This window comes from Leptopilina boulardi, unplaced genomic scaffold (assembly GCF_019393585.1).
Source record: "Leptopilina boulardi isolate dan_hultmark-lab unplaced genomic scaffold, ZJU_Lbou_2.1 LbouV2_327, whole genome shotgun sequence".
NCBI lineage: Eukaryota > Metazoa > Arthropoda > Insecta > Hymenoptera > Figitidae > Leptopilina > Leptopilina boulardi.
Genome location: NW_026137893.1, coordinates 3,080,430 through 4,057,379, shown reverse-complemented (window position 1 = coordinate 4,057,379; position 976,950 = coordinate 3,080,430). Strand labels below are relative to the sequence as shown.

General features: G+C 28.5%; 31 protein-coding genes and 2 long non-coding RNA genes across 56 annotated transcripts; 15 read left to right on the top strand and 18 right to left on the bottom strand.

Annotated features, from left to right (window-relative positions):
- Positions 1-2,695: 2,695 nt before the first annotated feature.
- Positions 2,696-24,485, top strand: LOC127284860 (protein sprouty). The gene is made up of 3 exons (XM_051310557.1): positions 2,696-2,806; positions 4,376-4,583; positions 21,153-24,485. The coding sequence occupies exons 1-3, from the start codon at positions 2,696-2,698 to the stop codon at positions 22,748-22,750; spliced, it is 1,917 nt and encodes a 638-aa protein (XP_051166514.1). The 3' UTR covers positions 22,751-24,485.
- Positions 24,486-27,504: 3,019 nt separating this feature from the next.
- On the top strand, positions 27,505-45,663 carry LOC127284925 (60S ribosomal protein L27a). Of its 2 annotated transcripts, none has more exons than XM_051310647.1 (7): positions 27,505-27,509; positions 43,643-43,706; positions 43,885-43,982; positions 44,282-44,434; positions 44,535-44,671; positions 45,306-45,332; positions 45,581-45,663. In XM_051310647.1, exons 1-5 carry the CDS (start codon positions 27,507-27,509, stop codon positions 44,661-44,663), a joined length of 447 nt encoding a protein of 148 aa, XP_051166604.1. In that variant the 5' UTR covers positions 27,505-27,506; the 3' UTR covers positions 44,664-44,671; positions 45,306-45,332; positions 45,581-45,663. The 2 variants fall into 2 exon arrangements, with proteins under 2 accessions (XP_051166604.1, XP_051166603.1); XM_051310646.1 differs by lacking the exon at positions 27,505-27,509 and adding an exon at positions 43,254-43,350.
- Positions 45,664-48,774: 3,111 nt separating this feature from the next.
- Positions 48,775-50,300, bottom strand: LOC127284908 (splicing factor 3A subunit 2). The gene is made up of 3 exons (XM_051310627.1): positions 50,133-50,300; positions 49,269-49,836; positions 48,775-49,199 (listed from the first exon to the last, which is right to left on the bottom strand). Exons 2-3 carry the CDS (start codon positions 49,812-49,814, stop codon positions 48,921-48,923), a joined length of 825 nt encoding a protein of 274 aa, XP_051166584.1. The 5' UTR covers positions 49,815-49,836; positions 50,133-50,300; the 3' UTR covers positions 48,775-48,920.
- A 1,138-nt stretch (positions 50,301-51,438) lies between these two features.
- LOC127284903 (protein MAK16 homolog A) lies at positions 51,439-54,414 on the bottom strand. The gene is made up of 7 exons (XM_051310621.1): positions 54,098-54,414; positions 53,977-54,023; positions 53,750-53,893; positions 52,196-52,508; positions 52,016-52,111; positions 51,736-51,942; positions 51,439-51,641 (listed from the first exon to the last, which is right to left on the bottom strand). The coding sequence occupies exons 1-7, from the start codon at positions 54,110-54,112 to the stop codon at positions 51,504-51,506; spliced, it is 960 nt and encodes a 319-aa protein (XP_051166578.1). The 5' UTR covers positions 54,113-54,414; the 3' UTR covers positions 51,439-51,503.
- A 2,903-nt stretch (positions 54,415-57,317) lies between these two features.
- LOC127284859 (uncharacterized) lies at positions 57,318-62,579 on the bottom strand. The gene has a single exon (XM_051310556.1). It carries the CDS (start codon positions 62,577-62,579, stop codon positions 57,318-57,320), a length of 5,262 nt encoding a protein of 1,753 aa, XP_051166513.1.
- A 46,317-nt stretch (positions 62,580-108,896) lies between these two features.
- On the top strand, positions 108,897-114,196 carry LOC127284900 (proton-coupled amino acid transporter-like protein CG1139). The gene is made up of 7 exons (XM_051310617.1): positions 108,897-109,035; positions 109,166-109,261; positions 110,709-110,981; positions 111,222-111,576; positions 112,004-112,182; positions 112,816-113,003; positions 113,843-114,196. Coding segments are annotated over exons 1-7 (1,338 nt in total). The 5' UTR covers positions 108,897-109,033; the 3' UTR covers positions 114,088-114,196.
- A 23,645-nt stretch (positions 114,197-137,841) lies between these two features.
- LOC127284897 (paired box protein Pax-6-like) lies at positions 137,842-248,538 on the top strand. Of its 3 annotated transcripts, none has more exons than XM_051310612.1 (10): positions 137,842-138,727; positions 151,281-151,404; positions 175,930-176,095; positions 180,057-180,237; positions 201,161-201,351; positions 201,705-201,814; positions 243,190-243,449; positions 243,572-243,792; positions 245,074-245,381; positions 247,485-248,538. In XM_051310612.1, exons 2-10 carry the CDS (start codon positions 151,392-151,394, stop codon positions 247,577-247,579), a joined length of 1,545 nt encoding a protein of 514 aa, XP_051166569.1. In that variant the 5' UTR covers positions 137,842-138,727; positions 151,281-151,391; the 3' UTR covers positions 247,580-248,538. The 3 variants fall into 3 exon arrangements, 2 of the variants coding, with proteins under 2 accessions (XP_051166569.1, XP_051166568.1); XM_051310611.1 differs by having other exon boundaries at positions 137,847-138,727; positions 243,545-243,792; XR_007843541.1 differs by having other exon boundaries at positions 137,849-138,727; positions 243,545-243,792; positions 245,074-245,496.
- LOC127284901 (swi5-dependent recombination DNA repair protein 1 homolog) lies at positions 223,131-226,630 on the bottom strand. Its single transcript, XM_051310618.1, has 3 exons — positions 226,507-226,630; positions 225,536-226,327; positions 223,131-223,723 (listed from the first exon to the last, which is right to left on the bottom strand). Exons 1-3 carry the CDS (start codon positions 226,510-226,512, stop codon positions 223,256-223,258), a joined length of 1,266 nt encoding a protein of 421 aa, XP_051166575.1. The 5' UTR covers positions 226,513-226,630; the 3' UTR covers positions 223,131-223,255.
- Positions 248,539-250,285: 1,747 nt separating the features above from the next.
- On the bottom strand, positions 250,286-257,693 carry LOC127284892 (zinc finger CCCH domain-containing protein 11A-like). 2 transcript variants are annotated; one of them, XM_051310604.1, is made up of 6 exons: positions 257,541-257,693; positions 257,282-257,381; positions 256,675-256,794; positions 256,382-256,559; positions 255,815-255,931; positions 250,286-251,130 (listed from the first exon to the last, which is right to left on the bottom strand). In XM_051310604.1, the coding sequence occupies exons 1-6, from the start codon at positions 257,555-257,557 to the stop codon at positions 250,301-250,303; spliced, it is 1,362 nt and encodes a 453-aa protein (XP_051166561.1). In that variant the 5' UTR covers positions 257,558-257,693; the 3' UTR covers positions 250,286-250,300. The 2 variants fall into 2 exon arrangements, with proteins under 2 accessions (XP_051166561.1, XP_051166562.1); XM_051310605.1 differs by having other exon boundaries at positions 255,815-255,928.
- Positions 257,694-259,119: 1,426 nt separating this feature from the next.
- LOC127284890 (UHRF1-binding protein 1) lies at positions 259,120-268,976 on the bottom strand. 3 transcript variants are annotated; one of them, XM_051310599.1, is made up of 19 exons: positions 268,860-268,976; positions 268,132-268,333; positions 267,860-268,051; positions 267,110-267,335; positions 266,860-267,026; positions 266,630-266,789; positions 266,292-266,549; positions 265,723-265,953; positions 265,580-265,606; positions 265,237-265,329; positions 264,973-265,160; positions 264,639-264,876; positions 263,935-264,422; positions 263,066-263,767; positions 262,841-262,975; positions 262,314-262,325; positions 261,193-261,555; positions 260,879-261,026; positions 259,120-260,204 (listed from the first exon to the last, which is right to left on the bottom strand). In XM_051310599.1, the coding sequence occupies exons 1-19, from the start codon at positions 268,901-268,903 to the stop codon at positions 259,846-259,848; spliced, it is 4,233 nt and encodes a 1,410-aa protein (XP_051166556.1). In that variant the 5' UTR covers positions 268,904-268,976; the 3' UTR covers positions 259,120-259,845. The 3 variants fall into 3 exon arrangements, with proteins under 3 accessions (XP_051166556.1, XP_051166557.1, XP_051166558.1); XM_051310600.1 differs by lacking the exon at positions 262,314-262,325; XM_051310601.1 differs by lacking the exon at positions 265,580-265,606.
- Positions 268,977-269,285: 309 nt separating this feature from the next.
- LOC127284891 (UDP-galactose translocator) lies at positions 269,286-274,066 on the top strand. The gene is made up of 5 exons (XM_051310603.1): positions 269,286-269,723; positions 270,118-270,205; positions 270,397-270,516; positions 272,928-273,142; positions 273,215-274,066. Exons 2-5 carry the CDS (start codon positions 270,187-270,189, stop codon positions 273,860-273,862), a joined length of 1,002 nt encoding a protein of 333 aa, XP_051166560.1. The 5' UTR covers positions 269,286-269,723; positions 270,118-270,186; the 3' UTR covers positions 273,863-274,066.
- A 285-nt stretch (positions 274,067-274,351) lies between these two features.
- LOC127284882 (general transcriptional corepressor trfA-like) lies at positions 274,352-307,750 on the bottom strand. Of its 3 annotated transcripts, none has more exons than XM_051310587.1 (10): positions 307,438-307,750; positions 285,464-285,751; positions 278,761-279,116; positions 278,145-278,538; positions 277,542-277,781; positions 276,780-277,231; positions 276,425-276,628; positions 276,084-276,186; positions 275,928-275,994; positions 274,352-275,855 (listed from the first exon to the last, which is right to left on the bottom strand). In XM_051310587.1, exons 3-10 carry the CDS (start codon positions 279,090-279,092, stop codon positions 275,776-275,778), a joined length of 1,872 nt encoding a protein of 623 aa, XP_051166544.1. In that variant the 5' UTR covers positions 279,093-279,116; positions 285,464-285,751; positions 307,438-307,750; the 3' UTR covers positions 274,352-275,775. The 3 variants fall into 3 exon arrangements, with proteins under 3 accessions (XP_051166544.1, XP_051166545.1, XP_051166548.1); XM_051310588.1 differs by having other exon boundaries at positions 285,646-285,751; XM_051310591.1 differs by lacking the exon at positions 285,464-285,751.
- Positions 301,259-305,234, top strand: LOC127284889 (uncharacterized). The gene is made up of 3 exons (XR_007843540.1): positions 301,259-301,662; positions 304,164-304,327; positions 304,635-305,234. It is a non-coding gene; the product is annotated as an uncharacterized LOC127284889 (long non-coding RNA).
- An 878-nt stretch (positions 307,751-308,628) lies between the features above and the next one.
- On the bottom strand, positions 308,629-313,006 carry LOC127284883 (lipase 3-like). Of its 3 annotated transcripts, none has more exons than XM_051310593.1 (8): positions 312,948-313,006; positions 312,164-312,279; positions 311,874-312,054; positions 311,655-311,769; positions 311,202-311,442; positions 309,362-309,520; positions 309,039-309,263; positions 308,629-308,961 (listed from the first exon to the last, which is right to left on the bottom strand). In XM_051310593.1, the coding sequence occupies exons 2-8, from the start codon at positions 312,275-312,277 to the stop codon at positions 308,752-308,754; spliced, it is 1,245 nt and encodes a 414-aa protein (XP_051166550.1). In that variant the 5' UTR covers positions 312,278-312,279; positions 312,948-313,006; the 3' UTR covers positions 308,629-308,751. The 3 variants fall into 3 exon arrangements, with proteins under 3 accessions (XP_051166550.1, XP_051166551.1, XP_051166549.1); XM_051310594.1 differs by lacking the exon at positions 312,948-313,006 and adding an exon at positions 312,785-312,923; XM_051310592.1 differs by lacking the exon at positions 312,948-313,006 and adding an exon at positions 312,434-312,531.
- LOC127284881 (gem-associated protein 5) lies at positions 313,003-323,816 on the top strand. Its single transcript, XM_051310586.1, has 13 exons — positions 313,003-313,136; positions 313,698-314,013; positions 316,521-316,882; positions 316,995-317,324; positions 317,424-317,679; positions 319,646-319,874; positions 319,955-320,406; positions 320,485-321,181; positions 321,437-321,584; positions 321,740-321,997; positions 322,143-322,560; positions 322,658-323,093; positions 323,216-323,816. Exons 2-13 carry the CDS (start codon positions 313,702-313,704, stop codon positions 323,443-323,445), a joined length of 4,128 nt encoding a protein of 1,375 aa, XP_051166543.1. The 5' UTR covers positions 313,003-313,136; positions 313,698-313,701; the 3' UTR covers positions 323,446-323,816.
- LOC127284887 (60S ribosomal protein L14) lies at positions 323,668-324,990 on the bottom strand. The gene is made up of 4 exons (XM_051310598.1): positions 324,836-324,990; positions 324,240-324,344; positions 323,958-324,152; positions 323,668-323,841 (listed from the first exon to the last, which is right to left on the bottom strand). The coding sequence occupies exons 1-4, from the start codon at positions 324,836-324,838 to the stop codon at positions 323,713-323,715; spliced, it is 432 nt and encodes a 143-aa protein (XP_051166555.1). The 5' UTR covers positions 324,839-324,990; the 3' UTR covers positions 323,668-323,712.
- Positions 324,991-325,366: 376 nt separating this feature from the next.
- LOC127284884 (GATA zinc finger domain-containing protein 24-like) lies at positions 325,367-327,708 on the top strand. The gene is made up of 3 exons (XM_051310595.1): positions 325,367-325,515; positions 325,996-326,124; positions 326,350-327,708. The coding sequence occupies exons 2-3, from the start codon at positions 326,058-326,060 to the stop codon at positions 327,177-327,179; spliced, it is 897 nt and encodes a 298-aa protein (XP_051166552.1). The 5' UTR covers positions 325,367-325,515; positions 325,996-326,057; the 3' UTR covers positions 327,180-327,708.
- LOC127284886 (zinc finger matrin-type protein 2) lies at positions 327,687-330,512 on the bottom strand. Its single transcript, XM_051310597.1, has 4 exons — positions 330,365-330,512; positions 329,660-329,957; positions 329,286-329,431; positions 327,687-327,855 (listed from the first exon to the last, which is right to left on the bottom strand). Exons 1-4 carry the CDS (start codon positions 330,368-330,370, stop codon positions 327,709-327,711), a joined length of 597 nt encoding a protein of 198 aa, XP_051166554.1. The 5' UTR covers positions 330,371-330,512; the 3' UTR covers positions 327,687-327,708.
- A 33-nt stretch (positions 330,513-330,545) lies between these two features.
- On the top strand, positions 330,546-334,542 carry LOC127284885 (uncharacterized). The gene is made up of 2 exons (XM_051310596.1): positions 330,546-330,833; positions 333,605-334,542. The coding sequence occupies exon 2, from the start codon at positions 333,619-333,621 to the stop codon at positions 334,507-334,509; it is 891 nt and encodes a 296-aa protein (XP_051166553.1). The 5' UTR covers positions 330,546-330,833; positions 333,605-333,618; the 3' UTR covers positions 334,510-334,542.
- Positions 334,543-335,064: 522 nt separating this feature from the next.
- LOC127284878 (atlastin) lies at positions 335,065-347,847 on the bottom strand. 3 transcript variants are annotated; one of them, XR_007843538.1, is made up of 9 exons: positions 341,767-342,017; positions 340,852-341,111; positions 340,197-340,749; positions 339,831-340,060; positions 339,398-339,619; positions 339,059-339,273; positions 338,670-338,736; positions 337,729-338,107; positions 335,065-337,169 (listed from the first exon to the last, which is right to left on the bottom strand). XR_007843538.1 is itself a non-coding variant. In XM_051310585.1 (8 exons), the coding sequence occupies exons 1-8, from the start codon at positions 347,767-347,769 to the stop codon at positions 337,038-337,040; spliced, it is 1,734 nt and encodes a 577-aa protein (XP_051166542.1). In that variant the 5' UTR covers positions 347,770-347,847; the 3' UTR covers positions 335,065-337,037. The 3 variants fall into 3 exon arrangements, 2 of the variants coding, with proteins under 2 accessions (XP_051166542.1, XP_051166541.1); XM_051310585.1 differs by lacking the exons at positions 337,729-338,107; positions 341,767-342,017 and adding an exon at positions 347,715-347,847; XM_051310584.1 differs by lacking the exon at positions 337,729-338,107 and having other exon boundaries at positions 341,767-342,011.
- LOC127284880 (uncharacterized) lies at positions 346,819-348,858 on the top strand. The gene is made up of 3 exons (XR_007843539.1): positions 346,819-347,600; positions 347,681-348,177; positions 348,581-348,858. It is a non-coding gene; the product is annotated as an uncharacterized LOC127284880 (long non-coding RNA).
- Positions 348,859-349,843: 985 nt separating this feature from the next.
- On the top strand, positions 349,844-392,958 carry LOC127284873 (cuticle collagen 40-like). 6 transcript variants are annotated; one of them, XM_051310574.1, is made up of 4 exons: positions 349,844-351,428; positions 354,439-354,479; positions 356,828-356,876; positions 392,645-392,958. In XM_051310574.1, the coding sequence occupies exons 1-4, from the start codon at positions 351,333-351,335 to the stop codon at positions 392,936-392,938; spliced, it is 480 nt and encodes a 159-aa protein (XP_051166531.1). In that variant the 5' UTR covers positions 349,844-351,332; the 3' UTR covers positions 392,939-392,958. The 6 variants fall into 6 exon arrangements, with proteins under 6 accessions (XP_051166531.1, XP_051166534.1, XP_051166530.1 ...); XM_051310577.1 differs by lacking the exons at positions 354,439-354,479; positions 356,828-356,876 and adding an exon at positions 390,373-390,413 and having other exon boundaries at positions 349,847-351,428; positions 392,611-392,958; XM_051310573.1 differs by lacking the exons at positions 354,439-354,479; positions 356,828-356,876; positions 392,645-392,958 and adding exons at positions 375,395-375,435; positions 376,038-377,677 and having other exon boundaries at positions 349,879-351,428.
- On the bottom strand, positions 367,733-370,253 carry LOC127284875 (uncharacterized histidine-rich protein DDB_G0274557-like). Its single transcript, XM_051310579.1, has 4 exons — positions 370,103-370,253; positions 369,936-369,987; positions 368,232-368,313; positions 367,733-368,091 (listed from the first exon to the last, which is right to left on the bottom strand). Exons 1-4 carry the CDS (start codon positions 370,208-370,210, stop codon positions 367,740-367,742), a joined length of 594 nt encoding a protein of 197 aa, XP_051166536.1. The 5' UTR covers positions 370,211-370,253; the 3' UTR covers positions 367,733-367,739.
- A 6,582-nt stretch (positions 392,959-399,540) lies between the features above and the next one.
- On the top strand, positions 399,541-831,079 carry LOC127284870 (uncharacterized). 3 transcript variants are annotated; one of them, XM_051310567.1, is made up of 21 exons: positions 399,541-399,668; positions 404,992-405,181; positions 504,775-504,825; positions 535,688-535,794; positions 633,045-633,107; positions 694,709-694,967; positions 720,045-720,182; positions 744,465-744,574; positions 754,160-754,278; positions 757,910-758,213; positions 774,589-774,849; positions 812,103-812,345; positions 814,587-814,701; positions 816,595-816,860; positions 816,921-817,196; positions 817,900-819,349; positions 819,434-819,537; positions 820,443-820,829; positions 820,902-820,985; positions 821,349-821,518; positions 823,628-831,079. In XM_051310567.1, exons 4-21 carry the CDS (start codon positions 535,783-535,785, stop codon positions 823,905-823,907), a joined length of 4,641 nt encoding a protein of 1,546 aa, XP_051166524.1. In that variant the 5' UTR covers positions 399,541-399,668; positions 404,992-405,181; positions 504,775-504,825; positions 535,688-535,782; the 3' UTR covers positions 823,908-831,079. The 3 variants fall into 3 exon arrangements, with proteins under 3 accessions (XP_051166524.1, XP_051166526.1, XP_051166525.1); XM_051310569.1 differs by lacking the exons at positions 399,541-399,668; positions 404,992-405,181; positions 504,775-504,825; positions 535,688-535,794 and adding exons at positions 577,944-579,331; positions 660,321-660,369; XM_051310568.1 differs by lacking the exons at positions 399,541-399,668; positions 404,992-405,181; positions 504,775-504,825; positions 535,688-535,794 and adding an exon at positions 577,944-579,331.
- Positions 433,498-443,823, bottom strand: LOC127284871 (putative serine protease K12H4.7). The gene is made up of 10 exons (XM_051310570.1): positions 443,510-443,823; positions 439,768-439,949; positions 439,416-439,599; positions 439,208-439,256; positions 438,930-439,065; positions 438,231-438,297; positions 437,585-437,798; positions 437,219-437,351; positions 436,771-436,940; positions 433,498-433,708 (listed from the first exon to the last, which is right to left on the bottom strand). The coding sequence occupies exons 1-10, from the start codon at positions 443,705-443,707 to the stop codon at positions 433,566-433,568; spliced, it is 1,476 nt and encodes a 491-aa protein (XP_051166527.1). The 5' UTR covers positions 443,708-443,823; the 3' UTR covers positions 433,498-433,565.
- On the bottom strand, positions 476,398-479,111 carry LOC127284877 (uncharacterized). 3 transcript variants are annotated; one of them, XM_051310582.1, is made up of 7 exons: positions 479,031-479,111; positions 478,791-478,955; positions 478,635-478,703; positions 478,295-478,560; positions 478,070-478,201; positions 477,884-477,964; positions 476,398-477,789 (listed from the first exon to the last, which is right to left on the bottom strand). In XM_051310582.1, exons 4-7 carry the CDS (start codon positions 478,422-478,424, stop codon positions 477,593-477,595), a joined length of 540 nt encoding a protein of 179 aa, XP_051166539.1. In that variant the 5' UTR covers positions 478,425-478,560; positions 478,635-478,703; positions 478,791-478,955; positions 479,031-479,111; the 3' UTR covers positions 476,398-477,592. The 3 variants fall into 3 exon arrangements, with proteins under 3 accessions (XP_051166539.1, XP_051166538.1, XP_051166540.1); XM_051310581.1 differs by having other exon boundaries at positions 478,635-479,111; XM_051310583.1 differs by lacking the exons at positions 477,884-477,964; positions 478,070-478,201; positions 478,295-478,560; ... (1 more) ...; positions 478,791-478,955; positions 479,031-479,111 and having other exon boundaries at positions 476,398-477,183; positions 477,277-477,435; positions 477,534-477,714.
- On the bottom strand, positions 495,472-496,745 carry LOC127284876 (high affinity copper uptake protein 1-like). The gene is made up of 4 exons (XM_051310580.1): positions 496,659-496,745; positions 496,317-496,433; positions 495,787-496,013; positions 495,472-495,676 (listed from the first exon to the last, which is right to left on the bottom strand). The coding sequence occupies exons 2-4, from the start codon at positions 496,431-496,433 to the stop codon at positions 495,475-495,477; spliced, it is 546 nt and encodes a 181-aa protein (XP_051166537.1). The 5' UTR covers positions 496,659-496,745; the 3' UTR covers positions 495,472-495,474.
- LOC127284872 (uncharacterized) lies at positions 591,459-597,923 on the bottom strand. The gene is made up of 4 exons (XM_051310571.1): positions 597,644-597,923; positions 595,228-595,411; positions 594,529-594,822; positions 591,459-593,402 (listed from the first exon to the last, which is right to left on the bottom strand). The coding sequence occupies exons 1-4, from the start codon at positions 597,780-597,782 to the stop codon at positions 593,093-593,095; spliced, it is 927 nt and encodes a 308-aa protein (XP_051166528.1). The 5' UTR covers positions 597,783-597,923; the 3' UTR covers positions 591,459-593,092.
- Positions 831,080-856,087: 25,008 nt separating the features above from the next.
- LOC127284834 (ras-related protein RabX-like) lies at positions 856,088-861,752 on the top strand. Its single transcript, XM_051310525.1, has 3 exons — positions 856,088-856,244; positions 859,552-860,118; positions 860,855-861,752. The coding sequence occupies exons 1-3, from the start codon at positions 856,227-856,229 to the stop codon at positions 861,233-861,235; spliced, it is 966 nt and encodes a 321-aa protein (XP_051166482.1). The 5' UTR covers positions 856,088-856,226; the 3' UTR covers positions 861,236-861,752.
- A 1,958-nt stretch (positions 861,753-863,710) lies between these two features.
- LOC127284835 (uncharacterized) lies at positions 863,711-897,204 on the top strand. Its single transcript, XM_051310526.1, has 9 exons — positions 863,711-863,969; positions 864,761-864,968; positions 866,744-867,044; positions 869,305-869,399; positions 883,361-883,467; positions 883,718-883,995; positions 887,379-887,556; positions 890,372-890,541; positions 891,596-897,204. Exons 2-9 carry the CDS (start codon positions 864,922-864,924, stop codon positions 896,279-896,281), a joined length of 5,862 nt encoding a protein of 1,953 aa, XP_051166483.1. The 5' UTR covers positions 863,711-863,969; positions 864,761-864,921; the 3' UTR covers positions 896,282-897,204.
- Positions 897,205-898,657: 1,453 nt separating this feature from the next.
- Positions 898,658-902,132, top strand: LOC127284837 (L-threonine ammonia-lyase). Of its 3 annotated transcripts, none has more exons than XM_051310531.1 (6): positions 898,658-898,822; positions 899,326-899,426; positions 900,399-900,757; positions 900,844-901,006; positions 901,110-901,402; positions 901,468-902,132. In XM_051310531.1, the coding sequence occupies exons 2-6, from the start codon at positions 899,337-899,339 to the stop codon at positions 901,820-901,822; spliced, it is 1,260 nt and encodes a 419-aa protein (XP_051166488.1). In that variant the 5' UTR covers positions 898,658-898,822; positions 899,326-899,336; the 3' UTR covers positions 901,823-902,132. The 3 variants fall into 3 exon arrangements, with proteins under 3 accessions (XP_051166488.1, XP_051166487.1, XP_051166486.1); XM_051310530.1 differs by having other exon boundaries at positions 898,658-898,909; XM_051310529.1 differs by having other exon boundaries at positions 898,659-898,909; positions 899,304-899,426.
- LOC127284840 (speckle-type POZ protein B-like) lies at positions 902,038-903,518 on the bottom strand. Its single transcript, XM_051310533.1, has 2 exons — positions 903,227-903,518; positions 902,038-902,986 (listed from the first exon to the last, which is right to left on the bottom strand). The coding sequence occupies exon 2, from the start codon at positions 902,959-902,961 to the stop codon at positions 902,038-902,040; it is 924 nt and encodes a 307-aa protein (XP_051166490.1). The 5' UTR covers positions 902,962-902,986; positions 903,227-903,518.
- Positions 903,519-943,885: 40,367 nt separating this feature from the next.
- Positions 943,886-947,243, bottom strand: LOC127284836 (uncharacterized). Its single transcript, XM_051310527.1, has 2 exons — positions 947,135-947,243; positions 943,886-945,875 (listed from the first exon to the last, which is right to left on the bottom strand). Exon 2 carries the CDS (start codon positions 945,862-945,864, stop codon positions 944,038-944,040), a length of 1,827 nt encoding a protein of 608 aa, XP_051166484.1. The 5' UTR covers positions 945,865-945,875; positions 947,135-947,243; the 3' UTR covers positions 943,886-944,037.
- Positions 947,244-976,950: the final 29,707 nt, after the last annotated feature.

Sequence of the window (976,950 nt, the reverse complement as noted above, 5' to 3'; positions counted from 1 at the left end):
AATTGCTGGTATGCAGGAATTAGTGCGTGCAAGCAGAACCAGAACTTCTTGTGAAAAGTTGGAGTGCATATTCCATTCCATCGAGACTTAACTTTAGATTTTAGATTTACAGAGAAGATCCATTTCACTCGTCTAGATTTAACGGAGTTTCAGGTCTGTATTTTTAACGTTCTTATAAGCTAAACAAATCAATTTATTAAAAATTTAAAACATTCAAATTCTACATGTTATTTACAACAATAAATTATTGTCAATAGTCATTAAAACTGTTTGCTTTAAATATATTTTGTTTTCAATTTTAAAATAAATTTATACTAAATATTAAAATTCATATTTAAAAGTAGCAAAATTTTTATATTCACATGTAAGAAAATATGGTAGAAATTGATTAGTAATTGAATTAGTTATCACATACAAAAAAAGCATTTGATTTAAACAAATCAATTTCTTTGACAAAATTTTTGTTTGATTCAAAGAAACTTTATTTCAGGCAAATTATCTTTGATTAAAAAAAAATATTTTTTTTTTTTAAAAGAAATTTTTTATTTAATTCAAATAAATATTTCTTTCACCCTATATATCAATGTTAGAATTTCTTTGATGTAATGCACAAATTTCTTTTATTCAAAGAAAATTTCTTTGACGCAAAAAAATTTTCTTTGAAAATTTTCATTTTGAATGAAAGAAAACAAATTAAAGAAATTTGCTTCTTTAAAAAAGTTTTTTAGTTTCGAAGAAAATTTTTTTGATTCAGTTTTCTTTGAATGAAAGAAATTTATGCATTGAATTAAAGAAATTCTCACATTGATTTATATATATATATATATATATATATATATATATATATATATATATATATATGTATATATATAGGGTCAAAGAAACATTTATTTAAATTAAATAAAAAAATTTCTTTAAAACGAAGATATAAGTTTTTTTTAATCAAAGATAATTTGTTTGAAGCAAATAAATCTTTGTATACACGGAGAAGAATGAAAAAACGATTAAAGTAATTTTTACTATATACTTTAAAAGTAAAACCGGAATTGTCCGCAGTTTCTGGGCATTTCTGGAAATTTTTACTCCAGAAATAGTAAAATTTACAATTTCCGAAATAATTTTTACTATTTTAGGAGTAAATTTTATTATTTCTGGAGTAAAAATTGACAGAAATGCGCAGAATCTGCGGACAGTTCAGGTTTTACTTAGTAAAAGTTCCATTATTCGTTTTTCCATTTTTCTCCGTGTATCTTTGATCTTTATTCCATTCACATTCCATTGGAATATTCTATCCATATTCCAGGAATATTAAAATATCTGACCTTTGGAATATTCTACTCGAATATTGAGGGAAAATTTCATCAGAATATTGATGGAATGTTCCATTGGAATATTTGGAGAATATTCCGTTGGAATGTTGGAATAATAATAATAATAATAATAATAATGGAATATTCCTTCAACATTCCAACGGAATATTCTCCAAATATTCCAATGGAACATTCCATCAATATTCCGATGGAATATTCCCTCAATATTCGAGTGAAATATTCCAAAGGTCGGACATTTTAATATTCCTGGAATATGGATGAAATATTCCTGAAATGTTGGAGGAATATTCCATCAGAATAGTGAAGGAATATTTAATGAAAACATTGTACTAATATTTTTTAATAATAAAAAATCAAACAATTATTACTGATTTTATAATGTTTCAATTAAATATTCTTTCAATATTCTGATGGAATATTCCTTCAACATTCCAACCGAGTATTCTCCAAATATTCCCATGGAACATTCCATCAATATTCCGATGGAATAACCCCCTTAATATTCGAGTGGAATATTCCGAAAGTCGGACATTTTAATATTCCTGGAATATGAATGGAATATTCCTGGAATGTTGGAGGAATATTCCATCAGAATATTGATGGAATATTTAATGGAAACATTGTACTAATATTTTTTAATAATAAAAAATCAAACAATTATTACTGATTTTATAATGTTTCAATTAAATATTCTTTCAATATTCTGATGGAATATTCCTTCAACATTCCAACCGAGTATTCTCCAAATATTCCCATGGAACATTCCATCAATATTCCGATGGAATAACCCCCTTAATATTCGAGTGGAATATTCCGAAAGTCGGACATTTTAATATTCCTGGAATATGAATGGAATATTCCTGGAATGTTGGAGGAATATTCCATCAGAATATTGATGGAATATTTAATGGAAACATTGTACTAATATTTTTTAATAATAAAAAATCAAACAATTATTACTGATTTTATAATGTTTCAATTAAATATTCCTTCAATATTCTGATGGAATATTCCTTCAACATTCCAACCAAAAATTCTCCAAATATTCCAATGGAACATTCCCTCAATATTCGAGTGGAATATTCCGAAGGTCGGACATTTTAATATTCCTGGAATATGAATGAAATATTCCAAATGAATATTCTGAATATTCTTGGAATGTGAATGGAATATTCCGTGTGTTATTGAGTTTCTTTTTTTTTATTTTTGATTGTACACGGAACTCGATATAAAAAAAAAAAATGAGTAGAAAATTTACATCCGTTTTTGGCCGAACGGAAGTAGAGAGAGAGAGAGAGAGAGAGAGGAGGGGGGGCCCGCGAATTAAGAGGTTTCGGCCCTGATCGCGCACAATACGAGCATGAATGAAGTATCACGTCTGGCCTGAGGGAATGGCGTCCAAGTGTGGGTGGAGTGGGGATTTGGTCGTGCCGTCGTCTAACCTAGGTGCTGAAGTATCGCGGGGCAAGGGAATGGTAAACATCGGACGAGAAATGCGCATGCGCGATGTACCCCACCCACAGAAACCCACGAACTAACAGCGACGAGTTGAGTTGAGCGTAGCCGGCGGTCGAACGCTCAGAAACGTAGAGGGCAGGTCGCGGGTTGGAACTATATTGACTCTCGTCAAAAAAAAAAAAAAAAAATTCGTTTTTCTTACCATTTTTTTTAAAGAAAAAAAAAAAAAGAAAAAACACCCAACGCCTATGTTTAACAGTTCTTAAAAAAGGAATTTACAATTTTTGTGATTAATTTACAATATTTGTGTTTGTGAGAAAAAGGATAATTCAAGTGAAAGGAAGTTATAAGTGATATATATGAGGGAGATTGAAAATGAATAGTGAATTAGTGTGATGATTTGGAGATAGGGATTGTTTTTTTTGGATATAAATTGTAGAAAGGAATTGTGAGTGAGAGAGAGAGAGAAAGAAAGAAGTGGGCCGCAATTGGAAATACGGCCCTGGATGAAGCACAGCGACATGGCCGCCGAGTCCAGCTGAACTTGTCTCGAGGTCTTACCTCTCTTTTTTTTTTTTTCAATTGAAATTTTCAAAAAGGAGGGAATAAAATTTATTGCTGCAAAAAAAAAAGGATTGTTTACACCTAATTTATTTAGTATATTAGTTATCTATTTTGTGTATGAAGTCATGATGGATCATAATAATGATAAAAAATATGGTGACAGTAATGCTCCTGAAGGAATTGAATTAAGTAAAGAAAATGATGAATTTAGGGAAAGAATTAAAGGTGAAAAAAGAAGGCAAATTAGTTAAGGAGACGCCATAAAGATTCTTTTGAAGAATTTCATTTTTGTATCGAATATAAAGAAGCGCGTGGATTTTGGAAAGAGAAAAAAAATTTTTTTTTTCCCCCATTGGCGTAGAATAGTGAAACGTGGAGGAAATATTTTGGATGAAAATCGTGGCTTCGGAAGAATTAGAGGGGGCGACTGAGAAGCGAGTTACGCACCTGTTGGTGGGGTGCCGCTCGCCAAGAGGGAGAAGAAGGAAGCAAGGTGGGGAGCAGAAGATTTTACTTCACAAAACCGAAGAGAAGAGAGTGTTGAACGAAGAGGGAAGGGAGGGTTAACTCTGTGAGTTTTTGGCGTGCGTGCCTGCGTGCAAGCGCGAGCCTCGTCGAGAGGCGATGCTCGACGAGGACCAGATCGGAGCCCTCTAGTCTTCTTTTCTTCTTGTTCTGCGACGTCGTGTCTTCTTCTTCTTCTTCTTCTTGTTGGTGCAGTGAGTCGTCGACGCCGCGTGACACGAATGCGGGAGTGCAAGAGAGAGGGAGCCAACCAGGCTTGGCAGTACACTCGAAAAGAAGATCGAGCGAGCAGGCTATTTCTGCCACACGTATAAAATAAGCAGTGAATGAAGGAGGCTGTTTACTGCCAACTCTTTCAAAAAAAAAGGAATATCTTAAAAATTTGTGCGTTCTGTGGTTTTTTTTTTTTTAATACATTGAAAAAGGTGCATCGAAATTAACGCGGGTGTTGGAGTAGTGTGAAGGACGTTTCTTCAGTGTAGTAGGTGCATTAAAAGTGTGGAAGTGTGGATACCTTGGACTGTTCCCCGCCCCCGGCGCTGCCTCCGCGGCGCCCACCTTGGCCCCCCAACAATCTGAGTCCCTCAACGCTGAGGATCCTCGGATCTTCAACGTCTTCGTCGCAGCAGGTGCCGCCCCCACCTCCACCGCCGCCGCTGACACCGCCCAACTATCCTGCGCCCCCACGGCCTCCAAGTCGTAACGGTAAGTTTTCAAAAAAATCATTTCCCCAAATTTAGTTTTCAAAAAAAACAAATCAAATCGTAATCACACAATCAGAATAACTTATCAATACTCATTGGAAATATATACTTATCATAAAAACGCATCAAAAATTCTTAACACGACTGACTGAGAAACATATAAAAGTATGGGTTTGAAGATATTACTAATTGCAAGCACGCGCAGGCACTTTGAGAATCACAATTATCTTGATATCATATATATGCAGCAAACATGAACTTGAAAGGAATGTAAGATGGCATCATTTACTTTGTCTATATATGGTTATAGAGGACTAAAATCTTTACAATCTAATAATGTGAAAAACCAATTTTTCTTATACATGGAAAAAAAGAAAAAGTAATTTTTACTACTTTCATAGTAAAATTGGACCTGTCCGAAGTTTCTGCGCATCTCTGGCAACTTTTACTCAAAAAATAGTAAAATTTACTATTTTTGTAATAATTTTTATTATTTCTGGAGTAAATTTTACTATTTCTGGAGCAAATTTGTACTATTTTTGGAGTAAAAGTTGCCATAGATGCGCAGAAACTTCGGACAGATTCCATTTTACTATGAAAGTAGTAAAAATTACTTTTTCTTTTTTTCCGTGTACTTTTTAGATACACAGAAAATTAAAAGGCATTAAAATAAGCTGCAACGCTTCTTATTTTAATCCAATTTTGCTTATTTTAATACCAAAATGGATTAAAATAAGAAAAATTGGATTAAAATAAGAAGCGTTGCAGCTTATTTTAATGCCTTTTAATTTTCTGTGTACTTATCACTCTAAATCTGAATTTCACTGACTTCAAATCGGTGGTTCAATTTTTTTTAATTCAAACAGTGGAATTAAAGAAAACTGAGCCATTGATTTGAATTTTCACTGATTCAGATTTAGAGTGTAAATTTTTAATAATACTTTCTTAATTTGAATCAACTGCCAATATAAGTATCAGTGAAATTTTCACTGATTTGGTATACTTATATTAGCAGTTGATTCAAATTAATTTTAACAATTCTGAATGTATCTTATTAGAACCGATTTCAACATTAAGAGTTGATTAAATTTTTAAACCGACCAATGAGCGAGTAGTTAAATTTGCTTTAATTACTATTAATTCATACGAGTTGGTGAAACTAAATATTGTATTTTGGATGTAGAAAATTTCATCACAGAAAAATAATATGAATGAAACAATCGTATTTTAGATGTGCGATGAATGTGGGAGGACTATTTTGTACTACTTTTCATTTATTTTATTGGCTGACACAGTTATTTTGTTAGTTATATTGCCAAAAGATATGAAATAATTGACTTTTATATTTAGAAAATATAGTTTTAGTTTTTCTGTTCCAATATTGCCATTCTATTGATGATAGAGACGCTAAAGAATGTTAGCTGAATGAATAAAATAAAATCGAGAATTAAGTAAATTTATCCCTGATATTAATGAGTAAAGCAGCAAAACATTCGCAAACTTCTATAGTATCCAAATAGTTCTCTCGTATTTTTCGGCTTTAATTCTCTTGTTTCAATGATTTTTTTCATTTTTTGAAGGCATTTCTTAAATTTCTCATTGAATAATCTTTTTTTATTTGTTAATATTATTTTTGAAAATGATCTGTTTCTCAGAAATAGAAACACTTAAATACACAATATTTAATTATACGATTAGTTAGATAACCACTAACTGATAAATCAAAATTACATAGAACTTATACACACTAAAAAATAATACTTACTTAATAGTTCACTTTTGACTAAAACCGTTAACATTAGAACCATTTTTACTGAATTTCAAATTTGAGTGTATGATTTTAAATCATAAAATTGACTTAATCCAGTTTTAAGATTAAAATTACGCTAGTTTTCAGGCATTTTTATTTTAAGATGTTAACGGTTTCAGCACAGAAAATTAAAAGGCATTAAAATAAGCTGCAACGCTTATTATTTTAATCCAATTTTGCTTATTTTAATACCAAAATGGATTAAAATAAGCAAAATTGGATTAAAATAATAAGCGTTGCAGCTTATGTTAATGCCTTTTAATTTTCTGTGAGTATTTGTTTTTTGTGTGTAAATTACTACTAATTTTTTACCCAAAAATATGGCATATAACAAGGTTAGACATTTTTTTTTCAAGTTTCATGAATACACGGAGAAAAATGGAAAAACGAATAAAGTAACTTTTACTTGTAAAACCTGAACTTTCCGCATTTCTGTGTCAATTTTCACTCCAGAAATAGTAGAATTTACTTCTGAAATAGTAAAATTTTTTTTTGAAATAGTAAATTTTACTATATTTCTGGAGTATAAAAATTGATCCGCGCCAAAACTGCGGATACTTCCAGTTTTACTTTTTTTAGAATAGTAAAAGTAACTTTATTCGTTTTTCCATTTTTCTCCGTGTATATAAAGCTCTGAAATAGAAAGAAATAGGTTTCCGTTATTTAAATATAGAAGACTAAATTCTTGTTGATTTTGAAACAAAATAAGAAACATTGTTACAATTCGTACACTGCAAAAAGAAGTATCTTATTTAAAGATGTTTTGGTAACGTTTTTAAGATATCAAGACATTTTAAATATCTTAATGTCTTAAAAACGCTACCAAAACATCATAAAATAAGATACTTCTTTTTGCAGTGTAAATTCTGTTTCACTATCGTATCGGATAAATGTAACTATAATAACATTGTTGCCTCTTCAATAGAATAGAATTAATTGATAAATTAATAAAGTAACAACATCTCTTGAGTGTAATTGATGTAAGACCAGTAGGTTCAGTTCATATACCTCTAAACTAGAAAGTATAGAGTCTGCGGCTGTTACTTATCACCTCAGATTTACAATCGGTTTACAACAGAGTATCATAATCGACCTTTCACGCCAACTGCAGTGTATCTAAAATATTTACAAATCAAGTGTAGAAATACTCATTATTGAGAAAGCGAATTAAAATATCGATAATAAACTCTTTCAATAAATATATATACCTAATGAAAAATTAGCATTCAAATTTTCATTTAAATATATAGCAATCATTAATAAAAATAAAATTAGGTGCGATTTCATCTAAACCTTGAAAATTTCTTTCTGACAATATACTCCATTATAAACCCACATCAAGGGTGTTATATTTTAGAATCGAATTTTCATTTCTAGACAGATTTGACATTGTCAAAGTGTTTATATATATATAGTGAATGAAACGTCAAGAGATATAGAAAGTTGCGAGAAAGTTTCCACTCGTTTCGGTTTGTAACTCTAATAAGTATATATGGGTGTCTGACAAGTCTTTCTCTCTCTCTCTCTCTTTCTATAAGTGTATAAATTGTGTTTGATGGTGTGGAATTACGTGCACGAGTAGGTGTATGCGTGTGGGGGCACACACAACTCACTGATTCTTTCTTGAGAAATTCAAACGTGCCACGCATCGACCTACACACACACACACACATATATATATATATATACTCTCTTCGAAGGCAGTCGCATGAATGAAACCACGATTTCCACGCTGCCCATATAGGTATGCACGCGCTTCTATGGACCGCTCCTTGGTCGCGAAAGAAATCTTGGGGCCGGTTTACGAGACGCAAAAGTGCACACGCGGGACACAGGGCCGAAGCATTTCTATACGCAGGTGGAAGGAATCGCTTTGGCATTCGTAGTTTGTGTATATGTGTGTGTAACGTCTTTTGCGTGGGCGAGAATCGAGGTTTCTTTTAGCCCCAAGCATCTCTTCTTCTTAAATCGTCTCTTAAAACTTTGCAAATTGTCTATAAACCCAAAGGGAATTTTTTGTATTTGAAAAATTTGTGATTTTTGTTTTATGCATCAGAATTTTTAATTTGAAACTCTCGGTTAAAAAAACGTCATATACTAAATTTAAGAATATCTTTTTGGTATTTGAGAATTCAATCCATTTTATTCTTATGGAGAAATGTGGAAAAATGAATAAAGTAACTTTTACTATACTTGGAAAGTAAAATCTATGTACGCAGTTTCTGAGCATTTCTGGCAATTTTGACTCCGGAAATAGTAAAATTTACTGTGAAAATAGTAAAATACTTCTGAAATAGTAGAAATTTACTCCGTAAATATATAGTAAATTTATATTTCTGGAGTAAAAATTGCCAAAAATGCGCAGAAACTGCGGACATAGATTTTACTTTCCAAGTATAGTAAAAGTTACTTTATTCCTTTTTTCTCCCTGTAGAGTTCGAATTACTCTTAAAATAAGAAAAGATTCTTAGACTGTTTTTTAAATTAAAAAATTCGGTATTTAATATTCTACCTCTATAAGAATAAAATACATGGGAAATATTCTTAAATACTAAAAAGGTATATTTTATTCACTCTCTAAATCTGAATTAGTAAAAATGTTTATTAATTTGAATTAGTGACTCACTTTTTGCTTCTCAATTAGTAAAATTGTACTAATCATTAGTAACTTTTACTAACAATTAGTAAAATTTTACTAATTCAGAAGCAAAAAGTGAGTCACTAATTCAAATTAGTAAACATTTTTACTAATTCAGATTTAGAGAGCAGAATAACATTTTTTCGGTATTGTAATAAAGTAACTTTTACTATACTTGGAAAATAAAATTTAAACTGTCCGCAGTTTCTGCGCATTTTTGGCAATTTTTACTCGAGAAATATAAATTTAATATTTACGGAGTAAATTTCTACTATTTCAGAAGTATTTTACTAGTATATTAAATTGAATTGTACTTAAAATTGTATCAACATAAGTTAAATACAAAAAATTTATCTCCTTTATCGTTATAACAGTAAATTTTAAGATATAAGAATCGCTAATGCAATGTAAATTCATCAAAATAAAAAAACATTACGCCTCTTAAATTAAGATTCCCTAATGCCTTAGAATATAACATTCCTCTATTTGAACTCTATATGTATATGATTATTTAATTCGAAAATTGAATAATTTAAATGAAAAGTTGAATGCAAAAAAAACAAGATGTTTACAATATCATTTAGCCTCGAACGAGGAAATTGTTTATTTATATGACTACGGGTCGGTCGATCCACCTCACGATTAATTTATCTTCAGGAGTAAATTGCAACGCCCTTTTATCATTATTTATATTAGGTTTACAATTTCTGACCAATTCGCAAATATATCTACTTTTATTTTTATGATTTTCTAAACATTTTTCGCAATATGTCAATTATGTTAAAAAGTTAGAAGTATGTTTTAATATTTGATTTCTTGAAAATTTTGATTTCGTCTTTTTGTAAATCGTTGATATTGCTATAGGAAAAATTTACTTATTTGTGTAATCTCTAGGTCGTGTTAATTAACCAATGATGATGATTTTATAAAGCAAGAAGTAATTCAAGACCGAAGTTATAGCGACACTGTGGAGCATGCGCCACGGTATCAATGTTTGCCAACCCCGTTATCTATATCCCCCTTCGTCTTTGCTTTCTCTCTCTCTCTTTTTTTTCTAAATCTTCAATATTTTTTATTTACTTTTTTCTCCTTTTGGCTATTTTCTATAATTTTCTACAAACTTGGTAAAAATTGACTTTACTACTAGTGCGGCAGCAGTATATTGCGCCAATACTGGCAGTACTGCAGTCAATTTTTGATAGAGATACTGTTTGACAAAAAATTAAATCTGCATAGATTCCCAATGGGAAATTGCCAATAGTAATCATTGGACTATTATAGGACCAATGATGGTACAATATTGAGCCACTTTTTTCACAGAAAATTAAAAGGCAATAAGCTACAACGCTTATTATTTTAATCCAATTTTGCTTATTTTAATACCAAAATTTATTAAAATATATGCAAAATTGGATTAAAATAATAAGCGTTGCAGCTTATTGCCTTTTAATTTTCTATGTTGCCAATGGTAAATTTCCCACTGGTTTATCGGCTGTATGATTTTTCTTTCACCTTATTTTGTAAATTTAAAAATTTTCTTAGCTCCAAAAAAAAAAAATTTTTACCGCTATTTATCTGTTCCCTCTTTTTTTTTTATTTGTTATTTGTATTTCATTCTCAAAACAGATATGCGTTAAGGTTTCTCAACTTATCTCTCAATGATAATACCAAACTCTATGAGTGGAAATTGTCCGGAAGACTATCTGTCTCGTAACGTAATTTAACAATTTCCTGTATATATATATTTATTATTATTTCTCTTTAAAATGTAAAAAAAAAAAATTTTTTTGAAAATATTTATTACTATATAATATAATTAAAAAAAAGATATTTTATTGAGAAATATTTCACGTTTTTAAAAAGCACGCGCTTTTTCTTTTTTTATCATGCTGGTCACCATATTTGCAAATGAGCGTAACAATATTGTACATTATGTAAAGTTCAAGACGGACGAGTGACGCTGACCTATAAATCATTTTAATTGTACGGGAATTTTTCAACAAAATTTTATCTTTATTTACTGTTTATTCGACTATCGAGAGTAGACGCGAACATACGATAACCGGAAAAGTAGTATAATTAAGTGATTACAGAGTAAATATTGTTGTTAATGACGAGAGAAAAAAAAAATTGAAGATTAGCTCTTCATCAATGAGCGAACTAGTTTTTTTTTTCAAAGAAGTATTTTTAATATTATATATATATATTATTGAGTTGAAATATTCTAATGAGTTGAGACACTAAGTGATGTGTGTGTATGAGTGCCGCTACTGCACAACGCGATTTTAAAACTTCTTCCTCCCGCACACATGTATTTATACACAGAGGAGCCAAAAATAGTTTTTTTGACGTGTTTGTTCGTTCAGTGGTGCCAACCGCTGTATACACGCAGTGGGTGTAGGGTATCATACGCGTGCACGAGGTATGTATGTACGAGTGGGTGGTTTGTTGGTCCGTTTGGGTGGGTGGAGGCCCCAGCCATATGGCGTCCACATTCCATTTCGAGTGAGTTGGCGCGGCCATAAGGCGACAGAGCGAGATGGAAAGTACTCCAAGAGAAGCAGAAATACATATATATATATTGAAATGAGAAAACCAGACACAGACAGATGGAGGGCAAGGGACGTGCAAGGACCCAAAGGAGTCTGTTACCTGCGACCGCCAACAACGACCTTTCCACCAACCTCAAATTACCTTCGAGCTCTTTAAAAATTCTTTTTTTTCCCCCTTCGACTTTTTTATTTGTTTCTTTTATCGCAATGCTTGAAAATTTAGATTAAGCTTTAAAAAATGAAAAAAAAAAAATAGAATAATAACGACATCAAATTCTTTTTTTTCGATCAAGCAAGTTTTTTGGCTCCGAAGGTTGAATTAAAATTATGAATTGAGGAAGTGGAATAGATTCGTGACTGGTAATGCAAACAACTATTTAGTAGTTAGAAAGAAGGATAGTTCGTAAACACGTCATGTCGTAGGCACATACATATAAATACACACATACAGACAAGTACACAAATATAAGTTCATTGATAAAACTCGTCGAGGAATAAAAAAAAAAATGAACGGTTATTTGCTTTGTTTCCTAGAATTTATAAAAAGAATAAGTCACAACACCTGTATAAATTTTCATAAGTTTTGCTGCGTAGTTTATTTTCAATTACAATTATGCGTGTATAGGAGAAATATATTTGTATTTGTCAATATAAGACACTTTGCAATCTCGTAATCGTCATCGCACTCAATGACAACTGACGCAGTCGCATTAGAGAAAGAGAGAGAGAGAGAGATTCACAATTCCCTTCTTCGCGGATCAAGCACGTATATTTCATTCATCCATTCATTTCTGCGCTACTAAAATCATCATCCGATTACAAAACTCTGATTGAAATTCATTGCACGATCCCTTACTTGGCGAAAAGAAAGGCCTTTTAAATGAAAAAAAAAAAAAAATTAATGTCTCAATTGCATATTTTTTTGCAACAAATTTTTTTTCGGTTTTGAAAATTAAAATATATTGGTTCTTTTTTTTCTACATTCACTCGGATATCTTTTTCGAAGATTCGATATTGAGAGGGTAGAGAGAGAGAAAGAGAGAAAACGACATAGCAAGCACGCACGCATACCGCATTGGCAACGTCTGGAGGATATCCGGTGTTGCGTGTCCCTTTAGTGGTATACCCTTTACATTCAAAAAATTTCTTGTTGCTCGTATGAGTACTCCCTTTTTTGGAAGATGATGGGAATTCTAGAATGCTTAATGTAAATAATAAAATTGTTTAGAAAGAATTCATCTTCAAGTTTATTTTGAGAACAAGGCCATAAAGCGCAAAGATTAGCAAAAAAAAAATTGTAGAGGCACGTATAATTTACGTCAACTGTGTGTGATTCTGGTTTACTGGAATATGCATTCCTTTCTTGAAATAAGGTATTTTTGTGGTATCAAACAGATATACGATTTGTTATAGTATCCTATAAAAAATTGCCGAAATTCAGTACTGGTGATGTAAAAAGTAGTCATCTGTTGTACAAAGTAAAAACCTAGTAAGTTGCTTTTCGATACACTGTAAAAAGAAAGTACTAAAATAGTACCGATTTTAGGTATCAAAATAGAACCAAATGACAATTTAGTACCTAAAGTCGGTATTAAATTAATACCTTTCGTTTTACAGTGTAAGTTTGAAAGTCGAAAGATCTGACCAAACGATTTTCAAACCTTACGGAAAAGCGACTTACTTTTTACTTTGGACTTACTACGTTTTATGGTATGTAGTCATTTGATGAGACTAAAAAAGATGTTTCTAAAAATTTATCAAAAGTATCTTAATTAGGTTTATAAGGCACAAAAGATGCTACGCAGAAGGTGTACAATCCACTGCAAAAAGAAGTATTAAGATGTTTTGGTAGCGTTTTTAAGACATATCTTAATGTCTTAAAAACGCTACCAAAACATCTTAATACTTCTTTTTGCAGTATATTTTACAGTCTAAATCTGAATCGATGAAAATTTCACTGACTTCAAATCAGTGGCTCAGTTTTCTTTTAATTCCACTGTTGAATTAAAGAAAATTAAATCACCGATTTGAATAAGTCAGTGAAATTTTCACTGATTCAGAATTAGAGTGTAAGATACTTTTCTTGCATCGCCAGTACGGATACCCTACATAGGTGATTTTGATTAAATGGTTATTTAAAATCAGATAAAAATTGGAAGTAAATAGGCATTAAATAATATTTCATCAACTACCGTTGACTGCATAACTTTTTAACGAGTAGTATATAAGTGAATTCAGCAGCCGAGCAAAAGAGAGAGAGAGGGAGAGAGAGAGAGAGAGAGAGAGAGAGAGAGAGAGAGAGAGAGAGAGAGAGAGAGAGAGAGAGAGAGAGAGAATGACGATTTATATAGTTGGCGTTCCTTTTATCTTTCGACACCGCGTATATAGTGCGTGTTTTTTTTCTCGCGTGCGTAACGGGCGATGCCTTGAATGATGATCATGTACCAAAAGTACGACGACCGACTTGAAAAAATATTTTCTTTTATTACCTTAAATCAATTCCGTACTCTCTTTTGAATTATAGAAGAAAAAAAATTCGTTTGTTTTGAAGGTCTAATGATTCGGCAATATGAGAATGTGGTTTTATATTTGTGTCTCCCGTCTCACAGCCTCCCTGCCCCCTCTTTTACCAACCGGGGTACATAACCGCTCATACGGGCTCTTGGGTAGCGGGTAACTGAGCTTCGCCCATACCTCTCTTTCTCTCTGTGGCCTCTACAAGTCGCTGTTAAACTGGCAACAGTGTTGGTGAATGTACATGAGATCGACTGGTGTGTGTGTGTGAAACGCGTAACCGCGGGAGCCAACAACACATTCAAGTACTATATGCAACAACACCAACAGGTCGCCACTGACTGGAATCACACTGTCACACTGCGTACAAGAAGCTTCTACTTCTCTGTCTCTGTTTCTCTGGCCACTTTGATATTTCTCTCTTTTCCTCCTCCTGCCGTCAGTCCCTCCTCATCTCTCCTTCGTCAGGGTCCGAACCCCTTGCCTCCTCTATCCGGTCACGCTCAGTCCCATAAAACCCCTCGTTCGTTCCACTCTCTTCGGATCTTTTCTCTCTCTCTCTCTCGAGTGTATTTTGATAAATTCCATTTACCAATTAAATAATTTCTACTCTTTAAAAGAAAATTGTCGTAAAAATAATTATAAGAGAGGCCCACGCAAAGAAGGAAAAGAGAAAGGGGGGTGACGAGAGATCGAAAAGAAGATAGGGGGCAAGTAAAGACAAGAAAGAGAGAGAAGTGTGCGAGAAGGAGAGGTCGCGCGTTATTTTAGAGGTTGCTTGTGAACGTGAGGCGCGAGGAGTCGCCAAGTTTTTGCGTGATTCTTGTTCGAGAGGAAGAGAGTCCAACCCCACGCGGCGATTCACGTACCAGATGTTCCTCTGTATATGTCTCATCGAGAGAATCTCTTGGAGTTGTAGAATATAGAAAATACAGAAGCGTCACAACGTCGGCCTCTCTTTGATCCAAAGTTGTTATTGCCCAACAATTATTTGCTTTGTGTGTGCATTTAAGTATATGAAAATGCAAAGAATTTTTCACTCATTAATACCTATTTTTTTACAATTAAAGTGGAAATAATAAATTTGATGCGACCAGAAAGAGAGACTGTTTACATACTTGAGATTCGAGACGGAGTCAACGTTTTTGAAATGGATTGTAAACGCTTCTTGTTTCTTGGCACAGCTTCTTCGCAAACTCCTACTATCCGGCAAACTTGGCCAAGAGATCTCGTTTGGGTTCTGAGGAAGCAGTTTGATGTTTCGACTTTGTATTAGACAGAATTCTGGGATTAACTAATCTCGGCCTTCTCTGTCTTGCTATTTGGAGACCAGGTGAAGGACCTTAAGAAACGCTTTCCGTCATGTTTATCACAAGTTTCAAAAAAAAACCTATCTTTGGAATTTAATTTTGTATATCTATCTTAAAGGTTTCTAATTTAGTGTATCATTGATTACGAAGAAGTAACTAATTATATTTTAGGTAGTTTAGAAACGGCACCATGTTATCGAATTTCTAGCTACAGATATATTACGAATTTTGCCAGAAAGTGCGAACCAGTACCAGTACATCTGGGCATATTTATCAAAATAGAAATTCAAAATTCCGATTTTGATATGTTATTCACAAAGTGAGATGAATGAAGACAAGTTTCTTGTTAAGTTGTCAACTTGATAATCAATCCATCATGTTCTTAATGTACCAATAAGGAAATCCAACAACCCTGCGAGAAAAGCTAAATATGGCGAACAAGCTTTTGTAAAAAAGAGAAAGACAGAGAGAAAGTTTGAATGAAGACAGAGCATGTGCGGAAAAAGATGGGAATTACAACAGAGTGCGTGACAAAGACAGATGTAGTCATGAATGAACGTTGCACGACGAAGATAGAATTAACGAGTAGGATAAATATAGAACATTCGTATAGCATGCCAGAAGAAGATATCCTATAGGGAAAAATTCTAAAGAAACTATAACACCATATAGCGATTCTAAAATCATTTCAAATGAATCGATTCTGCGCGCGCGAGTCAATTTCGAGTATAAGGAACTATATCAGGGTCGAAGGTCATATACTTAAACAGCTACTGGATATACGCAAGAGTACTGTTACAATGAGCCGCGAGCAATACTTGTGAATGAATTGATGTGTTATTTTAAACTTATATTCGCCACTTGTTATTTTACATCAACTTTGACTTTGGTTTGATTACTCGCTATTATATACAATATATCCTCTTCGGCATAAAGAAAACATAAATATTGAACCCAATTGCCAATGGGTCAACAACCGATGATACTGGAAAAATGTCAATCTTGATAATATTTTTGAGTGAATATTGAGGAAGGAAGATGAAATCTTGACGTATGCAAAAAAGTGCAAACAATAAGAATTCTATTTTTAAATGATCTTTTACATTTATGAGATGAGTCACAGACACACACAGTAGAAAGTAGTCCCACTGGATATTTTTTTAGATTAGATACAGTTAATTCATGCTATATAGTTACGGGAACTATCACGTCATGTCGATACCAACACCGTCATCATGTCTTCTATACGTTTCACGTAAGGATTGAACCTTGCGCATGCGCCGATTGCGGCAGTCGACCTTCCTGTGGGCCTTGCTACACAATACAAACCTGAAAACATTGACTTCTTTTCCATTTCTTCTTTGGGTTTCATTTTTTTGTTATTTCTGACTGAATTCTGATTCCAGAATACCATTTGTTCGAATGTAGCGAGGTGTAGAAACTTCTCTCGTGACTTTAAATATGCAATCTAACTTTCTCGATACAAAATAGTTGAGAGAGAGAGAGAGAGAGAGAGAGAGACTATAAGTTTCAATTCTACTTGCGGAGTAAAATGAGTTTTCGTAATGTAGGTCGGTAACGGTTGTAACAGTAGCAGTTGTATGTAGCTGCGATTCAATAATCATATACGCTCTCGGTTTCAACACCCTTTTTTTAGTTTCAATATGGAATTTGTCAACTGTATTTTCCAAAGCGAATTTGATCTTTATATTCTCTTAATTTGTATACTGAAGATAATTGCAAAATTTCTTTCAGTAAACAATCCTAGAATCATTGTTCGTTACGAAATCATCACTCTAAATCTGAATCAGTGGCTCAGTTTTCAATTCACCAATGGAATTTCACCTGGGAATCAGTAAAAAAAAACCACAGCAATTCCATTGGTGAATTAAAGAAAACTGAGCCACTGATGAAATTTTCACTAATTCAGATTTAGAGTGCTTTATTTTATCGACAATTTTCATTATTTGCATTAAGAATCAGCATTTTGTATATCAATACAAATGTAAAAATAACAGTGTCATGCATCACTGCGTTAAGAGCTCTATTAGTTTAAAAAAAAAAAAACAGAAGTGAACAAGATTTCTCGCGGCTATGTAACATTATCTATCCACAGTGTCGATACTATATAGGCAGTGGGGTATGAAATATCTCGCTTAAAGATAGTTTATAATGAAGTTGTTTCGAATCTGCCGCCGAAAAATAATGGTCGTTAAAAAGTCGTCATCGTCATTCTATACAATATTAAAAGGTGGGGGGGGGGGAGGAACGACGACGACGGTACACGCAGTGGTAATGCTTTCATTCAACTCGAAACTTGAATGATAGCTTCCATCCATTCATAAAAAGCTCAAGGCGCACACGAGTGTTTGCTTGGAGAACTCGGCAGATGGCGCCACGTTCCTGCCTCTCCGTAGCTTGATACCTCTTTCCCCCCACTCTTCATTTGCGAATCTCATCACATCCTCCACCCATTCGCCCTTCTCTCTCTCTCTCTTTCTCTCTCTCTCATGTACTACTCAACAAACTCACCAAGTCAGTCGCCTGTCGGCTGTTGGTGTGCGTGTTAATTTTTCAAATTCTTTGCCAATTTTTCTTCATTTTTCATAAAATATTTTTTGTTTTTCATTTAGATGAAAAAATATTTTACTAAAGTTGTTTTTTTCGATTTAATTAGAAATATAACAGTTTTTTTTTTGCAAAAAAGGTGTGTCCTGTGTATGTGTGATTTGAAAATCGTTTCCTAACTGTTCTAGTGTATTTTTCTAAAAAAAACCTCTCTAGTCATAATTTTTAGAAAACATTGTATTTTTGCTTTACAAGTTTTAAAATATGAATATGTGTTTATTGAATTGGATATAACGAACTGGATTAATGATTAGCCCATGAATTTCTCGTAAGTAGTTAGAAAAAAAACCCTATTTTTGGATTAATTTATTATTTTCAGAATTTTTCGAATTAGAAGAATTTAGAATTTATTTCCGTTTAGAAACAAAATTTTTTGAATTGATCTTCTCTAACTAGATTCTCTCTGTTCTGAGAATTTAAAGACTATCTTGCGGCTCGTTAAAAACAAAAACGATAAGCATTAAAATGCTTCAGGAAAAAAAAATTGCCAGAGAGAGAGAGAGAGACACAGAAACAATTCCCACATTATATTATCGCTTACAAAATTTCGCGTCTATCTGTCTGTATAGTGACTAAAAGCTTTGACCTATGGCAATCGACAGCCGATAGTTATACATTCCTTTTTCAGAGCTACTTGAATGGCTTGCTTGTTTCTCTATATAGCCTTATGTCACGCGGATATATATGCAATGTGAACACACAATAAGAAAAACTATTCGTTGTTTTAAAGATGAATTTTTAAAAATTATACAATAATTTTAATGAGTTTAGTATGAATTTTGAAAAAAAAATATATATAAATGTTCATTGATCAACCTTCATTAAAGAAGAGAATCATTGATACTGTTCCAGAAATTTAGGTCATTTTTAAATCCTACACACAATCTGTTTTATGTGTGGAATTGAATACACTTCAATTGACAAATATAGACTTCAAGGACAACTGCTGACAGTCAATAGATAGACGACAGCTGATTCATTCGTGCATACTCGTAGCGTGCACCATTTGAGAAAAAAAAAAATTTATTTATGAACGACTTCATTCTTTTAAATCAAAAGCAGTATATGAAGTATGATAACCATTATATCAACGTGGGTTGACGTAATTAAATCCAGAGAGAGATCAATGCATTACGTAAAATGATGGCGAGATTTGGGTGTGCATGATATACTATTTTCAGAATTGAGTGGGAGGTTTTGTCGGTGTTCGTCACTGGTAAACCGTCTCCCTCGTCGTCTTCAACGACTACGATCACGATGCCGTCTCGATCGTGAGAGATTCAAGCAATGTTTTAACCGTTGATTTTCATCAGGAGAAAAGAGAGTAGGCGCCCAGGAGTCCGATGAGCGCCCACGCGTAGACGCCAGAGTCTAGTTTAATCGTGATTCTCTTCGTTTAACATTAGGAATTTTGCATTCTAATTCATGTCAGATTTTTTTTATTTTATCATCTTGAGAGTCAACAAAAACATTTCCTTGTTAAAAAATCAGAATATTTTTTTCATTTATATTGAGATAGAGTATGTCTTTAAAAGACAATGACTCAGTGTTATTGGATGACAACAGCACGTGCAGATACAAGAAACAAAAGGCTCATGTTGTGACTAACAAAACTTTGCTTTACACCTTGCGAAATATGAGAGTCAGGAATGTTTTAATATATTTACAAGTATGATTGTTTTTTTTCCCCCCCTATATATTTCAGATAATCTAAATCAAAATTCATGGTTTTGATTTTCAACATGTGGGGTCTGATTTACTATTTTCGTCCATCATAACAAGCTTTCTGATTTAATTTCTCTGTGAATTCATATTAATATTCTCCAATTGAAAGTGCAGTAAATTTTTGTAAAAGTATTGGGAGGAAAGGCAAAGAGAGAGAGAGAGAGAGAGAGAAAAAAAAACCTGATGTGGCTTCTTGGGAAGTTTAGAGGGTATACCTGTTGTGTCGGGATGCCTGACAATGAAACGAGATCAAACGAACCTCTTCTGAAGCAGCAGTAACCATCTGTCCATATAGTCGGCTTGCGTGTGCATCTGCTTCAATTCTCGAAAAGTCTCATTCAGGTCTCGGGAGAGACTGACTTTACCTGAACCTGAGGTATCTCGCCTCGTATATACCTTTCCAACATTCTTTTGTCGAATATTATCCGCTCTCGCCCCTTCCTATCTTCACAAGTACAATCGCATAAGATTCTTTCGACGAGATATATACGTGCAGGCATCTTACACACAAAAGAAAAGAACCGAAGAGCCGGTCATCTCTGTCGCGCGATCACTCTTGGAATCCATTTGTATAATGTTGAACGCCGGATGTATTTTTTTTTTTCTTTCCAGGGGGGAAAAACAGCGATAAATACTGATTTAATGATTTCCTTTTTTTTTTGAGTTTGGAGTTGATTGATATTTCAAAATCGAAATGATGGAAAAAGTTGGAGAGTTCAGTGAAGTGGTAGAATGGTTGATACAAATTACGAGAAAAGCGTTTATTTTGAGTCTAAATCTGTAATATGTTTTAAGTATAGATTACACTGTAAAACGAAAGGTATTCATTTAATACCTACTTTAGGTACTTAATTGTCATTTAGTTCTATTTTGATACCTAAAATCGGTACTATTTTAGTACCTTCTATTTACAGTGTAGAAACTTTGGGAAATTAGTACCTAAGTACTGTACAAAATCTGCATAGTTCCGTTGGTTCTATAAATTTCTCAATGATACAGAGTTTCCTTAAGTTAAGTTACTGTACTTCAAAAGTAGGTTTTTTCCAAACTGGCAGAAACAGATACTCGACTTACGATTTTACTTCCACAGAAGAATTCACTTACAAACTAATAACGAAATCCAAAAGAATTGCTAGAATATGATACTGATCAATCCACTTTAAAATTGGCTTGCTATAAGCAGATTCCACTGTACCATTACCACTTAGGCCGCTTCCAGAATGGAGACGCAAATGCAGACAATTAGCATTGGGATGCGTTTGCGTCTACGTTTGCGTCTCCATTCTGAAAGTGGTCTTACAAAAACCTAAAGCGTTTTTTGATGTGTAATAACAAAAGTCCAATTGTTAGGCAATATTTTTTTCTAAAAGAATTTCTGTTTTGTTTGTTACAGGTGGGGATGAAGCGCGCGTCGCGAGGGCGGGAGGAAGCGGTCGCGGAGCACACTGCTGTACCCTCGCTAATGGAACGACGTCGCCAAGAACGTTACCTCCTCGCGCGGGCTGGGCAGTGCGTACGACAAATACAACCCACTCATCGCCATTTCAGCCAGCGACATCACCGACATCAGCAGCAGCAACAGAGGCTGCAACACAATGGGGTAGCGAACGAGCACTTTGTTCGTCGCTTTCATCAAAGAGATTACCAATTCCGAGTCCAACGACAACAAGGTCAGACACATCCACCACGGACGCGCTCGTCAATGCGAACGTTAGACAACAACAGCAGCAGCAGCACGATAATCACTTCCATCATCATCAAAACAGTCTCCTTACGAACCGTACCTTAGCTCTTGGTACAAGGAGCTACCGTACCGATTGCTCGCTCCCCATGTCGCGGAATGCAGTATCGCCGCCATCGCGGCCGCCCTCATCCGCATCATCAATTTCAACCACTTCAAATAATTTGGCCCGCGTACACGGCCACGATCACACACGACCCCTACCACCGCCAAGATTGCCCGACACAACTGGATTGCCAAATTTTACACCATTAACAATACCCCTTGCACCACTATCTTCATCAAATAGTTTCCGAACAAATTCCCGAAGAATTCAAAATGCAGACACAATTATCAGTAGTTTACCCAATTCAACAGAATTGGGTACAACAACAATTGCCACCGCAAGAAATCGTTCCACGAACGAGTCATCCAGGAGTCCGATGGGCGAAGTCACACTCACAGTGCCAAGGCCCGATGGCGATAGAATAGCCAATGAATATGTTGAAACACCATTTAGACCAATTCTCCTGCAAAATAATCAAGGTAGAACATTATCAGCCGCCGATACTCCAAAATGTCCAAAAACCGAAAGGAGACTACAACAACAACAACAAAAGGCTGCACACTATCACAATAGTCATCATCGTCATCAGTTACGTAGGCAAAATCATTTATTACAATCGGCAGCGCCCGTTGGCAATAATACAATAACAAAACAACCAGTTTCATTCACTAAAGAACCATCAAATGCAACATCACCAAATTCAAGGGGCACCGATTCAACTGGACTATCAATAATGTGCGATTTTTGTGGTCGTTGTCGTTGTGAATCGTGTAGGGAACCACCACCATTACCCAGCCGTTGGCTTTGTGACAATTCGTGTTTTTGTTCAGCCGAAACTGTTTTAGATTATGCATCATGTTTGTGCTGTGTTAAGGGTTTATTTTATCATTGTGCCGACAGTGGGAGTGGCGTTGAATCAGAGAATGGAAATTGTGCCGATGAACCATGTTCGTGTACTGGTTCAAGAAAAACGGCAAGATGGGCATGCCTTGGAGCATTAACTCTAGTTCTACCTTGTTTGCTATGTTATTGGCCATTCAAGGGTTGCGTTGCAGTTTGTGAGGCATGTTACGCGAGGCACAAGGCTCAAGGTTGTAGATGTGAACCAACAACATTGGGAAGGCATCATCCTGGTGTTGGTGTATTGAGAGACTCAAGGGATCCAGAGAAACGACTTCTTGATCCTGTAACGCCCGAGCTGTGAAATGGTGAGAAAAAAATAGATCAAGTGATGTGATTCGAGTGATCGCGAGTGACCAAATATATCGCGAGTGGAAAAAACAAAAACAAAATAAAACTAAAGTTGCTGCATTTAACAATTAAAAAAAAATGACTTGATGTTTTTGAATGTATGTTGAATTTATTTATTATTCAGCACGCGTAAAAATACAGGGAGAAATAGCGCGATGTGCTGCCCTCGTATATATATATATATACTCCTCTCGAACGACAAAAACGTTTACGCATAGATAGTCTATATTTTATAAATATATAAATATTATATATGAAAGAAAAAGCAGAACTAAAATATATATTGTATATTACATTTGTATAAAGAACAAAACTTTTCTACAGTTAATTTATTCGAGTGCGTATCGCGAGTATAATCACACAGGCAATGGAAAAGGAGAGAGAGAGAGAGTGAGAGAGAGAAAAAAGTGGGTGAGATGACGGTTAACAAAATTTTAAGATATTTTTTTTCTGTTACCCCACTCTACTCTAGAAGGGCAAAGTGTAATGGTACTATGGAAAAAGTTAAACTAAATTAAAGAAAAAAATTTGCAATTTCTTTTGTCATCTCATTCACTTGGGAATGTGTGGAGGGTAAATGTAAAAGATGAGTGAAAGAATTAAAAGAGGATCTGAGGGAAGGAAATGACGGTCGTGTTGACTCTATTAATTTTTTTCCAGTATTATCTAGTCTTGCGAACGTTTTGTCAACGTGAAACTGAATAGGCTTCTATCGACCAAACGCGAGTGCAGAAAGGACGAAAAAAAAACAAAAAGATTCGTCGTCGAGCCTTTCTCGCAAGTTGGGGTCAAATATTATGTATTGCGCGAAGCTGTGAATGTTGTGTGCGCAAAATAGGGACTTCTGACTTGTAAAATGCCTCGGCTATATATATATACTTTTATATAGATGTCGAGCATATTTTTTCTTTAAATTAATGTATTTAAAACAAAAATGTAATTCTAATTTAATAAATTATTCTCCGTAGGTCTCTCACATGCTTTGGACTAAAAAAAAAATCGGACTGAAGGGATTCAAGCTTTAGAGAGAGAGAATGTGTGTGTGTGAGTGAATGCGATCGTTGCGCCACCCCGTTGCGAGAAAAGCCCCACCTGAGCAATAAAAAAAACTTATTTCGAAATTATCCTATTATCATATAAAAAAAAAAATTTCTTCTCTAACAATAGTCAAGCGTCAAGCTTGAAAATTAGGTGGAGCAGCGCGTATAACAACAAAACACAAAAAAAAAAAAAAAAAAAAACTACTATACTCTGTATGCGGACATGTTGATGTATAAAATAAAACTAGTTAGGTAGAGTCCAATCCATTAATGGCGAGAGATTCAAAACACAAAAGTTGTTTGCCTCTATACAAATGTCCTTTTTTTTCTATTGAAAAAAATAGAGATCCTTCTTGCTCAATAAGTTATGAATTAAATGAAAAAAAAAAAAAAAAATGAAACAAAAGTGACAGAACTAATTTTTTAAAACTTGGACTGAATTTGTAGAAAAATGGACATTAGTTGAGACATGCGACTTTTGTGAAAAAAAAAAAAAAAAATAAGCGAATCACATATATGACAGGCCACGAGATTTCTGTTAACAGAGAAAAAGAGGCTCGCCGAATGAAATAAACCTTCTATTAGCTTTTAAGTCCTACACGCTCTGTATATGTCTTGTAAATATATACTTGAAAAAAGTCGACTAAATTGTAATTGTCATTCACACATACCAATTTCTTTAGTGTTAAGATTTAAAAAAAAAAAAAAATTCACAAGTTTTTGAGGGAGATTTTAAAACAGTATTTTGTAATAAAACAATTTACTATTTATGATAATTTTGTTTTTTTTTAATTTAACATTTTTTTTTTCAGTTTATTATTCTCCTTTTGTTTTGGGTGATTAAAATTGAGTGTTAAATGAAAAATAATAATATTTTTGACAAAAATAAAAAATTCAATTTAAAAATAAAGTAGAAAATATGTAGAGAAATAGAAAAAAAATGGTTGAAATAATGCAATGAATGTAAAAAAAATTTAAATAAATTATTCTCACAATTTTTATGAAAATAATTAATATTAAAAAAAATAGTATTGAGGCAGAAAATGAAAAATTTCTAATCACTTTAAATAATAATAATAATAAATAAATAAATAACTTTTTTAAGAATAATAATGTAATAGCTTTTTTTTATAAAAATAATGCAGGAAAAAAAATATTTACCTGAATTAGTAAAAGTAACTAGAATAGCGAAAGATTTAACTGAAACAAGTAAAATTTTTGCTACTATAGTGAAAAGTTTCGCTGTTTTAGGTAAATATTTTTTTTTCCGTGTGGTACTATGGAAAATAAGCAAAATTTAAAGTAATAAATTAATTTTTATTATCTATTGTTACTATTTAGTTAGTTACTCTAGCCATTTGGTAATGTAACTAATTTAATAGTTATACCAATAAACAAAATAGTTAAATTAACTAATAAAAATAGTTGAATTAATTAAAATAAATTAAAATTAATAAAAAAAAAAAAAAAATGGTAAACTAATAAATTTGCAGTATATTTTTTTAATAGTCATTTTATTATTAATAACTAATCATTTTACTTCCACTGAAAAAAAGAAAAATTTATTTGATTCCAATAATCATTTACTTGACTATTATCAATTAAATATTCATTTCTTATTGAATAATAATTATTCTTCGAATCAGTTAAAAATGATATTTATTTCAAATACAGAAATTATTGCTTCAAATATAATATTTATTTTTTAATTATTTAATTCAAATAAAAATTATTTAGTTCAAATAAATATTTATTTGGTTCAAATAAATATTTATTTGGTTTAAATAAATTTTTATTTGGTTCAAATAAATTTTTATTTGGTTCAAATAAATTTTTATATGATTATTTAAAACAAATAATTTTTTATCCAGTGTAAATAATTTTTTATTTTTGTCAAAAATTTCTATTTTTGTTATTTTTTTTCTGTACAGTTTTTTTTTGGCAATTATTGTTAATATTTATTATTATTCTTGATAATTTTTCGTCGTTTTATTAATGATAATTCTTTTATAATTTTGTTTTTTATTATTTTTTATATTGTTAGACATTCTGAAGTGGAAATTATTTTGATTTCGAAACGTTGGAGAAAATTTATTTATCCGATGAATACCTTCTTTTTCATTAATAAACTATTTATTATTATTATTATTATTTTAATTTTAATTTTTATTATTATTATTATTATTATTATTATTTTAATTATTATTATTATTATTATTATTATTATTATTATTATTTTAATTTTTATTATTATTATTATTATTATTATTATTCGTTCTAATTATTATTTTGCTATTAATTTTGTTTGGAAATAATTTTTTTTTGGTAATAATTTTTTTTTTGTTTAACTAAATTTTGTATATATATTTGTTAATTAAAAAAAAGGATTTAATTTTCGTTTCAAGTTGCTTTGCCTTGAGTCATTGAGAATTGATGAAGGCAGTGAATGGAGCTGGTTAGTTTTCGGCGAGAAATAATCTTCATTGAAATCTAGGAATCCAACCATGCTGGCTTTTGAGCTTGTCTTGAATCCCGTAGAACGAGCATGAGAGCGGACGTGACGTGGCTCCTCACAATATATATATATATCGTGGCTGGTTCCTTTATATACTGATTCTTATACTATATACATATATTTATATATGTATGTGTGTGTGTGTATCTCTGCCTCTTCTTGCAGAAAGGTTGAGGAGTAAGAAAGAACGAGATAATCGAACGCAGAGAGGAAAAAAGAAATCTTTAGGAATTGAATACCAAGAAACGTATTTATATATATATTCCTTGGGTGTCAATTATTTTAGAATTTTTAAATATCACATATATTTTTTTTTTAATATAATATCCACAGTAATGTGTTAAATTATTTTATTTAATAACTTTTTAATTTTATTAATTTAATTTTATACACTCAGAAAAAAATTCGTTTGAAGCAACCAAATTTTGGTTAAATCAACGAAATAAATGCATTGATATACAGTTAACCAAACATTTGGTTAACGTTTATTTAGCTCAATCAAATTTTTTCTTTGTTCAAAAAGTTTATTAAAATAAACCAAACAGTTATTTAGATCAAATAAATGTTTATTTGAATTAAACAAAAATTTTGTTTGAACTAACCAAAAAATTGGGTAAATATTAAAAAAAATGGTACATTTGGTTCAAACATATCTTTTTTCTGTGAGTGTACAGTGAAAAAAATATTTATTTGATTATCCGAACCCGGTTCTGTCTGGGTTAGTTCGGATAATCGAGGTCCCACTGTACTCGATTACTTTACTATTATCAAATAAATATTTATTAGTATCAAATAAATTTTTTTTTTCAGTGTAATATAATTTTAAATAATTTTTTTACTAATTTTCAAAAAAGAGTAAATTTCAATAATTTAACTAGATAATTTAAAACATTGTTTATTATTTTAAAAAAATTATTTATTATTGTATTATGATTATTTATTTACCGCACGAAAAATATTGGAGAAAAAGTTATTTTCAAATAAATTTTTTTTTATAATAATGCTAAATAATTGCGCTCGTTGAATTGTATATAGTGGATTTGTGGGGAGAGTATATATATATATATATAGTCGAGTGATGGTGGAACCACCGGAAATGCCAGTTAGGCGAGCGGACTGCATCCGCTACTCGAGTCTCGGGGAAAGGATCTATAATGGTGGATAGTTGCAGCCTCCCTTTTATAGAACTGCACCGCGTGTTTCATGTATATAAAACAAGGTCTGATCACGAAGGCCCTCGAACTAAATCGGACTTGTCCGAAGAAAATCGCAAACATTACGATATCGTTTCGCGGAAATGAAAAACCGGTTGCCTATATAAATTTTTTCCATCTTTTCAACATTTATTTATTTTCAATGAATTATTTTTTTTTACAAACGAAAATTCTATATAATATAAAGAAAGTTGAAATAAAAATATTTTTGATAATTCTGTTTTATATAAAGAGAGAGATATGCCAGGAAAAGAAAAATAAAGGGCGTTTAAAAAGGTGACGAGAGGTAGAGGTTGATCAGAGAAAGAGATCCCTTCGAGGAAGTTTGGTTTCTTCGAAGAAGTTGAAGAAGAAGAAGAAGAAGAAGACGAAAGGGACCGGCAGCTTGTTCCGAAGATACGAGAGTGGTGACAATGCGCGCACCAATGCGATGGACAATTCAAGAAACGAACGTTGCGGTTAAAAAGAGAGACAGGTTCGCATGAAATCGCGCAAGCAATTTCAAATTCTTTCACGGCGTCGCGTTTAACACTGACTCACTGTGGCCGCCTCATTTTTTTGCCATCAACCTGTGACGATCATTAAAATCGCGATAAATTTCTGTCCCAAAGTCAATTAAAACCGCAGGCAAACATTATTATTATTATTGTCTTTCAAAAATCGATACGACTATTAAAAAAAAAAAAAAAAAAAAAAAAGTTAATTTCACTTATTAACCAAACAGTTTAATTAATCTATTTTGACACAATTTGCAAAATTTTTAATTAATTCAAATAAAAATTTCTCTCGAATTCAAATAAATTCATTTAATTATAAGAGAAAGAAAATTTTGATTTATTGTTCCATTTAACCAAATATTTATTCATTTATTTATTATATAAATTATTAAATTAATTTCAAAAAAATAAGTATAAAATATTGCATTAAGACATTCAAACAAAATAAATAACCGAAAAAATTTATTTAAATTAACCAAATACGATTGATAAAATGTGACGCTCCACGAGAAAAGGGACCTAACGTGCTTTTGACTTAAGGTTCATTCACTGTGTCATTGCACGGTAAAAGCGAACCTTAAGTCAAAAGCACGTTAGGTCCCTTTTCTCGTGGAGCGTCACAAATAATCAAACATATTTTTTTACAAAGGAACAAAATTTTTGTTTCAATTACGATTAAAATTTAGTCAAATGCAGTTCATTGAAATAAAATTTTTTTAATCGTATAATTTAGTTGAATCAACTAAAAGTTTGTTTAACTGTATAGCAATAAGCATGTATTTGGTTGTTAAAAAAAAATTTTATTTTTTAAAAAATAAAATTTAATTGTTTCAAACAAATTATTCTCTGAATATGATTGAATAGAAAAAATCTTTTATTATAAACTCACAATAAATTTTTAATTAATTTCAATTGCGTAGATTTATTATTATACACAAAAAAATTTATTTGATTCAAATAATTGGTTATTTGACTATATTATAAAATATCTATTTACTTGAACTAAATAATTTTTATTTGAATAAAATAAACTTTATATGAACTAATAATTTCTCTATTTGAAACAAATAAAATTTGGCTTAAATTACAAATTATTTGGTTTAAGGAAATATTTATTTGATTCAAGGAAATATTTATTTGACTCAAATAAATACTTGATTATTATTAAATAAATATTTATTTTTGCCAAATAATTTTTATTTCAATCAAATAAATTCTATTTGAATAACTAATAATTTCTGTATTTGAAACAAGTAAAATTTGATATCAATAAAAATTATTTAGTACTAAGATAAAATGTATTTGATACAGATAATCGATTTATATCGTTTATTACACCCAGAGAAATTATTTATTCAAACCAAATATAATATATTTGAATTAATTAAATGTATATATTTGTTTCAGAGCCAACTAATCTATTTATTTGACGTAAATAAAAATTTTATTTGTCATAAATAAAATTTTTATTTAAATCAAATAAAATTTATTTGCAACAAATAAATAATTATTTACAACAAATAAATATTTATTTGCCTATGAGACAAATATATATTTTTTCTCCGGGTATCATCAAAGGAATATTTATTTCGGAAAAACAATTTTTATTTTGATCAAATAATTATTATTTCAATCAAGTAAACTATATTTAAACTAATAATTTTTGTATAATTAAAACAAATAAAATTTGTCTCAAATGAAAATTATTTAATATAAATAACTATTTTATTGATAGAAATAAATATTTCTTTGATATAAATAAATATTTCTTTCATATAAATAAATATTTATTTCTGTCAAATAATTTTTATTTCAATCAAATAAATTAAAACCAATAATTTTTACATTTCAAACAAATAAAATTGGATTACAATAAAAATTATTTAATTCTAAGAAAAAATATTATTTGATTTCAATAATCGTTTAATTTATTATTATAATCAAATAAATATTTATTTTAATTAAATAATTTTTATTTTGATCAAATAATTGTCATTTCAAACAAAATAACTGTATTTGAACCAATAATTTCTGTATTTAAAATAAATAAAATTTGACTCAAATGTAAATTATTTGATACAAATAAGTATTTTCTTTGATATAAATAAATATTTCTTTGATTAAAATAAATATTTTTTTGAAATAAATAAATATTTCTTTGAAATAAATAAATATTTCTTTGAAATAAATAATCGAAATAAATAAATATTTATTTGATTTAAATAATCGGTTACTTGATTATTAACAAATAAAATATTTATTTCAATCAAATAATTTTGATTTGAATCAAATAAACTGTATGTTTAAATCAATAATTTTCGTATTTAAAATAAATAAAACGTAATTGACTAAAAAAAATAATTGGAACAAGGAAATATTTATTTGAAATAGTTAAGTAACCGCATTTATTTAAATCAAATAAATTTTTTTTTTTTTTTTGGAAATTTTTTATTTGCAAATTATTAAAATAATTTTCCTCTAGTGAATATTATTTCAATTGATTGTATATAAAAGTGAGAAAATTCTCTCGGAAATAAATATATTATCTAATTAAAAATGCGACTCATTTTAAATATCGATAAAAGAAAAATGTTTCAATGAAATGTTTCGGGTATACGACGAGAATTTAGCTTGTACTACCACTTGGATAGAATTTTTATTAATGAAAATTGGGCCAAGTGCCAACTGATCACAGACAACGTCCATCAAATGACAGCTCAACTTGCGATTATTTATAATGACATAAGAATACATATATATATATATATATATTATATATGATCCAGAATACAGGATGTAGACTCTGCCGGAAATAAAATAGAATAGATAAGCCACCAAGAGGAGGAATTAGGTTCCCACCGCATCTCTCTCTCTCTCTCTCTCTCGCTCTTTTATAACTATACATAAGTATCTCTTCCCCTTTTCCAAGATCCATATCAATATATCACATTTTTATTTCATCACCGCAATTTTCCAAAAAAAAAAAAAATTCAATTTCTATTTTTATACCTAATAAAAAATTGTTATTAAATATAAATAAAAATGGAAAATTTTCTTCTGTAAAATAATAATTTTTTTTTTCTAAATGTTTGAATAATAATAATAATATTGGATGGAAAAAAATAAATCTCTTGTAATAATGATATATTATATTAAAATGAATTTCGCGAGAAAAGTCTGCGCGCAAGGAAATAAGAGTCTGTTATATGTTTGAATTCGTTCATGGCAACCGTGTGGCTCGTGGAACAGAGGAGTTATTAAGTAGCGGATGCGACGGGCTAAGAATAAGAAGAAAGAAAAATAACCGCTTACCCGCTTGGTGTCACGTGACCGGAAGTAGTCCCCACTCTCATTTTAGCCGCGCGGTACTCCCTTCTCTATAATACTCAAAGAACGATGAAGATGACCTTGCCTCACCCTCTATCAAGTCAAAGAGAGATGATTTTTTTTTTTTTTTTTTTTTTTTTCAACACACACATATCTTTAACCAACAAAATATAAACATATCAATTTTTTCTTTTCTAACAATTAATTTGCTAATTTTTTGCAAATAAAAATAATTTTTTTTTTTTTCACTTATTGGTGAATTAATATTAAGCAATAATTGTAAGAATAACTTTCATATATGTGTATTGAAAATTTAGATTTTTATAAAAATTGTAAAAAAAAAAGGAATCATGTGAAGAAATTTTATATATAATAATATATACAGAAAAATATGTAGAAAGCTAGTAATATCTATATATCTCTCTTTATCTTGCGCGGATGTGTCTCAGTCGTTCTCTCTTTGCAGCTTATATACAGCACCCGATGTTTTCGCGTCGAGGCATGCGCCAAGATCTATATTAAACTCAGCAAAGAAGCAAACAGTCGCTCGATTGCGAAACGACTCTTGATATTTTCGTGGCGGCAACAAGTAACTGCTTCCGGTCCAAACTTCCCCCAACATTCACCCCGCGTATATACACACACACACAGTCAGAAAACTAATCCCCCTGCTAGCCACCCACGCATTCGTCAGGCGTTAGCTTACAAGTTATACCGACACAAATATATATTACACATTATTAAAATAAAAAAAAAAAAATTATTCTCAAATTAAGAATATAATTATGGGCAATTTAATATTTTTAATTATTATTTTTTTAAATTTTAATTAAAAATGAAAAAAATTATTGAATGGAATTTATTCTTAAATTTAGTATATTATATATAGGTAAAGTGAAAAATAAATTTTATTTGATTCAAGTAATCGAATACTTGACCATTATCAAATAAATATTTACTTGAACCAAATATACTCTCTAAATCTGAATTAGTATAGTTTTCTACCGAGGGTGAATTTACTCTGGTAGTCAAGTGTACACTTGCCTGGTAATACTTGGTAATACCTGTAATATCTGTAATATTTTTGTAATGTCTTGTAATAATAAGTATTATTGTGTAATATCATGTAATACTTGTAATATATTGTGGTTTTATGGTGTAATACCTTAAAAAATTTAAAGGAAATCAAACCAAAAAATGTTAATATAAATAAAGATTTTAAACATACCCAACCAAAAATTTCAGTATTATAACAAAGTTCACTATTGGCGCAGTACTGGTTCAGTATTGGCTGCCGAGACTGGGCAGTCTGTACTAAACCAGTACTGGTATTTTCATTGTATCAGTACTGTTGCAGTACCACCCTCCCAGTACTGAGCCAGTACTGGCTCAAATAGATTTTCTTTTTCATTTAATACTAGTTTACAAAAAGTTCTAGAGTGAATCTGATAAATCATTTTGTTTAAATATTTTGTTTATAAAAATTTTTTCACCTTGATTTTATTTTTCAAAATTAAAATATATTTATTATTTTGCTTTTCTGTGGGTTAAAATTATTTAAACAAAAAGTTTCCTGAGACCAAGCCTAAAACATTTTGCAAGATTTTCTTAGGGGCCATTCATTAATTACGTAAGGGTCCTTAAGGGGAGGGGATGTTTATAAAATCTCTACATGGTCTTACGTCGGGGGGAGGTGGGGGGGGGGGGTAGAAGCTAATCTTACGTAAGATTTTGCCAAGTATTTTCCATTTGTATTGTTGTTATTAATTTTACAATTACATTAATATTGTTAAAAACTTACATAAGAAGGGGGAGGGGGGGGGGTCCGAAAAATCTTATGTATTCTTACATGGGGGTAAGGGGGTCAAAATTAGCCAAAATCGTCCTTACGTAATTAATGAATGGCCCCTTATTGTTTTCAGATATGCATAATAAACCAAAAAAAAAAAAATTTTTAAACGTTCAAACTAAAAATAAATAAATTTGTTTGTAAAAAATTTATATTTTTTTAAATAAAAATTTAAAAAAAAATTTCTTGACAACACTTGTTAAAAATCAAAAAACAACTTTTATTTTCTTAAAGTTTTTCAAAAATTTCTTTTGATGCAAATATATAAATGTGATTAAAAATAGATATTATATACTTTTGAAAAAAAACTTAAATTTAAAAATTTTTACCCGAAAATTTATAAACCTACAAAAAATTACGTATACTTTTTTTTCTCAGAACATTGGTTTTATATAATAAACATATTTTTATATTTATTTTTTGATTTTTTAAAATAATAATTTGCAATATATATTGGGTCATTCCATTTTATTTCACCTATAGTGGTTGCAGCCTATTTTTAGAAAAAATTTGATATTTCGTATTAATGACTTTGAATATCCGTACAATTCATTTTTGACAATTATTTTATGAAATTTTTTTTTATTTACGTTGAAATTTAGTTTTTAAGTTGAGTTGCACGGAAAATAGGTTAGTTTGACAGATTTGGAAATTGTATAAAAAAGAACAGAAATAATTCAGTTAGTAAATTTTTTTTCATTAATATTTGTTTAAAATAGTCTAAATTACCAATGTTAATTGATAATTGTGTAAAAAAAGCCAAAATACTATGTGAAAATTAATATTCAAACTTACCTATGTAAAATGTCAAAATTTGTCACATTTTATTTATATTTTCCAAAAAAGTTTATAAATATTATAAAATTCATTACTACTTAAGGAGGTTCCATCCCTTCACTGAACTAGTCAAAGCAATGCATTTTTGTCTGATTTGACTTGCTCGGTATTTTGAAACGTCTGGCAACACTGCAACTCACGTTATGTACGTTGTCAACAACTGTTGTTTTGTATTGTCGCGCATAACCTCAAAACTTTGACAAGCGCACGCGCACGGTGGAAACCGTGAAGACGCGAAATGCCGTGTTGCCAGATGTTTCAAGTTAACTTTTCTGTATCACAAAAAGTGGAAAAAAAATTTATAAATGAACTATTTTGAACTCTCACAGGAACCTATTGTCCTTTTTTAAATACAATACCGGTTCATTGCATATCTGTCTTTAACTATACAAACATTGATCAACATCTGTTTGTTTAATATTTCATAGTATGAAAATATATGTGACAAAGTAATGAATTCCCATAAGAATCAATGTTAAACAGTGAAAAAATAAATCGATCAGAACTTTTTTCTCCGGAACCTACAGGTCTCAAAAATTTAACTACAGAATTTTAGAAGCTTTATTTAGTAGTGTATCAAGTTTTACCAAAAACTGCTTGTTATTTATTCGATAATAGGTGGTACCTCCTTAACAATAAGTACTTTCCAAGTACTCTCACATGATATGTTGGCTTTTTATTTTTATAATATAGAAATATGTGAAATTTTACCTTGAATATTGAACTTTTTCAGGATTTTATCAGATTTTAAACACTTATATCTTCGCAGGCGATTAATGAAAAAATCCCATTTTGGTATTAAAATTTAAGTTAAGTTTTCTTTATTCATCTTATCAAAATTTGGTAATTGAGAACGAGCTACTTTTTATTTTTATTCACTTTAAAAAATTCATCGTAAAATACGAATTTGAAGGTTAAAAAACAAGTATTTTTATAAATAAAATTCATACAAATAAATCTATATTGAGAAAACCAACTTCAGTTTTATAAAATTATTTGTTTTTTAACCTTTAAATTCGTATTTTAAGGTGGATTTTTTAAAGTGAATAAAAATAAAAAGTAGCTCGTTCTCCATCATCACCAAATTTTGATAAGATGAATAAAGAAGATTTAACTTAAATTTTAAAACCAAAATGGGATTTTTTCATTAATCGCCTGCGAAGATATAAGTGTTTAAAATCTGATAAAATCCTGAAAAGTTCAATATTCAAGGTAAAATTTCACATATTTCTATATTATAAAAATAAAAAGCCAACATATCATGTGAAAGTACATGGAAAGTACTTATTGTTAGGTAGTAATAAATTTTATAATATTTATAAACTTTCTTGGAAAATATAAATAAAATGTGACAAATTTTGACATTTTACATAGGTAAGTTTGAATATTAATTTTCACATAGTATTTTGGCTTTTTTTTTTACACAATTATCAATTAACATTGGTAAATTAGACTATTTTAAACAAATATTAATGAAAAAAAATTTACTAACTGAATTATTTCTGTTCTATTTTATAAAATTTCCAAAGCTGTCAAACTAACCTATTTTCCGTTCAACTCAACTTAAAAATTAAATTTCTTTGAATCTAAGAAATTTTTGTTGAAACTAACAAATTTTCTTTGAAAATTAAGAAACTTTTTTTGTTTCGAAGAAAATTTTATTTCTAATTGAAAGAAAACAAGTTAAAGAATTTGGTATATATCAAAGAAATCTTTTCTCTGGGGCTGTAAATATTTATTTGATAATAGTCATAAGGAACCGATATTATATTTAAATGAAATAAATTTTTTTTAGTGTAAATATCTATATTCTAAATCGTCTTGAAAAATAAAGAGAAATACTCTCAATATTAAAATAAAAGATAAAAATGTAACATAGACGCAAAAAAATCTCTACTTAGATCAGCGATATATACGTTTCAATAAAACAGCGAAAGTTTTCATTATTCTAAAGAAATATATCGCTATTCCAGAGAAATTTATTGCTGTTCCAGAGGCGAAGATTTTTTTGCGTGTATATAAAAATAAATAATAAATATATAATATAAAAAAAATAATAAAAATAAAATATAGCCTATAAATAATTTGTTAAAAAGAAATTCCTCTCAAACGAAGAATATCTTTTTTAAAACAACAACAAAAAATATTATCCTCAATCTGAGGGGAAAGTATAAGAGACGTTCCATATATAATTTCTATATATTCTTTCTAAAAAAAAATAAATATAAAAATACTTGAAACGAAAAATCGTTTCATTGAGGATTTCCGAAAAAGAAAAATCCTCTCAAACAAAGATAAAATTTTTGTTTTCTATTTATTAATATCGTGAATGTGTGGCCATAATTTCTATATATAAAAGAATTTGTTTAATCATCAATTTAACTATACAAGCTTATAAGAATTGAATTGCATTACAATATATCGCTGCAATTTCATAAGAAATCGATCGGTGTAGAAATGAGAGACTTTTTAAATTTATATACATATATATATATCGAATGTATTGCAGAGAGAGAAAGAGAGAGACAATTTCATTGAAGACATTTCGCGGAATTCAAGAGAAGCAACTTCGAGTTGCCGCGCTTCTTTAATAACTCACACGGTGAATGAAGTGAATATATATCTTGCACGTCACGTTTCTTGTCTGTAAATGAAAATAACGAGCATTCGTTGCTAAAAAAAAAAAAAAAAAAAAAAAAAAAAATTGCTTGAGTAATTTTTTCCTCGAATTATGCCAATTGGATAAATAAAGAAGCTCACGCGAATGTAATTTCATTACCTACATATATATATATATATATAAAATACATAGTTTATTATTATTGATTTTTTTAAATACCAATTTATATATATATATTTACTTATTTTTGGCGCATATCTGCACTACTTTTATCTCTCTTAAAATTTTCATTTGGAATTAAATTAAAAATACTCAATATTTAGAAATAACAGTAAAAAACGAGGCTCATGTAAAAATTCCCTATAGGAGAACAGGAAAGAAAATCAATACTGTCTCAAATTTTTTTTTTTTTTTTTGAAAAGTATATAGAAATATTCTCAATATGAGAGGAGTTTTTTTTAATAGAATTTTTAGCTAAAAAAAATTGTATCACCTGGAACAGCGATAAGTTTCACTAGAACAGCGATAATGTTTCACTAAAACAGAAAAAGTTTTCGCTATTCTAGAGAAACGTACTCTCTAAATCTGAATAAGTGAAATTTCACTTAAAATGTGTCAAAAGTCTACCACGTAGAAAAATAAGTGAATATGCACTTAAAAATAAGTGAAATTTCACTTATTTTTGAGTGAAAACCACTTATTTAAAAGTGCATATACACTTATTTTTCTACATGAAAGACTTTTGACACATTTTAAGTGAAATTTCACTTATTCAGATTTAGAGAGTATATCGCTGTTTCATAGATAAATTTTGTTTTTCCCTGATAAAAAAATTTTCGAAAAAAAAAACCAGAAAATTTCCTCTCAAACAAAGAATATTTATTTTGCAGTGCATTTATTATCAACTTAAAAAATTATTTTATACATTAATTTATAATCACTATGAAATTATTTCATTTTGTTTTTATTATTTTTTTTTTGCTTTTTTAATTTTTTTTTTTTTTTTTTTTTTTAATAAAATGAGCCTTCGTAAAAGGGGTTATAGGAATGGGTGGGGGAGGGGGCCAACTGACCAGGTGTGCACGTGGGGAGACCCGCTTTGCGCCCACGCTTCTTCGCTTCGAGAGGCTTTACGAGTTCTGTGAACCCCCTTTCCCCCCTCACGTCTCAGGCCCATATCAGTCCCCTGCGCGACCAGGTCCACTTCTTCCTTACTCATTTTGCATTTGCCCATGTACCAACCATCGTGCTTTTTTGGTCCTTTCTTTCTTTCTCTCTATTTCTTTTTATATATATATATATATATCCGCAAAAAAACCATCCAATGGTCAAGAACATGCATGCAAAATATATAAAAATTTTTTTTAATTTAGAATGGGCGGATGTAAATTTCCAATGGAATTCCAGTAGAACGTCCGAAATGTGACATAGGTTTTTGGTTTTGAAACCTGCCTCGCCCTGCTTTTTTCTTTATTCTATCCCCGCTCTGTATCGAAAAAAAGCTATCATACCCTGCATAGTGTCACAATTCGAATGTTCCACTGATTATTTTATATTTAGGGTACGTCCACACTTCAGTTATGTACCTAAGTAGGGTCGTCATGGTAACGTATAGGAGTGAGAGAAATAAAGAATATTCCTATTTCTCTCACTCATACGTTACCATGACGACCCTACTTATAGATATCTGATCCGTGACCGTAACCTAAATGTAAAATAATCAGTGGAACATCCGAATTGTGACACTTTACAGGGAATATGATAACTTTTTTCGATACAATTAATTATAAAAACTTTTTATCAAAATAAAACTATCACACTAAACATAACCTAAAACTTATTTTACCATATAAGGACCCTATTCTCGTATTTTTGTTTTAATACATACACATAAAATTAAAAGGCATTAAAATAAGCTGCAACGCTTATTATTTTTATCCAATTTTTCCTTATTTTAATACCAAAATGGATTAAAATAAGCAAAATTGGATTAAAATAATAAGCGTTGCAGCTTATTTTAATGCCTTTTAATTTTCTGTATATCTAGTGTGTAAAATGAAATTTAAATTAAGTTTTATGCAATAATGGAAATCAGAAGGCGGATAAAAAACAATTTTCATATAAATATATGTTCTGGGAAAAAAAAGTACCGCTAGGCCGATAGAAAGAATGTGCCCCCTGTGCAATTTAATTATGAATGTGTAGGCGTAAGGGAACTGATTGAAATAATAAAAAAAAAAATTTATATATTGTATACAGACATAATTGAAATTTCCTTATATTACAAAAATCTCAATTTCTCATTAAGAAAAAATTTAGAAAACATTAAATAAAATTTTAGAAAAGTTTAAAGAATTTCGTTTTGTATATATATATATATATATATATAAATAAAGGAGAAGTATCAAATGCATATATACGCGCAGCGCACAAGTTGCGATTCCGGTCCCACGATGCGAAAAAACAAGAAGCAAAGAAGAGAGACGAGGATGGTTGATCCTTGTTGTGTGACGACGATGACGATGACGACGAGGAGTAGGAGAAGAAGAGAGGAGAGCTTCGTGCCGCCTCTTCCTTCTCTTTCTCTTTTTTACCCCTTTCATTTCCTCATCATTTCAGGGCCGTCACACAAATATTTTTCACCCTTTTTTTTCTATTTTTTTTTCTCCTTCTTTGCTTTTTGTATACAAAGTCGATTTTAATAATAATTTTTTCAATTATTAAAAATAAATTCATTTTGCAAATTCAGGGAAAAAAAAATCAAAATTTAAACCAATTGAAACAAAAAAATCAAATTTCGCCTCCAGGATTCGAACGCACGACTTAAAAATCTTAACATAAATGCCTTAATGCGCGCGGCTAACGCAAACTTCAAAATTTCCAACTTTGCGTTAAAATAATTTAATTTTCAGAAATAATAATAATAACTAAAATATAAATTATATTCCCTGAAAATTTGAAAAACAATATCAATGAATTAAATAATTTAATAATTGATTTTAAATTAAGTTTTGTCAAGCTAGTTACAAAAGTCTTTCGAACGGGTTAAATAGAATGGTAAACTTCTTTTACCTTGTGAGCAAATAAAATTAAATGAGAAATATGAAACGAAACTATATATATATATATATATATATATATATATATATATATATGGCATTGCAAAAATGCTGGCACATATATTTAACGAATTGAAAAGAAAAGGGAGTCGCAGGACACGATGGTTGAGTGAAGGGTATATACCGGAGGCTGTGGAGGAAAAGACTAGCGCGTGTAACGCGTGACCTTGTCAAGGTCACGCAGCTTGAAGAACAATGCCCAGGTGCAACAAACTTGGTTCTTATTTTGACCCTCCATTCTGGACCTGTTCCAAATCTTGTAACCAAAAAAAGAAAAAAAAACAACAACTCTTCAATATTGTTCCCAAAGAGCAAACTTCATAATGGCAGAGAAAATAATTTTTTTGATAAAAAAAAAAAAAAATTCATTACCGATCGAGTCAAATCTATTATTACCTACACCGTGAAAAAAGATTTCTTTACAAATTTTTCTTTGATTCAAAGAAAATTTATTTGTTTCAAACAAATTATCTTTGATTCAAAAAAAAAAAGTTATCTTCGTTTTAAAGAAATTTGTTATTTAATTCAAATAAATATATTTCTTTCACTCTATATCAATAATGTTAGAATTTCTTTGATTTAATGCACAAATTTCTTTCATTCAAAGAAAATTTTATTTTTAATCAAAGAAAACAAGTCAAAGAAATCTTTTCTCTGCGTGTACAGATCGAATGTATATTACATTTTTTTTGAGGTTAGGTTTCATCGATTTTTATCGATCGTAAAATTTACTTGGTCGATAATGTCAATTTCTTTCTATTTTGTAGTCAAATTGAAAAGAAAATAGATAAAAATTTTGAAAATAGAATTTATTAATTTCAAATATACGTTTTAAGAAATTAAATAATTAATAAAAAAAGCTTTATATTTTAAAAAGTATGTCAACATTATATATATGAGAAAAAAAATAATAGAGAAACAAAATTTTGAAGTCTTGTAACACTAAAAAACATACACCCTTTATGTTTTGAACTCCTTTATATAATTATTACTCATTTCTACTCGACTGCGGGATTAATTGTGTCGGCTTTCATTACGTGCGTAACGAACTTAGTTTGTATAATACAGCAACTCCAATTGTTTCGTGCTAAAAAAAGCTTCAGTAAACAAGTCGAAGAGAAATAATTTTTTTTTTTTTTTTTTTTTTTTTTTTTTTTTTTTTTTGCAGGAAACTGGTCATTAACCCATTTAGAAGAAAGGGAAGATGAAAAATGTCACATATGTTACAAAATATATAAAATTCAATTCTTTGCATACTGATGAAAAAAAAAAATTATAATTTTACTATTTTCAAAAAATAAAAAATATATTTATAATTTAAACCATATAATTTTTATTCGAACTGAATCTATTTGTTTCAAATATTTATTTCAATATTTATATTAATATTTATGTTAATATTCATTTTAATATTTATTTTTAAATTAATTTTAATATTTATTTTCAAATTAATTTTAATATATATTTTTTAATTAATTTTAACATTTACTTTTTAAATTAATTTTAATATTTGTTTTAATATATGACGCGCTCTGAAGGAAGGGACCTTAGAAGCAAAAAAAAATATAGGTTATGTTTTGGAATTTTAAATTGAAAATACACAAAGAGAATTAACTTTCAATATAGAAATAATTTATAATAAATCATTATTAAATCGAAAATATTTAATAAAAAATTATTTTAATTTTATAAAAGTAAAAATAAACTTTTAATCAAGGTATAATTACCGTAAACATAACCTATAATTCGTTTGCTTCTAAGGTTCCTTTCCTCAGAGCGTGTAACATATTTATTTTTAAATTAATTTTAATATTTATTTTAATATTTAATTTAATATTTATTTTAATATTTATTTTAAAATTTATTTTAATATTTAATTTAATATTTAATTTAATATTTAATTTAATATTTATTTAAAAATTTATTTTAATATTTAATTTAAAATTTATTTTAACATTTATTTTAATATTTATTTTTTACAAAATTATAATTGTACCAATAAAATTTATTGATTCAAATAAAAATTATTTCTATTCAGTAATTTTTTCTTTTTTCATATAACAATAAAATAATTATTTGAATCAAATATGCAATTATTTGTACTTTCTATTTTCACCTTTTTTGTAATCAATTAAATCCACTTTAATTTAATCCAATTTATATATTTTATATTGAAAATATTTTTACTCCTAATACCAATAATAGTTCTTTATTTTTGTTGGGTCAAAAAAAAAAAAGGAAAAAAAAATGAGGTAAATTTATTGCTCTTGGTCAATTATCGCTAACCTCTGTCTCTTTCTCTCTCTCTTTTTCTCATTTTGTAGAGATCTACTTTAGAAGTTCTATTTGTTCATGTTCATTCTTCTTGTTCCCGCAATGTTATTTTTATTATTATTATTTTTTTTTTTTATTATTATCTCGAACCCTATTCGTGTCTTTATATCGCATGGCATCTTCCACAGACTTTCTGTCGGCTATTTAAGAGTCGTAAAACTGAGTTGGTCACTTGTTAACCCATTTTGAACCCTGAAGAACGTATATAAGATATATCATCTCTACAACGGCACGAGCAATTTATATTGCAAATCCGAGAAAAATCATTTCTGTCAGAAATGATGAAATTAAAAAAAATAGGTTAAACATTTTTTTTTTTTTAATGGAATGAGAAGCAATAAAAGTGGATTTTTAAATAAAATATTAAAACAAAAAAATTAATTTTTCATTCAATTAATATAAATTAAAGAAATAATTTTAGTAATATAGAATTGTGTACCAAGTACAGAAAAGAGGATTTTTTCCAATTTGAAACTGCGCAAGCGAATATTAATTAAAATATCTTGAAATTTTTTTTTTTGCACAACATATACACGTTTTTTTAAAATTTATTTCGAAAATGATTATTTTAATCCTATTCTAAAAATGTTAATATAAATTACAAAAGGGTATAAATTATTACATACCTTTGTTGTTGTCGTTGCAATATGCAAATATTTTAGGGTTAGGTTGTCCGTTTGTAAATCAATTACGTTTAAACGAACGTTTAAATAACTGTCACTCATTAAGTATCACTTACTCAATATTCACATCATTAATCCTGATCAATAATTTCCCATGATTAGAAATTATTATATTAAATTGAAAATAATATTAAAATACTCATACGAAAATCCGAACGGTGCTATGTCAACCGCCAATTAAAGCCATAAAACATGCGCAATAGACTATTAACTTTATTATTATAATTTTTTTCAACAATTTGCACTTTACAGTGGTTAATTAACCACTTTATGGTTAATTTATTATTCTTTAATTTAATTCCATTGTAGTTTAATTCTTTGTTTTAAAATTAAATTCTTTTTATAATTTTAATTTTTATTTTAAATATTATTTTAAAAATAAAAAGAATAAATTCAAAAATAGTGAAATTCAAATATAGTTGACATTTCTCTCACTAGAGTTCTTTCGATCGCGTAACTTCTTTTCATTATTGCGCATTCCCATCTCTTTTCGTTTCTTCACGCGACAGCACATAATGGTGAGTAAATTGTATGTTGAATGTTTCTTTAAATAATCCAATAAAATCCAATCAATCTACAATTTTTTCTCAATAAAAATAAATTTAATGTAATTTATAATATTTTCTCTATTAATTTCTCAAATAGTTTTTTTCATATTTTTTGAAATATAAATAACTTTGACGCTTATCATAATCATATTGTCACGCTCCGTATTCTGTATTTTAAAGGAAAAAAAAAACATAATTATTTATAAAAATTGCTAGTTATTGCATAGTATTTATATATATTTCTTTTTTTTTTTTTTTACAGTCGACACACAAGAAAAAGACCAGGAAGCTTCGAGGACATGTCAGTCATGGACATGGTCGTATTGGTAAGTAACCTCAAAAAATTGTCATCTATTATTACGGAGTTTGAATATTTTTTGTAGTTTATTAAAAATTTGGTGGTTTTCTTTAAAAGTAACGTAAAGAGAAGGAAATATATGGAAAATTGTTTTTCTAATATAAAACAATCATTCGATTTGATGTCAACATAACCTTAAATTTCAGGAAAGCACAGGAAGCATCCTGGTGGTCGCGGTAATGCCGGAGGTATGCACCACCACAGAATTAATTTCGATAAATACCATCCTGGATATTTTGGAAAGGTGAGTACTTTTTTTCATATAAATAAAACCATAAATATTTTAAAATTTCCTTCAATTTTTAAAGTGGAAAATTACTTTTTAAAAATGAAAATTTATTAAACATCTTCTTAAGTTACTTAAGTAATTTAATTGAAAAAAGCTACAATGATGATTATATTTTGCTTTCACCGGCGAAATGATTTCTATGATATCAAATAAAAATGTTATTATCTGATTTATAATTTTGTTAATTTTTTAAAATGAAATGTTTAAATTTATAAAATAATTCATGCATTCTGTGTTTTTTTTTTTTTTTTTAGCTTGGTATGAGGAATTACCATTTGCGAAGAAATTCCAAATGGTGTCCAGCTATGAATTTGGATAAGCTATGGACCCTTGTTTCTGAACAAACCAGGCTTAAATATAAAGACAATAAAGATGGAAAAGCTCCCGTAATTGATCTCGTCAAAGCGGTTTGTAGATTTTTATTTTGTATATGTTTATTTTACTAAATTATATTTAATTTCTTATTGTATTTAATTTGTAATAATTTATATGTAATTTCTTCTTTAGGGATACTACAAACTCTTGGGTAAAGGTAGATTACCCAAACAACCTGTTATCGTTAAGGCTAAATTCTTCAGTAAATCAGCGGAAGACAAGATCAGAGCTGTCGGTGGTGCCTGTGTTCTTTGTGCTTGAGGAATCAGGTAAATATTTTCGTGAAGCTTTTCTTTTATTGAACTAAAAAAAAAATGTTTTCAACATGAAAAAGAGACAATTACGAAATTACAACAATTTCATATATTACAAATGAGACATAATAATTCTAAAAAGAATAATTACAATCAAAATTATTTTTGTAATAATTTCAAGTAATTAATAAAAATTATTAATTTAGTTACTGAAAGATTTAAAATAATTTTTTTCATTTTTAAAAATTATTATGTGATAATTATATTTAATAATAAGGAAAATAATTATTTTTCAAAAATTTTTGATTGATGGCTCTTACAAATATATTAAAATTCAAATTATTTTCTAATGTATATATATATATATATATTCTAAAGTAAAAAAGAAGTTTAAGTTTATATTTTGGTATTAAATCTTCTTTACTATTTAGTAATTTATTAAATTGTGTGTAATTGAGAATTTCTTTCTATGATGATCTTGAACGGGCGGACTGAAAAGTGCGTACAACACTTTAAACCCTGTTGAACGTTCTTCTCTGATTGTAACTTATTTATATTAAATTCAAAAATAAGTTACAACAATTTAATGCACTCTTGTTTTGTTTATAAATAAAAAATTTTAATTTCTTTTCCTTTCCGTTTGTTTCAGAAAACTTTTTCTACTTTAACACGAAAGGTAAATATTTTAGTAAATTAAGAAAATAATAAAAATAGATAAAATAGGGAAAAAAAAATAATAATTTCTTAATGATGATATTGAACGGGCGGACTGAAAAGTGCGTACAACACTTTAAACCCTGTTGAGTGTTCTTTTCTGAATTATAATCTATCTTTTCATTGATATAAGATAGTTAATTTTTTTTTTTTGCATTAACTTAATTTTTTTAAAATCGAAATTTTAAGTTTCATTTTTATTTGTTGCAGAAAATTGGATCACTTTGGTGTTTCAAGATGTACGCTTTTCATCTGTGTACTAAGTTTAATAAAAGAAAAGGAAGAAAATCTAATCCAAGTGTAATTAATGATATTCCTTCTTGCCTTTAATATTATTTTTGTACTGATATTTGGATTCATTGAATTTTTTTAAGCGTTATTATTAATTTTTTTAAATTTTATTTTTAAGTTCAATAATCATAATTGTTTAGGGTTTAAATTTTCTTTGTGGTTAAAACAGGCCTCGGATTATATGACTATTTCCGACTTTTTTCGACTTATTTTAATAAAATGCGACTTTTTCAACTTTTTTTTACATTTAAGGCCATCCGGGAAAAATCCCTAACCTAAAAGTGTTTTCCCGCGCGAGATATTACTCGTAAATAACTTGAAATATCTTGTTCGGATTTGTCGGATTAATTAGATGAGGGCGAGCTGATTAAGAATCATCTCCATTTTTACAAGTAATTTTGTTGAAAAGTATTGAAAATCGTGATTATAAAAGTTGGATTTTTGACAGAAGTGGGAACAGTAGGGGAGGCGAGCACACAGACATTGAATCTATGTGTCAGTGGCCCAGAAGGTGGCGCCAATTTTAGCTAGTGGCCGCTGCTGAACTAACTTACCCCAAATTACTCCACTTTAAATCTTTAATAAAATAATTTCCTCACAATATTATTGCAAAAATGGAGAAGAGCCCCACTCAGTGACCCTTCCTCTATTATTCCTCCAAATGCCAACTCGAAATACTTTATCCTTTAAAGATGAGAAGTAATTTACGAAACCCCTTTTTGCCAATGTTTAAACATTTTTTTCAATAATTATTTATCAAGATTTTGCAAAATTCCGAGAAGAGCCCCTGGCAGGGTACCTTCCTCTATTATTTCCAAAAAATTACAACCTAAAATATTCAATTTTTTTCAAATGAGAAGAAATCTACAAAACCATTATTTTCTCCCGGATGGCCTTAAAAAAAAAAATTTTTTAAATAAAATACGTTTTTTTAGTATAAAATGCAGATCTTCAGATCTTCTTTATTTCAATTATTTAGCAAATTTTTAATTAAAACTCTTTACTAAATTAATTATTTTTAATAATTTTAATGAAATTCATCACAAATTCAATAATTTCAAATAAAATTACCACCAATTTTTCATTCAAAATCAAATAAAATTCAATTATTTAAAAAAAAATTCAATTCAAAATCAACAAAAATTCAATTATTTTAAAAATTTTCAATTCAAAATCAAATAAAATTCAATTATTTTAAAAATTTTCAATTCAAATTCTATTAAAATTTAATTATTTTCCAAATTTTTAAATCAAAATCAACAAAAATTCAATTATTTTAAAAATTTTTAATTCAAAATTAATTATCAAAATTTCCAATCAAAAATCAACTAAAATTAAATTATTATCCAAAATTTCAATCGAAATTCAATTATTTTGCAAAATTTCAATTCAAAATCAAATGAAATTCAATTATTTTAAAAATTTTCAATTCAAAATCAAATAAAATTCAATTATTTTAAAAATTTTCAATTCAGATTCTATTAAAATTTAATTATTTTCCAAATTTTTAAATCAAAATCAACTAAAATTCAATTATTCTTAAAAATTTCAATTCAAAATTAATTATTATGACAATTTTGAATCAAAAATCAACTAAAATTGAATTATTGTCTAAAATTTCAATTGAAATTCAATTATTTTCAAAAATTTGAATTTAAAAGCTTCTAAAATTTTTGAAATTTAATAATTTCAATTTTATAACTCTCCGGAAATTCAATTATTTTTAACTATTTTTATAATATTCTTGAAAAATTCAACTTTCTGAAACCAGTTTGCAATTAAAAATGGTTCTCAAATTGTTGTATTTTTGTCCGAAATTTCTAATAAATATTTTAATGAAATCATCAAAAAAAGTTTTAATTAAAAATCACTTGAAGTTCAATTAATTTAAAAAATCTCAATTTTAAATCTTTGAAAATTCAATTACATTTAAAAAATGTTATCTAAAATTGTTTGATAAATTATTTTTAGTTCTGTAAAATTTTAATTATTGTCTGAAAATTAACAAAATCTTTTGAAATTCAATTATTTTTAAAAATTTTAACTTTAAACCTTCCAAAATTATTGTTATTTAAAAAATAATTTTTTTAAAAAATCTGTAAAATATTTTTGTTAAAATAAAAAAAAAAATCGACTTTTTCGACATTTTTTGAAATATAAATCGACTAAAACCACTTTTTTTGTGCCTTTAAGTCGATCCGAGGCCTGTTAAAAAATAAAGGTCCAGAATGTTTTAGAATCTCGCTTTGTACTTTCTAAACCAAATTAAAATCTATATTTTATATGAATAATATAAATTTTGCATCTAAAAATAAAAAATATTAAGAATATCATCTACAGGCCTCGGATTATTCGACTTTTTATAAAAATGAAACTTTAAGAATGTTTTTATAGAAATTTGTCCCACTTAAAATAAATTTTGAAAATTTGACTTACAATTAGTTCGATTCTAAAATATTGGAAAACAATTTTCTTGATATTTTTATAGAATTATTCTCATTACAGAATTGATAAAATGAATTTAATATCTAATAACATTAGTTATTTAAAAACAAATATTCATTAACCATAATTAAATTTTGTTAAAATAAAAAAATTGACTTTTTTTGTGCCTTAAAGTCTATTCGAGGCCTGCGTCTAAAATAATTTTGCTTTTTGTCAAAATTTATATTCTTTCGAAGTTAAAAATTGTAAATTTTGCAACTTTTAAAGTTGTTATTTTATTTGACAGGGTGGCCGCAAGTCAGGGAAAAACTGGAAATCAGGGAATTTTGATGAAAAGAAACCACAAATTAAAAAACTTTGATACATAAATGTCGATTCAGTTTTTTTTTATTTAGACGTTTTTATAATTATAAAAATTATAAACCATTATAATGGTGCCGTCAGATTTATTATTTTTCAAAGTATTTACTTTTTTTTATAATAAAATTTTGTTATTAAACAATTTTTAATTAACTTATCTTTTCCTTTATGAATAAAATTGTTACTTTAAAAGCATTATAAAAATTTCAATCAGCAATGCAGATTATTAAATAATTCAAAAGTTTTTTAGTCAGGGAATTTTGAAAATAAAATTTTGCGGCCACCCTGATTTGAAAATATCAAGTTAATTCAATTTTTGTTTCGATTCTTTATTAAAATGTAAGGAAAACAGTCAATTGACAATATTTTTTAAGTCACATTTAGTTTTATACAATTCATTGCCATTGTTATTGCAAACAATTGAATAAAACAAACAAAAAAAAAAGAAAGAGATTTAAACTAAATGAGGTGGTGGTGGTGGAATCGCCATTCCTCCAGCTAAAACTGAAGGAGGTGGAGGTACAGGATTAAACATTGGCGGTCTCGGAGGTGGTGGAACAGGCATCATTTGTGGTCCCAATCCTGGTCGAATTAAAGGAACCGGCGGCGGTGGTACTTTTCCAACTTGTGGCTTTTCATTTTTAAAGGCAAACTGTAGGAAAAATTGTTTCGTATCTTTATTCCAATGTGTCCAAAATTTGCCCTCTGCTTTTTCAACTTCTCTACTTGGTACCTAAAACAATAATTAAAAAAATAAGTTTTGAAAAATAATTCAATTGAATAATAATTTACAGAAATATACCTTGAAAGCAATTGTCTCATAAGGTTCGGCAGCGAATAATAAATATTGCCATTTACGATCAGGTGGCTCTACTCTTTGTTCGTAGGCCGACATAAAACGATGTCGAGGACAAATATTGTCGGCAACTTCGGGATAATCAACTTGAAATAAAAGACTTTGTTGTCCAGATTCGGGATCACGTTGTTTAGTTACACGATAACCGGGTCTTCCAATTTTGACAAATTTTTTTGGCTCCACACGAGGTTTCTCCGGCGCTAATGTTTGTGGTGCTTCTTTGGCTTCTTTTGCAGCACGTCTTGCTAAATTGGCTTGATGCTTTTTACCCTGAGTGTGAGCAAGATAACTGCCTTCATTATTGTGTAAAGTGAGACACAATTTACATTCATAGGAGCCAAGATGATTTTTCATAAAATAGGGATCTTTATTGAGATCAATTGTTTCGAGGGCAAGTTGCCGGAGTCGTTCTCTTCGATCGCGATTACTTTCCGACCATGAGGCAACGCCGCCTCCTCCGGTTTTTCCACCGGGTCGATTTTGAAAATCCATGACTTCTTGATGATAATTACAGCTGGATAAAGTAAAATAGAGAATTTAAAAAAATAAAATTGTATAATTGGAAATCAATTTTTATGAATGTTTGAAAAACAAGATGTTTCTAACCTCAAAAATTGTATACTGACCGATAAGTATTATTTAGTTTTTTATTTATATATTGACATTGTGATAGGAAATAAAAACAATTATTTTGCTTTAGAATATTCGGTAAAATAATTAAAAATGATTTTTTTTCTTTTTTTTAAACTTTTGTATTTGATTAAATTGAATTGTTTTGAATATTCGTGTAATATGAAAAATTTACTTTACCTGCTTCATAAATATTATTTTATCGTTAACTTAAAAACACAGTGAGAAAGAGTTTTATTGAAATATTTTGTAAAAATTATTTACAAACTTTGAAAAATTGTTAATAAACTATACAGAACTGTAAACGAAAGTCGAAACTTCTGAGATTTGACAGATCAGCATTGGGTAGTCAATTTCAAGTTTGTAAATCATATTACGTAACTTTACGTTACTTCCGTTAATATTTAAATTTCGAGTTTTTCATTAGTTTATCAATTATTATTTTTATTTATTAAACTATAGCAATATTAAACGCGCGCCAAATTGAGTATTTAATTGTTTGTTATAAAGAAATTAAAGATTAATATTATCAATAATAATTTAAATTTATTAGAATATTATTTCATGTTAAATGATAATAATGAAAATCATTATTATATGTTATTAAATTATATATAAAATTGAATTATTTTCCAAATTTTCAATTTAAAATAAAATAAAATAAAATTCAATTATTTTTTAAAATTTCTATTCAAAATTAATTATCGAAATTTTCAATTAAAAGTGAACTTAAATTAAATTAAAATCCAAAATTTCAATTAAAATTCAGTTCTTTTCCAAAATTTCGAGTCAAAATTAATTATTATCAAAATTTTCAATCAACAATCAACTAAACTTAATTATTATCAAAATTTTCAATCAACTAAGATTAAATTATTTTCAAAATTTTCAATGTAAAATTCAATTATTTTCCAAGTTTTCAATTTAAAATGAAATAAAATTCAATTATTTTTTAAAATTTTTATTCAAAATTAATTATCGAAATTTTCAATTAAAAATGAACTTAAATTAAATTATTATCGAAAATTTCAATTCAAATTTAATTATTTTCCAAAATTTCGAGTCAAAATTAATTATTATCAAAATTTTCAATCAGCAATCAACTAAAATTAATTATTTTCAAATTTTCAATCAACAATCAACTAAAATTAAATTATTTTCAAATTTTCAATTTAAAATTCAATTATTTACCAAGTTTTCAATTTAAAATAAAATAAAATTCAATTATTTTTTAAAATTTCTATTCAAAATTAATTATCGAAACAATGCCAAAAAAAACATTGAAAAATTTTAACCAACACAAAATAATGTCAAACAATACATTTAAAAAAAACAAAAGACCTATAACAAATACTAACTTCAGGTGTGGACAGAATGAACGAAAGATATTCACGATTATTATATGTAATATAGTTTTGTTAAGAAAAAATTGAAACTATATTAAACTTAAAATAAATGTTTGAAAGAAACAAATTGCAAAAAAAAATGTTTCTTAATAATACGAAATTTATTTTCTTTATACAAAGACAAGACATATAACAAATTAATAATTTAGGATCGCACTCTTTCTCTTCCTTCATTTTCAATTTCATATTCAATTTCGACTTTTGGACGTGATTTTTTGTCTAATTTATTTTTCCTTATGAATCTAGGGTTCCTGACTTTTCTACTAGTCGACGGCGCTATATCCTGTTAAAAAAAAAAATATAAATTATTAATCTCGATTAGTTAAGAATAAAATATATTTTTAGGATTAAAAATGTATTAATATTAGAATGTGAACCTCGATATCGCTCGTTTCGGATTCAAAGTCACTGGACACTTCGACATCTTCTTTTAATCCAGAATCACTTTCTTGATCATCATCAGATTCATATTGATACTCGTCATCGTCATCATTATCATCACTTTCATCCTCAACATAAAGTTCAGTTTCACGTTCATCAGCTTCCAATTCCATTTCCACTTCTCTTTCGATTTCCTTCTCTTCCTGAATTATTAAATTTAATTATTGTACAATTTATTGTACATTTATTTATTTAAAAAAAAATCAAGTCACAAACCTCTTCTTCACTTTCGGCTTCGCTTTCACCTTCAACTTCCACGGCTTCGACTGCTTTTTCAAAAGCTTTTTGAGAGAAATTGTAAATATCCTTGTACTGAAAATCAATATAATTTTAATTAAATATATCAATTATTTAAATAGATGATGGTAAATAAAAAAAAATAAATTAAAAGCCTACCACTCCCTTCTTGAGTCTTTCCATCAATTCTTTCTCAATTGCAGTGTCTAATTTAGCGGCAACAAGTGCTTTTTCTTCTCGTCTTGTTTCGCGTCTTTCAATTTTCCTTTGAAGTGGCACTATTTTCTTTTGACGTCTTAATCGTAATTTTCTCATTCGTATCAAATATTGTGTTATTTTCACAAATCTTTGTTTACATTTTGATTTAATAAATCCAGGCCAATAGAGGAGATTTTCATTTATTTGATGAATTGCTTTTTCGAAATTTCGTGAAAGTTTCACTTTTTCCCACATTTCTTTTGGAAAATGAACTCTGAAAAATTGAAAATTAATTTTCGCTGTGTCTATTTAGCCCGCTAACGGGATGAATAGTGGAGATAGATTATTTAGCCCGCTAGCGGGAGAAATCCAAGATTTTGGCTATTTAGCCCGCTTATTTTACAAAAATCACCAAAATGAGAACTATTTATTTTGCAATAAGTATATTTAAAATATTTTTTATTTTTCTTATTTATTTATTCAAGAATAATAAAATATATTTTATTATATAAAATGTATATTAAGTGCAATTAAAAATAAGGCAATCGTTTATTTAAATATATTAATGTGATTTAATACAAAGTATATTTGCTCCAAAATGAATTGTTTAAATATATTTAATTTAATTAATTATTTAATTAAAGTTGTGGTAAGTAAACAAATTCTTTGTTTAAACCAAATTTATTGTAAGAAAACTTGTTTAACTACAGGTATATGGAATTGTTTTCTATTGAAACTTTAAATTTCCAAATAAAAATTAATTTTTGAAATACAATTAAAATTCTTGTATTTTATAAATACGTATTTCCACGGGAAATTATCATTCAAAATTTTTTTTTTTCGAAATTTATATGAAAAATAAGAAATTACGTATGTTTTTAATTTGATGAAAATGAAGGAAGTTATGATTTTTTGAAATTTAACGTCAACAAAAGAAGTGTGTTTTTGGAACATTTTTATAAAACTGAAATTACCAACGTTGATTCAACGAAAAAAAAATAAAAGTTAAGGATTCTAATTCCCATCAAAGAAATTTATTTATTTTCAACCTTCCATAAACTATTTTCTAATAATTTATTGGAAAATAAATATACCTGTTGTTAAACAGTTTTCTTACAATAAATTTGGTTTAAACAAAAAATTTGTTTTTTTACCACAACATTAATTAAATAATTAATTAAATTAAATTTATAAACAATTCATTTTGAAGCAAATAAACTTTGTATTAAATCACATTAATATATTTAAATAAACGATTGCCTTATTTTTAATTGCACTTAATATACATTTAATAGAATATATATATTTTATTATTCTAGAATAAATAAATAAGAAAAATAAAAAATATTTTAAATATACTTATTGCAAACTAAATAGTTCTCATTTTGGTGATTTTTTTAAAATAAGCGGGCTAAATAGCCAAAATCCTCCCGTTAGCGGGCTAAATAGACACAGCGATTAATTTTTTCTAATACGTTTAATTTTGATTTTAATAATTGAATTATTTATATTTACCTTTCGGCAGTTCTCATATATAGAAAAATAATTCCATTTTCTTCTCTTACTGTGGCATATTGACTATTAGCCAAAGGACAAGAGGAACGACTACACAAACCTGTGAGGTTATATTCATTGCGGCAAAATCTCTGTGATTTTGTACTGAAAAATAATTTTTTTCCTTAACTTTTTAAATCGGAAGAATTATTATTTGAAAATATAAGAATTTTTTTTGTTGTACTTACTTTACTTTAAATGAACAAAATGATTTGTTGATAATACTCCAAACAACCTGAAAAAAAATTAATTCGATATAATTTTTCTATTAAATACCTAGAAAAAAAAAAAAAAATGTTATAAACTTACATCGTCGTGCTGCATTTTAATTCAAAATAATATTCCTTGTTAGAAAGTAATTCTTTTATAAATAGTTTATTAAAAAACTAAAACCTGTCACTAATTCACTAAACACGTGCGCGATGATTTCAGGTTGAGGTTAGGTTACATACAATTTGCTTTTCTCCCATTGGTTAATGTAATTTTTCCGCTTTATTTAAATAAAAGATTTATTGTCTATTTCAATTAAAAGTATAAAAAAGTGTTTGTTTTGTATTTTTACTGTAAAAAAATAAGAAATATAAAATGATTTATCGAAATATTTAAAAATGTTATCATCTTGTATTTTTAGAAGCTGTTTTCAATTCCAGGTACAAGATGTCGCCACCAATACGTTTGAACATTTTCTTTAGTTGTAGTTTACTTTCGAAAGATGGCTGTTCATGTTCTAGAATCGACGCCATTATAAGTTGATTGTTACCTAAATTTGAAACCTTTCCATGTGCTGAGCGTTATACTATTTGTTTCTAATTTTTGTCAAGTAATTTACAAACGAATTAATTAAACTGATTAAATGAACAGTGTGAACAATTTTTGTGACAAAACTGCCGCCAAGTGATGGGAAATAACGCAATTAACATCGGTAAGTGTTATTTTGAAACAATAAAAAAAAGATGAAAGAAATTTTTTGCATGATTTTGATTTTTAAATTCTCTACAAGTAGAAGTTATTTAATTATAATTTTTGACAACATGTGCTTCCAGTCTCATAAATGTATTTTATATTCCTAATTTTTGTTTGACATTTTAATGTTGAATAGTATATTAGTTATTTTTGAAAAATGTAATGAACATAAATAATTAAGGTTATGATGTCAAATTTTTTCGGTTACTAAAAAATTAAAAACGAAAATAGAATAAAATTTCGATTGTTTTTAGTTTATTAAACAAAGTGAACTGGTAAATTTGCCAATAAATGTTTCTTTACATTTTTGATATTTTCCATTAAAATAATTTAAAGCTATTAAAAACTTTTTTATATACTTTTTATTTGTGATGCAAAAATCCTATAATTTTCGGAATACATACTTTTTTTTCTTTCTTTGTAAAATAATTATTTATTCAATAATAATGTCCGTTTTTTTTTTTAACGGAAGGAAACCAGTATTTAAACTCGTATATTTTTCTAACAGAGTAAAAAATTATATGTTTTGTAAAATAATTTGATTTTTTGTAATTAAATTGCGATTTAGAAAAAAATGTTTTTAAATTTCTTGTTGAATTTCGTTTGACAAAAAAAATTTTTTTTTAACTAAAATAGTGATGAAAATTTAGTACAATGTTTAAAAATACATGTTACATTTATATCTTGATTATATAGAAACTATATGTTTTATCTTTTATTTGGAAAAAAAATTTTTATTTTACAATTTATTAACAATAATTATTGTTAAAAAATTGTAAAATAGAATTTTATTTGTTTTAATTTTTACTGAAATACTAAATTTGTAAAAAAAATAACAAAAAAGAAATACAAAATTTTTTGTATAATTATATAGCTTAATTTTTTTTTAAACCGCGGAGATTATAAACTAGTATTCACTAATTTTAAGCAAGGTAAATTTTGATATTGATTAATTTTACTGGTCCCTTAGGAGAATTTCTTCTATATATATATATATATATATACAAAGGAGTAGTTTATATTTAGCAAAAAGTTAGTTCATGCGTATATTTATCAATTTTTCAATATTACATAAAACAAATTTTTGAAGTTAAATATATATTTTATTTATTATCCAAATTTTTGTTTTATATTCGGAAGTATTTTACTTAAAATATTAATTATTAATATTAGTAAATAATAGCAAATATTAGTAAATAATAGCAAATATTAGTAAATAATAGCAAATATTAGTTAATATTAGTAAATGAAATAAATATTTATTAAATAAATTCAAATTTAAAAAAAAAATCCAGATTTTTAAAAATTAAACCTTACGATTAATATATTTTCTTTTATCAGGAGGCAAAAAAAGTGCAGTGATTTTCTGGAAACGAAGAAAAAAAAAAGCGAAGATGGAAATATATAATTATGCAGCAAGTCGCGATTGAATATTGAAATGGAGGCGCACAACAAAAACCTGAGTGATGTAATTGACTGATGCTGAAAAAAAAAAAATGCTTCTACCGGAATTCGTATTGTGAGTAAATTTTCTTTTGTAATTTTAAAAAATTATTTTCAAAAGCAGAAAATTAATATAATCTTTTTGCTAAATTTTATTTTTTCCTAATAGAATATTGAAAGCGAAAAAATATACAGAATCCTTGAATTCTAATGGGGGTGTTTTACAGGGAAATAAACACTCATTTAATGCGCAATAACAAAGTTAACAAACTCTTTGTGACTATATATGTATATATATATATACGCTATTTCGTTAAAGGGTTGAAAGATCTTAGCAAAACGAAATCAGTGTACTGAGAATAACCATCGCTCTCCTAAGCCTTCCCCCTTGTGACGCACTAATCACTGGATAATGGGCGAATTTATATTCGTACATAGTATCAAGGCGAGAACCCTCTAAAGGGTGCGGTGGACGAACGTCATCCTTTCACATTTACCAATCTTGACTATAGTTGTGGTGGCCAAGTCAACTTTCTTAATTAAGAGAGAGAGTCGTTCCCTTCACATCAGCTCAACATCTTATTCCACCCCGTGTCTTTCACGACAGCGTCACACAAAACCCCTTAACTCTCCCACTTGCGAATAAAGAAAATTTTAACACGTGCCGTCAATAAAAATCAAAATAATTCAGAAAATTACAAGGTGTCTAACGGTCAGGGAAAGTCAGGGAATTTAAATTGTTTATATTTGTGGAAAGAAGAAGGAGATGGATTTTTTCTTATTTTTCTTGTAGCACAAAAACTAAATTTATTTTACAAAATAAAATAGCGGATTTACAAAAAAAGAGATGCGTACACTGCAAAGATTGATTTAATATTGATTTTATGGCGTCATGGTGTCGCTCACCACACACATCACACATGCAAGTCACATTCTGCACACCAGACGGCGCTTCGGCAACGGCGCCAAAGTTTGGATAAAAATAAAAAACAGAAAAACTCAACTATGAATAATAATCATTCCAAACATACCGGCCACCTTGCGAGATTGTTTTAAAGATCGCAATAATAATTTTTAATTTTACAAAGATTCTTGAATTTACTAAAAAACGCAGAGAACAATTTTACAATATCTTATCATCAATCGAAGTAGGTAACAGAACAATTTTTGAAATCGGACGAACAAACTCGGAGTTAGCCGTTTTTAAATGCACAACTCTTACCACCCCATCTCGTCCCGATATGCATTTGATAATTCGTGCTAAATCCCATTTAGATGGCGGAGAATCTTCATTTTTAATCAAGACAATATCACCAACTTTAATGTTAGGTCGGGCTGAAAACCATTTGGTTCGTTGCTGCAAAGTTTGTAAATATACTCGAGACCAAGATCTCCAAAAATGCTCTAGAATGCGTTGGTAAAATTGCCAACGAGTCAGACGGTTTTCAGGTACATCAAGATAGGAAGGTGTAGGTACTATTTTCAGAGCGGAACCCACTAAAAAATGTCCCGGTGTGAGCACGTCGCAGCTCTCCGGATCCTCGTTGATCGGAACGAGGGGACGCGAATTTAAACAACTTTCAATTTGGCACAAAAGAGTGGTGAGTTCTTCCGCGGTCGGTGTCGAATTAGATAACAATTTACGTAAATGCCCTTTTACACTTTTAACACCCGCCTCCCATAATCCGCCGAAGTTGGGAGCGTACGGTGGCATAAAGTGCCATGTAGTACCATCAGAAGCGAGTTGAGCTGCAAGAATAGGATCTTTTAGGAGAGTCCGGAAAGTCTGCGAAAGCTCGCGATCAGCGCCGCGAAAATTCGTACCATTATCGCTATACAGGTCAGACGGAATTCCACGGCGTGAAGTGAAGCGCCTAAAGGCCGCAATAAAAGTTGCTGTCGATAAATCATGAACCAGTTCCAAATGGATTGCTTTTACTGCAAGGCATATAAAGACTGCAATCCAGGCCTTGTGTGACTTAGAACCACGACCTGAGGACGATCGAACCAAAAATGGTCCCGCGTAGTCAAGACCGGTGTGGGAAAACGGACGGGAAGGAGATATTCTGGCAGTTGGAAGGTCACCCATTATTTGGGTTTCAGTTCGAGCCTTGTGTCGGACGCAAGTAACGCAACGGTTGACAACTGCATTGGTTTGACTTCGACCGTTGATTATCCAATATTGGGTACGCGACATGTACAAGGTTAATTGTATTCCGGAATGTAACAAGTTTTTATGAAACTGTTCTAAGATCATTCGAGACAAAACATGTTTAGGTAGAATAGCAGGAGGCTGCTGATAAATTGACAAATTAGATTGGAGCAACCGGCCACCAAGACGCACAATTCCATTATCATCAATAAACGGGTTAAGTCGTTTAAGCGGAGAGTCTCTTGGTAGTAGATTGTTAGATTTAATTGCGTCGGTCTCTCTAGAAAAAGCAGTGGCTTGAACGTAACGAACCCAAAAAATAGAAGCCTCTCGAATTTCGATTGCTGTCATAGGAACTTTAGGTTTAACCTTAGTTTTGAATACATTAATCGCTCGCAGAACATAGGCAGTGACTCGTAACAACCGAGCCCAAGAAGACATTTTTTTTATCAATTTTAAATGCCAGTCTTCTTTGTCTTGAGTAACATTGTGCGAGGTCATCCGTTTTTCTTGTTCGGTGTTGAGAATATTCGAATCACGTTGTGGCCAATTACCTGACGAGTTAGATAACCATGGAGGGCCTCGCCACCATAAGGTAAACGAAGGTAAATTTTCAGCAGATAAGCCACGGGATGCGCAATCAGCCGGGTTTTCTTTTGATGGAACGTGATTCCAAAGAGCAGAAGGTAAACTTGTTTGAATTGCGGAGACGCGATTTGCAACAAACACTGTCCACGTGACAGGTGGCTTTTGTAGCCAACTCAAAACCACAGACGAATCTGTCCAACAATAAATTGGAACATCAACCAGATTTAGCGACCTTATAACAAAAGAAAGTAGAGTTGTTAGTAGGCTTGCCGCGCACAACTCCAATCTAGGTATGCTTATTGTTTTTAACGGAGCAACTTTAGTTTTTGCGGTAAGGAGACTTACTAAAATTGTTCCCGACGCAGTTACAACTCGACTATATACGACAGCAGCATAGGCAACACTCGATGCGTCAGAAAAACCATGTATCTGCAAGTTGGAAGAATTATTGTCCAGAGCGATATACCGAGGGACAGAAACTTGTGATAACTTAGAGAGTTTTATACGAAAGTCATCCCATTCGTGAGCAAGATCGGAAGGGAGTAAATCATCCCAATCAAGTTTTCGAAGCCAGAGCTTTTGAAGTAGGATTTTTGCAGAGATAGTCACTGGCGATATCCATCCCAGTGGGTCAAAAAGTTTTGAAGCAGCCGAGAGTAACGAGCGCTTAGTAGGATTATCTGAAGGAAGTGCAGAGAACCGGTAGATAAAGGCATCAGCCGCAGGATCCCAAAAGATGCCTAGAACTTTAAAACCAGAGGAATCACCGAGAGGCATTTCCATTGCAAGGCCATGCTCCACGTCAGGCAATCCCTCAAGCAACTCCGGTTCATTGCTAAACCACTTGCGCAATGGAAATCCACCTGAAGAAGTTAAAGCAATCAACTGATCTCGGGCTGTTAAGGCGGACACTTTATCTTTTCCTCCAAGAAATGTATCGTCAACGTAGGTGTCATTCAATAAAATCGGAGCTGCGATGGGGAAATTCGCTTCTTCATCCTTCGCCAATTGACGTAACACTCTGATTGCTAAGTATGGTGAACTAGCCATACCGTACGTAACTGTATTTAACTCATACACTTGAAGAGAGTCAGCAGGTGAATCACGCCAAATAATACACTGATATTTGCGATCATCCGGGGATATTAAAATCTGACGAAACATGTTAGCGATATCAGCACATAAAACGTATTTATGCTGACGCCAATTCAAGATTATTGTCGAAATCTCGTTCTGTAGTTTAGGACCCACGTGTAAACAATCGTTCAGGGAAATCTTGGTTGAGGTAGGACTTGAAGCGTTGAAGACTACTCTCAGCTTCATTGTTTGACTGCAATCTCGTAACACTGGATGGTGAGGAATGAATACGTTTCGCGGATCACATTCATCCAATGTGCCTAGCAGAGACATATGACCCATTGCTTTATAATTAGTTATAAACTCTTGATAATTTAAAGCGAGTAGTGGATTACGCGAAAATCTTTTTTCTAATCTGTCAAACGAATTAAGAGCAGTAGATAGCGAATCTCCGAGAATATTGGGATCTTGATCGAAGGGAAGCTTAACCGTGTATTTACCAGACAAATCCCTTGAATGAGTCTCAGCAAAATGATTTTCACAATCAATTTCTTTTTTTGTAAGAGGAATACTGTGAGGAACTTCTTCCAATTCCCAGAATCGAGCAATTGATTGATCAACAGAGGCATTTAGTGCATGATGGACATTAATGTGGAGTACGTGAGAAGATAAATTTGGAAGAGGTCCAGAAAGAATCCATCCGAAGATGGTTGATTGGGCAATGAGGCTACCAGAGGTACCAGGACAAACTCCCTGTTTCAAGGTTTGACTGTATAAATCGGCACCAATCAATAAATCAATGGCGTCACTTGAGCAAGGACAAGGATCAGCGAGCTCTAAGTTTTGTAAATTTGAAGGTATTTTGGATAACGCGAATTCTGTAGGGACGTAGGATGTGATCTTTGGAAGGATGAATGCTTGAGTCGTGAGAAAATCAGTACCAGGTTTGACGGGCTTTACTAAAATTTGCGCGGAATGAATGACTTTATTTGACGAGTTTCCTCCTAATCCAGATACCATAACATTAACATTTTTGCGAGAGAGATGTAATAGTTGCACGACCGATTCTGAAATAAAAGTGGCTTCGGAGCCTTGATCAAGTAAAGCTCGAATTTGTACTCGACGACCGTTAGGCGCTTCTACTATCACACGAGCCGTTGCTAATAAGACAGCTCGCCGACTTTCAGTCTCATGCAAATGAGACGATACAAGTTTTTCAATTTTTGATTGATTTTGTGAGCTTGAAACATCCGAACTACAGTCATTATCATTTGATTTTGAAGTAGTATTGTTAGAATTATAATTGCCTTGCTCGCGATGCAAGAGAGAGTGATGCGGTTTACCACACTTTGAACAAACATTTTTGCTTACACACGCATTACGATAATGTTTACCCAAACAGTTAGTACATCGATTATTTTCACGAACGCAGTCATACCTCTCATTCGCGGATTTTGCTTTAAATTGCGGACAGGAATACAAATTATGTTCTCCCTTGCACAGGCAGCAAGACAATTTGGACGAGCTTTGATGAGAAAAAACTTTAGGCCGAGAATTATTATGGGGATGCGATGAGTTAGTCGCACTTTTGTTGTCAAAACGTTTCTTAACAGTTACAGATGCCTCAAGCGCACGAATACGCATGTCCAAAAATTTAGTAAACTCATTTAGAGAGGGAGGATCCGTCGAATCACTTACTACTAATTCCCATTGATCTCGCGAACATTTGTCAAGTTTATTAATAAGAATATAAACAAAGAGATCATTCTTCTCATCGATTGGGCGATTTAAATTTGTCAAAGCAGTACTCACAGTAATAATAACATTACGCATGTGTTTCAAATTAGCAAGAAAATCTGAGGTAATATCTGGAAGTTCTACAATCTTTTTTAAATAGTCAAACACCAAAGCTTTACAATTATCGTAACGAGATTCTAAATTTTTCCAGATAATTTGAAAATTATTAGCTGTTCCGGGTTGATTTTGCGCGATTATTAAAGCCTCGTCGGCAAGACTAACTTTTAAATAATGTAAACGTTCAGCATCCGAAAGAGATTCATTTTTAATTACCAAAGATGTAAATAAATCGCGAAAAGCAAGCCACTCACTGTACTCACCCGAGAATTTCGGAATTGTGATACGCGGTAAATGAACTGATGGCGCTGTTGGACGGTGATGACTGTCTGGTCTGGATTGTCCGGGAACTTCTTGGTGCGGAGCAGCTTGGATGACTGGCGGTTCTGGGAGTTGAGACAAAATTAAATCTATCGCATCCTCATAGATTTCCTCTGTTTCGTTGAATTTAGCAGGATCATAAATTTGTAGATCACTAGCGTCTTCATAATCGCTCTCGTGAACGGAATTTCCAGGAGCGACAGGCGGATTTGCTATTAACAGCACATGATTTTTTCTGCACCTTTCCCAAAATTCTTGCAGATTTGATAGACGTCCAACCAAAAATTGACGAGATGGATTTTCCTGGTTCCTCACTCGTCTAGTAATCTTGATAATAGATTCGAATAAAACCTCTTGATCTTTCAGAGTCAATACGTAAGAGTCACTCGCCATTTTTATGAGCACTCGGTGATATCTATTTACAATGGCTTAGCACACATTGAACAAATAGATATTTTCCACAATGTGACCAAAAGCAATACTTTGGCTGTATTGAAAAAGCAAGTTTGCGAATAAAGTGAATTAAATACACTTTAGAAAATACACTGGTAGTAAAAGTCACGTTTTGATAATGGCGTTGCTATGAGACACTAAGCGACGCGCAATTTCGTACAACAAAAATCACTTTTTTCCTCTCCTCTTCGAATCCAAGCTCGAAGGACCATGTTTATATTTGTGGAAAGAAGAAGGAGATGGATTTTTTCTTATTTTTCTTGTAGCACAAAAACTAAATTTATTTTACAAAATAAAATAGCGGATTTACAAAAAAAGAGATGCGTACACTGCAAAGATTGATTTAATATTGATTTTATGGCGTCATGGTGTCGCTCACCACACACATCACACATGCAAGTCACATTCTGCACACCAGACGGCGCTTCGGCAACGGCGCCAAAGTTTGGATAAAAATAAAAAACAGAAAAACTCAACTATGAATAATAATCATTCCAAACATAAATGGTCAGGGAAAAATTAGGGAATTTCTTTAATTTTCTGAAATTTTTTATAAATAATCTAAAAAATAACTATTAGTTTCAAAATTTTTTTTTTACTTTTTTCCCCAAAGCAAATGAAAATTAAAAAGTTGGCCTTCACACTCAATTATTATGTGATATATCTTATATTTATTAAGTAAATAATTATTTACTACTATTTATTGAATTTAATAAATGATTTTTTAAATTTGGATAACAATTATTTAATTTTTTTTCAGTGAAATATTTGGTTTTTTAATATAAATAAAAAAATAATAAAATTAAATTAATATTTTAATATAATTAGGTAATATAATTAAAATGTATTTTATTTTGCTTTTCTGTGGGTAAAATTATTTAAACAAAAAGTTTCCTGAGACTAATTCCAAAACATTTTGCAAGATTTTCTTATTGTTTTCAGATATGCAATAAACCAAAAAAAAATTTTAAACGATCAAAGTAAAAATAAATAAATTTGTTTATAAAAAATTTATATTTTTTTAAATAAAAATTTTAAAAAAATTTTCTTGACAACACTTGTTAAAAATCAAAAAACAACTTTTATTTTCTTAAAAAAGTTTTTCAATAATTTCTTTTGATGCAAATATATATGTGATTAAAAATAGATATTATACTTTTGAAAAAAACTTAAATTTAAGAATTTTTACCCGAAAATTTTTAAACCTACAAAAAATTACGTATACTTTTTTTTCTCAGAACTTTGGTTTTATAATAAACATATTTTTATATTTATTTTTTGATTTTTTAAAATAATAATTTGCAATATATATTATAATAAAGAATAAAAATTCTTGGTGTTTTCGATTTTATATAATAAAATATTAATTACAGGCCTCGGATCGACTTAAAGGCACAAAAAAAGTCGTTTTAGTCGATTTATATTCCAAAAAAAGTCGATTTTTTTATTTTAACAAAAAAATTTTAGATTTTTAAATAATAATAATTTTGAAAAGGGTTAAAGTTGAAATTTTAACAAATAACTGAATTTCAAAAGTTAATTTTCAGACAATAAATAAATTTTACAGAAGTAAAAATAATTAATCAAATAATTTTAGATAACATTTTTTAAAAGTAACTGAATTTTCAAAGATGATTAATTTTGAATTTGAAATTTTTGAAAATAATTGAATTTTAGTTGATTTTTAATTGAAAATTTTAATAATAATTAATTTTAAATTGAAATTTTTGAAAATAATTGAATTTTAGTTGATTTTAAATTGAAAATTTGGAAAATAATTGAATTTTAAAAGATTTTAAATTGAAAATTTTGAAAATAACTGAATTTTAAAAGATTTTGAATTGAAATTTTGGAAAATAATTAAAGAATTTATCAGTAATTACAAAAATTGAACTTAAAAATCTTTTTAATTGCAAAATGATTTTAGATAATTGAATTTTCAAAGAATATTATAAAAATAGTTAAAAATAACTGAATTTCAGGAGGATTTTAGAAATAATTAAATTTTAGAATATTTTAAATTCAAATTTTTGAATATAATTAAATTTCAATTGAAATTTTGGATAATAATTGAATTTTAGTTGATTTTTGATTGAAAATTTTAATAATAATTAATTTGGAAATGAAATTTTTGAGAATAATTGAATTTTAGTTGATTTTAAATTGAAAATTTGGAAAATAATTGAATTTTGAAAGATTTTGAATTGAAAATTTTGAAAATAACTGAAATTTCTTTGATTTTGAGTTGTAAATTTTGAAAGTAATTAAATTTTAGTTGATTTTAAATTGAAATTTTTGAAAATTAATGAATTTTAAAAGATTTTGAATTGATTTGTGATTTTGAATTAAAAATTTTTGTTAATTTTATTTGATTTTTTAAAAATTTTAAACAATTGTTAAATTTCATAAAAAATTTTAATTGAAAAATAATTTGAAATAATTGAATTTGTGATGAATATCATTAAAATTATTAAAAATAATTAATGCATTTTATACTAAAAAAAACGTATTTTATTTAAAAATTTTTTTTAAAAATGTAAAAAAGTCGAAAAAGTCGCATTTTATTAAAATAAGTCAAAAAAAGTCGTATTTTTGAAAAAAAGGCGGAAATAGTCGAAAAAGTCGTATAATCCGAGGCCTGTAATTAGTTAGTTGACTAATTTAATTAATATTTAATTTGTGTTGGGTTTCTAAAAATTTAAGACACTTTTTCCTAAGTATATGCCAAAAAAGTATTACCTGGAGTGAAACTTATCTCTGTTACAGTTAAAGTTTTCTTTTCGTATACAATAAATTACAAAACTGCCAGTACTCGGCCAGTACTGAACCAGCAGTGGTTACAAGTACTGGTGTCAATTCTGGTAGCCAATACTGGTAAAATGTTATCATCCCAAAGTTACGCCAACTCTGGCGTCAATACAGGGTGCCAGTACTGCGCCAGTACTGCGCCAGTACTGCGCCAGCAGTAAATTTTTGATTGGGTAATTTCTTTAATAAAAACTTTGTTAATTAAGAATTTTGTTAAATAGAAATTCTGTTAATTGTGAATTTATTCAATGAAAATTCTGTTAAATAAATATTTTGATAAATCGAAATTTACAAAACATTATTAATTTGGTTCAAATTTTCAAATACATATGAAATTAGTGGATAATAGACAGGTAAATGATTTAATTGTATAAAAAAAAAATTTTATTTAATAAAAATAAAAATTTTTTAGTGTAATTTAGGTCAGGGAAAAGTCAGGGAATTTTTTTTCTTAGCAGTTGTTAGACACCTTGAATTTTCAAAATTAAAATTTTTAGACATGTATGTTTTATTTGATCTTTTGAGTATATGAGAATAAAGAGTAAAAAGGGTTGTGAAAATAAGTTTTGTATGAATATGTGTGTTTTACAAACTAAAATCCCAGCTTTACGTTCGAACGAACTTTCGTCTGATCACCCATACACATTTCGTTAAAACGCGCGTTCTATTCGTTTCATTAATTTTAATGCTCGTTGCTCGGGCTTCTGTTCATTTCTGCTCAACATATAAATATATATATATATATATATTTTTTTTTTGAATAGGCTTGAATTTTCCTGTCTCTTTCTATCTCTCTTTCTCTCTTGTTTTAACAATCTTTTTCTAAATCCACTATATACCCAGTTGTCTACACGTCATTTTAATTTTTATTTACTCGAATAAATAAATTTGCAATATCAAAATAAAATTTGTACAATGGTAAATATCAATATTTTATAATTGATTGAAAAAAACTTTTTTTCTTAAAAAAAAAAAAAATTATTCTCTAAATCTGAGTTACAGGGAAAGAATATATAAATATCAAATTTTATAAAAGCATTTTCAAATTTTGTAAAAGTATATTCAAGTCGTGGAAAATATTGTACAAAAAGCGAAATTTCCATATAAGAAATAGTTATCTTTAATAAACTTTTATGAAATTTACTAATAGTTATAATAAATTTTAGTATCATTTAATAATGAATTAAATACGTTCTATCAAATTTTATTATAACTATATATATACAGTAAATTTCATAAAAGTTTATTAAAGATTACTATTTCTTATATATGGAAAATTCGTTTTTTATAATATTTTCCACGACTTGAAAATACTTTTACAAAATTTGAAAATGCTTTTATAAAATTTGATATTTATATATTCTTTACGTAAAAATTTTAATTATTTTCTAAAAGTGAGTCACCAAATTAAAAGATTAATTAATTGAAAGATAATTCACGATAAGAAATTTTTATTTTTGTACATTTTTATATTGAAAAAAGTTTTTATAAAAATAATTTTTATTTGTTTATATACGTTTATAGGGAAAATATTCAAATCAATATTGAATTGAGTTAAGAATTAGTTGAATTACAATAAAAATTAAAAATTTTTAATTTTAATATTAAAATTCAATAGAATTAAATAAGTAAAATTAAATAATTATTTAATTTGAATTTTATTATTAAAATATAAACAAATCGCCCGTCAATTTAATGAATTATTAAATATAATTAGGTTAAGTATAAGTCGTAACAAAGTAAATTTACCCGAAGGTGTATTTAGATTAAATAGTAAATTAATAAAAGTTAATATTTGTTTTAATAATTTTATTATAATTAAAATAATTTTAAATAATTTTTTTTAGTACAGTAAAAAAAAGATTTATAAATATAATTATTTTTAAAAAAATATAAAAATTATTAAAAATATTATTTACTCTCTAAACCTGAATTAGTAAAAATGTTTACTAATTTAAATTAGTGACTCACTTTTTGCTTTAGAATTAGTTAAATTTTACTAATTTTTAGTAAAAGTTACTAATAATTAGTAAAATTTTACTAATTGAAAAGCAAAAAGTCAGTCACTAATAAGTCAAATTAGTAAACTTTTTTACTAATTCAGATTTTGAGAGTAATTTATTTTACTTTTTGTATTATAGAGTTAGTCAAAAATTTTTGTTTAAATTAAATTTTTCGAAATTAATAGGGATAAAATTTTATAAAGTTAAAGTAATAAATTTATTTAAAATAAAATTTTTGAAATTAAATGTTTTAATTCATTTTATATTTACTAATTCAAAAGCAGAGTGAGTCACTAATTTAAATTATTATAGTTAAAATATTTACTAATTCACTCTTTTAAATTAGTATGAGAATTCGTTCAATAATTCAAATTAGTAAAAAAATTTTCCTTCATTTTTAGTAAAATATTACTATTTGATATATTTTGATTTAGTAATATTTTTCTTTTACTAAAATTTTAATTAAAAATAACTAAAAATTAGCAGAAATTTTTACTAATTTAAATTATAGTGTATACAAATTTTATCTAATTTCAATTTATAGAGCATAATTTTAATTTATAAATGTTACATAAAAATTGTTTTAAGGCCATGTGAGAAAAGTATACATTTTTTTGGAAATTCCATATAATTATTCTCGTAAATGAAAAGAAATTTTTTTACATTACTTTGAATTTCATCATCACCTTTTTTGGATGATATAGTGATGGGTTCAAGTAACGACGCTGTACCACTCATTTACTACAATTTTATGAAAAAAAAAAAATAATAAAAATAAATCCTTAAATATAAATTCTATTAAATTATAATTTTTCAAATTCTGTTAAATAATAAAAAATTCGGTTATAAAAAAATTAAACCTTTTGAATTTCGAAACAATTTATACTAATGAAAGAGTGCGCGTATTCGTTTACCAATTGAATTAGTGACAGTTTTGACTAATTTTTAGTAAAAAAAACCTACTAATTGCTAGTAGAAAACTACTAATTCATTGAGTAAATCGTATTTTTTACTATTTCAAATTAGTAAGCCGCTTTACTCCATGAATTAGTAGTTTTCTACTAGAATTTAGTAGTTTTTTACTAAAAATTATTCAAAACTGTTACTAATTCAATTGGTAAACGAATACGCACTCTTTCATTAGTAGAAAACTACTAATTCAGATTTAGAAAGTAACAATGAAAAAATTATTTCATTTGTGTAATGTGTTCCAGAATAAACGATATAGTGATTTGTCGAAGAAAACATATAAATTATCTAATTAAAAACAATATATACAAAAAATATTTTTAAAAAATGAATCCGTGATTAGATTGGCTTGCGCGCCCAATGAACGGTTGTAGAGAAGTATATGGCTGGGGGGCGTTCATGCAAGCTTGACTTCGGGTTGGTTGATATTAATTAATAATCAGAAACAGATGCGGCTCCCACCGGCTTCGAAACGATAATTATTTAAGTCCCTCCGCTCTCACACTTTTCTCCCCCACCATAACTTCCTTTGTAATGTTTGACGTCACACGTACAAATTCAGAGATGCACACACATACAAATTTATATAATATATATATACCAGAGCAGAAATTTAACAGTATATATATATATATATATATATGTATACTGAAAGCCGCGTGCTAATTAAAGAGCATTCGCTGCGAATTTTCCGCGGCTCTCGGTACGTTATACATGGACGGTTAGGCACACGGTACGTATACCCTTTTCGCAAAATCCTAAGGAATACCCCTGAGATGGCTTCTCTTTCTACACATTTTCATACCCAACGAGCAATTTTTATTACTGCGTCAATCTGCTAAAACTGTTTTTTCTATGTCAATAATCAACAAATTTTTACTTGCATTTCTGGTTTTCATTTGGGAATTGTGTATTTTTTTTAAATTTTGATTTTTTAAAATATTTATAAATCAGGGAATTTTTTTACCCTAGATTGAAAAATTTTCTTGATGGTATATTTAATTTTTGGTATATCGAAGAGATTTTTGAAAAAAGTGTTTGCAGATTTTGACTCATGTTCAAGTGAATGTGGTGAATTTGGAGTTAGATCTTATTTTCCGATAAACACATTAGGTTTCGCGCGCTCTTTTCAAAAAGTATATATATAGAGAGTTTGAAAACACACACACCTTAAGATGGTTATATGAGTTATATGAGGAAAGCGCCAAGAAGGGTAAAAGCGGAACAAGAGAATCCGGATGGCGCTTAGCCAGCAGCACCGCTTTTCCCAGCAGTGTCTGCCTTAATATCCGCCATACTAACATTATTTCATAAAAGTATTACTATAAATCCAAACTCACGTTATTTAAGCCCAGTGCTCGTGGCGCACCGCCGTTCCTTTCCTTCGTCGTATATGTATATATACTATATATATCTATATATAATAGGAGCCCGAAAGCGGGGCGAGAAAGTAACTTTTGCCACCCTTCGACTTCCACCCACTGCCTCCTTTCCCGGTCACATTATAGATATATTATGCAGATAGTCCAAGAATGGGACGGCTGCGCACCGTCGCTACTACGGAAATTTAAAACTTTATTTACCCCTACGTCTAAAGATGTGCCTTTTTCTCTCTCTCTCTCTTCCATTTTTACTTCCCTCTTTTCTGATATATGTATATAGCGCACAGGCATACATTATGTTTTCTCCACACACTGATTATTGAAATTGAATTTTCCTTTCACACACACACTTATTTACTGTTTTGAGTATGAAAAAATTTTATTTTCATTTCTAAGAAATTTTTCTTTTCTTTTTTTTTTATTTCTGATATATATGTGTCATAACCAATATATATCGTCGACTTTGACCTCTTTGATTTGGCTGAAATTTTTTTTACCATTTTGTACCCTCCAAAATAGAGGTTCATGATTTTTTTCAAATTTTTTCATCAAGCCGCTTACGAGATATCACAGAAAAAACCTAGTCTCATTTTTGTTGCAAACTCAAAATGAGTCAATGCTAAACGGCATAGACAGTGGCGCCACCAACCTGGCTCATTTTTGGTCCACTATAGGTCTAAAGAGTATAGCGTACGCTACTCATTTTGAGACCATCTTTTTTCTGTATATGAATTTTGAAAAATTGGAGAATTTTAATCATTTTTTATTTTTGAATGCTCACCCGAGGCGAAATTTGAATCCTCTTTAGCTTCCCTTAGAACCTAAATAGGCCCTCTTTACGATCTTGTAGACTCCCGTAGGCCCTCCTTTGAATCCAAACGTGGAAGAAAGGTAAATTTGCGACTAGTTGAGGAAGCTAAAGAGGGTCTGTTTAACTCTACTTTACTCCTTGTAAATTAGGGCTTAAATTTCGCCTCGGGCATAACTATAAAATGCATCAATTTTAAAAGTTTTTTTTTTATTCAAAATGTGTTTTCAACTCAACTTTTCAAAAGTTTCATACAAAAAATTATAAAATTAAAATTTACTTTGTTTGCAATTTATGGGTTAAAATCTTGTTTTTAAAACTGTTTGTATCCTTCGATTTTTTTAAAAAAATTTTGAAAAAACTACTTCCTTCTACAAAAATTTTAAGCCTAGTATGATCGAGAGGAAAGAATTTTTTCAATATTTTCAAAAAATTTTTTTTAAATTTTGGAAATTTTGAATTTTTTAAAAATATTTTCGGTTTTGTATTATAGTACGTACTTTTATGTTTATTTTGATGCGCTGATTACGAAAATCATGGTGACAATACCTAAAAATTTGTTTTTTAAGGTAAAAACCATAAAAAGTCTTAAAATTTATGGTTTTTTTTGGTTTTACCATAGAAACTAAATTTTTGGGTATTGGTTACTATGATTTTCGTAATTAGCCGCATCATAATACATTTTTTATGAATCATGCTTTTTTTTGATTATTCATATTTTACCCGAAAATTTAATTTTTATGATGAAAACCATAAAAAAGTTCTAAAATTTATGGTTTTACCATAGAAACTAAATTTTTGGGTATTGTCACTATGATTTTCGTAATCATCGCATTAAAATACATTTTTTATGTCTTATGCTTTTTTTAATTTTTCGTATTTTACCAAAAAAACGAAAAAAAACCATAAATTTTATAACTTTTTTATGGTTTTCATCATAAAAATTAAATTTTCGGTTAAAATGTGAAAAATGAAAAAAAAACAGAAGATACAAAAAATGTATTTTAATGAGATGATTACAAAAATCATAGTGACAATACCCAAAAATTTATTTTCTGTGGTAAAACCAAAAAAAACCATAAATTTTAGGACTTTTTATGGTTTTTACCATAAAAATCAAATTTTTGGGTATTGTCACCATAATATTTTAAAATATTCAAAATTTCCAAAATTTAAAAAAAAATTTTGAAAATATTGAAAAAATTCTTTCCTCTCGATCATACTAGGCTTAAAATTTTTGTAAAAGGAATTAGTTTTTTGAAAATCTTATAAAAAAAATCCAATAAGGTTACAAACAGTTTTAAAAACAAAATTTAAGCCTTTAAATTACAAACAATATAGGGGAGATGTATGCAGGTTGAGACATGTATGCAGGTTGAGACAGTTGATATTTTATTAAATTTTGTATTATTAAAAATAATTACTATTTTCTTGGGCAATGTTGATGCTCTGACCAATACTTTTTGAACGACAAATAAAATTTTTTGTTAAATTTTTATAGTTTAAAAATTTTCCCAAAAAAAAAACCCCCCGTCTCAACCTGCATACATCTCCGCTAGTAAATTTTAATTTTATAATTTTTTGCCTGAAATTTTAAAAAAGTTGAGTTAAAAACACACATTTTGAAAAAAATCTTTTAAAATTATTGCAATATTTAAGGAAGTTATATAAGTACATTCAAAAATAAAAAAAAAATGATTAAAATTCTCTAATTTTGAAAAATTCATATCTTGTAAGCGGCTTGATGAAAAAATTTGAAAAAAATTATGAACCTCTTTTCTGAAATGTAGAAAATGGTAAAAAAATTTTGAGCCAAATCGAAGAGGTCAAAGTTGACGATATACGTATATTGGTTTGTCACGGACAGTCCCGCATATATATTTCTTGAAAATTCTTCTCAATGATTTTTTTAAAAATTTTTATTATATTATTTCAATGCAAATTATTATTAGTAGAAATGAGTTTTATTTTTTCTTCTCTCTGAAAAATCAATAGTCAAATCAGTCGGTTTAAAAAAGAAATTTTTGTTAAACTATCGTAAACATAACCTATATAATCTGTTTGCTTCTAAGATCCCTTTCCTTCAGAGAGGGTCACATATATATTAGTTATTGGAACTTAGAAAAATATTATTTTGACATCAGTAATTTTTCAACTGCTTTAAAAGAGAGTTAAATATTTTCCCTCCCAAAATTGAATTTATAAAATAAGAGAAAAAAGAATCATAAAGAGAGAGAAAAAAAATCCCCCACTCCCCCTGTCTTTTGAATGATTTTTTATCTTGTTCCTTTCTTTAGCCGATTTACACTTATTTCAACGTGCGAGCTCGTTAAGCATCGAAGCGTTCATTGAAGCGAGTTCGGTTAAGCTAAAATTGCTCGCTCGTGCAAGCAACCCCGTAAATATTGCAATGACGACCTGCAGGGGGTTCCCCGACTAGTTGGCACAGTGTTGAAATAACGTCGCAGTTAGCGAGCCAAATTTTGTTCACTGAATTTCATTTATTATTATTAATTTAAGGGCATATATACCTTTTGAGACTAAAAATATAATTTTACAAATAATTTTTAAAAGTTTTTTCTGCAATTTTGAAATTAATTTATACCAATTATTTATAAGAACATTAAACATCTTAAAGGATTCCTTCTTCGGACCCTTTATATATATATATACATATAGTCCTGCGTCCGAAGTGGATCGCGCGATATGGCGGAAGAATTGATTGCACCCAAAGAGGAAACTCAAAACGTTTCATTGCCTCCGCTTCTAGGATCACGACCAAGGAATTCTTCAAATTATTCACCCATAACTTCCGCATTTTATTCGATCAAAGAGCTAATTTATTAAGGGTTAAAAGGGGGTTCGGGGGGGCACGAGCCACACATATATAAATAGAATCATTAGCCTAATTCAATTTTAACCCCATGTTTGATAACATGTAAATTTTAGTATTTTTTTTTTCTTTATTCAACCGAACTAAATTTTCAAATTCTCTCTATAGAGATGAGGTGTGAAACGTCTTCACTTTCCGCTTTTATATTCTTTTATATAATCCGAACGAGAAGAGGAGATTTTATTTACTCGAAATTTTGAAAAGGGTCCGTGGCTTTTTGGAGTCACTCGAAGGTGGATTTATACCTATCCATCCGGGATTTATAAAGACCACGCCTCGTCCTGAAATTATTCGATTCACTGATCTTTGTACGTCCTTCAGAACTCGCCAACAACGAGTGTATATAGTAGTCTTTCGAAAAGAAGAAATAAATACGCGACGACACACTCTTCTTTTATACGTAATAAGTGAGAGTAGTGAGTGAATATGTATGTGTGTGTGTATGGTGCGGTTGAGTCCGTAGAGATGGTCCAGACTTTCCGGCGTGAAATTTCAAAGAATGGACGCTAGAGGAACTGAGAATGCGGGGATACGATTTTAATGTCACGCGAAGTGCTTTTTCCCGTACTTTACGCCTCCCCTTTTTATCTTCTTCTTCTTCTTCTTTTTTCTTCTTTTTCTCGCATCACTTCATATATACCTTTCACTATGGGAAATAAATCAGTTTTCAATATATAATATTTAGCGATATTATTATTTTTCATTGTTAAATTTGATTTTCAAATATGTAACGTTTTGATTCTATATGGTTAAAAATTGATTCAAATAGTGGGATCATTTTTTAGAAATTATCCGGAAATCTTAAAATAAGATACTTCTTTTTGCAGTAAATTAAATTTATTATGAACTAGCGATGTATTCCTCGCTCGTTCGGTTACAGTTGTACTTATTGTTGTTTACTTATTGTAGTTTATGTATATTATATACATATATAATTTATGTTTTAATTTATTATAATTATAACAACAATATTAATTATATTATATTATAATATATTTTTTTTATCTTATATTATATTATATTGCTGTAAATTACCCCACAAACAAATTAAGATTTTGCAAATTTTTGAGAAAAATGTTCATAATAAATGAAAAACCTTTTAAAATATCGGTTTTTATTTTTATTATCCAGAGAAAACCTTTATAAAGAGATTTTAAAGGCATATATCCAAAAATTCGTAAAAATTGCATAAAATTGCAAAATAACCCTTTTTTGGGATGAAAATGCAAAATAACCCTTTTCGGATTAAAAAATTGAAAAAAATTGTTTATAAGTAACTTTTTAAAAATAGAGTAATTTTAAAGGTATATATCCAAAAATTCGTAAAAAATTGCATAAAATTGCAAAATAACCCTTTTTTTGGGATGAAAATGCAAAATAATTAAAATTGAAAAAACGCTTTTGGAAATTTGTTAACTTAATATTAAATTTATTATGAATTTTTTAAGAGAGAAGCAGTAGAATAAGAAAAAATTTGTTTGGGAGATAAATAGAGCAGATTTATGTTCGTCACAGCAGATTTAGGGTCAGTTGATATAATCATAATGCTTGAAAATTTTTAATTATTTTTCTGGTTCAAATGATTAAATAATTAAAATTGAAAAAACATGTTACAAAAAAGAAGTATGTAAGATTTTCTAAAAGCATATGGCAAAGTATTTTGATTTATTTGAAAATAAGTGAAAATAGATTTTCCAAGGACAGTGTCGAGGTCATGGTGTCGGTGTCGTTTTTCGAAATTTGTTAACTTAATATAATAGAAGATGTTTCGTTTTAAATTAAGAAATGTTAAAATTATTAAGTAAAAAACATTTGATTTTAATGACACTTAAAATTAGACACAATATTATAGGTTACTAACTAAAAATTGAAAAAACAACAATAAATAATAAAAAATAATAATAAAAAATTGAAAAAATCAAAAAATTCTTAAAAAATTGCAAAAAAACCCTTTTTCGGGTTAAAATTGAAAAGTAACCCTTTTTCGGGTTAAAATTGAAAAATAACCCTTTTTCAGGGTTAAAATTTAAAAAAGATGTTACATAAAAATAGTTTGTAAGATTTTCTAAAAGCATATATGCAAAGTATTTTGATTTATTTGAAAATAATTGAAAATAGATTTTTCAAGGACGGTGTCGAGGTCACGGGGTCGGTGTCGTTTTTCGAAATTTGTTAACTTAATATAATAGAAGATGTTTCGTTTTAAATTAAGAAATGTTAAAATTATTAAGTAAAAAACATTTGATTTTAATGACACTTAAAATTAGACACAATATTATAGGTTACTAACTAAAAATTGAAAAAACAACAATAAATAATAAAAAATAATAATAAAAAATTGGAAAAATCAAAAAATTCTTAAAAAATTGCAAAATAATCCTTTTTTGAGATGAAAATGCAAAATAACCCTTTTTCGGATTAAAAAATTGAAAAAAATTTTTTATAAGTAATAATAATTATCCTTTTTTGAGATGAAAATGCAAAATAACCCTTTTTCGGATTAAAAAATTTAAAAAAATTGTTTATAAGTAACTTTTTAAAAATAGAGTAATTTTAAAGGTATATATCAAAAAATTCGTAAAAAATTGCATAAAATTGCAAAATAACCCTTTTTTTGAGATGAAAATGCAAAATAACCCTTTTTCGGGTTAAAATTAAAAATACATGCTACAAAAAAAAGTATGTAAGATTTTCTAAAAGCATATGGCAAAGTATTTTGATTCTTTTGAAAATAAGTGAAAATAGATTTTCCAAGGACGGTGTCGACGTCACGGTGTCGGTGTCGCTTTTGGAAATTTGTTAACTTAATATTAAATTTATTATGAATTTTTTAAGAGAGAAGCAGTGGAATAAGAAAAAATTTGTTTGGGAGATAAATAGAGCAGATTTATGTTCGTCACAGCAGATTTAGGGTCAGTTGATATAATCATAATGCTTGAAAATTTTTAATTATTTTCTGGTTCAAATGATTATCAACAATTTGTAATTAATAATTTTTTGTCACACAATATATCTTAATTGCCAGATGAGATTTGTAAGCAAACAGGGTTTGGAAGCAAAAAGAGCCAAAAATATATGTTCGTCCAAAGCAAAGTTGGGTATGGGATTGAAATTTTGTTCAAAAATAATTTTCGAAAAATTTACTGATATTTAACTGTTTAGGCTAAATTTACAATACAGTTAAATACAACACTTTCCAAAAATTATTGTTGAACAAAATTTCAAACCTACCCGCAAACTTATTTGCTTTGGACGAACATATTTTTGCTTTCCAATCTTGTTGGTTTAAAAATGTCATTTGGCAATTAAGATATTGTGTGACAGAAAAATTATTAATTGCAAAATTGTTGATAATCATTTGAACTAGAAAAATAATTAAAAATTTTCAACTGTTGTGATTATCAACTGACCCTAAATCTGCTGTGACGAACATAAATCTGCGCTTCTATTTATCTCGAAACAAATTTTTTCTTATTCCACTGCTTCTATCTTCAAAATTCATAATAAATTTAATTTTATTAAAAATTCAGCGCACTGTAGAAATATATACATACCTATTCAAGATAACTGTATTTGCAAAATAGAAATGAACATTTAAAGCGTTAAGAATATATTTAATATGATTGATGAGCTTATATGAGCCTTCTTTTCAGTATAAGGGGTTGTAAAAGGGATGAATTTTTAAGTTTCTCCAAACATCATCATATATATTTCTTTTTCTTTTGGCGAACCGTTATACGGGAGAATGGGACAACTTATCCCCGTTTTAAAGCCATTATGTCAAATTAGTATTGTGATTGTGTAACCGATGTGATGCGCCATATTCCATTACGATATATATATATACCCGTGCCGCACACTTGATTCAATTATGCGCGATCGTTCAGTTGACCAAAGCATATACATCAACAACAAAATGAAAAATTACACTTTATAAAAAAAAGGGTGTTACACTATATACCTAGAGAAACTGTCCTTAAGTTTTTTTTTTTTTTTTTTTAATACATTCAAAACTTTTTTTAAAATATTTTCTTTTTCATCTTTTTTAATTGTGCATCGGGTATAAAAAATAATTGCAAAAACTTTGTAAAAACGTTGTAAATCTCATTAGATACGGTTGAATTGTTGTTTACACACCTCTATTACAATTGATCATATAGGTCAGTTGTAATTTACACACTTCTATACGCCCTAAGAATAATCGTAAAACGTAAACGTATATAAAAAAACGAAGGAAATAATAAAAAAAAGTGCGCTTTTGTAACATGTACCCTTTTTTTGTTTTCATATAAATTTTTTTTTTTTTTTTTTTAGTAAAACTTAGAAAAAAGTTTTCTTTACGGATTATTTCTTGTATAATTTTACATGCGCGTTTATACTGTAAAAAAATATGTTCATTTTAAATCAAGTTTGTATTTTTCAAACATAGCATTACACGAGTGGTTGAAATCTCAAAAGATTTAAAATCTTTCTCTTTTATCTTATTATATTAAAGGAGGGGGGTGGGGGGTAAAAAAAAATGAGAAGAATAAAGAATCCTCTGAGGATGAGAGAATTCGGTGGCACACGATATTCCGGTGGCTTCTTCTTCTTCTTCTTCTTCCATCGCCGACGTTTGCCGTCATACAATTTATTGGTAAACTTTGCTAGCTTGTTAGAGGGTTACGTGCACAGGGATAAGAAATATCTAGCAAGAGGGATGAGAAGAAAGAGAGAGAAAGAGAGTGAGTCTCGTCTCATACCTCGCGCGTGTGATGCCACCCTCTCTCGTCATTCTTTGCCAGAGACCTTCTTCTTTCATCTCACTCTTTTTCTCTTCTCTACTATTACCTTCGTTCCTCTTCATCCTGTGCAACCAGAGGCCTCCCCCTCTCTCTCTCTCTCTCTCTCTCTCTCTCTCTCTCTCTCTCTCTCTCTCTCTCTCTCTCTCTCTCTCTCTCTCGGTGTATGTACTATATAGGGTTAGAATACCACGTTTGCCTCCATCGGGCCACTGGTCTGCACCAGTGCCCCAACACTCCTGCCAACCCTCTTTTCCTCCCATCCGTCGTCCAACCTACTCCTCCAGGCAGCCTCTGCCAAGAATATGAATATCATACATTGCCACCCTTCAACCCTTTCTACTCTCTCTCTTTCTCTCTCTTTTCAATTCTTCAGCATATCCTCCCCATAACAATCCTTTTTTTCCAACTTTTTCTCTAAATAACAAGGGTTTATAAACTCCTTTGTTCCTGTTGCCTGAATAATGATTTTATGTGTATATATATATATGTGTGTGTAATCATGGAAAAAAAGTTTACCTAGAATAGCGAAAGATTTCACTAGAATATGTGAAATTCGAAATGCTGGGACAGATTACTCTGGACCAATTTTTTGACAGTATTTGCGGCTAAAATTGGTCCAGTAATGTCTATCAAAATAGGAATAAAGGGATGCATGAATATTCCCCACAATATGAATTTGATGGAATTTCTACTGTGTCGAAATTAATAACTTCAAATTTCTATCTTACACTGAAAAAAAATTCTAGTTAGAATAACCAGAATTCTAGTTAGAATAACCAGAATTCTGGTTAGGGTATATTTAACATTTTGATTCTGGTTAGGTTAACCAGAATTCTGGTTATTTTAACGAGAATTCTAGTTAATTCAACTAGAATTCTGGTTAACATAACTAGATAGTAATGTTAAATATAGCCTAACCAGAATTTTTTTTTCAGTGTACCGAATTTTATAAAGTTTAGAATTTATATTGAATTGAATTTTATTTACTGCGAGAAACATGGAAAAATGAATAAAGTAACTTTTACTTTATAGGTACTTTAAAAGTAAAACCGGAACTGTCCGCAGTTTCTGCGGATTTTTAGCAATTTTTACTCCAGAAATAGTAAAATTTTTCTACTGAAATAGAAAAAATTATTCCGGAAATTTGTAAATTTTACTATTTCTGGAGTAAAAATTGACAAAAAGTTCGCAGAAACTGCGGACAGTTCTGGTTTTACTTTTTTAAAGTATATAGTAAAAGTTACTTTATTCGTTTTTCTATTTTTCTCTGTGGAAGCAGAATTTTTATTTAACCGAATTCATAAAGGAATTTTGATTAAGGAGATTCTATCGCTTGACTGAAGTAGCCAAAACAGAAATCATTATTACTTTGTAATTTGACATACTGTTATGAAAATGGTAAAATTTTTTAAAAAAGTGAGGTTATGTGGAGCATTTAATAGAAATTTAAGAAAAGTATTCTCATGTAGCCGTGCCAGATATTTTGTATCATAAAAATTTTGGTCAATTTCTTAATGTAAGTATCGCAAGTATCTATAGGTCTCAAAAGTTTAACTGCATATAAGCTTTAATTTTACACTAAATTTTATTAAAATCTTAACTCTCTAAATCTGAATTAGTATAGTTTTCTACTAATGAAGCAGGAGTGCATATTCGTTTACCAATTGAATTAGTAACAGTTTTGACTAATTTTTAATGAAAAAATCTACTAATTGCTAGTAGGAAACTACTAATTTTTGTAGTAAAACTACTAGTTTTCTACTAGCAATTAGTAGTTTTTTTTTACTAAAAATTACACGGAGAGAAATAGATGGTAAGAAATTATGATCTTAAGATGGTAAAAAGTAGATGGTATCCGGTACAATCTATATGCTACTCGGTACCATCTAGATGTTAAAAAAGTGAGGTTATGTTACCCACTTTACAATCAAGATGGTACTCCGTACAATATGTATAGTATCCCGTACAATCTAGATTCCTGTCCGTATATGTAAGATCAAATATGATACCTGATACTATCTAGATAGTACCCCGTACCATCTATTTCTCTCCGTGTAGTCAAAACTGTTACTAATTCAATTGGTAAACGAATACGCACTCCTGCTTCATTAGTAGAAAACTATACTAATTCAAATTTAAAGAGAATGTTAATTTTTTTACGATACAGAACCTCCTTAAGTCGAACTTTTATGAAACAGATTTTTTAAATTAACCGAATTTTCATATATATAATCTGCTATTTAATAGAACTTTTTTTCTACAAAATTTCCATAATACAGGAATTTTGACTGAGATCGAATTTTTAAATACCAAAATTCTTATTTCATCGAAACTTTATTTGCCAGAATTCTTATTTATACGAATTGTCATTTGATAGAATAAATTTTAAAACGCCGAATTTTTATTTGACCGTAATTGAAGATGAACGAACAAATAGCCGACAGAAAAGTTTAGGCGCGAACATAACTTTTCTGTCGGATTATTTAGGGTCTCAAAATTATATTATATATATTATTAAAAAGAATAAAATTAGTCAAAACTGTTATACTAATTAAAAAGAAATTATTCGAGTGAAATCTTTCGCTGTTCCAGATAAAGTTTCTTTGATCGATATTATAGTTTATTTTATTTTGATTCGAATTCTTAATTTCGAAATACGCAAATCAGAAATGACAAATATTTACAACTGATGTTATATTGCTGCAATGCGGCACACTATATCTAATATAGTGAAACTAAACTTGAGATGTATACGTGTATTTACCAACTGTTTTCTGCAATAACATATATATAGATATATATATGAATACACGGAGAGAGTAAGAGAGATACGCCAAGGAAAGGGAAAGAGAGTCAGACAACAATCATAACAATCTAGTTAAACGTTATAAGGATATCTCGCGCTAATAAGAGGCGTGCCAAGCGTTGCATAAAATTAAATTGTACGCCGAGCCGAGAAGTTATTGTCGATTCTCACCCTCCTAAAGTTCCATTGCCGGCTTCATGTATATATAGTCACCCCCGAATTTCACTAGAAGATACAGACTTTCCTAAGGTTTGTCATAACTGCTATATATATAGTCAGAAAGTGAAACAAACTTTGATATATTCATTAAGGAGGAGAGAGAGAGAGAGCTTGTTGCCCTAAATTTTTCTTTATAAATTTTTGTTTTATAAAAAGAAAATGTTAAAGAACTAATTTTAGGTATCAAAATACGTAAATTAAATTATGATTTAGTACCTACACTGTAAAAAGAAGGTACTAAAATAATACCAATTTTAGGTATTAAAATAGAACCAAAAGGCAATTTAGTATACCTAAAGTTGGTATTAAATTAATACCTCTCGTTTTACAGTGTATAAATACATATATATTATAAATAAATAATATACCTATAAATTGGTTCAAAATAATATTTTTACAATATGTGACGCTACACGATGTTAGGGACTTTAGCTGCAAATAAATTTTAGGTTATGTTTGCATTTTTTAAACTAAAGTGATACTACAAAATTTGTAATACAAATTACTGATATTAAAGTTTTCATTTGATTCAAAATATTCAATAAACCTGATTTTGATTTTACATAATTAATAATAAATTTTTAATCCAGGTAAAATTATCACTAAACATAACCTAAAATTTGTTTGCGCAGCTATAAGGTCCCTTTTAACATGGAGTGACAAATATTAAGAAAAGTAAGAAAGAAAGAAAAGAAAAAATAAAAGTAGCACTAAACACAAAGCTAAATAAGTTAAATTATCCTCCATTACGTTAGGATTTTTTTCTAACCTCAAAAAACTTTACAGATTTTATTAGACACCTGACAATTTTTTTTTAAAGATTTATGAATTTACATGAAACTTTGTACCTAGTTGTTTTTGAAGTTACTGAACACATATCTCCAATTATATTTGTTTTATAACGTCAGGTCAGGATTTGTTTCTAACCTCAAAAAACATGGCCGTTTTTAAGAGACTCGTTTGATTTTTAAAAATTAATAAACTAACATTTATAAAGAAGGCGCGATTCATAAAAAATATTCAAAAAAAAGTAAAATTCCTAATTTTTTTCTTTTTTATTAAATTACATCAAGATTTTAATGTTGACAAGTTGAGAATGTCTTCGTTAGAAGCATTTTGTCCGCGCGGGGCAGAGTTAAACGACATAAAATGTGAAAAATCGATCTGGCATTAAATCGCGCCGCGGGATTCTTGCAATCTGGGGGAAGCCTGCACTGCTCTTTCACTTCGTCGACGAGAAAAAGGAGAAGAAAAAAAAATAAAAAAAAAAAAAATGAGAAAAAAAAAGAAAAGAAGGGTGATGTTGGATAAAATTGTAGAAAGGGGAGGAGGATTAGCAGAAAAGGAAGAAAAACGTAAAATGAGTCTCTTTCTCTTTGTTATAGCCAAGCGCGCCTCGACTTCAAGGGACACACAGTACCGAGGGTCCACCAATTTCTTCTTTTCACTTGCCCACTTATCTCACTTTCTGATTTTCTCTCTCTCCTTGTCCCCCCCCCTCCCCCCTCCTACCTTCTTCTGTCATTTCTCTATTTGTATAGAGAATTTCTATTTTATATATTAGAAATTCAATATTTTGACGATTGAAAAAATTTCCCCTGCTCTATTTTGACTTTTCTTAAGTGGTTTCATATCACCTGGGGAGTGATTTTTTTATTTGTGGTGATTATCGTTATAAACCCCTTAAAGAATAGTATTTAATACCAAAGAAAAAAATTTTTTAAACCTATTATTTAAATTACACTACAAAAAGAAGTATCTTATTTTAAGATGTTTTGGTAGCATTTAGATGTTTAAAATGTCTTAATGTCTTAAAAACGCTACCAAAACATCTTAAAATATAAGATACTTCTTTTTGTAGTGTAGTTAATAAATAATTTTGATAAACGATAAAAAATTTGATAAATATCACTTTAGAGAAAAATTTGTTTGAATCAACCAAATTTTGGTTAAATCAACCAAAGTATTAACATTTGCTATACAGTAAAACACTAGTTGATTCAACTAAATTATTCAAAACGAACAAAAATTGTGTTAATTACAAATGAAAAATTTATTTGATAAAAATAAATTGTGACGCGCTTTGAAGAAAGAGACCTTAGAAGCAAATGAATTCTATAGATTATGTTTACGATAGTTTTACCTTTAAAAGTTTCTTTTTATTTATGTAAACTTAAAATCAGTTTTTACTGAATATTTTGAATGTATATAATGAAGACTCAATAAGTTATATTGAGAGTTAATCTTCTTTGTGTATTTTCAAAACATAACCTAAAATTTTTTGATTCTAAGGTCCCATTCTTCAGAGGGCGTCAAAATTATTTTATCAAGCATCTTTGGTTCATTTAAATAAATTTTTTGCTTAAGTTAATTATTTATTTTATATTTTATTTACAATGATTTGGTTAAATGGAACAAACTCCTTTATTTGAATTAACTAAAAAAATTTTAAATTGTGACAAAATAGGTTAATTAAACTGTTTGGTTATGTAAAAATTAACTTTTTTTCCAAGTGATAGTTTCTCACGGATAAGATATAGAAATGAATCAATAAAACCGAATCTTATGAGAGAGAAAGAGGGTTAAAGGAGGGGTTGAGAGCAATGAACATTTATATATATATAAGATAAAGTCGAAAAAAAAATATATATATAAGGGCACAAATCCTGATCTGTAGATCTAGATTGACTGTATGGTTAATAAGAATTTTGGTCCCACGACGACTTGCAAACATGAAGAAAAGAATACCCGCGGCGCCAAACACTAACAGGGGCGTTGCGGGAAAACATGCGGACACAATGTTGGTCCAACTACACGACAATTATTATTCATAAGCTTTATAATTAAGGCTTACCCCCTTGAGCGTATCTCGCATCTTTAGATTCCCTGCGGAGAATATATATATATATATGAACCGGTCGCGCGCGTTTCTTTACGTTTCTTCAAGTTGCGTTTATATACGATTTTGATGAGGTGAAAATATATGGTAACTTTGGAAATTTTTTCCTTTTAATAAACAATTTTTATATTTCGATTCTTTAAAAATTTTTATATTTACTCTCTAATTTTGAATTAGTAAATTTTTTAATAATTTTAATTATATAAGGACTCATGTGACGTCTTATTCTGAGGTCTAGCTGAAAAAATTGGTGTTCATATCGATTTCTCGAAAAGTATAAATTCATATTTTCAAGATTTTTGTGTTATTTGGTTACTTTAGATTTAGTCTCGATGCCACTGTTATTTTTGTCAAATTTGGAAATGAAATTTTTTACAGTTTTCTATATTACCGACCGGTTAAATAACTACATGTTAGTATAGCGCTGAATTTAATTTTTCTTTTTGCAGATTCTATCATCGATGGCTTACTTCAAAGAAAAGGACACCAAATTCTTCATATTCAGACTTCTTAGAACTCGGTCTATTTTTACGGTTATTTTTCACATTTTCTGAATGGAAATTTAACTTGAAAGTAGGGATCTCTGAGGGCTATTTAGTTTGAAAGAATATCTCCTTAAAGCTGAAAATTCGTCATTAAGGTAAATATTTTAATTTATTGGAAAAATTTTATTACAAAAAATTTAGTTGTATTTTTTGACGTGAGAATGTCTTACTCCGAGGTATGGGGAGTCAGTCAGAAAAATTAGCGTTCATATCGATGGCCAAAACTAAAAAACTATTAGTCATATTATCTAGATTTTAATTTCATTTTTTAATTTCATTTTAACTTTTTAATTTCTTGTTTCTAAATTAGTGGAATTTAAACTATAATTAATAGTAAAAACAAAATTTTTTTACTATCGAATTAGTAAAATTTTAACTAATTAAAAGAGTGAGTCACTAATTCAAATTAGTTAAAATTTTTCCTAATTCAGAGAGTATATTTCAATTAATTATCCTGTATAAATATTCTGATAACATTATTTAAAAATAATTGTTGAAAAATTCAGTTATATAATATATCGACTATAAATGTCATCATCTTCATGATTTGAACCAAAGTTAATATTCTTGAATACATATAGCAATCTACAAGTGTTCGATGACAACACAAGTAACAAGCTTGGTTCCCTTCTTCGGACCTGACAACTCATTCAAAAAAATAGACCTCGTGCTGCGATATTGTCGGCACTTTACCTTTTGTCAAAATTGTCGTCTCTTCAACAACAATGCATTTCACCAATATATATATATATATATATATATATATTCTCTCTTGGTATATATGGGAATCTATGCGTAGTTATTTCTTAATCACAGAAATTCAATTCAATTCACTTTGGCTTCTTTTTTTATAAACCGTAAAAAAACCATTTTTTTTTATTAAAATATTCCTACAACACTTCAAAATTTTTTTTTTTTTTATCATTCTTCTTATTGAGTGCAAGTTTATTGAAGCAGGAAATTGCGTTATAATGAAGATACACCCCGTGAAGAAGGTTTTTTTTTATTTGAAAATTATTGACCTAACTCGGAAAAAAAAAAATTGAGGGTCACTTTGACCACTTATATATAATGCACGAACTAATGCTCCCTTAACGAATCCGCTTAATCCAATCCTGGGGAAATCAAGAAACTAACCGGAAATGCTCTTCTTGTTCAAATATAGTGCGAGAGGGATCTATTCAGTACTATGAATGATTCTTTTATTTCTTATATATATATATATATAGGGAAAAGATTTTTTTTTTATATAAATCTACCTGAAACTGGTTCACGTAACATTGGTCAAGTCATAATATTGTGTTAAATTTTTTATCGACAATTATATGAACGGAAAGTCTAAGTTTTAAAATTAATTTTTTTTAGAATTTTTATTTGCATAGAATTTCATTAATTTATTTTTAATCAAATTTTTATTTATCATCTTATAAATTTCCTAAATCCAAAAGACGGTACGAATCCATAGAAAAACATGGTTGCAAAACAAAAAGTAGAAAAGTAATCTAATAACAGCTGCGACTTTGTGCGCCCTGCATGCTGCTGCCATCTGACGGCCGCAGGAGGTAATGAACCTGTCATTATATTACTTTTCGTTTTGCAATCGTGTTTTTGTATGGATTCGCATAATCTTTCGGATTTAGGAAAGAACCCACCACAAAATGTACAGAAAATGGATCCCTGTCGATTTTGATTAAACTTTGGGAAATTGTTGCTTTTGTAGTACCAAAGAAAAAAGTCTTATGATAAAATCCAAAAAAATGGACAGATTTTTTGTTAATTAATGTTTAAGTTGACAATTCACAGTGTAAAAGTCGGTGATGCTTACAAGAGAACAAAACGAAAATAATTAAATTAAAATGCTTGATACTTGTTGCACGGGAGTTTTCGGAGTCGCTGATAACAAATGTACAGTCAGATTTCAAAAATTCAAAATGGCAGTATCAAGCATTTTAATTTAATTATTTTCGTTTTGTTCACTTGTAAGCATCACCGACTTTTAAACTGTGAATTGTCAACTTAAACATTAATTAACAAAAAATCTGTCAATTTTTTTGGATTTTATCATAAGACTTTTTTCTTTGGTACTACAAAAGCAACAATTTCCCAAAGTTTAATCAAAATCGACAGGGATCCATTTTCTGTACATTTTGTGCGGGGTTCTTTATAAACAAAAAACTAATAATAAAGAACAATAAATATAGTAATGAATAAAGAAAAAAATAAATTAATAAAAAAAACGTACTTATATACTCAAACATTGTTTTTACAATGTTCATCTGATCCTGGTTTTTTGTGATTTTCACCTTGTAAAAAAAAGGTCGTCTCCTTTTTACTAATTAAATTTCAAACTTACAACTTTTGCAAAACCAAATATAAGGTCTAAGTGTAACTTTTTTTGAACACTTATGCTCAACTGTAGTTTAAAAACCATCTTTTTTTGTTAATAAATTAATTTCCTTCATTTTCATTTCAAATTGTAAGCCATGTTCACTTGTTTCGCAATCATTTGTTTTAAAATTTTGCCAAATAAAAATATGAATCATTTCATGTATCAATGTTGCTTTAAGTTGTATAATATCAATTTCATTGTTACTTTTTAAATGAAGAGAAGGTGATATTTTTACAATTTTGTTTGTAAAATCAGTTAACGCTGCGTTAACTTTCAGTTTATTTTCATAAACAAAAATAAACTCACTCCTTAATTCATTATTGAAATATAAATTATTGAAATTTTTAAAAAGTTCAAAAATCTCTGGAAATGAATTCTTTGAAGCAAAAGACTTACTTCTTGCAGTATACGGCAAAGGCGAAACAATATGAGATAATCCTTTACTCCTTGTCCCATAAACATGACAATTAGAATTCTGAAAAAAAAAATTAATAAATAATAGTATATTGTGCAACAAAAAGAGAATAAGGGCGATTTCTCGCGAGCTCGAAGTTTGCTGCGTAAGCAAAACGCGCACAGCAATCGAGCATGCGAGAATCGCTGTTCTCCACGAATAACACATGAGACTTTGTCCAACAATTAGAAATTATAAATTACAGTTGACAGCTGTCAAATAAACTGTCAAGTTTGCTGAAAAGATATCTTTTCGTTCTAAAATGAAAGTAAAAACATTTTCAGAACCGCTGGTATAGAATTTAAATTAAAATTGATAATTTTTTTAATTCAGATTATAATTTGACAGCTGTCAAATCAAGTATCAAATTTTATAAAAAGTTATTTGTTTTAAAAAAAATTTCAATAAAAGAGTTTTCGGTGTTATTGGTGACAAATTTGATGTTAAGTTATCAATAAGTTAACAGTTAATATGACAGCTGTCAAACTGTTAATTTGTCATCAAATATGTGATTAGCGATCATTAAAAGTTTTAATAAGTTACTTAATATCTATTATTAGTTTTGCAATTCTTATTACGCCTTTTACCCACTTAAAAAGATTCCTCGGAAAGTACCCCCTGGATATTCCATGAGAATTTCGTCGGAAATTCCAACGCAATTCCGTGGGAATTTCAACGGAGTTCCAAAGAATTTCCGACGGGATTCCTTCGGAATTTCGATTATATTCTAATATAATTCTATTTTATATATTAATAATTTTCTTAACGTAGAACTCTAAAAATTAAAAAAGAATTAACATAATTAAAAAATATCAACATAAACGAAAATTATAAAAATTTTTCAAAAAATAAAAAAAAACACCTAATATAATTCCAAAATAATATGTTTAAATTTATATAAGATAAGAATCTCTAGCTGCTTTTGTAAAAAAGTGTCCGTCTTTCAAGAAGAAAGTATTTTAAAATTAATGTTTATTATTTTCACGTTTAGTGCCGTTTTTATAGGGCGATAATTAAAGGTCTCTTCTTTTCAAAAAATTTCAGAGACCATTCGACTCTCTTAAATAAATTTTGTCCCTCTTAAAATAGTTTTTTTAACATTATAATTTAATTTTTTAAAATCGGATACAAACATTACAGCAATATAATTATTTATATGTAAAATTGAAAATAAGTTATTATTTTATCATTTATTACAGTATTTATTAGATTAAATAAATTCTGATTCCCCAATAAAATTACTGTTTTTTATATAAAAACTAATTTTTTTTTTAAATCGGGCACGTAAACTGATTTTAAAAACTATTGAGAAATATTTTTTATTCATCTAAGAATCATAATTAAAAAGAATTTTTAAGTGCCAATTCATTTTTATTTAAATCATACCTTCTGGCGCACCGTGATACACGTTTAAGTACATTTTAGCACTACAAATTAATATGCGTGATTCATTTTTAGCTCACGCCGCACAGTGGGAAAAAAATGACCCTCTGTGGACAAAAATCTACCGACAACACAAATCTTAACCGATTTTAATATTTTTTTTTTTTTAAATACTCGGAGAGGTTCTTCCTGTAACGCACAACTGCGATAAATTTGATTTATTTCAAACTAACCTTAAAAATGATACCTATATATGAAATTACGTTATTAGGATGGTTTAAAAAATGAAAAAATGATTAATTTTGATATAGCAGAGAGTATTGTGAACCCTTTTTGATCGCTGAGTGCGAATTTGACATTAAAATTGCAAAATTTTAAAATTCAAAATGGCGGATGCAATATGGCAGGCAATGTTTTATAAAAGTCACCAAATTCACTCGAAAGTTGTTATTCAGGGGTTTTTAAGGTCGCTGGTTACGAATCTGAAGTCTGATTTCAAAAATTCAAAATGGCGGATCCAATATGTCGGATTAAAAAATTAAAAACTCATTGAATTTGCATGAAAGTTGTTACTTGAAGGTTTTTGGGGTCGCTGATTACGAATCTGAAGTCAAATTTCAAAAATTCAAATACTGCACGTAAATGTTCCATTGTATATAATTTAGCAAAAAAAAAAAATATACCCAAAGTTTTAATTAAAAATAATTCAGATTTTTAAGTCTTCAATTCGAGAATCATGAAAGTTAAAAGTTTCGTACCTTTCGTTTTACAGTGAAGCAGTGAAATGTTTAGAATTGTTTGTTTTTAGAATTAAAATGTTTTACAATGATATATTGTGAATGAAAGAACCTAAAATGACGAGGAAATAAAATACAAGAGTATATATAAAGAGTTTTTAAATAATTTTGATATATCTGATGTAAAGATCGGTATTTAACAGTCATGGGGGTTGCCCGCGCCATATGTATACCCGGAGATGATGGCACCAAAAGGGGATTATAAACGAGAGAGATCTGTTATCTTGGCGTGGCACGCGTTCATATGTGGCGACTTCTCTATTTCTCTCGATGCGTCCTTTATGGTACGTGTGTGATAATAGAGATGTCATCCTGTCGCCACTTTGACAACCCCATATATAGCTTTCGTTCTACATCCTCTCTCTATATATACACTGTTTGTCCGCGTATATAAATTCCCCAGAGATCATTGGAAATTTCGTGTTCTATCGAATACAACCAACTTCTCATTACATCGTATATCTTTTTTTTTTTATTTTCAAAACGTGAAAAAAAAATTTTTCTTGGTCAATTATTTAAATAAAAGTATTCAATTATTGAATAATTTAGTTGCGAATGAACTAAAGGTTTGTTTTACTTTATAGCAATGAATTATTTTGGTTGATTCAGCCAAAATTTGGTTGTTTCAAACAAATTTTTCTCTGATTGTAGGAATTAGTGTGTCAATTTTTATAAAAGTTTATAATGATCTTAAATTAATATCATTTTTTTCTATCAGGTGGAAATTTTTGGCTATATATATTTAGTCTTGAATTTAGGAGCGTTAGTAATTTTTTTCGGAGAGGTCACTTGGATGTCGATGTAAAGTATAGAATATGACACGCGTTGCAAAGTATTTAAGATTGTGAGATAAGCAAGAAAAAAGAGAGAGAGAAAAAAAGTCACGTGCTGCTGAGATTCACATGAACACACCCTATGTAATATTGCTTTTTAAAGTAGTTCAAAATCTCCGTGATGCATATCTGAGTACCAACATATTGTATATTGCTGAAGCAACACAAAAAAAAGTTGCTTTTAGAAACACAGAAACGTAAAATAGTCGCTTATTTATTAATATAAAAATATTTACTATCGAATTAGTAAACATTAACTAATTTAAAAGAAAAAAGTGAGTCAGTAATGATTATATAATGATAGTATGATAATATAATCAGTAATGATTATTTCAGTTATAGTTAAAATTTTTACAACCCAAAAAAAGAGTAGTGAAATTTTTCCTATTTCAAACAGTAAATAAATTTTTCATCAGAATGTATCAAATTTTCAATTCCTTAAAAAGTAATATATATTCAGTGATAAATGTTGATATATTTATAGCGAAAGACAATTAACAAATGTATTACAAAATTATCGCTCTTTATGTCAATGTTATCGAACTTGCAGAAGGCGCAAAGATACATAAAAGCGATTATGCCTATACTATAATAGATGGCTGGATATGAAACACAACTTCCCTATACATATATACAACATTTTGCCCCATTATATGAATCTTCATCATGTCCAAATAGCGATAATGCGATAAGAATAATCTTCCTATCATTTTTACTATTAATATAGTAATAGTAAAAATTACTATACTAATAATAAAAATAGTAATAATTACTATAGTAATAGTAAAAATAGTAAAAACTACGGTAGTAAAAGTAAAAAAAATAGTAAAAATTACTATACTAAAAGTAAATAACACTATAATAATATTAAAAATTACTATAGTAAAAGTAAAAAAATAGTAAAAATTACTATAGTAATAGTAAAAATATTATAATAATAGTAAAAATAGTAAAAACTACTATAGTAAAAGTAAAAAGTAGTAAAAATTACTATACAAATACATAAAATTACTATAGTAATAGTAAAAAATAGTAAAAACAATAGTAATAGTAAAAATAGTAAACATTACTGTACTAATAGTAAAAATTACTATAGTAATAGTAAAAATATTAAAAACAATAGTAATATTAAAAATAGTAAACATTTCTATACTAATAGTAAAAATTACTATAGTAATAGTAAATAGTAAAAAATACTATAGTAAAAGTAAAATGTAGTAAAAATTACTATACAAATACGTAAAATTATTATAGTCATAGTAAAAATAATATGGTAATAGTAAAAATACTATAGTAATAGTAAAAATAGTAAAAATTATTATAGTAAAAGTAAAAAATAGTAAAAATTACTATACAAATACATAAAATTACTATAGTAATAGTAAAAATAGTAAAAACTACTATAGTAAAAGTAAAAAGTTGTAAAAATTACTATACAAATACATAAAATTACTATAGTAAAAGAAAAAAATAGTAAAAAATACTATAGTAATAGTAAAAATAGTAAAAATACAATAGTATAGTAAAAATAGTAAACATTACTGTACTAATAGTAAAAATTACTATAGTAATAGTAAAAAATGGAAAAAACTACTATAGTAAAAGTAAAAAGTTGTAAAAATTATTATACAAATACATAAAATTACTATAGTAAAAGAAAAAAATAGTAAAAATTAATATAGTAATAGTAAAAACTACTATAGTAAAAGTAAAAATTAGTAAAAATTAATATAGTAATATTAAAAATAGTAAAAACTACTATAGTAAAAGTAAAAATTAGTAAAAATTACAATACAAATACATAAAATTACTATAGTAATAGTAAAAATAGTAAAAATTACTATAGTAATAGTAAAAAAAGTAAAAATACTATAGTAATAATAAAAATAGTAATAATAATAAAAACTACTATAGTGAAAGTAAAAAATAGTAAAAATTAATATAGTAATAGTAAAAATAGTAAAAACTACTATAGTAAAAGTAAAAAAAATAGTAAAAATTACTATACTAATACATAAAATTACTATAGTAATACTAAAAAATTCTATACTAATAGTAAAAATTACTATAGTAATAATAAAAATAATAAAAATACTATAGTAATATGTCAAAGTAGTAAAAACTACTATAGTAATAGTAAAAAATACTATAATAATAGTAAAAATTACTATACTAATACTAAAAATTACTATAGTAATAGAAAAAAAATACTATGGTAATACTCAAAATTTACAAAAAAGTATTAAAAATTTCATCGCATTAAATAATAAATTAACGGTTGAATAAATTACTATAGCCTCAATTTGAAAGAAAACAAAAACCGCTTATAAAGTCAGAGTTTTAGAACAAGTCATACCCAAACATTTGTACCCATGATTGGGTGGTCTTGTCGATAAGATCTTGAAATGAAGTGGAACGCATCCTATCGAGATCGCGAAGAGAAGGTGAAAAATATATAGAGGAGAGGGAATAAGATTTTAAATGTAGAGTATATATATATATATATATATATATATATATATATATATGCAATATAAAATGCGGAAGGAGGCGAATATTGTTCTTACAAAAACGAATCGTCGTAGCAGGGTGTCTTATATGGTAAAAATTTCATGAGACCCCCTCCAGGGGTGCCCAATGGGGGCACACGTTCCTCGTCTCTGTAATTTGAAATCTTCTCATGATGAGAGAGAGAGAGAATTCAAGGTGCATATATACATGTAGGAAAAACCCCCGTGGCCGCAGTAACTCCCTTCTTCATTCTAGCGCAACAATGCTGCAAACTCTGAAGAAATTCACCCTGCAATCAGTGACGTAAAGTCAAAAAAAAAAAATCGTTCTCAGGAACATTGACAAAATATAAAAAGAAAGGCGTTACCGTCTCATTCTCAAATAACAATGACGTTATTATAACAAGAGATGACTTTCGTCTATATAAGTGCGCCACGGTGTTGCATCTTCATTTATACATATATATTTATTTTTTACGTGTTTTAATTATTTACATTCAGAATTTTTTTAAATTTTAGCTACTTTTTATTATTATTTTTTCTAGTTCCAGTAGGTTTCGTTAACAAACTGTATTTAGTATAAAAAAACTGTTTTTAGAAGCATTTAGATTATAATTTACCTGGAAAAGCGATAAGTTTCACTGGATCAGCGATGTATTTCACTAAAACAGCGAAAGTTTTCGTTATTCTAGAGAAACATATCGCTGTTCCAGATAAAGATTTTTTTCCATGTAACTGTGTATAAATTTAGTAAATAATCATTCTGAATATGGGCCATTCTACGTGGGGTTTTCGTTCAAACCTTCTTTTTTAATTGGAACATTTTTTTTTCAAAATCTTTATGAAAAATAAAAAAAGATGTATTTTTTTATTTCTTTTTTAAATAAAAATTATGGAAGTTATGATTTTTTTTAAACTTAACGTGCGTCGTTAGAAGCCGAATATTTTTGAAATGTTTTTTTTTCGACTTCTGACGACGTTGAATTTAAAAAAATTATATTTTCCCTAATTTTTATTAAATAAAAAAATAAAAAAATACATCTTTTCTTATTTTTCATATAAAAATTTTAAACAAAAATGTTCAAAAAATTATATTTTTGAAAAGTACATCATGTCATAACGTTATTATTCATAAAAAGCAAATTTTTATTATTTACATCATGTAAAGATAACGTAAATATGGTAAAGTTTGTTAAAAAAGATTTTGATATAATTTTTCTTTTTATGAATTTTTTAACAATATGCGAACTTTATATATACCTATATATATATAGTTGCGTTTGCGAAAAAACAAGAAAAGATACATTTTTTTTCTCTCTCTAAGCGCGCACCGGTGACGACTCCTATGCTCTTTTGATTTCCGCAAAACATTATTTCCAGGGATTTTCCCAATGCGTATAAAGAGAAATGTGAACGTGTGTTTTACCTCTTTTTTTCCACTTTTGTCTCTGTCAGTCTCTCTTTCACTTCTCTCTCTCTCTCTTTTTTTTTTATTTATTTTTTTTTTTTACTTTATTTTATATGATATGTCCCACACACCGCATACAATCCGCTTTTGCGGCTACACGCCACAGTCCGCGCGCGGTACAGTAGCGGTTTCCGGTAACGCGCTTTATACGCGGTGGGCACGCTTGATTTCGAAATTGCAAAACATTTTCACACTCTTGTGATTCCGGTAACTCGCTTTGGAATCCCTTGCTCTCTCTCTCTCTCTCTCTCTCTTTCACTTTCTGTCCCTCTCTCGCACTAATTCATGTATGTGTGCGTGCACTCTCCCTATTTCTCTCTGTAATCATCGCGGTTTACTTATACAATTAGTAACCACAAAAAAATATTATAATACAATAAAAAAAAATATGTATGGGTGATTCTTTGTGTAGCGAAGAATTTAGTTATTGCTATTATTAAAATTTTTGTTTTCAATTTAACAAAAAAAATTAAATAAATTTACTCCCACTGAATAACATGCGTTTTAAATAAAAAAAAGGCTTCACCATAACGCTGAGGCTTCATCATGACTTACAACTAATACTGATTTTTTAAACAACACATCACAGAAAAAAAAATTTCTTTAATTTAAAGAAATCACTCTCTAAATCTGAATTAGTAAAAAAGTTTACTAATTTGAATTAGTGACTCAATTTTTGCCTCTGAATTAGTAAAATTTTACTAATTATTAGTAACTTATACTAACAATTAGTAAAATTTTACTAATTCAGAAGCAAAAAGTGAGTCACTAATTCAAATTAGTAAACATTTTTACTAATTCAGATTTAGAGAGCAATTTCTTTGATACTACTCTCTCTAAAGCTGAATTAGTAAAAATGTTTACTAATTTAAATTAGTGACTCACTTTTAGCTTTAGAATTAGTCAAATTTTACTAATTTTTAGTAAAAGTTACAAATATTAATTGGTAAAATTTTACTAATTGAGAAGCAAAAGTGAGTCACTAATTCAAATTAGTAAACTTTTTTTACTAATTCAGATTTAGAGATTAAGAAAGAAATTTTCTTTGATACTAAGAAGGTTTTTTTTTGATACTAAAAAGCTTTTTTTTGTTTCAGGGAAAATTTTATTTTGAATAAAAGAAATTGGTTTCTTTAAATCAAAGAAATCTTTTCTCTGGGGTATATATCGACAATTTTCAATCTGTTTTGTATTCACGGTATTTAAATACTTGCTAAATTAATAAAACTACACTTTATTTAACAGAAAATATTAATAATTATTGAATTTATTATAAAATATGTGAAGGCTTTTCACCATGACGATTCTGTGATTTCCCTATGTAAAATTTGTTCTCTAAGGAGGTTCAACCCATTAACATAACCTCAAACTAAAATGTACTTTTTAACAGAACTAAAAATGTCTTTAAAATTGATTTCACTCAAATTCGAAAAATCCAGTTGTACAATTTTCAAGAAAAAAAAAATATTTGAAGTTAAAATTTGTTGTTAAATAATAATTAATAAACAGTTTGTGTTTTTTCTTAAAAATATGTAAACAATTATAATTTTTATCCAATTTTTATAACAGTTTATTAACCAAATTAAACCAACAGAATTTGTAGATAATAATCTTTCAGAGATTAAAATAAGTCATTTTTTAAAATAAAAATTGGAATTGTTCAATAACTTTTAAGAAAAAATGCAAAATGTTTATTAATTATTATTTAACAACAAATTTTAACACAAAATAATTTTTTTTTTTTGAAAATTGTATACAACTATAGATCTTTCGAATTTGGGTGAAGTCAATTTCAAATATATTTTTATAATGAGGCTGTATCCACAATAAGAATTTTCAACGTTGTTCGCGAAAGGTATACACGTAAGTTACGCGAATGTTTTGCGGAATTGCCAACTACTGGAAAAAAAATTTCGCTTTGTTTTGAACGTGGATACATAACCTTCAAATTAATTTCGGTAACGACACCTGATTGAAAGAATGTCATTAATTTGTCATACCTTTAAAACTTTTAATTAATATAAATATGTAACAATTATAGAATTTTTAAAAAATCGAATTCTAAAAAATATTTTCTTGAAATTTGTAATGAATAAATTTTACGGTGAATCAAAAATATGTATGCGTAAACATTGAACAATAAAAGTCAACTTTCAGGTAATGATAATATAATAATAATAATAATCTTCCTATATTACAAAAAGATATCGCCGCCGCCTCCGCCGCCGCTGTTTCAAGAATTCTTGACCAAGAAGGGGGGAGTCCCCCCTCCTAAATTTTGAGGTTATGTTCGTTTCAGGCTCTGAATATAGCCGCAAGTCCCCTCCCCTCCCCCGCCAGAAATGACCTAAATTTTGAGGTTATGTTCGTTTCAAGGCTCTGAATATAGCCGCAAGTCCCCCCTTCCTCTCATTTCCCCTCCTCGGTCAAAAATGACCTAAATTTTGAGGTTATGTTTGTTTTAAGACTCTAAATAAAGCAGTAAGTCCTTCCCCCTTCCCTCATCTCTCTCTGTACTTCCCGCCAAAAATGCCATAAATTTTAAGGTTATGTAAATTTCAAGACTTTCAATATAGCCGCAAGTGAAGGTGGAGTTTCCGCCAAAAATGACTTGAATTTAAAGGTTATGTTCGTTTCAAGACTTTTTAATAATTTATTGGTTTTTAGGCAATATCATTGAAATTATTTTTAAAAATAATTTCTTAATGTCGCGATTTTAATTTATTTAATTATTTATTTATTATTAATTTAATTAATTTATTAATTAAAATTTAATAATTTTAATAATATTTATTCAGATTTCAATGAATTTGTAATAGTAATGTTTTGAAATAGGTGGTTCATTTGGAAAAATAAGATCAATGGAAAATTTAAAAAAATTATTAAAATAGGGGGGTTGGCGCGCGAAGCGCGCAGGGGGGCGTAGCCCCTCTAGTAATAATAATAAATTAATAATTAATAATATTAATATTTTTTATTATTATTATTATTAATATTTTTTTATAATAATAATTAATTAATAATTAGTAATTAAAATAATAATAATAATCGATAATATAATATTATAAAGTTGTGTTTGTTATATTCGATGCCTTTACCGAAATTAATTTGGAGGTTATGTATCCACGTTCAAAACAAAGCGAAATTTTTTTTCCAGTAGTTGGCAATTCCGCAAAACATTGAACAATGCTGAAAATTCTTATTGTGGATACAGCCTTAAAAACTACTTTTTAGTTTGAGGATATGTTAATGGTTGAACCTCCTTAAAGGTGTAGAAAAAAAAATCAATTATGAAACATTAGTTTCTGCCGTAATGAATCTACTTCGGGGAAGTTAATTATAATGCTTCTGCTAAATAACTAAGTTTTCTTTTGATTTTTATGAAATTCAGTTTTATTAAAAGGCTTCACTACAAAACTGGGGACAATAATTAACATCGAAAAAAAGATAAAATAATAAATTTTTTTAACAACCAATTTTTTTTCTGAATTCTACAAACTTATGGACAAAAGAAAAATGTTAGCAATAATTATTTTTATTATTGTATATCGCTAAAAATAATATTTATTTTTCAATGACAAGCTTCTCCATGACGATTTGTGTCTCTTTAATTTGCATTTAAAATTATTTAATTATTTCCAAATGGTCTTTTTTTTTGAAAAAATTCTAGAAAACAATTAATTATCATATATAAGTGTTAATATTATTTTTTAGACGCTTTTGCATTTTTTTTTTGTGCTTCTACATGAATTATTATGTATATAAAATAATTTGTTAAAAAATAGAGCGTAAAGTTGACTATGACACTGTGACACTTCTTCCTTCTTATAATCTCAAAGGCTTTGCCGTCAAACGCATCTACGCCGAGACGCACAATATGTAACAAGTAACATTAAACGCACCGACGCAGTTTACGCTGCTTATATAATATATAGGAGAAAAAAAAAGAAGAAAATTGAAGGGAAAATCATTTTTTCTTTACACTCGCATATTCCGCGCACATAATCTCTCAATTTATAAAAAAAAATAACATATATTTGAATAATGATTAAATGGAAAAAAAGAGAAAAAAAAATTAATTTCTCTCTCTCTCTCTCTATATCTGATCGTGTTTAATTGTGAGAAGTATTTAGCAAGAACAAACAAAACACCTTTCTCGCAGACGCGGACAAGAGTGACGACGAAAGAGAATAAGGGTGATGGTGGTATCATTAAATTATTCCAGAGCGTGATTCTTGAAACATTGCATCGCCCAGCAGTACACACAATTTTCTTACTTATATAAATATATAAAGAGTCGAAAATTTTTTTAATCCTCAAAATTTCAAGCATATACATTTTTTCTTGAGATTAAAAATATACTTTTAGAATTTACTTGAATGACCTGTAAAATGCCAGGACTGTCAATACAATTGAAAATTAGTTACTGTCGAAATAGGGCAAATTTTATTGTGCCAATAGTGGCGTTTAAATTGCCCCTTTATTGTGCCAATATTTGCAGGAAATTTCGGATATAAATTAATTTGTCAAAGTTGGCAATCGTTTCAATAATATTCCAATATTGGCACTCGACTCTCAGTTATTTTTATTTGCAAAAATTAAGCCGAATCTTGGCTCAATACTGGGCCAATATTGGCACTGATTTTCAGTTATTTTAATTTTTTGAAATTGGACCGAATCTTGTATCAATACTAGATGCGAATATTGGCTTCGGTTTTCAATAATTATAATTGGCTAAAATTTTGATCGAATCTCGGCTCAATACTGGGCCAATATTGGCACCAAATCTCACTTATTCTAATCTGCCGCAACCGAACCGAATATTTTTATCAATATTCAGCCAATATTGGCACCGATTCTCGCAGTAATTCTATTTTGCTGAAATTAGGCTGAATCTCGGCTCAATATTGGCACCAACTCTCATTTGTTCTAATATAATTAAATTGGACCAAATCTCGTAACAGTAGGTACTATAGGCCAATATTGGTTTCGGTTTTCAATAATTGTAATTTTGCGAAAATTGGCTCATATCTCGGCTCAATACTGGGTCAATATTGGCACCAACTCCCACTTATTCTAATTTGATGTGATTGGACTGAATCTCGTATCAGTACTAGGCCAATATTGGCTTCGGTTTGGTAACAAATATAATTTGCTTAAATGTAACCGAATCTCGGCTCAATATTGGGTAAATATTAGCATCAACTCTCACTTATTTCAATTTGATAAAATTGGCTTGAATATTTTCTAAATTCTGGTCCAATATTAACATCAACTCTCGCAGTAATTCTAATTTGCTGAAACTAAAAAGAATCTTGGCTCAATACTGGGTTAATATTGGCACCAACCCTTATTCGAATTTGGACCGAATCTCGTATCAGTATAATAGGTCAATGTTGACTTCAGTTATTAATAATTATAATTTGCTAAAATTTAACCGAATCTCGGCTCAATACTGGGGCAATATTGGCACCACCTCTCACTTATTCTAATCTGCTTAAATTGGACTGAATATTTTCTCGATACTGAGCCAATATTAACACCAATTCTTGCAGTAATTTTAATTTTCTGAAATTTGACTGAATCTCGGCTCAATATTGGCACCAACTCTCACTTATTCTAATCTGCTTAAATTGGACCGAATCTCGAATCAGTACTAGGCATACAATAACTTCGGTTTTCAATAATTATAATTGACCAAAATTGCAACGAATCTTGGCTCAACACTGGGCCAATATTGGTAGTCACTTATTCTAATATGCAAAAATTTGACCAAATATTGTCTTAATGCTGGAAAATATTTCTAATTTGCTAAAATAAGACCGAATCTCGGCTCAATACTGGGCCAATATTGGCGTTTAATTTCCAACTAGTTTCAGTATAGTTTAACTATACAGTGACTACATAGAAAATAATATAATTGTACTGTAAATGAATAAAAACTAGATAGTTTTCACATAGTTTAAGTATCAATTCATTGGTTGTAGCGTTACATTTCTAGCTAGTTTCTGCATAGTTCGACTATACAGTGGCTATATGGAAAATAGTATATATATATATATTCTTTTCTTAACATTAAAAAAGGAAGGTTCTATCATTTTTAGCATGTATTTAAAGAATATATATATTATTAAAATTTTTTATAAAAGAGAGAGTGAGAGAGAAAGAGAAAGAGAGAGAGAAAAGTGAAATAGATGCTTTAGGATTGAAAAACATCTGCTAAAACGAGAAAGGATGTCGCGATTCAGTGACTTCAAAACGATCCTTGAAAATGCAACGAATGCGACCGTGTCGGTAAACAGAATCGGTCGGTGGAACGAAGGCCCATGTATGTATATAGACATATATACATATACGGATCTCGCGCCGCTCGTGCTTTACGGATATACCATCGACCCTGCCCCCAGGCTTTCGATTCGTTCGATTTGAAAAAGAATGTCGGTAACAGAAGTGGCGATGACTTTTATAAAAAAAAAAAAAATGCACACAAATCCCCTGCGGTGCTAATTTTTTTTTTTTTCATATTTATTTTTCACCTATTTTCAATCTGTTGCCTTTGTTTTTATATATATATATATTATTTAAAACAGTAGAAAAATTTAACTTCAAAGGATATCAAATTTTAATAGAAAAAAGAAACAGAAAAAAAAGAACAGTAACCGTCTAATTAATTCTATATGTTCAGAATAATTGAAATTGCCTGATGGGGTACTGAACAAATTTTCCTATTTTGTAGTGCGATAGGGCCTTCCTTTAAATTGCCCTATTTACTTTGGTCAAACCTCTGTAATGTAAAATCCAACTTCTATAATGTAAAATATTATTAAAATACACTTGTATTCCCTTTTAATTGTCAATTTTTTGGAGAAAAGTAATTTTAAAAACTGTTTTACATTTTTTTCAAACTAGGAAAACTGATGTGTCCCTAACTAGCGCCCTCTTTGGAATCTCTATAATAGAAAATATTATAAAAATATTATTCCTCTTTAATTGTTAATAATTTTTTTTACAAAATATAATTTTTAGAACTTTGTTTACATTTTTTCAAACTAGGAGAACTGGTGAGATACTAACTAGTGCCCTCTTTTACATATTTATAGAAAATATTATTAAAACACGTATTCTCATTAAGTTGTTAATAACCTGTTTTAGTATTTTACAAAAAGTAATTTTAATAGTAGTTTGTAGACATTTTTGCAAACTAGGAAAACTGGTGTGGCCCTAAATAGCATCCTCTTTTGAATCTCTATAATGGAAAATATTGAAACACTTGTATTTCTCTTTAATTGTTAATAAATTTTTATTTTACAAAAAGTAATTTTAAAAACAGTTTGTTTACATTTTTTGTCTAACTAGGAAAACTTATTTTGCCCTAACCAGCGCCCTGTTTTGAATATAGTAAACATTTTATTTTTGGTTTCGTCTAAAATAAATAATTAAAACACTAGTACAAAGACTTCTTTTAATTTTTAATAACTTTTTTTTAGAAAACTAATCACACGAAAAAAAAGTAGAATTTTTACCCCAAAATCGGGTATAAAAATTACCTGCAACAAATTTTATCCTAGTTGATAGCACCACCGTCTATGTGAATTAGCATTGGTGAAAGTTACCCGCAACAAAATTTACCCAGCGTTTTTTCTTTGATTTTGTGAAACTGATTTAGTTTACCAGGTAGAAAAATTAACATTACTAACGTTACTAATGTTACTAACGTTAGTACCTATAGAAAATTAAGAAAATATTTCTTAATTGTATTTTTGCAGAAACTTGTCGAAAATCGACCACCAGGAAGTATTTAATGTTTCTTACCCGCACTTTTTATAATTTTCATTTCTATTATCACTTCCACTTTTTTTATTTTCATTACCGTTTCCACTTTCACTTTTTCTAATTCTCATTCGCACTTCCATTTCCACTTCCACTCTTTCTAATTCTCATTTCCATTTTCACTTCCACTTTCACTTTTTTATTTTCATTACCACTTCCACTTTTTCTAATTTTTATTCCCACTTCTCTTTTTCTAATTTTCATTCCCACTTCTACTCCCATTTTTTCCACTTCTAATTTTCATTAGCTGTTGTCATTTCGACTAAAACTCTTTCTAATTTCCATTTACACAACCATTTCCACTTTTTTTAATTACCATGGATGGAAATTAGAAAAAGTGAAAGTGATAATGAAAATTTAAAAAATTAGGAATGGAAGTGGAAGTGAAAATATAAAAAAGTTGTGTGATGAAAATAAAAAAGTGGAAGATGAAATGGGAATGAAAATTGGAACAAGTGGAAGTGAAAGTGTAAATGAGAATTAGAAAAAGTGGTAGTGGCAATGAATATAAAAAACTGGAAGTGGAAATAGGAATGGGAATGAAAATTATAAAAAGTGGAAGTGAAGTGGGAATGAGAATTAGAAAGAGTAGAAGTGAGAATGGAAGTGCGAATGAAAATTAGAAAAATTATATATAAGTGGAAATGGGAATGAAAATTATAAAAATTTTAAGTGGAAGTGAAAGTTGTAATGGGAAAGTAGTGGCAAAGTTTCTGTGAAAATTTATTTTAGAAACTGTTAATTTTTTTATAGGTACTAACTTTAGTAACATTAGTAACGTTAGTAACGTTAATTTTTTCACCTGGGTTATTAAAGTGTTTTTTTTTTTTTTTTAAATTAGTATTAGGCCTAGACCAGAGTCCTATATTTTCAATAATATATAGAAAGTGTGGATTGCAATTTTTAATATATAGAAAATAAAAACCTGATATATACAGAGGAAAATTATGAAATAAATTTGATTTGATGAAAAAATTGGAAACAAGAGAGGCAGTTAAAGAGGGAGGGGGGTGGGGTGGGGGGGGCTAACATTTGGTACGTTTGACGACGCGGCGGTTACCACAGCGGGGTTACCACGGACGCATCGACGGACACATTGATGGCGCCCGTTCGACTTGATAATCGCATGCCATTCATACACTTTTCATTGGATTGCGATTGAGCATTAAGAAACCAGAATCAGGGGCATTAGTGCACTATACGTATTAGCATTAGGAGGCATCTCATCTCAAGTGTAAACACTGCATGGGCACCATGAATTTTAGTCACAGTCTCGCGCCACAGGGTTTCCGCAATGGTGCACCCCCCCCCTCTTCCCTTTTTTTTTCCTCTTCTTGTCATGTGGTACCTGCGCTCCCCCCTCCAATCTCAATCCTGCTCGATTAATCAGACTCGAATTGCTACCAAAAAATTGTCCAGATGTCTTCCGAGATCAAAAACGAGTCAATCTGGATGTCTAAATAGAACTGCGATTCATTTGCATATATAATATATATATTTATGGGCGCGGTAATTTTTTTTTTTGGTGAATTAAGATTGATTTTCCAGTGAGTTTTTTTTTATTTTTAATTAGTTTTTTATTTAATTAGGATGGATTTTCATTTGAAGGAATTTTATTACTCTCTCTCTAAATCTGAATTAGTAAAAAAAGTTAATTTGAATTAGTGACTGACTTTTTGCTTCTCAATTAGTAAAATTTTACTAATTATTATAGTAACTTTTACTAACAATTAGTAAAATTTAAACTAATTCTAAAGCAAATAGTGAGTCACTAATTTAAATTAGTCAACATTTTTACTAATTCAGATTTAGAGCGCTCTTTTGAATTAGTTAAAAGATAATAGTTTTGTTGTATAAAGACTAACTAATTCAGTTAGTAATGTTTTTAGTTTTTACCATACTTATTTAGTTAAAAATAGCAAATTATTAGACTAATTCATTTTTAGGTTATGACAAAATAACTAAAATTTTGGGAGAAAATTTTACTATTTCTATTAGTAAAAATTTACTATTTTTTAAGTTATTTTTTTAACTGATAATTAGTTGTTGTTTTTTTATGCAACAAAAAGTGAGTCTCGATTTTACTAATTTATTGCTATAGATTTACAAATAATTACTAAATTTTTAGTAGAAATTCTATATTAATTCAATTTGTAAAAATTGACTTTATTTTTCAAATTATTTTTTAACTAATTATTAGTTTTTTTTTTTTTTTACTAATTTTGTTATTTTTTACTTTTTGATGAAACAAAAAGTGAGGCGCAATTTTTACTAATAATTAGTAACTTTTAATTAATTCAAGTTTAGAGAGTATAATATGAAAGTTTAAATGAACGAAATCGTTTTTTGGGTCAATATACATTTTTTAAAAATTACTCCTATAATAAAAAATAAACAAATTAAAACAGAATTTTTTAATTTAGCAGAATTCTCATTTTTTAATTTTTAAATGAGAAAATTTTTTAATTCATCGATTTGTGCTTCTTTTTTTGTCCCAATTTTTTTTTTTTGTTTCAGCAAATTTTATTATTGATTAAATTATTAAAACGCTGAGAATTTTCGATTTGGACAAAATTGCAAATGACCAAACCAAACATAACCTACAAAAATGAAAATTTTGAACAATTTTTAATTCGTTTGTTTCCGCAAATTTTATTCTTGATAGAATTATTAAAACGCTTCTAATTTTCGATTCGGACAAAAATTGCAAATGACCAAACCAAACATAACCTACAAAAAACATTTTTTAGTTAAAAATTTGGCGCGAATTTTAATAGATTAATTTAATGTGACGTTATCGTGCCTACCAGGTGGTAATTTTGCGCAGATGTATTTATTTTACCGACGTATATATAATAATAATAATAATAACAACACTGATTTTCATACATATATAGATGTCGGTAAAAAAAATATCTGCGCAAAATTACTATCTGGCAGGCAGAATAACGTCATATTAAAATAATCTATTAAAATTCCCGCCAAAATCTTTTTAACTAAATTTGTTTTAGGTTATGTTTGTTTCTGGCATTTTCAATTTTTATCCAAATCGAAAATTCGAAACATTTTTTAATAATTCTATCAACAATAAAATTTGCTGAAGTAAAGAAAAATTAAAAATCCATTTTTATAGGTTATATTTTGTTTTTGTCCATAATTTCGGTCAAATGAAAATATGAACTGTTTTAAAAAAAAAAAAAAATTCAATTACACAAAATGAAAATACCATGTTGTGACATTTTGGAGTCCTGATGCGATGAATTTCAAAAGAAATACGGTTACAAATTTAGAGTGAAAGAAAAAGAGAGAAAGAGAGAAAGAATAAATATGTTACGATCTACGAGGCGTTAAATCTCCTCATGGGAATCCTGTGGTGCGTTTGTACTAAGTCGGTCAACTTCACGTATATATGTGTGTGAGTGTGTGTGTATGTTTTCGGTGGACCAACCGAGCGAGAAGATCTCACTATACAATATACCATTAGGATCGATGTAAATGGATCCGCAGAAATTAACCGCCCTCTATATATGCTAATAATGGTTAATCGACCATAATTCAACACAATTCGAACAACATTTTTAAGAATGAGCGCGATGTCTCGTAACAAAATCTCCTGCACATGACAATATAGTTTTAGCCTCTTTTCGTCGCTTCGTTTCACTCTTTTCGGATATTTTTTTTTCTCTCTCTCTCTCTCTCTTTAACAGGCTTGTACAATTCCATTACGGATTACAATATATAATCCTCAAAATGACACAATTTTTTTTTTACAATACAGAATCTATAAAACAACCCAATCAAAAATTTACTACTGGCGCAGTACTGGCGCAGTACTGGCACCCAGTATTGGCGCCAGAGTTGGCGTAACTTTGGGATGATAACATTTTACCAGTATTGGCTACCAGTGTTGGCACCAGTACTGGTAACCACTGCTGGTTCAGTACTGGCCGAGTACTGGCAGTTTTGTAATTTATTGTATACGAAAAGAAAGCTTTAACTGTAACAGAGATAAGTTTCACTCCAGGTAATACTTTTTTGGTATACTTAGGAAAAAGTGTCTTAAATTTTTAGTAATCCAACACAAATTAAATTATATAATAATAAAATGCTTGGTCTGTCCTTCTGTCTTAACTTGAAGTTGGCCTTTCACAGAAAATTAAAAGGCATTAAAATAATAAGCGTTGCAGCTTATTTTAATGACTTTTAATTTTCTGTGTTTCTGATTTCACGTGTTTCTTTGAATAGTAATCTTATGACGTTTCAAATTTTGACAATTCTTTTTCTCAATTTTGCCAAAGTTGTATAATTATGTTTCCAAATTTCGGAATAAGTTTCTTTAAAATTCCAAATTCGAAAATTCAATTCACGAAGCTGAAGTACACAACGTTTATCAACGAAATTTTTTTTAAACTTGTATATTGATTCAAAAATTGTTTACAAATACAAAAAATTTATGATGAGAAAAAAGATGCGCCAGGAAATTTCGTACAAGATAGTAATTTGAAAAAAATTAATTTTTAAAAATTAATTTTTAAGGTACCAGGGGCCAACGAATACCTATTAAATATTAATTATAAAAACACAGGCCTCGAATCAACTTAAAGACACAAAAAAAGTCGTTTTAGTCGATTTATATTCCAAAAAATAAAAAAAGTGGATTTCTTTTTTATTTTAACAAAACTATTTGAAAGATTTTTAAATAAAATTTTTTTTTTAATAATAATCCTTTTCGAAGGGTTAAAGAGTTGAAATTTTTAGAAATAATTAAATTTCAAAAGATATTGTTAATTTTCAAACAATTATTAAATTTTACAGAACTAAAAATAATTTATCAAACAATTTTTGGAAAATATTTTTTAAATGTAATTGAATTTTCAAAGATTTAAAATTGAGATTTTTGAAATTAATTGAAACTTTAAGTGATTTTTAATTAAAATTTTAGATGATTTCACTAAAAATTTATTAGAAAATGCGGACAAAATACAATAATTTGAAAACCATTTTTAATTGAAAAATGGTTTCAGATAGTTGAATTTTTAAAGAATATTATTAAAATAGTTAAAAATAATTGAATTTCCTTAGAGTTATAATTGAAATTATTAAATTTCAAAAAAAAAAAATTTTCGATAGAAAATTTTAGAAATAATTAAATTTAAGATGCTTTTAAATTCAAATTATTGAAAGTTCAATTAATTTTGAATTCAAATTTTTGAGAATAATAAAATTTTATTTGATTTTAAATTGAAAACTTGGTAAATAATTAAAAAAAAAAAAAAAAAAATTAAAATTTTTTATTTAAATCAAATAAAATTTTTTTTAAATCAAATAAATATTTATTTAAATCAAATAAATATTTATTAGACTCTGAGACAAATATATATTATAATTTCTCTGGGTGTATAACATTTTTTTTTATTGTTTATATTAATTTATATTTTTTTATTGTTTACATTAGTTTATTTTTTTTTATTATTTATATTAGATTATAATATGCCAATATTCCATATAATACAAGAAGAAAACTTAGAATTATTATTAATAAAATTGGAACAGCACACATGTCAATTCAATATAATTTGGTGTTTCTTTAGTGGTTAATTGTTTTGAGGAATTCAAATAACTTGATTGAAAAATTTATTTTTCATTGGCTGATTTTTTTCTCTCTAGAAAAAATATAGAAAATAATTAATAAATAAATAAATGAATAATAATAATAATAATGATACAATATATCTAATAATAATAATTATAATAATAAAATAATAATAATAATAATTAATAAATTAAGATATTAATTTTATCATGAAAAAAAATTTATTTGATTCTAATAATCGGTTACTTGATTATTATTATCAAATAAATATTTACTTAAACCAAATAATTTTAATTTTTGAGTTAATTAAATGGCATTTGTTTTTAAATATAAAAATTATTGATTAAAATACAGTTTATTTAAGTCAAATAATAATTATTTAGTTCGAGTAAATATTTATTTAATAATAATCAAGTAGAACCGATTTATTTGAATTAAATAAATTTTTTTAGTTTATCAAATAATTTATCGGGAATTAAATATGTTCTATCTGAAAATTCTACGAAAAAAAGTACAGAAATATTTACCATTGATAGCAAATTGTATAGCGATAAATAATAATTAAAAAAAAAAAAGCAAATTTTAATATTTACAAAATTATTTTTGACATATAGATTTTTGAAAAAGAAAAAAGGTTTTCATATAAATAAGAGCATTAAAATTTACAAAATTATATGCTTTTAGAAATATTACCTATTAAGTTGTTTGTTTATAATTTATAAATTTTCTTTTTGTCAAAGTCTCTAAATTTCTTTTCTGAAAAGTTTAACCAAACTTCAAATATACGTAACCTATGAAAATTCGAACAAAAAAAAAAAACGAATGTCAAAAAAAGAAACGTCATTTTTTTTGGTTATTTAATTTTCTCAAATCGGAACAATTTTCTCCATTTTGTTTATTATTTTCAAGAATAATAAAAAAAAATAAAAAAAAATAAATAAATAATAAATAAATAATAAATAAATAATAAAGAACAAAAATAATAAAGAAATAAAACAGAAATCGAAAAAAAATATTAAAAATGTAAGTAAAAAATGGAAAAAAGTTATTAAATATAAAGAAAATACTAATATGATTATTTAGCCTCGAGTAATTTTTAATTATTTTTTTTATCTTTTGCTAAAAGTAAAATTTATTAATTATCAAATATCAGGACAGAAACACCGGCAGTTGTCAAAACTAATCAATCCGATGAAAATGATGAATACAATCCTTATGATCATCGAGAGGAAACGAATAAACGTGTCTCGTATATTTATATTTAAAATTTGAAAAATTATTTATTAATTTTTAATCTCAATTTTTTTTTTAATGATTACAGGCCTCGGATTATACGACTTTTTCGACTATTTCCGACTTTTTTTCAAAAATACGACTTTTTTCGACTTATTTTAATAAAATGCGACAATTTCGACTTTTTTTACATTAAAAAAAAAAATTTTAAATAAAACATATTTTTTTTAGTATATAATGCTGATCTTCTTCAGATCTTCTTTATTTCAATTGTTTAACAAATTTTTAACTAAAATTCTTCACTAAATTAATTATATTTAATAATTTTAATGAAATTCATTACAAATTCAATTATCTGAAACCATTTTTCAATTAAAATTTTTATAAAATTAAACAATTGTTTATAATTTTAAAAAAATATAAAATAAAATTACCAAAAATTTTTAATTCAAAATCATAAATCAATTCAAAATCAAATAAAATTCAATTATTTTCAAAAATTTCAATTCAAAATCAACTAAAATTCAATTATTACTCAAAATTTTAATTCAAAATCAAATAAAATTCAAATATTATCCAAAAATTTCAATTTAAAATTAATTATTATCAAAATTTTCTATCAAAAATCAATTAAAATTAAATTATTATCCACAATTTCAATTAAAATTAAATTATTTTCCAAAATTTTAAATTCAAAATCAACTAATATTCAATTATTTTTCAAATTTTCCATTTAAAATCAAATAAAATTCAATTATTTTTCAAAATTTCAATTTAAAATTAATTATTATCAAAATTTTCAATCAAAAATCAACTAAAATTGAATTAATATCCAAAATTTCAATTATTTTCAAAAATTTGAATTTGAAAGCTAAAATTTAATTTTTTTTAAATTTTTTGAAATTTAATAATTTCAATTATAACTCTGAAATTCAATTATTTTTAACTATTTTTATAATATTCTTTGAAAATTCAATTATCTGAAATCATTTTTCAATTAAAAATGGTTTTTAAATTATTGTATTTTTGTCCGCAATTTCTAATAAATTTTTTAGTAAAATCATCAAAAATTTTTAATTAAAAATCACTTCAAGTTCAATTAATTACAAAAATCTAAATTGTAAATCTTTGAAAATTCAATGACTTTTAAAAAATGTTATCTAAACTTATTTGTTAAATTATTTTTAGTTCTGTAAAATTTAATTTTATTGTTTGAAAATTAACAGAATCTTTTGAAATTCAATTATATCTAAAAATTTTAACTTTAACTCTTCCAAAATTATTATTAAAAAAAAAAAAATTTTTATTTAAAAATCTATAAAATATTTTTGTTAAAATAAAAAAAAATCGACTTTTTCGACTTTTTTTGGAATATAAATCGACTAAAACGACTTTTTTTGTGCCTTTAAGTCGATCCGAGGCCTGTGATTATGATAAATTAAATTGCCATAAATATTTTCTAGAGATTTTGGCTCATTGGCGAATATGGTGAAAAGTGCAATAGGTACTGGTATTTTTACATTACCCAATGCATTTGTTGCTGTTGGAATGTATCCTGGAATAGTTGGTATATTTATTCTTGGAATTTGTCTCACCATAACACTTCACATGTTAGTTAAGACTCATTATAAAATGTGTACTATTGAAAAAAAATCATTCTTGACATATGAACAACTCTGTGAAAGTGTTCTTGCGACTGGTGCATTGAAGGATACAAAAATCGCTAGGTTTTTGGTGTAAGTCATTCTTTTTTTTTTTTTACTTTTGGTATTTTGAAAAAGGGGCATTTTTAAAATTTTAAAATTCATTTTTGAATTTCGTATAAAAATCAGAATAATTATTTTTTAGAATTATCGTTTTTCGAATTAACATTTGAAAGAATTTTTTTTTATGCAATTTTTACTTAACATTTTTTTTTTGGGTAATTTTTATTTTGTTTTTATTTTTAATTTTTTAATTTTTCTCGTGCAATTTAGACTCTTGGTGAACATAACTCTATTTGCTTCGTACATTGGAATTTCCTCAGTTTATGTGGTTTTTATTTCTGGAATTATTCAAGAAATAATTGATCCTGAAAAACATATTGGTCAGGGAACTTATGCATTGATGTTGTTTCCATTTTTGTTTATTGTTAATTTAATGAGAAATTTGAATGACATAACGCCATTGTCAATAATGGGCAATTTATTTGTTATAATTTCATGTGGAATTGGTTTTATTTACGCTGTAAAAGATGGTTTTGGCAATACCTGGCTGTCAATTCAACCTGATTTAAAAGTTTATCCAAGATTCATTGGAGCAATATTTTTTAGTCTCTGCTCACCGGGATTGGTAACATATATTTTTTTTTTTTTTCATTAATTTCGGCAATTTCGGATTTTTATAATTTTCGACAATTTTTTTTTATATTGTAATACTTAGTTCAAGATATAACAAATTCTAAATTAGAATCATTATTGTTTCCCTATTAGAGGAAAATATATCAGTTATTATATTTTAATTAATTATTTATATAATAATAATTTAACTATATAATTAATTTTCTGTGATTATATAATTATTTATTAATTTATTTTATTATTATTTATTTATTATTTATTATTATTATTTATTTATTATTATTACAGTATACTATTAAAAATTGGGTCACAACAACTTCCTTTAATTATTATTATTATTATTATTAATATAAAAAATTATTTAGTTTTATCAATTTTTTGTTTTTTAATTATATATATATATATATACATATTCGCAGATATTGGAAATTGAAAGAAACATGAAAAAACCTTGGAATTATGAAAAGCCATGTGGTGTTCTTGATTTGGGAATGATTTTTGTAATGATTTTTTACTCTATCATTAGTGGTGCCGTTTATGCCAAATGGGGTCAAGATGCAAATGCAAATTTTATTCGAAATCATCCAGAACTTGACGCGTAAGAATTTATATGCTTTTTTTTTTTTTTTTTTTTTGTTTTTTTTTTTGTTTTGATTAACCATAATTCTAGTTTTATTTCTGCAAAATTAATCATTTTTATATATAATAGAAGAAAGTTAGTTTCTAAACGAATTTCCTAATTTTTTTAATTCCTAATTACATACCTATTCCTAAAAACAATTTTTTCTAATAATAATTTTTCCCTATAAACATTTTCCTAATAATAATTTTTTCCTAAAAACATTTTCCTAATTTATTTTTCCTAACTCAATTTTTCTCATTTTTTTTTCCTGCAGTTTTTTTTCATATAGTTCTGAAATATCTTGAAAATTTGACCCTCATAATTATGTTTTAGTAACAAAATTTTAGTAACAAAAAAAAAAAATATATTAAAATTCAATATTTTTGAATTATTTGAATTATTAATGAATTAGTTTTGAATTAAAATTTTTAATTCAAATTATTAAGAAATTAGAAAAATTTATTAACTTTAGGAATTTTCAGTTAGGAAATTTTTTTAAAGAAATTTGCATTTTTTGGAAAATTTTTTTTTTAGGAATTTCTAAAATTAGGAATCTAAAATTTAAAAAATCTGAAAAAAATTATATTATTATTAATTTTTATTTTTTAGAGCAACATTAGCAGCTCTTATTATGCAAGTGTTATCAATATATTTCACCTATGGACTTATGTGTTATTTACCAGTTTTAATAATACATGAAAAATATGTTATTGATTCTATTGAACGTTCCACTTCGAAAAAAAGAACAGAATTCCTTTGGTTTTTTTTCCTTCGTTTTGGCGTGACAGTAGTTACATGTAATATATATGAATTTTTTATTATTATTATTTACATTCGAAATTCTTTTAGTTTATTAACAAAAACTCTTGAAATAATATACCACTAATTTAAATATTATATTATACTTTCTAAATTTGAATTAGTAAGAATTCGATCACTAATTAATAATTCGAAATTTCTACTAATTTTTAGTCAAATATTACTGTATTTAATTTAGTAATATATTTTTTACTTAAGTTTTAGTAATCGCAAATTGACTAAAAATTAGTAGAAATTTTTACTAATTTTTAATAAAATATTACTATTTGATTTAGTAATATTTGTTTAACTACTGCAGTTTTAGTTTTTACTATAAATTTTTACTAATTTTAGTTAAATATTCCTATTTTATTTTGCTAAAGTTTTAGTGAAAAAACGACTAAAAATTAGTAATTCAGATTTTGAGAGAATAAAATAATAATTTTCGAGAAAAAAACTTTCTTATAAACGGAAAAAAAGAAAAAGTAATTTTTACTATACTTTCATAGTAAAATGGGAACTGTCCGAAGTTTCTGCGCATCTCTGGCAACTTTTACTCAAAAAATAGTAAAATTTACTATTTTTGTAATAATTTTTACTATTTCTGGAGTAAATTTTACTATTTCTGTAGTAAATTTTACTATTTCTGGAGTAAATTTTACTATTTCTGTAGTAAATTTTACTATTTCTGGAGTAAATTTTACTATTTTTGGAGTAAAAGTTGCCAGAGATGCGCAGAAACTTCGGACAGTTCCCATTTTACTATGAAAGTAGTAAAAATTCTTTTTTCTTTTTTTCCGTGTAATTATATGCGTATAATAAATATATATATATATAGGTGGATTAGGTGCTGCTGTGCCAAGACTTGAAATTTTTACCGGATTAGTTGGAGCAATTTGTTTGGGTGTTTTAGGTGCTGTTATACCAGTTATTCTTTATATTGTTGTTAATATTGATGAATATGGACGTTATAAGTGGAAATTGTATGCATCAAGTTTTTTGCTGTTTATCGGTATTTTTTGTACTCTATGCGCCACTGTAGTGTATTCCATTGATCTTATTAATTTTCTCGTTTACGGGTAGGTTATTTTGTCATTTTATCTATATACACAGCATCCACAGAGAAAAAAACGTTTGTTCAGTTTTTATCATTATATATACATATATAGAGAGAGAAAAATTAAATATTTTCTTCAAACTAATCCCTGGTTGTATATTTTTTAAATATATACACGCAAGTAAATGTAAATATCATTAATTTTATTTAAAAAAAAAATAGTTGTTTACACTACCCAGAAAAATATTTTATTTTACTAAATAAAATTTTTATTTAAACTAAATAAATATTTTTATTTAAACTAAATAAATATTTTTTTAAACTAAATAAATATTTATTTTGAGCCCTGAAAAAAGGGTTAATTGCGATTTTGACAACACAAAAAATGTTCGGTTGGTATTTAAGCAACCAAACAGTTTTTTGTTGCCTTAACAAATAAATGGTAATTTAATCAAACGTTAGTTAACGCAACCAAAATTAGAAATAAGGATTTTTGTTGTCTTAATACTAAAATTTACTTTGGAATAAACAAAATTTTGTAATGAGTCAAAATATATTATTTTTCTATACGTCGAATTGAAAAATCATAAAATACATGTAAAAATTTTGCCAGGGCCCAGATCGGGGCCGAATTAGGCTTCCCTATTAGGGAATGAAACGCTGCGTCTAATGTGGCTCTGATTAGGAAATCCACATTTTCCGGTCGCCCTAATTTGGCCCTGATCAGCTGTAGAGTTTCATTCCCTATTAGGGCCCTGGTAGGGCAATTTCCACACGGGCCGTGCAGAAATTCGCCAACCTGGTCCTGACATGGCTGAAACAGGGAACTCGACCGGGGCCAAACCAGGTGCTCGTCGGATTAAATCAATTTTAACCCTTTGAAGCATACATTTTTCTTTAACAGGAATTTATCTTTGAAGTGCATTATAGGGGCTTTTAAGGGTCGCTGATTACGAATCCGAAGCCAGATTTAAAAAATTTTCAAAATTCAAAATGGCGGATCCAATATGGCGGACAATTTTTTTTAAATTGATCATATCCGCTCGAAACTGGTTACTCAGGGGTTTTCGGGGTCGCTGATTACGAATCCGATGTCAGTTTTTCAAAATTCAAAATGGCGGATCCAATATAGCTGACAATTTTGTTAAAATTGATAAAATTGATCACAGACACACACACAAAAGCGCCATTTTGAATTATAAAAATCCAAAGTCATATTCATAAACAGCGACATCAAAAACACCGTAGTAACAAGTTTCAAGCAAATCCGATCAATTTTTCATTTTGTCATCCGCCATTTTTAATTTTGAAAATCTAACGTCATATTCGTAATCAGCGCCCCCAAAAACCCACGAGTTACAAGTTTCAAGGAAATCCGATCAATTTTTCATTTTGTCATCCGCCATATTGGATACGCCATTTTGAATTTTGAAAATCTGATGCCAGATTCGTAATCAGCGACCTTGAAAACTTTATAGACATTATTGTTAGGTTATTTCCTATTGTTGTTTAGTCACAATTACATTTATTGTAAAAAAAACGCTATTTTTAAACTTAATTTGTTTATAACATTTATTTTATTTATAAAAAACACTTTTTTAATGTAGTTATATATTGTAATAGATATTCTAAAATACATTTTAAATACATTTTGTTACTGAAATATGTAAAATAGTGGCTGAAGTATTCAAAAAAGTGCAAGAAAAAAGGTGACACTCAGGAGTGTCACTATGCCGCAAAGGGTTAATCAGGCTGAAATAGGGCCCCGATCGGGTTCTCTGTTACATGCGAATTTGGAGCTTCCCGACGTGGGCCCTGCCAGGGCTCTTTTAAAATTTCTGCACGGGATGATTTCGCAAAAAAATATTAAAAAGTAAAAAGAAAATTTTTTAAATGAAATACTCAAATGGAACACACCCCATATATATATTTTGTAAATCAATAAGTTGTGTATAAATCTGCCTTTTTTCAAAGCGGATTATTATTATTATTATTATTATTATTATTATTATCGTGAATTAAAAACTATAGTTATAAAATAATAAATATTTTTTGCACTACATTTTAATTTATTTATTTTTAATATATATATATCTATACATGAGAATATAGTTAAGTATATATATACACACCCACACATGTATATAGAGACAGCCGCATCAGTAGCGCATCTTCTTTTCTCTCGTTTTAGTTTTGTTGGCATATAGGATACTTAGCCGTCGTATACAAAAAACCGCGAAAAAAGGTATATGAAATAAACGTGCAAAGAGATGAGAGTATATATACATATAAAGTGTATATATATATATATATATATATAGGTATATATAATCGCGTCAGATCAGCGAGGCGTCAATAGCTGCAAGCTTATCACGCACACAGAGAGAGAGAGAGAGAGAGAGAGAGAGAGAGAGAGAGAGAGAGAGAGAGAGAGAGACAGAGAGGCCCTTTAGAGAGTGGTGCGGTGGCGAGTGGAAAAGGAACCAAAGCAGACGCCGACGATAAGGGGGTGGGGGTGTCGGGGACACGGAGGGTGCTTTCACAGAGAGAAAGAGAGAGAGAGAGAGGACACCCCCTTTTAGTGGCTACTGCTCTTCTTCTTGCCCCTCGTGTCTACTGCTGCTTTCCTGCCTATTGCCTGCCCGCCCGCTCGTTCATCCGTTTTGCCAGTTCAAGGTGGTTGCGTTCATTAACGGGGTTCGAGGATACCGAGACACACGGCTCATTTTTTTTTTTTCCTCTTTTTTTTTTTATTAAATATTTTCAATATATATATGTGTTTTTTGTGATAATTTTTTTTTTTTATAGAATTGCGACGAGACGCTTTTTCTATTAATAACAAATGTAGAAAATTTAATTTTCACCTATGGGAGTTTAAAAAAAAGAAAAAGAGAGAGAGAGAGAGAGAGAGAGAGAGAGAGAGAGAGGATGTAATTTGAACACGTGTGCGTTCCTTTTTGCGAAATTTCAAAAGGGGCAACAAGTAACAAGTCTGGGGTTTCCTTTTCCTAATTGGAAGAAGTGCGCATCACCCCACTTTGTAGGGATTAGCTTCTAGTTGGTGACACGTGCTCTACTGTTAAATTGCCACTAATTACACTTAAAATTTGTTTTTTCTGATAAAAAAAAAAAAAAATTTTCAAATTGTGTCTAAAAAGCTAATTTTAACTATAACAAACCGCGTGTGGAAATTTTCATATTTGTCTCGAAAAATGTCTTTTGAAACGCCTGATCGGCCAAATTTATACACGCCAGTTTTGGCCCTGGTTTAGGCAAAATTTCTATACACGAGAATATAATTATCGAATAAATATCGATTAAAAGAGGGATTTATGAAATAAGATGATGATTTTTTAACTTTTTGATCGAAGGGTTTTGTTGAGAAAGAGGGGGTTGGGAATATATAGTATATATATATATAGGGATAAGGATGCGAAATCCGGATAAGCAGATATTAACTGAGTTCATGGCGACGACAGGTGCTGTATGGCGGATGCCTGCTCGCGGCTTTCTCAAAATCAGAACGAAGAAGAGAGAGAGAGAGAGAGAGAGAGAGAGAGAGAGAGCTCCTTTAGCCTTCCGTTCACAACTCCTCCGAGAGGCAAGCAGCTTCTCTTATCTCCACTCTGCAAGACTGCCTTCGGTAATACTGCGACGTGGAACCTCTTACGAGGGAACCCCGTGAAATATCGTTAAACGGCTTCCTTCACTATATATATATATATACACACTTTTTACTCCTATATTATATGCGATTGGATCAACTTTCTTTTTCCTATTCAGAGGAAAATAATCTTCTAAATATATTTTGTGAAATAGAGAATATTGTAAGAAAATCACTTTTTTCTATATAGAAAAAAATTTTGTTTTCAATTTAAAAATCGGTGTTTGAAATTTTGAAATGCGGGCCAAGACAGGGCCCAGTTAGAAAAACTGCGAAATCTGCTTGAAACAGTAAAAAAAAAACCCGTAGGCACGAGAGGAGTCCTATTTCGATTAAAACCGGTGCCTAATCAGAGCCCGGTTTCGCCCTAGTTGAGTTTTTTTTGCCTAGCCCGACTGGGGCCACACTAGGTGCTGGTCCGTTGCCGTTTTTAATCAAAGTAGGATTCCTTCTGTGGCTCCCTCAACAGGATTGAGTGATTTGGGACCTCCCTACCAGAGCCCTGCTAGAGCCCGTTTACAATTTCTATGCGGAAATGTTGCAAAGTTTATTATTTGCAAATATAATTTTTTTTGCTAGGTAAAACTGGTTTAAAAGAATATAGAAATATTCATTTCCTATGCAGAAATTCTGAACGGGCGCTGGTAGGGCCCAGGTTGGGAAGCCCTAAATTTGCATGGAACACTAAATCCGCTGGTACTGTTGAAAAAGTCCCATTTCGATTAAAATCTAGGCACGACCACAGAAGAAACTATTTACTTGTGCATAAATTCGCTAACCTGGTCCTGACCTGGACGAAACGAGGAAACCAACCGGGGCCACACTAGGCATTGCTTGGGCCCCGGTTGTAGTCTATTTTCATAAAAATAGAGTTTCTCTTGTAGTCCCTTACTCATTTCAGTGTTTTATACGAATTCGAAGCTTCCCCACGTGGGCCCTGTCAGGGCCAGTTTAAAATTTCTGTACGCGAAAGTTTGCAATTTCTATTATTGCAAATATATTCTATTTATTAGGAATAACTAATTTAAAAGAATCAAAATCAAATCTGTCCCTAATCTGGATGAATCAGGGAACCTGTCCTGGGCCACGCCAGGCCCTGCTTGAGCGCCAGTTTTAATCGATAGGTCTTCTGTATCCCTCACCGGTTTTTAGTATGTATTTAGCGGATATGATCTCTCTAATCTAGGCCCTGTCAGGGCCAGTTTAAAATTTCTGCACCCTGCGTAAAAATCTTGTCATGGCCCAAATCGGGCGTCCATAAAATGAAGTGAAACTAATGAAAGTTTCCATGAAACTAATTTTAAAAAAATGTAAATACGTATATATAAATATCTATATTTATATTATATATATATATATATAAATAAATATCTATTTATATTTTATATACAAAAATAAATATATTTATTTTTATAATTTTTCATTGTCAAAAATATAATTCGATATGAATTTTGAAATAGAAATATTTAGTTTGTCGGAAGCAGTGTGAGAGAGTTAGGGAATATATAATTTGGATGGTAAACGAAAAGCTATATATATATGGCTGTGTTGGTGCGGTGGTTATTATCGTAGGCCTTCTCTGGATTTCTGGCTCGCGAATGGTGATTGTATTAATTCAAGTCATCCTCTCTCTCTCACTCTCTCTTTCATGGCTCCTTCTCACCCTCCATAAGTCCAGCCCTCTATATATCCTGGCTCAGAGCACGAGCCCCTAAAGGACGACTTCCGGAGACAAACGAAGCGTGCAAGCGTCGTGTATAATGAACCAAACCCCGTTCGTTTCGTTATGCCTCGCGCGTTATCATTGTCGTCACTGACTCCTGCCAAGATTTCACTAAATTTAGATATTCACTATATATATACAATAATTTTAAGCAAACGCCCTCTTCCAAATTTTCTCATGTTTTGCATCTCATTGCAAATGATAAAGTACGGAAATATTTTTTTAAAACTTTTTTCAAAATTTATTCGTTTCAAAATTACTAAAACACTCAATTCGATTGGGGTAATAGAAAAAATTATATTTTGATTGGAATCGATTAAAACGGGGTTCTGGGCAGGGCCTGGTTTGACCCTAGTTGGGCGAGATCAAGGAAATTGACAGGGGCCAAACCGGGCCCTGTTAAGGTCACGTGGTTTTAATCAGGACTTCTTCTATGAGCCGACTGGATCCCGTGAGGTAATTTTGCCAGGGCCCAAATCGGTGTCGAATCAGGCTGCCCTATTAGGAAATGAAACGCCGCGTGCCTAATGTGGCCCTGATTAGGAAATTACACTTTCTGGTCGCCCTGATTAGGTGAGGCGTTTCATTCCCTACTAGGGCCATTGTAGGGCAAATTCTACACAGGATTTAGTATTTCATGGAGAATTAGGGCTTCCCGACTTGAGCCCTGCCAGGGACAGTTTTTTTTTCTTCACGGAAATAAAAAATATTTTTACTGTTTTAAACTAGTTTTTCCAAATAAATGGAATATATTTGCAATAGTAGAATTTGCGTCATTCCCGTACAGAAATTTTGAACTGGCTCTGTCAGGGCCCAAGTCGGGAAGCCCTAAATCAGCATAAAACACTAAATATGATTCGAGAGGCTACAGAAGATATACCCTATTTCGTTTAAAAGCGGAGACGGACCAGCGCCTGTTGTGGCCCCAGTCGGGATAGATAAGGGAACTCGCTAGGGCCAAACCGGGCTCTGGTTAGGCACCGGTGTTAATCGAAATAGAGCTTCTTTCGTGCCTCCGGCGGGTTTTTTTTAGTGTTTCAAGCAGATTTTGCGGCTTTTATAAGTGGGCCAACCCTATTTGGGCCACACCAAGGAAGCCCTGGTTGAGCCCGGTTTTAATCATCTATAACAAAAATAGTTTCTTTTATTGCCCCGATCGATTTTAGTGTTTTATTTTGATTTTCGACTTCCCGACTTATGCCCTGTCAGGGACCATTCATTTCTGCTCAAGTCGGTTTAAAAATATTATTGCTTTCATTGGAATTATACTTTTTACACTATTTGCACTCTATGACCCAAATATTAAAGTCAAGAAAAGTGTAAGTAATATAAGTGTATATATATATATATATAGGAAGTAGCTAAATTGTTTTAATGTCAGAAATAAGAGGGGTAGAGGTGAGAAAGTATGCGGCAGAGTCGATAAAAGTGACAAACGCGAGAAACGTTCGACAACCTATTGAAAGCGCGCGTCTCTCGGCAAGTTCCCGAATAACACTTATGGTATGCCATTTATTTTATAGGGCTTCTTATCGGCATGCTGCCGGCTCATAAACACAACACCCCATGAACGTATACGAGATCGGATACTTTACTTTGCCATTGCGTCACGTGTACACATTTTATCGAGGCTCTTGCAGGTGTTAGGGTTGTAGGGCAGAGGTTGATTTAAAAAAGAAGGAAAAAAAAAATATATATATATATATAAGAGAAAAGGTGTGTCACGGCCTTTTATTTATCACACATTGGTTTTTTTTAATATACTTCAATATTAATTAATTACTTAATAAACTTTTGATTGAAATAATATATAGTTCGCAAATAGAAAAATTTCCGAAGGGAATATGTTTTAATTTGTGTTTTGCTAAAACGGTGACAAAATCGGTAATGAAATTAATATTAATTTACAAATTTTCTAAAAGTAAATTAATATAATTAAAAAAATATCTTTATACTCTGAATTTGGTTTCAAATTCCTATTTAAGAGAAGAACTTCGGCGAACTGTTCCAAATTTTGTTTAACTTATATCTCTATATACTCATATACAACTGCCACTACACAAAGGACATAAAAAATCGGTTCAACTTCAGATGTTGTAAAGAATATATATATATATATATATAGTCTACTCTTCAAATTTTATATCATTTAACAGTCTTTTTACACTGAAAAAAAATTCCTAACCCCCGTATACCAGGAATTGACTATAATTTGCCTATGGTTAGGAGAGGAACCCACTAGACAAACATATACATTTTATATGTTATTTTATTCCTTCCAAGGATCGAATTTTTCTCAACTTTTTATTAATCTTGGTCAAAGTTGATTTCGACAATTAGTCGGAATGACTAGGGAAGCTTATCAGAATAACCAGGTATCTTAGTTACATTGGCTAGAATCACTTTGACTAATTAAACTTTAGCAAAATTGACTATAGATATACATGCGATATTAACCAAACACCTTAGTTAATATAACTATAGGAAACAAGGGGTCAATTCTACTAAATCGACTTTGACAATATTAACCAAGCTACCCCTAATAACACAAGATATCTTGGGATATATTGATAATATCCCGCAGATATTCTAGGGATGTCCTATGGATATCAAAAGGATCTCTTAAGGATATCCAAAAAATCGTCGGTTTGGATATCCTTTGGATATTCCATGGATATCTAAGGATATCCACAGGATATCTTGTGGATATCTCTATAGACTTTCATAAATGTCCTCCAGATATCCCATAGATATCGTCATGAGATCCCACAGATATCATCAGGATATCCCATAGATATCGTCAGGATATCCCACAGATATTTTCAGGATATTCTCAGTATATCTTCTGGATGTCAAGAAGATATTCTCAGGATACTGTTTTTAAAGTCATTATGAGACTATACGAGTGAGAATATTCTGTGAATTAAATTTTATATAAATAAAATAAAATGCAACTTGTTTTTCGAGAAAGTTGTTTAATTTGAAAAATTATTAACTAATTTTTTTCTCATTCGTGATTCATTCCTTTATTCATATGCTTAATATTGTCAGAAAATAAATTGGCTTTAAACAATATAAATTCTTCCCCGCAAATAACGAATAACTATTAATATTAATTATACATTAAGTGCATGAGTTTATTTAAAAACTTTGAAAAATGCGTTTCAAATCTTCATTTAAAATAAATTAGAAGCTCATAAGATTTTTGTTTTTATTATATTATTATTATTCATTATATTAGCTTAACAATTTTAACCTTTAAAAATATATGTTGAGATATTAAATATCCCGTGAATATCCTAAGAATATCCCATGGATATCCTGAGGATTGATATCCTGCGATATAATATCCAATAGATATTTTGTGGATGTCTCAGGGATATCCTGTGGATATCCTATGGATGTCCTGTTGATGTCACACAGACCGGTGGTTTGGATATCCTATGGATATCCCAAGATATCCTGGGGACCATTCTAGGATAGTATTTTATAGTATTCTGTAGGGTTTTATAGTATTCTATATGGTTCTATAGTATTCTATAACATTCTATATAGTATTTTATAGTATTTTATAGGGTTCTATAGTATTCTATAACCTTCTATAATATTCTATATAGTATTTTATAGTATTCTGTAGGGTTTTATAGTATTCTATAGAGTTCTATATAGTATTTTATAGTATTTTATAGGGTTCTATAGTATTTTATAGCCTTCTATAACATTCTATATAGTATTTTATAATATTCTGTAGGGTTTTATAGTATTCTATAGGGTTTTATAGTATTCTATAACCTTCTATAACATTCTATATAGTATTTTATAGTATTTTATATAGTATTCTGTAGGGTTTTATAGTATTCTATAGGGTTCTCTAGTATTCTATAACCTTCTATAACATTCTATATAGTATTTTATAGTATTGTGTAGGGTTTTATAGTATTTTATAGACTTCTATAGTATTCTATAGGGTTCTATAACATATTCTATATCGCATTTTATAGTATTTTATAGTATTTTTACATTTTATATAACATTCTGTAATGTTTTCAATAGTATCCGTGAATATCCTAAGAATATCCCACGGACATCCTGAGGATATCCCATGGATATCCTGCGATATAATATTCAATAGATATTTTGTGGATGTCTTAGGGATATCCTGTGGATATCCTATGGATGTCCTGTTGATGTCCCACAGACCGGCGGTTTGGATATCCCAAGATATCCTGGGGACCATTCTAGGATATCGACCATTGATATGGATATCCTAGGGATATCCTTTTGTTATGAGGGACATAACTGAATTGACTATAGGATGCTTGGTTACGCTGACTAGATTTAAAGTTGCTATATATGGTTAATAGTCATTAATGCGAAGCAAATTTTTTTCAGTGTAATAAGACGTATTTTATTCATTTATATTTCACTTTTTGTTCATCATAGTAAATAAAATAATTTTTCCAACAATTAAAATTAATGGAAAGGTACTAAAACATTAATACAAATTAAACACACCCAAGTTGGGTTTTCATAAAGGATTTTTTGACTTAATAAAAAAAAAATTTTTTTCTTAGCTTTGATTTCTAACATAAAAAACAAAAGCAATGCGCACCATCAGTAACATATTTGTCAAATATATAGTTGCAATGTTATGACTTTGTACAAAGGAGATAAATAAATTAAAATTTTCACACTGTTAATTTATTCCAATTCTAATAGAATAATTTATTTTCTACTATTTTAACCGAAAATAATTATTATATAAATTTCTATACGAGGACTTTTAAAAACTCAACAAAATGTTGTACAAGAGAAATATTATATATATATTTTTTATGTTAAAATGATTGAAATAATTTGAAATACAAAGTATATATAGGAAAACTGTATTTGTTTGAAAGAGAATAAATCCTATTTAAAGCATAACATCATACATATATCGCTAGCAGGTAAACTTGCGTCTCTCATATATATATATATATATATATATATATATATATATATATATATATATATACAATCATAAATGATATATAGTATATATATATATGTATATGTATATCGCATTCGAGAACACACACTTTTGGCATGTGTGTTATCAGGATACGCAGGCAAAGCCATATACTATATATATATATACAAGAGCGCGGGAAAAGGGGGATGGTCGAACGTACCCCCGCATATACGTGGGTGGTGATGGTGAGGTAGTCATGACGACCGCAGCGACCAATCATCCGGAAGTAACGCAGCGCGAGATAACTCTGCATCCAATCAGGTTTAAAGGGGCTAGGGGGGGGCAAAGGGGATTTGAGGGTTGGGTGACCATGCCATGCACCCTATAGCGGCGCCCCCGCTCGCGATATTCAACCCCCCTTGCACACACAGCGAGTGAAATTTCTCTCTGAACGAGGGGTAGATACAAGACGACATAAGGTACGTTTCTTAATATCTTTGCAAAGATAGAGGAGAGAGAGAGAGGGAGAGCAGAGCGTTTCCCCCATTTTCTGATGATATTCCCTTTTTTTTCTCTTCATAGTTATTTTTTCTCTTTTTTTTTTTCTTTCTTTTCAAGAAATTTATAACTCTGATGATATATTTTATGACTAAACGCTCCGCGAAAGAGAGTTTCATATATATTTTTTTTTTTTGGATTATTTAATATATATTTATTGAAATAATAAGAGAGGGTAGATTCAATTTTATACACTGAAAAAAAAGTTTGGTATTGACAACCAAACGTTTGGTTGGTATTTAAGCAACAAAATCTTTTTTTTTGAATCAACAAAATTTTGGTTGTCCCAATTAAACTTTAGTTAGGACAACAAAAATCGTTTTTTTTCTAATTTTGGTTGTGTTGATTCACCAAAAAAAATTTGGTTGCTTAAATACCAACCAAATGTTTGGTTGTCAATACTAAACCATTTTTCCAGTGTAATATGTATATAATATCCTATATGGTATATACTGTAATATTTTACAATATTTTATAATTTATAGTATTCCATAATATTCTATAGAATTTTATAGTACTTTGTAGTACTCTGTAGTTTTCTGTAGTATTCTATAAGCTTCTATAACATCCTATATATTATTTTACAGGGTTGCATAGTATACTATAGGATTCCATAGTATTCTATATGATTCTATAATATTCTATAACATTCTATATAGTATTTTATAGTATTCTGTAGGGTTTTATAGTAATCTATAGGGTTCTATATTATTCTATAACATTCGATAACATTCTATATAGTATTTTATAGTATTTTATAGTATTTTATAGTATTCTGTAGGGTTTTATAGTAATCTATAGGGTTCTATAGTATTCTATAACATTCTATATAGTATTTTATAGTATTCTATAGGTTCTATAGTATTCTATAACCTTCTATAACATTCTTATATAGTATTTTATAGGGTTCTGTAGTATTCTATAACCTTCAATAACATTCTATATATTTTATAGTATTCTGTAGGGTTTTATAGTAATCTATAGGGTTCTATAGTATTCTATAACATTCTATATAGTATTTTATAGTATTCTATAGGTTCTATAGTATTCTATAACCTTCTATAACATTCTTATATAGTATTTTATAGGGTTCTGTAGTAGTCTATAACCTTCTATAACATTCTATATATTTTATAGTATTCTGTAGGGTTTTATAGTAATCTATAGGGTTCTATAGTATTCTATAACATTCTATATAGTATTTTATAGTATTCTGTAGGGTTTTATAGTATTCTATAGGGTTCTATAGTATTCTATAGGGTTCTATAGTATTCTATAACCTTCTATAACATTCTTATATAGTATTTTATAGGGTTCTGTAGTATTCTATAACCTTCTATAACATTCTATATATTTTATAGTATTCTGTAGGGTTTTATAGTATTCTATAGGGTTCTATAGTATTCTATAACATTCGATAACATTCTATATAGTATTTTATAGTATTCTGTAGGGTTTTATAGTAATCTATAGGGTTCTATAGTATTCTATAACATTCTATATAGTATTTTATAGTATTCTGTAGGGTTTTATAGTATTCTATAGGGTTCTATAGTATTCTATAACCTTCTATAACATTATATACAGTATTTTATAGTATTTTATAGTATTTTATAGTATTTTATAGTATTCTGTAGGGTTTTATAGTAATCTATAGGGTTCTATAGTATTCTATAACATTCTATATAGTATTTTATAGTATTCTGTAGGGTTTTATAGTATTCTATAGGTTCTATAGTATTCTATAACCTTCTATAACATTCTTATATAGTATTTTATAGGGTTCTGTAGTATTCTATAACCTTCTATAACATTCTATATATTTTATAGTATTCTGTAGGGTTTTATAGTAATCTATAGGGTTCTATAGTATTCTATAACATTCTATATAGTATTTTATAGTATTCTGTAGGGTTCTATAGTATTCTATAACCTTCTATAACATTCTTATATAGTATTTTATAGGGTTCTGTAGTATTCTATAACCTTCTATAACATTCTATATATTTTATAGTATTCTGTAGGGTTTTATAGTATTCTATAGGGTTCTATAGTATTCTATAACATTCGATAACATTCTATATAGTATTTTATAGTATTCTGTAGGATTTTATAGTAAGCTATAGGGTTCTATAGTATTCTATAACATTCTATATAGTATTTTATAGTATTCTGTAGGGTTTTATAGTATTCTATAGGGTTCTATAGTATTCTATAACCTTCTATAACATTATATACAGTATTTTATAGTATTTTATAGTATTTTATAGTATTTTATAGTATTTTATAGTATTCTGTAGGGTTTTATAGTAATCTATAGGGTTCTATAATATTCTATAACCTTCTATAACATTCTATATAGTATTTTATAGTATTTTTACATTTTATATAACATTCTATAATGTTTTCAATAGTATCCTCTAATTTACTATAAAATTTTATAATATTCTATAATATTCTATGATATTTTACGGTGTAACAGAAGAAATTTTGAAGTATTATGATATATAGGTGTCATTGTCATATATATTGAATGTTTCACGGTGGTCCATTTCCCAGCGGCTGTCATCTGGCACAAAAGAAGATGGCGTCTTTTTAAGGTATAAATATATATTATATATGCCCTGACCTTTCTTCGAGACATTCTATACTGTCGATGAGTTAATTTTTTTTAGTTTGGACATGAGATGTCCAATGACCATATATAGGAGTCAATGCCAGGAGAAGAGTTTTTTTAAAAAATTTTATGAGGCCTCAAGGGATACAGGGGTCTAGTATTACCATCTCTTGGGTGGTTTATCGTGTTAGTAGGTGAAGATTCTTCTTTCGGCATTTTGGTGCAACCCATCTGATCTCTGATTACTGTTTTAGAAACAAGATAACGGGAAAGATTGATTACCCGATCGTATTCTCTATTTCTCTACTTCTCTCTCATTATATATATATCTATATATATATATATATCTAGTTGATGAGACTATTTAGTAAAGGACTTATCTAGAATTTATCTTCACAAAGGATCATCATCGTTACGTATAATATATTTAAAAATTCAATATTTTTCTATATGTGCGTCGCTCTACGAGAAAAGGGACCTTAATGGTAAGAAAAAAAATTAGGTTATGTTTATTGTGATTGCCTACTAGGGCCCTGGTAGGCGAAATTTCTACACGGGAAAAACTATTTTTGATTTTATCTAATTAATTAGTTAATTGGAAACTATCACTGAACATAACCTAAAATTTATTTACCATAAGCCCTCTTTTCTTATGGAGTATCACATATTGTACTGTATAATTTCTAATTTATAAAATTGGGGAAAAAACAAAAATTCGTCTCTATACATAATACATAAAAACAAAAATATACTTCACGCACAAAAAAAATACTTTTCTTTCTGTATATGGCTCTAAATAATATGGGATATTTTTTCTTTCGGAAAGAAAAATTGATGCTATCAATCATAACCCTGATTTTACGAGCGCACAATTTTCAATATCAAGTATAATCGTCATCTAAAAAATTATATACCTTCTTGTTGACACGTAGTAACAGTTAATTTGTAAGAAAAAGATTTATTTTATTTGATTATTTAGACGAGTGTTATAAGAAATGGATCATTTTTGTTTTTTGGAAAGTGATTTTAAAAAATTTGTATTCCAAACTTTAAATATAAATAAAGTTTATGTTATGTCTCCATCAGAGAGGCAAATAAATTTTTATTTGTTTCAAATAAATTTTATTTGGTTCAAATAAATTTCATTTGGTTCAAATAAATTTCATTTGGTTTAAATACATTTTATTTGATTTAAACAAAAATTTTATTTATGTTAAGTAAAATTTTAATTGTGCTAAATAAATTTTTTTTTAAACACATATAATTTAGATTTTGAGACAAATTTATTTTTCTTTTATGTACACTGGAAAAAATGTTTGAGTACAACCAAACTTTAGTTGTGCCAACCAAATTATTTTTGGTTATAGCCTAAGCGAAGTTTAGTTGTATACTGCGACCATATAAACATACAGAAAATTATAAGGTATTAAAATAAGCTCCAACGCTTATTATTTTAATCCAATTTTGCTTATTTTAATACCAAAATGGATTAAAATATGCAAAATTGGATTAAAATAATAAGCGTTGCAGCTTATTTTAATGCCTTTTAATTTTCTGTGCGCATTTAATTACTCGGACCACACAATTTTTTCAGTGTATATGAAATTTTCCTTATCAGCGAAATTAAAACGTTATTGTTATAATAATTGAAAATTTGTATTTTCTTTTTAATAATATAAATGCAAGGTAAATTAACTGAATTAATTGTTACATATTTATAATTGTTTGTATAGAATTTTCCCCATTGTTATTACAATTTATCCATACAGAAGTATAAATAATAAAACTGAATTGCATTATTACACACAATATATATGTTTCTGGATTTTAACAAATAGTATTTTTCAAGAAAAATTGATCATGACGAATAATAAAAGTCATCAATCAGATGATGATATATCAATTTTAGTAGAGCGTGTATCAGGCAGAACTATTCAAAATGTCACAGGGGGGATAATGAAGTGTCATTTCTATGCGGTTCACGCTTTAGCAAAAATTTCACACTAATTCTTCTCAATAACACACACACATATATATATGTACAGTTATTGACAGTAGTAGTAGTTGGAAACATAATTTTTGAAAATAAGAATTTCTCTTATAAGCTCATACACCCAGAGAAATGTTTTATTTGAACCAAATATAATATATTTGAGTTAAATATATATTTGTCTCACAGCCTACTAGCCTATTTATTTGGCGTAAATAAAATTTTTTATTTAAATTAAATAAAAATTTATATGAATCAAATAAATATTTATTAGACTTTGAGTCAAATATATGTTTATTTAACTCAAATATATATATTATATTTGGTTAAAACAAAACATTTCTCTGGAACTTTAGTTTATAGTCATTAAAAACATTAATACATCTAACTGTACTGGAGCATTATACTTGAAATGAAAATCAGTAACGGTCCCGCAACGAATGCTGGACAAAAGTTGACTTCTCTATCTCGCGAACCGGAATCAACGCAATGGAAAGAGAGTATAGTGGAGACAAGAATATATAGTGAAAGGGAGTTGAGAAAAATAAAAGGTTGACAGTCACGCCCACTGGGGCCTTTATAGTGTATATATATATGTATATATAGACACAAACTCTCATGAGCATGAGATTTATAGTCCGGATAACTCGTACCGTCATTTTTGCACGCTCAATTCGTGGCATTTACGAATATAAGGCGCCTAATGCGAACAGTTGTCCGACAGAAATAGCGATAATAGTATAGTGTCCTTATAATACACGCATTATCATTCAGTATATATATATATTATTAGCATAAAAACAACAGTAGTCGCGAGGCGTTACTCTATCGCTCAAAATTTATGCATCATTAATTGGACAAAATCTACAAAGGGCGCCGAAAAATGGAGAACAATATTAATAAAACCAACAAAAAATTTGTATTATTATTATCACTTTTTGCTTTGGAATAAGTTAAATTTTACTAATTCAAAAGTAAAAATTAAGTTAGTAATTCAAATTAGTTAAAATTTTCACTAATTCAGATTTAGGGAGTATTAAAAATTTGTATTTATTTACATATATCTATCGATTTAGTCAGAAAGTAAAGACACACTATACGTCATTATTAGTAGTTGAGCCAAGAAGTACGTCTGACACTAAAGAGTTTCATCTACTAATACTACTTTCTCAACTGTGCCGCAGAGAGGATTCTATTCCGTGTTGAGGACTTAACGACAATGGGAAAAAAAAGGGTCCAACAAAAGCGCGTTATATAAGAGACGACAGACACACAAATCTGAAGTAGAAGTAGAAGCAAGAGAGACAGGTATAGGGGCGAGAAAAACATCGGGTCGTCGCGTGGGATTGTGGGGGATTATATAGTATCGAGTATATATATATATATGTGTATACTAAAACGAAGGGTAAAATCCTCTCTTATTAAGGACCACGTTTGACCGACTCGCGCGTTATTCTCTCTTTGAACAACCCTTATGGGCTTAAAACCACCTAATAATAAACATATATCCCTTTTGCCACAAAGCAAAGTGTACCACACTCACATGTACACAATCTTTTACACCTCGCATTCAGAAGCAATGTTAAAGTAAAGATGCGTCGAGTGGAAGCATTTTTTTTTATGAATGTGTTTCATTGAATTCAATATCTATATATGAAACGGATAAAATCAAGTTACGAATCCGGTGTATGTGAAAGGATTATGTCCCCTGTGATGGGTAAATGTAAATACTACAGATGCATATAAGTACTTGAAGTTTTCAAGTATTGTACTATGAAAATTGTGGAATATTTAAGGTCATGTTGTTGTAATTTCACGTGATATAAATATATTCTCTGTAGGTTTTCTTCGATATTACTTGATTAAGCTAACATTTTAGGGAATTCAAAAATAGTATACAGAATTTATGTTAGTATCGAATTTTTATTTAACAGAATTTTGCATTTGATTTATATTATTTTATTTATACTTTGTAATAAAAATTATTCACAGGTAAAGAAAACAAAGTTTCTGGAATCGGTTTCGGACTTATGAAACTTCTACATACCCATATTTTGATTCCATGGTAGGAATTGAATAATATATTTCATGTAAAACATTATTGATTCTATAAAGAGAGAGAGAGAGAAAGCTAGAGTGACAATAAGAAAAGTTAAAATGAATTGGATCTTGTAGAGAGAATGGAGAAAAGTCAGTTGGATCTCTCTCTCTCTCTCTTAGTTTGAGAGAACCCCCCCAAAAAGACCTTTTGATCCTGTCCATTAGAAGCTAAGGGTCCATAACCCATGGCATCTGGTTTGGCGCGCGAGGAGTAGATGTATATATATATTGTAAGTACGACATAGTTCGCATTTTGTCCCAACATGATTAGTGTGAACACACTTGACCTATTCTGACCCATGTTTCACGGAAACACCATTATATCGATACTGGTGGAACATGACGACGGACGCTTTCAAGAAATATCCTATTGTTCGCATACATACTATTATAGTCATCAGGGTGCACCAAAAATTTCCCCGCATACATTTATATATATTAACAACTGAGATCTTTTTTTTTTCTTTTTTTTGAAGTCAATATGCAAAATACTAATAAGAGTTGCTTATGATTTATAAACGAATTGTTAGAAAATTTTGATTTTACCCAACTTTAGACTGAAAACCGTTTGCTGCATCGAATAAATAATATTTTAGTTTTCATGATTTTAAGCCTAAAAATTATTAAATTAATCCCATACACAAGAAAATCAGAGACCATCACAAAATGAATATAAAATTAAAAAGAAGAAACCTTAAAAGCAAAAACATTATATAGGTTATGTTTTTCACCTCCATTAAAATGGCTTCATTTTTATTTATAAAATCAAAATTAGTTTTGGATATTTCGAATGTAAAGACGTTTTGATTTCTAATTTTCACTTCAAAAATTGTAAAACATACCCTATAATTTTTTTTGCTTTCCTTCCCCCTACTGTAAAAATTTTCTGAAATCGATTTCGGACTTATAAAACTTATAATAATTTCATTATTTTCCATTCGTGTGTATTTTAAATATGAAATTTCGCAATTTTCGGTTAAAAATTCCCTCTCCCTCTCTCTACTTAAGCAGCTACTCGCATCTTTAGGCAATAATTTATTATTATGTCTATCTCAAAATAGCGTCAGCATTTTAGGTATATATATGCCAAACGAGCACTATATATTAGGCGCGAAATACAGTGTATATATCCTCTCTCACAGGCCATTACTGTTACCTTTGACCACTGCATGACCATAGTGAGTGGTTAACGCTGCGTCATCAGAGCATGAATTTCTCTCTATCTATACTATATATGGTATAATTTACAATGCAACCCCTTCCTCCTCATTTCTCTCTTTAGTATAAGATAAATGCCTCTACAGCATATCATCACCAATGCTGAGCCTCTCTTTTTTTCTGCATCATTTACATTTTTTTCCTCGTTTCTGAAAATTATGTGTAGAAATTAAAATAGAAATTAGGAATTTAAAAAAAAAAAAAAATTATAAAAAATATAATTTCGGTGTGAATAGATGAATGATGTACAGGGCAGCCTGTTGCATACTGGTTGCGGTGCGTGATGTCATTCGCTATCACCGCCTGCTTCTCCGCGTGGCATGAGGTGTCAGGGGGTGGTTTATACGTTGTGGGGATAGAAAGGACATCCCATTGGAGGGCGTGCTTCATAAAGGCGTGGTTTCCCCTATCCCCACCCAATAATAAACAAGCCTGTGAGGTTAATTTGTTTGCTTTTCCCTCCTTCTCATCATCTCTCTCTCTCTCCCTCCTTTTCTTTGTTGTTTATTTCTCTCTCACATTTCTCTATGTCCTATATATCATTTTCCTCGTCTCTTCTTCACTCACCTGGTTTTCATCTCTCTCCATCTCTCTCTCACCTGCTACAGTTACACGCCACCAATTGAAATCACCACGATATGTGAAAAAATAACACACTGATTTAATTTGAATTTATTTTTTTTATGGAAATAAGAAATTTGATTCCTTAACTTTATATGATTTTAAGATATAAGTCAAACTTTGTTTTTTTATAAAAGGCCTTGTGTTTTGTATTTTCTGTAACCTAACGAGGTATATATATATATAGTAAACGTATATATGTTATATTATGATAGCAGATATTACAATACAGTATGGTAAAGTTCGTCAGAATGGTCAGTAAATTACCTTTAAACTTTTATACAGATCTTACAGACCGCAAATATATTAACATTTATAAAAATTTTCTTTTTTAACTTTTTTTTAAATATACAGTACACGGAGAAAAATAGAAAACAAAAATAAAGTAACTTTTCCATTTTTCTCTGCGCATATTAATTTTTGGTATTATTTGGGTAGAAGCTACGTTTCATATATATATACGACTAAATAGTACAAAAACAGTTTTTTTTATTTTGAAAGAAATTATATTAATTTTTATAACAAAAAGTCTTTCAGTCTCTGTTACGAAATATTTGTGTATACGAAAAACATTATTAAAAATAATATATACGACTCTAAATTGCACACTAATAAAAATTATTCACAGGTGAAGAAAACAAAGTTTCTGGAATCGGTTTCGGACTTATGAAACTTCTATATTATATATATATCCATATATTTTGGAAAAAAAGCTGTAATCTTTACACTATACTTAGTGCGCTAAAAAATACCCTTAGTGCTTTTCCCGGTCTGTCAGACTATTTATTCCTTTTTATGTTTCTCTAGTGATTTTAAATTTTAATAAAAAATATCATATTTTTTACTATACATAGAAAAAATGCAAATAATAAATATTGTTAAAAAGAATAGAATTAAAAATAAAAAATTTAATTGGTAAAATTTCATATTAGAATGAAAAGTAAATGTATTTTTGAAATTTGATGTATTTGTACATATTATGTATTTTTTTATCTGTTGCGTAATATAGCTAAGATATTACACCTAATACGATAAGATATGTAGATTTCCAAGTGGCAAGAGATGCTTTGGTACGGGGAGCGACTTGACCTTGGCTGGATTCACGCGTAGCTGGGCTAACGCAAAATCGAAACGCGTTACTTCCACGGTGTGATTCCCCTAAAGCCAGCTTCACATTGTGACCTCCCGCTTGCCTTCATCTCATACACACAAAATTATATATATATATATATATATATATATATAACATGTATATTTCAAAAATATTACACAGGATCTTATTTCACACTAAATAATACGCAAAACTAAAATACCGTAACTTGTTTTTTTTTACTTATAGGTTATGTTATCCATTGTTTCTTCTTTTAAAAAAATATAGATATTAAAATTATGGAAAATTTGATTTAAATTTGATAGAAATAATATACGAAAAAAGTAGAATTTTTACGCCAAATTTGGTATAAAAATTAATTGCAATTAATTTTATCCTAGTTGAGGGAGCCACCGTTTATGTGAATTAGCATTGGTTAAAATTATACGCACAACAAAATTTATTCAGCGTTTTTTCTGTGAATTATTTCTACCTTTTAATATCACATGAAAGAAATGTTACTATTTAAAGTATCAAAATAGAGCCAAATATGACATTTTAGTATATATCTAAAATCAGTATTAAATTAATATATTTTGTTTTACAGTATGTAAGCTACATAACCTAGAAATAAAATAAGAAGTTACGGTATTTTATTTTTGCACAGCAGAATAGGATTTGAGGATAGATTTGCATATAAATTTGTGTAAAAATCAGCAATAGGATATTTTAGATTTTATTAAAAGATTTTTCAATGATAAATCAAAAATTGTTTAAATTTAGTTTATCAATCACGTTTTTAGAAATAAATTCGCATAAATTTGACTTTTGCAATATAATTAATATATATGCTGATTTGTATATGAATATATATAATAAATGTATTTACTCAGATATCTTCCTTATACATTTATAACATATGTGGAGGAAAAAAAATGATTTTTTTTTTGACTTTATAGAAAGATTTCATATATATTTTCTTGCGCACATGTATATATATATATATATATTTATATGTAGATCGTTCGCCCTCAACGGTAACTGGGACAGAATAATTTTCGCGCGTCATTGTAAGCGCGCGGGCGTTTTGTGTGAAAAGCTTTTTTCATTAGCAGATGAGAGTGAGTGAGAGAGAGAGAGAGAAAGAGAGAGAAACTGATAAGCGAAAAAAAAGAGAAAAGTGTCATAAAAGCGAGAGCGTAGAACGCACGTATATATACGCATAAGTGGCAGAGGGGTTGTTGGGTGCAACTACCCCTGGCGATATAGCGCTGAGCACAAGAAGAGAGCAAGAGGATGAGTCACCCGTGGCGCACTCTGGCGTATATAACACCCATAACCGACCCACGCGTGACTAGATACCGTTTTGCACAAAGGGGACAAACGCCAATTATATTTTAATATCCTCGAAGGCGACGTTCGCGCGCGTACCCGCTCAAAACTTTTTTTTGTCCCCCCACCCCCCCTTCTCTCTCTCTCTCTTTCTCTCTTTGAAATGTGTGCACTTTACACATTTACAGAAAAATACAGAAAAAATATTTCTTTGATTTAAAGAAATCAATTTCTTTGACAATAATAGTTTTTCTTTGGTAGAAAGAAAATTTATTTTTTCCAAACAAATTATATATATAAAAAAAAATTATCTTTGTTTCAAATAAATTTTTTATTTAATTCAAATAAATGTTTCTTTGACCCTAATATATCTTTGATTGAATGCACAAATTTCTTTGAATCAAAGAAATTTTTTTTTGAAACGAAGAAACATTTTTTGTTTGTAAGAAATAATTTTGTTTTGAATGAAGGAAAACAATTGTTATATAGAAATAGGTTTCTTTAAATTAAAGAAATAATCTTTCTCTCTGGGTGCACTGTAATAATATTTTTTTCCGGTAATTTTGTCAAATTGAATTTTTGAATATTTTCAATTTTTTAATATTTATTTGAAATTTCTGCCAATGTAACATGTTTTTTTTCTAATAGGTTATGTTATATGTTTCTTCTTTAAAAAAAATATTGAGATTAAAATTATAAAGAGAAAAATTGGTCCATGGAACTAGAAATAATTCCATTGTAGAAATAATTATTTTCTATCAAATTTCCAATAATTTTAATTTCTATATTTTTTAAAGAATAATAGGCTCAACATAACTTTAAATAAAAAAAAAAAAGTTACGGTAATTTCTGAATTTTTAAATATAACACTGCGTTAGTAAATTTTTAATATATTATTTTACGAATTAGTAAAAAAATAATTATATGCAATTTCTCCAACACAAAAAGAATATTAATTAAATAACTAAAAACAGTTTAATTCTCGCGAACATATATATAATATGCTTTCCTAATTTTCTTATTTTTAGTGATTTTTTTATTATACAGAGCAGAAAGCTCATGGACCCGCGCACCTGTGCCAATGACTGAAAACATTTGTACAAATAGAATTAAAAAAAAAAGCGCATCAATTATTATATACCAATATATGATATATATGCTCAAGTTTTACGACATCCAAAAAAAAATGTGTGTATGAGTGTGCCTTATGAATTTTTTGTTAATATTACATCAGATTTAAATACCGCTAATACAAACTTCATTTTTTGATTCTTTTTTCTAAAAAAAAAAATATATGATGCAATAACACATATTTATTACATTTTTTTTTTACCTTAAAAAGATAATAATAACAATTATTTGTTTAATAGTATACCAATTCTTAAGTATAATATCTATATTTTCTAATTTTCAAAAATACATTCTTAAAAATCCTATTTTTGAAAAACAATATAACAATTAAAAAATCAAAAAAATAATAATTTTTTAAAAATTGCTTTAGTATTATCAAAATTAAGCGCCAATAATCCTAACCTCATCGGACTGAAAAGCAAAACTTATATATATATCTATTCTCCTATATGCTGATAATCAGACGGAGAAGTGTGATCTAAATTTTCATATTGGAGGTATGCGCACAAGGGCAAAACCACCCCTACAGCGCAATGGGCATGCGCATTATAAATATTGGTTAGAGTAAAGGAAGGCAGCGCCCTCCAATGTACATTCTGCACTGTTGAGCATTTTCATCCATTCAGAATCGATGATGTCAGAGCGCGAAAGCAAATCCCCCACCACATTTTCCCCCCTTATAATTTTTGGAGGGTAGGAGGGTAGAGCACCGCCCTTTCTATTGGCCGCACGGAAACCGGAACCCCACACACTAGAACCTACAGAACACGGGTCGTGAGCACAACCCAACACTCAGAAACGTGGATTGCGACCTCTGCGCGACTTCTCCGAAGGGAGGTTCTTCTCTCTCTCTCTCTCTCTCTCTTACTCGCTCTTTCTTCACTGGTGACTCGTTCCCTCCCCACCACTTATTTCACTATCCATCTTTCTTCAGTGTACAAAATTCTATCTCTCTCTCTCTCGTTTTCCAAACTTCCCCCGCCACCTATTTTACTAGCAACAAAAACCCCTCTTTGCCCCCCCCCACCCCTTCCTCCCTCCGTTTAAACTAAACGAGAAATCTACCACAGAACTGAGATTCACAGCAGCTGAAAGCATCAGCAGAACGACAAGTAGCGCGCTGTCGGTCAATTCTATATATGCGGAGTAAACGCGAAACAAATCGCCACGCGTTTCTTCACTCACCGCTGGGACAGTATATAAATAAATTTTTTTTTTCCTTTAATTCAGTGATTCAATTTTTATTATTATCTATAAAAAGGGTTTAATTTTTCTCTCTAGATTTTTTGTGGTTTTTTTCTTTCTTTTTAATTTCAGAAAAAAGTGACGAGAAAATTGTGCAATATATATATATATATTTTTTTTTAATGTAAATTCTGTGTTTAGTGATCAAAAGTTGTTTTGTTTAAGAAAACTTTTTTGAGGGTTGTTTTTTTTTGTTATAAATAAGGAAACGCGACAGTGAGGTTAAAATTTTTTTTGATTTGCCGGGTGTATTTGAGTGTTTTATTTGGACATATATATATATAGAGAGAGAGAAAACAATTTTTTTGGGGTCACAGTGATAGTAATAAATTTGTTGATAAATAATAAGTGAAGAAGAACTTTGGATTCAGTGGTTTCAAGACCGCGAGGTGGGACTTAAGCGTCGGCCGTCGGCTACTCTTGGTAAGTCACGTGGTCACTGTGATGGTGTTATTTAATAAACAGTTCGATAATAGTTACCATATATATATATACTTTTGGCACTAAATTTAAAGAGAAATTCGTTTATTTAAATTAATGGAAATTTCGAATAATTTTTATTTATTTTTTTCTTAAAATTTTAGTATGAAGAAAAATTAAATTTTATTAGTATATTTAATTATACTAAAGTATAATATTTTACTAAAAATTAATGATTTCGACTAATTTTTAGTCATTTTAGTAAAGAAAAATATTACTAAATGAAAATGTAATATTTTATTAAAAATTAGTGTTAATTTATACTAATTTTTTATACTTAATACTTAATACTTAATACTTTATACTTAATTTTAGTAAACATAATATTACTAAATGAAATAGTAATATTTTATCAGAAAGTTAAGGGAAATTTATACTACAATTTTTTACACTGAATAAAAATTTATTTGAATTAAATAAATTGTATTTAAACTGATAATTTCTTTATTTGAAACAAATTATAATTATTTTGATATAGAAATAAATATTTATTTGATAATAATCAAGTAATATTTAACTAAAAATTATTAAAAATTTTAAGATATTTGTTTATGTAGTCATTTATATATATATTATCAGTTCATTATTTATTTATAATAATCATATAATAATAAGGCTTTTAAAAATTTTTGATATAGAAATTACAAATTAAATTAATTTTATAATAATTAAATTATTATTATTATTAATTAATATATATGTATAAATACATATAATTTATAATTTATTTTATATATTAAAATTTTATTTTTATTTTAAGAAAGTTTACTGATTAAAAATTAATTAAATAAATTACTATAAAAAATTAACTAGGCACTGTTAAAAATTTTTTTTCGAAATTTTAAACAAAAGTGTTTCCTTTTCAAAAAATTATAAAACAAAATTTATATATTATAATTTTTTTATTTTATTATTATTATTTATTATTATTATTATTATTATTTTTTTTTTTTTATTATAAAATTAAAATCATAAAAATATTTCAGAAAGCGGATTTGAATCTTTTGTTTATTTAAAAATTTAAAAAAAAAAAATGTTGGAATAAAATATGTCGTTGACTTGTTAAGGTTATGTTCAAGTTTAAATTATTAATATTTAATCAAAAAATATATTATATTATATAATATATATGGTATTAAAAAAAAAAATATTTATATTTTGACTATTTTTGACTTTTTGTTATCTTAAATTTAATCGCATATTGTACAACCACAATATGTATTATTATTATCGCGTTTACCTTTTTAAATAAATAAATAAATAAAAATCATTCATTTTTTTTATAATTATCTTTTTCACTTATTTTGCATACATATTTTTATTATTTAATCTGAATTAGTAAATACAATTATAATAAATATTGATAATAATATATATAATAATATATAATAATATATAATAATAATTATAATAATAATAATAACAATAATAATAATAGTAATAATAATAATAACAATAATAATAATAATAATAATAATAATAATAATAATAATAATAATATTCAATAAATATTACACTAAAAAAAAAATTTATTTGATTCAACTAAACGGTTACTTGAGTATTATAAAATAAATATTTACTTGAACCAAATATAGTTTTTATTTGAATTAAATAAATTGAATTTAAACTAATAATTTTCTGTATATTTGAAACAAATACTAATTTAATTTAATCAAATAATAATTATTTGCTTCAAGTAAGTATTTATTTGATAATAGTCAATTAACCGATTGTTTGAAACAAATATATTTTTTTCAGTGTAATAATAATATATATAATAAAGTGAAGAACGAAAATAATAAAAAGTATAATGAAAAATAAAACCAAAAAAAAAGGAACAGTAATATTATATGAATAAAATTTATTTTTTAATATTGTTATAAATAAAATAAAATATAAAAATTATTATAAATATTATTATGTATTTTTAATATAATTATTAATTTATTATTACAATTTTTCGAGTATAATTTTCTTTTAATAATTATTCTATTTTATTTATTTATTTAAAAATAAAAGGCTACAAAGAGAAAGAACATAGAGAATAGTTTTATTAAATTTTTGTTTCTATAATTAAATTTGAAAAATGAAGTTTTTTTTGTCATTAACACTGAATAAATGTTAAATTTTAGACGCATATTTGACGAAATTTTTTATATGAAAAAAGAATATATTTACAGTATAAATAAATAATATTTAGTAATAAATTTTTTTACAAAATATTCTAAAAAATACCCTTAAAAGAAAAAAGTACATTTTTTCGAAATAATTAATTTTTACATATATTTTGCAAATTAATATATAATTAATATTACAATTACTTTTGATTATTAATAAATTATTTATTAAATTATATTCATTTATTATTTTTTTTGCCAGTGTATATATACGATATAGGAACATTTTTATTTATACCATTTTTTTATATTACAATAATTTGATATAAATATAAAACACTCTTTTCAATTTTTTTCTATATACCAAAAATTACAAAAAAAAAAATTTCTTTGGATATATTTACAATGCAAGAGCGTTTTTTAAAAAAATACATATATATGTATTTATCACAGATCACTTGAATTTTTATGCCGCACATTTGGCGTAATGTCAATACACCGACAACATGTCATCATAAATATATTATATAGCTGCGCTATTCTCTTTTCCTCTGATGATACACATATATAATATGTGTCATTATATATATATATGAAAGCCAGCAGACAATCTTAGAAATACGTTTTTTTTTTCAATCCGACTAAATATTGATACAAGCTGATTAATATACCGAAAAAATTTATTTTTTTTTTTATCAATTTTGATTTCCTCTCGCGCATAATATATATAAAATATGCAAGGTAATTAAAATTAGGATATACTTTTTTCTATTTTTTAATATGTATAATTATTTTTTATACCCGAAGAGAGAGAGAGAGAGAGAGAGAAAAAAAAAGAAGAGGTGTGTGTAATGGTGTTTTGATGTAATGATGGCTTGGTAAATTAACCGAGGATATTGACGCCTTCCGACGCTTAAAGGGAGAAATTGTCGACAAACAAGCTCTCCGCGCGAGCTATATACACATTGTTATATACACACTGGGAATACTATACGCTACTTGGTCGGATGTGCAATTTTCCTCTATATACACGTATATATATATATTATATAACGTATATAATGCACTTTAATACATACAATATGTACTTCCATTCGGGAATATATGCCTCAATGCAATTGAACATCTCTTTCTCTCTATTTGTGCAAAAAAAAAAAAAAAATTTCTCTCTCACACCTCTTGACGGTATTATTGCCTTAATTAGGCGCAATAGTCTCTTTTTCTCTCTCTCTCTATGATTCGACGTGCAAAATCCGTCAAATTGAATAAAGCAAACGACTTTTATTCAATGCAAAAAGAACTGCGCGAATTAACAAATGCAAATGAAAAAAAAAAACTGAACTGAAAATGAGAAAAAAAAATTTATTTGATTTAAATAAACGTTTACTTATTATTAAATAAATATTTATTTGTATCAAATAATTGTACTATTTGAATCAAATAATTATTGTTTTGTATCAAATAATTATTATTTTGTATCAAATAATTATTATTTTGTATCAAATAATATATTATTTGAAATGATATTTGTTTCAAATATAGAAATTATTGGTTCAAATATACATAGTTTATTTAATTCAAATAAAAATTCTTTGGTTCAAGTAAATATTTATTTGTCACAGAAAAAACGTAATCTCAAATTAAGTACGAAATTCATACTCAATTTTTATAGAAATTAAAAATGAAACTATGGTTGCGTCTCATAGTGCTAAAAAAAGTATCGATATGAGACAGGACAGTTTCATTTCGAGTAAAAGATAAATGTTTAAAAATATTATCAAATAACAAGTAATTAAATAAATACCCCCAAAAAATATAATAGATGTCTAATAAAAATTACAAACTAAACTTATATTGTTTACACAGAAAATTAAAAGGTATTAAAATAACCTGCAACGCTTCTTATTTTAATCCAATTTTGCTTATTTTAATACCAAAATGGATTAAAATAAGCAAAATTTGATTAAAATAAGAAGCGTTGCAGCTTATTTTAATGCCTTTTAATTTTCTGTGTAATTTAAAATGTATAGCTTGTAATCGTCGCTGAAAAAATTTTGGTACAGAAGCTGCCTTAACGAAAAATCACAGAAAATTAAAAGATATTAAAAAAAAGCTGCAACGCTTATTATTTTAATCCAATTTTGCTTATTTTAATACCAAAATAGATTAAAATAAGCAAAATTGGATTAAAATAATAAGCGTTGCAGCTTATTTTAATACCTTTTAATTTTTTGTGTATTTTAGTAACAACAAAAAAATAAATTAAAATTCAATATTTTTTTTTAATTATTTGAATTATTTTTGAATTTCAATTTTTAATTCAAATTATTAAGAAATTAGGGAAATTTAATAACTTTAGGAATTTGTACATAGGAAATTTTTTTAAAGGAATATTTCTATATTCAATTAACTTCATGCTTAATATTTGCCATGAATTTTTATATGAATGAAGTTAATTGAATGTAGAGCAATTTTTTCATTGCAGCACCAAAATTTTAAGTAAGAGAAACATATTTTTAGGTTAGGAACGCGAAAATATGTGTTTTTGTCAACAAAAACGGTACTGCCAATCTATAAATAATGGCGCGAAATTTAAAAACTAAAAATTATTATTTAAATGAATAATTATTATAATTTTTTACTTGAAAAAATATTAAATTATTCGCACTGACGTTAAGAATCCTATTTAAAATATTATTCAAATATTAGAAAAAGTTATTTAAATTGTAAATCAGTTTAATAATGACACGCTCTCAAATTGAGTAACATGAAGTTTGTAATTTACTAATCTCAAAATGAGTTGCAACAAAAATGAACCCCATTTTATTTCTCTGATGTTATATTTTTAAAAAAAGATAAGAGAATTTTTACAATATAGATATATCGAAAAATTACCATAAAAGTAAAAAATAACTAAAAGGCAATAATAATAATTTAATATATAATAAAATATGTTAAAAGTATTCCACGAAATTTTATTGACAAAGCTGTGATTTTATTTCTATTACAATATATTATAATACATTATATATTATAATATCTAAAAAAGCCAAATTAATATGTAAAACTTGATTTATTATAGATGGTATTTAATTATTAATGAAGCTGCGATAACACTTTTTTTTTTTTTTTTTGTTTGCCTCATATTATATATTTACTATTTTGTATTATATATATATGTAATAATTGTTTCCATGATTATAAGCAATTCTTCAATGCTCCGCGGAACATAAACCCTTTACTTGATTCTTATCCGGAAACTCTCCTAATCGCGCTTGAATGCCTCGGAAGCTTTTGAAGTCGAAAGTCAAACGACCCTGTCGATTTCCATAATTTCCACTCGACGCTGACGTGACGCTGCGAATTCACTTAAACGCGCGCGCAAAGAAGTTATGTACACCCGACGAACGCGCTCTTGTTGACAATCCGTTTCTTTTTCAAAGCTCTTTTTTTTGTGTTAAACACCCTTTTTTTCTTGAAAATGATAAAAAAAATATTTGAAAATTTCTGTTTATGACGCGCTTTACACTCAGAGAAATTGATATATTTAGGGCCTAATAAATATTTATTTGATTCAAATAAATGTTTATTTGATTTTAATAAAAAATTTTATTTACGCCAAATAAATAGACTCGTAGGCTAGTGGATTATCCCATAAAAATTATTAATTAAAATTTTTATTTTAAAGAACCGTAAAATGGGGTAAAGTCGGCGATTTTTTTAAGTTTTTCTTAAAAAACTATGAGAAAAACATAAAATACAACTTTAATACTTTTAATATATAAAGTTTCACTCCTCTTCTTTAATATTATTACATAAAAAAATTTATTTATTTTTCAGAAAAATTTTTATACGCCCTTTTGTTATCGCCGACTTTTCTCTGAAATGCGGGGTAAAGTCGGCGATCAATTAAAAAATAGTCATTGACAAACCAAGAATGTTAGTTTAATTAAGTAAAGTCTATTTTTGGAAGTAGTCAATGTAAAAAAGTCAAAATGAACATCTAATAACGATTAAATAAATATTTAATAGCATTTTGCATTATATGAATGTCTATAACCTCTAGAACATTGAGGTTAAAATTGATTTATGAAATTTTTTGGTAAAATTATACAAATAATACTTCTTTCTGCTTTTTTCGTTCTAATTTGAAAGGAACATTTCTTTTTTCACATTTTGTAGATTAGAAACAAGTAGAAAAGAAAAGTAATGTAATTTTGTTTATTTTTTTACTGTGGCCGACTTTTCCCCCGAATTCAATAATATTTGTAAATTAATGTTTTTTAAAATTCTTGTTTATTTTATGACAATTTATTTTTTTGGTAAATCATTCCAGGGATGTTTGAAATACGTTGTTCAATCGGATTTGTCATAAAAAAATTTTAAAAGAGCTCTAGAATCATGTTTTCAAAACTATTTAGTGAAAATGTAAAATGAACATTTGTATAAAAACACGTATTTCACTAAAATTATCCACTGTATATGAATAAAACAAATGTCAAAGTAATCTTGGACGTCCATATATACCAAAATAATCATAATTGAAGGATTTTTTTTCTTAGAAAAGATAAAAAGAAATTTTTAAAATTAATTTGTAACAATCGCCGACTTTTACCTTAACGCCGACTTCACAGAAAATTAAAAGGCATTAAAATAAGCTGCAACGCTTCTTATTTTTATCCAATTTTGCTTATTTTAATCCATTTTGGTATTAAAATAAGCCAAATTGGATTAAAATAAGAAGCGCTGCAGCTTATTTTAATGCCTTTTAATTTTCTGTGTTTACCCCATTTTACGGAATTTAATTGGAAATAATTAATTTTTAAATGAATTTTCATTTTTCGAATTAGCAATTCGCACAGAATTTTTTTTTTTATACAAAATTTTACTTAAAATTTTTAGCTACCGAATTTTTGTTTGGCAAAATTTTTATTTTACAATCATATACGTTATCTTTACTTAATTTTATTTAAAAGAATTTTAATTTAAACGAATTTTAATTGAACAAAATTCTCATTTAATCGAATATTTTATCTGATTCGAATTTTTAAATAACAGAAATTTCAATTCACCGAATTTCAAATTTTTCCGAATTTTTATTTGTACGAATTTTCAATTGATAGAATTTTCAAGACAACGAAATTTTATTTGTCCGAAATTACAAATGTTCAAACAAACAAATGGACAAAAAGATTTCGGTGCAATTTTTAAAATTGACCAATTAGAAATTATCAAGAGAATTGTGATTGGTTAATTTTCAAAAATTGTGCCAAAAAATCTTTTTGTCGATTGTTTGTTTGCCCATATTTGTAATTTCGGAGAAATGAAAATTCAATAAAAACTGATTTTAATCTTATGTATATAGTTAAAAATAAACTATCAAACTAAAAACTATCATAAACATAACCTAACAATTTTTTTGTTTTCGTAACGTTATTCGTTTGTTTAGAGTTCGTCACGCATATTTATAACATTTTTTACAATTCTCAATAATAAAATTGCCCGTAATGTATATAAATACTTTTTTTTAATTTTTAATACAATTTTAAAAATATTTTATACAGTTTGTAAATTTAAATTAGTAAAAATTTTAACTAATTTGAATTAGTAGCTCACTTTTCGCGCATTTGAAATATAAATTTTATTTTTTTTTTTTTACTATTTTTAATAATAAAAAAAAATTACTATCTCACGGAAAAAAATTTTCACCTGGAACAGCGATAAGTTTCACTAAAACAACGAATGTTTTCGCTATTATAGTGAAACATATAGCTGTTCCAGATAAAGATATTTTTACGTGCTCTCTAAATCTGAATTAGATAAAAAAGGTTTACTAATTTGAATTAGTGACTCACTTTTTGCTTCTCAATTAGTAAAATTTTACTAATTATTAGTAACTTTTAGTAACAATTAGTTAAATTTTAACTAATTCTAAAGCAAAAAAAGTGTGTCACTACACGGAAAGAAATTTTCTGTAGAATTTACAGAAACTCCTGCGCCATCTACTGATGTTTCTCCAAATAGAGAAATTTGTAGAATCATTGGCATTAAAATCTGTTAATTCTACAAGTTTGAGCTACAGTTCTTAAAAACTGTTGAGTGACCAAATTATGTATACTATATGGGGATAATATATATTTGGTAGAGTATTTCTTATAGGTTATATTCTCCTCCGAATACATTAAATTCGCGGAACATTATTGTATAAATTAGTATAACTTCTATGTAAATAAATTCATCCTTCAATAATTTTCTAACAAAAAAAATGAGGAGCAAGTTTTCAAAACTTATGATAAATCCACTTTTTCTTATGTCGAGAAATTGAAACAAACGACTTTTCTCACTTAATCACTAGAGTTAATTTTAAAATAAAAAATTTCTAATAATTTATTTCTATAATAATGTTTATATACTTAAGACGTTTTCTTTTTAATTAAACTTTCTTGCCGACACTATGATAATAATAAAAACACTAAATTCGCCTTAACCTCTCGCACTCAATCGTACTCAGCCTTAGTCGAATCACTGCATTGTTTTCGCGCATGCGTTAAGTCCTTACAGAAAATATCTGTAGAATTAACAGATTTAGGAACATGTAAAATCTTCTAATCGATGTTAAAGAATTACCAGAAAATTTTTTTCCGTGTATAATTTAAATTAGTAAACATTTTTACTAATTCAGACTTAGAGAGTACTTAGTAAAATTTAAGTATTTCAAAAGCAAGAGTAATTCTCTAATTCAAATTAGTTAAAATTTTTACAAATTCAGAAATTCAGATTCTTTAGAGATAATAATCGTCGAATGTCAGTGAAATACAATTTTATCAGTCCGCGTGGGAGTATATATTATTGTATATTGTTGATTAGTTATATGTAAGATATGTATATATTAAAGTAATTTACAATATATCGGTCGAGTTAATCGAACCGCGATTCGATTTGATTCGACTGGAGAATGAGAGTTTGCGCGCGCGTTAAATCGACAGCTTGGCATCTTGTAAACACAAGCCGGTGAGATCCTGTTTGCGCTCAGTCGGGCATAATCCGAGGTAATCCTCTTGCACAATATGCGAATGCGATGTACTCTCCCTATATACTTCCCAACAACTTTCCATCTTTCTCTCTGTCTCTCTCTCTCTATCTCTCTTTCTCTTTCTCTCTACTTCTGTTTTCTACAATTTCTCCCTTATAAATCTTATTTGAAAGCTCATAGACTTGAAGAAAATACAAACTACACTCGTAATCCGAAAAAAAAAGTTTGCTATTATTAGATTTATATGCATATATATAATATATATATATATCGTTCCCACAATTTGTGTATATAAATAACATTAAATCCTGTTTTTTTTCTTTTTGTTACACAGTATTGCAATAGATCCAATATTGTAAATTCAGATTTACAAATTTCTTTTCAATATAACATAATATATGTGACGCTCGACAAGGGACCTTACGAAAAAAAAATTTTTAGGTTATGTTTGTGATTTTTAAAGCGAAAATACTGCAAGACATTTAGGTTTAAGTGTTTTAATAAACTAATTTTGATTTTACCTAATTAAAAAGAAACTTTTTATCAAGGTAAAACTATCACTATAAACATAACCTAACATTTTTTTTAACGTATGGTTCCTCCTCTCGTAGAACGGAAAATATATAAAAAAATAAGCGCATTGTCGATTTTTGGTGAAACTTACAACAATTAAAGAAATTTTCTTTAAATAAAAGAAATTTGTGCATTGTTATATAGGGTCAAAGAAAAATTTCTTTGATTTAAAGAAATTATTTTTTGGCTTCTTTCTTATTGTGGACGCAAAGAAATATTTCTTTGATTTTACGAAATTTTTATTTGAATCACTCGCACTGTAAGAACCCAGATAGCACGGAAACTTGCAGCAAGCTTGCGGCAAGCTTGTCTGAGCTAGCGAAATGTCCCACCCAGGGCAAGCTTGCCGTGAAAGCTTGCTGTAAGCTTTCCAAGAAAGGTTGCTGCAATCTTGACATGAAAGATTGCTACAAGATTGCTGCAAGCATATTAAGAATAATTGCGGCAAGCTTGCCGTGAAAGATTGCTGTAAGCTTGCTACGTAATTATTATAAACAGGACATAATTAATAATAATAAACGTCACAAGGATTTTCAAATTTAAAAAACAAATAAATTTTTTTTTAATTTAAAATGTATTTTTTAAAAATTGCAGCAACCTTTCCAGAAGCTTGTTGAAATTCTCCTGCAACCTTACGTAGCAAGCTTACAGCAATCTTTCACGGCAAGCTTGCCGCAATCATTCTTAGTATGCTTGCAGCAATCTTGTAGCAATCTTTCATGGCAAGATTGAAGCAACCTTTCCTGGAAAGCTTAAGGCAAGCTTGCCCTGGGTGGGACATTTCGCTAGCTCAGACAAGCTTGCGGCAAACTTGACAAGCTTGCACGGTAAGCTTGCCGCAAGTTTCCGTGCTATGTGGGGAAATATATAAAACGCAGTCGTGGTTAACTCAGCATATACTTAAGTTCGGAAGAAGTATATTTCTTTTATTCAAAGAAATTTTTCTTTATATTAAAAATATATCAGTCAAAGAAAAGGTTTCTTTAATTCAAAACTTTTTTTTCGTAAAAGCAATAAAGAAAACTTTTTTTAATTGTGACGCGATCTGAAGAAAGGAATCTTAGAAGCAAATGAATTATTGATTATGTTTACGACACTTTTACTTGAACTAAAAGTTTATTTTTGTTTTTCTAAAACTGAAATCAGTTTTTATTGAATATTTTGGATGTAAGGAAGACATAAATATCATTAGGTATATATAGTTTCCATTACGAGTTGAACGTCTTTGTGTATTTTCACTTTAAAATTTCAAAACGTAACCTCTAATTTTTTGCTTCTAAGGTCCCTTTCTTCAGATTGCGTCAGAATTCAAAATAAATTTCATCTTTTATTCGAAAAGTGATTTTGAAAAAAACGATTTCTTTATCTCAAAGAAATATTTTTGTATATAAATGAAAATAAAACTAAATATTATTTATAAATCTTCTTATGTAGAAAGAAAATTTTTTTGTATTTCGAAACATATTTTAAGAAATAATTTATTCTCGAAAAAGTTGATTTTCTCTTTAGTTGCGGTATATATATATATAATATAAACGCGCATATATATACAACTTTATTTAAGTCCTCTCTTGCAAGGCACTAATTATCGCACTTAGTTTTGCTTCCATTCCTGTCCCGAGTTGTGAATGTATATATACACCCTCTTCCCCTTCTCCTCCTGTTCCAACCTTTTCCGCCTCTGAAGGATTTGAAGGGTGTTACATTTGCGCGAGTAGTTTACATCTTCACCCAAGAGCAAAGTCGGGTAATTGCGACACTTAACAAATCTTCAATGTCGCACTGCAACCGACGACCTGACCCAACCTCTGCTATTTTTCTCTCTCACTCACTCTGATGTTGTGAAAACAGGGGTTGAGAATGTTTTCAAGTCATTCGTTTTGAAATGCCATACCCAAACTCTCTCTATAATATAACTTTGTTGTCGTGTACCACGCGGGCCGCGACTAGAAGCTTAATTACCTGAAATTAGGGGAGAGAAAACATTCCAATTCTCGTTGATTTTTTTTTCTTTTTTTTTGGCATAAGCGCGTGAACGGCAATTGTTTTGAGGAAACAAAAAATATGAAACAACTTTCACTTTCGATTTTGAGGCTAGACATCTTGAAAATTATTTTACAATGTTTTTTTTTCACGATTGAGAATAATTTAATATGGTTTTTGTTGTGCGGATTATATAATTGTATATTTTAATACTTTAAATTAAATGTAATTTGCAAATACATGGAAAAAAATTTATTGTAGTAACCAGTAAAAATCAAATTATAAAAGACAAATTGTAAAAATTCTGCTGTAAATAAAGTAAATAATATTTTTAACAGGCAGATTTGGACAAATTACAAAACAATTTGTTTTTTCATAAAAAATTTTTGCATGCAACAAAAAATTTTATTTTCTTCACAAGTTTCTCTCTAAATCTAAATTAGTAAAAATGTTTACTAATTTGAATTAGTGACTCACTTTTTGCTTCTCAATTAGTAAAATTCTACTAATTATTAGTAACTTTTACTAACAATTAGTAAAATTTTACTAATTCAGAAGCAAAAAGTGAGTCACTAATTCAAATTAGTAAATATTTTTACTAATTCAGATTTAGAGAGTTGATTTGTGTATTTTTCTATTTTTCAAAATCAGCTGTTTTGTGGAGACTATATACAACTGTAGTTTTTAGATAACACAAGAAATTTTTTTCGAATAATATAAAAAAAAAATTGATTTCTATGAAAAAAGAAATTTTAATCGACTTTTCTAAAAAAAAAATTTTTAATTTCAGAGACCAAAAGTGTGGAAAGGCCCGAAGATTCTGCCGTCGCAGCAATTGGGCGCTGCGGTCGCTCCATGGCCGGGCGCCACCGGCCTTTTAGCCTCCGTCACCGCTGACGATATGGCACATAAAGGTGAGTTTCATTACAATTATTAAAAATTTATCTAAATATTCGTTTCTTGATTAAGAGTATTTAAGGTTATGTTTGTCGGACACAGTTTTTAATCCAACTATCCCTTGAGCTCTGTTCTTGAATTTTGAGGTTATGTATGAACTAAGGCCTTGAATCTTGGAGATTTATACCCTCTTGAATTTTGAGGTTATGTTTGATCTATGACTTTGAAGTCTGTTGACCTAGGATTTTGAATTTTGATGTTATGTTCGTTTTAATACTAATGTAGGTAGATATATTGGTCATTCCACATCAATTAGAATTTCCGATGGAATTTCGACGGAATTAGGACTCTAAAAATTTTGAAAAAAATTAATCGGAATTCCGTCGGAAGTCCGTCAAAATTCCGTTGGAACTTCCGACGTAATTCCGTCGGAATTCTATCGGAGTTCCAACGGAATTTTGACGGACTTCCGACGGAATTCCGATTAATTTTTTTCAAAATTTTTAGAGTCCTAATTTCGTCGGAATTCCGTCGTAACTCCGTCGGAATCCCATCGGAAATTCTTTGGAACTCCAATATAATTCCGATGGAAGTTCCGGCGGAATTCTGATAGAACCTCCATGGGGCACTTTCCAAGTAAGTAATTAATTAAAATTACTACATAGTAAGTACAATATATAGGCCTTAGGTTGGTTACACTTGACGTGGAATAACCCATATGGATCTAAAATCCAATTTTTTGTTATATATTTAAGATTGTAAAATTACGAAAGGTTATATATGTATCGTAAATATACTAAAATCAATTTTAAATATAAGTATAATTACGGATTAGAGAGTATGGTATTTTAAGAGTCGGTGTCAATTTTACCAATGCTGGGCCAGTTTTGGATCGAATTTCGCGCATTTGGGAACTAAAAATCATTTATAGAAAACAAAATAATTTTATAGTTTATATATATATTTATTTGTCATTCGTTTTTGCGATCTTTATTTTTATATATCTTAAAAAGAATCATTGGCAAAAGAGAGGTGTGCAAAGAAAGGGCGAATCTTGAAATATACGTAAGAGAATGGAAATCAATACGTGAAGTGAGCAGCACAGCTAGTTTCAGAAAAGCCTCTGGACGGTCCCCGGTTTTAGAAAGCCCTGAGACGACGATGTCGACTATTCACCCTCTCTTTGGATCTTGGGTATATATATGTATATATACCATATAAGAGAGAAGAGAGAGAGAGAGAGAGAGAGAAAGAGAAGAGGATAGTTTGATAGAGAGGGTGAGAAAAGAAGGGAGGAGTTCCATTCAAGGACTAATGGGGTTAAACGCCTTAGCCATAGTACCTCTCTCTCTCTCTCTCTCTCTCTCTCTCTCTCTTCTCTGATCTTCCTTCCTTCCACTCTCATCGGACATTTTCGTCAGAATTCAGTTTCTATATAACTCCCCCCCCCCTGTAAGGATAATCCATATTCGTTGATAATGTCAGGCTTTTATTGTCATCAGTTAAATGTTAAAACGTGGATAAAAATTTGAGAGAGAGAAATTATTTTTCACATTGCGACAAGTATAGGGGAGCTATATAGGGGTTGGTTGTAATTTTTCTGTTCTAATTTCTAAAATTTTAATGTCTGTTTGAATATTTAAAAAAAGGTTATACTTTCGCATACACAAACATAAATCTAAATTTAATTATATCTCCTTGGCGCCTATTTAAGGATATTTTTTTATGCTTAAATTAAGTATATACTATTCTTTAAAATAAGAATATATCTTAATATTAGAAATATATTTTAAGAATATATACTAATAATATATATTTCTAATATCAAGAGTATATTCTTATTTTACACACTAAAAAATAATACTTACTTTCAGTTCACTTTTGACTAAAACCGTTAACATTAGAACCATTTTTACTGAATTTCAGCCTTGAGTGTATGATTTTAAGTCCTAAAATTGACTTAATCTAGTTTTAAGATTAAAATTACACTAGTTTTAAGGCATTTTGATTTTAAGATGTTAACGGTTTCAGTATTTGTTTTTTGTGTGTAAGAATAGATGCTGAATTTAAGTATAAAGTATTCTTATAAATAGGCGCCAAGAAGATATACTTTTTAGAGTTACGCTTTTTTAGTGTACAAAAACTGGACCGTCTTAAAAGTGCAAAAAACTTCTTGTTTTAAAGACACATTTGATATATCGTAGACGCAAATAAGCCGTTTTTTTTTTTGCACTTTTAAGACGGAAAATTTTTGCATTGTAATCAAAACAAATTTTTTTTTGGTGTCTTTTCACAAAATTCTGATCTGATAGACAATTTTGGAATCAATATTGTCAAGTACTGGTTCAGTAATGTTTACCAGTTTTCAGTATTTCAACAAACAAATTTTAAAAAAATTCATTTTCCGAAGATATCAAGTATATTTATACGTTCTGGTTATAATTTAGCCCACTTTAGCCTTAAATATAGACCGGCTTCAGTATTTACAGAAACTGCGCTCGAGGCAGAATGAGTATAATCTCCAAAGTTCATTGAATCTGTATATATATATATATATATATTGAGAGAGAGGGAAAGGAAAGGCGCTGGACCAAAGAAGTAGGTAACTGAAGAATCCACAAGTGAGTAAACATTCGCGAGATGAACGAGAGTTGGAGAGTAAAAGAGAGAGAGAGGGAGTGAAAAGGATCGAAAAGAGCGCGAAGATATTCGATGGATATCGTCGTCGTAGTCGTTGCACGAGAGAAGCTGGGCGCGCTTGAAAATCCAAGAGTTATCTGACCGAGTGCAGCCCAGTGGGGTGTGTAGCGTTAAGTTAGCGTTAGCTCATCGAATCGCCTCGATGGAGCGACAGACGCCCTTACCCCAGAATTCAAAGAGTTTGATCGATCGCACGTATAAATTACGTTTCCGACGTTTTCTTCACCATTTCACTAGTGCTAAACTTTTCACCAATTTCTGAATAAGAGAGAAAGAGAGAGAGAGAGAGAGATTCACTGTTATAGAGATTTTTTTTTTCCCGAGGTCACTGTCAAATATATTAAATCAGCTGCGCCAACAATTTTTTCAATGAAGAAAAATAATATTCTTAAATTTAGAAAATATACTATACCTATTTTAGAATATTTTATATACTTAAATTCAGATATGTAATATTCTTAAAATTAGAATATATTCTTAACGCTTAGATTTTAATACACCAAAAATATATTCTAATTTTAAAAATATTACCCTACTGAATTTAAGTAAAAAATATTCTAAAATAGCTAGTATAGAAATTGTCCTATCAGGGCCCTAGTAGGGAATGAAACGCCACATCTGATCAGGAGCAAATCAGAGCGACTAGAAAATGTGGATTTACTAATTGCGGGGCCACATTAGGTGCAGCGTTTCATTTCCTAATAGGGCAGCCTAGTCCAGCCCCGATTTGGGCCTTGGCAAAATTTCTGCACCGGATATTCTAAATTTCAGAATGTTTTTTTTAATGCATAAAGTATTTTTGAAAAAATCTTAGGTCAATGAAAATTTCTTAGAAATATTTGCACTTTTATTGGGAAAATAATCCTTTTACCCTCTTTCAAAAAAAAATCTCATATTAATAAAAAAAAAACAGCGTTATTCCATTTTCAAATGCGCGAATAATCCGTTCGTCGAAGCAACTTATAAAAAAAAAAAAAATGAGAGACACACCCTCGCCCGCAAACAGTCAACTGTCATCGGTTCGTGTCAACCCCAACTTTTGACACCCCCTTTTTTCCGCGTCTTCTTCACTCGAAGGATCTCTGGAAGAGAGTCAAAATATATAACGGAATAAAAGGCAATCGTTATATATATATATATATATATATATATGTATATATATGTATATATATATATATATATATATATATATATATATATATATATATATACGATATAATGTGAAAATGTGCGCACATCAGGACAAACGACGTGCAATATAAAAAAAAAGTCGAGCAGTCTGAGACTAATACTTGGATATACTATATATATATTTTTTTTACATATACAACTTGTAACATTTGAATTTGATGAATTTTTTTTCTTTCGCCAAGGGTAAAACAAATTGGATAGATATATATATACATTAGACGAACTCTCTCTTTCTCTCTCTGTCTTGTGCACTGAGAAGATTAAAGTTGAAAGTTGTTCAAAGTGAAAGAGTTTAAGATATATAGGAAGGGGGTGGGGGTGGGGGTGATGAAAAAAGCGAAAAAGAAAGAAAGAAAGTGCGCGCTCGCTGGGTTAAAGAAGCGGGTGTGCGATGAGACGACACCCTCGAAAAGCTCTCGCAAAACAGGCAACTTCTTCCTTTGATCTGATGTCTGCCATCATAGCCACCTTTTCTGCCACTTTGGTATATATATACATATATTTATTCTCGTCCCCTCATCACTTATAAATATACATATATATATATATACCAAGATGTCTCCACCCTTTTTTATTCAATTAAATCATAAAATACCGCCACTTTCTCATCATATATATATATGTATATATGAAATACAAACTAAAAGAAGTTTAAAAACAACTTAACCTTAAAAGAGTTTAAGGTTAAGAAATCGCAGGTATATGATTAATATTATCTCATATCCCTATCAAAAATCAGGGGATTTTTTATTTTGTTATGTCACACTTACACTAATAAATATATAGAAAAGTGCATATGAGTTTAAAAAAATATAATTTACAAAAAATTACAAAATGGTTTAAAAATCAGTTCTACTAGTAATACCTACTAGTCCCTATTAGTACCCTACTATTCCCTACTAATACCTATTTCTATTAGGATACTAGTAAAGACCAGTAGGATACTAGTAGGTAACTATTAGGGACTGGTAGAGCATTATTAGAAACTAGTAGGGACTAGTAGAGTACTTGGTGGGTACTATTATCTCTATGATTATTATTATTATTATTATTATTATTATTATTATTATTATTATCTATTATTATTATCTCTACTATTATCTCTATCTATTATCCTATAGGTAATTAGTAGTTCTTAGTAGGTACTACTTGTTTCTATTAATACCCTACTAATTACTACTACTTCCCTACTAATCCCTAGTAATATCCTACTAATACCCACTAATCCCTAATATTTACCTACTAGTACCTATTAATAACTACTAATTACCTACTAGTACCTATTAATAACTACTGGTGACTATTGGTACCCTACTAGACCCCTACTAGACTCTACTAGTTTCTACTAATACCCTACTAGTTACCTATTAATAGTCTACTTGTCCCTAATAGGTACCAACTAGTACCTAATAGTTTTCTACTCGTACCCTATACTGTTTCCTACTTGTTCCTACTAATTACTACTACTTCCCTACTAATACTCTACTAATCCCTAATATTTACCTACTAGTACCTACTAATAACTACTAATTACCTACTAGTACCCACCAAATACTCTAGTAGTCCCTACTAGTTTCTACTAATACCCTAATAATGTCCTACTAGTCCCTATTAGTTACTTACTAGTCTTTACTAGTCACTTACTTGTATCCCAATAGGAATACGTACTAGTAAGGAATAGTAGGGTACTATTAGGGACTAGTAGGACATTATTAGGGTATTAGTAGAAACTAGTAGGGACTACTAGAGTATTTGGTGGGTACTAGTAGGTAATTAGTAGTTATTAGTAGGTACTAGTAGGTAAATATTAGGGATTAGTAGAGTATTAGTAGGGAAGTAGTAGTAATTAGTAGAAACAAGTAGGAAACAGTATAGGGTACGAGTAGAAAACTATTAGGTACTACTTGGTACCTATTAGGGACAAGTAGACTATTAATAGGTAACTAGTAGGGTATTAGTAGAAACTAGTAGAGTCTAGTAGGGGTCTAGTAGGGTAACAATATAGTCACCAGTAGGGTACTATTAAAATACTAATGGGTACAAGTAGGTAGTTCTATAGTTACTAGTAGGGGGTTAGAGGTCAAAAATATACTAAAAACTTGTGACGTAATTTTGTAGATGAACCCTTATATATATATATCTAATAAAATTCTTGTAAATAAAAATTCTAACTAGTAATTTTTATATGGAATAATCATGCGTTCCATATATATTTATAAGCAAAAACATAACCACACGTTCGTTATTAATAATATTATGATACTATACTAAATTTTGATAGCACAATGTTTTTGAGATATTATGTCAAAAGTCCTTTTCTGGTCAAGTAGTCATAATGCGTCTCCGCGCGACTCCTTGGGACTATACACAAAATATACGCGCCCCTACAGTATATAGCAATGGTGGTGGTAGTAGTAGTAGTAGTAGGGATCTTAGAAAAGACCGACAGAGCGACTGTATACATCTTGCATCAAGTGTATTCGACTGTGAAATTTCCTCTTCAAACAGAGACGGAGCTGGCACATTTCTGTGGGTGGTAAAAAAGGGGCTATTGGGGGGTTGTGTTTGGAAAGAAGGTTGTGTGCCCCCTTCTCCTTAAAGAAAGTGAGGTACGAATTCAGCAAAAGCGGATATATACCGTCGAAAGAATCCCCCTGTAACCAGTACACGTACAAAATGGCTCGATAGAAAGAAAGTAGTAAAAAAAAAAAAAATACCCCCGCGCACCGTGTATATATATCCGGTACGCCCGCGGTGTATATATATATGTATATATATGTATATACAACGAGAAAAGACATATACGAAAATAAACGTGTATACACGGCGAATTTTTATCCCTTGCGCGCATTTCACTGCGACGGAATTCACGAGTAGCTCCCTTCGTTTCGCAAAATGCAATAGTAGAGGCGACCGTTTGAATTTCAAAGAGAGAAGATATATATATATATAGGAGACATTTGAATATCGCCGCTTTTAGAGCTTGTTAAAAAATGTTAGGGTTTTTGGTTTTCTGATCTCTCTTATAGTTTTTTTTTCCTTTTTTAAATGCGTGTCATGCGGTAATATAATTTTATATGTATTTATTTGAGAAACCACTGTCATTTTTGTTTTCTTTCTTTTTAGAAACGAATTTTATTTTGTTTGCGAGATGATTTCTTTTTCAATAATATTTTTAAATCGTTTTACTATGATTGATTCTGCACCTGACCTTTATATTTTGGAGTCTGTCCGTCCCGTCCGTCTTACACGAATTTTTATTACAAATTTTTAGTAATTTTTCACTAAAACTTAAGTAAAAAAAAAAGAAGGAAAATATTACTAAATCAAATAGTAATATTTATAGTAAATATTAACAAAAATATCTACTAATTTAAATTAGTAAACGAATTTTCACTATAATTCAAATTTAGAGAGTAATGTAGGTTAAAAGTATGTCTAATATATATAGGTCAAAATACTCTAAATGTAGGCCCAATGATAAGTTCATAATATTTTTAATGTAGGTTTAAGTAGGTACAAGGTAGGTCTAATATATATGTGACAGTCCCCGAGAGAAGGGACCTTAGCTCACCAAAACGAATTTCACAGGGCAAGCGTTTGAAGAAGAAGCAGAAACGCGGAACTCGAAGAGTGGGGCGGAACTTCTGAAAAGTTCCCCCACCACACTAACACAACGTTGTGTTTCTGTATACGTGAGCTTCGTCTACTTCGTGTATCTTCGGGTCTCAGTCAGCACGAACCGAGCGAAGCTCACGTACGCGAGAGTATAGTTGTGTAAGTAAAGTAGTGGGGCTGATTTCTTGAGTGCCACAATCCGCCTCGAAATGTGCTTGACATACCCATCTTCAAAATGTTATTGTGTCAAAAGCAATTATCCTAATCAGTTTTTGACTTTTGCATGTGAAAAAGCAATTCAAAATCTATCATTTACCATATAAAACTCAATATTGACCTCTGGTGAGCTAAGGTCCCTTCTCTCGGGGACTGTCACATATATAGGTTTAATTAAGATTCTAGATAGATTCAATTTAGGTTTAAAATTGGTCCATATAATTTAGGTTTAAAATAGGTCCAATTTTGGATTAAAATAGGTTCTATTAAGGTTCAAAATGAAACTTAGTTTTATATAGTAGATCCAAGGTAGGTTCTAAATAGGCCCAATTTAGGTTTAAAATAGGTTTTACACAGGAAAAAATAAGTTTTGTTTCAAACCCGAAAAGAAGCTAGTTTCAATATGCGACTCAAACTAGACTGATATAGTTTCTAACTCGCTCATAGAATAAGTCTTACTTTAAGCCTACTGTAGGGGCTAACAATAAGCTGCCTTTCGAAATAGAAAGCCCGAACCTGAGCTTAAATCAAGCCACTGCGCGGTATAAAAATTAGCTAACATAACCTAAACTTTTACAAAACCTGTTAACACCGCTTATTATTGAAATTTTACACAAGTTTTGAAACATCAAACAACATTTTATTGATATAAATCATACTTTATATATATATATATATAAAATAAAGAGACCAATTGATTCACAGAAAATTATATAAGGTATTAAAATAAGCTGCAACGCTTATTATTTTAATCCAATTTTGCTTATTTTAATCCATTTTGATATTAAAATAAGCAAAATTGGATTAAAATAATAAGCGTTGCAGCTTATTTTAATACCTTATATAATTTTCTGTGTTCTTGTATATAATTTATATATTTTTATATTTGTGAGAAAATTGTTGTATATAGGTATAACATTATTTTCACTCTCATCACAATTAAAGCTGAATTTATAGGACACAAACAATTCATGATATGAAAATGTTTTACAAACATAGTTTTTAAATTTTTTATATTAATATCATATTAATATCTTGTTTTTCATTGAGAGCTCAACGGCTTATTTTTAGACCATTATTTGTGATTAATATTAGTTATCAGCTACTTTCTAATCAAAATAAAAAGTTAGACTATGTTAGTATAGTAAGACTTTTTTTCCTGTGTATTTAGGTTTAAAGTAGGTTCTATTTAGGTTCAAAATAGATTCTATTTAGGTTCAAAATAGGTCCAACTTAGGTTTAAAGTAGGTTCTATTTAGGTTCAAAATAGGTTCAAAATAGGTTCTATTTAGGTTCAAAATAGGTCCAACTTAGGTTTAAAGTAGGTTCTATTTAGGTTCAAAATAGGTCCAACTTAGGTTTAAAGTAGGTTCTATTTAGGTTCAAAATAGGTCCAACTTAGGTTTAAAGTAGGTTCTATTTAGGTTCAAAATAGGTTCTATTTAGGTTCAAAATAGGTCCAATTTAGGTTTAAAGTAGGTTCTATTTAGGTTTAAAATAGGTTCTATTTAGGTTCAAAATAGGTCCAACTTAGGTTTAAAGTAGGTTCTATTTAGGTTCAAAATTGGTCCAACTTAGGTTTAAAGTAGGTTCTATTTAGGTTCAAAATAGGTTCTATTTAGGTTCAAAATAGGTCCAATTTAGGTTTAAAGTAGGTTCTATTTAGGTTTAAAATAGGTTCTATTTAGGTTCAAAATAGGTCCAACTTAGGTTTAAAGTAGGTTCTATTTAGGTTCAAAATTGGTCCAACTTAGGTTTAAAGTAGGTTCTATTTAGGTTCAAAATTGGTCCAACTTAGGTTTATAGCAGAGGTTTAAGGTAAATGTAATATATATCACTCAGAAAAAAATTCGTTTGAAGCAACCAAATTTTGGTTAAATCAACAAAATAAATGCATTGATATACCAGTTAACCAAACATTTGGTTGCATAAACCAAACGTTTATTTAGCTCAATCAAATTTTTTCTTTTTTCAAAAAATTTATTAAAATAAACCAAACAGTTATTTAGATCAAATAAATATTTATTTGAATTAAACAAAAATTTTGTTTGAACTAACCATAAAATTGGGTAAATATAAAAAAAAATGGTACATTTGGTTCAAACATATCTTTTTTCTGAGTGTATACGTTTAATTTCGGTTCTAAATTGGTTCAATTTAGGTTTAAAATCCCAATTAGGTTCATAGAAGCTTCAGTGTAGGTCAAATTTAGGTTTACTTTAGGTTCTAATTAGGCGCAATTTAGGTAAAAAAAAAATGTAAATTTATTTATTGCATAAATGAAAAATAAGATTATAAGGTTTTAAAATTATAAAACCTTGAAGAGAGGAAATTGGTGCGAATGTGCGTCACACTCGTTGGATGAAATGTAATGTATATATATATATATATATATATATATATATATAAACTCATCCCTTGAAGATGGCATTGCTCTAAGCGGTTTGACGGCCTAGGGGCTGCTTTTTAGCTACCCTCACTGAGTCAGTTTAGAGGGTTTGACGAGAAGAAGAAGAAAGACGAAGAAGGTGGAGGAATAAGGGTATAAAATGCGGCTGATTCTTCGAAGGGGTTGCACGTCGACGCACAGGGCGTTAGTAAACAGTCATTTTCTTGATACGTTAGCGTCTCTGCCTCCATTTTCTTCAAAGAGAGGGAATATATAGAGAGAAAAGCAAGGTTTGGAGAAGGAGGAGGAGGAGGGTGGAAAATGTCGCGTTGTAAACCGCGTCACGAGACTTCGAATCTCTATTCAAGCGTTTGTGAGGGAAAAAAAAGCAAAAGCGACGACGCGTCACTTTTTTTTATATATATTCCATTCGCATAAATCAATGATTTTATTTTATTGTTGCGGTCAAAACCCTTTTTTTCGCTTATTTGAACTCTTTTAACATAAATGAAAAATAAACAAAAAATTCTGAATTAAATTTATTTTATTTTATATATATATGTATACCTATAGGAGCAACAGGGTATACATATATGTTAGCGATATAAAGAAAATAATGTCATCGGCTACTAAACTAATATTTTGACAATTCATGGTGAGTGGGGCTGTATAAGGATACAGTTTCCGTGGGTACTAGAGCAACTGTCAACCTAATTTCTCCCTAAACGTTTTTGAAGATTACATCGGTTGTGCGCTCATTGTATATATATATATATATATACCCCGCGTAGTAACTGGCACACTCGTCTTTTATATAAAAAGCTCCCTTTTTGGTTTTTGATGCAAATGGATACACGTCAAAAATAGAGTCAAATTGTATTATAATGAGAATTAGCGTATATATGAGAGAAATATCATTTTTAAATCCAAAAGTACTTTAGGGGCAAAAAATTTTAGGTTATATTTAGCTAAAGTTTTAGCTTAATTAGAAGTACAATTTGAATTATATGCGTATGATCACAAACATATATATAACCTAAAATTTTTCTCCTCTAAGGTAACTTTTCTCCTGACGCGTCATAAATTTGTTTAAAACTTATTTTTATTTTTTATACAAAATGTAGGCGATAATTACAAATTCCATTTTAGCTTATTTTATAAAAACTTTTTTGCGAAACCAATTCCATCCCTTGTTTTGTAACCCCTTTATTCCTCAACTCTCGATCACAGTCGTTTGTTCCTTCCCTGTGGTGTTCTGCGCCTTTTTTCCAGTTGTTTTTCGCTTCTTCTTTTTTTTGCGCAGTTTTTTCCATTTCAAACCTATATATACCTATATATATATATATATATATATATATATATATATATATATATATATATATATATATATATATATATATATATATATATATATATATTCTCAAACATTGCTCTCCCGGGGTGAAAATCTTTTGAAATGGGCCTCTTGAGAGGTCCTTCTGTATATACACTTGAAAAACCGTCCTTTTGCTCTAGAGGAATATAATAACAATTCCACCCGCACACCTGCTAAAAAGATTTCATTCAAAATAAATCCACATAATTGACCCACATTAACAAGGTCAACAAATTCAGAAATTAATATAAAATATATTTACAAAATTATTAGCAAGAAAAAAATTACAATTTTGGAAATAATTTTTCGTATGTTTTTTTTCTTTTTTTAAATAACCGGAGGAATTATTAAAAGCCGTTGCCGTGAGATTGGATATAACAATAAAATCGACATGTGTTCCATTGGGTAATCCACGCGTGGAGGGGAAAACTAATCATATGAACATAGAGAGAAGGGAAGTACAAATATATATATATATGGAAAAATTTAAGGGATACGAAAATTCGTTTGGCGAAGATTTTGGAATTTTTGTGACGACTGTATTGGTCCCCTTTATACATATATATTTAGTTTTTTTGATTATTAGAGAAAAATGCGAGAAAAGGAGCCTTGTAAAATATAAGAGAGAAAGAGAGAAGCAAATTCACGGTGGGGAACAATAACAAGAAGGACGATGGAGGGTTTAATAGACGTACAATCGGCAACGATCACAAGGTGCGTACACCACAATGACATCGACATGGCATTATGGTCTCTCGCCCTGGTACTGTTCCCGTGGGACGATATATAGGGGTTTTTGACATAATTAGGCTTCGTATCGGAATGATCAGCCTGGGAATTTGAGCTTGCGACCTTTTTCATTAAAAAAAATAGTTTTGCCACTGAATTGTTATGCTTTTATTATGAAGACGTGTTCATTAGAATCAAAAATAATTTTTAAATTTGATTTTCTTATTTTAGGATTGTACATACTGAAAAAAATGGTGCGAGTACAACCACAAACTTTGGTTGTGCCCAACCGAATTAATTATTTGGCTATATATAACCGGAGTTTGGTGTTTCTATGACAACGAAAATAGGAAATAAAAATGTATTTGTTAATGCAGAATTAGGGTTGTTGTACCCATCCGTTGTATTTAGATTTTTTAACTATAGTTAGAAAAAATTATAGTTAAAAAATCTAAACACAACGGATGGGTACAACAACCCTAATTCTACATTAACAAATAAATTTTGATTTCCTATTTTCGTTGTCAGATAGAAACACAATCCGTTGTGTTTAGATTTTTTAACTATACACCAGAAAAAACTATAGTTAATAAAATCTAAACACATCGGGAGAAAAATATATACAGCATTTCTGCCAAAGGCATAAAAATTTTTGGTTCAAAACCAAAATGCTATAGAATCTAAATAATATTTTATAAATTCCATAGCATATGCTCTAGAATCAATATAATTTTTATGCTTTTAGCGCAGATTATTAGCATATTATTCTCAGTGTATAATAGAAAGTTTATAAAACAAAGTTTCTTATAGGTAATCCTAAGGTTAAAAAAGCTGTATCTCATTTTAACTCAGAATTTGGTTTTAAAATAACCAGCAAAAAATACTATCCTAGTTGAGAATTAAGGGTTTTAGAATTGGACAAAATTACCCGCACAACAAAAATTATACACTGAGAAAAATATGCTATTGAATCAACAGCGCATTTCTGCCAAAGGTATAAAAATTATTGATTCAAAAGCATATGCTATTAAATTTGTAAAATATTTTATAGATTCTATAGCATATGCTTTTGAATTAATAATTTTTATACCTTTGGCAGAAATGCTATTGATTCAATAGCATAATTTTCTCAGTGTACGCAACTTTTTTCTGTGCAGCACCTTAGTTAATTTTAACGCTGCTTATAACAGATATACATTCCTTATGTTTTAAAATCTCTGTAACAGAATTTTAAAAAAAAATTAGGTGGTAGAGGTAATTTTACTCTTAATGTTTAAAATTGTATTAAAAACTGCGTTAAAATTAATTGGGTAATATTCCTAGTTTTCAGCATCATTCTACTTATATCCGTAGATTCTCTATATTTTCTTGCTCCAAAGAATTTTACCGCAATCTTAAGAAAATTAGTAACTTTCTTGAATTGATATTTTTCTTCATTAAATATAATTGTTTACACATAAATATTGTAACGACCATGTAATTTCATTGCATACCATATATATAACTGATGTGAAACTATTGACAAACGTTATTGGGATGCCAGTTGGGATTAATTGATATATGAGATTGCTTTTGAAGCACGCGCGTATATGCGCTCTTAGGGCGCTGTGGCAATGTTCTAAAGAAAAGGCTTCAACCACAGCCTTATACATACCTGCACGAGAGTCGCGTCGCCCACTTAATAATATATATCCATCTATCGTATTCATCCACGCGTACAGTGTGGGTCGTTGTCGTCATCCTCGTACATGTCGATGTCGATGCGGATATATAGAGAGAACTGTGGACGGGCCTTTTCCACATAGTGCACCCAGAGAAGCGGCTCTGACAGATCCGTTGGCGCGGAATAACGCGTTTACGAGGCTCTTTGTCCGATCCGGCTTTGGAGCTCGACCGCCTCGTGCTGCTGCTGCTGTTGCTGCTGCCTTTGCCAGCTTATATATACCAATCTCGCTGCTATGGGCTCTATTTCCGACTTTGCCGATGTTCCTGATGCTACTAGTATCGCCCCCCTGAGGCGCACAGGTCACCTTTTACCAAAACTAATTGGCTAATGCGACTTCTAAACACACATTATTTTCACTACCGGATTTTGGTTCACAAAGGAATTCTAAATGGAGATATATATAAATTTAGCTCTCTGTGTGTCACAAGTATTAGCCTAGAAAATCCTTGAGGTTATTAAAGTCTGTAACTCTGTACTAATCATCTACGAATCATTTTTGAATTGGGGAAATTTTTAGCATTGGTATCAGTAAAATCTACAGGATTTGTAGATTCTACTCTACATTTGTGCCTTTTTAAAGCGGATGACGTCTTTACAGAAAATTAAGAGGCATTTAAATAAGCTGCAAAAATTGGATTAAAATAATAAGCGTTGCAGCTTATTCTAATGCCTTTTAATTTTCTGTGTTTTAATGTAACTGATATATGCAGAAATATAAATGATTTTTAATCTGCTGTTACAATCGGATTGTTTTAACCATACGGATATTTTGGTATTAGGCTAACATAACCCTAATTTAGCAACAACTCAAACAATAAATTTACAATTCAAATTGCTTTCACTCTATAATTACATAAATCATATATACGTTGACTCAAAATAGGAATTGAAGATTCTAAACTGAGACATCTGTCTCTCATTCATCTGCGCAAATGAAAAAAAAAAAAAAAAAGTGTACAGCTTCTGAAAACGATTGTTGAAAAACGGTTCGAGTCATCAATGGATCTCTGCCATTAATAATGCTAATAACTGTCGGTTGTCGAGAGATTTTTTTTTTTTTTTGGAGAAGAGAGAAAAAAGCAAACGAGGGTCTCTTGGGGTTGGGAAAAAAAAATGGGCGAGGCGCGGTCAAAGCCACGCGGCATATTGGCTACAAACAGCAACAAATACTCAAGCTCATTGTCGACAGTCAAACGTCGTCGGGATTTTAGAGAGAGAGAGAGATCCTCATTTTGAAAACATGTCCGCAACAATAAGGCCTATTATAATGATTGTTGGTCCATGTCCTCACAAGAGTTTTCTTTCCCTTTTTTTCTTTAATGTGTTCTCTTTTTCTATCTCCCTCTTGAACTTTTACCTGGTGGTCATTCCAGTAACAACACTTACTGACCCTCGTCATGTCATCCACAGTATCTCAATAACCTTTAAAAAATACGATAATAGATGACGAGATATATGTGAAGTGTTCTATACAATGATGCACAATAATAAATATTTATATACATATTTATAAATATATCTTATTGCTAATTTAGAATTTAAAATTTTAAGTAATCGGAACCTAATTGAAAAATTTGCTTAACCAAATTTTTATTTTAATCCAATAAGTTAAATCAAAACTTTCGTTGAATTAATATTTATATGGTTCAAACAAAACTTTGATATTATTAAATAGTAGTTTCATTTGTTATAACAATAATTGCTAATTTTTTTTTCTCCTTTCATATATTTAGCAAACTGTTATATTTATACATAGAGGTGTCTGGAAGGGATTTTTTTTCTTCTTTTGCATGGGACAAATTTCGCCGACAAAATATATAAATAATATATAGGCAGTAGCGCATTTGAAAGGTGAATGATTTTACAAGAAACTACCCTTCAGCTTAACAACAACTTGTCACCAAGACTGCATCTGGACAGTCTCATAAATTACAACTGGATAGACACGACAGCTAAATATCTATACTCTATACAAAGAAAAGAAAAAAGAAGTTCATTCGATGAATTATATATATATATACCGCTCGATAGATATACAAAGAGAGGGGAAGCGATTTTCAATTCTTCAATTCGACCCGGTTTTCATTTTTTTGTTATATTTCAGGTATAGCTGTTTATCTTTTGACATATGTTATAGTGTGCTCATATATACTTGACATTGTCAATGAATGTTTCTCAATTTTTTCTTCTCTCCCTTTTTTTCATTCTCATTTCTCATCATTTTTTTTTATAAATGCTCATTTGGAAATATTGAAACTAAATATTTAAGGACTTTTCTTGAAAAATATCAAATTGATACAAATTTTTATATCAATTTGTTACTTTTCAATTAGTTGAATAGAATTGAGATGTAGAATCTTAAACAATCAAAGTTAATCGAAAATTTGATCAAGGGATAATTTTTTTGGGATTTTTCGGTATATAGAGAGGATAAAGGTGAACTTTAATGAATACTCGTACTTCCTTGTTGGATATTGAGACACCTTGTTCACTCGTCCGAAACATTTACTTGGAAGGCACTTGAGGCAAGTGGGCATCTTTGAATCGGTCGTTTCCCTTGTTCGGTAGTTTCTCTCTCTCTCTCTCTCTCTCTCTCTCTCTCTCTGCAGAATAGCTCTCTCCGATGAGGGTTTCATTCGTTTCGCCGGAAGCACTTCTGAAGGGACGATTGAGACGCCAACTTTGAGATTTGCTCTGAATACGGTCAACTGTTACATCTTATTCTCTCTATCGACAAAAGCTGCGAATGTCTGTTTATTGGTTATATCGCCTCAATATATTCTAGTACAGTACCCCAAATGATTTTTCAAAAAGAATCTAAAGTAATTTCGTAATTTTGAAACTTTTTTTGCGATTCAATAATATATATTTAATTTTGCTATTTTTGAATCATGTTCAGATTTTATGTGACGATAAATGTGATATGATGATCGCGACTTGACATGTGTCTTTATCGATTATCGCAAACACCAACCCCTTTGCGCATATCGTTATTGAGAAAAAGAAGAATAAGAAAATATAGGAAAGGAGTAAAAAATTTAGGGGGGGATGATGATAAATGTGTTGGCTCAGCTATCGCGTCAGCGAGGCTCTGTCGCTCGTTTGTAAACCTTTCTTCTGATGTTATAAAAGCAACTTTGAATTTTTTTTTTTTTTTTTTTTTGCAATTCTTTAGAATATAGCTGATTGAATGCATTTTTATAATGTATTTTAATGTTATAAACTATTTTTCAGATGAAATAATATACTATAGTATGAACCATATTTTTGTATTATTTATTGGTAAGAAAGTGCAGAGGGTGTCAATTTCACTTTTTCTCATTAAACTATATGACATTTTCTACTCTGCAAAATATAATTCTACATTATTTTTACTTACTTATGAAACAATTCTAGAAAATAATATTCTGCAATAAAATTCTTAAATGATCATACAGAGACTGACACTCTACAAAAATTAAACTTCATTTCAAAAATCTACGAATTCTCATAAACCGACTCTATACATATCGCATATATAATTTTCAAATTTCCACAGAATGACTCAACAAAGGACCGGCTCTACATTGCAAATAATTTGCAAAGTTCCACAAACTAACTCTACAAAGGACCAAATTAACATTGCGGATAATTTTTAAATTTGCGATTAATTTTCCTATGTTTCAAATACTGACTCTATACATTGTAATTTATTTAAAAAATTTTAAATTCTCTTAGCCCGGATATATAATGACAGACTCTACATCGCAGAAAGCGATCTCTACGTCAAATTTTCAAATTCTAAATTTTCAAATCCACTAAATTGACCGCGACTCTACATCGAAAGTAATTTTCAAATATTGTAATTCACATAGACTTACTCTACATGTATACCGATTCTACATCGCAGATAATTTTCCAATAAACCGACACTATACCTGAACCGACCATACATCGAAAGTAATTAAAAAAAAATTGCTTGACCGACCCTACATGAAACGACTCTACATTGCAAATAATTTTAAAATTTCCACAGACTGACTCTACATCGAAATTGATTTTCAAAAGTTTCAAATTTTCACAAACCAATAACTTTATACGGACACCGACTCTACATCAGAATTACTTTTTAAAGATTTCAAATTTTTTAATAACTACTCTACACTCGCATCGTCTATACAAGGACCGACTCTACATCGCAGTAATTCATAAAGACCGACCGTACATGGACTGACTCTACATCGCAGATAATTTTTTAATTTTCAACAGGACTTATACATCTGAACTGACTCTACATCGAAAGTAATTTACAAATTTTTTAATTGACAAAGACCGACCCTACATGGAACGACTCTACATCGCAGATTATTTTGAAGTTTCCACAGACTAACTCTACATCGAAATTGATTTCCAAAGGTTTCAAATTTTCACAAACCAACTTTATACGGACACCGACTCTACATTGGAATTACTTTTTAAAGATTTCAAATTTTTAAATAACTACTCTACACTCAGTGTCTATACAAAAACCGACTCTACATCACAGAAAGCGAACGTACTCTACATCGTATTTTCAAATTTCTAATAGACGGACACTAAATGCACCGACTCTACATTAAAATTAATTCTAAAAAGTTGTAATTCATAAAGACCGACCGTACATGGACTGACTCTACATCGCAGATAATTTTTTAATTTTCAACAGGACTTACACTATTTGAACTGACTCTACATCGAAAGTAATTTAAAAAAATGTTCTATTGACAAAGACCGACCCTACATGAAACGACTCTACATCGTAGATAATTTTGAAGTTTCCACAGACTAACTCTACATCGAAGTTGATTTTCAAAAGTTTCAAATTTTCACAAACCAATAACTTTACACGGACACCAACTCTACATCGGAATTACTTTTCATAGATTTCAAATTTTTAAATAACTACTCTACGCACTTATCAGCTCTATAAGGACCGACTCTAAATGGCAGATAATTTTAAAATTTACAATAGACCAACACCAAATGCATCGACTCTACATCAAAAGTAATTTTAAAAAAGTTTTAATTCACAAAAATCGACTCTACAAGGACCATCTCTACATAATTCGCAAATTTCCACTGACTGACTCTACATCGAAGTTAATTTAAATAAAGTTTAAATGTTCAGAAACCGACTCTATACAGAGTGACTCTACATCAATGTAATTTCTCAAAATGTCGTATCTTTGTGGATCAACTCTACAAGGTCGTTCCATGTAGAGTTAATCTATAAAACAACGACAATTTGAGTTACGTTGATATAGAGTCAATTTTAGAAAATTAAATTTTTTTTGTAACTTAATTTCGATGTAGATAAATGGTCATTGTAGAGTATTTCTGTAAAAAATTAAAAAAATTTTGAAAATTAATTTCGATATTATTCGCTAAGTGTAGTCATTCGTTAAAAATTTGAAATTAAAAAAATTTTTAAAATCAATAGTCTATATAATTTTAAGCAGTTTTTTCTATAATATTTTGAAAAACTTATTTTGATGACAGAGTAGAAGTAAAAAAATTATTTTCCAATAAAAAATTTTTGTTAATTTTAAATGATATTTAAAAAAAATTCTGAATATATATTTAGTGAGAAACTAATTAACTTACTTTAAATTGTAAACCCCTTTTTTGTGTTAATATCATATTGCTCTCTTCTATTGTGAATGGAGAAAATAAGAAACACAAACGCATCAGTCAAAAGGCGCGCGCGTGGTGAAAGGAGAGAGAGAGAGAGAGAGAGAGAATTGTCAATTGAATGCGACAGCTAAATAGTAATAATAACCTGTACAAATAACAATACTGGGTGCTCATATGCCATATATAGTATTGTTGCGAAAATGCGGATCATAAATATGTTGTAAGGGAATACACACGTGGGGTGGAAGGAACTTAAGGCCTTGTACAAACGTGCTCCATAGGCTCGTTTATGTATTTAATATATAGCTATATAGTATATATATATATATGAATTGCTGCGGTACCGAGGGGTGCGTTCAAGTGGGCATTCTGTACGATTCGTGTTTTGATATTGTAACGCTTCTATTTAATATCAGTCAACATACACACACCCTGGATCTCTCGTTTTTCATATATGACTTCATTAGCTATTATCAATTCTTCATTGAGGGCTCTTTAATACAAAGTAACGTCTGATAAACAAAGTCCAATATAAAAGGCAAGGAAATGTTTTTATCGACATTTATTTTTAGGTTTCAAATTTTTACAGACCGACTCTACATCGGAATTGGTTTTCAAAAATTTCAAATTGTTAAAAAAGACTCTACATTGCCTGACTCTACATTGAAATTAATTTTGAAAATTATGAATACCCTAAGACGGACCTAACAAGGTCCAACTCTACATCGCAGTTAATTTACATATTTGCATAGACCGACTCTACATCAGTATCAGTTTTTAAAAAATTTTAATTGTCGCATAAGACTCTACATAAAAATTAATTTTGAAAATTATGAATAGTCAAAGACGGACCTAACAAGGTCCAACTCTACATCGCAGTTAATTTACATATTTGCATAGACCGACTCTACATCAGTATCAGTTTTTAAAAAATTTTAATTGTCGCATAAGACTCTACATAAAAATTAATTTTGAAAATTATGAATAGTCAAAGACGGACCTAACAAGGTCCAACTCTACATCGCAGTTAATTTACATATATTTTCATAGATCGACTCTACATCTGTATCAAGTTTCAAAAATTTTTAATTGTCGTATAATACTCTACATCAAAATTAATTTTGAAAATTATGAATATACCCAAAGACGGATCTAACAAGGTCCAATTCTACATCGCAGTTAATTTACATATTTTCATAGACCGACTCTACATCTGTATCAGTTTTCAAAAATTTTTAATTGTCGCATAATACTCTACATCAAAATTAATTTTGAAAATTATGAATACCCAAAGACGGATCTAACAAGGTCCAACTCTACATCTCAGTTAATTTAAAAAAATTTTTATAGCGACCGACTCTACATCGGAATCAGTTCTCAGAAATTTTTAATTGTTGAATAAGACTCAACATCAAAATTAATTTTGAAAGACCGACTCAAGAAGGTCCAACTCTAGATCGCGCAGTTAATTTTCACCGACCGACTCTACATTGAAATTAATTTTTATAAATTCTAAATATTCGCGGACCGACTCTACATCGAAACTAGTTTTAAAACAATCGAATTTTCACAGACCGACTGAAATTAATTTTTAAAAAATTTTGAATTCCTAATTATCGACCCTTCTATAGGCCCAACTCTACATCGCTGATAATTTTTCATAGACCGACTCTACATTGAAAATAATTTTAAAAAAATTCTAAACGTTATTACAGACCGTCTCTATATACATTGAAAGTAGTTTAAAAAATTTGAATTTTTACAGACCGACTCTACATTGTAATTAATTTTCATAAATTTTAAAATACCCACAGACTACGTTTTTTAAATGATAGAAAAATTTTATATTTTAAAAAAAATTAATTTTTAATTGTCTATAGTATTTAAATCCCAGAAAAGAAATATTAATTTATTAATAGAAAACATTCGAGTCTGTTTTTATTGTCCGCTATTTGTATAACGTTTTAATTTTACTGAATGAATCCAATAAATTTTTTACACGCGTTCGCCCTTTGTATGTATATATATATAACATGCCACTACCACTTGGTCTATTAGTAAGATATTGTCGTTTTTCGGTATTACTCTGTTACAAGTCAAAAAAAATGTTACAGATTCTAGCTTCTTCATTTCATTCATTCATTTTTTTTTTTCAGAAAAGTCAATCGAGCGTGAGTCTTTTGTCGATATTCCGTATACATACACATATATAGATATATATATGTATATATATAGTTGAGGTGATAAATTTTCACCAAAAGCGAATTCCCTCCCTCTTTCACTGACACATGAACCTATGCATCACGTACTTCGCACCCTTTGAAAAATACTGATGGGATTTTTCATTTAATTTAACGAATAATTGTTTTTAAAATAAAAAAATGTTTCTTTATTCAAAATACAATATAAAGTTTTCAAATAATCTTTTAAGAATTAATTTTTCTGAGCGTATTTTTGAACCAACATATAGTTATATAATTTAAAAGTATCAAAATGATATAAAATTTTTGACTAATTTGATACTTGCGGTTTTATCTAAATTTTGAGGTTATGTCCGTTTGTCTGTTAAGGGAATTTAAGGTTACATTTGTTGGACTTGCGGCTATATTCATAGTCAAAATTCACATAAATTTTGAGGTTATATTTGTTTCTTTGTTAAGGGAGGGGAATTTCCCGACAAAAATTTGAATAAAATTTGAGGTTATTTCTGCGGGACATATAGCCGCACGAACCCAGCGGCAACATGGAGACTTGCGGCTATATTCATACTCAAAATTCACATCAATTTTAAGGTTATGTTCGTTTTTTGGTTAGTGTCGAGGGTGGGAGGTGGTATTTTCCGCCAAAATTTAAGCTAAATTTTGAGGTTATGTTCGTTTGTAGGTTAAGGGAATTTAAGGTTACATTTGTTGGACATGTAGTCTTAAACCTTGAGGCAATTCTGGCCACTTGCGGCTATATTCATATGTTAAAATTCACATAAATTTTGAGGTTATATTTGTTTCTTTGTTAGGGGAGGGGAATTTCCCGCTAAAAATTTGAATAAAATTTGAGGTTTTTTCTGCCGGACATATAGCCGAACGAACCCAGCGGCAACATGGAGACTTGCGGCTATATTCATACTCAAAATTCACATCAATTTTAAGGTTATGTTCGTTTTTTTTGTTAGTGTCGAGGGTGGGGAGGTATTTTTCGCCAAAATTTGAGCTAAATTTTAAGGTTATGTTTGTTTCCTGGTTAGGGGAGGGATTTCTCGTCAAAATTTAACCTAAATTTGAGGTTATGTTTGTCGAATATAGCCAGCTGCCATTTTAGGGATTTGCGGCTATATTCACAGTAAAAATTCACATAAATTTTGAGGTTATGTTCGCTTATTGCTTCTAAGGGAAAAAATTATTTAACTCAAATAATTGGTTACTTGACTATTATCAAATAAATATTTACTTGAATCAAATAATTTTTATTTCAAACAAATACCATTTAATTGACTCAAATGAATTTTTTTTTCAGTATATAGGTATATAAATAAATAAAATAAACATATTTATTTATTTATTATTAATATATGTACATATTTCATCTTGTATATTATAAATGCTATGGAAAATTTAAAAAAGAGTCAAAGAATATATATAAATGGAATAAAAAAAAGTGCCAAGAGCGGGCGTGGCAGGTTCTCGAGGAGACATATATACAAGAGATCGAATAATAAAGGTCTCCTGTGAGGAAAATATAATAATATGTGTGAGAGGACACTTATAGTTAAGAACTGTTCCTTTCTATAATATATTTATTATAATCGATATTGTTATATTTACGACGAATTCGCCAACCCCTGAAATTAATCTTCCACAAAAAAAAATTTTTTTTTTTTTACTATTCTGATATAAAAATACAATAATATATTTTTTTTTTCAAAATAGGATGGGAATCTTATTTTCATTTTTATACGGATAATAGTTTGCGTATGATTTACTGACTTTGAAATGTTTTTCAAAAATCAATTTTTTCCAATCGCACATCAGAATTTTATAATATAAATTTTCTATATGGTATTACTTTACAAAATTTTTCTAAAGGATAATTTTATTTATATAAATTTTATTATATATAACTATATTACCGCATTTATATTCTATATACTGGTAGAAAGAAATTTATTTGAGGCAACGAAATTTTGGTTGAATTAAATAATTGTATTGGCAAACTTATAACTTATAAACTTATATAACCAAACTTCTGGTTATATAATCCAAAAGTTTATTTGGCTCAAATTCTTTCTTCGTTGGAAAAATTTATTAAAATAATAACCATTTATATTTAGATCAAATAAATATTTATTTGAAATTTTGAATCAAACAAATTTTGTTTGAATTTACTAAAAAAAAAAATTAATAAAATTTAATTTAAATTACAATTTAAATTAAAATAATAAACATTTATAAATAAGAAATTAATCTTATATAAAAAATTTTATTCACAGAAAATTAAAAGGTATTAAAATAAGCTGCAACGCTTCTTATTTTAATCCAATTTTGCTTATTTTAATACCGAAATGGATTAAAATAAGGAAAATTGGATTAAAATAAGAAGCGTTGCAGCTTATTTTAATGCCTTTTAATTTTCTGTGTTCACGCCACGCACAGAAAAAAGTTTACTGTGTCAGCGAAATATTTTGCTGTCACATCAAATTACGTTAGCTAATATAAGGACAGCGAACAAATTTTGCTGTGGGGTCATAAAAGTTTGCTGTGACAGTAAATTTTTAAAAATTAAATATTGTTTATCATAGCAAACTTTTTTGTTGTTATAGCAATAAATTTAGCTGTGAATTTTTTTTTTATAAATAACTTTATTATTATTATTATTATATTTTTATAAATGTAAACATATTAATTAGTAAAATTGAATTGATATGTAAAAAAAATTTGTGTATCTTGTTTCAGGTCACAGCGGGGTTAACCAGCTGGGTGGTGTTTTTGTTGGCGGTAGACCATTGCCTGATTCAACAAGGCAAAAGATTGTTGAATTGGCTCATTCAGGAGCGAGGCCTTGTGACATTTCAAGAATCCTGCAGGTCAGCAATGGATGTGTCTCGAAAATTCTTGGCAGGTTGGTTGCAATACTGCATACGTATTTTTTTTCCCGCCCTTATAATTAAATTTCTTTTCATACAAAAATTTTATGTTCCACCTATTTTTTTGGATTATTATTATATATACCCTCTTTCCAAAATAGTTTTCTCACGATGCTGATATACTTTTTTCTTAAAAGCTTTATTTCGTTTCTCAGAAATGTTCTTTCAACACATTTATATAAGTATTAAGTTGACCCTATTCTTGACTCTGGAGATTAGAAATTTTTTTTTTTTTTTTTGACTCGGACCGCTACCAAATTTTGTATATATATAATAAACCGTTATATGTATCGACTTAAAAATATTGGAAATATTAATGGATTATTAATATATAAATATTTTTAAACGAAAACGAAATTATAAAATATTTTTCTTTTGGTGACAAATATTTAAAAATGTCTTGTTTTTATAGGCTATTTTTTAGGTTATGTGTGTGTTTTCTAAATTTGAATAAGTGAAAATAATTGAATAAGTGAAGTTTATACTAATTTTTAGTAATTTTTCACTAAATCTTTAGTTACAAAACATTTACTAAATGAAATAATATTTTTTACTAAAAGTTAGTAAAAATTTCTACTAATTTGATTTGCTCTCTAAATCTGAATTAGTAAAAAAGTTTATTAATTTGAATTAGTAACTAAATTTTTGCTTCTGAATTAGTAAATTTTTACTAATTATTAGTAACTTATATTAACAATTAGTAAAATTTAACTAATTCTAAAGCAAAAAAGAGAATTTTATTATGATATAATATTCATTATTAATTACATAATTTCTTATTATGTTTTAACCTCTCTAAATTTATATTAGTGAAAAATGAGCTACTAATTCAAATTAGTAAGAATTTTTGTTATGTTTTAGTAAAAAATTACTCGATTTATTAGTTAAAATTTTTTTTTTTACTTAAGTTTTAGTAAAAAGTCAATGAAAATTAGTGAAAATTTTTGCTAATTTAAATTAGTTGCTTAATTTTCAGTAAAGTAAAAGTGAGCTACTAATTTAAATTAGTAAGAATTTTCACTAATTTTTAGTTACTTTTACTAAAACTTTAGTAAAAATTTGTAAACTACTAAATCAAATTACTAAAAATTACTAAAAATTTTTTAAGCTAAATATAAAATAATCAAAAATTAGCTTCTAGATATAGGGGAATATATAAAATCGTTACAATTCTTTTAGGAAATTATGTCTTATGCACTTTAGAAAGCTTCCCTCTCGGGATTTTTAACATATTTCCTAATACATCATTCTTTTGAGAGTCTTAACACACGCAAATTAGTTTCTCGTGAGTGGTGCGAGCCTTGAGAGTATGTATAGTTGTTAGTTGCATATGCATTTTGCAGAGAGGGAGAGCAAGAGGGAAAGAGTAAAAACCGCAGAGACACATATATGTATATAAAAAAAAAAAGTGTAAAAAAAAATAGGTGGGGTGCAAGAAGGATAGAGTGAAAAACGAAGGAAAAGAAAAAGACACGAGGGACATAGCCACAAGAATGCGAACCATGCGACACGATCACTCTCCTCCTACACACATTCCTTTACTATATACATTATAATACGCGCTTGCGTAATAAAATGCACTTAATCTCAACGAATTAAGCGAACTGGACCGCGCGCCATTGTGTAAAATATATAACCCTCCATATTGCCATTAGTATAGTGACTCTGCGCGTGCATAAAATATATAATTTAAGAAATTAACCAAAATTTATTACAATATATATATATATATATATATATATATACAAATTTACCCTTTTTTTAAGAATTATTAAATTACAAATTAAATATATACTATTTTCACTGAAAGAAATATTTTGTTTTTGCAAACAAAATCCTTTGATTTAGGCAATAATTTTGGTTGTCGTAACCAAATTTCGATTGTCGTAACCAACTTTTGGTTATCGTAACGATATTTTGGTTGTTGTAACCAATTTTTGGTTGTCGTAACCAAATTTTGATTGTTGTTACCAAGTTTTGGTTGTCGTAACGATATTTTGGTTGTTGTAACCAAATTTCGATTGTCGTAACCAACTTTTGGTTGTAGTAACCAAGTTTCGGTTGTTGTAACCAAGTTTTGGTTGTTGTAACGAACTTTTGGTTGTAGTAACCAAGTTTCGGTTGTTGTAACCAATTTTTGATTGTCGTAACAATATTTTGGTTGTTGTAACCAATTTTTGGTTGTCGTGACGATATTTTGGTTGTTGTAACCAATTTTTGGTTGTCGTGACGATATTTTGGTTGTTTTAACCAAGTTTTGGTTGTCGTAACGATATTTTGGTTGTTGTAACGAACTTTTGGTTGTTGTAACCAAATTTCGATTGTCGTAACCAACTTTTGGTTGTAGTAACCAAGTTTCGGTTGTTGTAACCAATTTTTGATTGTCGTAACGATATTTTAGTAGTTGTAACCAACTTTTGGTTGTCGTAACCAAATTTCGGTTGTTGTAACCAATTTTTGATTGTCGTAACAATATTTTGGTTGTTGTAACCAATTTTTGGTTGTCGTGACGATATTTTGGTTGTTTTAACCAAGTTTTGGTTGTCGTAACGATATTTTGGTTGTTGTAACCAAGTTTTGGTTGTTGTAACGAACTTTTGGTTGTAGTAACCAAGTTTCGGTTGTTGTAACCAATTTTTGATTGTCGTAACGATATTTTAGTAGTTGTAACCAACTTTTGGTTGTCGTAACCAAATTTCGGTTGTTGTAGCCAAGTTTTGGTTGTCGTAACGATATTTTGGGTGTTTTAACCAACTTTTGGTTGTCGTAACCAAATTTCGATTGTCGTAACCAACTTTTGGTTGTAGTAACCAAGATTCGGTTGTTGTAACCAAGTTTTGGTTGTTGTAACCAAGTTTTGGTTGTTGTAACGAACTTTTGGTTGTTGTAACCAAGTTTCGGTTGTTGTAACCAATTTTTGATTGTCGTAACAATATTTTGGTTGTTGTAACCAATTTTTGGTTGTCGTGACGATATTTTGGTTGTTTTAACCAAGTTTTGGTTGTCGTAACGATATTTTGGTTGTTGTAACCAAGTTTTGGTTGTTGTAACGAACTTTTGGTTGTAGTAACCAAGTTTCGGTTGTTGTAACCAATTTTTGATTGTCGTAACGATATTTTAGTAGTTGTAACCAACTTTTGGTTGTCGTAACCAAATTTCGGTTGTTGTAGCCAAGTTTTGGTTGTCGTAACGATATTTTGGGTGTTTTAACCAACTTTTGGTTGTCGTAACCAAATTTCGATTGTCGTAACCAACTTTTGGTTGTAGTAACCAAGATTCGGTTGTTGTAACCAAGTTTTGGTTGTTGTAACCAAGTTTTGGTTGTTGTAACGAACTTTTGGTTGTAGTAACCAAGTTTCGGTTGTTGTAACCAATTTTTGGTTGTCGTAACAATATTTTGGTTGTTGTAACCAATTTTTGGTTGTCGTGACGATATTTTGGTTGTTGTAACCAAGTTTTGGTTGTCGTAACGATATTTTGGTTGTTGTAACCAACTTTTGGTTGTCGTAACCAAATTTCGATTGTCGTAACCAAATTTTGGTTGTAGTAACCAAGTTTCGGTTGTTGTAACCAATTTTTGATTGTCGTAACGATATTTTAGTTGTTGTAACCAACTTTTGGTTGTCGTAACCAAATTTTAGTTGGTCTAAAAAACCAAATAAACATTTGTTGTCATAACCGAAATTTGGTTATACAACAACCAAAAGTTGGTTACGACAACCGAAATTTGGTTACAAAAACCAAAAATTTTTTTGGTTAACTCAAAAAAATAGTTTGTTTACCTTAAATACCAACAAAATTATGTTTCGCTGCACCAACTAAATTTTTTTTTTTTTTTTTTTTATTGAAATTACATTTTACACAAACTCTATTATAGTTTTATTCTTTTTTTTTATTACATTTATTGTATTGTATCGCAAATTATTATTGTTCTAGGTACTATGAAACGGGTTCAATTAGACCGAGAGCCATTGGAGGTAGTAAACCACGAGTTGCAACTGCAGAGGTCGTCAGTAAAATTTCTCTCTATAAGAGCGAATGCCCTTCAATTTTTGCCTGGGAGATTCGTGATCGTTTACTTCAAGAGGGAGTTTGTACCAATGATAACATTCCAAGTGTGAGTACCAATTATTTTTTTTTTTTTTTACATAGAACATTTCTATTTTGGTATTTTTATTTTACCAACATTATCATATAATTCAAAAATTCGCGCCAAAAATTATTATCAATTTATTAAAAATGTAAATCATAAAATTCTGTAAAAAAAAATTTAGAAATTTTATATTTTGCATCCCAACAGTTATACAAATAGAAAAACAATTGATTTTTAAAAAGAAAAATCAAATAAGTAAACTGAGAAGGGAAAATTTAAAATAGAATTAAAAATGAATTTATATATAATTTGTTAACGATCGAGTATTATTTGTATTTCCTGGAGAGAGTGTAATAAATTTCCAGTTACATGTATATATATATAGGGTTAGACATGATAGCTGGGCGTGTAAATACACGTATAATAATCATGGGAAGTACACCGCAAAACACGCGTAATGGACCCTAGTTGGGAGTGAGAAAGAGAGAGAGAGAGAACGGAAGCGCAGGCGTATTGTCACCAAAGCTTTGTCTACTCACACAAAACATTTCAGTATTTGTATTGTACATACATATAGCACGGTTATTTCGCGAATGAAAATCACTTTTTAATTTTCTTTCCCTAAGAAGCTTTTGACAAAATTATTTTTCTTATTATTTTCTAATTTTACCAGAAAATTATTCCAATTATTAATTTCATTTTAAAATCCATTTTCCATTTTTAAAAAAATTGCGCCAATAAATCAACAAATTAAAAATTTTACCAAAAAAAATCTAATTTCCAATTAAAAAGAAAGTATACAAAAATCGATTTTATCCAAATAGAACCAAACCTAAAGTAGGTATTAAATTAATATATTTCGTTTTACAGTGACTATTATAATTAAAAATATTATTATATTAGAAAAATAAGTAATAAAAATTTTCTTTTTAATACAAATTGAAAAAGGTCAATCGTTCGAGTAATTAAAGACGCACAGTACGTTTGATATATATATATATATATATATCCCTTTTTTTCTTGATGTTTGCTGGGAATTCGCTCTTTCTCTTTCTCATTCTCTCACGCAGGGAAAAAACTTTTCAAAGGATGAGCCATGCGAACGGTTGCCATGGATATTTGCATGCGTCCAATAAACGGTGGCTAAGGGGCTCGCGACTTGCTTAGGGTAAAAAGTGAAAGAGGGTCGCCAAACTCTTTTTCTCCTTTCTTGCCTTATTCGATCTTTCTTCTTTGCTCGCACGCTCTTTGCCGATGAATTTCTCTCCCTCTCTCTCTCTCTCTCTCTATACATATATATATTTTTTTCTCCCTCTTGTGCTTTTTTCTTTCTCTCCTTTGATTCCCCACTCCTCTGGCACCTTCGTAATGGCTTCGCACTGTAGAAACGTCTCTCCACCCTCGAGAAAGATTCGTAAAATGAAAAAAGGAGAAAGAGAGAAATAGAGAGAGAGAGAGAAGGTTTCCGACTTGAACGTTCTTGGCGGAAGTGAAAAAGAAAGTCCTTGAGATTCGCCGCTTGCGAGTACAAATTTTTTTTTTTTTTTTTTTTTTTTGCCCACTATATACTTCGCAAGCCCGCGCTTCAAAAGTCTTGAAACGTTCTTCTCTTGAAAACGAGCAAAGTTCCGAGAGAAGTAAGCTCTGATTTTAATCAGTGTCAGCCTTTTTTATATCCTCCGGTGGCGCCATTGTCGACTTATATTTAGTCAACTAAATTAACCAAGAAAAACTTTCAAAATTGCAATTCACAGGTAATTAAAATTTGCAAGGAGGATCTTTTTTTTTTAATATACGAAATATATATATATGTGACGCTCTACGCGAAAATGGACCTTAAGAGGCAAAAAAAAAATTCAGGTTATGTTTGTGTTTTTTCAATTGGAGGGACTTTAAAGAAAAAAAAATTTTAGGTTATGTTTATAGTTTCAGTTTTTGCTTGATTAAACTTAATTATTAATTAGTAAAATCAATTTTTATTGTTGAATATATGATATGTGACGCGTTCTAAACAAAGGGACCTTAGAAGCAAATCAGTTTGAGGTTATGTTTATATTAGTTTTTTCTTAATTGAAAATTTCTTTTTAATTATTGCAAATCAAAATAAATGTTTATGAAATATTTTAGTTTTAGCCTTTCGTATAATACCTTACATTTCCAATTTGAAAATCACGAACATAACCTAAAATTGTTTACCTGTAAGGTCCCATTTCCCGTAGAGCGTCATATATATATATAAAAATAGAATAATATATATAATATATTATATATAGAAAATGGAAGCTTTCATTTGAAAATCGAAACGGTATACACCCTCCGGTTGCTATATATATGAAGGGATTGGCGGAGAATTTCGCGTTTTAACAAATTACCAAAAGCCCCCCGGCGGTGGCTGCCCTCCTGGATGAAGGATCAAAGCTCCACCGTGTAATCGTGCAACGTTTGCGAGTAACCCGCGTGTGCGCCTTTCTCGAGCTCTCTCCTGAACTTGTTGTGGGTAAGATTAACGTTTCTTTAATGGTCCGTGTAATATTCCATTACCCTTAGTCCACCGAAGATCGTTTCACGCTTTTCTCCTTTATATATCTATATATATACAAAAGTCAACAAACTGGTTTTCAAAAGATAGGATATATTATAAACTCGCAAGGTTTCACTATGTGCGACAATTATTTTTTTTTTGCAAATTTATTTTGCGATTTGAACACATTTTTGATGTTGTACTAATTTGTTTATTCATTTCGATTGTGTAAATAAAAAAAATCTTTTTAAAACTAATTTAAAAGTATCAAATTGATGTTGTACTAATTTGTTTATTCATTTCGATTGTGTAAATAAAAAAAACCTTTTTAAAACTAATTTAAAAGTATCAAAATTGATACCAATTTTCTATATCAATTTGATAGGTTTTCAATTTGATACTTTTAAATTAGTGTATATATAAACTAAGTATATCAAGTACTAAAATCAAGATCCAAAGTATCCCTAATAAAAAATTAATGACCCAATTTCTGGTTGGAATGATATCATTGACATCAATTTGATATAGACTAAATAATAATATAATCGTTAGGAACAAAAATGATAAATTGTGACATAATTTCATGGGAAAATTTATATATATATATATGCGAGTGGTACGGAAAAGGGAAATGAGTATATATACGAAAAAATTGAGGAGAAAGAAGAGTAGAGTATAGACAAGAACGAAAGAACGTATTCCAGAAGAGTCGTTGGTGATTGGGGGAAATTTCATTATTCTCAGACATTACCTCCGTTATTGTAATGCCATCAAATTGGATACGCTTCGTACCACACCAGGGAATCGAATCTTCTTGAATATTCTGACAGACCTCTCCTCTCTTTTATCTGACTATATATATATAGAGGTGAAGCTGTTTGATTTTCGCTTATTCTTTCTCTTTTCTCTCTGTCCATGTCGCGCGTCATTACATATTTGCTAATCCGACAAAATGTTTTATAGCGCCAATAATAATTGAATTTTTATATTTATAGAATTTATTTCAGGATTGTCACTTATTTTATAAATTTTATCGAAATCGGACACTACACGTTTTTAAAGTAGAATTCAAATTGTAGTTTTAATGTTAAAAAATGTGATTATGATCCGTTTCAGAAATTCTGAACTCAAAATCAAACTCAATTTGAAGTGCAACAAAAATGAACCAATTTTAGCCATTGGTTCAGACTAAAAATGGCTAATTTTTGATGCACTTCAAATTGAGTCTGATTTTGAGTTCCGATTTTTTCTATGACAATTTTATCCAATGATTTGAAAATCATTGTACGGAAAATATAATGAATTGTATTGGGACTATAAATATTTTTCGTTATCCAATATACACAATTAGAGACAATGAGGCATCAGTCAATCGCGTCGCGCACAATGTGGCGATTTGTGAGTTAAGTACAGCACGTACTATACTTATTGATGGAGTCGATCTAATGGCCTGTCAAATCCGAAAGCCAGACAGAACGCGGATAGGTTCGAAATGTCCTGCAGAGTTTTGCTTCTCTCTCTCTCACTCACTCTCTGTCGAAATGTTTTGGACCCTACTACCGGATTTGAATCTGGCACCCGGCGTGGCGGACGCGTTATTGGTTTACTCGCACCACTGATTTCGGCATACCGCCAGAGGTTCTCCCTCAATTTTCTCAAGTTTTCATCATTTCCTACAAACTTGACCGAGATGACGACAAATTCATATATACTATCGAAAATTAACAACTTTAAATCTTTTGAATTTACCTCCACTTTTCGATAGGCACAAAGTTGGAAAACATAACTTTTTTCCTAAACTCTGCGCTTACCAAAAAGTTTATATTTAAAAAATAATTTTCGCAAACTTTGTGCTTTCTTTATCTAAAAGTGAAGAAAAACTTAAGTTACTTGTAGGGAAAAATAGAAAAAATTAAATTTTGTTGACTGATGACTAATTTGATAAAAACCGGAAAAGGACATGTTTCCTTGATAACAAAGGTCACGGGGGAGCGCCCCTGTCCGGCGAGATTACATTTGTCGAGCTGCCCAGTTCAACCAGAACTCTCTCTCTCTCTCTCGTTTACGGGGGTTTGATGCCATTGCTCCACACCCCCTTCATGTCTACAGAATGTGGGATGGCCAGAGATGTCCATTCCCGTTGGGCGGTCTCTCTCTCTCTCTCTGTAATTAATAGTCACCAAAACGGATGAACGAACCGCGTCACCATCATCCACAAAAATATAGAAATATATATACTTTTCAAATTAGAATAAATTGTATAATAAAAATATTTTCTATTTCAGATATTTTGTTTTATGAATAATTTTAATAATAAGGTTTGTTTTATATTAATGATGAATAATTTTGATAAAAAGGTTTGTTTTATATCAATGATGAATAATTTTGATAAAAAGGTTTGTTTTATATCAATGATGAATAATTTTGATAAAACAAGATGCAATTGAAAGTTTGTATTATATTTGTCAAAATGGGAATTGACTCCGTGTGACAGGAGAACTAGATGAAGAGCGGTGTAAGTAACCGCAACAATGCTGGGTCTGTAATGGATGGCCTTAGGAACCCAAGGCGAGTGAATTGTTGGCCCCACGTCCGCCGTAGTAGAAACGGAGGCACCCTCGACCGTGGCGTAAATCAATGCACCCCCTTGGCCGGGCCCTCGCGCAGCTCATCGTTGTCGCGATCCCGACTTTCTCTCTCCACTATGTGTATATATATATATATATGGGGTTGAGTTAGGGGGTGTCGGAGACGTCCGGCTACTGCATTATGTATTTCTCGCCGACCCACTGCTAACTTCAATTCTGTCTCCGCTCCACACTCCTTATACCATTGCTTTGCTCTAGCACCCACAAACTGCCCTCTTATACTTCGTCTTCCATTCGTTTTTTCTCTTTTTCTTCCTTTTCTCTTCGCACCTCCTTTTTTCCCTCTGACTATGTTTATACTGATTTTCTATTTCTACTTCTTAACATTTTTCGGTATACTTTTAATCACAAATTGTTTCTTGTTATATATATTTCCCGTGCAAAATTTTTGCCAAGGCCCAGAGATCGGGGCCGAATCAGGATGCCCTATTAGGAAATAAAATGCCGCGTCTGATTAAGAAATTCACATTTTCTGATCGCCCTGCGATTCTTAAAAATTATACCAACGTTTATTCTAAATACGATTGGAATTTGACTTTTAAAATAGTAGGGTAAGATGGCGGATTATATTTTAATACTATACGAAAAGTTGCACACGGGAGAAATAACACTGTCGAAGCGGTTAACGTCACTTTAACCGCCGCCTGGCTTTAGCAACCCTACACCGTTCGTCAGAATGCGCCATTCTGTCCCAAGTTTAACCACCGTGTCGGCTGTCTCACCCAATAAGGTGGAACACATATATACACACAGCCTGCTTGCCCAAGTTTTACTCACTGGCGCTTTCCAAGGAGAGAGCGAGAGAGAGAGAGCCATATCAGTTTACACCGCCATTGTTCTCCACGCGAGGTCCAGAAATTTTATATAGAAATACCTTTTTTTTCGTCGACAACACATTATATATATATATCTTATCTCCCAACAATCTCCATACTCAGGTCATTTTTTCCTTCTATTTCTTTTTAAAGGCCTAAGATCTCTTATCTACTATATAGCCAAACTCTTTCTTATTTTTCGTATTTAGAATTTTAAGAATTTTTTTTTCACATTTAGATCTAGTAAATATTTTCCTATTTTGCTGTTGAAAGTAATAATCAAAGAAAAAAAAACAACTAGTAAGTCGCTTTTCTATAAGTTTGAAAGTCGATATATTTGAGCAAACGACTTTCAAATTTATTGAAATTACTAGGTTTTTAGTTTGGACAGAAGTATTATATTCTATTGCGTCCTACAACGGAAAAACATTTACGTATGTTTTTCCCTTGTAGGACAGTAGAATATAATACTGCTGTTAGTAAAAACCTAGTAAGTTATTAATAATAATAATAATAATAATAATAATAGTAATAATAATAATAATAATAATAATAATAATAGTAATAGTAATAATAATAATAATAATAATAATATTAATAAAGTTTTAAAAAAATAATAATTAGAAAGCGAAACGTGTGGATGGATAATGTCTCATACTCGCGCGCTTAAATTCTCCTCGGTGTCGAGGAGCAAAGAGGGTTATTGGGCAGAATGTATAATTACTCGACGGGGTGCCAGATAGTCGAGGAGAGCACCCTTGATTCGGAAACTATCATCCATTGGGTAGTATCCAAGGATTGCTGGTAGGAAAATTTTCTCTCTCTTTCCATCTCGAATACTATTTTCTGTATGTATGTGTGTGTGTAAGAGGCAATAAAGCCTGACGCGTGGCGCTCTCGTCGCCTCCGCGTATTTTCAAGAGGAACCCCCCGCTGAACAGCTAAATACCGCACACACCCCCTACCAACCTCGAAAACTACACCCTCGGTCCTAAGCTTCAGTTTAAAAGCTATGATTAAACATCGCATCTATATACTTCCAACAGTGTTCTATCAACTCTTTTCAAAAAAAAAAGATTATTCAAGCATTCTTCAATTTTCTTGTATTTATAACGCGTACAAAGGGATTTATGAACATTTTTTTTTTTAGAAAACGAAAATTAAATCCCGTACAGAAACTAAGGATACTGGTCAGATTTTTCTTTTTTTGATTGGGTCCTTCCTAGAGAAACTATGACTATAGTTCCCTACAGGGTTTTTACACTGTTTCCGGCAACTACCTATACCCTACTTAGGGTAGAAGTGACCAGGGCCTTGTTACTTTTTCTTGTAATTGCCCTAACTGGGAACCGCTCTGGTTTTAATCGAAATTCTTCTTCCGTGGCTCCGACTGGATTTAATCCCGTGCAGAAATTTTACCAGGGTCTAGTGCGGGGCCGGATCAGGCTGTCCTATCAGAGAATTCGCCTGATATTAGGAAATTTACATTTTCTGCCCGCCCTGATTTGGCCCTGATCAGGTGTGGCGTTCAATTGCCTACTAGGGCCCTAATAGGGCAATTTCTAAACGGGAAATAATGTAAGATCTCATATATAACATATATAATTGTGTGGTATTCGAAAATTTTTATATAATTATTTAAAATAAATATTTCTGCAAAACCAGTACAAAAAAACACTTTCTTCTCTGTTCCATTTCATTCCTTCTTTCTTTTTTTTTTTAGCTTTGTATTCTGACATGAGTATCCATCTCTGGGTTTAAATTACGAATACCAAGCGTTCCACAAGTTCTATTTAAATGTAATTTGTATCTGACGGCATCTCTTTCGTGTGTGCTTCTCTGCATGACCACCTTGGTCTGTCAGCTGGTGGTTACTGATATTTTACTAATGTTTCCTTTTTTCTCTTCTCTTAACTCACGTATCGTATTATATATTTACTTTTCGAGTGCGCGCAATTAGTTCGCACTTATCTAATTAACTTGTTAAGTTAATTTTCTTCTCTGTTGTTATATATTATATATATATACATATAACAAGTTGTTTTATTCTTCATAATATCACGAACAATAAATTAAAAGACAGAAACAATAACTCGTGAATTAAATGGCACAAGAGATAATGCTATTAAATTTCAATTTAATTGGAAAGAAAAATCTGATGAATTTCATGAGATTAATTTATCTTTGATAAAGTTATTATTTATAAATTCGTGTGGAAATTTTAAATGAGCGATCGCAGGGCCAACGTTAGGAAGCCCTAATAACCCGATTAGGACCGCAGAAGAAAGTTCTATTTTGATTAATATCGATTAGAAGCGGGCCCCTACCAGGGCCTGGTTTGGCCCCAGTTAGATTCCCTGTTTCAACCAGCTCAGTGCCAGGTTGGCTAATTTCTCCACAAGAATATTCCTCTTTTGCAGGAATTTGCCAATTTGGCCCTGATCTGGATGAAACAAGGAACTAGCCAGAGCCACATTAAGCCCTGGTCGGGCCTCAGTTCTAATCGATTTAAATCGAAAAAGGACTTCTTCTGTATTTCCTCAACTGGATTTAGTGTTTTATTCGAGTTTGGAGCTTCCCGACGTGAGCCCTGTCAGAGGGCCCGTTCAATTTTTTACAACCCGTGCAGAAATTTTGCCAGGGCCCAGATCGGGGCCGGATTAGGCTACCCTATTAGGGAATGAAACGCCGCGCCTGATGTGACCCAGATTAGGAAATCTACATTTTTCCAGTCGTCCTGATTTAGCCCTGATCAGGTGTGGCATTTCATTCCCTACTAGGGCCCTGATAGGGCAATTTTTACATAATTTTAAACGAGCTCAAGGAGAGAAGCTCCAAATTTTCAAAAAACAGTAGTAAATTTTATCAGGACTACAGAAGAAAGCCTTATTTCAGCCCCATTAAAACCGGCGCCTAATCTGACTCTGGCTAGTTCTCTGTTTCGTGGACAAATTGGCGAATTTTTTTTATGAATTATAACTGTATTAAAAAATACTGTTATGATAATTTACTCGTCTATATATATATATATATATATATATATATTGAAATCAGATAAGTTGCGCATTAATTTAGAAAAAGGGTGCGACGATGACAATTGTTAAATGTATAAACTGCAAAGATATCAGATGAAGTTGTATATAAGCGCAATAGTCCCAGGGATGTACTTAGCATAATGGAGCTGTCAGACGTGGCACGCGAGCTGCCAGATTTTTTTAGGCTGGACCAACTCGTATTTCCCACGACATAGGGTGAGATTCTTTATGTTGCGTGCACATTCATATATATATATATATATATATAGGGTGCAATTTTGAAGGGTGGTGTTTCTCGTGCACCACAAGAATCGCCACACCAAAAAACGCGCGCGTGTCACTTTGCGCAGTTTGTTCGAATTCGTTACGATTGTAATTGCAAGTGATTGCCGAGAAATTGAGAGCTTTTTATATATATTTATATTCCCCAAGTATAGCCTAATTTTATATGCCCTATATGTATATAACAATATAAATACGGTCTTGACCAATTTCACATTTTACCATTTCGAATATGATAAATAACCGAAAAATATTTTTTATTTTCCCCACAAGTTTTTAAATGTTAATATATATTTATAGTGCAGAAATTTTGAAAGGGCTCTGGCAGGGCTTAGGTTAGGAAGCTCCAAAATCGCATGAAAATTCCAATCGGGACCACAGAAAAAGTTTTATTTCAGCTCGATTAAAATCGATGAGTACCGGGACCCAACTAGGACCTGGATTGGCACTGGCCCTGTTTCAACCAGGTCAGGGCCAGGTTGGCGAATTTCTGCAAGGGTATTAGAAACTGGTTGTTGAAAATAGGAATATGGTATAATTTTTGTGGCGCTATGCCACGATTTCTAATAGATAAGTTTATTAACTAGTGGGAAATTGCCAATGGTAACCATAGGGCCATTATAGGACCAATATTGGACCAATTTTGCCAATATTGGGTCTCTCTTTTGCCGTTGGTATAGTTCCGACGTTACTGTTACTACTTCCTTGTTGAAAATTGACTACTGGCGCAGTACTGGCACAGTACTGGCACAGTACTGGCTAGTCAATAACACCAAAAAGTGTCTTAAAAATTAAATAAAAAGTGTCTTAAACTAAAACAGCCGTTTTTGTATTGATACTTCAATTTTATACATTTATATTCAAAACCAACTGTACAAATATCTTAGAATTGCCCTGATTTGTGAAAATTCGACATTTGTGTGATTTCATAGAAAGATCAAAGGTTTCCCCCCCTGCCCCCTCCCCCAAAAAAAAGAGGGTGTGTAGATCTACTTAAAAGAGAATTTGCCACATTTATATATATATAGAAGTGCGGGAGCCGCAAATTACGGGTTTTTTCGCCCCACTGGTATATGGTCACAAGGAGAATTATTATATTTGGCAATATATAACAATCCAAAAGAATCATTGCAACCTGTGATTTGGTTGCTCGTGCCAACGAGCGTATCTTTTTTCTCTTTCACATACACTTAATTTAATTTTCTCCTTCCTTCTCTCTCTCTTTCAGTATTTCAACAGCAGGGGTGAGTTAATGACAGGTTATGAAATTTCGTTCACGCACGATACTTCCATATATATATATAGAGACGGGTGCATGCTAAATGTCCCAGCACGTGCCTCTCAGTTTCGCATACGCCAAAAACGATAAAAAATGAAATCTCAATACTGGAATTATGTATTTTTACTTTTGTTCAAAAAAAAATAATAGCGTGGATAAAAATCTTTGTCTCTGGAATAGCGATATGTTTCTTTAAAATATAGGGAAAACTTTCGCTGTTTTAGTGAAACTAAATCGTTGTTCCAGGTAAAGATTTTTTTCGATCGAACACTGTAAAAACTGTCCGTCTTTCTTTTTTTGCCATTTTACTAATATGCAAAAGAAAACTATCCCCGTGCGGAAATTTTGAAAGGGCCCTGGCAGGGCCCACGTCGGGAAGCTCCAAATTCGCATAAAACAGAAAACTCGATCGGGGCCACAGAAAAAACCCTATCTATGCGCAGAAATTTATCAAACTAGCCCTAACCTGATTGAAACAGGGCACTCGACCGGGGCCAAACTAGGCCCTGGTCCGGCCCCGATTTTAATCGTGCCTTTTCCGTGTCCCCCGATCGGAAAGTGTCAATTTCTGCACGGACGATTAAAATCGATTAAAACCGGGGCCTGGTTTGTCCCCGGTTGGGTGCCCTGTTTCAACCAGGTTAGGGCCAGGTTGGCAAATTTCTGCATGGGTCAACTATAAAACAAAACATTTTACTACTGGCGCTGTACTGGCGTGATACTAGTACCAGTATCGCGCCAGTACTGCGCCAGTAGTAAATTTTTGATAGTAATAGTTTTTTTTTGCATATTAGTAAAATGGCAAAAAAATCTGATTAAATAACATGAGTTTGTGGTATGACAAAAGTGTATGTATATATATTATAACAAAACACTCGCGAGGAAATCTTGTAAAAGGGCGAGATATATATCGTCTAGATATGGCGTTGCCATGACACTTGAGGATATTTTCGTAATAATAAAGCCTCATCTCTCCCTCCCCTAGTAGAAATTTGTCGTGGATGCACTAGATTGACTCAAGTTACTTGACAGTTTTTCTCGCGGACGCTGATTCTAGCTGAACTGATAAATAACTGTGAAGTTACTGATCAGTGCTTTTTGAAAGAAATTCAAGTTGAACTTGATAATTCCACGACTCAAAGCTATCCAGTTTTTTTAATGGCACTGTCCAGTGCTGCTCGAAATTAAATTCATATCCTTGTCATGGCGGTGGCGCTTCAATAAGTCTAGTAACTGGACAGCTATGCTAGGATTTTGTGTATTGACATTTCGCTTGCTTGATTTAAAAAAATTACAACTTGTTTATAAAAATTAATAATAATAATATTAATATTCCTTTCTCAAAAAAAGACAGTGCATACAAAACACATGAAAATGTATCGAAATATCTCGGTGGTCGAAAAAATTGAATTTAAGAAAAAATGAACTTTGCTTTCCAGAGCATCTAAATCAATATTCATTTTATGAAAATCACTGTAAATTATTGTTCCACATATATATTTTTTGCATAACTTATCTTATTGCAATAAATATACACTTGCAAAATATTATTTGTTGTAAATGTTTGCCAGCTGTCATGAATCAGAAACGAACATAACCTATATTTAGTTGAAATCACTTGATTGGCCCAAGACAAAATAGCGCGCGCTTTTTTAAAATAATAAAATTTATTAAATTATAATAAAATAATTGCAATAAATTAAATTATTATGAAAATAATATTACCTTGAATAAAAAGTGTTTTTAGTTTTTAAAAAAAAATGATTAAACAATTATTATTATTTTCAGACAAATTTTACAAATATAGTAGAATATTATTTTTCTGTTTGAGTATATTATAATAATATAATAATAATAATAATAATAATAATAATAATAATAATAATATTATATTATATCAATAATTATTAATTTATTAAAATAATTTTATTTATAAAATTTTACATATAATTTTTGAGGATAATAAATAAAAAAAATTAGTAATTAGTTTTTTATAATTGTCTAATGTTTAAATTAAATTATAAGTAAATCATTTAAAATCAAATAAACATCTAAAATGTTTATTTGCCTAGAAAATAATAAAAATAATATGCACAAATTCATAATATTATTAGGTACAGTGAAATACGTCAAGCATTTATTCTAATATCACTGATCAGAACGGCCGAGTTGCGTAAAGCGTGCGTTTCTTTCGTTCCCGCCCAGCGGACCCGTGTTCGCTCCCCGGTAGCCCCAAGATTTTTTCGTTGAAACTGCGAGAAGTGTTTTAAGGTTTATGTTATGACATTCATATTAATATAAAAATTATAATTGTTTCAGTGTTGTTAACAGTTCAGGTCAAGATGTTGCTTCAATCGTTTTACTTATGTAAATTTTTTTTTTAAATCCAGTTTAATTGTGAATGAAAAATTACATTTTTATAACGAATTACTATATTTAGTGCAATATATTTTCTTATAATAATTTTTGTTGATAATTGGAATATTTTTTTTAATTACATAAAATAAACGTGTTTACTACATTAAATCTTATTATTAAATGAATTTCGAAATATTTAAAAGAATTAATTTGACTAGTTTTTCAAAAGTCCTATTGATAAATAATTATCAAGTTGGGCTGGATAATAACTTGATGAAAAAAGCGTGACATGACATTCGAGTTTTTAGCTAGCTGGTCAGTCAAGTAACTAGACAGACTCCAGCGCGACTAGGCAGTTCCTTTAAAATAGCTAGGACAAATTTCTACTAGGGTCTAGCTTATACGCGGTGCTTATCCGGAGCCCGCACATAACGGAAGTGGGTTGAATGGAGAGTTACACCCTCGTGTTCTTCCGCTTCACTCTCAAAAAGCTCGTCTTGTCTCGCGCGCCAGTCACACATATATATATATATATATATATATATATATGGAAACAAGGGGGACATGTACTATTATGCCGAGGCGTCACGGGGAGACAATATTATGACGTCTCTATTCCGCCAACTTCGCCCACCCTTTCAACTATACATATATATATATATATAAGCATCTCTATATCTGATTCTCTTCTGTCCATCATTCATCTCTTTTTAGCACTTGACGCTTTCCTGCTAATTTCATCGATCCGAGGCTTTCTCGTGTTTTAAGCCCTGCCGCGTGCCGTTCTTTTATACTCGACGATAAAAGGATGATGCCTTGCTCGCACTCTCTTTCGTCAGTTCACTTTATCCATAACTAATCGCACACTATCGTTCATCGACCGATATGCTATATAAGCGTCTTGTTCCCATGGCGTAATCCTCTTTTAGCTGTCAAAAAACTTGTCTATATATACAGTCTCCTGTGTTATATCATAATATAATTCGGAACTGAAAAGATCATATTCGATCTTATATACTATATATATATATATATATATAAGCTAAGGGGTTTCCAACCCCTTAAATGTTGAATTTTTTGAGGTTATGTTTGTATTTTAGCTCTGACTTTTGACATGATTTTAATGTTATGTTTACTGATTTTAATGTGTTGATTTATAAGAATTTAAAATCTTACTTTGAATTTTGATGTTAAATTAGTAGCTCACTTTTCACTAATTCAAAAATATTACATACAGAATTTAAGTATACAATATTCTAAAATATGTCCCAAGTGTATATATAAACTAGGGGGGCTGCGCACCCCTGCGCGCTTTGCGCGCCAACCCCCTATTTTTTATTGGTTTTGTAGATGTTTGAGTTAATGTTTAGACAATTTCTGGAATTTAAAACTCTTATTAATATTTTATTATTTATTTCTTTTTAATGTCATTTACAATTTTTATTAACAATAATTTTTATTATTTTCAATTTTTTAAACAAAATTTATCTAATTTTTTAAATTTTCCAGCTAAAATTTGACCTACATTTAAGGTTATGTTCGTTTTTTGGTCATTTTCCTTCAAAGTTTGACCTAAATTTTGAGGTTATGTTGGTTCCTTTATCTTTTTGCGCCAAATTTTGGCCTTAATTTTGAGGTTATGTTCGTTTCCCGACAAAATAACTTAACCTTAAAATTTAGTTCAATTTCGGCGGAAAATCCACCTCTCCTTCAACGTAAATAAGGAGGATGGGCTTTTGCGACTATATTCACAGTCTTGAAACAAACATAACCTTTAAATTCAGGTCATTTTTGGCAGGAAATCTACCTCCACTTGCGGCTATATTGAAAGTTTTGAAATGAACATAACCTCATAATTTATGTCATTTTTGGTGGGAAATACGGAGAGAGATGAGGAAAGGGAGAACGACTTGCTGCTCTATTCAGAGTCTTGAAACAAACATAACCTCAGAATTTAGGTCACTTTTGGCGGGAAATACGGAGAGAGAGAGGAGGGGGGAGGACTTTCGACCGTATTCAGTTTTGAAACGATCATAACCTCAAAATTTATGTCAATTTTGACGGGAGACGGGGGGGACTTGCGGCTATATTGAAAGTCTTGAAATGAACATAACCGTAAAATTTATGTCATTTTTGGTGGGAAATACGGAGAGATGGTAAGGGAGGGGGGAGGACTTGCAGCTCTATTCAGAGTCTTGAAACGAATATAACCTTAAAATTTAGGTCATTTTTTGCGAGGGAGGGGGAGAAGGGGGGACTTGCAGCTATATTCATATGGGTCATTCCATATCAAGTGTATAACCAACTATTGTACTATCCATGTCAATTTTTGTCTCAAAATAAGTTATAGTTTATTTTTGTGCTTAAAAACATGTTATGAAGGCTAAATTAATTTAAAATTCAGTTTTATATAAACGGTTTCAGTCCAAATTGGATATTTTTAATCAAGATTTATTTCTTACAGCGTACGTTCGCTGTGTTAAACCATAAATGCAATCGAATTTTGAGGTTACGTTTGTCGATTTTTACCATAATACCCCAGTGTTCTCTTAAATAGTTATAGTATTTTAAGGTTATGTTTAAACGTCAAACTTAGAGGTCGCTTGACTATTATATAACTTGTCAATGTTCAGGGCCAAAATACTAACAAATTTGAGAACATAACCTCAAAATTAAATGATAAGTAAGGGTTAAAAGGCAAACATAACCTAAAAATTAGGTGATAAGTAGTGATTAAAAGGTAAACATAACCTCAAAATTAGATAACAAGTAGGGGGTCAAGAGGCAACATAACCTCATATTTCAAAGTCAAATATGTTAAGGACGTAGTTTTTTTTTTAAATTTAGAATGAGTCAGAAAATAATAGAAAAAAATGTCTATTTTTCCCGTTCTAAATTTGTATTTGAAAATAAAGTTTAACCTAAAAGTATACGCAAAGGAATAGATGTAAGTACATATACTAAGGTAACGATGAGAAAAAGCAGGACGACCGACGAGCATAAATTACTGGACTATCGGGAGCAGAAGAACGTCGCTTTAGTTACGCGGGAACTCTTTTACGGCTTCGCCGGGATTTATACGAGCTGTAAGTGACAGTAGCACCGAATGCTTTGCTATATATATATATATATATATATGTGTGTGTGCAAGAGGAAAAGAGTGAGAAGGAAACGAATGAGACACTATATACCAAGAGAGAGATAGTGGGCCACTCTCTCCCGAAAGACCCTCACTGAGGGAAGATAAATAAAAGATTCGAAAATAAGGAGAAAGAAAAAGAGAGAGAGAAAGAGAGTTAAAGATAAAGTAAGAAAGAAAGAGTCAGAGAGAGAGAGAGTAGAGAGAAGAAGCTAAGGGAAGAAAAGACGAACACAGGATAAGAAACTCCTTCTGCAATACCAGATCAGACTTTTGCAACCATCAGAAATTCTATTATCCTCTTAAGTTTTAAATATATACAGCTGCTGAGAGAACCGTATCTACAAAATACTCGCTCAAGAGATATATTTCTTTTTCTCCTATTCTTTAATTCCAATGTTTTTTTTTTTTTTTTTTTTCTATAAAAATGAAACTTTTGACAACAAAATGAAATATCAAATTTTAAAGCAAATGGATTTTGAGAAATGACATTTTCACCTGCTGTAAGACGTGTGCGTCCTATATATCTATATATATATATATAAGTGAGGAGAAAATTATATGGTTTGTGGGATTGGCCATGGGATATCTTGTTCCCTGGGGTTTTGTGAGACCCCGTTCTGAACGTCAAGGGTTCACGGCGTTGAAACGGGCTGACACATCTCGGACCCCCTCCCCACCCCCTAGAGTGTCATATCCCTCTCGCTTGAATCATCGCACACACCCGCGCCCAACCCCTCATCATCCAAGAAAACCACACACTACAACTCTCTGGTGATTTCGACACAAGTTACTTACATATATATATACACAATATGTTCCGTTTTTCATTTAGATAACGTTTTGTTGTCCGTTTTTTAAAATTTTTTTCTTCATAATATAAGAGAAAATGTCACATTAACCTTCCAATGGGTCATTTGGACCTTCTGAAACGAAAACGCCCTCTTTTTTTTGAGTGTATTTAAAAAAAACTCTTAAAACTCTCAGTGACAGTTTCTCTATCAGAAATTCACTATCGGCACAGTACTGGCGCCAGTAGTGAATTCTACCAATTTCTGGTAGAGATATTGTAACTGAGATCTTAGAAACAAAATTTTACAATTATGTGACGCTTCACGAGAATATAGACCGTATATGGTAAAAAAATTTTAGGTTATGTTAAGAATAGTTTGACCATAAAAAGGTTTCTACACGGAAACACTTTGTGCAAGAATCATTCCTAAATTTGTTCAGGAACTGAGAATATGAGAATAATTTAAAAAATCTTATTTATATTTTCTTTGAAAAATTTTATGCAGTATTTCTATATAAGAATTGTAGAGAAATTCAAGATAACTTCCTAAACTCACTACAGAAAGTTTTGAATTTGTTTTAGAATAAATTTTTACGTTTGCGAGAAAAAAATTTACTCTGGGAGGACTCGATCCCGCACGTCCTCGAGAGTCCAAAAACTCTGCTTTACATCTCTCAGCTACCTTAGCAGCTTATGCATTGGAAACATATTTGACGCTTTCTGTAAATTTTGCAGAATTTTCTCGCGTCCTCAGTTCCTGAACAAATTCAGGAATGATTCTTGAACAAAGTTTTTCCGTGTAATTACTCACTTTTTGCTTCTGCATAAGTAAAATTTTACTAATTCTTAGTAACTTTTACTAACAATTAGTAAAACTTTACTAATAATAACTTTACTAAAAATAAATAAATAAATAAATTTAGAAGCAAAAAGTGAGTCACTAATTCAAATTAGTAAATAGTTTTACTAATTCAGATTTAGAGAGTAAATCTGAATTAGTAAAAATTTAACTAATTCTACAGCAAAAAGTAAGTCACTAATTTAAATTAGTAAACATTTTTACTAATTTAAATTTAAAAAGTAATTAGTACAAAAAAAATAGTTTCCATTAAATTTTTCGAAAGCAATAAAAACTTAAAAATAAATAAATAATATAACTAAACATAATAACCTAAAATTCTTTTACCGCATAAAATCCTTTTTCTCGTATGAAACGTTATAGCAAAATAATTCCGGAAATTGGCCCTCAGGTGTCCGAAACAAATTCGAAAAGCCGCCTCTTGTGGTGGCTTATATATATATATAAAATAATAATAATAATAATAATAATAGTAAAGTGAACGAAATCTTGAGTGGGATGCAGCTTGCTTTTAAAAAAAGAAAAAAAAATCATATTTGTGGCTTTTGTGGCTTGACATTTGTCATAGAATATATATATATATACGACAAAACAGACGGACACTTGACGTCAAGTAAAGAGAGCAAATGTCATTTAACTGTCGACGCACAAAAATCTTTATTGTCGTTTGTCCTTTTTCATCAAAAACGTGACTATATGGTCCCTCTTCATTGTGAATGTAGGATTTGTCACGGAGGTCGAGCGCGCCAATACGTACTTGACGACGACGACGACATCTCAATTTCCTTATAGGGGTACTTCTACCGTAAAAATTTCAGCTCTATATATATATGACTTACCGCTTCCGGTTCATGGGATCTATTATATATTCTCTCGAGATGAAATTACTTATTATTTAGTAATGCTTCATTTCACAAATGCGTCTAATTATTTAAATTCCTATATATATATCTGCCTGTCAATCAAAAAATAATTTATTTTTTCCTCTCTATAAATGATTCTGTTGCAAAAATTTGAATTTTTATAAGTTTATTTGATTTTTTTTTTAATTTTGAAAATCCCCTACGTGCGGTGTTTTACATCTAATCTTGAAATTTTGAGGTTATGTTCGTTTTTTATATAGCTGAAAAGAAAAGTAGCAATTTTGGGTACCTAAAATCAGTTATAATTTAGCACTTTCTTTTTGCAGTGTCAGTTTTGACCTAATTTTGAGGTTATGTTTACTGATTTTAAACTCAAAACACAGCTGCCTCTTAATCTGATAACTAATTTTTCCTTTGAATTTTGACGTTATGTTCGTCCTCTTGATCTAGAAATTTATGTAATTTTAAGGTTATGTTTGTTATTTCATACCCAACATTCTCTTATGGTTTTGTTAGTAGGGAGCGTTCACAAATTACGTAACGTTTTTTTTTTAATTTTGACCCTCCCCCTCCCCATGTAACACGCTATTGCATACATTAGCGCCATTTTTTCTGCTGTCTGTAACAAAGTGCTTGACCCCTTCCCCCCTCCCCCAAAAAATGTTACGTAATTTTTGAACGCTCCCGTATTTTGACCCTAAACTTTGACTAAATTTTAAGGTTAAGTTTTAACCTTTAACCTAAAGGTCGCTTTACTTATGACTTGTCGATATTCATCAGGGGCCAAAATACTAACAACCTTCAAAACATAACCTCAAAATTTAATGATATGTAAGAGGCAAACATAACCTCAAAATTATAAGTGATAAGTAAGGATCAAGAGGCAAACATAACCTCAAAATTATGAGATAAGTAAAGGTCAATAGGCAAACATAACCTCAAAATTAGGTGATAAGTAAGGATCAAGAGGCAAACATAACCTTAAAATTAGGTCAATTTCTAGGTCAAGAGGCCGTTTGGTTTGAAGTTAAAACATAGCCAAAATACTAACAAATGTAAAAACAAATTTTTAAAACAGTGGGGGTGGCGGAAAAATCTTTTTTGTAATATATAAATATATACGGGAACACGTGTTATACACATACACTTGATTGGATTACATATATATAGTCCCCTTGGAGTGGCGCGAGATGGATATAATTGAAGGCAGAGGTAATTAACTCCCCTGTGGAAATGGGACCTCGCATCGTTTTAATTACCGTTCTCGTCGCATTTCATCGGGCAAATATTCGCTCCTCTCTGTCTCCTTCCATATATATACCTTTAAACTTTATACACAACTCATCATTATGTATATTTATTATAAATCTGATATAGAAATTTCTTATCAAGACTGCGCACTCTAAATATAGATGCCATATATATACCCATCGTTGTGACATTATTATTTTTTCCCCTGATACACCTGGTTATTTAGTTTTCCATTATATATACATATATATATATATTTATCGTATTTTTTTATCAATTTCCACATGGTAAGAAAAATCAGCAAACTGATTCGTTTCTATATGATTTTTTGAATTGGAAACAATATATGTGACGCTCCAAGAGAAAAGGGATCTTAGAGGGAAAAATTTTTAGGTTATGTTTAGTTTTATTTTTATACATTGATTAAACGTTTATTTTTAATTATTTAAAATGAAAATCAATTTTTTATTGAATATTTTGGATGTATAATGAAGTTTTAAACATCAGTTGTTTGTACACGGAAAAAAAAATCTTTATCTGGAACAGCGATAAGTTTTATTGGAACAGCAAAATGTATCACTAAAACAGCGAAAATTTTTGCTATTCTAGAGAAACATATCGCTATTGCAGATGAAGATTTTCTTCCGCGTATATTTAAAGTTGATCCTCGTTGTACATTTTCCATTCGAAAATTACAAACATAACCTAAAAATTTTTTTGCCTCTAAAGTCCTTTTTCTCGTGGAGTGCCATACATATATGTTAATCAGGCATCGTTTGGTGCAAAGTCCATTTAGATTTTTTCTGTGCTGTTTCGATAAGCAATCCCCTGAAAAACTAGTCAGGGCCTTGTTTAGTTCTTCTATATAAATTCTATAAATTATCCTAAAAATGAATAAAAACACTATAGTAATAATGAAATATACTTTACTCATGAAATACCTTTTTTTTTTTTACTAAAAACGTAATTTTAAGAACTTAGTGTTATTTATACATTTTTTCAAAATAGGAAAACTAGACGGAAATTCTATTTCAAATATATAGGATAAATTAAGATAAATTTCTGTATTTGTTATACATGAATATCTGATTTATTTGTTTTCAGGTATCTTCGATAAACAGGGTGTTGAGAAATTTAGCCGCTCAAAAAGAACAGAGGCAACAACATCAACAACAACAACAAGGTGTAGGAGGCGTAGGTGTTGGTGTAGGTGCCGGAAGTCCAGCTGAAAGTGTTTACGATAAATTAAGGCTGCTTAACGGTCAATCCACCGGCTGGCCGAGACCTAATCCATGGTTAGAATCAAATCAATTTCTTATATATATATATATACATTTTTAATTCGGATAGAAACTAATAGAATTGATTCGTATATATAGAAACTATAGGCTAGTAAATTATATTTTCTTATAACAAAAAAACAAGATAGTTGGTCTTTTCACTTGATAATTTATACTTAACTGATATCACAAAATCTATCACTGTTGTAAGTTTCATAAAAATTGATAAGGTCAAGTTGATGCGCTCTGATATGCATATAGTTTTCTGAGGCTTTCAAATTGTGAGCCTAAATAGCATCAAAACTTTGATTATATACTTATAAATATTCTACTATTAAACCACAATTTTCGAATTTGTTATCCTTTAGGTATCCGTCCGGAGCAGGGAGTCCATTTCCAACGCTGCAACCAAGTCTAAGTCCGAGCCATTGTACTGCATTGCCTCCAGATACAGCAGATATTCTCCATGCGAAGAAAGGTAAGTGCCATTTTTTTTTCTAATACAAACAAACTAAAAAAAAAAATTTATAAAATACCACCATTTTGAGATATTATTCTATTCTCTCATGTATTTTCCCCAATTATTCATTATATCTAGTATGAAAAACTTGCTTTCAGCCACTAAATCCAATATACGACACTAATATCACTCATTGAATTTTTTCTTTTTAATTTAATTTTTTAGTCAATTTTCAAAATTACCGATGTAAAGAAAGTATTGTAAATCAGCCTTAAAGTTTATAGTAGGGCTATTTGAAAGGTAGCCATTGTACCCACTCTCCAAATTTCCTAGACGCACAGAAAAAACTTGGACTCATTTTTGTTGCAACTCATTTTCTTTTGGGTATCGAAATGAGTATGGGACAAACTTCATGTTATTCAAAATGATATTGGCTGGAATTTCAGATTTCTAAGTTGGCATCATAAGCAGAGTAATTTTGTATTTCAATTATTGTTTCTAATATTTCAACAACACCAGAAAGATTATTTTGACCAGTACGAATATTTAGAAGTTTTTAAATAAAAATTATTTATTATTATTTACGTAGATAATAATTAATTTCATAAGTTTTTAAATTTACCGCTATTATTTAAGTTGGCAGTACCGTTCCTGTTGTCAAAACACATGTTTTCATTTTTCTAACCTAAAAACATATTTCCTTTATTATTTTATTACGCGATTACAAGCAATTTTTAATCAAATATATTAAGTCTAGCGTGTTATTTACTTCTTTGTAATTATTATATTTCATGTTTTTGTGCAAAATTATTCGTTATTTCACAATATTTTTCCATTTTTCTTTTTCTCAAAATGAAACTTGCCTGTTTCATTTTGATACTTTTACCTTAGAACTCGAAATGAGACAACCAGTTTCATTTTTGTTGCGAATCAAATTGAGTATAGAATCTATACTCAATTTGAATTCAGGTTTTTTCTGTGCGCCATTTTTTTAAATTCTCGTCAACTATCGCACTCTGCTCTAGTGAAAATTTAATAACTTTTACTTTTAACAATAAAAGTCACTACATTTTCACTATAGAGCAGGGGGCGGTAGTTGAAGAGAGTTAAAAGTTACTAAATTTTCACTAGAGCAGGGTGAGGAGAATTAAAAATTACTATAAAGTTACTAAATGTTTACTATCGAGCAGGGTGCGGTAGTTGACGATGAGAATTATGAGAAAATGGCGAGTGAGGACAATGAAAACGAACCGTTTAGTCACATAAAAACCGACAGAAAAGAAACGGGCAAATTGTAAACAACCAATCAGATTTGTCCATTTCGTTTCTGTTGTTACTTTTTAAGATTTCTTGGCCCAGGGCCGAAAGCCTTATGTAGTTTCGCTTTAGCGTCCATCCGTCCGTCCATCGTATATGGTAACCGTTTCCATGGTATGGTTACTATGGCAACAGTTACTATGGCAATAGTTACTATGGCAATAGTTACTTACTATGGCAAAAGTTACTATGGCAACAGTTACTTACTTTGGCAAAAGTTACTATGGCAAAAGTTACCATGACAAAAGTTAGTTACTAGGGCAAAAGTTACTAGCGCAAAAGGTAGTTACTAGGGCAACAGTTACTATGGTAAAAGCTACTTAATATGGCAACAGTTACTTACTATGGCAAAAGTTAGTATGGCAACAGTTACTTATTATGGCAAAAGTTACTATGGCAACAGTTACTTACTATGTCAATTGTTACTATGGCAAAAGTTACTTACTATGGCAACAGTTACCATGGCAAAAGTTACTATGGCAATAGTTACTTACTATGGCAAAAGTTACTATGGCAACAGTTACTTACTTTGGCAAAAGTTACTATAGCAACAGTTACCATGACAAAAGTTAGTTACTAGGGCGAAAGTTACTTTGGCAAAAGTTACTAGCGCAAAAGGTAGTTACTAGGGCAATAGTTACTATGGCAAAAGTTACTTACTATGGCAACAGTTACCATGGCAAAACTTACTATGGCAATAGTTACTATGGCAATAGTTACTTACTATGGCAATAGTTAATATGGCAATAGTTACTATGGCAACAGTTGATTTCCGTATCAACTGTTTCCATAGCAACCATAGCAATTCACAAATAATATAATTATAAATTATTTATTATATTCAAATAACTTTTGATCTGAATTTAAAAAGCCACGAAACCCAATAGATGTAGGCGCTTTGCGCCTGCTTTTTCCTGATTTTTTTTTTCTTCCGACAATCAACCATTTTACTAAACAAAATAGTCGAATTTAATCGACAGTTTAGTCCAGTACAAAATGGACAATTCTGTTCAGGTTTTGTTTTTAATAAAAAAATTCATAAAGTGTGTCATTTATTTTACAAGAGCCGCAGTACAATGTTTCCGTGCGTTCAAATGGCGGAACTTGTAAAACCACAAGTTTAACCTTGTGGGCACATAAGCCGATCTCTCTCTCTCTTGGATATAATATATATATAGGTTTGCATATGTGGTGGCGCTTGATGGACGAACAGAGAGAGAGAGAGAGGAGCGTTTTAATTAATTAATCCGCGTGGGCGAAACGATACTAATATCAATGTAATTCCGCGCGCGGTTGGCCACACGCGTGTACATAATATATATATATATATATAGATGCACACACGAGTCCAACGCTTTTCGAATAATAATCGTAACGGGAAACGGGCCACCACGTTATACGAGATTACCGCCCCGAAAACCACCAAACCGAATACGAAACATCCCCCTTCTCCCATATATATATATATATTTCCTCTTTCTACAGTTGCTTTTTCCTCGCATGTTTAATACATATAGAAATTTTCTACACACACATAATCTCAGTTCTCTTTGGCGGCACATCAAACGCAAATCTCTTTGCTCCACGCCTTTTTCCCGCCGGGATGTGTCACGAACAGTTACCCTCGGGTAACTTTAACATATAACGAAAGGAACGCATGTCTCGCCTATATGTACAATATACGAAAAATCGGAATTTTTTTTTTTCAACCAAATGCTTATTTTTTTATTTTCAAACTCTTTTTTGATTATCTTCTACATCGGTGACTAAAGCACACTAGTTTTCATTTAATGAGAAATATTATAAGAATGCCGAATTATATATTAGGCCTATTACTGAAAATAGAGCGCCAGTAGTCAATAATATATATATATATGAAAGAATTAATTCTCTGCTCTTGAGGATAATCTGATTCGTAGCCTGGGGAAATATTCGTATTTCGAAGAGAGTTATATATAGAGGGGTGGGGGGAGAGGGCAGCACAATCAAATATGGTAACTGTTGCGACCGCTCAACCGCATGCGGGCCCCGGGGTCTAGATTATCCGCGCACGCGGGGGTGGTGCTTATATATATATAGGATATACGTTTGGAGCTTCGTAAGTTTCCTCCCTTGTACCACTCCATGTTTCACCCTCTTCTCTATCTTTGTCTCTCTCTCTCTCTCACACACACATCTTCTCGACTCGCACATGGAACGTTTGAAGGGAGACCAAAATGTGCCCGGGGCCACCGCTCCTGAACACCCCAAAGCAAAGCAAAAGCAGATTACGCCGCAATCATCGCGCGACTCGAGATTCTCGACTCAACCCCAGCATCTCTTCTTCATTCTCTCCCGCGTTCAAACTCTACTCTGACTCCGATAGGTTTTCCTCTTTGCACGCATATATATATATAGGTATTCCGCTCGTTTCTCAGGCATCATGGATATCTCAGAAGGAGGGTTGCGCAAATTTTCGCATTTGGTGGAGAGAGCGAAATTCCGACCTTTTTCAGAGTTTGTTAAAGGATTTTGAAAATCCTTTATGTGTTTTCCTAAGTACATATATATATTTGTCATCAAGTGTATTTGATTGGACTTACTTTTGTTATAGTTCAAAATGAGCCAAAACGACATTGGCGCATGATGAGTGCGAATTGGTAGTAAACAAAATCGAGTCAATCATATACGCATATAACTGATTAGAAATATAATTATAGTGCGAATATAATTTTGTCACACTGAAAGAAGTATTTTGGTTAATTCAATCATACCCAGGAAAAAATAATTCTTGTTTAGCAACACGTTTCATGTTTGCGTCAAAATAACGTGTTAACGATCTGTATGTTCTAAAAACGTTCCTAAAACATTTTAGAACGTTTTAAGTTATCTGTGAGAAATTGCCTATCGTAACCATTGGGCCATTATGTAGGACCAATGATGCCACTTTTTTCCCAATGGTAAATTTCCCATTTTTTTTTGTTACAGCCATAATGCTGTTGGATTTTTTAAACCATACGGATGTTAACTTTACGGATGTACCAAAACAGAATAAGGCACATAACCCTTAATTGACAGTATAGTTCAAACATAATTTGCTACTGTCAGTTATAAGGTTATATATATGTATTAACCTTCTGTTTATAGGTATATCCGCAAATTAACATCCTTATGGTTTAAACAACCCAACAGAATTATGGATGTAACAAAAAGCCGTAATATCCGCTATAGGCAAAAAAACATCCTTATTCTAGAAATGTTCCTAAAACATTTTAGAACGTTTCATGTCTACCTAAATAGTATTAAGAACGTTCCATATATGTTCCAAAAACTTTTTTAGATATATACTAAACTAAACTAAACTAAACTAAACCAATAATTGGCGCTACTTTATTAATAGAATTAATTACACAGCCCCACAAAAAAAAAAAGTGTCATGTACTTTTGACCGGAATACCCTAACCCTATGTATTTTGACGCGCTGAACACGAATCCGAAGTCCGTTTTGCTCCATCACGTCAGGATTTTTTTCTAACCTCAAAAAACATGTCGGATTTTGAGAAGTAGGCGATTTTTTTAAAAATTGCTGTATTAACTTCAAACTTGGTATCTGGGGGTTTTTTGTGTCGCTGATTACGAATCTGAAGTTAGATTTTCAAAATCCAAAATGGCGGATCCAATATGGCGGACGAATTTTGAAAAAATTTTAAGATTTACTTCAAACTTGGTATCTGGGGGTTTTTTGGGTCGCTGATTACGAATATGATGTCAGATTTGAAAAATTCAAAATGGCATATCCAACATGGACTTCTATCGGACATATTAGATACGCCATTATCTGTATCTGGGGGTTTTTTGGGTCGCTGATTACGAATATGATGTCAGTTTTCAAAAATTCAAAATGGCATATCCAGCATGGACTTCTATCGGCCATACTAGATACGCCATTATCAATTTTTGAAAACTGACATCAGATTCGTAATCAGCGACTCAAAAAACCCCCAGATACACTATTGCACATTAATTTTTAAAAAATTTCGTAAAATAATGTCCCCCTACCAAAAAAAAATTCAAGGGGTAGTTCCCCCCATAAATCAGCTTTTGGGGAAAAACAAAACATACGTGTCAAATTGTTTTTAAAAAACTACAAAACTGCCAAGTTTCAGAAAAATCGTCGTATGGCACTTCCCTAGTGTTACTTGTCAGCAACTTAGAAAACCTGTAGATACCAAATTTCATAATAATCTGACAATTTTTTAAAAATAATTCCTTAATATTGAATCAGACATGTCGAATTTCGGAAATCTGACATCAGATTCGTAATCAGCGACACAAAAAACCCCTAGATACCAAGTTTGAAGTAAATCTTAAAATTTTTTCAAAATTCGTCCGCCATATTGGATCCGCCATTTTGGATTTTGAAAATCTAACTTCAGATTCGTAATCAGCGACACAAAAAAACCCCAGATACCAAGTTCGAAGTTAATACACCAATTTTTAAAAAAATCGCCTACTTCACAAAATCCGACATGTTTTTTGAGGTTAGAAAAAAATCCTGACGTGATGGAGCAAAACGGATTTCGGATTCGTGTTCAGCGTGTCAAAATACATAGGGTTAGGGTATTCCGGTCAAAAGTACATGACACTTTTTTTTTTTTGTGGGGCTGTGTTATTAATTAAGTGTTAAGTGGCGTACTAAACACCTGTTGTCGGATTCACTACAACCTCTTTTTGTTATTCACAGCTGCTACTGCAAGCTTACAGCGATTAATTGGGTATACTGTACTTTATGATTCTACGTAAAGAATATTTACGAAACAGCAAAAGAATGCACTAGAATAGCAAAAGTGTTTATCGCTGCAATTAAATCTTTTCATTATTTTTAGTAAAACCTTACACTGCTCTAGATGAAACTATTTTTCCAGACAAATTTCTTCTAAAGCGACAGTAAGAAGAAAAGTAGCCCGATTTTAGGTACTAAAATCGTCTTTTAGCCCTATTTTAACACCTAAAATCATCTTTAATTTTTCTTTTAACTCTCTTAACAGTTGAATAGTGTTTTGTTCTTCAATTTTTGAAACAGAACTGTTGCAAATAGCAGAGTAAATCTACTTTACTACTACAGGTATACCAATCCCCAAAAATATTTTCCCCTGCAGTATGCCTATAATTCTAAAGAATTCCCTTAGAATTGCAAAACAGCAAATACTTTCCCCAACGTTCAAAAAATTAATGAATAAAAGGTATATACTCTTTGACAAATAAAATCAGTAGCTGATATTGTATGCATTAAATAAATTCAACTTTTTGTAGATTGTAAATTTTGAGGATTATTATTATAATATAGAATGGAGTACATACTCAGACTGTAAATATTTCGCATATATAAAAAAGTAAACCAAAAAAGAAGAGTTAGAGAGGCAAAAAAAGAGAAACGAGACGTTTTTGATCGGAACGAAGTATACATATAGAGGCCTGTGTCCCATTGTTTTTTTTTTTACCTCCCGAGACTCGGCATGACGCTACACGTATACGTGTAATACAAAAAAAGAATTCTGAATGCTGAATGAATATTATATATATTCACGTTTCTACGATTTCAATAATGCACTGAGGAGGTTCCACCTTCTGGACTTCTAAACAAATAAGATGAAAAGGTTGGATTTTTAAACTTATACTACTACCACGCTACTAGTACTACTACTACTACTACTACTACTACTACTATTACTACTACTATTACTACTACCATTACTACTACTAATTAATTAATTGTACTATACTTCTTTCCAAAGTAAAAACCTAATAAATCATCGCTTTTCCATAAGTTTAAAAGTTTATGATCCTGCCAAACGATTTTCATCCCTACGGATTAACGACTTACTAGGTTTTTACTTGGGACAGCAGTATTTAATTAATTAGTAGTAGTAATAGTAATAGTAGTATCAGCACTAGTGGTAGTATTAGTACTAATATTAGTACTAGTAGTGGTAACATTAATAGTAGTAGTATTCAATATTCATTTATTTCCATAAAGAGAAACTAAAGAGAAAAATTCTAATCTTTTTGGTTTTCTTTTTTCTCACAACTCTGCGGCAAAATACTTGCTGATCTTCAGCTCAGATATTGAGATAAAACAATATAATGGCCGCCTGCTGGTGCATTTGTTGCTCTGGGACAGAAAGAGAGAGACAGACCATTATTGTCGATCTCTTTATCTTGTACACAAAATCTCTTCTTCTTCTTTTTTATTCTCTCTCTCTCTCTCTCTCTCTCTCTCTCTCTCTCTCTCTCTCTCTCTCTGTTTCCTTCTCTCTATCTCTTGTCATATATATATACGCACCCCGCGCCACTATTCTGGCATATGAATCCTTTTATCGTGAACCGAGACAATGCCTGCGACTATCCGCTTGTCTTGTCGTTTCTTGCATGAGACTTTGTCATGGAAAAAAAAAAGAAGAGATATTCTCTTGTGAAAAACCCTGTATAAACCCTGAAGATGCGCTTCAATAGGTCGTCGATATTTTTTATATATGCGTCTTTTCGGCCTTTGCTCCTTTTTCCTCTCTCTCTCTCTCTCTCTCTCTCTCTTTTCCTCTTTTTCTCTCTCTTCAGATGAAAAGAAAAGACTTTTTAACTGTATGTGGCAGCCCATCACGACTTTTGCAACCCTTCTATAGAGTTGTCAATAAAACAACGTATACATCACGGATGATGTTCAATCCAGAAGATTTCCCGACGGCACAAGATTTTCTCATATTATTATTATTATTATTATTATTATGAAATAAAATTCTTTTGGACAATGTGTAATAATTTTTCCAAAAATTTGTTTTAATTCTTTAATATATAGAAATCTAAATTTGTCAGTTGTTTAACAGTTTCCACTTTGTTTGCGGAAGAAAATAAATTATAGAAGATAAAATTATAATCAGATTGTGGACAACCAATAAGATTTGTCCATTTCTTTTCTGTTGGTATAAATTTTTGTGACAGAACTATATATAGTATTTCTTCTCACTACGGTGTTTAGTAACTTTTACTATATACTTTAAAAGTAAAATCTGAACTGTCCGCAGTTTCTGCGCATTTCTGTCAATTTTTACTTTAGAAATATAGTTAAAATTTACTTTGAATATAGTAAAATTTACTTCTGAAATAGTAAAAATAATTCCGGAAATAGTAAATTTTACTATATTTCTGTAGTAAAAATTTGGGGACGCATGAATATGTTTTATCAGTTAGAATTTTCATTTTATGAAATTTCATTTGTCATAATTATTTTTGTGCCGAATTTTTTATTTGTTCGAATCGTTTCATTATTTTCATGAAAATTCTGTAAAATATTAATTCGAACAAAAAAAAAATTCGGTTAAAAAATAATTATGACAAATGAAATTCCATAAAATGAAAATTCTAACTAAATGATAAAACATATATTCATGCGTCCCCAAATTTTGACTACAGAAATATAGTAAAATTTACTATTTCCGGAATAATTTTTACTATTTTAGAAGTAAATTTTATTATTTTTAAAGTAAATTTTAACTATATTTCTAAAGTAAAAATTGCTAGAAATGCGCAGAAACTGCGGACAGTTCAGATTTTACTTTTAAAGTATAGTAAAAGTTACTTTATTCGTATTTCCATTTTTCTCGCGTGTATACTAAACGTGTTCAGTAGAATATATTGAAACTCGCTCCTCTTCTTGTAGTAACAAAACTACATATACTTTAGGTGTTTGCTGTGACAACAAACTCAAGTGTTGAGATAACAAAACAATTTTGATACATCAAACAATCGGATTTGTTAGTTCTATATTAACAATCCAATTGTAAATATAATCCGCTTTCTCTCCATTAAATAGCAGATTATTTTATGTTTCTACTTATACTTTAATTTTATTTATCATCACATATATATTTAAAATTTATTTTTGTAACATTATACGAACCATCATAAATAATCCCAGAATATAAACCGTATATATAATTTTTCATAATATATATCCCAATCGAAAAATCCATTTTTCTCATAAAAAATTCAAATCGAATAAAAATCGTGCTATGAAATAATAATTATTATCATCTTTAAAAAAAAGGATGATCTCATTTGTGTCAGGTAATTTTGCGTTTAGGTAATCCGTCGTCCTTCTGTAAACAGATTATTTACGGGAGAAAGACCCTGAGATTCTGTTTCCCGTCTTGTTCTTGTCTCTTACTCTCTCTCTCTATCTCTCTTTATCTCTCTCACTCTCTTCTATATATATATATATATAGACTCTTGCTTTGGTTCTCTTCAGCGCATAGAAACTATATGCATTGGATTCGCAGGTCAGTGGGTTGTCGCATCGCATCAGTTACTTTCTGTCATCAGGTTCGATTTATCTCGTTCGTCAATCTTTTCGCTGACCTCCCGCCAAGTATCGGATTACCACCATCGTTTCTGACATCGTCATAGTATCCAACTTCATTCCATCCATATATTTCAACATTCATTTCTCAATTGTCTTGCGATCTTCCACTTTTGATTAGTGTCGCTCCACCCTCCATTTTTTTTCCCTCCAATCATATGTTCATATATATATATACAGATAAAATCGCATTATTATTATGCCTCAATATGTGCAAACCGCAAAACATTTCTCTCGGAGATTATCAAAATTTATGTACATATATTTGTGTAGTATTTTCTTTATTTTAAACATTTTTTTTTCTTTTACTAATTTGGGATGTTTACAGAAAATTATAAGATATTAAAATAAGCTGCAATGCTTATTATTTTAATTCAATTTTGCTTATTTTAATACCAAAATGGATTAAAATAAGCAAAATTGTATATTAAAATAATAAGCGTTGCAGCTTATTTGCCTTTTAATTTTCTGTGTTAAAATGTTTACTATGCGTATATGTTAAATTCTAAGTTTTGTGCGCATGCGTTGAATTTGCGTGTGTCAAATCAAAACTGCGCATGCTTCACTCTAAATGGCACAGATTGACATAATGACTGTATCTAAAATGCAACTGCGCTTGCGCCATCATAATTCTCTCATTGGCAAGAAAAAGCGATCTTAAATATGAAATGTTGTTATTATAAGAAAATTGTTAAGAAAACAATGTAAAAGAAGTTTCACTATATATATATAAATGAAAAATATAATCTAAAAATTATGGGAGCTTAGATACCTTTTGTCACGGAGCGTCACATACGTGACGCGCCCTGAAGAAAGGGATCTTCGAAGCAAACGAATTATAGGTTATGTTTACGATAGTTTTACCTTGATTAAAAGTTTCTTTTTGATTTATCTAAATTTAAAATCAGTTTTTATTGTATATTTTGAATGTAATGAAAACTTAAAATATCAATAATTTGTGTATTTTAAGTTTTAAAATTTTGAAACATAACCTATGATTTTTTGCTTTTAAGGTCCCTTTCTACAGAGCGCGTCTTATATACCCAATCAAAAATTTACTACTGGCGCAGTACTGGCGCAGTACTGACAAATACTGGCGCAGTACTGGCACCCAGTATTGGCTCAATATCGGCCCAGTTGTGGTTTGCCAGTACTGGGAGGGCGGTACTGCAACAGTACTGATACAATAAAAATACCAGTACTGGTTCAGTACAGACTGCCCAGTCTCGGCAGCCAATATTAAACCAGTACTGCGCCAATAGTGAACTCTGCACTGAGAAAAATAATAATGTAATGGTAATAAAATAATTTGGTAGAGCACTTTTAGTTAAGATTACAAAAATTTAGTTGACATAACAGTAACGAAAGAAGCAATCAATCGAGAAATTTAGTTGGCTGTACCAAAAATTTCGTTCAAGCTTTTGCGTCTGATAACTGAATAATTTGGTTCTCCAAACCAAACCGTCTGAATGCTCACACAGTAAAAACAAAGTCTTAAACCGTTTACACCTTAAATTCAGCCTCAAAAATAGGCTGAAATCAAGATTTCTTTTTTAGTGTGCAATTGCGCATGCGCTGTTCTCGTAAATATGGCTTATTTCTGTGTTTACGGATGTCACACGTTAACCAGGCTTCGCTCTTCGTGTCGTCCAGTTTTATTCAAGTGTTTTCGGGATATTTATGTGTTTCAGAAATTCGGTAAAAAAGTGCGTGTGTAGTGATGCATATCGAACAATATGATCAAGAAATGGATAAATGTGGGAAATATGTTCGTTCTTCATGTGAAAATCGGACCATCTCATTAGAAAATATTTCAAAATATTAATTTTCTTGATTGAAGTGATAGTTCTATCATTTAATTTACTGAGTGAAAAAATTTTATATAGGAAAATGGTCGGTATTAATTACAAAAACCGTAAGAACTCTTGATCTCTAATGTTTTCAACTGTCAAATGTCACTGTGTTTTGGTGAAAAGAAAATATGCAAATAAAATCTCGAGCACGTCAATTATGATCACGAGAATTATAACAAAAAATTCTTTATTCTCATATTTTATAACATGGCTGTCGAGAGAATAAAGCTTGTTAAAAGAACGGAAGTTTTTCTCCAGCCTGTATACTTTATGAAAATAATTTACACTCACATTGTCACTAGGATTCTTAATGTAGTGGTCAGCGTTCTTGATTTGCGTTGCGTAGTCTGAGGGTTCGATCCCCAGCAGTGTTAGGTTTTTCCGCAATAGAAATTAATTTAAATAGACATAGGGTGGTAGGTAATATAAAGCGAAAAGAATAAAAGAGGATAACAAAAGTGATAAAATTAAGTGAAAAATAAAAAATATAAGTGTGAGCCAAAAAATAATTTGGTTGAGAAAAGAAAAAAATTTTTTTCATTTAACTAAATTTTTTGTTTGCTTAAAAACAATAAGTTAGTTGTGCAAAACAAAAAATTTGGTAGACCGAACAAAATGATTCAACGAAAAAATTTAGTAGCCCGAACCAAACGGATTAGTTGCACATATATCAAATAAAAAATTTGGTTTGGAGAACCAAACTTCAGTAGATGATACCAAACAGTTTTCTCAGTGTGGTATAATACTGAAATTTTTGGTTGGGTATATATATATTTAATAATTTAAAAGAAAATTTTACTATACTTAGATTAGCTAAATGATCTAATATCCTTTATTTAGACAAACATGTAATATAAAATTGAATGAAGCCAGACCGTAATCGTTTTGTTTGGTATATATATAGTAGGGCGACGGGTATTTAAAGCCAGCAATTGCAAAAGCGACACAATGCCTCCTCTTTTAGCTATATATATATGTGTATATATATACGTATACACGTGTGCTCACTCAATGCAAATGGATATAGGCATTTATCGGCAATCCGTTGGCTGGTGCAATCCTCATAATCCGCTTTGCACGCGATATTTCCCATGACGCGAAATCGCCAAAACGAAATCGCGAGGTAACATGCGAACGATACTCTCCCCCTCTCCCTCTCTATTGCCAATGCGTAAAGCCGTACGTGTGCTAAACTGCTCGGAACCGATACGAAACAGATATTTCCATGTTCGTTTTTACAAATTCAGAACGAAGTAAATGGGAAAATAACACTTTTTTTTCTCTCATTTTTTTTTTCGGTAAATATTTCCCAAGGTCGTTTACACATCTTTTTTGTATGTGGCAAAAACATACGAATTATATATAGCGATCTCAGACACAATTCTTATGTTTATTTTTTTATATTATGTTTTTTTTTTTTTAGAAAACTTTACCAAATGTTTGTGTATTCTCTTTCTATTTCTCTAAATCTATATTGGTAAAAATTTTAACTAAATTATAGTGACTTAATTTTTTCTTTGGATTTTAGTAAAATTTAACTATATTTAATAGTGAAACAATTTTTTTAAAACTATTTTTAGTAAATTTTAACTAATTAAAAATTTTTTACTGTGGAATTAGTAAAATTTAACTAATTAAAAAGCAAAAAGTGAATGATTAATTCGCTCTCTAAATCTGAATTAGTAAAAATGTTTACTAATTTAAATTAGTGACTCACTTTTTGCTTTAGAATTAGTTAAATTTTACTAATTGTTAGTAAAAGTTACTAATAATTAGTAAAATTTTACTAATTGAGAAGCAAAAAGTGAGTTACTAATTCAAATTAGTAAACTTTTTTGCTAATTCAGATTTAGAGAGCGAATTAGTTAAAATTTTTACTAATTTAGATTTAGAGAGTTCTTAAAGAAGAATTGGGCGAAGAATCGGAATAAAATTAGTTCAACTGTGCGTACTTTATAAATCTGAATTAGAAGTTTTCTACTAATGAAAAAGTGCGTATTCGTTTACCAATTGAATTAGTAACAGTTTTGACTCATTTTTAGTAAAAAAAAAACTACTAATTTCTAGTAGAAAACTACTAATTCATTAGTAAGTCGTATTTTTTACTATTTCAAATTAGTAAGCCGATTTACTCCATGAATTAGTAGTTTTCTACTAGAATTTAGTAGTTTTTTTAACTAAAAATGAGTCAAAACTGTTACTAATTCAATTGGTAAACGAATACGCACTCTTTCATTAGTAGAAAACTACTAATTCAGATTTAGAAAGTATTTTTGAAAGAAAAAGATTATTTAAATTTTAAAAAAGCTTCGATGAAATTTTAAATAATTTAATTAAAAAATTTTTAAACAATTACAAATTGCATTTAAATGAAAATTAAATAATTTTATGAATAGGAAACGATTTAGGTTACATAACCTAAAAATAATGTTTTTAGGTTATGTTACCTAAGTCAAAAGCGCCTAGTTGACAGTAGGAAGCTACTAATTTATTTTTTAAAGTTTACTAATTGTAATAGTAGTTACTAAATGAATTAGTAGTTTTCTGCTAACAATTAGTCATTTTCTATATTTGCAATAATTTATTTTTTACTAAAAAAATTTGTCATTTTTTACTCAAAATTAGTCATTTTTGACTGAGAATTAGTTAAAACGGTTACTAATTCCTTTAATGAATGAATCGGCACAATTGATTTAAGTGATTAATTCAGATTTTGAAAGTAGAAATTTTCACTATAATTTTTAGTAAAATATTACTATTTGATTTAGTAATATTTTTTCTCTAAAGTTTTAGTAGAAAATGGCTAAAAATTACTAAAAATTACTAAAAATTTTTACTACTTAATGTTAAAATAAAATGTTACTATTTGATTTAGTAATATCTTTTTACTTAAATTTTAGTAGAAAATCGCTAAAAAATTAGTAGAAATTTCCACTATAATTTTTAGTAAAATATTATACTATTTGATTCAGTAATATTTTTATTGTCATAATTTTAGTAATAGTTTTATTACTATAATTTTAGTGGAAAATGACTAAAAAATTACATGGAAAAAACGAAACTAAATTTAAAAATAATATTCTTGACGTCTATTTAAAAATATTTCACATACATTTTATTCTTGAAGTTAGAATATAATATTCTTAAAATAAAAACAAATTCTTAAATTAAGAACAATTTTTTAATTTAACTTCTTTCTTTTTTTTTAGAGTATTTTATTTGATAACTTTTAAAATATAAAATGTATGGGAAATATTCTTAAATAGGCGCCAAGAATATTATTCTTAAATTTAAAATTATGTTTCCTTATGGGATAGTAGATTTTTAGTATAGGTTATAGTAATATTTTTTAAGGTAGCAGTATTTTTCACTACACACGGAAAAAAATTTTCTGTAGAATTTACAGAAACTCCTGCGCCATCTACTGATGTTTCTCCAAATAGAGAAATTTGTAGAATCATTGGCATTAAAATCTGTTAATTCTACAAGTTTGAGCTACAGTTCTTAAAACCTGTTGAGTGACCAAATTATGTATATACTATATGGGGATAATATATATTTGGTAGAGTATTTCTTATAGGTTATATTCTCCTCCGAATACATTAAATTCGCGGAACATTATTGTATAAATTAGTATAACTTCTATGTAAATAAATTCATCCTTCAATAATTTTCTAACAAAAAAAATGAGGAGCAAGTTTTCAAAACTTATGATAAATCCACTTTTTCTTATGTCGAGAAATTGAAACAAACGACTTTTCTCACTTAATCACTACAGTTAATTTTAAAATAAAAAATTTCTAATAATTTATTTCTATAATAATGTTTATATACTTAAGACGTTTCCTTTTTAATTAAACTTTCTTGCCGACACTATGATAATAATAAAAACACTAAATTCGCCTTAACCTCTCGCACTCAATCGTACTCAGCCTTAGTCGAATCACTGCATTGTTTTCGCGCATGCGTTAAATCCTTACAGAAAATATCTGTAGAATTAACAGATTTAGGAACATGTAAAACCTTCAAATCGATGTTAAAGAATTACCAGAAAATTTTTTTCCGTGCAGTTTTAGTAAAAAAAATAACTAAAAATTAGTATAGAAATTTTCACTAATTTAAATTAGTGCGAACGAATTACATTGAAAATATTTAGAGAGACAAATCTAGAACTTAACGAATCAGTGAAGTTTTAACAGATTTTAGAGAGTAAATGATAGTGAATCTAATGATGATAATAATCCAAAAAAAAAAAAAAAAATCCCTTTTATATAAAGCGTGCGACGTGAAGGAATTTCTGTTCCCGCGGGAAACGGACGGTAAATAATAATCGCCCCCACGTGGAGCGACAGAGTTGGTGGTCTTTAATATATATAGTCGTCGGGGCAAATCTCGATGGAAAACAAAGAGGACTATATGTTGGGGAGGAAAAATAAGAGGACGATCCTTAAGTATATATATATATATATATATATATATATATGCGAGGTAAGAAAAGACGCCTTTTTTTGGAGGTGGGGTTAGAGGATTTTGACATCTGGTAAGAGAGCCTCGTTTGCACTCAATTCTACCTTATAGTCATCAGCGGGAGCAAACGTTTCTAGGGGTCGATTCTAACACACACACACACACATTTTTACACTCAAAAATTGCATATATATCTTCTGTTGTTGTTTTTTTTTCCCTCGTTTATTTCATCTTCAAAGTCGAGATTGAGGAAATAACTATAAGCGGCAAAGCTCCCGTTGTGCGCCTGTGGGAACATAGCCAAAATCTCTTTTTGACTTGATTGTCAGCCCTTTTTTTCTGTTCGCGTTTCCAACGCACTTTCTAAAAAAAAAGAAGCCTCGAAAATCTCTTCCGTCGATTGTCTGTAAAAAATTCTTGAAATTTTTTTATTTTCTAAATCTGAATTAGTTATTGGACTATTTCAACTGCGCCGATTGGTTTTATTAAATAAATTATAGTAATCGAAAAATTTCAATGAAAATTTTTCTTTTCTGTTCGAGACTTCGTTTTTTAGTTAGCGATACTAGCGCTCTTGCGGAGAAATTGTTGCAACTCAGGTGAGAGATGAATGGCGGATCACGTTTTGTATGTTTATCAAACGAAAAAGCTGAAATTTCTTCTTCTTTCGTTAGAGATATACTCGAAAATCAGAAACACTTTTTACTCATTAAAATAAAAAACTTTAAATTAACAATCGTTTATACCGAAAACTAATCAACTTTTTTCTAATTTCACTTCAAATTTTCGTTCTGTAATATGATGCCAAGGTTTCTCTTTCACCGTGTATAGTAAAAAAAAAATGAAAGAAAAAGAAAATTAAAACTCCCAACTGCGCTAAGTCGCGTCTATAGACTCGAGAACGAATTGATATATACAATACCAGGATGTGGATATATCGTTCGACGTATTCTGTCGAGGATGATTGAAGACCTCCCGCGGTGTGTATAGAGCACATCGAACTCTTTGAACCCCCTGTAGGCGAGCGGCACCTGCTTAACAGAAAGACTCTTTTGTAGTGTGTTGTATAGTATTCTCCTCATTTTTTTTTTTTTCACTGATATATTTCGACTCTTCTTGAGTTTGATTTTTTGTCAAACCAGAGTCAAATGCAATGCATTGCGTCACTAGACATGTCGATATTATATCCAAAACTATACGCATAAAGAGGGTTCCGTAAACAATAAGCCAGGAACCCTATTTTTGTGAGAATAAGTCATATTGCTTAATTAATATATATATATATATATATATATTACAAAAAGATATCGCTGCCGCAATGCCGCCGCCGCTGTTTCAAGACTCTGAATATAGCTGCAAGTGCCCCCTTTCCCTCACGCCTCTCCTCGCCAAAAATGACCTAAATTTTGAGGTTATGTTCGTTTCAAGACTCTGAATATAGTCGCAATTCCTCCCCCCCCCTCTTTCTCCGAATTTCTCGCCAAAAATGACCTAAATTTTGAGGTTATGTTTGTTTCAAGCCTCTGAATATAGCTGCAAGGGGAGGTGGATTTCCCGCCAAAAATGAGCTGAATTTAGAGGTTATGTTCGTTTCAAGACTCTGAATATAGTCGCCAGTCCTCCCCCCCCCCTCTTTCTCCGAATTTCCCGCCAAAAATGACCTAAATTTTGAGGTTATGTTCGTTTCAAGACTCTGAATATAGTCACAAGTCCTCCCCCCTTCTTTCTCCGAATGTCCTGCCAAAAATGACCTAAATTTTGAGGTTATATTTGATTCAAGCCTCTGAATATAGCTGCAAGGGGAAGTGGATTTCCCGCCAAAAATGACCTAAATTTAGAGGTTATGTTCGTTTCAAGACTCTGAATATAGTCGTAAGTCCTCCTAGTCGTAAGTTCTCCCCTCCTCTTTCTCCGAATTTCCCGCCAAAAATAACTTAAATTTTAAGGTTATGTTTGTTTCAAGCCTTTGAATATAGCCGCAAGTGGAGGTAGATTTCCCGCCAAAAATGATCTGAATTTATAGGTTATGTTCGTTTCAAGACTCTCGTTTCAGGCCCCTCTCCCTTACGTTGAGGGGAGGTGTAGTTTCCGCACAAAATTGACCTAAATTTTAAGGTTATCTTATTTTCGCGGAAAAACAAACATAACCTTAAAATTTAGACCAAAATTTGGCGGAAAACGACCAAAAAAAGAAAAAATCTCAAAATTTAGGTTAAACTTTGAAGGGAAATGCAACCAAAAAACAAACATAACCTTAAATGTATAAATCAAATTTTGTCAAGAAAAGTTAAAAAATTAGATAAATTTTCTTTTAAAAATTAAAAATAATAAAAATTATTATTATAATAAATAATAAATAAAGTATAAAATATTAATAATAGTTTTAAATTCCAGAAATTGGCAAAACATAAACTCAAAATAGGTCATAAGGCCATTTACAAAAACAATAAAAAAAACAGGGGGTTGGCGCGCGTATATTATATTATCTCTGGAAACTTTTGCTATAGTATTTTTTAATATTTCCAAAACAAAATTTGCCAGAAGTAAATTCTGTTGCCGCTAATAGTAAAATTTACTGTAACTCTTGTTAAAATTCTCTAATTTTTTTTTTTTAATAGTTATCAGTGGGACAGATATATAAATTACTACGCCTTATAGGAATTTTAAAGTTTCTCAGTGCAATTAATTATTTAATATTAAAATCTAATTCCCCCTTTTAAAAATATCACATTACAAATATGTTAAAATTAATTTTCTTCTCAAGAATTAATTCATTCGCATTAAACTTATTCCATATATATATCCCTCTGTACAGTAGGCTCGCGCGCACTCAGATTCACTGAAAAGGAATACCGCTTCCTTCTAATAAGTACCCGAGCGTAACTCAATTTCGTCGTTTACAGTCGCCGCAATATGCACTTTATAATACAGAATTTTACCTGAAAATCATATGCAAGATGCGAAATGCAAAATTACATATATATCTATATTTACTTGTTTATACGATAAGAATCGTGTCTTCCTAATCATAATATTAAAGTTTTTTTTTTTTAAATTTCTATTGTTAGAATTAAACGAGCCTTTTTAATGATCGCACCCCATAATTGTATAATGAATCCTTTAGGAAGTTGAATTCATCAGGTAGAAATAATTCGTCATCGTTTCGCGTAGCTTTGTGTAAATTTAATTTTTTTAAGCCGATAATATCCGCGCAAATTTTTTTCTATTATATAGGAGTCTTTTTTTTTCCTTATCTTATATAAGAAAATAAAACTAACAAAATGGGATTATGAGAGAAAAAAATTAATTGCTCGCGAAAAAATTATACGTTATTGAAAAAGTAATAATTCACACTAATTTAAAAGTATCAAATTGATATATACCAAAAATATCAAATTATGATATTTTTGGTATCAATTTGATTTTTTTAAATTAGTGTGTTTTTTTTATTTTTATTTTATTTAAAGGTACACGGAGAAAAAATGGAAAAACGAGTAGAGTAACTTTTACTATAATTATAAAAAGTAAAACCGGAACTGTCCGCAGTTTCTGCGCATAGTTCTATAGTAAGTTTTACTCCAAAAATAGTTAAATTTACTATAATCCGGAACAATTTTTACTATATTTGAGCAGTAAATTTTACTATTTCTGGAGTAAAAATTGCCAGAAATGCGCACCCACTTGAAAAGATTCCCCGGAAAGTGCCCCCTGGAGGTTCTATCAGAATTCCGTCGGAATTCCATCGGAGTTCCAAAAAATTTCCCATGGGATTCCGACGGAATTAGGACTCTAAAAATTTTGAAAAAAAAATTAATCGGAATTCCGTCGGAATCCGATCGGAATCCCATCGAAAATTCTTTGGAACTCCGGTGGAATTCCGACGGAATTACGTTGGAACTTCCAACGGAATTCTGATAGAACCTTCAGGGGGCACTTTCGGGGGAATCTTTCCAAGTGGGCAGAAACAACGGACAGTTCCAGTTTAACTTTTAAAATATATATATATATAGTAAAAGTTACTTTATTCGTTTTTCCATTTTTCTCCGTGTATTTATTTTTTATAAAAGTAAAATTAAAAGTTCAAGTGAAATGGAAATACACATAATCGACCCCCTAGTTGTCTAAAGGATTTAGATTCATGAAACTCGTAGAAACTTTGTTTACAATAAAGGAAGAAGCTTCTGAAGATGGAAACTAATAGAAGACCTTACAAGTTTTGGTTGTTAGTCAAATACTATCTCAAATAACTATATATATATATATATAGATGCGCACTCCGAGAAGTATAAAGGAGGAACGAGGAGAGAATTTGGAAACTGATCATAGTGTCGATTTAATTGATTTGCCAGCACGTTTTCCACCGCTTGACCAGATTTAATTACATCGGTTGATTGACATCAAACTATATACAAATTTTAATTTGATATATAGAAATGAAAGAAATTTTTTTTTAATTTAAATTGTTTAGCCTGTTATTTTGTGCTCACAGCAGGCGACGCTTATATCTATATATAATTTGGGCTTTACCTCTAAAGGTTTTGGGGAACTTAGGGGAATATACATATATATATATATACGTATGTATATGTACAGAGGAACTTATGAAACAGCCTTCCCTATGCTCCTATATACTGTGTGCGGCGGGGGTGAACTCGATATTAAATTTCTGGAATTTTGCGGTGAGCGCGCGTCTATACTATCACACATACTTGTATATAAAGTGTCTATATATATATGTTACCGTTCATATTTCTAGCCAATATCCTATTTGGCAATAAGCTTCAAATATTTAATCTCTATTTAATATATTTATATCAAAGATTTATGTTATTTTAAATTAGGAATTCAATTTCCGATTGAGTTTACAGATATAGCTATATATATATTTTAACAATCAGATATATAAAATTATTAACGAAAATTTTTTAATTTATTATTTTTATAGTGTACTTTAGGGTAATTAAGTGCTCAAATAAAATAATGGAAAAAAAATTATAAAAAGACATATACATTTTTTGACCCTTAATCTGCAACGCTTTTTAAGACATACATATGTAAGTTTTAGATAGTTAGAATTTTCATTTGACAAAATTTTATTACTTAGAATTTATTTTTAGGACAAATTTTCCTTTGTTCGAATAAATATTTGGCAAAAAAAATTTGGGGATAAATTTTAAAACCGATCAATCATAATTTTATATCATTATCTGCGATTAGTCAATTTTAATATTTGCGCACAAATTTTTCTGCCAAATAAAATTAGTTTTGAAATTATTTAGCAGAACATAAAAAAACAAAATGTAAATCCGATTAAAATCAATTTTATTAGCACTATAAATTAGTTTTTACAACATGTACAATAAATAGATTCCTCTATTTTTTAGTCATCGCACTTAAAAAAAGAATTACACTTTTTTTCAAAGCGATTTTTTATACAGAAATAATGAATTTTTGCTCAGAAGGAGCTGGCACTTGATAATTTGCCGTATATGTACTGAATGAAGAACTAAGAGGAATCACATTTCCAGGACTATCCAATTGATATTGAACTTGTGCGAGTGGTTGAATATCAACTTTTGGAGCTAATAATCTTTCAGGTCTTGACACTTCAACTGGAACGGGTGCCGACACTGATACACCAAGTTGTGATGATCCCGGTGTGATTTGTAATTTTTGTAATGGTGCATATGAATAAATTGGTCCACGTAATGGTTCAACATTATCGGCACGAATTTTTGCAAAGTACTTCATTGCTTCAACGTCCTCACGACTTACATAACGAACGCGCTGAAGTCGTCCATCAGGAAGGGCCACAAAGTACTGTCCGGATTTTTTTTGTTGCTCATCAATTTCACCTGTTTCCTCGCCCAATTCATTCACTGAATTCACTGGCTCTGACTGTGTGAAAATATTTGTTTTTTTTTTTTTTTAAATGGAACCAACATATAATTTTTGGAACATAAAAATCATGCATGCGTTGAAAAGAAAAGAAATAATTAATTGACAAAAGAGTGTGTTAATTTCTCAAGAGACGCATATAAACACTGTGTGTCAGGGACTTGAAAAAAAAAATTTGGTACATGACACGCGCTCAAGTGGCAATCGAAAGTTAAGCAACACACGTTCTGAATATTAAAATTGTGTGAGAAGATGAGCGACTAAACGTTACGCAAATAAAGCCAAAAAAAAAGAAAGAAGCATTTGGATTTTAAATTCTCAGAAAACGTTTATAAGTGCGCGGCATAAATTGAGTAAATCCGAAACAAAAGAATTTAACTGTTTTTGGATATAGTTCTAATTTCTGAATGAAGAAAGAAACGTCCTTGCGTGAACGATAATACTGAGTAAAAATAATCCAATGTTGACTCTTACGTAATTTCTCCTCGCAAGGAATACTAATTGCTTATTTTTCTCTGGTATTTATATCAAAATAGAGTCAATGTACTTTAACATTAGAAATAGATTTCTTTTGCAAAAATTAGAATGGTAAATTTTCTTTTTCACTGATTTTAGAATAATTTGCAATATGTTAATTTTTCAAACTTTTAATAGTCACGGAAAGAAGAGTTTGGCTTCGATAACAAAATATTTGGTATTTAAGAAAGTTTTTTGTTGCCTCAAAAATCGGTTGTGACAATCTTTGGTTAACAATTAATATTAGAAAGAAAATGGTTGAGATAACCAAAATTTTGGTTGCTTAACTATACCAACCAAACGTTTTGTTGTCAAAACAAAACCCTATTTTTAGTGTTGTTCAAAATTGTGTCTGATTTTAAAGTTGTGCTTCAGAATTTTGTTTGCTTTTAAGTTGTGCTTCAAAATTGTGTCTGATTTTAAAGTTGTGCTTCAGAATTTTGTTTGCTTTTAAGTTGTGCTTCAAAATTGGGTCTGATTTTAAAGTTGTGCTTCAAAATTTCGTTTGCTTTTAAAGTTGTGCTTCAAAATTGTGTCTGATTTTAAAGTTGTGCTTCAGAATTTTGTTTGCTTTTAAGTTGTGCTTCAAAATTGGGTCTGATTTTAAAGTTGTGCTTCAAAATTTTGTTTCCTTTTAAGTTATGCTTCAAATTTTTGTTTCCTTTTAAGTTGTGCTTCAAAATTGTATCTGATTTTAAAGTTGTGCTTCAAAATTGTGTTCGATTTTAAAGTTGTGCTTCAAAATTGAATCTGATTTTAAAGTTGTGCTTCAAAATTTTGTTTGCTTTTAAGTTGTGCTTCAAAATTGTATCTGATTTTAAACACTGTAAAACGAGAGGTATTAATTTAATACCAACTTTAGGTACTAAATTGGCTTTTGGTTCTATTTTAATACCTAAAATCGGTACTATTTTAGTACCTTCTTTTTACAGTGAAGTTGTGCTTCAAAATTGTGTTCGATTTTAAAGTTGTGCTTCAAAATTGTATCTGATTTTAATGTTGTGCTTCAAAATTTTATTTGCTTGTAAGTTATGCTTGAAAATTGTAACTGATTTTAAAGTTGTGCTTCAAAATTGTATCTGATTTTAAAGTTGTGCTTCAAAATTGTGTCTGATTTTAAAGTTGTGCTTCAAAATTTTGTTTGCTTTTAAGTTGTGCTTCAAAATTGTATCTGATTTTAAAGTTGTGCTTCAAAATTGTGTTTCCTTTTAAGTTGTGCTTCAAAATTGTATTTGATTTTAAAGTTGTGCTTCAAAATTGTGTCAGATTTTAAACTAAAGTAAATAAGAAACTCACCTCCGATTCAGTGAGACCTTTCACAGTAGTTGGTTCATCAAATTCGGTGGTATTTGGATATTCAGTGGTAGTGTATTCGGGAGGACCGTATTTACTTTGAGGAACATTGGTTTGTTTTTGTGCAGCTCTGAATTTTTGCGATGCTTCGAATTGTTGCGATGTATAGGGATTTAGTGGAACCACTGGTGATCCATATTGTTGCTGTGGAGCTGCTGCTGCTGGTCCATATTGAGTTTGAGGTGCCGCCGGATATCTATACTGTTTCTGAGGTGCCGCTGGTGATCCGTACTGATTTTGAGAAACTGAAGGTGGTCCATACTGATTCTGAGAAGGTGCTGCTGAAGGTCCATATTGATTTTCAGGAGCAGAAGGTGGTCCATACTGATTTGAAGGAGCAGCTGAAGGTCCGTACTGATTTTGAGGAGCAGAAGGTGGTCCATACTGATTTGAAGGAGCAGCTGAAGGTCCGTACTGATTTTGAGGAGCAGAAGGTGGTCCATATTGATTTGGAGGAGCCGCTGCTGCAGGTCCGTATTGATTTTGAGGAGCAGAAGGTGGTCCGTACTGATTTTGAGGAGCCGAAGGTGATCCATATTCATTCAGTGATGGTTGAACTTGTCTCTGAGGCAAATTAAAGGCAGGTCCATTAGGTTTCCATCCTGAGGGAGCGTACGGAGCTAATGATGGATCCTGTGTGACTTCTTCTCTCTGTTGTGCAACATAGTATCTTTGCCTGTAGGCCGGTGGCTCAGCGGCGACCAGAACTACCAAAATACTTGAAATCAGGAACGTCTATATTAATGCAGAAATAGAAAAAAAGAATTAATTAGTAAATAACAAAATTCTCAAGTGTAGGATATAAATAAATAAAGGGATTAAAAAATCAGAGGATTAATTAATTGATAGGAGAAAAAAAATTGAGATCAATATAGGAAAGATTTTTTAAAAAAAGAGGAAGAATTTTTGATTACCCTCATATTGTTTAGTTGGTTGTCCTGAAGATACTGATATTTGGGGACCAGTCACGGCTTTTATACACCTCGAATGGAGCGCGCTTTGCATGTTTAAACACCCCGCAACCAACCTGATGCTTCACACGGATGACATTGGCCTCTTAAAAGCAATGAATCCTCTTTGGCAGGCTATTTGCTCATCGTCCGGTCTCTTTACATTCGCTTTTGGCGTTGATTTGACCTTCTGAAAAACCGCATGAAAATTGCCGCAAAGAATATGCTTCCCGGAATATACTTTTTTTCATATAATTCTTTTTCTAACGGTGTCTAATTTTTTTAAAATTGATATTACATAGAACTATATATATATATATATATAAAGGCGAGAGGATAATTTTTATCGATATATAAGTATTTAATCCTTTTTCTATTATAAAAAGCATATTTCCCAACGTAAGTCCATAATCAAGTACTGTTCATTGAATTCAAAATCGATTTTTCCATAAAGAAAGTTTGTCTTCCTCTTGAATGATCAGTCTGATTTTCTTCGCACAAATGAGGATAAATTCTTTTTCCAATAATGGATATATAGTAGGAAGTGCGCAAAAAAAAAAAAAATTAAAGTAAGAGTACAAATATTATAATTTTTTATACAACTTCCTGAAATTGTATTGTCTTGTGCTTATTTCGAAATAAAATTTTTATTCAACATTTTATTTCTTATAATAATTATTTTTTATTTTCTATGAATATATTTACCTAAATTAGAAAATTATGAATATTTATTTCAAAATTTATATATTTATATATATATATATATAGGTATTTATTAAGAATGGATAGATTTTATTAGTATTCTCAAAGAGAAAGTGAATTGTGCAGTCGATTACGTTATTTTAATTTTAGAATCCCCGAGTCATAAATGAGAATGCATTCATACAAATACACACGTTTGAGTACCTCCGAACTCGATTTATATATACTCAATTTACGATTCTCAACGCGTGTCATTGTTCTTGCGACGTAAACGATTCACGTTTAATAAATTCACTTGCTCCCAATCTGACCAGCATCCGAACAACAGAATGTCTATATTTTTTATAAATATATATATATATATAGTTATTTTGTGTCAAGACCAATGAATTTTGAGGTTATGTTTGTCGAACATAGTCTCGAATTCAACGGTCTCCTGACGTATAACCTTCAATTTTGAGATTATGTTTGATCTATGACCTTGAATTTTGAAATTAGGTTTGACCTTTAACATTGAATTTTGAAGTTATGTTTGACCTGGAACCTTGAATTTTGAGGTTATGTTTGACCTATGACCTTGGATTTTTAGGTTATGTTTGACCTGTGATCTTCAATTTAGCGGTTATGTTCGACCAATGACCTTGAATTTTGAAGTTAAGTTTGAATTTTGCGGTTATGCTTGACCTGTGGCTCTGGATTTTGAGGTTATGTTTGTCAAACATAGCCTCGAACCCAGCGGCAATATATACATTTGTTTTTATAAATAGAATTCTGCCGTACAAAACTGAAACAGATAGTTTTTTTTACTTATAGGTTATGTTATTCACTATGTTTCTTTAAAAAAATATACAAAATTATGGAAAATTTGATCCATAGAAGATAGAAATAATTATTTCTATCAAATTGAATTCAAATTTTCCATAATTTTAATCTCTATATTTTTTTTCAGAAGAAAAAACATAGTTGGCAACATAACCTAAATAAAAAAATTACGGTATTTCAGTTTTGCACTACAGAATTTTATTGTTCAACAATATTTTTTTCAGTATTCCAAGAAATAAATTTTGCATTTAATATTCCTATGGGTTTTAACAAAAAAAAAATTTAAATTAATATTACAAAAATATTTTTTTATCTTTAGGCATTTGACATATATATATATATATAACAATTTCGATATCGGGAGAATCGCCCCAAATGTTTGGTGTGCTCGACGAATCCTAAAATGATCGGATAGGAGAAAAGCGATAGGTATATAGTATAGAGAGAGATATATATAGGGAGAGAGAGAGAGGGAGGAGAGAGTGAGTGAGTGAGAAGGGGAATAGTGGGGAAGGAGAGAAGGCTTCGCCAAAGCAAATTATTCACACTCAAATGACTCCATTTCAATATCGGGCAGAGACCGGGGACAAAAGAAGGGTGAGATGTCTGTCTCCCTTCTGGGCTTGCATTTGCCATGTTGGCAGTAGTGCCCATAGCATTGCCACTGTCTGCAGCCTGCAGGCTTAACTCTCTCCTTCTCTCTCTCTCTCCTCTTTTTTTCTCTCTCCCTCTCCTTTTGATTGCTTTATATTTTTTTTTCTTACTCCGATGCCCCATAGTACATATACATATACATTCACATTTTCTTTTTTAGTGATAGAAGTCTGTTTAAGAGTCACTAGCGTGATTGTCAAAGTCATATATATGTGTATGTATACCGTTTTAAGGTTTAAGTACTTTTGATTTCAAAAGTTAATTAAAGCACAGAAGATAAGATTTTGATCTGGAATTAGTATTTACAGATTTACAAACTTTTTTTTACATACAATATTGTGCACTGAAGAAAGGGGTAGCAAGAAGGTTATGTTTAGGTTATGTTTATAGAAGTTAGGAATGTAAATGGAACAGGATTTTAACAATTAAAAATCATTGGTGTTTAGGTATGTACTGTTTTGGAACATTCGCAAATTAACAGTAATGGTTTAAACAACCCAACAGCATTATGGATTTTCTAGAAAAGTTCCTAAAACATTTTAGAACGTTTCATATACATCTGCCAAAATAACGTATACGTATTAAGAAATGCTCTACATTCTAAAAACGTTTTTAGAACATAAAACATTCTTAAATGTTTTAGAGGAACGTTTTTAGAACATAAAACATTCTTAAATATTTTAGGAACGTTTTTAGAACATAAAACATTCTTAAATGTTTTAGGAACGTTTTTAGAACATAAAACGTTGTAAAATCCTAGTATGGGATATTGACAATGGTATAACCATTGAGCCATTATAGGACCAATGATGGTTCAATATTAGGCCAATGCTGACAATGGTGTAAATTTCCCATTGGGATGTTTTTAGGAACATTTTTAAAAGTTCTTAACGTACGTTATTTTGACGGACATATGAAACATTCTAAAACGTTTTAGATGTTTTATTTACTATTTTGGGACTTGTGAGTGTACTTTGTTATAAGGTTGAATATACCTGTGCATGGTAGTTCGAAGACTCGGTAATTGAATATATTTAAGCGCGGGGGTCGGTTGTGCGGATTCACGACTTACGAAGAGAACCCCCTGCAGGGTGGCGTCTGCGAGTAAACTGGATTAATCGTCTATGAAGGGAGGATATGCTAACCCTACACTGAATTTACTTTTACAATCATTCCTTTGGGAATTCATAGTTTAAAAACGCAGTAGTAGATATGTACAAGATTTTACCAAACAAAATTTTTGTTATCTATTTTAAATTCATAAAAATTTATATTAACTATGGGCGAGTATAATTAGATGTTTCCTATGATAAATAATTCAATATCTTAATGTATTAAAAATGAAGTTTGTAAAATCTGTTAATTTCGTGGTTTTACGCAAAGAGAGAAAGAGAAATAAAAGTATATAAAAATAAAAGCAAACACACGGTTCAAAACCTATTCATTAAGTATATCTTAATTGAATTTGATTAAATCAATTTAAAATGGTTTCTGGAGTATAGAGACGAGTATTAGACCCCTGGGAGTCCGAAACCGAGCCAAAACTGTTTGGCAACCAGTTGAATGTACCTACTCCCAAAAGACTCGTTTTGTAAGCCATAAACGAATTAGGGAATTTGTGTTGAGTTTCCAAATCACCCTTTGACTTACACACCACATTCATTTGGCAAACGTGTATAGTTTAATAGTAATAACAGTATATAGATAAATTCGATTATAATAAAGATGATACTACCAAAATAATTTGTCGTAAAATACCGTTTAGACCCACTTGGAAAGATTCCCCGGAAAGTGCCACCCGGGAGGTTCTATCAGAATTCCACCGGAACTTCCAACGTAATTCCGTCGGAATTCCATCGGAGTTCCAAAGAATTTCCAATAGGATTCCGACGGAATTCCGATTAATTTTTTTTTTCAACATTTTTAGAGTCCTAATTCCGTCGGAATCCCATCGGAAATTCTTTGGAATTCCGACGGAATTACGTTGGAAGTTCCGGCGGAATTCTGATAGAACCTCGAGGGGGCACTTTCCGGGAAATCTTTCCAAGTGGGGAAGAAATAAATAATAAATTCCTGCTGTGGAAGTACACTATGTGATACTTATATCTTCTATTATATTAAGTTAACAAATTTCGAAAAACGACACCGACTCCGTGACCTCGACACCGTCCTTGAAAAATCTATTTTCAATTATTTTCAAATAAAACAAAATACTTTGCATATATGCTTTTAGAAAATCTTACAAACTATTTTTATGTAACATCTTTTTTCAATTTTAACCCGAAAAAGGGTTATTTTTCAATTTTAACCCGAAAAAGGGTTATTTTGCAATTTTATCCCAAAAAAGGGTTATTTTGCAATTTTTTAAGAATTTTTTGATTTTTTCAATTTTTTATTATTATTTTTTATTATTTATTGTTGTTTTTTCAATTTTTAGTTAGTAACCTATAATATTGTGTCTAATTTTAAGTGTCATTAAAATCAAATGTTTTTAACTTAATAATTTTAACATTTCTTAATTTAAAACGAAACATCTTCTATTATATTAAGTTAACAAATTTCGAAAAACGACACCGACCCCGTGACCTCGACACCCTCCTTGAAAAATCTATTTTCTATTATTTTCAAATAAATCAAAATACTTTGCATATATGCTTTTAGAAAATCTTACAAACTATTTTTATGTAACATCTTTTTCCAATTTTAAGATAAATTTTATACAATATTAATAAGATATTAATTTAAAACATAAATTATATGTATAATATACATAAACTACAATAAGTAAACAACAATAAGTACAATTTTAACCGAGCGAGGAATACATCACTAGTTTAATATATAAAAATGAAAAACGAAAAAATTTACAAAAGGTTTTGATGTGGGATTGAGGAGAAATTGTATATATGTATCTACTTTGTGAGTGGTGCCGTAGGGATACCCAAAACTGACAGTAGGTGTAGATGGGTACCGTCAGTCAATGTTTGCACGTTTAACCAACCATGTAAAGGCACAAAGTTTGCTCGAGATATTAGCGCACGTCGAAGTTCGACCCTATCCACCACTCGTTTAATCACTTTCCACCGCTTTGCTGCTTCGCCCTATCATCCAAACTCGTATATATATATATATATATATATAAAGTCGCGAATGCTATAGGTAAATCCTTATTCATGTTATAGTCCTTTCTCAATATTCTCGCAAAATTTTTAATTTCAGTTGTTTTGTAGAAATTTTTAACTGTATTTTGTTTATCACACTCTCTAAATCTGAATTAGTATAGTTTTCTACTAATAAAATAGTGCGTATTCGTTTACCAATTGAATTAGTAACAGTTTTGACTAATTTCACAGGCACACAAAAAATAAAAAGCTGTTTGGCCGAGACACTACACTATAGTCTATTTTCCATGTATTTTTTCACGCTGCATCCGAATCCGAACTCAGAATTATCAGATTGGCTTTTATTTTTGAGATAAACTCAAAAAACTGCTCAGAAAGAAAAATAAAAACAAAAAGTTAAAAAATTTTTGAATGTCACTGCGATAGTGTAATTCCATGTATATTTTTTGTTGCTGAATCCGAATCCAAAGTCAGAATTGTTAGATTCGCTCAAATTTTGAAGATAATTCCAAAAAACTGATTTTGAGTATTTTGAAATTTTTGTTACTTGTGTTTTTTTGCAATTATCTCAAAAATTTCAGCGGATCTAACAATTCTGACTTTGGATTCGGATTCAGCGACAAAAAATATACATGGAATTACACTATCGCAGTGACATTTAAAAATTTTTTAACTTTTTGTTTTTATTTTTCTTTCTGAGCAGTTTTTTGAGTTTATATATCTCAAAAATAAAAGCCAATCTGATAATTCTGACTTCAGATTCGAATTTAGCGTGGAAAAATACATGAAAATAGACTAGAGTAGTGTCTCGGCCAAACCACATTTTACTTTTTGTGTGCCTGTGTTTTTAGTAAAAAAAAAAATACTAATTGCTAGTAGGAAACTACTAATTCATTAGTAAGTCGAATTTTTTACTATTTCAAAATAAGTAAGCCATGAATTAATAGTTTTCTACTAGCAATTAGTAGGTTTTTTTTTACTAAAAATTAGTCAAAACTGTTACTAATTCAATTGATAAACGTGAACGCACTATTTCATTAGTAGAAAACTATATATACTAATTCAGATTTAGAGAGCAATTGTACACAGTTACTCACTTTTGGAGTTGATTTTTAACTCCAAAAATTTTACTTCCATAACTTTCGGTTGCCATTAACTCTCGAAATTTTTTACAGTGCAACTGAAGTTGGGAATAAAATTTTTGAAGTTAAAAATCAACTCCAAAAGTGATTTATATTATTAGATATATGTATTAACTCCCTACTCTCTAAATCTGAATTAGTATAGTTTTCTACTAATGAAAGAGTGCGAATTCGTTTACCAATTGAATTAGTAATAATTCTGACACTTTTTTAGTAGAAAACTACTAATTCATGGGGTAAATCGGCTTACTAATTTGAAATAGTAAAAAATACGACTTACTAAATGAATTAGTAGTTTTCTACTAGCAATTAGTATATAGTTTTCTACTAAAAAAGAGTCAAAACTGTTACTAATTCAATTGGTTACCGAATCTGCACTATTTCATTAGTAGAAAACTACTAATTCAGTTTTAGAGAGTAATCATTAACTTTGTAGGAATAAAATTATTTTTTATCATCAACTTCCTTTTCTTCAACTCCAAAAGAGTGCGCGTCTTTTATTATATATAGAATACCGTTATCTAAAACTTTTTTACTTACACAGATTTTTGAATTTAAAATCGCAATTTTCTCGAAAATGTTTTCCTCCATTTTTTTTTCCAGTTAAGAAATTACAGTGCGTGAATACATACATTACGCACTTGTTTTTGACGTTTGTGTCGAGGGCGAAATCAAAAAGGAAACTTTGAAACATAAACGGAGCTTATATATATATATATATATATATATATACTATTGCGCTTCAGGACGTCGACGACGACGACGACGAAGGCAGAAAGGGGTTTTGGGGTCGAGGAGAAGGTGGAAGTCTCAGTGAAACTTGCAAAAGTACATCGCAGCTCAAGAGGCCGGAAGTAATCGCGCGAGCTCCACACCGTGTTGCGGGTCCGCCCGCCCGTATCGCGATCGTCGTTATTTAGTGAGTGGCAGTATAGCAAAACTTGTACGCGCTTCTCCCACTTTGAAAATTTCTCATATATATGTATATATATATAAGCAAAATCAAAACTTGATCATTTAATTGGTCCCATATCACGATGATGAATATGTATAGTTCTCATATATTCTTAAAATAGAATATTTGTATTGCGCTAATTGCAATAAGTCAGAATACGTCAATATCTCTTTCGTAAGAGAAATTATAATCTCAATTGAATCGATTTCACTGAAGAAATAAGAGGCATTGAATCAACATTTTTCATATTGAAATTCAGGCGTATACTTTACTGAAAATTAGTGAAATTATTACTAATTTACGTCAAATCTACATTATCATTAGTCGCTAAAGCAGATTTAACTGTTTCGATCGGTAAAGAATTCCACTAATTTTCAGTTTGGAATACGACTGCAATATCATTTGTCGGTAAAGCAGATTTAACTGTTTCAATCGGTAAAGAATTCTATTAATTTTCCACCGAAAAAAAGGAATTCTAAAATTTAGTGTATATGTATATACTTGGCACCTATTTTAGAATATTTTATACTTAATTTCAGTATGTAATATTCTTAAAATTAGAATATATTCTTAGTCTTCAGTATATATTCTTAACATTTAGAATATATATATATACTAAGTACGAAGAATATATTCTAATTTAAAGAGTATTACAAACTGAATTTAAGTATAAAGTATTCTAAAATAGATGTCAAGCATATATTCTAAATTTCAGAATATTTTTTTTCGGTGTCAGTATGAAATATCGTTAGTCGGTAAAACAGATTTGACAGCTTTAATCGGTAAAGAATTCGACTAATTTTCAATATGGAATTCGACTGAAATATCATTAGTCGGTAAAACAGATTAAACTGTTTTGATCGGTAAAGAATTGTACTAATTTTCAGTATGAATATGCGACTGAAATAACATTAGTCGATAAAACAAATTTGAATATTTTAATCGAATAAAGAATTCTATTTATTTTCAGTATAAAATATCATTAGTCGGTAAAACAGATTTGACTGTTTCAATCAATAAAGAATTCCACTAATTCACAGAAAATTAAAAGGCATTAAAATAAGCTGCAACGCTTATTATTTTAATCCAATTTTGCTTATTTTAATCCATTTTGGTATTAAAATAAGCAAAATTGGATTAAAATAAGAAGCGTTGCAGCTTATTTTAATGCCTTTTAATTTTCTGTGAATTAGTGGAATTCTTTATTGATTGAAACAGTCAAATCTGTTTTACCGACTAATGATATTTTATACTGAAAATAAATAGAATTCTTTATTCGATTAAAATATTCAAATTTGTATAAGTATAAGTAAGTATAAGTATAAGTAATGGTAATTAACCAATTACCAACGGAGTAATTATACCTTTATAGGTGTGTAATTTAAAACAATTTTAAGGTTAGGTTTAACAATATATCTGTGATCGTCAATGAAAAACGTGATCGTACTTGAAGAAATTTTTGTATGTATATATAAAAGTAAAATGAATCAGAAATTGTGACGGGCAAACGGTAGCGGCGGCGGCGGTTCAATTTGATTGAGTCGTGCATAAGGAGATTTACTGTAGGAGCTCGTTGGAGCGTTTGTTGGCAAAGAGGATTGGGGGTGAGTTAAATTTGCGGAATGGGCACGCGGGACGAACGGTGGAAAATGACGAGATGAAGTGATGACAGAGGTAGAAAAGAGAGAAAGACAAGGAATGTTTACTGTAGGGCCTTGTCAAATATGCAATAAGAGAGAAAGAGAAAAAGAGAGAGTTACAAATGAATCGCATAATATTACCTCTATAGCGTGAGCTGCTTATGTACCCGTACGGCTCGTTGCTTTCTTGCTATAATGGAATTGCCAACATTTCCTCCTTCGCACTTTACCCATCATCCATTTCTCTCTAATTCTTAAGTGTGAAAAGCTTCTTATTTTCGTTGTTTATCCTTTTAATATATAATTAGTTTAATATATAATTAGAATTTTAAATAATTCAACATAACCTATAAAAATGTTAATAGATTATAGTTTATACTATTTTTTTACAGGTTATGTATCTAATACATATAACCTTATTGACATTTTGTATTTGTGTTAAAATTTGTAAAATTACTATATTCAATAAGGTTATGTTACTACATTAAAAACAGTATTTTTACCATTTTCTGTAAATTTACTATACTTTCAAAGTGGGTAATAGGTGAAACATATTATTAGTTGTTGCATCCGTCACCTATTACTCACTTTGAAAGTAGTAAATTTACAGAAAATGGTAAAAGTGCTTTTTTTAATGTAGTAACATAACCTTATTGAATACAGTAATTTTACAAATTTTAACACAAATACAAATTGTGAATGTACAATCTCCAAAAAGATTTTTTACAGTGTACCTTTAGATAGACATAACCTGTAAAAAATAGTATAAATAGGCCTAAGCAGAATGAAATCTCTAATTGTAAATCTTAAACTTTTACATGAGAGAGAAAAGGACAAAAGATATTTCTATCCTTTTCTCTTTCATGTAAAAGTTAAAAATTTACGATTAAAGATTTTATTCTATACTTATAGGCCTATTTATAATCTATAAACATTTTTATACGTTATGTTGAACTATTTAAAATGATTATAGATAATTTTGTTAATACAAAGCAAAAAAAATTATAGGTTATGTTTATAATAGTTTTACCATAGTTAAAAGCATGCACTCTGAAGAAAGGGACCTAAAAAGAAGAACCTAATTTTGCTTTTACATAATAGCAACTTGTTTTAATTATAAGTTAAAACTATCATAAACATAACCTACAATTTTTCTGTTTCTTAAATCCCGTCAAATAAAATTTTGACACACCTATATATATATTTAGTACAAATTTTCTGATTCTCGGTTTTTCTCTCCATTCAAGTAATAAATGAATGGCCGTTACTAACGCATCATGGCCGCTCATTGTCGACTCCTGGCTTTCTAGTCGAGTTAAAAATGATAATCGTGAGGGGTGCGAGGTGTCACGGTGGAACAGCCCTATAATGCAACACACGATCCACCTATGGTGTTGCCTCGATAGCTTCACTATATATATATATATATATATATATATATATATATATATATATATATATATATGTATAGCATATGAGTCCTCATATGCTTAAGGGGAAGATGCGTTGACAGTAGGGACAGCCCCCCTCTCTCCCCTTTTTCGTTTAAACACATTGCCATTATTATTGTTTGACATTAGCAACCCTAATAATGGCGGAACATTTTGTATCAGCGGTCTACTGAGAGTTTTCACGTTTCACATATATATTATATTATATATATATGGACTGGTGTGTGGGATATGCACCAACCTGAGCTAGCTCCTCATTTCGTAACATCTGTATCATCATTTGATTCGACATAAGTACGCATCTGGCACGGGAACATATTACATGCCCTTTCGTTCTGCCTCTTAACTTTAAAAGTGACTAAATATATAATATAATACTAGGCATAGTGTATATATATGTGAAGAAAGGGACCCTAGAAGGAAAAAAAATTATAGGTTATATATTTTGAAATTTCTAAGTGAAAATATAGTTTAATTCTTAATGTTTAAGTCTTCCATATAATAAAAACTGATTTTTATGTTATACAAAAACGAAAAGAATCTTTGAATCAAGGTGTAAAATTGTCATAAACATAACCTATAATTCTTTTGCTTCTAAGGTCCCTTTCTTCGCGACGGGTCATATATATTTATTCTATATACGCACTGCAAAAAGAAGTATATCTTATTTTAAGATGTTTTGGTAGCCTCTCCAAAATGTTTTTTACAACTTGCTTCTAAGATTTCAAAAACATCTTAAAATGCATTATAGTTTCTTAAGATGTAAGATGGATAGGAATTATGCTTTTGATAATTGGCTTCCGATGTGTCTTATAATAGTAAAATTTACTCCTGAAATAGTAAAATTTACTCCTGAAATAGTAAAATTTACTTCTGAAATAGTAAAAATTATTCCGAAAATAGTAAATTTTACTATATATATTTCTAAAGTAAAAATTGTCAGAAATACGCAGAAACTGCGGTCAGTTCAGAGGTTTTACTTTTAAAGTATAGTAAAAGTTACTTTATTCGTTTTTCCATTTTTCTCCGCGTGTACTAAAAACTATGTATAGAAACCCAAGCAGCACGGTATATCCCCTGAATATCCCTTGAATACCGCACCGTGGAATATTCCCATGATCTTCCAAGAAAATCAAAATGTCCGCATCATGGGAATATTCCACAGTGACATTCAGGGTATATTCCAGTGACATTGAGGGAATATTCCTCGGTAACATTAATGGAATATTCCAGTGACATTAAGGGGATATTCAGGTGATATTGAGGGAATATTCCAGTGATATTAAGAGAATATTCCACGGTTATATTGAATTTTTCTTTTAAACGTGTTTTTAATCTTCCTGCTTATTCAAATAACATAATTTATAATACATTTCTATTATTTCAAAAAAAAAAAATTCAATATAACCGTGGAATATTCCCTCAATATCACTGGAATATTCCTTTAATATTATACCCTCAATATCACTGGAATATACCCTGAATGTCACTGTGGAATATTCCCATGATGCGGACATTTTGATTTTCCTAGAAGATCATAAGAATATTCCACTGGGATATTCAGGGAATTTACCGTGCTGCTTGGGAATTTATACTAATTTGAATTAGTACAATTTTGACACTAATTCAAATTTAGAGAGAGTTTACAAAAATAAATTCATCAATTATTTAATTTTTTTTTCTTAATTCCCAATAGTGGGATATAAAATTTAAATACCCTATAACCTCTCTTTCTCCTCTTTCTGCTCTCTTTATAATCTTGAAATATGCAAATAATAAGACTGATTCTTGAGTGTAAATGCTCGTTTAAGAAAATAATATATGCACTTAAAACAATAATCCTATATATCCTTAATCGGTGTGTGCCACTTTTAAGTGTACATATAATCGAGAACCGCAGCTCACTTCCGTTATAGCACAGCTTTTTAATACAATAGTATAGGAACAGCAGTTGTTCCCTTCGACTTTAAGCACGTCATTTAAGGTATACTGTATTTTTTTGTTGCACCATTCGTTAAGAATTGAAGCATTGTTTTCATTTCAATACTTGAGATTATATAATAAAACGGCAGTTGACGAAATTTTGATATATATTGAAGCCACGCGAATTTTCAAAGGGTTACATGTTTCATTAACTCTATTTTCTCTATTAAGGTATTTATTTCAAAATATAATAAGATAAGTTTACTTATTAACACATTAGAGTTAAATAAATGAATGGCACATACGAGTATATATATATATATAGTATATACCTAACACTTGAATGATATTGTGAGTGTAAAATTTAAAGAAACCTTTTTTCTCCATATTGCAGTCAAGGAGTAGAGGAAATAAAGTTTGATAGCGGCAGCGGTTCGTTACCACAATGCGCAATCAACTGCTATTGTTATATACACTGGCATTGCCAACAATGTTGGTTCGGGAATATATATATATATATATGAAGCAACGTTTAGCCAAGTACACGAACAGTATTATCGAAATTAATAAAGCTTTCAAGGGCTCGTGGCACCGCTTGTGCTGTTCATTACACGCTTCAGAAACTTTTCTATTTTTCTCTTCTCTTGTTTTTAGGTCGACAATTGACTTTTCGCATTACTAATTCCTTTATATATATATAATTGTATATACCGTTTATTCTATTTGCAACAAATTCTTGAACTTAAATACCTTCCTACTTCTAAAAATTTAAATTCCTAAAAATAAACTTCTGTTGTCGAAATGTTTTATAACAAAAAAAAAAAAATTTTAATTCTTTGTATTGCAAGAGCAATAATAATGGTGGAATGATTCTTAGGTTTGAAATTATTGAGAAGAGAAACATGGAGTTCCGCGCCATCACGGTCGAACGAGCGCGCATCGCGGTTGGTGGATATAATATGCTGGACCGGGAGAAGATGCGAGACGAGATTTTTAGGACAAGGGATGCGCGACGAGGTGATGGGTATAGAGAGTATAGTGTTGAGAGAATGGGAGGATGGAACGATTCCCCTCCAAAATATTATTGAGGGGGGAGAAGAGAAGATCTCACTCGCCGTACAGCTGGCACTGCCTTTCTGACATTAGAGACCGACCTGACATATCGAATCTCGTTCAAATGGCGACGTAACTTAAAAAAAAAATGAAAAACGATTTCTTTATAATATAACAGTTATTGCTTTAATAAATAAAAGTGGACTCAAACTTTTATTTGAGGTTAACTTTACAATACACAAAATCACGACCAAATAGTAGCACCGAATCTGTAAAAATGAAAATATTAAAATAAATTATAATAAAGCAGGAAGCAATTTTTTATAATATTCATTCGACTTACTGGGTTTCTAGAAGTTTTCATATATTTTAATTTCTGAAATATATATGCTTCCGGTGGTAAACGGTTACGCAATTTTACGCCATAAACTAAAAATTGTTATAGAAGTGCCACTTTTCCAAATTTTACACAGCATTTACGCAATTGATTCAAATTTTTTAAAAACTGAAATTTTAGTGACAATCATCAGCAACGAAGCAAGCTTTCCTCTCCCTTTCTCTTTCTAAATAAAAGTGCAACTGTAAGCAAATTTGTACCCACTAGCGAGCAGTGTTGCGTATGACACATACACATATAAGGGGTTGCGGAAGATGTAGACATTTTCGACTGGAAGAGCGAGCGACTCATCCCAAGAATATATATATATATATTCGCGAAGTAGAGAGGCAGAACTTGCTTCTCAAGTTGTCGGGGATGCGATGGTTTTAATTGCTGCTTAAGACACCCTCGTCGCGTTAACCTCATCCGCGATCCTTGTGGGTATGTATTTCGTGTCGCGTTCTATATATATATATATATAAAGGCAAGATTATACGCTCACGAGGAAAGGAGTGAAGCGACTTTACTCTTGCAGTATATAACATAACCTAACCTTAGCCCTCGTATCCTTAACCGCACTCAAACCCTTCCCCATATACGACTGCTTCTTCTTGTTCTTCTTCTTCTTCCTCCTTCTCCTTTCCCAAGACTCTCTCTTTATCCACCGTTTAACGACGAGAAGCTCCTACTGCGTTTGCGGAAGAGGGAACTTCCCTAAGGATGTACGTGCATGCTACACAAGACGTTAAGCGCGCAAGTTTGGTACAACCAAAACCTCATATAATCCGCGAGAAGTTTACTCTGTCGCGAATTTCAAAGTCTTATCTTCACTATAATTATAAATATTTTTATTTAATATTATATTTAAAAGTTAATCAGCGATTAAATCCCTAAGACCAACGAATCATAAGCGGTTAAATTGACTTTATTAAACTACCATACCCTGCTCATAGTGAAAATTTAGTAACTGGTAATTTTAACTAAATTTTCACTAGAGCAGAGTGCGGTTATGAATACCACCATATATGTTTCCCTATTTCCTCATGTATTTATCCCAATTATTCATTATCTAGTATGAAACACTTGCTTTCAGCCACTGAATCCAAAATGACACTGAATCACACTCAACGAATTTCTTCTTTATGTATTTTCCCAAATTATTCATTATCTAGTATGAAACACTTGCTTTCAGCCACTGAATCCAAAACGACACTATAATCACATTTAACGAATTTCTTCTTTATTTTCCCAAATTATTCATTATCTAGTATGAAACACTTGCTTTCAGCCACTGAATCCAATACGACACCTAATATCACTCACTGAATTTCTTCCTCGTAATTTTATTTTCTGGACAATTTTCAAAATTATCGATGTAAAGAAAGTATTGTAAAACAGCCCTTAACAAACTTTAGTAGAATATTTGGAAGGTAGCCATTGTACCCGCACTCTCCAAATTCCCTACTCGCCATTTCTTAAAATTCTCATCAGCTATCGCACCCTGCTCTAGTGAGAATTTAGTAACTTTTACTTTTAACAATAGTCACTAAATTTTCACTAGAGCATATAATTCTTGTCAACTACCACACCCTGCTCTATATAGTTAAAATTCAGTAACTTTTACTTTTAACAATAAAGTCGTAAAATTTTTACTAGAGCAGGGTACGGTAGTTGACGAGAATTATATATATAACAAATGGCGAGTGGGGACAATGGAAACCAACCATGGCACGACTTTTAAAAATGTCATTAAACCGGAAGAACGTAAAAACCAAAGAAAACTAAGAACTCTGTTGCTTGGAGCGGATTAGATTTTAAATCAAAATGGAGCAAGTAAGAGACTAAATTTGCTCCATGTGACAGAACCCTAAGTGGAAGAATGAGTTAGAAAAGAACAAAGATATATGCTATATCCTTTTCTAACTCATTCTTACGATTGTGTCTAAAGAATCTATTCTTGCTTTGCGGAAAAAAAATGAAGGAGAACAGAAAGTAGAATTTTGAGGAAAATGTACACAATCTTCCATATATATTATTATTATTATAAATATAAGAAACTGATTTTTGATTCAGAGTTGCAGTTATATGTGTGTGTGTGAGAGAGAGAGAGAAAGAAGAGACTCTGAAACTTCTTGGGGCTTCTATAAATACTCGTACACTGGGATGGTTCCGGAGATTCGAGCGTTCGACGCGACGGGGCTTGGCGTGTACATATCGGGTCGCCATGCCAGGCCCGATAGAAACCCTGGGGGGGTTGTTATCAGGTTTCCATTAGCACACAGTGTGGGATAGGGTAAGAGAGAGAGAGGAAGGATGAGGAGGAGGAGAGAGAGAGAGAGAAATTCACGTTGGGTGACAGAAGCGTACATTGCCATCGTAGGGAGGATAGAAGCGGCGTCGGGACGCCTGGCGTCTTATCGCACTACCCCTCTCTCTTTCTCTCTCCTTCCGTCGGTTCCTCACCCTTCCTCTTGCTTTCGTCATCCATCCCTTTCTCTCTCACTCTCGTCCTCTTACACCTTCGTCCTTGTCGTTGAGTCAAAACCCACTGACGCTTCGAAGCGCTCACCCAGAAACCGACGATAAGGTTTGCCGGGCGATGCCTGCAGCCTCCTGCCTGTTTCCTGCTTGCCTTCCTCCTCTATATATATATCTCCAACACACAATCGCAAGTACACGCACATATCTCACTTGTTAACTTATTTCTACTGATTATTTTCACCGAATTCTCATTTAATGCCACAGATTACTTGTATTTTATATTTCATATATTTTAATTTTCCTATTTTTTTTTTTTGTTTCAGTTGCTGATCTCGAGGGTGGAACACATTCAGACGAAACAAATAGCGGCGGTGACAATAGCAATGCTGGAAGCATATCCGGTGGTACTGACGATGACCAAGCACGTTTGCGCCTTAAAAGAAAACTCCAAAGGAATCGCACAAGTTTCAGCAATGAGCAAATTGACGCTCTTGAAAAAGAATTTGAGAGAACACACTATCCAGATGTTTTTGCAAGGGAAAGACTTGCTGGCAAAATCGGTCTACCGGAAGCACGAATACAGGTGAATACTTGTAAAATTGTATATTCTTATAAGGATCTTATATTAATGTATATAGATTATATATAGATTGATAAATATCTCATCCACTAACTCAGGTCTGGTTTTCAAATCGTCGTGCAAAGTGGAGGCGCGAGGAAAAATTAAGAACACAACGGAGGGATAATCCACAGCAGCAACAACATTCTGGAAGTGTTGGTTTAGTAGGAGGACATCCAACACCACCGCCATCGAGTATTATTAGTGGACAACCACCACCACAGGCGCCACCATCACCACCAAGAATACATCATGGTTTTGCACCTTCCGTCTATCCGGGAATTCCCAGTATGCCCGATTCATACAGGTGAGAAGACTTTTTTTTGCTTAATTTTTTAATATAAAGATAGCAGGCCTAAGCAGAATGAAACCTCTAATCGTAAATCTTTTACATGAGAGAGAAAAGGATAGAAATAGCTTTTGTCCTTTTCTCTCTCATGTAAAAGCTTAAGATTTATGATTAAAATTTTCATTCTTTGGCCCTATATGATTGGATGGTTTCCATTGTCTCTACTCGTCAAAATCCCCACTGGACATTTGTCATAATTCTCGTCAACTACCGCACCCTGTTCTTAGTAAATATTTAGTAACTTTTAATTTTAACAATAAAGTCACTAAATTTTTACTAGAGCAAGGTGCGGTAGTTGATGAGAATTATTGGCGAATGGAAACCAACCAATTCTGTATAGTGCATGTACGAAAATGGACAATTTTTTTCGGAAGCTGTTAGTTCCTAAACTTCTCGCTCGTTACGTTACAATCGCATAGATAGCAGACTGAAACGAACATGTGCTCTTCTTGGTTAACAACATTCGTGGTGAATTCCAACAGAATCACTTGTGATTCAAAAAAAAGTGTAACACCTAAAAAGCACGTAAAGTGTGGAAAATTCTTAGACTTTTTTGAGATTTTTGAAAAAAGTGAAATAATTTTAAATGAAATGTAATTGAAATTGCAATAATTATAACCAATGAGAGAGCCGCCATTTCGTGGCAGGAAATTTATTATTTTAACAATTAACAAGACAACTTCGCATTAGAAATGCAACAGGTTTCAAAACATTCAAGTACAGAATAATTAAAAAATTTTTAAATATTGAGAAAATTATCAACATTAATAAATCGAAAAGAAAAAAGTACGATAATTTTAAACTATAATCAGTATATATTGTTGTCTATTTGGATGCTTAGAAATGAAAACAATGAACGTTATAGAATTTTGCAGACCATTAACATATAATCTAAAAGCACAACATTTGTATTTGAATTTCTTATTTATTAGTTTCAATTTCATTTTTTTGTCAATATTTTTTTTTTACAAATAAATGGCGTCTTTGAATTTTGATATAACCTTAAAATTTTCTCACTAAATCTATCTAAATAATTGAAATTAATTTTCAATAATGATTTCTCAAGGGGTACATCTGTTCGTTGCGTTTGATATAATAATAAAATACCAACAAATAAATAAAATTAACTTATTTGCAAAAAAAAATTTGCCTTTACTTACTACTATTGGTCTACTTTTTAAATTGTCTTCTATTTCTATATACTAAACAAAAAAAAATTTCTTTTTGTATTCAATTCAGTCCAATGAGTTCGATGCCAAGTTTCACGATGTCAGGCGCAAGTCAACAAAATCAACACACAACCAGTATGTCATCATTATCGTCAGGCGGTGGAATGGGCCCAATGGGAATGACAGTTGGAATGACAGTGGGTCCAAGTCCTGGTGCATGTCTTCAACAGCGTGACAATGGCTATTCGTGTGGTGTTGCACGACCATCGAGCTATGAACCACTTCATTTGGGTTATGGTGCAAGGCCCACTTGCAGTCCAACACAACCTTATCACACAGCGGGCCTTAATCAGTACAACCAGAACGCCACCTCGACCGGTGAGTGTCTACCGCACTCACTGCACTCGCTGCTTGCCCTTTAGCCGATGGATTATGGCTACCACGGATACCGCTATTGAACCTCAGACAGACCGCACTCTCTAATCATATTCCGGTAATGAAAACTGATTTTTGCACGCTTAGATTTTTTTCACAAAAAAAAAGCGTGCCCCTCAATAAGAAAAAAAAGAAAATCGGATTTCTTTCAATATTACGAATTTCGAGATAAGAAAAAAAAGAGAATATTTAATTGGTTAAAGAAAGAAAACGCAAATTTTGATTTTTTTTCTTTCACCTCAGACAAAAGTTTCCAATTTTTGTATAACAGGAGTGCAACACCGGAAAATTTAAGATAATTGCTTTATTTATCGACTATCATATTGAATAAGCGAAAAATTTTGACTATATATTTATTATTAATAAAACAATATTTATTAGATTTTTTTCAAATTGAAAAAATTCATATAGATTTCGAAAAAAATGTTTCGGACAAAAAAAAATGTTCAATGAAAATTTCCCATAGAATGCCTCAATTATAATTATTTTTGAAATTCGCGCCGAAATTTTGCGCTTACGTCGGATGTTTCTCTTTCGGACAAATTAACGTTTTGTCCAGAATAAGAATTCGATAATTCAAATTTCAAATTAAAATTCGATTTAAAAAAAAAATTAAAAAAATAAAAAATAAATATAAAAATACTTGACTTTTGAGCAGGAAAAATTTCTGGAATATAATTATGGAAATAAATCCCATTTTTTTATATGGGGCATTCTATGGGAAATTTTCATTGAAAATTTTTTTTTGTCCGAAATATTTTTTTTTATAAATCTTTATGAAAAATAAGGAAATACGTCCTATATTTTTATTTCTTAAATTGATGAAAATGAAGGAAATTATGATTTTTTGAAATTTAACGTTAACGAATAATCTATTGTACTAAGAAATTAAAAATTATGCTATATATGAAATTTGTTCAATTTTTCTCAAATTTTTCAAATATGTGCTCAAAAATAATGTACTTATAACAGAAGCAACAAAAAAGTTGAAATTAAACTTATAAAGTGAGTTTTCTCAAAAGAAATATACTTTCGATTTTTAATTTTTTTTTTTTTGCATTACAATCTCTGATGATTGAAGAATTTTTTCCCCTATCTGCGAAAGTGGTATTTTTAGTTTTTAAATTACTATTTATAATTTTTTTTAGTACGACTCACAGAATTTAAGCATTTTTTCTACAAATATAACCTTTTTCCATTAACATTCATTTGTTTTTTTTTAATTTTCATAAAAACATACTAAAAATCGTTGCGTCAAGCTTAAAAATTGTAAATAGTAATTTAAAAACTAAAAGTACCACTTTCGCAGATAGGGGAAAAAATTCTTCAGTCATCAGAGATTGTAATGCAAAAAAAAAAATTAAAAATCCAAAGTGTCTCTTTTGAGAAAACTCACTTTATAAGTTTAATTTCAACTTTTTTGTTGTTTCTGTTATAGGTACGTTATTTTTGAGCACATATTTGAAAAATTTGAGAAAAAATGAACAAATTTCATATATAGCATAATTTTTAATTTCTTAATACAATAGATTAAAAAATGTTCCAAAAACACACTTTCTTCGTTGACGTTAAATTTCAAAAAATCATAACTTCCTTCATTTTCATCAAATAAAAAAATTAAAAAATACCTATTTCCTTATTTTTCATATAGATTTCGAAAAACAATGTTTCTGACAAAAAAAAATTTTCAATGAAAATTTCCCATAGAATGCCCCAATTATAATTATTTTTGAAATTCGCGCCGAAATTTTGCGCTTACGTCGGATGTTTCTCTTTCGGACAAATTAACATTTTGTCCAGAATAAGAATTCGATAATTCAAATTTCAAATTAAAATTCGATTTTAAAAAAATAATTAAAATTATAAAAATAAATATAAAAATACTCGACTTTTGAGCAGGAAAAATTTCTGGAATATAATTATGGAAATAAATCCCATTTTTTTTTTAAATAGTATTAGAATTTCCGCTACTTAAATTAGAATTCTTAGCAAAAAAAAAAAAAAAAAGACAAAAAAAATAATAAAAAATTAATTTCTAAATTTCAGGTTTAATATCACCCGGTGTGAGTGTGCCAATCGCAGTGCCAGGGCAACCGGCACCAGATTTGGCTGCACAATATTGGTCTCCAAGGTTACAGTGACCGTGGTGGTCATCAACATCGACTTCCACCTCGTAGAACCTTTTTTTTTTTTTTTTATCTTCTCAACGAGATTTTCACACATCAAATTCGAAAAAAAATCGTTGTTTCGCTGATAAAAAAAAGAAATTCTTTTCTTCAAAGTGCGAAAGTCGTTTTAATTATAAAATAATCGATTGGGTCGCGTCTCTTCAAAAAAAAAAAAAAAACCAATTCTTAAATTATGAAGAAAAATAAAAAATGTAGCAAAATTGAAAAGGAATTTTTTCACACATATTAGGAACAAATTGTACGCAACTATATAGTTATATTGAAAGTAACATTTAAAAAAAAATTAACTCATCGATAATTTTTTCGTTATTGTTCTTTAAAAGAACACCATACATTTTTGTGATTTTTTTTTTTAATAAACTTCTTTTTGGAAGTTTCAAAATGTATTATAATAATCAGACTTTTTTTTAATATATGATAAATAAATCACCGTTAAGTCGGCCAATAAGTACGTACACAATTTTTTAGTTAGGCGCAATCATATTTTTTCGGCCCCAGCGGCACATTAAATTGGTACAAAAATCTTAATGATGATGATGATGATGATAATACCGATGACATTAATGCCGATAAATTATTAGCTCGATCGATAATAATTATTAACTTTCTTTAAAGAAAGTAATTTTAACTGAGCTTATAAAAAAAAGAAAATGTTATGCGATCTGTTATTTTGTTATTGCATTATTACTATTATTATTATTATCATTGTAACGACTGCAATTGTGTCAAATACGCACCCCAGTAATTTATAGCACACAATAACTTATCCTTTTTTCCCCCGCGTAATTTCATTACACAACATTAAAAAAAGTAAATCAATGTTATTTACTCACCTCTCGTGACAAGCCTCGAAATAATCATTTAAAAAAAGCATCAAATGCTATTTTTCTCTGTATTTGTTTTTCGATTTTTTTAAAAAAGCGAGAAACTTCAAAAGTTACTTGTATATTTAAAAATAGAAAATGATTCATAATTTTTTTTTTCAAAAGGAAAATATTTTTGTAAATAACTCCAATAGAAAAAAAAACCTTGTAATTAAAATTTCGAAGTGTATTTATTTGGAAAAAACTTTTTTTTAAAGTACGAATCATTTTCTATTATAGTAATAAAAAAAAAAGAGTCTTGACGCGAAGCTGATTCCTTTTCACACGTAATCGATTTCCCACGATCTAGAAAAATAATTCACCCCTCCTCTTTGATAAAAATGATTATTATACAGTTAAAAAAATGATGATAATTAATTCTAAGTCGATATTATTTATATTCATGTAATGAATGGAGCCGACAAAAAAAAATCGTTTTTGTGTGAAACCGGAATATATCGGCAGTCATTTTGTATGTATAGTAAATTCGTAAATAAACAAATATAAATATATAAATAAATAAAAAAAAAAATATATATATATATATATATAAATGAATATAGTTGAAAATAATTTTAAGTACTCATTGTAAGTTGACCGGTGCAAGTTTTATGAATCGAAAGAAAATAAAGAAGGAATAAAAATAATAAATGGAATTATAATTTTTTCCTTTCATTTAGAAATATATTTTTTTTTGTATTTTAATAATATTAATAATAAAAATTATTTAATCAAAATTGGAAATCTTTTTGGGGCTGAGATAAAACATAAATTATTAAACCTTATATCATTTCAAAATTAATATAATTTTGCATATTTTATTATATTACAATATATTTCTATAATTTACAAAAAAAAAATGTAATGCAGTGATTGCATTTTTTTTCACATTGCCATATATAAAGGATACAAATTTAGTTAGTGAATTTTTTACTTTTAATTTCATATATTCGTTTTATTTTTGTATTTAAAAAAATATCTTTTTTTTTTCTTACCCAAATAGAATTTCAATTCTATAAAAATTTTTCTTACATTAAACTTACTTTAGTCTAAAAAAAATACTGCAAAAGAAAATATAATTTTTCCTCCTGAATATAACTATATTTACAGTTAAACTATTTTTTTTTTTTTTTTTTTTTGCAAAATCTTATTTTAAAATACTTGAAAATAATATTATTATCCACATTTTTTTTTGTAAGACGCATGAATAAGCTTTAAAATTAATTTGTTAAGAATTTTCATTTTAACAGAATTTGGAATTAACTTTCAGTCGAATTTTCTTTATTACAGAATTGTTATTCAAGCAAATTTCCATTTTACTCGAAATTTTATTATAGAAAATAGTCGAATTAAAAAGAATTATATGAAAAATAATAATTGAAAAAAAAAATGAAAATTCGACTAACAATAAATTCTAAATAATAAAATTCTGTCAAATTTTAATAAATTAATTTTAAAGTATTGCATCTCTTTTTGGTGTTTATATATATATATATATATATATATATATATATATATATATATATATATATATATATAATATTTACATGAATATCGACTATTTAATTTTTCTTAAAACTCTCTTTTTAAGAAAACTTATATCCAAAAATCTTTTTTTTTCTATATCACTTTTTGATAAAGGACAAATTTAAGATTTTGATTTAAAAATATTTTAATAAAAATTATAAAAATATTTTCAATTTCATTATATAATTTAAACTCAATAAATTGTATTAAAAAAAAAAAAAAATATTTACCCACTTGAGGTAAAAAGAAAGAATCTGGAATTTACTTCCAGTGATTTTTGTTCTTATAATAAGGCCTCAATATCTTTTAAAATATCCTCCTCCTCCTCCTCCTCTTCTTCAGCAATGACAAGTGAATTATTGCAAATTATTTTTGAATTATCACAGTCAATTGTCTCAGTCGATACTGAAATTTTTTCAACAACATCATCTGTTGTACTACTATCACAAACTCTAACTTCAACTTTTGAGAATGAATCATTTTGATTTTCATTCTTTTTTTCAATTTTCATATTATCATTATCATCTGATAAATTTTTACTTGTAAATTGAGAAAATTTCAATGATCTTCTTAATCTAACAGGTGGTACTTTATTATCCAAAATTTTTGATATTTTATTTCGTGAAATTTCATCGAAATTTTCATCCAATTCAGAATGCTTTCTTTTATTTATCTCTCGCCTTTCATTGTTGATTGCTTTTAATTTTTCTAAAGTTTTCATTGCATCTTTTAAAAATTCCTCAGTTGATTGATCATCACTTTGTATTGTTGTTGTTGTTGTTGTTGTTGTTTGATCGGAAGAAGATGAATTGGCTTCAATTTTCCTTCGACGAATTTCTTCGAGTGTTAAAATTTTGAAATTTAAATTAACTGAATCTGATGATGATGATAATGATGAATTGTAAAGAGGTGAATCCCTTTGTGTACGAATTGTTGTTATTTTTTTAAATTTCCCACCACCACTTGAACACAAATAATCGTCCGGTTGATAGGAATAAAAAGCTGCACTCTCTGCTTGAATTTCCTCGAGACGAATTTCCTCATATGTTTTGCAATACGCCACTCTGGATTTCCGTTTTTTTACTGGTGAACAACCTCCTTCGCTATCGGATTCTGTAAACAAGGCGTATTGATTCAGATATTAAATCATTTCAGTGATTTCTCTTTTTTTTTTGTTTTTTTTTTTATTTTTTTTTTTTTTTGTTTCTCTTGTCTTTCTCCATGTGCTTACTACCTCACGTCTTGGGAAAAAAAAGGTTCTTTCTGTGATTTCAAATTATACAAGGATTTACAATTTTTAAATTTTTTCAAATATTATTAATTATTTATTAATTACTTACTTCTAGTTCAGCTAAATCGCATTCGAACGTTGTTTCTTTTTTGAGAATCCAAAAAAAAAAAAAATTGCATTTATTTAAAAAAATTCCTTTTTGCAAAAAAAAAAAAATTCAATTCAATTTTTTTAAAGAAAAAATCGATTAAAAGTTTTAGTTCATCTTCATATTTTCGTTTATATTTTAATTAAAAGTTGCATTTACATTCGAATTTGAAATTCAAATACAATTTAATTAAAAATACATTTTTTTTCAAAATATGAAATAAAACTTAAAAAAAAAATGTTATTATTTTTTCTACTTAAAAAATCCGAAAATATGAAATTAAACTAACTTGTAATTTATCTGTTGAAATTTTCACTTTGAAAAATAATGGATGAGGAGAGAAAAATTATCAATTAAATATAAACAAGTGGCCCTAGTATCGTGAAAGTTCCAATTTTTTTTTTTTAATTTTCTCAATAAATTTTTCTCTTAACAAAACTCGATTAATTGGAATAATTTGACGCTACTCTGGCCAATTTTTGTAATAATAACAATAATCGTGTTTGTTTCGAGTTATCAAGTTTATTGAAATCCAAATATCGCATCAATGAAAATTATTAATTTCCATTCGCTTACATCGATCAATATAAATAATGCGCATTAGCTTATTAAATTCATTTTTTTTCCACTCTTACAATTTACAATGGATCTTTCGGCAAGTTAAACTATTCAATGGTATTTGTAATAATTGTATAAAAAATTTTTTAATTTCTAAATATTATTAAATATTTAAGTATAATATTAGTTTTTCAAATTTTTTTTTTGAAATTACTATAAATTATTACAATTGCCACTGTATAATTGTACAGAACCATATTATTATTATTATATTTTTTTCCTTTTTTGTTACATAATCTTTGAAATTACACCAGAGAAAAACACATTATATGCGTATTATAATTACAAAGGTGTTTAACATCGATTATTATTGGAGATATACAAAGAATCATTTACGATCCAAAAAATGCGCATTGGTATTTTTTTTTTTTTTTTTTTTTTCATATACGAATGGAAAAGGGGAATGGTAAAAACTTTTATGTATAGAAAAACCACGAACACAATAGTTTTAAAAAAAAGAAAGAAAAAATTATTTTAAATAATTTTTCATGAAACGCTAACGCGATTACATTGCATTAATTTTTTTTTTTTTTTTCACATATATATATTATTATTATACATACATGTATATTTAAATATACATATATGAAAATAAGCTTTTTTTTTCTATCGCCAAAATTTGGCAAAAATTTTTAGACAGGAAGGAAACATTTTTTTGTTCCTTTTTTTTCAATAATAATAATTAATAATAATAATATGCAATTAGAGAGAAGTTTGAAAGTCCAGTTTCTCTTCTCTACTTATCGCTCAATTATAATTATAATCAATTTAACGAACATTGATTATACAAAGATTATCAATGGCATTGTTATTAACGGTACGAGAGATCAAAAAAAAAAAATTTTTTTTTTCCTTCTGTAAATTTTTCATTTTTGAAATTTAATGTTTCATTCTTTTTTTTTTTTAAATTTGTATAATATCGATAGTCTCGTAACGCTAATAATAAAGTTACCTTAATTATATCAATTATTCCCAATGTGGAACAATATAATAAAAATGGTTACTTCACACTCTACCTCTCGCTCTCAAACACTCACTCACGTGAGACAAAAAAGCTTAAGAAAAAATTCGTGCTATTTTTAATTAATTCACAAATTTTTGTTGAAAAAAAAAAATTTTTTTCTTAACAACGAAAAAATAATTAAAAAAAAAAAAAAATATAAAAAAAAACGAAATAAAATATGAAAGAAAAGGTCTCACAACGCCACCACAATGTTTATATGAATACAACAATTATAAATAACTAATTTACTTTCATTAAAAATTAAATTTGTATGTGTAGAAATTAATTTGCTTTTTTTTTCAAAAAAATTCACTGGAAAAAAAATTTAATTTTTTTGAAAGTAAAACTCAATAAAAAGAAAAAGTGGTGCTTTAAGCGTTTGAGGTCGTCCGCTTCGCAACGAGGATAATTACTAATATATTTTAGTACTTAACCATAGAATATATATATATAATATATCATTATGCCGTACGCCTCATTTTTTTTTTTTTTTTATATAAAGATTGCTAATTTTCTATATTATGCGTGAAATTGTCTCTCTCTCTCTCTCTCTCTCTCTCTCTCTCTCTCTCTCTTTCTCTCTTTCCCTGTTTAATTTACACATATATAGATATAAATAAATAATTATAAATAATTATTTATTTATATTTATCAATAATATAATTAAATTACTTTTTTCCTTGATTCTCTTTTCTCTTTAATCGAGCTTTATTTAAATTTTCTTTTTTACCCTCATCCCGAAAAAGAAAAAAAATAGTTTTACTAGAATAAATGAATTTCCTTTTTTTTTCTTCTTTAATTGATTTGAGAATTTTCTCTATTAATTTCATATTTTTTGGGCTTTAATTTTTTTTTGAAAAAATAAATTCGGGATAAGGGGCAAAAACCATGGGCGTAAGAATAAATGGATAGAGCTCTCTAAATATATATATATATATATTTTTTTTTTTTGTAGGTCCCATGTTTTAGCAGTTAAATAATAGAGAAAAAAAAAAAAAATCACTCGGAGCTAAAGAAAAAAAAAAAAAATTTTTTTTTTTCTGCTTCGGCCGTACAAGTTTTCTCCTTCCAATCACTAAGTCTGTCTCCCCAAGTTGATACTTTTATCTCCATCCATATGCTCCTACGTCTATGATAAAACAACAGGAAGAAAAAATACTACATAACAAAAAAAAAAAAACAACTCACTCACTCTGGCACTCATTTTTTTTTTATATATATATATATATATAATTTTTAAAGACATTTTTCGCTTTAGATTTAAAAAAAAAAATTATTTAAATGCAATTAGTGATTTGTGTATTTTTTTTTTTCAAGAGAATTATTATATTATACTCTTTGTGTATACACAGTTTTTTTTTTTTTTAGTCGAGTGCAATAATGATCATGTAAAGAGAGAATGAAATGATTTTCGGGTGCGAAATTTTTTTTTTGTAATCTACTCGTTGATTACAAAAGTGCAAGAGAAAAACAAATTTGAAAACCCGAGTTACATTCTACATTGTTAATAATAAAAATCCTTTTTTGTCTAGATTATTACTAAGTTCTTTTTTTTAAATCGATTATTTATTTTTATTTTTCCAAGTGCTCATTACAAAAATTTCGTTAATTTTTTTTTTTTTTTTTTTTTTTTTTCATTGATTAACGCGCGATATCCCAGGCCGTTGTAAAAGTTCGCGTGAGAAGCCAAAACATATGAAGGCATTATTTATATATTATTATTATTATTATTATTATTATTATTATTATTATATATAGGTACGTGTAAATATGGCTTGGGACATTGAGCACTTTTCTAATTTTTTTTTTTTTTTTTTTTTTTATTTTTTTTCTTCTCTTTCCGAATGAATATGAAAATGAAGCTTGTTTTTGAATTTAAATAGAAAAATTTAGCAAAGAAAAAAAATTGATTTAAAACAAGCTTATTTCAATTTCAAACTGAAAAAACTTATTTTATTTAACGAACAAGGAATAAAGAAACAAATTGGCACCGGGCCAACAAAAAAAAAAAACAAATATCCTAGAAAAATATATAATAAATAATATAATTAATAATATGTAGTAGAATCTTTAAAGAAAATATTTTTCAAAATTTAGTATTCAGTCTCTGAAAATAAGAAAAACGTGAAGCAAAAAGAAAAAAAGAAAAAGAAAAAAAAATAGAAACGGAAAATTTCAACTATCTAATTTTGTGTTTTTTTTTTAGTCTAGCCGGAAAAATATACAAATTTGGCAGGCCTTTATGGGTATTTTCCACTTTTTTTTCAAAATCGACGATAGGATGCAAAACCGAGAAACGGAAACGGAAATCTCGAGGCCTGTTGTGATGTTTGTTGCGAATGATTGGGTGAGGTTGATGGCGGTCGTTGAAGGAGCGGAGAACTCGGCCGTTGAAGGAGTGGAGAACTCGGTCGTTGAAGGAATGGAGAATTCTGTTGTTGTTGATTTTGCAACGATGATAAAGGACCGTGCGAATGATGATGATGATGATGGTGATGATGATGGTGTAAATTAGGTAATGGTGGTCGATGATGATGATGATGATGATGATGTGGAAACGAAAGAGCATGATGACAAGGCGAGGAGGATTGCAAATTCTGTACATTGGTTACTGCGCTCAAATTTGTGGTGGCGGAAATATTGAGACTGTTTTGTTGTTGTTGTTGTTGTGGTGTTGGTACACCGGGAATTGTGATATTGCCTGGGATTCGTAATGTGCTAGACGGAAGGGAAAGAGTGCCTGGCGTGAGGTAGTGTAGGTTGAAAGACGGGCGGGGGGGCTAGTAAAGCCTCATACCTTCTTCAAAGTTGACAATCAGAGGATCCACAGCTGGACTTCCAATGAAACTGCCCGCTTCACTGCTACCACGTCCTTGATCAGATTCAGTGCTACTAGCATCGAATTTTGAGTCTTCTAAACCAATGGGTATTGCATTAATTATATTCCTTTTTTTTTTCCAAAAGAAAAAATTAAATAAACAATAATTTAGAGAAAAAAAAAAAAAAAAAAAACTCTTTCCTCCAAAATTATGGCACGGAAAAAAATTTTGGGAATAAAAAAATAAATAAATAACCACAATATCTAATCTCATGGGGATTTAAATTTAAAATAATATTTATATAATATTAATAATTTACTTTCTTGATTATTATTACAATTTTAATGATACAATTAAAATTCATTTGAAGCACTTATAATATATAATACTCTATATATATATATATAAATAGTTTTTAGTCACTTTTGAGGTTATGTTGATTTTCAATTAAAAAAAAACAAACAAACTCTTCACTGTGTTTTAAACCAGATTTTTTTTCCGTGTGTGTGTGTGTGTTTAATGATATTTACTAGACGAGGATTTACCTTGACGAGTTGACCATTCTTGATTAACTGGCTTCGTTGAAATTGTTTCTGATACCTTCACCTGATTAACAGAAGCATTTTGTGTTGGTTTTGGATTTCTATGAAGAAATGGGCAATATGGTTTCATACAACCACTTGGTTGTCCTTCCCAATAACAAGGAATTGACTTGCGATTTTTCTGTAAATTAAAATAAAATTTATAATTCCTATCAAAATTATTGTTAGGTGAAAAAAAAAAAAAATTCCAACTGAAAATTAAATGTAAAATAATAATGAAAAATTTTAAATTATACCTTTAATTCCATATGCCGAAAATTGCAATGCTCATTGAGGCAGCTTCCTTGCTGCCAATAAGAACAAACAGTCTCGCAACCCAATGCTGATGGTTCATGCCTGAACGCACAGTTATCGCCCTGTAATATTTCATTCAAATTAATTTTCCCACAAACAAAAATAAAATTTGCAAAATTCCACTCTTATAAAATCACAATGCGTAAACAATATTTTTACTGCGATTTCATTTTATGGACAATAATTTTTTTTTAATATTTATAGCACACATATATATATATATATAAATGCACAGAAAACATGGCAGAGATCACATGGCATTTTTTTAATATAAAGTATACGAAAAATTTATCGAATTTAAAAAAAAATTATTATTCCTTATTTTTAATTCCAAAGTAATTTTTTTCCCCCAAAAATTAAGAATTTTAAAAAAAAAATTATCGTATACACAAACCAGCTTCAACATGGCCGACATAACCTCAAATTTTTCAACGATTACTCACGCAACACATGGTAGAAGAAAATTTCAATTATTTGATTAAATATATAAAATAAATTCAAATTTTCAAATGTTTTTTAAGAAATGAGCACTATTTTTTTTTTTCTTACCTTAGAGCATTTGGAATAATAATAAAAATAGCAGTCCGTGTTCTTTTGGTTTTGCTCCATTTGTAAAAACCTATAAAACGACGAGTGATCGTGTTCCTTACTGTAAAGGAAAAGAGAAAAAAAAAAAAAAAAAAACAAAGATAGTACAATTTAGAATATATCAAAATTATTATTATAATAATATTAATTTATGAAAGGACAAAATAGTTTCATGAAAATAGGGGGAAAAAAAAAACAAAATTCACGAGAAATGTTATACCATTTCGTACGAAACATGATGTCGAAATTATAGTTTGGGAGTTAAGAGACTTTCTTTGACAGCAATCGAAATATTACTGATGAAAATTGTGGGTTTTCAGTTTTGTTTTGATTTGCAAGGTCATTTTTTTTCTTATTATTAGGAAATTGTCAAAGTATACTTACACTTTCGAGCACTTTTTTTTTTTCTTAGTATATAACTTGGATATTACACTCACGACACTCAATACGACGACGTGCGACGACGCGAACGCAAAGAAGGAAGAAGGAAGAGGAACGACCAACCATAGGAAAGGAGGGGAGAGGAGAGATTATATATATATATATATATGTATATATACATGTATCACCAAACTAAAGTTTGTGCATTTTTTTTTTTTTTTTTTACTTTCGTATTATGCACCAATTTTTTTTTTTTTAATTTTTAGCTAAAAATTTTAATGGAAATTATTTTAAATTTAAATAAAAAGACATATTTTTATGAATAAAATAATTTCTTTAATTGAAGAAAATTTTTTTTCTATATAAAAACGTAATCGATAGTAAAATAGTAATTTATTATTACAACACACAAATATATAATATATACATATCATTGAAAATAAAACTATATATATAATAATAACTGAAAAATTAGTTAATATTGTAATATAAATAATTTTCTTAAAAATAAAATTTGTATATTAATATATTCGTTTTATTAAAAATTATAATAATTATTATGTCAATTCGTTTTTTTTTTTTAATATGCGTGTAATTAATCGAACTTATATATTTCTCAGGCACTTAAATCGAATAAAAAAAAAGGGAAATTAATTAATATTATGCTTGACAATATACAATTCGCAAATTATGGCTGAGTTCCTTAATCAAAGGAAATTTAATTCACAAATTGTATTTTAATTATATACTTATATTTAGAAAAAAAAAGAAATTTCTATATGTGCATTTTTTTTTAAATGTTTCTATTTTATAATTCTTTTAATATCTTTAATTCCTAATAATTTATATAAAAATGTATATTTCATTTAACATTCAATTTAATGTTATTAAAATTTAAATTATTGATTATATTTACAAAAAGAAGTTTTTTTTTTCTATTATAGAGAAATAATTCAATCATTCGATTAAAATGATTGAGAAGACTTTAATAAAATTACAAATATATAAACAACAAAGTGAAAAGTTTTTTTTTATTGTTATTTATTCTTTCAAATGAAAGAAGAACTTTTCACTAATATGGAATTTTTTTTTTTTTTTTGATTTTCAATTTGATACAATTCCATTTTCAATTTTTAAACAACTATCTAAGATTTCAATTTGTTATATATATATTTTTTTTCATATGATTAATACTATGATATGCGCGAAAATGTATAGAAAATTTTTTTAATTTATAAATGAAGAGTCTAATCAGGAATTTTCCTTGAGAACACAAATATAGTAAAAAAAAAAATTCTATTGTATAAGCTAGCAGACCTTAAATATACAATATTTCAGGAGAATTATTTTATCACAAAATAGAATAATATATATCACGTAACGAAACATCGAAAGCACATATGTGAGCAAAAATATAATTATAAAAAGAAAAACTTAATGGTTTATTAAAATAAAAATATTTTAACAACTTTCAAAGCAGTTTAAAAAAAAAAAATACCCGAAAACAAATATTTAGTCTGTCGTTGCATTTAAGAAAAAAAATCGGATGGACAGTCAAATAAAAAGTTAGTATGTTTTTTTAAATAAAAACAAAATTTTTACTAACTTTTGTTCCGATTTTTTTTTTGTAAATAAAATATAACAAAATATTTAATTTCCATCACCGGCTCAAGATATAAAATGAACATTGTTCTATTTTTTTTTTCTTAAAGAACATTTTAGATTAAAAATAATAATTCCATCTAGAGATTTCGATATACAATAAATATACATATTATGTACAATATTTGAAACATCCTCTAATAAATATATATAAACTAATACGAATTTTTTCTAAAATTGTAACATTCACTTTGATAAAGGAGAAAATTTAATTAGTATTTTTTTTTTTCATTCATTCTCTGAATCTAAAATATGTCAGTCGAATTTTTCTCTGGAATAGAATAATAGAATTTTTTTGTTTTCTTTTTTTTTTTTTGAACTGGGTGGCAGTTACACTAGCTAAATTTTCATATTGGAAAACACAAAAATGTAAAATCGATATCAAAGAAATTTCGGAAAGACTATAATAATAATTATTAAAAAAAAAGGACCTAGGATTTATTGGCGCTGCAACATTTGGAGCAATCAAAGCAACTAGTGTGCTATCTTTTCATCGACCATGAAGTTCGATTACTATTACTAGGTCCAGCTCCAGCAAGTTGACCCTGAAGATTCGTTACAGTTTCTTGAAGTGATTTTTTTTCTTTCATAAGAATTGAAATATTTTCCTGCGATATTTCTAAACACGATCTTAACATATCGGATTCTTCTTTAACAAATCGTAATCGTGAATTTTCATCAGCAAAACGTTCTAATGCCGCAAGACGTCGTTTTAATTCTTCATTATCAGATTTAAATTGCTTACAAGATTGTCGTAAATTATTTAATTCAGCATCGTTTCTATTTTGTATGGTACCATTTGATAATATTGGATTTGAATGACTTTCCAAAAGAGTGTTTACTGGAAAAAAAAAAGAAATTTTTTTTTTTTTTCAGAGCAAAAAAAGAAAATTATTTATCATATCATGCAAATACATTTCACGTGCGCATCTAAAGGTATTTTATATGATTTAAAGGAAATATGTAAAGGGAGAAAAATTAATTTTGTTTTTTTTTTATGTAATTGAAAAAAATAATCTATATCTACTTGTGTTGAACTAATGCTCACATTCGAAGATAACCCTTCTGAGTGCACAGAACAATATTATTATAGAAAAATTAAAAAACGATAATTTCTTAATACAAGACAATAATATATTATTAACAAAGGCCTATAGAGCATTTTAAATCAATAAAAATTTTACTTTAACAACACTTTTCAAAATTCAATCAAAAAGAAAAAAAAAACTCATAGGCATCTAATTTTGCAATTTACTATATTAAATACTTTAAGTTGAACAAACTTGAAAATAAAAATACATCAGGTCTCGGAGGGACGAATAAAAAAAATCTCATTAAGATATTTACAAAACGAAACTCAAAAAATTGATTTTATTTAAAATAGACCTCGAATCGACTTTAAGGCACAAAAAATTTTCCCATTAAATTTTATTTAATTCCTACCTCTCTCAAAAAAAAAAAAATTTACTCCGAGCCCTGCAAATTAAAATTAAATTCTAAAAAACAAATTCTTACCAACTGGTTCAATGTGAAAAACCCCATCAATTCCTCGTAATATCCTTAGTCGTGAAATAACTAAATCAATTGGTATTGGCCCAGGAGATGTTATATTATTTGGAGGACGATCTTCGTTTAATGTTAATCCAATGTTTTCCAATAAGATCTAAAAATTGATAAATATAAATTTAAAATTTTTCTTATAGAAAATTAAATATCTATTTAAAATTTCTCATATTTAATTATTAATTTATTTTGTATTTTATTTTTAAATTAATTTCAATATTTCTCTTTGATTGTAAAAATTAATTAATTAATTATCATAAACAAACCTCAACTGGAATTGGTTTGGGAATAATTTCATCCTCAACTAAATCGGTAAGGCCAGTAACTGAACTCATACACAATGTTAAATTAACATTTGAAACTTTGACATTTACATGATCTTTAAATAAAGCCATGACACTTTGCTTATCACAAATGTTAAATCCAGAAATTTCCGATTCAATATCATTAAATCGTCCTCGATCCTGAGAATTTCGACTACTACCATAAGTACTTTGACTTGCTTGAGATAATCTTCTTGAATCTTCTTTATCCTTGAGACAATGATCTAATCTCAATTTAATTTTTGCTCTACACTCTGAATCAGATGGCAATTCAATCCAACCACGGGTTCTCGAACTGAATTTTGTCTAGAAAAATTGAATTGCAATTTCAATTCTTTGTATGAATTGTAAAATTTTTTTTTTTAAAGCAGAACTAAATTTTTTAAATTGTTCTAATTCTAATTACATTTTGCATTTTTCCTTTTATTATTTATAATTCACTAACATATAATTATGTACATGTATAAATAGTTTAATATACCTGTTCAATTTTATTTTATAATAATTCTTTTCTCGATTTGTTTTTTTTTTAACTATTGATTAAACAATATCAAAACACAGAAAGCATTGAGGTATGCAAAGCTGCAATATTCGTCCAAGGAATATCACATTTTATATACATATTAATTAATTAAGGCATGCGCGTTTTTTTTCTGAATTATCAAGCCCAAGCAACAATTTACAAGCCGATTTTTTTTTATTTATTTCACTTTTTTTTTTTTTACTATTCCTATACTAAATTCAAAGTCTTGGAAAATACAACAATAATTTCGACTCGGACTTTTTTGTTTTCAATAAAAAAAAAAAAAATGAATTCTAAATTTCTTTCTTTTATCTATATAAATGTTTCAAAAAAAAATATCCTAAAACTAAAAATCTTGTTTCAAAAGAAATGAATGAACAGAGAATTTAAAAAAAGAAATTTTCTTTTAGCCTGACTATATCGAAACACAATTTTTTTATATTATATTCTAATAAACTGAATTCATTTTTTTAGTCTCACATGCATCGTCATTGGGTCTAATTAAATTAATTATTATTATTATAAATATTTTTGCCAATACCTTTCCCTTGGCCTGCCACAAGTGCCACATAAAAACATTCACAAGAGAAGGAGAGACGCGGGAGAAGGCATGCAAAAAAATTTTAAAGACAAAAATTGTATAAATATGTAATTAAAAATGTTTATATTAATATAAATATGAATATTGTTTGTATATAATAATAATAATAATAATAATAATAAACATTGATAAAAGTTTATTTAAAAAAACAATTTATAAATAATTTTTAGAAAAAAATTTTTATAACGTGAGAAAAATTTGTTAAAAAGCGAAATGTGATTTTACTTTATCTAATTATAAATATACTAAAAAGTACAGTATTATTAATTAAAAAATAAAAAAAGAAAAATAGATTAAAAAATTCTAAAATGTATTACATGTGTAATATAATAATAATAATAATAATAATAATAAAGTACTGCGATATGTGTCATCAATATACGGAAATATTAATTTGTCTCGCAATTAAAGGATAATTAGTTAAAAATTGAGAAAAAAAAAAAAAAAATGTTGAACAATAATCTTACCTGAAATTCATCCCAAGGTATTGAGGAACACTCGTCACTGGCAATATTTGAGACTTGAACTTTTATAGATGATGAAAATCCATTTGATTGTTGAATAACTTCAACTTTTGATAATTTGAATGTCACCATTGAAACCTAGATTTAATTAATTAACGATTAAAATTCAAAAAAAAGGGGGACAAATTGAAATCTAAAGAATTAAATTGTAATGTAAAATCAACTCACTAAATCTTTTCTCTTACAAACGCTGTCTAATGATTTTTCACTTTGTGTATCGGGCGTTTCTTCAATAACTTCACTAGCCTCTTCAACAGCAGCAACTCTTATTGAATTATCCAATGCAAATGTTGCATCCATTTTCTCTTGATCCTCCAATGAAACAACAACATAATTTTCACTATCAGAACTTGCATCACTTCTCATTGAAACAGTATCACTACATCCATCCTCAGGCGATGGTTTCAATGCCGAATCCAATGATGTCATTAAATTACTAAATCCCTTTTTCATTGATGATAAACTTAAATTATTTGAAATAAATGGTGAATTTGTTGTACTTTCTAATTTTACAATATTCTCAGGTCTTGTTCTCATTGTTTTTTTCTCAATTTGTTCTGAATATTTATTATTTGTTCCATTTTGTTGTTGAAATGTAACAACTGGCTGCGATTGCATATTCATATGTGAAAAATCCATTGAAAGCATTGATGAAACTTCACTTTGTGGTGTTTCAACATCATTACTTGTATTCATTCGTTTTGTACTATAATCAACGCGTGCCGCTGTTGCATTTGTTTGCCATAATGATGATGAACCACCAAATTCAATATCGGCAATACTTGAAGAATCGGGAACAACTGATTCTAAATCACCACCTGAATTTTCCTTTCCTGGCGTTTGTGATGGCATAATAAATGTCACTTCAATCTACAAAATTAGGGGGAAAAAAAATTAATGAAATAGAAAAACAAATTATTATTTTCTAATTTAATTTTTCTAATTCAATTATTTTCATATAAAAATTATATAAATTTTTTTTTCGTCTGTTATGAATCGTAATTTTCAATTTATAAATATTAATATTAATTCCATACCTGTGGAATTAGCGCTCCAATGACTATTGAACTTCCTCTTTCGACTTTGAGAATTTTATTTGAATCAACATTCAAATAAGTAGCCATTTCAGTTACAGCTTCTGAGAGTCTCAAGAGAAAAAGAAATTGATAGTGATTTATTTGTACACTAATTAGATTACTAATATAAGCAAGGCCATGTATATCGGCTGATGGAATTTTAGAAGAAGATGATGATGATGATGATGATGAAGAAGTTGTATTTTCACTAGTTGTATCCTCTGTTTTCATATGAATCCAAAGTGTTAATGGAAAAGCATCTAAAAATGGAACTGGACGATTTTGACCCACGGCTCTTGCACCAAAAAAATCACCCCAAACTGGCTCGAAATTACAGCACCAAACATCTTTTGCCTCCATCCAAAGAAGTTCACGTTTCAATTGACGTACCATTTCATTCACTGAATTACTGCTAAAATTATCGGGAACTGATCTAATTCTGTCTGTGCCTAAAAATTTATATAATCAACAAATTTATCTTCTATATAAAATTATAAAAGTATAAAAAAACAAATATAATACAGAATTGCCACAAAATTACTGAAATTAAATTTTAGTATTAATATAATTTGATCTTCAAAAATTCAATTATTTAGCTACTCTGAATATAAAAAAAAAATGTATGAAAAATATAAACAAAAAAAAAAAAGAATATTTTTCATTACCTGCGCAATGTTGTAAAAATTTCTCCGTCACAACATGAAAATCCTCTGGATTATTAGGAAATTCAGTACCAAAAAACATTTGTCCCATTTGAAATGCATTGAGACATTGTGCTAAATCGGCTCTCGATGATCTTTCCGTTGATCTCACATTTGTTATAGTTGCTCTCGATGTTTGTATATGAAGTGATTTTGGCCTGTCTTTTTGATTTGGATAATCCTGTTGATTTTCAAAAACCACCTGAAAATTAAATTTATAAAAAAAAAATGTTGTATTTTAAATTAAAAGTCTAGTATTTTTTTTTTTTTTTAAGTTTCAAAAACCAAATTTTCTTACTCTTGGTAATATTGATTCAATTTTAACATCAAAATACATGAGATTTGCTGTGTTTGTCGCTGTTTTCTTATCGTCACCCAATAATGAATAATAAAGATTCAAGAGAAATGAATTAAACCAAAGACAAGAACAAATGTCAAAATTTATTTGTATTGGATTTAGTTGTACATAAAATTTTGGCAATGGTACTGGAATAAAAGAAAGGAAAAAATTAGATAATTTTACTGAGAAAGAAAAATTACTTCAAAGATAAAAATAACTTACGTGGAAATGTAATGTCACCAGGATAATAATAGTAAGTAAATTCAGCATGAAGAATATTAACATCTTCGGGAAGACAAAATCTGTCTTTATCACCTAGAAAAAAAAAGAAGAAATATTCATTTGAAATTTACAAATTCGAGAAACCAAAAAAAAAAACAAAAACATGCTCAATTTTCGCGTAATTAAAAATATGAAAATAAAATTTCTATATTTATATTATATAGAAATTTAAAATTAAAAAGAAAAATTAAATTTGCTATTTTGTATCTAAATTTTTAGTTTAAAAACAAAACAAAATTTTAAATACATCAAAATTTTATGTGACAAATCTAGTCTTTTATACCTGGTGAATGCTTCTTCCTCGATTGAGCTGTGCAATATAGTTATAAGAAAAAAAATATTATTGACAAATCATAAATTTTAAATAATCGTTAAATTTCATTTTACTTTTTTTTTTTAAAAAAAAAAAGGAAATAATTATAATACCTAAAACAAATTCTTTTGGTATTGGCTTTCGAGTTGCAGTTGTAACTTTATAGAGAGTGAAGTCATCAACTCGAATTACAATACATGTCGTCATTAATTTTGCCAATTGTTCAAGTACATGATTTTTCACAGGATTTCCACTTGGTTGTGAAGATGGTTTTTTCTCTTGCGATCCGCTACTTTGAAGTGAAGGCTTATCAGATTCATCACCGCTTGATTTCATACTATTACCTATAATTAATGATAAGAAGAAAAAATTTTTGTAATTATCACCAAAATAAAGATTCAGATAATTGAATTTTCGAAAAATATTTTAAAAATTATTAAAAATAATTGAATTTCAAGTATTTTTTTTTAAATTTCAAACAATAATTAAATTTTACAGAATTGAAAATAATTTATCAAGTTATTTATTAATATTAATTAATGTTTATCAAAATATTTTCTTTTATGTTAATAAATAAAATTTAAGAAATTGAATAATTTTATGCTTTTCAACAAAAGGGGAATTTAAATTTGCGCAATGTTTTGTTATTTTTTTATTTTTTTTTTAAATTAAAATAACTCACCACTTGCATTCGCTTGTGTGCGAGTTAAAGGTGAATGTTGAGTTCTACCCGAATCAATAAGATCCATAAATTGCCCTCTAAAAGCATTTAAAGATTGTTGTAACCATTGACTATGAGGAACAGCACTTTCTTTATAAAGAGCCCAATGTTTTCTGTCAGCAATTGCCAAATGATATGGATAATAATCAACTTGAAATTTAACCAATGAAATTTGTAGAGCGCCACCATCTTGTAAATCAGGATGAAGAGATCTACCAACTGTAAAAAGAAATTATTTTTTTTTTTTCCAAATTAATAAATAAAATTTTAATTTATTTTTATAGAATAAAATTTTTCACCTCCAGGATCATCGCACAAATGTAAATCAATTCTTTGCGATAGAAAATGATAGGATGTTTCAAAAACATCGTATCTTGAAAATATTTTCGATATTGGTGTATGACTGGCGCTTTTTGATCTTGTTTGCTGTGAAACTTGTGCCTGATATTCTGGCAAACACTAAAAAAAAAAGTTCAAAAAAAATAAAATTTTATATATAAATTTGAATTTAAAAAAAAAAATCAATTACCTCCAGCTTACGAGCAGCTTTTGTTTTTCTTTCAAGAATCGTTGCTTTTTCAATTAAACCACCCAATGAATCGATAAAATGAAGAGCAGCCTTTAATTGAGAATCAGTCAATACCCAAAGAAGATCATCTAAAATTATCACTAATCTCGATCCTATTACAAAACAATCTGTAAAAAAAAAAATCAAATAAAATTATTATTTCTTTCAAAAATCAAATTCATTTTTCAATAGATATTTTCTCTTTTCTAACCAGAAAGTCTTTTTTTAATTGTTATTCTACATCGTGCTTGATTGGTTAATAAACGAAGTGGCGTAAGATCTTTGTCTTTTGTACTCCAAGCTTCAATTCTCACTGTTTGCCATTCGAGTTCCTTGAAAATTAACAATTGTCCCCGATCAGGATCTTTAACTCTTGTCATTCTTAAATCACTACGCTGCCAAGCTGGTGATTTTGATTCCACCATTATACGTGACATCTACAAAAAAAAATTATATTTTTATATATATATCAAAAATTAACCAAAATTTTATTTCAAAAATTCCCTCACTTTTCCCTAACTAAAAAAAACTTTTGAATTATTTAATATTCTGCATTGTTAATTGAAATTTTTTTAATGCTTTTTAAGTAACAATTTCAGTCACAAAGAAAAAGATAAGATAATTCAAAAATTGTTTAATAAGAAAATTTTATTATATTCAAAACTTTTATTATAAAAAAAAGTAAATACTTTGAAAAATGAACGGCAATAATGATATTACAAAAACGTTTAATTAAAAAAAAAAACTGAATTAACATTTATGTATCAGTTTTTTAATTTGTGGTTTCTTTTAATCAAAATTCCCTGACTTTTTCCTGACTTGCGGCCACCTTGTAATTAAAACATTAATTTTTATTTACGATAAACAAAATTAAATAAAATAATTGATTGTAATAAAAAAAAAACATTTTAATATTCTTATCTTTTGTGAATTATATTAATTATATTCGCTTTTTATTCACCTGAACTTTAGCAATAAATGCTGGACTTTTAAATTTCACAGAAACAGTATTAACAGCAACTGTTATTCCATCGATTACTTTGTGAATAAAAGAATATTTTGCCGGTCCACCATAAGAGGATAATCCTTGTGGAGTTGACATACTTCTTAAATCTTCGACAGTTTCAACTTCAATATGAACTTCATCTAAACTCTAAAAAAAAAGAAAATGTTTACAAAAATTTTACTAATTTAAAAAAAAAAATTTTTTTTTGTTTTTTTTCAAAATATTACCAGAAAAATAGGAACACTTTTTAATTTTGTCCATTGTATTCGAAATGTCACTTTATTACACCAGGATCTAGTTAATCGTAACCATGACGGTAATTCTAATAAATCTGTTAAAACTATTTCATCCAATTCTAAATTAGAGAGTTCACCTTCTCCTTTAAATGTACTTAAATTAATTTTATCCGCTGATAAATTTTTTGTAAATCTAAAACATAAAATATATATTTCATTTTTTTCACCCCTATCAATTATTATTATTATTATAAACAATTTAAAAAGACATTTTTTAAATCAAATATTATTTAACTAAAAGAGAATTTCTAAAATATTCTACAGTTGAACAAAGAATAGTAATTTTTAAATTATTGAAAAGTCTGCAACTTTCACGTTAAGTGCTTCATAAAGAAAGTATGTTTAATATTCTTTTTTTGAATAATAAAAAAAAAAAACGCCAGATATGTTATGACAGAGAGTAGAAGAGACCAGCTGATATTGTCAAAAAAAAAGGATAAAAAATAGAATTGTATTAAATTTTTTTTTTTTTTAGAAAAAAAATAAAAAGCTTATAGAAAGTTATTAAAAATAAAATACGTAGTTATTGATAAAAGGATAAAAATCTCTCTCATTTATATTACGAGCTAGATGTCAAGGGCGGTGCAATTTACCTGTCTATTAAAAAAATATTAACAAAAAATACAAATTTTTAAAACAAATGAAAAACAGAAACATACCTCGAAAGATGTTTTAACAACTGATTTTTTATTATTGACACCATTTTAATGATTATTAATTACTTTTTTATAATGACATGATTATTCCTCTTTTCTCGTCTTCTGTGTATACTACACTATCACTACCAACGTGAGAACAAAAAAAAAAAAGTGTTTTTCACGTATGCCAACATAATAAAGGAAACCGGTGCATTATTTATTCATAATAATATAAATATTCAATTTTTAAAATCAGAGTTTAAAATTCAATGTTAATATAATAATTAAATTTTAAATACATATTCATTAATTACTTATTAGATTTAAAAATATTATTATTAATTTTTAATTTACGCGCTAAACACGGAGCGACATCTCTTGCATTAACATTGAATTAAATAAAATTCGATTTCTCAAATCTGTCAAAAAGAAAAACCCCCCTTTTAAACTTTAACCTCTAAAAAAAATTGTTTATTTACTTCTTCCATGCGTCTGTATTTACTTTGATAAAAAAAAATATTAAATATTATTGATAATAAAAATTCATAAATAAAAACATTTATTTAGAATTGTAAATATTGAAAAGAAATTTCTTTCGCAAAAAAAAGTGCAAATATAACTACTATAGTTCCTTGACCTATTATCTATATTTTTTTATTTTATAAAAAAAATTAAATATTGTATTCTAAATTTTTTTTTTGTAAACGTATACACGTTTATAATGATAGGAATGTGTGGGAAAGGGAAAGGAAAACATTCACGCGTGTACAAGTGTCAAATGATGAGTTTGTGAATCAACACACCAGGTTTGGCTTCATTATAGGCCGCCACACATATAATTTTTTTAACCCAAAAATAAAAACGTGCTTGGAATTATTCATAAAAGTATGTACTATTTTTTTAAGTTTATAATTAGTATTCAGATCATCTTTTTCTGTTATTTTGTAAAGAAATGAAAAAAAAAAATAAACCGATTGGAAAGTCTAAAAATTTAACATCCTAAATTTAGTAACGTGGCAGATTTTAAAGCAGAAAGTTTCATATTTGTGTGATTATTATTATATCTAATTTTTTTTTTTTTTTATAAAGATTTCTTAAATTTAAAAATTTATTTTTAAAAAGAGTAGAAGTTTTAAAACTTTTTTTTTTTTTTTTTGTTAAAAAAAAGTAAATAATGAAATGAAAATGAAGAGACGAAAGGTAAATTTTAACAATAATTGTAAATTTTTCAGTAAATTTCTAGTTTAGAAAAAAAAATTTACCGCTTTTTTTTTAATAGAAAACATGGTCTCCAGTGGCGCATGTTAATCATCAATTTCAAGACAATAATTCTCAAAATTTATTTACTATGTCAAAACATCATCAACGTAAGTTAAAATTTTGTAATTTTCTTTAATTAATTAATTTTGTTTTTTTTTTTTTTTTTTTTTAGTTATATCGAGAAAAATTTAGTTGTAAGATAATTGTAAAATAAGATTTCTGTAAAAAGACAAAAAAAAAAAAAAGAATTGTTAGGTATTTTGCAAAATTCAAACTAAAATAAAATTTTTCATTTCAGAAAATAGTCAATATCTCAAGTACATGAGCCTTGTTACTCTTTCAGTTCAAAATGCTCTTGTTAGTCTCAGTATGCGATATTCTCTCATTAGGCCTGGGGAGAGATTTTTATCATCCACTGGTTTGTATAAAAAATTATTCATTCGAATGATACTAAAATAATAATAATAATAATACTTTCAGGCCTCGAATCGACTTTAAGGAATAAAAAAAGTAGTTTTTGTCGATTTATATTCCAAAAAAAAAGTCGATTTTTTTATTTTAATAAAATTTAATTGATTAATAAATATTTTACTTTAAATAAATAATATTATTAGTTATTAAATTTATTTTATTAATTCTGTAATAAGAATAATTCTATAATGAATATTATCAAGAAAATTTATTTCAAATATTTCAAAATCAAACTAATTGTAAGACAAATTTTACAAAATTTTTATTTAAGGGGAGTCACAACTTTTATTTTGACCCACTTAAATTTAAATTATTAAACGAGGTTATATTTTTTTTTGCATCATTTGGGTCCTAAAAACATATAAGGTAGTCAGAAAAAGAAAATTTTATTTTTTGACCATTTTAGAATTTTTATTTTTTAAAAAAAATAATATTTTTGAAAATCCATGCGAGAGATTCTAAAGAATTATTAAAAAAGTGTGGAAAAAATTTGGCGATAAAAAATACTTAAAATTGTAATAGAAGATACATTTTAATAGAATAGTGCAATGATGTTTTAACCTATATTTTTCTCTCTTTTTTTTAAAAAATTCAAATTTTTGAAAATCCATGCGAGAAATTCTTAAGAATCATTAAAAAAGCGTGGAAAAAAATTGGCGATGAAAAATAGTCAAATTTGAGAAAGAAGATAGATATTTAAAATATTAATTTTTTTTAAGAAATTAATTTCTAAAATGGTCAAAAATTTTATTTTTTTGACCATCATGTATGTTTTTAGGACCCAAATGATGCAAGAAAAAAAAATATCTTTCTACGATCATGAAAATGTAAAGGATTCAAAATGAAGGTTGTGACTCCCCTTAAGTCGGACAAATTTCTAAAAAAAATTCTTAAAATTACATTTTTATAATTTTTTTAAAGCCTGATTTAAGCAATGTTTTCGAATTAAAAATTTTATCATAGTTTTTATGGTCAAAAAATGATTTCAGGCAATACTTAAACAAGTTTTACAGATTTTTAAATAATAATTTTGAAAGAGTTAAAAGTTGAAATTTTGAGAAATAATTGAATTTTTAAAAGATTTTGTTAATTTTCAAGACAATAATTAAATTTTACAGAACTAAAAATAATTTATCAAATAATTTTAGTTAGACATTTTTTTAAAAATGTAATTGAATTTTCAAAGATTTACAAAATTTAGATTTTTTGAAATTAATTGAACTTCAAGTGATTTTTAATTAAAAATTTTTGATTATTTCACTAAAAAATTTATTAAAAATTGCAGACAAAAATACAATAATTCGAAATTTTTTTTTTAAGTGAAAAATTGTTTCAGATAGTTGAATTTTCGAAAAATATTATGAAAATCATTAAAAATAATTGAATTTCAGTAGAGTTTTAATTGAAATTATTAAATTTCAATACAAATTTTAGCTGGGAAATTTTAGAAGCCTTTGAATTGAAATTTTTTGAATATAATTGAATTTCAAAAGGTTGTGTTAAATTTCAGTAAATAATTAAATAATAAGAGAAATTTTTAATGATTTCTGTTGATGAAGAATTTATTAGAAATCACATAAAAAAAATTGAATACCAAAAGTTTTTAATTGAAAAATGCTTTTAGATAAAATTAAATTTTCTAAAAATATTTAAAAAATCATTAAAAGTAATTGAAATTTTTGAAAATAATTCAATTTTAAGTGATTTTGAATTAAAAATTTTTGGTAATTTTATTTGCTAATTTTTTAAAAATTATAAACAATTATATTAAATTTCATAAAAATTTTAATTAAAAAAGTAGTTTAAGATAATAAAATTTGTGAAGAATTTTCATTAAAAATTATTAAAAATAATTAATTTAGTGAAGAATTTTAGTTAAAAATTTGTTAAATAATTGAAATAAAAAAGATCTAAAGAAGATCTGCATTCTATACTTAAAAAACGTATTTTGTTAAAAATTTTTTTTTTAAATGTGAAAAAAAAATTTAAAAAAAGTCGCATTTTATTAAATAAGTCTAAAAAAAAGTCATATCATAATCCGAGGCCTGTATTTTTCTAGCAATAAAAATTTTATTTTAATTTTTATTATTATTTTTGATTTTGATTTTAAGTTTTTATTATAAATTATTATTGGATTTAATTAGTATTTTTATTATATTACTTATTAAATTCAATTAAAAATTTAATTACAATTATCAAAATTTTAATGAAATAAAAAATTATAAAATAAACAAAAAAGAACTCAAATATTCTCAATAAGGATAATGAAATTTTTTCAAAATATGATTTTTCTAAATTAAAAATCAATGGTTTTTTTTTTTGACTAATTTATTCACAGGGAAAAAAATTTATTTTCAGCGGTAGTAATGTCCGAAGTAGTAAAACTTATCACTTGTTTAAGTCTTGTTTTCATTGAGGAAGGAAATTTTTCAAAATTCTTTAATTCTCTTAATACAACAATTATTAAACAACCAATGGATACATTGAAAGTTTGCGTGCCATCATTAATTTATATTATACAAAATAATCTTTTATACGTATCAGCGTCAAATTTAGATGCAGCAACTTATCAGGTATTTTTGTTTTTTTTGTTTTAATAGAATAAAATTTCAATTATTCTAAAATAATAAGTATTCTAATTACAGGTTACTTATCAATTGAAAATTTTAACAACTGCCTTCTTTGCTGTTGTTATTTTAAGAAAATCACTTCATCGATTACAATGGTTGGCATTATTTTTTCTTCTCCTTGGCGTTATTCTTGTTCAATTAGCTGAGAATGGCCCACAAAAAGTGCCATCGGGAATTGAACAAAATCGTCTTCTTGGATTTGGTGCGGCATTAACCGCATGTTTTCTCTCAGGATTTGCGGGTATTTATTTTGAAAAAATTCTCAAAGGTTCGGATATTTCTGTTTGGATGAGAAATGTACAATTAAGTCTTCTCTCATTGCCATTTGGTTTATTTACATGTTTAATGAACGATGGCAATGTTATATTAGAAAAAGGATTTTTCATTGGTTACGATTGGTTCATTAATTATTTAGTATTATTACAAGCGTGCGGTGGTTTAATTGTTGCATTAGTTGTCAAACATGCTGATAATATTTTAAAAGGATTTGCAACATCATTGGCAATTATTATTTCATGCGTTGCGTCAATTTATTTATTTAATTTTCAACTTTCTTATCAATTTACGTCCGGTGCTTTTCTTGTGATGTGTTCGATTTTCATGTATGGACATCAACCAAAAAGTTTGGCGAACAATAAACACTCGCTTCTAGAAAAAATATGATGAGATTTGTAAAGAAAAAAAAAAGAAAAATTAAGAGAATTTATTTATATTGTAAAAAAAATGTTTATATTAATTGAGTATTAAAAAAAAATTTTACACACAAAATAAGACATGTAATGGCTAAAATTGAATGTCGCCTATTGTTGAAAGTATTATAAACTTTAAACAAAAATTAAGTTAGATTTTATGTCAAAAGAAGAGAGAGAGAGAAAAAAATATATATATATATATATATAAATATTTTTCTACATAGTTTATAACGAATACGATTTTTGTATTCTTCTTGTACTTAAAAAAACAAATTATATATGTAAATTATTCAAATAAATGCAGTTTTAATTTAAAATGCAGACACTTATTAATAATGTAACTAACTATTCTAGAAATTATTTTCCAATTCAATTTTGTTTTTAAATTTAATTTACAAATTTTTGTCGATACTTAAAATAAAGTTAATTTTAATTCTATAGTTTCAAATAACTAGATAAATATCTTCAATAATCTTTATTAATTTATAAATACAACAGAATTGATTTTTTTTACATGCACACTATATTTACATTTGATATATAACATTACTTTTTTTTTTTTTTTTATCACTGAGACTCAGATCTTTGCTAAATTAGAATTTAAATAAATATGGACAAAAATATAATTAAAAAAAGAAAAATATATAAATAATGCGGTCAATATAATTTGACTTTCATCTATAGAATTATAATGTTCATAGCAGTTTGTAGATTGCAGAATTCGTTGGAAGACAATCGAACTATTATAAAGTGTAGAAATCTTTTTTTTTTTTTTTTTTTTTTAAACTTCGACACGCATTCACACTTAACAAATTACAAATTTACTATACAGTTACATATACGCTTCGATGTGTGATTTTTCTATCATTATTATAAAAAAGCAGTTGGCAGACATTTAGTAAAAAGACATTTTATAGTCTAGAGTATGTTTCAATTTTAATTAACTATTTTTTTTTTTCTTGTAAAACATTCTTTTTAAATGAAATATTTCTGTCCTTTCTGTAATTTTCTATTCTATTTTCTATTAAATCAAGATTTCTTCATTTCATGAGAATTTTCTATTTTATTTCATTTTATAATTTTCTATTTTTTTTCTTTGCATATATATATAGTTTTATATTAAATAATTTAATTTTTTGTCATTCATTGTTTTATTTTAAAAAATTTTCACTCTTTCATTAGGAATTTAAACCATTTTTCGTGGTCCACTTTTTCCCGTATAATAAATAATCTCTAATTAATTAACAACAATAGATACAAACTCTTATTTACAAAATTTACGTTCGATACAAATTGAATTTTGAAATTTTTTTTTTGATTATTTTTGATTTATAAAAAAGATACTTTTTTTCTTTCGTATTTTAATTTAAATTTGAAAGCGCAGAAAAAGTTGAAAAGTTAAAAAGTGTTCAAAGGCTTTTTTTTCCATTAGACATAATATTTTATGTTCGTAATGTTTTGTTTTTCTAAATTGTATTTTTAAAATTACGTTTATATTTTGCAAAATCGTAATCACCTTTCGAAATATATATTTAAAAATGTGATTTTACTTTCATTTTTAAAAGTTTTTAAAGAAATACACATTCTTGTACTGATTGTATGTGTTTTCTTTTTATCTACATTTTTTTGTTCTTTTTTGGAAAGATAATCACTAATAATTATCACTATAAAACAAATGCGCAAATATTTTCATATATACAAAATACGCATTATTCAACAATAACTTTATGAATCGAGATTCGACTCTTGATTCGAGATCACAGCCTCGCAATAATAATAATAATAAACATAAAAATAAAAACCTTTTTTCAGTCCTCAGATTGAGATAAAAGCCAATGAGATTCAAAAATTGCACGAAAATTCGAGGACTAGATTTTTCATGATTTAGGATGTAAGAGCCAAACCTAATCTTGCGAAAACCATTTCCTTCCTTAGGCGATTGATTTCCCAGTAAATATCATGAACTGCAAAAGAAAATTTTTTAATTTTTATTCTGTTTATTTATTTAAAAAAAAAGAAATTAAAAAGAAATTTACCTGAACTTTTGACAAGACCACGTTCAATATAACGTAGATAATTAAGAAAATCACAAACCGCTATAATCTAAAAAATTCACAGTAAATTGCATTAATTTTGCTTCTTTAAAATAATTAGAAAAAATTAAATTTAAATGTCAAAATTCAAGTACTAACTCTATTACGGCAAATTTGTGAAATACAGTACGATTGATTTTCCTGATCTCCTAATCGCATTCGATAATGACATTGTCTTGCCGCTTCAAGTAAAGCACATTTTCTAGAAGGAAGAAATATAATAAATTTTATTTTAATTTCAAGCTTATAAATAATTTTAATTTAAATAAAAAATAATTTTAATTTAAATGAAAATTTGACTTAAAATTAGATAAAAAAGAATAAATTAAAATTAAGTAAAAAATTAAAATTAAATAACAATTAACTTAGAAAAACATTTTTAAATTAAGCAAATATTGACTTAAAACTAAATAAAAATATTTTAATTAAAAAACACTCACTTTGGAAAGGCAAGTTTTGTTTTATCGCTAACAGCTTCAATGAAAATAATTCCATCTAAAACAGCTTGTCGAACTTTCGCTCCCAAATCCAAGTTTGGAAAATCCAAACAAAGATCAATGTCCTCTCGGAAAATTCTCTCAATAAAAGGATCGCTTTTATCAACAGAGGGATTTATTTTCCATTGAAGAAATTCCGAATGGACTCTAAAAATTTCAGTTCAATTAATCATTTTTATAACTAACAAATAATAATAATAATAAATAGCAAATCTATGTTAACAGTTTTTTTTTCTTCAAAATTCCTTGAAATTTTTCTAACTTGTGACAATATTGTTTAATTGAAAAATTTCCAAACCTAGGATCGACTTCTAATCCAGAATCCTTGCATTCTTTGTCACGTAATTTTTCCCTTTCTCTCTCCCTCTCAATATCTTTTTCCTTCTCTCTCTCCCAATGATTATCAAAACCATTTCTCTCGCAAGGCAATGAGGTTCTTTGTTCTTTTTGTGGTGAATCGGGAGGTGAATTTTCCCTACCATATTTCAAATTAAAATGCGATGGTGATCTTCGATGTTTCTTGGTAAAAAGACTTGCTTGACAATCATCGCCATTTGATGAATTACGTACCCTCGTATCAATTTGTGGATGTAAATGTGGATTAGGACGCGCTGGCGTTGATGTTAATACTAATGTTTTTAAAGCCGCAACTTCAGCTGCCAAAACTTCAGCTTTCATTCTACTTTCCTCTAAAAGACGTTCAGCAGTCGCTTGACGTATATTTGCTTCTCTCACCATATTATGTGCTTCCTAAAAAAAAAATAGGAAAAAAAAAGTATTTAATTCAATTTTTCGTTTTAAAAATAAAAGAAAAATAAATAGTTTTTTGTTTTTAATTAAATTTATTTTCACATTAAAATTTAATTCAACTTTGTTAGCATTCAAATTGAACTTGTTTAAAAATTTCTCACAAAACTTGAATTGGTAAAATTTAATTAGAATTCGATAAAATTTAATTAAAAAAAAAAAAAAATGTTTTTTTTGTTTCCCTTGGGCGGATGGATGAAAAAGAGAAAGAAAATAATTTGCAGAGAAATAGAAAGAAAAAAAGAAAACCCACTTGAAAGAGACTGGCAGTGAGTTCCTCGAGTTCAGCCTCGACGTCTTGTCGAATTCTCGAAAGTCGAGAAACCTCCTCATCTTTCAACTTTAATTCCTCGTGAGCCCTTTTTAATTCTTCCTGCAGCTTAGCGACTGCTTGTTCTTTCACCTCAGCAACTGCTCGTCCCCATTGTAATGCCGATGGCGAAGGTGGAGTTCCACTTCGAATTCTAGTTGAAGTGCAATCTTCTCTTTCCATCTGAAATCGAGACGAATAAAACATGAATTTTCAACAAGATTTTCATTATCTCTCTCTCTCTATCTTTCTTTCTTTCTCTCACTCTCATTACCAAAGGTTTCTAAAATTCAATTTTAACTTTCAAATACATTTTTTTTCGCAAATCTTTTTATTTTAAATATTTTTCTAAAAATAAACAAATTTTCAGTTTTTTAAACTAAACAATAAAATAAATATGGAAAAAAATTATTTAAAATAAAAAAAAAAAATGGTAATTAAAAATTCTTTGTAATTTTCAAAAAACAAATTGTTTTTTTTTCGAAATTCAAAATGAAAGCCTGAGGGAATAATTGAAAAAAAAAAAAAACTTGACTAATTTCAAACCTGAGATTTGATGAATTGCTCATCATCATCATCATCATTATCAGCGGGGAACTTTCTCGGACTTAATTCGTGATTTTCTCCCGGCCTTAGGTCGGACGATGAACCTGCAACAGCCTCGGGAATACTTGTGTTTGTTGCATCCACGCTCAATCTCCTATCCAATGGCCTTGTATTCTTTTCATTTTCAAACTCTAGCATCTCTTCTTCTTCTTCTTCTTTTATTTTACCGCTTTTCGATTCAATTTCATTTTCAATTTGACTCATCGATGAATCGAACTTTGGTGATTTATCCTTTGTCAAAATTGTCGTTTCTTTGGAAGAACATCGTCGTACACCACGATGAGAAATATTTTTCTCATTGTAGGTGAAGAGCGATATCGTTGTTTTAATGGAGCTGAAAATATATTGAAAATATATTTTTATATCCAGCAAATTTTTGAAAAAAAAAAAAAAAAAATACAAGATCCAAAATAATTCGATTTTTGACGTAGAAACTATTTTTTAATTTATTAATAAAGTAAATTTTTTGTTTCTAAATTATTTTCAATTTAAGATAAATAAGTAAAAAATAAATATATATATATATTTTTTTTCAATTTCTTTTTTCTCTATATACCTTTCAGCGGGAAATTTTTCATCTTCATCAAAGAGACTCGTGGGCTCGACATTTTCATCGCTGTGCTTCTCAACATATCCAAAAAGATCGGTGGCTGCACGCGCAAGATCTGATTTTAATATTGGATGAGGATGCATTGATGTACCCGAACAATCGGCCTCATCGCCATAAAATTCATCTTCATCTGTCGTATATTCCTCATCACCTGTGGTACCCGTACTTCCGGCTCTTCTATGTTTCGTTGTTAATGGACGATAGGCATATTCACTTCCTCCATTTACAGAATCACTTGAATCCATAGAATTTGGCTGTTGCTGCTCCACAGCTTTCATCGCGTTTTTCCAACCCCCAGGATTCTGTAACAAATAAACAAAAAAATCATTAAAAATTTAATTATTGATAAATTTTTATTTTTAAATTAAATTTCCACTTAATACAAAAATTAAATTTTCATTATTAAAAGTAAAATTTAATTTTCCAAAAATTTAAAATTAAAATCTCTATTTAAACTTTAAAAAAATAAAATCGCATTAAGTGCGTGAAAATCTATTCTATAATGCAATGAAAAAAAGAAAAAAAAAAAAAAAAAGGTTCGTGAAATTGGCAAATTTGATACAATATGCAAGATGAATAAAAGAGCAGCCTTCAAGACAATTTCGCAATACTTTCTTCTCCTTTCTCTTTAGAATTAAGTTAATCAAATCAGTTACAGTCATCCTTTGTCATGCAATCTCATTTTTTTTACGTCTCTTTATCAGTCTAGTCAACTTCCTTTTTCGCGAATGATAAAAAAACAAAAAAAAAAGCAATTAAAAATTAATTTCTAACAAAAATAATTTTTCTACACTATTATTGTATCTTAACAGAGTTTTTTTTCAATAATAAAATTGAGAAAATTTTTTAATTTCGAGAAAAACAATTTTAAAAAAAATTTCATAATAAAAAGAGGTGATTGTTCTCTAAAATGAAAAAAAACAAGAATGCAAAAAAAAAAAATTTTTTCTTTAACAAAGATTCTGTTCTTATTTCTATGAAGAGAGATTCCTTTGTAAAAACACTTGTCGCATTCGTAATACATTCCATTAATAAATAGCATTACGGAACCCCGCCTACACACACACACATATATATTAGCAGTAAATGTCTGCAGTTATTCTCTCTTCTTTATTGCAAGGAAACGTGAGAGAATAATTTCCAACTTCTTTAAAGTGGTATATACATAATACAATAACAATAATCGAAACCGCTATTTTTATAAAAAAAAAAACTTAAAAAAAACAATCATATAAAAACAATTCGCATATTAAATCAATCTTTTGTTTTTACAAGGGTAAAAAAATATATATTTTTCAATTGTTATTAAAACATAATTTAAAATAATAAAAAAAAATTATTATCTTTTCAAAAATAAATTTTAAATATTTTAGAATTTACGAAAAAAATTTATTATTATTATTATTTATTCAGGCCTCGGATCGACATAAAGGGACAAAAAAAAGTCGTTTTAGTCGATTTACATTCCAAAAAAAGGCGAAAAAAGTCGATTTTTTTTATTTTAACAAAAATATTTTGCAGATTTTTAAATAAAATTTTTTTTTTTAAATAATAATACTTTTGGAAGGGTTAAAATTGAAATTTTTAGAAATAATTGAATTTCAAAAGATTTTGTTAATTTTCAGACAATAATTAAATTTTACAGAACTAAAAATAATTTATCAAATAATTTTTGGATAACATTTTTTTAAAAGTAATTGAATTTTCAAAGATTTACAATTGAGATTTTTTGAAATTAATTGAACTTCAAGTGATTTTTAATTAAAATTTTTTGATGACTTCACTAAAAAATTTATTAGAAATTGCTGACAAAAATACAACAATTTCAAAACCATTTTTAATTGAAAAATGGTTTTAGATATGTTAAATTTTCAAAGAATATTATAAAAATAGTTAAAAATAATTGAATTTCCTTCTAGTTATAATTGAAATTATTAAATTTTAAAAAAATTTTCCATGGAAATTTTAGAAATAATTAAATTTTAGAAGCTTTTAAATTCAAATTTTGGATAATAATTAAATTTTAGTTGATTTCTGATTGAAAATTTTGATAATAAATGAATTTTAGTTGATTTTAAATTGAAAATTTGGAAATAATTAAATTTCCTTTGATTTTGAATTTAAATTTTGTGAAATAATTTAATTTTAATTGAAATTTTGGATAATAATTGAATTTTAGTTGATTTCTGATTAAAAATTTTGATAATAATTAATTTTGAATTGAAATTTTGGATAATTGTCGAATTTTAATTGATTTTGAATTGAAATTTTGGGTAATAATTAAATTTTATTTGATTTTAAATTTAAAATTTGAAAAATAATTGAATTTTAAAAGATTTTGAATTGAAAATAATTAAATTTTCTTTGATTTTGAATTGAAATTTTGTGAAATAATTGAATTTTAATTGAAGTTTTGGATAATTATTTAATTTTAGTTGATTTTTGATTGAAAATTTTCATAATAATTAATTTTGAATTGAAAATTTTGGATAATAATTAAATTTTAGTTGATTTTGAATTGAAATTTTGGGAAATTCCTAATTGAAATTTTAGTTGATTTTGAATTGAAATTTTTGTAAAATAATTGAATTTTATTTGATTTTAAATTGATTTATGGTTTTTGAATTAAAAATTTTTTGTAATTTTATTTTATATTTTTTTAAAATTATAAATAGGTAATTATTAAATTTCATAAAAGTTTTAGTTGAAAAATATTTTAAGGTAATTGAATTTTGTGAAGAATTTTATTAAAATTATTAAAAATAATTAATTTAGTGAAGAATTTTCATTTCAATAATGAATAATAATTTATTAAAAATTTGTTAAATAATTGAAATAAAGAAGATCTAAAGATGATCTGCATTTTATACTAAAAAAAATATATTTTATTTAAAATTTTTTTTAAAAAATGTAAAAAAAGTCGAAATAGTCGCATTTTATTAAAATAAGTCAAAAAAAAGTTGTATTTTTGAAAAAAAAAAGTCGGAAATAGTCGAAAAAGTCGTATAACGAGGCCTGTTTATTTATTTATTTATTTTAAACATAAACGGATTTAAAATAAATAATTTTTTTAATAAAATTAATTAATTAAAAATAATATTAATAAAAATATTGACTTCTTTAAATTTAAACAATTTAGTATTTTTAAAGAATAAAATTTCTTAATTATGAAAATTTTTAAAGAATTTTTATTTTTAAATATTAAATTTTTTTTTTTTGATTTTTAAAAGTATTTTAAAATTTTTTTCCACTATAATGAATAACGATTCGAAATGATGATGAATTAAGGCCGATATAAGAGTGCAATCAAGGGTGAGTGTAAATGAATCTCTATATAGAAGGAATGAATAACGAAGCCTACGCACTCTCTGGATAACAAGTTAAAAGCTGCTATTTTCATCTACTTATCTCTGTCTGGACCCGAGTCAATTGATTAATTTCAATTCGTAAACTATTCCCACGTGCCATTATTTTTATTTCGTTAAAACTATTTTTATCACCGCCTTTATATTTTTATACTACAATTTTCTCAAGGGTCCATTATAATCCAGTGCGGACGTATAGTATAATGGACCATTTTTGTTACAAATCACAAATTGAAAAATTTCTAGGTTATAAAATTATTTAAATTACTATATTATTTTCTATTACAAATTATATTAAATTGATAAAATAAAAACAGAATACACTTATTTTTATTTCTAACCCTATATACATAGGAAACGTCAATGTCAAAAAAATAATTTTCAAATTTCGTACAGAGACATCTGGAGGAAATTATTTTTTTCCGCGCGAAATTCAAAAACGCAAATACAAAGAATTTCTTCCATTTCGAATTATATTAATTCCAATCATTTATAAATGAATATTAAATGAGTTTTATATGTGCTTTTTTCCCACGATTCATGGCAAGGGCGCGGAGAACAATTGTGTATAATACTTTTTTCTACACGATTTGAAATTTTATGCGTTTCGGTTCGCAACGCACGTTCAACGTTAGGTGCATAAAACTTGCGTCACTGTACGACGGGATTACATAAAACAGGCGCGGGAATAGATGATTGTCATTTTTTTTTTACTGATTCCAGTAATTATAAAAAAGGGTTTAATTTTTTAATCCATACATATTATAAACGTAGAAAAATAATTACTTCATTAATATGTGAATGTACTTATAATTATTATAAATACTATATAATTATAGAGAAATAAAATTGAATTTTTTGTTAATGAATAATAATAATAAAAAAAAAAAATAAATTAGTGAATTGAATTGGGGGAGGACGAGGCAGGAATTGCGTCACAATTTAAATGGCCATCTCGCGAATGGTACGGACAGATACGTTCCATCCTGCTACTTTCCTACATGTGTGTGTTTAGGTTTCCCGCTCTCTCACTCGCAGGGACGTAAAAACATTAAGGGGCAATATTTATTAAGTTATTAAAAAAGTGATCGAAAATATATATTGAAACAATAATCAAATATATCTTCAATATAAGTATAATTATTGATTTTTATATTTTTCAAAAAACTTCTTTTATTAAAGTAAAGAAATTTATAATGTAAATTTCATTTTTAATTTTTATTTTTTAATTTTCATAATTAATAAAATAATAATTAAATTATAGTAAATTTATAATTATTTTTAGAGTAAACTTAAATAATTATTTTTCTAAATTATAATTAATTTATTCAATTAGTAGAAAGATTACAAAAATCTTTTTTAAATTCCTCGAATTCCTCACATAGGTAGGGGAAGCCCAAAACCGATTAACATAACCTCAAATTTAAAAAAAAAAATAAAAATGGTAGAAAAATTATCATTTCCAATTAATTTTCAAGTATTATACAAGAATAAATTATATAATTTGTTTACAAAAATTTAAATCTAACAAATTTAATTAAGGATAAAAATATTTTTCAATATTTATAAGCACCACGGTAGTTTTTACGCGCGAAATTTAAAAGTGACATTTCCAATTTTTTTAATTTAATGTAAAATGTTTATAAATTTAAATGTAAATAATAATAATAATAATAATAATAATAATAATAATAATAATAATAATAATACCTAATATTAAATAATTAAAAAATACAGTAAATAAAAAAATATTTTTAAACTTATAATTGTTTAATTAAAAAATAAATAGTTAAAAAAAATTTTTTCAACGTAAGTCATGAATGTAAACATTTTACTAAGGCTAGAAAAATTTTTTTTCTTTAAAGGAAATTTTCGCTAACAATATACATATATAGAATTATATCATTGGATAAAGAAGTTGTAGGGGGGGGGGTATGAACAAAAAAAAAAACTAAGGTTTTTTAAAAGCGATTGAACAACATATATACGAGTGTTACAATCGAGTGAATTCTTTTGCCCTAACGTATCCAATTTTCCACGCTTTTGAATGCAACAAACTGTTCCGTATTCAATATTCGAAACGAAATTTAAATTTCCGATGAAAGTTCAAACAAAGTATTTATTTTATATATATATTTTTTTTTCTTTTTTCTCACAATGTCACGTTTTGTTTCACTGTTTTGTAATATAATAAATATTCCTTATATTTCAAATTTGTTTTAATTTTGTTTATTTAAAAAAAAAAAAAATTCACAAATAGAAATAAATTAATTCAAATAAAAAAAATATGTTGAAAAAATTTAACTAATTGAAATAATTTGATTGCAAAAAGATTTCTATAATTTTTTTTTTGTTTATTTTTTATTGCAATTATTACTATTATTATTATTTTTATTAATTATGTTTTATATTATAATAATTATTTATTATTATTATTGTTATTATTATTATTATTGTTATAATGTGTAATTATTGAAATCAGTAATTAGCCAAACATGTGAAAAAAAAAAAAAATAATTTGCCAGCTACAAGAAAAATTGAATTTTCCAAAGAAAGAATCCTGAAGAAACATTTATCTAATCGTCATTGAGATAAAATGTGTGTTTCAGAGAAATATCTAGTTTCTTTTTTTTCAAAAAAAAGAGAAAAATATTAAATAAATTTATTTTATGCCTCGTTTTATACTCAAATATCCTATATCTTTGAAATATGAAATAAAAATTTTTTATTTTAATATTCCGAACTCGAATCTCAAGGTCCATACAAGTGAATGACATGTTGATACTATCGAAAATCATTTTTATGAAGGCTTTCAAATCCCAGTATTTTCAAGTTTAAATAATTTATTTTCAATGCCTTTTTAAAATTATCATTCTCAAAAAAAAAAAATAATAATAATAATAATACAGAAAAAAAATGAAGCAGAAAATAAATATTTGTTAGATAATTTTGTCAAATTACAAATTATAATTATTTTTTCAATATTTAATAATTATTATTGTTGTAAATATAAAAAGAATTATTATTTGAATAGAAAAAATTTTGTTTGAAAATAATAATTTTTCGATTTTTTTTTTGTATATAAAAAAAAAGACTAAGTGCTTTTTTATTAGCGAAACAATGAAAAGCAATTAACAACTTTTCTGTAAAACTATCTATATCTATAATGTATATTTGCATTTCGTTTGAACTTTTTTCGATGAGCTCATCGTTGTCACGGTTTCTCAAACTCAGCGCAAACAAGAGAATAATATAGCAGTGAAAAGAAATCAATTATATTGTACCTGGTCAGAGAAAGAAATTTAGATAATTCCATAAACTATTGTTTGCACTTTCATTTTTAAAATTCAGTCTTGCAATTTAAATTTCATTGTTTTTCACAGCACTTTTTTTCTCGTGTCGCGATTTTTTTTTTTAAATTTGACAGAATGAAAAAAAAAAAATTGCAATAAAAAGTGAGACGCACACTTCCCTCGTTGAAGGCTTGGCGCGCACTAACTGTTTTGGAGCCAAGGCAGCTGTGATCCCTTTCTGATCTCTCTTTCAGATTTCACAGTCATGTCTTAGAGGCACTACAATAAAAAAAAATTTATTAATCAAAAAACATTTAATTATTATAAATATTAATAATTTTATTTTAAATTTTGGAAATTAAACAAAAAATTGGAATTATTGTTTTCATGCGAAAAAAAAAAAATCATTTTCAGTGAATCGATTATTTTTCATCGATAATAACGATTCGAATAAAAATATTCATATACATATGGAAAACACACTTGATTAAATATTACGATCTATACAAAAAAAAAAAAAAAAAACTTTGAGGTTTCAAAAATACTAAATTGGTGAAAAATTTAATGATATTAAAATAATAAAAAAATTTTATTTGCTTTTTTTAAATTTATTAAACTGTAATTTACCAATATTTGATTAATTAAAGTTAAAATATAATTAATTCATAAAATTTATTATTAATAAAAAAAAGTGTTATTTTTGTTTGTAGTTTTTTTTTTTGTTTTTATTTTAATAAATTAATTTTAAAATAATAATTTAAAAACTATAAGCCAATACTGAATAAAATATCGATTTTTAAATTCATAAAAAATATATATACAATGAAAGAAAATTCTGTGACGTTTTGCGTCAATCGAAATTAAATTGACTTATAAACGTCAATTGAGGATTGATAACGTTTAATATTTTATTATCAAACAGAAAAAATATTGGATATAATATATTAATTATTGAATTTTGTATAAACAAAATGGAAAATTAATTACATATTCATTAAATTAAAAAAAAAATTCCAGTAAAAAATAATTTTTTTTTAAATTTTTTAATTAATATGAGTATTTTACAAGAGCCTCGCACTCGATTCTTATATATGAATATTTCAAATTGCACTATACACGTACGAGATGACTTGGTCTATTGGATAATTCGTGAGCTTTTCTCCAATAATTGGCACTCGTCAAATTGTAACATGAATTTGCTCTCTCTTTCTCTCTCTCTCTCTCTCTCTCTTGAATCAGATATACACTCGAAACTCGATATAGAATCATTGGCTCTCCAAGTTGCATCGAGAGAGATTCAATATAGTTGCAGGAAATAAAAAAAGAGGTAAAAAAAAACAAAGTAAATCCCTTTTCCGATACATTTCAAAAGAGAGAAATTTTTAGTTTTTTTTTTTTTTTTTTTTTTTTATAGAAAGCTGTTTTTAATTATAGAAATTTGAATAAAAATTTAAACTCCTCAAAATTTGGAAAAATGAAAGTATCATTTTTTAAAGTACATTTTTCTCATCGAAAAAAGATTATTCTAATTTTAAGAATATATAATATTATTTAAAAATTTTATTGAAACAATTATGTCTTTTAGTGAAAACTTTCTTATTTTCTGTTAACTCTTTCGCAATTTTCGAAATGAATTTTCATTTTATAAATTTTTATTTCATTGAATTTGAATTTATTTTTTTTTTTTTTTGGAAAAAAATGACTATTTTGTCTAAACAAAAATTCGAAAAAATAATAAATTCAAAGCCGATAAAAAAGTATGATGAAAATTCAGCTAAATAAATTTTAGATAATAAAATTCTGTCCAAATCATTAGAAAAAAAAATTAAAGTTCTGTAAAATAAAAATTCGACGTTTTTAATAATTCTGTCAAAATGTAAATTCGAAATTTTTTTTCCCTGTGTAGAAAAAGCTTCTAATTTCAATTTATTTATTTTTTTTTTTTAAGAAATGAATTTTTTTTTCAATAATCAAAAAATGTCTTTAGTGTGTATATAAAAAAAAAAAAAAAAAAAAAAAATGAGCACATTCCGTTCCACTCTATCGAATAGGAGACCCAGTTTGTAATCTACTTTATACCCTTTACTTGAAGGAAAATAGATTTTTACGAGGTCTGAAGCTCGCAGAATGTTCTTGCAACGGCTGCCAAGCTACTGTGTGCACACTTGCAAAAGCTATTAGCAATTTTGTATTGTGCGCGCCAGAAGCAGACATTTGTGATAAACTAAATAGGATTTTTCCTCTAAAAAAAACCTCGAGCCTTTTTTCCCAATGGGGCGGAAAGAAAAAGAGAAACATCTCTCCATAAATTCAACAATTACTCTGATTCACCATTAAAGGCCTTGGATCTACTGTAATAAAAAAAAGTCATTTTTAAAGATTTATATTCCAAAAAAAAAGTCGATTTTTTTTTAAACAAAATTTAATTAATAAATATTTTACTTTAAATAACTAATGTTATTAAATATTAAATTCATTTTATTAATTCTGTAATGAGAATAATTCTATATAATGAATATTATATCAAGAAAATTTATTTCCAATATTTCAAAATCGAACTAATTGTAAAACAAATTTTCAAAATTTTATTTAAGTACGACAAATTTCTTAAAAAAAAATTCTTGAAGTTCCAATTTTTTTTAATTTATTCAAGTCTGATTTAAGCAAATTTATTCGAATTAAAAATTTTGTCATACTTTTTAATTTTAATGGTCAAAAAAAATTTCAGACAATACTTAACCAAGTTTTACAGATTTTTGTAAAAAAAAAATTTTTTAAATAATAATTTGGAAAAAGTTAAAGTTGAAATTTTTAAAAATAATTGAATTTCAAAAGATTTTGTTAATTTTCAGACAATAATTAAATTTTACAGAAGTAAAAATAATTTATTAAATTATTTTAGAGATAATATTTTTTAAAAGTAATTGAATATTCAAAGATTTACAAAATTTAGATCTTTTTGAAATTAATTGAACTTCAAGTGATTTTTAATTTTAAATTTTTGATGATTTGACTAAAAAGTTTATTAGAAATTGTAGACAAAGATAGAATAATTTAAAAACATTTTAAGTGAAAAATGGTTTCAGATAGTTGAATTTTCGAAGAATATTATAAAAATCATTGAAAATAATTAAATTTCAAAAAATTTTAGATGAAAATTTTTAGAAATTAATTAAATTTTCGAAGCTTTTAAATTGAAATTTTTGAAAATAATTGAATTTCAAAAGATTTTGTTAAATTTCAAACAATAATTATAATAAAAGAAATTTTTATTAATTTCTGTTGACAAAGAATTAATTAGAAATCACATACAAAAATTGAACTCTCTCTAGTAGTTTACTTTTTAATAAGTTATTTTTTACTGTACTGTTGAAAAAAATACAGCCATGATTTTACTAAAAGTTTTTTTTTTTAATTTCAAATCTAATTCTTTTTATTAATTCTGTAATGATAATAATTCTATAATGAATATTATCAAGAAAATTTATTTCGAATATTTCAGAATCAAACTAATTGTAAGACAAATTTTCAAAATTTTTATTTTTTAAAAAAAATTTTTAAATTTCCATTTTTATAATTGTTTTATATCTGATTTTAACAAATTTATTCGAATTAAAAATTTTGTCATAGTTTTTAGTTTTGATGGTAAAAAAAAAAATTTCAGACAATACTTAATCAAGTTTTATAGAGTTTTTAAAAAAAAATTTTTTTTAATAATAATTTTGAAAGAGTTAAAGTTGAAATTTTGAGAAATAATTTTGAATTTCAAAAGATTTTGTTAATTTTTAGACAATAATTAAATTTTACAGAACTAAATAAATTTTATTAAATAATTTTAGAGATAACATTTTTTAAAAGTAATTGAATATTCAAAGATTTTTTAAATTAATTGAACTTCAAGTGATTTTTAATTAAATTTTTTTGATATGATTTCACTAAAAAATTTATTAGAAATTGCAGACAAAGATAGAATAATTTGAAAACATTTTAAGTGAAAAATGGTTTTAGATAGTTGAATTTTCGAAGAATATTATAAAAATAATTAAATTTCAGTTGAAATTATTAAATTTCAAATAATTTTAGATGAAAATTTTTAGAAATTAATTAAATTTTCGAAGCTTTTAAATTAAAATTTTTGAAAATAATTGATTTTCAAAAGATTGTTTTAAATTCCAGACAATAATTATAATAAAAGAAATTTTTTAGTAATTTCTTTTGATAAAGAATTAATTAGAAATCATATACAAAAATTGAATTCAAAAAGTTTTGAATTGAAAAATGCTTTCAGATAATTGAATTTTCGAAGAATATTATAAAAATCATTAAAAATAATTGAAATTTTTGCAAGTAATAAAATTTCAAGTAATTTTGAATTAAAAATTTTTGGTAATTTTATTTGCTAATATTTTTTTAAAATTATAAACAATTATTAAATTTTATAAAAATATTATAAAAATCAATTAAAAAGTTGAATTTAAAAAGTTTTTAATTGAAAAATGCTTTCAGATAATTGAATTTTCGAAGAATGTTATAAAAATCATTTAAAAATAATTAAAGTTTTTGCCAAATAATTTATTTTTATAAGTGATTTTGAATTAAACATTTTTGGTAATTTTATTTGCTGATTTTTTTTTTTAAATTATAAACAATTATTAAATTTTTATAAAAATTTGAATTGAAAAATAGTTTAAGATAATTGAATTTTTGAAGAATTTAATTAAAATTATATTAAAAATAATTAATTTAGTGAAGAATTTTTAGTTAAAAATTTGTTAAATAATTGAAATAAAGAAGATCTCCATTGTATACTAAAAAAAAAAACATATTTTGTTACATTTTTTTTAAGTGTAAAAAAAAGTTGCATTTTATTAAAATAAGTCGAGAAAAAAGTCGTATTTTTGAAAAAAAAAGTCGAAAAAAGTCGTATAATCCGAGGGCTGTATAATGAAAGTTTTAATTTAAAAAATTTTTGTAAAATATTTCAGCAATAAAACGATTAAAGGACAATACGTTAATGAAAATAGAAAAACGAGAGAAAATTGCAAGAAATGAAAGTGAAAATAATTGAAATTTATTTATTGTGAGTAAATTGAAAAGAATTTCATTATATATTATGCGAAAAATCCTTAAGTTTCATTTAAAATGAATTGCATAATTGTTATAAGAATGTTGGTAACTGCTGGTATACAAAGAAAAAAATAGGAGTAGCATTGAGAATAGAGCAATACAAATAAATATATGATAAGGGTGATTATATTAAGAGAATGTGTACGTGTATAAGGACCTGGATGATAAAACATGAATGCTTTCACGTCCCTCTCGAGACGATCCGTGACCTGACTATATGTTATACATCACTATATATATATATATATATATATATATATATATATAAATTCCATCTTGAATAATTTCAACCACTTCATATTCAATTCTTATATATATATACAATTTCAAAACATCTCTCAAACACAAAAGGTGACAAAAACCATCAAATTGATTTTTAAATGCATGTTTTCATCTTTGCTTTGGATCATATATATTTTATTTATTTCAAAGAGAAGATAAAGTACCAACATACACGACTTTATTATAATTTTTTGAATTTCCTTGTGACATATGAATAAGCTCAAAAATTAATTTTATTAGAATTTTCATTTAATTAAATTTAAAATTTATTTTTAGTCAAATTTTTATTTTATTTTTTTTCAAAATTATTATGTTACGGAAATTTTATATAGAATTTCACATTTTCAGAAAAAAAAAAAAAACTCTCGTTGAATATTTAAATTTGTTTTTATTAAATAACTGTTTTTTTTTTATATTGGAGTCAGATTTAATTTGTTAAATAAATAAATAAAAATTGGGGGAAAAAAATAATAAAATTTTGTGAAAAGAAAAATAAACAGCCCGTTAAGACGCGCATGCATTTCGCGTAATTTACAACACGCTCTATAAATTTTAAAGTTGGTTACTTAAAAAAAAAAATAATAATAATAATAAATAGACAACGGTAACTTGTTCTTTTTTTTCCTGGTGTAAAATAATACGAAAGACTAATTAAATTTCATCAATTACGTCCTTTTGCGCGATTAATTAAGCAGGTCGCGGATGATGACCCGCGCGTACAGCATAATTACAGGGTCGCGAGCTTTTTTTTTTTTAATCTAATTTTCACTTGAACAAAGATAATTAATGTTTTTCGAAAAAAATCTACAAAAAAAAAATCTTTATGATAGCTTAAAAAAATTCTTTGAAATAAATTTTAAAAATATTTAATAAAAAATTGTTTTTTAATTTTTCAAAGACCTAAAACATTTTTTTGAAGAAACTTTATTTTTTTTTTATCTTCGAAAATTTGATAAAAATGGATTTTTTTTGTAGATAATTTGAAATTTTTTTACGAAAACAGAAAAAAAATGCATATATGCAAAGGAGATTTGTATTTTGCATTTTGTGAAGAAAAAACAAAAAAAAAAACATTCGTGTGAGTTAACCACAAACGCACAATAATGCTTGATTCTGGGAGTAAACTGGTATCGCGTGTCTCACGCACAATATTATTCCGGAACGATAGTTATCACAGAGTTCAACTCTTATTTTTTTTTTTTTTTTTTTTTTTTCTGTCTGAAATAAACAAAACCATATAGCTAGATATACATGTATATTTGAGAGACAAGTCAGGAATTGGCAGAGGATGTGAAAAGATTCTCGAAATTTCTCAATCTGATGAGAGTCATCATATATGTATTTTTAGGCTGATATTATGAAAGTCGTTTCATTTTCTATATACGATATATTCTTTTTCGTCAATTTTCATTTTAAAAGATTTTAACATCAACTGAAAATTTAATGATTTTTAAATTTAGAAATTTATTTTTTTTTAATTATTAAATTTTATTTTTTTAATCTTATTTTAAAAAAAACTTTTGTATTTTATAATATAAATTTACGATAATATATATATTTATAATTTTAATATAATCTCTATAATAATAATATTATTATTATTATTATTATTAATAATAATATTTATTTTATAATTTTATTAATAATTTTATTATTTTTTAATCCTCTCAATTAATTTAGTAAACAATTAACAAACATTCATTCTGAAACAATGAAGCGATTAATATTGTTGAAAGAAAATTTATCTCAAACATTCGGAATGTACCTACTATCAGATTAAAAAAGAATATAATTAAAGACAATTAAAATTTTGTTGCAATCAAGTAAAATTACATTTAACTGAAATTTATATTCGATAGTGTATGTACCCAGAAATTTAATTCTTATAAAATTATTAAAAATAATACGTAATTATAAAACAATAATTAATAATTATAAAGTAATAATTAAAATTGTTGTAATAATTTTTTTTATAAAAGAAGAATTCAAATTATTGCAATAATTTTTTTTCAGAAAATAATATTAACATTTTTTTTTTTTTTAAAAAGAAAAATTTGTTTTGTAAATTATTTGCAAAAATTGAAAGAAAGTAGTATTTTTCAAATAAATTCAATTTAATTTTTTTTTTTTTTTCATTGAACTGTAAAAGAAATATTTTTTACAGTTGAAACTGAAAACACATTGTAAATCACATATTTTATGAAGTGAACTTTTCAGAGGGAGGATCGAATGAAATACATCACGCGATTGGTACACCCTGGTACTTTTTCACTGATAATAAGTAATCTTGCACTACCTTTCTATATATATTATTTTTCATTACAAAATAAATGTATATAAAAATAGTTGAAACATGTTATATATATATATATATATTATTAATAATCATTTCATAAATATTCAAGAGAAAACGTGTAATTTTTTTCTTATTCAACTTTCACCTCACGTGACTCATTATTTTTTTGAATAGTGAAGTTGAAAAAAAAATCAATTTATAAATTTATTTGAAATATAAAAAAAATAAATTCATTTAAAAATAATTTAATAAGGATGTACTTCCAAATAATAATAATAATAATAATAATAATAATAATAATAATAGAAAAAGAATTAATGAAATAAAAAATCAGATATTAATTCAAAAATAATTCAATTCCTTTCGAAATTTTTAGGTTTTTAATTTTTTAAATTAAATTAGAGTAAATTTTAAGATAGTTTTGGATTTATCATATATCGGGTAAGCCTTGAAATTACACACGGGTTAAAAAATGATTATTGGTCAAAATTATGTAACTTTTTATGAGTTGAGATTTATGATTTCACTTTCCGTTTCCGTTGTTACAAAATGTGAAAAATATCACTTTTGAAATTTTTTATAGATTTTACCGCGATAACTTTTTTCAATTATAATTAATTAACATATACTGAAAATTTATTGCTTCATTATTCAATTCAAAGACAAAAATTCTAAAATATAATTAATTTATAAATAAAAATAAATAAATTTAAAAAAATTTCAATTTCAACAATTAAATAAGAATTAAAAATCATTTACAATAATTAAAATATTAAATATTATTGCAGTTTAAAAATTAAAATAATTAAATTAAAATTTTTCTTTCGTTTTTTTTGTAAAAAAAATTTTTAATCTTCTTTTTTTAACAAAATTTAAAAATTAGTAAAAAAAAAAAACTGATTTCCACGGAGTCGAAAAAAAAAATTTCGTTTATTTTTACTTGTATAACGAATTTGGGTGAAGAAAAGGGTGCGGAGAATTCTAATTATCAAAATTGTCACTAAAATTATCCATCGTTCTATCTCGACTAAATTAATTTCTTGTAAAATATTATATTTATATATATGAAAAAAAATATAGATAAAAATTTAACGAAAAATACAAAATATACAAGAAATAACAAAATAAAATAAAAAAAAATGTAATAATTACAAATACCTATTTTCAAAATCAATATTTTTTGAAAAATATCAATTAAAATTTAATTAATTACTAAACAATTATTAATTACTTATTATTGCTATTAAATTATTAATAATTTCTTAATTTTAATATAATAATAATAATAATAATAAATTAATAATTAATCGCAATAAATTAGTTAATTTATTAATATTATTAAATATTTAAGTCACATAAATAAATATTTTTGCAATTTCATATTATATGTTAAATAATTAGCCGTGTCTGGTAATAAAATACAAAAATTATAAATAATATATGAAATATATTACTTTCAAATGAAACAAATCTTTGAGAGATGATATTCATCGATAAGAGAGGAGTCTCAGCATCGGTATTCTCGAAACAATAATCCCGTAATGCAACAATTCCTCTCTAAATGTCAATCTTTTCTATATGGCCTTTAACAAAGAGCCCCCTTTCGATTACACGAATCACTCGCTCTTATACTTATAGAATGTAATAAAAGCCTCGAGACAATGATTAAAGACTTTCAAAAAAAAAAGAGAGAGAGAGAAACAAGTTAAGATCATAAAAAGAAAACAGAAAGAAAATTGATTGATTGAAAAAGAAAAATTGATTTTATCGCCAAAAAAAAAAAATAATAATTTAATTTTAAATTTTCAAAAATCCATTTGTATAATAAAAAAAAATTATTACGACCCAAAATTTGTTAAATAATAAAATTATTTAACTTAGTTTTTTTTAAAAAATTAATTTGTTATTTTTATAATTTTTATCTAAAATTTTTACAAACAATAAATTTATTTTGTTCTTTGAATGATTCTTTACAATTCTGATAAATGTTAAAAAATATTTTCTTTGTTATTTAAATGCATATAATGTAAAATTTGTATTTATTCTTATTTTATTATTTAAACCAAACATTTATTTAACAAAATAAACAAAATTTTAGAAAATCAATTTAAATAACAAAATTTGAGATATTTATAAAAATTAAATAAAAATTATAATTGTTTATTTAAAGACAAAAATAATATAATTTTTTTTTCTGTATTTGTTGGTCAATGAAATGAAGAACAAAGAAAAAAAAATTGTTATTATATTAAGGGCCAAAAAAAAATTATGATAGTAATAAATAATTATTATTAATTGCTAAATAATTATTAATTGATTAATAATTATTAAATAAAAATTCTTATTAATTGCTAAATAATTATTATTTAACAAAAAAATTTTGGCTCGAAATAATTTTTTTCAAAATTGTACCAAATTTTAATAATTATTTTTATATATTTAATAATTATTTTTGAACCTCCTTATAAAACCGGATTTTTAAGAAAATTTACTTTTGATCGAATTTCCATTTAGCACAAATAGATTTTCTAACTTCGATAAAGTTTTCACTCTCTTTTTTTTTTTTTTTTATTTGAAACCATGAATATTGTAAAAGCAAAAAAAGATAAGAGAGGAAGCTGTGGGTAAATATAAGACGATCGACAAAGGAAAAAAAAAAAGAAAACAAAGAAACTCTCTCTCAATTTGAGGAGTGTAACGACAACAACAACAACAACAACAACAGAGAGAAAGAGCAGTGAAGATGCGGACAGGAAAGAAGAGGTTACATACAAAAGGTGTAAAAAGAGACTTTGGCACGATTGCGTATATAGAGTTTACGAGCGTTTGTACACTTTTCAAGTGTAGTGAACCTAGGGAATGGTATACACCAGGTACGGGAAGTCCCACGAGAAAAGGCATTCTGGTATCTGGTCACCGAAGAACTCGTCCTACCGGTTTTCAGAATGAATTCCGCACACACTAAACTCTTACGAGAGTTTACGATATATGAACGCAAGTTGAAAAAAAAAAAAAAAGAAACCCCCTCCTTTTCTCCTCACTTTTAATAATCAACCAAAGGATCTTTATAATTTCTGGTTTTGAATAAAAGCCAATCGTTACCCTGACTTTCATGATGATTCGCATAATACACGTGTTCTGTAAAAAAGAAAAATACGTATTTTTTTTTTTAGAAAAACATTTCATATAAAATCTTCATTTTTTCTATTTGTCAATTTAAAAAAAAATTTTCACTCTCTAAGGAATTACATAGTAAAAATATTTAATTTAACAGCAAAAATTCAATCACTGATTCAAATTGTTTGTAATTTATATTAACAATTTAGTTAAAAATTACTAATTATAATTATATTCATTTTTAAGCTATATGTTAATTAAAAAAAAATTTCTGCTAACTAATTTAGTAAATTAGTGAGAAATTTCTACTAATTTTTATAATTCAAATTAGTATAAATTTTTACTAATTTTTAATAAAATATTAGTAATATTTTTTTTTTTTACTAAAGTTTTAGTCGCAAATATAATTTTTTTTTCAACCAAAAATTACTGTAAATTTGTATTAGTGAGAATTTTCACTAACTTTTATTGAAGTATTAATATATGATTTAGTTTTTTTTTTTACTAAAGTTTTAGTGAAAAATGACTCTAAATTAGTAAAAATTTCTCACTAAATTAAATTAGAAAATGAATTCTCTAGTAGTTTACTTTTTAATAAGTTATTTTTTACTGTACTGTTGAGAAAAAATACAGCCAAGATTTTACTAAAAGTTTTTTTTTCTTATTTCAGATCTAATTCTTTTTATTAATTCTGTAATGAGAATAATTCTATAATGAATATTATCAAGAAAATTTATTTCGAATATTTCAGAATCAAAATAATTGTAAGACAAATTTTCAAAATTTTTATTTAAGTAGGACAAATTTTTTAAAAAATTCTTAAATTTACATTTTTATAATTTTTTTAAATCTGATTTAAGAAGTTTATTCGAATTAAAAATTTTGTCATAGTTTTTACTTTTTAGTTTTGATGGTCAACAAAAATTCAGGCAATACTTAATCAAGTTTTACGCAGATTTTTAAATAAAAATTGAATTTTTAAAGATTTACAATTTAGATTTTTGAAATTAATTCAACTTCAAGTGATTTTTAATTTTAAATTTTTGATGATTTCACTAAAAAATTTATTAGAAATTGCAGACAAATATAAAATAATTTGAAAACCATATTTTTAATTGAAAAATAGTTTCAGATAGTTAAATTTTCAAAGAATATTACAAAAATAGTTAAAAATAATTGTATTTCCTTAGAGTTATAATTGAAATTATTAAATTCCAAAAAATTTCCCATGGAAAATTTTAGAAATAATTAAATTTTTGAAGCTTTTAAATTGAAATTTTTAAAAATAATTGAATTTCAAAAGATTTTGTTAAATTTCAGATAATAATTATAATAAGAGAAATTTTTAACGATTTCTGTTAATAAAGAATTAATTAGAAATCACATACAAAAAATTGAATTCCAAAAGTTTTTTAAATAAAAATTTTTTTTAAATAATAATAATTTAAAAAAAGTTAAAGTTGAAATTTTTAAAAATAATTCAATTTCAAAAGATTTTGTTAATTTTCAGACAATAATTAAATTTTACAGAACTAAAAAAATTTTATTAAATAATTTTAGAGATAACATTTTTTAAAAGTAATTGAATTTTCAAAGATTTACAATTGAAATTTTTGAAATTAATTGAACTTTAAGTGATTTTTAATTAAATTTTTTTGATGATTTCATTAAAAAATTTATTAGAAATTGCTGACAAAGATAGAATAATTTGAAAACATTTTAAGTGAAAAATGGTTTTAGATAGTTGAATTTTCGAAGAATATTATAAAAATCATTGAAAATAATTAAATTTCAAAAAATTTTAGATGAAAATTTTTAGAAATTATTTAAATTTTCGAAGCTTTTAAATTGAAATTTTTGAAAATAATTGAATTTCAAAAGATTTTGTTAAATTTCAAACAATAATTATAATAAAAGAAATTTTTATTAATTTCTTTTGATAAAAGAATTAATTAAACATCACATACAAAAATTGAATTCCAAAAGTTTTTAATTGAAAAATGCTTTCAGATAATTGAATTTTCGAAGAATATTATAAAAATCATGAAAAATAATTGAAATTTTTGCAAATAATAAAATTTCAAGTAATTTTGAATTAAAATTTTTTGGTAATTTTATTTGCTAATAGGGTAAATGCACCAGTGGTGGATCAGGCACCAATGGTGGATCAACAGCGTTAAAATGGTTAAAATAAGCTATTTCTAATTGAACTAAATGTTTCAATCGTTTAGGGGAGGTGTATAGATAAGTTTTATGAAATAAAATCATTTGAAAATATTTAGGAAAACAAAGCAATACAACAATTGTTGATTTTATGCTTTTTCACATGAAATCTTAAAAAATAATTGTTTTGTCTAAATTTTTTTAATTTTTAGAGTAGAAAGTAATCAATTCTTTCCATATAGAATACTTTTGGAAAAAAATTTACATCATTAAGTTATTTTTGTGTAGTGTAAAGGGGTAAATGATCCACGACTGGAGCAATGTCATTTTATTGTTGAATGAGGGTGTGAGGGGGTGTAAACGTTACAAGCAGGTCGAAAACTACACGATAGTGTCCTTGAAGACTTGTTAATTCATACTATTGTAAAGATTACCCTATATTTTTCATCTGAAAAAATCTGTACACCTTTAAAGTCAAAATAATAAATTTAGTAGGCTTAATTGATCCACCACTGGTGCAGTTACCCTAATTTTTAAAAAATTATAAACAATTATTAAATTTTTATAAAAATTTGAATTGAAAAATAGTTTAAGATAATTGAATTTTTGAAGAATTTAATTAAAATTATTAAAAATAATTAATTTAGTGAAGAATTTTTAGTTAAAAATTTGTTAAATAATTGAAATAAAAAATATCTGAAGATCTGCATTATATACTAAAAAAACGTATTTTGTTTAAATTATTTTTTTTTTAAATATAAAAAAAAGTCGTATTTTATTAAAATAAGTCGAAAAAAAAGTCGTATTTTTGAAGAAAAAGTCGTATAATCCGAGGCTTGTTATTGTAGAAGCAACGTCATCTCTTGTAAAATAATCAAAAACTTTTTAATTTCACATTTTTTTTAAAAAAAAAGTCATCTAATTTTGATTTTTTTCTTTTTTGCAACAAAGTTGTTATGCATCTAAAAAGCAATTAAACTTTCTTATTATATCTTCATATAACTCCAATGTGACCTAGAAAAAAAAAATACATTTCGAGAGCAACGAGTTATAATGAAGTTAATTAATTAAAAAACTTTTCTCAACAATATTATATATAAACTCATCTAATAACAAGGTTACTGCAACAAACGCACGAGTCTTATCTTTTATCATCAGTTACTTTCAAATATAATAGTAAAAGAAAAAATCCCCAGTACTTTCACCTCTAATTTCTCACACCTAATCTCATAATTTCCTCGTTTCCTTTTTTCTTTGATTTTTTTTCTCATATTTTTTTTCCCCCTCTTTAAAGATAATACTTTTTTTTTAAGAGAGATAATGCTAATTAAAATTCCCCTGTGGGTCAATTTCTCGAAGATGACTAATTATTTCGGTAAATTCGTGTAAAAACCCAAACAAAACAAGATTTTATTACAACCGAGTGTAAATAAGTATAGTTATTATATAACATAATGTAAAAGCAGATTCAACTATTTCAAATATCTTACAATTATTCTGATACTTTAGAAAGGCTATATATATATAAGAAAAGATATATACGCTGTTCATATTCGATTTAGGCGCAAATAAGTGGAACAATTCAAGAGTAACGGTATCGGCTTCTCATCAGGGACGTACAGCTATTTTTTTCCAAAAAAAAAAAAAAAAAAATATATAAAAATTTCACATTTTTTTCCTCATTGAATTTTAACACAAATTTTGATTCTATTTATTTATTATTAATTTACTATCAATATTTAATTATATTTGCAAATATTTTCAATGAAAAAAGCTCCGACTCTCTTTCAGCGCAAAAATAAATTTTTTCTCATAAGAATTTTACAACAAATAAAGTTTTACAATTTCTTTTTTTATATCATTGTAAGTTAATTGAATTTCATAATGTTATTTTAATAATAATCTGTCACTTTAATTTATTTTTTTCCTTTTTTTCGCAGCTCTTAATTAGGTTAGATAAAAAAAAAAAAAAGAAGTTTCCGTCCAATTTTTCGAGGTGTCGACTTTCACCTCAATTATAGTGTCACCGTCTCTCTGTTTCTCTATTCAAAAAAAAAAAAAAAAAAAAAAAAACGTCAGCATTGAGTTGCAATTTTTGTTGATGATTTGACATTTTACGACTCTGCATTCTCACTAATGCGATTCATCAAACGTTGTTTTTTTTTCAAACTTAGCAAAAATAAAATATTTGATACTATATTTTTTTTAAATAATAAAAAAAATTAAATGACAATATACAGTTTCAGATAACAAAAATATTTTTTTTACATCATTTGATGATAATAATAATAATAATAATAATAATAAAATAACTTACAAAATCATGTCTGGTTCACTTCAATATTCATTTTTTTTCTATTTGTGAATTCAAATTTTCTCTTATATCAAAACATTTCCAAAATTTTTCTCCTGAATAATTTTTTCCTTCTTCAATTTTCAATTATTCTTCATCGATATTATTATTAGAAAAGTTTTTAAAATCATTTGCGGATATTTATAATAAATATAAATAGGAAAATTTTAGGTTATGAAACTAAAACCAAGAATTCGTCTGATAGTTGAATTTTAAGTTTTAAATAATTTATTAACTATTTAAAATAAATTATTAAATAATTAATTAATTATTTAAAATAAATTTTAATACTTTAAATGTAGATTTTGGTTTTTAATTAATCCTCATTTTTAACTCTTCAGTTATTTAACATTTAACAATGAAAACAAATGAATTTCTCGAAAAATATCGAATATCGATATATTGACACCAAAGTAACTAAATTCACTTGATCACGTGACTATTTTGAAATCTACTGCATTTAAGGTTAGATTTTCTGTCAGTGTTTCACATAAATATTAACTTTTAATTATATTTTTTTTTATATAAATTGAAATTGTATATTAGGAACGAAAAAAGTAAATTGTTTAAAATTGAAAATGAAACATGAACACAATTGCTCGCAATGTTTTGGTTTCTATAAAAGTAAATCTAATTCTACAATATTGGTCGAATTGGTTTCACAATGTTTGTATAAACATATAGTAAAACGTGTTTGGTGAAAGTAACCTGCAAAATTTACTATATATATATACACACAAAATCCAGAAAGGAATTCAAGCACAACTAGTGCGGTGAAGCCGCAGTCCTGCTGCTGTGGATTTGCGGACGCAGGATGTACGCTTTATAGCCGCAAGGCCACATTCTGAACTGGTAACCGTATAATTTATCATAGGAATACGAAGAAAATTTACCTCTTTACCCTCTATAAAAATAAATAATAAAAAACGCCCTCTTTCTTTCGACTTTTTTTTCTCCATAAAGAAAGAAAAAAAAATTGACCCGACGAGCAAAAAAAAAAAAAAAAACAAAAATTTAACTATAAAATGAAAAAAATACAAATTAATAATATATAAATATTACTTGAAATCGTATTATTTACTTCGGGACATTCACCTTGTCACCGTAGCAGAAAACTAAATAAAAATAAATAAGTATCAATATCCATGTAAATTTCAAGGTAAATGATTGAATAATATTTATCAAATTTATTTCCGTGAAAACAGTGTTTTATAATTTTTTGCAAATGAAAGAATATTATAATATTTTGTTATATCTAATTTATATAATTAAAAAAATAACAATTATAGTTAATTATGTTAAATTTTTGTTAAATTTAAAAATTACTAATTTAGTCATAATTTCGTAGAAATAGAAAATTTTCGTTAATCATAAAAAAAAACTGCGGTAAAATGTGTCTCAAAATATTTTACAAAAAAAAAAATTTATTGAAATATTTCCCTAACTTGTCGAATTTAATATATATTTATCAAATTCTCAACGATCAATCAAGATATTTTTTTTATCCCATTTATCCTTCAATATTTTATTTTTCTCGACTTTGCAATATTGTATAATTACTATATATTGAATTCGAAGAATACTCCTTCTCGTATTCTCGCCTCTTCTTTTTTAATTCTCAAACTTATATAACAGAAATATAAATTTCAAGCCTCGGATCGACATAAAGGCACAAAAAAAGTCATTTTAGTCGATTTACATTAAAAAAAAAAAGTCGAAAAAGTAGATTTTTTTTATTTTAACAATAATATTTTACAGATTTTTAAATAAAATTTTTTTTTTAATAAAAATACTTTTGGAAGCGTTAAAGTTGAAATTTTTAGAAATAATTGAATTTCAAAAGATTTTGTTAATTTTCAGACAATAATTAAATTTTACAGAACTAAAAATAATTTATCAAATAATTTTTGGATAACATTTTTTAAAAGTAATTGAATTTTCAAAGATTTACAAGTGAGATTTTTGAAATTACTTGAACTTCAAGTGATTTTTAATTTATAATTTTTTATGATTTCACTAAAAAATTTATTAGAAATTGCAGACAAAAATAAAATAATTTGAAAACCATATTTTTAATTGAAAAATAGTTTCAGATAGTTGAATTTTCAAAGAATATTATAAAAATAGTTAAAACTAATTGAATTTCCTTAGAGTTATAATTGAAATTATTAAATTACAAAAAATTTTCCATGTCAAATTTTAGAAATAATTCAATTTTTAGAAGCTTTTAAATTCAAATTTTTGAAAATAATTTAATTTTAATTGAAATTTTGGATAATAATTCAATTTTAGTTGATTTCTGATTGAAAATTTTGATAATAATGAATTTGGAATTAAAATTTTTGAGAATAATTGAATTTTAAAAGATTTTAAATTGAAAAATTTGAAAATAATTAAATTTTAGAAGCTTTTAAATTCAAACTTTTGAAAATAATTGAATTTCAATTGAAATTTTGGATAATTATTCAATTTTAGTTGATTTTTAATTGAAAATTTTGATAATAATTAATTTTGAATTGAAATTTTGGATAATAATTGAATTTTAGTTGATTTTGAATTGAAATTTTTGTAAAATAATTGAATTTTATTTGATTTTGAATTGAATTATGATTTTGAATTAAAAATTTTTGGTATGTAATTTTATTTGATATTTTTTTAAAATTATAAACAATTGTTAAATTTTTATAAAAATTTCAATTGAAAAATAGTTTAAGATAATTGAATTTGTGAAGAATTTCATTAAAATGATTAAAAATAATTAATTTAGTGAAGAATTTTTATTAAAAATTTGTTAAATAATTCAAATAAAGAAGATCTGAAGATGATCTGCATTTTATACTAAAAAAAAAATATATTTTATTTAAAATTTTTTTTAAAAAATATAAAAAAAGTCGAAAAAGTCGCATTTTATTAAAATAAGTCGAAAAAAGTCGTATTTTTGAAATAAAAAGTCGGAAATAGTCGAAAAAGTCGTATAATCCGAGGCCTGAAACTTTTCTGATTTTTCTTAATTCATTCTTTGCCTGTACCAATATTTTTGTTTTTTTTTTTTTCCAAAAGCAGGACAATAGAAAAATTTTATTTTCAAAACATTAAAAAACTTTTTTTAAATATGATTTTTCTTAAATCAATTTCTTGAAAATATAAAAAACTTGACAAGTTTTTTATTCAAATAAAACTTTTACAAAAATAAATTTCTATTAAAACAACAATATTATACTTTAAAATAATGTTTTTTAAAGCTGAGATATTTTTACAATGTATTTTTTTCTAATTTGTTTTTTTTTTTAGATACACAATTTTTTATCAACAGTTTCTCAATATATTAAAATAAGAATCGTTTTCCTTTCCAGGTCACTGAATGTTGAGGAAAACATCAAATTTGGCAATCCATTGATTATTATTCTTTCTCATGTGATAATACATATATGGTTTAAGTTTCGAAACTTTTAATTGAGACCTTCGAACTTGCACATATATATCGTCAATTAAATATTGATTCTCGGAGAAAAAAATAGTACGTATATAAACGGTTTTAATTAAAGAAATTTAACTGTTATTTTTCATTTATTTTAAACTATATTTAGTTTGGGACTCATTAAAAAAAAAAATTTCGTTTATTAAACAAAAAATAATAAACATTTTTTTTGGCGGATCCGAAACTAAATTATCATAAACAAAGAATATTTTAATAAAATTGGATAATTATAAGAATTTTACAAGTTAACAATGATATAATTATATAAAATTTAAATATAATATAATAATAATTATATATTTAATTATATAAAATTTAATTTTCTTTTTTTTTAAATTTTGATAAGCGATCACCGCGGTTATTCAACTTACATTTACTTGCAAGGAATTTTATATCGGTAAAAAGACCTGTACTAAACGGTATATCTATATATTGTATTGTAATTTAAATGCCACGAAGATATTGTTTTCCATTTTAAGGCCTCATTGCTTAAACTAAGTGCAACAACAAGAAATTTCACGTGTAGCGAATTCCTTACATCAAAACAAAGCCTGCTTTCCTTACATTTATTTGGCACTCAAAAACAATATATTTTCTCCAAAACAATTGAATTAAATTTTCGTAATATATATAATTTATTTTCTCTATATTCAATTTTAAATTGAATATCAGGCCTCGGATCGACTTTAAGACACAAGAAAAGTCGTTTTAGTCGATTTATATTCAAAAAAAAGTTGAAAAAGTTGATTTTTTCAATTTTAACAAAATTTAATTGGTTAATGAATATTTTCCTTTAAATAACTAATGTTATTAGATATTAAATTAATTTTATTAATTTTGTAATGAGAATAATTCTATATAAGAATAATTATCAAGAATAATTTTAGAAATATTTGAATTTCAAAAGATTTTGTTAATTTTCAGAGAATAATATTTAAATTTTTACAGAAATGAAAATAATTTATGTTTTGGAAGAAAAAGAAGAATGATTACACATAGTTAAATTTTCAAAAAATTGAATTTCAATTTTAATTTATTATCATTGAAAAATTGGAAAATAATTTAATTTTTAGAATTTCTTTTGAAAATTTGGAAAATAATTGAATTTTAGTTAATTTTATAATAGAAAATTTTTAAATTAATTGAATTTTAATTGATTTTGATTTGAAATTTTAAGAAATAATTTCTAGTGATTTCTATATTGATGAAGAATTTATTAAAAAATCACATAAAAAAATTGAATTCCAAAAGTTTTTAATTGAATAATTGCTTTCAGATAAATTAATTTTTGAATAATTAAATTTCAAGTGATTTTGAATTAAAATTTATTGCTAATTTTTTTTTGTTTTTTTTTTTGAAATTATAAACAATTATGAAATTTCATAAAAATTTGAATTGAAAAATAGATTAAGATAATTGAATTTGTGAAGAATTTCATGAAAATTATTAAAAATAATTAAGTTAATGAAAAATTTTAATTAAAAATGTGTTAAATAATTAAAATAGAGAAGATCTGAAGAATTTCTGCATTGTATACTAAAAAAAAAACGTATTTTATTTAAATTTTTTTTTTTAAATATAAAAAAAAGTCGAAATAGTCGCTTTTTATTAAAATAAGTCGAAAAAAGTTGAAAAAAGTCGAGAAAGTCATATAATCCGAGGTCTGAATTTATATTAAATAAATAAATATAAAAATACACATGATAATAGAAAAATACAAAATAATAAAATTAATAATTATAATAAATAAAAATTAAGGTAACAAACTATCAAAATTAATAATAAATAATTAAAATAAAATAAATTTTTAAACAATTTTTGAAATAATAAATAAGAATTCGGCAAAATATTTTTTTTTTAATCTTAATACATGAAAATTCATCACTTCATAGATATATATTATTATAAATTTCACTTTTTAAATAACTAATAGCTATATAAAGTATATTAATTGCGTATAATTTAAATTAATTACTCTTTATGAGCAATTGTAGATAATAGAATTGAAAATAATTTCCGCCCCTCGATTGACTTTCACCGCATGCTATACATATTTTTGTATATAAATGTATGTGTAATGTAAGTGCGTAATCTAAATAGTATATACCTTTCAACGATTAATATATTGTTGACTGAAAATATATAATTTTATCAACATTTACTGGCTAACTGTAAAATGATAATATTGTCAATTGTATCGTACTAATAAAAAAATGCAGATTGCAAAAAAGATTAAATGTTTATGTCAATAGATATATATATATATATTTGAGATCAAAAATAATAGTGTACAATTAACTGGACTTTGCAAGGAAAACTTTATATAGAAAGCTATTGAGACTTTTAATTTCATTCTATTTATATGGACTTTCTACTTTTAGATTTATTTTATTCATTAAATTTTCATATTTTTATTTCAATATTTATGTTTTATTGATAAAAATTGTCAGTTTTCAAAATTTTTTATTATTATTTTATAATAAAAATTTTTAAACTATAATTTAATTTAGAAAATATTATTATTTAAAATAATTTTTGTTTTATAAAATCAATTTAATTATTTAAAAAAAAAAAATTGAAATAGTCAAATAACAATATAATAAATTGTTTACCTATCGTTTATCATGGCTTGTTTTCTTATTAAATTTAAGTAAATCAATTTTCTGAAGCCATATATATTTCAAATATTAGTTTAAAACTTTAATCCCATATTATACAAAATTTACTAAAACTTTAAAAAATATTTACCTACAGTAAACTTAATTAAAAATTAATAATAAAAAAAAACAGCATACTAAAATATAAATCAAAAACAAATAATTTAGAAATTAAAGATTTATCAATTTTTTAAAAAAAAGTTCAGATTTACAAAATAATCTTTGTAAATATATTCTGTGATAAAGATGTATCAAAAATTTATGTCAAGGTAGAAATTGAGAAATAAAAAAAAAAAAAACATAATTATTGATTTATATAAAGAGAAGAAAATCTTCCAGCATCCAATTCTTGTAACAATTTTTATAACGCTTATTCACACTTACATAGGGATGCTGCGGAGGGTTTTTATCGTTGCTATATTGATCGAAGTTTATATGGACCAATTATAATAAAAAAAAGGGGGGGGGGGCAAAATATTGAGATAATCTTACCTTAGAAAAATTGACAGCTCCTAAGTTGACATTCCATTCACAATTGTATTGTTTTTGATGAATTAAACACGCACTTCTCGATCTTTCTTGCGAATCAAAACAATAACATTGATATGTATATATTTACACTTTGTTCTGGATTTACAATTTGTACACAAGAACAATTCACGCCGGAGATTCAATTCAAAAGTTTATAAGAAGCCATTCACGACCAACCGTGTCAGTGTCGTGTCGATGAAAGTATGGGATGAAAAACACTACACAACTATAGCGAGAGCAAAATATAATGATGTGTGTAACAATGTGTACATCACATTTTACCGTAATTGTGTGTGTGAAACTGTCTATTTCACAATTATCCCGCAAACAGCGCCACAAGTGATATTTTTTCAAAGCTCGCGTCGGTAAGGAAGAAATTAAAATTTTAACCAAATAATGAAAGTGGTTATAATCCGTGCTAATTCATTTTTAATTAATTAATAATAATGAAATTAAAGTTAATAATTTAAAAAATGTTAAAACTGATTTAAAAACACTTTTTCTATTATTATATTCAAATTGTATATTCTTTAGGCCTTTTATTATGAATTTAATTAATTAATTATTTATTTTTAAATAAAGTATAGTTCGTTATAAGAAAAGAAATTTTATTAAATAATAATTTATTATCTTATAATTACATGTTGAATATTTTTATTTTACAATAAATTATTTTTTAAAAAAAAAGTAAAGAATTTTTTTTAAATATTTAAAATAAATAAAATACTTATATTCTAAAATTATTAATAAAAAATTTTTTTTTTAATTAAAAACTGATTTTACAATTTTTTACCGACAATTATATTAGTGTCTAAATTTCTCAAAATTATATTTCTAAATGAAATTATTATATTTGTATAAAATATCAGTTGTGCCCTTAAGGGTTATTTTTTTTTTTTATTATTACCAAAAATACAAAATTAAAAAAAATTTCGTTTCTTTATAGTACATTTTCTCATTATCTCTATTCAAAGATCAATTCACACGATAGAGAGCTTCTACGGAGGTAGTTAACAATTTAATGAGTTTAAGTTTGACCTTCGTATTGATTTATGCGAAAAGAGATTACAGTTAGAAATTAGAACTAGGTCAGTGATATTGACTTGATCGATTATGTACTTTATAGATATCTTTTGCATCTTTTTTGAAAAAAAAAAAAAAGAAATTCAAAACCACAGAATAGTTTTTGGCATTTTACTCTTATTTTATGATTCATGAGAATCTTATTTATTTTTATTTTTTCATTTAATTTATTTGGCAGAATTGAATTTTGGCTTAATCGAAATATTGCGATATCAAATTTACCTGATTATATTTTCTATTCTTTCGGAAATTTTTGTATTTATCCATAATACTCTTCAATTTGTCGTAAACAAGTTTTGGAGCATCAATTGCCCAGAGAAAATCTAAATGATTGAATTTTGGATAATTTATTTCAAATTTTCCCAATACCTTTGGCAATTGTTGATTCAGTCTTTGTACATCCTAAAAAAAAAAATATTTATTTATTTATTCTAAGTAAATAATAAATTTTTTAATTTTTTTAGAAAGTTATTTATTACCGTTTTACTCGCAAGCCAATCATTATCAGCGTAGAAAATAACTACAGGAATTTGAATTTTTGATAAATCATATTCCGGAGGTTTGGTATTATTATAAATTTCCCTATTTCTCGATTCGTAATCATATTGTTGAAATTTGCCGGAATTTATTTCTTGAGCGTAATGAATTAATGTTTTCGTTGATGTTCCCGCTGGAGTGTGACCCAAAATTACTGGTAGTAGAGTCTGAGAAAAAAAATTAATTTTCTTTTTTTAATTTAAATCATCATTGATAAAATAATTTTTTTTTTTTTTCAAACCCAATTATTATAGAAGAAACTTACAATATTAAATTGACTTTCATCAAAGCCAGAGAATGCAAATAAAGAATTTGTACAAATTTTCTCTTCCAGTGTGTCAATTTCGCAGCCAAATTTAGCGAGAAATTTCAAAATTCCATTTTGTGGAAGAAATTCGTCGGCACCAAAAAAGTGAGCTATCAACTGCAAATTTAATTTTAAAAAAAATTAATTTATTTTAATTTACAAAAAATTTAAAAACATTTTTTTAAATACGTATAAAATTCATTTTTAATAAATACTCTTTTTTAAAAGTATTACAGGCCTCGGATTATGTAACTTTTTCGACTATTTACAAAAATTTCAATTCAAAATCAAGTAAAATTCAATTATTACCCAAAAATTTCAATTCAAAATCAATTAAAATTCAATTATTTTCAAATTTTCAATTTAAAATCAAATAAAATTTAATTATTATCAAATATTTCAATCCAAAATCAATTAAAATTTAATTATTATCCAAAACTTCAATTTAAAATTAATTCTTATCAAAAAATTTTCAATCAAAAATCATCTAAAATTTAATAATTATCTAAAATTTCAATTGAAATTCAATTATTTTCCAAAATTTCAATTCAAAATCAAAGAAAATTTGATTATATTCAAAATTTTTAATTCAAAATCTTTTAAAATTCAATTTTTTTTTCAAATTTTCAATTTAAAAACAAATAAAATTCAATTATTATCCAAAAGTTTAAGTCAAAATATTCAATCAAAAATCAACTAAAATTAAATAATTATTCAAAATCAAAGAATTTTTAATTATTTTCAAAATTTTTAATTCAAAATCTTTTAAAATTCAATTTTTTTTCAAATTTTCAATTTAAAATCTAATAAAATTCAATTATTACAAAAAATTTCAATCCAAAATCAATTAAAATTTAATTATTATCAAAAATTTCAATTTAAAATTAATTCTTATAAAAAAATTTTCAATCAAAAATCAATTAAAATTAAATAATTATCTAAAATTTTAATTGAAATTCAATTATTTTCCAAAATTTCAATTCAAAATCAAGTAAAATTCAATTATTACCCAAAAATTTCAATTCAAAATCAATTAAAATTCAATTTTTTTTTTCAAATTTTCAAATTAAAATCAAATAAAATTCAATTATTACCCAAAATTTTAATTCAAATTTTTCAATCAGAAATCAACTAAAATTGAATTATTATCCAAAATTTCAATTAAAATTAAATTATTTTCAAAATTTTGAATTTAAAAGCTTCCAAAAATTTAATTATTTCCAAAATTTTCCATGGAAAATTTTTTGTAATTTAATAATTTCAATTATAACTCTAAGGAAATTCAATTAGTTTTAACTATTTTTATAATATTCTTTGAAAATTCAACTATCTGAAACCATTTTGCACTTAAAAATGGTTTTCAAATTATTTTATTTTTGTCTGCAATTTCTAATAAATTTTTTAGTTAAATCATCAAAAAAATTTAATTAAAAATCACTTATAGTTCAATTAATTTCAAAAATTTCAATTGTAAATCTTTGAAAATTCAATTACATTTAAAAAATATTATTTAAAATTATTTAATAAATTATTTTTAGTTCTGTAAAATTTAATTATTGTCTGAAAATTAACAAAATCTTTTGAAATTCAATTATTTCTAAAAATTTCAACTTTAACGCTTCCAAAAGTATTATTATTTTTAAAAAAATTTATTTAAAAATCTATAAAATATTTTTGTTAAAATAAAAAAAATCTACTTTTTCGACTTTTTTTTTTAATGTAAATCGACTAAAATGACTTTTTTTTGTGCCTTTAAGCCGATCCAAGGCCTGGTATTATTATTATTATAAAAAAATACCTTAATATTATTGGCAAATGGTGCGAAAATTCTAATTGGACTTTTTAAATGATTCATAAAAGCGACTGGAGCGAGGCTAAACATAATACGAATTTTTGAAGCCATTTCAGGTTTTTCACTTGACATCACGTAAAATGTAGTGGTACCCATCGAATGACCAATGTAAATTAAACTATCTTTTTTATAATCCGTTACATAATTAATCATTGCTGGCAAATCTCTCATTCCCATTTCGTGAAAACTGAAATTTCAGTGAAAAAAAAAAAAATTAATTAATAATTCAATAATATTGAAAAGTTGACTTTTTTTTCTACTTACAATAATTAAATTAAATTCTATCTCAAATTTTTGTATTCTATCTAATTGAAATTATTTTTTTATATTATTTTGTAAGTTTTTAAAAAAAATGTTGATTGTTTATAAGTGAAAAAAAAAGAAATTTTTTTTTATCACCTGAAATTCCAAAATCTTGAATCTGATGTTGGAATTGAAGTATGCGATCTAGAATAAGTGTTTCCACGAAAATTTCCCAACCAAATATCATATCCTAGATCAGCGAGAATAAATGCTAGAAAACAATTTTTTTTTTAATATAAATATAAAAAAAGTAAAATATAAAAAAATAAAAATTAAAGAAAATTATTTTTAAAAAAAATATTTGCATCATTTTACCCAAAGATTTGCCTTTTCCAGTGACAACCCAATCAGCGGAACTTCCAAGAAGTCCATGCTGAAGAAATACAGGAGTTGAACCCACAGGAGCTGGAATTCTGTGAATTGTTAATAAATATCCATCTTCTGTAATAACAACATGTGCCTCAGCTGGATATCCTGCTTTTTTTATTAATTCAGCCTTAAAATGAAAAAAAAATAATTATTACATTTAAAATTGTTAACAAAAAAAATTTTATTTAATATTTATAATTATAAGAAAATTAAAAAAAAATTCCAAAAAAACTTACTGTATTTAAATCGGCGTCATTATTGTCACTTTTAAGGAAAAAATCCAAGGATCCTTCACAGTAATCGCCAATTAAGAATAAAATAAATACAGTGACATATTTTATTTGTTTCATTTCTAAAAAGGAAGAAAGATAAATTTTAATTTTTTTCAACTCTATTAATAAAAAAAAGTAGATTAAATTAATTATTAATTAAATAATTCTAATATTAGAGAAATAATAAAAAAAAAAAAAGAACAATGAAAGTCACAAATAATATAATTTAATTACTATTTCAAATTATTAATGTCTATAATATCCAAACGAGTAAAATGTAGTAAATGAAAATATTGCGAATAACTGAGAATTATGATTCATTACTTATATTTTTATCTTTTGGTGCAGTTTTAAAATAAAAAGACGTTGTTTTTAGACCTTTGGCATCTGACGAATCATTTCTTATTCAAATATATTTATAAATAAAAAAAAAAAAAATGGAAAGAAATTTATAATAACTATTATCAATATTAATGTATTATTCTGATTTTTAGTAAATAAAAAATTAATACATCAAATATAAAATATTTGTCACAAATAAATAAATAATATGATTCCCGAGGGCAATTTTATAAAATTTATAACCTATTAATTATGGAACAACAATGGCATGTCACTTATGTTTCTAAATTATTTTTTCTAACCACCACAATTACGAATTCAAATTAATTATTAATATTCAATAGAATTAAATCAATAATTATTAATTAAGGTTTATTAAAAATTTATCATAATACTGCATATTTACCGAGAAACAATTGAAAATGTCAAGAAACCGGAATCAGCTGTTACACATGCGCTTTATATATTCACACCAGTGCGCATGAGCGCGTCTTATGTTTATGGCATTTTCCAAACGTTTAAAAAAAAAATAAAAAAAGAAAATACTGTGATTAAAACGTGAATTTTGTATTTTTCACAAGTTCCATTAATCAATGTAAGTAAATAAATTCTTATCTTAAATAATGCCATTAATTTTTCAAATGGATATTAATTAAATAAAGTATTTGAAAAAATTTTTCCTAACCTCAAATTGGCATGCCGGGTTCATAAAATTTTAATTAATTATATTTTATTAAAAAAACAAAAAAAAAACTAATTTGTAATACAATTTTTATTCACTTTAGAAAATAATTAATTAACTTTCCTTTAAGTTATAAAAATATATAGTAGATTTTGTGCTCTAATTAAAAATGTTTAAAAATTGCATACGTTTGAAAAAAAAGTTATATATATATGTATATATTAATTTCACAACTATTTTAAAACGCTAGCAATTTTAAAATTATTTCGAATTTTATTGTAATAAAATTTTAATATACTGTATGTCTCTCAGTAATGTGAGGAAAAAATTTAAAAATTTTTTAATTCGTTTGATTTAACTCCAATATTATTTTGATATTTTTAAATTAAGAAATTTGGGATTATTTTATTAGTATAGGAAAAATTGTACAAGAAAATTAAAAAAAAAAAAATAATAATATGAAATTGATTTTAGAAAAATGAATGAAGTAACACTACCTCCTTCGCCAAATTGGTACCTGAATAATGTAATGTCTTGCTCAAAAAATGGAACAATTGCTTGGGGTTCCAGACATACAATTGTCATTGGTCATCAAAAAGAGAATAGTAAAATACTCGAATATTCAATTATTTTAAATGCTCATTCAGAGCGTGTGACTTCATTATGTTTATCACCTGAATTCGAAGAAAATGCTGAGAAACGTCTTTTAGTTTCGGCAGGAGATGATCATATCGTTAAAATTTGGAAAGTTGACAATCTCACATCAACTTTGACAAATTCTATTTTAGACGTAAGTTTAATTATTTATTTTTTTTTTTTTTAAATAAAATAAGAATTTTTTTTTTTATCGGGACGCATGAATAAGATCTAAAACAAATTTGTTAGAAGTTATATTTCATAGAATTTTTATTAAGCAGAATATTAATTTGCCAGAAAGTCAATTTAATTGAATTTTAATTTGTCAGAAAATCAATTTGATCGAATTTTAATTTGACATAAATTCAATTTGATCGAATTTTAATTTGTCAGAAATTAAATTTCACCAAATTTAAATTTTCACGAAATGTTGTTTTATAGAATATTAATAGGGCAGAAAAATAATTTGATAAATATCTATTTTAACAAAATGTATATTTGTTCGAATTATAATTTCCCAGAAAGTTAATTTGATCGAAAATTAATTTGTCAGAATTCCAATTTGATCGAATTTTAATTTGTCAGAAAGTCAATTTCATTGAATTTTAATTTGGCAGAAAAATAATTTGATCGAAATTTAATTTGTGCGAATAAACGTTTTTTCATAGAATTTTAATTTAGCAGAAAGATAATTTAATAGAATTCGAATATAGCAGAATTAAAATTTGACAGAAATTTACCTTACCAGAAAGTATATTTGTTCGAACATTAATTTGCCAGAAATTCAATTTCACCGAAAATCAATTTGACCGAAATATTTCATCGCGAATTTTAAAATTAACCAATAGGAAATTATGAAGAAAATTGTGATTGGTTAATTTTAAAATTCGCGCCGAAATATTTCGGTCAAATTTATTTTCGGTGAAATTGAGTTTCTGGCAAATTAATGTTCGAACAAATATACTTTCTGGTAAGGTAAATTTCCGTCAAATTTTAATTCTGCTATATTCGAATTCTATTAAATTACCTTTCTGCTAAATTAAAATTCTATGAAAAAACGTTTATTCGCACAAATTAAATTTCGATCAAATTGTTTTTCTACCAAATTAAAATTCGATCAAATTGGAATTCTAACAAATTAATTTTCGGTCAAATTAACTTTCTGGGAAATTATAATTCGAACAAATATACATTCTTGTAAAGTAGATTACTGACAAATTGTTTTTCTGCACTATTAATATTCTATAAAACAACGTTTCGTGAAAATTTAAATTCGGTCAAATTTAATTTCTGGCATGAAGCTGAAACTGGCATCTAGTTATTAGCATCCATTTAATTATTGAAATTTTCAAGTTGATATTGAAACAAAAGAATACAATTTGTCAAAAATCTCAAATATCAAAAGAAAAGTATATAATTCAATGGTTATTCATTAGAAAACAAATGAATACGACGAAAAAATATCAAAAATAAATTTAAACATTTTTTAAAAATAAATAATGAAAATAATAACGACAACATTAAAATTTACAATTACAAATGATTCTATTATTATTTATTAATGAATGCATTTAAAAAGGGGGAGAATATTATTATTTTTTTTTAAAGCAAGTAGAAGTTAAAGAAAATTAATTTAATTTTAAAAAGATTTTCCATTCAAATTCTACGAAAAATTATTAATTACAAATATTTTTCGTTGAAGATTCGGAAAAAAAAAATTTCAATTTCTCCCTTAAATAAAATTTAACATTTGTAATATTTTTTTCAACTTCTTTGGGTCTCAAAAAGACTGAAAAAATTATTGCAAGTGTTAAATTTTATTCAAAGGAGAAAGTGGAATTTTTTTTCCGAATTATGGAAGAAAAATCTCTGTAATTTCGTCCAGAGTTCGAGTCCCGCAGTCGCAATTTTTTTTTAGCTTCCTTTGGTCTCCAATAGACTAAAAAAATATTGGAAATCGTTAAATTTTATTCAAGGGAGAAATTGAAATTTTTTTTTCCGAATTATTAAAGAAAAATCTTTGTTACTTCGTTTGGAATCTAAGTCTTGCGGTCGCAAGTTTTTTTTAACTTCCTTTAGTTCCCATAAGACTGAAAAAAAATTGGAAACTGTTAAATTTTATTTTGGAGAAATTAATTTTCTTTAACTTCTACTTGCTTTAAAAAAAAATAATAATATTCTCCCCCTTTTTAAATGCATTCATTAATAAATAATAATAGAATCATTTGTAATTGTAAATTTTAATGTTGTCGTTATTATTTTCATTATTTATTTTAAAAAATATTTAAATTTATTTTTGATATTTTTTCGTCGTATTCATTTGTTTTCTAACGAATAACCTTTGAATTATATACTTTTCTTTTGATGTTTGAGATTTTTAACAAATGGTATTCTTTTATTTCAATACCAACTTGAAAATTTTAATAATTAAATGGATGCTAATAACTAGGTGCCAGCTTCATATTTCTGGCAAATTAAAATTCGATCAAATTGATTCTCTGACAAATTAAAATTCAATTAAATTGACTTTCTTCTGGCAAATTAATATTCTGCTTAATAAAAATTCTATGAAATATAACTTCTAACAAATTTGTTTTAGAGCTTATTCATGCGTTTCATTTTTTGTCGAACAAAAATAAATATTGTCATTTTATTTAAAAGGCGAAACAAAAAGTAATTGGCGTTGATTGGTCGAAGAATGATCCAAATTTAATTTGTTACGTGAGTTCGGAAGGTTTTCTTGTTAATTGGAATATTGCCTTTGATACAAATCAAATAATACCAATGGGAAAATTAACACCAACTTGTATAGCATGTTGTCCTCATGATCAAAATCTCGTGGCTTTAGGCTCAAAAAAAGGAACAGTTTTAATAGTTAATATTCAAGGATCAGGATCTATAATTTATAATTTAAGAGGTCATGATGTTGAAGTTGTGAGTTTATCCTGGTGTCCTGTTAGTTCCAATGTTTTCATTGAAAATGGAGCAAGAGATTTGCTTCTTGCTTCCGGTGGAAAAGACAGGTTTTTACAAAAATAATTTAATTAATTAATTAAAAAAAAATGTAAAATTACTTTTTTTTTGCACAAAATTTAATGAAAATAAAAGAAATTGTTTTTTTTTTTTTTTTTAAAGATCCATATTTTTTTGGCGTGCTGGAGGTGATGGAAGATATCAATGTCAAATAATGCTACCACCAAATCCAATGGATTCACAAAAACATCGTTCAAAACTTGGCGCTGGTTCATTTAATTGGACTGCACTTTGTTGGGTGGAAGCAAAATTAATTTTAATAAGTTCTGCATTTGGTGAATTAATATCTTGGGATTTGACAAAATTAAGTGGCAAAAATAAACCCATTTATCAATCAATTCATTCGTGTCATAATCGTGGATTATTTTGTATCGCGACACACATTCAAATTGAGGATAAAGATTGTCAACAAAATTGGAGGGAAAAAAACTCGTTAGTATTGTTATTTTTTTTTTCTTTTCTTTTCTTAAATTTAGATTATATAAATAGTTTTTTTTTTAATTTTTTAAATGTAAAACAAAAAATTTACAGAAGGAGAATATGGACATTGGGCCAAGATCGTCAGGTGATTTGTTGTGATTTATTAGAAGACAAATCGACAATTGAATATCGAATTCCCACACAGGGAGGATATGTTTATTGTCTTGCTGCTTGTCCTCTTGATACAACACAAATTGCATTTGGCTCTGGTGATGCAATGTTGCGAATTTGGAATTTATCCGAACCACATGAGTCTTATTTTGAAATTTCAACACTTTGGCAGAAAATAATGGGAAAAGTCAGAGCCGTAAGTTAATGAATTTCATATTTTTCTTTTTTTTTTTTAAGTTCCATTTTTGAAATTTTAGCACAGTTTTAATTATATAATAATAAAATGCTTGGTCTGTCCTTCTGTTCTAACTTGAAGTTGGCCTTTTCTGATTTCACGTGTTTTTTTGAATAGTAATCTTATGACATGTCAAATTTTGACAATTCTTTTTCTCATTTTTCCCAAAATTGTATAATTGTGTTTCCAAATTTCGCAATAAATTTCTTTAAATTTCCAAATTCGAAAATTCAATTCACGAAGCTGAAGTACACAACGTTTACCAACGAAATTTTTTTTAAACTTGTATATTGATTCAAAAATTGTATACAAATACAAAAAATTTATGATGAGAAAAAAGATGCGCCAGGAAATTTCGTACAAGATAGTAATTTGAAAAAAATTTATTTTTAAAAATTAATTTTTAAGGTACCAGGGGCCAACGAATACCTATTAAATATTAATTATAAAAACACAGACCTCGAATCAACTTAAAGACACAAAAAAAAGTCGTTTTAGTCGATTTATATTCAAAAAAAAAGTGGATTTGTTTTTTATTTTAACAAAAATATTTTACAGATTTTTAAATAAAATTTTTTTTTTTAATAATAATCCTTTTCGAAGGGTTAAAGATGAAATTTTTAGAAATAATTAAATTTCAAAAGATATTGTTAATTTTCAATTATTAAATTTTACAGAACTAAAAATAATTTATCAAACAATTTTTGGAAAACATTTTTTTAATTTAATTGAATTTTCAAAGATTTAAAATTGAGATTTTTGAAATTAATTGAAACTTTAAGTGTTTTGTAATTAAAATTTTAGATGATTTCACTAAAAATTTATTAGAAAATGCGGACAAAATACAATAATTTGAAAATCATTTTTAATTGAAAAATGGTTTCAGATAGTTTGAAATTTCAAAGAATATTATTAAAATAGTTAAAAATAATTGAATTTCCTTAGAGTTATAATTGAAATTATTAAATTTCAAAAAAAAATTTTTCGATGGAAAATTTTAGAAATAATTAAATTTTAGATGCTTTTAAATTCAAATTATTGAAAATTCAATTAATTTTGAATTCAAATTTTTGAGAATAATGAAATTTTATTTGATTTTAAATTTAGAAAATAATTGAATTTCAGTTCATTTTGAATTGAAAATTTTGGGAAATAATTAAATTTTAATTGAAATTTTGGATAATAATTTAATTTAAGTTCATTTTTAATTTAAAATTTAAATAATTAATTTTGAATAGAAATTTTAGAAAATAATTGAATTTTTTTTAATTTTAAATTGAAAACTTGGTAAATAAATAAATTTTAAATTGAAAATTTTTGATAATTATTGGATTTTTAATTGACTTTGAATTAAAATTTCGGATAATAATTGAATTTTAGTTTATTTTGAATTGAAATTTAAAAAAAAATAATTCAATTTTATTGTGATATTTTTTTTTAAATTATAAACAATTGTTAAATTTCATAAAAATTTTAATTGAAAAATAATTTTGATATATAATTGAATTTGTGATGTATTTCATTAAAATTATTAAAAATAATTAATTTAGTGAAGAATCATTTTAGTTCAAAATTTGTTAAATAATTGAATTGAAGAAGATCTGAAGAAGATCTACATTTTATACTAAAAAAAAAATGTATTTTATTTACATTTTTTTTCAAATGTAAAAAAAAAATGTCGCATTTTATTAAAAGAAGTCGATAAAAGTCGTATTTTTGAAAAAAGTCGGAAAAAGTCGTATAATCCGAGGCCTGTAAACATATAATTTTCATTATTTTCATTTAATATGTAATAATATTCTAATAAATTAAATTATTATTGATAATATTAATCTTTAATTTCTTTATAACAAACAATCAAATACTCAATTTGGCGCGCGTTTAATTTTGCTAGTAGTTTATAATTTCTTTTTATTTAATATTTCAGCTATCATGGCATCCGGAGAAGGAAAATCTTCTTGCTTTTGGAACTGGAGAAGGACGCATTGGAATTTACGACACAAATGCAACAAAACCACCTCTTTTATATAGACAATATCATAGAAATTGTATTTATTCCCTTCATTGGGGACCAGCTCCAGATGTTCAATTATATGCATTATATTCATGCGGTGATGGCGAATTAGTTTTTTATAATCCTGAAAATCCAGATAAGGGTAATTTTTATGATATTTTTATTATAAATAGTATTTTAATTGTGATTTGTTGATAAATAATATATATATATTTTTTTTAGATCCAAAATCGGTGATAAAAAAAGATTGCACTGAATTCGCATGGAAACCAAATTATTCATGTATGGCTGTTGGTTTTGAGCATGGAAAAATTTCCTTCTTTGATCGAAATTTAAAAGAATTGGATAATTGTATTTATAATCCTTTAAGAACAGCTGTTCATTGTTTAGTTTGGCATCCAGAAAGTACAGAAACCGATTTATTAATGTCACCATTACAAAATTATTTAGCTGTTGCTTTTAATAGTTCAGTGATAACTATTTTTGATATTTGCGATTTGAATGTAAATACAGAGGAAAAGGAAAATAAAGAAGAGGCAACGACGACGGAATCGACAGCTTTTTATAAAACAGTCGCTACTTTATCGGGACATACGGAAAAAGTTGTTTCTCTCGTTTGGAGTCCACATCAAAGTGGATTTTTAGCTTCTGGAAGTTATGATAATACAGTTCAGGTATTTTTTTTTTTTACATTAAAAAAAAGGACAGCTTTGCCTGTTTTTTTTTTTAATTTGTTATATTTAATATTCTAGATTTGGAAAGTGGAGACACAAGAAATAATTGGTACATTCACAGGACATTTGGGTCCAGTTTTCTCATGTATGTGGAGTCCACTTGATCCAGATTATTTAATATCAGGTTCAGCTGATTTTACTGTACAAATATGGAAAATTTCCGAACAAGAAGCAATTATGCCCACGGAAAAGCCAACATCAAGAAAAATAAAAACAAAAAAGAAGAAAAATCATATTGACAAATCATCTTCAATTGTAAAGAATAATGAAAATGAAGATGAAATTTCAAAAATGAAATCAAGTGAATCACAAAATTCAATAAATGCTGAGAAGAAGAATAATAATTCAAAGAAAGATTCCAAAAAACGAGCATATTTTCCAATTTATAGTAAACGTTTAAATAGTAAAACAGCTATTTTAGCTTCAATAAGAACACTTTTAAAAAGTATTAAAGGAGAAAATGAATCGGAAGATGAGTGTAAAAAACAAGAAGCTGATGATAATAAAAATGGTGAAAATAGTGAAGATGTTGGAGATGGTAAAAATGAAGAAAATAAGGAGAGAAAGGAAAAAGTAGAAGAAAAATTAGAGACAAATGAAAATAACGATACGATGGAATCTAATGAAAATGATAAAACATTAGAAACAAATGAGACAAATGTCCCTTCTATTTTTGCTGGAAAGGAACAAATTTTAGATATTATCAAAGAAGAAAGTAAGATAATTGTTTTATTCTTTTCAATGAAATGTTTAATTTAAAAAAATTTTCGTCTGTATTAATTTAAATAATTTTAAATTAAATTTTTTTTCTCTTAATTTTGATCATTTTATTAATTTTTTTTTTTTTTTTTTTTTTTTATTTGTAAAATCAATATTTTTTTGTTTATATGCAATTTTTCTATCTAGAATATTAAATAAGATTAAATTTTAAAAAAAGTTGTTAATAAATAAAATTAATTTCTTTTTACAGAACCATATTTGAATTCTCGTGGTCAATATAATGCAGTATTAGAATTGGACGTTTGGTGTAATAAATTGATGGAAACTTTGAAAGATGCTGTTAAAGAAAAAAGATTAACCGATTATCTTGTCTCGCTTGCTCCATCGTTGTCAATGAAGTAAGTTTTGAATTTTCAAAATTTTAATATCACAAAAAATAAGAAAATATAGTTAATTTTTTTTCAACAACTTATTAATTCAATATAAAATTAATTAGAAATTTAATTAGGATTTAGTGAATAATTAATTTAAATTTATTTTTTTTTTTTTTGAGAACTTGGCAGGAAATGTGCGAAGCTTACGCAATGCAATTGATAACCGATGGTCATATTAATAAAGCCGTTTGTTATTTATTGAAAATACATCGAATTCATCAGGCGGTTGGAGCATTTTTTAATGCGAAAATGTATAAAGAAGCTTATGCACTTGCCACATTGAAATTAGATCCTCAAGATCCGCTGGTTGAGAATATTTTACGAGATTGGGCCATAACCGCTACAAGAGAGGGAGGTTTCGAAGACGCTGTTCAATGGTAATTTCAAAAAGAAATTTCTAAATATTATTTAAATAAAAACAAATTTAAATTTTTATTATTTTTATAAAATATTTATTTATTGTCAATAATAAAAATTATTGAAATGGGTAAATTAATTTTTTTTAATTTTTCTTTGTTTCAGTTACGTGAAGTTAAAAGATTTCAAAAAAGCCGCACAATTATTGTCGCGACGTAAAGAAATTCCTTTTTTGAATTTAGCCGCCGAATTGGCTGAAATGGGCAATGATTTTCAATTAAGTGATTCACTTGCAGAACAAGCGGTGAATGAATCTCTTTTAATTGCCGATTTTGAAACAGCAAATGCAATAACGAAAAAATATTCACGAATTTATCATCGTCAAATTCATGTGAATACACTTAAAGTTATAAAAATAGCTCTTGAAAATACAAGTTCAAAAACAATTTGCGATTGGATTGAAGGAAAATCGAAAATTTGTGGAATATTGGAAAATTTAAATAAAAATTTCTCTAAAAATACAGAATTATATATTGAACTTGGAAAATCAATTTTTAATGCACCTCCAAAATGTGAGGCCGAGGTATTTATAATTCCTTTTTTTTTGTACGACTAAACAAAATATTTTTATTTTAAATTATAATAATAGTTTCAATATATTTATTAATTTCTAATTTTAGTTGTGGATAAATGTCAGTCATCAAATATCATTGGCAATTGTTGGAGAAAATGAAAATCAACTTTTAAAACATATTTTAATTGCTCTGCAAATGATTTGTTCTTATGAAAAAACACAATATCATCGTGATGAAACCACAGAGAGTTTATTATTGAAATTCTTGTCAATTTTAGAATGTAAAGATCCATCAAATGAAAATAGTTTATTTTCAAAAAAAACTGAAAGAACGAAAGCTCTACGTGCTTATTTATGTTATGGTTTTTTAAATTGGTTTACGGAAGAAAATTTAAGAAAAGAAGATTCAGAAAAAAATTATGAAATTATAATCAATACAATTGAAAAATATATTAAGGACGTTTTAGATAAAGAAGCTGTTAAACATTGGACGGAAGTTAATGAAATTGTTAAACTCGAGGCTTCACTTGCTCTCAATATAGGTAATTATCTTTTTTTTTTTTAAATTAAAAAAACAAATTTCATTTAACTTTGATTTCTAAATAAATAAAATTTAGAAAAGTGATAGTCAATAACGGAAAAAAATAAATGTTTTTCTGTTTAGGAAAAACTCAAACTCCAGAGGACGAAAAATTGGAACCTGCATTGAGTGTTGAACGATTGGATCGTTTAAGATTTGAGGGTAAACAATTTTTAGAAAATCGAGTTTCAACTCCAAATCCAATGGACGCCTATGTAGCATCATTTGATTTTATTAATCAAATTTCAAATGAAAATGTGAAAATTGCCATTAAAAAATTAATAGACAATGCTTGGCAAGAGGCTGCCGTTTAATTTATGTTTTTTTTCTTCTTCTTTTTTTTGTAAATACGTTTAATAATGAATTTTAAAATCATCATTTCTTTTTACAACTTTAAATGATTAAAAAAAAAAAAATATTGGCATGAAAAACGTAAATATCAAATAAATTGTTTTTTTTTTTAAATTTAAAAGACAAAATTGATTTTTATTTTTAATATAAAAAAATAATTATTGTGGAAATTAATAATACACAAATTTATTTAGCAATATTTTATTTTACCTTAAAAATAAATCAAGCATTTATTTTTTCTGTTCTTTGCTTGGTTTCGCTTGACGCTTTAACCTGAAGAATGCGGATGTTCTTAATTTGTTGCGAATTTGTTTTGCCTTTCGCAATTTGAAACGATCAAAATCGCTCAATGCGGCTCTCTATAAAAAAAAAGAAAGAAAGAAAGGAAGAACATTAATTTTAAAAACGTAAATTAAAAAAAAAAAATTTTCAATATTTTAAAATCTTATAATTGGAAGATTGATAAAAGAAATACCTTTTTCTTTGCCTCGACTTTTTTAGCCCACATTGTAGCAGCCCATTTTTCACCGACTTTAGCATCGGTCCATGCTTTTCTTACAACTCGTGTGCTACCTGTACGAGGCATTTTTAATTTCAATTTAGTCAAATGAAGGTCCGAAAGTCTCATTTGAGTTCTTCCTATTTTGTACATTGGTCCATCGATTAAAACCTAAATTTCAAATAAAAATTGTCAATAATTTTCTAATAATTAGTGATTAAATTAAAAAGAAAAAAATATAATAATAATAATAGTTACTCTGTTTTGATCGATGACATCGACAATAGCAACCAATTTTCCTTTCTCAGGTCCATTGTTGACATAGGCAATTCTGCCTGTTTCCACAAATCTTTGAAATCCCTTCTACAAAAACAAGAAATTAAATTTTTCACTATTTTTTTTTATTTCCTATTAACTGGCCGTCTTTATTATTCCTTCATTTTCCAAATTGAAAATAAATTTACTAACATAAAACAATTTCAAAATTTCCATTTAAAATTAAGAAAAAGTCATTATTTAATAAATTCAACTTTTGACGCTTGCAAAAAAAAAAAAACTAACCTCAAAATATATAAACATTATATACATATCGCCTAAATCACATATTTACTTAAGACATGTTAAAAATATTTTTAAAAAAAATTTCTAACTTTTATAAATATATTTTTATTTATAAAATCATTTATTTTCAAATACAAAACTATAATTATTTTTCTAATTTAATAACCACATGGCATTCCAATGTGCATTGGTACAATATTGTTTTTCAATGAAATGTAAAAAAAATTTACTCATAAAATGTTTATTATAAAATATAATAATCGAAAAGAATTAGTAAAATTTAATTAACTTACCATTTTGTTGAAAAAACTGGATAAAATATCCAAATTTTAATAAAAAATAACACTCCTTTTTGGAGGACAATACGAAAAGAGAACGCAAGAGCAGGAAAAGGAAGTTACAATATTTGAACACCAGGCGGCATTATTGTTACATTATTGAATACCGCTAAAATTTAAATTGTTTACACAATTTTGATATAATAATAAATATCGATAAATAAAATTTGATAATACCTTAATATAATAATAAAAATAATTGTATATAAATATTCATAATCATTTTGCATAATTATTTTTTTGCTAAATAAAACAACATTTAGGCTCTATTCACATTGTATGTAGATGGCGCACACATGCAAATTCCGTTTTATCCTCAGTTGGTAAACCTGAATTTTTGAATTTCAGATAAATTTTTCTTATTTAATAAATTAATTATTAAAAATTTGATAAATTTTTCTAAAATAATTTTATTACCATTTGATAATACTATTACTGTTTCACTTATTATAAATTATCAAGTAACAAAAGTGAAGTTAGCTATTGAATAAACGATTAACTGTCAATTTTCATTCATTTCCGTTTCCGGCTTCAAATGTGATACAGACTTTGCTTATTTCTTCATTTCAAATTTATTTTGATTTCATTCAATTATTGTTTAATTAAAAACGTGAATAATACACGTTAATCAATAGGTAAGTTAAATAATTTTTTTTTTTATAAAAAATAATTAGTTTTAATTTAAAAATTGATAAAAACAATTGCAATTAGTATACATAACCTTAAAATTTTGAAAAATATTTCAAAACTTATTAATTATTTTTGCAAAAGAAACATTATACATTTAAGTATTTTTATTACTTTATGTAATATTATTATTATTTTGATAATACTTAATAACTTTTTTTTTTTATAATTTTCCGATAAATTCCTATATTTATTTGGTTCGACCCAAAAGATTTACCTATTTATTAAATGAAAATAAACGTTTTTGTTCATATTATTATTATTTTATTGTTTAATAATAAAAAAAAAATGTTAATTTAAAAATTATTTTATACATAGTATAAATTTAAAAAATGTTATTTTCTTTTAGAAAATTAAAAAGAAAATTAATTACAAGAATTAGTTAATTAAATTGATATATTTTAATTTTATTAATTAATTTGTTTTAGGTTTTTTTAAACTTAAAATATTAGAAAATTGAAGTTTAAAATTTCCATTAAAAACAATAACAATGTCACTAAACGATGACTATCAATTGTCACCTATATTATTTGAGAACAACAATAATATACAATCAGGTATTTAAATTTTTAATTTGATAATTTAAGGAAAATTTTTAACACTCTAATTTTGAATTAAATGACATTTTAAAATAGAAATTAAAATAATTACTAATTTTATTCTATTAAAAATAAATTTTAAATATTTTTACAAAATAGAAATTGAATTAAAAATTATTTTTTAAAAATTTGTAACAAAATAATTAATTAACAAAAAAATTGAATTCTTTTTTTTTCGAATAGATAAAGAATTGTCCTTTCCAAGTTCATCAATTTCGTCAGTTGGCGTTTTATCGAAAACAACAACGATTGATAGTTGTTCACTCAGTATATCGTCAAATAATCGAAAATACGCTGGAGCAACACCAAAAAAATTCATGACAAAAAATAGTTTAGAAATTTTACGTATTAAATCGAATAATAATGTTGTCTCACAAATTAATGAACATGACAATAATTCAATTGTCTCATCATTTAATGATCAAAGATTCGCTGGAATAACACCAAAAAAATTTGAAGCACAAAATAGTCTAGAATATTTAAGCAATAAATCCATTAACGATGAATCACAAATTAATGAAAATGAATCAAATGATGCAATAAATGTTTTAAAGAGTTTAATTGATGAGAATATTATTTCATTGCAAAAAGAACGTGTAAATAATGATAGTCAAGAGACAATTTTTTTTCAAGAAAACAACAACAACAAGAATACTAACGACGTTGAAAATAAAATTTGTGACGACAATATAAAAGAGAATAGTTGCAAAACAATTGATTCCTATCATCATGATTCGGATATTGATATGTTTGAAGATTTTAATTCACCTGAAATTAATTATACAATAACACATGAATCTAACAATGGAATAATACCATTAAATTTATCACGTCCATTATATTTAGCTAATTATTCCAATGAATTTGTTGAGGATAAATCTTGCTTTGCTCCAAAAGAAAATTTTATTGAAAATACAAATACTTTGAAAATGGAACTTTACGATGCTTCAATTGATGAAATTCTTTATGCAGTGGAAGAAGTTATTGAATTTTTAGAAATGTCCGATGAATAATTATTTAAATTATAATATTTGATTTCAGTTTTTTTTTTTCTATTTTATTATATTTAAGTCACGAGATTTTCCATATTAAAAAAAAAAGAAAGTGGAAATCAACGTTTTATGTAATTGAAGGAAATATTTATTTTTAAAGAAAAAAAAAAATTACTCTTATTTCTATTTGTTTTTTCCAAAAAATACTTTTGCAAATGGAAATCTCGTTTGAAAGACTGAAAATTTTTTTTTGTTTGTGCTCAAGAAAAAAAAAAAGAGAAAACATTGTGATATCTAGCTTAGAATTCTAGATATATTTGTAGAAATATACGATAATTTATATTTTTTTTTATTATTTGTTTCTATTATTTTTCTCTTGTATATCATCTCTTTATTCGTTTATATATATATATATATAAATTTTTTTTTTCGCAGTTCATTATTCAAAACTTTGTAAATTATTTTGTTTTGAAAGTTGTTATTTGAATTGTATAATTCGAAAAAAAGAATTAATAACTAAATTAAAAATAAATGCATTTATATTACTTTATCATCGTTTTTTCTTTGATCCAAAACCACTGAATCCCATAATTGCGGCCATTTCATCGGATGGTCCAGCGTCTTCATCATCGTCTTCTTCCATTCTTCGCTTTTTATCTTTCCTCTTTTCCTTTCTGTATTCCTTTACTTTCTCCTCCTTTAAAACAAATTTTTGTTTTTCTTTCGTTTAAAAATTATAATTGTTGGAAAAAAAATAATTTTTTTTTTTTAATTCTAATTTAAAAGTAAAAATTATTAATTTTCAGAATTCCAAGTAGATTATCTAATTTAAAAAAAAAAAATTTCATAAAACTATGCAGCTGAAACTGGCACCCAGTGATTAGCATCCATTTAATTATTGAAATTTTCAAGTTGGTATTGAAACAAAAGAATACCATTTGTCAAAAATCTCAAACATCAAAAGAAAAGTATATAATTCAAAGGTTATTCATTAGAAAACAAATGAATACGACGAAAAAATATCAAAAATAAATTTAAATTTAAAATAAATAATGAAAATAATAACGACAACATTAAAATTTACAATTACAAATGATTCTATTATTATTTATTAATGAATGCATTTAAAAAGGGGGAGAATATTATTTTTTTTATTATTTTTTTTTATTTTTTTTTTTTATTATTTTTTTTTTGAAGCAAATAGAAGTTAATGAAAATTAATTTAATTTTAAAAAGATTTTCCATTTAAATTCTACGAAAAATTATTAATTACAAATATTTTTCGTTGAAGATTCGGAAAAAAAATTCCAATTTCTCTCTTAAATATAATTTAACATTTGCAATATTTTTTTCAACTTCTTTGGGTCTCAAAAAGACTGAAAAAAATTATTGCAAGTGTTAAATTTTATTCAATGGAGAAATTGGAATTTTTTTTTCCGAATTATGGAAGAAAAATCTCTGTAATTTCGTCCAGAGTTCCGAGTCCCGCGGTCGCAATTTTTTTTTAGCTTCCTTGGGTCTCCAATAGACTAAAAAAAATATTGGAAATCGTTAAATTTTATTCCAGGGAGAAATTGAAATTTTTTTTCCGAATTATTAAAGAAAAATCTTTGTTATTTCGTTTGTAATCCAAGTCTTGCGGTCGCAAGTTTTTTTTAACTTCCTTTAGTCCTCAAAAGACTGAAAAAAAATTTGGGAACTGTTAAATTTTATTGTGGAGAAAAATTAAAAAATTTTCGTAGAATTTGAATGTAAATTTTTTTCAAAATTAAATTAATTTTCTTTAACTTCTATTTGCTTCAAAAAAAAAAAAAATAAATAAATAATAATATTCTCCCCCTTTTTAAATGCATTCATTAATAAATAATAATAGAATCATTTGTAATTGTAAATTTTAATGTTGTCGTTATTATTTTCATTATTTATTTTAAATTTAAATTTATTTTTGATATTTTTTCGTCGTATTCATTTGTTTTCTAATGAATAACCTTTGAATTATATACTTTTCTTTTGATGTTTGAGATTTTTGACAAATGGTATTCTTTTGTTTCAATACCAACTTGAAAATTTCAAAAATTAAATGGGTGCTAATAACAAAAGTCCAGCTTCAGCTTCATTAAAATTTACCTCTTCTTTTAGTTCTTTCACTCTTTGCTCAAGGTCATAATCTTTTTTTTTCTCCTCGAGTTTTTTTTTATTTACAGCAAACCTTGCTTTAACTTGTTCGAGTGTTGATCTCTCTATTTTCATTGACATTCCCAAATTTCTTTGATCTGAAAAGAAAATTTGCAAAAAAAAAAAAAAAAAAAAAAAACACCAACAATGTAATATTTTTTCAAAATAATTTTGCATGTAACTAAAATGTATATCTTCTAAAATAAAAATAATCCACAAATTTAATATAAGAAAAAAAAGTAAAAAAAAAAATTGAAATTCTTTGAAAAGGAATTAAAAATTTGTTTTAATACAATAAAAGAAAAAAAAAATTTTTTCAAACTCACGTTTTGTCCCATTGATGTGATCCAAAAAATTAATTGAATCTTTGACGACACAATCGCAAACATTACAATAATAACCGCCAGTTTGTGACGATGGTGTCGATTTATTGATAACGACACTTTTACCTAATTTCGATTCGAGATCAACTTTATAGTCACGTTGTTTTAATAGTTCACGTTTAACTGCCGGTTGTTTTGGAATTCCAAGATCGTCTTCCGCAATTTCCTCTTGTAAACGTTGTAATGCCATTCGTTCGTAATCCTCTCGATTCCATTTTCGACGATGATCATCGGGACGTTGCTGATAAAATACGCAAAAAAAAAAAAATAAATAAAAAAAAGAAATTTTAATTTAATACCATTTTTATTTTACAGAAATTTTATTTTTTAAGAATTCTTTTTTAATTGATATTTTAAGAGAATTTTTTTTTTTTTTTTTTTTTTTAATCAAAATTGTAAATATTATTTATATTTAACTCTTTTTAATTAAACTCAGCGTAATAATTATTCAATTGTATTATTATTTATTTAATTAATAAATTTAATTTAATTTCTCATATCATTAAACAATAAATTTATAAAAAAAAATTCCAAAAGTTGTAATACTTTTTGAGGTTAGGATTATTTAGATATTTATTTTCTTTCATTTAAAATTAACTTTAAATTTTACAATAAATAATTGTATTTTATTATTTTTAGTATACTTACCGACATTTTTGATGTTTTTTTTTTTTATTTTCAAATTATATTGATATTTTTAATAATCGTAAATAAACAAAACGTCCAACAAATGTCAAAAAAAAAACACTCACACTGAGACATACGTCACACACACACACACACACACATGATTCGCCACCTAGCAGCCATTTAAAAAAGCTTTGGATTGTTTACGAAGTATTGTTTATTTACCAATAAATATTAATTAAAAAAAGTGTCAACTATAATACTTAGTAAATATATCTAATTAATTCAAAAATAATAATTTGACATTAGTATATAATTTTCAATAGTTTAATAATATTGAATGAAATATCACGTGATTTTGTTGGCGTAAATGTTGCGTCTATAGTATATTTATTTCACTCTATGGGGATATATGTCATTTGCAATAAATTTTATCTTAAACGTGAACAAATTTAATTTTATACCCCTATTATTTCGACAAAAATTAAATGTAAGTAAATTATTGATTAATTTTTATTTCTAAATCTTTCATTCGCCTATTTTACATATTGCTTTTTAAGGTTATGTTTTTTATATCCGCGGCAATAGAGTAATAATTAATTTGATTTTACACAAACTTTGATAAATTCGGTAAATCTAAACAATCTCTAATAGGTATTATTTTTTTAAAAAAATAGTGTAATGTATTATTTTTTTTGTATCATATATAATCGAAATTTTATTATTTTTCTCTACAATGAATTTTATTTTCGTTAATTGTTTATAAATAATTAATACTCATTATATTATTTTATTATTCTACCTTTTTTAATCATTTCACTAGCAATAATAAACGCGCGCAAGCGCGCCAAATTGAGTATTTAATTGTTTGTTATAAAGAAATTAAAGATTAATATTATCAATAATAATTTAAATTTATTAGAATATTATTTCATATTAAATGATAATAATGAAAATTATTATTATATGTTATTAAATTATATATAAAATTGAATTATTTTCCAAATTTTCAATTTAAAATTCAATTATTTACCAAGTTTTCAATTTAAAATTAAATAAAATTCAAATATTACCCGAAATTTTAATTCAACATCAACATAAATTAAATTATTATTCAAAATTTCAATTAAAATTCAATTATTTCCCAAAATTTCAATTCAAAATTAATTATTATCAAAATTTTCAATCAGCAATCAAATAAAATTAATTATTTTCAAATTTTCAATCAACAATCAACTTAAATTAAATTATTATCGAAAATTTCAATTAAAATTCAATTATTACCCGAAATTTTAATCCAAAATCAACTTAAATTAAATTATTATTCAAAATTTCAATTAAAATTCAATTATTTCCCAAAATTTCAATTCAAAATTAATTATTATCAAAATTTTCAATTAGCAATCAACTAAAATTAATTATTTTCAAATTTTAAATCAACAATCAACTAAAATTAAATTATTTTCAAATTTTCAATTTAAAATTCAATTATTTACCAAGTTTTCAATTTAAAATAAAATAAAATTCAATTATTTTTTAAAATTTCGATTCAAAATTAATTATCGAAACAATGCCAAAAAAACATTGAAAAATTTTAACCAACACAAAATAATGTCAAACAATACATTTAAAAAAAACAAAAGACCTATAACAAATACTAACTTCAAGTGTGGACAGAATGAACGAAAGATATTCACGATTATAATATGTAACTAGCAAAATTACACGCGCGCAAGCGCGCGTCCAACTTTAATTGCAATGGTTATTTTAAAATAATAATAATAATAATAATAATAATAATAATAATAATAATAATAATTCTGCATCAGTGGAGTATTAAATTAATAATAGGTATATTTCTAATTTTCACGTTATCATTTATTTATACACAGAAAAAAATGAGTTTGATGTTATATAAATAAATAAATTTAAGTAAAAATTTTAAAATATAAATATTAAAATTTTAGAAATAAATATTTTTGATAAAGTCAATGTTCGATGAATTTTTTATAATCTTTCAAATTACAAAAAATTAGTTATGCTAAATATTTTTTTGTATTTTCTATAAATATTTCGTTGCAAATGAAAATTTTAAATTTATGTTTTTTTTTCAAAAAATTTAATTAACTGATAATTAATAAATATTGAAAAATTATGTAATCAATAAGAAATTTAAATTAACTGAAAATTATTAATTATATTTTAAAAAGTATTAAGCAATTAAAAAATATTTAAAAATTTTGAAAAAATAAAACCTAAAAAAAATTTGTAATGTTTTAAACTTTAAACTTAAATTAAAAATTAAAATCAAATTGAAAATTTTTTAAAAAAGCAAACTAATTTTTATATTGTTTATAGATAAAAAAATATAACAATTTAATAATTAATAATAATAAATTTATGAATAATAATATATAATAAATAATAATGAATAATGAAAAAATAATGAAAGATAAATAATAATTATAAGTTAAAATGTTCTATTTATCTGTAATAATCATTATATTTAAAAAAATGTATAAGTATATAATATAATAAATTTATAAATAATAATAAAAATTATATTATAATTGAAACTTTTTTTTCTATAAATACCAAGTAGGAAATATACTGGTGCAGCACACAATGAACAGTATTTTTTTTTACTTTAAACTGATACTTAGCATATGACTTAATTAATGACGATGAATAAAAATATCCGTCCCGTTAACCATAAAATATTACGAAATCAAGAATTGTCAAAATTTTAGAAAAACAAAAGGAACAAAATACGACTAACTTCAAGTGTAGACAGACGGAATGAATGAATGAATACGGAAATTATTATAGTTAATAATTATCGATAGTATAAAAAAAAACCACATTTACATAAATTTTTAGAAAATTTTGTTATTCCAATTTTTTAATTAGTAAAATAAGGTTTAATATAAATTTTTAATTCACATTTAATTCAAGCAAGAAGAATATTTTTTTAATTAACTCATTTATAATTTTCTTGATTTTTAAAACTGAATATTAAAACAATGTTTTTCATTTAATAAATTTCTTATTTCAATTTGGTTTTCGATTAAGAAACTTTTATTAGATTCCCAAAAAAACTAGTTTAATAATATAACTAAATTTTTTCAAAAAAAAATTTTGTCTTCAAAGAATTAAGGCAATTTAATATCATATAATAAAAACGGCAAACAAATGTAAAAAAAAATATTATCATTACTTTATTTATTGTATTACCTAAATTTTTTTATTTTTTATTTACAGTACTATATTTTGTAATGGATAAATGGCAATCAGAGGATAAAATTGTAACGAAAGAAATTTTAAAGAAAAATAATTTCACTGATAAACCAACAGAACGAGCAGTATGTCAATTAAAAATTGGCAAAATTGACGAAATTCAATTTACAATTGATAAATTAATGAGTAAATTTCCCAGTGATATTATTTATGAATCGAATGAAAAAACATGGATTCTCGGCGATGGTTGTACGGAACTTGATCGACAAATTGAACGAGCAATTCCAACAATGTTCATTGATGAGACAAGTCTAATTACAGTGAAAATTGTCTCAAATAATAAAAATGATAAGACTGAAAATGAAAATATCGTTAAATTTGAATTGACACTCGTCAATTTTCAATCATTTAAACCAATTTGGCAATGGACACCTGAGGAAAAATATGAAATTGCCCTAAATTATAAAGAATCGGGTGTAAAACTTTTTAAATTAACACGTTATATTGATGCATTTTATAAATTTAGTAAAGCTTGTAAAATTCTAATAACACTCGAACCAATAAATGATTTAAATATAGTTGATGATAATAAGAATTTATTAAAAAATATTCATAATTTACGAATACATCTTTATAATAATATTGCTGAATGTCATATGCATCGTGAAAATTATGATTATGTTATTATACTTTGTAATAAAGTTCTCAATTGTGATGTGAATAATGTAAAAGCACTTTATCGTCGTGGCGTTGCTTATGGTAATCTTCAAAATTTTGACAATGCTGTTGAGGACTTAAAAAAAGTCTTACAACTTGAACCAAATAATTTTCTTGTTAAGGCGAAATTTCATTTTTATAAACAACAATCACAAATTGAAAATAAAAAATACGAAGAAATGGTAAAACGAATGTTTGTTTATGAAAAATAAGTGTTTAAAAAAATTGACTTTTTATATTTTCTATTTGTTTCAATTTTTTTTTTCTTTAAGGTATTTAGATTTAATTTTTATATAAATAATATAAAATGTAAATATTACAGTAATAAAAAATATTTTTCCAATATTTTTTTTTTAATTTAATATTTGTATAAGATTTATCAAAATTATCCTTCATTTTTTGAAAAAAGAATATTAATGCAAATTATCGTTTATCTTTAAAATTATTACAATTAAAATTACACGAAAAGAAAATAAAATAAGTTTATAATTTATTATATGAAAATATGGTTTTTTTCATGACTTGAAAATATTTTTATAAAATTTTGACACTAACGAAAGTAAAATAACTTTTAAAAAAAATTCAAAAATCTTTTTCAAATAGAATCTAGTTGAAATATAATAATTTTCCTATTTTAAATAAATTGTTTACAATTTTTGAAACGTTAAAAAAAATAAATTCAATTTTTTAAATTTGTGTAAAATTAATTGAATCTAAACAGTAAGTATCTATATAAGGAAAAGAAGAATAAAAATACATTTAATTCATTAATTATAAAAATACACATTTATTTCCACCCATGATCACTTACACCACAATATCAACACATCGAGTTTCTCAAATTTAGAGAGCGTTACATTCATTCCAACTTAAAAAGAACAATAACAGAATTTTAACAAAAAAAAAAAAATTATAATTTTCACTTTTTTTTTTTTGGACGTATATATATATTTTTTTTTGAAAATACACAATCGTGACCAGAGTTTCCATAAATTGAATTTTTTTTCGCCTTATTTTCGAAATGATTGTTAAACATTTTTTATATATTATTTTTAAAAAGTCGCAAAAACACAACTACCTTTATTCTATTTATATCTTAAAAACACAGTGAGAAAAAATCAAAATGCATTTAAAATGATAAGTGATTTACTCGTTATTTATTATTTTTTTTATTTAACAATATGTATTTTTATATTATAAAAATTCTGTGATAATTTAAGAAATAAAATCCTAGTTTCATGGCACTCTTTCTTTTTTTTTTAATAGTGCTTTTAATAATAAAGTTTTGAGAGAAAAAACAAATTATAACTTGGAAAAAAATCACACAATTAGTACAAGTTAAAAAAAAAAACCTTCACCCCACTTTCATCGTTATAGTTAATAATAATTTTTTCCTTTTTTTCTTGCTTTTCATGATTATTGTAATCTATATTTTTACATTTATAATAATAATATATGCCACCGGAGTATCTTAATATTCTAGAAAAAAAAAAAAAAAAAAAAAATTGTTTCATCTACCCTCTTGAAAATTTGTCTTTTATATTTTTATTTCAATTTTCGCAAAAATACAGGAAAATTTAATTAAATTTCTGTCTTCAAAAAAATGTTTATTGTCGAAATATTGAAAATTACTAATAAACAAATTTTTCTTCTCTTTTCTCAAGAGTGTAGACCAAAAACAATAATAGTTAAATTTTTTTTATTTATTTACATATAGTCGTTAATTATTATTTTTTCCTTTTATTTGTTGTCTTGGCAAGAATTAAATTCTAAAAAAAATTGTTATTTCCATTTTTTTTTTTTTTTTTTGGGTCTTTGGTTGCAAAGACAAAATTTATCTTTGCAATGTCACTTACGAATTCAGAGTTTGTGTTACTATTATTATGTATTATTATTATTATTATTATTATTATTATATTCGACTAAATAAATAAGAAACTCTGTTTTCGAGAGTGAGACAATTTTATGAAATTAAACAAAAGTTAATAAAAAAAAAAAAGAAAAAAAAAACTTAAAAATAAAAAAGGGACTTGGTCCATTCATTGCAAAAATTGTTTTCTATATAGTAAAATGTTTCTGGCACACAAAGATGATATTTTTCTTATGTATAAACTTATAATGAAAAATTCTCTTGAAAATAGATGAACATATAATATATAAAATACGTAACAAAATACGATAATAGTGGCTTATCGAAATTTTTAATTTGAGCAAAAGACAAAAAATAAGTTTTTTTTTTTTTATATTTAATAATATGTAAATTTTTTTTCGATTTAAAATTTTGATGTTACGTAAAAATTTAAAAATTAGTTATACACTAATAAATATATATATATATACGAAGGATTCATACTTTTTCTTTTCTATAACAGGACAATATATATAAAATTATTAGTGACATATATATATATATATAATAGAAATATCCCGCGATTTTTCAACAATCTAACACTGATTTACAACCAGACTTTTTAATGTACACTACACATTGACTTTTACAAAAGATAACTTTTTTCTTTTTTTTTTTTAAATAGTTATAAGAATTTTTTTTCTGCTCTTCTTTTCGAATTTTTCATTTCCAAGTTTAAGAAATAATTTGCTAATTAAATGTTTCAATTAAAACGTGTATGTGTGTGTGTGTGCGTGAGAGAATTTGTTTGCATTTATAATATAAGAAACTTGGAATTAATCTACATATATATATATTAAAAAAAAAAAAAATCACGGTCACGATCGATCGTTAAGTTAATTTCATTTTACCATTCGATGCGATCGTTGCATTAATCGTCGAATTTGTCGCCATTTCCGCACCACGTGCAACTGCTACACTAACAGATTTTTCCATGAATTGCTGATAAAGTGGTTTCATGAGCTGGAAAATTATAAAAATTTTATTAAAATAAAAACTTTATTATCCTTTTATTTATTTCAAAAATAAATATAAATAATTAATTAAATAAAATATAAAAATAATATTTTTTTTTCAAATAAATTATAATTTTTTAAAATCAATTTATTAAACGCACATTTTTAGATAATGAAAATAAAACAAAAAATTTCTGACATATAGAAACGATATGAATAACATAATTTAGTTATAATTAAAAAAAAAAAACAAATTATTATTTTGTACGCGATATATGGAGAATCATGTGAAATAGATTTTTTATATTTTTACTTTCTCTCAATTATTCAGAATTTATTAACAATTGATTTTTTTTTTTAAATAAAATATTTTCTTTAATTTTGTTTTAATTATTTAATTATTATTGGTAAAAATGTTTTATCATTAAATATCAATTTTGATGGCGTCATGATTATAATACATGACCTTAAGAGGAAATAATTTCATTTTATAAAACTTTTTTTTTCAAAAAAGAAATTAAAAAAAAAAAAACAAACAAAAACACTGACAGAGGAATGTTTCATACCTTTTTTTAAGCGACAATAATTCCTCTAGCACTCAATATCGTTCATTAAGGATTGCGGGGGAGGGAGAAATGAAAGAAAAAAATAAAATCAGCCAAATATGAAAATTAAGAAAAAAATTGAAGTGAAAAAAAAAAAAAATGTATATCAATATTACAATATTAGTTGAACGAAAAGTGCGATTTTTTCTTAATATTGATTTTAATGTGAATATAAAACAAAGTCAGTGTAAGTAAAATGTAAAACAAGTGGAGATCAGATGAGACGATGTTTACGAAGTTGTGAATAAGCGAAAGTATAAGCGGGCATTAAAAAAATGGACAAAAAAATACAAAGAATTAGATATCTCATTTTGTGAACGAGATGAGCGCATTGCCAGGCCTGTTGGAATAAAAAAAAAAAATAACAACAACAACAATAATAATAAATTCCAGTTAATTTCAACAAACCCAATGAATAACTAAAATGAATAAATTTAATTAAATGAAAATTATGTTAAACATTTGAATTTAAATTTTAACCAATGAATCTAAAAAGAAAAAATTTACAAAAAATTATCGAATAAATAATTATTATTATCGTTCCTATAAAAAATAAAATTCACGTAATTCGAAATATTTTGTCCTTTTTTCAAAAGACATATTTCGACTTCAAAAAAAAAAAAAAATTTTCTTATAAATTTTAAGATAATTAATAATTTAATGTTTAATATATTTTAATGTTTCTTGAAAGATTTCTTTTTTCATTTTCCATAAAGTTTTTTTTATGAAATATGACAAACTTTTTGTTTATATTTTTTTATTTCTTTTATTTGTAGAAAAGAAACGTTTTCTGCCTTTGTTTTTTCATGAAAAAATATATATATATATATAATAAAATGGTAAATAAGAGAAAGTACCTTTTTTTACAATGAAATTTTGAATATAAAAATAAAATTACTCACATTTTCCCAAAGAGCACTGGCCAGTTCGTCTATTTTAGTTCCGACTTCTCTCAATTCACCGCTATATCTATTTTTCGCCAATAAATTGAAAATTATTAGTAAAAACAAAAGTGAAAACAATGTATTTACAAATAATTTTTTTTTAAAAATACCTTATAAAACAATAAAAAATTACTCAAAAACATTAATTTTCACTCTTAATTACAAAATTTGTACTTAGAAACGAAATTTATTTAAATTAATTTCAAAAACAAATCTTCCATTTTAATCAAAAATTAAAAATAAATAAAATAAAAATAAATTAAAGAAAATTTATATAATTTTAAAAATGAAATAAAAATAATAAAATTTTTAATTGAAAATGGTAAAAAAAAAAAAATTGGACAAACCTGATGTATGCCCATAATGCTAAAGTTAGTAAACCAACGCCCATAGTGACGTTGCACGCATAAGAAAGTGTATTGAGACCAACTAGTCCGAAAATACCAGAAAAAATGTACATTGTAATTGCAATAGCAAAAAACACTGCTGGAGTTCTTGCTGCTTTAAATATATTTTTACTCTCATTATGCGCTTTAAATTGAAGGAAAGCATCGTCCATGTCCTGCAAAAAAAAAAATTAAAATTTGTACATCAAATTTAATTGATTTTTACTGATTCGATAAAAATAAAAATTTTGTTCTTTTTTATATTAAATAAACTGTTGAGAGTAAAATTTTAATATCTACCTTTATCAATTTTTCCATATACATTTGACTAAATTCTTCGCCGCCCATTTTACGTTTATTTTGAAATTGATGTAAAGCTTTATCCACACATCGTTGATGTTCCGATTCAATGTGAGCGGTTGCCAAAAATGGTTTTGTACCACCGCAAACGCAATCCATCATTTGCATATACAATTCCTTTGCGTCGGCCACTGCTGACAAATTATTTGCCTCGGCAGTTGCCTGGGAAAAATGATTATTATTAAAATCACACGAAAAAAAAAAAAAAAAATATAATAAAGAAAAATAAATTTTGCAATTTTAAAAAGAATTTTAGAAAATTTTCATTCAATTTAAAAAAAAAAAATTAATGTAACAACTTTATATTTTTAATACAAAAAGGATTGATCCTAAAAAAAAGAAATTATAAATATTAAATAAATTAATAACTTACAACAAGCATGCTTTTTGGTTCGGGTAATTCGTCTCCTTTGTAAATTTTAATATAACTTTTGAAATATTCCACTAATTCTCTTGCCTTTACAACTTGACCGTTAATTTTTTTTGTTATTAAATTTTCCGGTGCAAGAAGCATTGGTACAAGGACTCGTAATTGATTTTTAAATTCTGATTCAATATCGGACAATCTGCCGTCAAATTTTGGATTTGTTGCAATACTGAGACCTGAACAAAATTTTATATGAAAATTATTGCTTAATTTTACAATATAAATTTTTAATATTAATGCAAATGTGAAAAAAGAACATTATAATTTTATTTGACACGAATTGTGAAAAAAAAAATATATATATATACACACCAGGATGTGGCATAAGAAAACAGGAAATATCCGAGAAGCACGATGTGATATGTTTCCTTAAACTTTGTAATTCAGGATGTTGTTTATCAGAGATTTGTAATCGCCTTTCCAATATTTTATGTCCCCCATCAGAACCATAATCTGCCTCATAAGGATAACTCCAATCGCGAACAAGAAATTGTAACCTTTGAAATGGTGTACTACCAGATGATTCCAATGCTAATCGTCCATATTCAGTGAATAATTGCAAATGTTGAAGATCATCCTCTTGTATATTTTGTGAGAGATTATAAATTTGTACCGATGATACCATTGTACTTAATGCAAATACAGTTGCACAATCTCTGACAGTTGATTGACTATCAAATGTGCCTTGTGTGTCCATTAAAAGTATCGCAACTTTTTCACCATTTTGCAATGTACTGAGAAATACCTTTGACCACATTAAAATTCCCGTTGTATCGCGTTCAGAGCCACCGCGCCACGAAAATCCACTCAATGGAGCATTCTCATCACCCAGCCAAGCATCGTTTTTTATCTCAAATTCCTTATACTGTGAAAAAACATCGAAATATTTAATTCAAGATGAACTAAAAAGTCCATTATTTCTATTTAAAAAAAAAAAAAAAAAAAAAAAAAAAAAGAAAATTCATACCTTGCTGTTCATGTAACGAAGAAAGAAGTCGAGGAGAAAACTCTTTCCTTTTCTAAAAGCACCGGCGACTGAAACAACGACAACACTTCGATCTTTGATTTCATCTTGAAGGAGAATTTTAGCAAGCGCATCTTCGTCAAGTTCAAAAGTATGATCCGGATGTGCCAATATTATTTGTATCGGTCGACCTGTTTCTTCGATCTCATCATTTTTTTCATTTATATGAACATTTTCAATTCTCTCTCGTTTTCCAAGTGGATCTGAAAAATAATTCTCCACTTATATACAATTACATTTTTTAATTATATTAATATTTATTTTTTTCAATACAAAAAAATATACATATTTTTTTAATCGTAATAATTTTAAATATAAATTTGAAGCACTCGAAATTAAGTAATTGCTGATTTGTTAAAAAAAAAAAAAAAAAAAAAAGAAATTTGTCAACTAAACACTTTTAAATTGTCGCTTATAAACGGAAAAAAAGAACATTATTAAAAAAAAATGTAATATATTCTTTTTAATTTTTAAAACAATTTTAAAGTAAAATAGTAACATTTTCTAATCAAGTTTATCATTTATGATAATATTCATTTAAATGATAATTTCATTCAAATTGAAAATAGAATACAATCATTTAGCATTTGTTTCGTGACTTTGCCACAAGAATTTAATTAATTAATTAAATCACCGAAAACTTTGATGATTTTTTTTCTTTTTAATAATAATGTTTGACGTTTTTTTTTTTTTTTTTTTTTTGCAGGGAAATTTTATAAAATTTTTTTTCTTATCTAAATGTTATTATAATTATTTTACGTCGAGCGTTAATTTTTAAGTCGATTTCTATTATCTTTACTAAAGAAAAAAAAGTAAAGGTTAATATTATTCATGAAATTTAATAAATTTGAACTATACATTTTTCAATGCCTCTCGGCATTTTATCATCATTGATGCCATATTCCCTCGGGAGGGTATTACTTGATATGACGTCATCGTTTGCCCTTGACCTCGACCTGTTTCTCAATTCTTCCGATGTCGTTCTAATCCTTCGCATCTCCTCAAAACGTTTCCGATTGGTCATTCTTTTTTTTTCGCTCATTATATTTAATTTAATTTATTCACATTTACATGATTCTATAAACTTTTCACTAACTTCTTTTTTTTCAACTCACACGCAAAGAAGACAAACAAATTTCTTTTCAAAAAATTTCATTTCTTAACGTAAACAATATAATTTATATTGTTATATTATATTATATTATTATATAATAATAATATTATTAATTATTTAAAAATTTGGTTCTACTTTCCTCAGTGAGGAACATTCGAAATTTAGAGACACTTTTCAATAAAGAGGCGATTCAACTAAGTCGTGAAGATATCTAGAAATAACTTTTAGTTTACTGTTTTGGCAACATTCCACAAACGGTGAAAAATATTTGTTCGGGGTTGATCCTAAACTAGAAATCATCACATTGCCAAAAAGCTAAAAATTCCCTGATTTTTTTTAATTAAGAAAAAATTAAAAATTTTCTAAATTTTAATTTTATCTAAAATTTTTTATTTACAATTTTCTGAAATTTAATAATTTCAATTAATATAAATATTTAGAAATTCAATTACTTTAATGATTTTTATAATATTCTTCGAAAATTCAATTATATCTAAATAAAATTTTCAATTATCGAAAATTTCAATCAAAAAATCACTTGAAGCTCAATTATTTTCAAATATTTGAATAGTAAATATTCGAAAATTCAATTATTTTTAAAAATTTCAAATGTTACTCTTCCAAAATTTAATTATTTAGAAAATTGCAATTAAAAACTCCAAAATTGAGTTGTCAGAAATATATTAAAAAAAAAAAAACTACAGCAGTTTAAATTTGCCAAAAATTTGTTTTAAATTAAATTTTTTCAAAAATCTTCTGCAATTCAATTATTGAAAAAAATAAATTAATATTAATATCTGTAAAAATAAATTACCTATTTAAATTAGATTTGAAAAAATTTAAAAAATGGAACTTTACAAATTTTTTTTTTAGAAAATTTTCCAACTTAATTAAAATTTTTATTTTTTTTGATTCGATACTGAAATATTTTGAAATAAATTTTATTGATAGTATATTTTTATAGAATTATTCTTATTAAGGAATTTATAAAATTTATAAAATTTAAAGTTATTTAAAATATTTTTTAACTAATTAAATTTAGTTAATATAAAAAAAATCGACTTTTTTGGGCGCCTTAAAGTCAAGGCCTGAATGATATTAAAAAAATTTACTTCTTCAAAAATTGAAAAAGAAAAAAATTCAAACAAAAACGTTTACACGATAATTTTAAACGCATCGCGAGAAATTCTTGGGCTCATTCGCGATAATAAACATCATTATGTCATAAAACGTGCGCTCAAAAAAAAAAAAAAAAAAAAATTTGAAGAGAGGAGAAAAAAAAGGTTATTAGGGATTGATGGTTTCTTAAATAAATATCTCTTTCGTATATAGACGAGAAAGTACGTCATAAATTCACATATAGTTTGCACCTCCATATAATAGGACCCGCCCGCCCGCGTGGTAGCAAAAGCGATCGTTATTGCACTTTTAGAATCTGCTCGTATGTTATGCAGTTAATCCACTCGCAACTCGTGAAAATAAATTGTAGAATCAAGAACACTATGTGTTTTTATCGCTTTAAGGCGATAAAGAAAAATATTCCCAGTTTATCCCAGAAACGATAAATAAGCATATCCAAATATATACCTATATTTTACCTACATCTTTTGCAAGCGCTGAAAAGCGCTAATTATACTTAGACTAAATTGTGTTTGTTTAAATTAATTTTTTCAATTTACATTTTTTCCAACTATGACTACTTTAATTATTAACTATTTTTTTTTATTTATTATCGTAAATTATGTATTTTAATTCATCTTATTAGTTATCGCATTCTTTTTTTTTTTTTTTTTTAATTAAAAAAATTATTTTTATACAATTCAAAATTTAGTACAAAAATACAGGCCTCGGATCGACTTTAAGGCACAAAAAAAGTCGAAAAAGTCCATTTTTTTTTTTATTTTAATAAAATTTAATTGGTTAATAAATATTTTCCTTTAAATAACTAATGTTATTAGATATTAAATTAATTTTGTTGGTAATTGAATTTTTAAATTTAAAATTTATTTATTTAAATTTAAATTAAATAATTAAATTAATTTTATTAATTCTGTAATGAGAATAATTGTATAAGAATATTATCAAGAAAATTTATTTCGAATATTTCAAAATCAAACTAATTATAAGACAATTTTTCAAAAATTTTTTTTTTAAGGACAAATTTAAAAAAAAAAAATAATTCTTAGTTCCATTTTTATAATTTTTTAAAGTTCAATTAAAATAATTTATTTGAATTAAAAATTTTGTCATAGTTTTTAGTTTTGATGGTCAAAAAAATTTCAGGCAATATTTAATCAAGTTTTACAGATTTTTAAATAAATTTTTTTTTTTAAATAATAATTTTGAAAGAATTAAAGTCGAAATTTTTAGAAATAATTGAATTTCAAAAGATTTTGTTAATTTTCAAAACAATATAGGATTAAATTTTACAGAATTAAAAATATAATTTATCAAATAATTTTAGATAACATTTCTTTAAAGTAATTAAATATTCAAAGATTTATAATTTAGATATTTGAAATTAATTAAATTTCAAGTGATCTTTATTTTAAAATTTTTGATTTATTTAATTTATTTATTTTCACTGAAAAATTTATTAGAAATTGCATAAAAAAAATACAATAATTTGAAACCTATTTTTTAATTAAAAATTTGTTTTAGATATTTGAATTTTTGGAAAAATATTATAAAAAAACAATAAAAATAATTGAATTTCAAAAGATTGTGTTAAATTTCAGACAATTAATTGTAATAAAAGAAATATTTAGTGATTTCTGTTGATGAAGAATTTATTAGAAATTGCATAAAAAAATTTTAATTCCAAAAGTTTTTAATTGAAAAATACTTTCAGATAATTGAATTGTCGAAGATTATAAAAATCATTAAAAATAATAATTAAAATTTTTGCAAATAATTAAATTTCAAGTGATTTTAAATAAAAAATTTTTGATAATTTTATTTGCTAATTTTTTTTTTAAATTAGGTAAACAATTATTAAATTTCATAAAAGTTTTAATTGAAAAATAGTTTAAAATAATTGAATTTGTGAAGAATTTTATTGAAATTATTAAATATAATTAATTTTTTGAAGAAGTTTAGTTAAAAATTTATTAAATCATTGAAATAAAGAAGATTTGAATAAGATCTGCATTGCATAATTAAAAAAACGTGTTGTGTGTAAATTTTTTTTTTTTTTTAAATGTAAAAAAAAGTCGAAAAAGTCGCATTTTATTAAAATAAGTCGAAAAAAGTCGTATAATCCGAGGTCTGAGATAATTAATAAAAGTTAATAAAAAATGAAATATTTTATAAACAAAGTTAGTGTAACTTTGTAAATTAATATTTTTTTTTATTAACTTTTATTAATTAATTATTTAAAAAAAAAATGATATTAAATTTTTTTTTTATTCATTCTCGTCGAACACTATTGTTCGAATTTCATTTAGGCTTTGGATAATTTTGCAAATTTACTCGTGCAACGTTTATCGTTTTCCCTTGTGCATACACACAAACATATTTAAAGGGAAATTCTATTTGATTTACTGAAATGCTCTGAATTTAATGCTATAAAATGAAGAGAAATCGGTGGTCCTTTAAAATTTAATCTCATATTTTACGAACCACATTTCATAATTCAAAAAATTAACTATGATCAATTTTACAAAAGGCATTTTCCAATTCATAAGTATAAAGTCTCCCCTTCATTAAATATTCATTTAAAAAATAAAATCATTCTAATATATTATATTATGATAAAATATTAATTTTTAGATAAATTTCAATAATTTCATTTGAAAAATATTTTATGTACTTTTTTTTATATAAATTATAAACATAATTTATTGAATAATAATAATTATTATTATTATTATTTAAATAAGTTTAAATATATATTTTATTTGTTATATTTTATTTATAGCATAAATTAATAATTCTTTATTCAATTTTTAATTGTTTTTTTTATTTTTTTTAATGAAGAAATAAAACTTTTATTTAAATTATAATTAATCAACATACACTTAAACAATATTTAGTAATTTTTAAATTATGCCCTTGATTTATTTTTATGTCCATGACGAATCTCAATAATAATTGATGACATCAGCTTTTTTATTTTCTTTCTTTAACTTAATCTCTTTAAATCAGTGAAAATAAATGTAAATTCATTTTTTTTCAATAATATTTTTAAAAATTGCTTAGCTATATATTTATTTTTGTGAATTTTGTATTATTTAGATAAAAAGATAATTACTATTTCATTATAAATTATAATAAAATAATACTAATAATAATTATTAATTTTCTTAATTTAAAAATATGTTAAAAATTAAAAATTCATTATTCATAATCAATTAACATTTATAAGATTAATTAATTTATGATTTAATTTTATAAATTTAAAACTAATAATATATTCATCAAATATTTTAAAAATAAACATTTCAAAAAATATTGATCATGAATTTTAAAATATTTTATAATATTTAAAAGGAAAAAATAAAAAAACAAATTTTAATTGAAAATTTGAATAATTGTTAGAATTATTAAATTATAAATTTATAACTGGAAATAATAGAAAAAACTAGAAAAAAAATGTTTCATTTGAAATACGCATTCTAATATTATTCTAAAATTTTAAAGAACGAATTAAAAAATTATTAAAGTTGAAAATTTGAAAAAAAAATTAAATTTAAATGTATGAAATTCAAAAGAATCATTTTGTTCAATACATTTTATTGTGATAATTTTCAATTTCTTTTACCATTTGCTTTTATTCAATAAAAAAAAAAAAAAAAAGAAAGAAAAATCTCTGAAAGAAGGAAAAATAATTAAATTTAGGAATTTAATCTTGTGTGCCTTTTAAAATTTAAATCCACACTGAAATAGTTGACAATATTTGTCACTAGACGGCGATACGTTCGCACCATGCTTTCTGCCTTGAAAGCAGTAGCAGCAATCAGCTGCTTTTTCTCTAATTAAATAAAAAATCAATTTTACACATCTACTTCACGACATATTTCGCAAGTCATTTATTTATTTTTCTTTTTTTTTTATTGAGACACACATTAAATATATTTTTATCTTTTTTTTTTTAATAAATTATTTATTATTGTAAATTTAAGACCGTTTTGACAAAAAAGAAAAAAAATACATCACCATTTACATCTTTAACACATTTTTTTACGGATGATGTATGGTAAACAATTTAATTTTTCTGAGTTTGATGTATCACATGATAATGTTTTAACACACGAGAATCAATTAATAACACTAAATAAAGAGACACAAAGCTTGAATTAAGAGGGGGAAAATAACTGTCAAACTTAATTTCACGATTTTTCTATGGAAAAAATGACAAATCTTCGATATTTCTCAATATTGAATATAATTGAGAATAGAATTTTTAATAAGTCAAATGACAATTTAGGTACGAAAAAATTGATTCCAGAATTGTGAATGTGTATATGTATGTATGTTTGTGAAACATCGAAAGAAGGCAATAACAGAAAATTATATATATCAAAAAACGCATATAGTTAAAACACATACGACACGACGGAAAGAGATGATTCTTTTTGTAGGTTAAGTATATAAACGAACACTAAAATTAAATTTGTGAAAATTGTAAATATTTTTTTTAATTATGCTTATTAATAGAAATTAGAATGGAATATCTTATTAAAAGACTTACCAACATACGAGGTATCGCAGTCGCCACTCTGTTTACGTTCCTTAGTATCCGCCATATTGAGTTACGAATCAACATACAACTTCCGGAGATGCGCGAGTGTCAAACGTGTCACAAACCACTTTGCGTTTACTACGTAAACGTATACATATATGTGTAACGTCATTAAAGTTCAAATCGAGGTTAAAGAAAAGAAAAAAAAAATTAATTTTTTCACGTTGCATGCTACGTTTTGCATGCATGTATAATTGCAGTAAAAAAAAACAACAATAAATTCATGTCATTTTTATTGCTCGTCATTGTCTGAATTTAATTATTTTGTACAATGTTAAGGTTATGTTTGCGCGCTTTTTAAATATATAAATTATTAATATAAATAAAACAATGTATAAATATATTTGAAAATCAAAAATATTTTTGAATTATTCTTAAGAAAGAACCTTATTTGTTTTCAAACTTTCAATTGGTAAGTTTAGAATTACACTAACGCTTGATTTGTTTGTAAAATATTTCATTTTTTATTAATATTAATTAATTAATTAATGTTTTGAAAACAAAAAAAAACAACATTTTCTTTACTAGAAGTAAACATTTTAAGCTTTATTTTAAGGGGTAAAAAAAGAAATAAAAAGTGGTATATATCCTTAAACTAAATGAAACAAGGAGGGGATCCTTTATGTTTATTTCATAAACATTTTGCTTCCTCATTGTGTGAAGTAAAAAAATTTGCTTCCTCGTGGAGGAAGCTATGAATTTCTCTAATTCATTAATTTATTTAAAACATTTCAAGTTAAAATCTGATTTAAATTAATTAAATTTTTTGAAAAATTAAGAAAATTTTAATTCGTTTTGGGTGTGACATATTACAGGGTGTCTAACGGTCAGGGAAACGTCTATAAAAGCAGCCCCAAAAAAGAAATGGTTGGCTGCACAGACAAGACTGAGAGGAATCGTACTGCAGTATAATGAACACCGGAAAAATAATCGAGAACTCGATTATTTAAAAAAACTGTCTTTCTACATTGCCTTTTAAATTTTTTATAAATTAATTATTTTGAATACTTATATTTTTGGACAATTTGATATATCATATTATGTGACTATAATATTATGCAACTAATAATAAATGAACTATAATGATAAATTACATGCTACAAATAATATTTTTAATAAAAAAAAAAAAAATTTCGGGTTTTTAGACCTTTGGGAAAAAGGTTTTCGGAAAATTTTACATTCAGGAATTTGGACTTTCGGGAAATTCGATTCGAGAATATGTCCGGATACCGTATATTCTTGAACATTGCTAAAAATTTTTTAATACTTTCAAAATAACATTATTATTAAATTATTGTCGTTAATTAACTTTATTGTCAAATTTTTAATTATAATTAATTATATTTATTATAAAAATTTTAAATCTTTATTAAATTACTATTTTTGTATTTATTCTTTTTATTTAGTTTAAAGCATGTACTTCAAATTATTTTATTATTTGTGTTTATTTATTAATATAAATACGTAACAGTGACGTGAGTAATATGAATTATTTTATATGATTATTATAATTAATATTGACATGAAATTCTCAAATACAAATTCATGGAAATTAGAAGTCAAATGTATATTGATGTTATTTTATCAAATTTATTTTCCGTTTGAAGAGTAATCCATGGAAAATCTAAAAAATTAAATACACCCAAAAAAAAGTAATCTTAAATTTAGAGGAAAATACCATTTTTTATTATTATTGTAATTAAATCTAATATATTAATGCTCAGAAAAAAGCAAGAAATTTTTTTCAGAAATGTTTAATTAAAAACCAATATTTCATTCTTTATTCCAGGAATCTATTATAATTTACCTTTTTTGAATGTAAATAATTAAATCTTATTAAATATTTATTATATTATTCAAATTTAAAAAAATTATTGGTTCTCTTGACATTAATAACACTAGGAATTTTTTTTGTTGAGGTTTTGATATCAACATTTAATTTAGTGTGTCAAAACTGTACTTTATTATCAATATACATATAACCATTATTGTAGTAAGTAATTATTAATACATGTTTATCATTATATAAATGAAAATTGAAATGTCAAAATTTTCTGAATTTGGAATAAATTTTTGATATTTTCAATATTGCTTAGCTTTCTGTTTATTATTTTTATATCTTCTACACGGAAAGAAAATAAATATGAAATTTTATAAAAACATTTTCAAATTTAGTAAAAAAAGCTAGTATTTGATTCACTAATTTTCATTTACTTCAAACTAGTAAAATATTCTTCGATCAAGAAAATGATGAATCAAATACAGATAAGTAAATGGGTTTTCTTGATACAATACAATTTTCCTCCAGTGTTGCATTTTCATCAATAAACTATTTCTAATGTTCATAATCAATTAACTATAGTTATAGAGTCTGCTATAGAATATTCGTCAATTTTCTATTTGCCGAAGACTCTTCAGGCAATTAGCTTAATAACTAGGCAATTAAATAAATTACTGATTGAATTTGGGCCAAAGTTGCCTACTTACTACTTTTATCTTATGAAAATTACTACATATCAATGAGAATAATAATTTTTATTTTTCCATCTATTGAATACTTAAAAATATTTTTTAAAGATATTTTTTAATTAAATTTTATGCATGAAAATTTTTCTTTTCGGTAATATAAATCACACTTGTTGATGATAATATTAATCAATGTTTTCATTATACGAAATTTTTAAACACATTGGCATTCGTCGTGAGTGATTCTTTTTTGTTTAGTTTACTTTATTTAAAAAATGTGTTATCGAACATTCCAATAATGTAGGTCATTCTTGATATTATAACAAAGAGAACAATGAAAAAGGTATTCGCTAATTGCTGATGCCTATGGAATAATAGTCTGTCCCAATCGAGAAAATTTCGTTAATTTCAAAGTAAAATGCTTGTCCAGTTTCTTTTCTTAGGATTTTAACATACCTAACTACTAAACTCAATTGATTCTAATGATATAAGATGATATCGATCATTCCGAGTAAAGGATTAAATAAAACACTATTCTTTACGTTTCAATGGCACAGCCATCCTCTTCAGAAACTTAAAAAGAATGAAACATTATTTATAAAAAGAATTTTTCGTTAGAATAAATAAAATTTAGAAGTGATTAACCGTCTCAATAGACACGATTGCTATAAATTGATTCTATTTTCTTAATATTTTGAGTTGTATCAAATATGCAAGAAAAAAAGAGCTTGCCTTAATTTTATGAATTAACATTTGATTGTCTAAACAATCTATCATTTCATTTTGAATCGTCAATTTGTATATTGACGTTATTTAATCAAGATTACTTTCTCTATACTGGTTAACGAATTAAAAATGTACAAAATTAAAATGTAATTATATTCGTGTACATGCTTATCATATAAATTCATAATCATAATTGAAATAATGTGTGCCTAATCAATTTTTTTAATGTGACGATGTTTTGAAATTGGAGAATAAAATAAATTATTTAAAAAGTTATTATCAAATTTTTGAAAAACAAAGAAGGATTTTCGTATATAAACCGAAAGCAAACACGACAAATATCATCTTAGTACAAGACATTGTATAACAAACAAAATGAACAATTTTCAAATATTTTCCATTTTGTTTGGCATTCTGCTCATTACTTTGATATCTTCTGATGCAGGGACCATTAAATCTTTATTGAAAAATGTAAGTTTTTTATTAATTTCCATTTCATTTTCGAATAAACTTTTTATAGTAGTATAAATATATTCTAGTATGGTCTAAAATGTATTCCTTTGATTTCTCCAAAGTTATCCCAAAGTGAAAAAATATACCTGTATATGATTTTTTTTTTAAATTGGAAAATATTTAAAAGTTGCTTAAAAACCCACGAAACTAACAGTAAAAACTCCATAAAGCACCAATAATAATTTTCTTATAAAATTGTCAAAAATCAATCAAATCATTTCTGCTTTGAACTAGTTCTTGAAGAGGGATTAAAAAATGATAATCAATAGTTTATTTAATAATTTGTTAATATAAACTATTTTTTATGGTGGTTTTTCAAAAATTTCATAAAGTTTTTGATAGTTATTATAATTTGAGTGGTCTTTGACGATTGTATTTTTAATGTAGGTAAATGTATGCTATCTGATATATTTTTATATTTTGAAATTATAAATTAATTAAATTTGCACGAATAAAATAAATGTTCGCAGATTAAATACTTTTGTATATTTTTATACGATATTTTTTAAACAAATATATTATACATATATAATTCAACCTTATTTTAGTATTGATATAAAGTTGAAAATATTTAAATTTGTTTAAAACATATTTTCTAGTTGATTTAATGTAAATAATATATTTAATGTAAAAATATATATATTATTTGGTAGATTTTAAACTATATTTACATAATTATGTTTTTAATTAAAATCAAATATAAATTATTATTGAACACAATAATATTGCACAGCTGCACGGAGAAAAAGGAATAGTTAGCCTAACTGAATATCTAGTTAGACTTACTATTCGGCGTAGTGAAATATGGGCGCACTAAGCAGCGTAGTTACACTTACTAAACGCTCTAGTCATAGTGGTGTAGTCAGACGCACTAATCTATTTAGTTAGTTTTACTAAGTGGCGTAGTAAAACCTACTACGCTCTTTAGTTAGTTTAACTAATTAGCGTATTAAAACATACTATACTCTTTAGTTAGTTTAACTAATTAGTGTAGTCAAACGCACTAATCTCATTAGTTAGGCTAACTCATTTAATAAGTAATACATACTATGATCTTTAGTTAGTTTAACTAATTGGCTTAGTAAAACACAGTAATTCCAATAGTCAGGTTTACTAATTTTCTTAGTAAAATACACTACGTTATTTAGTTAGTTTAACTAATTGTTTGAGTGAAACACACTACTCTGTTTAATCATACTAAATATGTAGTTTTATGGTATTAAAAAAAGAAGTTAATTATAATTATATAATTTATTGTATCCAATGTTAACATTTTTGCAATTGAATCACTTAACAAATTTTTCCTTACATATTTTTATTTACATTTATAATATAGTTTTACTACATAAAACAAATCAAAATATTTCAAATAGTTTTAACTATAATAGTACACTTTATTAATTCAATTAATAACGGACACAAAATGTTTCACTATATATTGAAAATTAACACAGTTTAATAAAAATGATCACTATATGTCTTATAAATTATTAGTTTTAAAATTATTTAAACACACATTTCACAATTTCGACGCTTTGCGTACGTAGAACAAATTTTAGCATGTTATTAGACAAATACAACAATTAAAGATGTTATTCATAATAAAATAAATTTCGAAATTGATAAATTTTGATAGTTTCACTTTTAAAAATAAAAAAAATCACGAACGGTTTTAACTCGAACCAGGCAAATGCTCGAGAGCAACTGACGCTTGAGAGGACTTTTCTATGGGAATTCTTTTGACAATATTGAAAACGTTGGAATATTTGCTATACTTATTTTCATCCGAATAGTTTCTCAAATTTTTTGCCATCATAAATCGTTTAGAAAAAAGTGGGAAAGGAAAAACTCATAAAATTGTCCCTTTTGTAACTAAAAACCTTTATAACTGGCCACGGCCAGCCTAAGACAAACCAGATGTTCTATCGTGGAACAGAGTATATACTTATATACTATATATATATTATATACCATATATATACTGTAGTGTTTAAGGTATAGTGTGTTATAAACAAAATAAATATTATATATTTAATATATATTCCATAACTATATTAAAATAAGGTATTTCTTATAATAAATAATAAATTATATCAATTCACGTATTATATTACAATAATAATTTTATTAATAATTATTTTTAGATTTATTTTATTTAAGAGAATTTAAATGAATTTAAAAAACAATTAAATATTTAGCTTCTTTAAATAAAATAATTTTATAAATAAACATTAATTTTATTTTATCAGTGTAGAATAATACTAAAATTTAATTAATTCATTATTTATTATATATATTTATCTATTATAAATAAATAATAAGTAAAAAATAAAATGGGTTCGTATTGTCTTATTATTTAATTAACTTAATAATTAGTCATTATGTAACCTTTTTAACATGTTTTTGTGATAAAAAATTGATGATAATGTCATTGACTACTAGGGCATAGTTATTATATCTTAATAATTAGTAACACCTACTAAACGAAATAGTTGGAAATACTATGATCGCATTGTACTATGCAGTCTAGTACGTCGAACTGGATGCCTAGTAAGAGAAACTATTTTGACGTCAACTAAACACCATAGTTTTTTTAACTAGTTGGCATAGTAATTCTAACTATTCGTTTAGTTACGGGAACTAGTTAATCAGTTAGCCCTATTATTCGGCTTTGACTATTTCTGTCTAGTAAGTCTCACTACTCCTTTTCTCTCCGTGTGCAATATAAAGTTAGTTTGTATAAGATTTGTTGAATTGCAGTAAACCAACGCTAAAAATTGTCTGAATTTGTCAATTTTCTTTGGTATTTCGTTTACACTTTTAATATTTTAAGTATTATTTTGCAACGTTTTAAATCAGATAATGTTGTATCGTATATTTAAAATTCAAAATTTTAATTATCATTAATTCATTCAAAAAAATTAATCTTCAATCTTAATATTAATTGTACATTGTTTTTTATTTTCAGGATCTATATTCAAAATTGTTAGTCAAACGCTCACCAGATTGGTAATTAAACTTTTTAATTTAAATAATTTTTTTTTTTTGTGAAAATTATAAGGCAAAGTTTTTTTTTTTAGTTAGAACTAAAAAAAAATAATCTAAATTTTATAGGATTGCTTTCATTTTTATATATTTTTATTTATTTTTTTTAATACATTCCTGAAAATATATTGAGATTTTGTAAAATGTTTCAGAGTGTGCCTGATAAAACTTTTTGTTGAAAAAATTAAAAAAAAAAAATTTTTTTCAGTTTTTAAATTAAAATGTTTGCTTTTTATAAGTAAAGCGAATTATATTAACAAATAAAAAATGTGTTGTTTTGAAAAATAAAAAAAAGATTAAAAAATAGTTGTGTTTAACATATTACATATTTTCTTTAGGTCTGTTCTAAAACTTTTTTGCTTTAGTTTAGATAAAGAAATTTTATTTTTTCAAAATAAAAATTGAGAAAAATTTTATTTACCATTATGTATTTGTTCATAAAGAAATCTGATAAGTACTTGAGAAAATTGAAATATTCAATTTTATTTTAATATCATCTTTTATAAATCGTTTTTAAGGGGTTAGTCGCAGTTATAATTTTAAAAACTCTTCTAGAAAAAGTCAATTGAACATGATTCAGAACGATTGAGTATAAAAATTTCTTAATGGTAATATTATCGGTTAATATTACTATAATATTACGTGCTACTTTGGTAATCTTTGAAACAATGATATTTTTCTAGACTGTTTAATTAGTTACCATTCTTAAAATTTTCAAAAACTTCCGCCAAATAATAGTGCATTCAGTACATTTTTGTCGAGCTGCGCAATGATCATTTACATTAAAGTTAAAACTTTAAACGCGTTTTTCTCGGAATTATGTTTTAGAAAGCAGTGACCACGATTTGTCGAGAACCGCTTAGCTTGACCGAATTATTTTATATTGTGCAGGCTTCTTTAATATATCAAAACTCGCTGCTTGATCATAGATATTTTATTAAAAATAAATATTTTTTAAAAAAGCTACAATCAAATAGCGTAGGAACTAGTAAACTAAAAATATGAGAAATGGTTGTGGTCACCCCAAAAACCTTTCCAAAGATCATCTTCCAGCGAAATAGCTGTGTTTCTTTTAATTATTTATATTCTGTAATAAAATAGTAATAAAAGTGTGAACTTTGTAGTGGACAAATTTTTAGAGAAAAATCGCCAAAAACATGCATTTTTCGATCATCTGACTGCGACTAACCCATTAAAGCATCCCTATAGTAGAAATTTGTCCTAGCTATAATAAAAGAACTGGCCTGTCGTGCTTGAATTTGTCTAGTTACTTTACTAGTCAGCTCGTTAAAATCTCGAATGTCATGTCACAATTTTTTCATCAAGTTATTATCCAGCACAACTTGATAATTATATTTGTCAATATGACTTTTAAAAAACTAATTAAATTAATACATTCGTCTCTGATTCATGACAGCTGCAAACATTTACAACAAATAATGCTTTGCAAGTGTATATTTATTGCAATTAAGTAAGTTATGTAAAAAATATATATGTGGAACAATAATTTACGGTGATTTTCATAAAATGAATATTGATTTATATGCTCTTGAAAGCAAAGTTCATTTTTTCTTACATTTAATTTTTTCGACCACCGAGGTATTACGATACATTTTCATGTGTTTTGTATGCACTGTCTTTTTTAAGAAAGGAATATTAATATTATTAATTTATTAAATAATTAATTTTTATAAACAAGTTGTAATTTTTTTACACCAAGCAAGCAAGCGAAATGTCAATACACAAAATCCTAGCACAACTGTCCAGTTACTAGACTTCACAGAAAATTAAAAGGCATTAAAATAAGCTGCAACGCTTCTTATTTTAATCCAATTTTGCTTATTTTAATCCATTTTGGTATTAAAATAAGCAAAATTGGATTAAAATAAGAAGCGTTGCAGCTTATTTTAATGCCTTTTAATTTTCTGTGTTATTGTAGCGCCACCGCCATAACAATGATATAAGAATATAATTTCGAGCAGCACTGGACAGTGCCATTAAAAAAACTGGATAGCTTTGAGTCGTGGAAATATCAAGTTTAACTTGAATTAATTTAAAGACTGTTGGCCAGTCACCCTACAGTAATTTGCAATTTTAGTTAGAATCATCCGGCACAAGAAAAACTCCCCAGTAACTTGACGAATTCTAATAGTGCTATGACAAATTTCTATTAGGGATTGCGTTAGTAGTCGTTGATTCAAATGATAACCTAAATGGTTGTTGTTTTGAATAATTATGTGGGGAGGGCTTTTCCTAAAAAATTTGCAATCTTTTTTATTGAATAATGTCTTATTATAAACATGTAATTCTAGTGAGAGTAGCAGCTCTGACAGTTCTTCGATGGACAGTTCTTCGATGGACTGTTCTGACGCTAGTTGGTATTGTTGTTCGGAACAATCGACTGTTAAACCAGCAGGAGTACCACCAGGACCTGCTGGAGCAGCAGGAAATGATGGTCAAGCAAGAGTTAATGGTAAAGCAAGACCTTCTGAACCAGTGGGAGCTGGTGAAACAGGATCTACTGGAGAGAAAGGAGATCCTGGAGTGCCAGGACCTCCTGGACCTCCTGGACCTGTTGGACCTCCTGGACCTGTTGGACAGAATGTTCCACAGGTTTATGAAAATGGGGATAATGAATAAACATATATTATGAGATAAAATGTCACAAATATGTCTTTAATTTTATTTTCTCATGTTTTGCGTTTAGAAACGAATGTCAATCATTTCATGTCAATTATTCTGTAGTTTATGCCTGAAAAGATATTGTTCAAGTGTCGTTTAAAGCAAAGAAGAATTAGTTTGCAGGAAGGTTAGCACAAATGACGCCTAGGTAAAATAAAAATTTAACATAAATTAGATTGAGAAGGAATTTACTCATTTGCTATGAAGTTACATGTTGATGCAAATGCAGAATGCAAAACCTAAAATAATGAGAGTGAAAGAAACAGGGATATATCACTATCCCTTTCACTCTCATTATTTTCAGTTTTTCTTTTTGCATTTACATCAACATGTAACTTCACGCTTATTCAAGTGCGTACACTCTTCTTGTAATAATCGACTAATAATGTGTTATTACGTTAGTTAATATAATGATAATAATATTTTGCTATAAGTAACCCTGTTGAAAATTCCTATGTGAGAACACATATGGGATCCCATCCAGAATCTCTTGTGAGTTCTTATGTGGGTTCCCATACAGGTTCACACATAAGATCCTGTATGGGAACCCACATAAGAACTTACAAGAGATTCTGGATGGGATCCCATATGTGTTCTCACATAGGAATTTTCAACAGGGAAAACACGTGTAATATTATAGTCTAATAAGTGATCAAGTGTACACTTCTTTAACCAGTAAATCCCTTCTCGAATTAGATTAGATAGAGATATGGCCATATTCTATGTAATCTGATTTTACTAATTATTTTATCACATTATTATATGTTTTATTGATCTTTATTAATATATTATTACTTTTGTATAGGTTATGAGTATTTTAAATATTTTTATATTTCTCTCTTGTTTTTAGGATTTATAGTTTTTTGGTTTATTTTATTTTTAATTGTTCTTAAGCTTTTCTTGTAATATAATAAATAAATTTTTTAATTGACTACAGCACACTCGCAAATCAATCTAGTCCAATAAATTCCTTATATTCACGATTCTGATGTAGTTACACAATTAATACCTAAATATATACTTTTATACTATTATTTATTTTATATAGACATTTTATACATAGAAAAATTTTTTTCTGCAATCTTTAATTAGAATTATTTTCAAGTTTCCAATCTATGTTCTGTCGGTAAAGTAGAAACGGGTGCGAAATTTGAAATGAAATTTTTATTACTAGGGAAAATTCGAAATAACTGAGGAAATAATAAAAATTGTTGATTTATAATTTTTCCTAGTAGTAAAAATTCTATTTCAAATTTCGAGCTACCTACTTTATCGACAGAACATAGAATGGAAACTCGAAAATAGTTCTACTATACATAATGTTAATCAATTAAAAAAATGGAAAAAAAAATTTCCTGGCTATAAAATGTCTGAAATAACAATTGTATCAAATTTCTACTAACCGCAAATTTTATAACTGAAAAACAATTGCAAAATGAAAACTTCATGTCCGGAAATTCGATATTTGTCAAATTGAAAAAAATATACTCACAGAGAGAAAAGTTGAATATGTATGTGAGAATTTCATGTCAATAATAATTATAATAATCATATATAATAATTCATATTACTCACGTCATCGTTACGTAATTATAAATAAATAAACACAAATAATAAAATAATATGAATTACATGCTTTAAACTAAATAAAAAGAATAAATACAAAAATAGTAACTTAATCAAGATTTAAAATTTTTATAATTAATATAATTAATTATAATTAAAAATTTGACGATAAAATTGGTGAAGACAGTCATGTTGTTTTAAAACGAAAAAATGCCATTGACGATTTTTGCAAGAAATAACAAAATTTATTGTTATAATTTTCTAAAAGTTTTCAATATTTGACTTGACTTACATACATTTTCATTTCTAGAAAAAAAAATATATTATTATATAATGAAGTTTTGAGTAAATGTCCAGATGTGTGTATGTGTGTGTGTGTGTGTGTGACTATGTTACAAAATATTGTGTTCAAATATCTCAGAAACGTTTTGACTGTTTGTCCTGAAATTTTGTATGTTTATTGCAGTCGTTAATACCTAAATTCTGACACATGGATTTCCGAATATATCCACAAGATTTCATTTACAATTGTTAAAATTTTGAAAAATGTATTTTTTGACAAAAAATTTTTTTTAATGTAAATTTTATTTTGTTTGGTAAAAATACTTATTTCTCGCATTTAAATTAATTGATTAACCTAAATAAAGTTCTTATTTTACTGAAATCTATATAGATTAAATCTATAGCGAATAAATTCAAAAAAAAGTAACTTAATCAACATTAAAAATTTTTGTAATTATAATTAAAAATTTGACAATAAAGTTAATTAACGACAATAATTTAATAATAATGTTGTTTCGAAAGTGTTAAAATTTTTTTTACCAATGTTCAAAAATACACAGAATAATATTTTATAGTTTTGTATAATTAAATTCTAAACCAAATGCATAATTACTAATTATTAAAATTTAATATTTTTGATTGACCTTCACCTATATACTCAAAATATTTATAATATCGTTAAATCATGCAATTAATTTTTAAAGAGTGGAACAGGTGCAATGAGGTAAGAAAATCTTGTGAAATAAAATAAACGCAAATATAAATCATTTCGCTACGTTATACAGAACATATATATTTTGTAATCGTCTTTTGTAACAAAGTTATTATTAATGCAACATAAGCATTTGTTCATCTTATTAATAAATGTTATTGCACAAAATTTTAATTCCGATATTTATGCGCGCTTCGTTTGTCTCTCACGTTCAAAAAACGTAGAAGCGTTAATTAGATTGTACAGGTCTTTGTAATTAACAAAAATCAACCAACCAACTTTTTTTTTAATATGTTATTCCGCTTCGAATTAATATCGCTTGAGTAAACGAAAAAATTAATCGAAAATTTTAATACATTAAAAAAAAAAAATTTATAGTAAATGAATTTTCAAAGCAACAAAAAAATTAAATTTTATATGAGGATCGATTCGCCCTCATGTTTTTACTCCTAAGATTTTTTGTACAATTGATATAAGTGAAATTTTTGGTTTTGCAAAATTAATTTTCATTTTCTTAAAGTACTTCAACTTTACTCTCTAAATCTGAATTAGTAAAAAAGTTTACTAATTTGAATTAGTGACTCACTTTTTGCTTCTCAATTAGTAAAATTTTACTAATTATTAGTAACTTTTACTAACAATTAGTAAAATTTTACTAATTGAGAAGCAAAAAGTGAGTTACTAATTCAAATTAGTAAACTTTTTTACTAATTCAGATTTAGAGAATAAGGATAACATTCTCATCATGCCACTCGCGTTTCACGCTCGAAAATTAGAAAAATGCAATAGCAAAAGAAAAGGGTTCATTAAAAAATTTTAAATGTTGATTACTTTAGAGTGAAAGAGTGTACAATTTTAAGAGACTAAAATGGAGAATGTAAACAAGTTAATTTTCAACTTTTAATTTTTTCACTTTTCAACGGTTTTGATTATTATTATAGAACTACCGTCTGAGGGTTGGTTTAGTAATTTAATGTAGACCATCAATTGATTAATGTAAATAAAAAAAATATTTAACAAATAAATAAAGTTATCCCAAGTCGGTAGATACTAATCGAAAACTTATGTAATTCTGATACAACAAGCAAAATATGAACTATTTTAGATTAAGGGATTTTTCGAAAACAATTGCAATGTTAGAAATGGAAAATAATGGTTGGACTTAAAAAAAAAAAATTCGTAAATTTATTAGTAAGTTAATGTTATTTGTGTTAATTTAAGGTGGTTTAAACACAAATAATACATATAGTTGCACACGTTTTTTCAAAATAAAGTAATTTTGCCCTGCATTTTACCCATTTTTCATCCGTTTTTGTCTTTTTATTAAAAAAAGAGGTATAACTTTTTTGATTTAATCGCTATTAAAAATTGTCAAAGGAAAAAAGTGTTTATTTTTACTCTTTTTTATCGAAAAAAAATTGAAAAAATTTGTTTTTTAAAAAATTATTATTTGTATTTTTAAAAATCCTCTCGTCATTTTTGAGAGATTAATGTGATAAATAAGCATACCAAATTTTATCCAAATCCATTAAAACCTGTTAAAGATATCGTGTTCACAAAAACGATACACACACACACATCCGGACAATTAATCAGGATCTCATATAACATGTTTCTAAATAGAAAGAAATCTGTTTTCACTATGTTTAAAAATTTTATAAACGAAAGGACTTACAAAGCTTCCTCCACGAGAAAGCAAAAAATGTTTAATTGTTCCTTTTAGGTTTGTATACATAATGGTACGTAATTATATACGGAAAACGAAGCTTATTGACCAAGAAATTGGTGATCATCTGAAGAAAATTGGTTAAACCTCAGATTTTAGTTCAGACGAATTTTAATGCAATATGTAATTGATATTCAGAAAATGTTCAAAACATTTTCTATGACAATTTTAGCATTCGGATTCTTTTAACTATCCTTGCCCCGGTACTAGTGCAAGGATAGTTAAATTTTTTTTTTACTTTTTCATACGTATCTCGTATAGGGATTGCACTCTACAGCAGAATAATGTGTTTTGTGTAAAAAGGTTTTTGTCGATACCACAGATTATACTGTATATTCTTGAACATTGCAAAAATTTTTTTAATACTTTCAAAATAACATTATTATTAAATTATTGACGTTAATTAACTTTATTGTTAAATTTTTAATTATAATTAATTATATTAATTATAAAAATTTTAAATCTTGATTAACTTACTATTTTTGTATTTATTGCTTCCTCATGGAGGAAGTATTGTTTTCGCGAAATTTTTCGAACTCATTTTTTTGACATATCTTTATGTTTTTTGACCTCAGGAATCCAAAAATGACATTTTTAGAAAATGTCATTCCGTATGTGTGTGTGTGTGTATATACATTACATTTTCATAAATATCTCAAATTCTATAAAAGCTTTAGGGCTGAATTTTTTTTTAAATTGTAGATCTCACTTGGGGACATAAAATGAGAAAACTTTGGGACAAATTAATACATATTAACTATATTTTTTTTGACTTTTAAAAGTTTTGAAAAATCGTTTTTTGCCCATAACTTAAAACACATGTTTTGAAAGTTGGGATGTTTTTACTTAATTTTGTAGAGTTTTTTAAGACGCATTTTTTGAGCTATTGACGAACAATCTGCTATCATTTTATCCAAAGTTATTTACATTTTAAAAATCATAAAAAATCGTTTTTTGCTTATAACTTTAAAAAAATGTTATGACACCTACAGTTTTCTTAGTCTCATTTTGTAGAGATTTTCAAGACGCATCTTTTGACCTATTAACGAACAGTTTACGATTACTTTATCCAAAGTTATTGACATTTTAAAAATAAATAATATTGATAAAAACCTGTTTGCATGAAATTGGCTAAATACCAATCATTTTTAAATATAAAGTTATACACACATTATTTTATTTTAATTTTTAGTTTAATTTTTTACTTATTATTATATAAATAAATATAAATAAAAAATCGTAAACTGATCGCAAAATATCTCCATGAGGAAGCAAAGTGTTCATGGAATGAACACAAAAATACATACTTCAACTTGGCAGCGGTTTTCTTTTTATTTAATTTAAAGCATGTAATTCAAATTATTTTATTATTATTTATTTATTTAAAACGTTGCAAAATAATATTTAAAATATTAAAAGTGTAAACGAAATACCAAAGAAAATTGACAAATTCAGACAATTTTTAGCGTTGGTTATGTAAATTATGTAAATATAGTTTAAAATCTACCAAATAATATATATTTTTCCATTAAATATATTATTTACATTAAATCAACTAGAAAATATGTTTTAAACAAATTTAAATATTTTCAACTTTATATCAATACTAAAATAAGGTTGAATTATATATGTATAATATATTTGTTTAAAAAATATCGTATAAAAATATACAAAAGTGTTTAATCTGCGAACATTTATTTTATTCGTGCAAATTTAATTAATTTATAATTTCAAAATATAAAAATATATCAGATAGCATACATTTACCTACATTAAAAATACAATCGTCAAAGACCACTCAAATTATAATAACTATCAAAAACTTTATGAAATTTTTAAAAAACCACCATAAAAAATAGTTTATATTAACAAATAATTAAATAAATTATTGATTATCATTTTTTAATCCCTCTTCAAGAACTAGTTCAAAGCAGAAATGATTTGATTGATTTTTGACAATTTTATAAGAAAATTATTATTGGTGCTTTGTGGTGTTTTTACTGTTAGTTTCGTGGGTTTTTAAGCAACTTTTAAATATTTTCCAATTTAAAAAAAAAATCATATACAGGTATATTTTTTCACTTTGGGATAACTTTGGAGAAATCAAAGGAATACATTTTAGACCATACTAGAATATATTTATACTACTATAAAAAGTTTATTCGAAAATGAAATGGAAATTAATAAAAAACTTACATTTTTCAATAAAGATTTAATGGTCCCTGCATCAGAAGATATCAAAGTAATGAGCAGAATGCCAAACAAAATGGAAAATATTTGAAAATTGTTCATTTTGTTTGTTATACAATGTCTTGTACTAAGATGATATTTGTCTTTGTTTGCTTTCGGTTTATATACGAAAATCCTTCTTTGTTCTTCAAAAATTTGATAATAACTTTTTAAATAATTTATTTTATTCTCCAAATTCGAAACATCGTGACATTAAAAAAATTGATTAGGCACACATTATTTCAATTATGCGATTATGAATTTATATGATAAGCATGTACACGAATATAATTACTTTTTAATTTTGTACATTTTTATATACAAATTGACTCATAATTTCCATGAATATGTGAATGAAGAATTTCTTATCAATATATATTACAAAAGGGCCAATAAAATATTAGAGCCCAACGATTCAAAATGAAATGATAGATTGTTTAGACAACCAAATGTTAATTCATAAAAATAAGGCAAGCTCTTTTTTTCTTGCATATTTGATACAACTCAAAATATTAAGAAAATAGAATCAATTGAATTTAGTACTTAGGTACTGTAAAATCCTGTGAAAAGAAACTGGACAAGCATTTTACTTTGAAATTAACGAAATTTTCTCGATTGGGACAGACTATTATTCCATAGGCATCAGCAATTAGCGAATATCTTTTTCATTGTTCTCTTTGTTATAATATCAAGAATGACCTACATTATTGGAATGTTCGATAACACATTTTTTAAATAAAGTAAACTAAAGAAAAAAGAATCACTCACGACGAATGCCAATGTGTTTAAAAATTTCGTATAATGAACACATTGATTAATATTATCATCATCAATAAGTGTGATTTATATTACCGAAAAGAAAAATTTTCATTTATAAAATTTAATTAAAAAATGCCTTTGAAAAATATTTTTAAGTATTCAATAGATGGAAAAATAAAAATCATTATTCTCATTGATATGTAGTAATTTTCATAAGATAAAAGTAGTAAGTAGGCAACATTGGCCCAAATTCAATCAGTAATTTATTTAATTGCCTAGTTATTAAGCTAATTGCCTGAAGAGTCTTCGGCAAATAGAAAATTTATAAATACGTAACGGTGACGTGAGTAATATGAATTATTTTATATGATTATTATAATTAATATTAACATGAAATTCTCACATACATATTCATGGAAATTAGAAGTCAAATGTATATAGATGTTATTTTATCAAATTTCTTTTCCGTTTGAAGAGTAATCCATGGAAAATGTAAAAAATTAAATAGTCAGTAATTATTTATACATGTTTATCATTATATAAATAAAAATTGAAATGTCACAATTTTCTGAATTTGGAATAAGTTTTAGATATTTTCAATATTGCTTAGCTTTATGTTTATTATTTTTATATCTTCTACACGGAAAGAAAATAAATATGAAATTTTATAAAAACATTTTCAAATTTTGTAAAAAGAGCTAGTATTTGATTCACTAATTTTCATTTACTTCAAACTAGTAAAATATTCTTCGATCAAGAAAATGATGAATCAAATACAGATAAGTAAATGGGTTTTCTTGATACAATACAATTTTCCTCCAGTGTTGCATTTTCATCAATAAACTATTTCTAATGTTCATAATCAATTAACTATAGTTATAGAATCTGCTATAGAATATTCGTCAATTTTCTATTTGCCGAAGACTCTTCAGGCAATTAGCTTAATAACTAGGCAATTAAATAAATTACTGATTGAATTTGGGCCAAAGTTGCCTACTTACTACTTTTATCTTATGAAAATTACTACATATCAATGAGAATAATAATTTTTATTTTTCCATCTATTGAATACTTAAAAATATTTTTTAAAGACATTTTTTAATTAAATTTTATGCATGAAAATTTTTCTTTTCGATAATATAAATCACACTTGTTGATGATAATATTAATCAATGTTTTCATTATACGAAATTTTTGAACACATTGTCATTCGTCGTGCGTGATTCTTTTTTGTTTGGTTTACTTTATTTAAAAAATGTGTTATCAAACATTCCAATAATGTAGGTCATTCTTGATATTATAACAAAGAGAACAATGAAAAAGGTATTCGCTAATTGCTGATGCCTATGGAATAATAGTCTGTCCCAATCGAGAAAATTTCGTTAATTTTAAAATCAAATGCTTCTCCATCAGTTTCTTTTCTTAGGATTTTAACATACCTAAGTACTAAACTCAACTGATCCTTTTCCTTAATATCTTGAGTTGTACCTATCAAACATGCAAGATACAAGAGCTTGCCTTAATTTCATGAATTAACATTTGATACAACTTGCCTATGTCCAAACAATGATCATTTCATTTTAAATCGTTGGATTTAAATATTAAATTGACCCTTTTGTAATTGTATAAAAATTTCAAAAAAATAAATTTTTCAAATATTGAAAAAATTGTAAAAAAAATCTTGTGGACATATTCGGAAATCCTTGTTGCAGATTTTAGATATTAACGACTACAATAAACCTACGAAATTTCTGTACAATCCGTCACAACGTTTCTGAGATTATTTGTACATAATAATTTGTGACATACACACACATCTAGACATTTATTAACACATTCAACATTTATTAAGGAAAAAAAAATATTTTTCAGTTTTTAAATTAATTAATTTATATTTTTAATAATTATTTAAGACAAAATTTTAAATTAACCAAAGTATTTTCATTTATATAAACAATTTTAGTGCATCAATTCAATTAAAAATTTTTTAAATGTTATTTTATATTTAATTTATAAAAATAAATTTTAGTTTCTATTTTTAATTCAATTTGACTACATTGAATTTGATTTTAAAATACTTTGAATTTAATTTTATTTAGAAATATTACAAATTTTTTAATGATTAAAGAATTTAACAATAATTTAATTGACAAAAATAATTTTGTAATATAAATATAATTAAATTAATATTTAATTAATTTTATATTTTTCATTTTAATCAATTTTATAATAAATTTAATCAAAAATCTTTCCCGTTTAGTAGATAACATATTTAAAATTTGAAAAATTTATTTATTTTTACTTTAAAATTTCTAAAATTAAATAATTAGACACAAATTAATTGATTTATAATAAAAATGATATATAATTTGTATTAAAAAATAATGTTTCCTCTATATAAGAGGAAGAAAAAATATTCAGAATGTCAACATAATCACTTAACACTAGTCTTATGAAATTTGAAATTGTGGAAAAATAAAAATTTGATTAATACAGAATGAGAGGTAAAGTAGTTTATTTTTTTTTACTCTACATAATTATTACGCTCACTACGAAATAAAATTATATATGTACCTATTACAATATTTTGCACATTCTTTGTACAAAGTTAGAATATAATAAATTTATTCCTACATTTAAGTTGAGTATATAAATAATAAATATAATATAAATAAAATAAACAAATAAAATGATATCTATATCTATATATATCTACCTATATTACAAAAAGATATCGCCGCCAACGCCGCCGCTGTTCCAAGACTCTGAATATAACCGCAAGTCAAGAGAAGGGGGGGAGAAGAGAAGGGAGAGGGGGGGGGACTTTCGGCTATATTCAGAGTCTTGAAACGATCTTAACCATTAAATTTAGGGTGGGGGGAGGGGAAAAGGAGGGGAAGAGAGGAGGGGGGATGGGGGTTGGCGCGCGAAGCCGCTGTTCCAAGACTCTGAATATAGCCGCAAGTCAAGAGAAGGGGGGGTAGAAGAGAAGGGAGAGGGGGGACTTGCGGCTATATTCAGAGTCTTGAAACGAACATAACCTTTAAATTTAGGGTGGTGGTGGGGAAAAGGAGGGGAAGAGAGGAGGGGGGATGGGGGTTGGCGCGCGAAGCGCGCAGGGGGCATAGCCCCCTAGTATATATATATACCTATATTACAAAAAGATATCGCCAACGCCGCCGCCGCTGTTCCAAGACTCTGAATATAGCCGCAAGTCAAGAGAAGGGGGGGGGGTGGAAGAAAAGGGAGGGGGGACTTGAGGCTATATTCAGAGTCTTGAAACGATCTTAACCTTAACCTTACAGTTTTCTGAAGAATTTTGACATTTTTTACTATTTTCGTCGTCACATTTACAATTCTTATTATCATGACAATAACTTTTATTACAATGATTGTTACAATGATGATGATGATGATGATGATGATGATGATGATGATGATGATGATGATGCTCTGGAGAAGAATCGCTAGATGAGTCACAATTAGGATCAGATTCTAAACTAGGATCAGATTCTGAACTAGAATCACACTCTGAACTAGGGCCAGAAATATGTTCAGAACTAAAGTCAGAACTAGTTAAAGATCCACTACAGTCATTGCTTTTTTCTTCGGAACTATGGCTATAATTGTGTAGAAGAAGAAAAAATAGTTAAAAATAGTTAGATTGTTTAAACAATATTTATTTAATTGTTATACATACTATTGTTTTGGAAATCTATCTAACATTTAATTATATTTAAATTACGATATTTTTATTTACCAACAGTGTCGATGATGATGATGATTATTATTATTATTATCTAATTTACAATTTATTAAGCAACATGTCTCATTTGTATTATCTGGAAAATAAAATTTAAAGCAAAATTAATAATCAATATACATTATAATTTTTTTAATAATACATTTTTAAAAATATTTATAAAATATTTTTAAATCCGTTAACTTTTTTATTATTTATTTTTTTACTAGCAAACTATACGTGCGCAAAGGCATTGTTAATTTATTTAAATTGTTAAGTAAATAAAATAATCATAAAATTGTTATTTATATATTTTAAATAGATAATATCTAAAATTTAATTAAAATTATTATTTTTCAATTAATTGAAATTGGAATATTTTCACAATTATATTTTAAACATAATTAATAAAAAATTAATTATATATGAAACATATTTTAATTGTTCTTTAAAATTAAAAACATAAATATTTTTAATTATAGGTATGCAGAAATAATTTCACAAAATTGTTGTTCACATTTTTTCAATTTTATTTTTATTTATTTGTGAATTTGTTTAAAAATTTAATTAATTTGTTTATTTTAAACAAATAATTAAGAAAAGTTTTATTTCGAAAATAAACTATAAAGAATTATCAACTAAATACAAAATTTTAAATATTTATATATCTATTATTTTTTCTTTCAATTAAAAAAAAAGCAATCTTAAAAAATTTTTCACTTTTTTTTATTTTTAACAAATATTTAAAAATCATTTCTAAATTAATTTACAATATTAATTTACATATTCACAATACAAATCAATTGTCTAAAATGTAAATTTATTAAAAATATTTTGGTATGTAATAAAAATTTTTTTTAATTGAATTTTTTTTTATTTTAAAAATTCAATTGTATAAAAATATTCATTGTTTGAAGAAGTTCAATTCTTTTATAATTAATTATCTATTGTACAATTTATTTACTTTAGGTACAAGTTAATTTTTGTTGTAAAACTTTTTTTAAAATTATTTATTTTCATATTCAATTATATTGGTTCAGTTAGAGATTTTTCGTCTGTTATATGGATCGTATTTTTCGATTTAGTTATAATTCTGTTATTTATATTGAAAATGAAATTAGAAAACTTTAAAAAAATTGCTAATATATTTTTGTTTTTGAATAAAAAAATGAATTAATAAATCTTCTAAAATTCAAATAACAGCAACTAATTTATTAATGGAAGTTAGTATTAATAAATTAGTTGTAATTAATTTAATTTTAAAAAACAACAAATCATTTATTTTAAAAAATAAATATATATAAAATGTACCGACCTATTTTTTGTAATTATTTTTAATGTATAAAAATATAAAATTATATGTATATAAAATAATTTTTTTTTAATTTGTCAGACAATAATTTATAAAAAATTATAAAGAAAAAATGAATTGTTATGAAGCCTTGGGAAATAAGAATAATAAATAAACAAGTTTGTTGATTCATTGTATTTTGTAATATGATGTGAAATATAACACGTTGAAAGTTGCAAATGACAAGTGCAACATAAGCATTTACTAGTTATTTCATACGTTTTCTTATTTAACAAAATTTTAATTCAATATTTTTATTATATATATTTTTGTCGACTCATTATATTGCATATTTTTTTGTTTTGTATTTCAAAATTTACTGAATGAAAAAGAAATTGTTAATATTAAGTAATTAAATATGCGAAATATACCATTTGTATTTGTAATTATTTGCCGTTTGACTATTAATTTTGAATGTTGCCTCTAAAAATAAAGAAAAAAGTACAATTAATATTAAATGAATATTAAAAATAATTTATTTTCTATAAATTAAAATGACAATAAATTAATTCAAAAAAATTAAATAAATAAAACGTACGTGTAACATTTTTTGATTTAAAACGTTGCAATATATATTTGAACATATTGAAAGTGTAATAAAAATACCAATGAGAAATGACAAATTTAGACAATAATTGTTAGCCATAATTTATTAGAATTAAAATCTTGCACAAATTATAATTGCTTGTTGAAATTGTACTCATTATATATATATATATATGTTAATGTTATCATTGATTTTAATAATTTAACTCGAAAATTGAATCTGATTTTTAAAAAAACTTAAATTTTATCTTAATCTTATATTCAATATATAAACTATTATATCAATTTGAGTGAAATAAATTATTTTAAAAACATCTTTTTTAAGATAATGATATTTTAAAACTTATTAATCTAATCAAATGACAAGAGATACATGATTTTTAAATATTTCCTTATATATTTATCATTTTTAAATGTTGTTAAAAACAAAAATATCGCACACAAATTGTTAAACTATTATTTGTCTAAAAATTAAAAAATCTATAAATAATTTTAATAATTTACATATATATAATATATGTAAAATATTAGCAAACTCTAAATATTTTCCAATTAAAAACAATACAGGTATTTTTTTCACCTTTGAACAACTTTACGGGGTCAGAATAAAATATTTTTGACTTTCGATATTTTTTTTAGACCACTCTGTATAAGACAAAGTGATTATTCGAAAAGAAACTGTAGGAAATAATAAAAACTTACATTTTTTAATAAATATTTTTTTTGGGCTGTGGATAAAAAGATATGAAAGTAATTATAAAAATTCTAAACAATATAGAAAAAAATTGAAAATTATTCATTTTGTTTGCACGTCTCGTATTTTGACGGCATTTTGTGGTGTTTGCTCTCGGTTTATAAACGAAAATTCTTCTTTTTTCAAAAATTTGTTAATAACTTTCAAAACATTTTGTTTTTATTCTCAAAATTAAAAGAATAAAATTAATATATAATTAATATATATACATATATGAATACAATTACTCTTTAATTTTATAAATGTTTAAATTCACAACACAACAAATGGAATAAAATTTTGATAATAATTATTATCAATATGTACAATTGACTCATAACATCCATGAATATGTATATATGAAGAATTTCTTATTAATTGTTAAATTTTTTTAGCATTTATTTATTGAAGTTAAATTTCTACTTTTTATTTCATGATTTGAAAAAAAAATTTCTATAAATTTTTGAAAAATTTAACTATTTTCTCACATTTTGCGTTATACATACAAAATGTAAACCCCAGGTAAAATTTTCGAATGAAAATGAATGAACAGATGGTCAATTTTAAATTAGAGATAGATTTAGATAATAAATCGAAATTTAAATAATAAAATTTCAAAGTAAAATATGAAAATTAAAATCAGGTTCATGATTTGCAATTATTTTTGTCAATTAAATTATTGTTAAATTCTTTAGGTAATCATTAAAAAATTTGTAATATTTCTAAATAAAATTAAATTCAAAGTATTTTAAATTCAAATTCAATGTAGTCAAATTGAATTAAAAATAGAAACTAAAATTTATTTTTATAAATTAAATATAAAATAACATTTAAAAATTTTTAAATTGAATTGATCCACTAAAATTGTTTATATAAATGAAAATACTTTGGTTAATTTAAAATTTTGTCTTAAATAATTATTAAAAATATAAATTAATTAATTTAAAAAATGAAAAATATTTTTTTTTCCTTAATAAATGTTGAATGTGTTAATAAATGTCTAGATGTGTGTGTATGTCACAAATTATTATGTACAAATAATCTCAGAAACGTTGTGATGGATTGTACAGAAATTTCGTAGGTTTATTGTAGTCGTTAATATCTAAAATCTGCAACAAGGATTTCCGAACATGTCCACAAGATTTTTTTTACAATTTTTTCAATATTTGAAAAATTTATTTTTTTGAAATTTTTATACAATTACAAAAGGGTCAATTTAATATTTAAATCCAACGATTTAAAATGAAATGATCATTGTTTGGACATAGGCAAGTTGTATCAAATGTTAATTCATGAAATTAAGGCAAGCTCTTGTATCTTGCATGTTTGATAGGTACAACTCAAGATATTAAGGAAAAGGATCAGTTGAGTTTAGTACTTAGGTATGTTAAAATCCTAAGAAAAGAAACTGATGGAGAAGCATTTGATTTTAAAATTAACGAAATTTTCTCGATTGGGACAGACTATTATTCCATAGGCATCAGCAATTAGCGAATACCTTTTTCATTGTTCTCTTTGTTATAATATCAAGAATGACCTACATTATTGGAATGTTTGATAACACATTTTTTAAATAAAGTAAACCAAACAAAAAAGAATCACGCACGACGAATGACAATGTGTTCAAAAATTTCGTATAATGAAAACATTGATTAATATTATCATCAACAAGTGTGATTTATATTATCGAAAAGAAAAATTTTCATGCATAAAATTTAATTAAAAAATGTCTTTAAAAAATATTTTTAAGTATTCAATAGATGGAAAAATAAAAATTATTATTCTCATTGATATGTAGTAATTTTCATAAGATAAAAGTAGTAAGTAGGCAACTTTGGCCCAAATTCAATCAGTAATTTATTTAATTGCCTAGTTATTAAGCTAATTGCCTGAAGAGTCTTCGGCAAATAGAAAATTGACGAATATTCTATAGCAGATTCTATAACTATAGTTAATTGATTATGAACATTAGAAATAGTTTATTGATGAAAATGCAACACTGGAGGAAAATTGTATTGTATCAAGAAAACCCATTTACTTATCTGTATTTGATTCATCATTTTCTTGATCGAAGAATATTTTACTAGTTTGAAGTAAATGAAAATTAGTGAATCAAATACTAGCTCTTTTTACAAAATTTGAAAATGTTTTTATAAAATTTCATATTTATTTTCTTTCCGTGTAGAAGATATAAAAATAATAAACATAAAGCTAAGCAATATTGAAAATATCTAAAACTTATTCCAAATTCAGAAAATTGTGACATTTCAATTTTTATTTATATAATGATAAACATGTATAAATAATTACTGACTATTTAATTTTTTACATTTTCCATGGATTACTCTTCAAACGGAAAAGAAATTTGATAAAATAACATCTATATACATTTGACTTCTAATTTCCATGAATATGTATGTGAGAATTTCATGTTAATATTAATTATAATAATCATATAAAATAATTCATATTACTCACGTCACCGTTACGTATTTATAAATTTTCTATTTGCCGAAGACTCTTCAGGCAATTAGCTTAATAACTAGGCAATTAAATAAATTACTGATTGAATTTGGGCCAATGTTGCCTACTTACTACTTTTATCTTATGAAAATTACTACATATCAATGAGAATAATGATTTTTATTTTTCCATCTATTGAATACTTAAAAATATTTTTCAAAGGCATTTTTTAATTAAATTTTATAAATGAAAATTTTTCTTTTCGGTAATATAAATCACACTTATTGATGATGATAATATTAATCAATGTGTTCATTATACGAAATTTTTAAACACATTGGCATTCGTCGTGAGTGATTCTTTTTTCTTTAGTTTACTTTATTTAAAAAATGTGTTATCGAACATTCCAATAATGTAGGTCATTCTTGATATTATAACAAAGAGAACAATGAAAAAGATATTCGCTAATTGCTGATGCCTATGGAATAATAGTCTGTCCCAATCGAGAAAATTTCGTTAATTTCAAAGTAAAATGCTTGTCCAGTTTCTTTTCACAGGATTTTACAGTACCTAAGTACTAAATTCAATTGATTCTATTTTCTTAATATTTTGAGTTGTATCAAATATGCAAGAAAAAAAGAGCTTGCCTTATTTTTATGAATTAACATTTGGTTGTCTAAACAATCTATCATTTCATTTTGAATCGTTGGGCTCTAATATTTTATTGGCCCTTTTGTAATATATATTGATAAGAAATTCTTCATTCACATATTCATGGAAATTATGAGTCAATTTGTATATAAAAATGTACAAAATTAAAAAGTAATTATATTCGTGTACATGCTTATCATATAAATTCATAATCGCATAATTGAAATAATGTGTGCCTAATCAATTTTTTTAATGTCACGATGTTTCGAATTTGGAGAATAAAATAAATTATTTAAAAAGTTATTATCAAATTTTTGAAGAACAAAGAAGGATTTTCGTATATAAACCGAAAGCAAACAAAGACAAATATCATCTTAGTACAAGACATTGTATAACAAACAAAATGAACAATTTTCAAATATTTTCCATTTTGTTTGGCATTCTGCTCATTACTTTGATATCTTCTGATGCAGGGACCATTAAATCTTTATTGAAAAATGTAAGTTTTTTATTAATTTCCATTTCATTTTCGAATAAACTTTTTATAGTAGTATAAATATATTCTAGTATGGTCTAAAATGTATTCCTTTGATTTCTCCAAAGTTATCCCAAAGTGAAAAAATATACCTGTATATGATTTTTTTTTTAAATTGGAAAATATTTAAAAGTTGCTTAAAAACCCACGAAACTAACAGTAAAAACACCACAAAGCACCAATAATAATTTTCTTATAAAATTGTCAAAAATCAATCAAATCATTTCTGCTTTGAACTAGTTCTTGAAGAGGGATTAAAAAATGATAATCAATAATTTATTTAATTATTTGTTAATATAAACTATTTTTTATGGTGGTTTTTTAAAAATTTCATAAAGTTTTTGATAGTTATTATAATTTGAGTGGTCTTTGACGATTGTATTTTTAATGTAGGTAAATGTATGCTATCTGATATATTTTTATATTTTGAAATTATAAATTAATTAAATTTGCACGAATAAAATAAATGTTCGCAGATTAAACACTTTTGTATATTTTTATACGATATTTTTTAAACAAATATATTATACATATATAATTCAACCTTATTTTAGTATTGATATAAAGTTGAAAATATTTAAATTTGTTTAAAACATATTTTCTAGTTGATTTAATGTAAATAATATATTTAATGGAAAAATATATATTATTTGGTAGATTTTAAACTATATTTACATAATTTACATAACCAACGCTAAAAATTGTCTGAATTTGTCAATTTTCTTTGGTATTTCGTTTACACTTTTAATATTTTAAATATTATTTTGCAACGTTTTAAATCAGATAATGTTGTATCGTATATTTAAAATTCAAATTTTTAATTAATTTACTTTATCATTAATTCATACAAAAAAATTAATTTTCAATCTTAATATTAATTGTACATTGTTTTTTATTTTCAGGATCTATATTCAAAATTGTTAGTCAAACGCTCACCAGATAGGTAATTAAACTTTTTAATTTAAATAATTTTTTTTTTGTGAAAATTATAAGGCAAAGTTTTTTTTTAGTAAGAACTAAAAAAGAATAATCTATATTTTATATAATTGCTTTTATTTTTATATATTTCTATTTATTTTTTGAAATACAACAAATTTGTTAAAAACATTTTTTTTGTTTTTAAATGAAAATGATTGCTTTTTATAAGTAAAGTGAATGATCTTAACATACACAAAATGTCTTGTTTTGAAAAATAAAAAAACGAATATAAAATTTTTGTATAAATTATTTTCTTTAGGTTTTCAAAGATCACCTTACTACAAAATCGCTGTTTCTTTTAATAATTGATATATTACTTTAAATTAAATTTTAATAAAAGTGTAGAATTTTTAATGGACAAATGTTTAGAGAAAAATTACCAAAAAAAAGCGTTTTTCGATTATCTGACTGCGACTAATCCCTTAAAGCGTTCCGTTAGTACTCGTTAATTCAAATGATAACATAAATGGTTGTTGTTTTGAATAATTATGCGGGGAGGACTCTGCCTAAAAAATTTGGAACATTTTTTATTTAATATAATGTCTCATTATAAATATGTAATTCTAGTGACAGTAGCAGTTCTGACAGTAGCAGTTCTGACAGTAGCAGTTCTGACAGTTGTGAGGATAGTTCTCAATATTCTGTAGAACTTTGCTGTGATAAGGAAGAAACGACTTTAGCACCAGGACCAGCAAAAGAGAGTGTAGAAAGCATAAAAAAAGAGTTAAAAGAAAAACAAGACGAATTAGTTGTCAATAAGAAAATAGAACTGGATGCGCAAAATGTTGTAAATAATGACGCAAGAAAATTAGACGAGGTATTAATTCAAGTACATGCACTACGTCCACCAAACGCAAATCTGGATGATAGTGTGACCGTGCATGGTTATTACGTTAATGAATTGATTACTATACTGGAAAATAACAAGAAAAATGTAGAAAAGTTAGATAATGCAAAAAAAGACGTAAAAACATTAGAAAATGAAATATCAGATATAATTAAAAAATTATCTGCATCACAAGCAATTTAGTTTACAGAAAGATTAGCCCAAATGACGATTAGGTTAAAAAAAAAATAAAGTTTAATATAAATTAAAATTAGATTGAGGGGAAATTTACTTATATCGATGTAATAATCATTAATATTTTGTAGTAAGTGTATAATAATATTGATAATAGGTGTAACATTATAGCCTAATGAGTGGTCAAGTGTACACTTCTTTAACAAGTAAATTCCCCCTCGAATTAGATTAGATACAGATAAGGCCATATTCTATATGTATTATGATTTTACTAATTATTATATGTTTTATATTCTTTATTATTATTAGTTTTGGATAGGTTATAAGTATTTTAAATATTTTTATATTTCTCTCTTGTTTATAGGATTTATAGTTTTTTCGTTTATTCTATTTTTAATTGCTGTTCTTATGGTTTTCTTGTGACATAATAAATAAATTATAATTAAAATAACTGTGTATTCTATGAAAAAAAATATTAAATTTTTGGAAAATCAATCTACAGCACGAAATTTTTTTTTGTTAAAGTAGTATAGTAAATGTGCAATATTATTAAATTAAGAAATTCAATTAGTATTTACTTAGTATTTTATTACGTTATTGCTTAGTTCTCATTGAAACCTAATTTTACTAAATTAAATTTTTGTACTTAATTTATATATATATATATATGTTACGGGCAATGTGCGGGAGGCGGGCAATGTCCGAGAATGCCCGGGCACTGTCGACAATGCCCAAAATCAGTGGGCATTGTCGACATTGCCCTGGTTTTTTCGGTCAATGTCGAAAATTATTTATAAAATTCTGTTTTCTGGGCAATGTCGACATTGCCCAGTCCATTTTGGGCAATGTTGAAATGCATAAAATTTTTTAATAAAAAATAATTTGTAATATAAGTAAATATTTCATCACTTGTTAAAACTGAATAATTGAATAATATAATCAATTTAACGCTGTTTACTAAATTCTGAAGAATTTTTATTTGTGCAGTCAATTCAATGGATTTATTTGCAATCATTTTGTGTGCCCCAAAAGGAGGACTTTTCGTCATTTTACGATATCAAACATAAGTATAGACTTCATTGTGATACTCGGCTGTAATTCTTAATTTTTAATATTTAATGTACTAAAATAATGTTTTATAATTGTAAAGAAAAAAGTTTTAATAAATTTTGTACTTAATTATCAATTAATTTTATTATTTCTACAAAAATATTAATTAAGGTGAGAAAAATTTATTTGATCAACGCTTTGTTAGTACAACAAATTATTTTGCTGTCAAAAAAACGGACAGACAATTGTGCTTACATGTCTTGTGAGGAATATGAAAGTTACATTAAAAAAGTGGACCAATTAAAGTTATGCGAAAAAAAGGATTCGAGGAGTTACAGATTTTTAAAAAAATACGACACAATTTCCGTGAACGGAAACAAGAAATTAATTAGACCTATTAACAGTGACAGTGAAAATAAATATTTCGGGCATTATTTTCTAATAACATGTTACTTATTTATAATAAACAACATTGCCCAAAAATTAGTGGGCAATGTCGAAAATGCCCGGGCATTGTCAACAATGACCGGGCATTGTCAACCTTTTGTAAACGTTTTTAAAAATAAGTGGGCAATGTCGACAATGCCCACTGATTTTGGGCATTGTCGACAATGCCCGGGCATTCTCGGACATTGCCCGCCTCCCGCACATTGCCCGTAACATATATATATATATATATACCTATATTACAAAAAGATATCGCCGCCGCATTAGCCGAAAGTTTTGAACGTTCATATGAACGAAATATTTTTTCCCATCTATAAATTATTAAAAATTATGATGACTATGTAAAATAAAACAGTAACTAAAACAATAATTAAATTAATAACTTCTTTTTAGATATTTTGAACAATATTTTGTAATAAAATTCGTACTTAAAGAAATTGCAAAAAAAATTTCATTCATATGAACGTTCAAAATTTTTGACTCATGCTGCCGCCGCTGTTTCAAGACTCTGAATATAGCCGCAAGTCCCCCCTCCACTCCCTACTCTTCTACCCCCCTCTTGCATTGTGATATCTTTAAATTTTTCGACTTCAGGAATCCAAAAATTCGCGAATATCCTAATGTTACTTTATTCAGAGTTATTAACATTTTGAAATTGAGAAATTTTGAAAAATATGCCGTTTTTGCATTAATTATTAAATAATCTTTATTTAACTTTAAAATTGAGCGTGCCAATGGAATAATCAGACGAGCGCTCGGATGCATGCACGCTCTGATTATTGCATTGTCACACTCAATTATTATGAACAAGTTGAAGAATATTTAAAAACGATTCAATTGATTGACCTCCCTTTTTGATTTGATTTTTAACATTATAATAAATAGAAAATATCTTCTATACATTAGTTTAAAAATATGATATTTTTGTTTGAATAATATATATATATATATATATATAATTACATAATTCACAAATATATTTTATTTCACTTAAGCAAAAAAAATGTTTAAAAATTTTATGTTTGATTTAAACTTAAAAATTAAAATCAATAAAGATATAGATGCAATCCTATATATCGCAATAAAAAAGAGAGTTTTTAATTTTTATTTGAGTCATCAAAAATATATAAAATGATAAAAAGTATTGATATTATAATTTAGTGAAATAACATAAAGACGTAATACATATGTAAATGCTTATGTTGCACTTGTCATTTACAACATTCATCTTATTATATTTCAATATTTCACATCAATTAAAAAATGGAATAATGCAAAAATTGTTTATATTATTTTTATTTTACAAACATTACATTTTTTTGCAACAGATCTATCAAAATTAGTAACCACAGCTAATTTTTTTGCTATATTACAACGAAAAAGTTTGCTGTGATAATCAATACCAGTCTTAATTTTTAAAAATTTACTGTTACAGCAAACTTTTTTGACCACACAGCAAATTTGTTCGCTGTTCCTATATTAGCTAACGTAATTTGCTGTGACAGCAAATAGTTCGCTGTTACAGCAAACTTTTTCTATCCGTGCAGCTTCTAGGTGGGGCCTAGCAGGGTTAGCCCAGGTGGAAAATTCTTGGGTTTTGAAACGGTCAAACAAGGCATAGCCCAAGGAATTTATACTGTGTTACTACTATTATTTTGTTTAAAAGTGTCAATACTGCATGTTTTTTGATTCAAATAAATATTTATTTGCATTAATAAAATATTTTTCTTGAAACAACTAAAAATTTTCTTGAATCAAATATTCGATTATTTGTCATAAGTAATTCTTTGAATTGAAACTAAAACCTCTTTAATTGCGGTAATTATTATTTTATTTGATCTAAATACATTATTTATTTGCATAAAATGTAAGAATTTTTTGATTCAAATAAATCAAAATTTGAATTGAATAAATAACTTATTTATTTACTAATTCTTCCATTTCTAAATTAAAATCTTACTCAAATAAATAAATTAAAAAATATGTAATTTCTGCATACTATGATCGCATATTTTCATTTTTCAACTAATTCATACATAGAATTAATGATTAAACGCAAACCTGAGAAACAAATAAATCTAACGCATGGGGGGAATCGAACCTATGACCTACGGATTATGAGTCTAACGCTTTACCAACTATGCTACGCACGCTACGTGAAAGCAAATGTTAACTTCTTGAAGTCATTTAAACTTGCAAAAGACCTAACTCAGAAAAGTGCTTAACATTATTTAATTAAAATTAAGATATTAAATTATATTTTCCAATTAAATGCAATTAATAAAATATAATTAATTATATATATGTTTATTTGAATCAATTACATAAATTTATTGTGTCAAATACTTTTTATTTGTATCAAATAAACGAAATATTTGAGTGAAATAAATGAATGAATAGTTTCAAGTAACTCATTATTTGTATTAAATAAATTCATTTATTCAATTCAATTAATTATTTAATTGAACCAAATACGATTTATTTGGTTCAAATAAATGCGATTCAATAATAATTCAAGTTATTTGAATCAAATACATATTTTTTGATCCAAATAAAAAGTATTTGAACCAATTAAATATTTTTCAAATAATTTGAAGTATTTGAATCAAATAAATTTTTTTTTTTCAGTGTAGGCAAGTTGTATCAAATGTTAAATCATGAAATTAAGGCAAGCTCTTTTTTTCTTGCATATTCACCCAGAGAAATGATTTATTTGAATCAAATGAAATATATTTGAGTGAATTAAACGTATATTTGTCTCGGAGCCTACTAACTTATTTATTTGGCGTAAATAAAAATTTTATTTGTAAGAAATAAATTTTTCTTTGGCTCAAATAAATTTTTTATTTCAATGAAATAAAATATATTTGCAACAAATAAATGAGTTAGTAGGCTTGGAGACAAATATATCATTTCTCTGAGTGTTTGATACAACTCAAAATATTAAGAAAATAGAATTAATTGAGTTTAGTACTTAGGTACTGTAAAATCCTGTGAAAAGAAACTGGACAAGCATTTTACTTTGAAATTAACGAAATTTTCTCGATTGGGACAGACTATTATTCCATAGGCATCATCAATTAGCGAATACCTTTTTCATTGTTCTCTTTGTTATAATATCAAGAATTACCTACATTATTGGAATGTTCCCGTGTGGAAAAATGTTGGGGAACTGACAGGGTCCTTGCTAGACCGTCTGCTGTCTATCTAGGTACTGAATAGACCGTCTCATCATGGCGCTACTCAGAATGGTGACGATTCATCCATGACATGGTCTGATCAGACGGGCTATTCATGGTCTAAGCAGCAGCGCTAGTAAAATCTAAATTAGCTTAATTAAAAATAAATAAAAATTATTATATAAAAAATACGAAACCTTTATATTTTGTTTTAATATAATGTAAACAATGCGGAGTAAATAAAAAAAAAGTATTTTCCACATATTTACGGAATTATCTTGTAAGTCGACCACCGAGATTTGAACCCATGACCATATTGTTTTTTCACCAATTGCGCCTGCTACCGTATGGGAGCTGCGCCTAGGCGCGCTCGACCAAGGGAGGCTATGAAAATTTGTTACAAAGTGTCAGTCATAAGGAACAACATCAAATAAATATTTTTTGAACCAAGTAAACTGTAATTGAATCAATAATTTTGGAATTTAAACAAAGATAATTTATAATTAACTCAAGTAATATTTATTTACTGCAAATAAATATTTATTTTATCATATTGTCAATTATAACCTATTATTTGAATATTAAAAAAAATTTCAAAAAAAGTTTCTGAAATTATAAAAACAAGAAATTTTTTTTATTAAAGTTAAAAAGAATAAAAGTTTTTAACAGATTCAAATAAAACCTTTCTTTCTCGAGTTGCAGTTGACTAATATTTAAAGAAAAGGATTTTTCTTTTCTAATTGTTTTGTTACAATTTTGTTGATTGTAAATAAGAGTAAATTTACTTGAGAGTAAATTTCTGGGATAATATTAATAAAATTAAAAACTTAAAGAATATAATAAAATTATATCTCTTTTATAAAATACTTCATACCATGGATTGTTTTTATAAGCACTATAATAAATGTCATAAGTTGTCACTGCAGTTTTTTTAACATAACCAACAAATCTTAGCAGTCTAGACAAAGTATAGACGGTCTTGGCAGTAACTTACAAGACGGATAGGCGTTGCAACCAGAGTTGCCAATGGCTACTTAAATGCAACTGCGCTTGCGCTACGACAACTCTCTTATAGGTCGAAAAAAGCGCGCTTATATATAAAATACTTAATATAATAAGAAAATGTTAAGAAAGCAATAAAAAAACATTTTCTCTATTGAATTTAATGTTTTTCTTGTTAATTATATTATTTTCTTTTACAAAATATTAATTTCCTTAATGTACTTAAGTATATAAAAATAATAATAATATTAATAATTTTATTATATTTATATCATTATTATTGTTATTATTTTTTTTTATAAAATATATAATTTATTTTTATTATTATTTTCATTAAATTTTTATTAATTGATTATCTCTGATTATATTACATCTATATATATATACAATATATACTTCAAAAAAATTTCACTGCATTTTTTTAAAAATATATATATATATATATATTTCATAGATAATTAATAAATAATAATTTAATGATAATATAATGATAACAAAAAATAATATAATATAAATAATTATTATATTGATGATAAAAAATAATGACATAAATGATATAAATATAATAAAATTATTAATATTATTATTTTTATATACTTAAATATGTTAAGGAAATTATTATTTTTCATTAGAAAGCAATACAATTAGTAAAAAAATAAATAAAGTAGCGTTTAGGTACGGTCATTGGCAAATCAGGACGGTCTACGCAGCGACTTACAAGACGGACATATTTGACTTGAAACATTTTCAAATAAGACCGTCTGATTAGTCCATGGTGAGGCCCCAATCAGACCGTCTACACTAGACGGTCTTGTTTATTGCTGATCGGGAAATCATTGGACTCTAGACTTCCCCAACATTTTTCCACACGGGTTCGATAACACATTTTTTAAATAAAGTAAACTAAAGAAAAAAGAATCACGCACGACGAATGCCAATGTGTTTAAAAATTTCGTATATAATGAAAACATTGATTAATATTATCATCAACAAGTGTGATTTATATTACCGAAAAGAAAAATTTTCATGCATAAAATTTAATTAAAAAATGTCTTTAAAAAATATTTTTAAGTATTCAATAGATGGAAAAATAAAAATTATTATTCTCATTGATATGTAGTAATTTTCATAAGATAAAAGTAGTAAGTAGGCAACTTTGGCCCAAATTCAATCAGTAATTTATTTAATTGCCTAGTTATTAAGCTAATTGCCTGAAGAGTCTTCGGCAAATAGAAAATTGACGAATATTCTATAGCAGATTCTATAACTATAGTTAATTGATTATGAACATTAGAAATAGTTTATTGATGAAAATGCAACACTGGAGGAAAATTGTATTGTATCAAGAAAACCCATTTACTTATCTGTATTTGATTCATCATTTTCTTGATCGAAGAATATTTTACTAGTTTGAAGTAAATGAAAATTAGTGAATCAAATACTAGCTCTTTTTACAAAATTTGAAAATGTTTTTATAAAATTTCATATTTATTTTCTTTCCGTGTAGAAGATATAAAAATAATAAACATAAAGCTAAGCAATATTGAAAATATCTAAAACTTATTCCAAATTCAGAAAATTGTGACATTTCAATTTTTATTTATATAATGATAAACATGTATAAATAATTACTGACTATTTAATTTTTTACATTTTCCATGGATTACTCTTCAAACGGAAAAGAAATTTGATAAAATAACATCTATATACATTTGACTTCTAATTTCCATGAATATGTATGTGAGAATTTCATGTTAATATTAATTATAATAATCATATAAAATAATTCATATTACTCACGTCACCGTTACGTATTTATAAATAAATAAACACAAATAATAAAATAATTTGAATTACAATATGGGCAAATCCACGAAACTTTTAACTTTCAAGAAAAAAAAATTTCTTTTTTTAATTTGCAGGTACATTGATGTCACTTTGTATACATGTTTAAGTACATTTTAGCACTACAAATTTTTATGCGCGATTCATTTTTAGCTCACGCCGTCAATGTTTAACTCTTTAAACTCTTTAATGTTAATAAATTACATATAAAATTGAAAAATTCAACTTTTTTTATTTTTGATATCGGAGTGGTTTCCAAAGTATTTTCGTCCTCTGAACACGATTCTGGCACCCAAATTTGCTTAGCACGTCAGGATTTTGAGAAAAGAGGTGGTAAAGACTCCAAAAAAGTGTTTTCAGCATATTCTTAACTTAATAAAATTTATTTCACTCAAAATCATTAAGCGGCGTTTTTGTGTTCAATTATATGTATGAAAATGTTTCGATCATACCATAGATTGATCTGTTTAAAGCAAAAATGCAGTTGTGCCTTTCAAAAATGTATAAATTTAAATTAAATCTCGATTTTTATTATCATCTTTAAATTGTTGCCACAGGAATACAATTAGAGGCACATCATTGGAAAAGGTCTTAAGATTGTTGTTTTTTCATCACCTTTTAAGAAATGCATTGAACTTTTATTTTTATCCAACGCCGTAATAGATATTTTCATAAGAAGACTTTCAATTGAATTTTTTTAAAAAGTTCTATCACTCAATCAAACCTTCGTAGTTTTAGTTTTAGTGGAGGCACACTAATGGGATAGTGAAAATTTGTTGACAAAATATGTCTGTTAGATATTTCCATAGTAGCTGAAGTGATATTTTACACGCCGCAAAAATAAAAACGTTAAGAATATAAACTTTTTCAAGAAATTCAAATGAAATTTAAGCATTTTTTCACTTTTTAACTTAAAAGTTTACTAATTTGAATTAGTGACTCACTTTTTGCTTCTCAATTAGTAAAATTTTACTAATTATTAGTAACTTTTACTAACAATTAGTAAAATTTTACTAATTGAGAAGCAAAAAGTGAGTTACTAATTCAAATTAGTAAACTTTTTTACTAATTCAGATTTAGAGAATAAGGATAACATTCTCATCATGCCACTCGCGTTTCACGCTCGAAAATTAGAAAAATGCAATAGCAAAAGAAAAGGGTTCATTAAAAAATTTTAAATGTTGATTACTTTAGAGTGGAAGAGTGTACAATTTTAAGAGACTAAAATGGAGAATGTAAACAAGTTAATTTTCAACTTTTAATTTTTTCACTTTTCAACGGTTTTGATTATTATTATAGAACTACCGTCTGAGGGTTGGTTTAGTAATTTAATGTAGACCATCAATTGATTAATGTAAATAAAAAAAATATTTAACAAATAAATAAAGTTATCCCAAGTCGGTAGATACTAATCGAAAACTTATGTAATTCTGATACAACAAGCAAAATATGAACTATTTTAGATTAAGGGATTTTTCGAAAACAATTGCAATGTTAGAAATGGAAAATAATGGTTGGACTTAAAAAAAAAAAATTCGTAAATTTATTAGTAAGTTAATGTTATTTGTGTTAATTTAAGGTGGTTTAAACACAAATAATACATATAGTTGCACACGTTTTTTCAAAATAAAGTAATTTTGCCCTGCATTTTACCCATTTTTCATCCGTTTTTGTCTTTTTATTAAAAAAAGAGGTATAACTTTTTTGATTTAATCGCTATTAAAAATTGTCAAAGGAAAAAAGTGTTTATTTTTACTCTTTTTTATCGAAAAAAAATTGAAAAAATTTGTTTTTTAAAAAATTATTATTTGTATTTTTAAAAATCCTCTCGTCATTTTTGAGAGATTAATGTGATAAATAAGCATACCAAATTTTATCCAAATCCATTAAAACCTGTTAAAGATATCGTGTTCACAAAAACGATACACACACACACATCCGGACAATTAATCAGGATCTCATATAACATGTTTCTAAATAGAAAGAAATCTGTTTTCACTATGTTTAAAAATTTTATAAACGAAAGGACTTACAAAGCTTCCTCCACGAGAAAGCAAAAAATGTTTAATTGTTCCTTTTAGGTTTGTATACATAATGGTACGTAATTATATACGGAAAACGAAGCTTATTGACCAAGAATGTGGTGATCATCTGAAGAAAATTGGTTAAACCTCAGATTTTAGTTCAGACGAATTTTAATGCAATATGTAATTGATATTCAGAAAATGTTCAAAACATTTTCTATGACAATTTTAGCATTCGGATTCTTTTAACTATCCTTGCCCCGGTACTAGTGCAAGGATAGTTAAATTTTTTTTTTACTTTTTCATACGTATCTCGTATAGGGATTGCACTCTACAGCAGAATAATGTGTTTTGTGTAAAAAGGTTTTTGTCGATACCACAGATTATACTGTATATTCTTGAACATTGCAAAAATTTTTTTAATACTTTCAAAATAACATTATTATTAAATTATTGACGTTAATTAACTTTATTGTTAAATTTTTAATTATAATTAATTATATTAATTATAAAAATTTTAAATCTTGATTAACTTACTATTTTTGTATTTATTGCTTCCTCATGGAGGAAGTATTGTTTTCGCGAAATTTTTCGAACTCATTTTTTTGACATATCTTTATGTTTTTTGACCTCAGGAATCCAAAAATGACATTTTTAGAAAATGTCATTCCGTATGTGTGTGTGTGTGTGTGTATATACATTACATTTTCATAAATATCTCAAATTCTATAAAAGCTTTAGGGCTGAATTTTTTTTTAAATTGTAGATCTCACTTGGGGACATAAAATGAGAAAACTTTGGGACAAATTAATACATATTAACTATATTTTTTTTGACTTTTAAAAGTTTTGAAAAATCGTTTTTTGCCCATAACTTAAAACACATGTTTTGAAAGTTGGGATGTTTTTACTTAATTTTGTAGAGTTTTTTAAGACGCATTTTTTGAGCTATTGACGAACAATCTGCTATCATTTTATCCAAAGTTATTTACATTTTAAAAATCATAAAAAATCGTTTTTTGCTTATAACTTTAAAAAAATGTTATGACACCTACAGTTTTCTTAGTCTCATTTTGTAGAGATTTTCAAGACGCATCTTTTGACCTATTAACGAACAGTTTACGATTACTTTATCCAAAGTTATTGACATTTTAAAAATAAATAATATTGATAAAAACCTGTTTGCATGAAATTGGCTAAATACCAATCATTTTTAAATATAAAGTTATACACACATTATTTTATTTTAATTTTTAGTTTAATTTTTTACTTATTATTATATAAATAAATATAAATAAAAAATCGTAAACTGATCGCAAAATATCTCCATGAGGAAGCAAAGTGTTCATGGAATGAACACAAAAATACATACTTCAACTTGGCAGCGGTTTTCTTTTTATTTAATTTAAAGCATGTAATTCAAATTATTTTATTATTTCTGTTTATTTATTTATAAATACGTAACGGTGACGTGAGTAATATGAATTATTTTATATGATTATTATAATTAATATTAACATGAAATTCTCACATACATATTCATGGAAATTAGAAGTCAAATGTATATTGATGTTATTTTATCAAATTTCTTTTCCGTTTGAAGAGTAATCCATGGAAAATGTAAAAAATTAAATAGTCAGTAATTATTTATACATGTTTATCATTATATAAATGAAAATTGAAATGTCACAATTTTCTGAATTTGGAATAAGTTTTAGATATTTTCAATATTGCTTAGCTTTATGTTTATTATTTTTATATCTTCGGCACGGAAAGAAAATAAATATGAAATTTTATAAAAACATTTTCAAATTTTGTAAAAAGAGCTAGTATTTGATTCACTAATTTTCATTTACTTCAAACTAGTAAAATATTCTTCGATCAAGAAAATGATGAATCAAATACAGATAAGTAAATGGGTTTTCTTGATACAATACAATTTTCCTCCAGTGTTGCATTTTCATCAATAAACTATTTCTAATGTTCATAATCAATTAACTATAGTTATAGAGTCTGCTATAGAATATTCGTCAATTTTCTATTTGCCGAAGACTCTTCAGGCAATTAGCTTAATAACTAGGCAATTAAATAAATTACTGATTGAATTTGGGCCAAAGTTGCCTACTTACTACTTTTATCTTATGAAAATTACTACATATCAATGAGAATAATAATTTTTATTTTTCCATCTATTGAATACTTAAAAATATTTTTTAAAGACATTTTTTAATTAAATTTTATGCATGAAAATTTTTCTTTTCGGTAATATAAATCACACTTGTTGATGATAATATTAATCAATGTTTTCATTATATACGAAATTTTTAAACACATTGGCATTCGTCGTGCGTGATTCTTTTTTCTTTAGTTTACTTTATTTAAAAAATGTGTTATCGAACATTCCAATAATGTAGGTCATTCTTGATATTATAACAAAGAGAACAATGAAAAAGGTATTCGCTAATTGCTGATGCCTATGGAATAATAGTCTGTCCCAATCGAGAAAATTTCGTTAATTTCAAAGTAAAATGCTTGTCCAGTTTCTTTTCTTAGGATTTTAACATACCTAAGTACTAAACTCAATTGATTCTAATAATATAAGAAGATGATGTCGATCATTCCGAGTAAAGGATTAAATAAAACACTATTCTTTACGTTTCAATGGCAGAGCCATCCTCTTCAGAAACTTAAAAAGAATGAAACATTATTTATAAAAAGAATTTTTCGTTAGAATAAATAAAATTTAGAAGTGATTAACCGTCTCAATAGACACGATTGCTATAAATTGATTCTATTTTCTTAATATTTTGAGTTGTATCAAATATGCAAGAAAAAAAGAGCTTGCCTTAATTTTATGAATTAACATTTGATTGTCTAAACAATCTATCATTTCATTTTGAATCGTCAATTTGTATATTGACGTTATTTAATCAAGATTACTTTCTCTATACTGGTTAACGAATTAAAAATGTACAAAATTAAAATGTAATTATATTCGTGTACATGCTTATCATATAAATTCATAATCATAATTGAAATAATGTGTGCTAATCAATTTTTTTAATGTGACGATGTTTTGAAATTGGAGAATAAAATAAATTATTTAAAAAGTTATTATCAAATTTTTGAAAAACAAAGAAGGATTTTCGTATATAAACCGAAAGCAAACACGACAAATATCATCTTAGTACAAGACATTGTATAACAAACAAAATGAACAATTTTCAAATATTTTCCATTTTGTTTGGCATTCTGCTCATTACTTTGATATCTTCTGATGCAGGGACCATTAAATCTTTATTGAAAAATGTAAGTTTTTTATTAATTTCCATTTCATTTTCGAATAAACTTTTTATAGTAGTATAAATATATTCTAGTATGGTCTAAAATGTATTCCTTTGATTTCTCCAAAGTTATCCCAAAGTGAAAAAATATACCTGTATATGATTTTTTTTTTAAATTGGAAAATATTTAAAAGTTGCTTAAAAACCCACGAAACTAACAGTAAAAACTCCATAAAGCACCAATAATAATTTTCTTATAAAATTGTCAAAAATCAATCAAATCATTTCTGCTTTGAACTAGTTCTTGAAGAGGGATTAAAAAATGATAATCAATAGTTTATTTAATAATTTGTTAATATAAACTATTTTTTATGGTGGTTTTTCAAAAATTTCATAAAGTTTTTGATAGTTATTATAATTTGAGTGGTCTTTGACGATTGTATTTTTAATGTAGGTAAATGTATGCTATCTGATATATTTTTATATTTTGAAATTATAAATTAATTAAATTTGCACGAATAAAATAAATGTTCGCAGATTAAATACTTTTGTATATTTTTATACGATATTTTTTAAACAAATATATTATACATATATAATTCAACCTTATTTTAGTATTGATATAAAGTTGAAAATATTTAAATTTGTTTAAAACATATTTTCTAGTTGATTTAATGTAAATAATATATTTAATGTAAAAATATATATATTATTTGGTAGATTTTAAACTATATTTACATAATTATGTTTTTAATTAAAATCAAATATAAATTATTATTGAACACAATAATATTGCACAGCTGCAATATAAAGTTAGTTTGTATAAGATTTGTTGAATTGCAGTAAACCAACGCTAAAAATTGTCTGAATTTGTCAATTTTCTTTGGTATTTCGTTTACACTTTTAATATTTTAAATATTATTTTGCAACGTTTTAAATCAGATAATGTTGTATCGTATATTTAAAATTCAAAATTTTAATTATCATTAATTCATTCAAAAAAATTAATCTTCAATCTTAATATTAATTGTACATTGTTTTTTATTTTCAGGATCTATATTCAAAATTGTTAGTCAAACGCTCACCAGATTGGTAATTAAACTTTTTAATTTAAATAATTTTTTTTTTTTGTGAAAATTATAAGGCAAAGTTTTTTTTTTTAGTTAGAACTAAAAAAAAATAATCTAAATTTTATAGGATTGCTTTCATTTTTATATATTTTTATTTATTTTTTTTAATACATTCCTGAAAATATATTGAGATTTTGTAAAATGTTTCAGAGTGTGCCTGATAAAACTTTTTGTTGAAAAAATTTTAAAAAAAAATTTTTTTTCAGTTTTTAAATTAAAATGTTTGCTTTTTATAAGTAAAGCGAATTATATTAACAAATAAAAAATGTGTTGTTTTGAAAAATAAAAAAAAGATTAAAAAATAGTTGTGTTTAACATATTACATATTTTCTTTAGGTCTGTTCTAAAACTTTTTTGCTTTAGTTTAGATAAAGAAATTTTATTTTTTCAAAATAAAAATTGAGAAAAATTTTATTTACCATTATGTATTTGTTCATAAAGAAATCTGATAAGTACTTGAGAAAATTGAAATATTCAATTTTATTTTAATATCATCTTTTATAAATCGTTTTTAAGGTGTTAGTCGCAGTTATAATTTTAAAAACTCTTCTAGAAAAAGTCAATTGAACATGATTCAGAACGATTGAGTATAAAAATTTCTTAATGGTAATATTATCGGTTAATATTACTATAATATTACGTGCTACTTTGGTAATCTTTGAAACAATGATATTTTTCTAGACTGTTTAATTAGTTACCATTCTTAAAATTTTCAAAAACTTCCGCCAAATAATAGTGCATTCAGTATAAATTTTTGTCGAGCTGCGCAATGATCATTTACATTAAAGTTAAAACTTTAAACGCGTTTTTCTCGGAATTATGTTTTAGAAAGCAGTGACCACGATTTGTCGAGAACCGCTTAGCTTGACCGAATTATTTTATATTGTGCAGGCTTCTTTAATATATCAAAACTCGCTGCTTGATCATAGATATTTTATTAAAAATAAATATTTTTTAAAAAAGCTACAATCAAATAGCGTAGGAACTAGTAAACTAAAAATATGAGAAATGGTTGTGATCACCCCAAAAACCTTTCCAAAGATCATCTTCCAGCGAAATAGCTGTGTTTCTTTTAATTATTTATATTCTGTAATAAAATAGTAATAAAAGTGTGAACTTTGTAGTGGACAAATTTTTAGAGAAAAATCGCCAAAAAACATGCATTTTTCGATCATCTGACTGCGACTAACCCATTAAAGCATCCCTATAGTAGAAATTTGTCCTAGCTATAATAAAAGAACTGGCCTGTCGTGCTTGAATTTGTCTAGTTACTTTACTAGTCAGCTCGTTAAAATCTCGAATGTCATGTCACAATTTTGTCATCAAGTTATTATCCAGCACAACTTGATAATTATATTTGTCAATATGACTTTTAAAAAACTAATTAAATTAATACGTTCGTCTCTGATTCATGACAGCTGCAAACATTTACAACAAATAATGCTTTGCAAGTGTATATTTATTGCAATTAAGTAAGTTATGTAAAAAATATATATGTGGAACAATAATTTACGGTGATTTTCATAAAATGAATATTGATTTATATGCTCTTGAAAGCAAAGTTCATTTTTTCTTACATTTAATTTTTTCGACCACCGAGGTATTACGATACATTTTCATGTGTTTTGTATGCACTGTCTTTTTTAAGAAAGGAATATTAATATTATTAATTTATTAAATAATTAATTTTTATAAACAAGTTGTAATTTTTTTACACCAAGCAAGCAAGCGAAATGTCAATACACAAAATCCTAGCACAACTGTCCAGTTACTAGACTTATTGTAGCGCCACCGCCATAACAATGATATAAGAATATAATTTCGAGCAGCACTGGACAGTGCCATTAAAAAAACTGGATAGCTTTGAGTCGTGGAAATATCAAGTTTAACTTGAATTAATTTCAAGACTGTTGGTCAGTCACCATACAGTAATTTGCAATTTTAGTTAGAATCATCCGGCACAAGAAAAACTCCCCAGTAACTTGACGAATTCTAATAGTGCTATGACAAATTTCTATTAGGGATTGCGTTAGTAGTCGTTGATTCAAATGATAACCTAAATGGTTGTTGTTTTGAATAATTATGTGGGGAGGGCTTTTCCTAAAAAATTTGCAATCTTTTTTATTGAATAATGTCTTATTATAAACATGTAATTCTAGTGAGAGTAGCAGCTCTGACAGTTCTTCGATGGACAGTTCTTCGATGGACTGTTCTGACGCTAGTTGGTATTGTTGTTCGGAACAATCGACTGTTAAACCAGCAGGAGTACCACCAGGACCTGCTGGAGCAGCAGGAAATGATGGTCAAGCAAGAGTTGATGGTAAAGCAGGACCTTCTGAACCAGTGGGAGCTGGTGAAACAGGATCTACTGGAGAGAAAGGAGATCCTGGAGTGCCAGGACCTCCTGGACCTCCTGGACCTGTTGGACCTCCTGGACCTGTTGGACAGAATGTTCCACAGGTTTATGAAAATAGGGATAATGAATAAACATATATTATGAGATAAAATGTCACAAATATGTCTTTAATTTTATTTTCTCATGTTTTGCGTTTAGAAACGAATGTCAATCATTTCATGTCAATTATTCTGTAGTGTATGCCTGAAAAGATATTGTTCAAGTGTCGTTTAAAGCAAAGAAGAATTAGTTTGCAGGAAGGTTAGCACAAATGACGCCTAGGTAAAATAAAAATTTAACATAAATTAGATTGAGAAGGAATTTACTCATTTGCTATGAAGTTACATGTTGATGCAAATGCAGAATGCAAAACCTAAAATAATGAGAGTGAAAGAAACAGGGATATATCACTATCCCTTTCACTCTCATTATTTTCAGTTTTTCTTTTTGCATTTACATCAACATGTAACTTCACGCTTATTCAAGTGCGTACACTCTTCTTGTAATAATCGACTAATAATGTGTTATTACGTTAGTTAATATAATGATAATAATATTTTGCTATAAGTAACCCTGTTGAAAATTCCTATGTGAGAACACATATGGGATCCCATCCAGAATCTCTTGTGAGTTCTTATGTGGGTTCCCATACAGGTTCACACATAAGATCCTGTATGGGAACCCACATAAGAACTTACAAGAGATTCTGGATGGGATCCCATATGTGTTCTCACATAGGAATTTTCAACAGGGAAAACACGTGTAATATTATAGTCTAATAAGTGATCAAGTGTACACTTCTTTAACCAGTAAATCCCTTCTCGAATTAGATTAGATAGAGATATGGCCATATTCTATGTAATCTGATTTTACTAATTATTTTATCACATTATTATATGTTTTATTGATCTTTATTAATATATTATTACTTTTGTATAGGTTATGAGTATTTTAAATATTTTTATATTTCTCTCTTGTTTTTAGGATTTATAGTTTTTTGGTTTATTTTATTTTTAATTGTTCTTAAGCTTTTCTTGTAATATAATAAATAAATTTTTTAATTGACTACAGCACGCTCGCAAATCAATCTAGTCAAATAAATTCCTTATATTCACGATTCTGATGTAGTTACACAATTAATACCTAAATAAATATACTTTTATACTATTATTTATTTTATATAGACATATGACATATTATACATAGAAAAATTTTTTTTTCTGCAATCTTTAATTAGAATTATTTTCGAGTTTCCAATCTATGTTCTGTCGGTAAAGTAGAAACGGGCGCGAAATTTGAAATAAAATTTTTATTACTAGGGAAAATTCGAAATAACTGAGGAAATAATAAAAATTGTTGATTTATAATTTGTCCTAGTAGTAAAAAATTCTATTTCAAATTTCGAGCTACCTACTTTATCGACAGAACATAGAATGGAAACTCGAAAATAGTTCTACTATACATAATGTTAATCAATTAAAAAAATGGAAAAAAAAATTTCCTGGCTATAAAATGTCTGAAATAACAATTGTATGATAACTGAAAAACAATTGAAAAATGAAAACTTCATATCTGGAAATTCGATATTTGTCAAATTGAAAAAATATACTCACAGAGAGAAAAGTTGAATATGTATGTGAGAATTTCATGTCAATAATAATTATAATAATCATATATAATAATTCATATTACTCACGTCATCGTTACGTAATTATAAATAAATAAACACAAATAATAAAATAATTTGAATTACATGCTTTAAACTAAATAAAAAGAATAAATACAAAAATAGTAATTTAATCAAGATTTAAAATTTTTATAATTAAAATAATTAATTATAATTAAAAATTTGACGATAAAATTGGTGAAGACAGTCATGTTGTTTTAAAACGAAAAAATGCCATTGACGATTTTTGGTATGTATGTTATAGCTGCAAGGCAGTTTCTATAACCATTGTCAAAATAATCGTTGTTCCTGTTAAGTTTAAAATTAAAATTAAAATTAAAATGCAATTCTAGATTCCATTAGTATACACCTTATTGCAAGAAATAATAGAATTTATTGTTATAAATTTCTAAAAGTTTTCAATATTTAACTTGACTTAAATACATTTTCATTTCTAGAATAAAATATATATGAAGTTTTGAGTAAATGTCCAGATGTGTGTATGTGTATGTGTATGTGTGACTATGTCACAAAAAATTGTGTTCAAATATCTCAGAAACGTTTTGACTGTTTGCCCTGAAATTTTGTATGTTTATTGTAGTCGTTAATACCTAAATTCTGACACATGGATTTTCGAATATATCCACAAGATTTTTTTTTACAATTAGTTAAAATTTTGAAAAATGTATTTTTTTGACAAAAAATTTTTTTTAATGTAAATTTTATTTTGTTTGGTAAAAATACTTATTTCTCGCATTTAAATTAATAGATTAACCTATATGAAGTTCTTAATTTACTGAAATCTATACATTAAATCTATAGAATAAATTAAAAAAAAAAAAAAAAAAAAAAGTAGTAACTTAATCAACATTAAAAATTTTTTGTAATTATAATTAAAAATTTGACAATAAAGTTAATTAACGACAATAATTTAATAATAATGTTGTTTCGAAAGTGTTAAAATTTTTTTTACCACTGTTCAAAAATACACAGAATAATATTTTATAGTTTTGTATAATTAAATTCTAAACCAAATGCATAATTACTAATTATTAAAATTTAATAAATTTAATATTTTTGATTGACCTTCACCTATATACTCAAAATATTTAAAATATCGTTAAATTATGCAATTAATTTTTAAAGAGTGGAACAGGTGCAATGAGGTAAGAAAAACTTGTGAAATAAAATAAACGCAAATATAAATCATTTCGATACGTTATACAGAACATATATATTTTGTAATCGTCTTTTGTAACAAAGTTATGCAACATAAGCATTTGTTCCTCTTATTAATAAATGTTATTGCACAAAATTTTAATTCCGATATTGATTCGCGCTTCGTTTGTCTCTCACGTTCAAAAAACGTAGAAGCATTAATTAGATTGTACAGGTCTTTGTAATTAACAAAAATCAACCAACCAACTTTTTTTTTTAATAAGTTTTTCCGCTTCGAATTAATATCGCTCGAAAATTAGAATAATGCAATAGCAAAAGAAAAGGGTTCATTAAAAAATTTTAAATGTTGATTACTTTAAAGTGGAAGAGTGTACAATTTTAAGAGACTAAAATATGGAGAATGTAAACAAGTTAATTTTCAACTTTTAATTTTTTCACTTTTCAACGGTTTTGATTATTATTATAGAACTACCGTCTGAGGGTTGGTTTAGTAATTTGATGTAGACCATCAATTGATTAATGTAAATAAAAAAAATATTTAACAAATAAATAAAGTTATCCCAAGTCGGTAGATACTAATCGAAAACTTATGCAATTCTGATACAACAAGCAAAATATGAACTATTTTAGATTAAGGGATTTTTCGAAAACAATTGCAATGTTAGAAATGGAAAATAATGGTTGGACTTAAAAAAAAAAATTCGTAAATTTATTAATAAGTTAATGTTATTTGTGTTAATTTAAGGTGGTTTAAACACAAATAATACATGTTTTTTCAAAATAAAGTAATTTTGCCCTGCATTTTACCCATTTTTCATCCGTTTTTGTCTTTTTATTAAAAAAAGAGGTATAACTTTTTTGATTTAATCGCTATTAAAAATTGTCAAAGAAAAAAAGTGTTTATTTTTACTCTTTTTTTTCGAAAAAAAATTGAAAAAATTTGTTTTTTAAAAAATGCGAATTTTTGAAATTTTTAAAAACTCAAAATTTGAATAGTTTTGTTGTTTTTAACGAACTTAGGCGAAATTTCGGTATACTTAAAATGTACACCAAATTTGAAGTCGATTTATTAAAATTTGTTCGAGTTATCGTCGGACAAAATTTGTCTACAGACATACATACAGACAAACATTTTCGTGAAACCTATTTTTTGGCTTCAGAAAGTTTCAAAACGTGGAGATTTACTGGAATTGAAGAAGGCTCAAAATCGCCCAAATGTAATACCTTCTCATTATGATGAGAAAGTAAAAAGTACGCATTTTTGGCTTAGAAAATATTTGATTTAATATTGACAAAAGCTGATATTTTTTATTGACAAATTGTATGCACGAGGGCAATCCACGAGTGCCCCTCACGGGGCCATTGCCAATTTTCCACACGGGTTATAAAAATTTTAAATCTTGATTAAATTACTATTTTTGTATTTATTCTTTTTATTTGGTTTAAAGCATGTAATTCAAATTATTTTATTATTTGTGTTTATTTATTTATAAATACGTAACGCTGACGTGAGTAATATGAATTATTATAATATTATTATAATTATTATTGACATGAAATTCTCACAAATTCATGGAAATTAGAAGTCAAATGTATATTGATGTTATTTTATCAAATTTCTTTTCCGTTTGAAGAGTAATCCATGGAAAATGTAAAAAATTAAATAGTCAGTAATTATTTATACATGTTTATCATTATATAAATGAAAATTGAAATGTCACAATTTTCTGAATTTGGAATAAGTTTTAGATATTTTCAATATTGCTTAGCTTTCTGTTTATTATTTTTATATCTTCGGCACGGAAAGAAAATAAATATGAAATTTTATAAAAACATTTTCAAATTTTGTAAAAAGAGCTAGTATTTGATTCACTAATTTTCATTTACTTCAAACTAGTAAAATATTCTTCGATCAAGAAAATGATGAATCAAATACAGATAAGTAAATGGGTTTTCTTGATACAATACAATTTTCCTCCAGTGTTGCATTTTCATCAATAAACTATTTCTAATGTTCATAATCAATTAACTATAGTTATAGAGTCTGCTATAGAATATTCGTCAATTTTCTATTTGCCGAAGACTCTTCAGGCAATTAGCTTAATAACTAGGCAATTAAATAAATTACTGATTGAATTTGGGCCAAAGTTGCCTACTTACTACTTTTATCTTATGAAAATTACTACATATCAATGAGAATAATAATTTTTATTTTTCCATCTATTGAATACTTAAAAATATTTTTTAAAGACATTTTTTAATTAAATTTTATGCATGAAAATTTTTCTTTTCGGTAATATAATTCCAATAATGTAGGTCATTCTTGATATTATAAAAAAGAGAACAATGAAAAAGATATTCGCTAATTGCTGATGCCTATGGAATAATAGTCTGTCCCAATCGAGAAAATTTCGTAAATTTCAAAGTAAAATGCTTGTCCAGTTTCTTTTCTTAGGATTTTAACATACCTAAGTACTAAACTCAATTGATTCTAATAATATAAGAAGATGATGTCGATCATTCCGAGTCAAGGATTAAATAAAACACTATTCTTTACGTTTCAATGGCACAGCCATCCTCTTCAGAAACTTAAAAAGAATGAAACATTATTTATAAAAAGAATTTTTCGTTAGAATAAATAAAATTTAGAAGTGATTAACCGTCTCAATAGACACGATTGCTATAAATTGATTCTATTTTCTTAATATTTTGAGTTGTATCAAATATGCAAGAAAAAAAGAGCTTGCCTTAATTTTATGAATTAACATTTGATTGTCTAAACAATCTATCATTTCATTTTGAATAATGTGTGCCCAATCAATTTTTTTAATGTCACGATATTTCGAATTTGGAGAATAAAATAAATTACACGGAGAAAAAAGATATTGTTGCGATAACAATTTTTGGATTGTTGTTGACAGATTTGTTGTTGCTAGAATTCGGAATGTTGAAATGACAATTCGGATTGTTGTCAATACAAATGTGTCTTGTTTTAACGATTATACGAATTTGCTACGTTTAACTTGTTCAGTCTGCAAATCCGTACTGTTATAGTAACAAACTTCTGGTAGCGCATCATGCGATTGCTGATGGAACAATTCGGATTTGTTGAGCTGACAGGTTTACTGCTCAATGTCACGTGTTCATCTTTACTTGCGCGTCGGTCTCGCGATTAGGGCACTTGTGCCTCTCTATTTATTTATTTTAACTTAAGTTTTTATTATATAGTGAAGTGAAAATGCTCCCAGGAGAGGAGGCAAAAGTGCGGGAATTGTTGTTAAAATGGGGACTTGATGAGTAGACTGTGTCTGATTATATTGGTACGTGTTTAAATAGTGTTAAACATAACCAAGTATAGACTTCATTGTGATACTCGGCCGAGTACTCGGCTGTAATTCTTAATTTTTGTTATTTAATGTACTAAAATAATGTTTTATAATTGTAAAGAAAAAAGTTTTAATAAATTTTGTACTTAATTATCAATTAATTTTATTATTTCTAAAAAAATATTAATTAAGGTGAGAAAAATTTATTTGATCAACGCTTCGTTAGTACAACAAATTATTTTGTCAAACTAACAATCCAGGTATATTGCTGAAAACAATTCTGCTTGTTCACCGAACAAATCGGAATAGTTTTTATAACAATCTCGCTTTAACAAATTTTTTTTGTCTCCACAACAAATAGATTTGCTAGTTCTATATTAGCAAACTGGAATTTTTGTGCGGACTTAATTTTTAGTTGTCACAACAATCCTTTTTTCTCCGTGTATTTAAAAAGTTATATCAAATTTTTGAAGAACAAAGCAGGATTTTCGTATATAAACCAAAAGCAAACACGACAAATATCATCTTAGTACAAGACATTGTATAACAAACAAAATGAACAATTTTCAAATATTTTCCATTTTGTTTGGCATTCTGCTCATTACTTTGATATCTTCTGATGCAGGGACCATTAAATCTTTATTGAAAAATGTAAGTTTTTTATTAATTTCCATTTCATTTTCGAATAAACTTTTTATAGTAGTATAAATATATTCTAATAGTATGGTAAAAAATGATACTAATCAAAAATGTATTCCTTTGATTTCTCCAAAAATAAGCACCAGTAATTTTGTTCTAAAATTGTCAAAAATCAATCAAATCATTTCTGCTTTGAACTAGTTCTTGAAGAGGGATTAACAAGTTGTAAATTTGGATGTTCATTACATGAACATTTTGCTTCCTCTTTACGATCAGCAAAAAAATTTCCTTCCTTGTGGAGAAAGCATTAACATTGAAATAAACATACAAAAATAATATAATAATATAAACATTAGAGTACCTATACATTTGAGTTAAATTTAAAGAATTAATGGAAGTTAAAAAATCAAAAATTCATATTTTATCCGAAATTTCTAAATATTAATGAAAAATAATATATAATTTATAATTATTTACAATTATATCGATTCGTTTTAATACAAGGAACACAATTATTTTATATTTAAACTTGAATTTAAATAAATATCAAATTTTTCAGCTAAAATGTGTATTTTCTATTTTTTACCTTTTATTAATTTATAAAATTTACCTCAAATGTAAATTTTATATACCTATACCAATCGATTCATTTTCATGTAAGGAATACAATTATTTCATCTATAAACTTAAATTTAAATAATCACAAAATTTTATAGCCAAAGTGTGAATTTTTGATTTTTTAACTATTATTAATTCTTTAAATTTAAATTAAAACTATACTTTATATATACTGATCGATTTGTCTTGACGTAAGGAATACGATTTTATTATATATATCATTTTAAATTTTTCTATTTAAAAATTTTTTCGGTTAAAAAAAAAATTTAGGAAAAAAGACGATAAAATTTTTTTTTTGGGTATTTTTTAACATTCTTTGGTCAGATTTGAGATATTAATATGATAAATGCGCCTACCAAATTTTATCTAAATCCATTAAGATTAAGTTATCTTCTAAACAAAAAAGGGATCCACACACACACATCCGGACAATTGATCAGGATCTCATATAACATGTTTCTATATAAAGAAAAATTTGTTTCCGACACTTTGAAAATTTTTACAAACGAAAGGACTACAAAGCTTCCTCCACGAGGAAGCAAAAAATGGTAATCAATAGTTTATTTAATAATTTGTTAATATTAACTATTCCCGTGTGGAAAACGCCCCGTTCGTCCCATGCGTGATAGGTGCCCCCGGCAGGGTCCCAAGTGGAAAATCCATGCGGGCACCAGCAGGGCCCCCGCTATTTGCCCTCACGGTGCCCTGCTCAAAAATTTGTCTAAGTCCAAAAACAAAAATTTTTTTTTACCAAAAAATGTTTAGTTCAGAATGCATTAAATAACATTTTAAAGCAGTTGAAATAAACATTAGGTGACATTTAAAAAAAATCTAAGTACCAAGTTTTGGAAAACCACAAGGGCACCAGCAGGGTGCCTGGTCTTTACCCTCACGGTGCCCTGCTCAAAAATTTGTCTAAGTTAAAAAAAAAATTTTTTTTTGTATAATAAATGTTTACTTCAGAATGCATTAAATAACATTTTAAAGCACTTGAAATAAACATTGGGTGACATTTTTTAAAAATCTATGTACAAAGTTATGGAAATACACCAAGGCTCCAGCAGGGCCCTTGCTATTTGCCCTCACGGTGCCCTGCTCAAAAATTTTTCTAAGTTCAAAATTCAAATATTTTTTCATCAACACAAAATGAATGTTTCCAATGATTCAGAACAACGAAAAACGCGTTTTTAATAAAAATATATTTACACTTTTTTGAAAATAACACTCACACTTATGGCAAAATAGATGAGGGCCACCGTAGGGGCCCGCATGGATCGCCCTCATGATCGATTAGCAAAATTTTCTAAGTCCAAAAATCAAATATTTTTTTATCAACAAGAAATGAATGTTTCCAATGATTCAAAACAACGAAAAACGCGTTTTTAATAAAAATATATTTACACTTTTTTTGAAAATTCACCTGAGATGATTCATGATAATAATCATAAAGCATATAATTAATTATATTTTATAAATTGCATTTGATTGGAAAATATAATTTAATATCTTAAATTTAACTAAATGATGTTAAGCACTTTTCTTTGTTAGGTATTTTTGAAGTTTAAATAGCATCAAGAAGTTAGCATTCGTTTTGAAGTAGCGTGCGTAGCGTAGTTGGTAAAGCGTTAGACTCATAGTCCGTAGGTCGTAGGTTCGATTCCCCCCATGCGTTAGATTTATTTATTTCTCAGGTTTGCGTTTAATCATTAATTCTATGTATGAATTAGTTGAAAAATGAAAATATCCGTTAATAGTATGCATAAATTACATATTTTTTAATTTTTTAATTAATATTAATTTATTATTACTTTTAATTATATCCGACAGTTAATTAATTAGAACGTTAATTAATAAATTCAATTTGAGTAAGAATTTAATTAAAAATTGAATAATTATTAAATAAATATGTTATTTATTCATAACTTAAGCTTATTTATTATTAATTAACTTTTATAATATAAATTTATAAAATTTATAAATAAAATATAATAAATTTTCCATGAGGGTATCCATGAGGGAAAGCATGTCACGCCTTTGAGGGCTCCACGTGGATTGCCCCTATGGTTTCCATGCGGCACGAGGGCAATCCACGAGTGCCCCTCACGGGGCCATTGACAATTTTCCACACGGGTTTTTTATGGTGGTTTTTCAAAAATTTCATAAAGTTTTTGATAGTTATTATAATTTGAGTTTTTTTTGACGATTGTATTTTTAATGTAGGTAAAAGTATGGTATATGATATATTTTTTATATTTTGAAATTATAAATTAATTAAATTTGCACCAATAAAATAATTTTTCAGATTAAATACTTTTGTATATTTTTATACGATATTTTTTAAACAAATGTATTATACGCATATAATTCAACCTTATTTTAGTATTGCTATACAGTTGAAAATATTTAAATTTGTTTAAATCATACTTTCTAGTTGATTTAATGTATATAATATATTTAATGTAAAAATATATGACTCATTTCATTTAAATTGTCATATTCGTTTCCCTTGCCAAAAAAAATTATTTGATATAACCTTACTTGAAATTAATTTGTTTATATAGTAAAAAGCAATAATTTTCAATAATTTTTCCACTTACAAGGACATAAAAGTGATTTTCATAATATTGGCAGAACAAAAAGCAGGCAAAATGTCATAAGTGTAATGCGTCCCCGGAGACATTTTCAATGTTCAAATGAATGAAATGTTGAAAATATAGTGTTTAAACCAGATTAAAAATATGTTTCTTGAAGTATTAGTTCTATATTTAAGGAAAATCAAGTGTTGGTAATTAAACTTTATTTTATACAATTTCCAGAAAATGAAAATGACGTGTCCCTCACTTTTGTATTTTTACGTTTTGCCGGCAGAATTTCCTACTTTTACCTGCTATTTAAATTACCTTATGAGCAAAAAAATTTCTTTACCATCGCATAAGCAGCAGAACACAATAACGAAGTGTGTGAAAAAACGAAAACGATATAAGTATAAATTTGCTCGTTTGTCATGGAGGCAGATAAAGCCGAAACACTTTCGTAATTGAATTTCTGTCAACAGTGTAACGCCTTGAAAATGGTTAGAAAATATTTTGAATTTTATATCGGTATGGAATTTAATGTATTTTTGGATTCTCTTTCGAATGAGACCAATCCCGTCGATATAAGTATAACCGTTTTCATTTTATAAGCGAAAAACAAGCAAAATGTCTACAGTGTAATGGTCATAAGTGTAATTCAAATTTGTATATATGGCTTCAGTAAACGTAATAAATTACAGAGGCCTACAAAATAAAACTTTTTTCTTTTATCTTGATATCAGAATGGTTTCTAATGTATTTTTGGGCGCTGAACACGATCACGGATCTTAAAATTGCCTAGCATGTCAGGATTTTGAAAAAAGTGGGGGTAAAAACCCCCAAGAAACATGTTTTTATGGGTGTTTAATATGATTTTTCTCTTTAACCTGACGTGGTAAAAACTTCAAAAAAGTTTTATATTATAGCATAAATCGTGTACTACATGACCCGTACACGCAACCCTCCCCCCTAATTTTTTCCATAAAATGGAGTTATAACCCACCCCAAAAAATTTTTATTTTAATTCTTTCGGCAAAATGAATAGATGTTTATTCGTTTTATGTTCATAATGTTTAAGGACATAAATTTTGCATTTTGCCTATATAATTTTTAACCCCTTCGCAGTCCAGTTAAAAATCACTTATAGGCCTAATAAGGTTCCAAACAGAGCTTTCAAAAAAATTTGATTTCATCGTATTTAAGATTTTTGGGTTCATCTGTCATCAAATTCGAATTCAGCGACCCTGAAAACCCCCGAGAAACAAATTTCGACCGAATCGCATCAGTCTTGAAATTATCCGCCATATTGGGTCGCCATTTTGGATCCACCATTTTAAATTTTGAAAATCTGACGTGATATTTGTAATTAGCAACCTAAAAAACCCCTAAGTAACGAGTTTCAAGCGAATCGAATCAACTTCTAAATTTTCATGGTCGCTATTTTGGTTCGGCCATTTTGAATATTTTAAATCTGACTTCAATTTCGGATTCAGCGACCCCAAAAACTTCAGTATATTTATCACCAGTCAAATCAAATTATGTTTAGTATTATTTTATCAAAAATTGACAGAAAAAATTTTTTATAAGATATGACGATTTCTGCCAAAAAAAAAACCGTCTGCCATAAGAAATATATGACTTTAATTTTGTGACCACTATTTATTTTGTTAATTTAACATGTTAAACTGTATAAAAAAATTAGTTTCAACCTTAAAATCAAAATTTTCCAACTCAACTTTTCTGGAAGCTGAATATGACAATTTAAATGAAATGAGCCATATATATTATTTGGTAGATTTTAAACTATATTTACATAATTATGTTTTTAATTAAAATCAAATATAAATTATTATTGAACACAATAATATTGCACAGCTGCAATATAAAGTTAGTTTGTATAAGATTTGTTGAATTGCAGTAGGTAAACCAACGCTAAAAATTGTCTGAATTTGTCAATTTTCTTTGGTATTTCGTTTACACTTTTAATATTTTAAATATTATTTTGCAACGTTTTAAATATCGCAATAGTTTGTATATTAAAGATAATCATCTTTTTTTTTAGTAGTTATTACTCTAAAATTTAATTAAAGAACTATAAATATTATAAGATAACATAATTTAAAATCATATTGTTTATTATAAAGTTGTGTCAGGGGTGAACTATTTTGTAACGCGGATGTGAATTCGTACCGCGTGTGCGGCGCGGTCGCAGATTCTCTATGGTGGAATGTGGATGCTGTGTGCGGTTGTGTTTCGTGCGCGATTTTCAATTATCATCCAGTGCATATACTACGAGTGGAAATAAATTGATCCTATCTTGAAGACTCTTACTCGGTAAGTTGTTGCCATTCTTTTTTTTGCTTCATGTTAAAATTTCCTCATGACCGGTTAAATGTCTCGCGTGGCATCAACAGTGTTGCACGCGAAAGTGTGAGAAATGGCGAGCACATATATATATATACATACATATACATATAGTAAACAAATGCCAGAAAGGGAATGCGATGCGCACTCTCCGCACTTCATTGGAGAGAGTGAAAGAAGCAGAGAATGAAAGAGAAAGAAAAGCTTCTGTGCTTTTTTTTTATCAGCGATGATATGCGATGAAAGATCGAATATAGAAAAATTATTTGTAAATTTTATTTTCTCCTTTTCCTTAATTAGCCTACTAGTTAATATGTTTCCTTATAAAAATTTTTAATAGAAAATTCTTAACAATATATACGCATATATATTTCAATCGGAATGTAATATTTTGAATAGGAATTCGTTTTAATGAGTAATTTCCTATTAATGAAAAATTTAATATATAACTGTTTAGACAATTTTAAATTGGATTGAAAGTTTTTAGGTTATGTTGTCATATTTCGCATAAAATTTAATAATTTTTAATAAAATAGCTTTGTAAATGCCACATTTCTATCGACATAAAATTTTAAATTCATTTTTAATTATTTACAACACTTTTTAAATCATTAAATAAAATACTATTACATAGAATTAAAGCAAACGAATGAAAAAAAATATTTGACACCAAGAAGAATGAGAAAACAAGAGACGATATGAAGTATGAAGTAGGTCAGTTGACATAGTTGGGTAGTTAAGATTATCTTAAGGGAACCCTTAAACAAAGTAAAGGTACAGCCACAGTTCAACTTTCAAAGTAGAGGGTCGCAATAGTAACGTACAAGAGTGAAAGAAATAAGAACATTCTTTATTTCTCTCACTCTTAAACGTTACCATGACGATCCTACTTAGATAGTTAAACTGTGTATTGTATTGTTTTTAATAGATTTAAAAATTTATATATAATAAAGAAATGTTTTTTTTTCAAATTTTAAATGAAATGTATTAATTTTATATTTCAACAAATAATTTACGTTGGATATAATATTATTGCAATGTTGACAAATGAAGTAATATGTATAAAATATGAATGTGCAATTTTTCTGAATTGCTTTTATGCTACGTCAAACAAAATTATTTTATTACATAACATTCATAACATACTTTTATATATGTAGGGGAATGTAGTCATGAGTGGACCAGTTTCTGATTTTTTTTTATGTAAAATAAGTCTGTGCATAAAAATGTTTATTTCAATAGGTACGCATTATCTCAAAACTATTTTTAGTGAAAATCCGAAGTTTTTTAAAAACGCGTTTTAGAGTAATTATGTGTTTAGTGGAAAATAAAAAAAAATAATTTTTAATTAATTTAGTAGTTAATTATTAGTTAATAGTTAATAGTTAATATTAGTTAATAGTAGTTAATTTGATAATTTAATAACTCTTATTATTTCAATAGTTAAATTTCAACAAAAACTTAGTAAGGTTGGTAATCCTGGAAGTATGACTTTCACAAAAAAAGTTTTTATATATGCCAACATTTAGGGCTCAATCAGGGCTAATTTAGTACCACATGCAAAAATTTAGGGCCCTTTACCTATTTAAAATAACCCTTGGTACTGCTAGCTTGACGTCAAGCTGGAAGTACCACACTATATAGAACCTAAATATTTTTCAAAATTTCTTCCATAGGAATTTAGGGCTTATTTAGGGCTCTCAACTGGGACTATTAAAAATTTTTAAAAACCACCCCTTAATACAAAAAAACATCCCCAATTATTTAAACTCGATTTAATCAAACAATAATCATATAGGAATTAAAAGCTAAATTAGGGTTCTTCAATAGCACTAAATTCACTTTTTAAAAGTGCACCCCAACCACCCCAGCCAAGTAACTGATAGATAGTCAACCACAAAAACTACCATCAACTAGTTAAAACTCAATATTTTCAAAAACAAACACATACGCATTTAAGGCTAATTTAGGGCTCTTGAATGGAACTACATTGGGTGTTCAAAAATGATGCAACAACTTTAAAAACTACCCCAGAGTAGTTCAAACTTAATTTTTTAAAGAAACAAGTATTTAGAAATTTAGGGCCAATTTAGGGCTCTTAAATAGCTCTGAATTAGATATTCAAAAATGATCCAAAAACTATCCCTGAGTAGTTTAAACTTAATTTTTTCAAAAAACAATTATATATGAGTTTAAGGCTATTTTAGAACTTCCAAGTAGCTTTAAATTTAATATTTAAAAATGCCTTTCCAACTCGAAAAACTTCAAGTAAATTATTTTAACTTAATATTACTTATTTTAATTCTTTGAAAATTAATAAATTAGTTTTTCGATTTTTTGAAAGATGTAAGGTAAAAGAAAAAACAATCTTTCACTTTTTAAAAATTTTAAGACAACGTTTCGGTGGTCTAGTTCGCCACCATCATCAGGTCACTAATTAAAACCAATAAATAAACATCACATCAATAAATAAAATTAATGTGAAATAAATTTGATAAATAAAATCAAATTTTATTTATCAAATTTTATTTATTGATGTGATGTTTATTTATTGATTTTAATTAGTGACCTGATGATGGTGGCGAACTAGGTCCACGAAATTTTAAAACGGTTTCCGAGTCCTTATGAAATTCCCTTTCCAATAAACTTTTTGGATCAACTTTCTACGACTACGAGAACATGGTTTATTTTTTGAACAAACAATTAATTTTGCAATAACAATTATTAAAAATCGAAAATTTTCAAATTTTCAACTAAAACTCTATCATTTTCTGTATAAGTATAACAATTTTTATAAAGATCCGTTCACTTAGTTCTAAGATATTTATTTTTTAATTTAAGACTACAAAAAACTTCAATTGTTTATAACTTTAAGAAATTTAATTTTTTTTGTAAAAATCCTTTGAGGCAGTTTTTCAACTCATAATAATGTTTTGATTTTCTATATGTCTAAGCAAATACAGTACATCTTTAATACGGGTGATCCATTTCAGGAATTTTAACTCATATATAAAAACTTTTTTTCGTGGAAGTGGTACTTCCAGGATTACCGACCAAGCTTAGTTAATATTTCTGGATTTGAAAAATCAATAATATTGAAAACGAAATGTATTCGGCAAGAATTTGAAATTTCTCTCATGCCTTTCGTCGGTCAAACAGTATACAACTGATAAGTGTATATCGTCTTTAAAAGAGGTCGCCACGCTGTCTAGAAATTTGTACATGGCAATTAATAAATGTTTTTCGAAAACTATCTTTATATTATTAATAATAGTGAATTAATAATATTGTATGATGGAATATTATCAAAGTTTAAAATACGAAATTTTATTTATTTTCGTGTCAATAGAAAAAAAATATTTTTTTTTTTTGTAAAACACACGTTACTCCGATTCGCTTTTCAAGCAGTGTTCGCAAGGCCGCATTGAAAATGTGGGTCACGAATGTATTTCGTTCATTCGAGATTATAGAAAGAAAAATGAAATCACGAAAAAAGGAGACTTGTAGATTAAAGGGTTAACGTCACATGGAAAATGGAGCTTAGGGCCAATTCACAGAAAAAAAGGTGGGTAACAAGTTGTAAAGATAGAGGACAAAAGTCGTTAGGATACAGGGTAAAGGATAAATTTGTGATGGATAAAAATGTTACTAAAATATTACTAGAAAAATGGATGTCATATTTGAGTAAACTGTCTAATTTTAATAAAAATATTAGTAATTTTACACTTAACTTATTAAATCCACAAATTTTATATAAATAACTAATTGCACGTGGAAATATTTTGCCTATAATTATTGTCTATTAATAAAAATATCTTTGACTAATACAACTGACAGCTGACGACAGTGCGTAAATAATCAGAACTGGGAAATTACAACTCAACGTCTGTATTGTTACACGAAAGCAGAGTTGGGTAGTGACTGAATTTTTTGTGCATATTAGGCTGTGTCAGTCCATCGAGATATTTCGAGTTCAAGATATGACGTCAAAGGTCTGGAGGGACAACAAACAGACGACACTATGTTATTCTTACGGGGAAGAAAATTTGTTTCCACTTTCATCAATTTTATTCATACCTTAAAAACGGAAAACGCTTGTTGACATCTAATAAAATTAAAATGTGCGTTAATAATTAATTTTGTTATATATTTGATTCAATTGCATTGATAGATTCTCTGAATTCGTGATAAAATATAAATATTGAGGTTAGAAAAGTTTGTTTACTAATCACATTTTACAATTTAACATTATTAAACAATTTTAGAAATATAAATTTCTTTTTAAGCCAAGATTTAATTAATCGAGTGGTGTTTTTTAATTTTTGGCCTATTACCGCAGCAGTAACAGATTTCAAGTTAGTAAACAAACACCCCTAACCTCAATATTTATATTTTATCACGAATTCAGAGAATCTATCAATGCAATTGAATCAAATATATAACAAAATTAATTATTAACGCACATTTTAATTTTATTAGATGTCAACAAGCGTTTTCCGTTTTTAAGGTATGAATAAAATTGATGAAAGTGGAAACAAATTTTCTTCCCCGTAAGAATAACATTGTGTCGTCTGTTTGTTGTCTCTCCAGGCCTCTGACGTCATACCTTGAACTCGAAATATCTCGATGAACTGACACAGCCTAATATGCACAAAAAATTCAGTTACTACCCAACTCTGCTTTCGTGCAACAATACAGACGTTGAGTTGTAATTTCCCAGTTCTGATTATTTACGCACTGTCGTCAGCTGTCAGTTGTATTAGTCAAAGATATTTTTATTAATAGACAATAATTATAGGCAAAATATTTCCACGTGCAATTAGTTATTTATATAAAATTTGTGGATTTAATAAGTTAAGTGTAAAATTACTAATATTTTTATTAAAATTAGACACTTTACTCAAATATGACATCCATTTTTCTAGTAATATTTTAGTAACATTTTTATCCATCACAAATTTATCCTTTACCCTGTATCCTAACGACTTTTGTCCTCTATCTTTACAACTTGTTACCCACCTTTTTTTCTGTGTTTCACCATTTCTGATTAAGAGTTTAGGCGGTGGTTTTGGAGTTTTTTTTTGAGTTTATTCAGAACCAAAAAGAGATTCCACTTATATTTTCACTACGGCTTTTCTCGAGAATTTTAAAAACTTTCAATCAATACAAAAATGCGATTGCAAAACGAAAAGCCGAAAAGTAATATAATAACAGGTTCATTACGTCATACCGCCGTCAGATGGCAGAAGCGTCCAGGAAGCGTCCCTCAATTCTTGGAAGGGAATGGATAGTCGAATAGAGTTAGGGTTGAGTGGTGGGGGGAGGTGAGGGTGTTTAACGATGGTAGGAAAAAAATGAGCAAGCAGTTGCAAGGACCAGGGGTTAAGATTGCACCGTAAAAGTTTTACGAGTCGCGGAGGTACTGCCTCCTTGCATCTGTTCGCTAGCTTTATTTCGCCCTTAGACCGCTTTTCCCTTTATTCTACACGCGTGCGTCTCTCTAGCTTCCAGCGTAAATTACATCGTCAGCCGTAAACACAACCGTGCATCGTTCTGTCTTCGCTAAAGCATTTTCTAAAGAGCTCAACACAAAAAGTGCGGCTTCTCTCTTTCTCTCTCTCTCTCTCTCTCTCTCTCTCTCTCTCTCTCTCTCTCTCATTTAAAAAAAAATAAAAACAATAATTTAAGTTTAATATTCTACAATTTAAATTAAAAATTATGCAATTTTACTTTTTGATTTTATTAGAAAATATTTACTATAAAAAAAAAATATAATTCTTTTTCTACAAAAATAAAATTGATAAAGTCTACCAAAAAAAAGAAATATTTTTTTTTCTCGGTGCGAAGTGACAAACGATGTAAAAGGGATTCGTATATCCCCGTGGACGCTAGGTAGAATCGATATTGAGTTATTTACTCGAGTCGCAATGTACGTTTTTCCTGTTAAAAAAAACATCAAAACGAGTCCAAACCTCGCGATGGTGGTTCCACCCTATACATATACGTCCCTAAGCAACACATGAGGGGCAAATGAATATTAGTGGTACCCTTGAGACCAAATTAATAATGTTTCGCCCCCCCCCCGCTCTCTCTCTCTCTCTCTCTCTCAGGCTCCAATACCTTAAATCTCAAATTTGCTGTGTATAAACATATATGGTATAATACCATCAAATGTTTAATATATGTGTATGTATAATCTCGTATATATATATAGGGGAGAGTGACAAACAGTGGGACACTTTTTTTTCAAAGACATATTTATGAGTCAATTTTATATATTTTTGAACACTTTTTTGTATTAACATAAAGTTTGAACTCTTTTCTACACAATGCACATATTATATTAAGATTATATTGTGATGAAATAAAAAAATTTGAAGTTTTTGAAACTTGATACATTTTTCTTGTTTTGAAGGTTTGTGTTTAACAGTGGGACACCTATTATTAAGAACCGAATAATTATTTCAATAATAATATTTTGCTTCATACTTTGTAAATATATATTTTTTGCGTTAAATAACGTTTACAAATGTTGCAAAAGACTCATAATTTAATAATATTTTACATTTTTATAATACGATGTCAAATTTCATATAAAAAAATTGCTATTATTTTTTTTTCACGTTTACAGTACTGCTGAACTTGGTCATAACCTAAAAACAATTTGGCGCGAAATTTGAATAGTCGTTCTCTTATCAAGTGTTACTTTTTAAATGTTGTCAAACAATAATTGTAATAATTATTAATTATAAATTTTGTATTTTTTATTGTTTTTTAGCATAAAAAAATCACATTTTTAGTCGCTGTGTAAGTATAAAAGCGCATGCGTATATATACGGTTTTTTTATTGGCTCCCATCATTGGGCCAATTAATACGCCAATGGTTACTCGTGGCAGTTTCCCATTGGGATATGTTGAACAAAATTTCGTTTACAAAGATAGTAACTCATATGCTAATTTGCGAAATAAAAATTCGTCTAAAAAGAAAATTTCGTCAAATGAAATTCATATAAATGAAATTTCTAGCTAATGATTTTTATGGGAGATTCATGCATCTAAAAATTTTGAATTCTAAAATCTTCATGTCTCTTGATATGTTGAGGAAATTCACTATTTAAATCCTCACTAAATCGTACATTCCCTATTAAGTTTTCGAATAGCTCCTCTGCCTTAAGAGCAAGGGATAGCTCGTATCTTTCGTGAGCGGAAAATTCGTAGCATGCTTCTGAGGATCTACATGTACTATATGGGAAATAAGTCTCTTTTTCTCTTGTATATATATATATGAACCTTGAGAAATTAATCCCTAAGGATAGAACCGTATGATTAGGTAGGTCAGAGGGGTAAGATGAAGGATTCTTTTTATATCCGCGAAACGCCCTGATGCCTCGTTTTTCTAACGGACAACGATTAACTTAAAAATTATGGGTTCTGCTTCGTCTCACGTTATCTCTTTTCTACCGTAAGAATGATTTCAAACTGATCATAGGTAAGCGTGAGTGCGAGAGAGACGCACATGGAACTGCGCATAAGAGTGTCTCCGTCGCACTTGTGAGCTGGTTTATAGTCAATCATTCTTACTGTATGTATGTATACACCTCTCTTCCATCGTTCTTCTTCCACTATAGTTGTGGATAAAGTTGTTACGTTAAACGTTAAATGCTTAAAATCCTTAAAGTCCCCTGGGCTTTCTGTTTTCTTGATATAAGAATTCATGTGACTTCAAGAGGTCAAAATTGTTATAAATAAAAATTTTCCAGAAAATTTTAATATCCTCATATTACATTGAAATCCATATTGGAATTCAAGGGACCGAAAAAATCCGATTTAAGCGCGAATCCGAATTATGCGGATCCGATATGGGTTTCATACTGAGATTGGTCATTTTCAGATAAATTTTATATAAATATACACGGAGAAAAATGGGATTGTTGTGCAAACAATTTTTGGATTGTTGTCAGTGAATTTGTTGATATTACAATCACTGTAAACTTGATGGTATCATTTTGGAATGCAACGTTTTGATTCGATATAAGGTATCAAATTGATCTAAATATTTGGATCATTTTCAACACCGAAAAAACGATATTCTAATTTTAAGAATTTTCAACTTATTTTAAGAATATGCGAGACTTAAATAGGCGCCACGAATATATTCTTAAATTAAGAATAGAATCTTATTATATTAAGAATATTTTCTTAGAATAACTTTTTTAGAATATAATCTTAAAATAAGTATATTTTCTTCTTATATCAAGAAATATACTTTTAGCAGTTTTAAGAATACTATAAACTTAATTTAAGAATAGTAAATACTTAATTTTAAACCATAATATACATAATTTCAAATAAAGAAAAAGTACAGCATTTTTATTTTAAAAATATTACTCTTATTAAAGTTTTCAAAAAAGAACACAATTTTAATACTTAAAGACAATGTTAACCAATTGTCGAACATTTTTTTCAATTTGGGATCACAAAAACTTAAATTACGTAGATACGATTAAGAAACGCAATAATATTTTTTTTATAAATTTTTAAACGTGAAAAATTAAAACTAAACAACAATTATTACAATTGTAGAGAACAATACATTTAAAGTTTACAGTAATTTCAGTCTTTATGCGCAGATAATTTTCTTATAAGTACAAATACTAATAAAGGTACTCTTTGGTAAAAAATTCGATAAAATTATTACGCTAAAATTATACAAACTTAAACGGTAACTTCTTCCATTTTCCACTATGATTGTCAAAAAAAAAAAAAAACACTCCGACGCGCACGACGACTCGTTAGTCAATGGCGACGCGAACAAGCTAGCAGCACGTCAATTCTAGCACATATTCTTGTTTTAAGACGAAGAAGATTTAGTACATAGAAAATATTCTTAAAGTTAGAATCTGCTTAAGAATATTTATGTAAGAATATAACATTCTTAAAACTAGAATATTTTAAGAATATTTTTAAGAATATTTTTTTAAGAAAATAATAAATCTTAAAACTAGAATACCGTTTTTTCGGTGAAGAAATGATCCAGAATATGGGATCATTTTTTGATACCTGAATTGGTATCAAAATATAACTGTCATGGCTGGCATGCTCTTATTGACAAATTTATTAATTAATTTATTCACTGCACTAAATATTAAGATATTAAAAATACTTTTATTATGAATTTTGAAGAAAGAGAGAAGCGAAAACTTATAAATTGCGAGCAATTAAATAAGAAAAAATTTATTTCGAAATAAAATGAAATACACTAACCTTTATTTATATTTATCACATAAGATTTAAGTTAAGTTCACAATCACAACACTTGAAAATTTTTAATTATTTATATGGTTTAAATAATTATCAATAATTTATATATTATAAATGAACAAAATTTAAGCAATGCACGCTTGATAAATATTTCTAATACGTTGTCAATTAATGCAATTAATAATTTCCTATTACACAATATCATAATCGACATATATGACATTTGTAAACAAACAGGGTTGGGAAACAAGAGCCCAAAATATTTTCGTCCAAAGCAGAGTTGGGTAGGATTGAAATTATGTCCAACAATAATTTTCAGAAAGTGTATGCATTTTCCAAATTCTCGCTATGAGCGCTCAGTTATCACGAAAAGGTTCTCAACCTCTTTATAAAAGTATATTTTAGTTTCATTGATTGAAACATTAAATTTAAATTAACATTAAACATTTAATTTTAACATTAAACATTAAATTTCATTAGTTAAAACATTGCAATTAAGAGGTGAACGTGAAACAGACTATAGTTTTTCATGTTTTTGATCAAGACACCGTTCGACACTCTTATCAGAATTTCTAATTAATAGAATTTTCATTTGTCTGAAAAAAGATCTCAACATTTGAATTTTTTTCATTATTTTTACAGTTTAAATTATTTTTAACAAAACTATTAAAAAATAATTATTCAGTTTTTCCCTATTTCAAAATTACATGTGCGTTAACCTTAATCGTGAAACAGAATCCTACCCAACTCTGCTTTGGACGAACATATTTTGGGCTCTTGTTTCCCAAGCCTGTTTGTTTACAAATGTCATATATATGTCGATTATGATATTGTGTAATAGGAAATTATTAATTGCATTAATTGACAACGCATTAGAAATATTTATCAAGCGTGCATTGCTTAAATTTTGTTCATTTATAACATATAAATTATTGATAATTATTTGAACCATATAAATAATTAAAAATTTTCAAGTGTTGTGATTGTGAACTTAACTTAAATCTTATGTGATAAATATAAATAAAGGTTAGTGTATTTCATTTTATTTCGAAATAAATTTTTTTCTTATTTAATTGCTCGCAATTTATAAGTTTTCGCTTCTCTCTTTCTTAAAATTCATAATAAAAGTATTTTTAATATCTTAATATTCAGTGCAGTGAATAAATTAATTAATGAAGTTGTCAATAAGATCATGCCAGGCATGACAGTTATACTTTGATACCAATTCAGGTATCAAAAAATGATCCCATATTCTGGATCATTTCTTGAAAATGATCTAAATATTTAGATCAATTTGATACCTTATATTAATTCAAAACGTTGCATGAGTTGATCTTAATTCTTGTATCAATTTGATACACACAAGAAAACTGTGATTCGAATTGATGAAGAGATAATTTCATCGTTTATCGGTAAGTTATATTCGGTTAATATTGAACATAACCTCACTTTAAAAAATACAAAATGTATATTAAATATTATTTAACAACAAATTTTAACTCAAAATAATTTTTTGGTTTTAGGTCAAAGAATTTGATTCAGAAGCTAAATGTTCCATAGATTTTAATGTAAATGAAACTAGTGATATGACACCATGGAAATCTGCTATTATTTTAAAAGGCGAAAAAACTAAACAAATTGTATTAGACGGATAAAAGCTTTAATACAACAAATTGTATTGACGATTTAATAATTTAGTTTTATTATTTCAACTGTTCCATAATAATTTTCTTTGTTCATCAAACAATTCCGTTTGTTCACCGAACAATCCGAATAGTTTTAATAACAATTTTATTTGTCCCAAAAACAAATAGAACCTATATTGACAATCCGGAATTGTTGTGTGGACTTAATTTTTAGTAACCACAACAATTATTTTTTCTCCGTGTAATATATATATATATATATATGAGAGATTCTTTTTCAATCGCCCCAGCCCAAAAAGTCAATGTTCTGGGATTGGCTTCATACTTTGGTAAATTGTTGTCCTATATGATAGTAATAAATCCCTAAAATATAAACTCATTAAAAAAATATTTGTAGAAAGTAGAGGGGGTTGAAGTTTTGACGTTAAGGGTAACATTGTCATTTTCAAACCCGTTTAACTATGACAAAAGTTAATGGATTTTAATTTATCTATAATGAATTTTATTGCATTTTTCACGTACTTTTCAAAAATGTATACAAAATTTAAAAAAAAAATTTTTTGACCCCTTTTTTTTCAAAATCAACCCTTATTTTTCGATTTTCACCCCTTCGGGAATTTTTTTTTGTTTTTTTTTTATTTTCATTAGAAAGCTGAGGTTTTTTCCCATGAGCTATGTAAATATGAAAATGGGACAACAATAATTTTGTGAGAAACATAATATTAAATTAGGCGGTGCCTATCTAAATCCTCAAAGATGATCTCCAGGTACACCCCTTATCGGCACCGCCTACTTTAATATTCTGTTACTCACAAAATTATTGTTGTCCCATTTTCATATTTACATAGCTCATCGGAAAAAACCTCAGCTTTCCAATGAAAATAAAAAAAAAAAAAAAAAAAATACCCGAAGGGGTGAAAATCGAAAAATAAGGGTTGATTTTGAAAAAAAAGGGGTTAAAAATTTTTTTTTTAAATTTCGTATACATTTTTGAAAAGTACGTGAAAAATGCAATAAAATTCATTATAGATAAATTAAAATACATTAACTTTTGTCATAGTTATACGGATTTGAAAATGACAATGTTACCCTTAACGTCAAAACTTCAACCCCCTCTACTTTCTACAAATATTTTTTTAATGAGTTTATATTTTAGGGATTTATTACTATCATATAGGACAACAATTTACCAAAGTCTGAAGCCAATCCCAGAACATTGACTTTTTGGGCTGGGGCGATTGAAAAAGAATCTCTCATATATCATTTGTTACATATGGGGAAATGAAAACATGACAGTTTCTGCTTTACATTTTCACGTGAATGATAAATCAAAAATGTATTGATCCTCCTTTATATATATATATATGGTACACGCGTGGGGGTATATGTATATGTTACTTACTTTAGCTCAAGAGCATATCCCGAATCGTAACAGCGTATACTCAGTAAACACGAATTGGTATAGGGCTCCATAAAGCGACGTATGTTTAGGTGAAGGTAGTAATCGAAGAACCTGTTTGCTTAATAATCTTACTAGTCAGTGTGATTCAATCTGAAATCAATAACATCATTTCCTCTAGCTTTCCATTATTAAACATTTGCTTTTCATTATATTGTCATTATATATTTACAAAATTTCCCATAATTATAAAGAAATATTTTCAATTATGATCTTATCATTTTGAAATAATTATTAATATTACACTGAAAAAAAAAATTTATTTAGATCAAATAAAAAGTATTTGATCCAAATACATCATTTACTTGTCAATTATCCAATAATTATGTATTTGAATCAAATACACATTTACTAAACCTAAGTATTTTATATTATTGTATCAAATAAATAGTTATTTGAATCAAATACAAAATATTCAAATCAAATAAATGGAATATTCAAAGCTAATAAATAATTATTTGAATCAATTATGAAAATTATTTCATTCAATACTGCATGTTTTTTGATTCAAATAAATATTTATTTGCATTAATAAAATATTTTTCTTGAAACAACTAAAAATTTTCTTGAATCAAATATTCGATTATTTGTCATAAGTAATGTGTTGGAGCCATATTAAAATATTGCCAATTATTTTAATTTTGACAACTGCAAGTGAAACTTCCGAAATTTGAAATCAATGAAATATGTATATATTATGTTTTAATAAAAATATATTTACACTTTTTTTGAAAATTCATCTGGGATGATTCATGATAATAATTATGAAGCATATGTGCGATTCCAGGTGAGATTTTGACTTTTTCGGAGTAGGTTAACCAATTGCAATGAAACTTTGGAATTTTGTTATATATAGTAAGACTAATATTTAACGTAAATTTCAGCTTAAAATATTTGTTAGTTTACGAGATTTGCAATAATAACAAAAAATTTTAAACTGCTATATCTTCCGTTCTAATAATCGGATTGAGGTCTACTTTTTTTTTAAATGTCAAGGAAAATGAGAGGAATATATCTCTTTCAGAACAATTTTTTATAATTTTACAACTAAAAAAATTATTAAATAATAATTGAATAAATTTCACGCGACAATCTAAAATTCAATCACTTAAACGCTAAAATGATCTTAACTGTGTTTTCTTTAATGTTCCAAAGGAATCCAATTGTAAATGCAAGTTTAACTTATTTTATTTTAATAATTTACGAGTATAAACAATTGCGATTTCTGCTAGTTGACGTGCAGACGACATTGCGCACGCAGCATTCTCACGTAGCCAACTAACGTGATTCGTGGACTAAATTGGCTACGTGAGAATGCTGCGTGCGCAATGTCGTCTGCACGTCAACTAGCAGAAATCGCAATTGTTTATACTCGTAAATTATTAAAATAAAATAAGTTAAACTTGCATTTACAATTGGATTCCTTTGGAACATTAAAGAAAACACAGTTAAGATCATTTTAGCGTTTAAGTGATTGAATTTTAGATTGTCGCGTGAAATTTATTCAATTATTATTTAATAATTTTTTTAGTTGTAAAATTATAAAAAATTGTTCTGAAAGAGATATATTCCTCTCATTTTCCTTGACATTTAAAAAAAAAGTAGACCTCAATCCGATTATTAGAACGGAAGATATAGCAGTTTAAAATTTTTTGTTATTATTGCAAATCTCGTAAACTAACAAATATTTTAAGCTGAAATTTACGTTAAAGATTAGTCTTACTATATATAACAAAATTCCAAAGTTTCATTGCAATCGGTTAACCTACTCCGAAAAAGTCAAAATCTTACCTGGAATCGCACATATAATTAATTATATTTTATTAATTGCATTTAATTGGAAAATATAATTTAATATCTTAATTTTAACTAAATAATGTTAAGCACTTTTCTGAGTTAGGTCTTTTGCAAGTTTAAATGACATCAAGAAGTTAACATTTGTTTTCACCCGCGTGAAAAACGAACTATGGGAAAAAGCTATCAAAAGCTGGCAAAAGATGGGAGAAGATTTTCGCCATTGTTTTTAAGTTTTATCCCATACTTTAAAGAATTGCAAAAAACTCACAAACCATTGCTTATGAGCCTTTCCCATACTTTTTTTTAATATCATATAACATTGCTAAAATCTTGCCAAAGTATTGCAAAAATATGGGGATAAAATAAAGTCAATTTTTTCTAACTTACTTCTTATTTTTCTCATTTTTTTCTGAAAATCATTGCAAAACAATGGGAAAAAGATTAAGAAAGCAAAAATTTATTTTTATCATTTTTTCATCTTTAAAAATCAGATTTTTAAAGTATTGCTAAAACCTGGCAAAAATATACGAACAAAATTAATCAATTTTTCTCGTTATTTTAGCTTTAAAAATCTGATTTTTTAAGTATTGCAAAAATATGGGAATAAGATTTTAAAAGAAATAATCAATTTTCCTCTATTTTTCAACTTTAAAAATTGGATTTTTAAACTATTGCAAAAATATGGGAAAAAGATTGGAAAGAAAAAACCAATTTTCCTCTATTTTTCAACTTTAAAAATTTAATTTTTAAAGTATTGCAAAAATATGGGAAAAAGATTTTGAAAGGAAAAATCACTTTTCCATCAATTTTCAATTTTAAAAATTTGATTTTTAAAGTATTGCAAAAATATGGGAAAAAGATTTTGAAAGGAAAAATCAATTTTCCTCTAATTTTCAATTTTAAAAATTTGATTTTTAAAGTATTTTCCTCTATTTTTCAATTTTAAAAATTTGAGTTTTAAAGTATTGCAAAAATATGGGAAAAAGATTTTGAAAGAAAAAATCAATTTTCCTCTATTTTTCAACTTTAAAACTCCAATTTTTAAAGTTGAAAAATAGAGGAAAATTGACTTTTTCTTTCAAAATCTTTTTCCCATATTTTTGCAATACTTTAGAAATCAAAATTTTAAAATTGAAAATTAGAGGAAAATTGATTTTTCCTTTCAAAATCTTTTTCCCATATTTTTGCAATACTTTAAAACTCAAATTTTTAAAATTGAAATATAGAGGAAAAAACTTTAAAAATCAAATTTTTAAAGTTGAAAATTAGAGGAAAAATTATTTTTTCTTTCAAAATCTTTTTCCCATATTTTTGCAATACTTTAAAAATCAAATTTTTAAAGTTGAAAAATAGAGGAAAATTGATTTTTTCTTTCCAATCTTTTTCCCATATTTTTGCAATACTTTAAAAATCAAATTTTTAAAGTTAAAAAATACAGGAAAATTGATTTTTCCTTTCAAAATCTTTTTCCCATATTTTTGCAATACTTTAAAGATCAAATTTTTAAAGTTGAAAAATAGACGAAAATTGGTTTTTTCTTTCCAATCTTTTTCCCATATTTTTGCAATAAGTTAAAAATCCAATTTTTAAAGTTGAAAAATAGAGGAAAATTGATTTTTCCTTTCAAAATCTTTTTCCTATATTTTTGCAATACTTTAAAAATCCAATTTTTAAAGTTAAAAAATAGAGGAAAATTGATTTTTCCTTTCAAAATCTTTTTCCCATATTTTTGCAATACTTTAAAAATCCAATTTTTAAAGTTGAAAAATAGAGGAAAATTGATTTTTCCTTTCAAAATCTTTTTCCCATATTTTTGCAATACTTTAAAAATCAGATTTTTAAAGCTAAAATAACGAGAAAAATTGACTTTATTTTATCCCCATATTTTTGCAATACTTTGGCAAGATTTTAGCAATATTATATGATATTAAAAAAAAGTATGGGAAAGGCTCATAAGCAATGGTTTGTGAGCTTTTTGCAATTCTTTAAAGTATGGGATAAAACTTAAAAACAATGGCGAAAATCTTCTCCCATCTTTTGCCAGCTTTTGATAGCTTTTTCCCATAGTTCGTTTTTCACGCGGGCACGTAGCGTGCGTAGCGTAGTTGGTAAAGTGTTAGACTCATAATCCGTAGGCCGTAGGTTCCATTCCGCCCATGCGTTAGATTTACTTATTTCTCAGGTTTGCGTTTAATCATTAATTAAAAAAATATTGACATATTTTTTAATTTATTTATTTGAGTAAGAATTTTATTTAGAAATGGAAGAATTAGTAAATAAATATGTTATTTATTCAATTTAAATTTTGATTTATTTGAATCAAAAAAATCTTACATTTTATGCAAATAAATTGTGTATTTGGATCAAATAAAATAAAAATTTATTTGCATAAAATGTAAGATTTGTATGATTCAAATAAAACAAAATTTGAAATGAATAAATAACATATTTATTTACTAATTCTTCCATTTCTAAATTAAATTCTTACTCAAATAAATAAATTAAAATCACTCGCAGCTATCAAAATTAAAATAATTGGCAATATTTTAATATAGCTCCAACACATTACTTATGACAAATAATAGAATATTTGATTCAAGAAAATTTTTAGTTGTTTCAAGAAAAATATTTTATTAATGCAAACAAATATTTATTTCAATCAAAAAACATGCAGTATTGAATAAAATAATTTTCATAATTGATTCAAATAATTATTTATTAGCTTTAAATATTCCATTTATTTGATTTGAATATTTTGTATTTGATTCAAATAACTATTTATTTGATACGATAAAATAAAATACTTATGTCTAGTAAATATTTATTTGAATGGAATAATTTTCATAATTGATTTAAATAATTATTTATTAACTTTGAATATTCCATTTATTTGATTTGAATCAGTTAAATAAAGTTATTGTATTGAATTGATTGAAATATTTTTTTATTTGTCTTGATAAAATAGTGTATTAGTATTAAATAACGAATTATTTGTATTAAATAATTGAGTTTATTTGAATCAATTACATAAATTTATTGTGTCAAATATTTTTTATTTGTATCAAATAAACAAAATATTTGAGTGAAATAAATGAATGAATAGTTTCAAGTAACTTATTATTTGTATTAAATAAATTCATTTATTTAATTCAATTAATTATTTAATTGAACCAAATACGATTTATTTGATTCAAATAAATGCGATTCAAATAATTCAAGTTATTTGAATCAAATACATGTTTTTTTGATCCAAATAAAAAGTATTTGAACCAATTAAATATTTTTCAAATAATTTGAAGTATTTCAAACAAATAAATTTTTTTTTCATTTTAATCAAATTGTGATAATAAAAACAATATTTATTATATCGATAATGTGTTTTATTTATTGTCATCAATTTATAGCATCTAGAATAATGATCAAAATATTGGCTTTATAGAATCGTTAGGATAACAAATGGAATGGTAATAATCATCAATGTCATCAGTTGTATTTCTGATATTCGGCAATGATCTATAAAAACATTTTTGTTTCTAATCCACCTAATAATAATTATAAAAATGACAATCTCACATGTATTTTCTTCGTCACTTTTATTCTGAAATAAAAAGTTTTCTCCTCAAACCTATCTGTCAGCATACTAGGTCCTTGGTCCTCATCCCGTTCTTTATTTTTTTTACTTTCTTTTTTTTATACCGCTTCTTCCAAAGCTGCTTCCAGTCGATATATCCGATACGAAATTCTTCTTCTGACTTCCATTGGTTGCCCTCTAAAAAAAAAAACCCCCCCTTTCCACTGTAGACTCAAAAGCAGACATTGGATTGCAGGATTCATCGTAATCCGCACACGTCCAGACCTCGTAAGCGTCCCAAGAAGCCGTCCAATTTTTAGATTCGTCCAAGTTTCTTTTGGAACTGCGAATCCTATTGCCTTCTTCTTTTTTATTCTCCTTCTCAAGCAAAAAGAAAAAAAAAAGAAAAATTATACGGGACATGCTTTTTTTAAGTAAAATAAAGATTTCCGTGCAGAAATTGACCCATTTCTGAAATATTTAGAAGATCTAATCATATATTTTATGATTTTTTTTTTTTTTAAATAAATTATATTAAAAGGATTATAAAGTATATTATTAGATTAAATTAAAACTAATTAATAGTTATTATACTATCATCAACAGAAGGTAGTAAAATATTAATATTCTAGAATCAGTATATTAGGTAAAATATCTTTAATTCAATGTAGCTGTGTGGTCAGAGTACATGGCTCGCGCAACAAGGGATCTGGGTTCGGTCCTCCATGGGTTGTAAGATTTTTCATTTCTTGGTAGATGTTAATTTTCCTTTAAAATTTGACCTACATGTGAGGTTATGTTATGGGCTATATTAAGAGTATTTCTGTCAAAAATTTTAAACCTAAAATTTGAAGTTATGTTTGTTACTTGGTTAAGGGAGATTTCCTGACAAAATTTGATTTACATTCGAGGTTATGTTCGTTTTTTTTTGTCACTTCCCGCCAAAATTTTAACTAAATTTTAAGGTTATGTTTGTTTCTTGGTCGTTTCCCGCCAAAATAATATAACATCTAAATTTATGTCACTTTTGGCGGGCAATCCACCTCCTTCCTTCCTCAACGAAGGGGTATGAGGTTGAGAAATTGCGGCTATATTCAGAGTCTTGAAACAGCAGCGACAGCGATATCATTTTGTAATATAGGTAAATAAATATATCATTACTATATTATAAAAAGATAACGCCGCCGCTGTTGCTGATTCAAGAATGAACTCTAGGCGAGAACTTCGACGCTACGCGGAAGCTCACAGTACTCGCCTACAGTTCAACTTGCGAAGCATTAAAACTCGCGTACCGTTCAGAATTTGTCTCGAAAATTTCAGATATTGTACTGTATATATATATCAAAAACATAAGTTAAAAATTAACATAACATCAATACTCAAGGTCAAACGACAGAATCATAGATTAAAACGAACATAACTTCAAAAATCAAGGACATATGTCAAAAAACAAAGTTTTCGATGGAGTAGAGACGGACATAACCTCAAAATTATTATCAGTGGTCAAGATATGACCCTCTCTTTAAAAATTTAAAGGTCATAGGTCAAAAGAGAACATAATTTTAAATTTACGTTGAAGGTCATAGGTGTGTAGGCTAACATAACCTCAATATTTGGTCAAAGTTATAGAAAAAAATCTGACATTACCCAAAAATTAGGGTCATAGGTTAGAAGGACGTCATCCGTGGTGCATCTTAGAAACAAATTCTTTAAAATGAAATAATAAATTTTATTTAAAGAAATTGGGTAAATTAATTTTTAAAAACATATAAAAACTTATTCGGTCCATAATTAATTTTTCAATTGCAGAATAGATGAAAATTTAGTTAACGGATGCAACCCTCATAACAAAAGGATATCCCTAGGATATATCCATAGGATATCCATATCAATGGTCGATATCCTAGAATGGTACCCAGGATATCTTGGTCTGTTGGACATCAACAGTACATCCATAGGATATACACAGGATATCCCTAAGACATTCACAAAATATCTATTGGATATTATATCGCAGGATATCCATGGAATATCCTCAGGATGTCCGTGGGATATTCTTAGGATATTCACAGGATATTTAATATCTCAACATATATTTTTAAAGGTTAAAATTGTTAAGCTAATATAATGAATAATAATATAATAAAAAGAAAAATCTTATGAGCTTCTAATTTATTTTAAATGAAGATTTAAAACGCATTTTTCAAAGTTTTTAAAAAAAACTCATGCACTTAATGAATAATTAATATTAATAGTTAGTCGTTATTTGCGGGGAAGAATTTATATTGTTTAAAGCCAATTTATTTTCTGACAATATTATTAAGCATATGAATAAAGGAATGAATCACGAATGAGAAAAAAATTAGTTAATAATTTTTCAAATTAAACAACTTTCTCGAAAAACAAGTTGCATTTTATTTTATTTATATAAAATTTAATTCACAGAATATTCTCACTTGTAGTCTCATAATGACTTTAAAAACAGTATCCTGAGAATATCTTCTTGACATCCAGAAGATATACTGAGAATATCCTGAAAATATCTATGGGATATGCTGAAGATATCTATGGGATATCCTGATGATATCTGTGGGATATCCTGACAATATCTATGGGATATCTGGAGGACATTTATGAAAGTCTATAGAGATATCCAGAAGACATCCTCAGATATCCATGGGAGATCCAAAGGATATCCAAACCGCCGATTTTTTGGATATCCTTAAGAGATCCTTTTGATATCCATAGGACATCCCTAGAATATCTGCGGGATATTATCAATATATCCAAAGATATCTTGTGTTATTAGGGAAGTTAAAATATCCCTCACAGCATCGGATATTTAAGGATATCCCTAAGACATCCTGGGGATATCCATTGCCTTGCGGCGGTTTGGATATCCCTGGGATATCCCAGGGATGTCCCAGGATATCCGAGGGATGTCCGAGGGATATCCAAACCGCCACAAGCAAATGGATATCCCCAGGATGTCCCAGGGATATCCTTAAATATCCGGTGCTGTGGGGGTAGTTTATGTTCATATTAAAATATAAATAAATTTCTGTTGTTCAAATTTAAAAACTTTTTATTAAATATAAATTTAATCAAAATAATATTTAATGTTTTTAGTAAATTTAAATAGGGGGTTAAGCCCCCTAGTATATATATATATATATATATTACTGTGTAATGATAATGGTTTCGTGATCGTAATATCTCGACATATGGTTATAATTAAACATCAAATTGACACTAGAAATTAGCATCAATAACAATCAATCAATATCATCATTTTGCTCTATATAGTTGATACTTGTCTCTCAAATAATTAGTGTCATTAGGATCATTTTAAAATTTACTCAACAATATTAATTCAGTTCGATTATTACACAGAAAAAACTTGGATTCATTTTTGTTGCAACTCATTTTCTTTTGGGTATCGAAATGAGTATGGGACAAACTTCATGTTATTCAAAATGATATTGGCTGGAATTTCAGATTTCTAAGTTGGCATCATAAGCAGAGTAATTTTGTATTTCAATTATTGTTTCTAATATTTCAACAACACCAGAAAGATTATTTTGACCAGTACGAATATTTAGAAGTTTTTAAATAAAAATTATTTATTATTATTTACGTAGATAATAATTAATTTCATAAGTTTTTAAATTTACCGCTATTATTTAAGTTGGCAGTACCGTTCCTGTTGTCAAAACACATGTTTTCATTTTTCTAACCTAAAAACATATTTCCTTTATTATTTTATTACGCGATTACAAGCAATTTTTAATCAAATATATTAAGTCTAGCGTGTTATTTACTTCTTTGTAATTATTATATTTCATGTTTTTGTGCAAAATTATTCGTTATTTCACAATATTTTTCCATTTTTCTTTTTCTCAAAATGAAACTTGCCTGTTTCATTTTGATACTTTTACCTTAGAACTCGAAATGAAACAACCAGTTTCATTTTTGTTGCGAATCAAATTGAGTATAGAATCTATACTCAATTTGAATTCAGGTTTTTTCTGTGTATTGAAGGATTAGAATTAAATATTTTTAGCATTATTAATTTTGGCTTTAGAATATTTGTAAGTCACAATTTTTGTTTTTAATTTAATTTTCGAATTTAATAAAGCTTTTGAACATTGAATTATAAAATCACGCTAGCACAGAAATTTAAAGGCATTAAAATAAGCTGCAACGCTTCTTATTTTAATCCAATTTTGCTTATTTTGTAATCCATTTTGGTATTAAAATAAGAAAAATTGGATTAAAATAATAAGCGTTGCAGCTTATTTTAATGCCTTTTAATTTTCTGTGATATGATATATGACCTTGAATTTTTAGGTTATGTTTGATCTATGACCTTGAATCTTTTAGACCTTTTTAGTTCAAATTTTTGCGGGAAATTCTATCTATAACCAAGAAACGAACATAACCTCAAACTTAACTTAAATTTTTTCGGGAAATACCTCCCATCTACAAACAAACGAACATAACCTTAAAATTTATATGAATTTTGACAGAGAATATAGCCGCAAGTTCCCAGAAAAGTAACCCAAACTAACCTTAACTTTGTAAAAAACGTATGTTGGATACATTTGCCATGCAATGACTCATACTTGAGACAGCGGCGAAATCTTTTTATAATAATTATAGAGAGACATTTTTTAAAATATTAGATTTGACTTTTATTTTAGGAAATGAGTATTTTACTTTTCTACCTTAATGTAAAGTGAATTTTTTTTTTTTTTTTTTTTCATTCCTTCTGTCATCTAAAATATCTGTACAAAAGAAATATTCAAAATCATGCTGGAATGTATATATAGAAGAGAACGAATTTTGTTTTAAATTTATATAGGAAAATTTACGGGCACACCTTAAATTTAAGGTTGAAAATAGGTTGGGAAAATTCTTCTCTTTAGGTGAGATTTACGCCAAGGAAGCGACTTCGACATTAGATACAGCTGCTTCCTGGTAAAGCCAGTCATGAGCCTGTCTAGCCTCTAGCTCATAGTTTATGCTTCTACATTAACATAGAATTCTCTCTCTCTCTCTCTCTCTCTCTCTCTCTCTCTCTCTCTTGCTTCAAACCAATGGAATATATGAATCGGCGGCCGAACCTTTTCTTCCTTATACTTCAGCAAATATTACGGAGACATTTTTCGAGTACGAATAACGGCAACATTTTCACTTGCGCGCACACGAGAAAAGGGGATTCACATTTAAGATTTCGCCCTTCTCCACATCGTTGAAATTTAAGAGAAGCATTTGTAGAAAAAGAACTTGAGTCTCTGTATAATAAAAATTGAAAATGACATATATATTATATTCAAAATTATACTTTTGTCATATATATATATATAGAATAAAATTTCATTATTTAAATGAAAATTGAAAATAAAAATTGTTTACATTCTTTGTGTATACCTACATTTTTCTTTAAAAACAAAACTATACGAAGACAAGAGAAAGGAAAATGACTTCAGTATAGCTTCGATAAAAAAAAATTACAAGTTCGAACTTGCTTACCGACAAAAAAAAAAGAAAATTAGAAAAGAAGTTGAAACTTCCCTGATTCAGAATAAAAGAACGACCAACTCTCTCTCTCTCTCTCTCTCTCTCTCTCTCTCTCTCTCTCTCTCTCTCTCTCTCTCTCCTTCTCTCGCCGTGGAAAGAACGGTAAGAAAAGACAGTGAAAGAAAGCAGAAAGGATAGTGGAAAAGGAAAACTTATCTCCGCCTCAGGATCGATCTCTGTTAAAACTTTCTGGCTTGGTAACGATATCCTTACCTAGATATATATGTATATTATACAGTAGTCAATGAATTCTCTCCCTCCTCAAAAAATCATTATCAAAAATTTCAAATCAATATCAAATTTCTATCATCATGACAATCATCCATATATCTTATATCCGGAACATAAATTTCATCTAAATATATACCTACGTCTATATGCTAAGGACTAGTTTATAATTAAGGACGAGCCATATATCCTTCAATAACATTGTTGCATCCGGAATTGAATCTGAAACACAGGATATATATATATATATATATATACACTAGGGGGGCTTCGCGCGCCAATCCCCTGTTTAAATTTACTAAAAACATTAAATATTATTTTGATTAAATTTATATTTAATAAAAACATTTTAAATTTGAACAACAGAAATTTATTTATATATTTTAATATGAACATAAACTATATTTTAATTTGCATCCCTAAACTAAATTTTCATCTATTCTGCAATTGAAAAAATTAATTAGGGACCGAATAAGTTTTTATATATGTTTTTAAAGATTAATTTTACCCAATTTCTTTAAATAAAATTTATTATTTCATTTTAAAGAATTTGTTTCTAAGATGCACCGCGGATAACGTCCTTCAGACCTGTGACCCTATAATTTTGGGGTAATGTTAGATTTTTTCTATAACTTTGACCAAATATTGAGGTTATGTTAGCCTACACACCTATGACCTTCAACGTAAATTTAAGATTATGTTCTCCGTTGACCTATGACCTTTAAAATTTTAAAGAAAGGGTCATATCTTGACCTCTGATAATAATTTTGAGGTTATGTCCGTCTCTACTCCATCGAAAACTTTGTTTTTTGACATATGTCCTTGATTTTTGAAATTATGTTCGTTTTAATCTATGATTCTGTCATTTTACCTTGAGTATTGATGTTATGTTAATTTTTAACTTATGTTTTTGATATATATATATATACAGTACAATATCTGAAATTTTCGAGACAAATTCTGAACGGTACGCGAGTTTTAATGCTTCGCGAGTTGAACTGTAGGCGAGTACTGTGAGCTCCCGCGTAGCGTCGAAGTTCTCGCCTAGCGTTCATACTTGAATCAGCGGCGGCAACGGCGATATCTTTTTATAATATAGTAATGATAATTCAAAATATTGGAATCGCGTAATTCATAATGACATATTTCTATATTAAAAGAAAACAATTTTTAAATCCCTCACACACACACTGAAAAAAAACTAGTAGGTTTTACTACTTTTTAACTACTCTGCGTAGTGCAATAGGTCCTCAATTGAATTTAAACGGTTCTATTAACTATATAAAAATAGTTAAACCAATTAAGATTGTAATTGGTAGAATGACATTTTGTGATTGTATTAACTCAATTCAAAAATTTTAAAACAACTCAAGATGTAAGTAGTAGATTTTACTACTTAAAGTGGTACAATAGGCTTAAGAACATTTTTTTTGGTACATTTAATAAATATTTTTCAATTGAAACTACTACTTTAAGTAGTAAATTTTACTACTGAAAGTGGTTCAATAGGCTTTAAGAACATTTTTTTGTAGAATTAATAAATCTTTTGCAATTAAAACTACTACTTTAAGTAGTAGATTTTACTATTTAAAATAGGAAAATAAAATTATTTTTTATTTATAATTGTTTATTATTAGTAGAATTGACTTTTTCATCCTCTCTCCTATACTGACGCTTATTTTATGCCCTAACGATTATGTACCTAACAGAGAAAATTTCCAACCGACGGAAATTGAACCCTCGACCCTAACGCTCGCTATCCGATACCTTAACCGACTAACCACGCACGCTCGCTACGACAGTCTGCAAACTACTTGAAGACTGCTTTCTGCTTGTCCAATTGGTAATTTAACTATTTAAAGTAGTCATTTTTACTACTTTTATTAGTTGCTATAACTATCCTTTTTTGAGTTTTGACTTGTAAATTTTTCATCTTTTAATTATATTATAAGTTGTTTATAATTGCATAGTGCAGTAAAATCTACTACTTAAAGTGATAGTTTTAATTGCAAAGGATTTTTTAATTCTACGACATAAATGTTCTTAAAGCCTATTGAACCACTTTAAGTAGTAAAAGCCACTACTGAAAGTAGTAGTTTTAATTGGAAACGATTTGTAAATTTTACATCAAAAACGTTTTTCAAGCTTATTGAATTAATTAAAATAGTAAAAAATTACTACTTAAAGTAGTAGTTTTAATCACAAAGGATTTGTTAATTCTACAACAAAAATGTTCTTAAAGCCTATTGTACCACTTTAAGTAGTAAAATCTACTACTGAAAATAGTAATTTTAACTGGAAACGATTTGTAAATTCTATATCAAAAATCTTCTTTAAGTTTATCGAATTAATTAAAATAGTAAAAATCTACTACTTAAAGTAGTATTTTTAATTACAGACGACTTGTTAATTCTACAACAAGAATTTTATTGAAGCCTATAAAATCATAGAAATTAAAAAAAAAATTTACTACGCAAAAAGCAGTTATGAAAAAACCTAGTCTCATTTTTGTTGCATCTCAAATTGAGCCAATGTTAAACGACATAGACAGTGGCGCCACCAACCTGGCTCATTTATGTTGCACTTCAAATTGAGTAGCGTACGCTACTCATTTTGAGACCAGGTTTTTTCTGTGATATTAATTAAAGAAAATAATTCCTTTTCATATAACTGCGGTGAATGGTAGTTGGATTTACTACTCTTCAAATTTTGAGTTGACTACAATTTCATTTGTTTTTACTATCTTAAGAAAGTTAATTTTACTACCGACCTGTAGTTGTACTTTAACTACATATATTTACGTAAAACCAACTATTACTTATTAACTTCTTAAAAATAGTTACATTAACATGATTAGATTAACTAAAAAAGTAGTTATTTTAACTACTTTTTAGAGTCAACTACTCAATGTTAGTTGAATTTCGCGGCAACATTTTTTTCAGTGCAAAAAATGACAGTGTAAAATTACTACGTCCGACGTTGGACGCAGTAATTTTACACTTTTGTCGAAAACGCTTTGGTATATTACAATGTCGCACGTGTAGAATTACATTCAGGTTGCAAGCACAAACTCTCTGAGATTATAAATTTACACTGAAAAAAATTTATCCGAAATCTTCAACTACCTTTTGGTAGTTGAGTGAAAAGAAGTTAAAACAATTACTTTCTTAGTTAGTTTAACAATGTTTGTGTAGTTAATTTCATTATTTCTTAAGAAGTTAAAAATTAGTAGTACAATTAACTTAAAAATATAGTTAGAATTTAAAACTAACTACAAAATCTTATTATATCAACTACATTCTTAGTTATTTTAACTACTTTTTAGTAGTTAATACAACTTTTAAAATTGAGTTGAGGACCTATTGTACTATACAGGGTAGTTAAAAAGTAGTCAAATCTACTACTTATTTTTTTGAGTGTACAAATTGCGACCTTGTAATCCAAAGAGTAAAATTCATCGACAAAGTGTAATTCTAATCTGGTATTTTTTTTTGTATGTATATATTGGTGGTTAAAATTCATATAAATTTTAAGGTTATGTTCGTTTGTTTATGGGTGAGAGGTATTTCCTGAAAAAATTTAAGTTAAGTTTGAGGTTATGTTCGTTTCTTGGTTAGGGGGATTTCCCACCAAAATTTGACTTAAAAATATTTAAAAGATTCAAGGTCATAGATGATGCATAACCTCAAAATTCAAAGGCATAAGTAACATATCCTTAGGGATATATTTTTCTAATTCATTTTAGAAGCTATATTTGCCTGAACTAAGTGTCACGTATCTATGTATATATGAGGGAATATGGTTGGACGATGATTATGAGCCAAAGTACGTTTGAGAAGCCCGCGGGGCCAAAGTTGAATCCCATAACTGTGTAAAAAGTTTCATCATGATATTATACGTGGTCTGATAAAAAAAGTTGCAGCAACGGAATTTTTCTGCTTCCTCTTTTTTTTTCTTTCTTTTTGCAAGATTGTGTTCATTGCAAAATTTTTTATACCAACACTCGTAATCCTTTACAAGTGGTAAATATAGTTTTCTTTTTTTTTTAAAGAATTTCAAGATATCCCACTTTTCGAATCATACAAAATAAAATGATAATTTTATAACTAAATTATGACTTTTAATTAAGAGTGATTATACTGATTTTTTTTTAAAAAATAATTTACTATTTAATGTGCCGCATGAAAGTGATGAAGTGAAAAAGAAACGAATTTACAAAATAGAGTACTCAAGATTGTCTTTTTTTTAAAAAAATAATAAAAATTTGCAAAATTTTGTAAATGTATTTTTCCCTAAGGGCAAAAGAAAAAAATAACTTAAATAATATCATATATAGACGTTCATGATTAAAGTTGAATGCCTCTCTATAAAGCGTGCGGCACATAAACGAGAGGACAAAACAGCAGCGAGTGCATTTAATTTGCTTAACGACTACAGTCTCTCACTTTACTCTTATCACGCGCGAGTAACGATTTTAAAACGTTTTCGTTCCCTGCAATTTATTTAGGAAACTTGACTCACTCTCTCTCTCTCTCTCTCTCTCTCTCTCTCTCGCTTGGAATTGCGAAAAAGGTATTTTCAACTGTTTCCTCGACTATTTTTAGAACGGTAGGTGAAAAGAAAATAGCAAAATTCAAGTCGATTAAAACTAAAAAAATATATATTTAGTGATTTACATTTAAATTGATGTAAATATATGTCTATATTATAATGAGGGTAAAGTAAAATGATATTTTAGTAATTTTAATGTATTAAAAATGATTTTTTATTTAAATTATCCTTACATACATATATATAACACATCTTACTCTAATGATCAATAATGGATGGAACTTTTTTCTTCCATGTCTTAATCCATTTAACAATTATTTCACGTTCACGTTTTCGTGCTTTTTTCAAATCTTCATTGTCCGTCAAACGATCAACCTGAAGATCCATACAATGAGATGATCCTAGAAATTAACAAATATATATATATATATATACAGGGTGTTCCAAAAGTATGGAAACTTGCAAATATCTCGAAAAGTACGAATTTTCGTAAAAAATGTTCAATACAAAAGTTGTTCCAAACAAAAAGATCTACATTGTTGAAACCAAAAATTGGGCTCCGGGCCCAATGTTGGGCCCTACAATGAAAAAAGTAGTTTTCTTAAATGAGACCACTAATTTTGAATATCAAATTCGTAATCCCCATGAAATTCTGCGTTCAGACATGTGGTATAAGTGCCCAAAATATTGGGCCCAATCCAAGATATCGGGCCCAACATTTTTCGACAAAGAAATACATTTAAAAAATCGTATCTTTGGGGGTTTTTGGGGTCACAGGATTACAAAATTCAAAGCTACTTTTCAAATTGGGCACAGAGCCCAATCTAGGATTCCGCGGCCCAATGTAAGGCCCACAGTAAAAAAATGAGTCTAAATGCCAAAAATATTGGGCTCAATATTTTTGGCATTTGTACTACAAAACTAAATCCAAAATTTCATGACGATATTACGAAATGGATACTAAAAATTAGTGGGTTTTATTTTAGACAACTAATTTTTTTACTGTGGACCTTACATTGGGCCGCGGAATCCTACATTGGGCTCTGTGCCCAATTTGAAAAGTAGCTTTGAATTTTGTAATCTTGTGAACCCAAAAACCCCCAAAGATACAATTTTTTTAATTTATTTCTTTGTCAACAAATTTTGGGCCCAATCCTAAACATTGGGCCCAATATTTTTGGCATTTGTACTACAAAACTAAATCCAAAATTTCATGACGATATTACGAAATGGATACTAAAAATTAGTGGGTTTTATTTTAGACAACTAATTTTTTTTGCTGTGGGCCTTACATTGGGCCGCGGAATCCTACATTGGGCTCTGTGCCCAATTTGAAAAGTAGCTTTGAATTTTGTAATCCTGTGTCCCCAAAAACCCCCAAAGATATGATTTTTTAAATTTATTCCTTTGTCGAAAAATGTTGGGCCCGATATCTTGGATTGGGCCCAATATTTTTGGCACTTATACCACATGTCTGAACGCAGAATTTCATGGGGATTACGAATTTGATATTCCAAATTAGTGGTCTCATTTAAGAAAACTACTTTTTTCATTGTAGGGCCCAACATTGGGCCCGGGGCCCAATTTTTTGGTTTCAACAATGTAGATCTTTTTGTTTGGAACAACTTTTGTATTGAACATTTTTTATGAAAATTCGTACTTTTCGAGATATTTGCAAGTTTCCATACTTTTGGAACACCCTGTATATATATATATTATGAGGCAAAATTCCTGAAATGTCTGAACAAAAAATTAAAAGTTCTCAAATTTAATCCATACTTTTCTAAAATGTTGTCATTGTTGATGAAAGTCTAAAAATCAATTATTATTGAATTATTGATAAAATAGTTTTTGAATTACAACGTTTTTAATTTTTGACTTTTGAAAAAAATAAAGAGAGAAGCGAAAACTTATAAATTGCGAGCAATTAAATAAGAAAAAAATTATTTCGAAATAAAATGAAATACACTAATCTTTATTTATGTTTATCACATAAGATTTAAGTTAAGTTCACAATCACAACACTTGAAAATTTTTAATTATTTTTATGGTTTAAATAATTATCAATAATTTATATATTATAAATGAACAAAATTTAAGCAATGCACGCTTGATAAATATTTCTAATGCGTTGTCAATTAATGCAATTAATAATTTCCTATTACACAATATCATAATCGACATATATGACATTTGTAAACAAACAGGGTTGGGAAACAAGAGCCCAAAATATTTTCGTCCAAAGCAGAGTTGGGTAGGATTCTGTTTCACGTTTAAGATTAACGCACATGTAATTTTGAAATAGGGAAAAACTAAATAATTATTTTTTAATAGTTTTGTTAAAAATAATTTGAACTGTAAATATAATGAAAAAAATTCAAATGTTGAGATCTTTTTTCAGACAAATGAAAATTCTATTAATTAGAAATTCTGATAAGAGTGTCGAACGTTGTCTTGATCAAAAACATGAAAAACTATAGTCTGTTTCACGTTCACCTCTTAATTGCAATGTTTTAACTAATGAAATTTAATGTTTAATGTTAAAATTAAATGTTTAATGTTATTTTAAATTTAATGTTTCAATCAATGAAACTAAACTATACTTTTATAAACATGTTGAGAACCTTTTCGTGATAACTGAGCACTCATAGCGAGAATTTGGAAAATGCATACACTTTCTGAAAATTATTGTTGGACATAATTTCAATCCTACTCAACTCTGCTTTGGAGGAAAATATTTTGGGCTCTTCTTTCCCAACCCTGTTTGTTTACAAATGTCATATACATATATGTCGATTATGATATTGTGTAATAGGAAATTATTAATTGCATTAATTGACAACGCATTAGAAATATTTATCAAGCGTGCATTGCTTAAATTTTGTTCATTTATAATATATAAATTATTGATAATTATTTAAACCATAAAAATAATTAAAAATTTTCAAGTGTTGTGATTGTGAACTTAACTTAAATCTTATGTAATAAACATAAATAAAAGTTAGTGTATTTTATTTTACTTCGAAATAAATTTTTTTCTTATTTAATTGCTCGCAATTTATAAGTTTTCGCTTCTCTCTTTCTTAAAATTCATAATAAAAGTATTTTTAATATCTTAATATTCATTGCAGTTAATAAATTAATTAATAAATTTGTCAATAAGAGCATGCCAGCCATGACAGTTATATTTTGATACCAATTCAGGTATCAAAAAATGATCCCATATTCTGGATCATTTCTTGAAAATGATCCAAATATTTAGATCAATTTGATACCTTATATCGAATCAAAACGTTGCATTCAAAAATGATACCATCAAGTTTACAGTGGCTATAACATGGTGAGCTTGAATCACCATTTAAATGAAAAGTTTAGTAACTGTAAATATTTTTGCGGATTTTAAATCTACATGTTTTTAAATTAAATTAGAATAATCAAAAAATTAATTTATAAATTTTTTTACCATTTATAAAAATTGATGGTGACGCTTCATTAAGATTGTCTAAAATTGAGAGAGCATGCCAGGGATCAATATTTCCATTGACAAAAAGAACATTTTGTACATCCGGTATTCTTCCACCATACATGACATTTGTTCGTTTTATTCCTTCGCTAAGCAAAATTTTTGTATATCTAAAATATTATTGTAATTGTAAAAATTAATAATAATAATAAAAAATTGCAATTAACGTAAAAGTTTGTATCAAATAAGATGTATAGATTTTTTCTTATATTTCATACTGGCTTAATAATAATTATTTTGTTCTTATAATATATGTATATTAAATACAAATTAGGATAAATAAGAATTGGTTTAATTTATTAGTAAATTTAAATTAAAATCTCTGAAATTTGAAAAAAAAATTATACACCTTCTTTTGATCAATATAGAAAAAGTAAAATTTACATACTCATCGCCATAAATATCTTTGCAGAGTTTTGTAAAATATTCATAACTTAAATGAGGGCCAAAAATGGATTTTTTCGAATCAGTTGTTTGAAAGTAACCATATTCAGTGCAAGTTTGAAAGATCCATTGTCTCACTAATAATTTTTTTTTTTAGATTCATTATATATGTAATGTTTAATTAAATATTGAAGTGAAATATGATTTTAAAAATTTTAATTTAAAATTTAGTTATGATAAAAAAAATTTAATTAAAAGTGCAAATATACTAAGTGGTTTTTATTTTGAGATTAATGTATATAATTAATTATTAATAACTATTGTAGTTAATTTTATTTTGTTTTTAAAACAATTATTTAAATAAACTTACTAATTCCAGTATTAGAATCCCAAGATTCGTTTCTTAGTCTTTTAATTAATGAATTATAGTCAATATCAGTGCAAGCCATTCCATTATTGACAATTTTTCCCAATCGTTGAAATGGTGTTCCTAATGTGATATTTGTCATTTTGTCACATGCAATTGATATTGCAGTTTTACCATTATTATTTATTGCATTATATTGAACAATATTTGAAAATGTCTAAGAAATCAAAATATATTAATATTAATTAGTATTATTCTGAATATTTAGAATTAATTAAGAATTAGAATATTAATTTTGAATAATATATTATAATACTATTATAATTAATATTTTATATACAATATAGAATTAATTATCCGTGTGCAATAACAATAATTTTTAAATTTAAACTTGTGACTTCGCCTATGAAAGAGCCCCCTCTCCTCTCACTCGTCATTGGCTACTATTTAAGATCATAAGATGATAATTGGTTGCTGTCTTATGACCTTGAAAACTAGCCAATAAAAAGAGAGAAAGACACTTGTGGGCGTGTTATTGTTATAATTAGAGACTACGAATTTTTAGCGTAAAATCAGTTATTTCATCAAATTATTGTATTTTTTTATTATAATTATAATGAAAAAATTGAAAGAAAATATGATTGTTCACCTCTGTAAGAAATTCGAAAAATATTCCATTACCACTGAGACTTGACGTATCGGGAACACTGCAAAGACTGAAATTGCAATAAAAAAAAAACAATTATTAATTAATTATAATTATTATTATTATAATTATTATCTCTCTATATTATAAAAAGATTTTGCCGCTGCCTCCAGAATGGGTCATTCCATGTCAAGTGTACTCAACCCATGTTTTTGCCAAAGGTTAGGTTAGTTACTCTTGACATGGAATGACCCATATATATACCTATATTAGTATTTTAGTTCTGATTTTAACCTCAAATGAACATAACCTCAAAATTTAAGGTCCTGGGTCTACAGGATTCAGGGTCATGCATGACCTTTAATTTTAAGGTTATGTTGGATCCATGGATCGAACATAACCTTAAAATTAAAGGGCATAGGTTTCCAGGATTCAAGGTCAGAAATCAAACATAACCTCAAAATTCAAGGGCACAGATATTGGGTTTGAGGCTATGTCCGACAAACATAACTTTAAATTCCCCTAATCAAGAAACGAACATAAACTCAAATTTTTAATAAAATTTTAATAATTTTAATAATTTTAAGCCATTAAAAAATTAATCATTAAAGTGGAAAATAATGGGGGTTGGCGCACTAAGCGCGCAGGGTGCTTAACTTTAAGAAATTAAAAAATATAATAAACTTTATAAACTCAACTTACTTAAATTCTTCTTTTATCAATTCTTTTCCAATTTTAGAACGGATATTTTTTTCAATTATTTGAATGGCATTTTTAATTTCAACAACACATTGTTTATTATATTTACTTAAAGATGCTGTTACTACATCCAAATATTCTGAAATTTAATTCAAAAAAATAATATTTATATTTTGTTTTTTTCAATTGTGAAAAATTTTTTAAAAGTTATTTCAAAAATTAATTTTATTCATACACAAAAATAATAATTAATTTTAAAAAAAAAAAATATATATATATACCGTAAAAGTTTGCCTTTGCATATACTGGAGCACTGCTGGCTAAAGCACCCTGTAAAATATATTTAAATTATCAAAAAAAAAAAAAAATTTAATTTCTCTAGCATGTATATTTTTAAATAAAACTGCATTTTAATAATATAATATATAAAGAATAAAAATTATAATTATATATAATAATAAAAAAAGAATGATTATTTTTATAAAATACTTGAACTAAATGTGGATATTTTTGTCTCATCCACACAGCCATATTTCCAGCATATGATCCACCAAAAACAATGACCATTGTATTATTGAGCTTTCTTTCTCGTTTGACGGTTTCTATAAAATATGCCACATCCGCTAATGCCTGGTCTACGTTTAAATATTTTAAATTTTTTGTACTGACGTTTCTGCAATGTGTATTAAAAAAAAAAAAAAAAAATGCTTTTCATTATTCACTTTGTATTTTGTATAGTTTTTTTTTTTTTTTTTTTTTTTATTATATTTTCAGTAACAAAAAACTTTTTATAAAAAATGAAAAAAAAAACAATACATTTATACATATATAGTCGACATACTCGAAGGGTCTACTTTTGCCATAAAATCGATGTTCCGTGTAGTACATCAACGCTCCATGTTGAGCGCCTATTCCATGCATTAATCCTGCATTCAAAAATCCCGGATTAATACTCCACTCGCCACCCAACATTATCAAAATTGGACCAGTGCCGTTAAAATATCCATCATTCTCGAGGTAACGCTATAAATAATAATAATAATAATAAAAAAAAAAAAAATACATTTTTATAACGTTAAAAATTTAACTGAAAAAAAATATAAATTTGTGGTCTTGTTAAAATAAAAAAAAAAATCGGACTGAAATCGAGGGTTCCGTACTCGAAGCGAACTTATTTGATATAAAAACAAATGTTTAAAAAATATGTGTTGTCTGACAAATAATATAAGTGATACGAAGAGGAACAATTTTCTTGAATTTTACAAAATTGTTCCTTTTCCCTAATAACACAAGATATCTTGGGATATATTGATAATATCCCGCAGATATCCTAGGGATGTCCTATAGATATCAAAAGGATCTCTTAAGGATATCCAAAAAATCGTCGGTTTGGATATCGTTTGGATATCCCATGAATATCTGAGGATATCCACAGGATATCTTCTGGATATCTCTACCCTCACAACACCGGATATTTAAGGATATCCTTAGGACATCCTGGGGATATCCATTGCCTTGCGACGGTTTGGATATCCCTGAGATATCCCAGGGATGTCCCAGGATATCCTCAGGATGTCCGAGGGATATCCAAACCGCCACAAGCAAATGGATATCCCCAGGATGTCCCAGGGATATCCTTAAATATCCGTTGCTGTGGGGGTATAGACTTTCATAAATGTCCTCCAAATATCCCATAGATATCGTCAGGATATCCCACAGATATCATCAGGATATCCCATAGATATCATCAGGATATCCCACAGATATTTTCAGGATATTCTCAGTATATCTTCTGGATGTCAAGAAGATATTCTCAGGATATCCCAAGATATCCTGGGGACCATTCTAGGATATCGACCATTGATATGGATATCCTAGGGATATCCTTTTGTTATGAGGGAGAAGACCGAATGACCATGTTAAATCTGCGTTAAAAGTGGACCAAATTTTGGTAACCGCTTAGTGTCATGAAAATACTTAATGAAACACTAGCGCCACTGATTGTGTTAAACTCAGCTGGACAGTCGCAGCCATTGTAAAAGTTTTAAAAAGAAGAAGCAACCCTCACAACAAAAGGATATTCAGGATATCCTTGGGACGTCCTGGGGATATCGATTTGTTTTCGGCGGTTTGGATATCCCTGGGATATCTTAGAGATGTCCATGGATATCCAGAGGATATCGTAGGGATATCCGAATCGCCAAAAGCAAATGGATATCCCCAGGACGTCCCAGGGATATCCTGAATATCCTTGTGTTGTGAGGGAATGTATTTTTGGGTTATGTTCAACGTACTTCTAATTTTTCTCACTGTTTACATACTTTCTACGAGAGCGCTTGTGCTCCATTACGTATTTTCATGACACTAACCGGTCACCAAAATTTGGTCCACTTTCAATGTACGTCGTTCGGTCTCCTTATACTACTCCATGATCACAACCAAAGGAGTAAACATAACCATAAAATTAGGTCTAAGTTATGAGACGAACATATAAGGAAGTTCAACTCATTAACATAACCTCAAACTAAAAAGTAATTTATAACAGAATTAAAAATACATATACAGTGCGGTCTCGTAACTGCAACATTCTCTGAAATTTCCCACTCTTTCGGACTTGATACTGCAACATATCCCACTACCTACCATTTCAGGGACGTACATACCTACTATACGCGAGAAAATTTAAGACCCCTGAAAAACGGACTACTTTCATACTTTCACTTTGAATTTCTCTTTAAAAAAATTTTTGGGAAAAAATGACAAAAATCCTTTAAAAAATTTAATTTTGTTAATAAAATTTGCTTATATCAAAATTTTGTTTATCTTATCAGATAAATTAAATAAATATTAAAAATAATTGTTATACATTCTATAATATACATTTAAATTTAATTTAAATATTCTTTATGTTTAATTTAATTAGTATATTAAAAAGTACATTATTTTATTTGTTTTAAATATATTTTATTGTTTCTATTATACCATATTCAAACAATAATTTTTAAACATATTTTTTGTTTCAATGAACAATTTTCATTTAAAACATCAACCTCGAGAAACACTAAACTTTTTTTTGTGTGTTAAGAAGGTGTTTATATTTTCAAATATATGTATTATTATTATTTATTAATTACTACGCAGAAGATGAATATCAAATCCAATTTGCATATTATATATCACTAATATTTTAAAAATGACACCAAACTTTTATATTTATATGAAACATTTAATAATTACATAATTAAATTTTAATTATATTTTTATAATTATTTATATATTTATTTACTTTATATATTTTATAATTTATTTTATTTATCAATTTTATTTTAAATTTTAATTATAAAACAATTTTAGAGTTTTTTTTCATTTTTATTTATGAATACTTGATATTCATTTTCCGCTGTAGATACGGCACTGAAAGCTGCCGACGTCACGTTTCAGTTTCAAGTCCGGTGGTCGAGGTGGGGTGTTGCAGTAACGAAACTGTTGCAGTTTCAAATGTTGCAGTTACGAGACCGCACTGTATATTTCAATTTAATTTCATCAAAATTCAAAAGATCCATTTGTAAAATTTTCAAAAAAATTATTTTGTATTAAAATTTATTCTTAAATTATAATTAATAAATATATGTTATGTTTTTTTTTTTTAAAGTAGTGAATAATAATTCTACTTTTTATTTAATTTTTATAAACAATGGCTCATTTTTCTCCTGAAAACGATTATTTACAATTCTGTGTGTTTGAGTTTTAATTAATTTGTTAAAAAAATATAAAAAATAAAAATTTTATTTTTTTTATTAACTTTTAAACAATATGTATTTTTAATAAAATATATTCAATGAATAGAATTGTAAAAAATCTTTTAAAAAGAAAAATGAGTTATTGTTTGTAAGAATTGGATAAAAATTACCAATATTGTTTACCATAATTTTATATAAAAAATATAGTATTTCAAGTTTATTAAAAAATTAGGTATTTTAATTTTTTTAAAAAAATATTTTTGAAAATTATTTTTATAAAACTGTTATATTACATATATAAATTTTTTAATTAAAAGAAAATCTCATAATTTTAAATGTATAAAAATAATTGTGATTTCGTATATAATTATCTGTATATATTTGTTCCGAACGATTTGTTTACATTTAGATGCAAATAAAATGTGGTCACGCTTTTAAACCTCAAATGCGAACATAAAATTAAATTGAAAATTCAGAGGTTTATTCTAAACTCATCGTCAGTTATAATTTGAAATTCAATTTGTTTAAAAGTTTTTAAATACAGTCTATTGAAAGTGAATTTTTCTATTAGAAATAATACAAAAGTTTTATTAGAATTTTGTTCAACCAATCAGAATATTTTGTTGTTTAGTGACGCCATTGACAGATGGCGCACGAATTGTTCACTTCAATTTGAACAAAAAAAAAAAAAAAAAAATGTTTATATCCAATTTTTCAATATCATTGATATGTTGGAAAAAAGTAGAAATAATAATTTTCGTATATTAAAATTTATTTTAAAAATTAAAAAACAATATGGGTATAATATTATATATTAAAAAGAAAATAATTTGAAGCAAATACCATTTTCCAGGTTCGTGAGTCTTGAATATGAAAATGATCCACCAATTGTGTTATCCATTTTTCATTAGTCAATGTTGTATTTCTCCAAAGAGAGGATTCTGGTTCTTTTAATCCCTCATAAAATAATCCTCGAAATCCAAAAGTTTCTGCATTGTAAATGAATATACATAGAATTGAAATTAAATGCAGTAAAATCATATTTTTTTCTTACGATAAAAAATAATATTGTTTTTTTTTTTTTTTTTTTTTTTTTTTTAATTAAATAATAAAAAATAAACAAAATTTTTTATAAAAAATAATCCGTTCAGCTAGACAATTTTGTTATTTATGATGATATGACAAATAATTTTAATTGAGTCTTGATATATTATAAATTTTAGATTAGATTAGATTAGATTTATTGAAATTTACATTGTCCGTATATTATATTGACAAAATGAGGAATCGATAATATTTATTGATTTGATAAATTGAAATTAATTACCATCTTGAGGACTTTGGATTAGTTATTAAGATAAAGAGAATAAAGAAAAAAAAAGAAGGAAATCACATATATAACGTTTAAAAATATTCAGATTAATTTTTATAAAAATAGAAAAATATTTTTTTCACAATCTTATAAAATTTTTATTATTTCATTTATTTATATTTATTTATTTATTTACTAAAGAATTTTTATTTGAATATTTTAAATGGAATTAGAATTAGAAGTTTGTATTGATTGGAAAAAAAAAATTCTGGAATTTGTTTTCATCATTTGGAATTTCAAAATGTATATACTATATCTATAAGAAATAATAACAAAAAAAAAAAAAAAATAAATGTCTTTGAATTTAAAATACAAGTGTACGCATTTTAGAATGAACTTGAGCGTCCAAGGGAATTTTTTTTTTCTTTTAAAATAAATTTCAAAAATAAATTTTTCATTACTTAACTTTTTTTCGAATAATTTTATAATTCGGTCAATTTTTTTTACAATTTTACCAACTGATGGTAAAACATTAATATGAAAATACAAAAAATTACCGACACAGAAATCTACATTACCAATTGATGGTAAAACAAATTTAAAAAAAAATTCTCCCTGTTTATCATCAGTTGGTAATGTAGATTTCTATGACGGTAATTTTTTTATATTTTTATTTTACTATTTTACCATCAATTGGTAATGTAAATTTCTATGTCGGCATCAAAAAATAGACAAACTTTGATGTAATTTAAGCCCATATAGAGTTTTTTTTAAATTAAATCTATTCTGGGCAGTGGGGGTGACTTTTTGACAAAGAATGCCTCATATTTTTTTTATTTATTTAATTAAAAAAAACAAAATAGAACTCACATAAATTTTCAATTAAATATTCGCATTTGGTTTATGATTGGCATTTGTAATTATTTTTATGAAAGTACATTTAATATTTATATATATATATATTTTTTTTTTCCATACCTGAAACAATTTACAATCAGGATTTTACTAAAGAACGGGATGTCGTAATAAAGTTGACAATCTTGCCCCCATTTTCCTATTTATCTCAGAATATAAGAGACGCCGTATAATACATATCTTGTTCAAGCTTATCTTCTTTTCTATTTCGAATAAAGCTATACGACCGATGAACAATATAGTTATACATGTCAAATTGAAAATTTTATAATTTTAATTTTCCAATATTACATGAAAAAAAAAATTTTTTTTCTTTAAATATTAATTTACTAATATTTTATATTAAAATCAATAAAGAAAAAAAAATCATAAATTTAAAAATAAATAAATTATATAGAAACGAAAAAATACAAATTATAAATCAAGAATGAACATTTTATTAAAAATTGTTATCTATTGGATTTTAAAATATTAAAATTGTTACAAGCTTTTTTTTGTAAATTTCAAATTCTTTCTTTAAAAACTAACTTCATTGTTACTGCTATGGAGAAAAGGAGGAACTTATTAGAAAAAAAAAAAAAAAAAGAATCACCTGTGGGTGAAATAAATAAGAAGAGAGTCAATAGAAAAATACAAAATGTTAGTGCAATAGGAAAAGAAAAAATAAAAAAAAAAAAAAAAATTGGTGGGGGGAGGCTGGGGGCTTTTTTGTAAGCTAAGGTAAGCTTCAGTTGAAGAGTTGACATTAATTGGACCGTCTTGACAACTTTTCATTCATCCCCTAACAAGCTACATCCGTCTTTATCCGCATTATCCGAACGTCCTATTCCATCCTCTCTTCCATCACCGCACGGCACTCTGCGTGCTGACTTTTCCGCCTCGTATTTCTTGAATGGAAGTGCACGAAAGATTTCTAAAAAAAAAGAAATATATATATATATATATATATATATATTCTAACGCCTCCAAGAAGACGAAGTAGAAATCCTAAGCTAGGGAGAAAAAATATTATCTTTTTCCAAATGATGAGAGTTAGTTTCGCAAATCGAAGAAAAAAAACATACTCTATTTTTGTATATACATATACAGAAAATCATTTTTAAAAATACGGATTTTTAATTTAAAAAAAAGAAATAAAGTTATTTACAAGCTTAAAATACTAGTCATACGCATCTTCAATAACAAAAGAGAATAATTTTTTTCTAAAAAACTATTTTTTGTAGTATAACCATATCTATTTTTTCTCAAATTGCTATACATATATATATATATATAAAAATACCGGATCCCACTTGTATAACAGATTCCGGATTCCATTTTCAACATTCCTACTCGGGATTCCACATTCCGTAATCCACTTTTCACATTTTCCATTCCACATTCCGTATTCCGGATTCTACATTCCGTATTTTGAATTCAACATTCCGTAATCCAATTTTCACATTTTGGATTCCACATTCCGTATTCCGGAATCTACATTTCGTATTTTGAATTCCACATTCCGTAATCTAATTTTCACATTTTGGATTCCACATTCCGTATTCCGGATTCTCCATTTCGTATTTTGAATTCCACATTCCGTAATCCAATTTTCACATTTTGGATTCCACATTCCGTATTTTGAATTCCACATTCCGTAATCCAATTTTCACATTTTGGATTCCACATTCCGTATTCCGGATTCTACATTTCGTATTTTGAATTCCACATTCCGTAATCCAATTTTCACATTTTGGATTCCACATTCCGTATTCCGGAATCTACATTTCGTATTTTGAATTCCACATTCCGTAATCTAATTTTCACATTTTGGATTCCACATTCCGTATTCCGGATTCTCCATTTCGTATTTTGAATTCCACATTCCGTAATCCAATTTTCACATTTTGGATTCCACATTCCGTATTTTGAATTCCACATTCCGTAATCCAATTTTCACATTTTGGATTCCACATTCCGTATTCCGGATTCTACATTTCGTATTTTGAATTCCACATTCCGTAATCCAATTTTCACATTTTGGATTCCACATTCCGTAATCCAATTTTCACATTTTGGATTCCACATTCCGTATTCTACATTTCGTATTTTGAATTCCACATTCTGTAATCCAATTTTCACATTTTGGATTCCACATTCCGTATTCCGGAATCTACATTTCGTATTTTGAATTCCACATTCCGTAATCCAATTTTCACATTTTGGATTCCACATTCCGTATTCCGGATTCTACATTTCGTATTTTGAATTCCACATTCCGTAATCCAATTTTCACATTTTGGATTCCACATTCCGTAATCCAATTTTCACATTTTGGATTCCACATTCCGTATTCTACATTTCGTATTTTGAATTCCACATTCTGTAATCCAATTTTCACATTTTGGATTCCACATTCCGTATTCCGGAATCTACATTTCGTATTTTGAATTCCACATTCCGTAATCCAATTTTCACATTTTGGATTCCACATTCCGTATTCCGGATTCTACATTTCGTATTTTGAATTCCACATTCCGTAATCCAATTTTCACATTTTGGATTCCACATTCCGTATTCCGGATTCTACATTTCGTATTTTGAATTCCAAATTCCGTAATCCAATTTTCACATTTTGGATTCCACATTCCGTAATCCAATTTTCACATTTTGGATTCCACATTCCGTATTCTACATTTCGTATTTTGAATTCCACATTCTGTAATCCAATTTTCACATTTTGGATTCCACATTCCGTATTCCGGAATCTACATTTCGTATTTTGAATTCCACATTCCGTAATCTAATTTTCACATTTTGGATTCCACATTCCGTATTCCGGATTCTCCATTTCGTATTTTGAATTCCACATTCCGTAATCCAATTTTCACATTTTGGATTCCACATTCCGTATTCCGGAATCTACATTTCGTATTTTGAATTCCACATTCCGTAATCCAATTTTCACATTTTGGATTCCACATTCCGTATTCCGGATTCTACATTTCGTATTTTGAATTCCACATTCCGTATTTTGAATTCCACATTCCGTAATCCAATTTTCACATTTTGGATTCCACATTCCGTAATCCAATTTTCACATTTTGGATTCCACATTCCGTATTCTACATTTCGTATTTTGAATTCCACATTCCGTAATCCAATTTTCACATTTTGGATTCCACATTCCGTAATCCAATTTTCACATTTTGGATTCCACATTCCGGATTCTATATTTCGTATTTTGTATTCCACATTCCGTAATCCAATTTTCACATTTTGGATTCCACATTCCGTATTCCGGATTCTACATTTCGTATTTTGAATTCCACATTCCGTATTTTGAATTCCACATTCCGTAATCCAATTTTCACATTTTGGATTCCACATTCCGTATTCCGGATTCTACATTTCGTATTTTGAATTCCACATTCCGTAATCCAATTTTCACATTTTGGATTCCACATTCCGTATTTTGAATTCCACATTCCGTAATCCAATTTTCACATTTTGGATTCCACATTCCGGATTCTATATTTCGTATTTTGTATTCCACATTCCGTAATCCAATTTTCACATTTTGGATTCCACATTCCGTATTCCGGATTCTTCATTTCGTATTTTGAATTCCACATTTCGTATTCAATACACCGGCTTCCACTTTCAAAATTCCGTATTCCGGGTTTTAGAATTCACATTCCATATTCCATAGCCTACATTCTTGAATCCACTTTTCATATTACGGATTCCACATTGTGAATCCCACATTCCGGATTAAGCTTTCCACATTCCGGATTCTACTTTTTACTTTCCGTATTCCGAATTTAACATTTCGGATTCCATTTTCAAAATTCCGGATTCCACATCCCACATTTCGAAAGTGGAATCCGGAATGTGGAATACAGAATGTAGAGTATAATTTTCAGAATATGAAATATTTAATGTGGAATCCGGAATGTGAAAATTAAGATAGGGGATTTGGAATCTGGAACATGAAAATTTTGATCCGGTATGTGAAAATTGGAATATGGAATCTGAAATATGGAATCCGGAATACGGAATATGAAAAGTAGGATCCGGAAATTGGAAAACGGAATGTGAAAAGTGGAATTCGGAATGTGGGATCCAGAATACAGAGTTTTGAAAGTGGAATCCGGAATCGGAAATGTGAAATCCGGGATGTGAAAAGTGGAATGTGGGATTCGAAAAAAGTTACGTAATTGATCCCCAGAATACAAAATGTGAAAAGTGGGATCCGGAATGTGAAATGTGGAATCCGGAATACGGAATGTGAAAAGTAGGATCCGGAATTTGGAAAACGGAATGTGAAAAGTGGAATTCGGAATGTGGGATCCAGAATACAGAGTTTTGAAAGTGGAATCCGGAATATGGAATCGGAAATGTGGAATCCGGGATGTGAAAAGTGGAATGTGGGATTCGAAAAAAGTTACGTAATTGATCCCCAGAATACAAAGTGTGAAAAGTGGAATCCGGAATGTGAAATGTGGAAACCGAAATATAGAATCCGGAATACGAAATGTGAATAGTGGAATACGGAAAGTGGAATCCAGAATGTGAAAAATGGGATCCAGAAAAAGTTACGTAATTTAATCCCCTGATGATGTCGGCGAGTTACTATTAAAATGTTTAAAAATAGTACTTCACCTTACTTTAGCAGTTTTGTATGGCTTTTAAAAAATAAAATAAATTTACAGAGCATTGTTAACTCAATTAAAAGGTGATATTAATTTATTTATTGACTTACGGCATAAATTTGAAGTTCACTATATATATAGTCATTAGGAATTTTTTAAAAGGATATGATTCAAGAAATTTCCAATGAAAATATTCTTTTCGACGCCGCACTAATTCCTTTGTACTAGCTTTGTTAGGTATTATATTTCCGTTTATCCTTTGATATGACAGTACCTTTATTAACCTTTGACACTTTTCGTTGGGGATCCCTTTAAATTTGTTATCTTGACATTCTCTTTACGTCTTATTCTGCTTTCTTGATAATCTGAACCTACTTGTATGTCTGCTTCTCCTTTTAGATACTCTATATCTCTTCTTCTATTACCTTTTTTCCTCTTTCCGTCTATTATTATTATTTCCCCTTCTTCTTGTTTACTAAACACATCTTTTTTTCTCCATTTTCTTCAATAAACCATTTTATCTTTTTTTTTCTCCTCTATTCTCACTTCTATTCTCACTTCTTTTCTATATTTTTTTTTTTTGTTTTAAAGAAAATATTTTTCTCATTTTACATTTGCATCTTATGTAATTCTCTCTTTTCTACCTATTTCTTTTTGTTTTGAAATCTATAATCAAATCTTCATCTCGTAAACTTTTGTAATAAAATAAGTTTTAGAAATCTTCTTTTTTTTTCCAAAAAAAATAGTCATTTTTCTTTTATACATTTTTTTTTTTTTTTTTATAAAACCCAACTTTTCTTTTGCTTTTCTTCTCATGAAAGTTTCATCACTGGAGTTACATCCCGATCCATTTACATTAAAAGTACCGACGGTCCTTCATTCTATCTCTTATTCACTCTTCCTGGTGTGCTGTAAAAATGAGATAATAACGACGACTTTATCGACATCGCCAAGAAAGTAACACCGTAACACGATGCGACTGGAATAATCGAAGACATTAGAATCAGATGCTGCTGGTAATTCCCCCGAGGAGATCGCAGTGGAAGGGATTTGAAAGAGAATTAAATTTCTATTTTTTGCAAATAAGATTTAAGGGGGAAAAAAAAAGTGCAACATTGAGCCCGCAAACCTGGTTGAGGATGAGACACCTTACTAGTGACGACCAGACAAAGGTTTGAAGAGAGAGAGGATTCTTGGTGAGAGAGAGAGAGAGAGAGTGAGAGAGAGGGATGAGGATTAGATTGACGTGAAAATAGAGAAGAAGCAGAGGAAAATAACAAAAAAAAAAGAAGGAAGCGCGAAAGAGGAAGCAAAAAAGACGCTACATAAGAAAAATGTGCCGCGCGAACTCGACAGTGTTTTTTTTTTCTCTTTTACCCCACCTTTCAGAACAACGCAATTCCAAGTTGTCTGTCGCCTCGATATAAGTTACATTCTCTTATGACATTGCACATTGAGTCACGCTTGAATTTCTTTTGTCTTCCTTTAATTTAAAATGCACAAAATAATGTTTTTCTTGAACCGAAAAAAAATTAAATTAATCATTAATAAAAAAAATTATTTATGACGGTTAAATTTTTCGAAAATTAAGCCGTTGAATTCATATGACGACGTCATGAAAAAAGTGTCCTGTAGTACGTGGTATTCAATATATTTTATAGAATGTCGTCCGCCATATTGAATTTTAAAAAACTAACATTGGATTCGTAATCAGCGACCCCAAAAACCCCCGAGCAACGTTTTTTAGACGAATCCAAGGAGTTTTTCAAAAAATTGTCCGCCATATTGGATCCGCCATTTTGAATTTTTAAAAACTAACACCAAATTCATAATCACCGATCCCAAAAACCTCCTTAGTACTAAGTGTCATAATTTATTCATCGGAAGGTCTTACACACTTTAGGAACATTTTGTTATATTTTAGCTCTACACACCGAAGCAGATTAATTTTAAAACTAGTACTGCGACAAAAGTTTTAAAAAAAAATCCCCTACATCTTGTCTGCTTTGTTCTTTCGTATATTATCTAAAAGTACGCATTTTTATTTCGATTGATTATACGAGAAGTGATAAAAGTACAAAAAGCTTGCATAAAAAAAAAATGTTCCACTATCTCTCGTATTACTTTTTTTTTTTTGTTCTCTACACTAAAAGGGGCACGCAATCTACGAGAAATGTGTATAGGGATCGGAAAATCTAGAGAATCAACGAGAAGGGAAAATAAGCGAAAGAGCATCAGCCTTTTTAGTACTTTCTTACACCGGGACTTTTTTTTTTTTACTTTTCCCCGGTTCCTTGTGCCGGATGTTGTCTTTTGAAAATCTACTGCGTCTCCTTTGCCTTGGGCTTCTCTATTTCGCGTCTCACTTGTCAAACACCCCTCCCCCCTACCCCGATTCACCTCCATTTCTCGACAGGCTTTTTACCGTTTTGGGAGTGGAGTAGGAGGGTGAGGGGGGGGGAGAAATTCGCAAGTACTTTTTGTACGCCGAGCCAATCCCGTGGCCTTATTTTCCTTGCTCACGAAGAAAGTATAACGTAACTTGCGTAAAGATTCCTGAAAAAGTTTTCGAAGAAGAACGTGCTTCAAAAAGAAGGGCTTGGAGAAGGAAACTTGAGAGCTCACCGGAAGTTGCAAGTATAGAGAGAGCCAAGTCGAGTTCTTGGAATGTTTTGTACACTAGACGAGTCGTCGTCATCGTCGTCGTCGTACTTCGTAAAGGAAACGATTTTTAGGAATGGGGAAATATTTTTCTAGAAAAAAAAGAGGGAGAGAGAGAGAAAATAAATAAAAATAAATATTTTGATTTTTGAATTCATTGTATTAACTAAACGTTTAGATGTTTGAAGAAATTGGTAAAACAAAAAAAAAACTGACGAGAAACAAATAAACTAAAACTAACGTTATATACCTTGTAACGTTGAATTTAATTTTCTATTGATTTTTATTTTAAATTTAAATTATTTATTATATTTTCAAGACAATCAACGTTATCTAGACTTTTTTAATTATTAATTTTGCCAAGACGACAAGTTATTTAATGGAAAATAATTAAACCTAAAAAAATAGTTAAAAAATCCGACAAGTAAATTTTATAATTTATAATTAGAAAAAACTAAAACCAATTCAGGAATTCCATTGTTACTTTACAGTTACAGACCGCGAAGAGGGGGGGATAAGGATAAACACCATTTATTAGACAAAATTTATAACAAAACACTATATTTATTAATATTCACTTCAAATTTTAGAAAAAGTTAAATAATGGCAGCAGGTCGAAAGACAAGATTTATATTTTATTTATTCAATTATAATTTAATAATAATAAGATCGATTCTGAAGGAAACGACTTCTAATTAATTTATTAGGAGTCACTGTCCATTTGAGGACAACGATGACGACTCGTCTCCTTTTTATAATTTTAAATTTTAATTATTTTACACAAAAAATAATAGAACACAACTTGACTCTACAAACATTAGGATAAGAATGAGAGTAAAATGGCTGACGAGTCAGACTCGAAAGCGTTGCTAAACAGCGGCCTCTCTTCTCGGTGTCATTGAGATCAATCAATATTCAATAATATAATACCCGCGACCGATAATCGTCGTCGGTAAAGCAGATCCCTTTACTATCTGATGGTAAATTAATTAATGCGAGAAGTCCATAGGAAATTGACTACCAGTATTGACTTGACAAATCGTTAACAAAACAGCAATTTCATCTTCGGTGGTGTTCTTGAATATTCGAGACTCTCATACAAATATATACACCAGAAAGCTTTTCCCTTGATGACTTCTAATTTCAATGATAGATAGTGATGTCCTCAACGCCTATTTGTGAACCAGCAAGAATCCTCAATGTCTCGCGAGAGTTTTCATAATAAAACGAAAGGACAAATTAGGATCGAATTTATTTATTACAAGTTGACTATTAATTTGACGACTTTGGCATTCGTGTCGACACGAAATATACCGAACGTACATACTACTGAAGTCAGCGAGTTACTATTAAAATGTTTAAATACTACTTCACTTGATTTCAGCAGTTTTTCATGACTGTGACGTCACACGAAATGCTCCCCTTCCTATATTTTTTGTAGAAAAAATATCAAATTAAAATATTATTGGTAAATTGAAATAATTTTCTTTTCTCGTTTATTTGGTTTTCTGGTAAGAAATCAATATTTTATTAATCAAGCATTGCTTTATATATATATAGTCACAATCAGCCCTCGGAAAATACTGTTGGGCAAAAAAAAAAACAGTACTCGTTAAAGAGACCTGCTATGGTGTTGGCGTTTTATTATGCTGAACGTTGATTTAGGGTTCACAGTGGGGATGCAAGCCCCTTTATTGTCTCGACGCTCACCTCACGCTGGCCATTGTTAGTCCTTCTATTGTCTATATACGCTTTCGCCCCTTCACCTCGTCCACCCTTCTGTATGACCACCTTCATACATTCTCCCATATACTCCAAATGCCTACGCATGTACACCTTTGGAGAGGATTGCTAATGTGCGCAATCAGTATACTGATATATATATATATATATAGATACTGTGGTGCAATTTTCTTTGCGAAAAATGAATTTAGCATTAATTTTTGCAGATAATAATACCAAATATGTTAAATTTTGTTTTTTTAGGCCTAATCCGGCCCGAATCTGGGCCCTGGTAAAATTTCTACTATTATTTACTGTTTTTTCTATTCGAGAATAGAATCCGCACCATTTGAATATATTAAAAAATCAAAACATTATATAAAAATAAGTTTAAAAATATTTTTCTTTATTCTTCAATCATACAAGTAAAATTCAACTAAAAATATTATTATTTTAATGTCGTGAGAGAATAACGATTAAAAAAAAAATGGTTGATTTAGTTAACAAAATATAGTGGGTTGATGGTAATCGGTGCATTTGGCAGAACTGAATGCAATTGCTCCCATGGACCAGTTTACGTTGCCTCTAGCAGACACGCTAAATGCGTTTGGTTTACGCGTCCGGTAAATGCATAACATTGGCCGAAACGTAGTGCCGCTAGTTAACCCCCTCCCTTCCTTTCCACCTTTCACCCTCTGATCCCTTCATCCACCCCCCACCCCTGAAACCGTCTCTTCAGATTGTAAATAGCGTGACAGTGGCTCTCCATATGAATGCGTGGTTATCGGGCGTGAACCGTGACAGTACAACGGACTATGGACAATGTTTCCAATGGGCGCACCTGCGGCTCGCTTGTAATCTGCAAGTTGAATCCGGGTTAAATGCCACTTTTATTAATTGATCTATGACCAAAATGGGGGATGGGTTGTGCAGATTTTAGTAAAGTTTTTTTTTTTATAAAAGTATGAATTCTTTTTTTTTTTTTTTTTAAATCGATAATCGTATAATAAATTGATGTTAGTACTGTAATAACAACTTAATGCGATTGAATAAATTTTTTTTTAATAAAGAAAAAAAGGTTTAAAAAAAAAATTAACAGCAAGAAAGTATGGATAATTTTTTTTTCCAAAATGTTCACTAAAAGGTGAAATTGAATGTTTTTAAAAGTAATAAAATTATCTCCTCTTATTTTTCAAAGTCATTTTCTTTAAAACTTTATTGAAAATAAGAATATTTAAATATGTTTTCTTTCTATTTCACATCTTGTTGGTTTGATTATTGTGTGTAGTTTAAAAAGGAAGAAATGAACTGACAACGAAAATCAATCGCAACTGGCAACGTGTTATTAAGCGATTGTGCCAATATGTGTTTGCAGCAGCCACGTTTCCCTTCGCAACTTTCCACTTCTCTCATTCCATTTTCTCTGCTTGTGTATTTTCATTTTATATATGTTATGAGATTTATCCCCCCGTCCTCTATTTTCTCTCCGCGAAGCCTTTTCAATTCTCACTTGAAAAGTCACATCGTCACTTTAAACAAATTACTACCGTTACATTCTTGTTTTCTAATCGATTTAATGTTCCCTTATACAAAAAGCCTCACAATTAATTAGATGAGTAAGGTATAACTATATATATATATATACTTTTCAATTGATTTGAATGTAGCATCAATTCAAAGTTGAAAAGTGAAATAATAATGTAAGTAGGACAGAAAGTTACTTTGAATGAAGATTGAAAGAAACTTTACTGGAAATTAATTGCTTTTTCATTTGAAATAACACAAATTTAAATGAAAAGCTATGAATTGTAATTATTGTTTTGTTTTAAGAGATTTGATTTTTATTTTTCTACCTAAAGCAGTTTTAATATGTCCCAAAGAACAATCCAGTAGTGTCTGTCCCTGCCCACATTGCCAACAATATGATTTCCAAACAATTGTTCTGCCCACAATATTTTTTTTGTGTTCTATTAACAATTTTCCTCACCTACAACATTGCTACTACGTTTTTTTAACACAATTACACCGCCTACTTCTTCCTGGCTACGCCTACTGATAAATAATTCCGCCCATAACTGACTGTCTCCGCCTACTACTTCTAAACTCCACCCATTGCATCCCCACTATGTTTCGTTAATCAATTACTCCTTCCACTAATTTATGACTCCACCTACAAAATTGGCGCGACTATTTGCTCCGCCTACTAATTTTTGACTCCGCCTTCAACTCGACTAATATTTTATCACGCCCAAATCATTTTAACTGTTTCTCTAAAGAATTACTCCACCTATTTCTACCTGGCTCCGCCCATTAATTCCAAACTCCACCTATAGCACCCCCCACTCTATTTCGTTAATCAATTACTCCTTCTACTAATTTATGACTCCGCCTACAAAATTGGCGCGACTAATTACTCCGCCCACTTATTCTTGGCTCCGCCTACAACTGACTGGCTCCGCTCACTATGTTTTTTAAATTAATTGCACCGCCCATGATTTTCTTTTACTCCACCTACAGAATTTTTACTATATTTTTTCTTAACCATTAGATATTTTTCTGTCATATTCGCCATTGAGGGTAGATTTTCCGTTTTACCTTTTTGCTACCAAAAACATATGTGACTCTAACGGACACTGTTATTCAGCTCACGTAGAAAACGTGTACTTAACTATCCATTAAATGCGAGCAAGCGACCGACATCCGGTGTATCCAGAGAAATGTTGCTCCCTCCCCCTTCATGTCTTACAAGCCGCGAAAACGATTTAGTTGAAAAGTTGTTTAAACGAGGATCGTTATAGCAGCTGCTTGCACAATTCTCAAGGAGAAGAGAAGCGAACTAGAGAGAACTCTCACGAGATAAAGTTTGTTATAGACGTTTATCTTCCTCGAATCAGAATCTCTCTTGAGTTTAGGTGAGCAGACGCTCGAGTTTTAGGGGTAAAGGTGGGTTCACAAAAAAAAAAAATTACGATCTCTATTTTTGTTCTTTCACTACTTACTGCGTGCTTTTTGTTTTTTTAACCTTAGCGTTATTATTTCCATTGCTTTTTTAACAATTTAATTTTTTTTCATGAGTTGGTCTTTTTTTTATTAAATTGTCCAGGATTTTTATTTATGTTCCCACCCACTATTTATTTGATCCCGCCCAATTTTCAGTCAATTTAGAATTAATAAAATTTTTTTCTTCTGTCTTATTATCATTAATTTAAATTTTAAATTTATTCCTCGGAAATTATACATATATGTATAAAATTTCCACATTATGTGACAGTTATATATATAATATAATTATGAAAAATTACAGAAAACACATTTAGTGCATTGTTGGGAGTGTATTGGTTTCAAGTTTGTGACGTACTATTTCGCAAATTCAAGACCCTTGATGAAATTCGTTGTCGCGTCAGTAATTAGACGTTTTGCGCGAGAGTTGGTGGTACATTTAGAAATTAATGTGACGGGTGTTGCTGATGGAAAGGGGAACAGCCATGGAATGGAGAGGATTTCACACATCGACGATGTCTTGGAATATATGTACTTGGAAATTCTACAACCTCGGATTATATTCTCCCTCTCTCTTTCTATATCTTTCTCTCTATCTTTCTCTCTTGTAAATTTACAATGTACATATTACTACCAACCGCAACTTTCTAGTTACGCACAGTAATGTTGGAAAACTTTCCAGAGGACGTGAGCCGAAACAATTTTACGAGAAATGTAATACTTTGAGTTTAGTTTACGCGCTTTCAAAACTCCACTATTTTATTCATTATTATCGTTGCTTCGTCCCATTTCTAAATTATAATATTCTCTAGAGGAAAACTGAGAGCGTTTAATGATGTTTATTTTAGTGGAATATACATTTCTATTAAAAATTTTTCTATTTTTTTGGTCCACTAGTCCCTAACTCCGCCTACAGCAATTTTTAATATATATTTCCCTGTCTCTGCCCATAATTTTCTTTCTATGTCTAAATTACAATTACTCCGCCCACCATTAACTGAATCCGCCAACAATGTTTCATTGATCAGTTAATACGCCTACTAATTTCTGACTCCGCCCATAATTACTACTATGTTCTTTCGTTTAATTTCTTTGAATACACCTGCTATTTCTCCGCCCCTTCGTTTCTGACTCCACCTACTTTCTCCGGCCACCTGATGCGTGATTCGCACTCCTATTATATTTTCACTTTTACTCCGCCCACTAATTTTGGACTCCGCCCACAAGATCATTTCTCTGTTTTATATGTCAGCACTGACTCCGCCTACTAATTCTTGACTCCGCCTACAAAACGCCTACTAATTCTTGACTCCGCCTACAATACGCCTACTAATTCTTTACTCCGCATACAATTCGCCTACTAATTCTTAACTCCGCCTACAAAACGCCTACTAATTCTTGACTCCGCCTATAATACGCCTACTAATTCTTTACTCCGCCTACAAAACGCCTACTAATTCTTTACTCCGCCTACAAAACGCCTACTTATTCTTGACTCCGCCTACAATTCGCCTACTAATTCTTAACTCCGCTTACAAAACGCCTACTAATTCTTGACTCCGCCTACAATACGCCTACTAATTCTTTACTCCGCCTACAATTCGCCTACTAATTCTTAACTCCGACTACAAAACGCCTACTAATTCTTGACTCCGCCTACAATACGCCTACTAATTCTTTACTCCGCCTACAAAACGCCTACTAATTCTTGACTCCGCCTACAATACCCCTACTATTATCTTTTGTTTTATTTCTCCGCCTACTAATTCTTGACTTTGCATACTTTATCTTTAGACTACTTTCTCCGCCCACAGATTCGTGATTTCACCTACAGTACCCCTATTATATTTCTTTCTTTTACTACGCCCACTAATTTCGGACTCCGCCCACAAGATCATTTCTGATTTATACGTCAATACTGACTCCGCCTTGTAATTGTTGACTCCGCCTACAACACCCCTACTATTATCTTTCGTTTTATTTCTCCGCCTACTAATTCTTGACTCCGTCTACTAATCCATGACTCCGCCTACAAAATATCGACTATGCTCCACCTACGACATAAAAACTATTTTTTCATAGGAAACTCTACTGTTTTACACAGAATTTCTAGGTTTTAGTGTATAAAAACTATATATTAATTTGGAACTAATTTTAAAGTTATTGTGTTACTTTTTAGAAATTTTTAAATATAAAAAAAGACCCAAATAAGACACTTTCTAATGTTTTCGTTCCCTTTTTTTTCTTCTTTTTTTTTGACAGCGTAGACGATCTATAAGGTTGTAAAATCTTTCTTCCTCCTCTTTTACTATCGTCCCAAAGAATGATATATATATGGTTTCTGTGAGGGTGCAAAACTCAAGATCGAACAGACTACCCGCACGGAACGGCGCTCATAAAAACGTTGATCCTTTTATCGCTGAGGTCCTTATACTCTCGCGTGTGGATTACTGGCAATGCGAAATACTGCCTGATATCAATAACGGTCTGTACAATGTCACACACTATACGCGAGGTCTTATTCTAACCTTTAGAGAGTAAGGGAGTTGGATTAACTAACTAATTTATTGTCGCTTACAAATTTCTTTCACTAGCCATCATTTTATATGATTAATGCAGTAAATTCTCAAGTTATTTGAGAGTATTTTCCCTAAAATTATCATTTTAAGTTATAATAAATAGCTTTTTCATATTAATGAAACTAATATGAATATAGTTAACTTTTTACTTTATATTATAAAATTAATAAAATGGATATTAAAAAAGAATTTTTCGATTGTAAATCACAAAATTTTTTTATTATATTTAAAAAGTATTTTATCATTGTCTGATGTCAATGTCGCGAATTTTATGTTCACTTTTTTTTAAATTTGATATTTACAAAATACGAGCATTACTCTTAAATGTGCTAAATATATTAATTCTGTTATTTTTTTAAATTTATTTTCTAACAAATATTCTCAAGTGAATTGAAAAGTACAATTTTGTAGATATTTTTTTGACATATATATATATATACGTTTTTCTCGAATTTGCCGTCTGTATTTCATTGCTTGGCAAACTGAAAGTAGAGTTTTCTTACAAAAGAGTAAATATTATCCTCAGGAGTAATTTTATATCTAGAGCTTTCGCGTTAAATATCATTTATTTTTAAATGGTGAAAAAAAAGTTATGACAACAATTAAGTATCCAGTATATGTAAAGGTTTTGCGGTGTGAGACAAAAAGTATATTTGGAAAATAGTAAAAAAAAATAAAATAGTTATAAAATAATGAAGAAATTAATTTTTTTTTACTTCGCTTTTAAAATCTAAACTACGTTTTTAAAACCAATTGCTCCGCCCACTAATTCCTGACTCCGCCTACATGATCCCTGTTACGAACTATCGTAACGAAATTATAAATTAAAGATAAATAAAATGATAATAAATAATTTTCAAGAATAATTGAAAATCATTTAAGAAAAATCTCCAAGTAAATGCCACAATGTATATAGGCATGTAATTTGAATCCCCGATAATCGCGCGCGTTGAGTGATACTCCACACATACAGACTTATATTCTCGTTGCTTCTAAAAATGTATCTATGAGTATGATATTATAATATAACTTTGTTAAACAGTTATATTATAATATATTATTTTATTCTATCTTATGTTATATTTTTCTATATTATTATTTATACTATATTATATTATGCCATATTATAAATTATATTAATTATCTAATACCAATATTCAAGCTTGAATATTATAAATATATGCATGAAAAATATAATATAGTGTACTTACCTTATATAAAGATACTAAAATATTAATTATTATAAATAAAACAATTATACTTTACTCATTTTTTTTTATAATTTGCAGTAATTAATTAATTAATAGTATGCAAATTATTGTTAATTCATTAATTTTTTTTTACTATTATAATAATGATAAATCGTATTATTATCATTGTTATTAACATTTACTAAAATTAATATTAATAATTAATCATAATTATTATTATAAACAATTGGATATATTACCAATACTATTTTTCTACTTATTAGAATCATCATTATCAAATATTATTTCAAAGAATATGCATTGTATATGCACGTATGCGTGTGCATTATTTTTATCGTGTGTACGTGAGTGCATAGTATGCCGAGGTGACACAGATAGACATGTGTATGTATTGTGTGGTAATTTTACGCATATAATAATAAATAATAATAATATGGTTATTATATTGCAATTATTATATTTAAGAAGAATGTATTATTTTAAGAAGGGAGAAGAATCGCATACGTCAATTCTATCTATCTTTCTCTCTCTTACGCGTGCAGGTGCAAAGAGTCTCGCAGCGTGGATGCGGTACACACAGACACGGACTCCCCATAGCCTTCGTAACGCATATGTGTGAGGCGCTCGAGGAGTATCGCGCGATGCATACACTGCTTTCCTTCCCTTATTCTTTTCCTTATAATACCTTCAAACTCAAAAAAAAAAAGGAAATAAAAATACAATAATTGTTGATAGCTTAAATTGGAACATGCCACATTTTCCAAGCACATATAAACTCGCAACAATTAAGATTTTATTTTAAGAGGGTCAATTTTGTAAAAGAACAAAATGCAAATAAAAAAAAAAAAAAAAGAGGGGGAAGAAAATTTTTGAGACATGTATGTCGTGCATATATGCATGTATATTAAGGTAAACGTACGTATGTATATGTAAAATGTATATATATATATATAAAAAGGAAAATAGTTTCATTTTTAATATGAAAACGATAATCTGTGCAGAACTATGACCGCTCTGGAATTCAACAAAGGTTGCGAGTTATACTTTATTAAAAACACACATATACACTTACACATATGGAGATGTGCAGTTCCAATAGTGTCAACAAAGAAAAGAATAACAAGAATCATGGGTTCTGAGAATATCGATGGACGATGATCTAAGTTTTCTTATCGATACCCCTGAAACCCCCAGAATCCTTCTACCCCTGATTCACTAATCCCACTAAGTGCATCTCGCGATGCTCTTTATAAGCAGAAGCTCATAGGGCCTCATTGCCTATTCGTCTTCAGTCAATCACTTAGTACGTGTTACTGATTTTTGCATTATTTCTTTAAAAAGTGAACTTAGAGTTTAAACTGTGGAGAAAGCTCAATAATATACCTGCTGAATCACGATAGATTTTCGTTGAGCCAGGTAAATTAACAGCAGTGCTTAAATTTCTAAAATTAAAATTGCTGAATCACGATAGATTTTCGTTGAGCCAATTTTTAATTTTAAGAATAAGGCCCGTCTGCGAGCTGGCTCCAATTTAAATTCTATTTTCTTTGGGCGGACGTAAAATTAAATCGAACCTTGAACCGGCTGAGTCCCAATCGGTTGATCAGTACAGTGAGAAATTATTTAATAAATTATTTATAATTTATTAAATAATTTTTTGTTCTTAAAACCGGCCAGTCCGTACGGATTGTACCTGCGCCGCTTGTGTCTGATAGGGTACCGGTACCGCGTTTCGAGACGCGGAAATACGCATAACACCTTTCTTTCGTTTTGCCCGTTGATTGTGCGACGAGATCGCGAGAATTCTCCCTTCTCAACAAGCTCTCTCGACGGTAGTGTGTAAGAGAAATCTAGCCGTAAGTAATAAAAAAAACTGTATCGTTCCAAAAACATTATTCTTTACAAAAGAAAGCATATAATGTGTAATTTTTGCAATTTTTACTTTGATTTTTAATAAATTTTTGTAAACTAAAATTCCAATTGTTCTATTCAATCAAATAGACCTTTTTATTTGTGCTGTCAAAAATAGTGTGGATTTTCATCTCAAAGCTAAGAAACATTATTTACGATCTAAAGATTAAATTGGCAGTTTCGTCTTCTATCGGCGATATAATTAATCGAACCCACATTAAAAATAAACATTATTAAGTTGAATGTTCATTTTGACTTTTTAATGGCAACTTGGTTCCTCCGGCGAATAGAAAATTTTAAATAATTGTTCAAAATTATAAAAATTAATAAATTAATTTTCTCGTTCGTAACAAGTTGATGGTGGCAGCGGTGGGATTCAATTAAAAATAAAATCAGTGGAATTTTTATTTTCAATAATTTGGATTAAATTAAAAAAAAAAAAAAAAAAAAAAAAATTTTTTTTTATTTTTTTTAAAAATTTTTAATTAAAGATAAATGCTTTCTCTTTAAAAACTCTGCCTACTCTTTCTACCTTATTTAAACTATTTTCAAGGCAGTGCTTATTGTTTGCACGCCTGACCTCTTTACTATTTTAGAAACTAGCAGTGCTTATTGTTTGCACGCTTGTTTCAACTATTTCTACTCTAATATTTCAGGGCAGTGCTTATTGTTTGCACGCCTGACCTCTTTACTATTTTAGAAACTAGCAGTGCTTATTGTTTGCACGCTTGTTTCAACTATCTCTACTCTAATATTTCAGGGCAGTGCTTATTGTTTGCACGCCTGACTTCTTTACTATTTTAGAAACTAGCAGTGCTTATTGTTTGCACGCTTGTTTCAACTATTTCTACTCTAATATTTCAGGGCAGTGCTTATTGTTTGCACGCCTGACCTCTTTACTATTTTAGAAACTAGCAGTGCTTATTGTTTGCACGCTTGTTTCAACTATCTCTACTCTAATATTTCAGGGCAGTGCTTATTGTTTGCACGCCTGACTTCTTTACTATTTTAGAAACTAGCAGTGCTTATTGTTTGCACGCTTGTTTCAACTATTTCTATTCTACTATTTTTTAAAAATGAACTTTGATAAAAATAAATAAATCTTTATGATAGAAGAATGGTCAAATCTAACTTTTAGTCATCTAAACCATACGACCATAGTAACAATAAATTCAGATTGTTTAAGGGAAAATTCTGGAGATTTTATTTACGATCCTACTGTTAATTTCAATTTAATAGAAAGGAAAAATTTAGCATCATTCGTTCAGATTAATTATACAAATTCTACGGAAAATGAAATATTAAGTATATTAGGATCGGTAAAAATTCCAATACTATGGAAAGAAATTAAATTCTGTATTATTGACACAGGACTAAATTCAAAAGCTATCGGTATTGTAGGCAAATCGTTTATGAGTGAACTTAGTTTACCTATTCCGGAAAATCAGTAGCTTTCAAAAAAAAAAAAATGTATTAAAATGAATTCTTCAAAAGGTAGACGTGGTGGTAAAAAACAAAAAAATTTTCGCGACGAGAAAACTCTCTCAGAAGAATTCGGTATAACAAAAATTGAACGCGATGACCTTCAAATTTGTGAAATAAAAAGTTTTGAAGAATTTTCGAAATTATTTGATTTTGTTCTTGAAAAAGCTGAGCAGATTATAAATAAGAAAATTTGTTGAATTTCTTCTCTTTCCAAATCCTATAAAGAAGTCACAGAATCTTAATTGATTTTTACCTGTAATCTTGCCGCTCGAGGTTTATTCCTTTGAGAGCTTGATTGTGTACTTCTTTCCTGAAATTTTTAAAGTTGTCAAAAGTGTCAAATTATATTAGAGCAATATAATTGCTCTAAAATAATCATCGTTCATAAGCGCAAAAATATTTACTTTGATGCTTTAGCTCGAGTAAGTATTCTGCAGCATTGAATATTTTGACGTTTAAAAATAAAAACCACATATTAGAAAGAAAACAAACATTTCTGTAAAATTGGTTCTTTATTTAAAATTTCTGCAAAAAGTAGATATTAAAGATGGAGTCTTAATTTTCAAGAATTAGTTTTCTTTCTCCAATATTCCAAATCCAAAAAAAAAAACCTCAAAAAGAAGACGCGGAAATCTTAGTTGATTTACCTGCGACCTTGCCGCTCGAGGTTTATACCTTTGAGAGATTGGTTTTGTTCTTCTTTCCTGGTGCCCTTTTAATGTGCAAGAGTGCTAAAATTATATTAAAATAATGTAAATTGTTTTAAAATAATTATCGCTTAAACGCGCAAAAATAATTACTTTGCTGCTTAAAGCGCAAGTGATTATGCTGCAGCTTTAAGCATCTTGCTATGTTAAAAGAAATAAAAACAAAATAAATTTCTTAAAGTAAGATATTACTTATTTTAGAATTTATTTTGTAAAACTTTAATTGTATAAAGTTTTCCACTTTTCCTCAATGCCGAAAAACGGTAAAAATCAACAACCATCCTCTTCAAGGAATTCGAAAAGAGGTAAACGCGGATCGAGAAAACTAAAGCTCGTTACAAAACCATCTCTTTACCAAAATTTAGTAAACTCACAAATTGTAAATAGACCAGTAGCAAAAGTTAAACCAACTGTTAGAAATATACTAGAGCCGGTACTTGTTAATAACAACAATGAAAACATCGACATTTCGATTATAGATCTAACAATTGAAGAAGCTATAGAACAAAGAATTTTATCTCAGCAAGAGGAAATCAGACAAATTGAATTTGAAAATAATGATATCGATATAATAAATTAATGAATTCTTAATGGCGCCTTTACTTGATGATATACGTGTTTTATTTGGTCGTCCTACCGGAATTATATTTCAATCGCCACATTTAACCGGAAATAGAGTTAGATTATCGATTTTTCCAGGAACACCGTACAATTATATTTCGGAAGAAGATTTGCAAGTAGAATTTCTTCATTTTACACAACCAGAAGATCACATAGTTAATAATACTCACTATAGAATAATCGGTCAAATGAATGTAGTTGCTTTCGGAACAACTGTGACTTTTCTGGTAATATCAAAAGATACACCCTTCAACCATCCTATAGTTACCGGTGTTATAGGAAATATAACAGGTCAAGTTTTAGGATTATTGCCCTAAAAATAATATACAAAAAGGGCAAATGTTTCCTAGACTAACTAGGGTAGCTTCCGGACTATCTAGCGATCAATGGTCAGAAATAAACGAGCGATTAGAGAACTTAGAACATCACAATCAACAGTTAGCTATTTATTGCAAATCCGTCTATTGTCATTTAGAAAAAATTGAAAGACGAATTAAATTTTTATCTTCATGGTTACATGCTCTTAGTGATTCGAACACAGCATTGGTAGATTCGGCTATTGAAATAAGAGAAAATTTAACAGAACAAGAGAATGTGATAAGAGATCTAATTGACGAATTTAAATCTCTAAGTATTAAAAAGGGCATTTAAATAATAGAATGAATCCTTTCTGGAAAAATTTAACATTCAATAATTCTGAAGAACAATTGACAATAATAGACAATAGGATTCAATCTTTTCTTGACGATTACCTTAGGATAGCACAGTATGCGTTCTACTTAAGAACTCAGTTGGAAATAGCCTATGAGATAGTAGATAACCTTACTGACAGAATTCGTGATGAAACTGATAGAGACATGCGTTTGAAGGATAATATAAAAGAAATAGAGCAATTATTATCGGATCTTAAATTGTAACAAAAGATAACAATAAAAGCGAAACAAAAATTATCCGCGGTGGCGAAATACAGACGATACTGCCAATTTTTTTTTGCATATGATAATAATTTACGAATAAAAAAAAAAAATAATAATAAGCACATTACATGTTTAAATAATGAATGCGTGATGGCTGAAGCCATTTCTTTAGTACCACCCGAAGAAGTACTAATTTTGTCTTCCGGTTTAAGATCAGGAAATGTTAAATTAAAAATCTCATCCGACATATATTACAATTTTATTTCAGAAGATGCCTTAATCGGTTATCAAAGAAGGTTTCCCCCATACTATTATCCGATTGGTAACGCTTATCATCTTATTTTAGGCGAAGTAAACTTGTTCTTTTCGAATGTGGCTCTGACATTTTACGTAGTATCATCTCAAAGTCCTTTACAAGGACCTTATGAGAACGGAATTTTAGGGTCATCAGGATTTAGTGCATTGAGACCTAATTAATTTTTGCGACAACCTGGCGAATCAATTAAGAAAATCTTTATACCATAAAATAATATTTAATAGAGACAATACCATAATCAAAATGGCTGACGAAGACCCTCCTGCCCATCATAGCGGTACGACTATTACCGCGAATATTACAGCTCCCACTATTAACCCTAATACTAGTGCAGCTATGGCGTCCGTTTTAGAGTGTATGACATTACAACAAAGCACTTATCATATTCCACATTTTGACGGTAAAAATCCCTCGTTAAATGAATTTTTACAAGATGTGCTAAACGGTGCTGTATTCATAAGCGAAAACAGTGAATCGGCTTTTATAAAAGCAGTTCTTGGTAAATTAAAAGGACCTGCTCGAGAAAGTGTTAGAGATAAAACCTTTGATAGACTCGACGACCTTATTACTCACTTAAAAAAACGTTTTGCCTCTACAAAAAAATACCAATGGTACTTTGAAAGTATCATTAATTTGCGAATGAAACAAACGGAAACAGTCAGTGACTATAATGATAGATTACAAGGGTTAATTAGCGGTGCGAAACATGCCCTTGGAGAAAAGTATGGTGCACGTTATCGACGCGTTAACGATGATGATGAAGATAATGATATATCTGTTAGTGAAATTATGATCAAGCCAATAATTGACTGTGCCCTTGAAGCCTTCATAAGGGGTCTTCCTGAGGAAATGTCAATTTTCGTTGACACACGAAACCCGAGAAACCTATCCGAAGCTTTTGAACACGCGTTACGCGCAGAAGAAAGACAACGGTATTCAGAAAGATCTAGGTCATCATCCTATCACATTTCTCGTACAGGAAATATAGACCGACCACGTTCGCCAAGTCCATATTCGCGACAGTTAGAGATTGGAAACGAAAAAAGAACCCGCGAACTAATTCAGGATTCTCGGTCAGAAAAAGTAAATGCTGAAACAAACAAATCAAATCTGATTCAACTCACACCTGAACAATTGGCCCAGTTTTACAAATCAATGTGGCCTCAAAAATCTCAGTCTGTTCCATATCAATATCCACAGGCTGCGAAATACCCGCAGCAGATGCAATTTCAAGAACCTGTTCAAACACCGCAGGTGATGTCACCATATAGAGGTGGCAACACACCCCCAAGGTCATTATCACCAGGACCTCAAACTAATTTAAACTCCCAACAGACTCGCCGCTCAGACGCGGTGGCGAGTCCGATCCTCCAGCGTTCGAAAACGGTACACTTCGCGGAGAATTCAGTAAAATCCTTAGAGTCGGAATTAGGAGCGAAGACTCCCCAGTAGTCGAATTGACTGCTCCCGAGTTTAGACATCCCAAAATCAAATTTTTAGTTGATCCTGGATCAGATACTAATTTGATTAAACTAAATGCTCTAGACCCGGAACTAATAATTGTAGTCAAAAACAGCGCTGAAATTACAGGAATAACGAATCATTCCGTTAAGACTCTGGGAACTATCGAACTTACAATTCAGAAAAATCCAGTCGAATTCCACGTGGTTAAAAATAATTTTCCGATATCCACGTCAGGTATTTTAGGAAGACCTTTTCTTCGTCAAGAGCAAGCTCAAATATCGTTTCGACATAATGCGTTAGTTACAATCTCGGATCCTATAACTCCTATACCCTTCGTAGATTTAGAATCACAAGAATCGAAACAAAATTTGAAACCTGAAATTAAACCATTTGCTCGAATTCTCAGAATTAAAGCGAGGACTAGACAACCAATCGCGATCGACGTTTCTAACAAGGGCCTAAAAGAAGGTTATTTACCTCTAGTACCTACACCTGAAGGACTTTACCTTGGTGAAGCAGTGGTTACCAATACCAATGGTGTATGTCATGCAGTGGCTATCAATACCACTGAAGAGGATATTGATCTTGAACTAACTCCACAAGAATTAATACCTTTTGATTTCTGCAAATTTCCTGGTGAAGAATTAACAGATTCTGAACTAGAGGAACTGCAGGATCAGAATGTTAATGGTTATTCTGATAGAGTTATAAAGGTTAAAAATGCCCTTTACGTTTCGCATCTGAGCCCTGAAGAAAGAAAAGTTGTTTACGGTTGGGCAGAAGACTATGCTGACATTTTCTACTTGAATGGGGAACCTTTGTCATGTACCCATTTAATTCAGCATAGAATTCCAACAAGAGATGACAAAGTCATCACTAGAAAACAATACAGGTGTCCTCATGAAGCTCGAGAACAAATGGATCTGCAGCTCCTAAAACAATTGAGCTGTGGAATCATTGGTCCTTCGACTTCACCATACAATTCCCCAGTTCTTATCGTTCCCAAAAAACTCGATGCTTCGGGTCAAAAGAAATGGAGAGTTGTTGTAGACTATAGGAAACTAAACGAGCAAGTTATAGGTGACTCTTTCCCGTTACCCCATATAAACAGCCTGCTCGAAAAATTGGGCACTGCGCGGTATTTTACAGTTTTTGATCTAGCCATGGGTTTCCATCAAGTAGAAACACACCCTGACGATAGGATTAAAACAGCTTTTTCTACCGGCAACGCTCATTACGAATATAAGCGTATGCCCATGGGAATAAAGAATGCCCCTCCTACATTCCAACGATTATTAAATAACGTTTTAAACAGTATGCTTGATACGGAAGCTCTCGTATATTTAGATGATATCATTATTCATTCCGACACTTTAGAAGAACATGATAGAAGAGCTAGACGGCTTTTTAATCGCCTCCGTGAAGCAAACTTAAAATTACAACCTGACAAATGCGAATTTCTAAAAACGGAAGTAGCATATCTCGGTCATATAATCGGTCCAGAAGGGGTAAAACCTAATCCTAATAAAATAAATGCGATAAGGAATTTTCCCCATCCTACCACTATCAAGGAACTTCGAGGATTCCTTGGATTAACCGGTTATTATAGGCGATTTATACAAGATTATGCAAAAATATCAAATCCATTAACAGACCTCTTAAAGAAAGAAACTGTTTGGAAATGGACTGATGATCAGGAAAAAGCTTTTCGTCAACTCAGGAACCATCTTTGTAAAGAACCTATTCTACAATATCCTGATTTTACGAAAACTTTTAAATTAACTACCGACGCATCGGAGCGTGCAATAGGTGCTATTTTAACTCAAGAATGCGACGGAATCGATTTACCCGTGGCTTATTTTTCAAAGGTCATAAATAAAAATGAACAAAAATATCCGAAAGCGGAAAAAGAATGCCTTGCGATCCTATATGCCGTAGAAAATTTTCGACCTTATCTATATGGTCGAGAATTTATTCTAGCTTGCGATTTCGAACCGATACACTGGATGAGTTATATTGAAAATCCAGGTGCGAGATTACACAGGTGGAGGCTACGTCTTCAAGATTACGTGTATAAATTCGAGTACAAGCCAGGTAAAATTAACAGAATTGTAGAAGCATTATCAAACAGTCCCATAAAAGAAAAAGACAATCAAAGCGACGTGACGACGGACGCAGATACAGATAAATCTACATCCTCGAACCTTAGTGCAAAAAGTGAAACTCTTAATCCTGATCAGATTCCAATGAACGTGTTAATAGATAAGAAACAATCCGTGCAATATCGAGCCTTACCCATAACGCGAAGCGAATCTAGCAAGAAGGATAATAAGGAAAAGTGCGCGAAAAAGGATTCTTCAAATAGTGAAAAGCCCTCTACTTCTGCAAGGTATAAGGAAAAGCCAAAAACAAATATTTTGAATCCTAATTATAAAAGAACCTTAAGTGATCCATCACAAGTTGTAAGAATGCGAAGACCCCTCCCTAAAACTCTCATAAAATCAACGATTCCTAAGCAACCCCTCTCCACAGGTAAAAATCCGCCGGGTCGACCTAAAGGTAGTACCAAGAGAGATGAACGAAAGGATCAAACATTTACCTTACCTCGAGGTACTAAAAATCTCGACGATCCGAACGAGAGTTGTATTGCAAAAAGGCTAACTAGAGGAAGGGAAATTCCAAATCCAGAAACCCCTGTTTCTAGTGAAAAACCATCATCTTCTAGCGAAATAACAACAGATGAGGAATTAAATGAAGATTCTGATCCCCCAGTTTTCAGAAAAAGTCATAGCGGTTTCCCTAGTGTAGAAATAACCCCAAAACAGAAACAGGCGAGTCCAAAAATAGTAGGTTCCGAGGATCAAATTCAAACCACTATTCCTCTGTTCTCCCCAGCGAAAAACACTTATACAGACGTTTATGTAGATGGCGCCTGTAGTTTCAACGGAAGTGGAGAACCAAGAGCCGGAATAGGTATTTGGTTTGGTCATAATCATCCCTTAAATATTTCTCAGCGATCCAAGGGTCGACAAACAAACAATGCAGCTGAAATAGAAGCAGCAACTGTAGCCGCCTTAAAAGCTCAAGAAGCAGGAATCCAAAATCTGAGGATTAACACCGACTCAAAATTCTTAATTCAAAGTGTTACGGATTGGATCCCAAAATGGAAACTAAACCAATGGAAAACTAAGGAAAATAAACCTGTTAAAAATCGCATTGCCTTTGAAAAATTAACAAAGGCTTTAGAACCCTTAAACGTTGTCTGGGAACATATACCGAGCCATCAAGGCCTAACTGGTAATGAAATGGCCGATCAATTAGCAAAAGAAGGTGTCAATAAAGAACAAATCATGGACGATTTTGAAATCGAAGAAGAAAAAGAGGAAGAAATTTGTGATCTTGAAAATGTGATTATTAATATTGCTCCCCAACCGATTGGAAGCACAGAAGAAGAATCAGACGTCAAAGTGTGGAAAGTAAAAAGTGGGTTAGAAAAATCATTTCAGCAATTTGACAAGTCAAAGCAAAATAGAGGATTCGATCAAACTAACCTAACATTAGCATGGGACCACGAAGGAATGGATAAAGAATTTACTCGTCCAGAATTAACGCATGTATCGGAAGGTGAAAATGACGAAGAACTCCTTGATACTCTAGAAGCCCTGGATCCATGCCAAAATAGTGATGTCGAAGATGATGCATTCACAGAAAGGATAAGAAAATTTTTGGACAATTACAACAAGCGCCAAGTTTCAAATGTTGAAATAGAAAATTCGCCGCGACCTTCGCCTACATTACCTGCTAAACAAATTGAAGGAAGACAGAGTACAGTACGTTTCAGGGACGATCCAGATGTCATGCATTCCCCCGCTAAGGATTATTCCCAATGGCAAGGATCAATATTTCAAACACCTGGATTTTCCGTCATTCCTGATGCTCAATCTACTCCATTTGTCTACATGAAAACAAATGGTTCAAAAATGGGAAAAAAATCTAGTGTTGTGCCACGCCGACTACAGGAAAAAACTAATGATAATGTGTCGGGGACAAAGTGTACACCCATAGAAAAATCTTCCAAAGGTGTAGGTATTCCGTATTATGATTCCCCATCTTTTTCTGATACTTGTGACGACAATGACTTTAAAATAACGAAAGACGTGTTGACTAAAAATAACGTAATTCAAAAATGGTCAGAACCATTAACATATGAAAGAGACAATTATGCTCATTTCATGTCAGAAGATTGTGAACCAGTTGATGCTATTTCAAAACTTTTAGTGGCAACCGAGAGAATCGATCTTCAAGAACTGCAGGAAAAACGACCAAAAATAGGTCAGATACTTATTACCCCTAGTGGACGATATTGTACCTATTCAATAATTGTTAAACAAAGACATTATGACGAAATTGACTGGCGAAATGTAATTCTAGGTTTGAAAAATCTTAAATTAGCTTTGAGCCGAGATACTCGATCTACATGTCGTATGGCAAATACAGGTGATTTGTTAGGTTCCCTTCCCCAAGGTAAAATGACAGAATTATTAACAAAAATATTCCGCGGTGGCGATATCACTATGATATTGTGCCACGGAAAAATTGAAGTTCCACCCCCAGAATTGAGGCCAAAAATTATTTCGGAATATCACGAAAGTCTACTAGCAGGTCACAAGGGGATAACGAAGACATATAGACGAATTAGAGAACGCTACCTTTGGCCTCGAATGCGAGATGAAATAACAGAATTTATACGAGGATGTCAGAGTTGCCTTCAAAATAAATTAGTTAGAGCTCGTACTCGTGAACCAATGATAATAACCGATACTCCTGCAGGCCCTTTTGACAAAGTATCCCTAGATACCGTAGGAAAGTTACCTACTACTCCAAATGGGAATCGGTATATTCTCACTATGCAAGATAATTTCAGTAAATATTGCATAGCAGTCCCTATTTCCGATATAAAAACAACCACAATTGCTCATGCAGTAGCTACTCATTTATTCTCTCAGTTTGGAGCGCCTAGATGTGTTCTTACTGATCGAGGAGGAAGTTTTATAAGTTCACTCATGAGAAAATTGGAAAGAATTTTTGGAGTTAAACAAATTACCACTTCTGGCTACAGACCTCAAACCAATGGAGCATTAGAAAGAAGCCATATTGAGCTGACAGATTTTATTAAACATTATGCTGAGGATTTTGACGATTGGGATCGTCTTTTACCTTTTGCGATGTTTAATTATAATACATCAGTTCATGAGGCAACTAATTTCACTCCTTACGAGTTGGTTTTTGGGAAACTAGCTAGAATCCCAAGTTCGTTTCCCCAAGGACCAGAGCTTGAGACTTATGGTTCCTATTTAAAAGAACTTATAACTAGAATGAGCGAAATTCAAGGAATAGCTGCCAAAAATCTTGTCCAAGCGAAACTAAAGTCTAAAGAATATCATGATAGGACTGTCCGCCCTCTAAAAGCGAAAATTGGCGATAAGGTGTTCGCGTATAAAGAAATCCGAGCGAATAAATTCGATAAGAGAGCCGAAGGTCCTTATACCGTAGTAGGATTTACTCAAAATAATAATGTAATCCTAGAAGACGTAAATAACGAAAGATTCTCAAAACATAAAGATAAATTAATGATGGCGTATTGTTAATTAAAAATCTTTTCTCTTTTATCAGGTTGTGAAGAGATTGAAGCAAACTGTGTAAGGAGTACTAAAAAAAAAAAAAAAAAAAAAAGAACAATATGTACTTAAGCGTTAAAAATGCCACCTGCCAATTTTGAGGATGAAATAGTGTTAAATGGAGAAGAATATATAACGCTGATGTCCCCAGATTTAATTGTAGACGAAATAGACGTATTACTATCTCTAAAAACAAAACACAATTTTATTTCTGTAAATCTTCTAAACGTGGAATATGAAAATATTAGTCATTCTATAGAGAAGATAGGAAACGAATTTCTTTTAGTAGTTGGAAGTGTAGAATTAGAAGTTAACGGTGATAAAATTTTCTTTCTAGTTATAGACCCTAATACGGAATCATCTTTTCAATTTAATTCTGCAATAATTGGAACTAAAACTGCTATAACATTAGGATTAGTTTCAAACCTAACTGTAGAATATTATCTTCAACATCCCGTTTAATTATTAGGTATATATATATATTAAAAAATATATATATATATATATATAACTCAAAATGAGTGAATTTTTAGAAGTCTTGCTTCCCAATGTAGAAGATGTCCCTATTTCGGAAATTAGTCGGAAAAATCCACCATTAATTATCAAAAGATTATTAAAGGATTTCGAAAAATCATGGAAAATCCCAAGAACACTAGCTAATTTAGCATATAATGCCATATTGCTAGATTGTCTAAAAACTGCTCAAAATATTCGTGATGTTAGAGTTGCTGGTCAAACAATGATCATTTATGATGAATCCGACAATGAAATTCTCGAATCATTGACAGTAAAAGTATTTTCTGGACAAAGGACAATATTTCGATTAAAATCTGGTTTTATTTGTCTATATCCCAATCTCTATGCTATACTAAGATCTATTAAAATCATAGATCCAAAAAGCCTTTTGTATAATTATGTAGTGTATGTTATTCTAAGCAGTAATACACTCACTCTTCAAATAGGTCTAGATATGGGTTTTTCTTCCTGGATATATTATCTAATAAACAACATGAATTGCTGTTTTAGGCCTTTACAATTTCTACCAGATGGTCAATGCTTACACGTCTCTTTCCCATTGTCTCTCCCATTCAAGACACCTATCCACAAAGCTAGGAAAAATAAACTAAACAAAATAGGAATAACTGATTTTCATGAAATACCTATAAATAGGAGATTTACAAGTTGTTTGTGTTCATGTTTTGATTTACCACCATTGTTTAAAGAAGCAGAAGAGTCAAAATATCAAATTATAAACATACCCTATCCTTGGTATTTAAAAGATGATTTCGAATATATAGACCATAATTTCATAGAACGTTACAATGAAAATGACTGGCGACAATCTACTATAGAAAGCTTGTTCGAAACTCAATTCAGGAAAGCGTTAGTCGTTGGAGGGCATTTTCGAACTATTACCTATTACGAAAAGGAACTCGGGATGTCAGATACGCATGTACGACCAAACGAGTGTGAATAGTATCAGTCCTAATGTCAGTATGTATTGGAGAAATTCAAATACAAACACTGTTTTCATTTAAATTCAATTCTAACATTTATTTCTTCTGTAAAAATAGGAGGTCTAAAATCCCATTCAATAAAAACTATCTGGAATATTTCACCACGGCAAAGAAAGGATGGAAATTCCACTAATAGGAGGCATTTTAGATGTAAAAAACTACATCGCCATTGGATTCAAGGTTATACTATTGCTATTGATGCTGATCCTGTCTCGCAATATCTACCTATGCTATCGAAAGATATCTAGCAGACGTAGAAGAAACAACAATTTTCCACCGCCTCCTCCACCTGCGCCTCATGTGATGCTCCAGGACAGAGTTGCTTTTGACGTCTCTGTCTGAATAATAGTCGATGCTGAATCCTGCTGCTCCTTCCAAAATTAAATGTGTCCTGCATCAGATCCAGCAAAAGACCCAGATTTCATTCCCATTCAACAAAAGAGTCATACCATTGAAAAATTATCTTCAGTAGCTAAAAGAAAATTTATAATTACTCTCACGAAACTTTTAATTAAAATCAAAAACAATATTATAAAACTATACAAACCATCATCAAACAGGAAACCGAAGCCAATTTTTCAAAAAGAAATCCTACAAAAATAAAATAATAAGAAAAAGCAAAACAATAATGAATTAAGTGAATATTAACTATACGAACCAGTGCATATAATTTTCATCTTGTCAACATTCATCAACAATGCAGCGAGTTTTTGCTTGTTTTTCTACAAATAGTCCCAACAATTATCCAAATACGATGCTGAACTCTACAACAAATTCCAGTTTTCCCCATTCAAAATAAAATATACAAGTCCCAGTTCTCTCCATCAATAAAAGAATCTCCGTGTGCCAAGTGTAGTTTAATGAAGAAAATGGCCTCTCAGTTCTAAAGATGTGAGTGGTAAAAATTGTGATCAGTGCAACGATATTTTGAAATGTTGACTACATGCGATGAAATTCTACAAAAATAACTATAGTTAAAACAAGTAAAAGACAAAATTTTATATATATATGTATGATTTTTATACTCACTCTAATTGCTGCTACAGTCGTGCCCTAAGTTAAATTTTCATATTTTTCTCTTAAAAAAAAAAAAAATAAAATAAAAAAAAAAAAAAAAGCAGGGAAGTTTTACTGGAAGTGGAGATGAATAAGTAATTAAAATATTCTAAAAAAAAAACTAAAATAAATAAATAAAACAAAAACAACAACCAAACAAACATTCTTTGCTATTGAAAAAGATATATATATTTTCTAAATAAATTTTTATGAGTGATTATGTGTCAATGTGTGAGTAAATGAATGCGAGTAAATGCATATGTGTGAATAAATGCTGTGTGAATCTATTTACAATTTAAAAAAAAAAAAAAAAAAAAAACGTGGATATATCCGTAAATCCTGTGTCAAATTTTATGATTACAATTAGTATGCAAAATTTCAAGACAATCCGTTAAAATTTTCTGAGATAATTAGTAAACAATATTTTGTGATACACACACAAACACACACACACACACGCATACATCCGGACATTTGCTCAGAACTTAATATATATTAATTCTAGATGAAAGTGAGTCCATATAACCCAAATCAAAATTAAAATTAAATAATAATAGTAATAATAATATATATATATAATAAATTTACAATTATTAACTAAATAAAAAAAATATATATAAAAAAAAAAAATATAATAATAAAAAGATTAATAAAAAAAAAAAATAAAAATTTATATATATATATACATATTAATCGTCGCATCCGTAAACCACGCGATACTCAGTTCGAGTTCCTATTGCCTCCACAATCCGCAACTGAAGAATTACGCATAGTAATTCCTCGTAGGGGTTAGTAGGCCCAAAACACCAATCTAAAAAAAAAAAAAAAAAAAAAGAAAACAAAATTTACTTATTGAATGTACCCATATATAAAATATATATATTTTATAAACAGATTTACTAACACGGAGGGGGTGCGTCAGATTCCTCCTGATAAATTATGCGGTAATCGGCTGTATTATCGTCCTCCCCCCTCAATTTTATTTTCAAAAGAACTCCAATCACTTTCTCAAAGTGTTGGAGCTCAGGAAGGAGCTCTTGTCGGCGCAAGAATGGTACCCAACCTAATAAATTAATAAAAGATATACCATAAATAATTAAAATTATAAATAATTAAAATACTATTGTAAAAAAAAAAAAAAAAAAATAAAATTATTATTACCATCATTATCAGGCATCATGAGATCAGGAGGAGTTCTACTCCTGCCCAACGTTCGTGCTTCATGGCCATAATCTGTAAAATAAAATAGAATAAATGTAAGTATAAATGTTAAAAAAAAAAAAAAAAAAAAGCGTACAAATGTGATATAAAAAGTATATGAAGATAAAATTTTTTTTACCATTGCCCGCCAACACTAATTCAGGCATACCGGGAGGAGTCCTACTCCGGCCCGAACCTCGCATTGCTCGACCCTCACCTATAAAATGAAATAGAATAAATACAAGAACGAATGATAAAAAGGTCATACGAATGTGATAAATAAATAATATATATATATATATATATCTTACCATTATCCACCCACGAAAAGAGATCGGGCATATCGGGCGGAGTTATACTCCGACCCAAAGCTTGGGCTGCAAAACCATAAGCTGTAATATAAAAATTGAATGAATAAAAGTATGAATGTCAGAAAAGACGTACAAGTGTTATACAAAAATTTATATAAGGATACATGTAATGATAAAAAAACATACCGTTATCTGCCCAACAAACAAGCTCGGGCATGTCGGGGGGAGTCAAAGCCCTTGCTCCCTCAAACTCATCTGCCCAAGAAACAAGCTCGGGCATGTCGGGGGGAGTCAAAGCCCTTGCTCCCTGAACGTCATCTGTAAAAAAAAAAAAAAAAAAAAAAAAAAATAATAATAATAATGTTAATATAAACCCAAGTGTGTATTTAATATATAATATTCATGACTCACCTTCGACAAATATGTCATCTCCTAGTGACTCTATGTCACTCACATCTGGAGACGTAACATTCTCCGATTCGTCTTCTTCTTCTGCCTCATCTGTAAAAAAAAAAAAAAAGAAAAATGTATATATATACATATATAGGAACCCATAATTATGTATATGTTTTTCATCTAAAAAAAAAGAGAGGTTTTGTTACCTTCTGAATCTTCTTCGCAATTTAGTGACTCAATGTCACTTACATCCGGAGATGTTACATTTTCATCAATTCGATCTATAAAAATTAAAGTATTAATATGCATGTGTAAAATTTATACACGTATGGGCTTTACGTTAACAATATCCTACCTATTATAGGCAGATCATCACCTGCCAGGCCATTCTCTTCAGGCCAATCTTCACCTACCGGTTCCTCCACTAAAAATCCAGAATAAGCCACAAAAAATCAATAAATACAATTGAATTTAAAAATATTTCTCTAATATATATATATATTATACTTACATGTGGGGGGCAAGATGTGCTCCTGACTGGGCGGGCTTGGTGAGCCAGGGCTGCGATCGCGGGCTGCAATATTGCATCCGACCGTTGTTGTTTCCTCCTGATCACGCTCATCATCAGCATCGCTAGCAACCTCGTACTCATTGGCCTTATACCAATGCCATCCGTCTGTAATTAAGTACAAATGTAAATGTGTATATATTTTTATTTTTATTACCTTATTTTCTTATTCACAATACTTACCCTCTTCAATCGTAAAGCGGTATCTAATACCGGTGTGAGAACACACAGCGGAAACCACCCCTTCCTCAGCTCTTGCTGTAAAAACTAACAAAATCCCTAGGTTATAAAGTTTTTTTTTTCATATATTAAAAAAAAAAAAAAAAAAAAAAAAAAAAAATTTTGATGATAATAGTGCAATTATATTAAAATTTAAATAAAAATTATTACTAAAGTTTAGTAAAAGTTTTATTAAATAATTGTAATTTATAATAATTATCTCAAATTTAATAAAAAAATTGATAAATTTCTATTTTTATTGTTCAATAAACAATTTTTGTTAAATAATAAAAATTATAACAAAATTTATTAAATTTACTAATAAAGCGCAATTTTAGAATAATTAATAATTTTTGGTAAATTATAAAAAAATTACCTGATAATTATAAAAATTGTTAAATAAATAAAAAAAAAAAGGGGGACATAAAATAATTAAAATTTTGCAATAATAATGCAATTATTATTCTTTCTAATTCGAAATGATTTCAAGTCTTACATAGATTATATTATATTCATCTATATCGGATTTCCTCAAAATTTCTATATAGATTCTATATTGTTAGGCCTATATAGAAATCACATAAAAACCCCATATACATTCTAGAACATTTGACCTACGTCAATAATACATTTAAGTCCTATATAGATTCTACATACTATGGCCTACATAGCGCATATATATATCTTCTATAGAGGTCCTATATTACTTAGCCTACATAGAGGGGATGTAGTCAAGCGACAGATTGAGCATTTGTTATTAGATAGGCCGACCGACATAGATCCTACATTGAACCAACTTTAAATTTAATTTTAACAATTTTTTTTCAAAGTAATAAAAATTATTATTGAATTTCGTAAAAATTCGATAACTAAACAAAAATACGTTAAAATCAGATAAATTTTGGTAAATTTTTATTATATAACTAAATATTAAAAATTTGTTAAATAAACAATTTTTTTAAAAAAAAAAAAGTTAACAAAAATTCCCATAATTTTTATTTAAATAAACATTTATTAAATAATTTATAATTCTTGGTAAATTTTTATAAAATTAACTAATTAAAACAAAAAAATAAATAAATAAATAATAATATAATAATTATTAAAGAAATTGTTAGATAAATAAAAAATTTTTTTTATAATAATAATATAAGTATTATTAAAATTTAAATAATTATCAAAATTTTATTATATGTACCAAATTTAATTATTAAATTTTTGAAAATTGTTAAATAAACAATTTTTTTTTATATGTATAAAAAAAAAAAAATTTTTTTTTTGCTAAAAATTTATAACATTAAATAAATTTATTAAATAAACAAAACTTAGTAAACTTAAAATTTTTAACGAAATTTCTATTAAATAAATAATTAATTAATAATTAATTTAGTTAACTAATAGATGTTGTTTATTAGATAAAAATATAGGAGAAATTCATTCATAAAACTCATTATATACACTGTGCATTTAAATCCTATATTGTGGTCACTATGTTCAAACCCTAAGCATGTATACTCTATATATATATATACTGTGTACAAGGCATGAGCCGTGGCGCCGAGCTGTCTATACACGCACCCCTCTAAATAGATGGTACCCATGCCTAATAGCGCTTTAAATATATGAACCAAGACAAAAAAAAATGCAATTTTAAATGTCAATTTATTTTTATGAACAAAGAATTTTTTTTATAAAACATCAATAATAAAGTTGAAAATAATTAATTATTCTAATCAATTTTAATTTTACATTTACAAAATATTTTGATTAAGTAATTTTATATTGCTAATAAATTATAAACAATTAAAATTTTAAAGAAAGTTTAAAAAAATATATATATATATATATTAATTATAATCGATTGTTAATAAAAAAAAAAAAAAAAATATTAATTATATTTAAAATTATAATGAAATGTATGTTATTAATTTAATTAATAAAAAAAAAAAAAAAAAAAAAAAAGAAAATTAAACAAATATAATAATAGTAATAATAATATATTTTAGTTTTAATTTTAAAATATTTTTTTTTTTGTAATATAAGGTGTCTGGGTTCATATTATGATCATCGCGCTGGAACTGTGTATACATGTATATCTATATATGCTGTCATCAAGTGTAAGATGCGGCGCCGCATCGACTATATACATACCCCTCCAAGAGCATGGAATATACATTTGATAGTATTTAGAAAGCAAATTCAAAATTATGAACGATTTTCATCTTGAAATATTTTTAAATTGTTTAATTAATATTTAATGATCAATAATAATTATTATTATAAATTAATAACAAAAATTATTAATTTTATTTGAAATCTATAAAAAAAAAATAATAATAATAAATAAATAAAATTTTATTATAAACAAAATATTAATTAAAATTATTAAATAATTATTAAAATAAATAAATTAGGTTAAAAAAAAAAAAAAAAAAAAAAAAAAAAAAAAAAAATTTTTTATAATAATAATAATTATTATCTATTTTTAAAAGGATTGTGTATTTGCTTACTGAGAATGAGATATATATATATTTATCGATTGTTATAAACAATCAATAAATAATTGAATAATAGTAAAAAGAAATAAAAAAAAAAAAAAAAAAAAATAGAAAATTTTGAAACTTACCAAACCTTTCCATAAATTCTCTGCTGTTTTCCGCATTTCCAACCATTTTCACTCTCTTCTCACACTTTCTCACTAATTGTTTGTAATAAAAAAAAAAAAAAAAAAAAAAAAAAAATATATAGTTTTTCAAAGTTTTTGCACCACCCGCACTTTTACACTAATAAAAAAAAATATATATATAGTTTTCCAAAGTTTTTGCACTATTCGCACTTTTACAATAATTGTTTATAATAAAATCCTCCAATATCCACCAAAATTGTTCAAAATAAAATAATACCAAAAGTTTTAAATTTCACAAGCGCACTTGATCACTTCACGAAATGAACTGATTTGTATCAGCACAAAGACATTGACACTGGGTCCTATACTGTAGCAGTGCTTAGAAGAGTCACCAAGTAGACACAATATTTAGATTATATGTCGATATACAAAGTATAAAGAATGCTGTGGTCGAGACCATAAGTTTTTCGGGGACGAAAACGGAAAAATCCGCGGTGGATTGTTACGAACTATCGTAACGAAATTATAAATTAAAGATAAATAAAATGATAATAAATAATTTTCAAGAATAATTGAAAATCATTTAAGAAAAATCTCCAAGTAAATGCCACAATGTATATAGGCATGTAATTTGAATCCCCGATAATCGCGCGCGTTGAGTGATACTCCACACATACAGACTTATATTCTCGTTGCTTCTAAAAATGTATCTATGAGTATGATATTATAATATAACTTTGTTAAACAGTTATATTATAATATATTATTTTATTCTATCTTATGTTATATTTTTCTATATTATTATTTATACTATATTATATTATGCCATATTATAAATTATATTAATTATCTAATACCAATATTCAAGCTTGAATATTATAAATATATGCATGAAAAATATAATATAGTGTACTTACCTTATATAAAGATACTAAAATATTAATTATTATAAATAAAACAATTATACTTTACTCATTTTTTTTTATAATTTGCAGTAATTAATTAATTAATAGTATGCAAATTATTGTTAATTCATTAATTTTTTTTTACTATTATAATAATGATAAATCGTATTATTATCATTGTTATTAACATTTACTAAAATTAATATTAATAATTAATCATAATTATTATTATAAACAATTGGATATATTACCAATACTATTTTTCTACTTATTAGAATCATCATTATCAAATATTATTTCAAAGAATATGCATTGTATATGCACGTATGCGTGTGCATTATTTTTATCGTGTGTACGTGAGTGCATAGTATGCCGAGGTGACACAGATAGACATGTGTATGTATTGTGTGGTAATTTTACGCATATAATAATAAATAATAATAATATGGTTATTATATTGCAATTATTATATTTAAGAAGAATGTATTATTTTAAGAAGGGAGAAGAATCGCATACGTCAATTCTATCTATCTTTCTCTCTCTTACGCGTGCAGGTGCAAAGAGTCTCGCAGCGTGGATGCGGTACACACAGACACGGACTCCCCATAGCCTTCGTAACGCATATGTGTGAGGCGCTCGAGGAGTATCGCGCGATGCATACACTGCTTTCCTTCCCTTATTCTTTTCCTTATAATACCTTCAAACTCAAAAAAAAAAAGGAAATAAAAATACAATAATTGTTGATAGCTTAAATTGGAACATGCCACATTTTCCAAGCACATATAAACTCGCAACAATTAAGATTTTATTTTAAGAGGGTCAATTTTGTAAAAGAACAAAATGCACATAAAAAAAAAAAAAAAAAGAGGGGGAAGAAAATTTTTGAGACATGTATGTCGTGCATATATGCATGTATATTAAGGTAAACGTACGTATGTATATGTAAAATGTATATATATATATATAAAAAGGAAAATAGTTTCATTTTTAATATGAAAACGATAATCTGTGCAGAACTATGACCGCTCTGGAATTCAACAAAGGTTGCGAGTTATACTTTATTAAAAACACACATATACACTTACACATATGGAGATGTGCAGTTCCAATAGTGTCAACAAAGAAAAGAATAACAAGAATCATGGGTTCTGAGAATATCGATGGACGATGATCTAAGTTTTCTTATCGATACCCCTGAAACCCCCAGAATCCTTCTACCCCTGATTCACTAATCCCACTAAGTGCATCTCGCGATGCTCTTTATAAGCAGAAGCTCATAGGGCCTCATTGCCTATTCGTCTTCAGTCAATCACTTAGTACGTGTTACTGATTTTTGCATTATTTCTTTAAAAAGTGAACTTAGAGTTTAAACTGTGGAGAAAGCTCAATAATATACCTGCTGAATCACGATAGATTTTCGTTGAGCCAGGTAAATTAACAGCAGTGCTTAAATTTCTAAAATTAAAATTGCTGAATCACGATAGATTTTCGTTGAGCCAATTTTTAATTTTAAGAATAAGGCCCGTCTGCGAGCTGGCTCCAATTTAAATTCTATTTTCTTTGGGCGGACGTAAAATTAAATCGAACCTTGAACCGGCTGAGTCCCAATCGGTTGATCAGTACAGTGAGAAATTATTTAATAAATTATTTATAATTTATTAAATAATTTTTTGTTCTTAAAACCGGCCAGTCCGTACGGATTGTACCTGCGCCGCTTGTGTCTGATAGGGTACCGGTACCGCGTTTCGAGACGCGGAAATACGCATAACACCTTTCTTTCGTTTTGCCCGTTGATTGTGCGACGAGATCGCGAGAATTCTCCCTTCTCAACAAGCTCTCTCGACGGTAGTGTGTAAGAGAAATCTAGCCGTAAGTAATAAAAAAAACTGTATCGTTCCAAAAACATTATTCTTTACAAAAGAAAGCATATAATGTGTAATTTTTGCAATTTTTACTTTGATTTTTAATAAATTTTTGTAAACTAAAATTCCAATTGTTCTATTCAATCAAATAGACCTTTTTATTTGTGCTGTCAAAAATAGTGTGGATTTTCATCTCAAAGCTAAGAAACATTATTTACGATCTAAAGATTAAATTGGCAGTTTCGTCTTCTATCGGCGATATAATTAATCGAACCCACATTAAAAATAAACATTATTAAGTTGAATGTTCATTTTGACTTTTTAATGGCAACTTGGTTCCTCCGGCGAATAGAAAATTTTAAATAATTGTTCAAAATTATAAAAATTAATAAATTAATTTTCTCGTTCGTAACAATCCCCACTATATTTTCTCGGAAAGTTAATCGAACCACTGTTACCTGAATCCGCCTATAGTATTTCATTAAATTTCACCGGAAACTCCGCCCACTGATACTTTGTTCCGCCTACTAAATGATTGGCTCCGCCTACAGTACTTACGCTATGTATTACTCACCAAAAGACCCCTCACCGCCCACTGATACCTGACTCCGCCTACAACATTACCATTACGTTTAGCTGGTTTACTCCTCCCATTGATACCTGACTCCGCCCACAATATACTTTCTATGTTTTATCAACAATTACTCCGCTTACAACCTTCCCACTATGTTTTGCTGGATAATTACTCCGCCCACTGATGACTGACTCCGCCTACAATATACATTCTATGTTTTATCAACACTTACCCTACCTGCAATATTCCCACTACATTTCGCTGGAAACTCCGCCTACTGATACTTTGTTACGCCTACTACTGATTGGCTCCGCCTACAGTACTTACACTAAATCTCACTCACAAAAAAAACGCCTGACTCCGCCTACAACATTCCCATTACGTTTCGCTGAATATTTACTCCGCCTACAAGTGACAGGGCCCGCCTACAACATCCCTATTGTATTTTCTTTATTTATTGATCCGCCTTCTTCTTTTTGTTACCACCTATAACTTTTAGTACTCCTTTTATTTTTTTTTGTAATTTTTTAAGCCTCTTGTAGTTTCATGACTACGCCCAGAAAATTTCTATTATTTTTTTACACAACCTCTATCACTGTTAGATAATTTTATTTAACCTCCAATATTAGTTTATTTAATATTTTTAATGATTCTATTCAGATCTTATATAATTTTTCCAATTATTCAATTCTGATGGTTATTTAAAGTGTCCAATTAAATTTTTTATTTCACTTATTTTTGTTGACATTCTATTAAAAACTAAATATGAAATTAAAATATTGTTTGCATTAAAGAAAAAATTAAATGTTTATTTAATTTTTGTTGTGTACGCTTTTTTTTGCATATCTTTGAGTCATTTTCGAGGGAGGTCACGCGTGGTAAAGCAAGTTCTAAATGCAAGCATTCCATTTGGAATGAGAGAGAGAGAGAGAGACCTAACTGGGAGGTCGGATATCGATCTACTTCGTCGGCATTATATGAGATATCCCATAAAACCACGTTTATTTCATATATACATATATGTATATATAATTTTATTTCTATATTCTACATCACTGAAAAATCGAAAAACGTCAAATCATATCCTTAATGTGATTTCTGACAGGGAAATAAAAAAATCACCGAATTACCGTCAAGAACAATATTGAAAATCGAATTGAACTTCATTTGTTCTATGATATAAAATTGACATATACATATATTCATCTTAATTTTTAAAATTTCTTAATAATCAAAAAAAAAAATTTTTTAATAATTATATGAAAAATATTTTTTTTTTTTTTGAAATTCATTATCATATACGAGGAGTAATTTTAAAGAAGAGGGTTTGACATTGGATTCATGGTCAACAGTGTGGCAATTTCATGAAGTTTCAATATAATAAAGGGACAACACACCACGTCAGTTTACTGATGAAAGAACGTTGAATGTTGGTATAAGACCAGAGGGTGAAATAGGGTGGATGAGGGTGCAGTGAATAAAGGGGTGTGAGGAGAATAGTTGAACAGGCTTTTGCAAAGAAGAAGGGCGTTGGAACTTCTGGAACGTGGGTAACAGGTGTTGTTTAGAGATTCCAGTGCAGACACATCTAATCCAGAATGAATCTACTACTGGACATTATATATATATATATACATATATATGGTTCTCGAAAAAATATAAACCTAATAGTTTATTTTCCCCTTTAAAAATGAAATAAAATTTTTTTTTTAACAATTCTTGCAAATTTTTCTTAATTTTAAAGAGAAAAATGATTAACGATAGAAATATAAAAAAATTAATTATTGATATAATAAAGTTGTTAATAAAAATATACTCTAAAAGATATATATTTTTAAACGAAATAACTAAAAGTTTGGTTTTTTTAAAAGTATATGGAATTAATTTATTATTTCTTTGTGCATTATTATTAACGAATGAAAGTTTTTTTCCTAGGTAAAAAAAAGATATTTTTTACCCCACGCTGAGGGACAGATCAGTTCTTGCCAATCGCATACAAGTTGGATGAATTAGTGAAACATTATTTATCGATACCGTATATATATATATATACAACAAACAGAAGCGCGGCAGTAGCTCCCCGAACTACGAGCACGAAGGAGAGTAAACAATAATTTATCGGCGAGGGCAAGCCAACTCGAATTGCCGTGAACGAGGGAAGTTACAAAGAAACGAAATGGATAATCTAAAATATAGAGAAGCAGTAAAAACAAAAAAAAAGAAGCGTTCAACAAATTTTCACTGACAATTTTCTTATTTTCTTTGACTGGATTTTATTTGAAAATTTGTTAACTAAAAGAAATTCGAAATTTTTTTTTAATTTTTATATATTATTTTTGTTTAAAATAAATATTAATTTATAATCCGAAAGGCTCCTCCTACTTTACACTGCTGACTCCGCCCACCATTAACTTGATCCGAAAGACTCCACCTACTTTCCACTGCTGACTCCGCCCATATATGTTTTATTCTGATAAACTCCGCCTACTTTTCCATTTGTTAATTCCGCCTACATTTACTCAACTTTTTAGGCTCCTCCTTCATTACATTAATGGCTCCGCCCCTACTTTTTTTAAAAAATTCCGCCTACTTTATTACTACGCCCACAACAAATCGATCCAACAGGCTCCACCTACTTTACTTTCTACTGACTCCGCCCATATTTTTACACTGACAAACTCCGCCCACATTAACTCAATTCGAAAGGCTCCATCTACTTCACACGGCTGACTCCACCCATATATTTTTATAAACTCCGCCTACTTTACCATTTGTTAATTCCGCCCATATTAGCTCAATTCGATAGGCTCCGCCTACTTAAATTTATAACTCCGCCCCTACTTTTTTATAAACCCCGCCTACTTTACTATTTATTCACTCCGCCCATAATTATTTTGGTAAACTCCAACTACTTTACCAATATTTCCGCCCACATTAAATTAATCCGTTAGGCTCCGCCTACTTTACTCTACAGTGACTGGGCCTTAATTTTTTTTTTTTGCTTCATTTAATTTATTAACGTTGAAATTGTTAGATGGTTAATTTTTCTCCTTTAAATTGGCAAATTAAATAAAATAAATACAAGTATGAAAAAATATTGTGGTAAAATTTTTAAATTTGATATAGTCGCGCTCTCGCGTATTGTGAAGAAAAGTGAGTCTGATGAGTCTAGTCGGCTGGCTTGCTTCCAATTTTTGGAGTTTCACGTTGAGACAGGGTGTGTGTGTGTGTGTGTGTTTGCACCCGACAATGCTCTTCTGATATATAGAATGAAATTGGGGTCACGAAAAAGGAGTTAGTCTCTTAAGTAAAACGAGAGATCTCGGGTTATGTGAGCTTTCATCTGAAGGGGATATTTTCCTCTTTTTTTTTCGCGGCTCATCTATCCCACAATTTTTGAAAATAAATCTATTGTAAAGGAATTGAAATATACTTTATTTTATTAAAAATTAGTTTAATTGATATTATTATTAATAATAATTAAAATAAAAACAATAATAAAAGTAGTAATAATAATAATAATAATAATAATAATAATAATAATAATAATAATAGGTAATAATACTAAATATATTCTTAATGATAAGAATCTGCCGACTGTGGATATTACTGAAGAAAATTCAACCGGCGTAAAAGAGATGGCGCTAGAAGTATCGACTTCCGTAACCAATAGAAATTAAAAACATTTTAGCTTTTTGTCAACGATTTGATATTTTGTTAAATTTTTTTTTATATATTTCTTAATTAATTAAATTATTTAATTATGTTTAATGAATTGTTTGTTTAAACAGTTGTCAAAAAAGTGATTTAAAAATAAATTGGAATTAAAAAAAAAGGAACAATGAAGAAAGAGAGGGGGAAGTGCAGTAGAATTGCCGCGCTTAGGGGCACTGGCCTTCGTGTGACCTTGAGTTCCCCCACTCCCTCTCTGTCTTTAGAAATACAATAATTGAATAATAATGGGGGCGTGGCTTGATGTCTAATTTATAGTCGTATATATATCAATTTTATTTTTCTTTATTATTTCACGGATATGAAAGTGTACATTAGTAATAAAAAATTCATTAATAGTATTAGTTAATTGTATTATAATTTACCATTATTATAATAGTTACACATTAAAGGAAAATATAAATAAAAAAAAAAAAATAAGAGTTCGCTAATAAAAGTAAATGACAACAATATTTTGTTGTGTTTCTTTTGTCGTAAATCAATTTATTGTCGAAATAACCCATTTTTCACTGCCTCGAGAAAAAAAAAGTGAATTTAAAAATTCAATTGAAAAATTTTAACTTTTGTAAAATGGTGAACTATTTTAAAATTCGTATTCTCATTTTCCAAGCTTTTTCTTCAGTTACAATATATATACATATATAATATTCAAATCACAGATAGAATGCATCTATTAAAATAATTGAAAGACAATCTATGAATATTCAACAAAAAATGATTTGAGGCTGAAAATTTATTCGAAACTTTAGAAACTTTCAAGACTGCTTTTGCAATGAAATTGAAATTTTTTTTTTTTTTAAAAAAGTACATTAAAACAAACTCTATATAGTAAGGGCGCAATTTACATCCTTTTGAAATTATCAATTTTCACAATTAAAAATTAAAATAAAATATTTCTTTAGTTACCTTATTCAAAATTAGTACAGTAAATCTGTCATGAAAAAGAGTCGTGTTTTTGAAAAAAAATTATAAAGTGGAATTATATTTCATAAATGGATAGAGGCATATGAGACTAAAACCAAAAAGTTGGGAACCCCCCTTTTGGGGTAAATGAGGGGGGCTAAATTTCTTAGGATTACATTTATCTCAAAAAGGGCAAGTCGTATTGAAAAATTTATTAAACAAAACTTGTAGAGAATTAAATACTCTACATTTTATCTCATTGAGCCCCAACTGTACAACTTAAGGTGTAAAAACTAGAGGGCGCTAAAATTACCAAAAAATGACTTTTTCCACTTTTTCGTATCAAAAAAAAAAAATGTTTTTTGCATTTTGGTGTGAATATCAAAGTTGTAGAGCTCAAAAAAACCTATGAAATTCATAAAATTAATAAAAAATTTTTGCTTGCAAATACCAGTTAAAGATTTGTTCGTTTATCCTTTTTTTTGACGCTTTTCTTCTTGTTTTAAACTTCTTTTTTTGGCGGAAAAATAAAGAAAAAAAAGAGGAGCATATAAAAAGTGATATTTTTATCCCCTTGGGATATATACATAAAATTGTGTCAATATAATAAAAAGACAAAAAAGAAATTTAAACAAGGGAAACGAAAGGAGAAATAAGGAATGTCTTGTAATAATTTTTAGGACTAATTAAATTTCCGCAAAGTCCGCGAAGATTTAGGGGTGAGTGGGGGGGGGGTGGTGGAGGTTAAGGGGGAATCTATTATTCACCAGACGTGTCGGGACACGTAATTGTGTGAATATTTTGTCGCATCTGCTCTGTCGCTCACAATGATATGGCGTATGTCCAATTGTCTCGTAAATATTCAGACTCGGTTTTTCCATGAAACACGTGAAAAGCAGTTCTTTGGCAAAAAAAAAAAAAAAAAAAAAAATTCACGTTCGACAAATTATTGTCCAAAAAACGATTATCACACATACATACACACACACACACAGATGACAAAGTGTGATTTGTACGTCACATTCATGTGATACGCAAGTTCTGATTGGTTTAACAGGAGCAACATATTTTCTAAACGAGCGACTATTGAACGTTTATCCTTAACCTACATTCAGTTCAATTTTCTTGATTATTTCTATTTCCTCGTTTTCTTTATTTTTTGGAAATATTTCTCTCTATTTTATGGGTTTAATTATTACTTAATTTTTAGGCATTTATAGTTAGAGGTTATGTTTGCTTTTTGATCTTTAACCTAAATTTTCAGATTATGGATCTAATCATACTGTAGTATATTTTATACTCTGTAGTAAAAATAATCTAAGCCTAAGATTTGAGGTTATGTTCACTGTTTGACTTGTATTTTGAGGTCATATTATATCGTACGGGCCAACGCAGAATGAAACCTCTAATCGTAAATCTTAAGCTTTTACATGAGAGAGAAAAGGACAAAATATATTTCTCTCCTTTTCTCTCTCATGTAAAAGCTTAAGGCCAGGTCCAAGTCGTGTCAGCTGTTCCATTCAAACTTCAATAGAACAGCTGACTCGACTTGGACCTGGCCTTAAGGATTTATGATTTACAAATTTACTTAACAAAATTATCTTATGTATCGAATTTTTATTATACAGAATTCTTAAAATGGCCGAATTTTTATTTATCCAAAATTGCAAATGTCCAAACAAACAATCGACAGAAAGATTTTACCGAGATTTTTAAAATCCACCAATCACGATTTTTTTTTTTGACCAACTTTTGATTGGTGAATTTTAAAAATCGCGCCAAAATCGATTGTTTGTTGGGCCCATTTTGCAATTTCGGAGTTATTTTGACATATATTTAATTACTTTTTTTTTGTACAAAATAAATATGTCAGAATAAGTAAGTTAATAAATGAAGATAAAAATATGAATTCCATACTATATAGATTATTAATAATCGTTAAAATATAAACAATACTAATTTCATTTTCCACAAATACATTTTGCTTTTTAATTAAAAAGGCAGTTTAATCGGAGTAAATCAATTGGCAATTACTGCTAATGCATTCTTGATAAATTTAATTTTGTTGTTATATATATATATATATATATATATATATTCAATCTTTTATTTGCTGCCTCATATTTAATTATTAGCCCAGATTTGATTCCAACATTCATCAGAAATTTTCATTTATCAATATTAATGATTATCAATAAATTTTAATTGAAATTATTTAAAAATTTATAATTGTCTAATATATCTTTCACGTCTTTAGTGAATCGAATCCTATATCTATTCATAAAATTTGAGGTTATGATCTCTCTTGGAGGCGTGGTTTATGCTTTTGACCTTCTCTAAGTTAGTTCCATTTTTCGCCACTAAGATATAAGGGATTCTGATTGGTGGACGTGAACTTCTGTCAATAGTTCAAAAAGTCTCACCAGATGGCGTATCACAGTAGAAGGGATCCCAATAGATAATTTAGGAGAAATTATTTCACTAACTTTTTTAGTATTTTAAATGAAGTTTAATAATATTGTATCTATATTATTAGTATAAATTTTATTATTTTTTTTTTTTTAGTATTCCTATAGGGACATTAAAATTGTGTTATAAAGTAGTTGGAAAATAATCTTTCCACAGGTGTGAGAGTCGACCCTCCCAAGAGTGACCTCTATTTAACCGTCGGTATAAGAAAGTTAGATAGCTTACGCAAGGATACAAGTAAATAACAAGCAAGAAGAGATATAGTTGTGCGGCGGGAGACTGTAATTAAAACCCGTTGGTATTTACTCGGGGGTAATGAAGGGGCAAACACACTGTTTGTCTCCGTTAGTCGTATCTTGCTACCTTATTTCTTCTACCTTTAACATGCCTCCCCTAAATATTCTCTTAACCACAATTTCTATATCGAACAATATATATATATATATTCCGTTATATTTTATAATTAAATTAAATTTATAAAAAAAAATAATAATTTGATGATAAAATTTATAATTTTTATAAAATGCAAATTTTTATTAAAAACAAATAAAGATTTTTTAAACAAAATCTATTATAAAGTGTCAGAATAGTATATACTTTCAGATGCTGTAACGATTTTTTTTGAAAAAATGGAACATTTTGAAAAGGTTACATAACCTCAAATATGGTTTTAAAAAAACGTCTTTTTGCACTTTTAGATTAAAATATCTCAAAAATCTGATGTTATTGGTCAATTCTGAGGTTAGATTCGGATTTAGCAAGTGTTAAAATATTTCGGAAGCATTTTGACGAATCCGAATCTACCAAAAAAAAAAAAAAATTGACACAGCATATTAGGGCGCGCTCACACCTTTTGGCTGCCTGCCTGCCTGCAGGAGTTGTCATGGCAACGTGTAGGAGTAACAGAGAGAGTAAATTCAAATTTGAATTTTCTCTCTCTCTGTTACTCCTACACGTTGCCATGACAACTCCTGCAGGCAGGCAGGCAGCCAAAAGGTGTGAGCGCGCCCTTAGATGTTTTTGACTTTATTTGATGCTGTAACGAACTTTTTGAAAAAATGTAACATTTTGAAAAGGTTACATAACCTCAAATATGGTTTTAAAAACGTCTTATTAACACTTTTAGGTTAGAATATCTCAAAAACCATACATACTGTGTTAAATCTGCACACTAAAAAATAATACATACTTTCAGTTTACTTTTGATTAAAACCGTTATAATATTAGAACCATATATTTTTACTGAATTTCAGCCTTGAATGTATGATTTTAAGTCGTAAAATTCACTTAATCTAGTTTTAAGATAAAAATTACGCTAGTTTCCAGACATTTTGATTTTAAGGTATTAACGGTTTCAGTATTTGTTTTAAGTGTGTGAATTTAGATTCAGATTTAGCACGTCAAAATGTTTCAGAAATATATAATAATGATTTTTATTCTCCAGACCCCTTAAAATTTTTTTTTTAAATCTTACTCTTTTTTTTAAACAAAAAAAGTGTAATTAAAAAAAAAAAATTGTAGGGGGTCCGGAACATAAAAATCATCCTGTATATGTTAGGTAAAATTTATTTAGATCAGATTACTCTTTTTCAGTTTGTTTTTTTTTGTTTTTTTTTTTTTTGTGGGTATTGTTAAACAGTGGCTAGTTCTCATGAAAGGAATCAAAATTCCGTGCTTTCGTTCTATACTTCTATATACATGTATATATAAATGCACGATTTACACGGTAGACGCTATTTGAATTTCAGCTGACGAGAGAGGTACATTTGAAAGCATCCTCTCCAATCCATCCCCATACTCCAAACTACCCCATACCAAATCCTCATTGCACTATTCGAACATGCGTTGGTATATTTCTCTTCATAAAATAGCCAAGCTACCATTGTAATAGCCTGGTATTAATTTATAAGCACATATATCGAACATCTATGTGCTGATAATAATAATAATAATAATAATAATAATAATATAATTAATTACTAATGTAGTAGATTAATATTATTTTACAGAAAAAGCATATTTTATTATGTTATAAAAATAATAGTATAATAATAATTATTATTTATATTATTAATTTTATTATTATTTTTATTATAAATATTTCGTCAACTGTACACTGAGAAAAAAAAATTTAGTGTTTGCAACAAAATTGCTTGGTTAGGCAATTTTGGTTCTTGTAATCAAATTTTGGTTGGCTGAAACAAAGTCGTAGAGTTATTTCAATTAAACATTTGGTTAGGCCAAGAAAATTATTTGGTTGAACATTTTTAAATTCCAATCAAAATTTGGTTATTCTAACCAAAATTTGGTTATTTCAACCAAACATTTGGTTAGGCCAACAAAATTATTTGGTTGAACATTTTTAAATTCCAATCAAAATTTGGTTATTTCAACCAAAATTTGGTTATTTCAACCAAACATTTGGTTAGGCCAACAAAATTATTTGGTTGAACATTTTTAAATTCCAACCAAAATTTGGTTATTTCAACCAAACATTTGGTTAGGCCAACAAAATTATTTGGTTGAACATTTTTAAATTCCAACCAAAATTTGGTTATGACAACAAAATAATTTGGTTAATACAACAAAATAGTTTGGTCTAAACAAACCAAATGATCGTTTGTTGTTCTAACCAAAATTTGGTTGTGACAACCAAATAATTTGATTCGCTCTCAGATCATAACTTAAGAGAACAGTTAATTTAAATCTCTCACAAGGATGGGTAGTCCAGTGTTCAGAGCTCCGGACCTTCAGTTTTAAAATAGAGGTTCGATCCCAGGCGGAGATGAGATTTTTCAAAGTCCACAAATATTTCAATTGGCTAAATATAAATTAAACGTTAAATTGAATAATAAATAAATAATGAAATAAATAAAAAAGATTAAAAAAAAACATAAATAAGGTAGAATAAAATTTTTAATTTTACAAAAAAAATTTGTTTGACCAACCAAACATTTTTGGTGACGTAACAAAAAAAAATTTGGTTGAGCTAACCAAACATTTTTGTTATGCCAACAAAAAACACTGAACCAAATTTTTTGGTTGACTCAAAAAAATTGTTTTGGTTGCTTAAATATCAACAAAATTTTTTTTGTTGGCCCAACAAAATTTTGGTTGCTCTGACTAAACATTTTTCTCAGTTATATTAAAGTATTTGTAATATTTAATTACTTTTTTTTTTTTTTTAATTCAAATTTATACAAAATTTATTTACAGAATTTTGTTTTTCATTATATTTGATTTTTTTGAATTTATTAAATTCTTTTTATTTTATAAATAAAATTTTATAAATTTTTTCTATATTTATTTTATACATTTTAATAGTATTTTTTTTTTTTTAGTGACAGTGTTCGGTAATATCGACTATAACAGATTTTTTCCAACCAAATAGAAAGAAACCAATTGATATTCCAAAAATAATAGCAAGACATAGCCAAATGTTGTAGGTCATAAAAATTAGCATCAGTAAATAAGAGAGTGAAACTTGTATAATATGAAGAGATGTCTGATACATGTGCATCCAAGACATCATTGTTAATCTATATTAAAATAAATAAATTTATTATTATTATTATTTTTCATTATTATTATTATTATTAATTTTACATTGCATATATTTAAATGTAATTAAATAATATGAAATTTGTACCTTACGATTTGATTATTATCAGATATTATAGTGTTCCCCCGAGACATTCCTCTGCAATTTGGTCCATTGCAAGTTCTCATAAATATGTACTCTCTATAATATTTAAGACCCTCGTAGAGTGTTGCCATTATAATAACTCCTACAATTGACATTATAAGGTCATCGATAGTAGAAATTTGCCAAAAATTAAATAAAACCGTCTCATAATGACCGCCATGAAAAAACATCTAAAATCAAAAATTTTATTTATTATTTTGTTATTTATAAAATAAAAGAAAAAAAAATTTAGTCATTTTGATTTTTTTCTATATGAATTATTATTATTATTATAATTAGTATTGTTATTATTATTATTATTATTATTATTATTGTTAATAATAATTATTTAATAATATTTATTTAATTAATTGAAATGAAAAAATATAATTATATAATTATTACCATAAATAAAAATTAATTGCAATGATTATTAAAATTATAAAAAAAAATTATTTATTAATTTTTAGTAAAACAAAAATTTATCATCATACCGACATTGTGTATATTGAATGATTCATTGATTTTATATTTCCTTGATCATTATAATTCACATTAAATTCATGATTAGAATGTGAATGCCGTTTATTATAAATACGATTGTCATTCATCTGTGAAAATTCAAAATTATAAAGATTAAAATAACGTTGTTAATATATTTTTATCTTTTTCTTTGTTGTTAAATTCTATTAGGTTAAATGTTACAAATAATTATATAGGTGCTTACTTTATTTAATTAATGGTTTATTAGAGGAAGGGGGGGGGGGGGAATAAAAAAAATTTTTCGATAAATTTTTTGAAAATATATATATATTAGAATTATTTAGAATACTAACCTTTCATTTTGTGACTTATAAACAATAATCACACAGAATTTTATCTGAAGTTGGTTACACTTTTTTTTTCTTTTGTCAATTTTTTACATTTTACAAGTTTTTTTTTTTTTTTTTTTCGAAAAAATTACATTTTTATCTAACGTAAAATTTCGGTAAAGAAATCATGTCTTAAAAACATTGCAGCAAAATTTTTTTTTTTTAGTAATCTGAGAAAATTTTGGTTTTTTTAATTACATAGGTTTACAAGGTGTGTTTTTTTTTTATATTAGAGAGGTTTTCAATGTATTTTTGTGTGCTGAACACGATTCTGGGTTTCAAAATTGCGTATCACGTCAGGATTTTGGGATAAAGTCTCTCCAAAAATTGGATTTTTGAGGGTTTTCAGTATTAATTTTTCCTCCTGACGTGATAGAAACTTCTATATAAGCGTAAATTAAAGCTAAAATCGTACACTTTAAGACTCATATGCGCAAGATAAAAAAAATTTGAAATTTTGAAAAAAAAAGGTTCAAGGCACCTAAAAAGTTGTCTTTAACCCCATTTTTTTTTAATTTCAAAATATTTTTTTATCTTACCCAATAGGGTCTTAAAATGTACGATTTAAGCTTTAACCCATTAACGACCGCCAGGACGAAAAATTTACCTTCACTTAGCAGCTGTTATTTTATATGAAAAAATAATTTAAAAAATTCAGGATAGCCCATTTCTAACGTAAAATTTATCGCTCTTTTCGATTCTGAAGTCCAAATTTAATTATAATTAAATCCTTAATATTTATAACAATTTTATTGCAAAAAAAACATGATTTTCTGCAAAAAAATTTTTATTCAAAAAATATTTTGACATGGAAAACGACAGTTAATTTGCTCCTGAACCCAAAATATCGCGTCCTCGAATACCCAGCTACAAAACTATATAATTGCGAATTACAAAATTTAAGATGGCGGACGACAAAATGGCGATTTTTCACTAAAAAAAAATTTAAAAAATACTATTTTGCAAAAAATAATATATTGATGAATTATTTTTATTTCTGCACCATATACTTATGTTTTTTGGGTCACTAAACACGAATACGGTATAAGTTTTCAAAAATTCAAAATGGCGGATCTAATATGGCGGACAATTTTTTTAAAAACTCAATGGATTTATCTGAAATTTGTTACTCGGGGGTTTTTGTGGTCGCCGGTTACGAATCTGAAGTTACTTTTCAATAATTCAACATGGCGGATCCGAAATAGTCTACAAATTTTAAAATTCTCCGAATTTGCTTGAAAATCAATACTTATTGAGTTTTTAGGGTGGTTGATTTCGAATTACTTCTTTTTATATTGAAATCGAACACATTTTTTATTACTGATCTACTATTTTATTACTGTGTGACAATAAAATTTCACCATTTTTACCGTCAAAGGAGTACTGAAATAATCAAATTGTTTAACATTTTTTATAAAAATTTACGTTAGAAATGGGCTATCCTGAATTTTTTAAATTATTTTTTCATCTAAAATAACAGCTGCTAAGTGAAGGTAAATTTTTCGTCCTGGCGGTTGTTAATGGGTAAATTTGAGCCTATATAGAAGTCTCTAGCACGTCGGGTTAAGGAGAAAAAAAATACTAATATCCCTTACCTTAAAAAAAGACGGTTTTTGGGGTTTTTACCCTCATTTTTGTTACAACTAAAAAAAATTTTCGATGCCTTTTTTATATATTCAAAAATTAAAAATTTATTTTTCAATGACCTTGCTAAGACTAACACCTTGGTGAAATCATATATATAGCGAGTAGAAGGAAAATTTATTTTTCGGTTTTTTTTTTTTTTGTATTGTGTGAAAAGGATGGAGAGAGGGCGCGAAACATTCTATATGCCATCCAGAAATGATGGGGTAAAGTTCAGGAAGGTAAGAGCGGGAGCAGGCTTGTGTGTGGCAGCCATATGTGAAATATTAGCAAACAGATATTGGATATCGATCGTCATGGTTTTCGTTCTTTAGGTTCGCTGGTTATCTTGAGGAAATAGAAAATATGAACTTCAAGAGGGTATATATATATGCCATTTCAAGGAGCGAAGCTACACTAAAGCTAAACCTCATTGCAATAGAACCTTAAAAAGTTTGTAATAACCATCCCTAGAAAATCCTCTAAGACTCACGTCTTCAATTCTTCCTTTAGGACAACAACAAACTCCATAAACCTATACATATATATATATATATATATTCGTCTACCAAACTTGGTACTGTCGTTCAATGTGCACTCACATTGTACCGTTAGCCGAAGAGAAAACGAAAATTTATCGTGAAAAGTTTTTTTCAAGTCGCTCGCAAAAGCTGAACACTCGAGGCAAACTTCATCCACATTCAATATATATATATAGGAGGGGTGTATAACTGCTTGCTTTTTTCAAAAAAAAAAGTTCAGATTAACGGACAAACACGGACCATTACCCTGAAAATTGTTTTGGAAAAAAATATGCCCTCGAAATATTGAAGAAAATTTTAAAGGGTCATCGTCATTTTTTTGTTTAGTTTATCTATAACTACTGAATGGTATTTTTTTTATAATTTAAACGACAATTATGTGGTCTATTTCTTACATCTACTTTGAAAGAGTATACTTCTTCTAAGTTTGCTGTTATGGAAGACCAAATATTTATTTAAAATAATTATAATCAAATAAAAAAATAGGTGGAACTATTACTAATTTTTAAAAAGTATTTAAAAATTTAGCCATAAAATAAGTTGGATTTGAAAACATTTTTTTTTTTTTTTTTTGAAGCACTCTGGATTGCTTTATATTGAAATAATCAGAATGTTTAGTATTAATTTGCGTCACCAGGATGTAAACAAAATGTATTTTGCATTATATTGGAAAGCACGTGTGTCGTTGATGTTCATACATGCGTGCAATGCATAATGTTATAGAGCTGCGGATTTAGGACGCAGAGAGCCAAAGGCTGTGAGTGCACTCATCAAGGGCTCCCAAGGCACCCTCGATCTCGTTGTAATACCCATCGCGGATTTACATACAGAAACGCTATACGTGTTCTTGGCAAATGACAACCGGCACGCGAGTCTTGTATGGTGACAAATTTCCCTTAGATTAACAGTCTTAAGGATCTATTATTAAAATTAGGTGGTTTTTTTCTTTTTTGATGGTATCATTTTGTAATGTATTTGATTCAATATAAGGTATCAAATTGATCCAAATATTGTTTATTTTATGTTCATCCAAGTTTAGGATTGAAACTCTATTGCATTGTGAACACAGCCTATAAACAGCTAAATATACACTTTCCGAAAAGTTGTACAAAATTTCAATCCTACTCAACCTTGCTTTCGACGAACATATTTTGGGTTTTTGCTACCCAACCCTGTCTGTTTAACATATATCATCTGGCAATTAATATTTATATTACTGTTTCAATGCAGATATCAAGAGATAGTGAATTCAAAAATTGGATTCTTTGACCAACACAAGAAGAATAAAAAAAAAGGTTTTCTGCAGTTCAGAAAAGACATTTAAATCTAAAAAGTTTATCGCACACACAATTGATTTAAAAATTAATGATTAATTTCAACCTCAGGGAATATTCTCTCTCGTTCTCCCCTACTATTATATTTTATTTTTTTTGTACAATATTATTCGTCAATTGAAACAACGTTCCAATGTAACAAATATCATATCGAACCGTCCATCCTCTTGTCACTTAAGACAAAAACCCTAAGAAATAATATTCTCTCCTGTCCTTCATTTTATCCCCAAAAGTTTTTCATATAAGAAAGTTACTTTTTTTTTTCTATATAGTCTTCACTTTTTCTAACACCCCCGCCCCTTCAACTATATATACTCGATGAGGATTTTTATTTTTCTCTTTGTTCAACGTTAAACGGACAATGAAGAAGGGGAAATAGATCCGCCCTGGCGTTGCACGAGTGTCAGCCTGAATAATACATGTTCTCGTCGAGAGAATATATATAGGGAGGGGGGGGGGGGGTTTGGTTGACATGGCCCACCATGTTTCCGTATACTATACGTGTTGCGATCCTTTTGCCATATTGCACTCCTAGTGTGTCCCTTTAAACGTATAGTATACAGACCGCTAGAGGGAAAGCACACACGGGAGAGGGATTATCTCATTTATTAACATTTTTTTCTTTATTTTTAACTATTTTGCATATGGACCATTCAATTTAGACGCAATTTTTTCGTCTAAAGTCCACTTTATGTATAATTATTCTTTGTATATTCTTTTTATCATCTCTAATATTGTTTCAAAAAAGCTTTTTTAATTTATTTTTTAATTGAAAATAAAATTAAGAGCAGTTTTTAATTTTGATAATTTTGAAAGCGGAGGATTTGATGTTTTATAGATGTATAGACACAGAAAAAAAAGGTGGGTAAAAAGTTGTAAAGATAGAGGATAAAAGTCGTTAGGATACAGGGTAAAGGATAAAATTTGAAAATTTTTTTATTATAATTCTCAAAATTTTTATACAATTTATTATCCTTTACTCTTATTGTTAATTTTAAATGGGACATATATTAGCTTGAATCTAAAAGTCATTATGTTTTATAAATAATTCATTACAATTTTTTCTATATTTATCTAAATTAACTTTAGTATGTGTCACTTAACAAAATCAAACAAAAAGAATAATAAAAAATATTTTAAAGCGATTTAAATTTATCATTCTTTTTAATTAAGAGAAAGGGAATAGTATTAAACAATCGTTAATTTACAAAAAGTAATTTCTCTTGTCTTTTATTAATACAATTTACATATTTATGTCAAATGGACATTCAAGAAAAAAAATTATTGTACAATAATTTAATCGTTCGACTAATGGTAGCGTCAGCAGGATTCATCTGAAAATTATTTTTATTCATAAATCAAGAGGTTATATATGTAATATTAAATATTAAAGGGATTTAAATATTTTAAAACCTTTTAGTTAAGGGGTCTACCCACTTTAGACGCGCTAAAATGAAGGCTGTTTTCAAGAATTTTTCTAATTGGTTTATATTATAAATATTGACATATAAGTTGTTAGACTAAAGAAATACACTTCCGAAATACATGAAAAAATTTTTTTTATTTGTTTTTTTAAAATTTTATATGCATGCAAATGGTAGTTGAAAAAAAATCCCCCAAAAACGATGGGTCCACGCTGTTGATGAAATCTCTGACATGGATTGTCCGAAACCAAAAAATCAAAAAGTTTTGGATTCAGTGTGGTAATAGCTATAGCGCATATCAAGGGATTTTTTATTTTTGCAAAATTGACAAAATGACGGACATTTTTCGAAAAAACTAACACACGGTTTTCTTTAATTTTTCGAAAAATGTCCGCCATTTTGTCAATTTTGCAAAAATAAAAAATCCCTTGATATGCGCTATAGCTATTACCACACTGAATCCAAAACTTTTTGATTTTTTGGTTTCGGACAATCCATGTCAGAGATTTCATCAACAGCGTGGACCCATCGTTTTCGGGGGATTTTTTTTCAACTACCATTTGCATGCATATAAAATTTTAAAAAAACAAATAACAAAAATTTTTTCATGTATTTCGGAAGTGTATTTCTTTAGTCTAACAACTTATATGTCAATATTTATAATATAAACCAATTAGAAAAATTCTTAAAAACAGCCTTCATTTTAGCGCGTCTAAAGTGGGTAGACCCCTTAATGTAAGTAACATAAAAATATAAATTGTATAAATTGGTACTTAATTAAAAAAATAGATTACTTTCAGTAAATTAATGATTATTTAATATTATTACCTTTCTGTCAATTAAAAAAGTGATGCATTTAAATCGCTTTAAAATTTTTTTATTATTATTTTTCTTAGATTTTGTTAAGTGATACATACTACAGGTAATATTTTGATAAATAATAAAATAAATAATAAGATAAATAATAAAATTGTACTGCATTATTTATAAAAGCGATAATAATTTTTGCATTTAAGCTGTATAATGTTATAATATAAAGATTCTAATTCAAATTTATAATAATAATAATGCATAATAAATTTTATACAAAATTTTGACAATTGTATTAAAAACTTGAATAACACATTATCTATAGGTTGTAATTATAAAATAATTATTTATCATTAATAATTGTAAATAAAAGTAAATTAGTTTAAGGTAATTTGATACAATTTAAATTATAATTATTAATTATCTAATCAGTCAAGTAATTCATTATTAATATCAATTTTACTTACGTTTATTCAAATATCATAAAAAAATACGAAATAAATAATTATTATTTGTCAAAAATAATTGTAAATAAAAATAATTTAGTTTGAGGTTATGTCAATGTGTTGAACTATAAATTTTATGACTTTTTCCAGCGCTCTATATAATAATATGATCCAATAACAAAAGACTTAAAACAATACAAATGAAATAATATAATTTTTATACTTAATTAGATTAATAAAAATTTAAATAATTTAAATTTCATGATGATTGTAAAGAATAAAAATTTTGACTTTTCACAAGTTGATATAATTGAAATTATATATCCTAATTATCTAATTAATAAGTAATTAATTATTAATATCAATTTTACTTACGTTTATTCAAATTTTCATGATTAAAATAATAAATAAATCAAAGTTTTCATTCTGTTTCTACAATAAAATTCAATGCAATCAGGAACACTGCGAGGAACGTACCGAGGAACACACGAACAGGCCTGTTCCTCTTAGGGTGCCTCACAACACGAGTGAGACGGCATGGTGGCGCATAAAAGCTTCCGTAGAACTGGGAAATTACAACTCAACGTCTGTATTGTTGCACGAAAGCAGAGTTGGGTAGTAACTGAATTTTTTGTGCATATAAGGCTGTGTCAGTTCATCGAGATATTTCGAGTTCAAGATATGACGTCAGAGGTCTGGAGGGACAACAAACAGACGACACAATGTTATTCTTACGGGGAAGAAAATTTGTTTCCACTTTCATCAATTTTATTCATACTTTAAAAATGGAAAACGCTTGTAAACAAACATCCCTAACCTCAAAATTTATATTTTATCACGAATTCAATGAATCTATAAATGCAATTGAATCAAATATATAACAAAATTAATTATCAACACACATTTTAATTTTATTAGATGTCAACAAGCGTTTTCCATGTTCAAAGTATGAATAAAATTGATGAAAGTGGAAACTAATTTTCTTCCCCATAAGAATAACATTGTGTCGTCTGTTTGTTGTCCCTCCAGACCTCTGACGTCATATCTTGAACTCGAAATATCTCGATGAACTGACACAGCCTAATATGCACAACAAATTCAGTTACTACCCAACTCTGCTTTCGTGCAACAATACAGACGTTGAGTTGTAATTTCCTAGTTCTGATTATTTACATACTGTCGTCAGCTGTCAGTTGTATTATTCAAAGATATTTTTATTAATAGACAATAATTATAGAAAAAATATTTCCACGTGCAATTATTTATTTATATAAAATTTGTGGATTTAATAAGTTAAGTGTAAAATTACTAATATTTTTATTAAAATTAGACAGTTTACTCAAATATGACATCCATTTTTCTAGTAATATTTTAGTAACATTTTTATCCATCACAAATTTATCCTTTACCCTGTATTGGGAACGGTGGTCTAGTAACAATCTCGTAACTTTGACCCATTCTCTCCCTCCATTTTGTTTTTTCTACTCTTTCTAACCTATTAATTGAAGAGAGACAAAGAAAGAAAATGGAGGGAGAGAATGGGTCCCCACCAGATGGCGTATTGCAGTTTAGCCGATCCCAATCCTAACGACTTTTATCCTCTATCTTTAGAACTTTTTACCCACCTTTTTTTCTGTGGAGTTAATTATCGTTATTGAAAATTAACCAAATTTATATTATTTAAAAAGTTAGCACAGTATTCATCCGAATAATCTTTTACACAATGTAAATAATAAGATAGACAACTTTTGTTAGTTTGTATATATATATATATATATTTATCATTATACATTATTTTTATAATTATTAATATTAATTACGAATATAAGTTTCAAATTGTATATTTTTATTAATGAAAAAAAATGTAATATATATATAAATTTTTCTCTTCTTTGTCACAGGTGTTTTAGTATGACTTTGATGCAGTGACGTTGCTTGGAGTTTCCTGCACAGTATGTAAATATGTATAAAACAGAACTTGATGTAAACTAAAACTTGGGTCTCTAATTAGAACGTATATGAAAGTTAAACTTTATCAGATGCTTGTGAATTACCCACTTTATTCACAAGTTAGTTTTAGTTCTCAACATTTTCACGTGTTCTTAATTTGCATTTATTTTTATATTTTACGTAAATGAAAATTATCAACATTAGCATGGAATTTTTTTTTTTTTTTTTTTTTTTTAATTTCACTTTTATGATAAACAGTTCTATATTATTTTCTATTTTAAAAATACTAAAATATTTTTTTTACTTCTTTTAATTTTTAGAAAGTAATTTGAAATTCTTTAGCTGTTTTAATAAAAAAACGTTGACATTTTAAAAATTTCCGCCATACGAATTTTGAATCCACTTTTCCTTAGTGATATTCCACTGAAAAAGAAAATGGTAAGAAATTAATAAATTATTGAAAAAAAAAAATTTTGAAATAATTAATTAATCAATGAAATATTATTTTGAATAGACGCGCGCTTTTTAATACGCATAAGGGCGCACTCACACCTCTGTGTGAGTGCCTCTTAGTGAGAGCCAATCAGAGAGTCAGTAGATTTAAATTTGAATTTTCTGTCTCTCTTATTCTTGTACGTTTTCTGCGTGGTGGGAGGCTTCCATGTGCAGCCAGCCAGAGGTGTGCGAGAGCCTTAAAACGATTTTGTTAGGGACATGCGCAGTTTACGAAAAACTGTCAAAAGAAATTTGGCGGAGATTTTAAAATATATTTACGAAATTCCTTAAAATAACTAAATAATTGAAAAAGAAAGAAAAATTTAACCTGGAGGAAATTTTTTGAATTATCAAAAATATATGCTTTGGTTATACTTTTTTGCATTTTTTTTTTTTTGCTTAAAGAAAAATGTTATATTTTTCAATGACTTTTGTCAAGGGATTTAGTTTACAAATGTGTGAAATTTTGAATGTTGTCACATGGAGTCGACACATTAGAGAGTTGAAAAATCGCTAAAGTTTGGAGAAAGCATTCGGATGAAAAACGACACTTTATACCATGCTTTCTCTCTCATTTCCTTTTTTTTTTCTCTATCTCGCGTCTCGGTCGGTAAAACCCAGTAACAGGATTACCGGCTCTATGAATAAATTTACCAGCCAACGAGGATCTTATATAGAACAATAATATGTGTAACTATTTTAACGAATCTTTTTTTTTCTTTTAAATCTCTTTTTTTCTATATTATTCTTCGATCCTCAATCGTATCCCAAGACAAAGTACAACATTTTTTTTTTTTTTTTTTTGCATAAAAAATTATTATTTTCAATTTTTCTTTCTTATGTACACAGAAAAAACCTTGTCTCATTTTTGATGCAAATCAAAATGAGCCAATGCTAAACGACATAGACAGTGGCGCCACCAACCTGGTTCATTTTTGTTGCACATCAAAATGAGCCGCCTACACGGCTCATTCTGAGTTCAGTTTTTTTCTGTGTATGCATCGAAGAAGCGCATTTATTTTTTAAAACAAAAGAAAAAAATATTCAACATTCATTTTTACCAAAGCCTTTTTGAAATAATGAATTTCTCCTATACCTCGTTGCAATTAAAAAGCAAAACTTCAATTTGTACCTTCTAAAATAGAAAACATGAAAATTTGAAAAAAAAAGAATAATAATAAATGGCGTGCGGCATATCATCCGAATCGCGTACAACATTTGCCATTATTTTCACGTCTCTTTTTTTTATTTCTCTCTTTTTTGCTCACTCTGTGTGTCATGTTTTTTTTCTCTCTTCTTTTTTGGTTGAAAAAAAAATTCACAACAGTAAAAGTCACTGTATTTATGTTTATGTCCACTTTTCGTGTTGGACGCGCATTTATATATATATATATATATATATATATATATATATATGTATATATAAAGATGGGCATAAATGGATATAAGCAGGCATGAAGCCGAGCGCAATGCTGCGGTTGTCCAGAGCGCGCAGGACGGTAATTTGCAATCTGCGGAAGCAACGACAAAGCACCAGCTAACTTTCTCGCTGAATGCATTTCGCACGAGTCAAGCCCGTCCATTCTCATAAAGCAGATATCCCTTTTCGTCGACGATGACGACGTCTCGTTGAAAACTGATATTGGAAATTTGTAATTAGTTTAATTAGTTCCCTCATTGTTCGCTGCTTCAACGTTCTATAGTATATATATATATATATATATGTGTGATGTATTCCACGCCAAATCAGACACCATTTTGCATTTGCATCTCCGATTTTTTTTTCTTTCAGTATACTAATTGAGATTATAACTTTAATGATTTTTTCCTACTTTGTTTTTAGCAAACGGTTTTAACATTACTTTCACTTAACTTTTCATTCGATTTTACACCACAGATCCTTATCTTAAAAATTTCCTAAATTCGAAAAATTGTGCAAATTAATAGAAAGAACACGAATGCCAAACGAAAAGTTAGAAAGGAATATAATGACAGGTTAATTACGTCTTGTCGCCGTCAGATGGCAGAAGTATGCAGGGAGAACAACGTCGCAGCTCTCATTATATTACTTTCCTACTTTTCGTTTTTTAATCGTATTTTTATGTGGATTCGCACAATCTTTTGGATTTAGTAGGAAATTTATAAGATAATGATTTTTTGTGTTTTGGTTGATTTTGTAAAAAGTGTTTCGTATTTCGAGAAAAAAAAAATATTTTAAAATCAATTTTTATTATTTTCACGTTTAGTGCCGTTTTTATAGGGCGATAATTAAATGACAAAGAATTTTAGAGAATATGTTCGACATTCTTAAGTAAAGATCAGATGAAAGTGAAGGGTAGTGTAAAAGTGAAATTTAAAGTGAAGTGTAATGAAAATGAGATTAATTCAAGTACAGAAATCTTTAGCATACGTCAATTTTCATGTCCTTGCGAACAATATCTTGTAAATCTTTTTCTGCACCCTGAGGACTTTTCTAATCTCCATTTCATATATATGTATATGTATTTAGTTGTCTTGGTTTCTTGGGCGGACGACACATTTTGAAGGGTTTCCTCCCCCTTTGTCTCCACAAAAAGCCTCGCGGTTACAGAGATTTTGAGAGAAAGTGTCCATCAACTACATCTTCTTGCCCCTCCAGGGACAGTAACTAAAATAAGAAACAAAAATACAAATAGATTAAATTTCACTCTACACTGAAAAAAAACTAGTAGGTTTTACTACTTTTTAACTACTCTTGAGTAGTACAATAGGTCCTCAACTCAATTTAAACGGTTCTATTAACTATATAAAAATAGTTAAACCAATTAAAAATATAATTGGTAGAATGACATTTTGTGATTGTATTAACTCAATTTCAAAATGTTAAAACAACTCAAGATATAAGTAGTAGATTTAACTACTTAAAGTGGTTCAATAGGCTTAAAGAACATTTTTTTGGTACATCTAATAAATATTTTTCAATTGAAACTACTAATTTAAGTAGTAAACTTTACTTCTGAAAGGTGGTTAAATAGGCTTTAAGAACACTTTTTTGTAGAATTAATAAATCTTTTGCAATTAAAACTACTACTTTAAGTAGTAGATTTTACTACTTAAAATAGGAAAATAAAATTATTTTTTGTTCATAATTGTTTATTATCAGTAGAATTGACTTTTTCATCCTCTCTCCCAAAACTGACGCTTATTTTATGCCCTAACGATTATGTACCTAACAGAGAAAATTTCTAACCGACGGGAATTGAACCCTCGACCCTAACGCTCGCAATCCGATACCTTAACCGACTAACCACGCACGCTCGCTACGACAGTCTGCAAACTACTCGAAGACTACTTTCTGCTTGTCCAATTGGTAATTTAACTATTTAAAGTAGTCATTTTTACTACTTTTATTAGTTGCTATAACTATCCTTTTTAAGTTTTGACTTGTCAATTTTTCATCTTTTAATTATATTATAAGTTGTTTAATTGCACAGTGCAGTAAAATCAACTACTTAAAGTGATAGTTTTAATGGCAAAGGATTTTTTATAATTCTACGACATAAATGTTCTTAAAGCCTATTGAACCACTTAAAGTAGTAAAAGCTACTACTGAAAGTATAGTAGTTTTAATTGGAAACGATTTGTAAATTTTACATCAAAAACGTTTTTTAAGCTTATTGAATTAATTAAAATAGTAAAAAATTACTACTTAAAGTAGTAGTTTTAATCACAAAGGATTTGTTAATTCTACAACAAAAATGTTCTTAAAGCCTATTGTACCACTTTGAGTAGTAAAATCTACTACTTAAAATAGTAATTTTAACTGGAAACGATTTGTAAATTCTACATGAAAAATCTTCTTTAAGTTTATCGAATTAATTAAAATAGTAAAAATCTACTACTTAAAGTAGTAGTTTTAATTACAGACGACTGTTAATTCTACAACAAGAATTTTATTGAAGCCTATAAAATCATAGGAATTAATAAAAAATGTACTACTCAAAAAGCGGTTATATTATTATTCCTTTTACTACATTTCATATAACTTGTGAATAGTAGTTGGATTTACTACTCTTGAAATTTTGAGTTGACTACAATTCCACTTGTTTTTACTATCATAAGAAAGTTAATTTTACTACCGACCTGTAGTTGTACTTTAACTATATATTTACGTAAAATCAACTATTACTTATTAACTTCTTAAAAATAGTTACATTAACTACATGAATATGATTAGGTTAACTAAAAAATTAGTTATTTTAACTAATTTCTAGTCAACTACCCAATGGTAGTTGAATTTCTCGGCAACATTTTTTTCAGTGTAAGAATTAAAAAGTACTCAAACGAAATATGACTTTTATTTTTAAATTAACAAATCGATATACTTTTGAATTTATTCAGTACCAGGGGTGCGTTTCTGTTGATTTTACTTTCACTTTCACTCGATATTCACTTCACTTTCACTCCATTTTAAATCGATTTTCACTTCACTTTCACTTCACTTCAAAGTCCTTTCATTCCAACTTTTTGAAGTAAAAGTGAAGTGAAAATGAAGCGAAGTCTCTACATTTAAATTAAGAATTCTTTTTTCTAAGTATAGTTAAAAAATTTTAAATATATATACAATACGCGTTAAGTGGTGAAATTTTTTGATTCGTTGGTGAAAGGGAGAGAGAGAGAGAGAGAGAGAGAGAGAGAGAGAGAGAGAGAGAGAGAGAGAGAGAGAGAGAGAGAGAGAGAGAGAGAGAGAGAGAGAGAGAGAGAGAGAGAGAGAGAGAGAGAGAGAGAGAGAGAGAGAGAGAGAGAGAGAGAGAGAGAGAGAGAGAGAGAGAGAGAGAGAGAGAGAGAGAGAGAGAGAGAGAGAGAGAGAGAGAGAGAGAATAAGAAAAATGTGTAGACGTACATGTGTGACTGATGAAAAATGAAAAACAGAACAATTTGGCGAAAAGCCGACGACGTGGATTTTTATCCGGAAGGAGAGAAACCCCCCGAGGCAAATTGTTGAACTGGTAACCATACAATATATCATAGGGCAATGCAATGCGTAGTGTGCTTGTATATATATATATATATATATATGCACATAAATGGAACAACGACACGAAACCGAGTTGTAAAGGGCGAAAACAGGTGAGAGAGAGAGAGAGAGAGAGAGAGAGAGAGAGAGAGAGAGAGAGAGCCAAGGGGTTGGTTAGAGGGTGAAAGAGGGAATGAGAAGGAAGGTTATACCGGTTGCAGTTGCATGTGGGCATGTTGGCTTAGCCAGAACACAAGTACATGGTAGTAGATCACTGGATCTTCCCCCTACTACTACTAGCACTACTAGTACTACTACTACTACTAAGACCAATGCATTCCTCGGGAAGCTGCGCATAATTTATCTCCTTGACTTTCGGGTCAGCCCTGTAAGAAATACAAACCCCGAGAATTCAACCGCAAACAATTATTATTATTATTAACCACCCTAAACTATTTTGCATACGTCAACTTTATCAATTATACAATAATCCATTTATATAATTGTCTATATATATATATATATATATAACCCCCATTACTTTCCATTTTAAGGCTTGATTTTTCAAAAGCTTGCAAATATTAAAATTATACCTAAATTTTGAGGTTATGTTCGTTTCTTATTTTAAGGTAATATAATGATTATGTTTGTCGATTATAGTCTTGAACCCAGCGGCAATTCTGGGGACTTGCAGCTATATTCACAGTCAAATTTCACATAAATTTTGAGGTTACGTTCGTTTATTTGTTATGGGGGATGATTTCCCGCCAAAATAATTTTGGAATTCATTCATTGTCCAGTGGTTAGCATTCTTGACTTACGGTGCAAATTTTGAGGGTTCGATTCCAATCGCAATGAATTTTTTCGCGATAAAAATTCTTTATATTTTTAAATAAGTATATTTTTCAATGTATTTTCTGAGTTGAAATTTATGTATATAAATGTATTTAAAATTCTAATATTTAAATATGATATTTACACTGAAAATATAAAAAAAGACATTGTATTGTTTTAACTGACCATGAGAAAATAATGAAAGCAATATTTCATTCTCATATTGTACGTAAAATGAAAGTTGACGAGATTTTTCAATATAAAATATATATATATAGAAGCAAAATACACTTTTTCTATATATATATTTCCCTAAAAATGTTGCGAGTATTTTTTCAATGTAATCAAGACTCTTGGTTATTTACCAGTTTGTTTGAGTAATAGAATAAACATTTTTAGCCGCTATATATTTATTCCATATAACGCATGTACGTAAAAGCCAACATAAATTCTAGTTTTTTTTTTTTTTTTTTTTCCGCTGGTAAAAGTCAGAACGTGCTTTTTCGAAATTATATCAAAGCAGCTTAGTTCTTCTTTCAAATATTTGTTTATCGTTATTTGTATTTAAAAAAAAAAAAACTCTAAACTTTTGCCATGATTTTTTATACAACACTTTATATAATTTTTCATAAATTTTGAAATTTTAAATTAAAAAAAAAACTTATTTTATGTTTACTGCTCTGCATTTGCAACAATGTTTATATAAAGTTTTAATTGAAAATTATTTTCATTTTAGTAAAAAAAAAAAAAGTATGTGGAGCAAGTTTAATAAATTTTTTTTTTTCTATTATTAAATTGAAAAAAAAAATTTTCTTTGAATCAAAAAAAGTTTTGTTTTTTTTTCATATCTTGTTGGCATTAATATAAGTTTTGTGGTTATGTTCGCTGTATAGTTATTTTTGAGAATATTAAAAATAATGAAGAAATGTTGCCAACATTATTGGCTTAAATACTTTGTGACAATTATATTTATAAACATGTGTTCATTTATTGAAGGTATAAGAGAGTTTCTTTGAGTTAGAAAAGTAAAGAATTTGCGCGCAGATGTTACCTCGGTAACCGAGAAGTAGTTTGCATATTTAATTGCAGCGGCCTCGTTGTTTTATATATGTTTCCTCAACTCTATATATATATATACTATCCCAGTTATTCGAGTCTTCTTTATTTTCCCTCCGGCGACTTCACTTCGAATTGCCCTTTTCCTTCAATTTCTCGACATAAAATTCCTAATTCTATAATTTTCCCAGAAGGATTTCGTCTGATATATTAAATTTTCATCGATATAGGGAAACCTCGGGGAAATTTCTTTTTTTTTTTCCTCAGTAACTTTTGATGAATATAGCTACATTTTAAACTTTATAAGAGCGCTAAAGTTTAAATATATACATTTCTCATTGACAATATTGCTCTCTTTCTAATTCATTGAAACACATTTTCAAAAATGTCTTTAATCTTATTATCACAGAAAAAAAGGTGGGTAAAAAATTGTAAAGATAGAGGATAAAAGTCGTTAGGATACAGGGTAAAGGATAAATTTGTGATGGATAAAAATGTTAATAAAATATTACTAGAAAAATGGATGTCATATTTGAGTAAACTGTCTAATTTTAATAAAAAAATATTAGTAATTTTACACTTAATTTATTAAATCCACAAATTTTTTATAAATAAGTAATTGCATGTGGAAATATTTTGCCTATAATTATTGTCTATTAATAAAAAATATCTTTGACTAATACAACTGACAGCTAACGACAGTGCGTAAATAATCAGAACTAGGAAATTACAACTCAACGTCTGTATTGTTGCACGAAAGCAGAGTTGGGTAGTAACTGAATTTTTTGTGCATATTAGGCTGTGTCAGTTTATCGAGATATTTCGAGTTCAAGATATGACGTCAGAGGCCTGGAGGGACAACAAACAGACGACACAATATTATTCTTATGGGGAAGAAAATTAGCTTCCACTTTCATCAATTTTATTCATACTTTAAACACGGAAAACGCTTGTTGACCCTTCTAGAAAAAATTAATTGAAAACGATTGAAAACAATAGGAAAGAAATTTCTATTGTCCCCAATCGTGTTTCTTAATTGTGTTCTTACAATTGAGGACGATTTACTTTCTTATTATATTCAATCGTTTTCAATCGTGTTCTATAGATTGTATTCCATGCACTATTGTTTGGCGGGATTTTTTGAAAATTTTAAAAAATGCAACTAATTAAACAGTCTAGAAAAATATTATTTCAAAGATTATTATCCGAACTAAAAAATTAAAATATTTATCAATGTATTTGTCACCACAGAAGAAAATTACATATTTTATTAAAAATTAATTTAAAGTTATTTTTTAATTTATCTTTGAATGAAGCTGCACAAAACGAAATGTTTATAATTTATCGAAAAAATGTTTAAAAAATAATTTTTGACAAATACATCATGTTTTGTTTTAAATTGAGATTTTTATTATTTGCTGAAATTTTTTGTTAATTTCAGTTAATATTGAATTTTTTTTTAAATAGTCAAATATTGAAAGATCTACAATAATTATAAGATTCGTAGAAATAATTAAATTTCAGGCGATTTTTAATTAAAAATTTTAAAAATATTTTAATAAATAAAAAACGATTATTTAAACAAATATGAGAAATTAAAACTAATACCGTAATTTTCTATTGCGCGGTGTATCAATTTCGGTGACCAAAATTACGTGTATTTTGAAGATACTTTGCACGCCGAAATTGGAGCCAATGAAAATCTTAAAAATGTTTCAATTGCGGCGAAGAAAAAAATTTCATCTCAAATAATTAAATTAATAATTGTTTAAATGTGCATATTTATAAGTAATTTTATCAAAAAAAAATTAAAATAATTTGTTTTAATCATTTTGCTACAGTTATATTAAATATAATAGCAATAATTAGTTAATTAGTTAAAATTTTTTATAAATAAAATAATTACAGAATTTAATAGAAGTAATTCAATTTTGGAAGAGTTAGAATTGAAAGTTTTGACTTATTAATTTTAAATAATTAAAATTTTGTAAAAATTAATTGAAAAATTTGAAAACAATTGAACTTTTTAAAGAATTTGATTACAAGTTCAGGTGAACTTTGAACAAAATTTATACTGAATAATTTTTTTGTTAAATTTTTTTGAAAAGCTGCTGGACACCCAAAGTTTAGAAAAACTAAAAATTTGTTCTAAAAAAATGAAAAACTGAAATTATTTTAAAATGTAAGAAATAGAATTTTTTCTTATATTTATTTTTATATGTAACTAATTATTTATTTAATTTCTGTTTACATGTATTTTTTTACGTACCCATTTATTTATTTATTTTTATTTTTTTGAGGTTATGTATTAACAACTCAAAGGTTGTCATACTTAATTTGTTTATATATAGGATAAGTAAACATATTGACATTATCCATATTACTAAGAATTTTACTTTAGATTTTAAATTTTTGACACATACGCACGAGCAGAACAAACTATATATTACAAAACATTTAGAAGAAAAACATCTTTCCTGTTTGATTCGACACTTTTCTTATTCTTATTATTAACTATTTGCGCATGTGCGTATGTCGTTCTCCCGATAGCACCCGATTAAAAACAATTGAAAAAGTTTAACTTATTTTACACGATTGAAAACAATTCGAATCAATTGAAAAAATATATACTCCAATTGAAAACAACTCAAAACGATTAAAAAATTTTTGTACTCAATCGTTCTGAATCGTGTTCAATTGATTTTTTCTAGAAGGGGACATATAATAAAATTAAAATGTGTGTTGATAATTAATTTTGTTATATATTTGATTCAATTGCATTTATAAATTCTCTGAATTCGTGATAAAATATAAATTTTGAGGTTAGGAGTGTTTGTTTACTAACTTGAAATCTTTTACTGCTGCGGTAATTCACACTTAAAATATATATTTTATATCTTTTTTAATAACATGTATACTGGATATTGTTTAATAATGGTAAAATGTGATTAGGAAACAAACTTTTCTAACCTCAATATTTATATTTTATCACGAATTCAGAGAATCTATAAGTGTAATTGAATCAAATATATAACAAAATAATTATCAACACACATTTTAATTTTATTAGATGTCAACAAGCGTTTTCCATGTTCAAAATATGAATAAAATTGATGAAAGTGGAAACTAATTTTCTTCCCTTTAAGAATAACATTGTGTCGTCTGTTTGTTGTCCCTCCAGACCTCTGACGTCATATTTTGAACTCGAAATATCTCGATGAACTGACACAGCCTAAAAGCGCTCTCACACCTTTTTGGCTGCCTGCAGGTTACCATGGCAACGCATGAGAGTGAGTGCGACAGAAAATTTAAAAATTTGAATATTTAAATTTTCTGTCTCACTCACACTCGTGCGTTGCCTTGGTAACCTGCAGGCCGGCAGGCAGCCAAAAAAGGTGTGAGTGCGCCATAATATGCACAACAAATTCAGTTACTACCCAACTCTGCTTTCGTGCAACAATACAGACGTTGAGTTGTAATTTCCTAGTTCTGATTATTTACGCACTGTCGTTAGCTGTCAGTTGTATTAGTCAAAGATATTTTTTATTAATAGACAATAATTATAGGCAAAATATTTCCACATGCAATTACTTATTTTTAAAAAATTTGTGGATTTAATAAGTTAAGTGTAAAATTACTAATATTTTTATTAAAATTAGACAGTTTACTCAAATATGACATCCATTTTTCTAGTAATATTTTAGTAACATTTTTATCCATCACAAATTTATTCTTTACCCTGTACCCTAACGACTTTTATCCTCTATTTTTACAACTTTTTACCCACCTTTTTTTCTGTGTTTTTTTTTTAACTGAAAGAAACTTATAAAAAATTATAATTCTAATAAATAATGTTATTTTAGAAGTTAGGTGTCCTAACCTAAAATTATTTGTCTTTAAAGTCCCTTGGAGTGTCACTGTTTTTTTTTTTGTTTTTTTTTTTTATGAAATTCAGTATTAAACGGGACTGTATTAGTATAGAGACTGACGCGACGGACAATTGGTAGTTCATGAGATACCTGACAGTCTCCATATTAATTGAGTTGACATGCCTCTGGGATTATACACGAGTTCGTGCACAGCAGTCAACTTTGTCCTCACTGTAACGGGTGTCATGTCCTTCTAACTGAAAGCGAAAATATTTCATAAAAAATTCCCTCTTAACTAATTTTTGAAAATTTTTCTAGTTATACTTTAAAAATTATTATAAATATATTCTTCTAAAATTATTTTCCTTATAGTTTATTGTAAAAAATTTCATATTCGACGTTTATATTACTCTCTAAATTTGAATTAGTAAAAATTTTAACTAATTTGAATCAGTAACTCACTTTTTGCTTTTGAATTAGTAAAATTTAACTAATTTTAATAGTAAACAAATTTTTTTTTACTATCTAATTAGTAAATTTTAACTAATTCAAAAGGAAAATGTGAGTCACTGATTCAAATTAGTTAAAATTGTTACTAATTCAAATTTAGAGAGTAGACTTGTTTTTTTTTTTTAGTTTTTTCTTCTAATTTTCCTTTTCTAATCAAAGTTCGATCGAATCTTGACTAAAAAAAAACCCTAGGGTATTGATAATAATTATCACTTTGAAATATCAAATAAATTGAGTTGGTTATTTCGGACGAATATAATGATTTTTTCTACTAATAAAAAATATAGAGCAATTTTTTTTCTATCTAAAAGAAAAAAAAATTGACAAAAGTTAAAGTGAAATAAAATATATATATATATATAGTTTAAAGAAAATCTGCGCTCTGTAGCGTGTTTCAAACGTGTTTTTCTGTGAGTAAAGTGAAACAGCACTTTTCCAAGTGGAGTATTCTAGCTGTGGTTAGACGCAGCGGAAAAAGTTCATTCGATGGGTGTTTTTGCGTCAGACAAGGTGAAATTTATTTTACTGCGCACTCGCGATTTTTTTTCCTGATCAAAACGTAAATATAGAGAATGTGTGTGTGTGTATATATATGAAAAACTCTAACCATATGAAACCTACTCGTTCGTAAATTTTCCACATTTTCTTATATTTTAAACATATTTCTAAATTCTAAATCGTATATAAATTCGCGTATTCAATATCGTTATACCATTTATTAATTTTGTTCCAACATTAAAACTCATTTAGCTAAATAAAGAAATTTTCAATTTATAAGTCAATTATTTTTCAATGTTTAATATTTCTTTTTTTCATATATGTCAAGAATAGACAGAATAAAAGAGAAATATTTAAAAAAAATTTAATGCAGGACTATTGAAAAAATTTTTCCCCATTAAAAATGAAACAAAAAGTTAATTCCTCAATTTTAATAAAAAAAAAAAAAAAAAAAAAAAAAAAATTAAACTACAAAAAAATATATAAAGGTAGAAAAAAGTTAGTCAAAAATTTACATTCTCATTTGGACAATTGTCCGGGGACTAGTAAAAATGCAGATTTGGTGGACGCCTAATTCGTCCACTTGAGCGCATATACTGTTTCTCATTTCGTTTCGTAATTGTTACTTGGCAAAAAGAGCGAGAGTCATCTACTCATTTGGTAGTATCGTAAAACGGAGACAAAGGTACTCATCAAGGTAAAAAGGCTTGTCCTAGGTTCTGCCCCCTCCCCCCACCCCTTTGCTCTCGGTCCAATTACGAGAGGACAGCTTTGTTTTTCGCGACACTTTTTTACGTTATACACTCATATACCTATATACATGTAAATATACTCATATATATGTATATACAGAAAGAGAAAAAAAAAAGGAAAAAAGAAATATGTAGACGCACATCGCGCGGCTTCCCCGAATGGTTACTAAATGAATTAACCATATATATATATATATATATATATATGCATTCGAGTAACAATGACATCGTAATATTTTCCATTCGCATTTTCCCTCAACAATTTCTACGCTAAATCGTCAAAATGCATATACATATATATACAAGAGACGCGTATTAATTGTTAAATTTTAATAATTAATTTTTCCGTTATTACAATATATTATATATATTTCAAATTAGTCTTTGTAAAATTTATTCTTAATTTTGTTTATTCATCTGATTTGTTTAAAACTTTGTAATTTGGTGTTTTTGGTTACTTTCTATTACAATCTATTAATTTGGTTGTTATAATGGATCCGCCATTTTGAATTTTCAAAATCTGACGTCAGATTCGCAATCAGCGACCTCAAAAACCCCCGAGTAACAAGTTTCAAGAGAATTCATTGTATTTTAAAAAAATATGTCCGTCATATTAGATCCGCCATTTTGAATTTTCAAAATCTGTCGTCAGATTCGCAATCAGCGACCCCAAAAACCTTCGCTTAACAAGTTTCAAGCGAATCCGTTGAATTTTAAAAAAATATGTCCGCCATATTGAATCCGCCATTTTAAATTTTGAAAATTTTTCAAATCTGACTTCAGATTCATTATCAGCGATTCGAAAAACATAAGAGTAATCAGTTTTTCCACTAATTGAAATTATATTCTCGCAAGTAATACGTTTGTTTGCTGAGTCAGTAAAAAAAAAAATTGGAAAAAATTGTCACAGTAGGGACGCCATTTTGAATTCGACACTTTTTATTTAAAAAATTATGAGCTAACGATTATTTTGAACCGTATTAAGTTCATTTTCATTAAGTAGTTTTTTTTCCATTTATTTTTGTAAAATTCATTCGTAGTTTTTTTTTAACTTCATTCACTTTAATATTTTTATTATTCATTAAAATTATAATAATAACAATAAGAAGAATAAAATTAATTCACACTCATTGCATTATTTATTATGATATTTATTAACCTGAAACAATATAAATTTTTGATTTTTTTTACAAAAAGATTTAATTATACTAAAATGAGGTTATGTTTAATATTTATTATCACTTTAATTTTTAAAAATTATTTTCTATTTTATTTTTTGCGTTAAATTATAGTGTTTAAATTATTTTCTGCAATTTGTCATAATTCTCGTCAACTACCGCACCCTGCTATAGCGAAAATTTACTGATTTTATAGTAACCTTTAATTTTAACTGTATCAAACAATTTGAGATGTTGCCCTGCTCCCTCATGTATTTTCCCCAATTATTCATTATCTAGTATGAAACACTTGCTTTCAGCTACTAAATCCAATACGACACTAATCATTGAATTTCTTCTTCTTCTTCTTCTTAATTTTATTTTCTGGTCAATTTTCAAAATTGGTTGGTTTCCATTGTCCCCACTCGACATTTGTCATAATTCTCATCAACTACCTACTCTAGTCAAAAATTTAGTGACTTTATTGTTAAAATTAAAAGTTACTAAATTTTTTACTAGGGCAGAGTGCGGTAGTTGACGAGAATTATGATAAATGAACAATGAAAACCAAAATCTCTTTCCAATCTCAACTGATGCGCCACCTGTCGTTTAACATATGTATTTGAAAAAAGCGCTAAAAAACAATCGTTTATTTATAAAAACTTAAAAACTACATTCTTGTAAAAATTTATGTAAAAAAAAATTAACGAAACACAGTTTGAAGCAAAAAAATTATTTTTATATTTGTTTATTTCTTATAAAAATAGTAATTTTTACCATGTTTTTTCTTAATATTTTGCGACACTCGTTGGGTTAAGCCATTAATTTATCGACGCCAAAGTCTTTGACAGAGAGGGATAAATTGTTTTCACGAAATTTTCTACAAGTCCTCCGCGTGCACTACGTCTGTTGCATTGAAAATCGTTTCTTGAGGCCGGAAGAAAACATGTATCGGGGTTGTATATATATATATATGGTATATGCTTTAAGAGTGCCATGCCGACTCGACAGGGACGAAGCAGAGTCGTAAATTTCAGTACAGCGATCATACGTCTACGCCAGCGACGATTTCGCGTCGTGAGAGTTGAGAGGCTGACGGGATGGGTTGAGGCCAAAGGAAAAAGGTGGCAGGGGTGGGGGGTATTACTCAGCTTGCTAAATCTTGTGCAAAAAAAAGGGGAAACTTGTTGAAAAAAAGATCCAATAGAAAAGATGCTTTTTTTTCATCTAGATTTATTGATTTTACTTTTCAATATTTTTCACCATAGGGAAAGGAAAATAAAATTTTTTTTAAAGATATAGAAAAGCATTGAAAACATATATTATTTAGAAGTTCTTTTATGTATTTTTGTCATCTTAGTTTGTAAATCGAGCTTAACTTATGTCACAATTCTCGTCAACTATCGCACCCTGCTCTAGTAAAAAAGTGACTTTATTGTTAAAATTAAAAGTTACTATAAAGTTACTAAATTTTTACTAGAGCAGAGTGCGGTAGTTTAGTTTCAATTTTTCTTAGGCCCAATATACAATAGATTCACGAACGTGAATCATGAGTTAGAAAAAGACAGAGGTATTATTTTCTATCTCATATCTTTCTAATTTTAATAAAAAATATAAAGACAGTTCTAAAAATCTAGTAAGGAAATCATACAAAGTGTGGTGAAACCAAATAAACACATAGTAGACCACCTGGTGTCAATTTATAGTAACCATTTGCTTTATCCATCACTCTTTAAATGAACCAAAAAAGAAAACAAAATTAAATAAAAATGTCTGCCAAAAGTACAGGCGATTTTGACAAGGCATCAAAAATCCAATTAGTTCAATAATAATTTTCTCGTTTTTTTTTTTTTTTTTTTTTTTAATATGAACATTTAAAAAAAAACAATTAAATTGAAACAGCGCGCAAGAGAAGGCACTGTAATAGAGAATATTTTAAAAGAAAAAAAAAAAATTGAAAAACAAAATTGAAAAAAATTTTATATGATTGGAAAAAAAAGTAAAAGAAAAATTGTTCATCTGACTTGTGCGTTGTATTTCAACTTTTAAATATCGATGTAATTGATAAAAAAAAAGAAAAAATAATAACGAAATAAAATAGCAATGTTAGTTGAATATATATTGCCTAGCATATCTATATCAATTATCACCTCAGTGATACAATATATTTTACGATATATGACAATTGTAAATTACTCAAACACTCGTAAATAAACTATATAACTTCACGTGTGAATTGCCTTTTTGCAGAATTAATCATATTGACAATTTAGTATAAAAATTGACACAGCAAAAAACTTTGCAAAAAAAAAGTGTTTTATTCAATGCACAATTTTTATTTTCATGTAGATCAATCTTTATTGCATTATGATATATCCTCTTTCCTAGGTGTCGAAAAAAAAAGAAAAAAAAACTTGAACAGGAGACGGTAATGGAGAAAAAAGTGTATATATAGAAAGTGCGTGAATTTTGAATTCCAGATGGATAGAAAAAGAGGTTGAGGGGTCATAATAGTGAAGTGGAAGAACTCTCTACGAATGCGGGTTGCATCACCAAGATGCAGCTTCAATATTGATATGCTAGATTGCCTGCTGCCCGCGGCAGCGTGAGATCCTTGGATTGCAAACTGGTCTAAACTCGATGCTTGCAAAGCAGGATCAAGTGAAATTGGGCGAGATATTTTTGTGCATTTTCAACTATATATATATATATATATATATATATCAATCGATTTTAAATCTCACTTGAGCGCACCCACGAAATATTTTCATCCACTGTATCTTCATTCACTTCTAACTGTTGAATGACTGGATTTTTTTTATTTTTAATTATATTGAATTAAAACTAAAATAAAAAATTTGTATTCTTCTGTTTTTACTTTTATTTAACATTTTTTATAAAAAATAGACTCATATTTTTGTTGTACAAATGAAATTGTACGTTGTTTCGAATTCTTAATTTTGAATTTCCCGCTAAAACTTCTGCTGTCAATTGTAGAGGTGCCCTTATTCGTGGAATGGTAAAGTTGATTTCCATTGTCCTCACTCGCCGTTTGTCATAATTCTCGTCAACTACCGCACCCTGCTCTAGTAAAAATTTAGTGACTTTCTTGTTAAAATTAAAAGTTACTAAATTTTTACTAGAGCAAGGTGCGGTAGTTGACGAGAGTTATGACAAATAGCGAGTATGGGGTCAATGGGAACCAACCGTAAGGATTGTGATAACGATTCATGAAATAGAAAAGGAAAAAAATACTAGTGTCATAATAATTCTTGTTAACTATTGCACTCTGCTCTAGTAAAAATTTAGTAACTTTTAATTTTAACAATAAAGTCACTATATTTTTACTAGAGCAGGGTGCGATAGTTAACGAGAATTACGTTGAAAACTTTTGATATTGCTATTGTAGAACATCTGAAATGTGAATTTATTTTTATGTTCGAAATTAAATTACAATTTCTCAACATTTTATACAATGTTTTGGGAATGTGAAATTATTTCAACATATGCGTAGAAAATTAATTCTAAAACTCAACTCAGCTGATTTTTTTAACAAATTTAATAGTTTTCGATAAAAAAGAAAATGTGAAATACCCCCATTAAGTATTAATCATTTTCTTATGAAACAACCTCATCAGATGTTTAATGAACTTTATAAAGATAATTAACGAGCAGATAAATTGCAAATAGGAAAATATGTATATACATATATTGTGTATGAAAATTGCTAGTGTTTCGTTTACGTCAACTTGACAGTAGTGGTTGAATGGAGTTGGAAAAGTTTTGTGCACACCAAGAAAATATATATATAGATTATAAAGGGGAAAAGTGCTGAGTGAGGAAACAAGTCTTGTCTGGAGCTTGGATCGATGTAAACAAAGGCACATCGCTTCCGTTTCCACTAGCGAGCCATCAAAGCGTCGGTGATTACACTCAAGATCGAATTACGTTTGTTTGCGATAGACGCGGCTCTATTGTTTGTTAGCATGACTTCTGACAACGAAACTAGTTCGCGATCACGACGAAATGACGAGGTAAACTTTATATATATATATTTTTTTTTCTTAAGAAATCGTCGATTCAACCACAAAAATCAACTATAAAAGTTTTTCTGCCATTCGAGTGAAAATATGTCACCTTTAGATTTTTATCCTCTACTAGAGTTCATTATAAATACCTCACGAAAAGTGAAATATAACTTACTCATAAATAATTATACTGTAGTATTCATTTTTACATGAAAATATATTCTTTTAATGTAATTTTTTTTTGAAAGCTAAGAGTAGTTTGAGAAAAAGATAAATTGACTTCAAATTCATAATCAGCGAACAAAAAAAATCTCCCTAGTAACGAGTTTTTAGTTGAAGGTGTAAATTTACCATAATTTTGTGTAACATAAGCAGAGTGCTGTAGGTCTACGTAAACTCTTGGTCATATATGACTACATATTTTTGTCCTTTTCTTACTCATGTGTTGTCATGGCAACACGTACGTTAGGAAAGGACAAAAATATGTAGGCATATACAGCCGAGAGAGTATTGTCCCCACTCGTCATTTGTCATAATTCTCGTCAACTGTATCGCACCCTGCTCTAGTGAAACTTTAGTGATTTTATTGGTATAATTAAAAGTTACTAAAAAGTTACTAAATTTACACTAGAGCAGGGTGCAATAGTTGACGAGAATTATGACAAATGTCGAGTAAGTACAATGGAAACCAACCAATTTTAAAAATTACCCAAAAAATAAAATTAAGATGAAGAAATTCAATGATTAGTGTCGTATTGGATTCAGTGGCTAAAAGCAAGTGTTTCATACTAGATAATGAATAATTGGGAAAAATACATGAGGGAAAAGGGAAACATCTCGATAGTTAAAATTAAAAGCTACTATAAAATCACTAAATTTTTACTAGAGCAGGTATAGTTGACGAGAATTATGATAAATGTCGAGTGAGTACAATGGAAACCAACCAATTTTGAAAATTGGCCAGAAAATAAAATTAAGATGAAGAAGAAATTCAATGAGTGATATCAGTGTCGTATTGGATTCAGTGGCTAAAAGCAAGTTTTTCATACTAGATAATGAATAATTGGGAAAAATACATGAGGGAAAAGGGAAACATCTCCATAGTTAAAATTAAAAGTTACTATAAAATCACAAAAATTTTTACTAGAGCAGGGTGCGGTAGTTGAAGAGAATTATAACAAATAAGGACAATCGAAACCAACCTGTACTTGACAACAGAGTTGGGTCACTAGTAATAAATATTCTGCTATTTTCAAAATACCTACAATTATTAAACTTTTTGTATCAATAAAAATTATATAGTTTAATTTTTTAATACTAAATAGGAAAAACGTAAAAAAAAATTGTATTTTTTGAAAATATTAAAGGTGGAATCACATGGAGACATATAGTGTAAAATTTTTCTTGTATAATATTAAAGTTTATTATTTTTCTATTTTCAAAATAAAAATTTAAATCTATATATATATATAAAACGTAAAATAGATTTTTCAAATCTCAGTAGCAGTTTTCGTTATTTCGTTGTGTTTTGTATTAAAGTCGCCATTTTGAATAATAAAATATATTCTAATGTTTTATTCAGTTTTATCAGCAGTATAGACATTGAATGATATTATATGTTTGATAAAAATGAAATTTGTATTTCTGAAATTTTTGCTATTTTGAATTTTTGAAATTACGATGTCAAATATATATATATATATATTTAAAAAAAAATTCCTCATAGTAACTATATATATATATATATATATTTGAAAAAAAAAACATTTTTACATATTTTTTTTCGTTCTGAATGAACATATACTTACGTGATGGAATTGAGAAAGAAGTAAGCTGACATTCTTTTGAATATGTTACTATTTCATATATTTTTCCAAAGCGTCACGAAAGAATGAGAGTGAGAGAGAGAGAAAAGGAGACAAGGAGATGTTCCGCAGTGATGCAAATACAAATACAATCCTTGGTATTTGCAGATATTTTATTTTCGCAATCGTACACCCTCTTTCGATTTTCTCCCGTCTTCTCTACTTATTGTTTCCAGAGTTCAATATGCGAATATATCGAGCTCGAGCTATCAAATGTTTCGGTTTTACGCTTATGGTCGTATACGATTCGTGTACATACTATGTAGAAGGATTGGATCTCCAAACTGATACGAATCATAGGGATCAATTTTTTCTAGAAAATAATCGAGAAAGTCGACTTGAAATGAATCTCTCTCTTTCTCTCTTTCTCACAATTGTTACAAAAAATGGTATTTTTTTTTATTCAGAGATGTTATTCATTAATTTGTTATTTTGAAAAAATAAGATTCTTAATACACAGAAAAAAAGGTGGGTAAAAAGTTGTAAAGATAGAGGATAAAAGTCGTTAGGATACAGGGTAAAGGATAAATTTGTGATGGATAAAAATGTTACTAAAATATTACTAGAAAAATGGATGTCATATTTGAGTAAACTGTCTAATTTTAATAAAAATATTAGTAATTTTACACTTAACTTATTAAATGCACAAATTTTATATAAATAAGTAATTGCACGTGGAAATATTTTTCCTATAATTATTGTCTATTAATGAAAATATCTTTGACTAATACAACTGACAACTGACGACAGTACGTAAATAATCAGAACTGGGAAATTACAACTCAACGTCTGTATTGTTGGACGAAAGCAGAGTTGGGTAGTAACTGAATTTTTTGTGCATATCATGGAGCGGTCACACCTCGCCTGTAGGAGCAGTTGCCAATGGCAACCGTGTAAGAGTAAGAGAGATGGAAAATCTTCTATCTCTTTTACTCTTACACGGTTGCCATGGGCAACTGCTCCTGCAGGCGAGGTGTGACCGCTCCATTAGGCTGTGTCAGTTCATCGAGATATTTCGAGTTCAGGATATGACGTCAGAGGTCTGGAGGAACAACAAACAGACGACACAATGTTATTCTTAAAGGGAAGAAAATTAGTTTCCACTTTCATCAATTTTATTCATATTTTGAACATGGAAAACGCTTGTTGACATCTAATAAAATTAAAATGTGTGTTGATAATTATTTTGTTATATATTTGATTCAATTGCACTTATAGATTCTCTGAATTCGTGATAAAATATAAATATTGAGGTTAGAGAAGTTTGTTTACTAATCACATTTTACATTTTAACATTATTAAACAATATCCAATATGCATTTTATTAAAAAGGATATAAAATATATATTTTAAGTTGGAATTACGGCAGCAGTAAAAGATTTCAAGTTAGTAAACAAACACCCCTAACCTCAAAATTTATTTTTTATCACGAATTCAGAGAATCTATCAATGCAAATGAATCCAATATATAACAAAATTAATTATCAACACACATTTTAATTTTATTATATGTCAACAAGCGTTTTCCGTGTTTAAAGTATGAATAAAATTGATGAAAGTGGAAACAAATTTTCTTCCCCGTAAGAATAACATTGTGTCGTCTGTTTGTTGTCCCTCCAGTCCTCTGACGTCATATGTTGAACTCGAAATATCTCGATGAACTGACACAGCCTAATATGCACAAAAAATTCAGTTACTACCCAACTTTGCTTTCGTGCAACAATACAGACGTTGAGTTGTAATTTCCCAGTTCTGATTATTTACGTACTGTCGTCAGTTGTCAGTTGTATTAGTCAAAGATATTTTTATTAATAGACAATAATTATAGGCAAAATATTTCCACATGCAATTACTTATTTATACAAAATTTGTGCATTTAATAAGTTAAGTGTAAAATTACTAATATTTTTATTAAAATTAGACAGTTTACTCAAATATGACATCCATTTTTCTAGTAATATTTTAGTAACATTTTTATCCATCAAAAATTTATCCTTTACCCTGTATCCTAACGACTTTTATCCTCTATCTTTACAACTTTTTACCCACCTTTTTTTCTGTGTATTCATACAAATTTTTTATTCATTTTATTCAAATAGGTGTTAAGATGAAATTAAGTTGTTTTTGTTGTCGTCTTATTCTTTTTAATTTTATGATATCCTTTTTTGGCGGGAAAATCCCTTGGAGATTAGAAGAGGAGCTATAATATTCTTAGACAAAATGTAACTGCAACCACAATTGTAATGAATGTCGCGTAAATGTATATATATGTATTCTTGAGTTGTATTACTGTGAGCTGGACAAATGCGAAAGTATAAGCATGTCTCTTTTTCTTTCTCGTTTTCTCTCTTATTACATAGAAAATTTACGCCTTGAGTGTACTTTCTTAAGTGAAAATATACAATTTGAGAGTTTAGTGGCATATTAGAAAATTATTAATTCATAACATTTCAATTTTACGAACTGAGAAAAAATATTTCTTTTTTTCAAGCAATTTTATGAGCTGAAAAGGAGTTTTTTTTATTTAAAATTTAAAATTTTTAAGATTTTGAAGAAATAGTTCAATGCTTTAAAAAAGTCAATTTGGGTTTGAAAAAAATGTTAGAATATTAAGATAATCAAATTAAAAAATGTCATTAGTTTTTGAATTTTTGTCAGGACAACGTAAAAATGAGACGAAAAAGCATGCCTGAAATTTTTGGAGTCAAATATAAATTTTTTTTTTGCTCTTGTGATAATAAAAAAAAACGACATTAAATTCCAATTTCCCATCTTTCAGAAATTCATACTCTAGCGAGTCTAGCGATAGAGAAGCAATAAAGATGTACCGATCATAAATAATGTCTCTCCCGTTTCGGAAGTATATATATATATATATATATATATATATAGAAAAAGCGTGGACTTCTAGTCAGGTCCGAGGATAAAATCAACTTGACCTTATTTCCGATAAATTCCCGACGAGATTGCGTGTATACATAGATAGTGAGAGAGAGAGAAAGAGAGAAAAAAAGAAAGATAACGTTCTCAATTCTCAATCGAATGGAACCATTGAAATGAAACTGTCACGGGATTTCTGTATATTCAAAACCAGAAGCCGTGGAATTTTTCTTAAACTAAGGAATAAATCGACTCAAATTTTCATTTGCGCACGCTTTTAAGTTTCTTTTTTTATGAATATGTATAAATATTCAATTAATTTTAATTAATCTAATTAAATTTTATTTTTCAATAAACATCAAATTTACAAAAATGTACTTTGAATTTATTTATTTTTTTTTTTATAACAATTTTGATACATTTTGCGCATGTAAATATCAAATAAGAGACACTTAATTATAGTTGAATAAATTTAACAATAAAAATGATTGGCAATCAATTTTTTAAATTAATTTTCATAAATTTACTACCTTCATAATGTAGGAAATAATTAATGGTAAATTACAAGAAATGTAATCATTCAAAAGCTGCCAACGTGTACAATATGAATAAATATAATTTTATCTAAATGTATACTCTATATGGTTATGTATAATATTCGCAATATGTAAATTGCAATTTAATTAATATCTCTGGATATTCGTTGCTTCGTTTATATATATATATATATATATATATATATATATACATACAGTATATATATATATATATATATATATATATATATATATATATACATACAGTATATATGTAATTCAATATTCTCTTATTATTTAAAGAAATTAATTTCTCTACGTTTTCGTTACAAATATTTAATGATGTTTTATTATAATTACTTTTACCCTGATTAAAATTTCAAAATTTAAAATATTTCAGGTATTTCCTACATACTTCTATACTGGTAACATTCTTAGCCTGCTCAAGAGAACCTTTAGTGCTTTTATTAATATAATAAAAAGTTACTATAAAGTTACTAAATTTTTACTAGAGCAGGTATAGTTGACGAGAATTAATGACAAATGGCGAGTGGGGACAATGAAAAACCAACCAATTTTGAAAATCGACCAGAAAATAAAATTAAGAAGAAGAAGAAGAAATTCAATTATTAGTGTCGTATTCGATTCAGTGGCTAAAAGCAAGTTTTTCATACTAGATAATGAATAATTGGGGAAAATACCTGAGGGAAAAGGGAAATATCTCGATAGTTAAAATTAAAAGTTACTATAAAGTTACTAAATTTTCACTAGAGCAGGGTGCGGTAGTTGACGAGAATTATGATAAATGTCGAGTGGGTACAATGGAAACCAACCAATTTTAAAAATTACCCAAAAAATAAAATTAAGAAGAAGAAATTCAATGATTAGTGTCGTATTGGATTTAGTGGCTGAAAGCAAGTTTTTGATACTAGATAATGAATAATTGGGAAAAATACATGAGGGAAAAGGGAAACATCTCGATAGTTAATATTAAAAGTTACTATAAAAGCACTAAATTTTTACTAGAGCAGGTATAGTTAACGAGAATTAATGACAAATGGCGAGTGGGGACAATGGAAACCAATTAAGACGAAAAAGAAATTCAATGAGTGATATCAGTGTCGTATTGGATTCAGTGGCTGAAAGCAAGTGTTTCATACTATAGATAATGAATAATTTGGGAAAAATACATGAGGGAAAAGGGAAACATCTGGATAGTTAAAATTAAAGGTTACTATAAAGTCAGTTAAATTTTCGCTATAGCAGGGTGCGGTAGTTGACGAGAATTATGACAACACAGAAAAATATAAGGTATTAAAATAAGCTGCAACGCTTATTATTTTAATCCAATTTTTCTATTAAAATAAGCAAAATTGGATTAAAACAATAAGCGTTGCAGCTTATTTTAATGACTTTTAATTTTCTGTGAAATGGCGAGTAGGAACTTCGGAGAGTGGGAACAATAGAAACCAACCAAGAGAGATTTGAGGTTATGTTACACTCTAGCTCGAATATACTCGCGCTACAGATAGCGTTAAATGACATATAGCGTTATTAGTGTCATTAATTTTTTATTTCTATTCCAACTATAGATAACGCTATTGTTGAGATTTGCATGAATAATATTAGGAAATATATATATATATACATTGAACTATATTTTAGTGTGAAACGAGGAATATTACTTTGGGTTTTACAGAATCGATTGGATGGTCAGGGTTGTCAAGTTAGTTTCATTGTGTGTCACGTATATGGAATACTAACCACATACTGTTAGTGGGTGATGGTTGGTGGTCGTGATGGGCACGTGTAATGGGTTTTCGTGCAAAACCGATCGCAGTGCAAATCGTCACCGACGGCCATATAACGAAACGCCGTGTGAGAACTGCGTATGCACTTGGAATTTTTAAGCAGGCATCAATTTGAATTTATGCTCGACTGGAAATTTATAATTTTCCCCATTTTTATCCTTCCACATATGTGTGTATTATATATATATATATATATATATTTTTTTTCTCGAAAAAAATTCAATTTCAATATCATTTCTCCTTGAGGAAATAATTTATTGTATCCTTGAATTTTTTTTTTACTAAAATATATATTGAAAAATATATTCAATACTTTATTATTATAATTAAATTTTTTTTTATTTTAAACGAAAGAAAAACAGCATTCTTATTTTAAAATTAAATTATAGAAAAAAAAAACAATTAGTAATTTAACGTGTAACAAAAAAAAAAAGTTGTAAAAGTTCTTTTTTTCCACCTAAAATAAATGAGAATAGTAGATTTTATTTTATTTTTAATCACTCGGAATTTACACGTTCAACAAAAACTGAATTCTTGATGAATATTTTCATGAGAATTTACATTTAATCAACATCTCTATGGGGAATTTATATTAACAATGTCGCTTTTATTATAAAAAAATAGTCTTGAAATTGAAAACAGTTTTTTTTTTTTAAATTCAATTATGCAACTGCGCTATATACGTGTAATTAATATTAAATAACTATTTTGCAAATATTAAAAAAAAGGAATGTTCATAAAATAATTTGTCGAGATTTCTGTTAAAACGCGACATATTTAATAAATTCCAAGCGAAATACTTTTTCCGCTATTTTTATTCGTTTTATTATTTTTATATAAAAAAAAATAATTTAATATTTAAATTCATGTGTAATGAATGTAAATAGAATTCTTTATATATAGGTTAAATAAAATTTATTTATTAAATTCTTTATAGAAATATGTTTCTCCATCATTGATAGGTTTTTTTTTTTAAGCTGTTAATTAGTATCATTCAAAAATATTAATGACTAATCCAATAGAAGAAGGCTCACAAATTTTAATATAAAGGTTGTTCGATCCGATTTGTGGAATTTGGCCTAAGAGGGAGTTCCAAGTTGTATACGTTCCCGAAAACTTGATACCTTCAGCAGATGAGCCAATCAAACTTTTGGAGTTCAGGGTAATCCCGGCACCAAATATCCCCGTTTTCACGTTATAGCTTATGGTGAAGGCCGATGCGAGCAAATTTTCATCGGACTTAATCCTATATCAAGGAAACTATGAGAAATTCTGTTTCAGTTGTCTTTATGTACTCGAAACTATACCTAAAATGAACTGCTACACAAATAAAAGTTGTTCCCAACTTTGGTGTATCTTATTCGTTACACAGAGTGTATATATATATATATATATATATATATGGAACTCTAGTTTTAGATCCTTGAATTTAGATTTATTAAATATTAGTATGTCTTTGTATTCAGTTGAAGGAAACTGAAACAAGTTTTAAAGTAGCATATATATGTAAAATTGATGTGGATTAATAACTATTTTCTCCTCTTCGAATTTCGTTTCTTCCGCACTTTAAGATTCCAAATTTTTCGAATTTGGCTAATAGCCTAATAAAGTTCTAAAATTGTCAATTCCCAAGGTCCTTTACCTCCCCAAGGTCGTACCACACAATAGTTAACATGAAACGTTTTTGGCAGGTCCTGCCACAGGACTTATATATATATACACCAATTTCTAAATCATCCCACCCTTTTCATCGACCGTGTTTTCTCTCTCTCTCTCCCTCACGACATTGTTCCCTCACATCACCAAGGAGTCCAAAGTGCATCCACATTCGGTTTCATACATATGCAAATTTATTCGACTCGCATTAGTATGTGTCCTCCCCATATATAGCCTATATCTAACATAGCTTCACTTTACTGCACTCTCTCTCTCTCTCTCTCTCTCTCTCTCTCTCTCTCTCTCTCTCTCTCTCTCTCTCTCTCTCTCTCTCTCTCTCTCTCTCTCTCTCTCTTCCCCAAGCCACTTTCAGTCGGCTTATTCTTGCTTCAGCGTTGGGGCTGCTGCCCACGGCGGCCAGGGAGGGTCATAAATTAAATGATGTAAATGCTGTGTCCACCCTCAGTCGCAACGAGACACAATTCCCGTACCAACTCTATCTCCACTCCCCTCCCTCTTTCTCTCGCTCCATCATACTCCTCCTCCTCTTCTCTTTCCCTGCATCCCACACCCTACGGCACACTGTGTGCCTCGTCTACCTAACTGATTATAATTATCGGGGCGTTTCTATCACGCAGAGGGCTAATTTCGAAATACGAGTTTTGTTTTATCAACCGGAAACTTGCGGAAAATAAAAGTCATTCTCGTTTTAAAAATAGATATTTTATGAAAGTGAAATTGTCTATTAAATACACTGGTGTTTTGTTTTTAGAAAAAAGCAACTTTGCATTTTTTTTAGGCATATATAGTATGCCTAAAAGGGACGACAGCCTTTTGAAGATTATCTGTAAATGATCAGAAAGCGATAAGGTTCATTAGAAACTCTCCATCCTAACAATGTATTTGGAGCAGAGACTGATATCAATTTGGTTTGCATTGCTAAAAATCCCGTTCTACCCCATTTTAATTCCAATTCCGTTTCATTTCATTAGGTTTTCCATTCCTTGATCTTCACCCCCCCGATACGGTTTTGCATCAGTGAAAAGTCCACATTCTTCTGGATTACTGTCACTATCAAATAAAAAGAATTTCGATCTACTGATTGTCTTTTCATTTCACCTGTTAGTTATTACTGTCTTTAGTTCTCCAGAACATTGGCTCCACAACGGAATAACACACGGAAAAAAGAGAGGTTTGGTAAATATAAGTAAACTGAGTTCGGTTGACTGTAGAGCAGTTGTTGAAATCAAATGAATAGTTGTCTTAACCTAAGTGGTTCGGTTGTTAGAACTAAACTCGAATGATTGTTTCAGTTCGGTTATTTTAACCGAAGTTCGGTTATAACAAACAAACACTTTCCAACAAAATGATTTATGTCATCCCCACTACTTTAAAAGTGGGACTTGGAAAATTTTTATGGTACTCCTTAACTTGAAATCGGACCGTCACCATCTGGAAGCAATTTAGACTTTATCCATATAGCACGCCGGGGATCGCCTGACCAGCCGATGTTTGATTTTTAAGACATTTTTTTGCAAGGGTTTTATAAATCAATGCTTTTCTTTAAACATTGAAAAATTCGAAATGCGACGTTGCCAAATACTTTTTTTCAATGTTGTCAAATCTAAAAGTTTTCATTTTACTTTTTTAGGCATGAAAACGCTTCAGTTGCAAGGATTTACTCCTGGAGTAACGGCAAATTTTTTTAATTCGTTCGTCAACACGTTCTATTTTTTGTAAATTAATTAATTAATTTAATTTCAATTAATTCATTTCTCTATTTCGAAGACTAATTGTTTAAAATATCAGTGAAAAAATTAATTACGTTCGACTTCTTAGTGAATACAAATATATATATAGAAAAATTCAGAGGTGAACAGTTTATTTTTACTTTGCCTGATTTTTTCCTAAATCATGTATATGTGTTAGTGTAAAATGCATTACATTCAACAGTATTTAATGTAGAGAAGAAATGTGCGTTATTTAAGATTTGTGTGAAGAGTGTATTGTTCCTTCTTTGAAAGTTATTAAAAAAAATTTGATAGTTGATTCTAATGTAAAAAAAGTATGTCTAATTTGCAGAAAGTTGGGAAATCTCGACTTTGACAAAAATCTTGAAGCCTATGAAATGCCAGTTATTATTAAAAACATTCTTAGCAATGGTAAAAAATTTGTAAGTCTAAAATGTATATTGTAAGTAGCTACTTTTTTAAAAATGGAAAATAAAAATAATAGTTTTGGAAATGTATAGTGTTTTTATTTTTAATTACACTACTCCCCTTCAAAGAAAACATCCTTATTTGCTTTAACCGAAAAGTTTGATTGAAACGACCGAAAAGATTGATTGAAACAATCGAAGAGTTGGTTAAAATAACGAAAAAGTTTAGTTGAAACAACACAAATGTTGATTGTTGTAACCAAAAAGTTCGGTTAAAGTAAGCGGAAAGTTGGCTATACCAAACCATTTTTTGAGTGTATTGATGCAATTCATAAGGATAGTTCTTGATTTAGTAACCTTTGGAATTTTTTTAGACCAGTCCACGTCTGATAATACCGCACGTACTAACTGGTTCTTGGATAAGCGAGATGCATGTGTGCATATTATATGACCCTCATCAAGAAATGGCGTTAAACAAAGATAAAAAGAACATGAAAAAAGGTGAATGAAAATTAGGAATTGGTTTTGGGAAAAGCAGAAGAAGAAAGGTGAAAGTAGAAAAATTAAAGAGGAAATAAATAAAAACCAAAGCTGATTTAGAAGAAACAAATAATTTAACAAAAAGAAAAGGGGACGAGAAAGATAAAGTGGTGAGTTTCTCACCTTAGGTTGAATACTGTGCTATAGCTTTATATAAGCAAAAAATAAATTTAATTAATTTTAAACCGAAAAATATATTAAAAATTTTCATAATTATTTAAATAAACTTCATCATAAAAAAAACTCAATAATATATATTTAAAAAAATAAAACTTTATTTTAACACCTCAAATTCTATTTCCACTTTGTTTTTGTTAAAAAAAAAAAGAGTCGATAAATTATCAAAATAAAAAATACACGATGTAAAATAAAATTATAGCGATGGCGTCAAATGCCAAAGCGATAAAAAAACGCACTTTTTTACTGTCGAAGCGGTAACAGTTCGATGTAATGCTACTCGGAGAGAGAGAGAGAGAGTCTTTATATTTCGCCTTTCTTACGGTGAAAACCGATAATAAAAAAAAGAAACAAAAAAAAGGGGGAGAAACAACATAACGTGTTTGAGTAGAACGCCTCTCGTCATAGATAATAACAAGCGTGGTTGTCAGCGAAAATGCAGTAAACCTTATAGGAGGTATGATGATGATAGTAGTAGTGGTGGTGGTGATGCAATTGCAACTAAAAGGTTGCCGTCATTTCCGTTTAAGTATCGTTTCAAGAAATATCGCTCATTGACAACAATGGTAAATGAAGACGTAACTCTGTAATTATATACGATGCAACTTGAATTATTGCTCTTTGCGCGTAAAGATACAATAATGTTTCATTGCAATGGAAGCATAATAATCTCACAGAAAAGCAACTTTATTATTGAATTCTGATGATCTACTAGGAAGGTGACAAAATGTTTATTTTTAACAAAATTATTTTTGTAATTTATTGCCATGCATTCGTTTTTTATGCTTTTGTCTAAATATTTTTTTATTTTCTTTCTTTTTTGACTATTTCAAAAGATTAGATAATTTCTCCCAAAATTCGTTTTTTTTTAAATTTTTAATCCAAATTCTAGTTAATTAAAAAAAATTAGTTATTTGTATCAATTTGAGAAAAAAATGAATGAAATTTTTTAACAGATGAAGATTTTTTTTTTGAATTTTAAAGATTAAGCTTTAAATAATAGAGTTTAAAAAGAATTTTTTAAAAATTCAACTTTTTTTTTACAGTATATAGAGGATGTTGGAGGACAGCACAAATATCGGCCAAGGATGGCTCGCGTAGTAGTTCCACCACCCCCAACCCCTCCGCACCCGAGCTACACATGGCAGCAGCGGTAAATATACTTGATACTATCTTTTTACTCGATATTTTATGAGATATATTTAAAATTGATCCTAGAATATTGGGTGTATTACTCTTATCATCTTATGTGTCTATTGGATATAATTTTACACACTTATTAGATTACGGATCTGTTGATTTGTGTAAAAATTTACATTTGTGATTTTACTTTGGAAAATATATATCACAAAGTTTCTAATTGTGGATATTTTGAGTTTTCAGCTATAATTTTAGAAATTAGTGTTTTAGGGAAGAGATATAGTTAAATGTGACTAGTGACAATCGACAGTCGATAATCATTTACCTACAGACTGTACAAACTGAATAGTTAACATAATGCTCACTAGCGCGCATTGATCGATTCATTCATTGCCTTTATGAAGTGCATGTAGTAACATCTTCAGAACTATTTTTATGTCAATGATCTACAATGAGTATGAATGTTTTTTCGTAATCGACACCGAGTTCATAGTGAGTTAATTAATAATTAATAAAAATAATAATCGGTATTCTAGTGCGGGTTAATGTTTTTTTTTGTGAGTTTCAGTGTTACCATGGATTTACTGGATTTATTATCATACAATTATCAAAAGGATTTATCAAAGAAGGAACCCTTTCTCCAGGAAGTGGATTTTAATAAGGATCCTAAAAATTAAGTGGTGAGTTTCTCACCTTAGGTTAAATACTGTGCTAGCTTTATATATAAGCAAAAACTGAATTTCCCAACAAAAGGATTAACCAAAAAAGAAACTGGTCATTCTCCAGGAAGTGAATAACCTAAAAATTAAGTGGTGAGTTTCTCACCATTCGGTTAAATACTGTGCTAGCTTTATATGTATAAGCAAAAACTAAATTTCCCAAACTGAGAAATATATTGAAAATTATAAATTTAAAAACAGAAACTAATAATTTTCAATATTTAAAATAATTAAAATTTTAATTAGTCGTCATGATATATGTAACCATCAAGTATATACGGATAGTACGGAATATTCTAACCTCTACTGATTCATCTCCCTTTGGGCTCCGCATTCAATTTCTAACGCTCTCGGACACTGTCCAGGTCGTAAGACCGCCCTTTCCGGATATTTGGTCTCATATATCTTGGCATATTCCCTCGTACTGTGTTATCGGAGACGAGTCATCGTTCCTCATGTTCGTCAATCGAAGCCGTCTGAGGATCGAAAGAGCTTTAGCCTTTATCGAATAATAATAATAATAATATGAAAGTCCCTTATATAGTATGTCATTAGAATTTTGAAAATCGTCAAACCGATTAGATTACAGAAATTCCGATTAATATATTTAAATTTTTCCAAAAAAAATAGAATTTCAAAAATAAATTTTTTTTTAACAAATTCTTTATAGATCAATACAAATGGACCGCCAGAACAGAAATCCATCTTCAAAAATTGTGTGTCTTGAATAATTTCCATAAATCCATTTATTTTGAATTGACAATCGGTTTTGAGTTGGAAATGTCAAAATTTATATGACAACTCCTATGTAGTTTCACGTAGATATATCTCGAGATTTATATATATACCAATGGGGAAAGGGCGCGAGCGCGATGATAGATCGACATTGGTATGTAAATCAGCAATGTCCTCTCACTCTCTCCCCTTTTGGTTTTCGCGAGAAGTCTCTTCTGGTGATGTCTCGACCCCATACGTATATATATATATATAGTCATTGCTTCAGATCCAATCAGAGTTTGCCCAATATGATTTTCGTTTCACTTTCGGACAAGTCAACTTTCGCCTCGTCAGCTGGGCGGGGGGAATATTGCTTTTCGTAACCATTTTCTCGTGTGTCGTTATATACTTCTTTTATTGTTTGCTTTTTCCTCTCTCATATATCTATAGTTTGCCCTTTTTCCCTTGGATTTAGATCGGGAAAAACAAACGCAGTTTCAGCAGTAGCAGTGCAAAAGCCAGTTTCTCCAAGTGCTTAGCAAAGTTCCGCGATTCAAATTTTGCACACGATCGATGATTCCTGCTAACTGATGTGTATGTATGTATATATATATATATATATAGAGAGTGTGATGTAGAAGCTAAAACTCAAGGGATGGCGAGTTAGCGGAAAGGGTTTGCTGGTAAACGATAATGGGAGACGGGCCGTGGACGTTGCTGGAGCAAAAGCAAGCAGAGCGGAAGGGAGGAGTGGGAGGAGTTGTGCAAAGTGTGAGACGGGAGCTCGTTAGTTTGATAGGGGTAGGAGAGGGAAGAGAGAGAGCGGCATTGGTGGTGGTTAGAGGCAACTGTGGTCGGATCTCGCGGACTTTGCCGAATGTGCGGCGGCGCTTCGATTAATAGTTATTGGTTTTATCGTTGCAACCTCTTCCGTGTGCATTCCCGTACCATTTCTCTTCCCATTCCCTGTTCGATATCCCATTCCTAAAACCCCATCTCTCTCTCTCTCTTTTTTTGAGCTATATAGTCACAAAAACCTCCAGCCACAACTGTCAACGTTTTGTAACGAAGGCGCGCGACATACCTCCTTCTCTAATGTTAATTGCTTCTTTGAATTCACGTTTCTTTTCATAAGGAGAAAATTACTCTCCAATCGATTTCTTCCGCTTATGGCGAAGAATATCCTTCATTTTTTTTTTAGACAATCAAGGAGATTTGTATTTTAAAAAAGAAGAGTGCGGAATATAGATCTAACAATCGAAATTTAATTGTCAAGTTTAATAAGTTTGGAAACTACAATATCTAATCTCAGGTTACATTTAGTTAGACATACATAGACTTCAAAGGATGAAATATATATAATTGGTATAGTATTCGCGACTTGTCTTGCTAACGGAGTTCAACAGATCAAATAATTGACTATAGAGAATGTCTTAATGGGAATCAGAGAAATTACCCCTAGGTCAAGAAGTTTGTTAATATATATATATATATATATATATATATATATATAAGAATTTGAAACGGCAGAAAATATTTTCAGGGGTTCTATGACCCTTGTATGTAGGGGAAAGGCGTAAAAGTGTTGCTTATTTTGAGAGATGAAATGATAAAAGCTCGATAAACCGTTTTCACTGTGTGGTGATGGCGGCAAGAAACGTTTTCTCAGTCCAGGGCTATTGTGATTGTTATGGGCTGTGGTGCTAAGCTTTTGTCTATTTCAACCCTCGCCGCGTCCATATATCAAAACCTCTTTCACTCCCTTGTTATTAGTCACACAAGAGGATGGACCTTTTGCGCTCACACTAAAGGGTGGAACAAATTTTCTAACCTGAAAAATAATTGGAGAAAAATTTCGAATTATGAAATTTTTTTTTAATATATCAAATTATCAAACGTTATCTCCTTTCTCAATTTTGCCAATGAGAAAAATTATAATACTCTTCAAATTAATTAAAAATTAAAACTTTTAGTAATAAAAAATTCTTTAAATGAACTACATAAAAAAAGATTTACATACCAGCAATTATATCATATTTAATTGATCATAATCGATAAAAAAAAAAAAAAATTGCTCGTTCCTCGCATCTGTGGCTATTTTAGCTTTTATATGTACGCTTCTAATTTAACGCATCGAAATAAAATAAAAGCGCCATATCGACGTGAAACGTATTAATCAATTTATAAAACCTCCTAAGGGTTGTTAAATATTATCGCCACTAAAGTGTGTACTTCGCATCTTTGAGAGCGCATCTGCTCGTCCGTTCAAACCCTTCATATCGATATGCGGTCTTCGCAAAAGCTTTCATTTCCTTCTGTTTTACTTTCTTTTTTTTCTTTTTTTTTGACTCGCCTTCCCCTTCCCTTCGCCAGCAATCGCGATTTCAACCTCAACCAATTCGAGAAAAAAAAAAAAAAAACTTTCGTTCGAGAGATCCAAATGCAGAGTAAGTTTACTTTTCCGTTGAGGATGGAAAAAAAAACCTATCACTGTGTGGATTTGAAATGGGGATATTGAAGAGAAACGAAGGTAAAATGATAGACACACAAAATGAGTGAAAAATGATAGAAAATTTTTGCTAGTGAGGGAAAGAAAGAGAGAGAGTGTTGAAAAAATATACGCGAGAAAGGAGACATACGAAGAGATGAGTTGGGGAATAATTAGCGAGAAAACTGGAGTCGCTTTAATTAGTGTAATTGAGACCCTCCACTACTCTCTTCCCTCTCTGCCCATCACCCAACGACCAATATTCAGCGAGTAATTAATACACATTGTATGATTGACAAATCACTGTTATGGACCGAACCAATCCTCGATTATCATTTTGATGCATTTACCTTTATGATGAATTCCATTTAGGCAATGAGCGACTCTAACAAATCCAACCCTTTTATACGCTAGTACCAAATTCAATTAATCAATTAAATGCATTTTTCATTCAATTAAAAATTTACCCGTTACTCACAACAATTTTTATTTTTCTCAATGTTTAATATTAATTACAATTATACTAATTAAATTAGTACATTGTTAACCTATATTCACAAAAAAAAGAATTTTTACCCAAAAATCGGTATAAAAATTAACTGCAACTATTACCCTAATTGGTTAAAATTACCTGAATCTATATATTAGAAGCAAAATTAATCCTTAATTTCACTACTTCATAACACGGTATAACAAATGTTTTTGTAACCATTTTTTTTATCGATGACAAGTGTTGAAAACTATTTTCTTTTTCGACCACCGTGTCATAAACTGATTTTTGCCATGTGACGCGGAGATATTGTGAGTTAAAAATAAACTCGAATAGCACAAAAAAAGTCTGTATATACATATATATATATATATATATTTTTTTTTTTTTGTCAATGCTTTTTCAGTAACTTATTTTTGGCCGAGGTGGAACAAAAATTGTATCTCAATTTATTGGATCGATATATATAGGGGCTATAGAAAATGTGACGTGTTCAAATCATTGAAGACAGAGGAAAATGGACATTGAAATTTTTATACGACCCCTGTTTTCGATACTAGATGCGTAAGCACTAAGCATTAGTAATCAATAAAACATTAATTCAAACTTTCTAATACATAAAATATATTGCGGCCACTCCTAAAATATATTTCTTTAACTAAGTTTTTCTAAATTAATTTTCATTTAAATTTTATATAAAACATTAATTCTTCGTAATTCAAGGGCGAAATTTTGAAATCCATTAGAAAAACATTAATTTTATCTATTTTTCCCTTCGAAATTACAATCTAAACTTTTTAGATGGATCCTAACCTCAAATTCATTTTCTTTATGAACTGTGTGTGTTGTAACATCTTCAGATCTATTTTTAAATCAATGGTCTACAATGAGTATATGAATGTTTTTTCGTAATAGTAAGTTAACTAATTAATAAAAATAATAATCGCTATTCTAGTGCGGGTTAATTTATTTTTCGTTAGTTTCAGTTGTTACCATGGATTTATTGGATTTATCATCATTTATCAAAAGGATTCACCAAAGAAGAAACTCGTCATTCTCCAGGAAGTGGATAACCTAAAAATTAAGTGGTGAGTTTCTCACCATTCGGTTAAATACTGTGCTAACTTTAAATATAAACAAAACTCAATTTTCCAACAAAAGGATTCACTAAAGATGAAAATCGTCATCCTCCAGGAAGTGAATGACCTAAAAATTCAAGGGCGAAATTTTGAAATCCATTAGAAAAATATTAATTTTATCTATTTTTCTCTTCGAAATTATAATCTAAACTTTTTAGATGGATCCTAACCTCAAATTCATTGTCTTTATGAACTGTGTGTTGTAACATCTTCAGATCTATTTTTAAATCAATGGTCTACAATGTGTATGAATGTTTTTTCGTAATCCACACCGAGTTTATAGTGAGTTAATTAATAATTAATAAAAATAATAATCGGTATTCTAGTGCGGGTTAATGTTTTTTTTCGTGAGTTTCAGTGTTACCATGGATTTACTGGATTTATTATCATCATTTATCAAAAGGATTCACCAAAGAAGAAACTCGTCATTCTCCAGGAAGTGGATAACCTAAAAATTAAGTGGTGAGTTTCTCACCTTAGGTTAAATACTGTGCTAGCTTTAAGCAAAAAATGAATTTCCCAACAAAAGGATTCACCAAAGAAGAAACTGGTCATTCTCCAGGAAGTGGATAACCTAAAAATTAAGTGGTGAGTTTCTCACCATTCGGTTAAATACTGTGCTAGCTTTAAATATAAGCAAAACTCAATTTCCCAACAAAAGGATTCACTAAAGATGAAAATCGTCATCCTCCAGGAAGTGAATAACCTAAAAATTAAGTGGTGAGTTTCTCACCATTCGGTTAAATACTGTGCTAACTTTATATATAAGCAAAAACTGAATTTCCCAAACTCAGAAATATATTAAAAATTTAAAAACAGTAATTTTAATAAAAATTCTCTACAATTTAAATATTCCAAGTAGATCTAGAAGATATTTTATTTTGTAAATTCTTTTGCGTTACAAGTCTTGATGGAAAAGTCACATATACGTATAACATGTAGACCAAAAAAAAAAAAAGAATAGCTTCCGCTTGTCAGAAGTTTTGAAACGGCGAATAAGACATGCGTGTGTGTCTGTGTGTGACAAAAAAAAGGTGAATTCACCTCTGAATGGAAGACTGACCGCCATTGTTGGTACATAGTCTGACACAAAGCGAGGTCGAACAATGAATTTTTGGAAAATTCTGATTGCACGGTCCTTACAACTTCCTTCCGCGGTTTTCCCCTTTCTCTTGCGAGGGAATGCAACCTCCTCTCTATATGCCACTATTGCCTCTGAACTGTCCAACTGAACAATTATACCCCAAGGACATTTAAAGGTACGTTATGTCCAGTTACATTGTGTGGTTTTCCTTCAAGGGGCATAAATTCTAGAAAATGAAATATCCCCACTACTTGAGTTCAATTCCTCCTTTTTACCCCATCCTTGCCAACTATATACTAGTAGTAAGCATCACCAATAACAATAGAGGAAACGACTTGCAATGGAATGGTTACTACCCCTCTCTCTCTCTCTCTTTGCTACTACTACTAAAACTAAAAGCTCCAAATCCTTTAGTTTAAATTCGCCGATTTGTGCACCAAGTCGTATTTTATGAACGACTTTCTTCATTCTTCTAATCCGATAAAACACTATTTTTTCTTGATTTCAATTTATTTTCATAATCACATGCTTTAAATAATCTAAAAAGTATATTTTAAAGGACCCCGCACTTTTTACATTGAAAATGGCTTTCAGACAAATCTTTTGAAACTCTGTAGTTTTGTAGTTTAAGGCTTCCTCAACAAAAAATCCATATGCTAAAATTCAATCCTACGAGTAGTTTTTTAGCTACAGCACTTTAAAGTTAAAAAATAATAACGTAAAAATAATGTATTTATGAATGTTTTCTTTTTCACAAATGAATCAAAATCTGTTAATCGGTATCGCTGAGTACGAATCTGTGCTCAGAATTTCGGAATTCAAAATGGCGGATCCAATATGTCGGACACGCTTTCGAAAAATCACTTGAATTCACCTCAAAATGATTACTCGGGGGTTTTCAGGGTCGCTGAGTACGAATCTGTGCTCAGAATTTTGGAATTTAAAATGGCGAATCCAATATGGCGGACGCACTTTCCTATTGTGTTGGATTAGGTTTGACAATTTTTTATTCGTTTATTACTTTAATTCTTTCTTCCTGTCGTACTCAGCGACCCCAAAAACCCCCGAGTAATGATTTTGAAGTGAATTCAAGTGATTTTTCGAAAGCGAGTCCGCCATATTGCATCCGCCATTTTGAATTCCGAAATTCTGAGCACAGATTCGTACTCAGCGACCCCGATTAACAGATTTTGATGCATTTGTGAAAAAGAAAACATTCATAAATACATTATTTTTATACGTTATTATTTTTTAACTTTAATGTGTTGTAGCTAAAAAACTACTCATAGGATTGAATTTTAGCATAAGGATTTTTTGTTCAGGAAGCCTTAAACTACAAAACTACAGAGTTTCAAAAGATTTGGCTGAAAGACATTTTCAATGTAAAAAGTGCGGTGTCCTTTTGGTGTAAGAATGTATTTTTTTTTACCTTACATGTACTTAGAAAAACTCGGTTTAAAATCCCAAGAGAGAGAGAGAGAGAGAATGATTCAGCACAAGTAGTTTATAAGAAATATGTTAAAAGGCAAATGCAATTTATGGACAGATCTCTATAAAGAGACACGTAGGAAAAGTTGATCTTTCAAGGGAAACTTACGTTTTCCATATTACAAACAAGAGAGCCGCATCATACTCATAATGCAGGGATATCAGTCTCTTACCGTAAAGTACACGAGACATATCCGTTTTATCAGGTAAATTTATGTTTGTGTATAATATGTATGTATTTTTCCACACACACACAGACACATGAAAGGACACTCATACAAGTTTGAAAATCAGTGTTCCAAGGACATACAAAGACATACACGCATCTCTGTAGCCATGGCAACTTTTGATTGTATCTGTCTCCTCGTTCGAAGATGAAGTACATGAGTGCTTGACGAGATGCAGCGAAAAGGTCGAAGGTATATGGCAAAAGATATAGTATATACGGCTAAAACGAAAAAGAAAGAAAGAGACAGAAACTAATCCTTTAAACAAGTAAAAAAAGAAAAAAAAAAAATTCAATAGATAAAAGAAGAAAGATAGAATCTTTAAAAAGTTTATTGTTCAGTAAAAAAAAAAGGTACACTTTTCAAATGTCCTCATACTTGAAGTTGTCCATATCAACTCTCCTCCACTCTATGTCGAGAGATGTTGCTTTTAAGAACAAGAAAATACTTAGCAAACAATCTCACTCCATTCTATATATATATATACATACAGAGAACACTTATATCGACCTTAATGTTTGTTGATGTGTCGAAACTTTTTCAAACATCATGATTTTCAACTCGTTATAAAAAAACGAGGATAAAAAATTTATAAAGTGAATTTTAATTTTTCTTTTTTTCATTAAAGTACATTCTGTAAATAGGTTAAAAGTTTGTAAAGTATTTTACGCTCTCTTTATATTCTAGATCAATTTTCTGTATTAATTTTAATTTGTCAAAAAGAAAAAGTTTTATTTTTTTTTTTTTGAATTTTGTAAATATCGTGATTGAAATTAATTTTTACTAATTGCATTAGGGTCAGTTGGGGTAAATGGGGACAAAATCGATATTTTTCACAAATTAAGTAAGTTTCTTTCTTTAAATATGGTAATATTTGCGGGTTTATTTTTTTTAAGTTGTTATTTACATTCCTAGAATTAATTTTATGTAGCAGAAAAAATTTTAGATAAGCTTTAAACTCATGAAACTTACTGTCCCCATTTATCCCAAAATTTAGAAAATTTCATAAAATTCGGGGTAAATGGGGACAGCATATAGTTTCTAAGAAAGTTTTAAGAAAAAAATTTCCTTAAGTTTATTACTGTATTAAGGGATGAAAAAACTTGAAAAAAAATTTGTAGTAGATATATAATAGTTGAAACAATTGAAATTTTTTTATTTTTTTTTTTATTTCAGTATTTTGTCTCGCATTTGAAAATAAAACAGACTTCAAAATCATACCAAATTTTTTTCTTATTCCTTATGACTCCCATAACAGAAATTCACTTGAATTTTTGATTTTTGTTAATTTGGTTAATAATGTCATGCTGTTCCCATTTACCCCAAAAATTTGAAAACTTAGGGTAAATGGGAACAGCTTATCATTATTAACCAAATTAACAAAAATCAAAAATTCAAGTGAATTTCTGTTAAAGGAATTATAAGGAATGAGAAAAAAATTTGGTATGATTTTGAAGTCTGTTTTCTTTGAAATGCTAGACAAAATACTGAAACAGTTTGACTTTGATTTTCAAGTTTTTATGCATTGAGCGATAACTTTTTTTATCTTGCTGCCAATTGTCAAGATAAAAGCTTTGGCAATACTCAAAATCTCTTGCAGGTGATCTGAGGTTAAAATATTGAGGTTAAACTTAATTTTAAAATTGTAAATTAAGCTCCAAAACCTCTTGTCCCCATTTACCCCAACTGAGCCTAAATAGATTAAAATATCTAATAAATTACCCCTGGATAAGAATTTTGAATTTTTGTCATTAAAATTCGCAATATTTAATTTTCATTTTGAAAAAAATTAAATTTCAACCCAAATATAATTGAAAAGAGAAAAAAATTTTTTTTTAATCTTTTGTTGCAAAAATAAAATGAATTATATTATATATATTATTCAAAGTCAAATATTTTGATGTATATATGCGCGACATAGTGACAAAATTTGAAGAAGATAAACTGTTCATTGCATGTGTATTGTAGACAGGGTGGATGAATGAAGGTAAATGGTAGTGGTTTATAAATATATGTGTATATATATATATTGTATTTGTATATATATACATACATGGGAATACTCAGTTAGACGATAAGCACTGTTGCGCTCGTTGGTAGCTCGTGAGGGAGGAGCGATTTACATAACAATTAAAACCGTCTACCTTGCGCCTCGAAACAGGGTCGTAATAAAATCTTTGAAACACCGTGTGCTCACGTAATAAGCAATTTGCATAAGCCATTTCGATTTGACTTTAATAACTGCGGACGACATAAAATAAAAAAAAACAAAACAAAAAAATCTTCAAAATGACATTTTCAATATTCTCTGACAATATCCAATCAAAAAGAATTATTTTATCAATAATATACAATAATTAAATACAAATATACTTAACGACTTTTAATTTAATATTAATTAATTAATTAATTATTAATATTAATTTAATTTAATATATGATGTATTCCATGCCAAAGTGTAAATCCATCTGCAATTGCATCTCCGATTTTTTTTTCTTTAAGTACAAATTGAGACTAGCGTCCATGAATTTTTTCAAATTTTTTTTAGCAAGCCGTTTTCGAGTTATGAAATTTTGAAAATTGGAGAATTTTCATGACTTTAAATTTTTGAATGCTCATAACTTCCTTAAAAAATGCATCAATTTTAAAAGTCTTTTTTTCAAAATGTAGGGGAATAGTGTCAGGGTTGGACACAGTTTTGGTTTTTTGTTTATAAATATTTTGTTTAGATAAATTCAGTCAATTGTGGTATATGTGTGGAAAGATCTACAAAAGAGGAACACTTTTGCTGTGGACCGTAAATTGATTGGTCCAAAATTAAAAAAGTTATAAACATTTAAAAAAAAAAAAAATCCAGTCAGGGTTGGACTTTTCAGTCAGGGTTGGACACTTTTTGAAAATCGAAACGCATTATTGGTAAAAACGTAAAATAACATTTGTAATGTTTTTTATTCTTATTTTTTCATGTTTATCTTTACTTATTGTTTACAAATTGTAAAGCTTCATGGGTTTAAAAAAGGAATCAACTCAAATTACAAAAAATGACGCTTTATTGTTCCAAATAACTCAATGAAATGATGAACAAAATTTATACAATTTAAGTATTATTTTTCTAATATCTTTGGCACAATTTTGCACTGATTTATCAATAAAATAAAATTTATTTATAAATTGTGTCAAATTCATATAATTAATATGGGTGTCCAACCCTAACTGTATAAAGTGTCCAACCCTAACTAGAAGGATCATTTTCGAATTGTGCTAACCATAACTAGACATGTGTCGCGATTCGAGTTTTCACTTTTTTTCTTCTTAAATTATGTACCCCACAATACATTCAATAAGCTTATCTTGCCGAATTCTTGCTTTTTTACACATTTTTTTAGGTTTATTCACAAGTCAAACAAAACTTTTTTTGTCTCTTCGATTGCACCGAAGTCACAGGAGACGCTACTTTTGATTCTCCAAAAATGTAATGCCACAAAAAGTTAGGTTATACTACTAGAAGATTCGTCACGTACGCACACAGGTGGCGCTAGTGTTCTTATTTAAAAAAAAGCCAAGTGTCCAACCCTGACAAGTGTCCAACCCTGACACTATTCCCCTATGTTTTTAAACGTACTTTCGAAAAAATCGATTTTTTTGTTAAAAATGATATTACTATCAAATTTTTGAGTTATAATGAGAAAAAGTCATTTTTCTCATTTGACGTAGGGTCAGCCGGGGTAAATTCGAACGCTAATTATTTCAGGTTAATTAAAATTTTAAAAAATAAGTTAGACATGAGAATTTTTACGTCAGATCCTCTTCAAGAGATTCTAAGTATTATCCCATTTTTCGTTTGTTAATTAGCAAGAGCATAAACAAAGATAACGAGTATTGCAAAAAAGATTAAAAATCAAAGATGACACTCTTTCAGTATTTTGTCTCGTATTTGAAGAAAAAGAAGCTAAAAATTCATTTTATTATTTATAATTGTTTGTTATGAATACTAGAACAGAAACTATTTTTCATTTTTGTCTTCTGTAAAATTTTATTAATAATATCAGACCGTTTGTATATTTACCCCGGAAAATTGGAAAACCGGGGTAAATCCGAACGGTATTTTCAATCATTTTCTCTTATATCAAAAATTGTTTTTATTTGATTACACTATTATTTTAACATTATAAAAGTACATAGAAAAAAGTTTTTCTTTCTATATGTATCCTCGTTAGTAATTAATAAGCAGAAACTTAATCTCTCTTCTCTCGAAGGAGTGTTCCACTTTTTTTGTCAAATGGTTTGTTGAAAAAAGTTTTTCAGGATCGTAATAAAATTTGGTATTCTAGGGTTTTTGGGGTCGCTGATTACCAATTTGAAGTCAGTTTTTCAAAATTCAAAATGGCGGGTCCAATATGGCGGACGAGAATTAAAAAATTCATTGGATTCGCTCGAAAATTGTTACTTAGGGGGGTTTCAGGGTCGCTGATTACGAATTTGGAGTTAGCAAATTTCATCATTTTTAAAAATAAGTTTTAGGAAAGTTCGCCATTTTCAATTTAAAAAATTTGACTTTTATTTTTGTATTTACATTCAATCACTCCAAAATACTTTCTGTAGCAAGTTTTACAAAAATCCGTTATGATTTGATAAAGTTATTGAAGGTTTTAATTGTGTAATGCATTTTAATTTTTAACCTGTTTGATTTTTGTATTTATACATGATGCATTATTACATAATAGGTTTATTATCGTATTTTTTTGAGTTTTTATATAAGTTTAACAATTGCAATACTTTAAATTTATTTTCCCTAGGATTTTTCTGAAATACAGTGGCGTTCGTATTTACCCCGGTATTTTAGGAAAGTTGCAAAGTATCGAGGTAAATACGAACGCTAAGTTTCCTGCGATTGTAATTTATCAAAAAATTTTGCTACCCCATAAAATTGTTCTATGGAAGTAAAGTAATAACTTCATGCACCAAAATACCGGAAGTATTGTCTTTTAAAAGAAAAAACTTATGTTATTGTTGAAACTTACTAAAAGCATTCAGATTTACCCCGGCTGACCCTATTGATCGATTTTTTTCAAAATTTTTTCAAAAAAAAAATACTTCTTATTACTAAATTTTTTAAGTCTAGCCCAATAATGGGCAAACGATTTTGCTTCCTCGTGGAGGAAGCTTTGTAGTCCTTTCGTTTATAAAACTTTTCAAAGTGGCGGAAACAAATTTTTTTCTTTATAGAAACATGTTATATGAGATCCTGATCAATTGTCCGGATGTATGTATGTGTGTGTGTATGTGTGTGTGTGTGTGTGTGGATCCCTTTTTTGTTTAGAAGATAACTTTAACAGGTTTTAATGGATTTAGATAAAATTTCGTAGGCTCATTTATCATATTAATATCTCAAATCTGACCAAAGGATTTTTAAAAAAACCTCAAAAAAAATTTTTATCGTCTTTTTTCCAAAAATTTTTTTTGGCGGTATTCCCGAACGATTATCTCGCGAATTTAATTTTTCGAAAATTTTTCCAAAATATTTTTGAGTGTAGCTCATCATCCACTAGACCAATCAAAAAGTGCGCTATACATTTTTTGTTCGAGACTCCCGGGTTAAGACTTTGGCGGTATTCCCGATTAATTATCTCGCAAATTTAATTTTTCAAAATTTTTTAAAAAATTTATCTGAGTGTAGCTCAGCATCCGCTGGACCAATCAAAAAGTGCGCCATACATTTTTTGTTCGAAACTTTTTCCCTATTTTATTCGTGGTATTCCCGAACGATTATCTCGCGAATTTAATTTTTTGTAATTTTTTCCAAATTTGTTTTTTACTGTAGCTCAGCATCCGCTGGACCAATCAAAAAGTGCGACATACATTTTTTGTTCGCTACTTTTTGCTAAAGACAGTTATGGCATTCCGGAGCGATTATCTCAAAAATTTAATTTTTCAAAATTTTTTCCGAAATTGATTTGAGTATAGCTCAGCATCCGCTGGACCAATCAAAAAGTGCGTTATATATTTTTTGTTCCATACTTTTTTCTAAAGACTTTGGTGATATTCCGAAAGGGTTATATCTCAAATTTAATTTTTCGTAATTTTTTCCAAATTTGTTTTCTACTGTAGCTCAGCATCAGCTAGACAAATCAAAAAGTGCCCCATACATTTTTTGTTCGCTACTTTTTGCTAAAGACAGTTATGGCATTCCGGAGCGATTATCTCAAAAATTTAATTTTTTAAAATTTTTTCCGAAATTGATTTGAGTGTAGCTCAGCATCCGCTGGACCAATCAAAAAGTGCGCTATACATTTTTTGTTCGAGACTTCCGGGTTAAGACTTTGGCGGTATTCCCGATTAATTATCTCCCAAATTTAATTTTTCAAAATTTTTTAAAAAATTTATCTGAGTGTAGCTCATCATCCGCTGGACCAATCAAAAAGTGCGCCATACATTTTTTGTTCGAAACTTTCTCCCTATTTTATTCGTGGTATTCCCGACCGATAATCTCGCAAATTTAATTTTTTGTAATTTTTTCCAAATTTGTTTTTTACTGTAGCTCAGCATCCGCTGGACCAATCAAAAAGTGCGCCATACATTTTTTGTTCGAGACTCCCGGGTTAAGACTTTGGCGGTATTCCCGATTAATTATCTCGCAAATTTAATTTTTCAAAATTTTTTAAAAAATTTATCTCAGTGTAACTCAGCATCCGCTGGACCAATCAAAAAGTGCGCCATACATTTTTTGTTCGAAACTTTTTCCCTATTTTATTGGCGGTATTCCCGAACAATTATCTCGCGAATTTAAATTTTCGAAAATTTTTCTAAATTTGTTTTCTAGTGTAGCTCAGCATCCGCTGGACCAATCAAAAAGTGCGACATACATTTTTTGTTCGCAACTTTTTCCCTATTTTATTCGTGGTATTCCCGAACGATTATCTCGCGAATTTAATTTTTTGTAATTTTTTCCAAATTTGTTTTTTACTGTAGCTCAGCATCCACTGGACCAATCAAAAAGTATGCCATTCATTTTTTGTTCAGAACTTTCTTCTAACTACTTTGGGGATATTCCCGACCGATAATCTCGCATATTTAATTTTTTGTAATTTTTTCCAAATTTGTTTTTTACTGTAGCTCAGCATCCGCTGGACTAATCAAAAAGTGCGCCATACATTTTCTGTTCGAGACTCCCGGGTTAAAACTTTGGCGGTATTCCCGATTAATTATCTCGCAAATTTAATTTTTCAAAATTTTTAAAAAAATTTATCTCAGTGTAGCTCAGCATCCGCTGGACCAATCAAAAAGTGCGCCATACATTTTTTGTTCGAAACTTTTTCCCTATTTTATTGGCGGTATTCCCGAACAATTATCTCGCGAATTTAAATTTTCGAAAATTTTTCTAAATTTGTTTTCTAGTGTAGCTCAGCATCCGCTGCACCAATCAAAAAGTGCGCCATACATTTTTTGTTCAAGACTTTTTGCTCAATTTTTTGGCATTATTCCCGAGTCATTATGTGGCAAATTTTTTTTTTCGAAAATTTTTCCCCAGTTTTAGTGAGTGTAGCTCAGCATCCGCTGGACCAATCAAAAAGTGCGCCATACATTTTTTGTTCGAGACTCCCGGGTTAAGACTTTGGCGGTATTCCCGATTAATTATCTCGCAAATTTAATTTTTCAAAATTTTTTAAAAAATTTATCTCAGTGTAGCTCAGCATTGACTGGACCAATCAAAAAGTGCGCCATACATTTTTTGTTCGAGACTCCCGGGTTAAGACTTTGACCATATTCCCGATTAATTATCTCGCAAATTTAATTTTTCAAAATTTTTTAAAAAATTTATCTGAGTGTAGCTCAGCATCCGCTGGACCAATCAAAAAATGCGCCATACATTTTTTGTTCGAGACTCCCGGGTTAAGACTTTGGCGGTATTCCCGATTAATTATCTCGCAAATTTAATTTTTCAAAATTTTTTAAAAAATTTATCTCAGTGTAGCTCAGCATTGACTGGACCAATCAAAAAGTGCGCCATACATTTTTTGTTCGAGACTCCCGGGTTAAGACTTTGACCATATTCCCGATTAATTATCTCGCAAATTTAATTTTTCAAAATTTTTTAAAAAATTTATCTGAGTGTAGCTCAGCATCCGCTGGACCAATCAAAAAATGCGCCATACATTTTTTGTTCGAGACTCCCGGGTTAAGACTTTGGCGGTATTCCCGATTAATTATCTCGCAAATTTAATTTTTCAAAATTTTTTAAAAAATTTATCTGAGTGTAGCTCAGCATCCGCTGGACCAATCAAAAAGTGCGCCATACATTTTTTGTTCGAGACTTTTTGCTCAATTTTTTGGCATTATTCCCGAGTCATTATATGGCAAATTTTTTTTTTCGAAAATTTTTCCCCAGCTTTAGTGAGTGTAGCTCAGCATCCGCTGGACCAATCAAAAAGTGCGCTATACATTTTTTGTTCGAGACTCCCGGGTTAAGACTTTGGCGGTATTCCCGATTAATTATCTCGCAAATTTAATTTTTCAAAATTTTTTAAAAAATTTATCTGAGTGTAGCTCAGCATCCGCTGGACCAATCAAAAAGTGCGCCATACATTTTTTGTTCGAGACTTTTTGCTCAATTTTTTGGCATTATTCCCGAGTCATTATATGGCAAATTTTTTTTTTCGAAAATTTTTCCCCAGCTTTAGTGAGTGTAGCTCAGCATCCGCTGGACCAATCAAAAAGTGCGCTATACATTTTTTGTTCGCCACTTTTTTTTTTTGTTCGAAACTTTTTGACTATTTTTGCTTCCTCGTGGAGGAAACTTTGTAGTAATTTTTTTCTTTATAGAAACATGTTATATGAGATCCTGATCAATTGTCCGGATGTATGTACGTGTGTGTGTGTGTGGATCCCTTTTTGTTTAGAAGATAACTTTAGCAGGTTTTAATGGATTTAGATAAAATTTGGTAGGCTCATTTATCATATTAATATCTCAAATCTGAACAAAGGATTTTTAAAAATACCTCAAAAAAAAATTTTTATCGTCTTTTTTCAAAACATTTTTTTTTAATCGAAAAAATTTTTTAAATGGAAAAATTTAAGGTTATATATAATAAAATCGTATTCCTTACGTCAAGACGAATCGATCGATATTTATAAAGTATACATTTGAGGTAAATTTAAAGAATTAATGAAAATTAAAAAATCAGAAATTCACATTTTAGCAATAAAACTTTGCTTTCTCTACGAGGAAGCAAATTTTTTTCCTGATCGTAAAGAGGAAGCAAAATGTTCATGTAATGAACATCTGAATTTACAACTTGTTTACAATATTTTCGGAATTTTTCAAAAAATTTTTGAATTTTGAATTTTTTAAAAATATTTTTGGTTTTTTTTATACTACGTACTTTTATGGTTTTTTTCGTTTATTGAATAAAATATGCAAAATTAAAAAAAATGCATAAAATAAGAAAAATGTATTTTAATAAGATCTATAACTTTTGTTTAAAAGTTTTTTTTTAATTTTGCATATTTTACCCAATAAATGAAAAAAACCATGAATTTTAGGACTTTTTTTATGGTTTTCACCATAAAAATCAATTTTTTGGGTATTGTCACTATGATTTTTGTAATCAGCGCATCAAAATACATAAAAGTACGTAGTATAAAAAAAACCAAAAATATTTTTAAAAAATTCAAAATTCAAAAATTTTTTGAAAAATTCCGAAAATATTGTAAAAATTGTTTGCCCATTATCGGGTTAGACTTAAAAGTTTCGTAATAAGAAGTAGTTTGAAAAAATTTTGAAAAAAATCGATCAGTACGTCAAATTGAGAAAAATGACTTTTTATCATTAAAACTCAAAAATTTGATAGTAATATCATTTTTTAAAAAAATCGATTTTTTTGTTGAAAAGTACGTTTAACCCTTTCAGTCACAGTGGTCAATATATTAACCACCTTTTGGTAAGGCTGAAAAAAATATAAAAATCCATCATATTTGCTTGACAATCACTAACTAGGGGTTTTAAGGGTCGCAAATTACGAATATAATATCAGAATTGAAAAATTTTGAAAATTGAAAATGGTGGATCTAATATGGCGCATGAAAAAATTAAAAATTAATCGGACTCGCTAAAAAATTATTTCCTGGGAGTTTTTGAGCTCGTTGATTACGAATATTTACAAAATCGATGTTATATTTTCAAAATTTTTGCAAAATTTACGAATTTTGCGAAATTTAAAATAGCGGATCCAATATGGCGGACGACTTTTTAAAAAATCCATCTAATCAGCATGAAACTTGTTACTTGGGGGTTTTCGGGGTCGCTGATTACGAATCTGAAGTCGGTTTTTAAAAATTCAAAATGGCGGATCTAATATGGCGGACGACGAAATTAAAAATTCATCCAATTGGCATGAAACTTGTTACTCGGGGGTTTTCGGGGTCGCTGATTACAAATCTAAAGTCAGTTTTTAAAAATTCAAAATGGCGGATCCAATATGGCGAGTAACAAGTTTCATGCCGATTGGATGAATTTTTAATTTCGTCGTCCGCCATATTCGATCCGCCATTTTGAATTTTCAAAAACTGACATCAGATTCGTAATCAGCGACCCCGAAAACCCCCGAGTAACAAATTTCATGCCGATGGGATGAATTTTTTATTTCGTCGTCCGCCATATTTGATCCGCCATTTTGAATTTTTAAAAACTGACTTTAGATTCGTAATCAGCGACCCCGAAAACCACCGAGTAACAAGTTTCATGCCGATGGGATGAATTTTTAATTTTGTCGTCCGCCATATTGGATCCGCCATTTTGAATTTTTTAAAACTGACTTTAGATTCGTAATCAGCGACCCCGAAAACCCCCGAGTAACAAATTTCAGGAAAATTAGAATGATTTTAAAAAAATTATCCGCCATGTTGGATCCGCCATTTTGAATTTTTAATATTTTGCAAATCTGACTTCATATTCGTAATCAGCGACCCCAAAAACCATAAATACAATAGCATTTTGAATGTTTTAGTTATTATCTGAATTGCGTGACTGAAAGGGTTAAAAACACACATTTTGAAAAAAAGACTTTTAAAATTAATGCATTTTTAAGAAAGTTATGAGCATTCAAAAATTAAAAGTCATGAAAATTCTCCAATTTTCAAAATTTCATAACTCGAAAACGGCTTGCTAAAAAAATTTGAAAAAATTCATGGAAGCTATTCTCAATTAGTACTAAAAGAAAAAAATAATCTCAAAAAAAATCGGAGATGCAATTGCAGATGGATGACTTACACTTTGGCTTTGGTTATTATTTTTCACTTTAATGCTTCATTTTTTAAAAGTTTTCAAGTAGTAAAATTATTAAAATTTTATCTAAATTTTGAGGTTATGTTCGTTTCTTGATTAGGGGTATTGGAAGTTATATTTGTCGGACATAACCTCAAATCTAATGGTTCCTTGACCTATGTCATTGAATTTTAAGGTTATATTTCACCTATGACCTTGAATTTTGAGGTTATGTTTGAACTAAGGCCTTGAATCCAGGAAACCTAAGCCTTTGAATTTTGAGGTTATGTTTGATCTATGACCTTGAATCCTGCAGACCTAGGACAATGAATGCTGAGGTTATGTTCGTTTTAATTCTAATATAGGCAGATACATGAGTCATTCCACGTCAATTCGCCTCTGGGTTCGAGGTTAAAATCAGAACTAAAATACTAATATAGATATATATATATATATATATATACGGGTCATTCCATGTCAAGAGTAACCAACCTAAGACCTTTATTGTACTTAACATGTCAAAAAACATAGGTCTTAGGTTGGTTACTCTTGACGTGGAATGACCCATATGGAGACAGAGGCAAAACCTTTTTATAATATAGAGAGATATTTAATATATATTAATTTAATTTAATACTGACATTTATTATTATTATTATTATTATTTAGTTAAAATCAATTAATTAAAATAATGAAATAATTAGAATTAATTCGTCATAAATTTACAATAATAAGTTTTTTTAATTAGGTATAACTTGTTTCTTAATTTAATAAAGAAGTAGAGAAAAAAAAAAATTTTTTTCAACAGTTTGACGCATTGAATTTGTAATTAAAATTTGAAATTCAATGCTTTCGCTTTCTTTAACATATTGAACAATGTGAAAATTCAAAATTTGTTTCATTAAATTGAAGTATTACAATGTAAAATAAAAAAAAAATAACTCAACACGAGAGCGAGTTTTGAGTGACGTATTATCCATTGTTATACCAATAATTAAATCTCGATTATTGGATATCCATTTTATGCTCGAACAGCTTTAATCATCTGCCTCTTTCCCCCGCATCACACACAGAAATATATATTGTATATATATATATATATATATTATTCTAAAAAAAATTTATAATTAAAAATAAATGTAAATGAATTTTGATACAAAATTTGAAAATACATTTTTTTATTTTAAATTTTAGAAAATTTAGAAAATTACTTTATATTCAAAATGTATACAATATCAAATATTTGTTTTAATTGAAAATGAAAATTTTTCAATCCACCATATTGGATTCGCCATTTTGAATTTTGGAAATTTCAAAATTCAAAATTGCAGATTCAATATTGATTTAAAAAAATTTTTTTTTTCAAATAATCAAAATTTGCTTGAAACTTATGTTATTTAGGGGTTTTTTTCAGGTAGTTAATGACGAATAAGATGTTAGTTTCTCAAAATTCAAAATAGCTAATTCAATATGGCGGAGGAATTTTGAAAAATTTATCAAATTCGCTTAAAATTATTTACCCGGGAGTTTTTAGGGTCTCTGATTACGAATCTGAGATTTTTATGCATTAATAATAATAATAATAATAATAATAATAATAATAATAATAATAATAATAATAATAATAATAATTTATTTTTATTATCTATAATTGTTGCAATATTATAAATTATTGAAAATTGTTAATAAATATAGCGCTATTATTATTATTATTATTAACAATTTTCAATAATTTATAATATTGCAACAATAATAGATAATAAAAATAAATTATTATTATTATATTTTTTTTGTATTATTTTTATTGAGGAGTGTAAAATTTGACGAAATTCTAAATATTAAACTTCTTGAAAAGTGGGAAATTGATTTATTGTCACATGCTAGAAATTGGCAAACTTCCCGATGGCGTTTCACGTTAAAATTTGGATCGACTTTACGAGAATGGTGGCCTTTATTAGACGAGACGTATATCCCCGATTTGTCTTTAGACCAGCAAATAGCATTCTAGAATAGATTTCTCGTCGACATTATCTTCAGTAACTGGGTTAATTCTCGTCTTTGCCTCCTTCTCTTCTGTCTTCTTCTTCTTCTTCTTCTTCATCTTCACTTTTCTTCTTCTATATAGCATTGTAGACCCTTAAGTCTACAGACTTCATTCCATATATACATAATTTCATTTCTTTTTTTTCTTGTAGAAATATATTTATATATATATACCTATATATCTCGAAATATTTTTCTCCTTTAATTGAACTTTTGTTGAATTTACCCACACTACTATATGTAGAAAAGAATCTATGGTTTTTTTTCAGATTCTTCTCATTCCTATCCATCCATTCTTTATCCTTATCTCTGTCTCTTTTTCGTTTTCTTTTATTCTCCCGTTTTACTCCCCTCATCGTCTTTCCATTTACTTTTCGCTCCATCAACACTTTCCGGTTTGTCGTTGCAAATTAATCTCGACTCTTGCACGCCTTGTGAAAACTACTCATTCACACAGTGCGAAAGAAAAGAAAGAGAAAAAGGATCAAAGTTTATTAAAAAAAAAAAAAAACAAAAGAAAAAAAAAATTCTCTATGTCGTCGAGAGATTTCTTTTTTTTTCGAAAATATCATCGCGAAATTAAAAACAGTTGACGCGGAAATAAAAAAAAAGCTACTTCTCCTTTTTAAATTGCTTTGTTTTCGTATAATATTAATTTAAAAACAAATGTATATATATAATAGCGCGTTTATTTGTGTAAATGATTTTCTTCAAGCGAAAAAAAAAATTTATCAAATTATAACTGGCCTCTTGGTATTAAAAAAAGAAACTTTCTCTTATTATCCATTTTACAGAAAAAAATTTTCTCAACTGTAAATAATTTCTTTTGAAATAAACTATGTATTTATATAGTATATATAGCTAAATACATAAACATGAAAAGAATAACATTTTTTTTCTCTCTCTCTCTTTCTACTTCTTTCGTTACAAAGAATACAATTGGAATTTTTTAAATCCTTTGTACAATTAGTTATAATAAAAAATTTACCTTTAATTAGATAATACATTTTTCGATTTTTTTTTTGAAAAATAGAAATCGATACCTTTAAATTTGAAATTCGTTTAAAAAAAAACTAAATTTAAATTAAGTAAGTAGTACTCAAAAATCACATAACCTCAATGAGTCTTATGATTCAAAAATTAGGCAACTTAGTAAGTCACATGACTTAAAAATCTTAAAACCTCAATAAGTCACATGACTTAGTAAAGTAAATTCAGAAAGTAATATATATATGACTCAAAAGTAACGTATTTTGAATGAGTCACGAGACTTAAAAATTCACACGACTCAAATGTTCTAAAACTTCAATGAGTCACATAACTCAACCGTAACGAAAATTTAGAAAGTAACATATGACTCAAAAATCACTTATACTCAATGAGTCACAAGACTCAAAAAGTCAATGAATTTCAATCAAGTTTCCTTAATAAGTCACATATGAATCAAATATCAGAAACCTCAATGAGGCATTAGGAAAATTAAAAGGCATTAAAATAAGCTGCAATGCTTATTATTTTAATCCAATTTTGCTTATTTTCATACCAAAATAGATTAAAATAAGCAAAATTGGATTAAAATAATAAGCGTTGCAGCTTATTTTAATGCCTTTTAATTTTCTGTGAGGATACGAAAGTCACGTGACTCAATAATTACATAACCTTAATAAGTAGCAAAAACTTATTGAACATCAAATTTACTGATGTGAAAATAATTTTAGCTTTTCTATATATATATACCAAAAAAAGGAGAGAAGTGCTAACTAAAAAATAAAAGAAAACAGGAAAACAGGTCGAATTCTTGAAAAGAGTTTTGATTCAAACACAGAGAGGGAGAGAGAAAGAGAGAGAGAGCCTCTTGTTGACTATCTCGAGTATTTCCATTCGCTTCTTTTCTGAATAAAGACCTGTTGATCCATTGAAGACGAAATTTACCCGTTAGGTGCACATTGAGTGGATAATAATTCTCTTAATATAAATATCTAATATATATATATATAATATTCACTTAGTTAACAAATTGGAGGGTAAATTTGTAACTTGTAGGTGACTTATAAGTCGTTTGACTTATTATGATTTCTTATCTCAAGTTTTTTATAATTCAAATAATTTTAAAACAGAGTACTTTAAAATTGATTAATATTTCTCATGTTTTTAGAATTTTATTACGAAAAATTCAATTACTTACTTTTTCCGCCATTTTGAATCCGCCATCTTGTAATTTTGAATATTTTATAGTGGATTTGTAATGTGGAACTCGAAAAACCTGTATATAGTTAGATTTGGAAGCAGTAAATCACTTAAAACAATCAAAAAGTAAAAAATAACTAAAAATTTTTCAATAAATCATTTTTTTTAGGTTATGTTTTGAAACATAGAAAAATCCCGAAACGCTGGGGATTGAACGCACGACCCTAACATTCGCAAGCCGACAACTTAACCAACTAACCACGCATGCACGCTAGGATGGCTTGTATGATATTTGAGGACATTCTTGTCACTATATCCAGTTAATTTTACTATCCAATGTAAATTAAAAAAATTATAAATTATTATTTTATCCAATGTAATTTTCTACTTTTAATAGTTATTATCTTCTTTTAATTAATACATCTCAAACTTTACATAAAATTTTTTTTTTGCGCCAACGTTCTGAAAAATGTGTCAATACCGTAGTGGTAACTATAGAGAGTTCCATACTTAGGGAATTTAACAGGAACCCATAAGAAAATTTAGTAATAAGAAATAAATTATTATTTAAAATCGAAATCATTTAACTAATTTACAATAACATTTTTGCTCTAAAATGAAAATTTATGGGTGTTTGGAGAATTTTATATACACCATTCTTTTTAGTTTTTTGTGACCTACAACCTCCAATAGGTTTCATAAGAAGTTTTTTTAAAAAAAAAAATTTTTTTCTAGCACCGTGTAATAATTGTATATTTTATTGGATGTTTGAATTAAAACATAAAAGAAAGTTTCTTTTTTTTTATTTTTATTAATACAGTAGAAGTTGTCGAATAACTTTAGAATTCGTGAAGTCGATTCAAGGCTTCGCGTTGTTGTTGGTTGGATTTACTTCCTTTTTTCGCGAAGCGAGTGTACTTACAATTAGTTTTCCCCGCGTTTCACTGGTGAGAGAAGTTGACCCGAGAGCGGTTTCGAGTTCTTAAAGCCGTAAATCCTTTAAGTGTCTCGCCCTCTTATACTGGGGTTTTTTTTTGGGAGGGGGGAGGGTGGTGTTGAAATAAGAGAAGAAGAAGAAAAAGAAGAAGAAGAAGAAGAAAGAGGAGGAGAAAAGTGGGCGCAACAAAAGTTGTAGGTAGTACAATTTTTCTTTACTGATACATTCTTTTGCTCAGATATCGTCAGAAAATGGCCGAAAGAGAACACTTCACCCTTCCTTTGAAAATTAGACGCGATAACAAACTGCGATGAAGCAAACTAGGATTTTCAACGCTCTCCTCGTAAACTTTACTTTCAAGCGCGACTTTGTTTACTAAGTAGAATCATTTTTTTTTTTCGTAGCAACAGCAAGGGGCGAAGACATAAAAGAATAATAAGTTTTCCCTTTGCTTGACAAATGAGAAAAGAAAAAAATTTTTTTCTCATATTTTTTATTATTTAAAAATAGGATTAAACCTTTTGTTTTTGTAAATATTAATATATTTGCAATTTTACATATTTTACATTTCACACATTATATTCAATTTAAATCAAAGCACAATCGAAGCTAATTTACGATAATTCGCAAAATAAGAAAATTTTTAGGTTAGAATATTATTACCAATCATGAAACACAAAAACTAAAGATAATGGCGCTAAATTTAAAATTGCTTTTAATAAACTGACTATTTTAATGAAAAAATATTTCATAACATGCACCAAGAAAAAAAGATTTCTTTGATTTAAAGAAATCAATTTTTTTTTGATAAATTTTTCATTGATACAAAGAAAATTTATTTTATTTCAAACAAATATTATCTTTAATTCAAAAAAAAAAGTTATCTTCGTTTAAAATTTTTAAATTTTAATTCAAATAAATGTTTCTTTTATCCTATATCAATGTTAGAATTTCTTCGATTTAATGCACAAATTTCTTTCATTCAAAGAAAATTTTTTTGAAACTCACAAATTATTTTTTTTTGTTTTAACGAAAATTTTATTTTTTTATTTAAAGAAAACATGTCAAAAAAATTGGTTTCTTTAAATCAAAGAAATCTTTTCTCTGGATATCATATAATTTTCTAATTTGTGATTACAAAAAAATTTTTTTCGAATTTAATTTTTTTTCAAAAATATTTATATTTGTATAATGTGCAATAAAAAAATGGTACGTATTGATGTATGAATGATATTATATTTTGTTTAAAAAAATATTTGCTTAATATTAGGGAAGCAGTATATATATATATATATATATATATATACATATCTGTCAGTCATATAAGAGTCATTATATAGGTTAGGTGGCATACGATGCGCTTTTATTGAAAATTAATCATTCATCACAGTTCCCCTTTTATATATAGCCAACAGCGTCGACATCTTCATCATATGCTTGATATTATGTTTACTCACGTCATTGTAATTAAGTTGTCACGAATCGCTTTAAAAACATCTTATTAGAAGAAGTACGTTTATCAATAAATATAGAGACGCCATTTCCCCTCCCCTCCCCCCCTACCCTAAAAAAACAAACACGGATATTATTTATCCATTTTTCTCGAATTTTTTTTTCAGTCTTGTAAATATAATGGAATATAATTGAAATTTTTAATTCAAACAAAAATTTTACTGTAAATAAATAATTTTATTTTTTTAAAATAGATATATAAATTATTTTTACTCAATAGTGGCACCCGGTACGATAAGCCACCCCTGGATTTTCTAAAAAAAAAATTACATTTTTTAGGTTAGGTTAAAGTAGGTTTTAGCAATAGGGTATTTACAAAATCAAAATTAGGATAAGCATAAATTTTTGAGGTTAGGTTAGGTGTTTACCTTAAAATTATATTAGGCATAAAGTTTTAAGGTTATGTTACCTCTAAAAAAAAAGAAAATTTTTATTAAATATTCTAAACATAAATACCAAAAATATTCTGAGGAAATATTATATTAAGGCGATTTATTTTTTTTTCAAAAACACACATTCTCTTAAGGGAATGTAAACAAAATAAAAATTGATCCATGTTATTAAAGTACGCGCGTAAACATAATAGCATTCTTTCGCGACCTTTTGAATTTCTAAAATTATTTTAGTATAATTATTTTTCTTTAAAAATATTTTTTTTAATGTAGAATGTAAAATAAATAAAAAAAAAATAAAAGTTTATTGTAAAATGCATAAAATATATAAAAAAATTATAATTTATTTTTTTTAAATAATCCATACTTTTAATGAACAAGAAAAAAAATTTTATATCCAGTTACAATATATACTCGTTATTTTTCATCTATAGAATTTATTATGAATTAATAATTAGAAGCTTGTAAATTATATATCTGAATATTTAATGCTAAAATTTTCAGCATTAAATTTGTGAAAAATCAATAAATATACATATACAATGCAAGCCCACATGAACGCAGTTATTCGCGTTCAAAATTATTGTAATCCGTTGTACTGAATAAACCATTGTGCATTGCATTCGTAACTGATCAGTAAATTCAACAGTCTGTGTTAGTGACTGATTTGGTGAAGCAGGTGTCACAAATGGCAATGCCATATTCCTTGTGTTTCTTCATTACTATATATATTCGTTTTGTCCAGAGCATAATATATCATTCAGTTTGTTATATAATTGACGACCAAAAGTTCTACCGAGACTAATAACTATATTTCCCTTGTACAATAAGTCAATTTTTTATAAAAAAAAACTTTGTCAATGATTAAAAAAAGGTATTACAAATTTTGTACTTTTGTTAGGAAAAGGATAGGCGCCACCAAGCGAAGGCGTCAGTAACTAATCGAATGAAAACTAGACGCCACCTGCCAGAGGCGTGGGTAACTAGACAGCCATACTTCATACACTATTTCTGAAAAGATATTATTTTAGTTCAACAATCTCATTACTGAGAATTAAAAAATAGTAAACATGAACTAATAAAAAGTGCCACTGTCTCATTTTTGAAATCGTAAATTTTTTAAAATTAATTTGTAAAGTTAAGGACGCCGAAGGCAGATGGCGTTACTATCTTTATTTTTGAAATTCAAAGGGCATTAAGTAAAAAAAATTTCTTAATTAATCGATGACGCCACCACTAGATGGCGAAAGGGTTTTTTTTCAAATGTATCAATTAATAATCTTCTTTGCTAAATATGGAGTAGTTAAGGACGCCACTGTCAAATGGCACTTTATAATACTTTTAAATAAAAATATGTTATCAAGTCGAGTAATAAAAGACACCACCGACAGTTGTACTGTCTTCTTTTTTAAAAAGTTTTATCTGTTTTACAAGAGGTTATTTAACTAGCTAACCAACAAAAAAAGTAATTAAACTAAAATGAATAGTTAAAGACGCCAGATGGCGTCAGCAAACTTCTTAAAAGCATTGGAAGGTTGCCATTGTCCACACTCGCCATTTGTTATAATTCTCGGTCAACTACCTCACCCTGCTCTAGTGAAAATTTAGTGACTTTATTGCTAAAATTAAAAGTGACTATAAAGTCACTAAATTTTCACTACAGCAGGGTGCGGTAGTTGACCGAGAATTATGGAAAATATTGAGTAGGGGACAATGGCAACCTATCCATTAAGTAAAAATCAGTAATTAATTCGAGTAGTTGATGACGCCACCGTTAGATGGCGACACTATAATTTCAAATACGATATTAAAATGATTAGTAAGGGACGCCACCTGCAGAAGGCGATACTAAACTTTTTAAAAACTATCAGATAACACTATAATCAAGATGAATATAGTTAATGACGCCATGGACAGATGGCGCAAGTAACCTATTTTAAAACAATTTTATTCCAAATTTTTACAATTGAAATGTAATTTTCGTTTGAGTGTTGCAATGTAATCACATTAAATCGTTGACTAAACCACAATAGTCGAGGTGAAGTGATACACAAACCTACATTTCGTTCATAAATCGTTCTTGACAGTCGATTTCGTCCCTCCTTTTGGTCTCTATTGTAATTTATCGATAATCGATCTCCCCTCTATATTTAATCGACGAACCTTGTATTTCCCTTAAGGTATATATATATATATATGTACATACCTATGTCCTCATCCTTCTCTTCTCGTTTTCTGTTCATTGGCCGCCTTATCGCCAACTTGAGAGGCAGGTTCAAATTGTTTGCATTGTACAGATCTCCGATGATATTAGCTATTATATTAAATTCTGAAGAGACGCCAGGACGGAAATTCTTCAGTGGAAAGAGAGTAGGGGGTGGAAATACCCCCCCCCCTCTTTTTCCTCTTCTACTTTTCTTCCTATGCCATAAAATGAGAGCTTTAAGGATAGATGGGAAAGAAAAAAAAAAGCAGATGGGTGGGGGGGGAGTGAAAAGGAGGAAAACTGCACTTCCTTCCGCTCTCAGCAATCTGTCTTACGAATCACCACGACACTTTCTGTGCGCAATGTCTTTGTGTATTGCTTCGAAATACAATTTAAGAATTTCTTCGAAAAGAAAGGGATTGTAAGGCACGGACGCTGTGGAATGAGGAGAATAGAAGGACAAAGGGGAGGAGAAGAGGTTGAAGAGAGAGATAGAGAGAGAGAGAGAGAGAAGTACAGGGGTTGGTACGAGGGAGAAAAAAAAACTCACGGATTTCATCCACTTGGGTACATGGATTTCTTTCCTAGTTATTTCCGCGGTTCAGACCTCTAGAAAGCCTTCTGTAATGATGTCGGAGAAAAGAGAGAAATTCTTTCGAGTTACATTGTAAGCAGTAAAAAAGTGTACACGTGGAAGAAGAGAGGAGGGGGGGGGGGAAGGAAGAAAAAAGGGAGAAAAAAAAATTGAAAACTACAGAAGAGTATCTTTATAAAAGAAGTTTGCGTCATGTACACCTTATTTACGCGGGATAATGAAGGAAAACAAGAGAAGCGGATTTCTAAAGATTGAAACAGCAAATCTCCTCTTTTCTTTTTTACACGGAAATTTTATATATATTTTCTTTTTTTTTTTCTATACACTACTGTGTGGGGATTATTATGAGAAAATTGAAAAAAATATTTCTAATTATAGTTGCAATGTTTCTGGAAATATAGATACTAATTGCATTATTGGAATAATCTTTTTTTTTTTCATTGATATTATTTATGTTTTCAATTGAAAACAAATTTGAAAAAAAGTCTGTATACTCTGTAGTGTTTGTTTAGCGGTGGCCTTTTTTAACTAAAGTATTCCCTCTAGCGGTGGCGTCCTTAACTAAAGCGTTTCTCAGATCCTCTAGTGGTGGCGTCTTTAACTAAAGTATTCCACTGTCTAACAGTGTCCGCCATTTTATAAAAAATCCAAAAAATAACCTTTAAATTTCGTTTAATATTTCTCCTTAAAATAAAGAATATAAATAATAATTTAATTATTTATTAATAATAGTAAATAAAGAAGAAGAATTTAAATTTTTGGTGGTTATTATTGAAAACAACTTTTTTTAAAAAGAAAAATGTTTTTTTTTTTTTTTTGCTTTGGCTCTTTTGCGATAAAATGCAACAAGGATCAGGGAGGAGAAATCGCTTTTTCAAATCCGCAAGTCGTAATATGTTTTTAAGGATTGCCATTCGCAGAGGTCTCTGGGGAAGCGTTTTAGCAGTCGAGGGGTGGTTAAAGCGTGGGAGTGTCATCATGAGGGATGCGCTACTTCTATGGGAGAAGAACCAGTGGCCTTTATTGCCATCTCACCAAGGGAATGCATCTCTCTCTCTGCTTTCTCTCCTTTTCCCTTACACTATCGCTTTTACTCTTTTGTACTATCACCTCCACTAGTGTCCTCCCTCAGTACCCCGCCACGTGTGTTTCAAGCCAACAATTGTGGGTCCTCAGGAGCAGCGCGCATGAATTCCATGTGCTGTAAATCAAACGTTAGGGGCCATTAGGGCGGTCATAACTCGCCGATATCTCGAGGACCGGCAGCTTATTATATCCTGCATATATAATTCCCCGAAGTACCTTCTACTGTGCATTCCCTCTCTCTCTCTCTCTCTCTCTCTCTCTCTTGGCTCTTACCAATATGTCTATATATTCTATCCTACCTGAAGCTTCTCTACTATATAGAATGGCCACATGCGGTCATAAGCGGTGCAAGCGCACCATCGATATTATATATCAAATGGCGCGAAGGCATCTCTCTCACTCTCTCTCTCTCTCTTCAGCTTGCAAAACCTAGGTCGTTATCGGTTCCTGGGTTTCGTGTCGAGAGGCTTTTCGAGAATTTCGAGATAACCGAGACGGGGGATTGACGTGTGTTGTGCGACCAGACAGTGGGGTGAGAAGCACCAACGTCAGCAAGGTCAATGCGTCATATATTTATAATAAACTTGATATTAGAATATATACGCATATATATTTATTTTTGTTGCAAATATTTTTGTCAATATTAACAATAATAAATATTTAAAATTGTAATTACTATAACCTAGATTTTAATTATTGATTTTATTTTAATTTTTTTTTTTATTATATTTTCAAGACAATCTACACCTTTTAATAACAATTAATTTTGCTAAGACGCCAAATTATTTTATGAAAAATAACTAAACTTAAAAAAATTATTAAATTAATTCTACTTAGGAAAAACTAAAACCAGCTCAGGAATTTTATTGTTACATTACAGACCACGATGAGGGGGAAAAAGGATAAACAACATTAATTAAACAAAATTTATAACACTTACACTATTTTGTTAATAATCACTTCAAGTTTGATATTTAAGGAAATGGCAAGAAGGCCTACTAACAAGATTCAATTTGATTTTAATAATTATTATTATTATTTTTAAATAATAATAATAAGATCAATTAAGAAGGAAAACGACGGGATTCATCGCCCATTTGATGATGACATCTCATCCAAAAAATTATTTTATCACATTTTAAATTTAATTTCACAAAAAGGCACAGATTCAAGTTTACACTACGGACACCAGAATAAGATTAAAATGGCTGACGAGTCAATAACGTGAAAGCGTCGCTAAACAGCGACCTCTCTCTTCTCGGTATCATTGAGATCAATTAATATTCAATAATATAATACCTGCGACCGGTAATCGTCGTCGGTAAAGCAGATCCCTGCACTATCCGATGTTAAATTGATTGATGCAAGAAGTCCATAGGAAATTGGCTGCCAATAATAGTTTGATAGATCGTCAACAAAACAGCAATTTCGTCTTCTTGATGTTCTTGAATATTTTGTGACTCTCATTTAAATATATACACCACGAATTTTTTCCCTTGATTACTTCTAATTTCAATAATAGATAGTGATGTCCTCAACGTCTTTGTGACCCGGAGAGAATCCTCAATGCCTCATTCTGTTAATTTTTTGTTCGACCATTTGCAATTTCGTACAAATAAAAATTCTGTAAAAAAATTTTTTTTTCATTAATTCATATGGCAAAAAATTAATTTTCAATATTATCTTTTTTTAGTTTTTTATTTCATTCAAAATTGATAGCCAAACTCTCAATTAAAATTATGGAAAATAATTTTTTTCTGGTAGACATGAAATTTGATTATATGATTTATCATTATTACTAATTAATTGTGTTTATTTATCGATTATAGAAACCAAAACGATGACGTTATTGAGAAGCAATAGTAAAACAATTTTCAGAATTGAAACCTCTATTTATGATGATATTTGTAAATTATGTATACATATATAATATCGTATTACAATATTTATACAATATATTTCCTTTTTGAATATCGTAACATTAAATAATTTTAATTTACATTGAATGCTGAATTATATTAATTATTTTTCTTCTTTTATATTATAAAAAAAGTAATAATTGGAAATTTGTCCTATAGGCGAAACAATGTGAAAAATTTCACTCAACGTTCCTCGTCAGATAAGTTCTCCGTATTCAAATGTATATGGCACGCGTAAACTCGCAAGTTGCATTACGACAAACATAGAATGTGCTTAATAATTCCGTGTGCGAGTATTTGCAAAGTTGTAAAATTTTCCTCATTTATTTACGTGCAAATAAAAGTTTAAATCAATTATATATTAGCACTCGAATCTAAGTCGACTACAAAAAGATTAAGAAAATTAAAATTTTTTTAAAAATCTTATAAAGAAACGCCTTTTTTGACATTTTTTTTTTTTTTTTGCAATTTTGACTGCTGAGAGTCGAACAGTCGAGCGTAGCGCGAGTTATTAGATCCAGGTGCTTTTATATATATGTATACAGATCACTAATCCTCAAGCGGGATTCGCCGTTATGCAACAAGCGGCGTTCGAAAATAGAGTGCAAAGGCACGACGAACGACGAAGACGAGAGTGAACTTCTTCTCGGAATTCAATGATGATGGCAGAAACAACTAGCACGTGCTCCACAGAGATCTTCATACGCCGGCTTTAAAAAAAAAAAAAAACTACAAATACATTTTAAATTCATCATTTTTGTTATATACCTTCGCATATATATGACTTATATATTAAATTGTTTTATATTTTTTTTCAATAAATATATGCAAGAAATAATTAAATATTCATAAAATTAGTTTATTTTAATTAAGATTCACGAATCATTGGAATCAATCAATTCTGATAGGCGCCACCTGGCGAAGGCGTCGGTAACTAAGCCAAAAAAGCGCGAATCGATTTAATATATTCAAAAGAAAGTGACAAAAAGCAGTTAATAAAATTATTTGATACCAAAAAGAATAGAAAGTAATAATTTAGAAAAAATAGAATCATTAATTTTTATTGGCGCCATCTGGCGAAGGCGTCAGTAACCAAATACCAATTTAACCCCACCTGTCGGAAGCGTCTATAACTAACAAGTTCGATACATTTTAGAACAAAAATTAACCTAAAGTAAATTTTATTTATAAATTACTTTTTCCTTTCTTTTAAAACTATTTTTTCAATTAAAAATTTTGCTTTTTGTTTTCATTGGAAGTAAAATTTTGCTACTGAAACGAAAGCTTTTTTTTATTTCTAACGGCAATAAAAAACAGAACGTTGAACTGATATAAAAAATCAAAAATAAATAGAAACATAATTTTTTTTTTTTGAAAAATTTAGAAAAAATATTCGTTTTGGCACAATCAAGTGTGACCTCTCAAAACCGGAAGTGGAACAAGTGTAACGATAAAGTTAAATAAGAATGGAAGTGAACTGAGGAGAAAAAGAGAGAGAGAGAGAGAGAGAGAGAAAGAGAGCTTGCGAGGATAGGAGGGGGATAGAGTACACGCGATCGGTACAGCTGCTCGTGTTTTTAAACCGGGTAAAAATAACTTGCGAACGCATTTGCAAGTCGCTGGAACGACGCTTTGACTATGCCAGTGACTATCAACTCGCGTCCACTAAAAAATCCCTATAAAAGACAAATATATCTGTGTTCTCATTTGTAAAAAATATTTTAAAGAAAAATTTTTGTTTTTTACTTAGTTTACAGTGTCGCCACATTGAGAAAAAGTAACTTGGAATTTTTCCCCAACAGATTATAGATTAATTAATTTAAAGAATTTTAGTTTTTGAAATTTTTTTGCTGTTGTACAAAAAGCTGGAAATAATATTTATAAACATTTTTATTAATATTAATAGAATTATTTACTTTATTTCAAAAAAACTTTGAATTTCGCGCCATTTCTATATTGTTTTGTGTTTTATGGTTGGCACCTGTATTTACATGTTACCTAACCTAAAAATTCTATTTTATTTTTCATAAATAAGTTTTGAGTAACGTTTTTTCTTCTCATAACGTTTAAATTATTTTATATAACAAATTTAGTGTATAATTATTATTATACAGTAGTAAAATTTTATTATATTAACCTTGAATTTTAAAAAAACGAACTTAAATTTGCTTTATTTTGAAAAAAATTTTTTTCCTTTAAAAACTGAAAATAAAGTCTATATCATTTGATATGAAATTTAAAAGCTTTTATGAAAGCACTTTCAATATTACGAGTCATACTTATACCTGTGTCTACAAGTTGAGCCAATTTTCTTTTTTTTTTTTCTATTTCCAAATAACAGTTTAGCAAAAACAGTGTAAAAATCTCCATTTCTCATCTATGACCTAGTTTCTGTTTATTTTCTCTCGACAAAAGTTCCACTTTATTTCAATTCTCATACACATATATATGTATATATATGGACTCTCGCCGCCCTCTCTTTATTTTGACAAGAACTTTCTCGACAATTCCATTCGGAATTATTTATACAGAAACAAGTAAAAAAAAAAAAAGAAGTTTAGTAGACGGATATTTCACAGACTGTATATATATATGAAATTTCCCTCTATTTTTATTAGAGATGAATAAATTTCAAAAATTTTTGCTATATATTTTATTGGATTGCAGGACACAATTTTCAAATTGGTGGGAGGAGGAGGGAACTGTTAAAAATGGGGGGAAAGTGGCTTGTACCAGTGATGAGGGAAGTAGTAGTAGTAGAGGAACGACCAAACAAGGGATGGAAATCCAATGTTTGCCAGCGGAGAAATTAAACTGAAGCTTGTGTCAATATCGTGTCGGCTTTCGTCACTGTTTCCGCGCGTGTATTACCCTTTTTTTTTTTTTTGTTTCACGTCCGACTCACAGATTTCATGTTTTCACATCGCTTACCAATTTCTTTTTGTTTCATTTTTTATCTATATTTTTTCATTTCAAACAAATATATTACAGGAAATTAGGAAATTATTAGAATAACTTGCTAATTTATTGTAGGGTAAGTGTACCAATTACGGCGCGTTCATAAAAAATAACTATTTTTATTATTATATTTATCTTTTTTGATAAAATTACTTATAAAGATGCACATTTAAACAATTATTAATTTTTATGCACCGAAATTGATACAAACGCGCCGTAATAGAAAATTATGATATTAGTTTTAATTTCTCATATTTGTTTAAATAATCGATTTTTATAAAGTTAAAATTTTTTTTTTAATATCTAAATAACATAAGCTTTTAGTTTAATAAGTCTTCAATTGACTTTATACAATAAAAATGTCCAATTTTCTATTTCGAAGATATTTTGACTCGAATCGCGCCGTAATTAGTACATTTACCCTAATTGGAAAAATTTAAGTATAGAATTTAATTAATATTAATTAAATTTTACAAAATTTCAAAAATACTGCGAGAATTTCAAATAAGTGAAATTGAATAAATATTGTAAATACTTGTTCCTAAATCTTTTATCAAGAATGCACGCAAGGTTATGTTATATTTATATATGTCAACCCTCCGAAAGTAATTTGTACACGGACCCTTAATACATATTAACCCGCAGGATACAAGGTGCAAGTTCATTGGAAAGGCAGTAGTACAGAGGGTTCCTAGTGTATATATATATATATATATATATATATAGTTAGCAGGTAGTCTGTTATTCAATTGTGGTTTAAATAGACAACAATAGAAGCACCTGCTAATGTTTACTCAGATCATATATATTATATTCTCCATTTACGAAATGAAAAAAATATTATTCAATTCAAATAAACTATATAGCTAATGAAACTGAAACATAATTTAAAAGTGAATTTTATATCACAATGTAATATAACCTAACCTTACATCACCTAACTGAATCTGACTTAATCAAACCTTACTTATCTAGCTTAAGGCCTGAGCAGAATAGAAACGTAACCGGAATCGTAATTGTAAACGCAACCGGAAAAATGAGTTAGAGAAGGATAGACACATTGTTTGTCGTTCTTTAACTCATTATTCCGGTTGCGTTTGCAATTACGATTTCGGTTACGTTTCTATTCTGGTCAGGCCTTTAAGTAAGGTTACGTAAGCTAGGTAAAGGCCTAAGCAGGATGGAAACGTAACCGGAATCGTAATCGTAAACCCAACCGGAAGAATGAGTTAGAGCAGGACAAACAATATACCTATCCTTTTCTAACTCATTCTTCCGGTTACGATTCCGGTTACGTTTTTATTATGCTTTGGCCTTAACTTGAAGCCTTGTATCTGAACTAACCTTTCCTTCCATACCTTATGGTCAAAGCACGAGATAGAAAAGAATACGAATAAATTTTTTTCATTTTCTAACTTATGTTTTACGATCGCGAAATTTTCACTAGAACAGAGTGCAGTAGTTGACGAGAATTATGGAGTGGGGACAAATGGAAAACAACCAATTTTGAAAATTACCCAAAAAATTAAGAAGAAGAAGAAATTTAATGAGTGAGATTACTGTCGTATTGGATTTAGTGGCTGATAGCAAGTGTTTCATACTAGATAATGAATAATTTGGGGAAAATACATGAGGGGGGAATGGAAACCAACTTAGTGCATCACAATTTGTATAAGGCCGTTACCGAATTAAGGTGTTTTTAGCGCATTTTTGGATAAAGTAAATGTATGCAGTGTCCTTTTATTTGCACCGACGAAAGCAAACAAATTTGCTGTGAGGTCAAAAAAGTTTGCTGTGACAGTAAATATTTAAAAATTAAGACTGATATTGTTTATCACAGCAAAGTTTTTTTGTTGTCCTTGCAAAAAATTTAGCAGTGTTTACTAAGTTTGACAGATTACCAAAACATCAGCATATCTGTATAAGTAATTCCTTTTTTTCATGCGCTAAATGTCCCAATTCGAAAACGGCCTAAATCTGAGTTCAAAAATAAATAGCGTTGCAACATAAATGAAGTAGGTGGCGCCACGTTAAGCATGAAACAGAAAAGGATAGGACATATGCTTGTGTCCTTTTCTATCTCATGCAGAACGTTTCATGAATCCATTATATTGGTCTTAACGAAGAACGCCACGTATTACATTGTTAACCATAATTACTGATCCATAATGAATAACTGATCGTTGTACATAATTTTAATCGATAATTTAATTAACTTTAGATAATAGTAGAGAGAAATTTTTTGTTGTTTATTAAATTAAATTATCTTTTCACGAATACTAATAAATGTAGGTATAAGAAAAATGTTTTAATAGAATGAAGTCTCTTTTCTATTGTCAGGTTTTTAAAACTCGTTTGGTAAACATGAAAAAAAAATGCTAGAAATAATTTAATATAATTAAAAGAGCACTGAAGGCGCGGGTGTAATCTCGCTCGACAAATTTAATTTTGCTGCTCTCATTGTTAGTTGTACTATAGAAATAGTGTATATATATACGGATTGTGAGTGCGGGCTAGGAGTAGTATAGGGCTATATGGTCTCTCTCTCTCTCTCTCTCTCTCTCTGCCTTTCTATGTGCAATTATTCGGCTCTGCAGACACACTAGAATTACATGTTTGATACAATCAGACCGCATTGCGCGCCACGTATCACGTTTAGTTTTTCGCATTAAAACCTATATAAGATATTTCTTTACATTTTATAGTTGATGCATTCAAATAAAATACACAATTTTCACCAAAATAGAATAGAAAAAAAAGATTTCATTGCCCAAAACTTTTCAAAAATAAATTATATAATATTGAATTTTTTTTCTAAAAAATAATTTAATATTTGAATATTCAGGATAAAAAAAAAATACCGAGTTTTTTCTCTTAATGTGAGAATGCAATTTTTCATGAGAATAAATAGCGGCCAAGAATTGGTTTGTTTGTAGAATTATTTTATCGTCGAGACACATACAATAATTTATAGTCAATGAACCTTTTTGTGCGCGCTACTTAATTACGCCAAATGGGAAATTTACGTCTTTGTAATTGTTTATCGAGCTTTCTCAAGTTTCAGTAAATTACTTCAAAATCAGCTGGAGAATCTTTGGGTTATATTAAAAAAAAAGGAAAAAAAAACAAAGGTCTTTTATTTATAAAGTCGATTAATTTTAGTTTCACGATATTTGCAAGGTTATATATTATGCTTATTTTTCTAAAATACTAAATTTTTTTGTATTTAATAATAAAAAAAATTTTTTTTTTTTTTACTGAAAAAAAAGTTATAAAGCAATACAATTAAGCGAGTTTTGCAATGAAGCGCGTGACATTTAACTTTTTTTTTTTTTTTTTTGTCAACAGTAGAGAAAAAAGAACAAGATTAGGAAAATTAACTTTTCGAGTTGAATAGGAGTTCTAATAGTTCTTCTTTGGACAATCTTCATTATTGAAATCATTAATGCCTTAAGGTAAATGCTTGTTTGGCGTAATAAACTCACTTCTTACGTTCAAACTTTGACCTACTTTGAAAGTAAAACAATTTTTCCCTTTCCCCACCCCCCTAATAATATATAGATAATAAACATTAGAACTTAATAATGTAACGTGTTGCTTAACAAGAAACTTTGCTATATAATAATTTATATATCAATACTAATTTATTGATGAATTCAACTCCAACTTTGTTATTAGAGATGTTGTTTAATTAATTAATTAATACCTCGTAATCATTTCAAAATATAGACAAACATTGTTTTATATACATATACATCAATTACTAATGATTATTAAAAAAGACTGTGAAACTGTTTTTTTTTTTCAAAATAGAAAATCTGTTTCTTATTAATTTGAACAAAATGAAATTATTCATTGAAATATTTAATTTTTAAAAGTAAAATTTTTTTTTATTCTAGTTTAGTTTAATAATGTAAATATTGTAAGTTAAAAATGCAATAATGCGAAGTAACAATTTTCGAAAATAAAACTGATTTTTTTTTGCACAGTTTTTATAAAAAAATTTTTTAGCTCACGCGGTTGAATTGAAATTCATTAGTTGCTTTATTTTTACCCAAATATGAATGATTTAAGAAGAAGAAAAAGAAAAGGAGTTTGAAGTCATAGAGTCTAAAAATAATAACTTGACTAGACTATTAATAAATGAAATATTACATATTCAACATAGAAAGAATTTTCCCAAGCATTTAAACTTGAAATTTTAAACCTCCCGCAACGATAGTCTCCCCCTTCTCTCTCTCTCTCTCTTTATTGAGTCAAATCACGCCAAGTGAGCACATCTCCGGACCATTTGTCAATTATTAAGCTGAAACTTGGTAGAATTATTGTAACAATTGAGTAGACATGAAATGTGTCAAATATAATTAAATAAATAATTATTATTTAAAAATGTTGAATGAAGCTGCTTCTCGGTAAATGGGACTAACGCATCAAAAGTAACGTATAACGAATTCAGTTTCGTACACTTAACCTAAAAATAAATCTAATTTATTTAAACAAAACTTTTATATAAAATAACAGAAAATATTAAAAATAAATTTTATTTAATTTTTATTATTAGAAGAAAGAATTTTAAAAATAAGGATCTTATTTCTAAGGAGAGAGTGAAAAAGTTATTTTCCGGATTGAGGTTGAAATTTTGGGATAACATGAAAAATTTCAGTTGAGTATTTTTTTTACGTAAATTTTTGTTCATTTAAATAAAATAAATTTTTAATTTATCGAATATATTTAACTTTTCTGACAGTTAGTAAATTTTTTTCGTATTTTTGTAATTCATTTCATGATGTTTAAAAAAAACTGTTAAAATAGTAACATAATTTTTTTTTTTAAATTAACATTTTTTTCAGATAAACAAAGTAAAAACAAACAAAATGGCTATAAGAGTTAGCTTTATATCAACTAACTTTTCTTTCTCGGTGCAGTACTAATTTTTAAATTAATTTAAAAAATTTAACCGTCATAAATAATTTTATTTTACGACTAAGAGATTTTAGAGATTAATTTAATTTTTGTTGTTGTTAATTTATACCTACCGAATCTAAAATAAGTTTTCTTGGGTAAACTTTTAAGCTAAATACAATTAAGAATTTGAAAAAAATAAACGCGATCGGTAGATTATATTTACCTGTTTACTGAATTTTAGATAAATTTTCTTGGGTGAATTTCTGAGCTAATCAAATGAACAATTTGCCTAATTTATATGAAAAGTAAATTTACACTTTCAGTAGAATATTTTTAGCTACTGAACATTAGATATAACTATTTTCTTAGGTGAATTTCTGAGCTAATCAAATCTGAAATTTGCTTATTTATTTAAATAGTAAGTTTACGCGTTCGGTAGAATATTTTTACCTATCGAACCAAATTTTCTTGGGTGAACTTCTGAGCTATAATCAAGAATTTGAAAAAAAAAAAATTAACATAACATAACATAACATAACAAAAGGATATCCATAGGATATCCCTAGGATATCCAAACCGCCGGTCTGTGGGACATCAACAGGACATCCATAGGATATCCACAGGATATCCCTAAGACATCCACAAAATATCTATTGGATATTATATCGCAGGATATCCATAGGATATCCTCAGGATGTCCGTGGGATATTTTTAGGATGTCCGTGCGATATTCTTAGGACGTCCGTGGGATATTCTTATGATATTCACGGGGTATTTAATATCTCAATATATATTTTTAAAGGTTAAAATTGTTAAGCTAATATAATGAATAATAATATAATAAAAACAAAAAGTGAAAGTAAAAGTCTATAGAGATATCCAGAAGATATCCTGTGGATATCCTCAGATATCCATGGGATATCCAAAGAATATCCAAACCGCCGATTTTTTGGATATCCTTAAGAGATCCTTTTGATATCCATAGGACATCCCTAGGATATCTGCGGGATATTATCATTATATCCCATAAGATATCATGTGTTATCAAGGAATTAGGTCTCCTCGGGTCCTCTAGCTGACAACTACTAGTTGCCATAGCTAACAGCATCCAGCTAAGATGTTAGCAGAAATAGCTAATACTTAGCTATATTAGCTAACTTTTTTCTCCGTATGGATGAATTTATGTATGTGTAATACACATTGTGTATGTTAGTATTACAAGTGTATTTATGTTTATGTATTTTTGAATATATGTACTCTCTAAATCTGAATTAGTAAAAATGTTTACTAATTTAGTGACTCACTTTTTGCTTCTAAATTAGTAAAATTTTACTAATTATTACTAACTTTAACTAACAATTAGTAAAATTTAACTAATTATAATGCAAAAAGTGAGTCACTAATTTAAATTAGTAAACATTTTTACTAATTCAGATTTAGAGAGTATATATTGTATTTGTGTATATGTGTTAATATGTGTTTATGTATAAATGAATATATATGTGCGTATAAGTATATATATCTTTATATATGTATGCGCATGAAAATATAAATGTGTGTATGTGTATCTATTAGTATACGTTAAACTACGAATGTATTTATGTATTTCTGCTTGTATGTGTATATATATATATATATATATATGTATATAAAAGCAACAGGGAGAAAAGCTTTACAACAAAAATCCAAGGCAAAAGAAAAGGATAGAAACACGGGGAATATAGAAGCGTACAAACGCACACGCGCCGTACATATATAGATATAGTGATTGCAGTTGAATATAGCTTTGTGCGATGGGTCGATAACGCGCAACTCTCTCGCTCATCGCAGTCGGCGATGCCACGCTGTGGCCCCCCTAAGCCGAGCTTTCCTCTTCATTCCGCTGTAAGCCCGCACTCTGGCACATCCACCAGCCACCAGGAACCGCAGCCACCTGCATCATCATCATCACCACCACCATCATCATCATAATAATCACCAAAAAAAAAGCTCTTTCTTAAACTTGTGTTCATCATAACAAAAAAAAACTAGTGCGCAATGAAATCGTCTTTAAACAAGAAACAGTGTTGTTGTATTGTCGGCCCAAACAGGAACTGAAAGTATGCGCGGCCCTCGCGTGACGGGAAGTCATCCTGTCGCGTGCCGCGACCCAAGGCGGAAGTGCGACTAACAGGTTGTTGATTCGGAAGTCCCAGTGCTTCATTATATATATATATATACATACATACATATATACAACCCATCTTTCTTCATTCCGATTCAGTGTTTATAGTAAATGTAAATACAACCTATGGTGCTTTGCCTATTAGTCATTTAACAAAAAATCAACTGGAATTGTGTATTCAATTTATCATCACTGAAGAACATTTGAATTGCGCCTAATCATCAATTTGAAGAATATTTCAATACTCTATATTCAAGATGAATTGTTAATCATCAAAAAAAGAAGAAGCAATGATATAATTACAAAATTCAAATCCTAACTTTAATGTTAGGAGTAATTAATTAGTGTCTAAAAATGATCTCTATGTGATGATTGTTCCAAAAAGAGGTGGATTTCGGTCGGTTTTATGATAAAATGAACAAAACAACTGGAGAGTGCGGTATCGGTATTATCGCGTAGACTTTTCTTTTTTTTTTTTTTTGTGTGTGTGTGTGTGTGTAAGTGGTGTTTTATCGTTTTTTGTTTTGTTAGTTTATTTTATTTTTTTTTGCGTTTTTATTTTCTTCGAAACGAATCTAGTCATGTCAAAAAAGAGACTGTTGGCGTTTAAAATGCGTCGGATGTTTCGCGACGGCAATAATTCAATACCAAAAATTCAGGTTTACGTGTAGTGTATATATATATATATATATATGAGATGATTCTCATTATTATTATAATGAAAAGTGAAGCTATTGCTAGTCAAAAAGGGTGAAGTAACCAAAAAAAAAACGGACTAGTTATAGAAACGGGAGAATACTACAAGTGTCTCAAGAGTCGACATATCCATGTTTACGTATATGTATAGGGTGCAGTGTTCACTGACGTGAGTGTGAAATTGTTGTTGATATAGTAATATCTATATATATATATATATATATATATATATATATATATAGTTGGCGTGTTCTTTCGCGCAGTGTCGTGCTATACCACTGGAAAACATTAGTGTCCCACAGGAAAATGAAGAGATCCTCTTTCTTCTTCATCTCAAGGTAGGAAAAATGCATTTGTCAAAAGATAAAATATATACTTCTACAAAAAAATTATATGTATTTTTTGAAAATCTCCTAGAGGGATATGTTTTATAATATACTGATAGGATATGCGTAAAATTTTGTTAAATTTACGATACAATTTTTAAATAGTAGTGTATAATAATGGGGTTATGATGAGTAAAACATAATTTCCGTCGTTAAGTGAAGGATTTGGAGCAAAATAGGATCGTTTGTATTGATAATGCTTCTAGGATTTTTTTTATGAAAAGAATGATGTTTTTAGATATAATGATAGAGCAACAATTGAATGTTGGCAGTGAATTGAAATTATTTAGTTCAACTACGTTTGTCTATAATGATACCAAGAATAAGGGTTTTCAGTGAATAGAAATCGTCTAGCCGAATTAGGTTCATCCATAATGATACATAAAATTAAGGTTTGCAGTGAATAGGAACTGTTATCCAATCAAATTAGATTCATCCATAATGATACCAAGAATTAAGGTTTGCAAGGAATAGAGGTTGTTGCCTAGTCGATTTAGGTTTATCCATAATGATACCAAGAATTAAGATTTGTAGTGATTAGTAATTGTGGTCTAGATTAATTAGGTTTATCCATAATGATACCAAGAATTAAGGTTTGCAGTGAATAAAAAATGCTATCCAATCGAATTATGTTTATCCATAATGATACCGAGAATTAAGGCTTTCAGAGAATAGGAGTTGTGGCCTAGTCAAATTAGGTTCCTCCATAGTGATACCAAGAATTAAGGTTTGTAGTGAATAGTAATTGTGGTCTAGATGAATTATGTTTGTCTATAATGATACCAAGAATAAGGGTTTTCAGTGAATAGAAATCGTCTAGCCGAATTAGGTTCATCCACAGTGATACCAAGAATTAAGATTTGCAGTGAATAAAAACTGTTATCCAATCGAATTAGGTTTATCCATAATGATACCAAGAATTAGGATTTGCAGTGAATAGAAATTTTTGTCCAATCGAATTAGGTTCATCCACAGTGATACCAAGAATTAAGGTTTGCAGTGAATAGAAACTGCTATCCTATCGAATTATGCTTATCCATAATGATACCGAGAATTAAGGTTTGCAAGAAATAGGAGTTGTGGTCTAGTCGAATTAAGTTTATCCATAATGATACCAAGAATTAAGATTTGTAGTCAATAGTAATTGTGGTCTAGTCGAATTAGGTTTATCCATAATGATACCAAGAATTAAGATTTGTAGTGAATAGTAATTGTGGTCTAAATTAATTAGGTTTATCCATAATGAAACCAAGAATTAAGGTTTGCAGTGAATAGAAACTGCTATCCAATCGAATTATGTTTATCCATAATGATACCGAGAATTAAGGCTTTCAGAGAATAGGAGTTGTGGCCTAATAAAATTAGGTTCATCCATAGTGATACCAAGAATTAAGATTTGTAGTGAATAGTAATTGTGGTCTAGATTAATTAAGTTTATCCATAATGATACCAAGAATTATGATTTGCAGTGAATAAAAATTTTTGTCCAATCGAATTAGGTTCATCCACAGTGATAACAAGAATTAAGGTTTGCAGTGAATAGAAACTGCTATCCAATCGAATTATGTTTATCCATAATGATACCGAGAAGGTTTTCAGGAGAATAGGAGTTGTGGCCTATAGTCAAATTAGGTTCATCCATAGTGATACCAAGAATTAAGGTTTGCAGTGTATAATAATTGTTGTCTAGCCAATTTAGGTTCATCCATAATGACACCAAGAATTCAGGTTTGCCGGGAATCGAAATTGTCAAGTCGAATCAGATTCATTCATAATGATGCCAAGAATTAAGGTTCGCAATGAATAGAAGTTGTAGTCTAGTCGTATTAGGTTTATCCATAATGATACCCAAAATTAAGGTTTACAGTGAATAGCAATTGTTGCCTAGCGCAATTAGGTTCATTCATAATCATAACAAGAATTCCTTTGCAGGAAATAGGAATTGTCGTCTAATCCAATAAGGTTCATCTATAATGATGCAAGGAATAAAGATTTAGGTGTTAATATAAATATTATCAACGTTTACAAATAAAACTGATAAGAAGGACTCCAGTACTCCTGTATAGTAGATTCTAGTCAATATGATATCAAGATAAAGATCGTACTGCAGAAGATCAGGATTATAATAAACAGAATACAGTTTACGATGAACAAGATGAAGATAAAAATTATGATAAACATGAAGATTATGAATAACATGAAGATTATGATAAACAAGCATATTATGTTAAAGAATATATATGTACTGAGAAAAATATGCTATTGAATCAACACCATTTCTGCCAAAGTAATGAAAATTATTTATTCAAAATTATATGCTATTGAATCTATATAATATTTTACAAATTCTATAGCGTATAATAATTTTTTTGCCTTTAGCAGAAATGCTGTTGATTCAATAGCATATTTTTCTCAAAAAACATGAAAATTATAATGAACATAACATGAAGATTAAGATGAACAAAAAAGATGAATCGGATAAACAAGATGGAAAATATGATAAATAACTACATGTATGATGATGAATACAAGGTAAAAAAAATTATAATAAACGATGAAACAAGCTTTTGTTGTGTACCATAAGGATCATAGAATGGAAACATCAATGTAACAAAAATTCTCTTGGGAGAATTTAATGAAACAATCAAAATTTTTAGCAATTAATGAACAAAACTAACATCAACAAGATGGAAAAGAAACTAATTAATAGAAGATTAAAATTAATTTTTATACCTAAATTATTTTCAGTTAAAAAAACATTATTAGTGATGACTAGATAATTAAATTATAGATTGTCAAGATTTCTCAATCCTAATTTATGCAAATGACGTCTTATATATATCAAATCATTAGAGAATTCTGATAAACTGCAGTTTGACCTTGACCGCATTAGGAAATGGTGTTCGTCAAGTCAATAAGTTATAATACTCAATTTATCTAAATAAATGTTCTATCATTTCATAGAGGTTTATAATAAGCAGATATTTTACAATATTGTAGAAAACGAGGGTTGTTTTTTCTTTATATGTATAACAAAATGTTAAAATTTTCATAGCGTACTTACTTACGAAATTCTAAATTAAGCGCAAACATCTACTGTTTACATTTACCCCTTGTTTATATATTCACTCTATATGACCCTACAATTTTCTAACACTAAAATGAAAGTATACAATAAGAAAAAAAAATCTATTTTTATTCAAATGAATTATTGAACAATTTTTAATTTAGAAATATTGAATTTCTAGCAAATATAATATATAATTATAGCAAATATATAATATTTAATCAAAATATTTTACGGAGGATTTCTTATTTATTTCATGATTTAAAACAAGATATTGATGAACAAAAAAATAAGATTTGGAAGTTGGTGGAAAAAAAAGGTTGAAAGTATATAAATAGATGAAAGATTAGGGTGACCATGTATGGTAGGAAAAATTATAGATAGATAGAAAACGGATCGTAAATCAACAAGGAATGAAACAAGATAAGAACCATGTTTTACATTATAAGACTTAGAATAAATATCATAAGGATCAAGTTAAAGATTATATGTGATATATTGGGTAAAGATTTTAGGAAGTGCAGGATATAGATAATGAAGTATAAAGTTAAAAAAAAACTGATTGGTTTGTTAAATCACAAAATCCAGGAAATTCTTGGTTAAACTAAACTCTTTTTTTTTACATTGATATTATGTATAGTAGAGAATAAAGATTATGAAATCCAGAATAAAGATTAGGATGATAGAAGAAAGCTGATGATGTAGAGGATAAATGTTATGAAAAGAATAGAGTACAAGATAAAGATAATGAAGTGCAACATATTTATGAACTAAAGGAGAAAGTTTATGAATTAAAGGAGAAAAAAATATTATGAAAAATAAAAATAAATAAAATTCATGATAAATAGAGAACAAAAATGATGAACAGGATATTTACGAAGTACTTCGGATTATAACCCGAATTTTATAAAAATTAAGAAGTACAGGATAAATACTATGAATAGGATGAAGATTTTGATAAACATGATTAAAATCTGACGTTGAGGATAAAAATTATGAACAGGATTATATAATACAGGATAAATTGTTTGATGTTTAAAATTTATGAATAGAATGAAAATTACGAAGTACATGATGAAAATGAGTTTGTATCATCTAATATGGACAAGAGAAAGCATTTCCATATTATTCTCAACAAAAGAGATAAAATGAATAATTAATTATCAAACATACTATTTAGAATATTAAGAATTAGAATTTAAATAAGAATTATAATCTAAAAATAAAGGAGTTAAAATTACCAAAATCTATATATTTTAAAAAAGTCCTCTAAAATTGTTTTTCTATTTTTCTGAACATTTACGGCCACTTAAATGTTATTTATTTATCACCACAAAAAAAAAATGATAGATTTTTGATAGATTGAAAAGCAAGTTCTAGAAAATAATAGGCATTTGATGTATATGTGTATATACAGGTCAGGATTAAACATACACAAAAGGAAGGGTCTTTGATGGATAGGGCATGGTTTTATATCGACAGGACGTTTTATGTAATAAACAGCAGCAGCAGAAGTAGAAGCTTTTTATGACTTAAAAGGACCTATGGTTATTACCGATAGACATTCTCTCAGTAAAAAATTCAAATAGCCACATCAGTGTGTGTATTAGTTTTGTTATATAGAGGGGTTGAAGAATTATATATTCCCCCCCACATTTTTGGGAAAAACTAATTTTTTAAATGATTGAAAAGCGATAATTTTTTTCTCTCTGTTTCAAAAAAACTTGTTATCCACACGTTTTTCAGAGAAATGTTTGATATATACTAAACGCACACTGTATTCCCTGAATGAAACGTAAACTTTCTGAACACTGCTTGTTTCAACATTTTACGAACCAAGAGCAGTTTACTGTCAAAAGGAAATTGCAATTTTCAGAAACTGTTGATTCAAAAGAATCAATTTACAAAGTTATGGCTCCTAAATTCCAAAAGTAGGGTATGCTTGCAAAATTGGACGCGCTATCAATTGTCTGGAAAAAATAAAATCTTCCTAAACAATATATTGTTGAAGAAAAATTCTATTTCTTCTTCTTTTACTGTTTTTTTTTATATTACTCATCAGTTGTATATTGTTTCAAATTTTTTTACTGACCAAATTTTTTGCAAAAAAATTTCTTTAAAATATATATTTGATACTTGTTTTATGAACTTATATGTATATAATTATATTGGCGGAACAAAATATGTTCCCTCTATTTAAATATGTTTAATACCTTTTTTTTTTTTATCGCTAGTTAGAATAGACTTTAATGGGGTCCACATGGGTATAATTTGTTTGTACGAGTATATATATATATCTACGCGTTTCAACTAAGTTGTTTATACATTCTCATCGGCTGATGAATTTGTGCGGATGTTATAACGACGCGCCACATTTTGAAACTTTTCCAAATCTCGAAGGCCGCGTGTCGATTTTTAAATGTGACAAATTCACTTGGGGGGTGAGATATGGGGAAAGAAGAAGAAGAAAGAAAAAAAAAATTTGTCGCAGTTGTGTAAGGGAAATTACTCAACGTCAACGTTTAATTAGACAAAAAGTGGAACACTAATTTATATTATTTAAAAAAAAAAACTATTCAAAAGTATATTTACTTATTTTTTTCCCCCTTTCAAGATCCAATTGACTAACGTGTATTATTTATATTATCAAAATAACTGTATCATGTTTTGACAATAATGGATAAATTTACGATTTTTAGATTATATTTAAATATAAAGAAATTTGGTGTGAAAGCACCTTTAATTATAAAGAGACAATTGGTATGAAAGCACCTTTAAATTATAAATAAATTTGTTGCGAAAGCACCTTTAAATTATAAATAAATTTGTTGTGAAAGCACCTTTAAATTATAAATAAATTTGTTGCGAAAGCACCTTTAATTATAAAGATACATTTGGTATGAAAGCACCTTTAAATTATAAATAAATTTGTTGCGAAAGCACCTTTAATAATAAAGAAACATTTGTTGTAAAAGCACCCTTTAATTATAAAGAAATTTGGTGTAAAAGCACCTTCAATTATAAAGAAATTTGTTGAAAAAGCACCTTTAATTATAAAGAAATTTTTAATCAAGAAATTATTTTCGTTTGTTATAGGCAGGTAAATAATAAAAACAATTATGTGTACGCACTCTAAAGAAAGGAAGCAAAGGAGCAAAAAAAAAAGGGTTATGTTTACGTAAAGTTAGGGGGAAATTTTCGATTAACTACCGCACCCTGCTCTAGTGAAAATTTAGTGACTTTATAGCATTTTTTTTCACTAGAATTACTTCTATCTAAGATAGAGCACGGTGTGGTAGTTAACTGAGAATTTCCCCCTAACTTTACGTAAACATAACCTACATTTTTTTGCTCCTCCTTTGCATCCTTTCTTTAGAGTGCGTACATAGAATTGTTTTTATTATTTACATGCCTATAACAACAAAAATAATAATTTCTTTATAATTAAAGAAAAGAACAAATTTTTTTATAATTAAAGGAGATTTCACACCAAATTTCTTTATAATTTAAGGGTGTTTTCAAAACAATTTTTTTTTATAATTAAAGGTGTTTTCACGCCAAATTTCTTTATAATTTAAGGGTGCTTTCACAACAAATTTCTTTATAATTAAAAGTGCTTTCACAACAAATTTCTTTATAATTTAAGGGTGCTTTCACAACAAATTTCTTTATAATTAAAAGTGCTTTTATTACAAATTTTTTTTATAATTAAAAGTGGTTTCACAACAAATTTCTTTATAATTAAAGGTGTTTTCACAACAAATTTCTTTATAATTAAAGGTGCTTTAACAACAAATTTCTTTATAATTAAGGGGTTAGGGGTAGTCAGAATTTTCAAAAAATCAAATTTTTTTTTTTTGCATTTTCGTTAAGTAAAATATCTTAAAAATAATCTCTGAAAATTTCAAGTTAATCCGATAATTCGTTTTTAAGTTATTCGACAAATAACAAAGAGAGCTCGGGCCTTTTAAAGCGCTCGCGAGCGCTTGCAGCTAGTGTCAGCTGCAAGAAATCGGCTTTTAGGGTTCTATTGTCATCGATGAACTTAGACTTGGGTATATGTAGTAGTACCTAAATTAATATGGCCCAGGAATAGATGACTCGGTGTAAGTAATTTAATAATTCGTTTTTTTGTACGTAAATCTAGTGTGAAACTAAACGCGTTTTTCTCAAAACTATGTTTTTTGAACTGGTGACAACTATAACTCGAAAACCGCTCAGTCGATTTTAATGAAATTTATACAGCTTTTAGAATACATAATAAACTCGGGCCTGATCGAAGGATTTTTTTTTTTTGAAAAATTTCGATTTTTTAAGACCAATTAAATGTTGATTTTTTCCCAAAAATCTAGACAAAAATTTCCTGAGGCCGCCATTTTGTTAATTTTTGAAAAAAAAAAATCCTTCGATCAGGCCCAGGATTATTTATTTATAAAACTAATTTTTTTTATCCGATTGATTTCTGATTAATCTCCAAGGACTTATGATTGTCACCGCAAGGACCTTTTTTTGGAACTGGGTTAACACAAACAGCTGTAACTTCGGAAATAAAAATTTTTTTTTTTTTAAATTTTCGTGACTTCAAGTCAAAACATTGTTTAATAATACCATATTACTACTTTTGTAAAATAAAATTATTTAATAGCAAAAAAAAATACTGAAAATTCTCATTTTTTCGTGCCTCTGACTACCCCTAACCCCTTAAAGGAGATTTCACACTAAATTTCTTTATAATTTAAGGGTGTTTTCAAAACAATTTTTTTATATTTAAAGGTGTTTTCACAACAATTTTTTTTATAATTAAAGGTGTTTTCACGCCAAATTTCTTTATAATTTAAGGGTACTTTCACAACAAATTTCTTTATAATTAAAGTTGCTTTTACAAACAAATTTCTTTATAATTTAAGGATGCTTTCACAACAAATTTCTTTATAATTAAAAGTGTTTTTACAACAAATTTCTTTATAATTAAAGGTGCTTTCACAACAAATTTATTTTTTTCTTTCTTTCTATCTTGGTGCTTTTTTTCCTCCCTTGAGAAAGTGTGCAATTTCAAGGAACGCCAAGGTACGTCGTAGTTGCGCGCGATCGAGTCATTATTATTATTATTATTTCGCACGGGACGCTTCATTCGCACAAACACTGCGGGTACATTACTCGTCCTGTAAAAGTAGTTTCCATCTATTATTCGTAGTCACGAGCGAAAGCAGCACCATCGTGATGTGGCAGGGGGTTAAAGAAAAGAAAAGATCTTGTAAAAGGAAGAAAAAAATTGAAAAAAAAATATTTGCAACAAGGGATGATATAAAAATGCAATAGAGACACTGTGTATAAGAAGAGAGAGAGAGAGAGAGAGAGAGAGAGAGAGAGAGAGAGAGAGAGAGAGAGAGAGAGAGAGAGAGAGAGAGAGAATGAGAAAGAAGGCATCGTTGTCGCATCGACCCAAGTTTTGCGGGACGCGGTTAACTCGATGGGACAAATTTATGAAAATTTCATGGAAAGTTTCTCTCATGTTGCGACGACTTATCCTGGGGATTCGCGAGCGGCTCTGTATTCAGCGTCAAAACTAACTTGGCTTGGCACCGCTTGCCGACGTCTCTCCATCGAGCATGAATGTGTAATGAGATGTGTATTTGCCAGCGAAAGTAAATGAATTTCTGGGTTACTTTTTTTTTTCTCTCTCTCTCTCTCCCTCTCTCTTTCTTTCGCTCGATTCGTTTCACTCTTCAACCCCTTTGGTTTACGCCACTTCACATTGTAAAAAATAGAAATATTCTTTTATCATAAAAATGAAGTGTCTAAGAACCAAAAAAAAAAACAAACATTTCTTATCGAATTGTAAAAAAAAATTATTTTATACTATAAAAATCTATTTTGTAAATATTTATTTATTTTTTGATTTAGAAAGAAAAGTATAAAAAAAAGTTACTTTCAAACAATATTTTAACAGTATTTTATTGTTTGTCGTTTTAAATTTCCCGCCTAAAGACAACTGAAGTCAGTTGCGCATAACAATGCGCAAAAGTTTCTCTTCTTAGGTATTTAGACTTGTGACATAACCTAATCACTTCATTCAGATGGGAAAAAGTATAGAAAGAAAATAAAAAAAAAAAATATCCTATATAATGAAAAAATAATAAATCTTCGAGAATCTTTTTTGCGCTTACAATAAAGAAGGGGGAAAAAAAATTCATATTTATTAAATAATAAAATATTTGAACCAAAAGGGGGTGGAAAAAAAAGAATTTTTAATAAACGTTTCTCGTAGAAAAATTTATTTCTCTTTGAAAAAATATAAATATTTACAACAATATAAAACAATTTTTATTTTTAATTGTCTTTTATAAAAGTAATACGCTGCACTTCCATCAAAATCTTCTTTTAACAATTTCATTTCAAATTAAAAAATCTCCTTTGATTCTGTGAAATAAAATGCTTTAAGCTTACAAGATTATATTATATATTTTTTGTAATTACTGTTGATTCCAAACTTTTTAAAGAGTTTCACTGAAAATTAATTCCGTTTCCCCTCTCTCTCTCTCTCTCTCTCTCTCTCTCTCTCTCTCTCTCTCTCTCGCTATTTATATATACATCTACATATATAATATTATGTTCATTAAAAGGGAATTAAAAATTAGTAAAAATAAAATAAATGTAAATATCGGAAAAATATTTGAAAAAAAAAAAAATTGCTAAAGGATGTAATAGAGGAAAAAATTTTATTTAGGTCAAAATTTTGGAATATTAAAATCACTCGACAGTTCTAAATTCGTTCATGATTCGTTCTTTGATTATATATGTGTTACAGGGGCGGTGGTGTGTTAGAATTTCAATATAAGAACCTTTTGACGCCTGTTTGAGAAAACGGAAACTTTGAAGAGTTATAAGCGAATGACGGTTCAGTGGCCACTTTGATATTCGAAACGGGAAACTTCAGTTGGAAACGCTGCTGCGTGAAATATGCCGGTTACTTTGACACTGACTCTCGCGCGTGTACTATTCCCAAAAAAAAAAGAAAAAAAAAGTAAATCTCCTCCTTCTCCCAGAACAATGTTAAACGTGTATGTATAATGATTGTACAAAGCAAAGGACAAAGTAGAGAACATTCTATTATTTTACAAACACAAACCATGTTCTTTGCTTATATATATATATATATATAGTTTCATGAAAATTTTCATTATTTTCCGTTAAAATCACGTTTCTCATAAAACCAAAGAGAAAATTTTTTTGTTTTTCAGAAAGCAGCATTTTTTATTAAATGAATTTTTAAACAAAATAAAACTATTGTTCTTGGTTTTTTTTTTTAAAATTTTTAAATAAAAAGAGAAATACCAACGAAAAATAGAGATTATGTCTGTTTATGAAAACAGAAACAAATTTTATTTTCGTTTGAATAGATATAGAAATTTGGTGAAACGTTTTTTTTTTTTTTTTTTTAAACTATTGTAGTGTAAAAGCAAAGGAAAAAATAACGCAATAATGAAAGGTTGAACATTTTTTTTCAAAAATGGTAATTTCAAAAAAGTGCATCGACCAGAAAAAATGAGTTGATTTGGTAAGGAAAAAAAGAATGGGGTAACGTCATTGGCAGTCTTCCTTTTTTTGCAAATGGTATATATTCCAGTAATAACGTCACGTACATGCTCTTCTGGTCGATGGATCAGCCTCGAAGGCGCCGCAGGCGATTTGTGCTTTTAATTTACGTCACGAGCCTCCTCCCCCCTTGAGTCTTTACGTGATCATCCTTTTTCTCTTTTCTTATTTTTTTTTTTTTTTTCTTTAAATAACCTACATTTTTCTCCAGAGAATTTGTTTTAAAAATCTTTTACTTTATTGGTGTAAAAGAATGTGTTTTTTTTTGCAAAATTGAATAAAAATTGAAACGTGTGTATTGCAGTTAATGTGATTTTTCACAGGAAATTTGCTGCGAAAAAAAATTTATTCGGTTTACTTTGAAGAAAAACATTCTCTTAGCTACTGAACCCTGCGGTGAGATTGCAAATTAGTTTCCTTTTAGCTTCCCAACTCTGGTGGGGTAGTATAAAATATTTGACTTGCAACGACCCAACTCTGGCGTAGTTTAGAAGGAAAAAGTTATCTTTAGTTACCGAACTCTGCTTTGATTACAAATTTGCTTTCTTGTAACTACCCAACTATGCTGCTTTGGGGAAAAAAAAATCTCTTAACGATCCAACCCTGGTTTTCTCTGAAAAAGTTGCTTTCTGTTTCTACCAGTAGCTTCCCAACTCTCTTAATAGAAAATATTTGATTTGCAACGACCCAACTCTGGCGTTAAAATTACTCTTAGCTACCGAACTCTGGTTAGATTACAAATTTGCTTTCTTGTGGTTATCCAACTATGCTGCTTTGAGAAAAAAAACTCTTAACAATCCAACCCTGGTTTCCTCTGAAAAAAATTACTTTCTATACTTTTACCAGTAGTTAGAAATTAGTTTACTTGTAGCTAAATATTTCTGGTAAAAAAAAATTTAACCTGTAACAACCCATCTCTGGTGTACTTTAGGACAAAAAAATTTATCTTTAGCTACCAATTCTTGGTTAGATTACAAATGTGCTTTTTTTGTATCTACCCAACTCTGGTGCGGTTCCAGAAAAAAAATACTCTTAGCTACTGAACCCTGGCAAGTTTACTTTTTCTCAAACCTAACTAGTTGGGGGGGGGTTTACAAGAATTCTTACAGTAGTACCAACAATTGAAAAATAACTTGTAAGAACAGCAGCGCCATTATTGAAAAATTGAAGAGGCGCCAAATTTAAAAACACAATTTTAAATATTCCTGTTTCATCTAATTAATTGATAATTATATCAATGCAAAAATAAAAGTAAATAAATGAGGAAATTAACATTAAATAAATTAATAATTAATTAATAAATAAATTAATAAATAAATTAATTAATATTAATAAATTTTAATAACATTATAATATTATAATAATTATTATAATTATAAAATTTTTTTTTGAAAAAATGTTTAATTTAGAAAAAAATAAATTTTTAGATTCTTATTTATTTTATCGAACGTACAATTTTTTTTTTTAACACATTGTACATATTTCTAAAGTTACATAAGTGTCTTTCTAATCGTCTTATATAAAGGAAACAAGAATCAAGGGAAAACGAAATTAATATTGGAAAAACAAGAATATAAAAATGAAAAAAAAAATTAGAAGAAAACGTAAACAATGTATAAACAAATGGAAAATTATATAAATGATGCAAAAATAAATTCGTCTTTAAATTAGAAATGAGCTGGCAAAAATTTTTAATATAATATTGTAATCAAAGAAAAATTTTTTTTGGAAAAATTCTTTTCCTACAATTTAGTTTTTGTAATTTTTTTTTCTTCACTGTTTTTACTCTCCCTTTCGCTTCTTATTGAGATTGTTGAAGAAAGAGAAAATTGAAACAAAATTTTATTCTCAAAAAGAAAATGAAAGAAAAAATTTTTAAAATGTCATTTACTTTTTTTTGTAAATAAATTTTGAAATTTAGATTTTGGGGTTAGTTAAAATGTAACCAATGCTAATTAAAGTTTATCCTCTCTCGCTCTCTTTCTCTCTCTCTCTCTTTTTCTCTCTCTTCGGATCGTATCTACGCGAAGACAAATGTTAAAGCTAAGTGAATCAGCCTTTAGAGAACGCTTGCCAGTTCTCAATAATTTACGGCCTCTCATGAGCCAGAATATCTGCATTGTTAAACAGAATTAGAATATTTTGTTGTTTCGTATAACCGCGCGAGACAATTATCCAAAAAGATGTTTACACAATCGAAAACTCGGTCCAATTACATAAACTTTGCGCGATAAATTATCACAAATGGATTTCAAGCGAAAACTCATTAACCGCAAAGACATTAGTTATTTAAATATAAATTGATATTTAAAAAAAAAAATATTTTTTTTTCTAATAATAATAATTTATATTTCAATTTTTTCTTTTTCTTTTAAAATAATCGAAAAGAAGGGAAATAATTTATTCTATTATTTATTTTTAATATTGTACCATTTTTTTTTTTACTATTTTTAGTTGTTTAAATTAAAAACAAAAATTTCGAATTGCAAAATTAAACAAAAAATTGTGTTTGAAAAGAACGGAAAAGAAAAAAAAACGGAAAAAAAAGAATAATTAGAGCAACTAAACAATGAAGAAAAAAAAGAGAAATTCCGCAAAAAAAAATATAAGAACTAATATAATGAAAAGAAAAGCGAAATTCTGATAAAAAAAAACTTCAATTAGTAATAAACGTAAAAAGAAAAAAAAATTAGACACCTCCTGTTTAAACGTAATAGAGGAGAAAATTTCTTTAATTATTTTTCTCCCTTAGAAAAAAAAGTCCCTAGGAAAAATTTTTTTTTTCCCATTCTCATCATTATCATCAACTATTTTCCAACGGTAATCTAAAATTATCCCTCAGTAAAATTATTTTTTTTTTTTGCTGTTTTTTTTTTTTCTTTACAAAGTGAACAATCTTGGCAATACTCCAAGAAACCTCAAGGTCACTTTTGCTAGCTCATTTCAAAAGCAAAAGATTCAAAAAGCATCTCTAATATAGAATACAATTCACGAAAAATAGAAACAAAAACAAAAAATGTCTTCATTTTTTTTTCTTAAAAAAAAATAATTCACTTTGCTTTGGATAAATTCAAATCGTATTCAATTTCACCGACAATTTTGCAAATTTGAATTTTCACTTGAGCCTGAAGATGAACGGGAAAACTGGCAACAGTCAATGACATACTGTCAAAAAAGGCCCTTGTCGAATCATTAGCAATATAATTGCGCTTCATTTTATTATTATTATTATTATTTTTCACTCCAATTGGTTTTGGTTTCGGTGAAATATTAGTAGTTGGCGATTTTTTCAAATTTTGCACTGCCTCGAAAAAACGTGGTGATGGATTTTTTATCTCCTCGTCAATGTCTTGTTGAATACTGTTAATAATTTGTAAATTATTAGCCAATTATTGTTGCTAATGTAATTACTAATGTTAATGTTACTGACGTTAATGTTACTAATGTCAATGTTACTAATGTTAATGCTATTAATGTCAATGCTATTAATGTTAATGTTACTAATGTTAATGTTAACAGTGATAACGTTACTAGTGTTTGTTACTAGTGTTAATGTTACTAATGTTAATATTAATAGTGATAACGTTACTAGTGTTGATGTTACTAGTGTTGATGTTACTAATGTTAATGTTACTAATGTTAATGTTACTAATGTTAATGTTACTAATGTTAATGTTAGTAGTGATAATGTTACTAGTGTTGATGTTACTAATGTTAACGCTATTAATGTTAATCTTACTAGTGTTGATGTTACTAATGTTAATGTTACTAATGTTAATGTTACTAATGTTAATGTTACTAATGTTAATGTTACTAATGTTAATGTTACTAATGTTAATGTTACTAATGTTAATGTTACTAATGTTAATGTTACTAATGTTAATGTTAATAGTGATAACGTTACTAGTGTTTGTTACTAGTGTTAATGTTACTAATGTTAATGTTAATAGTGATAACGTTACTAGTGTTGATGTTACTAGTGTTGATGTTACTAATGTTAATGTTACTGAAGTTAATGTTACTAATGTTAACGCTATTAATGTTAATGTTTATAGTGATAATGTTACTAGTGGTAATGTTACTAATGTTAATGCTATTAATGTCAATGTTATTGATATTAATGTTACTAATGTTAACGCTATTAATGTTAATGTTTATAGTGATAATGTTACTAGTGGTAATGTTACTAATGTTAATGCTATTAATGTCAATGTTATTGATGTTAATGTTATTAATGTTAATGTTACTAATACTAATGTTACTAATGTCATTGTTAAAAATATTAATGTGACTAATGTTAGTGTTAGCATTATTACTTTTACTAATGTTAATGTTGGTAATATTAATGTTACTAAAGTCAATGTTGCTAATTTTAATGTTACTTATGTTAATGATAATGTTTAAAAAATTGAAATAAAACAAAATAAATGGGGAAAAAAAAGGAAAATTTAAAAATGAATGTCATTGTTGGAAAAATTTTAAGTACCGTTCAACAACATCTGTAACAATTTCTGAAATATCTTCCTCTTGATGGGTCATTTCAAGAACAAGTGTCTCATCCTCATCTGATTCATGAATTTCTTCATCATCAGCGTCCTGAATTTTTGAATCTTTTGAAATTCCTGACATTTCCATAATTCCAGCATCACCAGCGGCCATTGACATTAATTTGGCTTCAGTGATTGACGCGAGTTGCGATCGTGTACGAAGGCAACGTTTGTCCTCGCCCTTTGGTGAAATGCTGCAGATGCTGCTCGCGCAACTGTTTTCAGTGGAGTTCCTGCGAATCGATATATACATGTATATACACACACATATACCTATATATATATATATATATATATATATTTGAAAATGTAAATGTAAATTTTATTATTTAATTTAAATTTAAAAACTAAGTTTTTTTTTTAAAATTAATTATTAATGAAATTTAATTTAAATTATTTGATAAAATATTTTTTATAGTATATGTGAAATATTTTGATAATAATTTTTGGTAAAAAAAATGCAAATTTTTATTAATATTTTTATTATTCAATAAATAAATAATAGAATATTTACAATGTTAAATATGGGAATATTAATTTGTTTTTTTTTTAAATAGTTTTATTTTCATTTTAAGTGAAATTTAAAAAAAAATTATTATTTTTTTTTTTTTTGAAATCTAAATAATTAATTAACTTACGAAATTAAACTGGATTTATCAATGGAACTGGATCTTAAGGATCGTCTGCGCAATTCCATTGCTTTTAGTTGATCGTTTGTTAAGTCAACACTATTGCTTCGTAATGACTTTCTTCTATTTAAATCCATCTTTAATTTAGCATCTTCTTCATGATGCTTTGACCATGCTTTTTTTACGTCTTCAACTGTTATAAAAAAAAAAAATAATTAAATTATTTAATTTCTTTTTTTTGTCATTTAATAAAATTTTTCTAATTTAAAATTATTTTCCTCTATTGCAAAAAATTTGTAATTTTTTTTTTTAATTCTTTTTTGAAATAACAAATTAGTCAATAACAAATTATAATTATTACAAAAATTAATTAATTATGTTTTATAATAATTTTTGTCATTTTATTTTAATAATAATATAAAAATAATAACAATAAAAAGATAATTATTTTCAAAAAAAAAAAATAATAATTGTTTATTTAAAATGTTTCAAATTTTTTTTTAAATTGTTTTCTTTTTTAATCGAATTAAACATATTTTAAAAAATTCGTGAATTTTAATATTGTTTATAAATTATATTTAATTTTTGTTAAATTAAATTGTTTATTTAATTTTTTTTTTAAATTAATATTAGAAATTTAATTTTTAGAAAATTTATTTTTTATATTTTAAATAAAAATAAATAATTTATTTGGTTATTAATTAATGAATAAATAATTTTTCCCTTTTTTTTAATTATTATTTCATTGAAGTCTATTATTTCACTTTTTTTTTAACGAAGCTAATTTTCCATTTGAGATATTTTTCAAGCTTTTTACAAGCCGTAATTTCATTCTTTGTTTTTGGCGAATTTTTTTTTCTCTCCCTTTTTTTTATTATGAAAACAAAACCCCTTCAATCTCTAAAAGTTGATAAGCGTAAAATTTGGCCATTCTATGGTCGAAATACGTTTAGTTATGTGTGGATTCCCCTCCCTTCCACTTTTTCTCTCTTTCTCTGTTTTGACTCACCATCGTCTGTACAATAAGCAGACTGATCTCTCCCTTTTTTTTTCTTTTTTTTTTTTTTTTAATACTATTTTCTCTAGAGAAATAATAACAAAAAAAAAAAAAAAACTCGAAATGCAAACTTGCAGTGTTGAAAGAACGCTGTAGACTTTCCGGTGCAAACGAATTCAACGATGAACGATACGTAATAGTGGGAATAAAAAAAAAAAAAAAAGAATAATTTTTTTTTTCCAAATAAAGTCAAGGATTATTCCATAGAAAGGAGAATACATGAGCGAACGCGTAACGAAGATCACATAAAAAAAAATGTTCTTTTTTTATGTTTATGTTCCCAGATGGAGTTTATTTCAAATGAGAATATTAAGCACGAAACGTGATTCAACCTCTTCCGGAAATCAAAAGGATTTGAAAAATGTTTAAAAATAAAATCCCAACTAGAATCGAATTTTTTTTTTTTCCCTATTTTTTCACGTTTTGTTAAATAGAAATTTTAAATTCAAATAAAATAATTCTCGTTCTACAAAAAAAAAAATTTTTGTTTAATTCACAATTATTTCGTTTAATATTTTTTTTGTAGAAAAAAAAATTTTTTTTCTAACTTTTTTCATAATTGTAAAAATTGATTCTTTAACAAATTTCAAGTTTTTAAAATTGTAAATTGGTTTATAATTTTTTTTTTTTTTATTAAAATAATTGACAATTTGTTTTATTAGAAATAATTATTTTACATAAAAAATTATTGAATTTTTTGGATTAAAATTTTTTTTTTTTTTTTATTAAATTCTTCTTTTGTTAATTATAAAATTTGTTGCAATAATTTATATTTTATCATTCATTTATTTATGTTGATAAAATTTGTTAGTAAAAGTAATTGTTTTAATAAAAAAAAAAAAAACCATATTTTGTAAAGAATTAGTTTAAAAAACTGTGTTTAATTAAAATAAATTGTTAAACTAAAAAGTAAATAAATTATAAACTCTTTAGTGAAATTTAAAATTCATTTAAAAATTAATCTCATTTCAAAAATAGTTGAATTAAAAAATTTCTGATAATTTAATAATTTGAGGTAAAGTCTGATTAAATTAAAAACTTGTTAAATTTTGTTTATTCAATTTTTATTAAAAAATAAATTTTTTTGTACAAAAAAAATTTGCTTTTTAATAAAAATGTTCAAATTAAAAATTTGTATTCAAGTTGAATTAATTAATATTTAATAAATTTTTTTTTTTACAGTAAAAATTATTTTTTTTTAAACTGAAAAATATTTTTTTTATTATTAAATTAATAAACAAAAATTATTTTTTTTTTTACTAAATTATTGAAAATAATTTTTTATTAGAATATTTATAAGAAGTCAGTTTCAATATTAGAAAAAAAGAATAATAATAATAATAATAATTAAAAAACATTTTTTTATACCCGGTGCCTCGTGTTCTTCAACGATTTTTTTCCAAGCGTCTCGTTGACCTCGAATTGATAAATCAGATTTTGTTTTCACCAAATCGGCCAATTTTCGTTCATCGACGGGTATTTTTGTTAATCTTGGTGTTCGTGCCATTATTTTCAAAAACAAAAGGAAAAATTTTTTTTCTTTTTTGACAATATTTCAATTTCACAGTAAATTACAATTTGACGTTTCTATTTCGTCTAATGATCACTGAATAACTGAATGACTAGCACTCAATTATTTACCACAATATAACCATGGAAACAGATCGTCTTTTTTTTCTTTCTTTTTCGTAATTTCTCAGAAAAAAAATTAAATAAATATTTTTTTTTTAATTGTAGGAAATTAAAAGAATTTCTTAAATTATTAATTATTTATTATAAATTAATTAGTCAATTACTATTGTTATTATATTTGAATTTTTTTTTTGAGAATAAAAATTTTTAAAAAGAAAACTAATATCATGTTTCGTTTGAAAATACAATTTAGAAAATTAAAAAGACGTTTTCAAATGCAAAAAAAAAATTATTCAAAATTCAACAAAATTAAAAAAAAAGTTAATTTTCAAATAAATTCAAGATTTTATAAATTTTATTTTATTAAATAATTTTACAATTGTTTAAAAGAAAAAAAAAAAAATTCCAAATTAATTTGAAAAGTGTGAAGACTCATTTTTCTTTTACCACCCCTAAAATCCTATTTTCTACGAGTTGAGAAAAATTACTTAATCCCTGGTAGCATCGTCATTAGCCGAAATGGACTCTTTTTTTTCGCTCCTTTTGTCTTCTATCTTATTTTTCTCTTTTTTTCCAACCCGCCCTTTTTTTTTTTGCCAAGAGTTGTGCCCTTCCGTTTATAACACGAAAGCACAATTTATATATATATACACCCTTTGAGCAATCATATGGTGGTTTTATATTATTCAAAAAAAGAAAGAAAAAAAAACCGCGGGGATTTCGACGCAAGAAAGTTTGGATTATAAACGAGAGTATATAGCGTCGTACTTCCTCCTTTTTCCAACCCTCCTTATGGAAGAGAAGACCTTAACCATTTCCCCTTCTCAATTGGACGTTTCTCTCTCTCTCTCTCTCTCTCTCTCTCTCGTCTACCCTCCGCGAAATCACGCTGCTGCTACTGCTCACAAGGAAATTAAAGACCCTCTCTCCGTCCCTCCCAAATATCCGCTTCTGGCCGCTGCCTCGCTTACAAATCTCAAGCGAGTTGTGTAATGAATTTTCAAAATGTTCCGCCTTCGTGAAAAGAGATTTATATTCCAAGACAATTTAGTTTTCTTTATACATCTATATATAATACAATATTCATGGTGATTTTTATTATTTTGTCCATGTTTGGCGCCTCCTGGCGGTGGCGTCCCTCAACTAAGGCGTAACATCTGACGGTGGCGTCCTAAACTTCATAACATCAATGAGAAACGATTGTCAGCAATCGAAAATCGAGATTTATTAATTTATATTATATATTTTATTCTATTTCATGTGCCTAGAAAAAGTGGCGCTCTCTTCAGCGGCGGCGTCTTTAACTGTAGCACGCCACCTGGTGGTGGCGTCATTAACTAAAGCCTTTTGCCTATGACGTCCATAACTACACACTTTAGAAAAATATTTATTAATCCTTACAAAAAATATCGCCATCTGCCGGTGGCGTTCTTTACTACTCCGTAGCGCCATCTGTCAATGGCGTTATTAACTTACAAAATTTTATTTTAAAATATTTTTAATCTCACAATTTAAAAAAAAAATGATAGTAACACATTTTATCTACAGCGTTTTAAATTACTCGCCTTTATTTAGAAATATTTTTATTTAATATTTCCCAAAAGATTACTGCTACCATCTGCCGGTGGCGTCCTAAAAGATTTTACTCAATGGTTTCAAAATGGTTACTAACGCCATCTGCTAGTGTCATTCCTAACTTTTCAATATAATTTTAAAAAATTTACATTTTCAAAGAAGACAGTGGCGCTTTTTGTCGGTGGCGTCTCCTTAACTATACTCATTTTTATTAAAAAATTCTTTTATCTAATATTTTTTTTTTTAAATAAATCCCCATTTGTCATAATTCTAGGTTAAGTATCTCACTCTGCTCTAATGAAAAAGTGAAATTCTAGTTAAAATTAAGTTACTAGAAAATCACTAAATTTTTACTACAGCGGGTATGTGACGAGAATTATAATAAATGACGAGTCGGAACAATCCTAGTTTTAAAAAAATGTACAAGTTAAAAAAAATGGTGTCTTATTCAGTGGCACTTTTTGTATTGGCAGTGTCTTTAACGCACTGCCCCCTGGTGGTGGCGTCTTTAACTAAAGAACACCCTCTAGCGGTGGCGTCATCAACTATATCTCTTCTTCTGACTCTCGTCAATTATTATTTCAACAATTCTTTATGTTAACGAACTAAATTGAATAAAAATATTTCTCAATAAAATATATTTTAAATGAAATGATGAAAAATTGCAAATATTGAAAAATTATAACTTTATTCACTTGTTATATAGTGATTAAGGTAACTGATTGATGGTAATTCTGACTCGAGGACACAATCCAATTCTGTCTCTTCTAATCTTCGATTCTCAGAGGAGCTAAATCTGCGTTTGGACCGGTGGATAGAGAAATAGTGAGAGAGAGAGAGAGAGGTGAGGGATGATGAGACTGTAGAAGTAATTTGGTTTGAGAGGCAAGGGGCTACTTTTAGGAAGAGAGAGAGAGAGACTGAGGGCATAACTCGCTGACGAGATTATAATCAGGCAGCATGGATTAAAGCCGTAGCTGCTCTTCGTTGTCGAACTGCATAGGCAGAGCTTTTGCGCTTCGTCGTCGACATCGTCGTCATTCGGGCTGCTTATAATCTCTCAACCAACCCCACCCTCCCCCGTCTCTAAAGGCCGTGGGGTGGGCTTTCACTAATAGCGTCAACCCATCAACCTTTGAGCTCACAACTTCCAATAAACATCCTTTTATTTAGAGCTAAAATATACTCCCTCTCTCTCTCTCTGTGTAAAACATTCTCCTGTTTCAATATAATTATTAATAACAACAAATTTTCATATTATTCAAATTAATTTTCATACATATGTATATACATAAATTCAGAAATATATATAATTTTAACTCAAAAATATAACGGTTTCATTGCTATATATAGAGAGCCACTATTATAGATAGCGTCATAAACAGGTTCATGGTTACTCACGTGTCACCACCAGATGGTGCTATAAACAGTCTTACAGTTAATTTTACCCTCCACCTGCAATTATTAATTTTCTGTATAAGCCAATTTCAAAATATTCATGCTCTCATTTTATTTATAGTCGAAAACAACATTTCTTTTTTTTATTTTCATCGAAACTTTCCTAAAACTCAAAAAACTATTCACTTCTAGGGCTTTTAAAGTTAAAAGCGTCCTTTACTTTTTTTTTTTTTTTTTTTTACTTTGAAAGCACCCATCTTGTTTCCAAAGCCGAAAAATTTTCCCCTGAAAGTGGTTTCATGAAAAAAAAAAAATAAAAGAAAGAAAAAAAAGTAGTTTGACGTGCGTCGCATTAGCAAGAGAGCGTGTTGTTAAAAAAAAAGGAAGGACGAACCAAAAAAAAGCGCGAAAGATTTTTTGCATTCAGTGCAGTTTTCACATGCTCAACATTATATTGGGTGAGGATAGAAAATATTCAGGTTAGAATGAGGAAGAGAGAGAGAGAAGGATAGAGAGAGAGAGAGATGGCGAATCGTAATTACGACGCGTTCCGCTTCCGCGGTTTTGACTTCGTAATGTGTACTTACTCTGAACGTAACATTTGCACGTGTGCACAAGTGAGCATACACACATAAACATCTAAGTACACTTATACACTTATGTGTAGACATATATGTCTGTATCTATTGAATGTACACATCCAGAGTTTCAACGAGTTTCCTACTCACTGGTACATATATATGGTTTACTTTAGTTGGGCGCTTACGTTTGAGAAACTTAGCCTCGCTTTGTATTAGAGAACTAGGAAAAAAAAAGTTGTTCTCCTTTGACCTTATTTGTAATGAAGAAAACATTTTTTTTTTGTATTTGCAAGAAAATGTAAGACTAAAAACGTTGCAACAGCTGATGATGTGATGACCTCCATCTAGCGGTAGCGTCATTAACTAAAATTTTTGATCTAACAATGGCGTCATCTGGTGGCAGCTTCCTAAACTATAATGGGTCCTTCTATCGGTGGCGTCTTGAACTAAAATGTTCCCTCTAGCGATGGCGTCTTTAACTAAACCGTTCCATGTAACCCCTAAGGTTTCAAAAAGACAGTAGTGTCATCTGTCAAAGGCGTCATTAACTTAACGATTTTATTTTTAAATATACCTCACTATTTCAAAAATGATATTGCCACTTTATATCAAAAGCGTTTTAACCTACTCGTTTTTTATTTATTAATATTTTGTATTTCATATTTTCCTAAAGAGTACTACTACCATCTGCCGGTGGCGTCCTGAACTATTTAACATAACAAAGGGAAGATTTTTACTTAATAGTTTCATTAAGGTTACATTCGCCATCTAATGCTGGCGTCATTAACTAAAAAATTTGATCCAAGAATGGCGTCATTAAACTAATCCCTCCGGTGGCAGCGTCCTAAATTATATTGGTTTTCTCTGTCGGTGGCGTCATTAACTAAAATGTTCCATCTAGTGGTGTCGTCAGTAACTAATGTACTTTATCTAGCGAAATTGTCCTACATTACTATAATTATATTTTTAATTAATAATTATATATTGTTAATTTTGTATATTTAATAATAATTGTAATTATTTGTGAAAATATAAATAATTGTTCCATCTAGAGATGGCGTCCTTAACTAAAATGCACCACCCAGTGGTGGCGTAAACTAGACTGCTCTATCTAGTGGAGGCGTCATTGAGTTAAGTATTTCATCTTGCGGTGGCGTCATAAACTAAAGTGAAATATCCAGCAGTGGCGTATTATATTATAATTATTTTATTTGGGAATGGCGTTTTTAGTTAAAATACACAACATAGTGATGACATTAACAATAGTGCTCCATCTAGTCGAGGCGTTGTTAACTAAAATGTTCCATCTAGCGGCGGCGTCATTAACTAATGTGAAATATCCAGCAGAGGCGTATTATTATATAATTATTCCAATTAGGAATGGCGTCTTTAGTTAAAATACACAACATAGTGATGATATTAATAAAAGTGCTCCTTCAAGTCCAGGTATCATTAACTAAAAAGTTCCATCTAGTGGTGACGTCTTTAACTAAAATAAAATATCCAGCGGAGGCATTTTATAGTACAATTATTCCATCTAGCGGAGGCGTTTTATAATACAATTTTCCACCTAGCGGTGGCGTCATTAACAAATGTGCGACATCTAGCGGAGGCGTTTTAAATTATTCTACCTGAAATGGCTAAAGTGCTCTATTGAGTCAAGGCGTCATTAAGTATAGTTTTCTATCTAGTGGTGATCTAGTGTAGACGTCATTAACTAGTGTTCCATCTAGCGGAAGCGTCATTAACTATAACTGCTCCATCTACCGGTGGCGTCATTAACTAAATTGTTCTATCTCATAAAGGGCGTCATATTTAATTGTTCCTCACAATTTTTTTTATCTACGACTAAATTAAGAATCAAACAACAAAAAAAAAACCCCAATGATTTATGAAGATATTATTTAAATATATTCGAGGTGAATTTATTTGACTAATTTAATTTTGCTCTGAAAAACTTTGGGATATTAAATTTTTCTTGGTTATATGTGAAAATTTGACTGGACAGAGCGTCCGGGCATGTATAAAAGGATCGTCGAAATGCTAAGAAAAGAAAATCCCAAAGGAATGAAGAGAGAGAGAGAAATAGTGGTGGTGGAGTTGGCGATAGGTGGCGAGGTGGGTGAATTGGATATCGACATTGAGCTCGTTTCATTTGCTCGCAGCTGGTACCACCTTTGAAAAATTGTCGAGATTTTTTAAAAGAAACGCACGCAGACTTGGATGCTTACCCGTTCGGTTTTTTTAGTCCACTCACTCAACCCCTGAAACATCTCACAATCCATTCGCAAAATCTTTATATGTCACGGATTTCCATGTTGGAAGATTTATATCCATTTGTGAGAATTTATATATATATATATATATATATGTTGAAGAGATGTTGCTTCTGTATTTGTTCCCTTCCCATTCGCCACATATTTTTTGACCCATTTTTCTGAAAACTTTTCACCATCATAAATATTCTACGGGACGTATTCGACAATAAAGATTTTGTCATCGTGAATGAAAAACACTTTCCACTTTTACAGTTCTCTTCGTTATTATTACAACCCTCTTTTGTTGTATATACCTTTTTAAGATTAATAGTCTTGAATATCCATTATTGACATTCTCTGTGTGTTTGTTCTAAAATACATTTGTGGATCAATATAAAGACATTTGTACAATTTTTTATATATATTTTGTTTAGCCACAAAAAGAGGAATTTTATTTTTTCTTCTGTACCTGAAATAACGTAGTAAATTGGATAATTATGATTTTAAATGTAATTAATTATTTTAATGTTCTCTGTGTAAAAGATTCTGAAAATTTAAAACTCTCAACGACACTTTGATGAGTTTTCTTTTTCTTTATTCTCATTTCTACCACCCCCCCCCCACCCTCGTGACAAAAAAAGACAGTTACAGTAAGTGAAGTCAAAAAGGATAATTGAAGGATGCTTAATTAGACAGGCAACTCATTCCTGTTCGAGAACTCTTTGAACTTGTTTTTTATTTTTGTATTTTATTCGTTAACTTTTCCACCTTTTTAATTTTCTTTTTTTCTTGTTATATATGCTAATTAAACTCATTTTTTGTTCATTCCTCTCTCTCTCTTTCTTACTTTAAAACTTCGTCTTTTACTTAAATTGCCATCGGAATATCCATCACCTGGCGATGGCGTCCTTAACTAATTCTCCTCCTAGCGGTAGCGTCTCGAACTAATAATGACTTTAAAACTATTTTTGAAAAATATTATTATTAAATAATAAAAAATTTAGATTTTGATATTAATTAATAAAACTATTGTAAGGAAAAATGACAAAAAAAAAATTCTTTTGAAAGGAACGTAATTCTAATTGGACGTAGTTGAGAGTTGTTCGATAATTTTCTATAAGTACATTTTCAAGGGTTCAGCAGCAATCGTTCATTGACGACTGAATAGTTTTACTGAATACATTTCTCGAATAGGGTTTCGGCGTACAAATAGAGCATGCATACCACTCGATGTATCGATTCGCTTTTCAAACATCATCGACCGCCATCATCGAACTCATGCAAAACTGGTTATATATCCAAACTCTCACTCGTATATCATCAAAAACGAGTGGCCTATCCTATTACAACACACTTGTCATTCCATTTTGTCAAACAAATCAGGTCAAATTAGAATAGCAAAAAAATTAAAAATATAAAAAATTATCAATAAGAAAAAAAGAAATTCCAGATACTACATTGAGAACTATTTTTTTTTGTGGGAAAAACGAAATATCGTATTTACTTTTAGGAAATGGTTTTTAGATTTGTGAAAGCAGAAGGTGATCGATATTGTAACTCAATGTCCCAGGAGTCGTGTGTATATACATATGTGGAATATAGGGAGACTGTATTTGTACGCATGTAAACACGAGGGTTAGCAGCCAGTAACTCCAACTCTGTGGAAGACACATCCATCTCTCTTGACAATCCCTTTTTGCATCCCTCAGTTTCTCTCTCTCTCTCTCTCTCTCTCTCTCTCTCTCTCTCTCTCTCTCTCTCTCTCTCTCTCTATATATATATATATATATATATATATATATATATATATATATGTATATAGTCCACACCCCTTTTTCCGACCGTCGCTTTTGGGATTTTCGTCTCGCAATTTATCATCCGCCGATTCATTTGCACTGAGATTTCCAAGTCGCGATGCTCTCTCAAATGCAAACGAATCGATGTCTATATTGTTTTCGACTTTTAGCGATGCAAGTGAAAGATTTTTTTTTTGCTTTGTTCAAAAATTGAAACATTTTTTTTATTCTACACACGTTCATAGAATTTTTTTTTTAATTTAAGGTCTTTAAAAAGATGAATTGGTGCGCCATCTACCGGTGGCGTCATTAAAGTAACGATTTTTATTCTTACGATTTTTAAAAGAATGTGTCACTTTTTTTAAGCACAGTTTTTAACTAGTTATTTTTATTTGATATTTTCAAAAATAGTAGTAGTACGCCATCTACCGGTGGTGTCCTTAACTAATCGATTTTTGTCCAAGAGTTTCAAAAAGGTTATTTGCGCCATCTGTCTATGGCGTCTTTAACTTTTCTTTCTTGATTATAAAATAGTTTTATCTGATATTTTTTTGAAAATGATTACTAACGCCTTCTGACGTTGGCGTCCTTTAACTACTCATTTTTTGTAATGGACATTGTTAACTGTTATATTTGAAAAAAATTGTGTTGTCATCTAATGGTGGCGTTATAAATTACTCGACTTAATTTTATATGATTTTTACTTAGTGCCTTCAGGATTGTAATCCCTATTTCATATAAAAAGTAATAACTAATGTACCAACTTAGCACATCTGAATACAAAAAGATTTTTACTCCTTAAGGTTTAAAAACAAAAGTCAGTAGCGCCCTCTGTCAATGGCGTCATTAACTTAGCAATTTTATTTTTAAATGTTTTTAATCTCACAATTTCAAAATGAATGTAGCACTTTTTTCGGCTGTGTTTTTCACTACTCATTTTTATTTTATATTTTCTAAAAGAATAGTGGTACTATCTGCCGGTGACGTCCTTAACTAATCGTTGATGACGCCATCTGGTGATAGCGTCCTTAATTACACATCTTAGTTGAAAAAAAATAATAATCCCTAAAATTTTTTAAAAATGTGTAGTAACGCCAACTGTCGGTGGCGTCTTTAACTACATAGATTAATTTTTAAAAATGTATGATTTTAAATAGAACAATGTCGCTTTTTCGATGGCGTCCTTAACTACAAATATTTATTAAAGAATACTATGAATTCAAATATTTAAAAAAAATTACAATTTTGCCATCTAGTGGTGGCGTCCTTTATTAAATAGCTTAATTTTTAAAAATGGACGGTTTCGAAAATAATAGTGGCGCTTTCTGCCGATGGCGTCCTTAACTACTTATCTTCATTGAAGATAATTTTTAAAAATGTACGTTACAAATAAGATAGTGGCGCTTTTTGTCGGTGGCGTCATCAACTACTCGGCTTAATTAAAAAATATTTTAATTCATTGTCGTTGCTGACGCCATCTGCTGGTGGCGTCTTTAATTACACAGCTTAATTTTTAAAAATACACACTTCTAAAAAGGAGAGTGGCGCTTTTTGTCGGTGGCGTCTTTAACTACTCATCTTTATTAAAGAATTCATTTTCTAAAAAGTTAGTGGCGCCGTCTGACGATGGCGTTCTAAACTTTTTTCATTGTAATATTTTTGGTATTTTATTACAAAAGTGATATCGAATTTTGTTGAATAATTTCCTGCTTATATATATATATATATACACCCCCATGTCAATCTAACTAATACGAGTGGGAGATTTATGGAAAGTGGACTTGCTGCGGATAACCACAAAACTCGCCTCGAAACCTGGCTCGCGAAACTCGACCTGCGTTTAATATATATATATATTTCTGAATTGTGCGCGTCACTAATTTCTCGTTAAAATTGTGAACACACACACATATATATATAGGCAAAGAGGGTTGCCTCTATTCGTTTGAGTTGTGTGTAGGTAAAATAATTTGAATTTCGTTTTAGCTTGCAATTTAAAGTGCAACGAGTAACTTTGCACTATAGATAATGTTTATCCGACAAATCCACGCAAAACACCACTATTCTGGTGTTTGACTAGGAAAGGTCAATAGAGAAGCTCGATGCACGTAAACGAACCTTTGTTCCTTGTTTCGCAGTTTAAATTCGACTGTAATTTTGCAAAAAAAAAGGTTCATTAAATACATTCCATTATATAAAAATTTTTTTTAACTAGAGGGAAAATGTTTTTTTTCTTTGAAATTAAATATTTTTGATTGCAATTTAAAAAAGAATTAATAAAAATGTGTTTTTGTTTCTCATTTTTTTTTCTATTTGTCACGTTTTGAGAATTATGTCAACCAGGAGGAAACTCTCTCGGGTGAAATGTAAATGAATCCCCGAGAAGTTTGAGAGGAAAGCAATTTCGCGAATTCCGCTTGAAGAAAGCGATCGCGAGACTGCATCCTTTTTTCGGGATTTTCGCTTTAATCAGTCGCAGCGCTGCTCTGTGGGAAGATCGAGTTTTGAATCAAATTCGTTTCTCGCGGCTGACGAGCGACCGACTTTTAAATTTAATCATCGACTGAATTGTAAAGTTGCCGCTAGCGCGAGAGGACGGTTTCAATTAAGTTGCCTCTCTCTCTCTCTCTCTTTTTGCCATCTCCAGGGAGAGAGGATTCGTGGGCTGAAAAGCGAACCACAGCGAAAGAGAGAGAGAGAGAGAGAGAGAAACGAAACCCCCTCGAGAAACTTCTGATGTGCTGTGAAGTCATATGTGACGATGTTTATAATTACATAACCACTTTAATATACCAAAAAAAAATTAACTTGTTTGCAAGAAAGTTAAATTAAATATTAAATTTTGTACTTAGGGACTACCATCTATCGACGGCGTTTTGAATTAATTTAGTTAATGACGCCACCGCCAGATGGCGAAGAATTCTCCATCTACCGGTGGCGTCCCTAACTAACAATAATTTTCCTACAAATATTCGAAGGAAATTTAAAAAAAATATTGATAAAATAAAAAAAAAATGATAAAAGAACGTATATAGAAGTTTGCGAAAGGTTGTTTACTCTGTTCTAAATTTCTAAAGTCGACCCTTGTCACCGTTTCGCGCCGCGTAGAATGAGATTCTATTTTGAGCACCACATTATCTTCTCGCTCTCTCTCTCTCTCTCTCTCTCTCTCTCTCTCTCTCTCCTTCTGGTAAAATGACGAAGGGGTCAGAGGTGATGGGTTGTACTCGGTAAAAGGTGAAAAGCACACTTAAAGCAGCACTTTGGGATTAGGGCAAAAAAGCCTACTTACTTGCAAACGAAAGAGAGAGAGAGAGAGAGAGAGAGAGGGAGAAAGAAGATGAGACACACAAGCCCGACACTTACGCAACACGACCTATTATTCTTCCCCCTAAGACTTATGCGTGGCAGCTGCAACGGGCTGCTGCACGGCTCAAGGCGCATTTATGTCACGGAGTAACCTCGACGTACCGTCTAGCCAGTCCGTTTATCTATAGATCGTTATCTCCAAGGCCTACTTTTCGCAGCATCTCTAAAATTTACCAGCAATAATTTCGAGAAAGGCATGTGAAAAAATAATTTAAATTTTTTGAAAAAAAAAGAAATTCCTTTTTTTGGGGAATTTTTTTTTTTGAATTTCTTAAAAATAAATTTTTTGACAAAATTAAATTTCGTAATTCTATCAAGGTAATAATAAACATGATACGCATATATATATAATTCAGAGAAGCGAATACTGGCCCGAGACGATCTAATGTTTATTCAGAAAACATTTTCTATTCAAAAGAGTCTGCTAACATTTTCTTGACCGTTAACATACGATAAATCAAGTTAATTCACAATATTCGAGCCACGAAATTGTTTGTTGAGGATAACGTGCATCCATCACTTGATGTATATATATATATATGAGTATAAAGAAGGATATTGACCTTATTGATGAGGGGAAGATATTGTAAAATTTATTTCTATTCGTATGTATTTGAGAAAATGTTTAAATTTTCGCTGCAAACAAAGTGCCACATAACAGTAGCGTCCTAAACTAAATTTATTTCTAGTTTAACTAAAAATATGTACAATTCTGTTTTTTTGAATGTTATAATTTAAAAAAATAATTTTTCTTATTGATGTGAAAGAAGTTGGAAAATTTGAATCACAACAGAAGCAGCGCCACGTAGCGGTGGCGTCCTGAACTAGACAAATAGGTTATATTTGATAAAAGAATAAAAAATTATTTTACATTATTCTATTTTTTGATTTTCTCAATATAGGTTTAAAGTAATATTTGTTATTGATGTGGAAAAAGATGGAAAATCTTTTTTTTTCTACAGAAGCAGTGGCGATGGCGTCCTGAACTATTCAAATTGTTATTTTTTTAAAATAACAAAAAGTTTCAATTTACAATTATTCTTTTTGAGTCTAATTATTTTAAAAAGTAATTTCTTCTTAACTAATTATCAAAGAAGTTAATAAAAAATTTGAAACTCAAAAAATTCAGCGCCACTTAGCGATGGCGTCTTTAACTATTAAAAATTGTAATTTTTGTGTAAAAAAAAATATATTTAATAGTTTACTTTTTGGTTTACTCTTTGTAGGTAAAAGTAATTTTTGTTATTGCCGTGGAAAAAGAAAGATAATTTGTAATTTTCCCACAGAAGTAGTGCCACGTAGCGGTGGCGTCCTGAACTATTAAAATTGACAGTTTAATTGAAAACAATAAAATATTTTAATTTACAATTCTTCTTTTTGGGAATTAAATATGTTCTATGCAATTGATTTCTTAATTAATTTAAAAAACGTTAAAAAGAAAATTTGAAACTCGAAAAATGCAGCGCCACGAAGCGGTGGCGTCCAGAACTATTCAAAATAACAAAAAGTTTCTATTTACAATTCTTTTATTTATAATTAGTTTAAAAAATAATTTTTTAACCAAATGATGTTAAAAGGAAAATTTGAATTTTCTCGAAAGATGCAGCGCCACGTAGCGATGGCGTCATAAACTACTCGAAATTAGGCGTTAAAATAGAATGAAAATTTTATCAAAAATATTTTTCTCCTCGCTTTTCCAATTATTTTTAATTTGACAGGAAAAATAAATTGTAGGGTGCTTATCGGCTTTTGAAGGATAGAAACTAAGAAAATTAGACCACGTACGTGTGAGGCGGTAGCAACGCTTACAATTCACGATTGACATGCTCTGTAATTAAATTTAAGCTTCTGGATAACAAATATTTCTCTCCCCTGTTGCACAGGTTTGAATTATGTTTTACTCGTCATGTTAAAATTATTTTATTGATGAAAAAAATAGTTATTTTCCCTCATCTTTCATTTTTTTTTCTACAATCAGCTTTTCTTATTCTCCTAAAAAAAGTTAATTTTTTCAAAAATTTTGAATTTGAAATAATGACACTTTATTAATGTTTTTTTTTTTGAATAAGTTTTAGCTACTGTTTCATATATATATATATATATATATATATATATATGCCTAATGGAATTCAGTAACTTGGAAGTTTGTTCGTTGTAGAAGTTTGCAAATTTGTTAAATTGCCAATTTACCTCACAAACTAGTGGCGCTCTATTTGAAAACGCTTTTTTTTGCCTTTTTTTTGTATTCTTTCTTTTCTTTCATCAAGAAACCCGTATAAAGACAGAGCAAGTCTTCCCTTAACTTTTTGCCACTATATTGTATATTCTTCGACAAATGAAAAAAAAAGCTTTTCACTTGTCTCGTTGCTTTGTCTTTCTCTAATTATTATTAGGGAATCGAACTTTTTAATCTTCATTTCTTCCCAATTATAGATGGAAGGGAAAAAAATTATCAACTCTTTTTCACGCCATAGTTTTTTCTTTGTGCTTTATCATAACCTTTAGGAAATCTTGACTTAAGTATTCCTTATTTTACGTACATAAAATATATAATTTTTTTTTAACAGGAAAAAAAATGGTCATACTCAATGGTTTTAACAAGGTAAAGCACTTCATTTTAATCTTCTTCGATTTTTCGTCTTTTGGAAGCTTCTCTCCTCTTATATATGCGCAGGGTAATAATATTTCATTCATTTTAAGAAGATTTTAGTCAAGTGCCTTCTTTAAAGTAAGAGAGAGAGAGAGGGGGGGAGGAAAGCTTAGTTGTGCCCTTTTTATCATGGACTTTTGAAATATTTATGAGATCGTTTTCCTTCGAGGTAGAGAAAATTAAATCCCTCAGAATTTTTAAAGGGAAGCAAAAATTGAAAAGATGGGAGATAAAATTCAATACAAGATGATTATCAAGAAAAGAAAAATTTTTTTATGTTTTTGTTGATCAATGTGAGAAATCGATATTTTCCATTTAAGAGATGGAACAAAAAACTGAACAAGATGACAAAGTTCTTGTTATCACACAAATGAGAGAGCTTCATAGAAATTGGAAGTTTATTTGAACATCAGCAGCAATGTAACAACTGCAGGTTTGGCGCAAGCTGGGCATATGTAATTAAATGCAATCAGGGACAGAGTGTTCCGAATTGCCAACATTTAGCTCTCACCACGTACCTTCTACCCTTCTTCCCAATTTCAAAACCCCCCTTTTCATTTCTCTTCCTACTGCCTATCCTACCCTACATCGTTTGCATTCACTTACCTACTCATTCAGTGGGCGACATATATAACAAATGTACACATAGAGATTCCATCTTTGTCTAGAGTTGGGGCAAGTCAAACATTCGATTCTATAAAATCCTTTCAGCAAACTTGGTCAAAGTAATTAATGAAAATTAATTTCCCCTTTACACATTTCCCAATATTAACTCGTTTAGAAATTCTTTTGCCCTGCATTGACAAAAATAATTAAAGACGCCACCGCCAGATGGCAGACGCCTAGCGGTGGCGTCCTCAACTAGAATGGTACAATTTATATTCCTCGTATACAAAAATAAAAAAAATGCCATTACTTTTTATTTCACATGCGAAATAGATAAAAGCAATGTATATATAGAAACAAAGCGACGGAAAATAGGGACTGAAATCCACGGGCAGGAAAAGCGTGAACAAAAGGTTTAGAAGCGGCCTATAATTCAGGGCGTGATGGGTTGGATGGACGAGGATGGGAAGGGAGAATTACGAGGTCACTTCCGGTGGCGCCTGCACGAGCTTCCGTTTCCGGTCGCGTTGCTACTTTCCCTCCCCCCCTTGATCCTTTCCATCTCATCTCCCCTGGTCTTCTATAGTACGTTTCCTCCCCTCCTCCCCCCTCTGTTCTGATCCCCCAGCATGTACTGATTCAACGAAACTTTACACAATAGCGCAACTTGTCCATTACTGTCCCATACCCATGGACTCCCATTCCCTATTCCGTTCAAGTTAGGTATTACGATCCGCTTGGTATCGTTCTCCATGCTGATCTATGTGCAACGGATTTGCACGTCCGCTTTTGTGTCAATGTATATGTATATATATAGTCTTGTGTTGGAAACTATCGCGCTGCATATATTCAACACACTTATCTACTGTGCAAGGTCCACCAACTTGTCGAACGTGAATCGTTTTAGTAATTTTGAACACAGGATTCGTCATTATGGAGACTTGATTCTAGTTCGTGTGTACTTTCCTGGAGAATAGTGAAGTAAGTTTTGGTGACGACATCTATGGAGTTGAGGAAGGACCAAAGTCATTAGGGATATGTATGGCGAAACTGTTTTATCAAGAGGAAAACTTTATTATTGTTGATTCTAAAACATCACCTAATGTTAGAATGATGATGGAGATTTAGATATAATACTTAATTTTTGAATAAAAAGAAGAAAGGGTCTTCGAAAGTTGAGGACGCCACCGGTAGGAGGCGTTGTGCTTACTGCAAGAACGCCACCTTGCTACAGCGTCATGGACTAGATTTTTTTTTTTTGAAAAATAGTAACGACAGCTCTTTTTTTGATTCAGTTACTAATAAACTATTAGTATTTAAAAAAACGTCAAATTTAAAAAAAAGTTTTGTTATAAAGATTGAGATAGTTGAGGACGCCACCGACAGGAGGCGTTATTTACTAGAAAGACGCCACCTGGTTATAGCGTAATGAACTAGAACTATTTTTTTTGAAAATAGTTACGATAGCTCTTTTTTTGATTCAGTTACTAATAAACTTTAAGTATCTGAAGAAAGTTTAAGTTTAAATCAAAGATTCAGCTTTGAAAATTAAAATAGTTGAGAACGCCACCGACAGGAGGCTTTGTGGTTAAAAAAAAACTACCTGGCGGTAGCGTCAAGAACAAGGACTTCTTTTTAAGAAATAATAACTATAGGACCTATTTCGAATTTTAGATATTTAAGAACGCTACCGATAGAGGGCGTTGTGATAACAAAAAAAGCCCCTAGCGGTAGCGTTATGAACAAATACTGTTTCTAAGAAATAGTAACAGTAGCTCTTTTTTCAGTTATCAATAAACTAATCGCATGAAGTTCAATTTAAAACAAAAGTTTATTTTATGAAGATTAAGATAGTTAAGGACGCCATCGACAGGAGGCGTTGTGGTTACTAAAAAAACCACATGCGTCGATAGCGTCATGAACAACGTTTTCTTTTTGAAAAATAGTAAAGATAGGACCTTTTTCGAAGATTAGATAGTTAAAGGCGCCATCGGCAGGAGGCGTTGTGCTTACTATGAACAAGCCACCTAGCTATAGCGTCATGAACTAAAACATTATTTTTTTTTTTTTGAAAAATAGTAACGGCAACTTTTTTCATTTTTGAATTAGTTACTAATATACTATTCGTATTTAAAAAAAAGTTCAAATTTAAAGAAAAGGTTCTGTTATAAAGATTGAGATAGTTCAGGACGCCACCGACAGGAGGCGTTGTGCTTACCGCAAGAATGCCACCTGGTTTGAGGGTCATGAACAAGAATTTTTTTTTTGAATTAGTAAGACAGAACTTTCTTTCGGTAATTCTTTCAAATAGTTGAGGACGCCACCGACAGGAGGCTTTGTGGTTACTAACAAAAACCATCTGGCGGTAGGGTCCTGCACAAGCACTTCTTTTTGGGAAATCGTAAGGACAGGACCTGCTTTGAAGATTAGATAGTTAAGGACGCCACCGACAGTGGCACTGTGCTTATAAAAAGACGCCACCTGGCGGTAGCGTCAGGAACTAGAACTTCTATTTGGCAAATAGTAACGGCAGTTTTTTTTCAGTTATCAATAAACTATTCATATCTAAATGAAATTTAATTTGAAACAAAAGGTTTTGTTATGAAGCTTAAGATAGTTGAGGACGCCACCGACAGGAGGCGTTGCGACTCTATCTAAAACGTAACGTAATAAAATCAAAACAAATCGAAATAAATCACAAAATAAATATAATTTAATGATAAATCATGTAAAAAAAATTGTAGGGTTAATAAAAATGAATTTCGAAACAATTTATTATTTTTTCCTTGTCGAAAAGGAGGAGTAGGGATGAAACGAGAATTCGTGGCGGCTCGTATTCCACAGCTGGCGCTGGATCGCGTGTTAATTAACGAGCGGGTAATTACGCCAATAGCTAATCGTAACCGCAGGGACGTTTTGTTACATGTCGCATGGGAGTTTCGCGTGTGACCCCTTCCCAAAGGGTTCAGGGCTCATTTACTTTTATTTCCTCGAGGTGTGAATCGTGACTTTATATTTTCCCTTTCGTGAGGGATTTTTTTTTCTTTTTTTTTTAAAGGGTAGTGGTTATATTGCAATATCTCCGTAACGTGTTTAAATTCTTTGGCTGAATGCCCACACTGGAGAGAAGAGGAATACCTAATTCACTTTACACTGTCGTGAAAGCATTTAAAGCTATACCCAAAGTACCACTAACCTTCTTTTATTAGACCGAATCTAGTCGTGCGCCACTATCGCGCGCCTAATAACCTAATCGCACACTAACGTCACATACTATGCCATTATATACATTAGGGATGAAGTTGATTTTCATGAATTGCTCCCCGGGTGACGTTACCGCGATTACGAATTATTGGTCTCTGGATGTTACAGCACGGGGTCTAATTAATCATTTCTGATTTAATTTGTGGTGGAAAAGAAATTTTTTTTGAGAACTTTCCAAATATTTTGGTTAATTACATTTATTTATATAACTGGTACTAGAAAAAAATAATTTAATTTATCAATTAGTTCAGAAATTTATCACTTATGCTTTAAATATAGTATTTCCTTTTGGAATTCTTGCAAATTGTCCCGAGAGTTTATCATTACGTTGAGATAAGCGGGTAAAATGAGCATCAAAATTTGTGTTTTCTTTGTCCGTTACCATCAGAAATATTTGTTTTTATCATTTGGGAAAAAAAACTAATATTAAAAGGACAAAGAAAAAATAATCCTCTTAACAAAATCTTTTTCTCTTATATCGGTGAAGATTAATTTTTTTTTCCCCTAGAATTTTGAAAAAAAAAAAAAATGAACATTTCTAATTTTTCCTCTTACATCATGTTTATCTCTCATCTCTTTAAAAACGACCTCCGCTTTTTCGCAAAATAGTCGGCTATTCGTCAAAGACGATGATCGTGCACAGAGGTTGAGGGTGTGAGGGAGAGGAAAGATAAGTTACTGCGAGAAAGAGTAGTAGTTGTGTGGGAGGAGGGGACGTGGACATTAATTTAACCAAGTTGGCGCGAGATGCCGCGCGCTTAAATTCTATTCCCCTGAGGCTTTTCCCTCTTCTGTTAACCGATTGATTCTCCAAGTGTTATTGCGTGTCTCAATAGTGAAATTAAACATATCAATAATTTACTTATTTATTAATACCATTTCGGTGATTTAGTGATGTTATTTTATTTACAGTGAGAGAGGAGAAGGATTTGAGTTAATGGAATGGATTTTGGTGAAGAGAGGGAATTATTTATTTTACATATTAGAAACTTTGTTTCTTTTGAGTAGGGGATATTTTAGAATACATGGAGAGAAAAAAAGTTAGCTGATATTGTTAACTATTAGCTATTTTAGGTAATTTTAATTGCTATTATATGGATAGTAATTTTATTAGCTATTTTTGATAACTGTTAGTTGGATGCTGTTAGCTATATGGCAGATATAATAGTTGCTAGTAGGGAGATCTAATAATTTAGCTGTAGTAACTAAAATTTGATCGTAAATTATTAGCTGTAATGACTATAATGAATGTTCAATATTTTAATCATGTTTATTTTTTTTTAATTCTTAGTTATATTAGCTCAGAAGTTCAACCAAGAAAATTTACCTTAGATTTCGGTAGGTTAAAATATACCTATAACTTACTTTTAATTAAACAACATTTTTGATTAGCTCAGAAATTCACTCAAGAAAAGTTATCTAAGATTCGATAGATAAAGATTATTTACCTTATTTTTGAAATAAATAATCAATCTCTAGTTTACATTAGCTCAAATATTCACCTAAGAAAACTTATCTTAGGTTCGGTACGTAAAAATATCCTACCGAAATTTACTTTTGAAGTAAATAAACAAATTGTTAGTTTGATTAGCTCAGAAATTCACCCAAGAAAATTTATCTAAAGTTCGATAGATAAAGATAACCAATCTATAGCGTTTATTTTTTTCAAATTCTTAATATCTTTAGTTCGGAAATTCATCTAAAAAATTATTACTATTTTATGTGATGAAGAAAACATGTTTTAAGCACGTTATGAGAATAAGGAGAGACAGTGATACTAGGATGATGACATGCCTTATTGGAATCAACGCTGTCTAAATATATATATATATATATGAGTGTGTTGGTGACATATGACGTTAAAGTTTCGAGTTGTGTTGAAGCTCCAAGCGCCCTGTTAAACTAACTCGATGAGACAGAGATTCGCTCATATAACTTCCGGTGGTCCCAGAATGGTAAAAAAAAAGGAACGAGACGACCCGACGACCTAGAACCGTTTTGTTAGTCACGCAATTTCTCTACCGCTGTTTCACTGGGCGCGCTCAAAATAGAAACATTTATTTCCCACTTGCAGAAAAGAATTTCGCTTCTATTTTTTTTTTTTTTTTGTTCTCACACTTTCCGACGTGAAATAATTTTTTTTTCATTCTTTTGTTTTATGAAAAATTTTCCACTGCACCGCAAGGACGCATACATTTTTAATTAATTAAAAATAATTTGTTTTTAACTTTATTATTTTTATTATATATACTTTAATTTTTATTAAAAAAAAAAAATTATTACAGACAATTTTATATATCATTATTTTATATAAAAAATATTTATTTAATATTTCAATTGTCGAGATTTTAATGTATATTTTGAGAAATGTATTTTAAATGACGATTTTGTGAAATATTAATATTATATTTAGGACTCGAGGCGATTTTAATTGTAAATGATGGGAATGGACAAAAAAAAAAAAGAGGAAAAGAGAAAATATTTTATTGAACGAGGTAAAATAATGAAATTAAATTTCAACCTCGTGTCGGTTGGAATATTAATGAGTAATGGAAAAAATAAAAATCAGTCATATAATGGGAATTACCAAACTACACTAGATTCATTTATCAATGTCAACGACATTAATCAGCCTCTCTGCCACTAATTAATATCTCGACGGAAGATTTTCTGATCCTTTAACCGCAAAATATTGCAAAAGTGTTTTTTTTTAAACTATGCAAAGTTTCTTTAATTTATTTGGAGGTAGAGAAATTTTTTTTGAGTTTTCTCTCTGTTGAATAAGAAATCAAAAAAATTTTTTTAATTAATATTTTAGTAAAATTTAACTATACAGGTATTAAATAGGTCAAATGTTTCGTTTTTGACAATTTTGAAATTAAAAAATTACGCGCCAAATATGATTAGTTAAGGGACGCCAACGACAGGTGGCGCTGATGTGGAATTTTATTTATTTAAAAGGGCAAGTTCTATATAATTCTCTATATCATTTATAATAATAATAGTTTATTTTTTCAAAGAAAATTTTATAATAATAATTACCATTCAATGCAGTAGACATTAAATTAAATATACAATTTTAGAAAAATTTTAAATAGATTTATATATATACTCTCTAATCTCTTGGATTTTTTTTCTTTTACTTCAAATTTTTTTTCTCCTACAAGTATAACTCCTAATGACGAGGGGATGCAGAGGGCGATGAGTAAAAGTGGGAAAATAGAGAGAAACAGTAATAACAGACATGTCCATCAAAAAAACGAAAGTTTCGACCTCCCTGATGCGGCGCCGCTTACACTACAGCAACATCATTCCGGCAACGATATGTCAGTTATTTTTGCTTTAACCAATATCCGCTTCCGTAATCGGTTTCTATATACGAATACACAGTTTCTTATAAAAAAAAAAAAAAATAAATAAAACGTTACGTAAAAAATTACCTTCCCATAATACACAATAAGGATAGAATAAAAGAAAAAGCCAATAAAATTAATACTAAAACGAGATTTTTCAATCTTATTGAGACAAAAGCAATTGAAACTTTTCCAATTCTAACTGTATAACTGAAAATAACAATTTTATTTTGTACTCTTAAGCATTTTATTTACTAAACCCATAAATCGATGACATTTATGTACTGATGTTGAATTTTTTTTTATAGCAAGTGTAATTTCTTTGTTTTTTTTATCTATAATTTAATAATAATGAATAATTATTACACTTTCATTTTTCAATAATAACAAAAACTTTACCTGGCGCCTCCTGTCGAAGGCGTCAGTAATTATAACCAGGTTAATAGCGGACGTTATTTATTAACAGCGCCACCTGTCGACGGCGTCATCAACTAACCAAGAATGGCGCGAAATTCAAAATTTAAAGCAGTCAACTATTAATAAATATAGGAAAAATTTATTTTTACAAAAAAAAAATTGATTATTGGAGTATTACAGAGAAGAATTTTATTTTATATTACTGTAAAAAGTTTTATCATAAAGGTTTATTTTGTTTAAAAAATGTAATGATTAATAAATTTTCTTCACTATGTTAACGTTATTCACTAGCAACGCCACCTGTCGAAGGCGTCAGTAACTAACTCAATTAATAGTTTTTTTATTCATTATTATTTTACTATTATAAATTAAAATAAAAATTGTATTTAAGTTTCAACGTTGCGTTTACTATTATTAATATAAATTAGTATACACTGAAAATAAATTTGATTCAAATAATCGGTTATTTGACTATTATCAAATAAATATTTTTTTTTATCAAAAAAATTATTATTTGAGTCAATTGAAAATAAAAAATTGAATATTTTTTAATTGATAATATTAATCTACTATTTGTGTATCTATTTTTTATGATTTCACTGTGTTAATGTTATTCGTTAACAACGCCACCTGTCGACGGCGTCATTAACTAAAAAATGGCGCGAAATTCAAAATTTAAAACAATCAACTGTTAATAAAGTATTGGAAAAATGTATATTTTTACAAAAAAATATATATATAGTACAGTAAGAAAACAGAAAAGGGGGATTTTATTTTATATTACTGTAAAAATATTTATCATAAAAGTTTATCTCATTACAGAAATGAGTTCTCTAATGAATGTATAGTGGAGGGTGAAGTGACAGAGAATAATTTGTTGCGAAAGGGGAATACAATCAAGTGACTTATGACTAAATTAGATTGTTTTTGAGAATGAAGAAGAAGAGGATAATTGATCCTTGCCATATGTACTATATATGAAGGGAAATAAAGTGTGTATTCAAAAGCAGAACATATTTTATATATATATATTACAATGTGAAAATCGTCAAAGGGCTATTGAATTATATTTTGTATATTTGAATGTGAATTATAATATGTTGACGATAATATCAAACAAATGTAACATTCCAAGGCACGTGGTTTTCTGCAAATGAGCCATAATGAATGAAAGTCAACTAACTATATAAGCAATAACGTGTAAACGACGAAATATACTATTTTCCTGGGAGATTGCCAGAAATTCAACGCGGTTTATACTAAACACACAATGCCCGCGTGACGTTTTGTTTTAACTTCATAACTTACTCCGCGTTCTAGTCATACTCAATAATAATCTCTTTGGCTTTTAGAAGTTGAATAAATCTAATATTTACTTAAAACGTTACATAAACTCTTTGCAAATTCTTTTAAAGTCTATTTTTTTTCTTTTTGCTCATGAAATTTAAAAAAAAAAATTAAAATTTATTGATTAATTTCAATTATTTAATTAATTAATAATAATTAATTATGTAATTAATTAAATTGTCAAAAATTTAATTTAAATATATTTCCGTCATTGTATATAGTGATGTTTTAATTTTGACATTTTCAATCAATTACACTCAATCGTTTGTATTCTATTCTCTGGATGCGTTCCAAGCACTCAGCAGACCAAAAAGAATTGAAACGTAACCTCGTTGGTTTCCATGAAACGTCACTCAGGACATGAAAGAAGAAACGTGACTGTGGTCTCGACTTAAACTTTTTTTTGGCAAACCTTTGTTTTCAATTTTTTCTAAATCTATATATACCTTTTTTTCTCTATACTAGTGTTTATTGTTTTTATATATATTTAAGATATTAATTCTTTTTGTTCAATAAAACGAAGCAATTTAAATTAATAAGAAAAACGAAATTTAAATTTCCCGCCAAATAATTTAGTTAATGACGCCACCGATTGGCGGCGCTCTACTTTCTAACACTAGTAGAAAACGTAAACATTAATTTTTTTTTCATTTAAAATAATTTAAATGTTCTGAATTGTAACTTTTTCCTACCTTTCTAATATTTTAAAAGAAACTTTAGTTTTGAATCGTCGAAGAATGGAAGACAATTTTAAAGACGCAATATTAAAGAGAAGTCAAAATATAAAAATAAAGATATGAGGAAATAAATAAGGCAAAAAAAAAAGACAAATGAAAAGTAGGGGAGAAAAATAAAAAAAAAAGAGAGTGAGAGAAAGGAGAGTCACTACAGGTGGTGGGCGGCTCGACGCCAAGCATCGCGACGTCGCAAGCAGTAGATATCGTTTTAAATGAGCATAAGAGAGAGATCCAAAGTTTTTCAAAGACGTCAGTTTGTTTTCGTCTTATCTCACGAGTGTGTGCGTCAAAAATACGTCAAGTTTTTTTTTTTTTACCTCTGACGTAAAATTCAAAAATGAATAATAGTCAATTTTCATTTCCGGTCAAAGCTCTCGTCTAAAAGATAAATTAATTCTAAAAAAAGACATATTTATTCAAATTCAAAAAAAAATAATATATTTTCCATTTTTGTGATACAATTTCAAGAACAACATGACAAAAAATTGGAGATTTATATTAAGGTAAAGAATTTTTTTTTTCAAAATAGTTGAATTTAAATAGTATCACGTGATGAATTTTCAAACTTTTTCTTTTTGAGCGGGAAATTTAATTAATTAAAAAAAAAAAAAAAATCCAGCTCAATAATTAATACCGTCACTAATGATGGAAAGAAAAATACATAAATTCATTGCGCTGCGATGAAATGAAATACGACTTAAAAAAAAACAAATAGGGGAAACAAAATTTACATACTACATATAATCAATTTACAAAAGAATAAGGTTAAGCGAAAGACCTGAATTTTTTTTTTTTTTTTTTTTTATTAATTCTACGTTAAAGTTATTATTTTCCAATTGGCGACCTTCCATGAAAAAATAAATATAAAGAAGGAGTATAACGATGAAGAGTTTCGTTTGTATATACATATATAGTGAGACAACAGCCGGCAACAATCTTGGAGACGAGAATTATACGGCAGACGGTTCCTTTCGTAATTGGGTCAATCTGCTTCTAACGAGACGTAATTTTGCACGCTTCTGCATCAACTATCCTTCTTCATGAAAATTTTTCCCTTTTTCTCTTCTTCTTTAAATAAAATGCAAAATAAAATTTTAGTTTATATTTACTTAAGTGAATTGCATTTAAAAATGGTAATTGTCTTTTTTGTATTTAAATTTCCCGCCAGTGTAATTAGTTGAGGACGCCATCACCGAGTGGCGCTGTTGGATAATTTTTAACTTCCAAAGTGTGAATTTTTTTTTTTTGTTATTTCAATTAAAACTGTTTTCTTTTACATATTTACTTTTTTCATATACTACTAAACAAATATAATAATAAATTATTAATTAGTTATAAAATAAATTAAATTACTAACAATCAGACTAACAATATAGTATTTACTTAACTAAACATCAGGAATTTTATTTTTCTTTTACATATTCAAATTTCCCGCCAAATGCAATTAGTTGAGAACGCCATCGCTGCACGGCGCTGTTCTGTAAAATTACTGATAGATTGAATTTTTTTTTTTTTAATATTCAACGAATAAATCGTTTCATTTTTCTTTCTTTTATATTCACTTCAAATAATGTACGATAATGTTGTCTTAAATTGAATTCTTTTATTAAATGAAAGTAGAGTCTAAATTCAGAAAATGAAGGTAAAAGTCTTTGCAAATCCCTACGAGGGGTTTTTTTTTTCATAAAATACACGAGTTTTTTTTTTCGTTTCCCGTCTGCTATTGGGGAAAAATGTCTGTCTGCTCCCGTTGACATGCAATATATGCATAATGTATGTTACGAATATTCTATAGCGCGCGAGATTCCACTTGCGAAAGTTAGGCTCCTCGAAAATGTCACTCTGAAACTTGAGACGGTTGCCGGGGGGAAATTAAATTGCTAGCTGGAAAATACACTTTCACGCAGGAAGTAGGCTAAGCCTCGCTCAAGGATTCATGTCCTGAAATCACGTTTATTTGATATTCTTTTATTCCAATAAGGCTCGAGAATATATGTATATATATTCCATCTTTTTCCACAAATACATATCACGGGAAATATATTTCTGTTACATTTTTTTTAAAAGAATCTTATTAGATAAATGTTAAAAAATTTGTAGTATATAAATTTTTTTTTTTTAATATTTTTTATATTTGAAGTTTCCCGCCAAATTGTATTAGTTAATGACGCTATCAGCAGATGGCGTAGTAATCTTAATGAAAAATTATCGACTAGCAGCGCTCTCTTGTGATGGCGTCTCTTACTAAAAATTCTTTTTTGCCGCGAAATTTGAAACATAAGTGTTAAAATTTTGTTTAAAATAAACACAGCGTGAATTAATCAAAATAATAATAAAACAAAAAAATAACACAAATACTAATAAATTGAAAAAGAATATAAATCTTATTTTATGAAAAAATATTTAGAATGAAAATAAAATTTCATTTCTTTTGAAAAATAAATATTTATATAACTTCTAAATTTATGTTTTCTATGACTGTTAGTCATAAGGCATTTTAAATACAATTTCGACAAGTTTTTCATGATCGACTTGTAGTCGAAATGACGGTGCTTTCGACATTCTTCATTTGGGGCATGCGACAGCTGTTCACGTCTCGTCAAAATTGTAACAGATTTTGAAAGACTCAATATATTTCTCTCTCTCTCTCTCTCTCTCTCTCTTTTTCTATATATCTCTTGCTTCTCATAGTCGAGGAATTCGTTAGTGTTCTTTCATGTAACACGCAGTTAGTTATGTCATATTTCTCGTTCGTTAAAAGATCCCCTCTAAATTCATTTTCACCCTATTTTCACAACTCTGAATATCATTACATTTGTTATTCCATCGTCTATTAAAATTAATTTACAAGAATATTAGTTATCCTTGTCAAATATGACATTCTGTCATGTTGATTTTAATTGAATTGCCTTCACTTTACTTCAAAAGCATTTACATATAACAAGACAATGTAATTTTTTAAACTATTATTTTTAAAATATTTTTGTTTTGTTATAAAAAAGAAATATTTTGTGTTTTTCGCATTCTATTCAATTATTATTTTAATTTTTTTTAACAATTAAATGATACCTATAATAATTTTATTAATTATATTTTAATTGAATTTTTATTTATTTATTTGCTTTTTACATTTTTGATTTAATTTTTTTTGTTAACATTTATCTGTTTATTAAATATTTTTGTACATCTATTAATAAACTTCTTTTTAACAATTTTTTGTATTTATTTTTCACAATTAATTTTCATTTTAAATGTATGTTTACATTATTTTTGTCTTTAACTGGTTAAAATTATGTCCAAACAGCTCCGCCTAGTGATGGCGTCGTCAATTAATTTAATTTTACCGCGCAACTCACACCTACCAATAGCGTCATCTAACTAATTCGTAATGGCGCGAAATTCAAAATCAATTAAATCATTAATAAAAATAAATGAAAAGTATCTTAACATTAAATTTCACTTGGAAATCGAATATTGGATAAAAAAAATTTGTAATTATATTTAAAAAATGCAGTAGCATAACGTAATTTAGAGTTAAAAGCAAAATATATTTTAGCATATTTAAATATTTTTTTGTGTCAATTTATTTTTCTTATTAATTTTCACTATTAATTTATGTTTATAATTATTTTTTATCTTTAACTGGCTACAATTAAGTCCAAATAGTTTCGCCTACCAATGGCGTCGTTAACTAATTCAATTTTGCCACACAACTGTCACCTGACAACGGCGTCACTAACTAATTATTAAATCGCGCGAAATTCAAAATCAAAACCAATTAAATCATTAATAAAAATAAATAAAAACTATCTTAACATTAAATATCACTTGGAAATCGACTAAAAAAAAAATAAAAATAATATTCAATAAAAAAATTAGTAATTATATAAAAAATGCAGAATCACAACTCATTTTAAAAGTTAAAAGAAAAATAGATTTCAGCGTATTCAAAGTAAATCCATTTATCGGAAATATATTTTATAAGATCCCAGATAAGAGTAAGAAGAATGAGAATGGAAGGGGTAACCAGATTGTGGTTAAAGGCGAGAACGTGAGGGTGAAAGAGGGAGTGAGAGGGGTTGAGGGGGGGGGGGTGTTGAAGATAGGCTGCGGGTTGGAATTGAGAGTAGTTGGAATAGAGTGTGAGAAGAGGGGGTGAGATGGAAAGGGATATATAGAGTTGAGTTTGGGAGAAGGGGGAGGGGGGGTCGTCGAAAGCCAATACGAGATATGCACTCACTCCATAGGTGTAGACTACACTAGTCGGTCTCGAGTGCACTTGGCTCTTTTAGAAGTGGATAAAAAAAAAAAACGAGATACTACTTTTGCTCGCGGTGCGTCACTCTGGCGATAGATAGGGTCGCTTCTAGCTTTTTGGCGACACTCCAGCCTCCATATAAATACCTCTGGTAGTCACTACTTGCTCTCCTTCTTTCTACCCCCTCCCCCTTCACCCCTCAATACTCTTTTTCCCCCCTCCTTGCATCTTCAGGCCAAATTCTCCCCTAGCCACCCTTCTCTCCCCTTTTGATTAAAACTCAACTCACGTGGTTCAAATTGAGAAGCTTTTCAAAACCACAATGAAGTTTAATTTTTCATTTTATTGAGAATAATATGTGTATTTTAAATTTGTCAATTAAATTGTAGTCGAATTATAGTTGTCAATATTCATTTTGGAGAATGTGGATCAATTTAAATTTCCCGCCAAAAAGGATCAGTTAGGAACGCCACCGTTTGGCGGCTCTGTTTTTCGTTTTTCCGACTAGAAGAAGGTATTTTTTTTTATTATCAATTTTAAGTTAAATTAGGGATCGTTCACATATTACGTCACACGCTTAGGGGGGGGAGGGGTCTGTTGAATGTGTGACGACCTGTAGAAAAAATGGCGCTAATGTATAGAATAGTGTGTGACGTGGGGGAGGGGGGGTTAAAAAATAATGAAAAATAGCGTGACGTAATATGTGAACGATCCCTTAGTTGGAAAATTTTCGGAAGCTCAAGGATGTATTTTTTATTAAATAGAGTAAAATTTTATTTTATTATTTAATTTATTGATTTTTTATGATATTAATTAATTTATTTATTAAGTTATTAGGTTAATGTTATATTAATTTTTTTAGTAGGTTATTTTTTAAATTTCAACTAAATTATAGTTGTCAGTGTTCTTTGAAAATGAATCAATTTAAATTTCCCCGCTAAAAGTGATTAGTTAATGACGCCACCGTTTGGCGGCGCTGTTTTTTTTGTTTTTCCTGCTAGAAGAAGGTATATATTTTTATTTTTCTATGACTTAATTGGAAAATTTTCGATGGCTTTATTTTATAGAAAAAATTTTAAAAAAAATTGTTTTAAAAAATAATTTGTATATTTTCAAATTAAAATCATAAATGCAAGTGAATGTGCTTTTGTGAATAAATTCTATTTTACACACTTCATGTTTCTGTGAAGAGTAAACTTGAGTGTACTTTATCGACATTATGTGACCTTGAATAATCAGGAGAATGTTTAATAAAGTTCAATATTTGTCTTTGGTAGGGAGTCAGGCGGTAAGTACGTGAATGCATTCGAAGTACTGTTTGGAAGCTTAAAGCAGATGGGTTTTCAGAAATAAGGCGAAAATGAGGTCATAGAAGGTGAAAAAAAATTGTCATCATTTTTTTTTCTTACTGAAAGAAAAAATTAGATTAAAAATTACTAATATTTTTGGCTTTGAAAAAAATGTAAATATTAGTTTCTTAGGGCGCACTCACACCTCTGGCAGCCAGTGAGAGCCAATCAGAGAGTCAGTAGATTTAAATTTGAATTTTCTGTCTCTCTTACTCTTGTACGTTTTCTGCGTGCGAGCGCCTTTAATTTCGACTATTTTTTTTTGGCATTTAAATATTGCGATGATAAAAAAAAAAATTAGTGATGCTGCACGTCGAGAAAGTTGAATACGGTAATAAATTAACCCTTGAACAATTTCTCTCGTGCTTTTGAAAATTGCAGTGAGATTTTCATAGCTACCTAATTACGGGGGAATTTTTTTTTTTCGGCTAAAGAAAGAGACTGATGGATGAATGAATAAGAAGTGGAAATAAAGACTACTCTCTGCAATGAAAGAAGATGGAGTTATAAATTTAAAAAAAGGAGGGTAAAAAAAGAGAATTGCCGAGAGTAAAAAAAAAGCACTGTAGGAACGTCAAGACTTGTTCTTTGGCGCGTAATTAAGTGAGTCCGAGTCTTTTCTCTCTCTCTCACTCTCTCTCTTGACGGTCGTTTTGCAGTGAGTTTTAATTTAAAGTTAGGATTCATGATCACTCGAGGACAGTGGAGAACTGAGAAAACTGTTGGAAATCCGTAATTCATTAATGGAAAACAAATTTCTATTAAGAAAGAATATTTATTTTAAAAAATTTATTTTATTTTAAGGATAATAATTATTAGTGTATTAACTTTGTTGGGGGTGGGGGAGGGGTGGACTTTGTTTATTACGCATTTCTCGCCTGAGAAGGAAACAAACTAAAGTTAATTTTAAACTGTCCTCGCAAGCAGAGACATGAAGCTTAATTTCAAATTAAATCGCACCGGGTGTGTCCGATCTCTGGAGAATATAGAGCTGTTATGTGTATACACACAACAGGCATGCCACATGAGTGTGCACTTAGCTTAGCATCCATAAAGAACATTGCGCGCCACACGAGAAAGAGCGGAGTGGAACGTTATGAAAATATTTGTCATTACTGCTTTTAAAGCACTCGCGTCACATGCCATAAAGAGAGAAATCTCTCTCTCTCTCTTTCTCTTTTTCTCTTAAAATTATAGAAATCTAAAGAAAAAGAATTTTTAATTCTATTAGTTAAAGGACGCTTACGGCAGATGGCACACTTTTACGCTAATTACATTGCATAAAAAATATTATTTTCCTATATCCAGGAAACATATTTTTATAATTATTACTTACTATTATTATTTTTTTATAATTTTACTTTGATTACTCTTTACTTTATTATTTAAATGACTATAATAATAGTTAAGGACGCCACCGCTAGATGGCGAAGCAATAAATAAATTTTTTTTTGTATTTGAAAATTAAAAATATTTTCTTATTTACTGCTTCGCCATCTAGCGGTGGCGTCCTTAACTATAATTATAGTCATTTAGATAAAAAAGTAAAGAAATTTAAAAAAATAGATCTAATTAAAAGCATCAGTCGATATAAAAACGTGAAAAAAAATGGAACTCGTACGTTTTTGGTACTTTCTTTTCCATTCTTAGCATTGATGCATTGGACACCTTACGACGTACACTGTAATCTCGACAAGACTATTTTTAGTCTGGCGCACGTGTCACGAGTGAATTATTCTTGTGACTTGACGGAGGGATGGAGAGTTAAGCTTCCAGAGAGAGAGAGAGAAAGCACCAGAAGCAAGAATTCAAGGCAAAGAGAGAGAGAGAGAGAGAGAGAGATGGTTTAGAAGGGGGGAAGTGACAATCACATCATCGATCAAGCTAAACTTCCGTTGTTACAGACTTCTTTTTAAACGACCAACTCCTTGACATTTCGAAGACGATCATTTTTAACCTCCATTTTTATCCTACAACTTTTCATTTAGATTGATAAAAAGGAAAAAAAAATTCTTAAAAATTGTACGATACATTGACCACGACGAAATATATAAATATATATATATACCTTCGGCCAAAGTTGAATGACTTTGATAAGACGATATATCCAATTGGCGAATGGATCAAGTGGAATTGAAACGACGCTTTAGAATCCCGTTGCATTCAGGCGCACATACATTGGATTTAAGGCGAAGGAGATTTGAAAAGAAAGTCTAAAAATATTTGAATCAATATAGCCTATACTAAAAATATAATAATTTTAGAAAAGATTTTCAATTTACAAAATGGACCACCTGGTAATCAGTTTTTTAAAAGAGGCAAATAGCCCTATGGCGGAGGCGTCATCAACTAATCAGATTTGGCGCTGAAATTAAAATTTCTGTAAATTAATTTCAATGTAACATTTCCTACGAAAATTTGTATTATTTATGGTTTAAATTTTTTACTTTCATCAACAGAACAAAAACTGCAAAATAAAATAATAAAACCAAACAAGATAAAAGTAAAAGAAAATAAGCACTGACCATAATGATATTTGTAATGCGCCGCCAGTCGACAGCGTCACTAACTAATTCTTAATGGCGCGAAATTCAAAATAAAAATGAATAATTATTAGAATTATTGAAACTACTTACACTAGAATAATAATTTTTTTTTATTAATATTGCATAAACTATATTTATTATTATAATTGAAAAAGTAAATTTTCAAATTATTTTTTTTTATTTAAAATTTTAAAACTTCAAAAAGGAAAAATCTTTGAATGATACATAATATAAAAGAAACTACAAAAAGCATTTTTGTATACGATTCTCATATATAATTTATATGAGGCTGTAAATTTTCAACGTGCGCGCATGATCATACAGTTTCACGTGCTTATTTAAATCATAATGCAAAGCTTTCTTAATATTGAAACATGGCCACTGCCAACAAACCTTCCACCTCAGGAACCTTAGTTATTCCAAAAGCTCTTTGGTCTTTTGTGGAGTGTCATAATCGCTTTTAGGTAAAACGAAAATTAATGAGCGGGTAGTTTGCCTAGCAGAGTTTCCACCTCATTCCAAGTGCTCTTGACCCAAAATTCATTTAACATATCCAACTTGAAAAAAATTCTAACAATTTTTTTCTATAAGTCAATATATCAAATTGAAATTTCAAATTAAAAGAACAATTTTTTTTTTGGAAATTGATTTTTAATTATTAACATAATTATGAATTAAATAGGAAAAAAAATAATGATATGAACTTTATTGACCTTCTTTAATGTTTGCATTTGAAATGACAACAGTGAGTCTGTCCTCGCTTGGCTCGTCAGCGACAGAACAATGTGCATGTAAATCTGACACTGGCACGCCTTGGGTTATACACATGTCAACATTCTGGGTGAATTCTTGAAGCTTTGCCATCCTGGGTGTGAACCACTTCTCAACGCCATCAACAATTTCTATTAACGATCACAAAAATTCATCTCATCAAGACGTTTACCTATTTCTTTTGATTTATTACTTTTGAATAATTTTCAAACAACTCTCAAACCAAAGATGAAGCTGCAATTATTAATTCTATTTTCAAAATAACTCATAAAAACATCCATATTTTCATCTGTCATTTAGTTAATTAAACTGTCTTCGAAGGAATTTAACTTTAACGCCGCCAAGCGGTGGCGTCATTAACTAAACCCGATTTAGCGCGAAATTGCAAAAAATATTGTATTTAATTATTAATAGATAATAAATAAACTAGAAATAATATTTTTTACATCACAAATCGGTACCAAATTTCAAAAGAAGAAGAAGAAGAAAGTTCAATGGCTTTAGAAAAAAAAACTGTTATCGTAAAATATATATAGTATCAGTATATAGCATTGTCGAAGAAGAGTCGCGAAAATGAAGAAAAGGGAGTAGACGTCTTGAACCAATGCCAAATCAGTTATGCACGAATAAATTTTCGTGTCAAACTCAAAACGAACGGACCAAGGGACCGCCTACATGCAAGGTTACCTGCCACGGAAATGGGTTGAGAGAGAGAGAGAGAGTTCTAATTTCTACTAAATCGAGATACTGTACTCTACAGCTTTACAAAATCTCATCGTTAATCTTCTTTTTCTTAAAATCTTTTCCAATGCAAGAATTTTGTACCATTTTTCAATAATAATAATTTCTGTTCTGAATAAAGAAAAAAAAATTTTTTGCATTATTAAATTAATTATTTTCAATTATTAAAAATTAATTAACTATTAACTAAACTTAATTAACTATTAATTATATGCCTTTCTATAAATTTTGAAAATAATTAAATTTCTATTTTGGAGAAATTTAAATTACGCGCCAGATGCGAGAAAAATTAGTTATGGGACGCCGTCGACAGGTAGTGTCTTTCCCCCTCTCCACGCCAACAGAAATTAGAATTGTTTCGTTTTTCTTTTTCACTTGTTAATTATGTTTTGCAATACTTGGTTTAAAGTTGTTCCTTTTTCTGAAAACTAAATGGAGTTTACTTTCGTTTGATTGCATTTGTGAATTAATACCTAAAAGTTGCGATATTTCTCTCTCTCTCTCTCATATTCCCGCCTTTTCTTGAACGCATTTTGAATCGCACGGTTAATTTCTAGTTTTACGACTTCCGCCCACTTCCGCGACGATGGTATGTCATTTTGCGATTCTCTCGCTGCGTTTAACGCAAAGAGGACTGAAAATGAATCTAACCGTGAATCTGGCACCTTTTCTCCATTCCTTAAATTTTCGGCACCATTTTCTTAGAAAGGATTTACTCTTTTTTCTACTTCCAAAATTATTTATCGTCCATACAAAAAGGAAATCTTATTAAATTTTCTTCAACAGCGCCGCCTGGCGATGGCGTCATTAAGTAAGGAAATTTTTTTTTTTTCATTTTCAAATCACGAAATTTTTTTCGAATTTTGAGTAATCAATTAGTTTCGTGATAGAAATGAATGTGTAACATAATAGAGTTTGAAAATTTTGCACAAAACGTACTTGAAATCTCATTTGTAGCATGACACTGGGCTGTGTACAATAAAAAATTGAATCGACAAAGGCCGTAATTTACAGGGGTCTATTTCTACGTAAACAAATTTAGTCGCACGATGAACAGAGAATGTTGTTCACCGTGTGGTAAAATAATGAATGGCGAGAGAGAGAGAGAGCGTGTATATTTTCAAATGCAGTAGGTGGCATTCATCGGATTTCGCCTGGCAATGAATCAGCAGACAATTTTTTTTTAAACTCCTGTACTGCTATGATGATATAAATCCTTATAAATTTCACATCATTTTCAGATGAAAAATTATGCATAAACAAAAAACCTGTCAATAAAATGTCAAAAATAATTAATCACTTAATTTTTGCTAAATAATTTAGTTGACAAATTTTGTCATTCAATATTTGTAATTATTTAACTTCAAATAATATTTATTTAAAAAGTAGAAAACAATTTTTTTTCTCCTATTTAAACTGGTAAATTTACACTTTGGGAGGAATACTAAATTTACGAAAATTGAACGGAAATCTGATAAAATCTTACACACGATGATGGTGGAATACACACGCCAGTATTTGCTTTGCCAGAGAGAGAGAGAGAGAGAGATTTTTTTGCCCCCTTTCGGATGTGTCAGCATTGCGGGAAACGACCAAAGTGCCAAAGTCTTACGTCAACATAGTTTCTCTACTACGGACTGTTCGACTTGCTTTCATATATAGAATCGAAAGCAAGTTTTGGTGGACAGAAATGCTCGAAGCGGATTTCCCGCATCATTCCGATGGATTTACTTACAAGAATTGAATTCAAATCCCTACCCCCGCCCCCAAAGTCTTGGCCAACAGAAATGTTGAATTTTAAAAGTGTTGAAAATCCCACTGAAAAAATAGCATTTTTCATGTAATGCTAAAATTTACTCATCCTTTGAAAAAACTAGAATTTTTACATTCAATTTTTCCAAAGAACAATATTTTTCAGATAACACGAGAAACTTTACCTCATTCCTCTCCGATAGGGTTTCAACGTTTGTAGCGCCACCTATCGATGGCGTCCTCAACTATTTTTTGGCGCGTAATTCAAAAACTAAATATTCATTATTTAAGTAAATTATAAAAAATAATTGAATAAATTATAAAATAAATAAATGACTTAAAAATAAAATTATTTTTCTTTTGTTACAGAGCGACAGCGGGCTAGTGGTCGCGGATCCAAGTCGAGTGAACAGCATGACAGCCATTAACTCGGTGAGTGTCAAAAATAATTGTTTTTCTGTCAACAGCACGCTTAGAAAGCGCGAAACGTTGCTTTTTTCCCCTCAGTATCATCTCAATTTCAAGTGAGCGAGAGACCGTTTCCCATTCTCCACAAAAAAAAGTTTAAAATGGACCATCTCACACTACCATTCTCTCTTCACCATCGTCTTCCCATTCCATTTTTCCGATATCATCATCCCTATACATATACCAAGCGTCACCATTTCTGACAGGGTGCAGTCGTGGCAGTTTTGCCACGTGCGCGAACGCCCCACGAATTATAAGTGATTCCAGTGCACCAGCTCAGCATTGGATCGATTTCTCTCTTCATACCTACTGTCTCTCTCTCTCTCTGTGTGTTTGTGCATTACATTACATTCCTGACCTCGCTTTTCATAGCTACTCAAAAAAAAAATAGAGGAAAGGAAGCACAATTTCAAAATCTCCATTACATGAAGTACTTTTTTTAATAATAATAATAATAATAATAATAATAAGATTTTATCAAAAAGAAAAATTGACAATTTGTCATTGAGGTTGTAGTAGGAAAAAAGGTTTGTTTTATATTAATGATGAATAATTATGCTAAAAAGAAATAGAGTGCTTTCTAAGCGGAAAAAAATCGATCCTCGTATAGAAAAAATAATTGACAATTTGAAATTTGTCATTCAATATTGGATTAGGAAAAAAAAGGTTTGTTTTATATTAATGATGAATAAAATTAAATTTATAACAATTGCAAAAAGAAAAGAAAAAAAGTCGATTCTCTATATAGAAAAAGGGAAAAAATAAAGAAAATTTTAAAATAGTAATATTTTCGAGTCAGTAAAAAGAGATCAAACAATTTTGTATATTTCTTCTTAAGTACCAGGGCTTGTAGTGTTATATATATATATATAAATTTTTCTGGGTTGTACATTATTTTGGCGTCAAATGTATTTTAAGTTTTACGACCGTTATTTTTAATTTTCATGAAAGTTGTAATAAAAAAAATAATTTTTTTCCTTTCTTTTTTTTCCTGATGATTTTTTAATTAATCCACCGACGGTTAAAAGCCTCTCGTAAATTTGCTCTTAATTGCGCTTTCAAGGTTTGACCGCTTCTAATTGAAATCGCTTTTTAAATGATTGAAGCTCGAATTAAAAGTGCATTTAATATTCTCGCATTTTTAATGACTGCTTTTAGTATAATTTTCTGCCTTCTCATAAATACTTTTTTTCTTGTCAATAACACTTTTCTTTTCTTTCATTTACGCGAATTTTTTTTTTATTCTCGTGAACGTATTTATTTTTAAATTTTTATGACATTTTTTTCCATTAAGCGAGAATTTTACAAAATTTTTTTTTCTATTTTAAAATTTTACTATTTTTATTTAGCAGAAATTTAAATTTTTTTCAATTGTTTGATTCTATTAATTTTTTTTTGTTTATTTATGATCACTGATGCTTTTACGTGAAACGATCGATGACCATATAGTTTGGAATATTGTCACTAAAATATTGATTCCCCACAAATAGCTACGTACTTTAGTCATATTGTATGGGTTGACAAAGTGCGGTGAAGGGTTCTAATATGAGGGACAGTAATAGTCCAAGTTGACAAAGAACTATCGTATAAAATATGCAAGTAATTGTCTACCACGAAGTATAAAAAAAAAGTCCAATGGTAAATAGAAACTGAGATAAAAATAGGAAGAAAAAAGTTTTTTGCACTTTTCTATTTATTTTTCTGCGGCTAGAAATAATATCGAAAACTTTTATTAGAATTTTTAGGTTAAGTTACATTGGAATAATTTTCTTTTACATTTGGATTTTAAAATAAAATTTTTAGCGTTCATTATTAAATTAAGGAGAAATATTTAAAATTGACATGAGTTTATTTCAATATTTCGAAAGCAGATCAAAAGGAGCCGTTTTGTATCATACACCGGTTACAAGATGGAACGCATCATCTTTTTTCCATTTAACGGGGCGAGACACAATAAATCAAATTTCCTCGCTCGAGCGTAATCGAGACGCTCGAGTGATTTCAAAGTTTCGCACGAGAGGGCAGAACCGTACAAACGAGAAAATAGATAACAGACAGTTTTGTATATATATATATATATATATGTTTACTACATCTCGACGAAATGCCACCTAACCTAATGTACCGTACATCTGAAAAAATGCTCATCAAACAGATATGAAAAAATTTACCCTAACAAAGAATTTATATTCAAACGAATATTTTATAAAATCTACCGTTGCAGAGTAGTGTTGATTCTAGGTTAGGTCAGTCAAAATTGAGTCAAGAAAATTTTACCCCAAACGCCATTTTGTCTTTGGATATCGTTAAAAACGACAATAAATTACAATTTTTGTTGCCCAAAAAAAAAAATTGCGAGAGTGAGAAAATTGCGATAAGAAAAGCCGTGAGTCTCGACACCTGACGTACCACCACATTGCATTCTCACTCTCGCCATAGAAATTCCGCGTCCCAATGGAGGCTATATATTTCGCGAAGGTAGTTTCCCATGAGGATTGCGGAAGTCGGCAACAGGAGGTGGAGGAGCAATGGTAAGGGGATCACGACGAGAAGGAAGAAGAAGCATTCATGATTCGCACATCAGGGGCAAATGCATACCTCTGAGAGTTCACTGAAATTCGTCTGTACACGATGAGATCAATGAAATTCTACAACGCATTTTGACTCGCAGTTTACAAAAACAAGTGTCTTTTATTTTTTTTTCTATTTCAAATTTTTATATCTATACAAAACCCATATGTCAAGTATATAAAAAGAAAATTATATCCAAAAAAAAATTCTTTTCTCGAGACTCTTTTTTTTTATGTAATAGATGTTTTTGAATATATAGACTTCAATTACGTTTCCCCCAAGAGATATGGTATACTAAAGCTGAGGGAAAAAAAAATATATAAATTTATTTGAAGGCGTAGACATAACTCCTTTAAAGGATACGCCTCTTTTAGATTACTTTGACTTCAACGACTCTCTTCATGAATGGTATTAACCAAGCCTTTTTTGATTTACACTCCTCTTTTCGTTGTACTTTAATACTCCGCCCCTTGGGGGGAGGAGTATTTAATTAGGTGGAGCTTTCAAAACGCAGAATGGAAGATTTGATAAACAGAGAGTGTTAAAAATATTTTCCAATATTTTTTATTTAATCGCCTTGCATTTATGCTTTTTTTGTAAAATATTCACCTTCCTTTATCTCTTTTGTGCTTTAAAGTACGTTTTATATTAAAAATGGGCGGTACTTAAAAAGGAGGGGCGTTAAATGCTCTCTAAATTCTCTGCCTTCTTTTCAAATAAAAAGACAACGCCCCACTAATTTGGGCGGAGATTACATAAGGCAAAATAATGACAAAAATATTTGGTAGTTACGACCACGCCATTTTTCGTACTTCTAACTACCCTCCACCTCTTATGGGCGGAGTTTTCAGTTGGGCGTAACAATAAGGGGCGTAGTATTAAAAATATTTTCCAATTTACTAAATCTCCGCCTTTACGACCACTTTTTCTAGTACTCTAAAGTACGCTCCGCCTTTTGTGGGCGGAGCTTAGTAGGCGGAGCCTTAACATAATACCACTTTTGAGCGGAGCTTCGAAAAACAATAAAGGTTGTGGTATTAAAAATATTTTCCAATTGCTTAAGTATCTGCTTTCACGCCCATTTTTCTCTATTCTTTAAGTACTTTAAAGTGTGCTCCGCCTCTTGTAGGCGGAGCATAACTAAGGCCTCGTCTTAGTTAGGTGGGACCTTAACGTGATACCCCCAATGGACGGAGTATTTAGTTGGGCGGAGCTTCGAAAAAAGGGTTGTAGTATTAAAAATATTTTCTAATTATAAATCTCCGCCTTTTTTCTAGAATTTTAAGCCCGCCTCTTGTGGGCGGAGTTTAAAGTGATACCTCTTGTGGGCGGAGCTTAGTTAGCCATAGCTTCAACATAGAAGTCCAGGCATAGAATAATCTACAAAAATGGGAGGAGCGTAAATTAAATAAAAGGCGGAGGCTAAGAAAGTAGGCGTTACTTAAAAACTGTTCTAATGGGCGGGGTTTGTAAAGAAAACTTCTAATAACAAAAATACATAAAAAATCAAATACAGCTTTAAAAAAAATCGTAAAGTTAAAAAATGCAAAAAAAAGTTAACTATCAACATTTTGTGAAAAAAATCAAGTTCCCCTGGTAGCAATCTTGTTAAACCATCTGTTTTTAACGCTCACTTTTTTTAGCATTGAATGTAAAATGGTAAATTTCTTTTAGCAATAAGCGTTACTCATATACAACTGTTTTGACTTAATGTTTACAAAACCAACGAGTAAAATGGACCGTGCACGTTGATACAAGAGCAACTTTAAATACGTTTAAAAAAAAAAGTAAGAAAAAAAAGAAAAGTAAAATTCACCCTTTTTTTGTGTGACGTTTCCACTCGGCACTTGGAGCAATCCAAGTACAAACGAGTACTACTAGGGGAAAAAGGGGGTAAGGGATGAGAGAGGGTGGATGGGAGTTGGGAGGACGTGAAGGAGAGTAGAGAACAATTTAGGAGCGGTTAGCAAAATTCAACGACCAAAGCTTTAAGTGCGGCTTGCGTAACTCTCGCAGTCCTCTACACCGACTGACCCACATACACGAGCTTTATTTAAACCAGTCTTCGTCGACTTCGACTTACGACCTAACGTTTGTGCTTTACTGTCAAAAGACTCGGGAGACTTCTTTCTCTTTCTCTCACTATCTCTTCTATATTTTTTTTTTCTTGACTTCATAGGCTTCGATTAATTTTTTAATGATCATTGATTTTTGTAAATAAAAATATTAAATTTTGTCTTTTTTTTTATCTTTTTGAAAAAAAGTACGTTTTTCATAATAATATTTTATCACGAAAGAAAGAAAAAATGACAAATTGAAATTTGTCATTTATAATGTTGGAGTAGAAAAAAAGGTTTGTTTTATATAAATGATGAATAAAATTATAATAATAACAATTGCAAAACAAATTTTTAAAGTAATTTTTTCGAGTTAGCAAATTAAGTAGCAGTACCATAAATTTTGAGTTAAAAAAATTTTCCGATAAAAAGAATCGAACCCTGGTCCCCATCGTAGAATCGATCATCATAATGCGGTGCACGCCTTACGCACCTAGGCCGTTAGGATTTTGTAATAATTTTTTTTTTCTTTTTTCGAAAATAAAGAGCGAACATAATTTTTTTTTCTTTGCAAATCCAACTTCTTTAATTTGATATTCTATATAATCGATTTGACATTAGTTGGAGTATATAGTAGTTTTCGAATGTAATTTTGAAGTCACGATTCGTAATCCCACACATTGGATCCCATTGGACTCGTCTAAGTAATATTTCGTTTCTCAATTGCCAACCCTCTGCTTCTGGCAAGCAAAGAAAACACGTGCTTGATTTACGTTAGAAATACGCTCAAATCGAAACTGTGAAATCGCGAACGACTTCTAAAGTCACGTGCCATTCATGTTCAATTGGGTATATAAGAATAAATTTTGCACTCGGGAATTATGATCAATTCTGTTTTTAAAATAAAGTCGTTGATATATATATATAATTTCTCACAATAAAATTATTTCCATCTCCCCCCCCCTCTCTCACTTTCTCTCTGGGCCGTGTCTAATGATAAGAAAAAGTAAAAAAATGTAATTTTTAAAAAAAATTTCCTTTTTTGAATTAATATTAAAATTTTTAGAGATCTATCGAAAAAAAATAATCAAAAATAAAGCAACTTAAAAAGTATTATCACTAGTAAGCTATCTTCTTTATATGCATTGCCTCTTTAGGGATCTTTACGAAACATCAGAAATTGCTACCCACATTCTACATCAGCAAATCGTGAGGTATGAGGGTTTTCCTCTCCATCCTCTTTTAGGATCAAAGAATCCCGGAAATTCTTCGAGGCTATTATATTATTTGAATTTTTCCTGACTAAAGTTGTTTGGGGGATTTTTTTTCCTCTCTTTTATTGGAAATAGGGGATTGAAATCATTTGGTTATTGACTGTTATATAAAAAAAAAAAATGTGCTTATAATAGCACAAAAAGTTTTGAATACCCAGAAAAAAATTATTTGCAATTCATTTATTTGTATAAAAATAGAAATCCCTTGCTCCAAAATTTAATATATAAAAAAAAATGTTTTACTTTATTCGCCCAAAAAATTTAATATTTAAAAAAAAAAACAATTATTTACTCTAGACATAGTTTTTTAAAAATGAATTTTTAAATATGTACTAGAAAAATAACCGTTGATACACTTTTTTTAAAAAAAAGTATATATACGACCTAATTATTACTATTATTATTGTTGTCGTCATCATTTTAAGTCCAGTTCGGATACTTTGTTATGATAAACAGTCGATAGAAAAGTAAATGAAAAAAGTTTTTCAATTTCACTTTGGCGACAGATTATTCGCTTCGAGTTGGAAAAGCATTCCGAGGAAATCAAAGCTCTCTCTCTCTCTCTGCAAAGACCATTTTCTCCCAAGAATAGGACCATTTTCCCTCTTGTAATTCTCGAGACTCATGAAAATTCACACAAGGGCTCCTTCGAGTCGTAGAACGAGTGAGCGTCTCTAAAAAAAAAGATTCTCTTTTTCGTTTCTTTCTCGTTCTTCGTCTTCTCTTTTTTTTATTCTTTTGCTCCAGTTTCCGCGTTAGCCTCGAGTCCAACCCGCTTAATTGTCAAATTATTCAAAGCGAGGAGCGATAATGACCGGCGAACACATCATCACTTCCACACCGATACTGTCTCTCTTTTATTTTCTACCCTAAAGTGAGAGAGAGAGAGAGAGAGGGGGGGGGAAGGGATCTTAAGCTGTGTCATTATACTCTCAGTCAACCCAATTTATTTTCTCTTAAAAACGTGTACGTTTAATAAAAAGATTATTTCGTAATGCCTTTAAAATCAAACAACTTTGAATTATAATAGAAATTTTTTTTTTCTTCTTTTTATGCAGAAGTGAGTTTGAATGATTAATAAATAGTCTTATTCGAATATTTGTAACGAAAAAGAAAATTCCCAGTGGGTGGAGCCAATAAAATTTTAGGGGCGTTAACTTTCAAAGGGCGGGGATAAAGTTCTTTGAGGGGTGGGACAAATTAATTAATGGGAGTGTCTGGGAAAAAAGTGAGCGTGTTTTTTCTTAAAGAAGTAGTTTAGAATAGGATGAAAAAGAAAATTCCCAGTGGGTGGAGCTAATAAAATTTTAGGGGCGTTAACTTTCAAAGGGGCGGGGCTAAAGTTCTTCGAGAGGTGGGACAAATTAATGAATGGGAGTGTCTAGGAAAAAAGTGGGCGTGTTTTTTCTTAAAAAAGTTGTTTAGAATAGGATAAAAAAGAAAATTCTCAGTGGGTGGAGCTAATAAAGTTTTAGGGGCGTTAAGTTTCAAAGAGGCGTGGCTAAAGTTTAACGAGGTGTTGGTCAAATTAATTAATGGGCGTGTCTGAGTTTCAAATAGGATAAGAAAAATTCCCATTAGGCGGAGCTAATATAATTTTAGGGGCGTTAACTTTTGAACTGGCGGAGCTAAAGTCTCTTAAAAGGTGGAGCATATTTATTAATAGGTGTGTCTATGTAAAAAGTGGGCTTGTTTCTTTTTTTAAGAAGTGGTTTAGAATAGAATAAAAAAGAGATTTTTAAAAGGCGTGTCAAATCAGTAAAATGGGCGTGTCTATAAAAGTGTCCATACCTAAACAAAAGGTAGGCATATTTAAAAAAGACAATATTTTTCAATAATTTTTCTTTGAGAACAAAAAGTTAATGTTACGAGAAAAAAAATTAGAATTATATTTAAAAATTTGTCGTTTCGTAAATGTTTCACAAGACGTAACTAAGAAACTACTAATAAAAACAACTTGAGGTAGAAAAAAGGCGTGTCACTTCACAGAACGTTCTCAACAAGCAGTGAAAGCAAAAATAACAAAATTATATAAAACAATTTTTTTTTGTAAAGAAAACATCATCGAAAAAAAAGTAATCGTTTCGCTAAAGAAGGCGTTTCTAATCAATAGAAAAATAAAGACACTGAAATATAATGTTAAGAGGACATTAGCAATTTAATTGAGCAGGCGTGTCTTGTCAGCGTTCCCTTAAGAACCACGCCCACTATAGATAAAAATCCAATTTGGGCGTGGTACATAAAGAAACTCTTTCAATCGATAAGGAGGTTGAATTTTTTAAAAAGTGTTCTTTTTAAACTTAAATACATACAAAATGGCGTGTCTATGTAAATTGTGGGCGTACTTGTTTTTAAACTTTGAATTCTAATAGTTTTTTTCGTTACTAAATGGAGAATAAACTTTTTCATTAAAAATATCATTTAATTTTTAGAGTTTTTTTTTTTATTTTGACGAATCACAAATTGCCTATCGGTTTACAATTATATAAATTTCAAAGGCATATCAATATAATAATTTGTAATATACTAATTGTGGATTGGCAGTTTATAGGAAATGGGCGTTATTTTAATAAAAAATGGGCGTGGTAAAACTTAAAAGCAAAAATTTTTCAACTAACAAAAATGTCGAAAATTTTGTAGGGAATGCCCCTTAACTTTTTCCAAAATGGGCGGTTCCAAAGTGGGCGTGGTAAAACCTAAGGGTGATCGATTTCAAAGGAACGCCCCTTAACTTTTACCAAAATGGGCGGTTCCAAAGTGGACGTGGTAAAACCTAAGGGTGATCAATTTCAAAGGAAACGACCCTTAATTTTTCCCAAAATAAGTGGTTCCAAAGTAGGCATGGTAAAACTTAAGAATTATCGATTTCGTAGGAAACGTCCCTTTTCCCAAAATGGGCGGTTCCAAAGAAATGAGCGTGGTAAAACCTAAAGAGAACCGATTTCATAAGGAACGCCCTTTAATTTTCTTGAAATATGGGCGGTTCCAAAGAAATGGGCGTGGAAACGTAAAAGAGGCGTTTCTTTGATTGGAAACGCCTTCCTAAATTTTTTAAACGTCTAATTTTCTGATATTTTAAATTCTACGTTAGAAAAAAAATTTGTCTACCTTAAAAAAAAATTACACAATCTTTTTGCAAATTCTAAAAAAATCAAAAAACTCACAATTTTCGAATTAAATTTTTTTTTTATCATTTTGATCAATGAATATATTTTATTTTGATAGAAATTTTAGTACACATAATGTGCATAATGAGGTCGTAGTAGTGACAGAGAGACGCCGGTAACAGATAATGAACGATAGTGTGGGCGACAGTTTCAACTATTTTCTGGTCTGTCGTCACCCAATGTGAAAATGGAGACGATGAGTTACAAATCTGTATGTGTGTGTTCTTGATCTCTCTCTATCTCTTTCTCTCTCTCTCACTGCTTTTGGAGAACGAAAATATCCAAATGCGTGGGCTACAAGAAGTAATGATAACATTCGTCACACATCAGGAAACATTCTTCGATTTTTTAGAGGAATTTTCCGGTACTCGTAATTTTTTTTTTTTTTTTCTTTATTTTAGTCTTGGTTTATTTTTATTGATTTAAAATTTAATTATAAGAAATTGTAAATTTAGTTTCATTATTTATTTTTATATAAAAATTTAATTTAATTTTGGAATTGAATTTTTTTTTTTTTTTTTTTTGCAATGCGACAAAATATTATTTGGCAAGAAATGGTGAAAAATTTTTCGAGTCACAAATATTTACGGATAAAGTTTCGAGAATCAGGAGAGAAATGTGGCAAGGGTTATAGAGAGTAGGAGAGAGAGAGGAGAAGGGGGAAGGTTTGGATAGTGAAAGGGGTAAGAAGAGAGGAAAGTTGGGTATTGAGAATGGAAGGGGGGGAATAAAGTTTCTGAGGACAAGAAGCATCCTAAAATTCGAGTCAATAAACGAAGAGGGTCGTCCGATCGGAAATGCCCGGAAAATAACGTCCGCCAAAACAACTCCCTTTCTCAGACTCTGTTTCTCTTTCTCTCTCTCACTCTCTCTTTTTTCTTTCTTTCCGTCTGGTGGCTGGAAACTTCCTCCTACAATTTTTTTTTTTACACGATGTTTCCCATTGTCCCAATTCTATTTCTTATTATTTTTCTCCTCGTCCTAAAAATACTTATTTTCCCTTCTGAATTTTCACATATCCTATACTAAGCGTTTAAAAGGTTTATTTTCTTGTCAACAACATTGTTTTTGTTTTTTTTAATTTTTTAAAGAAAAATAAATAAATTATTTGCATAATATATAATGTAAATTGTTTCACGTAAGGTATAAGAAAAAAACAAATTCCATTTCTCTATTGCGCAGAAAAAAATGTGAAAAATTTATATTAAAATATTATTGAATATTGATTGTTATTATTATTGTTATTATTATTGAATATTTTACATGTGGAATTTGAAATGTTTAAAAAAAGAATAGGAGGAAAGAAGGAAAATAAAAACTTTGAAAAGATAAAGGTAATTCGAAGAAGCCATTTTCCCTGTGTTGTCGATAACATTCTCTTCTACTTGAGAATTCAGGATCACCTTTCTTCCTTCTCGAGACGAGTCTTTTACTTTCTTATACAGTATAGGAATCTTCTTGAATCATCCATTTTTCTCGGCGCACTCGAATTTGTTTCTCGTTTCACCCTAATTTTTTTTTTCTCTCTCCTCTTCTCCTCGATTATTCTCTCGGTTACACTGATTTTACTCACAGCTATAGTTCCACTTGGAAAGATTCCCCGAAAAGTGCCCCCTGGAGGTTCTATTAGAATTCCGCCGGAACTTTCAACCTAATTCCGTCGGAATTTCATTGGAGTTCCAAAGAATTTCCGATGTGATTCCGATAAATTTTTTTCAAAATTTTTAGAGTCCTAATTCCGTCGGAACTCCGTCGGAATCCCCTCGGAAATTCTTTGGAACTCCGATGGAATTCCGACGGAATTAGGTTGGAAGTTCCGGCGGAATTCTGATAGAACCTTTCCGGGGAATCTTTACAAGTTGGGCTGTATATTTATTTTATTATTATTATTTCATATTTTTAATAGTACCAACATCTATACTGAAATTAGTAGTATTAACACAAAACTTATAACAGTTGAGTCTAAAATTTTAGGTTAGGTTCCCCTTTTGATCTGCCAATTTCATAGCTGTAATTTTGAGGTTATGTTGGCTTCTTACCCTTTGACCGAAATTTCGAGGTTACGTTCACCTCTAGATCTATGCCATTTAACCCAATTTCGAGGTTATGTTCGATTTTTGTCTTATGACCCAACTTTGAGGTTATGTTCAATTCTTGCACCAGCGACGGAGGCGATAACTTTTTTTTATAAGTTTAAACAAATAATATAATAATAAATAATAATATAATAAATTTTTCAAAAATTCATCAGTAAAATCAAAAATTCATTTACTGAATTAAAAATACTTGTCAATCTTGAAATAATAAAAAACAAAATTCATACTCAAAGTAAACCTATATATATATATTGATTCAAAATATATAAGAATTTAAATTAAAAAAAAAAATTGCGGTTCAATAATTTTTTTTCGAACTAAATAAACATTAAAAAAAAAAAAATAAAATAAGTTCAAAAAAAGAAAAGAATGAACGTTTATTTTACCGTCGTTTTAAAATGCAGACGTTTACTGTGTGTTCAGTATAACGATTTCTCTTTTTTAGTTCGTCGATTCGCGAGCACGAATGGAGCTTTTTAAATTTCTTTCTACTCCATTAACTTCACCCGCTTCTCACTCCCCCTTCTCTTATATCGTTTCCAGTGAATCTCAACCCCTAAAAGAGAAAAGAAGAAGTTGAATCGGGGTTGGGGGGTTAGGAGGTTACTCGAGAGGGGTTGCAATGCCCTATACGTAATATCCATTTGCCGAAGCGAAGCTTCCGAAGAAGGTTATTCGTGAATGTTGAACGGTGGGGGGGAGAGGGGAGAAAGACATTTACTACCATTCGTATATGGTCCGAGTTTGTGATCAGAGTCATTTCATTTGATCTGACCCTTTCTATCGTCTTTTTCTTCAACCCCCTCAACCCCCCCCCCAACGGTTTCAACATGCACCCCTTTCCTCTTTTTTTTTTTTTTATCCATCGCTGCTGATGCTATGAAATCCAATCGTTTCATAGGCTTAAAAAAAAAATCTTGTCAGATACATAGAGAGTAATAAAATTGACTCCGTTATTTGCCTTTCACATAAAAAAAAGAAAAAATAGCGAGAGTACTTTTAAGAAAAGTTAGGGTCGATAAGTATACACAATTTTATTTCCCCACATTCTTTTGTCATTTATCTCATTCTCTATTTCAATTTAAAATTATTTTTTTAATCTTGATTTTAATAAAAAAAAAATTTTAGTCCTATTTATTTAAATTAATTATGATTTTTTTTTATTTTGTATTCAACGAATTTTTTGATTAAAATTTCGTTTATCTAAAAAAATTGCTCGATTAAATTTTTTCTTGTGAGAAAGAACTGCGTTTCCCTCTAGTAGCGAGAAGGTGCACTTACGTTGCGCGCATGCGCTAAACGTTACGCGGGAAAATTTAAATTCCAAATTGCATGGATTTACAAAACAAGCAAAAAAAGGGAATTATTTTCTAGTAAATTTTTTTCCTTTTGTTATACATGTTTGATAAAATTTAAAGAGAAAAATCAAAATTGATAGGCGAGAGTTGGTTGACGTTTTTTATGTTTCTAAGTCACTTTTTCAGTGAGTGCCGTGCGTGTGGCGGGTTTCGGAATTCCCAGTGAACAATGAGTTTTATAGCGGGCAAGCCGCATATACTCGCTTCACTGGACTTTTGTATCGCTATTGTGCGTCCTTTTATATGCTTCGCGGTGAGTCCATAAAATTCTCCCCCCCCCCCGAACTCTCTTTTTAAACTTCAACATTTCTTCTTTGCCAGAAAAATAACGAAATCCAAAAAAAAAAATTCACCCCTCAGCGAAACTGTTCAATACATTTTTGCCATATTTCGACTTTTAGTGCCAATAAAACACAGTATATTGTGACTTTGTTAAATTGTGGAAATTTACACAAGTGAATTACACTTTTTACCATATATATATCTATTTTTTTAATCCAATTATTTTTTTTTAAATAAACAGAATTTTTTTTTAAACTCCCCTTTTTACATTTAAGAAATAGTTTGATAATAAAAAAAAAGAAGATGAAGTTTATTGCTGACGGGACGCGCAAAAAAAAAGTTACAAGAGATGATAAAAAGTTCTTTTTTTTTTTTTTTAATAGGAAAAAATGTAAAAATTTTTTATTGATAAATTTGAACGATAGTAAAAAAGAAAAATATATAATTTTTTTTTTCTTCTTCTTCTTTGCTTTAGACAATAGTTAAAGTTTCTTTAATTTACGAGGTATTTTAATGTCCTCTCTAAAGAATTCCTTTGAGATGGCACTTTCGTATTTCACAATTTCTTGGAGTTAACGATCCTTGCGAGCTTTCGTCTTTGAACCGTAATCAGGTTAACTCCACTTCGTTGCCTTCAGAAGTCTTAACAACCTCTGAAATGATTTTCTCTAGCCTCTAGGAATGCGCGAAAATATATACGCACCAAGTTTTCAGAGAATGAAATTGTTAGAAATAGTTGTTTTTTTTTCTAGCAAAAGATCTTTTGAAAATAATATTATTGAATATTGTAAAAAAGAATTTTATTAAAAAGTTCTTTAATTTTTATTCTATAATGTGATTTTTTTTATTGTTTTAATATTAAATCCAAAAAATTTAAATAGTAGTTTTTTAATTTTACAAAAAAAATTTGAAATAACTAAAATTATGAAAGTAACTTTGGAATTTTTCATTTCTACGAAAGATACCTTGCTTTTATCGCATTAGGTTTTTCTCAACAATGGCAGATGTGAAAATGTTGAAATTAAAGGCGCTTTTCATGCAAAGCGTCGAAATCCTCGAGTTTCCCCGGCAGAATCCCATAAATATGTTCAGAACATCACTTGCAGATTCTTGAATAACAAAGATTTCTTGAAGCTCTGGAGATTTGAAAAACGCGGCATTGACTTTTCTTATTTCTATAGACATATATAGTTGGAGAAAAAGAAAATGAAATCTCATTGACATTTTTAGATTATGGAAAAAACAAAATTAACTCTGTTTTTTTTTTTTAAAAAAAAAATTCAATATCACTAAATATTTTTAAAAATTTTCATATATAAAAACATATTAAACAAACATAATAAATAGTTTTTAAAAATTTAACTTGAATTTACGAGACGAATTTTTCAATTGCAAATAAAAAAAAATTCTAATATCGCTAAGAAAAAAAAAAATATATTTATTTAAATCGAGAGAGAATTTCGATATCCCTTTGAAGCAAAATAAAATACTATAACGTGATTGTTATAACTTCTTTCATATTTTAAAACTAGGTTCCAAAAAAAAAAAAATGTTATATACCATTTTCGTTTTGGTGTCTCTTTGCATACATTCAGCACATATCCAATATTTCATGCGTTTTGCCTATTTTCATGCATATTGCTCGCGTTATTTGCATTTGCATTTTGCATAATTTACGATTTTCCACGCTCGTGTTCCCCTTGGTGTAACTTGCAATCTGTCACGGTTTTGTGCACCTACTGTCGTTTTTTTTTTTTTTTTTTTTTTTTATTTTTAAATTTAAATTTCCTTAAATTACAACCCGCCTTTTTTAGAAAATGAATAATTTCATAGAAACACATGTAAATTTTGGAATAATATGTCTGTGTTTAGGTGAAAAAAGAAAAAAATTCGCAAAGAACAAACGAGCATATAATAACGAAAAAAAATTTATTTTTTACACGAACTAAAAAAAGATTTATTTCTTAATAAACTTGTCTAAAAAAAAATTATTCAACTACTAGGACTCGAACCTAGATAACTTATTTAACAGTCGTGAACTTAACGACAGAGACCAATTTTTTCTTTAGTATTTAAAAATAATAAAAAAAAATTAGTATTTTAATATTTTGTAATAAAAATTATATAAAATTATGACTTTCTTTGACATTTTCAAGGTAGTGGGGGAGAGGGAAATCTACTTTTCTTCATTGAGAAAAATTTCGTGAATGCAAGAGAGGGGAAATTCGTTTGTGAGAAAAGATGGAGGGTGGAGAATGGTTTTGGAATGGGTGGAAGATTAACAGACAAATTGGTTATCTATCGGCCGCAGAGACCTATTTCACTCCCATCTCTCTCTCTCTCTCTCTCTTTCTCTCCTTTTTCTCCTCTCTCTTCTCATTTCTCCCTCCCCTCTCTTTTACCCTTTGCAACGAACGAGGCTTCTCACACCTCCTATCTCTTTCAAACGCCAAAGCTCGCGTGTGCTCATAATAGAAGCCATTAACTACACTACGCCACTGACACGTGCTGCATGGGCAAAATTTTTCATCCCTCTCTATTGCCAAGTTTGATTGATAACAGACTTTACCTACCCAATGAAAAGCGACGTGTGTTCATTGTTTTTTTTTTCTTTTTCAAAAAATTTACATCAGTCTTAGCTTTTCTGTTACTCTTTCTCAAAAAGATCAATTATTTATTTATTTTTTTATTACTAAGAAATGAGAAGAATTAAAAAAAAATTTTAAGTAAAATTATTAAAAAGTTTAAATTTTTGTTTCGTATATATGTTTAATAGTTAATCATGACTAGTTAAAATTTTAATTATTATAAAAATTGGTTAATTTTTTCGGTTTGGGAAATTCATTTTTTGCTTGTAAAAAGCTAGCACAGTATTTAACCTAATGGTGAGAATCTCACCACTAAATTTTTAAAATCCACTTCCTGGAGAATGACAAGTTTCTTCTTTAGTGAATCCTTTTGTCATTTGGCTGATGATGATAAATCTGGTAAATCCATGGTAAACACTGAAACAAAAACAATGAAAAATACTAAATACTGTATTAACAAATATAAATGAAGTAGAGAATTTTTACATTATATATTGACATACAAGATGTAAATTTTGATTTTATATATTATTTATACAATTTTAAAAATGAAATATAAACGAACTTTCATTCATCAAGATGTAATTCTAGTAAAATCCCTATCGTACATTATACATATATATATATCTATATCTCGCGACAAAGTAACTTAATAATCTTTAAACAAACGCGGCAGCAGGTTATTAATTATCGATGAAAATCCCGATTTAAAACTTGGCCTCGCCTATATAGAGTTTGTCGATAGTGTGTGATGAGTAAATACATTCAACAAATATGAATTCGTCTATACAATATATATATATATATATATATACACGAATGTGTAATTCGACTCGCAGATCGAACAGATATGGAAAATTCGACCATGTCTGTTTAATTAACGTTATATACATGTACTCTGGAAATCTCTCCTCCGCTATGCCCACATTACAAACGAGTTTGCTGGCTAAATAAGAGAGAGAGAATATAAAAAAAAGAGATATGAAATATAATATTTCTCGAGTTTCATTAATTTATTTTTCGTATTAAAAAAAAAAAGATATCGATCACCTCTTTTTTAAGATTCGAACATAATCTTAAAATTAGGTCAATGCTTATGGGTCAAAATCATTTATTTATTAATTAATAATGATATGTATTAAAATATGCCGATAAATGAGGAGCAAATTTTCAAAACTTGATAAATCCTTTTTTCAAAAAAATGGAGATAACCATAAATTTAATATTTTAAGGAAAAACTTAACTTATTGACATAACCAAGATGATTTACAATTTGTATGTTTTATATTAGTAAAAAATTACCAAAACCTGTAAATCACTCAATTATGACAAAGTTCAATTAGAAACATAACGCCTTGAATATAAAAACATTGTTATAGAAATAAATTATTATAAATTTTTTATTTTAAAATTTAGTGGTTATGTGTGGAAAGTCATTTGTTTGAATTTCTCGAAATAAGAAAATATGGATTTATCAGGTTTTGAAAACTTGCTCCTCAAATGTAATATAATCGTAACGACTGAATGTTAAAATAATAAATAAAGGAAAAAATACTTACAATTAAATATCAATGTACAACAGTTCGCAGGGTTGGGTTATTGATATACTAGAAGCACGGTGCGGCAGCTTGTTGTCACTATATATCAACAGCGTTGGGTTGCTATAATCAATATATCATCTATAAAATACATTTATTATTTTCAATACGATATTAAAAAAAAAATTTGTATTTTCTCAACTTGTTAAAAATGTAAACATTTTTAAGTAATTCTTTACAAACAAAAGAAACTCAAAAAAATAATCATAGACACCAAAACAAAATTAAATTTTTTTATTTCATGTCAATACCGATAGGTTTACACAAGTACATTTGCCGAATTCACAAACAAAGCATTATACAATATAAATCATGAAAAAAAAACTAACTTCGCATTGATATTGCGCGTGTTTTAATTAAAAAGAATTTTATATATTTCAAACCGTATCCAATGAATTCGAATAAAATAACGTTAAAATCATTTTGTCTGCAAACTGATGAGAAAATCAAATTTATCAATATAAAGCTATTCAGCAAACAAATTTTACGTGCTCGTAATGTTACTACCATTTTTTAATTAAAATATTACATTTTTCATGAACATTTTCTTTCTTTTTTTTTTATTGAAAAATATTTTATTCTACATATAACTCTCTATATTTCAATATACATATAAATACAGAAGAGTAAATTAAAGTTGCTTTTGTGTTAATTAAAGTCGGCTACATTATATCTTTAGAGATTGGCAGGAAAAAATTGTTTTTTTTACAATATTACGAAAAATAAACAAAAATTTTCCTATTGTTGGTTTACCATTCATGTTATTTTCATTAAGTGAATAATAAATCGTATTTTTTTTTGCGCAGCGAGGGAAAAAAATATTTGTTAAATATTTATATTTTTTTTTCCATTAATTTATTTTTTTTTTTAATGAATTTTGTTTATTAATTATTTTTTTCCTCTTCATGACGGAAGGAAATATCATCATTTTTCACAAGGAGAAGATTAATTAAATTTTTTTTTTCCTATATCCAGACTCTTTCGTTGACCCATATTTTTGCTTCGGTTATTTGAAAAACATCAAAGAAATTTTATTTCATAAGCTCAATTACTTTTCCCGAAACTTTGACCTTCTTCTTCTTATATATATATATATATATACATGAATATTGATTTTCTCGTCAAGAGAGAAAATATGTTAATAAATTAAATAGCAATATTCGTTGAGATCCAATTTCACTTTGAAGTTCAATTAAGAAAATTATTAATTAAAATTTATTTTCCCCATGAAATATAAATGAGTCCCGTGATGTAAATTATTAACTTTTAAAAATATAATATAACTTTATGGCAAAATCTTCATTAAACGGGAATAAAAAAAAAAAAAAAGAAAATAACTGCGAATAACTAGATGAGAAAATTTCCATATACAGTTTTGAAATTGGTCGATAAAATGAAAATTAAAGTACACGTCAGAGTCTATCAGGATGCTTTTTCATATATATATATATATATATATGTATATATCTACTTTTCTAATAAAGTCGAAGCCAACGTGGAGAAAATCTTGGAGGAGAAGGAAGATCACGTTTTTCGCGTGTGTATCGCTCGAAGGCTATTCTTATTTTAAGGAGAAAAGATCTTCATGTTTTTTTTTCTCTCTTTTTCCTCAAGGCAATTCTTTCCATGATAAAAGATTGGCACAATGGAAGGGGAAGAAATTGTTGTAAGAAAAGGAGGCAAAAAAAAAAAAAAATGTAAAGGAGGACTTGTGTTTTACGAAGAATTGGAAAAAGCAAGACGATTGATCGAATATCTTTACATGTATGAGATCTTGATCCTCGTGAGTATCTCTATTCTCAAGCAATTGATATGGGAAGACGAGGGTAAAAAAAAAAGTAGATTTATATAACATTCCAATTTATACGATAAAAAGCGATATTGATTTCGTATTTCATTTCTTTTTTCATTTCTTTCTGTTCAATTCTGATAATTATTCTCAAAAATCTACTTACTTATTTATAATAATATTATTTAAAAAAAAAATTTTTTTTTAAATTAAAAAGAAATAATTGAAAAAAAATTACTTTAGTGTGAAAAAGATTTTTCTCATCTCCAGGGGGCTATTTCGTCTAAAGCCGGCACTGTACACCCCCTCCTCTTTTCTCATATCGAATAAGGGTTTGTGATGCAAGAAATTTATTGTCAAACATTACGAGAGTTGAAGTTTGACACAAAGAAAATCTTCCTAGATTTTAGATATAAAGTGTATTGTTGTTGCACGCAATTTGCTAATAAAGGACAAATTAGCCAATTGCGTGCGACCCTTTTCATGAGAGCGGACAACAAATCATTCCCCCCTCCCCTCCATTTGTCGAGAGCCAAACACCCATAACACAAAGAAATTGAATTGCCATATTAATAATTGTTAAATATTTATTAACACAATAGTAAAAAGAAATATACTATTTTTTTAATATTACAAAATAAATATTTTTTAACATTATAAACAATAACAAAAAATTTTGTTTAAAATGTAAAAAAACAATTTTTTCTCATTTTATTGATTTTGAGAGAAAACATTTTGAGAAAAAGTTAATATATAATTTACATATATATATAACAGATTTTGCTGTATTGTTAGCACTACAATTATTATAATACCCATACATTGGAAATAAACAGAAAACATATTATTATATTATTGGCCCGAGGTAAAATTGACGTGTTTGTGTAAATTTCTGACTTAATTGTACGTTTGTTAATTTTTATTAGTATTCACGAAAATTTCATTTATAGTACACGCACGTACAGAATTATTATTATACGTTATTATAATTTTCGAAACAGAAAATTTTCATGTTCTTGAAGGGATTAAACAATTTAATTATACAATAATGTTGGTTCTCGTGTTTTAAATTATTATCACAAATAATTGTTTAATTAAGGATGTATTTATCAAAAAATTTTATTTCTTTAATTCAAAAAAACAAATTTGAAAAAAAATTAATTCGCCTAGGACACCTTTTTTTATAGAGCCGGCCCTGTTTAAAAATTTCTAAAAGAAAAAAAAACATATATTTCAAGTTGAAAAAATTACTAAAAAGTCAAAGTTAAATATAGAATTAAATTCAATTTATTAGAGTCTCAGTTTTTTTTTCTCTCGCTACAAAAATGTTGGCAATTTGGTGAAAGATACCATTTTTTTTTTAAACACTTTTTTCTTTTCTTTTTTTTTATTTGCACGGAAAGTCGTGACACATTTCATGGCTCGTTTTTTTCGATAATAATTTTTTTTAAGGGATAATCACGTTTGACGTTATATGGATGTAGTTTCAGAAAAGAGAGGTCGATTAGAAAAAGCTCGTATCGTGTATACCTACCGCCGTGAGCTGACAACATGTGTATGATGTCCCCGTGATAAATAAAAACACTAAAACCCTATATTATGACGCATAAACTTGATTCCAAAAGAATTTCTTGTTTCCCTCCCTCAAGTCATCAAATATAAAGCCTTTTTTTAATTTCATTTTTTTATATCAGCAGGGCTGACTCTAAAATAGAGTTGCCCCAGGCGACAAAATTATATATATATATATAACAATAATTAACCTACAAAAAAAATTTACATTTTTAAAATTGACCTAATGATACTAATTATGCCGTAAGATAGGCATTAATTTATTTTTTGCTTATATAAAGCTAGCACAGTATTTAACCTAATGGTGAGAATCTCACCACTAAATTTTTAAAGTCCACTTTCTGGATTATGATAGGTTATTTCTTCTTTAGTGAATCCTTTCCGTCAATTGTCTCTTGATTATAAATCCGGTAAATCCATGGTAAACACTGAAACTCACAAAAAAATTTAAATTAATATTTAGTTTTTATTAATTGAATATTATTATATTCAAAATGTTGTGAAAAATATAAAAGAAAAGAGTATGGCACAACTATTTACATTTTACAAGTTCCTCGAGGAGGTTTATCAACAGTTAAGTGTCAGAATCCAAATAAATATTTTCCATCTTTTTTCCTCCCTTTTCCCTCCTTCAATCCTCTCTCGTTTTTCTTTTTCTTGACTTTCCTCCCCCTTTTTCCTCAACCTTACACTACTACCACCACCACAAAGCATTTTGAGGATTATTGAATTTCCTGTCATTTCCAGAAGAAATACGCTCTATTTACTTTGGCGGGTGGTTTTACCACCAAGGCACAGAGTGTGTAAGGGAAATAAGAAATGTACGTAATGCCGACGACGTCAACGATGCTCTCCTACCCGCGCTTTCGTTTTCTCACCCTGCAAAAGATTTTCCACCTTTTCCCTTCTAACCAACACCCCCTCCTCCCTCACTCCCACCCTTCGCCATCCTACCCATTCCAAGTTTGCGTCTCTTTTCATTCGTTGAGAAGTTGACATCCGCCATTGCGCCAACAGAAATAGCAAACGAGTGAAAAGGGGAAATATATATATGTATATATAAGGAAAATGGAAAAAAAACCCTTAGAAACCGATGACTCGAGTAATTAGCGGTATTTTAAGAGCCTTTTCTCAAAGTGTCCTGCTTTTTGTTTATTATTATTATTGCTTTTCTTGTACACACCGTAGTTATTAATAAAGAAAAATTATATAAGATTTAAAAAAAAAAATTGAGCAGTAGAAGTTATTGTATAACTTATAAATGCTATAAGGAGCAACCCCGGGAACCTAAATATTATTTTTCATTAATATTATTAATTATTCATCATTAATATAAAACAACCTTTTTGACAAACCTCTTCATTTTTTTATATTTTTTTGTGTCCACAATCATCTGAATAAAAAAACAGTTTATAAGTTAAAAATGATATCGATTATAAAGTTTATTATCTCGTTTGCGAACGGTTGTTTTTTCGAAACTATTGTGCTTTGACCTTTACGTTGTTTAAAGGTAAAATCACATGGAAGCATTATGTATCAAAGTCTATGAGTGGGAGAAGGACAAACAAATTTATCTTTTTCATAGTCATAAGATCTATTTACAAAACTTACGCCTCCATGTGAATTCACCCTAACGACTTCCGTGAGCGTAGGCGCTAATAAACATTTGATGACCAGTAAAGTCCCATTTGTCATAATTCTCGGTTAACTACCGCACCCTGCTGTAGGGAAAATTTAGTTTCTTGTTAAAATTAAAAGTTACTATAAAGTCAGTAAATTTTCACTTAATCAGGATGCGGTAGTTGATGGAGAATTATATGACAAATGGAAACTTTGGGAATATTAGTAGCCTTTCAAAAATGTCACTCGACAAATTTTTATAGGCCAAAGCAAAATGAATGTCGGATACGGAAACAGGGTATGAAATAGAAAAAGGCAGAAAAAGACAAAAATATTCTGTCCTTTTGCTTGTCTTCCATTCCCGTAATCGTCGATTAATTTTGTTTTGGCCTTGATTCTTCCTTACGTCATTTATATCAGTAGGGCTGACTCTAAAATAGAGTTGTCCCAGGCGACAAAATTATATATAATAATTAACCTACAAAAAATTTACATTTTCCAAATTGACCTAGTGATACCACTTATGACGTAAGGTAGGCATTGATTAATTTTTTGCTTATATAAAGCTAGCACAGTATTTAACCTAATGGTGAGAATCTCACCACTAAATTTTTGAAGTCCACTTTCTGGATTATGATAGGTTTCTTCTTTAGTGAATCCTTTCCGTCAATTGTCTGATGATGATAAATCCGGTAAATCCATGGTAAACACTGAAACTCACAAAAAAATTTAAATTAATATTTAGTTTTTATTAATTTAATATTATTATATTCAAAATGTTGTGAAAAATATAAAAGAAAAGGGTATGGCACACTTCCTGGATTATAATATGTTTCTTCTTTAGTGAATCCTTTCGTCAATTGGCCAATGATGGACTTTGAAAATATTTTTTTTTTTTGTCTTTTGGGCTAATTTCCATAAATTATCGACCTTTTGGGAGAAAAAGAATACTATGAAAACATAGTTCCATTTGAAGTAGTTTATTCCTCTCGGGTTTCGACCTTAGACGCACCACACTGCCAACTGGGGAGCTGTTCCTGTATATATATATATATATCAAAACGGGCAATCTTCCTTGCTTTTCGCCGCAAGGCTTCTCCTCTCTTACCTCTCTCCCCCCCCTGTTTTATACCCCTCTATTTCGCCCTTCTCAAACTAGTTAAATCATTCTGCCGCGGGCCGACCACCCCCAAAAACACCGGATTCAGATCACGTACAAGGAATTTATTTGAGGCGCGTATGCGCCATGAAACAAGTTTGCGCCCGCTAGAGTTTTGCTAACCAAGGGCCGCTCTCTGTGTGTGTGTGGGTGTGATATGCGCGCCCACTGACCTCCCCCAACTCCAATTCTCTTATTCCTCAAGAGGACCACTCCTCCATCCCCCTATTCATTGGGCTCTTCTGCTTTTGAAAAGTTTTGTTCGCGAGAACTGAGTATAGCCTGCGCTGAATTCGAATCTTATCAGAACGTTGCTCATAAAGATTACAATTTCGTGACGAGGGTTCTATTACTTTTAAGCATGTAAAATTACAATTTATCAACTAGAATTTATAAATTTCATTTTCACGTATAGAATTTGAATTTTATTATCAGAAAAAGAAATTTAAAGACGCAATTTCTGATTAATTTCGTATTGTAGAGAGATCATAATTTTCATTAACTATGCAATGTGAACTGACATTAATAAGATATGCTTTAGTTTTTGTATTTTAGAAAGACCCTAAAATCCCGATTTCAATTATGTTTTTCTCCCATTTTCCTTATTTTATATCATTCAATTTTCTAAGCTTTTTTCCTCCCTTTCTGTATTTTTCTCTTTCTCTCTCTCTTTATTTTTCCGGCCAAAAACCACAACAACATTAGTTGGTCGATTAAATGAGAAATCGATCAATAAAGGATTAGAGTCTTGGTATAAGAGTTTTTGTAGAAAATGGAAGAGGATTTTTTTTTACCCCTCGTGTGGAAAAGAAGCTTTGTTTCTATCCCTTTAACACTGAGTTCTACCAGTGTGGTTTTATTTTTACATTGGCTTTGAATCCCTTTTTAAAATCCTCTTAAGTTCTCCCTCCATTTTTCGGTCTTCTATATATATATATATATATATACAATAGTTTCGCAACTGTATTTAAAATGAAAAAAAAACTCATTTGCTCCAATACAGTAATCTTATAATGACCCATTTTTTTTATATATATAGAATTAAAAAAGATTAATGCAAATTTTTATTTTTATTTCGTTTAACAAAAAAACCTTTAATATTTGTAATTTTCATGGAACGTTGGTTTGGTTTATCAGCTGATCAATAAATTCGATAAAATATTTGGAACCTGCCCCTTTGCAAAATCGGATTTCAATTTGGGTAAAAGCGCTCTCCCAAAGTTTGTTGATATTTACACAACATATATATATATATATATATATATATATAGAGAGAGAAAGAGAGAGAGAGAGAGAGAGAGAGAGAGAGAGAGAGAGAGAACGGGGAGAAGTTAATCAACATGAAATTCAACTCGTTACATTATTACCAAAAACGTAAATACTCGAAATTATTTTCAATAAATACGCTTTCATACGTTTCTCATAAATAACTTGTTTTAGCAATACTTTTTATTTATTAATTCTCATATTTTACGAATTTCATATGTTTTTCGTTATCAAAAATATGTAAATAATTTTTTTTTTTTTAATTAAAAAATAAATCGAGCGTGAATTTATATTTTATTATTGAATTTTTGTAGTTTTTCTTTAATTAATATATTATATGTTTTTAATTCTTGATAAAAAAATAATATTTTGCTAGTTTAAAAAAAAAAGTGTTGGTTGTAGGTCTATATAGAGGATTAGGAAAAATTCCGCGGTTCGTAATAAAATTCGTGAGTAGAATATAAAGTGGGCTTTCGAGACGCCTATCGTGTCACGTAAAGTCTACGCTTAAACGTCTTATTCTAGAAACGTCCGTGCCTTGGATTCAAGTTAAACACCGTTTCGAAGCTCTCTCGTTAGTCGTCAATCCGCACGGAACACGCCTTGTTTGTTCTAAGTCTTCAACATTGAACTCGATTTACTTCAAAATATTTATCTTTATTTCCACAAATTGTTATAGAATTAAAAAAAAAAATTGACTACTAAAGTAAATTCTTTGAAAATCAAAATTGCTTTCAATAGAATTATTTATTTTGTAAAAAATTTATTATTCATTAGATTCGTTATTAAGTGGAAAATTTTTATCTATAAGATTATGATTTTTGGAAATGTGTAATAAGACGGTGATAAAATTAATTATAGTCAGTGAGTAAGGGAAGGAAGACGACGTGCTCATAGCAGACGACGTGTCATTGGCCTGTTTTTATTTCGACCAATCAGTGATAGAGCGTCATTTACAGTTTCAGTTGATATATGTATGCTTTGTGGATACATTATTTCTTGTGAAAGTGAAGTTTAAAAATTGTATTATTCGGATGAATACTGTGCTAATTTGATAAATAACACTGGTTATTTTACCTGAAGAAAAATACCTAGAGTAAAAATATTTTCTTAATTATTATCAATAACTATTTTGTTTTTTAACTAATTGGAAATAACAAATAATTTTTTATCTAAATTTTTTTTTTATCGTTAAAGTGAAGTTTAAAAATTGTATTATTCGGATGAATACTGTGCTAATTTGATAAATGACAATGGTTATTTTACAAGAAGAAAAAAACCTAGCCTAAAAATATATTCTTAATTATTACCAGTTTTTTTACTAATAGAAAATAACAAATAATTTTTTAAATTTTCATTGGAATATTTTTTCTTATCGTGAAAGTGAAGTTTAAAAATTGAATTATTCGGATGAATACTGTGCTAATTTCATAAATAACAATGGTTATTTTACCAGAAGAAAAAAACCTAGTTTAAAAATATTTTCTTAATTATTATCAATAACTATTTTGTTTTTTAACTAATTGGAAATAACAAATAATTTTTTATCTGAATTTTTATTGGAATTTTTTTTCTTATCGTGAAAGTGAAGTTTAAAAATTGTATTATTCGGATGAATACTGTGCTAATTTGAAAAATGATAATGGTTATTTTACCAGAAGAAAAAAAACTAGCCTAAAAATATATTTTTAATTATTACCAGTTTTTTTTTTTACTAATTAAAAATAACAAATAATTTTTTAAATTTTCATTGGAATTTTTTTTCTTATCGTGAAAGAGAGAGTTTAAAAATTATATTATTCGGATGAATACTGTGCTAATTTGATAAATGACAATGGTTATTTTACAAGAAGAAAAAACCTATCCTAAAACTAAAATAATTATTACCAATAATTTTGCTTTTTTAGTAATTAAAAATAAAAAAAAAATTTTTATATTTTATTCCTGTTTTGAATCTTTTTTTTTGAGTATCCTAAACAAAAACATTTGAATTTCTTTCGTTTATTTACAATAACAATAGAAATATTATCCTTTTTTCCTGCCCAACCCAAAAATCAACATTTTTTTTGCGAAGTAAAGGTGAATTTTTTAATAGAAAAAAAAAATAGGAAAGAATATTTTACGCCCGAATGAAAATCATGAGAGAGAGAGAGCGACTATATTTGGAAATCAGCGATCCGTGAGACGAGCCAAAGTCGCCCTTCTGTAACCGCCCTCCCTCCCTTCAACCATTGCCATTACATTTTGTTACCATGGCTTATACTTCCAGTACCGTGAGCGGGGTATTCTATAAATTTATGAAAATCCAGACAACGCGCACCAGCGCTCCCGCGTTTTCGACTTCCGGTGAGCTTTTGGGGGGGTAAAAGCTTTTATCCGCATATAACGATTGCGCGGCTCAGTTCTTGATTAATCGGAGAACTATCGTATCAGCGTTTTTCCCTCGATTAAGTCGATGGCGAGAGGGTGAAAGGGAGAGAGAGAGAGAGAGAGAGAGAGAGAGAGGGTTTTCGATAACACACAAGCGAATCAGCCCAGCCAAGAAAATAAGAGCACTCAATATCAGAACCAAGTATTTTTCATTTAATGATGAAAAACCCTCTTTTCATTGAAGATTTAGAGTCGCCTTTTTTTATTAGAGAGAGAGAGAAAAGTTTTTTTTTAAGAATTTTTTTCCATTTTTAAAAATATTTTCTTTGAGGAAAATGTAATTTTAGCTAAATAGGAGAATATTAAAATTTAATATTTGTTATTCTTAATTTTTCTATTTTTTGTTTCAGGTATGCAGTGATCTTCGGTGTTTCATTATTGCGATAGAAAATGCTGTCGGTATGTTTAACGCTTACAAATAATCCAAGTAGAAACAAATCCCTGATTAAAATATTTATTTTATAAAAAAAGTTACAATAATTTTTTTTTTATATACATATATCTTTTATACGATTACGTCAGACACAAATTTGGTTCGTTGGGAGTGAGAGCTTTTCTTGCAGACTCTCATATACCCGTTAATAGAATTCGAAGTATTTCCCCTTGCAATTTGAACTCAAGTTCTCGTAGCTCCTCTTGCACTTCCTTTCAATCTCTCCAAGATTCGACACTCTTCGTATCTCTCTCTCTCTCTCTCTCTCTCTCTCTCTCTCTCCTCACTTAAATTCAACACGAATCTTCACAAACATTTCAAGCTCATTCTCGTAAAATTTCCCAAGGTGGTCTTGTCAATGGAAAATTTCTTTTTTTTTTTTTGAACTGAAAATATTTTTTTGCCTTCTTGGTTAAGGAAAAGCTTTTCTTATATTATATATTTCTAATTATAATTTATTTAATTTCTTTTGAATATTTTTGAAGAATAATTCTTTTTTTCGATCTCCGTTGGAAAAAAAAAATTACTTGGAGGTAGATTTTATTTCCAGGAACGTAACAATTGACTTGAAGCTTCGAATGTAGTGCAAGCCTCTTTTATGACGCTTTTATTTACGCTAGATCCGTAAGAAATATTACATTTTCCAAGTAAACTCGTCTTAGTCTCCAGTTTTCCCTTAACTGTGTTCTCTTTTACTTTGGTTCTTCTTATCCAGGAACGTTCTCCTTGCCCCCCCCCCAAACTACCAACCCTCTAACTCAGTGTGCTACTTTTCCTCTTCTGAGAGAAATAGAGAAGGAAGGAAAAGAAGAAGAAGAAGAAAAAGAGAAACTGCTCTCCATTACCATTTATAGTGATTCCTGAACCATCTCGCTTAGAAGGACCAACACATCCAACCGCTCGCCTTGTAGAATCAGCAGCGCGTCTTCTTTCTTTCGTAGCATCTGATTTATGGTCTTTGTCATCCACCGATGCATCTTCACGATTCCCTTTCAAAAACCATCTTATCTTTCTGCTTTTTTTTTATCTCCTTCCCGGTCCACTTTTTCAAATGTATAATATGTACTCCCCCCCCCCATACTGTGTTATATGGTATTTGTATTTTCTTTCGATTAGTTTTCTACAGAATTTGTCACTAAAAATATTAAATATAACTAAATACTCTTTAAAATATGTTTCCAAATGAAAATTAACAACTGGTACGTTTCACTACAACTTTTGGCTTCCAGTGTAGGAAATACCAAAAAAAAAAAAAAAAAAAACGTTGGACAAATTTCCCATCCTATATTGAAGACAAATGTTTTCCTAACTAAATCATCGGAAGCGGAAACCACAAAATACATAACAAAAATTTGCTATGTATTTTTATGAGTGAAGACATCTCGAGAAATCGAAGAATAGCAAAAGCAATGGCAAAGGAATAAACGTTGGCTGTCTGCCAAAGAGAGAGAGAGAGAGAGAAAGAGAGAGAGAGAGAGTCGGATGCCCCTTATGCTGAAAGTTAATTTACGTAATGGCGTGTTTAAAATCACGCGCGCGTTTGGATTCGCGGCTTTCCAAACGACAACGATTCATGTAAAAATTTCTCATCTCTCTCATCCTCTTCAAACTCAATCTTCAGAGGTCATTAACCTCTCCCTTCATCAGGATTTTGTCATCGATGGATTCGTTTTAAAACGAAGGTATAAAAAAATTCAATTTCTTGTAACGAGCGATTGAAAAGAAGACTTTGAAGAGTGACAGAGAGAAAGAGAGAGAGAGAGAGAGAGAGTAAAAAAAGAGACTAAGGGATGAAATATAGAAAGAAGAGACTCGGATAATAGAGCAGAGATGGGGGAGAAGGGAGAGGGAACAGCTATAAAAAGAAAGAACAATAAAAAATAAAACGGAATATCAATCAACTTTGATCCCTTTTTTTTCCAAATCGAATTACTTTTTTTTTTTTATCAATAAGTTTCCTTTTTTTTATTATCATTTCATAAGAACTAAATATTATGGGTTTATATAGTAAAAAAATTGAAATGTCTTTTTTCGAAGAGTTGGAAATTTTTTTTTTAATATACTTTTTTTAATTTTCTTTTTTTCACTTTAAAATATAGATATTTCTGTTAGTAGGACTTTTGAGAAATATTTCCTGTGCATTATTATATGGAAATAATGATTTAAAAAAAGGGTTATTCGGATGAATACTGTGCTAATTTGATTGTTATTTTACCGGAATAAAAAGAACCTAGTGTAAAACATTTTCTGTGCTTTATCATATGAAAATAATGATAAAAAAAAAGATTATTCGGATGAATACTGTGCTAATTTGGAATAATAACCTTTTCAATGATTTCGTATTAGTAGTGTATATTTTTAATAATTGTTTTGTTAAACCCATACTTTAAGAGGTATTTTATAATTACATGTTTAGTGGTAGACTATTCCATCTGCTTCCTGAAATAAATTGCCCAACCCCACATCCTATTTATTTTACACTCAGTTTACTTTCGTAAACCATGTTAAATTACATTATTATTTAATCTTCATTCCTCTCCCTCATTCTTTTTGAACCCTCTCTCTTTCCACTTACAATTAGTTTAAAGCAATGTCTAATTGTTATCATTCTCCATTCATTTGCACCCTCTAATTTTGTTTCTAAGTATATAATTATTTAACATTGAATTTTAATCTCCAAAAGCCCGCTAACCCTTTTCCTGTATATAAAGTCCCTCTAGGAAACTCTAAATTAATCCCTATAGACATAAACTTACAAAAATTAATAATTTAATGGCGGGCAAACTATTTTTCGAAAAAAAAGGTATGCAAAAAAATCGATTTTTTAAACCCCTTAACGTTCTCTCCTCTATTATTAGGAATTAATTTAGAAACTCGATGGAAACTCCTCGAAAATTTACTATACCTCAATGCGCTTATGAGTTTTGAGTTTCCAGAGTTTGTATCGGTAGAAATGTTTAATTTTATGAATTTAAATCAAAAACGTCCTATTTGAAATGTCATCAAGGAGAAAAATTGTCTACACTATATATAAAAGTAAAATTTTTTTTCTCCAAGAGTAAATTGTGTTTTAGAATAAAGGGATGATTTAAGTTGGTTCGCGCGGGAGTTGTGTCTGTATATATGTGTGAGACTGTAGAGAGACCACATTTGTCACCTTAGCGCATCGTTCACCCCTGACATTTTCACCTGGGAATATTTACCTCTATGGCAAATTACTGACGTCGGTCTCTATCGCTTAGGGCTGAGGCTCAAACTTTGCGAAACTCCTGTCCACTATAGACCAGTTTGATTCCCCTCAGGGAAATGAACATCCATTTTGTCTCCTCTGTGTATATTATATATATATATGCTTTAAAAGCAGATTAATTTTTATTTTGACATTTTTCTAAAACTTTTATCATTTTTTTGCTGTTTTATTTTTTTTTCATAATTTACAAAAAAATTTTATTGATTACAAGAAAAAAACTGACAATTTATAAAAGAGGTTATTTAAAAAAAAAAACAATGCAATTATGAATATTTTCGTAGAAATAAAGTCGGCTAACAGAGTCAAGAGATAATAGAGAAAAGATAACGATATACCGACAAAGAAAAATTAATTAAAAACAAGTTGGAAAAATTACATAATTTCCGTAAAAACGTGAAAGTGGAGTTAATTAAACTAAAATGCCTCGAGCATTCGTTGGATGAAGAAAAAAAAATGAAGAGCCATGAAAAAACATTTATTTTGAAATTTTCTAGGGTACTTTAATTTTTTTTTTTTTTTTTTTTTTGAAAAAATTATACACCTTGTGTATAACGAAAATGAAGGAGGGAAATATTGAAAATGGCACAGGTCAAGGTTCTATGAGAGAAAGAAAGAGGCGTTGGCGCTTTTTTTTTTTTTCTTTCTCCACACCCCAGTTTGGATAAGAAAGAAAGACGGCGGGTAATTAAGTTAAAAAGCGTCGTCTCGCTTGCACCTTATCACAGTCCAAGCCCTTTTGTTCTTGCAAAACATTTTTCATCGTTTACGCGTAACAGCCGGGAACTCCCTTCTCTCTTTCTCGACCGTATACTTAGTTCTGCTTTATACCAGGGGCCACCGCATGTTTATTCAAGAGCCTCACGTCCAGAAGATATTCTCTGTGCAAAAGTTTACGTGACAAGAGCAGCAGGGAGGGAAAATGTCCTGTCATGAAAGAGAGGAGAAAAGAGAACGGAAATGAAAACTTGCGTTTTCACGATTTGCACCAATTTTCCGTTTTGTTATTTTTCCCCCTATTTTTCGAATTATGTACTTTAATGATGATACATATTGCAAATGTCTTTTAAGGTTTTCAAAAATTCTTTTTCGGAATGTATATTCTATACATTCTGTCCAAAACTTACGTTACTTTAATTCTCGTTGAGAAAAGTATGTTGAAATCACAGAAAAAACTTAGTCTCATTGCAGCAAAAATGAGTTAATGCTAAACGACATAGACAGTGGCGTCACCAACCGGACTCATTTTTGCTGCATATCAAAATGAGTAGCATACGCTATCATTTTGAGTTCAGGTCTTTTTATCACAGTTTTCTTGTGTGTATCAAATTGATACAAGAATTAAGATCAACTCATGCAACGTTTTGAATCAATATAAGGTATCAAATTGATCCAAATATTTGGATCATTTTCAAGAAATGATCCAGAATATGGGATTATTTTTTGATACCTGAATTGGTATCAAAGTATAACTGTTATGGCTGACATGCTCTTATTGACAAGTTTATTAATTAATTTATTCACTGCACTGAATATTCAGATATTAACAATACTTTTATTATGAATTTTAAGAAAGAGAGAAGCGAAAACTTATAAATTGCGAGCAATTAAATAAGAAAAAATTTATTTCGAAATAAAATACAAAACACTAACCTTCATTTATGTTTATCACATAAGATTTAAGTTAAGTTCACAATCACAACACTTGAAAATTTTTAATTACCCTATTGAAAATTTACACGTGTAATTACACGTGTAAATACACGTGTATTTACACGTGTTTTTACACGTATCGATTTGGACATGGATATACACGTGGATATACACGTGTATAGGGGCATTATTACTTTTAAAGATATTTTGCCAGACTCTCTACGTGGAGATACACGTGTATTTGGGACTTAATTTTTTAACAGAGATTTCCACTCTTCCTCCACGTGTATATGAGAGATTCTTTTTCAATCGCCCCAGCCCAAAAAGTCAATGTTCTGGGATTGGCTTCATACTTTGGTAAATTGTTCTCCTATATGATAGTAATAAATCCCTAAAATATAAACTCATTAAAAAAATATTTGTAGAAAGTAGAGGGGGTTGAAGTTTTGACGTTAAGGGTAACATTGTCATTTTCAAATGCGTATAACTATGACAAAAGTTTAAGGATTTTAAATTATCAATAATGAATTTTAATGCATTTTTCACGTACTTTTCAAAAATGTATACGAAATTTAAAAAAAAAATTTTTTGACCCCTTTTTTTCAAAATCAACCCTTATTTTTCGATTTTCACCCCTTCGGGTATTTTTTTTTTTTTTTTATTTTCATTGGAAAGCTGAGGTTTTTTCCGATGAGCTATGTAAATATGAAAATGGGACAACAATAATTTTGTGAGAAACAGAATATTAAAGTAGGCGGTGCCGATAAGGGGTATACCTGGAGATCATCTTTGAGGATTTAAGTAGGCACCGCCTAATTTAATATTATGTTTCTTACAAAATTATTGTTGTCCCACTTTCGTATTTACATAGCTCATGGGAAAAAACCTCAGCTTTCCAATGAAAATAAAAAAAAAAATTCCCGAAGGGGTGAAAATCGAAAAATAAGGGTTGATTTTGAAAAAAAGGGGTCAAAAAATTTTTTTTTTAAATTTCGTAAACATTTTTGAAAAGTACGTGAAAAATGCATTAAAATTCATTATTGATAAATTAAAATCCATTAACTTTTGTCATAGTTATACAGATTTGAAAATGACAATGTTACCCTTAACGGCTCCCTTATCGGCACCGCCTACTTTAATATTCTGTTTCTCACAAAATTATTGTTGTCCCATTTTCATATTTACATAGCTCATCGGAAAAAACCTCAGGTTTCCAATGAAAATAAAAAAAAAAAAAAAAAAAATTCCCGAAGGGGTGAAAATCGAAAAATAAGGGTTGATTTTGAAAAAAAGGGGTCAAAAATTTTTTTTTTTAAATTTCGTATACATTTTTGAAAAGTACGTGAAAAATGCATTAAAATTCATTATTGATAATTTAAAATCCTTAAACTTTTGTCATAGTTATACGGATTTGAAAATGACAATGTTACCCTTAACGTCAAAACTTCAACCCCCTCTACTTTCTACAAATATTTTTTTAATGAGTTTATATTTTAGGGATTTATTACTATCATATAGGAGAACAATTTACCAAAGTATGAAGCCAATCCCAGAACATTGACTTTTTGGGCTGGGGCGATTGAAAAAGAATCTCTCATATACATGTGTTTTCATGAATTAATTTTTTTTAAAGGTATTTTTTCATATTCTCCACGTGTATGTACACGTGTACTGGGGACTCAATTTTAATAAAAGATATTTCGACTATATCTCCACGTGTATATACATGTGTATTTAGGACTTAATTTTTTAGATATTTTTCCATATTCTCCACGTGTATATACACGTGTATTCGGGAATTTGTTTTTTAACTTATATTTCGACTATATCTCCACGTGTATATACATGTGTTATCATGACTTAATTTTTTTAGATATTTTTCCATATTCTCCACGTGTACTCGTGACTAAATTTTAATAAAAGATATTTCGACCATATCTCGACGTGTATATACATGTGTTTTCATGACTTAATTTTTTTTAAAGGTATTTTTTCATATTCTCCACGTGCCTGTACACGTGTACTGGGGACTCAATTTTAATAAAAGATATTTCGACTATATCTCCACGTGTATATACATGTGTATTTAGGACTTAATTTTTTAGATATTTTTCCATATTTTCCACGTGTATGTACACGTGTACTGGGGACTCAATTTTAATAAAAGATATTTCGACCATACCTCCACGTGTATATACACGTGTATTTACATGTGTTATCAGGACTTAATTTTTTTAAAAGATATTTTGCCATATTCTCCACGTGTATATACACGTGTACTCGTGACTCAATTTTAATAAAAGATATTTTGACCATACCTCCACGGGTATATACACGTGGAGAATGTGGAAAAATATCTAAAAAAAATTAACTCTTGAAAACACATGTATATACACGTGGAGGTATGGTCGAAATATATGTTAAAAAATTAATTCCCGAATACACGTGTATATACATGTGGTTTCAAGACTTAATTTGTTAGATATTTTTCCAATATTTTTCAAAAAATTACACGTGTAATATATACTTTGATATTTTTTAAATATTTTTCAAAAATTACGCGTGTAATATATACTTTGATATTTTTCAAAAATTTACACGTAAAATTTCACGTGTAATTTATACTTTGATATTTTTCGGATATTTTATAAACTGTAACATGTATAATTACATAATGTTTTACCGGTTTTTTTACACTTCGAAACATTTATTCTATTCATTTATGATGCAAACTCCAATAAACAAACGTCAAATCAAATGTTGAAGAGAAAATGATTCACGGTAAGAAAAAAATAATTCACCGTAACGCTCCAATTCGGTTTTTTTGCCAAACCGAATTCAGCTTAAGTTACCATCAAGTCTTTTCGCTTACTCACAATTCTTTTTTTTACTGGGTAAAGAACAATATTTAAATTGCATAAAAAATTATAATTATTTATAAATAATGGGAAATAAAAATATAGAGCGCGTATTAGGATAAAAAACTGTTAAATATGATGTTAGTCACAACTCCCCATTTTCTACATTTTTAAAATAGTCATAGAATAATTAACACATCGAAAGTTTATGAGAATTTTTTTTATTTGTACGTCGAAAGTTATTAATGACAGCTAATTTTTATGTATTAAACATTGTGATCACTTTTAAAAAATTAGTGGAAATGGCCTAAACATAAAGAGCCCAGTAAAAAGAAAAAGATAAAAGAACCGCGGATTCCGGTTACAAGCTCAATATCTGGTAAACGAATCCATGAGAATCTCGGATACCAGCACTTTTCGGTATCTATTTCAAAAGCAATCCAAAATTATTTAATTAAAAGGGAGAAAAAAATTGAAATGAGTACTGTATTAAGTTTAATAATAATATTGTGATTATTTTAAATTGATTCTGCAATAAGAAAATAGAAAGAAACCTCGTTAAATTAATATCCAACGTCGGTAAGGTAGAAAAGAATATTTTCCGAATAGCAAGCTAAAATTACCAACATTAATTTTTTTTTTAATGCAGAGGTTAGAATAAGTAAGAATAATTGTTTTTTGTTTAAATGTACGTTTCTTTAATAAATTATCATTTATTTTTGCTTCTAATTTAATTTCCCATCGTTTCTGCATCCATTTAATTTCTTTTTCTTGATTAAAAGACCTACAAAAGTTGTCCGTTTCAGTTAGTTTACAAGCTTATATGAGCATTTCGGATACCGAAAAGTGCTGGTATCCGAGATTCTCATGGATTCGTTTACCAGATATTGAGCTTGTAACCGGAATCCGCGGTTCTTTTATCTTTTTCTTTTTACTGGGCTCTTTATGTTTAGGCCATTTCCACTAATTTTTTAAAAGTGATCACAATGTTTAATACATAAAAATTAGCTGTCATTAATAACTTTCGACGTACAAATAAAAAAAATTCTCATAAACTTTCGATGTGTTAATTATTCTATGACTATTTTAAAAATGTAGAAAATGGGGAGTTGTGACTAACATCATATTTAACAGTTTTTTATCCTAATACGCGCTCTATATTTTTATTTCCCATTATTTATAAATAATTATAATTTTTTATGCAATTTAAATATTGTTCTTTACCCAGTAAAAAAAAGAATTGTGAGTAAGCGAAAAGACTTGATGGTAACTTAAGCTGAATTCGGTTTGGCAAAAAAACCGAATTGGAGCGTTACGGTGAATTATTTTTTTCTTACCGTGAATCATTTTCTCTTCAACATTTGATTTGACGTTTGTTTATTGGAGTTTGCATCATAAATGAATAGAATAAATGTTTCGAAGTGTAAAAAAACCGGTAAAACATTATGTAATTATACATGTTACAGTTTATAAAATATCCGAAAAATATCAAAGTATAAATTACACGTGAAATTTTACGTGTAAATTTTTGAAAAATATCAAAGTATATATTACACGCGTAATTTTTGAAAAATATTTAAAAAATATCAAAGTATATATTACACGTGTAATTTTTTGAAAAATATTGGAAAAATATCAAAGTATAAATTACACGTGTAATTACACGTGTAGATTAGGCAACATGAAATTACACGTGTAATTTTTTTGAAAATAATTTTCAAATTTCAAGTATAAATTACACGTGTAATTTTTTGAAAAATATTCGAAAAATATCAAAGTATAAATTACACGTGTAATTTTTTGAAACATATTCGAAAAATAACAAAGTAATTACACGTGTAATTTTTTGAAAAATAACAAAGTATAAATTACACGTGTAATTTTTTTCTAATTTTAAACAGAGATTTCCACTCTTCCTCCACGTGTATATACATGTGTTTTCAAGACTTAATTTTTTAAAGATATTTTTCCACATTCTCCACGTGTATATACCCGTGGAGGTATGGTCAAAATATCTTTTATTAAAATTGAGTCACGAGTACACGTGTATATACACGTGGAGAATATGGCAAAATATCTTTTAAAAAAATTAAGTCCTGATAACACATGTAAATACACGTGTATATACACGTGGAGGTATGGTCGAAATATCTTTTATTAAAATTGAGTCCCCAGTACACGTGTACATACACGTGGAAAATATGGAAAAATATCTAAAAAATTAAGTCCTAAATACACATGTATATACACGTGGAGATATAGTCGAAATATCTTTTATTAAAATTGAGTCCCCAGTACACGTGTACAGGCACGTGGAGAATATGAAAAAATACCTTTAAAAAAAATTAAGTCATGAAAACACATGTATATACACGTCGAGATATGGTCGAAATATCTTTTATTAAAATTTAGTCACGAGTACACGTGGAGAATATGGAAAAATATCTAAAAAAATTAAGTCATGATAACACGTGTAATATACACGTGGAGGTATGGTCGAAATATAAGTTAAAAAATAAATTCCCGAATACACGTGGAGAATATGGAAAAATATCTTTAAAAAAAAATTATGTCATGAAAACACATGTATATATACACGTGGAGGAAGAGTGGAAATCTCTGTTAAAAAATTAAGTCCCAAATACACGTGTATCTCCACGTAGAGAGTCTGGCAAAATATCTTTGAAAGTAATAATGCCCCTATACACGTGTATATCCACGTGTATATCCATGTCCAAATCGATACGTGTAAAAACACGTGTAAATACACGCGTATTTACACGTGTAATTACACGTGTAAATTTTCAATAGGGTATTTTTACGATTCAAATAATTATCAATAATTTATTTATTATAAATGAACAAAATTTAGGCAATGCACGCTTGATAAATATTTCTAATGCGTTGTCAATTAATGCAATTAATAATTTCCTATTACACAATATCATAATCGACATATATATGACATTTGTAAACAAACAGGGTTGGGAAACAAGAGCCTAAAATATGTTCGTCCAAAGCAGAGTTGGGTAGGATTCTGTTTCACGATTAAGGTTAACGCACATGTAATTTTGAAATAGGGAAAAACTGAATAATTATTTTTTAATAGTTTTGTTAAAAATAATTTGAACTGTAAAAATAATGAAAAAAATTCAAATGTTGAGATATTTTTTCAGACAAATGAAAATTCTATTAATTAGAAATTCTGATAAGAGTGTCGAACGTTGTCTTCATCAAAAACATGAAAAACTATAGTCTGTTTCACGTTCACCTCTTAATTGCAATGTTTTAACTCATAAAATTTAATGTTTAATGTTAAAATTAAATGTTTAATGTTAATTTAAATTTAATGTTTCAATCAATGAAACTAAAATATACTTTTATAAATAGATTGAGAACCTTTTCGTGATAACTGAGCGCTCATAGCGAGAATTTGGAAAATGCATACACTTTCTGAAAATTATTGTTGGACATAATTTCAATCCTACCCAACTCTGCTTTGGACGAACATATTTTGGGCTCTTGTTTCCCAACCATGATTGTTTACAAATGTCATATATGTCGATTATGATATTGTGTAATAGGAAATTATTAATTGCATTAATTGACAACGCATTAGAAATATTTATCAAGCGTGCTTTGCTTAAATTTTGTTCATTTATAATAAATAAATTATTGATAATTATTTGAATCATAAAAATAATTAAAAATTTTCAAGTGTTGTGATTGTGAACTTAACTTAAATCTTATGTGATAAACATAAATAAAGGTTAGTGTATTTCATTTTATTTCGAAATAAATTTTTTCTTATTTAATTGCTCGCAATTTATAAGTTTTCGCTTCTCTCTTTCTTAAAATTCATAATAAAAGTATTTTTAATATCTTAATATTCAGTGCAGTGAATAAATTAATTAATAAACTTGTCAATAAGAGCATGCCAGCCATGACAGTTATACTTTGATACCAATTCAGGTATCAAAAAATCATTCCATACACTGTAAAAAGAAGTATCTTAATATAAGATGTTTTGGTAGTAACTTTTTAGTTATTTGAAATATCTTAGTTTAAAATGTTAATAATATCTTTGCCAAAGTGCTTCACATATTTTTGATAAAAAAAATTTTGAGATTAACTATGGCCTCTTATGTAAGATGCTTAATGTATTTTATATTTTAGTAACTTAAAATTCTGACATATCTTAGAATTTACAAGCATCTTTTTTCTAAACATCTTATGACCCCACAAATATCTTATTTCAAGTTACTTATAGAAACTTACCGAAGTAACTTACATTTTAAGATGGAAGAAATATTTTAATTCTTGTTAAAATGCAAAAAGCATCTTAAATATTAATAAGATACTTTACAAAATATCTTTTTTTAAGATGGAAGATACCATTTTTCCATATTACATCTTATTGTAAGATACCAAATAAGTTACTTATTTTTGCAGTGTATTCTGGATCATTTCTTGAAAATTATCCAAATATTTGGATCAATTTGATACCTTATATCGAATCAAAACGTTGCATTCCAAAATGATACTATCAAGTTTACAATGCTGTGATAAAGTAGCCTTCGTAATATTGTCTTTTAAGGTTTTCTAAAAATCCCTTTTTTCAGAGTGTTTTGCGCTTTATTCTGTTTATAATTTTCCAAATATATTTCACTTGAACCGTAAATAATTGATAATTTGATCCGTTGAAAGTCCAACGTCATTATTAACAAAGTTTTGAAAACAAATTTGTTAACTCTTTATAAACTCTCTTTCTCTCTCTCATCTCACCCAGTTTCAGTTTGCCTAGTTGTGGATAGAGAAGTATATATATATATATATATAGCTAGGGTCAAAAGGCAAATATTAGTAGGAAAACCAGAGTTGTTGAGCTGGCTCGCGACGAAAGCTGCTTAAGTACCCTTTTCATCCTCCCACACCAACACTAGAATTCCTATCGTGCCAAGTCTTGAGGACACCAGAAACGGCAGGATTCAAACCATCGAAGTTGCAGCCTTCTCTCCACTCAATGGTTAAAGCTCCCAAACAGATCAAGAGAGGTTTAGGATAACCAGACGAGAAGGGGAGGAAGAAGGGAGTTTCACAAGTGCCAGCAAGCGATTTAAATGAAGTTTAGAGGGAAGTATAAGGGTAAAAGATCGATAGACAACCCAAAAAGAGGAGGGGGTGGGGGGGGGAGGGTTTGAGAAACCAAGGGAATCGCGCTAATGCCAACTAATTACCAAGGCGAAGGGAAGTTAAAAGTGTGGACAAACCACCATCGCCGCTGGCCATTCTCTTGGAATTAAAGTTCCTAAAGCTTTTGGGGTGGCAAGGCGCTTTTCAAAGTGGTCGTGCGGTTACTTGAGGCGAGAGCTTCGTGTCGCAAACAGCTTCCTGCTCCAGCAAATTTCCTCGGTTTAGCAGAAAACGCCATCGTATAAATTGTGGAAAATTGCAAGTTAATGCCTTCTCCAAATGGGTTTGGAAAGAGAAAAAGGTGATCTAAATAAGGCAATGGTTGATATTTAAGAATATTATTTTTGCTAACTTTTTTAGGTAAGTTAAATTTTGGTACATATATTAAATGGTAATACATACATGAGATTCAGAAATATAATTTTGCTTCACCAACTCAACTGGGATTCAGTTTCCAACATCAGTGAAGTTTCTCATAGTGACGACGACGACGACGACGACGACAAGGGGGAGTATGGGAAGAGAAGCTTATATATATATATATATATATATATACAGAGCATTGGAATACTGTTGGCACGAACAGGACGTTTGGCTCTGTGTAAAGTAAAGGGTGCGGGATTGGTGAAAAGCACGAACGTAAATTGTCCCTCTGGCTTCTTCGGTGAGAGAAACTGCAAAACTAAATTAATTACCCGTGAAGCCTTGGGTAGAGTTTTCGTGTTGGAAAAAGAGAAGTAATATCAAAGTGAAAAAAAAGAAGAAGAAGAGAGGATAACTGCGGAGAGAAAGCTGACTGTATTGCTGCCAAAGCTTAGGATACTTACGTAGCGGAAAAGGCGACATGACCTTCCTTTCGTCTCATTAAATATGCGAAGGATGGTTCAAACCCTCTCTGTATCTACATGTACTCTGTCTTTTCACAAATCGTATATTTTCTTTGTTTATTCTTAAGAATCTTCTTTCTTTTTTTTACCACACATTTAAAAGGCTATCTTTCTTTTTTTTTCTTTATTATCAAATTAGTGAATTTAAAGATGGTAACGAGGACAAGACGAGGGAATTGAAATGCAATAAATTAAAAGAGTTTGTCAATTAGAAAAGAAAATGATTTTATATAAACTATAATGGATTGAATAGTGTTAAACGAAAAACTTTTTCTATTAAAGAAACGTGATTTTTTTTTAACAAATACGGAGAAATAAAGCAGTAATTACATTTTAGTGTTTAAAATAAACTTTTTGATTATAATAGTAATGATCCATGTTTTTGGATATATCTGCTAATATTTTGTATATTTCTATCCTTAATCTTTTAGCTGAAAATAATTTTGGCAATTACTAAAACAGTGTGACTAGTGAATTTAGTTTTACCACCATCTATTATTTTAAATCAAAAGAACTTTTCATTTAAACTTTTTGTAAAAAAAAAAAAAAAAAAAAAAAAAACTGAAAATTAATTAATCTCCGTTAGATGGTGAAATCCATTTTGATTCATTCGAGAATATATTTAATTACCGTAATAGAAGATGCTGAAGGGAATACACCTTTCCAGATTAAAGTGAAGTTTATGCTTTTAAAGTAATTCAATTAAGACCTATTTAAGTGAAACTTTTCCTCTTCTAAAGAAGTCTGCATCAGAGTCGTGGCTTCTTGGCTTCATTTAAATTTCAAGAAGAAGTGGCGCAATTCGCCTTTAGTAAATCTTGCCTTCATAAAAGCCCTCATAAAAGCTTGGTGGGCTTATTTTTTTTTTTATTTTTTAACTCTGTATTCCATCTTGCCTTGATATAATTATCACTTTAAATAAAAATTTGTATTTTTTGTAACACAAATAGAAAGTGTGCTACTCTTAAATTCGCGAGTTTCTCAGTGGGGGGGGGTTCAATTAACAATTATAGTGCTAGTAAATTTATGGAAATAAGTGTATATGTAATTCTAAAGTAGCGGTGGACCAATTTTAGGTAATGGGACAAACTTGGCTCATAATTCGATGACGAACGAAAACACCGGGCGATTATCGATAACTGCTAACTGGTAAAGTTTCCAGAGACCATGCCATAATACCAAGCGCACTTCTCTACAAATTAAGCACATTTATGTGTCGTACGATAATAATTTATATATGTATATGGTAACATAAATTTTCATATATCACGTAAATATTATTCGATACATTTCGCGGATTTTCACGTAAATTTTTTTTTTGCATTTATCTAGATTATTATTGTCTTTTAAGGTTTTCAAAAAAACAACTTTTTTTCGGAATGTAAATTCTACACTACACGGTACCCTGGAACCAATCTCAACCCTCAAAATTCTCCCTTTCAAAAATTCCTGTTGCAACTTGTTCGGGGTACCTCACTGAATATTTTTCAACAAGAAAAATCAAAATCCGTCGGGCGCTTTTTTTTAATTTAAATTTTTGTGATTTTAGCGCCAAATTAAAAAAAAACTGGTTTTTATAATTATTTAAAGTAAAATTCAACTTCACATGGTCAAATTTTGTTCAAGAAATTATACAAAATCATAATTCCGGTAGAAATTTTTCTGTAGAATCGAAATCTGACATTGGCTTTCGAATTAAAAGCAGAGGAATCCCAGAAAATCCGGAAAACTGTAAATATTCTAAAAACAATCTCACCGTAGCGTCGTTTTTTCCAAATTGTCTGTTAAATTTTATAAAAATAAGAGCAATTTCAAAATTTATCGAAATTTCCCAATAAGTAACAGTTACATTTTCAAATTTACAAAACAAAATATTATAGAATGAACATTTTTTTGGCAGTGATTAAAATTTTGAATTTAAAAGTTAACAAAATCTAGGGTATGTTTACGACGTTTCTACTGATTTTAAATTTTCTGATTCAAATTTTCTTTCTGTTATTATATATGTAAATATATAAACAATTTTTAATTCGTTTCTAGTCTGTTTTTTCCCAAGAAATTTGCGCCTGCGCCAATTAATCTTGGCTTTTTCACAAAGAACAATTTGTATATATTTCGAAAACCAACGCAGCAGTTTTGTGGAATTTACCACTGCTGTTTGTAGATGGCGTAAGGAATTCTGTGTTTAATACAGAAAAAAAATTTCGACACAGAAAACTTGAAAAAAACGACAGTGAGATTGCTTTTAGAATATTTACAGTTTTCCGGATTTTTTGGGATTCCTCTACTTTAAATTCGAAAGCCAATGTCAGATTTCGATTCTACAGAAAAATTTTTACCGGAATTATGATTTTGTATAATTTCTTGAACAAAATTTGACCATGTGAAGTTGAATTTTACTTTAAATAATTATAAAAACCAGTTTTTTTTTAATTTGGCGCTAAAATCACAAAAATTTAAATTAAAAAAAAGCGCCCGACGGATTTTGATTTTTCTTGTTGAAAAATATTCAGTGAGGTACCCCGAACAAGTTGCAACAGGAATTTTTGAAAGGGAGAATGTTGAGGGTTGAGATTGGTTCCAGGGTACCGTGACTAACTGGGAATGTATCCAAAGTTTTATGTTACTTTAACTGTATCATTGAAAAAAGTCTCTTTAAACGTTATAGATTATTGTCTTTTAAGGTTTTCAAAAAAAAACTTTTTTTTCGGAATGTAAATTCTACACTGAGAATGTATCCAAAGTTTTACGTTACTTTAACTTTATCATTGAAAAAAGTCTCTTTAAACGTTATAGATTATTGTCTTTTAAGGTTTTCAAAAAAACTTTCTTCTTTTCAAAATGTATATTCCACCATGGGAATCTGTCCAAAACTTAAGTAACTTTAACTCTCTTTGAGAAAAGTCTCTTCAAAACGGTTGTAGATTATATTGTCTTTTAAGGTTTTCAAAAAAAATTTCTCTTTTTTCAGAATGTTTATTCCACACTGGAAATCTATTTAAAATTTATGTTATTTTAACTCTATCGTTGAGAATAGTTGAAAGTAGTCTTTGAAATATTGTCTTTTAAGATTTTCTAGAAATACCTTTTTCTTGGCCATGGCCTTTTGTGCTTTTTTCTATTTACAATTTTTCCATACAAATATATATATATGTATCACTTGAACCATAAATAACTTTTACCAAATTTACATTACAGTATCATTATTAGTTACTTTATCTAAATACTTAATTAAATTTGAAATTAAGGAATATCCTCCTAATAAAAATGATGTCGATAAAAACAATCATTTATTATATAGGTAAAGCTCTTTCGTAATAAGAAGATAACATATATATATATATATATATATATATATATATATATCAAATTATATCTGTCGGAGAGTTTCCAATAACAAATCGTTTAGAGATTATTGCTGATCTGATACACACACGCAATTGCGTGACTTAGAGTCTTTGGAACTAAGAACCGTGAAACGAAAGGAAAAAAGGGAAGTGAAAGATATAAGGAATTAAATCTTGAGCTGAAAATGAAACGGGGGCTATTGATGTAACGGATAGATGAAATTTTTTCCATTCACGTCAATATAGAAAAAAAAAAGTTTGAAAATCTCCACGGGATAAAGAAAAATGTAACTATTATTAATTGCATACTCAAATGCGTCATTGGATATTTGCTCAATTATTGGTAGTTTTTCTAAATACTGGAATTTGTCAAATTTTTATTTATTCTCGTTTCGTAATTTTATTTTCTGGGGGATTTTTAAAATTACCAATGTAAAGAAATTATTGTAGAACAGCCTTAAGAAATTTTAGGAAAAGATGCCAAAGTTACCATTTGCCATAATTCTCAGTCAACTACTGCGTTGTGTTCCAGTTAAAATTTAGTTATAGTAACTTTTAATTTTTTTTTTCGAATGTTACTAAATTTTGTACGTAGTTGACCGAGAATTATGACAAATAGAACGGGAACTTACCTATCTAAAGCACCTTTCACAATTTTTTTTTTTTTTTTGTACAACTTGCGCAAAAATTTATCTATAGAACCTCATTTATCAGACGTTTATGTACTCAAAAACTTTATGTTTATAAATAAACAAAAATTGTTAATGAATTGGAAAAATCGAAAAATTTCTAATTGTTATATGTTTACCGAAAATAATCGAGCAGAGGAACACGACACAATATAATGAAAATTAAATTAGTCTCGCAACTAATTCCCCCCCCCTCTCTCTCTCTCTCTCTCATTTTCAGTTCATAGATTCAAATAGCATTTACAGTTGATTAAGACTCCTTTCTAATTATCACTTATACTATAGCTATCACAATGGCGGTTAGCAATACTGATTACTTCCTAATTACAACTGTTCAGAACAGTTCAGTATCAGGAATGACGTGATATATGCCAGAAAGGGCTCTACAAGTTGAAGAGGAGTTTGAAACCTGTTTCAGAGGGTTTAAACGGGACAGGAATGGCGAAAAGGGGGGGAGGGGATTTTAGTGTATATATATATATATATATGTGTGTGTGGGGAAATAGAGGAGCGATTGGAGTTTTGGAAAGGATGAGGTAGAATTTCCGCATGAGAGTTTAATTCGTAAGCGTGGATTCGGCAGTGTGAAGTTGAAGCCTCTGTGGGAGGATTGGTAATTTTCACAGCTGACAAGAGAAAGCCGTAGCCACGTTGTCTGCGATTGGTTCGATTCCGGTGGGTTAATCGATGTCCGGTCAATAGAAACTGAAATGCACTCACATATCGATTGCGTCAATATATATATATATATATATATATATATATATATATATTTGTGAGAAAAGCGCGTTCCACAATTGGTTGCGCGCATGATAATCGAAAACCACGCCTATATACATATATATAGGACGCGCAAACAACTTGGATATTGCGATTACTGCAAATTTTCGTTTCACGATCCTAATTAAACTAGATTTTAATATCAGACAACTGGGTTGAATCAAATTCTCATTTTCCATTACTCTGTATATGTATATATAATGCTGCTAATGATATACACATATTACTATTTGTGTGTGAATATCACAAAACTATATATAATTTAACATCAAAAGTCAAAATACTTGAAATCTTACGGATTTTAAAAGTGTACTTCCGGTTAGACGATATTTTCAATAGTAGTGAAACATCTATCATTTTATTAGTTTATGGCGTAACCGAAATTACCATTCGCCATTTGTCATAATTCTCGATCAACTACCGCACCCTGTTCTAGTAAAAATTTAGTAACTTTATATAGTAACTTTTAATTTTAAGGTTAGTTTCCCACTCGCCATTTGTCATAATTCTCGATCAACTACCGCACCCTGCTCTAGTAAAAATTTAGTAATTTTATAGTAACTTTTAATTTTAAGGTTGGTTTTCCACTCGCCATTTGTCATAATTCTCGATCGACTACCGCACCCTGTTCTAGTAAAAATTTAGTAACTTTATATAGTAACTTTTAATTTTAAGGTTGGTTTCCATTGTTCCCATTCGCCATTTGTCATAATTCTCGTCACTACCGAACCCTGCTCTAGTAAAAATTTAGTAACTTTATTGTTAAAATTAAATGTTACTATAAAATTACTAAATCTTTACTAGAACAGGGTGCGGTAGTTGATCGAGAATTATGACAAATGGCGAGTTGGGATTTAAGCGAGTGGGGACAATAGAAACTAACTTTTAACAATAAAGTCACTAAATTTTTACTAAAGCAGGTTGCGATATATCAAGAAAGTTAAATTATATTATTATTATTTTATTTACAATGTCAGGGAAAATTTTTTTTTTTTTTTTTTTTTTGAAGAGTCGATAAAATATGTTAATGAGTTTGGCAAAATATTTATCTCTAAATGCAAAAAAAAAGAGAGAGAAAGCATTAATTTAAAAGTAGTGCAGAAATAAATAGGTGAGAGTGGAAAAATTAAAAGCATCAAAACCGTTGGAAACTTAATTTTCCAAGTCATCTTCATTTTTAATGTGTTTTCGTTTTTCTTTCTTTTTTTTTAGAAAAAAGAGAAAACTAAATAATGTAAGACAAATAATCTTAACGATCTAATTTTCTTTAAATCAAATTAAAATACTTTTTAATTAAATATTGTCTAATTTTGTCCATTATTATTTTTTTTTTTTTTTTAATTTTAAAACTACATTAATATCTCGTTTCAATAAACTTTCTTTAATGAAAACTGGGTTAATAGGATTTTTAAAGCTTCTCCATCTTTTTTTGTTTCTTTCATTTCAATCTTCTTTTTCTCTCTCAATTCCTCTGTTTTAAGAAGAAAAAAAAATACAATTTATTCCTATTTTTAGTATTTTACTTTAACATATTTTTGTTTGAACTTTCTTTTTATGTGTGTTTTTTTTTTTTACTAAATAAAAAATCCAAATTTACAAAAAAAGAAAAAGACATTTTCTTTTTAAAGGGAATTTTTTTTTTTTTTTTTTTTATTTAAAGAGAAAACCTAATTCCGCGTGCATTTTTTTTTTGTGAGTTTTATGATCACTCATGCGAAGAATTTTTCATGGACGAAAGATATTCGGCTGACGTTTCGTCTGCTCGTTTATTACCGAGCGAGCACGTGTTACGTTCACGTCTTCTTTAAGCTCATCGTTCATAAAACTCACCCTCGTCAGATCACAAGACGAGGCCTTAAGCCTCTTTTACGCCTTGACGTTTTCTTTCGAAAAATAATATCTTTATAAATACTAATTCTTATAGTTTTTGTATTATTTTTTTTTTTTATTAAATTTCTAAATTGAATTATTTCTTTTTTTTTATTTTTCAATGTTTTAAATATACATTTTTTAGGTTAAGAATCACAATATAAAATAATCGCAGTGGAACATCCGAATTGTGACACTTTGCAGGGATTGGTAGCTTTTTTTCGATACATGGAGGGGAAGCAGAATAGAAGAAAAGCAGGGTGGAGAAGATGTTTAAAAATATAAAGATATGTCACATTTCGAACGTTCGATGAAATTTACAAGTGTTCGTTGTAAACTAACCCTTAAATTTCAAACGTATCATAATTTTTATTCAAAGAAACAATATTTTTAAATAAAAGTGACGGATATTAAAATAAAATTTACAAAATGTTTTACAAAAAAAAAAAAAAATTCAAACAGATCTCTATATTTAAATTAAGAATTCTTTTTTTTAAGTTTCTAAGTTTTTTTTTAAGTTATATGATATTTATATAATATAAAATTAGGATAGCAAATGACGCTCGAGGGACAAATATGGAACGTGCACCTTTTTATAAATACACGAGTCGCCTAAAATAGATGTTTTCTATTTTTGTCCCAATGGAGACTAAAATAGTAAATTAAAAGTAGTTAGGAAATTTTTTTTTTTTTTAATTCCAAAACTATTATACAATTAGAAATTTTTTTTCAACTTTTTTGCATTTGATAAATGTGCATAAATACCCGTTTAAATGTGTTATAAGCCTGTTTGGAAACAATGGAGAATGAGTAGCGCTAAATTTTCAGTGTGATGAATTATTGCATAAAAAAAATAAAAAAAATGAAAAAAAAAGAAAACACTGGTGAATATCATCGGTAACCACACGAATTTTGCTGAATGCATTATTGTTTACAGTGCACAAGCAACCGCAGCATTTGTGACACGTGTACACAAAATATACATCTGTTCTTGATAGTATGAGTGCGTGGGGACAACTTTTTTTACATATATATATATATATGTATTTATAGTCATATATATAGTCAATTTTGATGATATGCCAGTCTACCCCAAGCGATTTTCCCTCGCAAAACGAATGAGAAAGCTAGTTGAATAATAAATAAAAAATGTGGGTCAACCTCGGTCGTTCGATTATTTTTTTTTTTCTACTAAATCTCTTAAAATGCATCGAATCGTTGAAATATGCAAATGACCAAAGCATGCAAACGGGAATATGATGTATATTATGCTTAAACCATTTGAGACATTTTCTATGTACCAAAAAAAAAAGATTTGTGTCATTTAAAAAAAATTATTATTTAGCAGTAAATGGTATTCAATTTTTTTTCATTTTTTTTTTTAAATTTATTTTGTTACAAGACATTTTACTTTACTGAACTTTTTGGTTCTTATCAACATATAATTTTATATCTGATACGAAATTTTTAGTGTTAGAATTTCTAATTAATCGAATCTTCATTTGTCCGAATTTGCAAATGACCGAAAAAAAACGGCATAGAAAGATTTCGGCGCGATTTTTAAAATTAACCAATCACAATATTTTATTGATAATTTCTAATTTTGAGTTTGTTTTAAAAATCGCGCGACGAAGTCTTTATGCCGATATTGTTTTTTCGAAAATTAGTCTCGCAAAAATTAATTAAATCTAATAAAATTCTTTAAAATGAAAATTCTAACCAAAAATAAATTAAAAAGATTTATATTTAAAAATTTTTTTTTTCTTTCTATATAGAAACCATGTTTATTAAAATCCTCGAAATCATTTGGAATGCTTCTTTTAAATTCTTTCAAATGCCTCTGCTATAAGAATATATATATCTCTTTTTTCCTCTCTGCTTTTCTGTTTCTCCAAAATTTCCATTCATTTTTATTTTTTTAATCCTTTAAATTCTTTCAGAAACTTTCTACCATCAAAGCCATTTTCCATGTACGAAAAACTTAAAATTCTTTTTGCCATATATATATATATATATAGACATGAATATGAATATTTTACTCTAACCTAATTAGAGAAAACGGCATTACCAACAACAAATAATATATACATTTTAGACTTCTCAGTATATATAGAAATTTTCTTAAATCTCAAAAGATTTGAAATTGAAATGCATATTACACTTCTATATATATATAAACATATTAATTTATGATATTTACGTTATTTTCGCGCAAAGGTAAAAGAAAATTGTCGCATACATGAAAGGAAATATTTAACGAATGTTTATCAATTAATATAGAAGCGAAGGTCGACGAATAATTTAGCGCTATTGCTAATTAGCAATTTGCTTTTAGGTGTCGTTTGATTGATATACTCTATACATATATATGAAGGTTTTGTTGACACATGTGGTAAGAGTCAGAAGCGTTGGATATATATATATATACTAGGGGGGATTCGCGCGCCAACCCCCTATTTTTTTTATTGGTTTTGTAGATGTTTGAGTTAATGTTTAGACAATTTCTGGAATTTAAAACTATTATTAATATTTTATTATTTATTTCTTTAAATGTCATTTACGATTTTTATTAACAATTTTAATTTTTATTATTTTCAATTATTAAAACAAAATTTATCAAATTTTTTAAATTTTCCAGCTAAAATTTGACTTACATTTAAGGTTATGTTCGATTTTTGATCATTTTCCTTCAAAGTTTGACATAAATTTTGAGGTTATGTTTGTTCCTTTGTCTTTTTGCGCCAAATGTTGGTCTAAATTTTGAGGTTATGTTTGTTACTTGGTCGTCTCCCGACAAAATAACTTAACCTTAAAATTTAGTTCAATTGCGGCGGAAAATCCACCTCTCTTTCAACGTAAGGAAAGAGGGGGGGGGCCTTGCGACTATATTCACAGTCTTGAAACGAACATAACCTCTAAATTCAGATCATTTTTGGCAGGAAATCTACCTCCACTTGCGGCTCTATATTGAAAGTCTTGAAATGAACATAACCTCATAATTTATGTCATTTTTGGCGGGAAATATGGAGAGAGCTGAGTGAAGGGGGAACGACTTGCTGCTCTATTCAGAGTCATGAAACAAACATAACCTCAGAATTTAGGTCACTTTTGGCGGGAAATACGGTGAGAGGGGAGGGGGGGAGTACTTTCGACCCTATTCAGTTTTGAAACGATCATAACCTCAAAATTTATGTCATTTTTGGGCGGGAGACTTGCGGCTATATTGAAAGTCTTGAAATGAACATAACCTAAAAAATTTATGTCATTTTTGGTGGGAAATACGGAGAGAGGGTAAGGGAGGGGGGAGGACTTGCGGCCCTATTCAGAGTCCTGAAACTAACATAACCTTAAAATTTAGGTCATTTTTGCCAGAAAGAGGGAAGGGGGGGACTTGCAGCTATATTCATATGGGTCATTCCATATCAAGTGTATTCCAATACAATAGTATTTAGAGGCTCTAAATATGTCGCTCGATCCACAAGCTTTTTATCGATCTGTTAGAATATCGAGTGTCTCGATATTATAGGTAAATTAACTCATTTCCTTTAATTTTCCAATATTGGAATATACTTTTTTTTTATTGTCACTGAATTTATAAGTTTTATGATTATTCATTGTCATTATGCAACGCCTATTCAATAATAAATATTCCTACGATTATGTGTTATAATAATTTTCTAATTTTTACTTATATAACCTCAAAAAAGTTAATTATTTTCATAAGTAATAAGGTCTAAAGCCGAATAGCTTCGCGTTGTATGAGTTAGAAAAGGATATATATATATATATTCGTATCCTTTTCTATCACGTTAATATGTCTACATTGGCTGCGCAAACGTTAACGTTCGCGTCGTCTTCTGCGCAGCCAATGTAAACTCAGCTTAAGGGCCTGTGCACAATGAGATAGAAAAGGACATAAGGCTTTTTCCTTTTCTAACTCATGTTTTACGTTCGCAAATTTTTGCTTCTTATAAGCTTGAAGTGCAATTACGTGAAATTCTTAAACTTTATTTTTCTTTATTTAGAAAACTTATTATATTTGATAAATAATAAGACTTTTATATAATAGAAGTGCATTATGTTTATGAAAAAGGAATCATTATTTCAAAAGCAAAAAATTTCAGTATATATATATATTTTTTTTTTTTCTCTCTTTAACCAGAAATACGCGAAGCTCGCTTTCGAATTCTAAATAATGAGAGAATATTTTCCCGACAGGAATATCGAATCACGATGGCATTAGCGGGCGGGATATAGTACTTGCTCGCGTTCTTCAACGTTGTAAAAGAGATATCAATTTCGTGCCGCGAACAGAGGATATATAGTAAGGAGCTATGAAACTCTCGGCGTGGTTATACCTTTAACGCCTTTACCTTTCGCAAGGCGCACCATTATCTCTCTCTCTCTCTCTTGATATTACCTCGATATTGTATATATATATATTGATGCGAGTTGCAAGTGTAGACAAAATCTGTGCGTAAGATCGTAAAGTTTCATATTATTACAGCTACATTTGCGCCCATTGCACGACCACACACATACACAAACTTTACGAACGCGCGAGCAGTAATAATAATAATAATAGTTTTCTATATACGCAACGAGTTATCTCTCATTTCCAAAAAACACATTCACTTTTTTTTTATAACTGTAAATATTGTTTTTTAGTAGTTCGTTTTTCTACTACACATCTCTTTATTATTTTATTTCTTTTCATTCGATTTTTTTTTCGAGTTTTATTTATCGAAATTTTTATTTTTACGATCAACGAGATTGATTGGATAGGTAAAATATGTTATAGACTAATAATACAAAATATATTTCCATTTATTTCGTCATCTTTTTTTACATTGTGCTTCATTTTTTATAAAGGATTACTTTGAACGTTTTGAGGTTAGGTTTCATGTTTTTACATACAATTTAAAAATTTACCTTTCGTGATGAAGTTGTGAGTTTCATGCATTGTCACTACAAGGTTAATTTAGTTTTTTAAAGACAAAAATCGATTATTATGATTATTAATAATAATTGCATAAATGCTGTGCTTCCGGTTTGAAGACATTTTGAAAATTCGTGACACTTTTATAATAATTTTTTTAGTTCGTGGCGTATTCTTTTAAGCGTTAACTGCTCAACCCTGGTATTGATAATACAGATTGGTTTCCATTGCCCCCACTCGACATTTATCATAATTCTCGTCAACTACCGCACCCTGCTCTGGTGAAAATTTAGTAATTTTATAGTAACTTTTAATTTTAACAAGAAAGTCACTAAATTTTCAATAGAACAGGGTGCGGTAGTTTGACGAGCATTATGACAAATAGCGAGTTGGGACAATGGAAACCAACCTACAAATAAAAACCTTGTAATATGAACAAACCTTAAAGATTTTGTAAACTGACCTTAATTTTACCACGCTAAGTTCCCAAATGCGCCACTGGACAAATCCGCCACCGGACAAATCACCCACCGACAAAATGCCCCAATTTGCTATAGTTTGTTGAGAATAAAAATTGAGTGTTGAGAAACCCAAGAGATGGAGTTACCATTTCAATTTGTTGATTGCAGTGGAATAGAAAATCAAGAAATTAAGTAAATATTTATTTTCTGTGAATTATCGGAATGAGTATTTATTAATTGTGAATATTTTGATAAATTTTAAATTAGATAATTAATTAATTTTAATTTTTATGATTTTGTAATAATATTGTATATAATTTTGTTACATATTTATTGTTATGTTATAGTTATTGTAATAATAATAATAAGTGACTTTTCCCTAGAGAGTCTCTTTTCTTCCGGTTTGACGACATTTGAAAAAATTTGGTGACACTTCTAAAATAATTTTATTAGTTTATGGCGTATGGTCAATACATGCGCAGAATAGACTATAGGCCTAAGCAGAATAGCTTTGCGAAAGACGTTCGCGAACGTGAAACATGAGTTAGAAAAGGATAGAAATATATTCGTATCCTTTTCTATCTCATGCATTTCTTTCGCGAATCTATTGTGCGTTAGTCTTATGCAGGAGACGAAATATTTTCATTTTTTTGAGATTCGGTGATTACTATTTGGTCATGATTTTGTGTATTGTAAAGTTAACCTCAAAAAAAAAAATTTTTGAGTTGCACCCCACTTTGAAGGCCTGAGAAGAATAGAAACGTAACCGGAATTGTAATCGCAAACACAACCGGAAGAATGAGTTAAAGAAGGATAGATAGATTGTTTGTTCTTCTCTAACTTATTTTTCCGGTTACGTTTCTATTCTGTTCAGGCCATTATTTCGTCAAACCGGAAGTACAGCATTTATGCAATTGGGTGTATATTATAACCTCAAAATCATAATTGAAATTTTGTTTATTGATAATTAAAAAAAAAATAAATAAACCGAAAAAAGTAGATTAAAAAAAAACCTACGTGTGATTTTTTTTGTGTCCTTTCTAGAACTAATGGTCAATATAAATAACTGGGTAATTTTTCTCGCTTGGGTAAAACACTTTTAGATAATTTTTCCTTTTTTTTTTTTTTTGGTGAAGGGGAAAAGGTCCTCTTCTCGTTGTCGGAAGGACGGGGCCTTAATCCGGCAAAGCCTGCATTGTAAATGGGAACGCGTGAAAATGCAAATGGGTGGGCAGATCTGGACGAGGGAAAATATATATATATATATATGCACGTTTAAAACCATGTATATATAGATATAAATAGAAGTATATATCTATAGTGTGTGGTGTTCGTCTCTGTGGAAAATTTACGGTTGGCGTCACGGCTCGTCCGTTCGTTCTCGCGGACGCATTCGCGATTTCGTTGCATTTCGTTGCATTCCGTCACACGTTTCCGGTTGTTCGCGTTTTTCAAATTTTCATCTCAAACCTGTCACGTCGCGACTGCCATTATTTTCAAGGCTCACGTCCTCTCTTTTATTATTTTTGGCTGATTCCATGTCAAATCAGACAAAAAAAAAAAAAAAAAAAAACTCCATATATTTCTTTCTTTTTTTTCAATATTTTACGAGTGGACAGTTTACGTGGAGATGATAAATTACTATTCTGATTTTTTTTTCTCCCAACTATATATATAAAATTTCGTTTCAATAGATTTAACGAGATTTCGGAATATATTTTTCAAAAATATGTTCTTAACACAAAAAAAAAAACGGTAATTAAAGAAAACAAAAAATGAAATATTAAAATTTCTCGCGTGCGAAAAAGGAAGTTATAACTCTAAAAATGTAATTTATACACAAGAAAAAAAAAATTGTAATAATGATATATCAATGTAGACACATACAAGTGTAATGGTGTATGTGTAATAAAGCACATTCTTTATGGAAACGTTTCCTTCTTGGGGCGTTTTTCTTTCATTTCTGACGTAATTACGCGCGAGAACTGTGCTGCGAAGAATTCGTAGGAAAAAGGAAACTAGAAAAGGAAAAAAATGAAAAAAAAAAACTGAGAGAGAGAGAGAGAGACATGAATTCTGTCGGCCATTTCACTAACAGAAATACAGCTCTGTACACGATTCTGATGCTTTGATGCTTTTTACGATCGTCTGATCAAAGCTTTTCTACTACTGATGAAGATAGAGACGAAATAAAAAATTCGAAATCAGACATTCCTACGTTTTATTTACTAGACACGATTCACAACTCTCGCATTCATCTTGATCAAAAATTCTCTTTGTGCACAACTCTCTAAAGTTGTACAATACAGACAATTTTTTCTTCTTCTTTTTATTTATTTTATATAAATTATTAATTTATCTTTACATTAGGCAATAATTAAAAACTGTTTCGTTTTTTTAATTATGTGAAAACGTACGTATTTAAATTTCCCTCCAAAAAAAAGGGAATTAGTTAATAGACGCCATCGCTAGGAGGCGCTTTATGTCAAGAAACATATAAATTCTGTCCTTTTGGTTTGGAATTAGAAAAATTCATGACATTTCTATAATAATTTTATTAGTATGCACTGTAAAAAGAAAGGTACCGAACTTGGTACCTTGGTACCTAAAATAGGTATTGTTTTAGTACTTTCTTTTTACAGTATGTCCATAAACTAATAAAATTATTATAGAAGTGTCACCATTTTTCATAGCATCAAACCGGAAGGATAGAATTTATGAAAATTCTATTTCAATGTCGAAATTGTCTATTGGAAATTCAGAGGAAGAATATTAGCGTCCAGCATAAATTTTAGTTGTTTGTCACTGTGGGCGACATGGAGTCTCGAATCTAGAGCACTCTCTCCCTCTCTCTCTCTAGTTTTCTTACGATCTTGACAGTTTCGTCAACAAGCTGGTCGTAAAGCCAAACGATCTCAAAGAAAAGAGTAGACATTGTCTGTCAAAAAAAAAGAAGGGGGTGAAAAAAACGAGAAAAACAGTTGTCACTATACATGTATGTATGTATAAAATTGCAGATATGTGGAGAACAAAATGGTAAAAACAAAATTCACGATGAAAGTTCAATGGAAATCTGCCAACGCTACTAGGCTCTGCATTCATCTCCAACACACACGCGATGAGACGATAAACATTTAACTCTATTTAATGGAAATTGCTGCCGAGGCAAACAATGTTCTCAGTTGAAAAAATTTAAAAAACTTAATTTTTTCCCCCTTTTTTTATATCATACTAGCTTTGTGTTATTGGAAAAATATAATTTTTTTTTACAATGACATAAAGATACATATACATAAAAATTTCTCTTAAATGAAAATATTTTATACTGTAACTAAAAAAATAAGTTCACCGACGCCGCCAATAGGTGGCCAACTATGCGCCACCATGCGGAAGCGTCAGTGAACTAAAATCCCTTTTTCTTGATAAAATTTTTTATTTTTTAATATTTTAATACATTATAATATTTAAATTGCAAAATAAAAAAAAAAAAGAACAATGTAAGAGTAAAGATAAAAAATTGTTTTGCGAATAAAGGGACTAATTTGAAAATAAATTCATTGTTTCAAGCACAATAATGCAGAGTTTTATCACGTGAATAGATTCCTTGATGCACTCTTTTTCTATTGTTTAAGGGAAATCGGTTTCTCGATTGATAATACGAAGGCAGGTCTCGAGGAGTTAACAAAGAGCCATTGTTATCGTCTTTTGTTTTCGATTCGAATAAATTTCAAACTGCTATATACGAATTGTATCAAACCTTGTCTCTATATTCTATCGATTTAAGGTTCCGGATCGAATTGTAATCGATTTTCTATTTCTTTTTTTTTTTTTTGCAATTTAGAACGATAAATTTTACATCTGAAGTAAAGAAAAAAAAAAAATTCGCAAGCCAAATGGAGAAATAAACAAGGCAGTGCTTATAAAATGAAATTCGAGATTATTAAAAGTAAATTTTCCCCTTGAATTCAATAACAACTGCACAATATTCGATATGAGTTTCAGATTTCTATTTCACTTGCAATATTATATAAAGGATGGTCAATTTTATGGCTTTTTTTCAATAATTAAAAAGAATCATGTAATACTATATATTTGAAATATAAAATTTCTTTGGCTTTGCAGTGAAAATAATATTTATTATATTTAAGAATTTTTATTTTGTAACAAGATAATAATAATTAATTTCAATAGGTTTGTGTTTGAAGTAAGCTAGGACAATTTTCTAAAAAAGGAGATTGACTAGTGTCGCCTTCCTGCGATGGCGTCATTAACTAATTTCTTTGGCGCGAAATTCAAAATTATTTAAATTTATTTTTATTTAATTTTTATTTCTAATTAAAGAAAATAATTTTCTTTCTGTAAAAATAGTAATAATAACTTATTATTAATATATTATTGCTGTTATCTAGAATAAATAATTCTCGGTTTGTTTTTATTGAAAATAAATTTAACTCTAGTAGAAATTTTTGTTTTCAAAATTTATTAAAACAACACTATGTATATACCAAAGAAAAGAATTGTTATTGATCTTTAACGTATTTGAGATCAAGTTAAACATTTCTTTAGCAACAGATGTAAGAAATGAGGTCAATTTTCCTTTTTGCTAAAGCTGCATATTTGATTATAAATATATGAAAGTTGCTATTCGATCAAGGGCGAATATCGCTTCAAGTGCCATACACACTCACTCAAAAACCTCCTCGAGAAGCTAGACAAACATAGGGTGGTAGCTGTTGGCATCGAGCGTCGAGAATAAGGGTGGTTTTTCAACAACGAAAATGTTTTTCTAAGTCTCCCTTGGCAATACGTGGTTTGTGTACGTCTCTTTAGACATAAAAAAACAACTATCCTTATAATCTCCAGAGAGACGTTCGTCGTTCCTCCCAGGAAAAACAAAGTTTATTTTAAAATTATAATTTTCTGTTATTTTATATATATATATATATATATTGTCGCTGAATTCATTTTATATTAATTTATTTATAACGATTAAAATAATCACCCATTTTTATAACTCTGATTCATAAAAAGCAAAAATTTATATATATCTATTTTTCATTGCTTTATAAAATATTTATTTTCAATTAAATTTTCATTACCTATACAGTTTATTAATATTTGAAAATTGTTTCTTGTTAATAGAGTTTAAATATTCAAAAATTAGTTCACTGACGCCATCGCTAGATGGCGCATAAAAAAGCAGTAATATATTAACTTTAAATTAGATAACAAAATATTTTAAAATACAAAAAAATTAATTTAATGATCAGGATATTTGCATGAAAAAAAAGGACTATTAGAAACGGAAAAATTTTTTTTTACCTCTTTCTAAATAGCGTTAAACCATCATTGCATTTGTCAATGATTTATTCATGCATATATGAGGCAAAAATTGCTGTTACGATATTGTGGTTGGAAAATTGAGGTCGTTTTCTGTTATTTCAGAATGCATTTTCATATGAAGCATTGAAAACATCAGCCATTCAGAAAGGGTTATGTTCCATGTTCAAAGGGCCATTATCAAAATGACCATTAAAATATATTACTCTCATCGCGCACTGACCGGCCTATCGTCCAATGCCTGAAAATGTAAAACGCAGAAATAGTCCGTTGTACGAATCAATTTACGTAAATAATGGAACACGAACATCGAACCAATGACCGAGTACACTAAAAAAAACATTGCTTTTAAATAATATAAAAAATAATATAAATAATATAATATATATATTAAAAATATTCTAAATATTTATTTTAAAAATATTTCCAATTTAATAACAATTTTTATCTCTGATTTTGTAGTTGTAGATAAGTTTTCATTATTATTTGAAAAAATTTTATAAACTAGTGCACTGACGCTACCGTCAGGAGGCGCTGCTTATTACTAAACGATGCGCTACCTGGCGGTGGCGTCAGTGAACTATTTAACGCAGGTGCCACTACAAAAATGAATATCTTATTTATTTTTTGTATTCAATTTCAAAAAAAAAAATTAATTTTTTAATTAACCAATAAATGTTTCATTATTTTTAAAATACCCATCTTTTTCTACTTTTATGAACCACTAAACTGTTAAAGCATAAAAAGCGGGAAAAAAAATATTAAAAACAACCATGTTGCAAAACATAAAAAAATAATAATTTTAAATGTAAATTTTATAAAACAAGGTTTATAGCATACCGTTAATTGAATAGTTTACATTTTTTTTTTTTTTTTTTTTTTTTTGATTTAACGTACAAATGTGTAAAGAAAAATAACCGGTGTTAATTACCATTTTCATTATTTATTATCAAGTGCGTTTGAAAAGAAAAAAAAAGTATTGTGTGAAACATACGCGTACACAAATTTTACAATTGGATGGCCACGTGACACTTCACTAATGAAATATAAAAAAGAACATGTCTGAAACATGTGACGTTATTGTTACGTCAATGTCGAGAATTTTGACTGACGTTCATAAATGATCACCTCGTTGAGTCGCAAAATCAAACTCTCACGAGACATTAATTTTAGTTTTTTTTTTGCAAAAAAAAGAATACCACTTTTTACAATGTTACATTTAACGTTTTATTAAATTTATAATAAAGATTTTTATTTATAAATTAATTTATCTGAATAAAGAATTTTTTACATTTATTAAATATTAAAAACTTTGTTTTTTTAAAATTCCATTCTGAAAAAGTAATTTAATTTTTATATTTAATTAAAAATGTAATTATTTTTTAATTTAATTCTTTAATTTTTAATAAAAAAAAAAGTTTTTTGTAAAACTAAATTTTTTTTTCGCTAAAAAATGTTCTAAAAATAGATATATGTTTAGTATGCCACATTAAATCTGTTCTCCTATATTAAATTTTTTTGAAAAGTTTTTTAAACTTTGATAAAAATAAAAACTATATATTAAAAGGAGAAAAGTTACAAAAATTTTTTTTTTTATCACTGTCTTGTCATTTTGTCGAGTTTTACAATCTTTATTAATCGCGATGGGATTTTTTTCATCTGAATTTCTATGAAGAGTTCGACATTTATTTTTCTTTTTTTTATCGTGAAACTGAAGTATAAGGGTGTTAGTATGGAAAAAAGAAATGGGAAGGTAGATAAGAAGGGATTCTAAAAAGAGAATATAAAGGTAGGTCCTCAGGGGGATGAGGTTACGTTGAGAAATAAGAGAACTTCGATCTTAAATTAAAGTTAATGTATTTTCCGATTCATCTAAGAAGAATCACAGTTGAACAAATTCGTTTCTAATCCAAATAAAAACTTTATTTTTTTTGATAGCATATTTTACTTAACTTTTAAGAAAATTGATCGATTTATTAATAATTAATTATTTATATTTAATTGGTTTAATTAATTAATTATTTATTATAATTATGTTATAAATTAATTAGTTTAAAATTGTAAGATATTTTAATTTTTCATGTTGAGCCATCTAGCGGTGGCGTCACTGAACTAAATGGTATTTTGCGAAATAGTCGTCTCCATTTCCTAAGACAAAGGATTATAATATTTTCTGACTTGAATATTAACTATCTATAAATATTTCTTAGAATTGGACATACGCCATCTAGCGGTGGCGCCATTAAACTAAATATTATTAATTTCTTGAAATAATTGTTTACTTTACATTTTTACTTTCTAAAATGAGGTCCGATATTCTCTAATTGGAATATCCATAAATGATTTTTAGAATTAAACATACGCCTTCTAGAGGTAGATCAAGAGAGAATGATATTTTTTGTACATAAAAACAATTACAGTATTTTTTTATCGAATAATTATAAAAAAATTGTTTGTTTCTTCGAATTTGACATGCGCCTCCTGGCGGTAGCGTCAGTTAACTGATATTTATTAATCTCTAGAAATAATTGTTTTTATTATTTTCTAAATCAAGAGACAATGAAATTTTTGCTAAATAAAAAACAATTACTACATTTTCTGATTTGAATATTAATCAAAAAATATTTCTTTATTTAAATTGCATATGCGCCAACTGGCGGAAGCGTCAGTGAACTAATACAATTACATTATCTAATATACATTATCTATTCAAAAATGTCCCTTTTGTGAACAGGCGCCTCCTGGCGGTGGCGTCAGTGAACTAATCAATATTAATTTCTATATAAATAATTGCTTTTATTTTCTAAAACAAGGAACAATGATATTTCCCCCAAAGAAGAAACAATTACTATATTTTCGGATTTGAATGTTAATCCAAAAATGTTTCTCTATTGGAATTAGACATACGCCTCCTGGCGGTGGCGTCAGTGAACTAAACAAAAATTTCTCAAATTATTATTTATCCAGAAATATATTTTGTTCTAATAAAATAAAATACTTGAATTTTTCATTAAAAAAAAAAAATTTATTTTCTCATTTCAGGGTCCGGTTGGGGAAGTGGGCGGCGTGAGGCTGCCATTACAGTCATTGCATGGATATGGATCAGTTTTCATGTATTCAGCCTCAACCAGCCCTGGGGGTGGAAATGGCCAGGGGAATGGAGGCGGAGGTGAAGTCACCCTCCGTCTCCGTGAACCTGAGGACATTCCAGAAGAGGTCCTCGCTCGTCTCGAGGATACAGCAACCTTATCCATTTCCCTTCAAGGCGATGCTGTCCTTAGGCTAGGGGCGGCTAATGGAGGTATTTAGAAATTTTAATTTACCCTTAATATTAAAAGTTTTAATTTTTTTTTATTTAATTAATTTTAAATTAAAATATTATCTTTGTTGTTCAAGTTTCTTTTTTTTTCGAGAGAAATGAAATTTTAAACACAAAGCCGCTATTGTTAAAAAATGACGTGAATTAAATACAGTAGCTACTTTACGAATTACAATTCAATTGCTTTCGTAAAGTTTTTATTTTTCCCATCTTGAGAATCGACGGGAAACTAAACAGCACTGCGAGAGAAAATACAAAGTTAAATCTCGTAAAAGTCAACATTGAGAATTTATTATTGTGCTTGTTTGTGAAAGAAGGAGAATGAGAGGAATGGGTGATGTTTTCAGAAAGAACAGTGAAGCAAAGAAATTATTCTGCTGTTTTGACCTCGAAACTTAAACCCGTCTTGACCTTATTTTGGTATAAAACAATCCTCGGGGCTAAATTATTATGAGATAAACAAAACTACAAATGCGAATTTCAATTTTACTTGAATCCCTTCCTCTAGTCTTTATTAATGAAAATATATTTGAAATATAGAGGGAATATTGTTTGTAATATAAAATATATAAATTATTTGAAATAAATAAGAAAGTAAAGTTTTTTTTTTTAATATTTCTTAATTGGAATTGGTTATGCGACACCTGGTGGTAGCGTCATTGAACTAAACTATAAATTGGAAAATTATCAAGTTCAATATAATTATATTTTTAATTACCAGCTCTGGATGAAAATAAAAAGAATTGTGTAGGAATAAAACAAAAAAAAAAAAAAGTTCCAAGATTTTCAGTTCTTATTACTATCGATCGTTTTCTTTAATTTTTGAAGTCTTCTTGTACTTAATAAAGTTCCCAATCTTGGTGAAAATAGTGCAATCAGCTCTGGAGCGTCGATCTTTTATAACAGTTCTAGTCTGGAGTTGACACCACTAGTAAATTGATTGAAAACCAAGATTAGAAATCAACAATTGCGATGAGCTCGATGGGAAATCGTGCTTAAAACTAGGTCAACTTACAACAAAGAGAAAAAAAATAATGTCTCTGATAGATATTAATTTTTCAAATGAACTTGATTGCTTCTTTTCTTATGTAAAAAAAATTATTTATTTCAAAATAATAAATTTTTATTATTGATTAAAATTGATGATTAAAATCATGACTTGTTGATTAAAAAAGATTTTTTAGAAATAAATATATCGTAAATTTTAACTTCTCTGTTATAATCACTAACTGGCAACTAATTTTGTATGTAAACTGTTTTAATAACAAGTAGAGGGGTTATGGAAGTCCAAAGTCTTGAGAAATTTCGATTCCAAAAGCAAGTTTCCAAAGTCAGTTATAACCTACATGAAGCCTCTTACTGGCACTTTGCAAAGACTGAATTTCCCAAGTGAAGCTCGTCTATAAAGTTATAGTAATATTAGCCATGTTCCTTGTCCCCCCTTAAAACGATTCAAATTTTCGATCTTTAGGTATCTTAATAAACTTGATTATAATTAACAATCCAAAACTATTCAAATGATCCTAATTAGGCAAATTTTTGAAAATTTTGTCTAAAAGAAGATTTTTTTTTACTCATTTTCATTTTATGACTGACAAAAAATTACTGTTAATTTGGAAAAAAATTAGTTCAGTGACGCTAACGCCAGGTGGCGTTATGGGATTAGTTCACTGACGCCAACGACAGATAGCGCTGTGAATATTAGTAACCTGATTTACGGGTGGGAAAAAAAATTAATTATAAAATGATTGTCAATCTCAGACTACTGATCTTGACCCAGTTTTAAGAATTTCCAACGGCACTTGAATTACATTGAGAGCTCATTAGTCGTATTGAACAAATTCGCATTAATCACTTCTTTCTTGATTTAAATCCCTTGTTTTAGAATATTTGCGATTCTCGTCTGTTCTAATACAACCTGTCTCTGACTTTGGGTGATTCATTTGAACGTAAAGGACATTAGTGTCAACGTTAACGTTTCAAGGAGACTTTCAGAGGGGTAAAGCAGACTCGAGTTGCAAGAGAAAGGGAATGTGCGACAGAAAGAGAGAGAGAGAGAGAGAGGTGGTGTTTGAAGTAGCGTTTCCCCAGCACAAACGACCCTCTTAATCAATCGCCAGCACCTTTATCAAGCCCTATCTCCCCCCCTTCTCACTTGCCTCCCATCTCCTGATACCCCGACTCCCAATAGCTACGTGAAACCAACTCTACCTCGGGAACCAAAGCCTAAAGCCGTCGTAACAAGCCACAACTTCGATAAATCTTTCGAAAAGGGCGTTCCATGGTCCATGTTCGAAACGAAATGAGAAACGCACGATCCCAAACAACCCTTGAAAATCCTGCCTCTTTCAAATCGTAGAGAGAGAGCCGACGATTTTGTCTCCTGAAAATTGTGACTAAGGATTTCTGAATTGCTTCCAATATTGAATTACGTTGACCTAATTTTATTTTTTGGAATTCTTATTTTTAAATAAATAAGCAAATTTTTGATTTGATTAGCTCAGAAATTTACCCAAAGAAAATTTATCTAAAGTTCGATAGGCAATAATGACAACCAACCGATAGCGTTTTTTTTTTTCAAATTCTTGATTATATTAGCTCAGAAATTTACCCAAGAAAATTTATCTAATCGATAGGTAAAGAAAGAAAAAATACGTACCTTTGTTTGTTAAGTTAACCCAAAATTCCAACCTCAATCCCTCCTTGGGATTCTTTCATCTAATAACAAAAAATAGAAAATTAATTACAAAAAGTTTATTTTTTAATATTTTCTGATATTTTATATAAAAATTTTTGTTCAAATGGTTCATTTTTAGGTTAAGTGTGCATATTTTCTGCTACAGCTAAATTATTTTACAATCATTGATAATAATGAATCACAACTTGATTTGAAATATCGAATACAGAAGTAATCTTCAACTAATGCATGTTATCAATATTTATATCCGCTTTAATCTGATGTTTCATTCAATTATCAATCCAACATTGAAGGATCTATCATCACAATATCTCAAGCATTATTTCACGCATACATTATTATATCCACCCACATTTGTGTCATTTCGTATTTATTTACTGTCATCTCTAGACCGGATGTTTAATTATTGTTCAAGGATTATTTTCCCAAAAACTTTGTTCACTTATTTTATTTTTTTTTTTTCCTTAATGAGAATAAAATTGCTTTTTCGAAAGCTGGTTTAGTTAAGTGACGCTTCCGCCAGGTGGCGCACGAAATGTTTTTCCACAACAATTTCGTTTTTCTCTCTTCTTTTTTTATTTCCTTGTTTTCTGGTTTCAATTTTCAGTAGACAAGGGAGAAAGTAATCTTTTTGTGCCCGTTACACTATGCAGAATTCAACGTGTTAAGGACACAATTTCACGGGCATTACTTTCGAAAATGTAGCTAGGAAGCGACAACGTCTTTTATGTTGCTAGCCATCTCCATATCGCACACACACGCCAAAAAAAAATGGAAAGAAAACTGCGCGGTCGACTTCCTTCTTCTGTTCCGACGGTTGCATTGCGATTCTTCTCGGTTCACAGCCACTTCCATCTGGAACGTTATAAAACGACAGCTTTTCAAGGAAAACTTCATGGAAACGTGACATAAAGTGCTACACGTTTCTTAGACGACACCTTCACCAATTTCCTCTTTCTCTCTCTCTCTCTCTTTTTTTGAACGCGGTCCTCCTAACCTTTTTACGAAACACTTTTTCTCTCGAAATATAAGAATAATTTGACAATAAAATATTTTCATGATACAATTTTGTATGAAAAATTGTAAAAGGCAAATTAAATTCAAAAAAAAAAGTTACACCAGGATTGGGTAACTATGTTTATGTGCGCCACCTGGTAATGGCGTCATTTAACTACCAAAAAAAAATTCACTTACAATAAATATATAAAAATTCTGTTTTTCCCAAAAAAAAGTGACTCTTCAAGAGTTCGTATTGGAGAAAAATCTAAATCTCTTGAATTTTATCGACTATTTGAAGAAATTCCATCACTAAATCTTTCCTCACTCAGCCGAGTTGGAAAAAACTTGCTATCGGATCTTGGCAAGAAGGTAAAAAAAAAAGAAAAAAAAAAAAAAAAAAAGAAGAGAAGAAAAAAAAAAGATGGAACGGTTGTCGCTCGACACCAAAACGCTAAAGTTTTGCATGGTCGGCGCCATACGATTTAAGTTCTCCGGCAAAGTTATAACGAGAATTGCTCGCCGTAAAGTTACAAGTTTTTGCACCCAAACTGGACTTTTTTTCCACACCGGTTCCTTCTCTCGACTTCATTCTCTACTTTTTTCTTTACTTTTTTTTTTATTTTTTTCCTTATTCATATTTTTTTTTTTCTAATATGAAAAACTTTGTTTATCCAGAAATGTGAAAATATTCAGTAGTGGACATTTTTTTTTTCGTCCAATGTCACCGCTCGTGGTATCCCTGCGGCGAGAATAAAATGCCGCGGCATATTTCAGACTTATTGCTCCGCCCCTCCCCACCCCCCCACCACAACCCTTTCCTGTACTTTTGTATACTTTTATTGTGCCTAGTTTCATTCTTTGCCGGTTTACGGTATTACCGCAGCATTACAAGCATTTCGAGACCCAAGCCATTTGAAAAAAAAGGGGGAGAAAAAAAAAGGTGCGCGCGGAAGTAAAACGAAGAAGCGTGTGCTGCCTGTACGATTTATTTCAAATTACTTTAAACGAAGCGAAATAAATCCAACCGAGAAAACTGTTTTCACATTAAACCCAACGACAAAGTACTTAAACGACTAACTGGTCTTTTGGAATACTTTATTTAATTGAAGTAGAATACACTGGCTTTAACTATTTTTGTTTGTAATTTAGTTACAAAATAGAATGCTTTTTTAAAAATAGAAATTAGTTTTGAGGTTAGGAAAGTTGAAAAATAATGAAAATAGTTCTTAGACGCCGTCACTAGATGGCGCTAGTTAAGAAATTTGAAAATGTAAATATTTCCTAGACGCCGTCACTAGACGACGCAAAGTTACGAAAGTTGAAAATAATGATAAATAGTTCTTAGACGCCGTCACTAGGTGGCGCTAGTTAGAAATTGCCGATATGAAGATGGAAAATATTTTACTTTGGCAAAAAAAAATATAAAGAGATTCTTTTTTATGTGCCGTCTCTCTCTCTCTTTTAAGAAAAAGTCCCCTTTTTCCAATATCATTGCGGTTCTTATTACCATCGAATTTTAAAAATTTATCAGACCAAATCCGTGTGGTAATAGTTTTCGAGTAAACTGAGCACGTATATAGGGCCAAAGTATCCGTAGTTCACGGTTTACGGTTGGATCTCAAACCACAGAATCTTTGCTACAACGGCAATGTCACGTATATTTAAGACTACGTTAAAAGACGCACGTAGCACAACATTTTACGTGCGTGCGTAACCCAACGTGGTAAAAAATTGCACAAGATTCTTTTTTTCCCCAGAAATTATCTCTTTCAAATAAAATGAAAAATTAAGTAATTTTACTTGGAAAAAAGTTTATTGCTTCGTTACAAGACCATTCATACAGTTTTAATTTTTTATATCCAAAGCTAATTTTGCTTTTAAAGACTTTTTTTTCCCTGAATAAGATGGTAAAACGTTTCAAGTTATCAAGTTTCCTATTTTCTTTTTGTGTGTCGTTTTTCTTCACGTTTTATGTCATCACGTGCAAGTCCACCATCTTCCTGAGGCTTGAATTATTCTCAGAGATGAAGATGATATCTTATCATTGTTTTTTTTTTTTTATAGATTCCAGTATTGAATAAAACGTAACAGTTAAAAAAAAAAAAAAAGAAATCAGATTGAAAATAACATTCGATTATTAAATTGATACAAAGATGAGATTAAGATCGCCTGTTATAAAGTACAGTTTACGTGTGTACATAAAAATTTTTATACAACCCTTTAAAAAGAGAATGTAACGAAGAAATAAAAGAAAAATTTAATTTGCCATTTTAAAAAAAAGTTGTGGTTGCAACTGATTTAGAAATGAAAACTTTTTTTTTTAAATCAGTCCTTATGTAAATTTTCCAAAAAAATAGGAAAACAAACTAATTAAAAAAAAAGGATATTAATAACATAAGCTACAATTTTCTCTTGTTAATAAATCGAAATTGCAACATTGTTGAATCATGAAATGAAAAACAATTACCGTCAAAGGCCATAATGTGAGACAAAACATTTGTTTGATATATACGAACAAGAAGACAAGGGACGATACGAAGTAGGTCAGCTGACATGGTTGGGTAATCAGGATTATCTTAAGCAGGATCCGTTATGTTTACAAAATAATATCAAATTTTCTCAAAATGTTGATATTAGAGACGTTCTAGTGTATTTATATTCAAAAAATGCTAAAAAAAAATTATCTCTCATCGAGACATTATAGTTTTTTATTATCTATTTTGAGTTTACGTTTGTCCAATAATTTTTGGAAATTAAAACTACTATTAATATTTTATTATGTATTTTTTTTAAAAATGTTATTTATGATTTTTTATAATTTTTAATTTTTAAAACAAAATTTATCTAATTTTTTAAATTTTCCTGCCAAAAATTTGATCTATATTTGAGGTTATGTTCGTTTTTTGGTTATTTCCCTTCAAAGTTTGACATAAATTTTAAGGTTATGTTTGTTTCTTGATCGATTCCCGCCAAAATAACATAACCTTTAAATTCAGGTCATTTTTGGTGGGAAATCCACCTCCACTTGCGCCCACACAGCACAATATGTTGATGTAAGCTTACCTCAAGCTTACATGTAAGTTTTGTAAGCTAACACTGTAAGCTACCGATAACCTTGCAGTGACCTTGGCATGTAAGTTTACCATGGCCTTACTTTGTAAGCTTACTGTATGGCAGACATTTTTATCATTCCTCGACCTTACCTGAAGCTTACATTGTTAGCTTAAAAAGCTTACATGTAAGGTTGAGGTAAGCTTACAGCAATATATTGTGCTGTGTGGGCGGCGATATTCAGAGTCTTAAAACGAACCTAATCTCAAAATTTAGGTTATTTTTGGCGGGAAATCCGGAGAGAGAGAGGTGGGGGGGAGGACTTGCGGCTATATTCAGAGTCTTGAAACAGCGACGGCGGCGATATCTTTTTGTAATATAGGTAGATTAACAAGAAAACAGAAAATTTTATGTAAACGTACCTTTACGTTAATTTCATAAAGGTTTATTCATACCTGCAGAAGTATTTTAACTGCAATACACAATTCCCTATAATAAAACTGTAATAATTTGGCTTCTTTTCGAATATAACAAAAGAAAATAGGTTTTTATTTCAAATATAAAACACCGGGAATATTTTTCTAACACCTATTACGAATTTTCTGAATAAAACAATAGACATATATATTGTATATAGTAGCTTCTTCAATTGTTCTGCGAAAATGTTCTCAGATCGTAAATTCAAGTCTTTTCAGGATTTGCATATTAAATTATCGTACTTCAAGTTCCCTTAAATTTAAAGGTTATATATACTCTTATGATGTGAATTTGTTAAGCACTCACACACACACACACACGCATATAGATCACAGACATGGGTTGTGCGACAGCTTTGCTGAAATGGGAACATTTAAATGCACGAGAGCTTTTCGCGGCGAAGAAATGTAAAATCTGCGATTCTCCAAGGTGCTTCGTTTCTCAAGGGTAGTGGTGGTGGTGAGTTCTCATCGAGGTAGTCATGTTGAAAAAAAAGAGAGGTTCACAAAAGTGGGTAGTGGAAGCACTGCGCGGATATCAAAAACCATTTGAAAGGCGTGTGTAATTTAAAATACGAAAAACGATTTTAATGCTCGTAATGATGACATATTTTCAGTAATATTACTTTAATTTTGGTATCTAAGTGGAATTTTTTACATTTAGATATGTGAACACACCCTTATGGTATTGAAAAGAAAGTTCGAATGTGAGACAAGCTTAAGGTCAACGCATTTCTTAAATAGTATGTTTACAATCAAAGGTGTGTGAACATACCCTTATATTTTTGACATCTGTAAAACTAAAAGTTTTTGGATCGATAAGAGGGAAAGTTGGAAACAACTATTTATATTTGTCAGATGTTGCTTTTAGGTTAACAGGTCAAGAGTGGCGAAAAGATTTGTATACAAGATCTCAAGGCTATATATAGTGCCACGTTGCTTTAGGAATAATTAACAAAATGCATCGTTGCACCTCGCGCTCAACCATAAATCGCAGTGTTTTCCGAATCGTCGACGTTTGGTCTGCCAGTGGCACGAAAGCTCCAGTGCGCGGTGCTTGAATTCATAATATCGTACTCGAATGGTGTGAGTTGCAATGAGATGGTTACTGTGGTTGGGGGAGGGGGGGGGGGGACAAAAACAGAGTGGGAAACGCGTTAGGTTAGGTTGGTTCAGAAACAACCCCTTTCCCCATTGTTCGTCCGGCCTCACAATCACACGCACACTATTCACATAATCCCAAAGAAACACATAGAATTCTCGTGTATAGACATAAACTGTCAAATATAAAACAAACAAAAAAGGGAAATTAATACAACCCATATAGAGGCAAATTATATGCAAACTGTTTAACAAATTCTGTAACGTACACAAAATTTAGAAAAAAAAAATCATTAACAATGCTGTCTTGCAGAAAGGTGTGAACAAACCCTAAAGCAAGATTATTCTTGATTCATAACATAGCGGAAATATACACAATATCTGAAATGTAAAATGTTGTGTTAAATGCGCGCGCATGTTTTTGTCAGACCAGAAAATAAAAATAAGAAATACAATGAGCGAAATTATTGGCTGAAAGTAAGTTTTTCATACTAGATAATGAATAATTTGGAAAAATACAATGAAGAAATTCGTTGATTAATGTTGTTTTGGATTTAGTGGCTGAATGCAAGTGTTTCATACTAGATAATGAATAATTTGGAAAAATACAATGAAGATATTTGTTTATTAATGTTGTTTTTGGATTTAGTGGCTGAATGCAAGTGTTTCATACTAGATAATGAATAATTTAGGAAAATACAATGAAGAAATTCGTTGATTAGTGTCGTTTTGGATTTAGTGGCTGAAAGCAAGTGTTTCATACTAGATAATGAATAATTGGGGAAATACATAAGATAAAACAGGGAAACATCATAATGGTTTATAGTTAAAATTAAGTTACAATAAAATCACTTTTCCCTAGAGCAGGGTTTTACATTTCGGATGTTCTACTCTAAAAAGCGTATTTACCCACCCTTAATTGAAAACATCCGAGCACTGTTTTATAGTTTCTCTTCTAAACTTAAGAGGCGCTGTTTTACAATCTAAAGGTACATTCACACTTTTAACTATCCTAAAGGTTATTTCACACTCAATTTTTGTTTCAATTAACAGATTTTTTTCCACCTAATTTTTGCCAAATTCTTTAACTTTATCAATATAACTATTTTTTTTTGACGTAACATTTTCTTCTAGAGAGAAAAAAAATTGGGCAAAGTTACGTAATCGACCGCCTGCAGTTAGAAATATAGGTATGAATTTACACTCAGATAGAGATTGTGTGTGCAGAGCGGTATTATCTCGATGCCATGCCGTTCCTCGTCCTCCTCCTCCACCTCGCCCCCTCTGTTTGTTGGGTGCGGGTGGATAGCGACCACCGACGAAACTACGTAAATTATGAACGCTGTTTGACTTCATGCCAGCTACACCCCGTAACCGGTAACCACCCCCTCTGCGTGTGACCAGAGAGAGAATAAATTTTCATAGTGCGATGCATCCGCCCGCGAAACGTTGCCTGATACGATGAATAGAAGAAAAAGGGGTGGGGGATGGTTTGACGGCTGTATATGTTATAAACCGCCTTCACTATTCTCCCCTTACCTTATAATATATACTTTTTGGCAAAAACACGAAAATTTTCTTGCCACCCAAGAATTTATTCTACAGCTTAAAATTTTATCTTTCAGTTCTTTTTTTTATTAATTTAATTTATATTTCTATTTGTTAGTTACAAAATTTTTTTTTTCTGCAATAAAAGTGAAAAATTATTTATTTTTGACTATATAGAATTCGATTATACTCTGATAAAAGGAGAGATTTAATCTCCCTGGTATCATTATAAATTTCTAAATTCCCTTTAGGAGTTTATATTTTACTTGGTAAGAAGATTTATGATTTAAAGTGAAATGGGTTGTCAAATTGAAAAGTTGAGAAGCACTTTTCGTTTCACATAACTCTCGTGGAAAACTTTAGAATTTCCTACTTGGCAAGCCGAATTTATGATATGGCATAGAATAAATTTCATGGAAAATCGAGAGAATTTCTGTAATCTTCTTTTCATTTTAATTAAGAGAGATGATTAATTTGAAGATTGAGATTTTCACGAATTAAAGTAATTAATTTTTATTAGAGAGTTTAAAATACAATTACTTTTGGTATTTAAGAGAGGATTTTGAAATTACTATTCGCTGAGGTTTATTATTATCATTATATTGAACTATTATTGTAATTAGTACACCGACGCTGTCGCCAGGTGGCATAATTCAAATTATTTTAAAAAGTATCTAAAATTTACAAAAGAAAATTATATTATTTATATATATATAAAAATCATGTCCTGAAGATTATAATCGAAAATAAAATTACTCAACTATCTCTTTCTCTCTCTCTTTTTCTAAAAATTTCTAGTCGATTTTCGATTGATCGACAGCACGAACGCCTCGAATAAAACGAAACCCGATTCCGTTTCGCTTCACGCTCGCTCGACTTGGAAAATTGGCTCACGATTTTCACCACCTATTGCGGGTATTGAGGGGGGCGTGAGCGAGCCAAGCAGAATATCAAAACCGAATTTCGCTTCTGGCTAACTGATCATCCACAGGTATATATACGAATAAATACAACAAAAAAGAAAGAAAGAAAGAGAAAGAGAAAAAGAATTTTAATAACGATTCTGGATATATAGTTGATATATAACTAAAAGGGGAGAATAGTTGAAATAAAATGAATTTAAGAAAACCGATATTCAACAATCAATAATCAATGAACGATTGTCAGTCTTCGAAGCGCCTTAATTATGTAGCATTAATTATAATGACACGATTATTGACGAGCATTGATTAACGTCTGTTCCAGAGCGATTGGATTATCTTCATCGCATATATATCTATACGCACGAGAGCCTTCTCTCTGATCGCAAACTCAATTAACGTTTCCTATGTTTGTCGCCATTTTCGATCTCGCAATATGGGGAAAATTTAACTTTGCTTGAATTTAGGTTAAGTACTACAACAATCGAATTCTATTATTGTCAATTCGGAGAATTTCAATTTCAAAAATAAATTTCATTCATTATTAATTTGTTTAATTTCAAACAAAATTTTAATACTTGCACCTATTTTTCTCTCTAGAAGAAAATGTTACGTCACAAAAAAGTAGTTATATTGATAAAGTTAAAGAATTTGGCAAAAATTAGGTGGAAAAAAAATCCGTTCGTTGAAAAAAAAAGTGAATGTGAAATAACCTTTAAGATAGTTAAAAGTGTGAATGTACCTTTAGGTTGTAAAACAGCGCCTCTTAAGTTTGGGAGAGAAACTATAAAACAGTGCTCTGATGTTTTTAATTAAGGGTGGGTAAATATACATTTTAGAGTAGAACATCCGAAATGTAAAACCCTGCTCTAGGGAAAAGTGATTTTATAGTAACTTAATTTTAACTATAAACCATTATGATGTTTCCCTGTTTTCTCTTATGTATTTCTCTAATTATTCATTATCTAGTATGAAACACTTGCTTTCAGCCACTAAATCCAAAACGACACTAATCAACGAATTTCTTCATTGTATTTTTCTAAATTATTCATTATTTAGTATGAAAAACTTACTTTTAGCCACTAAATCCAATAATTTCACTCATTTTATTTCTTCTTCTTAATTTTATTTTCCGGTCAGTCAAAAATATGCGCGCGCATTTTGTTTTTAGTTCATTCCAACAAATTTTACATTTCAGATCCTAAGCAGAATATTCTTTTCATATTTAAATTAAAAATATAATTTTTTCCTCAATGTAAAATCGTAATTTCTTTTAATATCCATAAATTGAAAATTAATTTGTCATTACATTAAAACTGAATTCCAAATTGAATTAAAATTTAATTATAATTAAACAAAATAGAATTTAATATAGTTTCAAAATGAAAAAATATGTTTTTTTTTCCATGTTCAGAATATAAATCCAATTCTGAATTTTATCTTGAAATCATTGAAGTATATTTATAGGGACAAACGAAAATATTATCAATTTCATGGCGGTTCGATAAAATTCGAGTGCTCTTTGAAAAAGGGTAGAAAAGCAACTCACCGCGATGCTCTGTGTGTATGTGTATAGAGAGATGAGAGAGAGAGAAAAAGAGTGGAATTAATATCAAAATATCGCATTCCAATTCATGCCGGGAAATTCATACGCTCAAAATTATTTTCAGCACTCGAACGGACTCACAACTTTAATTTGCAATAGAATGCGAATTCAGTCAAAGGGGATGATGCTTCATTCAAACCCTTGCACACCCCACTGTCCAATTTAATTAATGTACGTTCTGCTTCGTGAGGATCTAAAGAAAAGGGACAACGTGCTATTCTTGAAGTACAATAGCGTTTCTAGTCGAGCTCCTTCAACTTCTTTTAGAAAACGTACTCATTCTCCTTCCCCCCCCCCCTCCCTTCCTCTCCCTAAAACTCTCTTTCTCTTTTCTACCAAATCCCCAAGGTAAAATTGAATTCATTTCCGTGTATAATTATTGTAGTCTTTAATTGTAATTATATATATATACAAATTTTTGTATTCAATATTTAGAATACTTTAATTAATTATAGACAATTTAAATAATTTGAAAATATTTATTTAAGTATCCTATTTGTTTTATTTTTAAAAAAAAATAATTTATTCAAATATATATATATATTATAAATTTTATGCAATTTCTATTGCTATGAGAATATGAAAGATAGTGTAATCAGTAGTATAAGTAGAGCTGGAGTCAGACTATAAGTGATGTAACCCAACGCAGTAGTAAATCAGCTCTTAAGTCAGACATGTGTCTCACTAATGCTAGAATATTTTCACTTAAACTCGTATGAATTTTTTTTTTTTTTTTACTATTATTGTTATTATTAAGAATCGAAAAAATATTAAATAATTAAAAATAAACTTTTTTTTATTAACTTATTTTTATTTATTAATATAAGTAAATGCATGCACTACTTTAATAAGACCCAAGTCTGACTTAATAGCTGATGTACTACTGCGTTGACTATATCACTTGCAGTCAGACTCCAGCTCTACTTATACTACTCACAATATAACACTTGTAGCCATAGAAATTTTATGTTTTTTTTATTTTTTTTTAACATGAAAAAAATAAGCAAATATACAAAATTGAAAAAAAAATTTCTTGTTAACAATTAATTATTTAAAAATAAATTAATAAACTCCTTTAAAGTATTAAAAATTTAAATAAACACAAAAACAACAAATAAACAATAAAATAAAAGTGAAATTAAAAATTAATTAATAAACTTCTTTCAAAGTATAAAAAAAATTTAAATAAACACAAAAGCAATGAATCTTTATAAAATTAAAGTAAAATTTACATAATACACATATTACAAAAGGAAGTAATACAAATAAAGAATATATTATAAAACATTAAAAAATAAACAAAACAAAAAAAAATTGGAATTAATTATGAAAATAAACAATGCTATAGAGAAAAATGACAAAAAAAAATTCTATAAGATATACAAAAAGAGATCTCTTCAAGATTTGAGAAAAATAAAGGGAATAAAAAATTAAAACATCGTTGCGTCCATTCAATAGGGAAAAGCTTTTAGCCATTTTCTTTTTTTCCCTTCCCTTCCCTTCTCTTTTTTTTTTGTTTTATTTTTGTAATCCACAAAAGAGAAAATAAATTACACATTTATTTCCCTCTTTTAAAAGACGAAGAAAAACTTTATAAAATATTTCTATGACTTCCATTTTATGTCGAATTGAAAAGACCAATGATCAACAATATAAAATATTTCAAAGGATTTTCTGTCATTGCGTTTATATATATATATATATATATATATATATATATATATATATATATATATATATATATATATATATATATATATATATATATATATATGGACAATGCATAGTAGAAAAAATCCAGACTTAAAAATTGTGTTCCCCTTACAATATATTTATTTTAAGCGGCAGCAAAAATGTTTCAAATAAATACGTTTCTACAAAAATAATTTAAAAAATAATTACTTTTTAATTCAGAGCAAATACATATTAAAAACAAAAAACTTTACTTTTCGCAAAACTAATTTATAAAAATTTATAGAAAATTAAATAGAATTTTTAGGTTATTACTATTACTATTATTATTATTATTATATTATTTATTAGGTATTTATTATTATTATTATAATTTTATATTTATTTTTTAGGTTATTCGTTTATTCCCTTGACGCTACTTATCAATTTATTACATTCCTAACCTAAAAATTAACAAAGGTGCCAACCTTTTAACACAAAAATAAAAAAATGGCGCGAAATTTAAAAATTGTTAAAATAAAATGATTAATTCAGTAAATAATTATATTAAAAAATGTACTTATTTTTAAATTTATCTATTGTATCAATATATATTTTTGTTATCGGAAGAATACAAAAATTCCAAAAGAGTGATGCTAATTTAATTTATCAAGGAAATGAAAAAAATGTCGATGTTTATATACCTTTCCATAGCCTCCTCTCTCCCCCCCCCCTCTCTCTCTCTCTCTCCCTCTCTCTCTCTATTCATAATATGTTTTCATTAATTTCAGTGAAATTTTCAAACGAAACCTTTCAGATAAATTTGCAATAGCAGCAGGACACACTACTACTACTACTACTCACTGTTCAAGTCAAGTGTCCTCGAATTGGTGCCATCACAAAGCTTCAAAGCTTTTGCAAGTTCCCTCATCCAGGAAGAGAGGATTCTCTCGAGGGACGGAAAAGTGCATGGGTCGAGGACAATTTTCAATGCGCGTCATGGCTTTGCTTAAAAAAATAATAAAAAAAAAAAAATAATAGAAAAAAAATTCAAACCACCACAAATTTCCCTCTCTTCTCGTTAAATGACCTAACATTCTAAAGAATGTCGTTACATTTTGAATTCATGCGGCTATTTCTAAGCATTGACATTCCATACAACGATCTTACTTCCGTTTCTAAAGCAGAATTATTATTGAGAATTTGTGCGCGTAGATCGACGAAGACATTTGTATAGGTCTTGCATATACTATATATGTATATGCAAGGTTGGCTTTAGACAAAATGGCGCCCTAGCTGAATATGGAATTTAATAATCTTAAAATAAATTTTTTATATTTATTCTCGGGGAGTGAATAGTGGATTAGAAGTAGTCACAAATAATCAATTTTTTTGAATTAAAAGACTGTGTTTTGTCCTAAATGATGTAATAATTTTAAAAAATTTAAATTTTATCTATTTTATACCCACTTGGAAAGATTCCCCGGAAAGTGCCCCCTGGAGATTCTATCAGAATTCCGCCGGAACTTCCAACGTAATTCCGTCGGAATTCCATCGAAGTTCCAAAGAATTTCCGATGGGATTCCGACGAAGTTCCGACGGAATTAGAATTCTAAAATTTTTGAAAAAAAAATTAATCGGAATTCCGTCGGAATCACATCGGAAATTCTTTGGAACTCCGATGAAATTCCGACGGAATTACGTTGCAAGTTCCGGCGGAATTCTGATAGAACCTCCAGGGGTCACTTTCCGGGGAATCATTCCAAGTAGGTATAAATTTATAATATTTTCTAATCTAATCTTCTATTTAACTTAGTTAATTAAAACTAAGTTGGGAAGAGTTAGTTAAAAATGAATTAATGAAATATACTCTCTAAATGTAAATAAAAAACTACTAATTAACAGGTAAAACTGTGAACGTATCGGTTCTATTTCAATTAGTAGAAAATAACTAATTTTTAATAGAAATCAACTAATTTAATAACAGTCAAATTTGACTAATTATTTGTAAAAAAAAATTATTAAAATTTTTGCTAAACATAAATATACTAATTTTTTATGTAACATAACCTAAAAATTAGATTAACTAATGAATTAGTCACTTTTGATTAAAAATTAATCATTACTGTTACTAATTCATTTAATAAATGAATCAGTGCTGTTGAATTAGTCAAAAGTAACGAATTCAGATTTAGAGAGTAAAATTTAATTTCTTAACTAAAAAAATTAATTTTTAATTAATTTTAATTTAATAATTAAATTATTTTTAATTAATTTCAATTTAAATAATAATAATTTTAATTAAATAATCCTTCAATTTAATTAGTTTTAAAAATTACAATGAAGTATCTCTTCTAATGCCGTTTTAAAATCCTTTATTTAAATATCTTTATCAATTATCGACATAGAAATCTACATTACCGACTGATGGTAAAATAGGATAATGCACGGAGAGAAATAAATGGTAAGAACTTATGATCTTAAGATGGTAAAAAGTAAATGTAATCTAGTACTATCATTATGCTACTCGGTACTATCAAAGGTGTTACAAAAAGTATGGTTATGTTACCCACTACAATCAACATGTTACTCCGTACAATATGGATAGTAACTGATAGAATCTAGATTGCTGCCCGTATATGTAAGATCAAATATGATATTTGGTACTACCCAGATAGTACCCTGTACGATCTATTTCTCTCCGTGTGATGATATAAAAAATTACCGATATTGAAATCTACATTACCGACCTTAATATTTTTCATTTCTCTGTTTTACCATTAGTCGTTTTAATGTAGATTTCTATGTCAGTAATTCTTTTATCATTTTCCTGTTTTACCATTAGTCGATAATGTAGATTTCTATGTCGGTAATTTTTTATATCATCAAAAAATATACATTTGAACACATATTAAGACTGAGTTTTGATATACAGTAGTGATTATTTTTTTTACTAAATTTTAACTTAATTTTGTCGCCGTGAGAAATTTGGTGCCCGGGGCAATTGCCTTCTTCCACTATTCTGAAGCCGGTACTGTATGTATAGAAAGTGACACGGTAGAATAGAACGTCGTCGACGACGACGACGACGAAGGTACTAGGATGGTGGGACGTCTCATTTGAATGTACGATACCGCACGCCTCTTATCGCATTATGGTAAATACGGACTATCCTCATCCCAGGAATACGAGCAGAGAACGACTGCACTGCTGATTGCAAATTGACTTCCATACCGAAATAATGCACACACAAAAAAAAAGGTTGGAAATTTTTTTCGTCCCCTCTTTTTTTTTTATTGTCTGCAAGTGAATTAAATGTGCATCAAAGCCAACAAATTTTAACACTATTTCATGGTTTCAATAATTGTGTTTTATAATTTACTATTCACATACATATGAAACACTAAAATTTGAATGCTGGAGAGAATTTGTTATAATTAAAAAAAAAACAAATTTATATTAAATATCAAAATTTGCAGCAGTGGGAAAATAAAAAATTTATGACAAAAGAACCTACGAATTAAGAAAATTAGAATTTTCAATTAAATAGCGACTTTGATTTCACAGAAAATTAAAAGGCATTAAAATAAGCTACAACGCTTCTTATTTTAATCCAATTTTGCTTATTTTAATCCATTTTGGTATTAAAATAAGCAAAATTTGATTAAAATAAGAAGCGTTGCAGCTTATTTTAATGCCTTTTAATTTTCTGTGTTTACAAAATTTACCAAACGAACATAACCTCATAAGTGCCTTACTAAGAAATTCGTTTCCACTTTTAGCAATTACACTCCTGGGATTCAGATTTTCTCAAAGAATAAAAATTAATCAGTGACATTATTTTTTAATTTAGCAATTTTTAATAATCTTTTCTTTTATAAATCGTAATATTTATAACGTCTACTTACGAGTCAGAGAAGAGAGTAAAGGAGAAATGAAAAAAATCTTTCTGCTAATCAAAATAGCCAATCAGCGTCGAGCTTCAATACCACGTGATCGTCGAGACTTGGAAAAGTCAGTAAAGTATCAATGCAAATTAACACCCTAGTTCTCAATAGAAATTGAAATTTTTTTTCTGAAACCGAAAATTCAATAATTTTTTGAGCTGCATTATACGACAATGAAAAATTTTTAGACAATTTTTTTTCTATAACAAATTTCATTTTAGAAAGATGTTTTCAATATATATCTATTTTAGAAAAAAAAATTACATTTTTTCTTAGTAACCGCCCTACCATTGCATACTGCTCGTCGATGATCGATTGCTGAAGCATTGACAAAGTAATCTCGATTCTGGTGCGTTGAAAAATATTCTGTATTCCTCATGGGAGGGTATTAGTGTCCTTGCTTGTATGCCAATATTGCGGTAAGCCAGGAGTAAATATGTACAGTGCACACCTCACCTGTTTTAACGTATGTACGTCGCGCACGACAGGCTTGAGTTGGAGTATATATATATATATATATATATTCTCGAAGGTTGGTTACAAGCGATCCTTGAGCTAGCCCCTTGAGAGACGACTCTGATGGCTATGGGGCTTGTGAAGGGAATAGTTTTAGACGCAAGTTTGGTAAATATCGTGCAAATCCCCAATGTCGTTATGGAAACACTCACAGGTCTCATTAGAATTGTTCGCACATTACGTTAAATAGTAGATTCTTAGTTTGCGATATATATATATATATATATATAAGTAAATATTCCTTTTTGCTAATGATTAAATGTGAGTGAGAATGTAAATATATAATTAAAAATTTTATTTCAAGTAAATGGAAAAAAATATATTAATGCCTATAATTTAAAAACTGTTAATTACTTAATTAATTCCACTAATTTTCATTCCACTCGATTTTATCCAATTGCATAAATGCTGTTTCCTTCTGTTTTGACCAAATTTTGAAATCGTGACATCTATAATAATTTTATTAATTTATAGCGTATGATTTATTCAATCATCATCATAGGCCACGAACTAACAAAATTATTATAGAAGTGTCGCTTCTAAACGTTAAGCATGAGTTAGAAAAGGATAGATATATATTTCTGTTCTTTTCTATCTCGTGTATGTCGTTTGCAAACGACCTTTAGGATACTATTGTGCATCGGCCTTTATTTTAAACGTTAGGTTGGTTTCTATGTCCCAACTCGCCATAATCGCCATTTGTCATAATTTTCGTCAACTGCCGCACCCTGCTCTAGTAAAAATTTAGTAACTTTATTCTTGAAATTAAAAGTTACTAAAATTGTACTACAGTAGCATACAGTAGTTGACGAGAATTCTGACAAATGGCAAGTGGGGACAATGGAAATCAATTGAAAATTTACCAAAAAATAAAATTAAGAAGAAGAAATTCAATGATTAGTGTCGTATTGGATTCAGTGGCTGAAAGCAAGTGTTTCATACTAGATAATGAATAATTGGGAAAAATACATGAGGGAACAGAGAAACATCACAAAATGGTTGATAATTATGTTATATAATCGATTCAATTTGGTAGATTTTTGTAAATATAAATTTTGAGGTTAGTGGTGTTTGTTGACTAAGCTGTTTTTATATTTTAACAGTATTTATTATTATTTATTATTTTTTAAAACATATTTTATTAACTTAAACTTAGGCCTTTAAGATACTATTGTGCATCGGCCTTTATTAATACGTTAGGTTGGTTTCTATTACCCCACTCGCCATAATCCCCATTTGTCATAATTTTCGTCAACTACCGCACCCTGCTATAGTAAAAATTTAGTAACTTTATTCTTAAAATTAAAAGTTACTAAAATTGTACTAGAATAGCAGACAGTAGCGTACAGTAGTTGACGAGAATTCTGACAAATGGCAAGTGGGGACAATGGAAATCAATTGAAAATTGACCAAAAAATAAAATTAAGAACAAGAAATTCAATGATTAGTGTCGTATTGGATTCAGTGGCTGAAAGCAAGTGTTTCATACTAGATAATGAATAATTGGGGAAAATACATAAGGGAACAGAGAAACATTACAAAATGGTTGATAATTATTTTATATATTCGATTCAATTTGGTAGATTTTCTAAATACAAAATTTTGAGGTTAGTGGTGTTTGTTGACTAAGCTCGTTTTACATTTTAAGAGTATTTATTATTATTTTTTAACATATTTTATTAACTTAAACTTAGGCAATACAATAAAAAGTTAGTAGACAAAATTTTTATTTATAAAACGTTGAAAAATCACAGAAGTAGGGGGTGATTATAAAAAGCAGTGATCGTTCTCTGGTTTGCAGTTGCATTAATCTTTTGGCTGGGAAAACACGATTTTACCCATACTACTACCACTACTACTACCACCACCATCCTGGCGGAGGTGGAAGCGCGTAGAAGAAGCTTTCTCTAAAGAAAGTATCACGCGCCAACAGAGTTTAATTTACGAGCGAATTCCTAGGGAAATATTTCAGGCTAATTTCTTAGAGCTTAAAAACCTAACCTTCCCTACGTACTCTTGCTAATAACACGCCATTATATCCTCCCAAAAGAGAGGTATACTCATCCATATAATTTTTTTAAAATATAAAAAAATACATTGACAAAAAAAAATTATTTTTCTTAATTAAATTTCTATTTTAAATTGCTTTTATTATTTCCTTCATCAATCACTTTTTTTTCATTCGTGAGCATTTTATTTTCCCCCAAGTACTGCATTATAAAACCATAGTATTTCATTTAAAAAGTAATCCAGTAATACCTTCATTAAAATGTAATTCAAAAAGCAATTTATCAAAACTGAAATATTTCTACATTTAAAAAAGTATTTTTCTATTTTATAAAATTAAAATCCAAGTCTTTATCAAAATTGAAATAATATCTTGAACTTTTAGCCAAAAGACAGAGCTACATCTCCAAAAGCTCCTCGCGCACTCAGTTCAGAACTTGAAATTCAAATACCAAAATTCTCTCATACCAACTTCGTTGTATGCTTCTCAGAATAGCCAAGAGAACACTCTCCTATGGGGAAGAACCATGAACTTGTAGAATGGGAGGGTTAAAGGAGAAAGAGAAGGATGGGAAGTTGTCGACGAGCGACAGGGGTGTACTAACTTAAAGTTTCGAAGGTGTAGGAACGCGCGAGGAGGTCGAGATAATGGCTGCAGCTTATGCCGTACAAAAGGTAGCAATGAGAGGTGGGGTAGAGGGGTAAAGAAGAAGAAGAAGGGGGAAGGGAGTGGGGGGGGGTGCAGTGGAACTCGCAAAACGCGACACTTGTGCGCTACGGCTTAAGTTTCATAATACCACTCTGGCAACTGCAATGCTGAAGACACAAGGACCTCCGATATAATTTGCATATTGTCACTTCGAGGTAAGAAAGGACCTTCCCGTGATCTCGACCTCGCTTACTCATTTTCGTTAATTAAAATTAAGTAGCGAACACCACCTCCTCTATCTATTGAGATGGTGTCTCATTTTCCCAAAGACTATTATTTATTAAGCTTAATTTTTTTTTATTTCCTAATGTTATATTTACTTACATATTCTTTAATTCTACGAAACTAATTGAATGTAAAAAGTTTTTAGTTACCCCACGCGTTCGCTAGGTGGCGCCGGTTAAGTAGTTACCGCACGCCATTGTTATCTACCAAATATAGTTGACGGTTAGAATAATATTTGGTAGATAACAACGGCGTGGGATAACTACTTAATTGGCGCCACCTAGCGAACTAATTAATTATAAAAAAAATAAGTATAAAAAAATTTAATTAATTATAAAAGAGTTTTTTTTTTACTAAATACGATTTTAATTGTGTAATTCTTTTTTTAAATTTCGCGCCTTTTTTGTTTAGTTCACAGACGCCACCGGAAGATGGCAGGTTATTGAACCTAACGAACGCGTGGGATAACTAAAAACTTTTTACATTCAATTAGTTTTTGTAGAATTAAAGAACATGTAAGTAAATATAACATTAGGAAATAAAAAAAATTAATAATTTAGCCCAAAAATTCATCCAAGATTTGATAGATAAAATAATTATTTACCGATTACGACAGTTTATTTTGAAAAATAAATAAGCAAATTGTTAATTTGATTAAAGCTCAGAAATTAACCCAAGAAAATTTATCTAAAGTTTTTGTGGGTAAATAAATCATAGAAGCACAATTTGAAATTTTATTTATTTTAGTTCAACGACGCGTCCACTACATGGCTCCATTAGTTACATACAAGTAAAATTAAAAAGTAAATAAAAAGTAAATCATTCCCAACCATAGGAGGAAAGGGAGATTTATTTGAACCTTCAACAGAATCATGATGTCGATAGTGCTACCGACTTTGTTAGACAGTTGTGGTTTGAGTTGTGAGAGGACGCGGGGGTAAAAGGGGGGAGACGATGCACGAAGTTTATTCAGAGCGCGAACGAACCCAACGACTACGACGGAAGCCCAGATATTAATTTTCTCGATGTATATGGATGAGCTTCGACTGGGCCATCGAGAGAGCTGCCTGAGAAAATAGGAAAAAGGGGTGATATGAAACGAGTGTGAGGCAAAAGGGCCGCACGTGGGTGCGAGCTGTAGAAAGGTAGAAAAGCTGACTCTCTCAAATCGATCAGAGAGAGAGAGAGACGAGATATAATAGAGTAGGTCGCAGATATGCGGAATTATACGGGAAGGGTGTCTAAATTGCTATCCATCCTAAATATCGTTCACCTTATTGCACGTCTCGTCCTCTTCAATTCGATACAAATCAATCCTGACACAAAAAAAAATGTGACCTTTCAGATACTAAAAACTATTTTTATTTATATACTGAGAGATAAAATAAATTCTGATAAAAAATTTTTTTTTAAATTTTATTAATTTTTTTTTTATTATTTCTTTTTTAAACTTGATTTAACTTTTAATTTAGCTTACCTATTATAACAAATTACCGTGGCTAAATATAATTTGCAAATAACTCATTGAACATTGAATTGCATTCTTTGAAAATTTCAATGAAGTTGGAACGTGTGGAATGCCTGACTTCCCGTGTAATACGAGCCAATTTAGTCTCTATGGATGAGTATCGTTGCTTTAGATACCCTCGAGTGCCTTGATTATTATGAATCAGCCATCCTCGCGTCCCACTAACTGAATCCTCTAGACTATTAATTTGGATTTCGATATTAATTACAAAAAGAATTTAATTAAAACATTTTTTTCTAAATATAGACGATTTAATTAAAATGTAATTTTTAATACAATTTTTAGTACTGAAGTTAGAAATTTTCTGGACGCGTTCGCTAGATGGCGCCACTTAGTTACCCCACGCCTCCGCCAGGTGGTGCTACTTTTCGCCAAGACATTAAATACGTAATTATAATCTTTTTGAATAAATATTAAATTTTAAAAAAAAATCGTTTTCATAAAAAAAAATATTATTTCTGTCGTTGGAGAATTTACTGCCGGCCATCATGGAGCAAAAGGGACAACGTTATGCGCGACACTCAAAGTTTAGTTCCGGCTTTTAAAGGGGTGGAGTGGGAAGGATGGAAGCATCCAACCCTCGTTATGGGTTATTTCTATGGGCTTTTGTGTCACGTCGAACCCATAGCCATCCTTTGAATTGAAACACTGTGAGATGGATCGTTCGAACGCCAATCGCATAGATAAGTGAGCTCTTCTAGTTCTTGATTTTTATTTCATAAAAAGGAAATAAAAAAAGAAAAAAAAAATATATCAAAGGTGAGAGAAAAGTGCAGGTAAATGAGGTTGGAACTTGTTATCACTGATGGAGAGTATTCTCAAGGACATCTTTTCCATGGACCGTAAACGAGAACAAAAGTTTTGTAAATATTTGACTTTTTTTATAATTTTATTATGAAAGTTGAACTTCTTTTTTTTTAACGACCTTTGAGTTGAGAATTATTCTTTTTTCAGAATCACCCTCCTAACACTTTCTCTCTCATTCTCATATTTCTTAAATCACTTTTTGATAAAACGATAGTCTCTTTTTGTCTAGGTTAATGAATTCCGTACAGGAGTATTGATTACTCTATAATGAGATTGAAAATTTTTGTTTTTTTTTAATGTAACGGCAAATTTAAAAAAATTTAATTATGTAGGCAGAGAGTAAGTATTATTTAGAGCGTGACAAAATTTGCAAGTGAGAGGGGTAGAATAATTTTTTTTTTGTGGCTTACTTTTAGAAATTTTTTTTTTTTTTTTTTTTTTTTATGGAAACCTCGAACTAGAGTTGAAGTGCCCTTTGTAGCCGAGTAGTGTGTGGGGCTTGGGCGAATTTCCATATTTAACTAACCTAACGGTGATGGCACTACCGCACTGGCATTAGCGCTTGCACGGATATTCTGGAATATATTAATCCGCAGCGGAGACGCATACCAGCATTTTGAATTAATGCTTGTATCTGTACGCTTACGGACACAGAAGTGGTAGGCTAAGGGACTGCGTTGATTCGAACGAGCTCTATCCATGCATATTGTACCATCGTTAATGCTCGGGCAGGGTTGGAAGCTTTCCGTCCTGCATCAGAAATTGCTGCTGGTATATACACACTCACGTGCGCGAGTGCGTAAACGGCCCCTATATACTCATCTGGCTTGTAAATGGCCCAAAACGAACAACGCAAACCACACATATATATAGAGACGTTGGTTATATTCCATTCCATTATTATTAGCCTGGTTATTATTAGGCTTTTCCTAATTATCATTTTTAAAAATTTAAATTGCTCCTCTTTTTTCTACTTTAATTTAATTATAAAAGAGTTTTTTTTTAAATACGATTTTGTGTATGTATTTCTTTTTTTTAAATTTCGCGCCTTTTTTCACTTAGTTCATAGACGCCACCGCAAGATGGCAGGTTATTTAAAACTTTTAATTTACTTCTTTTCTTGATTTAGTAATTCTATTTTTAAATTTCCCGCCTTTTGGGGTTTAGTTCACAGACGCCACCACCAGATGTCTGCCTTTTGATAACAGTGAAACAAGAAATTAAAAATTACCATTTTTTTTTTGTTTCAGGAAACGGAAATTTAGAATTATTCGATAGTGAGAGTGGACCGGATCTTACACTCTCGCCTCAAACATTCACATCAACGGCGGAGGCCTTTATCAATGACAATAGCGACAGTCTTGGTGTGCCGGGTGACAACGATACTGGTAAGTAGAAAAAGAATTTTTTTTTCTTAATACCCAAATTAAATTTCCTCATTCAAATGAGATGGTAATTTATAAAAAAAAAAATTCATCTTCAATTGACGTGGCCGTTGGTAATCTTGATGGTTTCACCATTCTTTGCGGTATACACATACACCCTTGGCACAATGTTAAAAGCAAACCAAGCCAAACGCATTCCAACCACTTCCCATTCCCTTTTCATTCTCCTTCCCTATCTCTATCCTTCCAAAGATGATATTACCAACAGGAATGCCAACTTCTTCTACAAGCATTCGAATAGTTTTGGCAGTTTTGGTTCCTCTTCGACCCGTGTTTGAAAATTTATTACAAGTCAAACTACTACCACTATGACCTCACCTCTCTCTCTCTCTTTTCCTCGTCAAAACGTTGACTGACTGTGAACGCTAGTCGATTTGGCGCCGACTAAGTTTAACTTAGTTATAATAATTTCAAACGAGGAACGAGTTCGCCACCAGCCATGAATTTCGGCTTCTGGCTATGAATAAATTGCGAGAGATGATTTGCATCTACGAAACGTGGAGCAATCCTATTTTCTACAAAGTGTTGAATTTGTCGATGTAAACCATGGAGACTAAAAAAATATATAATTTTTTTTTTTGCCTTTAGGAAGTTGAAGTTATTTATTAGCTTGGTACATACACACACTTAGAATTTACCAGAGCCGCAGTAAAATTGACGTAACTAGTTCATACAAACATGTTTGCTCGAAAGATGAAATCATTTTTGCTGACGTGAATGTATTCGCGAGGTTTTACGATCTAAAGTAGTAATATATTGTTACTCGCAAGGCTAATGTGTGCTATTTCAGGTTCTTTTAACCTTTATTATTTTAAAAAATTATTTTTTAATTCAACAAATATAAAGGTGCCTTTTGATCAACTGTGATTAGTTCACCGATGCGTCCGCTACGTGGCGCCAGTAAAACTCACTGATTTCTAATTCCATTTATTACATGGTTTTGTTTCATAAATAATTAATTATAAGCTCAGAAATTCACTTAAGGAAGGTTGAGTTTAGTTCACCGACGCCTCCGCTACGTGGCGCCATTATAAACGTAAAATTCACATCTTTAATTTATTATCGCACCAATGAGCTTTTTATAACTTTTAACAAAAAAGACATAAAAAGTGTGTAAGACGCAGTAAATTTGAAAAATTCACAAGTTTCTTCCAATCTGAAACCACCTTATCTTTCCTTCAGTTTCTGGTGTGGATCGCATATTCCAAGGTCTTTTCACTTTTACGTTGCGTGACCCCCTAGTGCCGCGCGAATAGCCGCCCGTAAGTTTTTATGGGAATATCTGCAGCTACCGCGCGGAAATCTATTCCCACACCTCTCACCATGCTTTATATACACATCTGTAGCTTCGCTTACGCCAAGTACCGACATTTTACCGCGTGCTATGGGTAACCCTACGTCCCATAACTCGAATATTTACGGTACGGCCGATTCACCACTACTAACAAAATTTCCCTCCTCCTCATTCTCCTACTCATTTCAACCTCGTGCAAATAACGATTCGACCCCCGTGAAAATCCAGAACCCTCTTGGATATATCTCTGTGCATATATTGTATATTGTCGCTGATATATTACAGCAATGACGACCAAATTGCCGGCCAACATGGGTTGTATGCTATATCTATTCGCTTTTCTTGTGAGCGAAAATTACTTTCATATTGTGTGGCGAGAGAGAGAGAGAGAGAGAGGTGAAATCGACAATTTTGCGCGACTCTCTTGAACTGCCCTCTCATAATATTTCGAGTGTCGAATTTCTCAGGGAAAATGTGACGACAACAAAAATACGAAAACTGATAGTTAACTAAAATTGATCTAAAATTTATTTCCCCCATGAATTATGAGAATGTAAAAAAGAAAAAGTAGTCGAACTTTTAGATAAAAATAATACAGTCTACTCTCGATAAGATAAAGCGTGATAACTCAAATTTTTCGATAATTCGAAGTAACTCTTGGGTCCCGTCCATATCCTATATGCATTGTGTGTTAATTTTTTTCGATAACTTAAATTTTTCGATAAGTCGAAAGTTTTAAGCCGACCCCAAGTGTCGAATAACATCTCGATAAGTCGAATTTCTGTTAATTATATTTATAGTTGTAACAATATTTATTTATTTATATATAAAATTCAGTTAATGACTTCAAATTGAAATTACTTGGAGAATAGAAACATAAATTTAATTCCAAATAATACCAGGTTAAGCCTATACAAATTAATTAAGATATTTTAAAGGTGCAAAATAATATATTAAATAATAATTCAATCAATATATATTTAAAGTCAATGAAGATAATTATAAAATTACTTTGTTTACGTCATCGACAATTCTGTTCAAACTAGAAATTTAGAGACATCTCTCGTAACCTTTTCATACACATAAATATTAAATACACACACACAAAATAAAAGAACAATTGCTAGATGTAAAAATATGAACGGGAATTATGCAATTCCCAAAATATGTCGAACAATTATAGAAGGAAATGGATTTCAATGAAACAAATAGACAGTAACAATAAACAAATTGAAAACTTGGTGAGAAGAATGGCGACATCAGATAACGGTGTCTGTAACCAATACCCAACGAATCGGCAAATGAGGATCGTCAGTGTGCAACGGGAACTTTCCAAATATCAAAAGATTAATTTCCTCAAAATCTGCTTGGAATTGCGGACCAAATTATCCTGAATTCCTGGACCAAGTGACCTTGCGAACTATCGATGATTCCTGGACTTTTCTATCTCACGTCTCTTCTCCAATTTAAATATGATCACCCACCATTGCATAAAAAACCGCCACACCCTTTAAATAATAATAAAACACTACAATTCTGAATATAAATAAATTTAAACACTTTACAATTCAATAATCTAAATTTCAAGAATATAAGTTACCAATGTGCTATCGGCGATACACTTGTGCGTGGCGTGATTAGGCCCTTTTCAAGTCCTAGGAGCTATATGACAGAGAAGACCAGGAATCCCACTTTTATTATCAAAAATCTCCACACACCCCGACGACCCCCAATGCCATTCATCACACTCATTCAACGGCACAAGCCTCTTTTCAATTCTCGAATTTCCCCGTAGTTTCTCGGAAAACACTGACCAATTCTGAGAATTACTCACAGCTAAAGCATCGCAAATAGACTTCATATTATAATAATCAAAATTTGTGAGTTTATCTTTAATAAATTAATTAACATTCTAGTAAAATAAACACTAAAAGATTTTATCCTTTCATAGTAAATAAACAGTTTTATATGAGTCACGCTTTATAGCAATTTAATTAATAATAAGTCCTTTGTATATTCCTCGAGTACAACTGTTTTCCTCAACTTTCCTTCAGTACAGTCAGTCTATTTGAACTATCAATATGAAAAGTAAAAGAAAATTAAAATCTCTCAGCATTACCGAGAAATTAAAAATTATTAAGGAAGTTGAATCGGGTGTTAAACGAAAAAAAGATATGTACACCTACAACGGCAATACAAGCGAATAATTATTTTTTAGGGCTACAAAAATACGCCCAAGAGCAACAGAATGTTCCTGATGAGATTTTTTCAGCCCTATATACAATTGAAAATTTTGTTGCAAAAACCTCATCAAATCAAAAAAAAAAAAAAAACAGACAACTCTGACGAAATACTTTTGTAAACCAGTTTAATTTTCAACAATAAAATTGTAACCTAATGTTAAAATATTAAATACATATTTAATCATTTCCAAACAAATAAAAAGTGTTTCAATTTTTTGCACGTACTACCCGAAACGATAACTCAAATTTTTCGATAACTCGGAAGTTTTTTTTTGTCTCCCTTCGACTTCGTCTTATCGCGAGTAGACTGTATTTTCGATGCAAAAGAAAAGAAAATTTTTTTTAGAAAAAAAAACAATTAGGAAATATTATCTATATTCAAATAGTATTTTAGTATAGCATTATTTCAAAGATATAGTGAGTGCTGAAATGAATAATCTGACATTTAAGAACGAGTTTTAGTACACGAAGACCACAAAAAAAAATGATGAACATGTATGCTACCAGAGAATATATCCACGTTTATGAGGCTAGCCATTTGTCTTTCTTTGAGTAATTCATGCGCACCAGCGGTGGTGCTTCAATGCTTAGATATATATATGTGCCAACTACATTTTGCTCTTTTCAACTTTTGCATGCTTTAGCCATATCCCTATAACAGCTCTCTTTCCTCGAGATCTCAAATCTTCTTTTATCCCCCCCCCTCTCTCTCTCTCTGCATTCTATTTGAGACTGATTAAATTTCATGTAGAATATCACTACGAGAATGATAGATCCACAAAAGGGTAGTATATGTGGAACAGAATTTCATAATTTTCATAGAGAAAAAAAGTTACAGTCTAACCACTAATTAATCGGATTTAATTTTAGTTTCAATTTTCAAAAAAAATTCTCTGTATTTAAGTTAATTATCACTTTTTTTCGATTGAAATATAATGTAATCCTTTATAATAATTTTAATTAATAGAAAACAAATTATAATGAATAATAAAGTACTTCAATTTTTATGCTGTATTTTAAAGAAAATTTTTAGTATTTAATTTATATAAGCGAGAGAATTGTATTTCAATTTCTAAGAAGTTTTATGAATTATTTTTTATTGATACCAACTAAAGATGATATTAGGATTCATTCCCTCAGTTATTGATTACATTAGCTCAGAAATTCACCCAAGAAAAGTTATTTTAGGTTCGGTAAGTAAAGATAACCTACAGATCAAATAAAATACAAAATCGTCGATTACGTTAGCTTAGAAATTCACCCAAGAATTATTTTAGGTTAGATAGGTAAAGATAACCTACCGAACGCATTAGCTTACTTTTTTAAAATAAATAAACAAATTATTGATTACAGTAACACAGAAATTCACCCAAAAAACAGTTATCTAAGGTTCGGTAGGTAAAGTTAAGCTATGACTTTGCGTTATCTTATAAATAAGCAAATTCTTAATTATATTAGCTCAGAAAATCACCCAAGAAAAATTGTTTTAGGTTCAGTAGGTAAAGATATAAAGAACAGGTTGACTTAATTTTAAAACAAGTAAGCAAATTCTTGATTATATTAGCTCAGAAATTCACCTAAGAAAAATTCAGGTTTGCTAGGTAACTCTTTACCGACAAATTTTTATTTATTTGGTTTGATCGGTCTTCGTTTGTTTTTTGCTAGTAAACATAATTTTTATGTGTTAATCCAAGAACTGTAAAAGTATTTTTCAAACCCTTCTCATTCATTATGAATTGTAAAATTAACAAAAATTCTACCTCACAATAATGTAATCCTTTTTATATACTTACTGCGCGCCACCTGGTGGTAGCGTCCTTGAACTACTTAGTAAAAAAATTTATCTCCCAACGTTAAAAAAAAAACAATTCGAATCCTCCAAGAAGAAGAAAAGTTTTTTCATCTTCCTTCTTAATTCTCTTTCCGGGAATTGGGCTTAAAGTCAATCGAATTCCTAGACTCGTTTTTTTCCACTTGGCAACCACTTCGTTCCGCCTGAAAAATGGGGAATCTTTTTCTCCACTGTCTTTTTCGGACACACACACACACACAATGCTCTCGAACTTTAGTTTGCAGACAGAGAGAGCGAGAGAGAGAGAGAGAGTGAGAGAGGTACTACTCCTTCTCTATTTCCCAAGAGAACCGTACATCTTTCTCGGTTACTCTATACATTAGAAAGTTACTTAGACCACCCAACTCGGGAGACGGAAATTCTGGAATAAGATATTTTTCCTCTCCCTTTGATATATATTCTTCATTTTACATATTCAACATCTTTTGAAAATAATTTAATTTCTTGTGAGTTTTTAGTGAAAAAAAAATTTTATTATTACAATAATTGACTCATTCCAATGAAATTAAGTATTTTAATTAAAGACATAAAGGAAGGAAATATGAAGGTTATATTTTCTTGTTCCACAATGTCGACCTTGAGCTGCTGCTAAAAGGGGATGGAATTAAAGAGGAGGAGGAGGAGAAGGTGTGAGAAGCTTGATATTACTTCCTTTCAGGAACGCGCAATTTGGTTTCTGCGCCGCAAGATATCGTCGATATACTTCTCCCAACCCTTCCTCTTCTTCTTCTCTATTCGTGTGAATTCTGAACCCACGCTATTTCGTGTTCAACGAACCATTTGCCATTAAAATCAAAAATATTAAATAGCTAAAACAAAATATCAATAAAAAATTAATTTTTAAATTATTTTATATGTAAATTGTTTGCTTTCAATTTCAACGAACTTTGGAAACTAACTCCTGCAGCTCTATTTCATTTGTTTCCATGAGAATGAGTCATTTAATTCCCATTGTTGTTATATCTTTGTTACACGAAATTCATATCCGCCCCTCTTTTTCTCATCGACTAATTAAAGTTTCATTAGGAAATATGCAGACAAAGAGTTTCCTCTGAAGCCACAGAACTTTCCCAGTTATTACTTGTAGTTCGATTCTGGTCGATGAATGACGGGAATGGATGGATTGGAGAGTTAGGGAGACGGGGGGGGGGGGGCGGTGTGGCTTCGATGTTAATCAATGTCAAAAAGAGCTCCTTTGATTGGTCCAGTCTTGTATCATTCGTTGAAAAGGTGATATTTGTGAAAGATAAGAAATAAGAGGCAAACAAATTTGAAATAAAGCGCGCCACCTGTCTGTAGCGTCATTGAACTAATTTCTAAAAATAATTTCCAAATGAATGATGGGATTTGTGTTTGGAAAAAAAACCTATCTTTCTCTAAATTTGACACTGCTAAGACTCTTTTTATCCATCATTTTATGAATGCCGGGAGCAGTCCAAATAGGTGGAAAGACAAAGAGAAAAGGGAATGCTTTCTTATCCGTGGAACGATTGATACTTCAGAGTCGTTAAAGAAAAGCGGAGTAAATCCCAGCGGTTGGGGGTGAAGCAAGTGGTATAGTAACAAGAACGTGGGGGTGGAAGAAAAGGAGGTTTGAGAGGTGGCACGCAGTAAAGACGAGGAGCTTGCGACAAAGGCCAAGATGAGGTCGTCGTGCAGAATAAAGAAACGAAAAGGAAGGAACACCGGAGCTCTTTGCTAAGCCTCTGCTCCTTTCCTAGTTTCATCTCTTTCTCTTTGCCCTCGAGTAAATGTTCTCTCTCCCCCCTAAAGCGAAGGGGGAAGGGGAGAGAGAGAGAAACAGAAAAAGAGTTTCTCTTATCATCTCACTCACACCAAGGATTCTCTCCTTGTTTAAAGGGTGGAACAGGAAGGAGGTCGATACCGTGAACCGTCCGGTAATTGCTTCGACTCGAGAATGCAATATCCCTTTTCCTGCACGAGTCCCATATTTTTAAGTTCCTCTTTAGAAAAATCGTTTATGCTACTCCCTTTCAGTGTCATATTCTGATATGATGATTACGATGAGATTTTTTTTTTTAGTTTATTTTCTTTAGAACGAAACCTATTGACACAAGGACACAAGTTTAGACAGAATGAACAAAAATAGTTTTCACTTGATCCGACTTTCTTGGTTATAGTTTCAATTATAAACGACTACCTGTTGACTGTCTTAGGTAAGCGATCCCCGAGGCTAAGAAATTGCTTTCTAGAAAATAATAAACACTAAGAGGATTACTTATCTTTTGTAATGAAGTACTACAATTTTTATGTTGTATCGCAGAAAATATTCAGTATTGAACTATATATAAGCCAGAGGGTTGTATTTCTATTTCTAGGGAGTTTATTTTATTTATTATGATCAATTATTTTTTTATGGATGTCAACTAAATATGATATTAGGATTCATTTCTTTAGTTTTTGATTACATTAGGTCAGAAATTCAGCCGATATCCGCGATATTCTAGTGAACCACGAGTAAAACTCGTGTTCCTAATTATACGAAGAGTAAAACTCTTAAGTATATATCTACAAACGGCAATAAAACGGAAAATTTACTTTAAATTGCGGGAATACAATATTTCTTTACTATATATTTGTTACGTTACTTTACCTCTTGATACGTTACTTTACAATTCTTTACTATACATTACGTTACTTTACATCGCGATACATTACTTTACAATTCGTTACTATACACTATTTACACATAAAACCGATATGATGTTCGATGGGTAAAACCCGACGAACGAGAGTAAAACTCTCTACAAAGATTTTCGGAGTAAAACTCCTAGTCAGGTGGGTAAGACCCACCCGGAGTCCATGTAGCACGAGAGTGACGGTCCTCAGCAAGAGCGCAGCTTATATAGCCGATCGGTAGGCTGGGCGCACGTGAGTGAGTTTTGGCGATGCGGGCCGCGCGGCAAAATCGGGTACTACGTCTTTGTGCTCCGCGGTCGGTAACATATTTATCGACGCGCGATAATATTTAGTACAAATATTTACCGGCCGATTTCTAACTATCATTACAAAATAAGCAAATTGATTACATTATATAGCTCAGAAATTCACCCAAGAAAATTTGGTTCGATAGGTTAAGATTTTCTATCGAACGCGTTAACTTACTTTTTAAATAAATAAACAAATTCTTGATTAAAGTATAGCTCATAAATTCACCCAAGAAAAGTTATCGAAGATAATACGTAGAATGATGAATTATTTCGCCAAGCACCAATTAGAATTAATTCCAATTGCTGTAGTTTTACTATAAATATAAAAAAAGAAAAATTATTAATTGTTTTAGTTAAGAAATTAACCCAAGAAAATTTTAACAAAATAAAATAATAACAAAATAAATAAAATATGAAAGTTCAAGTCTTGAATAGATAAATTTAAAGAATTTCCCCATAAAATGTTTTGGAAACATAACCCAAGTGGGAAATTCAAGTAAAAATGGTCTGTTAACTTGAGGATAAGAAGCATTTTTACGAGGACTGAAAGTCGACATTATAAGGTTAGGTGGTATTCTCTGGAAATACGTTATCTGAGTTAACTTGGTACCATTCCGTGAATGGGATATAGACGTCTCCTTATCCTCAACAATAGGCTCGGGTACGATGTAGAATATATATATATATATATATATATGTATATATCTGTAAACTGTTGAGGAACCGCATTGGGTAATACTCTACGGAAAACTGCGCTATTCCAAATTGCCACTCGGACATTTTTATTCGGTCATTTTCGCCCTTCCGTTCTAATCGGTAAGCGCCATTTCGAACGTTATACGACGTCCGTGGATTAAATTTCCAACACACGCTTGGAAAAATGGGAGGTAACTGCACGCCTGCTCCTCGTCAACAGCTATTGTCACACACACACATATATACAAAGGCATCGAAAAAAATTGAGTTTACAAATAGTCGACTACTTCTATCAAATTTCAAAAAAGGGAAATAACATTTTGAATTTTATGTCCGTACCGTTTTTTTTCCTATCTGTTCTTTTTTGCATCTTTGGGAGGGGGAATTAAAAAATTGTCAACTTCTTTTTAAAGGAATGATTTTATTTCTGTTAACTATAAAGAAAAAGGAAAAAAGTAATGTCCCTTTGAGTGTTGAAGTAGAAGAAAACACAAAGGAAGATAGGTCCTTGTGAAATGACATTTCGACTTCTATCCATCCTCTTCTCTAACGATGAGCGACTCTCGTGGGGACTTTTGCAGAGAGAGGCCATATACGTGAATTCGTATTGCGCACGTGTATCAAAGTTGGGTTGTGAGAGGGAACCGAAGAACGATGGTTCGATGGGAGAAAGGGGTTTTAGGGTTGGTTGGGTGAAATCGTATTACTAGTGCATTGTGGAAGCTGAATAGCCCGCATTAGAGCCAACGAGGTTGTAGCATCGTTCCTCCTCCTCTACTGCGCCACGCGTCCTCCATCCCATCCTCTTGCCGCCACTAAACCCTCATCACCTCCCATTTCTGTGTTCCTCTTTTACTTCCCTCGACAACCAGTCTGCGTGTCCTCATGGTGAACGTTCTGCGCTGTTTACGTTATATAGAAGAGAGAGAGAGGAAGAGAACCCCATATAAACTAGACTTTATCGATTTCGGTGTAAACGAGGTAGAGAAACGAGGAATCAAAGGAAAGCGAATTGTTTGAGACAATTACATGTTGTTTGCGCTAAAACTATGTTAAGACAAATTGACTCATTAAAAATTATATGTTTTTTTCTTCCATTAATATTCCTTTGGTATTGAATGAAGAAAGAATTCTTAATTACATTAGCTCAGAAATTCACCATTAAATATTTACCTAATGTTCGAAATTCTAAAAAAGAATTCCGTTTTGTTTTTTTCATATATGTTTGATAAACCATCGTAAAACTGAGATGGGCATTCTAACGATTTCATCAGAATTCCAATGTTTACTGTGGAAATTATTCGAAGAATTTGTCGAATACGAAAAAGGATTTTTTTTTCCTCGTCGCAACAAAAATCGAAAAGCTCCCTAAAGATTCAGTCATTATTTCCAGCGAAATTCTATAGGGTTTCCGTTGTAATCATCAAGGAGCACTTAAAAGGAATCTTTCCAAATATATAGGAAGGAAGGCAAAAATTGTTGAATTTCCAACGTAGCGTTGTTGTTGAAATAGCTTATTTAATTTTAGTGTTCCTGACCTGGGTTAGTTTCCCTAGGATATAAATGTATATTGTACTATGGACTTAAAGGGTCCTGGGTTTTTCTTCAGTATTTTGGATGTTAGTTTATTGATAAATCTGGTCAGCATCTGCTCAGCTTTTACTTCGACGGTTACTGTCCTTAGTCCTTAATTTAATTGCACTTAGGTACTCACACCTCTCTGTAATAGTGTGGGTATGCGTCTGTGTGTACCTAGGTATGGTATAGGCTATTGCCAAAACTCGAAATCAGTTAGTTGTCTACGAACCTTCAGCGAGAGGACTGCGTTCCTCAACTATTGTATTTTCTTTTGATTAATAAATATTTTACATTGCATTAAAAATAATCTGCTTGAAATCATTTTGATTTCCAACAAAAATAATCAACAATATGTAATTGTAGAATTTAAACAACTTTCAGAACGTCAGGTATCATTAGAATTAATTATTACTAACACAAAATTAGAATTCCACCGAAAATAATTATAAATTAAATTATTTCATCCTATTTTTCGTTATAATTCTAGTCAAAAAAAAAAATATTTCTTACATCAGAAGTAGAAGAAATTATTCATTGAATCATTATATATATATATGAAGAAAATCTAGAAAAGTGAGGGTGAAAAAAACACTCGGCAAATATTTGGAACCGTAGAGGCACACTCATAGGACACTTAATTATTCCGCGTGCAACCTCACTTTCTTTTCTATTTTTTTTTTTTAATATTTTTTTCTTTCCATGTCCTCGTTGCTGGTTAATGAAAATGTCACAAAGATTTGCACAGACAGCGGGAGCACACCGACCGTAATCAATTCTCCGCAATTCGTGCGACTCAATTACCTTCCACCACGTTCCTGAGTAAACACACACCCTACTACTACCCACCCCTTTTCTAAATTCAACCTGCACGTTTGCAACTCTCTTCTTCACTCATATTTTTAGAAATCATTTTTTCTCTTTTCTCTCTATATATCCTTTGATATTCCGACTTTTTACATATATTTGCTCTTCATACAAAAAACTATAGATATCTCTTTAGAAAAAATGGAAAATTTTCCTTTTAATGAAATAAAGTATTGAAATAAACATTTCACATATATATACGAAAAAAAGAAAATTTTTCTGTTTAAATAAAAATACTTTATTTCCAACAATTAAATTCTTGTTTGTAACATAACCAATTTATTATTAGTTTGACTTTTGTTCTAAACTTTAAAATAATTCCACAACCAATTGTGTTTATTTTTGGATGGAGAAAGGAGAAAAAAAAAAGAAATACGTGAGATTCTTTCTTTAGGAATGCGCAAAATTAAATTCTCCACGTTCATCTCTTTTCTCTGGTAACTCAGAAAAAAAAATTTTTTTTTTTTTTTTTCGTTCACAAAACTTTCAAGTATAAAGCCCGCATGCGAATGTCTGTTAGGTCACACACAAGAGAGTTTTCCACACAACTTTTAGTCTTGTTCACACTAAGGATACCTTTCAAATGTCCAACTCGTGACTTCTGTTTTTCCATTCAAAACTTTAATACCCTTGTGCGCAAATCTCTGGCTTTTCAACTTATTTCTCGCACCAATCGTCACAGTTGTGAAATTCCTATCGATCTTAGTTTACCTGGTTTTTTTATTATTTTTTTCTTCTTCTTTTACAATGCATCAAAAAAAGCAACTTCGAAAGAATTTTATTTTAAGAAAAATAAATTGTCAACGATAGGAAAATTCATGTTTAGTTGAAAGTTGAAAAAAAATTATAATAATTATTACTATTATTGTAGTAGTTTTTAAAGACATTGATTAGTTTTCAAATGAACAAGTAAATTTTTGATTATAATTATGTAGCTCAGAAATTCACCCAAGAAAACTTATCTATAGTTCGCGTTTATTTATTTATTTCTTAATGACGCATTGCTCAGAAATTCACCCAAGAATATTTTTTTCTAAATTTCCATAGGTAAAGATCGCATTTATTTATTTTTAATTTCTTAACGATTTTAGCTCAGAAATTCACCCAAGAAATTTTCACTGCATTCAGCGCGTGATTATTTATTTCATAAAAACATTTTTTTTTTTTTTTTCTAACAAAGTAATTCAAGTCAATCATAGAGACGAACAATGTCGACAAGTTGGGCAGGCAAAAGCGACTCGTTAATTCTTTATTTTTTGGCGTGCTTCCCAAAATTATATGCTATAAAATACAGACGAAAAAGAGACGACGGGAAAGGAATAGTAGCACGCGTTGCCTTAGTTGGCTCCGATCCATAATTTTATTGTTTTATCTTCCGCGTTTACGACACAAAGTACGAAATGCGAACTACCATTACTGGCTTCTTCCTCCTTCTCATTCTCTTTCTTTCTCTCTCACCAATTTCACTCGTGTTCGTTGAGAAAAAGATTTACATTGACAAGAACAGTTTATATATCATTTCATTCTAAGATTCTTATCTTTTAATAGCATATGCAAAAATCTATGTCCTTGTCATTTTTTGATAAAAACCATTTTTCTTTAAAAAAAATATTACTTCTTTTATTGAGATATGATTTTTAAAATTCTTTTTCTTTTATATCGAGATATTTGTTTGAAAAATAGTAAACGAAATATTTTTCTTTTCCAATTTGTAAAAAAAAAGAATATGCGATCAATTTTAATAGGTACTGAATATTATTTTGGTACAATTGAAATCAGTTTGCATTGCATATTGCACTAAAAAAAAAAGAAAATATTCTCCTCAACGTAAAATTGGATTTGAATGTGTTTGTGTGTTCTTTCTCGGGACGGTGCTTGGAAACCAATGGTACTTGCTGGAATGGCTGATCCGACAATAGACGCGCCACTCCTGTTGAAGTAGGGCCATTCCAATGCTAACGGCTTTTCGCGCCAAATGCAGAAGTGTCATCCTCTTCATTCTAGAGATACGCGAGACACAAAAGTACCGCACACCAACTTCTTTTCTGCTTTTAGTCTCGTCTACTTTCACATAAATGTTGCAAATAAGACGTATAAAACAAAAAAACATTGTTTCCGTTTCCTTTTTTTTTGATTTTATTTTTAACTGACAATAAGCAAAAATTAAATTACAAAATCATCGCTAATAAACCTTTAATAGAAACTGAATCTTTATTAATAATCGTGAAAAATTATATTCTTATGGCAAATGTGTAGATAGTTCTATTTTCCAAGAGATATGGCAAACGATAAGCATTTGCAATGGACGCAGGTGGACATTGCGAAAGGCACTTAAGGGGGTTTACACACCTGTATGTGATCCGATTCGTTCAACCATGTGGGTAAACTTAAGCTCTTATCTTCTTGCTAGAAGCGTGTGCTGGCTAGAGATAGAATTGCCTCAAAGAGAATATAAGCGATCGATACTCAATGGCCCTTTGTCGAAGGATTAGCTCGCGGGTCTAGGAGATGAGGTGGTCTAAGAGGGTTATTCCTACGAGAGAGGATGTTACATCCAAGTCTCTCTCTCTCTCACACACACACTGTCATATTGCGACAAGAAATCTAAGACGTTTCGCTTAATACATTCTTTAGATCTACTTTACACAATTAACTATAGCACTAAGTTATATTGTTTAATAATTAGAATTACTTGGACGCCAATAAATCTATAGAAAACATTTATCCATCGTCTAATGAACTAAACTAAGGAAGCAATCAATTGCAATTATCAAAATGATGATTAGAATTCATCCAGTCGCGGTAGATTATTTTTCAAATGAATAAGCAAACTTTTAATTACATTAGCTCGGAAATTCACCCAAGAAAAGTTATCTAAAGTTCGGTAGATAAAGATAACTGATATTCATTTTTTTTTTTCAATTCTTGATTATGTTAGCTCAGAAGTTCACCCAAGAAAAGTTATTTTAGATTCGGTAGGTAAAAATATAAACTTTCTTTTTAAATAAATAAACGAATTCTTGATTTTATTATCTCAGAAATTCACCCAAATATGCTTCGATAGGTAAAGATATCCTAATGAAGGCATTAGCTTATTTTTCTAAATAAATAAACAAGGTCTTAATTTCATTAGCTCAGAAATTCACCCAAAAATACTTATCTAAGATTTCGGTAGGTAAAATTAACCTAATTACTATAAATACTTACTTACCGTTTTCGTGATATTATTTTTCAAATAAGTAAATTGATTATTATGAATCAAAAATTAGAATTACATTAGTCTTCTGAATCTTTAGTGTAGAATTATCCTTGATATCTGCTTTGAAAATTAAAAAATTAAATTATTCTCGAATTTCCTCCTTTGGATTAAGATATAAGATAAATTATATATACATATACCTAGTGTTGAAGTGATAACGTGGGTAGTGAAGTGACACAAGATGACGTTCCCAACGCAACTGGAGCAATTAAGAGGATGATGATATCAAGAAGTGGTATAAGAAGGTCGAGGGCATGAAGGCATTGAGGAACATTCACCTTCATCCAAGGTCTTGCATAATTTAGCGGCATAAATTAATACATCCCCGGGAAATCTAGGCTCTTCCAAAACCCACACCTTCCTCTCGTGTCTTGACACAATTAGGCGCTGAGATTAATTAAATCCATTTTACATTTCGTCGGTTTTTGACAAAGTTGCCATTGCTTCTCTCCACTATATACTATTGCATGATCCCTTGAGAAATTTCATGAAATCAATATATAGATATAGGTATAATTTATTATATTTTAATTTTCATATCAAATTAATTAAATTACAAGTGTTAAAATTATTCCACAATTTCTTTTTGTTTCTATTTTCGATTTGAAATAATTATTGCATTAAAGCAATCAAGCATCCAATTAGATTTTTATCGTTTTCCGAGAGTGAAGTTAATTGTCCTGATAATGATCAGGTGCTGGGTTTCACAATAATGAGCTCCGGCTTCATTGTGAAAGGGTGGGGGGAGAGAGGGGTTTTGCATGTAATTGTAAATGCGCGTGATTAGCAATTACGTATCTAGAATAAGAGAATTCATTAACAATCGCTATTTGCGCAGATTGACGTAAATTGGAAAATTTGTCCCATCGAAATATCTCTCTTTGTGTTGTTATGTCTGTTTAATGTGGAAATTTTAGATATTGTAAATAAAAAATTATTCGAATCATTATTATTATTATTATTGATTCTAATGCTCATTTTATAAAGGCCTTTAAAGTTTTTAATTCATTAGAAAGGATTTTGCGATGAATTGATATTTTTTTTTTTTGATGAACAATAAGTCTAAGGCTAGAGAACGGTAGCTTCTTAATTAAACCATTATGCGTTATGGCGAAAGCTTTTATTGGCAAAGGAGGCAGGTGGAGGAGAAAGAGGAGGAGGAGGAGCTCTGGCATGTAAATTTGCGATAATAGCGAGGGATGCTCCGTCCTCCTAACCCCACCTCTAACTCGGGTCTTTATGAGTTAATAACTTGGGTTATCGAGAAATCCACCTTAGCTGTCTGTTTCCTTCCCCTATACAAGTCCTTCAATGTTGTCTTCCAGTATTATTGTCCTGAAATAATAATAATAATATGATAATCATAGTGATTTATAATTCGTAGAAATATTTACAATTCTTGACATAGAAGAGACTTCAATATCTGAATATTAATTAAATTCCTCTATTGTTACTTTGGTATTTCAGTGACGCCATCGCCAGGTGGCGCCATCAATATCGCTCCCTTCAGACGCAACAATTAACAATATAATTTAATTATCGTAGATTCTAGATATTATTTTGATAGTTCACCGACGCTAACGCTAGATGGCGCGCAAACACGGCAATTTGAAATAGATCAAGAGGAAAATATTGTATCCAACAGAAATAAATCTTTTAACAATTCCTTTTTTTTCCGAATGAGGTTATATATTGGAATTCATGTTTTCCGTTTGGCATCAACGTGGAATAATGTTCAGTGATGTATATAATTGACTTCTTTCCGTTCTGGCTATTGGCTCAATCGTTGCCGACGCGACAGCCAAAAGTAATTTCGACGTTGCTATGTCTATTTTGCTATAATCATTTTTAACGAGCATCGATATTGGGATTCCCAGACACATTGTCCAGGTTCGCTATTATGATCACGGTCTATAACCTTCGACAAGCTCAACCCATTACGAAACTCGCGTGGGAATTCACATCCGAAGGCTTTCTCTTTACTTCAATAAATACATGTGTATGTGTACTCTCTTTTGCAAATATAGGTACACACATAAACCTGCGACGCACGTATCCCTTTCTGAATTTCCACCTCAGCGCGTCTGAATTTTCCAGTACTCAAGTCAAGTGGACGACTCGGACGTGATTTTGGTTAGATGAGATGGTCACTTTTTTGCAGTCAGTTCCCCTTGCAAGGGATGTAAAATATAAATTCGTCTGAATATCAAAGTTGATGATCAAAAAAAAAAAAAAAAAATGTGTCCTGAATTTAAAATGTTTTTTTTATCAAATAAAAAGCTAGCGAATAATTAAACAATGAGTAAAAAAAAAGTTCAAACATTAGCTCAGATGTTTATCTAAGAAAATTTATCTAAAGTTCGATAGGTAAAGTTAACCAACCGATTGTTATTTTTTTTTTAAACTGTTGATGATTTTAGCTCAGAAATTCACCCAAGAAAATTTGGTTCGGTAGATATGAAGATATTTTACCTGCGTAATCTTAATATTTAAATAAATTAACCAAATTATTGATTTGATTAGCTAAGAAATTCACCCAAGAAGAATTGTCTAAAATTTATTTTATTTAAATGAACAAAAATTTCACTTTTTTTCTATAGTGAAACATAAAAATTTCCTGATGCCAGAAGCATCGGCTAAATTCCATTATCGGCCAAACGACGATAAATATTATAAATTGGTAGGCCAAACTCACATTTTCCTCTCTCCTACCCTTTTTTCTTTCGATAGAGCCAAATCCACCCTCTGCACAAGAAATGCCGCCAGCCAGGGAAATATCCGCGTTCTTCTTCTTCTTTTTTTGACCTCTCTTTTTAAATCCCTCGATAAATCTAGCGATGCAGTTTAAGCGATTTTAACCATAGGAGCTCTCTCCATTGGACGTCCGTATTATTGGACAACGATATCATAGCGGTTTTTTGTTTTCCTTTCCCTTTTTTTTATTTTTGAAAATTTATTTACAATTTTCTGTAATAAAAACACTAATCCAATGTAATGTATTTAATTGTCGATGTCTTTTTTTGCCATTGTTCAAAAAAAAAAAAAAAGAAATGCAATTTTGCTTTTAGATGGTATACAGTATATGCATTTTGAATAGGTGTGCAGTTGGTGTAAAATTGCCTGAAATCCCTATGGTAGGCGAGTAATAAGCGGTGGCAGTTTACGGTTAGTGAGAGTGTGCGAGTGAAAAATCACTGCACTGTGGTTGAAACGCACTTTGTCATGATGCAGGACACAAGCGAGTGGTTACACTTTGAAAACTGCAATAGTTTCAAACCTAACGATCGTCCAACGTTAATACACGAGAGAGAGGTTCGATAAAAAGCAAAGAACCATCTCGGGCGACGATCATCGAATGTTTTTGTCACAATATTGTAGCCATTATAGCATATATATATATAGGTATCTACTGTTCGCTCGTAACGTATATTGGTTTTGTTTCTCCCGAATCAACGAACCAAGTTTCGTACTATTTCTTCTCTATCAAAAGTATCTCATTTCAACTCAATTTTCCTCTATTATCTTTCACACTATTCATAAAAAAATATAACCAACAAGAGTCACGTTAATTTTGCTTGAGGAGAAATTGTTTTTTGGTTAACTGACGCCACCGACAGATGGTGTGTTTATCAAACCTTATTTTTTCTGAAATAAGCAAGTTTTTAATTTTAAATCTTGTCCTTTAATTAACTAACGTCACGCAACAATCTAAATATGCTGTTTACATAAAAAAAGTCTTTTGTAGTTAATAGACGCCACCGACAGATGGCGCACCAGATATTTTCCAATTAACGAGAATATTTTCTAGTTTCGTGTTACAACTGACGGATATAAAATAAAAATGTATATTGTGTATAAAAATTCAATTTTTTGTTATGAAAAACTTTATAGTTTATTGTAAATAAATAAATTAATAATAACTTTTAACTTATGAAAGAGAAAGTGAATTTTTGTTTATTATAATTTAGCGATTTCTTTTGTGAGAATAATGCAATTTTTCAACTATTAAAATATTTTCTTGTAGTTAAGTGACGCTACCGACAGATGGCGCTCTAAACATGCAATACTATCAAAAGTAAACTACATTATTAACTAATTATATTCAAAATGTACTTTTTTCTCTAAAGATATTAAATAAAACTCCTGATATTTTCTAATTATGAAAAAAATTGTTTTGTAATTAACTGACGCTACCGATAGATGGCGCACTAAACACGCAACCTCAGCAAACGTTAACTATTTTTAGCATTAAAGGTATTAATTTCAAATTTAGTTTTTTTCATAAAGATATAAAAATTAAATTCCCTATAATTTCCAATTAGGAAAGAAAATTGTTTTCTACTTATCTGACGCTACCGGCAGATGGCGCACCAATCATCTTCCTTCCAGTCACAATTTCCTCTTGATAAAACATTCGTAGGACAATAAAAATATTTTTTTTAAAACCATTTTTTTAGGAACCACTTTTTTTCTGTGTGGTTATCATTTTTCTTTTCTTATTTTTATCGAGTAAATATTTCGTAATACATTCGAGAATATGAAATTTCCATTATGTAAATAGGCTATTTCAATTTTCTGGTCTTGTATCTTAGATCCGTCGTAAAAACAATTTCGAGGGTATTGTTAAACGTAGAGGGATGAAAGGTAGAGAAAGGAGAGGTGGATGGTAAAGAATCGCTGACTGTCGATGTCGTTTAAACTTGAGTGCATAAAAGGAATGGAGGACCATCTTGGTGGAAATTTCTCCAGGATCTTGGTTACCCGTGTTGCCTCTCTCTCTCTCTCTCTCTCTCTCTCTCTCTTACTCTTACCTCTCTCTAGGTTCCTCTTCAAACTAGTTTACCCTGAGTCCGGGCAATTTTCCTGACTCTCGCTCGAGGTTCATAAAATTTATGCCAACATTTTGCGAGCTTTATACCGACTTCCATATCTATATGCTCGAATATATTTAGTTTATGTACGTACTCACGTACTCGTGGAAGCTTCATCTGTGGCACTTGTATGTTGACTTTGTTAGCGGACACACACATCTCTCTCTCTTTCTCTTTCACTTCATGTATATACTATATCCTTTCAGAAGAAGAGAAATAGTCTGCTGAACCAGTGGCGCAACTAAACTAATGTTGCAAGCTTTTAATGGTAGGACGGGCTGTTAAAAATCATTATAATTTTACAACCCATGAAGATTAAAATGTTTATCGTGCGAGACGAGTAATTTTCTGATTGAACTTTTGAGATAAAACTCAGGGGGAGGGGAAATATTTTGCTAAATTTAAAATTTTTACGATTCTATAATCATTTATGGGAGAATATTTGTCTCCTATATAGGGAAATTTTTAATTTAGTAAGAGATTGAATATTATATCGAGAAAGGGCCAGAATAGAAGACCATTGTCCGTCAGTGATCAGATTTAACGATAATGCCACATAATTAGATTCTACCGCTAATTCCGCGTTAGCAATCAAGGCATTATCAACGCTCGTAATTACCGACCAAAATTACCTGTTCTCTACAAATATCTCCATCTCCGCTTTCTCTCTCTCTCTCTCTCTCTCTCTGTATGTATACCCTTATCGCTCGCTTTATACGGTCACGAGCTTTCATATATATATATATATATATATATATACACACATCCCTTCGATCTTCCAACCGACCACAATTTTCTTTCCAATGTTGCCGGGTCATTCCAGTCTGGAATAGCTTCTGGATTTCATTGTACAGTGTTCCAAGATTGAATTTTCGTTTTCTTTCTCTAAATGCTATTTTTTGTTGCAGTCTTGTCCGCGCGAAAGAGGTTAACTCGTCGTCACTTTATTCCCCTGAGTGATAAGACAGAGAAAATCGAACACGTCTTCTAGTTATTGCATTTTCTACAATATATATATAGGTGGAAGTCGCATATCTATCTTCCCATGTTTCGAATTTGTTGAGTAATAATCACTGTGCGCCATCTGAGGATGGCGTCAGTGAACTACAAAACTATTCGAAGATAAAAATAAACCGTTTTATATACTATAATTCAAAATTTGTCGCCATCTGACGGTGGCGTCAGTGAACTACAAATCTATTCAAAGAAAAAAAAATCCCTTTTTTTCTATAATTAATAATAATTTGACGCCACTGACAGATGGCGTCAGTGAACTATAAAACTATTCGAAGAATAGAAAACCGTTTTTTTGTTATAATAATTGAGAATTTGACGCCATCTGATGGTGGCGTCAGTGAACTACAAAAAGATAAGATACAAATAAACCATTTTATACACTATAATTCAAAAATTTGACGCCATCTATCGGTGGCGTTAGTGAACTACCAAACTATTCAAAGATAAAATAAAGTTTATACTATAATTCAAAATTTGCCGCCATCTGTCAGTGGCGTCAGTGAACAATAAAACTATTCGAAGATTAGAAAACCGTTTTTTTGTTATAATAATTGAGAATTTGACGCCATCTGATGGTGGCGTCAGTGAACTACAAAACTATTCAAAGATTAGAAAACTGTTTTTTTGTTCTAATAATTCAGAATTTGACGCCATCTGATGGTGGCGTCAGTGAACTACAAAAAGAGAAGATAAAAATAAACCGTTTTATATATACACTATAATTAAAAATTTGACGCCATCTGTCGGTGGCGTTAGTGAACTACCAAACTATTCAAAGATAAAATAACGTTTTTTTTATAATTAAGAATTTGACGCCATCTGGCGGTGGCGTCAGTGAACTACAAAAGTATTCAAAAATAAAAATAAACTCGTTTTATCAGCAAGTGGCTGCAAAAAAAATACACTATTTTCATTGTGAATATTTATATGTTGCACTGAAACATGATTTTGACATATTAATTTTATTTATGTAGAAATATATATATATATGTATGTATTATATAAATGAATTATAACTCAACGTCTTACAGTGTAATCCGCATTGAGGATGTTGACTACAAAGTGCATCTTCACACTCGCGCGTCCTAATTGAATTATAAACGCATCTACGATCCTAATCCGCGTATTGCGGCTGACACCTTCGGTCGTGGCTCATTAACCTAGTCTAGATCAAGGCTTTCTAATTACGAGATTATCACTGTAATAACGCCAGAAGTCATATATATATATATATATATATATATATATATATATGTATGTCTACAATTAGGAAAATCTCACATCATTTTCTCATTTATGCTCCGTCAATCATAAATTAACGCCATTTACTAATTAAAATATAGTTTACTGGATTTTTTTTTTAAATATTAAAAAATCAAGGTAAATTTATTAACAGTATAATTAATTATCTTTTTAGTAGTTTTTCGTTTATATTCGACTTTAATAAAAATAAGTCACTTTGGACGCTAAAATTGAAGGTATTTATTTTTGGAAACGAGAAAAATTTGTTGTTTCTTTTTGCATCAAATTCCGTTTACCAAGCTCGTCGGTCAATGTCGAGGAACATTGCCATTATATAAAATTGTTTTTTTTTAAAAAAAAAAGAAAAGCTTATCAGTGAGGCTCTTGTTCTTTGTTTTACCTTTTTTTTTTGGAGAAAGAGAGGATCGATGTCGACACCAAGGCATTTGGCCATTAAGTTCCGCGCGCTGATGTCTCATGGATTGTGAAACCAAAAAAAAAAAAAAAAAAAATTGTACAAACGATCAATCTTATTGCAAGTCGAAGCTCTTCGAGAGTTATACGACAAGTGCATCGTACAAATCGAAGAATCGAATTTTAAAGGGGAAAAAAAAATTCTTTATAAACACTAATCGAAACAATTATTTTGTTTATATTGAAAAAGAAAATTTTTATTCAGTTTTGAAAAATTGAAAATTTTTTGAAATCTTTTTTAAAATTTTTATGCACAATATAATTTTTAATTTAAAAAATTTGGCATAATTTTTAAATTTAATGGTCAATAAAATTTTGGACAACAAATTTAGTTTTACAGATTTTCAAAATTAAATTTTTTTAAATTTAATTGTAGAAGATTTAAAATATTTTCTGTAAATTTTAACTGCTGTAGTTTTTTTTTTTTTAATTTTTGTCATCAGTTCAATTTTAAAGTTTTTAAAACTTTTTTAAATAATTGAAATTTTAAAGAAATATTAAAAAAAGTTTTAAATAATTAAATTTTGGAGAAATTACACTTGAAATTTTTATAAATAATTGAATTACAAAAGATTTTGTTAAATTTCAGACAATAATTAAGTTTTAGAAAATTGAAAATAATTTATCAAATAATTTTAATAAGTTTTTTTTAAAAGTAATTGAATTTTCAAAGATTTACAATTCAGATTTTTGGAAATAATTGAATTTACAGTGATTTTAAAATAAAATTTTTGGTAATTTCTGTTGGTAAATAATTTATTATAGAAAATATAGACAAAAATTAAATTACATAAATTTTCAATTCAAAAATTTTTTTCAGATAATTGAATTTTTGAAAAACATTATAAAAATCGTTAAAAATAATTGAATTTTGGAAGAGTAATTGAATTTTCTAAGATTTATGATTGAGATTTTTAAAAATAATTGTCCAGTGATTTTAAAATAAAATTTTTGATAAATTTTGTTGCTAAATAATTTATTACAAAATTTTAGACAAAAATTGAATTTCAATAGTTTTTTTTTTTTGAAAAATGTTATTAGATAATTAAATTTTTAAAAAATATTACAAAAATCATTAAAAATAATTTAATTTTGAAAAAGTTACAATTGGAATTTTTAAAAATTAAATTATTTTTGAAAATATTTGAACTTTATGTGATTTTTAATTAAAATTTTCGTTAATTTTTGTTGCTGAATAATTTAATAAAAATTACAAACAAAAATTGAACTTTAAAAATTTTTAATTAAAAAATAATTTTAGCTTATTGAATTGTCGAGGAATATTATAAAAATTATTAAAAATATAATTGAATTTTGGATGAGTTGTAAATGAAATTATTAAATTGCAGATAATTTTAGATGGAAAATTTTAGAAATAATTAAATTTTTAGAAGGAATTTTAGAATTTTTTAAAATTAATTTTTAAAATTTTTCAATTTTGAAATTGAAATTTTTAGTAATTTTCTTTGTTGATTTTTTTAAAAAAATTTAAATAATTTGTGAAGAATTTCAATAAAATTATTGTAAATAAAATAATAATAATTAATTAATAATTAATATAAAATTATTAAAATAATAATAATAATATTAATTTAGAGATAACAAAATTGGTTAAATTATTGAAATATAAAAGAATCATCATTAATTCTAAAGGGATCCCTAATTTCAATAATATATCCAAAATATTAGGATTTGACGCGACTTAATAAATTTTATTTTGGTAAGAAATGAAAAAAAAAAAATTTTCGAGAAAATTAATTAAATTATTAATAATAATTTAGTTAATTTATTTTAAAAATTAATAATAATAAAAAATATTAATTAAAAATGAATTATTACAATTGTAAGATTATTTATAAATACTTAATTTTTTTTTGATTTCAGGGAGTAGTGAAGAATCAAGAACGGGAGCAGGAGATCCCGGAAAATTAGGTGTTAAAAAACCAAGGCCAAAAGCATCTTCGCCTAATCGGCAAGGTCCACAACAATGTCAAGTAAGTTGAAGAAGAAATTTTAATAAATTATATGATCTTCTATTTCTCAAATTGTTTTAAAATTATTTTTTTACTTAATTTTCTCATCTAGTGAAAAGATCTAGAATTAGAGTTTTTTTTTATTCATTTAGTAAAAATTCCAAAGAAATGTCGACTTAGAAAATATCATCTAGAGGAATTAAATTTCAATAAAAAAAAAAAAAAAAAAATTATAAAATCAAATATGGATAAAAATTCAAATTTTCCTAAATCTCTGCAAAAATTTGCTTTTTCACCATTGATGATGGTAAACGTAGAATTAATTTTCAGTCCTGGCAGAACGTACACTCGGACGAGTGAATTAGAGGTTCGCCCATTGACCGCAAAGCTAGAGCTCCAAAAATGCAGAAAACTCACAAATTTCAGCTGTCGCCAGTAGTCCCTCTGTTCACTCACACATACACAGACACACCAATTCCCTCCCTTTTCATGGTTGAACGGTTGCAAAATCATCGGGAAGTTAACGAGTCTGACCTATTTTCACACCTCTCTATATCAAAAAAATTTTTATTTCCACCAATAATTTTTCATATCTACAGACAAAATTTTACTATAATTTTCAAATAAATAATAACTATAGTTACACATCATAAAAGAGAAGTTAAAATTATATTTATTTTTTTTATATTATATATTTTAATATATTTTTCATCTATAATAAATTTTTACAATATATTAAATTTTGAGAACATTTCAATATATGAACTTTATTGTATACAGCAGTTTAGTTCGTGATTGCTCACATCGAGCGCAAACTCCATACGGGTATTCCCCTATCAAACAAAGGGTTAAATGCTCCAAGCAAATGAATATTGAGAGAGAGAGAGAGAATTTCTCAACCGTAAGAGAATTAGTGATGGGTGGAACATTTCAAGATTCATAATTTTACCCCAAAACAATGATGTTGGGAATTGTATGCCAGGGATAAATCTACAAATATAGTCAGAAAAGTATAAAATGTAGCATTGTATATATATAATTTGTCAAGAATTGTATATAAGGCTTGGCCAAATATTTGATTCCTCTTGCTTCTCTGCAAATTCTGTATACCCGGAAAGGAAAAGGAGAATGAGGAAAGGGAGAGCTAATGCTTTTGCAGAGTCTGGCTATTTTCGCTTGCCTAAACAAATTTGTGTTAGGAGCCAATTAAAAGTCAATTCGAAGGGAGAGAGAGAGAGAGAAAGAGACGAACTTGAGGAAAGGTCGACATTTCTATCAGAATACTCGAGTTCTTTGAATTTCCTTTCCGCGCTTTTTTTGCCAATTAGAAATAAATAACCATTTTTTCGAATTATTTCTAAATTTTCATTCACATTACCATTTATATAATTAATTACGAGTTCTAATTTTTATTTCGAAAAAGTTTAAAGTTGTAGCTAAATCGGAGTATTCCTAATTTCTAATCTCTAAATTCGGAGATAAAAAATTCTGTAACAATTCTCTATAAAGAACCTAGAACCTTTAAAACACTTGTTTTACTATTTCAAAAAAATATACTACTCCACAAAAATATTTCCCATATTCCCAAATCAATTTTACTTTTAAAAAACTCGAATTTTTTTGGGAACAAGAGCAGGAAACCAAAACCATAAAACATTGAATGCACTCTAATGCATTCCACCCCTCTCATGAAAAATTTGAATCCCAAATGCACCACATTCCTTCCACTCCAAATGGCAGGGTGAAAAAAAAACCTCTCTTTCGTCAGAGAAGCCACAAACACAATGTTTATCATTCCTCCTCCTTTTTCCGTAAAGTCGCTCATTGTTCTTCTCAACGGTATATATAAAAAAAAAGGAAGAAGGAAGAGAAAAAAGAAATACTATAAAAAAGAAAAAGAAGAAGAGAAAAAAACAAGAAGATGTCCCTAAGGGAAGGTTTACGCACGTCGGACGCAGTGGATAACGACGGTCGTGACCCACTTTAACAGAACAATGCGACTCTCAAGCAGCTCCCAACAACGTCGTCGGCTCGTGTTTAAGCTTGGAATAGTAGTAGTAGTGGTAGTAATAGTAGGGTAGCTATGGGCAAAGCGACACGAGTATATACACAAGTACCTGTAAAGCAGAAGCACTGTTGAATATTCAACTCTAAGGTTCTCGAATCTACACTCAGCCGTGCTTGAACGCAACATCCGTTAGTTTCTTGTTAATATTGCCTGCTAAATTTTGGAATTATCCTTTCCTTTCGAAAGTCAAGTGAAAATATGGAGAAATTTTTCCGAACTGTAAATTATTGAATTTATCCAATTTAGAGATTAACAGTTGTTGCATTACTGTCACGATACTTTGATGATTGAAGCAGTTTTGATAAACGAACTTAATTAGACTTAATGTAGAGTCACTAAGTTCGACGCTAGTTTTAAGGACTCCGAATAAGTCTCCAAAAAGGCTGCACTAGTTCGGAACTACAGAATTAACAGTATTAATTTTTGCCAATTGGATTTAGCTTTAGCCTCCAAGAAGATTCCACTTGTCTTTAATTACAAAATTATTCAGTGACGGCAGAATTTTGGTATCTAGACACAATGTTCAGTATCAACTTCTGGCAGAATACTAATTCCCACTGGATTCAGGTTTAATCTCCGAATAATTTGCTTATGTCCGGAATTACAAAATTACTGATTCTAGTGTGTCATCAGAACATCGCGGAAATTACTGATTCCAGTGTCATCAGAACATCGCGGACTTTTTCCATTGGATTCAGCTTTAGTCTCCTAATAAGTAACATATGTCCGGAATTACAAAATTACTGATTCTAGTGTGTCATCAGAACATCGCGGACTTTTCCCATTGGATTTAGCTTCCGCCTCCAAGAAGGTTCCACTTGTCCTTAATTACAACATTATTCAGCTTTAGTCTCCGAATAATTTGCTTATGTCCGGAATTACAAAATTACTGATTCCAGTGTCATCAGAACATCGCGGACTTTTCCCATTTGATTCAGCTTTAGTCTTCGAATAAGTAACATATGTCCGGAATTACAAAATTACTGATTCTAGTGTGTCATCAGAACATCGCGGACTTTTCCCATTGGATTTAGCTTCCGCCTCCAAGAAGGTTCCACTTGTCCTTAATTACAAAATTATTCAGCTTTAGTCTCCGAATAATTTGCTTATGTCCGGAATTACAAAATTACTGATTCTAGTGTATCATCAGAAAATCGCGGACTTTTCACGTTGGATTTAACTTTAGTCTCCAAATAGTAGTATTACAAAAATACTATTTCGAATGTCGACAGAACATCAGCATCTAGAAAATGTTGGATACTAACTTCAGAATACTGATTTCTCCAATTGGATTCAGCTTTAGTCTCCGAATAAGTTGCAAATGTTCGGAATTACAAAATTACTGATTCCAGTGTCATCAGAAAATCGCGAAATTTTCCCAATAGATTTTATAGCTTCAGTGTCCAAATACAGGTTTTAGTTGGTAAATTAACAGATAAGGCAATATTCCAAAAATCTAGTAAACGAACTAAAATTGTTGATGCAGATTCAGGGTCCAAATGCCTAAAAATTGTACTAGTTACTTAACTAGGAACTATTCAACAAAGTAAAAATCTACGCAGATCGCAAAAAATTTCAGTTTTGTTTAAACCGAAATAGTTTAAAACGTCTGCAAAGTAATTGGAATTATTTTTCGAAAAGTTCTAAATCAATTAATGTATTCTCCCTTCATTATTTTAATGAAAAATTCTTTTACACTATAAATAAAATAAATCACAAAATAAAACCCCTCGTGAAAAATGCCAACAAAACTATTTGTCGATATATTTTCAAAATCAAAAAGAATCTGATGAAAAATATTTGGAAAATTTTTGAAAAATATTTCAACAATTCTAAGTCCCGACACAAAGAACATACACATTTTTTTTTCCTTTCATTTTAGAGTTCGTTCCATTTTGTTTCCAAATAATTTCAAGGTATGCGAGAAATGTACGAGTAGAACGTTATCTCGGAATTTGAGATTTGGATCGATTCTAAGGGTAAGTTTAGAATTCAGGGAGAGGAGAGTGAGAGAGAGAGAGACCTGTGTTGTTAGAGGTTCATTACGACTCGTGTCCTTCGAACTATTCCAGGAAGTCGCTTGGCGAACCAGCACCGAGGACATTGTTCTGTTTGATGTTGGAAAAGGGAACACTCGACGAATCTCTCTCTCTCTCTCTCTCGACCTTTCTCCTCTCTTTCACCAATCGTGGACGAGGCTGTGGTTAGTTTGACAGAACTAGAATCAGGAAGAAAATGGGTGGTACTATCTCCTCTCGGGAGAGAGAGAGGGAGAGAGAGAATGAAACCGAGAAAATAGAGAAGCCACTCTAAATTCGGATGGTTAATTACGAAATTCAATTCCCTCAGCAAGCGTTGAATCCTATATGTAACTACAGTTGACGAAATATTCCCATTTTTTTAAGTCACATATTTTGATTTTGATTATTTATAACGATTTTTTTTTATTTTCCGCTTAATAAATACATTAAAAAAAAAAAAAACTCGTCACTTGAATTGGAGTGGAAAATTTGGAAAATTGTATATCGTGTATACATTGCGTTGACAATTTATTTAAATTGGCCTCGTTAGATGCATCGTGGATCAAAGCCTTGATTTGAAGGACGAGACAGGTCGTTACCTTAATTAATCGAACCTTTCGCTCAACATGCTCGATCTCTTGCTTCTACTGTCCTAGATTTACTCCTCTCTCTCTCTCTCTCTCTTCAGTAAAAGACGATGGATTTCGAGAATATACTCCTTAGACACTGAACTAAAATGGACATAGTGGTTCCACTACGTCACTTGCATCCGTTTCGTGGGCTTCTAACCTCAACGCTCCTGACACTGCCCCGTTAATTAACCCAAAACTTTCGAGTAAGTTAAGTCCATGTTCTTGTTCGTTGCATGTTAGCTATTTTGTGTAAGGTTTACATAAACTTGTTTGTTATTTCCAAAAACTCATGGAATCATTTTCAAAAAGAGAGAATCATCAATTTTATTAGCTATTTCTGGTAACTGATGTTAGCAGGATGATTTTAGCTGCGGCAGCAAATAGTTGTTAGCTGGGAGATCTTATAATTTAGCTAAACTCTCAAATCGAACGCAAATTATTTGCTGTAATAACTAATGAATAGCTATTTCAATCGCGTTTATTTTTCTTAATTCTTTATTATACATTAGCTCAGAAGTTCACTCAAGAAATTTTATTTTAGATTCTGTTGCATAAAAATATCTTACTGAACGTTTAAACTTACTTTTTAAATAAATAAATAAATTTTTGGTTTGATTATAGCTCAGAAATTCACCTAAGAAAATTTATCTAAAATTCGGTAGGTTCACTGTAAAAAGAAAGTACTAAAATAGTACCGATTTTAGGTATCAAAATAGAACCAAATGACAATTTAGTACCTAAAATTGGTATTAAATTAATACCTTTCGTTTTACAGTGTAAAGATTACCTATTTTCTTTTCAAATTCTTGATTATATTAGCTCAGAAATTCACCCAAGAAAATTTGGTTTGGTACCGTAAATATATTCTACCGAACGCGTAACTTACTATTTAAATAAATAAGCAAATTATTGATTTGATTAGCTCAGAAATTCACCTAAGAAAACTTACCTTAGGTTCGGTAGTTAAAAATATCTTACCGAACGTATAAATTTACTTTTCAAATAAATTAGGCAAATTGTTAATTTCATTAGCTCAGAAATTCACCCAAGAATATTTATCTAAAATTCAGTAGGTAAAGATAACCAACCGGTTGCGTTTATTTTTTCAAGTTATCCCAATATTCCAACCTCAATCCCACCTCGGGAAATTTTTTTTTTCACGCTCTCGTCAGAAATGAGATACATGATTCTTATTTTTAAAATCCTTTCTTCTAAAAATAAAAATTAATTAATTATATACAAAGAAATTATTATTTTATATAAAAAAATTTTGTTCAAATGAATGGTTTATTTTTAGGTTAAGTGTGCGAAACTAAATTAGTTATATATACTTACATCACTTTTGAAGAGTTCGATTTATTCCTTCATGTTCCATTTTTGAAGAAGCTGCACAAGTTTTTTATTCATTATTTTTGAATAATATTTAATATTTACTTACTAAAATATCACTGCATTTAACAAAACTTTTTCACGATTATAACTGTCCATTCCTTGTGACGCGAAGTAAAAATATGGTGTCACACAGCTACGGGGTTTACACGCACGGTCCTGCCATATCTTTAGGACAAACTGCTAATTGATTTTAGCCACTGCATATTTGCTGCTACAGATAAATCAATTTTCATCGTCTATGCAATCATTTTCGAAACAGAAAATCATTAAACTCATTTTCAACATTTAAATAGTGAACTAGAAGTCTAAAATCTCGTTTCAAGATACTTAACCAAGTTCATTCTCTCCCCCATTGGATTTTGAAACTATGCTTCAAAAGAGGGCAAGGATTTGACAAGAGGGATGGTTTTAGGTGACAGTAATGATGTTTGCTAAGTTTTCTCTCTCTCTCTCTCTCTCTCTCCTTCTGTCTGATCGAAACATAGGGGGGACGAAAGGTATATTTAGGCATGCACCATGATGATGGTCCTGAGATGCCAAGGACATGACGATGTGCAAATTGAAACTCTCCTATGTTGGTATTCCTTCATCTTCAGCTCCTTAGGAGTTAAGCTACGCAAATTAGATTTTCTGCTTAGGAGTATATGTGTATAGAGAGTACGACGACTCCTGTGTAATGCCTTCATGGCTTCATACACAGACACACAGAGACAACATAATCCGATGTTCGTTCTCCGTGCTCTAGATACTGCACACCATCTCTTTCCGTTATGTCTCAGAAACCTCTTTGCTTCTTTTCCGGATATACCATGCTTGCAAGAAATGATGACTTCCGTTCATTAAGGATATGGTTGCCGTTGCTCATGGTCATGGCTCGTTGAACAAGAAATCTCCAAGGTTTACGACTTCTCAGTTTCTCGTAATTAGATGTGAAATGTTTTCTCCTTTTCTATTTTTTTTTTGTTTGTTTTCATAAAAGTATAAAATTAATTAAATGCAATCTTAATGTGTTGGCATAATTAAGAAATAATAATAATAATATTAAGGAATAATGAGGGTGATTATGCATATCTTGATATTGTAGAAGACTCCCAAGGGTAATAGAAAAATTAGAGGGCGTACCTTTTATAAATATAAAAAAAATAGGCGTGTCTTTTATAGAATCATTAAGAAAAAGGGCGTTCCTTATTATTGTAGCAGTTTAGATAGTGTACAATAAAGAACGTTATAACTGCTTTCGACTAATTATAAAACATAAGGACGTGGTTAATTTTAGAATAATTAGAAAACATGGGCGTGTCTTTTTGTAGGAGGTCCATAAATCATGATAATAAACAAGTAGGCGTAACTATTGCGAAATGAATAGTAGGTGTGTCCTGTCAGAAAATTTTTAAAAAAGTAGGCGTCGACAAATAAAGTAGGAGTGTATTGTGGAAGGAGCCTTAAAGAAAAGTGGGAGTGTCCTATTAGGCAATGTAAAAAGTAGGATGGGCTTAAATAAAAAGTGGGCGTGTCCTGACAGATAATGTAAAAAAATAGGCGTAAACAAATAAAATAGGACGGGTCTTAAAGAGAAGTGGGAGTGTCCTGACAGGTAATGTAAAAAGTAGGAGTTACAAAAGAAAGTGGGAGTGACTTATGAAACTATTATGGGAGGGGCTTAAATAAAAAGAAAAGGTGTCTTTGAAGAAAATGTTAAAAAGTAGGAGTTAACAAAGAAAATGGGAGTGGCTTAAAAGAAAAGTGGGAGTGTCCTGACAGGAAATGTAAGAAAGTAGGCGTTAACAAAGAAAAGTGGGAGTGTCCTACCAGGAAATGTAAGAAAATAGGCGTTAACAAAGAAAAAGGGAGTGTCTCTTTATTATGGGAGTGGCTTAAAAGAAAAGAAGGGAGGAAAAGTAAGAAATCAGGCATTAACAAAAAAAGTGGGTGTGTCATTTCATTGTGGGAGAAGTTTAACATTAATCTAGATGACTTTTTCTGTCTTGAAATAAAAAATTTAACCTAAAAATAATTTATGACATATTTATTTCAATTAATTACTATTTTAAATTTCCTACGTAAATTGAGCTTCAAAAAAAAACATGAAAAACGATTAATTGCGAACTGTATGTGATTATATAAATTAAACGGACTGTTAACAAAGAAATAAAAAAAGAAAAGGGAAACACAATAATGTAGTATCCAAGTCCAGGGAAAGTGGCTGTTATACGATCTTGGTATAACTGCCATTGCTAACTATAGGCTACGTGTATTTCGTCCAAGCTTACGACTGTAAAATCCAAGAAGTAGAAGCAACAACGAGTTAACGACATGATTCAATGGAGCAATTCGTTCTAGAGACCTGTACTCCAATTTTAATGTCTCAATTAAGTGTTTCAACTTTACGAGACAGTCTTGTATAATAATAATAATAATTATTATTATTATTATTATTATTATTATTATTATTATTATTATTATAAATATCAACTTGGACATTTGATGTAGAGTATATAATTGAAAGAAAAAAATAATTTATTTTTATATACTTTCTTAGAAAAATATTATTTACTTTTGGTAAAATTTTAGATTATCGATTTTGAATTTTTTTTTTCTATTCCTGTCGTTTTATCTGCCTTATATTCTCTATTAAATAATTCAATAAACGTACCTCACGTTTTGACAAGGTTTGACGTTATATGGACTTAATGAAAAATTAACTAATTATCCCTATATATATATATGCTTGAAATATTTATAATAAATTTTGTGAGCTTGAATTTTTTTTAATAAATATACATTTTCAAAATTTGTCAATGTAACTTGAAAATATAATATTTCAATTAAATTTTGTCACTATATTACTTGTTTTTTGGAATGTAATGAAACTATTTCGCAAAAATAATTTTAACGTTGTTGCTTTTCATAAAGTTTCTATATCCTTTTTAGAAAATGTCAAGTCCAGTTGAGTCACAGGTGTATTGGAAATTAATTTTATGTTCAACGTCGATTATATAGCCTCTTGAAGCTAACGCTGTTGAAGCCATTGAAAACACTTTCTATACACACACACACATATATTTATATATATATATATATATATATATATATATAGAGAGAGAGAGAGAGAGCGCAACTTCAGCAAAATTTGTTCTCGTTAATTTTCGCAAGCTAAATTAGCTTCTTGATACATTGAATTTTAATTCTCTTTAGTTTTAATTTAATACACTAATAATATAGAATTTTTTTTCTAGAAAAAATAAGCAATTGCGATAATAATAATATTAATAATAATAATAATAATAATAATAATAATAATAATAATAAAAATAATTATAACAACAATAGTAATAGTAATAGTAATGGTAATAATAATAATTGTGAGGAGAAGGTTAATTATTTCCTCTTAGATTTGTATATAATTGGATTCATATGAGTTTGTCACTTTCTCAAATTGAAATTAGAATTTTGAGATTGACGTGTATATGTATGTTTGCTTATTCTGTTTCAGGTATGTGGCAAAGTGTTCAACAACGCATCGGCGCTCACGAAGCACAAGCTGACGCACAGTGACGAGCGGAAATACGTCTGCACGATGTGTGGTAAAGCGTTCAAGCGGCAGGACCACTTGTGAGTTTAGAGCATACGTGTCTTTAATAATTAAATTCTGTCAAGTGAAAATATTCATAGTAATTTTACAACTTAAAGTAAACATTCTTTAATTTTTTTTGTGGAAAAATGATTTTTTATAGAAAAAAATATTTAAAAAAAAATTTTTTTGATGATATTGTTAAAATTTTATTTCGATCAATGTAAAAAGTCAGAATGAAAATCACATAATCCCATATTGAATGTAAATTGACTGGAAAAATCGTGAAAAGAAAGTTTTCTAAAAATATTTAACTACGGATTAAAATAATCTCCCCCTTTTGGGGTGTTAAAGAAACTATATATATAGAAATACAAAAAAGGAGAAATTGATTTGATCTTTGTAGCTTATCGACTGCTTTATATATATATATATATATATATATAGTAGGGCCATGACTCGACAAGTTGAATCTAAGATTGTAGGGCGCGTCGAGAGAGAAAGAAAAGCAGGTGGCGAACTCAGGGAAGCGTACTATTGGGACTAAGGTTTCAATTCTTTTCCTGGAATGGGGAAAAGAGAATAAAAGAAAATCAATAGTGAAGCCTGGAACTTCTCTTTGCGCTCCTGGCTTGACTGGTTAGACGACTCGTTGTATTTTCTTCAAAGACTCTCTGCGAGACTCTCAATTCCACATTGGCCAGCAGCTTCTCTACTCCTTACTTGGGGATTCAACTTGGAATCGGGTCCATTCTAGTTCGTCACTCCTTTTTCTTTTTTTTTACCTACGTGTTTCATTCTTTTACTTTTTTTTTTTTTGTTATTTTTCTTGGACTTTGGCACAAAGAATCGAGAAAGTTGACTAGGTACACGAAAGACTATTATTTAAACTTTAAATCCTCGATTTTTTTTTCAATAATTAGTCTTTTTTTTCTAAATATATTTTGGATTTTAGAAATTAGTGGTGGTTTCAAGTTCCAAAGCGTCCCGCGGGTGGCGCCACATAAGATCAGGCTCGTATCACTGTGGTACAGTGGAATTTCGTTATTTTATTAATTTTCTTAGAAAAAAAAAGAAAATTTTCGAAATTAACAAATGTAAATTAAATTACAAACTTTTTAAACTAATTGTAATTTAAATTTAAGCACATTAAATCACAGTTTCTTAATTCAAATTGCTGTTTCTCGAGAAGTTTTTTTTTTCTCCTCCTTAAATCTACATTTTCTTCGATTGCATTGCAATCGAGGTACGATTCTCCGACTAATTCTCCACCAATACTATCTGCACGAAAACTTGGCTAAATTAGCTTATACAAGTTTTAAAAATCCCAATAGTTTTTCGATGAAAAATTTCAAGTGAATTTTTACCTCGGCTTAATTGAAATTGACTTTATTAAAAACTTTTCTATACTTTTAATTAATAGATTTTAAAAATAATAATTTTTTTTTTAAGGTAGAAAAAACATTTACGATTTGTTTTATACTTCTTTAATCTCTGAAAAAAGACTCACCATCTCAGAAGCTATATATGGGCTCTAGTTAATGACGTCGTTCACCGCGAAACCCATTTTGGGATTAATGCAATTATGACGAAGTTACCAACTTCCTAAAACCCTCTCTTCCAAACGGTGAATTCTCTGCGCTTTGTCTGGTCGAGTCTGTCTCTCTCAGTCTCTTTCTTCCTTGGCCCCTGATGAAATTGGGATGGCAACTTGTTGCTCTCTCGAAAGACATCCTCTTCAAAGTAAATCTTCATCGTTTCGAAAAATTAAAAAATATATTACTAAAATTTAAATAAACTAGTGTATTTTTCTTGGTAGTTTTTTTTTTATTAGCAAGAAAAATTCAGGGAAAAATTATAGAAACTTGTGTGCACATAACTCATTGCTTGAAACTAATGGAAATAAAGATATAGTAAAAAAAATGAGGTACCAGCTAATTAAAAATTTAAAATAAATATATTTTACTAACGTATATTGATAGTATGACAATAATAGTTCACTGACGCTACCGCTAGGCGGGGCATCGAAATTTACGTTTTTTTATTTGCCTGGTTAAAATTTAATTTTTGTTTATAAAAACTTGTTAAATTTGACAATTGAGAATAGTGAGCTTTAGGTTAAATTAGTTTACTGACGCTAACACTGGACGGCGCGTCGATAATTACTTCTAGTTTACTTTGTTCAACAGTTTGAATCTTCGTATTTCATATTTTTTTGCTGCAAAAACTACGATAACTTCGACTTATGTGGGATTTTTGCTTTTCAGTTAGGATTAGTTAACTGATGCTATCGCTAGATGGTGCTTCGAAAATATTTCTAGTTGTTTGTTTTGCTTTCGTATTTTATTTTGTTTCCGTTAAAAACTATAGTAAATTTGACTATTTTGAGGTAGCTTCTCTTTGATTAGGAATAGTTAACTGACGCTACCGCTAGGTGACGCATCAATATTTATTTTTTAATTTTGTATTGTTTTACAGTTTGACTTTTCAAAATTTTTTTTTGTTGCCAAGTGAAACGATGTGAATTCGATTTTTAACGAATGGCTTCCTGTCGATCATGATTAGTTCAATGACGCCACCACCAGATGGCGAACTGAAATTCAGTTACAGTGGTTTTTTTATTCGTCTGGTTAAATATTGCTCTTTCCTTTGGTTTGCGGGAAAAATTACGTAAATGAGAATGTTGAGTAACAACGACGTTTTTGATGACAATTAATTCACTGACGCCTCCGCTTGATGGCGTGGCAAAATCTATCTTAAGTGGTTTATGGTGTATTTCAGTTTGAATTTTAGGTTCTTTTTTCTGTAACTTTGAAAAAGGAGATAAATTCAACTTTTGGTGGGTGGTGGCGTATCAGTCGCGAATTAGTTCACCGACGCCTTTGCTAGATGGCGTAGCGAAATTTGTCTCGAAAGACATCCTCTTCAATGTAAATCTTCATCGTTTCGAAAAATTAAAAAATATAACTGAAATTTAAATAAACTAGTGTATTTTTCTTGGTAGTTTTTTTTTAAATTAGCAAGAAAAATTCAGGGAAAAATTATAGAAACTTGTGTGCATTAATTTTCTTTAAAAATAAAACTATTATTCGAAACGATCGTAAATTTTCCTTTTCAACTTTTTCTTTTCTAACTTTCTGCCCCTTTAAAACTTTGCTCCCTTTTCAACTTCCCTCTCCTTCTCTCTCTCTCTCTCTTGTCCCGTTACCCACTGCTTTCAACTGGCGCGTTAAGTGCAGACTTATCTCTTTAACCAAGTCTCTGGATATCGGAAAAGGTCGGGTGAGGTTGCCAAAGTGGGTTGAAAGGGGGAGAGGGGTGGTGTGTCAGTTTAGATGCTCTCTCCGATATCGAGAGCGCAGGGATTTCCGAATGGAATAGATCCACACTGGAGATAGTAGTATATATTCCACGCGACACTGTTTCAGTACAACTAATTCCAGTAATCCTCGAGTACTCGAATTTCAAAACATTCCTCGGCGGCAAAGGGAAAGTGAGAGCTTTTCTCTTAAGTGAATACACGCCTGTTAATCCTCTTTGACCATGAGTGACGAATATTGCTCGAGGTCCTTTGTTTAACCCTTGAAATTGACACCCATTTTTTTTCTTGTTTTACACGAAAAAAAAATGATGAGATTAATTAAAATAAAATTTATTGTTTTTTTTTTGCAGGAACGGACACATGCTGACACATCGAAATAAAAAACCTTACGAGTGCAAAGCAGAAGGCTGTGGAAAGTCATATTGTGATGCAAGAAGTTTGAGAAGGCATACGGAAAATCATCACGCCGGAAGTAAAGTTAATGAGAGTATTAGTCCAAGTAGTCCAACAACTGGACCACATACGCCAAATACACCAAATAGTAATCCAAGTACTCCCAGTACACCAGGTGCGCCTAGCAATCAAAATGGCCACGGACACACTGCACTTAAGCAACTACTTTCCTCGGAGCCTACACAATCACAAACGCACAAGGTAGGTACAATTAGAAAAAGGAGTTATTAAAATAGAATTTTTTTTTCAATATTTGTACTATAAGAAATCATTTAGAAGAACTTTGTCAGTCATATAATTGTTCTCGTTACTAAAAAACGCTTTTTCGTGGCGCCACCTGGCGAACGCGTGGGGTAACTACGAAGTGCAAAGCAATTATTGCTTTCTTAAACATCCGCGAAATCACCTTAGACTGGAATGTGAACTAAACTCTATTTAACTATTTGTACCACTGAATATTAATTTATTTTTCCTGGTAGTGGCGCCACCTGGCGAACGCGTGGGATAACTATTTAAAAATATATTTACATTCCTAACGTACCTAAACTTCACTTGAATATAATGGACAAAAGTACTTCCAATTAATTGTTTTTATCGCACAAAATTATTAAATACATACCAGAGGCGCCATTTGATTGTCTTTAATTGGAATATTTCCAAATTCTTTTTATGCAGAGCCAATCAAAATTAGTGAAATTTCTTAAAAATTCCGAGTATACTCAGAATTTGTAAGGTGTACAAGCGCCTTTATCGTCCGCTTTATTCTAACTGAAAATGTCGCCACCTGGCGAACGCGTGGGTTAACTACTTGCAGTGAATTAAGAAATATAACTTTTAAAACATCCTAGAAAAGAATTTAGACTTTACATGTATATGAATGTACTAAAAATTCTCAATTTAATCAGAATTAATTGGATTAATAATTTCAACTGGCGCCATCTGGTGAACGCGTGGGGGAACTATTTATGAAATTCAAAGATTTAATTACTTTTAAAAACGTCCATAAATCATTTTTAAAATACACATGAATAAACGGAATAAAAATACTCCATTAATGTTTCAATGAAAATTATTTGCTACTTCTTTGTTTGAAATAGCGACACCTGGCGAAAGCGTGGGATAACTATTTAGTAACTTTTTAGCCTTAAAAGCGTCTCTAATTTTATGTTTATATAACCAGCAGTCATTATTTTAAAACACTCATTGGTATCATATTGGAATATAATTTGCTTAATTGAAATTTTAACTTGTGCCACCTGGCGAACGCGTGGGTTAACTATTCAATAAATTCAAAAATATATTCACCTTCCCAAACGTCCTTGAAATGTTTCTAAAATATACTCGAAGCAATGAACAGAAAATACTTCCTTTAATCATATGCATCACTTACAATTATTTGCTATTTCTAAGTTCAAAGTAGCGCCATCTGGCAAAAGCGTGGGGTAACTACTCCGTAATTTCTTAGCCTTAAAAGTGTCTCAACAATTTTTAGACAAACAGTATAAATTGATAGCACTCATTTGTATCACCTTTAAATAGGGTTTGCTTTATTCTAAATTGAAGTGTCGCCATCTGGTGAACGCGTGGGTTAACTATTCACTAAATTCAAAAATATATTTACTTTCCAAACGTCCTTGAAGCGTTTCTAAAATATACACAAAGTAATTAACAAAAAATACTTCCTTTAATCATATTTATCGCTGACAATTATTTATTGTTACCTAGTTCAAAGTAGCGCCATCTGTCGAAGACGTGGGTTAACTATTCCATAACGTTAAAAATGTTCCCTAAAATTTTTACACATAAACAGTATTCATTAATTGATAGTACTTTGTACCACATTTAAATAGGATTTATTTTATTCTAAGTTGAAGTGGTGCCACCTGGCGAACGCGTGGGGTAACTATTCGTAGTAGTTTGAGAAATATTTGTGCTTTTAAACCGTTTATAGAATATAGAGAACAAAAACAATTTTTATAATTTGTGTCACTGAAAATTGTTCCACTTTTTCATAACTAAAAGTGGCGCCATATGTCAAATTTTTTACAACCGTTCAAAATGACCATTGAATGTGATTTCAAGCAAACAATGTAATATCAACTTTTCTAGTTTTGTACTACAATGTTCCTCTGACATATATGAGAGCTTTTCTTCGTTATTGACTCTGACCAAAAGGGCAAAATCCCAATGGTCAAGATTGTCGATAAAAGCATACAAGAGAGAGTAAAGGAGAAGGAAAACGCCTTGGAAATTAGTTCTGTGCCGTAAAAGCAGAGAATTATAGTCGTTTTCAGAAACGCCGAGGTTCACCAATGAGAACATGAAGCATACGTTTGCCAAAGCCCAAGAGAGAGAGAGAGAGAGAGATGAAATTTTCCCTGGTTAGGGTTTCGCGTTTAAGAGTTGAAAGGCAAAGGAGAGGGCAGTTAAAACGGAACTACGAATCTACGATATTGAGTTAGAAGTAAGGCGAGCCTTGAAGTGGGGTTAATAAAATTTGATGACCAGGAACTTCGTAATGAGACGGAAATGTGGAAAGGGAAACTTGAGCTATGAAAACTTTTCAGACGAGACCACACTCTACAGATTTATGGTGTTTCACTCAACCTTATAAAAAAAAGGAAGAAAAGAATCCCTCAAAAACCCTTAAAAGCATATTAAGCTTCCTTTCATTAGGCTTTTTAGTTACTTAATTGCTCTTAAAGGAAAAAATATTTTCAATTAATTCATTTTTTACCAGTTCTAGCGATAATTGAAATTATAAAAAATTATTATTATTCAGAATTATTTATTAATATTGGACTAACTAGTTTTAATGGTTAATTAGTTTACCAACGCTACCGCCAGGTGGCGCTGGAATATTTAGACAAAAAACAAAAATATCCAAATGATTTTTTGCGCTGAACAAATTTTGTCTTAAATCAAATTGAATGAGGTAAAACTAATTCTAATTATTTTTGATTTATTTCTTTAACATTTTTTTTTAAAAGCACAATTTTTTTTTCCTTTGAAACTATATATATATATTCCCAGAGGAAAACTTTCTTTTTCCTTATTTCGAGATTTTTTTTCTGATCGATTCAACGATAGAGAGATAAGGGAATGGAGAATAAAAGATGTGGGAGTTTAAGAGCAAAAAAGTCGTGCTATTTCTTATTCGGGTGAATACCGATTTAAATCTAAGCGAACCTTGGAAGTTTTGATTATCACTTAGTTGAATCGCCTTGAAGAGTGTGTGTGAGAGAGAGAGAGAGACTGGATCGGTCCTTTTTGGAAAATGGAGATGTGAATATAGAGGTCAATTTCAGGTCGTAAACAGATCCTGGAGTACACTCTGAAACATGAATCCCATGGATTTAGAGAGAGATAGAGAGAGAGGAAATGTGTACTGGATTGCATGCACTTTACTTCCTAGAGAAGTGCGCGCACCCTCGCATGATAGAGATCAAATCCGAGGTTAGAAACTTCAACTAAAAGTACACCGTTTTACTAGAGGACTTCAACAACAAGGAGGAATACGATTACAAGGAGCACAGCCTCAGCCTGTGCCGTGAATTCAAGGAAGTCAAAGTTTGCAAATTACGTTGGCTTGAGCTTGTGTGTGTGTGTATTTACAATGTTAGTGCTCGAATAAGACGAGAGAGAGAGAGAGAGAGAGGAAAGGGGCAACAAAAGTCCTCTCCTTCTGATCAGTGAGATTTACTTTTTTTTTTATTTAGAGATGCAGAATATATTTTTTTCTTTGAATCTACACGAGATGGCACGAGGTTTTACGGTAATTAAACACAAGAGTTACACAAAAAGAACATTTCGATCTTGGACCGAGTACATTTAGCCTTGTGATGGCGCGGGGCAATTTTAATTTAAGTCTCATAAAACTTTTTAAATTAACATCTAGACAAACGAACAGGATATTTACTTTCGAAGAAAAAGGAATTTAAATAAATTGCTTGAAACTAATGGAAATAAAGATAAAGTAAAAAAAAATGAGGTACTAGCTAATTAAAAAGTTAAAATAAATATATTTTAGTAACGTATATTGATAGTATGACAATAATAGTTCACTGACGCTACCGCTAGGCGGGGCATCAAAATTTACGTTTTTTTTATGTGCCTGGTTAAAATTTAATTTTAATTTTTGTAAAAACTTGTTAAATTTGACAATTGAGAATAGTGAGCTTTAGGTTAGATTAGTGTACTGACGCTAACACTTGATGGCGCGTCGATAATTACTTCTAGTTTACTTTGTTCAACAGTTTGAATTTTCGTATTTCTTATTTTTTTGCTGCAAAAACTACGATAACTTCGACTTATATGGGATTTTTGCTTTTCAGTTAGAATTAGTTAACTGACGCTATCGCTAGATGGTGCTTCGAAAATATTTCTAGTTGTTTGTTTTGCTTTCGTATTTTATTTTGATTCCGTTAAAAACTATAGTAAATTTGACTATTTTGAAGTAGCTTCTTTTTGATTAGGAATAGTTAACTGACGCTACCGCTAGGTGACGCATCAACATTTATTTTTTAATTTTTTATTGTTTTACAGTTTGACTTTTCAAATTTTTTTTTTGTTGCCAAGTGAAACGATGTGAATTCGATTTTTAACAAATGGCTTCCTGTCGATCTCGATTAGTTCAATGACGCCACCACCAGATGGCGAACTGTTCAGTTACAGTGGTTTCTTTTATTCGCCTGGTTAAATATTGCTTTTTCCTTTTGTTTGCGGGAAAAATTAAGTAAATGAGAATGTTGAGTAATAACGACGTTTTGATGACAATTAGTTCACTGACGCCTCCGCTAGATGGCGTGGCGAAATCTTTCTTAAGTGGTTTATGGTGTATTTCAGTTTGAATTTTAGGTTCTTTTTTCTGTAACTTTGGAAAAGGAGATAAATTCAACTTTTGGTGGGTGGTGGCGTATCAGTCGCGAATTAGTTTACCGACGCCTTCGCTAGATGGCGTAGTAAAATCCATCTTTAGTCGTTTACTGTGTATTTCAGTTGAAATAGGACCTCTTTTACATAACCCTGAAAAACAAGTTAAATTTAACTTTTGACACAAGATGCCAGTACGCTCGCGATTAGTTCACCGACGCTTCCGGTAGATGGCGTAGCGAAATTTATCTTTATATTATTGTGGTGTATTCCAGTTTGAAATTGTCCTTTTTTTCTGTATCGTTGAAGAAAAAGATTAATTCTACTTTTGGCAGAACAAGTGATTGTTTCAAGCATATCAGTCGCGAATTAGTTTACCGACGCCTCCGCTAGATGGCGTAGCGAAATCCTTTTTTTATTAATTTACGGTATATCTCAATTTAAATAGGTCCTTTTTTCTGTAAACTTGAATAACAAGATAAATTCTTTCTTTTGCACATGGTGGCAGCACGACGTAGTTCACCGACGCTACCGCTAGATGGTGTAGCGAAATTGTTCTCCATCTACAAAGATGACTAACGTTATTTATTAATAAAATTACATTTTTAAAACTTGTTTTCTTATTAAAATGTCTATTTCTCCTTTTTTTCGAGAGAAAATAAGAAAATGATTGTTGAATTTGATAGCCGAGTGGTTAGAGAGAAGGAGAATGTTGTGCCCTCGAGTTTGCGGACAAATATCTGCTTTCAGTATTCGAAGAGATTACAGCGGATTTTCCAGGTGAAACGAAATTGATGTTAGATACGCGGAAAGGTACGTAGTAGGTAGGAGAGAATTCAAGAGGAAGTCTCTCTGTAGTTGGAAGAAAAACGGAAGCTTCTCTCACACAACCCAAGAAAAAGAGAGAGAGAGTTCTGAAACGACCTTTCAGCGGATGACGTCATCATCGTGTTCCGTTCAGCAGAAAGTTGAAACTTTCAATCTCCTTGAAATATTTTTTTTTCCTCTCAATTCTTTTTTGTTCCTACTTTCTTCTTTTTCCTCCTCGTCTGTATATATATATATAGGATGTAGCGCAAAATACTTTGGCCTCGAAGTAAAAAGTTAGTTCGAGCTAGAGAGGTTTTACTGTATATAATATCATATTCCAAAATGCAACGACTGAGCATCGACGACACGACGAGCTGTCGATAACAGGTCGAGACTTTAAACCAAGGTGGAATGCGTTTGATTAAACTTTCCTCTATATATATATATATATATATATATATATGATCCATCAGTAGAACGGAAATTCGACACTTGTCAATAATAAAAAAGGAAAAATAGATTTTTTAATATTTAATTTCCTGTATTTTATGAATTAATACTTGGGAGGGTATGGAATATTTTTTTTTATTTACAGAATAATAAGAGAGTTGTAATTGGATGGGAATATAATTGTGAGGGGGAGAATTATGTTGATTGTCCACAAACAGAAATTGATGTCCATCTCTTAAAAGGCAAAAAAAAAAGCGACTTGATCCTAAGCTCTTGGAAAGTGGATCCGATTAGAGAGAAGATTCAAGACGTATCATTTTCTTTCAGAAGGAGTTCTCTCTTATCCTCTTTTTCTCTTGACTTGGATCGGTCTCTCTTTTTCCCTTTACATGAATCTTCTTTACTTGATTTCCTCGTTCTTTTTTATATATATACATATATATAAAAAGACACAACTGCAAAGATATATATATATATACCCTCCAGAGACAGCTTCTTCTGTATAAAACTTTTTTTTTACTACAACTAAAAATTATTATTTAAGTTTTTGAATATTTCATATATAGTATATGAAATGGAAACAAAATCATTGTTTTGGATTTTATAGAAATTATACATGTGATTTTAAATAAATATTTGCGGAATTATTCTTTATATGTTTTTCTTTTTTACTATAAAATTATTTCAATATATATTCGGTCATTTTATTGCCTGAAGCTTTTGAATGCAGCTCTATGTAATTTATACAAATTTGATTAATTTCAAATGTAGTTAAATGAAGAATTTAATTTCAAAGAGAGACCCATTTTAACGTATAATTACAACTAAAAAAAATTTTCCCCCCTGTTCAAATTGAATTTCTCTCAAATGATACGTATTGTATGATCTTTATTTAACAATTGCTTTTAAACCAATATTTAATCGTCAATTTAAAAGGTAAAATAGATAAATTTCACATTCGAGGAAACTGGCACTTACAATTATGAAATCAGCCTCGGATATCCATATGATATTTGAGAAAATTCAAAACCTGAATGTGAAATTATTCTTTAGCCCTTTAACTAGTATAATTTTCAATTTTCCTTGAATTTAGTTTATGTATATATATATATATATATATATACATTCGACAAAGGTAGAAATGTATTCAAAATTGGGCGTCACGCTTCGAATAATATCCATGCTCAATCGATCATACACAACCTTATTCAATTTGCACGCTTTCTGCATAAATTATCAATCACTTCTATATATATATAGAAAATTTCAAACTGTGTTAATAAAATTTTGCATTTATTTATTCCCGATGTTTTAAATAGTCCATTAATGTTTATAATACTTTCTCTTTAAAAAAAAATTCTTTTTGTGCTATTCCCTGATTCAACGAATTTTAAACGGAAAATATATTTAAAAATTAGAATATAAGAAAAAAGTAAATTTATATATATATATTTAAAGCTGCTTTCTCTCTAACGCTGAATGCGTCGAGAATTCAACGAAGCGAGGAAAATCAGCACAAGCGTTTATATTAATCGCAACGAAAACTCGACTGACCCGAGTAATCGGATAAAGGGCAGACACAGAAGTTCTCTGGTTCCAGAGGGGTGTGCTAGGGGGGGGGGGAGGGGAAAATAATCAGCTTTCTGAAAAACGACTCGAGAGTTCGATAATATTATTTGGACCATATATATATATATATATATATAGATTCTAATAAATTTTAAACAACCTTTGTTCCAAATTTTATCATACCAGGGATATATGTCAAAAGGATTATAAATTTTCTCAATGTGTTTCAAAATTAATTCTAAATGTAATATTATGAAAACTATATTAATTGTAATTTAAAAAAAAATTTTATATCTATATTTCGAAGAACAAATGATGAAAGAAACGAGATTCGATGCGCCGCCTGGCGGTGGCGTCGGTGAACTAAATCGTCGTATTAGAATTAGCCTATTTTCTTTTTATATCATATTTTGAGTAATGACAAATAATTCCAATAGTAAACTACATATTTTGAGAATTAATTCTTCGTATAAAAAAAAAAAAATTCAAATAATCGAAAGACAAGAAATCGTTTTAGAAGTTGAGAGAATCAAATCTGGAGAAATAATCTACTCTTGCGTCGTAGGTCACGTTTCTGCAGTAAAGCAAATGCGTTCATTTGATATACAGCTAATTAGAGATCGGAATCTCTGGATTGTGCTCTCGTGCATGATTCGGCTCTCTCTCTCTCTCTCCCTATATTTGGATGTGGATAACGTGGACACGCGTATAAAACGAATCCAAACAGAGTTTGGAACAACATCAGTAGTCGATTGCGCGCATGCACTCGCGTAATAAAACCTGAAATCGCTATATATATATATATATTGGCAATAACCCTGGGGGGTCCAGGTAACATCGAAAACATAGTCGAGAGCCAGGGAAATATATATATGGTAAAGGGTGGTGGATCGCCATAACTGAAACGGAGGATACTACCCTATAAATTATATAATATCACCCAGTAGATGGCTAGACACGCTGTTTCGATGGCAACTGAGTAACATATTATATTTCTGGATGTCACCCTCGCTTAGCGACCCCTTCTCACCTCTTCTACACACGTGGAGAAAGAGGATGGGTACATACGAGAGCGATGGTCCATAAAACTCACCAAGGAAAATCTTCGAATTCAAATCCGTATATAACGTATTCTCGTTTTGCCATCCCATCATTTCTCTCTCTCTCTCTCTCTGGATATATACGTTGCCCATCCGAAAAAAAGTCGATTTACTGCTTTGCTTTCATTTTATGGAATCTATAGCTATTCTACAGAAATATGTACATACATACATATATATATATATATATATATATATTTACTGCGAAGGGATGGCTTTAGGGTTTATTACAAGAAATGAGTTTGAATTGGTATGGTTGAATGCTTCTTTGATACTATTTCCCTAGATTCTTTTTTACGATATTATATTGACAGTCGACTTTAATCAAATTCCCAAGGAATTTGGAATATCATAGAATATCCAATGTCAAAGGGACAAATCGAATTTTAATAATTTCTATCAGATTAAAGTTTAAACTTTAAAAATACGTTTAACAAAGTACCTACCTTAAAAGGGGCGTATTCAAAATTAAACACGCCTCACATTGGTAATTACTCATAAACCACGCCTCCATTCCAAACATTCATCCTGAATTGGGCGTGACTAAACAGACCACGCCTACATGTCAAATATCCATCCTGAATAGGGTGTGACTAAATTGACAACACCTACATAACAAGAGTCCACATAAATAGAGCGTGACTGAATTAATCACTCCTACATCCCAAGTATACGCCCTACATAGGGCGTGAATAAATTGGACTAAATTGTCTACGCTCACATAACAAGTACCCTCCCTAAATAGGACGTGACTATATTGACTACGCCTATACACCAAGTATCCGCCTTAAATAGGGTGTGACTAAATTGGCTACGGCTACATACGAAGTAGCCGCCCTAAATAGGATGTCTAAATTGACCACGCCTATATATCATAAGTGTCCACCCTAAGTAGGGCGTGACTAAATTGGATACTCCCACATACGAAGTATCCTCCCTAAATAGGGCGTGACTAAATTACCCACGCCCACAAGCCAAGTACCCTCCCTAAATAGGGAGTGACTAAATTAACAATTTCCTACATACCATGTTCCCTCCCTAAATAGAGAGTGACTAAATTAACCACGCCTACATCCCAATTATCCGCCCTAAATTGAGCGTGACTAAATTGGCTACGGCTACATACGAAGTATCCGCCCTAAATAGGATGTCTAAATTAGTTACGCCCACATACCAAGTACCCTCCCTAAATTGAGCGTGACTAAATTGGCTACGTCTATATATCAAGTATCCGCCCTAATTAAAGTGACACACCTTCATACAAAGTATCCACTCTAAAAAGGGTATGTCAAAAATTGACCACACCCACATCAAGAAAGTTTTCGCCTTTAAAAAGGCGTTGAAAAATTTGACCACACCCACATTGAATATTAATGGGCGTGGTTTTTTTTTTACAACGACTATTATTTTTGAAAGTTTTTCTTAACTGATATAATTAATCGTAGATATAATTGTTAATTTAAGAGGTTTTTTTTCGTTATAAATAAAATCATAAAAATTCAGCAAATGGAAGAATTTTTTTACACCTATTTACTAAATATTGATTATCAATATTGGGAATATCATATTTTGATTTTAGATTAGCTATGTGCATTGAATAGACTACATTACCAATGGGATGAGAGAGACACGAATGTGCAGATTTCTCCTAATTTCATGTTACTGATCGACCTTGTCTCTCTCTCTCTCTCTCTATTGATAGTACCGGCCAGTACTAGTTTTACTGATAGTTGTACCAGTTAAACCTAATACCACCAGAGATTTCATCCTCTGGTCTCTATCTCTCACTCTCTCTATGTAGCTGTCTATTTCTCGTCGCTTTTGTCTACATGCACCCTCTAATGAAGCTCTGACTTTGATTTGTAACTGAAGCAGGTTTCGATCAACCGAGTTTGATTTGTGCAACTAGGATGCAGGACCAAAGAGATGGTTATTTGATTAATGACACCCCGACACGCGCTCTTTCATTATTTCAAAGATTAGAATTTGTTCACCATTTTAAATATCACTACAATATAAGCAATTAAACAATAAATATCAATTGAAATTTCACTTTTAAGTTGTACTACATATGTGATATGTATTAATTTTACAATTGCCAATGAAAAAAAAAATTATTTATTATCAATGTTAAAAAATATAAATATATTTTTGTCTTTTATTTAATTGGGAATAAATTTTTTATTTGTAAATAATTATATTTTTAATTCCTTTAATTAAACTTTTTTTTCTCTGTACTCGCTAAAAATGTCACGTCAGTTATCGAACTTTTATACCTGAGTATATATATATATATATTTTTTTTGTAGCGTTTAATAAAGCAGAGGTGGCAATTTCGATTGGTGGCATTAATGGAAATTCGTTACGAGAAATACTCAATCAAGTGTCACTACCAGAGAGAGAGAGAGAGAGTAAACATGTGCGGTGACCTTTTTTCTCGAATTCTTAATAAAATATAATTTTCTATTTCGCAATTGAAAATAAAATTGGAACTTTATTTTTGCAACCAAAAAAAAAGAAGGGCTGAAGCTAGGGTATGTTTAAATATACTTGAAAATAAAATCAAAAGCTCTTATCGAGAGTATATACAAAGTTTTGTAAATGAGAAAGCTACGATTAAACTTGAGACCAACACACGCAGTTTAATTGCAATATCGCCTCTATAATAATCGACCGTCGTTCGTAAACTTTCTAGTGTAACTACTCGATTAGGTCACACTACTCCAGCTAGTTATCGAATTTCTGCCTCTTGTGCGCTCAATTTGTGGCAAACGATTATAAATTTCTTTAAAATTTTATTTACAACAAAAATTGATAGAAAAAATTTTTTTTAAATTTTTTTAAAAATATTTTATTAAAATTGAAATTTTTGATTATTATTAATTTAATAGAATATGAAAATTCTATTTATAAATACAGAATAAAATTGCATATATCTAGAAAGTGAGAGAGAGAGAGGGAGAATTTTTTTTTTTTTTTTTTTAAAGTAATTAAATCGTTAATAAAAGTTCGTCGCCATTCGTTTTCATTAACAAGTGAATGCCAATAAATGGAAATGAATGGCAACCGCGCGCGCGACGGAAATTGGAATTTTCGCTGACATGTAAATGCAAATGTATTAACTATTTTAGCTATAATTATGCTTCGCGTAAAATGTGTTGGTATAAGTTCATCTGATAATTTACGTTCAAGGTATATAAATGTATAATCAATGGAACTGAACGCATAAGCAGTATAAATTTTAATGAATTATTTATTTAAGTCATAAAACCTCCCCTCTCTCTATTACCGTATAATTAATTTCATAATTTACAATTTTCAAAACAATTATTAACTTTTTATAACACTAACAAAAATTATATTAAATAGCAACAAAAAATGAAAACAAACTTTAAAGTAGGTATTTATTTCAAAATAAAAAAAAAAAAAAAAAAAAAAGAGCGTCAAGTTACACAGTGGATAAATATTACACCCGCACAGTGTAACTTACCAAGAAGGGACTTTTTCATACAAATAAATAAGATGAGAAGCAACGTTGTTATAGATAGCTAACAGTGAAAAAGAAAGCAAGGTAAGGGGTGAATAAACTTTTAAATGAAAATTGACGTGCCCTAAGAAAATGAGAGAAAGAAAGAAAGAGAGAGAGAGAGAGAGAGATGGAGAGTGAGAGAAAGATCTTACCACCTGCTTTTCTCTATAGTAATAAGCTAAAGCCAGTGCCAGTCTAACGTGCGCAAACCTAAGCGAATTAAAAGTATAAGAACCCTTCAAAACTTTCTTCGCGTAAAGTTCCGAGGTGGCGAAAGAGTTCAAAGCATGATCAAACAAAAAAAAAAAAAAAAAAGAAAGAAAGTGGAAAAATAATAATACTAAAATGAAAACAAAACTACTCAAGTTTTCATATCCTTTACGATAATCTGCTTCAATTAATTTAGCCATGCAAAAAAAAAAATAAAAATTATATTCAAGCTAAGATTTTCTTTTTATTCTATCACACTATTCCCATCGCAAAATTTTTTTAATAAATCAAATTATTTTTTCACTTAAAAACTACGAATCTGTTTAAAAATTAGAATAAAAACAAAAATTATTACGTAAACAATATATAGTAGTGATAAAAATTGATTAAAACTAAAATTAACCACGCCCATTATAGTTATTGATAATGTATCCGCTTGAAAAGAAGGCGTATGTGAAATTAAACACGCCCCCTCATTGATAACTCATCGTACATCACGCCTTCATATCAAGTATCCATCCTAAACAAGGCGTGACTAAATTGACCACGCCTATATACCAAGTCTCCATCCTAAGTAGAACGTGACTAAATAAACACTCCTACAAAGCATCCACTCAGAATAGGGCGTGACAAATTTGACCACGCCTATATACAAAGTATCCGCCTTAATTAGGGCGTGACTAAATTGGCTACGCCTACATACGATGTATCCACCCTAAATAGGGTGTAACTAAATTAACCACGCCTTTATATAAAGTGTCTATCCTAAGTAAGGCCTGACGAAATTGGCCACTCCTACATAAAAAGTGTCCACCTTAAATATGGCGTGACTAAATTGATCACGCCTATATACAAAGTATCCGCCTTAATTAGGGAGTGACTAAATTGGCTACGCTTACATACAATGTATCCACCCTAAATATAGGGTGTAACTAAATTAACCACGCCTTTATATAAAGTGTCTATCCTAAGTAAGGCCTGACGAAATTGGCCACTCCTACATAAAAAGTGTCCACCTTAAATATGGCGTGACTAAATTGACCACGCCTTATATACCAAATATCCGCCTTAAATAGGGCGTGACTAAATAAACACGCCTACAAAGTATCCAATTTGAATAGAACGTAACTAAATTGGCTACGCCTACATAACAAGTCTCCGCCCTACATAGAAAGTATCCACCCAGAATATGGTGTGACTAATTTGACCACGCCTATATACAAAGTATCCGCCTTAATTAGGGCGGGACTAAGTTGGCTCCGCCTACATACAAATTATCCTCACTATATTGGGTGGTCTAACCTCACCACGCCTATATATCTAGTGTCCACCCTAAGTAGGGCGTGACTAAATTGACACGCATACATATAAAGAATCCAACTTAAATAAGGCGTTACTAAATTAACCACGCCTACATACTAAGTAATAGTCAAAAAAGGATGAAGCTAAGTTGACCACGCCTAGACATCAAGTATTTTTTTCAAGTGGGGTGTGTAAAAAATTGGCCACACCCATTTTGGAGATTAAGGGGAAATTAATGGACGTAGCCTTTTAACTACTAATTTAAAAAAAACCTGAGTACAATAAATCTTTCGAAGTGACTATTTTACAATAGAATTCTTTTCTGAAACTTTTTTTTTACAGTCTTAAAACCTTTTTCTGTTCCTGATAATGATTCGTAAATGTGTTTTCTTTAGGAAGGGGAGGTAGAATAATTTATGTATGTATGTGTGTGTGTGTGCTGGCAATTCGTAAGGAATCGTATAAATAAAACATACGTTTTCCCTTTTGGAATCCTCTTGCTTCCGTAAATACAAGAGAGTCTCTTCTTCTCTGTAGAAACGTTCGGAATAAAGCGGACGGTACGACGAAATCAAACAGATTCGCTTTGGAGGATCGATTGAAGAAGCGATTTGTTCGAAATTCGTTGGTGAAGATAAAGTCAAACTTTAGAAAATGAGAATCGAAATGCTTTTGATCGAAAATAGATCAGTCGTCCAAAGAAAAGTGCAGTCTCTTTATATTTGGGACTATATATATATATGTGAAGAGAATGAATGTAACGGAAATTTTTTTCATTAAAAAAAAAAAACTTATGTAAATTTTCTTTTTTGAAATTTATTTTTAGGATTTGATAAATATAGTTTAAATTGCGTTGAAATAGAGAAATTAAAGTTTTAATAAGCCATGATTTGGATTGGCATGACCCAACTATATATATATATATCTATATGTACCGCATTCCCAGTTGTAATTAACAAATCCAATTTTAATCTGCAGTTCAATCCGTTGTAACGCCCAGAACACACATCGAACTTTCCAGAGATAATCGTTATATCGGGAACATAAAACTGATTACCTCAACGTTTTACGATCTAATTATTTGCAACGTGCTTGCGTTCCTGTTGTCCGATCTCTGTTTTAGCCCTCACTCACGCACCAATTTTTTTTTTTTTTTTTTTTTTTTTTTCAGTAAATTTCCGAGTTATCGTGAAAAAAAACATGCTTAATAATATAGTTATGTAATGAATATATAATTTAATGAAAAAAATAATTCGATAAACAAATAAAAATAAATATAACCAGAGTTTTTCTTTCAAAATAACTAATTTTTATAAAAATTAAAATTCCAAACTGGAAAAATGTATTTTTTAATCATATTAAAAGAAATTTTTTTTAATTTAGAAAAAAAATCTTTTCAACATCTCTTTTTCTCTCAATTTGTACAAACAGTGTACACATTGAGGTGTCTCGATTAAAAAAAAATTGCACCCAATAACTTTCACAATGACGTGGATAAAGCTGGGATTCACTGAACTGTAAAATACACACAGTGCGTGTGAACATGGTGCACAGGTGGAAAATGCGTAACCATATTTTATTGTGCCAACAAACGCAGATAGAGAGAGAGAGAGAGAGAGAGAGAGAGAAATTAGTACCTGTACATTTATTTTCAAGAACTCACAATCAAATTCATGGAAATTTTCACATTCACCTCATATTTCGATAATAATAAATGGATTTATGCCAACATATATTGTGTTGAAAATGATTGTGCATTAAATTTCAAAAAAATTATAAAAAAAATTTTATTTCAAGCTATAAGATTCGAAAAAATAGGCATAAATTATTTTTCTTCAAAGTAGGCGTGTCTAAAATTAGCCACGCCCTGTAGCATTAATTGAGCGTCTATCTCAAAAGGGGGAGTGCCTAATATTAACCACGCTCATTTATAATATTAATTACGTATCCGCCTCAAAATTACGTATCCGTCTAAAAAAAGCCACGCCCATGTAGAATAATAATTGAGTATCCGCCTCAAAGGAGGAGTTTCTAAAAAATAATCACACCCCTTTATAACACTAATACAGCCAATTGAATCAAAATAGGAGTGTCTAAAAAAACCACGCCCACGTAGAATATTAATTTAGTATCCGCCTTAATAAAGGAAGTGTCTGAAATTAACCACACCCCTATATAAAATTAGTTCAGTTGGTAGAATCAAAATGGGAGTGTCTAAAGTTAATTACGCATATGCAGAATATTATTATCGTATCCGCCTCAAAAGGGGAGTGTCTTAAATATACCACGCCCATTTTGAATATTGAGTATCCAACTTCAAAAAGGGGTGTGTCTAAAAATAACTACGCCCATGTAGATAATTAATTAAGTATACGCCTTAAAAAGGGGCGTGTCTGAAATTAACCACACCCCTGTATAAAATTACTTTACTCAGTCGAATCAAAATAGAAGTGTCTAAAGTTAACCACGCCTTTATAGAATATTATTTTCGTATCCGCCTCAAAGGGGAAGTGTCTAAAATAAATCACGCCCATCTACAATTTTAACTAAGTATCTGTCTCAAAAAGAGGACTATCTAAATTAACCACGCCCATGTAAATATTAATTTAATATCCGCCTCAAAAAGGGGAGTGTCTAAAAATAACAACGCCCATTTCAAAAATGTATTGCGCCTAAATTTCGTAAATATATATATATATATTAACAAAAAGTTTCTTTTTTCTTGTTATTGCAGAGTGCAACAGCTCCTGGTGCTAATAACGATGGCCTCACAAAACAACAACTTGAGCTTATTCAACAAATTATGCAACAAACTCAACAACAGCAACAACAAGCTCAACAACATTCGCCAAGTCAACAGCATAATTCAACTTCTTCAAATGGTAATGGGGCAAATCAAAAAAACAATAAATCATCTGTTAAATCGAATAATTCACCTGGAACGATATCTTCATCTGGAAGTGGAAGTCCTAAACCCAAGGTATGGAATCATCAGGTAAGAGTGCTTTCACATTCCAAATATATAATAATGACCTTTATCATTCTAAATTATAGTTTTCTCTCCCTTAAACGTATATATATATATATCTTCTTTGAAATATCAAGTTTTATCATTAGAATTTCTTGTAATTGAAAACTCACACTCTAGTACTACTACTACCTTATACAAACATTGAATGTGAATATTATCTGGGACCCTTTTCTTGATATATCTTTCTCAATTAACCCTGAGGAAGGATGGAGGGGTGTGGTGGTCTCTCCGTCTTTCTAAATCAGCTGAAGTGCAGAAACTAATCAACTTTGATGAAAGGCAAAAGGTTCTTTATCCCATTTTATCAAGTCTGATCATCTTTTCTCAAGCTTGGAAAATCCTTTTCTCAAAAACTTTCTCAACGACTCTCGTGTCGTTTTCTGTCCAAATTGCACAGAGTTACCTTAATCAAATCACGTTTTCATGATGGGTCAAAGTAACATTCCTCAAAGAGTAACATTTATTCAATTGAAGATTTAATAAATTAATGATCTTCTCTTTTTTTTTTATTTTTATATCGATTTTAGAATAAAAATAGTATTTTTTTTAATATTTTCGCTATTTTTTTGATAATTAGAGTTAAGACTTGAAAAAAAAAATTATTAGAATTTATTTTTCCCATTTAAATTTAATGAAGTAGGAAAAAAAAGCTTTTTTTTTTGCAATAAATTCTTTAACCAAAGATCATGTAATGAAGCATCAGAATTGGATAGTTATCGATTCCTTTGCCTTCGCCATTTTCAATTGTACCACAATGAGATGCGGTCCGCACAATACATCCACGCGCGCGGTTACCGCTTTATTAGAGAAGAGCGTCGAACGTCAGCTTCACTGAATACGGCCAATTACGATTGCGTCTGATCAGTAGCCACAACAAAAAATGTAAAAAAAACAGTAAAAGAATTTTTTTTTTACAACAGTTAAAAATTATTGAACAGAAAAAATTAATCAGATAACTAAATCAAGAACTAAAAAATATTGCATTTCAAAAGAAATTATCTAAACGAACACATTTTTTATAAATTAAGAATAGGAGGATGACAAAATATCTAGAAAAAAAAATGGTGAAATTACTGACCGAGAAGAAATTGCTCAAAGGACACAAATCTCTTTTTCACTGATATTCAGCATTTAAAAAAAAAAAAAAAATATATCATTTTCTTTTGCCTTTCTGCAAAACTTCACAGATAAAACGGTCAAAATTATAAAATGGAACCTGACGTCTCAAAAAGAAACGGATGGATGCAAGGAAACGCGGGCAATTAGCAAATCATACGCTCTCATCAGTCAAGGGTCTATAATCCTAAAGAGAGAGAAAGAGAGAGAGAGGGGGGGGGGTGGCACACATCACGAACGCTAAACTTGTGGATTTTCCATCAGCTAAATTCAAAGAGTCGTTTGAAATCGACCGGCTACTACTTCGTTACGAGAGAGACCTTAATGGCTCCTCTAGAAAATGGCTTACACTGACGATCAGAGTTTCTCTCTTTTTTTTCTCTCTCTCTCTCTCTCTCTCTAATGAGATCTCACTTTTGGCTAATAAAAAATCCTAAACGTTCGTTTTATTCGAATTTAACGTTAACTAACGTCATATCGTGAAAAATAAGATTTTGAAAAGTCGATTTCTCATAATTCTCGTCAACTACCGCATCCTGCTCTAGTGAATATTTAGTAACTTTATAGTAACTTAATTTTTACGATAAAGTCACTAAATTTTTACTAGAGCAGGATTTAGGGACTTTATAGTAAAAATTAATTTACTATAAAGTTACTAAATTTTCACTATAGAGCAGGGTGCGATAGTTGACGAGAATTATGAAAAATTACGAGTGGGGACAATGAAAACCAATCATATTTTACTCAGCCAAAATTTCTCAAGGCTATTCTACAATATGTTCTTTACATTGGTAATTTTGAAAATTCCGCCCCAAAAAAAGTGAAATAATAATAATCGTCGAATTTAATTAAGATCAATTCGCTTTGATAAAAAAAAAAAATAATTGTCCTATATCAAGACAAAAAATTAAAGCAATCTTCTTGTTTAAAAATACACATTACTTCTATTTTAATACTGGACAAATTAAAACAAGAAAAGTTTTCCAATTTCAAATAAAACAAAGTCGTAAAATCCTTGAAGATCAATTTGTTTCTAATTTTCTCATTCTCAGAACGGGGTATACAGCAAAGAGAATATAGTATATATAAACGAAAAGGGTAAAAATCAATGGGACGACCTGAATCCTTCTTATGGTTGAACAAAAGCCGGCAAATTGAATGCAGGAAGCCTCGATGTCGGGTACAATAAGTGAGCGTAGAGTATAGTATAGAATACCGGAAATATGTATATATATATATATATATACGTAACAGTCAAGAGTTTCAGGAAACAATACGCAATTTCATATGAATACAAGTATGGAAATAAGAATTACGGCCGGTCGTTATCATAGAAGTAACAAACACTCGGGGTCCAGAATACGATCTTGTGTTATAGTCGTTTACACTATCCGTAAGTTTATGTCATTGGTCGCGAGCAAGTATCCACTTCCTCTCACCCCTTTATCCATATACCACCTCCCCCCCTCTCTCTCTCTCATCCCCTCGGTTAGACACGACGATAGTTTCATCGCGAAACTACTATACTACTACTACCTACACGTTCACATCTGTTGCCTTTCCCATTATACTGTATATATACCAGACCATTTCCAGCACGGTAAACTCAAGAGTACTTTCAATACCCTCCCCACCCCTTATTCTAGTCTTCTGTTGGAAAGAGAGAGAGAGAGAGAGAGAGAGAGAGAGAGAGAGAGAGAGAGAGAGAGAGAGAGAGAGAGAGATCCAAGCAACCAACAACAAGAACCATTTCAAATAGTGTACCATACCGACCCGGAAACACCTCCTTGTAGTCGCGTCTCATAATAAAATCTCTTTTCTGGCACAAACGTCGTCATTCATTCCTGAATGTGACGCCCGCGCTGTCCAAGTTTGCCTCTCTGAACTTCATTGCTTTTCTTTGCGTATTTCAATTCATTTTTACAACTAAAATTGTACTGACCTACTCTAAAAAGACAGAAAAAGGGAAAGAGAAAAAAAATTAGAGAGAGCGGCATGACTTCAAAAAATGCAACAAGCTTAGTCCAGACATATCACAGAAAAAAAGGTGGGTAAAAAGTTGTAAAGATAGATGATAAAAGTCGTTATGATACAGGGTAAAGGATAAATTTGTGATGAATAAAAATGTTACTAAAATATTACTAGAAAAATGGATGTCATATTTGAGTAAACTGTCTAATTTTAATAAAAATATTAGTAATTTTACACTTAACTTATTAAATCCACAAATTTTATATAAATAAGTAATTGCACGTGGAAATATTTTTCCTAAAATTATTGTCTATGGATAAAAATATCTTTGACTAATACAACTGACAGCTGACGACAGTGCGTAAATAATAAGAACTGGGAAATTACAACTCAACGTCTGTATTGTTGCACGAAAGCAGAGTTGGGTAGTAACTGAATTTTTTGTGCATATTAGACTGTGTCAGTTCATCGAGATATTTCGAGTTCAAGATATGACGTCAGAGGTCTGGAGGGACAATAAACAGACGACACAATGTTATTCTTACGTGGAAGAAAATTTGTTTCCACTTTCATCAATTTTATTCATACTTTAAACACGAAAAACGCTTGTTGACATATAATAAAATTAAAATGTGTGTTGATAACACAGGCCTGCATGGTTTTTTTATTTTTGATATTGAAGTCGTTCCCTATGTAATTTTGTGCGCTGAACACGATCCCGTGTCCCAAAATGGCCCAGCACGTCAGAATTTTGAGAAAAGGGGGGGTTAAAGAGCCCAAAAACCGTGTTTTTGGGGGTTTTCAAGAATTTTTTTCTCCTTTACCTGACGTGCTAGAAACTTCTACTAGGTCTTAAATTAAAGCTTAAAGCGTGCACTTTAAGAACCATATGCGCATGTCAAAAAAAATTTAAGGGATTTTTAGAAAAGTGGGGGTAAAGGGCACCAAAAAAAATTTTTTTCACCCTAAAAACGTGTTTTTTTATTTTTTTACCCCCACTTTTCTCAAAATCCTGTCGTTTTAGGCCATTTTGGAACCCGGGATCGTGTTCAGCGCACAAAAATACATAAAAAACCACTCTGATATAAAGTATTTAAAAAAAATTTTTTGGGGCTCTTTCCCCCCACTTTTCTCAAAATCCCTTAAGTTTTTTTTTACTTGCGCATATGGGTTTTAAAGTGCACACTCCACACTCCAGGCCTCTGACGTCATATCTTGAACTCGAAATATCTCGATGAACTGACACAGTCTAATATGCACAAAAAATTCAGTTACTACCCAACTCTGCTTTCGTGCAACAATACAGACGTTGAGTTGTAATTTCCCAGTTCTAATTATTTACGTACTGTCGTCAGCTGTCAGTTGTATTAGTCAAAGATATTTTTATTAATAGACAATAATTATAGGCAAAATATTTCCACGTGCAATTACTTATTTATATAAAATTTGTGGATTTAATAAGTTTAGTGTAAAATTACTAATATTTTTTTATTAAAATTAGACAGTTTACTCAAATATGACATCCATTTTTCTAGTAATATTTTAGTAACATTTTTATCCATCACAAATTTATCCTTTACCCTGTATCCTAATGACTTTTATCCTCTATCTATACAACTTTTTACCCACCTTTTTTTCTGTGAGTGATTATTAATTAAAATATAAAAAATACTAGTATTTCGTCATTTTTTAATTATTATTATGACCGGGATCAGGCAATTTCAAATTTGGAATTTCAATATCAATCAATATCTTTCTCTTTGTTTATACCTATTATTAATTTCACTTTGCCGAAGTTCAATAGAAAGTATTCCAACTTGCGCTGAGCAACCGAACATTGCCTCGAATTTTGGTCGACCTATTCCTAAACAGAATGACAATGATATTTTTTTAAATTTTTAATTTTTAATATTATTTTTAATTTTCTTTTTTTTGGAACGCCTCGAGTGAAATGGTTAATAACATATACACATACATCATAAACTAATAAAATTATTATAGAGGTGTCACGACTTTTCCAAATGTCGTCAAACCGGAAGGACAGTATTTATGCAATTGTGGTGTAATACAGGATTTATATTAAAAAAACAATCAGTAATCAGTTAACAATAATTTGGATTTAGTTTAATCAAAAAAAAAAAAAAAAAAACCACAATCTATGCACTTAATTGTATACATAAGGCTGTGTCACTTGTGACGTTAGAATCGATTCTAGATGTGACGTCAGATAGCTGGAGGGAAAACAAACAAACGACACAATGTTATTCTTAAAATGTTTCCAGTTTTATTAATTTTACTCATAATTTGAAAATGGAAAACGCTTGTTGACATGAAGTAAAAATAAATAGTGTTATGTTAATTAAATTAATGTAATTAATGTATTTAATCCAATTGCATTTGGTGAAATCTCTGAATTTGTAATTAAATATATAACTTTTTAGGTTATGGGTGTTTGTTTACTGACGAAATCTTTTACTGCTAAGGTAATTCCCACTTAAAATATATCTTTTTTTTTAATAACATGCCTACTGAATATTTAATAATGCTGTTAAATTGTAAAACTAGCTTAGTAAACAAACACCCCTAACCTCAAAATTTATATTTAGTCACGAATTCAAAAAATCTACCAATTCAATTGAAGCAAATATATAACAAAGTTAATTATCAACACACATTTTATTTTCATTATATGTCAACAACCGTCTTCCATGTTTAAAATATGAGTAAAAATTGATAAAAGCTTATTTTTCCCCATAAGAATAATATTGTGTCGTCTGTTTATTTTCCCTCCAGCTATCTGACGTCATACTCGAACTCAAAATATCTGGATGAAGTGACACAGCTTAATTCTGTTCTTTTGGTTGGTATTCATTGTCGCCATTTGTCATAATTCTCGTCAACTACCGCACCCTGCTCTAGTAATATTTTAGTGACTTTCTTGTTAAAATTAAAAGTTACCAAATTTTTACAAGAGCAGGGTGCGGTAGTTGACGAGAATTATGACAAATGGCGAGTGGGGATATTGGATACCAACCATTCGGTTTGATGACATTTTAAAAAAGTCGTGACACTTTTACAATAATTTTATTACTTTATCGCATATGCATTTATGCAATTGAATGTACCTCTAATATTCACAATTTCTATGACCTAAAAAAAAAAATTTTATAGTTCACAAATTCTAAAACTTTATTAAAATTAAAAATATAATTTTTTTTTTTTTTAAATAACAAAATGAAAGTGTAAACAAAGTTTGGAAGCCATATAATATAAGCGCGCACTAGTGGAGAAGAAATTGAGTTGCAATTCATGTCTCGTTTTGGATAAATTTTCCTGAGGGTTTAAATTGAAGGTGGATGGGAAAGAAGAGCAGGGAAGCCGAGCAGCTATCCAACAGCATTAATTAAACGTTGCGAGTACACGTCGCCTGTATTCGCCACGGTAGGTTTAGCTAACCTTTTACCTCCTTCCCATTCTCTCTCACTCTCTCACACACTCGACTATCTCTTTTCCATGTTCAGTATACGTCCTCTCGGGGGCTCTCGCTTAGCGCCCTCTCACCATTTCTGCACCTAACTTCATTACGTTAATGGCATAATAACCACTGTGGACGGTGAAGAGCTTATGCACCGAAACGTCGATGTTCCTAAACAGAGCAAGAAGTAGGAGGTTGGAAACTGTATGAGAAAGAGAGAGAGAGAGGATGAGAGAATCGATCGATTCCACATTAATATGTATGAGATCTTTACTCGAAGTTACAGAGTGCTCTGTGCTGGCCCTCGAAACGTACCTTCAGACTGCCGCAAAATACTCTCAGGAATCATCGTGATTGGTGAACCCAAGATAGCAGAGAAAGAGAGAGAGAGAGAAACTGAGTTTCGAGATTTATCGAGAGCTTCGTTCATTCTACAAAAACGTTGCTTTTTCCACTTGAATTAAGATTTCAAAATATCCACCTTCTTCTATTTCTTTACATTTCTTCTCCTTTGAGTTAATGGATTTCTTTGCTAATGTCAATTTTTACTCTACTTTTTATTTATATATATTTTTTATTTTCAATTGTTTTTGAATAATATTAATAATCAACATTTGTATTGATTTTAAGGTTAGGATTCATTGTTTTTAGAGTATTAAAAAATTATTAGCTAATAGTTTCATTTTTTTGTTTCTATTTTTGTATTTCTTTTTATTTTTCAATTATATTTTATTTTTTTGTTACCATTTTTGTTTTTCTTTCGAACTTTTCTTTATTTTCAATTGTTTTGATTTTTTTTCATGGTCAACTACCGCACCCTGCTTTAGTGAAAATTTAGTGACTTTATAGTAACATTTAATTTTTGACAATAAATTTTGGTTTCCATTGTCCCCACTCGCCAAAATCCCTACTCGCCTTTTGTGTCATAATTCTCTTCAACTACCGCACCCTGCTCTAGTAAAAATTTAGTGACTTTATTGTTAAAATTAAAAGTTACTAAATTTTTACTAGAGCAGGGTGCGGTAGTTGAGGGAAATTAAAAGTTACTATAAAATTACTAAATTTTCACTAGAGCAGGGTGCGGTAGTTGACGAGAATTATGACAAATGGCGAGTGGGGACCAACATTTATAGTAAAAATAAAGTTACTATAAAATTACTAAATTTGCACTAGTACAGGGTGCGGTAGTTACCGTAACAAATCCATATAACATACATCAAGTATGTTACCTACCCATCCCTATCTGTTTTTCGATATAAAATTCACTATTAAGCTGCATCTACAACACCTTTTTTTGCTTCTTGAATAGATAATAATCGAAAGTCTTTTAAGGTTAGAGTAATATGTACGAAAAAAATATAATCCAAATTTATTGTTTATATAAAAATTTAAATTTTTATAACAAGCTAAAGCTGCGATCGTTCAAACGTAGAATGATTACTCTAAAAATAAATTTACTCAACTATATTTAATTCAAAAAGATAACAATTCAACTAAACATGGTAATTTTGTAATAAAATTTGGAAAGCAAAAATAATAAATTTGAAAAATAAAATTGGAAATCTAATTTCTAAGGATTAAAAAAATATAAACAAAAAAAATGTAGAAAAATATAATTTTTAAAAATGTAAAAATAAAAAAATTAAAACAAATTTATTATCGATACATATACTTTTTTTTATATAAAGTTGATAAAATATTGACAATCTTGACTTCATTTCCATATTTCCCATTCGGATTTGAGATTGGAAACGATGTTCTTTCATTTCCTGCCTTCTATATATATATATAAATTTTCAACTTGTAGCAGTAGACCAAAATAGAAAAAATTAAGAATGCAAAACACACATTCAGTGAGAAGAAAAATAATACTTCATTCAAGCTCCATTTAACAATTTACTAATGACCCTCATGAGAGTGTGCCACCTTTACCAATAAAAAAGTTACCATAAAATGAGATTTTAAGCACCGCGGGGGGGGAGGGTAGAGTTTGCTCTAATTATTTCTAATTGTCGAGATAATTGAGGGTAAGATTCCCTTCTTTTTTTTTGGAGTGGGTTTTTTTTATCAACTCCAAATTATGATTTTTGTACGACTTTAATTCTTTTGCTAAGGAAAAAAATTCATTAATTTTAAATTAATAAATTACAATATAAAAAAATAAATAATAATAAAATAATAACAAATATAAAAAAATAATTATAAATTAAAAGAATAACAAATATAAAAAAATAAATATAAATTAAAAGAATAAAAGAATAAAAGAAAATTAAAAATATATTTAAAAAAACATTTGGGAAAAATTGAATTTAATAAAAAAAAAAATTTAACGAAAAAAATGTCCCTTTTAATATTGGAGACAAGGTATATAAAAAAAATGACATAGAATTTATAGCGAGAAAGAAGAAAACGAAAAAGAAAAAATTTAAAGACTATCTCACATTAATATTCATTGAGCCTCAGGGGGATTGAACTTATATCGAGTACTACTAGACGAAGGAAAGTTTATCCGCCCTATGTGAATACCAAATTTCTAAATAAACACGAAGCATACTACAACATTTAGAATAATTAACAAAGTAGCGAATTGTTCAAATGCCCCACAGTTATTTCTAATTTGACATTCGTTAAATTCGAATAGCTCATATTATATAGCATATGAATTTACATCATTCATATAATTAATTATATTAATTAATTTATAAATTATAATTCATGTCAAAGTCGACAATAAATATTTAAATAGCGTCCAAAGCAAATATTCTATATGAAGACCCTTTTATATATATATTAATAATGTCCACTAAATGAAAGTATTTTCATACTAGATGATGAATAATTTTTATTTTCTAAATATAAAAATATTTTTTATTTAGAATTTTATTTTAATTTAGAAATAATTAATATTAAATTTAAAAAAAAATTTTTGAATTAAATATTAAAATTTATCTTACTTAAAATTAATATTGTCAGTTATAACAATAGTTATATGCAAATAATAATTTTTTTCAATTTAAAGAATTTAATTTCATTTGAAAAAATTTAATTTAATTTTCTTTTAATTAATTAAATAAATAAATTTAAATTAATTTTAAAATAAATATTTATTTATTTAAATGTAGAAACATAATATTATGAAAATAAAAAAAAAATTAATAAAAACATATTTGAATAGGTAATTAAAAATAAAATCCGGATACAAATTTACTAAAATGGCACAAAACGGTTTCCATGACCTATTAAGCTATATATATATTTAAGTAATTTGCATTTTTGCCAGTTTAAATCCCCAACGAGAGAAAAAAAAAGTACCAAACGGCAAGTCAGGAAGCAAAAGATATGGCCCTTTAAAAATTACGAAAGCTTTAACGTATATGCGATTCTTTCAAAACAAAATTCTACCCCCAGGAGTGTAGCAAAGGTTCAAAAAATTTTGTACTGAATTTTTTTTATTCAAAAAAATAAAATAATAATAAAATATTTATTTCGATTAAATTTAATATTCAAATATAATAAATAAAATAATTTTAGGTACTATTAAAATTTAAGCAAATAAAATTTAAGCCATTCTTAAATGTATAATTAAATTAAATTTTTCTCTTTTTTAGAAATATACAGTTTTTCTTTTTTTTTTAATTTAACAAATTTTTAGGCTATTTTTTCTCTACCAATTTTTTCCATTTAATATCAAAAAATTTTCAAAATATGTTATTTAAAAAAAAAACTTGAATTAAAAGAAAATTTAATTAAAAAAATATAATTTAAAAATAATTTAATAAAAAAAAATATAAAAATAATTTTTCTTCAATGAGGTTCTAAAAGCTACATTTTTCCAAACAAGACAAACGTCGTCCCTGAAATTCGACAGAGAACAAAAATTAAAGAAAAGGAAGAGAATAGGAAAAAGTAATAACAATGGAAAAAAAAAAAAAAAAACCAAAAGCGGCTGACAGCTGCCGGTTCCGCATTCGCGTGCCCATAAAAATCTAAACATCGACATTTTTCAAAGTCCTGTTTTTAACGTACATATAATATCATAGACCAACGTACATGAATTTTGTCGTTGCGTTATGATTGGTGTAAAAATGGGGAATTTTATTCCCGGAAATTCATTTCATTGGTCGACAGTTTTTGATGCTCATCTTAAAGATTCGCTGGGGGTCCTCGTGTCAAGGGGGGGTCCATCCCCCATTTTTCAAAGCTTCGTCACGAGGCAAGAGTGGTGGTCGTCGCATTATTAAAAAAAAAAAAAAAATACCATCTCGTTTGACCAGTATCACTGTGAGAAGATTCGTTTTTCGTCACCACCACCGCATCACCTTTTGGTCAATGTGAACCTGTTTTCTTTGGGGCCCCCCTGCGAAGGGTTATTTAAACGACGATGGATATTGTCATATAGACAAGTCACGTGATACACGGCAGCCATTGTCATTTGGAATATTGTTAACGAGTTGTTTCTTTTCATTTTTTTTTGACCCTTTTATTTTTTTAAAAATACAATTTTCTTAACAAAATTTTTATTATCTGATTTTGACAAATTATATACAGAATTTTTTTCAATTTAATTAAATTTTTGAAACTTTAATTTTTTTTTATTATTTACAGTCTACAATGTTTGTATTACAATCGCGGCAGTGTTTTACGGAAGTTCCAAACGAGGATCCACAAAATGGAAAGTTTTTCATACTAGATGATGAATAATTTTTATTTCATAAATAAGATCCACAAAATGGAAAGTGTTTCATACTAGATAATGAATAATTTTTATTTTATAATTACAAAAATATTTTTTATTAATAATTTTTTTTATCATTAATATTTGAGAAGTTAAAAAAAATTAGGTTTGTCAATTCACAAAACTAACCTAACCTTACTTTTTTGCTATTTATTTCCCGCAGAATTATTGATTTTTAGCCTAGCGAATAAAATAACAGTTTTTTAGCCCTAGGGAATAAAATGACATTAGCCCTATGAAATAGAATTTAATATTCTTCAATTTTGCAATAAACTTTTTTTTTGGTTCGATTTTTCATATTTGGGATTTAAAGGACTTTATATATATATATATGCGATGGTATAGAATCTTTATGGACACTGTGAAGGACGAGTTGATTGTTAACACAAGACGTAATTGGAAAATACTTGGCGCGCCTGGTTACTGGGAAACGATTCAAAAGGGGATGAGCGACCACCTAAAACCAATTCGCTCATATTTGTTTGCGATACTCTGAAGCTATGGCAAGAATCCACTATCCCAGAGGCATAATCCCTTCGGTATAAACTTGCTTGTCCTCTCGCGTTTTACTATATCTGCAAAGCTTTCTCCCCCCCCTCTCACTCTCTCTCTTTCTATCGACAATTCGAACTGAATACATTCTCTCGAATCATTCCGAAAATTCTGTGAGCAATATTAATAATTTAACTTTCATATATAAACCAGCGACAGGCAATTAGTTTTCTTTTTTTTGATTAAATAATATCACTTCTATTCGTTATTTTAATGAAACAATTTTTAATCGAGCTAAAACAATCATAAACATAACCTATAATTTTTCTATACTCATAAGGTTTTTTTTATACCGTGCTACATTAGGCCCAAAGTACATTGAAATCGTAAAATGAAAACTGTAACATAAGGCAGAAAAGGATAGAAGATCTATTCTTTCCTCTTGCATACTTAAGCTGCTTCTACAATAACATTTTTTTATGGTTCGTTTGCATTGTCTCCACTTGCCATTTGTCATAATTCTCGTCAACTACCGCACCCTGCTCTAGTAAAAATTTAGTGATTTTTATTGTTAAAATTAAAAGTTACTAAATTTTAACTAGAGCAGGGTGCGGTAGTTGAGGGAAATTAAAAGTTACTACAAAATTACTAACTTTTTACTAGAGCAGGGAGCGGTAGTTGACGAGAATTATGACAAATGGCGAGTGGGGACAATGGAAACCAACCTTTATAGTAAAAATTTAGTTACTATAAAATTACTAAATTGTCACTAGTAAAGGGTGCGGTAGTTACCGTAACAAATCCATATAACATACATGAAGTATGTTACCTACCCATCCCTATCTGTTTTTCGATATAAAATTCACTATTAAGCTGCATCTACAACACCTTTTTTTGCTTCATTCCATAACCTATGTAAGCAGTTCAAGATCCGAATTGTGAAACCTTCATTAGATGAAACTTCCCCTACTTTTTTCCCCTCTCTAAGGGCTAACGCATAATAGTTTCGCAAAAATAGTTCACAAAAGAGATAGAAAGAAACAAAAATATATCATTGTCCTCTTCTAACCTATACTCTTTATGTTCGCTAACGAATTTCATGAATTGTGTATTGGCCCTAATATTTGTTTGACAAATTAATCACAAGATAGAAAAAAAAACAGAAACATATCTCTTTTCTTTCTTATCCTATACTTTTCGTTCGTAAATAAGTTTTTCTTTGTTATTTCGCCAAATAAACAAAAACTTTAAATATTGTTTTGCAACGAAATATGAGGAAAATTTATAAGGAAAATGTCAGAATTGTGAAACGTCTATTCTTCTTGAATCTCCTCTCTCTCTCTCATTCTAGTCTTATACTTTCGGTGAGAATAAGGTTCTTGCTGAGAGGAACTGCCAATTAGTTCCTTCTCTACTTTGAACAACGAGAGATGCGAGTTAGTCGCTATCGGATGTCGGTATTCACTTTCAAGAGTATTCGGCGCGCTTTGTGTTCGCCCACGTGCGACTCTCCTTTCAAGCACCGTTGCACATTAATTCCATACTCTCGCTAAGATCGTATTTAATAACGAGTTAGCCGAGCAAATTCTATTATATTATGCCTTATATCTTGCACTCACACTTACAAAGAAGAAATTAAATATTTCGATGGACCTTTCACGCAGGAAAAAGTTTGCAATATAAAATTTTTTTTTTTAATTTTTAATCACGAAGGAAAGTTAAAATTTTTTTTTAATATCACATCGAGTATTTTTTGAGGTTATGTTACATCTTGAGTTATTTAATTTGCAATAGACTTTTTGTTTTGATTGACATTTGGAATTCTAAAATTAAAAAAAAAGTCTCCAATAAATTACCATGTAAATTTAATTTCCTCTTTTTTTTGTTTCATTAAATTTTTTTAATACTGACGAATTTAGGACACTTGTCACGAGATACTATATACAGTCATTTTGAGTGGCGTTGGGGGTCGAGCGCATTATTAGATTTATCCTTTCGAACTTGTTGAACGGGTTGTCTGAATGATCGCATCCCTCAACGAGAAACCTCTACGCGGTGCCACACACGTAACCTGTTTATTCCCCGGGGGATCGAAATTCGAGGAGGGTCCCCTATGAAAAGTATTTTCTTTTATTTCTGTCTCACTCTCTTTTACAATGAATTCGTCTTTTTAGAACGAATTTTTAATTTCAATTGTCCTTTTAATTTTTAAACTCTAATTTTATTTTTTTTAAATTTAATTTCTAATTTATTTTTTCCAGTCTGCAATGTTTGTATTACTATCGGTGTTACGGAAGTTCCAAACGAGGAACCACTAAATGAAAGTATTTTCATACTAGATGATGAATAATTTTTATTTCATAAATAAGATCCACAAAATGGAAAGTGTTTCATACTAGATAATGAATAATTTTTATTTAAAAAATACAAAAGTATTTATTAATAATAATTTTTTACCATTAATATTTGAGAAGATAAAAAAAATTTAAGTTTGTCAATTTACAAAACTAACCTAACTTTTTTGCTATTTATTTTCCTGAATTGTCAATAATAATTAACGAGAAGTAAAAATTAAAAAAGAAAAAGTTTTAATTTCAATTGTCCTTTTAATTTTTAAACTCTAATTTTATTTTTTTTTAAATTTAATTATTATTTTTTAAAATTTAATTTCTAATTTATTTTTTCCAGTCCGCAATGTTTGTATTACTATCGGTGTTACGGAAGTTCCAAACGAGGATCCACTAAATGAAAGTATTTTCATGATGAATAATTTTTATTTCATAAATAAGATCCACAAAATGGAAAGTGTTTCATACTAGATAATGAATAATTTTTATTTTAAAAATACAAAAGTAATTATTAATAATAATTTTTTATCATTAATATTTGAGAAGTTAAAAAAAAATTTAAGTTTGTCAATTTACAAAACTAACCTAACTTTTTTGCTATATTTATTTTCCTGAATTGTCAATAATTAACGAGAAGTAAAAATTTTATTTTCTGTACATATATAATTTTAATGAAAATAATTTATTTTTATTTAGTATTTTACTTTTTAAAAAGAATTAATTAATTTGGTAAATTCTGTTTCTTGTTAATATTATTTTTAATTACTTTTTTTTTTTGAATAAACTTCCGTCTTTTTAAATTACGGCAAAATGGTGTAGATTCAACGATGATGCTTTTCATTTTTCTCAGGGTAAAAAGTCGAGTCAATCGATTTTCCGATTCTTCGATTAACTTCAATTAAGTTTGGCCTGAAAAAAAAACCACAATGAAATGGATCTGAAGCTCCAGAAGGCGTGTAAAATAAAATTACGAGAATAAAAGAGATTTACCACTCGATTGAGTTTTGTACGAAAAACCGCTAAATATATATATATATATATATATATATATAAATACAAAATTTACTAAACTTATTATCTAAATAATAATTTTCTATAAAATAGTAATAATTTTACTTAATTTTAATAATAAGTAAAAATTTTCAAATTCTGAATTTTTATTATATAATTTTTTTCATTTTATTTTTTTTTTTTGAAACGATAAACTTAGGGGTATATTTTGATCGCGATCAGAAAAGTGGCACGCATACTATACTCAATTCATTCAGCAATTCAGTCGTTTCAATCGGGATGAGAAATTCGCTTTGCAATACACCAATGCAAAGGTTTCTTGCTTCTTTTTTTACGAAGCAAAGCTTTGAACATTTTTCACTCGCACCTCATCCTCTTCCTAGTTCGAAAAATGTGATTGAAAGGTCAAAGTATGTCAATGCGTTTCTTCTGTTTTTTTCCAATAGAGATTTTCCAGGCTTTTGGGCCTTTTGAAAATAAAAAAAAAAACCCCTTTCTACGATTATTTCACCCAGTTTTTCAACCAGCTCATCAATAGCCAACATGCTATCAATAGTTGTTAGAAATGTAGGTCGTGTTACTAATACATATGTACAAAATTGGATAAATAATCTTTTAAACTACTTTTTTTTAAATAATTTTTTTAAAATTTAATTCAATTAAATAATTTTTAAATAAATAATTTTTAAAAGATTTTTTTAAATTTATGATTAGTCGCATATTTTATCGAAAAAAATGTTTTCTATCTATTATTAGTTATTTTATTTGTAAATCTTCATTATACATTTATATGGTCAATACATAAATATGTGCATAAAATGTTGAATATTTTAATATCTATATACATTTTGTTGGGGGGGAAAAAAAATTGATTTAAAACCTATGTGGACTTATTAAAATTCAAAGTGTAGAAAATGAAAACCACTTTTATCTTCAAGTCTAAAAATTCGAATGGCTTTAATATTTTTGCAATTCTATCGGATTTCTCTATGGAATGATAACTGCGTACGATGCGCGGATGCATTCGATTTTCATTCGTGAAAATGTATATATATATATTCTCCAGAGAATTCAAGCTGAAAATCCATTAAATTAACTGTTTTGCCGATCGGAAATGAATTCCTCCTTCCATTATTTATATCTAAAAACTTTATTCAGTTGAAAACATACCAAGACACAAAAAAAGAAGTTAATCGAACATAACCTCAAAATTTAGGTCAAGTAGCAAACGTAACCACAAAATTTAGCTTAAAGAAAAACCCTAACCTCAAAATCAAAACCTAAATATAATAATCATAACGATATTTATTTTATGAAAATAAAATTTAATACGCAATTACGCACAAAATTTAATGAAATAAAATATATTAAAATTTTTTTTGAAAAATACAATTATAAAAAAACAGTATTCTATTTCTCATTTTTGAATTTTCTAAAAATTTTGAAAAAAATGGAAAAATTAATTAAACAATATATAAATATTGAAAAAGAAATATTTGATTACACGCAATTTAACAAACAAGCAAACAACAAATAGCAAATACAAAAAAAAATTACAATTAACAAAATATTTTTTTCCTTTTTCTGTTACAGGTGAGTTGAGAAAGCAAAAAAAAAAAAAAACAATCTGATGCAGGATATAAAAATTTTAACGTGAGTTGTTTGAAAAAATATCAAATATTTTATTAAAAATTAAACTGAATATCGATACTCTCTCTCTCTCTCTCTTTATAATGGCGCCGTACTGCATTCATCAAAATTCAGAGAAAGCAAATATTTACCTCTCATCTTGAATTTCGTGTAGATATTGATATATTTATTTATTTATCTCATATATTCTTGTTAAAAAATTGATTTTTTCTCCTCTCTTTTTTCCTATATCAAAAATGGAATCTGATTTCATTTGAAAGTATTTATGTTTTGCCAGTGGGTTCAATATTTTTCAAAAAAAAAAAAAACGATAAAAACAGAAATAAGTAAAATAAAAATAATAAATTAATTTTTCGATTTTTAGAAGATGTAAGTTAAAAGAAAAAACAATATTTCACCTCTTTGAAAAATTTAAGACAACGTTTCGGAGGTCTGGTTCGCCACTATAATCAGGTCACTAATTAAAATCAATAAATAAACAAAATACAACAAAAATATAAAATATTTAAATTTACAAATCACAAACATATTAATAGAAGTTATTAGTCAAACATTGTTTTTTCTTTTACCTTACATCGAAAAATTAAATCGAAAAACTAATTTATTAAATACTTGTGGAAGAATAAACTAAATATTATTAAAATAAAAATAGGTTTCAATTTAGGTTTAAAGTAAGTTTAATTTAGGTCCAACGTAGATCAAATATAGGTTTAAAGAAGATCTATTGTAGGTCAAAGTAGGTAAAAAGTAGGTCTACAGTAGGTCTAATTAGGTTCAATGAAGGTTTAAACTAAGTAAAAGTACGTAAAAGTAGGTTGAATGTGGGTCAACTGTAGGTCAAAATAGGTTTAAAGAAGATCTATTGTAAGTCAAAGTAGGTTTAAAGTAGGCCTACTTTAGGTCTACTATAGGTCATAGAAGGTTCAATAAAGGTTTTAATTTAGTCTATTGTAGGTCAAATTAGGTTCAATGAAGGTTCAAACTAGGTCTACTGTAGGTCAAAGTAGACTTAGAGTAGGTCTACTGTAGGTCAAAATGAAGGTTGAAAGTAGGTCAAAGTAGGTTATATGAAGGTTTAAGGTAGGTCAAAGTAGGTTCCTTGAATATGTTTAAAGTACGACTATTGTAGGTCAAAGAAAGTTAAATAAAGGTTCAAATTAGGTTAATATAGGTCAAATTAGGTTCAATGAAGGTTTAATCTAGGTCTATTGTAGGTCAAAATAAGTTCAATAAAAATTTAAACTAGGTCTATTGTAAGTCAAAGTACATCAAATGTAGGTTTATTGTAGTTCAACTGTAGGTCAAAATAAGTTTAGAGAATATCTATTATAGGTCAAAGTATGATCAATGAAGGTTTAAAGTACGTCTGTTGTAGGTGAAAGAAGGTTCAAATTAAGTCTATTGTAGGTCAAAGTAGGTTCCATGAAGGTTTAAAGTAGGTCAAAGTAGGTTCCTTGAAGGTTTAAAGTACGACTATTGTAAGTAAAAGAAGGTTAAATAAAGGTTCAAATTAGGTTAATATAGGTCAAATTAGGTTCAATGAAGGTTTAATCTAGGTCTATTGTAGGTCAAAATAAGTTCAATGAAGATTTAAACTAGGTCTATTGTAGGTCAAAGTACATCTAATGTAGATTTATTGTAGTTCAACTGTAGGTCAAAATAAGTTTAGAGAAGATCTATTATAGGTCAAAGTCTGATCAGTGTAGGTTTAATCTGGGTCTATGGTAGGTCAAACTAGGTCGAATATTGGTTTATTGTAGGTTCAATTAAGGTTTAAAGTACATCTATTTTAGGTCATAGAAGGTTCAATAAAGGTTCAAATTAGGTCAATTGTAGGTGAAATTAGGTTCAATGAAGGTTTAACCTAGGTCTATTGTAGGTCAAAATAGTTATAATTTAGGTTTAAACTAGGTTTATTGTAGTTGAAAGTACGTCAAATTTAGGTTTATTGTAGGTTAAAATAGATTTAGTGAAGATCTATTCTAGGTCAAAGTAGGTTTAACATAAGTTTATAGCAGTTTGATAGTAGGATTAATTTTAAAAAAAATATTTAAAAAATACCTTGAAACTATTTGTAATAAATAATCTAGGAAATATTAATTTTCAATATTTTCCAATGCCTTTGAAATATCGTTAGTTTTAAAAGACTTCGAATTTTTTTTTCATCAAAGATTTCTATCAACAAGGAAGCGTTAGTTGATTCAAAACCATCAGTTAATCTCCGAACAAGTTTTCTTTTATCTTTTTTTTTTTTTTTTTCTTTTTTTTCCAACAATTTCTTCCTTTAAAAAGAAGATCGATTTTTTGGCATTTAAAATAGTATATATATATAGGTACATGAATGGTCATCCGGAAGTTCTTGTTTGGTGGGCCCCCCCTATAATAGATTTTTAGCGCCAACATGATAGAAGGGGTGGTTGGTGTTGTTTGCTGGGGTCCATTTGGATCGCGAGAAATAACCCTTCCGCCATATATACAAGTGGGGTTGAAAATTTCACTGAACCTTTCCCGCGACCCCCCAGGAATTGTACCATATCAGAAAGATAGAGAGAGGGAGGAAGAGAGAAGAACATATAGACAGACAGACATACAGACTTGACCGGTTTTCTAGAATTTTTAAGGGTTTCAATAAGAGCATCCCTTTGCTCTAGGGGGAGGGGGAAACCGAATGCCAAATAGTCTCAGAAATTTTCTGAAATTTCAGTCACCGAACACTCTTCACCTTGTGCAATACACAATAAAAAAAACAATTCCAGTGTCTCGTTTTTTTTTTAAACTAATATTCAATTTTCTTAAGTTCCGTATTTTTAAAAATTATCTTTACTTAAAAGTTTAAAAAAAATCATAATAATTCTCAATCCTCAAAAATCGTGCAAACAATCGGTATTAAAAAATTGTACAAATATTATCATTTTTATTTTTAATTTATTATTATTATTATTTGTTAATATTATTAGTATTTTATTTTATTTTTTTTTTTTTCATTACAATTTGATTAATTTTTCTATTTTAAATGTCACGTTTAAATGTGTGAATAACATTTGAAAATTGCTGGAGGTTTAATTTTTGTTTTTTTTTTTTTTCGTGAAATTCTAAAGCGATATCGTCGCGACGCTCATCAATTTGAAAATGTCCAATGACGCGTTTTTGGCGCGTCCATTGGCAGGTGATTGATATGTTCGCGGTTTCTTTTATTGCGAGAAATAATTTTCTTGTGTGTAATGGATGGATATCAGGATTGGTATCACTATCATCAGGATCAGCATTATCATCAAAAAAATCATCATTACAATACACATCAACAATATCTTCAGATACAAGATAATAATCATCAACAAATGAATTTTGAAAATCAGGAGAAAAGTTTATCAATTCATAATCATAATTTTCATCATCAACAGCATCATGAAAAAAATTTTGAAAATCAACAAATTCAAAAAATAAATTATGAAAATCATCAAAAACATATGTTTGGCGTTAATTTTGAAAATCAAGAAATAGATAACGATTCAAAAAATAATCACAATTTAAAGAAGAAAAATGACGAACGTTATCATCAAGAATCTGTTAATTATGAAAATATTGCAAAAAATTTTGATCATCATTCAGAAAAGACTTATTATGATAGTCATCATATTAATCATCAACAAAAAGTTAATTTTGAAAATCAACAGAAGAATAATTATGAAAATCTTCAACGTCATCAAAGAATTAATCACGAAAGTCGACAACAAATTCATATTCATAAGGCAAATTATGAGAATTGTCAACAACAAATTAATCATCATCATAATCATTATCAGAATGGTAAACAGCAAATTTATCATCAGCATCAATATCATCAATTGCAGAAAATTCAACATTACACTGTACATCCAACAGATTATCTGTATCGACTTTCGCTTCAGGTAATTGCAGAATTTTCAAATTATTTTTCAGATTTTAATGAAAAATGAAATGAGACAAAAACAAAAAGAACACTTAAACAAACTAAATTTTAAAAAAACATTGTTTTAGTTTTTGAACAATAAAAATATGTTAATTACTGATAAATTAATTAATTTAATGTTAATTAATTTAAATTTATTAAATTAAATTTTAATAATGACAATATTAAATTAATTAAATAAATTAATTGACAGAAATTAATAAATAGTCAATTATTATCATTGCAATTGTTGTTAATAACTGTCAATCATTATTATTATCAGTGATAATTACTGTCAATTATTAGTTTTATAATGTTGCAATAAATTTCAAAATTCATTCCAACAATTCTTATCAGATTTTAGGTATTTATTTTCAATTTTGAAAAACTAACATAGTATTCATAATCAGAGATTACAAAAACAAAGTAGTAATTTTTGAAAGTAAAAATCTAATTTTTTTGAGAGAAAAGATTTCTTTGATTTAAAGAAACCAATTTCTTTGACTTAGCTTAAACCTTCATTGAACCTAATTAGACCTACAATAGCCATAACTTGAAAATTTATTTAACCTTCTTTGACCTACAATAGACGTACTTTAAACCTTCATTGAACCTAATTTGACTTACAGTAGATCTAATTTTAACCTTTATTTAATCTTCTATGACCTACAATAGACCTAGTTTAGACCTTCATTGAACCTACTTTGATCTACAATAGACTCAATTTAAACTTTTATTGAACCTTCTTTGACCTATAACAGACGTACATTAAATTTTAATTGAACCTACTTTGACTTCAGTTGGCCTACTTTAAACCTACTTTGACCTACAATAAATCATTCTTAATCCTATTTGGACCTACAGTTGACCTACAATAAACCAATACCTACTTTGACCTACAGTAGACCTACCGTAGGCCTGCTTTAAACCTACTTTGACCTACAGTTGACCAACAATAAACCAATACCTACTTTGACCTACAGTAGACCTACCGTAGGCCTGCTTTAAACCTACTTTGACCTACAGTAGATCTTTAAACCAATTTGACCTTCAGTTGACCAACAATAAACCAATACCTACATTGACCTATAGTAGACCTACCGTAGGCCTGCTTTAAACCTACTTTGACCTACAGTTGACCAACAATAAATTAATACCTATTTTGACCTACAGTAGACCTACCGTAGGCCTTCTTTAAATCTACTTTGACCTACAGTAGATCTTTAAACCAATTTGACCTTCAGTTGACCAACAATAAACCAATACCTACTTTGACCTACAGTAGACCTACAGTAGGCCTGCTTTAAACCTACTTTGATCTACAGTAGATCTTCTTTAAACCTATTTTGACCTTCAGTTGACCAACAATAAACCAATACCTACTTTGACCTACAGTAGACCTACTTTAAACCTACTTTAACCTACAATAGATCTTCTTTAAACTTATTTTGACTTATAGTGAACTTACATTATACCTATATTTAACCTTCAACAAACTTTGTTTAAACCTTCATTGAACTTAATTTGACCTAAAAAGACCTACTTTAAACCTTCATTGAACCTTCTTTGAGCTAAATAGATCTACATTAAACATATATTTGACCTACATTGGATCTAAATTAAACCTACTTTAAAACTAAATTAAAACTACACCCTGAGAAAAGATTTCTTTGATTTAAAGAAACGAATTTTTTTGACTTGTTTTCTATGATTCAAAATAAAATTTTCTTTAAAACAAAAAAAGCTTTTTAGTTTCAAAAGAAAATTTCTGTGATTTAAAGAAATTTTCTTTGAATGAAAGAAATTAGTTCATTATATCAAAGAAATTCTAACATTGATATAGGGTTAAAGAAACATTTATTTAATTTAAATAAAGAATTTTTTTGAAACGAAGATAATTTTTTTTTTTTTGAATCAAAGATAATATGTTTGATACAAATAAAATTCCTTTGTAGCAAAGAAAAATTTGTAAAAACATTGATTTCTTTGAATCAAAGAAATTGATTTATTTAAATCAAAGAAATCTTTTTTCTGGGTGTATCAGTAACTATTTTTGACAACAATATTGTTATAGTGAAATCGAGTTTCAAAAAAAAAATAATAATAATAATAATAATAATAATTTAGGCGTATATAAAAAATAGAACTCACAAAGATTGAGTGAATCTTGTAAAGTGGATAGAAATTCTTGGCACTCAAATTTAATAGTTCAATATTCTAGAATGCCAAAAGGTTCATATATACTTATGCTTATCATTGCCATTGAATCAAATTGAGGTTTTCAGAGAATTTTTACATAAAATCGAGAAGATTGGACAAGTTCCAACAAATATATGCAATGCCTAATTTCGATCTCTGAAATTTTCGATAGAAAAATCTTTTCTTTTTTTTCCCTATTTGTCAGGGAAATTCAGAAAAGAAGTTTTTTAATCAAAGAAAATGTTTTTTTTCCACTTTTATTGATTAAAAAATGAAATTTCTTTTTAAAAAACGATAAACCTTGATTACATTGTGATTTTTCATGTTTTTTATTTGTATATTTTCTTGGTTTTTTTTAATTAAAATTGTGAATAGTAATTTTTTTTTTATTATTATTTAATTTTTTTACTTTTTCATTATAGAATTTTGTTACATTATAGAAAATTTATAATTAAAGCAATAATGTTTTAAATATTTATTAATTTTTTTTTTACATAATAATTAAATTTTCATTTTAATACATTAATTTATAAAATTATTTGTGCTACAAAAAAGGCTTTTTGTTGATTATTTATATTAAGTAAAAGTAATAAATAAATAATAAAAATATCTCTCATTTATGTGTGTCAAGTATTTAGAACTATAGTCTAAATTCCACAAGTATTTGAGCGCAAGACATGACAAACACTTTGTTATCAAAAATAGTCAACTGATGATCTCATTTTTGAGAATTATTTTAAGACAGACTCGTGGAAAATTTTAACAAAACATTGTCAAATAATTCTTATAATGTGTAATTTCACTTTTTATAGGTATACAATAATTTTTTAGTTAATATAGTTTAAAAGAAAAATAAAAAAAAATTTTTACTTATTTAAAATATGAAAAATTATAATATTTAAAATAAGGTGCAAATAAAGAAAAATGAAAATAATAAAGTTAAAAAATTAAAAATTTTGTTAATTAATTAGAAATTTTTTTTGAAAAAAATTGCAGATCAAAGAATCTTTATATTTAAAGTCTACTTTTCTGAGAATAAATTTTAATACTGTAATAACTTATACTCGCGCGCGCGCCACAATTTTATTTTTTAATCTTTTAACTCTGAATCTCATCAAAGAAATTTCTCTGAACATTTATCAATTTAGAAGAAAAAAAAAATTCAATGAAATATTGATTTTTATTATATTGAAAAGAAACATAACTTCACTTATGTAAGAGCTTTTCGAAAAAATAATGATTGTAATTCCCAAATTCTGGAATTTAATATTTACAATTTAATAATAATAGAAATAATAATTCTCGCCAACTACCAACTACCCTGCTCTAGTAAAAGTTTAGTAACTTTTAATTTTAACAATAAAGTCACTATATTTTCACTAGAGCAAGGTGCGGTAGTTGAGGAGAGTTAAAAATTACTATAAAGTTACTAAATTTTTACTATCGAGCAGGGTGCGATAGTTGAGGGAAATTAAAAGTTACTAAATTTTCACTAGAGCAGGGTGCGGTAGTTGACGAGAATTTACTATAAAGTAATATTAAATATAAATTTACTATTTACTATAAAGTTACTAAATTTTTACTATCGAGCAGGGTGCGGTAGTTAGAGAATTATGACAAAATGACGAGTGGTGACAATGGCAACCAACAAATCCGGAGCGTTCGAACGCAAACATGTAAACATAACCTTACTTTTACGCTCGCAGTGTGCCTCCGCTATTTAGTGCGGGAAAATTTGAATCCTCATATATTTCTCTCTTTCTCTCAATTGTAAAATAATAATTTTGTTATTAATACAAAAATAATAAAAAAAAAGAATGATCTAAATTCCATCTATTATCTCTGATCTCCGATTTAAATTATTTCCCCATGTCAAGTGTAGTGTTAATACGAGAAGTTTTCAATAAATTATACTAAATCCCCCTAGGATTCTGAAAGTGAAGTTCAAAAGAACTTTAGTTGGACTAAATGACTTGTTCCTTTCTTCTTCCTTTCTTTTTTTTTGTCTTTTGTGTGTCTGTGTAGAAAGAAACCTCAGGAAGTAGATTCCCATCTCAAAAGGTACTCATTGCAAAAGCATATGAAAGCCCCTTCCAAAACTCTCTGGTAGCGATCGCGGTAAATTTATCGTCGCCATTCCTTATCCAATCCTCGGTGGAGTTAACTCCACTCAAATTAATCAAACTCGTTCGGACGTGTCCGTATGATTTTATGGCGTTTGCCTGGTACGCCCGCGGCATGCACAACCCGGAAAATCTCTCTCTCTCTCTCTCTCTCTCTTGCTCTCTTGTCCCTCCTCGGTTTTGTGAAAGCGGCAACACCATTCCGAATATGCCACACCTTATCTGACAGACTGATACGGCTACGAGTTATGTGTGTTACCAACGCCAAATTATGCTTCCATGGCCCTGCAACTCATAGAATGAATATGTCCTTTATCTCAATATTCCTTTGTGACATTTATATCTATGTGAAACCTCCGAAATTTGTCGGCTTTCACGCGCGATCTCATATATAGTTTCCACGCAAATATTGTACCTATATATATATATAGTTGGAACTTTAATCACCTGTCTTTATTCAGGTGTCCTTCATATTTTCCCTTTTGAGTATGCGAGATAATGCAAACAGTATAAGGAAGAGTCAAAATTGATAACAATATTATTTTGTTACAATTAGAATATTTATAAGCTTGTACCAATTAAAATTGTTTGTAGCATCAATATAGTTTCCAAGTGGAAATATTTCCGGAAAATTACGAGAGAATTTCAATTTGTGAATATTTTTTTCTTTTCGTCATTAAAAGTCTTTTAGGTATATATATTTTATATTTCAATAGTTGGAAATATTTTTCCCCTTACGCAAAACGATTTTACATCTAGGAAGTTGATGTGAATTACCGATCAATGATAATGCTTTTAGTTAGTTCAACATCCACTAGGAGCGTAACAATCGCTTCACAGCTGACATGACATAACGTCATTTTGTGTTTGCTGTTTAATCAGAGCAGAAGTATTTTATACGAACTATCTTTTCTGATCGAACAGTAAGAAAAAAGGTTTTCTAGTAAAAAATCTGAGCTATCATAAATAATAAGTAAATTTTTTTGATTATTATAATTATTGTTCCATAATTTTGTGTATTTTGTATGAATTAACTTTTCTGATCGAAGGGTGCGATTCTGTAACTTGGCTTTACTTTCACTTTACGTTCACTTCATTTTCAGTCACTTTAGTTTTCTTTAGTTACTTTTCACTTTAGTTTCACTTCACTTTGACTGCACTTTTACTTTACTTTTACTCGATATCCACTTTACTTTCACTTGATTTCAATTTCACTTTCACTCGATATTCAAATAACTTTCATTTTACTTTCACTCCATTTTCATTCGAATTTCACTTCATCTCACTTTATTCACTTCAATGTGATGGAGTGAAAGTCAAGTAAATAGCAAGTAAAAGAGAAGTGATAATGGAGTGAAAGTGAAGTACAAGTGAAGTGAATTTCTACTAAAAATGAAGTCAAATTACAGAATCGCACCCCAGATAAAAAAAGGTTTTCTGATAAAAAATCTGAGCTATACCATAAATACTAAGTAAATTTTTCGATTATCATAATTATTGTTTCACTCTCTAAATCTGAATTAGTAAAAATGTTCACTAATTTGAATTACTGACTCACACTTTTTGCTTCTGAATTAGTAAAATTTTACTAATTATAAGTAACTTTTACTAACAATTAGTAAAATTTAACTAATTCTAAAGCAAAAAGTGAGTCACTAATTTCAATTAGTAAACATTTTTACTAATTCAGATTTAGAGAGCATAAAGTGTACCATATAGGCTAAAGAAATTTATATTGAATATACCGAGCTCGAAAACATTTTACGACTCTAGTATTACCCTTCAGGATTACAAAAAAATTTTTTTTACAAGTTTCTCGGGTTTTATAAAAATAATAAATTATTCCGAGTCTTTTAAAAAGAAGGAGAACATTTCAAACGAATTCAACGATTTAAGATCTCCTTTTATATTGTTAAAAAGCTTTGCGAAAATTCAAGCAGCTAATTTTACATGAAAAAAATAGGGGGAGGACGGTGTGGGGTTGAACGGGGTAAAACTCTAAAACGATCAGTCTTTCTCGTCTCAGAAGTTTCTTCTTCGCAAGATCTTGTGTCCTTTCAAGTGAAATCGGGAGAAGAATCCCGCTTCATGAAGTGAAACTAACGCGATTCGTACCGAGTAACTGGCAGCCAAAATGCTCAGCAATTACAGGCACGCCACGTTATAAGAGTTGCGCTTTCATAAAAGGGAGTCGATTGTAAGGAAGAAGACAAAAAAAAAAAAAAAAGAGGAGAATGAAGGGAGAAAAAACGAAACAGTTATATCAAGCAACAAAATTAAAAAAAAAAGGTGTCCTCCTCTCTTAATATTAATTTCCCAGCGCACTGATAAAGAATTCTCTTCGAGAACAATAGAAAAATTTTCTTTCTTATTTCAAATTTAAATTTTATCTCGTTTTATTCAGCAATAGCAGTCAATTTATTTAGAAGATTTTTTTTTTAATCAAACTGATTTTATTTTCACACTAATTTAAAAATAAAAAATTGATACTAATATTAATTTGCTACTTTTATGTGTTTTTCTACTCAGGATTTAAAAAATTTTTTTTATGATTCTACTTTCTCCTCTATATTGTTATCTCCTTTCATTATTATTCTTTTACCCTTCATCCTTTAGTTTCTCTTAATGAATTCAATATATGTCTTGCATGCGCTTTTAATTGATGAGAATGAAAATTTGCATTTTACTTGTCGATTTTGTTTGCGAGAGAAAATTTGTAAATTTTCACGACAAAAACTGTCGTCGCGTCATCATCAACGAGGGAAAGAGAGAGATAGAGAGACACAGAAGTGCATTCCAATGAGTTATGTGCGGTGAGAATTGAATTTGTGGAAAATATGTATTTCGATTTTAGTTGAAACACATAGCGTGCTAGAATTTTGCGTCCCCCAAAATTGGAAATAGCGACATAGAGCAACGAGTAAGAGAGAGAGGCAGGCAGGATGGGAATAACTTAATCTACCTCTTGTTACTAAAACTTGTTCATCACGAGGATAGCACAACGTAACGAACAATTATTTGCTACGTCTCATGGAGCGCAATTGAAATATAAATTCCAACGCCCTCCAACAAATTTACGTGCATAGCACGCAATTCGCTATACTATGTGTAACGTCGTTTGCAACTGGATTCGCGCCCGCTCTTCCGTTGGCAAGTTGCGGCGGTGGCAAAACTCTCTCTCTCTCTCTCTCGTATATATAGTAGACGAAGCGTCGGCTTTAAAATAAACTTTTGAGATATAATTATCGTGATACGCACGTTGCAGTGGCGCCTGTTATCGACCCGTTTAACACCATCGTGTATATATATATATATATATTTTCCGTTCCTGAAAACCACCCTTATAGTCGTTAATTTCATCACTACTATACACGTTGTCAAAGTAAAAATTACTTTTTCTTTTATTTTCACTTTTAATCTTCTATTGATTATTATATATATTATATAATATATTCGCAAATCTAGGTTTTTTTCCCCCCTTTAAGTTTTCTCATCTACTTCCCGTAACACTATGTAATTAAGAATTTTTTTTTTCTTCACTACAATAAAGAATTCAATTTTCACGTTGAAAATTATTCCCTTGATAGAAATTTAAAATCCCTTCCAATTTGTTTAGGTAAAATTTTACATTATAAATAAGTAGATAAAATTATTGATATTTGAAGAGAAAAAAATATGAGAATGAATTAATTATTATTTATAGAAAGTAGTTAGAAGAAGAATTACAACTAAGGTGCTATTTTATAACTTCACTTTTATTTTTACTTCACTTTCACTTCAGCTTCCCTTTACTTTACTTTCACTTGATTTTTAATTCCAATTTTAACTTATATATCATCCCTTCACCTACACTTCACTTTCACGTCATCTCACTTTATATACACTTCAGTTTCAAAATACTTGATATCAATTTTACTTTCATTTCACTTACTTAGGTATGAATGCTAACACAGAAAATTAAAAGGCATTAAAATAAGCTGCAACGCTTTTTATTTTTATCCAATTTTGCTTATTTTAATCCATTTTGGTATTAAAATAAGCCAAATTGGATTAAAATAAGAAGCGTTGCAGCTTATTTTAATGCCTTTTAATTTTCTGTGAAGTGAAGTGAAAACGAAATGAAGGATCTATATTCATTTCATTTTCACTTCACTTCGTATTCATATCTAAGCAAGTGAAATGAAAGTAAAATTGATATCAAGTATTTTGAAACTGAAGTGAATATAAAGTGAGATGACGTGAAAGTGAAGTGTAAATGCAATAAACATTCAGTAAATTGAAGAAAAGTGAAAACAAAGTGAAGTGAAGTAAAAATCAAACAAACTGACACTAAAGTATAAAAAATTAAATTTGATGTGAAAATAATGTGAGATGAAACTGATGTAAAATTCACCTTAACTGAAAGGGAAGGGCAAATAAAGTATTTTAAGTTGAAGTTTAGTGATATGAAATGTAATCAAGTAAATTAAAATGCATTTCCTGAATAGTACCCCTAACGATTCCGTCATAATTCTGATAATTATTTCCAACGAAATTTTCTATTCGTTTTTTTATCTGAGATTACCCAAAAAAATACAATCCAGATAAAAAAAAATTCCCCACAAAAATATATTTTTTTCTTTTCTCCAACAGTTTCTCGCTTACATTATATATTTTTTGGGGCGATTTTCCAATTCATAAATGAGATATATATATATATAGATACATATTTTTTTTTGGAACGCAGTCTCGATAAAAATCCACTTTTCTCCCTCGAGAGGCTAGATTGTCGCATCCTTCATTCTATGCAGGACCATTAATTTTTTAGTGCCGTTCTCTGAAGGCGGCCAGCCATCAATTCAAATTTATGAAGCATCCTTCTTAATGAAACTTTTTCAACACTCTCCCCCCCCCCTCTCCATCAGAGATGCCTAGCCGCTGCCCTTTTACAAAAAAAAACAAATTACTATATAATATTATCTAAACAAAAATATTTGATATTTATCTGAAAAGAATTTTAATTCTCTATAGCCATTAACAAAAATTCAATAATTATTCTTATTTTTTCTAAAATTTATTTTTTTGGAAATATTTTATGAAAATTAATAGGTTTCAGGTAATAGTAATGTCTCTCTGAGATCGAGATTCAAACATACTATTAATTTTCAAATATACATAGTATTTCATTGCATTTACTACCGGAACATATATAAGTCCCGTGATGTTTCTCTCAACTTCACTGCAACGGATATTCGTTAAAACTAACAAACTTTTCCCTTGAACGAGCTTAATTTACAGTCGGCGCTTTTGGATCACCGAAAGGTAACTTCTGTTGCCTCTCGCACATTTGTTGGATGTACAACGGTTTAAAGCTCGCGGAATAGCAATAACAAAAGCAAGGGAAATAAGTTTCAATATATATATAGTACATTACCAACGTTACAGCCTGTAGATGATTTAAAAATTTTTTTTTTTATCAACTACTCAAAGTGATAAATTTTTTTTAATAATTACGTCAGCCTCTCACAGTCGAGGTCCTTCTAAATTAATTATCGCCTCATTGGACAGAAAGAACAGAAAAAAAAATTCTAGAGTGAGAACTTAATTTTTCGTGTTTCAAGGTGAAAAAAAATTTAATAAGGGATTTTACAACTATGCGCTAAATTAATTCGGAGAATATTTTTTTCTAAATTATATGGTTAAAATAAGCCCTGCCTTTTAGGAAATTATAAATTTTCTCATTTTTAAAATTTAGGAGATTGTAAAAAAGAGGAGAATTATGTTTTGATTTTGGTTTTGAAAGTGGGCTCGGTATATTCAGAGGGAACATAAATTTGTTTAGCATATGGTACACTTTATGGAACAATAATTATGTTAATCGAAAAATTTATTTAGTATTTATTATAGCTCAGATTTTTTACTAAAAAACCCTTTTTTGTACTGTTTGATCAGAAAAGTTAATTTGTATAAAATACTTCTGCTCTGATCAAACAGCAAACACAAAATGACGTTATGTCATGTCAGCTGTGCAGCGATTGCTACGCTCCTAGTGGATGTTGAGCGCACTAAAAGCATTATTCTTGGTCGGTAATCGAAATCCACTTACAATATGTAAAATTATTCTTAAAAAAAACTTCACTTTTACTTTACTGTCACTTTATTGTTACTTCACTTTTACTTCACTTACACTTTACTGTCACTTCACTGTCATCACAGTTCCACTTGAGCAATAGTAAAATAAAAAAACGAGCAATGTAAAAAATTTAAAGATAATAAAATCGAATATATGATTTTGTCTATTGAAATTTACAGTAACTATATTAGAAGAGACCCTTTTTGAAAGTATAGGGATTCGAGCTCGGTATATTCAGACAGAACATAAATTTCTTCAGCATATGGTACCCAAGCTTATGGAACAATATCCTTCGTGCTTCTCAAGCTTTACTGGTGCTTCTCGCTTGGGTAATTACAGTGATCCATAAACATTCGCCTCACGGCTCAATCTCACCGAAGACAGCGGACATTTACCAGCAGTAGCAGATGCTTCACTTCGACCATCTCCTCTAACAAATCATCCCCATTGTCATCTATATCTATATATATATATATATGTACGAATTTCTCTATCATATAAAACGAACAATTATATATTCTACCATTTTACGATTATGACGTTTCATCATCAGAATATTTGGACGATCATTAGTGACACAAATTAGTCGTAAATTCAATTTAAATACGTTCATCATTTATTTTAATTACATCATCATAATTATCAAAATTGGAATATTTTGCAACACTCTCTTTTGTAAGGATTATTAGATAAAAAGTATTATGTTAAATCCTTTTTCAAAATTTTTTTTTAAGGTATCAGTAATTTTTTCTTTTACTGTTTTTTTTTGTCTATCCGATTTTACTGTTTTCTAAGTCAATAAAATGGTATAACGGAAATGAGGGTTTGTTTCTCAAGATTTTGATCCAAGCTTTATATATGATAGCAAGAGAGCTTTTGTTTTTCATTGGATGGTAAAAGGAGAATCATAACTGAATTTCACTCTTTTTTTTTAAGGATTCTCCCGCTTCCAGGCTTCCGTGTTGCTCGTTACAGGATCTCTCTCAAGAGTTTATTTGTCTTCAGGAAGATCTTTTAGTAAAGAGAAATACAGCGACAGAGAAAGTGAGACAACCAAATAGCCGGAAGGGTTTATTGAATCTTGTGAGAAGCACGTGCACAAACCGATTTGTTCCAAGGATGAGAAGGAAACTCGTAAATGATTTGGAATGAAAATTATTTTTTTCCTTACAATTCGAAAAGTTAGATGATTTAGTTAAATTTTAGTTGAGAGAACTAATAATTTAGCAAAATTAACTAATAAAGATTGCATGAATATGCAAATTTTTTATTTTCTTAGCTTAGAAATTCACTCAAGAAAATTTATCTAAAGTTCGGTAGGTAAAGATTCGTAAAGATTCGGTAAAGATCGCGTTTATTTTTTTTCAAATTCTTGATTATATTAGCTCAGAAGTTCACCAAAGAATACTTATTTTAGGTTCAGTAGGTAAAAATATCCTACTGAACGTGTAAATTTACTTTTCAAATAAATAAGTAAATTTGTTAATTTGATTATAGCTCAGAAATTCACTCAAGAATTATCTAAAGTTCGATAGGTAAAATAAAAATTACTTAATTGTAAAAAAGAAATTTATTTTTAATATTTTTCGTTATTTTATATAAAAATTTTGTTCCTTTACGTCTTATTTTCGGAAAAACTGCACAAGTTCTTCATTTAACATTTTTGAATAATAATTAATATTTACTTACTAATATATTACTGCATTTAACAAAACTTTTCCACTGCTATCTGTCCATATGCCTTTTGACGCTAATGCATATTTTCTACTACAGCTAAATCATTTTTTTCTTCATGTACCTTTGCCTACAACAAATGTCGAAAATCTCGATGAAACTGTGGTCTTTGATTTAAATTTTGAATTCAAGGTATAGTTACCTCTCTTTCTCTTTCCATGAAGTGAAACTTGGCAAGTTGGTTTTGCAATGGGTGAGAGGAGCAGCTGTGCAATTAGTACAATTGTCAGGCAGGAGACAGTTTGTCTACTCGGCTTCTGGCTCGTCTCCTCTTATCTCAACACCCTACGGGGGTCTCTCTCTCTCTCTCTCTCTCTCTCTCTGTGTCTCCTTGCGTGGTAATCAGTAAAGCGTAAATCTACCCAGGGACGAGTTTGTTACCGCTCCCGCTAAACTACCTTTCCGCCGTCTGCTGCTACTGTTGGTCCGCGCTTTACGACGAAATTAAAATGCTTCACCTGCTTCTTTCACACGATAAGAGAGTACAATTGCTCTCATAGCTCGAGACATTTCTCATTTCACAAAACAAAAAAAAAACCTTTTGGGTTTACAAACCTTGTTAGGGATTTCCATTTTTTATATTCAGAACAATTGCAGCATTTTTGACAATTATTGATGCGGGATGAGAGATTTCCTAATCGTTGAGAGTTTTGAGTTCTCTCTCTCTCTCTCTCTTCAAAGTAATTTATGGATTCAGCGTAGGGAAGGAGAAAATACAAAGGGACTCTGAAGCGAACGACTCGAAGACAATGCAATTATTCGCAATTACTGCGTCCATCCGCGGCTCGTAAAATTATCCCTCCGTGTAGAGGAGGTACACACAACCCTCATAAACTACAAAAGATAACGAGGAAATAATTTTTTTTTTGCTCTAAAACTAAATGTTTTGAAAAAATTAATGTTTTAGATAAGTTTGGAAACTTGAAAAATCCGCTTAGGGTTCGCATCCTGTTGATATCCACTGGTTTCTCGTGGGTAGACAATTCGATTACCATCCCAGCTGGTTTTTCCCCAACATCCTCTTCTATATAGCGTTAAAGATTAACGGAGCTCGAGACCATATTCCAGTATCCCAGGGAGCTTGGGTGGGTGTATGTGTGAAAGCGACTGGTGAGTGTAACAAAGGAAAACCGGGCGTCGCTAGCAAAACTTAATTACATTCGGCTCGACCACGTACAAACCCAGTGTGTTCTTCTTCTACCACTCTAGATGCAGCAGCTTCATGGGATAGATGCGGGAACGGTTTAACTCAAAAACCTGCAGGGATGAATATATATATATATAGGTCTCGATAATTTTATAGACTCCCTTAATCCTCATGTTGGTTTTCGTGGTATACTTTGGACATAAATGTTTTAGTTCTCCCGATTACAAGTACAGTGACGAAAACATCGTCGACATATAATTCCATCCCTGAGACCAAATGAAAAATTAATATCAAAACTGCAACTTTCACGTTCCCAAGAGATAAAACCGACAAAATCCAGAGAGAAGAAAAATAATTTATTATACTCTTATCAAAATCCAATTTATTTAGTGGATATAGTAAAAAAATTAATTTAATTATTATTAAGAAATTGCAAAATTCTATTTTTATTGTATAAATACCACAAGAGTGAAAAGGGTTTGGCTAGTACCTAATCTAGTCACGTTTAGTAAGTGGTAAACTGAATAGCAGGAAAGCACGTAATGCTGACAATGTTCTAATTTAATCATACGCGCCAAGAGCTACCAAGATATAACCCCATCCTTTACCTAACTACTCTTGAACATCCAGTACCTAACCGTTTAGGACTTACTCTCCTGACATTTAGTCCACGACCAACATGACATGTCAGGGAGGATTTTGTACGTGCTGGAAATTCCACGTAATTCTATGTCTAACACCTCCCCCAACCCCCTTTTATCTCTCTTCCCATCACCAACGTGAAACGTCCGAAAGTTACGTTTCGACACCAAAATCCCATTCAAGATTTCTTAAATACTAAATTGTATAATCATATAGGAGAAATTAATCCTATTTCCCCATTAAAATCCATTCGAAAAGAAACTGGGTTTTTTATATATAAGAAAATAGAAAACTATTTTTATTTAAATATGATCATTAGTCAGTGTTCACTAACTACAAAAGTAACCCAAATGACGATATCTATACAGAGAGGGGAAAAAAAAAGTTTTTGTAAGAACCATATTTAATTGAATAGCAATTAGAGTTCCAGAAGAAATTCTTTTATATTAAAAATCCCTTAAAAATAAACCTCCGATCTTTGAAAAACTTTTCCCCGCATCAGAAATGAAAAGAAATGGAAAAGAAAGTCGTTTGGAGCGTCACTTAAAGCTTTTTCGGTTGCACGATTTGCCTGACTAATAAGAGATACTTCTCCGTCTGCTAGTGCTTCGTTTTCATCTTCTCAAAGAGCATCTAAACATGCATCCCTTTTCCTTTCTGCTCTTTTCTCTCTCTATTTCTCTTTCTCTTCCACTCATCTCTTCCGGCTTAACATTCGGAGAAATTACACCTTGAAACTTGCTGGAAATAGCGAACGATAATAATATGGCAATGTAGAACGCGAAATTCCACCCTCGAGGATAGAAGTCTTTACTGAAAGCGCGTTGGGATGAGAAATAGAGGATGGGTATAGCTTGCAGTATAAGGAGAGAGGGGGGGGGAAGGAGTAGATGAGAAGGAGTCTCCACTCAGCACACTCGTATTGTGTGTAAGGAATGCTGAAACTTCATTGGAGAGAAACTGCTAACTACAGATCGAGAACCATGCAGCGTCGTAATTTCCCCCCTCCTTTTCTTGCTTGTAAGGGACACGTTGTACTTGCACGTAGTGAGGCTTCGAATTTACCCATCCCTTCTCTCACCCCCCCCCTCCCGCCCCTATTTCTACATCAAGACAAAAGGCGGAGTCACACGGCTGAGAAATTTCACTCGGGAATGATAAGAACAGAACGCTGATTTCTTGTTGGGATTTGAAAAAAGTTACTTCAAAAAACGTTCCTTCATATTAAAGGAAGGAAAAAGAAGAAATATTTATTTTTCAGAATATCATTTTATAATTATTATTTTAAACGATTTTTATTTAATTATTAAACGTTAGTTTTATTTTTAATTAGTTTAGGTAATTAATTGCTAGTTATTTTTATCAATCCCAACTTTTACAAAAATCATTGGAAACTCTTTGAAAACTTTACCTCAATTAGTTTTTAGTGAGTTTCTAAATATATGATATTCTCAAAAATAAATATTTTTTTATTATGATAACCAAACAATTTACTTATTTTATGATAGCTCAGATTTTTTACTAAAAAACCTTTTTTGTTCTGTTCGATAAGACAAGTTAGTTTGTACAAAAATACACAAACATATGAAGAAATAATTATCTTAATCAAAAAATATATTTACTATTTATGATAGCTCAGATTTTTTACTAAAAAACCTTTTTTGTACTGTTCGATCAGAAAAGTTAATTCGAACAAAAATAAAACTGCTGTGATCAAACACCAAACACAAAATGACGTTATGTCATGTCAGCTGTAAAGCGATTGCTACGCTTCTAGTGGATGTTGAACACACTAAAATCATTATTATTATTCGGTAATCGAAATCCACTTACAATATGAAAAATAATTTAAAAAAAAATCATTTCGTGTAAAATTAAAATTCTTAATTAATTAAATTACAGAATACCACAACCAAATAATTTCTAAGTATTCAGGTAAGGAAAACTATTTCCAAAATGAAAAATTTCGACAAGAAATTGTCAACATATCGAAACCTCGCTTCTAAATATGATCACTGACCTAAAAACATCGTCTAAGTAAGAAAAACGTAAATGTGATGGAAGTACTAGGCAATTGGAATGCGACGAAAGAAAATGGAACGGTTTCATTTTACAGTGTCAGGCACTATACTTTTATTCCCTTCGTTTAAGACCTACATATCTTTTTTTTGGATAAAATAAACATTTGAGAATTTCTAGAGAAACCAATTTCTCAACGAAGAATTCTTTAAAAGTCAACAAATTTTTTTTTTTTTAATCAATTACAGATTATTTTTAATATAATTTCTACAATTATTTCTCTGAATTTATCACAGATTTTTTTACCACAAGAATTTTTTAAATAAAAAAAAAATATTTCGATTCTACAAGTTCTATAGTTTCTATAGTCTTTGTCAATTCCTAAAAGAGGATTCTTTTCATATACAAACTTTTTATTCTTCGTATTTTCTTCATTGTGATATTTCTCTTTTTTGCAAACACCAAAAAAAAAGATGAACCAACTGACAATGTTCTTTTTCTCTCTATTTTTCCAGCAACAACAGCAGCAAGCGCAACAGCAAGTTCAGCAACAACAGCAGGCGAATTCTCCCGGAAGCGGAAATGGAGGGAAAGGAAGCCCGTCATCTGGGAATTCATCGTCTCCCGGTACAGTGTCAGCATCAAACAAGTCCCAGACTGAACCAAAACCGGTTGAGTGCAATTTGTGTCATCGAAAATTCAAAAATATACCGGCTCTAAACGGTCACATGAGACTACATGGTGGCTACTTCAAAAAGGTAAAATTCGTTTTTTTGATTATAAAATATTCCGTTGCAAAAATGTGAGACAAAATTTTATTTCTTCTTTTTTTTGCGTAATATTGCAAAAGTTGGTAATTAGTAAATTAGTTAATTGGGACGTAGTAAACCGAGTTGTGGTTATAGTTAATAATTTCCCTAAATACGTCATTAAAGCTTAAAGTACTTCAGACTTTCTAATTCTCTCTCAATATTAAAGCTGCAATACAAGTGTGTTAATATGCAGAACTCGTGAAAATTCGAGCAAAAAGCTTATTATTAAGTCGTTGTATGTAAAATTAATTCTGGTTATAAAAATCGAATTCTCAAAATCGGGAACTTTTAATTGAGATTCCTATATATGATTATTTAGAACATTCCTCTATGCAAAGTAAATAGGACTCTTTTTAACAGTTACGAAAAAACTAAAAAAAAATACCAAACTATCAACAATTTTATTTTTGAAGATAGAAACTATTAAAAAAATCGATCTTATGTCAGTGTCACACTGGTTGAGCCCCTTATATAGGAAATAAACGACTTCTACATTCGAAAAGAGCAAATCAAAAGTAAAATTATGAGGAAGAAACTGAAATAAATTTTCGAATGAAAAAAAAAACTTCCACCTTCTACTCTTCATTTTAACGTTCTGGAAAACTTAACGAGGTCATAGTGTGTCTGAATGCAACTGTTAAATATAAAAAGGCGCAAAGATCAGCGATTTTCCAGGCAGACAATTCTGCTGGTTCAATGCTGATTAAAAATGTCTTAACGAAGGGACCAAGATAGAGAGGAGATGGAAAGAGAGAAAGAGGTATGCTACGACGTTTATAGAAAAAGTGCTGAAAGACTCGTTGGGAAAAGTTTCTTCTTTCATCTGATTTGTGCAGAGATGAAAGTTTTTCTCCAAGGAATTGGAAAAGGGTTTTCAGCGGCGTGGCGCGGTATATATGAAGAATATATACGAAATCGTGAGGTGACGGGAATAGAAGGGAGGAAAGATAAGGCGATCATCGAAACGAACACATTAATAAAATCATTTGCTTTTAGATTCTTTCTATCATCATCAAATTACAATATTTTTGCAAGAAAAATGCATATCCTACTGAACTTAATTTTTAAATGAATAAACGAATTTTAGATTTGATTAGCTCAGAAATTCATCTAAAATTCAGTAGGTAAAGATAAAAACGATCGCGTTTAGTTTTTTCAAATTCTTGATTATATTAGCTCAGAAGTTCACCAAGAAATACTTATTTTAGGTTCAGTAGGTAAAAATATCCTACCGAACGTGTAAATTTATTTTTCAAATAAATAAGCAATTTGTTCATTTGATTAGCTCAGAAATTCACCCAAGAAGCATTTTTAGTTTAAGTGCGTCCATGCCTTTTGACGCAAAGTAAAACTACTGGCAAATCCTTTGAAGGCTCCAAAAAAGGATGCTTCTTATCTCCGGATCAGTTATGGAACAAAATTGATCGTGGAACAAATATAACTCCAACCATTCCTTGTTTGAAAGAATTGTAACTGTAACAAAAAGATGAAATTAAATTATTGAAAATCTTTCAATGAGTCTTGGGGGGGATTTTCAAGGTTGCTGCTTAGACATTAAATATACATATACACCCAATGAACGTGGGAAGTGACAAGTGGAGTGTGAGAAATGAAATGTGGGATGTATATATATATATATATGAGAAGTGTAAAATCAATGCTCACCTATTAAGGGACCAATCAATATTCATAACGTGAATATGTCGCGTCAAAGAGCGAGTTCAATTTAGAACGTGATATATCGAAGTTTGACGTAGGAAATTGAGGTTCGCGAGTCATCCCAATGGTGAGAGGTAGGGGGGGGTACCAGTTTCGTGTACCATTAGTATTAGACAACGAACCTACGTATATGAAGCAAGTCCTGGCACGCAGTGAGAAGAGGGGGTTGGTTTTCGTTACTCCCTTACCCCTTCATCCCGCATCCAACGAGTATCACACACGCCAGAGATTCCATCAACGGATAATCGAATGGTGCCTCAATTAGCTTCGCTTAGTGATTAACTAACGGGCCGCTTATCTCCTACGTATCAATTAACTATCCTTCCTTCTAATTTAGAACGACTCGCTGATTTCAAGTCTTCATTTATTTATCCAATTCGTTATCTCCCCTCTCCCTATACGAAAATTAGTAAAAATTTATTTTTCCCTTTTTTAAAATTTTATTTTAATTTTGAAATTTCATTTCAGGATTCCGAGAATAAGAAAAGTGAGAAGAAAGAAGTTGTGGGACCACCACTTCAAACAGCGTCCGTCAGTGTACGAGCATTGATAGAGGAGAAAATTATTCAAAAACGAACAACAGGTGAGATTTTATTATTAATTTTGAAATTATGTGCGCTTAGTCGTGAACAAAACGTTATTTCCGTTAAATAATTCGTAGAAGAAGAAAAATATAAATTTTTATTCCACTTGAAAAGACTTTTTTTTTGTCATTTGTTGTTATATATGTATATATATGGTTTGGAAATTTTGCGGAGCTTTTGCAGAATTTTAGAAACGAAAAGCACTGGTGGAAGATTTGCAAAAGCCCAGAGGGGATGAAAATGGAGAACGAGTGAGGGAAAGAGAGAGAGAGAGTATCCTCGCATAAATCGTTAACGACGTGCACTTTGTTACAAAAGCGCTCGTGGCGCTCCCTCTCTTGCTTTGATTTATCACCGCTACGTGGACAATGCGAGAAATATTCTGGCATGCTCGACCCATAAATCATATTGGGAACGGCGATCGGCAGTCCATAGATGTGAGAGCATGGAATCATGTAGAGCACGCGAAAATACTCCCTCTCCGTATTTCCACTTTTTACCCCTTCAATAAAAAATAAAAGAAGAAGACACTATAAAATTGCAAAGTCACTTTTTTCACATTTAGGTTAATGAGTTAAGAAAAGTTTTCCTCAAAATTCTTTTTTTCATTTTGAAATAATTAATAAAAATCATGTTCTAAAAATTATTTCAATAAAAAAAATTTATCTATTGCGAAATATTTCTTCAGTCTCACTCACATTCATCTGAACTATATATACAATAAACAATCCTCTTTTATTTCGCATCTCAATTCTTCGACTGTGTCGTTAAAAAAAAGCGTCACCAGGAAAAATTGAAAATTGATTGCCACTACCAATTTATAGCCACAACAATCAATTTGTTTTCTTTGCGGCGAAACAAATTACAATTACCGAGGTACAAATTGCCCTTTTTTTTTTGCTCTCGAGTTATGAATACTGAATGTGCGAACACTCAAGTTTTTTCTAACGTTATTTTTCATTTCGAATAACTGAAAAGAAAATTGACTATTTGGAAAAATTAATGCAAATCTAATATTTAAGAAATTACGTTTTGATCAGTCGAGGAGAATATCCGTGAAAAAGAAAAAAATAGAGTAGAAACTTATTGTTAGTAGTGTCAGGGTTGAGTAGCCACACAATTACTGATACAATTAGGATATCACACACTTAACATTTTCCGCTAGTGACTAAATTTTGATTTAAAATCTATTCTGTAAATACACTAATCTCCCTCATGTGACAAATATTATTTTCATATTAATTAAATTGATAATTAGTTTTAATTAGTCACGTGTCTAAAATTGTGAAGCACTTCTATATTTCATTGAAAGTTATTCAATGTTTCAATTAGCTGAATCAAGTGTATTTGGGAGAGATTCAAAAAAGGCAAATAAGTTTAAGGTCAGTGAATTTTGTTTTTTCAATGAAAGATATATATATTCCGAACCCCACAAAAAGAAAAACTTCCTTTTCCTCTCGCATTTTCATATTCTCATTTCTATTTTTTATTTCCCTCTTCCAGACGCTCTGAAAAGAGAGAGAGAGAGATCCCTCCTAACTTTGCGCTCGTTGACGTTCTGATTGAAAAATGAATGAACCACTGCTCGTTAGTTCATGCGACCGTTCATCCGTTGTTCATTCGACTGCGTATCCAAGTATTTTCAGAACGAATCATTCGACTGAAAATTTCAAATCGCCCCTCGATTTCCTGTCGATTTAATCAGGCAGAGGCGTCCAACCGATACAAAATGCTCAATTGATAAAAAAAAAAAAAAAAGAGAAATATATTTCCAATTCTGAAATCTCCTCAAAGCGTTTGAAAGGAAAAAAAAGACATTGTGAAACTAAAAAGAGAGTCCTTGGTAGTATTTATAGAACAAATTTATAACTCCTAATTTTTTTTTCTTTCAGCATCAGATGCGAATGCAGCTCAAACGAGGTCAAATGCCGCAGCATTTAATAATCAAGATAATTCAACGTCACATGTGGGAAAAACAAATTTTGCTGTACCTGCTCCACCACCACTTGCAAGTGGTGAAAAAACACGACGACTATCCGATGGTGATCATTTTCGTCAACCTAATGTTACAATTACTGGACATGTTTCGGTACAAAAACAACTTCAAGAAGCACAAACACAAGCTCAAGCACAAGCACTTGCTGATTTAATTCTAAAGGTACAAATTATTTGAAATATTATTTTTAATAGATTACTAATATTTTAATTTACAAATCAGGGAACGACAAAAATGGCAGTAAAAAGAGCAACGTCCGATCCCGGTCAAAGAGTTCAGCTAACTTATCAATCGCCAGTTCAAGCAACAAATAATCAATCAACAAATCAAAATCAAACACAAATTCAACAGGGAGTTACGGATAATTTTGCAATGACCGGTGGTTATTCAGAAGATGGTGGTTACTTTAGTCCAAGTTTACAAGACGAGGTATTCCAACAAGTTACAGCCGTTCCCGACAGTGTATTACTACATGCAACACAACTGGACTCAATTCAGGTAAATTACCAATTCATTTTTTCTTTCAATAAAAAAAAAAAAAAAAAAAATTCCTTTAAAGTTACGAATGCAATTAAAGTTTCGTCCTGACTTCGACTTGAAAGAAATGAGAAGCAAGATTAATGAGATGGATTTTAATTTTTCTTTTTTCTTCCAAGTTTTTTTTAAAGCCGTACACGAAGTCAGATAAGAAAAAAGATCCCAGAACGAGAGAAAAGACATTTGCATGTTCCACTCGCATATTAAGACACGATATTCAAGATCCTTTGACACTCAAATTAGCCCCTCATCTCATTATGCATTCCGCATCGAGCGTTGGGAAACGTTTTAGTTTCAATTAAGGCGCGGACAGGAGAGCCAACGCTGAAGGAATCTAATAAAGGAAATTATCTGAATACTTGGCGTCGTAACAACTCTTCCTTCTTCCTTGGAAAAACCTGAATCCTCCTTCTATTTCCACTCACGGTTTTCAAAAGAGTCCTTCGAGAATTCCCTAGATTCTCCCTCCCCTTTTGTTTGTCTTCAAGTCCAGATTTCTACTTTGGAATTTGTTAAACTTTACTAAACTTCCGGGATCAAGTCTTTGAGAGATTTAGTTTTAGAGTTCTTAATCCTTTTAAGTTGCGAATAGAGACAAAGAGAAAGAGAGATATAAAGAAAGTGAGCTTTTGTAATTTCAAGTAATCAACTATTTTTGTTGCAGTTCCAAACAAGCGGCCTACTTCAGGAACAAGCTTCAAGTGAACAATTACAGGATATTGCACTTGAAGATCGTTTTACATCACAGCATACAGTGAATCCAGATCTTCAGGCATTAGTAAATTCTCCACTTCCTGATTCACTTGCTGAATTTAGTACTTATGGAGCACAATTCACTGAAAGTCCTCATACATTAGCGACACAATCTCCATTACCATCACCTTTAACAAGACACGATAGTCCTAGTTTTACTTATCCAACACCACCTGCAAGTCAGGAGGGTCTTTTATCAGGAACATTACCACTTTTAAGTCCACAAGAAGATCCAGAAGCTGTACGTCCTGTATCATCACCTCTTTCAGCTGCTTTTTACACTACAACAATGTCTTCCGCCGAAGCAGTTGAGGAAGCACTCAGTGAAGTTCTTCCCGGTGAATCGGAAGCTGATGCCAATCTTTATGGTTCAGGTTCACCAAATCCACATTCACCACTACCAAGTCCTCCACCTTCATCAGTCTCCTCACCAGGACCTGGAAATTTTACTTCCAATTTTCCCGTATCGCCACATCATTTACAAAATCAAATGATGCCCAATTCTGAGGATCCACTATTATCATCAAGCCCAAAAGATTTCACCGGTCGTAGGAAAGTTGAATTTCAATCCTATAAACTTATAACAAGTCAAAATCTCATGGATTTTGGATTGGGAAATGGAAGTCTCGCTGGTATTGTCGTTGACAATAATGGTGAATTTAAACTCATTCAAACGGCTGGTTTACAAAAAGCAAATGTATTCGTTCAAGCTGGTGCTTTAAGTCCAGCTTTAACATTTAGAAAAGAAATTAGACCCGCAAATCAAAAAATTGAACAAAATTCAATGAACATTGGTAATACGGGATTAAGTAATCAATTTCAAGGACAAATACTTCAGCAGGCAATAAATCCAGCTAAATTTTTGATTCATTCAAATCAAAAAAGTTTGAAGCATAAACCTTCTAATTTACCAATTCCAGTTGAACAGATTAAAGAAGAATTTGATGAAGATGTATTTCTTAGTCCAAGTAGTGTTTCGACTGAAAGTCCAGCGAGACATTGTAGAAAGAGGCCAAGACTTGATAGTCAAGGATTGAATAGTTCGCATTCCTATCCATCGCGTTTGCGTAGAGCCTGTGATCGTCATTGGGATAGTAGCTATACACCGCCACCAATTTTAAATCCCTCAAGATCTGGACCAGGATTGTACGCAAGACTACATCAATATGAGAGGGATTCGGATTTTAGTTCTGATGATTCTCAAGGAAATGATGGTCCACCGCCTAGAATTAATATTGGAACACGATATCAAGCAACAATTCCAGCTGTGGGTTGTGAGGGCGATAAAGGAAGAGGCGTTCCAGAAGCTGATCATCTACTATGGGATCCTGGCATAAATAGTATACTCACTGAAAATGAATGTAAGTATCGTAAATTTTTTTTTCTCTTTGTCTTTCACGAAATTTTGCTTCAGAATTTAATTATTTGTATTTTGCATTTTTCAGTGGAGATGTATCTTCAGTTCGCTTGTTGCGCAGCTGTACCGGGCGGCGGGAGAAACAAGGAATATGCCCTCCATCTTCTACACATGTGCAGAGGAAATATTCGCGTAAGGGATTTTTTTTTTAATTTACGCAAATTTAGGTTTATAAGGGTTTGTCCTCACTACAAATTTTAAATTTTGCAGTGTTAAGGGAAAATTTGGAAAGACGTGGAAAGGGCGGGGGGATATATTGCTATTGGGTTTTCTAAAAGAAAAAGTAATAATTAGAAAGAAAAATAGAGAAAAACTCATTAGTACTTTCTTTCTATTGGGCTTCATTGACCCAGCCCTTAAGTTAGGTTGAAACTACGGGTTGTACTTTAAGGACACAGATTTCAAGAAAGTAGGGATAAAATCTTAAAGAAGGGGACATTATTCTGTATTTTGCATTATTTTACAATTTAGCTAATTTTGTTATAATGAATAAAAGTAGTTTTATTATTTTATACGAATCATCTGCGACATTAAATGGTTCGTCATTTTCGGAATTTTTTGTCTCGTAAGAGTTATGACGTAAGGTGGACATTAATTAAATTAATTTTTTGCTTATAAAAAGCTAGCACAGTATTTAACCTAATGGTGAGAATCTCACCACTAAATTCTTAAAATCCACTTCCTGGAGATTGACAGGTTTCTTCTTTAGTGAATCTTTTTACCAATTGTATGATGATAATAAATCCGGTAAATCCATGGTAAACACTGAAACAGAAAAAAAATTTAATTTAATTTTTATTTATTTAATATTATATTCAAGATATTGTGAAAAATAAAAAAAAAGATTACAACATAATTATTTACATTTTACATTTGAAAAAAGTTTTTCGAGGTGGTTTATATCAATAGTTAAGTGTTAGAATCCAAATAAATATTTTCCATCTTTTTTCCTTCCTTTTCGATTCTTTTTTTTTCCTAGAGACAAAAGTGACTGATGATTTATCTTAAGATTCTATTATTTATTAATTTTGAAATAGGAGGCGATGCTAAAGCTGATGAGACCAACATCATCATTACCAGCCGAACATCCTCTACTTAGTTACGTGTGTCACGAATCTGATCGTTGGACACCCCATGAAATGGATATGTTTTATCAAGGCCTGTTAAAGTACAACAAGGACTTCTTCGGAATTTCACGCGATATTGGAAGTAAGTCCGCGAAACAATGCGTGCAATTCTACTACCTCTGGAAAAGACTCTGTCCCGAAGAATACAAAAGGCTTAGGGCACGTCATGGTAAACCAAAGATCAAAATCGAAATCAAAGATAAAGACTTTAAAGACACGAAGGAGCTTCGCGATGCCATTGCATCAGTCACAGAAATGGACTTTAGTGAAGAAAAATCCATTCTTCATCGAACCTTGGTAAAAAAAAAAAATTTTTACATATTTAGAAAATTATTTTCAAACACACAAATAAATGTGAAAATATTTCAGTTACAGACAAACGAAAGGGAAAGTTCAGCGACCCTAACAACAAGTGATGGTGAATTAAGGTTATTCGCCTACGATTGTCCCGAGGTGAGTTTTTTCATATTTTTAAATGTGTAGTTTTTGAAACTAAAAATTGAAAAAATTAAAAAGAATAAATAAATAACAAGCTTTATTAACTTTTCTTCATTCTACAAATTGTAACTCTCACTATACACGATGTTACATGTGAACTAATATATAATTAAATGTCGCATGTCTCGTTTATATTGTAATTTTGCTTTATTAATATTTCTTTTGATTCGAGTCGTATTTTTTTTTTTTAATTTTTTTTTCTATTTTACTGCGTGCCTTGTTAAATTTGTGTTTAATTAAGACACATTGATTGTGTCGTTGACATTGTTTGTTTGTGTTGTCGTTTATTTTGGCTTTGTGTTTTCTTTGTGTTGTCAGAGCTTTAGCGGAAGTGTAACAGTAATGATGCAGGCCGGAAGCACCCAAACCGCCAAAGTCGGCAAAACTTGCCACGCCACAGTCAACACCAACTCACAAACTCACACTAGTTCTGAGCAACATCTACCCGTGCCCACCCCACTTCACTACCCCTGCAAGATTTGCGGGAAGTAAGTCTCTAATCTCTCTCTCTCTCTCTCTAAGTCAACGATCATATTATTATTTTTTTCGTGTTACTCATTTAACGGTGGTAAAATCAATGACAAAAAGGGTACAAATCATTTTGTTTTAATTTAATTTTGTTTCATATATAGATTAAATCTTCCTCACTCTTAGACGTTTTCTAATTTTTGTTTATGGAGAAACCAGTAAGAAGCAAAAAATTAAAATGTTATTGAAAATAATATTGTATTGAGCTAATTTTAAATTACTCCGAATACAAAAAAAATTGGACAGAAATGTTTTTAATTTCTCCCTTCTTACTGCGAATTAATTCATACAAAAATACACAAACTTGTACAATAATTAGGATAATCAAAAAATTTACTTATTTCTAATAGCTCAGATTTTTTACTAAAAAACCAATTTTTTTTAGCAATATTCTTGCCTAAATCTCGAATATTAAATTAAAGCATTGAGAATATAAAAATCCTAACCTAACCTTAATAAAAATAGAAACCATGTGTGTGAAAGAGATAGTGATATCTGTTCATTTCTCTCACTCATATGCGGTTACGTTTTTACGTTAACATTGAACTTACAATGACAAAAAATAAATTGAGTGAGAAAGATATAACCTTATTGTCACATTGAAAAATAAAGACGAATATACAATTAAAGCCTTGTAGACAACAATTTATCACGTATAAAAACTACTCTAACTTTTATAATACTGAAACTTTTGAAAAAATTTTTAACACAGATTTATCACAGCGTATAACTGAAATAATGACATTGATTTTTTTATTATTTTTGATGTTAAAACAATATTGCAAGCGAAGAAATTTTTTTTTTGAAAAATATTCACATTTTATTTTAGATAATTGGAAAAAAAAATTGATTGCAGTACAGGACAAAAAATCGTCAAGTGAAACTCGTTTGCGAAGCCATTTTTTTTTTATTTATTTTGTACTTCAAATAGAAATTTAAAATGTTATTCAGATTATCTTTTTAATTATAATTTTTTAATTTCAAAAATACTTGAGTTTTTTTTCGAAATCTCTAATTTTAGGTTATGTTTCCTCTTTGCGAACGAGTTTCACTACACGCGGGCCTTAATATTGAGAGAGGTTAAAAAAAATACAAAATTAGACAAGCCCTAATAAGTTTGCGAACGTGACATATATGAGGTGGAAAAAGACTTTTATTTTTCATCTCATGTAGCATGTTCGCAAATGCTCGAATCAGTTGTAAAGCAGGGTTGGGTAACGAAGATCCATTTGTTTTTGATTCGTTCGTAATATTTTCGGTAATATTACGAGCCAATTAGAAACATCGCATACTTACCTAACCTCACTTTCTCTTTCTCAATAATATCCTCGTCGATTTTTTTTTTACCCTGTACACCAATTGATTTTCTCTTTGGCTATTTTTTTCAAATTTTATTTTGCATATAAATTTTTTAAATTCATAAAAAAAAGAATGTTTTATATCGCTAAACTTTATCTCCCAATAGAAAACTCCTCTACTAATATTTATATTCTAAACTAATGCTCGTTACTCTATAAAATTTAGCATCTGTGCTTTTTCGTAATTAGTTTTAATGTTTATTTGATGTTATTTTGATGTTGTTAACTATAAATATTATCACAGTATTGTGAAACTTATTTAATAACCCATTGTCAAGAGTGCTATTAATACTGAAGTGAAACAGCTTTTTTTTTTGTTTGTTAATACAATTTTTTTTTCCAAATAAAACGGGGAGTAAAAATTGAATATTGTGGAAGTAACCTGACAAATGATTATAGATAATGAATAATTGATAGTTTCTGATTGGCTCGCAATATTACTGGAAATATTACGAACGAATCAGAAACGGATGATTCTTCGTTACCCAACCCTGCTTTATTTCTCGGTAACTTTTCAAGCTGCTTCTACAATAACTTTTCAACTCTATACAAAACGGATGAAAAAAAGTTGTAGAAGTAGCTTTAAATGTTCCGAAAATGCTCCATTGAGTTAAAATTTAAGGCTGTTCTACAATACTTTCTTTAGATCGGAAATTTTATTATTAAATAAATTATTAAACTAAATTTTTTTTCTATTTTTTCTTTTTCTAGAGTTTTCAACAAGGTGAAAAGCAGAAGTGCCCACATGAAGTCACATCGGCCGCTGCCCTGTCCCGATTCAACGGTTCAGGAATCTAAAAGGCCAACTTCAAATCATCATAATACTCAAAATTCTCAAAATGTGCAGGGCTTGCAGCAGCAGCAGCATCAGCAGAATTTGCATCAGCAAACCCAGGGCAATTCCCTACCTCAAAACTTCAATGGCTGCGAAAGCAGTATTCAAAACTCGACTCAATTATGGCACAATCCCACGAGACTCAGGCCTCCATAGTCCAAGACTTTAGGCCCAATGGAACTTATGTTACCTTTAAAGCAGGCTGTTATGATAAGGTAGAAACGACGAGGATTTTTTTGTAAATCGCCACCGTGTTTCTACTTTACGCCCCTCACCCCAAAACGGGACATAAACCTTCCACAAAAAAAAAAACTTGTGCCAATCAAAAAAAAAAAAACTCATTCACGAAAGACACATAGATAAAAAGAAAAACTAAAAAACTAATAATTTCATAAGTATTTAAGAAAAATCTTTAAAAGTAGAAAAAAAAGGGAGAGCGCAAAATTCGAAGAGATTCCTGTTTGGCGCGTAAACAGGGTATGGCGTTCTGGTCATTTTGAAAATTATTTTAAAAAAATGAAACAGGCGACTTTGAGGTCACCTTGAAGGCACATCGAGTTTCAAATGGCCTAAGGAACAAGATCAAACAAAAAAAAAAAAGAAAAAGAAGCGCGACGAGTCTAGCATGTTTCAATTGTTCCGCATGATTGTTGAAAATCGCGCGCATATTGTCTTTAAGTCCTCTATAGCATGTGAGATCATCTCAGAATGTGCCACAAAGATAATTACTCTGTTACCTGTTACGTCTTTATCGTTCTTTCGACTTTTATTCATTCTTTATACACTTTCATAATATATTTTTCTTTCAAACTTTTAGCGAGAATACTAAATATATTAATATTATTCGATTTCTATCTTTGAAACCAAATTTGGATTAGAATAAATTTTAAAAAAACACGAGATAATTCAAGAATTTCAATATCCAATTTTTAATTTACAATTCCGAAATTATATTGAAATTAATTGAATGCAGTTTTTTTTTTTAATGGATAGTTACCCCACGCGTTCGCTAGGTGGCTCTGGTTTAGTTACGGCCCTCACTGTTTACGTTAGACATATTTATTATAGCTCAGAATTTCACTCAAGAAAACTTGTTTAAAATTCGGTGGAAAATTTCAGCTTCGACCTGAAAAAAAATTTTCCACAAAATTAAAAACACTGATAAAAAAAGGACATTGAAAGGAAAAAAAAAATTTCATCTACATCTCCGAATATAATGCTAAAGTTATCAAAGTTTACGTCAACGAAATAAGAAACAAATTAAATTCTATCATTAACGTCTTCCCCTCCTCGGTTGGAGTTAAAAAAAAATTTTTTTTTAAATCTATTAGAAAAATAAAATTCTTTTTCTTATTTACGTCAACATTGCTAACTTTAGCTTTTTTTTTGGTATTTTTGGATATAAATCGAATATATATATATATATAATAAATCGCTAATAGCTTTGATACTTGTTGCACGTTTTATGTGAAAAAATACGTTATTTAGATATCTAGACTATATATATAAAACATATATAGTTAGAAAACGCGGCAAATTTGTTGTGATCGTCCTAAGATAATTTTTTTTTTTTTTAAAAACCTCTTTAACATCTGAGGATATTTCACGAATATTAAACAAAACAAAAAAAAAAAAAAAAAACTTTGTATATGTGCATAGATAAATGGATGTATTTTAAAAATTATGTATATCTTTAGGCGATGATTTTTCTAAGAAACAAATACGCAAGAAATAAAAAAAAGAGAAAAATAAATTCGTTGTTCAAGTTTCACGGACGAATCAAAACGATGATGCGAGCTAGATAATTATCTCAATATTATATTAAAGAAAATACACACAAAAAAATGAAAAAAAAACAAAAAAAAAAAATACTCGGTTTTAAGGAGAACTTATTCAAAAATCACTACGTGTACATAATACGTGTACATGCCTGTACATATGAATGTCTATACGTACAACTAAAAAAAAAAAAAAGTGGATTTTAAATGCTAATTAGATAGAAATATAGATTTGTTGTAGAATGGATCTATATAAATATATATATACATTTATTATATATTAATAGGTATATATACACATTGCTTGGTTTTTTCTACCTTACTAGGAGTCTACGTGGTGAGACTCTTGCAAAAACAATAATAATAATAATAATAATAATAATAATAATAATAATAAAAATAAATCCACTCTTCTCTATATATATTTATATAATATTTAATTCGTCTTCTAACTTTTGTAATTTAAAAAAAAAAATTTCTAAATCTAAACATTTTTTGCAATCCTTTTATAATTTGTTTATAAGGTTATAGAATTTTTTGTCCATTAAAAATTATTCCTGTATTTCATAAAATAATTCATTTTTCTTATAATATACTCTAAATCACTGAATTTAAATGTGATTGCAATATATTTAGGGGAAAAAAAAGTTTTGGGAGTTGACGAAATAAATAATTACAGGAATTTGTATAGGTTATGTAGAATCTTTTTATATAAAATTCTATTTATTTTAGTGTTTAAATTAATTTCTAAGTATTTAAATCGAATTTATTATTAATTTAGGTTTAATTAATTCACTTAATATTAAACAATTTTAAACATTTTAATTCCTTTTTTTTTTTTAATTAAACAATTTTTATTTTAAATACATTAAAATTTTACTTCATTTAAATTCTTTTCTTCAAATTATATTTATGTAATAATTATTATTTTTTATAATTATCAAAATTGTTTATTTAGATAAATTTTTTAATATTTAATTACTTTAATGATAGGAAATTATTGGAGACTTCTTTGAAAAATTAAGGTCCTGTCTACAATATAGGCTTTTTTATGTCATATAACATAAAAAAAGTCTATTGTGAACACAGCTTAATTTAATATGAACTTTATCATATATCTGTCCTTCTCCCTCTCATTATAGTTTGAGAAACTCGAACCAGGGTTCGGAAGGTAAAAAACTTAATCCCCCACTGTTCAGGCCGAATATACAATTCCAAAAAAACCAACACCGTTTCTGCAATTTAATAAATTACACAATCGACAATTCCCAATACTTTTTTTTTTACAACAAATACTGTTTATATATTTTTTCATTGAAAATTTCATATGACAATATTCCTCTATTTTCAAATTAGCTGAAGATATCAATATTTTTATAAGAGTCTTTTGCATACTAGAAATGATAAAAATTTTTATAACCTTAAAACATACAAAAAAAAAATAAATAAAATAAAGGTTGTGATAAAATCCTATATTATTATTATAATTATTTTAAATTATTTATTTTAAGATTTGATTTTGTAATTTAAAATATTATAACTAGTTAATAATTTTTAAATCTGCGGCTCAATAATAAGAGTGTAAATTGATATCAAAAAAAAAAAGTTTTCTTAATATATTTATTAAAGAAAACTCTAAATTGTTATTCAAGAGATTTACCAATCGTAGACACTGCGTAATTTTACCATGAAGATATTGTTATTCATTGTTACTGCTCTCCTTTTTATCGACTTTTGCCATATTGAAATAAATCACGCTATATACATTTTAACTTTCTAACTTTTTCTCTAAAAAAAAAAAAATAATATATATATAAATATATATATATATATAAGCGACGAGTGAAAAAATGACGCTCAAAGTTAAATCTTTTTATTATACATAGGTGACATTTTTTTTTTAAATTATCATTTTTGTATAACAATCCGAAGGATATGTCGAACGTCGATGATTTCTGCGAATGAGCTTTTTAAGTTTTTATGATTATACCAAAAAAAAAATAATTTTTTTCTCCTATTTCTATACTAGTCTTGTATTTCCTCTTTTATCGATACATATATGTATATAATAGAGCAAAATCTAAATTTGAAAAATAAAATCAAAATGTCCGGCCACAAATTTTAAATTAATTTTTTTTTTTTTTTCTTTCAAAAAACGGGTCTCTCTCAAATTGACACTAGAAGTGAAATTAATGTCTCAAAAATAATTTCCGCCTAAAATAAAAGAATTTATTTCACTTCTTAGATGGGGGAAGAATTTTTTTTTTTTTTCTAAGAGCTGACGTGAGAAACGATTCAACAGTCTCCAGCGCTAAAAAAAAATCTTATATATAGTGTTCTGTAATAAAAAAAAAAAATAATATAAGAATCTGCGAAATGTTTCGAGTTTTTATAATTACTATTAATTTGTTTCTAGAGATTAATAAAAAATAAAAAAAAAAAAAAAAAAAAAACTTGTTATATACTAATTCCGTGAGATAAGGCTCTCGGAGATAGGAATGCAACAAAATTAGCAGACATATCATTTAAGACAATACACTTGTTACGGAAACTAAGTTTCTACTGAATATAATTATTATCAATATAACTCTAATTCTTAAAAAAAAATAAACTCTTAACAATATTGTAGATAAGTAAAAAAAAAAAATCGGCTCCCATCGAATCCAGAAGTGCTTGAAATTCAATCGCTCCTTGCCAATGACTGAACAATTCTTGTCGATTCTTTCATTTATTTATTTATTTTATTTTTTTTTTCATCGACAAGATATGACACACAGGCGGGGAGCACTTCCGGTGCTCTCAATTTAAAAAAAAAAAAAAAAAAAAAAAATGCATTCTGGGTTGTGCGAGCGATTGCATGCGCTGGAGGCTGTCGCTTATAGAAATGTGGAGATGAAAAAAAAAAAAAAAAAAAATCTTGTGAAAGATATATTAAAACGAAGCAATGAAACCGTAACGAAGACACGCATGAATTGTACAAACAAGTCCCTCCACGTCACAAAAAAAAAACAAAAAAAATTAATGATATATATATACATATAAATATATATATGGAGAATATATATATATATTATATATTTAAACAAAAAAAAAATGGTAAATATGTGATGTATTTAAATGGTATGTGGTTTATATGGTATTTCGTATTTGTACATAGGCGGACCCGTGCCATCAACTAGTGAGTTGTACCGATAATTTTATTCTATAATTTTATTATTATAAAATTATTTTACAAATAAAATGTTTTTACATCAAGTTATTAAAGTTTGTTGCAATATACACTGCAAAAAAAAAAATTTTGTCCATTTTAAAACTGTTTTAAATGATTTTTTTCTAAACAGCGGGAAAAAAGTAATTATTTTTGACCCGAGGGACAAAATAACTGTTCCTTTCAATTCTAGAATGTTAGTCTCACAAAGAGAGTTACTTAAATTCTTATCGAATAGCAGCAGTCATATCTTTTTGTCACTGTTATTATTATTATTATTATTATTATTATTATTATTATTATTATTATTATTATTATTATTATTATTATTATTATTATTATTAATATTATTATTTATCATTATTATATTACTATTATTATTATTACTAATATTAAATTATTATTATTATTATTATTTATAAATTATTATTAATATTTATCATAATTACGTTACTATTATTATTATTATTATTATGAGATATTGAGACACTAGTTTTTGCAGTGTAAATTTAATATATTTTCAAAAATATTTTGAAATTTTTTTTTTTTTTTAAACTTGTCAAAAGAGACATATAAATAAATATATATTGGTACAACTCTATAAAGAAAGTGTAGCGTGGTTATTATACACCTGAGGAATGTGCTCAAAATACTGTATTAAAGAGAAAAAAAAAAAAGTCTACTAAAGGAATCATCAACGTTTTGAATGCAAAATTACTCTTTATAAAACGAATGAAAGAATTATTATGAATTATTCAAATATTGTATAATTAACTATCATCATCCTCTCTTATCTAATACCTATATACTTTTAATGTCTAATCTCTCTTTACAATCCAGCATGACACTTTATACTCTTTCTATTTGATGTTATGCGAAATTCTCTATTAACTTTTTACTACTTAAAAAAAAAAAGAAAAAATTATTATTAATAGCGCAATGTCAATGTTATTATCATCTCTCTGTGTCAGCTCTAAATCAGTTAACGTTCGTTTTAGCACTAAATCAAAAAAAAAAATAATAATAATAATAACAAAATACAAACGTTGTTAAAAATATAATACGTAAACATATTTTTTAATCCTTTTTTCTTTAAAAAAAAAAAAAAATAATTGTTATAACGATCTCTGAAACTAGCCAGTCTGATGATTAATCGATTATAATAACGAAAGCGCCTCTATGATCATTTGGAGGAACTAGAAAACACTTTTATTTAATAAAAACTTATTTGATTTTACTTTTAACTAGAAAAATTATTTTGTAATTTTTATTAAAAATTACTAATAAATTCTATACGTTAAATTATATATATCAATGAAAATAATTTAATTAAAATTATAAAGAAAAATATGTTTTAAATAACAGGAATTTATTACCAAAAAAAGCATATAAATAATTCTTGAAGAATTTTTTTTATTAGTAACAATAATAAATATTACTTTACAATTTGAAAAAAACGAGATGGCTATACATTTGTCTGCTCAACTAGATTTTATCTTAAAAAAAAATGTTCGTATACAATTTAGATCCTATTTCTAATCAAAATATCTAATTATCTTGCTCAAAAAAAAAAAAAAAAACGAGAATCTGCTAAGTCTATTTAATGAACTTTCATCCTAATCTAATGAAATCGCTCAAAAAATAATAAAAAAAAAAAAAATTGATGTCATAAGCAAATATGGACAATACACAGCGACTTTGCTATTTTGTTAACCTTCATGTTCTGATCTAGAGTTGATATAGAGTATTTGCTACTATACTTTTTAAACTTAAGATTCACACGTCACAATCAAGCTCTACATCTCTCAGAATTTTTTGTTTCTTTTTTTTCACAAATTCAAATGTGGCCTAAATATATTTTTTTTTTCAAAATAAATATCATTTTTCTCTGAAAGTAGATTGTAAAGCTTGATTTTAATCGAAGAGTCAATTTCAAAAGATGTGGTAGAGTTGCCAATTCTTTTAAGAAAAAGAAAAAGAAAAAAAAAAAAACTAGAAAATTATTTCAACGACATGTCAACGACTATTTTGGAGGCCACAAAAACCCCAAGAGAGCTACTCAACCACATCAGGTCCGATTTTTTTTTTTTTTTTTTTTGTTTCCTTTCCAAGAATCTTGTAGGGAAGAAAAAGGACCTTTGGGGGAGTCACTTTAAAAAAAAGAAACCATTGCAATTTTGTAAATATTTAAGTGTAATTTAATAAAAGAATGTTAAACTGTGAATTCAGCATTATGGTTTCAACCAGATTCGATAAATTAAAACGATACATCGATCGAGATTTGGAGCTAGCGCCATCTGCGAGAAATTAGTTGAACTATAAACCACTTTTAGAAAAAGAAACCGTTCTAAGGGATAATTATTTTTTTTTTCTAATCTTCGGAGAAATAATTAAATAATTACACTTAAATAATTACACATATTGATGACAATTTTTTGAAAAAAAAGAGAGAGAGAGAGAGAAAGAGAGAAAAAAAAACATAAATCTGTGTTTTCGTTTCCGGTAAAGCGATCCGGATTAATGCGAATAACCGCACATCAGTATTATGTTAAAAAGCGATATTATACATTGTATTAGTGACTATATTATACTATATTGCGTATACATACCACTTTATTTAATATATACAAAAAAATATTGACTATAAAATGCGATATTATGATTATTACACATATAGCGGACGATAAGAGTATAATGTATAACTGAATATGTACAGAGGTTATAAACAAAAAAATTCCGCTATAGAAAATTGCGTGATTTTTCGACTGGCAAATTGCAAAGACAAAAAAAAAAGAATGGTTGGAAGGGGAAAAAATGGTTGGATATTAATCGCTAACATAATCTCGATGTTAAAAAATAATAATAATTATTACACTTTCTTCTGTCCGTGAAAGTTGAGAATTTTTTTTTTTTTTTTTCGTTTTCAGTCACCTGCTAATAATTTTATAATAATGGAAAATTTCGTACAAAATCAAATTCAAATAAAATCAAAAAATCAATATAATCAAATGAATATTAAATTCTATTTTTAGTTCCTAAAAAAAAAAAAATTTCAAATTATTAAAAAAAAAAGTCGACTCTGATACTTCTGTTAATATTTTTGAGAATCTCTCCTATTCCAAATGGAATATTTTTATTTGTTTAAAAAAAAAAAGTATCGAGAGTCGTCAAAATAATAAAAGCCAAGTAAAATGAAATTGAAGAAATTAATACTCAGATTTAAACAATCTAACGTCGTTTATAAATGAATATATATATATTATATATATATATTGATAGATACTAAATATATGAAGAATATATTATATATTATTACGACATTGCATAAATAGTATATATGTACGGTATATATATTAACTATTTTCTTCTATGGATATTGTGAATGACTGATATATTGCGTATCATTTTTCGTCAACTTTTTAAAAGCACTTTGTCCCTATCGGAAGAAAAGCTTTGTCGATTTTATTTTTTTTTTAATTTTTAATAAATTGAAACGATAAATAATTATATTATCATTTTTATATATTCTCAGATAGAGTAAACAATGACAGATTGGATTAATACAAAAATTTAATATTTTCATTAGTGATTGATTCAAAAAAAAAAATTATTATTAGAAATATTATTTTTTAAAAATGTTTAAAATTAAAAAAAAATTTTCTCAAAATCCCGAGCGCGGTACTTTTATAGTACTTGGAATAACTCGCTCTGTGATTGGCTACCTTAGTAGGCGCGAAATAATGGTACTTCTGCAATATGTACAGTTCACTACCATTGCGATTTAAATACAACTTTTTTTATAACCTACTTGAGGAAATATATTATTTTTTTAATTTGATCTTGAAATATTGCAATTTTTTAAAAATTAAAAAAAATGATTTACAATTTTGTTTTTCCAAAATGTCATTTTTTACGAATTATTGTAATTTTAAAAAAATATTTAATCGGGTAATTCGAAAATGGTGGTGACAATGTGTTTTGGACACTAGCTATCTCAACACCGAGCTATACCAAAAAAAAAAGAAGTGAATAACAAAAAAAAAAAAAAATATGATGTGTAAGTCAAGTGCCTTGTGTTCTGGTAACTAATCGTTGACTTTTAACTACTACGATATTTAATGAGAAACGAGAAGAGTAAAATAAAAAAAAAGAAAATGAGAAACGCTAGGGGAAAAAAGACAGGTTTTCTTTGTGAGAATCAAATTCTCGTTTTACCATTTGGTGTTTAGTGAGATATTTTTTTTTTTCTGAATAATAGTTGACGAATTTTTTTTTAAATTTCTGATTTAAGATAAAGTCACACCTTTATGCACACCGAATTGTATAAATGTTGTCCTTCCGGTTTTGACGACATTTTTTGAAAAGTCGTGACACTTCTATAATAATTTTATTAGTTCATGGCGTATGATGCAATCAAGGCCATGAACTAATAAAATTATTATAGAAGTGTCACGACTTTTCAAAAATGTCGTCAAAACCGGAAGTACAACATTTATGGCAATTGGTTGGTTGCCATTTGTCATAATTCTCATCAACTACCGCACCCTGCTCTAGTGAAAATTTAGTAACTTTTAATTTTAACAAAAAATTCACTAAATTTTCACTAGAGCAGGGTGCGGTAGTTGACGAGAATTATGACAAATGTCGAATAGAAAAAAATGGCAATTAATTAATAGGTGTGTACCAACCTGTAGTCAAAAAAACCAAAGTCCAAAGTGTAAAATTTTCATTAATCATTTGTAGATCTATAATGGGAAAATCGATTAGTAAGTCATCGGAAATTCCTTGAATTATCATCGTCACTTGGCACAAAAAAAACAAACTAAAATCTCTTACTATAAATTCCAAAAATCTTTTCAGATTCTCTTCTCGCGATGTGCCAAAAAAAAAAAAAAATTAAAAAGAGACGATTAGGAAGCAAAACTCCCAAAATTTGCACTGCCCTAAAAAAAAAGACAAAAAAAAAAAACTAAGTCGAATCTGAAATTGAATTCGATTTGACTGATGAATGAAATTTACAATTATTAAATTATTTATAATTATTAACAAGTAGTTTCCGCTGACTTAATTTCTAAAAAAATATTGACGTCACATTAAATTTCCAATAAAATGGAAATCGGACAAAAAGCAATTTTTTAGTCCAAAGAGCCAAAAAAAATGAAATATAATTGACAAAAAGAAATATTTCCACTTTAATGATAATTTTAAGGGTTCAATCTCATTTCAACAAATTTTATTGGTTAAAATATTTGCCACAAATGTGAATGCACCTTAAATATATATATACACCCAATTACATAAATGCTATACTTCCGGTTTGATGATATTTTGAAAAGTCTTCACACTTCTATAATAATTTTATTAGTTCATGTCCTTGGTTTCATCATATGAACTAAAAAATATATACAAGTGTCACGACTTTTCAAAATATTTTCAAATCAAAAGTATCCAAAATTTATTGGATGTAATTCGTGGAATATTTAATTTTGTTTATTTAGAAAAATTTTGCGCGGTCTTTTTTAAAATTCAAAGCAGGAATTGTTTGGTGTTGTGATAAACGCAGCGGTTAGATATTTAAAAAAAAAAATATGAGCTAGAGTGAGATGAATTTAGAAATTGGTGAGTGTGCTTTTCTAACGATTCTACATGATTAATTATATTATTAACTTCTAACTATATTAATTATATATATATATATATAATATTTAGCCATCTTTACAAGGAATTGATGTACATAATTAGGATTTGATAGTTAGTAAAGAGTCAGAATGGAAGGGAAAGCTCTATAATTTAGCTATTTATAGATTGCTAAAAAAAAAAAATTATTGCGGAGCGTTAAAAAAAAACAAACAAGGCTGAAAAGAAAATAATAGAAAATTTGAATATTGTTATTTGTGTGTTGTTTTACAATTTTACAAGCTTTCGATAGTATCGAACGTTATTCACTTTTGATTGGATAACAAAAAATTAAGGTCTTTCTACAATTCTTCTTTCTCATTCTGTTGTGATTTCACCTTTAAACTGAGTCAATTGTAGAGAGACCTTTAAACGAACGATGAAAATGGGTTAAAATAGTTCCGATACTATGAAAAGCTTATAATATTGTAATAGAAAAATTTGAAATAGAATTTTTTTTGTCAAATCCTTTTTTTTACAAAATCTCTCTGCAAAAATATGATGATGCGGTGGGTTAAACAAAATGGTTTCAGAAACGTCGTGAGGGAAAATTCAATGTGTGAAAAATTAACGCACCCCAAAGCAGACAATCCTTTGTAGTTAAACCAATGAATGTCTTCTATATAGTTTGAATGTTCTTTGGAAAGTATTAACCTTTAAGAAAACATGGGACTCTCGCTTTGGTCCTGTCGTACTGTCATTTGCTCGTCATATATACATATAATAATTATATTTAAAAAAAAAAATTGTTCATGGAGTAGAAATAGTTTGAAAATTATCTTTATTTCAAGTGATAAAGATTTTTCTTTTATAGGTTATGTGTGTTCTTTTTTATATAAACAAAAAACTTTACATGATGGAATGTGACTCGTATTTTGAAGCAATATCGATAGAGGGCGCTTGCGTTAAAAGAGTAGAATTGATCAAATTTTCCAAAATATCAAGAAATTAATAAATTTATTAAAATCTATTAACTCCATGGTCAATTTTCAAAAATATTGTTCCTCTGTACACAGAAAAAACGTGGAATTTTTATTTTTATTAAAGTGACTCATACTGTGACGCCATCTATGAGATTTATTTTTAAATTAATGTACAAAATTCAAAGTTATTTCTGTGGCACAAGAGAACAAAAATTATAATTATAAAAAAAAAATAATTATAATTCTTAGGTCTGCTGCCATTTTTCCATTGTTATTGTCCCCCCCCCCCCCTTGTCAAAAAAAAAATATCTCCGAGTGACGTAATTCCATAAATAATAAGCAATTAAACATCATCTATATAAATATAATTCATAAATTCATCATTGACAAAAAAAACTGTTGTGACTACTAGAAGTGATATATTATTGTAATTTATTATTTATGTCGAAGGGACGAAATGTTCGTATATAATACATATAAATATGACTTGCCGCGAATCAATCAGCGTACAACAAATCTAGTTTTACTCACTATTTTAAGTGTGATTTTACCATAAAAAAAAAAAAAATTAAAATTAGTTACTTATTATGTATATGAATAAATGTATTATTATTACAAAGTGTCGAGTAAATATTGCCAAGTTGATAACCTAAAAAAGAGCCTACGATCATAAATTATATATATATATAAATATATTAATAAAATAAAATTTCATCTACAAACATTTAATTACTACTTCGATAAAAATAAATTACGCTTAATATTTACTTTTAACTTTATTTCCTATATATTGAGCTTTGTAACATTAATTCACTATTCCATCCACTTTACAATATATAAATATTAAAGTGTAATTTTCTTCATGAAAAAAAAAACAAAAAAAAACATTTTACAATAAATTTTGTGCCAAAATCAAAAATTGAGTTTTCAAAACTATTTTTCTCTAATTAAAAAAAAATTTTAGGAGAGTAAAACTATTTTTTTCATAAACGTACTTTTTTATCATCTTTTTTTTCAAAAATTATTACAATTTTAAAAAAACAATAAAAAAAACAGACAAAAAAATGTCTTCGTTATATTTTTTCAAAGAAATAAAAAGTGTTGGACTTTTTACGCATTGTTTTCACTTTTTTTTTCTCTGCGCGCGCATTGCATAAAGTAGGGATAGCGTCTTCTCTCCCCACTTCTTCGCTTTACGCGTGCGCACATTGAAAATGAATCGCGCAACTTTCTCAATATATATGTATCGAACTAAAAATCGTCATTAGTCCGACATAAAAAAAAGAAAAAAAAAAAAAAAAAAAAAAAATATGTAATAGACTACTCTAAAGTTCAAAGTTTCGTAACGAAACAACGATTTCGAACGCTGTCGAATATTTTAGTGACAAATCTTGTCGCAATCTTTCCCCCCCCCCTTTTTGCATAAACATTTTTAACTTCTCTACTCTTCCACATAATAAGCAGAACCCTCCCATTCTCTCAATATCGTGTTAAGATTATAACAAAAAAAAATAATAATAATAAAACACGGCTGAAGCTCTGAATCAAAAAACGATCTAGGAAAAAAAAAAATTTTTAAGAAACCGAATACAAGAAAAAAAATGTCGGTTACTACGTAAATACTTTTAAGATCCTAAAACAGTATTAAGCAAATTTAAATGCAATTTTGTAATCAAAAAAAAAATGCACCGATGATACTCCCAGCGAGAATGAAAAAAAAAATTAAATAATAAGTGGACATATTAATAAAAAAAAAAAAATAGAATTTTTCAATCTAGGGCTGGACAGTATTTTCTTCCAGAAACTAACTTAACTGTACATTCCCAGTGTAAATATGTATTGAGTGTTATAAACAAAAAAAAAAAATATATATATATATATATAGATATTTTTGTGTGATTGTAAAATCGCCATTATTTGCAAGATTTGTAGATTATTCGATAGTCATAAACAGGGGAATGAATTTTCACAATGAAGTAGAGACAAAAAAAAATTATTATATCCCGATGTACCATAACCTAGCAAAAAAAAAAAAAAAAAATCGATGTTAATTGTTCGGTGTTAATGCCACGAAAAGTGTTTACCTCTGCGCTAATTGCTTTTCCCAAATCGTGATAAGCATCTAATAATAATCATATTATATATTCATAGTCCAGCCCTATATTCTCACGAGTATTAAAATCAAATTTTTCCAATGTTTCAATTATTTTTTCACTCGCGACTTCAAGACATATATATATGTCTTGATATTAATATTAATAATAATAATAATAATAATAATTGTTGTTAAACGTGAACTGCGCAATTTTGGTAAAAAAAATTCAAAAAAAAAAAATAAACATTTTCCACACAGTAATATTATGGAGCAAAATGATTTTAAAAAAAAATAAGCCAATGTGTATAGTCTATAGTGTATTTGCAGTATAAAATTTTTTTGTTTTTAAGAAATAAAAATGTTTAAATAAAATTTTTGCTTGTATTTCAAATTTTCGCGCCACTTTTAAATGTAAAGGCCTGAGTAGAATAGAAACGTAACCGCAATCGCAACCGGAAGAATGAGTTAGAGAAGGATAGACATATTGTTTGTCCTTCTCTAACTCATTATTCCAGTTACGTTTGCGATTACGATTCCGGTTACGTTTCTATTCTGCTTAGGCCTTAATTTGACGCTTTAAGGCCTGAGCAGAATAGAAACGTAACCGGAATCGTAATCGCAAACGCAACCGGAAGAATGAGTTAGAGAAGGACAAACAATATGTCTATCCTTCTCTAATTCATTCTTCCGGTTGCGTTTGGGATTACGATTCCGGTTACGTTTCTATTCTGCGTTGGCCTTTACGCATCCATGTGATTTCAACCTAAAGAATAAGGCGATTTAACTCATTGACATAACCTCAAAATAAAAAATTTCGTTTTTTACACAAAAATTGAAAACTATAAAATTAATTTTATTGATGTAAAATTTTACTATGATTAGAAAGATCTAGTTGTAGAATTTTAAAAAAATTATGGTAATACCAATCCCAATATTCGTTAGAATAAAATATTTATTTATGAAAAGTATTAAAATATTTCTTCAAAATATAAAAATTTAAAGATAATTATAAATTTAATTTAATATTAATTTAAAAAATAAAATAAATACATATAAATGAACTGAAATAAGTAAACAATAAGAATTACAATTTCAACCGAGCAAGCGTTAGGGAGAGTGGATATGACGTTAAAAAATTTAAACAAATTTCATATTATACTAATCATATACACAAATATGAATAACATAACCTCAAATTTCTCCAGTTTTTTTTAACAATTTAGATAAAATTTATAGTATTGAGAAAATTTCAAATGTTTAAAATTAATTTTTTAATGTTATTCTCCCATGAAATTTGTAAAAAAAAAAATTTAATCCCATTGCAATCGTCTTTACTTTCATTTTATATATAAAAAAACCCACATTTATTTTAGCAAATTTCCTATTAGTTTCTATTTGTTAATAAACCAAATTTTTAATTTAAGGTTATGTTAATTGTTGAACTACCTTAACCACAAAAATTGTTTCAAAAGTTACAAAAAACAATTTTCTAAAATTTCTTTTTTCTTTTTAAATAATAATATTGTTAATTCAAACACTGCTCACATATAACACAGAGACTATTTTGGATAAACTTAAGAATTTTGCTTCAGAAAAAAAAATGTAAAAAAAAATAATAGAGGAAAATAAAACGACAAATGAGAATTAATAAAAAAAAAATAAAAGCAAAAGAAGATTGATAGAAAAAAAAATTATTTGCACATTAAATAGGAAAATAAAAGAAAAAATGATTGAAAAAAGCTTATAATAAAAACGATTTAAAAAACGCAGCGTAGAACGTATTACATATCAAGAAATGGGATTCTTATGAAAAAAAAAAAAAAAAAAAAATTGCAATTAACCCCTCCGCTCAATACGGATAATAAGAAAACAATCTTTCGGAAAGTTATAATTAAATAAGCGACACATTTGTTTCAAATTTTGTTTTTATAATCTTAACAGATAGAGAAATTTTTTTTTCAGCACTCGACAATTTTTTTTTGTATTTAATAAAAAATTATTTTTAATTTTATTTTTATTATTATTATTATTATTATTATTATTATTATTATTATTTTATTTTTATTTACTAAAAACAATATTATCTTTAAATCGAAAATAAAAATAAATGAAAATGAGGAATTTAAAAAAAAATTTGTCGTTATAAAAAAAAAACTTTCCAAAAGATAAAAAAATTAGACGATACTATAAATGTAAAATTTCATCCTTTCATTCCTTTAATATACCTTTTTAACAATTGCCAATATTCTCTCACACCGTTTACTACCCCCCCCCCCCACTCCTTTTTTTCGCCCCTCATCTCATCCTCTTTATTTTTGCGACGAGTGTAAAAAATATCATGTAATTAACACCGATTAATACATATATATATATATATACATATATATATTTAATATATATATAATAAATTATATATATTATGTATATATAATATATAATATATATGTATATATAAATATGATAATATTGCGAGAAATGATTGATTGTAAGTCATTTAAATAATTGTTATATGTATTTTCTATATATTATGGTAATAACTAATACAAATAATATACATACAAATATATACATATATATATATATATATATATATATATATATATATATATATTTATATATTTATATATTTATATGTGTGTGTAAGTATATATATATGAATATATATACTATATATTGAGAAAATATTACGGTACTATTAACTAAGTGTAGTATTTTAGATATTATATATATATTAATGAATGATTAAAAATGTGAAAGAGATTAGAATGCCCGAAAAGAATCTAAATAATATTGGATTTATAATCCAATTTTCTATGGATATCGAAAAGAAAGAAAGAGAGAGAAAGAGAGAAAGAGAAAATGTGCAAGAAAGAGTAAAACAATATGTATGAAAAAAAAAATTTTAATATTTCACTAGAAGTGAAAATTTGGCCTTTAATAATTAAAAAAAAAAAAAATTTTTTTTCCTTACACACCTACAGGGTGAAAATTTTCACTTAAAGTGGATATTATTATTGTTACTTCAAAAGTAAATGACAGACCGAGTGAAAAATCAATGTAGAATTTACATGTAATAAATAAAAATAATAATAATAAATAATATTAATAATAAATATTAATAATAATAATAATAATAAAATAATAATAATAATGTATTTTCTCACTCCCACACATACTATTGCGAGCAGATGAATGTTCATTGCTACATCTTATTTGAAACGAAACCCTAAATAAATAAATATAAATATATATATATAAATATAAATATATTATATTATTATATGAAATTAATTTATAATTGTAATGAAAAATTGTTTTTCAAACGATGTGGTATTTTTATTGTAGATATTATTATATATATATATATAACAAATAAAAATCATGATTCATTGTAATGGTTTATATATTTTTTTTGCACCATTTATCATCCCCAAAAAATTTATTTTTAGTATTTTGCTTCCTCGTGGAGGAAGCTATGTAGTCCTTTCGTTTATAAACTTTTTAAAAATGGTGAAAACAAATTTTCCTCTATATAGAAACATGTTATATGAGATCCTGATCAATTGTCCGGATGTATGTATGTGTGTGTGTATGTGTGTGTGGCTCGTTTTTGTGAACACGATATCTTTAACAGGTTTTAATGGATTTGGATAAAATTTGGTAGGCTTATTTAACACATTCATCTCTCAAAAATGACGAGAGGATTTTTAAAAATACCCCAAAAAAAAAATTTTATCGTCTTTTTTCCAAAAAAATTTTTTTAATTGAAAAAATTTTTAAATCGAAAAATTTAAGGTAATATATAATATAATCGTCTTCTTTATGTCAAGATGAATCGATTGATATATATAAAGTATAGATTTGATTGAAATTTAAAGAATTAAAGAAAGTTAAAAAATCAAAAATTCTCATTTTAGCTAAAAAATGATGTGTTTATTTAAATTCATGTTTATATATGAAATAATTTTATTCCCTGCATTGAAACGAATTGGTTGGTATATATAAAGTATAGATTTGATTTAAAATTTGAGAATTAATAAAAATTGAAAAATCGAAAATTCATATTTTAGCTAAAAAATTTTGTGTTTTTTTAAATTCAAGTTGATGAATAAAATAATTGTATTCCTTGCATTAAAACGAATCGATTCGTATATATAAAGTTTATGTTACACTCAAAATTAATTAAAATTTTCTTTATTTTTCAAAAAATTTAATTAATTTAAAACATTTTTAATTCGAAAGTTTTTAAATCAATCAATTGAATTGGACAAATTCATTGCTTCCTTCACGAGGAAGCGAATTTTTTGCTTCACACAATGAGGAAGCATAATGTTTATGAAATAAACATAAAGGACCCCCTACTTGTTTTTTATTATTTACTTTATTAATTATTATTAATTTACAATTTTTCTGGTTATATATTTAATTTAATTTGAGCTTACATTAACATAATTCAAAATGTCGGATACAATATGGTGGAATTCTGAATTTTTTTTTTTGGTAAAACTGTTTAGAAACGTTTTCTGTCCATTTACAAATAAATTACATCTCTGTTATTTATTAAGACTTAAATTTTTTTATTAAGTTTTCTTTGCCATTTGCCTGAAACATTAAATTCAAAGTTGAATTTTTAAATTCCAACAATATCGAAAAAGTATAATAGTTTTTAGGTTATATTAATCACGCATTAAGTAGGTCACTAAAGTAACTAATATCACTGTCTTACCCTCCGTCGATATAAACTTGAAGTAAATTATGCAAATTACGATTAATATCTTCTGTTTGATATCACAGAAAAAAAGGTGGGTAAAAAGTTGTAAAGATAGAGGATAAAAGTCGTTAGGATACAGGGTAAAGGATAAATTTGTGATGGATAAAAATGTTACTAAAATATTACTAGAAAAATGGATGTCATATTTGAGTAAACTGTCTAATTTTAATAAAATTATTAGTAATTTTACACTTAACTTATTAAATCCACAAATTTTTTATAAATAAGTAATTGCATGTGGAAATATTTTGCCTATAATTATTGTCTAATTATAAAAATATCTTTGACTAATACAACTGATAGCTGACGACAGTGCGTAAATAATTAGGACTGGGAAATTACAACTCAACGTCTGTATTGTTGCACGAAAGCAGAGTTGGGTAGTAACTGAATTTTTTGGCTGTGTCAGTTCATCGAAATATTTCGAGTTCAAGATATGACGTCAGAGGCCTGGAGGGACAACAAACAGACGACACAATGTTATTCTTACGGGGAGAAAATTTGTTTCCACTTTCATCAATTTTATTCATGCTTTAAACACGGAAAACGCTTGTTGACATATAATAAAATTAAAATGTGTATTTATAATTAATTTTGTTATATATTTGATTCATTTGCATTGATATATTCTCTGAATTCGTGATAAAATATAAATATTGAGGTTAGAAAAGTTTGTTTACTAATCACATTTTACATTTTAACATTATTAAACAATATCCAGTATGAATGTTATTAAAAAAGATATAAAAAATATATATTTTAAGTGGGAATTACCGCAACAGTAAAAGATTTCAAGTTAGTAAACAAACACCCCTAACCTCAAAATTTATATTTTATCACGAATTCAGAGAATCTATCAATGCAATTGAATCAAATATATAACAAAATTAATTATCAACACACATTTTAATTTTATTAGATGTCAACAAGCGTTTTCCATGTTCAAAATATGAATAAAATTGATGAAAGTGGAAACTAATTTTCTTCCCTATAAGAATAAAGGTGCTTATATACCTCAAATTTCGATCAGATGAACATTATTTCTGGACCGTGAAAATGCGTGAAAAGTCATTTTCACGGCGGGTATTTTTGAATTGTTTTAAACAAAAAATGTTTTTTTAAGAAATATAATATTAAATAATTGTTTATTAATATGTAAGAACACTTTAAAATAGTGATAGAGAGATGATTTGATTAAAAAATTTAGCAAATTTTGCTTTAAAACGTTTTCTGCTACAAGAAAGTGTAAAATGACGATGTTTGTGAAATGGTTTGTACAGTGCTTCTTCCTTGTGAGTGTCTCTCAGAGTTTTGTTTATGTTATGTCGGTTCTTTTTAACTTGTAATAAATAATGAGTGCTGAAAATAAATCGGTAAGTTGAAATGTTTATCAAATAAATTTAAATTCAACTAATTGTTTCGAATAACTGAAAGAAACATGTACACATGTACACTGTACAAACCATTTCACAAACATCGTCATTTTACACTTTCTTGTAGCAGAAAACGTTTTAAAGCAAAATTTGCTAAACTTTTCAATCAAATCATCTTTCTATCACTATTTTAAAGTGTTCTTACATATTAAAACAATTATTTAATATTATATTTCTTAAAAAAACATTTTTTGTTTAAAACAATTCAAAAATACCCGCCGTGAAAATGACTTTTCACGCATTTTCACGGTCCAGAAATAATGTTCATCTGATCGAAATTTGAGGTATATAAGCACCTTAACATTGTGTCGTCTGTTTGTTGTCCTTCCAGGCTTCTGACGTCACACCTAGAATCGACTCTGACGTCACAAGTGACAGAGCCTAATATGCACAAAAAATTCAGTTACTACCCAACTCTGCTTTCGTGCAACAATACAGACGTTGAGTTGTAATTTCCCAGTTCTGATTATTTACGTACTGTCGTCAGCTGTCACTTGTATTAGTCAAAGATATTTTTATTAATAGACAATAATTATAAGCAAAATATTTCCACGTGCAATTACTTATTTATATAAAATTTGTGGATTTAATAAGTTTAGTGTAAAATTACTAATATTTTTATTAAAATTAGACAGTTTACTCAAATATGACATCCATTTTTCTAGTAATATTTTAGTAACATTTTTATCCATCACAAATTTATCCTATACCCTGTATCATAACGACTTTTATCATCTATCTTTACAACTTTTTACCCACCTTTTTTTTTTGTGTAGCTACCCACTGTGCGATAGCACTTTTTTATTTACCGACGAATTTAACATTTGTTAGTTTAAATGTCTGTCGTGTGGTGGAATTTAGCCAAATTTAATTTTTTCAAAGAATTAATAATTTTCTTTTAGATAAAAATTATTGTTGGTACATTATTTGAAATTACTTCAATTTCTTGAGCCAATTTAGAAACAATTCACCAAAAAATGTAAGAATCGATGCTAAATAGCCAGCAATCAATACACTGTAAATCAGGAATTTGATTTTCAATTCATCAAAATGTTCAGCTTCTTCTGATATAATTGTGTCTTGATTTTGTTTCCTTGAAAACACGTCATTGTAACTCCAATGATTCATTAATGCAGCTTCAGTTATTGATCTGTAGATTTTCTCAAATTTTTCAACAAACGGCGAACCAGGTTCCAATAAATAACCACTTGTTGTGGAATACAAATATTCTTCAAGAATTTTTGTTCTCGATTGATGTTTGTAAGATTGCAAATACCATTTCATGATAGATTGTTTGTTGATACAACCTACATTTTTCTTTATTAGTTCCATTTCAAGGCATGTATCAGTAGGCGTCATTAGCATTTTTCTTTCTGACCACATACTTGAAAGATCACCATCATTGGAACTATTGATCCAGTATAGCAATTGCTTAGCTGGAATACTTGCATCGAGTACTGATGCATTAAAATCACTTAAGGTATTAAACTGCTCTTGATATTCCATTTGAAAATGAATGTCCGTCAATGAGGCAAACAAGTCACAGGAATAGTAGAAGGCAACAATTATAAAACAAAGAAAAATAATTCTTTCCTTCAATTTCCTTGGTTGTTGGATTACAGACACGGCAAATAAAATTTGAATAATTACTGTCATGTTCCAAATTGTCCTGTCAAATTCTAAAAAATATTCGATTATCCAACTGGACGATATGATCAACAATGTCAATAGAATTAAATAGTAAAATGATGATCCCATGAAAAATGCAATAGATTTAGATTTGAGAATTGGAACGGTTATTGCAAAATGGTCCAAACCAAGATAGACAAATTCATTTACTTGTTTGTCACAAAGATTACTAAGCGACACTGACCTGACAGCAATTAAATTAATTTCATTATAAAACATGTCTTTTAAAGAACCAGATGACTTTTGTTTATTGCATCTAAATTTTCCAAAACTTTCTTTGTCAAGTACCAGAATCCTTTTAAAATTCATTACTTTAGAGAAAATTGATATTATGAAAGCATCTGGGCCAGAAATGTTAATTATATGTTTCGTTAAGTTTTGCTTGACAGCAAGAAAAGGGGGTTGATTAAAAACTGCAATCTTCAGTGGATATCCATTTAGGTTACGCAAATTGTCCAAAAACAAGTGTGTTTTGTTTCTTAACCTTCTCATCGTATAAGACACAAACGGATTTAATTGATGAATTGTGACTTTGTCATTTACAACATCAAGAATGGTGACATCAAGAAATAAATCCTTCCACATTTTTTGCAGAAATTTCCTGTAATTCGTAGTTTGACTGTAATTTAAGAAGCGAATAATTAAACATTTGGGACGAATTCGTGCTGCTGATAATTTTGTAATTAAACTCATTGCCTCTTGTGCCCATTGAGTACAGGTATTGTTTCTTGAAGAATCAATAATTACAAATAGTGTCGTATCTCGTGGATTCATTAACGAATTTCTCTCTTCTAAATTTTCAATTTTTTCCCTCAAATAAGAGCCATTAATATTCAGTGTCGGCAGATTTTTTTGAATACTCCGAATTGTACTCGAAAAATTCGGATCATTATTGTCGTCATTTGTTATTATCAAGACTTGATGTATTTTAACATCTCTTCTAATGGATTTAATAATAGTCTGATGCCATCGCGATTTTAGAATTTGGTTTCCTTGTATAAATTCATAACGATTTATTATATTTTTTGGTACAAATTGCGATTGATCTGTTACACTTTCCTTAAAAATTGCAGAAAACAACACTGCAAGGAGGATAAAGGAAATTGCAGATATCTTCATTATCCTCGTGTTTTTACTATTCAAAAATAAAAATCATGGTAACTGAGTGTCAATATATTGATACCTTGGCGGATTAGCTCAATCAGACTATGAATATTTATGATCAGGTTTGGCCTACGTTTCATTTAAAGTTTTGGCAAGGTGCATCAGGATTAAAAAAATAATTGGTTAATCAATATTTATAATTTTCCTTATCATACTGCAGTAATAAAAAATTTTGTTTTACATCAAAACTTTAGAGCAACCTGTTCAGATTCGCTTAGAGATTGATTTAACTAAATCCGCCAGGGTATTAAAAACTTTAAAAACTAATGACAGAAGTATTAATGTCTTTTTTAAATGATATACTCACTGGATATTTGTCAATGAATTTCAGCAGTAGCAGCTTTGAAATTTTTAAAGTAACTGTGCTACCTTTTGTGCAAACAGATTTCTTGTTTTGAATTTGTATTTTTTGGTTTCTTAGCAACCTTAAAGGCTTTTAAATAAATTTGTTAAATTGCTTTTTTTATCAAGTTGAACTATCTCACAATGTAGAGATACAATAAGGATTTTTAGATGATAAATAAAGTTCAAGGTGTTAAAAAGTAAAGAAACTAATATATGACAAAGTAAACTGTAAGAAAACATGTTTCTGTCAGTTAATTGGATTTATCAATGCAGAAAAGAAAAACGTCATTCGATAGGTTTCTTCGCACTTAAAGCAAGCAGCTGATCAGTTTTCTGCCTTACAGATTCTGCAAATTTTGATTTTGAACCAATGGTTCAATGACATTGTACATCTATGAAAATTTAGTTAAAGATTAATTTAGCGCCATCTTTAGTTTTTGTTTCAATCCTATTGTTGTTAGTTTACCTTTTTTATTCTGATAAAAAGTAATTCTCCAAAAAATGTCAAAATCGAAGCCACATAGCCAGAAACTAGTATTCCAAAAACTACAAATTTTATTTTTAACTTCTGATACTTTTCCAGGTTGTCTGAATTATGTTCGTTTTTTTTATCATCTTGTACTTGTTGGACGACTTTATTGTCATTCCATTTATCAATTAATGCAGCTTCTGTTAATGATCTAATAATTTTCTCCAATTTTCCAACGAATGGTGATTTAGGTTCGAATAAAAATCCTTGCGATGTTGAGTAAAGATATTCACCAAGAATTTTCATTTTGAATTTTTCCATGTGCGATTTTACTATCCATTTCGCAATAGAAAGTTTCATGACACATACAATATTTTTCTTTGCAAGCAAAGTTTTTATACAAATATCATTTTTAATGTAACGGATTTCTTTTTTCCCCCACATTCTAGCAAGATCTTCATCAAGTGAACCATCAATCCATGGCGGAATTATTTTATAAAATCCAACAGAAATTTTTGAATTGTTAAAATCTCTCAAGCTATTTATTTGTCTTTCTTTAGTTATTTTAAAATTAAAATCAGTCACTGAGGCATAAAAGTTTAGAGAATAATTAAACGACACAATAAGAAAGAAGAAAAAAACTATTCTCTCTTTCAATTTTTGAGGTTGTTGTGGTAGAGAAATACCAAACAAAATTTGTATAATAACTGTCATGTTCCAGACAATTCTGTCAAGTTGAAAAATGTACTCAATTATCCAACTTGTTAAGATGATTAAAAATGTCAATAGCACTAAATAGTAAAACTCTAATCCCAAGAAAACTTCAACAGAATGAGATTCGAAAATCGGAACAATTATTGCAAAATGATCTAAACCAAGATATGAAAATTCATTAACTTGTTTTGCGCACAGACCACTAAGCGAAACAGATCTGACAGCAATTAAATTGATGCGATTATAAAACAAATCTTTCAAAGAACCTGTTGATATTTGCTTATTACAATTAAAATGTCCGAATACATAGTCTTCAGGTACTAGGGTCATTTTGAAATTTATTATTTTAGAGAAAATTTTTATTATAAAAGCATCTGGACCAGAAATTTTAAATGGATGTTTGGTTAAATTTTTCTTGACGGTAAGAAAAGGAGGACGATTGAAAATTCCAATCTTCATTGGATAACCATTTAGATTCCGTGTTTTGTCCATAAACAAGTGTGTTTTGCTTGTTAACCTTCTCATCGTATAAGACACAAACGGATTCAATTGATGAATTGTGACTTTGTCATTTACAACATCAAGAATGGTGACGTCAAGAAATAAATTCTTCCATATTTTTTGCAGAAATTTCCTATAATCCGTTTGACTGTAATTTAAGAAACAAATAATTAAACATTTGGGACGAATTCGTGCTCCTGATAATTTTGTAATGAAACTCATTGCCTCTTGTACCCATTGAGTACAGCTATTGTTTCTAGAAGAATCAATAATTACAAATAGTGTCGTATCTCGTGGATTCATTAACAAATTGCTCTTTTCTAAATTTTGAATTTTTTCCCTCAAATAAGAGCCATTAATATTCAGTGTCGGCAGATTTTTTTGAATACTGCGAATTATACTCGTAACATTCGGATCATTATTGTCGTCATTTGTTATCATCAAGACTTGATGTATTTTAACATCTCTTCTAATGGATTTAATAACAGTCTGATGCCATCGCGATTTTAGAATTGAGTTTCCTTGTATAAATTCATAACGATTTATTATATTTTTTTGTACAAATTGCGATTGATCTGTTACACTTTCCTTAAAAATTACAGAAAACAACACTGCAAGGAGGTTAAAGGAAATTGCAGATGACTTCTTCATTCTTGTGTTTTTACTATTTAAAAAGAAAAATCATGGTAACTTACTGACAAGAAATAGATACCTTGGCGGATTAGTTCAATCAGTAAAATGAAAATATAAAAAATTACCGACATGGAAATCTACAACACCGACTGAGGGTAAAGAGGAAGCATTACATTTTTTGAAATTGCTTTTACCGACAGTCGGTAATGTAGATTTCTATGTCGTTAATTAATTATATTTTCATTTTTACTATTTTACCATCAGTCGGTAATGTAGATTTCTGTACCGGTAATCGATTTCTATTTGAAAAATAAGTTTTAATATTTAGAGAAAGCTGATCAAATTCGCTTAGAGGTTAATTGAAATAATCCACCAGGGTATTAAAAACTAATGACAGAAGTATAAATATTTTTTAATTGATATACTAACTGAATCTTTGTGTATTAATTTCAGCAGTAGAAGTTTTGAAATTTTTAAATTAACTGTGCTACCTTTTGTGCAAACAGATTTCTTGTTTTGAATTTGTATTTTTTGGTTTCTTAGCAACTAAGAACCTTAACGATTTTTAAATAAATTTGTTGAATTGCTTTTTGTTATCAAGTTGAAATATCTTACAATATAGAGATACAATAAATGTTCTTATATGATAAATAAAGTTCAAGGTGTTAAAAAGTAAAGAAACGAATATATGACAAAATGTTAAAAGTAGAAAAATTTATTTAAAATAATAAACAGAAATTCAAGATTACAAATAATTAATAAAAAAGGAATCATATACATTTTAATGTTACTAATGGAAACTATTTTATAGGTTTCATTCTGCAAATTTATTGAAAAATCAATGTTTGACCTGCATATTATTCAAATGAAAAGAAATATATAATATTATAAGAATAAAATAAAAAAAAAAAAAAACATAAAAGTCAACTAAAAAAATGTGATTAAATCTAATAATTTAAAAACAAAATTTTATCCGAATCTTTTAAACAGCAACTCTCCAAAAAATATTAATGTTGAAACACTATATCCCAAAATAATTGTTCCAATAAGCAATGATGTAATCTTAACATTTTCATTTCCTTGTGAATCATTTTCATCATTAAAATTAATTTTCCCTGTTTTTTTATTACGAACATTCCATTTTTCAATAAATCCCGATATTATCAATCGTAAATAAATTTTATGAAATTTATCAACATACGGTGAATTTGGTTCTAAATAATATGAAAGTGCCGATGAATATACAGAACTTTCAATATATTTTAAACGTTTTTCACGATTAACAATTTGTGTTTGCCAATCGGCAATTGATCGTTTTAAAAGACAGGCAATATTCTTTTTTTCCAATAAAACATCAATACAATTATTGTTTTCAACAAATCGATCATCATTATTACCCAACCATTTTGTTAAATTTTCATCATCAATAATTTTCTTAAATATTGGTAAAACATTACGATGACAATTTATTTTTAAATTACTTTTTATTAAATCACTCATATTGTTTAGCTGTATTTCTTTATTTAATTGAAATTGCATATCAGTGAATGAGGCAAAAATATTTGATGACCATAAAAATGCAACAATCATAAATGACATGAAACAACATTTTTCTTTAAATTTTTCTGGTTCTCTTTCAATGGACATACCAAATAATATTTGAATAATTATTGTTATATTCCAAATATTTTTATCAAATTTACCAAAATATTCAATGCACCAACTTGTTATTGCCGTTAATGCTATCAATAAAATTGAATAGTAAAAGGAATTACCAATTGAAAGGGAATATGATGAATTTGTTATAAGTGGAACAACAAATATAAAATGATCAAGTCCAGTTTCTATATATTCATTTGGATCAATTGGACACATTGTTTTAGATGTTGTCGTTCTATAGGCAATGAATTGAATTTTATTATAAAATAATTCATTTAAAAGTGCTGTTGATTTTGATTTTTTACAATTAAATCTTCCAAAATCATTTATTTTTGATTCGATAAATTTTATTTTAAAATTCATTTTTTGTGAAAATACTTTAATAATCAATGCTTCTCGTCCATCAAAATTAATTATATCATTTGTTGTATTTGATCGTTTCAATTGTATAAATGGTGGATGATGAAAAACTCCAGCCTTCAATGGGAATCCATTTAAATTTTTTAATTTGTCAGGAAATAATTTTGTATTCTTTGAAAATAATTTCATTTTATATTGTGAAATAAATGGATTCAATTGATGAATCGTGATATTTCCTTTAAAAATATCAACAATTGTGATATCGAGAAATAAATTTTTCCACATTTTTTGGAGAAATATTTTATGAATGGTTGTTGAATTGAAATTTGAGAAACAAATTATTAAACATTTTGGTCGAATAGTGGTTGTTGACATATTTTGAACAAATTCCATTAGTTTTTCCACTTCGTTATAATCCATTGTTTCATTTATTGATGTGACTATTGAAAAAAGAGTGATTTTGGATTTTTGCATAATTTTCATTTTCTTAAATTCCATTTCGGTTGTTTTTGCAATAAAAGGAGAATTTAGATATAAAACCGGTAGTTTTGATTGAAATTCTTTTACAACTTGATCGTGGGTTTGAATTTTTGTTTCATTATTTGTCATTAATATTGTTTGGTAAATTTTATGATCATTTGTAATTGATTTTAAAATTGTATTCAACCAATTTGATTTAACATTTTCAATTATTATCTCTCCACTAACAAAAGTTACGATCGAAAAGTAAATTATTATTTGCAATTTGATGAGCATATTTCAGTTTCAAATACTGAAAGGAAAAATTAAATTATTAAATTAACGATTTTAAAGAAAAATAGACTGATTTTTAGTACAAAAAAAAAGTGTATTGAATTTATTGAAATAGAAACATTTAAATACTGTAAAATCATTTACAAATGTGAATTTTCTTGAATTTTTGAAAAATTAATAATTTAGTTTACTTACGATTTAATTTCTTTCTAAAATCGAAATTTACAAGTTGGTATATTAGAAATGTTATTTTTTCTCCTAATTCTATTATTTTTGCTTCATCACCAATAAATGTCGAGGAACTTGTCAGCCACGTATCTTCTTCGGACGTTTTATAACGAAAGTCATAAAATTCAAAAAATTCTAGTCGATATTTTTACAAATACAAGCTTTTTGTTTTATGATAATACAACTACATTAAGGAACAATTGATGCTTATGCATATTGACAATATTTCCTTCTTTTATAAACATTTGAAAATAGTAGTCGCATGTTTTTTTTTCTTTATTGATATTTTTATGTAAGTGAAATATTTATTCTATATTTTAAAACAAAAAAATCAATCCCTTAAAAAAATGTGATAATCGTAGGTATAAATCATAAAAAATTAAGAAATTTTTACACATGGTTTAATAAATAAAAATTTTAATCTTTATTTATAAGACAATAAAAATAATTATTTATTTAGAAATAAATAAAATTAAAATAATTTTTAATTATAAATTATTTTTAAAATAAATAATTTATTTTTATCAAGTAAAGTAATTATAGAAAACATGATTTACAAGGGTGTCATAAATTAGGTCAGGGACCAAAAATTTTCCAAGTAGACAAACCCGGACGGGTTTTTCCCCATTAAAATACAATGTGTATTTCTTCAAAGTTTTCTATTGTTTCTTTAACCGTATTTCTTTTGATATAGAACATTGAAAATAATTGTACATAATTAAAATCTCATTAAAGATTTCTGAATTTCTGGTTGTCAACTAGGTTTATAATTACTTTAACTTTTCATTTAAATAACACAGTAAATGTAAGTATATGCAAAATCTCTAAACTGTATCTAAATGAAAGAAACAATATTACATGTGTATAAAAGAAAAAAACAATTATATAAAATTCTTAAAAATTAATAAAAAATATATTTTTACATATTTTAAAAATTTTGAAACATTAATAACTTTGTAATATTTTAAAAAAAAAGGTTCACAAATAGATCATTATATTCATTTTTTAGTATTTTCTAAGTTAGTTATAATAATTTTAAAGTTAAATAAACTTTATTCAAAAATTATGCAAACTAGGGAGATTATTAAAAATTTTTTATTTTACAAATGTCAATAACTTTTGATAAAATAACAGTAGAATGTTCGCTAATAAGTCAAAAGATGCGTCTTGAATAGTTCTAAGAAGCTAAAAAAATATCTATTAGTATTATGAATTTTTAAAAAAATTATAAGCAAAAAACGATTTTTTGCTATTTTTCAAATTTAATTTATTCTGAATAGAATGACAGTAGAATGTTCACCAATAAGTCAAAAGATGCGTCTTGAGAAACTGTAGAAAGTAAAAAAATTTCTATAGGAATCATATTATTTTTTTGAAGTTATGAGAAAAAAACGATTTTTCTCAATTTTTAAAATTTTATTAACTCTAAATAGAATAACTGTAGAATGTTCGCTAATGAGTTAAAAGATGCGTCTTGGAAAACTGTAGAAAGTGAAAAAAATTTCTATAGGTATCATAATATTTTTTTCAAGTTAGGAGCAAAAATCATTTTTTCTCAATTTTTTAAATTTCAATAATTCTGAATAGAATGACAGTAGAATGTTCGCCAATGTGTCAAAAGATGCGTCTTGTAAAACTGTAGAATGTGAAAAAAATATCTATAGGAATCATATTATTTTTTTGAAGTTATGAGAAAAAAACGATTTTTCTCAATTTTTTAAATTTTATTAACTCTAAATAGAATAACTGTAGAATGTTCGCTAATGAGTTAAAAGATGCGTCTTGGAAAACTGTAGAAAGTGAAAAAAATTTCTATAGGTATCATAATATTTTTTTCAAGTTAGGAGCAAAAATCATTCTTTCTGGATTTTTCAAATTTCAATCATTCTGAATAGAATGACAGTAGAATGTTCGCCAATGAGTCAAAAGATGCGTCTTGTAAAACTGTAGAAAGTGAAAAAAATTTCTATAGGAATCATATTATTTTTTTGAAGTTATGAGAAAAAAACGATTTTTCTCAATTTTTAAAATTTTATTAACTCTAAATAGAATAACTGTAGAATGTTCGCTAATGAGTTAAAAGATGCGTCTTGGAAAACTGTAGAAAGTGAAAAAAATTTCTATAGGTATCATAATATTATTTTCAAGTTAGGAGCAAAAATCATTTTTTCTCAATTTTTTAAATTTCAATAATTCTGAATAGAATGACAGTAGAATGTTCGCCAATGTGTCAAAAGATGCGTCTTGTAAAACTGTAGAATGTGAAAAAAATATCTATAGGAATCATATTATTTTTTTGAAGTTATGAGAAAAAAACGATTTTTCTCAATTTTTTAAATTTTATTAACTCTAAATAGAATAACTGTAGAATGTTCGCTAATGAGTTAAAAGATGCGTCTTGGAAAACTGTAGAAAGTGAAAAAAATTTCTATAGGTATCATAATATTTTTTTCAAGTTAGGAGCAAAAATCATTTTTTCTCAATTTTTTAAATTTCAATAATTCTGAATAGAATGACAGTAGAATGTTCGCCAATGTGTCAGAAGATGCGTCTTGTAAAACTGTAGAATGTGAAAAAAATATCTATAGGAATCATATTATTTTTTTGAAGTTATGAGAAAAAAACGATTTTTCTCAATTTTTAAAATTTTATTAACTCTAAATAGAATAACTGTAGAATGTTCGCTAATGAGTTAAAAGATGCGTCTTGGAAAACTGTAGAAAGTGAAAAAAATTTCTATAGGTATCATAATATTATTTTCAAGTTAGGAGCAAAAATCATTTTTTCTCAATTTTTCAAATTTCAATCATTCTGAATAGAATGACAGTAGAATGTTCGCCAATGTGTCAAAAGATGCGTCTTGTAAAACTGTAGAATGTGAAAAAAATATCTATAGGAATCATATTATTTTTTTGAAGTTATGAGAAAAAAACGATTTTTCTCAATTTTTTAAATTTTATTAACTCTAAATAGAATAACTGTAGAATGTTCGCTAATGAGTTAAAAGATGCGTCTTGGAAAACTGTAGAAAGTGAAAAAAATTTCTATAGGTATCATAATATTTTTTTCAAGTTAGGAGCAAAAATCATTTTTTCTCAATTTTTTAAATTTCAATAATTCTGAATAGAATGACAGTAGAATGTTCGCCAATGTGTCAGAAGATGCGTCTTGTAAAACTGTAGAATGTGAAAAAAATATCTATAGGAATCATATTATTTTTTTGAAGTTATGAGAAAAAAACGATTTTTCTCAATTTTTAAAATTTTATTAACTCTAAATAGAATAACTGTAGAATGTTCGCTAATGAGTTAAAAGATGCGTCTTGTAAAACTGTAGAAAGTGAAAAAAATTTCTATAGGTATCATAATATTTTTTTCAAGTTAGGAGCAAAAATCATTTTTTCTCGATTTTTTAAATTTCAATAATTCTGAATAGAATAACTGTAGAATGTTCGCTAATGAATCAAAAAGAGCGTCTTGTAAAACTGTAGAAAGTGAAAAAAATTTCTATAGGTATCATAATATTTTTTTCAAGTTAGGAGCAAAAATCATTTTTTCTCAATTTTTTAAATTTCATTAACTCTGATTTCATTAACTGTAGAATGTTCGCTAATTAATCAAAAGATGCGTCTTAAAAAACTGTAGAAAGGAAAAAAAATTGTATAGTTATTATGAAATTATTTAATACTTATAAGCAAAAAAACGATTTTTTTTTTTGGTAATTTTATTCATTAGTTTAAGTAAATCTTGAATTTTCCCCCACCCAACTTGTATTATAGTATGATACACTTCGTAACCAATTCTTTCTAATTTCGGTAATCTTCGGATACTGTCGGTAAATGAAATGAAAGAGTCTTATTATAATACAACGAATGAAAGAGAGAAATAATATGACTATTTCCCCCACCTATAGTAAAATTAAGAACAGGTACAAATAGAAGATGAATAAGATAGAAGTGAGGAAAACCTTTTCAGTTTTTGCAATTACTGGTCATTAACGAAAGTATCGGCTCTTCGTGTAGAGATAATTATATATTGTGAATTTACGTGAATTGGAAAATTCCCACTCTTGACAAAATGGAAGAATTCGGCAATGTAAGTTCATTTTTTTTTTTATTAATTCAAATTTTGTGGTTTGATTTTTAAGGAAACTAGTGATTTCACTATTTATTCCTTAACCTTGATGTAGTTTAATATTAAATTAAAGTTTACCTGAGGCAGTGGTTTTTTTCGTTGTAATTTCAAGTGCGCCAATACACCCTGACGTCGGGGCATATTGGCACATAATTGGAATTATCTATTATAATATTGTAATTTATAAATTAAATTTTGTACAGTAACTTTGTATTTAAAAATAAAAAAATAAATATAAACACTTAACATTTTTCAAAAATTTGTAAAATCGGAAAATTATCGAAATTTGTAACAAAATAAAAACTTTAGATATATTTTCCGTTTTATTTTTTTTTATAATGCATTTTTTTACTTTCCTTTTTAATATCCATTTGCGAAAAATTAAATTTGATTGAATAATTTTATTAGAATTTAAATTTATTACATCTAGTTTAATTTTTATATATAATTTATATTCTTGATCGTTGAAAATATTTTTTGCATGTAATTTTTTTTTTAATTTTAATTTTATTAATTAACTGGTAAAATTGTTATAAGTAATAATAAATTATTTAATTCTTTATGCACATTTTATATAAAAGAAATTTTAGTTTTCGAAAAAAAAATTTCAAAAAATGAGTTTTTTTGCAAAATTGCTACGTTCCATTTGTATTCTAGCGTAAAATTAGTGATGAGAATGAAAAAATTATACAAAATTTTGAGTAATTTAAAGAAATATTAATTTTGTAGCTCAAAAATTTGTTTCGTAGAAAACGTTTATTTTTTTTTAGTAATTTTATGAAAAATTCGGTATATATTTAAGTTCCTTTCTTTTTTGATAATCATTATTTTTGCAGTGAAATGTAATGGGAAGGGGGAAATAATTTTTCAAAAAACTGATTTTTTTCACACACTTTTTATAAAAAATTTTATATTTTACTTCTTTGTATCAAATTTAGATTTTTTTTCTATCTCAAAGTGAAGGGTTTGAGGGAAAAAAAATTGCGATTCAAAGTTATAGAATCTAAAAATACTATACCTTGACTGGATTAACCGTTAAGTAAATTTTTGACTCTCTCTTTTTATAGTGGAATTGAAGTTGTGTTATACGTTTCTATTGGTACTGAATCAGTACTTACTTCCCTATTGAAAAAAATGACCATAATTACGACCTTTAATACATCCAGAAAAAAGATTTCTTTGATTCAAGGAAATCAATTTCTTTGAAAAATTTTTCTTTGATACAAAGAAAATTTATTTGTTTCAAACAAATTATTTTTGATTCAAAAAAAAATTATCGTTTCAAAGAAATTTTTTATTTAATTCAAATAAATGTTTCTTTGATCCTATATTAATATTAGAATTTCTTTGATTTAATCTTTTATTTAAAGAAACTTTCTTTGAAACTAAGAACTTTTTTGGGTTTTAAAGTAAATTTTATTTTGAAAGAAAGAAAAGAAGTCAAAGAAATTGGTTTCTTTAAATCAAAGAAATTCTTTCTTTAGGTATATGTTGTTGAATTTGAAACATTAATTCTGCCCTTATTTATAGGGTCATTTATTTATTTTTCAACTGTATTTATGATCTTATTTAGGGTCGTAATTATGACCATAATTATAACCGTAATTACAGTCATATTTATAGTCGTATTTCTAAATCTTTTTAAATAAATAAAATTTTTTCAAATTTTATGAATTTTTATTCTTTAAAACCGTTTTATTTAATAAAATATAAAATTTTGTCAGATTTTTCATATCTGTTATCATTTTTGAGAGATAAATATCCAAAAAAATATATTTTTCAAAATTTTTAAAATTTGATAATATTCTTGATTTGAAAACGACTGTAATTACAACCCTAAATGTGACCATAAATTACTGACATTTTAAATTTACACCCAGAAAAAAGATTTCTTTGATTCAAAGAAATCAAATTTTTTAACAAATTTTTCTTTAATACAAAAAAAATTTATTTATTTCAAACAAATTATCTTTTATTAAAAAACAAAAAATTATCTTTCTTTCAAAGAAATTTTTTATTTAATTCAAATAAATGTTTCTTCGACCCTATATCAATGTAACAATTTCTTTGATTTAATGCACAAATTTCTTTCATTCAAAGAAATTTTCTCTGAAACCGAGAAGCTTTTTTTGTTTTAAATAAAATTTTATTTTGAATTTTAAAAAAATTAATTTAATGAAATTATAAAGTGGAGTATAAAAAATTTTTCTTATTAAAAATGTAAGTGAAAGTGTAAGTGTACACATTGCATTAAGCTAGAAAAAAATAGACAAAAAAAAACCAAATTTTAATTAGAACATTGTCATTAACGCCTGCGGATAGGCAATCCAATTTACACTTGCGTCATTCATGTAGAGGGTCATTTTATTACCGCTTTCACATCCCTGGATATGACTGACATACACACGTGCAAGTTAGATTGCCTAACCGCAGGCGTTATTGAACATGTCTGACTAAAAATTAGTCTAGTCTACTAAATTTTTCTCTCTTATTTACGCTTTTACAAACATATCTTCTAAAATTAATGAACAAATAAACATAATTTCAATTAAAATTTTTAAAACTTTTCAGTTTTTCAATTTTGTTGAAACCACGAAAAAAATTTTTTCTCATAGAAAGTCAATTACGTAACTTTTTTCCGATCCAACATTCCGTATTCCACATTCTGAATCCCACTTTTAAAATTCCGAATTTCAGATTCCACATTCCGGATTTCACTTTCAAAATTCCGAATTTCAGATTCCACATTCCGGATTCCACTTTCAAAATTTCGTATTTCCGATTCCAAATTTTATATTCTGTACTCTGGATTCGAGATTCCACATTCCGGATTCCACTTTCAAAATTTCGTATTTCCGATTCCACATTTTATATTCTGTACTCCGGATTCGAGATTCCACATAGCGGATTCAACTTTCAAAATTCCGTATTATACATTCCGGATTCCACATTCAAAATTCCGGATTCTATATTTCACATTCGGAATACGGAATTTTGAAAGCGGAATGCGGAATGTGAAAAGTAAGATCCGGAATTTGACATCTGGAAAGTGGAAACTGGAATGTGGAATCCGAAATGTGGAATTTGGAATGTGGGATCCGGAATGTGAAAAGAGGAATGTGGAATCTGGAATAAGTTACGTAATTGATCCCCAGTAAAGTAATGAAAAATTTATTTGCTTTTAGTTAACTGTATAAATAAATTAAAATAGTGAAGATGTAATATATATATATATATATATATAATTTTTTATTATTTATGTTTAAAGATTTCTAAGAAAAAATCAAAGTCACAACGAAGACGTGAACGTAAAAAATTGGAGAAACAACGTCAGCAACATATTTTAGAGAGTCATGTGCAAACAAATACATCTTTTAAACAAAAAAATGACATTTTACCCCTCATGTCAATTCCCCCACCTTTATGGCTCTCGAACACAAATGTCTCAAATAATGGAGTATTGGGTGCTAATCCTTCAGCGCCAAGGAGTATTATTGAAAATTCAACACCAATAAATCCAAAAATGAACATTGTTCCACTTGGAATGGAACCATGGAATTCATTATTACAAACGTCGCTCTTTGTTCCAATGATTATTTTTCCAAACCAAACTGTGTACAATATAAACAATAACAATAACAACAATAATAACAACAGCAACAATAACAACAACAACAACAACAGTAATAATAACAACCTTAATAACAACAACAGTAATAACAACAGCAATAACAACAACTGCAATAACAACAACAAAAGCAATAATAATAATAATAATCATCATCATCATCATATGAATGCTTTAGGCATTAAAAAAACTAATGTTATTAAGAAGGTAAGAAAGTTACTCATCTTAAATTTTTAACAGTAACTAAAAACGCAGTAGTTCCGGATTCCACATTCCGTATCCAACTTTCAAAATTCCGTATTTCAGATTTCACATTCCGGATCCCATTTTCGAAATTCCTTATTCGGAATTCCGGATTCCACTTTCCACATTTCGGATCCCACTTTCAAAATTCCGTATTTCAGATTCCACATTCCCACGTTCAAAATTCCGTATTTCAGATTCCACATTCCGGATCCCACTTTGAAAATTCCGGATTCCTTATTTCACATTCCATATTCTGGATTCCACATTCCGGATTCCATTTTTTACATTCCAGATTTCACATTTCGGATTCCACATCTTACATTCTGAAAGTGGAATCGGAGATCGGAATATAGAATACGGAATGTGAAAAGTAGGATCCGGATTTTGGAATCCGGAATATGAAAAGTGGAATGCGGAATACGGAATGTGAAATCCAGAATCTTGAATGTGGAATCCTGAATTTGGAAACCGAAATATAGATCCGGAATGTGGAATCCGGAAAAAGTTACGTAATTGATCCATAACTTTTGAAAATTTAGTGACTTTATAGTTAAAATTAAAAGTTACTATAAATTCACTAAATTTTAACTAGAGCAGGGTGCGATAGTTGACGAAAATTATGGCGAGTGGGGACAGCATTTATGCAAGTGGATGTATCTATATAATAGTGTAATAAAATAATTATTTTTATGTTTAGGCTAAGAATACGAAATCAGAAAATCAACGACTTCGAAGCCGTAAGAGAGCGATGGAGTACTATAAAAGATTGAACGCTGAAAAAGCAGCAAAAGCAGAAAAAGAAGAAAAAGAAAACTCTTTAGTTGTGCCGAAGGAATTGAATATTTCTCATATTGTGGAGAAAAATAATTCCGAAATTTTTGATTATTTTGCCAAAAAGGAGGAGCCACAGAAGAAAATTTTATCACCAATAATTATAAATCCTCTATGGAAACCCATTCAACCATGGTCCGTAGAACGCGACAAGGATTATAAGCCAATATTCCATAGGTTAGGTTTTAATCCAATTGCAAATATCCGCCATAAAGGAGTTCAGACACGCATTAGAAATAATGTATGATAAATATACTTTTTTAGATTTGTAGATATGGGTGCAATTCTCAAGAAACTGATTATTATTGAGGGAGACATTTTATTTAAAGTTTTTTTTTTTTGTAAGAAATTCGATGTAAACTCGTGGCCAGATATGTCTACTCTTTTTTTTTTGTCCTTTTCTAATGCATATGTTACCATGACAACACGTGTGTTAAAAAAGGACAAAAAAGTGTAGGCATATCTGACAACGAGTGTATTTTATCAAGTTCTATTTATTGACATCAAATATAGTTATATACTTGAAGTGATCATGGTAAATAATTATTATAAAAGCAGTGGGAAGATTTTTTTACTAATAAAGCCCTTTATTTTTTTAATGACGTTTCCAAAATAAAACGGAAAATTAACCTCACAATTGGTGATCCAGACACGTAACATCAAGGGGTACTGAAATATTTATCTTCTAATGTATATATATTATTAATTAAATTATTTACTTTGTAATTATCGTATTTTAAATTATATAAATATATATATATATAAAAAATGGCACTATTATTTATTTTAAACAGATTTTAAAGGAACGGGCGACACTTTTTTTTTGCTTCGTACCTGCTTTAGAAAATCTGATATTTTATAAAGCGCATGTGCGAAGAAAATATTATCAAGGCAACTAGGTTATGATATTTTAAATTTAAAACAAAATCCATTTGTACATGATTCAAAAAAATGGAAATAAAAAAATAATTGTTGTACCTGTCTTTAAGTTTTTTTTGTAAAAAATAACAAAAAATTATATAAAAAATAAGATTAAAAAAAAATGTTTAATGTACAAAATAACCAAACAAAAAAACCTTTTTTTCATCAACGCAAAAAAGTCAAAATTAATAAAAATTAATATCTTTGAAAAACAAAATTAAAAGAATACAACGTGAAAATAATATTATATAAGTTTTGTAAAACTTGCGTGGAAATCGAACCATGGGTTTTTTGCTAAAGCTGTTTTACCGACAGTCGGTAATGTAGATTTCTGCGTCGGTAATTTTTTTATAACGTCATTTTCCTGTTTTACCGACAGTAGGTTATGTAGATTTCTACAACAGTATTTTTGATATCGCAATTCTCCTGTTTTACCGACAGTCGGTAATGTAGATTTCTGTTTTCTGAGCGATAATAATTAAAAAAAAATTTTTTTGTCTTTATTCTAATATTTATTGTAAATAAAAAAACATAACTTTAAAAAAGCTTATTGCAATTATATATTAAAAAATTAATTTTTTTCAAAAAAAACAGAGCTGAAAATAATATATTTTAAAAAAATGGTTATATTTAAATAAATTAACAAAATTTATTTGTTTACTTAATAAAACTTTCCTAAATAAATAAAAATAGTTTTTCTCCTAATAAATTTTGCACATTAAAATTTTTTTCCTAAAATATTTTAAGCATCCTCATTTTCGTACTTCACGGTCTTTGCAAGCTGTCAACGAATAATTGAGTTTTAAGATGAATAATGAGTTCGTTCGTTTGCCTACATCTAAAATAAAATAGAAAATAAATAACTTTATAACCAAAAATATTACAGAAAATAAGATGTAACGCCTACATTGTTGAAATATAGGTTAAGTGAAAAATCATATAAGATAATAATTAATAATTCCATAAAATTATATAAAATAAAAATTTTAAATTTAAATAAAATAATGTAAGTAAAGTTTAAAAATTTATAATCTTAATAAAAATTAAAATTAATTAAAAAAATTTTTTTTTTTAAATTAAATTAAATAATTTTTATTTAAGGCGAAAATAATAATATATTATTGTAATTTCATTACAAAAATGAAATTAATAATATCTTTATATATGAAATCTATTACCTCAAGTGCGTTAGTGACGAATCTCTTTGGACTTGGACTATTCGATCTATGAATATCCAGTGAAAGAAAAAAGAAAAACTACATCCAAAATGGGGTCTCAGGGACCCCACTACCAAGAAGATCACACAGCTGTTCATCTGGTGGGGGGGCAACTCATGAGAAGACGTTGGATATTTTCATCTCAACAGTATAACACGTGCTGTCATCCAACACACTCGCGATTATTTTCAATTTTTCTTCATCTTCCATTGAAAATATATTTTCCCTCTCGTTCTTTTCATATTTTTATTTTTAATATTTATTATTTATACAAAAAATTAATTTTAAAAATTAAATTTTAACCAACAATTATTTTGAAGAGAAAATTTTTTAATTTTAAATTTCGCGCCAAATTTAACACTAAATACGATTGGTTACAACATTTTGACGGTTACAATTGTTTGAAAATGATTCAAACTAACAAGTGAAGAAAAATGAATTCTAATTAAAAGTAAATTATAAATGAAAACAAATACATTTTAAATTATAAATATAATAAATAATAATAATAATAATTTATTAATGATTTTAATGTAAAAACAGAAAATTAAATTTATAATATTGACAATAATATTTATTTGAAATTGGTAAATAATTTTTTTTTAAATATATTAAATTTCTTTCGTGATTTTGAAAAAAAATTTTCAATAAAAAATAATTTGTTTGTGAAAATGAAGAATTTTTAAAAAATTCATTTTCAAGACCATGATGTGACAATTTTTTTTTTTGGGGGGGAGTTTTTGTGTGACGCGCCAAGTGCTTTTTCGACTCTTTTCCAACATCCGAGGAGAATGTGAATCGTTCTAAAAATACATGTACATATACAAGCGACGAGTGTTTCTGGTAATATGAGACTGTGAAACTCACCTAAAAATCAGAGACATTAATGAGGTTTCAAATGATGAAAAAAAAAAAAAAATAACCATTCAGAGCTTTTGAAATAAAAATAGGAGAATTGTGTTTCGCGATTTTGTCTCATCTACCGTGTAACAAAGGCTTTTATTTTTTTTTAATTTTCATTTTTCAAAAATTCAATAACAACAATAGCAAAGAAATAATAATTACAGTTTTATTAATTATCATTTATTAATTATTATAAATGAATTTTTTGAAAAAATTAATAAATAATAATTAATAAACATAATTTAAATATTAATAATTGACAATTTAATAATAATTAATGTATATATAATAATAATTAAAATACAAATAAAAATTTAAATAATTCCCAAAATTAAAAAAAATATATAATTTAAAATATATTAATGAAATTAAATCTATTGTGCAATTTTGTAATTTTATTTTCACTTTCACTTTGATTTTCATTTTCACGTTTATTTTCGTTTTTTTCTTTAATGAAAAATGTTAGTTAAGTTCAAAATACAAATAAAAGTACGTAAAAGTGAGAGTAAAAGTGAGAATGAAAGTGAAAATGAAAGTGAAAATGAAAAGCGAAATTCAAAATAAAAGAAAAAAGTAAAAATAAAATACATAATCGCACTCCGAACTGTGTTATTATGTAAATAATTATGTGAATAATAATTATTAACAACAATTTAATATAAATTCTCGTAATTAAATTTAAATAAATGATAATGGCAAAATTTGTTTAACTTACTTTTATGCAATTTTAGGTGACAAAAAAATAATTAAAACTAATTTTTTCTAAAAAGAAAAATATATATATGGACAAATAAGTGAAGTTCAAAAAAATAAAAGTTAGTGAATAATTTCAAAAAAATTAGAATACAGTGCCAATGATTTTGCTTATGATTAAAATTAAAAGAATGAAGAAATGGCCAACATAAAAGTTGCTGTGAGAGTGAGGCCTATCTCAGAACGGTAATACTTTATAAATATTTATACAAATTAATAAATATAAAAAAATTTATTTGAAAAATTAAAAAATAAAAAAATTATTTACTATTATTAATATTATTATTATTATTATTTTTCGACACACAATAATAAATGTAAATAACAATAACAATAACAATAATAATAATAATAATAATAATAATAATTAATAATTAATAATTAATAATTAATAATTAATAATTAATAATTATAATTAATAATTAATTAATAATAATAACATAATAAAAAACAGTAAATAATTTTTTTATTTAAAAAAATTTTTAACAATTAAAATTTTTAGTAGTGTTAAATTAAAAAAATTCTTATTTGTAAAAACATTATTTATTTATTATTATTATTATTAAAAAGAAACATATATTTTTTTGGGATTAAAATTTTTAATAAGATTAAAATTATTTTTTGTTTATTTTATTATTTAATAAAAATTATAAGATACAGTAAATAAATAAATAAATAAATAAAGAGACGATATTTTTGGTACGTCGCGAAAGTTATAATTAAAATATAATAAATAACATTATAGTCGCCTGTTTACTTGGATGAAGAGCTTTTATATATAGCACTAAGAAGGGTGGAAGTGAAATAGAAACAAAACGCCATCAAAGAAAGATGTGACAGTCTTATAACAGAAAGCAGGGTCACCGGAAGTTCAGATGTCATAAAGAAAAAGAGAAGAAAAAAAAAAAGAATTCCCAGAAATATCGTCGAAAAAAAATAATTTGCAAATAATTTAATTAATTTAAAAATGAAATTTTATTCTCTTTTTCAAATTGATAATTATTTATGTAATTTAAACATATTTTTTTTTTGTTTATAATTTTTTTATTTCTATTTTCTTTTATTTATAGGTATATTTTTTTTTATTTCTATCCTTTTTTTATTTACTTATTTTTTTTAAGCTCATCATTTTAATTAAATTCTTGAAAATTAAATACAAGGATAACAGTTTATATATATATGAAATAAAATAATATAGTAAGTTTTATTTTAATTAAAATTTTCCTGAAGTATTGGGAGTTTAATTAAAATAATTAGATTCTGAATTTAATGAGAGAAATGAAAGATCAAACGAGTCTCGAAACATTTGGCTTCAACGAATATTTTCTAGTGGCTAAATAGGGCACAGACGAGGCGTATAAATACTGCTAAATAGAGAATCACGAACATTTTCTAACCATCTCGACATCAGATAAATTTTATTTGCAATTGTCATCTTTTCATTGAGTGCACTTTTAATAATAATTGTGAAATAAAATATGCAAAAAAAAAAAAAAAATTAATCATGTTTTTTTATAATAAAGAAAAAAATGTTTTTATTGTCTTATAAAATATTATTCTCCTGTAAATTCGAATATTTTTGTAGTTTAAAAATTTCACTTTAATAAATTTTGAAATATTTTTAAAAAAATAGTTTTTTACAATTCTGATTTTTTTTTAACTAAAATGCCAGTAATTATTATGTTACCGAAAGTCGGTAACAGAAATCTCTAATTTATCTGTTACTGCGCATTACACTTTCACTCTCACTTTCACTTATGAATATATTATTCAAAAGTACATATATATATATAGGTGATTAAAAAGAATTTTATAATCAAAAAATATTTTTAATTTAAAACTAAATATCAAAATAAATATTTATATTATTATAAATATTATATAAATCTAAAATTTAATATTAAATTAAAAAAAAATCTAATTAATAATCGTTTTATGTTTTTTTTTTTGTCTGCTTTTAGCGAATTGAATTTCACTGGTTCAAAAATTGTTGTTCGGGCACAATCCAATGAGATATCATTGACAAATTTAAAGGTTTCATCATGGAAAACTGGAGATAGTCGTGAACGTATTAAAACTTATGGCTTTGATTATTGTTTTGATTCATCAAATTCAGAAACGGAAAATTATGCAACACAATCGAAAATTTACGAGACCCTTGGAGAATCGGTTCTCGATTCTGTATTTGCCGGATATAATGCTTGTCTGGTGGCATATGGTCAAAGCTCGTCGGGCAAAACATATACAATGATGGGAACCAAGGTAAGCGATAATGAAAAAGAGGAAAAAAATAAAAAAAAACCGCTGCCAGGTTGAAGTATGAATTTTTTTGTGTTCATTTTATAAATACTTTGTTTTCTCATAGAAATATATATATATATATGAAGTCAATAAAATAGATGAAATAGATTAAATCTTACATCAAAATTTTTATAACTAAAAAACATTAAAAGTCACGTTTTAATCAATTTTTTAATTTTGAAATATCAATAAATTCGTCATATTTTACAGTAAAATGTTCAAAAATGGGTCAATTGATTCTTTTTTAAATATAATCTACAAGTTGCTTATGATTATGTCAAATTTAATTAAAAAATTTAAAAATTATAAGCAAAAAACGACTTTTCTCAATTTTTAAAATTTCAATAACTTTGAATAGAATAACAGTAAAATATTCGCTAATGAGTCAAAAGATGCGTCTTGTAAAAACTGTAAAAAGTGAAAAAAATTTCCATAGGTAACATAATATTTTTTTCTATTTGTGAGCAAAAAACGATTTTTCTCAATTTTTTAAATTCTATTAACTCTGAATAAAAAAACAGTAGAATATTCGCTAATGAGTCAAAAGATGCGTCTTGAAAAACTGTAAAAAGTGAAAAAAATTTCTATAGTTATCATAATATTTGTTTGAAGTTGTGATCAAAAATCGTTTTTTACCGATTTTTAAAATTTCAATAACTTTGAATAGAATAACAGTAAAATATTCGCTAATGAGTCAAAAGATGCGTCTTGTAAAACTGTAAAAAGAGAAAAAAATTTCTATAGGTAACATAATATTTTTTTCTATTTGTGAGCAAAAAACGATTTTTCTCAATTTTTAAAATTTCAATAACTTTGAATAGAATAACAGTAAAATATTCGCTAATGTGTCAAAAGATGCGTCTTCTAAAATTGTAAAAAGTGAAAAAAATTTTTAAAGGTATCATAATATTTTTTTCTATTTGTGAGCAAAAAACGATTTTTCTCAATTTTTAAAATTTCAATAACTTTGAATAGAATAACAGTAAAATATTCGCTAATGAGTCAAAAGATGCGTCTTGTAAAACTAAAAAGTGAAAATATTTTCCATAGGTATCATAATATTTTTTTGCAGTTGTGATCAAAAATCGTTTTTTACCGATTTTTAAAATTTCAATAACTCTGAATAGAATAACAGTAGAATATTCGCTAATGAGTCAAAAGATGCGTCTTGTAAAACTGTAAAAAGTGAAAAAAAATTTTATAGGTATCATAATATTTTTTTCTATTTGTGAGCAAAAAACGACTTTTCTCAATTTTTAAAATTTCAATAACTTTGAATAGAATAACATTAAAATTTTCGCTAATGAGTCAAAAGATGCGTCTTGTAAAACTGTAAAAAGTGAAAAAAATTTCTATAGGTATCATGATTTTTTTTTCTAGTTGTGAGCTAAAAACGATTTTTCTCAATTTTTTAAAATTCAATAACTTTGAATAGAATAACAGTAAAATATTCGCTAGTGTGTCAAAAGATGCGTCTTATAAAACTGTAAAAAGTGAAAAAAATTTTTATAGGTATCATAATATTTTTTTCTATTTGTGAGCAAAAAACGACTTTTCTCAATTTTTAAAATTTCAATAACTCTGAATAGAATAACATTAAAATTTTCGCTAATGAGTCAAAAGATGCGTCTTGTAAAACTGTAAAAAGTGAAAAAAATTTCCATAGGTATCATAATATTTTTTACAAGTTAGGAGCAAAAATCTTTTTTTCTCGATTTTTCAAATTTCATAAATTCTGAATAGAATGACAGTTGAATGTTCACCAATGAGTCAAAAGATGCGTCTTGAAAAACTGTAGAAAGTAAAAAAATTTCTATAAGTATCATAATATTTTTTTCAAGTTAGGATCAAAAATCGTTTGTTACCGATTTTTTACATTTCAATAACTCTGAATAGAATAACAGTAGAATAATCGCTAATGAGTCAAAAGATGCGTCTTGTAAAACTGTAAAAAGTGAAAAAAATTTCCATAGTTATCATGATATTTTTTTCTAGTTGTAAGCAAAAATCGCTTTTTAACGATTTTTTAAATTTCAATAATTCTAAATAGAATAACAGTAAAATATTCGCTAATGATTAGAAATATATCAAAAACTTGAATTTGAAAAATTTTGATACTACCCTACTTTTTTCAATAGAAAGACAGAAAAATTTTTTTTTTTAAATTATAAAAATTTAAAATTATTTTTAATGATTTATACATAATAATTTTTCTATACAGGATGATCCAGGGCTCACTCCAAGATTATGTAAAGGAATTTTCAGTCGAATCGCTCAAGAAGAAGGGAATGACAAGACCTTTCAAGCTTCCGTGAGGTAAATTATTATTATTTACTGATTATTTTAAATTTTCTTTTTAAAAAATTCAAATCTTAGAAAACAAAATCACTTAACAACTTAAAAGTTGCAGTTAATTTTTTTTTTATAAACGAAAGAAAAATGATTTTTTTTTTCAAATTTTACGCGCATTTCTCTTTATTTTATGGATCAAAATTGAGACTTTGTTGAAATTGTATAGCATGCTGTGAAGAGATAAAAAAGTGTAGAAGAAAAATTGAAAGAAAAAAAAAAATAGAGAACATATATTCAAGAAGCCGATTTCTAGGATAACCCAGTGAAAAACGTTCATTTTATTTCGTGACTAGTGTGAGTTTAGTGTTAAAAAAAAAAAATAATAATAGAGGCGAGTATAATTTGTTAAAGAATTTCTTATAACCTAAATTACACGATCCGCATTCTCAATATTAAATAATAACATCTACATTCTTTTCAAGAACAAAAAAAAAAATGAAGATGAAAAAAGAAAATAATTCTAGGAAAACTAAATTTTATTACACATTGTAGCGTGAGATAATTTTTTGTTAAAATGAGGACGAAAAAAATCCATAATTGTACAAAATTGGTAGGAATTTTATATAAAAAATTGAATTCAAAATAAGTACGAAATAATTCGAAAAAAAAGTCAAGGAAAATAAGGAAGAATTGTGAATTTTTATAATTTTTTCGTCAATTATATTTTTTTTTAATTGTTGATATGATTACTCGAACAAAATTTTTATTATTTACAATTTTTATTTTTAAATTTACCGCGTTATACAATTTTGCTAAATCGCTATTGTACTGCGCAGAATCGAGATTTTCGATATATCGATTGTCTCTCTCTCTCTCCTATGGCTTCGATATTTACTAGACAGGTTACAAATTGACAATGATTTTGGCAATTTTTATTACCTGTGCATTTATGTTGAAGAGAATTCAAGAGCATAGGTTACCAGGATTCAAGGCCTTAGTTCAAACATAACCTCAAAATTCAAGATCATAGGTCTAACATAACCTCAAAATTCAAAGACATAGGTCAAAGGACCGTTGGGTTTGAGGCTATGTCCGACAAACAACTTCAAATTCCCCTAACCAAGAAACGAACATAACCTCAAAATTTAGATAAAATTTTAATGATTTTAAAACTTGCAAGCCTTTAAAAAATTAAACATTATGCATTAAATTAAATTAAATATAAAAAATACATAAGAGACACGAGGAAATGCAATATCAATTTTTGTCCAAAAACAGAGAAACATTCAACTACAACTAGAGAGACAGAGACGAGGTTACTGTCTGATTTGATAACTGTGGGAAAGCTAACACGTTTTGGCTTGCGCTTGTATTTGAGACTTTTGGCTCTATATATATATACAGCTGACGTTCCCAATCATTGAAAACTATATTTTATGCGCCCGCACCAAGGTTTCGAATCTGTTATTTTCTCGGTTTTGAATTTCAACTTCGACTTTACTTCGTGCTGTCACATATTGCCAATCGAACACACTATACCTACAAAATTCACCTATTTCGACCCCTCTCAGTCTTGCCCCCTCCTACCCTTGATTCCTTTTTCGCCCTTTTATAATAGTGGCGATCAGGACCGGCCTCTGGGAGAAAGGAGTCGTCGTGCAAGCACCAGATATCGACTCATGTCGCCGTGACCTGAAATAAGAATTGCTTTTAAATCTCAATTTCTGATAAAAAAAAAAAAGAAAGAAGAGGAACTCTACTTTTTTTCAACCCCTGTTTTTCATTCTTCTGATATACTTTTTTTTTATTGCCTCCTTTATTTTTTGACCAGTTCTTAATATTTCTATATTCTTCAATAATAAATTATTTTTTATCAAATTTTGGGATGGCATAGGATATTTTTCAAAATTTGGGTTCTAGGTTTTTAGTATTTTTTCGTATTAGGAGTCACAGGGTGACCATAACCTCAAAACTTTAGGAAAGGATAAAGGACAATAAGCAAAGAAAGGCTTAAAACTTAGGTCTAGTTTTATTTTTTAGGTTTCGTTGTCTAGGGTCTAAACGCTTATAAGTGAAATTTGGCGTCCTAAGGACACAGCAAATAGATCGAAGTAAATAGAATGTTGGTCAAATATAGGTTCAAAGTAGTTTCAAAATAGGTTCAACTTAGTTTCAAGGTAGTACCCATGTAAGGTCAAAGAATGTTCAACGTAGATTAGCAGTAGTATCAGTAGGTTCAACGTAAGTTCAAGGTAGTTCCAATGTAGAATCAACGTAGGTTCAAAGTAGTTTTATTTTAAAGTCAAAGTAAGTACACTTTAGGATTAAAATAGGTTCTACGTAGGTTTATTATAGGTTTAAAGTAGGTTATTCGTAGGTTTAACATAGTTTTAATGTATAATCAAAGTAGGTCAATGTCGGTTCAAAGAAGTTTTATTGCAGGGTCAAGTAGTTTCAATGTAGGGTCACGTAGGTTCTACGTAGGTTTAATATAGGTTTAAAGAAGGATCAAAGTAGGTTTTGGAAGGTTTAACATAGTTTAAATGTAAGATTACAGTAGGTTCTATGTAGGTTCACTATAGGTTTTAAGTAGTTTTAATGTTGGATCAAAGTAGGTTCTAAGTAGATTTAAAATAGTATTATTGTAGGATGAAAGTAGGATGTACGAAGGTTTAACCTAGTTTTAATGTAGAATCAAAGCAAGTCAATGTTAGATTCAAAGTATTTTTAACATAGTTTTAATGTAGGATCAAAGCAGGCTCAAAGTAGTTTTAAAATAGGTTCAATTTATGTTGATGTCAATTTAAATTTATCATCAATGTATAATGATCAAAGCAGTTTCAATGTAGGATCAAAATAGTTTTAAAGCAGGTTAAACTTATGTTCAATGCAGTACCAATCTAGGGTCAACGTAGGTTTAAAGTAGTTTTAATGTAATGTCAAAGTAAGTTCAATTTAGGATCAAAATAGGTTCAACGTTTGTTTAATATAGGTTTAAAGTAGTATCAAAGCAGGTTTTTGGTAGATTTAACATAGGTTTAATGTAGGATTAGAGTAGGTTCTATGTAGGTTAGCGTAGGTTTAAAGTAGTATTGAAGTGGTTTTCACGTAGGATTAAAATAGTTTTAATGTAGAATTAATATAGGTTGTTCGTATGTTTAAAGTAGCATTATTGTAGGATGAAAGTAGGATCTACGAAGGTTTAACCCAGTTTTAATGTAGAATCAAAAAAGGTCAATGTAGGTTCAAATTATTTTTATTGTAGGTTCAAAGTAAGTTCAATTTAGGATCAAAATAGGTTCTACGTAGGTTTTATGTAGGTTTAAAGTAGTTTCAAATTAGGTTCTACGTAGGTTCTACTTAGGTTTAACCTAGTTTTAATGTAGGATCAAAGCAGGTTCATTATATGTTCAAACTAGTTTCAATGTAGGATCTAAGTAGTTTTAAAATAGGTTCAACTTAGTCTGATGGCAGTTCAAATTTAGGGTCTAAGTATGTTCAATTTAGGGTCAACGTAAGCTCAAGGTAGTTGCAATGTAGAGTCAATGTAGGTTCAAACTAGTTTTATTGTAGAGTCAAAGTAAATTCAATTTAGGATCAAAATAGTTTCAACGTAGATTTAACGCAGGTCTAAAGTAGTTTTAATGCAGGATTAAAACAGGATAGAGGAAGGTTTAACATAGTTTTAATGTATAAGCAAAGGTCAATGTAGATTCAAAGTAGTTTTATTGTAGGGTCAACTTAGGTTCAATATTGGTTTAAGTTAGGTTTAATTTAGACTCACTGTAGCCTTAATGTAGTTTTATTTTCAACTTCAATATAGAATATTGTATGTAGTAATGAAAGTATAAAAAATTTTAAGCAAAAAAAAATGCGCGTGATGATTGAGGTGAAATTAATGGATTCTGTATATGTAAACTTTGGAAAAAATTATTGTTTTGATGGGTGGTGAGGGGTGGTGAGAATGAAAGCTTAAGGGGTTGAGTTTGTAAGCTTTATGAAACTATGTGTTGCCCTGAATGTGTCTTAAGCGTCAGTGCCTCGTGACTCGCATTACTAGGTGGTCGTAAAAAAAAAAAAATAAAACGCATTAAAAACTAAGATTCTCTCTTTCTTTGTTTTTATTTAATTTACGGTCTTTCTTATATTGTTGGTGTGTATTGTATGTCCATCAGTGTTGTTTCTTTTATTTTTCAATTTTTCTTCTTTTTTTTATATATAACTTTAATTCTTCCATTGACAATTGAAGATAAATACATGTTTATAATAAGGTTTACTTCGTTTTTCATGTCGTCAATTTTCATTGTGAGTTTGTAAAATAATAATAATAATAATTACAATTTAAGTAATAATTGTAGTTTTAAGATTTTAAATCAATTAGAATTGTAATTTTTAGTATTTTTCTTCTTTTTATTTTCAGCTTCTTAAATTTTTTTTTGTTCATTTCACTATTTTATTGCTTCAACTTTTTTCTATTTTTATTTCTCTTTTTTTATTATATTCGGGTTTTATTTATTCTACTAGTAATCTTTTTATTTATCGTTTTCTTTAATCTTTTCTAAATCTTCTTTTTATCTTCTTCTATGTTACTTAATACATACATATGTCTACATCTGTATCTTATTTTTTTTTATCTTTTCTTCTTACTTTTTTTTAGTTTTTCCCTTTCTTTATTTTGATCTTTTTTTGAATATATTTCTTAAAATTAAAATGTTTTTTTTAAATTAAATTTTTAAATTCAGCGAATTGTTTTATACATGAGTAGTAGTAAAACTTTTAAGTAGTTATAATACTTTCTAGTATCAAATCACAATTTCTAAATTAATTTCTAACGAATCAATTTCAATAATAGTTGTAATAATTTCGAACTAATTATAACAAGTTAGACAATAAAAATAAGTTATAAAATTCTAACAGAAAGTTTCAACAAATCAAAACAGTTTGAAATTACATATACAGTTCGTTTGAACCTGTAGATGAGAATACTTTAGAACAAAATTTACTGAATTAGTCAGATTTAATAAGTTTGAACAAGTTTAGAACAAGTACAAACAACTTAGATCATGTTAGTATTTGTGTTTGTGTGTAGTGTGATAATGAAGAAATAATGTGATTTTCATATGATTTATAAGATATGTATTTTGATTTTGTACAAATAATTTTAGAAATTATGATTTCCTATAAATAATTTAAAAATTAGTTTCGTAGAAATGATTTTAAAAAATTGTGATACTTCGTACAAATAATTTTAAAAAATTGTGATTTTGTTTAAATAATTTAAAAAATATGAAATCTTACAAAACTTTGCCAAAAGTTATATATATATATATACGTTAAAAGTACAATGTGTTTTTATTTTGAAATTAATCGAAAAAACATTTGTACATATATATGCTATTAAAGAGTAACTTTTTTTTAAAAGTGTAAGCATAATTATTCAGCTCCTATGTTATTTTTAGGGATGAAAACTTTTTTTTTCCACAAGAAGCTTCTGATAACCTCAGATTTGTATTTAACACTTTTTATTCAAGTTTTTATCAAACTGTAACGACTTATCAAGGCCATCATAGCCAGGCAGAAAAAACGAATATATATTACTTATAATTGAACGTCAATATTTCATAAACTTACGTAAGTTTGTGTACATTATTAATTTTATTGAAATATTCACGGAAAATGTTCTTTTTTTACAATTAAACAAAAACATTAATTAACGAACTAATCTAAATATAAAAAATCGAGTTTTAGAAATTATTAAGTGTTATTAATAACAAAAATAAATACTCGATTTTTTGTAATTAGACAAATATTTAAGGATGGAGACCCAAACATAACCTCATAAAAATAAAAAACGGTTTTTAACGCTAAAAAAAACTTTCAATTGAAATTAATTTCAAAGAATTTTTGAAGAACTAATTATATATTATAATGTATGATAATTAATAATATAATAATATAATAATTAATATAATTATAATTTGAATATTATTTTACGTAATTGAATAGTTAATCTACATAAATTATTTTTTTATGCTACCTTAAGAATTTAAACCTGTCATATGAATAGAAATTAACGAACTAAAATCATTTCCTGGCAGAGGTTTAAATACTTTCTTATATTAAAAATTAAAAACAAAATTTGCTAAGAAGTTACTCTAAAGAAAAAACCTAGTCTCATTTTTGTTGCAACTCAAAATGAGCCAATGTTAAACGACATAGACAGTGGCGCCACCAACCTGGCTCATTTTTGTTGCATTTCCAGGTTTTTTCCGTGTCCTCATTAAAAATTTAGAGATTAATTGAAGACAATTTAAAAATACCACCATTTTGAGATGTTTCCCTGTTCCCACATGTATTTTCCCCAATTATTCATTATCTAGTATGAAACACTTGCTTTCAGCCACTGAATTCAATACGACACTAATCTTACTCATTAAATTTCTTCTTCCTCTTAATTTTATTTTCCAAGCAATTTCATTTACGATTGCGTTCTCGTTTAAGAATCTATTCTGCAACTGCAATATGCAAACCATTTCACCATGAATTAATAAAATTATTATAGAAGTGTCACAAATTTTCAAAATGCCGTCAAACTGTAAAGACAGCATTAATGCAATTTTAAATTATTTTTCTTTCAATTTAAATAATACAATTTTACTATAAATAAAAGAAATTGGAAAAAGATAGGGAATAGGTGAGGCAACAAGAAATTATTTTCCCTTTGAACGCCCTCTAATGATATAAATATTTGTACACTACATTGTTGTGTTCAACACAATTAAATGAGATTTAAAGGAGGTGAGAGTAAAAGAGAGGGAGGGAGATTGTTGAGGAGGGAGAGGGTTATTAGAGGGAGAGGTATTTGCCACGAAAGGGTCGCCAATGATTCCATTACTGCAAAACGTTGAGCGAAATTTCATTGGTCGTAAATTCCAATGATTATCAGAACTACTTTATGGGTTGTATCGGGAGCTTGACATTGGGGAACGATTGTGGTCAATAGCAGGGACGAGTGAGGAATGCGATCACTTTCATTTGCTGTTTCACAGGAGAGAATGTATTATTTTTTTTTTTTTAATTAAAAAATATTTTATTTAGATTCTTTTTTGAAAACTACTCAATTTTGACATAACGAATAATTTTCCATAAAATATAATTATCAGATGAAAATAACATTCTAGACTTTATTAAAATATAATAGGTTTTTAGGTTAGGAAAATGAAAACAGATGGCTTCCATTGTCTCTACTCGCAAAAATCCCCATTAGGATACTTGTGCTTATTCACGTCAACTACCGCACCCTGTTCTAGTAAAAATTTAGTAACTTTTAATTTTAACAATAAAGTCACTAAATTTTTACTAGATCAGGGTGCGGTAGTTGACGGAAATTATGACAAATGGCGAGTGGGGACAGTGAAAACCAAACGTGTGTTCTGACACTAGGAACAGTACTGACAACTTAAATAATGGCGCTAAATTTGAAAATCTTTAAAAATAATTTATTATTTAAATAACTAATAATTAATATTATTTACTCAAATATAAAATAAATAAAATAGTTAACAGAACATAATCGTACATATTAAAACTAAATGTTGTAAATTAATTTAAAAATGCGTATTTCATTTTGTATTTAAAATTTTTAGAGGTAAATTTGATTTTAACTGTGCGGCCCTTGGTGTATTTGTCATGACGATATTACGGACGTGTCGTTCAAACACTATAAATTCACATTTAGGTGCGGTACTGCCAGTTATTAAAAGCCTCGGGTTTTCAAGCGTGGAATTGCGGGTTGAACTGAAGTGGGTGTTTGGTGTGTGAGGGGTTAAAGAGAAAGAGAGAGAGAGGGGGAGACTGGGACATTGGATAGGATAAAAAATATGGGTGTCTGTCCATCAGTGTCCAACGGTAGTTAAACAAAATTGTGTTTACACAAGTCTCAACGTGTTGTAGATTTTATTTAAAAAGAAGCGAAACGCTTTTGGGAATAGGACAAAAAAAATGCAAATAATCGAATTTGATTTATTACAATTCTTTCGTTTTTGAAATAACAATTTTTTTTTCATTTATATTCTGTACAAACTTAATTTTTTCTAAAATTTGTTATTTTAACAGTCATTGCTTTATATAATGAATAAAAGTGGACTCAATCATTTTTTTTTTTGAGGTTAACTTTACAATACACAAAACCATGACCAAATAGAAATCATCGAATCTGAAAAAAAATCTAAATATTGAAATAAATAAATTAATATATCTCTATCCTTTTCTAATACATGCTTTAAGTTCGCCAACGACTTTCGCGAAATTATTGTGCGTTAGCCCAAATGTGCAACAGGACAAATGCCCCCACTCAGCTAAAGTTTATTAAGGTTGTTCTACAATACATTTATTGCATCGACTGAAAATTCCCCAGAAAATAAAATTACATATGTTACGAAACGATGACAAATAAAAATTTGATAAATTTGTCCAATGGCATATTTAGGAAACTGCTATCATTTAACTCGATTAGAATAAAAAAATATTTGAAATGAAGTTTCAAAATAAAAAATATAATACATAAATGAAAATAACTAGAAAAACATAAAAAAGGATTATCGGTCTGTCAGACCGAGAAAAGCACTAAGCGTCATTTTTTTATCTCATAGTAATTTTTACAGCTTAAATAGAAATAGAATTTTTTTTTAAATTTTTATCAAAAACTTAATATCACTTGTTGGGAAAAATATAATAACACTATATATATATATTATGACCATAATGTCCTTGGCTTTGTGAATTGGGAACAAATCGAATATTCAAACGATGCAGTTGAATATCATATAATGATTCCTTTATGAGATGATATATAACAGTATTGAAGGCATCAGTTACATCGAGATAGTCGTTCACCTAAAACATTCGCCCGAACGTGATAGCCTTCTATTTGCTTCTATTTTACGCGCGCGATCATCATCAAAAGCACGCAACACATTATTATGTATATTATAATAAGAGAAATCAAGACACAAATAGAAATTTTGTTTTTTAATAATAATTTTCATTTATTAGTTTTTTTTTACTTAAAAAATTTTGTTTGCTGTTTTAATAATAATAAAAAAAATTCTCTTTAAACAAATTTTTAATCTGTTTATTGAAATAAATAAATCTATTTATAAAAATTGTTTTATAAATAAAAATAATAAATTTTCCTTCCTCATGAGGGAGCTTTTTCTATATATGTATTTTATATTGTTTGTTTGAATTTAAATTCAAATCAATGAAATAAAGCAAAACGAATAACAATTGTAAAAGCTTTTGTAGTGAAATCGAATTAAAAATATGAATATATATGTATATCTTTTCGTTTGGATCAAAAGATAATTTAATTATTTTCATCTACGGCTTAAAAATTATGCTTGGAAAACCGGAAAATAATAATTTAATAATAAATATTCCCTTTTGTAGAATGATATACATCAGTTATTTTAATTTAAAAGATAAATTAATATTTTTACATTTAAAAATTTTATTTGGTTAATAAATTAAAACCAATAATTTTTAAGCTCATTACCTTATCATTTTTAACTTTCTATATTTTACAATCGATGCTTTGCTTTTGTTTTCAGCGAATTAAAATTAAAAAATTTTGTTTGTTTCAAGTATAAAAAAATTTTTAACTGAAATTTAAAATTTATAGTGGCAATCCATTTTTTATGAAAAAATTTTTATACTTTTATAGAAATTATTTTTAAAAAAGTTCAAAATTTATTTTAATTATTTTGCATTTGTTGAAATAAAGAATTTTTAAAAGAATTTTTTTTTTCAATTTCTTTAAATAGAAATTATTTTAGTTTTAAATTAATAGGAAAATTAAAAAAAAAGTTATGAATTGTGCTATTTTTTTATATTTGAGTAAATAAAATTATATAACGCATTTATAAAGAGCCAGATATATGTATTTCTGAAATAAGTAGTAAAGACTCTGTTTAGTCAGACAGTGGTCTTGAATTTATTGCATCAATTCATAATCACTATAGCATAAAATCTCTTCACTTAAAATCCAAAATTTTTTTATAAATTATAATAAATTAAATTAAATTAAAACTTAATTTTTGACGGTATGTCTATAAAATGAAATATTTTTAAAAACATTTCCATAAATATGAGAAATGTGCAAATTTTTCAACTTTTTTTTTTATTCATTTTTTACGGTATTTAATAAACTTTTGATTTTAATATTGAGAGATATTTAATTGATCCACCTGCTTCTGAGTAGATTTACAGATAGCAATGGTAATCGAAATTGCACGGATTTGAATGAAAGCTCCCGGTTCTATCGATCAATCAGCCATAAGTAATACGGGGCTTTTGATGGGTTACACACATAGCGTCGAAATGAAAAGCTTCGATCCGCATGCTATTCTCCCGAGTTGAGACGTAATTACATTAAATGTCTAATTGCTGAAAATAGCAATTAACATATACCGCTAATTTCTCCTTAACACGTTTCACTTTATTTGGAGATTTTTTTCTTTTTTGGTTCAGTAAGAACATTCGACATCTTAAAGGTGCGTGACTGAGGAAAAAAAAATTATTTCAATCAAGTAAAAATTATTATACGTTTCAAATAAATGATTTACTTTTCTACTTATATTTACTGATCTAAAAAAAATGACGCTTATTGTTTTTTTTATTGTAGAACAGCCTTAACAAAATTTAGTAAGATATTTGGAAGATAGCCATTGTACCCACTCTCCATATTTGACATTTGTCATAATTCTCGTCAACTACCGCACCCTGTTCTAGTGAAAATTTACTGACTTTATAGTTACTTTTAATTTTAACTAGTATGTCACTAAATTTTAATTAAAGCAGAGTGCGGTTACTACTGACTAGCAGAGATGGGAAGCGATAATAATTTAAATATTATTTAATTGAATAGTTATTCTACAAAAATTATTTTTTTATGCTACCTTAAGAAGAATTTAAACCTGTCAGAAGAATAGAAATTAACGAATTAAAATCATTTCCTGACAGAGGTTTAAATACTTTCTTATATTAAAAATAAAAAAACAAAATTTGCTAAGAAGTTACCCCCCATTAAAAATTTATAAATACCACCATTTTGAGATGTTTTCCTGTTCCCCCATATATTTTCCCTAATTATTCATTATCTAGTATGAAACACTTGCTTTCAGCCATTGAATCCAGTACGACACTAATATCACTCATTGAATTTTTTCTTCTTCTTTTTAATTTTATTTTCTGATCAATTTTAAAAATTACTGATGTAAAGAAATTATTGTAAAACAACCTTAACAAAACAAACTTTGTTATATATATATATATATATATATATATGCATATAAATTAAAATTAAATTAAAAATTTGCGATTAATTAAAGACAATTTATAAATACCACCATTTTGAGATGTTTTCCTGTTCCCTCATGTATTTTCCCCAATTATTCATTATCTAGTATGAAACACTTGCTTTCAGCCACTGAATCCAATACGACACTAATCTCACTCATTAAATTTCTTCTTCCTCTTAATTTTATTTTCCAAGCAATTTTACAAATTACTGATGTAAAGAAATTATTGTAAAACAACCTTAACAAAACAAACTTTGTTATATATATATGCAATTTGAGTCAATTGAATTGGTAAATTCTCTAAATTCGTGATTAAATATAAATTTTTAGGTTAGGGTTGTTTGTTTACTAAGCTCATTTTACGTAGCAGCAAAAGATTTCAAGTTAGTAAACAAACATCCCTAACCTAAAAAGTTATGTAATTACAAATTCAGAGATTTTACAAATGCAATTGGATCAAATACATAGCAAATTAAATTAACAAAACACTATTTATTTTTACTTCATGTCAACAAGTGTTGTCCATGTTCAAAATATGAGTAAAATTGATAAAACTGGAAACATTTTAAGAATAACATTGTGTCGTTTTTTTTGTTTTCCCTCCAGCTATCTGACGTAACACCTAGAATCGACTCTGATATCACAAATGACACAGCCTAATAATTTCTGTATTTCTGTCCTTTTCTATTTCTTGCGATTGGTTTAAATTGTCCCCACTTGCCATTTGTCATAATTCTCGTCAATTACCGCACACTGCTCTAGTGAAAAATTACTGACATTGTAGTTAAAATTAAAAGTCACTATAAAGTCACTAAATTTTCACTAGAGCACTGTGCGGTAGTTGATTAAGGCTCCAAGAAGGTGCGTAGAGTTTAAAAAATTTTTTGCAAGGAACAATTCTAAAATATATATGTATATAGAACTTAACGTGATAAATTTCTTAGTCTACGATTGAACTATAAAAAATTGGAACCGAGCCATAATTATAATTAAGAATATTTAATTAATTATAATTGATGATAATGATAAATATTTTTTTTCAAGATGGTTATAATATGTTTAAATAAAAAAAATTGTAAGGTGAAAAAAAAATCTTTGTAGAGTTGATTTTTTTTTATTTTTCTCACCTATAGAGGCATCTAACTCGTGGTTTGAAATCGATTCTTATTTCCTTCAGTTTCAACCCCTTTTAATGTGAAACAGACACGAAAGGCTGTGTTATACTTGACGTTTGGTTTTCGTTTCTGCCAATGAATCTTTTGTTCTCTCTCTCTCTCTTCCACCTTCATTTGTTCTTTGTAACACCAACATTAAGAAAACTACTTGAAAACTTTGTATTTTGTAACTTTAAACGGATGATTTTTACACCCTTCCTTTATCCTACAACAATAAATTTATTATAAAATTTTACTTTCAAAATTTTTATAATAAATTTTTATTTAAAAAATTAATTGATTCATTTTTTTTAATAAAAAAAAACAGTTTCTAAATAATTAGTAATTTAGTTTGATAAAAATTGTTTTAATTTCTTTGTATTTAAAACATGATTTTACATATAAGAAGTGTGAAAAATATTGAAAAATTAGATCGAACTGAATTTTTATTGACGTTTAAAATTTCATACTTATTCGTTTTAAGGTAACTTATAAAATAAATAGAACAAAATAGAATATTTATGTTAAAAAAAATTGTCCCAAGAAAAATTATTCCGGAAATTAGAAATCTTACCAGAATCTTTAAATTTGAAATTTTCTGCTATATAATTTTATGATATTCATAAAAAAAAAAAATTTCTACTCGTTTCTGTAAAAATATATTTTTTCAATTATCCTTAAAACAAATACATACCTATATTTATGATGTATAAAAAATATGTTCACCAAGAAAATATATTAAATAATTGGTATATTTATTTTCAAATATTTGTCCATATAACGTAAATTATGTTTAAAATAGAATTTTATTTTTCAATTATTTTTTGACAAAATATATAAAATCATAACTTCAAAAAGAGAAATGAAAAAAAGCCAATTTTTTTTTTTGAATAGAAAATAAAAAATTTAATTCCACTCAACATTGCGGCCTATGTGGAAAAATGTAGTTTCGACACATTTTTGTTGACCTTGGATGTCAAGGTTTAGGGATTCTGGAATTTCAAATACTGAATGAGTCTTGCGTACGTTTCCAAGAGTTATGGAAATTCGATTTTCTAATTTCCGGTGTTCTCGTTCTCATTTCAACCCTGGTAAACACTTTGATGGGCGCCTGAAAAGTGATTGCCGGGCTTGCGCTGCTAAAACTTAGTTGTACTTTGAAAGGCGCAGGTTTAACTTCTGTCGAGTTTTCGTTGTTTTTTTTTTTTATTTTTTCATTTCATTGAATCTGCGAAAAAAAAAAATTTATTTCTGTTTCTACCAGTAAAAATATTTAATTGTATATTTTAAATATATTTAATTCTGTAAATTAATTTTTTTTATTATACGTATTAAATAAATTGCAATTGACTATAGGAGATAGTGTTTAAAAAAAAAACAAAAAAATTACTGAATAAACAACATTTTTTTGCTATTACTATAGTGATTTAAAGTTTATTATTCAAATAAAGACAATTTATTCGTGTTTCAGTTATTTGGAGATTTACAACGAAAGGGTCAGGGACCTCTTGAAACCAACAACAAGTGCCGGTGGACTAAGAGTTCGCGAACACCCTCGATTGGGTCCATATGTTCAAGGTAGATATTTTTGAAGACTTTTTTTTTGGAATGTTTAAAAAAAAAATTGCAAAAATAAGGTTTAATTAGTTTTAACACCAAAAAAAAAAAAAAAATTGCACTTTAATGCCTTTAACGGTCTGACAGACCTTAAAAAGCATTAATGTACAATTTTTTATCATCCAATCTAGTTTATAAGTTAAAATAACTTCTTAATTTTTGAAAAAATTATTTCATTATATTGTAAATAAATATATTTATTATTTTTGAGGTCTCACGCGTCACAAAGTCTCCAATCTGGGGTCGTTGATGTCTTACGTGGAAGAGGGTATCAAAGCAAGAAAAACAGCATCAACTCTACAGAATCCAAGTAGTAGTCGTAGTCACGCATTGCTTACGGTTTCTCTTTCATCAGTTTCACAAAACGGTCATTCAACATCAGCAATTACTGCCAAAGAAAAGGATTTTCATCGTGGCAGTAGATTACATTTGGTCGATCTGGCGGGTAGTGAAAGCGCAGCCACGTGCAGTGGAATTAATCGACTAAAAGTGAGTCATATCTAACTCTATAAATATAATTCTTATTTATATGTGTGCACTGAGTCCTCAAAATTACCTCGATGAAATAATTATATATTTATTGTATATATATATATATATATATATATATATACTTCTATATCTGGAGAAATTAATTGTACTTTTCTTGCCTCTTTCTAGTTTTTTAAGTTTTCAACCTAATTTTTTATAAAATACACAATTTAGACCATTATCTATATCTGTAAGTCTATTTTTTCCTCACATTCTTTACTTGAGAGTATATGAATAATTAGCATATACTTCTGTTTTTATTTTCTAACCTCTAAACAATATTTCGCCATAAACTACAATAATTGATATATAGATATAGGAAAATTAACAATTCATACAAAGTAAATGTTCCCATTTGTCATAATTCTCGTCAACTACCGCACCCTGCTCTAGTAAAAATTTACTGACTTTATAGTAACTTTTAATTTTAAGTAGAATGTCACTAAATTTTTACTAGAGCAGAGTGCGGTTACTACTGACTAGCAGATTTGGGAAGCGATAATAATTTGAATATTATTTAATTGAATAGTTATTATACAAAAGTTATTTTTTTATGCTACCTTAAGAAGAATTTAAACCTGTCAGAAGAATAGAAATTAACGAATTAAAATCATTCCTTGACAGAGGTGTAAATACTTTCTTAAATTAAAAACCAAAAACAAATTTTGCTAAGAAGTTACTCTCTATTAAAAATTTGAAAATTAATTAAAGACAATTTATAAGTATCACCATTTTGTTAGACGTTTCCCTGTTCCCTTATGTATTTTTCCCAATTATTCATTATCTAGTATGAAACACTTGCTTTCAGCCTCTGAATCCAATACGACACTGATATCACTCATTGAATTTCTTCTTCGTCTTAATTTTATTTTCTGGACAATTTTCAAAATTACCGATGTTAGGAAAGTATTGTAGAACAGCCTTAACAAACTGTAATAATACATTTGGAAGGCAGCATTTGTACCCACTCTCCAAAGTCCATACTCGCCAATTGTCATAATTCTCGTCAACTACCGCACCCTGTTCTAGTGAAAATTTAGTCACTTTATAGTAACTGTTAATTTTAACTATAAAGTCACTAGAGCAGGGTGCGGTAGTTTACGAGAATTATGACAATGTTAACTTTTCGATTTTTTCAGGACGAGATGATGAGCGCGCATCTATTGCCAACTGTCGACAAAAAAATTTATTTTCTGTTCCACTATTTCTACAATCTTAACTTGAAACTATTGTTGAAATAGTAAAAAAAATTTTGTTTTCTTAAAGAAAATAATAATTTTATATCCTTACAAGTAAAATATTTTTTTTTAATTTTTGGTATATATGTGAAATAAATTTTTTGTCTATAGTAATGTAATGGATACGCGCACATTTTTACATCATTAACAAAGTTATTTTGATTTATAATTTATTTTTTCTTTATATTTTTATTTTTTTACATTTAATTTACCAGTGAGAGTATTTAGTCATTTTTAATCAAAAAAAATATTAATTATTATTTATTGAAACAATTAATTTTACAGGTTTTCAAATTTAGAGCCATTATTTATGTTGGCAGTACTGTTTCTGCTGTCAAAAAACACATAATTTCAGTTTCCTAACCTATAAATATATTTTACTTTATTAAATGACTACAGTTTTTATTTGTTTGAAATTTGTTTTTCGGGGGTTTTTGTAGTCGCTGATTACGAATCTGATGTCAGTTTTTCAAAATTCAAAATGGCGGCTCCAATATGGCGGTCGAAAAAATTTAAAAAACGGTCGGATTCGCTTTAAACTTGTTACTCGAGGATTTTCAGGGTCCCTGATTACGAATTCGATGTCAGTTTTTCAATGTTATAAATGGCGGCTCCAATTTGGTGGTCGAAAATTTAAAAAAAACATTCAGATTCGTTTGTAATTTGTGAAATTGAATTCAAAACTATAAATTTTAAAAAACTAACAGTAAATTTTAAGCAAAAATTTTGAAAAATTACTGAATATTTTTCACGTGAAATAACTAAAAATTTATTATTACATTTATATATATAGATTAGTTGTCAAATTGTCAGAAAAGATACGAATAAAATTCGAATGACATTTAAATAGAAAATTTAATAAATCCCAATAAAATGCAATATTTGTTTTTTTGATGATCAGTATACAATAAGTTGACAAAAAATACATATATAGAATATTAAAACGCTTTATCGTCTTAATTTAAAATCACCTCAATAATAAAATTGAAAAGTATATCCCGTCATTCAAATATCCTATTACAGCATTGCACGAAATATAGACGATTACTATAAGCGCCTTGCATTCAGGAAACAATGTCACGCGATATAAAAACAAATAGTCTATTTAGTCAAAATCTTTGATTATATTGTATTATATTGAATACATAATAGGGAAATTATTTTATCATTCTCCCTCTCTCACTATTTTAAAAATGTAAATCTAATTTATTTTTAATTCAAAAAAATAATAATAATTTATAATATTTAATAATAATAATTTTACTAAAAATATTTTTTTTTAATTTATCATTTTAGTAAAAAAAAATTTTTTTTTAAAAGTAAATTACTTAAGGTATTAGTCGCGCGCCGGCTCTAACCAAAAGTTTGTCTTGAGTCTGACTCAGTCTGTGCTTAGCAAGAGGTATAGTTCTGAGTCAAACTTTTTGAAGGGTACAGGTAATTTTCACTCAGAGCGCCGCGTTCTCGCACGTGTAGAACTAAAGTTTTGATCGCGGCAACGTCGCAATCTGAATGTACCAGTGCTACTGAATGTTAGAGTCACAAAAAGTGTTTAGCTGTTTTTGTCGTAATTATTTAATACTAATCTATGTTGTGAAATTTTAAATATGTTATTTTTTTATTCTACTCTATGAGATATTCCTACTTTCTAACTGTGTACTTTGCATGATTTTGAATTTTGTATGCATTCGCGCGCTACAGCGTTGCCAAGTTTACTGCTTTCCAGCAGTGGAACTTCATATAATTTAAAATTTTGTTAACTTTCTCCTAATATATTTATAGTTTGGTACGGTCAAAAAATTTCAGTTTTTTTGTATGCATTCGTTTCATGAGAATGTATTATGTGGTAGTTTTATTTTAAAATCTGACGACTGGTTTTCATTTAAATAATTATAAAGCAAATTCCTTACATGCATTAGGTGCTCCGTCCATGTAAAAAGTATCAACTTTGAAATGATATTTTAAAGCTTAGGAACGGTCAAAATCGATGGGATTGGTCTTATTTTGTAGATAATTATGTCAGAAACACTCATGCAAAATTTAAAAAATATCTGACGAAAATGATTTTACGCGACTAATACCTTAACAAATGTCGATTTACAGGAAGGAGCTAATATAAACAAAAGTTTGGTGGCTTTGGGTAACGTAATATCAGCTTTAGCTGAAAGAGGATCCAGTGGGAACGTTCCTGGCAGAAGATTCATACCTTACAGGGATTCATCTCTCACTTGGCTCTTAAAAGATGCTCTTGGGGGAAATGCAACAACAATTATGTTCGCTAGTATGTCTTTAACTCAATTTAACAATATGAAGAATAGTAAACATAAATTTGTTTCTCTTATGAGAATAATTTTTTAAAAATTGTAATTAATTAAAAAAAAATAGCCAAAGAAAAAGGCGCATAGCGTCTATATTATATAGGGTTTCGAAGCAGACAAATTAAATTTTGTACTAAAGATTTAAGTCTAATTCCCTAAGGTTTATACTTTAAATCTTATTTCTATTACGATTTGGTCAGGTTTAAATCGGTTTCAATGATTTTCCAGGCCAACTAAGATGGAGTGATTAAAATTCATAAACCAAGGTAGAGAAAGTAGTTTGTTTTTTTATAATTTTTTTAGTAAATTAGTTAAAAACGTAGTGAGCTTGATAAATAAAGTAATTATTTTTTTTTAACAAACTCTATTCGTTAAAGAGCGAAGGGATAAATATTTTCCTTTGTAGAAATTATAATTTAAAAATGCTATAAATATTTGCTATTAAATAATATACATATATATTATAAATAAGTAGGAGTTAGTAATTTAATTCTAATAAATTTTAATTTTGCAGCATCTGGGAATTAAGACTCCATGCCTTCTGTTCTAATTTTCAAATATATATATATTTTATAAAAATGAAATTTAATTCTCATTGCACATGAAAAAATTCATTATCAATTATAGTGAAGTTGATAACACTTTTATAGTAGAGCACAAAATTGAAATAAAACAATTATTTTAATTGAATCATGAATTTCGAAACAACTCTTAAAAACATAGTAAGAGTCATTTTTACTATCTATTGTTAAAATGGTATTTACGCTTTTTTTGAGTTGAGCCCTTTCCGAAATTTTTACATTTCCCTGGCGGATTCGATTTACCTAAAATCGACCCAGCTGGGTCGAATCTAAGTCGAATCTAAGTCGAATTTAGGTAATTATCAAAAAAAAGCTTTAAATTGATGAAAATTTATAAAAATTAGTATTGTGAGGTTAAATGAACATTCATAGAGTTAATTTTTGTAAGAATTTTAATTATTAACGTGATAAATAATAAATAATTACTTGATATGTGCAAGTGGTAACTGTAGATTTTAACTCGTTGTCAGTTTTCATAATATTTTCAGAAATTAGTGTAAAATGTGTGAAAAAATAATTTATATTTAATAGAAATTGCAAATTTTATTAAATTATTTTATTATTTAACAATCACATTTCATAATAATTGCAATTTAATTAAAAAATAACAGTTTTCTTAAAAGTGACAAGAACTCTATTATACCGACCACACACGGAACAGCGGAACGCGCGCCAAGATTTGAAAATAGTTACAAATTTTAAACATTCATTAAATAGAAAATATGCAATTTTTTTCTTTATTTATAAAAAAAACTTTAGAATTTTGTTAAAATAATAAAAATTAAGCTGATATATTTTTCTTAAATTTTTACTTATAACTTTTTAAAAAATTCTTAAATAAAAGATCAAAAAATTTAGTTAAATTTGTATTTTGCCATCATAATTTTTTAGACAAAAATAAGAAAAATTTACATTAAAACTTATTTAACAATTACATTTTTTTAACAAAATTCTTTTTTTTTTAAAAAAAAAGTTGCAGAATTTTTATTTCATATTCACAATTCTTTAATGAAATTGTTTTTTAATACAAGTTATAAAAAAATTAATCATTTATTTATACTAATGCTAATAATCACTAATTTTAAGTAATAGGATAGCTGGAAATTTGTGCTCCCTGCATGCTGCTGCCATCTAACGGCGTCTGCAACTAATATAGGGCGATAGTTAAAAGTAAAGAAATAGTGATTATTAGTATTAATATAAGTAAATTGGTATAAATAAATGATTAATTCGGCATTTCTGAGAAAATTTTTATAAAATGATTATCTTTTATGGTTAATCAAATATATTTAATTAATGAAATTAAGATAATAATGAAATAGTTGTAATTAACAATTTGAATTTTCCCGCCAGAAGATCATGTGCATTCATATTCGCGCACTTTTACCGTGTGTGGTCGGTATAATAGAGTTCTTGTCACTTTTAAGAAAACTGTTATTTTTTAATTAAATTGCAATTATTATGAAATGTGATTGTTAAATAATAAAATAATTTAATAAAATTTGCAATTTCTATTAAATATAAATTATTTTTTCACACATTTTACACTAATTTCTGAAAATATTATGAAAACTGACAACGAGTTAAAATCTACAGTTACCACTTGCACATATCAAGTAATTATTTATTATTTATCACGTTAATAATTAAAATTCTTACAAAAATTAACTCTATGAATGTTCATTTAACCTCACAATACTAATTTTTATAAATTTTCATCAATTTAAAGCTTTTTTTTGATAATTACCTAAATTCGACTTAGATTTGACTTAGATTCGACCCAGCTGGGTCGATTTTAGGTAAATCGAATCCGCCAGGGAATTCCGCTAAAATAATTTTAAGTTAAAAATATTATTAGTATTTTTAATGTTTTTTTTTCTTAGCAGAATTTTTTGTAGGTTATGTAATATTAAAATTTTGGTGACGTACTTATTGAACACTAAATTGAACGCAAACATCTACTATAATTTTTTTACTGTATTAAGAAAATATGTTTAGAGAGCACAAGAAAGAATATACAGAAATTTTAGTCTTGTTAGTGGATAGACACAAATCTCTTTAAACGTATATGTATGTATGTATGTATATATGTGTATATATACGTACTTTGTAGTTACAGCTTAGAGAAATTGAAACGCGTAGAATTGAGGGTTGCGGGAGAAAGTTTTAATTAAATGAAACACTTTGTCGTTTACAGCAATATCGCCAGCGAGTGGGAGTTACAACGAAACCGCTCATACACTACGTTTTGCCCAGAGGGCGCAAAGTGTGGTTAACAGACCTGTGGTCAACGAAGATCCCATAGCGAGAATTATACGTGAATTGAGATCCGAGGTTGCAAGACTTAAATCATTATTACTCGAGAAAGTACGATTTTCCTTTTATTATAATCTTACAATAAATCATACCAAAAAAAAAATATATATTTGCAAATTTCCTCTGGTTATACACTTAATTGCATAAATGCAGTCCTTAGAGTTTGACGACATTTTGAAAAGTCGTGACACTTCTATAATAATTTTATTAATTCGTGGCGTATGTTGTGTAAAGGTCAGTACACACTAGTAGATTCACGAAAATCATTCCCAAACGTAAATAATAATTTAGAAAAGAACAGAGTGTGGCAAACCATATAAGAATTAATTAGTTAAAAGGGGTCCGACTTTTACGAATGGCACAAAGTTGAGAATTCTTTCGGAATAACAATTATAATTATTAGTCATTAATTATATGACTGTTGAGAGACATATTTAAAAGAGAAATATAACCACTTCAAAAGGAATAATTAAATTGGACTTACCTTGATTATCTCGATGTTAGAATCAAAATTGCGCTATGGTTCTTTTAATTAATTAATATGATCTTATGCCAATCGAATAAATATTGCGCTAATATAGTCTAAATATCCTTTATTTATTTTAATTTTCTTTTATAATCTCAATAATAATTATTTTAACTTCGCAAAGACGACTATTAACAATATATATTGGTTAACACCACTTAACTATGAGAACGCTATTCTCTCTCTGAATATGAATTTCCGGTGGCCGGATACATGTGCCTTTGTCGTCTGCTAATTTTTCACGCGTACCACTTAAGTTGGTAGTAGCGCGGGAAAACTGTTTAAATTCAAATTATAGATCATTTGGGAAAATCACCCGGAAGGGCAGGGAATAATAATTAAGTAACAAATTGGTTCGTTACAAGAGATATATTTGTATCTTTTTTTATCTCATGCATCTCAATTGTGCGTTGGCCCTAACTAATATAAACGCCACGAACTAATAAAATTATTATAGAAGTGAACACAGCAATAATAACAATAAAAAATGACATTAGATATAAAAATTTCTAACATAAATTGACAATAAATTATTATTATTATTACTTAGTGTGAAAATGGATAAATTTCTAATTTCAGGAGTTAGAGGGAGTTACAAAGCCATCGTGCAGTTGTGAACATAATTTGGAACAAGAGTTAGAGAAAGAAGATCAAAAGGATGATGAATTGGTGTCCCCTTTGAAACGTATATCATCGTCCCACCTTCTTGGTGAACCAAAGGAGATTATCAAGTCGTCTATCAGGAGGTATAACTCGAATGAAAGCCTAGTGACACGTGAATCTAGACACTCGAATTCTATCAGAAGGTGCGGTTCCTTTGAATCAATCAGTCCAAGTATATCCTTTGCTAATGAAGGAAGATCCTATCGTCCAGAACTATCTGAATCGCTCAATTACCAAGTCAACGAGCCTGTCTTCGTCGATATTCCAACATTAGTGGCCGTTTTGATCAAGCCAGAGAATTCTTCTCATGTGCACTCGACACAAATTGAAGAGGTCTATAGTGATGGACTATTGGATGGATTAATCGATACAAAACTCATTCAAGAAACTCACTCTAAACAAGACTTATCAAAAAATAAAAATTACAATCAATTTAGTGATAATTCAATAATAAATACCGAAAATTTAAATATAATTGATGAATTACAAATTAATGATCCACTTTTCTCTAAAGGCAAAGACCAAGATTTAACCGAATTTACTGATGGTCAAGAAAATTTTTCTAATTCAGCAGACAATCATGAAAATGTTCCAAATAACAACGAATTAGTGAATAAGGAAATATTAAATTCAAGAGAACATTCTAATTTTGATGTTAATAGAAAACGTAATTCCAAAGATTTAGCATCACTTCCATTAAAACATACAAAAAAGGAGAAATTCAATAACTTTGAACGTACAAATAAGGGAAAATTAAGAAAACAGGATTCAGTTGATACGACAAAGAAATTAAATAATCTCACCGCCTCAAAGATTTTTGGTTCGGTTGATGGTCTTTCAAAAAAACAAGAAGAACCAAATTTAGTTCAACGAGCACACACAAATCTTGAGAAATCAAAAAGATTGAATAATATCAAAGAAGTTGATGATCGAAGAACCACTAAAACCAATAGCCTTTGGAAGGGTTTAGGTACAAGTCCTCAACGAAAATGGAGTAATGATTCTGATCGAAGTCTAAAAGAATCACACAAAACTAAAGCATCATTACGAAAATACAGTGTTGATGATCTTAAACGTAAAACAAGTAAAGACAGTAGTTCCAGTAGTTCCAAGGAAGATCAATTAATTTCCCCATTAGCGAAGGGTAATTATTCAAGAAAGAGTTCATTTTCAAGAGGCTCTGATCAGGACAGGCCTCATACTCCAATTCAAAGAAATCGAAGAGCCGAAATTGTGGCAGCAGTGACTGAAAGACTTTATTCCAGTGGTAAGAGATCCGAGGAGGGAACTGGTGCAACAACACCAGCTTCGGATTATCGATCACCGGAAAGTACAGACGTTAAATTAGCTGCTGTCACTAGAATGCGTTTACAGGAAATCTCCAGAAGAATGTTGGCTAAACGTAGAAAAATTTCTGCCGATACACAAACTGATAGTGCACAAACAGTTAGAGTTAAAGATAAAGCCTCGCTCACTGATAAACCAAAAATTGAATTAAAAGACGCTGAAGTATTAACGGATAAACATGAAATTTGTGAAAGATTAATTGACGGTTCACAAGTTGTAAGAGTCAAGGAAATAGCAACTCTCACTGAAAAACAAAAATCCCCAACAATTAGATATAGAGATGCGGGAAATATTACTGACGATTATGATGAAGATTTTGATCTTCATTCACCACGCAATGATTCTGGTATACTATCCGATGATACACAAAATTATGCAGATAGCAATATTTCTGATTTTGATCATGAAACAAAAAGAACTGAATGTTCGACAAATACTGCTGCTGATAATAATGGTGTTGATCGTGTTGCACAAACACGACGGGAGGATTTATTCTTAAAATCAAAAGAAACACATTGTTGTTGTAGACCCCAAGAATGTTGTTCCAAATCACATTCTAGTCAAATTAAAAGTCAAATTGAAAACAGTCATGAACATAGTCATAGTCAAAATATCAATAATCTAATTCAAAGTAACAATTGTCAAAAGCAAACATGTACTGATAAAAGTGTTATATCAATTAATTTACCCGATATGATTAATATCACAATAGAGTCACCGAATATTTTAGAATCAAGAATTTCCGTTGAAGACGAAAATGAATTGAGGACCAATTGTCGTGATTGTGAAGTGCAGACTGATGAAAGAAGTTTTCTTGAAAGGGATCTATTGACTGAGGACATTAATCTAAGACCAAACATCAGTCAAACAGATGGACGGACATTTAGAATAGAAAATATATTTCCAGAGTCTAAAACAATTAGAATAAATCCTGATTCGCGAATTACACCTAGAATAAGAATAGTATCTAATATAGAGGGAGATCCATCTCGTTCTGTTATTTTGACCAAATCAATTGCAACTTCTGCCACTGGACCAAAAAGATGTTTAAATTATCAATCACCATTAAAATCACTTCGTAGGAGATTGTCATTTATCAGAGATAGATCATTTATGGACAATTATCTTTCAAGACGAAGTCGAAGTTTCAGTCCACATCGTAGAACGCGTTCAGAGGAGGGAATTGTAAAAAATTGGACAAGATATCCTTCTTCAGAGATAATACAACGATTGAATCCAGTTCAAGAAGTTTTATTGGAGCGAGCTAGGGAAGGTTATTTATTTTCAAGATCCTCACGAGAAAATGAAATTTGGAACAATATTAGGCCATTGAATCAATATTTCACAACTTCGCCAGGTGAGATGAATTTATTTGACGGTAGACAATTACAAACTCTAAAAGTAGATGAGATAAGAAAAGATTCCTATTTTTCTGATGATAGTTTAGATTTAACAGAGGAGAAATTTTGTGATGATGATAAAATTCTTGAAAAGGGAAAGGATCCCTGTCAACCTGATCTTGTTGCTCATACTAAGGAGAATTCGAAAATTAATGTTCCCGATGCAATGGAATCTATTGATGCCGCCAAAAAGAAGAGAGTATCTTTTTCAACGTCAAATATTGTTGACGGACAGAATACAGATTCAAAACTTTCACTTACACCTAAACCTATTATTAAGAAAAAGAGTGATGATGAGAATCATCAACAAAATGTTAATGAGGAAATTTCTGTAAATGAAGATGCAAAAATTCCAATAGACAATGTTCAGGAAAATGTAATTGGCAATGAAGACGTTTCAATTGAAAATGAAAATAAATTCACAGATGAACAAAATTTTGATGATCAGGATGCAATCGATTGGAATTCGATTAAGAAAAAGGATTTGAATGATGAACAACAGAATTTAATTCAAAATGTGATTCCTAGGGATTTGGAGACACAACCTGTGGAAATAGGTAAAAATGATTCGATATTATTTGAGGATCATCAGGATAATGAGGAATTAGTGAAACATCAAGAAACTATGAATCAAAATCCCATTCAGAAAGATATTCAAGATTCATTTAAAGAAGACCCAATGGATGAGGAAAATTCGATGAATGATGAAAGTTTGGATGAAAATAGACCGAAATTGAAAAATCAAAGGAATATTTTACAAGACTATTTGGATGAGGCAGTGACTTTTATTCGTAATGTACATTCTGCAAATGATTATGCAACTGCTACAAATTTTTTGAAAAAGTATTTAAGAACAACAAGACGTCCAAGACGATTACTAAATAAAAATAACGATTATATAGAATATGCAGGTCAGAAAATAAGTCTAAAAGATGATACAGATCAATATTTAATTGATGATGATATTGAAATACCCAATAAAGCTTATGAAAAATGTCTTCAGGGAATTGAAAAACTTGAAAAATGTATTGAAAAAGTCAAAGACCATGAAGATTCTCTAAAGGAAAAATATGGAATTGGACTTGAACCTGCTGGTGCTAAACTTGTTTTAGCAAATTCCAATCAGGATTTATTGGAATTTCTTGACCATCAATGTGATAATATTGTGGATAGTGACAATATTTTGGATTCTGATCATGAGGAGAATCTCGATATCAATCATGATACTTATCTTGGTACAAATCCTGGAAATCCAACATACAATTGGAGTTATCACAATACCAATGATGGTGGATTACGATATGGTTCAATTCCTAGATCTCAATTTTCAAATATTTCTAAACCACAAATTGGAAATCAATATAGATCACAATTTGGATTAAATTCTAAATCAATGAATTTTGAAAATTATTCCAAAGGAATTGATAATATGAAAATAAATAAGCGATTTTTGAGAAATCAAAATTTATTGAAATCAGAATTGAAAAATTTAGATAGAAATTTTGATGATATTCATTTGGATGATGATAAAAATTATTCACGTTTATCGAAAATTAATTCAATTAAAACGTCGGATTGTTTATTTAAAAATTTCAAAACTGATGATATTTCATTATCAAAAAAATGGAAAAGTCCAGCATCATTTAGACATAGTTCATTACCACGTTTGACATCATCATCTAATGAAAGTTTCAGTTCTAGTGAAACAATTGCAGCAAGTTCAGAATCAATTGACAATATTTCCAATGTTGGAGAACAAATTAAATATCCCGGCAGTCCTAGAGTAAAATTTCTTCAATTATTAAATGAAAGACGACGAATTGTGGAAAATAGTCGAAGAGCAAACAAAAGTTGAAAATCAAATAATTAATAATATGTATTTTGATATATATAAATTGAATCGCGAGACTGAAAATGTGTATTTTTGTAATTTTTATAGACACTGCTAATGATTATTATTTTGAGAGATCGCAGTTTTCATGGTTTTCCCTTTTTGTTTAGTTTATCAGTTTTAAATTGGAAGTGCTATTGTATAATTTCATTTTTATTTTGATTTTGACTGAAATTAGTGACTTTGGGCAAAAAATTAAATTAAAATTGAATATTAACTCTAGACAGTACTGGCTCATACATAGAAGTACAACTGGGGTAGAAAAATACCCCAATAATTATTGTTTTGTTATTAGAATGTTCAAATTTAAAGCAAAAGTAACTTAATTATGTCATTTTCTACGTTTTTTTTTATAAGGAAGAAGATAGCATTTTTCTGTTTTTTGATACAATTAAAAATATGGTCAAAAAATTACAAAAAACAAAAAATTAGTATAAAAGTAAATAATTACCGTTTTGGGGTCAAAATTAATAGTTCGATAACTAAACTGAATTAAGGTTAGGGTGCCGCCATGACAGTTAAGCTTACAGAGCCAGGGCTGTAGTTTGAATTATCCCTGGGGTACTTTTGTACCCTACTTGTACTGTCTAGGATTAATGGCAAATTAGTGAAATAAAATTGAATAAAAATGTCATTACACTGATTTTGAATAACAAATCAAACGGTGTTCGGTTTAGTTTTTTCTTTATATTATAAAAAAAGGAGGAGTTATAAATTTTTAAGTTTAATACTTTTAGGTGAAGACTAAACAGAAACTCAATAGTTATTCTCTTAAAAGAAAGTAAAAATAAATACTTAGAGATGATTTATTAGCTACTAACAATTGTAATAAAAATTTCTTTTTTAAGTTCTCGTAATTTATGTAAATTTAAAATTTCATCGTCAAATTAGTTTTTTTTATAATATTATAAGCTTTAAAAATAGATAATTAAAAATCTATATTAGTTTTCTATTGAAGAAAACATTTTTTTCTTACTTGGAAAAAACGTATTATTAAATAATAATAATAATAATAATAATAATAATAATAATAATAATAATAATAATAAAATAATAATAATAATAGTAATTGTACCCTTAAAATAATAATTATTATAAGTGTAAATTGTAAATTAAGAGATTTGTAACGTGTTAACTTATCGTAAATAAAATGAAATTAGTTTTTAATAATTTGTCCTCTATTATTTTAAAAAGAATCGAATTAAAAATAATTTTTAATTTCTAATAAGTAACTATTATTTTTAAATTATTTTCTTTATTTTTTAGAGAATAAATTTTAACTATTTCTCAATTTTTAAATATATATATATATATAAGTATAATATTTTAAAAAATGTTTTCAGCGCAAATTTAAATAATTTTTTTCAACATGTATCAATATTATTGACAGGGAAAATTTATCTTTTTGACATTATTTTTACATTTTAAAAAATATGTTTCATATATTTATCGCAAATTGACTTAGTGGTTAATTTTTCATAGATAAAATTTGTTTTTCCATGAAAGTTTCTTTCAAGACATAAATTTTGAAAGTCAATTATTTTAATGACTATTTTTTAAATGTTATTTTAAAAATATCAGCCTATATATATAGAAACAAAATTGAAGAAAAACTTTTGTGTTAATTTTGAAAAAATTCATTATGAAGTTATTAATTTTACTAGCAATGGTTATTGTTTTGTCAAATTTTTCTCTCCAAGTCTATGCACGTAAGTAAATTGCAAATTTGTTTAAAAAAAATAAATAAAATTAATTTAAATAATTAATTTTTCTTATATAAGAGAATTTTAATTAAAAATTTTTTTTGAAATAGTGAATTTTAATTTTTAAAAAACGATAAAAAACAAAGTTACAAAAAATTATTTCCATTAATAATTATTCCATTATTTAATTAATCTATTGCTTTTTTTTTTACCTAGGTGAACGATATTATAAAAAAAATGGCCGTATTCATTACAGTTGGGGTCCAAATGACAAATAAATCCAAATAATTAAAAATTCATATTTTGTTTATTGTATATTAAAAATGTAATATATCTAATTTTTAAATGAAATGTATTCTAAAAACTTTGTGACTATTAAAAAAAAATAATTTAAAAACGAGTTTAATAATTAATTCTATTATTAATTCTGATAAAACAATTTAAAATAATAATCAAAATGTTAATTAAAATTAATTGTATATATTACACATAATAATCTATTATCGAGAACTATTATATTTCCGCAATAAATATAATTACATAAAAACAAACTATTTTGATAAGTATATAGAGACAAATAATAATCATTGATTCAAAGAACATTTTGAAAGGTTATCAGTTAAATGCTTGACTTTTGCTCTTAGATAAGTTTTTAACTGTCTTATTGTTTCTTATATATATATACATATATATACGACAAAAGACATGAAAAAAAAATAAATATAAAATTCTAACAGTCAAGGTCAATGTAAATAAGAATTATTTTCCAAGCATTTTGAATTAAGAGTAATTACTTCAGTTTGTGAGTATTAAATGTGTAATTATATAGCAAGAAAATATTGAAGAAATAAAGTTTATAATAAGTCCAAAATTATAATTTTCAAAAATGGTTTGTACTTTATAAAGAATTATTGAAATTTACAAAAAAAATTTCGTAACAAAAAGTCAATATCTCTGATTTAACTAGTCAATTATTATCTATTAAATATTCGAAACTTAAAATTATTTCCCATTCAATAATTAATTATTTTAATGAAATATATATTTTTTTTTATTTCATTTCAAGTAAATTTTTTTCGAATAATTTAAATTGAAATAAATGTTTTTTTTCTTTGTAATTATGCTAAAAGAAAAAATTAATAATTGTATTTAGAAAAATTGTTTGAATAAAAAAATAATTAAACCAAATTTTATTTCAATCCGATGAGATATTTACCTTTTTGATATCAGAAAGAAAAAAACTTCACATGAATTAATATTTAATAGAAAAATTTAATTTAAAGATTGAGAGTAACGATTTGATAGATCCATTCTGCATGGAAGATAATCCATTGAAAATAACTTTTGAGGATATTACATCCGCTGCATTTAAAACTAAAACAGGAGTAATTAATACACCATGTGTGGTAAGAAAACGTAATTTATTTTGATTTTTGAAAATTTTTCTTTTTATTGAAATTTAAATAAACACACGTAAATATTTTTAAGTCTCAAATTGTTCATGAAATACACACTTAACTTTAAAGAGAAAAATTATATAAACTATTGTTTCGGATACAAAGTTCTCTTAAGAAGTGACGCTCCGTATGTGAACTGCCGATATTTATATTCACAACGCGTGAACTGGTGGGAGAAACACTCGAGCCTGCGCAGAACGAAATTCTAGGGTAGGCGACGCACAGTCCAATGGCGGAGGGAAATACGGTCTTTCTTCATCGTCCGTGCGTTTGCCTTTGTCATTCCACTAATTTTTAATACAAAAACAAAAAAATCCCTCGCAATTCCATATCTTTTTTTGTCGGTTATAGAATTTAAAAAAAAAATAATTTCTGTGGTAAAAATGGGAGAATTCCCAAAGAATTATGAAAATTAGGTTAAAAACTGAAAAATTGATAATTTTTTTATTTTTAGCCACGTCTGGGGCCTATACACTTTAACGGATTCACATGAAACTTACAAATAATATTAATTAGGTTAAATTCTTGATATATAATTGTAAATATTTAAATACACTCAAAAAAATTTTAAATTGAACCGATTCGCATGAAACTTATCACTAATATTAATTATCTTGAAACCTCGATATATAATTGTGGATATTTGAATACACACTCAAAAACTTTGGAAATTTTAAATTTTTTATCGTAACTTTTTTAATTATTTATATTAAAAAAAAAAAATTAATTAAAACTTAATAGAATCCTAAAATTTACTTTGGTTAACTTTCATTTCACGAATTGTTTCGATGGTTAAGAAAAATTTTTGCCTAATGTAACTTTTTACATTGAAGATGTTTTTGTTGGAATAGAAAACTTTTCAGAAATATATAATTATAAAAAAATTACACTTTATAATTTAGAAATAAAATAACTTTTCAGCAATCGAGACTTTCAGAAATGACTGGAATGGATCTTTATTTAAAAAAAGATTTTTTACAAGTAACAGGAAGTTTTAAGGAACGTGGTGCACGAAATGCTCTTTTAAAATTATCCGATAGTCAAAAAAAGAATGGAGTAATATCTGCATCATTGGGCAATCATGCATTGGCACTTTGCTATCATGGTTTATCACTTGGAATTCCAGTAACTGTTGTAATGCCTGTGGTAGCGCCAATAATGAAAATTGCATCATGTCAACAATATCGTGCCAATGTAATAGTAAAAGGCGTCGATATGGGTGAAGCAAAAAAAGAAGCACTCAAATATGCTAAAGAAAAGGGATTAATTTACATTAATGGGTATATATAATTAATTTAATTACTTTCGATGGAAAAGGAATTTTCAATAGAGAGGAATTTTTCTAAAGGAATCTATTTTTCTTTAGATACGATCATCCAGATATAATGGCAGGTCAAGGAACACTTGGTTTAGAAATAATGGATCAAGTTAAAAATATTGATGCAGTTGTTGTACCAATAGGTGGAGGTGGTCTTATTGCTGGAGTTGCATTGGCTATAAAAACACTTCTTCCAAATGTTACCATAATTGTGGGTTCAACTATTGTTTGGATACTACTTCCAAATTTTACACACTAAATATTTTTTTTCTAATGGCGATTATTAAAATTAATTTTACTAATGATTTTAACAGGGTGTGGAATCAGAAAGATGTCCTAGCTTTTTTTTGGCACGTCAAAATGATAAGCCAACATTTACGGCTATTCAATCAACATTAGCTGATGGTTTGGCAGTACCAATGGTTGGTTATAATGCATTTGCAACAGCTAATCCTCTAATTGATAAACTTGTTGTTGTTAAAGAAGAATGGATTGCCATTGCAATTTTGAGATTAGTTGAAAATGAAAAATGCATTGTTGAAGGTGCTGGTGCTACAGGATTGGCGGCAATTCTTTCTGGCCAATTGGATGAATTGAGAGGAAAAAGGTATTTAGTATATTATTATGATTTAACGGTCATTTTAAATTTAAAAAATTGTATTTATTTTTCAGAGTAGTCCTACCACTTTGTGGTGGTAATATTGATACAACAATACTTGGTAGATGTTTAGAAAGAGGTCTTGCTGCTGATGGACGTCTTGTTAAATTTTCAGCACAAGTCTCCGATAGACCAGGAGGAATTGCAGAATTATGTACATTATTGGCGAGTATTGGTGTTTCAATAAAAGATATTATACATGAACGAGCATGGATAATGTCAGATATTTTTAGTGTTGATGTAAAAGTTGTTTGTGAAACAAGAGACAAAGAACATGCTCAACAGCTTAAAATGATATTAAACAAAAATTATTCAAAAGTTATTTTTGGAATAGATGACATTGTTCCGTCTCTATCATCCATAGAATAAAATAGATCAATTTTGAAATTTTTTATTATGGTTCTAATAATCGTTTATTGGGAAATGAAATGCGATTTAAAATTTTTTGTGAAGCAGTATTTCTAATCGTCGATAAGGTTAAATTTTATTGAAATCAAAAATGTTTTTACATTAACTATTAATATTAGAAATTAAGAAAAACAGTTTTCAATATAAGAATCAAAAATTGAAAAAAAATTGAAAATTCATATTTCTAAAATGAAGAAACGACAACAAGCTTCTAAATTTTTACATTTACATTGTATCGCAATTGATAATAAATTAATAGCTTTTTCTTTTATCATATCGTTAATTAATATTTTCTCACATTTCAATTTAAGATCATTCATTAAATACTTATCAGCAGCAATCAATAATTCATCAGCGATTTCGTGAATATTTTTTATCTCACTATTATAGATATATTGCAATAATGCTTTAAAAATTTCATATCTTATATCCAATATTGTGACAATATTATTTTTAGTTTCGGAATATTCATGTGAGAACATTGCTAAAAAAACGGGATTTCTAGCAGCTAAAATAATTTTATGTGCCTTTAATTCTTGATTGCCAATAATAAATGTAACATCACAAATTTGTTGATTCTCAAGAAATTGTTCAAAAATATTAAATGTTGGCAATAATGAATCAATCATAAGTTCAGTGACAAGATCTTCGATAATTTCAATGCTAAATAACAATCTTAAAATATTATTTGGTGAATAATAAGTTTGTTTTGAATGAGCACCTAAATCAGTGAATGGTAATAAAATTCGATTCAATGGCGGAAAAAATGTTTGCGATTGCCATAAATGTTTGCCATCTTCATTAAGAATTGAACATTTAACAGTTGTGTATCTTGGTAAATCCGGTATGCATTTTAAATGTACATATTTATGAACATAATGAAAAGAAATTTGAAATGATTTTTCACATTCGTTGTCATTTAAAAAAAATGTCGATGATTTAATAATTGGAAATCGTTGTTTATTTTCACATGTATGCAATGAGTCAAAATCCATTATAGTCCATTTAAAATTGGCAACAATTTTTTTCAATCGAGTTACACTGCTCATTGTAATTTCATATTCCTTTTGTTCTTGAATATTTTTAACTTCGGTACTCATAATTTATACTTTCTTTTAATGTTTTCTGAAAATTATTATAATATTTAGAATTAAATTTTTATCTTTAAATATTAATTTCAGTGTTTGTGTAAAAAAAATTAGAGTTCAAATTAAAAAAAAATTTTCTATACAAATAAATAGTTAACTGCTGTATTTTTTGCAAATAATATAATTTAATATAAATTATAATAATAGTAATAATAATAATAATAATAATTTTTGTTGGTTATAAAATTGTAAATAGTAAATTAATTGTAATGCTAACCTCTTACAGGATAAACTTTTTGATTTAATAAAATCCTGACTGGTTTTTTATTTACTGTGATAATATATTTGTTTAGGAAATGACAATTTAAAGATGTATTATTTTATTTATTTGTAATATTCTGAACATTGAATATAGAATCTTTAAGCACTGAATTTTCATGTCGATTTTTCTCAAACAAATGAATTACTTCATAGCAACGAAAAAATTATTTTTGAAAAAAAAAATCCAACTTTACTTTTTGAATTCGTAATTCACTGAGATAGGTATTAGGTACATGAATACATGTATAAACAAGAGCAATAATTAAACATTTAATTTTTTTAAAAAAATTATATGAAAAAAAAACATCTGTGTTTGGAATAAAAATAGTGTTTCGTACATACTCTTTTATTTTTTTAATGTTATATATAATATAAAAAATTAATTCTGTGACATAAAATTTAGAGTACACTGAAAAAACAAATAAAAATTCTATTACATATATTTTTATTTATCTAACAGTTTCTGTATTATCGAAATATGATAATGTGATATAATCAAAATTTAATTTCTTTTTTGGAATTTATGTCAACATTTTTCAATCCCATTTAATTCTTTTTCTGTTTGATTTCAAAAATTTGTTTTTGTAAATATACTTTTAAGTTTACGTGGCTGATTGCCCTATTTAAAAAATTTGATAGAAAAATATTTCAATACTTTTCAATCCGTTTTTTAAATCAGCAAATTTAGGTAGATTATATAATATTCCATCAATTATTTTGTATAGAAAGTCTATAAAAATGAATACTTATTGTTTATAAAATTTGATAAAAACAAATTTTTTTCTTAATAGAAATATGTTATATGAGATCCTGATCAATTGGCACGATGTATGTACGTGTGTGTGTATGTGTGTGTGTGTGTGTGTGTGTGTGTGTGTGTGTGTGTGTGGATCTCTTTTTTGTTTAGAAGATAACTTTAACAGGTTTTAATGGATTTAGATAAAATTTAGTAGGCTCATTTATCATAATAATATTCTGTGCAAGAATATGCAATAAAATCGTCTGCCTAAGAAAAATTGAATTTTTTTCGTGAGTTTTTTATGCTTTTGGATGCGTTTTTGGTCATAAAAATGGTCTTCCTCTACTCGGATCTGGGTGTCAATTTTTTTCTACACTTTTGGGTGTATTCTGTGCAAGAATATGCAATAAAATCGTCTGCCTAAGAAAAATTGAATTTTTTTCGTGAGTTTTTTATGCTTTTGGATGCGTTTTTGGTCATAAAAATGGTCTTCCTCTACTCGGATCTGGGTGTCAATTTTTTTCTACACTTTTGGGTGTATTCTGTGAAAGAATATGCAATAAAATCGTCTGCCTAAGAAAAATTGAATTTATTTCGTAAGTTTTTTATGCTTTTGGATGCGTTTTTGGTCATAAAAATGGTCTTCCTCTACTCGGATCTGGGTGTCAATTTTTTTCTACACTTTTGGGTGTATTCTGTGAAAGAATATGCAATAAAATCGTCTGCCTAAGAAAAATTGAATTTTTTTCATAAGTTTTTTATGCTTTTGGATGCGTTTTTGGTCTTAAAAATGGTCTTCCTCTACTCGGATCTGGGTGTCAATTTTTTTCTACACTTTTCGGTGTATTTTGTGCAAGAATATGCAATAAAATCGTCTGCCTAAGAAAAATTGAATTTTTTTCGTAAGTTTTTTATGCTTTTGGATGCGTTTTTGGTCATAAAAATGGTGTTCCTCTACTCGCATCTGGGTGTCAATTTTTTTCTACACTTTTCGGTGTATTTTGTGCAAGAATATGCATTAAAATCGTCTGCCTAAGAGAAATTGAATTTTTTTCGTAAGTTTTTTATGCTTTTGGATGCGTTTTTGGTCATAAAAATGGTCTTCCTCTACTCGGATCTGGGTGTCAATTTTTTTCTACACTTTTCGGTGTATTTTGTGCAAGAATATGCAATAAAATCGTCTGCCTAAGAAAAATTGAATTTTTTTCGTGAGTTTTTTATGCTTTTGGATGCGTTTTTGGTCTTAAAAATGGTCTTCCTCTACTCGGATCTGGGTGTCAATTTTTTTCTACACTTTTCGGTGTATTCTGTGCAAGAATATGCAATAAAATCGTCTGCCTAAGAAAAATTGAATTTTTTTCGTAAGTTTTTTATGCTTTTGGATGCGTTTTTGGTCTTAAAAATGGTCTTCCTCTACTCGGATCTGGGTGTCAATTTTTTTCTACACTTTTCGGTGTATTTTGTGCAAGAATATGCAATAAAATCGTCTGCCTAAGAAAAATTGAATTTTTTTCGTAAGTTTTTTATGCTTTTGGATGCGTTTTTGGTCATAAAAATGGTGTTCCTCTACTCGCATCTGGGTGTCAATTTTTTTCTACACTTTTCGGTGTATTTTGTGCAAGAATATGCATTAAAATCGTCTGCCTAAGAGAAATTGAATTTTTTTCGTAAGTTTTTTATGCTTTTGGATGCGTTTTTGGTCATAAAAATGGTCTTCCTCTACTCGGATCTGGGTGTCAATTTTTTTCTACACTTTTCGGTGTATTTTGTGCAAGAATATGCAATAAAATCGTCTGCCTAAGAAAAATTGAATTTTTTTCGTGAGTTTTTTATGCTTTTGGATGCGTTTTTGGTCATAAAAATGGTCTTCCTCTACTCGGATCTGGGTGTCCATTTTTTTCTACACTTTTCGGTGTATTCTGTGCAAGAATATGCAATAAAATCGTCTGCCTAAGAAAAATTGAATTTTTTTCGTAAGTTTTTTATGCTTTTGGATGCGTTTTTGGTCATAAAAATGGTCTTCCTCTACTCGGATCTGGGTGTCAATTTTCTTCTACACTTTTCGGTGTATTTTGTGCAAGAATATGCAATAAAATCGTCTGCCTAAGAAAAATTGAATTTTTTTCGTGAGTTTTTTATGCTTTTGGATGCGTTTTTGGTCATAAAAATGGTCTTCCTCTACTCGGATCTGGGTGTCAATTTTTTTTTTACACTTTTCGGTGTATTTTGTGCAAGAATATGCAATAAAATCGTCTGCCTAAGAAAAATTGAATTTTTTTCGTAAGTTTTTTATGCTTTTGGATGCGTTTTTGGTCTTAAAAATGGTCTTCCTCTACTCGGATCTGGGTGTCAATTTTTTTCTACACTTTTCGGTGTATTCTGTGCAAGAATATGCAATAAAATCGTCTGCCTAAGAAAAATTGAATTTTTTTCGTAAGTTTTTTATGCTTTTGGATGCGTTTTTGGTCTTAAAAATGGTCTTCCTCTACTCGGATCTGGGTGTCAATTTTTTTCTACACTTTTCGGTGTATTTTGTGCAAGAATATGCAATAAAATCGTCTGCCTAAGAAAAATTGAATTTTTTTCGTAAGTTTTTTATGCTTTTGGATGCGTTTTTGGTCATAAAAATGGTGTTCCTCTACTCGCATCTGGGTGTCAATTTTTTTCTACACTTTTCGGTGTATTTTGTGCAAGAATATGCATTAAAATCGTCTGCCTAAGAGAAATTGAATTTTTTTCGTAAGTTTTTTATGCTTTTGGATGCGTTTTTGGTCATAAAAATGGTCTTCCTCTACTCGGATCTGGGTGTCAATTTTTTTCTACACTTTTCGGTGTATTTTGTGCAAGAATATGCAATAAAATCGTCTGCCTAAGAAAAATTGAATTTTTTTCGTGAGTTTTTTATGCTTTTGGATGCGTTTTTGGTCATAAAAATGGTCTTCCTCTACTCGGATCTGGGTGTCCATTTTTTTCTACACTTTTCGGTGTATTCTGTGCAAGAATATGCAATAAAATCGTCTGCCTAAGAAAAATTGAATTTTTTTCGTAAGTTTTTTATGCTTTTGGATGCGTTTTTGGTCATAAAAATGGTCTTCCTCTACTCGGATCTGGGTGTCAATTTTCTTCTACACTTTTCGGTGTATTTTGTGCAAGAATATGCAATAAAATCGTCTGCCTAAGAAAAATTGAATTTTTTTCGTGAGTTTTTTATGCTTTTGGATGCGTTTTTGGTCATAAAAATGGTCTTCCTCTACTCGGATCTGGGTGTCAATTTTTTTTTTACACTTTTCGGTGTATTTTGTGCAAGAATATGCAATAAAATCGTCTGCCTAAGAAAAATTGAATTTTTTTCGTAAGTTTTTTATGCTTTTGGATGCGTTTTTGGTCTTAAAAATGGTCTTCCTCTACTCGGATCTGGGTGTCAATTTTTTTCTACACTTTTCGGTGTATTCTGTGCAAGAATATGCAATAAAATCGTCTGCCTAAGAAAAATTGAATTTTTTTCGTAAGTTTTTTATGCTTTTGGATGCGTTTTTGGTCTTAAAAATGGTCTTCCTCTACTCGGATCTGGGTGTCAATTTTTTTCTACACTTTTCGGTGTATTTTGTGCAAGAATATGCAATAAAATCGTCTGCCTAAGAAAAATTGAATTTTTTTCGTAAGTTTTTTATGCTTTTGGATGCGTTTTTGGTCATAAAAATGGTGTTCCTCTACTCGCATCTGGGTGTCAATTTTTTTCTACACTTTTCGGTGTATTTTGTGCAAGAATATGCATTAAAATCGTCTGCCTAAGAGAAATTGAATTTTTTTCGTAAGTTTTTTATGCTTTTGGATGCGTTTTTGGTCATAAAAATGGTCTTCCTCTACTCGGATCTGGGTGTCAATTTTTTTCTACACTTTTCGGTGTATTTTGTGCAAGAATATGCAATAAAATCGTCTGCCTAAGAAAAATTGAATTTTTTTCGTGAGTTTTTTATGCTTTTGGATGCGTTTTTGGTCATAAAAATGGTCTTCCTCTACTCGGATCTGGGTGTCCATTTTTTTCTACACTTTTCGGTGTATTCTGTGCAAGAATATGCAATAAAATCGTCTGCCTAAGAAAAATTGAATTTTTTTCGTAAGTTTTTTATGCTTTTGGATGCGTTTTTGGTCATAAAAATGGTGTTCCTCTACTCGCATCTGGGTGTCAATTTTTTTCTACACTTCTCGGTGTATTCTGTGCAAGAATATGCAATAAAATCGTCTGCCTAAGAAAAATTGAATTTTTCTCGTGAGGTTTTTATGCTTTTGGATGAGTTTTTGGTCATAAAAATGGTCTTCCTCTACTCGGATCTGGGTGTCAATTTTTTTCTACACTTTTCGGTGTATTCTGTGCAAGAATATGCAATAAAATCGTCTGCCTAAGAAAAATTGAATTTTTTTCGTAAGTTTTTTTTGCTTTTGGATGCGTTTTTGGTCATAAAAATGGTCTTCCTCTACTCGGATCAGGGTGTCAAATTTTTTCTACACTTTTCGGTGTATTTTGTGCAAGAATATGCAATAAAATCGTCTGCCAAAGAAAAATTAAATTTTTTGCTTCCTCGTGGAGGAAGCTTTGTAGAAAAAATTCCTTACAAATTCAAATAAAATTAATCAGCATGTCTCTATTATTTTTTTACCTTAAAACAACACCCTAAAACCTTCAAAAATCCTACCAATTGAACCTAAATTGCAGTAGACTAATAATAATCAATTTTATTCCATTTTTTTGAATAGAATGTATTACATTTGCCCAATTTTGATTTTTTTTTTTTTTTTTTTAAGTCCAACTATTGTTTTCCATTTCCAATCATTGCAATTGTTTTTAAAAAATCCTCTATTTTAAAATAATTTATATTGCGCTGTTTATACCTGAATTTCGTATTTTTTCGATTATTCACTTTTGAATTGGTTTAAATTCATTTATTTGTAAATTTTTTAAATTCTCATCATAAGTGAGAAAGTATTCGTTTTGTACGATTTTGACTTTTTTCAAATTTTAGTGAATCTGTACGTTTTGAGACCTCTTGATGCCAAAAAAGTATGTTTTGAAAACCTGTCCGTCTGTTTCTCGTCTGTAGTCTGACTGTAGACTCATTTTGTCCCCACGATAACTTGAACATATCGTAACGAATTGCTTTGATATTTGGTACACGCTTTCAACAAGTAAAAATGAAGCCTGAGTTCGTTGGACAGACTAATCCGCCCAAAAATTCAAAAATTATTAAAATTTGAAATTTTTAAATAATTCAATTCTTCTCGAAATTTTTTTTTTAATTTTCTCTTAAGGGGTTTCCTAAATTTTTTTGGTAAAAAGAATCGAATTTTTTTTTTCATATTTTGATAGGAAAGTATGTTAAGAATGTGTGGTTAAATCATTAGATCGTAATTCGCTCACAATATTAAGTTATTTAACAAAATACATATATATATATATATGCGTCTACAGATCGTATAATTAACCCTTTCGTGCCCACGATAAACCGAGCGAATGGATTTGCTTGAAATTCGTTACACGGGGGTTATTGGGGTCTCTGATTACGAATTTAATGTCAGATTTTAAAAATTCAAAATGGCGGATCCAATATGGCTGACAAGTTTTTTAAAAAGTGTTTAGATTGGCTCGAAATGTCCTACTCGGGGGTTTATGGGGTCGCTGATTACGAATCCGATGTCCATTTTTCAAATTTCAAAATGGCGGATCCAATATGGCGGACGAGTTTTTAAAAAATGCTTGGATTTGCTTGAAATTTACTACTTGGGGGTTTCTGAGGTCGATGATTACAAATCTGAAGTCATATTTTAAAAATTCAAAATGGCGGATCCAAGATGGCGGACAAATTTAAAAAATGTTTGGATTGGCTCAAAATTCTTACTCGAAGGGTTTATGGGGTCGCTGATTACGAATATGATGACAGAATTCGAAAATTTAAATATAAAAAAGGTTTTTTGGTTTGCTGATAACAAACCCGACATGGTCATGGACTCAGTACGGACAATTCATCATATTCATATTATTTCATCATTTTCGAGCAAATCCGATTAGTTTTAAAATTTTCGTCCGCCATATTGGATCCGCCAATTTGAATTTTTAAATTCTGACATATTCGTAATTAGCGACCCCAAAAACCCCCGAGTACCAAGTTTCGAGTAAATGCAATTGATTTTTAACTTTCATGACCGCCATATTGGATCCGCCATTTTGAATTTTTAAAATCTGACATCATATTCGTAATCAACGACCCCAAAAACCCCTGAGTAAGAATTTTCAAGCTGATATAGTTATTTCCGCTTGATTCATTATAACCTTTTAATATCAAAACTTTAAACGCTTTTTTCTCAAAACACTATATTTACAAATGGTAACCAGTAGAACTCAAAAACTGTTTGACCGATTTCAAAAATTCAAGTTGCATTCGATTCAGTTGAAGTGTTTGCAGGTCCTAAACCTCTAATATATTTAAAATATTTTTTAATCAGGTTTTTGTGAGTGATTGATTGTCAAAAAAATGGTGTTTTTTCAGTTTTTTGGGTTCCAAAGCTTGCCATTTTTTTAATTATTGATTTTTTTTTAATATCTCGAGGTTTAGGACCTGTATTAGGTCTTAAACTTTAAAATCACGTTTGATTTTTTTATTTTAGATGATTCTGCGATGAGCTACAGTGGTTACCGTAAAGGACCTTGATTTTGACCAGTGTACATAGCGACCACTGTAGAAGGAGCACAATAATATTTTTTTAAGATTGCAATTTTTTTTTAAATAGTTCTTGACGTATATAGTAGGGGAGACCGAGGAGGAAAGTAACAAAAATCAGTTTTTTTATGCTAGCATTAAAAATATTTGTCGGATAAATTTGTCCAATATATTAAATGAAAGCTTGGACATTCACCTTTTAAATAAAATTTGAATTAAACATTTATAATAAATTGACAGTTCACAGTATAACTTTTACGCAAGCTCTTCATCTGTTACTTTCCTCCTCACCCCCGAGGAGGAAAGTAACAAGCTCCTAGGAGGAAAGTAACAGTATCAAATTATGTAAAATTCTTTAGACTAATGACTATTATTAATTAGAAATATTTTTATTAGGAACACATAAAAGTTTAAGTACCCTTTATACTTATTTGGCACATATTTGGGACATATTTCGAACATTTTATGAATTTAGCTCATTTTTTTTCTTAAAGATATTTTATGCTTACCTAGATCACAGGTTTTTCTTAAATAAATCTCTGTTATTCGTAAAATTAAATACGATTTGCTTCAATCATTAGTTAAAACATGGACAATACCGACAACAGGAGAAAAGTAGCGTGTTACTTTCCTCCTCGGTCGCTTTTTTCTTGTATGTCAACAAAAAAGTTAAAACTACACAAATGTTAAATTGTTTGTTTAAGCACAACTTAAAGACAGACAATAAGGCTACAAAATAACGAAAGGCACATTTTGAAAATCAATAAAATTAAAGAAATACGAGACTTTGAAAATTTGAACGAAAACTTACTTTTGACGTTTTTTCTGCACGTCACACCGGAATCAGACCTAACCTTTCCTGTCAGGCTCAGACACACTATGGAGGAGGAAGGGGGAACAGTGCCGACTAAAAATATGTTTGAACCATGTCTATCCGATAATTTGTTTAAAAGTTATAAGCTTTGTTACTTTCCTCCTTTGTTACTTTCCTCCTCGGTCTCCCCTAACATGTAAAAACTTTTGATCAATTATATTTTAAAACTTATGAGTACACGATGTTTTAAAAACCTTCTATTTTAGGGCAAAAAAATTTAGGAAACCCCTTAAAATACTCCCAAAAGTAAACTTTTTTTTCTTTAACACTTTTCGATACAGATTAAAACAAAAGAGTTAAAAAAGTTATGTTTTATAACGTTTAAGGTAACAAAAATTTTAAATTATTTTCGATGTGTTATTTTACTTATTAATTTTTTGCGGCCCAGTTTTAACCTATATTTTGCCACCTTTTCTTTTAGCAACTTTCCTCTCTAGATTTAAAGTTTTTGAAGCAGTATTCATAAAACATTTTTTCCACTATAACGAAAGCATTGTGAAGTGAAACAAAAATAATGAGTGTAGCAGGCAAAATTATAAAGAATTATAAATTAACTAAGTATAAACATTGCTATTTTTTAAGAGAAAATTCATTTTTCAACAATCTTTTTAACAAATTTAAATAAATTTTTTCCACTCCTTGGTTTTTTAGGTCGCTTATTACGATTCTGAAGTCAGTTTTTAAATATTCAAAATGACGTATTGAAACATTTTTGACGCGATATTTTTAGCATTTAAAGCATTTGAGTGTCCCGATCATATAACTCGACCGACGCTCGTACGAACGCTCTATTACCAGTCAAGTAGCAGTGACAGCCTGTGGGCGGCTCACTGCTACCTGACTACCATTAGAGCGTGCGTCCCAGCGTCGCGTCGGTCGAGTTATTTGATCGAGACAATCATTTGAAAAAATTAAAAAAACTGAACAAAAATTCTAAAAAAATATTCTTTTTACTGCTTGTAAATTGTTTATTTAAAATTTTTCGATTCTTTTAGTACACTATTTGGTAGAGCCTCAAAATACCTATAAAAATTCCGTTAATGGGTTAATGCATGCCTACTTTTCCTATTGTATATTTCTAATTTTCGAGCGTGAAACGCGAGTGCCGTGAGTTTTTAAATTTTCAATTAATTTTTTCTTTTACTCAATTGAAATTATTTAGAAGCGGAAGAACTTATTTTATTAAAATAATTTGGTTTGTCGATTTTCTTTAATTACAAAGACCTGGCGAATCCATGGCGTAAAATTAAGGAACTAAGTTTGAACAGCTGCAGTTTATTTATTTAATAAACCTACAAATATCAAATAAATTCCTGAATTCAAAGTGAATTGGACAAAAATTCAAACCAGTGTCCGTTTTTAAACGGTAATTAAGGTACAAAGAAACCGCTAAGACGATTCGATATATCGAAAAACCACATTCACATCAAACCCAGGACGTGACAGGTAGCATTAATAAATTCAGAAGTTAAATTCAGGGTACGGACACAATTTGCATCGGTTGGGTTTCGATTGTCTCCACTTGCCATTGTCCCCATTCGCTATTTGTCATAATTCTCGTCAACTGCCGCATCCTGCTCCAGTGAAAATTTAGTGACTTAATTGTTAAAATTAAAAATAAAGTTACCAAATTTTCACTAGAGTATTTTTGCATTATAAGAAATCTGCAGGATTAATATCTTTTAAAAACCATATATATATATATATATATATATATATATATATATATATATATATATATATATGGAATGAACTATAGAGTGATTCAGACGAAGGGAAACTTAATATATAGAATAGAAGGGAGATGCGTGAACAGTGAGTAGTTAAATCCACCTGGTACCCCTGACATTAGGCTTCCCGTTTTGATGAGGACTATACACGTTACGAAGCGAAGACGTGGAATGCTAATGTCCAAATTAATCCAAACTCCTCTCTCTCTCACTCTCTATTTCTTTGCCCCCCTCTTTCTATCTCTCTGTAATTAGTAGCAGCTTGTACCATATCCTTTAGACCCCATGGTGATATCGCGTCACCTCTTGACGTTTAACCTTATATATAGAAACTCATTTTAACTACAAAAATGATAAAAAAAAAATTTTACTAGTTAATCAAGATACAAAAGCTGATATTTGGTGCATAGTATATTAATAAACAAATATAATAATAAAATCAAAACTAAAATCGATTTAGGATTGTCTCTCAGGTTATATCAATCCTGCCGACGATTAGGCTAATAATTTCTCGTTGGCTCCGCTAGGTCTGGGAATACGTTGCATTGAGTCGTGATGGTGAACATTAAAGTGACGAGACAACCTGCCTAGAGTAATGATGGGTTGAGTTATCCTCAACACATCTGGAGAGGGGGGTGGGGGCGGGCTGTTCCAAAATACGTTCTGCATACCGATATGACATATGATGGTAACAGCACGTGACGTGTAAAATGGCTGATTATAATTTAATGTCACGTTCAAGTTAATTGTCAATTGACTCACCTTGTCAAGAAAGAGATAGAAATTATTTGAATTGAACTTATTGAATATAAATATACTTTTTGAAGTTCAGTTTAAAAATTTCTTGTTTTTCTGATACAAAAAAAAATTGCGAAGTAAAGCTGTGTTCACAATAGACTTTTTATGTCCTTATGGGGGTTGGTTTCCATTGTTCCCACTCATCAAAAAATCCCTACTCGCCATTTGTCATAATTCTCGTCAACTACCGCACACTGCTCTGATGAGAATTTAGTAACATTATAGTAACTTTTAATTTTCACAATAAAATTACTAGAATTTTCACTAGAACAGGGTGCGGTAGTTGACGAGAATTATGACATATAGCAAGTGGGGACAATAGAAACCAACCTATGTTATGTTCAACTTAAAGGCATAGAAAAGCCTATTGTAGACATAGCTTCAACAGTAGATAAGGATGGGTATTGTAACGCGGCATTTTGTCGCGTATTAAAAATAATTTTAAATAAATTTGGTAAATAAACGACACCAGTGGGAATGCAGTCATAATGGCTGTAAAATATTATAAATTATAAAAATTGTTTTCTTTTAATACTCATTTCATTTTGTTTAAATAATAAATTCACGTATTAACAAACCAACTTGCCAAAGTCGTCAGATTAATAGTCGACTTATAATAAATAAATTCGATTCTGATTTGTCCTTTCGTTCTGTTATGAAAACTCTAGCGAGGCATTGAGGATTCTCGCCGGGTCACAAAGACGTTGAGGACATCACTATCTATCATTGAAATTAGAAGTCATCAAGGGAAGAGCTTCATGGTGTATATATATATGTGACGCTCCACGGTGAAAGGGTGCTTAGCTGCTTAAAATTTTAGGTTATGTTCATAGTAGTTTTTGCTTTATTAAAGATTTATTTTTGATTATTTAACAATAATTAATTAAATAATAATAGTTTGTACCGAAAACTAATCGCTTTTATTTATTTATACTGCAAAGTTTATTTCTGTCAAAAACAGCTGAGCACCCTTTCACCGTGGAGCGTCACATATTTGGATAAGAGTCCCGAACATTCAAGAACACCAGAAAGACGAAATTGCTGTTTTGTTGACGATGTGTCAAACAAATAGTGACAGTCAATTTCCTATGGACTTCTCGCCACAATCAATTTAATTTAACATCGGATAGTGCAGGGATCTGTTTTACCGACGACGATTATCGGTCGCGGGTATTATATTATTGAATATTAATTGATCTCAATGACATCGAGAAGAGAGGCCGCTGTTTAGCTAGGCTTTCGATCTTAACTCGTCAGCCATTTTTACTCTCATTCTCATCCTTGTATTCGTAGAGTCAAGTTGTGTTCTATTCTTTTTCGTGTAAAATAATTAAAATTTAAAATTATAAAAATGAGACAAGTCGTCATCGTCAAATGTACGATGATTCCCAATAAATTAATTAGGAGTCGTTTCCTTTAGAATAGATCTCATTATTATTAAAAGTATAATTGAATATATAAAATATAAATCTTGTCTTTCGGTCTTCTGCTATTATTTAACTTTTTCTAAAATTTGAAGTGAATATTAATAAGTAGTGTAATTGTTATAAATTTTGTCTAATTAATGGTATTTATCCTTATCCCCCCCTCTACGCGGTCTTTTTTTTGCTGTAAAGTAACAATGGAATTCTTGAGCTGCTTTTAGTTTTTCCTAATTAGAATTATAAAATTTACTTGGGTTATTGAACTATTCTTTTTGGTTTAGTTATTTTCCTTAAAATAACTTGGCAAAATTAATAATTAAAAAGTGTAGATAATGTTTATTGTCTTGAAAATATAATAATATAAATTTAAAATAAAATTAATAATAAATTAAATTCAACGTTAAAGTATGTATACGTTTATCCTTCTCTAGCTTATTCTTTTATTTATGATGCGAATGTTCCACCAAATTCGTGGAGCATTTGTGGAACATGTGGTTCAAATGAAAATTTTGTGGAAAATCGGTGAAAAATGATGAAATGGATAGAAAAATAATTAAATTCTATTAGTTTTATGCATTTAAAGTTGATTTGATTTTGGAAAATTAATTTTTATTAACAATATTTTTGTAATCGAGAAACACAAATTTGCGCTTGCATCTTTAGATATTATGTTGTTTACATTTTGACAATAGACTCATGTTCTTCCTAAATTCCATCTCTACATCACTAATAACAACCATGTAATTTACTGTTGATAAACGGTAATTCCGTCTCGCTGATAAATGCGTTAGCATCCGGTCAGTTTGATCAGTATAATAAATACTGAGATATCCGCTTTGCTAACTGTAATTAATCGTTTCAGATTTCCGCATGACATTCAATTTTTTATGTCAGATTCAATCAAACACTTATACAGTCATGAAGTTCGCAATTTTCATTCTTTTGTTTTGTTTTTCCACACAGGTAAGAAATCATTGATGAATTTAAAAATAAATTTCCATTTTAATATTAAATATAATTTATTTATATTTATTTTTTTTACAAATCTATAATCTTATTCACATCTGATATATTTTAACATTGATCTTAAATATACAAACTGAGGTAAAATTATTATTATTATTACCTATATATATAAATAATTAATGTTTATAATTTTTTTTCTTTTTGTCATTCTAGGCTCTGGCCAGGCCAGTACCGGATGATATTTTTCAAGAATTTTTAGAAAGTATAAAAAGTCGTTTTAATAAGGCATTAAATCAAGTACAAGAATTGGCAAATCGTGCTTTAGAATCAATTAAAGGATCACTTTTAAATAGTTTTGATGTTGCACAAAATGCAACAAAAGAGGGACTTGAAATTAGCAGGGGTTTAGTTAAAACTGGTGAAACTTCAGCTAGAAAATTCATTGACAATACAAATTCAATGCTTAATTCAGATAATTCCTCTGAACCAATTCCTTTGGTTAATACATTTTTAAATGAAATTCATCCAATTGATTTAACATCAATTAATGAACAATATTCAAGAGAAAGATATTAATTATGGAAATATTAAAACAAAAAAATTTTTTTTTTCTAATTTTTAATAAGTTCCTTGTTATTAAATATTTAGAATAAATTAAAAAATAATATATAAATTTATTTAAAGTTTAAGATTTAAATGGTTCTTTTTGTTTAAATTGGTTTTTCTGTTACTATAATTATTTTCTACTATTATATAATTAGATGTAGAATTATTTCAACTTTTACCATGTTTAAGTTTATTGTAAATAAATCATTAAATTAATAATTTGTCATTTAGTATTGATTCCTATTTTAATTAACTTATAGAATAATATAAAATTTTTTACATTTCTAATTTTTTGTTTACTGAGAAATAAATTTATATCTTATATACACGAGATCAAACTTATATTCGTATCATATAAACTAAAATTTAAAATGTCAGTCAAAAGGAAAATGTTATAACTTAAAAAGTTTAAAAATTGTTATAAAGATGTCAGACGTGCACTAGCCAAAAAATATTTTTTTTTATGGATTAATACATCAACTATGATGGATTGAGAGATTTTGCGGTTTTATTTATGAGAAAAAAAAATCGATGCTCGTAATTCCGTAAAAATATTTTCTCCTAGCTAAATATGGAATATAATTCATAAAAAATAGTTTATATATAACCGTGCAGCTTTTCCACGATAACTGGAGTTACTCGTGGTAATTTAGTTCAATGATTGACGATATCGAATTTCGATTTTTAGATAATTTACTATATATGTATGTGTGTGTATAATAAAATGGAAAAAAAACAACACAAAATTATTAACTTTGAATTCATCTGAAACGTTTGAAATATTTCATATAAGCTTTTAAAGTTATTTAATTTATTTCTAAATTAATTTTTTGGTAAATGTATATTTTTATTAATTTTATAAGAATTGATTTTTGATTATTGAAATACCAATTCAATCTTTCTTTTTATTCAAATTTTATTTAGATTATGACACATTTTGGAATATTATTTTTTTTTACTATAATAATTAATTACTTTTTACTAATTCAAAAAAGAGTTGAGTTTTACTATATTTTTAAGCTAAAAAAATTTTCACTGAAATAATATAAGGATTCTAATTAATAATTTTACTAGAGGTTCATTTAATTATATATGCTTTCCTGAGCTTAATTAATACAATGTTTACATATATTTATTATTTATTCCCATTTGAGGAAAATATAAATTGATATACAATAATTAATTATTAAATCTAATCAAGTGAATAACAAATCTATTTATTCTGCTTTTAATTTATGAATTAAATTATTTATAATTTGTAATCAAAAAACATTTTCTAATTTTTCATATATTTTATAAATAAGATAACTTCTCAGTGAAAAATTAGAATTTCTCCTTTTTAGTTTCTAAAAACTAATAAAATTCTGAAAGAAATTGCACCTTGATTGACAAAGAGAATACGTTAATTTTTCAATTAGACTTCTAAGAAAAACTATGATTTCCCTATTTTTTTATTTCTCTGGAAAAAAATTAATTTTTTTTTAACCTTCTTGGACTCATTGGAATGGTATTTTGTTATACAATTCAAATTATTTAAAATAATTCTTTCTTAACGTATGTATGAAAAAATTTTAGTTTTAATATTTTTTTTAAAGATTTAAATCGTTTTATAGTCATCGAAAAAGCAGAGATCGGATAATTTCCGACGGTAGTTTAATTTACGTTTTTATACATAGGTAAGTATTGCATTTTACACATTAATTACTAATTAATTAGAGAGGTTAATTTAATTTAACTAATTTAGAGGTTAATTCTTGTGATACTTGAAGGCCTGAGCAAAATAGAAACGTAACCGGAATCGTAACCGCAAACGCAACCGAAATAATGAGTTGTAGAAGGACAAACAATATGTCTATTCTTCTCTAACTCATTATTTCGGTTGCGTTTGCGATTACGATTTCGGTTACGTTTCTATTCTGTTCAGGCCTTGATATGGAAAATGATAAAAATATATTTGTATTTAGTGTGGATAGAGCTTTATACTACTGCGGTCATTTGGTAATGAAACTTAAAAGTGGAACACAGGGATGTGTTGTCAAATTAAAAAGTCAAACGTCCCAAATGTTGCATTTCACATACATAACATTTGAGACGTTCCACTTTATAATTTAACAACACATCTCTGTGTAGTTCAACTATTGAGTTTCATTACCCTGTTCTGTTGAATGGAAATTCTGTCAGATAAAATTTCTCTTAAATGATATTTCTGTTCAATCAAACTTCTGTCCAATGAAAAGTTTGCTATTTAAATCGGCCGAGTAAATATTCTATCCAATGAAAATTCTGTTATATAAATTTCTGTCGAATGGCATTTTCGTTATATGAACTTTAGATTTTCATGTGTCTTATAATTTACACTTCTCCCTCCTCTTTCCTTCAAAAAAGACTATGGTCTGTAATTATATATTTTCAACCCGTTACAAGGGTAAAAAACACTAGACTTTCTGTGTACGTTTTAGAAAATGTATTTTATGATCGATATAGAATATGTTAATTGGTCAGATTAGCTGTTAATTTGACAAGAGACGTTGAGTTGACGCCTTGTATATATTGATTATCCGTTTAGCTGGCCACTGCAATGCACCAGTCGCTGATATTCAGTCGATTGCAAAGCCTTACGTCAATTTAGATTTTACAATTTCTTTTTTTCATCTCCTATCTGCAATACGCTCTGACTTATAGAGGACTATCCTTTTTTCTTCAATAATCTCTTTCCCTCATTTCATTTCGATTTCACTTTTATGTATATTCGCAATGAATTGCAGTCAAAACTTTATCTCCAATAAAATATATAGTTCCAAAAAAGTTCTATTCTCTTGAAATTGTTTTTCTTTCACTATTTAATAAAAATTAACAATTTCTGTTAAATTCACAATTTTATTGTTTAATTAACGTTTTTTTTAAAAACTCTCTGATATTTTTCTGATACTTTTTTTTTAAATCAATTTATTTTATTTAAAGTTATAAATTAACATTAATTTAACTGGAAACTTTTTTATGTTATCGATTTTGCGATAACTTTATTTTAAAATAAACTTTTAAAATTGCATTTAAAAAGAATTTTTAAAAATCAGAACATAAATTTGGTAATTATTATTAAACTTGAATATTATTTTTTAATTGGAATATTAAGAGTCATAAAAAATATCTCATATTAGACACATAAAAAAAAATATATTCGTGTCTGGGAGATTTAACTTTTAAGGATGTCAATTTTGCAGGTCGTAAAAAAATCGTCCATTATCGACTGTAAATGGTGCGAAATTAAAAAAAAAAAAAACATAAACTAAGATCGTTAAAGTTTAAATAGGTCTTTAATAACAAGTAGCCTAGAAAAGTTATATCTTCACCTGAATTTTAATTAGCATTTTTTTTTTACAATTTTATCGTTTTCTCATAATTTTTTTTGAATCAAAGATATTGATTTCTTTGAATCAATGAAATCTTTTTTCTGGATGTATAATATTCTGAGTGTAAACATTTACATGAAAGTTTCAGTGATCTCAAATACAAACGAGTTATATATGTACATATATAAACTGGAAAGAACGCGTTTGTAGGTTTAAAAATTGATGGCGATGCTCCCGGCGATTATGATCGATATATATATAAAAAAATCTTATTTGCATAAAGACCATTGGTGTACTCTCTCTCTCTCTCTCACTACCAATTTCGCTGTCAGTTCCTTCCGAAAAAGTGAGATTAACGTTGTTTAGAGGGAATTTCAAGTTAATCGTCACAGGAAATATTTATCTTCGTTAATTGTAGGATTGAATTTTTTTTTTTTTGTTTATTTAGTTGTGCCCTTTGATTTACATGAGCGCCTTTATATACCTCGATATAATAACATTCTATTTTCTCATGGCGAGTATCAATTTACATGATAATAATTATTATCCATGACATGTAGTGCGGGCATTAAAATGATATAACCTATTTTCAACAATTATTATGCAAATGAACGCGCACTGATTCTTTAGGCAGAAAAATTTTAAAAATATTAAAAGCATAATATGTATATAGCACTTATATGTGACGCACTCTAAAGAATCACAGACAAAAAGGTGGGTAAAAAGTTGTAAAGATAGTGGATAAAAGTCGTTAGGATACAGGGTAAACATGGACGTAAGAAGTAAATGGACCCAGCACGTTGTATGTTTGATAGACAAGGGGGGTAAAACCGATCTTCGGTGAAGGGTGAGGCATTGGTGGAAGTACGTTGATTGGCCGTTTAGTACGCTTGCGCCGGCGCGCGTAATTTAAAACGAATAACATAATTATAAAAAGTAACTTGTAATAAAATCCGTAAATTTCAATCTAAAAAAATATGTTTTTCAAAAAAGTGTCCATTAAATTAATTAATAACATTTTTCTGTAAATATTTAATATGAAACAGATATTTTCCAAATACAAAACAATATGCAATAAATAAAATATAACACGATATAATAATGTTATTAATAATACGAAATGAATTATAAAAAAATTAATAAAAATAAATTATGAATAGATACATTTAAAAGAAATATGATCAACTATTTCTATAAATAATGAAATTAATAATTAAAAAATGTCACATAAAAATTGTTAAAAACATAACCTGTACCGTGAACAAACAGAGAAACACGAGATAAATACTTACCTGTGATATGTCACATTTTTCTTATTTCCATTTGTTTTAATAGTCCGAGAATTTTCACACGTTTTAATAATGCATTTTTCATATTTTTTTACCATGTTTTACTTATTCTAAGATTATAATAGAATGCATAATTAAAACCGCTAGACACATTGTCAACAAACAATAGTCGATTTCCATTTTGCATCGTCTGCTATACACGACGCAATGTTCGACCAATCACAGAATTTCCACCAATTCATGCGCACTAAACAGTTCTCCTCTTACCTACATGAGTCCCCACCCCGCAACTTTGTGCTGGGTCCATTTACTTCTTACGTCCATGAGGGTAAAGGATAAATTTGTGATGGATAAAAACGTTACTAAAATATTACTAGAAAAATGGATGTCATATTTGAGTAAACTGTCTAATTTTAATAAAAATATTAGTAATTTTACACTTAACTTATTAAATCCACAAATTTTATATAAATAAGTAATTGCATGTGGAAATATTTTGCCTATAATTATTGTCTATTAATAAAAATATCTTTGATTAATGCAACTGACAGCTGACGACAGTGCGTAAATAATCAGAACTGGGAATTGACAACTCAACGTCTGTATTGTTGCACGAAAGCAGAGTTGGGTAGTAACTGAATTTTTTGTGCATATTAGGCTGTGTCAGTTCATCGAGATATTTCGAGTTCAAGATATGACGTCAGGGGCCTGGAGGGACAACAAACAGACGACACAATGTTATTCATACGGGGAAGAAAATTTGTTTCCACTTTCATCAATTTTATTCATACATTAAACACGGAAAACGCTTGTTGACATATAATAAAATTAAAATGTGTGTTGATAATTAATTTTGTTATATATTTGATTCATTTGCATTGATAGATTCTCTGAATTCGTGATAAAATATAAATATTGAGGTTAGAAAAGTTTGTTTACTAATCACATTTTAACATTATTAAACAATATCCAGTATGCATGTTATTAAAAAAGATATAAAATATATATTTTAAGTGGGAATTACCGCAGCAGTAAAAGATATCAAGTTAGTAAACAAACACCCCTAACCTCAAAATTTATATTTTATCACGAATTCAGAGAATCTATAAATGCAATTGAATCAAATATATAACAAAATTAATTATCAACACACATTTTAATAAATAAAATAAATATTTTAATAAATATTAATAAATTTTATAAATTTTATAAATAATAATTTTTATTATATGTGAACAAGCGTCTGTTTGTTGTCCCTCCAGGCCCCTGACGTCATATCTTGAACTCGAAATATCTCGATGAACTGACACAGCACAAAAAATTCAGTTACTACCCAACTCTGCTTTCGTGCAACAATACAGACGTTGAGTTGTAATTTCCCAGTTCTGATTATTTTCGCACTGTCGTCAGCTGTCAGTTGTATTAGTCAAAGATATTTTTATTAATAGACAATAATTATAGGAAAAATATTTCCACGTGCAATTACTTATTTATATAAAATTTGTGGATTTAATAAGTTAAGTGAAAAATTACTAATATTTTTATTAAAATTAGACAGTTTACTCAAATATGACATCCATTTTTCTAGTAATATTTTAGTAACATTTTTATCCATCACAAGTTTATCCTTTACCCTGTATCCTAACGACTTTTATCCTCTATCTTTACAACTTTTTACCCACCTTTTTGTCTGTGAAAGGGCTCTATAAACAAAAAAATAAATAAAATTATTCAATTTCTCGATACTTTTTATCAATGGTAAAATATATAAGGATCAACCGTTTTTATAGTTACTTTATTTTACAATTTTTCTTTAAACATAAATATTTAATTAAGAATATATAATTTAATTCAGAATAAAATCTTTTTAGAATCAGATTTTTTCTATTATTATTATTATTATTATTATTTATACTTTTATAAATAGAAACATTATGTTCGAGTCACAAAAGGCGCTTTCTTCTGTTTTCATAATGAATCATTTTTTAATTAAATTCTTCAAGTATCGTTCTTTTCAACTTCGCCTTTTTTTTTAATAAACATTCTTGTTAGCCTCGAGGATTCATTAAAATTAAAATTTCACAAATCTGTGTCGCATTTCCTCTCTTTTAAATCTTTAAATTAAATCTGAGTTGTATATATATAATTTTTTTTTTTTTCATTTTTCTTCAGAAATTTCACCTGAATTGTTAGTTGTTACCATCAGGTATACAGCAGGTGCGTTCATATTGCAGGTGAAAAGAAAGTACTTAAGAACTTTGTTACATGTAAAAATAATGAGAGCGAGTGGCGTGTCGACCTGACATTTAACAGCCTCTTAAAAAAAAGTACTCTCAGATTTGTTTTACATAAACAATCTTGGCAAATGGCAAATGTCAATTATTTAATTAAATATCTCTTTTTGAAAAAAGATAAAATCTTTTTTAAATGAAAAAAAATTTATAATTATATTATAGGGTATTTTAAAGAAAATATAATATATTTAATTAAATAATTAAGTATATTATTTGCTTTTTGTAAATTTTTAAACTTATAAGTGCTAAAAAAAAGCATTGTTGCCATTGTCCCCACTCGCCATTTGTCATAATTCTCGTCAACTACCGCACCCTGGTCTAGTGAAAATTTAGTGACTTTATAGTAACTAGAATGTCACTAGATTTTTACTAGAGCAAAGTGCGATTACTTCTAACTAGCAGAGTTGGGAAGCGATAATAATTTGAATATTATTTCACGTAATTAGATTAGATACGTAATTCTACGTAAGTTATTTTTTTATGCTACGTTAAGAATTTAAATCTGTCAAGAAAATAGAAATTAACGAACTAAAAAATATTTATAAATACCACCATTTTGAGATGTTTCCCTGTTCCCTCATGTATTTTCCCCAATTATTCATTATCTAGTATGAAAAACTTGCTTTCAGCTACTGAATCCAATGCGAAACTAGTATCACTCATTAAATTTCTTTTTCGTCTTAATTTTATTTTCTGGACAATTTTCAAAATTATCGATGTAAAGAAAGTATTGTAGAACAGCCTTTATTAGGATATTTGGAAGGTAGCAATTGTATCCACTTTCCAAAGTCCCTACTCGCTATTTGTCATAATTCTCGTCAACTACCGCACCCTGCTCTGATGAAAATTTAAAGCCAAAGCAGAATAGATTCTTGAACGGGAACGCAATCATAAACGGAAACATAAGATTGTGTAAGAGAAGAATAAAGATATTTGCTATCTTTCTCTTACTGATTCTTACGTTTTCGTTTACGATTACGTTCCCGTTCAAGAATCTATTCTGCTTAAGCCTTTAGTGACAAACAATTACGTCAAATGCCGGTATCACAGACCGCTATATACGACAATTTTTTTTTTACATATTTTACGATTTACAAATTAATTTACTATTGTAAAAATTTAATGTCTTCTTTGTTCCTTATTCGTGATTATATTTAACTTTGAACCTTTCTCTCTCTCTCTCTTTTTTTCTCTTATCGTCTAAAAGCTCCGATTCTATATAAGCGTCTGAACGAATACACGTGTTTTAATAAGTAATCGTTTGCCGACTCAGTAGAAAGTGCTTTCCATCTCGAAAAGTGCTACTTTCAGAAACTTCAGTTGCCATTAGCTTAAACCACGTCGGTCAAAGTGATAGCGACGAGAGATAAAAGGCCCACTAGATTTTGCTCATCAGAGAGTATAGAGATGAAAAATCGTCGCGTTTTCTGGACGCTTAACTCTTACCATGCTTGAAATGAAAAGCCATCCCCTGGTGGAAAAGCGTCAAGAACGGAAATGACACAAGGGAAGTGCAACTCTCTCTCTCTCTCTCTCTCTCTCTCTCTCGCTCTTCCCCATTCTCCTTCTCTGAGACTAAAGTTCGAGCTTGTAATCACATTAGGCAACTCCATTAGCGTGCGACTGTCTAAACTCGAATTAACTTCGATTGGTTCCCCTTTCCTCAACCCTGCCTTCATGAGGAGGCGTTATAAACAGCACCATGTTACACGCATAATTTATTAACACTTTACCTTACGGTGTGCGATTTTAATGACTTAGAATAAAAAATTACCTTTCCGCAGTTTCATGCTTTATAATTTATTAATTCACGATGTATCATAAACTCAATTGCATAAATTATTTCTTTCCGGTTTGATGATATTTTAAAAATTCATGACACACTTCTATAATAATTTTATTAGTTCGTGACATATTGGGATCTGAAATACTGCGATACTGCCATCTGGTGAGAGCCTTGTTGGATGGCCATGTTTTCATTCCGTCTTTCTCTAACATATGTTCAAAAAACTGATAAAAAACCAAGAAGGTTGGTTGGTTTCCATTAGGTCTAAGCAGAATAAAATCTCTAATGGTAAATCTTAAGCTTTTACATGAGAGAGAAAAGAATAGAAATATCTTTTGTCCTTTTCTCTCTCATGTAAAATAGCTTAATATTTACTATTAGAGGTTTCTTTTTACTTAGGCCCATTGTCCTTATTCGTCAAAGTTGTCACTCGCCATTTGTCATAATTCTCGTCAACTACCGCATCCTGCTCTAGTGAAAATTTAGTGACTATTGTTAAAATTAAAAGTTACTAAATTTTCACTAGAGCAGGGTGAGGTAGACGAGAATTATGACAAATGGCGAGTGGAGACAAAATAAAAATAACTTTTAGAGGTTATGTTATATGTTACTTTTAATAATTTCTGTATTCTTTAATTTAAAACAACCAAATTGATACCAAAAGTATTGAATCGATATAAAAATTTGGAACAATTTAATATTTTAAAATGAATTTGAATTTATAACTTATTATTTTTATTTTAAAAAAGAAATAGGATGACTATTTATGAATTAAAATTCAGTAGAGCAAACTAGTTTTAGTCAGACGATGTCGAAAACGCCTGACGATAGGCAAACCAACCTGCATGTCTGTCAGTTGCGTCGAACGCTACAAATGTGTTGTTATATTTACGACAGTTTTACCTAAATTAAAAGTGTGTTTTGAAATTTCTTCTGCTGTTAGTCCTCTTCTATCAGTATTGGGAACGTATAAAACTTGATTATATGTACACTCATTGTCATTATGGTTGGTTTCCATTGCCCCCACTTGTCAAAATCCCCATTCGCCATTTGTCGTAATTCCCGGTCAACTACCGCACCCTGCTCTAGTAAAAATTTAGTTATTTTATTGATAAAATTAAAAATTACTATAAAGTTATTAAATTTTTACCAAAGCAGGGTGCGGTAGTTGACGAGATTTATGACAAATGGCGAGTGGGTACAATGGTAACCAACCCATTGATGCCTTCCCTTTTCTGTCCTTGTCTTACGCACATGTTGTCATGGTAACACGTGCGTTATAATATTTCGGTTACAAAATGTGATGAAAATTAAAGTAAACTTTAAATAATTGTCAATTTTTTTGACGTATGGCTCCAAAATTTCTTTTAATATTTTTATCAATTAAAAATGTAGGTGCTTTAAAAAATTATTGCTAAATTATTGCGCCCTCATTTTTTTTTTAGTTCGAGCATATAACGCAATCAGAACTCCAATGGGAAGCGGTTGAAATCGAAATCATTTTAATCATAGCGATAGGAATCTTGGAAGTGTGAGACCTTATCAGGAAAGACGAATGAGTCGATGTCAACTCCCCCCCCCCTCTCTCTCTCTTGAATTCGAATATTCAAGAAGCCAGGAACCCTCTTTGGATGGTTTAGTGAGCCTCGAATTGAATACACGCGGAACATTTGAATATTTATAGGTGATTTCTACATACATGAGGCAATCCTTGTACCGGGCAACAAGCATCTTCCCATCTCTCTATTTTCTCTCCTTTTCTCACTTGTACTCTGTCTCTTTGTAAATTTACTTTTTTTTTCTTATCTAAAAACATTGTCTGCAATTTCACGCCATAACAGAAAATAGAAAAAGAAATATTTATCTCATTATTAAGTAAATAAAAAAGAAAAATATTTTTATTAAATCGGATGCTGCAGTACGCGATAATTTTAGTATATAAATAGAAACAAAAATAATTTTTTTTACTACCGCGCCCTGCTCTAGTTGAAATTTAGGTTAGTTTCCATTGTCCCCACTTGCAATTTGTCATAATTCCCGGTAAACTACCGCACCCTGCTCTAGTAAAAAATTTAGTGACTTCATTGTTAAAATTAAGTTACTATAAAGTTACTAAATTTTTACTAGATCAGAGTGCGGTAGTTGATGATATAATTATGACCAGTGCACGGAAAGAAAAGGAATGGTTGGGCCAACCATAGCTATTGATAAATACGTCCCATCAATATTATATGGTTACCACAACCATATCATTTGTTGATACAACCATAGTATGGTTGGCCTAACCAAAGGTTAGGTTGTCACATCAAAATGACGAAAAATTGCAAATTTGATGTGTCAACCTGACTTTTGGTTGCGCCAACCATACTATGGTTGTATCAACTAATGATATGGTTGTGGTAACCATATAATATTGATGGGACGTATTTATCAATACCTATTGTTGGCCCAACCATTCCTTTTTCTCCGTGTGGGGCTTTTGGCGAGTGGGGACAATGGTAACCAACCTTTAGTGATATTCTAGTTAAAATTAAAAATTACTATAAAATCACTAAATTTTCACTAGTGTAGAGTATCGCACTAGAGTTTTGGTTTTATTTCAATTGAAATTAAGCGTATATATTTGACTTAAATTATTATTCACTATATATATAATACATAATGTATTATGTAAAGGACATTCTAAAATCACTGACTTTTATGGAAATTGGATGACACTCTCCCAGTTTGCAATATTAAGGCATCCCTCGTCGTTTGTACACAGTAATTTCACGATATTTCACGACGACGTCAAGCAATAGATCATCAAGCCCATTAGTCACGTTCTCTGATGGATCTCTTGGCATGGAAATGGTCTGTTTACAAGGATCACGACTGACTGCATTTAATTTAGCTTTTGCACTTGAATTTGAATTTCCTCTTAAGGAAGAGGATTTCTCTAAATATACATATAGATATAACTTTATATCTTTAAATAAATATAAAAAAAAGATTAGAATTTAGAAAAAGAAACAATTTTTTTTTGTCAGTAGTTTTGAAAAGAAGATATTTGATAAACTTTTTAAATTATTCCAGAAATATAAAAGTTTCAATTACACGTGTAATTACACGTGTATTTGTAAAAAATTCGTGAAATTTAAAAAAATTTAAAGTATGAATTACACGTGTAATTATACATGTGTAAAAAGTTTATAAAATATTTAAGATATTGGGATCTGAAATACTGCGATACGCCATCTGGTGAGAGCCTTGTTGTGGTGGCCATGTTTTCATTCCGTGTTTCTCTAACATATACAAAAGAAAGAGATAAAAAACCAAGATGGTTGTCACAAGAAGGCTCAGGGGTGGGTCAGTTTCGCGTGATTTCTGATCCCAATATGTAAAGTATCAATTACACGTGTATTTACACGTGTAACAATTCTTGATATTATAAAAAAGTTTCAAAGTATCTATTACGCGTGTAATAGTTTATAAAATTTTCGAGAAATATCAAAATACCGATAATACGTGTAGTAACACGTGTAACAAATTCTTGAAATTTAAAAAAATTTTAAAATATGAATTACACGTGTAATTACACGTTGAATTTTTTGACAAAGAACTTTCAAATTCAAAGGACGACTTGCACGTGTATAATTACATGTGACCAAATCTACACGTTTAATTACACGTGTAATTTTTTGATAAGGTTTTTTTAAAAACAAAATTTTGTTTCCCATTTATGCTAACGGAAAGATAAAAAAAACGTATATCAGATTCATGAAGTTCTTTTTATGTATATAAAAAGAAACCCGCATCAAGGTTGCATCCCTTCAGGCTAGACCATTTTCATGAGCACCTAATGAAAGATTCATTCTCGCCAATTTTATAAGATGATCATCATCTTGAGTTCATTTATCTTGACTCGAGAGAACGTGCCACGCTTATAGACGAAAGGCTATCATCAGATTTTTATCTTGAAATAATAATAATCTTATACAGTATACATATAGAGGGAACACAAATTTATATTGAGTTATATTGTACAAAGCTTAGAATTAAAAAAATCATAATGGAAATTAATTCTTCTTTTAATGTTACGTATCATCGCCTCTGTTTTTAATGGAATAATTTATATCTGATATTTATGTCCTCTTTTTTCACCCAAATATAATACCAAATAATTGGCATAATAATATTTTGAAAAGTCGTGACACTTCTATAATAATTTTATTAGTTTACGGCGAATGATGTATAACCATTGTACTATTTTTTGTCCTTTTCTAACGCACGCGCTGTCATGGCAACACCATACGCCATGAACTAATGAAATTATTATAGAAGTGTCATGACTTTTCAAAACGTTGTCAAACCAAAATAAGGACATTTATGCAATTAGAAATAGCATTTTAATAATTAATAAATGTATTAAATTATACATTGGAGTATTTAGTGAAAAGTATTACAATAACAAAAGTAAATTAATATCCAAAGTGTATTAAATATTCCAAAATCTACGCAGCGTAGAATTGTGGATGTGCAGAATCTGAATAATTTTGTCGTTGCTGTAGTTGCGGGAATTTCGCTCTCTTCGAATGTTGAAAGTCTACTGCTGCTACTGCAGCTTCTGCTGTCTGTTCACAGGTCTTGGAACTCTATATACCTCGATGTTCTGAGTAGATGCAAATCAAGCAATCCCACGTAATCAAATCCCACTGTATTATGGGCTTACCGAGTCTAGCTAACTGCTATCCAGTGTAGTTTAGGAACACGCATACCTATGAGGAAAACTTAGCATGTTATCACACAAGTGTGCTAATGGTCTATATATATATATATATATACATATTCTCGTAGATAATATATTCTTCAACTTATCAATTAACTATTTTTAAAATGAAAACAACGTTTTTATAATATTCCATAATTTTTCTAAATTTGTGAATTATTATTGGAATCATTTTTAGAAATGATACGATTTAAATTATTTTTTGATACACCCAATTGCATAAATCCTGTCCTTTCGGTTTGAAAGCATTTTGAAAAGTCGTGACACTTCTATAATAATTTTATTAGTTCGTGGCGTATTCGTAAACGTGATGTATGAGATAGTTAAGGACACCAATATATCGCTGTTCTTTGTTGCGAATCAATTGTGCGTTAGCTCAATTTGTACAACCCATACGTCATGAACTAATAAAATTATTATAGAAGTATCACTACTTTTCAAATTGTTCATCAAATCGAAAAGACAGCATTTAAGAAATTGGGGTGTGTTTTCATTTTGAAGTGTGAGACAATAGAAAAATTATCCAATAGAAAATTGGATATATTTTTTTCGATATAATAAAAATTAATTAGATATGTAAACGCCTTTAAAAAGTAACAGAAAAAAGGTGTCACATTTTGGACGTTTTACTGTAAATTGAACACCTAGTAAATTTACATTTCCGGATCATATTTTTTTATCTATTTTCATCATTATCTAATTTTTGCGGTATACTAAAAACTAGCGAGGTGTGTAAACACCTTTAAAAAACTTTTCTAAAAATGGTGTCACATTTTAGATTGTTTAATGTAAATTACACAGAATGAACTTATATTCCCAATTCTGCTTATGTGTCGTCTGCATTTTAATATTTATTATTTCTACATACCATTGTTATATCAATTATATAATTACTTTCTGATTGATTCTGTTTTCAATAACAACTTGGATAAAAAAAATTGTAAATATTCAAAAATATGCGAATTGTAAACTCACCTTTAATATGTTGTGACAATCGGTTGGTTTCCATTGTCCCCACTTGCCATTTGTCATAATTCTCGTCAACTACCGCACTCTACTCTAGTAAAAATTTAGTAACTTTATAGTAAATTAATTTTAACAATAAAGTCACTAAATTTTCACTAGAGCAGAGTGAGGTAGTTGACGATAATTATAAAAAATGGCCAGTGGGGACAATGGAAACCAAGCTTATATGTCGAATATTTTTAATAATAAATAAGTTTGTTAATTTCTGGTAAAAATATTTTTTCTAATAAATAACTATCTCTTTCATCTGAGAAAAATTTTTTATCACTGGAACTATTATAATTTTCTTTATTATTATTATTAATTTATTCTGAATTAGAATCGAAAGAATCATTTTCAAAAATATGGATTTACAATAAAAAAAATTGGTTATAGGTTGCTGTATAATAATAATTATTATTATCATTAGCGAGTGAAAATCAATTAGAAAGATATGTTAGTCTCATTAAAGGTTCTTTAGCCCAAAAGGGAACTTCAGAATGGTATGAGTTCACGCTAAAAGGGTTCCCCCTCATAAGAGCTTATATATAGTGTCTGTATGTTAAATGGATCGAACAAATTTTCTAAATGGTCGGGAAAAATTGATGATAAAATTATTACATTTTGTTAATAATAAAAATAAAATAATGAATTTTTATTTAAAAGAAAAAATAAAAATTTATTATTATTATTAGTATTTCTGTTTAGTGAATATAATTTTAATTTATGACTTAGACCCCAATAAAGTGAAATATGTTTTTAGGTTAGAAAAATAAAAGCGGTTTGTTTCCATTATCCCCAATCGTCAAAATCCCCATTTGTCATAATTCTCGTCAACTACCGCACCCTGCTCTAGTGAAAATTTACTAAATTTATAGTAACTTTTAATGTTAAAAATAAAATCACTAAATTTTCACTAGAGCAGGGTGCGGTATTTGATGAGAATTATGACAAATGACGAGTTGGGATTTTGTCGATTAGGGACAATGGAAACCAACGCAATCACGTGGTTTCATATCTGGAACGGTACTGCCAACTTAAATAATGGCACTAAATTAAAAATATTATAAAATTGATAATTATTTAAATAAAAAATTTTTTTTTTAAATTATTAATTATTTTAACTGGTAAAGAAAATCTAACGGAAAATAATAGAAAAAATCATTGCAATTCAAATGACTTTCACTTTGCAAATGATGCCAACCTGGAAATCTAAAATTCCGTCTACAATAATTTTTGAGTAACTTGAAGTTTGTCGCTTACTCAATTCCAAGAGCAATAGATAAATAAGTGATATTGTCTCGCCCAAGTGCTTTTATAACATCAGACATCCTGGGGTTGCAAGTAGATTAGATGCTTGAAACCTGATTATTGAGGAACGCTAGATCTAATCAATAGGCCTTCTCACTCTCTGTATCTCTCTCACTCTCTGTAGTCTTGCAACTCCTTCTGTTCAATGGGCGTTCATCTCACTTGGAGCAGCGAAGTCTGTAATTAGAGAAAGCAACCGCGCGAATGACGAGCGAGCAGAGAAGTTGATGTGCGGTAGCCGAAAAGGATTAGCCAAGATGTTACCGCTATATAATGGGACATAATTGCCACTAAATATCCTTAAATTGATTCCCACCTTGCATCATACATATATATATATATATATATATATATATATATATATATATATATATATATATATACCTTTACTAATTTCGAAATTCAAATACAGTTACAAAATTTTAATATCCTCATTAAATATTAATTTTATTTATACTATATGAAACCTTTTTCTTCATCCTTTGGGATTTTTTTATTTAAAGCGATATTTTAACTAGAACGACACGAGTATTAGCTAATTAAGTATTTAAAATTGTAATTTAAAATGCAAATCCACCCGTAGATTCAATTACAAATTAAAAGCGCTTTTGAACGAGATAGAGGGCAATTGTTTGGCACGATGGAAATCTATTCAGAGAGCTATTTAATAACAATGCAAATTGTACATTAAAAGGAAAATTGAATTGACGCATTTATTTATAGAGATACCAATATATATACATATGTATGTATAGATAATAAATTCGTAATGGTGAAAATAAAAATCATTTAGTTTACAAGATACTACGTTTTTTTTTAAGTATAGAAACACTGTTTTATTATACGTATAAAGAAATTTTCAAGTTAAAAAACTTAAAAAAAATATCCTATTAAAGTTTATTGTTCTACAATACTTTCTTTACATCGATAATTTAAAAATTTACCAGAAAATAAAATTAAGAGGAAGAAGAAATTCAATAAGTGAGATTATAGTGTCGTATTGGATTCAGTGGCTGAAAGCAAGTGTTTCATACTAGATAATGAATAATTTGGAAAACTACATAAGGATAATGAAGGAGAAATTCGTTGAGTGTGATTAGTGTCGTATTGGATTCAGTGGCTGAAAGCAAGTGTTTCATACTAGATAATGAATAATTGGGAAAAATACATAACGGAACTGGGAAACATCTCAAAATGGTGATACTTATAAATTGTCTTTAATAAATTTCCAAATTGTTAATAGGAAGTAACTTCTTAGCAAATTTTGTTTTTCATTTTTAATATAAGAAAGTATTTACACCTCTGCCAGGAAATGATTTGAGTTCGTTAATTTCTATTCTTGTTTAAATTCTTAACGTAGCATAAAAAAATAACTTATATAGAATAACTATTCAATTACGTGAAATAATATTCAAATTATCATCGCTTCCCAAATCTGCTAGTCAGTAGTAACCGCACTCTGCTCTAGTAAAAATCTAGTGACATTCTAGTTAAAATTAGAAGTTACTATAAAGTCACTAAATTTTTACTAGAGCAGGGAGCGGTAGTTGACCGAGAATTATGAACAAATGTCACGACTTTTCAAAATGTCATCAAACCGGAAGGACAGTATTTATGCAATTAGATGTAGTAAAAATAATAATTTGCCAAAAAAAATACAAATTTTTCTTTTTGGTAAAAATTCCAACACAGTTTTTCATATAGATATGAATAGAAATTGTTTTTATTCTAAATAAAGAACATAAAAGATAAAAATGCATAGTGTCTTGTTGTTATAGATGCTATCAAGATTTTAGAATGGAAATGGAAGACAACGAATTTGCAATGTAGCGCTGTATGTATATATATATATATAAATGCAGGTACATATAAGGGTGTGGAGGAAAAACACGTATGTACTTGATGATGACAGTCAACGACGTTATCCTAGGTTCGCTTGGCATGAAAATCAACAGGACCACCGGCTACGTTCGTTGCTTTGCGCCTGTCGGGCTTTCGCGGCATTGCTCTTGCAATATCTTATTACACGATCACTGCATGCCTTATGCACCATCGAGTACATGCCACCATGTACCTACACCTCCTGCACAAGTGAAAATTTCTCTCTCTCTCTCTCTCTCTCTCTCTCTTGCTTTCTCTCTTTGCTCATGGTGTATAAATGCATCCCATTGCGGTGTAAAAATAATAGACAATTCTTTAAATAACCCTTTTTTTGAGGACAATTTTTACTTAAATTGTAAGCTCTTTTTAAGCAGGAAAAGCTCGAAATTATATATAACTATACAAAAAATAGAGGAAGACGACGGGTACGGTTGTAACATTTTTTTCGTTTTTTTTTTGCACCGTAGTCTGCAGACATTCAGCAAATTTTATAAATAAATAAATTCGAAAATATAATAATTTTATATTTTCACTATTTTTGTTATGGATGATCATCATATATAGGAGACCACCGGCACTTCGTATAAAGTTATTATCTCATGTGAGGTTTCCCCTTCCATCCTCAATCCCTTCAACTACCATATATCTTTTCTCCTTCTCTTCTCTTTATACATATATACAAGTCAACGAGTCTTTGCATACATACATATATATATAGAAGAGGGTATAGACCTGAAGTCACGTTCTAAACCGTGATTGCCGACATTAATATCTTATTACAAGATTATCGACGTATGGTTTCTGTAATCCCTCCACCCCCCCATCCACCAACATCCCTTGTATCATTTACCTTTACCTCTTTATAAAAAGGAATGCATAAACATCATACACATCTCATTTTGTGCTCAAAAATAAATTTTTTTTTAGTAAATTGACTTAAAAACACTAGAAAAACTCAGTACGGAAGAATTTATTTGATTCATATAAATTTTTATTTGATTCAAATAAATTTTTATTTGATTTAAATAAAAAAATTTTATTTACGCCAAATAAATAGATTAGTAGGCTGTAGGGCTGTGAGGCTTATTTAACTCAAGTATATATTATATTTGATTCAAATAAAATATTTTTTTGTGTGTATACTGTGTGTGATAAAGTAAAGAAAAAAAAATTATTTTTTTTACTCAAAAGTATATTATATACGTATGTATTTTCTTAAATTTACTGTAAAGACCCCATATGCAGTGAATCTTTGTTTTATTAATTTTAGATGTCTCCTTTTTGAAAAACAAACAATGTTTAATGTAAAGAGCCCTTGAAGCAAAGTAGAAAATATCTTATGTTTAAGGTGGATCAATCACTGGTGAGACTGTGTCGGCAAGAAATAAGGTATATACTTAAGAATATGCTTCGCCTCGTTAAGCAGCAGCTGCTTTCGAAAACTATGTCCTGAAGCGATCGATTTTTACAAACCAACCTTCTTCTTCTTCTTCTCCTTCGTCTTCTTCTTGGAGACTTAAAACATATTTTTGCAAAAAAAAAAAAAAAAATTAACTAAAAACACCTCACACACTCTTAAAAGAAAACAAAACAAAAAAAAACCAGAAACAAAATATATGAGAAGTTATATACCTACTTTTTATAAATCACGCATTTATTTTCCACGTCATAAAAAATGTAATAACACGTTTCAAGATGTTTCAACCAAAGTACCGCAAAAATTGTGCAAGTGCCGTAAAATTTGTTTAAAATAACGTCAAATTGTCACTGATTGTAATATTATTAAAATAATAAATAAATAAATTTCAAATTAGATATAATTTATAAAAATTAATTATTAATTTTTTATTGTACTCCATTTTTAATTTCATATTCGTAATCAGCGACTCCGAAAACCCCCGAATAACTTTTTTTTAAAACAAGTTTAGTGAATTTTAAAAATTTTTTGGCCGCCATTTTGGATCCGCCATTTTGAATTTTTTAAATTTGACATCAGATTCGTAATCAGCGATACCAAAAACCCCCCTAACAATGAGTTTCAATAATATTGAATTACTTTATTAAAAATTCGTCTGCCATATTGGTATCAACTTAATCCTCATTATTTGGATAACAAAAACAAAAAAAAATTGTACAAAATAAATAATTGAATAAAAAAGCATTTTTCGAAGATAAAGTATATAGAATACAATAACCTTTGTTGATGATTGGTTGGTTTCTATTGGACTGTGTCAGTTCATCGAGATATTTCGAGTTCAAGATATGACGTCAGAGGCCTGGAGGGACAACAAACAGACGACACAATGTTATTCTTATGGGGAAGAAAATTTGTTTCCACTTTCATCAATTTTATTCATACTTTAAACATGGAAAACGCTTGTTGACATATAATAAAATTAAAATGTGTGTTGATAATTAATTTTGTTATATATTTGATTCAATTGCATTGATAGATTCTCTGAATTCGTGATAAAATATAAATTTTGAGGTTATGGGTGTTTGTTTACTAATCACATTTTACATTTTGACATTATTAAACAATATCCAGTATGCATGTTATTAAAAAAGATATAAAATATATATTTTAAGTGGGAATTACCGCAGCAGTAAAAGATTTCAAGTTAGTAAACAAACACCCCTAACCTCAAAATTTATATTTTATCACGAATTCAGAGAATCTATCAATGCAATTGAATCAAATATATAACAAAATTAATTATCAACACACATTTTAATTTTATTATATGTCAACAAGCGTTTTCCATATTTAAAGTATGAATAAAATTGATGAAAGTGGAAACTAATTTTCTTCGCAATAAGAATATCATTGTGTCGTCTATTTGTTGTCCCTCCAGGCCTCTGACGTCACACCTAGAATCGACTCTGACGTCACAAGTGACAGAGCTTAATTGTCCTCACTCGACATTTGTCATAATTCTCGTCAACTACCGCACCCTGCTCTAGTGAAAATTTAGTAACTTTCTAGTAACTTCATTTTTGATAGAAAGTCACTATAAACCCTGCTTTTGTGAAAAAGTGACTTTCTAGTAAAATTGAAGTTACTATAAAGTTACTAAATTTAGTGACTTTCTAGTAAAATTGAAGTTACTATGAAGTTACTAAATTTATAGTGACTTTCTAGTAAAAATAAAGTTACTAGAAAGTTACTAAATTTTCACTAGAACAGGGTGCGGTAGTTGACGAGAATTATGACAAATGGCGAGTGGGGACAATGGAAACCTGTCACAACTTATTAAAGGTGAGTTTACAATTCGCAAAATTTTGAATATTTACAATTATTTTTTCATCTAAATTATTATTGAAACCTGAATCAATCAAAAAATAATTATATAATTGAAATAACAATGGTATTTAGAAAGAATAAATATTAAACTATGCAGACGACATATAAGCAGTGTTGGGTATGTAAATTATTATGTCCAATTTACATTAAAAAGTCTAAAATGTGACACTTTTTTTAGGAGAGTTTTTTAAAGGTGTTTACAAATTGATACCTATAGAAAATCTGAGAGTGAATTTTTTTTTCTATAATTTATTACAAATATTTAGAAAATCTTGACGACGGGCATAGTAAATGTTTTTAGGAGAATCATTAATTTATCTATGGCCTGCGAAGAAGGTAAAGGGTCATGATTAAAGGTGAAGAGGAAGTGAAAGATGGTTGAGATCCACTGAAACAAGAGAGTAGAGGATGCGGTACGTCGTGGCGGATGGATGGACGAGACCTCGCTCACTTGGCCATCTTCGAAGTCAAGGGTATTATTAGGACTGAGCCCGAGCGTAATGACTTAATACCACGCAACTGTGTTAGTTATCCTATATAGTAAACCGACAGCCTATTCGTATTTGCAAATACCTTTGAGCTAACTTTTGATTTGAAGCTGCTACCTATCAATTCACGCTTTATATTTCGCAAATTATGAAAAATAAAATTAGTTTTAGTTTTAATCTAAACTATTTATTTTAAATTCTTTATTTTATTTTTACAATATCCAAAATTGAAATTAAATTATAATTAATCGCAGGAAACAATTGAGAAATTTGATGAAAACAAATATTTATTTGGATTTAAATAAATATTTATTTGATTCAAATAAATATTTGTTTAATTTAAATAAACTATATTTAAACCAATAATTACTGTTCTTAAATCAAATAAAATGCAAGGAAATATTTATAGTAAAGAAACCAATTATTTTGAATTAAATAATTTTTTTTTTCAACGTAAAAATTTGTACACTCTTGAATAATGACATTTATAAATATTATATATTAAGATATGTAGAAATGCGTAAATCATTCATGGATTTAATCTCATAAAAGTTTGAAAAGCAGATGGTCGTCAAAGTTTCTTCCTCGGGGAACAGATAAAATGCTAAGCTAGACTCGACTTTAAGCTCTAGAAACTATCGAAAGCTTCCAGCCGATGAGTTTTCAGAATTCTGTCGTAAAATCCAAATGCCGAGAGTGTATGTATACATATATATATATATACATATACTGTCAGTGAGCGCAAAGAGAACAGTTTCAGAAACACAAAATTCCCCTCCCTTTATCCGAATTAGAGTCAGGTAAATAAAACTAGCATAAGCAGAGTTTAAAGTCCTTCCTAAAATTGAAAGCAAATGACTTTTCCAGTTTCCTAAAACATAGAGGATAAAAAAAAAAACTTTAAATATATGTGTATGTCCACATGAAAAGGGACCACTTTGTCGATTACAATAAGGATTATTTTTGCGTAAAAATTAATGCAAATATCGCCCTTATGAAAGAAACTAAAGTGGTCCCTTTTCATGCGGACGTACACATATATTTAAATATATAATTTTGAAAAATTTGTAAAAAATATTAAATTAAATTAAAATTCTAATATTGGGAACCGCAGAGCTGCGATACACCATCTGGTGTCGACCCACTTGCGGTAGCCATTTTTTATTTTGTCTCTGTCTAACATATGTATAAAAAAAGAGACAAAACAGCAAGATGGTTGCCGCAAGTGGGTTCAGGGTTGAGTAGTTACACAAGATTTCGGATCGCAATAATAAAATGCTATTGTGCGTTAGCCTTTATGTGAATGTAAAACAATGACATTTCGAAAGTTTAACTGCACGGATGTTACACTAGTGGCTAGATATGCTTAGGGGCCATTTATTAATTACGTAAGGGTCCTTAGGGGGAGGGGGGGTTTATAAAATCTCTACATGGTCTTACGTCAAGGTGGGGTGGAGGGTAGAAGCTAATCTTACGTAAGATTTTGCCAAGTGTTTTCCATTTGTATTGTAGTAATTAATTTTATAATTACATTAATATTGTTAAAAACTTACGTATGTAAGAAGGGAGATGGGGGGGTCCGAAAAATCTTGTGTATCCTTACATGGGCGTAGGGGGGGGGGGGGTCAAAATTAGCCAAAATCGTCCTTACGTAATTAATGAATGGCCCCTTACACATTTTGTCTTTTTCTAACACACGTGTTGCCATGACAACATGTACGTTAGAAATGGACAAAAAAGTGTAGGCATATTCATATTTTTGAATTTGCTTGATACTAATTTATATTGCTAAGTGACAAATATGAATTGTCTAGAGCAAAACATGAAACTGACAAATTAATACTGAAAACTCAAAGACCACAAGTTTAGTCGAAATCGAAATATTTCGATAATCAAAGCTCCTCGAATGTATATAAACCATGTTATTTGAAACGTTTGAAATGTTAGTTACATCAAGTTTAAGTGAACGGACCAAACTCAAATAGAATGTTTACACGTGATTTCGAAACGTATATACACATATACATTTTCAAATTAAATCCGTTTATTTGGAAATTGTGAATATATTTTTCTTTGCGTCATTTAATTCAATTTTTGGATTATTTTTCCAATTAAATGATCCATTTTTTTTAATTTTATAAAAAAAGATAAGAATATTTATTATTATTAATTAAAAAAAAAAATTAATAGGTTGCTTCTATAACATTTTGGAAAATAAATATATTTAGATCACAGAAAAAAAGGTAAGTAAAAAGTTGTAAAGATAGAGGATAAAAGTCGTTAGGATACAGGGTAAAGGATAAATTTGTGATTGATAAAAATGTTACTAAAATATTACTAGAAAAATGGATGTCATATTTGAGTAAACTGTCTAATTTTAATAAAAATATTAGTAATTTTACACTTAACTTATTAAATCCACAAATTTTATATAAATAAGTAATTGCACGTGGAAATATTTTTTCTATAATTATTGTCTATTAATAAAAATATTTTTGTCTAATACAACTAACAGCTGACGACAGTACGTAAATAATCAGAACTGGGAAATTACAACTCAACGTCTGTATTGTTGCACGAAAGCAGAGTTGGGTAGTAACTGAATTTTTTGTGCATATTAGGCTAGATAGATTCTCTGAATTCGTGATAAAATATAAATTTTGAGGTTAGGGTTGTTTGTTTACTAACTTCAAATCTTTTACTGCTGCGGTAATTCCCACTTAAAATATATATTTTATATCTTTTTTAATAACATGCATACTGGATATTGTTTAATAATGTTAAAATGTAAAATGTGATTAGTAAACAAACTTTTCTAACCTCAATATTTATATTTTATCACGAATTCAGAGAATATATCAATGCAAATGAATCAAATATATAACAAAATTAATTATCAACACACATTTTAATTTTATTATATGTCAACAAGCGTTTTCCGTGTTTAAAGTATGAATAAAATTGATGAAAGTGGAAACAAATTTTCTTCCCCGTATGAATAACATTGTGTCGTCTGTTTGTTGTCCCTCCAGACCTCTGACGTCATATCTTGAACTCGAAATATCTCGATGAACTGACACAGCCTAATATGCACAAAAAATTCAGTTACTACCCAACTCTGCTTTCGTGCAACAATTTAGAGTTTTTCATTTCCATAGAAAAAAATTATTTAATTTAAATATGTCGTACTTTTATATCTATTAGTTTTTAAATTTTTAATTGTTTTTTTAGAATCGATATTCAATAATTAATTTTATCCCGCATCACCTTTTTTTGAAATATATATTTACTTGGTCTAATCATTAAGAACACGTTAAATATGACTCGTCTTTCGGTACTTTTGCTGTCGAGGCGAGGCCAATAATGACTTCATCAAGACGCTAGTCTGCCAGGATGTTATTAAAGTAATTACCGTCACCCCCTCTCCACTTCTCTACAACTCCATTACTTTACCCTTTTATTTATCTCCCACTTTTGATTTCAAGTTGCCAATGAGTTATCTCCCTTTCTCTTGTACTCTTGACATGTACTCTACTTATAACATCAAATAATCACCGACATTTCTATTCATATATATATATATATATACATATGTTCACAACCCTGAGATTTATTCCACTACATAGATATTTTTACTGTCATATTTCGGATGCTCAACTATATAGGAGAACATAACTATATATAGTAGAGGTTGGTTTCCATTGTCCCCACTCGTTATTTGTTATCATTCTCGTCAACTACCACACCCTGCTCTAGTAAAAGTTTAGTAACTTTTAATTTTAACAATAAAGTCACTAAATTTTTACTAGAGCAGGGTGCGGTAGATGACGAGAATTATGACAAATGGCAAGTGGAGATTTTGGTGAGTGGGGAGAATGGCTAACTTCCAAATATCCTACTAAAGTTTGTTAAGGCTGTTCTATAATATTTTCTTGACATCGATAATTTTAAAAAATGACCAGAAAATAAAATTAAGAGGAAGAAGAAATTCAATGAGTGAGACTAGTGACGTATTGGATTCAGTGGATGAAAGCAAGTGTTTTATACTAGATAATGAATAATTGTGGGGAAAATACATGAGGAAATAGACAAACATTAAAAATAAACAATAGTTTTTATTTTATAATATTTCTCTGTAAACTTAAATGTGTATTTTATGAACAATGAATATATTTTTCAATGTCAAAAAAAGTTGCGCAGAACAGTGCTTTTTAATAGAAGATAACATAACCTCAAAATTTAAGATAAATTTCAAGATATAATAGGCTTGGGGCAACTGTAACCTCAAAATTATGCCAAGATAAATAAATATATAACCTCAATTCTTAAACGTAGATCTATTTCTTACTTATCAGTTTAGAAAAATTAACCCAATAACTTGAGTTTTGTTATATTTATAATATATTCAACGTATTTTTTATAAAAAAAATTGTTTTCTAAAGTTTTAAGTATTTTTAGATTGCGATTCTATTATTTAAATATAGTTATATCTCTCTATCTATATCTTAAATAGGATCAAAAAAAAAAAATGTTTTAAAGGCACTTAATTACAACCTGACTATTTTAGTATTAATATGTATATTATGTATTTTGAATGCTTAACATTTGTTTAACATGCGAGAAAAGATGTTTAGATTTTTATCAAAAAAAAAAAAAAGAATTTTAACCCGCCATTATTATCTTCATATAAATAGTTCTTGATGAAATATTTGAGAATTTTAACAACACAATCTTGGGTATCGCCTAAATATAGATATAAATTTCTCGAAAGTATATTAGCAGAAGGCCAACCTCGTTAGCATCACCTGGTGCACCTGTACACTTTCCTAACTCATATGAAAACTATAACCCAGATTCAGAATATGTAGAGAAGAGAGGTTTGGATGAAAAAATAATAATAATAATAATCGAAAGGTACAGAAATTTTGCTGCTTATGAAAAAAGTTTTCTTACTTTACCATATTCTAACTGAAAGTCGATGCAAAAGTTAAAAAACAAAAAAAAAAAATTTTTTTTTAAGTAACACTGCAAAAGTCCTAGTAGTAGCCTATAAATATTTGAATGAAATATTGTGATTTCCATTTTTTTAAAATATTTTCGTGAAAAAAAGGTGGGTTTAAAAATAAAAAATAGTTTTTTTTTGCAAAATAGCAATTTTTTCTTTATTTCTTTTTACATTAAAATAAAGTTTAAGATTTTATATATAATATCAAATAAACGAAATACAAAACAGTTTTTTTTTTTGAAATAATAATTAATAAATTAATAAAAAATTAAATATTTTCTAGGACTTCATTAAACTTAATTATTATTGTGCATAATTTTTTTATTTCACCTAATTCTTATTTAGCTAAATCTTCATTACACCCAAATCTTATTTGGCCTAATTTTTTATTTTACCCAATTCTTATTTAGATGAATTTTTTATTAATTTATAATTTTTATACTAATGTCCTTTGGGGTAAATATTTTCTTGTTGTTCTTTCTTCACAATCACTTTCCACTGATTCATTACTTTCTTTTCTAATAAGTTGTCTACTATATCGAGAATAAAATATACACATAAAAATGATAATAAAAATAATAATAATTAATAAAATAATTAAAATTCCTAAAATAATGAAAATAAAATAATAAAATTCATTTGTTTCACAAATATTGTCAGTCATTAAATATGTTTCCAATTCCAATAGACTACAATCATTTTTATTATTTGGACACGATGAAATTTGCAATTTTTTATTATTATAATAATTAAATAAAATTGATGAAATTTCACTTAAATTCAATTCAATTGGTGAAAAATTATTAAATTTAGAATTAATAATTGTTGTTTTCATTGGATATAAAGTAACAGTTTTTGTACGTAAAACACATTTTGATGATAATTTCAAAAATCCTGTATTTCGTAATTTTATATATTTAGGATCTTTATTATCACATAATATTTCAGTTGTTTCTTCATTTGGCAATGAATATAACCAACCACCTAAACTTTCAATTGCCATCCACGATGGTTTATAATTAAATGAAATTCTAATATTACATTTTTTAAAAATATCCATTGATATTGCATTTAATAATTCTACATCACAATTCATTAATTCTGTAACACTATAGTGCGCCTCAATTAAATAACAATAATATCTACCGGCAATTTTATGACAATTTTTTAAAATATTTTTCTTCAATGGAAAATAATATTTTTTATGTTCATCAATTGCAATAAATTGTGTATTTGGTTTAATATAAGCATAACCTGTTCCATTATTTAAAATTTCTTGTTTCCTATAAATTGGATGCATTCGATAAAGAATGTATTTGGTTTTTTTTGATAATGGAATTTCCAATGTAACATGAAGTTTATCATTATCAACTATTTTATAAGACATTGATGAAATACGAATAATATCAGGAATATTTATCTCATCAATTGTCATTGGAAATTGTAAATTTTTATTTAATTTTTCCACTTTATTAATAATATTCAATAATTGTTTTTTTTTCAACAAATAAGAATGTATTTTACCTTGTTGTATTGAATGAACAACAATTAACATTGCCTCTAAATATTTAATATATTCCTCAATACTTTTCTCCAATGACAATGATGCTTCATTAAGAATTAAATTTAATTTTTGATAATACATTAATTCATCTAATTCTTTAGAATTATTTAATGGATTATTTAAATGATCCTTTAATAATTTTAATTCTGTTAAAATTTGTGGTTCTAATTGATTAAAATTTTCAAGTTCTGCTTTTATAGTATTTGTATAATTGTCAAAATTTTCTTCAATTAAATTTGAATTAAATTCAACAATTGTTACATTATTATTATTATTTAATAATTGACGTTTTTTACGTAAATTATTTAATGATTCATGTGTAATTGTTGATTTTGAATTTAATTCATTTACTTCTTCTAAAAGTCTTGATCTTATATTAACGGCCATTTCAATTTTATTTTTTAATCTTGCATGTTGAATTCGTTCATGACATCTAAATTGAGCTGATTCCTTACAATGAATTAGTGCTTTTTCTAACATTTCGGAAAATGTTTTAAGGGCATTTTTACAATTTATATTATCTAAAGTTATTAATATTTCCCATGTGTCGCTAATTATATGAAATGGTGTTATTTCTTCATAAAGCAATCCTGTTTTTACATTGTATTCAATATTTTTTATATCATTTTCTTTAAGACATTTTAATTCATTTCCCAGGAGAATTATTCCTATTATAATCATCCATATTGATTGATTCATTGTTTAAAAGACTGAAAAAAGAAAAATTTTTTTTTTAATTATTAAATATTGGGAAAAATTAAAGCGGTTCAATTTCATTCCTAATTGATAAAAAAATCATTGACATAACCTCAAATTAAAAATTATTTTTATCATTAAATAAAAATATAATTAACATTAATTTTGTTAAAGTTAAAATAAGTTTTATTTTCTTCAGTATAGTGTCACATTTCGGATGTTATATTTACCCATGAATGGAAGTTGTATAGTAGGGGATCCGAAATGTGACAGTCTATAAATGTGTATTATGACTCGTAATAAACAGAACTATAGTTAATTTCTTTTTTTTTTTTTATTTTGAAAATTGTAATTGAATTTTTCAGAATTTGATGAAATCAATATTGATTATAGTTATATTTATAATGTTAAAAAGAATATTTTCTTTTGAGATGGATTGTTCTCATTAAGAATGAGACACAATTGTCAGTTCTAATTCTTATCACCTTTGTTAATTCGTAAACGATAATTTTTGGTGTGATTATAATTAACATAAAAATATTCTTAATGTTAATAATCTATTATTAATGTACGAGAAATATTATTAAAATCAGTTTAATAAGATATAATTACTTTTGTATTGCTGCAACATAAAAAAAAAATTTTTCAACATTTATTTCAATATTCAAATTAAAATTCAATTAAAATATTTCAGAATTTAAAAAAATATTACTATAGTTTTTATTTTTTTCTTTTTAATCAGAAAACTTTATCTAACATATCTTTATTGTATTCAATAATATAAACTTCTACGTAACGCTTCGCACCTGTTTGAAAGTGGCCTTATAGCCTGCAAACAAATTTTTAGGTTATGTTTGCTTTTTTTACAGTGAAACTTTTTTTTTTAACCTAAAATTTGTTTGCAGCTTAGGTCCCTTTCAACGTGGAGAGTCACATATAAATAAATTATAAATAGATGAAACTGGGGGAATACAATTATAAAAATTCATAAAATATTTAATATTATTAATTTTGAAAATTCTCGAAATAAAAAATAAATTAAAAATAAATTTTACTTTTCAGAAATCTATTACATCTCTTCAAATAATATTTATATGATTGCAAAAAAAAAAAGATATAATTAAAAAATAAAATAATTGCTATTTTTTTCTATAATAAATAAATGAAAAAAATTAATTCTTTTATAAAAATAATTTTTTTTTACTAAAAATGAAAAATATAAAAATTGAATTTTCTTAATTAGAAATAAATTGTATAAAAAAATATAAATTACCTGCTTTTGTAACAATTTAATATGTGCAAAAGGAAAAAATCAAAATATTTTTGAAACCAAATTGTTAACTGTTTTTGTTTTTTTTTGTTCAAAGTAAACACAACATTTCTTAAAGAAGAAAAGAAATAAACTAACGATAAAAATATATCTAAAAAAAAAACCTTAAATTTACAGCCATATAATTATAATAATGAGATTTATAATTCGAATATAATATGTTACCTTATATTGTAAAGTTTTGTATAGTAAAATTTATTCATTTTTAATTATTATCAATTATATTTATCAAAAACTCCAAAGAATTCGTTAATTTATATAAATGTATAAATTTATAAATATATATATAAATATATTAAAATTATGTAATTATAATTTAAATAAATATATAAATATAAATAAACATATGTATAAATTTTTTCGCATATTTTTTTATGATAGTTTTCAAAATTTCTGATTTTTACTTATATATATTTTTTTTTGAATGTTTTTAACTTTCTTAAAAATTAATTTTAAATTTTATTTTTAAAAATTGAATAATAAATCAAAAAAAAATAAATAAAAAAAAAATTATTTTAATATTTAAAGTTATATAATTTAATTTTATAATGATAAAAGATTTTTTAATTAAAAGTTTTTAAAAAATTATTTTTATTGTTTTTTTTTTTTTATTAATTTTTATCTATATACTATATTCTTTTTTAAATTTTATTTTAAAACTTTCACCTGAAACGTGACCTCGACTTTTTAGAGACGGGTTAAATTTTTTTTTTTTTCTTATTAGAACATGAAAAGCAATTAAAAGCGGCACATTTAATAATTAGGATGATAAAAGCGTAAATCACTTCGCCGAAAATATAAAGTTAGGCGCTAGCGTACGTAAGTTCAGCTGGCATTAACTAACTCGCTAACTGGCCTCCTGAAGCAGGACGTCTTCATCATGTGAATGATCCAAGGCCCGGCTAATGTCTTTATTACCACGTTCGAGTCCCGAGGGCGCGAAGGGAAAGGAGAAACCGAGACAGAAAAATAAAAGTAAATAAAAAAAAAAGAAAAGAATTGCTCGATCGAATGAAGAAGGAGGAACGAAGCCTGAAGCGCGACTTTTTCGCACGCTCGTGAAGTATCAGCTTTATGGCATAGGCACAAGACCCACACGCGTAAAAAAATTTTTTTTTTCTCTTTTAAATTCCAACTAAAAAAAATTCTTTTTTTTTCCTTTTTATTATTTTAATTTTGTCTTTTATTCTTCATAATTTTTTGTGTAAATAATTGTTAATTCACTGCCACCTAGCGGAAGCGTCATTAACGATAAAAATTATCAAAAATACATTAGACATACAATCAATTACATAAATGCTGTAAATGTATAATTTTGGTTCAATGGTAATTTCAATTTGGTTTTAAATTCATATTTTCATTGAATAAATTTTGAAAATTTATTTTAAATAACCTCAAATTCATGGTAAATTTGCACCTGTTTGAAAAATTACATGGAAAACAGACCTCATGTGACACAGATTAGAGGAACGAAAAAAAATAATAATTTGTAGTCAGCAGCTATATAGATTATGACTTTCGCAGTAGGATATAATAAATGGATACATGCGGCGCCTCTAGAATTTTCGACACTGTCCTTTTTTTTTTTTTTTTAATGATCATCAGTGACAACGACTCGTCAAATTGTGGGTTTCGTTCAGAGGAGGCTATTATAGATATTATTTTACAAATGTGCTGTATCTTTAAAAGAACGTCCCCTTTTAAAGTAATTTTTTCTTTCTTTTCAAAAAATGTCATTATAGACATCATTTATCTCACAGATGTCGCACATTTTTTCTCCCTATATATGAAAATTTCAATTTTTTTCTATAAATTTTTAGAGAAAAATAAATAATTAATTTATGAAAATTATTATATAATTTTTTGCATGGATGAAAATTTGATGTCGGTACGAATATAAGAATATTGCGTCAGATTTTTTTTTTTTTTTGAAGAATCGAATTGAGTTATTACATTGAACTTCGGGGCGTATCGATTCTCTCTCTTTCTCGTGCATAGTTTCTCGATCGAACATGTAGGTATCGTATATATATATATATAAGCTCCTTCTCTGTAATAAAGCCTAAGTTTCGAACCCATCAGTTCTGCTGGTATAATCACCGAAACGCTAGCGTGGATAATTTTCTCGTGTACCCTCAGGATACTCCAGACCGACATGGTAGTTTTGCCTTTGTGTAATTGGGCTAGGACAGGTGGTTCCTTTGGATATAGAAGGGAACCCAAGATGACTTTATCGAACTCTGCAATTTTTTTTTTTGGCCTCTTAAGGCGCCAGGTCTAAATCCAGAACTCTTCTAATTATCTGAAATATATCACGTTTTCTATATATATATAGGCCCACTAAAAAAAACCAACATATTCAACTATAATCCCACCGCTGTCACCTTGAGACGAAGTTTTATTTTTCTAAAGAACATGCAAAGAGTGAGGGAAAGATTTTCTCATAAAGACATCTGTCGCACAGTTGGAACAAGGATATATTATTTAATAAAGAATGTTAAGTTCTTTTTGTTATTTGGTCGATTTATTAAAAATTATTGAAAAAGTTAGGTTGCTCTAGTATTATGCAACTTCTCAAATGTGACACTGGACAAATGCCCTACTAAGCTTGATTATAAAAATTAAAACAGTTTTAAAATCTGAAAATAAAAAAGGTTTTCATACTAGATAATGAATAATTAAAAAATTAACTAAAAATAAAAATCTTTTAAAAAATTAAATAAAAATTATAAGCTGCATAATAGTAATAAAAATAATTATTGAATCATTAAAAAAAATTTAAAACAGTTTTAAAATCTGAAAACAAAAAAGGTTTTCATACTAGATGATGAATAATAAAATAATTAACTAAAAATAAAAATCTGCATAATATTAATAAAAAGAATTGTTTAAACTTGATTAGAAATAAAAATTAAAACAGTTTTACAGCTGAAAACAAAAAAGGTTTTCATACTTGATGATGAATAATTAAAAAATTAACTAAACATAACCGAAAGGATAGCATTTATGCAATCCCACCGCTGTCACCTTGAGAGATGAAATTTGTTTTATTTTTCAAAAGAAGGAATTAATTTAAAAATATAACATTTTTCAAATAAAATAATAATTAATAGCAAACTAATAAATAAAATTTCTCACATATAGCTACTATATATATATATATATTGAAAATAGCCTTAGAGAAAGATTGGAAGCTATATATGGCATATATGAATATTTTTAATAATGGCAAACCAAAACTGAGAGTCTTGACATGAAGAGCCCAGAGGATAAAGTTGTTCCTGATTAAAAATTTACAAGGATGATGATGTTCACGAATTCCGAAAACAAATTAGAGAGCTCGCAGGTAAATCGAGAGAAAGAGATTCACCTGCCTTGGTATAATAACTCTATCATGTGAGGCCAACCTATACGTCCACCTGCTTTATCGCTTTCGACGATACCTGGGGAGTCCAACTTGTATTTCGACTTTTTGGAGAGCTCACGACCTCCCAAAACTGTCACGAGATTAATACATATATATATATATATATATATATACGCGCAACTGGATTCAGAAGCTGATTGCTAAAGATTGCGTTTAGGAACGCGTCGTACATCATTCTAATCAGGTAAAATCACCAAGACAAAATTTGACTACTAATGAAGAAAATAATTAGAAAAAAATATGATTCTACCGAAATATTCCTGTTGACTGTCATAAAAAATTTCTAAATAACTAATAATTTACATTAAAAAAAAAAAAATACCGCCAACCGAGGCTATTATGGTACAAAAATTTTTATTTTCTTATATTCTATTAATCCTCAAAGTACTAGGTGCTAAAAAATTACCCTTAGTCCTATTTCCGGTTTTGCAGACCGCTATTTCTATTTTATATTTAATGAAAATTTTGCTATAAATAAAATTAATTTGGAGAAATCATTTTTTTAAATTCTCATCATATTATATAATTTTGAATAAAAAACAACATGTGATAAAAAAAAAAAAGCTGCAGGTGTAAGAAGCACGTGAAAAAAAAGAATGACGATTTTAAATCCTTAAAAAAATCACTTTCACCCATATGGTTCATATACAAAGATTTTTTGTGTGTTTTTTTTTTCAATTATATTTATATTTCGTGTTTTAATTGGATTATAACTGAGGTGGCAAAATATAATATATTCTTTCATGGCATATTTTTTTCATTATAAGGTAATTATTAAAGTAGATTGTCTTAATACTTAAATGTAATAATAGTCATTTAAAAAGGTGTCGAAATCGTCGGCATTTGATTACACATATATTAACTTACAATCTAATATATCGTTATGAAGTTTATAATGAGATTATTATTTTTTTTTTTAAAGATAAAATTGTTTCATTGATAAAAATTTTTTAAGATGAAATTTTATTTTAAAATTATTAAAATTTTTTAAATTAAGAATCCTGTGAATTGACATATAAGTCAGTTTTGTATTGCAAAATGTACTAATGACATAGAACGTGGCGCCATCTAGGAAGTTTTTTTAAAACCAGGTTTCACCTCAATATATATATAGCGAACATCCATTGAGGCAATTTTTTATATTCTCTTGAAGTTGAATACTTTTAGAATTCCTTTTCGAAAAGCATGTATCAGATGACTCTTTTTCCTCGGGAAAAACAATATTCTAGACACGAGAAACACGACCCCCGATACTTTCCACATTACAGAGAATTCTACTGGAATCGTATCTCAGGTCATCCTCTCGCGCAGTGACTATAATAGAGAAAATAAATAGTTGGAGACTAAAGGGTTTTATTTTCTCTATTGAGACTTGAATCTTTCTCACACCACCACTATCACCAACATTGACTAAATCCTCGCCGAACCGGCTTCACTCGTTTCGTTGGGGAAAATTGGAAATGCGGTTTAAACGTGAAAAAAGTTAAATTAAATACTGTGAAAAAAAAACGAAGGAGATATAATTTTCTCTAAAGGTGACAGCGGTGGGATTATTGTTAAATATGTTAGTTTTTTTAAGTGAACCTTAGGCCGGCATATTTATTTATTTAATAATATCCCACCGCTGTCACCTTGAGACAAAATTATATATAAATGTTTAAAAAACATTAAAAATAACTAATATTCATTTTGCTTCTTTTGATTCTGTCACTTTTTTTTTAATACAAACTCGAAATTTGTGTAAAATTTTAAATATACTTTATTTATCTCAATTCTCTCTTCAATATCTCATACCGGTAAAAATTTTTTCAAATTTAATTGCAATATCGACTTTGATTTTTTTATGGCTGTATTTTTTTTTTAATTTGTTCCTCTTTCTTTCAATTTCCATTTTTCAAAATGGATTTTCTGTCAGATTTCTTTTTTGTATGCTTTTATTTTATTTATCTATTTGTTTTTTGTGCATCCTTTGATGTTATTTGCATTTTTATACTTACTGAATTTATATAAAATATATATTTTTTTTACATTTATTTTCCACTCATTGGAGTTTCACATCTGAGAATTCGATTTTCTATATTGAACACTTTTATTTCCACTTGCCATTTTTATCATTTGTTTTTTCTTTTTTCTTCATTCTATATATATATATATTCGCCGGTAACAGAATTTTAACTTATTTCATACTTCATTTGACAAATTTTCAATTTTTCCTTTCTCACATACTTCAATTTTAGAAATTACATTAGGTATATTATTCTTCATTTTTTTTTTGTATAACCATTTTTTTCACATAAATTACATTTTTCTCTTTAATTTTTTTTTTTGTAATCTATAAATAACATCGTTTTCATAAACATTTTCCACTTTCTATATCTAACTTTTTCATTTTATTAAAATTTCGTATTTTTTTTTTAAGATTAAAAATGTCGTATATTGAAATCGATTTGACATATAATTATCTGATAATGTAAATTGAAATTTTTAAGTTTTCTTGATCAAGAGAATATGATAAACTTATGAAGTATAAATGACCTTCTTTTTTACTTTTCAAGACTTTTCAATTTCCTCGACATTCAAATCCCCTCGTTTTCCGTCCGTGAATATCCTTTGACTTTCATTTCTTTCTGCTAACGAGTCACTGAAACTATATATCCCATCTTGTCAGTTGAAAGAAGTTGAATATTTTTTTTCTCTCTTCCCCCCCCCCTCTCTCTCTCTCTTTTACTTTAAATTCTTTGTGGTAATCATCATTCTATAAACTAAAATTTGCGTGTGAATTCACCGCGAACTATTAAACAATCAAATTTAATTTGTTAAAATTGTTTATCACACATTCGTTGACAAGAATATACTCTCTAAATCTGAATTAGTATACTTTTCTACTAATAAAACAGTGCGGAATCGTTTATCAATTGAATTAGTAAGGCTGCAGTCCCATGGCAGCGTTTTGCGTTGCGTTTTGTCACTAGACCCTGAGTGTAAACATTGCAAACATATATCTGCATCTCTTTTACACTCATGGTCTAGTGACAAAACGCAACGCAAAACGCTGCCATGGGACTGCAGCCTGACAGTTTTGATTTATTTTTAGTAGAAAACTACTAATTGCTAGCCACAGAAAAAAAGGTGGGTAAAAAGTTGTAAAGATAGAGGATAAAAGTCATTAGGATATAGGGAAAAGGATAAATTTGTGATAGATAAAAATGTTACTAAAATATTACTAGAAAAATGGATGTCATATTTGAGTAAACTGTCTAATTTTAATAAAAATATTAGTAATTTTACACTTAATTTATTAAATTCAAAAATTTTATATAAATAAGTAATTGCACGTGGAAATATTTTTCCTAAAATTATTGTCTATTAATAAAAATATCTTTGACTAATACAACTGACAGCTGACGACAGTACGTAAATAATCAGAACTGGGAAATTACAACTCAACGTCTGTATTGTTGCACGAAAGCAGAGTTGGGTAGTAACTGAATTTTTTGAGCATATTAGGCTGTGTCAGTTCATCGAGATATTTCGAGTTCAAGTTATGACGTCAGAGGTCTGGAGAGACAACAAACAGACGACACAATGTTATTCTTATGGGGAAGAAAATTTGTTTCCACTTTCATCAATTTTATTCATACTTTAAACACGGAAAACGCTTGTTGACATATAATAAAATTAAAATGTGTGTTGATAATTAATTTTGTTATATATTTGATTCATTTGCATTGATAGATTCTCTGAATTCGTGATAAAATATAAATATTGAGGTTAGAAAAGTTTGTTTACTAATTACATTTTACATTTTAACATTATTAAACAATATCCAGTATGCATGTTATTAAAAAAGATATAAAATATGTATTTTAAGTGGGAATTATACCGCAGCAGTAAAAGATTTCAAGTTAGTAAACAAACACCCCTAACCTCAAAATTTATATTTTATCACGAATTCAGAGAATCTATAAATGCAAATGAATCAAATATATAACAAAATTAATTATCAACACACATTTTAATTTTATTATATGTCAACAAGCATTTTCCGTGTTTAACGTATGAATAAAATTGATGAAAGTGGAAACAAATTTTCTTCCCCGTAAGAATAACATTGTGTCGTCTGTTTGTTGTCCCTCCAGGGTTCTGAGGTTACACTTAGAATCGACTCTGACGTCACAAGTGACAGACCCTAATATGCACAAAAAATTCAGTTACTACCCAACTCTGCTTTCGTGCAACAATACAGACGTTGAGTTGTAATTTCCCAGTTCTGATTATTTACGCACTGTCGTCAGCTGTCAGTTGTATTAGTCAAAGATATTTTTATTAATAGACAATAATTATAGGAAAAATATTTCCACGTGCAATTACTTATTTATATAAAATTTGTGGATTTAATAAGTTAAGGGTAAAATTACTAATATTTTTATTAAAATTAGACAGTTTACTCAAATATGACATCCATTTTTCTAGTAATATTTTAGTAACATTTTTATCCATCACAAATTTATCCTTTACCCTGTATCCTAACGACTTTTATCCTCTATCTTTACAACTTTTTACCCGCACCTTTTTTTCTGTGAATAGAAAACTACTAATTCATGGAGTAATTCGTATTTTTTTAATATTTCAAATTAGTAAGCCGATTTACTCCATGAATTTGTAGTTTTCTACTAGAAATTAGTAGTTTTCTACTAAAAAAGAGTAAAAACTGTTACTAATTCAATTGGTAAACGAATCCGCACTCTTTCATTAGTAGACAAATTATACTAATTCAGATTTAGAGAGTATCAATATTTTTAATGATTTGTGTGAAGGGTTAGTATTAAATAAGCAAACAATTCATCTTAATACATGAATACTAAGGATATCCCCAGAACTTCTCAGGGATGTTGTCAATATCCAGATGTTTTAAGGAATAGATCTAATAACAGTAATGAAATTTAAGATTTTGTACATTCGTGGCCAGATATGCTTACACATTTTTGTCGTTTTCTAACTCACGTGTTGCCATGACAATATATACGTTAGAAAAAGACAAAAAAGAGTAGGCATATCTGGCCACGAGATACATTTTTACTATAGAGTACACTGAGAAAAAAAATTTAGAGTTTGCAACAAAATTGTTTGGTTAGGCAATTTTGAACCAAATTTTGGTTGGCTGAAACAAAGTTGATTCAAACAAATAGTTTGGTTGCTTAAATACCAACAAAATTTTTTTGTTGGCCCAACCAAATTTTGGTTGCTCTGACTAAACATTTTTCTCAGTGTATTAACCCTGGCGGATTCGATTTGCGTAATGTCTACTTAACTAAGCGGACTTTAAGTAGACATTAGGTAGACATGTAAAAAAACGTATAAAAAAGCTATTAATCGACTTATTATGATAAAAAAAAGTTGATAAAAGGGTAAATGAATGTTTATAGAGTAAATTCGTACAAAATTTGTAATTAATAAAGCAATAAATAATTAATAATGAATGGAAATGTGCGCGAGGTACCTGATCAGTTCAGCTGTACAATTATTTTCGTGCTATTTTCATGAAAAGAATATAAATTAACTGCAAAAACAATTGATATTTATAAAAAAGTGTAAAATTGATTTAATTTTATTGTTTGCAATACGAATTATTAAATAATAATTAAGTTTTTATCAAATGTGAATAGTGTTGTGAAAACCTGTGAAAACTGATGAGTTACTACATTACCGATCGCATATGATAATAAAAAGTTCTCGATGAGTGTAACAAAAAAGCTGCAATCATGTCCGTAATTTTGGACGAGAAACAATTATGAAATCAATAATTATTTGTATAACTTTATTCTGCATTTTAAAATTCACTTTTTATTTTCTTTCAAAGCAAAAGCTTGGAAGAAAACATGCTCGCACTGTATTGTAAAAACTGGTGGCGCCATCTCTCATATGCGATCGGTAATGTAGTAACTCATTAGTTTTCACAGGTTTTCACAACACAATTCACATTTGATAAAAACTTAATTATTATTTAATAATTCGTATTGCAAACAATAAAATTAAATCAATTTTACACTTTTTTATAAATATCAATTGTTTTTGCAGTTAATTTATATTCTTTTCATGAAAATAGCACGAAAATAATTGTACAGCTGAACTGATCAGGTACCTTGCGCACATTTCCATTCATTATTAATTATTTATTGCTTTATTAATTACAAATTTTGTACGAATTTACTCTATAAACATTCATTTACCCTTTTATCAACTTTTTTTATCATAATAAGTCGATTAATAGCTTTTTTATACGTTTTTTTACATGTCTACCTAATGTCTACCTAAAGTCCGCTTAGTTAAGTAGACATTACGCAAATCGAATCCGCCAGGGTTGTCAACATTATATAAATTGTCAAAAAAAAAAGAAATTTCTAAAAACGTGACTTTTTAATGTTTGTACGTTGATAAAAAATGAATGAAAATTTAATTTCAAATGATGAAACAAAACGAAATATTTGCAAATTTTTAATTAAATTAAATAACATTTACGTTAGTCTTATCAAAATAATTAAGATCACTTTTCTGATTATAATTGGTGTCAATACTACATTCTCTCTTTTTTGCTTTATAATATATATACAATAGGATATATATATATATATATTTATATTTACAAAAACGTTATTGATATTATGGACGATAAAACAAGAACCTAAATATACTTTCGAGTACTTCGTAATCAATTCAAGACCACGTGAACAATTCCACTGGAGTAAAAATTTAAAATTTTTGTTCAATGTAACAAAAGTTATGGCGACCGCAAACAGGGATGGGTCGTGAATTGTGAAATATTCCGAAATTTTAGTTTTTTGGACATCCGCATAAAAATGGAATGGATTAATAGTGTGTGATGGAGAAAAGGGGGAGGTGTAAAAATACATATATATATATATATGAAAGGGGAATGTAGCAAAATCTGACGACGTAGAAAGAGACACAAAAGCAAGACGACAGATGGGAGCAGAGCGGCGTGAAATGGAAGTCAAAGCTTGAAGCATGCTGTTATCATCAATATAGCATAACCTGTCACTCAAAGAAGCTGCAACTATAGATGCGTTACTGGCAATCTCTTTCGTCCAGCATCCATTTTTGTTCCACTCGACGAAAAGGGGTTTCCTTTTTACTGACAGAACCTTCAAGGTCTTGACGTTCCCGCCACGAAACATTTCACGGATCACTAGTTTCGATCATGTCAACCGCACACAGAGAGAGAGAGAGAGAGAGAGAGAGAGAGAGAGAAAAAAAGAATAAGTCATTTCAGATATTATTCTTTTAGTTTTCTCAAAATTGCGAATTTTATAATTTTCTTAAAATAATGTTTTTTTTTCTATAGACTTTCTTAACAGAAATATTATTCTTTATAAAAAAACCTTTGAGGGTTTCCTAAAAATGCACAAAAAAATACGTTTTGTAAAATTACTGTCCAATATAATGAATAAAGAGATTTTTGCAGAGAAAATATAGTCAATTTACTTTTTATCATTTATTAAATTGTTATTACTCTTTGACCTACTTTCTTTCTTTATAATAATAATAATAATAATAATAATTCTATAGAGATATGACGTTTTGTCGTGAAACTCCTTTTATGCTCTTATTATACCTTTTATCATCTTTCAGCTATAGTGAACATCAAAATATCTTTGTTGAAACGGGTATACTCTCGTTAAATACAAATGATGCAAAGTTAAATGCAAATTTCTGAAATTTTTATGAAATTTAACAAAGCAATCCCCCCCCCCCAACCCCGAGTAAAGAAGGATGAGATATATTTCAGTAAATATAATGTTTCATTTAAGTTTACCTCGCGCGTATCTAACTCATTGTCATAAATAGACTATTAAAAAATTTATTCAAATAATTTTTAGTTTTTAGCAATGGGAAAATGAATTAAGAAAAAAAAAGTTTCTCTATAAATATATTTTAAATCTTTTTTAACAAATTACGTGATTTATAATATTGGCAAACAATTGTAAGTTGGAGACGCCATCGAGAGATGGCGCTGAAAGACGCAACAAGATTAAAGTATTTTTTTTTGCTCTTAAAGTGTCTTTCTAGGAGAGAATATAATAAAAATTGAGTAAGGAATTTGTGAGGATCAATGATCGATTTACAACTGATATGAGATAAATAACTTGAGAAAAAGAACAGCATTCTTTTAAAAACTATTCACGCGATCGATCAACTTTACTATTATATATATATAGAGAGAGAGATATATATACCAGATCTGTTCTTGCTGCGGTGGAATGTCGCTTTTGAAACTTGCAGAATTCCACATCACAACTTGAAAATTATTAACGGATAGGCAATCGCAAGATATCATTCATTTTCATCATAGAAATCTATGTGAATTGAAATAGAAATCGAAATCTAATTCATAATTCTGATTCAAAAATTACAACAATAATTTAATAATAATTATTACAATAAATTTTTTTTAAAGAAAAAAAATTTTAATAAAAATTTAATTAATATAATAATATTTTAAAACTAGAAGTAAATTATTTATATATATATATATATTTTTGAATATCATGTAGCTTAATGATAATTAACAAGAAATGATATTAAAAATTATAGCTCAATATACTGATAAAAATAATTAAAAGCTAATAATTAATAATTCTATAAAGTTTTATTATTCGATAAATAATATTTTAAATATTAATAATTTTTAGTATTTAATAATTATTTTATATTTAGAATAATAGAAGGAAAAAATGACTAAAAAGTGAATTTATTATCTATCTTATTTCAATTCTTTATTAAAAATTATATATAAAAAATATTTATTTATAATATAAATTACATTATATACAACGCTCCGCGACAATAGGTCCCAAAATTTTTCAGGTTATATTTAGTGATAGTTTTACCTCAATAAAAAGTTCTATTTTAATTAGACTTTTACTTTAAATTTACTTTAATTTACTTCAAAAATCAAAAATATAACCTAAAAATTTTGGGAGCTTAGGTATATTTTTTCGCCAAAAGTTTCCATTCGCCAAAATACCACAGTAAAAAGCTAAAACACAAGAGTAAATCAAAATACCTTAGATATTATTATTCAATGATAAAAAAATCTATTTTACTTTGATTCTTATATTTCAAATATTTATTTGCGAATATATTTTTGAAATTTATTTTCGTAATATTTTGACAGCCCAATTAAATTACATTCATTAAATTAAAAAGAAATAAAAGAAAAAATATTTTCTAACCTACAAAAATTTCTAATGCATATACATTAGGATGCATGAATTTAGAAAAATTTTCGAATTATAAGATATTGCTACTTATAGACGATTATTATCAATTTTGTCACTTTTTGATTTTAATCTCACATATTTCTTCACTTTTTGAACATCGCTGCGGTATTTACCCTGGCGGATCTCGAAATCGGAATGTACGCTGAATTCGTTGTACATTCGTTACACATTGGTTAAACATTTAGTTGGAGTGAAAATTGTGTAGAAACTGAGTGGAAACTGTGGAAAAGTGTAATTGAATTGAATAATAAAAGTATTTAGTGATAGATTTGTGCTGTATTTGTGATAAATTAACGTGTTATTATTAAATAAATAAAGTTTAAAGTGTAAAATGTTCGCGTAAGTGAGTTTGACAGGCTAGGGAATTTTCTAGTGACATCCAAATTGATAGTCGATAAAGAAGTTGAGCCGCCGACTTTGCACGGTAGGTGGCAGCATTCATACTTTCTCCTTTTTAAAAATTCTCTTTTTCAATTGTAAATAGAAAAATTAATTAATTAATAAGTTATATAGTTTCTATGTTGTCATTTTTTTTAACAATTGAATTTTTGAAGATTGTTTAATGAGATAAATTAAACTTGTATAATCGATGCAAATTGTTGTTTTTAATATACTTTTAAATAAATCTTTTCTTTTAATTACATTTATATTAAAAATAAATAATAATAAAATAAAGAAATATAAAAAAAGTTTTCTTTATTAAAATTATGATTAAATTAATTTAATTGAATTTAATTAAAAAACAACAATTTGCATCGATTATACAAGTTTAATTTATCTCATTAAACAATCTTCAAAAATTTAATTGTTAAAAAAATGACAACATAGAAACTATATAACTTATTAATTAATTAATTTTTCTATTTACAATTGAAAAAGAGAATTTTTAAAAAGAAGAAAGTATGAATGCTGCCACCTACCGTGCAAAGTCGGCGGCTCAACTTCTTTATCGACTATCAATTTGGATGTCACTAGAAAATTCCCTAGCTTGTCAAACTCACTTACGCGAACATTTTACACTTTAAACTTTATTTATTTAATAATAACACGTTAATTTATCACAAATACAGCACAAATCTATCACTAAATACTTTTATTATTTAATTCAATTACATTTTTCCACAGTTTCCACTCAGTTTCTATACAATTTTCACTCCAACTAAATGTTTAACCAATGTGTAACGAATTAAAACGAATTTAGCGTACATTCCGATTTTGAGATCCGCCAGGGTATATACAGAATTATTGGCTTAGACATAATATTTCATAGAAAAGTGTATAATAAGAAACATGAAATAAACGTATATATATAATATAAAGAGGTGTCAGAGAAGATTAAAACGTCAAATATAAATGTATATATAAAAGAATGAAAGCCACTGTTGTAATATACTTCAAGGCATATAATCATTCTTTTAGTGTTGATCCCTTTTGCTCTATCCTTATTCGTTTCTTGTGTTCCCTTCATTCTCCTTTTTTTATTTTTACTTCTTTGGTTTTTTTTTTTTTTTTTTTTTTTTTTTGTTTTTTTTGAAAGGAAATACTTCCCAACGTGCGTATCGATACTATAAAACAAGAATCAGGTATAAAGGTAATTGCCGGGTATAAAGAGGTATATATATATACTATAAGGATAGACAAGAGAGAGGTGGAAATAAGCGAAAAGGTAACGAGAGAGGAAACAACCTCTTTGAAGGTGAACTAGCAGCATCCGTCGTGCGACTTTGCTATATACAACATATATATATATACACAGTAGAAGTATATATGAAGAAAAATCGTAAAATCTTCAACGTCGCACGTGGCTCGGCTACTGTTATAGTTTCAGAACTTGTTAAACTGCTTGTTTCTTTCTTGTATGACTCTTTTTTTTCCACCCATATGCTTCTTCTCTTTCTTTTTCTCTCTTTGCTATACCATAATGCGGTTAGTATATGTATATATCGACTTCTCTTTGGTTTTATCGAGTTTACAAGATACGTGGCGTGAACAAACAATCTTCTTCCTGGAAGAAGCTGCGATAAATAATTTACGATTATCTCACATCTTTTCGCGTAAAGAATATAACCACCATAATCAGCTTATATATTTAAAGGCGTATAACGATGTGTTTGCATCGTCGTGATAACTGCAGTTTTATCAAGCGCAAAAGATATTGTACTACCCACCGCGTTGTGATCATGGTATGCGGATGTTACTTTCCTTATTATGCGAGAAGTCTCATATATGCGCCACATGTTTATATTTTACGGTACTTTGACTTTGTATTAAAAAAAACAGTTGATAGGTAAAAAATAAAACCTAATTCTTAAAACAAAAACGAAGAATTCTAATTAATATAGAGTATATTCAATTGTCACGTGACGCAAAGGAAGCGCTCCTAGTGTTCACTATGGGTAAATACAAAACGTCGTGTCGTTTCTTTAACACTTCACGAGATTAAAATATATTTTCAAAACAATCAAATCACTGTAAAAAGAAGGTACTAAAATAGTACCAATTTTAGGTATTAAAATAGAACCAAAAGGCAATTTAATTGTACCTATATAAAGTTGGTATTAAATTAATACCTTTCGTTTTTACAGTGATATAAGAACAGAAAAAGAAACTAAATAATTTTTTAATTTTAAGCAAAAAATATTTATACCAAAAAAAGGTTGTCCTTTGATCTAGATCCGCATTTTAAAACTTGTCTCTCTTCCCTTCTTTTTGATTAAAAATAAAAAAAAAAAACTTACTACTAACATTAACGAGATAAAAAAAAGGACTCTGTCCGCAAAGAGGAAGAAAACAAAAATTACGAAAGAAGAATTCATTGGAATTTAAAATTCTGCTAAATTTACTCTCATCCTTTGTCATCAACAAAGTTAGAAACTATAGCAATGAACTTTCAAAGTGCAGCTTTGACTCATTAATAATTTCAATATGAAAGCTGGCATTCGTTTCTCATTCTTCTCATCTTTTTATTCTCGCGAGGGTTTTTGCTTTTCTTTCCCTCTCCTGTATATACATACATATATATATACATATATATATATAGTGATTTAATCGAGCCTTTGTGCACAACTTTTCGATTATCATTCACCGTTAATTTAAAAAAAAAAAAATTCTACACTAGTTTCGTTTTAATCCCTTTTTCTATTAAGTTTCGCTATCACTAACCCCTTTTTTCTCTTAAAAGTTCAAAACAGTTTCATCGCTTTTATCTCGCAACTTTGTTTTTCAAGAAAGAGGAAGGAAAGAAAAAAAAACAACATCACACCGATTTTTTTTCTTAGTTGTTATATATGTAGAAAATTCAGTTTAATCGTGAATATATTTGGGGCATTCTTTGTTAAAAAGACACCCCATCTGCCCAGAATAGATTTAATTTAAAAAAAAGCTCTATATGGCCTTCAATTAGAGCAAATTTTGTCTATTCTTTGATTCTGTATGGCACTTTTTAAATATTAAACATGGAGGACTACTAATTGTTAAAAAAAACCTTCAATATTATAGAAAAAAGTAATATTTTTTTTAATACAAGGTTAAAAAAATTTTTTAAACAAAAATCGAACAAACTTTTTGAGGTACTTGATAACAAAAACATTAATAACATTACCGACTGATGGTAAAAGTGGAAAAGAAAAATATAAAAAATTACCGACATAGGAATGTACATTGCCGACTGATGATAAAATAGGACAATATAAAAATTATCGGCATAGAAATCTACATTACCGACTGACGGTAAAACAGGAAAATAATGGTATTAAAAATTACTGACATAGGAATCTACATTACCGACCGATGATAAAATAGGAAAAGGAAAAATATAAATTACCGACATAGAAATCTACAATACCGACTCATGGTAAAACTGGAAAAGGAATTTATAAAAAAATCACCGACATAGAAATTTACATTACCGACTGATAGTAAAGCAGGAAAATGTTGGTATAAAAAATTACCGACATAGGAATCTACATTACCGACTGATGATAAAATAGGAAAAGGAAAAATAAATAAATTACCGACATAGAAATCTACATTACCAACTGACGGTAAAACAGGAAAATAATGGCATTAGAAAATTACCGACATAGGAATCTACATTACCGACCGATGATAAAATAGGAGAAGGAAAAATATAAATTACCGACATAGAAATCTACATTACCGACTGACGGTAAAACAGGAAAAGGAATTTATAAAAAAATCACCGACATAGAAATTTACATTACCGACTGATAGTAAAGCAGGAAAATGTTGGTATAAAAAATTACCGACATAGGAATCTACATTACCGACTGATGATAAAATAGGAAAAGGAAAAATAAATAAATTACCGACATAGAAATCTACATTACCGACTGACGGTAAAACAGGAAAATAATGGCATTAGAAAATTACCGACATAGGAATCTACATTACCGACCGATGATAAAATAGGAAAAGGAAAAATATAAATTACCAACATAGAAATCTACATTACCGACTGACGGTAAAACAGGAAAATAATGGCATTAGAAAATTACCGACATAGGAATCTACATTACCGACCGATGATAAAATAGGAAAAGGAAAAATATAAATTACCGACATAGAAATCTACATTACCGACTCATGGTAAAACTGGAAAAGGAATTTATAAAAAAATTACCGACATAGAAATTTACATTACAGACTGATAGTAAAGCAAGAAAATGTTGGTATAAAAAATTACCGACATAGGAATCTACATTACCGACTGATGATAAAATAGGAAAAGGAAAAATATAAATTACCAACATAGAAATCTACATTACCGACTGACGGTAAAACAGGAAAATAATGGCATTAGAAAATTACCGACATAGGAATCTACATTACCGACCGATGATAAAATAGGAAAAGGAAAAATATAAATTACCGACATAGAAATCTACATTACCGACTCATGGTAAAACTGGAAAAGGAATTTATAAAAAAATTACCGACATAGAAATTTACATTACAGACTGATAGTAAAGCAAGAAAATGTTGGTATAAAAAATTACCGACATAGGAATCTACATTACCGACTAATGGTAAAATAGAAAAAAGAAAAATATATAAATTACCGGCATAGAAATCTACATTACCGACTGATGGTGTGAAATTTGTTTTACCATCAGTCGGCAATGTAGATTTCTGTGTCGGTAATTTTTATTTTTTCGTTTTACTGTTTTACCATCAATCGGTAATGTAGATTTCTATATTTACCCATGTATTAAAAAAATATTACTTTTTTTTAGATAATACTAAAGGTTTTTTAACATTTGTGGTCCTTTATGTTTAATATTTAAAAAGTGACATACGCCATCAAAAAATAGACAAAATTTACTGTTTATTTTGAACCCATATAGAGCTTTTTTAATTAAATCTATTTTGGGCTGAGGGGGTGTCTTTTTTACAAAGAATGCCCCATTTGTATAAATTTACAAAAATCCAAATGATGGATTTTTGTTTAAATAAAAAATTCCTCTCTCTCTCTCTCTCTTTCTCTCTCTTATTATCCTATAAGCGTCGGGCTTAATAAAACATTAACAATAATTGCACGTAAAAATGTATTCAAAAGTTTAGTGCTGATTAGTAACATTGACAATACACGACACCCGTATCTTGTTCTTCATTGTCAGGAATGTTATATTATCGTCGTTTTGTCTCCATTCTTAATTGTTGCCCATTAAAGAGTTTTATAGATCGTAATTTTTCCCTCAAGCGAAAAAATAAACGGGACTTGTTGTACTATAAATTCTTATTTTTAATTAGCAATTTATTAATGAATGGATACAATTGTACATTTTTTCTTTTATAAGAAGACAAATAGAAGATTTTTGTATTGTATTTTTGCAGTAAATTATTGCATTTTTTTAGAACGTTTAAACTTTACCAAACAGTTGGTATTTAATTTAAGGAAAAAAAAATATAAAAAATAGATGATGCGACATCAGGTATAAAAAAAAATAAATACATATTAAACAGATACTTAAAGTCGAAACTATCAACTTGTTTTGCCTTCTTGTTGTTAAATTGTCTAAAAAAAAAAAGAAAGTGTAAAACTTTTTATATTGGGCGCACATTAACAAATCAGGAATACAAATGTAGAAGCGTCACACAAGAAACCTTTTGCTAATCCTATATGGGGCTTTTACATTATAATGAAGATCTCTTTTGGGCCCTTGTAGAACTTCATTAGCATACTTATGTTCTTGTTTCTTATTTCTTCACTGCTTGTTCCTCCAAAAATTCTGGAATATACAACACTTTTGTATATATATATATATATAGGCTCCATAGTATTTACAAGATTCAGAGAGCCTGTTTGTTTTCCACGGTCATGCTCTCGCGAGTCCCATAGGCTGGGTAATTACACGGCGGACAGGTTAAGGGGAAAGAGTTATTGCGTACGAATAAGCAATGGTGATGGTGTCTTATGGGAGTGGGTATATATATATATATATATACATGCTAACTTAAGAGAGAGAAAGAGAGGCATTAAGACGATCACCCGCGGCGAACACGCATATTTTATAAAGGGATGGCTCTCGTTTATTTCCCTCACCCTTGCATCACTTCTTCTTTTTTTTTTTTTTTTTTTAACGCACTTGCGTGGGTATCGGGCGCGGAATGATAAACACCATGTGTCTTTAAGGAAAAAACAGTCGATTCGATACCTCCCACGAATCACAGCGGACACCTTATTGTTTAAGGATTTATTGAGAATTATGGAAATATATTGAAATGAGGATCAAGACACATGTTCGTGGGAGAATGATACTTTATTGGATTTTTAAAGATGTCATTAATTAGACAGAGAGGTAAAAAAATAAATAGCGAGGAGAATTAAAAAAAAAATTGTTGTCTCAATAAATATTTAGAAAATAGTGCGCCTATAAACTGGATCAATATGGCTTTAAATGTCAGATGAGGAAAAAAAAAAAGTAAGCGCCGCCTTTCTATACAGTACGTGAGGAAAATGGATGGATTTAAGTCACATTGGTTATTAGACTCGAAAAATGTCAGAACTGAGTTTATTTTCTCCTCCTATGTTAGGGTGGTAGATACTTTTACATTCTATGGCGTACAATAGTATTTTCCTTCCGTTCTTTCTTCTCTTTTTCAAAACCCCTTTTTTCGATCTACAAAATCTCCAAGCTATTCCGCCTTGAGATTTGGAAAATGACGTATCGGGGTCGTCTACTAAAGCCATAGAATGAGATCAGAATGATAGATGGATTCTTAGGTAACTCCTCGACTATATTACATATACTACTTCTCCTTTACGAATATGTATATTATAACTGACATAATACTTTTTATAATACTAATGCGCGTATATCTCATGTAAATGTAAACAATGACAGAAAAAAAGTGAAATTTTTTTTTATACCTTAAGGGAAAATGGAAAATATTTTTTCGAACGAACTGTATAAGATAGAAAAGAATAAAAATTTATATCCTTTTCTACACTGGCGGATCTCGAAATCGGAATGTACGCTGAATTCGTTGCACATTCGTTACACATTGGTTAAACATTTAGTTGGAGTGAAAATTGTGTAGAAACTGAGTGGAAACTGTGGAAAAGTGTAATTGAATTGAATAATAAAAGTATTTAGTGATAAATTTGTGCTGTATTTGTGATAAATTAACGTGTTATTATTAAATAAATAAAGTTTAAAGTGTAAAATGTTCGCGTAAGTGAGTTTGACAGGCTGGGGAATTTTCTAGTGACATCCAAATTGATAGTCGATAAAGAAGTTGAGCCGCCGACTTTGCACGGTAGGTGGCAGCATTCATACTTTCTCCTTTTTAAAAATTCTCTTTTTCAATTGTAAATAGAAAAATTAATTAATTAATAAGTTCTATAGTTTTTATGTTGTCATTTTTTTTAACAATTAAATTTTTGAAGATTGTTTAATGAGATAAATTAAACTTGTATAATCGATGCAAATTGTTGTTTTTTAATTAAATTCAATTAAATTAATTGAATCATAATTTTAATAAAGAAAACTTTTTTTTATATTTCTTTATTTTATTATTATTTATTTTTAATATAAATGTAATTAAAAGAAAAGATTTATTTATTAAAATTATGATTAAATTAATTTAATTGAATTTAATTAAAAAACAACAATTTTCATCGATTATACAAGTTTAATTTATCTCATTAAACAATCTTCAAAAATTCAATTGTTAAAAAAATGACAACATGGAAACTATATAACTTATTAATTAATTAATTTTTCTATTTACAATTGAAAAAGAGAATTTTTAAAACGAAGAAAGTATGAATGCTGCCACCTAACGTGCAAAGTCGGCGGCTCAATTTCTTTATCGACTATCAATTTGGATGTCACTAGAAAATTCCCTAGCCTGTCAAACTCATTTACGGGAACATTTTACACTTTAAACTTTATTTATTTAATAATAACACGTTAATTTATCACAAATACAGCACAAATATATCACTAAATACTTTTATTATTCAATTCAATTACACTTTTCCACAGTTTCTACTCAGTTTCTACACAATTTTCACTCCAACGAAATGTTTAACCAATGTGTAACGAATGTACAACGAATTCAGCGTACATTCCGATTTCGAGATCCGCCAAGGTAATTGTAAAATATGCTAGCGACATTTGAAAACTGCGTAGGCCCTAAGGGATCCTTTTAATTTTATACAAATTAAATATTCCTTTTATTAATTAACTATCAATGACTTTAGTCCTATTTCCTAATAGTGAATAATGCTACACCCTTGTAAGATTCATAAATTCACATATATATATGGCATATGGGAAGCAGAAGGTGTGAGTCACCCTAACCTATAATTAGTTTGAAAAATTTGAATGAGCCGACTGTCAGCAAGCAAAATCTGACGTTATATATACACCATTTATATATTGGCACAAAAATGCAATTGAATACGAAATTGCAGCCTCTCAAAATTCATGACGATTTATACGCATTGTATTCCCGAATGCAGTGGGCGGCTTGTATGGTGTACGCGCGCCTTTCGACTCATGGAACTGCCATATTAATTACACTCTCTGATACCCATTTATATATATAGAGAGAGACCTTATATATATATATACAAATTATCAGTATCGTACTTAAATAATTTTGTACCATGTTCCAATAATCATTAATTATTTATAATAATTAATTTAGTAGGTAATAAAACCATTGAAATATGAAAATCAATAAGAAAAATATAAATAATTATTCCCCTTCAATATAATATGAGCCACTTAATTATAGGGAGGATCGTCGTTTTTTTTCAAGATTTCAAGATTAGGTTAAATAAAAATTATCTGTTTGTAAATTGTCTCGTTGGATTTACGAATTATAATTCAGGAGATACTCACAAGAGGCGTTGCTTCGATAAACACTGATAAATTATATAGTTGACATTATCGTTTCGGTGTTTAGTGTGCTGCGCATTTTGGAAAAATTGCAATTTGAAAATTTTGCCTAAAAATAATTCCAGGCCGTGGGAAAATTAGAAAACGACAGCTAATTGGTAAGTTTTATTTTATAAATGCTTTTAATGAAATTGACGGAATTAAATTCTTTCGGTTTTGCCTAATAACAATTTGTCATTTTCAGATCTCATATCCCATTAATTTTTCCAAATTCCAAAAAGGATATTTTTGAATTTATATATTATTTACAATTAATAAACTATTTCTATAAATAAGTATACAATGTGAATACGATACTGGAAAATTATGAAATCATAAATGACTTCATGTTTGTTTAACGGACAGTTTGGACGTCCGCCTATATATTGGCAAGATTGCGCGCGACTAGCCCTCAGGGAACGTACAGAGATTACCATTGAATAGATAATTCATCAGCCCTTGTTGCCCTTTCTAGTAAATCACACAATGAATACACATTTTTCTCAAAAGAATAGATTGATATACAGCACAAATGGTATAGAGAGTACGGCCTAGAGAATAGAAAAAGGGGAGAAGCAAATAGTGAGGGCGGATCACTCAAAATAAGAAGGATTAGTGCTTCCGAAGCACCTTTTTTGAATCCTTATATACAATATTACTGATTCATATTTCAGCAAACTCATTCGCGAACTATAAATTTCCATGTCAACGTCGTTCCGGAAACACTATATATACCATGTATAGGAAATAAATATATTGACATTGAAGAATTGAATATTGCACTATTTTATTATCATTAGGAAAAAAAAGATAACAATAGAAGTGCAAGGATATAAATTTGGAAAAATTATGATTGCTGTCTTTAACTTTCGAATTTTAGATAAATATTCTTGGGTGAATTTCTGAGCTAATCAAATTAACTGCTTATTTATTTGAAAAGTAAATTTACACATTCGGTAGAATATTTTTACCTACCGAACCTAAAATACGTATTCTTGAGTGAACTTCTGAACTAATCCAATTAAAAAATTTGCTTCTTTAAAAAGTAAATTTACACGTTCCGTAGGATATTTTTACCTACCGAACCTAAGATTCTTAGGTGAACTTCTGAGTAATGTAAAGAAGAGATTGCCTATTTATTTTAAAAATAAGGTAAATAATTTTTATCTATCGAATCTTAGATAAATTTCCTTGGGTGAATTTCTAAGCTAATCAAATCAATAATATTTATTTAGAAAGTAAGTTTACAGGTAGAATATTTTTACCTACTGAACATGAGATAACTTTTCTTGGGTGAACTTCTGAGCTAATATAATCAAGAATTTGAAAAAAATAAACGCGATCGGTTTATCTTTACCTACCGAACTTTAGATAAATTTTCTTAGGTGAATTTCTGAGCTAATCAAAATACTACTGTCAGCCATTTTCGTATGGGTTTTCAAGTTTGACTCATCAGCCATTTTACTCTCATTCTCATCCTGATGTTCGTCGAGTTAGTGTCATTCTGTATTGGTGAAATATTTTAAAATATAAAGTGTAAAATTCAGACGAGTCGATAATCGACCATTTAAATTCGTACGCTGAGTCCCAATTAATTAAAAAAAAATTAATTAATCTCAAAATTACGTTGTACGATATAATAGCAATTAAAATTAACTGAAATAGCTAAGAGTTAGGTGTATTAGCTAATTATTATTGTTAATGAAATTTGAAAAATAGAAATATTGACATTGCTAGTGGGTGGAATATTTGCAAGAACATGTACATGTGAAATAAACGCCTCTTCGCTTGTAGCAATTTATATACAATACGCAATGGTAACGCCCAAAGTTTGTTCAGTGACGCGATTCCTGCCCTCTCGTTTGAACGATTCATGATATTGCAACAAGGTGATGCCCTTCTATGTGACTTCGACACGTTCCATTGTGTATACAGTCACCTAAGTATCAATGTACGATTTTTGAACACAACTTGACCTAAAACTAAATGCTACCGATATAATTATTCCTACTTTCCAAGGATCAGGTTGAAATTACTGCAAATGGAAATTTTGTTTAATTGAAGGGGGTTTCTAAAAGAATCATTTAAATTAATTTTGTATTATTTTTCAGTAATATCAGCTTCTTCATCAGGAATTGTATCCAAATGTTTTGAATTCTAAAACAAGGGATAAAAAGGATTCCATGATTGCATCCGGCAGGATTGAAAGCGAAGAAGTACAACACAGATATCAGTATAGAAAGCAACAGGAGGAGCCTTAACAGGATAGAACCGCGAACATATTCGTTTTCTATAAGGAGTATGGCGTTGGCTAACTGGCTCTATCGGCAGTGCCGATCAGTCGTTAGCGTTTATGTTGCAGTTGGCATATCCCTCGGGGAAGAAGAGGCTGCTGCTGCTGCTGCTGTTGGTTACAACTGCAACTGTATAGTAGTACATTGCCTCCTTCTAAACTCCTTAGGTAGTTCGAATGTCGAGGTGTGGGCATCCGCGATAAAAGATACCACCCAGTAATGGTTTATTTAAATTGGTACCACAAGAAGTTACGATATATGGTGTCTGTATATACGTGAGTATCTGTCTATACCTATATTCATTGAACAGCAAAACAGCCTTGTTAAGATGCGATTGTTAATTGACTTTAGAAATTCATCTCGATCGATTTAGCGATCCTATATATACGATTGGGCGTGTTCTTCTCGCCAAGGATTTAACGCCTTCTTTAAATATATATATTGTATTTTAAAAATCGATTTATGTAATTGATTATTTTTTTCTTCTTCTTTTTTTCTGGTTGTCCTTTGGCAAAAGGAACTTTGCAATGATTACAATCATTAATATTCTGATCCTGTTTGAAATTCAGTGTGAGAATTTAAATTCTATTATTTGATCACTTGGAAAAAATTTATTTAGATGATTACAATTTAGACTCCTAAAAAAAGGAAAACTCAGTAATGATATCGTAACAATATTTATCGTTTTGGTAATTCAGATTAGTATTTGAAAAAATTGAGAATCGATTTAAAGAAATTAATTTCTTGCACGTAATTCATTTTCGAATTTGTTCGGTATGTACTGTATATACCTATATCTCAAACATTGGACTCTCTCATGTATCTCCAAACTATGCTCATTTTTCATCTACACACAAACTAGCGAGTTGCATGTCCTTTGGGAATTTTCCTGTCTGCCATGTTTTTACTCTGATAAATATAAAAAGTTACTATAATGTCCGTCGTGTTGTAATTAAATATAGGTAAAAAATGCTCGCGATGCGAACTTTCTTAATTAATCGAAGAGCTTTAATAAATAATGTTTATTGGATTATTTAGAATGTAATTTACATTTTTAAGTTTTTTTTTTAAATACAAATTATAAAAGAAAAATTGGTTTGTAAAAATAACTTTTAATTTAAAGTAAAATTCAAATTTTAGGGTAAATGAGTTTTATCAACAAATTTTCATTTTTGATCTTGTTCAAGGGTTTGCATTGTCGAGAACAAAGGGTGTTACATTAGCACACCCTTTATTCTTGACATTGACGAGACTATATACGTGTCGAGGGTTTCAAATGGACAGAATAGATTATTATTATTATCCACGTTATTTTGATGTGATATTCAACAAAGCAGATACACTTCAAAAGAGGGGGAAAAAAATCCTCAATGAGAAACAAAAGTTTTTTTTTTTTTTAAATTTTGAATTTGTTTATTCGCTTAATTTGGATGAATTTTGTCAATTATTTTTAGAATTCAGTTAAAACTGATACAGCGTGTCAGATAATGTATTTTAAAAACGAATAAATAATGAACCAAGGGAGAAATTGTGAGAAATGAACAGTATCACAGGAGAAAATCAAAATCAAGAACTCTATAACCTCAGAGACCTCGAAAGCAAAACCTGTTGACAAGTGAGAAATCAAGATGATGGTAAAATAAACATCCAATTTCAGTTTAAAAAAAATTTTCAACAAATAACAAGGTCCAATTGTTTTTTACATTTGATTACTACAAAAAAGTCAATTTTCAAAAATTTTTTTTTTTAATATCCAGTATAAAATAATAATTATTAATTGCAGTGAAAAAGTTAGTTTTACGTAATGAGCGTATTTAACGAACTTTTGTTGAAAAAAAACGAGAATCTCAATATACAATGAATAAAAAAAATATAGTAAAACTTGTTGAAAGTGTGGTAATAATGTCAAGCAATTCATTATAAAAGTTCCGAAAAAAAAAATTGGTGTAAAGGCTCTCCTGATGAGAAACTTTTTGAAAAGTTTTGTTTCATCTTTCTCCATTCTTGTTTATCTTTTCTCAGTTACCTGGTGCGCCAGCTTCGGTTATTCTTCCTTGGGTATTAAAAGGTGCTGAGGCCAACGTTGTATGAAAACTTAGCGCGCTCAAAACCGTAACTTCGTTATCATCCTGTTAACAGCTGAAGTTGTCTTCAATTAGTCAGTGCCGCTTTTCCACAGGGGAGATTAAATTAATTGTTTTTCATCGTGCGCACAACGTGCTTGAGTGAATTATGAGACATGAAAATTATATAAGCCTTTCCTACACATATATATATATATATATTGCAACGATCATAATCGTTTTTAATTAAAATTATTATTAAATATATCGTTCTTGGCAGCTTTTCATTTTTCGTGGAATTAAAAATGTTTTTTTAAATTCAAATTGAATTACGCGCGCTTGCTGAGTTGTAGGTGGCGCGCAAAAACAAAAGCAGACGACAAAACCACGCCAGTTATGCAAGCAGTACTTGACAACATCGGTACATTTATTTAATTAGTACATTATTTAATTGATACTCATTCTCGTTTTGATGGTGGTATCAGGCAGCACGCCAATTTAGTAAAAAATAATTGTGGTTATATTAAATCGACTATGTCAGGACGAGGTGCAATGCGTGGACGGCGACGCATTAACGGTGAGTCCCAGTGATTAATAAATTCCATTTCTCGCCAGATTGGCATAAAATAAAAATAAAGTTTTGAAAATATTAAAAGTGATGTTTGCTCACCGCATGGCAAGCGGAATAATCTTGTTGTAAGTTCGGCCATAGGCCGAATACATTAAGTAAACTTTTCACATGTTATTTAAAAAAAAGAAAAGTAATAAATTAATAATAAAATTGAATAGTGGAATTTAAATAAATATTACAGTGAAATTAAATTTAGTGAAGTAATTAATGTGTTTTTCTCCTTAGCTCCCCCTCTCCGCGGTTTGCTAGGAAGTTTTCCTATAATTTTCTGAACTAGTCTGGTAAATATTTAAAATAATTAAATAATTAACATTTGTATATTTTTATATAAAATATTCTGGCGCTACAATAAATTATTCCCTTTTATCAAATTAAAATAATTCAAAATTAACCTCAAAGTGTAGATAACATTTTTCTATTATAATTCATATTATAATAATTATTATTATACATTTTATTAAGACTTAATAAATTTTAATAATAATAAATAAAAATATAAAAATAGTCTATTATGTTATAGTACATACATGCATTAGAAAAATTTGTAGGTTAGAAAATAGTTTTTCTTTTATTTCTTTTTAATTTCATGAATGTAATTTAATTTTGCTGTGAAAATATTACGTAAATAAATTTCAAAAATATATTTGCAAATAAATATTAAGGAAAATATAAGAATAAAAGTAAAATAAATTTTTTATCATTGAATAATGTCTAAGGAATTTTTTTCTGTGCTATTTTGGCGAATAGAAATTTAATTTGAAGCTTATTTGCAGCTATTATTATAAAATATAATGAAATTTTTATTTTAAATAAATAATTTTCATGTATTATTTTTGAATGAAAATAGATAATGAAATATTAAATCATTTGCATAGAATTGAATCGCAAAAAACGATTATTCAAAGAGATGTTTCACATTTTAAGAAGCGGTAATTTAATTAATAAAAAAACTTATTTAAAATCTTTAAATCAAATATATCTATGATTATAAATACAAATTAGTAGGTAATTTTAATTAATTTATTGAATTAATAATAATATTAATTAATGATATTAATATTAATAGAGTTAATAATAATATAATAATATGGTAGTATAATATTGATAATATTATAATTAATATTATTAATTAGTATGGATATTAATATTATTAATATTTAATTATTATTATTGATATTATCATTATTATTATTATTTAATTTTTAAATTACACGCATTAAAGTGATATAGTAGATCCCTCATTTTTCAACTCATGTGGACATTAAAGATTTTATGAGGTTATGTCATTCTAATTTAATTTTTATTTTTATAATAATCTTTAAAAATGTAAATTTAATTCCAGTATTTAAATCTGATGAGGTCTGACTTTATATAATTATGAAGATTAAAAATAAAATATTTCAGTATAGTTTTTTTTAAAGATTTGATTACTTTTTAAATTAAACACCATAGTAGAATATCTCAAGCTACTTTGGGTTATGGGTAATCGATCAAGATTAGGTGAACTACTTAATTCAGGCTTTTGCAATGACGTCACTGAATATTTATCAAAGCACTCCATTCGTGTCCCATTTTCCATAGTATTTTTCTTCAGCATCAAAATATCAATACTGACACAAAATATCCCATTATTCACCCATGAAAGCCTAAGCCATTTGCTATTTCGATATATTTACACAAATATTAAAAAATTGTCAGCTTTCCACCGACTATTCTTAACAAATACCTATTAGTAACATTTAATTAATAGATATACGAATTTAATTTAAACTCAACTTGATTTTTATATAAAATTACAAAAATCAAAACGATCAATACAGATAGGCAGAAAAATCCTAACATTCTAAAAATCCTTAAGAAACTCAGAAAATTCATATTGAGAGAGAAAAAAATTAATATAATTAAAATTTCACGTGAGATGTAATTTTGTGCACGAAGACTGTTGAGAATTTTTTTTTTTAAGAGTCTGGCACCTAGGGGTCTGCCCAATGGTGTGCTTTTACTACTTGACGAGTCACCAGCGATATATATGTATATAGTAGAGAAAGGTACGTATGCAATCCAGGCTTGCACCAGACGCCTCTCAGACCACTCGAGAGCCAACAATATACACACATATGTATATGTATAAATATAGATATATATGTGTGTGTGTGGTGAGTTTGAGGGTGCCATATACACTGTGAAGCTATTCGCAATAACTTAAAGCCTCGAAGATACCCTCCTAGGAGGCCAAAACGTACTGGCTGAGTCAGACATCTAAACCCTCAGGCTTCGAGCTTTTTGTGAGCTACTCGAAGCTTCTATGTAAACCAATTCTGTTCGTACGCGATGTACATGATAGGCACCTCAGTCTGGACCTTTTTAGATGCATAGCAAAATCCCTGACGATCACCTCAACTGCTTTTCAAATACAAAATGTCTTGCTGGAGAGAGAGAGAGAAGAAAAAAAAGTGGAGACACAACAAATACAACGCGGACAAAAAAAATATAGGAACAGCTTTTTCGTATGCATCAACTGCACTATTTTCTTTTAATATTAAAACTTCTTTGAAATTGATTCGAATCACTTCAGTTTTCTGGAAAGTTGTTTTAAGAAATTTCCAACTATAAATAGCTACATACAGAC

Bases quoted from the DNA above. Each gene is read 5' to 3' on its own strand.
- LOC127284860 (XM_051310557.1), top strand. From the start codon at position 2,696: ATGAAGTATCACGTCTGGCCTGAGGGAATGGCGTCCAAGTGTGGGTGG. The intron at 2,807-4,375 runs GTAAACATCGGA...GTGCATTAAAAG, and splicing joins TATCGCGGGGCAAGGGAATG to TGTGGAAGTGTGGATACCTT. The intron at 4,584-21,152 runs GTAAGTTTTCAA...TGTTTGTTACAG, and splicing joins ACGGCCTCCAAGTCGTAACG to GTGGGGATGAAGCGCGCGTC.
- LOC127284925 (XM_051310647.1), top strand. The intron at 43,707-43,884 runs GTAAGTAACCTC...CTTAAATTTCAG, and splicing joins TCATGGACATGGTCGTATTG to GAAAGCACAGGAAGCATCCT. The intron at 43,983-44,281 runs GTGAGTACTTTT...TTTTTTTTTTAG, and splicing joins ATCCTGGATATTTTGGAAAG to CTTGGTATGAGGAATTACCA.
- LOC127284908 (XM_051310627.1), bottom strand. From the start codon at position 49,814: ATGGATTTTCAAAATCGACCCGGTGGAAAAACCGGAGGAGGCGGCGTT. The intron at 49,200-49,268 runs GTATATTTCTGT...TTATTGTTTTAG, and splicing joins ATGAGACAATTGCTTTCAAG to GTACCAAGTAGAGAAGTTGA.
- LOC127284903 (XM_051310621.1), bottom strand. The intron at 52,112-52,195 runs GTAGGCTTTTAA...ATTGATTTTCAG, and splicing joins AAAGACTCAAGAAGGGAGTG to TACAAGGATATTTACAATTT. The intron at 51,943-52,015 runs GTTTGTGACTTG...TTAATAATTCAG, and splicing joins AAGCCGAAAGTGAAGAAGAG to GAAGAGAAGGAAATCGAAAG.
- LOC127284859 (XM_051310556.1), bottom strand. From the start codon at position 62,579: ATGGCGAGTGACTCTTACGTATTGACTCTGAAAGATCAAGAGGTTTTA.
- LOC127284900 (XM_051310617.1), top strand. The intron at 110,982-111,221 runs GTAAGTCATTCT...CGTGCAATTTAG, and splicing joins AAAATCGCTAGGTTTTTGGT to ACTCTTGGTGAACATAACTC. The intron at 113,004-113,842 runs GTAATATATATG...ATATATATATAG, and splicing joins TGGCGTGACAGTAGTTACAT to GTGGATTAGGTGCTGCTGTG.
- LOC127284897 (XM_051310611.1), top strand. The intron at 176,096-180,056 runs GTTGGTTGCAAT...TTATTGTTCTAG, and splicing joins GTCTCGAAAATTCTTGGCAG to GTACTATGAAACGGGTTCAA. The intron at 245,382-247,484 runs GTGAGTGTCTAC...TCTAAATTTCAG, and splicing joins CCAGAACGCCACCTCGACCG to GTTTAATATCACCCGGTGTG.
- LOC127284901 (XM_051310618.1), bottom strand. The intron at 223,724-225,535 runs GTGAGTTTCTTA...ATTTTCACACAG, and splicing joins AAGGTCTCACTGAATCGGAG to TCAGAGCCAGTGAATTCAGT.
- LOC127284892 (XM_051310604.1), bottom strand. The intron at 256,560-256,674 runs GTATAATTTAAA...TTTAATTTACAG, and splicing joins TTCGGCATATGGAATTAAAG to AAAAATCGCAAGTCAATTCC. The intron at 251,131-255,814 runs GTATGAGGCTTT...CCTTGTTTACAG, and splicing joins GATTGTCAACTTTGAAGAAG to AATCCGATAGCGAAGGAGGT.
- LOC127284890 (XM_051310599.1), bottom strand. From the start codon at position 268,903: ATGGTGTCAATAATAAAAAATCAGTTGTTAAAACATCTTTCGAG. The intron at 268,334-268,859 runs GTATGTTTCTGT...TTTATGTTTTAG, and splicing joins TTGTTAAAACATCTTTCGAG to ATTTACAAAAAATTTATCAG. The intron at 267,027-267,109 runs GTTAGAAAAGAG...TTTTTTTTACAG, and splicing joins AATTAAAAAAAGACTTTCTG to ATTGTTTTGTAATAGGATCG.
- LOC127284891 (XM_051310603.1), top strand. The intron at 270,517-272,927 runs GTTTGTATAAAA...ATTTATTTTCAG, and splicing joins GAGATTTTTATCATCCACTG to CGGTAGTAATGTCCGAAGTA. The intron at 273,143-273,214 runs GTATTTTTGTTT...TTCTAATTACAG, and splicing joins TAGATGCAGCAACTTATCAG to GTTACTTATCAATTGAAAAT.
- LOC127284882 (XM_051310587.1), bottom strand. From the start codon at position 279,092: ATGAAAGCTGTGGAGCAGCAACAGCCAAATTCTATGGATTCAAGTGAT. The intron at 276,629-276,779 runs GTTTGGAAATTT...TGAAATTTTTAG, and splicing joins GGATTAGAAGTCGATCCTAG to AGTCCATTCGGAATTTCTTC. The intron at 275,856-275,927 runs GTAAATTTCTTT...TTTCTTTTGCAG, and splicing joins TGGTCTTGTCAAAAGTTCAG to TTCATGATATTTACTGGGAA.
- LOC127284883 (XM_051310593.1), bottom strand. From the start codon at position 312,277: ATGAAACAAATAAAATATGTCACTGTATTTATTTTATTCTTAATTGGC. The intron at 311,443-311,654 runs GTGATAAAAAAA...CTGAAATTTCAG, and splicing joins TCAAGATTTTGGAATTTCAG to TTTTCACGAAATGGGAATGA. The intron at 309,521-311,201 runs GTATTTTTTTAT...TTAAATTTGCAG, and splicing joins CATTTGCCAATAATATTAAG to TTGATAGCTCACTTTTTTGG.
- LOC127284881 (XM_051310586.1), top strand. From the start codon at position 313,702: ATGAATGAAGTAACACTACCTCCTTCGCCAAATTGGTACCTGAATAAT. The intron at 316,883-316,994 runs GTTTTTACAAAA...TTTTTTTTAAAG, and splicing joins GCTTCCGGTGGAAAAGACAG to ATCCATATTTTTTTGGCGTG. The intron at 321,182-321,436 runs GTAAGATAATTG...TTCTTTTTACAG, and splicing joins AGATATTATCAAAGAAGAAA to AACCATATTTGAATTCTCGT.
- LOC127284887 (XM_051310598.1), bottom strand. The intron at 324,153-324,239 runs GTAACTATTATT...TTTGAAATTTAG, and splicing joins ATGTCATCGATCAAAACAGA to GTTTTAATCGATGGACCAAT. The intron at 323,842-323,957 runs GTATTTCTTTTA...TTTTTTTTATAG, and splicing joins AAGTCGAGGCAAAGAAAAAG to AGAGCCGCATTGAGCGATTT.
- LOC127284884 (XM_051310595.1), top strand. From the start codon at position 326,058: ATGTCACTAAACGATGACTATCAATTGTCACCTATATTATTTGAGAAC. The intron at 326,125-326,349 runs GTATTTAAATTT...TTTTTCGAATAG, and splicing joins CAACAATAATATACAATCAG to ATAAAGAATTGTCCTTTCCA.
- LOC127284886 (XM_051310597.1), bottom strand. The intron at 329,432-329,659 runs GTGAGTTTGAAA...TTTTCTTTTCAG, and splicing joins TCACATCAATGGGACAAAAC to ATCAAAGAAATTTGGGAATG. The intron at 327,856-329,285 runs GTAAATTTTAAT...TTTGTTTTAAAG, and splicing joins TGAAAGAACTAAAAGAAGAG to GAGGAGAAAGTAAAGGAATA.
- LOC127284885 (XM_051310596.1), top strand. From the start codon at position 333,619: ATGGATAAATGGCAATCAGAGGATAAAATTGTAACGAAAGAAATTTTA.
- LOC127284878 (XM_051310584.1), bottom strand. From the start codon at position 341,950: ATGAGCGAAAAAAAAAGAATGACCAATCGGAAACGTTTTGAGGAGATG. The intron at 340,750-340,851 runs GTATGAATTTTC...GTTTTTTCACAG, and splicing joins TTCGTTACATGAACAGCAAG to TATAAGGAATTTGAGATAAA. The intron at 340,061-340,196 runs GTGTGTATATAT...AATTTTGTTCAG, and splicing joins TTTTCTTATGCCACATCCTG to GTCTCAGTATTGCAACAAAT.
- LOC127284873 (XM_051310573.1), top strand. From the start codon at position 351,333: ATGAACAATTTTCAAATATTTTCCATTTTGTTTGGCATTCTGCTCATT. The intron at 351,429-375,394 runs GTAAGTTTTTTA...TTTTATTTTCAG, and splicing joins TTAAATCTTTATTGAAAAAT to GATCTATATTCAAAATTGTT. The intron at 375,436-376,037 runs GTAATTAAACTT...ATGTAATTCTAG, and splicing joins GTCAAACGCTCACCAGATAG to TGACAGTAGCAGTTCTGACA.
- LOC127284875 (XM_051310579.1), bottom strand. From the start codon at position 370,210: ATGGCTAACAATTATTGTCTAAATTTGTCATTTCTCATTGGTATTTTT. The intron at 369,988-370,102 runs GTACGTTTTATT...CTTTATTTTTAG, and splicing joins TAAATCAAAAAATGTTACAC to AGGCAACATTCAAAATTAAT. The intron at 368,314-369,935 runs GTATATTTCGCA...TTTATTTTCCAG, and splicing joins AATAATTACAAATACAAATG to ATAATACAAATGAGACATGT.
- LOC127284871 (XM_051310570.1), bottom strand. From the start codon at position 443,707: ATGATTTTACTGCATTTAATTTCAATTCTATGTATATTCATTTACAAT. The intron at 438,298-438,929 runs GTAAGTTGAGTT...TTGCAATTTCAG, and splicing joins TTGATAAAAGAAGAATTTAA to TCTTTGCAGTGTTCCCGATA. The intron at 436,941-437,218 runs GTATGTAAATTT...ATAATATTTTAG, and splicing joins AAAGATATTTATGGCGATGA to ATATACAAAAATTTTGCTTA.
- LOC127284877 (XM_051310581.1), bottom strand. From the start codon at position 478,424: ATGTATATATATACATTTTTCTTTTTTTTTTTTTTTACAGATGAGGCA. The intron at 477,965-478,069 runs GTATGTTTTTTT...TTTATATTACAG, and splicing joins TGTTTGTTGGGCAGATAACG to CTTATGGTTTTGCAGCCCAA. The intron at 477,790-477,883 runs GTAAGATATATA...TTCATTTTATAG, and splicing joins CTTTTCGTGGGTGGATAATG to GTGAGGGTCGAGCAATGCGA.
- LOC127284876 (XM_051310580.1), bottom strand. From the start codon at position 496,433: ATGAATGACAATCGTATTTATAATAAACGGCATTCACATTCTAATCAT. The intron at 496,014-496,316 runs GTATGATGATAA...TTTTGATTTTAG, and splicing joins ATTCAATATACACAATGTCG to ATGTTTTTTCATGGCGGTCA. The intron at 495,677-495,786 runs GTACAAATTTCA...ATTTTAATATAG, and splicing joins GATAATAATCAAATCGTAAG to ATTAACAATGATGTCTTGGA.
- LOC127284870 (XM_051310567.1), top strand. The intron at 720,183-744,464 runs GTAAGTAGAAAA...TTTTGATTTCAG, and splicing joins GCCGGGTGACAACGATACTG to GGAGTAGTGAAGAATCAAGA. The intron at 819,538-820,442 runs GTAAGGGATTTT...ATTTTGAAATAG, and splicing joins TGTGCAGAGGAAATATTCGC to GAGGCGATGCTAAAGCTGAT.
- LOC127284872 (XM_051310571.1), bottom strand. From the start codon at position 597,782: ATGGCACGAACACCAAGATTAACAAAAATACCCGTCGATGAACGAAAA. The intron at 595,412-597,643 runs GTATAAAAAAAT...TTTTTATAACAG, and splicing joins TGAAGAACACGAGGCACCGG to TTGAAGACGTAAAAAAAGCA. The intron at 593,403-594,528 runs GTACTTAAAATT...AATTATTAACAG, and splicing joins GTTACAGATGTTGTTGAACG to TATTCAACAAGACATTGACG.
- LOC127284834 (XM_051310525.1), top strand. The intron at 860,119-860,854 runs GTAAGAAAGTTA...TTTTATGTTTAG, and splicing joins AAACTAATGTTATTAAGAAG to GCTAAGAATACGAAATCAGA.
- LOC127284835 (XM_051310526.1), top strand. From the start codon at position 864,922: ATGGCCAACATAAAAGTTGCTGTGAGAGTGAGGCCTATCTCAGAACG. The intron at 867,045-869,304 runs GTAAGCGATAAT...TTTTCTATACAG, and splicing joins ATACAATGATGGGAACCAAG to GATGATCCAGGGCTCACTCC. The intron at 883,996-887,378 runs GTGAGTCATATC...GTCGATTTACAG, and splicing joins GTGGAATTAATCGACTAAAA to GAAGGAGCTAATATAAACAA.
- LOC127284837 (XM_051310529.1), top strand. The intron at 900,758-900,843 runs GTATATATAATT...ATTTTTCTTTAG, and splicing joins GGATTAATTTACATTAATGG to ATACGATCATCCAGATATAA. The intron at 901,007-901,109 runs GTGGGTTCAACT...TGATTTTAACAG, and splicing joins TTCCAAATGTTACCATAATT to GGTGTGGAATCAGAAAGATG.
- LOC127284840 (XM_051310533.1), bottom strand. From the start codon at position 902,961: ATGAGTACCGAAGTTAAAAATATTCAAGAACAAAAGGAATATGAAATT.
- LOC127284836 (XM_051310527.1), bottom strand. From the start codon at position 945,864: ATGAATCAATCAATATGGATGATTATAATAGGAATAATTCTCCTGGGA.